The sequence below is a fragment of the Mobula hypostoma genome, chromosome 23, assembly GCF_963921235.1.
Source record: "Mobula hypostoma chromosome 23, sMobHyp1.1, whole genome shotgun sequence".
Lineage (NCBI taxonomy): Eukaryota > Metazoa > Chordata > Chondrichthyes > Myliobatiformes > Myliobatidae > Mobula > Mobula hypostoma.
In genome coordinates this window covers 328,918-1,439,917 of record NC_086119.1, presented here as the reverse complement: position 1 = coordinate 1,439,917, position 1,111,000 = coordinate 328,918, and the positions used below count along the sequence as shown (strand labels likewise).

The 1,111,000-nt window shown below is 44.5% G+C and overlaps 6 protein-coding genes across 28 annotated transcripts; 3 read left to right on the top strand and 3 right to left on the bottom strand.

Moving 5' to 3' along the window:
* Window positions 1-107,212: 107,212 nt before the first annotated feature.
* adora2b (adenosine A2b receptor) lies at window positions 107,213-144,076 on the top strand. Its single transcript, XM_063031069.1, is given in 2 exon segments — window positions 107,213-107,564; window positions 143,359-144,076. Coding segments are annotated over 2 exon segments (1,059 nt in total). The 5' UTR covers window positions 107,213-107,223.
* Window positions 144,077-175,111: 31,035 nt separating this feature from the next.
* Window positions 175,112-217,207, bottom strand: zswim7 (zinc finger, SWIM-type containing 7). Of its 4 annotated transcripts, none has more exons than XM_063031076.1 (6): window positions 216,922-217,207; window positions 205,530-205,629; window positions 195,143-195,164; window positions 191,659-191,761; window positions 179,475-179,579; window positions 175,112-176,760 (listed from the first exon to the last, which is right to left on the bottom strand). In XM_063031076.1, the coding sequence occupies exons 1-6, from the start codon at window positions 216,961-216,963 to the stop codon at window positions 176,635-176,637; spliced, it is 498 nt and encodes a 165-aa protein (XP_062887146.1). In that variant the 5' UTR covers window positions 216,964-217,207; the 3' UTR covers window positions 175,112-176,634. The 4 variants fall into 4 exon arrangements, with proteins under 4 accessions (XP_062887146.1, XP_062887144.1, XP_062887145.1 ...); XM_063031074.1 differs by lacking the exon at window positions 216,922-217,207 and adding an exon at window positions 216,510-216,907; XM_063031075.1 differs by lacking the exon at window positions 216,922-217,207 and adding an exon at window positions 215,336-216,140.
* Window positions 217,208-217,332: 125 nt separating this feature from the next.
* Window positions 217,333-554,383, bottom strand: ncor1 (nuclear receptor corepressor 1). Of its 15 annotated transcripts, XM_063031053.1 has the most exons (50): window positions 540,256-540,566; window positions 529,799-529,943; window positions 525,147-525,326; window positions 494,504-494,622; window positions 481,785-481,974; window positions 458,180-458,359; window positions 437,464-437,577; window positions 425,228-425,284; window positions 424,212-424,264; window positions 411,126-411,192; window positions 410,250-410,422; window positions 400,471-400,561; window positions 398,208-398,386; window positions 396,456-396,510; window positions 394,869-394,970; window positions 384,207-384,337; window positions 379,844-380,031; window positions 374,371-374,433; window positions 369,879-370,021; window positions 367,089-367,221; window positions 359,182-359,692; window positions 358,300-358,429; window positions 351,259-351,454; window positions 343,137-343,304; window positions 341,182-341,354; window positions 334,886-334,924; window positions 334,063-334,183; window positions 324,170-324,274; window positions 323,934-324,034; window positions 323,225-323,396; window positions 310,490-310,633; window positions 309,408-309,488; window positions 308,713-308,954; window positions 306,951-307,299; window positions 306,548-306,769; window positions 303,124-303,324; window positions 302,875-303,015; window positions 301,942-302,082; window positions 301,651-301,816; window positions 283,934-284,400; window positions 277,513-277,644; window positions 272,807-272,985; window positions 272,081-272,304; window positions 271,240-271,389; window positions 270,414-270,488; window positions 260,063-260,205; window positions 257,373-257,426; window positions 255,647-255,667; window positions 220,198-220,419; window positions 217,333-218,960 (listed from the first exon to the last, which is right to left on the bottom strand). In XM_063031053.1, the coding sequence occupies exons 3-50, from the start codon at window positions 525,252-525,254 to the stop codon at window positions 218,776-218,778; spliced, it is 7,401 nt and encodes a 2,466-aa protein (XP_062887123.1). In that variant the 5' UTR covers window positions 525,255-525,326; window positions 529,799-529,943; window positions 540,256-540,566; the 3' UTR covers window positions 217,333-218,775. The 15 variants fall into 15 exon arrangements, with proteins under 15 accessions (XP_062887123.1, XP_062887122.1, XP_062887127.1 ...); XM_063031052.1 differs by lacking the exons at window positions 529,799-529,943; window positions 540,256-540,566 and adding an exon at window positions 554,250-554,383; XM_063031057.1 differs by lacking the exon at window positions 529,799-529,943 and having other exon boundaries at window positions 334,886-334,921.
* Window positions 554,300-738,146, top strand: pigl (phosphatidylinositol glycan anchor biosynthesis, class L). 3 transcript variants are annotated; one of them, XM_063031072.1, is made up of 9 exons: window positions 554,300-554,711; window positions 578,099-578,198; window positions 620,760-620,850; window positions 636,441-636,508; window positions 639,914-639,976; window positions 648,523-648,554; window positions 659,331-659,464; window positions 690,930-691,077; window positions 738,000-738,146. In XM_063031072.1, exons 1-8 carry the CDS (start codon window positions 554,462-554,464, stop codon window positions 691,032-691,034), a joined length of 843 nt encoding a protein of 280 aa, XP_062887142.1. In that variant the 5' UTR covers window positions 554,300-554,461; the 3' UTR covers window positions 691,035-691,077; window positions 738,000-738,146. The 3 variants fall into 3 exon arrangements, with proteins under 3 accessions (XP_062887142.1, XP_062887140.1, XP_062887143.1); XM_063031070.1 differs by lacking the exon at window positions 738,000-738,146 and having other exon boundaries at window positions 554,302-554,711; window positions 690,930-695,759; XM_063031073.1 differs by lacking the exons at window positions 639,914-639,976; window positions 738,000-738,146 and having other exon boundaries at window positions 554,308-554,711; window positions 690,930-695,759.
* LOC134336694 (polyubiquitin-C) lies at window positions 738,047-741,675 on the top strand. Its single transcript, XM_063031068.1, has 2 exons — window positions 738,047-738,160; window positions 739,945-741,675. Exon 2 carries the CDS (start codon window positions 739,951-739,953, stop codon window positions 741,550-741,552), a length of 1,602 nt encoding a protein of 533 aa, XP_062887138.1. The 5' UTR covers window positions 738,047-738,160; window positions 739,945-739,950; the 3' UTR covers window positions 741,553-741,675.
* Window positions 741,676-1,004,717: 263,042 nt separating this feature from the next.
* LOC134336647 (uncharacterized) lies at window positions 1,004,718-1,098,950 on the bottom strand. Of its 4 annotated transcripts, none has more exons than XM_063030983.1 (7): window positions 1,098,658-1,098,950; window positions 1,088,976-1,089,114; window positions 1,049,312-1,049,454; window positions 1,036,658-1,036,775; window positions 1,024,635-1,024,763; window positions 1,017,090-1,017,307; window positions 1,004,718-1,005,188 (listed from the first exon to the last, which is right to left on the bottom strand). In XM_063030983.1, the coding sequence occupies exons 1-7, from the start codon at window positions 1,098,766-1,098,768 to the stop codon at window positions 1,005,156-1,005,158; spliced, it is 891 nt and encodes a 296-aa protein (XP_062887053.1). In that variant the 5' UTR covers window positions 1,098,769-1,098,950; the 3' UTR covers window positions 1,004,718-1,005,155. The 4 variants fall into 4 exon arrangements, with proteins under 4 accessions (XP_062887053.1, XP_062887051.1, XP_062887054.1 ...); XM_063030981.1 differs by lacking the exon at window positions 1,004,718-1,005,188 and adding an exon at window positions 1,009,092-1,009,779; XM_063030984.1 differs by lacking the exons at window positions 1,004,718-1,005,188; window positions 1,036,658-1,036,775 and adding an exon at window positions 1,009,092-1,009,779 and having other exon boundaries at window positions 1,049,317-1,049,454.
* Window positions 1,098,951-1,111,000: the final 12,050 nt, after the last annotated feature.

Below are 1,111,000 nucleotides of genomic sequence, written 5' to 3'. Positions count from 1 at the left end.
TACAGTGTTGGGATATGTTGATTGAGTCAGTGGTGAGGAAGGCAAATGCAATGTTAGCATTCATTTTGAAAGGACTAGAATATAAAAGCAAGAATGTAATGCTGAGGCTTTAGAAGGCACAGGTGAGGCCTCACTTGGAGTATTGTGAGCAGTTTTGGACCTCTTATTTAAGAAAGGATGTGCTGACACTGGAGAAAGTTGAAAGGAGGTTCACTAAAGTGATTCTGGGATTGAAAGGGTTATCATATGAGGAACGTTTGATGGTTCAGGGCCTGTACTCACTGGAATTCAGAAGAATGAGGGGTGACCTGATTGAAACCTATTGCATGTTGAAAGGCCTAGATAGAATGAATGCGGAGAGGATGTTTCCTATGATGGCGGAGTCTAGGACCAGAGCACACAAGCTCAGAATTGAGGGACATCCATTTACAACGGAGATGAGGATGAATTCTTTTAGGCAGAGCGTGGTGAATCTGTGCAATTTGTTGTCACAGGCAGCTGTGGAGGCCAGGTCATGTAAGGTGGAGGTTGATAGGTTCTTGATTAGTCAGGGTGTCAAAGGTTACAGGGAGAAGGCAGAACAATGGGGGAAATGGATCAGCCAGGATGAAATGGAGGATCAGACTCGATGGGCCGAATGGCCTAATCCTGCCCCTATATCTTATGGTCCAGGACCAGAGGGCACAGCCTCAGAATAGAAGGACTCTTTTTAGAACAGAGATTACGAGCAATTTCTTCAGGCAGAGGATAGTAAATCTGTTGAATTCATTGGCACTAATGGCCATGGAGGCTAAATCATTGGGTAGATTTAAAGAAAAGGGTATGTTTAAAGCTGAAGTTCCACAACACCAAGTTCAGGGACAGTTATGACTTCTCAACCATCAGGCTCCTGAACCAGCTTCACTCACCTCAACACTGAACTGATTCCACAACTTATGGACTCCCTTTCAAGAACTGCGCAATTCAGGTACTTATTATTATTTATATATTTGTTTGTTTTTAGTATTTCCATAGTTTGTCTTTTTTTGCACATTGGTTGTTTGCTAGACATTGTGTGTGTGTGTTGTTTTTCATTGATTCTATTATATTCCTTTGTTCCACTGTGAATGCCAGCAGTAAAAAGGAATCTCGGATTAGCAGTGGTGATATACATGTACAGATATGTACCTTGACAATAAATTTACTTTGGAGTTTGAACATGTTGTTCATTAGTAAGGGTGTCAAAGATTACAGGGAGAAGCTAGGAGAGTGGGGTTGAGAGAGAAATAAATCAGTCATGATGGAATGGTGGAGCAGACTCAATGGCTAAATGATTCCTAAGGCCTTCTGAAAAGATTAAGTTAGACTAGGGGTGCATTCTAGAAGAATGAGAGGAGAATTCACTGAAATGTAGATAATAGTTATGGGACTGGAATGAAGTTTCCCTTTTTTGGGGGCAGTCTGGAAAACAATGGGTCACAATCACAAGACAAGGTGTCAAATTTTACTCCGAGTAAGATGGTGACACACTGGGACACAGTGGCCTCTTGGGGAACAACCAAAGGTGTTTTTTTTTCCTTTTTTAAATGTTTTATTTTAGGATCTCAAGACAATGTTGTATTCCAAGAATTTCAGGTACTACAGTTGTACACCATCAGTGAGCTGCTCGATAGTGTATAAGCTGGACAGTGCAGACCATGCTGCTGCCTACTACAGGAAGGCTTTGGAGTCAGTGCGAGAAGGCAGCATGCAATGTAACTGCGGGTGATTGTCTTTGACGTTTCTCTTGCAATTGCAGGACCCTATTAGACATTGATAATGTAAGATGCGGCAGATCTTCTTCCCTTGTTTGATGGTGCAACAGATGGCAGGGAAGCTGTGTGGTCTTGGTTGCAGTGAGGATTAGGCCTCAAGCCGTGGGTTTGCCTGCTGCTGCAGTTCAGGAGAGGAGATGCCAGGGATGGTGTAGCATGGCATCCATGTTTGGTTGGGGGCTGGCCTCTCCTGTCAGAGTTGCTCTCTAGTGTTCGATCGGCGGAATATCAAGCTGGATTGCGTGTGTGTGTTTGTTCATGGACTGCTGGGAACTGCACCAACAATTTGTGGGACAAGTCACACAGGGACTTGGTCTATATATATATGTATATATAGCAACACTCACAACACGCTGGAGGAACTCAGCAGGTCGGGCAGCATCCGTGGAAAAGATCGGTCGACGTTTCGAGCTGGAACCCTTCGTCAGGACTGTAAGGGGAAGGGGCAGAGGCCCTATAAAGAAGGTGGGGGGAGGGTGGGAAGGAGAAGGCTGGTAGGTTCCAGGTGAAAAACCAGTAAGGGGAAAGATAAAGGGGTGGGGGAAGGGAAGTAGGGAGGTGATAGGCAGGAAAGGTGAAGAAAGAATAGGGGAAAACACAATGGGTAGTAGAAGGAGGCGGAACCATGAGGGAGGTGATAGGCAGCTGGGGGAGGGAGCAGAGTGAAATAGGGATAGAGGAAGGGAGGGTGAGGGAATTACCGGAAGTTGGAGAATTCTATGTTCATACCAAGGGGCTGGAGACTACCTAGATGGTATATGAGGTTGGTCCTCCAACCTGAGTTTAGCCTCATCAGAGGAGGCCATGTATGGACATATCTGAATGGGAGTGGGAAGCAGAGTTGAAGTGGGTGGCTACTGGGAGATCCTGTCTGTTTTGGCGGACGGAGTGGAGGTGCTCGACAAAGCGGTCCCCCAATCTGCGTTGGGTTTCACCGATGTAGAGGAGACCGCACCGGGAGCTCCGGATGCAATAGATGACCCCAACAGACTCAGAAGTGAAGTGTTGCCTCACCTGGAAGGACTGTTTGGGACCCTGAATGGTGGCAAGAGAGGAGGTGTAGGGACAGGTGTAGCACTTATGCTTGCAGGGATTAGTGCCAGGTGGGAGATACGTGGGGAGGGACGTGTGGACCAGGGAGTCGCGGAGGGCGGAGAGGGGTGGAGAGGGAAAGATGCGCTTAGTAGTGGGGTCCTGTTGAAGTTGCGGAGGATAATGTTCTGGATCCGGAGACTGGTGGGGTAGTAGGTGAGGTCAAGGGGAACTCTGTCCCTGTTGCGGTGGCGGGAGGATAGGGTGAGAGCCGAAGTGCGGGAAATGGAGGAGATGCGGGTGAGGGCATCACTGATGACAGCAGAAGGGAAACTACGATCCTTAAAGAAAGAGGACATTTGAGATATCCTGGAATGGAAAACCTAATTCTCAGAGCAGATGCGGCGGAGATGGGGGAACTGGGAATAGGGAATGGCATTTTTGCATGTGGCGGGGTGGGAAGAGGTATAGTTGAGGTAGTTATGAGAGTCAGTGGGCTTGTAGAAGATGTCAGTGGATAGTCTGTCTCCAGAGATGGAGACCGAGAGATCGAGAAAGGGGAGAGAAGTGTCCGAGTTAGACCAAGTGAATTTGAGGGCTGAGTGGAAGTTAGAAATAAAGTCGATGAAATTGACGAGCTCAGCATGGTTGCAGGAAGCAGCACCAATGTAGTCGTCAATGTACCGAAGGAAAAGTTGGGGAGAAGTACCAGAATAGGTTTGGAGCATAGACTGTTCCATATAGCCAACGAAGAGGCAGGCATAGCTGGGACCATGGGAATTCCCATAGCTACACCCTTAGTCTGAAGAAAGTGGGAAGAGCCAAAAGAGAAGTTATTGAGTGTGAGAACCAGTTCCGCCTACCAGAGGAGGGCAGTGGTGGTTTGGAACTGGTGAGGTCTATTATCCAGAAAGTAGAGGAGGGCTTTGAGGCACCATTCAGGGCCCCAAACTGTCCTTCCAAGTGAGGCAACATTTCACTTGTGAGTCTGCTGGGGTCATCTATTGCATCCGGAGCTCCTGGTGCAGCCTCCTCTACATCGGTGAAACCTGACGCAGATTGGGGGACCGCTTCGTCGAGCACCTCCGCTCCGTTCGCCACGACAAACAGGATTTCCCAGCAGCCACCCACTTCAACTCTGCTTCCCACTCCCGTTCAGATATGTCCATACATGGCCTCCTCTAATGCCATGGTGAGGCTAAACTCAGGTTGGAGGAGCAACACCTCATATACCGTCTAGGTAGTCTCCAGCCCCTTGGTATGAACATAGAATTCTCCAACTTCTGGTAATTCCCTCCCCCTCCCTTCCTCTATCCCTATTTCTCTCTGCCCCCCTCCCCCAGCTGCCTATCACCTCCCTCTTGGTTCCGCCTCCTTCTACTACCCAGTGTGCTTTCCCCTATTCTTTCTTCACCTTTCCTGCCTATCACCTCCTTACTTCCCTTCCCCCACCCCTTTATCTTTCCCCTTACTGGTTTTTCACCTGGAACCTACCAGCCTTCTCCTTCCCACCCTCCCCCCACCTTCTTTATAGGGCCTCTGCCCCTTCCCTCTTCAGTCCTGACGAAGGGTTCCAGCCTGAAACATTGACTGATCTTTTCCACGGATGCTGCCGACTTGCTGAGTTCCTCCAGCATGTTGTGAGTGTTGCTTTGACCCCAGCATCTGCAGATTATTTTGTGTCTATATATATATTTGCATGATTGCATGTGTGCTTGCTATCTTGAATATGCTGTGTAGCACTTTGGCCCCAGAGGAACACTGTTTTATTTGGCTGTATTCATGTATGGTTGAATGATAATTAAACTTGAATTTGATTTGAAAGGAATTTCCTGCCCAGAGGAAGGTGGATTTTCGGAATGCTCCTGCAAGAAGGATGAGACAGAGAAAACCAGAGGGGTATGAGGTTAGTGAAGGGGAATGACACTGAAGTAGAAAATTCACCCTGAACCATAGAAGCAGCAAGAGGGGCCGAATGGCTTGCTCCTATTTGTCCCATTTTCTGACCAGTGGCCCCACTCACAGGTCATCAGCAGCTTTTTTCCTTTCCTCTCCCTTCTTTTGTTTCCCACTTTGACCTATGACTTCCCTCTGGTGTCCTTCCTCCTCTGGTCCACTCTACTTTTGTACCAGATTCCTTCTTCTCTGGCCTTTTACCTTTCCAATTTACCTGGCTTTACCTATCACCTCGAGCTATCTTCCTTCCTCTCTCCTACCTTTTTATTCCGGTGTCTTCCCCTTTCCTTCTCAGTATCTCAGCCCAAAACATCAACTGTTTGTTTATTTCCATAAATGCTGCCTGACCTGCTGAACCCGCCAGCATTTCTGTGTGTTGCTCTGGATTTCTGGTCAGCGGGACTGCAGTGTGCATCTGCAGCCACCAGGTGGGGCACCTCCACACTGGGCACAAGCTGGGTCAGGAGACATGGCAGGCTGCAGGAGCTGGGCCAATTCAGATGGTCTGGCAACAACTCTGGGAGAAATGGACAGGTTGAGACCATTTCCCTGTACAGATGCTGCCTAAACCGCAGCACATTTTTTGCTCACCCAGCATCAAAAGTGGTTTATTTCTGCCTCTCATTGTTTTGCTTTAATTTTTAAGTGTGCTCTCACCAGCTTCAACTCAGCCAGCTCCATTTGAGCACGAGCCTCTGAGTGTCTGAAAGGGCAGCATCCACCATTACGGAGCCCCTTCACCCAGGACATGCCCTCTTCTCGTTGCCACCATCTGGGAAGAGGAACGGAAGACTGAAGATACACACTCAATATTTCAGGGCCAGCTTCTTTCCCTCTGCCATCAGATTTCTGAATGGACAGTGAACCCATGAACCTTTCCTCACTATTTTCCCTCTCTTTTTGCACTACTTCTTTATTTTCCTTTTTTAAGTAAAGTATATATTTATTGTATGTGTAGTTTCTATTATGTATTACAATGTGCTGCTACTGCAAAACAACAAATTACATGACATACGCCAATGATATTGAACCTGACTCTGACCCTCCCAATACACAGCATGCGTGATATGGCATCTCACTGGGACAGCACCTTCCAAACCCACCATATCTACCAGCTGTACACCACCCCCGGCAGTTCCCTCCAAACCACACACTATCCCAGATTGGGAATATATTGTCACTCCTTTATCGTCACTGGGTTAAAATTTCCCCCCAAAAGCACTGTGGAGTGGGTGTACCCAAAGCTCGAGGACTGCACAGCTCACCACCCCTTCTTCGGGGAAACTAAAGAAGGGGAAACTAGAGAAAGACGTTAAATGGTGTTTCACCCTCTTTGAATGAGGGTTTATACAAAAATGATCCTAACCTTACCCAGTCTCAGAGATATTCTCTTGAAGCCTGAAGACACACACTCAGCACTTTAGGAACAGCCATCAGATTTCTGAATGAAAAATGAACCCATGAACGTTATTCCTCTTTTGCACTATATATTTGTTTTATTGATTGTAATTTATAGTAATTTTTATGTCCTGTGCTGCACTTCTGTCACAAAACAACAAATGTCAGGGATAATAAACCTGATTCTGATTCTTTACGCCATCTCTCTGTACATATTCTCTGCCCCATCTCCCCATACATATTCTCTGCTCCAACACCCTGTACAGATTCTCTGCCCCATCTGCCCGTACATATTCTCTGCACCATCTCCCCGTACATATTCTCTGCCCCATCTCCCAGTACTTACTCTCTGCCCCATCTCCCCGTACATATTCTCTGCCCCAACTCCCCGTACATATTCTCTGCTCCATCACCCGTACATATTCTCTGCTCCATCTCCCCTTACATATTCTGTGCCCCATCTCCCCGTACATATTCTCTGACCCATCTCCCCGTACATATTCTCTGACCCATCTCCCCGTACATATTCTCTGCTCCATCTCCCTGTACATATTCTCTGCTCCATCTCCCCGTACATATTCTCTGACCCATCTCCCCGTACATATTCTCTGCTCCATCACCCCGTACATATTTTCCGCCCCATCTCCCCGTACATATTCTCTGCTCCATCACCCGTACATATTCTCTGCCCCATCTCCCCGTACATATTCTCTGCCCCATCTCCCCGTACATATTCTCTGCTCCATCTCCCCGTACATATTGTCTGCCCCATCTCCCCGTACATATTCTCTGCCCCATCTCCCCGTACAAATTCTACGCTCCATCTCCCCGTACATATTCTCCGCTCCATCACCCTGTTACGTACCCCGTAACTGGGTTGCCAAACCAGCAGAAATGGATCACCCAGTTGGAGTCTGGATTACTAGAATTAAGAAAGTTTTATTAAAGAAACAAGCAACATAGTAATCGAAAGGATAATAAATGCAACAGTTCAGCAATGATAAACACACATGTGCACAGAATTAAGATACCGGCATCAATCAAGCTCTATCGTTGTCTAGGGATAAATGACCAATTTCAAAGTGACACAAAGTTCAGTCCAATTTTTTAGTTCAGTTCCCTGTAATCGTTGCCATGGCGATGGACAACATCGGGGGAGAGAGAGAGAGAGAGAGAGAGAGAGAACGACTGATCATTCAGAAACGGCTTCCACTCACAGACCGGCGATATTGCTCACAAGCAGCTTTCCGGGCGGGTACTTTGTGATGTCACCTGCGGTCACCGACTGTGACCCCTCCTCCAGATGCGGTCGATCCTCTGCAGTGAACCCGGCACCCAAGCGAGGGTGGACACACACCGGGTTCCCGCTAATCGTACCTTTCCACCCTGTGCGTTGAAGGTCTGGTACTTCCCACCGACTCATGAGAGGCGCACCGCTTCCAGGGTCTCGTTACCTCGGGTGTCGTGTGTGTCCTGCCTTAGTGAACCTGTCCCTTTTTATCCCCCTGCTGGGGTATCGCCTGTCCATCACTTCAGACAGTTCAGGGTTCAAACGGGGAGCCGCTCCAGACAGCTCTATCTCCTGTCCCTTCATTACACATCTCCAGATGCTGCTTCATTGTTCCTTATCTCTCTCTTGAGGACAGGTGGCAGACCAACTGCTGATCACACAGGACAGCTAACATCTTATATATGTGTATTCTCGTCGCAACCCGTACATATTCTCTGCCCCATCTCCCCGTACATATTCTCTGCCCCATCACCCGTACATATTTTCTGCCGCATCTCCCCGTACATATTCTCTGCCCCATCTCCCCGTATACATTCTCTGCCCCATCTCCCGTACATATTCTCTGCCCCATCTCCCCGTATATATTCTCAGCTCCATCTCCCCGTACATATTCTCTGCCCCATCTCCCCGTACATATCTCTGCTCCATCTCCCCGCACATATTCTCTGCCCCATCACCCGTACATATTCTCTGCCGCATCTCCCCGTACATATTCTCTGTTCCATCTCCCCGTACATATTCTCTGTTCCATCTCCCTGTACGTATTCTCTGCTCCATCTCCCCGTACATATTCGCTGCCCCATCTCCCCGTACAGATTCTCTGCTCCATCACCTGTACGTATTCTCTGCCCCATCTCCCCGTATATATTCTCTGCCCCATCTCACCGTACGTATTCTCTGCCCCATCTTCCCATACATATTCTCTGCTCCATCTCCCCGTACATATTCTCTGCCCCATCTCCCGTACATATTCTCTGCCCCATCTCCCCGTACATATTCTTTGTTCCATCTCCCCGTACATATTCTCTGCCCCATCTCCTCGTACATATTCTCTGCCCCATCTCCCCGTACATATTCTCTGCCCCATCTCCCCGTAAATATTCTCTGCCCCATCTCCTCGTACATATTCTCTGCTGCATCTCCCCGTACATATTCTCCGCTCCATCACCCTGTTACGTACCCCGTAACTGGGTTGCCAAACCAGCAGAAATGGATCACCCAGTTGGAGTCTGGATTACTAGAACAAAGAAAGTTTTATTAAAGAAACAAGCAACATAGTAATCGAAAGGATAATAAATGCAACAGTTCAGCAATGATAAACACACATGTGCACAGAATTAAGATAACAGCATCAATCAAGCTCTATCGTTGTCTAGGGATAAATGACCAATTTCAAAGTGACACAAAATTCAGTCCAATTTTGTAGTTCAGTTTGCTGTAATCGTTGCCATGGCGATGGACAACATGGGGGGAGAGAGAGAGAGAGAGAGAGAGAGAGAGAGAACGACTGATCATTCAGAAACGGCTTCCACTCACAGACCGGCGATATTGCTCACAAGCAGCTTTCCGGGCGGGTCCTTTGTGATGTCACCTGCGGTCACCGACTGTGACCCCTCCTCCAGATGCGGTCGATCCTCTGCAGTGAACCCGGCACCCAAGCAAGGGTGGACACACACCGGGTTCCCGCTGATCGTACCTTTCCACCCTGTGCGTTGAAGGTCTGGTACTTCCCACCGACTCGTGAGCGGCGCACCGCTTCCAGGGTCTCGTTACATCGGGTGTCATGTGTGTCCTGCCTTAGCGAACCTGTCCCTTTTTATCCCCCTGCTGGGGTATCGCCTGTCCATCACTTCAAACAGTTCAGGGTTCAAAGGGGGAGCCGCTCCAGACAGCTCTCTCCCGTCCCTTCATTACACATCTCCAGATAGCCTGTCCATCACTTCAGACAGTTCAGGGTTCAAACGGGGAGCCGCTCCAGACAGCTATCTCTCCCGTCCCTTCATTACACATCTCCAGATGCTGCTTCATTGTTCTTTATCTCTCTCTTGAAGACAGGTGGCAGACCAACTGCTGATCACACAGGACAGCTAACATCTTATATATGTGTATTCTCGTCGCAACCCGTACATATTCTCTGCCCCATCTCCCCGTACATATTCTCTGCCCCATCACCCGTACATATTCTCTGCCGCATCTCCCTGTACATATTCTCTGCCCCATCTCCCGTACATATTCTCTGCCCCATCTCCCCGTACATATTCTCTGCCCCATCTCCCCGTACATATCTCTGCTCCATCTCCCCGCACATATTCTCTGCTCCATCTCCCCGTACATATTCTCTGCCCCATCTTCCCATACATATTCTCTGCTCCATCTCCCCGTACATATTCTCTGCTCCATCACCCATACATATTCTCTGGCCCATCACCCGTACATATTCTCTGCCCCATCTCCCCCAACATATTCTCTGCCCCATCTCCCTGTACATATTCTCTGCTCCATCACCCGTACATATTCTCTGCCCCATCTCCCCGTACATACTCTCTGCTCCGTCTCCCCGTACATATTCTCTGCTCCATCTCCCCGTACATATTCTCTGCCCCATCTCCCGTACATATTCTCTGCCCCATCTCCCCGTACATATTCTCTGTTCCATCTCCCTGTACATATTCTCTGCTCCATCACCCGTACGTATTCTGTGCTCCATCTCCCCGTACATATTCTCTGCCCCATCTCCCGTACATATTCTCTGCCCCATCTCCCCGTACATATTCTCTGCCCCATCTCCCCGTACATATTCTGTGCCCCATCTCCCCGCACATATTCTCTGCCCCATCTCCCTGTACATATTCTCTGCCCCATCTCCCCGTACATATTCTCTGCTCCATCTCCCCGTACATATTCTCTGCCCCATCTCCCCGTACATATTCTCTGCTCCATCTCCCCGTACATATTCTCGGCCCCATCTCCCCGTATATCTTCTCTGCTCCATCTCCCCGTACATATTCTCTGCCCCATCTCCCCGTATATCTTCTCTTCTCTATCACCCGTACATATTCTATGCCCCATCACCCGTACATATTCTCTGCCCCATCACCCCGTACATATTATCTGCCCTATCACCCCGTACATATTCTCTGCCCCATCTCCCCGTATATATTGTCTGCTCCATCTCCCCGTACATATTCTATGCCCCATCTTCCCGTACATATTCTCTGCCCCATCTCCCCGTATATATTGTCTGCTCCATCTCCCCGTACATATTCTCTGCCCCATCTCCCCGTACGTATTCTCTGCTCCATATCCCCGTACATATTCTCTGCCCATTCTCCCCGTACATATTCTCTGCTCCATCTCCCCATACATATTCTCTGCCCCATCTCCCCGTAAATATTCTCTGCCCCATTCCTCGTACATATTCTCTGCTGCATCTCCCCGTACATATTCTCCGCTCCATCACCCTGTTACGTACCCCGTAGCTGGGTTGCCAAAACAGCAGAAATGGATCACCCAGTTGGAGTCTGCATTACGAGAACTAAGAAAGTTTTATTAAAGAAACAAGCAACACAGTAATCGAAAGGATAATAAATGTAAGAGTTCAGCAATGATAAACACACATGTGCACAGAATTAAGATAACAGCATCAATCAAGCTCGATCGTTGTCTAGGGATAAATGACCAATTTCAAAGTGACACAAAGTTCAGTCAATTTTGTAGTTCAGTTCGCTGTAATCATTGCCATGGCGATGGACAACGTGGGGGGAGAGAGAGAGAGATAGAGAGAGAACGACTGATCATTCAGAAACAGCTTCCACTCACAGACCGGCGATATTGCTCACAAGCAGCTTTCCGGGCGGGTACTTTGTGATGTCACCTGCGGTCACCGACTGTGACCCCTCCTCCAGATGCGGTCGATCCTCTGCAGTGAACCCGGCACCCAAGCGAGGGTGGACACACACCGGGTTCCCGCTAATCGTACCTTTCCACCCTGTGCGTTGAAGGTCTGGTGTTTCCCACCGACTCATGAGAGGCGCACCGCTTCCAGGGTCTCGTTACCTCGGGTGTCGTGTGTGTCCTGCCTTAGTGAACCTGTCCCTTTTTATCCCCCTGCTGGGGTATCGCCTGTCCATCACTTCAAACAGTTCAGGGTTCAAAGGGGGAGCCGCTCCAGACAGCTCTCTCCCGTCCCTTCATTACACATCTCCAGATCGCCTGTCCATCACTTCAGACAGTTCAGGGTTCAAACGGGGAGCCGCTCCAGACAGCTCTATCTCCTGTCCCTTCATTACACATCTCCAGATGCTGCTTCATTGTTCCTTATCTCTCTCTTGAAGACAGGTGGCAGACCAACTGCTGATCACACAGGACAGCTAACATCTTATATATGTGTATTCTCGTCGCAACCCGTACATATTCTCTGCCCCATCTCCCTGTACATATTCTCTGCCCCATCACCCGTACATATTTTCTGCCGCATCTCCCCGTACATATTCTCTGCCCCATCTCCCCGTATACATTCTCTGCCCCATCTCCCGTACATATTCTCTGCCCCATCTCCCCGTATATATTCTCAGCTCCATCTCCCCGTACATATTCTCTGCCCCATCTCCCCGTACATATCTCTGCTCCATCTCCCCGCACATATTCTCTGCCCCATCACCCGTACATATTCTCTGCCGCATCTCCCCGTACATATTCTCTGTTCCATCTCCCCGTACATATTCTCTGTTCCATCTCCCTGTACGTATTCTCTGCTCCATCTCCCCGTACATATTCGCTGCCCCATCTCCCCGTACAGATTCTCTGCTCCATCACCTGTACGTATTCTCTGCCCCATCTCCCCGTACATATTCTTTGCCCCATCTCCCCGTATATATTCTCTGCCCCATCTCCCCGTACGTATTCTCTGCCCCATCTTCCCATACATATTCTCTGCTCCATCTCCCCGTACATATTCTCTGCCCCATCTCCCGTACATATTCTCTGCCCCATCTCCCCGTACATATTCTTTGTTCCATCTCCCCGTACATATTCTCTGCCCCATCTCCTCGTACATATTCTCTGCCCCATCTCCCCGTACATATTCTCTGCCCCATCTCCCCGTAAATATTCTCTGCCCCATCTCCTCGTACATATTCTCTGCTGCATCTCCCCGTACATATTCTCCGCTCCATCACCCTGTTACGTACCCCGTAACTGGGTTGCCAAACCAGCAGAAATGGATCACCCAGTTAGAGTCTGGATTACTAGAACAAAGAAAGTTTTATTAAAGAAACAAGCAACATAGTAATCGAAAGGATAATAAATGCAACAGTTCAGCAATGATAAACACACATGTGCACAGAATTAAGATAACAGCATCAATCAAGCTCTATCGTTGTCTAGGGATAAATGACCAATTTCAAAGTGACACAAAATTCAGTCCAATTTTGTAGTTCAGTTTGCTGTAATCGTTGCCATGGCGATGGACAACATCGGGGGAGAGAGAGAGAGAGAGAGAGAGAGAGAACGACTGATCATTCAGAAACGGCTTCCACTCACAGACCGGCGATATTGCTCACAAGCAGCTTTCCGGGCGGGTACTTTGTGATGTCACCTGCGGTCACCGACTGTGACCCCTCCTCCAGATGCGGTCGATCCTCTGCAGTGAACCCGGCACCCAAGCAAGGGTGGACACACACCGGGTTCCCGCTGATCGTACCTTTCCACCCTGTGCGTTGAAGGTCTGATACTTCCCACCGACTCGTGAGAGGCGCACCGCTTCCAGGGTCTCGTTACATCGGGTGTCATGTGTGTCCTGCCTTAGCGAACCTGTCCCTTTTTATCCCCCTGCTGGGGTATCGCCTGTCCATCACTTCAAACAGTTCAGGGTTCAAAGGGGGAGCCGCTCCAGACAGCTCTCTCCCGTCCCTTCATTACACATCTCCAGATAGCCTGTCCATCACTTCAGACAGTTCAGGGTTCAAACGGGCAGCCGCTCCAGACAGCTATCTCTCCCGTCCCTTCATTACACATCTCCAGATGCTGCTTCATTGTTCTTTATCTCTCTCTTGAAGACAGGTGGCAGACCAACTGCTGATCACACAGGACAGCTAACATCTTATATATGTGTATTCTCGTCGCAACCCGTACATATTCTCTGCCCCATCTCCCCGTACATATTCTCTGCCCCATCACCCGTACTTATTCTCTGCCGCATCTCCCCGTACATATTCTCTGCCCCATCTCCCGTACATATTCTCTGCCCCATCTCCCCGTACATATTCTCTGCCCCATCTCCCCGTACATATCTCTGCTCCATCTCCCCGCACATATTCTCTGCTCCATCTCCCCGTACATATTCTCTGCCCCATCTTCCCATACATATTCTCTGCTCCATCTCCCCGTACATATTCTCTGCTCCATCACCCATACATATTCTCTGGCCCATCACCCGTACATATTCTCTGCCCCATCTCCCCCAACATATTCTCTGCCCCATCTCCCTGTACATATTCTCTGCTCCATCACCCGTACATATTCTCTGCCCCATCTCCCCGTATATACTCTCTGCTCCGTCTCCCCGTACGTATTCTCTGCTCCATCTCCCCGTACGTATTCTCTGCCCCATCTCCCGTACATATTCTCTGCCCCATCTCCCCGTACATATTCTCTGTTCCATCTCCCTGTACATATTCTCTGCTCCATCACCCGTACGTATTCTGTGCTCCATCTCCCCGTACATATTCTCTGCCCCATCTCCCGTACATATTCTCTGCCCCATCTCCCCGTACATATTCTCTGCCCCATCTCCCCGTACATATTCTCTGCTCCATCTCCCCGTACATATTCTCTGCCCCATCTCCCCGTACATATTCTCTGCTCCATCTCCCCGTACATATTCTCTGCCCCATCTCCCCGTATATCTTCTCTGCTCCATCTCCCCGTACATATTCTCTGCCCCATCTCCCCGTATATCTTCTCTTCTCTATCACCCGTACATATTCTATGCCCCATCACCCGTACATATTCTCTGCCCCATCTTCCCATACATATTCTCTGCCCATTCTCCCCGTACATATTCTCTGCTCCATCTCCCCATACATATTCTCTGCCCCATCTCCCCGTAAATATTCTCTGCCCCATTCCTCGTACATATTCTCTGCTGCATCTCCCCGTACATATTCTCCGCTCCATCACCCTGTTACGTACCCCGTAGCTGGGTTGCCAAAACAGCAGAAATGGATCACCCAGTTGGAGTCTGCATTACTAGAACTAAGAAAGTTTTATTAAAGAAACAAGCAACACAGTAATCGAAAGGATAATAAATGTAACAGTTCAGCAATGATAAACACACATGTGCACAGAATTAAGATAACAGCATCAATCAAGCTCGATCGTTGTCTAGGGATAAATGACCAATTTCAAAGTGACACAAAGTTCAGTCAATTTTGTAGTTCAGTTCGCTGTAATCATTGCCATGGCGATGGACAACGTGGGGGGAGAGAGAGAGAGATAGAGAGAGAACGACTGATCATTCAGAAACAGCTTCCACTCACAGACCGGCGATATTGCTCACAAGCAGCTTTCCGGGCGGGTACTTTGTGATGTCACCTGCGGTCACCGACTGTGACCCCTCCTCCAGATGCGGTCGATCCTCTGCAGTGAACCCGGCACCCAAGCGAGGGTGGACACACACCGGGTTCCCGCTAATCGTACCTTTCCACCCTGTGCGTTGAAGATCTGGTACATCCCACCGTCTCGTGAGAGGCGCACCGCTTCCAGGGTCTCGTTACCTCGAGTGTCGTGTGTGTTCTGCCTTAGCGAACCTGTCCCTTTTTATCCCCCTACTGGGGTTTTGCCTGTCCATCACTTCAAACAGTTCAGGGTTCAAAGGGGGAGCCGCTCCAGACAGCTCTCTCTCCCGTTCCTTCATTACACATCTCCAGATGCTGCTTAATTGTTCCTTATCTCTCTCTTGAAGACAGGTGGCAGACCAACTGCTGATCACACAGGACAGCTAACATCTTATCTATGTGTATTCTCGTCACTACCCGTACATATTCTCTGCCCCATCTCCCCGTACATATTCTCTGCCCCATCTCCCCGTACATATTCTCTGCCCCATCTCCCCGTACATATTCTCTGCCGCATCTCCCCGTACATATTCTCTGCCCCATCTTCCCGTACATATTCTTTGCCCCATCTCCCCGTACATATTCTCTGCCCCATCTCCCCGTACATATTCTCTGCCCCATCTCCCCGTACATATTCTCTGCCTCATCACCCCGTACATATTCTCTGCTCCATCTCCCCGTACATATTCTCTGCCCCATCTCCCCGTACATATTGTCTGCTCCATCTCCCCGTACATATTCTCTGCCCCATCTCCCCGTAAATATTCTCTGCCCCATTCCTCGTACATATTCTCTGCTGCATCTCCCCGTACATATTCTCCGCTCCATCACCCTGTTACGTACCCCGTAGCTGGGTTGCCAAAACAGCAGAAATGGATCACCCAGTTGGAGTCTGCATTACTAGAACTAAGAAAGTTTTATTAAAGAAACAAGCAACACAGTAATCGAAAGGATAATAAATGTAAGAGTTCAGCAATGATAAACACACATGTGCACAGAATTAAGATAACAGCATCAATCAAGCTCGATCGTTGTCTAGGGATAAATGACCAATTTCAAAGTGACACAAAGTTCAGTCAATTTTGTAGTTCAGTTCGCTGTAATCATTGCCATGGCGATGGACAACGTGGGGGGAGAGAGAGAGAGATAGAGAGAGAACGACTGATCATTCAGAAACAGCTTCCACTCACAGACCGGCGATATTGCTCACAAGCAGCTTTCCGGGCGGGTACTTTGTGATGTCACCTGCGGTCACCGACTGTGACCCCTCCTCCAGATGCGGTCGATCCTCTGCAGTGAACCCGGCACCCAAGCGAGGGTGGACACACACCGGGTTCCCGCTAATCGTACCTTTCCACCCTGTGCGTTGAAGGTCTGGTACTTCCCACCGACTCATGAGAGGCGCACCGCTTCCAGGGTCTCGTTACCTTGGGTGTCGTGTGTGTCCTGCCTTAGTGAACCTGTCCCTTTTTATCCCCCTGCTGGGGTATCGCCTGTCCATCACTTCAAACAGTTCAGGGTTCAAAGGGGGAGCCGCTCCAGACAGCTCTCTCCCGTCCCTTCATTACACATCTCCAGATCGCCTGTCCATCACTTCAGACAGTTCAGGGTTCAAACGGGGAGCCGCTCCAGACAGCTCTATCTCCTGTCCCTTCATTACACATCTCCAGATGCTGCTTCATTGTTCCTTATCTCTCTCTTGAAGACAGGTGGCAGACCAACTGCTGATCACACAGGACAGCTAACATCTTATATATGTGTATTCTCGTCGCAACCCGTACATATTCTCTGCCCCATCTCCCTGTACATATTCTCTGCCCCATCACCCGTACATATTTTCTGCCGCATCTCCCCGTACATATTCTCTGCTCCATCTCCCCGTACATATTCTCTGCCCCATCTCCCCGTACATATTCTCTGCTCCATATCCCCGTACATATTCTCTGCCCATTCTCCCCGTACATATTCTCTGCTCCATCTCCCCATACATATTCTCTGCCCCATCTCCCCGTAAATATTCTCTGCCCCATTCCTCGTACATATTCTCTGCTGCATCTCCCCGTACATATTCTCCGCTCCATCACCCTGTTACGTACCCCGTAGCTGGGTTGCCAAAACAGCAGAAATGGATCACCCAGTTGGAGTCTGCATTACTAGAACTAAGAAAGTTTTATTAAAGAAACAAGCAACACAGTAATCAAAGGATAATAAATGTAACAGTTCAGCAATGATAAACACACATGTGCACAGAATTAAGATAACAGCATCAATCAAGCTCGATCGTTGTCTAGGGATAAATGACCAATTTCAAAGTGACACAAAGTTCAGTCAATTTTGTAGTTCAGTTCGCTGTAATCATTGCCATGGCGATGGACAACGTGGGGGGAGAGAGAGAGAGATAGAGAGAGAACGACTGATCATTCAGAAACAGCTTCCACTCACAGACCGGCGATATTGCTCACAAGCAGCTTTCCGGGCGGGTACTTTGTGATGTCACCTGCGGTCACCGACTGTGACCCCTCCTCCAGATGCGGTCGATCCTCTGCAGTGAACCCGGCACCCAAGCGAGGGTGGACACACACCGGGTTCCCGCTAATCGTACCTTTCCACCCTGTGCGTTGAAGGTCTGGTACATCCCACCGTCTCGTGAGAGGCGCACCGCTTCCAGGGTCTCGTTACCTCGAGTGTCGTGTGTGTTCTGCCTTAGCGAACCTGTCCCTTTTTATCCCCCTACTGGGGTTTTGCCTGTCCATCACTTCAAACAGTTCAGGGTTCAAAGGGGGAGCCACTCCAGACAGCTCTCTCTCCCGTTCCTTCATTACACATCTCCAGATGCTGCTTAATTGTTCCTTATCTCTCTCTTGAAGACAGGTGGCAGACCAACTGCTGATCACACAGGACAGCTAACATCTTATCTATGTGTATTCTCGTCACTACCCGTACATATTCTCTGCCCCATCTCCCCGTACATATTCTCTGCCCCATCTCCCCGTACATATTCTCTGCAGCATCTCCCCGTACATATTCTCTGCCCCATCTTCCCGTACATATTCTTTGCCCCATCTCCCCGTACATATTCTCTGCCCCATCTCCCCGTACATATTCTCTGCCCCATCTCCCCGTACATATTCTCTGCCTCATCACCCCGTACATATTCTCTGCTCCATCTCCCCGTACATATTCTCTGCCCCATCTCCCCGTACATATTGTCTGCTCCATCTCCCCGTACATATTCTCTGCCCCATCTCTCCATATATATTCTCTGCTCCATCTCCCCGTACATATTCTCTTCTCAATCACCCGTACATATTCTATGCCCCATCACCCGTATATATTCTCTGCCCCATCTCTCCGTATATATTCTCTGCTGCATCACCCCGTACATATTCTCTGCTCCATCTCCCTGTACATATTCTCTGCCCCATCTCCCCGTATATATTCTCAGCTCCATCTTTCCGTACATATTCTCTGCCCCATCTCCCCGTATATATTGTTACGAGAATACACATAAAATTAAGATGTTTGCTGGCCTGGGTTAGCATCAGTGACATCAGCAGTTGGTCTGCCACCTGCCCTCAGGGGAAGGAGAGATAAGGAACAATGGAGCAGCGTCTAGAGATGTGTAATGAAGGGACGTGGGAGAGAGAGAGCTGTCTGGAGTGGCTCCCCCTTTGAACCCTGAACTGTTTGAAGTGGTGGACAGGCGATGCCCCAGCAGGGGGATAAAAAGGGACAGGTTCGCTAAGGCTGGACACACGCCACCCGAGGTAACGGGACCCTGGAAGCGGTGCACCTCTCACGAGTGGGTGAGAAGTATCAGACAACGACAAGGGTGGAAAGGTACGATCAGCGGGAGCCGGTGTGTGTCCGCCCTTGCCTGGGTGCCGGGTTCACTGCAGAGGATCGACAGCATCTGGAGGAGGGGTCACAGTCGGTGACCTCAGGTGACATCACCAAGGACCCGCCCAAAAGTTGCTCGTGAGCATCTCGCCGGTCTGTGAGTGAAGCTGTGCTGAATGATGAGTTGTTCCTGTTCTCTCTGTCTCTCTTCCCGCACGTTGTCCATTGCCATGGCAACGATTACTGCGAACTGAACTACTAACTGGACTGAACTTTGCGTCATTTTGAAATTTGGTCATTTACCCCTAGACAACGATAGAGCTTGATTGATGCTGTTATCTTAATGCTGTGCACATGTGTGTTTATCATCACTGAACTGTTGCATTTATTATCCTTTCGATTACTGTGTTGCTTGTTTCTTTAATAAAACTTTCTTAGTTCTAGTACTCCAGACTCCAATCGAGTGATCCATTTCTGCTGGTTTGGCAACCCAGTTACGGGGTACGTAACATAAGTGGGGGCTCGTCCGGGATTTTGAACGCTAAATTTGGGACGGAGTAAATTGATTGGGTTAAAATTCCCGAAAGAAAGAAAAGACAAACAGCAGAAATGGAGGTTGAGGAATTTATAAAGGAGCCGACCTTGGAGGCATTAGAGGATGCCAGGAAATCGGAATTGGTAGCTGTGGCCAAACGGTTGAATCTTTCTAAGGTGAAGTCGACAATGAGGAGAGAGGAGATACACAGAGCTATTGTAGAGCACTATGTATCTAAAGGTGTGTTTCCCCAAGGTGAGCTGGGGGTGGTGTCTATTGAAAAACCTGCTGGAGACGCGGTACAGGTACAGCTTGAAAAACTGAGACTCGAGCACGAGTTCCGGGTACGACAGTTGGAAAGAGAGGAGAAAGAGAGGCAATGGGTGCGAGAAGAGAGAGGGAAACAGAGGGAAAGGGAATTCGAGTTGGAAAAGTTAAAGATAAGGGCCGAGCAGGGGCTCGTGCCGAACCAAGGTGGAGGGTTCTGGGCGACCCAGGAGGTAAGGCTGGTTCCCCCTTTTGACGATACCGACGTGGATCGGTACTTTCTCCACTTCGAAAAGGTGGCTATAAGTCAGGAATGGCCGAGGGATAAGTGGGCTGTGTTACTTCAGAGTGTACTGAAAGGGAAAGCCCAACAAGCTTACTCCGCTTTATCCGCGGAAGATGCCCAGAAGTATGAGGTGGTGAAGGAGGCCATCCTCAGGATTTATGAGTTGGTCCCGGAGGCATCCCGTCAGAGGTTCCGGAATGCGAGGAAGCAGTGGGACCGCACGTATTTGGAGTTTGCTCGCGAGATGCAAACATATTGTGAGCGTTGGTGCGCCTCGAAGGGGGTAGAGGGAGATTATGACAAACTGCTACAACTGATTCTGATTGAGCAGTTTAAAGGTTGTGTCCCTGAGGGTATGAGACCCTACCTCGATGAGAAAGAGGCAGCCACGTTAGCCGCAACTGCTAAGTTAGCGGATGAGTATGCGTTGACGCATAAAATGAAGGTTGCCCCGAGTAAAGGCTACCAGAAGGGTAGTCAGGACGGCGGGGAGAGTCCGCCGGAAAAGTTAGAAAGTAAGCCGGGGACTAGTGAAAAGGATAAGGTAGACCGGGAGCAGTCTGGTAGGAAGTCTCCTGGGGTCGTCTGTTATAATTGTGGGAAAGTCGGACACTTTGCGTCCAGGTGCTTTGCCCCAAGGAAGGAGACGGGGAAAGGAAAAGCGGAAATTTTGAATGGCTGTATCGAGCTGTTAAGCGAACCGCTAGGGAAGGACAGGTCTGAAAAAGTCCAGGAAGGGCGCGAGAGGTTTATCTCGGCCGGGCTGGTGTCAGTGAAGGAGAGGTTAAAACCAGTTCCAGTGCGGATCTGGAGAGACGCGGGGGCATGTCAGTCACTAATACTGAGGAGTGCATTAGAGTTTAGCTCAGAGACCCAGACTGGGGAGGTAAAGGTCAAAGGTGTTGGGGAAGGGACAGAGTCAGTCCCTTTGCACCAGATACATTTACAGAGCAACCTGGTCTCTGGACTAGTCACGATCGGGGTGAGGTCCGAATTACCGATGAAAGACGTGGAAGTCTTGCTCGGTAATGACATCGCCGGGGGAATCGTGTTCCCAGTCGTGAGATTGACAGGTCAGTCTGCCAACAGTGAGGCCCCGCCCATGGACTCACAGGTTTATCATAGGGCTGCGGTAGTGAATTTAGCTGTGGTGGTAAATTTGGCTGAAACGTTTCTGCCAACCTTGTATGAGACAGGGTGTAGTGAGATAAGAGGTAGTGAGGGAGCTGGGACGGACGTAGCAGTAGCCAGGAAAGAATTTGTGCAGACGCAGGAGCGAGACGAGGGGCTGATGGTTTTTGCCGAGACCGCTCTCTCTGACACAGCCTTGACAAGCTATTGTGCAGATGAGGAAGTGCTAAGGAAGAAAGGGAAATCAAGTACAGTATCCGCAGATGAGGAGTGGGGGGTGGTGCAAAAGAGTTATGGGGATGAGGTTTTTAACATGGCCCACGAGGTACCCCCCGGTGGAAATTTTGCGGTGCTGGAGGAAACAGTTGGTGGAATCATGAAAGAGAGTTACCGGCTGCCCAGGGGGAAAAATGTTATTGATCATGACCGACGCGAACTGAGACGATCACCGGCTTTTGATATGCTAACAAACCTAGTCGGTGTTAGCATGGAAATCAATGAAGCTAGGGGCCCCCTGATAAGAGGAAAAAACCATTTTGAAAAGATTAGGATGGGATCGATCAGATGGGAGAAGGCTATTGTTTTGGCCAGGTCTACTGATAAGGTCTCTCCCTTAATCCCCGAACAAAGCGAATCTTTAGAAGGAGTAATTAAACGACTCGCACCTATGTGTTTGATTGTCCCGAGGAAATGCAAAGAACTGGGACGTTGGGTGATTGTGGTTACAATAGGGCAGCCAAGTAAACAACACCCATATTTTTTGAGTAATTCAGTGACAAAAGAGCTGATGAACACAGAGGTGTGTATTGGCAATTTAATACAGCTGTCTGAAGCCAGTTTGATAGTGAACCTTGGAAAAAATGAATTCGGCCACACGAGGGTCACTTACCTGGGAATTGTGGTGACACAGGGGCAGCTGGCAGTGATGCAAGCTACAGTGCAGGCTGTCGCTGACCTCCCAACCCCGACAGACAAGAGGGCCCTCAGAAGGCTTTTGGAGATGGTGGGGTACTGCAGGAAGTTTTGCAATAACTCTGCGGTCAATACCCGTCCCCCTCCTACTACATCTCCCCGTACATATTCTATGCCCCATCTCCCCGTACATATTCTCTGCTCCATCTCCCCGTACATATTCTCTGCCCCATCTCCCCGTATATATTCTCTGCTCCATCTCCCCGTACATATTCTCTTCTCCATCACCCGTACATATTCTATGTCCCATCAAACATTCATATTCTCTACCCCATCACGCCGTACATATTCTCTGGCCATCTCCCCGTATATATTGTCTGTTCCATCACCCCGTACCTATTCTCTGCTCCATCTCCCCGTACATATTCTCTGCCCCATCTCTCCGTATATATTGTCTGCTCCATCACCCCGTACATATTCTCTGCCCCATCTTCCCGTACATATTCTCTGCTCCATCTCCCCGTACATATTCTCTGCCCCATCTCCCGTACATATTCTCTGCCCCATCTCCCCGTACATATTCTCTGTTCCATCTCCCTGTACATATTCTCTGCTCCATCACCCGTACGTATTCTCTGCTCCATCTCCCCGTACATATTCTCTGCTCCATCTCCCCGTACATATTCTCTGCGCCATCTCCCCGTACATATTCTCTGCCCCATCTCCCCGTACATATTCTCTGCCCCATCTCCCCGTACATATTCTCTGCCCCATCACCCCGTACATATTCTCTGCCCCATCTCTCCGTATATATTGTCTACTCCATCTCCCCGTACATATTCAATGCCCCATCTCCCCGTACATATTCTCTGCTCCATCACCCCGTACATATTCTCTGCTCCATCACCCCGTACATATTCTCTGCCCCATCTCCCCGTACATATTCTCTGCCCCATCTCCCCGTACATATTCTCTGCTCCATCACCCCGTACATATTCTCTGCCCCATCTTCCCGTACATATTCTCTGCTCCATCTCCCCGTACATATTCTCTGCCCCATCTCCCGTACATATTCTCTGCCCCATCTCCCCGTACATATTCTCTGTTCCATCTCCCTGTGCATATTCTCTGCTCCATCACCCGTACGTATTCTCTGCTCCATCTCCCCGTACATATTCTCTGCTCCATCTCCCCGTACATATTCTCTGCCCCATCTCCCCGTACAGATTCTCTGCCCCATCTCCCCGTACATATTCTCTGCCCCATCTCCCCGTACATATTCTCTGCCCCATCACCCCGTACATATTCTCTGCCCCATCTCCCCGTACATATTCTCTGCTCCATCACCCCGTACATATTCTCTGTTCCATCTCCCGTACATATTCTCTGCTCCATCACCTGTACATATTCTCTGCCCCATCTCCCGGTACAGATTATCTGCCCCATCTCCCCGTACATATTCTCTGCCCCATCTCCCCGTACATATTCTCTGCTCCATCACCCGTACGTATTATCTGACCCATCTCCCCGTACGTATTCTCTGCCCCATCTCCCCGTACATATTCTCTGTCCCATCTCCCCGTACATATTCTCTTCCCCATCTCTCCGTATATATTGTCTGCTCCAACTCCCCGTACATATTCTCTGCGCCATCTTCCCGTACATATTCTCTGCTCCATCTCCCCGTACATATTCTCTGCCTCATCTCCCGTACATATTCTCTGCCCCATCTCCCCGTACATATTCTCTGCCCCATCTCCCCGTACATATTCTCTGCTCCATCTCCCCGTACATATTCTCTGCCCCATCTCCCGTACATATTCTCTGCCCCACCTCCCCGTACATATTCTCTGTTCCATCTCCCCGTTTATATTCTCTGCTCCATCTCCCCGTACATATTCTCATCTCCATCACCCGTACATATTCTATGCCCCATCACCCGTACATATTCTCTGCCCCATCACCCCGTACATATTCTCTGCCCCATCTCCCCGTACATATTCTCTGCTCCATCTCCCCGTACATATTCTCTGCCCCATCTCCCCGTACATATTCTCTGCTCCATCACCCCGTACATATTCTCTGCTCCATCTCCCCGTACATATTCTCTGCCCCATCTCCCCGTACATATTCTCTGCCCCATCTCCCCGTACATATCCTCTGCTCCATCTCCCCGTACATATTCTCTGTTCCATCTCCCCGTTCATACTCTCTGCTCCGTCTCCCCTTACATATTCTCTGCTCAATCTCCCCGTACATATTCTCTGCCCAATCTCCCCGTACGTATTCTCTGCCCCATCTTCCCGTACATATTCTCTGCCCCATCACCCCGTACATATTCTCTGCTCCCTCTCCCCGTACATATTCTCTGCTCCATCTCCCCGTACATATTCTCTGCCTCATCTCCCCGTACATATCTCTGCTCCATCTCCCCGTACATATTCTCTGCCCCATCTCCCCGTACATATTCTCTGCTCCATCTCCCCGTACATATTCTCTGCCCCATCTCCCCGTACATATTCTCTGCTCCATCTCCCCGTACATATTCTCTGCCCCATCTCCCGTACATATTCTCTGCCCCATCTCCCCGTACATATTCTCTGCTCCATCTCCCCGTACATATTCTCTGCCCCATCTCTCCGTATATATTCTCTGCCCCATCTCCCCGTACATATCTCTGCTCCATCTCCCCGTACATATTCTCTGCCCCATCTCCCCGTACATATCTCTGCTCCATCACCCCGTACATATTCTCGGCTCCATCTCCCCGTACATATTCTCTGCCTCATCTCCCCGTACATATCTCTGCTCCATCTCCCCGTACATATTCTCTGCCCCATCTCCCCATACAGATTCTCTGCTCCATCTCCCCGTACATATTCTCTGCCCCATCTCCCCGTACATATTCTCTGCTCCATCACCCGTACGTATTATCTGACCCATCTCCCCGTACGTATTCTCTGCCCCATCTCCCCGTACATATTCTCTGCCCCATCACCCCGTACATATTCTCTGCCCCATCTCCCCGTACATATTCTCTGCCCCATCTCCCCGTACATACTCTCTGCTCCGTCTCCCCGTACATATTCTCTGCTCCATCTCCCCGTACATATTCTCTGCCCAATCTCCCCGTACGTATTCTCTGCCCCATCTTCCCGTACATATTCTCTGCTCCATCTCCCCATACATATTCTCTGCCCCATCTCTCCGTATATATTGTCTGCTCCATCACCCCGTACATATTCTCTGCCCCATCTTGCCGTACATATTCTCTGCTTCATCTCCCCGTACATATTCTCTGCCCCATCTCCCCGTACATATTCTCTGCCCCATCTCCCCGTATATATTCTCTGCTCCATCTCCCCGTACATATTCTCTGCCCCATCTTCCCGTACATATTCTCTGCCCCATCTCCCCGTACATATTCTCTGCCCCATCTCCCCGTACATATTCTCTGCCCCATCTCCCCGTACATATTCTCTGCCCCATCTCCCCGTACATATTCTCTGCTCCATCTCCCCGTACATATTCTCTGCTCCATCTCCCCGTACATATTCTCTGCCCCATCTCCCCGTACATATTCTCTGCCCCATCTCCCCGTACATATTCTCCGTTCCATCTCCCTGTACATATTCTCTGCTCCATCACCCGTACGTATTCTCTGCTCCATCTGCCCGTACATATTCTCTGCCCCATCTCCCCGTACATATTCTCTGCTCCATCACCCGTACGTATTCTCTGCCCCATCTCCCCGTACATATTCTCTGCCCCATCTCCCCGTACATATTCTCTGCCCCATCTCCCCGTACATACTCTCTGCTCCGTCTCCCCGTACATATTCTCTGCTCAATCTCCCCGTACATATTCTCTGCCCAATCTCCCCGTACGTATTCTCTGCCCCATCTTCCCGTACATATTCTCTGCCCCATCACCCCGTACATATTCTCTGCTCCATCTCCCCGTACATATTCTCTGCTCCATCTCCCCGTACATATTCTCTGCCCCATCTCCCCGTACATATTCTCTGCTCCATCTCCCCGTACATATTCTCTGCCCCATCTCCCCGTACATATTCTCTGCTCCATCTCCCCGTACATATTCTCTGGCCATCTCCCCGTACATATTCTCTGCTCCATCTCCCCGTACATATTCTCTGCTCCATCTCCCCGTACATATTCTCTGCCCCATCTCCCCGTATATATTGTCTGCTCCATCTCCCCGTACATATTCTCTGCCCCATCTTCCCGTACATATTCTCTGCTCCATCTCCCCGTACATATTCTCTGCCCCATCTCCCGTACATATTCTCTGCCCCATCTCCCCGTACATATTCTCTGTTCCATCTCCCTGTACATATTCTCTGCTCCATCACCCGTACGTATTCTCTGCTCCATCTCCCCGTACATATTCTCTGCCCCATCTCCCCGTACATATTCTCTGCCCCATCTCCCCGTACATATTCTCTGCCCCATCTCCCCGTACATATTCTCTGCCCCATCTCCCCGTACATATTCTCTGCCCCATCTCCCCGTACATATTCTCTGCTCCATCTCCCCGTACATATTCTCTGCTCCATCTCCCCGTACATATTCTCTGCCCCATCTCCCCGTACATATTCTCTGCTCCATCTCCCCGTACATATTCTCTGTTCCATCTCCCCGTACATATTCTCTTCTCCATCACCCGTACATATTCTATGCCCCATCACCCGTACATATTCTCTGCCCCATCACCCCGTACATATTCTCTGCCCCATCTCTCCGTATATATTGTCTGCTCCATCTCCCCGTACATATTCTATGCCCCATCTCCCCGTACATATTCTCTGCTCCATCACCCCGTACATATTCTCTGCTCCATCTCCCCGTACATATTCTCTGCCCCATCTCCCCGTATATATTCTCTGCTCCATCTCCCCGTACATATTCTCTTCTCCATCACCCGTACATATTCTATGTCCCATCACCCGTTCATATTCTCTACCCCATCACCCCGTACATATTCTCTGGCCATCTCCCCGTATATATTGTCTGCTCCATCACCCCGTACCTATTCTCTGCTCCATCTCCCCGTACATATTCTCTGCCCCATCACCCCGTACATATTCTCTGCCCCATCTCTCCGTATATATTGTCTGCTCCATCTCCCCGTACATATTCTCTGCCCCATCTTCCCGTACATATTCTCTGCTTCATCTCCCCGTACATATTCTCTGCCCCATCTCCCGTACATATTCTCTGCCCCATCTCCCCGTACATATTCTCTGTTCTATCTCCCTGTACATATTCTCTGCTCCATCACCCGTACGTATTCTCTGCTCCATCTCCCCGTACATATTCTCTGCCCCATCTCCCCGTACATATTCTCTGCTCCATCTCCCCGTACATATTCTCTGCCCCATCTCCCCGTACATATTCTCTGCCCCATCTCCCCGTACATATTCTCTGCCCCATCTCCCCGTACATATTCTCTGCCCCATCTCCCCGTACATATTCTCTGCTCCATCAGCCCGTACATATTCTCTGCCTCATCTCCCCGTAAATATTCTCTGCTCCATCACCCCGTAAATATTCTCTGCTCCATCTCTCCGTATATATTGTCTACTCCATCTCCCCGTACATATTCAATGCCCCATCTCCCCGTACATATTCTCTGTTCCATCTCCCTGTACGTATTCTCTGCTCCATCACCCGTACGTATTCTCTGCTCCATCTCCCCGTACATATTCTCTGCTCCATCTCCCCGTACATATTCTCTGCCCATCTCCCCGTACAGATTCTCTGCCCCATCTCCCCGTACATATTCTCTGCCCCATCTCCCCGTACAGATTATCTGCCCCATCTCCCCGTACATATTCTCTGCCCCATCTCCCCGTACATATTCTCTGCTCCATCACCCGTACGTATTCTCTGCCCCATCTCCCCGTACATATTCTCTGCCCCATCTCCCCGTACATATTCTCTGTCCCATCACCCCGTACATATTCTCTTCCCCATCTCTCCGTATATATTGTCTGCTCCATCTCCCCGTACATATTCTCTGCCCCATCTTCCCGTACATATTCTCTGCTCCATCTCCCCGTACATATTCTCTGCTCCATCTCCCCGTACATATTCTCTGCCCCATCTCCCCGTACATATCTCTGCTCCATCTCCCCGTACATATTCTCTGCCCCATCTCCCCGTACATATTCTCTACTCCATCTCCCCGTACATATTCTCTGCCCCATCTCACCGTACATATCTCTGCTCCATCTCCTTGTTCAGATTCTCTGCTCCATCACCCGTACGTATTCTCTGCTCCATCTCCCCGTACATATTCTCTGCCCCATCTCCCCGTACATATTCTCTGCTCCATCTCCCCGTACATATTCTCTGCCTCATCTCCCGTACATATTCTCTGCCCCATCTCCCCGTTCATACTCTCTGCTCCGTCTCCCCTTACATATTCTCTGCTCAATCTCCCCGTACATATTCTCTGCCCAATCTCCCCGTACGTATTCTCTGCCCCATCTTCCCGTACATATTCTCTGCTCCATCTCCCCGTACATATTCTCTGCCCCATCTCCCCGTACATATTCTCTGCTCCATCACCCCGTACATATTCTCTGCTCCATCTCCCCGTACATATTCTCTGCCCCATCTCCCCGTACATATTCTCTGCCCCATCTCCCCGTACATATTCTCTGCTCCATCTCCCCGTACATATTCTCTGCCCCATCTCCCCGTACATATTCTCTGCTCCATCACCCCGTACATATTCTCTGCCCCATCTCCCCGTACATATTCTCTGCTCCATCTCCCCGTACATATTCTCTGTTCCATCTCCCCGTACATATCTCTGCTCCATCACCCCGTACATATACTCTGCCCCATCTCCCCGTACAGATTCTCTGCTCCATCTCCCCGTACATATTCTCTGCCCCATCTCCCCGTACATATTCTCTGCTCCATCACCCGTACGTATTCTCTGCTCCATCTCCCCGTACATATTCTCTGCCCCATCTCCCCGTACATATTCTCTGCTCCATCACCCGTACGTATTATCTGACCCATCTCCCCGTACGTATTCTCTGCCCCATCTCCCCGTACATATTCTCTGCTCCATCTCCCCGTACATATTCTCATCTCCATCACCCGTACATATTCTATGCCCCATCACCCGTACATATTCTCTGCCCCATCACCCCGTACATATTCTCTGCCCCATCTCTCCGTATATATTGTCTACTCCATCTCCCCGTACATATTCAATGCCCCATCTCCCCGTCCATATTCTCAGCTCCATCACCCCGTACATATTCTCTGCTCCATCTCCCCGTACATATTCTCTGCCCCATCTCCCCGTACATATTCTCTGCTCCATCTCCCCGTACATATTCTCTGCTCCATCTCCCCGTACATATTCTCTGCTCCATCTCCCCGTACATATTCTCTGCCCCATCTCCCCGTACATATTCTCTGCCCCATCTCCCCGTACATATTCTCTGCCCCATCTCCCCGTACAGATTCTCTGCTCCATCTCCCCGTACATATTCTCTGCCCCATCTCCCCGTACATATTCTCTGCTCCATCACCCGTACGTATTATCTGACCCATCTCCCCGTACGTATTCTCTGCCCCATCTCCCCGTACATATTCTCTGTCCCATCACCCCGTACATATTCTCTTCCCCATCTCTCCGTATATATTGTCTGCTCCAACTCCCCGTACATATTCTCTGCGCCATCTTCCCGTACATATTCTCTGCTCCATCTCCCCGTACATATTCTCTGCCCCACCTCCCGTACATATTCTCTGCCCCATCTCCCCGTACATATTCTCCGTTCCATCTCTATGTACATATTCTCTGCTCCATCACCCGTACGTATTCTCTGCTCCATCTGCCCGTACATATTCTCTGCCCCATCTCCCCGTACATATTCTCTGCCCCATCTCCCCGTACATATTCTCTGCCCCATCTCCCCGTACATATTCTCTGCTCCATCACCCCGTACATATTCTCTGCTCCATCTCCCCGTACATATTCTCTGCTCCATCTCCCCGTACATATTCTCTGCCCCATCTCCCCGTACATATTCTCTGCCCCATCTCCCCGTACATATTCTCTGCCCCATCTCCCCGTACATATTCTCTGCCCCATCTCCCCGTACATATTCTCTGCCCCATCTCCCGGTACATATTCTCTGCTCCATCACCCCGTACATATTCTCTGTTCCATCTCTCCGTACATATTCTCTGCCCCATCTCCCCGTACATATTCTCTGTTCCATCTCCCTGTACATATTCTCTGCTCCATCACCCGTACGTATTCTCTGCTCCATCTCCCCGTACATATTCTCTGCTCCATCTCCCCGTACATATTCTCTGCCCCATCTCCCCGTACATATTCTCTGCCCCATCTCCCCGTACATATTCTCTGCCCCATCTCCCCGTACATATTCTCTGCCCCATCTCCCCGTACATATTCTCTGCTCCATCTCCCCGTACATATTCTCTGCCCCATCTCCCCGTACATATTCTCTGCCCCATCTCCCCGTACATATTCTCTGCTCCATCTCCCCGTTTATATTCTCTGCTCCATCTCCCCGTACATATTCTCATCTCCATCACCCGTACATATTCTATGCCCCATCACCCGTACATATTCTCTGCCCCATCACCCCGTACATATTCTCTGCCCCATCTCTCCGTATATATTGTCTGCTCCATCTCCCCGTACATATTCTATGCCCCATCTCCCCGTACATATTCTCTGCTCCATCACCCCGTACATATTCTCTGCTCCATCTCCCCGTACATATTCTCTGCCCCATCTCCCCGTACATATTCTCTGCTCCATCTCCCCGTACATATTCTCTTCTCCATCACCCGTACATATTCTATGTCCCATCACCCGTACATATTCTCTACCCCATCACCCCGTACATATTCTCTGGCCATCTCCCCGTATATATTGTCTGCTCCATCACCCCGTACCTATTCTCTGCTCCATCTCCCCGTACATATTCTCTGCCCCATCACCCCGTACATATTCTCTTCCCCATCTCTCCGTATATATTGTCTGCTCCATCACCCCGTACATATTCTCTGCCCCATCTTGCCGTACATATTCTCTGCTCCATCTCCCCGTACATATTCTCTGCCCCATCTCCCGTACATATTCTCTGCCCCATCTCCCCGTACATATTCTCTGTTCCATCTCCCTGTACATATTCTCTGCTCCATCACCCGTACGTATTCTCTGCTCCATCTCCCCGTACATATTCTCTGCCCCATCTCCCCGTACATATTCTCTGCTCCATCTCCCCGTACATATTCTCTGCCCCATCTCCCCGTACATATTCTCTGCCCCATCTCCCCGTACATATTCTCTGCCCCATCTCCCCGTACATATTCTCTGCCCCATCTCCCCGTACATATTCTCTGCTCCATCTCCCCGTACATATTCTCTGCCCCATCTCCCCGTACATATTCTCTGCTCCATCACCCCGTACATATTCTCTGCTCCATCTCCCCGTACATATTCTCTGCTCCATCTCCCCGTACATATTCTCTGCCCCATCTCCCCGTACATATTCTCTGCTCCATCTCCCCGTACATATTCTCTGCTCCATCACCCGTACGTATTCTCTGCTCCATCTCCCCGTACATATTCTCTGCTCCATCTCCCCGTACATATTCTCTGCCCATCTCCCCGTACATATTCTCTGCCCCATCTCCCCGTACATATTCTCTGCCCCATCTCCCCGTACAGATTCTCTGCTCCATCTCCCCGTACATATTCTCTGCCCCATCTCCCCGTACATATTCTCTGCTCCATCACCCGTACGTATTATCTGACCCATCTCCCCGTACGTATTCTCTGCCCCATCTCCCCGTACATATTCTCTGCCCCATCACCCCGTACATATTCTCTTCCCCATCTCTCCGTATATATTGTCTGCTCCATCTCCCCGTACATATTCTCTGCGCCATCTTCCCGTACATATTCTCTGCTCCATCTCCCCGTACATATTCTCTGCCCCATCTCCCGTACATATTCTCTGCCCCATCTCCCCGTACATATTCTCTGTTCCATCTCCCTGTACATATTCTCTGCTCCATCACCCGTACGTATTCTCTGCTCCATCTCCCCGTACATATTCTCTGCCCCATCTCCCCGTACATATTCTCTGCTCCATCTCCCCGTACATATTCTCTGCCCCATCTCCCCGTACATATTCTCTGCCCCATCTCCCCGTACATACTCTCTGCTCCGTCTCCCCGTACATATTCTCTGCTCAATCTCCCCGTACATATTCTCTGCCCAATCTCCCCGTACGTATTCTCTGCCCCATCTTCCCGTACATATTCTCTGCTCCATCTCCCCGTACATATTCTCTGCCCCATCTCCCCGTACATATTCTCTGCTCCATCACCCCGTACATATTCTCTGCTCCATCTCCCCGTACATATTCTCTGCCCCATCTCCCCGTACATATTCTCTGCCCCATCTCCCCGTACATATTCTCTGCTCCATCTCCCCGTACATATTCTCTGCCCCATCTCCCCGTACATATCTCTGCTCCATCACCCCGTACATATACTCTGCCCCATCTCCCCGTACAGATTCTCTGCTCCATCTCCCCGTACATATTCTCTGTTCCATCTCCCCGTACATATCTCTGCTCCATCACCCCGTACATATACTCTGCCCCATCTCCCCGTACATATTCTCTGCTCCATCTCCCCGTACATATTCTCTGCCCCATCTCCCCGTACATATTCTCTGCTCCATCACCCGTACGTATTCTCTGCTCCATCTCCCCGTACATATTCTCTGCCCCATCTCCCCGTACATATTCTCTGCTCCATCTCCCCGTACATATTCTCTGCCCCATCTCCCCGTACATATTCTCTGTTCCATCTCCCCGTTTATATTCTCTGCTCCATCTCCCCGTACATATTCTCATCTCCATCACCCGTACATATTCTATGCCCCATCACCCGTACATATTCTCTGCCCCATCACCCCGTACATATTCTCTGCCCCATCTCTCCGTATATATTGTCTACTCCATCTCCCCGTACATATTCAATGCCCCATCTCCCCGTACATATTCTCTGCTCCATCACCCCGTACATATTCTCTGCTCCATCTCCCCGTACATATTCTCTGCCCCATCTCCCCGTACATATTCTCTGCCCCATCTCCCCGTACATATCTCTGCTCCATCTCCCCGTACATATTCTCTGCTCCATCTCCCCGTACATATTCTCTGCCCCATCTCCCCGTACATATTCTCTGCCCCATCTCCCCGTACATATTCTCTGCCCCATCTCCCCGTACATATTCTCTGCCCCATCTCCCCGTACATATTCTCTGCCCCATCTCCCCGTACATATTCTCTGCTCCATCACCCGTACGTATTCTCTGCTCCATCTCCCCGTACATATTCTCTGCCCCATCTCCCCGTACATATTCTCTGTCCCATCACCCCGTACATATTCTCTTCCCCATCTCTCCGTATATATTGTCTGCTCCAACTCCCCGTACATATTCTCTGCCCCATCTTCCCGTACATATTCTCTGCTCCATCTCCCCGTACATATTCTCTGCCCCATCTCCCCGTACATATTCTCTGCCCCATCTCCCCGTACATATTCTCCGTTCCATCTCTATGTACATATTCTCTGCTCCATCACCCGTACGTATTCTCTGCTCCATCTGCCCGTACATATTCTCTGCCCCATCTCCCCGTACATATTCTCTGCCCCATCTCCCCGTACATATTCTCTGCCCCATCTCCCCGTACATATTCTCTGCTCCATCACCCGTACGTATTCTCTGCCCCATCTCCCCGTACATATTCTCTGCTCCATCTCCCCGTACATATTCTCTGCCCCATCTCCCCGTACATATTCTCTGCCCCATCTCCCCGTACATATTCTCTGCCCCATCTCCCCGTACATATTCTCTGCCCCATCTCCCCGTACATATTCTCTGCCCCATCTCCCCGTACATATTCTCTGCTCCATCACCCCGTACATATTCTCTGCTCCATCTCCCCGTACATATTCTCTGCTCCATCTCCCCGTACATATTCTCTGCCCCATCTCCCCGTACATATTCTCTGCTCCATCACCCCGTACATATTCTCTGCTCCATCTCCCCGTACATATTCTCTGCCCCATCTCCCCGTATATATTCTCTGCTCCATCTCCCCGTACATATTCTCTTCTCCATCACCCGTACATATTCTATGTCCCATCACCCGTACATATTCTCTACCCCATCACCCCGTACATATTCTCTGGCCATCTCCCCGTATATATTGTCTGCTCCATCACCCGTACATATTCTCTGCTCCATCTCCCCGTACATATTCTCTGCCCCATCACCCCGTACATATTCTCTGCCCCATCTCTCCGTATATATTGTCTGCTCCATCACCCCGTACATATTCTCTGCCCCATCTTCCCGTACATATTCTCTGCTTCATCTCCCCGTACATATTCTCTGCCCCATCTCCCGTACATATTCTCTGCCCCATCTCCCCGTACATATTCTCTGCCCCATCTCCCCGTACATATTCTCTGCCCCATCTCCCCGTACAGATTATCTGCCCCATCTCCCCGTACATATTCTCTGCCCCATCTCCCCGTACATATTCTCTGCTCCATCAGCCCGTACATATTCTCTGCCTCATCTCCCGGTACATATTCTCTGCTCCATCTCCCCGTACATATTCTCTGCCCCATCTCCCCGTACATATTCTCTGCCCCATCTTCCCGTACATATTCTCTGCTCCATCTCCCCGTACATATTCTCTGCCCCATCTCCCGTACATATTCTCTGCCCCATCTCCCCGTACATATTCTCTGTTCCATCTCCCCGTACATATTCTCTGCTCCATCACCCGTACGTATTCTCTGCTCCATCTCCCCGTACATATTCTCTGCCCCATCTCCCCGTACATATCCTCTGCTCCATCACCCGTACGTATTCTCTGCCCCATCTCCCCGTACATATTCTCTGCCCCATCTCCCCGTACATATTCTCTGCCCCATCTCCCCGTACATATTCTCTGCTCCATCTCCCCGTACATATTCTCTGCTCCAATCTCCCCGTACATATTCTCTGCTCCAATCTCCCCGTACATATTCTCTGCCCCATCTTCCCGTACATATTCTCTGCCCCATCACCCCGTACATATTCTCTGCTCCCTCTCCCCGTACATATTCTCTGCTCCATCTCCCCGTACATATTCTCTGCTCCATCTCCCCGTACATATTCTCTGCCCCATCTCCCCGTACATATTCTCTGCCCCATCTCCCCGTACATATTCTCTGCTCCATCACCCCGTACATATTCTCTGCCCCATCTCCCCGTACATATTCTCTGCCCCATCTCCCCGTACATATTCTCTGCTCCATCTCCCCGTACATATTCTCTGCTCCATCTCCCCGTACATATTCTCTGCTCCATCTCCCCGTACATATTCTCTGCCCCATCTCCCCGTACATATTCTCTGCTCCATCACCCGTACGTATTATCTGACCCATCTCCCCATACGTATTCTCTGCCCCATTTCCCCGTACATATTCTCTGCCCCATCTCCCCGTACATATTCTCTGCCCCATCTCCCCGTACATATTCTCTGCTCCATCTCCCCGTACATATTCTCTGCCCCATCTTCCCGTACATATTCTCTGCCCCATCTCCCGTACATATTCTCTGCCCCATCTCCCCGTACATATTCTCTGTTCCATCTCCCTGTACATATTCTCTTCTCCATCACCCGTACATATTCTCTGCCCCATCTCCCCGTACATATTCTCTGCTCCATCACCCCGTACATATTCTCTGCTCCATCTCCCCGTACATATTCTCTGCTCCATCTCCCCGTACATATTCTCTGCCCCATCTCCCCGTACATATTCTCTGCTCCATCTCCCCGTACATATTCTCTGCTCCATCTCCCCGTACATATTCTCTGCCCCATCTCCCCGTACATATTCTCTGCTCCATCTCCCCGTACATATTCTCTGCCCCATCTCCCCGTACATATTCTCTGCCCCATCTCCCCGTACATACTCTCTGCTCCATCTCCCCGTACATATTCTCTGCTCCATCTCCCCGTACATATTCTCTGCCCCATCTCCCCGTACATATTCTCTGCCCCATCTCCCCGTACATATTCTCTGCTCCATCTCCCCGTACATATTCTCTGCCCCATCTCCCCGTACATATTCTCTGCTCCATCTCCCCGTACATATTCTCTGCTCCATCTCCCCGTACATATTCTCTGCCCCATCTCCCCGTACATATTCTCTGCCCCATCTCCCCGTACATATTCTCTGCTCCATCTCCCCGTACATATTCTCTGCCCCATCTCCCCGTACATATTCTCTGCTCCATCACCCCGTACATATTCTCTGCCCCATCTCCCCGTACATATTCTCTGCTCCATCTCCCCGTACATATTCTCTGTTCCATCTCCCCGTACATATTCTCTGCTCCATCTCCCCGTACATATTCTCTGCCCCATCTCCCCGTACATATTCTCTGTTCCATCTCCCTGTACATATTCTCTGCTCCATCACCCGTACGTATTCTCTGCTCCATCTCCCCGTACATATTCTCTGCCCCATCTCCCGTACATATTCTCTGCCCCATCTCCCCGTACATATTCTCTGCCCCATCACCCGTACATATTCTCTGCCCCATCTCCCCGTACATATTCTCTGGCCCCATCTCCCCGTACATATTCTCTGCTCCATCTCCCCGTACATATTCTCTGCTCCATCTCCCCGTACATATTCTCTGCTCCATCTCCCCGTACATATTCTCTGCCCCATCTCCCCGTACATATTCTCTGCTCCATCTCCCCGTACATATTCTCTGCCCCATCTCCCCGTACATATTCTCTGCTCCATCTCCCCGTACATATTCTCTGCCCCATCTCCCCGTACATATTCTCTGCCCCATCTCCCCGTACATATTCTCTGCTCCATCTCCCCGTACATATTCTCTGCCCCATCTCCCCGTACATATTCTCTGCTCCATCACCCCGTACATATTCTCTGCTCCATCTCCCCGTACATATTCTCTGCCCCATCTCCCCGTACATATTCTCTGCCCCATCTCCCCGTATATATTCTCTGCTCCATCTCCCCGTACATATTCTCTGCCCCATCTCCCCGTACGTATTCTCTGCTCCATCTCCCCGTACATATTCTCTGCCCCATCTCCCCGTACATATTCTCTGCCCCATCTCCCCGTACATATTCTCTGCCCCATCTCCCCGTACATATTCTCTGCCCCATCTCCCCGTACATATTCTCTGCCCCATCTCCCCGTACATATTCTCTGCTCCATCTCCCCGTACATATTCTCTGCTCCATCTCCCCGTACATATTCTCTGCCCCATCTCCCCGTACATATTCTCTGCCCCATCTCCCCGTACATATTCTCTGCCCCATCTCCCGTACATATTCTCTGCCCCATCTCCCCGTACATATTCTCTTCTCCATCACCCGTACATATTCTCTGCCCCATCTCCCGTACATAATCTCTACTCCATCTCCCCGTACATATTCTCTGCCCCATCTCCCCGTACATATTCTCTGCTCCATCTCCCCGTACATATTCTCTGCCCCATCTCCCCGTACATATTCTCTGCCCCATCTCCCCGTACATATTCTCTGCCCCATCTCCCCGTACATATTCTCTGCCCCATCTCCCCGTACATATTCTCTGCCCCATCTCCCCGTACATATTCTCTGCCCCATCACCCCGTACATATTCTCTGCCCCATCTCTCCGTATATATTGTCTGCTCCATCTCCCCGTACATATTCTCTGCCCCATCTCCCCGTACATATTCTCTGCTCCATCTCCCCGTACATATTCTCTGCCCCATCTCCCCGTACATATTCTCTGCCCCATCTCCCCGTACATATTCTCTGTTCCATCTCCCTGTACATATTCTCTGCTCCATCACCCGTACGTATTCTCTGCTCCATCTCCCCGTACATATTCTCTGCCCCATCTCCCCGTACATATTCTCTGCCACATCTCCGCGTGCATATTCTCCGCTCCATCACCCCGTACATATTCTCGGCTCCATCTCCCCGTAGATATTCTCTTGCCCATCTTCCCGTACATATTTTCTGATCCATCTCCCCGTACATATTCTCTGCCCATCTCCCCGTACATATTCTCTGCTCCATCTCCCCGTACATATTCTCTGCCCCATCTCCCCGTACATATTCTCTGCCCCATCTCCCCGTACATATTCTCTGCTCCATCTCCCCGTACATATTCTCTGCCCCATCTCCCCGTACATATTCTCTGCTCCATCACCCCGTACATATTCTCTGCTCCATCTCCCCGTACATATTCTCTGCCCCATCTCCCCGTACATATTCTCTGCCCCATCTCTCCGTATATATTCTCTGCTCCATCTCCCCGTACATATTCTCTGCCCCATCTCCCCGTACATATTCTCTGCTCCATCTCCCCGTACATATTCTCTGCCCCATCTCCCGTACATATTCTCTGCCCCATCTCCCCGTACATATTCTCTGCCCCATCTCCCCGTACATATTCTCTGCCCCATCTCCCCGTACATATTCTCTGCCCCATCTCCCCGTACATACTCTCTGCTCCATCTCCCCGTACATATTCTCTGCTCCATCTCCCCGTACATATTCTCTGCCCCATCTCCCCGTACATATTCTCTGCCCCATCTCCCCGTACATATTCTCTGCTCCATCTCCCCGTACATATTCTCTGCCCCATCTCCCCGTACATATTCTCTGCTCCATCACCCCGTACATATTCTCTGCCCCATCTCCCCGTACATATTCTCTGCTCCATCTCCCCGTACATATTCTCTGCTCCATCATCCGTACATATTCTCTGCTCCATCTCCCCGTACATATTCTCTGCCCCATCTCTCCGTACAGATTCTCTGTCCCATCTCCCCGTACATATTCTCTGCCCCATCTCCCCGTACATATTCTCTGCCCCATCTCCCCATACATATTCTCTGCCCCATCTCCCCGTACATATTCTCTGCCCCATCTCCCCGTACATATTCTCTGCCCCATCTCCCCGTACATATTCTCTGCCCCATCTCCCCGTACATATTCTCTGCTCCATCTCCCCGTACATATTCTCTGCCCCATCTCCCCGTACATATTCTCTGCTCCATCTCCCCGTACATATTCTCTGCCCCATCTCCCCGTACATATTCTCTTCTCCATCACCCGTACATATTCTATACCCCATCACCCGTACATATTCTCTGCCCCATCACCCCGTACGTATTCTCTGCTCCATCTCCCCGTACATATCCTCTTCTCCATCTCCCCGTACATATTCTCTGCCCAATCTCCCCGTACATATTCTCTGCCCCATCTCCCCGTACATATTCTCTGCTCCATCTCCCCGTACATATTCTCTGCCCCATCTCCCCGTACATATTCTCTGCTCCCATCTCCCCGTACATATTCTCTGCTCCATCACCCGTACATATTCTATGCCCCATCACCCGTACATATTCTCTGCCCCATCTCCCCGTACATATTCTCTGCTCCATCTCCCCGTACATATTCTCTGCCCCATCTCCCCGTACATATTCTCTGCTCCATCACCCGTACATATTCTCTGCCCCATCTCCCCGTACATATTCTCTGCCACATCTCCCCGTGCATATTCTCTGCTCCATCACCCCGTACATATTCTCTGCCCCATCTCCCCGTACATATTCTCTGCTCCATCTCCCCGTACATATTCTCTGCCCCATCTCCCCGTACATATTCTCTACCCCATCTCCCCGTACATATTTTCTTCTCCATCACCCGTACATATTCTATGCCCCATCACCCGTACATACTCTCTGCTCCGTCTCCCCGTACATATTCTCTGCCCATCTCCCCGTACGTATTCTCTGCACCATCTTCCCGTACATATTCTCTGCCCCATCTCCCCGTACATATTCTCTGCTCCATCTCCCCGTACATATTCTCTGCTCCATCTCCCCGTACATATTCTCTGCTCCATCTCCCCGTACATATTCTCTGCTCCATCTCCCCGTACATATTCTCTGCCCCATCTCCCCGTACATATTCTCTGCCCCATCTCCCCGTACATATTCTCTGCCCCATCTCCCCGTACATATTCTCTGCCCCATCTCCCCGTACATATTCTCTGCTCCATCTCCCCGTACATATTCTCTGCCCCATCTCCCGTACATATTCTCTGCCCCATCTCCCCGTACATATTCGCTGCTCCATCTCCCCGTACATATTCTCGGCCATCTCCCCGTACATATTCTCTGCTCCATCTCCCCGTACATATTCTCTGCTCCATCTCCCCGTACATATTCTCTGCCCCATCTCCCCGTACATATTCTCTGCCCCATCTCCCCGTACATATTCTCTGCTCCATCTCCCCGTACATATTCTCTGCTCCATCTCCCCGTACATATTCTCTGCCCCATCTCCCCGTACATATTCTCTGCTCCATCTCCCCGTACATATTCTCTGCCCCATCTCCCCGTACATATTCTCTGCTCCATCTCCCCGTACATATTCTCTGCCCATCACCCCGTACATATTCTCTGCCCCATCACCCCGTACATATCTCTGCTCCATCTCCCCGTACATATACTCTGCCCCATCTCCCCGTACAGATTCTCTGCTCCATCTTCCCCGTACATATTCTCTGCTCCATCTCCCCGTACATATTCTCTGCTCCATCTCCCCGTACATATTCTCTGCCCCATCTCCCCGTACATATTCTCTGCTCCATCTCCCCGTACATATTCTCTGCCCCATCTCCCCGTACATATTCTCTGCTCCATCTCCCCGTACATATTCTCTGCCCCATCTCCCCGTACATATTCTCTGCCCCATCTCCCCGTACATATTCTCTGCTCCATCTCCCCGTACATATTCTCTGCCCCATCTCCCCGTACATATTCTCTGCTCCATCACCCCGTACATATTCTCTGCTCCATCTCCCCGTACATATTCTCTGCCCCATCTCCCCGTACATATTCTCTGCCCCATCTCCCCGTACATATTCTCTGCTCCATCACCCCGTACATATTCTCTGCTCCATCTCCCCGTACATATTCTCTGCCCCATCTCCCCGTACATATTCTCTGCTCCATCTCCCCGTACATATTCTCTGCCCCATCTCCCCGTACATATTCTCTGCCCCATCTCCCCGTACATATTCTCTGCTCCATCTCCCCGTACATATTCTCTGCCCCATCTCCCCGTACATATTCTCTGCTCCATCACCCCGTACATATTCTCTGCTCCATCTCCCCGTACATATTCTCTGCCCCATCTCCCCGTACATATTCTCTGCCCCATCTCCCCGTACATATTCTCTGCTCCATCTCCCCGTACATATTCTCTGCTCCATCTCCCCGTACATATTCTCTGCCCCATCTCCCCGTACATATTCTCTGCCCCATCTCCCCGTATATATTCTCTGCTCCATCTCCCCGTACATATTCTCTGCCCCATCTTCCCGTACATATTCTCTGCTCCATCTCCCCGTACATATTCTCTGCCCCATCTCCCCGTTTATATTCTCTGCCCCATCTCCCCGTACATATTCTCTGCCCCATCTCCCCGTACATATTCTCTGCCCCATCTCCCCGTACATATTCTCTGCCCCATCTCCCCGTACATATTCTCTGCTCCATCTCCCCGTACATATTCTCTGCTCCATCTCCCCGTACATATTCTCTGCCCCATCTCCCCGTACGTATTCTCTGCCCCATCTTCCCGTACATATTCTCTGCTCCATCTCCCCGTACATATTCTCTGCCCCATCTCCCCGTACATATTCTCTGCTCCATCACCCCGTACATATTCTCTGCTCCATCTCCCCGTACATATTCTCTGCTCCATCTCCCCGTACATATTCTCTGCTCCATCATCCGTACATATTCTCTGCTCCATCTCCCCATACATATTCTCTGCCCCATCTCTCCGTACATATTCTCTGCCCCATCTCCCCGTACATATTCTCTGCCCCATCTCCCCGTACATATTCTCTGCCCCATCTCCCCGTACATATTCTCTGCCCCATCTCCCCGTACATATTCTCTGCCCCATCTCCCCGTACATATTCTCTGCCCCATCTCCCCGTACATATTCTCTGCCCCATCTCCCCGTACATATTCTCTGCTCCATCTCCCCGTACATATTCTCTGCCCCATCTCCCCGTACATATTCTCTGCTCCATCTCCCCGTACATATTCTCTGTTCCATCTACCTGTACATATTCTCTGCTCCATCACCCGTACGTATTCTCTGCTCCATCTCCCCGTACATATTCTCTGCCCCATCTCCCCGTACATATTCTCTGCTCCATCTCCCCGTACATATTCTCTTCTCCATCACCCGTACATATTCTATGCCCCATCACCTGTACATATTCTCTGCCCCATCACCCGTACATACTCTCTGCTCCGTCTCCCCGTACATATACTCTGCTCAATATCCCCGTACATATTCTGTGCCCAATCTCCCCATACGTATTCTCTGCCCCATCTTCCCGTACATATTCTCTGCTCCATCTCCCCGTACATATTCTCTGCCCCAACTCCCGTACATATTCTCTGGTCCCATCTCCCCGTACATATTCTCTTCTCCATCACCCGTACATATTCTATGCCCCATCACCCGTACATATTCTCTCCCCCATCTCCCCGTACATATTCTCTGCTCCATCACCGGTACATATTCTCTGCCACATCTCCGAGTGCATATTCTCTGCTCCATCACCCGTACATATTCTCTGCCCCATCTCCCCGTACATATTCTCTGCCACATCTCCGAGTGCATATTCTCTGCTCCATCACCCCGTACATATTCTCTGCCCCATCTCCCCGTACATATTCTCTGCCCCATCTCCCCGTACATATTCTCTGCCCCATCTCCCCGTACATATTCTCTTCTCCATCACCCGTACATATTCTATGCCCCATCACCCGTACATACTCTCTGCTCCGTCTCCCCGTACATATTCTCTGCTCAATCTCCCCGTACATATTCTCTGCCCAATCTCCCCGTACATATTCTCTGCCCCATCTTCCCGTACATATTCTCTGCTCCATCTCCCCGTACATATTCTCTGCCCCATCTCCCGTACATATTCTCTGGTCCCTTCTCCAGGTACATATTCTCTTCTCCATCACCCGTACATATTCTCTGGTCCCATCTCCCCGTACATATTCTCTTCTCCATCACCCGTACATATTCTCTGCTCCATCACCCCGTACATATTCTCTGCCCCATCTCCCCGTACATATTCTCTGCTCCATCTCCCCGTACATATTCTCTGCCCCATCTCCCCGTACATATTCTCTGCCCCATCTCCCCGTACATATTCTCTGCTCCATCACCCCGTACATATTCTCTGCCCCATCTCCCCGTACATATTCTCTGCCCCATCTCCCCGTACATATTCTCTGCCCCATCTCCCCGTACATATTCTCTGCTCCATCACCCGTACATATTCTATGCCCCATCACCCGTACATACTCTCTGCTCCGTCTCCCCGTACATATTCTCTGCTCCATCTCCCCGTACATATTCTCTGCCCAATCTCCCCGTACATATTCTCTGCCCCATCTTCCCGTACATATTCTCTGCTCCATCTCCCCGTACATATTCTCTGCCCCATCTCCCGTACATATTCTCTGCCCCATCTCCCCGTACATATTCTCTGCTCCATCACCCGTACATATTCTATGCCCCATCACCCGTACATATTCTCTGCCCCATCTCCCCGTACATATTCTCTGCTCCATCACCCGTACATATTCTCTGCCACTTCTCCGAGTGCATATTCTCTGCTCCATCACCCGTACATATTCTCTGCCCCATCTCCCCGTACATATTCTCTGCCACATCTCCGAGTGCATATTCTCTGCTCCATCACCCCGTACATATTCTCTGCCCCATCTCCCCGTACATATTCTCTGCTCCATCTCCCCGTACATATTCTCTGCCCCATCTCCCCGTACATATTCTCTGCCCCATCTCCCCGTACATATTCTCTGCTCCATCTCCCCGTACATATTCTCTGCCCCATCTCCCCGTACATATTCTCTGCTCCATCACCCCGTACATATTCTCGGCTCCATCTCCCCGTACATATTCTCTGCCCCATCTCCCCGTACATATTCTCTGCCCCATCTCCCCGTACATATTCTCTGCCCCATCTCCCCGTACATATTCTCTGCTCCATCACCCCGTACATATTCTCTGCTCCATCTCCCCGTACATATTCTCTGCCCCATCTCTCCGTATATATTCTCTGCTCCATCTCCCCGTACGTATTCTCTGCCCCATCTCCCCGTACATATTCTCTGCTCCATCTCCCCGTACATATTCTCTGCCCCATCTCCCCGTACATATTCTCTGCCCCATCTCCCCGTACATATTCTCTGCCCCATCTCCCCGTACATATTCTCTGCCCCATCTCCCCGTACATATTCTCTGTTCCATCTACCTATACATATTCTCTGCTCCATCACCCGTACGTATTCTCTGCTCCATCTCCCCGTACATATTCTCTGCCCCATCTCCCCGTACATATTCTCTGCCCCATCTCCCCGTACATATTCTCTGCCCCATCTCCCCGTACATATTCTCTACTCCATCACCCCGTACATATTCTCTGCCACATCTCCGCGTGCATATTCTCTGCTCCATCACCCCGTACATATTCTCGGCTCCATCTCCCCGTACATATTCTCTGCCCCATGTTCCCGTACATATTCTCTGCTCCATCTCCCCGTACATATTCTCTGCCCCATCTCCCCGTACATATTCTCTGCTCCATCTCCCCGTACATATTCTCTGCCCCATCTCCCCGTATATATTCTCTGCCCCATGCCCCGTACATATTCTCTGCTCCATCTCCCCGTACATATTTTCTGCCCCATCTACCCGCACATATTCTTTGCTCCATCACCCCGTCCCTATTCTCTGCTCCATCTCCCCGTACATATTCACTGCCCCATCACCCCGTACATATTCTCTGCCCCATCTCTCCGTATATATTGTCTACTCAATCTCCCCATACATATTCTCTGCCCCATCTTCCCTTACATATTCTCTGCTCCATCTCCCCGCACATATTCTCTGCCGCATCTCCCGTAAATATTCTCTGCCCCATCTCCCCGTACATATTCTCTGCCCCATCTCCCCGTACATATTCTCTGCCCCATCTCCCCGTACATATTCTCTGCCCCATCTCCCCGTACATACTCTCTGCTCCGTCTCCCCGTACATATTCTCTGCTCCATCTCCCCGTACATATTCTCTGCCCCATCTCCCCGTACATATTCTCTGCCCCATCTTCCCGTACATATTCTCTGCTCCATCTCCCCGTACATATTCTCTGCCCCATCTCCCCGTACATATTCTCTGCCCCATCTCCCCGTACATATTCTCTGCTCCATCACCCCGTACATATTCTCTGCTCCATCTCCCCGTACATATTCTCTGCCCCATCTCCCCGTACATATTCTCTGCCCCATCTCCCCGTACATATTCTCTGCCCCATCACCCCGTACATATTCTCTGCCCCATCTCTCCGTATATATTGTCTGCTCCATCTCCCCGTACATATTCTCTGCCCCATCTCCCCGTACATATTCTCTGCTCCATCTCCCCGTACATATTCTCTGCCCCATCTCCCCGTACATATTCTCTGCCCCATGTCCCCGTACATATTCTCTGCTCCATCTCCCCGTACATATTCTCTGCTCCATCACCCGTACGTATTCTCTGCTCCATCTCCCCGTACATATTCTCTGCCCCATCTCCCCGTACATATTCTCTGCCCCATCTCCCCGTACATATTCTCTGCCCCATCTCCCCGTACGTATTCTCCTCTCCATCACCCGTACATATTCTTTGCCCCATCACCCGTACATACTCTCTGTTCCGTCTCCCCGTACATATTCTCTGCTCCGTCTCCCCGTACATATTCTCTGCTCAATCTCCCCGTACATATTCTCTGCCCAATCTTCCCGTACGTATTCTCTGCTCCATCTCCCCGTACATATTCTCTGCCCCAACTCCTGTACATATTCTCTGGTCTCATCTCCCCGTACATATTCTCTCCCCCATCTCCCCGTACATATTCTCTGCTCCATCACCCGTACATATTCTCTGCCCCATCTCCCCGTACATATTCTCTGCTCCATCACCCGTACATATTCTCTGCCCCATCTCCCCGTACATATTCTCTGCCCCATCTCCCCGTACATATTCTCTGCTCCATCACCCCGTACATATTCTCTGCTCCATCTCCCCGTACATATTCTCTGCCGCATCTCCCCGTACATATTCTCTACCCCATCTCCCCGTACATGTTCTCTGCCCCATCTGCCCGTACATATTCTCTGCTGCATCACCCCGTACCTATTCCCTGCTCCATCTCCCCGTAAATATACTCTGCCCCATCTCTCCGTATATATTGTCTGCTCCATCTCCCCGTGCGTATTCTCTGCCCCATCTTCCCGTACATATTCTCTGCTCCATCCCCCCGTACATATTCTCTGCCCCATCTCCCGTACATATTCTCTGCCCCATCTCCCCATACATATTCTCTGCTCCATCTCCCTGTACATATTCTCTGCCCAATCTCCCTGTACATATTCTCTGCCCCATCTCCCCGTACATATTCTCTGCCCCATCTCCCCGTACATATTCTCTGTTCCATCTACCTATACATATTCTCTGCTCCATCACCCGTACGTATTCTCTGCTCCATCTCCCCGTACATATTCTCTGCCCCATCTCCCCGTACATATTCTCTGCCCCATCTCCCCGTACATATTCTCTGCTCCATCTCCCCGTACATATTCTCTGCCCCATCTCCCCGTACATATTCTCTGCTCCATCTCCCCGTACATATTCTCTGCCCCATCTCCCCGTACATATTCTCTGCTCCATCTCCCCGTACATATTCTCTGCCCCATCTCCCCGTACATATTCTCTGCCCCATCTCCCCGTACATATTCTCTGCTCCATCTCCCCGTACATATTCTCTGCCCCATCTCCCCGTACATATTCTCTGCTCCATCACCCCGTACCTATTCTCTGCTCCATCTCCCCGTACATATTCTCTGCCCCATCACCCCGTACATATTCTCTGCCCCATCTCTCCGTATATATTGTCTGCTCCATCTCCCCGTACATATTCTCTGCCCCATCTCCCCGTACATATTCTCTGCTCCATCTCCCCGTACATATTCTCTGCCCCATCTCCCGTACATATTCTCTGCCCCATCTCCCCGTACATATTCTCTGCCCCATCTCCCCGTACATATTCTCTGCCCCATCTCCCCGTACATATTCTCTGCCCCATCTCCCCGTACATATTCTCTGCTCCATCTCCCCGTACATATTCTCTGCCCCATCTCCCCGTACATATTCTCTGCCCCATCTCCCCGTACATATTCTCTTCTCCATCACCCGTACATATTCTCTGCTCCATCTCCCGTACATATTCTCTGCTCCATCATCCGTACATATTCTCTGCTCCATCTCCCCATACATATTCTCTGCCCCATCTCTCCGTACATATTCTCTGCCCCATCTCCCCGTACATATTCTCTGCCCCATCTCCCCGTACATATTCTCTGCCCCATCTCTCCGTATATATTGTCTGCTCCATCTCCCCGTACATATTCTCTGCCCCATCTTCCCGTACATATTCTCTGCTCCATCTCCCCGTACATATTCTCTGCCCCATCTCCCCGTACATATTCTCTGCCCCATCTCCCCGTACATATTCTCTGCCCCATCTCCCCGTACATATTCTCTGCCCCATCTCCCCGTACATATTCTCTGCCCCATCTCCCCGTACATATTCTCTGCCCCATCTCCCCGTACATATTCTCTGTTCCATCTACCTATACATATTCTCTGCTCCATCACCCGTACGTATTCTCTGCTCCATCTCCCCGTACATATTCTCTGCCCCATCTCCCCGTACATATTCTCTGCCCCATCTCCCCGTACATATTCTCTGCTCCATCTCCCCGTACATATTCTCTGCCCCATCTTCCCGTACATATTTTCTGCTCCATCTCCCCGTACATATTCTCTGCCCCATCTCCCCGTACATATTCTCTGCTCCATCTCCCCGTACATATTCTCTGCCCCATCTCCCCGTACATATTCTCTGCCCCATCTCCCCGTACATATTCTCTGCTCCATCTCCCCGTACATATTCTCTGCCCCATCTCCCCGTACATATTCTCTGCTCCATCACCCCGTACATATTCTCTGCTCCATCTCCCCGTACATATTCTCTGCCCCATCTCCCCGTACATATTCTCTGCCCCATCTCTCCGTATATATTCTCTGCTCCATCTCCCCGTACATATTCTCTGCCCCATCTCCCCGTACGTATTCTCTGCCCCATCTCCCCGTACGTATTCTCTGCCCCATCTCCCCGTACATATTCTCTGCCCCATCTCCCCGTACATATTCTCTGCCCCATCTCCCCGTACATATTCTCTGCCCCATCTCCCCGTACATACTCTCTGCTCCATCTCCCCGTACATATTCTCTGCTCCATCTCCCCGTACATATTCTCTGCCCCATCTCCCCGTACATATTCTCTGCCCCATCTCCCCGTACATATTCTCTGCTCCATCTCCCCGTACATATTCTCTGTTCCATCTCCCCGTACATATTCTCTGCTCCATCTCCCCGTACATATTCTCTGCTCCATCTCCCCGTACATATTCTCTGCCCCATCTCCCCGTACATATTCTCTGCCCCATCTCCCCGTACAGATTCTCTGCCCCATCTCCCCGTACATATTCTCTGCCCCATCTCCCCGTACATATTCTCTGCTCCATCACCCCGTACATATTCTCTGCCCCATCTCCCCGTACATATTCTCTGCTCCATCTCCCCGTACATATTCTCTGCCCCATCTCCCCGTACATATTCTCTGCCCCATCTCCCCGTACATATTCTCTGCTGCATCACCCCGTACCTATTCTCTGCTCCATCTCCCCGTACATATTCTCTGCCCCATCTCTCCGTATATATTGTCTGCTCCATCTCCCCGTACGTATTCTCTGCCCCATCTCCCCGTACATATTCTCTGCTCCATCTCCCCGTACATATTCTCTGCCCCATCTCCCCGTACATATTCTCTGCCCCATCTCCCCGTACATATTCTCTGCCCCATCTCCCCGTACATATTCTCTGCTCCATCTCCCCGTACATATTCTCTGCCCCATCTCCCCGTACATATTCTCTGCCCCATCTCCCCGTACATATTCTCTGTTCCATCTCCCCGTACATATTCTCTGCTCCATCACCCCGTACATATTCTCTGCTCCATCTCCCCGTACATATTCTCTGCCCCATCTCCCCGTACATATTCTCTGCCCCATCTCCCCGTACATATTCTCTGCTCCATCTCCCCGTACATATTCTCTGCCCCATCTCCCCGTACATATTCTCTGCTCCATCTCCCCGTACATATTCTCTGCCCCATCTCCCCGTACATATTCTCTGCTCCATCTCCCCGTACATATTCTCTGCCCCATCTCCCCGTACATATTCTCTGCCCCATCTCCCCGTACATATTCTCTGCTCCATCTCCCCGTACATATTCTCTGCCCCATCTCCCCGTACATATTCTCTGCTCCATCACCCCGTACATATTCTCTGCTCCATCTCCCCGTACATATTCTCTGCCCCATCACCCCGTACATATTCTCTGCCCCATCTCTCCGTATATATTGTCTGCTCCATCTCCCCGTACATATTCTCTGCCCCATCTCCCCGTACATATTCTCTGCTCCATCTCCCCGTACATATTCTCTGCCCCATCTCCCGTACATATTCTCTGCCCCATCTCCCCGTACATATTCTCTGCCCCATCTCCCCGTACATATTCTCTGCCCCATCTCCCCGTACATATTCTCTGCCCCATCTCCCCGTACATATTCTCTGCTCCATCTCCCCGTACATATTCTCTGCCCCATCTCCCGTACATATTCTCTGCCCCATCTCCCCGTACATATTCTCTGCTCCATCTCCCGTAGATATTCTCTGCTCCATCATCCGTACATATTCTCTGCTCCATCTCCCCATACATATTCTCTGCCCCATCTCTCCGTACATATTCTCTGCCCCATCTCCCCGTACATATTCTCTGCCCCATCTCCCCGTACATATTCTCTGCCCCATCTCCCCGTACATATTCTCTGCTCCATCTCCCCGTACATATTCTCTGCCCCATCTCCCCGTACATATTCTCTGCTCCATCTCCCCGTACATATTCTCTGCCCCATCTCCCCGTACATATTCTCTGTTCCATCTACCTATACATATTCTCTGCTCCATCACCCGTACGTATTCTCTGCTCCATCTCCCCGTACATATTCTCTGCCCCATCTCCCCGTACATATTCTCTGCCCCATCTCCCCGTACATATTCTCTGCCCCATCTCCCCGTACATATTCTCTGCTCCATCTCCCCGTACATATTCTCTGCTCCATCTCCCCGTACATATTCTCTGCTCCATCTCCCCGTACATATTCTCTGCCCCATCTCCCCGTACATATTCTCTGCCCCATCTCCCCGTACATATTCTCTGCCCCATCTCCCCGTACATATTCTCTTCTCCATCACCCGTACATATTCTATGCCCCATCACCCGTACATATTCTCTGCTCCGTCTCCCCGTACATATTCTCTGCTCAATCTCCCCGTACATATTCTGTGCCCAATCTCCCCGTACGTATTCTCTGCCCCATCTTCCCGTACATATTCTCTGCTCCATCTCCCCGTACATATTCTCTGCCCCATCTCCCCGTACATATTCTCTGCTCCATCTCCCCGTACATATTCTCTGCTCCATCACCCGTACATATTCTCTGCCCCATCTCCCGTACATATTCTCTGCCCCATCTCCCCATACATATTCTCTTCTCAATCACCCGTACATACTCTATGCCCAATCACCCGTACATATTCTCTGCCCCATCTCTCCGTATAGATTGTCTACTCCATCTCCCCGTACATATTCTATGCCCCATCTCCCCATACATATTCTCTGCTCCATCACCCCGTATATTTTCTCTGCTGCATCTCCCCTTACATATTCTCTTCTCCATCACCCGTACATATTCTATGCCCCATCACCTGTACATATTCTCTGGCCCATCACCCCGTACATATTCTCTGGCCATCTCCCCGTATATATTGTCTGCTCCATCACCCCGTACATATTCTCTGCTCCATCTCCCCGTACATATTCTCTGCCCCATCACCCCGTACATATTCTCTGCCCCATCTCTCCGTATATATTGTCTGCTCCATCTCCCCGTACATATTCTCTGCCCCATCTTCCCGTACATATTCTCTGCTCCATCTCCCCGTACATATTCTCTGCCCCATCTCCCCGTACATATTCTCTGCCCCATCTCCCCGTACATATTCTCTGCTCCATCTCCCCGTACATATTCTCTGCTCCATCACCCGTACATATTCTATGCCCCATCACCCGTACATGTTCTCTCCCCCATCTCCCCGTACATATTCTCTTCTCAATCACCCGTACATACTCTATGCCCAATCACCCGTACATATTCTCTGCCCCATCTCTCCATATATATTATCTCCTCCATCTCCCCGTACATATTCTATGCCCCATCTCCCCATACATATTCTCTGCTCCATCACCCCGTATATTTTCTCTGCTCCATCTCCCCTTACATATTCTCTTCTCCATCACCCGTACATATTCTATGCCCCATCACCTGTACATATTCTCTGCCCCATCTCCACGTACATATTCTCTGCCCAATCTCCCCGTACAGATTCTCTGCTCCATCTCCCCGTACATATTCTCTGCCCCATCTCCCCGTACATATTCTCTGCTCCATCACCCCGTACATATTCTCTGCTCCATCTCCCCGTACATATTCTCTGCCCCATCTCCCCGTACATATTCTCTGCCCCATCTCCCCGTACATATTCTCTGCTCCATCTCCCCGTACATATTCTCTGCCCCATCTCCCCGTACATATTCTCTGCTCCATCTCCCCGTACATATTCTCTGCCCCATCTCCCCGTACATATTCTCTGCCCCATCTCCCCGTACATATTCTCTGCCCCATCTCCCCGTACATATTCTCTGCCCCATCTCCCCGTACATATTCTCTGCCCCATCTCCCCGTAGATATTCTCTGCTCCATCTCCCCGTACATATTCTCTGCCCCATCTCCCCGTACATATTCTCTGCCCCACCTCCCCGTACATATTCTCTGATCCATCTCCCTGTACATATTCTCTGCTCCATCTCCCCGTATATATTCTCTGCTCCATCTCCCCGTACATATTCTCTGCCCCATCTCCCCGTACATATTCTCTGCCCCATCTCCCCGTACATATTCTCTGCTCCATCTCCCCGTACATATTCTCTGCTCCATCTCCCCGTACATATTCTCTGCCCCATCTCCCCGTACATATTCTCTGCCCCATCTCCCCGTACATATTCTCTGCCCCATCTCCCCGTACATATTCTCTTCTCCATCACCCGTACATATTCTATGCCCCATCACCCGTACATACTCTCTGCTCGTTCTCCCCGTACATATTCTCTGCTCAATCTCCCCGTACATATTATGTGCCCAATCTCCCCGTACGTATTCTCTGCCCCATCTTCCCGTACATATTCTCTGCTCCATCTCCCCGTACATATTCTCTGCCCCAACTCCCGTACATATTCTCTGCTCCCATCTCCCCGTACATATTCTCTTCTCCATCACCCGTACATATTCTATGCCCCATCACCCGTACATATTCTCTCCCCCATCTCCCCATACATATTCTCTTCTCAATCACCCGTACATACTCTATGCCCAATCACCCGTACATATTCTCTGCCCCATCTCTCCGTATAGATTGTCTACTCCATCTCCCCGTACATATTCTATGCCCCATCTCCCCATACATATTCTCTGCTCCATCACCCCGTACATTTTCTCTGCTCCATCTCCCCTTACATATTCTCTTCTCCATCACCCGTACATATTCTATGCCCCATCACCTGTACATATTCTCTGGCCCATCACCCCGTACATATTCTCTGGCCATCTCCCCGTATATATTGTCTGCTCCATCACCCCGTACCTATTCTCTGCTCCATCTCCCCGTACATATTCTCTGCCCCATCACCCCGTACATATTCTCTTCCCCATCTCTCCGTATATATTGTCTGCTCCAACTCCCCGTACATATTCTCTGCCCCATCTTCCCGTACATATTCTCTGCTCCATCTCCCCGTACATATTCTCTGCCCCATCTCCCCGTACATATTCTCTGCCCCATCTCCCCGTACATATTCTCTGGTCCCATCTCCCCGTACATATTCTCTGCTCCATCACCCGTACATATTCTATGCCCCATCACCCGTACATGTTCTCTCCCCCATCTCCCCGTACATATTCTCTTCTCAATCACCCGTACATACTCTATGCCCAATCACCCGTACATATTCTCTGCCCCATCTCTCCATATATATTATCTCCTCCATCTCCCCGTACATATTCTATGCCCCATCTCCCCATACATATTCTCTGCTCCATCACCCCGTATATTTTCTCTGCTGCATCTCCCCTTACATATTCTCTTCTCCATCACCCGTACATATTCTATGCCCCATCACCTGTACATATTCTCTGCCCCATCACCCCGTACATATTCTCTGCCCCATCTCCCCGTACATATTCTCTGCTCCATCTCCCCGTACATATTCTCTGCCCCATCTCCCCGTACATATTCTCTGCTCCATCACCCCGTACATATTCTCTGCTCCATCTCCCCGTACATATTCTCTGCCCCATCTCCCCGTACATATTCTCTGCCCCATCTCCCCGTATATATTCTCTGCTCCATCTCCCCGTACATATTCTCTGCCCCATCTTCCCGTACATATTCTCTGCTCCATCTCCCCGTACATATTCTCTGTCCCATCTCCCGTACATATTCTCTGCCCCATCTCCCCGTACATATTCTCTGCCCCATCTCCCCGTACATATTCTCTGCCCCATCTCCCCGTGCATATTCTCTGCCCCATCTCCCCGTACATACTCTCTGCTCCGTCTCCCCGTACATATTCTCTGCCCCATATCCGGTACATATTCTCTGCCCCATCTCCCCGTACATATTCTCTGCCCCATCTCCCCGTACATATTCTCTGCTCCATCTCCCCGTACATATTCTCTGCTCCATCTCCCCGTACATATTCTCTGCCCCATCTCCCCGTACATATTCTCTGCCCCATCTCCCCGTACATATTCTCTGCCCCATCTCCCCGTACATATTCTCTGCCCCATCTCCCCGTACATATTCTCTGCTCCATCTCCCCGTACATATTCTCTGCCCCATCTCCCCGTACATATTCTCTGCTCCATCTCCCCGTACATATTCTCTGCCCCATCTCCCCGTACATATTCTCTGTTCCATCTACCTATACATATTCTCTGCTCCATCACCCGTACGTATTCTCTGCTCCATCTTCCCGTACATATTCTCTGCCCCATCTCCCCGTACATATTCTCTGCCCCATCTCCCCGTACATATTCTCTGCCCCATCTCCCCGTACATATTCTCTGCTCCATCTCCCCGTACATATTCTCTGCTCCATCTCCCCGTACATATTCTCTGCTCAATCTCCCCGTACATATTCTCTGCCCAATCTCCCCGTACGTATTCTCTGCCCCATCTTCCCGTACATATTCTCTGCTCCATCTCCCCGTACATATTCTCTTCTCCATCACCCGTACATATTCTATGCCCCATCACCCGTACATACTCTCTGCTCGTTCTCCCCGTACATATTCTCTGCTCAATCTCCCCGTACATATTATGTGCCCAATCTCCCCGTACGTATTCTCTGCCCCATCTTCCCGTACATATTCTCTGCTCCATCTCCCCGTACATATTCTCTGCCCCAACTCCCGTACATATTCTCTGCTCCCATCTCCCCGTACATATTCTCTTCTCCATCACCCGTACATATTCTATGCCCCATCACCCGTACATATTCTCTCCCCCATCTCCCCATACATATTCTCTTCTCAATCACCCGTACATACTCTATGCCCAATCACCCGTACATATTCTCTGCCCCATCTCTCCGTATAGATTGTCTACTCCATCTCCCCGTACATATTCTATGCCCCATCTCCCCATACATATTCTCTGCTCCATCACCCCGTATATTTTCTCTGCTGCATCTCCCCTTACATATTCTCTTCTCCATCACCCGTACATATTCTATGCCCCATCACCCGTACATATTCGCTGCCCCATCACCCCGTACATATTCTCTGGCCATCTCCCCGTATATATTGTCTGCTCCATCACCCCGTACCTATTCTCTGCTCCATCTCCCCGTACATATTCTCTGCCGCATCTCCCCGTACATATTCTCTGCCCCATCTCCCCGTACATATTCTCTGCCCCATCTCCCCGTACATATTCTCTGCTGCATCACCCCGTACCTATTCCCTGCTCCATCTCCCCGTAAATATTCTCTGCCCCATCTCTCCGTATATATTGTCTGCTCCATCTCCCCGTACGTATTCTCTGCCCCATCTTCCCGTACATATTCTCTGCTCCATCTCCCCGTACATATTCTCTGCCCCATCTCCCGTACATATTCTCTGCCCCATCTCCCCGTACATATTCTCTGCCCCATCTCCCCGTACATATTCTCTGTTCCATCTCCCTATACATATTCTCTGCTCCATCACCCGTACGTATTCTCTGCTCCATCTCCCCGTACATATTCTCTGCCCCATCTCCCCGTACATATTCTCTGCCCCATCTCCCCGTACATATTCTCTGCCCCATCTCCCCGTACATATTCTCTGCTCCATCTCCCCGTACATATTCTCTGCCCCATCTCCCCGTACATACTCTCTGCTCCATCTCCCCGTACATATTCTCTGCTCCATCTCCCCGTACATATTCTCTGCCCCATCTTCCCGTACATATTCTCTGCTCCATCTCCCCGTACATATTCTCTGCCCCATCTCCCCGTACATATTCTCTGCTCCATCTCCCCGTACATATTCTCTGCCCCATCTCCCCGTACATATTCTCTGCCCCATCTCCCCGTACATATTCTCTGCTCCATCTCCCCGTACATATTCTCTGCCCCATCTCCCCGTACATATTCTCTGCTCCATCACCCCGTACATATTCTCTGCTCCATCTCCCCGTACATATTCTCTGCCCCATCTCCCCGTACATATTCTCTGCCCCATCTCCCCGTACATATTCTCTGCTCCATCTCCCCATACATATTCTCTGCCCCATCTCCCGTACATATTCCCTGCTCCATCACCCTGTACCTATTCTCTGCTCCATCACCCTGTACATATTCTCTGCCCCATCTCCCCGTACATATTCTCTGCTCCATCACCCCGTACATATTCTCTGCTCCATCTCCCCGTACATATTCTCTGCCCCATCTCCCCGTACATATTCTCTGCCCCATCTCCCCGTACATATTCTCTGCTCCATCTCCCCGTACATATTCTCTGCCCCATCTCCCCGTACATATTCTCTGCTCCATCTCCCCATACGTATTCTCTGCCCCATCTCCCCGTACATATTCTCTGCCCCATCTCCCCGTACATATTCTCTGCCCCATCTCCCCGTACATATTCTCTGCTCCATCTCCCCGTACATATTCTCTGCCCCATCTCCCGTACATATTCCCTGCCCCATCTCCCCGTACATATTCTCTGCTCCATCTCCCCGTACATATTCTCTGCCCCATCTCCCCGTACATATTCTCTGCTCCATCTCCCCGTACATATTCTCTGCCCCATCTCCCCGTACATATTCTCTGCCCCATCTCCCCGTACATATTCTCTGCCCCATCTCCCCGTACATATTCTCTGCCCCATCTCCCCGTACATATTCTCTGCCCCATCTCCCCGTACATATTCTCTGCTCCGTCTCCCCGTACATATTCTCTGCTCAATCTCCCCGTACATATTCTCTGCCCAATCTCCCCGTACGTATTCTCTGCCCCATCTTCCCGTACATATTCTCTGCTCCATCTCCCCGTACATATTCTCTGCCCCATCTCCCGTACATATTCTCTGCCCCATCTCCCCGTACATATTCTCTGCTCCATCACCCGTACATATTCTCTGCCCCATCTCCCGTACATATTCTCTGCTCCATCTCCCCGTACATATTCTCTGCCCCATCTCCCCGTACATATTCTCTGCTCCATCACCCCGTACATATTCTCTGCTCCATCTCCCCGTACATATTCTCTGCCCCATCACCCCGTACATATTCTCTGCCCCATCTCCCCGTACATATTCTCTGCTCCATCTCCCCGTACATATTCTCTGCCCCATCTCCCCGTACATATTCTCTGCCCCATCTCCCCGTACATATTCTCTGCTCCATCTCCCCGTACATATTCTCTGCCCCATCTCCCCGTACATATTCTCTGCCCCATCTCCCCGTACATATTCTCTGCTCCATCTCCCCGTACATATTCTCTGCCCCATCTCCCCGTACATATTCTCTGCTCCATCACCCCGTACATATTCTCTGCCCCATCTCCCCGTACATATTCTCTGCCCCATCTCCCCGTACATATTCTCTGCTCCATCTCCCCGTACATATTCTCTGCTCCATCTCCCCGTACATATTCTCTGCCCCATCTCCCCGTACATATTCTCTGCTCCGTCTCCCCGTACATATTCTCTGCTCAATCTCCCCGTACATATTCTCTGCCCAATCTCCCCATACGTATTCTCTGCCCCATCTTCCCGTACATATTCTCTGCTCCATCTCCCCGTACATATTCTCTGCCCCATATCCGGTACATATTCTCTGCCCCATCTCCCCGTACATATTCTCTGCTCCATCTCCCCGTACATATTCTCTGCCCCATCTCCCCGTACATATTCTCTGCTCCATCTCCCCGTACATATTCTCTGCCCCATCTCCCCGTACATATTCTCTGCCCCATCTCCCCGTACATATTCTCTGCCCCATCTCCCCGTACATATTCTCTGCCCCATCTCCCCGTACATATTCTCTGCCCCATCTCCCCGTACATACTCTCTGCTCCATCTCCCCGTACATATTCTCTGCTCCATCTCCCCGTACATATTCTCTGCTCCATCTCCCCGTACATATTCTCTGCCCCATCTCCCCGTACATATTCTCTGCCCCATCTCCCCGTACATATTCTCTGCCCCATCTCCCGTACATATTCTCTACTCCATCTCCCCGTACATATTCTCTGCCCCATCTCCCCGTACATATCTCTGCTCCATCTCCCCGTACATATTCTCTGCTCCATCTCCCCGTACATATTCTCTGCTCCATCTCCCCGTACATATTCTCTGCCCCATCTCCCCGTACATATTCTCTGCTCCATCTCCCCGTACATATTCTCTGCCCCATCTCCCCGTACATATTCTCTGCCCCATCTCCCCGTACATATTCTCTGTTCCATCTCCCCGTTTATATTCTCTGCTCCATCTCCCCGTACATATTCTCTGCTCCATCTCCCCGTACATATTCTCTGCCCCATCTCCCCGTACATATTCTCTGCCCCATCTCCCCGTACATATTCTCTGCCCCATCTCCCCGTACATATTCTCTTCTCCATCACCCGTACATATTCTATGCCCCATCACCTGTACATATTCTCTGGCCCATCACCCCGTACATACTCTCTGCTCCATCATCCGTACATATTCTCTGCTCCGTCTCCCCGTACATATTCTCTGCTCAATCTCCCCGTACATATTCTCTGCCCAATCTCCCCATACGTATTCTCTGCCCCATCTTCCCGTACATATTCTCTGCTCCATCTCCCCGTACATATTCTCTGCCCAAACTCCCGTACATATTCTCTGCTCCATCTCCCCGTACATATTCTCTGCTCCATCTCCCCGTACATATTCTCTGCCCCATCTCCCCGTACATATTCTCTGCTCCATCTCCCCGTACATATTCTCTGCTCCATCTCCCCGTACATATTCTCTGCCCCATCTCCCCGTACATATTCTCTGCCCCATCTCCCCGTACATATTCTCTGCTCCATCTCCCCGTACATATTCTCTGCCCCAACTCCCGTACATATTCTCTGGTCCCATCTCCCCGTACATATTCTCTTCTCCATCACCCGTACATATTCTATGCCCCATCACCCGTACATATTCTCTCCCCATCTCCCCGTACATATTTTCTGCTCCATCACCCGTACATATTCTCTGTTCCATCTCCCCGTACATATTCTCGGCCCCATCTCCCCGTACATATTCTCTGCCCCATCTCCCCGTACATATCTCTGCTCCATCACCCCGTACATATTCTCGGCTCCATCTCCCCGTACATATTCTCTGCCCCATCTCCCCGTACATATTCTCTGCCCCATCTCCCCGTACATATTCTCTGCCCCATCTCCCCGTACATATTCTCTGCCCAATCTCCCCGTACATATTCTCTGCCCCATCTCCCCGTACATATTCTCTGCTCCATCTCCCCGTACATATTCTCTGCCCCATCTCCCCGTACATATTCTCTGCTCCATCTCCCCGTACATATTCTCTGCCCCATCTCCCCGTACATATTCTCTGCCCCATCTCCCCGTACATATTCTCTGCTCCATCACCCGTACATATTCTCTGCTCCATCTCCCCGTACATATTCTCTGCCCCATCTCCCCGTACATATTCTCTGCCCCATCTCCCCGTACATATTCTCTGCCCCATCTCCCCGTACATATTCTCTGCTCCATCTCCCCGTACATATTCTCTGCCCCATCTCCCCGTACATATTCTCTGCTCCATCTCCCCGTACATATTCTCTGCCCCATCTCCCCGTACATATTCTCTGCTCCATCACCCCGTACATATTCTCTGCTCCATCTCCCCGTACATATTCTCTGCCCCATCTCCCCGTACATATTCTCTGCCCCATCTCCCCGTACATATTCTCTGCTCCATCTCCCCGTACATATTCTCTGCCCCATCTCCCCGTACATATTCTCTGCCCCATCTCCCCGTACATATTCTCTGCCCCATCTCCCCGTACATATTCTCTGCCCCATCTCCCCGTACATATTCTCTGCTCCATCACCCCGTACATATTCTCGGCTCCATCTCCCCGTACATATTCTCTGCCCCATCTCCCCGTACATATTCTCTGCCCCATCTCCCCGTACATATTCTCTGCCCCATCTCCCCGTACATATTCTCTGCTCAATCTCCCCGTACATATTCTCTGCCCAATCTCCCCGTACGTATTCTCTGCCCCATCTTCCCGTACATATTCTCTGCTCCATCTCCACGTACATATTCTCTGCCCCATCTCCCGTACATATTCTCTGCTCCATCTCCACGTACATATTCTCTGCCCCATCACCCGTACATATTCTCTGCCCCATCTCCCCGTACATATTCTCTGCTCCATCACCCGTACATATTCTCTGCTCCATCTCCCCGTGCGTATTTTCTGCCCCATCTTCCCGTACATATTCTCTGCCCCATCTCCCGTACATATTCTCTGCCCCATCTTCCCGTACATATTCTCTGCTCCATCTCCCCGTACATATTCTCTGCCCCATCTCCCGTACATATTCTCTGCCCCATCTCCCCGTACATATTCTCTGCCCCATCTCCCCGTGCATATTCTCTGCCCCATCTCCCCGTACATACTCTCTGCTCCGTCTCCCCGTACATATTCTCTGCTCCATCTCCCCGTACATATTCTCTGCCCCATCTCCCCGTACATATTCTCTGCCCCATCTTCCCGTACATATTCTCTGCTCCATCTCCCCGTACATATTCTCTGCCCCATATCCGGTACATATTCTCTGCCCCATCTCCCCGTACATATTCTCTTCTCCATCACCCGTACATATTCTCTGCTCCATCTCCCGTACATTTTCTCTGCTCCATCATCCGTACATATTCTCTGCTCTATCTCCCCATACATATTCTCTGCCCCATCTCTCCGTACATATTCTCTGCCCCATCTCCCCGTACATATTCTCTGCCCCATCTCCCTGTACATATTCTCTGCCCCATCTCCCCGTACATATTCTCTGCTCCATCTCCCCGTACATATTCTCTGCCCCATCTCCCCGTACATATTCTCTGCTCCATCTCCCCGTACATATTCTCTGCCCCATCTCCCCGTACATATTCTCTGCCCCATCTCCCCGTACATATTCTCTGCCCCAGCTCCCCGTACATATCTTTGCTCCATCGCCCCGTACATATTCTCGGCTCCATCTCCCCGTACATATTCTCTGCCCCATCTCCCCATACATATTCTCTGCCCCATCTCCCCGTACATATTCTCTGCCCCATCTCCCCGTACATATTCTCTGCCCCATCTCCCCGTACAAATTCTCTACTCCATCTCCCCGTACATATTCTCTGCCCCATCTCCCCGTACATATCTCTGCTCCATCACCCCGTACATATTCTCGGCTCCATCTCCCCGTACATATTCTCTGCCCCATCTCCCCGTACATATTCTCTGCCCCATCTCCCCGTACATATTCTCTGCCCCATCTGCCCGTACATATTCCCTGCCCCATCTCCCCGTACATATTCTCTGTTCCATCTACCTCTCTCCATCACCCGTACATATTCTCTGCTCCATCTCCCCGTACATATTCTCTGCCCCATCTACCCGTATATATTCTCTGCCCCATCTCCCCGTACATATTCTCTGCTCCATCTCCCCGTACATATTCTCTGCCCCATATCCCCGTACATATCTCGGCTCCTTCTCCCCGTACATATTCTCTGCTCATCTCCCCGTACATATCTCTGCTCCATCTCCCCGTACATATTCTCTGCCCCATCTCCCCGTACATATTCTCTGCTCCATCTCCCCGTACATATTCTCTGCCCCATCTCCCCGTACATATTCTCTGCCCCATCTCCCCGTACATATTCTCTGCTCCATCTCCCCGTACATATTCTCTGCCCCATCTCCCCGTATATATTCTCTGCCCCATCTCCCCGTACATATTCTCTGCTCCATCTCCCCGTACATATTCTCTGCCCCATCTCCCCGTACATATTCTCTGCTCCATCACCCCGTACCTATTCTCTGCTCCATCTCCCCGTACATATTCACTGCCCCATCACCCTGTACATATTCTCTGCCCCATCTCCCCGTACATATTCTCTGCTCCATCTCCCCGTACATATTCTCTGCCCCATCTTCCCGTACATATTCTCTGCTCCATCTCCCCGTACATATTCTCTGCCCCATCTCCCCGTACATATTCTCTGCCCCATCTCCCCGTACATATTCTCTGCCCCATCTCCCCGTACATATTCTCTGCTCCATCACCCCGTACATATTCTCTGCTCCATCTCCCCGTACATATTCTCTGCCCCATCTCCCCGTACATATTCTCTGCTCCGTCTCCCCGTACATATTCTCTGCTCCATCTCCCCGTACATATTCTCTGCCCCATCTTCCCGTACATATTCTCTGCTCCATCTCCCCGTACATATTCTCTGCCCCATCTCCCCGTACATATTCTCTGCTCCATCTCCCCGTACATATTCTCTGCTCCATCTCCCCGTACATATTCTCTGCCCCATCTCCCCGTACATATTCTCTGCCCCATCTCCCCGTACATATTCTCTGCTCCATCTCCCCGTACATATTCTCTGCCCCATCTCCCGTACATATTCTCTGCCCCATCTCCCCGTACATATTCTCTGCTCCATCACCCGTACATATTCTATGCCCCATCACCCGTACATACTCTCTGCTCCGTCTCCCCGTACATATTCTCTGCTCCGTCTCCCCGTACATATTCTCTGCCCAATCTCCCCGTACGTATTCTCTGCCCCATCTTCCCGTACATATTCTCTGCTCCATCTCCCCGTACATATTCTCTGCCCCATCTCCCCGTACATATTCTCTGCCCCATCTCCCCGTACATATTCTCTGCCCCATCTCCCCGTACATATTCTCTGCCCCATCTCCCCGTACATATTCTCTGCTCCATCTCCCCGTACATATTCTCTGCCCCATCTCCCCGTACATATTCTCTGCTCCATCTCCCCGTACATATTCTCTGCCCCATCTCCCCGTACATATTCTCTGCCCCATCTCCCCGTACATATTCTCTGCTCCATCTCCCCGTACATATTCTCTGCCCCATCTCCCCGTACATATTCTCTGCTCCATCACCCCGTACATATTCTCTGCTCCATCTCCCCGTACATATTCTCTGCCCCATCTCCCCGTACATATTCTCTGCCCCATCTCTCCGTATATATTGTCTGCTCCATCTCCCCGTACATATTCTCTGCCCCATCTTCCCGTACATATTCTCTGCTCCATCTCCCCGTACATATTCTCTGCCCCATCTCCCGTACATATTCTCTGCCCCATCTCCCCGTACATATTCTCTGTTCCATCTCCCTGTACATATTCTCTGCTCCATCACCCGTACGTATTCTCTGCTCCATCTCCCCGTACATATTCTCTGCCCCATCTCCCCGTACATATTCTCTGCTCCATCTCCCCGTACATATTCTCTGCTCCATCTCCCCGTACATATTCTCTGCCCCATCTCCCCGTACATATTCTCTGCTCCATCTCCCCGTACATATTCTCTGCCCCATCTCCCCGTACATATTCTCTGCTCCATCTCCCCGTACATATTCTCTGCTCCATCTCCCCGTACATATTCTCTGCCCCATCTCCCCGTACATATTCTCTGCCCCATCTCCCCGTACATATTCTCTGCCCCATCTCCCCGTACATATTCTCTGCCCCATCTCCCCGTACATATTCTCTGTTCCATCTCCCCGTACATATTCTCTGCTCCATCACCCCGTACATATTCTCTGCTCCATCTCCCCGTACATATTCTCTGCCCCATCTCCCCGTACATATTCTCTGCCCCATCTCCCCGTACATATTCTCTGCCCCATCTCCCCGTACATATTCTCTGCTCCATCTCCCCGTACATATTCTCTGCTCCATCACCCCGTACATATTCTCTGCTCCATCTCCCCGTACATATTCTCTGCCCCATCTCCCCGTACATATTCTCTGCTCCATCTCCCCGTACATATTCTCTGCTCCATCTCCCCGTACATATTCTCTGCCCCATCTCCCCGTACATATTCTCTGCTCCATCTCCCCGTACATATTCTCTGCCCCATCTCCCCGTACATATTCTCTGCTCCATCTCCCCGTACATATTCTCTGCTCCATCTCCCCGTACATATTCTCTGCCCCATCTCCCCGTACATATTCTCTGCCCCATCTCCCCGTACATATTCTCTGCCCCATCTCCCCGTACATATTCTCTGCCCCATCTCCCCGTACATATTCTCTGTTCCATCTCCCCGTACATATTCTCTGCTCCATCACCCCGTACGTATTCTCTGCTCCATCTCCCCGTACATATTCTCTGCCCCATCTCCCCGTACAGATTCTCTGCCCCATCTCCCCGTACATATTCTCTGCACCATCTCCCCGTACATATTCTCTACTCCATCACCCCGTACATATTCTCTGCCACATCTCCGCGTGCATATTCTCCGCTCCATCCCCCCGTACATATTCTCGGCTCCATCTCCCCGTACATATTCTCTGCCCCATCTTCCCGTACATATTTTCTGCTCCATCTCCCCGTACATATTCTCTGCCCCATCTCCCCGTACATATTCTCTGCCCCATCTCCCCGTACATATTCTCTGCTCCATCTCCCCGTACATATTCTCTGCCCCATCTCCCCGTATATATTCTCTGCCCCATCTCCCCGTACATATTCTCTGCTCCATCTCCCCGTACATATTCTCTGCCCCATCTCCCCGTACATATTCTCTGCTCCATCACCCCGTACCTATTCTCTGCTCCATCTCCCCGTACATATTCACTGCCCCATCACCCCGTACATATTCTCTGCCCCATCTCCCCGTACATATTCTCTGCTCCATCTCCCCGTACATATTCTCTGCCCCATCTCCCCGTACATATTCTCTGCCCCATCTCCCCGTACATATTCTCTGCTCCATCTCCCCGTACATATTCTCTGCCCCATCTCCCCGTACATATTCTCTGCTCCATCTCCCCGTACATATTCTCTGCTCCATCTCCCCGTACATATTCTCTGCCCCATCTCCCCGTACATATTCTCTGCCCCATCTCCCCGTACATATTCTCTGCTCCATCTCCCCGTACATATTCTCTGCCCCATCTCCCCGTACATATTCTCTGCTCCATCTCCCCGTACATATTCTCTGCCCCATCTCCCCGTACGTATTCTCTGCCCCATCTCACCGTACGTATTCTCTGCCCCATCTCCCCGTACATATTCTCTGCCCTATCTCCCCGTACGTACTCTCTGCTCCATCTCCCCGTACATATTCTCTGCTCCATCTCCCCGTACATATTCTCTGCCCAATCTCCCCGTACGTATTCTCTGCCCCATCTTCCCGTACATATTCTCTGCTCCATCTCCCCGTACATATTCTCTGCCCCATCTCCCGTACATATTCTCTGCCCCATCTCCCCGTACATATTCTCTGCTCCATCACCCCGTACATATTCTCTGCTCCATCTCCCGTACATATTCTCTGCTCCATCTCCCGTACATATTCTCTGCTCCATCTCCCCGTACATATTCTCTGCCCCATCTCCCCGTACATATTCTCTGCCCCATCTCCCCGTACATATTCTCTGCCCCATCTCCCCGTACATATTCTCTGCCCCATCTCCCCGTATATATTCTCTGCTCCATCTCCCCGTACATATTCTCTGCCCCATCTCCCCGTACATATTCTCTGCTCCATCTCCCCGTACATATTCTCTGCCCCATCTCCCCGTACATATTCTCTGCCCCATCTCCCCGTACATATTCTCTGTTCCATCTCCCTGTACATATTCTCTGCTCCATCACCCGTACGTATTCTCTGCTCCATCTCCCCGTACATATTCTCTGCCCCATCTCCCCGTACATATTCTCTGCCCCATCTCCCCGTACATATTCTCTGCCCCATCTCCCCGTACATATTCTCTTCTCCATCACCCGTACATATTCTATGCCCCATCACCTGTACATATTCTCTGGCCCATCACCCCGTACATACTCTCTGCTCCATCATCCGTACATATTCTCTGCTCCGTCTCCCCGTACATATTCTCTGCTCAATCTCCCCGTACATATTCTCTGCCCCATCTCCCCGTACATATTCTCTGCCCCATCTCCCCGTACATATTCTCTGCCCCATCTCCCCGTACATATTCTCTGCTCCATCACCCGTACATATTCTCTGCCCCATCACCCCGTACATATTCTCTGCTCCATCTCCCCGTACATATTCTCTGCTCCATCTCCCCGTACATATTCTCTGCCCCATCTCCCCTTACGTATTCTCTGCCCCATCTTCCCGTACATATTCTCTGCCCCAACTCCCGTACATATTCTCTGGTCCCATCTCCCCGTACATATTCTCTTCTCCATCACCCGTACATATTCTATGCCCCATCACCCGTACATATTCTCTGCCCCATCTCCCCGTACATATTCTCTGCTCCATCACCCCGTACATATTCTCTGCTCCATCTCCCCGTACATATTCTCTGCCCCATCTCCCCGTTTATATTCTCTGCTCCATCTCCCCGTACATATTCTCTGCTCAATCACCCGTACATACTCTATGCCCAATCACCCGTACATATTCTCTGCCCCATCTCTCCGTATAGATTGTCTACTCCATCTCCCCGTACATATTCTCTGCCCCATCTCCCCGTACATATTCTCTGCTCCATCTCCCCGTACATATTCTCTGCCCCATCTCCCCGTACATATTCTCTGCTCCATCTCCCCGTACATATTCTCTGCTCCATCTCCCCGTACATATTCTCTGCCCCATCTCCCCGTACATATTCTCTGCTCCATCTCCCCGTACATATTCTCTGCCCCATCTCCCCGTACATATTCTCTGCTCCATCACCCCGTACATATTCTCTGCTCCATCTCCCCGTACATATTCTCTGCCCCATCTCCCCGTACATATTCTCTGCCCCATCTCCCCGTACATATTCTCTGCCCCATCTCCCCGTACATATTCTCTGCCCCATCTCCCCGTACATATTCTCTGTTCCATCTCCCCGTACATATTCTCTGCTCCATCACCCCGTACATATTCTCTGCTCCATCTCCCCGTACATATTCTCTGCCCCATCTCCCCGTACATATTCTCTGCCCCATCTCCCCGTACATATTCTCTGCCCCATCTCCCCGTACATATTCTCTGCTCCATCTCCCCGTACATATTCTCTGCCCCATCTCCCCGTACATATTCTCTGCTCCATCTCCCCGTACATATTCTCTTCTTCATCACCCGTACATATTCTATGCCCCATCTCTCCGTATATATTCTCTGCTCCATCTCCCCATACATATTCTATGCCCCATCTCCCCGTACATATTCTCTGCCCCATCTCCCCGTACATATTCTCTGCTCCATCTCCCCGTACATATTCTCTGCCCCATCTCCCCGTATATATTCGCTGCCCCATCTCCCCGTACATATTCTCTGCTCCATCTCCCCGTACATATTCTCTGCCCCATCTCCCCGTACATATTCTCTGCTCCATCTCCCCGTACATATTCTCTGCCCCATCTCCCCGTATATATTCTCTGCCCCATCTCCCCGTACATATTCTCTGCTCCATCTCCCCGTACATATTCTCTGCCCCATCTACCCGTACATATTCTCTGCTCCATCTCCCCGTACATATTCTCTGCCCCATCTCCCCGTACATATTCTCTGCCCCATCTCCCCGTACATATTCTCTGCCCCATCTCCCCGTACATATTCTCTGCCCCATCTCCCCGTACATATTCTCTGCCCCATCTCCCCGTACATATTCTCTGCTCCATCTCCCCGTACATATTCTCTGCTCCATCTCCCCGTACATATTCTCTGCCCAATCTCCCCGTACGTATTCTCTGCCCCATCTTCCCGTACATATTCTCTGCTCCATCTCCCCGTACATATTCTCTGCCCCATCTCCCGTACATATTCTCTGCCCCATCTCCCCGTACATATTCTCTGCTCCATCACCCCGTACATATTCTCTGCTCCATCTCCCCGTACATATTCTCTGCTCCATCTCCCCGTACATATTCTCTGCTCCATCTCCCCGTACATATTCTCTGCCCCATCTCCCCGTACATATTCTCTGCCCCATCTCCCCGTACATATTCTCTGCCCCATCTCCCCGTACATATTCTCTGCCCCATCTCCCCGTTTATATTCTCTGCTCCATCTCCCCGTACATATTCTCTGCCCCATCTCCCCGTACATATTCTCTGCTCCATCTCCCCGTACATATTCTCTGCCCCATCTCCCCGTACATATTCTCTGCCCCATCTCCCCGTACATATTCTCTGTTCCATCTCCCTGTACATATTCTCTGCTCCATCACCCCGTACGTATTCTCTGCTCCATCTCCCCGTACATATTCTCTGCCCCATCTCCCCGTACATATTCTCTGCCCCATCTCCCCGTACATATTCTCTGCCCCATCTCCCCGTACATATTCTCTGCTCCATCACCCCGTACATATTCTATGCCCCATCACCTGTACATATTCTCTGGCCCATCACCCCGTACATACTCTCTGCTCCATCATCCGTACATATTCTCTGCTCCGTCTCCCCGTACATATTCTCTGCTCCATCTCCCCGTACATATTCTCTGCCCCATCTCCCCGTACATATTCTCTGCCCCATCTCCCCGTACATATTCTCTGCCCCATCTCCCCGTACATATTCTCTGCTCCATCACCCCGTACATATTCTCTGCCCCATCTCCCCGTACATATTCTCTGCTCCATCTCCCCGTACATATTCTCTGCTCCATCTCCCCGTACATATTCTCTGCCCAATCTCCCCGTACGTATTCTCTGCCCCATCTTCCCGTACATATTCTCTGCTCCATCTCCCCGTACATATTCTCTGCCCCATCTCCCCGTACATATTCTCTGCTCCATCTCCCCGTACATATTCTCATCCCCATCACCCGTACATATTCTATGCCCCATCACCCGTACATATTCTCTGCCCCATCTCCCCGTACATATTCTCTGCTCCATCACCCCGTACATATTCTCTGCTCCATCTCCCCGTACATATTCTCTGCCCCATCTCCCCGTTTATATTCTCTGCTCCATCTCCCCGTACATATTCTCTGCTCAATCACCCGTACATACTCTATGCCCAATCACCCGTACATATTCTCTGCCCCATCTCTCCGTATAGATTGTCTACTCCATCTCCCCGTACATATTCTATGCCCCATCTCCCCGTACATATTCTCTGCTCCATCTCCCCGTACATATTCTCTGCTCCATCTCCCCGTACATATTCTCTGCTCCATCACCCCGTACATATTCTCTGCTCAATCTCCCCGTACATATTCTCTACCCCATCACCCCGTACATATTCTCTGGCCATCTCCCCGTATATATTGTCTGCTCCATCACCCCGTACCTATTCTCTGCTCCATCTCCCCGTACATATTCTCTGTCCCATAACCCCGTACATATTCTCTTCCCCATCTCTCCGTATATATTGTCTGCTCCATCTCCCCGTACATATTCTCTGCCCCATCTTCCCGTACATATTCTCTGCTCCATCTCCCCGTACATATTCTCTGCCCCATCTCCCCGTACATATTCTCTGCCCCATCTCCCCGTACATATTCTCTGCTCCATCACCCCGTACATATTCTCTGCTCCATCTCCCCGTACATATTCTCTGCCCCATCTCCCCGTACATATTCTCTGCCCCATCTCCCCGTACATATTCTCTGCCCCATCTCCCCGTACATATTCTCTGCTCCATCTCCCCGTACATATTCTCTGCCCCATCTCCCGTACATATTCTCTGCCCCATCTCCCCGTACATATTCTCTGCTCCATCTCCCCGTACATATTCTCTGCTCCATCTCCCCGTACATATTCTCTGCCCCATCTCCCCGTACATATTCTCTGCCCCATCTCCCCGTACATATTCTCTGCTCCATCACCCCGTACATATTCTCTGCTCCATCTCCCCGTACATATTCTCTGCCCCATCTCCCCGTACATATTCTCTGCCCCATCTCCCCGTACATATTCTCTGCCCCATCTCCCCGTACATATTCTCTGCCCCATCTCCCCGTACATATTCTCTGCCCCATCTCCCCGTACATATTCTCTGCTCCATCTCCCCGTACATATTCTCTGCCCCATCTCCCCGTACATATTCTCTGCTCCATCTCCCCGTACATATTCTCTGCTCCATCTCCCCGTACATATTCTCTGCCCCATCTCCCCGTACATATTCTCTGCCCCATCTTCCCGTACATATTCTCTGCTCCATCTCCCCGTACATATTCTCTGCCCCATCTCCCCGTACATATTCTCTGCCCCATCTCCCCGTACATATTCTCTGCTCCATCACCCCGTACATATTCTCTGCCCCATCACCCCGTACATATTCTCTGCCCCATCTCCCCGTACATATTCTCTGCTCCATCACCCCGTACATATTCTCTGCCCCATCTCCCCGTACATATTCTCTGCCCCATCTCCCCGTACATATTCTCTGCCCCATCTCCCCGTACATATTCTCTGCTCCATCTCCCCGTACATATTCTCTGCTCCATCTCCCCGTACATATTCTCTGCTCCATCTCCCCGTACATATTCTCTGCTCCATCTCCCCGTACATATTCTCTGCTCCATCTCCCCGTACATATTCTCTGCCCCATCTCCCCGTACATATTCTCTGCTCCATCTCCCCGTACATATTCTCTGCCCCATCTCCCCGTACATATTCTCTGTTCCATCTCCCCGTACATATTCTCTGCTCCATCACCCCGTACATATTCTCTGCTCCATCTCCCCGTACATATTCTCTGCCCCATCTCCCCGTACATATTCTCTGCCCCATCTCCCCGTACATATTCTCTGCCCCATCTCCCCGTACATATTCTCTGCTCCATCTCCCCGTACATATTCTCTGCCCCATCACCCGTACATATTCTCTGCCCCATCTCCCCGTACATATTCTCTGCTCCGTCTCCCCTTACATATTCTCTGCTCAATCTCCCCGTACATATTCTCTGCTCAATCTCCCCGTACATATTCTCTGCCCCATCTCCCCGTACATATTCTCTGCCCCATCTTCCCGTACATATTCTCTGCTCCATCTCCCCGTACATATTCTCTGCCCCATCTCCCCGTACATATTCTCTGCCCCATCTCCCCGTACATATTCTCTGCTCCATCACCCGTACATATTCTCTGCCCCATCACCCCGTACATATTCTCTGCTCCATCTCCCCGTACATATTCTCTGCTCCATCTCCCCGTACATATTCTCTGCCCCATCTCCCCGTACATATTCTCTGCCCCATCTTCCCGTACATATTCTCTGCTCCATCTCCCCGTACATATTCTCTGCCCCATCTCCCCGTACATATTCTCTGCCCCATCTCCCCGTACATATTCTCTGCTCCATCACCCGTACATATTCTCTGCCCCATCACCCCGTACATATTCTCTGCCCCATCTCCCCGTACATATTCTCTGCTCCATCACCCCGTACATATTCTCTGCTCCATCTCCCCGTACATATTCTCTGCCCCATCTCCCCGTACATATTCTCTGCTCCATCTCCCCGTACATATTCTCTGCTCCATCACCCGTACATATTCTCTGCCCCATCACCCCGTACATATTCTCTGCCCCATCTCCCCGTACATATTCTCTGCTCCATCTCCCCGTACATATTCTCTGCCCCATCTCCCCGTACATATTCTCTGCTCCATCTCCCCGTACATATTCTCTGCTCCATCTCCCCGTACATATTCTCTGCTCCATCTCCCCGTACATATTCTCTGCCCAATCTCCCCGTACATATTCTCTACCCCATCACCCCGTACATATTCTCTGGCCATCTCCCCGTATATATTCTCTGCTCCATCACCCCGTACCTATTCTCTGCTCCATCTCCCCGTACATATTCTCTGCCCCATCTCCCCGTACATATTCTATGCCCCATCTCTCCGTATATATTCTCTGCTCCATCTCCCCATACATATTCTATGCCCCATCTCCCCGTACGTATTCTCTGCCCCATCTCACCGTACGTATTCTCTGCCCCATCTCCCCGTACATATTCTCTGCCCCATCTCCCCGTACATATTCTCTGCTCCATCACCCGTACGTATTCTCTGCTCCATCTCCCCGTACATATTCTCTGCCCCATCTCCCCGTACATATTCTCTGCCCCATCTCCCCGTACATATTCTCTGCCCCATCTCCCCGTACATATTCTCTGCCCCATCTCCCCGTACATATTCTCTGCCCCATCTCCCCGTACATATTCTCTGCCCCATCTCCCCGTACATATTCTCTGCTCCATCTCCCGTACATATTCTCTGCTCCATCTCCCCGTACATATTCTCTGCCCCATCTCCCCGTACATATTCTCTGCCCCATCTCCCCGTACATATTCTCTGCTCCATCACCCCGTACATATTCTCTGCTCCATCTCCCCGTACATATTCTCTGCCCCATCTCCCCGTACATATTCTCTGCCCCATCTCCCCGTACATATTCTCTGCCCCATCTCCCCGTACATATTCTCTGCCCCATCTCCCCGTACATATTCTCTGCCCCATCTCCCCGTACATATTCTCTGCTCCATCTCCCCGTACATATTCTCTGCCCCATCTCCCCGTACATATTCTCTGCTCCATCACCCCGTACATATTCTCTGCTCCATCTCCCCGTACATATTCTCTGCCCCATCTCCCCGTACATATTCTCTGCCCCATCTTCCCGTACATATTCTCTGCTCCATCTCCCCGTACATATTCTCTGCCCCATCTCCCGTACATATTCTCTGCCCCATCTCCCCGTACATATTCTCTTCTCCATCACCCGTACATATTCTATGCCCCATCACCCGTACATATTCTCTGCCCCATCTCCCCGTACATATTCTCTGCTCCATCACCCCGTACATATTCTCTGCTCCATCTCCCCGTACATATTCTCTGCCCCATCTCCCCGTACATATTCTCTGCCCCATCTCCCCGTACATATTCTCTGCTCCATCTCCCCGTACATATTCTCTGCTCCATCTCCCCGTACATATTCTCTGCTCCATCTCCCCGTACATATTCTCTGCTCCATCTCCCCGTACATATTCTCTGCTCCATCACCCGTACATATTCTCTGCCCCATCTCCCCGTACATATTCTCTGCTCCATCACCCGTACATATTCTCTGCCCCATCTCCCCATACATACTCTCTGCTATTGAATATCCTGTTCTCTTCCTTCAATGAAGAGTCTTCGTCGTCAAGCACACTCCCCAGATGATGTCTGGCATTGAATGTAGAATATTACAGCACAGGAACAGGCCATTCAGCCCACAGTCTACGCCAACCATAATACTAATACCATCTGATGACAATGGTTTCTATCTGTCCATTCCCTGCCTATTCATGTGTTGATCTAAAGTGTTGGTGTCATATCTGCTTCCACCACCTCCCCTTGGCAGAGCATGCCAAGCTTGGAATAAACCTTCCTCTGTGCAAATTTAATCCACTGATCTCCCCTCCCTCCACCCACACCTTAAAGCTACGCCCTCTAGCCTTTGACATTTGCACGCTGGGGAAACAAAATTACTTGTATTTATGCCTCTGACTTCAATCACATCACCTCTCAGCCTCCAGCACTCCAGAGAAAACACTCCTCATATGTCCAGTATCTCCTTATAGCTAATAACTGTCCAATCAGAGCAATATTCTTGTAAATCTCTTCTGCAGCCTCTCCAAAACTTTCATATCTTTCTGCATTGGGCAACCAGAGCCACACACAGTACTCCAAGTGCGGCCTGACCAAAGTTTATACAGCTGTGATGTGAGAGAAAAGCTGTGTCTTCACTTGTGACTGATTCTGGGGAGAGCAGTATTGATGTGTGAAGAGTTCAAAGTTACTTCCCAGAGCTTGGAAGAGGGAGTGGAGACTTAGACCATAAGACATGGGAATAGAATTAGGCCATTCAGCCCATTGAGTCTGGTCTGCCATTCCATCAGGTCTGATCCCAGTCCTCACCCAACCCCATACACCTGCCTTCTTGCCGTATCCTTTGATGCGCGGACCGATCAGGAAACAATCAACTTCTTCCTTAAGTATTCCCACGGATTTGGTCTCCACTGCAGTCTGTGGCAGAGCATTCCACAGATTCATGACTCTCTGGCTAAAGAAGTCCCTCCTTATCTCCCTTCTAAAATGTCACCCCTCAATTTTGAGGCAATGCCCCCAACAGAGGAAACATCCTCTCCTATCTGGTCCTTTCAATAAGATACCCCTATATTCTTCTAGTCCATCTGGTCAGGGACTTATCCACCTTTGAGTTTGCTTAGCTCGTTTTCCTTTGCATACACTCCTGCTCCCTGACACTCACAGACCTCTCTCACACTGCTAGTGTCTTCCACAGTGAAGACTGATGCAAAATACCCATTAAGTTCATCTGCCATTTCTTTGTCCCCATTACTACCTCACCAGCATCATTTTCCAGTGGTCCAAAGTTAACTCTCACCCCCCTTTTACTTTTTACATAATTGAAAAGACTTTTGGTATCCTGCTTTATATTATGGGGTAGTTTGCCCTCATATTTAATATTTTCCCTTCTTATAGCTTTTTTTGTTGTCTTTTATTGGATTTTAAAAGCTTCCCAACCATCCAACTTCCCATTCACTTTTGCTGCCTTATTTGCCCTTTCCGTAACTTTTATACAGTCCTTAACTTTCCTTGACAGCCATGGTTGCCTACCCTGTCATTTGAGAATAACTTCTTCTCTGGGACATATCTATCCAGTGCCTTGTGAACTATTCCCAGAAACTTCAGCCACCTCTGCTCTGCTGTCATCCCCGCCAGTATCCTCCTCCAATCTACCTGGGCAAGCTCCTCTCTCATGCCTCTGTAATTCCCTTTATTCCACTGTGATACTGATATATTCTCCCAGCATTGTGGGATGAAGGGCCTGTATTGTGCTGTAGGTTTTCTATGTTCTATGTTCTACCTGGCACGTGGCCAAGTGGTTAAGGCGTTCGTCTAGTGATCTGAAGGTCGCTAGTTCGAGCCTCAGCTGAGTCAGCGTGTGTGTCCTTGAGCAAGGCACTTAACCACACATTGCTCTGTGACGACACTGGTGCCAAGCTGTATGGGTCCTAGTGCCCTTCCCTTGGACAACATCGGTGGCGTGGAGAGGGGAGACTTGCAGCATGGGCAACTGCCGGTCTTCCATACAACCTTGCCCAGGCCTGCACCCTGGAAACCTTCCAAGGCGCAAATCTATGGTCTCACGAGACTAACGGATGCCTATAATTGTTCTACCTGGGCAAGCTCCTCTCTCCTGCCTCTGTAAATCCCTTTATTCCATTGTGATGCTGATACTTGTTACCTGTGTTTATGCTTATGCATAAGCAAACTTCTTTGAAACTTATAAATCCCCACAGGGCTGGATGCAGGAAGGATAGAAAGAGGCGAAACAATATAAATGCACTCTAGAAAGCATCCTATCTGGATGCATCGCAGCTTGGTATTGCAACTGCTCTGCACGTGACCACAAGGAACGGTAGAGTTGTGGACACAGCTTAGCACATCATGGGAACCTGTCCCCTCTCAATGGATCCCGTCTACTCTCCTCACTGCCTTGTCAAAGCAGCCAGCATGATCAGAAACGCCACTGCCCGAGACATTGTCTGGTTGTTGGAAGGTGGATTTTGTACAGGTGGGAACATGGTGACCAGCTTAGAATCAGCTGACTGTGATTCTATTCTCCGGGGATGTGTCCTCCCTACTTCGAGCGACCATCACTGCTCAGCATCTTGCGTTTCAATCCAGTCCTCCCTGATTCTTTCAGTGGGTGAAGGCCCAGACTCTCTAACCCTTCCTCTCAAGACAAACCACTTATTGCGGGTACTTCCTCTCTGCTTTATCTACCACAAACAAGAAAAAATTTGCACGTGCAGGAAATCCAAGCAACACATACAAAATGCTGGAGAAGCTCCTGAGTCTCGTCCTGCTGAAGGATCTCGGCCCAAAACGTCGACTGCACTCTTTTCCCACGGATGCCGCCTGGCCTGCTGAGTTCCTCCAGCTTTTTGAGTGTGTTGCCTGCTTTATCCCCCATCTGCTTTACCACCCCACCTGTAGAAGCAAAAAGTACAAAGCAGAAAAGTAAAAGTGGCAGGCCGACAAATCCAGGGCAAGCATTAAAAAGGGCCACTTTTCAACATAATTGTATAAGGGCTAAGAGAGTTGTAAAAGAGCACCTGAAGGCTTTATGTGTCAATGCAAGGAGCATTCATAATAAGGTGGATGAATTGAAAGTGCAGATTGTTATTAATGATTATGATATAGTTGGGATCACAGAGACATGGCTCCAGGGTGACCAGGGATGGGAGCTCAACGTTCAGGGATATTCAATATTCAGGAGGGATAGACATGAAGGAAGGGGAGGTGGGGTGGCGTTGCTGGTTAAAGAAGAGATTAACGCAATAGAAAGGAAGGACATAAGCCGGGAAGATGTGGAATCGATATGGGTAGAGCTGCGTAACACTAAGGGGCAGAAGAAGCTGGTGGGAGTTGTGTACAGGCCACCTAACAGTAGTAGTGAGGTCGGAGATGGTACTAAACAGGAAATTAGAAATGTGTGCAATAAAGGAACAGCAGTTATAATGGGTGACTTCAATCTACATGTAGACTGGGTGAACCAAATTGGTAAAGGTGCTGAGGAAGAGGATTTCTTGGAATGTATGCGGGATGGGTTTTTGAACCAACATGTCGAGGAACCAACTAGAGAGCAGGCTATTCTGGACTGGGTTTTGAGCAATGAGGAAGGGTTAATTAGCGATCTTGTCGTGAGAGGCCCCTTGGGTAAGAGTGACCATAATATGGTGGAATTCTTCATTAAGATGGAGAGTGACATAGTTAATTCAGAAACAAAGGTTCTGAACTTAAAGAGGGGTAACTTTGAAGGTATGAGACGTGAATTAGCTAAGATAGACTGGCAAATGACACTTAAAGGATTGACGGTGGATATGCAATGGCAAGCATTTAAAGGTTGCATGGATGAACTACCACAATTGTTCATCCCAGTTTGGCAAAAGAATAAATCAAGGAAGGTAGTGCACCCGTGGCTGACAAGAGAAATTAGGGATAGTATCAATTCCAAAGAAGAAGCATACAAATTAGCCAGAGAAAGTGGCTCACCTGAGGACTGGGAGAAATTCAGAGTTCAGCAGAGGAGGACAAAGGGCTTAATTAGGAAGGGGAAAAAAGATTATGAGAGAAAACTGGCAGGGAACATAAAAACAGACTGTAAAAGCTTTTATAGATATGTAAAAAGGAAAAGACTGGTAAAGACAAATGTAGGTCCCCTGCAGACAGAAACAGGTGAATTGATTATGGGGAGCAAGGACATGGCAGGCCAATTGAATAATTACTTTGGTTCTGTTTTCACTAAGGAGGACATAAGTAATCTTCCAGAAATAGTAAGGGACAGAGGGTCCAGTGAGATGGAGGAACTGAGCGAAATACATGTTAGTAGGGAAGTGGTGTTAGGTAAATTGAAGTGACTGAAGGCAGATAAATCCCCAGGGCCAGATGGTCTGCATCCTAGAGTGCTTAAGGAAGTAGCCCAAGAAATAGTGGATGCATTAGTGATAATTTTTCAAAACTCGTTAGATTCTGGACTAGTTCCTGAGGATTGGAGGGTGGCTAATGTAACCCCACTTTTTAAAAAAGGAGGGAGAGAGAAACCGGGGAATTATAGACCGGTTAGCCTAACGTCGGTGGTGGGGCAACTGCTGGAGTCAGTTATCAAGGATGTGATAACAGCACATTTGGAAAGCGGTGAAATCATCGGACAAAGTCAACATGGATTTGTGAAAGGAAAATCATGTCTGACGAATCTCATAGAATTTTTTGAGGATGTAACTAGTAGGGTGGATAGGGGAGAACCAGTGGATGTGGTATATTTGGATTTCAAAAGGCTTTTGACAAGGTCCCACACAGGAGATTAGTGTGCAAACTTAAAGCACACGGTATTGGGGGTAAGGTATTGGTGTGGGTGGAGAATTGGTTAGCAGACAGGAAGCAAAGAGTGGGAATAAACGGGACCTTTTCAGAATGGCAGGCGGTGACTAGTGGGGTACCGGAAGGCTCAGTGCTGGGACCCCAGTTGTTTACAATATATATTAATGACTTGGATGAGGGAATTAAATGCAGCATCTCCAAGTTTGCGGATGGCACGAAGCTGGGTGGCAGTGTTAGCAGTGAGGAGGATGCTAAGAGGATGCAGGCTGACTTGGATAGGTTGGGTGAGTGGGCAAGCTCATGGCAGATGCAATTTAATGTGGATAAATGTGAAGTTATCCACTTTGGTGGCAAAAATAGGAAAACAGATTATTATCTGAATGGTGGCCGATTAGGAAAAGGGGAGGTGCAACGAGACCTGGGTGTCATTATACACCAGTCATTGAAAGTGGGCATGCAGGTACAGCAGGCGGTGAAAAAGGCGAACGGTATGCTGGCATTTATAGCGAGAGGATTCGAGTACAGGAGCAGGGAGGTACTACTGCAGTTGTACAAGGCCTTGGTGAGACCACACCTGGAGTATTGTGTGCACTTTTGGTCCCCTAATCTGAGGAAAGACATCTTTGCCACAGAGGGAGTACAAAGAAGGTTCACCAGATTGATTCCTGGGATGGCAGGACTTTCATATGAAGAAAGACTGGATGAACTGGGCTTGTACTCATTGGAATTTAGAAGATTGAGGGGGGATCTGATTGAAACGTATAAAATCCTAAAGGGATTGGACAGGCTAGATGCAGGAAGATTGTTCCCGATGTTGGGGAAGTCCAGAACGAGGGGTCACAGTTTGAGGATAGAGGGGAAGCCTTTTAGGACCGAGATTAGGAAAAACCTCTTCACACAGAGAGTGGTGAATCTGTGGAATTCTCTGCCACAGGAAACTGTTGAGGCCAGTTCATTGGCTATGTTTAAGAGGGAGTTAGATATGGCCCTTGTGGCTACGGGGATCAGGGGGTATGGAGGGAAGGCTGGGGCGGGGTTCTGAGTTGGATGATCAGCCATGATCATAATAAATGGCGGTGCAGGCTCGAAGGGCCGAATGGCCTACTCCTGCACCTATTTTCTATGTTTCTATGTTTCTATGTAATAAGAGAGACTCACTCAGAATCACTGACATATGTCATTGAAATTTGTTGTTTTGCGGCAGCAGTGCAGTGCGATACATTATAAACATAATTAAATAGTGCAAAAAGAGAGCAAAAATAGAAAAATAGTGAGGTCGGGTACATTCCGATGGACCAGTCAGCAGCAGGGGCAGGCCACAGCGACAGGTTTCTCACAGGACGGTCGGTTACACTTGTTTAGAAGGAGAGATCCGTGGGTGTTCGGGCTCATTCCAGTGGCCCAGTCAGCAGCAGGAGCAGGCCACAGCGACAAGGTTTCTCACAGATCACAGCTTGTTTAAAAGTACAGAAGGGACAAACAGAATGGCCATTGTTGGGTGTAGGCCAGTGATGAGAGTAGGAGTGCCAGGCTTTGGCTCAAAGTTAGCTTCGGCTCTCGGTAAACTTCTGTTAAGGTTCCCTTTTTTCTCTCTCTCTTACTGCATCTAGTGTTGTAAATGGCAGTTGTGTGTTCTTCATGCCGGATGCTGGAGTCCTGGGAGACCCAGAGTCTCTCAGGGAACTACATCTGCGTGAAGTGCATCTGGCTGCAGCTCCTTGAAGACCGTGTTAGGGATCTGGAGCAGCTGCTGGATGACCTTCGGCTTGTACAGGAGAGTGAGGAGATAATCGATCAGAGTGACAGGGAAGTAGTCGCCCCGAAGTTGCAGGAGGCGAGTAGCTGGGTGACTGTCAAGAGGAATGGAAATGTGAATAGGCAGTTAGCACAGAGCACCCTTGTGCCATTCCACTCAATAATAAGTATATCGTTTTGGATACTGTTGTGGGTGATGACCTCCGGGGGAATACCACGAAGGCCGGGTTACAGGCACTGAGCAGATGTCCGTGGTGCAGAGGGGAACGAGGGAGATTAGGGGAGTGATAGTGATAGCGGACTCAATAATGAGGGGAACGGACAGGAGATTCTGTGGACGTGAAAGGGGCACTCGAATGTTATGTTGCCTCCCAGGTGCCAGGGTCAGGGACATCTCGGATCACGTCCACAGCATTTTGGAAAAAGAGGGAGAGCAGCTAGGTGTCTTAGTACATATTGGTATCAATGACATAGAAAAGGAAAAGCAAAGTCATTCTGCAAAGAGAATTTAGAGAGCTAGACGGAAAGCTGAGAAGCAGGACCTCCCAGGAATCTGAATCCGGTTTATTATCACCGGCACGTGACGTGAAATTTGTTAACTTAGCAGCAGCAGCTCAATGCAATATATAATATAGAAAAAAGAAACAAAATAAAATAATGATAATAAATAAATAAGTAAATCAATTACAGCACACATATATTGAATAGATTAAAAATTGTGCAAAAAACCAGAAATACTATATATTAACAAAAGTGAGGTAGTGTCCAAGGGTTCAATGTCCATTTAGGAATCGGATGGCAGAGGGGAAGGAACTGTTCCTGAATCGCTGAGTGTGTGCCTTCAGGCTTCTGTATCTCCTGCCTGATGGTAACAGTGAGAAAAGGGCATGCCCTGGGCGCTGGAGGTCCTTAATAATGGACACTGCCTTTCTGAGACACCACTCCCTGAAGATGTCCTGGGTTCTTTGTAGGCTAGTACCCAAGATGGAGCTGACTAAATTTACAACCCTCTGCAGCTTCTTTCGGTCCTGTGCAGTAGCCCCTCCATACCAGACAGTGATGCAGCCTGTCAGAATGCTCTCCACAGTACATCTATAGAAGTTTTTGAGTGTATTTGTTGACATGCCAAATCTCTTCAAATGCCAAATAAAGTATAGTTGCTGTCTTGCCTTCTTTACAACTACATCGATATCTTGGGGCCAGGTTAGATCTTCAGAGATCTTGACACCCAGGAATTTGAAACTGCTCACTCTCTCCACTTCTGATCCCTCTATGAGGATTGGTATGTGTTCCTTCATCTTACCCTTCCTGAAGTCCACAATCAGCTCTTTCGTCTTACTGACATTGAGTGCCAGGTTGTTGCTGTGGCACTACTCCACTAGTTGGCATATCTCACTCCTGTATGCCCTCTCATCACCACTTGAGATTCTACCAACAATGGTTGTATCGTCAGCAAATTTATAGATAGTATTTGAGCTATGCGTAGCCACACAGTCATGTGTATACAGAGAGTAGAGCAGTGGGCTAAGCACACACCCCTGAGGTGCGCCAGTGTTGATCGTCAACAAGGAGGAGATATTATCACCAATCTGTACAGATTGTGGTCTTCTGGTTAGGGAGTCGAGGATCCAATTAGATAGATATACTTTATTGATCCCGAGGGAAATTGCCGCACCAACCAAGAATAGAGCATAAATATAGCAATACAAAAAATACAAAAATTGCAGAGGGAGGTACAGAGACCCAGGTTCTGCAACTTCTCAGTCAGGATTGTGGGAATGATGGTATTAAATGCTGAGTTATAGTCGATGAACAGCATCCTGACGTAGGTGTTTGTGTTGTCCAGGTGGTCTAAAACTGTGTGGAGAGCCATTGAGATTGTGTCTGCCATTGACCTATTGTGGCAATAGGCAAATTGCAATGGGTCCGGGTCCTTGCTGAAGAAGGAATTCATGACCAACCTCTCAAAGAATTTCATCATTGTAGATGTGAGTGCTACCGGGTGATAGTCATTAAGGCAGCTCCATTTTTCTTCAGCACTGGTATGATTGTTGATTTTTTGAAGCCAGTGGGAACTTCCGCCCGTAGCAGTGAGAGGTTGAAAATGTCCTTGAATACTCCTGCCAGTTGGCTGCCATAAGTTTTCAGGGCCTTACCAGGTACTCCATCGGGACCTTCCACCTTGTGAGGGTTCACTCTCTTTAAAGACAGCTTAACGTCAGCCTCTGAGACACAGATCACTGGGTCATCAGGTGCAGCAGAGATCTTCACAGCTGTAGTTGTATTCTCCCTTTCAAAGCAGGCATAGAAGGTGTTGAGTTCATCTGGTAGTGAAGCATCGTGGCCATTCATGTTATTGAGTTTCGCTTTGTAGGAAGTAATGTCTTGCAGACCCTGCCAGAGTTGTCATACATCTGATGTCACCTCCAACCTCATTCGATATTGACTCTTCACCCTTGAATTAGCCCTCCGCAAATCATACCTGGTTTTCTGGTACAGGACAGAGAGGAAGAACGAGGGATTTTTGGAGAGGAGAGGGAGACGGGAAGAAGAGTGGAAAGGAATGGGAGAGGGAGGATTGAGGGGGAGGGCTGAATGAAGGGGAGAGGGAGGAGGGAGGAGGTGAGGAGAGCGAGGAAGGGAAGGAAGGAGAGGGAGAATGGGGGGAGAGGCTAAAGAGGGAGGAGAGGGAGAGGGAGGAGAGGGGGACCGAAGAGGGAGAGGAAGAGGGAAGGGGAGACAGAGGGACTGAGGGAGAGAATGGGGGAAGGGAGAATGAGCGAGGATGAGAGGCTTACGAAGAGGGAGAGGGAGAGGGCGGGTGAGAGAGGGAGTAGGAGAAGGGGAGTGAGGGGGCGAGGCTGAGGAAGTGGGAGGGGGGAGGGTGCAGGAGAGAGGGGAGAGTGGGGAATGTGCAGCGAACGGGTGAGAGGAGAGGCAGCAGGGAGTAGTCGAGGATGACAGAGAGAGGTAGGGGATTCAGAAGCGGGAGTAGAGGGAGAACATGAGAAACGAGGGGCAGAGTGAGTGGGGAGGGTGACGGGGAATGAGGGGAGTGTGAGGTGGATAGATGGAGACAGGAAATGGGAGAGTGACAGGCAGAGGGAGAGGGGAGGGTGAGGGAGATGGGAGAGGGATGGGGAGGGGAGAGGATGGGAGAAGGGAGGGAAGAGGGATAGGGAGAAGGTAGATGAGGGAGAGGGAGGGTGAGAGGAAGAGGGAGGAGAGAGGGACCAAGGAAGAGACAGGGAAGGGTGAGAGGCTGAGGAAGAGGGTAAGGGGTAGGACGGAGAGTGAGAGGGAGACGGAGGGAGGGAGGGTGAGGGATAGGGAGGAAAAGGGTGAGTGGGAGACTAAGGTACGGAAGGAGAGAGAGACCAGCTGGGAAATGGATGGGGAGGGAGCTGTGGGGAGAAGGTGTTTCTCCTTTATCCGTCTCTGCATCTCCCTCCTCACCCAGGGATGCGTTTCGTCTCCATTCGTTGCTTCGGGAGTTTCAGGTTGTTGGAAGTGGGCCTGCCGATCAGGACTGAGTGAAGGCAGTGCTGATGACTAAGGGTAGGGGACCACTCTGGACAGTGTGGACTGACTCACTGCCGATACGGTTTTCCCACCATCCAGCATTCCAGATGTTGGCCGGTGCTGGCCTGAGAGAATTGCTGACTTTATGTTCCCCTGTGGTGGTGAACATCTGCTTTCCCCTCTGAGATGCAACAGCAAAGGTCGTGTGAAATGCCTGGGATCCACCTGAACAATGGCTGCAGGCTGTCCTGGCTGTTCCCGACAGGTCGAACAGTGGAGTGGGGACAGACACCGGTCATTCACGTCGGTAGCTGCCACTGTCCGGCCAGCAGAATAGGCCAGTGGTCAGTCTGACAGGGCAGGTGCCCAGCCAACTGCCCACCCCAGGTCCCAAACGCTGGCTGGGTCTTGTCCCCAGGTCACTGTGCTCAGTCTCACGTTTGTTTCCTCAGTCCATATTAGTGTGGTCAGTCCCGGGGGGGTTGGTGTGATCAGTCCCGGGAGGATTGGTGTGATCAGTCCCGGGGGGGTTGGTGTGGTCAGTCCGGGGGGCGTTGGTGTGGTCAGTCCCGGGGGCGTTGGTGTGGTCAGTCCAGGGGGGGGGTTGGTGTGGTCAGTCCAGGGGGGGGGTTGGTGTGGTCAGTCCCGGGGGGATTGGTGTGGTCAGTCCCGGGGGGGGGGGGTTGGTGTGATCAGTCCCGGGGTGGTTGGTGTGGTCAGTCCCGGGGGGGTTGGTGTGGTCAGTCAGTCTGGGGGGGGGGGTGGTGTGGTCAGTCCAGGGGGGGGGGTTGGTGTGGTCAGTCCCGGGGGGATTGGTGTGGTCAGTCCCGGGGGGGGGGGTTGGTGTGATCAGTCCCGGGGTGGTTGGTGTGGTCAGTCCCGGGGGGGTTGGTGTGGTCAGTCAGTCTGGGGGGGGGTGGTGTGGTCAGTCCGGGGGGGGGTGGTCTGGTCAGTTCTGGGGGGGTTGGTGTGGTCAGTCCGGGGGGGGGGGGTTGGTGTGTGGTCAGTCCCGGGGGGTTGGTCTGGTCAGTCCCGGGGGGGGGTTGGTGTGGTCAGTCCCGGGGGAGTTGGTGTGGTCAGTCCCGGGGGGGGGGGTTGGTGTGGTCAGTCCCGGGGGGAGGGTTGGTGTGATCAGTCCCGGGGGGGTTGGTGTGGTCAGTCCCGGGGGGGTTGGTGTGGTCAGTCCCGGGGGGGTTGGTGTGGTCAATTACAGTGTTAGTGTGTTCAGTTACAGGGTTAGTGTGGTCAGTTACAGTGTTAATGTGGTCAGTTACAGGGTTAGTGTGGTCAGTTACAGAGTTAGTGTGTTCAGTTATAAGGTTAGTGTGGTCAGTTACAGTGTTAGTGTAGTCAGTACTGTAAGACCATAAGACACAGGAGCAGAATTAGGCCAATGGCCTATCAAGTCTGCTCTGCCATTTGATCATGGCTGATCCCTTTTCCCTCTCCTCAGCCCCGCCCCCGGCCTTCTCCCCGTAACCTCTGATACCGTGTCCAATCCAGAACCTATGAATCTCTGCCTTAAATACACCCAATGACCTGGCCTCCACAGCTGCATGTGGTAATAAATTCTATAAATCACCAAGCTGCTACTGACCACATTTAACTGGGACTGACCACGCCAGCTTTGGACTGACCACCCGAATCCATGACTGACACCACCAACCGTTAACTGACCACACTAACCTGGGACAGACCACACTAACCTGGGACTAGTTCCTGAGGATTGGAGGGTGGCTAATGTAACCCCAATTTTTAAAAAAGGAGGAAGAGAGAAACCGGGGAATTATAGACCGGTTAGCCTGACATCGGTGGTGGGGAAAATGCTAGAGTCAGTTATCAAAGATGTGATAACAGCACATTTGGAAAGCGGTGAAATCATCGGACAAAGTCAGCATGGATTTGTGAAAGGAAAATCATGTCTGATGAATCTCATAGAATTTTTTGAGGATGTAACTAGTAGAGCGGATAGGGGAGAACCAGTGGATGTGGTATATTTGGATTTTCAAAAGGCTTTTGACAAGGTCCCACACAGGAGATTAGTGTGCAAACTTAAAGCACATGGTATTGGGGGTAAGGTATTGATGTGGATAGAGAATTGGTTGGCAGACAGTAAGCAAAGAGTGAGAATAAACTGGACCTTTTCAGAATGGCAACCCCCCGCCCGGGACTGACCACTGCAACCCCCCCCGGGACTGACCACACCAACCCCCCCAGGACTGACCACTGCAAACCCCCCCGGGACTGACCACACCAACACCCCCCGGACTGACCACACCAATCCCCCCTCCCCCCCCCAGGACTTTCCTAGTCGGGTACCGCAAGGCTCAGTGCTGGGACCCCAGTTGTTTACAATATATATTAATGACTTGGATGAGGGAATTAAATGCAGCATCTCCAGGTTTGTGGATGACACGAAGCTGGGCGGCAGTGTTAGCTGTGAGGAGGATGCTAAGAGGATGCAGGGTGACTTGGATAGGTTAGGTGAGTGGGCAAATTCATGGCAGATGCAATTTAATGTGGATAAATGTGAGGTTATCCACTTTGGTGACAAAAACAGGAAAACAGATTATTATCTGAATGGTGGTCAATTAGGAAAAGGGGAGGTGCAACGAGACCTGGGTGTCATTGTACACCAGTCATTGAAAGTGGGCATGCAGGTACAGCAGGCGGTGAAAAAGGCGAATGGTATGCTGGCATTTATAGTGAGAGGATTTGAGTACAGGCGCAGGGAAGTACTACTGCAGTTGTACAAGGCCTTGGTGAGACCACACCTGGAGTATTGTGTGCAGTTTTGGTCCCCTAATCTGAGGAAAGACATTCTTGCCATAGAGGGAGTACAAAGAAGGTTCACCAGATTGATTCCTGAGATGGCAGGACTTTCATATGAAGAAAGACTGGATCGACTAGGCATATACTCGTTGGAATTTAGAAGATCGAGGGGGGATCTTATTGAAATGTATAAAATCCTAAAGGGATTGGACAGGCTAGATGCAGGAAGATTGTTCCCGATGTTGGGGAAGTCCAGAATGAGGGGTCACAGTTTGAGGATAAAGGGGAAGCCTTTTAGGACCGAGATGAGGAAAAACTTCTTCACACAGAGAGTGGTGAATCTGTGGAATTCTCTGCCACAGGAAACAGTTGAGGCCAGTTCATTGGCTATATTTAAGAGGGAGTTAGATATGGCCCTTGTGGCTAAAGGGATCAGGGGGTATGGAGGGAAGGCTGGTACAGGGTTCTGAGTTGGATGATCAGCCATGATCGTACTGAATGGCGGTGCAGGCTCGAAGGGCCGAATGGCCTACTCCTGCACCTATTTTCTATGTTCTATGTTTCTATGGGACAGACCGCACTAACCTGGGACAGTCCGCAGTAACCTGGGACAGACCACACTAACCTGGGACAGACCACACTAACTTCAGCCTGATCACAGTAACCTGGGACTGACCACACCAACACTGGAAATGGTCACAATTAGCAGGGCCTTCTCCCCATAGCCATTGACGTCGTGTCCATTCAAGAACATATCAAGCTCTGCCTTAAATAGACCCAAGACTTGGCCTCCACAGCTGCCTGTGGTAACAAATTCCACAAATTCACCACCCTCCAGCGAGAGAAATGTCTCCGCAACGCTGTTTTCAATGGATGCCCCTCTATCCTGAGGCTGCGCCCTTTTGTCTAGACTCCCCGACCATGGGAAACATCCTTCCCACATCTACTCTGTCTAGGGCTTTCAACATTTGAAAGGTTTCAATAAGATACCCCCTCATCATTCTGAATTCCAGCGAGTACAGACCTAGAGCCATTAAACGTTCCTCATATGAAAACCCGTTAATTCCCGGAATCATCCTGGTGAACATCCTCCGAACCCTCTCCAATGTCAGCACATCTTTTAAGACCATAGGACACAGGAGCAGAATTAGGCCATTCAGCCCATCGAGTCCGCTCTGCCATTTCATCATGGCTGATCCCAGATCCCATTCAATCCCATACACCTGCCTTCTCACCATGTCCCTTAATGCTCTGTCTGATCAGGAATCTATCAACTTCCGCTTTGAATATACCCACAGACCTGGCCTCCACCATAGTCTGTGGCAGAGCATTCCACAGATTCACCACTCTTTGGCTAAAAAAATTCCTCCTAACTTCTGTTCTCAAAGGTCACCCCTCAATTTTGAAACGTTGCCCTCCAGTTCTGGATACCCCCACCAGAGGAAACATCCTCTCCACATCCACCTATAACCATATAACAATTACAGCATGGAAACAGGCCATCTCGGCCCTTCTAGTCTGTGCCGAACTCTTATTCTCACCTAGTCCCACCGACCTGCACTCAGCCCATAACCCTCCATTCCTTTCCTGTCCAGTTTAACTTTAAACAACAACATCGAACCTGCCTCAACCACTTCTGCTGGAAGCTCGTTCCACACAGCCACCACTCTCTGCGTAAAGAAGTTCCCCTCATGTTACCCCTAAACTTTTGCCCTTTAACTCTCTACTCATGTTCTCTTGTTTGAATCTCCCCCACTCTCAATGGAAAAAGCCTATCCACGTCAACTTTATCTATCCCCCTCATAATTTTAAATACCTCTATCAAGTCCCCCCTCAACCTTCTACGCTCCAAAGAATAAAGACTCAACTTGTTCAACCTTTCTTGGTAACTTAGGTGATGAAACCCAGGTAACATTCTAATAAATCTTCTCTGTACTCTATTTTGTTGACATCTTTCCTATAATTTGGTGATCAAAACTGTACACAATACTCCAAATTTGGCCTCACCAATGCCTTGTACAATTTCAACATTACATCCCAACTCCTATACTCGATGCTCTGATTTATAAAGGCCAGCATACCAAAAGCTTTCTTCACCATCCTATCCACATGAGATTCCACCTTCAGGGAACTATGCACCATTATTCCTAGATCCCTCTGTTCTACTGCATTCTTCAATGCCCTACCATTTACCATGTATGTCCTATTTTGATTAGGCCTACCAAAGTGTATCACCTCACATTTATCAGCATTAAACTCCATCTGCCATCTTTCAGCCCACTCTTCTAACTGGCCTAAATCTCTCTGCAAACTTTGAAAACCTACTTCATTATCCACAACTCCACCTATCTTAGTATCATCTACATACTTACTAATCCAATTTACCACCCCATCATCCAGATCATTAATACATATGACAAACAGCATTGGACCCAGTACTGATCCCTGAGGCACACCACTAGTTACCGGCCTCCAATCTGACAAACAGTTATCCACCACTACTCTCTGGCGTCTCCCATCCAGCCACTGCTGAATCCATTTTACTACTTCAATATTAATACCTAACGATTGAACCTTCCTAACTAACCTTCCGTGTGGAACCTTGTCAAAGGCCTTACTGAAGTCCATATAGACAACATCCACCGCTTTACCCTCATCAACTTTCCTAGTAACCTCTTCAAAAAATCAATAAGATTTGTCAAACATGACCTTCCACGCACGAATCCATTGACTGTTCCTAATCAGACCCTGTCTATCCATATAATTATATATACCATCTCTAAGAATACTTTCCATCAATTTACCCACCACTGACATCAAACTCACAGGGCGATAATTGCTAGGTATACTCTTAGAACCCTTTTTAAACAATGGTTTAACACATGAGCAATACGCCAATCCTCCAGCACCATCCCCGTTTCTAATGACGTTTGAAATAGCCCCTGCTATTTCCACGCTAACTTCCCTCAATGTCCTAGGGAATATCCTGTCAGGACCCGGAGATTTATCCACTTTTATATTCCTTAAAAGCTCCAGTACTTCTTCTTCTTTAATCATCATAGTTTCCATAACTTCCCTACCAGTTTCTCTTACCTTACACAATTCAATATCCTTCTCCTTAGTGAATACCGAAGAAAAGAAATTGTTAAGAGTCTCCCCCATCTCTTTTGGCTCCACACATAGCTGTCCACTCTGATTCTCTAAGGGACCAATTTTATCCCTCATTATCCTTTTGCTATTTATATAATGGTAGAAACCCTTAGGATTTATTTTCACCTTACTTGCCAAAGCAACCTCATATCTTCTTTTAGCTTTTCATAATAATACCTACACAACCCAGAATGTTTACAAACAAGATACAAAAAATAATTAAACCATTATAAATCATGTCAAAATAACTTATCCATTCTCAATTTATCCCACTTTCTAATGAACTCAAGTTTCATGTATTTTGTAAATGTGTCTTCCCATTATCCCATAAGTCTTACCACAATCTCTTAATTCTTAACACCACCAACCCCTTAGCTTGTGATTTGCTAAATGGAAGGTTAATATCCACTGCTGAAGTTTTTACAGCCTTCTAGCAAAACAATCAACCCATTCATAACCCCTCTACAACTCTATGTGTAGGGATCCTGAAGAAAAAAAAAACATGCAAACTGGTAATTTGTACTCGAACTAATCTTTGATGAGCTTCCAACAGTCAATCTGACCTTCTGCTGTTTCAACTCTTCAAACTGAAAAAGGAATCTGACCATTACAACCTTACATGGACAAACTTCCACCAGCCACTGTAAGCCTAACATGACGCCAACCAGTTCTGCTAGATGTAGTGATAAATAATTATTAAATCGTTTCTTTATTGTTACCTGTAATTCGGGCACCTTATCTAGTCCTTTCAACATCAGAAAGTTTCAATGAGGTCCTGACACATTCTTCTAAATTCCAGTAAGTACAGGCCCAAAGCAGCCAAACACTCCTCATATGTTAACCCCTGAGATCAACAGTGTTGTTAAGAAAGTGTGTGGTGTGTTGCCATTCATCAACCGTGGGACTAAGTTTAAGAGCCGAGAGGTAATGTTACAGATATATAGGACCCTGGTCAGATCCCAACTTGGAGTACTGTGCTCAGTTCTAGTCATCTCACTACAGGAAGGATGTGGATACTATAGAAAGAGTGTAGAGGAGATTTACGAGGATGTTGCCTGGATTGGAGAGCATGCATTATGAGAATAGGTTGAATGAACTCGGGCCTTTTCTCCTTGGAAAAGGATGAGAGGTGACCTGATAGAGGTGTATAAGATGATGAGAAGCTTTTTCCCGGGGCTGAGATGGCTAACACGAGGGGGAATAGTTTTAAGGTGCAGAGGAGAAGTCGGGGTAAGTTTTTTTTAAAAATGCAGAGAGTGGTGAGTGCATGGAACACACTGCTGGTGATGGTGGTGGAGGCAGATACAATAGGGCCTTTTTAGAGACTCTTAGGTACATGGTGTTGCAAAGAATGAGGCGAATCCAAGCGCAGAACACAGGCACGGAGATTTAGTTAGGATGCAGATGCAGGCGTGAGTGTTGAACGGCAAACAGGAGGGAGAGCAGGAAGGCAGGAGACAGGCAGAATTTATCGTGACACGGAGAGACTGAGCTTCACTGATAAATCTCGGTACTGAAGCAAAACTTAGGACACACGGTCCTAAGTGGCTGGGAATCGTTCATTACCACACTGGCAAAACCAACGATCTGGCAACTAGTGGGTGCAAAGCCAGGGTTCTTATGCTGCAGGTCTTGATGAAAACCAGGTGTGTCGCCATCAAAGGGAATTAGAAGAAAATGGGAAATTAACGGTTGGGACTGTGACAATACCCTCTCCCTCAACGGGAGCCTCCAGGCGAACCACCAGGCTTGTCTCGATGGAACTCTTGGATGAGGGAAGGGTCCAAGATGAAGGAGCGGGTAATCCAAGTGCACTCCTCCGGGCCATATCCCTCCCAATAGACCAGGTACTGGAGACCCCTGCCTCGGCGGCGCATGTCCAGTATTTGCCGGACGATGTACGCTGGGTGATCGTCGATGACCCGGGCGGGTGGAAGGGGTTCAGCAGGAGGGCACAAAGGGCTGACAGATACAGGTTTCAGTTGGGAGATGTGGAACGTGGGATGAATGTGCATGGATCTGTGCAGTTTGAGTCTGACCACCGAGGGGTTGATGACACTCTCAATCTCAAATGGCCCAAGGTAGCGAGGGGCGAGTTTCTTGGATTCATTCTTGAGGGGGATGTCTTTTGAAGAGAGCCAAACCTTCTGCCCAGGCTGATAGCTGGGTGCAGGAATTGGATGGCGATCGGCAATCCTCCAGTTGCGGTCAGCGGAGTGGAGCAGGGCCAAGCGTGCATCCTTCCAGACCTTGTGGCACCAGTGGAGATGGGCCTGAACTGAAGGCACAGCAATGTCGTCTCCATGGGCAGGAAACAGAGGGGGTTGATAACCAAGGGAGCATTCAAAAGAGGACATACCAGTGGCAGTGCTGACCAGGGAGTTGTGGGCGTACTCCACCCAAACAAGCTGGGTGCTCCAGGATGATGGGTTGTTGGCGGTTATGCAGCGCAGTGCTTCTTCCAAATCCTGGTTTGCTTGTTCTGTTTGACCGTTAGTCTGTGGATAGAAGCCGGAAGACAGGTTTACTGAGGCTCCAAGGGCTTGACAAAAGGATCTCCAGACTTGAGAGATGAATTGGGGACCCCGGTCAGAAACAATGTCAGAGAGAATTCCATGAAGGCGGAAGACGTGATGGACTTGGAGGTCGGCTGTTTCACGGGCTGTAGGGAGTTTGGGAAGGGCTACAAAGTGTGCAGCTTTGGAGAATCGGTCCACCACAGTGAGTACAGCAGTATTACCATGTGAAGGGTGTAGTCCAGTAACGAAATCCAGAGCAATGTGGGACCAAAGGCGGCTAGGGACAGGTAGGGGATGAAGCAACACAGCCGGTGGTCAATGGGAGGCTTTTCCGCGGGCACACACAGAACAGGCAGAGACGAAGGAGCAAGTGTCAGCGTCTATGATGGGCCACCAGAAATGTTGCTTCAGAAGGGACAGAGTTCAATCGATTCTGGGATGGCAGGCGAAACAAGAAGTGTGCCTCCACTGGAGAACCTGAGACTGGCCAGTCCCAGGTTGGTGTCGTCAGTCCTAGTTTAGTGCAGTCAATACTGGGTTGCTGTGGTCAGTCCCACATTCATGTGGTCAGTCCTGGATTAGAGTGCTCAGTCTTGGGCTGGTCTGGGCAGCGTAGAATTACTGGTCATCAGAGCAGGGTTGGTTTGGTCAGTCCAAGGTTAGTGTGGTCATTGCCGGGTTAGTGTGGTCAGATCCCAGTTTAGTGTGGTCAGTCCATGTTGGTGTGGTCAGTCCCAGGTTAGTGTGGTCAGTCCATGTTGGTGTGGTCAGTCCCAGGTTAGTGTGGTCAGCCCCAGTTTGGTGTGATTAGTACTGGCTTAGTGGGTCAGTCCCAGATTGGTGTGGTCAGTCGTGAATTAGAGTGATCAGTCTGTGGTTGGTGTGGACAGTGTAGAGTAACTGTTGTCAGAGCAGGATTTGCTATGGTCAGTACAGAGTTTGTCTGGTCATTCGAACATTAGTGTGGTCATTGCTGGGTTAGTGTGGTCAGATCAGCATTGGTGTGGTCAGTCCCAAGTTTGATGTGCTCAGTACCATGTTGGTCTGGTCAGTCCCAGGTTGTTGTGGTCAGTCCCAGGTTGGTGTTGTCAGTCCTAGTTTAGTGTGGTCAGTCCTGGTTTAGTGTGGTCTGTCCTGAGTTAATGCGGACTGTTCTTGGTGGGTGTGGTCATTCCGGTGTCAGTGTGGTCAGTCTTGTGTAACACTCTCTGAGGTTTCACTGCTAATGTAATGGCCTCTCTGCACTGTTCCACTGCTGAGGGAATGGTTTCCCTGCGGCAGCAATGTTTGGATTATGACTGGAGATAACAGGGAATGTTAGCCAATGAGCGAGATTTTGTTCTTTCTTGTGCGTCCGGGAGCTGGGAATTTGCCCTCTTTTGCTGGGGAGAGATGAGGAGAGAAGATGCGATTGGAGAGAGTTGGTAGACCGCTGGACGGAGTGGACTTGGAGTGAGGGACCGAGGGTCAGTGAGGATCGGAGGAGGTCGAGGGTGGATGAACAGCTTTATCCGTGAGCTCCAACGTTGCCCAATAGACTGTTTCATGAGAATGGGCCTTTTTCTTTTTATGTTTCTTTACTAACCATATAGTCAAATTCAGAATTATAAAGCTCAATCGTTTAATCGCATATTGTGTACTGTTTGTTATTTCGTGGTACTGATCTGTAACAGGGGACACATCGCACAGCATCCTCCCAAATGAGATTTCTTAAGTTTGGCCGGGCCAGGCCGGGGGCGGGGGGTGGTGTGCTATCATCCCCTAGATTAAGCAGCTAGCCGAAGCAAGAGTTACACTAGCATTAGTGTGGTTATTTCTAGTCAGCTACCAAACAATATCAAACTGGATAGTAAAATCTTTCTCAAGATGTAAAAAATAAAAGAGATGAGGGTGGATATAGGACCACTGGAAAAAGAGGCCAGAGAAGTAATAACGGGGGACAAGGGGATGGCCGATGAACTGAATGAGTATTTTGCATCAGTCTTTGCTGTGGAAACACTAGCAGTGCGCAGATGCGGAAGTGTGAGAGGGAAGAGAAATCAGTGCAGTTACTATTACAAGGGCACAAAATAATCTGTAGATGCTGGGGTCAAAGCAACATTCACAACATGCTGGAGGAACTCAGCAGGTCGGGCAGCATCGTCAGGACAAAGGGTTCCAGCCTGAAACGTCGACCGATCTTTTCCACGGATGCTGCCCGACCTGCTGAGTTCCTCCAGCGTGTTGTGAGTGTTACTATTACAAGGGAGAAGGTGCTCAAAAAGCTGAAACACCTAAGGGTACATAAGTCACCTGGACCAGATGAACTGCACCCTAGGGTTCTGAAAGAGTTAGTGGTTAAGGTTGTGGAGGCATTAGTAATGATCTTTCAAAAATCATTGGGCTCTGTGGTGCCAGAGAACAGGAAAATTGCAAATGTCACTCCACTCTTTAAAAAATGAGGAAGGCAGCAGAAAGAAAATTATAGACCAGTTAGCTAATCTCAGTGGTTGGGAAGATGTTGGAGTCAATTGTTAAAGATGAGGTGATGGTGTATTAGTGACACAGGACAAGATAGGACAAAGTCAGCATGGTTTCCTCAAGAGAAAATCTTGCCTGACGAACTTGTTGGAATTCTTTGAGGAGATTACAAGTAGGATAGATAAAGGGGATGCAATAGATGTTGTACACTTGGACAAGGTATCACATACGAGGCTGCTTACCTAGTTAAGAGCCCATGGTATTACAGGAAAGTTACTGACATGGTTAGAGCATCGGCTGATTGGTAGGAGGGAGCAACTGGCAATAAAAGCATCCTTTTCTGGTTGGCTGCCAGTGACTAGTGGTGTTCTGCAGGGGTCAGTGTTGGGACCACTTCTTTTTATGCTGTATATCAGTGATTTAGATGATGGAATAGATGGCTTTGTTGCCAAGTTTGCAGAAGATACAAAGATTGGTGGAGGGGCAGGTAGTGTTGAGGAAACAGGTAGGCTGCAGAAGGACTTAGACAGAAAATGGGCAAGAAAGTGGCAAATGCAATACAGTGCTGGAAAATGCATCGCCATGTACTTTGGTAGAAGAGATAAATGTGCAGATCATTTTCTAAATGGGGAGAAAATCCAAAAATCTGAGATGAAAAGGGACTTGGGAGTCCTTGTGCAGAACACTCTAAACTTTAACTTGCAGACTGAGTCGGTGGTGAGGAAGGCAAATGCAATGTTAGCATTCATTTCAAGAAGTCTAGTATACAAAAGCAGAGATGTGATGCTGATGCTTTATAAGGTACTGGTGAGGCCTCACCTTGAGTACTGAGAATAGTTCTGGGCTCCTCATCCAAGAAAAGATGTGCTGGCATTGGAGAGGGTTCAGAGGAGATTCATAAGGATGATGCTGGGAATGAAAGGGAGGAGACTGAGAAGGTGGAAAAAGGATCAGCCATGATTAAATGACTGAGCAGACTCCATGGCCAAATGGTCTAATTATTCTATGTCTTATGGTCTGATGGTCCTGGATTACTGTGGTCAGTCCTGGATTAGAGTGGTCAGTATAGAGCTATTGTGGTCAGTGCATGGTTGGTTTGGTCAGTCTGAGATTTGTGTGGTCAGTACCAGTTTAGTGTGGTCAGTCCGAAGTTGGTGTGGTCAGTCCCAGGTTGGTGTTGTCAGTCCTAGTTTAGTGTGGTCAGTACTGGGTTGGTGTGGTCAATCCTAGATGAATGTGGTCAGTCCCAAGTTTGGTGATGCAAAGGGATTTGGGAGTCCTTGTGCAGAACACCTTAAAGGTTAATTTGCAGGTAGAGTCAGTGGTGAGGAAGGCAAATGCAATGTTAGTATTTATTTCAAGAGTTTTAGAATGAAAGAGCAGGGACGTGATGCTGAGGTTTTATAAGGCACTGGTGAGGTCTCACCTTAAGTATTGTGAACTGCTTTGGGCCCCTCATCTAAGAAAAGATGTGCTGGCATTGGAGAGGGTCCAGAGGAGGTTCACTAGGATGATTCCAGGAATGAAAGGGTTTTCATATGAGGAACATTTGATGGCTCTGTGTCTGTACTCACTGGAATTTAGAAGGATGAGGGGAAATCTCATTTGAAACCTTTTGAATGTTGAAAGGCCCAGACAGAGTAGATATGGAAAGAATGTTTCCCATGGTGGGGCAGTCTAGGACAAGGGGGTGTGCATTTAAAACAGAGATGCAGAGAAATTTCTTTAGCCAGAGGGTGGTGAATTTGTTGCCACATTCAGCTGTGGAGGCCAGGCCATTTGATGTATTTAAGGCAGAGCTTGATAGGTTCTTGATTGGACACGGCATCAAAGGTTACGGGGAGAAGGCCCAGCTAAGTGTGATCAGTTCCAGTGTTGGTGCGGTCTGTCCCAGATTACTGTGGTCAGTCCCAGGTTAGTGTGATCAGGCCGAAGTTAGTGTGGTCAGTTAACAGTTGGTGTTGTCAGTGATGGATTAGTGTGGTCAGTCCCACTGTTTAGTGGTCAGTCCAAAGTTGGTGTGGTCAGTCCCAGTTAAATGTGGTCAGTAGCGGCTTGGTGTGGTTCACAAGATCACAAGACAAAGGAGCAGAAGTAGGCCATTCGGCCCATCGAGTCTGCTCCACCACTCCACCATGAGCTAAACTGTTCTCCCACCTAGTTCCAATTTCTGGCTTTTTCCCCACATCCCTTGATACCCTGACTAATAGAACTGAGGAACAGTAAGGGCAAAAAGACCCTAATAGGTGTTATCTACAGGCCCCCAAACAGTAGCATGGATATTGGGTGCAAGTTGAATAGGGAGTTAACAATGGCATGTGGCAAAGGAAATGTCGCAGTAGTTATGGGGGATTTCAACATGCAGGTGAACTGGGAAAATCAGGTTGGTACTGGACCCCAGGATAGGGAGTTTGTAGAGTGCCTATGGGATGCATTTTTGGAGCAGCTTGTACGAGAGCCGACCAGGGATAAGGCTATTCTGGATTTAGTGTTGTGCAGTGAACAGGATTTGATAAGTGATCTTGAAGTAAAGGAGCCATTAGGAGGTAGTGACCATAATATGATAAGTTTTTATCTGCAAGTTGAGAGGGATAAGGGCAGATCAGAAGTGTCAGTATTGCAGTTGAACAAAGGAGACTATGGAGCCATGAGGGAGGAGCTGGCCAAAGTTGACTGTTCGGATATCCTAGCAGAAAAGACAGTGGAACAGCAATGGTAGGTATTCTTGGGAATAATGCACAAGGTGCAAAATCAGTTCATCCCCCGGAGAATGAAGGATTCAAAGGGGGGAAAGTGGCCACAGTGGTTGACAAAGGAAATCAGAGATAGCATAGCATTAAAAAAGAAGTATAACAGAGCTAAGGTGAGTGGGAAGACAGATGATTGGGAAATTTTTATGGAGCAACAGAACTTAACTAAAAAGGCAATACGGGGAGAAAAAATGAGGTATGAATGCAAGCTAACTAGGAATATAAAGGAGGATAGGAAAAGTTTTTTTAGGTATGCGAAGAGAAGGAAGATAGTTAAGAACAATGTTGGGCCCTTGAAGAATGAATTGGGAGAAATTGTTATGGGAAACAGAGAAATGGCAGACGAATTTAATAAGTACCTTGGATCTGTCTTCACTAGGGAAGACACAAGCAATCTCCCAGATGTATGGATGGGCCAAGGATATAGGGTAACAGAGGAACTGAAACAGATTGACATTAGGAAGGAAACGGTGATGAGTAGACTGATGGGACTGAAGACTAACAAATCCCCAGGTCCAGATGGTCTGCATTCTAGGGTACTAAAGGAGGTGGCTCTGGAAATTGCGGATGCATTGGTGATCATTTTCCAATGTTCCTTAGATTCAGGATCAGTTCCTGAGGATTGGCGAATGGCTAATGTTATCCCACTTTTTAAGAAAGGAGGGAGGGAGAAAACAGAGAACTATCGCCCTGTTAGCCTAACATCAGTAGTGGGGAAGATGCTAGAGTACATTATTATAGATGAAATAGCGGCATATCTTGATAAATGGGGACCTCTCTGACTCCTTTATTTTAGAGAGAGGCACTAGACAGGGATGCCCAATTTCTCCTCTCCTTTTCGCGCTATATATTGAACTGCTTGCCCAACTAATAAGACAGAGTGAAATCGTAAGAGGTATCAAGGTGGCAGGGATTGAACAGTGTTACGTACCCCGTAACTGGGTTGCCAAACCAGCAGAAATGGATCACTCAGTTGGAGTCTGGAGTACTAGAACTAAGAAAGTTTTATTAAAGAAACAAGCAACACAGTAATCGAAAGGATAATAAATGCAACAATTCAACAATGATAACCACACATGTGCACAGAATTAAGATAACAGCATCAATCAAGTTCTATCGTTGTCTAGGGGGTAAATGACCAAATTTCAAAATGACTCAAAGTTCAGTCCAGTTAGTAGTTCAGTTCGCAGTAATCGTTGCCATGGCGATGGACAACGTGGGGGGAGAGAGAGATAGAATAGGAACAACTGATCATTCAGAACACTGCTTCACTCACAGACCAGCGAGATGGCTCACAAACAGCTTTTGGGCGGGTCCTTGGTGATGTCACCTGAGGTCACCGACTGTGACCCCCTCCTCCAGATGTAGTCGATCCTCTGCAGTGAACCCGGCACCCAGGCAAGGGCGGACACACACTGGGTTCCCGCTGATCGTACCTTTCCACCCTTGTCGTTGTCTGATGCTTCTCACCCACTCGTGAGAGGCGCACCGCTTCCAGGGTCTCGTTACCTCGGGTGGCGTGTGTGTCCTGCCTTAGCGAACCTGTCCCTTTTTATCCCCCTGCTGGGGTATCGCCTGTCCCTCACTTCAAACAGTTCAGGGTTCAAAGGGGGGAGCCGCTCCAGACAGCTCTCTCTCCCACATCCCTTCATTACACATCTCCAGACGCTGCTCCATTGTTCCTTATCTCTCCTTCCCCTGAGGGCAGGTGGCAGACCAACTGCTGATGCCACTGATGCTAGCCCAGGCCAGCAAACATCTTAATTTTATGTGTATTCTCGTAACAACAGAAAGTGGCATTATTCGCAGCTGATGTTTTAGTCTATCTGAGTGAACCAGAAAAATCATTTATAGGATTGTTTACGCTGTTGGATGACTTTGGGAAAATATCAGGTTATAAAATAAATGTAAAGAAAACGCAGGTTATGTCCCTAAATTATACACCATCCAAAAAATTGCAGGATACATATGATCTTAAGTGGGAAGCTAAATCATTAAACTATTTAGGAATAACCCTGCCGAAGGATCTTTCAACGCTGTCACAGGTAAATTATGGGCCATTAATCTCAGAGATAAAAACAGATATGCATAGATAGAATCTTATCCCCTTTTTAAGTTTAAAATCAAGGATAAATACTATAAAAATGAATATTCTTCCTCGGTTACTGTATCTTTTCCATACTTTACCTGTGGAGGTGGATGATAATCAATTCAGGGAATGGGGCAAATGGATTTCCCGCTTCATTTGGCAAGGAAAGAAACCTAGAATTCAATATAACACCTTACAGTTAGGGAAGGAAGGAGGAGGTATGGTTCTTCCTTGCCTGAGAAATTATTTTTATGCCTCACAGATAACCCCTCTGTTATATTGGTGTAATAGGGAATATAAGGTTAGATGGAAGGAAATAGAATTTGGATTGGTTGACAGTTTTCCTCTACAGGCCTCAATAGCTGACAAAGGATTGATGGCCCAACTGGAAAAATTTAAAAACAGTTGGATAAATCTTACATTAAAAGTATGGCAGAAGGTGGTTAATTCATGTGGAATTAATAACATGTTAAAACTCTTCAGATGGTGTGCATATGATACCGAACTCCTACCCAACAGAGGAGATAAAAGATTTGAACTATGGATAAAGAAAGGCCTTACAACCTACCTCTCATTTATACATAAAAGAGTATTACAAAGTTTCCAAATCTTGCAGGACAAACATGGCCTAGAACACAAGGACTTTTTTAGGTACCTTCAAGTACGAAACTATGTTAACCAGAGTTGTAGATATACAGACCTATCAACAGTAAAATTATAATTTTTCAAGATTCTGAATTCGGCTTGCAGTTCAATACCTAGTAAATCAGTTTCTCGATTATATAATGCACTCTCCCATGCTAAAAATGTAAACACATTGTATATTAAAGAGAAGTGGGAGAAAGAAGCGGGGTTGGTACTTTCAGAGGAGGCTTGGGGGAAAATCTGCAGCTTTCAATGGTCTTTGACTAATTCTTTGACTTGGAGAGAACATTGTTGGAAAAATATTATAAGATACTTCAAGACCCCATATCAGGAAAAATATAAAGATACAAACGAGACGTGTTGGAGAAGGTGCGGCTCCAAGGAGGCAATTCATTTCCATATTTTCTGGGATTGTCCTAAATTAAGTCTATATTGGGAAGGTATTCATAGAACATTAGTTAAGGTACTTAGGACCCAGATACCTCTGAACTTTGAGATGCTCTATTTGGGGCATGTATTGTTTCTTGAACAGAAGGAAGATATAAAGTTGCTGCAGGCCCTTTTAGCGGCAAGTAAGAAATCAATCACTAGAAAGTGGCTAAATCCAATACCACCTACATTAGAAGATTGGCACAAAATTATCTTGGAAATATTTAAAATGGAAAAGTTGACTTACTCCCTGAGAATTCAAAAAGAAAACTTTTATCAAATCTGGAATAAATGGATTGAATATATAACCTCAATGCGAGCAGACTTTAGATGACTCTCCTAATGATTTATACTGCTCTTCTCATCAACACAGTAATTTTGCCATCGTAAGCACCCCTAGTCTAAATGTTTACTGTTTTTGTTTTTTTTTGGAAAATAGAGAATTAATACAAGTAAAGGAAAAGATTTGGGTAAGGGATAAAAAATGATAAAATTAAGTAAATAAGTACATAGGGATTGGATAATTATGTTTGGAGGCAGGAGCAAGTATGAACAAGTTAGGATATAAACACCTACAATGGTTGTTACATAGGCTTACATACAACATTTTGGACCAGAAGAAATGTTCCAGAAGAGATGTATGGAAACTATTACTAATCCACTATTATTACTATTTTTCTTAAGAATTAATACCATTACTTAGCCTAATAGATTAGAATTTCCACTGTACATAATTATCTAAGTGTCTAATTTCTTTTTATATCATCTCAATGTGTACTTAAGAATGTATAAATAATTATAGTTTTATACATATAAAAAAATGGAAAAGGTTATACATGTGAAAAAAGTACATGATACTTGTGAATTCCTTATCCAAATAAAAACAAAATTAAAAAAAAGAAATAGTGGCATATCTTGATAGCAGTGATAGGATTGGGCCGAGCCAGCATGGATTTACCAAGGGCAAATCATGCTTGACTAATCTATTGGAGTTTTTCGAGGATGTAACCAGGAAGATAGACACGGGAGATCCAGTGGATGTGGTGTACCTTGACTTTCAGAAGGCATTTGATAAGGTACCACATAGGAGATTGGTGGGTAAAATCGGAGCTCATGGCATTGGGGGGAGGATATTGACATGGATGGAAAACTGGTTGGCAGATAGAAAGCAAAGGGTAGCAGTGAATGGGTGTTTCTTGGAATGGCTGGTGGTGACTAGTGGGGTGCCACAGGGCTCGGTATTGGGACCACAGCTGTTTACGATTTATGTCAATGATTTAGAGGAAGGCATTGTGAACAACATTAGCAAGTTTGCTGATGATACTAAGCTGGGTGGCAGTGTGACATGATGAGGATGTTAGGAGAATTCAAGGTGACTTGGATAGGCTGGGTGAGTGGGCAGAAACTTGGCAGATGGCGTTTAATGTGAATAAGTGTGAGGTTATTCACTTTGGGAGCAAGAACAGGAAGGCAGATTATTATCTGAATGGTGTGGAGTTAGGTAAGGGAGAAATACAAAGAGATCTAGGAGTACTTGTTCATCAGTCTCTGAAGGTGAATGAGCAAGTGCAGCAGGCAGTGAAGAAGGCTAATGGAATGTTGGCCTTTATTACAAAGGGAATTGAGTACAAGAGCAAGGAAATCCTTTTGCATTTGTACAGAGCCCTGGTGAGACCATACCTGGTGTATTGTGTGCAGTTTTGGTCTCCAGGGTTAAGGAAGGACATCCTGGCTGTGGAGGAGGTGCAGCGTAGGTTCACTAGGTTAATTCCTGGGATGTCCGGATTGTCTTACGCAGAGAGGTTAGAGAGACTGGGCTTGTACACGCTGGAATTAAGGAGATTGAGGGGGGATCTGATTGAGACATATAAGATTATTAAGGGATTGGACAAGATAGAGGCAGGAAATATGTTCCAGATGCTGGGAGAGTCCAGTACCAGAGGGCATAGTTTAAGAATAAGGGGTAGGTCATTTAGGACAGAGTTGAGGAGGAACTTCTTCTCCCAGAGAGTTGTGGAGGTGTGGAACGCGCTGCCTCAGAAGGCAGTGGAGGCTAATTCTCTGGATGCTTTCAAGAAGGAGCTAGATAGGTATCTTATGGATAGGGGAATCAAGGGTTATGGGGACAAGGCAGGAACCGGGTATTGATAGTCGATGATCAGCCTTGATCTCAGAATGGCGGTGCAGGCTCGAAGGGCCGAATAGTCTACTTCTGCACCTATTGTCTATTGTCTATTGTCTATAATTAGATACCTATCAATCTCCTCCTTAAACACCCTCAATGATCGGGCCTCCACAGCTGTATGTGGCAATGAATTCCACAAATCCACGACCCTCTGGCTAAAAAAATTTCTCCTCATCTCTGTTTTAAATGGGTACCCTCTAATTCTAAGACTGTGGCCTCTTGTCCTGGACTCACCCACCAAGGGAAACAGCCTTTCCACATCTACTCTGTCCAAGCCTTTCAACATTCGAAATGTTTCTATAAGAGGCCCCTTTCATTCTTCTATAGTCTAATGAATACAGTCCAAGAGCCGACAAATGCTCCTCATATGTTAGCCCCTGCATTCCAGGGATCATCCTTGTAAATCTTCTCTGAACTCTCTCCAGCATCAGAACATCCCTTCTAAGATAGGGGGCCCAAAACTGCACACAGTATTCCAAATGAGGTCTCACTAATGCCCCATAGAGCCTCATCAACACCTCCTTACTCTTATACACTATTCCTCTTGAAATGAATGCCAACATAGCATTCGCTTTCCTTACCGCCGATCCAACTTGATGGTTAACCTTTAGGGTATCCTGCACGATGACTCCCAAGTCCCTTTGCACTTCCGATTTTTGAATTTTCTCCCTATCTAAATAATAATCTGCCCGATTATTTCTTCTTCCAAAATGTACAACCGTACATTTCTCAACATTGTATCTCATCTGCCATTTCTTTGCCCACTCTCCTAAACTGACTAAGTCTCTCTGCAACCTTTCCGTTTCTTCAACACTTCCTGCTCCTCCACCTATCTTGGTGTCATCCGCAAACTTAGCCACAAAACCATTTAATCCATACTCTAAATCATCGATATACATTATAAAAAGAAGCGGCCCCAACTCCGACCCCTGCAGAACATCACTGGTAACCAGCAACCAATCAGAATAGGATCCCTTTATTCCCACCCTTTGCTTTCTGCCTATCAGCCAATGCTCCACCCATTCCAATATTTTTCCTGTAATTCCATCGGCTCTCATTTTATTAAGCAGCCTCTTATGTGGCACCTTATCGAAGGCCTTTTGAAAATCCAAATACACAACATCCACAGCCTCTCCCTTATCAATCTTATTTGAGATTACCTCAAAAAATTCCAAAAGGTTGGTGAGAATGAAGGTGAAAACATTGTTGTTAATGAGAGAGGTCGGAGGAGAATGTGGGTGAAAATACCCTGTTTTCCCTTCATGAAACTATGCTGGCTTGAGCCTATTTTGTCATGTACCTTGAGGTATTTCATAACCTCATCCTTCAGGATCAACTCCAATAACTTTCCAACTACCGATGTCAGACTAATAGGTCTGTAATTTTCTTTTTGCTGCCTCCCTCTTTTCTTAAACAGCGGAACCATATTTGTGATCTTCCAGTCCTCCAGAATCATGCCAGAGTCTATTGATTCCTGGAAGATCATTTCCAATGCCTCCACAATCTCCAAAGCCACCTCCTTCAGAACCCGTGGGTGCACCTCATCCGGACCGGGAGACTTATCTATTCTTAGTCCATTTAGCTTCCCAAGCACTTTCTCTCTAGTAATCTTGACTGTACCTAGTTCTATTCCCTGATACCTCTGGTTATCAGGTATGTTGCTAATGTCTTCCACTGTGATGACTGATGCAAAATATTCATTTAGTTCCTCTGCCATCTCTTTGTTACCCATTATAATTTCCCCAGCATCATTTTCAATCGGTCCTATATCTACCCTTGTCATTCTTTTACTCTTCATATATTTAAAACTCTTAGTATCCTTTTAATGTTAATTGCTAACTTCCTTTCATAATTCATCTTTTCTTTCCTAATGACTTTCTTAGTTTCCTTCTGTAAGTTTTTAAAAGTCGTCCAGTCCTCTGTTTTCCCACTAATTTTTGCTTCCTTGTACGCTGTCTCTTTTGCTTTTATTTTAGCCTTAACCTCTCTCGTTAGCCACATTTGTGCCATTTTTCCATTCATGATTTTCTTTTTTCTTGGAATATATTTTTCCTGCACTTTCCTTATTTCTTGTAGGAATTTCATCCAATTCTGCTCTACCATCCCTCCATCTAGCTTACTTTTCCAATCTACTTGGGCCAGTTGCTCTCTCATACCACTGTAATTTCCTTTGTTCCACTGAAATATCGATACACCTAATACCAGCTTCTCCTTTTCAAATTTGAAACTGAACTCAATCATATTATGGTTACTACTTCCAAGGGGTTCCTTTACCTCCAGCTCCCTAGAGTAGGTTACATGGTCGGCACAACATTGTGGGCCGAAGGGCCTGTAATGTGCTGTAGATTTCTAAGTATCTATGTTAGTGAGTTCAGACCTGGGTTGGTGTGGTCAGTCCTGGGTTATTGTGATCAGTACCGGGTTGGTGTGACAGTCTGTGTGTAGATGTGTGTCTGTGGGTCCCTGGGTGTGTGGGTGACAGTGGATGTGTGTGTGGATGTGTGTCTGTGAGTGACACTGTGTGGGGGTATGTGTCTGTGGATGTGTGTGTGTGTGTGTGTGTGTGTGTGTGTGTGTGTGTGTGTGTGTGTCTGTGGGTAACATTGTATCTGTGAGTGTGTAACTGTGTGTGTCTGTTTTTGTGTGTATGGATGTGTGTGTGTGTGGGGGGGGGGATATGTGCCAGGGGGTGACACAGTGTCTGTGGATGTGTGACTGTGTGTGTGTGTGTGTGTGAGATGTGTGTCGGGGGGGTGACACTGTATCTGTGTGACTGCGTGTGTCGGGGGGGTGACATTGTGTCTGTGTCTGTGTGACTGTGTGTGTGTGGGGGGAGGGTGACACTGTGTCTGTGGATGTGTGACTGTGTGTGTCGCGGGGGGGGGGGGTGACACTGTCCTCTGTGGCTCGACCATCCATCATACACTCACCGCTCACTTGAGTTCAGCTTCCTGAGGTTTGCAGTTTACATTGTATGAATTTCCTGTTGAAACCAGTTAAAATAAAAGCACAACAACTTCTTTTAAAGAATCTCACTCTGCTTAAAATAGCGTGTGTGTGCTATGAAGGGATTGTGGCTGAGGCTGACGGATTCTGTCAGTCTCCAGGGATATAGTGCAGCTGTGTTCCCGTCCTGAGAATTCACACCGGTCCCGAGGGTTCACACCCGTCCTGAGGGTTCACACCCGTCCTGAGAATTCACACCGGTCCCGAGGGTTCACACCCGTCCTGAGGGTTCACACTCATTCAGAGGGTTCACACCAGTCCTGAGAGTTCACATCAGTCCTGAGGGTTCACACCGGTCCTGAGGGTTCACACCGGTCCTGGGAGTTCACACCGGTCCTGAGGGTTCACACCCGTCCTGAGGGTTCACACCAGTCCTGAGGGTTCACACCCGTCCTGAGGGTTCACACCGGTCCTGAGGGTTCACACCCGTCCTGAGGGTTCACACCGGTCCTGAGGGTTCACACCCGTCCTGAGGGTTCACACCGGTCCTGAGGGTTCACACCAGTCCTGAGGGTTCACACCCGTCCTGAGGGTTCACACCGGTCCTGAGGGTTCACACCGGTCCTGAGAGTTCACACCCGTCCTGAGGGTTCACACCGGTCCTGAGGGTTCACACCCGTCCTGAGGGTTCACACCAGTCCTGAGAGTTCACACCCGTCCTGAGGGTTCACACCAGTCCTGAGGGTTCACACCCGCCCTGAGGGTTCACACACGCCCTGAGGGTTCTCACCGGTCCTGAGGGTTCACACCGGTCCTGAATCATACGGACAGAGGCTGCAGCAGCGGCATCACTAGCCTAGCCACTGACTACCCAAGTCTTTCCCTGGGTTGTCCTCCCAAAGTGCAACGCCCGTTAAATTCCATCTACCATTTTCCAGCTCTTTTTCCCAGCTGGTCCCGATCACTTCGCAAGCCATGGCCAAACTAATTTTGGATCCAATTTATCAAGTCACCATGGATTTTGAGGACCACCCTGCCATGAAAGAGATGATCAAATTCTTTATTTCTGGTCCATGTAAACCATCTCCACTGCTCTTGGCAGTGCTTCGGCCCGGAACACCTTTGCATAGATGCAGCCTGGCCAGCTGAGTCCCTCCCGCATTTTGAGCGCGCTGCTCGGATTGCTAGCATCTGCCGAGTTCCTCTTGTTTGTGACTTTCAGTGCTAAGTGGATATCGCAGAGGACCCTGCCCGTGGGAAGGCAGGAGATAACCAGTAAATAGGATCCAGCAGTTTTACATCGTCCCGTGACGCACAGAGCCAACCAGTAGACGAACAAGACAGGCGTCCTGCTATTTGAGGACGATCCCCAAGAGGAAGTGAACTTTTTACTGACGCGCTTTACAGAATTGGACGTGTCGGGGAAGTGGGATCCAAGCGGACGCATCTGGAGAGAGAGAAAAAGGGGGAGACAAAGGACAGGAATGGAAACATGAAAACCTGAGAGAGAGAGAGAGAGAGAGAGAGAGAGAGAGAGAGAGAGAGAGAGTGCGAGGGAGGGAGGGGGAGAGGAAATAGGGTGTGAGGGAGGGAGAGAGAGGAAACAGAGGGTGTGAGGGAGGAGGAAAGGGAGAGGAGGGAGGTAGACGGAGGGAGGGAGGGAGGGAGTAGTGGGTGAAGGGGCGAGTGGCGGGAGTCGGGCTGCAGATGGGAGAGTCACTCCGGCCAGCAACATGGGCTTACGTCGCGCTGGAGTTGCTGATCGCCCTGCTCGCCCTGTTGGGAAACTTGCTGGTCTGCTGCTCTGTGGCTGTCAACAACAACCTGAAGACCGCCACCAATTATTTCCTGGTGTCGCTGGCGGTGGCCGATATCGCGGTCGGAGCCTTCGCCATCCCGTTCGCCATCACCATTAGACTGGAGCTCGCCATTCCGTTCTATCCTTGCCTGTTCCTTGCTAGCTTCATCCTCATACTGACGCAGAGTTCCATCTTCAGCCTGCTCGGCGTGGCCATCGATCGCTATCTGGCAGTCAGCATCCACCTCAGGTAGGAATGGCCGAGTCTGCATAGCACAAACAAGTCCTACCCGGGACAGTGCCAGACCATCCAGACCGTCCCGGACCCAGACTGTTCCGCTGCCCGCTGGAACCCTTCCCTCTGCCGACCTGCTCAGAGTCAATCCTTTTGGCTTTACGGTCCCGGTACAGCCCAGAATGTACCTGACCGGGTAGGTTGAGGCCGCAGAGTTGTGTATAAGAACGGTTTTTATCCACAACCAGAGAGACTCGTTGCCATTATTACTGAATATTTACCAGGAGCGCTGCGTGCGTAGGGTCAATGATCCCTCCCATCTGTCCAACAATCACTTCAACTCCCTACCATCAAGTAGGAGGTGCCGTAGAATTGGGGCAATAACTGTTAGCATGGGAAACAGTTCTTCCCCCGGACTACAGAACTGCCTGCCACCACCCAGGTCTCATCACATATGAAGCGCCAGTGGCGTTATACTGTTTACTTTTTAACGTGTCGAAAATGCACCTTATTATTTGTTAATTTACTAATGGTATGTGTTATGTGTTATACATACGGTATGAGTACTGTATATACTGCATGAGTTATATGTACTGCACCTTGAGGAAGATTGTTTCGGTTTGCGGTATAGGGTTGAAGGGCAATAAACTGAATTTGAACTTTGCTGCAGATCTGAATGAAATTTTGGCTGAATGAAATCTGCATAGATTCTGAAGTGGTTTGTTTCCATGTGAGAACTGAGTTAGGATAATAACTGGTTTTGTAACAGAAACTGGGAAGTCTCAGCAGGTCAATCACCATCAGTGGAGGAATAAGCAGTTAATGTTTCAGGTCAAATGACCTTTGTCAGAACTAACAAAGGGTCACAGTAATCCTGGTATGTTAACTGCTTTGCTCTCTACCTCTAATTGATCTGCCAGGGACAGCTGGAGAGGCTGGTCTGTTGAACAACAGGGAAGACTTTGGGAAAGTGAAGTGGTCACTGAGGATTAGTGAATGTGATGCTATAAATGTCACCAGAGGTTTCAAGAACTAGGCAGCCCATTCCTTTACATAAGAACATAAGAAATAGGAGCAGGAGTAGGCCATCCGGCCCATCGAGCCTGCCCCGCCATTCATGGCTGATCTGTCCGTAAACTCAGCTCCATCTACCTGTCTTTTCCCCATAACCCTTAATTCCCCTACTATGTAAAAACCTATCTAACTGTATCTTAAATATATTTAGTGAAGAAGCCTCAACTGCTTCCCTGGGCAGAGAATTTCACAGATTCACCACTCTCTGGAGAAAAACAGTTTCTCCTCATCTCCGTCCTAAACCTTCTCCCCTGAATCTTGAGGCAATATCCCCTAGTTCTAGTCTCACCTACCAACGGAAACAACTTTCCTGCTTTTATCTTATCTATCCCTTTCAAAATTTTGTATGTTTCTATAAGATCCCCTTTCAATCTTCTGAATTTCAGAGAGTATAGTCCCAGGCAACTTAATCTCTCCTTAACCCCTGGAATCAACCTGGTGAACCTCCTCTGCACTGCCTCCAAAGCCAGTATATCCTTCCTCAAGTATGGAGACCAGAACTGCACACAGTACTCCAGGTGTAGCCTCACCAGTACCCTGTATAGTTGCAGTATGACCTCCCTGCTCTTGAATTCAATCCCTCTAGCAATGAAGGCCAACATTCCGTTTGCCTTCTTAATAACCTGTTGTACCTGCAAGCCAACTTTTTGCAAATCACGCACAAGCACTCCCAAGTCCCTCTGCACAACAGCATGCTGCAATCTTTCACCATTTAAATAATAATCTGCTCTTCTATTATTCCTTCCAAATTGGATGATCTCGCATTTACCAACATTGTATTCCATCTGCCAGACCTTGGCACTCACTTAACCTATCTATATCCCTCTGCAGACTCTCCACATCCCCTCAACAATTTGTTTTTCCACTCAGTTTAGTGGCATCAGAAAATTTTGCTACGCTACACTCAGTCAGTCCCCTCTTCCAAATCATCAGTGTAAATGGTAAACAGCTGCAGGCCCAGCACCAACCCCTGTGGCACCCCACTCACCACTGACTGCCAACCAGAGAAACACCCATTTATACCAACTCTCTGCCTTCTATTGGTTAACCAATCCACTATCCATGCCAATACACTTCCTCCGACTCCATGCATCCGTATCTTATTTATAAGTCTCTTGTGCAGCACCTTATCGAACACCTTCTGGAAATCCAAGTATACGACATCCACCTGTTCCCCTCTATCCACTGCACTCATTATGTCCTCAAATAACTCCAGTAAGTTTGTCAAACAGGACCTGCCCTTCCTGAATCCAGCTGCGTCTGTCTAATGAAACCACTCCTCTCTAAATGTTTTGTTATTTCTTCCTTAATGACAGCTTCAAGCATTTCTCCGACTACAAATCTTAAGCTAACTGGCCTATTGTTCCCCGTCTTTTGGTTACATACTTTTTAAAAAAGTGGTGTGACATTTGCTGTCTTCCAGTCCGCTGGGACCTGCCCAGAGTCTGGAGTATTTTGGTAAATGATTACCAACGCGTCTACTATAACCTCCGCCAATTCCCTCAGCACCTTGGGATGCATCCCATCAGGACCAGGGGACTTATCTACCTTCAGGCCCTCTAGTTTGCTCATCACTCTCTCTTTAGTGACAGTGATTTTATCGAGGTCCTCACCTCCCATTTCATCCATAACATCCTTCTTTGGCATATTAGACGTGTCCTCCACCATGAAGACTGACACAAAATAGTCATTCAATACCTCATCCATTTCCTTATCACCCGATATCAATTTCCCCTCCTCATCTTACAAGGAACCAATGTTGATTTTAGCCACCCTCTTTCGCTTTATATATTTATAAAAATTTTTGCTACCTGTTTTTATATTTTGTGCTAATTTACTTTCATACTCTATCTTCCCTTTCCTTATTTCTTATTTAGTTGTTTTTTGTTGCTTTTAAAGTTTTCCCAGTCCTCCAGTCTCCCAGTACTCTTTGCGACTTTGTACACATGCGCTTTTACTAACTTTTATTTCCTTAGTTATCCAAGGCTGGCTCTCCCCACACTTACTGTCCTTACTTTTGACTGGAATATACTTTTGTTGAGCACTGTGAAAAATCTCTTTGAAAGTATTCCACTGTTCCTCAGCTGTCCTACCAAATAGCCTGTGCTCCCAATCCACATTAGCCAACTCCTCCCTCACCCCACTGTGGTCTCCCTTGTTCAAGCATAATGCACTAGTTTCAGATCTAACTATTTCATCATCCTTTACACAGCCTCCTTATCGCCTCACCACTCTCCCATCCGCTGTTAGATGGAAGGAGAAACAGGTGAATTTTACATCTCTGGCTCTCCTGTCCTTTTGCCGTTACCACCTCATGGACACTTGTCAGCCCCGAGTGACTGTAGAGAAGTGAGTGCCCTCGGCTGACACACTGGAGGTGAGACTGGGGCCTGATTTTGCTCGCACTGGACATTTCATTCCCAGGCGTGGACAACGCTCCCATGACAGTTGGGAGAGGTTTGATTTGTAAACCACCTGTATTCCAAGCTGAACTGAAAGCTAATAAATGAGGATGTACAGTCTCTGGGCTTGAGTGAGCCTGTTTCAGTGTGGTGAGCCAATGAAAACAAACTCACAATCCAGAAGGCAAGACTGGATAGGAACGGCGGTAATAAAGACGAGGTGAAGTGGGGCAAGAGGAGACAGTAATGGGTGGACCAAGTGATAACTGGGGCCAGTGACAGATGTAGAAAGAGTGAATGACAGAGAGAAGGTGGGAAGCGTTGTGCCAGGGAGAGGGCTGGAGAATGTGGCACAACTCCCATTAACAATTTATAAAGAGCTGTAATTCAGAGTTATTTATGGCTATGGTGTAAGATGTCTTGCCTGATTCATCACACACAGAATTTAGAATAGATGAGACACTTTGAGCAGTAAATTGTTCCACAGGAAGTGTATAGCTCATGGTAACGGCAGATACGTCAGGGCCATGGTAACGGCAGATACGTCAGGGCCATAGTACAGGCAGATACGTCAGGGACATGGTACAGGCGGATACGTCAGGGACATGGTACAGGCGGATACGTCAGGGACATGGTACAGGCAGATACGTCAGGGCCATGGTAACGGCAGATACGTCAGGGCCATAGTACAGGCAGATACGTCAGGGACATGGTACAGGCGGATACGTCAGGGCCATGGTGCAGGCGGATACGTCAGGGCCATGGTGCAGGCGGATACGTCAGGGCCATGGCGCAGGCGGATACGTCAGGGACATGGCGCAGGCAGATACATCAGGGACATGGTACAGGCGGATACGTCAGGGACATGGTGCAGGCGGATTCGTCAGGGCCATGGTACAGGCGGATTCGTCAGGGCCATGGTACAGGCGGATACGTCAGGGACATGGTACAGGCAGATACGTCAGGAACATGGCGCAGGGGGGTACATCGGGGACATGGTGCAGGGGGGTACATCAGGGACATGGTGCAGGCGGAGACGTCAGGGCCATGGTGCAGGCGGATACGTCAGGGACATGGTGCAGGCGGATACGTCAGGGCCATGGTGCAGGTGGGTACATCAGGGACATGGTGCAGGGGGGTACATCAGGGACATGGTACAGGCGGACACGTCAGGGACATGGTGCAGGCGGATATGTCAGGGACATGGTACAGGCGGACACGTCAGGGACATGGTACAGGCGGATTCGTCAGGGTCATGGTGCAGGCGGACACGTCAGGGACATGGTACAGGCGGACACGTCAGGGACATGGTGCAGGCGGATATGTCAGGGACATGGTACAGGCGGACACGTCAGGGACATGGTACAGGCGGATTCGTCAGGGTCATGGTGCAGGCGGACACGTCAGGGACATGGTACAGGCGGATTCGTCAGGGTCATGGTGCAGGCGGACACGTCAGGGACATGGTACAGGTGGATACATCCGGGACATGGTACAGGCGGGTACGTCAGGGACATGGTACAGGCGGGTACATCAGGGTCATGGTACAGGCGGGTACGTCAGGGACATGGTGCAGGCGGATACGTCAGGGACATGGTACAGGCGGACACGTCAGGGACATGGTGCAGGCGGGTACATCAGGGACATGGTGCAGGGGGGTACATCAGGGACATGGTACAGGCGGACACGTCAGGGACATGGTGCAGGCGGATACGTCAGGGACATGGTGCAGGCGGATATGTCAGGGACATGGTACAGGCGGACACGTCAGGGACATGGTACAGGCGGGTACGTCAGGGACATGGTACAGGCGGGTACATCAGGGCCATGGTACAGGCGGGTACATCAGGGTCATGGTACAGGCGGGTACGTCAGGGACATGGTGCAGGCGGATACGTCAGGGACATGGTACAGGCGGACACGTCAGGGACATGGTACAGGCGGATACGTCAGGGACATGGTACAGGCGGACACGTCAGGGCCATGGTGCAGGCGGGTACATGAGGGACATGGTGCAGGCGGACACGTCAGGGCCATGGTGCAGGCGGACACGTCAGGGCCATGGTGCAGGTGGACACGTCAGGGCCATGGTGCAGGCGGGTACGTCAGGGACATGGTACAGGCGGGTACGTCAGGGACATGGTGCAGGCGGACACGTCAGGGACATGGTACAGGCGGACACGTCAGGGACATGGTGCAGGCGGACACGTCAGGGACATGGTAGAGACTCTTAGGCAGGCGAATGGATGACAGAAAAATGTTGGGTTACGTGGGAGAGAAGCTCTAGATTGATCTTAGAGGAGGTTAAATGGTCAGTACAACATCATGGACCGAAGGGGCTGTATTGGAATGTTCTGTGCTCTGTGTAAACTCACTTTCCTGGCCATGCATTCAGTGCAGTCTGTGACGAGAGCTCATGTCGTTGAGACTTGCCTTATTTGTTAAGATGAAAGTGGAAGCAGGTAACAGGGCTGGGAAGTCCACAGCAAATGATGTTTGAGACTGTGATGACAAGTTTGCTTCCCATTCCTTCGCCGTGTCAGCATTTATTTGTACAGAATAAGACATTATACTAGCCCTCCAATGACAAACAGGAGAAAATTTGCAGATGCTGGAAACCCAGCATGCCTGGCCTGCTGAGTTCCTCCAGCATTTTCTGTGTGTTAATGCCTGGTCTGTTGACTGCCCCTGCTCTCCACCCCCTCCTCCAACCTGCCTCTCCACCAACCTGCCCCTCCACTCCACACTAACCCCTCAACTAACCTGCCCTCTTCTCCACCCAATCCCTTATCTGCCCCTCCACTGCCTCCCCTTCACTAACCTATCCTCCCCTCCACCCAGTCCGCTACCTGCTCCTCCTCTCCACTTCCACCACTAATCTGCCCTCATCTCACCCCATCAGTCCATACGTTATAGGAGCAGAATTAGGGCATTTGGCACTTGAAGTCTACTCTGCCATTTCATCATGGGTGATCAACCCATTCGACCCATCTCCTGTCTTCTCCCTGTATCTCTTTATTCCCTGACTAATCAAGAATCTATTAACCTCTGTCTTAAATATATGTACAGACTTGATCTCCACAGCTGCCTGTGGCAACAAATTCCAAAGATGAACCACTCTCTGGTCAAAGAAATTTCTCCTCATCTCTGTTGTAAATGGATGTCCCTCTATTCTGAAGCTGTGCCCTCTGGTCTTAGACTCCCCCACCGTAGGAAACATCCTCTCCACATCCACTCTATTCAGGCCTTTCACTGTTCAATAGGCTTCAGTGAGGTCACCCCTCATTCTTCTGAATTCCAGTGAGCAGAGGTGCCCAGAGGCAGCAAATGCTCTTCACGTGACAAGCTGTTCAATCCTGGGACCGTTTTCGTGAACCTCATCATCCTCTCCCGTCCACCCCTTGAATTACCTGCCTCTCCTCTCCACCCCCTCCCTACCTGCCTTTCCTCTGTACTCTCTGCCGCTGCCCTCTCCCTGCGCCCTCGTTTGGTACTGAGCACGAGACCTGAGACTGGCTTCACACATCGATCTCTGGAGCGAATGTCTCGCTCCTACCCTGAGCTAAAACATGAGTGAAATCTGGAAGTAAAAGCCAGCGTGGGAAATACTGGAGGGTCGGACAGCGTCTGTCGGAAGTGCAGGAGTCAATGTCAGCAGCCTTCCTTTATCATAGAAGCTTTTATTCCATCAGATCTGGCATGTCCGCTGAGGTTGTGGTGATGACAATACAAACACTGAATTGGGTGATTATTGCTTGTCTATATAGCACCTCAAACATGTCAGCCTCACAGACTGGCTGACGAATTGCGAGCAGGCAGTAAGGTCTGGCTGCAGGCTGTCACCAGGTTGCTAGTTACAATACCTTCCTCTGGAAATCCGTGAACTTGGGGAACTGAGTCCTCTTGTCCCCAGACTGCATCGGCCTTGGTTCCCCTGCTTCAGGGACCATCAGATTCAGAGCTGACACTTCAACCTTCTTGACACACAGCCATCTCCAACACGACACTTTCCTTCTGAAATAGATCAGCTCCAACATCCCTGAACTCTTCAAAGATTCAGATAGGATGAGTCCTTGACAAGGCACAATGGCTGTCACTGAGAGGTCACTGCCTTTGCAAATGACCACCGACCCTGTTCTGCACATTTCCGGGCACCTTTATGGCCACTGATGCTAGACTCCTTGTCTATAGTTACCAGGCATTCCCCTTCTTTCCTGGACATTTACCACCATCCAGGCATCTGGTACCTCACTTGTGGCAAGAGAAAGTTTAACAACCTCAGCCAGAACACCTGTAGCCCTTCCCATTACAGTGTCGTACATGATACTACACCAGACAATCCCTTTGCCTAACAACGTCACCTCTTTATTAATTATGATTGATTTAAACACAAAGATTCAGACAAATCTCATTGATTCTTTAGGTTTACATCTCTTCATTAACTTGTACCTCTTGGTGCTTTCATGTTTCCAAACTGCACAACTTGCATTCCGATATTGTCCACTTTCGATGGCCATAGGCCAGCATTCATTCTCGATGATTCATGGAGCAAGACAGCACAGGTAAGGCCCTTCCGCCCAACCAGTCCATGTTGACTACAGTGCCCACCCAGCTAGTCTCAATTTCCTGTGTTCAGGCCATATTCCTCTAAGCCCCCACCTCCTCCATGTATCCGTTCAAGTTCTTTTATTGTAGCTGCCAGAACCACTTCCTCTGGCAGCTCATTCTATAAACTCACCACCCTCTGTGTGAAAAAGTTGCCCCTCAGGTCCCTTTTAAAATCTTTCCCCTCTCTTTCACCCTAAATCTATGCCCCCTAATTTTGGATTCCCCTACCCTGGGGAGAAGACTGCTACCATCCATCGTCATTTTAAACATTTCTATAAGATCACCCCTCTCCCTATAACTCAAACCCTCTTGTCCCAGCAACATCCTTGTGAAATCTTTCCCGCACTCTTTCTAGTTTAACCACATCTTTTGTATGACAGGGTGACCAAAACTGTGCAACTACTGCAAATGTAGTTTACCAACGACTTGTTCCACTGTAACGTAATGTCCCAGCTCCTATATTCAATGTCCTGACTGATGAAGGTCCAGCGTGCTAAACGTCCTTTTTATCACCCTGCCTACTTGTGATGCCACTTTCAATGAAACATGCACTTGTACTCCAAGGTCTCTCTGTCCCATTAAACTCCCTTGTGCCCAACCATTCACAGGATAACTCCTTCAATGGTTTGTCTTACCAAAATGCATCTCCTCACACGTATCTGTACTAAAATCCATTTGCCACTTCCCTAACTGATCAAGAACACACTGCAATTTACAATAACCTTCTTCACCTTCAACATTACCTCCAAGTTTCATGTCATCTGCAAATTTATTGATCAAGCCTTATGCATCCAAATCATTTATATAAATAATGAAACACAATACTAACATAAACCCCTGCAGCACACTAATAGTCATCGTCTCCATTCTGAGAAGCGGCCTTCAAACACCAACCTCTGCTTCCTATCTTCATGCCAATTTTGAATCCATTAGCTAGCTTCTCTGGATTCCACAGGACCGAGTCTTCTAGACCGGCCTACTGTGTGGGACCTTTCACAGGGTCCAAATAGACAACAACCAGTGTCCTACCTCATCTACCCTTTAGGTTACCTTTTCAAGATTGATCAGGTATGACTTTCCATTCCGGTCAGATACTAGAGAGTACCCCTGTGGCTGTCCCCATTAACAATAAGTACTGGTAGGGGGGGACTATCTACCGGGGGAAGCAACAGTGGCCGTGCCTCTGGTACAGAGTCTGGCCCTGTGGCTCAGATGGGTAGGGAAAGGAAGAGGATGGCAGCAGCGATAGGGGACTCTGCAGTTAGAGGGTCAGACAGGCGATTCTGTGGACGCAGGAAAGAAACGCGGATGGTAGTTTGCCTCCCAGGTGCCAGGGTCCGGGATATTTCTGATCGCGTCCACGATATCCTGAAGTGTGAAGGTGAACAGCCAGAGGTCGTGTTACATATTGGTACCAACAACATAGGTAGGAAAAGGAGGAGGTCTTGAAAACAGACGACAGGGAGTTGAGAAGCAGGACCTCAAAGGTAGTAATCTCAGGATTATTGCCTGTGCCACGTGACAGTCAGTATAGGAATAGAATGAGGTGGAGGATAAATGCGTGGCTGAGGAATTGGAGCAGAGGGCAGGGATTCAGATTTCTGGATCATTGGGACCTCTCCTGGGGCAGGTGTGACCTGTACAAAAAGGATGGGTTGCTCTTGAAACCCAGTGGGACCAATATCCTGGCGGGAAGGTTTGCTAAGGCTATTGGGGAGAGTTTAAATAAGAATCGCTTGGGGGTGGGAACTGAACTAAAGAGATGGAGGAAGGGGCGGTTGTCTCCCAAATCGAGAAAGCTTATAGACAGTGTGAGAGGGAGGATAGGCAGGTGATAGAAAAGGGATACGCTCAGACTGATGGTTTGAGATGTGTCTAATTTACTGCAAGGAGTATCATGAACAAAGCGGATGAACTCAGAGCATGGTTCAGTAGTTGGAGCTATGATGTGGTGGCCATTACAGAGACTTGGATGGCTCAGGGGCAGGAATGGTTACTTCGAGTGCCAGGCTTTAGATGTTTCAGAAAGGACAGGGAGGGGGGCAAAAGAGGTGGAGGCATGGTACTGCTGATCAGAGATAGTGTCACGGCTGCAGAAAAGGAGGAAGTCACGGAGGGTTGTCTACTGAGTCTATGTGGGTGGAAGTTAGGAACAGGAAGTGGTCATTAACTCAACTGGGCGGTTTTTATAGACCACCCAATAATAACAGGGACATCGAGGAGCAGATAAGGAGACAGATTCTGGAAAGGTGCAATGATAACAGGGTTGCCATGGTGGGATGCCAATATTGGTTGGCATCTCCTTAGAGCAAGGGGTTTAACTGGGGTGGAGTTTGTTAGGTGTGTTCAGGAAGGTTTCTTGATGCAATATGTAGATAAGCCTACAAGAGGAGAGGCTGTACTTGATCTGGTATTGGGAAATGAACCTGGTCAGGTGTCAGGTCTCTCAGTGAGAGAGCATTTTGGAGATAGTGATCACAATTCTATCTCCTTTACCATAGCATTGGAGAGGGATAGGAACAGACAAGTTAGAAAAGCATTCCATTGGAGTAAGGGGAAATATGAGGCTATCAGGCAGAAACTTGGAAGCATAAATTGGAAACAGATGTTCTTAGGGAAACGTACAGTAGAAATGTGGCAAATGTTCAGGGGATATTTACGTGGTGTTCTGCATAGGTACATTGCAATGAGACAGGGAAAGGATGGTAGGATACAGGAGCCATGGTGTACAAAGGTTGTTGAAAATTTAGTCAAGAAGAAAAGAAAAACTTACAGAAGTTTCAAAAAGAAAGGTAATGATAAGAGATCTAGAACATTATAAGGTTAGCAGGAAGGAGATTAAGAATGAAATTAGGAGAACCAGAAGGGGCCATGAGAAGGCCTTGGTGAGCAGGATTAAGGAAAACCCCAGGGTATTCTACAAGTATGTGAAGAGCAAGAGGATAAGACATGAGAGAATAGGACCAATCAAGTGTGACAGTGGAAAAGTGTGTATGGAACCAGAGGAGATAGCAGGGGTACTTAATAAATACTTTTCTTCAGTATGCACTACGGAAAAGGACCTTGGCATTTGTAGGGAAGACTTACAGCAGACTGAAAAGCTTGAGCATATTCACATTAAGAAAGAGGATGTACTGGAAAGCATCAAGTTGGAGAAGTCAATGGGTCCGGACAAGATACACCCCAGGCTATTGTGGGAGGCGAGGGAGGAGACTGCTGATCTCCAGCGATGATCTTTGCATCATTAATGGGGACTGGAGAGTTTCCGGAGGATTGGAGGGTTACGAATGTTGTTCCCTTATTCAAGAAAGGGAGTAGAGATAGCACAGGAAATAAAACACCAGTGAGTTTTACTTCAGTAGTTGGTAAGTTGATGGAGAAGATCCTGAGAGGCAGGACGTATGAATATTTGGAGAGACATAATATGATTAGGAATAATCAGCATGGCTTTGTCAAAGACAGGTCGTGCCTTACGAGCCTAAATGAATTTTTTGAGGATGTGACTAAACATATTGATGAAGGTAGAGCAGTAGATGTAGTGTATATGGATTTCAGCAAGGCATTTGATAAGGTATCCCATGCAAGTCTTATTGAGAAAGAAAGGAGGCATGGGATCCAAGGGGACATTGCTTTGTGGATCCAGAACTGGCTTGCCCACAGAAGAAAAAGAGTGGTTGTAGACGGGTCATATTCTGCATAGAGGTTGATGACCAGTGGTGTGCCTCAGGGATCTGTTCTGGGACCCCTACTCTTCATGATTTTTATAAATGAGCTGGATGTGGAAGTGGAGGGATGGGTTAATAAATGTGCTGATGACACAATGATTGACGGTGTTGTGGATAGTGTGGAGGGCTGTCAGAGGTTACAGCATGACATTAATAGGATGCAAATCTGGGTTGAGAAGTGGCAGAAGGAGTTCAACCCAGATAAGTGTGAGGTGGTTCATTTTGGTAGGTCAAATATGATGGCAGAATATAGTATTAATAGTAAGACTCTTGGCAGTGTGGAGGATCAGAGGGATCTTGGGATCCATTGTTACGTACCCCGTAACTGGGTTGCCAAACCAGCAGAAATGGATCACTCAGTTGGAGTCTGGATTACTAGAACTAAGAAAGTTTTATTAAAGAAACAAGCAACACAGTAATCGAAAGGATAATAAATGCAACAGTTCAGCAATGATAACCACACATGTGCACAGAATTAAGATAACAGCATCAATCAAGCTCTATCGTTGTCTAGGGGTAAATGACCAAATTTAAAAGTGACTCCAAGTTCAGTCCAGTTTAGTAGTTCAGTTCGCAGTAATCGTTGCCATGGATGGACAACGTGGGGGAAGAGAGAGAGAGGGAACAGGAACAACTGATCATTCAGCACAGCTTCACTCACAGACCGGCGAGTTGGCTCACAAGCAACTTTTGGGCCGGTCCTTGGTGATGTCACCTGAGGTCACCGACTGTGACCCCTCCTCCAGATGTGGTCGATCCTCTGCAGTGAACCCGGCACCCAGGCAAGGGCGGACACACACCGGGTTCCCGCTGATCGTACCTTTCCACCCTGGTCATTGTCTGATACTTCTCACCCACTCGTGAGAGGCGCACCGCTTCCAGGGTCTCGTTACCTCGGGTGGCGTGTGTGTCCTGCCTTAGCGAACCGGTCCCTTTTTATCCCCCTGCTGGGGTATCGCCTGTCCATCACTTCAAACAGTTCAGGGTTCAAAGGGGGAGCCGCTCCAGACAGCTCTCTCTCCCCCGTTCCTTCATTACACATCTCCAGACGCTGCTCCATTGTTCCTTATCTCTCCTTCCCCTGAGGGCAGGTGGCAGACCAACTGCTGATGCCACTGATGCTAGCCCAGGCCAGCAAACATCTTAATTTTATGTGTATTCTCGTCACACTTCCCCCCTTTTAAGGATTTTTACCGGGAGGTAAAAATTACAAACATGAATACATTATTTGATACATACACAAATATACATCTTTATCAGCTATTTGGCTAACACAGCGAGTTTGAAGCTGTCAACATCTTGACAGACAGTCATCACATTTTCTGTTCCTTTTACACGTGTTATTAATAATCCCTTAGACCAGGCTCCAACTCAGCAAACTTCATAGTGGCCAAAAACACTGATGAATTGCGACCAATGTAACCTCTCATTTGGTTTTGTCCCGGACCACAATAACAAGGGTCGTCCCATTCCGACTCAGTTTTCTCTCGCAAGGGCTTAGTAGGAGGGGGACGGGTATTGACCGCAGAGTTATTGCAAAACTTCCTGCAGTACCCCACCATCTCCAAAAGCCTTCTGAGGGCCCTCTTGTCTGTCGGGGTTGGGAGGTCAGCGATAGCCTGCACTGTAGCTTGCATCGCTGCCAGCTGCCCCTGTGTCACCACAATTCCCAGGTAAGTGACCCTCGTGTGGCCGAATTCATTTTTTTCAAGGTTCACTATCAAACTGGCTTCAGACAGCCGTGTTAAATTGCCAATACACACCTCTGTGTTCATCAGCCCTTTAGTCACTGAATTACTCAAAAAATATGGGTGTTGTTTACTAGACCGCCCTATTGTAACAGACATAACCCAACGTCCCAGTTCTTTGCATTTCCTCGGGACAATCAAACACATAGGTGCGAGTCGTTTAATTACTCCTTCTAAAGATTCGCTTTGTTCGGGGATTAAGGGAGAGACCTTATCAGTAGACCTGGCCAAAACAATAGCCTTCTCCCATCTGATCGATCCCATACTAATCTTTTCAAAATGTTTTTTCCCTCTTATCAGGGGGCCCCTAGCTTCTTTGATTTGTTAGCACATCAAAAGCCGGTGACCGTCTCAGTTCGCGTCGGTCATGATCAATAACATTTTCCCCCCTGGGCAGCCGGTAAATCTCTTTCATGATTCCACCAACTGTTTCCTCCAGCACCGCAAAATGTCCACCGGGGGGTACCTCGTGGGCCATGTTAAAAACCTCACCCCCATAACTCTTTTGCACCACCCCCCACTCCTCATCTGCGGATACTGTACTTGATTTCCCTTTCTTCCTTAGCACTTCCTCCTCCGCACAATAGCCTACTAGTTCCCTTGTCAAGGCTGTGTCAGAGAGAGCGGTCTCGGCAAAAACCATCAGCCCCTCGTCTCGCTCCTGCGTCTGCACAAATTCTTTCCCGGCTACTGCTACGTCCGTCCCAGCTCCCTCACTACCTCTTATCTCACTACACCCTGTCTCATACAAGGTTGGCAGAAATGTTTCAGCTAAATTCATGTCGGCCTCTGCAGCTTTCCTCGCCATCCGCCGAGTTACTGCGCAAACGGGATAAACCTGCGAGTCCACGGGCGGGGCCTCCATGCTGGCAGGCTGACTTGTCAGCTTCACGGCGGGGAACACAATTCCTCCGGCGATGTCATTACCGAGCAAGACTTCCACGTCTTTCATCGGTAATTCGGACCTCACCCCGACCGTGACTAGTCCAGAGACCAGGTTGCTCTGTAAGTGTATCTGGTGCAAAGGGACTGACTCTGTCCCTTCCCCAACACCTTTGACCTCTACCTCCCCAGTCTGGGTCTCTGAGCTAAACTCTAATACACTCTTCAGTATTAGTGACTGACACGCTCCCGTGTCTCTCCAGATCCGCACTGGAACTGGTTTTAACCTCTCCTTCACTGACACCAGTCCGGCCGAGATAAACCTCTCGCGCCCTTCCTGGACTTTTTCAGACCTGTCCTTCCCTAGCGGTTCGCTTAACAGCTCGATACAGCCATTCAAAATTTCCGCTTTTCCTTTCCCCGTCTCCTTCCTTGGGGCAAAGCACCTGGACGCAAAGTGTCCGACTTTCCCACAATTATAACAGACGACCCCAGGAGACTTCCTACCAGACTGCTCCCGGTCTACCTTATCCTTTTCACTAGTCCCCGGCTTACTTTCTGACTTTTCCGGCGGACTCTCCCCGCCGTCCTGACTACCCTTCTGGTAGCCTTTACTCGGGGCAAACTTCATTTTATGCGTCAACGCATACTCATCCGCTAACTTAGCAGTTGCGGCTAACGTGGCTGCCTCTTTCTCATCGAGGTAGGGTCTCATACCCTCAGGGACACAACCTTTAAACTGCTCAATCAGGACCAGTTGTAGCAGTCTGTCATAATCCCCCTCTACCCCTTTCGAGGCGCACCAACGCTCACAATATGTTTGCATCTCACGAGCAAACTCCAAATACGTGCGGTCCCACTGCTTCCTCGCATTCCGGAACCTCTGCCGGTATGCCTCCGGGACCAACTCATAAATCCTGAGGATGGCCTCTTTCACCACCTCATACCTCTGGGCATCTTCCGCGGACAAAGCTGAGTAAGCTTCTTGGGCCTTCCCTTTCAGTACACTCTGAAGTAAAACAACCCACTTATCCCTCGGCCAGTCCTGACTTATAGCCACTTTTTCGAAGTGGAGGAAGTACCGATCCACGTCGGTATCGTCAAATGGGGGAACCAGCCTAACCTCCTGGGTCGCCCGGAACCCTCCACCTTGGTTTGGCACGAGCCCCTGCTCGGCCCTTATCTTTAACTTCTCCAGCTCAAATTCCCTTTCCCTCTGTTTCCCTCTCTCTTCTCGCTCCCATTGCCTCTCTTTCTCCTCTCTCTAACTGTCTGTCCCTCTCTTTCTCTTCTCTCTCCAACTGTCTTTCTCTCTCTTCGTGTTCTAACTGCCGTACCCGGAACTCGTGCTCGAATCTCAGTTTTTCAAGCTGCACCTGTACCACGTCTCCAGCAGGTTTTTCAATAGACACCACCCCCAGCTCACCTTGGGGAAACACACCTTTAGATACATAGTGCTCTACAATAGCTCTGTGTATCTCCTCTCTCCTCATTGTCGACTTCACCTTAGTAAGATTCAACCATTTGGCCACAGCTATCAATTCCGATTTCCTGGCATCCTCTAATGCCTCCAAGGTCGGCGCCTTTATAAATTCCTCAGCCTCCATTTCTGCTGTTTGTCTTTTCTTTCTTTCGGGAATTTTAACCCAATCAATTTACTCCGTCCCAAATTTAGCGTTCAAAATCGCGGACGAGAACCCCACTTATGTTACGTACCCCGTAACTGGGTTGCCAAACCAGCAGAAATGGATCACTCAGTTGGAGTCTGGATTACTAGAACTAAGAAAGTTTTATTAAAGAAACAAGCAACACAGTAATCGAAAGGATAATAAATGCAATTCAGCAATGATAACCACACATGTGCACAGAATTAAGATAACAACATCAATCAAGCTCTATCGTTGTCTAGGGGTAAATGACCAAATTTAAAAGTGACTCCAAGTTCAGTCCAGTTTAGTAGTGCAGTTCGCAGTAATCGTTGCCATGGATGGACAACGTGGGGGAAGAGAGACAGAGAGAACAGGAACAACTGATCATTCAGCACAGCTTCACTCACAGACCGGCGAGTTGGCTCACAAGCAACTTTTGGGCGAGTCCTTGGTGATGTCACCTGAGGTCACCGACTGTGACCCCTCCTCCAGATGCGGTCGATCCTCTGCAGTGAACCCGGCACCCAGGCAAGGGCGGACACACACCGGGTTCCCGCTGATCGTACCTTTCCACCCTGGTCGTTGTCTGGTACTTCTCACCCACTCGTGAGAGGTGCACCGCTTCCAGGGTCTCGTTACCTCGGGTGGCGTGTGTGTCTTAGCGAACCTGTCCCTTTTTATCCCCCTGCTGGGGTATCGCCTGTCCATCACTTCAAACAGTTCAGGGTTCAAAGGGGGGAGCCGCTCCAGACAGCTCTCTCTCTCCCACGTCCCTTCATTACACATCTCCAGACGCTGCTCCATTGTTCCTTATCTCTCCTTCCCCTGAGGGCAGGTGGCAGACCAACTGCTGATGCCGCTGATGCTAGCCCAGGCCAGCAAACATCTTAATTTTATGTGTATTCTCGTCACACCATGTCCATAGGACACTCAAAGCTGCTGCGCAGGTTGACTGCATGGTTAAGAAGGCATATGGTGCATAGGCCTTCATCAACCGTGGGATTGAGTTCAAGAGCCAAAAGAGCCTTGGTTGGTATGGCTGTAACGAAACCAAATTTCCCTCAAGATTAATAAAGTATATCTATCTATCTATCTATAAAACGTAATGTTACAGAGGTAGAGGACCCTGTCAGGTCCCACTTGGAGTACTGTGCTCAGTTCTGGTCGCCTCACTACAGGAAGGATGTGGAAGCTATAGAAAGTGTGCAGAGGAGATTTACAAGGACATTGCCTGGATTGGGGAGCATGTCTTATGAAAACAGGTTGAGTGAACTTGGCCTTTTCTCCTTGGAGTGACGGAGGATGAGAGGTGACCTGATAGAGGTGTATAAGATGATGAGAGGCATTGATTGTGTGGGTAGTCAGAGGTTTTTCCCAGGGCTGAAATGGCTAACACGAGAGGGTACAGTTTTACAGTGCTTGGAAGCAGGTACAGAGGAGATGTCAAGGGTAAGTTTTTTACACAGAGAGTGGTGAGTGCATGGAATGGGCTGCCGGTGACTGTGATGGAGGTGGATACAATAGGGTCTTTTAAGAGACTCCTGGATGGTACACAAAGCTTGGAAAAATAGAGGGCTATGGGTAACCCTAGATAATTTCCAAAGTAAGTATATGTTAAGCACAGCATTGTGGGCCAAAGGGCCTGTAATGTGCTGTAGGTTTTCCATGTTTCAAAGCCATATTGACTCCTCCTAATCAGACTCTACCTATCCAAACACTGATAGATCCTATCCCTCAAAATTCCCTCCAGTAACTTCCCCATCAATGATGAGCCTACATTTCCATAGTTTGTTCTTGTTACCCTTCTTAAACAAAACATTAGTCATCTACCATACTTCAGGAACTTAGTCAGTGGTTAATGATGAAGAAAGTACCATGCAAAGGTCTTTGCAACGTTCTCTAGCTTGCCACACCGTCTGTGATGCATTTGATTAGGTTCTGGAGATTTATCCACCTTAATGAGCCATAAGGGCTGTAAATACCTCCTCACTGCTAATATTAATGTCCTGAAAACATCTTCACTTGTTACCCTTATCTCCTGAGCAACCATGGTTTTCCCCTCAGTAAAACACTCTGGAGAAATATTTGCTGAAAATTCTGCCCACCTGCTGCGGTTTGAGACACAGGCAGCTCTGCTTAAGTCTCCCTAGCTTACCTTTTGACTTTTTGACCACAGCTCAATATCCCTCATCAGCCAAGGTTCCCTAAACTTGCCAGATTTACCCTTCACTCTGACAGGAATATTCTGCTCCTGGACTTTTGACATCACACTTATAAAATCCTTCTGGCTGCTATTCATTCAAGCATGATCTCCCAATTGATCTCTGCTAGCTCCTGCCTAATTCTGTCAAATATAGCCCTGCTCAGGTTTAGGGCCCTAACCAGTGGACCTGTCCTATCTTTTTCTATCACTATCCTAAAACTATTAGAATCATAGTCACCTGAACCCAAGTTCTCTTCAGTTACTTGTCCTACCTCATTCTTTAAGAGGAGATCCAGACAGTCCCTTGAATAATGTCTTGAAAAAGTATTCAGGCCATGCTATTTTCACATTTTACTGTCTTATTTTCTAAATTTAAAATATATTGAATTTTAAACCTGTCACCAATTTACTAAAAACTAAGACCCAAAATTGTGAGGCTGAAAAAGTATTCATCCCCTTTGTAATTATTACACTAACTTTCCTCAGTAGCAATATATTACTTTACCAACTCACCCAATTTGTTGATATAGAAAACTGGAGGATCACCTGTTTTCAGTGAATTCATAAGAATAAATACCCATCTTTCTATAAGATCCAAGAGCATGGGAGATTTTCAATCGACCAAACCAAAATGAAGACAAAAGGGCATTCAAGACAAGTCAGGGAAATGATAATAGTGAAGCACAAATCTGGGGTAGAGTACAAGACCATCTCAAAGGAGCTAAACATACCTCAGAGCTCAGTGCAGTCCTTTGTGGGAAAAGTGCAAAAATATGAAACCACAGCCACTCTGCCTAGGTCAGGCCACATCTCTAAACTTAGTCACTATCACAAGACTGGCACTTGTAAGAGACCCTACTGTGACGGCAACAGTCACCGAGAGAGCTGCAGACGTCAGTGGCTGCAACTGTAGATGAAGTTCCTAGCCCCACAATCTCTAAGGCCTTGCACAGAAATGGTATTTATGGAAGCGTGGTAACAAAGAAGCCCTGGCTAAAAAACGCATATCGTTGTCTGTAAAGACTTTACAGAGTGTCACTCAGATGATACTTTAAAGATATGGAAGAAGGTCGTGTGGTCGGATGAGACTAAAGTGAAACTTTTAGGCCTCAACACTAAGCAGTCCATGGATTGTCACCTTGTCGTGTGGAGAAGCTTGTGTGGTCCTGAGATCCTGAGAGCAATGTCGTCTGGAGTTATGCTCCTGGTAGGGTCACTCATGGCGGTAAGGTCGAGGGTGAGGCCCCTGACAAAGAACAATCTAACCAAGACCTCAACGGTGGAACAGGCGGACAATGTTACTTCGAACTCAACAGCTGTGAAGGCGGATGAAGGCTGCAACAAATCCATCAGCTCCAATCGTCGTGGTTTCCATGCCATTGGAATCAGTTGGTTGATTTGTGAAGTATCGTGTGCTTCTTGGAGTGCAACATCAAGTACACGTTAAACAAATACACACACAGGCGTCTTCGCTCCGTGGGCCAGTTCTTCAGAACAAAGACCATCATCCTCGACCTTGAGGGATAGCCACGACGACGATGTGTGGTGTAAATCTAATACTGTTCATTAGTCAGCTAACACCATCCGTGCTGTAAAGTACCATGGAGATAGCATGAGCAAGGTCTGAAAATATAGTCAGGATTGATGAATGCTGCTAAATACCGAGAGATCCTGGATAAAAACTTGCCAGCCTCTGCCAGAAAGCTTAAACTGTAGAGAAAGTTCATTTTTCAGCAGGACAATGACCTAAGAGCACACTGCCAGGGTAACCATGGAATGGCTTCCAATGAAGAAAATTGATATCCTTGAGTGGCCCAGTCAGAGTCCTAACCTTAAATCGATCCAAATCATCGCTGGCAAGACCTCAGGATTGCTGTCTACTGCAGCTCCCCAACTAAACTGGCACAGCTTGAGCAATTTTGCAAGGAGGAATGGACAAATCTTGTTCCAATAAGTTGCGCAAAGCAAACACGGACTTAACCAAAATGACTACTGGCTGTAACAGCTGCAAGAGGTGGTTCAACTAAGTACTGAACAAAGGAGATGGTACTTCTGATGACTGACATTTCTACTGACAGGTTTTGAATTGTTAGTTTTTCACACTTTTTTTGAGATTAGATGATGAGAACACTCAGTCCTCTTTTATTGTCATTTAGAAATGCATACATTCATTAAGAAATGATACAATGTTTCTCCAGAGTGATATTACAGAAAACAGGACAGACCAAAGACTAACACTGACAGAACCACATAATTATAACATATAGTTACAGCAGTGCAAAGCAATACCATAATTTGATGAAGAACAAACCATGGGCACGGTAAAAATAGTCTCAAAGTCCCCGAGTCGATCGACTCCCGAGTCCCCGATAGCAGGCGGCAAAAGGGAGAAACTCCCTGCCATAAACCTCCAGGCACCGTCAACTTGCTGATGTCTTGGAAGCAACCGACCACAGCCGACACTGAGTCCGTCCATCCGAAAACTTCGAGCTTCCAACCAGCCTCTCCGATACAGCCTCCTGAGCGCCATCCTCTGCCGAGCGCCTTCGACCTCTCCCCGGCCGCTGAAACACGCAAAGCCGAGGATTTCGGGGCCTTCAGCTCCAGAGATTCCTGTCACCACACAGTAGCAGCCGCAGCGAAGCAGGCATTTCAGAAGTTTTCCAGATGTTCCTCCGTGCTCTCACGTCCGTCTCCATGAAATCAGAATTGTGCACGGTCCCCTACTTGACAGATAACAGACATCATCACCGAAGTGGCCGCGCGTGCTGCCGTCGCGCCACCATCTTCTCCCCCCTCCCGGGCTTTACAATTTTCCCTGTTTTTTTTGGTCTCTACTGTAAAAGAAAAAGCATGTGATTCACAAATAAAAATTATCAGACAAATTTAGCAAAATCCCTGGCTGTAATACTCATTTATGTGAACAAAGGGTTGGGGGCTGAATACTTTTACAAGGTACTGTATGTTAACACAGGAGACTTTCCTGGATACATTTCACTAATTCCACTCCATTCCGGCCCTTAACATTCTGGGAAATTAATATTTCCCACAAATACAACCCAATTATTGTTATTACAATGATCAATTTCTCTACACAACTACTCCTCAAGTTCCCACTGACTTTCTTGAGTTCCTGGCTCAGAGGCATCTTTGGTGATAAGTCTCTTCTGCTGGTCGTCCCTTTAGAACAGAGGTGAGGAATTTCTTTAGCCAGAGGGTGGTGCATCTCCGGAATTCATTGCCACAGACAGCTGTGGAGGCCAAATCATTGGCTATATTTAAAACAAAGGTTGCTAGGTTCTTGATTAGTCAGGGTGTCAAAAATTATGGGGAGAAGGCAGTACAATGGGGTTGAGGGGGAGAATAAATCCATCACAGTTGAATGGTAGAGCAGACTCAGTGAGCCAAATGTCTCATTCTCTTCCAACATCTTGTGGTCTTATCTGTCTGCGCATGTGTTCCCTTAACTTCAAATGTCCGGTGTACCATCCTACAATTATTTTAACTGTTTGGATCTTAAATTACCAAAGCGTTTAACTGAGATCTGTAATCTAGCCACAGGATCCTGGTTCCAACACCTCTGCATGTTCAGTCCTCCAGAGGTATACAAAGTTCTTTCAACAATGTTTTCACCTGACACTGACCAGGTACTGACTACCCAACCCTCCTTCATGTGCTCCTTTAGAATTACAGAGCACGACAGCACAGAAACAGGCCCTTCAGCCCATCTTATCTGTGCTGAACTTTTATTTTGCCGAGTCCTTTGTTTGTTGGTTTCCAACACCTTCTCGTGAACAGCAGAGTACCCTCCCAAAGACTGATGGGATACTTGACATTACTGTGAGCTAAATCTCAACAGGTTCCTGGTACATGTTCGCCTTTAAACCTGCTAATGTATCAGGTGCCTCTGCTCAATTTTTGGACACCTGCACAAGAAAATCGCCTTCCCCTCCATTGAACCCACCATCTCCAAATCTATCATCATTATGAATCTGATGCAAAGTGCTCATTTGAGGCCTCACCTGAACTTTCGTAAACAGATTGCTCCTCTTGTCCCAATTGGGCCCTACTCCTTCACTTAAAATACCTGTAGATACCTTTGGATTTATCCTGATCATCTCTGTCAGTGATTTGTTGTGACCTTTTTTGCCTTCCTCTTCTCCTTTATAGAACACAGAACAGTACAGGCGTTTCAGCCCATGTCGTTGTGCCAGCTCTTTAGCCATCTCTAAGATCTGTCCAACCCTACTCTCCCACATAGATCTCCATTTTTCTTTCATCCATCTACCTAGCTAAGGGTCTCTTTAGTGGCCCAAATGTATTTGCCTCCACCACCACCCCGGCAGTGCATTCCACATACCCACCACTCTCTTTATAAATAAAACCTACCTGTGATATCTCTCCTACCGTATTCTTTCCTCCAAACACCTTAAAACTATGTCTGCCCATATTAACTACTTCTGCTCTGAAAAATTTCTCTATCCACTCTGTCTATGCCTCTTATCATCTTGTCCACCTCCAACAAGTCACCTCTCATCTTCCTTCTCTCCAAAGTGAGAAGCCCTAGCCCACTCAACCCATCCTCCTAAGATATGCTCTCTAATCCAAGCATCTCCCTACACTCGTCATCAGTTCCCTGCCCCTGTCAAACACTTCCTTTTGCCTCTTTATCCAGTCTCCTACAGTGTGGTTGGTGGCTCTGAAATCTGTTGGCCTTGGAACACTTGCTCTTTCTATCCTTTTACTATGAATGTTTCCCACGAAGCAGATGTGGACTTACCTGCCAGTAGTTGATCCAAAGCTACCTCCAATAGGTCTTGCATTATGTTAATTAAATTGGCCTTCCCCAATTTAAAATCTTTGTCCATGACTACGAAAATATATGGAGTTGTGGGCAATATCTTCAATTTGATCCTCCACCAACCCTCCTAATTGTTTAGTTATATTCTTCAAGATTCAGTAATGCCCTCTCCCTCTTTGGTCAAACTACTTAGTGCATCAAAAGCTCACTAGACACCTCAAAAATATTGCACCCTCCGATATCTGAACTCAGCTTTTTCTCCTTGGAGTGACGGAGGATGAGAGGTGACCTGATACACGTGTAAAAGATGATGAGAGGCATTGGTCGTGTGGATAGTCAGAGGCTTTTTCCCAGGGCTGAAATGGCTGCCACAAGAGGGCACAGGTTTAAGGTGCTGGGGAGTAGGTACAGAGGAGATGTCAGGAGTAAGTTTTTTACTCAGAGAGTGGTGAGTGCGTGGAATGGGCTGCCGGCAATGGTGGTTGGTGGAGGCGGATACGATAGGTTCATGGAGCTTAGAAAAATAGAGGGCTATAGGTAAGCCTAGTAATTTCTAAGGTAGGGACATGTTCGGCACAACTTTGTGGGCTGAAGGGCCTGTATTGTGCTGTAGGTTTTCTATGTTTCTATGTTACCTACTGAACATGGAATAATACAGGTCCTTTTAACCTGCTCTAAGATCAATCTAACTCTTTTACCTCACATAGCTCTCTATTTATCTATCATTTATGCTATGACATCCCTGGTAACATTTGGGAAATGGAAATCCTTCAGCATGCCCTGTCTTTCTTGTGTGTCTCTGATATGGGACCTAGAAAGAGCTGACTAATTGGACACACAATTGAGTTGATGGTGAGAAGCAGAGAGTGAAGGGCTGTTTCCCGTGATTAGTGGTGTGTCTTGGGGGTCAATGCTCAGCCTATTGTTATTTGTTATCTCTGTCAATGGTTTGGATGAAAATGTACAAGGCACTGTTAGTAAGCTTGCAGTTGTCATTAAAATCAGTGGTGTGATTGACAGTGAAGATGATTATCGGGATTTACACAGCTGCGTAAATGGGCCATGGAATGGCAAATGAAGTTTAATTTAGATAAGTGTAAGGTGTTACACTTTGGGAAGGCAAATGAGGGTAGGAGTTTCACAATGCACAATTGGCCCTGGAGAGTGTTGTAGAACAGGGGGACCAAGGAAGACAGGTACAGAGAGTTCAAAAGTCAAAGTTATGTTAGGCCGTAAGATATAGGAGCAGAATTAGGCCATTCAGCCCATTGATCATGGTTGGGTTTTCTTCAAACTATTCTCCTTTCTCCTTTTCTCCTAAACACCTGTCTGCCTTCTGGGAATTTCTCCATGCCCTGGTGTCCCTGAGAGAAAGCATCCAGGAGGGCTGTACTGGATCTGGTTTTGGGTAACGAGCCTGGCCAGATGACTAAAGTTTCAGTGGGTGAGCAGTTAGTGACCAGTGACCACAGCTTCTTAAGTTTGAAGGTAGCTATAGATAAGGACCTTGACCTTGTGGGAGAGTATTAAATCGGAGCAGGGCAAATTACAAGAGCATTAGGCAGGAACTAGGGACATATTCAGGGCAGGTATGTTCCAGTCAGAAGGAAGGACAAGGATGGCAAGGTAAGAGAATCTTGGATGTTGAGGGAGGTGATGAATTTAGTCAAGAAAGAAAAGGAGAAGTGCATAAAGCTCAAGAAGCTAGAATCAAATCCCTTGAGGATCATAAAGAAGTCAGAAAGGAACTCAAGACGGGAATTAGGAAAGGCAGGAGGGGCCATGAAATGTCCTTGGCTAGAAGGATTAAAGAGAATCCCAAGGCATATATACAAGAGGAGCAAGAGGATAACTAGGGAGAGGGTGAGATCACTCAAAGATAAAGGGGGAACATTTGCTTCCATGTGAAGGATGTGGGTAAGGTCCTTAATGAGTACTTCACATCAGTATTTACTAAGCAGAAGAGCATAGAGGACAGAGAGGTCAGTGCTGGGAGTATTAATATGATAAGGCACTTATAAGTAAAGGAGTAATATTGGGTCTCTTAAAGAGCATTAAAGTGGTCATGTCCCCTGGACCTGATGGGATATACCCCAAGTTGTTGAGAGGGGTAAATGAAGAGATTACTGGGGCCTTGACCAGTATATCTTGGTGTCCTCTCTAGCCACAGGTGAGGTCATGGAGGACAGGTGGGTTCATAATATTGTTCCACATCATTCAGGATGGGAACCAAAGATAATCCTGGAAACTTACAGTACCGAGTCTCACAACAGTAGCAGGGAAGTTACTGGAGAGAATTTGGAAAACCATGACCTAATTTTGGAGAGCTAGCATGGCTTTGTATAGGGCAAGTCATATTTTATTAACATGATTGAGTTTCTTGATGAGGTGATGTGGGTGATCAAAGAATGTACAGCTGTGGATGTTGTCTACATGGATTTTAGTAAGGTATTTGACAAGGTCTCTCAAGGGCGACATCCAGAAGATTAAGATGCATGGGATCAAAGATGAATTTGTCATTTGGATTCAGAAATGGCTTGCCCATAGAAGACAGAGGGGAGTGATCAAAGGCACACTCTAGCTGGAGATCTGTGATTAATGGTAATCCCCAGGGATCTGTACTGTGACCTCTATTGTTCATGATGTATATAAATGATCTGGAAGAAAAAGCAGATGAGTTGGTTCAAGGTTTGCAGATGATATGAAGATTGGTGTTGTTATGGATAGCGTAGATCACTGGTAAAGAATGCCGCATTGATATAGATCACTTACAGTTCAGGGCAGAGAAATGGCAGATGGAGTTTAACCCAGCCAAATGTTGCATCTTAGGTGGTCAAATGTAAGGGAACAATGAACTGTTAAAGGCAGAATCCTTGACACTGCTGCTCAGCAGAGGGATCTTGGGCTGCAAGTTCATAGTCTGCGAAAGTGGCTGTACAGGTTGCTTGGGTGGGTAAAAAGGCATATGACATGCTTGCCTTGATTAGTTGAGGCATTGAGTTCAAAAGTCAAGAAGTTATGTTGCAGCTTTATAAAACTCTAGTAACACAGAAACCCTGCATAGAAACATAGAAAATAGGTGCAGGAGTAGGCCATTCGGCCCTTCGAGCCTGCACCGCCATTCAGTATGATCATGGCTGATCATCCAACTCAGAACCCTGCACCAGCCTTCCCTCCATACCCCCTGATCCCTTTAGCCACAAGGGCCATATCTAACTCCCTCTTAAATATAACCAATGAACTGGCCTCAACTGTTTCCTGTGGCAGAGAATTCCACAGATTCACCACTCTCTGTGTGAAGAAGTTTTTCCTAATCTCGTTCCTAAAAGGCTTCCCCTTTATCCTCAAACTGTGACCCCTCATTCTGGACTTCCCCAACATCGGGAACAATCTTCCTGCATCTAGCCTGTCTAATCCCTTTAGGATTTTATGCGTTTCAATAAGATCCCCCCTCAATCTTCTAAATTCCAACAAGTATAAGCCTAGTCGATCCAGTCTTACATCATATGAAAGTCCTGCCATCCCAGGAATCAATCTGGTGAACCTTCTTTGTACTCCCTCTATGGCAAGAATGTCTTTCCTCAGATTAGGGGAGCACAATACAGGCCCTTTGGCCCACAATGCTGTGCCAAACACGTACATACTTTAGAAATTACCTAGGGTTTCCCATAGCCTTCTATTTTTCTAAGCTCCATGTACCTATCCAGGAACCTCTTAAAAGACCCTATCGTATCCGCCTCCAGCATGGTGAGTGGCAGCCCGTTCCACTCGCTCACCACTCTCTGCATAAAAAACTTAGCCCTGACATCTCCTCTGTACCTACTTCCAAGCACCTTAAAACTGTGCCATCTCATGTTAGCCATTTCAGCCCTGGGGAAAAAGCCTCTGACTATCCACATGATCAATGCCTCTCATCATCTTGTACGTCTCTATCCTCAGTCACTACAAGGAGAAAAGGCCAAATTCACTCAACCTATTCTCATACGGCATGCTCCCCAACCCAGGTAACATCCTTGTAAATCTCCTCTGCACCCTTTGTATAGTTTCCGCATCCTTCCTGTAGTGAGCACAGTACTCCAGGTGGGGTCTGACCAGGATCCTATACAGTTTTAACATTACCTCTCGGTTCTTGAACTCAGTTCTATGGTTAATGAAGGCCAATGCACCATATGCCTTCTTAACCACACAGTCAACCTGCACAGCAGCTTTGAGTGTCCTTTGGACATGGATCCCAAGGCCCCTCTGATCCTCCACACTGCCAAGGGTCTTACCATTAATATTATATTCTGCCATCACATTTGACCTACCAAAATGAACCACTTCACACTTAACTGGGTTGAACTCCATCTGCCACTTCTCAGCCCAGTTTTGCATCCTATCAATGTCCCGCTGTAACCTCTGACAGCCCTCCACACTATCCACAACACCCCCAACCTTTGAGTCATCAGCAAACTTACTAACTCATCCCTCCACTTCCACTTCCTCTTCCAGGTCATTTATAAAAGTCACAAAGAGTAAGGGTCCCAGAACAGATCCCCGAGGCACACCACTGGTCACCGACCTCCATGCAGAATATGACCCGTCTACAACCACTCTTTGCCTTCTACGGGCAAGCCAATTCTGGATCCACAAAGCAATGTTCCCTTGGATCCCATGCCTCCTTACTTTCTCAATAAGCCTTGCATGGGGCACCTTATCAAATGCCTTGCAGAAATCCATATACACCACATCTACTGCTCTACCTTCATCAATGTGTTTAGTCACATCCTCAAAAAATTCAATCAGGCTCGTAAGGCACGACCTGCCTCTGACAAAGCTATGCTGACTATTCCTAATCATTTTATTCCTCTCCAAATGTTCATAAATCTTGCCTCTCAGGATCTTCTCCATTTTACCAACCACTGAAGTAAGACTCACTGGTGTTTTATTTCCTGTGCTATCTCTACTCCCTTTCTTGAATAAGGGAACAACATCTGCAACCCTCCAATCCTTTGGAACCTCTCCCATCCCCACTGATGATGCAAAGATCATTGCCAGAGGCTCAGCAATCTCCTCCCTCGCTTCCCACAGTAGCCTGGGGTAATCTCATCCGGTCCCGCTGACTCATCCAGCTTGATGCTTTCCAAAAGCTCCAGCACATCCTCTTTCTTAATGTTTATATGCTCAAGTTTTTCAGTCTGATGTAAGTCATACCTACAATTGCCAAGGTCCTTTTCTGTAGTGAATACTGAAGTAAAGTATTCATTGAATACCTCCCCTATCCCCTCCGATTCCATACACACTTTTCCACTGTCACACTTGATTGGTCCTATTCTCTCGTGTCTTATCCTCTTGCTCTTCACATACTTGTAGAATGCCTGGCGTTTTCCTTAATCCTGTCCGCCAAGACCTTCTCATGGCCCCTTCTGCCTCTCTTAATCTCATTCTTAAGCTCCTTCCTGCTAGCCTTATAATCTTCTAGATCTCTATCATTACCTAGTTTTTTGAACCTTTCATAAGCTCTTCTTTTCTTCTTGACTAGATTTTCAACAGCCTTTGTCCACCACGGTTCCTGTACCCTACCATCCTTTCCTTGTCTCTTTGGAATGTACCTATGCAGAACACCACGTAAATATTCCTTGAACATTTGCCACATTTCTGCCATGCATTTCCCTGAGAACATCTGTTCCCAATTTATGCTTCCAAGTTCCTGCCTGATAGCTCCATATTTCCCCTTACTCCAATTAAATGCTTTCCTAACTTGTCTGTTCCTATCCCTCTCCAGTGCTATGGTAAAGGAGATAGAATTGTGATCACTATCTCCAAAACGCTCTCCCACTAAGAGACCTGACACCTGACCAGGTCCATTTCCCAATACCAGATCAAGTTCAGCCTCTCCTCTTGAGGGCTTATCTACATATTGTGTCAAGAAACCTTCCTGAACACGCCTAACAAACTCCACCCCATCTAAACCCCTCGCTCTAGGGAGATGCTAATCAATGTTGGGGAAGTTGGCAGTTAGGCCACATCTGGAGTATTGCATAATATTCCGGTTGTCTCATTATAGATTGATACTTTATTGATCCCAAAAGAAACTACAGTGTCACAGTAGCATTATTGAATTGAATTGACTTTATTACTTACATCCTTCACATGCATGGGGAGTAAAAATCTTTACATTACATCTCCATCTAAATGTGCAATGTGCAGTTTATAGTAATTTGTAATAAATAGTATGCAGAACGGGACAGTCAATATAGTATAGTTGTATCAGGTGAATGAATCAGTCTGATGGCCTGGTGGAAGGAGCTGTCCCGGAGCCTGTTTGTCCTTTTGATGCTGCAGTACCATTTCCCGGAAGGCAGCAGCTGGAACAGTTTGTGGCTGGGGTGGCTCAGGCCCTTTTTACATGCCTGTCTCTGTGAACATTCAGAATGGTGGGAAGTGCACGGATACACTAATATTAGAAGAGAAGTAAGAAAGAATGAAAAAAGAAGTTCTCAAACAGTCTAACAGGAGGGAGTCATCATTTCCCTGGCTGTAGGTTGACTCATTACAGAGCCTAATGGCCGAGGGTAAGAATGACCTCATACAGTGCTCTTTGATGCAGAGCGGTTGTCTGAGTCTATTACTAAAAATGCTCCTCTATTCAGTCAAGATGGCATGTAGAGGGTGAGAAACATTCTCCAAAACTGTCAGCATTTTCCATAGGGTCCTTTGTTCTACCACAGCATCCAGTGTGTCCAGTTTGACTCCTATAACAGAGCCAGCCTTTCTAATTAGTTTATGGAGCCTGTTGGCATCACCCATGTTGATGCCACTGCCCCAGTACACCACTACATAGAAAATTGTACTGGCGCCAACAGACTGGTAGAACATGTGAAGGAAAGACCTGCATACCCCAAGAGACCTCAATCTCCTCAAGAAGCAGAGGCTCTGGAAAGAGCACAGAAGAGGTTAATTAGGATGCTGCCTGGATTAGATGATGTGCTATAATGAAAGGTTGGGCAAATTTGGGTTGCTTTCTCTGGAGCAGTGGAGGCTGACGGGAGATCTAATAGAGGTTTATAAGATTATGAGAAGTATAGAAAGAGTGGACAGACAGTATCTTTTTCCCAGGGTCAAAACGTCTAATACCAGAGGGCATGCTTTTAAAGTGGGAGGGGTTAATTTCAAAGGAGATGTGAGGGGCAAGTTTTTCTTTCTTTACGTAGAGAGTGGTCAGTGCCTGGAATGTGTTGCAGGTGGTGGTCGAACCAGATCCTTCAGGGACTTTGAAGAGACATTTAGATAGGCCCATGAATGTGAGGGAAATAGAAGGATTTGGACATTGTGTAGGCAGAAGAGATTAGTTTAGTTGCCCATTTGATTATTAATTTATTTGGTTTAGCACAACATTGTGGGCTGAAGGGCCTGTTCCTGCGCTGTACTGTTCTATACAATGTCCAGGGTCTCACTGGAGACCACTTAAATTTCTGTTATTAAACTAAAACTGTAAAAAAAATGTCTAAAACAATCGAAAGAGGACACAGATGCAAAGAGAAGCTCCTGGTGTTAGTAGCTGCCACCCACCTGCCTACATTTAAAATGAAGAGAGGCGCAGACAGGGTGAACACGCACAGCCTGTTGGAAAAGGAAGGTTCCAGAGGGTGTAGGTTTAAGCTGAAGGGAGTAGGATTTGACAGCAAAATTTTCACCCAGAAGCTGGTCTGCAAATGGAACAAGCTGCCAATGGAAGCGATTGAGACAGGTACATTAACAATATTTAATAAGTACTTAGACAGGTCCATGGAACGATTTAGAGGGATTATAGAAAATTAAGTCTAGAAATAGAATCTGTTGAAGATGATAGCAATCGTGTAGAAATGAAGTTTAACTCTCTAAAGGATGCCTTGGTAGAATCAGCAAAGTCAGTGATTCCTAAAAAAGAAAAAAAGCACAAAGAATAAATGGATGACAGACGAAATCAAAAATCTAATGGAACAAAACAAATCCTATAGAATACAAGTCCTTAGATAAAAAAGTTAAAAGCTTATGTCAAAAAGCCAAAGAAGAATGGTTAAACCAGGAATGTGAGGAAATAGAAAGAATCCCTATTACTGATCCAAAAAGGTTACACCAACAAATCAAGAATATCGCTGGTAAAAAGCTCCTCTGTTCTTCAGGTGGATGTTTGAAGGCAAAGGATGGTACCATTATCATGAAAAAAGATGAGATTATGAACAGATGGACTGAGTATATTCAGGAATTGTTTGAAGACGATCAAGGCGAAAAACTAGAAATTAAGAAGAACATTGAAGGTCCAAGTATTTTAAAATCTGAAGTTCATAATGCAATAAATAAGATGAAGAAAGGAAAGGCAGCAGGTCCTGATGAGATAGTAATAGAACAAATTATCGCCCTTGAAGATTATGGAATTGAAAAACTTACTGATTTAATCAATGACATTTATGAGACTGGATGGAAAAAAATCAGTATTTATCACTCTTCCTAAGAAACCTGGAGCAATAGAATGTGAATTACATAGTACCATAAGTTTAATGAGTTCAGACACTTGGCATTCAAGCTGAGGTAGTAAATTGGATTAGATATTGGCTTTGTGGGAGAAGTAGATGGTTGCCTCTGACTGGAGGCCAGTGACTAGTGGTGTGTCACAGGGATTCGTGTTGGGTCAGTTGTTTTTTTGCCATCTATATCGATGATCTGGAAGTTTGAGAAATCAATGTTCATGCCACCAGGTTGGTGGCTACCCAAACGGAATACAAGATGTTGTTCCTCCAATCTAAGTGTGGCCTTATCACAACAGTGGAGGAGACCATGGATGGACATATTGGAATTGGAATGGGAAGTGGAATTAAAATGAACAGCCACGGGGAGATCCCACTTGTTCTAGCGGACAGAGCATAGACGCTCGGCAAAGTGGTTTCCTAATCTGCATCGGGTCTCACCCATACACAGAAAGCCACCCCGGGAGCACATGTTCAAGTTGTACAAAATGTTGGTGAGGTCTAATTTGGAGTATTTTGTACAGGTTTGGTCACCTACATACAGGAAAGATGTAAATAAGATTGAAGGAGTACAGAGAAAATTTACAAGGATATCGCTGGGACTGCAGGACCCGACATAGGTGATTGAATAAGTTAGAACTTTATTCCCTAGAATGTAGAAGGATTGAGGGAAGATTTGATAGAGGTATAAAAAATTATGATATATATGGAACTCTCGCTTCAGCTAGTGGCTTAATATAGGGGGTGATAGCCCCCGGCGCAGCCAAACTTAAGAAATCTCGTTTGGGTGGATGCTGTGCGATGTGTCCCGTTACAAATCAGTACCCCGAAATAACAAACAGTACACAATATGCAGTTAAATGATTAAGCTTTATAATTCTTACTTTGACTATATGGTTAGTAAAGAAAATGAGAAAAAAGAAAACGGGCCCATTCTTATGAAACAGTCCATTGCACAATGTTGGGGCTCAATGATAAGCCAGTCTTCCACCATCAATCTCCTCCGATCGTCACTGCCCTTTGAACCCTCGCTGCAAGTCCACTCCGTCCAGTGGCCTACCAACTCTCTCCATTCGCGTCTTCTCTCCTCATCTCTCCCCGGCAAAAGACCGCGAAAATCTCTCTTCCAGACTCACAATAAGGAACAAACCCCGTTATCTCTAGTCATAACCCAAACATTGCTGCTACACAGAAACCATTACATTATCAGTGAAACCTTACAGCATGTTACACAGCAGTGAAACCCGAGAGCATGTTTCATATAGACAGGGTAAATGTAAGCGTGTTTTTTCCCCACTGAAGTCTGGTGAAAGTAAAGGTCATGGGTTAAGGGTCAACACGAGGGTAAACTTCTTCACTCAGAGAATGGTCGGAGCGTGAAACAAGCTGCAAGTGGAGGATATAACTTCAATGTTCAAGAGAAGTTTGGATAGGTACACGGATGGGAGGGATATGATCTGTTTGCCAGTCGATGAGACTAGAGACAGTTCAAATGGTCTGGCACACACTGGAAGGGCCAAAGAGCCTGTTTCTGTGCTAAAGTTTTCTAAGACTCTATGGATATGGGTCAAACAGAGACAGACTGGATTAACTTGGATGGGACCTTGGTCAGTATGGACTGGTTGAGCTGAACAGTCTGTATGACTCTGTGAGCTCAGTGTGTGGATCACTGTTGTAATCTTGAACCCATAGTAAGACCTACAGACAGTTCATAACCATTGCTCTGAAGCTTATAGCAGCCTGGGGCTAAGATAAAAGTTAACCATCAGCTTCAAATGGTCAATCCGACCCAAATAAATAGAAAGTGTAGAAGATGTTAGTCTGGCAGCTTCTCCAGGAAGCAACTGAGATGGCATCTATGGTTTGGCAGACAGCACTAGATCCATTTCCACACCAGTGAGAACCTGATGACCCTATCTGTTGGAACTCGGCGGCTGAGAGAAAACTACATTATTCGCATTTTCTCCAAAAAATCTTCAGTACAAAACGGAGTGTCACCACATTCACATCAGTGCCCTCGGGGATGCCAATGTTTCTGGAGAACACAAGATGTCATTTGCACCACCAACCTGATTCAAAAGGATGCTGCCCGAATCTCGACTTCAAACTCCACCTCCCTGCAGTGTCCTCCCAGCCGTGGATTATTTCCCCCCAGCCGTGGATTATTTTCCTCCCAGCCGTGGATTATTTTCCTCCCAGCCGTGGATTATTGTCCTCCCAGCCGTGGATTATTTTCCCCCCAGCCGTGGATTATTTTCCTCCCAGCCGTGGATTATTGTCCTCCCAGCCGTGGATTATTTTCCCCCAACCTTTGTTTAAAATTCTTACTTTGTTTTCAGTCAGCCTCTGGGGTTGAGAATTCTGAATTTTCACCACTTTCTGTACAAAGAAAGTGTCCATCTGTTGTAAGCAGTTCACCCTCACTCTGTAAACCCTGGTTCTAAACTTATCAGGCAAGGGATCCCCCCTGCATCTAGTCTGAATCGTAAAGGAACTTTGTGAGTTTCAGTGGGGACACCACTCCAGAAACTGAGCCTGTTCAACTCTCCAATTCAAAAAGTTCAAAGTAAATTTATTAACAAAGTACATATTGAGATTGAGGCTTCTGTTGGTCAGGGTTGACCATAGATGTTGCGTTCTAGATGTCTAGATATGCAAGCTAGGGCAGTACAATATGGAGAGCGAGCTGCTGCCCATGTAGTGAGCTTTCCCTCTCCAGCATCTGATGAACCCAAAGGAATGGCAGAGATCAGTAGTTTGGTACCAGCAGCATCGCAGGAATTGCCAGTCAATGTTAAACTCTATGTGAGACTACCTTAGGGGCACATATGTCACCATATACAGTCCTGAGATTACATTTCTTGCAGGTATTCACACTAAATACAAAGAAACACAATAGAATCAATGGAAATCTGCACAGACAGACAAACAACCAATGTGCAAAAGACATAAAGTTGTGCAAATACTAGAAGAATCAAGAGCGATCTCTGGCGATCCTTGGGCAGGGTTCATTGACAGTGGCAGGGCAAGGAGAGCTGCTGGGTTCAGGGCTGTGGCGTACACAAGTTAGGACATTGTACAATTCTGGATTACATCCAGTGCCACGTGCTAGTGAGGGTAAGAAGAGGAGGAAATGGGAAATGAATGTGTGGTTGAAAAGTTGATGTAGGGGATCAGGAACCTGTGGGGTCAGTTTTGGAGCAGAGATGATCTGTATAAGATTGTGGTATGTAAAGAGGAAGTAGGTTAATTTTTTTTTGAAAGATTTAGGAATTAAGGGCCAAAGGAACTGATAGAGAAGTCAGTATCTGTGGAGGGAAATGGATAGTCGATGTTTCAGGTTGAGGTAAAGTGAAAAGCTTGTCTTGCATACTGTTCATACAGATTAATTCATTACTATAGTACATAGAGGTAGTACAAAGTAAAACCAATAATGCAGAATAAAGTGCAACAGTTACAGAGAAACAGGAGAGCAGGTAAATGATAAGATTTAAGATCATCAGACTCCATTTTATTGTGCTAGAGAACTACTCAATAGTCTTATAACAATGGAGTAGAGACTGTTGGTATGTGCTTTCAGGGTTTTGTACTTTCTGCCCCACTGGGAAGGGGAGAAGAGGGGTCTTTGACTATGTGATAGGTGAGGACCTGGGAACCATACCTCTTATTCTGGTGTCGATTTTTCATTGGAATATCATCAGTTTCTAAATGCTGGCATGAAATTCACAGGTCATCCCTTCTTCAGACGAGTGGATGCAGAATTTTGAGTTGATAGCCCAAGGAACACAGACCTTGGTTGAGAACATGTAATGCCATTGAGAGTGCATGGCTATCATTATGTGACGGAGGAACATTCCATCCAGCACGTTGTTTGTGGTACCAGATTCCACCATCTGCAGTCCCTCTTCTCCCTCAAGTCATCTCCACATTGCTGCTGAATGTTTTAGGAAATCTTCTGAACGGCAAAAATATTTTTCAAATATGAATTGAGATCGAGTCAGTTCTATTTGTCCATTATTTTAAGGGATTTGGGGTTTTACAATGGACCCCTACTGGGGATTGGATCTCAGTCTCTCTTCCAGACCCACTTTGCTACAGTCACAGGAAATGTAAAAAGAACACAACCTTGGGAAAACATGTTATAATTCCCAATGACAAACAGCAGGAATTGCTAGGATACAATGGATAGTTCAACTGTTTTCCTGACTTTGTATTGCTTCCCTTTTCACAGATACAGTGGGCTGATAACTGAGAGGAGGGCCAGGCTGATTATAGCAATCTTCTGGATCCTGTCCTTTTTAATCGGCCTGACTCCATTCTTTGGTTGGAACCTGAAACGCCAAATGAAGTTGGAATGCACGGCCCCCTGGACCTCCCAACCACGCAATGATTCCTGTTCCCAGAACAATACATGAGAATGCCTCTTTCTCAACGTGGTTGACATGAAATACATGATTTACTTCAACTTCCTGGGCTGTGTTTTAACTCCCCTGCTTATTATGTTGGGAATTTACATAAAAATCTTTACCGTGGCCAGAAAGCAATTGCACAAGATAGAACTGAACTCTGTGAATTCCAGCACATCCCGGACATTTCTACAGAACCAAGTCCGAGTTGCAAAATCGCTGTCCATCATTGTTGGTTTCTTTGCCTTCTGTTGGCTTCCACTTCACATCATCAATTGCATTCATCACTTCGACCCACGATATTTCGGATCCAAAGGTCCTGGCCTCATGGATGCCGCCGTCATTCTATCTCATGCCAACTCTGTTGGCAATCCCATCATCTATGCATACAAGATTCAGGAATTCCGTAACACCTTCCGCAAAATTATTTTCAAACACATTCTGTGTCGGGCAGACAACAACTCTAAGCAGGATGGAAGTTCCTGCCAGCACTCCATATACGAAAGGCACGACAACATTGACATGAATATGTGCAGGAGTTGACCTTTATATGGATCGTTCCCAAATAAGCCCTGGACAAATGCAAAAGTGCGTCATGTGGGGAAAGTGACAAAGGAAGGGAAGAAAACATGGAATACAAATGGAGAAATGCAGCACCACCTCAATCCGAACCCTGTAAGATTCTTCATAAAGAACTGGCCAGTGGTAACATTATGGGCAGAAATATCTAACTTTCCAATACATGAATTGAAGTTTGGATCACAAGTACTATCATGTTCAGAGGCCCACACATGCAGATCGGCACTTGCACTGAAGTCTGGTTAATCCTGCCGCAGTTGTTTAGCATGGAGTTGCTTTAATCCAGAAGCCATTGAACTGTGAAAGCAGGTACTGTCTCAGTGACTCAAAAACAGAAATGTGTTTAAAAAGCAGCTATTATTGTATGTCAGTCAAAGATTTAATATTTTTATTATGAAGCACATTATATACCAAACACTTAACTAAGAAATGTGTGTGAGAACATCAGTGCTTTGCAGTCTGGAAGAGTAGGGGAACCATCTAATGTCAAACAAGAAAAGTGACAGGAAAAGCATTGCTAAATCTCTGTCTTTCCTGCTCTGGCCACTCACACCTGTGAATAACACAGATATTAGCCTTCAACATTCCTTAAAACATAGGGAAAAAATTGGGCATTTTGGCCCATTAAGTCTGCTCCACCATTCCATCATGGCTGATTTATTATTCCTCTCAACCTCAGTCTCTTGCCTTTCCCCCATTTTTGATGCTCTGACTAATCAAGGAGCTATCAAGCTCCTCTTTAAATATACCTATTGACATGGCCTTCACAGCCGCCCGTGGCAATGAATTCTGCACATTCACTACTCTCTGGCTAAAGAAATTCCTCCTCATCTCTGTTCTAAATGTATGTCCCTCTCTTCTGTAGCTGTGCCCTCTGGTCCCAGACTCCTCCAATATAGGAAACATCTTCTCCACATCCACTCTATGGCGACTTTTCAATATTGAATAATTTTCAGTGAGAACCCTCCCCCTACCCATCACACTGATGCTGAATGTCCGTATGGGTCACTGCCCTATCACCCCAATGCTGTGACTGTAAGAGAAACATCACCTCATTGCTTTGACAGCTGAGCAGGGAAAATGGGGTTGCTGGATCCTGTGGACAATTCTGATTCATGTCTTCTTTTGGATCCAGCTAGCTAACAAATCCAACGGACATCATTGTTGAGGCCTGTGCACCTCAAGTTACCCAGTGCATCAAGCAGCAATGATAAAGCAAGATCAGGGCTGAGATGACAGAGGGAGCAGGAGTTAGCTCTGACACTCTGAACCTGCCCCACCATTCACTCTGATCGGTGCTCAGCTCAACTGCTCTTCAGTTGCAGTTTCCTAGAATCCATAATTCCACCATAGAACACACAACAGTAGAGCACGGGGCAAGCCATTCGGCACACACTGTTGTGCTGTTCTTCATGCCCATTTATACAAACAGTCTTTTCTGTGTGTTTCATCCATCCATTCCTTTTATATTCACGTGTCTATCTAAAGCCTCATAAACCCAACCAAACTGCTGGATTCCACTACTACCCTTGGTAACCTATTCCTGGCACCTACCACTCTCTGCATGAAAAAATGTGCCCCTCACATCGCCTTTAAACACCACCACCCCCCCAACCAACTTTTAAAGCATGCCGTCTGGTGTTTGACATTTCTACCCCAGAGAAAAGATCTATATGCCAAATCTATGCCTCATAATTTTAAAAACTTTGATCATGTCTCCTGTCAGCTTTGACACCCTAGGGAGAACAACAAAACTTTGTCCAATCTCTCCTGACAGTGCATGTCTAATCCAGGCAACGTCCCAGTGAGCCACTTCCATATCCTCTCCACATCCTCCTTCAGAGGGAGCAATCAGACCTACACACAATACTCCAAGAGTGGTCTGGAAAAAGTTTTATGTAGCAACAACACAACTTCCTTACTAACCACTGCCAGTGGCAACAAGCATGCCACATGCCTTGCTTGCAACCTTACCCACTTGCAGACTCATTTTCAGTGAACTTTAGCTGGACTGTCAGATCCCTCTGTACCTCAATGCTATTAAGACCAGATCTCTATTTCTCAGAGGCCATTTACTGTATACTTTCTTCTTTTCATCTGACCTCCCGAAGTGCAACACCTCACCCTTTCCCGGATTAACCTCCATCTGCTACTTCCTTATCCATACCTGTAATTGATCTATATCCAATTGTATTCCTTAACAATTGTTTAAGCTATCTACAACACCAATTTTGGATCCATCTACAAACTTGCTAATCCATCCAGTTACATTTTTATTCAAATCATTGATAAAAATCACAAACCACAGCACAACTCTCCATCTCTCAGAGACCAGCTCTTCATTTCTCTCTGAGTTTATTTAGGGACTAGAGTGAGAGTTAGACTTGTGTAATTCTGTGGCCACAGACTTGCTTGTAGCATAGAGAAGAGCTGCTGTTCCAGTGTCCACATTTATATAATATTTTAACTCTGCGCAATCGCTTTAACATTGTAGAGAATGTTTGCTATGCTCTCTTCTGATCACACATCAGGCGTCCCAGGTTTTCGATCTTACCTGCTGGCTTTGCCGTGGTGAAGGGTCGGAGCTGGGAAGACTCCTTGCACAACCCTGGGGCACCATTCTCACCATCTAACAAAGAAAATGTTTCACAGATTGTACAGTCTGTGCTGAGAGTCCACCTGGAAATGGAAAGGCTACATAATAAACCATTTATATAAGCTTGCCTCAAGTTTTTTTCCTGGTTGTGAGATGCGTATATTTGTGATTTTACGGTGATGGCATGTAAACATGACTGATGCACAACTGTAATATTCCTTTAACCAAGATCAACTTCCCTAACCTTTACTCAACTGCCCTTTTGTGGGAAGTCTGGCGACATTAGCGTTTTATCTGGGGTCAGATCATTTGACTCGCTCCTGCTTTCGATAACTCTGTCTTGCCAGTTACCAGGGCTTGTTGCCAAACACCAGACTCAGCTCAGATCTAGTCAGGGTCCCAATTTGGATTGATGTGCTGCAGTGAACAGGAGGGTATATACCCAGCTGAAACACTCCACACCTTTGAGAGATATAGAAAATGTTCGGTTGTTTAACCTACTCACTAAACACATTTATTGAGTTGAACATTTCCAAAATTAATAAAACCTATTAGTATAAACATGAGCAATCCTGCAGATGCTGGAAATGTAAAACAACTCACCAAATGCTGAAGGAACTTAACTGGACATGCAGCATCTATGGAAATGAATAAACAGTTGACATTTTGGGCCGAGACCCTTCTTCAGGACTGGAAAAGAAGGGGGAAGACACCAGCATAAAAAGGTGGGGGGGAGGGGAGGGGAGGGGAGGGAGGCTAGCCAGAAGGCCATGGATGAAGCCAGGTGGGTGGGAAAGGTGAAGGGCTGGAGAGGAAGAAATCTGATAGAAGAGGAGAGGTAACAGGACAGGGGGCAATGGAAGAGAAGGAGAAAGGAAGGGAATTTTTTTTATTATTACCTTTTTTAAACAATTCAGGATCACCACATTCACAAGTTTTGAAGCTATTCTCACAAAATAAGCTGGGGCTTCACCAAAATTACTTTTTCAGCCCATTTTTCTTGAGATGTTACACATTTCTAACTCATATCACCCTGGGTTCTTTGATCGAGTACTGGGTAAGGCTCTGAAAACCTTCACCAACTAACTGGCGGGAGTATTCAAGGACATTTTCAACCTCTCACTGCTATAGGCGGAAGTTCCCACTTGCTTCAAGAGGCAACAATTATACCAGTGCCAAAGAAGAATAATGTGGGCTGCCTTAATGACTATAGCCCTCTAGCACTCACACCTACAGTGATAAAATGCTTTGAGAGGTTGGTCATGATTAGACTGAACTCCTGCCTCAGAAAGGACCAGGACCCACTGCAATTTTCCTATCACCACAATAGGTCAACGGCAGATGCAATCTCAACAACTCTACACACGGCTTTAGACCATTTAGACAAACAAACACCCATGTCAGGATGCTGTTCATCGACAATAGCTCAGCACTTAATACCATCATTCCCACAATCCTGATTGAGAAGTTACAGAACCTGGGTCTCTGTACCTCCCTCTGCAATTGGATCCTCGACTTCCTAACCAGAAGACCACAATCTGTGCAGATTGGTGACAACATCTCCTCCTCGCTAACGATCAACACTGGCGCACCTCAGGTGTGTGCTTAGCCCACTGCTCTACTACCCATGACTGTGTGGCTAGGCATAGCTCAAATACCATCTATAAATTTGCTGACGATACAACCATTGTTGGTAGAACCTCAGGTGGTGACGACAGGGCGTACAGGAGCGAGATATGCCAACTAGTGGAGTGGCGTCATGGCAACAACCTGGTAGTAAGACAAAAGAGCTGATTGTGCACTTCAGGAAGGATAAGACAAAGGAACACATACCAATCCTCACAGAGGGATCAGAAGTGGAGAGAGTGAGCAGCTTCAAGTTGCTGGGATGTCAAGATCTCTGAGGATCTAACCTGGTCCCAACATATCAATGCAGTTATAAAGAAGGCAAGACAGTGGCAATATTTCATTAGGAGCTTGAAGAAATTTTAGTATGTCAACAAATCTTAAAAAATAAATTGACCAATCTATTGGAGTTTTTCAAGGAGGTTACCAGGAAAGTGGATGAAGGGAAGGCAGTGGATGTTGTCTACATGGACTTCAGTAAGGCCTTTGACAAGGTCCCACATGGGAGGTTAGTTAGGAAAATTCAGTCGCTAGGTATACATGGAGAGGTGGTAAATTGGATTAGACATTGACTCAATGGAAGAAGCCAAAGAGTGGTGGTAGAGAATTGCTTCTCTGAGTGGAGGCCTGTGACTAGTGGTGTGCCACAGGGATCAGTGCTGGGTCCATTGTTATTTGTCATCTATATCAATGATCTGGATGATAGAAACATAGAAACATAGAACATAGAAAATAGGTGCAGGAGTAGGCCATTCGGCCCTTCGAGCCTGCACCGCCATTCAGTATGATCATGGCTGATCATCCAACTCAGAACCCTGCACCAGCCTTCCCTCCATACCCCCTGATCCCTTTAGCCACAAGGGCCATATCTAACTCCCTCTTAAATATAGCCAATGAACTGGCCTCAACTGTTTCCTGTGGCAGAGAATTCCACAGATTCACTACTCTCTGTGTGAAGAAGTTTTTCCTAATCACGGTCCTAAAAGGCTTCCCCTTTATCCTCAAACTGTGGCCCCTCATTCTGGACTTCTCCAACATCGGGAACAATCTTCCTGCATCTAGCCTGTCCAATCCCTTTAGGATCTTATACGTTTCAATCAGATCCCCCCTCAATCTTCTAAATTCCAACGAGTATAAGCCTAGTTGATCCAGTCTTTCATCATATGAAAGTCCTGCCATCCCAGGAATCAATCTGGTGAACCTTCTTTGTACTCCCTCTATGGCAAGAATGTCTTTCCGCAGATTAGGGGACCAAAACTGCACACAATACTCCAGGTGTGGTCTCACCAAGGCCTTGTACAACTGCAGTAGTACCTCCCTGCTCCTGTACTCGAATCCTCTTGCTATGAATGCCAGCATACCATTCACCTTTTTAACCGCCTGCTGTACCTGCATGCCCACTTTCAATGACTGGTGTATAATGACACCCAGGTCTCGTTGCATCTCCTCTTTTCCTAATCAGCCACCATTCAGATAATAATCTGTTTTCCTGTTTTTGCCACCAAAGTGGATAACTTCACATTTATCCACATTAAATTTCATCTGCCATGAAATTGCCTACTCACCTAACCTATCCAAGTCACCCTGCATCCTCTTAGCATCCTCCTCACAGCTGACACTGCCGCCCAGCTTCGTGTCATCCGCAAACTTGGAGATGCTGCATTTAATTCCCTCATCTAAGATTAATATATATATTGTAAACAACTGGGGTCTCAGCACTGAGCCTTGCGGTACCCCACTAGTCACTGCCTGCCATTCTAAAAAGGTCCCGTTTATTCCCACTCTTTGCTTCCTGTCTGCCAACCAATTCTCTATCCACATCAATACCTTACCCCCAATACCGTGTGCTTTAAGTTTGCGCACTAATCTCCTGTGTGGAACCTTGTCAAAAGCCTTTTGAAAATCCAAATATACCACATCCACTGGTTCTCCCCTATCCACTCTACTAGTTACATCCTCAAAAAATTCTATGAGATTCGTCAAACATGATTTTCCTTTCACAAATCCATGCTGACTTTGTCCGATGATTTCACCACTTTCCAAATGTGCAGTTATCACATCTTTGATAACTGACTCTAGCAGTTTCCCCACCACCGATGTTAGGCTAACCGGTCTATAATTCCCTGGTTTCTCTCTCCCTCCTTTTTTTAAAAAGTGGGGTTACATTAGCCACCTTCCAATCTTCAGGAACTAGTCCAGAATCTAAAGAGTTTTGAAAAATTATCACTAATGCATCCACTATTTCTTGGGCTACTTCCTTAAGCACTCTGGGATGCAGACCATCTGGCCCTGGGGATTTATCTGCCTTTAATCCCTTAATTTACCTAACACCACTTCCCTACTAACATGTAGTTCCCTCAGTTCCTCCATCTCACTGGACCCTCTGTCCCCTAATATTTCTGGAAGATTATTTATGTCCTCCTTAGTGAAGACAGAACCAAAGTAATTATTCAATTGGTCTGCCATGTCCTTGCTCCCCATAATCAATTCACCTGTTTCTGTCTGTAGGGGACCTACATTTGTCTTAACCAATCTTTTTCTTTTCACATATCTATAAAAGCTTTTACAGTCAGTTTTTATGTTCCCTGCCAGTTTTCTCTCATAATCTTTTTTCCCCTTCCTAATTAAGCCCTTTGTCCTCCTCTGCTGAACTCTGAATTTCTCCCAGTCCTCAGGTGAGCCACTTTTTCTGGCTAATTTGTATGCTGCTTCTTTGGAATTGATACTATCCTTAATTTCCCTTGTCAGCCACCGGTGCACAACCTTCCTTGATTTATTCTTTTGCCAAACTGGGATGAACAATTGTTGTAGTTCATCCATGTGATCTTTAAATGCTTGCCATTGCATATCCACCGTCAACCCTTTAAGTGTCATTTGCCAGTCTATCTTAGCTAATTCACGTCTCATACCTTCAAAGTTACCCTTCTTTAAGTTCAGAACCTTTGTTTCTGAATTAACGATGTCATTCTCCATCTTAATGAAGAATTCCACCATATTATGGTCACTCTTCCCCAAGGGGCCTCTCACGACAAGATTGCTAATTAACCCTTCCTCATTGCTCAAAACCCAGTCCAGAATAGCCTGCTTTCTAGTTGGTCCCTCGACATGTTGGTTCAAAAAACCATCCCGCATACATTCTAAGAAATCCTCTTCCTCAGCACCTTTACCAATTTGGTTCACCCAATCTACATGTAGATTGAAGTCACCCATTATAACTGCTGTTCCTTTATTGCACACATTTCTAATTTCCTGTTTAATACCATCCCCAACCTCACTACTACTGTTAGGTGGCCTGTACACAACTCCCTCCAGCGTTTTCTGCCCTTCAGTGTTATGCAGCTCTACCCATATCAATTCCACATCTTCCCAGCTAATGTCCTTCCTTTCTATCGCGTTAATCTCCTCTCTAACCAGCAATGCCACCCCACCTCCTTTTCTTTCATGTCTATCCCTCCTGAATATTGGATATCTCTGAATGTTGAGCTCCATCCTTGGTCACCCTGGAGCCATGTCTCTGTGATCCCAACTATATCATAATCATTAATAACAATCTGCACTTTTAATTCATCCACCTTGTTACGAATGCTCCTTGCATTGACACACAAAGCCTTCAGGCTCGCTTTTACAACTCTCTTAGCCCTTATACAATTATGTTGAAAAGTGGCCCTTTTTAATGCTTGCCCTGGATTTGTCGGCCTGCCACTTTTACTTTTCACCTTACTAGTTTTTGCTTCTACCCTCATTTTACACCCCTCTGTCTCTCTGCACTGGCTCCCATCCCCCTGTTGTGAACTAACCTCCTCTCGCCTAGCCTCTTTATTTTGATTCCCACCCCCCAACCATTCTAGTTTAAAGTCACCTCAGTAGCCCTCGCTAATCTCCCTGCCAGGATATTGGTCCCCCTAGGATTCAAGTGTAACCCGTCCTTTTTGTACAGGTCACGCCTGCGCCAAAAGAGGTCCCAATGATCCAAAAACTTGAATCCCTGCTCTCTGCTCCAATCCCTCAGCCACACATTTATCCTCCACCTCATTGCATTCCTACTCTCACTGTCGCGTGGCACAGGCAGTAATCCCGAGATTACTATGTTTGCGGTCCTTTTTCTCAACTCCCTTCCTAGCTCCCTATATTCTCCTTTCAGGACCTCTTCCCTTTTCCTACCTATGTCACTGGTACGTATATGTACCATGACCTCTGGCTCCTCACCCTCCCACTTCAGGATATCTTGGACATGATCAGAAATATCCCGGACCCTGGCACCAGGGAGGCAAACTACCATCTGGGTCTCTGGACTGCGTCCACAGAATCGCCCATCTCACCCCCTTACTATCAAGTCCCCTATTACAACTGTGGATAATGTGGTAAATTGGATCAGCAAATTTGCTGATGATACAAAGATTGGAGGTGTAGTAGAAAGTGAGGAAGGTTTTCAGAGCCTGCAGAGGGACTTGGACCAGCTGGAAAAATGGACTGAAAAATGGCAGATGGAGTTTAATGCAGACAAGTGTGAGGTATTGCACGTTGGAAGGACAAACCAAGGTAGAACATACAGGGTAAATGGTAAGGCACTGAGGAGTGCAGTAGAACAGAGGGATCTGGGAATACAGATACAAAATTCCCTAAAAGTGGCGTCACAGGTAGATAGGGTCGTAAAGAGAGCTTTTGTTCCATTGGCCTTTATTAATCGAAGTATTGAGTATAAGAGCTGGAATGATATGATGAGGTTGTATAAAGCATTGGTGAGGCCGAATCTGGAGTATCGTGCTTAGTTTTGGTCACCAAATTACAGGAAGGATATAAATAAGGTTGAAAGAGTGCAGAGAAGGTTTACAAGGATGTTGCCGGGACTTGAGAAACTCAGTTACAGAGAAAGGTTGAATAGGTTCGGACTTTATTCCCTGGAGCGTAGAAGAATGAGGGGAGATTTGATAGAGGTATATAAAATTATGATGGGTATAGATAGAGTGAATGCAAGCAGGCTTTTTCCACTGAGGCAAGGGGAGAAAAAAACCAGAGGACATGGGTTAAGGGTGAGGGGGGAAAAGTTTAAAGGGAACATTAGAGGGGGCTTCTTCACACAGAGAGTGGTGGGAGTGTGGAATGAGCTGCCAGACGAGGTGGTAAATGCGGGTTCTTTTTTAACATTTAAGAATAAATTGGATAGATACATGGATGGGAGGAGTATGGAGGGATATGGTCCGTGTGCAGGTCAGTGGGACTAGGCAGAAAATGGTTTGGCACAGCCAAGAAGGGCCAAAAGGCCTGTTTCTGTGCTGTAGTTTTCTATGGTTTCTAAATACACTGAAAAACTTCTATAGATGTACCGTGGATAGCATTTTGACAAGCTGCATCACTGTCTGGTATGGCGGGGCAGCGGGGGGGGGGGGGCTACTGCACGGAACCGAATTTAGTCAGCCACATCTTGGGTACTAGTCTACAAAGTACCCAGGACATCTTCAAGGAGCGGTGTCTCGGAAAGGCAGCGTTCATTATTAAGGACCTCCAGCATCCAGGGCATGCCCTTTTCTCACCGTTACCATCAGGTAGGAGATACAGAAGCCTGAAGTCACACACTCAGCGATTCAGGAACAGCTTTTCCCCTCTGCCATCCGATTACCTAAATGGACATTGAATCTTTGGACAATGCCTCAGTTTCTTTTTATATATTATTTCCGTTTTGCATGATTTTTAATCTATTCAATATGCATATACTGTAATTGATTTATTTATTATTATTAGTTTTTTTCTTTTAAATTATGTATTGCATTGAAGTGCTGTTGCTAAGTTAACAAATTTCACAACTCATGCTGGTGATAATGAACCTGATTCTGAATATTCATGTGCCACAACAGCCTGATCCAAGAAGCAGTCACTTCCACTGTATTTCCATCTGCTACTCACTTCCAAGCCTTTCCACAGTGCTCATCCGACTCTCTCCTTCACTGATACCCAACACAAGGCATACCTGACCTATCACATTCACAAAGATCCCAGCTGACACACAAGAGATTCTGCAGATGCTGGGAAATACAAAATTCTGGAGAAACTCAGCAAGTGGGTTGATAAATCTGTTGGAATTCTTTGTAGAAATAGCAAGCAGGATAGACAAAGGAGAATCAGTGGATGTTGTGTACTTGGATTTTCAGAAGGCCTTTGACAAGTTGTCGTACATGAGGCTGCTTAGCAAGATAAGAGCCCGTGGTATTACAGGAGAGATACCAGAGGCAAAAGAGTGTGAAACAAGTGATCCTTTTCAAATTGGTTGCCAGTGACTAATGGTGTAGCACAGTGGTCAGTGTTGGGACCGCTTCTTTTTACGTTGGACTGTGATCTGGATGATGAAATTGATGGCTCTGTGGCCAAGTTTACAGCTGACATTTTTATATTTTCTCTCCATTTAGAAAATAGTCAACCCTTTCATTTCTACTACCAAATTTTCTCTCCATTTAGAAAATAGTCAACCCTTTCATTTCTACTACCAAAGGGCATAACTATACATTTCCAGACACTGTATTCCATCTGCCACTTCTTTGCCCATTCTTCTCATCTGCCTAAGTCCTTCTGTGGCCTCTCTACTTCCTCAGAGCTACCTGCTCCTCCACCTATCTTCATATCGTCTGCAAACTTTGCAACAAGGTCATCAATTGCATCATTCAAATCCTTGACATATAACATAAAAAGAATCGGTCCCAACACAGACCCCTGTGGAACACCCCGAGTCACTGGCAGCCAACCAGAAAAGGCTTCCATTGTTCCCACTCTTTGCCTCCAGCCAATCAGGCACTGCTTTATCCATGCTAGAATCTTTCCTGTCATACCATGGGCTCATTGCTTGTTAAGCAGCCTCATGTGTGGCACCTTGACAAAGGCCTTTTGAAAATCCAAGGACACATCAACTGATTCCCCTTTGTCTATCCTGCTTGTTATTTCTTCAACGAATTCCAACAGATTTGTCAGGCAAGATTTTCCCTCGAGGAAACCATGCTGACTATAGCTCATTTTATCATGTGCCTCCAAGTACCCTGAGAGCTCATCCTTAATAATTGACTCTAACATCTTCCCAACCACTAAGGTTAGACTAACTGGCCTATAGTTTCCTTTCTTCTGCCCCTCTCCCTTCTTGGAAAGTGGAGTGTCATTTGCAATTTTTCAGTCTTCTGGAACTATTCCAGAATTTAGTGATTCTTGAAAGATCATTACCAATGCCGCCACAATCTCTTCAGCTATCTCTTTCAGAACCCTGGGGTGCACACCATCTGGTCTAGCTGACATATCACACCTTTCACTTTCCCAAGATCACTCTCACTAGTAATAGTAACTTCACACATTTCATGACCCCTGACACCATACTGCTAGTGTTTTCCACAGTGAAGACTGATGCAAAATACTTACTCAATTCATCCACCATTTCCTTGTCCCCCATTACTACATCTCCAGCATCATTTTCCAATGGTCTGATATCCACACTCACCTCTCCTTTACACTTTATACATCTGAAGAAACTTTTGGTATTCTATTTAATATTATTGACTAAACTAATTTTGTATTCTATCTTTACCTTCTTAATGACGTTTTAGTTGCTTTTTGTTGGTTTTTGAAAGCTTCCCACTCCACTAATTTTTGTTCCATCATATGCCCTCTCTTTGGCTTTTATGTTGGCTTTGACTTCTCTTATTAGCCATAGTTGTGTCATCTTGCTTTTAGAATGCTTCTTCCTCTTTGGGATGTATATATCCAGTGCCTTCTGAATTTCTTCCAGAAATTCCAGCCGTTGCTGCTCTGCTAGTGTTCCTTTCCAATCGAATCTGGCTGCTCCCTCAAGCCTCTGTAATTCCTTTTACTCCACTGAAATACTGGTAAATCTGACTTTAGCTTTTCCTTCTCAAATTTCAGGGAGAATTCAATCATATTATGATACTTTCCCCAATGGATTCTTTTACCTTAAGTTCTCTAATAAATTTTGGTTCATTGCACAACACCCAATCCAGAATAGCTGACCCTCTAGTGGGTTCACCACCAGTTGCTCTAAAAAGCCATTTTGTAGACACTCTTGAAATTCCTCCTCCTGAATCCAGCACCAACCATAAGACATAAAAGTAGAATTAGGCCATTTGGCCCATTGAGTCTGCTCCACCATTCGATCGTAGCTGATCCTCTTTTCCCCTCCTCAGCCCCACTCCTCAGCCTTATCCCCGTAACCTTTGAAGCCATGTCCAATCAAGAAACTATAAAGCTCTGCCTTAAAAACAGCCAATAACCTGGCCTCCACAGCCACCTGAAGCAACAAATTCCACAAATTCACCACCCTCTGGTTAAAGAATTTTCTCTGTATCTGTTTTAAATGGACAGCCCTCTATCCTGAAGCTGTGCCCTCTTGTCCTAGTCTCCCCCACCATGAAAAACATCCTTTCTACATCTACTCTCTCTAGGCCTTTCAACATTCAAAAGGTTTCAATGAGATCCACCCCACCCCCCATCCTTCTAAATTCTAGCGAGTACACATCCAGAGCTACCCTTGTATGGTAACTTTTTCATTCCCTGAATCATCCATATGAATCTCCTCTGGACCCTCTCCAATGACAGCACATCTTTTCTAAGATGAGGGGCCCAAAACTGTTCACAATACTCAATGTGAGGCCTCACCAGTGCCTTATAGATCCTCAGCATCACATACTTGCTCTTGTATTCTGGACCTCTTGAAATGAATGGTAACATTGCATTTGCCTTCCTCACCACCGACTCAACCTGTAAGTTAACCTTCAGGGTGTTTTGTACAGGAATTCCCAAGTCTCTTCACATCTCAGACTTCTGGATTTTCTCCCCATTTAGAAAATAGTCTACACAGTTATTTCTTCTACCAAAGTGCATGATCATGTGTTTTCCAGCAATGTATTTCATTTGCCACTTTCTTGCCCATTCTCCTAATCTGTCTAAGTCCTTCTGCAGGCTACCTGTTTCCTCAACACAACCTGCCCCTCCAGCAATCTACATAACATCTGCAGACCTGGCAACAAAGCCATCTATTCATCATCTGAATCATTGACATACAGCACAAAAAGAAGCAGTCCCAACACTGACCCCTGTGAAACAACACTAGTCACTGAAAGCCAACCAGGAAAGGATGCTTTTATTTCTACTCATTGCTTCTCACTAATCAGCCAATGTTCTAACCATGTTAGTAACTTTCCTGTAATACCATGGGCTCTTAACTTGGTAAGCAGCTTCATGTGTGTCACCTTGTCGAAGGCCTTCTGAAACTCCAAATGTACACATCCACTGGATCCCCTTTATCTATCCTACTTGTAATCTCCTCAAAGAATTCCAACAGGTTTGTCAGGCAATATTTTCCCTTAAGAAAACCACATTGACTTTGTCCTATCTTGCCCTGTGTCACCAAGTACTCCATAACCTCATCCTGAACAATTGACTCTTAACATCTTCCCAACCACTGAGGTCAGGCTAACTGGTCTATAATTTCCTTTCTGCTGCCTTCCTCCTTTCTTAAAGAGTGGAGTAACATCTGCAATTTTTCAGTCCTCTGGCACCATGCCAGAGTCCATTGATTTTTGTAAAATCATTACTAATGCCACCACAATCTCTACCGCTACCTCTTTACCAGTATATCTAGTGTGCAGTTTATCTGGTCCAAATGACTGATGCACCCTTAGGTCTTTCAGCTTTTTGAGCACCTTTGCTCTTGTAATGGTAACTGCACATCTTTTCCCTCACTCCCTTCAACATCTGGCACACTGCTAGTGTCTATCACAGTGAAGATTGATGCAAAATAATCATTTAGTTCATCTGCCATCTCCTTGTCCCCCATTATTATTTCTCCTGCCTCATTTTCTAGTGGGCCTATATCCACTCTCATCTTTTTTATTTTTTACATGCTTGAGAAAGCTTTTACCATTCACTTTGATATTGTTTGCTAGCTTGCTTTCATATTTCATTATTTCCCTCCTAATGGCTCTTTTAGTTGCTCTCTGTAGGTTTTAAAAATGTCCCTATCCTCTATCTTCCTGCTATTTTTTGCATTGCTGTACGCCCTCTCTTTTGCTTTTATATTGGCTTTGTCAGCCATGGTTGTACTATTTTGCCATTTGAGTATTTCTTCATTTTTGGAATACCTCTATGCTGCAGCTTCCTCATTTTTCCCAGAAACTCACCGTCATCCCTGCCAGCTCCTGCTTCCGGTTTATTTTGGCCATCTCCTCTCTTGGTCAGTGAGGACCAAGAAGGTACGGACAAGGGAAGCACAAGAGTGCCTAGAGGACTGCATTCATCTTCAAACCTGGATGAGTACGCTGCAGTTGTTACTGACTTCATTAAAACCTGTGTGGATGAGTGTGTGCCCACAAAGACTTACTGTACATTCCCAAACCAAAAGCCGTGGATGAATCAGGAGATACATTGTCTGCTGAAGGCTAGATCTGTGGCCTTCAAGTCTGGAGACCCGGGCCTGTACCAGAAAACTAGGTATGATTTGTGGAGGACTATTTCAAGGGTCAAAAGACAATTTTGAATGAGGTTGGAGGCAACATTGGATGCACGGAAATTCTGGCAGGGCCTGCAAGACATTACTTCCTACAAAGTGAAACCCAATAGTATGAATGGCAGCAATGCTTCACTACCAGGTGAATTCAACGCCTTCTATGCCTGCTTTGAAAGGGTGAACACAACTACAGCTGTGAAGATCCCTGCTGCACCTGATGACCCTGTGATCTCCATCTCAGAGGCCGATGTTAGATTGTCTTTAAAGAGAGTGAACCCTCACAAGGCAGAAGGTTCAGATGGTGTACCTGGTAAGGCTCTGAAAACCTGTGCCAACCAACTAGCCGGAGTATTCAAGGACATTTTCAACCTCTCACTGCTATGGGCAGAAGTTCCCACTTGCCTCAAAAAGGCAACAATTATACCAGTGCCAAAGAAGAATAATGTGGGTTGCCTTAATGACTATCGCCCGGTAGCACTCACATCGACAGTGATGAAATGCTTTGAGAGGTTGGTCATGACTAGACTGAACTCCTGCCTCAGCAAGGACCTGGACCCACTGCAATTTGCCTATCGACGCAATAGGTCAATGGCAGACGCAATCTCAATGGCTCTCCACACAGTTTTAGACCACCTGGACAACACAAACACCTATGTCAGGATGCTGTTCATTGACTATAGCTCAGCATTTAATACCATCATTCCCACAATCCTGAATGAGAAGTTACAGAACCTGGGCCTCTGTACCTCCCTCTGCAAATTGGATCCTCAACTTCCTATCCAGAAGACCACAGTCCATGCAGATTGGTGATAACATATCCTCCTCGCTGACAATCAACACTGGTGCACCTCAGGGGTGTGTGCTTAGCCCACTGCTCTACTCTTTACATACCCATGACTGTGTATAGCTCAAATACCATCTGTAAATTTGCTGACAATACAACCATTGTTGGTAGAACCTCAGGTGGTGACGAGAGGTGTACAGGAGCTAGGTAAGCCAACTAGTGGAGTGGTGCCACAGCAACAACCTGGCACTCAATGTCAGTAAGACAAAAAATCTGATTTTGGACTTCAGGGAGGGTAAGACAAAAGAACACATACAATCCTCATAGAGGGATCAGAAGTGGAGAGAGTGAGCAGCTTTAAGTTCCTGGGTGTCAAGATCTCTGAGGACCTAACCTGGTCCCAAGATATCAATGTAGTTATAAAGAAGGCAAGACAGCGGCTATACTTTATTAAGAGTTTGAAGAGATTTGGCATGTCAATAAATACACTCAAAAACTTCTATAGTTGTACCGTGGAGAGCATTCTGACAGGCTGTATCACTGTCCGGTATGGAGGGGCTACTGCACAGGACCGAAAGAAGCTGCAGAAGGTTGTAAATCTAGTCAGATCCATCTTGGGCACTAGCCTACAAAGTAGCCAGGACATCCTCAAGGAGTGGTGTCTTGGAAAGGCGGCGTCCACTATTAAGAACCTCCAGCACCCAGGGGTTGCCCTTTTCTCACTGTTACCATCAGGTAGGAGGTACAGAAGCCTGAAGGCACACACTCAGCGGTTCAGGAACAGCTTCTTCCCCTTTGCCATCCGATTCCTAAATGGACATTGAATCTTTGGACACTACCTCACTTTTTAAAAAATATACAGTATTTCTGTTTTCGTACTTTTTAATTTTTTTTTCTCTGCTAGACGATGTATTGCATTGAACTGCTGCTGCTAAGTTAACAAATTTCATGTCACATGCCGGTGATAATAAAACTCATTCTGATTATAGCACTGACATTTCCTTTACTCCACTTAAGCAGTGCTACATCTGACTTTACTTTCTCAAATTTGAAGTTGAGCTCAATCATATTGTGATCGCTGCCTTCAAAGGGTTCTTTTACCTTCAACTCCCTAATCACCTCCAGTTCATTACGTAACACCCAATCCAGTACAGCCGATCCCCTAGTGGACTCAATGACAAACTGCTCTAAAAAGCCCATCTCATAGGCATTCAACAAACTCACTCTCTTGAGATCCATTACCAACCTGATTTTTCCAATTTACTGGCATGTTGAAATCTCCAATGACTATAATAACATTGTGCTCTTTACATGCCTTTTCTGTTTCCCGTTGTATTTTGTGGTCCACATCACAGCTACTGTTGGGAGGCCTGTATATAACTGCCATCAGGGTCCTTTTACTCTTGCAGTTTCTTAACTCAACCCACAAGGTTTCAACATCTTCCACTCCTACGTTACATCTTTCAAAAGATTTGATGCCATCCTTCACCAGCAGAGCCACGCCACCCCCTCTGTCTACCTTCCTATTCTTATTATACAATGTGTGATCTTGAAAATTCTGCTCCTAATTACAGCCTCCTTTAGCCACGATTTAGTAATGGCCACATCATACTTGACAATCTGTAATAATGCAACAAGATAATTCACCCTACTTCTTGTATTCTGTGCATTGAGATATAAAACTGAATACTGTATTTGCTACCCTTTTTGATTCTGCATCTCTGAAAACAGTAACAGAAATAAATCAAAGATAGCATGCAACAGAGATGATAGAAAGGACAGGCAGGAGATGAGGCACAATCACAGCCAGTGGGATGAGTTACAGGGCAATAGAGGCATGGTGTAGTTAAAACAGAAAGCAACAAATATTGGACTGAAAGTATAGTATTTGAATGCACACAGCACGAGAAATAAAATAGACTATCCTGAAATTCAGCTACAGATTGGCAAGTATGATGTTGTGGCCATCTCTGAAACATGGTTAAAGGATGACTGCCATTGGGAGCTGAATGTCCAAGGATATACCGTGTATCGGAAGGATAGGTTAGTAGGCAGAGGGGGTGGTGTGGCCCTGTGTTTAAGAAATAATATTAAATCATTAGAAAGGCATAACGTAGGAAGGTGTAGAGCCTCTATGGGTTAAGAAATGGCAAGGGTAAAAGGACCCCAATGGCAGTTGTATACAGGCCTCCAAACAGCAGCCGGGATGTGGATTACAAATTACACCAAGAGATAGAAAAGGCATGTCAGAAGGACCATGTCATAATAATCATTGGGGATTTTAACATGAAAGTGGATTGGGAAAACTAGGCTAATACTGGACCTCAAGACAGAGAATTTGTAGAATGTCTAAGGGATGGCTTTTTAGAACAGTTTGTTGCTGAGCCCACTAGGGGATCAGCTGTGCTGGATTTGGTGTTGTTTAATGATCTGGAGGTGATAAGAGAGCTTAAGTTTAAGGAACCCTTTGGGAACAGTGATCACAATATGATCGAGTTCACTTTGAAATTTGAGAACGAGAAGCTGAGTTCCAATGTGTTGGTATTTCAGTGGAATAAAGGAAATTACAATGGCATGAGAGTGGAACTGGCCAAGGTTGACTGGAAAGGGACACTAGCAGGAAGGACAGCAGAGCAGCAATGGCTGGAGTTTCTGCAAAAAATGAGGGAAGTGCAAGACAGATATATTCCAAATAAGCAGAAATTTTCGAATGGAAGAAGGACACTACCATGGCTGAGAAGTGAAGTCAGAGCCAAAGTAAAAGCAAAAGAGAGGGCATACAAGCAAGCCAAACCTAGAAGGAAGATAGAAGATTGGGAAGCTTTTAAAAACTTGCAGAAGGAAACTAAGAAGGTATTATTACGGAAAATGAATTATGAAAAGAAGCTGGCGACTAGTATCAAAGAAGATACTAAAAGCTTTTTTTTATGTATATAAAGGGTAAAAGAGAGTTGAGGGTAGATATAGGACCAATAGAAAATTATGCTGGAGATATTGTAATGAGAGACACAGAGAATGCGTACTTTGCATCAGTCTTCACAGTGGAAGACATCTGCAGTATACTGGACATTCAAGGGTGTCAGGGAAGTGAAGTACGTGCAGTGAAAATTACAACTGAGAAGATGATCAGGAAGTTTAATGGTCCAAAGGTGGATAAATCTCCTGGACCTGATGGAATGCATCCTCGGGTTCTGAAGGAGGTAGCTGGAGAGATTGCGGAGGCATTAACAGTGATCTTTCAAGAATCGATAGATTCTGGCATTGTACTGGATGACTGGAAAATTGCAAATGTTACTTCACTATTTAAGAAGGGTGGGAGGCAGCAGAAAAGAAACTATAGACTTTTTAGCCTGACATCAGTGGTTGGGAAGTTGTTGGAAACGATTGTTAGGGATGAGATTATGGAGTACCTGGAGGCACATGACAAGATAGGCCAAAGCCAGCATGGTTTCCTGAAAGGAAAATCCTGCCTGACTAACCTACTGCAATTTTTTGAGGAAATTATGTCATGGTTTTACAAATGACAAGGAGGTTCTGAAAATTCTTCAAGAAATTTTAAACTTTAATTTGCAAACCAAAGCTGAGACAGTCAGTGGGCTAGCCTCTGAATGCCTGCCTGCCTCTTTCACACAGCATTCTTTATAGCCCCTCTTCTCACTTAACTGCATTAGCATATCGCGGTAAGTTTTACTCCAGCTAATAAATCAATCACTCTATCTCTTTACTTGGCTACATTCATCTTTCTCAAGAGGTCAAAAGTACACAGGTTTCATTCTAGCTAATGTCAATGGTTACATAGTAAAATACCATAGTAATCCCCTACACACTCAATAACAGACACTTAATGCACTAAACAGACACTAAAGGCATAGTAAACACCTGAATAAACACTTGATGTGCAATAAAAGCACACTTAAATAAACACTTAGAAAACAGAGTGTTACAATGTTTTCCAATATAATCCTCCCTTTGAGATCCATAGGGTCTCACAGAGAGGAAACTATGAGTCCACGCACAAAAGCTCAAATAAACTCCAGAATTTACTCCCAAATCTGGGTCAAACATAATTTCTTGTGCTTAGAACTCGAAGTGTTCTCTCCCTACCTTCCTAGGCCACTGAGCCAAAAACCTGTCCCTTCGTGTCTGAGACAGGAAAAAAGACTCAGGAGCCTTTGCAGTCTACTGCCACATTATCCTTTCCCTCCTGTACATCTTGCATGTCGTGTGAGCTGTAACAATACATCATCGGTATTTCTCTTTCCACTGCACTTGATTCAGCAATTTCTAGGAGCATCGGAAAGCGTTTTGTTGCGGCCCGCACTATAAGAGACTTGAGACACGTAAGAAAACAGCACAAAACAATCGTACAGCTTACCAATACCTACAGTTATCGCTATCTTGGTTAGCCATGCTCCCTATCCCCCTAGTTTACTATCTAACCAGTCAAATAACTGATGTCCGAACCCTGCATTCCGTCTAACTTCTCTTCTCAGACTTTTCAATTTGTTCATTGCCCTGGTAAATGATCCCTCCGGACTGGTGTTATTTGGTATAAAAGTACAGCACTATTCTCCAAACGTTACACAAACATCTTTTTTATTTTCCTTATCCCATGTGCTTCTGAAATCAGGATAGTCAACGACGGGGTGGGTGCTACCAGTAAACCGTCTTCCGTGCTCCACAGGCCGTCTGGGCTCTGCTTGGCCCCCCTTCGTCTCCACGTTGTCTGCTCTGCCGAAGTTGCCTTACCTTGTATTTCAATCAGGTGCTCTACCATAGGTTCCGGCTCCAAGCTTACCTGGGGCGCAATGAAGGCCGACATACATCCAGATGCTTTCCGGGCTGCTCCGTCTGCAGCTTGATTTCCCTTAGTTATTACATCGTTTCCTTTTTTATGTACCTGACACTTCACTATAGCCAGCGCTTTGGGTTTCATCTTCGCTGTTATTAAATCTAAAATTTGCTGTATGGGATCTCCATTACTCTTCTTAAATCCTCTGTTTCCACACTGCCCCAAACAAATGACACACTCCATGCGCATATGCCGAATCAGTATAAATGTCTACTTTCTCACCTTCCATCATTTCGCACGCTGCTGTCAGGGCTTTGATTTCCGCTAATTGGGCGGAACACGGTTGGGAGCAAACTTCCATTCTAATAGTCTTAAAGCTTGTCTGATCCTGCTGCACTACTGAGAAACCAGCGTGATTTCCCATCGTAATCCCGATAACAGGAGCCACCCACAAACAAAACCTTTTTATCTTCCTCTTCTAGTGGTTCGGATCGTAAATCTGCTCTTAATTTGGCAAATGCCATTGTCTCCCTTACACAGTCACGGGGTTCTCCTTCATGACCCAAGGGGACGTAATCAGCTATGTTACTGGTAGTACATCTCTGTATAGTTATATCTGGAAATGTCAATAACATCTGATATGCTGTTATTCTGGTTGGTGTGAACACGAATTTACCTCTTTCCAGTAATTCTGTTACCTTGCGGTGTGTGTACAGGATCACAGGGTAGCCCATGGTCACGGATGATGCCTTTTCATAGGCATAGTATAATGCTGCTAATCCCTGATAACAGGGTGGGTACCCCCGAGCCACTTTATCCAATTTCACACTATAGTATGCTACAGGTTGTTTTGCTTTTCCTGTGCCTGTCTCTTGTGTTAGAGCCGCTGCGACATAGCCTTCCTGCTGGTTGGATACATACAAATGAAAGTCCTTCTCATGGTCAGGCAAAGCTAACGCTACGGCTGACTGCAATTTTTGTTTAATAGTATTAATCGCTATTTCCGCCTCCCTTGTTATCACTGGGTAATGTCCCTTTCCACCTGGCTTCTCTGGGCACCCCTAGCATCTTGCATAAGGGTTCACGGGTCCGCCTGGGCCTGTGGGGGCTGATCCTTGGCTAACCTGCGGTTGCCTTCTCATCGGTCCCAGCTGGTACGTGACGGGCCATGACCTCTCTTTCTGATTTGGGCTAGCATTTGCTCGGGTCCTCGCGAATTCCTCAAACTGTTGTTGGAAACCAAGTGGGAAACCCAATTTCCACTGTAATCTCCTATACTCTTTCTCCACTTCTCTTATCTCCCTTTCCACTCTCTCTTTTTCCTCTTCAAGGATCTCCTCTTCTATCCCCTGTCTACACTCTCTTATACCCTCATACTCATTACTTGACTCTTGCTCTTCTGATAAATCATCTTCTCTTCCAGCCTGTTCAGTGTCGTATTCCTGTAATAGGAATTCCTCCTGACTTTTCCTCAGTCTCAATTCCCACAACTCTTTAATACGTTCTCTTATTAATTTACTTTCTCGTTCTACTTTTTTCTTGTCTTCCTGCATCTCCTTCCACAGTGCCTCTCTCTCCTCCTCATATTTTCTTCTTTCCTCCTCGATCTCTCAGACTTTAAACTTTCCCCCAGTTCTAGTTCTCCTGATAATACAGGGCACTGTTTAAGAGTCTCCTTCTAGTAATAAGGGGGAGGGGTTTCTACATTTCTCAGGTCTCCATATAGAGTTGGCTCCTTAATGTTTCTCCTGTGGTTTACCAGACTGTTTTTCTTGTTTCTCAGTGTCTTCTTTAATTGCTACTGATAATTCTTCCTTTCTTTCTCAATCTTTCTCCCTCCATCCTAAAGAGTTTTAACACTTCTATCTCCTATTTTCTTTTTTTCTCTCTTTTCTTGGATTTATCGCTTGGTTTGTGATTTTTAATCAGTGCCTCCATTTCCTCACATAAACTTACATCAAATGTTCCTTCTTTCGGCCACTTCATGACCAGATTTTTGGTTCTTTTTTCCCCGTTTTTCTGAAATTTCCGCCATCTTTCCTTGACACACCGGGAATATTTTACTCAGTATTTCTACTGCCGTTGCTTTCCCTGTCATGTTATTCTTCCCCTTATTAAGGTATTCTTGACGTCTCACACCTCGGTAATGCTATTTTCTGTAACCTATTTCTCTATCTAGCCGTATGGTTTCTTCTCAACTGCGTCTAAACTATCTACTTAAGCTATCCTTATCTTCTATTCTGTTCTGCCCGTGCAGACCCCTTTCTCGGGCGGTATCCGCAGAACCTTCTTTTTGCACTTTGCCTATTCAGACACGTAACTTTTCTTAAGGCGGTATTCACGAGGGGTTTCCTTTCTTTTCTTTCTTTCCCTGCCCGTTCAGACCTTCGTCTCATATGAAGCGGTATCCACAGGGACTTACCAACACCACGTGGAATTTTTCTTACTGAACTTCTCGTTACCTTATTCATGCTCACCTCCACTGCAGTGTTCTTAATTAATCCTCCGAGCCTCCTTTTAACCCTCAATTCTGCCAGATTCTTTGAATCGGAGAGACCCCTCGGCAGTTGTTTCACACTTCTGAGTCCCCAAGATCTCCCCAAAAACCAACAGAATTCTTAGTCCAAATTGTCGCTAAAAAGCGCTTACCTTTGTTTGGGTGCACCCTGAATTCTGTGCAGGTCCCCCAGGGACCGGGAAGCGCCCTCAATCTGCCGTTTCCTTCTTCCACAGGTCTCTTCCCGATCCTGCCGACTACGTCAGTTTTGTCGTGGTTTTACAAATGACAAAGAGGCACCAAAAATTCTTCAAGAAATTTTAAACTTTAATTTGCAAACCAAATCTGAGACAGTCAGTGGGATAGCCTCTGAATGCCTGCCTGCCTCTTTCACACAGCATTCTTTATAGCCCCTCTTCTCACTTAACTGCATTAGCATATCGCTGTAAGTTTTACTCTAGCTAATAAATCAATCACTCTATCTCTTTACTTGGCTACATTCATCTTTCTCAAGAGGTCAAAAGTACACAGGTTTCATTCTAGCTAATAAATCAATGGTTACATAGTAAAATACCACAGTAATCCCCTACACACTCAATAACAGACACTTAATGTGTAGTAAAGGCATAGTAAACACCTGAATAAACACTTGATGTGCAATAAAAGCACACTTAAATAAACACTGAGAAAACAAGAGTGTTATAATGTTTTCCAATAATTACAAGCAGGGTAGACAAAGGAGATGCAGTGGATGTGGTGTACTTGGATTTTCAGAAGGCCTTTGACAAGGTGCCACACGTGAGGCTGCTTAGCAAGATAAGAGCCCATGGAATTACAGGGGAGTTACTAGCATGGGTGGAGCATTGGTTGATTGGCAGAAAACAGAGAGTGGGAATAATGGGATCTTGTCCACAACATTTTGGAGAGCGAGGGAGAGCAGCCAGATGTCTTGGTACATATTGGTACCAATGGCATAGGAAGGAAAAGCAAAGAAGTCCTGAAAAAGTCTTTGCTATTGCTTAGCACACGCTTGGGCTAGGTGATGGTATCGATGCACTTTTTTTTTGCTGGTGGGGGAATCGTTGCTGCCGCTTACATGTGTGGGAGGGAACTGGGGAGGGACTTTGGGGTTCTCACATTTAACTGTTATTCATTCTTTGGAGCACTTCTCTGTTTTCGTGGATGTTTGCGAAGAAAAAGCATTTTAGGTTGCATATTGTATACATTAAATTTAACCTCTGTAACCCTTGAAACCTTTGAAAAGAGAAATTAGAGAGCTGGAGAGAAAGCTGAGAAATAGGACCTTCAGGGTAGTAATTTCTGGATTGCTGCCTGTGCCACGCACCAGTGAGGGTAGAAACAGGATGATTTGGCAGATTAATGTGTGGCTGAGAAGCTGGTGCAGGGGGCAGGGCTCCAGGTTCTTGGATCATTGGGATCTCTTCTGGGGGAGGTATGACCTGTTCAAAAGTGACGGGTTGCACCTGAATCCAAGGGGAACCAGTATTCTCATGGCAAGTTTGTTAGGGCTATTCGGGAGAGTTTAAATTAATTTGGCAGGGAGGTGGGAATCTGAGTGAAGGGACTCAGGATAGGACCAATGGTTTTTTTAAAAAAAGCAAAGTTAGCGTGCAGTCAGACTATCAGAAAGGGCAGGCAGATGACAGGACATAATAGACAATAGACAATAGGTACAGGAGTAGGCCATTCGGCCCTTCGAGCCAGCACTGCCATTCACTGTGATCATGGCTGATCATCCACAATCAGTACCCTGTTCCTGCCTCCTCCCCATATCCCTTGACTCCGCTATCTTTAAGAGCTCTATCTAACTCTTTCTTGAAAGAATCCAGAGAATTGGTCTCCAATGCCTTCTGAGGCAGAGCATTCCACAGATCCACAAACCTCTGTGTGAAAAAGTTTTTCCTCAACTCCGTTCTAAATGGTCTACCCCTTATTCTTAAACTGTGGCCTCTGGTTCTGGACTCCCCCAACATCGGGAACATGTTTCCTGCCTCTAGCATGTTCAATCCCTTAATAATCTTATATGTCTCAATCAGATCCCCTCTCATCCTTCTAAATTCCAGTGTATACAAGCCCAGTCGCTCCAATCTTTCAACATATGACATTCCTGCCATCCCTGGAATTAACCCAGTGAACCTACACAGCACTCCCTCCATAGCAAGAATGTCCTTCCTCAAATTTGGAGACCAAAACTGCACACAATACTCCAGGTGGGGTCTCACCAGGCCCTTGTACAACTGCAGAAGGACCTCTTTGCTCCTATACTCAATTTCCCTTGTTATGAAGGCTAACATGCCATTAGCTTTCTTCACTGCCTGCTGTACCTGAATGCTTACTTTCAATGACTGATGAACAAAGACACCCAGATCTCGTTGCATTTCCCCCTTTTCCTAACTTGACACCATTCAGATAGTAATCTGCCTTCCTGTTCTTGCCACCAAAGTGGATAATCTCACATTTATCCACATTAAACTGCATCTGCCATTCATCTGCCCACTCACCCAACCTGTCCAAGTCATTCTGCATTCTCATAACATCCTCCTCACATTTCACACTGTCACCCAGCCTTGTGTCATTTGTAAAATTTGCTAATGTTACTTTTAATCCCTTTCATTAATGTATATTGTAAATCGCTGCGGTCCCAGCACCAAGCCTTGCGGTACCCCACTAGTCACTGCCTGCCATTCTGAAAAGGACCCGTTAATCCCTACTCTTTGTTTCCTGTCTGCCAAACAATTTTCTATCCATGTCAGTATCCTACCCCCAATACCATGTGCTCTACCTCCTATGTGGGACCTTATCGAAAGCTTTCTGACAGTCCAGGTACACTACATCCACTGGCTCTCCCTTGTCCATTTTCATAGTTATATCCTCAAAAAATTCCAGAAGATTAGTCAAGCATGATTTCCCCTTCATAAATCCATGCTGACTCGGACTGATCCTGCTACTGCTATCCAAATATGCTGCTATTTCATCTTTTATAATTGACTCCAGCATCTTCCCCACCACTGATGTCAGACTAACTGGTCTATAATTGCCTGTTTTCTCTCTCCCTCCTTTCTTAAAAAATGGGATAACATTAGCTACCCTCCAATCCGTAGGAACTGATCCTGAATCTATAGAACATTGGAAAATGATTACCAGTGCATCCACCATTTCTAGAGCCACCTCCTTAAGTACCCTAGGATGCAGACCATCAGGCCCTGGGGATTTATCACCCTTCAGTCCCATCAGTTTACCCAACACCATTTTCTGCCTAATGCAAATTTCCTTCAGTTCCTCCATTACCCGAGGTCCTCTAGCCACTATCACATCTGGGAGATTGTTTGTGTCTTCCCTAGTGAAGACAGATCCAAAGTACCTGTTCAGCTCGTCTGCCATTTCCTTGTTCCCCATAATAATTACACCCGTTTCTGTCTTCAAGGGCCCAACTTTGGTCTTAACTAATTTCTTTCTCTTCACAGACCTAAAGAAGCTTTTACTATCTTCCTTTATATTCTTGGCTAGCTTACCTTCCCCCGCCCCCCATATTGCCTTTTTAGTTATCTTCTGTTGCTCCTTAAAAGTCTCCCAATCCTCTGGCTTCCCGCTCATCCTTGCTACGTTATACTTCCTCTCTTTTATTTTTATACTGTCCTTGACTTCCCTTGTCATCCACGGTCGCCCCTTACTCCCCTTAGAATCTTTCTTCCTCTTTGGAATGAACTGTTCCTGCACCTTCTGTATTATTCCCAGAAATACCTGCCATTATTGTTCCACTGCCATCCCTGCTAGGGTATCTCTCCAGTTAACTTTGGCCAGCTCCTCCCTCATGGGTCCATAGTTCAACTGTAATACTGACACTTCCGACTTTCCTTTCTCCCTCTCAAATTGTAAATTAAAACTTATCATATCATGGTCACTACCTCCTAATGGCTCCTTTACCTTGAAGTCCCCTTGTCAAATCTGGCTCATTACACAACACTAAATCCAGAATTGCCTTCTCCTTGGTAGGCTCTAATACAAGCTGCTCTAAGAATCCATATCTGAGGCTCTCCACAAACTCCCTTTCTTGGGGTCCAGTACCAACCTGATTTTCCCAGTCTACCCGCATGTTGAAATCCCCCATAAAAACCGTAGTATTACCTTTGCGACATGTCAATTTTAATTTATATCCAGGCTACTGTTTGGGGGCCTGTAGGTAACTCCCATTAGGGTCTTTTTGCCCTGACAGTTTCTCAGTTCTATCCATACTGACTCTACATCTCCTGATTCTATGTCCCCCCCCGCCCTCACAAGTGACTGAATTTCATTCCTCACCAACAGAGCCACCCCACATCCTCTGCCAACCTGTCTGTCCTTTCGATAGGACGTATACCCTGAATATTCATTTCCCAGCCCTGGTCCTCTTGCAGCCATGTCTCTGTTATTCTTACAACATCATACTTGCCGATTTCCAATTGAGCCTCAAGCTCATCCACTGTTTCTTATACACCGTACATTCATATATAATACTTTTAACCCTTTTAAAGTAATATTTTTACTCTCACCTTTCACATCGATTCCTATTGCACTTGGCCATACTCTTCGATCCCCTTCCTGAGCTTTCTGCCCCGTTAATTCTGCTGTCTTTCTTAACTTTTCTTATTCTCTTTCCCTTTAACTTCATCCTTATATTTCCAGTTCGTCCCCTCCCCCCCACTGCTCAGTTTAAACACACCCATGTAGCAGTGGCAAACCTGCCTGCCAGAATGCTGGTCTGTTGAGATGCAACCCCTCCCTTCTGTACAATTCATCCTTACCCCAAAACAGATCCCAGTGGTCCAAGAATCTAAACCCCTGCCTCCCGCACCAGCTCCTCAGCCACACATTCAGATCCCCTATCTCCCTGTTCCTGTCCTCTCCAGCACGGGGAACTGGAAGCAAACCAGAGATAACCACCCTGGAGGTCCTGCATTTCAGCCTTCTTCCGAGTTCTCTGAAGTCACGCTGCAGAATTTCTTTCCTCTTCCTCCCGACGTCATTTGTGCCGACCTGCACTACAACTTCCGGCTGTTCACCTTCACTCTTGAGGATGCCCTGCAATCGGTCCGTGACATCCTGGATCCTGGCATCAGGGGGCAACACACCATCCTTAAATCCCGCCTGTTGACGCAGAAACCCCTTTCTGTACCTCTCACTATGGAGTCCCCTACTACCACGGCTCTGCCTGACTTCTGTCTTCTCGGTTTTCTTAATTGCAGACAGCAGGGTGAGTATCAGTGTATTAGAGATAATAAGACCATAAGAAAAAGGAGCAGAAGTCCTTTCGGCCCATCGAGTCTGCTCCGCCATTCAATCATGCCTGATCCAATTCTTCCAGTCATCCCCACTGCCCTGCCTTCTCCCCATACCCTTTGATGCCCTGGCTAATCAAGAACCTATCTGTCTCTGCCTTAAATACACCCAATAACTTGGCCTCCACAGCTGCTCATGGTAATAAATTCCACAGATTTACCACCCTCCGATTAAAGTAATTTCTCTGCATCTCAGTTCTGGAAGGACATCTTTCAATCCTGTAGTCATGCCCTCTTGTCCTGGACTCCCATACCATGGGAAATAACTTTGCCATATCTAATCTGTTCAGGCATTTTAACATTCGGAATGTTTCTATGAGATCCCCCCTCATTCTCCTGAACTCCAGGGAATACAGCCAAAGAGTTGCCAGACGTTCCTCATATGGTAACCCTTAACTCCTGGAATCGTTCTTGTAAGTCTTCTCTGAACCCTCTCCAACATCCTTTCTAAAACAAGGAGCCCAAAACTACACACAATACTCCAAATGTGGTCTCATGAGTGTCTTATATAGCCTCCACATCAGATCCCTGCTCTCATATTCTATACCTCTAGAAATGAATGCCAACATTGCATTCGCCTTCTTCACCGACTCAACCTGGAGGTTAACCTTCAGGGTGTTTTGCACAAGGACTCCCAAGTCCCTTTGCATCTCAGCATTTTGAATTCTCTCCCAATCTAAATAATAGTCTGCCCATTTTTTTAGTTTAGTCATACTTTATTGATCCCGGGGGGAAATTTCTTCCACCAAAGTGCATGACCATTCACTTTCCAACATTGTCTTTCATTTGTCACTTCTTTGCTCATTCCCCTAAACCATCTAAATCTCTCTGCAGGCTCTCTGTTTCCTCAACACTACCCGCTCCTCCACCTATCTTTGTATAATCGGCAAATTTAGCCACTAATCCGTTAATCCCATAGTCCAAATCACTGACATACATTGTAAAAAGCAGCGGTTGCAACACCAACCCCTGTGGAACTCCACTGGTAACTGGCAGCCAGCCAGAACAGGAAATAGGAAATCTTGTGGACAGGAAGCCTGGGGAGAAAGAGAAGGGGGGGGGGGAGAGGAGAGAGAGAGCGCGAGCGAGAGAGAGAGAGAGAGAGAGAGCGCGAGATGTTCAGACAAAGCAGTTGAACATGAGCAAGGTAGGGAGACACAGGGAGGTGTCAGAGGCAGAGAGAGAAGAGGAGGAAAGCGATGTTCCTGATAGCATACCAGTGAATTCACATTAGAAAGCTGTTCAGGGAAAGCTATATCTCACCAGTAAGTGTTGAGACAGATACAATTAACAATCGTTCAACAGTCACCATAAGATCATTAGACATAGGAGCAGAATTAGGCCATTCAGCCCATTGAGTCTGCGCCACCATTCCACAATGCCCTTTCCTTGTCAGCCACAGTTGCCTACCCTGCCATTTGAGAACTACTACTTCTGTGGGATATATCTATCCAATGCTTTGTGAACTATTCCCAGAAACTTCAGCCAAGTCTGCTCTGCTGTCATCCCCACCTGTATCCTCCTCCAATCCACCTGGGCAAGCTCCTCTTTCATGCCTCTGTAATTCCCTTTATTCCATTGAGATACTGAGACATGTGACTTCCCATCCCCCTGCTATATTAGTTTCAACCACTCCCAACAGTTCTAGGAAACCTGTTGCAAGAATATTTTCCCCCTCGGATTCAAGTGCCAACCATCCCTTTTGTACAGGTCACACCTGCCCCATAAGAGCTCCCAATTTCCAGAAATCTGAATCCCTGTCCCCTACTCCAGTTCTTAAGCCAGGCATTTACCTGCCACCTCATTCTATTCCTATCCTCACTGTCACATGGCACAGCCAGCAATCCCGAGATTACTACCCTTGAGGTCCTGCTTCTCAGTTTCCTTCCGATTTCCCTGATTCTGTTTTTAGGACTTCCTCCCTTTTTCTATCTATGTCGTTGGCACCAATATAAACCACGACTTCTGGCTGCTCACCCTCCCTTTACAGGATATTGTGGATGCGTTCAGAAACATCGCGGATCCTAGCAACCTGAGAGGCAAACTACCATCCGTGTTTCTTCCTCGTGCCCACAGAATCGCCCATCTGTCCCCCTGACTATAGAGACCCTATTTACTGCTGCCACCCTCTTCTGTTCCCTACCCTTCTGAGACACAGGGCCAGACTCAGTGCCACAGACACGGCCGCTGTTGCTTCACCCAGGTAGGTCTCTCCCTCACTGCCTCAACAGTACTCAAAATGGAGTACGGAGTGCTCTTCTCTATCTGATATTCTCCCTTCCCTCTCCTGACAGTCACCCATTTATCTATCTCCTTTAGCCTCAAGGTGACTACCTCCCTGTAGCTCCTGTCTATCAATGCCTCACTTTCCCCAACAAGGCGAAGGTTATCGAGCTGCAGCTGCAGTTCCCTAACATGGTCTCTAAGGAGATGCATCTCCATGCACCTGGTGCAGATGCGGCCATTGGCGAGGCTGGTGGTCTCCCAGAAATCCCACATCTGACACTCAGAACAGAACACTGGCTCTGTTGACATACCTCTTATTCTCTCGAGAGTTAAATAAGAAAAAAGGAATGAACTTACCTACTTATCTTGCCTCCATCTGTTCTTCCCAAAGCCCTGCTGAGCCAAAGCCTTACCACTCTTACCACTAGATGGTACCCTTCTTTTCTGGAGACTGGGTTTTTAAAGCTCCTTGCTGGATTGCGTAAGAACTCTTCTACCGAAGAATAGCTGACTAACTTGTCCTGAATTCAGAAGTAGTGACAAAGGATAGCCAAGATATAACCTCTTCTACCTACAGTTGTAGACACTTCCAGTCTGCCAACTGCTGTCTCATAGAGACTGGTTTGTTTTAAGCAATCGAACAACATGATTCACTCAAATGTTTCTTAATCAAGTTATTTATTTAAATCAAGTAATTCAAACAACTAACTAGAAAAAATAATCAGGGACAGGATTAAATCATTTTTTTAAAACATGGACTAAGGAAAGCTGAGGACAGACCCTTCAAAGGTAAACACTCCTCAGCTATCTCCACGGTACTTTTTCATGAGGCAAGTGAAGCTGATGACGCAAAGCAATTTACTCAGCGTACAGACTTCCAAAAAGTGTTTGAAAACATGGTGATACCCAATAGTTATGCTGCTATAAAAGGGAGTGTAACTATGCTAAGGATATGGGCTGAGAATTAGGAAGGTAAGGAAAAAAAAATCTGCTGGAGGAACTCAGTGAGTTGTGTCTCCATGTTGACCAACAGCTGCTTTTCAGGCTGGAGAGAGACAGACTCACTTTCTCATGAAACAAAGCAGGACCATCGCTCTCGTTCAGAGATAAACAAAACTTTTAGATGACAAAATCTGGTAGTGTGGTAAATAGTAAGGAAGTTAGTGACAGATGAAGAGGATAAATAGGCAAACGAGATTTATTGCAGAATGCAAGTTGATCCTTTTGGCAGGAAGAATGACAATAAAACAGGTAAATTCTAAAGACTGTGGGAGCAGATTGCTCTGAGCAAATCGTGCACACATTTATGAAGCTGGCAGTTCAGGCAGAGTAGAGCACTGGAGAATTAAACAGAAAGTTAATGTTGAACTTCTATAAAACTCTGGGGGACTATAGCCTAATTTCATCTGCAGGAGGAATGTGATGGTTGCAGAGAGAATATAAGAATGTTCTGTAGAAAAATCAAAGGGCGAGGGGCATCAATCACACAGGTCAACTGAAGCTAAGGATCATCTCCTTACAAAATTTAGACAGCAGAGAGACAATGGATGGAGTGGCTTCATTCTGCCTTTAACACCACAGCTGAGAATCAGAGTGCAGTATAATGACAGGCAGATCTTGTATCACATACTCTGCCTTGGCAAGGCTTTGAGGAGACTGGACAGTTAACATTCCTTCCTGAATATGGTGATGGTGAGATGGGTGTCTATGCTAAACTAAGTTGTTAACTGACATATTGAGCAACACAGCAAGCACCTTCTTATACTCCGAAGATTATCTCAATTATTTTTACAGCTGATGCCTTCAAGTCAATGGTGGACAAGTCTCTGGTGCTGGTCACCAGGATTACTCCTCTACTTGCCTCTGAACCATGCCATAGGGTCCTTTAATGGCCAAGGAATAAGGTTTCATCTTAAAGATCTCTTCTATAATAATGTGGTGTTCCCCTTGGAAGGTATTGAAATGTTACCCTGGATTAGTTGCAGAAACATGGGTTAGCAGGAATTCCAGCATTTGTTTCAGCCAATACCCTGGATTTGGGTCAGATCATGGGCTTGTACACCTTGTTCGTTATTAGTCTGAAGGTTCAAGCTCATTCTTCTTTGCATGCAACAGACTGGTGAGCTGGATTCAGGGTCAGATTGTGGCCTTGTACACTTTGTCCTCTTCCATGTTAGTCTGTAGGCTCAAACTCCTTCTCATTGGCGTGCAACAGAGTAGTGAGCTGCTGGTTGGAGACTCTCAGCTGGCGGAACGTTCCCATGGCTTGGCACAGATAAACAGCAAGGAGATGCTTGCACTATGAAATGCACAGTAATGTCAAGAGTAGAGGGAGAGTCAACAAAGGAAACAGTAAATCATCATTCCCTTCTCCTGTCTGGATAAACCACGATCCTTCCATACAAAATAACCCCATCCTCTGGCACTTTCCAAGAAAAAGTTCCACATACAAAACTGTTTTTTTTTACTAAATCATAAAGAGATTCTGCGGATGCAGGAAATCCAAAACAAAACACATTTTCAAAGGGCTTATAAACATGTTTTAATATAAAAATATTGAGCATACTTCCAGGTCCCTCAAGTCTGCTGTATTATTCAATATCCTAGTGGTTTGTGCTTCTTATCACAGTCACAACTGATCCTCATAACCTACAGGAGACTGCAGACACTGGAATCTGGAGCAACAAACAATCTATTGGAAGAACTTGGCAGTCAGGCAGCATTTGTGAGGAGGAAGGAATTGTCAACATTTCATTCAGGTTGAAACCCTGTATCAGGACTGAGAGTGGAGAAGGTAAGTAACAAATATAAAGAGAAGAGAAAGCAGCAAGAGAAGGGAAGATTCAGAGGTGATTGGTAGACTGAGGAGGGCTGTAAAATGACAGGCAGATCATGTCAGATAGGGGTAGGGAGCAGAGTGGAGTAGGTAAGAGAAGAGAGATTGACAAGCAGATGGAGCAAAGTGCAATGGCAGGGATGGGGAACAGGAGATCAGAGAGAACTGCAAATCATCTAGTATCCAAAAAAGTCAATCTCATACGTAAATATATTCAAAGACTAGGCACCGAAGGCCCTTTGAGATAGAGAATTATACAACTCTTCACATAAAAGATAGAAACATAGAAAATAGGTGCAGGAGTAGGCCATTTGGCCCTTCGAGCCTGCACCACCATTCAGTACGATCATGGCTGATCATCCAACTCAGAACCCTGTACTTGCCTTCTCCCCATACCCCCTGATCCCTTTAGCCACAAGGGCCATATCTAACTCCCTCTTAAATATAGCCAATGAACTGGCCTCAACTGTTTCCTGTGGCAGAGAATTCCACAGATTCACCACTCTGTGTGAAGAAGTTTTTCCTAATCTCGGTCCTAAAAGGCTTCCCCTTTATCCTCAAACTGTGACCCCTCGTTCTGGACTTCCCCAACATCGGGAACAATCTTCCTGCATCTAGCCTGTCCAATCCCTTTAGAATTTTATACGTTTCAATAAGATCCCCCCGTCAATCTTCTAAATTCCAGAGAGTATAAGTCTAGCAGATCCAGTCTTTCATCATATGAAAGTCCTGCCATCCCAGGAATCAATCTGGTGAACCTTCTTTGTACTCCCTCTATGGCAAGAATGTCTTTCCTCAGATTAGGGGACCAAAACTGCACACAATACTCCAGGTGTGGTCTCACCAAGGCCTTGTACAACTGCAGTAGTACCTCCCTGCTCCTGTACTCGAATCCTCTTGCTATGAATGCCAGCATACCATTCGCCTTTCTCACCGCCTGCTGTACCTGCATGCCCACTTTCAATGACTGGTGTACAATGACACACAGGTCTCGTTGCACCTCCCCTTTTCCTAATCGGCCACCATTCAGATAATAATCTGTTTTCCTGTTCTTGCCACCAAAGTGGATAACCTCACATTTATCCACATTAAATTGCATCTGCCATGAAACTGCCCACTCACCTAACCTATCCAAGTCACCCTGCATCCTCTTAGCATCCTCCTCACAGCTAACACTGCCGCCCAGCTTTGTGTCATCTGCAAACTTGGAGATGCTGCATTTAATTCCCTTGTCTAAGTCATTAATATATATTGTAAACAACTGGGGTCCCAGCACTGAGCCTTGCGGTACCCCACTCGTCACTGCCTGCCATTCTGAAAAGGTCCCGTTTATTCCCACTCTTTGCTTCCTGTCTGCCAACCAATTCTCTATCCACATCAATACCATACCCCCAATACCATGTGCTTTAAGTTTGGACACTAATGGAGAACAGTCAGCCCTAATCCTGCTTCTGGACACTTCTGCTCGAGGAGCCATCAGCAACCACACTGACAACCCAGCCATTAGATCCTACAGGACCTTATGCTGCTAATCAGATAAATCATGTCATTAGTCAATCTATTTTAAAATCGGAAACCATTAGCTAGTAATTTAAACAGAGTAATCTGTAAATAATCTTTGGCACATGTATCTAAATATAAAAGCAGTCCAAAGCTATAAATTACTTCATGTATAGTTAAACAAAGCACTCCACATGACTAATCTTCAGAGGCAAATTTTGATGTTCAGCCTGGCTCTAAGTGCTCCTTGCATCTTGCAGACTCAGTCTGGTTTGGTTCGTAGGTTAACTGGCCACTGCTAATTGTCCCTGGTATGTAGGTGAGTGGTAGAACCTGGGGTGAGTTGATGGGAATTTGTGTGGAGAATAACATGGGATCAATGTAGGATTAGTGTAAATGGAACGATTGATGGTTGTTGTAGATTTAATGAACTGAAGGGCCTGTTTCCTGCTGGATCTACGGCTCTGCTTATTTTATCCAATTCTTTGCTCTGCAACTTTGACCTTGGCCTCACAGCTTGTCTGAAATCTCTCAGTGCCAGTCTCATATTCCCACTCTGATTCATCGCTACATGGGCAAAGCACTGGAGACAGTATTCACACTGGAATCGCACTGCAGCAGGGAAGCTTGCAGGACATGAGCGAGAACAGGAAGGAACTCTGTCTGGTTGATCTTACCAATAGGTGGTCATTTCTTCGTAAGACAGAGTAGGTGAAAGCCACACATGAGCAGTAGAGGCAGGAACTGAGGCAGTGATACACCCGACCAGAGCTTCCTACAACCTAGAGTCAAACATAAATGAGTACAATTAAGGCAAATGCAGAAGAAAAAGCGTTTGATGAGGCTGGGAATGGTCTTGATCTCAGAGGATTCAGATCAGGGTTATCAAAAACAGAGCATTTAATATTCCAATGCAGCACTCAGTTCTAACGTTCCACTGGTGTGGAAACAACACAGCTGCTGGCACACGTCATAGGAAGTCATTCCTGCCTGTGGCCATCAAACTTTACAACTCCTGCCTTGGAGGGTCAGACACCCTGAGCCGACAGGCTGGTCCTGGACTTATTTCCATCTGGCATAATTTACATATTATTATTTATGGTTTTATATTGCTATATTTATACTCTATTCTTGGTTGGTGCAACTGTAATCCCTCGGGATCAGTAAAGTATGACTATGACTATGCATTACATGTGCTGTGTGATAACACATGCCCCATCCGCTACGGTGAAGACTATGTATGGGGACTTTAAGAAATAGTGTTATTTCGCTTATTCTTAAAAAGAATAAGGAACCAACTGAATACTCTTCTTATAGACCAATTTCTTTACTTAATGTTGATACTAAGATCCTATCTAAAGTTTTGGCCTATAGGATTGAAAATATTTTACCATCTGTCATTTCTCATAACCAAACTGGATTTATCAAAAATCGATATTCTCACTTTAATATTCGTTGGTTATTAAATGTTATTTATTCTCCTTCTAACATGATATTGGAATGTGTGGTATCCCTAGATGCTGAGAAAGCTTTTGACAGAGTTGAACGGAATTATTTATTTAAAACTTCAGAAAAATTTAATTTAGGACCCGTTTTCATTCAATGGATTAAATTACTTTATTTAGCTTCTTCCGCTGGGGTTATCACTAATTCTCATAATTCCAAACCATTTAAGCTTCAATGTGGCACTAGCCCTTTGCTTTTTGATCTGGCCTTAGAACCCTTAGCCCTTGCCTTTCGAGAATCTAATGATATCACCGAGAGAAACACTATTCATAAAGTCACGCTGTACGCTGATGATCTGCTGCTATTTATTTCTAATGTTGAGACTGCATTACCCCATGTGCTTTCTTTACTCTCCTGTTTTAGCCAGTTCTCAGGTTATAAATTAAACCTACATAAAAGTGAACTTTTCCCTTTGAACAATTAGATATCAACAAATTCTAACCTTCCTTTTAAAATTGTAAGTAACCAATTTACCTACTTAAGTGTAACAATCACTAAAAACTATAAGTGTCTATTTAAAGAAAATTTTCTTACTCTATTGAATCATGCAAAAAGGATACTATTAAATTGGATACTATTAAATCAGGCATTGCTGGTTTTTATTTTTTCGATTCTCTTGACTATTATATCTTGTATATGGAAGAATAAGTTATCTCGATTAAATAAAATTCATCTTCAGAAAGATAAAAAGAATGGAGGATTAGCCTTACCAAACTTTAGATTTGATTATTGGGCAGTTAATATAAGAAATCTTACATTCTGGTTATATTACATAAATTGTGAGGATTACCCGATGTGGGTTTCTTTAGAAGCTAACTGTTAATAAATTTTCTATTATTTCTCTTCTTGGATCCTCACTTCCATTGTCTTTGAGTAAGTTAACTGATAATCTGGTAGTTACACTATGAGAATTTGGATACAATTCGGAAAATATTTTGGCTTATTGAGATTTTCTCTTTCAAGTCCCATTTTTTCTAATTATTTTTTTAAACCCTCTATGATTGTTGTGGCTTTTAAAGAATGGGATAGATTAGGTATTAAATGCTTTCAGGACTTGTTTGTAGAGGGAAGTCTCTTTTCGTTTGAACAATTGTCAACTAAATATAGTTTACCCAAAACTCATTTTTTTCGATACCTACAAATAAGAGATTTTTTACGGTCTCAAATAAGTATATTTCCTAAAAGTCCTGATAAGAATCTACTAGATGTAATTTTTAATTTGAAACCTTTTTATAATGGATCTATATCTAATATTTATAATATGCTGTTGGGAATGAGAAGTGTTCCTTTAGATAAAATTAAGAATCTTTGGGAACAAGATTTACAAACTTCAATTTCTTTTTTTAACATTTTTTTTTGTTACAAACAAAAAAACAAAAAAAAAGCACATCCACAAAAACCATGACCTTAACAAAATCAAACTAAATATTGAGTAGCAAAAGGGAGAAAAATATAAAAGCAAAAGTAAACATACACAGCAGAGGTGAACCGCACCAAAAAACCTCAGTCCTCACCCCGTGAGAAAGTCCAATACAGGGCCCTATATCCTTTCAAAGATGTCCCCTCTGTCCTCATTACATAGTCTCAGTCTCTCCAAATGTAAAGTTCTTGACAGTTCTCTCAGCCACAGATCGTACGTAGGCACAGAGTCCATTTTCCACATTTGCAGGATTAACTTCTTAGCAATCACCTTTCCAAACAATACAGTCATTTTTTTCATACTTATTGGCTGAAGATAGGGAGCTTGTTGTTCCAAGGATGGCTATGAGCGGGTCTGGTTCCCACCGCTTCCCAAAAGCCTCAGAGAAACGGGAAAAAATACTTTTCCAGTATGCATTAGGCTTACAACATGACGAGAATGAATGTGACAAGTTACTGTTCACAGATTTACATCTATTACAAACTGGTGAAACATCAGGGTAGAAACTGTGCAACTTTTCTTTGGAATAATGGAGTCTATGCATTGTTTTAAACTGTATAAGTCGGCGTCTGACATTGACCGAACGTCATGTATGCTCTTTAAACACTCATCCCAGACCTCCTCTGTCAGCTCTATACCCAGTTCATCCACCCATGTCTGTTTAAGACCTGCAGTATTTACCCGAGCTCCATTATGTATGATCTGATAAAAATAGGATACCGCTCTACAAGTAACAGGATCAAATTTATTTATTGCCTCCAGGGACTCATGTTTGTTTAAAACTTTGAAGTTAGGTATATATTTCCTAACATAATCTCGAATTTGTAAATATCTAAAAAAACTAGATGCAGGGATATTGTAAACTGCTTGTAACTGTGCAAATGAGGCAAAGTTTCCATTAATATATAGGTCACCCACACGACAGATGCCTCTCTGTTTCCAGGTAGAAAAAACAGTATCATTCAGGCCAGGCAAAAAGGAATGATTGTCACAAATCGAAGTGTCAAGATAAGTTTTTGGGGCTTTAATGTGTAGTTGAATCTGCTTCCAAATTCTTATAGCGCTGCCAACCATGAAGCTGTTACTAAAGTGTGACATATTAACTGCAGTGGGGCTATTAAGGAGAGCTGGTAAGGAAGTCTCCTTACAAAGCACTCGCTCTATGAGTAACCATGCTGGGCACGAGTCTGAGGTAGAGGGTGGACCTTTTTCCACCATGCGAGAATGGATAGGTGGGCAGCCCAGTAATACATTTTAACGTCCAGTAGGGCAAAACCACCTGCCTCCTTGGGCTTTGACGAGTGTTTTTTTAGTAATTCTAATGGCTTTATAATTCCAAATGAAGAGTATAATAATTGAATCCAATTGCTTAAAATATAACAGAGGAATAAAACATGGAATTGACTGGAAAAGATGAAGAAATCGTGGCAGTACAATCATCTTGATTGCGTTAACCCTCCCCACCAAAGAAATTGGAAGGATTTTCCAAAAGTCAATATTGCGTTTAACCTGCTCAGCTTTGAATTTGCCAACTCACTTGCAAAAAGTCATCTGGGGTTTTTGTAATAGTCACACCAAGATAGGAAAAATGATCATAGGTTATTTTAAAGGGAATGGACTGTAAATACGCTGTATTAACCACTGCAGTGACTGGCATTAGTTCACTCTTATCCCAATTAACAGAGAAACCTGAGAAACTACCAAAATTATTAATTAGAGTCAGAAGGGTGGGTATTGATGTTTGTGGGCTGGAGATATATAAAAGGACATCGTCAGCATATAACGAAAGGTGATGTTTATGGGGTATATGGGGTGTCAGGGAGGGGTAGCACCTCTGGTGGGGGAACATGTCGCGTCCTTTTTAGGGCGGTTAGTCCACCTTTGGTCCCCACCTGGCACTCAGGTCTCACCTGTGGCTCCTTGTAGCTGTTTGCATGTGACAGCGGCCACACCCCGGGCAATGGCTTCAACAAGCCAGCTAAACCAGGTGAGGATAGCCGACGGGTCTCAAACCCTCAGTGAGACAGGGAGTTGTCTATCCCAGCATGTGAAGACAGACTCCGGCGGATTGAGCGGACGAGACCAATGGAAGGTCCAACGGTCAAGAAGGCGGTCTCTGCAAGCGTCGTGGAACGTGTAGAGCAGGACAAGACACAGAAGACGTCCTGGTCATCCACTGCGCCTAGTCCCATCTCCAGCCGTCTAGACTCTGTCTTGCCACTGGATCCAGATGGGAATTGGGAAGAGAGAGTGAGGCTGACGCTGCACAACTCTCCCTCACTTAAATCCAAATCACGCGCTAGTCTCGACACCATCACAATGGTGTCCAGGTCCTCATCGACGTCAATGATGGACGAACAACCTTATGTCCATGCATATCAATCGGAGATATCAAAGGGTCCTGTCTGATGCTAACAGCCAGTGGCTCAATGATAACTGCAAACAAAAACGGAGAAAGGGGGCAGCCTTGATGAGTCCCACGATGAATTGCAAAAGGGGAGGAAATATTCTGATTAGTGAAAATAGAAGCAGATGTGTGAGAATAAACTATCTCAATCCATTTTATGAAAGATGGTCCAAATCCAAATTTCTTAAGTGCAGACATCATATATGGCCATTCCACTTGGTCAAACGCATGTTGTGCATCTAATGAAATGACTACAGCCTCTTCTGCATGTTTTGTATATAAACGATTGAAAAGACAACACAAATTAAAATACATATGCCTACCTGGCATAAAGCCAATTTGATCTGGATGAATAATAGAACAAAAGCATTCTTTTAACCTATTGGCCAGGACTTTCCCAAGAATTTTGGTTTCAATGGGCAGCAGCGAAATGGGGCGATATGATGAAACCACCTCGGCATCACGGCCTGGTTTTGGAATCAGAGAAACATTGGCTTTACATAAAGTGGGTGGCAATCTGGAAGCTATCCTAGAGTGATTCAACATTTGTAAGAGCAAAGGTGACAATCCTGGACCAAATACTTTGAAGAATTCCATGCTAAAACCATCCGGACCCGCTGCCTTATTATTGGGGAGGGAAGAGATGACCTTCTTGATCTCATCTAGGCTTATATCAGCATCAAGTGTATTTACTGAATCTGTTGACAGCGTGGGCAGATTCAGATTATCAAAAAATACTTCCATTGCTTCAACGTCCGGACCGCCTTGTGATTGGTAAACATTAGCATAGAACTCCGCAAAACACTTATTAATCTTTTCCGGGTCTATCAATAAAAAGCCATCTTTCGCCTTTATATGATGTATGGCCCTGGAGGCCTGCATCTGTCTTAACTGACGGGCTAATAACTTATGGGGCTTTTCACCAAGCTCAAAATACCTCTGTCTGACTTGTGTAAGTAGTTTTGAGACACTCTTGGACATTATAGAATTATACTCATACCGTAAGGCAGTAACTTTATTAAGTAACTCTGCTTCCTGGTTTATTTTGTAAGAAGCTTCCAGAATTGCCAACTGATCATCTATTTCAGTAAACCTTATCTTGAATCTTCTTTTTTCCGCTGTCTCATATGCTATTATGCAACCTCCAATAACCCCCTTCCTGGCCTCCTAAAGAGTGGAATCATCAACACTGCCCACATCATTGGTGCTTAAGTATAGATCTATCTTATCTGAAAGATAAGAGCAAAAATCCTTACCCTTTAGCAAAGCATTATTTAAACACCAACTATATTCACCTCTTTTGTAGTTCAAATTGAGTATAAGGGAGACAGGAGTATGATCCGATATAAATATATTATGGTAACTGCAGCCGACTACTGACGAGACCAATTTCGAATCTAACAGAAAATAATCAATCCTAGAGTAGGATTTATGTACTGCGGAGAAATATGAAAAATCCTTCTTCGTGGGATTATGAAGCCTCCAAATATCCACTATGTTATACGATTGCATGAGATTATTAAGTGTTACACTATTTTTAAGTGAACAAACTTGGCGGAAGTTTAAGATGCAACTAAAGTCTCCACCTACAATTATGTTAGAGTCAGACAGATTAGGCATGGCCTTAAAGAGGTTCTGAAAAAAAACTGGATCACCAAAGTTGGGCCAGTACACATTCACTAGTGTCAATGTTATAGAATTTAATATTCCACTTACTATTACATATCTGCCCCTCTGGTCAACAATAGTTTGTGTGTAATGAACGGTACGGTTTTTTTTTATTAGGATTGCAATACCTCTGGTTTTAGTACTAAAATTCGACTGGTAGACCTGAGATGCCCAGGAGGGACAAAACACTTTCACTGCTGTTTTCTTAATGTGCGTTTCTTGGAGAAAACAAATATCAGCTTTGAGTGTACGAAGATGTGCATACACCTTCCTTCTCTTCAGTGGACTATTCATCCCCCGTACATTCCAGCTGACAAGTTTAGTCTCACCAATGCTGTGCATATGCGAACTAGATGTCATATCTGCTGCTTAACAAAAAAAATATGCTGTATGGTCGTGGCATAACACAAACTGTAACTCGCACAAACAGATGTGCTGTAACAACCCCTTGAGAAACACAAAAAAACCCTCCCAAAAATAAAAACACACCAGGAGTAGTACTTCCATACCCCTAACCTGGAGTCAAAGCTATATCCAAGAGCCAACACATGGCCCGGAATAGCGAGATAACTACCCATTACTCACTAAACACGGGAGAAACACCGCTTCACAAATGCACTATGAAATATAAAAATAAACAGTAACAATCAGTCCTCACCCATGTCTAAGTGTGTGAGCTTATTTTTCAGATCCTCATGCGCTGAACATAACAAACAGTCTCCATATGAAGCCGCTGTCAATCAACGACGAATCCAGTAACCCAGCGTTAATCCGTTTTTAGGTTGAAACGGTGTCCGAATGCCAATCTTTAATTTCTCGGCTCAGGAACTCCTCCGCTATGGCTGCAGTGCTGAATGTATGGGTGGTGTTGTTAACTGTAACCACAAACCTCGCCGGATACCGGAATCTACACCTAATTTTCCTGGCTTTGCATTTCTCCTTAATGTGCCGAAAATCTTGATGTTTCCTCATGGTAGCCGAGTTTAAATCTGGGTAAATGAACACCGAACGCCTGTCATATAGCAGCGGAGCTCTCTCCCTGGACAACCGTAGCACCAGCTCTTTCACCTGGTAGTGGTGTAGCCTCTTGGCCTGCCATTTTTAGCAGGTGCTAGGCTCCGGTGGGCACGGTCTACTTCAATCGGCTGATGGAAATGTTCTTCCCCCAGTAACTTTGGAAGCAACGTGACTACAAATTCCGTCGGCTTATTCTTTTTGGCTTTCTCCTGAACCCCGATAATGCGAATGTTTTGACAGCAAGACCGAGCTTCAAGGTCATCCACTTCAGCCTGTAGCTGCGTGTTTTGGGATATTAGGCTTTCAAGCCACCTAACTCATCGATTCACCTCTCATACGATTCGGCGGTATCTTCCATTAAAGAAACACGCTTACTGACTTCGGTTAGAGCCGCTGTTAAGTTCATGGTTAACTTATTATGCTCTGCATGTCTCCCGTCTACCAAACTGTACAGTTTGTTGACCGCCACAAGGACTTCTTCAATGGCGGTTGGGACCGGGGCGCTAGCAGCATTAACTTTAGCTTCTCCTGGGCCCGCTAGCTTCACAGACCCCTCGCCAGAATCTTCTTCTCCTGCACCTTTTTCTTGTTTCTTCCCTTTACCTGGCTTCATCATTTCGTTCAGCCCGTAACAGCTTATTTCAGTCACTTAAAAAATAAGAAATAATTGCTATTTGGGTGAGGCAAAAGGTGAAGGTAGGTGCAGCTCCCGGGACACACGTCTACTCCGTACCAAGACCCCACGTGACCCCCACAAACTTCAATTTCTGAGGAAACTTGGAATTAAACTTTTAAATTGGCTAATACTTCATCGTTATGTGCCCGAAAACTCTCTCCTACAATTTAAAGTGGTCCATAGCGCCTATATGACTAAGGATAAGTAGTCTTGTTTTTATTTAGATATATCTCCGTATTGTGATAAATGTAATAATGGAGAAGCTTCACTCATTCATATGTTTTGGATATGTCCGAGTCTTGAAAAATATTGGAAAGAAGTATTTCAAACTTCTCGATACTTTTAAAAGTAAACTTTAAGCCTAATCCTTTGACCCCTTTATTTGGTATTGTTGGAGGAAAGGATATTATTTTGGAGCCATCTGACTTGCACATTTTGACTTTTATTTCTCTTATGGCCAGAAGGACGCTCTTGCTTAAATGGAAAGATGCGACCCTTCCTATTCACGCCCAATGGTTATGTGATGTGATGTTTAAATTTAGAGAAGATTCGATGCTGAACCTCTGAATCTAGTCAAGACTTTCAAACATTGTGGGGTCCTTTTCTGAATTATTTTCAAAACCTTTGATTGGTTGTTAAAGCACAGATGATCACTAATAATTTTTTTCCCTTTTTTTCTTTACTAATCAGCTTCAGTCTTGGTAGTGGGTTAGATTTTTTAAAATATAATAAAATGACTATATTTCAATGTTACGAATTGATTAACCTGTATGAATATAGGGTAAGGAGTCTTTATATGCCATTTAGTATAATATATATATATATTTTTCCTGTACTCTGTATTCTTATATGTAAATTAATAAAAATATTGGAAAAGAAGTAAGTGTTATAGTCACAGCCACAGCTGGGAAAGATATAGAGTGGGCAGCTGATTAAAGCTGGACTATAAGCTGCTCTGCACCAACCTATTTATAATGCCTGTACAGAAAAGAGCAGAGACTTTTGGGAAATGGAAAAATGACTGCACTTGCAAAGTCTCAGCATTTCCAATAAAATTCAGCCTCAACATTTGCGCTTCCATCCTTGTCAGTTCCTTCTTTCACATTTTATAGTTGTTTCCTTCCCTCACAGGGCACAGTACAAGAGCAAAAGCTCTCTTTTGGTGTAATCACAGACCTAGGAAGAAACAGCACCATTCTGTTGCTGTACCTGCATGTTAGCATTCCTGTTGGCAGGGAGGGATAGTGGGAGAGCCCCAATGGTTGTTGCAGGAAACAAGAGTAGCTGGAGATGAACCATTCACCTCCTTGCCATCACTCTGTTTAGAGGTGACATTGCATAGACTCTGGTTAGGAGATAGATGGTGCATGGTCCTCTGGGGTAATATCTGCATCAAACCACCTCCACAGATTCAGGTTATCTGAAACCAGATCTATAAGTAGACCATAAAATACAGCAGAAGAATTATGCCACTTGGCCTATTGATTCTGTATCACTATTTCACCATGTCTGATTCATTTTTCCTCTAAGCCCTAATCTTTAACCTTCTCCCCATATCCCTTCATGCCCTGACCAATAAAGAATCTATCAACCTCTAACTAAAGTATTTGTAAAGATTTGGCCACCACAGCTGTCTGTGGCAACTAATTCCACAGATTCACGACTCCGGCTAAAGAAATTCCCCCTCAGCTCCCTTCTAAAAGGACACCCCTCTATTCTGAGACCATGTCCTCTGGTCCTAGACTGTCCCACCATAGGAAACATCTTCTCCACATCCATTCTATCAAGATCTTTTGATAGATTTCAATGAGGTCACTCCTCATTTTTCTGAATTCCAGTGAATACAGGCCCAGAGCCATCAAACACTCTTCACATGACAAGCTGTTCAATCCTGGAATCATTTTTGTGAACTTCCTCAGTGTAAGCACATTCTTAGGGGCCCAAAACTGCTCACAATATTCCAACAGAGGCCTCACTAGTGCTTTATAAAGCCTCAACAATACATCCTTGCTTTTATATTATAGTCCTTTAGAAATGAATGATAACATCACATTTGTCTTCCACACCACATACTCAACCTGCAAATTAACCTTTAGGAAATCCTGCATGAGGACTCCAAGTCCCTTTGCACCTCAGATTTTTGAACTTTCTCTCCATTCAGAAAATAGTCTATCCTTTTATTTCTTCTACCAAAGTGCATGACTGTATACTTCCTGACACTTATTCCATCTGCTACTTTGCCTGATCTGATGAAGTCCTTCCATAGCATCTCTACTTTCTCAAAACTACCTGCCCCTCCACCAGTCCTCATATCATTTGCAAACTTTGTAAAACAGCCATCAATTCTGTCATCCAAGTCATTGACATAAAAAGTAGAAAGAAGTGGTCCTAACACAGATCCTGTGGAACACCACTAGTCACTGGCAGCCAACTAGAAAAGGCTCCCTTTATCGCCCCCCTGCCTCCTGCCAATAAGCCACTAATTTATCCATGTTAGTATCTTTCCTGTAATACCATAGGCTCTTAACTTAAGCATGCTCATGTGTGGCACTTTGTCAAAGGCCTTTTGAAAATCCAAGTACACAACATCAACCAATTCTCCTTTGTCTATCTTGCTTGTCATTTCTTCAAAAGAATTCCAACAGATTTTCCCTTCAGGAAATCATGCTGACTACAGCCTATTTATCATGTGCCTCCAAGCACCCCGAAACCACATCCTTAACAATTGATTTCAACATCTTCCCAATCACTGAGGTCAGACTAACTGGCCTATAATATCCTTTCTTCTGTCCCTCTCCCTTCTTGAACAGTGGAGTGACATTTGCAATTTTCCAGTCTTCTGGAACCATTTCAGGATCCAGCGATTCCTGAAAAATCATTACTAATGCCTCCACAATGTCTTCAGCCACCTTGTTCAGAACTCTGACGTGTATACCATCTCGTCCAGGTGACTTATCTACCGTTAGACCTTTCAGATTCCCCATGAATTTTCTCCCTAGGAAAGGTAACTTCACACACTTCTGAAACTTGACACCTGGAACCGCCAGCATATTGCTGGTGTCTTCTACAGTGAAGTCTGATGCAAGATACTTATTCAGTTCATCTGCCATTTCCTCTTCCCTCATTACTACCTCTCCAGCATCGTTTTCCAGTGGTCCGACATCCACTCTCACCACTCTTTTACACTTTATGTATCTGAAGAAACTTTAGGCATCCGCTTTAATATTATTGGCTAGCTTACTTTCATATTCCATCTTTTCCTCCTTAGTGACTTTTTTAGTTGACTTCTGTTGGTCATTAAAAGCTTCCCAGACCTCTAATTTCCGACTGAGTTTTCCTCCATTATATTCCCTCCCTTTGGCTTTTATGCTAGCTCTGACTTCTCTTGTTAGCTACGGTTGTTTCATCTTGCCGTCAGAATTCATCTTCCTTTTCGGGATGTACAGTATATATCCCGTGTCTTCCAAATTACTTCCAGAAATTTCAGACATCACTGCTCTGCTGTCATCCCTGCCACTGTTCTTTTCCAATCAATTTTGGCCAACTCCTCTCTCATGCTTCTGTAATTCCCTTTGCTTCAAAGGAGTAAAGGTGCTTATCATTGAAACCTTTTCTAGCAGAGTGGGCCAATTCTTGGAACTTTGTCACATGTATATCGAAACATACAGTGAAAGCATCGTTTGTGCCAATGACTAGCAAAGTCCAAAGATGTACTGGGGGAGCAGGCGCAGCCCACGTGTCATCGTGCTTCCAATGCCGACATAGCATGCCCACGACTTACTAACCCCAGCCCATGAATCTTGGGAATGAGGGAGGAAATCAGAGCACCCAGGAGAAACCAGATCACAGAAAGAATGCACAAACTCCTTACAGCCAGCAGCAGGAAATTAATCCCAATTGGTGATCACTGGCACTGTAAAGGATTGTGTTAATTGCTATGCCACCTGACATCCCAAATCCTGAAAGATCCCAGACTTGCAGATTATGGGGCACCAGCAAAGAGGAAATGAGGTCTGCGGCAGATCAGAAGTAATCCCAGTGAATGGTGGGGCTCAAGAGGCATGGTGACTTACTATCGTTTCTGTGATTGGAATGTACTTGATGGATAAAATGGTCTCCTTCTACATCATCATAATATAAAAACACAAAGACGTCCATGTGCCAAACCTGGTACAGTGTCCTTCCACTGGGAGCGTCAACAAGTGTTACTGAGCGCTGATCCACTAGTTCTAATGCCTGCAGAGCCTGTGGTCCAAAGACACATTTCAGCCTGGAAGAAAAACATCTTTCAGAAACAGTTTGTTATATTAAAACCAAGCAGATTATAACACAAGATCTGAATTTTCCTTATTCAGGAAATAGGCAGAAATGTTTTTCTCCCTCTTGTGTTCAATCCTAAAGCGATGAAGGAATAAAGAGCAATCCCTACCTCAACTGTTTTGAATATTGACTTACAACCTCACCCAATTACTGCTATTTTTGGTTACCAATGAAAGAATCAAGTCATTTAACCTCTTCAGCTCGTCGGATAATTGCATTTCTTAATGGCTAGAAGATCCATTTTGCTGAATTGGAAAGAAATTAATCCTCCTACCACATTTCATTGATTCTCTCAAACTATGCTGTGTCTAAATTTGGAAAAATTTAGAAGTGTTGTCTATTAAATTCAAAAAGACCTGGAGGCACTTTATTCAACATTTTCATATGACGTAATTTGACCTTTTCCAAACTTATTTTATTTCTTTGTAATATTGGTTGAGAGGAACGGAGTCGTCGACAATAAGGTTTTCTCTTTTTTTAAATGATGTTACCTAACAGCCCATGTCTCTTTTTCAGTTTAGTTGATTAATTCTGTTTAGATTAGTTTTTTTTTGGGGGGGGTTATAATTTTATTTTCCTTTTTCATGTTTTTTTTAGATATCTTTCTTTGTTTTTTATTGTTCATCTGTATCCTATATGACTGGGAGTTTTATTATTTAAGTGCCAACTGGCTTTATAATTACTTAGGCTAATTATAACAATGTATTCCCAATAACTTTGTATCATTACCATGTTATGTTTATTATTATGAAACTAATAAAAAGATTGAAGAAGCAAAGAGCAGTCGACTCACATACCACGACCTACCAGCCTTTGGCAGGACTCCTTTTCTCTTACCGTGTGCCCAGAGAATCGAACAGAAAATCAGCCACAAGGTTGTCAGTAGAGGAACAGTCAAGATGAGGGGTATGCAGACAATATGAACAGTACCAGGCCCAGGCAGTGAAGCGGGGTGGGGGGAGGGGGGGAATATGTAGACAATACGAACAGTACCAGGCCCAGGAAGTGAAGCGGGGTGGGCGGGGGGGGGGGGAATATGTAGACAATACAATTGTACCAGGCCCAGGCAGTGAAGCGGGGTGGGCGGGGGGGGGGGGGGAATATGTAGACAATACAATTGTACCAGGCCCAGGCAGTGAAGCGGGGTGGGTGGGGGGGGGAATATGTAGACAATACAATTGTACCAGGCCCAGGCAGTGAAGTGGGGGGGGGGGGAATATGTAGACAATACAATTGTACCAGGCCCAGGCAGTGAAGCGGGGTGGGTGGGGGGGGGGGGAATATGTAGACAATACAATTGTACCAGGCCCAGGCAGTGAAGTGGGGGGGGGGGGAATATGTAGACAATACAATTGTACCAGGCCCAGGCAGTGAAGTGTGTGTGTGGGGGCGGGGGGGGGGGGAAATATGTAGACAATACAAACAGTACCAGGCCCAGGCACTGAAGGGGGGTGGTGGGAGATACGTAGACTGTATGGAACAGTACCAGAATAACTTGGTAACTGTGACGTGCATTTCACTGAAATATAGTACTTTTATGGTATTAAATTATGAAGAAATGAGATTGAATACAGAAAGAACACACTGCTGTAGCAAGCATTTAAACTGGAAACAGCAATCTGATTTGAACCTGGGAGCAACAATATCTGAGGGCAAACATGCAGGGTGCAGCTGAGTGCATTTCTGGACTACTGTACACAGATTGAGTGTCCGTATCTACACAATATATTTGTCATTGGCGGAATACAACAAAGGTTCACTTTATGCCTGGGATGGTGGATCTGCTGAATGTGGAGATACTGTGTGGACCAGATTCATATTCCCCAGAGTTTAAAATAATGAGAGAATAATTACAAAATCCAATCGAATGTAACTGACTAGATGCAGGAGAAATCAAACACGAGGAAATCTGCAGATGCTGGAATTTCAAGCAACACACTTAAAAGTTGCTGGTGAACGCAGCAAGCCAGGCAGCATCACTAGGAAGAGCTACAGTCAACGTTTCAGTTCCAGAGAGAGTGATTCAGGACTGAGGAAAAATACCTTCACTTTGGAGGATGGTGAAGCTGTACACCCCTCCACCAGAGGGTAGCAGAGATTGCAAGTACATCTGAGGAGATTCTTTAGCAGGTGTTGGGAAAGGAAGAAATTGTGATTTGAGATGGATGATCAACATATTTATCGTAGATGGTAGAACAGACTTGAAGGACAGAATGCCCTACTTCTTCTCATTAAACCAGTCCCAGCTGACAAGTATTCAGACTATAATCTGCCCCACTCCAACTCTCAACTCCACAAGAAAATAGGCGGTCCGTGTGTTATGAAATAATGTTCATTAAAGCAACCGTCCTAAAATCTCAGTAACACACTTACTAGCTCATGTTCCAGATATTGGTCAGATCACCTGAACATGTGACTCTGGGTCTTTGATCAGCACACAGACATGAGCCCATGCGGATGCCAGCCAACACATTGTCCACTTGCGGAATGCAAACCCACGAATAATCCCCATGTGGAGTGTGCAGGTATGAACCTGTGTATTGTCCGAAGTAGAGGGTTCAGGTGTCAACTGTATATTGTCCACGTTTGGAGAGTGCAGGTGTGAACTGTATATTGTCCCTGTGCGGAGCATGCAGGTGTGAACTAGTCATTTGGCCCATCATGTCCATACTGACCTTTTTCCTCTGTAACACCCGTTGAATTTGCCCACATTAGGTCCATGTCTTACGCTTTAGTATCTGTTTAAATGTCTCTTAAATGTAGTAAATTATCAGATTCCATCACCTTCTCTGGCACTGTGTTCTAAATGTTAGCTTTCCCCTAGATTTCCTTCAAAATTCCATTTCCCTCATTCCCCCCCCCTTTAAAACCATGACCTCCTGCTTTTGCTACCTCCCACAAGGGCAAAAAGATTCTGGCTCTATGTCCCTTTCAATCCTATAACCTCTATCCTGTCATCCCTCAGTCTCCTTCACTCCAGGGAAATGACCCCTGTCCAAACACTCATCCCCAATAACTAAACTCCTCCAACCGCAGTGACATCCTAGTGAATCTCCCTGTACTCACGCCAGCACAACCACATCCTTTCTCTAGTGTGGAAATGAGAAACGTACACAATACTCCAAGTGTGGTCCAAACAGTGTTTTGTACAGTTGCAAAATACCACAATGTTTATATTCTATGTCCCCAGCTACTAAGGCAAACATACTGTAAAAATGGGCATTCTGTATAATAAACTATTACATTACAGTAATGTGATCCAAATCCATTTGAGAATCTGGCAAGAGAGCTTCAGAGTTTAGGAAGCATAAGGTGATAGACATGTACTCACATCAAAAGCAGTTCATCTGTCACTGAAAAACACAAAGCAAGGAAACATATCAATGACATTTGAGAAACATACGTAGTCTCAACACAAACGCAGCTAAGCACACGACTCAGATACTCCAATCTATCCACACAACCTATTTAAAATTACGCTGTTGGCCTATCTCAGTGTGACTGAGAGATACAACATGGAAACAAGCCTTTCAACCCAAGGAATCTGTTCCAGCTACTATCTAGATATTCCTATTAATACCATTTCAATACTCTCCTTCGAGGTTCTACCCCTCACCTACACATTAGGGGCCATTTTCAGCTCTACCACCCTGCATGTATTTGGGCTGCTAAGAGGAGCATATCACACACCACGGGTGTGATGAGCTTCTCCGTGGATTGTCACCTTGTCGTGGTGGAGAGGCTTGTGTGGTCCTGAGATCCCGAGAGCGATGCCGTCTGGAGTTATGCTCCTGGTAGGGTCACCCATGGCGGTAAGGTTGAGGGGGAGGTCCCTGACAAAGCACAATCCAACCAAGACCTCAATGGTGGAACAGGCGGACAAAGTTTCTTCCAACTCAACGGCTGTGAAGGCGGATGAAGGCTGCAACTAATCCATCAGCTCCAATCGTCGTGGTTTCCATGCCATTGGAATCAGTTGGTTGATTTGTGAAGTATTGTGTGTTTCTTGGAGTGCAACATCAAGTACACGTTAAACAAATACACACACAGGCGTCTTCGCTCTTGTAGGCCACTTCTTCAGAACGAAGACCATCATCCTCGACCTCGAGGGATAGCCACGACGACGACACACCATAGGGAAATCCTTGCAGTCACAGGACGTACAAACACCATACAGACAGCACCAAATATGAAGATTGGAGGTGGCTGGGTAGTGCTAAAAGGCAGATTATGCTACAGCTGAATGTGCATGTAGGTGCCAGAGTCATCAATGAACATTAAGACAAATCACCCAGAACTCGTCACAGAGAAAAAGCACACAAGGCTGAGTAAATGTTTTCCCACTGGAGGGGAGTGGCACATCAGTACACATTGTTGGAAACAGCAGGAATAAATATTGCAATATAAAAGCAGCATGCTCCCCTGGACATTGTCCTGAAGTGTTTCTGCAGCTCCGGTAATACATGAGGCAGTGCTACAATTCAGCTGGAATACAGTAACACCAAAAACCCTTTTGTTTTAGGCGTGGAGTTTACAACAAGTTATCAAATTACTTCAGCAAATCAGTGACCAAAGCAGTCTTTGAAGGTTTATGGTCTTGTGGGGAGTATCAATGTAATTTCACCTCATTTCAAAACTGTTCACATTACTGGGGAAGCAGACTAGATAAACCATAATAAGACCATAAGACATAGGAGCAGAATTAGGCTATTTGGCCTATAGAGTCTGCTCCATCATTCAATCATGGCTGATTCCTTTTTCTTCTCCTCAACCCCACTTCCTGGCCTTCTCCCTGTAACCTTTGATGCCGCGTCCAATCAAGAAATTATCAAGCTCTGCCTGAAATATGCCCAATGACCTGGCCTCCACAGCTGCTTGTGGTAGCAAATTCCACAAATTCACCAGTCTCTGCCTAATGACATTTCTCCACATTTCTGTTTTAAATGGACACCCCTCTATCTAGACGTTATGTCCTCTTGTCCTAGACTCCCCCACCTTGGGAAATATCTTTTCCACATCTACTCTGTCTAGGCCTTTCAACATTCCAAAGGCTTCAATGTGATCCCCTCCTCATCCTTCTAATTTCAAATGAGTACAGAACCAGAGCAAACAAATATTCCTCATATGAAAACCCCTTCATTCCTAGAATTATTCTTGTGAATAGCCTCTGTATCCTTTCCAATGCCAGCACATCTTTTCTTAGATGAGGAGCCAAAACTGTTCACAATACTCAGGGCAAGTCCTCACCAGTGCCTTATAAAACTTCAGCATCACGTCCCTGCTCTTGAATTCTAGACCTCTTGAAATGAATGCTAACACTGCATTTGCCTTCCTCACCACTGACTCTACCTGCAAATTCTACACAAGGACTCCCAAGTCCCCTAGCATCTCAGATTTTTAGATTTTCTCCCCACTTAGAAAATAGTCTGCACATTTATTTCTACTACCAAAGTTCATGACCATGCATTTTTCAACATTGCATTTCATTTGCCACTTTCGTGCCCATTCTCCTCATCTGTCTAAGTTCTTCTACAGCCCACCGGTTTCCTCAACACTACCTGCCCCACCACCAATTTTTGCATCACCTTCAAATTTGGTAACAAAGTCATCTGTTCCATCATCTAAATCATTGATATACAGCATAAAAAGAGCAGTCCCAATACCAACCCCTGTAGTACACCACTTGCTGCCTCATACCTATTAGCCAATACTCTAACCATGCCATTAACTTTCTTGTAATAACATGGGCTGTTAACTTGGTTAGCAGCCTCATGGGCCAAATAGGCTTAATTCCTCTACGTCTTATGGTTTAAAATCAGAATACTGCGAATATTCAACAGATCTGACAGCATCTATGGATCATGTTGTTGAAAATGGCATTACAGGCAGATAGAGTTGTAAAGAGAGCTTCTGGCACAGTGGCCTCAGAAATAAAACTGAATACAAGTATTAGGATGTTGGAGTTGTACAAGATGTTGTTGAGGCCTAATTTGGAGTATTGCATGCAGTTCTGATCACCTACCTACAGGAATGATATCAATAAGAATGAAAGAATACAGAGAAAATTTACAAGGATGTTGCCGGCAATTGAGGACCTGATTATAGGGAAAGGTTGAATAGGTTAGAACTTTATTCTGGTATTGGCAACTGCTACCTTAGGAAAACCAACCTTATAGCCTTTAAAAGACCCATTTATTCCAACACTGTCCCTTCTATCTGATGACCAGTCTTCAATCCAAGTTAAACACTTAGACCATAAGATATAGGAGCAGAAGTAGGCCATTCGGACCATCACGTCTGCTCCGCCATTCAATCATAGGCTGATCCAATTCTTCCAGTCATCCCCACTCCCCTGCCTTCTCCCCATACCATTTGAAGCCCTGGCTAATCAAGAACTTATCTATCTCTACCTTAAATGCGTCCAATGACTTGGCCTCCACAGCCGCTCGTGGCAACAAATTCCACAGATTTACCACTCTCTGACTAAAGTAATTTCTCCGCATCCCTGTTCTAAATGGACGTTCTTCAATCCTGAAGTCATGCCCTCTTGCCCTGGACTCACCTATCATGGGAATTAACTTTGCCATATCTAATCTGTTCAGGCCTTTTAACATTTGGAATGTTTCTATGAGATCCCCCCTCATTCTCCTGAACTCCAGGGAATACAGCCCAAGAGCTGCCAGACGTTCCTCATACGGTAACTCTTTCTTTGCTGGAATCATTCTCTTGAATCTTCTTGAACCTTTTCCAATGTCAGTACAGTAAATACAATACTTCAAGTGTGGCCTCACAAGTACCTTATAGAGCCTCAACATCAAATCCCTGCTCTTATATTCTATACTTCTAGAAATGAATGCCAACATTGCACTTGTCTTCTTCACCACTGACTCAACCTGGAGGCTAACCTTTAGGGTATCCTGCACAAGGACTCCCAAGTCCCTTTACATCTCTGCATTTTGAATTCTCTCCCCATCTAAATAATACTCTGCCCATTTATTTCTTCCACCAAAGTGCATGACCATACACTTTCCAACATTGTATTTCATTTCCCATTTCTTTGCCCATTCCCCTAAACCAATTAAGTCTCTCTGCAGGCTCTCTGTTTCCTCAACACTACTTGCTCCTCAGCCTCCCTTTGTATCATCAACAAACTTAGCCACAAATGCATTAATCCCCATAGTCCAAATCATTGACATACATCGCAAACAGCAGCAGTCCCGACACGGACCCCTGTGGAACTCCACTGGTAACCGGCAGCCAGCCAGAATAGGATCCCTTTATTCCCACTCTCTGTTTTCTGCCAATCAACCAATGCTCCATCCATGTTAGTAACACCCCTGTAATTCCATGGGCTCTTAGCTTGCTAAAAACAGCTTCATGTGCGGCACCTTGTCAAAGGCCTTCTGAAAATCCAAGTATACCACATCTACTGCATCTCCTTTGTCTACCCTGCTTGTAATTTCCTCAATAAATTGAAGTAGGTTAGTCAAGCAGGATTTTCCTTTCAAGAAACCACGTTGGCTTTGGCCTATCATGTCATGTGCCTCTAGGTATTCCATAATCTCATCCCTAACGATCGATTCCAACAACTTCCCAACCACTGATGTCAGGCTAACAGGTCTATAGTTTCTTTTCTGCTGCCTCCCACTCTTCTTAAATAGCAGAGTAACATTTGCAATTTTCCTGTCATCTGGTACAATGCTAGAATCTATCGATTCTTTGAAAGATCATTCATGCCTCTGCAAGCTCTCCGGCTAATTCCTTCAGAACTCAAGTGTGCATTCCATCAAGTCCAGGAGATTTATCCACCCTCAGACCATTAAGCTTCCTCTCAGTACCTCCCCCAGAAGAGGCCTCAATGATCCAGGAACCTGAAGCCCTGCCCCCTACACCAGTCTCTCAGCCATGCATTAATATGCCTGAACATGGTATTCTTGTGCTAATTAGCATGTGGCACAGGCAGCAATCCTGAGATTACTGCCCTGGAGGTCCAGTTTTTCATCTTCCTACTCAACTCCCTGAATTCTCTCTTCAGGACCTCCTCCCTTTTTCCACCTATGTTATTGGTACCAATGTGTACCAAGACTTCTGGCTGTTCACCCGCTCCCTTCAGAATACTCTGCACCCGATCCGAGACATCCCGTACCCTGGCACCTGGGAGGTACACCATGCGGGTATCTCTCTCAGGCTGACAGTACCGCCTGTCTGTACCCCTCACTATGGAATCCCCTATGACTACCGTATTTCTCATTTTATTCTCTCCCTTCTGCACCATGGAACCAGGCTCAGTGCCAGAGACCTGATTGCCGTGGTTGTCCTCTGTCAGGTCACCCCCCTCAACAGCATTCAAAATGAGATAACGATTACTGAGGGGGATGGCCACAGGGGTGCTTTCTATTATCTGAGCTCTTCCCATCCTTCCCCTGACAAGTCACCCACTTATCTAAATCCGCAGTTTCTGGATGACTAATCCCTCGGATTCCCACATCTGACACGCAGAGCAAAGTACTAACCCTACAGATATGCTCTCTATTCTTCCAAAAACATACAAGAGAAAAGAAAAGTCCACTTACCTTGCCAAAACCTGAATGAGCCAAAGCCCTACCACTCTGCCTCAGACCACTCCTTTGATCTTAACTTCCCCATTAAAATTCATCTAAGTAATTTATGAAAAACACAAAGAGTAGGGGTCTCAGGACAGATCCCTGCAGAACACCACTGGTCACTGAACTCGAGGCAGAATATGCTCCATCAGCTACCGTTCTCTGCCTTCTGAATCCACATAGGTTTAAGTTTCTGAATGAGCCTTTCAAGGGGAACCTTGCTGAACACTTTGCGAAAATTCACTGCACTTTCAATTTGTTTTGTCACATCCTCAAGAATTTCAGTCAGGCTCATCAGCATGACCAGCCCTTCACAACAGCAAGATGATTATTCCTAATCAGACTGTGCTTCTCCAAATGCTTGTAAATCCTGTATCCAATAGTTTGCCTATCACTGACAAGACTCACTAGTCTATAATTCTCAGGATGATCCCAATCACCTTTCTTGAATAAATGAATAACATTTGCCCTCCTCCTATCTTCTGGTATTAATCCTGTGGCTGGTGAGGTAGCAAAGATCATTGCCAAAAGGTGAAACAATCTCTTCCCTTGCTCCCCATAGTAATCTGGGATATATCCTATCCAACCCCGGGGACTTAGCTTTCCTAATGTTTTTCAAAAGTTCCAGCACATCCTCTGTCTTAACACTGACATGTTGCAGCATGATAGCCTGTTCTACACTGACCTCGCATTCATCAACATTCCTCTCACAGTGAATACTGAGGCAACGTACTCATTAAGGACCTCCCCTCCCTCCTGCACTCCAGCCACGTTTCCTCTTTTATCCCTGATTGGTCCTACCCTCACACAAGTCATTGCCTTGTTCTTCATGTACATGATTTGAATACATCAAGTTTTTATAAATTTGTATTTAATTTCTTAATTATGAACTCCAGCATCATCTCAAGAGCAATTTTGCACTAACAGGTCAATAGTTTTCCCAACCTGAGTCTCTCTTTGTTCTTAAATAGAAATACCACATTCATGATTTTATTTTAAATCAGCTGGAGGCCTTCTGGAACATGATGGGTTCTAACATCTTTGTAGCCACTTCCTCCACGATTTTGAATATAGAACATCAGATCCTAACAATCTCTGCTTTTAGTTCTCTTAGATTTTCCAAGTTTGAAGTAACCCCTCTCAAGAGGCACAAGTTCCTCCCTCCCAACTTAAACTAATTCCTTGGGATGTTTGTAATGCCCTTCGCCGGAAAAATAACTGCAAAGTATCAGTTTAGATAGCAAGCTACAAGCTTCCACCACTTTCTGAGTATTCCTTGCTCTCCTTTGTCCTTTTCCAATTGCTTTGTAACTACACTTCCTAGTTTTTAATCTCTTTGTTAAGGGAACAACCCCAGTGTATCTAATTGAATATCTCCAACTTATTCAACTTTTCCTTATGGTTAAAATTATCCAGTCTGGCAATACTTTCAGAAATTATTGCACATCTTCTTGGAGACGGCACGTCAGGTATGTGTATGAGTACAGTGGTGCTTGAAAGTTTGTGAAGCCTGTATACTTTTCTCTATTTCTGCATAAATACGACTTAAAATATGATCAGATCTTTATACGTCCTAAACGTAGATAAAGAGAACCCAATTAAATAACAGAAAAACGTTATATTTGTTCATCTATTAATTGAGAAAAATGATCCAATATTCCATGTATTTGTTGGAAAAAGTATGTGAACGTCTTCAGCATGTGTGTGTGAATGGAAAAAGTTCTAAATGGCGTCCAGTGTTGAGTGGTACACCCCAGGGCAGAGTGCTGGGCCCACATTTGTTTTTACTTTACACTAATGACATCCACAAAAAGATGCGCTCCAAAAAGATCTTGATAGTATGGTTGAGTGGTCACAATAATGGGGCGTGCAGTTCCATCCTTCCAGATGTGAAACCATGCGTGTCACCAGGAAGAGAAAACCAGGTAAAACATCATATAAAATCCTGGGTGTCACCCTTGAAGAAACAAAACAGAAAACAGATCAAGTATCTTGGTATCAAAATCCAGACTGATCTACGCTGGAATAGACGAAGGGTCTCGGCCTGAAACGTTGACCGTTCGTTTCCACGGATGCTGCCCAACCTGCTGAGTTCCTCCAGCGTGTTGTGCGTGATGCAACAGGAGTCCTAAATTTTTTGAGATGCAACTTTCATCATTGTTCAACTTCAGTCAAGGAGAAGTTGTACCTCACCCTTGTTAGGCCACATTTGGAATATGAAGTTGCTGCATGGGACCCATACACAAACAAAAACACTACTTCCATCGAGCGAGTCCAAAGACAGGCAGCCCGATTTGTCACAAATACCTATGAGAGAGAAGTGAGTGTTACTCAACTTTTAAATTCATTAAAGTGGAACTCTCTCCAAGATAGACGTGAAGCACACCGCCTGACCTGTTTTTACAAAATGTTAAATGGTCAACTTGACATAGACTACCAATCCCACATCAAACCCAAACCTATTAGGAGCAGACAAGGGCACTCAATTCAATTTGAAATATTAACTACCAAGTCAAATGTGTACTGCAATTCATTTTTTCCCTGCACAACTATAGCATGAAATAATCTTCATCCTACCATAGTCACACAACCAAACCCAATTAAATTTAAGGCAGCTTTTCTTCTTCAAAAATCTTCTTCTTAAGTCCACCCAGTTTAAATTCCACGCAGAATATTTTGGAGGATCAAGAACCTCTGCAGTATTGCCTTTTACAAAAGCAATTTGGAGTGAGTGTTCCAATGAATGAGATGAGATTGGAAGTGTGGGTTGTAGAGATGCCCTACCCTATTTAAAAAAAAGACACACAAAATCAGGTTACTGATAGAGCCTATTCTTCTCAAGTAAGATCTGTTCATGTGCACCATGCCTTGATCAAAACAACTTTCAGAGGACCTTAGAAGAAGAATTGTAGAAATGCATGAAGTTGGAAAAGGCTACAAAAGCATTTCTAAAAACCCTGACTGTTCATCTGTCCACAGTAAGAGAAATTGTCTACAAATGGAAGAAAACTCAGTACTGTTGTTACTCTCCGTAACAGTGGGCATTCTACAAAGATAACACCAAGAGCACATGCTGAAGGTGAAAAAGAACCCAAGGGCAACAGTTAAAAGGCCTGCAGATATCTCCAGAACTTGAGAAAGACTCTGTTCATGTGTCCATTATAAGAAAACACTGAACAAGAATGGTGTTCATGGAAGGACACCATGGAGGAAATCACTGCTCTCCAAAAAAAAACATTGCTGCACATCTCAAGTTTGCAAAAAGACCACGTGGATGTTCTACAATGCTTCTGGGACAATGTTCTGTGGACAGATGAGACAGAAGTCGAACTTTTTGGCAGATATACACGTTGCTATGGTTGGAGAGAAAAGGGCACTGTACACCAACAGTAAAATGTCATCCCAACTGCGAAGCATGGTGGAAAGAGCATCATGGTTTGGGGCCGCTTTGCTGCCTACGGACCTGGACAGCTGGCAATCGTTAAAGGAACAATGAATTCAAAATTGTATCAAGACATTTTACAGGAAGATGTCAGTGCAGTATTCCATCACCTGAAGCTGAATAGAAGTTGGATAATGCAACAAGACAATGATTCGAAAGACAAGAGTAAATCGACAACAGAATGGTTTAAAAAGAAGAAAATGTGTATTTTGGAATGGCTGAGTCAAAGTCCTGACTTTAATCCTATAGAAATGTTGTGGAAAGACCTGAAGCAAGCAGTTTGTGTTAGGAAGTTAACCAACATCCCAATGTTCAAGCAGATCTGTAAGGAGGAATGGTGTAAAATTTCTCCAAGCCTATCTGCAGACTTGATCAACAATTACTGGAAACATTTGGCTGAAGTAATTGCTGTACAACAGGGTCACACCAGTTAATGAAAGCAAAGGTTCACATACTTTTTCCAACAAGTACATGTAATATTGCATCATTTCTCTCAATAAATAAATGAACAAGTATAATTTTTTTTGTGTTATTTATTTAATTGGGTTCTCTTTATCTAGTTTTGGGACTTATGTGAAGATCTGATCATATTTTAGGTCATATTTATGCAGAAATAGAGAAAAGTATACAGCATTCATGAACTTTCTAGTACCACTGTACATTTTTCCTCAAAAGTGGCAACATAGGTAGACAGGTGGAGGTGGTGGTGCTTGGAATTCTGGCCTACTTTATTCAGGGCATTGAGTGCAGGAGTTGGGATGTCATCTGGCAAATGATTTTTTTTAAAGTACAGAGAGTGGCTGGGTACGTGGAATGTGCTGCCAGAGGTGGAAATTGAGGAAGATACATTAGAGACATTTAATAGATTCTTAGGTAGCCACACGAATGATAGAAAAATGACAGAAGGCTACATGTGAGGGTAGGATTAGGTTAATCTTGGAGCAGATTAAAGGGCCAGCACAACATTGTGGGTTGAAGGGCCTGTATTGTTCCATGCACGAGTTGTATGTGAGACCACTAACAACACTGCACTCAGCGTTTAGAGCAGGGGTTCCAAATCTGGGGTCCATGGACTCCTCCGTTATTGTAGGGGTCCGACAAAGATCACACCAAGAGCACAACACGCAATACTGAAGGAGATGAAAAAGAACGCAAGGGCAACAGCAAAAGGCCTGCAGATATCTCCAGAACTTGCTAAAGACTCTGTTCATGTGTCCATTATAAGAAAAACACTGCACAAGAATGATATTAATGGAAGGACACCATGGAGGAAATCACAGCTCTCCAAAAAAACAAACACTGCTGCACATCTCAAGTTTGCAAAACCACATGGATGTTCTACAACACTTTTGGGACAATGTTCTGTGGACAGATAAGACAAAAGTAGTTTGAGAACCCCTGCTTTAGAGAAATATGGACCAAACACAGTTGAATGGGACTTGTTTGGATGGACACTTGGTCAGCCAATAAGAGCTGGGCTGAAGGGCCTATTTTGTACTGTACTACAGCTCAATCACATTCACAATGTCATTATATGCAATGTTTGTAATCATGTGTCTCAAATCCACTGGAAACTAGAATCACTGGAACTTTCAGTGGTCCTGTGGGAACGAGAACTGACTGCTCAGCCAGGGCCATGATCAGCTTTGTGCTTGTTCCATCCAATCACTCACATTGCAAAGACTGCTGGTAAACTTCCTGAACTTTATTCAGTAGCTCTGCCATCACCACAGGAAGGAGGCCCAATGAAGGGGCCATCTTCACGCCGTGGCTCTGCGAAGGAAATCAGAAAACACAGTCAGCAACAGCAAAGGTGACTGGGAGCGTTGATCTAAACCAACAGGGTAGGCAGCAAGAGAGAGGAAGAGGATTACGATGCACAAAGGAGTGAGTGTTCGATGAATCAGTACAGAAGATGAGGAAATTCAAAGAGGTGCGTGTATTGAGGTTGGTGAGTTACAGGTATTGTATAACTACTCATGAGATGATGTATGGCTCAAGTAGTAAATATTCCAGAAACAAACAGGCCAGAAAAGGTAGATAAGAAATAAAACATGAGGTGGGCAGCACTAATTAACAGTGTCTGGAGTAGGAGGAGGCAACACAACCCTTGGGCCTGCTTCACCATTTCATATCATCTTAGCTGATCCAAAACTGGCCAGCTCCACCATTCCATATCATAGCTGATCCAACAGTGGCCTGCTCCACCATTTTGTATCATCTCAGTTGATCCAAAACTGACCTGCTCCCACCATTTCATATCATCAAAAATTGATCCAACACTGGCCTGCTCCCACCATTTCATATCATCTCAATTGGCCCAACAGTGGCCTGCTCCCACCATTTCACATCATCTCAATTGACCCAACAGTGGCCTGCTCCCACCATTTCATATCATCAAAAATTGATCCAACACTGGCCTGCTCCCACCATTTCATATCATCTCAATTGGCCCAACAGTGGCCTGCTCCCACCATTTCATATCATCTCAATTGGCCCAACAGTGGCCTGCTCCCACCATTTCATATCATCAAAAATTGATCCAACACTGGCCTGCTCCCACCATTTCACATCATCTCAATTGGCCCAACACTGGCCTGCTCCCACCATTTCACATCTTCTCAATTGGCCCAACACTGGCCTGCTCCCACCATTTCACATCATCTCAATTGGCCCAACAGTGGCCTGCTCCCACCATTTCACATCATCTCAATTGGCCCAACACTGGCCTGTTGGAGGATGAGCAGCCAGAATTCATGGTACAAATTGGTACCAATGATGTAGGTAGAAAAAGGGAGGAGGCCCTGAAAAAAAAAATCCAGAGAGTTAGGAAGTAAGCTGAGGAGCAGGACCTCAAGTGTAGAGATCTCAAGATTGCTGCCTGTGCCATGCGACAGTGAGGATAGGAATACAATGAGGTGGCAGATAAATGTGTGGCTGAAGAATCTGAGCAGGGGCAAAGATTCAGATTTCTGGATAATTGGGAGCTCTTCTGGGGCAGGTGTGACCTGTACAAAAGGGACGGGTTGCACTTGAATCCGAGGAGGACCAACATTCTTATGGGCTGGTTTGCTGGACCTGTTGGGAGTGGTTTAAATTAAAATTGTAGGGGGATGGGAACCAGTATAATAGAGCTGAGTATGAACCAGCAGGTTTACACATAGATGATGGGTGTAGCATGAATGCCAGGACAAGCCAATGGCTGGGTACAAATGCAGACAGAGTCATCGTCATCATCATCAGGTGCCATGCCCAGTTTGAGCTTTGACTGCCATGGCCCACACACGCCGTTTCAGGTCAAGTGGATCAATTCATTGGTATTCATTTCCAGTTCTCTGGCTGCTGTCTCCATCATCAGCAGACAGAGTAAAGAGTTAAATTGTACAACAGAGGCATAATTTAAAAGGGTGAAGAATGCAGGACTGAAAGTGCTGTATTTAAATGCACGTAGCATTCGGAGTAAGGTGAACAAACTCATGGCGCAATTAGAGATTGGTCAGTATGACGTGGGCATCACTGAGTCTTGGCTGAAAGAAGATCACAGTCGGGAGCTTAATATCAAAGGATTATACTTTCTATTGAAAGGACGGGCAGGAAGGCAAAGGCTCTGTTGGTTAAGAGATGAAATTCCATCTTTAGAAAGAGTTGACACAGGACCAGAGAATGTTGAATCTTTGTGAGTTGAGAAATTGCAAGGGTGAAAATACCATTATGGGAATCATATATAGGCCTCCAAATAGTAAGATTTGCAAAGGGAGTTGGAAAAGGCATGCAATAAGAATAATGACATATTTGTAATGGGGGACTTCAAAACGAGAGGGGATGGGAAAATCAGGTTGGTGTCAGATTGCAAAAGAGGGAATTTGTTGAATGCCTACAAGATGGTTTGTTAGAGCATTCTGTGCTTCAGCCTACTTGGGGAAAGGCCATCTTAGATTGGGTGTTATTTAATAACCCAGATCTTATTAGGGAGTTTCATGTAAAGGAACCCTTAGGAAGCGGTGATCATATGATTGAATTCATACTGCAATTAGAGAGACAGAAGCATATCTCATAAATATCTGCATCACAATGGAATAAGGGGAAATACAGATGCATGAGAGAGGAGCTTGCCTAGGTGGACTGGAGGAGGATACGGATGAGGATGACGGCAGAGCAGAGGTGGCCGAAGTTTCTGAGAATAGTTCACAAGGCACAGGATGAATATGCCCCACAGAAGAAGCTGTTCTCAAATGGCAGAAGTTAAGGACTGCATAAAAGCCAAGGAAAGGGCATATAAGGTAGCAAAAGTGAGTGGGATGACTGGGATGCATTTAAACTCCAACAAATTGCAACTAAAAAAGCCACAAGGGAAAAGATGAAATACGAGGCCAAACTAGCTAATAACTTAAAGCTGGATATCAAAAGTTTTTTCAATTATATATAGAGTAAAAGGGAGGTGAGAGTTGATATTGGACCACCGGAAAATGATGCTGGTGGGGTAGTAAGGGGGGTCACAGAAATAGCAGATGAACTTAATGGGTACTTTGCAACTGACTAGCAGTGTGCCAGAGGTCCACAAGTGTCAGGGAGCAGGAGTGAGTGCCATTGCTATTACAAAGGAAAAAGTGCTAGGCAAACTGAAAGGTCTTGAGGTGGGTAAGTCACCTGGACCAGATGAAGTCACCTACACCCCAGAGTCCTGAAAGAGGTTGCTGAGATGACAAAGGATGCATTGTTCATGATCTTTCGAGAATCACTTGATTCTGGCATGGTCCTGGAGGACTGGCAGATTGCAAATGTCACTCCACTCTTTACGAAGGCAGGAAGGCAAAAGAAAGGAAATTATAAGCCAGTTAGTGGTTGGGAAAGTGTTGGAGTCTAATATTAATGATGAGATTTTGGGGTACTAGGAGACTAATGATAAGTCGAATTCAGCATGGTGTCTGTAAAGGGAAATCTTGCCTGACAAACCTGTTGGAATTCTTTGAGGAAGTAACAAGCAGGGTGGACATGGGAGAGGCAGTACATGTCATTTACTTGCATTTTTCAGAAGGCATTTGATACGGTGCCACACGAGGCTGCTTAACAAAATAAAATCCTTTGGTGTTCCAGGAAAGATACTGGCATGGGTAGTAGAATGGCTGACAGGCAGGAAGCAGTAAGTGGGAATAAAAGGGGCCTTTTCTGGTTGGCTGCCAGTGACTAGTGGTGTTCCTCAGTATTGGGACTGCTACTTTTCACATTGTTTGCCAAATATTTAAAGGATGGAATTGATGGCTTTGTGGCAAAGTTTGCAGGTGATACGGAAACAGGTGTAGGAGCAGGTAGTGCTGAGGAAGCAATGCAATTGAAGCAGGACTTAAGACAAATTGGAAGAATGGGCAAAAAAGTGGTGATGGAATACAGTGTTGGGAAATGTATGATAATTATTTTGGAAAAAGAAACTATAGTGAGGACTGTTATCTAAATGGGGAGAAGGTTCAAACATCAGAGGTGCAGGGGGAGTCCTCGTGCAAGACTCCCAGAAGGTTAATTTACAGATTGAGTCTGTGATAACGAAGGCAAATGCATGTTGGCATTTATTTCAAGGGGAACAGAATATAAAAGCAAGGAGATAATGCTGAGGCTTTATAAGACACTAGTCAGGCTGCACTTGGGAGTATTGTCAACAGTTTTGGGCCCCGTATCTCAGAAAGGAAGTGTCATCGTTGGAGAGAGTCCAAAGGATGTTTCCTGTGGTGGTAGTTACATTTTAGGCTGATTTACATTTGTGCATCAAATGTACGCCGTAGCCATGTACCCTACGCTGAACCCTATGCCATAGCCTAACGCGCACCTCTCCCAAAATGTAACTACGCATCGCGGTGACGCAAACCACAACAACTGTGATTGGTCCGCTTGGTAGTATCACATTTCCTCCTACACTGCAATAGCTTACCATTGGGCGACTGAAGGGCAGGGAAGGAACTCTGGATGCAATGCTTTCCATAAAGCTTTACAGACCTCCGAAATTATGGAGGACCCTGTGCTTGACGCCAGTTTGTAGCTGGCTGCTACAGCCTGTTGACTTATACCTGAAGCTAAAACTCGAGTGGTGATTGCCAGTCTCTGAGTATACTGTGCGTACACTGATGCAAATTAAATGGTTGGAGACGATGAACCAAATCGTCAAATCTACCTGCTGACATCCGAAAATATTTGAAGTGCATTTCCTTGTCCGTGTCTCTCAGTGGCCGGACAAGCACAGAAAATTCACCCTCCTTCAGTTTCAGTCGCCATTGTTTGAAGTTCAAATTTCTTCTTGTTGAGTTTTAACATGAAGAATCTCAACACAGTGGCATAGAAACCCCACTGTCAACTAACGTTTTGGCAGTGAATTGCAAAGCAACCCAGACACACCAACGCACAAGTATAAATGCTCACAACGGCGTAGCCCATTTGCTTAAGCTAATACGCACAAGTATAAATCAGCCTTTAGCAGCTAGCCAGCTAGTTTAAATAACGTTAACTAAGCTAATGAACGAATGACATCTCTTAAACCCTCCTCAACATGTCTTTTACATTTTAACCCACCATGGGCAATAGAAAAGTCACTGTTGCAAACAGTGCAGCGAGTAACACTGTCATTATTTTTGAGGTCAACTGTAAAGCCCGCCCACAGAGAAAACTGATAGGCTTACTTAGCACGAAGAGAGACCAATCAGGATGCTTGCTCTCACTCTCCCTCTCAAAAAAATTGATTTCCGGGATATTGTATATAATTTCTGGGCATCAGGGAGCCGCAATCAATATGCAGCAGACTCCCGGAACTTCCGGGAGAGGTGGGATGTCTGCAACAGGATGAGTTGGAACATTAAGGGTGGTCAAAATAGAAAAGGCTGAATACAAGACTGAAGGTGTTGTATCTGAACCCGCACAGTATTTGAATAAGGTAGCTGAACTTGCAGTCCGGTTGCAAATTGGCAAGTATGACGTGGCAGACATCACTGAATCATGGCTGAAAGATTATAGCTGGGAGCTTAATGTTTAAAGATACACATTGTATCAAAGGACAGGCAGGAAGGCAGAGGGGTCAGTGTTGCCCTGGGTAAAAAAATAAAATCAAATCACTCGGAAGAGGTGACTTAGGGTTGTAAGGTATTGAATCATTGTAGAAAGAGCTGAGAAACTGCAAGAGTAAAAAGACCCTGAAGGGAGTTGAATATAGCAGTAGTAAGGATGTGGCCCACAAATTACAATGGGAGATAGAGAATGCATGCCAAAAGTGCAATATTACAATAGTCATGGGGGTCAATATGCAGATAGATGGCTGAAATCAGGTTGGGGCTGGATTCCAGGAGGGGGGAATTTCTAGAGTGCCTACGAGATGCCTTTTTAAAGTAGCTTGTGATTGAGCCCACTAGAGAATCAGCTAATCTGGATTGGGTGTTGTGCAATGAGGCAGAATTGATTAGAGAGCTTAAGGTAAAAGAACCCTTAGTTGCAAGTGATTATAAAATGATCCAATTCACCCTAAAATTTGAGAAAGAGAAGCTAAAGTCAGACGTATCAGTGTTACAGTGGAGTACACAGAATTACAGAGCTATGAGAGAAGAATTGGCCAAAATTGATTGGAAAAGGACACTGGCAGGGATGACATAAAAGCATAGAAAACCTACAGGGCTTTCAGCCCACAAAGCTGTGCCGAACATGTCCTTACCCTAGAAATTTCCCAGGGTTACCCATTGCCCTCTATTTTTGTAAGACAGCAGAGCAGCAATGGCTGGAGTTTCTTGAAGCAATTCAGAAGACAGAAGGTATATACTGTACATCCCAAAGAAGAAGAAATCTACATGAATGACACAGCTGTGGCTAACAAGAGAAGTCAAAGCCAACATAAAAACCAAAGAGAGGGCATATAGTAGAGCAAAGATTAGTGGGAAGGTAGAGGATTGGAAAGCTTTTAAAAACTAACAAAAGACAACTAAAAAAGACCTCATTGAAACCATTGAACGCTGAAAGACCTTGATAAGAGTGGATGTGGAGAGGATGTTTGCTATGGTGGGACAGTCTAAGACCAGGGGAAACAGCCTCAAAATAGAGAGGCATCCTTTTAGAATGAAGATGAAGAATTTCTTTAAGCAGAGAGTGGTGAACCTGGAATTCTTTGTCACGGGCAGCTGCAGGGGCCAAGTCTTCACATATATTTAAGGCAGAGGTTGACAGATTCTTGATTGGTCAGGGCATGAAGGGATATGGGGTGAAGGCAGGAGACAGGGGCTCACAGGAAAATTGGATCAACCATGATGAAATGGTGGAGCAGACTTGATGGGCCAAATGGCCTAATTCTGCTCCTATATCTTACGGATCAGCTGTGATTATATGAAATAGTGGAGCAGACATAGCCCATCAGACAGATGAGCAGAATTAAGCCATTCAGCCCATTGAGTCTGCTCCACCATTCCATCATGGTTGATCCTGGATCCCACTCAACCCCGTACACTTCTCGCCGTATCCTTTGATGCCCTGACCAATCAGAAAACTATCAACTTCCACCTTAAATATCCACACCAGTATCTTTCCTGCAATGCCGTAGGATTTTATCTTGTTTAGCAATCTCACCCGTGGCACCTTATCAAATGGATTCTAAGAATCCAAGTAAATGACATCCACTGCCTCTCCTTTGCCCACACTACTTGTTACATACTTTAGAAATTATCTAGGGTTACCCATAGCCCTCTATTTTTCTAAGCTCCATGTACTTACTTACAGTCTCTTAAAAGACCCTATCGTATCCACCTCCACCACCATCACTGGCAGCCCATTCCACACATTCACCACTTTCTGCGTAAAAAACTTATCACTGGCATCTCCTCTGTACCCACTTTCAAGCACCTTAAAACTCTGCCCTCTCATGATAGCCATTTCAGCCCTGGGAAAAAAGCCTCTGACTATCCACACGATGCCTCTCGTCATCTTATACACCTCTATCAGGTCACCTCTCATCCTCCGTTGCTCCAAGGAGAAAAGGCCAAGTTCACTCAACCTATTCTCATAGGGTATGTGCCCCAATCCAGGCAACATCCTTGTAAATCTCCTCTGCACTCTTTCTATAGTTTCCACATTCTTCCTGTAGTGAGGTAACCAGAACCGACCACAGTACTTACTCCAAGTGGGGTCGGATTAGGATCCTATACAGCTGTAGCATTACCTCTTGGCTCTTAAACTCAATCCCATGTATGATGAAGGCCAATGCACTGTATGTCTTCTTAACCACACGGTCAACCTGCGCAGCAGCTTTGAGTGTCCTATGGACTCAGACCCCAAAATCCCTCTGATCCTCCACAATGCCAAGAGTCTTGCCATTAATACTATATTCTGCCATCATATCTAACCTACCAAATGAACCACCTCACACTTACAGAACTCCATCTGCCACTTCTCAGCCCAGTTTTGCATCATATTGATGTCCCGCTGTAACCTCTGACAGCCCTCCAAGCTACCCACAACACCCCCAACCTTTGTGTCATCAGTAAATTTACTAACCCATCCCTCCACTTCCTCATCCAGGTCATTTAAAAAAATCACGAAGAGCAGGGGTCCCAGAACAGATCCCTGAGGCAGTCGACCCCCATGCAGAATATGACCTGTCTACAACCACTCTTTGCAAGCCTGTTCTGGATCCATAAAGTAATGTCCTCTTGGATCCCATGCCTCCTTACTTTCTCAATAAGCCTTGCATGGGGTATCTTATCAAATGCCTTGCTGAAATCCATATACGCTACATCTACTGCTCTACCTTCATCAATGTGTTTAGTCACATCCTCAAAAAATTCAATCAGGCTCCTAAGGCATGAAACAACAGGAATTCTGCAGATGCTGGAAATTTAAGCAACACACATCAAAGTTGCTGGTGAACGCAGCAGGCCAGGCAGCATCTCTAGGAAGAGGTACAGTCGACGTTTCAGGCCGAGACCCTTCGTCAGGACTAACTGAAGGAAGAGTTAGTAAGAGATTTGAAAGTGGGAGGGGGAGGGGGAGATCCAAAATGATAGGGGAAGACAGGAGGGGGAGGGATGGAGCCAAGAGCTGGACAGGTGATTGGCAAAGGGGATATGAGAGGATCATGGGACAGGAGGCCCAGGGAGAAAGACAAGGGGGGGGGAACCCAGAGGATGGGCAAGGGGTATAGTCAGAGGGACAGAGGGAGAAAAAGGAGAGAGGGAGAGGGAGAGGGAGAGGGAGAGGGAGAGGGAGAGGGAGAGGGAGAGGGAGAGGGAGAGGGAGAGGGAGAGGGAGAGGGAGAGGGAGAGGGAGAGGGAGAGGAGGGAGGGAGGGAGAGAGAGAGAGAGAGAGAGAGAGAGAGAGAGAGGGAGAGAGAGAGAGAGAGAGAGAATGTGTATATAAAAATAACTAATGGATGGGGTACGAGGGGGTGGTGGGGCATTAGCGGAAGTTAGAGAAGTCAATATTCATGCTACCAGGTTGGAGGCTACCCAGACGGAATATAAGGTGTTGTTCCTCCAACCTGAATGTGGCTTCATCTTTACAGTAGAGGAAGCCGTGGATAGACATGTCAGAATGGGAATGGGATGTGGAATTAAAATGTGTGGCCACTGGGAGATACAGTAGAGGAGGCCGTGGGTAGACATGTACATGTACTAAGGCAGGACCTCCCTTTAACAAAGCCATGCTGACTATTCCTAATCATATTATGCCTCTCCAAATGTTCATAAATCCTACCTCTCAGGATCTTCTCCATCAACTTACCAACTACTGAAGTAAGACTCACTGGTCTAGAATTTCCTGGGCTATCGCTACTCTTTCTTGAATAAGGGAACAACATCTGCAACCCTCCAATCCTCTGGAACCTTCCCCGTCCCCAATGATGATGCAAAGATTATTGCCAGAGGCTTAGCAATCTCCTCCCTCGCCTCCCAGAAGCATTCCAAAAGCTCCAGCACATCCTCTTTCTTAATGTCTATATGCTCAAGCTTTTCAGTCCACTGCAAGTAATCCCTACAATCGCCAAGATCCTTTTCTGTAGTGAATACTGAAGCAAAGTATTCATTATGTATCTCAAGCTATCACCTCTGGTTCCATACACACTTTTCCACTGTCACACTTGATTGGTCCTATTCTCTCATGTGTTATCCTCTTGATCTTCACATACCTGTGGAATACCTTGGGGTCTTCTTTAATCCTGCTCACCAAAGCCTTCTCATGGCCCCTTCTGGCTCTCCTGCTTTCACGTTCTTCAGCTCCTTCCTGCTAGCCTTAATCTTCTAGATCTCTATGATTACCTAGTTTTTTGAACCTTTTGTAAGCTTTTTGTTCTTTTAGTTGTCTTTTGTTGGATTTTAAAAGCTTCCCGATCATCCAACTTCCCACTCACTTTTGCTACCTTATATGCCCATTCCTTGGCTTTTATGCAGTCCTTAACTTCCCTTGTCAGCCATGGTTGCCTACCCCGGCCATTTGAGAACAACTTCTTCTATGGGACATAATTATACTGTACCTTGTGAACTATTCCTGGAAACTTCAGCCAACTCTGCTCTGTTGTCATTCTTGCCAGTATTCTCCTCCAGTCCACCTGGGCAAGCTCCTCTGTAATCCCCTTTATTCCACTGTGATACCGAAACACGTGACTTATGCTTCTCCCTCTCAAAGTGCAGTACAAATTCAATCATATTATGATCACTGTCTCCTAAGCTCCCTAATAAGATCTGGGTTATTACACAACACCCAATCTGAGATACCCCTTCCCCAAGTAGGCTCAAGGACAAGCTGTCCCAAAAAGGCATCTCATTGGCAGTCAACAAATTTCCTCTCTTGCGACCTGACATGAACCTGATTTTCCTAATCCCCTTTTATATTACCTCCAATTTAGAATCTCAATCTGTGGACCAGACCCATCTTTTTCCTTATTTACTTTGAAACTAATGGCATTGTGATCACTATATGCAAATTGTTCCCATACACAAACTTCTCATTCCCTAGTAGATTAACTCTGGCTGTGACTTCTACAAACTGGTTAAAGAAATTTTCCTAATACATTTGACAAACTCTATCCGATCTATTCCTTTTATAACATGAGAATCCAAGTCAATATATAGAAAGTTAAAATCACCGACAACAAACTTCTGTTTCTTGCAACAGTGCGATCTCTCTACAAACTTGTTCCTGTAAATCCTGTGGAATATTGGGTGATCTGTAATACAGCCCCATTAACATGGTCATACTTTTATTATTACTCACTATTTAGTAACACCTCACCAGACAAGTTCTCCAGTCTATAACAACAGGAATTCTGCAGATGCTGGAAATTCAAGCAACACATATCAAAGTTGCTGGTAAACGCAGCAGGCCAGGCAGCATCTCTAAGAGGTACAGTCGACGTTTCAGGCCGAGACCATCTCTTCTTATAGATGCTGCCTGGCCTGCTGCGTTCACCAGCAACTTTGATGTGTGTTTCTCCAGTCTATCCTGAGTACTGCCTTGTAACGACATCCCTGCTGATCTGCTGCGTCTAAAACAACGGACCCCCGCAATATTGAGCTGCCAGTCCTGCCTCTCCTGCAACCCAGTCTCACTAATGGCTACAACATCATAATTCCAAGTGTTGATCCACGTACGATACAGTACTTCTTTCAATGAAATACTATATACGCAGCTCAGGACATGAGTCGCACCATGTTCAACCCTTTGATTCCTGGCTTTGCCTGAGGCCTTGCCAACATCTTCCTCCATAATCTCTCCACTAACTGTATTGGCACTCTGGTCTCTATTTTAAACCACTTATTAACTCATAACGTAACGCAAACGTACATTCAGAACTGACGAAGGAGGCGAGCATTCGGCCTCACGTCACAGCTGACCTGTGACGGCAGATCCTCGGACACCGAGCCTCTGGGGCAAGAAACATCTCCTCCCTCTGTCAGCCAGCTCGGGGAAAGTGGGTCTGTGTCCGAACAGGAGTAGGAAGCGGGGCCGTGGTGGGATTCGACCGGGGACGGGAAGGTGGGGCTGCTGTGAAGGACTGGGTCAGGGATGTACTGGTTGAGGCGAGGGTGGGATTCCACGGCCCGAAACCACGCCACTTACCTCTTGCGCGCGCTGCATTCTGGTAGCAACAAAGAACTCCATCTCCCAAGATCCTTTGCGGCCCGGATCGCAGGCCCCGCCCCACGCGCCCAATGGCGGAAACGTTTAGCAATGTAGCTGCGTTTTAACACGCAACCTACTGGAGGAACTTACCTCTGAAAGGAAAGAAACGATTAGGGTTCGAAACCCTTCATCAGGACCGAGAGTGAAGATCGCCAGTACAGAGGAAAGAGGGAGTATGAGGAAGAATTCGGATATGACCGGTAGGGGGTAGAGATGGGAGACTGGCAGGTGAATGGGAAACGGAGGAATTCAGAGGGGGAAAACAGCAGATGTCACGACATTGGAGGAGAGTAGTGAGAACGGTGGGAATGACGAAAATAAAAGAGCCGATTTAAAAGACTGAAATCAGATGCCATCTTTATTTCAGGCTAATAACATTTACATGAATGGTCTGACTTTTGGAATGGTGAGCTACTTTAAAAGGCAGATGTTAGCCTGGGTTGGCTGGCGGGCAGGCAGGAAGGGAGGTTGCAGTTACAATACAGTGCAGTTAAAATAATTATCAGAATTCAACCCCTGTCGTGCTGTGAAAGCTGTTGGCAGTCCTGAACAAAGAAAATAACATGACCCATTCCAGATGAGGAACTCTTTGTGGAGTTCCTTCAACCTCAATAGTCCACAGTCAGCATTATGATTATTTGCAGGACATCTCCCAAGCTAGGGAGAAACATGCATTTTCAAAGTTGCAAAAAAACACATCCAGCATTGAGGACGAAAGCTGAAGAGATACTTTAACACTTGCAATCAGCAGTCAGGCAGCACAGGAATCTCAGTAAACTTTGAGTGAAGTTTAGAATTCTTCACAACTCCACACAACTCCATCCAGATGTTACTGGGTGATACATACTACCATCTCCCTTGACCTCTGCCGCTCTCCAATGTGTGAGAGGCAATGTGCAAATAATTGCTACAATCTTCTGAGATCATAACAGAAACAGACTGCCAACCACCCATAGGAACTCCATTTGAAGTGTGACCCTGGCATCCAGTGTTAAGAGGCTCCATCCAGCAGGCAGGACAGAATGTCATCTTCCACCTGAGATAGATTTCCAGCTTCAGTCCAACCATTAAACCTCTTGAGGAAACAGCTCTCTCCCATTTCCACCATAAAAACAAAAGATTAACTTCTGGAAGCATCTTTGAGATCTTCTTACATTTCTCAGACTTTCAAACTATTTTGTTTTGCAAGCAGTGGGGGAGGGAAGAAATGCAGAAGCATGAGGTGGAGGTACAGGATGTTCCCTTTGGGTTAACATTGTGCACAGTTGTACGGTGAGGCCTCTTCCTGAGCCCAAACACACCAGGGTACATACTCCCTTCAAATCGCATCTTACAATGAATCATAATACATCCATGCATTAATATCATAGCAGTACTGCTAAATAATTAAAGACAAAATGAAACAATTTACAATGAATACACCAGTCCTTTGGGCTCACCTCATTGATGTATATCCTACATTTTGTAGCAATCAAATTCACTGTTTAAGAATGTGTAAGATTGGTAGCATGATACATAGGGAGAAAAATTCTATAATACACAAGAATGATTTAAAGAGTTTTTTTAAAAAATAAATGGAGAGCAGAAAACGTCTTTGTGAATTCTACACAAACTTCTGATCAGCAGTGACATTCCAATCTACATCTGCTCAAAGGAACTGGAGACTGCTTTGCATTTGGCTGTGAACAAATGCTCGGTTATTTTAATCACTGACTCAGGCTCCTGAAGAGTCTCTTGTCTGTGGCCTGCAGACTGGAAACACTTTGTAAAATCTTAGTCAGACTTTGGAATTCAGTCATCACTATCTGACAGTGTCTCGTACTGTGAGGAGAGTAAGGGAGCTGGTTCACGCTCCCACGTCCTGGTCGGTGGATGTGAACTGGCTTGGCCCATGGTTGGGGGTGCACAGGCGATGGATGTTGGTGCCACACTCATCATACGTATCGTCAGTGGGTTATATGGGAACGCAGTTGAACCTGGATAAGAAGACACAAGGCAGTTAATTTGCATTCTTTACTGTCCCATTGTTCACCATGTTTCTGCACTGTAGAAAATACCCTACATCCTCTTATAGGGCAACTTTAATGCAGTAGGTGCTCCAAGTAACTTTCAGAGAACTATAATGTGGACACCAAGCCAAGATGGACAGGTGTGGAGTAAGAAGGTGTGGTCAGGGTGAGGCTGCTTTGTTCAGATTGAGAAAAGGGAAGAGTTCATGATGGTGTCTGTTATCATGCTATAGAAGTGACCCTCGGACTGAGATGCATAGCCATACAACTGGAAAGATATTCAGCGCTTTAAAAGTAGCTTGAAGATAAAAGGCACAAAATACTTTTGTTGAAAATTGCTAAACAAGTCAGGTCAGAAAGGGTAGGTGGGCAGTGCTGTGGAGTGGAACAATGAGGAGCATGGAACAGTGACTACCGGCTGATTCAACAGATACCCAGTGGCCAGAGAAAAATCAAGGCAATAAAGTGCAAGTGTAGACAAAAAAAAGATCAAAGCCTTTTTCCAAAATAAAAAGTCAAAGTAGCAATCTGCATATAGCCATGCTATCAACATGTACAGAGCATCTCGAGATGCTTCAACAGGAATGGTTATCAACAAAATTTAACACCGAGACACAGATTAGGGTAGATGACCACAAGCTTCATCAGAGAGATAGGTTTTAAGGAGCACTTTAAAGGAAGTGAGAAGAGTAGAGGCGGAGAGCATGAGGGAAGAATTCCAGAGCTTTGGGTCTTTGCAACTGGCTGCCATTGCCGAATTGTTGAGAGGCTATAACTGGAGGTGTGCAGAGATGTCCGGACAGGTATAGGACTGGATGAAATGAGAGGGACTGAGAGGGGTGGGGCCATGGAGAGATGAAAATTTTAACAGCTTAACCAGGAACCAGCGTGGATCAACAGGTAAAGGGGACGGCACAAATTACAGTACCAAAGTTTCACATGATCTTAAATCTATACAGAATTTGTTGCCAAAGTCAAAGTCACAGGTAACAAAATCATGGACAGAGGCTTCAGCAGTTGAGCTGAGGCAGTGGTAACGATGGAGGTGGGGCTGCTTTTGGGGCAAATCTCCCTTTCATTTTTCCTGTGGCAATGCTGAGATTTCAGCAGGAGCCTGTACAAGGTCCTACTCAGCACCCCACGTCCATGGCAGAATTGGACGCTGCACCAGCTGCTGCCAATGCTTCCTCAGCCACGCACTAACCTGACGGAGGTGACGGATTAGCCTCCTCAGTCCGAGCATCAGCAGACACAGGGATGCTAGTGCTCATGTTGTCCTGCGTCGCACTCACAGGGTGGGCTAGAACCCCTTGGTGGTCTTCTCCTTTGTCATCATATTTCCCCATTAAGGCTTTCCTGATAATGTCCTCGAGGCCGAGATTACTGGCCGGATCTGCAAAGGAATTAGTCCGAGCACTGACTCCGCCTGGGAGATGGGAGATGGGAGGAAACAGTTGGAGAGGGTGAAGGGAAGTCAGTCAAGGGAGGGAGAGAGAAAGGCACAGACAGGCAGAGAAAGAACAGGAAAACCACAAGTCAGCACTTGTTTTGCAAGCTGCAAGCTCCAACAAGCAAAGCAACAGCAATGAATAGACTCAGTGACTTCAGATCCTACACAGAGGTTGCAAAGCAGAACCATGAAGTTAAAAGAATTCAGCACAGAAAGTCACTGCTTCACATTCAGTCCATTCTTGTTGTTACAGCACCACAAGCTGTCTGCAGTCAGCATTATAAAATATAAACTGGATAAATAAGCAGACAAGTTTAATCAAGTTTTATGAAGCGACTGGATTTTACACTTTAACAGCTTATTACCTAATACTGCTGGTTTAGAACTAGAGGATGGATGCCAATTGTAGACATTGGCCATCATACTCCACAAGAACTTCTTTACATTTTCTTCATCTGGATCATGCCAGCAAATTTTCTGTTCCCATTCTTCATGTGTTCCTCCTATTCCTGTCAACTCAACTGAACTTCGTGCTATTGAGTTCAACGTTCTCACCAGTCTGAATTCATGAAAGATCATTTTATATTGATCCCTTGCATTGGTGTCCCAAGGAAATATCCCAATGCCTTCCTTAACAAATTCCATTTAAACACCCTTCAAATTTATTCACTTCTACAGAAAAAGGCCTCACCCCTTTTAATTCTTCCTGATAGATGTAACTCCCAGTTCCAATGCTAAAGTTTACTCTGAATATTCTTCAGTATTTCAATGGACAGAGATCAAGACTATTCCAAACCAAGTTATACACCTTTACAACATTGCTGTTTTTCACCACTATAGTCGACTATGGTAAAGTGGTGAGGCATAATTCACAGAAAAGGTACAGATTGAGTAACCCTTATTTAAAAAAGTAATCCAAGTAAAAGTGGGCACCATTGTAGTGTAGTGGTTAATGTGACACTATCACAGCTTGAAGCATCAGAGTTCAATCTAAGGAGCTTGTACATTCTCTCTGTGGAATGCATGGGTTTTCCCGGGTGCTCTGGTTTCCTCCCACAGTCTAAAGACATACTTTAATTGGCCTGTGAATGGGTTACGGTTAAATCAGGGTTGTTGGGTAGTGTGGCTCAAAGGGGTGAAAGGGCTTATTCGGGGCTGTATTGTTAAAGATATGGCAGCCTGAATTGAATTTCTTAATCTTTATGTTACATCTCAATCTAAATGTGCAATCACTGTAATTTATAATAAATAGAACAGTCAATGTAATATAGAGTGCACTCAAGTCAGCATGAGTTCATCAGTCTGATAGCCTGGTGGAAGAAGCTATCCTGGATCCTGCTGGTCCTGGCTTTTATGCAGCGGTACTGTTTCCCAGATGGTAGCAGCAGGAATAGATTGTGGTTGGGATGGCTTGGGTCCCCAGTGATCCTATGGGCCATTTTCACACAGCTTTCTACAAATTGATCTAAATTTATTACAATTATTAAACACAAAATAATTGATTGCATAATTACTCACACCCTTCAAGTCAGTATTTAGTAGATGCAACTTTGACAGCAATTACAGCCTTGAGTCTACATGTATAGGTCTCTATCAGCTTTGCACATCTGGATACTAATTTTTCCTCATTCTTCTTTACAAAACTGCTCAAGCTCTGTCAGATTGCATGGGGAATTGTTAATGAACAGCCCTTTTCAAGCCCAGCCACAAATTCTCAATTGGTTTGAGGTCAAGATTCTGACTTAGCCACTCCAGGACATTAACTTTTTGTTTTTAAGCCATTCCTGTGTAGCTTTCGCTTTATGCTTGGGGTCACTGTCTTGCTGGAAAACAAATCTTCTCCCAAGTCACAGTTCTCTTGCAGACAGCATCAGGTTTTCCTCCAGGATTTCCCTCTACTTGGCTGCATTTATTTCACTCTCGACCTTCACAAGCCTTCTAGGGCCTGCTGCAGTGAAGCATCCCCACAGCATGATACAGCCACTACCATGCTTCATGGAAGGGATAGTGTGTTTTTGATGTTGTATGGTGTTTGGCTTATGCCAAACATAGCGTTTAGTCTTGATGGACAAAAGGCTTAATTTTGGTTTCATCACACCACAGAACCTGCTTCCAACCGACTTGAGTCTCCCACGGGCCTTCTGGCAAAGTCTAGCCAAGATTTCAGGTGAGTTTTTTTTCCAATAGTGGCTTTCTCTTTGCCAGTCTCCCATAAAGCTGCGACTGGAGAAGCACCTGGGCACAGTTGTTGTATCCTCCCATCTCAGCCACTGAAGCTTGTAACTCCTCCAAAGTTGTCACAGGTCTCTTGGTGACCTCTCTCACTAGCCCCCTTCTTGCACGGTCACTCGGTTTTTGAGGACAGCCTGCTCTAAGCAGATTTTCCGCTGTGTCATATTCTTTCCATGCCTTGATTATTGATGTAAACTGTAATCCGAGGGATATTCAATGACTTGGAATTTTCTTGTATCCATCTCCCGACTTTTGCTTCTGAATAACCTTTTTGCAGAGCTACTTAAGAGTGTCCTTTTGTCTTCATGGTGTAGTTTTGGCAGGGTACTGACTCACCAGCAGTTGGACCTTCCACAAACAGATGTATTTTTACTACAACTCAATTGAAACATCTTGTCTGTACATTTAGTAGTTGTTTCATATGGCAGGTGTTTTTCTCTTCACACTTCTAATTGTTTTTTGTCGATCCACTCCTCCAGCTCATGGCCATATTGATGGACCGTGGCAAAGCAGTTTCGGATCTTGGTGACAGGGCATATTTGGACCAGGTGGAGAACATCATAGGTTGAGGCTACACAGGGGTTTGTTGGGTGCCCCATCGGTGTAGTGCTTGTGCTGTTTTGGCAGCTGTCCAGTTTTTTCTGGTAGCTGTAGTAAAGCCCGGAAGGAGGATGGGGTTGGGGGATGGGGTGGGTGGGTGAGTGGGTGGGGGAGTTGGGGGATGGGGTGGGTGGGTGGGTGGGGGAGTTGGGGGATGGGGTGGGTGGGTGGGTGGGGGAGTTGGGGGATGGGGTGGGAGTTGGGGGATGGGGTGGGAGTTGGGGGATGGGGTGGGTGGGTGGGGGAGTTGGGGGATGGGGTGGGTGGGTGGGGTAGTTGGGGGATGGGGTGGGTGGGTGGGGTAGTTGGCGGATGGGGTGGGTGGGTGGGGGAGTTGGGGGATGGGGTGGGTGGGTGGGGGAGTTGGGGGATGGGGTGGGTGGGTGGGGGAGTTGGGGGATGGGGTGGGTGGGTGGGGGAGTTGGGGGATGGGGTGGGTGGGTGGGGGAGTTGGGGGATGGGGTGGGTGGGTGGGGGAGTTGGGGGATGGGGTGGGTGGGTGGGGGAGTTGGGGGATGGGGTGGGTGGGTGGGGGAGTTGGGGGATGGGGTGGGTGGGTGGGGGAGTTGGGGGATGGGGTGGGTGGGTGGGGGAGTTGGGGGATGGGGTGGGTGGGTGGGGGAGTTGGGGGATGGGGTGGGTGAATGGGGAATGGGGTGGGTGAATGGGGAATGGGGGGGGTGGGTGAATGGGGAATGGGGTGGGTGGGTGAATGGGGAATGGGGTGGGTGAATGGGGAATGGGGTGGGTGGGTGAATGGGGAATGGGGTGGGTGGGTGAATGGGGAATGGGGTGGGTGGGTGAATGGGGAATGGGGTGGGTGGGTGAATGGGGAATGGGGTGGGTGGGTGAATGGGGAATGGGGTGGGTGGGTGAATGGGGAATGGGGTGGGTGGGTGAATGGGGAATGGGGTGGGTGGGTGGGGGTGTGGGTGAATGGGGAATGGGGTGGGTGGGTGGGGGTGTGGGTGAATGGGGAATGGGGTGGGTGGGTGGGGGTGTGGGTGAATGGGGAATGGGGTGGGTGGGTGGGGGTGTGGGTGAATGGGGAATGGGGTGGGTGGGTGGGTGGGGGTGTGGGTGAATGGGGAATGGGGTGGGTGGGTGGGGGTGTGGGTGAATGGGGAATGGGGTGGGTGGGTGGGGGTGTGGGTGAATGGGGAATGGGGTGGGTGGGTGGGGGTGTGGGTGAATGGGGAATGGGGTGGGTGGGTGGGGGTGTGGGTGAATGGGGAATGGGGTGGGTGGGGGTGTGGGTGAATGGGGAATGGGGTGGGTGGGTGGGGGTGTGGGTGAATGGGGAATGGGGTGGGTGGGTGGGGGTGTGGGTGAATGGGGAATGGGGTGGGTGGGTGGGGGTGTGGGTGAATGGGGAATGGGGTGGGTGGGTGGGGGTGTGGGTGAATGGGGAATGGGGTGGGTGGGTGGGGGTGTGGGTGAATGGGGAATGGGGTGGGTGGGTGGGGGTGTGGGTGAATGGGGAATGGGGTGGGTGGGTGGGGGTGTGGGTGAATGGGGAATGGGGTGGGTGGGGGTGTGGGTGAATGGGGAATGGGGTGGGTGGGTGAATGGGGAATGGGGTGGGTGGGTGAATGGGGAATGGGGTGGGTGGGTGGGGGTGTGGGTGAATGGGGAATGGGGTGGGTGGGTGGGGGTGTGGGTGAATGGGGAATGGGGTGGGTGGGTGGGGGTGTGGGTGAATGGGGAATGGGGTGGGTGGGTGGGGGTGTGGGTGAATGGGGAATGGGGTGGGTGGGTGGGGGTGTGGGTGAATGGGGAATGGGGTGGGAGTGTGGGGGTGTGGGTGAATGGAGAATGGGGTGGGTGGGTGGGGGTGTGGGTGAATGGGGAATGGGGTGGGTGGGGGTGTGGGTGAATGGGGAATGGGGTGGGTGGGTGGGGGTGTGGGTGAATGGGGAATGGGGTGGGTGGGTGGGGGTGTGGGTGAATGGGGAATGGGGTGGGTGGGTGGGGGTGTGGGTGAATGGGGAATGGGGTGGGTGGGTGGGGGTGTGGGTGAATGGGGAATGGGGTGGGTGGGTGGGGGTGTGGGTGAATGGGGAATGGGGTGGGTGGGTGGGGGTGTGGGTGAATGGGGAATGGGGTGGGTGGGTGGGGGTGTGGGTGAATGGGGAATGGGGTGGGTGGGTGGGGGTGTGGGTGAATGGGGAATGGGGTGGGTGGGTGGGGGTGTGGGTGAATGGGGAATGGGGTGGGTGGGTGGGGGTGTGGGTGAATGGGGAATGGGGTGGGTGGGTGGGGGTGTGGGTGAATGGGGAATGGGGTGGGTGGGTGGGGGTGTGGGTGAATGGGGAATGGGGTGGGTGGGTGGGGGTGTGGGTGAATGGGGAATGGGGTGGGTGGGTGGGGGTGTGGGTGAATGGGGAATGGGGTGGGTGGGTGGGGGTGTGGGTGAATGGGGAATGGGGTGGGTGGGTGGGGGTGTGGGTGAATGGGGAATGGGGTGGGTGGGTGGGGGTGTGGGTGAATGGGGAATGGGGTGGGTGAATGGGGAATGGGGTGGGTGGGTGGGGGTGGGTGAATGGGGAATGGGGTGGGTGAATGGGGAATGGGGTGGGTGGGTGGGGGTGTGGGTGAATGGGGAATGGGGTGGGTGGGTGGGGGTGTGGGTGAATGGGGAATGGGGTGGGTGGGTGGGGGAATGGGGTGGGGTGGGGGGGGGTGTGGGTGAATGGGGAATGGGGTGGGTGGGTGGGGGTGTGGGTGAATGGGGAATGGGGTGGGTGGTGTGGGTGAATGGGGAATGGGGTGGGTGGGGTGAATGGGGAATGGGGTGGGTGGGTGGGGGTGTGGGTGAATGGGGAATGGGGTGGGTGGGTGGGGGGGGTGTGGGTGAATGGGGAATGGGGTGGGTGGGTGGGGGTGTGGGTGAATGGGGAATGGGGTGGGTGGGTGGGGGTGTGGGTGAATGGGGAATGGGGTGGGTGGGTGGGGGTGTGGGTGAATGGGGAATGGGGTGGGTGGGTGGGGGTGTGGGTGAATGGGGAATGGGGTGGGTGGGTGGGGGTGTGGGTGAATGGGGAATGGGGTGGGTGGGTGGGGGTGTGGGTGAATGGGGAATGGGGTGGGTGGGGGGGGTGGGTGGGTGGGGTGTGGGTGTGGGTGAATGGGGAATGGGGTGGGTGGGTGGGGGTGTGGGTGAATGGGGAATGGGGTGGGTGGGTGGGGGTGGGTGAATGGGGAATGGGGTGGGGAATGGGGGTGTGGGTGAATGGGGAATGGGTGGGGTGGGGGTGGGTGGGTGAATGGGGAATGGGGTGGGTGGGGGTGGGGGGGGAATGGGTGAATGGGGAATGGGTGGGTGGGTGGGGGTGTGGGTGAATGGGGAATGGGTGAATGGGGAATGGGGTGGGTGGGTGGGGGTGTGGGTGAATGGGGAATGGGGTGGGTGGGTGGGGGTGTGGGTGAATGGGGAATGGGGTGGGTGGGTGGGGGTGTGGGTGAATGGGGAATGGGGTGGGTGGGTGGGGGTGTGGGTGAATGGGGAATGGGGTGGGTGGGTGGGGGTGTGGGTGAATGGGGAATGGGGTGGGTGGGTGGGGGTGTGGGTGAATGGGGAATGGGGTGGGTGGGTGGGGGTGTGGGTGAATGGGGAATGGGGTGGGTGGGTGGGGGTGTGGGTGAATGGGGAATGGGGTGGGTGGGTGGGGGTGTGGGTGAATGGGGAATGGGGTGGGTGGGTGGGGGTGTGGGTGAATGGGGAATGGGGTGGGTGGGTGGGGGTGTGGGTGAATGGGGAATGGGGTGGGTGGGTGGGGGTGTGGGTGAATGGGGAATGGGGTGGGTGGGTGGGGGTGTGGGTGAATGGGGAATGGGGTGGGTGGGTGGGGGTGTGGGTGAATGGGGAATGGGGTGGGTGGGTGGGGGTGTGGGTGAATGGGGAATGGGGTGGGTGGGTGGGGGTGTGGGTGAATGGGGAATGGGGTGGGTGGGTGGGGGTGTGGGTGAATGGGGAATGGGGTGGGTGGGTGGGGGTGTGGGTGAATGGGGAATGGGGTGGGTGGGTGGGGGTGTGGGTGAATGGGGAATGGGGTGGGTGGGTGGGGGTGTGGGTGAATGGGGAATGGGGTGGGTGGGTGGGGGTGTGGGTGAATGGGGAATGGGGTGGGTGGGTGGGGGTGTGGGTGAATGGGGAATGGGGTGGGTGGGTGGGGGGTGTGGGTGAATGGGGAATGGGGTGGGTGGGGGGGGTGTGGGTGAATGGGGAATGGGGTGGGGGGTGGGGTGTGGGTGAATGGGGAATGGGGTGGGTGGGTGGGGGTGGGTGAATGGGGAATGGGGTGGGTGGGTGGGGGTGTGGGGAATGGGGTGGGGGGTGGGGGTGTGGGTGAATGGGGAATGGGGTGGGTGGGTGGGGGTGTGGGTGAATGGGGAATGGGGTGGGTGGGTGGGGGTGTGGGTGAATGGGGAATGGGGTGGGTGGGTGGGGGTGTGGGTGAATGGGGAATGGGGTGGGTGGGTGGGGGTGTGGGTGAATGGGGAATGGGGTGGGTGGGTGGGGGTGTGGGTGAATGGGGAATGGGGTGGGTGGGTGGGGGTGTGGGTGAATGGGGAATGGGGTGGGTGGGTGGGGGTGTGGGTGAATGGGGAATGGGGTGGGTGGGTGGGGGTGTGGGTGAATGGGGAATGGGGTGGGTGGGTGGGGGTGTGGGTGAATGGGGAATGGGGTGGGTGGGTGGGGGTGTGGGTGAATGGGGAATGGGGTGGGTGGGTGGGGGTGGGTGGGGGAATGGGGTGGGTGGGGGTGTGGGTGAATGGGGAATGGGGTGGGTGGGTGGGGGTGTGGGTGAATGGGGAATGGGGTGGGTGTGGGGGTGTGGGTGAATGGGGAATGGGGTGGGTGGGGGGTGTGGGTGAATGGGGAATGGGGTGGGTGGGTGGGGGTGTGGGTGAATGGGGAATGGGGTGGGTGGGTGGGGGTGTGGGTGAATGGGGAATGGGGTGGGTGGGTGGGGGTGTGGGTGAATGGGGAATGGGGTGGGTGGGTGGGGGTGTGGGTGAATGGGGAATGGGGTGGGTGGGTGGGGGTGTGGGTGAATGGGGAATGGGGTGGGTGGGTGGGGGTGTGGGTGAATGGGGAATGGGGTGGGTGGGTGGGGGTGTGGGTGAATGGGGAATGGGGTGGGTGGGTGGGGGTGTGGGTGAATGGGGAATGGGGTGGGTGGGTGGGGGTGTGGGTGAATGGGGAATGGGGTGGGTGGGTGGGGGTGTGGGTGAATGGGGAATGGGGTGGGTGGGTGGGGGTGTGGGTGAATGGGGAATGGGGTGGGTGGGTGGGGGAATGGGGTGGGTGAATGGGGAATGGGGTGGGTGGGTGGGGGTGTGGGTGAATGGGGAATGGGGTGGGTGGGTGGGGGTGTGGGTGAATGGGGAATGGGGTGGGTGGGTGGGGGTGTGGGTGAATGGGGAATGGGGTGGGTGGGTGGGGGTGGGGTGGGTGAATGGGGAATGGGGTGGGTGGGTGGGGGTGTGGGTGAATGGGGAATGGGGTGGGTGGGTGGGGGTGTGGGTGAATGGGGAATGGGGTGGGTGGGTGGGGGTGTGGGTGAATGGGGAATGGGGTGGGTGGGTGGGGGTGTGGGTGAATGGGGAATGGGGTGGGTGGGTGGGGGTGTGGGTGGGGGAATGGGGTGGGTGGGTGGGGGTGTGGGTGAATGGGGAATGGGGTGGGTGGGTGGGGGTGTGGGTGAATGGGGAATGGGGTGGGTGGGTGGGGGTGTGGGTGAATGGGGAATGGGGTGGGTGGGTGGGGGTGTGGGTGAATGGGGAATGGGGTGGGTGGGTGGGGGTGTGGGTGAATGGGGAATGGGGTGGGTGGGTGGGGGTGTGGGTGAATGGGGAATGGGGTGGGTGGGTGGGGGTGTGGGTGAATGGGGAATGGGGTGGGTGGGTGGGGGTGTGGGTGAATGGGGAATGGGGTGGGTGGGTGGGGGTGTGGGTGAATGGGGAATGGGGTGGGTGGGTGGGGGTGGGGGTGGGTGAATGGGGAATGGGGTGGGTGGGGGTGTGGGTGTGGGGAATGGGGTGGGTGAATGGGGAATGGGGTGGGTGGGTGGGGGTGTGGGTGAATGGGGAATGGGGTGGGTGGGTGGGGGTGTGGGTGAATGGGGAATGGGGTGGGTGGGTGGGGGTGTGGGTGAATGGGGAATGGGGTGGGTGGGTGGGGGTGTGGGTGAATGGGGAATGGGGTGGGTGGGTGGGGGTGTGGGTGAATGGGGAATGGGGTGGGTGGGTGGGGGTGTGGGTGAATGGGGAATGGGGTGGGTGGGTGGGGGTGTGGGTGAATGGGGAATGGGGTGGGTGGGTGGGGGTGTGGGTGAATGGGGAATGGGGTGGGTGGGTGGGGGTGTGGGTGAATGGGGAATGGGGTGGGTGGGTGGGGGTGTGGGTGAATGGGGAATGGGGTGGGTGGGTGGGGGTGTGGGTGAATGGGGAATGGGGTGGGTGGGTGGGGGTGTGGGTGAATGGGGAATGGGGTGGGTGGGTGGGGGTGTGGGTGAATGGGGAATGGGGTGGGTGGGTGGGGGTGTGGGTGAATGGGGAATGGGGTGTGTGGGTGAATGGGGAATGGGGTGGGTGGGGGTGTGGGTGAATGGGGAATGGGGTGGGTGGGTGGGGGTGTGGGTGAATGGGGAATGGGGTGGGTGGGTGGGGGTGTGGGTGAATGGGGAATGGGGTGGATGGGTGGGGGTGTGGGTGAATGGGGAATGGGGTGGGTGGGTGGGGGTGTGGGTGAATGGGGAATGGGGTGGGTGAATGGGGAATGGGGTGGGTGAATGGGGAATGGGGTGGGTGAATGGGGAATGGGGTGGGTGGGTGGGGGTGGGGGTGTGGGTGAATGGGGAATGGGGTGGGTGGGTGGGGGGGGGTGGGTGAATGGGGAATGGGGTGGGTGGGGGGGGGTGGGTGAATGGGGAATGGGGTGGGTGGGTGGGGAGGTGGGTGAATGGGGAATGGGGTGGGTGGGTGGGGAGGTGGGTGAATGGGGAATGGGGTGGGTGGGTGGGGAGGTGGGTGAATGGGGAATGGGGTGGGTGGGTGGGGAGGTGGGTGAATGGGGAATGGGGTGGGTGGGTGAATGGGGAATGGGGGTGGGTGGGTGGGTGAATGGGGAATGGGGTGGGTGGGTGGGGGAATGGGGTGGGTGAATGGGGAATGGGGTGGGTGAATGGGGAATGGGGTGGGTGGGTGGGTGAATGGGGAATGGGGTGGGTGGGTGGGGGTGTGGGTGAATGGGGAATGGGGTGGGTGAATGGGGAATGGGGTGGGTGGGTGGGTGAATGGGGAATGGGGTGGGTGGGTGGGTGAATGGGGAATGGGGTGGGTGGGTGGGTGAATGGGGAATGGGGTGGGTGGGTGGGTGAATGGGGAATGGGGTGGGTGGGTGGGTGAATGGGGAATGGGGTGGGTGGGTGGGTGAATGGGGAATGGGGTGGGTGGGTGAATGGGGAATGAATGGGGAATGGGGTGGGTGGGTGAATGGGGAATGGGGTGGGTGGGTGGGTGAATGGGGAATGGGGTGGGTGGGTGGGTGAATGGGGAATGGGGTGGGTGGGTGGGTGAATGGGGAATGGGGTGGGTGGGTGGGTGAATGGGGAATGGGGTGGGTGGGTGGGTGAATGGTGAATGGGGAATGGGGTGGGTGGGTGGGTGAATGGGGAATGGGGTGGGTGGGTGGGTGAATGGGGAATGGGGTGGGTGGGTGGGTGAATGGGGAATGGGGTGGGTGGGTGGGTGAATGGGGAATGGGGTGGGTGGGTGGGTGAATGGGGAATGGGGTGGGTGGGTGGGTGGGGAATGGGGTGGGTGGGTGAATGGGGAATGGGGTGGGTGGGTGAATGGGGAATGGGGTGGGTGGTGAATGGGGAATGGGGTGGGTGGGTGGGGGGGTGGGGGGGTGGGTGAATGGGGAATGGGGTGGGTGGGTGGGGGGTGGGTGAATGGGGAATGGGGTGGGTGGGTGGGGGGGTGGGTGAATGGGGAATGGGGTGGGGGGGTGGGTGAATGGGGAATGGGGTGGGGGGGTGGGTGAATGGGGAATGGGGTGGGTGGGTGAATGGGGAATGGGGTGGGTGGGTGAATGGGGAATGGGGTGGGTGGGTGAATGGGGAATGGGGTGGGTGGGTGGGTGAATGGGGAATGGGGTGGATGGGTGAATGGGGAATGGGGTGGGTGGGTGAATGGGGAATGGGGTGGGTGGGTGAATGGGGAATGGGGTGGGTGAATGGGGAATGGGGTGGGTGAATGGGGAATGGGGTGGGTGGGTGGGGGGGTGGGTGAATGGGGAATGGGGTGGGTGGGTGGGGGGGTGGGTGAATGGGGAATGGGGTGGGTGGGTGGGGGGGTGGGTGAATGGGGAATGGGGTGGGTGGGTGGGTGAATGGGGAATGGGGTGGGTGGGTGGGTGAATGGGGAATGGGGTGGGTGGGTGGGTGGGTGGGTGAACGGGGAATGGGGTGGGTGGGTGGGGGGGTGGGTGAACGGGGAATGGGGTGGGTGGGTGGGGGGGTGGGTGAACGGGGAATGGGGTGGGTGGGTGGGGGGGTGGGTGAACGGGGAATGGGGTGGGTGGGTGGGGGGGTGGGTGAACGGGGAATGGGGTGGGTGGGTGGGGGGGTGGGTGAACGGGGAATGGGGTGGGTGGGTGGGGGGGTGAACGGGGAATGGGGTGGGTGGGTGGGTGGGTGAACGGGGAATGGGGTGGGTGGGTGGGTGAACGGGGATGGGTGGGTGAATGGGGAATGGGTGGGTGGGTGAACGGGGAATGGGGTGGGTGGGTGGGTGAACGGGGAATGGGGTGGGTGGGTGGGGGGGTGGGTGAACGGGGAATGGGGTGGGTGGGTGGGTGAACGGGGAATGGGGTGGGTGGGTGGGTGAACGGGGAATGGGGTGGGTGGGTGGGTGAACGGGGAATGGGGTGGGTGGGTGGGTGAACGGGGAATGGGGTGGGGGGGTGGGTGGGTGGGTGAACGGGGAATGGGGTGGGTGGGTGGGTGAACGGGGAATGGGGTGGGTGGGTGGGTGAACGGGGAATGGGGTGGGTGGGTGAACGGGGAATGGGGTGGGTGGGTGGGTGAACGGGGAATGGGGTGGGTGGGTGGGTGAACGGGGAATGGGGTGGGTGGGTGGACGAACGGGGAATGGGGTGGGTGGGTGAACGGGGAATGGGGTGGGTGGGTGGGTGAACGGGGAATGGGGTGGGTGGGTGGGTGAATGGGGTGGGTGGGTGGGTGAATGGGGAATGGGGTGGGTGGGTGGGTGAATGGGGAATGGGGTGGGTGGGTGGGTGAATGGGGAATGGGGTGGGTGGGTGAATGGGGAATGGGGTGGGTGGGTGGGTAAATGGGGAATGGGGTGGGTGGGTGGGTAAATGGGGAATGGGGTGGGTGGGTGGGTAAATGGGGAATGGGGTGGGTGGGTAAATGGGGAATGGGGTGGGTGGGTGGGTGAATGGGGAATGGGGTGGGTGGGTGAATGGGGAATGGGGTGGGTGGGTGAATGGGGAATGGGGTGGGTGGGTGGGTGAATGGGGAATGGGGTGGGTGGGTGGGTGAATGGGGAATGGGGTGGGTGGGTGAATGGGGAATGGGGTGGGTGGGTGGGTGAATGGGGAATGGGGTGGGTGGGTGGGTGAATGGGGAATGGGGTGGGTGGGTGGGTGAATGGGGAATGGGGTGGGTGAATGGGGAATGGGGTGGGTGGGTGGGTGAATGGGGAATGGGGTGGGTGGGTGGGTGAATGGGGAAGGGTGGGTGGGTGGGTGGGTGGGTGAATGGGGGGTGGGTGAATGGGGAATGGGGTGGGGGGGTGGGTGAATGGGGAATGGGGTGGGGGGGTGGGTGAATGGGGTGGGTGGGTGGGTGAATGGGGAATGGGGGGGTGGGTGGGTGGGTGAACGGGGAATGGGGTGGGTGGGTGAACGGGGAATGGGGTGGGGGGGTGGGTGGGTGGGTGAACGGGGAATGGGGTGGGGGGGTGGGTGGGTGGGTGAACGGGGAATGGGGTGGGTGGGTGGGTGAACGGGGAATGGGGTGGGTGGGTGGGTGAACGGGGAATGGGGTGGGTGGGTGGGTGAACGGGGAATGGGGTGGGTGGGTGGACGAACGGGGAATGGGGTGGGTGGGTGAACGGGGAATGGGGTGGGTGGGTGGGTGAACGGGGAATGGGGTGGGTGGGTGGGTGAACGGGGAATGGGGTGGGTGGGTGGGTGAATGGGGTGGGTGGGTGGGTGAATGGGGAATGGGGTGGGTGGGTGGGTGAATGGGGAATGGGGTGGGTGGGTGAATGGGGAATGGGGTGGGTGGGTGGTTAAATGGGGAATGGGGTGGGTGGGTGGGTGAATGGGGAATGGGGTGGGTGGGTGGGTGAATGGGGAATGGGGTGGGTGGGTGAATGGGGAATGGGGTGGGTGGGTGAATGGGGAATGGGGTGGGTGGGTGGGTGAATGGGGAATGGGGTGGGTGGGTGGGTGAATGGGGAATGGGGTGGGTGGGTGGGTGAATGGGGAATGGGGTGGGTGGGTGAATGGGGAATGGGGTGGGTGGGTGGGTGAATGGGGAATGGGGTGGGTGGGTGGGTGAATGGGGAATGGGGTGGGTGGGTGGGTGAATGGGGAATGGGGTGGGTGAATGGGGAATGGGGTGGGTGGGTGGGTGAATGGGGAATGGGGTGGGTGGGTGGGTGAATGGGGAAGGGTGGGTGGGTGGGTGGGTGGGTGAATGTGGGGTGGGTGAATGGGGAATGGGGTGGGGGGGTGGGTGAATGGGGAATGGGGTGGGGGGGTGGGTGAATGGGGTGGGTGGGTGGGTGAATGGGGAATGGGGGGGTGGGTGGGTGGGTGAACGGGGTATGGGGTGGGTGGGTGGGTGAATGGGGAATGGGGTGGGTGGGTGAATGGGGAATGGGGTGGGTGGGTGAATGGGGAATGGGGTGGGTGGGTGGGTGAATGGGGTGGGTGGGTGGGTGAATGGGGAATGGGGTGGGTGGGTGGGTGAATGGGGAATGGGGTGGGTGGGTGGGTGAATGGGGAATGGGGTGGGTGGGTGGGTGAATGGGGAATGGGGTGGGTGGGTGGGTGAATGGGGAATGGGGTGGGTGGGTGAATGGGGAATGGGGTGGGTGGGTGAATGGGGAATGGGGTGGGTGGGTGGGTGAATGGGGAATGGGGTGGGTGAATGGGGAATGGGGTGGGTGGGTGGGTGAACGGGGAATGGGGTGGGTGGGTGGGTGAACGGGGAATGGGGTGGGTGGGTGAACGGGGAATGGGGTGGGTGGGTGGGTGAACGGGGAATGGGGTGGGTGGGTGGGTGAACGGGGAATGGGGTGGGTGGGTGGGTGAACGGGGAATGGGGTGGGTGGGTGAACGGGGAATGGGGTGGGTGGGTGAACGGGGAATGGGGTGGGTGGGTGAACGGGGAATGGGGTGGGGGGGTGGGTGGGTGGGTGAACGGGGAATGGGGTGGGGGGGTGGGTGGGTGGGTGAACGGGGAATGGGGTGGGTGGGTGGGTGAACGGGGAATGGGGTGGGTGGGTGGACGAACGGGGAATGGGGTGGGTGGGTGGACGAACGGGGAATGGGGTGGGTGGGTGAACGGGGAATGGGGTGGGTGGGTGGGTGAACGGGGAATGGGGTGGGTGGGTGGGTGAACGGGGAATGGGGTGGGTGGGTGGGTGAATGGGGTGGGTGGGTGGGTGAATGGGGAATGGGGTGGGTGAATGGGGAATGGGGTGGGGGGGTGGGTGAATGGGGAATGGGGTGGGTGGGTGGGTGAATGGGGAATGGGGTGGGTGGGTGGGTGAATGGGGAATGGGGTGGGTGGGTGGGTAAATGGGGAATGGGGTGGGTGGGTGGGTGAATGGGGAATGGGGTGGGTGGGTGGGTGAATGGGGAATGGGGTGGGTGGGTGAATGGGGAATGGGGTGGGTGGGTGGGTGAATGGGGAATGGGGTGGGTGGGTGGGTGAATGGGGAATGGGGTGGGTGGGTGGGTGAATGGGGAATGGGGTGGGTGGGTGGGTGAATGGGGAATGGGGTGGGTGGGTGAATGGGGAATGGGGTGGGTGGGTGGGTGAATGGGGAATGGGGTGGGTGGGTGGGTGAATGGGGAATGGGGTGGGTGGGTGAATGGGGAATGGGGTGGGTGGGTGGGTGAATGGGGAAGGGTGGGTGGGTGGGTGGGTGGGTGAATGGGGGGTGGGTGGGTGGGTGAATGGGGGGTGGGTGAATGGGGAATGGGGTGGGGGGGTGGGTGAATGGGGAATGGGGTGGGGGGGTGGGTGAATGGGGTGGGTGGGTGGGTGAATGGGGAATGGGGGGGTGGGTGGGTGGGTGAATGGGGAATGGAGGGGTGGGTGGGTGGGTGAATGGGGAATGGGGTGGGTCAATGGGGAATGGGGTGGGTCAATGGGGAATGGGGTGGGTGGGTGGGTGAATGGGGAATGGGGTGGGTGGGTGAATGGGGAATGGGGTGGGTGGGTGAATGGGGAATGGGATGGGGAATGGGGTGGGTGGGTTGGTGAATGGGGAATGGGGTGGGTGGGTGGGTGAATGGGGAATGGGGTGGGTGGGTGAATGGGGAATGGGGTGGGTGGGTGGGTGAATGGGGAATGGGGTGGGTGGGTGGGTGAATGGGGAATGGGGTGGGTGGGTGGGTGAATGGGGAATGGGGTGGGTGGGTGGGTGAATGGGGAATGGGGTGGGTGGGTGGGTGAATGGGGAATGGGGTGGGTGGGTGGGTGAATGGGGAATGGGGTGGGTGGGTGGGTGAATGGGGAATGGGGTGGGTGGGTGGGTGAATGGGGAATGGGGTGGGTGGGTGGGTGAATGGGGAATGGGGTGGGTGGGTGAATGGGGAATGGGGTGGATGGGGGGGTGGGTGGGTGAATGGGGAATGGGGTGGGTGGGTGGGTGGGTGGGTGAATGGGGAATGGGGTGGGTGGGTGGGTGGGTGGGTGAATGGGGAATGGGGTGGGTGGGTGGGTGAATGGGGAATGGGGTGGGTGGGTGGGTGAATGGGGAATGGGGTGGGTGGGTGGGTGAATGGGGAATGGGGTGGGTGGGTGAATGGGGAATGGGGTGGGTGGGTGAATGGGGAATGGGGTGGGTGAATGGGGAATGGGGTGGGTGGGTGGGTGAATGGGGAATGGGGTGGGTGGGTGGGTGAATGGGGAATGGGGTGGGTGGGTGGGTGAATGGGGAATGGGGTGGGTGGGTGGGTGAATGGGGAATGGGGTGGGTGGGTGGGTGAATGGGGAATGGGGTGGGTGGGTGGGTGAATGGGGAATGGGGTGGGTGGGTGGGTGAATGGGGAATGGGGTGGGTGGGTGGGTGAATGGGGAATGGGGTGGGTGGGTGGGTGAATGGGGAATGGGGTGGGTGGGTGGGTGAATGGGGAATGGGGTGGGTGGGTGGGTGAATGGGGAATGGGGTGGGTGAATGGGGAATGGGGTGGGTGAATGGGGAATGGGGTGGGTGGGTGAATGGGGAATGGGGTGGGTGAATGGGGAATGGGGTGGGTGGGTGGGTGAATGGGGAATGGGGTGGGTGGGTGGGTGAATGGGGAATGGGGTGGGTGGGTGGGTGAATGGGGAATGGGGTGGGTGGGTGGGTGAATGGGGAATGGGGTGGGTGGGTGGGTGGGTGAATGGGGAATGGGGTGGGTGGGTGGGTGGGTGAATGGGGAATGGGGTGGGTGGGTGGGTGAATGGGGAATGGGGTGGGTGGGTGGGTGAATGGGGAATGGGGTGGGTGGGTGGGTGGGTGAATGGGGAATGGGGTGGGTGGGTGAATGGGGAATGGGGTGGGTGGGTGAATGGGGAATGGGGTGGGTGGGTGAATGGGGAATGGGGTGGGTGGGTGGGTGGGTGGGTGAATGGGGAATGGGGTGGGTGGGTGAATGGGGAATGGGGTGGGTGGGTGAATGGGGAATGGGGTGGGTGGGTGGGGGGGGTGGGTGAATGGGGAATGGGGTGGGTGAATGGGGAATGGGGTGGGTGGGTGGGTGAATGGGGAATGGGGTGGGTGGGTGGGTGAATGGGGAGGGATGGGTGGGTGGGTGGGTGAATGGGGAATGGGGTGGGTGGGTGGGTGGGTGGGTGAATGGGGAATGGGGTGGGTGGGTGAATGGGGAAGGGGGGGGGTGGGTGAATGGGGAATGGGGTGGGTGGGTGGGTGGGTGAATGGGGAATGGGGTGGGTGGGTGGGGGGTGGGTGAATGGGGAATGGGGTGGGTGGGTGGGGGGGTGGGTGAATGGGGAATGGGGTGGGTGGGTGGGGGGGTGGGTGAATGGGGAATGGGGTGGGTGGGTGGGGGGGTGGGTGAATGGGGAATGGGGTGGGTGGGTGGGGGGGTGGGTGAATGGGGAATGGGGTGGGGGGGTGGGTGAATGGGGAATGGGGTGGGTGGGTGGGGGGGTGGGTGAATGGGGAATGGGGTGGGTGGGTGGGGGGGTGGGTGAATGGGGAATGGGGTGGGTGGGTGGGGGGGTGGGTGAATGGGGAATGGGGTGGGTGGGTGGGGGGGTGGGTGAATGGGGAATGGGGTGGGTGGGTGGGTGAATGGGGAATGGGGGGGTGGGTGAATGGGGAATGGTGTGGGTGAATGGGGAATGGGGGGGGTGGGTGAATGGGGAATGGGGTGGGTGAATGGGGAATGGGGTGGGTGAATGGGGAATGGGGTGGGTGGGTGGGGGGGTGGGTGAATGGGGAATGGGGTGGGTGGGGGGGTGGGTGAATGGGGAATGGGGGGGTGGGTGGGGGGGTGGGTGAATGGGGAATGGGGTGGGTGGGTGGGGGGGTGGGTGAATGGGGAATGGGGTGGGTGGGTGGGGGGGTGGGTGAATGGGGAATGGGGTGGGTGGGTGAATGGGGAATGGGGTGGGTGGGTGGGGGGGTGGGTGAATGGGGAATGGGGTGGGTGGGTGAATGGGGAATGGGGTGGGTGGGGTGGTGGGTGAATGGGGAATGGGGTGGGTGAATGGGGAATGGGGTGGGTGGGTGAATGGGGAATGGGGTGGGTGGGTGAATGGGGAATGGGGTGGGTGGGTGGGTGAATGGGGAATGGGGTGGATGGGTGAATGGGGAATGGGGTGGGTGAATGGGGAATGGGGTGGGTGAATGGGGAATGGGGTGGGTGAATGGGGAATGGGGTGGGTGGGTGGGTGAATGGGGAATGGGGTGGGTGGGTGGGTGAATGGGGAATGGGGTGGGGGTGGGGGGTTGGGTGAATGGGGAATGGGGTAGGGGGGTGGGGGGGTGGGGAATGGGGTGGGGGTGGGTGGGTGGGGAATGGGGTGGGGGGGGGTGGGTGAATGGGGAATGGGGTGGGGGGGTGGGTGAATGGGGAATGGGGTGGGTGAATGGGGAATGGGGTGGGGGGGTGGGTGAATGGGGAATGGGGTGGGGGGGTGGGTGAATGGGGAATGGGGTGGGGGGGTGGGTGAATGGGGAATGGGGTGGGGGGGTGGGTGAATGGGGAATGGGGTGGGGGGGTGGGTGAATGGGGAATGGGGTGGGTGGGGGAATGGGGAATGGGGTGGGTGGGGGAATGGGGAATGGGGTGGTTGGGGGAATGGGGAATGGGGTGGTTGGGGGAATGGGGAATGGGGTGGGTGGGGGAATGGGGAATGGGGTGGGTGGGTGGGGGGGTGGGTGAATGGGGAATGGGGTGGGGGGGTGGGTGAATGGGGAATGGGGTGGGTGGGGGAATGGGGAATGGGGTGGGTGGGGGAATGGGGAATGGGGTGGTTGGGGGAATGGGGAATGGGGTGGTTGGGGGAATGGGGAATGGGGTGGGTGGGGGAATGGGGAATGGGGTGGGTGGGTGGGGGGGTGGGTGAATGGGGAATGGGGTGGGTGGGTGAATGGGGAATGGGGTGGGTGGGTGAATGGGGAATGGGGTGGGTGGGTGAATGGGGAATGGGGTGGGTGGGTGGGTGGGTGAATGGGGAATGGGGTGGGTGAATGGGGAATGGGGTGGGTGGGTGGGTGGGTGAATGGGGAATGGGGTGGGTGGGTGGGTGGGTGAATGGGGAATGGGGTGGGTGGGTGGGTGGGTGAATGGGGAATGGGGTGGGTGGGTGGGTGGGTGAATGGGGAATGGGGTGGGTGGGTGGGTGGGTGAATGGGGAATGGGGTGGGTGGGTGGGTGAATGGGGAATGGGGTGGGTGGGTGGGTGGGTGGGTGAATGGGGAATGGGGTGGGTGGGTGGGTGGGTGAATGGGGAATGGGGTGGGTGGGTGGGTGGGTGAATGGGGAATGGGGTGGGTGGGTGAATGGGGAATGGGGTGGGTGGGTGGGTGGGTGGGTGAATGGGGAATGGGGTGGGTGGGTGGGTGGGTGAATGGGGAATGGGGTGGGTGAATGGGGAATGGGGTGGGGGGGTGGGTGAATGGGGAATGGGGTGGGTGGGTGGGTGAATGGGGAATGGGGTGGGTGGGTGAATGGGGAATGGGGTGGGTGGGTGGGTGAATGGGGAATGGGGTGGGTGGGTGGGTGAATGGGGAATGGGGTGGGTGGGTGGGTGAATGGGGAATGGGGTGGGTGGGTGGGTGAATGGGGAATGGGGTGGGTGGGTGGGTGAATGGGGAATGGGGTGGGTGAATGGGGAATGGGGTGGGTGAATGGGGAATGGGGTGGGGGGGTGGGTGAATGGGGAATGGGGTGGGGGGGTGGGTGAATGGGGAATGGGGTGGGTGGGTGAATGGGGAAAGGGGTGGGTGGGTGAATGGGGAATGGGGTGGGTGGGTGAATGGGGAATGGGGTGGGTGGGTGAATGGGGAATGGGGTGGGTGGGTGAATGGGGAATGGGGTGGGTGGGTGAATGGGGAATGGGGTGGGTGGGTGGGTGAATGGGGAATGGGGTGGGTGGGTGAATGGGGAATGGGGTGGGTGGGTGAATGGGGAATGGGGTGGGTGGGTGGGTGAATGGGGAATGGGGTGGGTGGGTGGGTGAATGGGGAATGGGGTGGGTGAATGGGGAATGGGGTGGGTGGGTGGGTGAATGGGGAATGGGGTGGGTGGGTGGGTGGGTGAATGGGGAATGGGGTGGGTGGGTGGGTGGGTGAATGGGGAATGGGGTGGGTGGGTGGGTGAATGGGGAATGGGGTGGGTGAATGGGGAATGGGGTGGGGGGGTGGGTGAATGGGGAATGGGGTGGGTGGGTGGGTGAATGGGGAATGGGGTGGGTGGGTGGGTGAATGGGGAATGGGGTGGGTGGGTGGGTGAATGGGGAATGGGGTGGGTGGGTGGGTGAATGGGGAATGGCGTGGGTGAATGGGGAATGGGGTGGGTGGGTGGGTGAATGGGGAATGGGGTGGGTGGGTGGGTGAATGGGGAATGGGGTGGGTGGGTGGGTGAATGGGGAATGGGGTGGGTGAATGGGGAATGGGGTGGGTGGGTGGGTGAATGGGGAATGGGGTGGGTGGGTGGGTGAATGGGGAATGGGTGGGTGGGTGAATGGGGAATGGGGTGGGTGGGTGGGTGGGTGAATGGGGAATGGGGTGGGTGGGTGGGTGGGTGAATGGGGAATGGGGTGGGTGGGTGGGTGGGTGAATGGGGAATGGGGTGGGTGGGTGGGTGGGTGAATGGGGAATGGGGTGGGTGGGTGGGTGGGTGAATGGGGAATGGGGTGGGTGGGTGGGTGGGTGAATGGGGAATGGGGTGGGGGAGTGGGTGAATGGGGAATGGGGTGGGTGGGTGGGTGAATGGGGAATGGGGTGGGTGGGTGGGTGAATGGGGAATGGGGTGGGTGGGTGGGTGAATGGGGAATGGGGGGGTGGGTGGGTGGGTGAATGGGGAATGGGGGGGTGGGTGGGTGGGTGAATGGGGAATGGGGGGTGTGGGTGGGTGGGTGAATGGGGAATGGGGTGGGTGAATGGGGAATGGGGTGGGTGGGTGAATGGGGAATGGGGTGGGTGAATGGGGAATGGGGTGGGTGGGTGGGTGGGTGAATGGGGAATGGGGTGGGTGGGTGGGTGGGTGAATGGGGAATGGGGTGGGTGGGTGGGTGGGTGAATGGGGAATGGGGTGGGTGGGTGAATGGGGAATGGGGTGGGTGGGTGAATGGGGAATGGGGTGGGTGGGTGGGTGGGTGAATGGGGAATGGGGTGGGTGGGTGGGTGAATGGGGAATGGGGTGGGTGAATGGGGAATGGGGTGGGTGGGTGGGTGAATGGGGAATGGGGTGGGTGGGTGGGTGAATGGGGAATGGGGTGGGTGGGTGGGTGAATGGGGAATGGGGTGGGTGGGTGGGTGAATGGGGAATGGGGTGGGTGAATGGGGAATGGGGTGGGTGGGTGAATGGGGAATGGGGTGGGTGGGTGGGTGAATGGGGAATGGGGTGGGGGGGTGGGTGAATGGGGAATGGGGTGGGTGGGTGGGTGAATGGGGAATGGGGTGGGTGGGTGAATGGGGAATGGGGTGGGTGGGTGGGTGAATGGGGAATGGGGTGGGTGGGTGGGTGAATGGGGAATGGGGTGGGTGGGTGGGTGAATGGGGAATGGGGTGGGTGGGTGGGTGAATGGGGAATGGGGTGGGTGAATGGGGAATGGGGTGGGGGGGTGGGTGAATGGGGAATGGGGTGGGTGGGTGGGTGAATGGGGAATGGGGTGGGTGGGTGAATGGGGAATGGGGTGGGTGGGTGGGTGAATGGGGAATGGGGTGGGTGGGTGGGTGAATGGGGAATGGGGTGGGTGGGTGGGTGAATGGGGAATGGGGTGGGTGGGTGGGTGAATGGGGAATGGGGTGGGTGGGTGAATGGGGAATGGGGTGGGTGGGTGGGTGAATGGGGAATGGGGTGGGTGGGTGGGTGAATGGGGAATGGGGTGGGTGGGTGGGTGGGTGAATGGGGAATGGGGTGGGGGGGGGGTGGGTGGGTGAATGGGGAATGGGGTGGGGGGGTGGGTGGGTGGGTGAATGGGGAATTGGGTGGGTGGGTGAATGGGGAATGGGGTGGGTGGGTGAATGGGGAATGGGGTGGGTGGGTGGGTGGGTGGGTGAATGGGGAATGGGGTGGGTGGGTGGGTGGGTGGGTGAATGGGGAATGGGGTGGGTGGGTGGGTGAATGGGGAATGGGGTGGGTGGGTGGGTGAATGGGGAATGGGGTGGGTGGGTGGGTGAATGGGGAATGGGGTGGGTGGGTGAATGGGGAATGGGGTGGGTGGGTGGGTGAATGGGGAATGGGGTGGGTGAATGGGGAATGGGGTGGGTGGGTGAATGGGGAATGGGGTGGGTGGGTGGGTGAATGGGGAATGGGGTGGGTGGGTGGGTGAATGGGGAATGGGGTGGGTGGGTGGGTGAATGGGGAATGGGTGGGTGAATGGGGAATGGGGTGGGTGGGTGGGTGAATGGGGAATGGGGTGGGTGGGTGGGTGAATGGGGAATGGGGTGGGTGGGTGGGTGAATGGGGAATGGGGTGGGTGGGTGAATGGGGAATGGGGTGGGTGGGTGGGTGAATGGGGAATGGGGTGGGTGGGTGGGTGAATGGGGAATGGGGTGGGTGGGTGAATGGGGAATGGGGTGGGTGAATGGGGAATGGGGTGGGTGGGTGGGTGAATGGGGAATGGGGTGGGTGAATGGGGAATGGGGTGGGTGGGTGGGTGAATGGGGAATGGGGTGGGTGGGTGGGTGAATGGGGAATGGGGTGGGTGGGTGGGTGAATGGGGAATGGGGTGGGTGAATGGGGAATGGGGTGGGTGGGTGGGTGAATGGGGAATGGGGTGGGTGGGTGGGTTAATGCGGAATGGGGTGGGTGGGTGGGTGGGTGAATGGGGAATGGGGTGGGTGAATGGGGAATGGGGTGGGTGGGTGGGTGGGTGAATGGGGAATGGGGTGGGTGGGTGAATGGGGAATGGGGTGGGTGGGTGGGTGGGTGAATGGGGAATGGGGTGGGTGGGTGGGTGAATGGGGAATGGGGTGGGTGGGTGGGTGAATGGGGAATGGGGTGGGTGGGTGGGTGAATGGGGAATGGGGTGGGTGGGTGGGTGAATGGGGAATGGGGTGGGTGGGTGGGTGAATGGGGAATGGGGTGGGTGGGTGGGTGAATGGGGAATGGGGTGGGTGGGTGGGTGAATGGGGAATGGGGTGGGTGGGTGGGTGAATGGGGAATGGGGTGGGTGGGTGGGTGGGTGAATGGGGAATGGGGTGGGTGAATGGGGAATGGGGTGGGTGGGTGGGTGGGTGAATGGGGAATGGGGTGGGTGGGTGGGTGGGTGAATGGGGAATGGGGTGGGTGGGTGGGTGGGTGAATGGGGAATGGGGTGGGTGGGTGGGTGGGTGAATGGGGAATGGGGTGGGTGAATGGGGAATGGGGTGGGTGGGTGGGTGGGTGAATGGGGAATGGGGTGGGTGGGTGGGTGGGTGAATGGGGAATGGGGTGGGTGGGTGAACGGGGAATGGGGTGGGGGGGTGGGTGAATGGGGAATGGGGTGGGGGGGTGGGTGAATGGGGAATGGGGTGGGGGGGTGGGTGAATGGGGAATGGGGTGGGTGGGTGGGTGAATGGGGAATGGGGTGGGTGGGTGGGTGAATGGGGAATGGGGTGGGTGGGTGGGTGAATGGGGAATGGGGTGGGTGGGTGAATGGGGAATGGGGTGGGTGGGTGGGTGAATGGGGAATGGGGTGGGTGGGTGGGTGAATGGGGAATGGGGTGGGTGGGTGGGTGAATGGGGAATGGGGTGGGTGGGTGGGTGAATGGGGAATGGGGTGGGTGGGTGGGTGAATGGGGAATGGGGTGGGTGGGTGGGTGAATGGGGAATGGGGTGGGTGGGTGGGTGAATGGGGAATGGGGTGGGTGAATGGGGAATGGGGTGGGTGAATGGGGAATGGCGTGGGTGGGTGGGTGGGTGAATGGGGAATGGGGTGGGTGGGTGAATGGGGAATGGGGTGGGTGGGTGAATGGGGAATGGGGTGGGTGGGTGGGTGAATGGGGAATGGGGTGGGTGGGTGGGTGAATGGGGAATGGGGTGGGTGAATGGGGAATGGGGTGGGTGGGTGGGTGAATGGGGAATGGGGTGGGTGGGTGAATGGGGAATGGGGTGGGTGAATGGGGAATGGGGTGGGTGGGTGGGTGAATGGGGAATGGGGTGGGTGAATGGGGAATGGGGTGGGTGGGTGGGTGAATGGGGAATGGGGTGGGTGGGTGGGTGAATGGGGAATGGGGTGGGTGGGTGAATGGGGAATGGGGTGGGTGGGTGGGTGGGTGAATGGGGAATGGGGTGGGTGGGTGGGTGGGTGAATGGGGAATGGGGTGGGTGGGTGGGTGGGTGAATGGGGAATGGGGTGGGTGGGTGGGTGGGTGAATGGGGAATGGGGTGGGTGGGGGGGTGGGTGAATGGGGAATGGGGTGGGGGGTGGGTGAATGGGGAATGGGGTGGGGGGGTGGGTGAATGGGGAATGGGGTGGGTGGGTGAATGGGGAAGGTGGGTGAATGGGGAATGGGGTGGGTGGGTGAATGGGGAATGGGGTGGGTGGGTGGGGGGGTGGGGGGTGGGTGAATGGGGAATGGGGTGGGGGGGTGGGGGGGTGGGTGAATGGGGAATGGGGTGGGGGGGTGGGTGGGTGGGTGAATGGGGAATGGGGTGGGTGGGTGAATGGGGAATGGGGTGGGTGGGTGGGTGGGTGAATGGGGAATGGGGTGGGTGGGTGGGTGGGTGAATGGGGAATGGGGTGGGTGGGTGGGTGGGTGAATGGGGAATGGGGTGGGTGGGTGGGTGGGTGAATGGGGAATGGGGTGGGTGGGTGGGTGAATGGGGAATGGGGTGGGTGGGTGGGTGAATGGGGAATGGGGTGTGTGGGTGGGTGAATGGGGAATGGGGTGGGTGGGTGGGTGAATGGGGAATGGGGTGGGGGGGTGGGTGAATGGGGAATGGGGTGGGTGGGTGGGTGAATGGGGAATGGGGTGGGTGGGTGGGTGAATGGGGAATGGGGTGGGTGGGTGGGTGAATGGGGGGTGAATGGGGTGGGTGGGTGGGTGGGTGGGTGGGTGAATGGGGAATGGGGTGGGTGGGTGGGTGGGTGAATGGGGAATGGGGTGGGTGGGTGGGTGGGTGAATGGGGAATGGGGTGGGTGGGTGGGTGGGTGGGTGAATGGGGAATGGGGTGGGTGGGTGAATGGGGAATGGGGTGGGTGGGTGAATGGGGAATGGGGTGGGTGGGTGGGTGGGTGTGTGAATGGGGAATGGGGTGGGTGGGTGGGTGAATGGGGAATGGGGTGGGTGGGTGAATGGGGAATGGGGTGGGTGGGTGAATGGGGAATGGGGTGGGTGGGTGAATGGAGAATGGGGTGGGTGAATGGGGAATGGGGTGGGTGAATGGGGAATGGGGTGGGTGAATGGGGAATGGGGTGGGTGGGTGGGTGAATGGGGAATGGGGTGGGTGGGTGGGTGAATGGGGAATGGGGTGGGTGGGTGGGTGAATGGGGAATGGGGTGGGTGGGTGGGTGAATGGGGAATGGGGTGGGTGAATGGGGAATGGGGTGGGTGGGTGGGTGAATGGGGAATGGGGTGGGTGGGTGGGTGAATGGGGAATGGGGAATGGGGTGGGTGGGTGAATGGGGAATGGGGTGGGTGGGTGAATGGGGAATGGGGTGGGTGGGTGAATGGAGAATGGGGTGGGTGAATGGGGAATGGGGTGGGTGAATGGGGAATGGGGTGGGTGGGTGGGTGGGTGAATGGGGAATGGGGTGGGTGGGTGGGTGGGTGAATGGGGAATGGGGTGGGTGGGTGGGTGAATGGGGAATGGGGTGGGTGGGTGGGTGGGTGAATGGAGAATGGGGTGGGTGAATGGGGAATGGGGTGGGTGAATGGGGAATGGGGTGGGTGAATGGGGAATGGGGTGGGTGGGTGGGTGAATGGGGAATGGGGTGGGTGGGTGGGTGGGTGGGTGAATGGGGAATGGGGTGGGTGGGTGGGTGGGTGAATGGGGAATGGGGTGGGTGGGTGGGTGGGTGAATGGGGAATGGGGTGGGTGGGTGGGTGGGTGGGTGAATGGGGAATGGGGTGGGTGGGTGAATGGGGAATGGGGTGGGTGGGTGAATGGGGAATGGGGTGGGTGGGTGGGTGGGTGTGTGAATGGGGAATGGGGTGGGTGGGTGGGTGAATGGGGAATGGGGTGGGTGGGTGAATGGGGAATGGGGTGGGTGGGTGAATGGGGAATGGGGTGGGTGGGTGAATGGAGAATGGGGTGGGTGAATGGGGAATGGGGTGGGTGAATGGGGAATGGGGTGGGTGGGTGGGTGAATGGGGAATGGGGTGGGTGGGTGGGTGAATGGGGAATGGGGTGGGTGGGTGGGTGAATGGGGAATGGGGAATGGGGTGGGTGGGTGAATGGGGAATGGGGTGGGTGGGTGAATGGGGAATGGGGTGGGTGGGTGAATGGAGAATGGGGTGGGTGAATGGGGAATGGGGTGGGTGAATGGGGTGGGGGGGTGGGTGGGTGGGTGAATGGGGAATGGGGTGGGTGGGTGAATGGGGAATGGGGTGGGTGGGTGAATGGGGAATGGGGTGGGTGGGTGAATGGGGAATGGGGTGGGTGGGTGAATGGGGAATGGGGTGGGTGGGTGAATGGGGAATGGGGTGGGTGGGTGGGGGGGTGGGTGAATGGGGAATGGGGTGGGTGGGGGGGTGGGTGAATGGGGAATGGGGTGGGTGGGGGGGTGGGTGAATGGGGAATGGGGTGGGTGGGGGGGTGGGTGAATGGGGAATGGGGTGGGTGGGTGGGGGGGTGGGTGAATGGGGAATGGGGTGGGTGGGTGGGGGGGTGGGTGAATGGGGAATGGGGTGGGTGGGTGGGGGGGTGGGTGAATGGGGAATGGGGTGGGTGGGTGGGGGGGTGGGTGAATGGGGAATGGGGTGGGTGGGTGGGGGGGTGGGTGAATGGGGAATGGGGTGGGTGGGTGGGGGGGTGGGTGAATGGGGAATGGGGTGGGTGGGTGGGGGGGTGGGTGAATGGGGAATGGGGTGGGTGAATGGGGAATGGGGTGGGTGGGTGGGGGGGTGGGTGAATGGGGAATGGGGTGGGTGGGTGGGTGGGTGGGTGAATGGGGAATGGGGTGGGTGGGTGAATGGGGAATGGGGTGGGTGGGTGAATGGGGAATGGGGTGGGTGGGTGGGTGGGTGTGTGAATGGGGAATGGGGTGGGTGGGTGGGTGAATGGGGAATGGGGTGGGTGGGTGAATGGGGAATGGGGTGGGTGGGTGAATGGGGAATGGGGTGGGTGGGTGAATGGAGAATGGGGTGGGTGAATGGGGAATGGGGTGGGTGAATGGGGAATGGGGTGGGTGGGTGGGTGAATGGGGAATGGGGTGGGTGGGTGGGTGAATGGGGAATGGGGTGGGTGGGTGGGTGAATGGGGAATGGGGAATGGGGTGGGTGGGTGAATGGGGAATGGGGTGGGTGGGTGAATGGGGAATGGGGTGGGTGGGTGAATGGAGAATGGGGTGGGTGAATGGGGAATGGGGTGGGTGAATGGGGTGGGGGGGTGGGTGGGTGGGTGAATGGGGAATGGGGTGGGTGGGTGAATGGGGAATGGGGTGGGTGGGTGAATGGGGAATGGGGTGGGTGGGTGAATGGGGAATGGGGTGGGTGGGTGAATGGGGAATGGGGTGGGGGGGTGGGGGGGTGGGTGAATGGGGAATGGGGTGGGTGGGGGGGTGGGTGAATGGGGAATGGGGTGGGTGGGGGGGTGGGTGAATGGGGAATGGGGTGGGTGGGGGGGTGGGTGAATGGGGAATGGGGTGGGTGGGTGGGGGGGTGGGTGAATGGGGAATGGGGTGGGTGGGTGGGGGGGTGGGTGAATGGGGAATGGGGTGGGTGGGTGGGGGGGTGGGTGAATGGGGAATGGGGTGGGTGGGTGGGGGGGTGGGTGAATGGGGAATGGGGTGGGTGGGTGGGGGGGTGGGTGAATGGGGAATGGGGTGGGTGGGTGGGGGGGTGGGTGAATGGGGAATGGGGTGGGTGGGTGGGGGGGTGGGTGAATGGGGAATGGGGTGGGTGAATGGGGAATGGGGTGGGTGGGTGGGGGGGGGTGGGTGAATGGGGAATGGGGTGGGTGGGTGGGGGGGTGGGTGAATGGGGAATGGGGTGGGTGGGTGGGGGGGTGGGTGAATGGGGAATGGGGTGGGTGGGTGGGGGGGTGGGTGAATGGGGAATGGGGTGGGTGGGTGGGGGGGTGGGTGAATGGGGAATGGGGTGGGTGGGTGGGGGGGTGGGTGAATGGGGAATGGGGTGGGTGAATGGGGAATGGGGTGGGGGGGGTGGGTGAATGGGGAATGGGGTGGGGGGGTGGGTGAATGGGGAATGGGGTGGGTGGGTGGGTGAATGGGGAATGGGGTGGGTGGGTGGGTGAATGGGGAATGGGGTGGGTGGGTGGGTGAATGGGGAATGGGGTGGGTGGGTGGGTGAATGGGGAATGGGGTGGGTGAATGGGGAATGGGGTGGGTGGGTGAATGGGGAATGGGGTGGGTGGGTGGGTGAATGGGGAATGGGGTGGGTGGGTGGGTGAATGGGGAATGGGGTGGGTGGGTGGGTGAATGGGGAATGGGGTGGGTGGGTGGGTGAATGGGGAATGGGGTGGGTGGGTGGGTGAATGGGGAATGGGGTGGGTGGGTGGGTGAATGGGGAATGGGGTGGGTGGGTGGGTGAATGGGGAATGGGGTGGGTGAATGGGGAATGGGGTGGGTGGGTGGGTGAATGGGGAATGGGGTGGGTGGGTGGGTGAATGGGGAATGGGGTGGGTGGGTGGGTGAATGGGGAATGGGGAATGGGGTGGGTGGGTGAATGGGGAATGGGGAATGGGGTGGGTGGGTGGGGGGGTGGGTGAATGGGGAATGGGGTGGGTGGGCTGGGGGGTGGGTGAATGGGGAATGGGGTGGGTGAATGGGGAATGGGGTGGGTGGGTGGGGGGGTGGGTGAATGGGGAATGGGGTGGGTGGGTGGGGGGGTGGGTGAATGGGGAATGGGGTGGGTGGGTGGGGGGGTGGGTGAATGGGGAATGGGGTGGGTGGGTGGGGGGGTGGGTGAATGGGGAATGGGGTGGGTGGGTGGGGGGGTGGGTGAATGAGGAATGGGGTGGGTGGGTGGGTGAATGGGGAATGGGGTGGGTGGGGGGTGGGTGAATGGGGAATGGGGTGGGTGGGTGGGTGAATGGGGTGGGTGGGGGGGTGGGTGAATGGGGAATGGGGTGGGTGGGGGGGTGGGTGAATGGGGAATGGGGTGGGTGGGTGGGGGGGTGGGTGAATGGGGAATGGGGTGGGTGGGTGGGGGGGTGGGGGGGTGGGTGAATGGGGAATGGGGTGGGTGGGTGGGGGGGTGGGTGAATGGGGAATGGGGTGGGTGGGTGGGGGGGTGGGTGAATGGGGAATGGGGTGGGTGAATGGGGAATGGGGTGGGTGGGTGGGGGGGTGGGTGAATGGGGAATGGGGTGGGTGGGTGGGGGGGTGGGTGAATGGGGAATGGGGTGGGTGGGTGGGGGGGTGGGTGAATGGGGAATGGGGTGGGTGGGTGGGGGGGTGGGTGAATGGGGAATGGGGTGGGTGGGTGGGGGGGTGGGTGAATGGGGAATGGGGTGGGTGGGTGAATGGGGAATGGGTTGGGTGGGTGAATGGGGAATGGGGTGGGTGGGTGAATGGGGAATGGGGTGGGTGGGTGGGTGAATGGGGAATGGGGTGGGTGGGTGGGTGAATGGGGAATGGGGTGGGTGGGTGGGTGAATGGGGAATGGGGTGGGTGGGTGAATGGGGAATGGGGTGGGTGGGTGGGTGAATGGGGAATGGGGTGGGTGGGTGGGTGAATGGGGAATGGGGTGGGTGGGTGGGTGAATGGGGAATGGGGTGGGTGGGTGGGTGAATGGGGAATGGGGTGGGTGGGTGGGTGAATGGGGAATGGGGTGGGTGGGTGGGTGAATGGGGAATGGGGTGGGTGGGTGGGTGAATGGGGAATGGGGTGGGTGGGTGGGTGAATGGGGAATGGGGTGGGTGGGTGGGTGAATGGGGAATGGGGTGGGTGGGTGGGTGAATGGGGAATGGGGTGGGTGGGTGAATGGGGAATGGGGTGGGTGGGTGGGTGAATGGGGAATGGGGTGGGTGGGTGGGTGAATGGGGAATGGGGTGGGGGGGTGGGTGAATGGGGAATGGGGTGGGGGGGTGGGTGAATGGGGAATGGGTGGGTGGGTGGGTGAATGGGGAATGGGGTGGGTGGGTGGGTGAATGGGGAATGGGGTGGGTGGGTGGGTGAATGGGGAATGGGGTGGGTGAATGGGGAATGGGGTGGGTGGGTGGGTGAATGGGGAATGGGGTGGGTGGGTGGGTGAATGGGGAATGGGGTGGGTGGGTGGGTGAATGGGGAATGGGGTGGGTGGGTGGGTGAATGGGGAATGGGGTGGGTGGGTGGGTGAATGGGGAATGGGGTGGGTGGGTGAATGGGGAATGGGGTGGGTGGGTGGGTGAATGGGGAATGGGGTGGGTGAATGGGGAATGGGGTGGGTGGGTGGGTGAATGGGGAATGGGGTGGGTGGGTGGGTGAATGGGGAATGGGGTGGGTGGGTGGGTGAATGGGGAATGGGGTGGGTGGGTGGGTGAATGGGGAATGGGGTGGGTGGGTGGGTGAATGGGGAATGGGGTGGGTGGGTGGGTGAATGGGGAATGGGGTGGGTGAATGGGGAATGGGGTGGGTGGGTGGGTGAATGGGGAATGGGGTGGGTGGGTGGGTGAATGGGGAATGGGGTGGGTGGGTGAATGGGGAATGGGGTGGGTGGGTGAATGGGGAATGGGGAATGGGTGGGTGGGTGAATGGGGAATGGGGTGGGTGAATGGGGAATGGGGTGGGTGGGTGGGTGAATGGGGAATGGGGTGGGTGGGTGGGTGAATGGGGAATGGGGTGGGTGGGTGGGTGAATGGGGAATGGGGTTGGTGGGTGGGTGAATGGGGAATGGGGTGGGTGGGTGGGTGAATGGGGAATGGGGTGGGTGGGTGGGTGAATGGGGAATGGGGTGGGTGGGTGGGTGAATGGGGAATGAGGTGGGTGAATGGGGAATGGGGTGGGTGGGTAGGTGGGTGAATGGGGAATGGGGTGGGTGGGTGGGTGGGTGAATGGGGAATGGGGTGGGTGGGTGAATGGGGAATGGGGTGGGTGGGTGAATGGGGAATGGGGTGGGTGGGTGGGTGAATGGGGAATGGGGTGGGTGGGTGGGTGAATGGGGAATGGGGTGGGTGGGTGGGTGAATGGGGAATGGGGTGGGTGGGTGGGTGAATGGGGAATGGGGTGGGTGGGTGGGTGAATGGGGAATGGGGTGGGTGAATGGGGAATGGGGTGGGTGGGTGAATGGGGAATGGGGTGGGTGAATGGGGAATGGGGTGGGTGGGGGGGTGGGTGGGTGAATGGGGAATGGGGTGGGTGGGTGGGTGAATGGGGAATGGGGTGGGTGGGTGGGTGAATGGGGAATGGGGTGGGTGGGTGGGTGAATGGGGAATGGGGTGGGTGGGTGGGTGGGTGAATGGGGTGGGTGAATGGGGAATGGGGTGGGTGAATGGGGAATGGGGTGGGTGGGTGAATGGGGAATGGGGTGGGTGAATGGGGAATGGGGTGGGTGAATGGGGAATGGGGTGGGTGAATGGGGAATGGGGTGGGTGAATGGGGAATGGGGTGGGTGAATGGGGAATGGGGTGGGTGGGTGGGTGGGTGGGTGAATGGGGACTGGGGTGGGTGGGTGAATGGGGAATGGGGTGGGTGGGTGGGTGGGTGGGTGAATGGGGAATGGGGTGGGTGGGTGGGTGAATGGGGAATGGGGTGGGTGGGTGAATGGGGAATGGGGTGGGTGGGTGGGTGAATGGGGAATGGGGTGGGTGGGTGGGTGAATGGGGAATGGGGTGGGTGAATGGGGAATGGGGTGGGTGGGTGGGTGAATGGGGAATGGGGTGGGTGGGTGGGTGAATGGGGAATGGGGTGGGTGGGTGGGTGAATGGGGAATGGGGTGGGTGGGTGGGTGAATGGGGAATGGGGTGGGTGGGTGGGTGAATGGGGAATGGGGTGGGTGGGTGGGTGAATGGGGAATGGGGTGGGTGGGTGGGTGAATGGGGAATGGGGTGGGTGGGTGGGTGAATGGGGAATGGGGTGGGTGGGTGGGTGAATGGGGAATGGGGTGGGTGGGTGGGTGAATGGGGAATGGGGTGGGTGGGTGGGTGAATGGGGAATGGGGTGGGTGGGTGGGTGGGTGGGTGAATGGGTGAATTGGGTGGGTGGGTGGGTGAATGGGTGAATTGGGTGGGTGGGTGAATGAAGTGGGTCGGTGGGTGCGTGAATTGGGTGGGTGGGTGGGGAAGGAGAGAGAATGTTGTTACCGGAGGGAGAAATCATTATTCATGCCATCGGGTTGGAGGCTACCCAGACAGAATACAAGGTGTTGCTCCCCCATCTTGAATGTGGCCTCTTAGCACAGGAGGCGGCCATGGACCGACTTGTCAGAACAGGGATGGGAATTGTAATTAAAATGTTTGGGAATATTAATTTCTGCTTCCCGCTTGTGGCGGATGGTGCAGAGGTGCTGGATGTAGCAGTCCCTCAATTTATGAGGGGTCTCACTAATGTAGAGTAGGCCGCATTGGGAGCACTGGACATAACAGCCGATTTGCAGTTGAAGTATTGCCTCACGTGGAAGGACTGACCGGGGTCCTGAATGGAAGTGGTGTATTGCCAGGTGTACTTAAGCCACTTGCAAGGATAAGTAGGACAGGTGCTAGGAAGGACAAATGGACAAGGGAATCACAGGGGGAGCAATCCCCAAGGAAAGTCGGGGGGGGGGAGGAGAGAAGATACATATAGTGGTGGGATCCCTTTGGAGATGGTGTAAGTTGCAGAGGGTGCGTTGGATGGGGATGTACGGGAAATGAAGGAGATGCGGTATGCGAGTGAGGGGAGCATCAACAGTGGAGGGAGGTAAACCCCATTCTTTAAAGGAGAAGGATATCTTTGTTGTCTGGAACGGAAAGCCACATCCTGGGAACAGAAGTAATAAGGCTGGAAATGCACAATAAATGCTAGGACCCTCTGTACAGTATAGACAGAGAAACTGCAAATGGAATTTCATTCTGCTAAGTGTAAGTTTTACATTTCTGGAGAAGTAATAAGGCTGGATATGCACAATAAATGCTAGGACCCTCTGTACAGATGCTCAAGGACCCTTGAAAACAGCAGCACAGGTAGATACAATGGCAAATGGCATCCTTGCCTTTATAGATTAGGGGACAGAAATTAGGCTATGCTACATCTATGTAAAAGATTGGTAAAGGCCATATTGGGTCTGTTTTGTTCAGCTCTGCTTGCACTATGAGAAAAGTGCAGCTGCATGGTGTAAGACCATGAGATGTCGGAGCAAAACCAGGCCAATCAGCCTGATTTGACCCATTAATGGACCGAATACCAAGGATGGAGTTTTTCAGCTGTGGATAACCCGGGTTTGTTTTCCTTGGGCAGAGGCAACTGCAGGGGATATCTGATCTTGGTATCTGAAATGGTTTCGCAGTGACAAGTGTGAATAGTGAGAAGCCTTTCTGTAGACCGAGGGGTTTTAAACCAAAGGGTGTACATTTAAGATAGGTGGCGGATTTAAAAGGAACCTAGAGAGATAGCAGTTGCAGATACTTTCACAATGTTTAATTAGTATTCATGTGAGAACTTGAATCAACACAGTATGAGCTGAGAGCTAGGAAATGGAGCTGGTATGGACAAAGTGGGCTGAAGGGCCTTTCTCTTTGCTACATGACTCCAGTTGAATAGAAGTTTCACAGCTTCTGAACCTCATTATAACATCTTCATATTTTTAAAGCATCATAATGGACAACAACCAGCAGCCGGCAGAATGGAAGAAATGGGAAGAGGGGGCCATTTAGTTGCAGAAATCTTCCATCATTCAGCAGGACATTGGATGATATCTGGGGTTCCCAACCCTTTTTATGCCATGGACCAATACCATTAAGTAAGCGGTCCATGAACACCCAGTTGGGAAACCCTGCTCTACAATGTTTCCCACCTTATCCCTATATCCTTCAATTTCTCATAAACAGTTTGGAATGCAATCATTGACTGCACAGCCTCCTTGGGAAGAGAACTCCAACGATTTACCAACGCTAATTTTGACATGGTGACCCCAGTTATAGAACCATGGTTTCACACAGCACAGAAACAGACCCATCAAACCACCATGTTCACACCGACCAGCTCTACTAATTGCACTGAGATTGTCGTCTCACCAGGGACCAATATAATCAAAATGACACCACAGTTTTTAACTTAAATCCTCTTACAAAGATGACCTGATGTACTTTTTGTTTTTCTAATTGCTTGCTGCACTGGTATGTTTGTTTTCAGTGACTTATGTACAAGAATACTCAAGTCCCTTTGAACATAAACACTTTGCAGTCTCCCATCTTTAAAAGAATACCAAGCATTTATTTTTCTATCAAATCTCAAATTTATCCACACTTAGTTTGTCACTATCACCTTAAAGCCTCTCACATTTTTAAAACAACTTGAGACTATGCTAGCTGTCAGAACAAACCCCACTTGTAAACTACCTGTAACTGCTCTCACACGTTCATGAACTAAATCAGCCTTATCAGACTATACTTTGGCCAATTACCTACCAACTCGCACACCTCTGGATAGATTGGGGGGGGGGCAGAGGGAGTGGAGGGCCAAGGTCAGACCACTAACCCTAACCTTTGAGCAGAGGTACCATTATTTTCTTTCTGCAATCTCATCATTTCAGTCTTAGTTTTAGCTCATCAGCAAACCTGGAAGTAAATACCCTCAGCTAATTGTCAATGTATAGACTGTGAATAACTATAGCCCAAGTGCAGATCACTGCCCGCTGACCTGAGAGGGGCTTGCATATTGCCATTTTCTAGTTTTCTATCTGTTAACTAACTCTCAATCCATGCTAATTTTGTATACATCAGCCAAGCTTCTTACACGACCTACAGTGTCAAGGGAAAACAAACATAACCTAACCCAGTCTCTCCTCATTGCTGAGATGCTCCATCCAAGCAGTATACTGGTGAATCTCCTTAGCATCCTCCCCAGTGTTAGTATGCCTTTCTCTCGTGTAGTGACCAGAACTACACACAATACTTCAGCAATGGCCTAATCAATGTTTCTTAATATTGTACTTTACTGGTGCTACATTCTGCGCCCTGGCTAGTGAATGTCAGTTTGCAGTGCCTTCTTCACTACCTTACTGAGCTGTGCTCCAAGGGTTCTCGGAGATCACCAAAGAAAGAAAAAGCAGTTAAAATGATCTATTCTCAATAAATTTTAAATGGTTTATCTGAAAATTGCGAATAGATTGTTAAATAAACTGACGCACCTTTCTTGTATGAAACCACACCTGGGAAGAAGGAAAGAAAGAATTGGATTTAGAAACTGAGATTAAGATGAATTTTCCTTCACAAGATGCACCCATAATCTTTGAATGCAATGGATAATAAATTCAATATACTTTTATAAACAGAGGTCAAATGGTTTTAACCTTACTAAGGGATGGTTCACTCTTATGCACAGGCAGATATCCAGCAATATCCTGGTGAATCTCCTCAGCATCCTCTCCAGTATCAGTGTGTCCTCCTCTCATGTAGTGACTAGAACTTCAGCTATGGCCTAATCAACATTTTGTACTCGGTGGGAACCACTGAACTACATGAGTGTAGAAGGTGGAGCTTAGGAGGGATAATGGCATCTTCAGAAACAGCTCTATTTCCATCTTCAATATCTCTATTTTTCCCTTTCAGGGTTCTTTTGAAGATCCTGATCCTGACCTGGAGTTACACGCTGACTACGGTTCTGTGCAGGAATGGGACCCACTCTCGGGATGCCAAAGGCTTGGCCTAAGAGTCCAGCTTGAAATCGGAAACCTAGGATCTCGGAGCTCTGGAGATGGGCAGATCGAGGGTCGGTGTCACAACAGGAGACCTGTGTGTCGTCGGGGGAGCTGAAATACGGCAGTTCGCCTGGAGACCCAGGATCTTTGCGATCTTCAGGCACAGAGCTTGAGAAAAATGACGTAACGAACTTTTAACATCATAAACCAGTGAGTTGTTTGTTATGTCTCCCCGCTCGCTGGGAAAACAGAGACACTTTTCTCCCTAGTTAGGGAGAGAGAGAACCTGCGGTATGTCGAATACCAGGTGAAACGCGAGGTCTTTGGGGTAACTGCAAATGTCTTTGCTCAAGCTTGAGTGCTCAGTGGCGGTGCCGAAGCTGTCTTTTTGCCAGTGGGGCGGGGGATTGTTGCTCGCTGCCGCCTACAACCGGAGGGGGGAGCTGGCGGCGGGACTTTGGGGTTCTAACATTTAACTATCGTTCATTGTTTGGGGCACTCATTGTTTTTGTGGATGGTTGCAAAGAAAAAGCATTTCAGGATGTATATTGTATACATTTCTCTGACATTAAATTGTACCTTTGAAACCTTTTGAGTACCTGATGGTGGACCCAGGCTGTGTTGTCCTGTGGGTGCCTTCAGAGTAAGTACTGGGTGAACCCTTTGATGGCTGCCTGGGTTAGGCCACACTCGTGGCCTCACCTGGATCACAGGTTCAGCACAGCATTTCCTGTTTTAATTGGTAGCTGCTATCCACTTCTCAAAAACTCAGTATTAGTAGATACTAAGCAGTCACTAAAAATATTTATAAATTTTAAAAAAATTATTTAATACTTTTGTTTAAATGTAAAGACTCAGCATTGGATATGGCCACACTGCTTCAGCTAGATTGGTGGGGTGGGGGGGGGGGGACACACTAGTGATAGACACCTTGAATATAAACTTACGGCACAAGGCACATGACTCTGACACCTTTGGTTCCTTTTGGTTCCTTGTCTCAGGAAACATTGCAGAGAGACACACACAAAGATTGTAGCTGGATTAGAAATCAAACATCTCACTGGAATTTGTGGTCATTCATGTTTCCCAGTGCATGAATATGGCACCAAGAGAACCACTCATCACTGAATGACATAGCAGGTAAAAGGGACCAGGAAGCTGACTCCTGCTCATTTCTTCTGTCTCTACAATGGGACAGCTTTCCAACAGTGCTTACCTGATGTGGTAACTGCAGGAAGGTTAAATATCTCAGTCCCAGGTTGAGCATTAGCTGAAAATAAAAAGGAACTCATTAATGCCTGGTCATACACCCACATAAATTAGCCTACTCCTGCAGCCCAGGAACCAAGACGTTTACTCTCTTGAAAATACTTTATCTTCAATTACCACTCCCCATATTCCCAAAAAACATCCAAACAAGGAGACTGCCAATCAGCCCAATACATTGACGATGGCTCATTGTAAAGCAATCCAATCAGTCCCAAATCTCATCTTTCTCCAGATCCCTGTCAATTACTCTCCCTCATGTTTATTCAGCTCATTTTTGGAAACACTAACAGTTTCCACCATTTTTACTGCCAGTGAGTTCCAGAGCAAAGTTCCTCAGAAGTCCCCTTGCATCTTACCTCCCTCACTCTGAATATGCACACCCTATGGTGTGGAGGGATGGAGGGGTACAGGCCACATGCCTGCAAATTGGACTACCTCAGGAATGCACCTGGGTCAGTGTGGACCAGTTGACCCAAGGACTCTGTGACTCTAATCCTCCTTATTGCAAGGAGAACAACTCAGTCCAACTTTCAAGTGAGATCACTCTTCCCCAGAACACTTAAAGGAAATTTCCTCTGCATCCCTCCAAGGCCTTCACAGCTTCCAGAGCTGGGAGACCAGGACTGAACACAATACTGTAAAGTCCCACAGAGATTCTCTGATTTTATTCTTAGTCTCTCTGTTTATGAATCCCACGCATTTCTTAACCACTTTCTCAACTTGTCCTGTCACTGCAATTCATCTGTGCACCTCTACACCCAATATTCTCCCTTTCTGGTGCCCTTTAGAGCTGCCTTTGTATTTTTCACTACTGCTAAAATAGAATTTCATTGCCACTCGATGCCCAATCTGCTTGCCCATGTACTTTTAGTATTTGTTACCATTATCATTATTCACTACATCTCCAGGATTAATTTATTTGCAAAATTTCCAAACACTCACATTGAAGTCATTACTACATGTCAGAAAGTAGGGCCGCCAAAACATTTCTGATCCTCTACATTTACATTAACAAATGTACTTTTATACAACCCAAAATTAAAATCCAGCCAATGCTGGAAATCTGGAAATAAAAACATAGGATGCTGGAAATTCTCAGCAGGCCAGATGGAGCAAAAGAGTTAACGTTTTAGTTTAATGGTCACTGAAATGTTAAATGAATTTCTCTTTCCACTGATGCTACCTGACCTTTGTAGTAGTTCACGTTTTCTCCATCATTTTGTTCAATACAACTTTTTATTATTCTGAACGCGAGTCTTCTTTATGCACACCGTCTGACATCATTATTCCTTATTTTTGCTGATGTATGCTGAATGGGATGTTCAGGCTTCACTGTTATGATTAAGCTCATAGCATGTTCCTCAGTTTGGTGAAAAAGGTCTCAAGTATTTTACTGGATGGGGAGCAGTGGACAGCCTGGTCAGCAAAAGCATGAAATCAATGAACAACATAGAACCAAACATGAGTGGGGCTCAACATGGATTTTGACTGGTTGACTGGAGCTAGAACAGGCTGTGGCATGGAACTGGACCAGAGCTTGTGTGGCAACAGGGAAAGGCGATGGGGCAGGAATTTATGTGAAAGGTGATCAGGTCACAACATGAAATCACACCTGAATTAGGATATCAATCATAGATATAGTCACACAACATGGAAACAGGCTGCTCATTCTCACTAACCAGCTGACACCCATCCATTTTAATCTCAGCCCTCAGCACTTGGCCCATAGCCTTCTGTACTTCAATAACTTGTGCCCATTGAGACACTTCTGGATGCTGCCAGACACCCTGCTTCCACTACTCTCTCAGTTGTAACTCTCCATCCTGTGCGGTAATGCTCCAAATACAAGCAGGCAGCATCAATTGCACAGAATCTCCAAATTAAGTTAGTGTACTTTTCTTATTTGTTTGGGACCTGGAGACTGCTGGCACTTATCACTCATCCTTAGTAGGCCAAGAAGGTGGAGGTGAACTACTTTCTTGATCCACTGCAAACCTTCTGGGGAAGGTGATCCCATGGTGCTGTTGCATAAAGAGTTCCAAGATTTAGACCCAGAGGAGACAAAGGGCTGGTGATTTGTTTACAAGTCAGGATGGTGCGCACTTTGGAGGGAAATCTGCAGGTGGTGGTATTCCTCTGCAGCTGCTGCTCTTCTTCTGAGTGGCAGAAGTTGTAGGTTTGAGAGAGGCTATTGAAATTGACCAGAGAATAATTTGTAGTGCCCTTTGTAAATTGAACACACTGTAGTCATAATGTGCAGATAGGGAGGCAATGAATATTGAGGGTGGTGGATGATGTGTCCCTCAAGGTGCTTTGTCCTTTGTGGAGCTTCACTGAGCAAGACTCCCCTGGCAAGTTTTAGTGTTGATGATATTGGGGAAATACATCAAGGGATCTGGGAGCTATAGGCTGGTGCATTCATGTCTGAATAAAACCCTTCCATGATATTTCTGGTCTCCATGGAGAGTGGGGATGGGGGCAAGAACGAGAGCAAAAGCACAGCCCAGCCACTTACATCCAAGCAAACATGCAAACATAATGTCTGTAAGAGGCCTGCTTGATGGTGAGTTTAAGAATATGTAAGAGGAAATTTTTAAAACATTTCAGTGAATAAAACAAGAGAACAGGCTGACTTACCAATGTCAGACTCCCCGCCGCCAGAGGAGTTCAACTTACGAAATATCTCCTGTTTCTTTGACTTCACCATGGGGGAAGTATTTTCCAGTTTAGTGAAGAATGCTGGTAAATAGCCTATGTTTCCCGGTGATCTCGAGTCACTCCTGGAGAAACAAAGAATACCACAAGACAGTTATTCATAAAACAGAAAGCAGACACAGAGATTGCAACAAACTCAATCTCTGTTAAAGCTGTGAATTACCAAAATGATAATGACTCCATAGTTTTGTTTAATTTTACAATAAGGCTCGGGTAATGGAAGCAACCAGGTGCCAGATCCTAGAGGCTCTAAAGCAGATGGTTCAGAGTAGAATGGAATGATGATTGTGGCTGAAGAGATGAAATGGCTTACATACATTTCCATGAGAATGATAATGATGACGGATCAATACCCTGAAACATTAACTGAGTTTCTCTCTTCACAGATACCGTCTGACCAGCCGAATGTTAAAATTCCAGGACTCATTTTGGCAAAGGGTCCCTGGCCTTGAAATGTTAACCATTTCTCTTTCTACAGATATTGCCTGGTTTGAAATGTTAACAGTTTCTCTCTCTTCAGATACACCCTGTATTGCTGAGCATTTCCAGCAAATTCTGTTTTTATTTCCAAAGATACAATTTTAGTTCTCAAAGGCAAAGCATTTCAATTCAGTGATGAATACAAAGCTGGAAATAAAAGAGCACAGACATCTCAGAAGGCTATAGAACCATAGGAAATTACAGTGTAGAGAATGTGGAATTTGAAATCAAGCACAGAAACAAGCCTTTAGGTCTATCGAGTCTGCACTGACCACCAACCACCTATTTACACTGATCTTACATAAATCTCTAACTTTCAACTACTCTGAGATATCACTACTTACCTTCATACTTGAGCAATTTAGAGCTGCCAATTAATCAGCTTTGAGGTGTGGAGTAAACTGGAGCATTCAGTGAAAGCTCACAGTTATGGGGAGCTCTATTAGCTGCTGCACTACTAGCAAAATTAGGGTAAAGATTTGGGGCTAAACTGGAAGCCAACAGTGGGTGAAGAGTGATAGGGCACAGAACCATGGAATCAATGTAACACAAAAGGATGCACTTAGCTGGTCAGCTCTGCCTGCTCCATGTACGGCTATTGGCCTTCAGTTCAGCTCAGTAAATATTTTACCTTAAATCCAACTCCTGTTTGCAATCCACAGTAAGGAGAATGTGAAAACATTAGAAACCATCCAAAAACTGATGAGCGTCATGAAAATAGGATGTGGGAATAGATAAACAAGGAATATGACAGCAGACTTCAAAAGCATCTCAAACGATGCAGAAGGAAAGAGCATCAAATGTAAATGCTGGGACCTGGAAATTGAGACAAGGTGATGAACAGGAAACTAAGCAAATAGCATTAACATTAAATGAGTATTTTGTATCAGGTATCATAGAAGACACTAAAGTCATACCAAAGCAGTGGGCAATAAGAAGGCAAGAGTGATGGAGGAACTAAAAATAATCATCATCAGTAGAGGAGCAAATACCACGTAAACTACTATGAGTAAAGACTGATAAATGTCCTGAGTATCCTGGCCAGCAGCACTGGGTTCCAATAAAGTAGCTGCTGAAGAACAACAAAAAATAACACTACCAAACAAGGAAGGGAGGGAGGGAGGGAGGTGGGGTGGAGAGGGGGGAGGGGAGAGAGGGAGGTGGGGTGGAGAGGGAGGGGAGAGAGGGGGAGGGGAGAGGGGGAGGGGGAGAGAGGGAGGAGGATAGTGGGGTGGGAAAAGACTGGGACACTGAGAGGAGCGAGAGGGAGCGGCGGGGCATCGAGAAAGGGCAAGATTGAGTGCAGGTTGCACTGTAAAAGGGGGGCAGAATTTAAAAAGGTGACAGCTACAGGACTGAAGGTGTTATATTTGAATGCACACAGTATATAAATATAACCCTTTCAGCATAGACTCGTAAACAACAGGAATTCTGCAGATGCTGGAAATTCAAGAAACACACATCAAAGTTGCTGGTGAACGCAGCAGGCCAGGCAGCATCTGTAGGAAGAGGTGCAGTCGACGTTTCAGGCCGAGACCCTTCGTCAGGACTAACTGAAGGAAGAGTGAGTAAGGGATTTGAAAGTTGGAGGGGGAGGGGGAGATCCAAAATGATAGGAAGAGGGGGAGGGATAGAGCAGGTGATAGGCAAAAGGGAATACGAGAGGATCATGGGACAGGAGGTCTGGGAAGAAAGACAAGGGGGGGGGACCCAGAGGATGGGCAAGAGGTATATTCAGAGGGACAGAGGGAGAAAAAGGAAAGTGAGAGAATGTGTGCATAAAAATAAGTAACAGATGGGGTACGAGGGGGAGGTGGGGCCTTAGCGGAAGTTAGAGAAGTCGATGTTCAGGCCATCAGGTTGGAGGCTACCCATAGACAGCATAGACTTGTAATGAGTTAGGTATTACGGTGAATTTAACCTAACAGGAACAAAACTCGACAATGCATGGGAATAATGAAAGGTCATATCCATTAAATAAACACGTTTAGGGTAAATGTGATTTGGTTAATCTCAAACATAAAAGTTTGAATGTTCCTTCCAAGGGAAATTGAAGGCAGTTACTGCATGAACACTGACACACCCAAGCGAATTTACCATTCGCTAGGAAACAATTTAACTCACACCAGTATAAACAGATCAAAAATATATTGACAAAATATTTTAAGCTACAACAAACACAATACCATATAATGCAAGATAAGCAAAAGGCCTATCATATATATAAATTATAGTCTATATCATGCACATAATTATTGGGGTTCATTGTTGTGTAATCAATCCAATTTACTTCACTTTGTTTACTTAACATGAAATGATTTTGCACTGAAGAACCTGTCCCTGGAAACAAATATTTGCGCAACATCCAAGGAAAAAATGTCAAACTTTCTTCAATGTCATGTGTTAGCTAGCTAATTCAAAGTTATCTGAACATTCTCTGTGAGACCACTGTCTGCATGGGGATTTCCAAATGGGTTCTGTGAGCAGGTTACCATGTTCTTCACTGATGTCCGTTGACTGTTTCCATTCTCTTTCGATCCCACAAAAAATATGGCACCCCGTGTTCTTTTTCTGTGCTCTCTCTGGACTGTTCCCAAGCCTAATCCTATTGGCTAGTTCAACAAGCCTAACGTATCAATCAACTGAATTTTTATTTTAAACAGCGGAAATAAAAAACTCACAGCATAATTGTATTAATAAAGTATAGTCTCAAACCAGGTATTACTTGAAACAAGGTAGATGATCTTGTAGTGCAGTTAATGACTGACAGATATGATGTTGTGGGTATCATGCAGTCATGGCTGAAAGATGATTGTAGTTGGGAGCTTAATAACTTTTTACTTAATAATGGAGTAAAGGGAATTACAGGGGTGTGAGAGAGGAGCTCGCCAAAATTGATTGGAAGAGAGCACTAGTAGGGATGATGGCACAGTAGCAATGGCTGGAGTTTCTAGGAACAATTCATAAGATGCAGCAGAGCTGCATCATAAAGCACTGGTATTCTAAAGGGAGGATGACACATTCGTGGCTGAAAAGTGAAGTCAAAGTCAACTTAATAGAGCAAAAATTAGTGGGAAGTTAAGAGGATTGGGAAGCTTTAAAAAACTAACAAAAGGCAACTAAAAAAAGTCATAAATAAAAAAAGATGGAATACAGAAGTAAACTGGCCATAATATTGAAGAGGATACCAAAAGTTTTTTCAGATATACACAGTGGAAAAGATATCAGACCGCTGTAAAATGACATTGAAGAGGTGGTAATGAGGAACAAGGAAATAGCGGACGGACTGAAAAAGTATTTTGCAACAGTCTTCACTGTGGAAGACATTAGCAGTATGCTGGAAGTTTGAGAGTGTCAGGTGGCAGAAGTGAGTGCACTTGCTATGACTTGTGAGAACGTGCTTGGGAAGCTGAAAGGTCTGAAGGTTGATAAGTTACTGGACCAGATGGTATACACCTCAGGGTTCTGAAAGAGGTAGCTGAAGAGATTAGGGAGGCATTAGTAATGATCCTTCATGAACCAAGGTTCTGGAGGACTGGAAAAAATGTCACTCTTCAAGAAGGGAGGGAGGCAGAAGAAAGAAAATTATTGGTCAGTTAATCTGACTTCAGCTATTGGGAAGATGCTGGAGTCGATTATTAAGGATAACACTTCGGGCTACTTGGAGGCACGTGATAAAACAGGCCCAAGTCTACATGGTTTCCTTAGGGAGAAATCTTGTCTGATAAATCTGTTGGGATTATTTGAGGAAATAACAATTAGGACAGACAAAGGAGAATCGGTGGATATTGCGTACGTAGATTTTCAGAAGGCCTTGACAAGGTGGCACACATAAGGTTGCTTAGCAAGATAAGAGCCCATGGTATTTTAGGAAAGATACTAACATGGATAGAGCATTGGCTGATTGGCAGGTGGTAAGGAGTGGAAACAAAAAGAGCCTTTTCTGATTAGTTGCTGGTAACTAGTGGGTGTTTCGCATGGGTTGGTGTTAGAACTACTTTTTACAATGTATGTTAATGATTTGAACAACGGAACTGATGGCTTTGTGGCCAAGTTTGTGGATGATATGAACTTAAGTGGAGGGGCAGGTAGTGTTAAGAAAACAGAGAAGGTACAGAACGACCTAAGACAAACTCGGAGAATGGGCAATGAAGTGGCAGATGGAATACAGTGTCAGGAAGTGTATGGCTGTACACTTTGGTAGAAGAACTAAAAGAGTAGACTTCTCTAAATGAAGAGGTAAAAAGGGACTTAGGAGTCCTCTGAAAACTAAAACCACAAGGCTACTAAACAGTTTCCTCCCACAGGCAGTCAGACTGCTAAATAGTTGCTCCACCTGACTCTGCTTTGGACACTTTTAACTTGCACTGGACACTTATAACTGATTTTAACTGACGTGCGGCTGTTGTGTTTTACTATTTATTGTTATGTTTATTATTTAGTGTTGCATTTGTTACGTTATGATTGCACTGCCCCCGAGAAACGCTGTGTCATTCTGCCCTGCAGAGCTATGTATGGTTAGAATGACAATAAAGTTTTTTGAATCTTTGAATCTCTTGCAGGATTCCCTAAAGGTCAACTTGCAGATTGAGTCAGTGGTGAGGAAAGCAAATGCAATGTTAGCATTCATTTCAAAAACACTAGAATACAAAAATAAGGGTGTAACACTGAGGCTTTATGAGGCACTGGTAAGGCCTCACTTGAGTACTATGAGTAGTTTTGGGTCGCTTATCCAAGAAAGGTTGTCCTGACATTGATAAGGGTTCAAATGAGGTTCATGAAAGTGATTCTGGAATGGAAGGCTCATCATATGAAGAGCGTTTGAGGCTCTGGGCCTGTACTGGCTAGAATTTAGAAAAACAAAGGGGGATATCATTGGAACCCATCAAATGTTGAAAGGCCTTGATAGAGAAGATGTGGAGAGGATGTTTCCTATCATGGGGGAGTCTAAGACTAAAGGGCTCAACCTCAGAATAAAGGGATGTCCTTTCAGAACAGAGATGAGGAGGAATTTCCTTAGCCACAGGGTGGTGAATCTGTGGAGTTCGTTGCCAGGTCATTGAGTGTATTTAAGGCGGAGGTTGACAGATTCTTGATAAGCCAGATTGTGAAAGGTTACAGGGAGAAGGCAGGAGAATGGGGTTGAGAGGCAAGTGGATCGGCCATGATGAAATGGCGGAGCAGACTTGATGGGCCAAATGGCCTAATTCTCCTAAATCTTAAGCACTAAAACTTTCCTAAGTTTATACCTAACATCCCTTGTAATGAAGGCCAACATTCCATTAATTTTCCCCAATGAGTTTGTATACTTGCACGCCAACTCTTAGTGTTTCAGGAATCTAGCTAATCCCCTATGCTATAGCACTAGAAAGCTTGGATAAACAGGACTGGTTCTTTGAGGCTGCTCTAATATTTAGTATAGTCATGATGGATTATCCTACGCACCAGTGCCTTGATTGAGAGTGGGGCAGGAATGGGTGATTAATGTACCAAGATAGAGGTGACGGTAGAAACAGGGGGAGGGGATTTACACCACTAATCAGGGACACCACAGATGCACTTGGGGAGAGTTAATGGAGGGATCAGACACCAAGTCCATTTGGGTAGAGGTCAAGAATAGGAAGGGTGCAATCGCACTGACGGGATTGTACTACAACCCCCCAAATAGCCACCAGGACATTGAGGGACAGTTATGTAAACAGATTAAGGAAAAGTGTAAAAATAACAGGGTTGTTGTCATGGGGGATTTTACCCTCCCCAATATAAACTGGGACCTTCTTGGTGCAAGGAGTTTAGATAGGGCAGAATGTGTTAAGTGTATCCAGGAAGGTTTCTTAAATCAATATGTTGACGGTCCAACGTGAAGAGGGGCTGTACTGGACCTGGTGTTGGGTAATGAGCCGGGCCAGGTGACCAATCTTTCAGTGGGTAAGCAGTTAAGGTATAGTGACAACTCTAACTTTCAGGATAGCCATAAATAATAATAGGTATGGTCTGTGCAGGAGTCTTAAAATGGGGTAGGGCAAATTATGAGGGCATTCAGCAGGAACTAAGAAGAGTGAAAGCAGAACACCTTTTTTCTAGCAAGTGGAGGGTGCTTAAAGATCAATTGCACAGAGTACATTCCTGTTAGAAGGAAGGACAGGGTTGTCCAGAGAGGTAACGAATTTAATCAAAAAGAAAAAGGAAAAGTATGCAAATCTTCAGAAGTCAGGATCAAAAGAAGCACCTGAGGGGTATAAAGCAGCCAGAAAAGAACTAAAGATGGAATTAGGAAAGCCTTGGGGGGGGGGGGCATGAAAAGTCCTTAGCAAGTAAAATTAAGGTGAATCCCAAGGCATTTCAAACATACATCAAGAGTAAGAGGATAACAAGGGAGAAAGTAGGTCCACTCGTATAAAGAGGGAAACATTTGCTTGGATGCACTGAATGTGAGTGAGGTACTTAATGAGTATTTTACTTCAGTATTTACCATGGAAAAAGACGTGAAGGACCAGGAGATCAGTGCTGAGTGCATAAATATGTTATGCCATTTAGAGCTCAAGGAGGAGGAAGTGTTGGATTTCCTAATGAGTGTTAAGGTGGATAAGACCCCAGGCCTAATGGGATTTACCCCAGGTTATTTGAGGGAGGCAAGGGATGAGATTGCTGGGGCCTTGACAAGCATCTGTGTGTCCTCTCTAGGCACAGGTTAGGCCCTGGAGGACTGGCAAATGGCTAATGTTGTATCTCTATTTGACAAAAGAACATGGGAAAATCCTGGGAACTATAGACTGGTGTGTCTCACTTCAGTTGCAGGGTAATTGTTGGAGAAAATTCTTAGTGATAGGATACACGAGCATTTGCAAAAACATGGCCTAATTAAGGAGAGGCAGCATGGCTTTGTGTGTGGCAGGTTGTGCCTTACCAACTTCATTTATATTTTGACAAGGTAACAAGACAGGTTGTTTAAGATAAAGCAGTGGATGTTGTGTACATGGATTTTAGTAAAGTGTTTGACAATGTCCCTCATGGGAGGCTAATCCAGAAGACTAGGATGCATGGGGCCCATCGTGAATTGGCTGTTTGGATTCAGAACTGGCTTGCGTATCGAAGGCAGAGGATAGTGGTTGAAGGGACTTATTCAAGCTGGAGGTTTGTGATTAGCAGTGTTTCTCGCAGGGATCTGCTGTTTGTGATGTATGTTAATGACCTGGATGAAAATGTAGATGGGTGGGTTAGTAGGTTTGCAGATGGTATCAAGATTGGTGGAGTTGTGGATGGTGTAGAAGACAGGCAAAGAATAAAGCTCAATATAGATTAGTTCCAAATATGGGTTTGGTGCGTGGCCAAGTGGTTAAGGAGTCAGTCTAGTGATCTGAAGGTCGCTAGTTCGAGCCTCAGCTGAAGCAGCGTGTTGTGTCCTTGAGAAAGGCACTTAACTACACATTGCTCTGCAATAACACCGGTGCCAAGCTGTATGGGTCCTAGTGCCCTTCCCTTGGACAACATCGGTGGTGTGGAGAGGGGAGACTTGCAGCATGGGCAACTGCCAGTCTTCCATACAACCTTGCCTAGGCTTGCGCCCTGGAAACTTTCCAAGGCGTAAATCCATGATCTCACGAGACTAATGGATGCCTAAAAAAAAACTACGGGCTGAGAAATGGCAGGTTGAGTTTAACCTTGGTAGGACAAATGTAAGGAAAGAGTACACTGTTGAGGGCAAGACCCTAACAGTGTTGCTGAGCAGAGAGATCTTGGGATCAAAATTCATAGCTCCTTGAAATTGGCTACACAGGTCAATCGGGTGCTTAAGAAGGTATATGGAATGCTTGCTTTTATTAGTTGAGGCACTGAGTTCAAAAGTAAAGAGGTTACGTTGCAACTTTATAAAACTCTGGTTAGGCCATATCTGGAGTATTGCATACAGTTTTGGTTAGCCCACTATAGGAAGGATGTTCAGGCTTTGGAGAGGATGCAGAGGAGGTTTACCAGGATGCTGCCCGGTTTAGAGGGCATGTGCTATCATGAGAGACTGGACAATCTTGGATTGTTTATTCTGGAACGGCGGAAGCTAAGGGGAGATCTGAGAGAGGCTTATAAGATTACGAGAGGCATAGACAGTAGACAGACAGTATCTTTTTCCCAGAGTAGAAATGTCTAATACCAGAGGCCATGCATTGAAGGTGAGGGGGCTAGGTTCAAAGGGAATGTGAGGGTAAGCTTTTTTTACTCAGAATGATGGCTACCTGGAATGCACTGCCTGGTATGGTGGTAGCGACAAATACATTAGAGACTTTTAAGAGACGTTTAGATAGGCACATGGATATAAGGAAGATGGAAGGATATGGACATTATGCAGGTAGAAGTGATGAGTTTTTTTAAAATTTACTTTTTCACTGGTTCGGCACAACATTGTGGCCAAAGGACCTGTGCTGTACTATTCCTTGTCCTGCGCAACATATCATCACAGCACTCTTACTTGCTGCAGTGTATGCCAAAACTGAAGCCATGCTCAAATACCAATTCAAGTATGTACAAGGAAGGGGAAGCAGAGAGAACACAAGTGGCAGATACAGGTAATCAGTTCCTCACAACTGTTCACTCAGTCACTGAAATTGCGGTTGATTTAGTCTCTGTCTCAAGAACACTTTATTGCTCTTCTATTGCCCTGATTCCTTTGAAATTTAAGCATCTTTTATTTTCTGCCTTGGATAGATCCAATGCCTCAAACAGAATAGAGATTTCTGGGATACAGAATTCCAAAAATTCCTCAGCGCCATCTTAGCCTGTCAACCTCTTCCTCTCTAACTGCACTCACTGGTTTGAGATACCCCCATTAGGGAAACATCCTCTCAGCATCAACCCTGTTGGTCCCCTTCAGAACCTCATGTCTGATCAGGATCAAATCTCACTCTCCCAAAATGCCATGAGAATAGGCCCAACCTTTCTCAGCACATTTCCACCTTCAGAACCTCATGTCTGATCAGGATCAAATCTCACTCTCCCAAAATGTCATGAGTATAGGCCCAACCTTTCCTCGCACATCTTCACCTTCATTCCCAGAATTACACTTATCTGCACTACCTCAGTTGGAAAAGGTAACAAAAGGATATAGTTAATTACACTATTTAAAAAATTAAGGAAAGGAATTAAGGGCAAAGCAGCACTGAAAAGATGTACCAAAGATAGGGTGCAATGAAGTTTCTTTGAATTGAAACTGGGCATCAACTTTAACTCAAGTGACAAATTCCATAAACTTGGCATGTATTCTTATTAATTTTAGTGGCAAAAGGACGATCTAATTAAGATGTTTAAACTGATAAATTGACCATTCCTCCCAATGGCAGAACAAGGGATCCAGGCAGAGTGTCGGACAGGTCCAGTCTGACGTTCTAGTACTGGCTAACAGTGGTTTCTGGTGGCTTTTGTCTGTTGATGTACTTCTCACATTTGTAGCATCAAACCTAGAACATCACCTAGAAATTCAGCTGCCTGGAATGTAATTCTGGCAGCTATGGAAAAAGTTGCAAGGACTAAATCACCTGTACCCAACTTAGAAAGTCTTCAGAAACTACCTACCATGCAATAGTTCTTTTTTCACTGCCATAGTTGTTTTGAGATATCATAAAGGTCAGAAATAATGAGGATGGGGCACTTCCTTACCCCAATGTTGTCTAGTCTGGCCCTCTCCGTCAGGAATGTAGGTGAGCGGATGGAAATCCTATCACCTGGGTAACACTGCCTCCACACACAGTACAGCATGACTGCATTAAGTATTAGCTCACAGTCAGGAGGTTTAAGCTGTCAGTACCTTGCAGCAGAATCTGGGGCACGACCTCTTCGCACAAGCAACGGCATCGGAAGCCATTCATTACTTGGGGGCAGCCTGCAGGAGGGCAAAGGTGAGAGGTCAAACCGATACACCGGAGTAACTGTGGGGAACTGGACACCAGCAACATTCAAAAGGCTTCAAGGTCTCTCAAAAATTACAATTTGTGCACTGCTTTGACCTCTGCCCTTGTCGGAGTCAAATAGTTTTTGCATCATCTGGTCTGCACCTGCACGACACGTGCAACTTCACAACCCTCTGCAGCTCAGCCTCTTGGGAACTGCTTTTACACCTCCACAATTCCCCTACTCTTCCCTTGCCTTCACTGACAAAAACTGTTAACATCAACAAAATAAACTCTCTAGGTAAACTGATTTATTAAGTACAGTACTGGGAAACTCAGGCAAATATTAAGTTCAGTGCAGACAGGAAGAAAGACTGGCAGAACCTTCAGTTGAAAAGCAAGACAGAGAAACAGTGTGCAGAAAACATGAGCAAAGGAAATGTAGGGAATCCACAATCTCAATATGCAACATTACCTGCATAGAGAATCAAACTGACACACACAAAAAATACGTACAAACACAGGGATTGTAAGACAGATGAAAATGCAACAAATTTAAAAATATCATAGCATTCTTACTGAAGTTTTAAGTTTGCCATTCAATGTCACAATCTGGATTTGGTTAGTTAATTATAAGCAGAACAGCTGCTGAGTGAAATTCATATTTGAATCTCAAAAACAGCAGCCAAACAGATGTGAATGAAAAAAGGACCAGGAAGACCTACTCTGTACAATCTCACCTACCTCTGTTCAGTAGGCTCTGCTTCCCTTTCCCTTCGCTGAGGAGCCTGGACTACACTCTCCTGCTTCTCTAAGGTTGCAGGGGCCTGGGGCGGAGAAATAGGCTCATAAGATTCTGATGAAACATGACTTCGTTCTGGGGATTTCCCAGGCCTGTGTGTAATAAGGAAAAGATCTCATTAGTCTTAGCAGACTCAGTCATATCTCTGCCCCAAAGACAGCAGCAAAGTGGAGACCTGACTCTAGCTCCTGCCAGCATAGTTCTGCACAACCAAAGATTGTGTTTTATTTGGCATTCCACTTCAATATCGTTCTCCTGATAAAACACTAAGTTTCCTTGCTTATTAATGTCTTTACAGGTAACAAGGCTAGGTAATTAGGATAAGCACCCAATAAGTACTCTAACTTTACGTAATGTTGCTCTGTATCATTCTTTACATAACTCTAATAAAGTAATTGATTATAATGTTTAACATTACACAGTCCTTCCTTTGTTTGTGGATACCTTTTGCTGTTGAATCAAAAAACACGAAGAACAAATTTTAAAAATATTTTCATTACAGAAGCTTGTGCAAAAATCTAGAGCTGAGTGTATATGGAAAAAGCAATCAGACAGTATTTTGCAGATCTTTGATGGAACCTACTGAGCTGTAATCAAGGTTTTTTAGTCAGAGTGTCAGAACCAATGAAAGCAAGCACAGGCCAAGAGGTCCTTCTGGCTCTGCAACAGAGGGGCAATTCTTGCTTCATGCACAGGCATATTAAACTTGCATCCTACTTGTGCACATTTAACCTTATCAGCAGGATGAATCACAAAAGAATGTTTCCCAAATTGCTTGCTTACCTTGCCCTGCCTTTTTCAGTTGGGTTCTCAGGGGAGACTCGAGATGGCGGCCGCTGATGAAGGGAAGTTTGACTGCTCTGGGGCTGAGAGTCTGTGCTGTAATGGGTTGAAACCTTTCCTCGGTTAGAGGACACTGTTGATGCAGTCTGGAAAGTTGACACTGGCGGCTGCTGCGATAATGGGCTGCTGGCTTGGTTTCGGGCAAAGTCCTGGGTGATAATATGCTTTAAAAAAGACCAAAACTACTTTAGAAAGCAACAAATGAGCAGATCGGCAAATGCTTTTATTTACTACATGTTACGATATCAATTGTACGAGGAGGAAAGAGGGGGAAGAGAGAGCTTGATGGGAAGAAAAGGGGAAGGGGAGAGGATGGATGGGGGTGGCTGGGACCAGGGAAATGGGCTGGACTGTGAAAGGGAGGGGGACAGCGGATGTTTGGGTGAGGGGGGCGCAGGGAAAGAGATAAGATGGGGAGACAGTGGGTTAGGGAGGAGGGAGAAAGGAAGTGGGAAAGAGGAAAGGGGGTGCAACAGACTGGGGTCCACTAAGGGATTATTATTGGTCCAAACCCTGGGCAAAGATTGAAAGCAAACCATGATGGGCCAAATGCAAATAATTAATGCAAAATTAAGCAATAGTAATGGAAATCACGAAATTACAGAAACGTGAGTGGACATACGCACGCATGCGCACACACACACACACACACACAGCCTTACTTACATGGATGTGGTCAGCAAGAGTGATCAATTTGTGTGTTTTAGAAACTTGAGGGTTAGAGGCAGATGGATACACACTGTCAGCCTGTGAGGATGATGGTGGCTGCTGTTGTGGTGATGGAGATTTCTGCATCACCCTATATCGACTCATGGCTGTATCGAATATCCGAGCATTTGGTTCACCTTTAAAATACGCAAACAAATTCTTTTCAGATTCCATCTATGAGTTCAAGAGCAGTGAATTAATGTTGCAGTATTATAAAACCCTGGTTAACCACACTTGGAATACTGTGTTCAGTTCTGGTCGTCTCATTGTAGGAGGATGTGGACTCTTTAGAGAAGGTGCAGAGGGTATTTCCTGGGCTAGAGAATATACCACATGAGTAAATATTGAGTGAGATAGAACTTTTCTCTTTGGAGTGAAGGAGGATGACTGGTGACTTGATAGAGGTGTACCTGTAAAAGGCATAGATCGCATGGATAACCAGAGACTTTTTCCCAGGGCAGAAATGGCTAATGTGAGGGGCATAATTGTAAGGTGATTAGAGTAAAGTATAAAGGAGAGGTCAGAGACAAGTCTTTTCTCCCCACACAGAGAGTGGTGAGTGCGTCTGCCAGGGGTAGTGGCAGAGGTAGAGGCAGATATATTAGGGACTCTTAGAAGGCACATGGATGATAGAAAAATAGGCTAATTAGGAAGGAAGAATTAGAGATTGATCTTAAGAGGAGGTTAAAAGGTCAGTATAGCATCATGGTCCCAATGGTCTGCACTGTGCTGTAATGTTCTATGTTATCTTTTCTGCTCAGGAATAAATGTTCACAATTTCTGCCATTTGTGCATGACCTGATGTGAATACGGGAGGCATGATCAGTACATTCATAGATATCATGAAGATTGGTAGAGTTGTTCACCGTAGTCTACAAAGTGATATTGATGTGCTGGTAAAATGGGCCGAGATGACAGATTGAGTTTAATCCAGATAAACATGAAGTGAGCTATAGTGAAAGCACTAACGAGGCTCTGACAGACACCATGAATAGCGGGGAACTGACGAAAAGAGAGGACAAGTCTACTGATCCTTCAAGCAGGTAATTTAGTTAGGAAGCACATGGGATAATGGTTTTCACTAGGAAAATTGTTTGGACAAATCTACTGTACCTGATGATATAAATGATAGAATAGATAAAGGGAACCCATGAAGCTTGAGTATTTAGATTTTCAGAAGCCCTTTAATAAAGTTTCTTGTAAAAGATTAGGAGCAAAGTTAGAACTTAGGGATTGGATTTATTATACTGACATAGATTGAAAGTTAGTTGACAGATGGAAAACAATAGGAATAAACAGGATTTTCTTCAAAGCTCAAAGTAAATTTATTATCAAAGTACCTGTAGGTAACCATATACTATCCTGAGATTAATTTTCTTGTGGACATTCACGGTAGATCAATGGAAAAACTACACACAAGACGGATAAACAACCCATATGCAAAAGACAAGAAACCCCAAATACAAAAAAAAACAATAAATATGTAAATGAAAACATAGAAAACCTTCAGCACAATACAGGCCCTTCGGCCCACAAAGTTGAGCCGAACATGTCCCTACCTTAGAAATTACTAGGCTTACCTATAGTCCTCTATTTTACTAAGCTCCATGAACCTATCTAAAAGTCTCTTAAAAAACACTATCGTATCCGCCTCCACCACTGTTACTGGCAGCCCATTCCACGCACTTACCACTCTCCGAGTTAAAAACTTACCGCTGACATCTCCTCTATACCTACTCCCCAGCACCTTAAACCTGTGCCCTCTTGTGGCAACCATTTCAGCCCTGCGAAAAAGCCTCTGACTATCCACACGACAAATAAGCAATAAATATCGAGACCATGAGATGAAGAGTCCTTGAAAGTGAGCTGTGGGAACATTTCAATGATGGGGCAAGTGAAGCTGAGTGAAATTATCCCCTCTGGTTCAGAAGCCTGATGGTTCAGGCACAATAACTGTTTCTAAACCTGGTGGTGTAGGTTTTAAGGTTCCCGTATCTTCTTCCTAATGGCAACAATAAGAAACGCGCAGGTGTCCTTCATGATGGATGCTGCTTTCTTGCGATAGCACTCCATGTAGATGTGGGGAGGGCTTTAGCCATGGTGGACTAGGCTATATCCAATAATTTTTGAAGGCTTTTCCATTCAAGGGTAATGGTGTTCTCATTCCAGGCCAGGATGCAACCGAATGGTGCATACTGGGATACAACAGATTCAAGGCTTAGGTGCCACTTATTCACAACACAGAGCAATAGCTTGGAGAAGGGAATTGATTGTAATGTTTCTCAATTTGCCAACAAATCTGTCTTGTCTCCCTTTCTCTTCACCATTCACACCTTGGACTTCAACTACTGCACAGAGTCTTGTCATCTTCAGAAGTTTTCTGATGACTCTGCCGTAGTTGGATGCAACAGCAAGGGAGATGAGGCTGAGTACAGGGCTACGGTAGGAAACTTTGTCACATGGTGTGAGCAGAATTATCTGCAACTTAATGTGGAAAAGACTAAGGAGCTGGTGGTAGACCTGAGGAGAGCTAAGGTACCGGTGACCCCTGTTTCCATCCAGGGGGTCAGTGTGGACATGATGGAGGATTACAAATACCTGGGGATACGAATTGACAATAAACTGGACTGGTCAAAGAACACTGAGGCTGTCTACAAGAAGGGTCAGAGCTGTCTCTATTTCCTGAGGAGACTGAGGTCCTTTAACATCTGTCGGACGATACTGAGGATGTTCTACGAGTCTGTGGTGGCCAGTGCGATCATGTTTGCTGTTGTGTGCTGGGGCAGCAGGCTGAGGGTAGCAGACACCAACAGAATCAACAAACTCATTCGTAAGGCCAGTGATGTTGTGGGGATGGAACTGGACTCTCTGACGGTGGTGTCTGAAAAGAGGATGCTGTCCAAGTTGCATGCCATCTTGGACAATGTCTCCCATCCACTACATAATGTACTGGTTGGGCACAGGAGTACATTCAGCCAGAGACTCATTCCACCTAGATGCAACACAGAGCGTCACAGGAAGTCATTCCTGCCTGTGGCCATCAAACTTTACAACTCCTCCCTTGGAGGGTCAGACACCCTGAGCCAATAGGCTGGTCCTGGACTTATTTCCTGGCATAACTTACATATTACTATTTAATTATTTATGGTGCAACTGTAAGGAAAACCAATTTCCCCCAGGATCAATAAAGTATGACTATGACTATGAACACTAAACTGGGTGAGGCATCAAGTTGGATACAAAAAGACTTCAACAAGCTAAATGAATAAGCAGATATAGTGGAATAGAGACAAATTTGAAATCAGCCTTGGTGGAACAAAATAGAAAGGCAGAGTATTGCCTGAAATTGTGATAAATTGAAAGATATTCCTGTACAAAGGGACTTGAATATCCCTCTATACCAGACATTTAAAACAAGCAAGTTTGCTCAAAAGAAGCCACAGATACTAGAATCTGGTGCAAGAAACCAACTTCTGGAAGAATTCAGGGCAGGCAGTGTCTATGGAGACAAAGGGATGGCTGATGTCTTGGGTTCAGACTCTGTACTGATAGTGCAGAGGGGAAGAAGCCAGTATGAAAGGAAGGAGGGAGTGGTGAGACAGGTAAAACTGAGATGGGAGATGACGGGCAGATGGAACTGGCAGGTATGCTACTTGACCCACTGAGTCCCTCCACTTTGTTTAAGCGTGCTGGAATTCCACGCAATTAAGGTAAATGGTATGTTGGGTTTCATTGCAAGAGATTTTGAACATTGGAGCAAGTGTTACTTACTCCATTTACATTGGACCTTGATGAAACTACAGGTGGAGTACTGAGAGCAAGTTTCATCTCCTTACCAAGTATAGGACATGCCTCAGAGAGAGAACCACAAAGGTTCACCAGGCTGATTTCTGGGATGGCGAAAACGTCGTAGCAGAGTTTGGGCTAAATAAACTGGCATTCATCAAAGTTTAGAAGAATCAGAGTGGATTCACTGAGTTCACAAGAGATGCAGGAAGATATCCTGTGGCTGGGGTCTCCAGAGTAAGAGGACCCCACCTCAGGATATGGAGTAAAATATTTAGGAGTGAAATGAGGAAAGATTTCTTCAATTTCTTTAACCAAAGGATGGCTTTTTCTATCCTTTGGAGATCTCCATTGTATATCACTAAGGTGCTAGGTGCCTTTCTAGATCCAAAATAGGGTGCAGGGGAAGAGCAGGAACACGGTACTGAGTTCAAGGACCAGCCACAATCAGAGAAAATGACAGAGTAAGCTCAAGTGGCTGAAAAGTTTATTCCTGCTCCTATTTTCCATGTTCTCTATGCGTGGACAGGGCACACAGAAAATCATCATTCCAGCCCTAATCTTAGGCATGTACTGAGCCAAACAGGGGTGTCCTACACATAGGTATCCATATATACAGAGTGAAAAACAAACTGCTGGAGGACTCTGCGGATGAAGTAGTCACCACAGATGCTGCCTGACCCACTGAGTCCCTCCTGCAATTTGTTCTTGAACCAAATTTCAGCATCTGCAGTCTTGTATTTCTATGTATACATACTATATAAGTGCACAGGCGTATTTAGGTTGTCCAATCAAGTACGCACAGTAAAGCTGTGAATGTGTCAATGATTAGCAGAAGAGGGAGGAAATGAAGAACACTTGCAGAAATTGGAACTTACCATCTCCCTGGGAAGGCTTGTGCATCTCCTGTTGAAAGGATTCAGCCTTCTCTTGTGACTGTACTGGAGAGCTTGCAGGGCTAATCACTTCAATCGCATCCGTACTTGAAATGTCGTAGCGATGAGAAGACACTTGAAGAAATCAAATCTGAGTGTAAATCCATTACTCTGATCTCAGAGCTGTACAGCACAGAAACAGGCTCTTTGGCCCACTATGTTAATCATAATACACCAATATACGCTGATCATATTTCCATACATGTCCATATCCTTTACTGTCTTCCTAACCTGTGCACCAGACCTCTCTATGTTGCCTTTCCACTGCCAGTTAAAGACCTCTACCATCAATCATCCTTAGCTGGGAAAAGGATGTGCAGAGCTAAGAGTACAGTTAACTGGAGTGAATATATTAACATTGTTGTTTAACTTAGCTCTGCCTCAACTCACTGAAGCCTGCAGCTCTAATCCACCTCTGGTTGCCCCCCCACAACCCCCACCTTTCACTACTCCTCAGATAGGAGGTGATCAAAACTCCAATAGCCACACCCTAGTCAGAGTCCTATAGTGAGGCTATTAGGAACAGAACTCACATTGATCAAGAGATATAATTTGGATTCCATCATGATGTTGCACTTTGGGGGACAAACTAGGGTAGGATTTACACGGTGAACAGTAGGGCACTGAGTGCGGTAGAACAAAGGGATCTGGGAATACAGATCAATAATTCCTTGAAAATGGCCTCTCAGGTGGATATGGCCATGGGGATAATTTTCGGCACACTGTCCTTCAAAGATCAAAGTACTGAGTACAGGACTTGGGATGCTACATTGAAGTTGTATAAGAGGCTGGTGAGGCCAAATTTGGAGTACTGCGATAAGTTATGTCTACAGGAAAGATATCACTAAGACTCAAAGACTACAGTGAAAATTTATAAGGATGTTGCCAAGACTTGAGGACTTGAGTTATAGGGAAAGGCTGAAAAGGTTAGGATCCTTACAACGTAGGAAAATGACAGAATAGGGGTATACTAAATTATGGAGGGGTTTAGAAAGGTTAAATGTAAGCAGGCTTTTTCCACTTAGGTTAAGTGAGACTACAACTAGAGATCATAGGTTAGGGGTGAAAGGTGAAATGTTTAAGAGGAACATGAAGGGGAATTTCTTCAATCAGGGGATGGTGAGAGTGTGGAACGAGTTGTCAGCAGAAGTGGAGGATGCAAGTTTGATTTCAACATAACAGAAATTTTGATAGGTATATGGATGGGAGGGCGTGGAAGGCTATGGTCCAGGTGCACATTGATGGGAATTGGTAGATCAATAGTTTGACACAGACCAGAAGGGCCAAAGGGCTTGTTTCTGTGGCGTAGTGCTCTATAACAACTGAGGAATATAAATTTGAGAAATTAAGTAAACACACTGAATTTAAAGAGACCTTGTCTCAGTAACAGCTGCCACAATACTGCTGGCTTCTGGACAGCACAGTTCTCTATTGTCATGAAGAGAGAAAACATGCCCCCTGACGAATATTTGAATCCAGAACCAGTAGTATGACTGATCGTGGATTACTTTGGACTTGCTGGGAGTTCCATCAATGTCTGCTCCCCATGAGCATATAAAATAAAAAAAATCACTTCCACTTGCTGATCGAGATGTTTTAAGTTAAATGCAGTTAAAATTCACATCCTTGTTCTAAAATCCCTTCAGTCGTGCTTCTCCCTTTCTGTGTAATCCTTTCCAACTATGCAGATCTTCACACATCTCTAATTCTAGCCTTCTGATCATACTCAGTTTTAATTGCTCCATCACTAATGGCTGTTCCTTCTGTTCCAAAGTTCAAGCTCTGAAATTTTCTCCAAAACTTCTCTACCTCCATCTCTTCCCCCTTTAAAAATGCTCATTAAAACTTACTACTTTGATCAGTTATGCAGTTAGTTGTGTCAAGTGCTGTTTGACAAGGTTTCAGTTAGCCACAAGAGAGTTTCTGCTCTCCATGTTGGTATTTATATATAAACATAGAACATAGAAAACCGACAGCACAATACAGGCCCTTTGGTCCACAAAGCTGTGCAGAACATGTCCTTACCTTAGAAATTACCTAGGGTTACCCATAGCCCTCTATTTTTCTAAGCTCCATGTACCTATCCAGGAGTCTCTTAAAAGACCCTATCGTATCCGCCTCCATCAATGTTGCCGGCAGTCCATTCCACACACTCACCACTCTCTGTGTAAAAAACTTAACCCTGACATCTCCTCTGTACCTACTCCCCAGCACCTTAAAACTGTGCCCTCTTGTGCTAGCCACTTCAGCCCTGGGAAAAAGCCTCTGACTATCCACATCATCAATGCCTATAATCATCTTGTACACCTCTGTCAGGTCACCTCTCATCCTCCGTCCCTCCAAGGAGAAAAAGCCGAGTTCACGCAACTTATTCTCATAAGGCATGCTCCCCAATCCAGGCAACATCCTTGTAAATTTCCTCTGCACCCTTTCTATGATTTCCACTTTCTTCCTGTAATGAGGTGACCAGAACTGAGTACAGTACTCCAGGTGGGGTCTGACCAGGGTCCTGTATAGCTGCAACATTACCTCTCAGCTCCTAAACTCAAACCCACAATTGATGAAGGCCAATGCACCATATGCTTCTTAACCACAGAGTCAACCTGTGCAGTAGCTTTGAGTGTTCTATGGACTTGGATCCCTAGATCCCTTTGATCCTCCACACTTCCAAGAGTCTTACCATTAATACTATATTCTGCCATCATATTTGACCTACCAAAATGAACCACCTCACACTTATCTGGGTTGAACTCCATCTGCCACTTCTCAACCCAGTTTTGCATCCTATCAATGTCCCGCTATAACCTCTGGCACCACTCCACACTATCCACAACACCCCCAACCTTTGTGTCATCAGCAAATTTACTATCTCATCCCTCTACTTCCTCATCTAGGTCATTTATAAAATTCACGAAGAGTAGGGGTTCCAGAATAGATCCCTGAGGCACACCACTGGTCACCAACCTCCATGCAGAGTATGACCTGTCTACAACCACTCTTTGCTTTCTGTGTGCAAGACAGTTATGGATCCCTAAAGCAATGTCCCCTTGGATCCCATGCCTCCTTACTTTCTCAATAAGCCTTGCATGGGGTACCTTATCAAATGCCTTGCTGAAATCCATATACACTACATCTACTGCTCTACTTTCATCAATGTGTTTATTCACATCCTTAAAAAATTCAATCAGGCTCATAAGGTATGATCTGACTTTCACAAAGCCATGCTGACTATTCCTAATCATATTATGCCTCTCCAAATGTTCACAAATCCTGTCTCTCAGGATCTTCTCTATCAACTTACCAACCACTGAAGTAAGAGTCAATGGTCTATAATTTCCTGGGCTATCTCTACTTATGTCTTTCTTGAATAAAGGAACAACATCCGCAACCCTCCAATCCTCTGGAACCACTCCCGTCTCCATTGATGATGCAAAGATCATTGCCAGAGGCTCAGCAATCTCCTCCCTCGCCTCCCACAGTAGCCTGGGGTACATCTCATCCGGTCCTGGTACCTTATCCGACTTGATGCTTTCCAAATGCGCCAGCACATCTTCTTCCTTAATATCTACATGGTCAAGCTTTTCAGTCCACTGTAAGTCATCCCTACAATCGCCAAGATCCTTTTCTGTAGTGAATACTGAAGCAAAGTATTAAGTATCTCAGCTATCTCCTCCAGTTCCATACACAATTTTCCACTGTCACACTTGATTGCTCCTATTCTCTCACATCTTATCCTCTTGCTCTTCACATACTTGTAGAATGCCTTGGGGTTTTCCTTAATCCCCTCTGCCAAGGCCTTCTCATGGCCCCATCTGGTTCTCCTAATTTTATTCTTAAGCTCCTTCCTGCTAGCCTTATAACCTTCTACATCTCTATCATTACCTAGTTTTTTGAACCTTTTGTAAGCTCTTCTTTTCTTCTTAACTAGATTTACAACAGCCTTTGTACACCACGGTTCCTATACCCTACCATCCTTTCTCTGTCTCATTGGAACATACCTATGCAGAACTCTACGCAAATATCACCTGAACATTTGCCACATTTCTTCCATACATTTCCCTGAGAACATCCGTTTCCAATTTATGCTTCCAAGTTCCTGCCTGACATTCTCATTATTTCCCTTTACTCCATTTAAATGCTTTCATAACTTATCTGTTCCCATCCCTCTCCAAAGCTATGGTAAAGGAGATAGCATTGTGATCCGTCGCCAAAATGCTCTCCCACTGAGATCTGACATCTGACCAGGTTCATTTCCCAATACCAGAACAAGTACAGCCTCTCCTCTTGTCGGCTTATCTACATATTCTGTCAAGAAACCTTCCTGAATACACCTAACAAAATCCATCCCATCTCAACCCCTTGCTCCAGGGACATGCCAATCTATATTTGGGAAATTAAAATCCCCCACCACGACAACCCTGTTATTATTACACCTTTCCTGAATCTGTCTCCTTATCTGCTCCTTGATGTACCTGTTACTATTGGGTGGTCTATAAAAAACACCCAGTAGAGTTATTGACCCCTTTCTGTTCCTAACCTCCACCCACAGAGACTCAGTAGAAAATCCCTCCATGACTTCCTCCTTTTCTGCAGCCATAACGCTATCTCCTATCAGTGGTGCCATGCCCCAACCTCTTTTGCCTCCCTCTCTTCCCCTTCTGAAGCATCTAAAGCCTGGCACTCTTAAGTAACCATTCCTCCCCCTGTGCCATCCAAGTCTCTGTAATGGCCACAACATCATAGCTCCAAATACTGATCCATGCTCTAAGCTAATCCACTTTGTTCATAATACTCCTTGCATTAAAATGGACACATCTCAAACCATCGGTCTGACTGCATCCCTTCTCTATCACCTGTATTCTCGATTTCATTTAGCTTCCAAGATGGTTCTGGAGTGGTGACTGTGTGAGTACCCAGAAATCATAAAACAATCCTGTTTAGAAGTACTACAGTTGAAATCTGAAGCCACAGACACTGCAGACAGGAATACTGTTTTAAATCATTTAAAACTATTGATTTTCAGAACTGGTTGACTTGGGACTGCAGATCATCCACTCATTGAAGGGTCAGTGGTGGAAAGGGTGAGCAACTTAAAGTTCCTGGGCATCATACAATGATGCAATTGTGAAAAAGGAGTGCCAGCGGCTCTTTTTCATTAAAAATGTGAGATTTGGAAATTTCTACAGGTGTACAGTGGAGAGCATTCTGACTGGTGATGTCACCAGTTGGCATGGAGCCTCCAATGGACAGGATCACAAGAGACTGTAAAGGGTTGTAGACTCAGTCAGTTCCATCACAGGCACAACTCTCCCCACCAGCAAGGACACTTTCAAGAGGCAGCATCCATCAAAAAAACCCTCATCATTGGTAACATGCCCCTTTGTGCGACTGCCAGTGAGAAGGTACCGAAGCATGAAGACTCTCACTCAATGGTTTAAGAACAGCTTCTTACCCTCTGCTATCAGATTTCTGAAAGATCCATGAACTCATGACCACCTCATTATTTGTTTTTTCCACTACCTATTTTTATAACTTATAGTAATTTTATTTTTCAGTCTTGCACTGTACTAGTGCCACAAGCTGTACTATGGGAAATACTATACTGAGCAGAAAACCATGGTTTAGCGAACATTCCTTTCTCAAACAACAGTAAAATAAATAACTCAACAATCCTCTTTCTCTGATATCTTACTGTGGATTTATTGTGGAATTTGTCCAGACTGCCGGGACTTACAGGTTTCAACTAACATTTGTAAATGTCAACTGAAGTAGAAAGACCCATGCCTAGGCACAGCAGCTTAACAATAGGAACAGGAGTTGGCCGATTAGCTTCTTAAATTTATGGACATTGCTATCTTCTGAGGTCAGATGGAGAATGTAGTCTGAGGTCCCTATACTGAATAGAATGATGACCTTTAAACAACAGGAATCCTCCTTTTGGTGATTATGATGCACAGTTGAAGGTAGCCAAAAAAATGCATATAATTTGAATACTAACAAATAAAACACTCAGCTCTTGCCCCATAGGATTCCTGATTCACTGTGCACATTTAAAAGGTAGTCTCAGCTACTAGAGTTCACTTCTCTACAAACAGCATTCAAAGACACTTTAGTGCATCATAAGAACCCACAAATAACTGAGATAAAAGGCTTTCGTTTTTGTTTTGTGATGCCGAAGGGAGGCATGTTGACCAAAACACTAAAAGAAGTTCAGGTAATATATTTATAAATGGCTATTTGAATCAGAACAGCAACCAGTTTAAGTTTGTCTCTGTAGCCTCCACCCATCCCTGCCCACCTGACTCATCTGACTCTGCAGAGACCAACACTTAACCAGTGAAGGTCTCCACACAAAGGAGCTTACCACTGCTGGAGGAATCTGAGCTGTGAGACCCTCGCTCTCGACCGTCTTTGTCGGAAGAGATCTGCTTTGTGATGATCACATCGATAAAGCTGGCAGCTGTTATAGTGGTCTTCCCACGAGTCCTAAGTTCCTCTTCGTACCGGGATTTGGGGGGTGGTGCTTTGTCTGAATAGCCAGCCTGTGCCTGAGACTTGGCCGATGATGAGTACGGAGACTGCACTGGACGCCGCTCATGTTCTGTTGATTGCTGCTGATGATGGTGCTGCTGTTGTTGCTGCTCAGAGATTCTGCGAGAAGTTACTTCTTCCACTCGGGGGGCTTCATGCTTGCTGTCCTTCCCCTTTGCCATCTCCATCTGAGGTGCTGAGGCTGCAGCATCCACCAGTGCTGCAAGGGCATCTGCAGCTGTGCTGAAGCGAGAGGTAGACAGCCCAGGTGTCATGGATAGGGCTCCCTGGGGAACTTGCCTGTCAGCAGAAATATTATTTTATTTTAATATCAACACCAAAATGTTCAGGGTGAAGATGTTATATCTGAACATATTCCCATGCAAGGTGTGCAAATATAGACATAGAACAAACTGGAATTGGTTACTCAAACTGCACTTGAAAGGCTCACTTGAGAATGGGGGAAGTATTCTCATTACCTCCTTTCAACATGGAAGCTGATTCTGCCTACCATGTGGGGGGCAGCTGGATGGCAGATGAGTCAGCTGGGCAGGGATGGGTGGAGGTAGCTACAAAGGCCGAGTGGATATGCAGAGTGTACAGGGGCTGTCAAAGCAATTCCATTTCCTCATCTAACCCAGTAACCTATTATTTCTCACATACCCATCACATCCCTCTTCTGATTCTCCGATCACCCATCCACCCTCAGGGCAATTTATAGTCCCAACTCACCTACCATCCTGCATGTCTTTGGATGTGGGAGGAAACAGGAGCACAGGAGGAAGTGCAAAATCCATGCAGACAACACTGGAGGTCAAGATTGAACCAGAATCACTAGAGTTGTGATGCAACCTCAAACCTTGGGAACACCTCTCCAAGTGGAATGAACAAAAGATACAAGCAGAATTAGGCCATTTGCCCCATTGAGCTTGATCTGCCATTTCATCATGGCTGATCCAATTTCCCCCTCAGCACCAATCTCCTGCCTTCTTCCCAAATCCCTGCATGTCCTGACCAATCAATAATCTATTAACCTCTGCCTTAAATATACAGACAGACGTAGCCTCCACACCTGGCTGTGGCAACTAATTCCACAGATTCACCACTCTCTGGCTAAAGAAATTCCTCCTCATCTCCATTCTAAAACTACACCACTCTATTCTAAGGCTGTGTCCTGTGGTCTTTGATCGTCCCACCATTGGAAACATCCTCTCCATATCCACTTTATCAAGTTCTTTCACCATTCGATAGGTTTCAACGAGGTCACCCATCATTCTTCTGAATTCTATTGACTAAAGGCCCAGGGTCATCAAACACTCTTGCATATGACAAGTCATTTCATCCTGGAATCATTTTCATGAACCTCCTCTGAACGTTCTCTAGTTTCAGCATATTTTTTCTAAGGTAAGGGACTTAAGGGGCTCAAAACTGCTCACAATACTCCAAGTGAGTGGTGCTTTATAAAGCCTCAATATTACATCCTTGCTTTTATAACAAGTCCACTTCAAATGAATGCTAACATTGCGTTTGCCTTCCACACCACAGACTCAACCCGCAAATTAACCTTTAGGGAATCCTGCATAAGGACTTTGCAACTCAGTTTTTTTGTTTTTTTTAAATCTCCATTTAGAAAGCTCTGATAGTTGAACCACCACACCACCCCCCACCAACGGTATCCAAAGTGATATACCTGTAGTAGAGTGGGATGTCACGGGGCACTCTGCACTGGCTCCTTAACCCCCTTCCCCGTCCTGAATGTCACCCAGTATTCTATGTCCTGCACCGTGGGTATAACTACCTCTCTATATGTCCTATCACTGCTCAGTCTCCCAAATGTTCTGGAGTTCATCCAGTTCCAACTCCAACTCCTTAACACGGATTGTTAGAAGCTGCAGCTGGATGCACTTCTCGCAGTTGTCGTCAGGGACACTGGAGGATCCCTGCCTTTCCACATCCTGCAAGAAGAGCATTTAACTATCCTGTCTAGCTACTAGCAGCTGACCTAGCTGAGCAGATAGAAGGAAGGGAAGGAGCATCAATTATACGAGTATACTGTTTCGGAGATTGTTGACAGGGATGACCTCCCAGGGAATGCAATAGGGACCAGGTTACTGGCACAGATCATGGGTCTGTAGTGCAGAGGGAAAGCGGGAGAAGAAGGGAGCACTAGTGATGGAGGACAATAGGCAGAGAAACAGACATGTTAGGATATTGAGGATATCGAGGAGCAGACAGGGAGACAGATTCTGGAAAAGTGAAATAATAACAGAATTGTCGTAGTGGGAGATTTTAACTTCCCAAATATTGATTGGCATCTCCCAAGAACAAGGGGTTTAGATGGAGTGGAGTTTGTCAGGTGTGTTCAGAAAGGTTTCCTGACATAATATGTAGATAAGGCAACAAGACAACAGGCTGTACTTGATCTGGTATTGGGAAATGAATCTGGTCAGGTATCGGGTCTCTCAGTGGGAAAGCATTTTAGAGATAGTGATCATAATTCTATCTCCTTACCATAGCATTGGAGAGGGATAAGAGCAGACAAGTGAGGAAAGTGTTTAATAGGAGTAAGGGGAAATATGAAGCTATCAGGCAGGAACTTGGAAGCATAAATTGGGAACAGATGCTCTGAGGGAAATGTACAGCAGGAATGTGGCAAATGTTCAGTGAATATTTGCGTGACCTTCTGCATAGTACATTCCAATGAAATAGGGAAGGATGGTATGGTACAGGAACCGTTGTGCATAAAGGCTGTTGAAAATCCAGTAAAGAAGAAAAGTTTATGAAAGATTCAAAAAACTAGGTAATGATCGAGATCTAGAAAATTATAAGGCTAGCAGGAAGGAGCTTCAGAATGAAATTAGGAGAGCCAGAAGGGGCCATGAGAAGGCTTTGGTGAGCAGGATTAAGGAAAACCCCCAAAGCATTCTACAAGTATGTGAAGAGCAAGAGGATAAGACGTGAGAGAAAAGGACCAATCAAGTGTGACAGTGGAAAAGTGTGTATGGAACCGGAGAGACAGCAGAGGTACTTAATGAATACTTTGCTAGGCACTTCAACATTTGAAAAGTTTCCATGAGATCCCTGCCCTCCCCCCATCCTTCAAAATTTCGTCAAGTACAGACTCAGAGCCATTAAATGTTCCTCGAATGATAACCCATTCCTTCCCAGAAGCATCCTCGTGAACCTCCTCTGAAACATCTCCAATACCAGCACATCTTTTCTAAGATGAGCAGCCCAAAACTGTTCACAATACTCAAGGTGAGGCCTCACCAGTGCCTTTTAAAGCCTCAGCATCACATCCCTGCTCTTGTATTCAAGACCTTGAAATGAATGCTGGCATTGCATTTGCCTTCCTCATCACAGACTCTACCTGCAAATTAACTTTAAGGGTGTTCTGCACAAGGACTTCCAAGTCCCTTTGCATTTCAGATTTTTGGATTTTCTCCCCGTTTAGAAACATTTATTTCTACCACCAAAGTGCATGACCATGCATTTTCCAACATTATATTTCATCTGCCACTTTCTTGACAATTCTAACTGTTTCCTCAACACTACCTGCCCCTCCACCAATCCCCGTTTCAGCTGCAAACTTGGTTACAAACTATCTATTCTATCATCGAAATCATTGATATTTTTTAGCGAAAGTCTGTCACGAGCCGGTGCTTATGCCCGTTTCCGTGGCGTAAAGCGACTGAGAGTACGAGACTCCTCCCCGGATAGGACACCAGCCTATCACGAAGTTAACCCCCAGCTGGGTAGACTGGAGCATTGTGTGGTTAAGTGCCTTGCTCAAGGACACACACGCTACCTCGGCTGAGGCTCGAACCCACGACCTTCAGATTGCTAGTCCAACGCCTTAACCACTTGGCCACGTGCCACACAAATCATTGACATACATCATAAAAACAAGTGGTCCCAACACCAACCCCTGCGGAACACCACTAGTCACTAGCAGCAAACCAGAAAAAAAATCTTTTTATTCCCACTCGCTACTTCCTACCAATCAGCCAATGCTCTAACCTTGCAAATAACCTTCCTGTAATACCATGGGCTCTTAACTTGGTAAGAAGCCTCATGTGTGTCACCTTGTTAAAGACTTTCTGAAAGTCCAAATATACAATTCCCTCTGCATCCCCTTTATCTATCCTGCTTGTAATCTCCTCAAAGAATTCCAACAGGATTGTCAGGCAAGATTTTCCCCTCAAGGAAACCATGCTGACTTTGCCCTATCTTGTCCTGTGTCACCAAGTACTCCGTCACCTTATCCTTAACAATTGACTCCAACATCTTCCCAACCACTGAGGTCAGGCTAACTGGTCTATAATTTTCTTTCTGTTGTTTCTTCCTTTCTTAAAGAGTGCAGTGACATTTGCAATTTTCTAGTCTTCTGGCATCATGCCAGAGTCCAATGATTTTTTTTGAAAGATCATTACAAATGTCTCCACAATCTCTACCGCTACCTCTTTCAGAACCCTTGGTTGCAGTTCATCTGGTCTGGGTGATTTATATACATTTAGGTCTTTCAGCTATTTGAACACTTTCACCCTTGTAATAGTAACCGCACTCACTTCTCTACCCTTACACTCTTCAACACCTGGCACACTGCTCGTGTCTTCCACAGTGAAGACTGATACAAAATACTCAGTTCATCTGCCATTTCCTTGGCCCTCATTATTTCTCTGGCCTCATTTTCTAAAGTCATATATCCACTCTCATCTCTCCTTTTTATTTTACATACAGTACTTGAAAAAGCTTTTATATCTACTTTGATATTGCTTGCTAACTTGCTTTCATATTTCATCTTTTCCCTCCTAATGATTCTTTTAGTCGCTCTCTGTAGGGTTTAAAAGCTTCCCAATCCTCGTCTTCCCATTAATTTTTGCTTTGTTGTATGCCCTCTCTTTGGCTTTTACATTAACTTTCACTTCCTTTGTCAGCAACAGTTGTACTATTCTGCCATTTGCATATTCCTTTGTTTTTGGAATACATCTATCCTGCACCTTCCTCATTTTTCCCAGAAACTCACGCCATTGCTGCTGTGCTGTCATCCCTGCTAGCAGCTCCTTCCAATCTACTTTGGCCAACTCCTCTCTCATACTACTGTGATTTTCTTTACTCCACTGAAATACTGCTATGTCAGACTTTACTTGCTCCTTATCAAATTCTAAGTTGAACTCAATCATATTGTGATCACTGCCTCCTAAGGGTTCTTCTACCTTAAGCTCCCTAATCACCTCTGGTTCATTACTTAACACTCAATCCAGCTTAGCGGATCCCATCGTAGGCTCAACGACAAACTGCTCTAAAAAGCCATCTTGTAGGCATTCAACAAACTCACTCCAGACTCATTTCCAACCCGATTTTCCCAATTGACCTTCATGTTGAAATCTCCCATGACTATCATAACATTGTCCTTTTGACATGCTTTTTCTATTTCCTTTTGTAACCTGTGGTTCACATCCCAGCTATTGTTTGGAGGCCTGAATAAAACTGTCATCAGAGTCCTTTCACCCTTGCAGTTTCTTAACTCAACCCACAGGGATTCAACATCTTCCAATCCTATGTCACATCTTTCTACTGATTTGATGCCATTCTTTACCAGCAGAGCCACGCCACCCCCTCTGCCTACCTTCCTTTCCCTCTAATACAACATGTAACCTTGGACAGTTAGCTCCCAACTACAACCATCCTTCAGCCACAATCAGTATGGCCACAACATCATACCTGACAATCTGTAATAGTGCAACAAGATCATCCACCTTATTTTGCACACTCTGTGCTTTGAGACATTATACTTTGAGTACTATATTTGCTACCCTTTTTGATTATGCATCCCTAATGCACTGATACTCACCTTGCTGACTGCAATTATGTCCTGTCACCTGCCTGCCCTTCCTGACAGTCTGACTGCATGCTAACTTTGCTGCTTTTTTGTTAAAACCATCTGTCCTATCCTGAGTCCCTTCACTCTGGTTTCCACCTCCCTGCCAAATTAATTTATACTCTCCCTAACAGCCCTTACAAAACTGCCATGAGAATATTGCTTCCCCTTGGGTTCTGGGTTCAGGTGCAACCCATCACTTTTGCACAGATCATACTTTCACCAGAAGAGATCTTAATGATTCAAGAACCTGAAGCCCTGCCCCCTGCACCAGCTTCTCAGTCATGCATTAATCTGCCAGATCATTCTGTTTCGATCCTCTCTGGCACGTGGCACAGGCACCATCTAGAAATTATTACCTGAGAGGTCTTGTTTCTCAGCTTTTACCGAGCTCTCCAATTTCTCTTTTCAAGACCTCTGGCTACTCTCCCTCCAAACTGTTGTGGATGTGATCCGAGACATCCCTGCCCCTGGCACCTGGGAGACAACATACCATTCAGGTGTCCCGTTCATGGTACACAGAATCTCCTGTCTGTTTCTCTGACTATCCTTCTCCCTCTTTCCCTTCTGCATCACAGATCTATGCTCAGTTCCAGTAACCCGGACTCTCTGACATTCCTTTGGGACGTCACCTCCCACAACAGTATCCAAAACGATATACTTATTATTGAGGGGAATGGCCACAGGGGTGCTCTGCGCTAACTGCCTATTCACATTTCCATTTCTCCTGAAAGTCACCCAGCTACTCGCCTCCTGCAACTTCGGGGAGACTACCATAAATTCCGGTGTATAAGCCGAGAATTTGGCTCTAAATTTTGGTCCTAAAATTAGTGGGTCGGCTTATACGGAGGGTATCAACTTTGGAAAAGTGAATACACAGAAGACAGGTCGTATTTATTGGCTGTTTTTGAGTCAAATACAAAAGAAAATACAAACGCTTACGAAATCTACACAAAAGAAAAGATTTACAAAACACGTTCTGTTTCTCAATTTACTTGTACACACTGTTGTCGTCAAACGCTCCGTATTTTCAGCTTTCAGTGCTGCTTTTGTCTCACCTGACAAGTGAGCTTTGAACATGTCCCAGACAAGTAGCAACTTTTCCTTCCTGAAACCTTTGGGACATTGACGCCACACCTCTTTAACCCACTTCAAGCAAACCCGCTTTGTCCATCCAGCCACGTTCTTGAACGTAAACAACACCCCACGGGAATTTTTCTTTCTTTGGGAATGTTTTCCTCTTAAAAATCACCATCGGTGGTAGTTTGGTCCATCAGTCATACACATTAACACGACAGTAAAATGTTGCTTCTTACGTCCAGCTGTTTTGACGAGGACTGTTTTCTCCCCCTTCTGATTGACAGTGCGATTGCCAGCAAAATCAAAGAACATTGGTGTCTTGTCCATGTTACCGATCAGTGAGAGCAGGTAAGAATGTGCCTTTCGATGCTTGATTACAAACGATTGGAAGGCCGTAATCTTATTCTCAAGGTTGCTCGGCAACTTCTGAGCAATCTCTGCTTTTTGTCTCAACACAAGATCACGTCTATTCATAAATCGAGTGCACCAACTTCGTGTAGCTTTGAAATTTTCGCTGAACCTCACGGTGTTTTTCGGCCCATTTCAATGCTTGAACTTGAATCAGTTCTCTGGTGACAACGTATCCAGACGATCGCTGGTGATTCACCCACTCTCAAACTTTTTCTTCCAGTTCTAGCCACTGGCATGTTTTCCCGTGGCTTGCACATTTCGTCTTTGGCATTTCCCTCAGCGTGTCCTCTGCCTTTCTCCACTCTCTCACTTGTTTCTCATTACACTAAACTTCATAGCAGCTGCAGAATTATTCGTTCCTTTAGCAAAATCAACAACCTTCAGCTTGAAGCCAGCAACATATCGCATTTGTTTTCATCTTTTGTACACGGTGGTCGCAAACTCAATACTGAGTACACGTACTGATCCCGCCACCTTGCGTTATGTTTTAACGAGATTACGATGGGCGCTAAATGGTTTCACGGGGGTTACATTTCAGAGGATTCTTTACCATTGGGAACCTAATCCAAAACTTTCCTCCCTGATTTATTTATTAAGAATTCGCTTATAATGCTCTATAATGTGTAGGCCTATTTTCTTAGCAGGTACCGGTTCACAAAATTTCCAGGTTCCGGATCTGGCAAAGCTGAGTACCGGCATGTGAGATCTTGTGATCTTTTCTGGTTAAATCAAAAACCTCTACAAAAGGGGTCCGCTTATACAAAGGTAACATGAAAAAGTCACTTTTTAAACCTTGAAAATGAGAGGTCAGCTTATACAGCATTATTTATGGTACTTCCCTGTAACTATATAGCCATATAACAATTACAGCATTGGACTTCCGGTAGCGCTCATGGAGTGAAGTCGCGTTCTTGACTCGCTCCATTACCTCTGAGTTTTTTTTTCTCTATGGTCAGCTATACTTTAATTAACCATTAAGGCATCAATTTTTACAATACTTTGAATTAAACTGAATTCTCTGACAATTGGATGATACTTAGATCTGCTATGTCTAAGAACGGGAAAAACGGCAAGGATGGTAAACCTCCGGTTAAACCGAAAGCTATGGATCTCCCTCCGACTGAATCACCGGTGACTTTGAAAGCGATATCGGAGTTAATTCAGAGGGAAATTTCAACCTCTGTTAGGGAGATGATTCGTACGGAAATTGCAGGCTTTGTTAAAGACCTGATTCATACGGAAATCTCAACTAATTTCCAGAAAATTGCCGATTTAATTGATAAGATGCAAACATGTATTGCGGAACATCAGTCGGCTATATCTGATTTTCAAAAATTCGCGCAACAAAGTGAGCTTAAGATGGGGAAAATCGAAGAAACAATTAATGTAATGAAGAAGAAACTTGACTTTTTGACTTTTAAAAACTCTGACTTGGAATCTAGAATGCGACGGCAGAATTTACGAATTATCGGGGTAAGGGAAGCCGTTGAAGCTAACAACCCCATGAAATATTTCTCCCAACTTTTAAAAGATGCATTCCCTACTGTATTTCCTGACCAACCACCGCTACTGGATCGTGTTCACAGAATCCCATCATACTCGTCTAGGTCAGATAGACCTAGGCATGTTATCTTACGTTTTCATTACTTTCAAGACAAGGAGAGACTGTTTCGATTCGCTCGATCTAAAGGTTTCATTGATTTTTCGGATCTTAAGTTCCGATTCGTGGAAGATTTCAGTAAACCAATCTGGGACCAACGGGTCCGTTACAGATCCGTGATGTCGGAATTCTATAAGATGGATTTAAGACCAGCGCTGCTGTACCCTGCACGTCTAAGGATTCGCATGTTAGATGGAGCCCTTCGTTTTTTTGATTCTCCATCGGATGCCCAGAGTTATCTGGATCAACTTTCATCTTCAACATCTTAATTGCCTTCTTTTTAATTTTCTCCGTTGATCGGAGGCTGTGAATTGGTTGGTTTTAACTTTTCTGTGCCCTATTTGGGCAGAAAAGTTTACTTTCGATTTCTTAATATGGCTGCTAAACTTTCTTTTTAACTGCGTCATTTCTTTCTTTTCCCAGGGGATTCTGGGTGGTTACTTCCCTTTTGTCATCTTACGTATTTCCTGTGCGGCCTTAAATTTTGTAGTTTTTTTTTAAATTTTATTCTGTTTTGCTTTTTATAATCACTTTATGTTAATAATCCTATTTTTTTTTGTTGCTGTGTCTATTCATGAGTTTGAGGTTTATTGTGGTTTTTTTTAATATATATTTTCCGGCTTTTGTTCTGTTCTGTGTGTATTCTAATTGAGCTAACTTTTTTTTACTTATTTTTTTACTGTTTTACAATTAGCTGATCCTTTTCATATTTATACCTTTTTTTTTAGGGAGCGTATACCGGAAGTCATGGGGGTAGTTTTAGCGCTTGCTTCTTTCTGGCGGGTCTGCTTTAGATTTTGCCTTGGGGTCTTGGGCTGGGGGGTGGTGGGAGGGGCTTCACGTTTTAGTTTGTTTTTCTTTGGGCTATATACATTATTGAAGTACTGGTTGCGTCCTTTTCCCCGGTATCTTTTGTATGTTCTGTTTCCTCTCCGGGTTTGTGGGTCGCGCCTATTGTCAATCCTCCTTGTTGTGGGTTGACTTTAGGATTTATGGAGTCTATTATTAATTTTGTCTCCTGGAATACTAATGGTCTTAATCATCCTATTAAAAGAAAAAAAGTTTTTAAAGTGTTCCGGAGGCTTAAAGCACAAATTTTATTTTTATAAGAGACCCATGTACGGAGGGGGGACAGACTACGTTTTTTCAAATTCTGGAAGGGACAACAATTTCATTCGAACTCCAATGCTAAGATTCGAGGCGTCTCTATTTTTATAGATTCCTCAGTTACTTTTATACAACAGGATATTATCTCTGATCCGAATGGTAGATTTTTATTGGTTAGTGGTTTACTATTTAATAAAAAAGTAGTTTTGGTTAATGTTTATGCTCCTAATATGGATTGTCCGGAATTTTATAAATCATTGTTTGATCAGTTTCCGAATTTGAACGAGTTTTCATTGATTTGGGGCGGAGATCTTAATACCTGTTTATCTCCAGCTTTGGACCGTTCGGCTCCTTTACGGACTTTACCTAATAAATCTGCAAATTTGATTAATTTTTTCCTTTCTGATTCTGGGTCGACGGACATTTGGCGTTTTCTGCATCCTCAGGAAAAAGATTTTTCCTTTTTTTCACATGTTCATCATTCCTATTCAAGAATTGATTATTTTTTTATTGATTCTCGTCTCATTCCTTCAGTGATTAAATGTGATTATGATTCTATAACCATTTCGGATCATGCTCCACTTAAGCTTTCTATTAAAATTATGGCCAATATACCAAACAATAGACAATGGCGTTTTAATTCGCTGTTGCTTCAGGACTCGGACTTTGTTAATTTTATGAATGAACAGATTGAGCTTTTTTTTACAATTAACCATACAGAAGATATTTCGGTTAACACTCTTTGGGACACTTTTAAAGCCTATATTCGGGGTCAGATTATTTCGTATTCCGTTGCTTTGAGGAAGAAACAGAAGCAGGAGGAGATGGCAATTGTGGACAAGATTAAAGAAATTGATAAGAAATATGTTATGGCTCCTTCTGAGGAGCTATACAAACAAAGAACTGAACTTCAAATGGAACACAGTTTACTACTCTCGTCCTCGATTGTAAACCAATTAAAGAAAACAAGAAGTGATTTTTATGTTCACAGTGATAAAATTGGCAAGCTGCTGGCTAATCAATTGAAATCTAATTATGTTAAATCTCAAATCAATCAGATTTATAACCAAAATGATCGATTGATATTGGATCATGTGGGGATTAATCAAACCTTTTGTGATTTTTATTCTTCTTTATATCAATCAGAGTCTCCTCGAGATTCTAAATATATGAATGATTTTTTAGATAAGTTAGACTTCCCTCAGATTTCACAGGATATGTCTTCTTTATTAGATACTTCCATTACAATGGATGAGATTAAGAATGTTATTTTTTCTATGAATCTGGGGAAAGCTCCTGGCCCTAATGGGTTTACCGTTGAATTTTATAAATGTTTTGCTTCTTTATTGATTCCTTGGCTCTATAAGGTTTTTGAGGCTTCTTTGAAACTTGGTAAACTTCCGGAATCTTTTAATAGAGCATCAATTTCTTTAATACTAAAGAAGGATAAAGACCCTGCTCAATGTGCATCTTATAGACCAATATCTTTATTAAATGTTGATTCTAAAGTTTTTTCTAAGTTATTAGCAAATAGACTAGAAAAAGTACTTCCTTCTATTATTTCGGAAGACCAAACGGGTTTTATTAAAGGTCGTTACTCTTTTTATAATATTCGTACATTGTTAAATATCGTTTATACTCCCTCACAAAATGTTCCTGAGTGTGTTATTTCTTTAGATGCCGAGAAAGCTTTTGATAGAGTAGAATGGCCTTATTTATTTAAGGTGCTTGAAATGTTTAATTTTAGCTTGAAATTTATATCCTGGATTAAACTGTTATATCACTCCCCTGTAGCCTCGGTTCGTACTAACTCTTTAAACTCACCTTTTTTTCCTCTCTTTCGTGGTACTCGACAAGGCTGTCCTCTTAGTCCCCTATTATTTGATATTGCATTAGAACCTCTTGCAATTGCTATTCGAGAATCTTCAAATATTACTGGGATAACTCGGGGATTAAAGTCCCATAAATTATCACTCTATGCTGATGATTTACTTTTATATATTTCTAATCCTGAGAGATCTATTCCTGCTGTTTTAGAGTTATTAGCACAATTTGGTCTTTTCTCAGGTTATAAATTAAATCTTAGTAAGAGTGAACTTTTTCCGATTAATAAACATCTTCCCTTATATTATAAATTTCCATTTAAATTTCCATTTAAATTGATTAATAATTACCTTTCATATCTTGGGATTAAAATTACTTGTAAACATAAAGATTTATTTAAGGCTAACTTTTTACCATTAATAGACCATATTACTCAACTTTCATCTAAATGGTTTCCCTTATATTTAACTTTGATTGGTCGTATTAATGCAGTTAAGATGTTTTTTTTGCCAAAATTTTTATATGTGTTTCAGGCATTACCAATTTTCGTTCCTAAATCTTTTTTTGATAAAGTCGACTCTAAAATTTCTTCATTTATTTGGCAGAATAAGAATCCGAGACTGGGTAAAATACATTTTCAGAAAGCTAAGAGAGATGGAGGTTTAGCATTACCTAACTTTAGATTTTATTATTGGGCTATTAATATTCGACATATGAAATTTTGGTTACTTGACCGGGATATACTATCTATTCCTAAATGGGTAGCATTGGAATTACAATCTGTTCAGGGTTATACACTTGGTTCTATTTTAGGTTCATCTCTTCCTTTTGATTCGAAACGCCTTAAGCAGGTCTCTAACCCGATCGTTAAATATGCTTTGCGTATTTGGTTTCAATTCAGAAAATTTTTTGATCTTAATCAATTCGGGTTAGCGATTCCTATTTTAGGTAACATATTTTTTCCTCCCTCTTTTACGGATCGCGCTTTTCAAACTTGGAAGACTAAGGGTATTTTACGGTTTTTGGATTTATTTTTAGATGGTTCCCTTATGTCTTTTGAACAATTATCTAATAAATATAACTTATCAAGAATACATTTTTTTAGATATTTACAAGTTAGAAATTTTCTACGTACTATACTTTCTTCCTTTCCAATGCTTCCTCCTATATATATTTTAGATTCGATAATTAACCTTAATCCATGTCAGAAAGGTGCATCAGCTATGATTTATAATATTATTATGAAACTTAGGAAAGCTCCATTTGATAAGATTAGGGTAGATTGGGAACAGGAATTGGGGCTTACCATTTCTGTGGATGATTGGGGGCAGATTTTACAATTAGTTAATACTTCCTCTATTTGTGCTAAACATTCCCTAATTCAATTTAAAGTGGTGCATAGAGCACATATGTCCAAAGATAAGTTAGCGCGTTTTTACTCGCATATTAATCCTTTCTGTGATAGATGTTCGGGGCAGATAGCCTCTTTAACTCATATGTTTTGGTCTTGCCCTACTTTGGAAACTTTTTGGAGAGATATTTTCAATATTATTTCTAAGGTATTAAATATAGATATCTCTCCTCACCCTATTACTGCTATCTTTGGACTACCTAAAATTTCTAGTAATCTTTCCCCTTCAGCCCGTAGAATGATTGCATTTCTTACTTTAATGGCGAAAAGATGTATTTTACAACATTGGAAAGAGCTTAATGCTCCAACTACCTTTTTTTGGTTTTCTCAGACGATTTTATGTTTGAATCTGGAGAAAATTAGAAGTAACCTTTATGATTCTTCATTTAAATTTGAACAGATTTGGGGACCTTTTATTCGATATTTTCATTTAATGTAATATTTACCCTTCTTGTTTTTTTTCACTGTTTTAATGGAGGTCGGGATTGAGGACGTGATTTTAAGTTTAACTCTGTTTGGTTTCAAGTTAGCCCATTGCTTTGCTTTGCTTTTAGTTAGTTGCACGATGGGTTTTTTTTTGGGGTTTTTTTTTCTTTTTTTCCATTGATATATATAAAATCTAGTATACTATTATGTTATCTTGGTTTCTTATGCTTAAATTACATTGTTTGTAGTATTTTCTTTTTGGTATTGTTATCTTTTGGAATTTTATTATACTTTAACATTGTATTAATGTTTATATGGCTTACCTTTTTTGTATACTTACTCAATAAAAAGATTTAAAAAGAAAGAAAGAACAATTACAGCATTGAAACAGGCCATCTCGGCCCTTCTAGTCAGTGCTGAACTCCTACTCTCACCTAGTCCCATCGACCTGCACTCAACCCATAACCCTCAATTCCTTTCCTGTCCATATATCTATCCAATTTAACTTTAAATGACATCGAACCTGCCTCAATCACTTCTGCTGGAAGCTCGTTTCACACAGCTACCACTCTCCAAGTAAAGTAGTTCCCCCTCAAGTTACCCCTAAACTTTTGCCCTTTAACTCTCAACTCATGTCCTCTTGTTTGAATCTCCCCCACTCTCAATGGAAAAAGCTGATCCACGTCAACTCTATCTATCCCCCTCATAATTTTAAACACCTCTATTAAGTCCCCTCTCAGCCTTCTACGCTCCAAAGAATAAAGACCTAACTTCGTTCAACCTTTCTCTGTAACTTAAGAGATGAAACCCAGGCAACATTTTAGTAAACCTCCTCTGAACTCTCTCAATTTTATTGACATCTTTCCTATAATTTGGTGACCAGAACTGTACACAATACTGCAAATTTGGCCTTATCAATGCCTTATACAATTTCAACATTACATCCCAACTCCTATACTCAATGCTCTGATTAATAAAGGCCAGCATACCAAAAGCTTTCTTCACCACCCTATCCACATGAGATTCCACCTTCAGGGAACTATGCACCATTATTCCTAGATCCCTCTGTTCTATAGCATTCTTCAATGCCCTACCATTTACCATGTATGTCCTATTTTGATTAGTCCTACCAAAATGTAGCACCTCACACTTATCAGCATTAAACTTCATCTGCCATCTTTCAGCCCACTCTTCTAACTGGCCTAAATCTCTCTGCAAGCTTTGAAAGCCTACTTCATTATCCACAACGCCACCTATCTTACTATCATCTGCATACTTACTAATCCAATTTACTACCCCATCATCCAGATCATTAATATATATGACAAACAACACTGGACCCAGTACAGATCCCTGAGGCACACCACTAGACACTGGCCTCCAATCTGACACACAGTTTTCCACCACTACTCTCTGGCATCTCCCATCCAGCCACTGCTGAATCCATTTTACTACTTCAATATTAATGCCTAACGATTGAACCTTCCTAACTAACCTTCCATGTGGAACCTTGTCAAAGGCCTTACTGAAGTCCACATAGACAACATCCACCCCTTTACCCTCGTCAACTTTCCTAGTAACCTCTTCAAAAAATTTATTAGATTTGTCAAACATGACCTTCCACACACAAATCCATGTTGACTGTTCCTAATTAGACCCTGTCTATCCAGATAATTATGTATACCATCTCTAAGAATACCTTCCATCAATTTACCCACCACTGACGTCAAACTCACAAGCCGATAATTGCTAGATTTACTCTTAGAACCCTTTTTAAACAATGGATCCACATGAGCAATAGGCCAATCCTCCGGCACCATCCCCGTTTCTAATGACATTTGAAATATTTGAAACTCTGACTGATTATCTCCGCACTCTCAAGTACAAGATGAAGGTCATCCAGCTGCTGCTCCAGATCCCTAACACGGTCTTCAAGGAGCTGAAGCCAGATGTACTTCATGCAAATGTAGCTCCTTGGGAGACCCTGGGTCTCCCACGATTACAATATCCAGCATGAAGAACACACAACTGCCATTTACTACACTAGGTGAGAGTAAGAGGAAAAAAAAAAGGAACCTTAACGGAAGCTTATCCAGAGCCAATGGCTCTTTTGATCCAAAACCTGACACTCTTACTCTCACCATTGGCCTACTTCCAACAATGGCCGCCCCCGCTGGTCCCTTCTGTACTTCTCAACAAGTGTTGCCAATCTGCGAGAAACCTCATTGTTGTATCTGCTCCTGCTGTTGATTGGGCCATTGGAACTCACAGACAAATGTACTTCTTCTCGTCAGTACTGAGTACATTTAAACAATCATTGTCCAGGTTCAAAAAAGTATGTGCACCTCTGGAGTAATGCCTTCTACAAAAGCTATTAGCAGTCAAGTGCTCCAATCAATGAGATAAAATTGGAGATGTGGGTTGTTGAGGTGCCCTGCCCTATTCAAAAAAATGACACACAAAGTCAGGTTACTGACAGAGCCTGCTGTTCTCAAGAAAGATATGTTTATATGCACCAGGCCTCGATCAAATCGACTTTCAGAGGAACCTTAAAAGAAGAATTGTAGAGATGCATGAAGCTAGAAAAGGCTACAAAAGCATTTCTCAAAACCTGATTGTTCATCAGTCCATTAAGAGAAATTTTCTACTAAGGGAGAAAATTCAGTACTGATAGTACTCTCCCAAGGAGAGGGCGTCCTGGAAAGATCATGTCAAGAGCACAACATGCAATCCTGGAGGAGGTGAAAAAGAACCCAAGAGTAACAGCAAGAGACCTGCAGAAATCTCTAGAACTTGATAAAGTCTCTGTTCATGTGTCCACTATAAGAAAAACACTGAAAAAGAACGGAAGAAACCAATGCTGCACGTTTCAAGTTTGCAAAAGACCACTGGATGTTCCACAGGGCTTCTGGGACAATGCTCTGTGGACAGATGAGACAAAAGTTGAACTTTCTAGCAGAAATACACACTACTATGTTTGGAGGAAAAAGGGCACTGCACATCAGCACCAAAACCTCATCCCAACCGTGAAGCATGGTGGAAGGAACATTATGGTTTGTGGCTGCTTTGCTGCCTCAGGGCCTGGACAGCTTGCAATTGAGGGAACAATGAATTCAAAATTGTATCAAGACATTTTACAGGAAACGTCAGGATAGCAGTCTGTCACCCAAAGTTGAATAGAAGTTGGATGATGCAACAAGAAAATGACCTGAAACACAAGAGTAAATCAACAACAGAACGGTTTAAAAAGAAAATTCATGTATTGGAATGGCCAAGTCAGAGTTCAGGCCATAACCCAATAGAGATGCTATTGCATGACATGAAGAGGGCAGTTCATGCAAGGTATCCCAGAAATATTGATGAACTGAAACAGTTTTGTATGGAGGAATGGTTAAAATTCCTCCATGCTGTTGTGCAAAGTCAGATCAACAGCTACAGGAAACGTTTGGTGGAAGTTATTGCTGCTAAAGGAGGTTCTACCAGTTATAAAATACAAGGGTTCACATACTTTTTCCATCCTGGACTGTGATTGATTAAACAATGTGTTCAATAAAGACATGAAAAGTACAATTAGTCTGTTATTAGTCTGCGTTTGTCTATTATTGTGACTCAGATGAAGATCAAAACCACATTTTATGAGCAATTAATGCAGAAAACTAGGTAATTGCAAAGTGTTTGTAAACTTTCTTGCAACTGTACATTATCTGAAACTCTAGACTTTTAACCCACTTGAAGATCAATCTAACATACATTATCCGAGGCTGTGTAGCTGCATCAAGTGAGGTTATAACACCCTTGCCATTGGCTCCTTGGAATATACTTGGTCGTTGCTGTAACATGGTCTCTTGTGCTCGTATTGATGGGGATGGGGAACGGACATAGCCATGACTGCTTGGCCTACTGGTCTGTTCAGGACCTGAAAGAAAAAAAGAAAAGGAAAATACATCTTTGAGAAATGAACTTTCACAATGCATCAAAGGGTGGCTGAAGGCACCAACCTTTATCACCCACACACTCCCAGTGTCAGAACACATTACTCACCTGCTCTGAGATAAGGCAGGTCACAAGTTGTCACAGCTAATCTTTCTCTTTCTCTCTGTTCCCGTTCTCTCTCCCTCTCTCTCTCTTTTTCCCTCTCACGCTCTGCATTTGCTGTGGATGCAGATATATGTGCAGGGTGACCTGTGCAAAACCAAAAGATGCTATGTCTTTCTGTTCATGTACATTAATGTCAGGTGAAAATGACAGAATCCTTTGGTGGAAGGCTCCTCCATCTTTGACAATCATTACGATTAGAAGTCCAGGATACTAAGTTGCCTGGCCATTCCCCTAACCAACCCCAATCAGGAACTTCATTTTTTCTGACTTAATTAGGTTTTGTGTAACACTAGAATACTCAGCTAATTACCTGTCAACTTTATCTGCCTGGAGTCTGTTCAGTTCCCCTTCCACAATCCCAGTTGAGGAACTATTGTTTTCAATTTAGACCTGATCCTCCATACTAATTCACTTTATCACTGGATAGTGTCAAACACAATTATTACTGCATCATCCAAACACTTGGTAAATGTTTCACACAATGCTGAAATCTTGTTGGCGATGGAAACCTCTGCTGGGCTTGGAGATGAACTGTTTAAATCAGCATATTTTCGGGAATGGTCTATCCATCCAGAATCTCAAAATGGTGCACATCCACCTTTAATGTCACACTCTTATTCATTTCTGTAGTGTTCTCGACCAAGGGTCATTACTGTCTTAGAGATAAAACCACCCATCTTCTCCCAAGGTGCAAAATTATTCATGTAATCATTGAACACAAGTAGTTTTTATCAATCCAGCAATCTCACTAAAATCAGTGTGTACAAGGTTTCACAGCATCAGCTGCTGTCTTTATCCTTTTAGTTTATATAAAACATGACTTCAATCTGATAAAAAAACAATTCTGTGCCTTAAGTAACGAAAAGCCATTCTTACCTGGTGATATAGGAGAGTGGTTGTACCGGCCTGGATAAGGGGCTTGGTTACCAGGAATATAGGTTATCCTGTCCATGGGAGGAGTACTGCTCCCACCTGGCACAAGGATCGTGTGTGGCATCTGTGCCAAGTCGATGATCCCTGAAAGGCATACACTTTCAATAATCTAGTGTTTGAAACAAAACCATATTCAACGGACAGTCACAAATAGACATGGACACTTGCATGTAGACAGAGAGGGGATCTCACCTCTGGCTCCAGAAGCATAGGGGACACCTAAAGTTTCTCGTGGAGACATCCCCCTAGTACCGTCTGGCTTGGTGATAACTTGCATTTGTTGGGAAGTGATATAGTCGTTGAGAATGGTCTGCCGTGTGTTCTCCATTGCATACAGTTGATAGTGATTTGAATAATTGGGGTTAGGGGAAAGTTGCCGGGAAAACAGGTATGCTGCAGATAATAGAAAAAGTAACAAGAACATCAGAATGAAGGTTGCACCATCTGATCAAAAAAACATGTAGCAGTTAACGTTCTTTGGCTCAGGTAGATGTATTCTACATGACAAAGTACATCAATGTGTCTATAGTCCTCTGGCTCACAGATATATATTTGAGAACAGCCTATTAATCAGATTGCTAACAGTACCAGGTAGTAACCAGTTGCTGGTTATTTTATTTAAATAAGCTGAAAATGGTAGATCGAATATATTGCAGACAAGTGTGACTTTGGGAGAACAAACCAGTGGAAGACTGCATTAATCCCAGTGTCATCTGCTAGTCAGGAAAGAAGTAGGGTAATGGTATCCCAATCTTTTTCTATGCCATGACCAATACCATTAAAGCAGGGGGGTCAGTGGACCCTAGGTTGGGATCCCCTGCTACAGATGAATGTGTGCTGAGGAACTGGTGAAGAGGTGGGACTTCAGATTTCTGGATATTTGGACGTCTTCTGGGGAAGGTATGACCTGTACAACAGAGATGGGTTACAGCTGAATCCAGCAGAGACCAATAGCCCTGTGGGTAGGTTTGTTTGCACTTTTGGGGAGGGTTTAAACTAATCTGGCAGGGGAGATGGGAACTGAGGATGAAGCAGTTGGTAAAATTGCATCACATTGTGGGCATCACTAAATCATGGCTGAAAAAAGATTACGGTTGGAGCTTAACATCAAAGGATAACTAATTTGGCAGGGGGATGGGCACTGGAGTGATAGTGTTGAGGATGAGGCAGTTGGTTTATAAACAAAAGCAACATGTAGTGAGACTGAGCAAGGAGAGGTTGATGATAGGGCAAAATTGCAGTCAGAAGGATAAGTTGCAAAGTAAAAAGCATAGAAAATTGAAAAGGGTTTAAACAGGACTGAAGATGTTCTACTTGAATGTGTGCAGTATACGGAATAAGGTAAATGAACTTGTAACTCATGCATGATATTGTAGGTATACTGAATCATGGCTGAAAAAATTATAGCTGGGAGCTTAATGTCCAAGGATACACATTCTATCAAGAAGACAGGCAGGAAGGCAGAGGGGCTGGTGTGGCTCTGTGGTAAAAAAACAAATCAAAGCCTCAGAAACAGGTGATATAGGATTGGAAGATATAGAATTGATGTGTGTAGAGTTAATGATCTGCAAGGGATAAAAGACCCTAGTGGAGGTATATAGAGATATACAAAATTGTGAGGGGTATAGATAGGGTAAATGCAAGCAGGCTGTTTTCACTGCTGTTGGGCGAGACTAGAATTTGGTTGTAGGTTAAGAGTGAAAGATGAAATACTCCAGGGGAAAATACTACGAGTGTGGAACAAGCTGTTTGCAGAAGTAGTGGGTACAGGCTTGATTTCAACATTTAAGAGAAATTTGGATAAACACCTAGACGAGAGGGGCAAGGAGGGCTATGGACCAGGTGTGGATCGACGGGATGAGGCAGAATAACAGTTTGACATGGATTAGGTAGGCTGAACGGCCTGTTTATGTGCTGTAATGCTCAAGTTTAAATTTGTACTGCAATGACTGTACAAACCTGCTTCAGTTTTGAGGGCTTTGTTCAACTCTGATGTGGAATATTTAAGTTTGCTGATGACACAACAATTGTAGGCCGTATCTCGGGTAATGATGAGTTTGAGCACAGAGAGGAAATTAAGAACCCGGTGGCATGGTGCGAAAACAATTACTTATCCCTCAACGTCAGCAAGACGAAGGAATTGGTTGTTGTCTTCAGAAGGAGTAGCGGACCGCACGACCCAATTTACATCGGTGGTGCGCAAGTGGAACAGCTCAAAAACTTTAAGTTCCTCGGGGTCAATATCACAAATGACCTGACTTGGTCCAACCAAGCAGAGTTCACTGCCAAGAAGGCCCAACAGCGCCTTTACTTCCTGAGAAAACTAAAGAAATTTGACCTGTCCCCTAAAACCCTCACTAATTTTTATAGATGCACTGTAGAAAGCATTCTTCTAGGGTGCATCACAACCTGGTATGGAAGTTGTCCTGTCCCAAGACTGGAAGAAGCTGCAGGAGATCGTGACCACGGTGCAGCACATCACACAAACCCATCTTCAGTCCGTGGACTCACTTTACACCGCACGCTGTCGGAGCAGTGCTGCCAGGATAATCAAGGACACAACACACCCAGCCAACACAATTTTCGTCCGTCTTCCCTCCGGGAGAAGGCTCAGGAGCTTGAAGACTCGTACGGCCAGATTTGGGAACAGCTTCTTTCCAACTGTTATAAGACTGCTAAACGGATCCTGACCCAGATCTGGGCCGTACCCTCCAAATATCTGGACCTGCCTCTCGGTTTTTTTGCACTACCTTACCTTCCCTTTTTCTATTTTCTATTTATGATTTATAATTTAAATTTTTAATATTTACTAATCTTTACTATTTTTAATATTTAATATTTGTAATCCAGGGAGTGGGAAGCACAGAATCAAATATCGCTGCGATGATTGTACGTTCTAGTACCAATTGTTTGGCGACAATAAAGTATAAAGTATATAAAGCAGATAAAATAACATGCATCTTTTTTTCCTTCAGAAATTATGAAAATTTATGTTGAACAGCACAGGAACAGGCCCTTTGGTCTACAATGCTTTGCAGAACAAATTAAATTGGTAAATAATCACTTAACAATGTAATCCATTCTGTTTACACATATCCCTCTATTCCCTGGATATTCTGTGCCTAAGAGCCTCTAAAAAGCTTTTACACTTGCTTCCTCTTCCACCCTAGTAGTATATTCCAGTTAACCACCACTCTGTAAAAAACTTGCACCACACATCTAACACTCACCATCCCCATCTTAAATACATGGCCTCCAGTATTAGAAATTTTAACCCTGGGGATAAAGGTACTGGCTGTTTACAAAGATTGAGGAAAAATTCAGAATTTAGCAAGATGTGTATTCCTACACGCCAATTGCAATGGTATGTTGGCCTCTATTGCAAAGGGATTTCAGTGTAAAAATGGGGACATTTTACCTTAAATTTACATAATCTTGCTGGAATTGCATGTGGAATATTGTGTACAAGTCTGGTTTCCCTATCTCAGGACATATTTTCAATATTTTATGACACATTGCAAGCTAATGCTCATCTATGACAATTTTCACTCTGAATACTCACAGACACACGGCAAAATTATAGAATTTTTCACATCCCATTTTGAAAGAGCCTTACCTGGGTCTAATGCTCGATGGAAAGCCATTGTCTGGTCAAATGGGAGAGGAACGTGACCTCTGAATTCAGGATTCCCTCGCCCATGGAGAGAGTCATAAGGGCTGAGAGTTGCAGACGGATCCACCACAGAGACTGGAGACTTGACAGATATGTTCTCTCTTTGTGCTGGGACTAACGTAGCTTTCCTTTCGGGGCCACTGGACTTCCCTGAAGCTGCAACACCTGCAACGCCAGAACACCAAGGTATGCGCATCAGTCTTTAAAATCACGTCAGATGCTAATGCACATGCTAAATAAAGTGAATCTGAAAAATTCTTTCAATATTTGCATGTACTGCATTTGCTTTAGTAAAAACTAGATACACTTTCTGTTACCACAGCCAGTGCTAGTAGTACAAGTTTACCTTCTTGTGATCTGCTGACCATGGGTGGACCCCTGGTAATGAAGCCAGGATACCCTACTGGAGTCCGCCTTGCATTAGGATCTTCATACAGGCCTGGACTCAGCTGAGGTTTCGAAGCTTCATGCATTGTTGACCTGAGAACTGATGTTCCAGAACTAGCCACTGCACTATGGCGGCCCCTTAACTGGTCAGTCGGTTTCATATCTTCATACTTCCTTTCCATGACCTTCACTCCCTCTGAGATCTTCTCCAACTGGTGCATGGGGTGTGGGTGTTTGCTAGCCACTGTGATTAGAGACTTGACATCATGTTTAATGGCAGACTGGCTCTCATGCTTCACTGGGGTCCCCTGTAAAACAGGTACCATTATCTCAGATACAACATTCTTTAACTGGACATCTAAACTTCATAAGACTAAAGGCATAGGGGCAGAATTAGGTCATTTGGTACATCAAGTCTGCTCCTCCATTCCATCATGGCTGATTTATTATCTGTCTCAACCCCATTCTGTTGCCATCTTCCTGTTACCTTTGACATCCTTTCTAATGAAGAAACTATCACCATTCGCTTTAAATATACCCAGTGACTTGGCCTCCACAGTCATCCGTTGCAATGAACTCCACAAATTTGCCACCCTCTGGATGAAGAATTCTCTATTCAATAATTAAAAATCAGGTTAAAGATGTAAATTCAATACTCTTTAAGTAACTTAAAACTGTTTCCAGCATGCAGCATTCGTCACTTTGATTAGTACAACTGTTAACTGGTTATTCAAATTCAGTTATGATTTAAAATAACTGGAATTTGGGCTCGAATTGCCATATTAAATCTGCTACAGTAAATATATTCTGACAACATGTTCATGAGCATTTGAGCTGATAATTAAAGATTCTATTAATCTTGGTCACCTTCTGCTACCCCAGTAGTTGCATGTTATTGTGTTAATGACTTGTGTTTGACTTAATTAATACAATCAATAAATTCATCTAAAATATATCTAAAGGGCCACATGTGAACTAAACACAGCTTGATCAGAAGCACTGAGTTACTGCGAGGTAACAAGAATATCCGGTCTGCCTATTAGCTGACTGGGTAACTCCGTGAGTTACTGCAAGATAACACGATTACCCAGTCGGTCCATCAGCTGACCAGGTAACTCAATGAGTTACTGTGAGGGAACAAGACCACCCAGTCTTCCCATCAGCAGTTCACTGACTCCTGGATCATTTCTCTGGACTGGACTCAATCCAAGTTTTTACATTACAGCTAGCTTTATTTTTCCCCTAGTTAATTTGCAATAAACAGCTCCCTTTGCCAAGACAGTGAGATGGTCAGATACCTGTACGGCTCCAATTCAACCTCCTGCACTGTGTACTTCTTAGAATAAACAACTGCAAAGTAGCACTTCTGAGTTACTAACTTGGACCACAAAAAGAGAGTGCAATTAAATCTATCGGGCAGTTTTTCCCCTTTCCCGCCATCATTGTCATATTTCCTTCAAGAACATTTTGAAGTTATGGAACAACTTTCATATCTTGAAGAGTTTTGGTTTTAATCAGTCTATATTATGCACAATACTTGGAGTAGTTCTAGAAACAACATCAGTTTTGATGACAGATCTACCCAATGAGGCAAGATCAAAACTTAACTAAATTTTCTATGAATTGTATTAGTAAAATGAAGTTACAAGTTAGATCTACAGATTCATAACTCATCAATTTCATGAAAAACATCTAATAAAACCAGAGATGAAAATAAGTACCTGCGATATTGAACCTTCCACAATTGATCGTGTGCCTTGTACTATTTCTGGGGTCTTCCGACTTTCCTGCCTTGGAATCTCATGAATTGAGCGACCCATCTCTTTAATGGTGGTGACTCCCTCATAAGGTTTGCCTTTAGTAATAGACCCCTCAAAGGTTCGCAGCGGTGGACTTTCCCGCTTAATCTGCTTGCTATACTTTATGCCTTCTTCATAGTTCTCACTGGAAGCTCTGGGTGTACCTAACAGATGTCATAAACGAACATTTAAATTTCATGAAGTATGAAGGGACATAACAATATTACACAACTCAAAGACACCATGCTGGTCTTTTGCAAGGTCAAATGAAAATGAAAAACTACAGGTGCTGGAAATTTGAAATCAAAACAGAACATTTTGGAAATCCTCAGGAAGACAGAATGCTTGTAATGAAAAACAGAGTTAACAGTTAAGGTCTGATGGAGAGATCATGTTTGTATGAAGCTTGTCCATCTGCAGCTCCTTTCACATCGCATAAAGCAGGCGAGTTTCAGTTAAGTCACGCTGCATGTTCTGCAAGAGAGGAAGATGGATGACCTCCAAGAAGGGTTGAAAAACTGAAAAATGTTCAGTTTAATTCCCATAAGTCACAACCTAAAAAGGCAGATATTCCAAGAAATAAGCTTTACAGGAATCTACAGTAAAAGAGGCATTACCTTGCATTATTGACCCTGATGGAACAGCCCTGTCTTTAGAGTCTGGTAAATGAGGGCTCTCCCTTGCACGACTGATGAGACCTGAAATTGGGAAGACAAGAGCATTTTTAGAACCTTTACTGTATTTCACCATCTGCTCCTCAATTACCAGCTATACTTCAATACATAGAAGAGACCAGGATTGATTTCTCAATTACTATAGAGCAGAGCATGGAAAACACACAAGCATATGGACTACAAACAGAAATAAGCCAGTTAGCCTCTCAAGTCTGCCCCACCATTCTGTCCTAACTGTAACTTTAATTCTGTATTCCTGATTGCTCAGGATACCTTCATCCTTTCCTTATTTTGTATCTTCTAACTCTCTCTTCAGAATTTTCAGACACTGCTTTTATTGACCTTTCAAGAGCTCCAAAGATTCAGGAACCTGGGAGGAAACCATTCAACTCAATTGTCTTAAATAGTGACCACTTATTCTTAAACACTGATTCCTAATTATGGATTCAATCTCAGGATGATCATCCTCTCCACATCCCTCAAGATCCTCCAACTTTTCAGTGTTTCAATCTACAAAAAGCTCAGAAGAGCTACTGGATAAGTGCAGTGAAAATATTGGTAAGGTAGAGCTCGTGTTTTTCTATTCAAATAGTCAAAATAAAGAATTCTTCCCCCATGGTTTAAAGTTCACATAATTAATTGAACCAAAACAATTTCAGAAACATTATTTTTCAAATAGATCAGGTGCCCAATCTGAGACTTCAACCATGTGAACAGAACCTAAGCATTCTCCCACACAAGGACAAAGTACTGATTGGAGCAGGAGTACCCAACCTGGGGCCCATGGACCACTCTGTTAATGGTAGGGAACTATGGCATAAAAAAAGGTTGGGAACCCCTGCACTATATACTTGGCGGTCAAGAGGACTATTAAGAGATGGAGGCAGGCTGAAGCCACAACACATCTGGTTCTTTCTTGATGTTGAAACTGAAGCATCACTAATAAAATATTTATGATTAAACTTCATACAAAATACAGAGTATTAGCTATGCTGTGAATCAGTGGAGACTCCCCACAGTTGTACCTTCGTAAGGTGCAGACACTGGAGATTCGCGCACTGGGAGTCCTCGATTTAATCCACCTTCCATGAGATCGTAGCTCCGCTTGACTCCATGGAGCTCAAGGCCTGTTCTGGGACTCCTTGTGCCCTCTCGTATATTCTTTGCAGCTGGCACGATGAAAGAATGTTCCGATGAAAAGAAAGCAAAAAACTTGCAAAATGGTATCTATTCAACCCCAAAAATTTACTGTGGAGTTTGTGCCGATACATGCATGGCTTAAACAGCAAGATCCCTCTGTCCTAAGAGGTGGACAAGAGCTCATGTACCTGAATGAGTATCCAGGTAGTAATCATAGGAAGTATGCAAGTACTGGGAGTGTCAATCTGGAATTAGAGAGCATTTATGAGCATGGAGCATCACACTGGGCTACGGGATCATCTGACTATCTGGACCAATCAGAGTTGGTGAATAATTGTGCCCTGGAGTATCAGTCGAGAGTCAGTGAGCACCAACAGGCCTGGAGCAGCAGTGTGGATCCAGAGGCTTGTCTGAAGTAAGAGGTCCCAGAAATATACAAGGCCAGCCTAGAGTGAGTGGATACCCAATGGGCATGAAGGTTCAGTCTGGACTGAATGGGCATCTAACCAGTGAGGAATGAGTAAGAATTTATAAGGCAAGGAGTGAGTACACAACAGGCATTTAATTTGGAAATAACCATTGGGCACAACACTACCATCTGGTGCAAGCAAACACCCAATGAACATGGACTGTCAGTCTGGTACATGCATCGATGGACATGGATTGTAGGTCTGGAGTGTCAGTGACACATTGGTCACACTGGGTTAATTAGCTGATATAGACTGCAATTAATTCAGGGAACTGGTCGGAGAATTGAGAGTGGGTTAGAGGTGTGCAGTGGAATTTTAAAAGCTTTCAGAGAAATTATACTACATGGCACTGAGGGCAATACATTGGCATGGAGTGAAGACTGCCTAAGCAGAGAACACAGAGCAGGAATAGGAGGGTCATCTTCTGGTTGTGAGAATTTGACCAGTGAGGAGCTGCAGTGCACCAGCTGTTCACAATCTGTATCGAGATTTGATCTGGATGTGGGGATTAAGTGTACAATATAGGACAGGAGCAGAATGATACCATTCAGCCCACTGAGTCGCTCTGCTATTTGATTATGGTCGATCGACTTCTCTCTGAATCCCTTTCTCCTGCCTTCTCCCCATAACCTTTCACACGTTGACTTATCAAAAATCTATCAACCTCTCTTAAATACACTCAATGACCTGGCCTCCACAGCCACCTGTGGCAATGAATTCCACAGATCCATCATCCACTGGCTGAAGAAATTTCTCAACTTCGTTCTAAATAAACGTCCCTCTACTGTGTGTGTACTGTGCTCAATTCTGGTTGCCTCACTATAGGAAGGATGTGGAAACCACAGAAAGGGTGCAGAGGAGATTTACAAGGATGTTGCCTGGATTGGGGAGCATGCTTTATGAGAATAGGTTGAGTGAACTCTGCCTTTTCTCCTTGGAGCGACGGAGGACAAGAGGTGACTCAATAGAGGTGTACAAGATAATGGGAGGCATAGATCGTGTGGATAGTCAGAGGCTTTTCCCCAGGGCTGAAATGGCTAGCATGAGAGGGTATAGTTTTAAGGTGCTTGGAAGTAGGTACAGAGGAGATGTCAGGGGTCAGTTTTTTTTTTACGCAGAGTGGTGAGTGCGTGGAATGGGCTGCTGGCGGCAGTGGTGGAGACGGAAACGATAGGGTCTTCTAAGAGGCTCCTGGATGGCTACATGGAGCTTGGAAAAATAGAGGGCTATGGGTAAAGCCTAGGTAGTTCTAAGGTCGGGACATGTTTGGCACAGCTTTGTGGGCCAAAGGGCCTGTATTGTGCTGTAGGTTTTCTATGTTTCCATATTCTGAGGTTCTGTCCACTGGTTCTGGAGCCACCCCCCCCCCCCCGACGATAGAAACATAGAAAATAGGTGCAGGAGTAGGTCATTCGGCCCTTCGAGCCTGCACCGCCATTCAGTATGATCATGGCTGATCATCCAACTCAGAACCCTGTACCAGCCTTCCCTCCATACCCCCTGATCCCTTTAGCCACAAAGGCCATATCGAACTCCCTCTTAAATATAGCCAATGAACTGGCCTCAACTGTTTCCTGTGGCAGAGAATTCCACAGATTCACCACCACTCTCTGTGTGAAGAAGTTTTTCCTCATCTCGGTCCTAAAAGGCTTCCCCTTTATCCTCAAACTATGACCCCTCATTCTGGACTTCTCCAACATCGGGAACAATCTTCCTGCATCTAGCCTGTCCAATCCCTTTAGGATTTTATACGTTTCAATAAGATTCCCCCTCAATCTTCTAAATTCCAATGAGTATAAGCCTAGTTGATCCAGTCTTTCATCATATGAAAGTCCTGCCATCCCAGGAATCAATCTGGTGAACCTTCTTTGTACTCCCTCTATGGCAAGAATGTCTTTCCTCAGATTAGAGGACCAAAACTGCACACAATACTCCAGGTGTGGTCTCACCAAGGCCTTGTACAACTGCAGTAGTACCTCCCTGCTCATGTACTCGAATCCTCTTGCTATTAATGCCAGCATACCATTCGCCTTTTTCATCGCCTGCTGACCTGCATGCCCACTTTCAATGACTGGTGTACAATGACACCCAGGTCTCGTTGCACCTCTCCTTTTCCTAATCGACCACCATTCAGATAATAATCTGTTTTCCTCTTTTTGTCACCAAAGTGGATAACCTCACATTTATCCACATTAAATTGCATCTGCCATGAATTCGCCCACTCACCCAACCTATCCAAGTCACCCTGCATCCTCTTAGCATCCTTCTCACAGCTAACACTGCCGCCCAGCTTCGTGTCATCCGCAAACTTGGAGATGCTGCATTTAATTCCCTCATCTAAGTCATTTTGCACACTAATCTCCTGCGTGGGACCTTGTCAAAAGCCTTTTGAAAATCCAAATATACCACATCCACTGGTTCTCCCCTATCCACTCTACTAGTTACATCCTCAAAAAATTCTATGAGATTCGTCAGACATGATTTTCCTTTCACAAATCCATGCTGACTTTGTCCGATGATTTCGCCACTTTCCAAATGTGCTGTTATCACATCTTTGATAACTGACTCTAGCATTTTCCCCACCACCGATGTCAGGCTAACCGGTCTATAATTCCCTGGTTTCTCTCTCCCTCCTTTTTTAAAAAGTGGGGTTATATTAGCCACCCTCCAATCCTCAGGAACTAGTCCAGAATCTAAAGAGTTTTGAAAAATTATCACTAATGCATCCACTATTTCTTCGGCTACTTCCTTAAGCACTCTGGGATGCAGACCATCTGGCCCTGGGGATTTATCTGCCTTTAATCCCTTCAATTTACCTAACACCACTTCCCTACTAACATGTATTTCCCTCCGTTCCTCCATCTCACTAGACCCCCGGTCCCCTATTTCCATAAGATTATTTATGTCTTCCTTAGTGAAGACAGGACCAAAGTAGTTATTCAATTGGTCTGCCATGTCTTTGCTGCCCATAATCAATTCACCTGTTTCTGTCTGTTGGGGACCTACATTTGTCTTAACCAATCTTTTTCTTTTCACATATCTATAAAAGCTTTTACAGTCAGTTTTTATGTTCCCTGCCAGTTTTCTCTCATAATCTTTTTTCCCCTTCTTAATTAAGCCCTTTGTCCTCCTCTTCTGGACTCTGAATTTCTCCTGGTCCTCAGGTGAGCCACTTTTTCTGGCTAATTTGTATGCTTCTTCTTTGGAATTGATACTATCCCTAATTTCCCTTGTCAGCCACGGGTGCACTACCTTCCCTGATTTATTCTTTTGCCAAACTGGGATGAACAATTGTTGGTAGTTCATCCATGCAATGTTTAAATGCTTGCCATTGCATATCCACCGTCAGCCCTTTAAGTGTCATTTGCCAGTCTATCTTCGCTAATTCACGTCTCATACCTTCAAAGTTACCCTTCTTTAGTTCAGAACCTTTGTTTCTGAATTAACTATGTCACTCTCCCTCTTAATGAAGAATTCCACCATATTATGGTCACTCTTATCCAAGGGGCCTCTCACGACAAGATTGTTAATTAACCCTTCCTCATTGCTCAATACCCAGTCCAGAATAGCCTGCTCTCTAGTTGGTTCCTCGACATGTTGGTTCAAAAAACCATCCCTTCTAATTTCTAATTTCCCGTTTAATACCATCCCCAACCTCACTACTACTGTTAGGTGGCCTGTACACAACTCCCACCAGCGTTTTCTGCCCTTTAGTGTTATGCAGCTCTACCCATATCGATTCCACATCCTCCCGGCTAATGTCTTTCCTTTCTATTGCGTTAATCTCCTCTCTAACCAGCAATGCTACCTCACCTCCTTTTCTTTCGTGTCTATCCCTCCCGAATATTGAATATCCCTGAATGTTGAGCTCCCATCCTTGGTCACCCTGGAGCCATGTCTCTGTGATCCCAACTAATACATATTCATTAATAACAATCTGCACTTTTAATTCATCCACCTTGTTACGAATGCTCCTTGCATTGACACACAAAGCCTTCAGGCTCGCTTTTACAACACTCTTAGCCCTAATACAATTATGTTGAAATGTGGCCCTTTTTGATTTTTGCCCTGGATTTGCCGGCCTGCCACTTTTACTTTTCACCTTACTACTTTTTGTTTCTACCCTCATTTTACACCCTTCTGTCTCTCTGCACTTGTTCCCATCCCCCTGTTGTGAACTAACCTCCGCTCTCCTCGTCTCTTTAATTTGATTCCCAACCCCCAACCATTCTAGTTTAAAGTCACCTCAATAGCCCTTGCAAATCTCCCCGCCAGGATATTGGTCCCCCTAGGATTCAAGTGTAACCCGTCCTTTTTGTACAGGTCACACCTGTGCCAAAAGAGGTCCCAATAATCCAAAAACTTGAATCCCTGCCCCCTGCTCCAATCCCTCAGCCACACATTTATCCTCCACCTCATTGCATTCCTACTCTCACTGTCGCGTGGCACAGGCAGTAATCCCGAGATTACTACCTTTGCGGTCCTTTTTCTCAACTCCTTATATTCTCCTTTCAGGACCCCTTCCCTTTTCCTACCTGTGTCATTGGTACCTATATGTACCACGACCTCTGGCTCCTCACCCTCCCACTTCAGGATATCTTGGACATGATCAGAAATATATAGGAAACATCTCTCCACATCTACTCTATCTAGGCCTTTCAACATTCAATAAGTTTCCATGAGATTCCCCCTCATTCTTCTGTATTCCTGTGAGTACAAGCCCAGAGCCATCAAACAGGCCTCATAAGATAAGCCTTTCATCGCCTGAATCATTTTTGTGACCTCTTTTGAACCCTCTCCAATTTCAGCCCATTTTTCTTAGATAAGGAGCCCAAAGCTGCTCAAAATACTCCGAGGTATCACCAGTGCCTGATAAATCCTCAGCATTACATCCATATTAATATTCTAGTCCTCTCAAATGAACATTAACATTGCATTTGCATTCCTCACCACCAACTCAACCTGCAACCTAACCTTAAGGAATCATACACAAAGGACATCCAAGTCCCTGTGCAACTCTGATTTTTGAATTTTCGGCCTGCATAGAAAATAGTCTACGCTTTTATTCCTTCTACCAAAGTGCATGACCATGCACTTCCAGACATAGAACATGGACACCTATAGCACATTACAGGCTCTACAGCTCACAAGTTTGTGCTGAATTAATTATAAGGCATTAGGTTTCAGAACATCTGGAGAAAGATGCAATGAAATACTTTTGCTCTCCAAAATACATTGGTACAGAAGGTTATAATTTAGGGCACAGACATCTCCAACACATTACAGGCCCTTTGGCCCACAATGTTGTGCTGACTATGTAACCATGTAATCTAGAAACTGCCTAGAATTTCCCTAAATTTCCCTACTGCATAGCCTTCTATTTTTCAAAGCTCCATGTACCTATCTAAGAGTCTCTTAAAAGACCCTATTGTATCTGTCTTTACCACCATCGCTGGCAGTGCATTCCATGCTCCCACCACTTTCTGTGTGGAAAAACTCAGCTCTGACTTCCCCCTTGTACCTACTTCCAAGCACCTTAAAAACTATGCCCCTTCGTGTTAGCCATTTCAGCCCCAGGAAAAATATCTGACTATCCACACAATCAATGCCGCTCATCATTTTATACTCCTCTATCAGGTCACCTCTCATCCTCCATCGCTCCAAGGAGAAAAGACCAAGTTCATTCAACCTATTTCCTCCAATCCAAGCAACATTCTTGTAAATCTTCTCTGCACTCTTTCTATAGTATCCACATCCTTCCTGTAATAAGGTGACCAGAAGTGAGCTCAGTACTCCAAGTGAGTCTAACCAAGGTCTTATATATCTGTAACATTACCTCACAGCTCTTGAACTCAATCCCACAGTTGATGAATGGCAACACACCATACGCCTTCTTAACAACACTGTCAATCTGCGTAGCAACTTTAAGTGTCCTATGGACACGGACTCTCCTCCACACTGCCAAGGGTCTTACCATTAATCTTATACTCTGCCTTCAAATTTGACCTTCCAAAATTAACCAGTTCACACTTATCTGGGATGAACTTCATCTGCCACTTCTCAGCCCAGTTCTGCATCCTATCGATGACCTACTGTAACCTCTGACAACCCTCCAGACTATCCACAACACTCTCAATCTTTGTGACATCAGCAAACTTACTAACCCACCATTCTACTTCTTCATCCAGGTCATTTATAAAAATCACTAAGAGGAGGTATCCTAGAACAGATCCCTGCGGAACACCACTGGTCATCCATGCAGAATATGAACCATGTACAACCACCCTTTGCCTTCTGGATCCACAAAGCAAGGTCTCATTGGATCCCATGCCTCCTTATTTTCTGCACGAGTCTTGCTTGGGGAACCTTATCAAATGCCTTACTGAATCCATATACACTATATCCACTACTCTTCCTTCATCAATGTGTTTTGTTGCATTCTCAAAGAATTCAATCAGGCTCGTAAAGCACGACCTGCCCTTGACAAAGCCATGCTGACTATCCCTAATCAGATTATGTCTCTCCAAATGCTCATAAGTCCTGCCTCTCAGGATCTTCTCCAACAATTTGCCCACCACTGTATTCCATTTGCCACTTTTTTTTTTACCCATTCTCCTGATCAATCCAAGGACTTCTGCAGCCTCCCTGTTTCAACACTACCAGCCCCACCACCTATCATCGTATTGTCGGCAAACTTGGCCACAAAGTCATCAATTCTATCATTCAAATCATTGATATACAATGTATGAAGGAGCGGTCCCAACACCGACCACTGCGGAATAGTGTTAGTCAACAGCAGCCATCAGAAAAAGCTCCTTCCAGAGCCGCCATTTGGGCCCATCTAATCCATGCCGAATCATTTAAACTCCCAAGCCCATTGATATGCACCTGGACCATAGCCTGCCATAACCTTCCATCCATGTACTTATCCAAAGTTCTCTTCAATGTTGAAATCACAATTGCATGCACCACTTGTGCTGGCAGCTTGTTCCATACTCTCACCAACCTGAATGAAGAAGTTACCTGCTCACGTTCACATTAAAATTTCAGCTTTCACCATTATCTCATGACCTCTACTTCAAGTCTCACCCAACCTTAGCGGAAAAGGCCTGCTTGCATTAACCTTATCTAATACCCTCATAATTTTGTACACCTCCATCAAATCTCCTCACATAGTTCGACATTGTAAGGAAGAAAATTCTAACCTATTCAATCTTTCCTTACAACTCAAACCCTCCAGTCCCGGCAGCATGCTTGTAAATTTTATTTCTGTAGTCTTTCAATCTTATTTACATCTTTCCTGTATGCTAAGCTGTGTCCAGAGAGCTGCCTCATGGAGATTCGAGACAGGGGTCCAAAAAAGACTAACAGACCAAGAACACAAGCTGACTCATGGAAACAACCAAAGTGGGGTCATGAATGATTCCATCTCAAAACAGCAAGGGAGACTGAAGCATTGAGGTGAATGGGAAAGGGTTCAGCAATAGCTCCAACAGATCATCCACATCTCATTTGGCTCTACACATGGATTACCATTCTGATCTTCCAGAGGACCAATTTTGTCCCTTGCAATTTTGTTCTTAACATATCAGCATTATACCTTCTCCTTCACCTTGTCTGCTAGAGCAACCTCATGTCTTCCTTTAGCTCTCCTGATTTCTTAAGTGTTCTCTTGCATTTCTTATACTCAAATATATCAGTTGTTCCTACCTGCCAATACCCATTATGCATCTCCATTTTTTTCTAAATCAGAATCTCAGTATCTCTTGAAAATCAAGATTCCCTAAACCTGTTATCCTTGCCTTTTATTCTGACAGGCACATACAGTACAAGCTTTGCACTCTGAAAATTTCACTCTTGAAGACCTCCCATTTACACATTTGCCAGAAAACAGCCTGTCCAAATTCACACTTGTTAGATCTTTCTGATACCATCAAGATTGGCGTTTCTCCAATTTAGAATCTCAAACCAAGGACCAGACCTTTTACCATAACTACCTTGAAACTAATGGCATCATGATCACTAATGCTAAGTGTTCTCTTACGCAAACTTTTGTCACCTGCACCGTTTCATTCCTTCATAGATAAGTATTGCACAATCTATTTAAGTCAGTGCTCCCCAGATTCCATCAGAATGTGGACTTTGCAACGAGACGGGAGAACATGTTGGACCTTGTTTACACAAATATTCCCGACGTGTACCGGGCGGAGCCCCTCCCCCACCTCGGTTACTCTGACCACATCTCTGTTATGCTAATCCCAGCATACAAATCGCTCGTCAGGCACTCCAGACCAGTTCAGAAGCAGGTGAAAACCTGGCCAGCAGAAGCCATCTCTGCTCTTCAAGACTGCTTTGAGCACACTGACTGGCACATGTTCAGGGAGGCTGCAACCGATGGCGACTCTACCAACTTAGAGGAGTACACAGCATCAGCGACTAGCTACATCAGCAAGTGCATTGATGACGTCACTGTGGCCAAGACCATCACTGCATGCGCTAACCAGAAGCCATGGATGACCGTGGAGGTGCGTGCGCTGCTGAAGACCCGTAACTCCGCCTTCAGAGCAGGTGACAAGGCAGCCCTAACAACAGTGAGGGCCAAACTGTCCCAGGCCATCAGAGAGGCAAAGCATGCACAGCGAATCCACAGCCACTTCCAGGACAGCGGCGACACACGGCGCATGTGGAAGGGCATTCAGGACATCACCAACTGCAAAACAACACCACCTGCCTGTGCTGGTGATGCCTCCCTCCCAGAAGCGTTGAATAACTTCTACACTCGTTTTGAGGCGGAAAAATGACATGGTGACGAGGAAGACCACCCCTCCTCCAAATGACCAGGTACTGTATCTTACCGTGGCTGATGTGAGGAGAACCCGGCGCAGGGTCAACCCACGGAAGGCTGCTGGACCAGACAATATTCCTGGCAGTGTGCTTAGAGGATGTGCAGACCAGACAGCAGAGGTTCTCACTGACATCTTCAATGTCTCCCTGAGCAGCACCGTCGTTCCTACGTGCTTCAAGGCCGCCACCATCGACCCCCTGCCAAAGAAGTCTTCAGTGTCCTGCCTCAACGACTACCGTCCCGTTGCACTCACATCCATCATCATGAAGTGTTTCGAGAGGCTCGTCATGAGGCACATCAAGACCCTGCTGCTCCCCTCACTGGACCCCCTGCAGTTCGTGTACCGTCCCAACCGTTCAACAGACGCCATTGCCATCAGCCTCCACCTGGCCTAAACCCACCTAGACAAAAGACATGTACATTCGAACGCTGTTCATAGACTTCAGTTCAGCATTCAACACAATCATTTCTCAGAAACTGATTGGAAAGCTGAGCCTACTGGGTCTGAACATCTCCCTCTGCAACTGGATCCTAGACTTCCTGACTGGGAGACCTCAGTCAGTCCGGATCAGGAGCAGCATCTCCAACACCATCACACTGAGCACGGGGCCCCCCAGGGCTGTGTGCTCAGTCCACTGCTGTTCACTCTGCTGACCCACGACTGTGCAGCAACACACAGCTCGAACCACATCATCAAGTTCACCGATGACACGACCGTGGTGGGTCTCATCAGCAAGAACGATAAGGCAGCATACAGAGAGGAGGTGTAGCGGCTAATGGACTGGTGCAGAGCCAACAACCTGTCTCTGAATGTGAACAAAACAAGAGATGGTTGTTGACTTCAGGAGGATACAGAACGACCACTCACCGCTAAACATCGACGACTCTTCCTTAAGAGCACCAAATTTCTTGGTGTTCACCTGGCGGAGAATCTCACCCAGTCCCTCAACACCAGCTCCATAGCAAAGAAAGTCCAGCAGCATCTCTACTTTCTACGAAGGCTGAGAAAAGTCCATCTCCCACCCGCTATCCTCACCACATTCTACAGAGGTTGTATTGAGAGCATCCTGAGCAGCTGCATCACTGCCTGGTTCGGAAATTGCCCCAACTCGGATGGCAAGAGCCTGCAGCGGATAGTGAGGTCAGCTGAGAAGATCATCGGGGTCTCTCTACCCGCCATTACAGACATTTACACCACACGCTGCATCCGTAAAGCAAACAGCATTATGAAGGACCCCATGCACCCCTCATACAAACTCTTCTCCCTCCTGCCATCTGGCAAAAGGCACCAAAGCATTCAGGCTCTCACGACCAGACTATGTAACAGTTTCTTCCTCCAAGCCAAAAGACTCCTCAATACTCAGAGCCTGGACTGACACCAACCTACTGCCCTCTACTGCGCATATTGTCTTGTTTATTATTTATTGTAATGCTTGCACTGTTTTGTGCACTTTATGCAGTCCTGGGTAGGTCCGTAGTCTAGTGTAGTTTTGTGTTGTTTTATGTAGTTCAGTGTAGTTTTTATATTGTTCACGTAGCACCATGTTCCTGAAAAACGTTGTCTCATTTTTACTGTGTACTGTACCAGCAGTTATGGTCGAAATTACAATAAAAAGTGACTTGACTTGACTATTGCTGGGACTCCTATGCACTGATTCAGGAAGCTTTCCCGAACACACTTGACAAACTCTGTCTCATCCAGTCCTTTTCCCACTAAACAAGCGGAAGTTAAAATCATCTACCATACCAGTCGTATGTTTCTTGCAACAGTCTGCAATCTCTAAATCCCACAGACTGTTGGGTGGTCTATAATACAGCACCATTAACATGGTCACACCTTTCTTATTCTTCAGTTCCAATCATAAAACCTCACTAGATGAGTTCTCCAGTCTGTCCAGACTCAGCACTGCTGTGACATTTTCCCTGACTAGTAAAGCCTTGCTTCCCCCTTTAACCTTTCCTACTTTATCACATCTAAAACAACACAATTCCAGAATATTGAGCTGCCAGAGCTGCCTCCTCCTGCACTCACTAATGGCTACAATATCATAATTCCAGGTGTTGATCCATGCCCTTAGCTCATCTGCCTTTCCTACAATACATCTTGCTTTGAAACATATGCAGCTCAGAATATTACTCCCACCATGCTCAAACTTTTGCTTCCTGACTTTGGTTGTGGAAACAGATGCTGTTAAGATATCAGACCCTCTACTATCTGTTCTGGCATTCTGGTTCCTATCCCCCTGCAACTCCCACACTTTGCCAATGCTCTATGCATGCTAGTATCTTTCCTGTAATGCCATGGGCTCTTATCTTGGGGTAAGCAGCCTCTTATATGGCATCTCAGAACATAGAAAACCTACAGCACAATACAGGCCTACTGGCCCACAAAGCTGTGCCAAACATGTCCTTACCTTAGAACTACCTAGGCTTACCCATAGCCCTCTATTTTCCTAAGCTCCATGTATCCATCCAGGAGTCTCTTAAAAGACTCTATCGTTTCCACCTCCGCTGCCGCTGGCAGCCCATTCCATGCACTCACCACTCTCTGCATAAAAAACTTACCCCTGACATCTCCTCTGTACCTACTTCGAAGCACCTTAAAACTATGCCCTCTTGTGCTAGCCATTTCAGCCCTGGGAAAAAGCCTCTGACTATCCACACGATCAATGCCTCCCATTATCTTGTACTTATCTTGTCAAGGGCCTTTTAAAAATCGAAGTACACAACATCCACAAACTCTCCTCTGCCTTAATCCCTCTAGTATCCCCCTCCAATCAACTTTGGCCAGTTCCTCTCTCATGCCTCTGTAATTTTCTTTACTCCACTGCAATACCGATACATTTGACTTTAGCTTCTCCCTTTCAAATTTCAGGGTGAATTCTATCAAATTATGATCACGATCTCTTAAGGATTCTTTTATCTTAAAACTCCCTCATCAAATCTAGTTCATTACAGAACATGCAATCCAGAATAGCTGATCCCTTCATTGGCTCAAACATGAGCTGCTTTAAAAAGCCAATTGGCTCAAACATGAGCTGCTTTAAAAAGCCATCCCATAGCCATTCTACAAATTCCCTCTCAGAGGTCAAGTGATTGGGAGTCAGAAGGTTGCTGGAGGCCAAGACTGATTCAACCATGATCTCACCAAATGGCAGAGTAACTCTGAAGGGCTGACTGGCCTTGCTAAGTATTTCTTATGTCTTGATCCCATTCCCACTGGGCAAAATACGTGGATGTGAAAAAAACTGCATAGATTTTGGAAAGCTGCTTTACAAAGAAGAATAAAAAGACTGTGAACTTACTATCATAGGACAATATGTGACCACTCTTACTTTCATAGATGACATGACCTTTAGACATTGCCTCTTCCCGGGACTGTTCGGGGCTCCCTGACTCCTCAGTGGCCAGTTTGCCGATTGCTCCTTTCAGCAGCGTATCTGCAGCTATGCCTTGTTGTGACAGACCCGGTGTGCCCTGCAAACAGAATGTATTCTCATTGGACTATTTATTTGTTCTGAGTTTCAATCGCCAAGTCTGTTTAGCACAGTTCAGGTTGAACTGTCATTTCAGCCAGCTAACAAGCTGGAAGCTATTTTGCAATACCATTGCACAAAAACACTGAAGGACCAGCAACTCTTGATGTCACAGGTGCTGTAGCAAGAGAAGATCAGATTCCCACCGCTGAAATTGCGACCTACAAAGCAACAAATAAATCTTCCCTGTTGACAGAAACCTGAATGAAGGCTCTGGCAGAGGCTGTGTTTTGGCTGCTGCAGTCATAGAATACCAGCTGGAGAAGTCTGCCTGTTCTCTTACTGACGCAAAGCCTTAAGTTACTGAATCCAACCTAACATTTGTTCAGATAGATTTCAATTTGATCTCTGGGTTAGAGCATATTGTTGGTCTCTAGGAATTCAGCGTCATTCGATTCCTGCAGGCAGCCTTCCTGTGGTCAAATCTGAGCTCACAGTCATTGCAGGAGCTCAACAGGAAGGAGACAATGGTATATACCTGAGTGATAGAGCCCCGGTAAGAGGGTGGTTCTGCAGAAACCTTGTTTATTGGGCTGCCTCTTGTTAAACCTGTGTCCTGAATGGTTGCTATTGGACCACCTGTTAGAAAACAAGAGTAAAATCATGCTTTTTTCAACAATTGCTGAAATTTGTGAATAAGTCTTTCCAGATAATTTTACACGTCACCTATTATGCTTGAAGCAATGTCAGATTTTGGATTCATTATCACCTTACCTCTCACCATATTGGCTTCATAAGCTGCCCTGGACAGCAGGCCCTCAGGCTGGGGATTGTGGCTCCTGGGAGAGAGTTCCTCTTGTTTAATGAATTGTAATGGACCTGGAAAATCAAGAACAAAACCAGTTACAAACTTACTGCTTTCACATTTCCTTTGTCCTTTAAATTCAGCCCAGTCACCTAATCACAAGGATGCCTTTTAAAAATGTTGCCAGAAGCCCCCACACCCTCTTCACACGCTGATAACCAGCACAGAGAATGTAATCCGACTGGCTCAGCCCTGCTGCCCTTGCTGCCACTTGCAGTTTTCCCTGATCGCCTCTGACACTACTAAAAGTGTCTGCAACCATCAGCTCACCTTGTTGAACTGAAACAGTTTTGTATGGAGGAATGGTCTAAAATTCCTCCTCGCTGTTGTGCAAGTCTGATCAGCAGCCTACAGGAAACATTTGATGGAAGTTATTGCTGCTAAAGGAGGTCATACCAGTTATTAAATACAAGGGTTCACATACTTTTTACAGTCTAGACTGTGAATGATTAAACAATGTGTTCAATAAAGACATGAAATCTACAATTAGAGTTATTAGTTTAGGCAGATTGTGCTCATTTATTATTGTGACTTAGATGAAAATCAGACCACATTTTAGGAGTAATTAATACAAAAAAAACAGGTAATTGCAAAGGGTTCACGAAACCTTTTTTTGCAACTGTACATGAAATGGGTCACCAGAGGAGGAGAGTGGTGAGCATCTGGAACAGACTGCCGGCAGCAGAGTAACCAACAGCATTTAGGAAGTGTTAAGAGAAACATGTGAATTACTTTGTTATAAAAGGCTTTGGGTGAAGTGCTGGGAGATGGGATTAACACAGGTGGGTACACGTTGGTCAATGATGGACCAAATGGCTTGTTTTCATGCCGTATGACTATGACGTTATGATACTCTCTCATCAGCTCTCCTCAAATTTGATCACTTCTTTCTCCCCAGCGTTTGAACCCAGGTCTTTGGTACTATGATACAGTAGCACTTCTGGCTGCACTACTAAGCTGTCCAAAATGAATAATATCAGAGCAGATGCAATTTAGCGGATTACAATGTTGTGGCAATTACAGCGACTTGTCGGTCACAGGTGCCAGATTGTCTGCTTGATGTTCCATCGTTTAAATGCTTCAAAATGGATAGGGAAGGACACAAGAGGGGTGGTGGGTGGGGGCGGAGAGCGACATTGCTATTCAAGCTGAGTATCCCAGCAGCAGGAAGGGAAAACATTGTGGAGAAATCATTCATTAAGTCAGTGTGGGTGGAAGTCAGAAGCAGGAAGGGATCAGAGCAATCACTCTGTTGGGGGTATTCCATAGGCACTGAAGAGCAGATAAGCAGGTAGATATTGAGTGACTTCAACCTCCCTAATATTGACAGGCAACTCCTCAATGCGAGCGGACAGATGAGGCAGACCTTGTTAAGTGTGTCCAGGAAGAATTACCAATTCCATTACAATATGTGGACAGACAGACTAGGAGAGGCCAGACTGGATATGGTACTCGGCATTGAACTTGGTCAGGTGATGAACCTCTTGATAGGCAATATTTTACAGATAGTGACCACAACTCTGATCTTTAGCATAGCCACGGACACAGACAACAACAGATGAAACGGGAAAGTAATGGCGGTAGGGCTAATTACAATAAACATTTGGCAGAAACTTGGGATTGCAAGTGGGAACATTTTCAAAAAATCTTCCTTGTACCAGGCTCTGGGACATCTCAGATCGAGTCCTCAGAATTCTTAAGTGGGAGGGTGAACAGCCAGAGGTTGTGGTCCATGGGTAGGACAAGTGATGAGGATCGCATAGGGAGCTTAGAGAGTTAGGTGCTAAGCTGAAGGGCAGGACCTCCAGGGTTGTGATTTCAGGATTGCTACCTGTGCCACATGCTAGTGAGGCCAGAACTAGGACAATTATACAGTTTAATACATGGCTAAGGAGTTGGTGTAGGAGGGAGGACACAAGATTTTCATTCATTGGGCTCTCTTCTAGGGAAGGTGGGACCTGTATAGAAGGGACAGTTTGCACTTGAACTGGAAGGGAACTAATATCCTCGCAGGAAGGTTCCTTAAAACTGCACGATATAGTTTAAATTGAGTTGCAGGCGGAGGGAACCAGAGCGCCAGAACAGTTAGTGGAGAAATTGTGCAAGCATATGTTGCAAAACCGCAGACAAAGACATGAATCAAAAGGTTGAGCAAGATGTGATTAGTGTCCTGAGCTGCGTATATTTCAATGCAGGAAATATCATAGGAAAGACAGATGAGCTCAGTGCACAGATTAACACTTGGATTTATGACATTATAGCCATTAGTGTGACTTGGTTGCAGGAGGGGCAGGACTGGCAGCTCAATATTCCAGAGTTCCGTTGTTTTAGACACAAAGGTTCCAGAGTTCTGTTGCTTTAGACATAACAGAGAGGGAGGAATTAAATGAGGAGGGCTGGCATTACTAGTCTGGGAAAATGTCACAGCAGTGCTCTGTCAGGATAGACTGGAGAACACGACCAGTGAGGCATTGTGGGTGGAACTGAGAAATTAGTAAGATATGACCATGTTAATGGGGCTACATTACAGAACACCCAACAGTCCGAGGGATTTACAGGAACAAATTTGAAGAGATCACAGGCTGATGCAAGAAACATAAGGTTGTTACAGTAGGTGATTTTAACTTTCCATTTATTAACTGGGAATCCCATACTGTAAAAGGACTAGATGGGATAGAGTTTGTCAAATGTGCTCAGGAAGGTTTCCTTCATCAGATGACCCGAGAGAGCGTGTGATGCTGGATCTGTTATTAGGGAATGAGGCAGGGCAGGTGACAGAAGTTTGTGTAGGAGAACACTTTGAAACTAATGGCATTGTGGTCACTGGATGTAAAGCAAAAAGATAGATCTGGTCCGCAGTTTAATATTCTAAATTGAAGAAAGGCCAATTTTGATGGTATCAAAGATAATCTGGCAAGTGTGGATTGAAGCAGGCTGTTTTTTTGGCAAAGATGTACTTAGAAAGTGGGAGGTCTTCAAAAATGAAATTTGAAGAGTACAAAGCTGGCCCCCTGGTTCCCTCCACTTGCAACTCAATTTAAACCCTACCGTGCAGTTTTAACAAACCTTCCTACTAGGATATTAGTTCTCCTCTGGTTCAAGTGCAAACCGTCTCTTCTATACAGGTCCCACCTTCCCTGGAAGAGAGCCCAATGATCCAAAAGCTTGTGCCTTCCCTCCTACACCAACTCCAAACAGTATAATCATCCTAGTTCTGGCCTCACTAGCATGTGACACAGGTAGTAATCCTAAGATCACAACCCTGGAGGTCCTGCCCTTTAGATCACAATGTTGGAAAGTGTATGGTCATGCACTTTGGTGGAAGAAATAAACGGACAGACTATTATTTAGATAGGGAGAGAATTCAAAACGCAGAGATGCAAGGAGACTTGGGAGTCCTTGTGCAAGCTACCCTAAAGGTTAACCTGCAGGTTGAGTCAGTTGTGAAGAAGGCGAATACAATGCTGGCATTCATTTCTAGAGGTACAGAATATAACAGCCAGGATATGATGTAGAGGCTCTATAAGGCACTCATGAGACGACGCTTACGAGTATTGTGTGCAGTTTTGGGCTCCTTATTTTAGAAAGGATATACTGACATTGGAGAGGGTTCACAGAAGATTCATGACAATGATTCCAGGAATGAGAGGGTTACTGTATGAGGAACATCTGGCAGCTCTTGGGCTGTATTCCCTGAAGTTCAGGAGAATGATGGGGAATCTCATAGAAAACATTCCAAATGTTAAAAGGCCTGAACAGATTAGATATGGCAAAATTATTTCCCATGGTAGGGGACTCTAGGACAAGAGGGCACGACTTCAGGATTGAAGGACGTCCTTTTAAAACTGTGATGTGGAGAAATTACTTTAGTCAGAGGGTGGTAAATCTGTGGAATTTGTTGCCACGAGCGGCTGTGGAGGTCAAGTCATTGGGTGTATTTAAGGCAGAGACAGATAGGTTCTTGTTTAGCCAGGGCATCAAAGGGTATGGGGGTGAAAGCAGGAGAGTGGGGATGGCTGGATGAAGTGGATCAGCCCATGATTGAATGGTGGAGCAGACTCGATGGGCCGAATGACCTACTTCTGTTCCTAAATCTTATGGTCTTATGGTCTAAAGCTTGTATGTGCCTGTCAGAATAGAAAGGTAAAGATAATAAGTGTAGGGAAACTTGGTTTTCAAAAGAAATTGAGACCCTGGTTAAGACAAAAGGCGACATGAAGTTGCACTAGCAGAAAAGGTGAAGGAGAATCCTAAGGGATTCTATAGATATGTTAAGATCAAAAGGATTGCAAGAGACAAAAGTGATCCTCTGGAAGATCAGAATGGTAATCCATGAGCAGAGCCAAAACAGATAGAGAAGATCTTAAATGAATCTGTTTGCTCAGGAGATGGATAGAGTCTATAGAAGTGAGGCAAAGCAGGATCAACTTCATGGGCCCTGTACAGATTACAGAGGTGGTGGTGTTTACAAATACCTGGGGTTACGAATTGACAATAAACTGGACTGGTCTAAGAACACTGGGGCTGTCTACAAGAAGGGTCAGAACCGTCTCTATTTCCTGAGGAGACTGAGGTCCTTTAACATCTGCCGGACGATGCTGAGGATGTTCTAAGAGTCTGTGGTGGCCAGTGTTATCATGTTTGCTGTTGTGTGCTGGGGCAGCAGGCTGAGGGTAGCAGACACCAACAGAATCAACAAACACACTCGTAAGGCCAGTGATGTTGTGGGGATGGAACTGGACTCTCTCACGGTGGTGTCTGAAAAGAGGATGCTGTCTAAGTTGCATGCCATCTTGGTCAATGTCTCCCATCCACCACATAATGTACTGGGTGGGCACAGGAGTACATTCAGCCAGAGACTCATTCCACCGAGATGCAGCACAGAGCGTCATAGGAAGTCATTCCCGCCTGTGGCCATCAAACTTTACAACTCCTCCCTTCGAGGGTCAGACACCCTGAGCCGATAGGCTGGTCCTGGACTTATTTCATAATTTACTGGCATGATTTACATATTACTATTTAACTATTTATTACTATTTTCTATTACTATTTATTATTTCTGACTATTACTATTTACTACTTACTAATAGTAATATTACTATTTCTATTACTATTTATTATTTATGGGTGCAACTGTAATGAAAACCAATTTCCCCCGGGATCAATAAAGTATGACTATGACTATGTGTTTGCTACCCTGAGGCAAATCAGGGTAGATAAATCCCTAAAGGCCTGACAAGGTGTCCCTGCAGGAGGCAAGTGTAGAAATTGCCAGGGCCCTTGCAGAGACATTTAAAACATTATTAGTAACAGGAGAGGCACTACAGGATTGGAGGATAGCCAATGTTGTTTCGCTGCTTAAAAAAGGCTCTAAACAAATACCAGGAAATTATAGGCCAGTTGAGTCTGTCACCAGTTGTGGGAAAGTTATTGAAAGGTAATCTAGGGGACCAGATCTATAAATATTTGGATAGACATGGACTGATTTAGGATAGTCAGCACAGCTCGAGCATGGTAGGTCTCATCTAACCAATCTTACAGAATTTTTCAAGGATGTTACTAGAGAAGTGGATCAAGGCAAGGCAATGGATATTGTCTACATGGACTTTAGTAAGCTTTTGATAAGGTACCCTGGGGAGGCTGGTCAAGAAGGTTTAGCTGCATTCAAGATGAGGAAGTAAGTTGGATTAGATGTTGGCTTTGTGGGAGAAGACAGTGCTAGCAGAGGATTGCCTCTCTGACTGGAAGCTTGTGACTAGTGGAGTGTTGCATGATTGGTGTTGGGTCCTTTGTTGTTTGTCATCTATATCAACAATTTGTATGATAATGTGATTAACTGGATGAGCAAATTTGTGGATGACACCAAGATTGGGGATGTAGTGGACAGTAAGGAAGGTTATCATGCCTGCAGAGGGATCTGCATCAGTTGGGAAAATGGGCTAAAAAAGGCAGATAGAATTTAATGCAGACAAATGTGAGCTTGTGCACGTTGCTAGGAACAACCATGAACAGTAAAGCACTGAGGTGTGTGATAGAACAAAGGGATCTGGAAAACAGGTCTATAATTCATTGAAAGTGGTGTCATGGGTAGAAAGGGTCGTAAAGAAGTTGTATAAGATGTTGGTGAGGCCTAATTTGGAATATTGTGTACAGTTTTGGTGACCTACTTACTAGAAAGATGTAAATAAGGTTGAAAAAGTACAGAGAAAATTTACAAGGATGTTGCCGAGTCTGGAGGACCCAAGTTATATAAGGAAGGATTGAATAGGTTAGGACTTTATTTCTTGGAATGTAGAAGTTTGAGAGGTGATTTGATAGAGGTATACAAGATTATGAAGGGTATAGATAGGGTAAATGTAAGCAGACTTTTTCCACTGAGGATGGGTGGGACTACAATATAGGTCATGGGTTATTGGTGAAAGGTGAAAAGTTTAAGGGGAACTTGAGGGAAAATTTCTTCACTCAGAGAGTCGAGAGAGTGTGGAATGAGCTGCCAGCATAAGTGGTGCACATGAGCTCGATTTCAACATTTAAGAGATGCTTGGATAGGTACATGGATGGTAGGGGTAGGGAGAGTTATGGTCCTGGTGCAGGTCGATGGATGGAGAGCTATGATCCCGATGTAGGTCGAGATCGACGGGAGTAGCAGCTTAAATAGTTGGACTAGATGGGGCTGACTCTATGCTGTACTTCTCTATGACTCTATTAAAGGTTGTGCCTCATGAAAGTGGCATCCATCAATAAGCATCCTCACCATCCAAGACAGATCCACATCCAGAGATTCAAAATTCAAGATTGTTTAATGTAATTAATTTCCAGTATACAAGTGTAAAGGAGAACACAATAATTGTTACTTCAGATCTGATGCAGAAGAAACACAAAACGATAAAGAAAACAATAATTTAAAATATATATAAATATAGAAGATAGTTTATATACAGAGATTGATTTTATGTGCATAAAGTGATGCAAGGTTAGATGTACAGCAGTGGGCTTACCACACAGCCCTGGAGGGCACCTGTCTTGAGGATGCTGGAGAAGAGGAGACATTATACATCTTTGACTATCTGAGGTCTATTGGTTAGTCCAACACGCAGTTGTACAGTGGTGTAATTAGACAGAGGAATAGCTTGTTCACCAAGGTCTATGGGATTATAATGGTAAATCTATATACTACCAAAACTCTCATGCTCTGTTTGTGACCTCCAGTTAGCACAAACGGTGCATTACAGTGGCACTGTTTTGGCTAAATTGAATTAAAATATGCTAACTTACAGAATGCAGGCAAAGTTCAGTATTCGTATAAAATTGCTCATTCACCAAAAACCAACAGGCTGGCTTTCACCCAAGACCCGATTGGCCATCATGGAAATTGGGATGCGACAGCCCGACGCATGCGCACGGCCAGCCTCAGCAGCGACACCTACCGGAGCAAAAAGGCAGGGCAGCTCTATTTCGAGGGGTCACATTCTGCTAATCACCATCAGCATGTGCAGGATTGGGACAGATCCAACTGCCACCCATCAACAAGAGATAATTAAATCTTATTGTAATGATGTACTTTGAGACACCCAGAAAACCCTTTGCTGCAGTCAAAGGACAGCGGTCACTATATCACGTCCACTTAGGACAACGCCAACCACATCAAGAATAATCAGCATCCTTTGATGTTACTGCTTTGTATCTTCTATCCAGCATTAGGGTAAAAAAAAATGGTCAGCCTAACTATGCCGCGTGGAAAGGGAAGGGGGACATTATGCTCAAGAGATGACGCCAAACGTCATCAGGAAGCAGCAAGGAGAGGGAGAGAACAAGAATCGGATGAGGCCAGGGCCGCATGACTCCAGGATCAAAGAGTCAGGACAAAAGATGAGAAGAAGAGACAGAGCAGGAGAGGCATGCATGTCTCCAGGATCAGAGACAAACAACAAACAGCAGAAGAGCTAAGGAGATGGGGGATGAAAGGGCTGCACATCTCCAGAATGACAAAAACAGGCACAGAAGGAGGAGAGAGGAAGAGACAAAGGAGCTGAGAAATTCACGTCTCCAGGATCACAGACAAAGAATAAACAGCAGAAGAGGTGAAGAGATGGGGGATGAAAGGACTGCACGTCTCCAGAATGACGAGAGGCACGAGGGTGGCAGATAAACCAGAAATGATGCCATCAAAAGTGTCCTTCGTTAAATGAGGAGCTATATTTGCTTTGCTACGCATCGTTCTTCTTTATTAAACTGAGGTTTTTTACTTCAGTTTCCAAAGCAAAGGGATACCAATAGCATTCAGGAAAATTTAATGTTCATTCTGGTCACATCAAACTGCACTACTCTTCTCTCAAAGGGTGCCCCAACGGCTCACCCCATTGTCAATGCTGAATTAAAATCTAGAAACAGCATTCTGACATGAGTCTCCATGCTTTCTAGATGTCAATGCCAGGGGTTAACAAATACTGTGACATCTGTCAGTAAGCACATTGGTGAATGTCCAGTGTAGCAGGAGTGGAGGTTTTGATGTGTACCATTAACAGATCCCTTAGAGTTGTCATGCAGGTTAATTGGACAGTTAAGAAGTGTATAGTATGTTGGCCTTCATTCAGTTCAAGTGCCGTGACATAATGTTGCAGCTCTCTAAAACTCCGGTTCGATTACACTTGGTGGTATGGTGTTCAGTTCTGGTTGTCCTCATTAAGGTATGTGGAAGCTTTAGAGTGGGTGCAGAGATTTACCAGGAATCTTGCTAGATTAGAGAACATGTCTTATGAGGATAGGATGCACGAAATAGGGTTTTTCTTTCTGGAGCAAAGCAAGATGAGAGGTGACTTGCTAGAAGTGTATAAGATTATGACAAGCCTAGATGGAGCGGGCAGGCAGCATTCTTTTTTCTCAGGGAAGCAGTTGCCAGTATCAGGAGACATTTGTTTAATGCTAGTGGAGGAGAGTTTAAGGGAGATATCAGAAGTAGTTTTTTTGAAAACCCCCAGCATGTGGTAGCAGAGGCTGATACAATAAAAACATTTAAAAGACTCTTAGATAGGCATGCAGATATAAGAAAAAAGGAACATTAAGGGCTATGTATAAGAGAAAGGTTTATATTGGTTGGCACAACACTGTGGGCCAAAGGGCCCTTACAATGCTCTACATTCCACCTCACAGAACCGAACAAGAGAAAATCTGCAAATGCTTGAAGTCTGAGCAGCACACACAAAATGCTGGAGGAACTCAGCAGGCTAGGCAACATCTATGGGAATAAAAGTAAAATCAACATTTTGGGCTCAAACATTGACTTTACATTTTTCCATAGATGCTGCCTGGCCTGCTGAGTTCCTCTAGCAAAACTAATGCCTCCTCTGCTTGGGGCGTCTAGACCTAGAGCCAACCATTCAGGACAGTGATGTGATGACATTTCACAGTGAATCTGGAATTCTCTGAAGAAGGCTACAGAGATTCACTCATTGAGTAATTGCTAGACAAATATTAGTGACTTTTTAGATAATAACCAAACAAACAGAATGAGGTTAGAGCAGGAAAGTGGTGCTGATGTAAAAGATCAGCCTGGGTCTCACTGAATGGAGGAGAAAGTACAGGGCTTATCCTGCTTCACCCACCTTTGCCTTAAATACCATTTACCTCACTCTTCCTTCTGGGAGCAAGTTCCATATGTTTATTAATTGGTGGGTGAACAGTATTTAAAAATGGTTACTATTTCACAGGAATCCTATACATCTTTTGATAAACAGCTCTTGACCTTGATCTTTGACATACGGCTATCAACGTTGCTTGAAATAGAAATGCAAGTGGTGCTCACCAGGTTTCACAGGCTCCTGTTGCCTTGGCAGCCCCAAGGAAATAGAACCCACTGCATTTTTCACAGCTTCTTGGCTATAAGATACTTGGCTGTGAGGGGGTAGATACACGCCAGGAGTTACCTGAAAAGGAAAAGGAAAAAGAAAAATTGTTTGCTTCATTTCTAAATTGTAATTAGAATTAAATTTTAGCATCAAATTATAGTGACAATGCATTGTTTCACGAGGTCATATTAGTTGGCAATTACATATTTCAAAATTACCTATTCAAATTCAACACAGCTCAAATGTTAAGGAGAATAATTGGATGTGTGTTTCAAAATCTGAATAATACTGTGGGTACAGTACCTAGGTTTATTTTAGTTTCCAGCAGCTCGATTAGACAAGGTATAGTTTAGCTATGTAATAGACGGAAAGGTGAAACAGCAATAATAAAGCCCTCATATTCCCTTTCTAGGGTATGACTGCAAAAAGGATGATAATGGCATGCATGTGGTTCATCTCAGGTTGCTCATTTCCACATACTTCAAAATCTTGACTTTGGTTTCACCTTTAGAAGAGCACTTCCCAACCAGAACTTGACTGATACACACCCAATTATAGCATTGGCTATTAATGTGTATCCGGTAAGTCAGCTCCAGTAATCAGTACTGCAGCAGAACTGACCAGTCTTCCTGTACAAATATTAATTACTCTTCAATTCAGCAGTAACACATTCCATAGAGAATTTCTGCAGGGGCTGTACTGCCACATCCCAGATACCTTACTGTCACATGAATCAAACACTAGCATTTACAGAAATTAAAATAGTTGAAGTGTCCTTACCTGTAACCAACTGTGGCAGGTAGCTGTGTCCACGTACTGCTGTAACAAGTTTAAAGACATTCACACATGGCTACACTCATTACCCAATTACAGATGCCATTTAATTACAATATTTTCATTATGATACTAAATGCTTGACAGCTGAATATATACAATGTTGAGTTGTTACAGTACACCATGTTGCAAAAGGCTCAAAACAAAAAGTGGAATTCAAGGCACCCCTCAGTAATGGTAGTTGCCTGGGTGCCCCCCTGTATCCGTTCCATTCCCCATTTCTGCATTGAACTATCCTCTTTCCAGCACCACTACAGAGTTCCTCTTGTTATCATTTTTCAGCACAACCAAAGTGACTCAAAAATGCAAACCACTGGAAAACCATAGCAAGTCAGGAAAGAGGAACAGTCACATTTCAGGTCTGTGACCCTTCCGAACAAGCAAAAGGTCTCTGCCATACTGGGAAAGTTGAATGTAGAATTTAGTCATTATGTGAAACTCTCAGCTCTTTCTGCAAACAGTATTCTATGCTCCCTGCTCCCAGATGTCCTTCACTTTAAATTTTTCTTCTACCCTGTCTCTCTCTGACCTCTGCTTTATACATGGTTTCAGTGTGGAAACAGTACGTCTTCTTGTCATTTGACATGATACAACAATTGGCTCTACACAATCAACTCAGCAATTTCATATAATCTCCTCCCCCTGCTCTGTTCTTTAATACCCAGCCACCTCCTACTTTTCCCAGTTCTGATGAAAGGTTATCTATCTGAAATGCCAGTCTTCTCTCTCTGCTGCCTGACCCAAGTACCTCCAACACATTTTCATTTCAGATTTCCAACACCCACTGTAGCTTCAGCTGAGAGTGGACAGTATTATCACTTGCATCGTTCCTCCGTTGGGAGATTCCTGATGCCACACTAGCCTGGTCAATGACAGACTAAGGCTCTAGTCCAATATTGTTAAACAAATCAAACAACTCTTGTATGGAAATAACAAGAGAGAAATTAATCTTGTGCTGACCCAACTGCCAGCAGAGGACAGCATGCCACATTCTGAAGCATCTCAGCTACAACTCAAACAGAGAAAATCTGCAGATGCTGGAAATCCAAGCAACACACACAAAATGCTGGGGGAGCTCAGCAGGCCAGGCAGCATTTGTGGGAAAGAGTACGGTCGATATTTCAGGCCGAAACCCTTTGGCAGAACTGAAGAAAAAAAAAATGAGGAGTTGAGTTAAAAGGTAGGGGGTGAGAGGGAGCGCAAGGTGGTAGATGAAACCGGGAGGGGGAAAGATGAAGTAAAGAGCTGGGAAGCTGATTGGTGAAAGAGATACAGGGCTGGAGAAAGGGGACTCTGGTGGGAGAGGACAAAAAGGGGAAGAGCACCAGAGGGAGGTGATGGGCAGGTAACGAGATAAAGTGAGAGAGGGAAGGAGGGATGGGAAATGGTAGGCATTACCGCAAGTTCAAGAAATTGACGTTCATGCCATCAGGTTGGAGGGTACCCAGATGGAGTACAATGTGTTGCACCTCCAACCTGAGTGGGGCCTCATTGCGACAGTAGTAGAGGCCATGGACTGACATGTCCCAGTGGGAAAGGGAAATAAAATTAAAATGGGCGGCCCCTGGGAGATCCTGCTTTTTCTGGTGAATGGAGTGTAGGTGCTTGGCGAAGCATCTCCCAATCTACATCGGGCCCCACCAGGAGCACCGGATACAGTAGATGACCCCAAAAGATTCATGGGTGTAGTGAAGTATCGCCTCACCTGAAAGCACTGTTTGGGGCTCCTGAATGGTAGTAGGGAAGTAGTGTAGGGGCAAATGTAGTACTTGTTCTGCTTGCAAGACTAACTGCCAGTAGGGAGATCAGTGGGGAGGGACAAATGGACAAGGGAGATGCATAGGAAGCTATCCCTGCAGAAAAGAGAAAGTTTGGGGGGGGGGGGGGTTGGTGGAGGAGGAAGATGTGCTTGGTGGTGGGATCCTGTTGGAGATGGCAAAAGTCACAGAGAATTATGAGCTGGTCGCAGAGGCTAGTGGGGTAGCCTACTGTATCTGGTGCTTCCAATGTGGCCTCCTGTGTATCGGTGAGACCCAGTATAGATTGGGAGACTGTTTTGCTGAGCCCTACACTCTGCCTATTGGAAAAAACATTTTAATTCCACTATCCATTCCCACATGCCAGTCCATGACCTCTTCTACTGTCACGATGAGGCCACTCAGGTGGGAGGAACCAACACCTTATATTCCACCTGGGAAGCCTCCAACCTGATGGCATGAACATCGATTTCTCTAACTTCCGCCTCTCCCCCTTCACTATTCCCCATTCCCTTTTTCCTTTCTCATCTTATCTCCTTACCTGCCCATCACCTCCCTCTTTCTTCCATGGCCTCTGTGCTCTCCTATCAGATTCCGCCTTCTGCAGCCCTGTATCTCTTTCATCAATCAACTTCCCGGCTCTTTACTTCACCCCTTCCAGTTTCAACGATCACTTTGTGTTTCTTACTTCCCTCCCCCCACCTTCTAACTCTGACTCCAACACTGGCTTCTGAGTCAACTCGACTCTTCTCCATTTTCTGTGCGTTGTTTGCATTTCCAGCATCTGCAGATTTTCTCTTGTTTATGATAAGGGATTTGTTAGTTCACGGAATGGACAGAAGGTTCTCTGGCGAGAGCAAGATTTCTGGTTGCTTCCAGGGTACCAAGACTGGGACATCTCGGATCAAGTCTTCAAAATTCTTAAGTAGGAGGGTGGACAGCCAGAGGTCGTGGTCCATGTAGGTACTAAAGACATGGGTAGGTCAAGTGACGAAGTTGTACATAGGAAGTTCAGAAATTTTTGTGCTAAGAGGTAGGACTTACAGGGTTGTGATCTCAGGATTGCTAGTAAGGCCAGAACTAGGAAGATTGCACATTTTAACATGTAGCTACGGTGTTGGTGTAGGAAGGAGGGCATAAGAGTCTTCGATCATTGGGCTCTCATCAGGGAAGGCGGAACCTGTTGAGCATGGTGCGACTAGTGTCATGAGCTATACATATTTCAATGCAAGAAGTATCAAACCAAAGGCAGATGAGCTCAAGCCATGGATCAACACCTGGAATTCTGATGTTGTAGCCATTAGTGAGACTTGGTTGCAGTAGCGGCAGAAATGACATCTCAATATTCTCGAGTTCCGTTGTTTACGACATGAAAGAGCAGGATGGATTAAAGGAGGAGGGGTAGTATTACTAGTCAGGGAAAATGTCACGACAGTACTCCGTCAGGACATACTGGAGTACTCAACTAGTGAGGCATTATGGGTGGAACTGAGAAATAAGAAAGGTATGACCATGCTAATGGGGCTATATTACAGACCACCAAACAGACCTAGGAATTTAGAAGAACAAATTTGTAAGGAGATCACAGACTGATACAAGAAACAAGGTTGTTATAGTTGGTGATTTTAACTTTCCACATATTGACTGGGAATCCTATACAGTAGAAGGACTAGAAGGGATAGAGTTTATCAAATGTGTTTAGGAATGCTTCTTTCATCAGAACGTAGAAGTCCCAATGAGTGTGTGCGCAATACTGGATCTGCTATTAGGGAATGAGACAGCACAGGTGACGAAGTTTGTATCAAGGTACACTTTGCATCCAGTGACCATAATGCCATCAGTTTCAAAGTAAATGTGAAAAAGATAGATCTGGTTCATGGATAGTGGTTCTAAATTGGAGAAAAGCCAATTTTGATGGTATCAGAAATGATCTGGCCAATGTGTATTGGGCCAGGCTGTTTTCTGGCAAAAGTATACTTGGTAAGTGGGAGGCCTTCAAAAATGATATTTAGAGAGTACAAAGCTTGTATATGCCCATCAGAATAAAAAGTAAAGTATCAAGTGTAAGGTACCATGGTTTTCAAGAGATATTGAGGCCCTGGTTAAGAGGAAAAAAGGAAGTATATACAAGGTATAGGCAAGCAGGAACAAATGAGGTGTTCATCGAATACAAGAAATGCAAGAGAACACTTGAAATCAGTGAAGAAATCAGGAAGGCTAAAAGAAGGCATGAAGTTGCTCTAGCAGACAAGGTGAAGGGGAAATCTTAAGGGATTCTACAGATATGTTAAAAGCAAAAGGATTGGAAGGGACAAAATTGGTCCTCTGGACGACTAGAATTCTGGTAATCTATGTGTGGAGCCAAAACAGACAGGGGAGATTGTAAATGAATTCTTTGCATCTTTATTTACTCAGGAGATGGATACAGAGTCTGTAGAAATGAGGCAAAGCAGAATCAACTTCATGGACCATGTACAGACTACAGAGGTGGTGTTTGCCATCCTGAAGCAAATCAGGGTGGATAAATCCCCAGGGCCTGATAAGGTGTTCCCTCGGACCCTGCGGCAGACAAGTCCAGAAATTGCCAGAGCACTAGTTGAGATATTTAAATCATCTTTAGCGACTGGGGAGGTACCAGAGGATTGCAGGATAGCCAGTGTTCTTCCACTGTTTAAAAAAGGCTCTGGACATAAACCAGGAGATTATAGGCCGGTGAGTCTGACACCAGTTGTGGGAAAGTTATTGGAAGGTATTCTATAACAGTGGTCCCCAACCACCGGGCCGCAAAGATGTGCTACCGGGTTGCAAGGAAACGATATGAGTCAGCTGCACCTTTCCTCATTCCGTCACGCACTGTTGAACCTGAACACACCCCCCGCCCCCCTGGTCCGGAAGAATATTGCCAATATTAAACCGGTCCGCGGTGCAAAAAAGGTTGGGGACCCCTGTTCTAGGGGACCGGATATAGAAGTATTTGAATAGACATGGACTGATTAAGGATAGTCAGCATGGCTTCTTTTGTGGTAGATTATATCTAAACAATCTTATAGGGTTTTTCAAGGAAGTGGGTGAAGGCAAGGTAGTGGATGTTGCCTAAATGAATATTAATAAGGCATTTAACAAAGTCCTGCATGGGAAGCTGGGCATTCAGGATGAGGTAACAAATTGGATTAGACATTGGCTTTGTGGAAGAAGCCAGAGTGGATTGCCTCTCTGACTGGAGGCCTGTGACTAGTGGAGTGCCGCAGGGATCGGTGCTAAGTCCTTCGCTGTTTGTCATCTACACCAATGACCTGGATGATAATGTGGTTAACTGGGTGAGCAAATTTGTGGATGACACCAAGATTGGGGGCTGTGTTGGACAGTGAGAAAGACTATCATGGCTTGCAGTGGGATCTGAACCAGCTGGAAAAATGGGTTGAAAAAATGGCAGATGGAATTTAATGCAGTCAAGCTCAAGCTTCTCCACTTCATTTGGACCAACCAGGTCTTACACAGTGAACGGTAGGACACTGAGGTATGTGGTAGAACAAAGGGATCTGGGAATACAGGACCATAATTCACTGAAAGTGGCGACACAAGTAGATGGAGTTGTAAAGAAAGCTCTTGACTTACATTAAACAAAGTATTGAGTACAGGAATTGGAATGTTATTTTAAAGTTGTATAAGACATTGGAGAGGCCTACCTTGGAGTATTTTGTGCAGTTTTGGTCACCTACCTACGAAAAGATGTAAAGGAGGTTGAAAGAATACAGAGAAAATGCACCAGGGTGTTGCCAGGTCTGGAAGACCTGAGTTATATGGAAAGACTGAATAGGCTAGGACTGTATTCTTTACGACACAGAAGACTGAGAGCAGATTTGATAGAGGGATACAAAACTACGAGGGGTATAGATAAGATAAATGCAAGCAGGCTTTTTCCACTGAGGTTGGATGTGACTACAGCCAGAGGTCATGGCTTAAGGGTGAAAGGTGAGAAGTTTAAGTGAACATGAGGGGAAAACTTCTTCACTCAGAGACTTGTGAGAATAGAACAAGCTGCCAGTGCAAGTGGTCCATACAAGCTCGATTTCAACGCTTCAGAGAAGTTTGGATCGATACATGGATGGTAGGGGTATGGAGGGCTATGGTTAACATGCATATCAATGGCAATAAGCAGTTTAGATGGTTCTGCACAGACTAGATGGGCCAAAGGATCTGTTTCTGTGCTATACTTTTCTGTGTCTCTATGACTTATATCTATGCTAATATCTTTCCTGTAATATCATGGGCTCTTATCTTATTAAGCAGAGTCATGTGCTTAAAAATCCAGACTCAAAGAAATTGTATCCATAACGTGATGCCATAAGGACAGTCCACTTCAGGTGTTTATTCAAACTAAATTTGAATACAGCTGCCTTTATCAGAAATGTAATATAACTAAGAAATAATTTCCCTCCTTTGATTTTTTCTGTGCAAAAGTCACGTGGTGAGATGCCACCTTACCTGTGATATGGAGCCTCCCATTATGAACGATGGCTTCTCAGAGGGTAGTGGTGGTTTTGTTGAAGGGATGAGTGGAGGAGGGGAGGGAATATTGGATGGTCTTGTTGGTCTGGTAATCACTATTTTTCCTCCCTCAGATGTTTGCATCACTTGATGTGGAGCAGGCTGAAGAACTATAAATTGAAACCACAAGTTGGTCAAAGGTATGCACATCTGTATGCCATTGTCTCCATTAACTGCGGCTTTGGAGTCAAAATGATCTATTTTCTTTCAGTTGTTTCTCGTTTCCTGACTTTTCAGTCCAACTGCTTTCATCAGTCATTTGCCTGCAGTCTATACTTTAGAATCAAAATGACTAGGGAGTTTACGCTACATACAAAGCAAGCAAGTTTATTTGCACAGCACTTTTCAAACACAAGATAACTCAAAGTGCTTTATATAGAACAAGATATAAAAATCAAACATCAAATTGCAGAAAATATATAAGAGAATAAAATCACACAAAAAATAGATATGATAAATAGAAGTTACAGTGCAGAAGATTCTAATTAAAAGCTATAGCAAAAAGAAAAGTTTTAAGCCCCAATTTAAGAGAACTTGAAGTTGGGGCAGACTTCAGATCCTCATGAAGGTTATTCCAGATATGTGGAGCAGAGTAACTAAAAGCTGCTTCACTATGTTTAGTTTTGATTCTGGGGATGGTAAGCAGACCCACTCCAGATGACCTGAGAGTTTGGGAAGGTTTATAATGCAGCAGAAGATCAGAGATGTATTTTGGGCCTAGACCATTCAGTGCTTTATAAACCAGTAGTCATATCTTAAAGTTAATCCTCTGACAGGCAGGGAGCCAGTGTAGCGATCTGACAACTGGAGTGATATGTTCTACTTTCTTGGTCTTAGTGAGGACTCAAGCAGCAGCAGCAGCATTCTAAATGAACTGCAGCTGTCTGAGGGATTATTTATTTTTACAGAGACCTGTGGAAATGCCATTACAGTAGTCAAGCCTACTAAAAATAAATGCATGGTTGAGTGTTTCTAGATCTTGCTGAGACCTAAGCCCTTTAACTCTCGCTATTTTTAAGATGGCAGTAGGCTGACTTTGTAATTGTCTTAATGTGGCAGTTAAAATTTAATTCGGTGTCCATCACAACACCAAGGTTTCTGGCTTGGATTGTGGTCTGTAATGACAGGGATTCTAAGTGGGCACTGAATTTTAATCATTTTTTTTGGCATCAAAAACAATTATTTCTGTTTTCTCTTTGCTGAACTGGAGGAAATTTTGGCTCATCCAATCAGTGATTTGTTCAATACAGTTCTTTTTAGTGATTGTATGGGACCATAGTCACTTGATAACACTGATGACACAAAGAGACAATTTACACTTCATACTTTTAATCTTGATTCTGAGTACTATATTCCATCTTAAACAACAGTCACTGTTGTAATTTGGGGAACGTCACAAACAACTTCTGCAAGGCAAGCTCACCTAAATGTCATAAATAACAACCAGATAATTTTCTTAGGAATGGTGTATGCTTCAGAGTAACCCTATTACCTCACATACCCATCAACTCCTCTAATTCTTCCATTAGCCACCTATGGCAGCCAATTTGCTATACAATGAACTTATCTTTGGGATGTGTGAGGAAAACAGAGCATCTGCAAGAAACCTAAAAGGTCACAAGAGAATGTGCAAACTCCTAGACAACACCAGCAGACCGAAATGGAAGTAGGGTTGCTCAAGCTGTGATGCAGTTGCACTACTGTGCAAATTTCTCGAAGTATTTAGAAATACTACCCCGATTAATTCATTGACTATTCCAATTACTGTGGATGTGCTGGATGCTACAAACTAACATTCTGAAGTGCTAGTACACACGATGTACAAAATGAGTAAAGTAACCTGCCAATTACCAACAGGCATCTCAAAGGTTGGATAACTCTGGGTTCAGTACCTGGTGGTACACTGTACCGCAAGGCGTTCAGCTCTGGTTGTGGAGAAAGTTTACAGGATTCCCTTGGAGACAACCGATAAGGTGATGCCGATCTTGCCCCTGCTGCCTGAGGTTCTTGCTCCATCACTCGCCGGTTCTCGTGAAATGGCATGAAAGCAAATGATTTACCTATTGGAGACAGATGGAGATGCACCTCAATTATTAACCCTTGACACACAGCCATCAACCATGTAGAAATGTACTTTTCAACTTGTAAGCATGTAGTATGAGGAGTGAACTGGTCCACAATGGGAATGTGGGACTAGACTGGAAATGGCTTAGTAACTTTTTCCAGCTCTGAACACAGCCAGCCACTAGTAAGGAAAAACTGCAAAGGGACAGGAAAGCAAATTCCAAAACACACAATCACTGTGTAATGGAAGCTACTTATCTACATGTCAAACTGGCATTTAATTGAAACTTAGCTTATCATTTGCTCTGTAATTGTGCCCAATCACTCCAACCAACTAGATTAGGGCTGTACATGGACAAGAGCATGATTTATAAAATTATACAACATCATCAGCACAAGCATAAATAAGAACAATGTAATGTAACTGTACTTAGCCTCAATTTACACATGCTCTTGGATAACTTTCAACAGCACAGAGCATGGTATATTAACAATGTATGAAAACATTCCCACAATCCTTATCAAACAGAATATGCACAATCCCAGATGTTGATTCCAGAGTCAAAAACGCACTGGTGAATTCCTTAACTTATCTGCCACTGTGGCACTGAATGAGCTTTTACACTTAACACAAAGAAGATTAAAAAGTGCAAACAGAAAACAGGAAAGATCCAGGCAGGGTGCAGCCTCTTGCGATGGCAATCAATGTACGTCAATTTTTACTGTTGTTGTTAAAGTTAGAAACTTCTAAGCCCACATTCATGAATTAAATAATCTAGAGCAAAATCATGCAGATACTAATAATCTGACATGAAACAGAAAATGTTGCAAACCTGTTAAGATACTGCCTGACTTGTGAAATACTTCCGAGTATTTGGTACTTTTTAATCAACCTGGAATTGATTTGAATGGCAGAGGCCCTTCAGGTTACAGAATGTTGGGCAACCTAAGAGGGTAAGACATTGCATAGTTTAAGATGCCGGTACTGAACGTGGGTGACAGCTTACTGGTGGATTTCAGGCAAGAACTTTGATTAAATACTCTATTAATAACTCTTTTTATATGGAAAATTTTGGTCAACGATCATTGCAAACAAGAAGTGAGCGAAGGCAAGGCTGATTCGAGGACCAAGACATGCAGGGACAAGACAGAGCTGGAGCAAGGTCACGGCGTGTTCCAGGAGAAAATGGAGTCAGAGTCAGTATTGGAGACATTATTGGAGCAAGCAGACTGGAGAAAAGCTGAAGCAGAGCTGTCTCAGAGCACGTCCACCTAAACCGGGAGTGAGATTTGATCCATCTAAACGCCGCACTGATTTGGAAAGGTCGAGTACAGGCCAAAAGTGGCCCACAGAATATTGACGCAGCAGGGCTGGAGCTTGGGCTTGAGTTGGGGGGGGGGGTGCAACTAAGTGCCTGAACAATTTAAATACTGGGCCAGATGGACTGAATAGGCAAGGTGTCGGGACTGAGGGTTGAACTGGTTCTGCTCTGCGGTGCTTCACTCTGCTATCTTTGGCGCTGAGACTGAGCCTGTGCCATGCCCCATCTGCTGCAGAGTTAGTGACTGCAAGCATGACAGTGATTTGCCTCTGTGTGATGGACTAAGACTGAGACTATGGGCCACTCCAGCTGCTCCCGGCTTTGGAATTATGGTTTCAATTTCATTCGAATGTTGATGCTTGCTTTACTGTTAACAATTTGATTTGATTTGTTTTTTTTCTCTCTGTGCAGTGGGTGTTGTTTTAAAATTTAAATTGGGTTTTTAGGGTTTTTTGTTTTGTGGCTGCTTGGTAAGCAGAAGAACCTCAACATTTTATATTTTGGACCACAAGACATGGCAGCAGAATTAGGCCATTTGGCCCATTGAGTCTGCTCCGCCATTCAATCATGGCTGATCCTTTTTCCCCCTTCTCAGCCTTCTCCCTGTAACCTTTGATGCCGCGTCCAATCAAGAACCTATCAAGCTCTGCCTCAAATACACCCATCGAACTGGCCTCCACAGATGCCTATGGTAACAAATTCCACAAATTCACCACCCTCTGGCGAAAGGAGTTTCTCCACATCTCTTTTAAATGGACACCCCTCTATCCTGAGGCTGTGCCCTCTTGTCCTAGACTCCCCCATCATGGGAAACATCCTTTCCACATCTACTCTGTCTACACCTTTCACATTTGAAAGGTTTCAATGAGATTCCCTCTCATCATTCTAAATTCCAGCGAATACAGACCCCGAGCTACCAAACTTTCCTCATATGATAACCCTTTCATTCCTGGAATAATCCTTGTGAACCTTCCTGTGGTTGGAACGGTAAATATCTTCTATATCTTAAATATATGACCATAAGACATAGGAATAGAATTAGGCCATTCAGCCCATTGAGTCTCTTCCGCAATTCCATCCTAGCTGATCCTGGATCCCACTTGGCCCCATACACCTGCCTTCGCGCCATATCCTTTGATGCCCTGACTGATGAGGAAACCGTCCACTTCCCCATAAATATACCCAGGGACTTGGCCTCCACCCCGGTCTGTGGCAGAGCATCCCACAGACTCACTACTCCCTAGCTAATAAAATTCTTCTTTACCTCTATTCTAAAAGGTTGCCTGTAGTTCTGGATACCCTCATCAAAGGAAACATCCTCTCAGCATCCACCCTATCTATTCCTTTCATCATTTGATAGGTTTCAATGAGATCCCTCTCCCCACACCACATTCTTCTAAATTCCAGTTAGTAAGGGCTCAAAGCAGCCAAATGCTCTTCATATATTAACTCCCTCATTCCTGGAATCATCCTCGTAAACTTTTTCTGGACTCTCTCCAATGACAACACATTCTTTCTGAGACATGGGGACTAAAGCTGTTGACAATACTCCAAGTACGGCCTGACGTGTGTCTTATAAAGCCTCAACATTTTCTCCTTGCTTTTATATTCTATTCTCCTCGAAATAAATGCCAACATTGCACTTGCCTTCTTTACCACAGACGTAACCTGTAAATTAACCTTCCGGGAGTCTTGCACGACGACTCTTAAGTCCCTCTGCACCTCTGATATTTGAACCTTCTCCCCATTTAGATAATAGTCCACACTATTGTTCCATTTGCCAAAATGCATCATCATACCCTTCTCATACTGTATTCCATCTGTCACTTTATTGCCCATTATTCCAATTTGCCCAAGTCCTGCTGCAATTGCATTGCTTCCTCAGCACTACCTACCCCTCCACCTGTCTTCGTATCATCTGCAAACTCTGCCACAAAGCCATTAATTCCATTATCCAAATCATTAACAATGTGAAAAATAGTGGTCCCGATACTAATCCCTAAGAAACACCACTAGTCACTGGCAGCCAACCAGAAAACACCCACTTTATTGCCTCCTGCCTGTTAGCCATTCCTCTATCCATGTCAGTACCTTTCCTGTAATGCCACAGGATTTTATATAACCATTACAGCACGGAAACAGGCCATCTTGGCCCTTCTAGTCCGTGCCGAATGCTTACTCTCACCTAGTTTCATCTACCTGCACTCAGTCCATAATCCTCCATTCCTTTCCTGTCCATATAGCTATTCAATTTTTATTACATGACAAAATCGAACCTGCCTCTACCACTGCTACTGGAAGCTTGTTCCACACAGCTACCACCCTCTGAGTAAAGAAGTTCCCCCTCGTGTTACCCCTCAAATTTTGCCCTTAACTCTCAGCTCATGTCCTCTTGTTTGAATCTCCCCTACTCTCAATGGAAAAAGCCTATCCACGTCAACTCTATCAATCCCCCTCATAATTTTAAATACCTCTATCAAGTCCCCCCTAAACCTTCTACGCTCCAAAGAATAAAGACCTAACTTGTTCAACCTTTCTCTGTAACTCAGGTGCTGAAACCCAGGTAACATTTTAGTAAATCTCCTCTGTACTCTCTCTATTTTGTTGACATCTTTCCTCTAATTCGGTGACCAGAACTGTACACAATACTCCAAATTTGGCCTCACTAATGCCTTGTACAATTTCAACATTACATCTCAACTCCTATACTCAATGCTCTGATTTATAAAGGCCAGCATACCAAAAGCTTTCTTCACCACCCTATCCACATGAGATTCCACCTTCAGGGAACTACGCACCATTATTTCTACATCACTCTGTTCCACCACATTCGTCAATGCCATACCATTTACCATGCATGTTCTATTTTGATTAGTCCTACCAAAATGTAGCACCTCACACAGCCCACTCTCCTAACTGGCCTAAATCTCTCTGCAAGCTTTGAAAACCTACTTCATTATCCACAACGCCACCTATCTTAGTATCATCTGCATACTTACTAATCCAATTTACCACCCCATCATCCAGATCATTAATGTATATGACAAACAACATTGGACCCAGTACAGAACCCTGAGGCACACCACTAGACACCGGCCTCCAACCTGAAAAACAGTTATTCACCACTACTCTCTGGCATCTCCCATCCAGCCACTGCTGAATCCATTTTACTACTTCAATATTAATACCTAACGATTGAATCTTCCTAACTAACCTTCCGTGTGGAACCTTGTCAAAGGCCTTACTGAAGTCCATATAGACAACATCCACCGCTTCACCCTCGTCAATTTTCCTAGTAACCTCTTCAAAAAATTCAATAAGATTTGTCAAACATGACCTTCCACGCACAAATCCATGTTGACTGTTCCTAATCGAACCCTGTCTATCCAGATAATTATATATACCATCCCTAAGGATACTTTCCATTAATTTACCCACCACTGACCTCAAACTTACAGGTCGATAATTGCTCGGTTTACTCTTAGAACCCCTTTTAAACAATGGAACCACATGAGCAGCACACCAATCCTCCGGCACCATCCCTGTTTCTAATGACATCTGAAATATTTCTGTCAGTGCCCCTGCTATTTCTACACTAACTTCCCTCAAGGTCCTGGGGAATATCCTGTCAGGACCCGGAGACTTATCCACTTTTATATTCCTTAAAAGCGCCAGTACTTCCTCTTCTTTAATCATCATAGTTTCCATAACTACCCTACTTGTTTCCCTTACCCTACACAATTCTTGTTAAGCAGCCTCATGTCTTCTGAAAATCCAAGTAAATGACATCCATTACCTCTCCTTTGTCCACCCTGCTGGTTACTTCTTCAAAGAATTCGAACAGAGTTGTCAGGCATGATTTCCCTTGACAAAAACCATGCTATGACTTATTTTATCATTAGTCTCCAAGTACCTGGAAACCTCATCGTTAATAATAGACTCCAACACTTTCCCAACCACCAAGGTTAGGCTAACTGGCCTATAATTTCACAAACATGAGAAAATCTGCAGATGCTGGAAATCCAAGCAGGCCAGGCAGCATCTATGGAAAAAAGTATTGTTGACGTTTCGGGTCGGGACACTTCGGCAATCCTGTGTATGTTGCTTGGCCTATAATTTCCTTCCTTTTACCTTCCTCCCTTAAAGAAGATATGACACAGCAGCTTATTAAAACTCCTTTCTGCATATCATACAACTTGGACGAAGCTTAAATTTCAAAAGCAGGAAATTGCAAAGATGCTCTGTTCCACATCTTTGTATCTGATCAATCATGACACTTAATAGATAAGGTATATATATCTGGAGTTGGGAGGAATGTGCAACAAATCTATAGAGTTAGTAAATAAATAATGACAAGTGTTTCTTCTCCCCAAATAGGTCTGCTGCAGAGATAAAATGACAAAACCTGTTCCAGCTCTTAACACTGGAGAGATTTTGTATAGTGATGAGAATTCCACAAAGCTGCATTGTTCTTTACTGATTTCTGCTTTTATACAGCGTCTTGCTCTCATCATGATTACTCTGAGAATAAATTTTGCCACGTGGCTCATCAGACTTATTGTACGATGTAACTCACATTCTGTTGCTCCCTCTTTCTTTGGAAGTGTGATGAACACTGATTTACTTAAATCATCAGGTATCTCCCCATGATCATAGATTTCATTTGCTATTTCTGTCATTTTCTCTATTCCAATATCTTGAGCAGTGGACACCCCTGCTGAAATCAGGAGGAAAACACACAGAGGGGGATCACAAAGCCGAGGAAAGAGGACCGAGTCGAGACAACAGAGACTTTTGGAGAAGAGGAGTTCGGTAGGTAATACTGTTCCGGCTGACCGGATGTGCACTGACAGCAGTAAGCGTAAAGGAACTGGGTGCTTACTGTTCTGGCTAACAACGGATGGTGCAATCCGGGGTATATTACGATCAAGGAACCTGTTTGCAGACTGGATACTGAACTTTTTACTGTTGGACTTAGCCACATTCCACCATGATATAACACTTGGCGGCACGGGAGGTCGTTGCCTGTGGCCATCGAACGTGCAGCTCCTCCCGTGGAGGGTCAGACACCCTGAGCCAATAGACTGGTCCTGGACTTATTTTCCATCTGGCATAGTTTGTATTTTGGTGTTTGATTGTTGGGGTTTTTTGTATTGCTATATTTACGCTCTATTCTTGGTTGGCACGGCTGTAACGAAACCAAATTTCCCTCGGGATTAATAAAGTATATCTATCTATCTTCTAAGGCCAGTATCATTTCAACAGCGATGTTGTCTGGTCCAGTTGCTCTGTTATGTTTTGTTTTATTTACGGCTGCTTGAATTTCTGATTTTAGAATGCTAGGTCCTTCAAGATTCTTCTTTATGTTCGGTTTTTCTCCTCTTTGGTCTTCAAAAAAGTTCTTTTATGTTATTCTGTCCATCTGTTTAGGATTTCCTCTTTGTTCATAATTAAGCTGCCATCTTTTGCCTTGATGCAAAATTAAAAAATATACGTTTCTTAAGAAACTTATACTGGGACCAGACAGCATCCATCAGAATAGAAGGAGAAGTGAGTGAGTATGTGAATATCATGAGAGGAGTCAGGCAAGGTTGTGTCTTTTCGCCAGACTTATTCAACCACTTTTGTGAAAACATCTTGAGAAGTATCAAGGACATCAAAGGATTCACAATTGGAGGCCATAATATAAATAACATCAGATACACTGATGACATTGTACTAATAGCTGACTTAGAAACAAAACTTCAAGAACTACTCACTATAATGGCAGCAGAAAGTAATCACAGAGGCCTCTCAATCAACACCAAGAAGACAGAAAGCATGGTCATCTCCAGAAAGACAAGCATCCCACAATGTGTGTTCAAGATCAGAAATACAAACACCAAACAAGTCAACAAATTCAAATATCTTGGCAGCCTAATAACAAGTAATGGCAGGTGCGACACAGATATCAAATACAGAATAGCAATGGCGAAAGAAGCTTTCCAAAAAATGAAGACCATATTAACAGACAGAAAGATGAGCACGTACACTAAAAACAGAATACTGCAGTGCTACATTTATTCTATCCTGACTTATGGAAGTGAATGCCGGACCATTTCTCCAGCAATGGAAAAGAGACTAGAAGCAGCTGAATTATGGTTCTACAGGAGAATGTTAAAAATATCATGGACCACACACACATCAAATGAAGAAGTTCTCAGAAGAGCCCAAGCAGTTTCATCACTCAAACCAACAATAAGAGAAAGACAACTCAGATTCCTAGGACACATCATGCAGAAAGATGAACTAGAAAAACTCATACTCTTTGGAAAGATTGAGGGGAGCAAACCTAGAGGAAGATCTCGGCTTATGTACATCAAAAGCATAGCCAGGTGGCTACACATCGAGGAAATGGAAGTCATCCAAAAAACGAAGGATAGATCTATATGGAAAACCATAGTCACCAAAGTCCGCATCGGATATGGTACCTAGACAGACAGACAGATGAGAATTCACAAATTTATTTGAGGATTGCAGGTAATGACTTGGGGGCTTGTTTACAGAGATGTCTACGCACTGCTTAACTTTGAAAATTTTAGCTTAAGTTACTAAAACATCAATGCCATTTTAATTATACCACTCATACCTTCTCTGTTTGGGACGGGACAATTCTTGCTGCTAACATTGGGGCTGGCAGAATTCCTGCGCTCAGTGTCTAGATGTTCTTGACGTTGACGCACTGTCTCCTCCTGCAACGCGGAGTCATGTGCAGCTTTGATGTGTCGCTGTAACAATGCCAGGCCACTCACCGGAGCACTGACAGGTACATACGGAGTAGCCATCTATTTGAGAGAAAACACTGCTGAAAGTAGGCCAAGACAAGAATGTTCCAGAAACACATGCATCCCTTAATTTATTCACTTTTCTCGATGTGTGGTTCCCTGAAAGTGGTGTCACAGATAGACAGGGCAGTGAAGAAGCCATTTGTCAAGCTGGCCTTCATCAGTTTGGGCAATCAGTATAGGAACTGGTACACTATGTTGCAGTTGCATAAATCATTGGCGAGGCTGCACTTGAATATTGTGCAGTTTTGGTGACACTGTTATAGATGTCATTAAGCTGAGGAATGCAAAGATTTATGGGAATGTTGCCAAGACTCAAGAGATTGAGTATTAAGGAAGAATTGGGCCTACTCCAACTTATTTCCTCGAAGCATAACAGACTGAGGGATTGCTTTATAGAAGTATATAATATCATGATCCATAGGTAGGGTGAATGCACTTGGCCCCTTTCCCAAGGGATGAAACTCAAAAACTATATTTATGACAAAAAAGGGGAAAAAAAATCGAAAAGGGACCCCAGGGGCTATTTCTTCATGCAGAAGGTGGCGCATTTATGGAACAAGCTGCCAGAGGGAGTGGCTGAGGCAGTAAAATAACAATATTTTAAAGACATTTGGATGAGTATACAGACAAGGATGGTCTGCAGGGATATGTCCAAACACAGGCAAGTGGATTAACTTAAATGGGCATCTTGGTTGACATGGATGAGTTAGGCCAAGGGCTCACTTCTGTGCTGTATTGGTCTAGGTGCAAGTTACAGGCAAGGTTAGTGATCTCATCTGCATTCAAGAGCAATGAGGGAGAACTCTTAAAAGAAATAGACCATAAAGCAAGAAAATACAAATGACCAATTAAATGTAGATGTTCCTGCATACTTCTGGTTTAAGATACCACCAGTGAATCTCAGTGATTTCTGGCTGGTGGCCGATAAAACAAGGAAAACAACTAAATACTTTGTTAGTCACTCGCTTTCTGGGAAATGATTGTCACAAGCAATCATCTGCAACTTCCCTTTGGAGGCAATTCGATGTGGCAGAACCAAGGCAAGGTGAGGCAGTGGGCCTATCACCAAGAGTGAGGAAGACACAAAGTTTGATTGATTTAAGCACCAGGCTGAATTACAAAGGTTGGGTACAGGCTGAATCAAGGTGGGGCTAGGCCCCAGAGCATACAAAACAACTAAATTTGATGCTTGGATGACAATTTAGGCACTGGGCCAGATTGAAAAAGTCAGGGTGCAGGGGACAGGCTGATTCAGCTCACTGTTCCATACCGTTTACTCGATTCTGCACTGAACTAGGGGGTGTCAGACACTCTTTGTGGACTTCAGTTCAGGACTTTATTTGCTTGCGGTTATTATTTGCATGATTGGACTTATTTTTTTCCTTTTATTGGCACACTGGGGTGTTTGACAGTCTTTTTTTAAAAATGAATTCTTTTGGGTTTATTTGTTTAGTGTCTGCCTGTTAGGAGACGAACCTCAAGGTTGTATGATATATACACAAGTTGATAATAAAAGTACTTTGAATTCTCTAGATTGTAAGACTGGAAGATATTAAAACATGAATAAATTAAGCACAAATTCAAAGTTCATTATCAAAGTGTATATACTATATACAACTTGAGTTTCACCTTCTTACAGGCAGTCACAAAAAACAAAGAAACCCAATAGAACCCATTAAAAAACTGTCAAACACTCAAAGTGCAAAAAAAGAATGAATCGTGCAAACAATAAAAAGTAAACAAATAACACTCAGAACTAAAATTTACGAAAGTGAGTCCACAGCCACGGAGCCATTTCGTCACTGCATCTGGTCCAGGAGCCCATTAGCTGTAGGCCACAGCCTCAGTTCAGCACACACACAAGAAACCTTGTGGAGCAGCGAGCGGAACACCCGCTCGTCCCTTGCCTCTGGTGCCGATGCCACAACCTTTTTAATCTGGCCCGGCACATATATCAGCCAAACATCGGCTAGTTCCTAGCTCTTGGACTGGACCCTGCCCTCTGATTCGGCCTCAGGTCTGCTCCAACAATGGATAAACATCGACTTGTTCCTCGCTCTCAGGCCCAGACCCTGCCAGCTGAATTCAGCCTGTACCTTTTTAATCTGCTCAGCAATTAAATCAGCCAAACATCAGCTCGTTTCTTGCTTTCAGACCTGCGCCCTGCCACTTTAATTTGGCTCCAATTCCACTCCATCTATGGTCAAATATTGGCTCATTCGTTTCTCTCGGGCTCGGGTCCTGTCACCTTGATTTAGCATGTACCTGCCATGCTGCAATCGTACTGCACCTTCAAGACTTCAGTTCATACTGCAAAAAATGCCAGGCCATACAGACGGTTCAAAAGCACCAATCCAAAAGGGAAGTTACAGGCTATTGATAGCAGATTTTGTTGTCCATAAAGAGTGTGATTTAATAGAGTATTTAGTAGATTTGTTTGCAGCCAGTAAGGTATTGCTGTGTCTCACCAGCACCATCTTAAACTAGAAGACGGTGATACATCATAGAAATAGAGGCTATTTGGCCCATCATATAATGCTGACCATTGATACCATTCCCATTTACCTTCACTAGTTCTACAGCCTTCTATCCAGCAGCAATTCATCTAGATACTACCTTCCTCCATCACCCACTTGGTCAGTGTGTTTCAGATTCCAACCACCTATTGGGTGAAAGGGTTCTGTCTCAGATTCCCATAAAACTCTTCCCCAAAACCAATGCGCTTCAGTTGTTGACACTTGTGCTATGAAGAAGTTTCCTAATACCTACCCTATCTATGCTCCTCACATCTGTATCAGGTTCTCCCTCAGCCACCACTACCCCGTGGGAAACAAAGGCTGTCTATCCAGCTCTCCTCACAATCAAGACCCTCCATCACAAGTAACATCCTGGCGAATTTCTGCATCCGGTCCATTTAATCACTTCTTTCCTACAGTATGGTAACCAGAACTGTACAGTACTTTAGCTATTGGATTATCCATATTTTATGCGCCATAACTTCTTTCCTTTAATATTCTATGTCCTGGCTAATGAAACGAGTATCCCAAATGTCTCCTTCACCATCTTATCTACCTATGCTGCCAGCTTCATAGATCCTTAAACTTGTAAGATGGAAAGTGACAGTGGATTCTGAGACTACTTCTTCTTCATGTGCCTTACACGTTACATGCTTGGGCGATCATGGCTCTCCACATCAAACGATACCTCATAGCGTCAATGATATCTCACACACTTAGATCTGTTAGTTCTTTCACAGTGTTCATATATTTTCTTCTTTGCCTTCCTTTTCCGTGTTTCCCAGGCACACGGCCTTGTATTAGTAAGGGATGCTATTTCTCCCTTTCTGATGACATGGCCCAGGAATTTAAGTTTCCTCTCATTTAATGTTCTCATTAAAGATCTTTTGATATGGCCACACTGGAGTACTGTCTCATTAGTTACCCTATTTCTATATATTTTCAGCATTCTTCTAAGAAACCACATTTCTGTTGCTTCTACGTTTCTTTGGAGTTCTGGTGTCATAGTCCATGTTTCGGAAGCATACAACAAGATTGACCAGATGTAACATTTTAGTAGCCTAAGCCTTGTTGTCACAGAAATGTGTCTGTTGGTAAAAATGGGTTTCATTTTTTGGAATTTGGTTTTGGCAATGGCAATTCTTTTTATTTCTACTTTACTTCGAGCACCTTGTGATATAAAGCAACCAAGGTAATTAAAGCCGGTCTTTTGTTCAATCTCTCGGTTACCGATGTACAATTGGCAGTTGGGAGTATCCTGCTGTTTTGATATTACCATACATTTGTTTTTTTTTAAACAGCTGATGCTTAGACCAAAATCTGCACTTGTTTGTACTACTTTGTCTGGGAGGATTTGTAGGTTTTCTGCAGCACTTGCTATTAGGGTGGTATTGTCTGCATATCTTATATTGTTGATGTTAACACCTCCAATTTTTATCCCATTTATGTCTTCTATTTCTCTGAGAATCATTTCACTATAGATATTAAATAATTCCAGTGAGGCAACGCATCCCTGTCTAACTCCTCTTTGAGTGTTAGTCCAACTGCTTATATTATCATCAATTTTTACCGCCGTCATTTGATTTCAATATAAATTTTGAAGCAGTTGTTGGTCCCTTCCGTCAATGTTTAGTTTAGCGAGAATTTGAAATAATTTTTCATGTTGCACTTTGTCAAATGCTTTAGTGAAATCAATAAAACATAAAAAGACATCATTTTGATATTCGATTGCCCTTTCTGAAAGCATTCTAGTATGAAAATTGCGTTCCTAGTTCCTCTATCTTCAATAATCCCATATTGCAGACTAGGTTCCTGAATTTGCTGGGGAAAATTGTGTTTGATGGTAGATCAGCATAGCAAATGAGCACATAGTTGAAGCACAAGATTATGAGAGGCATAGGTAGAGTATATCTGTCTCCCAGAGGGCATGCATTGAAGTTGAGGGGGGGATGTGAGGGGTAAGTTTTTTTTGCTCAGAGTTGTAGATGCCTGGAATACGCAACCTAGTATGGTGGTAGAGGCAAGTATATTAGAGGCTTTTAAGAGACGTTTGGATAGGCACATGATGTAAAAAAGATGGAGAAATATGGAATTGGTGCAGGTAGGAGGAATTGGTGTTTGGGTGTTTTTGATTTCTTTTCTCGCTGGTTCGGCACAACATTATGGGCCAAATGGCCTGTTCTGTGCTGTACTCTTCTGTGTTCTAGTCAGAATGTTAACATTTCCCATTTCCAAATCAATGTACTGATGTCCTACTGTAACCTTAAACAATGTTTTTCATTGTTCACAGATTGTGCCCCTTTGTACACCCACAGATTCACTTATCCCATGTCTTGGATTACATTCTTTCAAGATATTGTCACTGCTTTGAGTGTCCAACATAAGAGTCCCGGCGTGGCAGTATACATATCCTCATTTCACATCCTCAATTTTCTGGGGTTCCGTTGTCTTAGATGGGAAAGAGTGGAAGGGATTAGGGCCATCCCTCCCCCTCTGTTCATCTGCCTGAGTTTTCAATATGATACCTTACACACGGTACATATTCAGATACAATTTCCTCAGCCCTTTATTCATTGCCTTCCTTCCCAAAGTTTCCTTTCTTCAGCCTTTTCCCCAATTTTCTTTGTCATTAAACTCAGCCCCACTGTTTAGTTTAAAGTCCTATCTACAGCCCTGGTTCTGCGAAATGCTAGGACTCTGGTCCCAGCATGATTCAGGTGGAATTGTCCTATCAGAAGGGTACTCCCCCGTACCGGTGTCAGTGATCTACAGCTTCTCTCACACCTCCCTTTGAGCCATGTGCTGCCCTATTTAATTTTGTTGAGGGAGGGGTTAAAGGAGGAGCGGTGGCAATTCTGGTCAGGGGGAGATGTCACTGCAATGCTCCATCAACACAGGCTGGAGAACTTGTCTAGTGAGGTGTTATGGATGGAACTGAGAAATAAGAAAGGTAGGACCACATTAATGGGGCTATATTACAGACCACCCAACAGTCCGAGGGATTTAGAGCAACAAATTTGTAGAGATCGCAGACTGTTACAAGAAACATACAGTTGTTACAATAGCTGATTTTAACTTTCCATATATTGACTGGGAATCCCATACAGTAGAAGGACTAGATAGGATAGAGTTTGTCAAATGTGTTCAGCAAAGTTTCCTTCATCAGATGTCCCAACAAGAGAGCATGTAATGCTGGATCTGCTATTAGGAAATGAGACAGGGCAGGTGACAGAAGTTTGGGCAGAGGAACACTTTGCATCTAGAGATCATAATGCTGTTAGTTTTAAAGTAAATATGGAAAAAGATAGGTCTGGTCCACAGGTTGAGATTCTAAATTGGAGAAAGGCCAATCTTGATGGTATCAGGAAGGATCTGGCCACTGTGGATTGGGACAGGCTGCTTCCTGACAAAGGGGTACTTGTTAAATGGGAGGCCTTCAGAATTGAAATTTAGAGAGTACAAAGCTTGGTTGTGCCTGTTAGAATGAAAGGTAAAGATAACAGGTTTAGGGAACCTTAGTTTTCAAGTGATATTGAGGCCCTAGTTAAGTAAAAAAAAAGGAGGTGCATAGCAGGTATAGGCAGGCTGGACCAAATGAGGTGCTTATGAAGTATAAGAAATGCAAGAGAACACTTAAGAAAGAAGATCAAGAGGGCTAAAAGAAGGCTTAAGGTTGTCTTAGCAGACAAGGTGAAAGAGAATCTAAAGAGATTGAACATATAGATTAAGAGCAAAAGGACTGCAAGTTATAATCTCCTGAAGATCAAAATGGCAATCTGTGTGTGGAACCAGAATAGATGGGGGAAGATCTCAAATGACTTTTTTTTTTGCATCTGTATTTACTCAGGAAATGGATACAAGGTCTATAGAAGTTAGGCAAAACAGCATCAACTTTTTGGCCCTATATAGATTACAGAGGAGTTTGCTGTCTTGAAGCAAGTAAGGGTGGGGTGGATAATTCTCCTGGGCCTGACAAGGTGCTTGCTAGGATCCTGTGGGGGTAAGTGCAGAAATGGCAGGGGTCCCAGCAGAGATTTTTAATCATCCTTTGCAAAAGGTGAGGCACTGGAGGATTGAAGGACAGGTCAATGTTGTTCATACATTAGATAAAGTTTAATTCAAGCAAAGCTGAACTATGCATATCAAACCAGTAAGCAATGAACTCAGTGTTTAAGCTAAAAATGAACCTCGTGGGTAGTAAAGCTCCAAGGATGGTGCTACCCAAGATGGCAGACAGTAGCTGATCTGCTCTGAGCATTTTCTATTACCTTCATCCACAGAGAGAATGAAAAGTGTGTGAACACAGATGGTGGAAGGAATACTCACCATACTAGGAATCATTGCTGCTCGCTGCTGAAGCTGTTGGAGATCCATCTGAACTGGCTTCATGGTCGAGGTTATCAGTACAGTATTGAGAGGCTTCAGCAATGATGGCTTTGTTTCTGGAGAAAACATCCTGGGACAGAAATTAACCATTGAGCAACTTTAACCACAAGTTTACAGATCTAAAGGTTTATTGTCAAGAACCTTTAATGAAAATCCATTTCCAAAAGAGATCTTAGAATAGAAAATATGTGGCATTGTAGAATTACAAATCTTCATCAGGACTGGGCAGATTAGTTTCTAATTTATCACACTACGTTCTCCATAATTTGAGAAGTTATGGCATGATATGATAAACATTAGGGAACTGCATTTGATAGGGAATCTATGATTTGGGGATATGGTCTATAAAGTACAGCCAGGCTGGTCAGGTGCTTTCTCTAGGGCACTCGAGACTGGGTGACGTTACAGAGATTTATAACATCATGAGGGCAACAGATAAGGTGAAAGGTCATAGTCTTTTTCCCAGGGGAGGGAAATCTAAACATAAGAGGGAATAAGTTTAAGGTGAGAAGAAAATTTAAGGAGACCTGAGGAGCAACTTTTCCATTGAGGGCAATGGGTATATGAAACAAGCTGCCCATGAAAGTGGTAGAGGCAGGTAAAATTACAATAATTAATTAAAAGATATTCAGCCAGGTACATGGATAGGAAAGGTGTAGAGGGATATGGGACAAAAGCAGACATATAGGACTAGCTCAGGTAGACGACCTTTTCAGCATGGACAAGTCAGACAGAAGGGCCTGTTTCCATGCCGTATCACTCCATGATTCTATAAAAAACAAGTCAGCAATTCTGCTTATTTGGTGAAGTGCATGGCCTCACCTTTGCCTTTCGCTCTCGCCATCCTCCACTTCATCTGCACTGCAAGTTGCACTAGAATCGTTGTCTGAATGAGGTTCCGCTGGTGCTCCATGTTGCGGCAGGTCCAAAACCTCACAACCTGTTTCCTGCTGCCTAGCTTTCTCAAACTCCTTGTCCTTAGCATCCACTTCTACCTTAACCTGTACATTTTCTTCAGGTTTAACATCCATATCCACTGGTTCAGATTTGGTCTTTACCGAGGGATCAAAAAGAGGCTTTGCTTCAGCTTCAGGGTCCCTCTGCTCCTCCATTGACTCCTCAAAGCCCAAGTTCACCTCTTGCTTGATCTGAAGTTCAGGTGAGGAGGCAGCTGGTGTTACTGACACTGGTTGCACATCTGAGATATTCTGAGTGATAGGATTAAGCTCCTCTCCCACCAACCTGTTGGGCTCCGTACTCTCCTTACTTGACTTGCTTGTTTCCATAGGAGACGGTGAAGGTGCACTCTCAGTATCTGAGCTGTTCTCCGCTGCTGGAAATAAAGAATTAGCATTGAACTCAGAAGATATGGTGTGGCTTGAAAGGTAAAATAGAAATAAAGCAAATATGAAATCATGGTGGAAAATAATTGAAATATTTAGACCAATCAGGTTATGAAAGTTGCAAAACCTTTATAAATAGAAGGCTTCTTAAAGCATTAATATGCTAATATAAAACAACTAATATTCCCTCAATTTATACTGTAGTAAATTCTTCATAGATTACTGAGGACCAAAAATTTATTGGGTTTTAATATGTTAAGAGTCTAGAGCTGAATGACATAGAAATGGGCCTTTGGAAGCCCACAACCATGCCAATCTTTTTTCCATCTATACTAATATTCCATTAGACTCAGCCATTTGCATCTACTGACTATGATGGGCACGCAGATATTAGAACATAGAACAGTTTCACACAGTACAGGCACTTGGCCCACAATGTAGCACTAACTTATACTCCACAATTAATTTAACACCCCCCCACCAAAAACAGCCCATAACCCACCATTCGTTCACATCCATATTACACGGGTGATTTCTAGTCATAATTGACATAAAAAATAGAAGCAGATGGTGGTTTTTGGTCCTTTAAGGCTGCACCACCATTCAATGATGAACTAGATTATATCTAAAAATCTGTCAAATTTTCTCTTGCATATACTCAAGGAATAAGCCTCTATAGCCCTCCTGGGTAGAAAGTTCCAAACATAAGCCACACCAGCTTTGAGCAATTTAGCCGCGACTGACTATCCATTTACTTTGAGACTGTGACTTGTTTCTAGACATCCCAGTCAAGGAAGATATCAACTCAGCATCAGTCCAAATAAGAATTTTGTACATTATATTGAGTTCACCTTCCACTTGTTTAATCTCTACCCAGTACATACCCAGAATGTTTAATTTCCCCGACAGAACAAACTTCCACCTCAGAATTATAATCGGGTTTGATATCATTGACATAGGTTATGAAGTGTGTAGTTTTGTGACAGTAAAGTGCAATACATAACAATAAAAGATAAATAACAATAAGATGACAGCACTATGCAAACTGCTAGTTATACATCTGCCTTTTGCACAGTACTGTATACAAGTAGTGAATTACATAAGTTGTGCAAACAGACAGCAAAAACAGTGAGGTAGTGTCCATTCAGAAATAAATGGTGTGTTGCCTCCTAGATGCCAAGATCCAGGCTGTCTCAGAGTGGCTGCAGAAGATTTTCAAGAGGGAGGGTGAGCAGCGAGAGACTGCGGTGCACATTGACGTCAATGACATAGATAAAAGGCTGGGGGCGGGGGGAGAAGTCCCGAGCAGTGAGTAGAGTTAGGGAAAAGGCTGAAGAACAGGACCGCCAAGGAAATAATCTCTGGATTATGCTCAGTCCACATGCAATGCTCATCAGGATAGGAACAGGTTGATGGTACAGATAAATGAGTGGCTGAGGAACTGGTTCAGGAGGCAAGGTTTCAGATTTCTGGATCATTGAGATCTCTTCTGGGGAAGGTGTGACCTGTACAAAAATGGCAAGTTACACCTGAGCCTGAGTGGAACCAATATCCTTGCAGACAGATTTGCTAGAGCTATTGGGGAGGATTGGAACAGGATAATGGGGCTCAGGATGGGGCACTTTCTGGCTTAAGACAGAACTGGTGAAATACAGTGATGACTTGCTGGTAGCAAACAAACAAGAAGTTTCTGGAAAAAAAAATCACTGCTATCAATAGCCTGCAACTTCCCTCTCAGAGTTGAGCTTTTGAACCGTCTGTATGACCTGGCACTTCTGTGGTCTGAACTGAGGTCTCAGAGGTGCAGCACAATTCAGTGTGCTGTGTACAGGCCAAATCCAGGTGGCAAGTCCTGGTCCCGAGAATTACCAAAGCGGCAGCGGCAGGGCCTGGGCCCAAGAGCAAAGAACAGGCTGCTGTTCAGCTCGCTGCTCCACAAGGGTTTATTCGTTTCTGCACTGAACTGAGTTATGTTCTGCAACTAAAGGGGACCTGGACTGGCTGCAACTAGTTTCATGGCTGTGGACTCACTTCTGTCAACTTCAGTTCTGAATGTTATTTACTTACTTTTATTGCTTACACAATTGGTTAATTTAATGCACATTGGATGTTTGATGCTAGTCTTTTTTTACTAGGTTCTATTGGGGTTCTTTGTTTAGTGGCTGTCTGTAAGGAGATGAATCTCAAAGTTGTACACAGTATAAATGCCTTGATAATAAATGTACTTTGAACTTCATTGTTGTTATACAGTGTGTAGTACACCTTGGGATGGATAGGCAGATAACAGGGCAAAACTTCAATCAGTGGGATGAGGTAAAGTGTAAAATCAAAAAACGATGATGAATACAGCACTGAAGATGCTATACTTGAATGCACGCAGCATACAGAATAAGGTAAATGATCTTGTAATGCAGTTGGAGATTACCAAGGGGTAATCCTTGTAATAGAATTGGTGTCCCTGGGTGGGCATCGAGGATAAATCTCTGTTGAGCAAGCTTAAGATTCAAGTTGGACCATGTGTGTGAAGTATATAGAGCGATCTGGTACAGGATACTTAGCTGTTACTAACCCAGGATGAAGAATTCAGGGAATTCTATAAGTCCCAAAGGACTTGGATTGTTTAGATTGGAGATAATTCCTCCAGAAATACATGTTGGGGAAATGGTGGCAAAATGAAGAGTTTGTCAATCACCCTGGCTGTGAAGAGAAGACTGCAGGGGATGCCCTTTGGAAAATTATCCAAGGGAAGCTGTCAAGCAGGGATTTTAAACAACTACAAAATCCAGTAGTAATTAGCTGTTTAATTTTGGATTTGATAGAAATTTGACAGAATGCTAAAGCAGAACAGCACAGATTAGAAAAGAAAAACAAATGTTGGCAAAAAGGTGAGCCCAAGCAAGATAGGTTAGTAAAGGAAAACCTACAATGTCGGCAAAAAGCTAAAGCCAAGCGAGATAGATTACAAGAAATCCTAGAATGTCAGCAAAAGTCTGAAGCTGAATGAGATAGGTTAGAGAAGGAAAACCTGGAATGTCGGCAAAAAGCTGAAGCCAAGCAATGTAGATTACAACAGGAAATCCTACAACATTGGTGAGAAACAAAGGTGGAGTGGGATCGATTAGAAAAGAAAAACAAAACCCTCCAAAAGAAGGTAGAAACCCTTAAAAGAAAAGGTTACTGATTTACAGGGACTGAAGTATGGACTTGATGCATGCGAACCAGTTTCAGGTGAAGTGTGAGAAAGAGAGGTTAAAGAAAGTAAACAAGCAGCAGATGAACTAGCTAAGAATGAACTGGAAGGATTAAGGAAACAGTGTAGTAATTTAATTACAGCAATGAACATGATTGGGAAATCAGCACATGAAATGAAGAAGAGTAACACTGGGCATCATACAAAATGTTTACAGCAGATGCAAAGGCTGCACAACCAACTTGCAGTGCAGAGAGAAATGATATGTGTTTTTGGATCTGAAAGAGGCAATGAAGATTAATATGAAGACATAGATTGGAGTGATTTAGCAGAGTAAGCAGCCAGATACGGTGACCATAGTGATATCCAACGGAAGCGATTACATGCCATAAGGAGGCATTAGGGAGGAAACAGAAGTAGTCAGGGGCATTCAAAATTCTTGGGACGGGGACGGGGGAACAGCAGCACCCCAACTTGAGGTGCCAAACCTCACTGACCGTTAATAGAACAGGCACTTCCCAAAATAAAAGGATGATGCACTGGAACGTGGAAAAAAACCATAGTTCTGCAGGCGGTGAGCACTCATCATCACAACATGCCTGAAACTTGGCAATCTCATCCAACCTTACCAGCCAAACAGACATTATTGAGAATGCATAAACTAGCAACCCGGGTGCCCAACAGTTCCTCTTCACTTGCAGCACAGAACAAGTTCATGCAATTTAACAGATGGAAAGTCAAGTACACCCTCTCGATTTTCTCTACAGATCTACGGAAAACAAGTTGCTCAATGCAACAGTGCTGGCAAGAACCTACACTGTAAAACAGAGCCAATCAGTGAACCTGCTGAACCCAAGGATTCCTCGAGGTGTTCAAAGTAATCTTGGCTTCCTATGTGCAGTCAAGAACCATCTTTGGGGATTGTGAGACCTTACGTGATTGGGCAAACCCACTAACTGGAATAGTATAATGGTAGCTTGTCAAACACCAGCTCTATCATGACTAACATTCAGAGTCCAGTCTGAATCCTTGTTGACATAATTTTCGCTGTTGTGATTGTCTTCATCTTCGCCTTGCCATTCCTTTGCATGCTGCAACCATCATTCCATCCGTGTCAATCCACTGCTGTTGTCAACATCTGATAGGCATTCCCAGTTTGTGTCAATCTTTAATTTTAATTTAGCCCCATTGATGATAAATACGCATAGCGCAATCTCTATGAGCCTGAAGGCAGTGAAGCCTTGAATTTTATCCGTGCTAAGAAAGAAAAACTACAGAAAGCTTGTCAATACAATGTTACATACCTGGAACATGGTTTTATTCCATTCCTACCAGATCAGCAACACCCCACGTGTCTTATTTGTAATACTGTACTGTCTAATAAAGCCACAAAACCATCAAGATTGCAGGAACACTTCCATAAAGGTCACCCTGAGAAGACTACTTATGGTATTACTCAGTTCCAGAAGATGAAAGAAGCATATGGAAGGTGTTGCACATTCGAGTCATTTGTTAAGAAAGCTAAAAATGATCTTGATAATTGTCTTATTGCTTCTTATAGCATTTACAAAATGACAGCAAAGTGTAGAAAATCTCATACAATTGGTGAAAGATTAATAATGCCTGCTGCATCAGAAGTGCTCACCACTGTTCTCAAAATAGATACCAGTATTTTAAAATCAATTCCTCAGAGAAATAACTCTATAGTTCATCGTATTGACAAAATGAGTGAAGACATTGAGTATCAACTAAGCAGAGCTACAAAAAACAGAATTTGGGATACAACTGGATGAGTCAACTGTGCGAGACAACAGTTATGTATGGTTTATCAAAATGGAAAAGCTTATGAAGAGATCAGAATCAGAATTCGATTTATTATCACCGGCATGTGACATGATATTTGTTATCTTAGCAGCAGCAGTTCAATGCAATACATAAGCTAGCAGAGAGAGAAAAATAGTAATAAAATAAAACATAATAAATAAACAAGTAAATCAATTATGCATATTGAATAATTTTTTAAAATGCGCAAAAACAGAAATACTGTACATTAAAAAACGTGAGGTAGTGTCAAAAGCTTCAATGTCCATTTAGGAATCGGATGGCAGAGGGGAAGAAGCTGTTCCTTTTCTCTTTTGTAAAAAGTTAAAAACAAATATCAAAGGAGAATCAATCTACAACAACCTCAAAATGTGTATTGAGGATAAAAGCATTCCAATTAGGAACTTGATTTCTTCAGATGGAGCACCATATTTTGAGTTTAACTTGAAATTTGATAGGAAGAAAGTAAAGTCTGAGAGAGCAGTAGTTCAATGGAGTAAAGGAAATTACCATCGTATGAAAGAGGAGTTGCTCAAAGTAAATTGGAAGGAGATGCTCGCAGGAATGATAGCAGAGCAGCAATGGATTGAGTTTTTAGGAAAAATGGGGAAGGGGCAAGATGTATTCCAAAAATAAAGAAATACTTAAGTGGCAAAAATAGTACAACCATGGCTGACAGGGGAAGTCAAAGCTTATGTAAAAGCAAAAGAGAGGGCATACAACCAAGCAAAATTAGTGGGAAGACAGAGGATTGAAATGCTTTTAAATCCCTTCAGAGAGCAACTAAAAGAGTCATTAGAAGGGAAAAGAGAATTATCTAAGGAAGCTAGCAAACAATATCAAAGTGGATAGTAAAAGCTTTTTCAAGTATGTAAAAAATAAAAGAGAGATGAGAGTGGGTGTAGAAGCACTAGAAAATGAGGCTGAAGAAATAATAACAGGGGACAAAGAGATGGCAGATAAACTGAATGAATATTTTGCATCAGTCTTCACTGTGGAGACACTAGCAGTGTGCCAGATTTTGAAGGTACGAGGAAAGAGAAGTGAGTGCAGTTACTATTACAAGGGAGAAGGTGCTCAAAAAGCTGAAAGACCTAAGGGTACACAAGTCAGCAGGACCAGTTGAACTGCACCCTAGTGTTCTGAAAGAGGTAGCGGTAGAGATTGTGGAGGCATTAGTAATCATCTTTCAAAAAATCATTGGACTCTAGCATGGTGGCAGAGGACTGGAAAATTGCAAATGTCACTTCACTCTTTAAGAAAGGAAGAAACAGCAGAAAGAAAATTATAGTCCAGTTGGCCTGACCTCAGTGGTTGGGAAGATATTGGAGTCAATTGTCAAGGATAAGGTGATGGAGTACTTGGTGACACAGGACAAGATAGGACAAAGTCCACATGGTTTCCTTGAGGGAAAATCTTGCCTGACAAACCTGCTGGAATTCTTTGAGGAGTTTACAAATAGGATAGATAAAGGGGATGCAGTAAAATGTTGTATAATTGGACTTTCAGAAGGCCTTTGACAAGGTGCTACACACTAGCCTATTTACCAAGTTAAGTAAGAGCCCATGGCATTACAGGAAAGTTGTTGGCATGTTTAGAACATTGCCTGATTGGCAAGAGGCAATGGTGGTAGGAGGCCCCTCATCAGTACAGATGGGTGTGAGCAGAATTGTGTGTGGCATATATGTAGAGGATGAGGAGAGGTATAGTACAACTTTAGAGTTACCCAAGACCACAAGCTAAAGCAGTGGCAGCTGTGACATATATGGTTAGCCACCCAGAACATTTTCCACCCAGGTTAGTCATACACTTTGATGGTATGCACACTTGTAACAGCCTTACACAACATTTGCCTCTGTGGGACGCCAGAGGGCTTGTTTCAGCTGACCCCCCACTTCCTGTCTGCTGCTTATCGCGGTATGTATTTGAAGAGGCAAAGGGAAAAGTATATGGAGTCATAAGGTGAAAGCCCACTCTAAATTATCCCGAGGGGAATAGAAGGACCGACAAATTGGCAAGCAAGGTATTTTCACTGGGCAGCAATGACAGTCGCAGACTGGGGAATCAGTAGACAGAAGGACAACAAAATTTCCCATTACTGCTTCTTATCTAGGCTTGTAGTGCTGTACTTCAAACACACTACAGCTCAAGCAACACACATCAAAGTTGCTGGTGAACGCAGCAGGCCAGGCAGCATCTCTAGGAAGAGGTACAGTCGACGATTCAGGCCGAGACCCTTGAAACGTCAACTGTACCTCTTCCTAGAGATGCTGCCTGGCCTGCTGCGTTCACCAGCAACTTTGATGTGTGTTGCTTGAATTTCCAGCATGGGCAGAATTCCTGTTGTTTACACTACAGCTCAATTGCCTTAATACCTTCACTGTCCTCTGCATTCTCCTCTTCGTTGGATACTTCATTGTCCTCGTCTTCTTGTACAGACACAGTCGAGGCAATGCTTTCGCATTGAGAAACTTCCCGGTCTTCCCGCGACCTCCGTGACATCTGTTGCTAAGGAGAAAGAGAAGTGAGAAATCTAATGTGTACCTTGTAGCTCTGCATACATTAGATCAGGGGTTCCCAACCTGGGGACAAGGACCCCTCAGAGTTAATGGCAGGGGCCCCAGCATAAAAAGGTTGGGAACTCCTGCATTAGCTCTGAGGTTTTCCACAAATGATTGTAATATCAGGGGTTGTGTGTAAAAACTTGCTCAAAACAGACTCATCTGACCCAAGTCCACATACCTAGCTTTGTCCTTTAGTCAATTTACAATTTGTCAGAGCGATCATACTTAATGATCGATGTACATTGATGACCATTTGCAGACCATAAGAGCATAAGACCATAAAGACAAAGGAGAAGATTTCGGCCATTTGGCCCATCAAGTCTGCTCCGCCATTCAATCATGGCTGATCTTTTTTTTCCTCCTCAACCTCATTTCCCAGTCTTTTCTCCGTAACCTTTGATGCCAAGACCAATCAAGAGCCTATCAATCTCTGCCTTAAAAACACCAAATGACCTAACCTCCACAGCTGCACATGGCAACAAATTCCACAAATTCACCAACCTCTGGCTAAAGAAATTCCTCTGCATCTGTTTTGAATGGATGACCCTCTATCCTGAGGTTGTGCCCTCTTGTCCTAGATGCCCCCACCATGGGAAACATCCTTTCCACATCTACTCTGTCTAGGCCTTTCAACATTTTGAAAGGTTTTAAATAAGATTCCCCTCATCCTTTGAAATTCCAGCGAGTATAGACTAAAAAGCATTTTCGTATGATAACCCTTTCATTCCTGGAATCATCTTTGTGAACCTCCTCTGGACTCTCTCCTATGCCAGTGCCTCTTCTAAGATGAGGAGTCCAAAACTACACAATATTCAATGTGAGGCCTCACCAGTGCCTTATAAATCCTCAACATCACATCCCTAATCTTGTATTCTAGACCTCTTGAAAAGTATGCCAACATTGCATTTGCCTTCCTCACCAGCGACTGCAAGTTAACCTTTTGAGTGTTCTGGACAACGACTCCAAAGTCCCTTTACATCTCAGATTTTTGGATTTTCGCCTTGTTTAGAAAATAGTCTGCAATTTATTTCTACTACCAAAGTGCACGATCATGAATTTTCCAACATTATTTTAATTGCCACTTGCTTCCCCATTCTCCTGATCTAAGTCCTCCTGCATCCTACCTGTTTTCTCACTACCTGCCCCTCCACCAATCTTTGTATCATCTGCAAACTTGTCAATAACGCCATCTATTTCATCATCTCAATCATTTGTTACTTCCTTGAAGAACTCTAACAGATTTGTCAGGTAAGACTTCCCTTTACAGAAACCATGCTGACTTTGACTTATTTTATCCTTAGTCTCCAAATACCCCAAACCCTCACCCTTCATAATAGACTCTTAACACTTTCCCAACTACTGAGGTTAGGCTAACTGGTCCATAATTTCTTTCTTTCTTTCGCCTTCCTCCCTTCTTAAAGAGTGACATGACACTTTCAATCTCCCAGTCCTCTGGAACCACAGCAGAATCCAGTGATTCTTGAAAGATCATGACGAATCCTGGGCCCAACATATTAATGCAATCATGAAGAAGACACGCCAGCAGCTATACTACACTGGGAAATTGAAGAGATTTGGTACGTTGCTACAGACTAGCAAATTTCTACAGATGTACTGTGGAGAGCATTCTGACTGGTTGCATCACCGTCTGGCATGGAGGCTCCAACGTTCAGTATCAAAAGAGGTTGCAGAAGGTTGTAGGCTCAACCAGCTCCAGCACAAACACAACCCTTCCCAACCTCAAGTTGGTGCCTTCAGGTAGGGTTCACCAATAAGGACCCTCAGTCCTCTTCTCATTACTACCACTGGGAAGAACGTACAGGAGCTTGAAGACCCACACTCAACAACAGGAACAGTTTCTTCCCTCTACTATCAGATTTCTGAATGATCCATGAACCCTCAAACACTGCCTCACGATTCTTCTTTCACACTATTTGTAACTCAGAAATTTCAGTATCTCGCATTGTACTACTGCCATAAAACTATAAATTTCATGATATACGTCAGTGATATGAATCTGATTCTGAAGTATTGTGTAATGTTTCAAATAAATGACAGTTCTAAAATCTAAAGATCCCAGTTAAGGCATTGAAATGCTGGGATGGAAATCAACTGACCATGGCTATTTGTGCCTAACTTCCATAACTGTTCATATTAATGGGATAAATGACAACTGCAAATGATGATAATGTAAACAGAATCATGAGATAAAGGAGACAAAACAAGCTACACTGTAAGAGATGTAATTACCAAATACAATTTAGGTACGGCCTGAACTATAGCAACCTGTTGTAGTCAATCATCCCAAAGAGGATGGCTTTCACCTGAATTATGACCAAGCAATATGTACTGAATTACTGAAGCAACATCATGGAGCCCATACTGTGATCAGAATCTACCCAAGCTGTTTTCGTTCCTGTTTGTCCATGGAAAGAATGGAAGAATTTCAATTATTCCTGTCAGCAGTTTTTCTGCTTTGATGATATGCAGTACTTTGGGATTTGACTTTGTGTTTCTTGTGTTGGGCAAGATGCTCTTCGACCAAATATTTTCCAGTGAAGAGGGGATGTACAGTATGAGAGAGTGGGGAGAGTGACTCACCACTCTAAGCTTGTGCTGCTGAAGTAACATATCCAGGTTGTGCCGCCTCTTATAGTTAAAGTAGAAGTTCTTGCATTGTGCTTCGCTTTTGGTGCCCACCATTTTGGCAATGGCTGCCCAGTTCCTTCCATGTTCTACGAGACCTAAAGTAAAGGTATGGGGAAATCAAATTAAAGCTGTGACTCCTCAAACTTTTAGAGAATTTAAGATTTAGCAGGAATACACAATTCAACTCCTCATATGCTCCACTATTCAAAATAATTTTTTTTTCTTTCGTCTCAGGACTATAGTCCTCAAAGACTGCTTCCTTATTATCACCTTGGCCAGGCATCCCAGTCAGGAAAAAAAACATTGTCCCTACAGTTGGTCAAGTCACCTAAGAGCTTAGTGTGGTTCAATGATATCATCTCCAGTAAAGAGAATATAAAATGAATCTCTCATCATAGGAGATTATACACCATTACAACCTGATGAACTTGTGCTGCTGAAAGAACAGGCCTGTACTCATACCCCAACTATCCTACTTGATTTCAGTGGATAGAATTTCTACAATTGATTCCAAACTTACAAATATTATTCAGAGACTGACATAATGGAGCATCTTTTACATAACATCCAAAGTACTGTACAGGAATCCTGACAAAGAAAACTTATTTTGCTAACAAGCTACCAAAACAAATGCACAAGTTAGGACAGAGCTCATCAAAATCTTTAAAAATGGTTTTAAAGAGACCAGATAGACATACAAAATTTAAAATTATGAGGAATGTAGATCAGATAGAAAAGAAATTTTTCCTCATTGCAGAGGTACCTAAATTTTGAAAGCATAGATTAAGACCATAAGATGATAACACACAGGAGCAGAATTAGACCATCTGGCCCATCGAGTCTGCTCTGTCATTCAGTCATGGCTGATCCTTTTTTCCCTATCTCCTTCTCAACCCCAGCTCCCGGCCTTCTCCCCATAACCTTTGATGCCATGTCCAATCAAGATCCTATCAATCTCTGCCTTAAATACACCCAACGACCTGGCCTCCACAGCTGCATGTGACAACAAATTCCACAAATTCACCACCCTTTGGCTAAAGAAATTTCTCCGCATCTCTGTTTTTGAAAGGGCGCCCCTCTATCCTGAGGCTGTGTCCTCTTGTCCTAGACTCTACCACTATGGGAAACATCCTTTCCACATCTACTCTGTCTAGGCCTTTCAACATTCAAAAGGTCTCAATGAGATCCCCTCCTCTCATCCTTCTGACCCAGTACAGACCGAGAGCCATCAAACGTTCCTCGTAAAACCCTTACATTCCTGGAATCATCCTTGTGAAGCTCCTCCGGACCGTCTCCAAAACCAGCACATCTTTTCTAAGATAAGGAGCCCAAAACTGTTCACAATACTCAAGGTGAGGTCTCACCAGTGCCTTATAAAGCCTCAGCATCACATCCTTGCTCTTGTAAGATTAGGGTAAGTTCAACTTCATGTTTTAAGTTTAATTATCATTCAACCATTCTTAAATACAGCCAAATGAAACAGCCTTCCTCCAGGGACAAGGTATAAAACATTACCAGAAACACACAGCACATATGGTTATGATTTCAGAAAAACGTGGTCACAAAGAGAAAAAAATATATTGCCGAAGTCCCTGAGTTGTCCTGGTCCAGATTGTTCTTCCACCCAGTGAGCACCAGAGGGCATCACTGATGGGAAGGGCCAGTTCTGAACCCAGTACTAAATCGAGCGGTACACAGCCAGCTCCAGGATTTCCTTTGCCACTGAACTCTAACCCTAATACAGGCGACTCCAGCACATGAAGGCCTTGTCTGTTGAACAACTGAGGCAATGCAGCTCCCCCGCCGTCAGTCTCATCAATGGCTCAGTGAACCAGACTTGCAGTATTCTACAAACCTACTTTACCGATGTCCAACAGGATCTTGCCAACACAATAAAATGTCCAAGAGAATCACTCGCTCCTTTTTTTGGACCACGCACGGTACACAGCAAGTCCAGCAGCATCACTATCGAGGAACTTGCTGTTGGGAAAGGCCGGCAGTAATTGATGCTCTTAGTATCCAACAGTGATCGGCGAGCACACAGGCTAAACAAACAAACACACCTCTGACTGGACCAGGGTGCATCCGAACTGCCATCACCTTCCCAGAAGCAGTGGGGGTAAAATGCTTGAAGTAGATCTGAAGAACACTTTAATATGGAAGAGGGTTGGAATCTGGAACAGAGTAGCTGGATGGGCAGTGAAGCTCGAGACGGTCACAATATTCAGCTAATATGTAGGCATCTAGCTGAATCTCTAGGATTTAAAGGCTATGGACGAAATGCTGGCAAATGGGATTAGTACCGAAAGATAACTAATAGCTGTCGTGGACATGCAACAAAGTGTTTGTTTCTGTGCTAACACATCATTTACTGCTGCTGCTTCAACTCCAGATTAGGGTTCAGTCATGAGTGAGTACTAGTGAGGAGTGTGCAGATTCCACAACAGGATGAGCTCTCTCCTGTATATCGGTGAAACCTGACGTAGAGCACCTAGGCTCCGGCCACCAGAAAAAGTGTGATCTTCCAGTGGCCACCCATTTTAATTCCACTTCTCACTCCGATATGTTTATGAGAACACACTTAAGTTGGAGAAAAAATACCTTATATTCCGTCTGGGTAACCGCCCACCTGATGGCATGAACATCGATCTCTCCAACTTCTGGTAATGCCCCTCCCCCCCTTCACTATTCCCCATCCTCCTTTCCCTCTCTTATCTTATCTCCTTGCCTGCCCATCGCCTCCCTCTGGTGCTCCTCCCTTTTCTTTCTTCCATGGCCTTCTGTCCTCTTCTATCAGACTCACCCTTCTCCAGCCCTGTATCTCATTCACCAATCAACTTCCCAGCTCTTTTATTTCATACCTCTCCCTTCATGTTTCGTCTGTCACCTTGAGTTTCTCTCTCCCCTCCCCCACCTTTTAAATTTACTCCTCAGCTTTTTCTCTCCAGATCTGCCGAAGGGTCTCAGATTAAAATGTCGACTGTACTCTTTTCCATAGATGCTGCCTGGCCCTGTTAAGTTCCTCCAGCATTTATGTGTGTTGCCTGAGCTTTCCCTGGGTGCTCTGGTTTCATTTAGAGAGATGTTGGTAGGTAATTTGGACATTGTAAATTACCCGTTAGTGTACATAAGTGGTAAACAAATCAAGAGTGAGCTGATGATTGTGTACAGAAGAGTACCTCACAGGTCTACGAAGAAATAAGAAGAGGTACAAAACTTATGAGAATACTCTATGAGGAGCTGCCAGGGGTTCAACAAAACAAGTGGCCTCCTGTGTTCAGTGTAAGTATGAGAGAAAAATGCAAAGGTTTGTGATGGGGCGTCTGGTAAAATACACTTTTCAGCGCTAGCAAATAAGGTTCAATTCCCTCTGTCACCTGTATAGAGTTTGTAGATTCTATTCGTGGCCAAGTGGGTTTCCTTCAGGTGCTCCGGTTTCTTCCCACGTTCAAAGATTTACGGGTTAGTAGGTTGTGCACATGCTGGAAGAATAGCGCCACTTGCAGATGGCCCCCAACACATCCTTGGACTGTGTTGGTTATTGAGGCATTTCACTGTACAAATAAAGCTAATCCTTAAACTTTACCAGACCAGGACACAAATGCCAATAGTGAAGCAAAAAGACCAGAATTTAATAAAAAGTAGCTCTCAAAAGGCTACAAGAGCTGAAGGCATTCCAGAAATCAAAGGTAGTCCATACAGGAATTTGAAGACAAACTTGAGAATTTTAAAACCAAAGGAGCTGATTATCAATCAGCGTAAAGCTCATTGAGGGATGGGTAAATAGTACCCGGCATTATTTAGGATACAGGGAACAAGAGTCTTGGATTAGAGCAGACCAGGAGAGCTTGGTAATAACTACCGTAAGTTTCAGAATTTCATAGCCATTGTACTGAAACTGGGCTGGAATTTGTTAGTTGGGCCATGACAAGTGAGGATCTGGGATACACAAGCTAGAAAGGATATAAATATTCAGAGAAGAGATTATTTAAAAAGAGCCATAACCTAGAAAGTCTGACCACACTGTATAAGACCATCACAAAAAGTGAGGCCATGGTTGCAAGACGTCACTGGCAGCATTATTGCCAGAGATTAGAAAGCTCAAGGTATACTTGGCTTCAGTTATTCATTTGAAAAGTCATGATTAATTTTAAATACTGCGCTCCTTATGGTGAATCGGTCGGCTTTTTTTCAGTATGTAACATTGATGTGAATTCTGTCAACTAGTGTAAAAAACAAGCTTTCCCCAAGCTGTGGATGGAAGATATACAATGTACTCACAGATGTGCAGTTAACATGACTGGGAGGATAGGTGCTTTACAAATCCCATGCAATTCCAATAGAAATAACTCAAATAAATTATACTTCAAATTAATAATAACAAGAATCAAGAAACAAGATAATCAAAGATAGCCAAGAGCAGTCTTTCTCTTCCAGCACTGACCTTTTTTAGCCACTTCCATTTCTTCCTCTGTCCAACGGGACGTCTCTACAGGCTCAGTTACAGCTGAAAGGTAGAAAGCACTGTTAGTGGAGTACTCTCATCCACAAAGACACCAAAACATTTAAAGCACCATGCTTTGTCAGCCACTGGTGGCTTGAACAGACAGCAACTCTTCATTCTTTGCCATCTGGAACAACTTCATATATATAAAAATGATTAATGAGGCCTTTTATCTTTCATTACATAGGTCAATGGTCAAACAATGTCCAAGGCCACAAAAGAATTCCATTAATACAATCATTCCACGTACAATCCCTCATTCCAGTTTCACCTCAAATTCAACAGTCATAAGATTAAGAATCCTAATATCTTGGTCCATCGACATGAGGTGCCTCTATTTCAATGTATTAACAGCTTTTGTTAATAAGTTTCTTTTTTCTTTATAAGCAGGGCAGACATAGTATCACAGACAATAGACAATAGGTGCAGGAGTAGGCCATTCGGCCCTTCGAGCCAGCACCGCCATTCACTGTGATCATGGCTGATCATCCATGATCAGTATCCAGTCCCTGCCTTATCCCCATAACCTTTGATTCCACTATCTTTAAGAGCTCTATCCATCTCTTTCTTGAAAGCATCCAGAGACTTGGCCTCCACAGCCTTCTGGGGCAGAGCATTCCATATATCCACCACTCTCTGGGTGAAAAAGTTTTTCCTCAACTCCATTCTAAATGGCCTACCCCTTATTCTTAAACTGTGGCCTCTGGTTCTGGACTCACCCATCAGTGGGAACATGCTTCCTGCCTCCAGCGTGTCCAATCCCTTAATAATCTTACATGTTTCAATAAGATCCCCTCTCAGCCTTCTAAATTCCACAGTATACAAGCCCAGTCGCTCAAATCTTTTGACATATGACAGTCCCGCCATCCCCGGAATTAACCTTGTGAACCTACACTGCACTCCCTCAATAGCAAGAATGTCCTTCCTCAAATTTGGAGACCAAATCTGCACACAGTACTCCGGGTGTGGTCTCACCAGGGCCCTGTACAGCTGCAGAAGGACCTCTTTGCTCTTATACTCAATTCCCCTTGTTATGAAGGCCAGCATGCCATTAGCTTTCTTCACTGCCTGCTGTACTTGCATGCTTGACTAATGTACAAGAACATCTAGATCTCGTTGTGCTTCCCCTTTTCCTAACTTGACTCCATTTAGATAATAATCTGCCTTCCCGTTCTGACCACCAAAGTGGATAACTTCACATTTATCCACATTAAACTGCATCTGCCATGCATCTGCCCACTCACCCAGCCTGTCCAAGTCACACTGCATTCTCATTACATCCTCCTCACATTTCACACTGCCACCCAGCTTTGTGTCATCAGCAAATTTGCTAATGTTACTTTTAATTCCCTCATCTAACTCATTAATATATATTGTAAACAGCTGCGGTCCCAGCACTGAACCCAGCGGTACCCCACTGGTCACCGCCTGCCATTCCAAAAGGGACCCATTAATCGCTACTCTTTGTTTTCTGTCAGCCAGCCAATTTTCATTCCATGTCAGTACTCTGCCCCCAATACCATGTTGCCCTAATTTTGCCCACTAATCTCCTATGTGGGACTTTATCAAAGGCTTTCTGAAAGTCCAGGTACACTACATCCACTGGCTCTCCCTTGTCCATTTTCATAGTTACATCCTCAAAAAATTCCAGAAGATTAGTCAAGCACGATTTCCCCTTCGTAAATTCATGCTGACTCAGACCGATCCTGTTACTGCTATCCAGATGAGTCGTAATTTCATCTTTTATAATTGACTCCAGCATCTTTCCCACCACCGACGTCAGGCTAACCGGTCTATAATTCCCTGTTTTCTCTCTTCCCCCCTTCTTGAAGAGAGGGACAACATTAGCCACCCTCCAATCCACAGGAACTGATCCTGAATCTATAGAACATTGGAAAATGATTACCAATGCATCCACGATTTCTAAAGCCACCTCCTTAAGTACCCTGGGATGCAGACCATCAGGTCCTGGGGACATATCAGCCTTCAGACCCAACAGCCTATCCAACACCATTTCCTGCCTAATATAAATTTCCTTCAATTCATCCATTACCCTAGGTCCTTTGGCCACTATTACATCTGGGAGATTGATTGTGTCTTCCCGAGTGAAGACAGATCCAAAGTACCTGTTCAACTCGTCTGCCATTTCCTTCTTCCCCATAATAAATTCACCCGTTTCTGTCTTCAAGGGCCCAATTTTGGTCTTAACTATTTTTTCCCTTTTCACATACCTAAAGAAGCTTTTACTATCCTCCTTTATATTCTTGGCTAGTTTACTGCTACTGCTATCGCAGTAGTGCTACTGTAGTTGACAACTACTGCTGCTTCTTCACAGGCCCCAGGGGTGACTTCTTTTTATTACACTGAAGCAAGGAGGATAGCTGTATGTGATTTCTTATAGTACTGGGTGGCTGGCATAGCTCAACTACCAAAAAGATCAATGGAATAAGGTCTGGTCCAATGGTAATTGACTGGAGACCAGGGTCTATTATGTAGAGATCAAAGGATGAATCCTTTCTGTGGCAAAATGACAGTTAAAACTTATCAGGCCAAAGGAAAAACAGGCATTTTTTAAGGCCTTTGTTTGGGCTCGAGGATGTCTTGCTTCACTGCAGCTTTGTGGCTGCTGATGAGGTTAAGTCCTACCTGGGATCAGACTGCACTTGCTCTTCACATGCTGCTGGGAAGACTCAAAGTAGTCAATGCTGTTGGTGTGTTCCTGGATAACTTTCCACCAAGCTGAATGACATCACACTAGAAATTGCTATGAACCAGGCTGTTTTTGCCTCCCACTACCCCAAGGTATTTCTATAAAGCACTTACTACATACAGTTGCAAGAAAAAGTTTGTGAACGCTTTGCATTTACCCGGTTTTCTGCATTAATTACTTAAAATCTGGTCTGATTTTCATCTAAGTCACAATAATACAGACACAATCTGCCTAAACTAATAACACACAAACAATTGTGCTTCTCACCAATACTGGGTACACCATTTAAACAGTCTAGGTTAAAAAAAACATGTGAACCTCTGGGATCATGCTTTCTACAAAAGCTATTTAGAATCATAGAAACATAGAAAATAGGTGCAGGAGTAGGCCATTCGGCCCTTCGAGCCTGCACCGCCATTTATTATGATCATGGCTGATCATCCAACTCAGAACCCAGCCTTCCCCCCATACCCCCTGACCCCTGTAGCCACAAGGGCCATATCTAACTTCCTTTTAAACATAGCTAATGAACTGGCCTCAACAGTTTGCTGTGGCAGAGAATTCCACAGATTCACCACTCTCTGTGTGAAGAAGTTTTTCCTAATCTCGGTCCTAAAAGGCTTCCCCTCTATCCTCAAACTGTGACCCCTCGTTCTGGACCTCCCCAACATCGGGAACAATCTTCCCGCATCTAGCCTGTCCAATCCCTTTAGGATCTTATACGTTTCAATCAGATCCCCCCTCAATCTTCTAAATTCCAACGAGTACAAGCCCAGTTCATCCAGTCTTTCTTCATATGAAAGACCTGCCATCCCAGGAATCAATCTGGTGAACCTTCTTTGTACTCCCTCTATGGCAAAGATGTCTTTCCTCAGATTAGGGGACCAAAACTGCACACAATACTCCAGGTGTGATCTCACCAAGGCCTTGTACAACTGCAGTAGTACCTCCCTGCTCCTGTACTCGAATCCTCTCGCTATAAATGCCAGCATACCGTTCGCCTTTTTCACCGCCTGCTGTACCTGCATGCCCACTTTCAATGACTGGTGTATAATGACACCCAGGTCTCGTTGCACCTCCCCTTTTCCTAATCGGCCACCATTCAGATAATAATCTGTTTTCCTATTTTTGCCACCAAAGTGGATAACTTCACATTTATCCACATTAAATTGCATCTGCCATGAGTTTGCCCACTCACCCAACCTATCCAAGTCACCCTGCATCCTCTTAGCATCCTCCTCACTGCTAACACTGCCACCCAGCTTCGTGTCATCCGCAAACTTGGAGATGCTGCATTTAATTCCCTCATCCAAGTCATTAATATATATTGTAAACAACTGGGGTCCCAGCACTGAGCCTTGCGGTACCCCACTAGTCACCGCCTGCCATTCTGAAAAGGTCCCGTTTATTCCCACTCTTTGCTTCCTGTCTGCTAACCAATTCTCCACCCACACCAATACCTTACCCCCAATACCGTGTGCTTTGCAGTATTGGGTTACTTTGCAGTAAGTTTGCACACTAATCTCCTGTGTGGGACCTTGTCAAAAGCCTTTTGAAAATCCAAATATACCACATCCACTGGTTCTCCCCTATCCACTCTACTAGTTACATCCTCAAAAAATTCTATGAGATTCAGATGTTCTAATCAATGAGATAAGATTAGAGGTGTGCGCTGTAGAGGTGCCCTGCCCTATAATAAAAGACACACAAAATCAGGTTACAGACAGAGCGATGCAAAGTGGCATCAATTTCATGAACCCTACACAGATTACAGAGAAGGTGGTGTTTGCTGTCCTGAGGCAAATTAGGTGGATAAATCTCCAGGGTTTGACAAGGAGTTCCCTCGGATCATGTGGGAGGCAAATACAGAAACGTAGAGCCTTGCATTTAGATCATCCTTACCACAGGTTGAAAGATAGTCAATATTGTTCTGCTATTCAAAAGGCTCTAAAAATAAATCAGGAAATTATAGGCTGGTGAGTCTGACATTAATAGTGGGAAAGTTATTGGAAAGTATTCCGTTGAAGTTGTATAAGACAGTGTTGAGGCCTAATTTGGAGTATTATGTGCATTTTTTCATCACCAACTTATAGGAAAGATGTAAATAAGGTTGAAAGAGTACATAAAAAAAATTACAAGGATATTGCTGGCTCTGGAGGACCTGAGTTATAAGGAAAGATTGAATAGGTTAGTACTGTATTTAGAACATAGAATATTCAGAGGAAATTTCATAGAGGTATACAAAATTATGAGGGGTACAGACAGGGCAAATGCAAGCAGGTTTTTTCCACTGAGGTTGGGTGGGACTACAACCAGGCGTCATGGGTTATGAGTGAGAAGTTTAAGGGGAACAGAAGGGGAAACTTCTTCCTTCTGAGGGTCATGAGTGTGGAATGAGCTGCCAGTGCAAATGGTGCACACAAACTCGATTTCAACATTTAAAAGAAGTTTGGATAGATAGTAGGGGTATGGAGGGCTATGGTCCTGGAGCAGGTCAATGGGAGTAGGCAGTTTAAATTGTTTGGCATGGACTAGATGGGCCAAAGGGCCTGTTTCCGTGCTGTACTTTTCTGTGACTCTGCCAAATCTTCATTCACCGAGTATTTAAACAGATTTCACCTTTTAAGTCAAAGACTTAATGGTACAAAGAGTTGGAAGAATGTAAAAACAACATACTAATACATTGAGTGCTAAGGTACTCACCAAGTTCAGGAGGAGGAGGGGGATTGGGTGGTTCTTCAGCAATGGCTTCTTTTGCCATGGACCTCAGAATCCGGCCTTTTCGCCGGCCCTGACTGTTTGCAGTTTTACGCCCTCGTGGTGCAGACTGTTCTTTTTCTTCTGGCTCCTCTGTGATAGTATCTGATTTGTCTTTTTCTTTAACAGACTCCCTAAGGGAACACAAAATGGTTCCATGAAAGTTCTTACCTGTGAGCACAGAGACAGCAGAACTGAAGCCAACACCATCCAACAAAGCAGAGTTATTCCTCCCTTGCATGAACATAGAATAGTACAGCACAATACAGGCCCTTCGGCCCACAATGCTGTGCCAACCCTCAAACCCTGTCTCCCATATAACCCCCCACCTTAAATTCCTCCATATACCTGTCTAGTAGTCTCTTAAATTTCACTAGTGTATCTGCCTCCACCACTGACTCAGGCAGTGCATTCCACGCACCAACCACTCTCTGAGTAAAATACCTTCCTCTAATATCCCCCTTGAGCTTCCCACCCCTTACCGTAAAGCCATGTCCTCTTGTATTGAGCAGTGGTGCCCTGGGGAAGAGGTGTTGGCTGTCCACTCTATCTATTCCCCTTAATATCTTGTATACCTCTATCATGTCTCCTCTCATTCTCCTTCTCTCCGAAGAGTAAAGCCCTAGCTCCCTTAATCTCTGATCATAATGCATACTTTCTAAACCAGGCAGCATCCTGGTAAATCTCCTCTGTACCCTTTCCAATGCTTCCACATCCTTCCTATAGTGAGGCGACCAGAACTGGACACAGTGTTCCAAGTGTGGCCTAACCAGAGTTTTATAGAGCTGCATCATTACCCCACGACTCTACCCCTCAACTTATGAAAGCTAACACTACATAAGCTACTGTGGATGGGGAAAGGTTTCTAAAATAAGCCTCAACTAGTCCAGAGACATAAGAAAACTGGGCATATCCAAAATACATTGATCATCTCCAGAGCTCTCTGAGGAGAATTCAAACAAACCATGTTCCCTAGAAAATAAGCTCTGTTGCACCCCCATCTGAAAGATATTCTTTCAGAATCTGACCTACCAATTTCCCTCACATTTTTGTGATTTCTCAATATGGTTTTCTCTTCTAAACTCCAATGAGCATAATCTCAGCCTGCTCAACCTCTCTCCAGATTTTTCTTCAAATTTCAAACTCTTCACCCCAGTAATAAATGTGCATCATTCCTTAAATATGGAGACTAAAACTGCATTGAATACTTCAAGTGAGGTCTCTAAAGTTGCATATTTATCGGGATCATTATGGAGAAGTTAGCACAGTTTTCTGTGTGGGAAGTTGTGACTGATGAAATGCAAGGAAGGGCATTAAAGTATAAAAAGAGAATGTAGAACCTAGGTTGCACTTGCAAAAATGAAAATGTTAGCTAATATTAATTGCAGCCTGAGATAGCAGAAATACTGTTTATCCTGGAATGAAGGAGGCCAAAAGATGACCTGATAGAAGTATATAAAATTCCAAGAGGGATAGATATGGTGGACAGTCAAATCAGAATATCAAAACCAAATAGGCAGATTTAAAAATGCAAACATGAGGAAATCTGCAGATGCTGGAAATTCAAGGAACACACACAAAAAATGCTGGTGAATGCAGCAGGCCAGGCAGCATCTCTAGGAAGAGGTACAGTCGATGTTTCAGGCCGAGACCCTTCGTCAGGACTAACTGAAGGAAGAGTTAGTAAGAGATTTGAAAGGGAAAGGGGGAGGGGGAGATCCAAAATGATAGGAGAAGACAGGAGGGGGAGGGATGGAGCCAAGAGCTGGACAGGTGATTGGCAAAAGGAATATGAGAGGATCATGGGACAGGAGGCCCAGGGAGAAGGAAGGGGGGGGGGGACCCAGAGGATGGGGAAGGGGTATAGTCAGAGGGAGAAAAAGGAGAGAGAGAGAGAAAAAATGTGTGTATATAAATAAATAACGGATGGGGTATGAGGAGGAGGTGGGGCATTAGTGGAAGTTAGAGAAGTCAATGTTCATGCCATCAGGTTGGAGGCTACCCAGACGGAATATAAGGTGTTGTTCCTCCAACCTGAGTGTGGCTTCATCTTTACAGTAGAGGAGGCCATGGATAGACATGTCAGAATGGGAATGGGACGTGGAATTAAAATATGTGGCCACTGGGAGATCCTGCTTTCTCTGGCGGACAGAGCGTAGGCATTCAGCAAAACGATCTCCCAGTCTGCATTGGGTCTCGCCAATATATAGAAGGCCACATCGGGAGCACCGGACGCAGTATATCACCCCAGCCAACTCACAGGTGAAGTGTCGCCTCACCTGGAAGGACTGTCTGGAGGCCTGAATGGTGGTAAGGGAGGAAGTGTAAGGGCATGTGCAGCACTTGTTCCACTTACAAGGATAAGTGCCAGGAGGGAGATCAGTGGGGAGGGATGGGGGGGGGGGGGTCCAATCTGAGTGTGGCTTCATCTTTACAGTAGAGGAGGCCATGGATAGACATATCAGAATCATATTTATTTATATACAAACATTGACTTCTCTAACTTCCACTAATGCCCCACCTCCCCCTTGTACCCCATCCGTTATTTATTTATATACACACATTCTTTCTCTCTCTCTCTCCTTTTTCTCCCTCTGACTATACCCCTTCCCCATCCTCTGGGTCCACCCCCCCTTTCCTTCTCCCTGGGCCTCCTGTCCCATGATCCTCTCATATTCCTTTTGCCAATCACCTGTCCAGCTCTTGGCTCCATCCCTCCCCCTCCTGTCTTCTCCTATCATTTTGGATCTCCCCCTCCCCCTCCCCCTTTCAAATCTCTTACTAGCTCTTCCTTCAGTTAGTCCTGACGAAGGGTCTCGGGCCGAAACGTCGACTGTACCTCTTCCTACAGATGCTGCCTGGCCTGCTGCGTTCACCAGCATTTTGTGTGTGTGTGTGTGTGTGTAGGCAGATTTAAGGTGAGATAGAGTTTGTAAGAGAATCTAAAGGGCAAAATTACCCAGAGTGGTTGATACCTGGAATGAGCTATCAAAGAAGCAATTACATTTGAAAGTCATTTGAACAGACACTTAAATAAGGCCAGGGGTTCCCAAACTTTTTTTATGCCATTGACCCCTACCATTAGCCGAGGTGTCTATGAATCCCAGGCTGGGAACCCCAGCATAGAAGGAAGAAGTCCTAATTTGGGTAAATGGGATTCCTGATGGACAAAAAGGTCAATGTAGTTGTGGAGGATTTAAGGCTCATTTCTTGTGACTCCACAACAAACACCTGCATTACAGAGGGAAGCTGCACTGTGAGATATTTTTCGTAACATGAAATAACATCTTCTGCACTTTGGGCTAAAAAATGCGAGTTGAAAAAGAATGAACTTTGTTTTTATTTATTTTGTCATAAATTCCATGGAAATGAATTTTATTCTGTGTCTTGGATTTTTGGGTGGTGACCTGTGAATTTTTGGTGAACAGAACAAGTGTAATATGTGGGTCACCTCTATATGAAGTAGGAAAAGTGCAGTAAAACTACACCAATTTCTGCGATGGCAATCCACCCTATAGGATAAGCAGGTTTCCTTGTACTAAAGAGATTACATAGGGTTATTACAGGGAAATTGTACTCAGGTAAAATGGAGGTGTAGGAGAATTAGGCACAATGGGACACAGATGTCTGAATTTCCATCATCACCTTTTCTTCCAACCTTGTTCATAGTCACATGATATAGGAGTATCTTTGGATTCCCATTTATATTATTTGCTGGTCTTTTCTTGTTCTCAATGCATTATTCTCTTAATGAGTTAATTTTGGTAAGTAGCATTCTAAGCTAGCAAAGCTAGGAGATAGAGGGCAATGGTGGAGAGCGGTATCATAATTGGAAGCTTGTGACATGTGTGTACTCAAGGAATCATGCTGGGAGCCTTACTGATTGTTATTAAAATTACCTATTTGTGTGATAAGCTGTTTTGTACATGATTCATTGGTTATCACCAAAAGTAACCAGCACTTTCTTGCTCATTGATCTACTGCCTTCACACAGAAGTGCTCAGTAAGAAGCACGTCATAGAAGTGGCACAACTCAGGGAAACAGGAGCAGAGTCGGAAAATCTGCCAAATCTATCAATATCATAGCTAATCTACACTGGCATCAACCCTGTTTCCCTGACTGTTCCCCAGAACCCTTAATTCCTCAACCTTTCAAATGTTTACCCATCTCCACCTTAAATATACTTATTGATCAGACCTCCATAAGACTCAGAGGCAGACAGTTCCAGACATTCACTACCGTCAGTAGTAGTTTCTACACACACCATGGTTGTAAAGTATTCGATACAGTGCCCTAGAGTTTTCCTACCTTTGAGGCTCTTCCTTTTCATCTTTTTCTTCCTCCTTTTTCTCATCTTTCTCTTCTTTCTCTAATTTTTCAACTTTCTCCTCTTCTTTTTCAGCTTCTTTTTCTTCTTGTGAAGGACGAGAAATCTGTTGCTACAAAAAAAGATAACTTTTATTAATGAGCAAAGAAATAAGCATGTAACTTTTCTCAATTGTACTGTCAAATTAAAATATATGTGAATACAACTCCAATACCTACTAGTTTTTATTGCAGCCACACCATTTATTGCAAATTTTATATTTGTAAACCTTTGCCTCTTTAATTCTAACTAAAATATCCCCACTCCAGAATTCTGTGCTAGTTAATTCAGCAGGCTGAACATGGCTTTCAGGGCTTTAGTTGTAGAAAGTAATGGCATGGCATCCACACTAACCTCATGCAAACAAGATAGCATCAACAATCGATACATCAAGCAAGACAACAAAAGATCAGGAAGTGTCACTCAAATTCACCTACTGAAGCAGCTGGTCTACATCAGAGGCCATCTCATTGGCTCCTCACACAACTCTGGAACATCTGAACAGTGAAGGTACGTACATCAGGATGCTCCGTATCGATTACAGCTCAGCACTTAACACCACCATCCCCCTCAAAACTGATCAGTAAACTCCAAGACCTGGGCTATACCCCTTCGTGCAATAGGATACAAAATTTCCTCACTTGCAGTTTGGAATCGCAAAAACATCTCCACAATCTCCATCAGCACAGGAGCACCACGGGGATGTGTACTTAGACCTGCTCTACTCGCTTTACACCTATGAATGTGCAGCTACGTACAGCTCCAACAGCATATACAAAGTTTGTGGATGATACCACTGTTGTGGGCTGTATCAAAGGGGTGATGAATCAGCATGAATCAGGGAGGGAGAATGAAAACTTGGCTGAGTGGTATAATAATAATAACAACCTCTTACTCAATGTCAATAAGACTAAGGAATTGATTGTAGACTTCAGGAGAGGGAACCCAGAGGTCCATGAGCCAGTAATCATCGGAGGATCAGAGGTAGAGAGGGCCAGTAACTTTAATTCCTGGGTGTCACCATCTCAGAGGATCTGTCCTGGACCGATCATATAAGTATTATTGCGAAGAAAGCACTACTGCGCCTCTACTTCCTCAAGAGTCTGCGGAGATTTGGCACGTAATCAAAAACTCTGGTAAACTTCTATAGATGTGTGGTGGAAAATGTGTTGACCGGCTACATTATGGCTTGATATGGGACTACCAACGCTGTTGAGCAGAAAATCCTACAAAAGCTAGTGGATTTGGCCCAGAACATCATGGGTAAAACCTTCCCAACCACTTAGCACGTCAACACGAAATGTTGCCGTAGAAAAGTAGCATCCATCATCAAAGATCCGCACCACCCAGGCCGTACTCTTTCTTGCTACTGCCATCAGGTAGAAGATACAAGTGCCTCAGGACTAGCACTACCAGGTTTAAGAACAGTTACTACCTTCTCAATCATCAGGCTCCTCAACAAAAAAAGGGGCATAACTACACTTTTAAGAGCTCTCATCTTGTTATTTCATACTCAATATTTATTACTATTTATTTCTATCAGCTTTTGCAGTTTGTTTACTGTTAACAGCTTATGATATTTATAGTTCACAGTAACTGTTTTATACATTTGCTAAATATGCCCACAGAAAAAGAATCTCAGGGTTGTATGTAGTGACATATATATACTCTAATAATAAATTTTACTTTGAGGTGTTTCCATATGCTTGGTGTCCTTTCCTTTTAAATAAAATGCACACTTATTACTAACGCATTTGCAGTCCTATATATCAGTGTTCTGCAATGCATTAATTTTTCAGGATGAATTAGTTTATCTAAACTTCGCCAGCTTGGTATCAGCTCATCCCTCTGCAATTGGACCTTGGACTTTCTGACTAACAGACCCCAATCAGTAAGTTAGACAACTTCTCCTCCTCCACTCTCACCCTAAACACCAGCGTGCCTCAAGGTTGTGTGCTGAGCCCTCTTCTGTCCTCCCTTTTCACCTATGACTATGTACATGATTCTAACTCCATAATCAAGTTCGCAGACAACACCACAGTGGTTGGCCTGATCAGAGGGGATGACGAGACGGCCTACAGGGATGAGGTCCAGCACCTGGCCGCGTGGTGTGCTGACAACAATCTGGCCCTTAACACCCAGACCAAGATCATTGTGGACTTCAGGCATGCTAGGAGCCACACTCACACCCCCATCTACATCAACGGAGCTGTAGTGGAGCGTGTATCAAGCTTCAAATTCCTTGGTGTCCGCATTTCTGAGGATCTCACCTGGTCCCTGAACTCTCCATCCTGATCAAAAAGGCGCAACAGCTCGTTTATTTCCTGCGGAGCATCAAGAAAGCTCACCTCTGTCCCAGGATACGGACGGACTTTTACCGCTGTACCATTGAGAGCATACTCACCAACTGCATCTCAGTGTGGTATGGCAATTGTCCCATATCAGACCACAAAGCACTCCAGCATGTGGTGAAAACTGCCCAGCGGATTATCGGCACCCAATTGCCCACCATTGAGAACATCTACCATAAACGCTGACTGGGCAGGGCGAAAAGCATTATCAAGGTCGCATCTCACCCTAACCATGGACCTTTTACTCTCCTCCCATCTGGTAGGCGCTACAGGAGCCTCCGCTCCCACACCAGCAGGCACAGGAAGAGCTTCTTCCCTGAGGCTGTGACCCTGCTGAACCTTACATCACAGCGCTAAGCAGTATTGCACCCATATTGGACTGTCTCAGTACTTTTATATTTGTGTGCTGTAGCACTTACTTTTTATTCACAGTTGTTTTGTAAATAACACTATTCTTTGCATTTCTGGTCAGATGCTACCTGCATTTCATTGGCATTGTATCTGTACTCTGCACAATGACAATAAAGTTGAATCTAATCTAATCTAACCTAATTCATGCACATTATACGAGGGGTGATTGACAAGTTCGTGGCCTAAGGTAGAAGGAGTCAATTTTAGAAAACCTAGCACATTTATTTTTCAACGTAGTCCCCTCCTACATGTACACACTTATTTCAGTGGTCGTGGAGCTTATGGATCCCTTCTTTGTAGAAGCGGTCCACAGCAGGGGTGATTGATAAGTTCGTGGCCTTAGGTAGAAGGAGTTGAGTTATTAACTTCAAACTTTCTGCATTATCACTCAAAGAGTTGAACTGCACATGCATGTAACGAGAGAGTCTGGGACCTCCAGGTGGTCCACAGCAGGGGTGATTGATAAGTTAGTAGCCTAAGGTAGAAGGAGATGAGCTATACAGCTCTTGTTACATGAATGTGCAGTTCAACTCTGAGTGAAAATGCAGAAAGTTTGAAGTTTCTCCTCATCTCCTTCTACTTTAGGCCACAAACTTACTAATCACCCCTGCTGTGGACCACTTTCTGGAGGTCCAAGACACTGACTTCTACAAAGAAGGGATCCATATGCTCCACGACTGCTGGACTAAGTGTGTAAATGTAGGAAAAATAAATGTGCTTGGTGTTCTAGAATTGACTCCTTCTACCCTAGGCCACAAACTTATCAATCACCCTCATATGATACACCCTAATTATAAACCTGGTTTAAAGTTGGTGGCAGGCATGCAAGAGATTCAACAAAATTTGCACTGAAGGGTTAGATTAATTTTTTGTATAACAAACTAAGATTACTGCAATAACTCAGGTCAGGTAGCATCTTCAGAAAGAAAATAAAACATTTCAAGTTCAAGACTATTTTCAGTTCCAGTTCCGCTGAATAATCTTGATCCTGAACTGCTCTTTCCAGACATGGTCTGACCTACGAAGTAATTCCAACTTTTTCTGTTTCCTTATTTCACATTTTCAACATCTGCAATTCTTCTGATTTTCATCAATAGTTTGTACGCAACTTACCTTCAAAGTCAGTGCGAATGAACAATGGGCGAAAAGTCAAGGACTCACAGTGTAGTTACAGCTTTAACTACTCTTTCCAATTTCTAATATTTTTGCAGTTATTTGTCATATCCTTGAGAAATGTATATCTGTTTTGTCCTATCCACACATGGCATAAACGTAACCTTTTCCCCAATTCAAATCCACTACAAAACTTCATTAAAAAAAAAGCTTTCCATTTCTCTTCCACAAAGGCTTCTCGTGTACATATCTAGTGCTTTCAGATCAGTTGCGAGATTATTCTCTGTAAAGGCACTGGTAATAGCTTGTACCAAGCAACAGTCATTAAAACCCTTTACCAGGAATGTCACTGTATCCTGAGATCCACGGGATCACATGTAAACATGCTGCTTTAATGCACCAGTTCCTACAAATGGAGCAAATGCACAAGAAACTCTGGAACACAAATGAGATTCAGATGCCAACCAATGAACAACATTATATGTCGTTCATTGCATGGGAAGCACAAGAGAGTGCGGATGCTGGAATTTCAAGCAATAATCCGCTGAAAAAGCTTAGAGGGTTGAGTAGCATCTGAGGGAGGAAAAGAATTGCCAACGTTTGGGAGGGTTCAACCAGAAATTTCAACAATTTCTCCCCCTCTTCAGATGCTGCTTGACCTGCTGAGTTTCTCCAGTAGATTTTTATTTCTTTATATTTTGCTGTCTGTTTCAATTTTCATTAGAACCATAAGAAAAAGGAGCAGAATTAGGCCATTTCAATCATGGCTGATCCTTTTTTCCCCCCTTCTCAACCCCAGTTCCTGGCCTTCTCCCCATAACCTTTGATGCTATGTCCAATCAAGAACCTATCAATCTCTGCCTTAAATACATCCAACAACCTGAAAGCTGCACGTGGCAACAAATTCTACAAATTCACCACCCTCTGCCTAACGAAAATTCTCCGCATCTCTGTGTTGAAAGGGCACCCGTCTATCCTGAGGTTGTCCCCTCTTGTCCTAGACTCTCCCACCATGGGAAATATCCTTTCCACATCTACTCTGTCTAGGCCTTTCAACATTCGACAGGATTCAATGAGATCCCCTCCCCACCTTCATTCTTCTAAATTCCAGTGAGTACAAACTCAGAGCCATCAAACGTTCCTCATATGATGACCCTTTCATTCCTGGAATCATCCTTGTGAACTCCTCTGGACCCTCTACAATACCAGTACATCTCTTCTAAGTTGAGCAACCCAAAACTGTACACAATACTCAAGATGAGGCCTCACCAATGCCTTATAAAGCCTCAGCATCACATCCCTGCTCTTGTATTCTATACTTCTTGAAAAGTATGCTAACACTGCATTTGCCTTCCTCACCACCGACTCAACCTGCAAGTTAAACTTTAGGGTATTCTGCACAAGGACTCCCAGTCCCTTTGCATCTCAAATATTTGGATTTTCTCCCTGTTTAGATAATAGTCTGCACATTTATTTCTACTACCAAAGTGCACGACCATGCAGTTTCCAACATTATATTTCATTTGCCACTTTCTTGCCCATTCTTCTAATCTGTCTAAGTCCTTCTGCATCCTACCTGTTTCCTCAACATTACCAGCCACTCCACCAATCTTCAAATCATTTACAAACTTGGCAACAAAACCATCTATTTCATCATCTATATACAGCATAAAATCCTTTTTACACAGCATAAAAAGTGGTCCCAACACCAACCCCTGTGCAATACCACTAGTCACTGGCAGCCAACCAGACAAGGATCCTTTTATTCTCACTTGCTGCCTCCTTCCAAATCAGCCAATGCTCTAACCATGTAGTAACGTTCCTGTAATACCACAGGCTCTTAACTTGGTAAGCAGCCTCGTATGGCACCTTGTCAAAGGCCTTCTAAAAGTCCAAATATACAACATCCACTGCATCCCCTTTAACTATCCTACTTGTAATCTCCTCAAAGAATTTGAACAGGTTTGTCACACAGCATTTTCCCTTAAAGAAACCATGCTGACTTTGTCCTATCTTGTCCCGTGTCACCAAATACTCCATCAACTCATCATTAACAATTGACTAACATCTTTCCAACCACTGAGGTAAGGCTAACTGGTCTATAATTTCCCTTCTGGTGCCTTCCTCCTGACATGCAATTTTCCAGTCCTCTGGCACCATGTCACAGTCCAATGATTTTTGAATTGCTAATGCCGCCACAATCTTTAACTCTACCTCTTTCAAAACCCTAGGGTGCAGTTCATCAGGTTCAGGTGACTTATGTACCTTTAGGTCTTTCAGCTTTTTGAGGACCTTCTCCCTTGCAATAGTAACTGCACCCATTTCTCTTCCTTCACATCTGGCACACTGCTGTTGTCTGATGCAAAATACTCATTTAGTTCATCTGCCATCCTCTTGTCCCTCATTATTATTTCTCCTGCCTCATTTTCCAGCAGTCCTATATCCACCCTCATCTCTTTTTTAATATACTTGAAAATGCTTTTACTATCCACTTTGATATTATTTGGTAGCTTACTTTCATATTTCATCTTTTCCCTCCTAATGATTCTTTTAGTTGCTCTCTGTAGGTTTTTAAAAACTTCCCAATCCTCTCTCTTCCCACTTTTTTTGCTTTGTAGTTTATCCTCTCTTTTTGTTTTTACGTTAGCTCTGACTTCCCTTGTCAGCCACAGTTGTGCTATTTTGCCACTTGAGTATTTCTTCACTTTTGGAATACACATGTCCTGCACCTTCCTCATTTTCCCCAGAAATGTATCCCATTGCTGCTCTGTTGACAGCCCGGCCAGCAGCTCCTTCCAATTTACTTTGGCCAAGCCCTCTCTCATACCACTGTAATTTCCCTCACTCTGCTGAAATACTACTACATCAGACTTCACTTTCTCCCTATCAAATTTCAAATTGAACTCAATCCTGTTGTGATCACTGGTCCCTAAGGGTTCTTTTACCTAAGCTCCCTAATCGCCTCCAGTTCATAACATAACACCCAATCCAGTAAGGCTGATCCCGTAGTAGGCTCAATGACAAACTGCTCTAAAACGCCATCTCTTAGGCATTCAACAAACCCACTTGCTTGAGATCCATTACCAACTTTCCCAATTGACCTGCATGTTACAATCTCCCATGACTACCATAACATTGCCCTTTTGACATGCCTTTTCTATTTCCTGCTGTAAACTGTGGTTCACCTCCTAGCCACTGTTGGGAGGTCTGTATATAACTACCATCAGGGTCCTTTTACCCTTGCAGTTTCTTAACTCTACCCACAAAGATTCCACATCTTCCGATTCTATGTCACATCTTTCTACTGACTTGATGCCATTCTTCACCAGTAGAGCCACGCCTCCTCCTCTGCTGTGTAACCTTGACATTTAGTTCCCAAATACAACCGTCCTTCAGCCACGATTCAGTGATGGCCACAACATCATACCTGACAATCTGTAATAGTGCAACAAGATCATCCACCTTATTTCAGGTACTCCGTGCATTGAGATACAACACCTTGGACACTGTATTTGCTACCCTTTTTGATTTGGCATCCCTAATGTACTGATACTCACCCTGTTGGCTGCGACTATATCCTACCACCTGCCTGCCCTTCCTGACAGTCTGACTGCATGCTATCTTTACTTTTTTACCATCCATCCTATCCTGAGTCCCATCACTCCGGTTCCCAACCCCCTGCCAAATTAGTTTAAACCCACCCCAACAGCTCTGACAAACCTGCTCGAAAGAATATTGGTCCCCCTCGGGTTCAGGTGCAACCCGTCACCTTTGAGCAGGTCATACCTCCCCCAGAAAAGATCCCAATGATCCGAGAACCCGAAGCCCTGGCCCCTGCACCAGCTTCTCAGCCATGCACTTATCTGCCATATCATCCTGTTTCTATCCTCACTGGTGTGTGGCACAGGCAGAAATACAAAAGCTACTAACCAAGAGGTCCTGCTTCTCAGCTTTCTACCTAGCTCTCTAACATCTCTTTTCAGGACCTCTTTGCTTTTCCTTCCTATGTCGTTGGTACCGATATGTACCAAGACGCCTGGCTGCTCTCCCTCGCTAAGATCTTGCGGATGCGATCTGAGACGTCCCTGACACCTCCTCCAGATTGACATTCAGCTTCCCATTACCAGCTTTTCCACCTTCTTTTCTCTTCCCTTTGTTCTTTCTCCATAGCTTTTCTGTAACTTTACCCAGTTCTGAAGAAAGATGTTTAAACAGAAACATTAAATGCTTTTTATTGCATGGCTGCTGCCCAACTTACCAAGTACTTCTAATCATTTTTGGCTATTTTGCTTCAAACATGTGGAGAATGGGCAAAGTAGCAGCAGATGGAATACAGTGTCAGGAAGTGTATGGTTATGCACTTTGGTAAAATAAATAAAAGAACAGACCATCTAAATGGAAAGAAAATACTAAAATCTGAGACGCAAAGGGACTTCGGAGTCATTGTGCAGGATTCCCTAAATGTTAATTTGCAGATTGAGTTTGTGGGGAGGAAGGCAAATGCAATCTTAGCAATTATTTCAAGAGGACTAGAAGATGTTATGTTGAGGCATTAGAAGGCACTGGTGAGGATTCCTTGGAGTATTGTGAGCAGGGTTTGATCCTCTTATCTTACCTCTAGTTTTTGTTGGAGAGGGCTCAAAGGAGGTTCCTGAAAATGCTTCCAGGATTGAATGGCTAGTCATATGAAGTATATTTGATGGCTCTGGGCCTGAATTCACTGGAATTCAGAATAATGAGGGATGACCTAATTGAAATCTGTTGAATGGTGAAAGGCCTTGATAAAAGTGAGTGGAGAGGATTTTTCTATGGTGGGAAAGACTAGGACCAGTGGACACAGCCTCAAAATAGAAGGACGTCTTTTTTAAATGGAGACAAGGAGGAATTTCTTTAGCCAAAGAGTGGTGAATCTGTGGCATTTGTTGCCACAGGCGGCTGTGGAGGGCAAGTCTTTAGATACATTTAAGGCAGCAGCAGATTGGGGTTGGTTGAGAAGAAAAATGGATCAGCCATGATAAAGTGGTGGAGCAGACTCGATGGGCCAAGTGGCCTAAGTCTCCTATATCTTATATCTTATGTGGTTTAATTGGCCAGGATCAAAGTGAGATTTTAAAATCAGAATTCATGTGTCAATAATTTGGTCACCATTTAATTCCCAGTTCCAAGTGCCCTCAGCCATCTTAGCAAGCCACCTTTTTGAAGCACGGTGGACTTTTCTTTGGAACTGGGCTAAGGAAGGACTTCTGAGATTTGGACCTAACGATGAAGAGGAAACAGTAATAACTGTCTAAGCTAGAAAAGTATGCCACTTTCGGAGAACCTACAGGTTCATCAGGTATCTTTCTAGATACTGCAGTTTGGGAAGTGGGCAGAGTAACCTCAGCAAGTAACTACAGTATATTCGGTAAGTAATCACTCTGCAAGTCCTAGTGTCAGTGATGGAATGAATGCAACATTTTATGTGAGCCTCTTCATCCTGGAAAAGTCGAGTTGAGATATTTAATTACTATTGACTTATGCCTTATAGATAGTGGAATGACTTCAGGCTATCAGAAAGCAAGTCATTCATCCCCTGGAAAGCCATGATATGTAAGTGGCTACTGAAATTGAGCTACTGGTCAGGAATGTTGATGGAAACAATGCCACTGCATTTCATAGATGGGTGCATCAACACTCTCTTGCTGGGGAAGATTATCACCTGACAATTTTTACCATGCTTGTTATTTGCACTTGTCTACCCTTACCCACCTGTTTGAGAGAAAAACAAAATGCTGGCGGTACTTGATAAGTTGACTTGTTGAATGTTGCCGGCACTTTTAATTTCACATTTCCAGCATCTGTACTTTTTGATTTTCAATTCTTGGCTGAATGTAGCTTTGGAATCAGAATCAGGTTTAATATCACTGCCATATGTCGTGAAATTTATCACATGGTCTTGCTCCATAGATTATATTTTGTGAATTACTACTGTGAAAGGAAATGGAATATTGTGTAGTTGTCAGTGAACCACCCCGTTTCTGTCCCTATGATGGCAGAAAGGTCATTGATCAATCAATGGGAGATAGTCAAATCTGATATTGCCCTGAGGAGCTGCTACAGTGCTATCTTGGGGCAGGGATAATTTGACCTCTAACATTCAAAACTAACTGTCTTTATGCAATTGCTGGAATTATGGACAGTGAAGAAAACTCTCAGAGGATAAAGCCGGATATAGATCAGTTGAAAATATGGGCAGAGAACGGACAGTGTGAATTTAAACTAGGCAAATACAAGTGTTGCATTCTAAGACAAGTGTAAAATGAAAGCATAGCGTTAGTGGCTGGACCCTTAGAGAGGGATCTTGATCCACAGCTTCCTGAAAGAGGCAAAACGTGTAGATGGAGCAGTAAAGAAGGGATATGGCAGGCTTGCCTTCATTGGTCAGTGAGTAGTCTGGAAGCCCTGTTACAGTTAACAAACACGCAGCATGTACACTGGTGCCACGTACATAACTGAAGTGTTTATATTACCTCCACTTGGCAATGACTGGAAAAAGTAAGCTACTGAAATCAGCAGTGAATAGAACAGTAACAAATCTGGTGCTGGATGTTATAACCACGAGTAGACTTACACGTCAGAAATTATGTAAAGCAGGCAATTCCCTCCGTAGCTATTTACCACCAGCCCATCCACTGTTTCATCATACTGCCCTTGCTCCACATTTGGCAGTGTTGAATTCTGCTGCCTTACCGTATTCCTGCCTCTGCGACGACCATAGTTTCTCCTCACAAGGTTCTTATAATTCTCATTTTTCTTAGTCAAGTAATAGTAGAGAACACAATCTGCAACACACTGTGGAAACAAGATATAGTTCATTAGAACAATGCTCTCCTTACAATAAAATATTTATTTATTGCTTCATTTGATTTGAAATCCCAATGTAGTCAAAATAAAGCATGGACCTCATTTCCAAAGCAGTAAAGAAATAAAACAAACAGGTAGGTTTTTGGAAGATGATGTCAAAAAAGCCTTGGGGACCTGTTGCAGAGCATCTTCTAGAGAATGGATGTTCTAAGTGATGGAGTGAGTACAAATGAAACATGCTTCTTGTGCTTCTGGGAAATTATCACCCAAGTAACTGAGTGTACTCTGCATTGTTAGATGGTGGAAAGGTTTGGGAAGAAAGGCAGCGTGTTACTCACTGCAGAATACCTTGACTGGTTCCTTCCCAAATCAAGGATTCTCCTCAATCACTGACACGGCATTCAACTGCGCTTGTCCTGTCTTAAGAGATCTGCCTCCCAGAATATATCCTTTATCCATCAGTTACGCAATGAAAGGTTTTCCAACATTTGCACTTGCAGCAATCTGCCAATTGTAAACACTTCTTCCTTCCTACTACTTCAGGATACTAAAGGAACCATTTCGTTGAATCAAATATAGTTATTAATACAGAATAGAACAGGTCCTTCAGCCCACTGAGCCCATTGCAAATATCAGGGACCCATTTTACTTTGTCCCCCATGGTGGGCTAAAGGGACAGTTCTTGTGCTGTCTGAGTAACTGCATTATGGCCATTTGGTTTATACACATTCTACTATGTTGACTCAGGCCTAGGGGGCAGGCGTCGGGCACGATGACGAACTCTCCACTTCTCCCTCTCCCTCATCAGTGTGTTCAGTTCATCTGCATTAGCCGTTCACCCACTCTTTCTGAATTCACTAATCATTCCCCAAAAAAGTTGAGATACAGAATAAAATCCACTCTAATGGCACAGAAGTTTTTCAACTCGCATTTTCTTGATCCATGTCGCTTCATATTACCATAAAATCGTGACAAGGACCATTCTGTTGGAATGCCAACTCACCCGCCCACTGTTCTACATCGTAAGGTTGCTCTGGGAGTAAATGAAAACTGTTGGTTTTTCATATCAGTTAGACCAAAAACTAAAAATAAAAGATATTGTGTTTTTCTTGCTGATGTCATTTGTTAGAACTTTATGTATTAACAATATTCAAACATTAAGGAAAACTCAGCAAGTCAGGGATCATACTTCTTGCTGGGCACTAATGGGTCCAGAAGTGAAGCATATTTACTCTGCTTTAGATTACCCATTTTCACAAATCTTGTTTTTCCTCCCCCAGCATTCTGGAATGGAATTTCGGGTCCAATTTAACAAATATATAATGGAAAACATTTTACATCAAAGGTATTCAGGGAGTTTACTCACCACAATAAGTCAAAATGTACTTCAGACAAATTAATTGAAGCCAAAGTAAATTAACTAGCAATTTTCAGGTTCTTTTCTAAAGACAAATGTGCAGAAAAGCTACTAACCTTTCGTTCAAGGTAAGATGCTATCAAACCAAAGTTTTTAGGGTGTTGAACAAATCTGTTGAAAGCAAAAGATTCTTATCAACTTAAATAGTCAATTGAGGAACAAAAGCCAAACAAAAAGTGATTTTCATTGTGAGCCAGTATCGAAAAGAAAGAGGAGTTAGGTTTTTCCTTAATTTCAAAACCTGTCCTGAAGAATCCTGCACCCATGGTGAGCAAACTAATGGAGAGAATTCCCAAGGACGGAATTTATGAGCATTTTGGGAAGCATGGCTGTGTGAGGGGCAGAAATCACAAGCCTGGTTGAATTTTTTGAGGAAGTGACGAAACAAATTGTTCAAGGTAGAACAGCAGATGTTGTGTATATGGAGTTCAGTAAGGCGATTGTGAAGGTTGCCATGGTAGGTTCATTCAAAATGTCAGGAGGCATGAAATCTAGGAAAACTTGGCTGTGTAGATTCAGAATTAGCTTGCCCACAGAAGACAGGGTGGTAGTAGATGGAATGTATTCTGCCTAGAGGTCATGATTAATGGTGTTCTGCAGGGATCTGTTCTGGGACTCTTTCGCTTTGTGATTTTTATAAATTACTTGGATGAGGAAGTGGTTTAGTAAGTTTGCAGATGACAGAGGTTGGCGGCATCGTGGGTAGTGTCACAACCGGCTATCGGATGCAGAGTTGGGCTGAGAAGTGGCAATCCAAAAACTGAACTTTGTAAGATTGAACTTGAAGGCAAAGTACAGGGTTAACAGCAGGATTCCTAGCTTCGAAGGATCACGGTGATCTTGGGGTTCAAGTCCACAGATCCCTCAAAGTTGCCGCTCAAGTTGGACAGGTTAACTAATAGAAGGCAGTGAGTTGGGCTACATGGGTGTGTCTCTGGTTGGCAATCAGTGGCGAACAGTGTGCCACGGAGGCTGGTGCTGGGCCTGCAACTGTTCACAATATACATTAACGATCTGGAAGAGGGATAGATAAGATAGAAGTAGGAAAGTTGTTTCCATTGGTAGATGAGACTAGAACTAAGGGACATAGCCTCAAGATTCAGGGGAGTAGATTTAGGATGGAGATGAGGAGGAACTGCTTTTCCCAGAGAGTAGTGTGTCTGTGGAATTTTCTGCCCAATGAAGCAGTTGAGGCTACATCAATAACTATATTTAAGACAAAGTCGGATAGATTTTTGCATAGTAGGGGAATTAAGGGATATGGGGAAAAGGTAGGTAGATGGAGACGAGTCCATGGCCAGATCAGCCATGATCTTATTGAATGTCGGAGCAGGCTTGATGGGTCAGATGGCCTACTCCCCTATTTCTTATGTCATAATAACGTGATTAAGATATATGGCGTGTTAACCTTTATTAGTTGGGGGATTGAGTTCAAGTGCAGCGAGGCAATGTTGCAGCACTATAAACCCTGGTATATTATTTTGTTCAGTTTTGGTTACATCCTTATTGGACGGATGTGGAAGCTTTAGATAGGGTGCTGAGGGGAGTTACCAGGATGATGCCTGGATTGGAGAACATGTGTTCTGTCTCACATCACTACTGAACTTCTCCCACAGCCTATGGGCTCACTTTCAAGAACCCTTCATCTCATGTGCTTGGTAGTTATTGCTTATATATTTATTAGATTTTTTTCCCTTTGTATAGCAGATACAGTGCATTTGAGTCGAGACAGGAGCAGAAAAAACACGAGTAAAAAAAATAAATAAAACTAACATGTTTATTAGTGAATAATGCAATCATTTAATTACTTCTCTTTGAAGATTTCTTTCTCATGGTCAGACCAGACGTTTATAAACTGTCGTTCCTTGTATACCCTCATAGGATCATCCATTACTCCATTCATGTTCAAGAATTTAACCCGGCGTTGTTCCATGTCAAACATCATCGGAGGGATGACAGACAGCTGCCTCATCTGCTTCTCGTTGTTCTGCAATGAACAGGGACCACTGGATTTAGTCAAAACTCCAACTTTCTCTTTACCTTTCACATCCTCAAGACAAATAGGATCTAGCTACTCAATCACTGCTGGATTATTGTCCATCTTAATACATCGGGATGGAGAGCAACAAACATCCCACCCCACCGCTCTGCTATTACTTAACAGGATCTGGCAAACTACCAAGCTTTTGTCCTATTTCTATATGACGAAATCACATGCAACAACATATTTGCAGAACTTGCAGAACCATAGGCATCAGTGAGATCTGTATTCTCTGGCACAAGTTTGGCGTACAGTGTTTTATATTATTTATTTATTCACTATTGGGATGTGGACACTGTGGCGACACAGGCATTTATTTTCAGCTTTAAATTCCCCTGAATTTAGTGGTACAAAAACCACTTTAGAGGATAGTTGCCTGCCTACCATATTGTTGTGGGTTAGGTTTAACCTGTAAACCAGATTGGAAGTGTAACACATTTCTTTTCCTGCCGGTCATTAATAAACAGATCATAAACAAGAAAAAGTCTGCAGATGCTGGGAATCCAAAGCAACATACACAAAATGCTGGAAGAACTCTGCAGGCAGCATCTATGGAAATGAATTAACTGTTGATGTTTTGGGCCAAGACCCTTCTTCAGGACTGAAAAGGGGGAAGATGCCAGAATAAAAAGATGAGGGAGGGGTAACAGGATAGCTAGAATGTGAACAGTGAAGCCAGGCAGGTGGGAAAGGTAAAGGGCTAGAGAAGATGGAATCTGATAGGAGAAGTGAGTGGACCACAGGAGAAAGGGAAGGAGGGGACCCAGGGGGAGGTGATAGGCAAGAAAAGGTAAAAAGGCCAGAGTGGGGAATAGAAGAGGAGGGAAGGGCAGGAATTTCTTTTTAAACTGGAAAGAGAAATCAATATTATTGTCATCAAGTTGGCAGCTACCCAGATGGAATACAAGATATTGCCCCTCCACCGAGGGCGGCCTCTTCTTGGCAAAAGAGGATGCCATGGACCAACACGGCGGAATGGGAATCAGAATTAAAATGTTTAGCTAACCACGAAGTTCCAATTTTGGTGGATGGAGCGGATAGTGCTCAGCGAAACTGTCCCCCAATTTATGACAGGTCTCACCAATGAAAAGGAGGCCACATTAGGAGCACCGGAAACAATAGATTTGCAGGTGAAGTGTTGCCTCAGCTGGAAGGACTGTTTGGGGCCCTGAATAGAGGTGAGGAAGGATGCTTTATTTTTAAGCACTCCCAACAGTTTTAATAGTACCACACAGATACTGTTTTTTAAAATCTAGGTATTATTTACTTAAATTTAAATTTTCCAGCTGCTGTGGTGGAATCTAAACTCCAGGATACCAGCTCACTAGTAGTGTGGTCCAGATAGTGTTTGTAGGAATTTTGTTTAACTGCTTTCTAGCCAACGATTTCTCGAGCCTTTGGGTACTGAGGCATTCTTCCCGAACACAATTCAAGCAATCACTCCAAGATTATAAGTACCTGCTTATATCACTTGGTGAGGTTTAGAATAGGGTGAGTGATGAAAATGAATCTTATTAATAATCCTAAACACACAGTTGAAATAGCACAGTGAAACTCTAGAAATTGAGGCTTTATAAAGCCAGATCTTATCTGATGACTATATGCGAAAACATCTGCCCATGTTCTGAATTAACATTCACTGAGGGAAATCAGATCTAATAAACCCAAATGGGGTATCAGGATTTTTCTATAAAGTGATTTGATTACTCCTAAAGTGCATCAGAACATGAACTCCAAGTGTCAAATGAGACAGAGAGAACAGAGAAATCTGGACATTAAATCTAAAATATCTTCAGCATCAAATTCAATGCTCAATTTCAGCATAAAAATCGTTACTAAGCCAAGTGGATGCCAATGACTAAGTTTGGAATCACATCAAAAGCCACAAGGTCACTAGAGTTCATGTCTCATGCCTCAGCAACAGCAATGCCATCAATAACCACCAGCCTCCATCAATTCATGAGGTAAATACTGGACAAGGTAAGGTTGTCAACTTAAATAAACAACAAGAATTGAGATGAATATCTTACTTCCTGTTCAGAAAGTCCATCAATGATCTCAGAAATTTCATGCTCGCTCCTGGCTATAGTTGCTGGAAGACCAGCTCCTCTCTGTCCAACCCTGCGGGAAAAAATGAAGTTTTTAGTCATTTCAAAACATGAAAAAGAAACATGATACAAAAGGATGCTTGAGCGATTTGATGCCGAAGTGTTGTCAGAGTAGCCTTGGCAATTAACTGTAGTGTATTTCGTAGGGGCTAGACATTTCAATTATTACATGCTGGTAATAGATGAAATATACATTTACCATCATAATGGGGTTCTGATAGGGCTCTTTAAACCCTTCATTCACGCTGAAGGTGCAGTTCTCCAGCTTCACGGAGAGTGCTATCAAATGTCAAGTCACTTGTTGCAGGACATGTGGCCTCCAACTTGCCCTTGCGATTCTGTGACTGGCTCAGTTCAACTTGTCACTCATGAAGCACCCCCCTTCCCTCTATTCCCTTAGGATGCTAGTGGCAGTGAATTGTGTGTTGGTAACATCACGGAGTATCAGTACAGGTGATCACACTAATTTGCTGACAATCACTGCCTGGCACTTGTGTGGCTCCTAAAAATTACCTGTCATGCTGCAGGTTGTCATGGTTGACTTTAGTACTGAAATGGAACTGAACATCACTTAATTCCAGTGAACATTCCCACCTTTAACCTATGATGGAAGGAATCCTTAATAAAGCAGCAGAATGTGACTGTCCCTAGGGCAGTGCCTTGAGAAACTTGAACAGTGATCAAGCTTCAACAACCACAACCATTACCTTTGAAAGAGCAGAGGAAGATGACTGTACCAAAGACAGTGCACTGAGACACTTGAAGAGGAGATCAAGTTCCAACAATCACAACCACAACTTTGATAAAAGCAGTTCAAGCAAGGAGCTGCAGGACATAATTAGATCACCTTTTTCAGAGGAGCTTAATGAGGGGTGCATTGGGCCAGGATACAGAGACTGCTTTCCTGTGTGATTATTTTCTATTACCGAAGAACAAACATGACCCCAAGTTTTATGTCTCACTCTACTGATGGTCCCTTTGACAGCAAAGTGATCTCAGTGCTCTCAACTTACAGTACAACAAACCCAATGATTTCACTGTCTCTTTATTCCTCAGTAATATTCATTTTCTACCTACTACACAGGGAAAATTTAGATGCCGATTAACCTATCAGCTCATTTAAAATTTGGAAGGAAACTAAATACCATCAGGCAGTCACAGAGAGTGCATGTAAACTCCATTCAAGCAACATTCCCTCCCCCCCTGCCATTCTTGTGACTGAACATCAAGGTAGCAGCACTAACTACTGCTGTATCACCCAACCAAGCCAGAATTTCCTGGGAATGCCATCCACTAAGCCACAATAGATACAAATACGACATCAATCCATTTGAGTCTTGCATTTGCCTAACATCTTTCTGATGGCTCTGATTCAATCTATATCCTTTTCTCTAGCAGGGAACGTATCCCAAATACTAAACAATCAATGTGCACAATGGTAGCGTAGTAGTTAGCATGACACTATTACAACTTCGGGTGTTGGAGTTTGGAGTTCAACCCCAACACTGCCTGCAAAATATTTGAATGTCCTTCCCATCCTCAAAAACGTGAGTCTCTGTACCTCTCTCTGCAAGTGGATCCTTGACTCCCTTACTGGAAGACTACAGTCTGTGGATCGGAAGTAGTATCTTCTCCTCACTGGCAATCAACTATGGCACATGTCAAGGATGCAACTGTAATCTTCAAAGTTCAAAGTGAATTATCAGCATCGATATATGTCACCATATACAACCCTGAAATTCATTTTCTTGCATGCATACTGAAAAAACCTTTAGAATAGTAACTAACAAGAGAAAATCTGCAGATGCTGGAAATCTGAGCAACACACACAAAATGCTGTAAGACCAAGAAAATGATGGGGGACTTCAGGAAAGGGAAATTGAGGGAACACACACCAGTCCTTTCCTTGGGGTCAGCAGTGTTTCAAGAAGGTGGCATCCATCATTAAGAACTTCTGCCACACAGTGATCATAAACCTGATTCTCATTCTGAGCAAATCACTCTTGTGGCCACCTGAGTCACTTATCGAGGTGGCCAGTGAGTGCCTGTCTTTGGGGTTTAGATTGTTTCAAGATCTTCCTCAACTCTCTGAGGATCTCCATACACTTCTAGTTCTGGCCAAACACTGAACTACTTCTGGAAACAGTCATACAGCAGGGAAACAGGCCAACTGGCCCAACTTGTCCAAGCTAGTCCTATCTGTCTGCGTTAGGCCTATGGCCCTCTAAACTTCACCTGTCCACGTAGTTATCACGACGCTTTTAAATGATGCTAATGCCCCTGCCTCAATTGCTATCTTGGGCAGCTGATTCTGAATACACACCACTCATTGCATGAAAAAGATGCCCCTGACGTCGTTTACAAATTTCTCAGCTCTGATCTTAAACCTATGCCCTCTTGTTGTAGCACCCTCTCCTTGGGGGGAAAAAAACGGTGTTTTTTTTCTTTGTCTACGCCCCTTATGATCTTAAACTCTTCCATCAGGTTGTCCCTGAATCTCATACAGTCCAGAGAATAAAATCTTTTTATACAATCTCTCATTGTAACTATGGAAAATGATCTTGGCGATTGCAGGGATGACTTACAGCGGACTGAAAAGCTTGAGCACGTAGTTATTTAGAAAGAGGATGTGCTGGAGCTTTTAGAAAGCATCAAGTCGGATAAGTCACCAGGACCCGACGAGATGTACCCCAGGCTACTGTGGGAGGCGAGGGAGAAGATTGCTGAGCCTCTGGCGATGATCTTTGCATCATCAATGGGGACAAGAGAGGTTCCGGAGGATTGGAGATGTTGTTCCATTATTCAAGAAAGGGAGTAGGGATAGCCCAGGAAATTATAGACCAGTGAGTCTTACTTCAGTGGTTGGTAAGTTGATGGAGGAAATCCTGACGGGCAGGATTTATGAACATTTGGAGAGGCATAGTATGATGAGGAACAGTCAGCATGGCTTTATGAAAGGTAGGCCGTGCCTTACGAGCCTGATTCAATTTTTTGAGGATGTGACTAAACACGTTGATGAAGGTAGAGCAGTAGATGTAGTATATATGGATTTCAGCAAGGCATCTGACAAGGTACCCCATGCAAGGCTTATTGAGAAAGTAAGGAGGCATGGGATCAAAGGGGACATTGCTTTGTGGATCCAGAACTGACTTGCCCACAAAAGGCAAAGAGTCATATTCTGCAGTGGAGAGCGATGACAAAAGTAACTAACAAAACCAATGAATGACTGCCCAACTAAGGTGTTCAACTAGAGTGAAGAAGGCAACAAACTGTGCAAATACTAAAAGAAACAGTAATATAAATAATTAAGCAATAAATGTCGAGAACATGAGATGAAGAGTCCTTGAAAGTGAGTCCATAGCTTGTGGGAACATTTCAAAGACGAGGCAAGTGAATTTAAGTTATCCCCTTTTATTCAAGGGTTTGAAGATCAAGGGGCAGAAACTGTTCCTGAACCTAGTGATGTGACTCCTGAGGCTCGTATTCCTTCTTTCTGATGGCAGCAGCAAGAGTATATGTCCTGGGTGGTGGGGGCCCCTAATGATGGATACTGCTTTTCTGCAACAGTGTTTCATTAAGATGTGCTCACTCCTCTCCCCTACACATCTGTAGAAGTTTGTCAAATCTCACAACTCCTAAGGAAGTAGAGGTGCTGCAGTGCTTTCTTCATAATTGCACCTACTTGCTGGACTGTGGACTGCTCCTCTGAATAGTAACACCTAGGTGTTTAAAGCTGCTTACCCTTACTACCTCTGATTCTCCGATGAAGTCTGGCTCATGGACATCTGGTTTTCCTCTCCTGATGTCTATAATCAGTTCCTTGGTCTTGCTGACATTGAATGAGAAGTTTTTATTATGGCACCAATCAGCCAAATTTTCAATCTCCCTCCTGTATGCTGATTCCTCACCACCTTTGATTCAGGCCACAACAGTGGTGTCATCAGCAAACAAATATGGCACAAATATGGCATTGGAGCTGTGCTTAACCACACAGTCATAAGCGTAAAGTGAGTAGAGCAGTGGTCTAAGCACACAGCCTGTACTAATGGAGATCACGGAGATGTTGTTGCCAATCCGAGATGACTAGTGTCTACAAGTGAGCAAGTCCAAGATCCAATAGCACAATGAGGTACTGAGGCCAAGGTCATGGAGCTTACTGATTAGTTTTGAGGGGATGGTGGTATTGTATGCTGAGCTGTAGTCAATAAAGAGCATATTGATGTATGCACTTTGCTGTCCAGATGTACCAGAGTTGAGTGATGAGCCTGCAGTGGACTTGTTGCTCCGGTTGGCAAACTGGAATGGAGCTAAGTCACTTCTCAGGCACGAGTTGATAGATTTTAATCACCAATCTCTCAAAGTACATCATCACTGTGAATGCTCTCGGGTCTTCAATTTTATTTTCCAGAGACTGTACACTTGCCAGCAGGATAGTTGGGAGTGGAATTCAATTGTACCTGTAGACCAGTGTGGTGGCCCCACTTCCGTTTTCTTAAAAGGGAGCAAACTGCACTTCTCCCCAAGTCCAGCATCCAAGGCTTGTCAATTTTGAGTATCAATAAATTTTTTAAATATCTTAAAACTATGTTGCTTACTGAAGTATCCATGGCTGTCACCGGATTATAGCAGTAATAGTCCTAAATGGAAATATCTAATGATTCCCATCGGACTTGCATTCAAAAAGTCACTCACCACTATGTGAAAAGAACTTGCACAACACATCTCCCTTGAACATCCCTTCTCACTGTAAATGCATGCCCTCTAGTATTAGGGCAATTCGATCCTGGGAAAAAGATACTGGCTGTCTACGCTATCAATGCCTCTCGCAAAAGCATACATTTCAATTAAGTTTCTACTTGGTCTCTGCTGCACCAGAGAAAACAAACCACATTTACCCAACTTCTCCTTATAGCTCACACCCTCTAATCCAGGCATCATCCTGGTAAACCTCTTCTGCACCTCTCCAAAGCATCGGTATTCTTCCTATAATGGGGAAACCAGTGTAGCGGAGTGGCAAAAAAGAACTGGGGAAATTTAGAGTTAAATTGATTGTTAAAACTAGTAGACACAAACTTAGGGCAAGGCATAAGGGGCAAGAAATTTGGGGAGGATATAAAGGGGACATTCTTCATCCAGATAGTACCAAGATCACAGTTGTCTATGACAGCAGAGTCACTGATAGCAATTAAAAAGCATCTGGATAAACACTTGAATCACATGGGGCAAAGAAAGTGGACCAAATGTTGGAATATGGGATCAATACAGATGGGTGCCCACTGATCAGCCTGGATACGGCAGGTCGAATGGCCCATTTCCAACCTGTATGAATTCAGTTACCATAGAAACCATAGAAACTACAGCACAGAAACAGGCCTTTTGGCCCTTCTTGGCTGTGCCGAACCATTTTCTGCCTAGTCCCACTGACCTGCACACGGACCATATCCCTCCATACACCTCCCATCCATGTATCTGTCCAATTTATCCTTAAATGTTAAAAAAGAACCCGCATTTACCACCTCATCTGGCAGCTCATTCCATACTCCCACCACTCTCTGTGTGAAGAAGCCCCCCCCTAATGTTCCCTTTAAACTTTTCCCCCCTCACCCTTAACCTGTGTCCTCTGGTTTTTTTTTCTCCCCTTGCCTCAGTGGAAAAAGCCTGCTTGCATTCACTCTATCTATACCCATCATAATTTTATATACCTCTATCAAATCTCCCCTCATTCTTCTACGCCCCAGGGAATAAAGTCCTAACCTATTCAACCTTTCTCTGTAACTGAGTTTCTCAAGTCCCGGCAACATCTTTGTAAACCTTCTCTGCACTCTTTCAACCTTATTTATATCCTTCCTGTAATTTGGTGACCAAAACTGAACACAATACTCCAGATTCGGCCTCACCAATGCCTTATACAACCTCATCATAACATTCCAGCTCTTATACTCAATACTTCGATTAATAAAGGCCAATGTACCAAAAGCTCTCTTTACAACCCTATCTACCTGTGATGACACTTTTAGGGAATTTTGTATCTGTATGCCCAGATACCTCTGTTCCACTGCACTCCTCAGTGCCTTACCATTAACCCTGTATGTTCTATGTTGGTTTGTCCTTCCAACGTGCAATACCTCACACTTGTCAGTATTAAACTCCATCTGCCATTTTTCCAGCTGGTCCAAGTCCCTCTGCAGGCTCTGAAAACCTTCCTCACTGTCTACTACACCTCCAATCTTTGTATCATCAGCAAACTTGCTGATCCAATTTACCACATTATCATCCAGATCATTGATATAGATGACAAATAACAATGGACCCAGCACTGATCCCTGTGGCACACCACTAGTCACAGGCCTCCATTCAGAGAAGCAATTCTCTCCCACCACTCTCTGGCTTCTTCCATCGAGCCAATGTCTAATCCAATTTACCACCTCTCTATGTATACCTAGCGACTGAATTTTCCTAACTAACCTCCCATGCGGGACCTTGTCAAAGACCTTACTGAAGTCCATGTAGACAATATCCACTGCCTTCCCTTCATCCACTTTCCTGGTAACCTCCTCGAAAAACTCCAATAGATTGGTCAAACATGACCTACCACGCACAAAACCATGTTGACTCTCCCTAATAAGCCCCTGTCTATCCAAATGTTTGTAGATTCTGTCTCTTAGTACTCCCTCCAATAACTTACCTACTACTGACGTTAAACTCACCGACCTATAATTTCCCGGATTACTTTTCGATCCTTTTTTAAACAACGGAACAACATGAGCCACTCTCCAATCCTCTGGTACTTCACCCGTAGACAGTGACATTTTAAATATTTCTGCCAGGGCCCCCGCAATTTCAACACTAGTCTCCTTCAAGGTCCGAGGAAACACTCTGTCAGGTCCCGGGGATTTATCCACTTTAATTTTCCTCAAGACAGCAAGCACCTCCTCCTTTTCAATCTGCACAGTTTCCATGGTCTCACTACTTGATTCCCTCAATTCCATAGATTTCATGCCAGCTTCCTTAGTAAATACAGACGCAAAAAACCTATTTAAGATCTCCCCCATTTCCTTTGGTTCCGCACAAAGCCGACAACTCTGATCTTCAAGAGGACCAATTTTATCCCTTACAATCCTTTTGCTCTTAATATACTTGTAAAAGTTCTTTGGATTATCCTTCACTTTGACTGCCAAGGCAACCTCATGTCTTCTTTTAGCCCTCCTGATTTCTTTCTTAAGTATTTTCTTGCGCTTCTTATACTCCTCAAGCACCTGATTTACCCCGTTTCCTATACATTTCATACAACTCCCTCTTCTTCTTTATCAGAGTTGCAATATCCCTTGAGAACCAAGGTTCCTTATTCCTATTCAATTTGCCATTAATCCTGACAGGAACATACAAACTCTGCACTCTCAAAATTTCCCCTTTGAAGGCTTCCCACCTACCAATCACATCTTTGCCAGAGAACAACCTGTCCCAATCCACGCTTTTTAGATCCTTTCTCATTTCTTCGAATTTGGCCTTCTTCCAGTTCAGAACCTCAACCCTAGGACCAGATCTATCCTTGTCCATGATCAAATTGAAACTAATGGTGTTATGATCACTGGAACCAAAGTGCTCCCCTACACAGACTTCTTTCACTTGCCCTAATTTGTTTCCTAACAGGAGATCCAATATTGCATCCCCTCTAGTTGGTCCCTCTATATATTGATTTAGAAAACTTTCCTGAACACATTTTACAAACTCTCAACCATCTAGACCCCTAATGGTATGGGAGTCCCAATCAATGTATGGAAAATCAAAATCCCCTATCACAACTTTATGTTTCCTGCAGTTGCCTGCTATCTCTCTGCAGATTTGCTCTTCCAAGTCTCGTTGACTATTGGGTGGTCTGTAATACAATCCCACTAATGTAGCCATACCTTTCCTGTTTCTCAGCTCCATCCATAAGGACTCAGTAGACAAGCCCTCTAATCTGTCCTGCCTGAGCACTGCTGTAATATTTTCCTGAACAAGGAGTGCTACTCCCCCACCTTTCATTCCTCTGCCTCGATCACATCTGAAACATCGGAACCCTGGAATATTAAGCTGCCAGTCCTGCCCCTCCTGTAGCCAAGTTTCACTAATTGCTACCACATCATAATTCCACGTGTCAATCCACGCCCTCAACCCATCCGCCTTCCCCGCAATACTCCTAGCATTGAAATATATACACCTCAGAAGACTTTTACCACCACTCACAACTTTTCTATCAGCAGATTTGCTTAAACTTTCAACATCATTTATTTTCACCCCAGCCACACTGTCAGCTCTGGTACTCTGGTTCCCATCCCCCTGCAAATCTAGTTTAAAGCCTCCCCAATAGCACTAACAAACCTCCCTGAAAGGATATTGGTCCCCCTGTGGTTCAAGTGTAACCCATCTCTCTTGTACAGGTCCCACCTGCTCCAGAAGAGGTCCCAATGATCCTGAAATCTGAAACCCTGCCCCCTACACCAGTTCCTCAATCACTTGTTCCTCCTCCAGAGCATCCTATTCCTACCCTCACTGGCACGTAGCACAGGTAGCAATCCTGAGATTACTACCCTCGAGGTCCTGCTTTTCAACTTCCTACCAAGCTCTCTATACTCACTGTCCAGGACCTCCTCACTCTTCCTTGCTATGTCATTGGTACCGATGTGCACCACGACATCTGGCTGATAACGCTCCCACTTCAGAATGTCATGCAATCGATCAGACATCCTTGACCCTGGCACCCAGGAGGCAATAAACTATCCTGGATTCTCTGTCACGACCACAGAACCTCCTATCTGTACCTCTAACTATCGAGTCCCCTATCACTACCGCTCTCCTCTTTCCCCCCCTCCCTTCTGCACTGCAGAGCCAGTCTCAGTGCCAGAGATCCGGCTACTGCAGCTAGTCCCAGGTAAGTCATCCCCCCCCCAACAGTATCCAATGCAGTATACTTGTTGTTGAGGGGAATGGCCACAGGGGAACCCTGCTCTGCCTGCCCTTTCCTCTTCCCTCACCTGACAGTGACCCAATTTCCTGTCCTCTGCTCCTTTGGCGTAACTACCTCCCTGTAGCTACGATCTACAATCTCCTCATTCTCCAGAATGATCTGCAGGTCATCCAGCTCCTGCTCCAGTTCCCTAACGTGGTTTGTTAGGAGCTGCAGCTAGATGCACTTCCTGCAGGTGTCGTTGTCAGGGACACCGGAGGGCTCCCTGACTTCCCACATCCTGCAAGAGGAGCATTCCAACATCCTGCCTGGTATTCTCTCTACGCTAGACAATCTGAACAAAAAACTTACCAGAACCTACCCTGGCCTCTGCCTGTTCTTGCCGAAGCCTGTTTGAGCCAAAGCCGCCCCACTCTGACTCAGTCCACTCCAACGATGGCCGCTGTATATGGTGGTCTGCTTTTTAAACCTTGGCATGCTATGTCACGCGCCTGTGCAGTGCAGACCCTTCTCCCCGAGCAGTTCTTTAAAAAAAATACTTTTTCGACCCAAATTCTTCCGCTCACTTCTTCAGCTACTTGCTTCGACTAAAACAAAAACCGTTGAAATTTTCCCTTTTTAAACCTTGGCGCGCTACGTCACGCGCCTGCGCAGTGCAGACCCTTCTCCCCGAGCAGTTTAAAAAAAAACGACTTTTGAGTTCTGATTTTCTGAATTTTCCCTTTGCAAGACGAGTTGAAGTAATGGTCATTACCTTTGAAAACGCTCCTGCTGCTCCCGCTGCTTGCGAATTTCTGGAAATTGCTTCTCATAATATTCCCTGGTCTTACTCTCCTTTGCCTTCCGCCGAGGGTTATTTTCTATCCTTTCCACCTTCTTTTCCCAAACCTCCATGAGTTGATCATAGCGCTGACAGATCTTTTGTTCCTGTAAAACATCCAGGATACTTGGAGAATTAAGCAAAACTTGATGTGCATCAACTATGCTCCTAAAAAGGAAGATGGGACTGAAAGCTGAAGGTGGGCTCACGTATCAATATTCCTGTGTGAAAGTAGGCAGGGTCATTCCCCAAGAGACTGACCACACAAGGAAGAAAATATGACCAAAGGATCAATGTAAATTTACAGTTAAGCTACCGAACATAACAGAAAGTAAATACTAAGATACTGAATTTTAACTGATAAGGGTTTGGTAATACTTTGAGGCCAAGTTGCCACTGTGCACAGGAGCTGCCTTTCCCATCATCTCTGGGGAGAAAACTTTCCAGCATTGTAAATACTGCAATGAATTCAAACACCTCAATTATGCAACCGAGTTGGTTATACTGACACTGCTGTTGTGTCAGTCCAATCTCAATTACCTTGTAAACAATATTAAACACATGGCTATGGCTGTGCCAATAATTTGTGGGGGGGGGGGTGGATTATCACTTCCACGCATACAGCCAAGTAAACTAACTTTTTCCAAACCTCCTCCTACTGCTTAGGGTTCCATACTATACATCTGACCTTTAAATTTTCTTTATTATTTCACCTTTTACATTTAAATTTATACATTTTTCATAGTAGAACATACCGCTTACGAGCATGATTTACATTTAAATTTGACCAGTTTTCGTAGTAGAACATACCCTCTGTTTACGAGCATGATTTCTCCGCTTGAAAAAGAGGATCAGTTTTTTCCTCATTACTTGGTTCCTACAATACAAACAATACACAAGGTGAAAGCGGGAGAGTAAAGGAGGAGCAGTGCATGCTTTTAAGTGACTGGGCTGCTAAAACCTTTTGTGTGGGTGGGTGGGTGGGTGGGGGGGGGGAACAAAAGGGATGTTTGGACAGTACAAGGCAAATAGATTGCCCTAGGTGTTCCACACTTCCATTATTGCAGTTTAATTTTGCATTTATCACTGAGGAAAAATAATAAAACAAAGTACAACATTAGTATGAAGGGTCCATCTGCGCATATATACAACCACTGAGAACAACAAAGTACAGAGCCTTCCTACTTTGAAATTACAAGTAATAATTACCAGCTAGAAAGATGTGAAATGCACAGAGCTCACTGATTACATCAATGCATATTTGAGATTAAAACCCATAGCAAAATGACTCAAAATCCTATAGCCCAGGTGACTGAAGTCTGCACACACAAGAGATGCAGATGCTAGAGTCTTGTACAAAAAACTGCAGGAAACACTCATAGGTCAGCCAGCATCAGTAGAGGTGAAAGGTCAGGCCAGGCCTTTTGAACATGATTGAATTCTTTGAGGATGTAACAAAACACATTGATGAAGGTAGAGCAGTGGATGTAGTGTATATGGATTTCAGTAAGGTATTTGATGAGGTTCCCCATGTGAGGCTCATTCAGAAAGTAATGAGGCATGGGATCCAAGGAGACCTTGCTTTCTGGATCTAGAAGGCAAAGGGTGGTTGTAGATGCTTTGTATTCTGCATGGAGGTCGGTGGCCAGTGGTGTTACACAGGGATCTGTTCTGTGACCCCTCCTCTTCGTGATTTTTTATAAATGACCTGGATGAGGAAGTAGACGGGTGGGTTGGTAAGTTGGTGGTGTTATGGATCGTCTGGAGAGTTGTCAGAGGTTACAGCAGGATATCGATAGGGTGCAGAACTGGGTTAAGAAGTAGCAGATAAAGTTCAACCCAGATAAGTGTGAAGAGGTTCATTTGGTAGGTCAAATTTGAAGACATAATATATTAATGGCAAGATTACTGGCAGTGTGAAGGATTAGCGAGATCTTGGGGTCTGTGTCCATAGGACACTCAAAGCTGCTGTGCAGGTTGACAGTGAAGGCATATGGTGTGATGGCCTTCATCAACCGTGGGATTGAGTTCAAGAGTTGTGAGGTAATGTTAAAGCTATACAAGACCTTAGTTAGATCCCACTTGGAGTACTGTGTTCAGTTCTGGTCACTTCACTACAGGAAAGATGTGGAAGCTATAGAAAGGGTGCAGAAGAGATTTACAAGGATGTTGTCTGGCTTGGGGAGCATACCCTATGAGAGGTGACCTGATAGAGGTGTATAAGATGATGAGAGGCATTTATCGTGTGGATAGTCAGAGGCTTTTTCCCAGGGCTGAAATGGATAATAAGAGAGGGCACAGTTTTAAGGTGCTTGGAAGCAGGTACAGAGGAGATGTCAGGGTAAGCTTTTACACAGAGAGCGGTGGGTGGGTGGAATGCATTGCCAGTGACTGTGGTAGAGGCAGGTACAATAAAAGAGAGTCTTTTAAGGGACTCTTATGTAATGGCTTCTCTGTAATGTAACGGCTTCTTTGTAATGTTCACTGCTGAGGTAACGGTTTCTCTGTAGCAGCAATGTTTGGGTTATTGCTGGAGATAACCGGACTGTTGATGCATGTTAGCCAATCGGAATTTTGTTGCCCTATCTTGTGATTCTGGAAGCAGTTGTTTTCACGGGCTTTTGCCAGAAGGAGAAGCAGAAATGAAGAAAGAAGACGCAAATGGAGAAATTTGGTAGATAGCCAGATGGGGTGGACTCCGAGCGGAGGTCCGAAGGTCGGCAACGCTCGGAGATCGACGGTGGAAGACAGACTACTGAACTGTGTGAGCTCCAACATTGTGCACAGACTGTTTAATAAGATTGACACCCTTTTTCTTTTATATTTTGTTTCTCCACTAACCATATAGTTAAAGTAAAAGTTATAAAACTTAATTGTTCAATCACATATTGTGTACTGTTTGTTATTTCAGGGTACTGTTTTGTAACAGGGGACATCGCGCAGCATCCACCCAACCGAGATTTCTTAAGTTTGGCCGGGCGGGGGAGGGGTTATCACTCCCTAGATTAAGCTGCTAGGCGAAGCGAGTGTTACACTTAGATAGGTACATGGAAATTAGAAAAAATAGAGGGCCCTGCAGTAGGGTAATTCTAGGCAGTTTCTGGAGTAGATTGCATGATCGGCACAACATTGTGGGCCGAAGGGCCTGTAATGCACTGTAGAGAGAAAATAGCCAATATAGAGGCGAGAGGCAAAGGCTGGTAGGTGATTAGTGCAAAAAAAGTGAGTACAGAGATGAAGGGCAGGTGAAGCCAGGCATGGAAAGAGGAGGAGTCAGGATACAGTAGCTAGATAGGGTACAAATAGTTAAGGAAAGAGAAAAAAGGGGCAGCTGGAGGGTGAAGGTAGAGACAATGGCTGGAAGGTGATGCTTGAAAACGTGAAGCATCTGGTGCTGAATTTAATACAGAAGGTGGTAAGTGGAAACAGATATGGGAGGGATGAGGGGTCGATAGAAACAGGTAGGGCCGGAGAATGAAACTGGATGATGGCAGGGTGACTAGGCGAAAGAAAGAAACACAGGAAATGTGCACATAATGTTCATACAATTAGGTTGTAGACTACCCAGGCAGAATATGTTTTGTTCTTCTAGTCTGTAATGGGCCTTACTCCAATAAGAGTAGAATGTGGAGGATGAACAGGTTGGTGCAAGAATAGAAAGGGGAGCTGAAATCAGAGGACAAAATGGCCACTGTTGCTTTGCAGATTTTGTAACCTGATAGGAGTAGTTACTCTTATGATAAGAAATTGAACAAAGAATCTGCCTTCCAGAACATGCTTGACTCTTTCTAAGTCATAGGAAAAATTTCTTTCTTGTTCAGAATGCATTTTGCATCACAATTAACATTTCTACAATTACTGCTAGCCAAATTAACAATGGACAGTATCAACTTAAACCAGAGACATCACCTTAAACCTGCCCAGGTCAGTGACCTGGTCCTTCTGCCCTCATTGCTCTTAGATTATTTTCCTCAATGTACACATTACCTTCTTTCTTGCCCAATATATCCCTCCTCCCCCCCCGCCCCCCCCCCAGTCACCAGATAGCTACAGACCTATCCACATTCCTGAACCCAGAGTCCAGCTCTGGTTCACCTCCACATGCACCCCATGAATTTGACCACCAGCCCACCCACATTTTCCACCCTCAGTTCCAGCCACATCTGTGTGTACATGTTGAAGATCAAGACTCAAGCCAAGGACAAAGTTAATCCTCCAGTAGGCAACAACAATACCTGCTTTCCTGTATAATTCTGAAATCTGTATTACTTACAATACGCATCTGAAAGAACAGGAAAAGATGGTGTATCCAAAAATTCTTTGCAGCTCTTCCCATTTTTCCTCTTATTGCTGGAAACAGAAAATGCTGCAAATACTTGGCTGGTCAGTCAGGAAAAAGAAACAGCTAACATTTTCAATTTCTGAACCAAAGAAACCACATCAGAATGAGGAAAGAGAAAAACAAGATATGGGTAGCAGAAAAGGTGGGTAAGGGAATGGATAGAACAAAGGGAAGATCGCTTTATATATTCCATAACACTAGCTTGTTTTATCTCTCTCCATTCTGATGAAGGATCCTGGTCCCAAAATATCAACTTCCTTTTCACAGAAGTTGTCTGACTTGTAAAGTGTTTCCAGCATTTTCTAATTTTACTTCAGACTTCCTTTATCTGCTGTTTTCATGATTTTCACGAGTGATATAAGGTTAAAGAGAAATTACATCCAGTTAACCTCTCTTCTGAAACAAAATTCTGAAGCTAACAGAAATTCCAGCAATGACCACAACCATTAGTCATTATGGTGCTCCTTTTTCTAATGCTCAAAATCCATGAATTAAAATACGAATATGGGATAGAGTCCAATACAATATAAATACAAGGCTGCTTTTACAATTCCTTGCCTCCTACATAACGCTTAGTAAGTTTGCAGATAACACAAATATTAGTGAACTCCTTGACAGGGAACAAAGTGATGCAATGCTATAGTGGGATACAGATCAGCTGAAATACTGGGCACAGTGGTGACAGAATTTAATATGGACAGTGTTGTAATGAAATTTGAGAAGTCAGATCTGATGGGATATATAGAGTGAATGGTAAGGATCATAGGAACACCGATACAGAGAGACCTTGGGGTACAAGTCCATGGTTTGTTTAAAGTCGTAACACAGGTGGATAGGGTAAGAAAAAGGCATTTGGTATGCTTGCATTCAAGGGCTAAGGTATTGAGTACAGGAGCTGGGACATCATGTTGTAATTGTACTAAACATTGGTTAGACTGCACTTGCAGTAATGTATACTGTTCAGGTCGTCGCACTACAGGAAAAAAATACGGTAATAAGAGATTCTCTGGAATGAAGAACTGTAGTTACAAGGTGACATTTGATAAGTTAGATTTTTCATCTTCATAGGAAGATAAGGTGGGGCCTAAAGGATGTTAATAAGAATTAAGATGAACATGGAGATAGGATAGTCAGGATCTTTTACCTAGAATTAGAAGGGACAGGCTCTTTCACTTTAAGAGCAAAAATGTTAATGAGATTGGGTGGGGGGGGGGGAGGGGCAGCCTTTCCACCTAGAGAGAAAGTATCTGGGATGAGCTGGTCAAGATGGTGGAAGCAGATAGAATTATAATATTTAAAGGGCAATTGGACAGATACAGTCCTTCAATAGGAAAGACACAGATGATATCGGCAAATAAGATTAGAGTGGATAGGCATTACAGTGGGCCAAAAGGACCCCTTTCGGTGATGTATGTTTCTATGCTCAGCACTGCTCCAGATGGAATTAAAGTACAAGGCTGGAATTTAATCATTTCCAGCTGGTGGTTCCAGACAACTGCTAGTTAACTGCATCAAATGGATTAGCTTGCTCCTAATCTTGGGCATCAGTTTCATATTATTATCTTACTTGATCTTGAAGTTTATAATTGCTTTCTAGCACACAATTTTTGAATTATTCAAAATTTTTTGCTTACTAATGATACAAGTACATTTGAACAGTCAGTTAATGTCTTTGACCAGCAAAGAAAGTTAAAATTTGTCCCAAAGCTTTTAACAGCAAGTTGCTTTAGGGCATCAGGGTATACTGGGAGCAGGACTTGGGATCTACCGTGGGAAAAGCACAAGGGATGAGTGTGGGCTGGATGAACTATGATCCAGTCCATTACATCAACAAACATTTGGTATTTTGTTTATAACAACTGATAATTATGCTGAAAGAGGATGTGTACGCCCTGGAGAGAGTAATGAAAGGAGTTACTCATTGATAGAGGTCTTAGAGCAGGGGTTCCCAACCTGGATTCCATGGACTCCTCGGTTAAAGGTAAAGGTCCATGTCATAAAGAAGATTGGGAACCCCTATCATAGAGGAATCCTGCAAACCAGAACAAGTAGAAAGTTGCTAGGAGCAAGCAAGCTGAACTGAAATTTTTAAAAAATCACAAATACAGTGAAAACAATACATTATTTATTTCATTTGTACATAAGGAGAGCAAACTGCTTCAAGGCAGAGAAATGCTTGAAGGAGAGAGCTCAAGTCATGGTTATTTGTTGGCTTCCAGGTACAGTCTTTGATGTTCTTCTAGTTTTCCAAAAGTTCATTTTAAAGGTATAAAATGCGAGTTCAAAAGTGGGATACAGAGTGCAAGAGGAAGTATGAAAAAAAATAAGAGGGGAATTGACAATTCAAAGGTTATTATATAGAATAACTTATGGTATGTGTGACCTGGTAAAATGAAAGAAGCCTAAAATTTTAAAAAGGCTGATAGGATTGATGTAAAAGGATAATTCCATATGCAGGACAAGCCAGATCAAGGGCCATAAGTATGGTTAATAAAAGCAGTTAAGGAGCTTATTAAAACTTGGTATATTCATTGATCTTATTGGGGCAATTTGTTTATTCAGAAATTGGCTAAAATGTAGAAATCATTCCCATAAATACATCCAAGTTATTCAGTAGATATTAAGCAGAAGCTAGATAAACAATGAGAAAAGAAAACAAGATGTTCTATTTCTTGTTGCATGTTTCCTGTCCCATTCAAAACATTCCAAATCATTTCATAAACAATGAAATGGGTATCTTCCACTTTTCTTTAGCCAGACCTCACTATCCCTTGATGTCCTTGATTCCCTATACTTGTTACCCCGATCTTTATCCTTACAGTAACATCTTGGCCTTGAACTCTAGCTATTTCTTCTTTGAATGTTTTCCATTTTACATCCTCCTATATCTATAATCTTTAAATTTAACTGCAAGTAAATGCTTCTAATCTACCTTTGCCAATTCCTCCTTTAAGATCATGAAATTGTCCTTTCCCCAATTAAGACCTCAATTATTACCCATCCCTATCCTTTTCCATACCATTTTAAAATACCGAAATCACTATCTCCAAAATGTTCCCTAACTGATACTCACTCTACTAGATGAACTATATTCCCTAGAAGACCCAGTAATGCTTCTTCCCTTATTGGTCTATCTACACACTTCTATCTGCTCTACTAGACGAACAACGTTCCCTGAGAAAGCCAAGTAATGCTTCTTCCCCATTGGTCAATCTATATAGTGTATCAAAAAGCTCTCCAGGACACCTAAGAAATTTTACTGACTGCCTCTTTTTAATGCAAAGACAACCCAGTGTTCAAGTTCAAGATTGCTGTTGTCACCATACTGTAGCATAAATACCATGAAAATTAAGGGTTTTTTTTTGGAGCAACACGAGGACAAACTCACAAACTATTAATAGACTGTAATTTATACATAACTTACACATCTGCAAAATAATTGAGATAGAAAAAATGATTTAGTCTGAGGTAGTGTGAAGGTTTTACAGTCAGTTCAGGAACCTGGCAGCAGTGGAGGAGCAGCTGTTGTTGAACCTTGAAGTGTGGGTCTTCAGGCTCCTGTACTTCCTGCCTGTTTGAGAAGAGGGCATTCCCCAGATGGAGAGCAGTCCCTAACGATGGATGTCACATTCCTGAGACATTACCTCATGCACGTGTCCTCGATGGTGAGGAGACCTTACTCATGGTGGAGCCAACCAGTTAATATTCAAGATATTTGAATTCCCCAGTATAACTCCATTTTTACTGTGCCTCACTGAAATCTGCCACCATATCTGTTCATCCAGTCTAGGAAGGTCTATGATGACACCCATTTTGTTTTTAATCACTACCATATAGCATCATTCAATGAGCCTTGTAGATATCTTCTCTCAATAATGAAGTAATGTACCTTTTGACTAATGGTGCAATGCATTCTTCCGTTTAACAATCTCCTCTGTTTTACCTGAAAATTGTATCCCTTGGATACCGAGTTGCCAGTCTCAGTGATTGCATAACATCATAGAGCTTCATGTTATTCAAAGCATTAAATTTATCTGCTTTACTGGTTGTACTCTGCATTAAAATAGATGCTATTTTGCTTTGAATTCTCTTATTGGCCACTTACTGACTTGTTCAACCAACTGGATTTACTCATTTTTTCTCCTTTAGAAAAATATACTTCTCCATGTGAACTACTCGAAGCTCCCGCTCTCTGCCAACTCAGTTTGATCATTCTCCAACAGTGCTAGCAAGGACATCACCTCAATTCTGGTTAAGGTGCAAACTGTCCTTGTTCAGGTAACTCTTTATCATCCCTTCAACCACACATCCATCTGACCCACAGCTATGATATAGATCAGTTAGGGAGCTGGCAGATGGAACTTAATCAAAACAAGTGGAAGGTCATACATTTTGGGAAGTCAAATAGGCACAATACATATACAATGCTAAAGAATATTGATTAAGATCCCTAGCATCCATGTTCATTTCTCCCTAAAAGTGACAACACTGGTGGAAAAGGTAGACTCATTTGGCACACCTGTGTACATGGATAACTATGTGTATTTATACAAGGATACTCATTATTTTTCTTCGGCAGTTGAACGGGACACGACTGTGCAAGCACGTGTAAGTCGGACCATGAGGCAGCGGGAGTGTTTAAAAGAGAGCAGATTAACGGAGCGGGCGACAGAGTAGAGGGAGACAGAGTAGGAAGGCTTTGGCGAGCAGAGGCTGAGGAAGAACTTCACTCCAAGTGAGGTATGGCCGGGTAAGTTCCTTTAATTAATTTAATTATCTTAGAAGTAGGTAATGGAGGCAGCAGTTAGGGCAGCTGAGTGCTCCATTTGCAGTATGTGGGAAGTCAGGGTGAGCACAATTGTCCCTGATGACTACACCTGTAAAAGGTGCATCCAGCTGCAGCCCCTGACAAACCGAGTTAGGAAACTGGAGCTGGAGCTGGACGAACTTCGGATCATTCGGGACGCAGAAGCAGAAATAAACAGGAGTTACAGAGAGATAGTCACCACTAAGAGTCAGGAGACAGGTAGCTGGGTGACTGCCAGGAGAGGGAAGGGGAATAGACAGAATGAGCAGAGCACCCCTGTGGCCGTTCCCACCAATAATATGTACATCGTTTTGGATACTGTTGATGGGGATGACCTACCAGGGACAAGTTGCAGTGGTTGCGTCTCTGGCACCGAGATGGGACCTTCAACTCAGAAGGGAAGGAGGGAAAAGAGGAGAGCAGTAGTGATAGGGGATTCGATAATCAGGGGGACAGGTAAGAGATTCTGTGGAAGAGATCGAGAACCCCGGATGGTCTGTTGCCTCCCTGGTGCCAAGGTCCGCAATATCTTGGATCGAGTTCTCGGTATTCTCAAGAAGGAGGGTGAGCAGCCGGATGTCGTGGTCCATGTAGGGACCAATGATGTGGGTAGGAAGAGTGAGGAGGTCCTGAAAGGTGAGTTTAGGGAATTCAGAACCAAATTAAAGGACAGGATCTCCAGGATAGCAGTCTCAGGGTTGCTACCAGTACCACGTGCGGGTGGGTTTAGAAGTAGTAAGATAGTGCAGATCAACACGTGGCTGAAGACATGGTGCAGGAGGGAGGGCTTCAGATTTACAGATAATTGGGCAGTTTTCCAGGGAAGGTGGGACCTGTTCTGGCGGGATGGTTTACATCTGAACTGGAGGGAGACAAATATTCTTGCAGGTAGGTTTGCTGGAGGCTCCAGTGGATTTAAACTAGATACAAGGTGGGAGGGGAACCAGAGTGTAGGAACAGATGTAGGGGAGAAGGAACAAAAAGAAAATAGTAAAGTTGTTTGCACCGTTAGTGATAAACAGACAGTAAGAGGTGGAAAATTTCTTAAATGCATTTATTTTAATGCTAGGAACATTACAAGAAAGGTGGATGAGCTTAAAGCATGGATTGATACCTAGAAGTATGATGTGGTAGCTATTAGTGAAACATGGTTACAGGAGGGGTGTGATTGGCAACTAAATATTCCTGGATTTAATTGCTTCAGGTGTGATAGAATCTGAGGGACAAGAGGGGGAGGTGTTGCATTGCTTGTCAGAGAAAATATTACAGCGGTGCTCTGGCTGGATAGATTAGAGGGCTCGTCTAGGGAGGCTATTTGGGTGGAATTAAGGAATGGGAAAGGTGTAGTAACACTTATGGGGGTGTATTATAGACCACCAAATGGGGAGCGAGAATTGGAGGAGCAAATTTGTAAAGAGATAGCAGATATTTGTAGTAAGCACAAGGTTGTGATTGTGGGAGCCAAAAGAGACGGGGGAGATTCTGAACGATTTCTTTTCTTCGGTATTCACTCAAGAGAAGGATATTGAATTGTGTAAGATAAGGGAAACGGGTAGGGAAGTTATGGAAACTATGATGATTAAAGAAGAGGAAGTACTGGAGCTTTTAAGGGATATAAAAGTGGATAAGTCTCCAGGTCCTGACAGGATATTCCCTAGGACCTTGAGTGAAGTTAGTGTGGAAATAGCAGGGGCTCTGACAGAAATATTTCAAATGTCATTAGAAACGGGGATGGTGCCGGAGGATTGGCGTATTGCTCATGTTGTTCCATTGTTTAAAAAGGGTTCTAAGAATAAACCTAGCAATTATCGGCCTGTGAGTTTGACGTCAGTTGTGGGTAAATTGATGGAAAGTATTCTTAGAGATGGTATATATAATTATCTGGATAGACAGGGTCTGATTAGGAACAGTCAACATGGATTTGTGCGTGGAAAGTCATGTTTGACAAATCTTATTGAATTTTTTGAAGGGGTTACTAGGAAAGTTGACCTTGGTAAAGCGGTGGATGTTGTCTATATGGACTTCAGTAAGGCCTTTGACAAGGTTCCACACAGAAGGTTAGTTAGGAAGATTCAATCGTTAGGTATTAGTATTGAAGTAGTAAAATGGATTCGGCAGTGGCTGGATGGGAGATGCCAGAGAGTAGTGGTGGAAAACTGTGTCAGATTGGAGGACGGTGACTAGCGATGTGCCTCAGGGATCTGTACTGGGTCCAATGTTGTTTGTCATATACATTAATGATCTGGATGATGGGGTGGTAAATTGGATTAGTAAGTATGCAGATGATACTGAGATAGGTGGAGTTGTGGATAATGAAGTAGGTCTTCAAAGCTTGTAGAGAGATTTAGGCCAGTTAGAAGAGTGGGCTGAAAGATGGCAGATGGAGTTTAATGCTGATAAATGTGAGGTGCTACATTTTGGTAGGACTAATCAAAATAGGACGTAAATGGTATGGCATTGAAGAATGCAGTAGAACAGAGGGATCTAGGAATAATGGTGCATAGTTCCCTGAAGGTGGAATCTCATGTGGATAGGGTGGTGAAGAAAGCTTTTGGTATGCTGGCCTTCATAAATCAGAGCATTGAGTATAGGAGTTGGGATGTGATGTTGAAATTGTACAAGGCATTGGTGAGGCCAAATTTGGTGTATTGTATACAGTTTTGGTCACCGAATTATAGGAAAGATGTCAACAAAATTGAGAGAGTGCAGAGGAGATTTACTAAAATGTTGCCTGGGTTTCATCTAAGTTACAGAGAAAGGTTGAACAAGTTAGGTCTTTATTCTTTGGAGCGAAGAAGGTTGAGGGGGGACTTGATAGAGGTACTTAAAATTATGAGGGGGATAGATAGAGTTGACATGAATAGGCTTTTTCCATTGAGAGTGGGGGTGATTCAAACAAGAGGACATGAGTTGAGAGTTAAAGGGCAAAAGTTTAGGGGTAACATGAGAGGGAACTTCTTTACTCAGAGAGTGGTAGCTGCGTGGAATGAGCTTCCAGCAGAAGTGGTTGAGGCAGGTTCAATGTTGTCGTTTAAAGTTAAATTGGACAGCTATATGGACAGGAAAGGAACGGAGGGTTATGGGCTGAGTGCAGGTCGGTGGGACTAGGTGAGAGTAAGAGTTCGGCACGGACTAGAAGGGTCGAAATGGCCTGTTTCCGTGCTTTAATTGTTATAATTGCTGTTTCAAGCACTAAAGTCGATGCATTCGTATTTTCTCCACATCCTTCCACTCACTCAGCCTGCCCATTGTCCCTTGAAGCCTCTTCACATTTCCTTCCCCGCTCACAATACCATTGTCTAATATAGCAGCAAACTTGAACAAGCGATATTGGATTATTTCAGCCAAGTGTCTTGGCCATGTAATCAGCTTCCTTGTGTAATATTTTTTCATTTCTTAATAAGTTTTACCTCTCCTCTGCCTTTTTCTTGTTTTATGCAAAATGAAGATTTTACATTGTTTTATAATTGTCAATCTTTTCTCATAACTTCAACGTCATTACTTAGTATAATCAATCTGTTTTTGCAGTTAACTGGACATCTATCTTCGCCCATTAATGCAGCTTGGGACAGATTCAATACCTCAGATCTTCCGATTATATCTGTATGTGATCACTTAGTAAATAAAGGAGCAATAAATGGGGAACTGATTGAGGAAATAATCTGCTCAAGAAAAATGTGATGAAAGACAGGACATGCGGTTCAAGATGTGCCAATCCTTGGGCTAAATCTTATCTGGTGTACAAATTTCATTTAGCTTAGTCCCAACATATCGACGTAGTTATAAAGAAGGCAAGATAGCGGCTATACTTTATAAGGAGTTTGAAGAGATTTGGCATGTCAACAAATATACTCAAAAACTTCTATAGTTGTACTGTGGAGAGCATTCTGACAGGCTGTATCACTGTCTGGTATGGAGGGGCTACTGCACAGGACCGAAAGAAGCTGCAGATGGTAGTAAATCTAGTCAGCTCCAGCTTGGGCACTAGCCTACAAAGTACTCAGGACATCTTTAGGGAGCAGTGCCTCAGAAAGACAGCGTCCATTACTAAGGACCTCCAGCACCCAGAGCATGCCCTTTTCTCACTGTTACCATCAGGTAGGAGGTACAGAAGCCTGAAGGCACACACTCCGATTCAGGAACAGCTTCTTCCCCTCTGCCATCCGATTCCTAAATGGACATTGAACCCTTGAACACTACCTCACTTATTTTTTAATATACAGTATATCTGTTTTTGCACATTTTTAAAATCTATTCAATATACATAATTGATTTACTTGTTTATTTTTTTCTATTTGCTAGATTATGTATTGCATTGAACTGCTGCTCCTAAGTTAACAAATTTCACGTCAAATGCTGGTGATAATAAACCTGATTCTGATTTCTAGTATTTTTTTTACATTGTTTTCCACATAACAGTTTAATAATGAGCTACACTGCACCTAGCCTTACATAAATAAGCAATGTCTGACCATTGCTACCCAAATGCAAACCATAATAGGTCTCATGATGCAAGCTAGCCATTTAAAATGTATAAATTACTGCTTCATAATACTAACCAATAAAAGCACAGGGACTGACAGTCAAACACAACCTCACTAATGAGGTAAAGATGGCAGATTAGGAGTTACATTTTACTTGTTTAACAGAATGAGCTTCAGCAAGGGATTTTCAAGAAAAAACCCTCGGTACACACCATTTCATCCTGTCAAGATCTTAAGCAGAGAGATTACTAGATACCACTTACGTTTTGATGTTTTCGTGATATATCTTCGTATCAGATGGCTGGTTGTAAAGTGGCTGAAAAGGGAAAGACCAGGTGATATCTGAAGTTATTGATTATATTACATTATTAAATGTATAAAATCAAAGAAAGCCCAGTACTCACATGGCAATCCCTGATATAACAATTCCAGAATAAAAAAAGTCATGTAATCCTCAAGCTGTACAGAACACAATTCATTTGATAAACTGGACCAACACAGAACACCAAAGGATCTCACTGCAAACTGCACAAATCAGAGAAACAGCATCTCTCATTCTGCAGGGTATTCGACAACTCATGGCACCAACTCTGAATTCTTGAACTTCTGGTAATTGTACCCCTCTGCCCATTTTCTCTTTTCTTCTGATCGATCAGGCCCTCAACACCCTGTCCTGATCCTGTTCTCCAGCCTCTCCATCAACCACAAACTCTTCACACTCTACAGATGCTGCTTGACCCATTGGAGTTCCTCCAGTACTTTGTGCTTCTCAAGATTCCAACAATAGATCTTCATCTGCCAGACCAAATCTTGATATAGTGTCAAACATACCCATCTGTACTGTATCATACAGTAACAGTTCTTGCCCACCAGAAATATACCCCAGTATTTTATCACTAACTGTTCCCTATAGACATTACTTAAACTCAAAACTGAAATTCTATTATTTAAAATCTAAATAAATCTAAATATTTAAAATCTAAACTTTCACAACCATGATTTACTGACACAAATTATTGTACTTTACGAATGCTTATCATAAACAAAAAGCAAAGAACCACATACCCAAGAATCATTGACATTAAGATGCCTTTTTTGGCTGCTAGTTGCAGCTCTTCCCATTTTTCCTCTTATGAGCTGATCTCAGCAATGAGTGCAGAGTGTGAACAATGGTAAACTACAACCGCTGAGCAGAGCTGAAAACACATGTAATGCACTTACCACTGGAAGTACTAATATCCTGGAGAATGCAACAACTGAAACTTAAATATACACTTACCAACTCCACTCTTGGGCCCAGACCTTCAAGTATTTTGTGAGCTTCTTCAGCTTTTTTCTGTTAACAAAAATCAATATTAACCAGTTTAGTATTTCATTCCCTCAGTTATTAATTCTGCACCACCAAGCACACTTCACCATCCATTTCTCACATGAAATTCAGCATATCAAAACAGCTACAAACAAGGGAAAATCTGCAGGTGCTGGAAAGGGGGGGGGGGGGGCCCAGGCATTACCAGAAATAAAACAGCTTCTGAATTCTGCTGTTCTGAAGCTGTAAGCAGGTTACAGAATTGCTTTGAAAGACCATTACTATCAAAAAATACACTAGTCATTTACAAACTTGTTTACCCATCTCAACATTACGGTGCAAGCACTTCAGCATCCTGAGGGCTACTTTAGCACTACATAAACACAAGAGATTCTGCATTTGCTAGAAATCCAGAGCAACACAGACAAAGTGCTGGAGGAATTAGTAGCATCTATGAAGGGGAATAAAGAATCAACGATTCAGACCGAGACCCTTCGGCAAGACTAGCACGTAGCAGGAAGAAGCCAGCTCAGTTCAAGCCGCAAATGATTAACATGATAAAGGGAAGTGTCGATGTCGTAGCCACTTCTAGTGCAGCTATTGTCAAACGTTATCCTTTACAGATTCCTACTCTGTATAGATGATGTATATCACTAACTTTAGTCATACTGGATGTGAGTTTCACAGCATCCACAAATTACAGTGACATTAACATAAATCAGAACAGTACCATCACAGGACTTCACGTACATAGACACTGCTCAGAACAGAACAAATACCAGCCACAAAGATTTAACAGTGCACAAACCCAACACATCTGATGGAGTTGAATAAATGCGATCATCCTGGTGACCACATCTGTAGAAAGTGTTTGACTGTTTGACAAAATCTGGCTCATTCAGCATAGTTTCTGAAAGGAAAATCCAACCCGAATAACCTACTGCAATTTTTTGAGGAAATTACAAGCAGTGTAGACAAAGGAGATGCAGTAGATATGGTGTACTGGATTTTCAGAAGGCCTTTGACAAGGTGCTGCAAATGAGGCTGCTTAGCAAGATAAGAGCCCACGGAATTACAGGGGAGTTACTAGCACGAGTAGAGCATTGGCTGATCGGCAGAAAAAAGAGTGGAAATAAAGGGATCCTACTCTGGCTGGCTGCCGGTTACCAGTGGAGTTCCACAGGGGTCAGTGTTGGGACCACTGCTTTTTACGATGCATGTCAAAGATTTGGACTATGGGATTAATGTATTTGTGGCGAAATTTGCTGATGATTCAAACATAGGTAGAGGAGCGGGTAGTGTTGAGGAAACAGAGAGCCTGCAGAGAGATTTAGATATGTTTAGGGGAATGGGCAAAGAAGTGGCAAATGAAATACAATGTTGGAAAGTGTATGGTCATGCACATTGGTGGAAGAAATAAACAGGCAGACTATTATTTAGATGGGGAGAAAATTTAAAATGCAGAGATGCAAAGGGACTTGGGAGCCCTTGTGCAGGATACCCTAAAGGTTAACCTCCAGGTTGAGTCGGTGGTGAAGATGACAAATGCAATGTTGGCATTCATTTCTAGACATACAGAATATAAGAGCAGAGATGTGATGTTGAGGCTCTATAAGCACTCGTGAGACCACACTTGGAGTACTGTGTGCAGTTTTGGGTTCCTTATTTTAGAATGGATATACTAACATTGGAGAGGGTTCAGAGAAGATTCACGAGAATGATTCCAGGAATGTAAGGGTTACTGTATGAGGAACGTCTAGCAGCTCTCGGGCTGTATTCCCTGGAGTTCAGGAGAATGAGGGGGATTCTCACAGAAACATTCCGAATGTTAGAAGGCCTGAACAGATTAGATATGGCAAAGTTATTCCCCATGGTAGGGGAGTAGGATTGAAGAACGTCAATTTAGAACAGAGATGCGAAGAAATCACTTTAGTCAGAGGGTGGTAAATCTATGGAATTTGTTGCCATGAGTGGCTGTGGAGGCTAAGTCATTGGGTGTATTTAAGGCAGAGATAGGTACGTTCTTGATTAGCCAGAGCATCTGAGGGTGTGGGGAGAAGGCAGGGGAGTGGGGATGACTGGAAGAATTGGATCAGTCCATGATTGAATGGCAGAGCAGACTCAATAGGCCGAATGGCCTACTTCTGCTCCTATGTCTTATGGTCTTGGCTGTTGAGCTGGAATCTGAGCTCCAAACACTGACACATCAGGGAGGGGAAGAAGTAGCTGGACATGTGTTTCAGGAGACAGTTATATGCTTCAGATTAACTACAATGATCAGGAACAGGGAAGTGTGACAGTGAATGAATTACTACTACATCGACTCAGGCCTAGGGGGCCGGCGTTGGGCACGATGACAGACTCTCCACTTCTCCCTCATCAGTGTGTTCAGTTCATCTACATTAGCCACTCCGCCGTTTCCTAGGAGCATGTTGACCATAGTCCACGTCAAGAGCCATCCGGAGCATTCGTGTATAGCAACCATCTAGAGACTTTTGCATAGTCTTGGTGAGTGTCCACGTTTTGCATCCGTATGTGAGAATGGACTTTATGACTGCTATGAAAATCCTCTCTTTAAGCCCTCTGGTCAGGTTCGACTTCCAGATTTCCTTCATGTCATTCATAGCCCTTCATGCCAGCGCCTTCCGTATCTTTATGTCCTTCTCTGAACTCATCATTCTTGACCCGAGGTACTTGTAGTCAAAGACTTTCTGAATGGTATCATTCTTTACGGTCTTGAGAGTACCTTCGTCACAGTTAAACGCCATGTACTCTGTCTTTTTAGTGTTTAGGTGAAGTCCATTCACTTCACAGTGAGTGAAGCAGGTAGAAAAATCCAGGAGCAGTATTGAAGGAGCCTCAGACCTTGAAATTGTCTGACAGGTTTGAGTTTCCAGTTCACTGTACGGACAAGAACGGGGCTACAGGAAGTATAAGTAACCTAACCATAGCACAATAGTTATTTTTGCAGATAGTAGTCAAGGATGGTAGACACTGTTCTGTCATCAGGATTGAGAGAGCTGACAGCTCAGTTGCCTACTTGGTACCTCATTTGGCTTGCAGAAATATTTGGAGCAGCACGAAAAGGATCCAGTTGTTGTTATCCATGTGAGTCCAATAACATATGTAGAACAAGGAAAGATGCTCTGTTGAAGGAGTGAACAGCTAATGACTAAACTAAAAAGCAAAACTGCAAAATTAATAGTTGTTAGATTTCTACCATGTTGTACCTGGGTAGTCGACAACTGCTGGTATGAACAATGAATTCTCCAACTTCTGGTTAATGGTTCATAGAATCATAGAAAAGTACAGCATAGAAACAGGTCCTTTGGCCAATCTACTCCATGCTGAAACAATTTAAGCTTCCTAATCCCATCAACCAGCACTGGGACCATAGCCCTCCATATCCCAACTATCCAAATACATTTCAAAAGTTTGCTTAAACGTTGAAATCGAGCTCACATGCTCCACGTGTGCTGACAGCTCATTCCACACTCTCACCACCCTTTGAGTAGATGTCTTTCTTATGCTCCCCTTAAACTTTTCACCTTTCACCCTTAACCCATGACCTCTAGATGCAGTCCCATCCAACCTCAGTTGGAAAAAGCCTACTTGTATTAACCCTATCTATAAGTCACAATTTTGTATACCTCTATCAAATCTCCTCCCAATCTTCTATGTTCCAAGGAATAAGCTCCTAACCTATTCAATCTTCCCTTATATAACTCAGGTGCTCCAGAGCCTTGTAAATTTTCTCTGTACTTTTTCCAACCTTATTTACATCTTTCCTGTAGGTAGGTGACCAAAGCTGCATACAATACTCCAAATTAGACCACACCAGTCTTATACAACTTCAACATAACATTCCATCTTCTGTGTTCATTACTTTGATTCATGCAGGCCTATACGTCAAAAGCTTTACGACCATATCTACCTGTGACACCACTTTCAATGAATTATGAACCTGTATTTCCAGATTCCTTTGTTCGACCATGTTCCTCAGTACCCTACTGTTCACTGTGTAAAACCTACTCTTTTTGGTCCTTCTGAAGCGCAACACCTTGCACTTGCCTGCATTAAATTCCATCTTCCATTTTTCAGTCTATTTTTCCAGCTGATCCAGATACCTCCGCAGGGCACGACATCGGCACCCCCAATCTTGGTGTTATCCGCAAATTTGCTGAACCACATTTTCATCCAGATCGTTGATATATATGACAAACAACAATGGACCCAGTACCAATCCCTGTGGCATTCCACTAGCCACAGCCCTCCAGTCAGCGAGGCAACCATCTATTACAACTTTCTGGCCGATGTCTAATCCAATTTACTACCTCATCTTGAATGCTGAGTGACTGAACCTTCTCTACCAACCTCCCATTCAGAACCTTGTCAAATGCCTTGCTAAAGTCCATGCAGGTAAGTCCACGGCTTTGCCTTTATCCACTTTCCTGATAACTCCCTCGAAAAGCCTTATAAGATTGGTTAGGCATAATCTACCATGCACAAAGCCATGCTGACAATCCTTTATCAGCCCATGTCTATTCAAATGCTTATATACCCAGTCCTTTAGTATGTCTTCAATAACTTTCCCCACAAATGATGTCAGATTCACAGGCCTACAGTTCCTAGTTTAGATTTACAGCCTTTCTTAAATAGTAAAAAAACAATGGCTATCATCAATCCTCTCCTATTGCTAAGAATGATTTAAATATCTCTGCTGGGGCCCCAGCAATTTCTGCACTCACCCCCACCCCTCCAAAGGGTCCAAGGGAATACCTTCCCAGTCTTTTGGGATTTATACACCCTGATTTGCTCCAGGACAGCAAACACCCTTTCCTCCGTAATCTGTATAGGGTCCATGAAGTTGATACCACTTTGGCTCACTCTTATAGACTCTGGGTCTGTCTCTTGAGTAAATACAGATGCCAAATATTTCTTTAAGATCTCCATCTGTTTTGGTTCCACACATGGTTACCATTCTGATCTTCCAGAGGACTAACTTTGCCCCTTGCAATCCTACTGCTCTTAACATATCTATAGAATCCCTTAGGATTCTTCTTCACCTTGTCTTCTGGAACAATTTCATGTCTTCTTTTAGCACTCCTGATTTATTTCTTACGTGTTGTCCTGCATTTTTTATAATCCATAAGCACCTCATTTGTTCCTACCTGCCCATACCTTTTTTCCTCTTAACCAGGGCCTCAATATCTCTTGAAAACCAAGGTCATCTACACTTGTTATCTTTACCTTTTATTCTGATAGGCACAAACAAGCTTTATACTCTCAAAATTTCATTTTTGAAGGACTTCCACTGTCCAAATATATCTTTGCCAGAAAACAATCTGTCCCAATCCACACTTGCCAGATCATTTCTAATACAATCAAAATTGGCCTTTCTCCAATTTAGAATCTGAATCCATGAACCAGACCTATCTTTTTGCATATTTACTTTGAAACTAATGGCACAGTGATCACCAGATGCAAAGTGTTCTCCACACAAACTTCTGTCACCTGCCCTGTCTCATATTCTAGTAGTTGATCAAGTATTACACACGGTCACATAGGGATTTCTATGTATTAAGGAAATTTTGCTGAGTACCTTTGACAAACTCTGCCCCATCCAGTCCATTGACAGTTTGGGAGTGCTAGTCAATATGTGGAAAGTTAGAATCATCTCCCATAACAATCTTATGTGTCTTGCAAGTTTGTGATCTCTCAACAAATAGGGTCCTCTAAATCCATTGACTGTTGGGTGGTCTATTAATACAGGCCCATTAATGTGGTCATACCTTTTTTATTTCTCAGTTCCACCCATAACACCTCATTAGACAAGTTCTCCAGCCGGTCCTCATGGAGCACTGCCATGACATTTTCCCTGACTAGTATTGCCACCCCTCCTCCTTTAATCCCTCCTCAATAGAACTGTTCCTCTCAACAAAATTAAAGAGGTAAACATATGGCTCAAAGGTTGGTGTGAGAGAAGCAGGCTTGAATCTGTAGATCATTGACACCAGTATGGAGAAGCACTGTTCTGATAGGACAATTCCACCTGAATCATGCCGGGACCAGAGTCTTAGCAGATCGCAGAACCAGAGCTGTAGATAGGGCTAAACTAAACAGTGGGGCTGGGTTCAATGACAAAGAAAACCGGGGAAAAAGCTGAAGGAAGGAGACTTTGGGAAGGGAGGCAATGAATAAAGGACTGAGTGCATTGTATCTGAATGTGTATATATTGTATAATATTGAAAACTTAGGTTGGGGGGGCAGAGGGGAGGGGTGGCCCTGATGGTAGAAAATTAGAAGATGAAATTAAATTGTTTCGCAAGAAGAAACAGAAGATCAGAGAATGTATAATGTTTGTGGGCAAGTTGAAGCCTCCAGACAAGAAGTCAGGATATAGTGTACAAAATATACCAGATATAGAAAAGACGGGTGAAAAAGAATGGTACAGTGATCATAGGGAAGTCAATACGTGAGTAAACTGGAAAAAGCACGTTGGAAGTGGACCACCAGAAAAGGACTTGTTGAATTTCTGAAGTGGCTTTTTAGTGCAACTTGTGGTTGAGCCCACTGTGGGACAAGCAATTCTGGATTTAATGCTCTGTCATGAGGCAGGTTTGATCAGGGAGCACAAGGTGAAGGAATCATTTCAAGTCGGTGCCCATTTTATGATGCAATTTATCCTGCAGTTTGAAAGAGAAGGTGTAATAGAAGATCAGATGACTGGCAAGAGGCAAAGAGTGGGAATAAAGGGAGGTGGCTCTTCTCGTTGATTACAGGTGTTCCATAGGGGGCGATGTTGAGTATGCTTCTATCCATGTTATATGTTAATGATTTGAATGATGGAATTGATGGCTTTGTGATCAAATTTGTGGACGATACAAAGAAAGGTGGAGGAGCAGGTGGTGTTGAAGAAGCAGAGAGTTTGTAGAAGGACATAGAAATTAGAAGAATGGGCCAAAAAAAACGGCAGGTGGAATGGGGTGTACGGAAGTGTAGAGTCATGCATTTTTGTAAAAGGAATAAAGGCATAGACTATTTTCTAAGCAAGGAAAAAATTAAAAATCTGAGGTACAAATGGACATGGGAGTCTTCGTGCAGGATTCCCTAAAGGTTAACTTGCAAGTTTAGTCCATGGCAAGGAAGGCAAATGCAATGTTAGCATTCATTTCAAAAGACTAGAATATAAAAGCAATGATGTAATGCTGAGGCATTATAAAGACATTACTTAGACTGCACTTGGGAGTATTGCGAGCAGTTTTCGGTCCCTTATCTAAGAAACAATGTGCTAGCATTGGAGAAGATCCACAGGAATGATTTCCTGTTATGAAAGAATTAATGTATGAGGAGCGTTTGATGATTCTGGGCTCACTGTAGTTTAGAAGAATGAGGGGGGAAATCTCATTGAAACCTATCAAATATTGCAAGGACTAGATACAGTGGATGTAGAGGGAATGTTTCCTTTCGTGGGCGAATCTAGGACCAGGGGAACAACACACACAAAATGCTGGAGGAACTCAGCAAGCCAGGCAGCATCTATAGGAAAAAAGTAGTGTCAACGTTTTGAGCCGAAACCCTTCAGCAAGACCAGTGGGCACAGCCTCAGGATAGAGGAGCATCCATTTAGAATAGAGACGAGGAAGAACTTTTTTTGAGCCAAAGGGTGGTGAATTTGTACAGTTCATTGCCACAAATGGATGTGGAAGCCAAGTCAGACCGTCAGGAAGGGCAGGCAGATGACTGGGTGCATTTGCAGCCTGCAAGGTGAGTATCAGTGCAGTAGGGAAGCAAAATCAAAATGAGTTGTAAATGCAGCCCTCAAAAATATTATATCTCAATGCATGGAGTACAAGAAATAAGGAGGATGATCTTGTTGCACTATTATAGTTTGTCAGGCATGATGTTGTGGCCATCGCTGAATCGTGGCTGAAGGATAGTTGTAGTTGGGAGCTGAATGTTCAAGGTTATACGTTGTATCGGAGGGATAGGAAGGCCAGCAGAGGTGACATGGCTCTGCTGGTGAAGGATGGCCTCAAATCAGTAGAAAGATGTGATGTAGGATTGGAATATGTTGAATCCTTGTCAGTTGAATTTAAAAACTGCAAGGATAAAACAGACAGGATCTCCCGGTTGCCACCCACTTCAACTCTGCTTCACAGTCCCATTCGGATATGTCCATACATGGCCTCCTCTACTGTCATGATGAGGCTAAACTCAGGTTGGAGGAGCAACACCTCATATACAGTCTAGGTAGTCTCCAGCCCCTTGGTATGAACACTGAATTCTCCAACTTCCGGTAATTCCCTCCCCCTCCCTTCCCCTATCCCAGTTTCACTCTGCCCCCTCCCCCAGCTGCCTACTACCTCCCTCATGGTTCCGCCTCCTACTACTACCCATTGTGCTTTCCCCTATTCCTTCTTCACCTTTGCTGTCTATCCCCTCCCCCACCCCTTTATCTTTCCTCTTACTGGTTTTTCACCTGGAACCTACCAGCCTTCTCCTTCCCACCCTCCCCCCACCTTCTTTATAGGGCCTCTGCCCCTTTCCTCTTCAGTCCTGACAAAGGGTTCCGGCCCGAAATGTTGACTGATCGCTTCCACGGATGCTGCCCGACCTGCTGAATTCCTCCAGCGTGTTCTGAGTGTTGCTTTGACCCCAGCATCTGCAGATTACTTTGTGTTAAGGATAAAATGACCCTGATGGCAGTAATATACAGGCCTCACAACAGTAGCTGGGATGTGGACCACAGATTAGCATAGGAAATGGAAAAGGTGTGTTAAAAGGGCAATGTTATAATAGTCAGGGGAGATTTCAACAAACAGGTCAATTGGGAAATTCAGGTTGGAAATGGATCTCGAGAGAGAGAGTTTGTTCAATGCCTACAAGATGGCTCTTTGAGCAGTTTGCCGTTGAGCCTACTAGGGGATCAGCTATACTGGATTGGGTGTTATGTCATGAACTGGAGGTGATTAGGGAGCTTAAGGTAAAAGAACCCTGATGTGATCACATTATAATTGAGTTCAACTTGAAATTTGACAGGGAGAAAATACATTTTGATGTAGCAGTATTTCAGTGGAGAAAAGGAAATTACAGTGGTGTGAGAGAGGAGCTGGCCAAAGTAAACTGGAAAGAGACTCTGGCAGGGATGACAGCAGAGCAGCAATGGTGTGAGCTTCTAGGAAAAATGAGGAAGGTGCAGGTAGATGTATTCCAAAAACAAAGAAATGCTCAAATTGCAAAATAGCACACCCGTAGCTGACAAAGGAAGTCAAAGCTAATGTAAAAGCAAGAGAGGGTATGAAATAACGCAAAAATTAGTGGGAACAACCCTATAGAGAGCAAATAAAGTTACTGGCATTGTTAAGAATACTGGCTAATAGGCAACGAGTGGGAATAAAAGGATCCTTTTCTGGTTGGCTAGTAATGTTCCGCAGGGGTCTGTGTTGGGACCGCTCCATTTTATGCTGTTTATCAATGATCTAGATAATGGAATAGATGGCTTTGTTGCCAAGTTTGCAGGTGATACGAAGACTGGTGGAGGGGCAGGTAGTGGGAGACAATAAAGGTGCTTGTCAAACACAGATTCTTTCTGTGCCTAACTGATCATTATTCCTAAGGGTTAAATTCTTATAACACTGCAAACCCACTTTCAAGGACTCCACAACTCGTGCTCCCAGTATTATTATTTTTTTAAATTTGCACATTGGTTATTTGTCATTCTTTATGTATGTAGTTTTTCATAAATTCTATTAAATTTCTTTATTTTCCTGTAAATAGCTGCAAGAAAATAAATCTAAAGATAGCATATGGTAACACACACACACAATTACACCCCCTCCCCCACCACCCCAGATAATAAATTTACTTTGAATTTGGAAGCCGATTCGAAGTTCAGTGGATGGACAGGTAGTGCCACAGAGATAGGAAATCTGCAAAAGGACTTGGGACAGGCTGGAAAAATGGACAAAGAAGTGGCAGATGGAACACAGCATAGGAAGGTGTGGGATTATGGACTGTCGCAAGAAGAATAAAGGTTATCGACCGTTTTCTAAATGAGGAGAGAATTCTCGAACCATAAGTGCAAAAGGACTTCGGAGTCCTAGTTCAGGACTCCCTCAAGGTTAACCTGTAGGATGAGTCAGTAACAAAGGCGGCAAATAATCAGCATTAATTTCAAGAGGACTACTGTATAATATGAAAGCAAGGATGTAGTACAAGCTTTATAGAGCAAGGATCCCCAACCTTTTTTGCACTGCGGCCTGGTTTAATACTGACAATATTCTTGTGGACCGGCCGACCGGGGGAGGGGTGTTCAAGTTCAACAGTGAGTGACAAGGAATGAGGAAAGGTGCAGCTGACTCATATCATTTCATATCGCCAAATCATATTGTTTCCTCACGGCCCAGTAGCGCATGCTTTGCAGCCCGGTGGTTGGGGACCACTGTTATAGAGCATTGTGAGCATTGTATCTAAGGAAAGATATGCTGGTCCTTGGCAGGTTCCAGAGGAAGTTCTCACTTTAAGAATGAAAGGCTTAATCTACGATATGTTTGATGTCTCTGGCATTGTACTTCATAGAGTTCAGAGGAGTGAGGGAAGATCTCATTTAAACCTACTGGATAGAGGAAATCCTGGATAAAGTGGACTAAAGAGGATGTTTCTGCTAGGAGAGTCTAGGATCCAAGGACACCACCTCAGAAATCCTTTTAAAACTGAAATTAAGAGGAATTTCTTCAGCTAGAGGTTGGTGAACCTGTGCATTTGTTGCCCAGGTGGTTGATATGTTTTTGATGGATAAGGGGTTGGGGAGGGGAAGGTTTAGAGTTATGGGTTAGAAGGCAGGAGAATGGGGTATAAAATACAGTCAGCCATGAAAGAATGGCAGAGCATTCATGGACCAACTGTCCTAATTCTGCTCCTCTATCTTATGAACTACAAAATACAGCTCAATACAGTGGATGCTGTAAAACTGAATTAAAAACAAATTGCATCAGAATATGTGGACAGAGTAATAACAACGTTCAAAAAGAACCTGTGTACAGAGAAAAACATCAGGTCCCTAACCTTCAAACTGAACTGGGTAACATTTTTCCTTCACAAAAAGAGGAGCTTTGAGTGTATTAGGGGAGAGGCGTGGGAAGGAAGAACAAAGAAGTGTGTGATAAAGTGGAAAGGAGGATTGGTGATTGATGATGAAAAGCAGAAAAATGCTAGGTGAGAGCTCAACTTTTGGACAAGGTAAGGAAACAAACAGCAGCCTGCAAGAGATATAAATGGAGTAAGAAGAGTAATTATCTGAGATACCAGAGAGTACTACAAATGCACAAAATTTAAGTGTCTTTTAAATGGGTCTGAACTCAATTTTGTTTATAGAATATGCAGCGTCAAAGGACAAGGTTTTTCAGTTTTATATTCAGCTTCATGGGAATAGAAGAGCAGCAAGGTTAATAGTATAAGCATCCATCAGTTCTGGGCTAATAAGAGACGTTCTGTAAAGTGTTCACCTGCTGCAATACAGAAGACTCTACAAAATAAGCAGAGATCAAAGCATTAAATTTAAAATCTATGTAGGCTGCCGCTTCACCAGGAAAAAGTTTAACATCTCTTATAGTTACAAACCAAGTGCATCAGAACACCCTGGATAAACAGTCCTTTCAGAGCTGACAGAAAGTGCCAATAAATATCTACATGTGCTGAGCCATTAATTACCTGCTACTTTTTCAGCAGCAAAATCTGCTAGGATAAATTAGCACAGTCCCATGTTCCTGCCAATTGAATCTGTCGTCTCAAATGCACTGTGTATTTCACTGTTTCTAACTTGCTCAGCAGTATGGCTTTAAGCCATGCAGATTTTATTTTAAATGGTGGTGGAACTAGACTAACTTTTTCAGAAGGTTGAAGTCAAAACCATTTGTAGATGATAGAGTGTCATTTATAGATTTAAAAACCTTAAAAAAAAATGAGTGGACATGGAAGTAACAACAAACTAACACTTCACTCATTCACTTGCAAATATTAGCCTGATCCCTTCCTAGCAGAGTTATTATTTACATAACTGAGCCTAAATCAGGCATCTCCAGCTTACTCAACCCAATTCAGCCTGTGGAAATATCTCAGACAAACCACTCAACACACATGTTCTCACTATTTTAATTATTGGCAAAATAAAAAAATGAAAAATTCCTATTGTTTTTTGTCCTTACCCTGTTTTCGTCATAGATAATCTGGACAATACTTCGATGTTTCGCTTCCACTGGAGGAGGGGAGACAGGCTTCTCAGGCTCTGGAGGCTTAGCTGCTTCTTCTTCAAGTTGTTGCTAATAAGCAACATAGGAAGAGAATCAATATTTCTTGCCAACATATACAAGGTTTACATCCTAAATTGCAGAATGAAAAACAAATCTGAATTTTCTTACCGTCTGAAGTGGAGGAGTCACCATATTCAAAACATGGCTTCTCTTTAACAATCGTGAATGAAGAATGTTTCCACTCAAAATGGAGGTACAAAATATCCTGAAGAAAGGTCTCAGCCGAAAACGCCAGTTCTTTATTCCTCACTATCTAGACTGCCTAACCTGCAGACTTTCTCCAACATTTTGTGTTACACTGTGGATTTCCGGCATCTGCAGAATCTTGAATTTCAAATCAATTTCTTCAAATTTCCCCTCTCTGCTCTCTACTAGCTCAAGCTCATCTAAAACTTTGCTCGCGTATATCCATCCTGCTTACCCTTGCTAGCCACACTGGCTCTGGTCTTTTACCAACTGAAATTTAAACTTGTGAATGTACCAGCAACTATATTCAGTATTGTTTGGCTCATTATGTTGGCAAACATGAAGTTGAAATTTAGTTCCATGTAAGCAAGTTTTATAGTATTTCATGTATATAAAATAAAATCTAACAAATATATCTTTATTCTATAAATAATTAAGAGCTAAAATTACATAAATTAACATAATTTTAGTTGGTGTGGCAAGAGCAGCTAAATTGCCAAATTCAGCAGTAGCAGCCAGAGTTGAGGATAGCATGTGCAATCACACTAGATTGTCTCACACTGCTGTCTATGATATATATATATATATATATATATACACATACACACACACACATATATATATATATATATATATATATATATACACACACAACAACTATAATGGTGTTTAATGTGAATGCTTAGGGGTACCAATCAAATAGATAGTTTTTCTTTGGGAATGCTGTGAATTTTGTGATGCTAGAGATCCATTCAGCAAGGTAAGTGGAAAGTATTCCATCACATTCTTGATTGTGCTTTAGTCATAGAGAAGTACAGCACAGAAACAGGCACTTGGCCCATCTAGTCCACGCCAAAACCACTTAAACTGCCTACTTCCACTGACCTGCAGCAGGACGACAGCCCTCCATACCCCTACTATCCATGCACCTATTCAAATTTTTCTTGAATGTTGAAATCGAGCTCACATGCACCACTTGCGCTGGCAGCTCGTTCCACACTCTCATGATCCTCTGAATGAAGTTTCCCCTCATATTCCCCTTAAACTTTTCGCCTTTCACCCTTAACCCATGACCTCTGGTTGTTGTCCCACTCAACCTCAGTAGAAAAAGCTTGCTTGCATCTACCCATCTACAGTGGTGCTAGGAAGTTTGTGAACACTGTAGAAATTTCTCTATTTCTGCATAAATATGACCTAAAATGTGATCAGATCTTCAGGTAAGCCCTAAACCCAGATAAAAAGAACACAATTAAACACAAAAACATTATACTTGTTCATTTATTAAGAAAAATTATCCAATATTGCATGTAATTGTTGGAAAAGGTATGCAAACCTCTGGCGTATTGCCTTCTACAAAAGCTATTAGGAGTCAAGTGTTCCAATCAATGAGATGAGTTTGGAGGTGTGGCTTGTAGAGGTGCCCTGCCCTATAAAAAAGACACATACAGTCAGGTTACTGACAGGGCCTGCTCTTCTCCAGAAAGATCTGTTTATGTGCACCATGCCTTGATCAAGTCAACTTTCAGAGGACCTTAGAAAAATTATAAAGACGCATAAAGCTGGAAAAGTCTACAAAAACATTTCCAATGGCCTTGAGTTTCATAAGTCAACAGTGAGAGAAATTTCTACAAATGGAGGAAATTTAGTACTGATACTACTCTCCCTAGAAGTGAGCATCCTGCAAAGATCACGCCACGAGTACAACATACAACGCTGAAGGAGGTGAAAAGCAACCCAAGGGTAATAGCAAGAGACCTGCAGAGATCTCTAAAACTTGCTCAAGTCATGTTTACGTAAGGACACCATGGTGGAAGCCACTGCTCTCCAAAAAAAGCTTTGCTGCATATCTCAAGTTTGCAAAAGACCACCTAGATGTTCTACAATGCTCCTGAAACAATTGTCTGTGGTCAGATGAAACAGAAGTTGAACATTTTGGCAGAAATGCACATTGCTATGTTTGGAGGAAAAAAGGCATTTCACACCAACCCCAAAACCTCATCCCAACTGTGAAGCATGTTGGAAGGAGCATCATGGTTTGCTGCTGCTTTGCTGCCTCAGGGACTGGACAGCTTGCAATTGTTGAAGGAACAATGAATTCAAAATTGAGAGACCCCAGTTTCATTGGTCTGTGTAGGTCTAAGGAATACACACTCCAGTTCCGCCAAATCTGTGAGATTGGGGCGATTCTCCCACCCCCAAGCTCTGGTTTGTGTGAATGTTATGTGATTTGCTACCCTGTTACATCTTGCTGTCAAGAAATAACAGACAGTACATTGCATACGATTAAATGAATTATATTTATGAATGTTAACTAAAGGACTAGTAAAGAAAAGAAAAAAAAGGAAAAGGGCCCATCATAATTAAATAGCCAAATGTGCACAAGTTGGAGCTCAACTCTTCCAAAAGTCATATTCACCGATCCTCATTAGACCCTCACACCTTGCTCCATCGAATCATGGTCCCCACTGGGTCAAATCATATGACTGGTTCTCTCCAGCGGCTTCTCTTTTCGTCTCCCGCCAAAGTCCCCAGCTCACAAGTGTCAGGCACACAAAAAAGAATCCTGCTTCCCCCCCCCCCATTATCTCTAACCATAATCCAAACACTGCTTCTACAGAAACACCATTAAGTTAGCAGTGAAACCTTTTCCATGGTGTTACACTCTCTTCCCCCTCCCCCACCAAAATAAGTCATGTCCTCATGACTTCGAGATAATTTATCACCCCTTCATGCACAGCACAAAGTCTCACAGAAATTTTGTGAGATCAGGACCTTCAACCCAAGTGTAAATGGCAGTGGCATATCTCACCAACGGGAGAGGTGCCACACTCTTGCCCAAGTGCGACATGGGTCAGTCTGTCTGGAGGATTCCTGAAAGGCCTCTTCACATTTTGCATACCACCTCGCTCCAAAAGGATCCGAAGGGCCAAGATAAACTTTACCATCTTCTCCTTTTGCCCTCCCTTTCTTCCCCGAGGAAGGATAACTGCAAAGATAATTTAAAGGGTGTCTCACTTTAGAGTAGTCTTTCACGAACCTCCAATAGTACGCACAGAATCCAAGGAACAAGTGCAGGAGACTCACAGTCTGTGGTCTTGACCAGGCGGTCACCACCTCTGTCTTAGATGGATCCGTGGCTATTCCACCTCCGAGACTACTTGCCCAACATAGTTGACAGACGTCTTGCAGTACTTCTACTTGTCAAGGGAAAGTTTAACCCTTCAGCTTTCAGGCGGCCCAGCACCTTCGGTAGCCTTGCTTCATGTTCCTCCAAGGTGGACCCCAAACACTATGAGATCATTCAGCTACACCAACAGCTCAAGCAAATTCATATCCCCCACAGCTTTCTCCATGATACGCTGGAAATTCGCCAGGGTTTCAGATATGCCCTGGGGCATCCTTTCAAACACGAAGAATCCAAGGGGATAAATAAACGCTATTTTCTCTTTGTCAGCCTCATTCATGGTATCTGATGATACCCACTCCTCCAGTCCAGCACACTGAACCACTCAGGCAGGCAACGTGTCCTCGATTATCGGGACTGTATACAGGTTGAGGACTATTCAGAGTTGATGGTCCACACACATCTGGAAATTCCCATTCTTCTTCCTGGCCACTACTGTTGGAGACACATAGGTGCTTCTGGACTCAGTGAGGATCCCAGCTTCCTTCAGCTTCCGCAGATGCTGCTGAACATCCTCCACCTCTGCAGGTGCCAGTCACTGCGATCTTTCTCTGAACAGGGTGTCCTCTGTCACTCGGATGGTGTGGCAAGTACTCTTGGAACAACCAACCCACATCAAACTCATTAATTGAAAAGACATCTCCCAGCTTCAACATCACAATCAAGAGAAAGTCTGCAGATGCTGTAAATCTAAGCAACACACACAAAATGCTGGAGGAACTCAGCAGGCCAGGCAGCATCTATGGAAAAAAGCACAGTCAACGCTTTGGACCAAAGGGTCCTGCTGAAGGGTTTTGAACCCCAAGCGATCATGTCCTGTGACTGTGTGCCTTTCACCTCTTGGTCCATTCTCAACTGATTCAACTCAGCTCTCTCTCTAGCCGAAAAATGTAGGCAGAAAGTTTCTCCCCACTTCTCCTGAAACATGTTCCAAATCCCTGTCATAAGCTCCATTGGGCTTCCTGCCGCATCAAAAAAAATTTCATGTCGCCTGCGGAAGTAACCAATGGTTTCTGTGTCTTTAAGGATCTCACTACGTCAGCAACCAGACCTCTCAGACTCTCTATCAGTTGCCCTCTTTTCGAGTCATCAGAGCACTGCCACTCATCCAGCATTTCAGAGGTCTGCTCCACCCAAGTCTCATACTCCTCATCCCTGTCAGGTGTGGGTGTTATCTCCGAGAACATTCTGAGCTTACAATAACCAGGACTTTTCACATGGGCACTTTCCCATTTATTCAACAGGGAGGCAAGGGCCGATACGAACTCAGAATGCACACCCTTCTTCGCCCGAGGACTCATGAAACCTTCCAAATCAGATGACTCCTCCACCACCCACCCCCCCCAACGCTCCGCGGGAACGAGAGCAACTTGTCTTTAAAGTCTCCACCACAACTAGGGGAAACTCTGCTTCCGATTTGGCACCCTTGTCTACACTTCTCTCCTCCTGGAATATATGAACAGCCCCCTTCCAGGGCCCCAATAGTACCAGGCAATCCCAATAGTACGTCAGTGCTAGTCTGAACGAAAACAAAGTCTTTGCCGGCCATTTTGTCAAACCTTCATTCCATGAGCGTAAATGTTCCTAATGCTTTAATGGTACACAGTCCCAAGCAACAATTCATTGGGGTTACGAATGTCTACCCCACTCAATACACATGCAATTGCAACCGGTAATCATGTGGATTTGCACCACCGCACAACCCCCTACGGCGTCCATAACCACGTATCTTAATCACTTCACCAGACAATAGTTTAACACAGGCTTAAACACACAGCTCACTGGATCACTGTTCAGGACAATCACATAGCATCCAACAAAATCAATCCAAGAGAATACACCCCACAACAAAACCCTGATTTCTTTGGGTTGCATGCATCTAAGGAATACACACTTTGGTCCCGCCAAATCCATGACATTGGGATGGCTCTCCCATCCCAAACCCTGGTTTGTGTGAATGCCGTGCGATTTGCTACCCTGTTACAACTCAGTGCCAAGAAATAACAGACAGCAGATTGCAAACAATAAAGGAATTATATTTATGAGTGTTAACTTAACTAAAGGGGTAGTAAAGAAAAGCAAGAGGAAAACAAAAACGGCCCATTATAATTAAACAGTCAAATGTGCACAAGTTGGAGCTCAACTCTTCCAAAAGTCATATATACCGATCCTCAGTAGACCCTTGCACCTTGCTCCATCGAATCACGGTCCCCCACCAGGTCAAATCCTACGACCAGTTCCCTCCAGTGTCTTCTCTCTTCATCTCCCGCCAAACAAAGACCCCAGCTCACACCAGTATCAGGCACACAAAAGAAAACCTGGCTCCCCTGATTGGATGGCTGACATTCCAAAGCACCTGTTATCTTTAGCCATTACCCAAGCATTGCTTCTACGGAAAGACCATCGTTAGCAGTGAAACCTTTTCCAGGGTATTACAACTGTAATAAGGCAGTTTACAGGAGAAAGTCAGGGTAGCAGTCCATCACCCGAAGCTAAATAGAAGATGGATAATTCAACAAGATAATGATCTGAAGGACAAGAGTAAATCAACAACACAATGGATTAAAAAGAAGAAAAGTTGTGTTTTGGAATGGCCGTGTCAAAGTCCTGGCCTTAATCCTATAGAAATGTTGTGATGTTGTGGAAGGACCTGAAGCAAGCAGTTCATGCAAGGAAGCCAACCAACATCCCAGAGTTGAAGCAGTTTTGTAAGGAGTAATGGCCTAAAATTCCTCCAAGCCGATGAGCAGGACTGATCCAAAGTTACCGGAAATGTTTGGTTGAGGTTACTGCTGTACAAGGGTGTCACACCAGTTACTGAAAACAAAGGTTCACATACTTTTTCCAACAAATACATGTAATATTGAATCATTTTTCCCAATAAATAAATGAACAAGTATAATACTTTTGTGTTATTTATTTAATTGGGTACTCTATCTAGTTTTAGGACATGAGAAGATCTGATCACATTTTAGGTCACAGTTAAGCAGAAATTGAATTTTTTTTAAAAAACAGGTTTCAGAAACACTCTAGCACCACTGTATACGCCTCAATTTGGTATACCTCTATCAAACCTCCTCTTAATTTTCTTTGCTGCACGGAATATGCGCTAACCTGTTCATTCTTTCCTTATGCAACTTGGGTCCTCCAGAGCTGGCAACATCCTTGTAAATTTTCTCTGTATTTTATCAACCTTATTTATATCTTTCTGGTAGGTGACCAAAACTGCACACAATACTCCAAATTAGACCTCACCAAAGTCTTATACAACTTCAACATAATATCCCATCTTCTGTACTCAACACTTTGATTTATGAAAGCCAATGCGCCGAAAGCTTTCTTTACAACCCTATCCACCTGTGATGCCACTTCTAATGAATTATGGACCTATATTCCCAGATCCATCTGCTCTGGCGCACTCATTCACTGTGTAAGACCTACATCGGTTGGTCTGACCAAAGTGCAAAATATCCCACTGACGAAGTCAGTGAAGTCCGGACGAAGGGTCTCGGCCTGAAACGTCGACTGTGCCTCTTCCTATAGATGCTGCCTGGCCTGCTGCGTTCACCAGCAACTTTGATGTGTGTTGCTTGAACTTCCAGCATCTGCAGAATTCCTGTTGTTTGCGTTTTTAAAATATCCCACTTGTCTGCATTAAATTCCATCTGCCATTTTTCTAATTGATGCAGGTCCCACTACAAGGCCACGAAAGTCTTTCTCGCTGTCCACTACACCCCCAATCTTGGTGTCATCCGCAAATTTGCTAATCCGGTTAACCACACTGAACCACCATCCAGATCATTGGTAGAGATGACAAACAACGAAGGACCCAGCACCGATTCCTGCGGCACTCCACTAGTCACAGGCCTCCAGTCAGAGAGTCAGCCATCTACCACCACTCTCTGGCTTCACTCACAAAGCCAATGTCGAATCCAATTTACTACCTCATCTTGAATACCGAGCAACTGACCAGTCTCCCATGTGGGACCTTATCAAATGCCTTGCTAAAGTCTATGGTGACAACATGCATCACCTTGCCTTCTTCCACTTTCTTGGTACTTCCTTGGAAAATTCTAAATACATGACCTGCCATGCAAGAAGCCATGTTGACTATCCTTAAACAGTCCATGTCTATCCAAATACTTAGAATACCTTCCAATAACTTTCCCACAACTGATGTCAGACTCATCGGCCTATAATTTCCTGATTGATGTTTAGAGTCTTTTTTAAACAATGAAACAAAATTGGCTATCCCCGAATCCTCTAGTACCTCTCCTGTCGAAGGATGATTTAAATATCTCTGCTAGGGCCCTGACAATTGCCTCCCATGGGGTCCGAGGGAACACTGTCAGGGCCTGGGGGGTTATCCATTGTGATCTGCCTCAGGATAACAAACACCTCCTCTTCTGAAATCTCTTTGTAGATGATAAAGGTTTCAAACAATTAGATCAGTCACTTGACATGAAATACCCAGCCTCTGAACTCCAACTGAAGCCAGGGAATTTTAGCGGCTGCACCAATTAAATCTGGTCAGTGATGATCCCTTTCCCTGTCATGTCTCATTTCCTCAAGACTGCTGATTTTAGGCAATTCAGCCACGGTAATCCCATTGAATACCCATGGCCATTGTCACACTCTCTACAGTTGGACAGTTATTGTCCAGCATTCACTGTATAACACTAGCATAATACAATTATTATATGTATAATCATAAGACCCTAAGACAAAGGAGAAGTCGGTCATTCGGCCCATCGGGTCTGCTCTGCCATTTTATCATGAGCTGATCCATTCTCCCATTTAGTCCCACTCCCCCGCCTTCTCGACATAATCTTTGATGCCCTGGCTACTCAGATACCTATCAATCTCTGCCTTAAGTACACCCAATGACTTGGCCACCACTGCCGCCCGTGGCAACAAATTCCATAGATTCACCACCTACTGGCTAAAATTTCTTCGCATCTCTGTTCTGAATGGGCACCCTTCAATCCTTAAGTCATGCCCTCTCATACTAGACTCCCCAATCATGGGAAATAACTTTGCCACATCCACTCTGTCCATGCCTTTCAACATTCGAAATGTTTCTATGAGGTCTCCCCTTATTCTTCTAAACTCCAAGGAATACAGACCAAGAGCGGACAAATGTTCCTCATATGTTAACCCTCTCATTCCTGGAATCATTCTAGTGAATCTTCTCTGCACCCTCTCCGTCAGCAAATCCTTTCTTAAATAAGGAGACCAAAACTGCCCACAGTACTCTAAGTGAGGTCTCACCAGTGCCTTATAGAGCCTCAACATCACATCCCTGCTCCTATACTCTATTCCTCTAGAAATGAATTCCAACATTGCATTCGCCTTCTTCACCACCGACTCAACCTTAAGAGTATCCTGCACGAGGACTCCCAAGCCCCGTTGCATCTCAGAACTTTGAATTTTCTCCCATTTAAATAATAGTCTGCCCACTTACTTCTTCTGCCAGTGCATAACCATACACTTTCCAACATTGTATTTCGTTTGCCATCATCCTGTAACAATACTGAGCAAACCATGCAGCTGTGTCCTTCTTCAAACTTGTAATAAAATTTGGTTGCTGTCTTGCCTTCTTTATAACTACATGATAAAATAGGCAATAGTCAGCATGGATTCTTCAACAAAAAATCTTGCCCGTTGGAATTCTTTGAAGTAGTAACAAGCAGGATAGAAAAGGAGATTAGGCTTGGTTGCCTAAAACACTCGGAAACTTCTGCAGATGTACTGTGGAGAGCATGCTGATAGGCTGCATCACTGTCTGGTACGGAGTTGGGTGACTACACGGGATCAAAGGCTACAGAAAGTTGTAAAATTAGTCAGATGAACGAGAGTGAAAATGATCAAACCCAGAGGAGATCAAAGTTCTTATTGACAGTTATTTTATTTCTTTCAAATAATGAACAGCAAACTGGACTTGGTAGCTTGTTATCATTAGAATAGCTTCAGGTTTACTTCCACTTAAAAATTCTATACGCAGATGCTGTTGTCACTGGGCTAAAAAATTGAACAGCACAAGATTTGGGGCACACTGGTCATTACAAATAAGGGGTAATCTTGGTCAATTCCATCATGGGTACTAGTCTTCGTAGTATCTAAGATATCTTCAAGGAGTTGTGCCTCAGAAATGCATTGTCCATTGTTAAGGACCCCATCATCCAGAACATGCCATCTTCTCATTGTTACCATCAGGAAGGGGGTACAGAAGCCCGAAAGCACAAACTCAACAATTCAGGAACTTCCCCTCTGCCATTCGATTCCTAAATGGACACTGAAGCCATGAACACTACCTCACTTTTTAAAAAATTATTTCTGTTTTTGAACTATTTTTATTTAACTACTTAATATACATATATATTTACTGTAATTGGTTAACCATTTTTTTCTCTCAATATTGTAAGATCATAAGATATAGGATCAAAATTAGGCCATTCAGCCCATCGAGTCTACGTCACCATCATGGCTGATCCCGGATCTCACTCAACCCCATACACCTGCCTTCTCACTGTATCCTTTGATGGCTTGACCAATCAGGAAACAATCAACTTCCGCCTTAAGTATACACATGGACTTTGCCTTCACCACAGTTTCTGGCAGAGCATTCCACAGATTTATTATTTTGGCTAAAAAAAAATCCTCCTTACCTGTCCTAAGTCCAAGTAAATGACATCAACTGCCTCTTCTTTGTCCACTCTACTTGTTACTTCATAGAAGAACTCTAACAGATTAGTCAGGCAAGATTTCCCTTACCAGAAACCATGATGACTTTGACTTATTTTATCATTAGTCTCCAAGTACCCTGAAACCTTGACCTTAATAATAGACACCAATGCTTTCCCAACCACTGAGGTTAGGCTAACTGGCCCATAATTCCATTTCTTTAGCTTTCCTCCCTTATTAAGGAGTGGGGTGACATTTGCAATCTTCCTGTCCTCCGAGACCATGCCAGAATCAAGTGATTCCTGAAAGATCATGAACAATGCATCCATTTTCTCTTCAGCCTACTCTCTCAGGACTCTGGGATGTAGTCCATCAGATCCAGGTGACCTATCTACCTTTGAATTTGTCTAGTACCTTTTCCTTTGTAATAGCAATGGCATTCATTGACCTCTGGCACACTGCTAGTGCCTTCTGCAGTGAAATACCCATCAAGTTCATCTGCCATTTCTTTGTCCCCCATTAATACCACACCAGCGTCATTTTCCAGTGGTCCAATATCAACTCTCTCCTCCCTTTTACTCTTTATATAACTGAAAAAACTTTTAGTATTTTATATTACTGGCTAGTCTGCCCTCTCATTTCACCTTTTCCCTTTTTATAGCTTTTTAGTTGCCTTTTGTTGGATTTTAAAAGCTTCCCAATCATCCAACTTCCCACTCGCTTTTGCTACCTCAGATGCCCTTTCCTTGGCTTTTAAGCAGTCCTCAACTTCCTTTGTCAGCCATGATTGCTTACCCCTGCCATTTGAGAACAACTTTTTCTATGGGATACATCGATCCTACGTCTTGTGAACTATTCCCAGACACTTCAGCCATCTCTGCTCCGCCGCCACCCCCGCGAGCATCCTCCTCTAATCCACCTGGGCAAGCTCCTCTCTCGTGCCTCTGTAATTCCCTTTATTCCACTGCAATACTGATACATGTGACTTATGCTTCTCCCTCTCAAATTGCAGTATGAATTCAATCATATTAAGATCACTGCTGCCTAATTCCATTATGTTAAGCTCCCAAATAAGACCCGAGTTATTACACAACACCCAATCTAAGATAGGCTTTCCCTGAGTAGGCTCAAGCACAAGCTGCTCTAAAAATCCATCTTGTAGGCATTCAACCAATTCCCTTTCTTGTGATTTGACACCAAGCTGATTTTCCCAATATTCTTGCATATTGAAGTCCCCCATTACAATTGTTTCATCACCCTTATTACATGAATTTTACAGCTCACTTTGCAATCTTAAACCCATATCTTGGCTACCAATTGGAGGCATATATATGATTATATATGATTCCCATAATTTTTTTTTAAACTCTTGCAGTTTCTTAACTCCACCCACAAAGATTCATCCTCTGACCCTATGTCACCTTGTTCTAAAGATATACTGTAATTCCATCTCTCAGCAACAGAGCCACACCACTATCTATGCCTTTTCTGCAGCCATGACACTATCTCTGATCACCAGTGCTCACCCCTACCTCTTTTGCCTCTCTCCCTGTCCTTCCTGAAACATCTAAAGCCTGGCACTCTAAGTAGCCATTCCTACCCCTGCACCATTCAAGTCTCTGTAATGGGCACAACATCATAGCTCTGGGAAATGATCCACGCTCTCTCATCTGCTTTGTTCATGATACTCCTTGCATTAAAATTGACACATCTCAAACCATCGGTCTGAGCACGTCCCTTCTCTATCACCTGTCTATCCTCCCTCTTGCATTGTCGCCAAGTTTTCTCTATTTGTGAGCCAACCCGTTACTGGGCTTAGGCGGTAACGGGAAGAGGTGAGGTAGGTTTACCTGTGTTAATTGCGGAATGGAAGTAGTATGAAAGGGAGGACGCTGCAGAGGGAGTGTCCACTGAGTCAGTGTGGGTGCAAGTCAGAAATAGGAAGGGATCAATCTCTGTGCTGGGAATAGTCAATAGGCCCCCAAATAGCCCTCGGGACACCGAGGAGCAGATAATCAGGCAGATTTTAGAATGGTGCAGGAGATACAGGGTTGTAGTTATGAGTGATTTCAACTCCCTCATATTGACCGGCACCTCCTGACTGCAAGGATGGGGCTCAATTTGTCAGGTGTGTTCAAGAAGGATTCCTGACGCAGTATGTGGACTGGCCGACAAGAGGAGAGGCCATACTGGATCTAGTTCTGGGTAATGAACCTGGTCAGGTGGCAGACCTCTTGGTGGGGGAGCATTTTGGTGAGAGTGACCACAACTCCCTTAGCTTCAGCATAGCTATGGAAAAGGATAAAAACAGAAAAAATGGGGAAGTGCTTAACTGGGGAAAGGCAAACTATGAAGGGATGAGGAAAGAACTAGCGAGAGAAAACTGGACACAGTTGTTCAAGGGTGAAAGCACAGAAACGATGTGGAGGAAGCTTAGGGACCACTTGTGCTGGGTTCAGGATAGGTTTGTCCCACTGAGACAAGGAAAAAATGGTAGGAAAAGGGAACCGTGGCTGACACAACACGTGAGGCAACTCATCAAGAGGAAGAAGGAAGCATATGTTAGATACAAGAAGCAGGAAGCAGGAGGGGCTCATGAGAAATATGGGGTAGCCAGGAAGGAGCTTAAGAAAGGACTTAGGTGAGCTCGAAGGGGCATGAGAAGGCCTTGGCATGTAGGATTAAGGAGAACCCTAAGGGGTTCTATGCATATGTGAAGAACAGAAGGATGACAAGAATGAAGGTGGGGCCGCTAAAGGATAAAGAAGGCAATATGTGCCTGGAGGCGGAGGAGGTTGGGGAGGTCCTAAATGAATACTTTGCTTCAGTATTCACAAGTGAAAAGGACCTTGATCAGGGTGAGGTCGAAATAGAACAGGCCTGTGTGCTGGACAATGTGGAGATTAAGGAAGTAGTGTTGGATCTTCTTAAAAACATCAAGATTGATAAGTCCCCAGGGTCGAACGTGATATATCCCAGGTTGCAGTGGGAAGTGAGAGAACAGATAGCTGGAGCAGTAACTATGATCTTTGAATCCTCTTTGGCTACAGGAGAGGTGCTGGAGGATTGGAGAATGGCAAATGTAGTTCCCTTGTTTAAAAAGGGTAATAGGGAGAATCCTGGGAACTACAGACCTATGAGTCTTACGTCAGTGGTCTGCAAACTATTGGAAAGGATTCTTAAGGATAGATCTACAAGCATTTGGAGAAGTACAATCTACTCAAGGATAGTCAACATGGCTTTGTGAAGGGAAGGTCATGCCTCATGAGCCTAATTGAGTTTTTTGAAGCGGTAAGAAAAGAAATTGATGAGGGTAGGGCAGTAGATGTGGTCTACATGGATTTTAGCAAGGCATTTGACAAGGTCCCAATGAGAGACTCATCCAGAAAGTAATGAGGCATGGGACCAGTGGAACCTTGGCTGTTTGGATAAAAAAGAATTGGCTTACAGGAAGAAAGCAGAGGGTAGTAGTGGAAGGAAAGTATTCTGCCTGGAGATTGGTGACTAGTGGAGTGCCGCAAGGATCTGTCCTGCGACCCCTGCTCTTTGTGAATTTTATAAATGACCTGGATGAAGAGGCGGAAGGATGGGTAAGTAAGTTTGCAGATGACACGAAGATTGGAGGAGTTGCGGATGGAGCTGTAGGTTGTCGAAGGCTGAGTACAGGGTTAATGGTCGGTTACTTCAGAGTGTGGATGAACACAGGGACCTTGGGGTTCAAATCCATACATCCCTCAAGGTCGCTGCACAGGTTGATAGAATAGTTAAGAAGGTCTATGGGATGCTAGGCTTCATTAATAGGGGGATTGAGTTCAAGAGTAGAGAGGTCATGTTGCAACTCTACAAGTCTCTGGTGAGACCACACTTAAGAGTCAACACACATCAAAGTTGCTGGTGAACACAGCAGGCCAGGCAGCATCTCTAGGAAGAGGTACAGTCGACGTTTCAGGCCGAGACCCTTCGTCAGGACTAACTGAAGGAAGAGTTAGTAAGAGATTTGAAAGTGGGAGATCCAAAATGATAGGAGAAGACAGGAGGGGGAGGGATGGAGCCAAGAGCTAGACAGATGATTGGCAAAGGGGATATGAGAGGATCATGGGACAGGAGGTCCGGGAGAAAGACAAGGGGGGGGGAACCCAGAGGATGGGCAAGGGGTATAGTCAGAGGGACAGAGGGAGAAAAAGGAGTGAGAGAAAGAATGTGTGTATAAAAATAAATAACAGAGGGGGTACGAGGGGGAGGAGGGGCATTAGCGGAGTTACAGAAGTCGATGTTCATGCCATCAGGTTGGAGGCTACCCAGACAGAATATAAGGTGTTATTCCTCCAACCTGAGTGTGGCTTCATCTTTACAGTAGAAGAGGCCGTGGATAGACATGTCACAATGGGAATGGGATGTGGAATTAAAATGTGTGGCCACTGGGAGATCCTGCTTTCTCTGGCGGACAGAGTCTATCCATTTTTATACACACATTCTTTCTCTCACTCTCCTTTTTCTCCCTCTGTCCCTCTGACTATACCCCTTGCCCATCCTCTGGGTTCCCCCCCCCCCTGTCTTTCTCCCCGGACCTCCTGTCCCATGATCCTCTCATATCCCCTTTGCCAATCATCTGTCCAGCTCAGCTCTTGGCTCCATCTCTCCCCATCCTGTCTTTTCCTATCATTTTGGATCTCCCCCTCCCCCTCCCACTTTCAAATCTCTTACTAACTCTTCCTTCAGTTAGTCCTGACAAAGGGTCTCGGCTTGAAACGTCGACTGTACCTATTCCTAGAGATGCTGCCTGGCCTGCTGTGTTCACCAGCAACTTTGAAGTGTGTTGCTTGAATTTCCAGCATCTGCAGAATTCCTGTTGTCCACACTTAAGAGTATTGTGTTCAGTTCTGGTCACCTCATTATAGAAAGGATGTGGAAGCTACGGAGAAGGTGCAAAGATTTACCAGGATGTTGCCTGGATTGGAAAACAAGACTTATGAGGCAAGGTTAGCAGAGCTGGGACTCTTCTCTTTGGAGCGTAGAAGGATGAGAGGGGACTAGATAGAGGCCTACAAAATTATGAGAGGCACAGATAGGGTGGATAGTCAGTACCTGTATCCCAGGGCACGAATAGCAAACACTAGAGGGCATGTGTACAAAGTTAAGGGAGGGAAGTTTAGGGTAGACATCAGGGGTAAGTTTGTTTGTTTTTTTTTACACAGAGGGTTGTGGGTGCCTGGAATGACTTGCCAGGGATGGTGGTGAAAGCTAAAATGTCAGGGGTATTTAAGAGCCTCTTGGACGGGCACATGGATGAAAGAAAAACAGAGGGTTACGGGGTAGTAGGGGTTTAGTCCTTTTTTTTTTAAAAGGAATATATGGGTCGGCACAACATCGAGGGCCAAAGGGCCTGTACTGTGCTGCAGTATTCTAATGTTTAGTGTCCAGAGTGTGAGCCCAGTTTTCTGTGCTCGGTGTCAGATGTGGGAGGTCCTGGAGTTTCCCAGCCTCCTAGACGGCCATATCTGCAGCAGATGTGTCGAGCTGCAGCTCCTAAGGGACTGAGTTAGGGAACTGGAGATGCAGCTCGATAACCTTCGCCTGGTCAGGGAGAGTGAGGTGATAGAAAGAAGTTATAGGCAGGTGGTCACACCGGGGCCAAGAGAGATAGACAAGTGGGTCACAGTCAGGAGGGGGAAGGGAAGAGTCAGGTACTAGAGAGTACCCCTGTGGCTGTACCCCTCGACTCTCCTGTTTGAGTACTGTTGGGGGGGGAGGGGGGGGGAAGACAGCCTACCTGGGGGAAGCGACAGTGGCCGTGCCTTTCGCACAGAGTCTGGTCCTGTGGCTCAGAAGGGTAGGGAAAAGAAGAGGATGGCAGCAGTGATAGGGGACTCCATAGTTAAGGGGTCAGACAGGCGATTCTGTGGACGCAGGAAAGAAGTTCGGATGGTAGTTTGCCTCCCAGGTGCCAGGGTCTGGGATGTTTCAGATCGTGTCCAAGATATCCTGCTGTGGGAGCGACAACAGCCAGAGGTCGTGGTACATATTGGTACCAATGACATAGGGAGGAAAAGGGAAGAGATCCTGAGAAAAGACTACAGGGAGTTAGGAAGGAAGATGAGAAACAGGACCACAAAGGTAGTAATCTCGGGATTACTGCTTGTGCCACGTGACAGTGAAAATAGGAATATAATGAGGCGGAGGATAAATGCGAGGCTGAGGGATTGGAGCAGGGGGCAGGGATTCAGCTTTCTGGATCATTGGGACCTCTTTTGGGCCAAGTGTGACCTGTACAAAAAGGACGGGTTGCACTTGAATCCCAGGGGGACCAATATCCTGGCGGGGAGGTTTGCTAAGGATACTGCGGGAGAGTTTAAACTAGAATTGGTGGAGGGTGGGAACTGAACTGAAGAGACTGGGGAAGAGGAGGTTGGCTCACAAATAGAGAAACCTTGTAGACAGTGCGAGAGGGAGGATAGGCAGGTGATTGAGAAGGGACACACTCAGACCGAAGGTTTGAGATGCGTCTATTTTACGCAAGTAGTGCTGTGAACAAAGCGGATGAGCTTAGAGCGTGGATCAGTACTTGGAGATATGATGTGGTGGCCATTACAGAGACTTGGATGGCTCAGTGACAGGAATGGTTACTTCAAGTGCCGGGTTTTAGATGTTTCAGAAAGGACAGGGAGAGAGGCAAAAGTGGTGGGGGCGTGGCACTGTTGATCGGAGATAGTGTCACGGCTGCAGAAAAGGTGGACGCCATGGAGGGATTATCTACGGAGTCTCTTTGGGTGGAGGTTAGGAACAAGAAGGAGTCAATATATCGAGGAGCAGATAGAAAAACAGATCCTGGAAAGTTGTAATAATAAGAGTTGTTGTGACGGGAGATTTTAATTTCCCAAATATCGATTGGAATCTCCGTAGAGCCAGGGGTTTAGATGGGGTGGAGTTTGTTAGGTGTGTTCAGGAAGGTTTCTTCACACAATATACAGATAAGCTTACAAGAGGAGAGGCTGTACTTGATTTGGTATTGGGAAATGAACCTGGTCAGGTGTCAGATCTCTCAGTGGGAGAGCATTTTGGACATAATTTTATCTCCTTTACAACAGCATAGGAACAGACAAGTTAGAAAAGCATTTTATTGGAGTAAGGGGAATTATGAGGCTAACGGGCAGGAAATTGGAGGGTTAAATCTGAAATTCAGATTTAAGTTTACTCAGGGAAAAGTACAGAAGAAATGTGGCAAATATTCAGGGAATATTTGTGTGGAGTTCTGCATAGGTAAGTTCCAATGAGACAGGGAACTTATGGTAGGGTACAGGAACTGTGATGTACAAAGGCTGTAATAAATCCAGTCAAGAAGAAAAGCTTACAAAAGGTTTAGAGAGCTAGGTAATGTTAGGGAGCTAGAAGATTATAAGGCTAGCAGGAAGGAGCTTAAGAAGGAAATTAGGAGAGCCAGAAGGGGCCATGAGAAGGCCTTGGCAGGCAGGATTAAGGAAAACCCCAAGGCATTCTGCAAGTATGTGAAGAGCAAGAGGATAAGACATGAAAGAATAGGACCTGTCAAGTGTGACAGTGGGCAAGTATGTATGGAATCGGAGAAAATAGAAGACGTACTTAATGAATACTTTACTTCAGTATTCATTATGGAAAGGGTTCTTGGTGATTGTAGTGATGACTTGCAACAGACTGAAAAGCTTGAACATGTAGATATTAAGAAAGAGGATGTGCTGGAGCTTTGGAAAGCATCAGGTTGAATATGTCGCCGGGACCAGATGAGATGTACCCCAGGCTACTGTGGGAGGCGAGGAAGGAGACTGTTGAGCCTTTGGCGATGATCTTTGCATCATCGATGGGTACGGGAGAGATTCCGGAGGATTGGAGGGTTGCGGATGTTGTTCCTTTATTCAAGAAAGATAGTAGCGATAGCCCAGGAAATTATAAACCAGTGAGCCTTACCTCAGTGGTTGGTAAGTTGTTGGAGAAGATCCGGAGAGGCAGGATTTATGAACATTTGGAGAGGTATAATATGGTTAGGAGTAGTCAGCATGCCTTTGTCAAGGGCAGGTCATGCCTTACTAGCCTCATTGAATTTTTTGAGGATGTGACTAAACACACTGAAGGAAGAGCAGCAGATATAGTGTATATGGATTTCAGCAAGGCATTTGATAAGGTACCCCTTGCAAGGCTTATTGAGAAAATAAGGAGGCATGGGATCCAAGGGGACATTGCTTTATGAATCCAGAACTGGCTTGCCCACAGAAGGCAAAGAGTGGTTGTAGACGGGTCATATTCTGCATGGAGGCCAGTGACCAGTTGAGTGCCTCAGGGATCTGTTCTGGGATCCTTACTCTTTGTGATTTTTGTAAATGACTTGGATGAGGAAGTGGAGGGATGGGTTAGTAAGTTTGCTGATGACACAAAGGTTGGAGGTGTTGTGAATAGTGTGGAGGGCTGTCAGAAATTACAGTGGGACATTGATAGGATGCAAAACTGGGCTGGGAAGTGGCAGATGGAGTTCAACCCAGATAAGTGTGAAGTGGTTCATTTTGGTAGGTCAAATATGATGGCAGAATATAGTATTAACGGTAAGACTCTTGGCAGTGTGGAGGATCAGAGGGATCTTGGGGTCCGAGTCCATAGGACACTCAAAGCAGCTGCGTAGGTTGACTCTGTGGTTAAGAAGGCATACGGTGTATTGGCCTTCATCAATCGTGGAATTGAATTTAGGAGCCGAGAGGTAATGTTGCGGCTATATAGGACACTGGTTAGACCACAGTTGGAGTACCGTACTCAGTTGTGGTCACCTCATTACAGGAAGGATGTGGAAGCCATAGAAAGGGTGCAGAGGAGATTTACAAGGATGTAGCCTGGATTGGGGAGCATGCCTTATGAGAATAGGTTGAATGAATTTGGCCTTTTCTCCTTGGAGTGACAGAGGATGAGAGGTGAAAGGTGACCTGATAGAGGTGTATAAGATGATGAGAGGCATTGATCGTGTGGATAGTCAGAGGCTTTTCCCAGAGCCGAAATGGTTGCCACAAGAGGACACAGGTTAAGGTGCTGGGGAGTAAGTATAGAGGAAATGTCAGGGGTAAGTTTTTTAACTCAGAGAATGGTGAGTGCGTGGAGTGGGCTGCCGGCAACGTTAGTGGAGGCAGATACGATAGGGTCTTTTCAGAGACATTTAGATACGTACATGGAGCTTAGTAAAATAGAGGGCTATAGTTAAGCCTAGCAATTTCTAAGGTAGGGACATGTCTGGCACAACTCTGCGGGCCGAAGGGCCTGTATTGTGCTGTAGGCTTTCTATGTTTCTAATCGCCTCTTCCTCCATCTCTTCAGTTTGGTTCCCACTCTCCCACCCCCCCACCACCCATCCTGGTTTAAACTCTTCCCCAATTGCCTTAGCAAACCTCCCCGCTAGGATATTGGTCCCCCTGAGATTCAAGTGCAACCCGTCCTTTTTGTACGGGTCACACCTGCCCCAAAAGAGGTCCTAATGATCCAAAAATCTGAATCCCTGCCCCCTGCTCCAATCCCTCAGCCACGCATTTATCCTCCACTTCACTCTATTCCCATACTCACTGTCACGTGGCGCAGGCAATAATCCCGAGATGACAACCATTGTGGTCCTGCTTCTCAGCTGCCTTCCTAACTCCCTGTAATCTGCTTTCAGGACCTTCTCCCTTTTCCTGCCTATGTCATTGGTACCAATACGTACCACGACCTCCAGCTGTTCTCCTTCCCACTTCAGGATATCGTGGACGCGATCAGAAACATCCCAGGTCCCTGGCACCTGGGAGGCAAACTACCAGCCGTGTTTCTTTCCTGCGTCGACAGAATCGCCTGTCTGACCCCCTAACTATAGAGTCCCCTATCACTGCTGCCAGCCTGTTCCTTTTCCTACCCTCTGAGCCACAGGGCCAGACTCTGTGCCAGAGGTGCAGCCACTGTTGCTTCCCCCAGGTAGGCCGTTCCCCCCACCCCCTACAGTAATCAAGTAGGAGTACTTATTGTCAAGGGGTAGAGCCACATCTGGAGTATTACATCCCATTTTGGATGCCCCATTATAGGAAGCATGAGGCGGCTTTGGAGAGGTGCAGAAGAGGTTTAATCTATTAATTTATTTATTGAGATCCAGCGTAGAATAGGGCTTTCTGGCCCTTTGAACTATGTCATCCAGCAACCCCCGATTTAACTCTCGCCTAATCATGGGATAATTTACAATGACTCATTAATCTACCAACCAGTACTTCTTTGGACTGTGAGAGATAATTGGAGTACTCAGAGAAAACTCAAGTATTCCAGGGAGAGGTTGCACAGACTCCTTACAGATGACGTCGGAATTGAACTGCGACACCCTAAACTGTAATGGCATTATGCGAACTACGATCGATGAGCAGTGGAGCTGGGGGGTGGGGAATCCAAGTTCCAATAAAATTATTCCAACAGAACTCTAAATACAGTTCCAATTTCTCTAGTCACTTAGCAAAAACAGAACTAAACATGAGTACAAAGTAATGCACATAGATGAACACAACCTAGCATCTCAGCCAGTACACAAACTCCCAATACCTGTTTTTTCTTCAGTTTGAGGATCTGTTGTTCCACTTTGGCTATTTCTCGATCTACACGGTCCATACTCTGGATGAGCTCTTCTTTGGATAGCTTGGAAGGGGACGAATCTTGTTCATCACCACCCTGCTGGTTGGTAGATGGGGATGATGGAACATCAGCTTTCATTGAAAAGGACTCCTTAAAAATAAAAATCAGGAAAGGAAGGGGTTGGTGAGTAAGTTTCAAATTAAGATTTTCTTTGCAGGGAATCTGAACCAGGTGGTTTGGGATAGTGTTTTAGGAAATAGGGGAAAAAACAGACCACAAGACCTGAGGACATTGGAGCAGCATTAGACCATTCAACCCATCGAGTCTGTTCCAGAATTCCTCTCCATGTCCACTGTACCTTGGCCTTTCAATATTCAAAAGGTTTCAATGAGACCCCCTCTCCCCCATTCTTCTAACTTCAGCAAGTACAGGCCGAGAGCCATCAAATACTCCTTTCATTACTGAAATTATTCTTGTGAACCTCCTCTAGATTTTTATCAAGTCACGATGACAGAGTATAAAGGGTCAAGATAACTTATCAACATGACATTAATGTTTAAGATAAACACTGTGTATGTAATACATCAATTATCATGCCAGGTGAAAAAGCAGCAAACTGAAGGTAATATTCAGAAGGAATATCTCCAGTATACCAATGACTAAATTCATTTTCAGGTTTGCATTCATGGATCTTTACCTTACATGCAGAAGAAATCCAGAGTTAACCAAGTGCTTTAAGCAGATTCACCAACCAATCTGAAGTTCAGAGCTTAAAACCCATTTTTTAATGCCAGCCTGATCCATAAAATCAAATTGAAGGGGATATAAAGATAACTCATGGGTAAACACTTTTTTTAACAAACGTTTATGAGCAACAAATTCACAACTTTGATGGAAACAAGTTTACTGGAGACATTTTAAGGTGGTACATTTATTCAAATATTAAACTGGTTGATTTAAACTCTGAGGCATATATTATCTCTACAGTTTTATCAGCTCATGAATGCACATGTAGACAAAGCTGTCAATTTAACTTTATCAATGTGTAAATGCATGTTTTAATATGCACTAGTTTAAAGAAAAATCACCCATTTTATTCATTAAGCTGTTTCCTATTTTCTTAAACGTTACTACAGTACAATTTCAACTCCAAGCACAAAGCTAACAAAGTAATTTTAATTTTTGCTGTACCTTTTTACCAGATTTCCTCAGAACAGCACTTAGCTTTAACATTCAAAGAGTTCGACTTAAGCAAACAGCCTGACATTTCCTCTATACTTGTTACGCACTGAAGTCTTTATTCATTTGCAATATAAAGCTAAGGGTGGGCGATAGATGGAGAAGCTAAGAATGGAGGCAATAAAGGCTGTGGATGATGGAATCTGAAAGGAAAGGAAGTATGCAACCAAACAAGGGAGGTGGGGTGGACAGATGGGAATGGTGTGGGTGAATGTGAGTAATGAGCAGGTGCAGAAGGAGAAAGGCACTGAGAAATGAAAGGCCAGGGTGAATAGAAGAGGAGCTGGGTTAGGCGGGAAGAGAGAGAAAAGGAACAGAGGGGTGCAGTTTACCTGAAGTTGGAGAATGTAATGTTCATACCATCAGGCTGTAGACTATCCAAGCAAAATATGAGATGCTGTTCTGCTAGCTTGCATTTAGTCTCACCCTGATAATGAAGACAGCTCGAGGAAGGACTGGCCAGTTGAGAACAGGGAGAGTAATTAAAATGGCCTGCAACTAGAAACACCAGAAAGCCAAGGCTGATAGAGCTCAGGTGCCCAGCAAAGCGGCTGCCTAGTCTGCACTTCATCTCACTGATGTAGAGAAAGCCACATCGTGATTCCAACACCTGTATTGGAGTGTCTCTATATTCTTCTGCAGTTTTGACCTCCACTAACCTGTCTTTCAAATTCTATTTAGTTACATTTGGTTACAATTCTGTCTTCATATTTCTCAGTAATAGTGGAAAACTCAAATTCACTACCTTTTAAAATTTAATGGACTAAATGGCATATGGATGACAGAAACACAGAGGGCCATGTAGGAGGGAAGGGTTAGATTGATTTTAGAATAGGTTAAACGATCAGCATACAGACCAAAGTGCCTGTACTGTGCTGTCATATTATATGCTCTAAACACAGAGCAGACAGTAGGAATCTTTTTCCCAGGGTCAAAATATCTAACATTAGAAGACATGTAGTTAAATTAAGAGGGGTTAAGTTCAAAGGAGATGTGCATTTATTTACACAGAGTGGTGGATATCTGGTATGCACCATCAAGGCTGAGAATGGAAGTACATGAATATGCAGAGAATGGATGGATATGAACATTCCTGTGCTGTTCTACGTTCATGATTGTGGCCCTCCAAGGGAGCAGAAAACTGAAAATTTGGTTGAATAGTGTGACACCACAACCTCTAGCTCAAAGTCAGCTGCTTCTTATCTAGAGGAGGAAACCAGAAGTCAATGAGCCATTGCTCATTAGAGGATTGAAGATAGATAAGATCATTAACTTTAAATTCCTTGGAGTTATTTCAAAGAATCCTTCTTGGGATCAGCACACAGGTGCCATTACGAAGAAGGCAAAGCAGAGCCCCTACTTTTTCAGAGATTTGGTATGTCATTTAGAACGTTGACAAACTTCTATAGATACACATTGGAAAGTATCCTGACTGGCTGTATCACTGCCGAATATGGAAATACCAATGCCCAAGAATGGAAAAGCCTACAAAAAGTGGTGGATACAGCCCAGTTCATCACAGGAAATACCCGTCCCACCACTGAGCACATTGACACAGAATGATGTTACAAGAAAGCAGCATCTATCATCAAGACCCTCAACATCCAGGCCATGTTCTCTTCTTGCTGCTGCCATCAGAGAGCTGGTAAAGAAGCATTAGGTCCCACACCACTAGGTACAGGAACAGTTATTACCCTTCCATCTTCAGGCTCCTGAACCAGTGTTGATATCTTCACTCACCTCAACACTGAAGTGATTCCACAACTTAAGATCATTAGATATAGGAACAGAAGCAGGCCATTCAGCCCATCAAGTCTGCTCCACCATTCAATCATGGACTGATCCAATTCTTCCAGTCATCCCCACTCTCCTGCCTTCTTCCCATACCCTTTGATGCTCTGGCTAATCAAAAACCTATCTATCTAGGCCTTTAATGAACCCAATGACTTGGCCTCCACAGCCGCTCATGGCAACACATTCTACAGATTTACCACCCTCTGACTGAAGTAATTTCTCTGCATCTCTGTTCTTTCACGTAGCACCATGGTCCTGGAGGATCGTTGTTTCGTTTTTACTGTGTACTGTACCAGCAGTTATGATTGAAATGACAATAAAAGCGACTTGACTTGACTAAATGGATGTCCTTCAATCCTGAAATCGTGCACTCTTGTCCTACTCCCCTACTATGGAAAATAACTCTGCCATATCTAATCTGTTCAGGCCTATAAGATCCCCCCTCATTCTCCTGAACTTCAGGGAATACAGCCCAAGAGCTGCCAGACATTCCTCATATGATAACCCTTTCATTCCTGGAATCATTCTCGTGAATCTTCTCTGAACCCTTTCCAATGTCAGTATATCCTTTCTAAAATAAGGAGCCCAAAACTGCACACAATACTCCAAATGTGGTCTCACGAGGGCCTTATAAAGCCTCAACATCACATCCCTGCTCTTATATTCTATACCTCTAGAAATGAATGCCAACATTGCATTTGCCTTCCTCACAACCGACTCAACCTGGAGGCTAACCTTTAGGGTATCCTGCACAAGGACTCCCAAGTCCCTTTGCATCTCTGCATTTTGAATTCTCTCCCCATCTAAATAATAGTATGCCCATTTATTTCTTCCACCAAAGTATATGACCATACTCTTTCCAACATTGTACTTCACTAGCCACTTCTTTGCCAATTCCCCTAACCAAGTCTCTCTGCAGGTTCTGTTTCCTTAACACTACCCGCTCCTCCACTTATCTTTGTATCATCAGCAAATTTTGCCACAAATCCATTAATCCCATAGTCCAAATCATAAACATACATCGTAAAAAGCAGCGGTTGCAACACCGACCCCTGTGGAATTCCAATGGTAACAAGCAGCTAGCCAGAATAGGATCCTTTTATTCCCACTCTTTGTTTTCTGCCAATCAGCCAGTGCTCCACCCATGCTAGTAACTCCCCTGTAATTCCATGGGCTCTTATCTTGCTAAGCAGCCTCACGTGTGGCACCTTGTCAAAGGCCTTCTGAAAATCCAAGTACACCACATCTACTGCATCTCCATGATTGTAGGACCGTCACAGCAGGAGGAGGAACAAGGTGCTCGGATGAGCGCTGAGCGCTGGGAAGCAGCTGAGGAGCTGACGTGAGTGTGCTTTAAAAGGAGAACGGAGCTGTGACTCGGGACAGTGTGATCGTGGGACCGTCGCAGCAGGAGGAGGAGCGAGGTGCTCAGGAGAGCGCTGAGTGCTGGGAAGCAGCTGAGGTGACTGTGCTTTAAAAGGAGTGTGGAGGGCAACTGAAGGGTTAGACCGTGTTAATTAGAGGGAGTGAGTACTTGAGATAATTGGCAGCGACAAATAAAAGGAGGGGTAACTGAAGAGGAACGGCCAGTAGACTAAGAATTGGGCACAGCAATCTTAATGGTACTCTGGCCATCATAAACAAACATCCAAAAGGTTTTTGTGATCTAAGTCAGGAGACTGAAACAATAGAGCATATCCTTATTTCATGCAGGAAATTTGCACAGGAAAGACAACAAATGTTACAATTACGCAAAATAGGACTGGTAGAGAACAGTGTTAAAGGTTTATTGGAATGTGGGGAGAGTGATTGGGGAGGAAATGGTTGTTTAGTTTTTTTAAGGGCGACGGGACTGGAAAGACAACTTTAAAGTGAATGGACAATGAGGGACAATAAATCCTGAAGATGGCAGTAATGCAAGAGTGTGGATGCCTACTGCCGTAAAAACTCAAGGAAGAAGAAGAGGAGGAGCGGCCAGTGTGTGAGTGGCACAGGGTAGGAGTGGAGCTTTGAGGCTTTGGTGAGCAAAGGCTGAGGACAAGCCTGCTCCCAGTGAGGTAAGGCTGGGCAAGTTCCTTTAATTAACTTAATTAACTTAGGAGTAGGTAATGGAGGCAGCAGTTTGGGCAGTCTAGTGCTCCGTTTGCAGAATGTGGAAAGTCAGGGACCGCACAAACATCCCTGCTGACTACACCTGTAAAAGGTGCATCCAGCTGCAGCTCCTGACAAACCGAGTTAGGGAACTGGAGCTGGAGCTGGATGAACTTCGGATCATTCGAGAGGCAGAGGCAGAAATAGACAGTTTCAGAGAGACAGTCACCCCTAAAAGTCAGGAGCCAGGTAGCTGTGTGATTGTCAGGAGAGGGAAGGGGAACAGACAGAAAGAGCAGAGCACCCCTGTGGCCGTTCCCATCAACAATAAATATACCATTTTGGATACTGTTGGTGGAGACGACCTACCAGGGACAAGTTGTAGTGGTTGTGTCTCTGGCACCGAGACTGGACCCTCAGCTCAGAAAGGGAGGAGGGAAAAGAGGAGAGCAGTAGTGATAGGGGAATCGATAGTTAGGGGGAGAGATAAGAGGTTCTGTGGGAGAGATCAAGAATCCCCGATGGTCTGTTGCCTCCCTGGTACCAGGGTCCACGATTTCTTGGATTGAGTTCTCTGTATTCTCAAGAGGGAGGGTGAGCAGCCAGATGTCGTGGTCCATGTAGGGACCAATGACATGGGTAGGAAGGAGGAGGAGGTCCTGCAAAGAGAGTTTAGGGAGTTAGGCGCAAAGTTGAAGGACCTCCAGGGATACAATCTCAGGATTGCTACCCGTGCCACGTGCTAGTGAGGCTAGAAATAGGAAGATAATGCAGCTAAATATGTGGCTAAGGAGATGGTACAGGAGGGAGGGCTTCATATTTCTGGACAATTGGGCCTTGTTCCAGGGAAGGTGGGACCTGTTCCGATGGGATGGTTTGCACCTGAACTGGAGGGGGACTAACATCCTTGCAGGTAGGTTTTCTAGTGCTGCTCTGGGGGGCTTAAACTAGATTTGCAGGGGGAGGGGAACCAGGGTGTTAGAGCAGACAGTGAGGTGGAGGAGGATAAAGGTCATGCGAGGACTGCATGTATAGACAGAAATCAAAAGGTTTGTACGTGATTAAGCTCCCTGATGAGCTCAATTACTTCTCCGCTCACTTTGACTGAGAGAACAAGGAGGTCACCCTCAAAGTAGATCTCCCACCTGGTGAACTGCCTCTCTCACCTTCCACCTCTGATATCTGCGCCACCCTGAGCAGTGTGAATGTACGGAAGGCAGCTGGTCCAGATGGAATAACTGGCTGTGTGCTCAGAGTCTGTGCAGGGCAGCTGGCCGGGGTCTTCACGGACATTTTTAATCTGTCCCTGGCCCAGGCAGTTGTCCCTACAAGGTTAACATTGCCACCGTCGTGCCAGTGCCAAAGCATTCCACTGCCACGGGCCTGAATGACTTCCGCCCAGTTGCACTCACCCCCATCATTGCAAAGTGCTTTGTGGGACTGGTTCTATCACATCTGAAATCCCGTCTGCCCACTACCCTGGACCCCCATCAATTTGCACATTGCACCAACAGGTCAACAGAGGACGCCATCTCCACTGCACTTCACTCTGCCCTGACCCACCTGGACAGCCCCAACTCTTGCGTTAGAATGCTGTTCATTGACTTTAGTTTGGCATTCAATACTGTGATCCCCTCCAAGCTGATCACCAAACTTCGCCAGCTTGGTATTAGCTCACCTCTCTGCAAATGAACCTTGGACTTTCTGACTAACCGACCCTAATCAGTTAAGTTAGACAACCTCTCCTCCTCCACTCTCACCCTGAACACCAGCGTGCCTCAAGGCTGTGTACTGAGCCCTCTTCTGTACTCCCTTTTCACCTATGGCTGCGTTCCTGTACACGGTTCTAACTCCTTAATCAAGTTCGCAGACAACACCACGGTGATTGGCCTGATCAGAGGGGATGACGAGACGGCCTACAGGGACGAGGTCCAGCACCTGGCCGTGTGGTGTGCCGACAACAACCTGGCTCTTAACACCCAGAAGACCAAGGAGATCATTGTGGGCTTCCAGCGTGCTAGGAGCTACACTCACGTCCCCATCTACATTAACAGAGCTGTAGTGGAGCGTGCATCAAGCTTCAAATTCCTTGGTGTGCACATTTCCGAGGATCTCACCTGGTCCCTGAACTCCTCCATCCTGATCAAAAAGGCGCACTAGCGCCTTTATTTCCTGCGGAGCATCAAGAAAGCTCACCTCTGTCCCAGGATACTGACGGACTTTTACCGCTGTACCATTGAGAGCATACTCACCAACTGCACCTCAGTGTGGTATGGCAATTGTCCCGTATCAGACCACAAAGCACTCCAGCATGTGGTGAAAACTGCCCAGCGGATTATCGGCACCCAATTGCCCACCGTTAAGAATATCTACCATAAACGCTGCCCGGGCAGGGCGAAAAGCATTATCAAGGATGCATCTCACCCTAACCATGGACTTTTTACTCTCCTCCCATCCGGTAGGCGCTACAGGAGCCTCCGCTCCCACACCAGCAGGCACAGGAAGAGCTTCTTCCCTGAGGCTGTGACCCTGCTGAACCTCACATCACAGCGCTAAGCAGTATTGCACCCATATTGGACTGTCTCAGTACTTTTATATTTGTTTGCTGTAGCACTTACTTTTTATTCGCAATTATTTTGTAAATAACACTATTCTTTGCATCTCTGGTAAGATGCTAACTGCATTTCATTGGCTTTGTATCTGTACTCGGCACAATGACAATAAAGTTGAATCTAATCTAATCTAAAAATGTTCTCAGATGCATCTATTTCAATGCAAGGAGTACTGTAGGTAAGGCAGATGAAAGGGCGTGGATTGGCATGTGGGATTATGACATTATTGCTATTAGTGATTTCTGATCTCCCTCTCCCCCTCTCAAATCTCTTACTAGCTCTTCTCTCAGTTAGTCCTGACGAAGGGTCTTGGCCCAAAACGTCGACTGTACCTCTTCCTAGAGATGCTGCCTGGCCTGCTGTGTTCACTAGCAACTTTTATGTATTGCTTGAAATTCCAGCATCTGCAGATTTCCTCGTGTTTGCGCTATTAGTGAGACTTGGTTGCAGGAGAGGCAGGACTGGCATCTTAATGTTCCGGGGTTCCCTTGTTTCAGACGTGATAGAGGGGGAGGGATGAAAGGGGGAGGAGTGGCATTACTAGTCAGGGAAAATATCACAGCTGTGCGTAGACAGGACAGCCCGGAGGGTTCATCTACAGAGGCCGTATGGGTGGAGCGAAGGAATGGGAAAGGTGTAACCACACTAATAGGGTTGTATTATAGACCGCCCAAAAGTCAAAGAGAATTGGAGGAGCAAATCTGTAGAGAGATAGCAGACCAATGTAAGAAACAGGAAGTTGTAATAGCAGGGGGTTTTAACTTTCCACATATTGACTGGGACTCCCACATTGTGAAAGAGCTGGATGACTTGGAGTTTGTCAAATGTGTTCAGGAAAGTTTTCTAAATCAATATATAGAGGTACCAACGAGAGAGGATGCAATACTTGATCTCCTACTAGGGAACCAGACAGGTCAGGTGACAGAAATATGTGTAGGCGAACATTTTGGGTCCAGTGACCATAATGTCATTAGTTTCAAGTTAATTATGAATAAGGATAGGTCTGGTCCTTGAGTTGAGGTTCTAAATTGGAGAAAGGCTAATTCTGGTGTCTGTGGAAATGAGAAAGGATCTAGGAAGAGTGGATTGGGATAAGGTGTTTTCTGGCAAGGATGTGTTCAGTAAGTGGAAGGCCTTCAAAGGCAAAATTTTGAGTGCAGAGTTTGCACGTTCCTACCGGATTAAAGGCAAAGTTAACAGGCACAGGGAACCTTGGTTTTCAAGAGATATTGGCGATCTGGTTAAAAAAAAGAAAGAGGTGTATAGCAGGTACAGGCAACAAGGAACAAATGAGGTACTTGAAGAGTATAGAAAAAGTAAGAAAATACTAGAGGAGGAAATCAGGAAGGCAAAAAAAAGACACGAGGTTGCTTTGGCAGATAATGTGAAGGTAAACATGAAGGGTTACTACAAGTATATTAAGAGTGAAAGAATAGTAAGGGACAAAATTGGTCCCCTCGAAGATCAGCGTGGTCGTCTATGTGTGGAGCCTCACGAGATGGGGGAGATCAACAGTTTTTTTGGATCAGTATTTACTCAGGAAACTGACATAGTGTATATGGAAGGAAGGGAAACAAGCAGTAGTGTCAGGGAACATATAGAGATTAAAGAGGAGGAGGTGCTTGCTGCCTTACAGCAAATAAAGGTAGATAAATCCCCGGGCCTGACATGACATTTCCTCCAACCTTGAGAGAGACTAGTGTAGAAATTGCAGGGGCCCTGGCAGAAATATTTAAAATGTCCTTAGCCACGGGTGCGGTGCCGGAGGATTGGAGGGTAACTCATGTTGTTCCGTTGCTTAAAAAAGGCTCCAAAAGTAAACCAGGTAATTACAAGCCGGTGAGCCTGACATCAGTAGTAGGTAAGTTACTGAAAGGTGTTCTGAGAGATTGGATATACAAGTATTTGGACAGCCAAGGGCTGACTAAGGATAGTCAGCATGGCTTTGTGCGAGGTAGATTGTGTTTAATGAATCTTGTAGAGTTTTGAGGAGGTTACCAAGAAAGTAGATGAAGGAAAGGTTGTGGATGTTGTCTACATGGATTTTAGTAAGGCCTTTGACAAGGTCCCACATGGGAGGTTAGTTCAGAAGGTTCAGACACTAGGTATCCATGGAGAGGTTGTAAACTGGATTCGAAATTGGCTGTGTGGGAGAAGACAGAGTGGTAGTGGATGATTGCTTCTCAGACTGGAGGCCTGTGACTAGTGGTGTGCTTCAAGGATCTGTGCTGGGACCATTGTTGTTTGTTGTCTATATCAATGATCCTGATGATAATGTGGTAAATTGGATCAGCAAGTTTGTTGATGACACTAAGAGTGGAGGCATTGTGGACAGCGAGGAAGGCTTTCAAAGCTTGCAGGGGGATCTGGACCAAATGGAAAAATGAGCTAGAAAATGGCAGATGGAATTTAATGCAGTCAAGTGTGAAGTGTTGCATTTTGGAAGGACAAATCAAGGTAGGACATACACAGTAAATGGTAGGGCACTGAGGAGTGCGGAGGAACAAAGGGATCTGGGTGTTCAAATACATAATTCCCTGAAAGTGGCGTCACAGGTAGACAGGGTTGTATAGAAGGCTTTTGGCATCCTGGCATTCATAAATCAAAGTACTGAGTATAGGAGTTGGGATGTCATGGTGAGGTTGTGTAAGACATTGGTGAGGCCAAATCTGGAGTATTGTGTACAGGTCTGGCCACCTAACTATAGGAAGGATATCAGTAAGATTGAAAGAGTGCAGAGATTTACTAGGATGTTGCCGGGTCTTCAGAAGTTGAGTTACAGGGAAAGATTGAACAGGTTAAGACTTCATTCCTTGGAGCGTAGAAGAATGAGGGGAGATTTGATTGAGGTTTACAAAATTATGAGGGGTAGAAACAGAGTAAATGCGAGTAGGCTCTTTCCACTTAGATTAGGAGAGTTAAATACGAGATGACTGGCTTTAGGGTTAAAGGGGAAAGGTTTAGGGGGAACTTCTTCACTCAGACAGCGGTGGGAGTGTGGAACGAGCTGCCACCTGACGTGGTAAATGCTGGCTCACTCTTATATTTTAAGAATAAATTGGATAGATACATGGATGGGAGAGGTCTGGAGGGTTATGGACTGGGTGCAGGTCAATGGGACTAGCAGAATAAAGTTTCGGCACAGACTAGAGGAGCCGAATGGCCTGTTTTCTGTGCTGTAGTGTTCTATGGTCTACCCTGCTTGTAATTTCCTCAAAAGGTTGCAGTAGGTTAGTCAGGCAAAATTTTCCTTTCAGAAAACTATGCTGGCTTTGGCCTATCTTGTCATGTGCCTCCAGGTGCACTGTAACCTCAACCTTAACAATCGATTCCAACAACTTCCCAGGTTAACAAGTCTATAGTTTCCTTTCTGCTGCCTCCCACTCTTCTTAAATAGCGGAGTAACATTTGCAATTTTCCTGTCATCCGGTACAATGCCAGAATCTATCGATTCTTGAAAGATTACTGTTAATGCCTCTGCAATCTCTCCAGCTACTTTCTTCAGAAACCGAGGGTATCTTCCATCAGGTCCAGGAGATTTATCCAGCCTCAGACCACTGAGCTTCTTGAGCACCTTCTCAGTCATAATTGTCACTGCACAAACTTCACTTCCTTGACACTCTTCAATGTCCGGTATACTGCAGATGTCTTCCACTGTGAAGACCGATGCAAAATATGTATTCAGTTCCTCTGCCATCTCTGCGTCTCTCATTACAATATCTTCAGCGTCATCCTCTATTGGTCCTTTATCTACCCTCAACTCTCTGTTACCTTTTATATACTTAAAAAAAACTTTTAGTATCTTCTTTGATATTAGTCACCAGCTTCCTTTCATAAATCATCTTAACTTATGGACTCATTTTCAAGCACTCCACAATTCAGGCTCTCAATATTATCCATTTATTTATTTTGTGTTTGTACGGTTTGTCATCTTTTGCACATTGGTAATCTTTCGGTCCTTGTGTAGTTTTTCAGTGATTCTATTTATTGCTTTATTCTACTGTGAATGCCTGCAAGAAAATGAAGCTCAAGGTGCTATGTTACATACTTTGATAATAAATTTACTTTGAACTGTGAACTTCAAGAGTGAGAACAAACAAATTAGCTGAATGTGCAAATTATCAATGGATAAATACGAGGTGTGACAGTGCAGATTACTAAGAGAAACACAAACATAATCCTTTTTGTGTATATAGATTATTAAAATGTATAATGATAAACAAGAAACCAGCAGGAAGGAAATTTGGTCAGTTAAATCAAAGCAGGATGTAAACAATAAATAGTAAGGTCCTACAGTTTTATAAAGCAGAGATACCCAGGGGTACAGGTACACAATTCCCTGAAAGTGGAGACAAAGGTAGATAAGGAACTTTCAAGGCATTTGGCATGCTTTCCTTCATCAGTTAGGTCTCCGACAACAGAAGACAGGATAACATATTACAACTGTGTAAGCTGCTGATGTTGAAACCATATTAGGAGTATTATGTGTGGTTCTGATTACCCTTCTATAAAAAGAATCTCCTTTAGCTGAAAAGGATGCAATAAAGATTTACAAGGAATCTTACTGGGACTAGGGGGCTTGAGTCATAGTCATAGAAAAGTACAGCACAAACACAGGCTCTTTGGCCCATCTAGTCCACGCTGAGCTATTTAAACTGCCTACTTCCATCAACCTGCCGACCATCCATGTACCAATCCGAAATTCCCACAACCCTCAAAGTGAATGTTCCCCTTAGACTTTTCACCTTTCATCCTTAACACGACCTCCAGTTGCACTCCTATCCAACCTCAACAGAAAAAGCCTGCTTGCATTTACCCCATCTGTACCCCTTATAATTTTGTCTACCTCCGGCAAATCTCCTCTCAATCTGTTCTAAGGAAGTAAGTCCTAACCTATTCAATCTTTTCATTTTACTCAGGTCCTCCAAACCCAGCAACATCCTTACAAATTTTCACTATACCCTTTTAACTTTACCTTCATTGTTCCTATGGGTAGACGACTAAACCTCTGTACAGTACTGCAAATTAGGCCTCACCAATATCTTATACAACTTCAACATAGCATCTCATCTCCTGTACTCAATACTTTGATTTATGAAGGCCAATGTGCCAAAAGCTTTCTTTACAACCCTATCTCCCTGTAACTCCGCTTTCAATGAATTTACCTATATTCCCAGACCCCTTTGTTTGACCACATCCTTCAGTGCCCTACCGTTCAGTGTGTAAGGCCTACCCTAGTTGGTCCTACTGAAGTGCAACATCTCATATTTGTTTGCATTAAATTCCATCTACCATTTTCCAGACCATTTTTCCAGCAGGTCCAGATCCTACTGCAAGCCATGATAGCCTTCCTCACTGTCCACTACACCCCAAATCTTGATCAGCAGATTTGCTGATCCAGTTAACCACATTATCATCCAGATCACTGAATTAGTTGACAAACAACAATGGACCCAGAACCAATCCCTGCAGCAGATCTCTAGTCACAGGCCTGCATTCAGAGAGGCAACCATCTACTACTGTTCTTTGGCTTCTCCCAAAAAGCTAATTACCTAATCCAATTTACTACCTCATCTTGAATGCCGAGCGACTGAACTTTCTTGATCAATCACCCATGCGGGACCTTGTCAAATCCCTTGCTAAAGTCTATATAGACAACTTCCTTGCCTTAATCAACTTTCCTGCTATTTTCTCGAAAAATCCTACAAGATTGGTTAGACACAATCTACAACTCTACAACACACAAAGCTATGCTGACTCTCCCAGATCAGTCCATGTCCATCCAAATACTCATTCTAAGGGACTAGATATACCTTCCAATAACTTTCCCACTACTAGTCTCACTGGCCTATAATTTCCTGGTTTATTTTTAGAGCCTTTCTTAATCGGCGGAACAACACTGGCTCTGCTCCAATCCTCCAACACCTCACCTGTTGCTAAGGATGATTTAAATATCTCTGCTAGGGCCCTGGCAGTTTCTGTACTTCCCTCCCGTAGGTTCTGGGGAACACCTTGTCAGGTCCTGCAAATTTATCTACCCTAATTTGCCTCAAGACAGCAAACACTTCCTCCTCTGTAATGTGTAGGGTCCATGAAGTCGATGCTGCTTTGCCTCACTTCTATAGACTCTGCTAGTCTCCAGAGGAAATATAAATGTAAAAGATTAATTTTCTCCACTACCTCTTTTCACTCCAGGCATGGATACCATTCTGATCTTCCAGAAGACTGATTTTGCTCCTTGCAATCCCTTTGCTTTGAACATTTCTGCAGAACCCCTGAGGATTCTCCTTCACCTTGTTTCCCAAGGCAACCTCATGCCTTCTTTTAGCACTGATTTCTTTAAGTGTTCTCTTGCTTTTCTGAAAGAAAATTAGCTTTTCTCCAATTTAGAATGTAAACCCATGGACTAGATCTATCTTTTTCCAAATTTATTTCGAAATTAATGGCATTTTGATTGCTGGATGCAAAGTGTTCACCTGCACAAACTCTGTCACCTGCCCTGTCTCATTCCCTAATAGCAGATCAAGTATCACACACTCTCTCATTGGGACTTTATGTACTGACTAAAGAAACTTTCCTGAAGACATTTGAGAAACTCTATCCCACCTAGTACTTTTACAATATGCAAGTGGCAGTTAACATGTGGGAAGTTAAAATCACTGACTATAAAAATCTTATGCTTCTTGCAACAGTCTGTGATCTCTCAACAAATTAGTTCCTCCAAATCCATTAGACTGTTGGATTGTCCGTAATACAGTCTCATTAATATGGTCATACCTTTCTCATTCCTCAGTTCCACCCATTACGCCTCACTAGATGAGTTCTCCAGTCTGCCCTGACTGAGCACTGCCATGACATTTTCCCTGACTAGTAATGTCACCCCTCGTCCTTTAATCCTTCCCGCTCTGTCCCCCTCAAGATACAAGGAGAGGCTCACAGGTTTGGACATTCCCCCCTGGACTGCAGGATGTCGAGAAGTGATCTTACAGGGTATATAATATCATGAGTGGCAAAGATAAGGTGGATGATCAGTCTTTCTCCCTGAATAGGGGAGTCCAAAACTCGAGGATATAGATTTAAGTCGAAGAAAAATATTTAAAAGAGATCTGTGGGGCAATATTTTTTTTCATATCTGGTTGGTATATGGAACCAGCTGCCAGAAAAAAACTGTATAGGCAGGTACAACTGTAGAGGTCAGTACAACAACTGAGAGACTTCTGAGCAGGTACATATATAGAGAAAACCTCAAGGGAAACGGGCCAATCACGTGCAAGTGTGATGAGTTCAAACGGACATCTTCGTCAGCAGGTGCAATTCCATAGGAGCAGAATTATGCCGTTCAGCCCCTTGAGTCTGCTCCACCATTACATCATGGCTAGTCCCGGATCCCACCTGCCTTCTTGCATATCCTTTGATGCCCTGACCAATCAGGAAACTACAAACCCCATTTCCAGAAAAGTTGGGATATTTTCCAAAATGCAATAAAAACAAAAACCTGTGATATGTTAATTCATGTGAACCTTTATTTAACTGACAAAAGTACAAAGAAAAGATTTTCAATAGTTTTACTGACCAACTTAATTGTATTTTGTAAATATACACAAATTTAGAATTTGATGGCTGCAACACACTAAACAAAAGTTGGGACAGAGTTAAAATAAGATTGAAAAGTGCACAGAATATTCAAGTAACACCAGTTTGGAAGACTCCACATTAAGCAGGCTAATTGGTAGCAGGTGAGGTATCATGACTGGGTATAAAAGTAGCGTCCATCAAAGGCTCAGTCTTTGCAAGCAAGGATGGGTCGTGGCTCACCCTTTTGTAACAAAATTCGTGAGAGAATTGTTAGTCAGTTCAAAAGGAACATTTCTCACCGCAAGATTGCAGAGAATTTAGGTCTTTCAACGTCTACAGTACCTAATATTGTGAAAAGATTCAGAGACATCTCAGTGCGTAAAGGGCAAGGTCGGAAACCACTGTTGAATGAGTGTGGGGACTTCCGGTAGCGCTCATGGAGTGAAGTCGCGTTCTTGACTCGCTCCATTACCTCTGAGTTTTTTTTCTCTATGGTCAGCTATACTTTAATTAACCATTAAGGCATCAACTCTTACAATACTTTGAATTAAACTGAATTCTCCGACAACTGGATGGAACTTAGATCTGCTATGTCTAAGAACGAGAAAGACGGCAAGGATGGTAAACCTCCGGTTAAACCGAAAGCTACGGATCTCCCTCCGACTGAATCACCGGTGACTTTGAAAGCGATAGCGGAGTTAATTCAGAGGGAAATCTCAACCTCTGTTAGGGAGATGATTCGTACGGAAATTGCAGGCCCTGTTAAAGACCTGATTCATACGGAAATCTCAACTAATTTCCAGAAAATTGCCGGTTTAATTGATAAGATGCAAACATGTATTGCGGAACATCAGTCGGCTATATCTGATCTTCAAAAATTCGCGCAACAAAGTGAGCTTAAGATGGGGAAAATCGAAGAAACAGTTAATGTAATGAAGAAGAAACTTGACTTTTTGACTTTTAAAAACTCTGACTTGGAATCTAGAATGCGACGGCAGAATTTACGAATGATTGGCGTGAGGGAAGCCGCTGAAGGTAACAACCCCATGAAATATTTCTCCCAACTTTTAAAAGATGCATTCCCTACTGTATTTCCTGACCAACCACCGCTACTGGATCGTGTTCACAGAATCCCATCATACTCGTCTAGGTCAGATAGACCTAGGCATGTTATCTTACGTTTTCATTACTTTCAAGACAAGGAGAGACTGTTTCGATTCGCTCGATCTAAAGGTTTCATTGATTTTTCGGATCTTAAGTTCCGATTCGTGGAAGATTTCAGTAAACCAATCTGGGACCAACTGGTCCGTTACAGATCCGTGATGTCGGAATTCTATAAGAGGGATTTAAGACCAGCGCTGCTGTACCCTGCACGTCTAAGGATTCGCATGTCAGATGGAGCCCTTCGTTTTTTTGATTCTCCATCGGATGCCCAGAGTTATCTGGATCAACTTTCATCTCCAACATCTTAATTGCTTTCTTTTTAATTTTCTCCGTCGATCGGAGGCTGTGAATTGGTTGGTTTTAACTTTTCTGTGCCCTATTTGGGCAGAAAAGTTTACTTTCGATTTCTTAATATGGCTACTAAACTTTCTTTTTAACTGCGTCATTTCTTTCTTTTCCCAGGGGATTCTGGGTGGTTACTTCCCTTTTGTCATCTTACGTATTTCCTGTGCGGCCTTAAATTTTGTAGTTTTTGTTTAAATTTTATTCTGTTTTGCTTTTTATAATCACTTTATGTTAATAATCCTATTTTTTTTGTTGCTGTGTCTATTCATGAGTTTGAGGTATATTGTGGTTTTTTTTAATATATATTTTCCGGCTTTTGTTCTGTTCTGTGTGTATTCTAATTGAGCTAACTTTTTTTTATTTATTTTTTTACTGTTTTACAATTAGCTGATCCTTTTCATATTTATACCTTTTTTTTAGGGAGCGTATACCGGAAGGCATGGGGGTAGTTTTAGCGCTTGCTTCTTTCTGGCGGGTCTGCTTTAGATTTTGCCTTGGGGTCTTGGGCTGGGGGGTGGCGGGAGGGGCTTCACGTTTTAGTTTGTTTTTCTTTGGGCTATATACATTATTGAAGTACTGGTTGCGTCCTTTTCCCCGGTATCTTTTGTATGTTCTGTTCCCTCTCCGGGTTTGTGGGTCGCGCCTATTGTCAATCCTCCCTGTTGTGGGTTGACTTTAGGATTTATGGAGTCTATTATTAATTTTGTCTCCTGGAATACTAATGGTCTTAATCATCCTATTAAAAGGAAAAAAGTTTTTAAAGTGTTCCGGAGACTTAAAGCACAAATTTTATTTTTACAAGAGACCCATGTACGGAGGGGGGACAGACTACGTTTTTTCAAATTCTGGAAGGGACAACAATTTCATTCGAACTCCAATGCTAAGATTCGAGGCGTCTCTATTTTTATAGATTCCTCAGTTACTTTTATACAACAGGATATTATCTCTGATCCGAATGGTAGATTTTTATTGGTTAGTGGTTTACTATTTAATAAAAAAGTAGTTTTGGTTAATGTTTATGCTCCTAATATGGATTGTCCGGAATTTTATAAATCATTGTTTGATCAGTTTCTGAATTTGAACGAGTTTTCATTGATTTGGGGCGGAGATCTTAATACCTGTTTATCTCCAGCTTTGGACCGTTCAGCTCCTTTACGGACTTTACCTAATAAATCTGCAAATTTGATTAATTTTTTCCTTTCTGATTCTGGGTCGACGGATATTTGGCGTTTTCTGCATCCTCAGGAAAAAGATTTTTCCTTTTTTTCACATGTTCATCATTCCTATTCAAGAATTGATTATTTTTTTATTGATTCTCGTCTCATTCCTTCAGTGATTAAATGTGATTATGATTCTATAACCATTTCGGATCATGCTCCACTTAAGCTTTCTATTAAAATTATGGCCAATATACCAAACAATAGACAATGGCGTTTTAATTCGCTGTTGCTTCAGGACTCGGACTTTGTTAATTTTATGAATGAACAGATTGAGCTTTTTTTTATAATTAACCATACAGAAGATATTTCGGTTAACACTCTTTGGGACACTTTTAAAGCCTATATTCGGGGTCAGATTATTTCGTATTCCGTTGCTTTGAGGAAGAAACAGAAGCAGGAGGAGATGGCAATTGTGGACAAGATTAAAGAAATTGATAAGAAATATGTTATGGCTCCTTCTGAGGAGCTATACAAACAAAGAACTGAACTTCAAATGGAACACAGTTTACTACTCTCGTCCTCGATTGTAAACCAATTAAAGAAAACAAGAAGTGATTTTTATGTTCACAGTGATAAAATTGGCAAGCTGCTGGCTAATCAATTGAAATCTAATTATGTTAAATCTCAAATCAATCAGATTTATAACCAAAATGATCGATTGATATTGGATCATGTGGGGATTAATCATACCTTTTGTGATTTTTATTCTTCTTTATATCAATCAGAGTCTCCTCGAGATTCTAAATATATGAATGATTTTCTAGATAAGTTAGACTTTCCTCAGATTTCACAGGATATGTCTTCTTTATTAGATACTTCCATTACAATGGATGAGATTAAGAATGTTATTTTTTCTATGAATCTGGGGAAAGCTCCTGGCCCTGATGGGTTTACCGTTGAATTTTATAAATGTTTTGCTTCTTTATTGATTCCCTGGCTCTATAAGGTTTTTGAGGCTTCTTTGAAACTTGGTAAACTTCCGGAATCTTTTAATAGAGCATCAATTTCTTTAATACTAAAGAAGGATAAAGACCCTGCTCAATGTGCATCTTATAGACCAATATCTTTATTAAATGTTGATTCTAAAGTCTTTTCTAAGTTATTAGCAAATAGACTAGAAAAAGTACTTCCTTCTATTATTTCGGAAGACCAAACGGGTTTTATTAAAGGTCGTTACTCTTTTTATAATATTCGTACATTGTTAAATATCGTTTATACTCCCTCACAAAATGTTCCTGAGTGTGTTATTTCTTTAGATGCCGAGAAAGCTTTTGATAGAGTAGAATGGCCTTATTTATTTAAGGTGCTTGAAATGTTTAATTTTAGCCTGAAATTTATATCCTGGATTAAACTGTTATATCACTCCCCTGTAGCCTCGGTTCGTACTAACTCTTTAAACTCACCTTTTTTTCCTCTCTTTCGTGGTACTCGACAAGGCTGTCCTCTCAGTCCCCTATTATTTGATATTGCATTAGAACCTCTTGCAATTGCTATTCGAGAATCTTCAAATATTACTGGGATAACTCGGGGATTAAAGTCCCATAAATTATCACTCTATGCTGATGATTTACTTTTATATATTTCTAATCCTGAGAGATCTATTCCTGCTGTTTTAGAGTTATTAGCACAATTTGGTCTTTTCTCAGGTTATAAATTAAATCTTAGTAAGAGTGAACTTTTTCCGATTAATAAACATCTTCCCTTATATTATAAATTTCCATTTAAATTGATTAATAATTACCTTTCATATCTTGGGATTAAAATTACTTGTAAACATAAAGATTTATTTAAGACTAACTTTTTACCATTAATAGACCATATTACTCAACTTTCATCTAAATGGTTTCCTTTATATTTAATTTTGATTGGTCGTATTAATGCAGTTAAGATGTTTTTTTTGCCAAAATTTTTATATGTGTTTCAGGCATTACCAATTTTCGTTCCTAAATCTTTTTTTGATAAAGTCGACTCTAAAATTTCTTCATTTATTTGGCAGAATAAGAATCCGAGACTGGGTAAAATACATTTACAGAAAGCTAAGAGAGATGGAGGTTTAGCATTACCTAACTTTAGATTTTATTATTGGGCTACTAATATTCGACATATGAAATTTTGGTTACTTGACCGGGATATACTATCTATTCCTAAATGGGTGGCATTGGAATTACAATCTGTTCAGGGTTATACACTTGGTTCTATTTTAGGTTCATCTCTTCCTTTTGATTCGAAACGCCTTAAGCAGGTCTCTAACCCGATCGTTAAATATGCTTTGCGTATTTGGTTTCAATTCAGAAAATTTTTTGATCTTAATCAATTCGGGTTAGCGATTCCTATTTTAGGTAACATATTTTTTCCTCCCTCTTTTACGGATCGCGCTTTTCAAACTTGGAAGACTAAGGGTATTTTACGGTTTTTGGATTTATTTTTAGATGGTTCCCTTATGTCTTTTGAACAATTATCTAATAAATATAACCTATCAAGAATACATTTTTTTAGATATTTACAAGTTAGAAATTTTCTAAGTACTATACTTCCTTCCTTTCCAATGCTTCCTCCTATATATATTTTAGATTCGATAATTAACCTTAATCCATGTCAGAAAGGTGCATCGGCTATGATTTATAATATTATTATGAAACTCAGGAAAGCTCCATTTGATAAGATTAGGGTAGATTGGGAACAGGAAATGGGGCTTACCATTTCTGTGGATGATTGGGGGCAGATTTTACAATTAGTTAATACTTCTTCTATTTGTGCTAAACATTCCCTAATTCAATTTAAAGTGGTGCATAGAGCACATATGTCCAAAGATAAGTTAGCGCGTTTTTACTCGCATATTAATCCTTTCTGTGATAGATGTTCGGGGCAGATAGCCTCTTTAACTCATATGTTTTGGTCTTGCCCTACTTTGGAAACTTTTTGGAGAGATATTTTCAATATTATTTCTAAGGTATTAAATATAGATATCTCTCCTCACCCTATTACTGCTATCTTTGGACTACCAAAAATTTCTAGTAATCTTTCCCCTTCAGCCCGTAGAATGATTGCATTTCTTACTTTAATGGCGAAAAGATGTATTTTACAACATTGGAAAGAGCTTAATGCTCCAACTACCTTTTTTTGGTTTTCTCAGACGATTTTATGTTTGAATCTGGAGAAAATTAGAAGTCACCTTCATGATTCTTCATTTAAATTTGAACAGATTTGGGGACCTTTTATTCGATATTTTCATTTAATGTAATATTTACCCTTCTTGTTTTTTTTTCACTGTTTTAATGGAGGTCGGGATTGAGGACGTGATTTTAAGTTTAACTCTGTTTGGTTTCAAGTTAGCCCATTGCTTTGCTTTGCTTTTAGTTAGTTGCACGGTGGGTTTTTTTTTGGGGTTTTTTTTTCTTTTTTTCCATTGATATATATAAAATCTAGTATACTATTATGTTATTTTGGTTTCTTATGCTTAAATTACATTGTTTGTAGTATTTTCTTTTTGGTATTGTTATCTTTTGGAATTTTATTATACTTTAACATTGTATTAATGTTTATATGGCTTACCTTTTTTGTATACTTACTCAATAAAAAGATTTAAAAAGAAAGAAAGAAAGAATGAGTGTGATCTTCAAGCCCTCAGGCGGCACTGCCTAAGAAACCGTAATGCTACTGTGACAATTATAGCCACCTGGGCTCGGGAGTACTTTGGAAAACCATTGTCACTCAACACACTCCGTCGCTGCATCCAGAAATGCAACTTGAAACTGTATTACGCAAGGAGGAAGCCATACATCAACTCTATGCAGAAACGCTGGCGAGTTCTCTGGGCCCGAGCTCATCTCAGATGGACCGAAAGACTGTGGAACCGTGTGCTGTGGTCAGATGAGTCCACATTTCAGCTAGTTTTCGGAAAAAACGGGCGTCGAGTTCTCCGTGCCAAAGATGAAAACGACCATCCAGATTGTTATCAGCGAAAGGTACAAAAGCCAGCATCTGTGATAGTATGGGGGTGCATCAGTGCCCACGGCATAGGTGAGTTGCATGTATGTGAAGGTACCATTGACTCTGAGGCCTATATTAGGATTTTAGAGAGACATATGTTGCCATCAAGGCGACGTCTCTTCCCGGGACTTCCATGCTTATTTCAGCAGGACAATGCCAGACCACATTCTGCACGGGCTACAACAGCGTGGCCTTGTAGACACAGAGTGCGTGTGCTTGACTGGCCTGCTGCCAGTCCAGATCCATCTCCTATTGAAAATGTATGGTGCATCATGAAGAGGAGAATCAGACAACGGAGACCACGGACTGGTGAACAGCTGAAGTCTTATATCAAGCAAGAATGGACAAAATTTCCAATTGCAAATCTACTACAGTTAGTATCCTCAGTTCCAAAATGATTCAAAAGTGTTATTAAAAGGAAAGGTGATGTAACACAATGGTAAATATGCCTTTGACCCAACTTTTGTTGAGTGTGTTGCAGCCATCAAATTCTAAATTTATGTGTGTTTACAAAATACAATTAAGTTGGTCAGTAAAACTACTGAAAATCTTTTCTTTGTACTTTTGTCAGTTAAATAAAGGTTCACGTGAATTAACATATCACAGATTTTTGTTGTTATTGCATTTTGGAAAATATCCCAACTTTTCTGGAAATGGGGTTTGTATCAACTTCAGCCTTAAATATACCCATGGACTTGGGGCCTCCACTACAGTCTGTGGCAGAGCATTCCACAGATTCATTACTCCCTGGCTAAAAAAATTCCTCCTTACCTGTTCTAAAAGGTCACCCCTCAATTTCGAGGCTATGCCCTCTAGTTCTCGATACCCCCACCATAAGAAACATCCTCTCCACCCTATTTAGTCCTTTCAACATTTGGGAGATTTCAATGAGATCCCCCCCCGCATTCTTCTAAATTCCAGTGAGTACAGGCCCAAAGCTTCCAAACGCAACTCATATGTTAACCCCTTCATTCCCGGAATCATCCTTGTGAACCTCCTCTAGACTCTCTCCAATGACAACACATCCTTTCTGAGATAAGGGGCCCAAAACTGCTGACAATACTCCAAGTGCGGCCAGACTAATAACTTGGGCCAAAGGGCCTGTTTCCATACTGTAAGACTGACTGTAGATCTAGAAATGGTAATGGGTTAGGTGCAGATGGTCAGCATTGACATATTAGGCCTAAGGACCTACTTTTAAGCTGTATGATTCTCTGAGTTGATTATTATACACCATTTGCTGCCACCAACCTATCGAATAACAATTTTGTGTTGAATTCAGACATCAATACGTTGAAGAGACAAATAATGGTAATGTCCTTCAGATGCATCTAAACAAAAGTTAGATACTAAGCAGGGACCCAAACACTTCGTTAAATGGCTTCTATTTAAATCTTTTTCTAGGTGCCAAAGGGTCAACTGCTATTTTCATTCTTTAGCTTACTCCTCACAGTTGTATATGCATAAGCCAGAAGATACTATTAACTTTTTGGTTTTTAAATGAATCCGTGTATAGTGCTGCCTACTCTAACAACCAACACTTACCTTCTTTAGCTCTGTGGGTGCTCGAAGGCCCTCTGCTACAGGGTGCACTAGGGGTAGTACTGTAGCACGCTGAAAGTGGGGTTCAGGTACCTGTTCAAGTCGTGGACGTTTGCTTTCCAGTGAATCGTGATCAGGCTGCCCAGCCACGCTATGGTAAGACTGTTCATAGCCACTTCTCCTTTCTTGAGGCCTGAAAAACAAATTGTTTTACCAAATGAACCTGTCTCTTCATTGTCCAGTCCGTCTAGAAAACAGAACAGGTAAGTCCATTGATTGAAAGAGGGTTGAACTTCAGTTGCTAGGAGTGATCTTCACCAATGTCCTGCCCTGGTACAACTGTAAGAAAACTCACCAGCACCTCCACTTTTTCAGGAGGCTAAAGAAATTTAATGTCTTCCCTTTGACTCTGACAAATTTTTTATTGCTGCACCACAGAGAGCATCCTATCCAGATGCATTATGGATTGGTATGGCAATGGCTCTGCCTGTGAATGGTAAAGGTCAATGGGGTCATGTCAATTTTCTTCAGTCTCCTGAGGACATAGTGGTGTTTGTAATATTAATATGGTTGGAGCAGGACTTGTTGCTGATGTTCACACTTAGGAACCTGAAGCTCTCAACCTCAACACTGTTGATGTAAACAGCAGTATGTGTACTGCCCCCTTTCCTGAAGTTGATGACCAGTTCTTTTGTTTTGCTGACACTGAGGGAAAGATTGTTGCCATGACGCTATGCCAGTAGGCTCTCTATCTCCTTCCTGTACTCCAACTTGTCGTTATTTGAGACACAACCCACAAGTGGTATCATTTGCAAACTTGCAGATGGAGTTAGAGCAGAATCTAGCCACACAGTCATGAGCGTACAGAGAGCACATGAGTGTCCCAAGAGTATAGGACTGAAGATGCAACCTTGAGGAGCATGGGTGTTTAAAATAATCATGGGAGGTGTTGTTGCCCATCCTTACTGATTACAGCCTGCAGGTCAGGAAGACAAGAATCCAGTTGCAGAGGGAGGCACTGACTCCTAGGGTTTAGAATTTGGAGAAGAGTTTGCCTGGAATTACAGTATTGAAGACGGTGCTGTAGACAACGAACAATTGTCTTATGTGGAGGAAGGGGGGCCTCAGTGAAACTTAGTGAATATTGAAAGGCCTAGACAGAGTGATGTGCAGAGGATGTTCCCTATAGTGGGATTATAGTCCAGGTCCAGAGGGCACAGCCTCAAAATAGAGGGACATCTATTTAGAACAGAAATGAAGAGGAATTTCTTTAGCCAAGAGTAGTGAATCTATGGAATTCATTGCCACAGATGGCTGTGGAGGCAGAGGCTGATAGGTCTTGATTAGTCAGGGCATCAAAACAGGGAGCAGGCAGGAGAATGGTGCTGAATAAATCATCTATGATGGAATGGCAGAGCAAACTCAATGGGCTGAATACCCCAATTCTACTCCTATGTCTTCTGGTGTTCAGCAACATCCCAAAACCCTTGAAGTGTATTAGAAGCAGAGTAACTATGTATTGAGCTGGGGGATATGAATGAGGTCCTAAATGAATCTTTTACGTCAATATTTAGCAGGAAGCAGGAGAGTTGAAGGAGGCTCTCATATTCTGGAACATGTTTATATTAGGGAAAAAATACTTAAATAATTTACAGTTTACATGGCAGGGAAATAGGGCAACCCCTCTGCACACTTCCTCACATTTGGCCCCATACCCCTCTAGGCAAGCGGGATCCCAACCTGACATCCACAGATCCTTTATTTAATGGTAGGGTTCCATGGCATAAAAAAGTTGGGAACCCCTGCTCTAGATCTTCACCAACCCTGTATCTGCCCAAACATATGTTAAACATAACTAGTTGCTTCATCACTTTCTCTGGCAGCTCATTCCATCTATCCACCAACTTGTGTGAACATGATGGTCCTCAGGTCCACCTTTAACCTTTCCCCTCTTACCCCAACTTGTGGTCCAACTCATCTTGTGCCCTCTAGTTTTAGATATGCCTACCCAAGGGGAAAAAAAAAGGTTTTGACCTTATCTATGGCCCTCATGATTCTATAAACCTCTATAAGATCACCCCTCAGCCTCCTCCACACCAGGGAAAAAAGCCTCAACTCCTCTAGCCTCTTTACAACTCAAGAATACCAGTCCCACTAACTTCCATATGGCTTCCTATACTTTTGCTCCTTTACACTCTCACTGTAACACTATGTTCTGCAATGGTTTTGTTTTCCTTCCGTACTACCTTGCTGAACTTGTATATGGAATGATCTGCCTGTGTGGCATGCAAAACAAAAGCTTTTCACTATATTCCAGTAGGTGACAATAAACTCATTACAAAATTACTTATCCTCAAGGCAAGAAGAACCAATATTTGAAGCAGGGTCACAAAAGCAAAAGAATCATGTTATTTCTGGCGGCCCAATCAGTGGCAGCAGCAGGCCCAGTGATGAGGATTCTTGCACGTCGGCAACAATTGTTTAAAAGTACAGAAGGGATATTGTTGGATGTAGGCCAATGGTGAGAGTAGGAGTGTCAGGCTTTAGCTCAAAGGAGGCTTCAGCTCAAAAGAGGTGTTGGCGCTGGGTAAGCTTCTGTTAAGGTTCCATTTTTTCTTGTCTTACTGTACCTAGAGAGGTAAATGGCTATTGTGTGCTCTCCATGCTAGATGTTGGAGTCCTGGGAGACCCAGTGTCTCCCAGGAAACTGCATCTGTGCAAAGTGCATCCGGCTGTTGCTCCTTGAAGACAGTGCTAGGGATCTGGAGCAGCAGCTGAAAGACCTTCAGTTTGTATGGGAGAGTGAGGATTAATCAGAGTTACAGGCAAGTGGTCACCCCTAAGTTGCAGGAGGTGAGTAGCTGTGTGCCTGTCAAAAGAAATGGAAATCTGAAGAGGCAGCTAACGCAGAACACCCCTGTGACCATTCCCCAAAATAATAAGTATACGGTTTTGGATACTTCTGTGGGGAATGACCTCCCAGGAGAATGCCACAGAGACAAGGTTACTAGTACTCAGCATATGTCCATGGTGCAGAAGGGAAGGAGGGAGAAGAGGGTACTGATAGTGATAGGGGACTCAATAATCAGGGGAACAACAAGAGATTCTGTAGACATAAATGGGATGTGTGTGGCATGTTGCCTCCCTGGTGCCAGAGTCAAGGATGTCTTGGACTGCATCTGCAGCATTTGAGAGGGAGAGCAGCCAGATATTTTGGTAAATATTGGTACCAATGACATAGGAAGGAAGAACAAAGAAGCCCTGAAAAGAGAATTTAGAGAGCTAGGTAGCAACCTGAGAAGCAGGACCTCCCGGGTAGTAATTTCTGGATTGCTACCTGTGCAACATGCCAGTGAGGGTAGAAACAGGATGATTTGGCAGATTAATGCATGGCCAAGAAGCTGATGCTGAACTTGACACCATTCAGATAGTAATCTGCCTTCCTGATCTTGTCATCAAAGTGGGGATAACCTCACATTTATCCACATTAAACTGCATCTGCCATGCATCTGCCCACTCACCCAACCTGTCCAAGTCACCCTGCATTCTCATAACATCCTCCTCACATTTCACACTGCCACCCAGCTTTGTGTCATCTGCAAATTTGCTAATGTTACTTTTAATCCCTTCATCTAAATCATTAATGTATATTGTAAATAGCTGTGGTCCCAGCACCGAGCCTTGCAGTACCCCACTAGTCACTGTCTGCCATTCTGAAAAGGGCCCGTTAATCCCTACTCTTTGTTTCCTGTCTGCCAAACAATTTTCTATCCATGTCAGTACCCTACCCCCAATACCTGTGTATTTTGCCCACTAACTTCCTATGTGGGACCTTATCAAAGGCGTTCTGAAAGTGCAGGTACACGAGTGCTTCCGGTAGCGCTCATGGAGTGAAGTCGCGTTCTTGACTCGCTCCATTACCTCTGAGTTTTTTTTCTCTATGGTCAGCTATACTTTAATTAACCATTAAGGCATGAATTCTTACAATACTTTGAATTAAACTGAATTCTCTGACAATTGGATGATACTTAGATCTGCTATGTCTAAGAACGGGAAAAACGGCAAGGATGGTAAACCTCCGGTTAAACCGAAAGCTACGGATCTCCCCCCGACTGAATCACCGGTGACTTTGAAAGCGATATCGGAGTTAATTCAGAGGGAAATTTCAACCTCTGTTAGGGAGATGATTCGTACGGAAATTGCAGGCCCTGTTAAAGACCTGATTCATACGGAAATCTCAACTAATCTCCAGAAAATTGCCGATTCAATTGATAAGATGCAAACATTTATTGCGGAACATCAGTCGGCTATATCTGATCTTCAAAAATTCGCGCAACAAAGTGAGCTTAAGATGGGGAAAATCGAAGAAACAATTAATGTAATGAAGAAGAAACTTGACTTTTTGACTTTTAAAAACTCTGACTTGGAATCTAGAATGCGACGGCAGAATTTACGAATGATCGGGGTGAGGGAAGCTGTGGAATCTAACAACCCCATGAAATATTTTCCTCAACTTTTAAAAGATGCATTCCCTACTGTATTTCCTGACCAACCACCGCTTCTGGATCGTGTTCACAGAATCCCATCATACTCGTCTAGGTCAGATAGACCTAGGCATGTTATCTTACGTTTTCATTACTTTCAAGACAAGGAGAGACTATTTCGATTCGCTCGATCTAAAGGTTTCATTGATTTTTCGGATCTTAAGTTCCGATTCGTGGAAGATTTCAGTAAACCAATCTGGGACCAACGGGTTCGTTACAGATCCGTGATGTCGGAATTCTATAAGATGGACTTAAGACCAGCGCTGCTGTACCCTGCACGTCTAAGGATTCGCATGTCAGATGGAGCCCTTCGTTTTTTTGATTCTCCATCGGATGCCCAGAGTTATCTGGATCAACTTTCATCTTCAACATCTTAATTGCTTTTTTTTTAATTTTCTCCGTTGATCGGAGGCTGTGAATTGGTTGGTTTTAACTTTTCTGTGCCCTATTTGGGCAGAAAAGTTTATTTTTGATTTCTTAATATGGTTGCTAAACTTTCTTTTTAACTGCGTCATTTCTTTCTTTTCCCAGGGGATTCTGGGTGGTTACTTCCTTTTTGTCATCTTACGTATTTCCTGTGTGGCCTTAAATTTTGTAGTTTTTTTAAATTTTATTCTGTTTTGCTTTTTATAACCACTTTATGTCAATAATCTTATTTTTTCTTGTTGCTGTGTCTATTCATGGGTTTGAGGTTTATTGTGGTTTTTTTTTAATATATATTTTCCGGCTTTTGTTCTGTTCTCTGTGTATTTTAATTGAGCTACCTTTTTTTTTACTTTTTTACTGTTTTATAATTAGCTGATCCTTTTCATATTTATACCTTTTTTTTTAGGGAGCGTATACCGGAAGGCATGGGGGTAGTTTTAGCGCTTGCTTCTTTCTGGCGGGTCTGCTTTAGATTTTGCCTTGGGGTCTTGGGGCGTGGGGTGGTGGGAGGGGCTTCACGTTTTAGTTTGTTTCTCTTTGGGCTATATACATTATTGAAGTACTGGTTGCGTCCTTTTTCCCGGTATCTTTTGTATGTTCTGTTTCCTCTCCGGGTTTGTGGGTCGCGCCTATCGTCAATCCTCCTTGCTGTGGGTTGACTTTAGGATTTATGGAGTCTATTATTAATTTTGTCTCCTGGAATACTAACGGTCTTAATCATCCTATTAAAAGGAAAAAAGTTTTTAAAGTGTTCCGGAGACTTAAAGCACAAATTTTATTTTTACAAGAGACCCATGTACGGAGGGGGGACAGACTACGTTTTTTCAAATTCTGGAAGGGACAACAATTTCATTCGAACTCCAATGCTAAGATTCGAGGCGTCTCTATTTTTATAGATTCCTCAGTTACTTTTATACAACAGGATATTATCTCTGATCCGAATGGTAGATTTTTATTGGTTAGTGGTTTACTATTTAATAAAAAAGTAGTTTTGGTTAATGTTTATGCTCCTAATATGGATTGTCCGGAATTTTATAAATCATTGTTTGATCAGTTTCCGAATTTGAACGAGTTTTCATTGATCTGGGGCGGAGATCTTAATACCTGTTTGTCTCCAGCTTTGGACCGTTCGGCTCCTTTACGGACTTTACCTAATAAATCTGCAAATCTGATTAATTTTTTCCTTTCTGATTCTGGGTCGACGGACATTTGGCGTTTTCTGCATCCTCAGGAAAAAGATTTTTCCTTCTTTTCACATGTTCATCATTCCTATTCAAGAATTGATTATTTTTTCATTGATTCTCGTCTTATTCCTTCAGTGATTAAATGTGATTATGATTCTATAACCATTTCGGATCATGCTCCACTTAAGCTTTCTATTAAAATTATGGCCAATATACCAAATAATAGACAATGGCGTTTTAATTCGCTGTTGCTTCAGGACTCGGACTTTGTTAATTTTATGAATGAACAGATTGAGCTTTTTTTTTTACAATTAACCATACAGAAGATATTTCGGTTAACACTTTGGGACACTTTTAAAGCCTATATTCGGGGTCAGATTATTTCGTATTCTGTTGCTTTGAGGAAGAAACAGAAGCAGGAGGAGATGGCAATTGTGGACAAGATTAAAGAAATTGATAAGAAATATGTTATGGCTCCTTCTGAGTTATACAAACAAAGAACTGAACTTCAAATGGAACACAGTTTACTACTCTCGTCCTCGATTGTAAACCAATTAAAGAAAACAAGAAGTGACTTTTATGTTCACAGTGACAAAATTGGCAAGCTGCTGGCTAATCAATTGAAATCTAATTATGTTAAATCTCAAATCAATCAGATTTATAACCAAAATGATCGATTGATACTGGATCATGTGGGGATTAATCAAACCTTTTGTGATTTTTATTCTTCTTTATATCAATCAGAGTCTCCTCGAGATTCTAAATATATGAATGATTTTTTAGATAAGTTAGACTTCCCTCAGATTTCACAGGATATGTCTTCTTTATTAGATACTTCCATTACAATGGATGAGATTAAGAATGTTATTTTTTCTATGAATCTGGGGAAAGCTCCTGGCCCTAATGGGTTTACCGTTGAATTTTATAAATGTTTTGCTTCTTTATTGATTCCTTGGCTCTGTAGGGTTTTTGAGGCTTCTTTGAAACTTGGTAAACTTCCTGAATCTTTTAATAGAGCATCAATTTCTCTAATACTAAAGAAGGATAAAGACCCTGCTCAATGTGCATCTTATAGACCAATATCTTTATTAAATGTTGATTCTAAAGTTTTTTCTAAGTTATTAGCAAATAGACTAGAAAAAGTACTTCCTTCTATTATTTCGGAAGACCAAACGGGTTTTATTAAAGGTCGTTACTCTTTTTATAATATTCGTACATTGTTAAATATCGTTTATACTCCCTCACAAAATGTTCCTGAGTGTGTTATTTCTTTAGATGCCGAGAAAGCTTTTGATAGAGTAGAATGGCCTTATTTATTTAAGGTGCTTGAAATGTTTAATTTTAGCTTGAAATTTATATCCTGGATTAAACTGTTATATCATTCCCCTGTAGCCTCGGTTCGTACTAACTCTTTAAACTCACCTTTTTTTCCTCTCTTTCGTGGTACTCGACAAGGCTGTCCTCTTAGTCCCCTATTATTTGATATTGCATTAGAACCTCTTGCAATTGCTATTCGAGAATCTTCAAATATTACTGGGATAACTCGGGGATTAAAGTCCCATAAATTATCACTCTATGCTGATGATTTACTTTTATATATTTCTAATCCTGAGAAATCCATTCCTGCTGTTTTAGAGTTATTAGCACAATTTGGTCTTTTCTCAGGTTATAAATTAAATCTTAGTAAGAGTGAACTTTTTCCGATTAATAAACATCTTCCCTTATATTATAAATTTCCATTTAAATTGATTAATAATTACTTTTCATATCTTGGGATTAAAATTACTTGTAAATACAAAGATTTATTTAAGACTAACTTTTTACCATTAATAGACCATATTACTCAACTTTCATCTAAATGGTTTCCCTTATATTTAACTTTGATTGGTCGTATTAATGCAGTTAAGATGTTTTTTTTGCCAAAATTTTTATATGTGTTTCAGGCATTACCAATTTTCGTTCCAAAATCTTTTTTTGATAAAGTTGACTCTAAAATTTCTTCATTTATTTGGCAGAATAAGAATCCGAGACTGGGTAAAATACATTTACAGAAAGCTAAGAGAGATGGAGGTTTAGCATTACCTAACTTTAGATTCTATTATTGGGCTATTAATATTCGACATATGAAATTTTGGTTACTTGACCAGGACATACTATCTATTCCTAAATGGGTAGCATTGGAATTACAATCTGTTCAGGGTTATACACTTGGTTCTATTTTAGGCTCCTCTCTCCCTTTTGATTCGAAACGTCTTAAGCAGGTCTCTAACCCGATAGTTAAATATGCTTTGCGCATTTGGTTCCAATTCAGAAAATTTTTTGATCTTAATCAATTCGGGTTAGCGATTCCTATTTTAGGTAACATATTTTTTCCTCCCTCTTTTACGGATCGCGCTTTTCAAACTTGGAAGACTAAGGGTATTTTACGGTTTTTGGATTTATTTTTAGATGGTTCCCTTGTGTCTTTTGAACAATTATCTAATAAATATAACTTATCAAGAATACATTTTTTTAGATATTTACAAGTTAGAAATTTCCTAAGTACTATACTTTCTTCCTTTCCAATGCTTCCTCCTATATATATTTTAGATTCGATAATTAACCTTAATCCATGTCAGAAAGGTGCATCGGCTATGATTTATAATATTATTATGAAACTTAGGAAAGCTCCATTTGATAAGATTAGGGTAGATTGGGAACAGGAATTGGGGCTTACCATTTCTGTGGATGATTGGGGGCAGATTTTACAATTAGTTAATACTTCCTCTATTTGTGCTAAACATTCCCTAATTCAATTTAAAGTGGTTCATAGAGCACATATGTCCAAAGATAAGTTAGCGCGTTTTTACTCGCATATTAATCCTTTCTGTGATAGATGTTCGGGGCAGATAGCCTCTTTAACTCATATGTTTTGGTCTTGCCCTACTTTGGAAACTTTTTGGAGAGATATTTTCAATATTATTTCTAAGGTATTAAATATAGATATCTCTCCTCACCCTATTACTGCTATCTTTGGACTACCTAAAATTTCTAGTAATCTTTCCCCTTCAGCCCGTAGAATGATTGCATTTCTTACTTTAATGGCGAAAAGATGTATTTTACAACATTGGAAAGAGCTTAATGCTCCAACTACCTTTTTTTGGTTTTCTCAGACGATTTTATGTTTGAATCTGGAGAAAATTAGAAGTAACCTTTATGATTCTTCATTTAAATTTGAACAGATTTGGGGACCTTTTATTCGATATTTTCATTTAATGTAATATTTACCCTTCTTGTTTTTTTTTCACTGTTTTTAATGGAGGTCGGGATTGAGGACGTGATTTTAAGTTTAACTCTGTTTGGTTTCAAGTTAGCCCATTGCTTTGCCTTGCTTTTAGTTAGCTGCACGGTGGGTTTTTTTTTGGGGGTTTTTTTTTTCTTTTTTTTTCCATTGATATATATAAAATTTAGTATACTATTATGTTATCTTGGTTTCTTATGTTTAAATTACATTGTTTGTAGTATTTTTTTTGGTATTGATATCTTTTGGAATTTTATTATACTTTAACATTGTATTAATGTTTATATGGCTTACCTTTTTTGTATACTTACTCAATAAAAAGATTTAAAAAGAAAGAAAGTGCAGGTACACTACATTCACTGGCTTTCCCATGTCCATTTTCATAGTTACATCCTCAAAAAATTCCAGAAGATTAGTCAAGCATGATTTCCCCTTCGTAAATCCATGCTGACTCGGACCTATCCTGCTGCTGCTATCCAAATATGCCGCTATTTCATCTTTTATAATGGACTCCAACATCTTCCCCACCACTGATCTCAGACTAACTGGTCTATAATTGCCTGTTTTCTCTCTCCCTCCTTATACTTATACTTCACACTTTCTTAAAAAGTGAGATAAGATTAGCTACTCTCCAATCCACAGGAACTAATCCTGAATCTATAGAACATTGGAAAATGATTACCAATGCATCCACGATTTCTAGAGCCACCTCCTTAAGTACCAGGCCCTGGGGATTTATCACCCTTCAGTCCCATCAGTTTACCCAACACCATTTTCTGCCTAATGCGAATTTCCTTCAGTTCCTCCGTTACCCTAGGTCCTCTGGCCACTATCATATCTGGGAGATTGTTTGTGTCTTCCCTTGTGAAGACAGATCCGTAGAGAGTGGTGAGTGCGTAGAATGGGCTGCCGGCAATGGTGGTGGAGGCGGAGGCGGAAACGATAGGGTCTTTTAAGGGACTTTTGGATAGGTACATGGAGCTTAGAAAAATAGAGGGCTATGGGTAAGCCCAGTAATTTCTAAGGTAGAAATTTCTAATTTCTAATGTTCAGCACAACTTTGTGGGCCGAAGGGGCCGTATTGTGCTGTAGGTTTTCTATGTTTCTAAAAAGGGAAGCAGGATAGTCATGCATTAGTACTTGAGAAATCACTGGAAAAATAGATAAGGATTTATGTTCGCTTTGAAAGTAGTTTCCTGATCAACGTCGGGTCTCACTGACACACAGGAGACCACACCAGGAGCATCGGACAAATGCTACACCTGCCCCTACACCTCCTCCCTCACTACCATTCAGAGCCCCAAACAGTCCTTCCAAGTGAGGTGACACTTCACCTGTGAGTCTGTTGGGGTCATATACTGTGTCCGGTGCTGCCGGTGTGGCCTCCTGTAGATCAGTGAGACCCAACGTAGATTGGGAGACCACTTCAGCGAGCACCTGTGCTCCATTCGCCAGAAAAGGTGGGATCTCCCAGTGGCCATCCATTTCAATTCCACTTCCCATTCCCATATGTCTATCCATGGCCTCTTCTACTGTTGCGATGAGGCCACAGTCAGGTTAGACGACAACACCTATATTCCATCTGGTTAGCCTCCAACCCGATGGCATGAGCATCAATTTCTTGAGTACCGCCCCCTACCTCTTTCACCATTCCCCATCCCCTTTAGCCTCTCTCACCTCATTTCCTTACTTGCCCATTGACTCTCTCTGATGTTCCTCCCCTCTTTTCTTTCCTCCATGGCCCTCTGTCCTCTCCTATTAGATTCCCCCTTCTCTAGCCCTGTATCCTTCACCAATCAAATTCCTAGCTCTTTACTTCACCCCTCCCTGCTTTACTTATCACCTTGTGTTTGTCCCTCCCCTCTACTCCTCATCTTTTTTGCCTCCAGTCTTCCCAAAGGGTCTCAGCCCGAAATGTCAACTGTACTCTTTTCTGACTGGAATTCTGTCAACACTGATGTACTGCGAGGATCAATGCTGGGACTTCGCTGTTTGAAATGTCTTAGATAAAAATGTAGATGGCCTGATTAGTGTTTGCTTACAACACAAAATTAGTATGTTGTAGACTATGAAGGAGTCTAAAGATACTGAGACATGGATCATTGACAAGTAAGGCAGAGCAGTGGCAAACTGGATTTAATGCAGAGAAGTGTGAGGGCACACATATTGGGATGTCAAAAACAAGCAGGAGATACACAGTAAACAGCAGAGATCTTTGGAGTGTTGATTCACAGAGACACCGTGGAGTGCAAGCTCATATAGCTCCCAGAAAATAGTGAAACAGATGGATAGGGTAGTGAAGAAAACATTTGCCATGTTTTCATGCATAAGCTGAGGCAATGAGTACAAGGGCTGGAATGTTCTGCTGCAGCTGTATGCCACAGAGAACGGTGTGCTGTTCTGGTTGGTACACTACTGGAAGGATGTGGCCTAAAATCGAAAGCTTCAGTTACAAGACAAGATTGGTTTGTTACCCAGCCTATCCAATCTTGTCTTGTAACTCACTAGTGAAGAGATTATTATGGGGTGACCATATAGATATTTATAAGATTATGAAGAGCAATGGTTTAAAGTGAAAGGGGACAAGTTTTTCCATGCAGAGGGTGGTGGTTATATGGAATGAAATGCAACTGAAGCAGTAAAGACAGAAACAATGACAACATTTAATAGGCAATTAACAGGCACTTGGATAGGAAAGGAGTAGAGACACATGGCTAATGCATGTAAATGGCATGAACAAAGACAGACGTCATGATTGGCATGGCAGAATTGGGCCAAACAGCTGTATAATTCTATAAGAGGCGGGTATTCTGCAGTGAAATACTCACCTTTTACTTTCTCAAAGCCTGTTTACAAGGCCTAAATCAAAATTATATAGGAAAGTTTACAACTTGCCTGAATAAGTGCAATTCAAATAATACTCATCATCAGCACATCCTCCAGCATGGCTGTATGTACGAAATCCACAACAACTGGAATATTGTTTCCAGTTCTCAATGCCATACTTTAAACAAAATGAAAAAGCTTTAGAGAGGGTTCAAAAGGATTACTCAAATGACTGCAGGCAGGGAGGAAGGATTTTGGGTATTCAGAATGAAGAACTAAAGGAAAATTGAGGGAATGAAAATTAGAATGGAACATTAGATGACGACAATATCATGATCATAATCTTACAGAATGGCAGAGCAGGGTTAAACAGCCACATCACCTATTCTGAGTGCTATTCTTATGACATAAATACTTTTCACCGACTACCATAAATAGGTATAAATACCAAACATCAGACACCTGTCAGATGGATGGAACTCTGAAAGCAGGGAAGGCCGTCTTCGGAGTTGCTGATGTTGCTGCTGCTGTAAGAGCTGTGAATCCTGAAGATGAGAACGATAGTCTGGAACTGCAAACTCCTGGAAAACAACAAGACTCAAATCAGATTTTATGTGGACCGAACATGGAATGCAACTGAATTAGACACCTAAGAGGTAACCCTGCTTGCAGGTAAGGTAACCACATTTCTCTATTTACCTGACTTTACAGAAAATGATATGGTAGCAGAGACCTTTTACACTTATGGCATAGATGGTGGTCATTTAGCCTCAGCCAGCCAGTGCTGGCACTAAGGGCACCTATGTTATCACTTTAACCTATTCTCTCACAGTCAGTTAACTCTGATGTCACCAATAAAATATTTTACCCTTGTCTATTAACCGATCCTGCAATGTCTTTCAAAAGTGACAATACACTTTGGTCAATAGTCTTGTCAATATCCTCATAGGATCTTTTTTTTTTTACATGCTTCAATGTAATCATATCCTTCGATATGATTACTGACGAAGGGTCTCGGCCTGAAACGTCGACTGTACCTCTTCCCAGAGATGCTGCCTGGCCTGATGCGTTCACCAGCAACTTTGATGTGTGTTGCGAAAATCTTTTCTTTGTACTTTTGTCAGTTAAATAAAGGTTCACGTGAATTAACATATCACAGATTTTTGTTTTTATTGCATTTTGGAAAATATCCCAACTTTTCTGGAAATGGGGTTTGTAGTTCCCACCCCTGCCAAATTATTTTAAACCTCCCCAACAACTCTAATAAATCCATACAAGTCTGTTCTAATCTAATTCCTACCAGTGCACCTTTCCAATGAACTTTGGTCGACTCCTCACTCATGCCTCTGTAGTTAACTTCACTCAACTCTAATACCAATACACATGACTTTAGCTTCTCCATCTCAAAATGCAGGGTGATTTCTATTGTATTATAATCACTGCCTTTTAAGAGCTCTATGATCAAATCTGGTTCATTACACAACACCCAATCCAGGAATGCTTTTCCCCAGTGGACTCAACCACAAGCTGTTGCTCTAAAAACTCACCTCGTAGATAGTCTACAAATTCTTTTGCTTAGGATCCAGTGCCAACATAATTTCCCCAGTTTACCTGCATATTGAAGTCCCCCATGAGTACTCTAACATTGCCTTTCTTGCATGCTTTTTCTTTCTACTGTTATAACGTGTACCTCACATCCTCGCTACTATTCGGAGGCCTGAATACAACTCCTATTATATGTTTTTACTCTTGGTAGTTTTTTTAAAAAATTCTACTTAAAAGGATTCTACATCTTCTGATCTTATGCCACTTCTTGCTAAGGGTTTGATTTAATTTCTTTTTAAACAAAGTCCGCGTCCCTCTGTCCACCTGTCTCTCTTTTCGATAGGATGGGTATCATTGGATAATCTTGATCACTGTGATCTTCTTTCAACCACAACTCTGATGTCCACATCATACTTACCAATTTCTAACTGTACTATAGGCTCAATTATCTTGTTTTGTATACTACAATCATGCAAACATCTTTCATCCTCTTCTCAATGTTGCCTGAAGTTAATTCGTATCCCTAACCAAACTGTTTTTTTTATTATTATGGTAAATTCAGTGTCCTCTCCCACACTCTCCTTCCATTTTACTTTATCTATACTTTTCTAGTCTGCTGAACTCAAGAATCAATGTCCTCAGGATTTTAAATCATTAGTTGAGGAGAGTGGGTGGCAGGGTGGAGATGTGTCTTTACCAAAGGAGGTATAAGGCGCTCCTTCCCTCCACTAGTCAACAGTTCATCCTTGGGCAGGTGTAGCACCTGCTTAGCCCCTGACAAGGGTCAGGTTAATTCACTGGAGCAGGCGGTGGATGGTCCTACAAGTAGCTGGTGCATATCACGTTTCAGTTACGCCAGGCCGCATTGATAATGGCATGGATCACCTGTCTTATGAAGACACTGCCCAGAAGCCAAGGGTAAACCAATTCTGTAGAAAAATTTGCCTAGAACAATCATGGTCAATGACCATTTCTCCTTAACATCATCATAATGATGATGATGTTGTTAGGGAGAAAAGCCTCTGTCAGGAATAGGTCAGTGGATAACCAATGGCAGATATTTAATTACGCAAACAACAGGAATTCTGCAGATGCTGGAAATTCAAGCAACACACATAAAAGTTGCTGGTGAACGCAGCAGGCCAGGCAGCATCTCTAGGAAGAGGTGCAGTCGACGTTTCAGGCCGAGACCCTTCGTCAGGACTAACTGAAGGAAGAGTGAGTAAGGGATTTGAAAGTTGGAGGGGGAGGGGGAGATCCAAAATGATAGGAGAAGACAGGAGGGGGAGGGATGGAGCCAAGAGCTGGACAGGTGATAGGCAAAAGGGATACGAGAGGATCATGGGACAGGAGGTCCGGGAAGAAAGACGAGGGCGGGGACCCAGATATTTAATTGGCTATTTCATTGTGATTAGCATAAATATATCACAATTAAAAAGAGGGATTTAAAAAAGAGCTTTCATGGTTAACAACCAAGGTCAAGTAAAATATTAAATCAGCAAATAGAGCATTCAAAGTGGCTAGGGCTAATGGCGGACCAGGAGATGAACAGAGAGACCAAGGGTTTCAAGTGTAACATTTCCTGAAAATGGCAACACATTAGTGGGATGGTGAACAGCACTGGCATATTTATCCTCATAGATCTGGACAGAGAATATAACAGCTGGGCCATTATATTTGAAGTGATGTCAATATTGGTTAAGCCACACATGGGGGTATTGCATGCAGTGCTGGGCTCCACACTATCGGATAGATGCAACTGCACTGGAGAGAGGGTGCAGAGGAAATTCACCTGGATATTGCCATTTTTGCCGCATACTGCTGTCATAAAGCAATTAACTTCAAATAATAATAAAAACTTTATTGATCCAGAGTGGGAAATTATTCTGTTACAGAAGCAACATTTAAAAACACACTTTGTAGCATGTAGACTTAACTAATAACAAAGTACAGAATAATATACACAATAATAATCTACCAATGTGCAATAATGTATAAAATCATAAAACAGAGACCATTGTACTTTGTACTATGATGTGTGTTCTCCTGTCGCAGATTTGAACATTTGTATACGTTTTATTCCATTTGGTAGGAAAGATTTTCTGTCACAAATCTTGTGCCAGCAGAGCTGAAGGAGTCTGTTCGAAAGGATGCTCTGCTGCTTATTCAGTAGGTCATGAAGAGGATGTGCCAGATTGTCCATAATGGTTAAAACTTTGTTTAGTGACCTCCTCTCCACCACAAACTCAAAAGGCTGGGTTGTAGCCAAGGACAGTTCCATCCTTTTTCATGAGTTTAGTCTTTTAGCATCACCAGCACGGCTCCCCAACATAAAGCCCCAATAAGACAGAGATAATAAGCCCGACTCTAATTTAGGACTTTAGTTTTGAGGAGAGATTGGAGAGGCTAGGCTTGTCTTCCTTGGAGTAAAGGAGTCTGAGGGGTGATCTGGTAGAAGTATACACGAACACGAGAAGCATAGATAGAATGGTTCCCATCTGGAATGTGCCAGAGGTGGGTGGAATCTGATATAACTGCTATATTCAGACGACGCTTGAACAGGCAAAGCATAAAGGGATATTGTCCTAATGCAGTCAAATGGGCTTAGTGTAGGTGATCAAAAGGTCTGTACTTATTTGGTGGGGCACAGGCCACATTTCTCTGCTGTACAATTCTGACTCTATCCCATCTAAAACAGCCACAATTTTGTATACCTGTCAATTCTCCTTTCAATCTTCTTTGCTTTAAGGAGAACAACCTCAGCTTCTCCAGTTTAAACTTGCAGATTAAATCTCTTATCCCTAGAACTATGCTAAGAAATCTTTCCTGAACCCAATCCTGACCTTTGCGTACTTCTGTGCTGTTGAGGATTGGATGCGGCTCCAGTTACAGCCTAACCAGTGAAAGCTAAAGGCTTAAATTAACCTTCTTGATTTATACTATTCTTAAGAATTCCAGGATCTCATATACTTGTCATATCGCAAAATCAACACAGTCAAAGAATTCTGCGCATAAATATCCAGGTCCACAGAGATAATGCACGCTCTTTAGTAATTTCACCCATTTGTCGTTCCTCGCTCTTTCTACCAATAGATATCATCAGATTTTTCTGTATTAAATTTCAACTACTGTGTGTCCACGCATTCCCAGTGACTTATTTATACTTTTCTGCAGACTTTCATCACCATTCCCATAGGTTTAATCACCACTTCAAGCTTGGAGCCGTCAGCCAAATTTGAAACTTTTCTACATACATCTACAACCATGGTCTTCAAATTTTCTACCCTGAACCCATTTTCCGTTCTGCCATTTAACACTATGTCATGAACTTTAATTTTACAAATCAGTTTCTTTAACATTACCTGTTAATTGACCAAACAATCCAATTCATTAGACTCCATCTGTATTTGACAAATACTGGCTCCAACTTGTTAACTCAAACATCAGATACTGATTATTTTTTCCTTGATTATGTCTCAAAACCATTGTGCTTTTAAATTGATTAATTGCAGTTGCCATGTCCATAGCACACTTACTTAAATATATTTACCATTTTCAAGTCTGCCTCCTATGCCTCGGGAGAAATGGAAAGACTATGATAAACCTTTCTGCGGTCTCCATCTCCACCTCAGTCAGTAATCTGGAATGCATCTCAATGTGAGGTTGACTATTGGCAGAGTATGCCTTTCTAGTACTTCCTCCTTTTTGATTTTCACCTATCCATTGTCACGTTCACTTAGAAACATATGAATTATGTTAGGGGAAGAAGGGCAAACACTCATTGCCTGCATTGGGGAATGGGAGTGGAAAAAGTCAGCTGCTTTAATTCCAGGACATGACGATATCACATAACATGACCTGATCCCAGAACATAGGTGCAATCATAAAGAAAGTGCACCAGTATCTTTACTTTCTTCAGAGATTAAGGAATCAGAATCAGGTTTATTATCACCGGCATGTGACGTGAAATTTGTTAACTTAGCTGCAGCAGTTCAATACAATACAATCTAGCAGAGAGAAAAAAAACATAATAAGTAAACAAGTAATCAATTACGTATACTGAATAGATTTAAATAAAAAATGTGAAAAAACAAAAATACTGTATATTTTTTAAAAAAGTGAGGCAGTGTCCAAAGCTCCAATGCCCATTTAGGAATCAGATGGCAGAGGGGAAGAAGCTGTTCCTGAATCGCTGAGTGTGCGCCTTCAGGCTTCTGTATCTCCTACCTGATGGTAACAGTGAGAAAAGGGCATGCCCTGGGTGCTAAAAGTCCTTAATAATGGATGCTGCCTTTCTGAGACACCACTCCCTGAAGATGTCTTGGGTATTTTGTAGGCTAGTGCCCAGGATGGAGCTGACTAGATTTCCAACCATCTGCAGCTTCTTTCGGTCCTGTGCAGCCTCCATACCAGACAGTGATGCAGCCTGTCAGAATGCTCTCAATGGTACAACTACAGAAGTTTTTGAGTGTATTTGTTGACATGTCAAATCTCTTCAAACTCCTAATAAAGTACAGCCGCCATCTTGCCTTCTTTATGACTACATCAATATGTTGGGACCAGGTTAAATCCTCAGAGAACTTGACGCCCAGGAACTTGAAGCTGCTCAATCTCTCCACTTCTGCTCCCTCTATGAGGATTGGTATGTGTTCCTTTGTCTGAAGTCCACAATCAGCTCTTTCGCCTTACTGATGTTGGGACGTTGAGTGCTAGGTTGTTGCCGCAGCACCATTCCACTAGTTGGCATATCTCACTCCTGTACGCCCTCTCATCACCACCTGAGATTCTACCAACAATGGTTGTATCGTCAGCAAAATTGTAGATGGTATTTGAGCTATGCCTAGCCACACAGTCATGTGTATACAGAGAGTAGAGCAGTGGGCCAAGCACACACCCCTGAGGTGCACCAGTGTTGATCGTCAGCGAGGAGGATATGTTATCACCAATCTGCATGGACTGCGGTCCTCCAGTTAGGAAGTCAAGAATCCGATTGCAGAGGGAGGTACAGAGACCCAGGTTCTGCAACTTCTCATTCAGGATTGTGGGAATGATGGTATTAAATGCTGAGCTATAGTCGATGAACAGCATCCTGACGTAGGTGTTTGTGTTGTCTAGGTGGTCTAACGCCGTGTGGAGAGCCATTGAGATTGCATCTGCCATTGACCTATTGTGGTGATAGGAAAATTGCAATGGGTCCAGCTCCTTGCTGAGGCAGGAGTTCAGTCTGGTCATAATCAACCTCTCAAAGCATTTCATCACTGTAGATGTGAGTGCTGCTGGGTGATAGTCAATAAGGCAGCCCACATTATTCTTCTTTGGCACTGGTATAATTGTTGCCATTTTGAAGCAAGTGGGAACTTCTGCCCATAGCAGTGAGGGGTTGAAAATGTCCTTGAATACTCCTGCTAGTTGGTTGGCACAGGTTTTCAGAGCCTTACCAGGTACTCCATCTGAACCTTCTGCCTTATGAGGATTCACTCTCTTTAAAGACAGTCTAACATCGGCCTCTGAGATGGAGATCACAGGGTCATCAGGTGCAGCAGGGATCTTCACAGGCATAGTTGCGTTCACCCTTTCGAAGCGTGCATAGAAGGCGTTGAATTCATCTGCTATTGAAGCATCGCTGCCATTCATACTATTGGGTTCGCTTTGTAGGAAGCAATGTCTTGCAGTGCTGCCAGAGTTGCTATGCATCTGATATCGCCTCCAACCTTGCTCAAAATTGTCTCTTCGCCCTTGAAATAGCCCTCTGCAAATCATACCTAGTTTTCTCGACAGGCCCGGGTTGCCAGACTTGAATGCCAAGATCTAGCCTTCAGCAAGATAACTTACCTGCTGGTTCATCCACAGCTTTTGGTTTGGGAATGTACAGTAAGTCTTTGTAGGTACAGGTTTTAATGAAATCAGTAACAACTCATCACCAAATGCTAGCAAAATTCTACAGATGTTCTGCTGAAAGCATCCTGACTGGCTGTATCATAGTCTGCAATAACAATTCGAATGGCAGTGGACTTTGCCCAATATATCATGGCACATCCCTCCTTACTACCGGTATTATCCACAAGAGGTGCTGCCTTAAGAACACATGTATCAAAGATCACCACCCACTGACCGTGCCACCTTTTTGCAGCTACCATCAGGCAGGAAGTACTAAAGCCTCTAAGTCTCACACACCAAGTTTAAGAACAGCGACTTCCCTTCAACCATTCAGTTTTTGTACCAACTGGCAAAGCCTTAATCACTAGTTTTCAACACTGATTAGTTTGCACTAAAATAACCTTTTTAAAATTCTAATTGTGTTCTTTCTTGTAAAAATTGTGTATTTTATATTTAATGTTTTTCTTGTGAATGCTGCTCATCCGATGCTGTGTGCCTGCATTGCTGCTGCAAGTAAGTTTTTCAGTGCACCAGTGCCAATGGATATTTAAATCAACTTGAATTAGAAGCACAATAAGATCATTTTAAAAAATCTTGGCTGATCTGGTTACAACAATAATTTGCATTCTTGCCTATACCCTTGCAAACCTACCGCCGCCATGCTTATAAAGCATCGATTTAACAGTTAATAATATTCAAAGCAACTGTATCCACCTCACAAAGAAATATAGAAAACCTACAGCACAATACAGGCCCTTCAGCCCACAAAGTTATGCCAAACATGTTCTTACCTTAGAAATTATCTAGGGTTACCTATAGCTCTCTACTTTGCCAAGCTCCATGTACCTATCCAGGAGTTTCTTAAAAGACCCTATCGTATCCGCCTCCACCACCGTTGCTGGCAGCCCATTCCACGCACCCACCACTCTCTGCACAAAAGACTTATCCCTGACATCTCCTCTGTGCCTACTTCAAAGCATCTTAAAACTGTGCCCTCTCGTGCTAGCTTTGACATCCAGATGCTCAACCTTACGACAAAAAAAATTCAATCTCCGACTTAGGATTTTTAAAGAAAACCTTTGACCTTAATTGATGATGATTATGAAGACACGTAGTCCTCTTTTATTGTCATTTAGTAATGCATGCATTAAGAAATGATACATTATTTCCTCCAGTGTGATATCACAAAACACAGGACTGAAAAAACTGACAAAACCACATAATTATAACATATAGTTACAAACAGTGTAACAATACCATAACTTGATGAAGAAGTCCGTGAGCACAGAAAAGTTCAATGTTTCTCAAATATCCCACATCTCACGCAGACGGGAGAAAGAAGAAAAACTCTCCCTGCCATGCCGACCACAATCCGACTCTGAAAACATCCAAAAACTTCGAGGTCTGATCAGCTCTCCGACACCAAGTACTGAGCGCCATCTCTGTCCGAACGATTCGACCTCCTTCTCGGTCAGCAAAAGCAGGCAAAGCTGAGGATCTTGAGGCCTACCCTCCGAAACATTCACGACCACACAGTAATGACAGCTGCGAACGGGTGTTTCAGAAATGTCTCCAGATGTTCCTCTGTGCTTTCACGTCCATTCTCTATCAAATCAGAATTGTCCACGGCCTCTATTTAACGGATACGATATCATTTTCACCAGAGAGCTGTGCATGCGGGCGCGCTGCCATCTTCTCCTCCCGTCGTCAGATTCTCTCACAAGATGAAAAGTCTCTGAGTCATACAATTGCACAGCACAGGACAGGTGATTAGGTCCAACTCATCCATGTCAGCCAAGCTGTCCATCTGAGCAGGTCCAATTCCCTGCATTTGGCCCATACCTTTCCTATCTACGCTCCCATCTAAAGGTTTTTTTTAAATTTGGTAATTGTAACAGCTTTCTCCAAAGATACCACAAATCCTGTATGGAAAAACTTGCCCCTCGGGTTCTCTTTAGATTTTTCTCCTCTCATCTTAATTCTATGCTCTCTAGTTTTGTATTTACATACCCAGAGGAAATTACTACAATCATTTATCATATGTATGTCCCTTATAATTTTATACACCTCCCAGCAGTCTATTCTCCAGGGAAAACAGGAGAATTTTCCCTGCCTACCCGGATTCGCCCCAGAACTCATGCCCTCCAGTCCTAGTAATATCCTCGTGAATCTACTCTGCTCCCTTTCTAACTTACTGACATCCTTCTTATAGCTAAGTGATCAGAATTCACTCAATATCCAAGTGTGGCCTCAGCAATGCATCGTATAGTTGACATCCAATGCTTATACTCAATACCCTGACCAATGAAGGCATGCCAATTGCCTTCATTATCTTGTCCACACACGTTGCTCACTTTCAGATAACACTGCCCCCGTACCACAACTTCTGTTTGTTCTACAACACTCCATTTACTATCCTGCTCTGGTTTAACTTGCTAAAATGCAATATTTCACAACTTGTCAGAGTTAAATACAATCTACCAATCCTTGGCCTAGTTTCTAGATCCTTTTGAATCTCACATTACCTTCTTCATTGTCCATTATATTGTGGCGACCCACTTTCTGGCACACACGAACCGGCTCACAACAGCGCGCGCAGGCAGAGGGCCGGCCCCAAAAAGGGCACCAGGCCATCTTCACCAGCAGGGGGAGAATCCCGCGCGCAGAAAGGGTCTGGGAATATGCATTCCCCACAGCAATCCCGCCCAGGGAGGGCGGGAACGGGAAGGCTTTAAAGCGGGCTGCGAAGTTTGAATAAATCTCTTTCATCGCAACTCTAACTCACCGACTCCGTGTGGTTATTCTAGCGCTGTGTGTAGCACATCGCTACAATTGGTGACCCCGACGGCCCAAACGATATTTGGACCAGAGATGACCGACGCTGCATCTGTTCACGCAGTTTCGTTAAAACTGCCAAGCTTCTGGACGCTGCGACCCCAATTATGGTTCGAACAAGCAAAAGCACAATTCCGCATTCGGCAGATAACCTCGGAGTCCACTCGCTACTACTACGTGCTGAGCTCACTTGACCAGGAGACTGCTGCACAAGTTGAGGAGTTTATACAGTCGCCCCCGGAGGACGGCAAATACACAGCATTCAAAGCCCTGCTCATAAGGACTTTCGGACTCTCACAGCGCGAACGAGCACGCCACTTAATGCACCTGGATGGTTTGGGAGACAGGCCGCCGTCAGCATTAATGAACGAGATTCTGGCCCTGGCTGAAGGGCACAAACCCTGCCTCATGTTTGAGCAGGCGTTCCTAGAGCAACTGCCCGAGGACATATGCCTGCTGCTGTCCGACGCAGATTTCAGCAACCCCCGGGAGGTGGCGGCCCGAGCAGATGTGCTGTAGAATGCCAGGAAAGAGAGAGGGGCATCCGTCGCACAGATCACCAAGCCGCGAGCCCAACGAACAATGGTGTTTCTACCACCAGCGGTGGGGCACAGAGGCCCGCCACTGCAGACAACCCTGCAAATTCCCGGGAAACGCCAGGGCCAGCCGCCGCTGATGGCTACGGCGGCTGGCCATCAGGACAGCCTCCTGTACGTCTGGGACAAGCAGTCGGAATGCCGCTTTTTGGTCGACACCGGAGCGGAGATCAGCGTCTTACTTCCAACGAGTTACGACACCCGCAACAGAGAACCGGGACCCACCCTGAGGGCCGCTAATGGCAGCACAATACGAACCTACGGCACCCGCACGGTGCGGCTACAGTTCAGCTCCAGCCGGTTCACGTGGGACTTCACACTGGCCACCGTGGCCCAACCACTGCTGAGGGAAGATTTTCTACGAGCTCACAGCCTGCTGGTCGACCTGCAAGGGAAGCGATTAGTGCACGCCAAGACTTTTCAAACGTTCTCCCTGGGTGAAGCACAGTTGCCAGCCCCACACCTGGACTCCATCACGCTGTCCGACGATGAATTCACCAGGGTCCTGGCAGATTTCCCATCAGTACTGACACCGCAGTTCACGGCAGCCATGCCCATGGCTGCCCACGGAGTACAGCACCACATCCCGACCCAGGGACCACCCCTCCACGCCCGTGCTCGAAGGCTTCCCCCGAACAAGCTCCAACTGGCGAAGGAGGAGTTCAAGAAGATGGAGGAATTAGGGATCATACGACGGTCCGACAGCCCATGGGCCTCCCCCCTTCACATGGTGCCCAAGGCAACGGGGGGCTAGAGACCATGCAGTGACTACCGCAGACTGAACGAGGCTACAACGCCAGACCGCTACCCTGTGCCGCACATTCAAGACTTTGCAGCAAACCTACACGGCGCAAGGATCTTTTCCAAGGTAGACCTCGTCCAGGGATACCATCAAATCCCTGTACATCCGGACGACATCCCCAAAACAGCACTTATCACCCCGTTCAGACTTTTCGAATTCCTCCGAATGCCGTTTGTTCTAAAGAATGCCGCACAGACTTTCCAGCGGCTAATGGACGCGGTGGGACGCGACCTGGACTTTGCATTCATCTATTTGGACGACACCCTCATAGCCAGCAGTAGTCGGCAGGAGCATCTGTCCCACCTCCGCCAGCTCTACTCCCGCCTGAGCAAATTCGGCCTTACAATCAATCCAGCCAAATGCCAGTTTGGACTCGACACCATCAACTTCCTGGGCCACAGGATTACTAAAGACGGGGCAACCCCGCTGCCCGCCAAGGTCGACGCGGTCCGCCACTTCCCCCGACCCAACACAATCAAAGGCTTGCAGGAATTCATGGGTATGGTGAATTTTTATCACTGTTTCCTCCCCTCAGCAGCCCGAACCATGCGCCCCCTGTTCACTCTGATGTCGGGTAAGGGCAAGGACATTACCTAGGATGAAGAGGCCGCAACCGCTTTCGTTAAAACCAAAGAAGCCTTAGCAAACGCCGCGATGCTAGTGCACCCCAGAACGGACGTTCCTACTGCCCTCACGGTGGACGCATCCAACACAGCGGTCGGTGGAGTGCTGGAACAACTCATCGAGGGTCGCTGGCAACCCCTGGCGTTCTTCAGCAAACACCTACGACCACCCGAACTCAAATACAGTGCTTTCGACCGGGAGCTATTGGCACTATACCTGGCAATCCGGCATTTCAGGTACTCCTTAGAAGGTAGGCCCTTCACCACGTTCACAGACCACAAACCGCTTACCTTTGCGTTCACTAAGGTGTCCGACCCCTGGTAGTCCCGCCAGCAGCGACATCTGTCCTATATCTCCGAGTACACGACGGACATCCGGCATGTCTCTGGAAAGAACAACGTCGTGGCAGACGCACTTTCCAGATCTACCATACAGGCCCTGTCCCAGGGGGTGGACTATGCAGCGCTGGCAGAGGCACAGCAGGCAGACACTGAGATCCCCAGTTACAGGACTGCAGTCTCCGGTTTACAGCTCCAAGACCTCCCCGTAGGCCCAGGTGAGAGGACCCTACTATGTGACGTAGCTACCGGCCAACCCCGCCCCGTCGTCCCAGCAGCCTGGCGCCGGCAGGTTTTCGAATCCATTCACAACTTAGCGCACCCCTCCATCAGGACAACCGTCCGGCTGGTCTCCAACAGGTTCCTGTGGCATGGACTTCGTAAGCAGGTCAGTGAATGGGCCAAAACGTGCATGAAGTGCCAAACGGCCAAGGTGCAGCGGCACACCAAGGCTCCGCCACAGCGGTTCGAACCCACCCGCCGGAGGTTTGACCACATTCATGTGGATACCGTGGGACCCCTGCCAGTGTCGCGAGGAGCACGGTACCTCCTAACTATGATAGACCGGTTCACCAGATGGCCAGAGGCAGTCCCGCTCACCGACACCACCTCCGAATCCTGTGCCCGAGCACTGATCGCAACCTGGGTAGCACGCTTTGGGGTACCGGCCCACATTACCTCCGACAGGGGTGCCCAGTTCACCTCCAGCCTGTGGTCGGCTATGGCCAGCCTTTTAGGAACACAGCTACACCACACAACTGCCTACCACCCACAGTCGAACGGACTAGTGGAGCGCTTCCACCGTCACCTGAAATCGGCTCTCATGGCCCGCCTGGAGGGGCCTAACTGAGTGGACGAACTTCCCTGGGTCCTGCTCGGAATCTGCACGGCGCCCAAGGAGGATCTACACACCTCGTCGGCCGAGTTGGTATACGGCGCGCCCCTAGTCGTCCCAGGAGAGTTCATACCAGCCCCAAGGGGGGAAGAGGAAGAACCCACAGCAGTCCTGGACAGACTACGGGCGAGGCTCGGTAACCTGGCCCCCATCCCCACTTCACAGCATGGACAGAGCCCGACCTGCGTACCCAAAGACCTGCAGAACTTCGACGGGGCGGACACCGGGCACCGCTACAGCGGCCCTACGAGGGACCGTTTAAGGTGATCAGGAACAACGGGTCCACGTTCGTGCTGGACATTGGGGGTTTTCACGGTGGACCGACTCAAACCGGCCCATGTGGACTTGGCGCAACCGGTCCAGGCTCAGGCACCACGGCGCAGGGGCAGACCTCCCAAACAGAGGCCGATCCAGACTGTGGACATTGGGGGAGGTATCGCCGGTTCTGGGGGGGGGTTATGTGGCGACCCACTTTCTGGCACACACGAACCGGCTCACAACAGCGCGCGCAGGCAGAGGGCCAGCCCCAAAAAGGGCGCCAGGCCATCTTCACCAGCAGGGGGAAAATCCCGCGCACAGAAAGGGTCTGGGAACATGCATTCCCCACAGCAATCCCGCCCAGGGAGGGCGGGAACGGGAAAGCTTTAAAGCAGGCCGCGAGGTTTGAATAAATCTCTTTCATCGCAACTCTAACTCACCGACTCCATGCCGTTATTCTTGCGCTGTGTGTAGCACATCGCTACAATATCACTCATTTTAGCATCACATGCAAACTTACAAACCAAGCCAACTCCATTCTCATCCAAAACAATAGACAATAGATGCAGAAGGCCATTTGGCCCTTTGAGCCAGCACCGTCATTCATTGTGATCATGGCTGATCATCCACAATCAGTACCCTGTTCCTGCCTTCTCCCCATATTCCTTGACTCCGCTATCTTTAAGAGCTCTATCTAACTATTTCTTGAAAGAATCCAGAGAATTGGCCTCCACTGCCTTCTGAGGCAGAGCATTCCACAGTTCCACAACCCTCTGTGTGAAAAAGTTTTTCCTCAACTCTGTTCTAAATGGTCTACCCCTTATTCTTAAACTGTGGCCTCTGGCTCTGGACTCCCCCAAGGGAACATGTTCCTTGCTTCTAGCGTGTCCAATCCCTTAATAATCTTATATGTGTCAATCAGATCCCCTTTCATCCTTCTAAATTCCAGTGTACACGAGCCCAGTTGCTCCAATCTTTTCAACATATGACATTCCTGCCATCCCTGGAGTTAACCCAGTGAACCTACGCTGCACTCCCTCCATAGCAAGAATGTCCTTCCCCAAATTTGGAGACCAAAACTGCACACAATACTCCAGGTAGGGTCTCACCAGGGCCTTGTACAACTGCAGAAGGACCTCTTTGCTCCTATACTCAACTCCCCTTGTTATGAAGGCCAAAATGCCATTAGCTTTTTTCACTGCCTGTTGTACCTGTACACTTACTTTCAGTGACTGATGAACAAGGACACCCAGATCTCGTTGTACTTCCCCCTTTCCTAACTTGACACAATTCAGATAGTAATCTGCCTTCCTGTTCTTGCCACCAAAGTGGATAACCTCACATTTATTCACATTAATCTGCATCTGCCTTGCAGCTGCCCACTCACCCAACCTGTCCAAGTCACCCTGCATTCTCATAACATCCTCCTCACATTTCACACTGTCACCCAGTTTTGTGTCATCTACAAATGTGTTAATGTTACTTTTAATCCCTTCATCTAAATCATTAATGTATATTGTAAATAGCTGTGGTCCCAGCACCAAGCCTTGCGGTACCCCACTAGTCACTGAAAGGGACCCGTTAATCCCTACTCTTTGTTTCCTGTCTGCCAACCAATTTTCTATCCATGTCAGTACCCTACCCTCAATACCATGTGCTCTAATTTTGCCCACAAACCTCCTATGTAGAGCCTTATCAAAGGCTTTCTAAAAGTCCAGGTACACTACATCCACTGGCTTCTCATGTCCATTTTTATAGTTACATCCTCAAAAAAATCCAGAAGATTAGTCAAGCATGACTTCCCCTTCGTAAATCCATGCCTGACTCGGACCTATCCTGCTAATGCTATCCAAATATACCGCTATTTCATCTTTTATAATGGACTCCAGCATCTTCCCCACCACTGATGTCAGACTAACTGGTCTATAATTGCCTGTTTTCTCTCTCCCTCCTTCCTTAAAATGTGGGATAACGTTAGCTACCCTCCAATCCACAGGAACTGATCCTGAATCTATAGAACATTGGAAAATGATTACCAATGCGTCCACGATTTCTAGAGCCACCTCCTTAAGTACCCTAGGATGCAGACCATCAGGCCCTGGGGATTTATCACCGTTCAGTCCCATTAGTTTATACCAAACACCATTTTCTGCCTAATGTGAATTTCCTGCAGTTCCTCCGTTACCCTAGGTCCTCTGGTCACTATTACATCTGGGAGATTGTTTGTGCCTTCCCTGGTGAAGACAGATCCAAAGTACCTGTTCAGCTCATCTGCCATTTCCTTGTTCCCCATAATAATTTCACCCGTTTCTGTCTTCAAGGGCCCAACTTTGGTCTTAACTAATTTTTTTCTCTTCACATACCTAAAGAAGCTTTCACTATCCTCCTTTATATTCTTGGTTAGCTTACCTTCGTACCTCATCTTTTCCCCCCCTATTGCCTTTTTAGTTATCTTCTGTTGCTCCTTAAAAGTCTCCCAATCCTCTGGCTTCCCACTCATCCTTGCTATGTTATACTTCTCTTTTATTTTTATACTGTCCTTGACTTCCCTCGTCATCCACGGTCGCCCCTTAACTCCCCTTAGAATCTTTCTTCCTCTTTGGAATGAACTGATCCTGCACCTTCTGTATTATTCCCAGAAATACCTGCCATTGTTGTTCCACTGTCATCCCTGCTAGGTTGTTTTTCCTGTCAACTTTGGCCAGCTCCTCCCTCATGGGTCCATAGTTCCCTTTAAACATTAAGATAACATACTATTTTCTTTGACGTTTGTGCAGATTTTGGCATGAGATCTGGAACTTTGACAACCTTCTACAGGCAGAGAGTGGAGAGTATCCTGACTGGTTCTGTCACAGCCTAGTATTGAAACACTGATGCCCAAGAATGGAGAAACCTCCAGATAGTACTGGATACTGCCCAGCCCATCACAAGAAAAGCCTTCTTCATCATTGAGAACATCCACAAGTAGTGCTGCCACAAAAAAGCAGCATCCATCAAGGACTTCCAACATCCAAGCCATATTCTCTTCTTGCTGCAGCCATCAGAAAAGAGGTACAGAAGTTTTGGGCCCCACACCACCAGGTTCAGGAACAGTTATTACCCTTTAACCATCAGGCTCCAGCATGGATAATTTTATTCACAACACTGAAATAATTCCGCAACCTATAGACTCATTTTCAAGAATTGTACAACTCATGTTCTCAACGTTATCTAGAATCAGTAGATTCTAGTTAATTGAGGCACATCAGGACTAGTGTATATTAGCCCAATTAAGTGGTTGCCCCGACTAGCCAAAGTTTCATGGAAATAGTTAAAAAGGTATTAAAAAAGACAAACTACAGTTTAACAGTAATAAATTATGTACTTAAATGAAATACAGAACAAATAAAAACACTACCAATACTACTACAGTGCCATAAAACTATATATTAGTTATCGACAGAGGAATTAATCCAGTGTACACAATGAATAAAATTGGTGCAGAAACCCAGTGCAGATAACAGAATGCCTTCATACAATACTATAGCCAATTATATCCTTCAAATCCTCATTTTCATTGAAACATTCAAGATGACCGATGATACCTTCAAATTCTCTGTAGTTCCTAACTTGAAGTAGTGAAGTGTATCATTTTCACTCCCGGCTATTTCCAAGCATCTCAGGCATCTCCAGGCCTGAATGTTTGAAACCGGAGTGAGCAAAATAATCCTGAGTTTCTTGCCAATTATCAGTGACAAAAATCACTGCTTTTGAACACAAACATACACACCAGTGCACGCGACTGACGATAGTTAGAAACTGTCTGGCAACAATCTCCTGTCCCAATTAAGCGACACAGCATCCCAAATAAATGAAGGAAATCCAAGCTATTTTCTTGATTAGTTTATGTACTTTGAGTGTTATTCCAAATAAGCGGCTGCTCCGATTAACTGATAACCCACTAACTGGAATCCACTGAATTTGCAGTTTTCCTTCTTTTGCATATTGGTTGTCAGTCGGTCTTTATTTCTGTGTAGTTTGTCATTGGTTCTTTTGTAATACTTTGTTCTAATATGAATGCCTACAAGAAAATGAATCTCAGGGCAGTATGTGGTGACATACACACAATTTGATAATAAATTTACTTTGAATAGAGAACCCAGTACCAATGCCTGCAGCACACACTGATCATAGACCTCAAGCTGAATATCAGGCCTCCACTATCACCCTCTGACTCTCATCACCAATCCAATTTTGAACCTAGTTGCAGCAACACAGCACAACATCACGAGCCGGAGGGCCTGCACTGTGTTATGTTCTATATAACACACAGAGTTCAATGAGTCAGGCAGCACTCAATGTTTTCGTTGTGGACCCTTCATCAGGACAGTATCCAGTTAACTAGCTTACCTTGAATCCCATGTGATCTAACATCCTGGACCATCTTCCCATACACAACATTGTCAAAGGAATTGCTCACATCCACATATATCACATCTACCACCTTGTCCTGGTCAATCCTGTTGGTCAACTCTTCAAAGAACTTAATAAAATTTGTGAGATACAATTCCCATGCACAAAGCTGTACACTGATTACCCCTAATCAGTCTTTATCTTTACAAATGAAGGTAGATCCCATCTCTCAGAATCTCGAGTAACTTTCCCATCACTAATGCTAGTCTCACGGACTGCAGTTCCTCGACTTGTCCTTGAAGACCTCCAATCTACCAGTACCTTGCCCATAGCTAATGCTGATACAAGTATCTGTCAGAACCCCAGCAATTTCTTCTTTTGTTGCCCACAAATGGCAGATACAGTTTAATCCACGCAAATTTGAGGTGTTGCACTTTGGGAAGTAAAATGTAATGGAAAAGTATACAATGACAGGCAAAATCCTTAACTCACTGATATACAAAGGGATTTTGGGCTCCAAATCCATAGCTCTCTGAAAATGCAATACAAGGTGGTATGAAAGCATAGGGCATATGTCGTTCAGCAGTTCTGGCACTGAGTACAAGAGTAGTGACGTAGCAGCTGCATAAACAACAGTCAGGCTGCATTTGGAGTGTCATGCACAGTTCTGGTTACATCATTACAGGAAGAATGTGGAGGCTTTGTAGAAGGTGCAGAAGAGGTTCACCAGGATGCTAGCTAAGTTAGAGAATATTACAAGGATAGGCTAGATGAACTTGGATTGATTTCTGTATGGCATAGGAAGAAAAGGAGAGACCAGAGGAAGGTTTATAAAATCATGAGGTGCAAATATTGATCTTTTCTCAGCATAGGAATATTAAAAACTAGCAGAAATGGCTTTAAGGTGAGAGAGAGCAAGTTTTAAGGTGATGTGCAGGGCATTTTTTTTTGGAACAGAGTTTTAAGTACCAAACATGCTGCTAAAGGTGGTTGCAGTGGAAGCAGACATGATAGTAGCATTTAAAAGACACACGCAGGGATATGAACATGCAAAGAATGGAGGAATATGGACCACATATATGCAGATCGGTGTAGTTTCATTTGGCATCATGGTTACCAACATTGTGGGCCGAAGGTCCTGTTCGACATTCTATTGTCTGGTTTTAAATCACATCGGTCTGGTTTTTCTTATCATACTGAAATAAACCTTGCCTGAAAGTCAGATTACACAATCTTATCATTAACACCTCACTACACAAAAAAAATGAAGCTTAATATGTTGATACGGCTGTAGCCATCAAGGCATTTTGACCGACACTACCACAGATACCCATAACACCATAACATACAGGAGCACAATTAGGCCGTTTGGCCCATCGAGTCTACCCTGCCATTTCATCATGGCTGATTCATTTTACCTCTCAGCTCTAATCTCCTGCCTCTTCGCCCCCACCACCCATATTCCTTCATGCCCTGACTAATCAAGATTTATCAATCTCTGCCTTAAATATATCCAATGACTTGGCCTTCACAACTGTCTGTGGCAGCAGATTCACAGATTCAAACTATGGCTATAGAAATTCCTCAGTCAATAGTCATACTTTATTGATCTCGGGGGAAATTGGTTTTCGTTACAGTTGCATCATAAACAATACATAACAATAGAACCATAAATAGTTAAATAGTATATGTAATTTATGCCAGTAAATTATGAAATAAGTCTAGGACCAGCCTATTGGCTCAGGGTGTCTGACCCTCCAAGGGAGGAGTTGTAAAGTTTGATGGCCACAGGCAGGAATGACTTCCTATGACGCTCTGTGCTGCATTTCAGTGGAATGAGTCTCTGGTTGAATGTAGTCCTGAGCCATATAACCATTACAGCACGGAAACAGGCCATCTCGACCCTTCTAGTCCGTGCCAAACTCTCACCTAGTCCCACCGACCTGCACTCAGCCCATAACCCTCTATTCTTTCCTGTCCAATTTAACTTTAAACGACAACATCGAACCTGCCTCAACCACTTCTGCTGGAAGTTCATTCCACACAGCTACCACTCTCTGAGTAAAGAAGTTCCCCCTCATGTTACCCCTAAACTTTTGCCCTTTAACCCTCAACTCATGTCCTCTTGTTTGAATCTCCCCCACTCTCAATGGAAAAAGCTGATCCACGTCAACTCTATCTATCCCCCTCATAATTTTAAGTACCTCTATCAAGTTCCCCCTCAACCTTCTATGCTCCAAAGAATAAAGACCTAACTTGTTCAACCTTTCTCTGTAACTCAAGAGATGAAAACCAGGCAACATTTTAGTAAATCTCCTTTGTACTCTCAATTTTATTGACATCTTTTCTATAATTCGGTGACCAGAACTGTACACAATACTCCAAATTTGGCCTCACCAATGCCTTATACAATTTCAACATTACATCCCAACTCCTATACTCGATGCTCTGATTAATAAAGGCCAGCATACCAAAAGCTTTCTTCACCACCCTATCCACATGAGATTCCACCTTCAGGGAACTATGCACCATTATTCCTAGATCCCTCTGTTCTACTGCATTCTTCAATGCCCTACCATTTACCATGTATGTCCTATTTTGATTAGTCCTACCAAAATGTAGCACCTTACATTTTTCAGCATTAAACTCCATCTGCCATCTTTCAGCCCACTCTTCTAACTGGCCTAAATCTCTCTGCAAGCTTTGAAAACCTAATTCATTATCCACAATGCCACCCATCTTAGTATCATCTGCATGCTTACTAATCCAATTTACCACCCCATCATCCAGATCATTAATATATATGACAAACAACACTGGACCCAGTACAGATCCCTGAGGCACGCCGCTAGACACCGTCATCCAATCTGACAAACAGTTATCCACCACTACTCTCTGGCGTCTCCCATCCAGCCACTGCTGAATCCATTTTACTACTTCGATATTAATGCCTAACGATTGAACCTTCCTAGCTAACCTTCCGTGTGTAACCTTGTCAAAGGCCTTACTGAAGTCCATATAGACAACATCCACCGCTTTACCCTCGTCAACTTTCCTAGTAACCTCAACAAAAAATTCAGTAAGATTTGTCAAACATAATCTTCCACGCACAAATCCATATTGACTGTTCCTAATCAGACCCTGTCTATCCAGATAATTATATATACCATCTCTAAGAATACTTTCCATCAATTTACCCACCACTGACGTCAAACTCACAGGCCGATAATTGCTAAGTTTACTCTGAGAACCCTTTTTAAACAATGGAACCTCATGTCTGTTCTAAATGGATATCTCTCTATTACAAGGCTATGTCCTCTGGTCTTAAGACTCCCCACCATTCGGGAGGTTGAAAATATTATAGACAAGACTTTGAAGAAATGGTCACACGCAGAGTACAGGCTTTGGTGAGTAGATGTGTGACCACCAGGACAGACAAGGAGATAAAGTCGTCAATGGCTTCTGAGGCCATTCTCTTCAGCAACAAGAATACCCATTTGGATACTGCTGTGGGGGAGAAGATGATCCATCAGATCATGGCAGAAGCTGCCAGTCTGGTGGCACTGTTGCCGGCTCTGAGCCTCAACAGGAAAGGGTACCCTGTATGGTAGTTATAGGGGACTTGATAGTTAGGGAGGCAGAAAGGAGATTCTGTGGCCGCAAATGAGACACCAAGATATGTTGCCTCCTGGGTGCTAAGGTCAATGGTGTACTGGAACAGCTGCAGGATATTCTCAAGAGGGATGAGGAACAGCCAAAGGTGCATATTGGCACCAATGACACAGGCAGAAAAGGGGATGAAGTCCTATGTAATGACTAAATAGACTTAGGAAAGAGGCTGAAGAGGAGGACCTCCAAGGCTGTAATCTCCTGATTACTCCCTGTGCTACGGGCTATTGCTGGTAGGAATGGGGTGATAGCATGGATGAATGAGGGGCTGCGGAGATGGTACAAGGGGCAGGGTTTCAAGTTCTTGGATCACTGGAACCTTTTCTAGTGAAGGGGTGACCTGTACAAGAGGGATGGGTTGCACCTGGAGGTGAACCAATATACTGGCCGTAAGTTTTGCTAATGCTACTCAGGAGAGTTTAAACATGTTCTGCAGGGAGCTGGGAAGAATCAGACCAGAAGGTAGATATCAGGGAAGGTATTGAAAGGCAAAAATTTAAATAACAGGTATGCTAGCTCAGATAGTTTGAAGTGAGTATATTTTAATGCTGAGACTATTATGGGCAGGGTGATGAATTTAGAGCATGGATCAGTACATGGAACTACAATGATGTAGCCATTACTGAAGCATGGTTGAGAGGGGGGGCAGAAATGGGTGCTTACGTACCAGGTTTTCAAAGATTTAGAAAAGACAGACAAGGTAATGGGTTGGGGGGGGGGGTGAAGTTGCACTATTAATCAGGGACAATATTACAGCTGCACTTAGGGGAGGCACAATGTAGGGTTCTGACATTTCGGTAGAACCGAGTAGGAAGGGTGCAATCACACTGATGGGATTACGCGATTGTACTACAGCCACCAGAACATTGAGGAACAGATACATAATCAGATGAAGGAAATACATAAAAAGTGTTGTCGTGGGGGGCGGGGGTTTCAATTTCCCTAATATAAACTTGGACCTTCTTAGCATAAGGGGCTGAGATGGGGCTGAATTTGTTAAGTGTATCCAGGAAGGTTTCTTAAATCAACATATGAACAGTCCAACGAGAGGAGGGCCAAACTGGACCTGGTGTTGGGTAATGAGCCTGGCCAGGAGACGGACTTTTCAGTGGATGAACAGTTAGGGAACAGTAACCACAACTACTCCACTTTCAGGATAGCGATATATAAGGATAGGTATGATGCTTGTATGACAGTTTTAAATGAGTAGGGCAAATTACGAAGGCATTAACCAGGAACTAAGAAGCGTTAATTTGGAACACCTTTTCTCTGGCAAATCCACATCAGATATGTGGACAGTGTTTAAAGATCAACTGCACAGAGTCCTGGAATGGTATGTTCCTGTTATCAGCAAGGATGGGGTTAGAACCTTGGATGTCCGGAGAGATGATAAACTTAGTCAAGAAGAAAAAGTAAAAAGTATGTAAAGCTTCAGAAGTTAGGTTCAAATGAAGCATGAATATAAAGCCGCCAGAAAAGAACTAAAGGGAATTAAGAAAGCCAAGAGGGGCCCTGAAAGGCAGGTAGGATTAAGGCGAATCCCAAGGCATTCTACACATACATCAAGAATAAGAGGATAACTAGAGATAGGGTGGGACCACTCAAGGATAAAAGGGGAAACATTTGCCTGGATGCAGAAAATATGAGTGAAGCACTTAATGAGTATTTTGCTTCAGTATTTACCAAAGAAAAGGATATGGAGGACCAGATCAGTGCTGAGTGTATGAATACATTTAGAGGTCAAGGAAGAGGAAGTGTTGGGTCTTTTATGATTATTAAGTCCTCAGGGCCTGATGGGATTTAACCCAGGTTATTGAAGGAAACAAGCAACAAGATTGTTGGGCTTTTGACCAATATCTTTGTGTCCTCTCTAGCCACGGGCAAGATACCAGAGGACTGGCGGGTCTAACGCTATATCTTTATTTAAGAAGGGAACACGGCAAAATCCTGACAAGTAGAGACCAATGAGTCTCACATCAATTGCAGAGAAATTGCTGGAGTAAATTCTTAGGGACAGGATATATGAGCATTTGGAAACCCATGGCCTAATCAGGAACAGCCAGCGTGTCTGCATGTGGCAGGTCGTGCCTTACCAACTTGATCAAGTTTTTTTTTTGACAAGATGAGAGATTGATGAGGGTATGGCAGTGGATGTGTATACATCATGGGAAGCTAATCCAGACGTTTAAGATGCATGGGATCCACAGTGAATTGGCTGTTTGGATTCAGACCTGGCTTGCACATAGAAAACAGAGGGTAGTGACTGAAGGGACTTATTTGAATTGGAGGTGTGTAATTAGTGGAGTTTCAGAGGGACCTGTGCTGGGACCCCCAATGTTTGAAATTTGTATGAATTACCTGGTTGAAAATACAGATAAGTGGGTTAGTACATCTGTGGATGCTACCAAGATTGGTGGAACTGTGGATAATATAAAAGACTGGCAAAGAATACAGCACGATATACAAACCCCATTTCCAGAAAAGTTGGGTTATTTTCCAAAATGCGATAAAAACAAAAATCTGTGATATGTTAATTCATGTGAACCTTTATTTAACTGACAAAAGTACAAAGAAAAGATTTTCAGTAGTTTTACTGACCAACTTAATTGTATTTTGTAAATATACACAAATTTAGAATTTGATGGCTGCAACACACTCAACAAAAGTTGGGACAGAGTTAAAATAAGATTGAAAAGTGCACAGAATATTCAAGTAACACCAGTTTGGAAGACTCCACATTAAGCAGGCTAATTGGTAGCAGGTGAGGTATCATGACTGGGTATAAAAGTAGCGTCCATCAAAGGCTCAGTCTTTGCAAGCAAGGATGGGTGGTGGCTCACCCCTTTGTGCCAAAATTCGTGAGAGAGTTGTTAGTCAGTTCAAAAGGAACATTTCTCACTGCAAGATTGCAGAGAATTTAGGTCTTTCAACATCTACAGTACATAATATTGTGAAAAGATTCAGAGACATCTCAGTGCGTAAAGGGCAAGGTCGGAAACCACTGCTGAATGGGCGTGATCTTCAAGCCCTCAGGCGGCACTGCCTAAGAAACCGTCATGCTACTGTGACAATTATAGCCACCTGGGCTCGGGAGTACTTCGGAAAACCATTGTCGCTCAACACAGTCCTTCGCTGCATCCAGAAATGCAACTTGAAACTGTATTATGCAAGGAGGAAGCCATACATCAACTCTATGCAGAAACGCCGGTGAGTTCTCTGGGCCCCAGCTCATCTCAGATGGACTGAAAGACTGTGGAACCGTGTGCTGTGGTCAGATGAGTCCACATTTCAGCTAGTTTTCAGAAAAAACGGGCGTCCAGTTCTCCGTGCCAAAGCTGAAAACGACCATCCAGATTGTTATCAGCGAAAGGTGCAAAAGCCAGCATCTGTGATGGGATGGGGGTGTATCAGTGCCCACGGCATAGGTGAGTTGCATGTATGTGAAGGTACCGTTGACTCTGAGGTGTATATTAGGATTTTAGAGAGACATATGTTGCCATCAAGGCGACTTCTCTTCCCGGGACGTCCATGCTTATTTCAGCAGGACAATGCCAGACCACATTCTGCACGGGCTACAACAGCGTGGCCTTGTAGACACAGAGTGCATGTGCTTGACTGGCCTGCTGCCAGTCCAGATCCATCTCCTATTGAAAATGTATGGCGCATCATGAAGAGGAGAATCAGACAACGGAGACCACGGACTGGTGAGCAGCTGAAGTCTCATATCAAGCAAGAATGGACAAAAAATTTCCAATTGCAAATCTACTACAATTAGTATCCTCAGTTCCAAAACGATTAAAAAGTGTTATTAAAAGGAAAGGTGATGTAACACAATGGTAAACATGCCTCTGTCCCAACTTTTGTTGAGTGTGTTGCAGCCAAATTCTAAATTTGTGTATGTTTACAAAATACAATTAAGTTGGTCAGTAACACTATTGAAAATCTTTTCTTTGTACTTTTGTCAGTTAAATAAAGGTTCACGTGAATTAACATATCACAGATTTTTGTTTTTATTGCATTTTGGAAAATATCCCAACTTTTCTGGAAATGGGGTTTGTAGATCAGTTGTAGATATGGGCTGAGAAATGGCAGATGAGTTTAACCCAGATAAATGCGAGGTGTTTCACCTTGCTAGGGCAAATGCAAGGGGACAATGCACTGTTAGGGGCAAGATCCTTAACAGTGTTGCTGAGCAGCAGTGTGTCCTTGGAATCAAAGTTCACAGCTCCTTGAGAGTAGCTGCACAGGTCAATAAGGTGGTTAAGACAGCCTCTGATCTGGGCCCACATTTACGTGCTGGGTGGCACCTAATTAATTAGCTTGTTTATTTTGGCTTTTTTCTTAAGGATGTGCTGGGTGTGTTCCGGCTACCGTTGTACTCTTCGCGGTGTTACATACCCCGTAACTGGGTTACCAAACCAGCAGAAATGGATCACTCAGTTGGAGTCTGGATTACTAGAACTAAGAAAGTTTTATTAAAGAAACAAGCAACACAGTAATCGAAAGGATAATATATGCAACAGTTCAGCAATGATAAACACACATGTGCACAGAATTAAGATAACAGCATCAATCAAGCTCTATCGTTCTCTAGGGGTAAATGACCAAATTTCAAAGTGACACAAAAGTTCAGTCCAATTTAGTTCAGTTCGCAGTAATCGTTGCCATGGCGATGGACAACGTGGGGGGAGGGAGAGAGAGAACGGGAACGACTGATCATTCAGAAACAGCTTCCACTCACAGACTGGCGATATTGCTCACAAAGCAGCTTTCGGGCAGATCCTTGGTGATGTCACCTGAGGCCACCGACTGTGACCCCTCCTCCAGATGCGGTCGATCCTCTGCAGTGAACCCGGCACCCAAGCGAGGGTGGACACACACCGGGTTCCCGCTGATCGTACCTTTCCACCCTGTGCGTTTAAGGTCCGATACTTCCCACCGACTCGTGAGAGGCGCACCGCTTCCAGGGTCTCGTTACCTCAGGTGTCGTGTGTGTTCTGCCTTAGCGAACCTGTCCCTTTTTATCCCCCTGCTGGGGTATCGCCTGTCCATCACTTCAAACAGTTCAGGGTTCAAAGGGGGAGCCGCTCCAGACAGCTCTCTCTCCCGTTCCTTCATTACACATCTCCAGATCGCCTGTCCATTGTTCCTTATCTCTCCTTCCCCTGAGGACTGGTGGCAGACCACTTGCTGATGCCACTGATGCTAACCCAGGCCAGCAAACATCTTAACTTTATGTGTATTCTCGTCACAGCGGCAATGTATCGGTTTGCAGCCCAGAGGTTGGGGATCACTGTTTTAGTCCTCTTGAAATGAATGCTAACATCGCATTTGCCTTCCTCACTGCTGACTCAACCTGCAAATGAGCCTTTAGAGAACCTTGCACAGCACTCCCAAATCCCTTTGTGCTTCAGATTTTTGAATTTTCTCTTTATCACACCCCTTGTGATATTAATACTGTCAGCTCTACCCCAGTATATGAAAACAGCAAAAAACTACAGGCAAAATAAATGCCATTTCACATATTTAAAACATAACTTTTCCTTCAAAGTTTCAATCATATTGCTGTTTGAAGAAAACAAATAAATGTAAAACTTGAATAAATATTTCGCTTCCTGATTTTAAAGTACCTGAAGATCACCAGTTAGAATATGAAAATGCAAATAAACTGAAGGAGATTGTCTCCCCCGCGCACCCCCCCCCCCGCCAAGCTATATACTTTCATTGGATTAATGGTGTTTGCTGCTATCCTTCCCAAGTCCTCTGTAGTAACTGTGGCCCATTTTACACAAAGGAAAGAGTCTGATTATTTGAGATACACTGCATTTATTGATGAATGAATTTACTTCACCATTTGTTGCTACTTGCACAACTGTTACAGTAAATTAGAATTACATTACCTTATCTGCACTCATCCAATATTTAACATTTTCTAAAATTCACCTGTCTTCTTTTACTAGCACTTTATTATCAATGGCTCAAGCCTGCCAGTGACCTATCATAGAATATACGGTTGCAACATAAATCAGGGCAAAGTTTCAAGCATCCACAAGGTATCCAGTAAATAAAGGCCATGGCAGATTAGAAAATGAAATTTAGTCATTAAAAGGGGAGATACATTTGCTGAATTAGACAATAAATTTCTTCCAAAGAAGTCTTTGCATGTATAAAAGGAATATTAAAAGCAGGAAGAACAAATGAATTAGACCAAGTCCCATAAAGCAAAATGCTGACTGAAAAGACAGTCCAAACTCCAGAAAATGCTGGAAATAATCAGAATGGGAACAGAAGTTAAATAAAAGGATCTTTGACCTGAATCACCAGTTCTTTCTCATTCCACCTGACCTACTGAATAGATCCAGCATTTTGTTTTATTTGATTTTCATTAGCCTAAAATCCAATTGTGGGGAAAAATGTTTGTCAAGTTTAAGAATTTGCACCTTGGTAAGAGGAAACTAATTAATGTATTATTTCTGCGCTTCAAAAACACATCACACTAAAGGAAAGTTTGTACATTAAGGATTCATGAAGATGGGCATTACATGTAAGCAAGTACAGGGAAATGTTAAAATAATGCAAGACAGCAAGAATAAACAGAGTTATGACTGGGTGCAGTGCTGGGCATCAACTGGCTATGTTGTTTACTAATGAAAACATGAAGTAATCAAATACATTAATTTCAAGCCTGTTGATACAAAGGCAGATGGAAAGCAAACTGAGGAATCTAGATATTTAAAGAGGTTGAGAGAGAACGATTTAGCAGATCAAGTGTAAAGTGTGGAAATTCAACTTACTCCCACTACATCGGAGTCCCCCCCTCTCCACCTTGCTTTCTCTACCCGTAATCTGTGCCACCCATTCAACACCCTCTTTTGTCAATGCCACAGCCATTCCCATCTCACCCTCAAATTTCCCTGCACATCCCTCCACACCCCTCTCATTCCTTCTATGTTCAACACTGCATACAAGTGCCCCTATTTTTTTTCCTCTCTCACACCCACTCTTCCCACGATCACAAAAGACTTGCAACCCCAACCCTCACCTGTGTGTGCATGCCCTCTCATTCAGCAGGGAAGTCAAAATAAGTGATGCTTTTTCCAGTCTGGAAGAATGCAATAAGTGCAGTGCTCCAGTGATCAGTTGTTGGCTCTCAATTATTTATGTTAATAAAGGGGTCAGAGTGTAAAGTATCCATGTTTGCCCATGACACAAAATGGGTCATGCTGCAGTGAGAATATCTGGACCCAGCAGAGGTACAGATACATTAAATCATGGTACATTGAGTTTAAAGTGGGGAAAATGGAAGGCCATGTACTTGGCAAAGGACTAGACAAGTGGCCACAGAAAGGATGTATCCTATAGTGCAACAGTGGAGGATCAGGAGACCACAGCCTCAAAATAGGAGGGCATTTCTTTAAAAGAGGTGAGGAGGAATTTCTTTAGCCAGGAGGCAGTTAATCTGTGGAATTCATTGCCACAGACAGGTGTGGAGGCCAAGTCATTGGGTATATTTAAAGCAGAGGTTGATGGGTTCTTGATTAGTAAAGACATCAAAGGTTGCAGAGATAAGGCAGGAGCATGGGGTTGAGAGGGATAATACATCAGACATGATGGAATGGTGGAGCTGGCTCGAAAGGCCAAATGGCCTAATTCTGCTCCTGTGTCTTAAGGTCTCATCATAAAAGGCATCAAAGAAACTATCATCTAAAGAGAGATAGTAAATAAGTAATGTGCAGAGGGACCTTGGTGTTCTTGTGTACGAATCACACAGGCAGCTGTATCAAGTAGGAAGGGAAATGGCAAATAAGCCTTTATTGCAATGGAGTTGAAGTTTAATAGGGAATTAGTTTAATCACACAGGATCTTGTTGAAGCCACACAAATGTATCAAGGTAGCAAAAAAAGGAAAAAAACAGAAAGCCGATACAATGTTACAGTTAGAGAAAGTACAGAGCAGATAAAGTGCAAATAGCCACAATGAGAGAGACCAATCAAGAGTTCATTTCTATCATACATTTTTTCATCCATTTTTACGTTTTAACAGCCGGACAGATGCTGTCCTTGAGCCTGGCGGTACATATTCTAATCTTCTATGGCATGGAGTACAAGAGTTGGGATGTCAAATCGTAACTGAACATCACGTTGGTCAGGCTGCACTTAAAAAATATTGTGCCTGGTTAGTCAGAGTTGCTTTCCCAGGGCAGGGGAGTGAAAAACAACAGAGGGTGCACATTTAAGCTGAGTGTGGTGGAACTTAAAGAAAGTTTAAAGGGCATGTTTTTCCACACAGAGAGAGGGTAGTGGTATATGCAACGAGCTGCCAGAGTAAGTTGTTGAGGTATGTATAATTATAACATTTAAACAGCAAAGTGGGTAATAAAGGAGCAGGCCCAATTGGGATACAAGCTCATGCAAGCAAATGGGATGAATATAGACATCATGATCAAAATGGACAAAGTGGTCTGAAGGGCACGTTTCAGTGCTCCAAAGCTATATGATAGATTTCTACTATTGGGAAAGATTCAAGTGAGGGGACATGGTTTCAAAATAAGGTGATGGTTGTTCAAAATTGAGGGGTGTGAAAATTTATGTTTGCAAAGTGGTGAATCTCTAAAATACTTTCCACCAGATTTTTTTTTTAAATATGCTAAATCAATAGGAGTATGCAAAGATAAAATACAGAATTATTTTGAGGGATTGGGGAATTGAGAGCCATGGGGAACTAGACCATGACTAGTTGATACAAATGAGCTATGATCATCCACCAGGAACTTAGTAACATAACTCTGCTCCCAATTTCTTGTATATACCATGTATATACATGCCACCCCTAGCCCTCTACACCCTCCCCCCACCTCACTGCTTGGCACAGGCATACCTACCATCTGCCTCTGTTCTCTCTTCCTCTTACCGTCCCATATTAATTTGTTTATAATGCTGATGCATCATCAGATGTGAACCATCAAAGCAACAAGGAGTTAATCAGCATGACAGTAAAGTATACAAATAAACTCTCAGTTACACAGCACAACTTTAACTGGTTTTCTCCTGTAACTAGCACTTCCAAAGCAGCAGTCAGACCATTGACAGCCAAAGCCAATTTTAGAGAAGTTCACAATGGATTAACAGACAAATTAAATTAACTGGCACCTTTCAAGTTCAGCACATGCCAAATAACAGAGCTGTTCAGTATCCTACATTAACTGAACATGAAAACAGCAAATAGAATACAAAAAGCAAATCAGCTGCTGCTCCAGACTAAACCTTTAACCTACCTGTTGATGTCTATTACTGGAGAAGGTGTATTGAATTGCGTGAGGTGGGTAACGGGTTGCATCCGCACCAAAGGGACCTTGACCTGAGGGGTAACCCGAACTTGACATTTTTTGGAGAGTCAGTCATTCAGTGCACCCTGCAAATCAAGCCACCATGTCATCATGTCTCTAGAGAAACATCTGAAAAAAAAAAGAAAAAATTAACGATCAGTCACAGCTCCACTTCAGCTGACGTTTGTTTGTAGATCACTCTTCATTTACCAACCATCTTTTACCATTGGAAACTACTCTCAATAATTGACTATTGCTCTGACTGGTGAATACACAGAAGTACATAAACACCTCTCACCAGACCATACTTACGCTAACCATCTATATGAATGAAATTCTCCTAGTATTGACTCTCAGCTTCCTTTGCCTTGGTGATTCACGTGCTTGCCCAGATGCTTTTTAAATGTTTTGAGAATACCTTACCTTAGACTTAATTTCTATGAGGTAATGTTTCTTACAATCTATCCCAGCTATGCCATTTGTAATTTTAGTTTGATCAGGCAATCACACAATCACTAACCCACCCCAGCTCCAACTCCAAGATAAACAAGTCCACACTAACCAGTCTCTTCTCTCAATAGAAACATTCCATGTAAGGAAACTGTCACAGTACTTTTTCCAGTGCAATCATGTCTTTTCTGGAGCATGGCAACCAGATCGACACAGTATTGCAGACAGTCATAGTCATACTTTATTGATCCCGGGGGAAATTGGTTAAATTGGTTAGATGTGACTAAAAAACTTTTTTTTAATATTGTACTGAGAACGCTCTGTTTTTGTATTCCATGCCCAGGCTAATTACATCCAGTATCATGTATAACTTCACCTACCTACCATCTTTGGACTTGTACACCCAAGATTCCTCAGTATTCCCTAGGGCTCTATCATTCACATGTTCCACCCCCATGTATCTAATATGTAGCAAGCTTAGTAAGTACACTCCATTCTGGTGATACAAGTTCTACAAACATCTTCGACATAAACTCAATGTACCCACTAAAAAATGTGGTTAGCAATTTACAAATTATATCAAAATCACGCCTGTGCTTTATATATAGACATTTATTAAACTCTTACTTATTCATTTATCAACGGACAATTAATCAATAGGCACCAGAGGTTAAATAGTCTAGGAGATGCAGTGCTACCTTATTCCTTGGGAGAGTGCTTGAAATCTAGAACACATTGTCTGATTGGTGTTAGAGGCAAGTCCTCAAAATAATCAACAATGTGCGCAAATATCACTGAGTGCTGATAAATAAGATTCATATTAAATAGGTGCTTGATGGTTTGCAGGGACATAGCAGGCCAAAAGGCCTGTTTCTGTACTGTATGACAAGCAGGATGAGCAGTCAAGAGATTAAAGTCCATGTTTATACTAATCACACCGATAAGGAGTGAGTTGTATTCCTATAAAGGGGATTTATGGAATTCAGTGGAAATTTGAAAAGCAGGATTACTAAGGTTAATATCTCATTTTTACTCCCAAGTACTGAGTTTACAACCCTACAGATATTGCCTATATCAAGTGCCACATGCCAAGTATGAGAACAAGGAAGGTAGGAGAGATTAATGCACGGCTGGAAAACTGGCACAGGAGAAAGGACTTCAGGCTTTTGAATTTTTCGGATCACTTTGGGATAGGGTGACCTACGCAAAAAAGATAGCTAGCTCCTGAACAGGATGAAGACCAGTAAACTTGCAGGAAGGTTTTGTTTTGCAGGAGAGCTGGATTCAGAAAAATACAGCAGCAGACAGGGAGATGAATCATTTGTAGAAAATAGAGTTGAGATGTTATGTTGAAGTTGGATAAGATATTGGTGAGGCCAAATTTGGAGTATTGTGTGCAGTTTTGGTCACTTACTTACAGGAAAGATTCCAATGAGACTGAAAGAGCAGAGAAAATTTACAAGGAGTTGCTGGACTCAAAAGACCTGAGTTACAGGGAAAGTTCAAAGTAAACTTATTATCAAAGTACACATATGTCACCATATGCAACACAATATTAATTTTCTTGTGAGCATACTCAATAAATCCACAATAGAATAATAACCATAATAGGATCAATGAAAGACCACACTAACTTGGGCATTCAACCAGTGTGAAAAGACAATAAACTATAAATATAAAAAGAAAGAAATAATAAACACTTAAATATCAAGAACATTAATCAAAGAGTCCATAGGTTATGGGAACATTTCAATGATGGAGCAAGTGAAGTTGAGTGAAGTCATCCCCTTTGGTTCAAGAGCCTGATGGTTGAAGGGTAATAACTGTTCCTGAACCAGGTGGTGAGAGTCCTGCAGCTCTTGAACCTTTGTTCTGATGGTAGCAGCAAGAAAAAAGCATGACACGAGTTGGTGGGAGTTGCTGATAATGAATTGATGCCGCTTTCCTGTGACAATGCTTTGTATACGCATGCTCGATGGTGGGTTAGGAAAAATTCAAAGGTTGAATAGGTTATGACACCATTCCCTGGAGTGGAGAAGAATGAGGGAAGATTTGATAGAGGTATACAAAATTATGAGGGATGTATACACAGGGTAAACGCAAGTGGGCTTTTTCCACTTAGGCTAGGCGAGACTAGAACTACAGGTCATGGGTTAAGGGTAAAAGGTGAAATGTTTAAAGGGAACATGAGAGGGAACTTCTTCACTCAGAGTGGTGCAAGTGTGGAGCGAGCTGCCACAGGAAGTGGTGATTGTGGGTTTGATTTAGACATTTAAGAGACATTTAGTTAAGTACATGGAGGCCTATGGTTCAGGTGTGGATTGTCGGGATTAGGCAGAATAACATTTTGGCATGCAATAGATGGGTTAATGGGCCCACTTCTGTACTGTAGTGCTCTTTGACTGTATATAAAAGTCAAAAAGAGTGGCCCAGGAAGGAGTAGGTCCCCTCAGGGACCAAAGGGGCAATCTATGTATGGAGCATATACAAGACCCAAAAAAAGAGTATTTCTCATCAGTATTCACCATTAAGGAGGATGATGAGGCTGGGGAAATACCCAATGGAAAATAGAATAGTACAACACAGGAACAGGCCCTTCAGCCCACGGTGTTGTGCTAATTAAATTAGTAATTTAAAAATCTAACTAAACTCGTCCTTTTCCTTACACAAGATCCATAACCCGCCAGTTCTACACATTCAAGTGCCAACACAACTGTATCATATTGCTTCCACTATCATTCCTAACAGCAAATTTCAGACACCCACTACTGTGTAAAAAGACCTGCCTAGCATATCTCCTTTGTATTTATTCCATTTCAATTTAAATTCATGCCCAATGGTATTAGAGATTTTGATACCGGGGAGAAAAAGATATTGACTACTTCATCTATGCCTCTCATAATCTAATAAACTTCAATTGGATCTCCTCTCAACTTCTACCACTTCAGTGAAAACAGCCCAAATTAGACCATAAAACATAGGAGCAGGATTAGGTCATTCCGCCCATCAAACCTTGGCGTCATTCTATCATGGCTGATTATCCCTCTCCAATTTATTCTCCTGCATTCGTCCCATAAACTTTGACACTGACTAATCAAAAACCTGTCAATCCCCCTTTAAATATTCTCAATGACTTGGCCCCCACAGATTCACCAACCGCTGGTCAAAGAAATTTGCCCTCATCTCTGTTCTAAATGGACGCCCCTCTGTTCTGATGCTGTGCCTTATGGTCCTTGACTCACCCACTACAGGAAACATCCTCTCCATCTAGGTCATCCAATATTCAATGTTTCAATGAGATTCCCCTTTCTTCTAAACTCCAGCAAGTAGAGACCGAGAGCCATCAAATACTCCTCATATGTTAACCCTTTCATTCCTTGAATCACACTTGTGAACCTCCCCTGGACCCTCTCCAATGCCAGCACGTTGTCTTAGATAAGGGACTCAAAAGTGCACATAATAACCCCATGTATGGTCTGACCTACTCCTTATAATGCCTCAGCATTACATCCTTACTCATACATTCTAGCCCTCTCAAAATGAATGCGAACATTGCATTTACCTTCCTTACCAATGACACAACCTGCAAGTTAATCTTTGGGGATTCCCACACAAGGACTTCCAATTCCCTCTGCTCCTCTGATTTTTGAATTTTCTCCCCATTTATAAAATAGTCTACATTTTTATTCCTTCTTCCAAAGTGCATGACCATACACTTCCCTACACTATTCCATCTGCCACTTCTTTACCCATTCTCCCAATATGTCCAAGTCTTCTGAGTACTCACTGCTTCCTCAACACTACCTGCCCTTCATGTACCTTCATATCGTCCACAAAGCCATCAATTCCATCACCCAAATCATTGACATACAACATGCAAAACAGTTCCAACACAAAAGCAATGCATATAGACCCATTCCCTTGCTCTTTCCAGAGCTGAAAATCCAATACTTATTCATATTTCAATTGAAGCTGCCTAGGTTGCCATTCACGGTACTGCATTCCTGAGCTCCATCACTTGCTATGTATAGGCTTTTCCTGTATTCTCTCAACTGTCTTGAGAGTATATATAGTATATCTCCTTAATGACTTTACATCTCTCCATTATATCTCCTGGAAACTTCTCTCATTTCAAGGAAAACTATTCCCACCTTATTTTGGTTTCAGCCCCATTCCTTTCCAGTTCCAATGAAGAGTCTCAGCACAAAAGGTCAACTGGTTATTCCCCTCATCTGCAGAATCTCGGGCTCTTCATATGTTGATGTAATTAATGGTGGAAGGTCAATGGTGAAGCAGCTGAAAGATTGAGAGGGTATCACCAAAAATCTGGTAAATAGGACTAGCTCAAGAAGGCAACTCTGTCAGCATGGACAAGTTTGACCCAAGGACCTGTTTCTGTATTGTGGGAGACTTCCAATATAATGTATTGATGCTAGGATTCTGACCTTCAAAACCACAACCATTATCCTTTAGTACATGACATTGCTGCAAGGCGAGATGTCCATTTGACACCCATTGACTTTGGTAGTATTAAAGCTCTTTGGTATCACTTGGTCTAATATTTTTTTTGTCAAAGACAGATACCTTCATGTTGGAATTCAGAAATATGGTCCTGCTTGGATCAAGATTCTAAAATTTCAGATTTCTAGTATCTGCAAAATAATGCAGATACTAGAAATCTGAAATAAAAATAGAAATTGCTACAGGTCATGCAGCTTCTATAGAAACTGAACACAGCAAACATTCCTGCTTAATGTCCCTTCAGAAGGCAATGAAGTGGTTTGGAGCCAAGCAAACCTAGCAAAAATCAAACTGTCTGCTTATGACTCTGTTACAGAGCCAATTTATACAGCAGACCACCGTTAATGATGCCTTCCATCCTTTAGCTGATGAGTACAAGATGACTGTTTCAGTACAAATTAACCAGATTGGATTTCTCCTGCCTTTTATGAACTTGAGATAACCGGGACATACTGCTGAGTAGGTGGCACTGTGGTCTCTACTGGAACAGTTTGGCTAGAATTACAGATAGTTCTGAAGCTGAACTCTTCAGTTCTTCATCTGGAATGCACTACTTGAATTATATTTTCTCTGCAACTGCAACACATTCTGCATTTTTTTCTTTCTACCACCCTGATATACTTTTACATGGAATGATCTCTGAATGGCAAACAAAAACTTTAAATTTGGTTTTAAAAGAACCAACCAGTTCCCTTCCACCACCACCCTCCACCATCTGGCAAAATAGGTCCTCACCTGCAACAACTTTTCCTTCAGCTCCTCCAACTTTCTCCAGACTCAAAGGTAGCCATGGGCATTTGCATGGACCCCAGCTAAACCTACCTCTTCATAAGTTACGCAGAACTGTGCACATTCAAAGCCTTCCCTGATTATACTCCCCAACTCTTCCTCCGCTACATCGATGACTGAACTGGTGCTGCTTCCTGCATCCACGCTGAGCTTGCCAATTTCAACAATTTTGCCTCTAACTTCCACCCTTCCCTTAAATTCACTTGGTTCTTTATAACAGCTCCATCTCCTTTATCCAGCTATCTCCATCACTGGAGACAAACTGTCCACTGACATCTTTTATCAACCTACTAATTTGCATGGCTTTCTCGACTATACCTCTTCCCACCCGATCCCTCTTCACAGCCCCTTCGTCTCTGCTGTATTTATTCCAGGATGTGGCATTCCATTCCAGGACATCCTCCTTCAAAGAACAAGACTTTCCTTCCTCCACCATTGATGCTGCCCTCACCCACATCACCTCCACTTCCCAAACATCTGCGTTCAGCCCATTTTCCCACCGCCTCAACAGTGATGGAGTTCTCCTTGTCCTTACCTACCACCCCATGAGCCTCCGCATCCAATACAATATCCTCTCAACCTCCGCCATCTCCAAAGGGATCTTACCACCAAACATATCTTTACCCCCCCCACCTCCACTTTTTGCAGGAATTGGTCCCTGATTCCCTTGTCTATTCGTCGCCTCCCACTTCTCTCTTTCCCGATACTTATGCCGGTAAGCGGACAATGTGCTACACCTGACCATTCACCTGCTCCATCACTTCCAATCACGACCCCAAACAGCTCTTCAAGGTGAGGCAACACTTCACCTGCGAATCTGCTGGAATCGTTTATTGCGTCTGATGCCCCCGATGTGTCCTCCTCTACATTAGTGAGATCTGCTGTAATTTGGGGGACCATTTCAAAAGACAATAAGTGCAGGAGTAGGCCAGTCGGCCTTTCAACCCAGCACCGCCATTCACTGTGATCACGGCTGATCATCCACAATCAGTACCCCGCTCCTGCCTTCTCCCCATATCCTTTGACTCCACTATCTTTAAGAGCTCTATCTAATTCTTTCCTGAAAGCATCCAGAGAATTGGCCTCCACTGCCTTCTGAGGCAGAGCAGTCCACAGATCCACAACTCTCTGTGTGAAAAAGTTTTTCCTCAACTCTGTTCTAAATGGCCTACCCCTTATTCTTAAACTGTGGCCTCTGGTTCTGGACTCCCCCAACATCGGCAACATGTTTCATGCCTCTAGCGTGTCCAATCCCTTAATAATCTTATATGTGTCAATCAGATCCCCTCTCATCCTTCTAAATTCCAGTGTATACAAGCCCAGTCGCTCCAATCTTTCAACATATGACAATCCCGCCATCCCGGGAATTAACCTCGTGAACCTACGCTGCGCTCCCTCAATAGCAAGAATGTCCTTCCTCAAATTTGGAGACCAAAACTGCACACAGTACTCCAGGTGGGGTTGCGCCAAGACCCTGTACAACTGCAGAAGGATCCCTCTGCTCCTATACTCAACTCCCCTTGTTATGAAGGCCAACATGCCATTAGCTTTTATCACTGCCTATTGTACCTGTACACTTACTTTCAGTGACTGATGAACAAGGACACCCAGATCTCGTTGTACTTCCCCTTTTCCTAACTTGACACCATTCAGATAGTAATCTGCCTTCCTGTTCTTGCCACCAAAGTGGATAACCTCACATTTATCCACATTAAACTGCATCTGCCATGCATCTGCTCACTCACCCAACCTGTCCAAATCACCTCGCATTCTCCTAACATCCTCCTCACATTTCACACTGTCAACCGGCTTTGTGCCACCTGCAAATTTGCTAATGTTACTCTTAATCCCTTCATCTAAATCATTAATGTCTATTGTATGTTGTAAGTAGCTGCGGTCCCAGCACCGAGCCTTGTGGTACCCCACTAGTCACTGTCTGCCATTCTGAAAGGGACCCGTTATCCATACTCTTTGTTTCCTGTCTGCCAAACAATTTTCTATCCATGTCAGTATCCTACCACCAATACCATGTGCTCCAATTTTGCCCACTAATCTCCTATGTGGGACCTTATCAAAGGCTTTTTGACAGTCCAGGTACACTACATCCACTGGCTCTCTCTTGTCCATTTTCATAGTTACATCCTCAAAAAAATTCCAGAAGATTAGTCAAACATGATTTCCCCTTTGTAAATCCACGCTGACTCGGACTGATCCTGTTACTGCTATCCAAATGGTGCCGCTATTTCATCTTTTATAATGGACTCCAGCATCTTCCCCACAACTGATGTCAGGCTAACTGTTCTATAATTGCTTGTTTTCTCTCTCCCTCCTTTCTTAAAAAAAAAAGTGGGATAAAATTAGCTACCCTCCAATCCACAGGAACTGATCCTGAATCTATAGAACACTGGAAAATGATTACCAATGTGTCCACGATTTCTGGAGCCACCTCAAGTACCCTGGGATGCAGACCATCAGGCCCTGGGGATTTATCACCCTTCAGTCCCTTCAGTCCCATCCGTCTATCCAACACCATTTTCTGCCTAATGTGAATTTCCTCCAGTTCCTCCGTTACCCTAGGTCCTCTGGCCACTATTACATGTGGAGATTGTTTGTGTCTTCTCTAGTGAAGACAGATCCAAAGTACCTGTTCAACTTGTCTGCCATTTCTTTGTTCCCCATAATAAATTCACCCGTTTCTGTCTTCAAGGGCCCAACTTTAGTCTTAACTAATTTTTTCCTCCTCACATACCTAAAGAAGCTTTTACTATCCTCCTTTATATTCTTGGCTAGCTTACCTTCATACCTCATCTTTTCTCCCCGAATTGTCTTTTTGTTATCTTCTGTTGCTCCTTAAAAGTCTCCCAATCCTCTGGCTTCCCACTCATCCTTGCTATGTTATACTTCTCTTTTATTTTTATACTGTCCTTGACTTCCCTCGTCATCCACGGTCGCCCCTTAACTCCCCTTAGAATCTTTCTTCCTCTTTGGAATGAACTGATCCTGCACCTTCTGTATTATTCCCAGAAATACCTGCCATTGTTGTTCCACTGTCATCCCTACTAGGGTATCTTTCCAGTCAACTTTGGCCAGCTCCTCCCTCATGGCTTCATAGTCCCCTTTGTTCAACTGTAACGCTGACACTTCTGATTTTCCCTTCTCCCTCTCAAATTGTAGATTAAAAGTAATCATATTATGGTCACTACCTCCTAATGGCTCCTTTACCTAGAGTTCCCTTATAAAATCTGGTTCATTACACAACACTAGATCTAGAATTGCCTTCTCCCTGGTAGGCTCCAGTACAAGCTGCTCCAAGAACCCATCTCGGAGGCACTCCACAAACTCCCTTTCTTGGGGTCCTTTCTTGGGAACCTGATTCCTCCAGTCTACCTGCATGCTGAAATGCCCCATAACAACTGTAGCATTACTTTTGTGATATGCCAATTTTAACTCTTGCCAATTCAACTTGCACCCTATATCCAGGCTACTGTTTGGGGACCTGTAGATAACTCCCATTAGAGTCTTTTTACCCTTACAATTTCTCAGTTCTATCCATACTGACTCTACATCTCCTGATTCTATGTCACCCCTCATAAGGGACTGAATTTCATTCCTCACCAACAGAGCCACTCTGCCCACCTGTCTGTTCTTTCGATAGGACGTATACCCTTGAATATTCATTTCCCAGCCCTGGTCCTCTTGCGGCCATGTCTCTGTTATTCCTACAACATACTTGCCGATTTCCAACTCAGCCTCAAGCTCATCCACTTTATTTCTTATACTTCATGCATTCATATATAATACTTTTAATCCGTTACTCCCCTCACCTGTCACATTGATTCCTATTGCACTTGGCCATACTCTTCGATCCCTTCCTGAGCTTTCTGCCCCGTTAATTCTACTGTCTTTCTTAACTTTTCTTATTCTCTCTTTCCCTTTAACTACAACCTTATATTTCCAGTTCGTCTCCTCCACCCCCACTACTTAGCTTAAACAAACCCGTGTAGTAGTGGCAAACCTGCCTGCTAGAATGCTGGTCCCTTGCCTGTTAAGGTGCAACCCCTCTCTTTTGTACAATTCATCCTTACCCCAAAACAGATCCCAGTAGTCTGAGACTCTAAATCCCTGTTCCTTGCACCAGCTCCTCAGCCACACATTCAGATCCCCCATCTCCCTGTTCCTGTCCTCTCCAGCACGGGGAACTGGAAGCAAACCAGAGATAACCACCCTGGAGGTCCTGCTTTTCAGCCTTCTTCCGAGTTCTCTGAAGTCACGCTGCAGAATTTCTTTCCTCTTCTTCCCTTCGTCATTTGTGCCGACCTGCACTACAACTTCCCGCTGTTCACCTTCACCCTTGAGGATGCCCTGCAATCGGTCTGTGATGTCCTGGATCCTGGCACCAGGGGGCAACACACCATCCTTAAATCCCGCCTGTTGCCGCAGAAACCCCTTTCTGTACCTCTCACTATGGAGTCCCTTACTACCATGGCTTTGCCTGACGTCTGTCTGCTCGGCTTTGCTTCAGAGCCAATTTTTTGACTCGCAGACCTGTCCACCTCTCAGACTGGCAGTGTTTTCTGTCCCGACAGCTTCCAAGAGGGTGAACCTGTTTTCAAGAGGTACATCCCCCAGGGTCTCCTGTACTCCAAGCATCCATCCCTTCCTCATCGTCACCCCCACCCCCCTTCCGGTATCTTCGGTGCAACAATCTCACTGTAGGTCCTGTCCAGAAAACTCTCAGTTTCCTGGATGAACCTGAGGTCATCCAGTTGCTTCTCCAGCACCCCAACACGGTCCTTCAGGAGCTGAACCTGGACACACTTCCCACAGTTGTAGCAGCCAGAGGCACCATCAACGTCTCTGACCTCCCACATCATGCAAGCAGCACACTGAATCAGTTTACCTGTCATTTCTTCACCACTTCTCACCCTCTCCAACTGTGGCGTAGTCTCCTCCCTCAGCCTCCTCGCCAAAGACTCCCACTTTTCTCACAAGGCACTTCCCTCAACAAGGCCGCTCCCCTAGAGCAACCTTTCATTGTCTGATAGATTGACTAATTCATTTCACTTGCTGCACCTCTGCCGACCTTGAAGGTATGTGTTGCTGGCTGGTCCCAACCGGTTTTTAAATCAACTGCTCCTGAAAACAACAAAAAAAAGACTCCCAAAAGCTTACCTTCTCAGCCAATCCCCACACTCACTCCTTCACTTGCCACACGTCTGCTGACCTTGAAGGCAGAGCACCTCCACTCCATCCATCAAAAGTAGAACTATCCAATGGCCGAACATTTTAATTCCAATTCCTATTCTGACATGCCAGTCCATGGCTTCCTCATGTGTCAAGATAAGGCCACCTTTAGGGTGGAGGAGCAACACCTTATATTCCATCTGGGTAGCCTCTAACCTGTTGACATGAATATTGATTTCTCCTTCCAGAAAGAAAATTTCCCTCCCTCTCCCCTCTTCTTCTATTCCCCACTCTGGTTTCTTACCTCTGCTCACCTGCCTATCACTTTCCCTGGCATCACACAAAATGCTGAAGGAACTCAGCTGGCCAGACAGCATCTATGGAAAAGAGTAAACAGTCAACGTTTCAGGCCGAGACCCTTCATCAGGACTCCCTGGGTCCACTCCTCCTTCCCTTTCTCCATTGGTCTACTCTCCTCTATCAGATTCCTTCCTCTCCGGTCTTTCCTACCCACCTGACCTTACCTATCACCTTCTGGCTATCCTCTTTCCCCTCCTCCCACCTTTTTATTCTGGCGTCTTTCCCCTTCCTTTCCAGTCCTGAAGAAGGGTCTCAGCCCAAAACGTTGATTGTTTACTCATTTCCATAGATGCCTGTTCCTCCAGCATGCTGTGCGTGTTGCTTTGGATTTCCAGTATCTACAGACTTCCGTCACGTTTATGAAAAGCTTTTCACTGTTATCCTAATATAGATGACAAAAATAAAGCAATGTTGTCCAATCCCATAGCTTTTACTACACCAAGTACAGGTGTCCCCCGCTTTACGCCACTTCGCTTTTACGAAAGAACTATATTAGTACCTGTTTTCGCTAACCGAAAGAGGATTTGTGCTTTTACAAAAAAAAAAGACACCCGCTTTAAACTTGTGTTTACCCTGAGAAAGACTGTCATGACCGTGAAGCCTTGCGCGGCGCGGGCAGGTGTGTGCGCATGCGTGTATGTGCCCATTGTTTTCTACAAATCAGTTTTGGCTGAATCTTCCCTATTCTGTTAAGTGAAACTACACTGTACATACATTATTTCTCCTTTATATAGGCTGTGTATTTATTGTATCATTCCTGCTTTTGCTATATGTTAGTGTTATTTTAGGTTTTATGTACTATTTGGTAGGTTATTTTTTGGGTCTGGGAATGCTCAAAAACTTTTCCCATATAAATTAATGGTAATTGCTTCTTCGCCATTTCGGCTTACGAACGGTTTCATCGGAACGCTCTACCTTCGGATAGCAGGGAAACCTGTATCCGAAGCGATTTCTTGATATCACATGCAGTGAATTAACTTTGGCTGGAGATCTTCAGAGGAAGCACAGGTGAATCATTAACTTAGCATTTGGCTAAATGTGATTTCAAATGCTTTATTCTTCTCTCTCTTTTCCTCTCAAGTCAAGTCGCTTTTTATTGTCATTTTGGCCATAAACTGCTGGTACAGTACACAGTAAAAACGAAACAACGTTCCTCCAGGACCATGGTGCTATATGAAATAACACAAAACTACACTCGACTAAGTGAGACAACACAAGGTTACACTAGACCACAGACCTACACAGGACCACATAAAGTGCACAAAACAGTGCAGGGCAGTACAACAAATAAACAAGACAATAGGCACAATAGAGGACAAATTACAATATAATAATAAATGATGTAGATGTCAGTCTAGTCTCTGGGTATTAAGGAGACTGATGGCTTGGGGGAAGAAACTATTGCACAGTCTGGTCATGAGAGCCTGAATGCTTCGGTACCTTTTGCCAGATGGCAGGAGGGAGAGGAGTTTGTATGAGGGGTGCGTGGGGTCCTTCACAATGCTATTGGCTTTACGAGTGCAGCGTGTAGTGTAAATGTCTGTAATGGCGGGAAGAGAGACCCCAATGATCTTCTCAGCTGACCTCACTATCCGCTGCAGAGTCTTGCAATCCGAGACAGTGCAATTCCCGAACCAGACAGTGAAGCAGCTGCTCAGGATGCTCTCAATACAACCTCTGTAGAATGTGGTGAGGATGGAGGCTCATGCTAGACCCTACCAATCCTCAGGACATAGATGTTCTCTGATCTGTTTCCAATTAGCTGTTCGCAAACCCATCACCACTCCCAGCAGAATATGGCAAGTCCGGAGATATTTTTATTTGATCCATGAGACATAGGAGGTGTTTAAATAAATACATGATTGCCACTTACTGGCAGATAGCTGTATGTATTCACATGACAAATATATAATTAAAAATCAGTCCCTCAAGTCCTGTTACTTTAATTGTGAAATAAATGTTTTAAAAGGAAAAGAACACAGGAAGTATGAATTCTCTTACAAATAAGTGCCAAAATTGTGATGCTTGGTCAACAATCCAAATTAGCTCAGTCTGTTCCTCCACGGATGGTGCCAGAGTTGATCAATATTTCCAGTAATTGTTTCTCTATCCATCACAATAAAAATATTTAGATAAGCATACAAACAAAACCAAATGTTGAGTCAACTTTTAATACAAAAGGATGGAAATTTAAAAAATAGAATTTTACTGCAATTATGCGGGGTTTTGGTGGGTCCAAAACTTGACCAACGCACACAACTTTTACCACCTTCTCTATAAGAGGTTATAACTGCCCCAGAAGGTTCAGTATATAACTTCAGTTCTTGGCATAAAGCATGGAAACAGGCCCTTCAGCCCAGGTGCTCCATGCCCACTGAGATTCCTATCTAAGACTCTCCCCATCAGCATGTGGCTGGACCACATCCCTCCACTGACCTCTCCACTACTGGTAGAGGTCAATGGCACAAAAAAGTTGAGAACCTCTGCTCTAAATATTTCCTATCCAGGTACCCAAGTTTTATTAAATGTTGTTAAAGTAATTGCCTCAACTACTTCCTCTTACAACTCATTCTATATACTCACCACTCTGTGTGGGGGAAACAAAATAAAATTACTCCTCGGGGCCCTATTAAATCTCTTCCCTTTTACCTATCAAGAACTTAAGGGCATTAAGCAAAGGCCTTCAAGTTCTTGATCCCAAATACAAGGAGAATGTATGCATTCACCCCATCTATGCCCCTCTTATATACTTCTATAATATCACTTGTCATTCTCCTATGCTCCAATGGAAAAAAAAATCCCAACCTGTTCAACTTCTCTCCATAACTCAGTCCATGTCCCGGAAACATCACAAGTATCCTCTACATTCTTTCCAACTCGACCATACCCAAAACTGAACACAATGCAATATGCCAAACACAACCTCTGGTTCAATTCCAACTTTCTATACTCTGTGCTGGGAAAAAAAATATTTCATCCCTGTTGATATTACAGGCCAAAGGATAGCCAAAATTAAATCCAATGCACAAATCTACTCCAGACATCTTCCAGAACTTAATAGTACTCTTTACAGAAATAAAAACATAAAGTATGGGAGATGAACGAGTTGCAACAAAAAAAAGCTATTTGAAAAGGAAGATACAAGGATATTGTTTCCTCACACTCCAAACTCTAATCTGTAAGGAAATCGCAATGGGACAGAGGAATTTCTTTCAAGGTCCGTGAACCATCTTCCTGGGTGCTTTTATAACATTCAACGTCTAAGAACTAAATTTAGGACATACAGAAATAATGATAAAGTACAGAGCAGGCACGAGGAGCAACATAACCCACTATTATTCGTTACAATAGTTCTATCTTATTTGAACATTCATAGTTAATTAGAAATGTTTTCTCCACACAATACAGACTTCCTGACAAAAAAACTAGGTGGCGGCGAAGAGTGAGAGAACATAAACACCAGGCTCTGAAAACATATGTAGCCCAGCACTCGCGAAAAGAAGGCAAAAGATTGGCGTGGGGAATAAGTACTTCCAACATTTTTTTTTACAGCGACTCTCCTGCCAGAGACGCCCAGACGTCCTCGCATCGGCTGTGCCCGCTCCCTCAGGCCATACGGCCTACCCATTAACTACAACGGTTCGGGCTCGGCCCTGGCCCTAGGCCTAGTCCTCCGGCCTGTCTGTCACGATTCAGTCCCGACATCCCAAGACCACGTCCGAGGATGCCCGTGGCCCTCGGCACCAGTACTCACCAGCCGTGCTCCAGCCGCCACCAGTCCGACTCTAATCCTGAGCCGCCATTTTGCGCAGAGCACAGCTTCAGGCCGCCGCCCCCTGCTTCCCCTTAAGTGCCCGCCGATCACTCGGTCGGTCCGGCTATCAGCCCGTCTAGCCTTCCAATGCTCACACGCCCTGCACCGTCTGCAATCCGGGGCCCAGGGCTAGCACCACTCCGACAGTCCGAGCCCGACCGCTCCCCACCCGCGACACCGCCAGCAATCCGGGGACTACAACTGCGACTGCGCGGCACGGCCTCCCCGCACGCAGCCAACGACGCGGGGGCAAAAGCAAAACCCGGACAGCGGAACCTGGTCGAGGGGTGGACAGGAGATGTGTAATGCAGTGTGGAGGGGTGAAATGGAGTGTGGAGGGAGGAGAGAGGTAGGTGTGGAGTTGGGGAGGGAGGGGAGAGGTAGGTGTGGAGTTGGGGAGGGAGGGGAGAGGTAGGTGTGGAGTTGGGAGGGAGGGGAGGGAGGGGAAGGAGGGGAGGGGAGGGAGGGGAAGGAGGGGAGGGAAGGGAGGGGAAGGAGGGGAGGGAGGGGAGGGGAGGGAGGGGAGGGGAGGGGAGGGGAGGGGGGGAGGGGGGAGGGGGGGAGGGGGGAGGGGGGGGGGGGGGGAGGGGGGAGGGGGGAGGGAGGGAGGGAGGGGGGAGGGGGGGGGGGGGGGGAGGGGGGGGGGGGGGGGGGGAGGGGAGGGGAGGGGAGGGGGGGGGGGGGGGGGGGGGGGGGGGGGGGGGGGGGGGGGGGAGGGGGGGGGGGGGGGGGGGGGGGGGGGGGGGGGGGGGGGGGGGGGGGGGGGGGGGGGGGAGGGGGGGGGGGGGGGGGGGGGGGGGGGGGGGGGGGGGGGGGGGGGGGGGGGGGGGGGGGGGGGGGAGGGGGGGGGGGGGGAGGGGGGAGGGAGGGAGGGGGGGGGGGGGGAGGGGGGGGGGAGGGGGGAGGGGGGGAGGGGGGGGGGAGGGAGGGGGGGGGGGAGGGGGGAGGGGGGGGGGGGGAGGGGGGGGGGGGAGGGAGGGGGGGGAGGGGGGAGGGAGGGGGGAGGGGGGAGGGGGGGGGGGGGGAGGGGGGGGGGGGGGGGGGAGGGGGGGGGGGGGGGGAGGAGGGGGAGGAGGGGGAGGAGGGGGGAGGAGGGGGAGGGGGGGGAGGGGGGAGGAGGGGGGGGGGGGGAGGGGGGGGGGGGAGGGGGGGGGGGGGGGGGGGGGGGGGGGAGAGGGAGGGGAGGGGGGAGGGGGGGGAGGGGGAGGGAGGGGGGAGGGGAGGGGAGGGGGAGGGAGGGGGGAGGGGAGGGGAGGGGGAGGGAGGGGGGAGGGGAGGGGAGGGGGAGGGAGGGGGGAGGGGAGGGGAGGGAGGGGGGAGGGGGGGAGGGGGGAGGGGAGGGGGGGGGGGGGAGGGGAGGGGAGGGAGGGGGGGAGGGGAGGGGAGGGGGAGGGGAGGAGGGGAGGGGGGGGAGGGGAGGGGGGAGGGGGGAGGGGAGGGGAGGGGGGGAGGGGGGGGGAGGGGAGGGGGGGGGGGGGGAGGGGGAGGGGGGAGGGGAGGGGAGGGGAGGGGAGGGAGGGGGGGGGGGGGGGGAGGGGAGGGGAGGGGGGGGGGGGGAGGGGGAGGGGAGGGGGGGGAGGGGAGGGGAGGGGAGGGGGGGGAGGGGAGGGGAGGGGAGGGGGGGAGGGGAGGGGAGGGGAGGGGGGGGGGGGAGGGGGGGGAGGGGGAGGGGGAGGGGGAGGGGGAGGGGGGAGGGGGAGGGGGAGGGGGGAGGAGGGGAGGGGAGGGGGGAGGGGAGGGGGGAGGAGGAAGGGGAGGAAGGGAGGGGGGGGTAGGAAGGGGTGGGAGGTGAGGAAGGGAGGGGGGGAGGAAGGGGTGCGGGGGAGGAACAGAGGGGAGGGGGGAAGGGAGGGGAGGAAGGGAAGGGGAGAGGAAGGGAGGAGAGGAAGTGAGGGGGAGGGGGGAGGGGAGGGGGGAGGAGGGGAGGAAGGGAAGGGAGGGGGAAGGGAGGCTAGGAAGGGGGGAGGGGAGGAGGAGATGTGGAGTTTGGAGGGAGGGGAGGGGGAGATGTGGAGTTTGGAGGGAGGGGAGGGGAGGGGGAGATGTGGAGTTTGGGGGGAGGGGGAGATGTGGAGTTTGGGGGGAGGGGAGGGGGAGATGTGGAGTTTGGGGGGAGGGGAAGGGGAGATGTAGGGTTTGGAGGGAGGGGAGGAGAAGATGCGGAGTTTGGAGGGAGGGGAGGGGGAGATGTGGAGTTTGGAGGGAGGGGAGGGGGAGATGTGGAGTTTGGAGGGAGGGGAGGGGAGGGGGAGATGTGGAGTTTGAGGGGAGGGGAGGGGGAGATGTGGAGTTGGGAGGGGAGGGGGAAGGGAGGGGAGGGAGGGGGGAAGGGAGAGGGGGGAGGGGGAGGGAAAGGGGAGGGGAGGGAGGGGGGAGGGGGAGGGAAAGGGGAGGGGAGGGAGGGGGGAGGGGGAGGAGGGGAGGGGGGAGGGGGGGAGGGGAGGGGAGGGGGGAGGGAGGGGAGGGGAGGGGGGGGGGGGGGGGGGGGGGGGGGAGGGGGGGAGGGAGGGGAGGGGGGAGGGGAGGGGGGAGGAGGGGGGAGGGGAGGGGGGAGGAGGAAGGGAGGGGAGGAAGGGGAGGAAGGGAGGGGAGGGTAGGAAGGGGTGGGAGGTGAGGAAGGGAGGGGGGGAGGAAGGGGTGCGGGGGAGGAACGGAGGGGAGGGGGGAAGGGAGGGGAGGAAGGGAAGGGGAGAGGAAGGGAGGAGAGGAAGTGAGGGGGAGGGGGAAGGGAGGGGAGGGGGGAGGAGGGGAGGAAGGGAAGGGAGGGGGAAGGGAGGCTAGGAAGGGGGGAGGGGAGGAGGAGATGTGGAGTTTGGAGGGAGGGGAGGGGGAGATGTGGAGTTTGGAGGGAGGGGAGGGGAGGGGGAGATGTGGAGTTTGGGGGGAGGGGGAGGGGAGGGGAGGGGGAGGGAAGGGGGAGGGGGGAAGGGAGGGGAGGGGGGAGGGAAGGGGGAGGAGGGAGGAGGAGAGGGGAGGGGAGGGGGAGGGAAGGGGGAGGGGGGAGGGAAGGGGGAGGGGGGAGGAGGAAGGGAGGGGAGGGAGGGGGGAGGGGGAGGGGAGAGGGGAGGGAGGGGAGAGGGGAGGGAGGGAGGGGAGGGGGGAAGGGAGGGGAGGAAGGGAGGAGAGGAAGTGAGGGGGAGGGGGGAAGGGAGGGGAGGGGGAGGGGGGAAGGGAGGGGAGGGGGAAGGGAGGGGAGGCTAGGAAGGGGGGGAGGGGAGGAGGAGATGTGGAGTTTGGAGGGAGGGGAGGGGGAGATGTGGAGTTTGGAGGGAGGGGAGGGGAGGGGGAGATGTGGAGTTTGGGGGGAGGGGAGGGGGAGATGTAGGGTTTGGAGGGAGGGGAGGAGAAGATGCGGAGTTTGGAGGGAGGAGAGGGAGGGAGGGGGGGGAGGGGAGGGAGGGAGGGGGGAGGGGAGGGAGGGGAGGGAGGGAGGGGGAGGGGAGGGAGGGAGGGGAGAGGGGGAAGTGGGAGGGAAGGGGGAGGGGAGGGAGGGGGAGGGGGGAGGGGAGGGGGAGGGGGGAGGGGAGGGGGGGAGGGGAGGGAGGGGAAGGGGAGGGGAAGGGGAGGGGAGGGGGGAGGGGGAGGGAGGGGGAGGGGAGGGGGAGGGAAGGGGGAGGGGGAGGGAAGGGGAAGGGGAGGGGAGAGGGAAGGGGAGGGGAGAGGGAAGGGGGAGGGGGGAGGAGGAAGGGAGGGGAGGGGAGGGAGAGGAGGAAGGGAGGGGAGGGGAGGGAGGGGAGGAAGGGAAGGGAGGGGGAAGGGAGGGGAGGGGAGGCTAGGAAGGGGGGGAGGGGAGGAGGAGATGTGGAGTTTGGAGGGAGGGGAGGGGGAGATGTGGAGTTTGGAGGGAGGGGAGGGGAGGGGGAGATGTGGAGTTTGGGGGGAGGGGAGGGGGAGATGTGGAGTTTGGGGGGAGGGGAGGGGGAGATGTGGAGTTTGGGGGGAGGGGAGGGGGAGATGTAGGGTTTGGAGGGAGGGGAGGAGAAGATGCGGAGTTTGGAGGGAGGGGAGGGGTAGATGTGGAGTTTGGAGGGAGGGGAGGGGGAGATGTGGAGTTTGGAGGGAGGGGAGGGGAGGGGGAGATGTGGAGTTTGGGGGGGGGAGATGTGGAGTTTGGAGGGGGGAGGGGAGGGGGAGATGTGGAGTTTGGAGGGGGGAGGGGAGGGGGAGATGTGGAGTTTGGAGGGGGGAGGGGAGGGGGAGATGTGGAGTTTGGAGGGGGGAGGGGAGATGTGGAGTTTGGCGGGAGGGGAGGCGGAGATGTGGAGTTTGGAGGGAGGGGAGGGGAGGGGGAGATGTGGAGTTTGGACGGAGGGGAGGGGGAGATGTGGAGTTTGGAGGGAGGGGACGGGAGTGGGAAATGTGGAGTTTGGAGGGGCAGATGTGGAGTTTGGAGGGAGGGGGAGGGGAGGGGAAGATGTGGAGTTTGGAGGGAGGGGAGGGGGAGATGTGGAGTTTGGAGGGAGGGGAGGAGGAGATGTGGAGTTTGGAGGGAGGGGAGGGGGAGATGTGGAGTTTGGAGGGAGGGAGGGGAGTGGGAAATGTGGAGTTTGGAGGGGCAGATGTGGACTTTGGATGGAGGGGAAGGGGAGATGTGGAGTTTGGAGGGGCAGATGTGGAGTTTGGAGGGAGGGGAGGGGGAGATGTGGAGTTTGGAGGGGCAGATGTGGAGTTTGGAGGGAGGGGAGGGTGAGATGTGGAGTTTGGGGGGAGGGGAGGGGGAGATGTGGAGTTTGGAGGGAGGGGAGATGTGGAGTTTGGGGGAGGGGAGGGGGAGATGTGGAGTTTGGGGGGAGGGGAGGGGGAGATGTGGAGTTTGGAGGGGGGAGGGGAGATGTGGAGTTTGGAGGGGGAGGGGAGATGTGGAGTTTGGAGGGAGGGGAGGGGGAGATGTGGAGTTTGGAGGGAGGGGAGGGGAGGAGGAGATGTGGAGTTTGTAGGGGGGAGGGGAGGCTGAGATGTGGAGTTTGGAGGGGGGAGGGGAGGGGGAGATGTGGAGTTTGGAGGGGGGAGGGGAGATGTGGAGTTTGGCGGGAGGGGAGGCGGAGATGTGGAGTTTGGAGGGAGGGGAGGGGGAGATGTGGAGTTTGGAGGGAGGGGAGGGGGAGATGTGGAGTTTGGAGGGAGGGGAGGGGAGTGGGAAATGTGGAGTTTGGAGGGGCAGATGTGGAGTTTGGAAGGAGGGGGAGGGGAAGATGTGGAGTTTGGAGGGAGGGGAGGGGGAGATGTGGAGTTTGGAGGGAGGGGAGGGGGAGATGTGGAGTTTGGAGGGAGGGGAGGGGGAGATGTGGAGTTTGGAGGGAGGGGAGGGGGAGATGTGGAGTTTGGAGGGAGGGGAGGGGAGTGGGAGATGTGGAGTTTGGAGGGGCAGATGTGGAGTTTGGAGGGAGGGGGAGGGGAGGGGAAGATGTGGAGTTTGGAGGGAGGGGAGGGGGAGATGTGGAGTTTGGAGGGAGGGGAGGAGGAGATGTGGAGTTTGGAGGGAGGGGAGGGGGAGATGTGGAGTTTGGAGGGAGGGGAGGGGAGTGGGAGATGTGGAGTTTTGAGGGGCAGATGTGGAGTTTGGATGGAGGGGAAGGGGAGATGTGGAGTTTGGAGGGGCAGATGTGGAGTTTGGAGGGAGGGGAGGGGGAGATGTGGAGTTTGGAGGGGCAGATGTGGAGTTTGGAGGGAGGGGAGGGGGAGATGTGGAGTTTGGGGGGAGGGGAGGGGGAGATGTGGAGTTTGGAGGGAGGGGAGATGTGGAGTTTGGGGGGAGGGGAGGGGGAGATGTGGAGTTTGGGGGGAGGGGAGGGGGAGATGTGGAGTTTGGAGGGGGGAGGGGAGATGTGGAGTTTGGAGGGGGGAGGGGAGATGTGGAGTTTGGAGGGAGGGGAGGGGGAGATGTGGAGTTTGGAGGGGGAGGGGAGATGTGGAGTTTGGAGGGAGGGGAGGGGGAGATGTGGAGTTTGGAGGGAGGGGAGGGGAGGAGGAGATGTGGAGTTTGTAGGGGGGAGGGGAGGCTGAGATGTGGAGTTTGGAGGGGGGAGGGGAGGGGGAGATGTGGAGTTTGGAGGGGGGAGGGGAGATGTGGAGTTTGGGGGGAGGGGAGGCGGAGATGTGGAGTTTGGAGGGAGGGGAGGGGGAGATGTGGAGTTTGGAGGGAGGGGAGGGGGAGATGTGGAGTTTGTAGGGAGGGGAGTGGGAAATGTGGAGTTTGGAGGGGCAGATGTGGAGTTTGGAGGGAGGGGAGGGGAAGATGTGGAGTTTGGAGGGAGGGGAGGGGCAGATGTGGAGTTTGGAGGGAGGAGAGGGGGAGATGTGGAGTTTGGAGGGAGGGGAGGGGAGTGGGAGATGTGGAGTTTGGAGGGGCAGATGTGGAGTTTGGAGGGAGGGGAAGGGGAGATGTGGAGTTTGGAGGGATGGGAGGGGGAGATGTGGAGTTTGGAGGGGCAGATGTGGAGTTTGGAGGGGCAGATGTGGAGTTTGGAGGGAGGGGAGGGGGAGATGTGGAGTTTGGGGGGAGGGGAGGGGGAGATGTGGAGTTTGGAGGGAGGGGAGGGGAGATGTGGAGTTTGGAGGGAGGGGAGGGGAGGGGAGATGTCGAGTTTGGGGGAGGGGAGGGGGAGATGTGGAGTTTGGGGGGAGGGGGAGGGGAGATGTGGAGTTTGGCGGGAGGGGAGGCGGAGATGTGGAGTTTGGAGGGAGGGGAGGGGAGGGGTAGATGTAGAGTTTGGAGGGCGTGGAGGGGAGGGGGAGATGTGGAGTTTGGGGGGAGGGGAGTGGGAAATGTGGAGTTTGGAGGGAGGGGAGGGGGAGATGTGTACTTTGGGGGAGGGGAGGGGGAGATGTGGAGTTTGGAGGGGGAGGGCAGTGGGAGATGTGGAGTTTGGAGGGGGAGGGGAGATGTGGAGTTTGGCGGGAGGGGAGGCGGAGATGTGGAGTTTGGATTGAGGGGAGGGGAGGGGGAGATGTGGAGTTTGGAGAGCGGGGAGGGGAGGGGGAGATGTGGAGTTTGGAGGGAGGGGAGGGGAGTGGGAAATGTGGAGTTTGGAGGGGCAGATGTGGAGTTTGGAGGGAGGGGAAGGGGAGATGTGGAGTTTGGAGGGGTAGATGTGGAGTTTGGAGGGAGGGGAGGGGAGGGGGAGATGTGGAGTTTGGAGGGGCAGATGTGGAGTTTGGAGGGAGGGGAGGGGGAGATGTGGAGTTGGAGGGAGGGGAGGGAGAGATGTGGAATTTGGAGGGAGGGGAGGGGGAGATGTGGCATTTGGAGGGAAGGGAGGGGGAGATGTGGAGTTTGGAGGAAAGGGAGAGGGGGGACATGTGGAGTTTGGAGGGAGGGGAGGGGGAGATGTGGAGTTTGGAGGGATGGGAGGGGGAGATGTGGAGTTTGGAGGAAAGGGAGAGGGGGGAGATGTGGAGTTTGGAGGGAGGGGAGGGGGAGATGTGGAGTTTGGAGGGAGGGGAGGGGGAGATGTGGAGTTTGGAGGGAGGGGAGGGGGAGATGTGGAGTTTGGAGGGAGGGGAGGCGGAGATGTGGAGTTTGGAGGAAGGGGGGAGATGTGGAGTTTGGAGGGGAGTGGGAGTTGTGGAGTTCGGAGGGAAGGGGGAGATGTGGAGTTTGGAGGGAGGGGAGGGGGAGATATGGAGTTTGGAGGGAGGGGAGGTGTAGATGTGGAGTTTGGAGGGGAGGGGAGATGTGGATATAGGAGGGAGGGGAGGGGGAGATGGGATGGAGCGTGGAGGGAGGGAGGAGGGGGAATGGGATGGAGCGAGGAGGGAGAGATGGGATGGAGAGGGGAGGGAGGAGGGGGAGATGGGATGGAGTGTGGAGGGGGGGAAGGAAGGGGGAAATGTGGAGGAAAGGGAGGGGGTGATGTGGAATGGAGGGTGGGTATTTGTGGAATTCCACTATTCCCTTGTCCATTCTTCCCTCCAGGCACTTATCCTTGAACACAGCCTCAGTGCTACACCTGCCCATGCACCTTCTCCCTCACCTCCATGCAGTACCCCAAATAGTCCTTGCAGGTGAGGCAACATTTCACCTGAAAATTTGCTGTGGCCGTGTATTGTGTCTTGTGCTTCACCATCCCATCTACCTCTATCACAACTTTCAAAGAATAATATTCCTGCACTTCTTGGTCTCTTTGCTCTGCGACAGTCCTCAGAGCCCAAACATTTACTATGCAAGTCTTACTAAATTCGGTCCGCCATTCTTCAGTCCACTGACTCATTGTAATTTATATAGGTTTCTTCACTGTACACTGTAACACCAATTTTAGTGCCATCCATATTTCAAATACTACATTATGTCCTGGTCATTCTGGGACAGGAAAGATGTAGTTAAACTGGAAAGAGTGCAGAGAAGATTGCTAGGACTAGAGTCATAGTCATTGAAAAGTACAGCACAGAAACAGGCCCATCAGCCTATCTAGTCTGTGCTGAACCAATTAAACTGCATACTCCAGATGGCAGATGGAGTTCAACCCAGATAGGTGTGAGGTCGTTCATTTTGGTCGGTCAAATATGATGGCAGAATATAGCATTAATGGCAAGACTCTTGGCAGTGTGGAGGATCAGAGGGATCTTGTGGTCCGAGTCCATAGGACAGTCAAAGCTGCTACCCAGGTTGACTGTGTGGTTAAGAAGGCATACGGTGCATTGACCTTCATCAATCGTGGAGTGAGTTTAAGAGTCGAGAGGTAATATTGCAGCTATATAGGACCCTGGTCAGACCCCATTTGGAGTACTGTGCTCAGTTCTGGTCGCCTCACTACAGGAAGGACTTGGAAACCACAGAAAGGGTGCAGAGGAGATTTACAAGGATGGTGCCTGGATTGGGGAGCATGTCTTATGAGAATAAGTTGAGTGAACTCAGCCTTTTCTCCTTGGAGCGACAGAGGAAGTGAGGTGACCTGATAAAGGTATACAAGATAATAAGAGGCATTGATGGTGTGGATAGTCAGAGGCTTTTCCCCAGGGCTGGAATGGCTAACACGAGAGGGCATATTTTTAAGGTGCTTGGAAGTAGGTACAGAGGAGATGTCAGGGGTAAGTTTTTTATGCAGAGAGTGGTGAGTGCGTGGAATGGGCTGCCGGCGGCAGCGGTGGAGGAAGAATCGATAGGGTCTTTTAAGAGACTCCGGGATGAATACATGGAGGTTAGAAAAATAGAGGCCTATGGGTAAAGCCCCTAGGTAGTTCTAAGGTTAAGACATGTTCAGCACAGCTTTGTGGGCCAAAGGGCCTGTATTATGCTGTGGGTTTTCTATGTTACTCCCATTGACCTGAACTAGTACCACAGCCTTCCATACCCCTACTATCCAAACTTCTCTGAAACTTTGAAATCCATGGAAAAATAAACATTCTCGACTAAATAAAGTTCATCTTCAAAAAACTAAAAAGAATGGAGGTTTAGCTTTACCAAATTTTAGGTTTTTTTTATAGGGCAGTCAATTTATGAAATCTTACGTTTTGGTCGTATTATATTAACCGTGAGGACGGTACGATATGGGTTTCTTTAGAAGCTAACTCTGTTAAGATATTTTCTATCATTTCTCTTCTTGGATCCTCACTTCCTTTATCCTTAAGTAAATTAACTGATAATTTGGTAGTTAAACATACTTTGAGGATCTGGGTACAATTTAGAAAATATTTTGGTTTAATGGGATTTTCTCTTTCAAGTCCCATTTTTTCTATCCCTCTATGACCAATCCAGTTTTTAAAGAATGGGATAGATTGGGTATTAAATGTTTCTAGGATTTGTTTGTTCGAGGAAGTCTCTTTTTGTTTGAGCAATTGTCAGCTAAATATAGCTTACCAAAAACCCACTTTTTCCGATATCTACAAATTAGAGATGTTCTGCGTTCTCTACTATATTCATTTCCTAATAGTCCCGGTAAGGACTTATTAGATGTAATTTCTAATTTGAAACCCTTTCATAATGGTTCAATATCCAATATTTATGGCATGTTGTTGGGAATGAAACGTTGCTGAACACATTTGACAAACTCTATCTCATCTAGTCCTTTTACTGCATAGAAATCCCGGTCAATAAGTGGAAAGTTAAAATCATCTAAAACGACTTTATGTTTCTTGCAACAGTCTGCGTCTGCGATCTCTCTGCAAATTTGTTCCTTTAAATCCCTCACTGTTTGGTGGTCTATAGTATAGTTCTGCTAATGTGGTCATACCTTTCTTATTTCTCAGTTCCACCCATAAAACCTCATTAGACAAGTTTTCCATTTTGTTATGATGGAGAACTGCCATGACATTTTTCCTGACTAGTAGCGCCACCCCTCCTCCCTTAATCACTCTGTCATGTCTAAAACAGAACCCTGGAATATTGAGCTGCCAGTCCTGCCCCTACCGCAAACAAGTCTCAATGTCATAATTGCAGGTATTATTCCAAGGCCTGAGCTCATCGGCCTTTTCTACGATACTTCTTGCATTGAAGTACACACAGCTCAGGACACAGCTCACATCATGCTCAACCTTTTGGTCTCTGACTTTGTCTGAGTCTCCCCAACCTCTCCACTATCTGTCCTGGCATGCTGGTTTCAATCCCCCTGCAACTCTAGTTAAACCCCACCGTGCAGCACTGGCAAGCATGTCCTCTGGGACAGTAGTCCCCCTCCAGTTTAGGTGCAAACCGTCTTTTCTGCATAGGTCCCACCTTCTATGGCAGAGGGCCCAATGATCCAAAAATCTTTTACCTTCCCTCCTACTCAAACTGCTTAGCCTTCCTTTTTCTGACCTCACTAGCATGTGGCATGGGTAGCAATCCTGAGATCAGAACCCCACAGGTTCCACCTATCTCCCTAAACTCACTTTGCAGAGTTCACCAGCAACTTTGATGTGTGTTGCTTGAATTTCCAGCATCTGCAGAATTCCTGTTGTTTGCAGAATCTTGTCTCTCTTCCTCCCTATGTCATTGGACCACGACCTCTGGCTATTCACCCACCCACTTAAGAATGCTGAGGACTCTATACAAGATGTTGTAAACCCTGGCACCTGGGAGGCAACACAGCATCCATGAATCTTGAACTTGTCCAAGAACCTCCTTTCTGTTCCCCTAAATAACCACAGCTCGCCTCTTCTCTCTCCTTCCTTTCTGAATCACAGAGTGGGTCTCAGTGGCAGAGACCTGACTGCTGTGTCTTTCCTCTGTTAGGTCATACCCCGACAGTATCCAAAGTGATATGCCTGTTGTTTATGGGGATGGCCATGGAGGTACTTTGTACTGGCTCCTAAACCCCTTTCCCCTTGCTGACTGTCATCCTGCAACTTGGGTGTAACTTCTCAATATGTCCTATCTATCACCCCTTTAACCTCCCAATTGATCCAGAGTTTATCCAGTTCCAGCTCCAAACTCCTTAACACAGAGTGTTAGAAGCTACATACAGCTGGACTCCTAATGCCTTCACCATCATTTTGGGAGATTTTAACTAGGCCAGTCTGAAAAATCACTAAGCAATTATCATCAATAGATCACTTGCAGTGCTAGAGGAAACAATACACTGGACCACTGTTACACCACTATCAAGAATGCCTATCGTGCTATTGCACACCCTCACTTTGGGAAGTCTGATCACCTGGCTGTACTTCTACTCCCAGACTGCAGCACCAGTCGTGAGGACCAAGAAGGTACGGACAAGGGAATTACAGGAGCGCCTACAGGACCGCTTTGAATCGGTGGACTGAACTGTATTCAGGGATTCATCTTTGAACCTGGATGAGTACGCTGCAGTTGTTAGTGACTTCATTAAAACCTGTGTGGATGAGTGTGTGCCTACAAAGTCTTGCTGTACATTCCCAAACCAAAAGCCGTGGATGAACCAGAAGGTACATTGTCTGCTGAAGACTAGATCTGTGGATTCAAGTCTGGAGACCCGGGCCTGTACCAGAAAACCAGGTATGATTTGCGGAGGGCTATTTCAAGAGCGAACGAGGTTGGAGGTGACATCGGATGTACAGGACTGAAAGAAGCTGCAGAGGGTTGTAAATTTAGTCAGTTCCATTTTCAGAATCAGAATCAGGTTTATTATCACCAGCACGTGACGTGAAATTTGTTAACTTCGTAGCAGTGGTTCAATGCAATACGTAATATGGAAGAAAAAAAGTAATAGTAAATAGATAAGTAAATCTTATTCAGTATACTTTATACAGTATATGTATATTGAATAGATTAAAATTTGTGCAAAAAACAGAAATACTATATATTAAAAAAAGTGAGGTGGTGTCCAAGGGTTCAATGTCCATTTAGGAATCAGATGGCAGAGGGGAAGAAGCTGTTCCTGAATCACTGAGTGTGTGCCTTCAGGCTTCTGTACCTCCTACCTGATGGTAACAGTGAGAAAAGGGCATGCCCTGGATGCTGGAGGTCCTTAATAATGGATGCTGCCTTTCTGAGACACCGCTCCCTGAAGATGTCCTGGGTACTTTGTAGGCATTGAATGCTTGACCACTACCTCACATTTTTAACATACATTTCTGTTTTTTGCACATTTTTAAAAATTCTATTCAATATGCATCTACTGTAATTGATTTACTTATTTTTTTTCTTTCTTCTATATTATGTATTGCATTGAACTGCTGCTGCTAAGTTAACAAATTTCACGTCACATGCCGGTGATAATAAACCTGATTCTGATTCAGATTCTGGATGCACTTCTTGCATTTGCAGTTGTCCAGGACACTTGAGGTCTCCTTGCCTTCCCACATCCCACAAGAGGAATATTCTACTATCCTTCCTGCCTGGCAGCTCTATTGTTCTACCTGAGCAAACACTCAGAAGGAAGAAGGGTGCTGGGCGAGGGGGGTTAAAACTCTATGTACAGCTTTTCAATGATTTCAGGTTCTCTGGCGCCTATCATCTTATTTTCACTATGGATGTCCAGTCCCTCAACACCTCCATCCCCCACCAAAAAGGCCTTAAAGCTCTCCGTTTTTATTTCTGGACACCAAACCTCTCCTCTGCCCAGCAGAACTTGTCCTCACTCTAAATAATTTCTCCTTTGGCTCCTCCCACTTCCTTCAAACAAATGGTTTAGCAATGGGCACTCACATGGGTCCCAGCTATGCCTGCCTGTTTGTTGGCTACGTGGAACAGCCTGTGTTCCAAGCCTACATTAGTGACCGTTCTGCACTTTTCCTAAGCTACATTGACTGCATTGGTGCTGCTTCCTGCACCTGTGCTGAACTTGTTGACTTCATCCACTTTGCCCCCCTTTCCCAACATCAACGCTACCCTCAACCACATCTCTTCCATTTTATGCACATCTGCTCTTACCCCATCCTCCAGGCTCTCTATCAGGGATAGGGTTCGTCTTGTCCTCACCTCCCACCCCACCAGCCTCCGCTTCTAGCACATAATTCTCCGCGATTTCCACCATCCCCAATGGGATCCCACCACCAAGCATATATTTCCCTCCCCCCAACTTTCTGTTTTCCGTAAGGATCGTTCTCTACGTGACTCCCTTGTCCATTCATTCCTCCCCACCGATCTCCCTCCTGGCACCTATCCTTGCAAGCGGAACAAGTACTACACCTGCCCCTCACTTCCTCCCTCATTACCATTCAGGGCCCTTAGCAGTCCTTCCTTCCAGGTGAGGCAACACTTTACCTGTGAGTCTGTTGGGGTAATATACTGTGTCTGGTGTGGTCTCCTGTATACCGATGAGACCCGACGTAGACTGGGAGACGCTTCGCCAAGTACCTGGTTGCCAGAAAAAAGCGGAATCTTCCAGTGGCTTTCCATTTTAATTCCACTTCCCATTCCCATTCTAATATGATTATCCATAGCCTCCTCCACTGTTGTGACGAGGCCACATTTAGGTTGGAGGAACAACGCTTTATATTCCGTTTGGGTAGCCCCCAACCTGCTGGCATGAACATCGATGTCCGGTAATGCCCCCCACCCCCCTCCTTTACCATTTTCCTCCCCTTTTCCGTCTCACCGTATTTCCTTGCCCGCCCAGAGCTTCCCTCTGGTGCTCCTCCCCTCTTCTTTCTTCCATGGCCTTTTGTCTCTTTCATCAATTCACTTTCTTGCTCTTTACTTCATCCCCTCTCCCTTCTGGTTTCACCGATCACCTGAGCCTGGCGGAACTGTCGTGTCGGTCCGTGGAGCGAGCCGGAATGTCGGGTAGGCGGACCGGTTGCTGTGAAGATGGTGGAACTGTACTACCTTTTCGCTCCCGCTTTGGTTTTGCTTTGTTTATGGATCCGACACATTTATGGCGAACAATTCGTTGATCCAGAACCTGCTGCCATTGGGGCTGAGGATCAGGCGGCCCAGAGGCGGGGGACGGCGACTTTGCTGATTACCGCTCACCCCGACGACGAGTGCATGTTTTTCGCGCCAGCCGTGCTCCGCTTAGCGGCCCGTGGACCCTTCTACCTGCTCTGTCTCTCCACAGGTCAGTACAGACCCGAGGAACCGAACGTCCTCCTGCTCCTGCTGCATAACCAGCCCGTGCTAACACTGGAAACAAAGACTCACTCTTAGTTAACCACAGAACAAAGAACAGTACAGCACAGCACAGGAAAAGGCTCTTTGACACTCAATGTTGTGCCGAGCTAAATAAATTAGTAATACAATGCCCAAATAAATAAATCCCTTCTGCCTACACAATATCTATATCGTTACATTTCCTGCATATTCATGTGCCCACGTAAGAGCCCCTTGAACGCCTTTATTTTATTTGCCTCCGCCACATTCGAGTCACTCACTGTTTTGCAATGTTCAGTAATATCGCAAATAGTTTTATTAAGCATTCTTAGCCATTTACATAATTCTTTACAGGTTATATGTTAAAAAGTATATGAATGGCATACGTCATCATGCCACCATGTCAGATCCGTGAGTCTCCCTTAAAGTAAAAACAAAACTAAGACAAATTCCCAGCTCTGCGTTTTAGCTTTCAATTAGTTTTTGTGCTTTGGAGTTACAAAACATTACGCCCGCTGTGTTTAAAAGAAATGCCACATACATCTCCTTTAGGCTCACCCCCCTTACCTTAAATGCATGTACTCTTGTATTAGACATTCCAACCATGGGAAAAGTAACTGGCTGTCTACTATGCCTCCCATAATTTTATAAACCTCTATCAGATCTCCCCTCAGCCTCTGCCACTCTGGAGGAAACAATTTAAGTTTGTCCTACCTCTCCTCATAGCACATACTCTTTAATCCAGGCAGCATCCTGATAAACCTCCTCTGAACCCCCTTCAAAACCTCACCAACTTTCCTATAATAGGGTAAATAGAACTGAATGCAATACTTCAGATGTATTCTAACAGGAGTTTTATTATGCTGCACCATACAGTAAATTCTCCGCTCTTGAATTCAGTTCTTCAACTAATTCTATATGCTTTCTTTACCACCTTAGCAACCTGTGTAGGCACAGGAGCTATGAACTTGATCATCAACACTTTTAAGGGTCTTGCCCTTAACAATGTACTATCTCTGTACATTTGATCTCCCAAGTGCAACACTTCAAATTTTGCTGGGTAAAGTTCCATCTGCCATTTCTACATGCATATTTGCAAATGATCTATATACTCCTGTATCCTTTGCCAGTCTTCTGCAGGATTCAGAACACCACCAATCTTTCTATTGTCTGCAAACTCACTAATCTACCCATCCATGTTTTCATGAAGAGGTCACAGTACAGATCATCGTGGAACTCCACCAGTCACCGACCTCCATCGGGAAAAGTCCCATTGACCACTACCCTCTGTCTTCTCTGGATAAGCCAATTCCGAATCCAAATGTCCAATTCTCCGTGTATCCCATGGATATTCATCATCTCACTCTTCTGGATGGGTCTACCATGTGGGACCTTATCAAATGACTGACTAAAATCCATGTGGACAACATCCACGGCTGTACCTTAATCAATCACCTTCGTTATCTCCTTGAAAAAAACTGTCAAGTTAGTAAGACACGACTTGCTCTGCGCAAAGCCATACTGACTATCCTTATTAAAGCCATTGTTGTCCAATTGCAAATAAATCCTATCTTTAAGAATCCTCTCCAGTGACTTCCCAACCATCAATGTGAGGTCAACTGGTTTATTTCCAAGTTTATCCCTGTTTCCCATCTTAAGTATTGGAACAACATGAGCTATCTAACAGTCTTCCAGGACTTCACCTGTGATTAGAAGGCACACAGAAATGTTGGTCGAGGACCCAGCAACTCATCTCTTGCCCCTCTCAACCACCTGGGGACTTAAACACCAATAGCAAATTGGTACATTGCATACCTTCACATCCTTCTTGGTAAATATTGATGTACAGTAATAATTTAGGACCTTATTCACATCCTCTGCCTTGTTTCCTCCTTTAGCCTTGAGTGGTCCTATCTGTTCCCTAGTTGTTGTCTTGCTCTTGATGTATGTATAGAATGTCATGGATTCTCTCTATTTCTTCTTACCAAGGACTTTTCATGGTCCTTCCTGACTTCCTAATTACCTTCTTGAGTTCTTTTTCTGGATTCTTTACAATCTTCAAGGGCTCTATTTGATTCTACCTCCCTAAACTTTACATACTTCTTTTCCTTCTTGACTAAACTTGCCACTTCTCTTGATATCCAAGGTTTCCTAACTTTGCCATTCTTGTTCTTTCTTACTGGAACACATTTGTCCTGCACCTTGTGTGGTCTGATCTTGTCCTCTGCTAAGGGCAAGATCAGAGGCATTCAGGTTTGATGACCAAGTAAGATACGAGAGTTCTGGGTATGATCTCAGGAAAGCCATCTCACGGGCAAAGTGGCAATCATTGAAGGATGCTCGAACAGTTGTGGCAAGGCTTGAATGCTATTACCTCTTACAAAGTGAAATCAAGTGACTTATGTGACAATAGGGTTTCGCATCCAGATGAGTTCAATGCCTTCTATTCTTGCTTTGACAGTCAAAGCATGGCAGAACCTTCACAAACTCCCACAGCCACTGATGACCCTGTGATTTTAGTCTCTGAGGTTGATGTGAGAGCATCCTTCAGGAGGGTGAACCCAGAGAAAGCATCCGGCCCAGATGAGGTTCCTGTCTGAGTACAAAAGATCTGCTGATCAACTGGCTAGAGTGTTCACTGTTATCTTTAAACTCTTGCTTCGACAGTCTGAGGTACCTACCTGTTAGAAACAGGCCTCAATCATACCGGTACCTAAGAATGTGATGACATGCCTCATTGACTATCATTCAGTAGCACTTACATCCATAGTGATGAAATGTTTTGAGAGATTTTTGATGAAACACATCTGGAGCAACTTGGACATGCTCCAATTTGCCGACAGTCATAACAGCTCCACACCAATGCCATCTTATTGGCTCCTCACCCAATGCTGGAACATCTGGACAGCAAAAATGCATACATCAGGATGCTCTTTATCGACAACATTCAATACTATCATCCCTCAAAACTAATCAATAAGTTCCAAGACCTTGGCCTTAATACCTTCTTATACAATTAGATTTTCAATTTCCTCATTTGTAGACCCCAGTCAATTTGGATTGGCAATAACATCTCCTCCACAATCTCCCATCAGTGCAGGTGCACCACAAAGCTGTGTGTTTAGCCTCTGTTTTACTCGCTTTACACTGATAACTGTATGACTAAGCACAACTCCAATTCCAAGTTCAAGTTTGCTGATGACACCACTGTCATGGGCCGAATCGAAGGTGGTGAAGAATCAGCAGATTGAAAACCTGGCTGAGTGGTGCCACAACAGCGAACTCTCACTCAATGTGCTATGGAGGTCCCAGTCCATATTAGGGAAGCTTTAGTCGCCCGCTACAATAACAATAAGACCATAAGATATAGGGGCAGAATTAGGCCATTTGGCCCATCGAGTCTGCTCTGCCATTTCATTATGGCTGATCCATTTTCCCACTCATCCCTAATCTCCTGCCTTCCCCCCACCCCATCCCTTCATGCCATGACCAATCAAGATTCTACCAACCTCTGCCTTAAATCTACATACAGACTTGGCCTCCACAGCTGCCTGTGGCAACAAATTCCATAAATTCACCATGGTTAGTCCTGAATATTTCTTGGCCTGTGTTTCCTCTCTAACCCGTGCTGCAGTTCCTTGCAGCATCTGCAGTTGTCCTTGCATTGTTGACACCTACTGGGGACTGCTTGAAAACAAGGCCACTCCCACTCCCTCTCTCATCTATTCTGCAGCCAGCACTACCACAACTCACATCATCCTTTTTCCCTTTACCTTAACTTTAATTTACCTTTAACAAAATATCTTTTGTTAGCAATTCCTTTTGTGGCCTGACTCCTTTGTGTTACTTCCTGAGAGCCGAGGTTGTAACAACCCTGGCTAAAAAAGTTCAAATTCACCTCCGTTTTAAAAGGATGCCCCTCTATTCTGAGACTGTGTCCACTGGTCTTAGACTCTCCCACCAGAGAAAACATCCTCTCCAGATCCACTCTGTCAAGGTTTTTCACCATATGAAGTCACCCCTCATTCTTCTGAATTCCTGTGAATACAGGCCTCGAGCTGTCAAACGCTCTTCATATGACAAGCCATTCAAACATGGAATCATTTTCATGAACTTCCTTTGAACCCTCTCTGGTTTCAGCACATTTTTCTAAGATAAGGTGCCCAAAATTGCTCACAATTCTCCAAGTGAGGCCTCACTAGTATTTTATGAAATCTCAACTTTACATCCTTGCTTTTATATTCTAGTCCTTTTGAAATTAATGCTAACATTGCATTTGCCTTTCTCACCACAGACTCAACCTGCAATTTAACCCTTAGGGAATCCTGCACAAGTACTCCCATGTCCCTTTGTGCTTCAGATTTTTGTATTTTCTCTCTATTTAGAAAATAGTCTACCCTTTCATTTCTTCTACCAAAGTGTATGACCATACAATTCCAACACTGTATTCCATCTGCCACTTGTTTGGCTATTCTACTCTGTCTAAGTCCTTCTGTAGCCCATCTACTTCCTCAAAAATACCTGCCCTTCCACCTATCTCCGTATCGTCTGCAAACTTTGCAACAAAGCCATCAATTCCATCATCCAAATCATTAATATATAATGTAAAAAGAATCGGTCCCAACACAGGCCCCTGTTACCAGCAGCCAACCAGAAAAGGCTCCCTTTATTCCCTCTCTTTGCCTCCTGTCAATCACCCACTGCTTTATCCATGCTAGAATCTTTCCTGTAATACCATGGGCTCGTAGCTTGTTACACAGACTTGTGTGGCACGTTTTCAAAGGCCTTCTGAAAATCGAAGTACATTACATCAGCTGATTCCCCTTTGTCTATCCTGCTTGTTAGTTCTTCAAATAATTTCAACAGATTTGTCAGGCAAGATTTTCCTTTGAGGAAACCATGCTGACTACAGCCTATTTCATCATGTGCCTACAAGTACCCCAAAACCAGATCCATAACAAATAACTCCAACATCTTCTCAACCACTGGGGTCAGACTTACTGGCCTATAGTTTCCTTTCTTCTGCTTCTCTCCCTTCTTGAAGAGTGGAGTGACATTTGCAATTTTCCAGTATTCTGGAACCATTCCAGAAGCTAGAGGTTCTTGAAAGATCCTTCTTGTTTTTATACCTTTCTCTAATCTGCCTACGTATCTATCCTGAATGTCTCGGTTGCTATTTTGGGGGAAAGAGGGATGGTCTGAAGTACAGTCCCATCAATGTGATTGCACCTCTCTTATTTTTTAATTCTACTGATATGTACATACTCTAGAGCCCTCCAGTATGACTACTGTGTGCAGCTGAATAATTGTGTAACTCTCCTCCTACCACCTTTTATCTTGTTCTATATCTTTTCTAAAACATCAAAACCCTTGAATATTTGGTATCCTATCCTGTCCTTAATCAAGTCTTTGTTATGGCCATAATTTCATTTTTCCATGTACTGATCCATGTTCAGAATTCATTACCCTTTCCGTGTGGATTGAAGTGTGTGTATCTTAGTACTGCTAGCATTAAGATACGCACACTTCAATCTGTCCATCCCCTTATGTCTATTTCTTTGCTCCTGTCTGTTCTTGGTAGATGTTATGACATCTATCTTCCTCTCAATCCCTTTACTCTCTGGCTTGATGCTTTGGTGTCATCCCCCTGCTAAACTGGTTAAGTAGCATTGGCGAACCTCCCAGTCAGAATCACCCCTGCCCCAGAAAAGGTTTCAAAGATCCATGAAGCTGAAGTCCTGCCCCCTTCACCAGTTCCTCACAATTTATTTATCTGCTCTAAATTTCTATTCATGCCCTAACTAGCACATAACACTAGATGTAATCCAGAGTTTACTAGCTTCGAGGTACTGCTTTTCAGACCCTTCCCTACTGTGCAGAACCTCTTTCCCCTTTCTACCTATGTCATTAGTGCCATCGTGCATCACAACCTCTGGCTGCTCACCCTCCCCCTTGAGAACATTCTGCAGATAATTTGAGGCATTTTTGACCCTGACATCCAGGAGGCAATGTACCATCCTACCGTCCTGCCTCATCCTATTAACCTGCACCCAGCCCTCCATACCCCCTCATTTGTGTACCTTTCCAAATTTTTCTTAAACATTGAAATTGACCTTACATCCATGGCAGCTCATTCCACACACTCACCACACTCTTGAGTGAAGAAGCTTCCCATCATGTTCCCCTTAAACATTTCACCTTTCACCCTTAACCCTTGACTTCTAGTTGTAGTCTTACCCAAATTTAGTGGGGAAAAAACCTGCCTGCATTTATCGCTATTTATACTCCTCATAATTTATCAAATTTCCCCTCAATCTTCTACATTTTAGGGAAGAAGGTACTAACCTATTCAATCTTTCCCTATAAGTCAGGTCCTCAAGTTGATGCAATATCTTTGTAATTTTTATCTGCACCCTTTCAATCTTATTTACATTTTTTCTGTAGGTAGGTGACCAATACTGCACACAATGCTTCAAATTAGGCCTCACCAACGTCTAATACAATATCAATATTACACCCCAACTGCTGTACTTAATACATAGATTTAGGAAGACCAATGTGCCAAAAGCTTTCTTTACAGCCCTATCAACCTGTGACGCCACTTTCAATGAATTACACTCTTGTATTCCCAAATCCTTTTCTTGTACCGCACTCCTTAGTGCCTGACTATCACGGTGTAAGAACTACTCTGGATGGTCCTTCCGAAGTGGAACACCTTGTATTTGTCTGCATTAAATTCCATCTTCCATTTTTCATCCCATTTTTACAGCAGGTCCAGATTCTGCTGCAAGACATGTCACTCTTCCACGCTGTCTACTACACCTGCAATCTGAGGACTTGGTCAGAGATATCCGGGAAGCAACATACCTACTGGGAATCTTATTCTCATCCACAGAACCTCCTAACTAATGAATCCCCTATCACCACAGCTCGCTTCTTCTTCCCCCTTCTCTTTTGAGTCACAGAGCCAGATTCAGTGCCATAGACCTGACCACTGTGGCTTTCCTTTGCTGGGTCATCCCCCCCATCCCACGAACAGTATCCAAAGTGGTATACCTGTCGTTGAGGGGGATGGCCACAGGGGTACTCTTCAAGACAGCAAATACTGCTACCTCTGTAATCTGTATCGAGTCCATGAAGTTGATGGCATTTTGCCTTACTTCTATAGACTCTGTACATCTCCTGAGTAAATACAGGTGCAAAAAAATGTGTTTTAGATCTCCCCCATCTCATTTGGCTCCATGCTTGAATTACCATTCTGATTTTCCAGAGGACCAATTTTGTCCCTTGTAATCCTACTGCTCTTAACAAATCTGTACATCCCTTGGGACTGTCCTTCATCTTGTCTGTTAAGGCAACCTTATGTTTTCTTTTCGTTCTCTGATTTCTTTCTTAAGTGTTCCTCACTGCCTATACCTGTTGTGCACCTCTGTATTTTTCTCAGCCGGGGCCTCAATCTCTCCTGAAAACCAAGGTTCCCAGCACCTGTTCTGTTTACCTTTTATTCTGACAGGCACATACATGCTTTGTACTCTCAACATTTACTTTTGAAGGCTTCCCACTTACTAAGTACACCTTTGCCAGAAAACAACCTGTCCCAATCTACACTTGTCAGATCCTTTCTGATACCATCAAAATTGGGCTTTCTCCCATTTAGAATCTCAACGAGCGGACCAAACCTATTTTTTTTTCCATATTTACTTTGAAACTAATGGTATTGTGATTACAAGATGCAAAGTGTTCCCTACACAAACTTCTGTCACATGCCCTGTCTCATTCCCTAATAGCAGACCAAGTATCACGCATTTTCTCATTTGGACTTCTTTGTACTGATGAAAGCTTTCCTGAACACATTTGACAAACTATCCCAGTCAATATGTGGAAGGTTAAAATCACCTATTATAACAGCCTTATTATGTTTCTTGCAACTGTCTGTGATCTCTCAACAAATTTGTTTCTCTAAATCCCTTGGACTGTTGGGTGGCCTGTAATCTAGCCCCATTAACATGATCATACCTTCCTTATTCGTCAGTTCCACCCATAACGCCTCACTAGACAAGTTCTCCAGTCTGTTCTGATGGAGCACTGCTGTGACAGTTTCCCAGAATGGTTATGCCATCTCTCCTCCTTTAATAGCCTCTTGCTTTGTCGCATCTATAAGAATGGAATTCCGGAAAATTGAGCTGCTAGTCCTGCTCTTCCTTACAGCCGGGTCTTAATAATGGCTACAATATCATAATTCCAGGTATTGATCCATGCCTGAGTTCATCTGCCTTTTCCAAGATACTTCTTGCATTGAAATATACACAGCTCAGGACATTAGTCACAACTTTTGATTCCTGACTTTGTCTGAGGTCTTAACAACATCTGCCTTTCACAACCTCTCCACTGTGTTCTGGCACTCTGGCTCCTATTCCCCACCTCCCCCACCACCATACAGCTTCCCGCAAAGATATTGGTTCCCTTCCAGTTCAGTGCAAACTGTCTCTTCTGAACAGGTCCCACCTTCCCTGGAAGAGAGCCCCATGATCCAAAAATCTTATGCCCTCCCTGCTTCACCAACTTCTTAGCCACATTTTAAACTGTATAATCTTCCTATTTCTGGCCTGACTAGCATTGGTATGGGTAGCAATACTGAGATCACAACCCTGCAAGTCTCGCTCTTTAACTTGGCACCTAACTCCCTGAAAAGTTTTCTTCTTTGGTTCTTCCTACTTCTTTCAAACATCGGCGCTCACATGGGTCCCAGCTGTGCCTGCCTTTTTGTTGGCTACGTGCACCAAGCCTACACTGGTGACTGCCCCCGCCACTTTTCCTATGCCACATCGATGACTGCGTTGGTGCTGCCTCCTGCACCCATGTGGAACTTGTTGACTTCATCCACTTTGCCTCCAACTTCCACCCTGCCCTTAAATTTACCTGGTCCATTTCCACCACAACCCTCCCCTTTCTCAATCTCTCTGTCTCTTTCTCTGGAGACAACTTATCTACTGACGTCTATTATAAACCAATGGACTCTCACAAATACCTGGACTATACCTCTTCCCACCTTGTTACTTGTAAAAACACCATTCCCTTCTCTCAATTCCTCCACCTCTGCCATATCTGTTCCCAGGATGAGGCTCTTCATTCTAGAACGAAGGAGACGCCTTCCTTTTTCAAAGAAAGAGACTTCCTTTCCTCCACCATCAACACTGCCCTCAACTGCATCTTTTCCATTTCACACATGTCTACTCTTACTCCATCCTCCTGCCACTCTGTCAGGGATGAGGTTCCTCTTGTCCTCAGCTACCACCCCACCAGCCTCCGCATCCAGCACATAATTCTTCGCAACTTCCGCCATCTCCAATGGGATCCCACCACCAAGAACATCTTTCCCTCCCCCCCACTTTTTGCTTTCCACAGGGATCGCCCCCTACACAACACCCCTGTCTATTCGTTCCTCCCCACTGATCACCCTCCTGGCGCTTACCTTTGCAAGTGGAACAAGTGCTGCACCTGCTCCTACACCTCCTCCCTCACTGTCATTCAGGGCCCCAAACAGTCCTTCCAGGTGAGGCCACACTTCACCTCTGAGTTTGTTGGGGTCATATACTGTGTCCGGTGCTCTTGGTGTGGCCTTATGTATATGGATGAGACGCGACATTGCTGGGGAGACCGCTTTGTCAAACACCAATGCTCCAGTCGCCAGAAAAAGCGGGATCTCCCAGTGGCCACCCATTTTAATTCCACTTACCATTCCCTTTCCAATATGTGTATATCTGTGGCGATGAGGCCACATTCAGGTTGGAGGAACCTGATGGCATAAACATCAATTTCTTGAACCTACGGTAATGGCTGTCCACCCCACCTCACTTCACCAGACCCCATCCCCTTTTCCCTCTCCCACCTTATCTCCTTGGCTGCCCAACGGCTCCTTCTGGTGCTCCTCCTCCCTGTACTTTCTTCCATGACTTTCTGTCCTCCCATATTAGATTCCCCCTTCTCCGGCCCTTTATCTCTTTCACCAATTAATTTCCCAGCTCTTTGCTTCATCCCTCTCTCTCCTGGTTTCACCCATCACCTTGTGTTTCTCCCCCCACTTTCTTACTCTGACTTCTGCAGTCCTGATTAAGGATCTCGGACTGAAACGTTGATTGTACTCTTTTCCATAGATGCTGCCTGGCCTGCTGAGTTCCTCCAGCGTTTTGTGTGTGTTACCTTACTCCCTGACCTCATGCTGTAGAAGCTCGTCACTCTTCCTACCCATGTCATTGGTACCTTCGTGGACCAAGACCTCTGGCTGGCTGTTCACCCTCCCACTTAAGAATGCTGAGGACTTGATCAGAGATATCCAGGAGGCAACGTACCAACTGGGAATCTTATTCTTGTTCACAGAACCTCCTAACTAACTCTTCTCCTAACCAATAAGCTCCCATCACCACAGCTCACCTCTTTTTCCCCCTTCCCTTCAGATTCAGTGCCAGGGACCTGACCATTGTGACTTTCCTCTGCTGGTCATCCCACCCCCACCAGAGTGGTATACTTGTTGAAGGGGATGGCCATGGGGGTACTCTATACTGGCTGTTTAACCCCTATCCCCTTCTGTCTATCACCCAATTTTCTGTGTCCTGTGTCTTGGGTGTAACTACCTCTCTATATGTGCTTTCACCTCTTCAGCCTGCTGAATGATCCGGACTTCATCCAGTTCCAGCTCCAACTCTTTAATGCAGAGTGTTAGAAGCGGCAGCTGGATGCACTTCTTGTAGGTGTTGTCATCAGGGACACGGGAGATCTCCCTGCTTTCCCACATCCCACAAGAGAAGCATTCCACTGTCCTGCGTGGCATCTCTGCTGTTCTAACTCTCTAACTGAACAACTATAAAGAAGGAAGAACGATAGGTGGAAAGAATGGGGGGGAGCTCTACCTACAGCTTATCACTTTCTCTGTCTGAAGCTTCTTCCTCGTTGAAACCTTGAAGAGCTAAGACCTCAAAAACCCCACTCTAACTCTGTCCACTCCAACAATGGCTGTTCCACTTGCCCTTGCCTTGCTTGAAAAATTTCTTGTCAATCAATCACGAACACTGATTGGCCACTGCCCAAAGTACCAAACTGCCTTTTCTACATCTTCCCAGGCTTTCAGTCTCCAGCTGGATGCTGTTCAAGCTCCAAGTTGCTGTGAGTCACCGCCTTTTCTACTCAATCGGTGAACCTGAGTGAACTACGTCCTCTCAGGCTTCCAATTTCCAGTTGGGTGCTACTCAAAACAAGCTGCTACGAGTCACTTCTTTTTCGGCTCAATCGGTGAACCTGAGTGAACTACAACCTCTTAGGCTTCTGATCTCTAGTTGTGTAGTGTTCAATATACAGTGGCATGCAAAAGTTTGGGCACCCCTGGTCAAAATATCTGTTACAGTGAATAGCTAAGCGAGTAAACAATAAACTGATTTCCAAAAGGCATAAAGTTAAAGATGACACATTTCTTTAGTATTATAAGCAAGAAAACTTCTTTATTTCCATCTTTTACAGTTTCAAAATAACAAAAAAGGAAAAGGGCCCGAAGCAAAAGTTTGGGCACCCTGCATGGCAGTACTTAGTAACACCCCCTTTGGCAAGTATCACAGCTTGTAAACACTTTTTGTAGCCGGCTAAGAGTCTTTCAATTCTTGTATGGGGGATTTTCGCCCATTCTTCCTTGCAAAAGGCTTCTAGCTCTGAGAGATTCTTGGGCCATCTTGCATGCACTGCTCTTTTGAAGTCGATCCACAGATTCTCAATGATGTTTAGGTCGGGGGACTGAGGGCCATGGCAAAACCTTCAGCTTGCACCTCTTGAGGTAGTCCATTGTGGATCTTGAGGTGTAGTTAGGTTTATTATCCTGTTGTAGAAGCTATCCTCTTTTCATCTTTGGCTTTTTTACAGATGGTGTGATGTTTGTTTCCAGAATTTGCTGGTATTTAATTGAATTCATTCTTCCCTCTACCAGTTAATGTTCCCCGTGTCACTGGCTGCAACACAAGCCCAAAGCATGATGAATCCACCCCCCGTGCTTAACAGTTGGAGAGGAGTTCTTTTCATGAAATTCTGCACCCTTTTTTCTCCAAATATACCTTTGCTCATTGCGGCCAAGAAGTTCTATTTTAACTTCATCAGTCCACAGGACTTGTTTCCAAAATGCATCAGGCTTGTTTCGATGTTCCTTTGAACCTTCTGAATAGAACTTTTTGGCCACAATAAGCAAAGGTATGTTTGGAGAAAGAAGGGTGCAAAATTTCATGAAAAGTATCCCTCTTCAACTGTTAAGCACGGAGTGGGGGGCAGTGGCACGGGGAACATTTACTGGTCAAGGAAAGAATGAATTCAATTAAATACCCGAAAATTCTGGAAGCAAACATCACACTGTCTGTAAAAAAGCCGTAGATAAAAAGAGGATGGCTTCTACAACAGGATAATGAACCTAAACACACCTCAAAATCTACAATGGACTACCTCAAGAGGCGCAAGCTGAAGGTTTTGCCATGGCCTCACAGTTCCCTGACCTAAATATCATCGAGAATCTGTGGATAGACCTCAAAAGAGCAGTGCATGCAAAACGGCCCAAGAATCTCACAGAACTAGAAGCCTTTTGCAAGGAAGAATGGGAGAAAATCCCCCAAACAAGAATTGAAAGACTCTTAGCTGGCTACAAAAAGCATTTACAAGCTGTGATACTTGCCAAAGGGGGTGTTACTAAGTGTAGACAATAGGTGCAGGAGTAGGCCATTTGGCCCTTTGAGCCAGCACCGCCATTCACTGTGATCATGGCTGATCATCCACAAACAGATCCAGTTCCTGCCTTATCCCCATACCCTTTGATTCCGCTAGCTTTAAGAGCTCTATCCATCTCTTTCTTGAAAGCATCCAGAGACTCGGCCTCCACAGCCTTCTGGGGCAGAGCATTCCATTTTTTCCACCACTCTCTGGGTGAAAAAGTTTTTCGTCAACTCCATTCTAAATGGCCTACCCCTTATTCTTAAACTGTGGCCTCTGGTTCTGGACTCACCCATCAGCGGGAACATGCTTCCTGCCTCCAGCGTGTCCAATCCCTTAATAATCTTATGTTTCAATAAGATCCCCTCTCAGCCTTCTAAATTCCAGAGTATGCAAGCCCAGTCGCTCCAATCTTTCAACATATGACAATTCTGCTATCCCGGGAATTAACCATGTGAACCTACGCTGCATTCCCTCAATAGCAAGAATGTCCTTCCTCAAATTTGGAGACCAAAACTGCAGACTGTACTACAGGTGTGGTCTCACCAGGGCCCTGTACAGCTGCAGAAGGACCTCTTTGCTCTTATACTCAATTCCCCTTGTTATGAAGCCCAGCATGCCATTAGCTTTCTTCACTGCCTGCTGTACTTGCATGCTTGCTTTCAGTGACTGATGTACAAGAGCACCTAGATCTCATTATACTTCCCTTTTCCTAACTTGACTCCATTCAGATAATAATCTGCCTTCCTGTTCTTACCACCAAAGTGGATAACCTCACATTTATCCACATTAAACTGCATCTGCCATGCATCTGCCCACTCACCCAGCCTGTCCAAGTCACCCTGCATTCTCATAACATCCTCCTCACATTTCACACTGCCACCCAGCTTTGTGTCATCGGCAAATTTGCTAATGTTACTTTTAATTCCCTCATCTAAATCATTAATATATATTGTAAACAGCTGCGGTCCCAGCACTGAACCCAGCGGTACCCCACTGGTCACCGCCTGCCATTCTGAAAGGGAACCGTTAATCGCTACTCTTTGTTTTCTGTCAGCCAGCCAATTTTCAATCCATGTCAGTACTCTGCCCCCAATACCATGTGCCCTAATTGTGCCCACTAATCTCCTATGTGAGACTTTACCAAAGGCTTTCTGAAAGTCCAGGTACACTATATCCACTGTCTCTCCCTTGTCCATTTTCATAGTTACATCCTCAAAAAATTCCGGAAGATTAGTGAAGCACGATTTCCCCTTCGTAAATCCATGCTGACTCAGACCGATCCTGTTACTGCTATCCAGATGTGTCGTAATTTCATCTTTTATAATTGACTCCAGTATCTGTCCCACCACTGACGTCAGGCTAACCGGTCTATAATTCCCTGTTTTCTCTCTTCCTCCCTTCTTGAAGAGAGGGACAACATTAGCCACCTTCCAATCCACAGGAACTGATCCTGAATCTATAGAACATTGGAAAATGATTACCAATGCGTCCACGATTTCTAAAGCCACCTCCTTAAGTACCCTGGGATGCAGACCATCAGGTCCTGGGGACATATCAGCCTTCAGACCCAACAGTCTATCCAACACCATTTCCTGCCTAATATAAATTTCTTTCAATTCATCCATTACCCTAGGTCCTTTAGCCACTATTATATCTGGGAGATTGTTTGTGTCTTCCCTAGTGAAGACAGATCCAAAGTACCTGTTCAACTCATCTGCCATTTCCTTGTTCCCCATAATGAATTCACCCATTTCTGTCTTCATGGGCCTAATTTTGGTTTTAACTATTTTTTTTTCCTTTTCACATACCTAAAGAAGCTTTTACTATCCTCCTTTATATTCTTGGCTAGTTTACCTTCGTACTTCATTTTTTCTCTGCTTATTGCCTTTTTAGTTACCTTCTGTTGCTCTTTAAAAGTTTCCCAATCCACCGGCTTCCCACTCATCTTTGCTATGTTATACTTCTCTTTTATTTTTATACTGTCCATTACTTCCCTTGTCAGCCATGGCCTCCCCTTGCTCCCCTTAGGATCTTTCTTCTTCTTTGAAATGAACTGATCCTTCACCTTCCGTGCTATTCCCAGAAACACTTGCCATTGCTGTTCCACTGTCATCCCTGCTAGGGAATTATTCCATTGAACTTTGGCCAGCTCCTCCCTCATAGCAACATAGTTCCCTTTGTTCAACTGTAATACTGACACTTCCAAGTTTCCCTTCTCCCTCTCAAATTGTAGATTAAAACTTATCATATTATGGTCACTACCTCCTAATGGCTCCTTTACCTCGAGGTCCCTGATCAAATCCGGTTCATTGCACAACACTAAATCTAGAATTGCGTTCTCTCTGGTAGGCTCCAGTACAAGCTGTTCTAAGAATCCATCTCAGAGGGACTTCACAAACTCCCTTTCTTGGGGTCCAGTACCAACCTGATTCCTCCAGTCTACCTGCATGTTGAAATCCCCCATAACAACTGTAGCATTACCTTTGCGACATGCCAATTTTAACTCTTGATTCAACTTACACCCTACATCCAGACTACTGTTTGGGGGCCTGTAGATAACTCCCATTAGGGTCTTCCTACACTTAGAATTTCTCAGTTCTATTCATACTGACTCTACGTCTCCTGATTCTATGTCCCCCCTCGCAAGGGACTGAATATCATTCCTCACCAACAGAGTCACCCCACCCCCTCTGCCCATCAGTCTGTCCTTTCGATAGGACGTATACCTTGAATATTCATTTCCCAGGCCCTGTCCACTTGAAGCCATGTCTCTGTTATTCCCACAACATCATACTTATCAATTTCCAACTGAGCCTCAAGCTCATCCACTTTATTTCTTATACTCCGTGTATTCATATTTAATACTTTTAATTCATTACTCCCCTCACCTCCCATATCAATTCCTATTTCACTTGGCCATACTGTACGATCCCTTCTTGAACTTTCTGCTCTGTTGATTCTGCTGTCTTTCTTAACTTTTCTTATTCTCACTTTCACTTTATCTCCATCCTTATGTTCCAGTTCGTCCCCTCTCCCCCGCCCCACTACTTAGTTTAAACACACCCGTGTTACAAAGGCAAACCTGCCTGCCAGAATGCTGGTGCCCCGCTTATTAAGGTGCAATCCGTCTCTTTTGTACAATTCATCCTTACCCAGAATCATACCCCAGTGGTCCAAGAATGTAAATCCTTGCTTCCTGCACTAGTTCCTCAGCCACACATTCAGATCCATTATCTCCCTGTTCTCGCCCACTCCAGCACGAAGAACTGGAAGCAAACTGGAGATAACCACCCTGGAAGTCCTGATTTTCAGCCTTCTTCCGAGTTCTGAAGTGATGCTGTAGAATGTCTTTCCTTTTTTTCCCCACATCATTTGTGCCGACATGTACCACCACTTCCGGATGTTCACCTTCACTCTTGAGGATTCCCTGCAATCGGTCCGTGACATCTTGGATCCCGGCACCAAGGAGGCAACACACGGTCCTTAAATCTCGCCTGTTGCCACAGAAACCCCTTTCTGTACCTTTCACTATGGAGTCCCCTACTACCACAGCTCTGCCTGACGTCTGTCTCCTCGGCTTTGTTTCAGCGCAGATTGTTGACTCACAGACCTGACCGCCTCTCAGGCTGGCATCATCTTCTGTCCCGACAGCTTCCAAGAGGGTGAACCTGTTTACGACAGGCACATCCCCCGGGGTCTCCTGTATTTCAAGCATCCTTTCCTTGCTCATCGTTGCCTGCTTTCTCTCTTCCGGTATCCTCGGTGTAACGACCTCACTGTAGGTCCTGTCCAGAAAACTCTCGTTTTACCAGATGAACCTAAGGTCATCCAGTTTCCTCTCCAGTGTTGCAACGCGGTCCTTCTGAAGCTGAATCTGGACACATTTTCCACAGGTGTAGGAGCCAGAGGCACTATCAGTGTCCCTGACCTCCCACATCATGCACGCAGCACACTGAATCAGCCTAGCGGTCATCTCTTCACCACTTCTCACCCACTCCAACTGTGGCGTAGTCTCTCTCAGCCTCCTCGCCAAAGACTCGCACTTTTCTCGCAAGGCAAAGTACTGCCATGCAGGGTGCCCAAACTTTTGCTTTGGGCCCTTTTCCTTTTTTGTTGTTTTGAAACTGTAAAAGATGGAAATAAAAAAAGTTTTCTTACTTAAAGTATTTAAAAAAATGTGTCATCTTTAACTTGATGCCTTTTGGAAATCAGCTCATCTTTTACTCGCTTAGCTATTCACAGTAACAGAAATTTTGACCAGGAGTGCCCAAACTTTTGTATGCCACTGTATCTGTAGAAGCCCTTAGGATTCTTCTTCACCTTGTTTGCTAGAACAACCTCATGTTTTCTTTTAACCCTCCTGATTTCTTTTTTAAGTATTCCCTTGCATTTCTTATACTCCTCAAGTACCTCATTTGTTCCTGTCTGCCTATACCTATTATGTACCTCCTCTTTCTTAACCAGTGCCTCAATATCTCTTGAAAACCAAGATTCAATAAACTTGTTATTCATGCTTTTTATTCTGACAAGAACGTACAAACTGCTCTCAACACTTCACTTTTGAGGGCCTCCCATTTACCAAGTACACTTTGGCCAGAAAACAACCTATCCCAATCCACACTTGCCAGATCCTTTCTGATACCATCAAAATTGCTGTTTCTGCAATTTAGAATCTCAACCCAAGGACCAGACAGATCCTTTTCCATGATTACCTTGAAATTAATGACATTATGATCACCAGATGCAAAGTATTCCCCTACACAAACTTCTGTCACCTGCCCTGTCTCATTCCCTTATAGCAGATCAAATATCACACACTCTCTCATTGGGACTTCTATGTATTGATTTAGAAAACCCTCCTCAACACATTTGACAAACTCTATCACATCTAGTCCTTTTACAGTATGGGAGTCCCAGTAAATATAAGGAAAGTTAAAATCACCTACTATCACAACCTTATGCTTCTTGCAGCAGTCTGTGATCTCTACAAATTTGCTCCTCTAAATCCCACAGACTGTTGGGTAGTCTATAATATAAACCCATTAACTTGGTCATATCTTTCTTATTCCTCAATTCTAACAATAAAGTCTCAGTAGACAGCTCTCCAGTCTGTCCTAACTGAGCACTTTCTTAACATTTTTCCTGACTAGTGATCCCCTCTCCTTTAATCCTTCCCGCTCTATCACGTCAAAAACAATGGAGCTCCTGCCCTTTCTACAACTAAGTCTCACTAATGGTTACAATGCCATAATTCCCCGTGTTAATCCATGCTCTAAGCTCATCCGCCTTTCCTACAAATATACCTTGCATTGAAATATATGCAGCTCAGAACATTAGTCTCACCATGCTCAACTTTTTGATTCCTGACCTTGTATGTAAGCTTAACAACATCTGTCTCCACAACCGCTCCACTATCTGTTCTGGTGCTCTGTTTCCCATCCCCCCGGAACTGTAGTTTAAACACTCCCCCACCATGCAGCACTAGCAAATCTAACTGCTAAGATAGTCCCCCTCCAGTTCAGGTGCAAACCGTCCTTTCTGTGCAGGTTCCACCTTCCTGAGAAAAGAGCCCAATGATTCAAAAATCTGAGGCCCTCCCTCCTGCACCAACTTCTTAGCCACAAGTTACACTATGATTTTCCCATCTGTGTCCTCAGTAACATGTGCCACGTGCTGTTTTGTATGCAAACACAAAATCTCTTATGTTTTCCTTATCTATTGATCCTCCATTACTATTGGTCTGCCTGACTTTACCTTTTCCTGCTGAGTCTCAGAACCAGTCGCAGTGACACTGACCCGGCTGCTACTATTGTGCCATAATAGGTCAACCCCCTATAGCAGTTTCCTTAACGGTGTACTTATTGCTGAGTGGAATGGCTGCAGGAGGTCCTGATTGCCTACTCCCCTTACTCCCCTAGTATTGAGGTTATTCTGCATGAATATTGTAAGGAAGTGTAATACCAAAGGATATATTTTCAGGCTAAAGCAGAGATCACTTTAAAAACTTTGGTTGTGTTGTGAATTATGGATTTCTATGCTCTAAAAGGCCAAGCCAAGGGATGAGTACCTGAGTGTATAAAAACTGAATATACAAGAGAGAGGTTAAGGTGAAGGACATTTCAGAAAGTAATGGGAATGCAAATTACAATGGTGCAGGTTGGTGACATAGGTACCAACAGCCAGAGTATGTCAGGAAGGGATGTATAGCAACAAATAACAATAGTGTGTGGAAAGTGTCCAGGTAATATTAAAAGCTACGTGAATGTACAGTACCAAGCAGATGAATGAGTGAAGGGTGATTTGATGGCTCCTGGCTTCGTGACCGTTATATGAGCAAGGTAGAGAGCTGAAGGTAGTCAGGGATATTTGACATGTCTGAAGGATAGGAAAAGAGGAAAGAGAGGGAAGGCATAGCTGTTCTGCAATATCAGTACAATGGTGAAAAATAATAATGGCCCAGGGGTTCAAGTTTCAAGTTTATTATCATGGGCATACACATCCAGGGTGTAAATACCATATAATATTAGCTTTTTGGAATAATGGTATGGCACATTACAAACATGACGTAGACTTTAACATAAGTTATACATAACATGACAGAATAAACATAAATGGAATAAATTAAACATGAGAACATTAGTTGAGAAAAATATAGCCCAAGGTTGAATTAGAGTTTTTCAGGTAGGTGCAAGAACTTGATGGCAGTGGGGAAGAAATGGATTGAGGAAGGAATGACATTAGGGAAGAACTGGATCCTAAATGAAGGTCAGGTTTGGTTAGACATAAGAAGTCACTGATGAGAGTAGTATATAGGTATAGCTAGTAGTGGCAACACTAAAATGCAGAAAATTAATTAAGGAGAATACTATAATAATCATGCACAGTAATACTAATCATATAGTTTGGACCTACCAAACAGAATGTATGAAGGGTGGTTTTCTGGAGCAATACATTGAACAATCAGCCACAGCTGGCTGTTTCAATCCGGCATTAGGTAATGGCAGATTAACTAATGATCACTCAGTTGGGAATCTTGGAAGGAGTAATTATAGTTGGTAACATTTCAGTTTCAGGTTGAGAAACTTGTATCTGAAACTAATATCCTAAATTTAAATAAAATTAATTACAATGGCATGAGGACAGAATTGGTTAACGTGGAATGGGAAGATGAAAACCATAGATCAGCAGTGGTAATCGCAGATATTTTTGTGAGAATTTAATTTATCTGGTCAAAGGTATACTCCAATGAGAAAGAAAGACTCCAAGGCAGAGGCTCTGCATCTAGGCTCCATGGACCCCTTAATGGTAGGGAGCCATGGCATATAAAAGTTGGGAACCCCTGCTCTAAGTTAAATGAAAGGAGGTTTAAAGAACGATTTTTCATCCAATGGTAAATGAAATGAGATTGCACTGCCAGACGGGATGGTGGAGGCAGTTACACTCACGAGGTTTAAGTAGTGTGTAGGTGAGCTCTTGAACTGCCATGGTAGCAAGGGTGCTCCTGCTACACAGAAGTAGGTGCTTTGTCCCATCATATCCACAGTGACAATCAATGTTCATGTCTTTTACCACCACTTGGCCTATAATCTTCTATACCTTGATGATTAAAACCTCATCTAGATAATCTTAAAAGTTGAGAGTGTGTCTGCCTTCTTTTTTCCTTAAAGTAGTTTATTCCTTATTTCAACCATTTTCTAGATGAAAAATGCCTTCCTTTGATCTCTCATAAAAGTTGCTGGTGAACGCAGCAGGCCAGGCATCATCTATAGGAAGAGGTACAGTCGACGTTTCGGGCCGAGACCCTTTGTCAGGACTAACTGAAGAGCTAATAACAGATTTGAAAGTGGGAGGGGGAGGGGGAGATCCAAAATGATAGGAAAAGACAGGAGGGGGAGGGATGGAGCCAAGAGCTGAACAGGTGATTGGCAAAAGGGATATGAGAGGATCATGGGACAGGAGGCCTAGGGAGAGAGAAAGGGGTGGGGTGAAGCCCAGAGGATGGGCAAGGAGTATAGTGAGAGGGAGAGAGAGAAAAAGAATATGGCCCATTCTGATATGTCTATCCACGGCCTTCTCTACTGTAAAGATGAAGCCACACTCAGGTTGGAGGAACAACACCTTATATTCCGTCTGGGTAGCCTCCAACCTGATGGCATGAACATTGACTTCTCTAACTTCCATTAATGCCCCTCCTCCCCCTTGTACCCAATCCGTTATTTATTTATTTATTTATTATATATATATTCGTTTTCTCTCTCTCCTTTTTCTCCCTCTGTCCATCTCACTATACTCCTTGCCCATCCTCTGGTTTTTTCACCCCTCCCCCTTTCTTTCTCCCTAGACCTCCTGTCCCATGATCCTCTCATATTCCTTTTGCCAATCACCTGTCCAGCTCTTGGCTCCATCCCTCCCCCTCCTGTCTTCTCCTATCATTTTGGATCTCCCCCTCCCCCTCCCACTTTCAAATCTCTTACTAGCTCTTCCTTCAGTTAGTCCTGACGAAGGGTCTCGGCCTGAAACGTCGACTGTACCTCTTCCTAGAGATGCTGCCTGGCCCGCTGCGTTCACCGGCAACTTTGATGTGTGTTGCTTGAAATTCCAGCATCTGCGGATTTTCTCATGTTTGCATTCCCTTGATCTCTTCTCAATATCTTGCATTGAACCTGTGCGTTGATCTAGACATCCCTGCTATGGAATAGGTTTCCTACTACCTTCCCTATCTATGCCTCTCATAAGTTTGCCTCCTTTGGTCAAAATAAAACATACCCATCCAATCCAGCGTCTCCTCATAACTGAAACAGCCCATCCCAGACCCCGTTCTGGTGAGTTTCCTATGTACCCTCTTGAGTGCAATTATATCATTCCTTTCGTGTGGATGAGAACTGAATAGTGCTCCATCTGTTAAAATTGTATCAGAACCTTACCACCTTCAGGAATACTTGAGCTTGTAAATGAGGTCATCTGTTCCCTAAGGCCCTGCTATCCATTATGTACAGCATGTCCTACTGTTAATTATCTTTCCTAACTTTACCTTGCGCTGCAGGGTTAAATATCATCTCTCATCACCAATAGATCAACACTATCAAAGCTCCCCTCCTTGTTATCAATTAATATGTGAGGAAAAAGGATGAGAGGGATATTGTGACAGAAAATGAAACTTAGGGGAAAGGAAGGTAGTTCTGTGGCAGCAAACAAAATTTCAGGATTTTAGGACTCTAAGGTTATTTCCTGAACTTAGGTTCATCATGGATCAGAAATGAGAACATAAGAAATGGGTGCAGGAGTAGGCTATCCGGCCCATCGAGCCTGCCCCACCATTCAATAGATCATGGCTGATCTTTTCGTAAACTCAGCTCCATCTACCTGCCTTTTCCCCATAACCCTTAATTCCCTTACTATATAAAAACCTATCTAACTGTTTCTTAAATATATTTAGTGAAGAAGCCTCAACTGCTTCCCCGGGCAGAGAATTCCACAGATTCACCACTGTCTGGGAAAAACAGTTTCTTCTCATCTCCGTCCTAAATCTTCTCCCCTGAATCTTGAGGCAATGTCCCCTAGTTCTAGTCTCATTTACCAATGGAAACAACTTTCCTAATTCTATCTTATCTATCCCATTCAAAATTTTGTATGTTTCTATAAGATCCCCTCTCATTCTTCTGAATTCCAGAGAGTATAGTCCCAGGCGACTCAATCTCTCTTCATAGGTTAACCTCTTCATCCCTGGAATCAACCTGGTGAACCTCCTCTGCACTGCCTCCAAAGCCAGAATATCCTTCCTCAAGTATGGAGACCAGAACTGCACACAGTACTCCAAATGCGGCCTCACCAGTACCCTGTATAGTTGCAGTATGACCTCCCTGCTCTTGAATTCAATCCCTCTGGTAATGAAGGCCAACATTCCGCTTGCCTTCTTAATAACTTGTTGTACCTGCAAGCCAACTTTTTGCGATTCATGTACAAGCACTCCCAAGTTCCTCTGCACAGCAGCATGCTGCAATCTTTCACCATTTAAATAATAATCTGCTCTTCTATTATTCCTTCCAAAGTGGATGATCTCGCATTTACCAACGTTGTATTCCATCTGCCAGACGTTGGCCCACTCACTTAACCTATCTATATCCCTCTGCAGATTCTCCACATCCTTTGTACAATTTGCTTTTCCACTCAGTTTGGTATCATCAGCAGATTCTGCTACGCTACACTCAGTCCCCTCTTCCAAATCATCAATGTAAATGGCAAACAGTTGCGGGCCCAGCACCGACCCCTGCGGCACCCCACTCACCACTGACTGCCAACTGGAGAAACACCCATTTATATTGAAGAAGAGAGAAGGAGAAGGGGAAGGGGGGGTGGGGGTAAAGATACCAGAAGTTGGAGAAATCGATGTTAATGCCATCAGGTTGGAGGTCACCCAGATGGAGTATGAGGTGTTGTTCTTCCAACTTGAGAGTGGCCTCATCGTGGCAGTAGAGGGGGCCATGACACACGGGAATGGGGATCGGAATTAAAATAATTTCACTGAGTGGTAGAAAACGTTTGAGGCACTTATTGGCTCCTTCGTTTTCTAGCAGAATCTTCTGGAAAATCATTTTGATTTGCTCATGTTCCAATTTTTAGGGAACTTCTATAATCAAGGGAAAGTTCGTAAGAAGGAACTACTTCAGAGCTGTGTTGTCCTTGGAATCCCTTCATCCTGTGTAACCATTTTGGATCACAGGTACTCCAGATATTATTCATTCACTTAAAGGTCTTCACATTAAAGAATAATTATTTGTTTCTGTGCTAATGAGATGTTAACATTGAATAACATTTTAAGAGTAAACACAAGAGGTTCTCCAGGTGCTGGAAACCCAGAGCAACACACACAAAATGCTGAAGGATGTCAGCAGGTGAGGCAGTACTAATGGAAGTGAATAAACAATTGATGTTTCAGGTTGAGACCCTTCATCAGGAAAGGAAAAGAAGGGAGAAGAAGCTAGAATACAAAGATGGGGAGGAGGGGAAGGAGTACAAGTTAGAAGGTTATAGGTGAACCCATGTGAATGGGGGAAGGGGTTGAAGTAAGAAGCTGAGAGGTGATTGGTGGAAAAGCTAAAGCACTGAAGAAGAAGGAATCTGACAGGAGAGGTGAGTTGCCCATGGGAGAAAGGGAAGGAGGAGGGGCTCCAGGAAGAGATAATAGGCAGATGAGGAGAAGAGAAGAGATAAGAGGAGGCCAGAGTGGGGAATTGAAGAAGAGAGAAGGAGAAGGGGAGGGGTGGGGGTAAAGATACCAGAAGTTGGAGAAATCAATGTTAATGCCATCAGGTTGGAGGTCACCCAGATAGAGTATGAGGTGTTGTTCTTCCAACTTGAGAGTAGCCTCATCGTGGCAGTAAAGGGGGCCATGACACACATTGGAACGGGAATGGGGATCGGAATTAAAATGGTTTATTGGGAATTCCTGCTTTTTGTAGATGGAGTGAAGGTGCTCGAGAAAGCGGTGCCCCATTCTATTTTGGGTCTCAGCAATGTAGAGGAGGCTGCATGGGGAGCACCAGATATCATAGACGACCCCAGCAGATTCAAAGGTGAAAGAGTTTTGCATAGTTTATTATTCATTTTTTTAAACTCCTACTGCCAAAGCCATCCCCAACTGACCTTGAGTTGTAAGCCATCTTTGAGACCACAGCAATTCTTCTGGTGAAAGTACTCCATGAGTGCTATTGGGTAAAGATCTTGGGATTCTGATCCAGTAAGAGGTGATCAAATTCCAAGTCAGGTTGGTGTGTAACTTTGAAAGAAACCTGTAGGTGGCAGTGTTTGCTTGGTATACGTTGACATATACGTACTTTGATAATACATTTCGAACTTTGGTAGTGAGGTTTCAGGTTTTGGGAGTAACTGGAGTGCCTTTTTGTAGATGACAGACTGTAGCCATTGTGCACTGGAGTGGACTGTGAACATTTGGGGCAGTGGATGAGGAGATAATGGAAAGTTTTAGTCTGGATGATGTTGAACTCCATCAGCTGTACTCATTCTTGTCAATGGAGAATATGGCATCCTGCTCCCTTTGTGTCTTGCAGATGTTGGAAAGCTTTGGAATGTCAGGAGTTGAGTTGTGTGCTGTAGGATACTTGTCTTTGACCTTTTCCTCTACCTGTAGGCTGCTCTAGTTGAGATAAGTTAAATTTACTGAAGGCTGGTCTCTGTGAGGGGTATTGCAGGTCCAAGTTCACATTGATCATCCACTCAGTAGATGTGTTTAAACATGGTTTCAAATGCTTCATCCTTTTCAGTAGCAATTGCAAGTTGGATCTGAACCTCACTGTTCATTTCTCGTGTTTAATTTTGTTTATTCTGTTGTGTTATTTATAATTTATGTTAATTTAAGTTTGTGTAATTTGCATTGTTGTGTTTGTAATGTGCCATGCTGTTACTCCAAAAAGCTAATTTTCTATGCATTTACACCCTGGGTAAACTAATCCCACTGCCCAACTCTCACTTTAGTATTTAATCTCAAGCTAATCTTGCAAATCCAAGGTTCATTCCCACATGGGACTAGAGATATGGAGAGAAGTTCAACTTCCCTTCCTTCTACTGCCCCTGGTCAGAAATTTGTGGAATTGGAATGTGGTAATTGGTCACTTTAAGAAACAGAGCAGGCAGAACAAACAAGGTTCTGAGAGAACACTGGACTTACACATAGATCCAGATTCATTTATTTATCACATGTACATTGAAACGTACAGCGACATCAACAACCAACACAACCTGAGGATGTGCTGGGGGCAGCCCACAAATGTCACCACACTTTTTTTTGTAATTTATTTTTTATTGAATTTCATCATCAAACAAACATTTCCATAAGATTTCCACAAGATTTCACAGCTATTCTACTATAAGCCTACTGACTCTCACAGCTATCTGGACTATTCCTCTTCTCACCCTGTCTCTTGTAAAAACGCCATCCCCTTCTCGCAATTCCTCCGTCTCCGCTGCATCTGCTCTCAGGATGAGGCTTTTCATTCTAGGACGAGGGAGATGTCTTCCTTTTTTAAAGAAAGGAGCTTCCCTTCCTCCACTATCAACTCTGCTCTTAAATGCATCTCCCCCATTTCACGTACATCTGCTCTCACTCCATCCTCCCGCCACCCCACTAGGAATAGGGTTCCCCTGGTCCTCACCTACCACCCCACCAGCCTCCGGGTCCAACATATTATTCTCCGTAACTTCCGCCACCTCCAATGGGATCCCACCACTAAGCATATCTTTCCCTCCCCCCACTGCATTCCGCAGGGATCGCTCCCTACGCAACTCCCTTGTCCATTCGTCCCCCCCATCCCTCCCCACTGATCTCCCTCCTGGCACTTATCCGTGTAAGCGGAACAAATGCTACACATGCCCTTACACTTCCTCCCTTACCACCATTCAGGGCCCCAAACAGTCCTTCCAGGTGAGGCAACACTTCACCTGTGAGTCGACTGGGGTGATATACTGCGTCCGGTGCTCCCGATGTGGCCTTTTATATATTGGCGAGACCTGACGCAGACTGGGAGACTGCTTTGCTGAGCATCTACGCTCTGTCCGCCAGAGAAAGCAGGATCTCCCAGTGGCCACACATTTTAATTCCACATCCCATTCCCATTCTGACACGTCTATCCATGGCCTCCTCTACTGTAAAGATGAAGCCACACTCAGGTTGGAGGAACAACATCTTATATTCCGTCTGGGTAGCCTCCAACCTGATGGCATGAACATCGACTTCTCTAACTTCCGCTAAGGCCCCACCTCCCCCTCGTACCCCATCTGTTACTTATTTTTATGCACACATTCTTTCTCTCACTCTCCTTTTTCTCCCTCTGTCCCTCTGAATATGCCTCTTGCCCATCCTCTGGGTCCCGTCCCCCCCCCCCGCCCTTGTCTTTCTTCCCGGACCTCCTGTCCCATGATCCTCCCGTATCCCCTTTTGCCTGTCACCTGTCCAGCTGTTGGCTCTATCCCTCCCCCTCCTGTCTTCCCCTATCAATTTAGATCTCCCCCTCCCCCTCCAACTTTCAAATCTCTTACTCACTCTTCATTCAGTTAGTCCTGACGAAGGGTCTCGGCCTGAAACGTCGGCTGCGCCTCTTCCTACAGATGCTGCCTGGCCTGCTGCGTTCACCAGCAGCTTTGATGTGTGTTGTTTCCATAGGATGTATTTCAGATACTGTACATACATATCATATAATCATATTTGTCACAAATCTCCACATAATATTTATCTGAAGTATACACTTATAGAAAGGAGAGGACAGAAAGAACAATTGAAAGAAGAAAACTATGTACAGAGTAGGGAGTGATTTTTTTTACAACATATTCATTGACTTGTGAGAATAAAATCAGGCCTATGAGGTGTTATGTAGTTAAACCATTTTTTCCAGTATGAATAAAATTTTTCCAACTTATTAACAGATGCTGTTATCTTCTCCATTTTGCAAATGTCCATTGTAATTTCCATCCAAACATGTAAAGTTGAGCTCTCCTGTGATAACCATTTCCTGGTAAGGGTCTTTTTACTAGCCACCAGCAGTACATTAATTAACTATTTGTCTCTTTCAACCATTCTTGAGGTATATACCCAAAATATATGGTCTTACTTTCTAGGGGTATTTCACATTTAAAGATGTCTTGTAGGGCATTGTGTATCCCACTCCAATAGTCTTTGATAACAGAGCATTCCCAGAAAATATAATTATGGTTTGCATTTTGATTTCCACAATTTCTCCAGCAAGCAGTGGGGTTACTATCATAATAGGATTTCTGAGAGGGTGTAATAAAATATCTTATAAGTTTTTCCACCCGAACTCCCTCCATTTCTGTGAACTGGTACACTTCCATTGATACCTCCATATTATTGTCCAGTCTTCCTCAGATATTATTATCCCTCCTTCCTTCTCCCATTTTGTTTTAATGTATGAAGTCGAATGTGTTTTAAGATTTGACAAACCCTTATAAACGCTTGAAATTATTCTACTACCGTTGTCTGAATTGTATGCTTTTCTAAATAGCTCTATCAGACATGTACTTGCCTTGGTTACATTTTTAACCATCCTATTAACATACTGTTGCATCTGTAAATACCGGTAAAAGTCTTGTTTTTCTAATAAGTGCTTCTCTTTGAGCATTTCAAAACTGAAGAGTGTTCCTTCTTTCATTATATTGCAAATAGCTGTTATTCCTTTAGCTGTCCAGTCCTGAAATCGAGCATCCAGTTTATTTGGTGCAAAATCCGAGTCATATGCACACCATTTAAGAATTGTAATGTCTCTCTCGATATTCTTTTATAATAGTTTTCCATATTTTAAGAGTCCATTTCACCCACGGGTTGTCAATATTATTTATGTAACTTCGTAGGTTGTTAACAGCCAAAATTGCCTGTATGGGGATAGAAAGTATCCTCTCCTCAATGTTTTTCCATTGAGCGTCACATGATGGGTTGCACCAACATATCACAGCCTCAACTGTGCTGCAAAATAGTAATCTCTAAGAGAAGGTAGGCCCCATCCCCCCCTTTTCCTTGGCTAATTGCAAAGTTTTGAGACGAACCCTAGGTCTTTTACCTTGCCGTATATGTCTTGATAGCATCTTGTTCCATTCATTGAATTGATTTTGGTTAATCTCTACTGGTAGGGTCTGAAAGAGATATGGTAGTCTGGGCAATATATTCATTTTAATAGATTCAATCCTTGAACTGAGACCAAGAAAAGGAATTAGGTTCCATCTTGTTATATCTTCCTTAGTTTTTTTATATATAGGCTGATAATTGCATTCTGATAATTTTGCCAAATCTTTTGGCAAAATGATGCCCAAATATTTGACAGACTCTGTTTGCCATGCCCAAGGGTATCTACTTTCAATTTCTCTTGGTGGACTACAGTTATATGAAAATAGCTGGGTTTTATCTATGTTGATCTTGTATTCTGATAATTGGCCATGTTATTCAAAGGATTGCATCAATTTAGGTAAAGAGTATGTTGGTTGCCCTAGATCAAAATGTCATCCGTGTAACAGGCCAATTTATGCTCTGTCCCTTTAATAGTAATTCCCCTGATATCTTCATTTTGTCTGATGTATTGAGCTAATGGTTCCAGATATAACGTGAAGAGTAGCGGTGACCATGCACAACCCTGTCTTGTGCCCCTTTCTAGGGTAAAACTATTAGATAAATATCCATTGATTTTAATTGTGGCAGTAGGATTGTCGTGTAGTGCCTGTATAGTTTTAATAATTGTGTCATGTAGACCAGATCTATGTAAAACTCTGTAAAGAAAATTCCAATTAACCGAATCAAATGCCTTTTCAGCTTTATCACTATTGCTTCAATTTCATTTTTTTTAATATGATCTATAATGTGAAATGTCCTTCGTATATTGTCTTGTGTTTGGCGTTGTTGTATAAAACCTGCCTGATTATTATGTATCAGTGTGGGTAGAAACTCTTCTAATCATTTGGCTATGATGGAGGTAAATATTTTATAATCCACATTAAGAACAGATAATGGTCTAAATGACCCACATTCCATTTTATCCTTGCCTTTCGGTATAGCTGAGATTATCGCCTCCTTCCAGCTGGGTGGCATTTGCGTCTTTCTTAGGGCCCAGTTTAATGTGGTGAGTAAAATAGGAATTAACTCACTTCTAAACTCTTTATACCACTCTGCCGTATATCCATCTGATCCTGGTGACTTGCTTAATTTAAGCCTACTAATTGCAGTTTTTAGTTCAGCTTCAGTTATGTCAGCAGTCATCGTTCTATTTTATTCTTTGCTTAAAGTGGGTAACTCTAAAGAATTCAGGAAGGTGTCAGTTTGGGTTCTGCCTCCCCCTGGAACTTTGGAATATTGAGTTTTGTAAAACATTGCAAAAGCTTCTTGAATTTCACTTAGCTTATTTTTTGTTCACTTTTGCTTTTGGATCCTTATTCTATGAATTGTATTTTCTGCTATCTTTTTTTTTCAGTTTCCAAGCCAGTATTTTCATAGATTTAGATCCACTTTCATAGTGTCTCTGTTTCAGAAACATTAATTTTTTTTCTAATTTCTTGTGTAGCCAAACTATTAATTTCATTCCTAATTTTTAAAATTTCCTCTAGTGTATCCCATGCCAAACTCAATTTGTGTTGTTTTCTAGTTCCTTCAGCTTTTTTTGTAATTCCTCTAATATTTTATTCCTTATTTTTTCTTATATGAAGATATCGCTATAATTTTCCCTCAAGACAGCCTTCAGAGTATCCCATAGAATGGGAGGTGAAACCTCTCCATTATTATTGAATTCTAAGTAAAGACCAATTTCTTTTTTAATTTGTTCCTTAAAATAGGGATCATTGAGTAGACTTGAATTTAGTTTCCAAATAGTATTCTTTGGTTGTAGGTCAAAATCAACAGATAAATATATAGGTGCATGGTCACTTACATCTATTGTCCCAATTCCACAAGTGATTATTTTGTCTCTATCTTCTTTTCCAAATGTTATGAGATAGTCTATTCTTGTATATATGGAATGGGGGACAGAATAATGAGTGTAATCTCTTCTGTCGGGGAAAAGGTCCCTCCATATATCACAATTAGACCAACATCCTCAAAAAGAATGTTAACTTTCTTATGTAAGGACTTTGCTTCATAAGTTTTTCTATTGGAAGAGTCTAACTTTGGTTGTAATTGTAAATTTAAGTCTCTCCCACTTATCAAGAGACCTTCTGTTTCCGTTACCATAATATTAGTAATTTTCTGGAAGAAACTAATATCACTTCCTGGGGGTGCGTATATATTCAATAAAGTAACTGGATTTCCATCTATATTCCCCTTACCAGAATATATCTGCCCTCCTTATCTCCATTTTGAATACTTTTTCAAAATTTAGCTGGCTTGAGATGAGAATAGCAACTCCTCTTCTATGTCCTGATTTATATGAGGAGAAAAACAAATTAGTGAAGCCCATTCTCTTTAATTTTCCATGCTCATTATCACTTAAGTGAGTTTCCTGTAAATATACTACATGGGCTCGTTCTTTTTTCATTTTTGATAGAATTTTACTGCACTTGACTGGATTCAACAGCTCATTGACATTAAAAGAAATGAATTTTACTTTGTTCTTAGCCATGTGTATTTATCTGTTAGTATATCATTGAAATTTGCAGAATATAACTTAATCGATCTACTCCCTGAACAAATAAGAGCCAAGAAATGTGAATAATTAAAAAAAAGTCACAAAAGTGTGATTCCAAGGCTGGGGTCTAGATGACCCTGGGTTGAGCTAGAAGGAAAGTCTAGCCGTGGGGGATAGCATCTCCTACCTGTGAGTTGAGGGCCCCCACTGCAGTACCTATAAAAGTAAGTAAAAAAAAAATCTGTCCATTACACAGAAATGATTTCCCTGTATATTCCTTCCATGTATATATTCTCATTTAGGTGGGGAAAAAGGAATGAATAAATGAATTTTTAAAAATTGAGTAATATAAAATCCACGTTATAACACGTATTTCTCGAGATAGGTATATCACCATCTATTTTTGCTTCCGTTTAGTTTATCAACACTTTTAAAGTTAGCCAATCCTTATGGCTCTTCTGGAGGAGATGAGGGCTGTCCTCGGAGAACTCACAGTCTCTTCCTAATATCCTTCTCTTGTCCTGCTCCCGTCCCCTGCTTTCTAGGTTCTCTTACTATTTCCCAAGCAGATCGGGATTACTGCTCAGCCAGACTTTCCCTTGGTTTGACCATGCTAACGGGCAGTCCTCTGTTGTTCATGTCTGTAGTTGCCTCTTCCACCGTCTGATATAGCCGTATCCCTTCTTGGTAAAATAACCTCAGTTTAGCAGGGTACGGGGTTTGGAAGTTAATCTTTTCTTGCTCTAATATTTGTTTCGCTTCGGAATAATCCTTCCGTTTCTGTAGGGCCGCTGGGGGATAATCATGATCGAAGTAGGTTAACTTCCCGTTCCAAAAAATCCCTCTTCTTACCCCAGGCCCTTCGTAGAATCTCCGCCTTGCTCTTGAATCGAAGGAATTTAAATACTATTGAGCGCGGTTTACTTTCTCTGTCTCCGGGAGGCTGTAGGACGAGCAAACAATGCATCCTCTCAATTTCAATCTCCATAGTCGGGGGGGACTTCCAGCGCGTCCCGCAGCAGCTTCTCTACAAAGTCCATCATCGACAACCCCTTCCGCTCCTTCGGGAACATTATAAATCCTGATATTTTTCTGTCGTGGTCTTCCCTCCTGGTCAAGCAATTTACTTTCCTGTTGTTTTAATATATTTATCGTCTTACTTAGTATCTGTTCCATATTTTGCATGCGATCTTCCACCTTCTCAATTCGAGTCTCTGCCATCACTATTTTCTGAGTGACGTTGGCGAGCTCTGACTTTATATCATTGAGTTGCTGTTTTTGACAACACAGACTGGGGCTTGTTTGCAAAGGGAGCAGACTTGGAGGAATAGGCTGCTTCAGTCCTAGATTATATTAAGTTTTGCACAGAAAATGTAATAACACAAAATACAATTAAGGTGTTTCCCAAGCAAAAGCCATGGATTAACAGCAATGTGAGGGCACTACTCAAGGAGCACGATGCAGCCTTCAGGTCAGGAGACAAACAAGCCTACAGTGAAGCACGGGGGAATCTCTGCAGGGGCATCTGGGATGCAAAGCGCAAATACAAATTGCGCATTGAAAATCAGTTTGATAACAACAACCCCCGCAGTATGTGGAAAGGCATCAAGGCGCTGACAGACTGCAAAACCAATAACCTGCTGCCAGATAATGACGCCGCACTGCCTGATGTCCTGAACGAGTTCTTTGCCCAGAGGGAGGAGGCTGCTCCACTCATCCACCTACCTGACGATGAGTCCACACGGGTCCTTAAGCAACATCAGGTGAGATCCACCCTGGGGAAAGTGAATGCGAGTAAGGCAGCTGGCCCAGCCAGGGCGCCCGGCCGGGTACTGAAAGCATGTGCCGACCAGCTTGCTGAGGTGTTTACAAATATATTTAACCTCTCACTGCAACAAGCTGTTGTCCCAACATGCCTTCAAACCTCCGCCATCATCCCAGTGCCCAAAAAATCAGCAGTGAAGTGCCTTAATGACTATCGCCCTGTAACACTGACACCCATAGCCATGAAGTGCTTTGTTGAGAGACTTGTGCTCTCACACATTAAGGCTATAATCCCACCTGATCTGGACAAACACCAGTCTGCCTACCGGGCAAACCGCTCCACAGAGGATGCAATCACAACAGCCCTCCATATTGCTCTGACTCACTTAGAGGAACCGAACACTTATGTGAGGATGTTATTTGTGGACTTCAGTTCTGCATTTAACACAGTCATCCCCCATAAACTGGTCAGCAAACTGAACACTCTTGGCCTTGGTTCCTCCCTGTGCTCATGGGTCATGGACTTTCTCACAGACCAACCACAGCAAGTCAGAATTGGTAAGCACACGTCCACCACCCTCATCTTACAAATAGGCACCCCGCAGGGCTGTGTGCTGAACCCTATGTTCTACACACTCTTCACACGTGACTGTACCCCCATCTATACCTCCAACTCCATAATTAAATTTGCGGACGATACCACAGTGGTTGGCCTAATCTCGGACGAGGATGAAACAGCCTACAGGCTTGAGGTGGATCATCTGACGGAGTGGTGTAAGGACAACGACCTGGTCCTTAACACTTCTAAAACAAAAGAGATGACCATTCACTTCAGGAGATCGAAGGACAGAGTACGCACCCCCCTCCATATACATGGAGAGGTAGTGGAAAGTGTGGAAAACCTAAAGTTCCTTGGAGTTATGTTGTCAAAACAGCTGGCATGGGCCACCAACACCTCACTGCTTGTAAAAAAGGCACAACAAACACTCTTCTTTCTCAGAAAGCTGAAACAGGCCAAACTCCCACAAAAGCTGTTGCTTAACTTCTACAGAAGCACAGTTGAAACCATCCTGACCGACAGCGCCACAGTGTGGTATGCCAGCTGCACAGCCGCTGAGTGACAAGACCTGCATTGCGTGGTGAAGGCGGCCCAGCGAATTGTCAGGATGGAGCTCCCAGGACTGGACACCATCTATTCCAGCAGACTCAGGAGGAAAGCAATCAGCACCACACACCCCGGCCACTCCCTGTTTGACCAGCTGCTGTCCAGCAAAAGGTTCAGAATACTAAAAGCCAGAACAAATAGACTGAGGAACAGCTTCTATCCCAGAGCTGTGGCCTCCATCACACCACTCCCACAGAACAATGACTGAAACTGTGAGCACACACATGTACACACAAGGACTCAAATACTGGCACTAACGGCACTCTGTGCATTACTGTGATATTCTGGTGCTGCTGCAACCTATTTTCTGCTACTTATCTATTTAATACTGTTCTTCTATTACTGTCTTGTTTTTATCTACCGCTTTATTTAATTGCCGGAGAGGAAGCCAAACAGAGTTTCATTGTACCTATGTATAATGACAATAAAGATCATTCAATTCAATTATATCTTGTTGGAATTCCCTTATCTCTTCCAAAATCTTTATCATATTTGCAGCTTCGCCTGCACGAGGCCCAGCGTCAGCCTTGCCGCCACGCGCACGTGTAGGAGAGCCGCGCACTGCACCTCTCTCTTCCATGGGCTGCGCAGTGATGCTTTTTTTTATCTTCATTCTTTTTCCCCATTCTTGCACCCCTTATCAGTTCAGATATTTTCGAAAGATCTTATACTTGATGGATTAATGGGGCAAGATATGTGTTTTTCCAGAGGAGCTGTTGATTTAAGCTGCCATTCTGAACAACGACGTCACCGGAACCCCGTCACCACACATTCTGGCGCCAACATAGTATGTCCATGATGCTCAGCTGAGCAACAATGACAACACAAGCTCTATTCCCACTTTACCACTCACTCTCACATAAACAGGCCTCTAATCCCAGAACAGGCTACCTCCATGTTTCCAGCCCTGTGCTCTCCGACTCACAGAAATTGGACTTCTGACCTCTTGACAAGATGACCTACCGGCTTCGACCTTCGCACCTCAACCTCTGGACTTGCCAGCCTCTGGTCTTTGATGTTAGGGTTTGAACTCCAAAATTTGCTGACCTCTGGGTATCAATCCCAGTTTCTCCAATCAGAGGAATTTGACCATCGGGACGCGACTTCCAACTCTGGGAGTGGATCACCAGCCCTTGTGCCTCCTGCCTGCCCAGACCTCCAACACTGGGGCTTGCCAAACTGGAGATCTCTGCTCTCCATCTTCAGCAACTGCTGGTCTGACTTATGGTCTTTGGAGAACTCTGACCTGGACTCCAAATGCTAGCTTCCACCCCTGACCTCTAACCCCCCCTCATCTCTATCCCTAAGCCCTATCCTGTCCCCCAACTCCCCACGTTATCCCAAAGTCATCTCTATGAACCTAAAAAACAACTAAGTCTGAGCCACGACCTCGAAGGAGACTGCAACTCGGCACCATCTTGATCAGAAATCAATTGCGATGCACCACAAATTCCAACAATATATGCTTATTTTCTGTATGGTGTATCGGACAGTAATTAATTTTCTCTCTTTGCCATAATCCCCCCAAACCCACCTTAATAACTGTGAACTGGTGTAGTCTGAGATTAGTGCACTGATGGATTGAACAAGCTTGTTGAACAAAGTGCGCGTTGTGCTAAAATCCTTTGTGCATTTCCAACATCATGTTAACTGACAAGCTCCCAGCTATGCAATGGAGCTAAATGCAGTGATTGTGAGGGCAGATAGGGAAAGAGAAGGAAGAGTTTATGAATTCCACAAATTTCAAGCTTCCTTTACTTTTGGACAATGGAAACAGTTAATTTGGTGGACAGTGATCTGGAGAAGAGTGATTTTGATTTACCAGAATGTTACCTGGGTTTTATCTCCTAAGTCACAGAGAAAGGTTGAACAAGTTGGGTCTTTATTCTTTGGAGCGTAGAAGGTTGAGGGGGGACTTGATAGAGGTATTTAAAATTATGAGGGGGTAGATAGATTTGACGTGGATAGGCTTTTTCCATTGAGAGTGGGGGAGATTCAAACAAGAGGACATGAGTTGGAGGTTAAAGGATAAAAGTTTAGGGTTAACATGAGGGGGAACTTCTTTACTCGGAGAGTGGTAGCTGTGTGGAACGAGCTTCCAGCAGAAGTGGTTGAGGCAGGTTCGATGTTTTTGCATATAAAGTTAAATTGGACAGCTATATGGACAGGAAAAGAATGGAGGGTTATGGGCTGAGTGCAGGTCAGTGTTACTAGGTGAGAGTAAGAGTTCGGCACGGACTAGAAGGGCCGAAATGGCCTGTTTCCTGGCTGTAGTTGTTATATGATTATATGATTGTGATAGACTGAGTGACGTACAGTTCCATTACACTGTGCCAAGTGGGATACTGCCAGGATTTCTTATATAGTTTACACTCTAACCAGCATAGTGCCAATATGTAATCTGCTGTGTGGTGTGTCTTGTTGAGCCGGAAGGATCTATTCTGTGCTGTATCTCTAAAAATAAAAAAAGCATAGTTTCACTAAAGATTTAAAATCACAGCCAAGAGGGAAGGTAGTTTGCATTGTGATCGAATGTTCTAGTGTTTGCTCTTGTGTGGCAAGTAGTGAAAGGAGTAGATCAGTTTATGATAAGTATGTCTGGTTTTTCATCTTTGCCATAATATTTCATCCACAGTTCTGAGAATAAAGTATCCTTCTGAAATGCAACTTCCTTTACATCCTGATTTTAATGGAAAACTACCTGGGGATTTGTTTAACACACTTGCCAATTGATACTTTAATTTTTAAAATCTTTTTCATAAATTCAACATTCCAATGTTTTGTAGCATCATAAAAGTGTAATAGTATTCTGGAATTGAAAGGCCATTAGGTTTTGCAGCACAGAGGAAACCATTTAGACCATAAGACCATAAGATATAGGAACAGAATTAGGCCATTTGGCCCATCAAGTCTGCTCCGCCATTTCATCATGGCTGATTGTTTACTCTTCTCAGCCCAATCTCCTGGCTTCTTACTGTATCCTTCCATACCCTGAATAATCAAAAATCTATATCACCCTCTGTCTTAAATATACATAAAGACTTGGTCTGCACAGCTGCCTGCGGCAATGAATTCCACAGATTCACCACTTCTCCTCATCTCCTTTCTAAAGGGACGTCCCTTTATTCTGAGGCTATGTCCTCTGGCTTTACACTCCCCCACCACAGGAAATATCCTCTCCACTTCCACTCCATCATGGTGTAAGGGGTTTCTTCTTTTACGTTACTGCGTAGTCTAATTAAAATGGCTTCTTTGTTATGTTAACTGCTGAGAAAATCCTCCCGCTACTAGTTTGTTTGGATTATGTTATTGATAAGAGGATGAATGAACCAATTGGGATAGATGTTATTCTTTCTGTGCATCTGTAAGTTATTGTGATGTGCGGGTTTTTGGGCAGAAGGCGAGAGAGAGGGAGGATGGACAAGGTGCTGTGAGTCAGCGAATGGGGTTGGACCCCGAGCAGGAGTCCGAGGTTCAGGGTGTTCGGCGAGAAGAGGAGACAGAGACAGACTCGTGTGGAGCGTCTGGTCGACCACCGTTGTTGGTCGCAGGTGGCAGGTCGAGGTGGTCCGAGGGGATTGCAGGGTGAAGAAGGAGGGTCCCGAGCTCCAACTGTTTGTGCACGAAGAGATTGAACTTTGATAAGCGTGGCACCTTTTATTTTTCTTTTATATTTTATCTCTATTAATTATATAGTTCCAGTAATATCTATAAACTGTAATTCCTTTAATCGTATCTGGTGTATTGTTTGTTATTTGGGGGGGGTGGGGTACATCACACAGCATCCACACAAACGAATTACCCAGTTTGGCGGGGCCGAGGGCTGTTTCCCTAGACGAAGGCGAGCTGAGCGACCCTAAGGCTGGCGAGGGGGCTACAATGGCTTTCAATGAGGTCACCCTTCATTCTTCTGAATTCCAGTGAAGACAGGCCAAGAGCCATCAAACGCTCTTCATATGACAAGCCATTCAATCCTGGAATTATATCTGTAAACCTCCTCTGACCCCTCTCCACTTTCAGCACATCCTTTCTTAAATAAGGGGCCCAAAGCTGCTCACAATACTCCAAGTGAGGCCTCACTACTGTTTTATAAAGTCTCAACATTACATCCTTGTTTTCATATTCCAGTCCTCTTGAAATGATTGCTTAGATCACATTTGCCTTCTTCACCACAGACTCAACATGCAAATTAACCTTTAAGGAATCCTGCACATGGACTCCCAAGTGCCTTTGCGCCTCAGTTTTTTTGTATTTTTTATCCATTTAGAAAACAGTCTACCCTTTCATTTCTTCTGCCTATGTGCATGACCATACACTTCCCGACACTGTTCTATCTGTGACTTCTTTGCCCATTCTCCTAATCTATCTGTCCTTCTGTAGCCCTCTACTTGCTCAAAACTACCTGCCCCTCCACCTATCTTTGTATCGTCTATAAACTTTGCAACAAGCCATCAATTCCATCATCCAAATCATTGACAAATAGCATAAAAAGAATTGGTTCCATCACAGACCCCTGTGGAACACCACTAGTCACTGGCAACCAGCCAGAAAAATTTCCCTTTATTCCCATTCTTTGCTTCCTGCCAGTCAGCCACTGCTTTATCCATGCTGGAATCTTTCCTGTCATACCATGGGCTCGTAGCTTGTTAAGCAGCCTCATGTGTAGCACTTTGTCAAAGACCTTATGAAAATCCAAGTACATACATCAACTGATTCTCTGTCTTGCCTGCCAGTTAAATTTCTTTAAAGAATTCCAACAGATTTGTTGGGCAAGATTTTCCCTTAAAGAAGCAAAGCCTATTTTATCACATGCCTCCAAGTATCCCAAAACCACATCCTTAACAATTGACTCCAACATCTTCCCAACCACTGAGCTCAGACTAACTGGCTTATAATTTCCTTTCTTCTGCCTCTCTCCCTTCTTGAAGAGTGGAGTGACTTTTGCAATTTTCTAGGTTTCTGGAACTATTCTAGAAAGTAGTGATTGTTGAAAGGTCATTACCAATGCCTCCACAATCTCTTTGGCCATCTCTTTCAGAACCCTAGGGAGGACACCATCTGGTCCTGGTGTCCTATCTACCTTAAGACCATTCCGTTTTCCAAGAACCTTCTCCCTAGTAATGCAACTTCACACAGTTCATTACCCCTGATACCAGTAACTTCCACCATATTGTTAGTGTCTTCCACAGTGAAGGCTGATGCAAAATACTTATTCAGTTTGTCCGCCATATCCTTGTCGCTCTTTACTCTCTCCCCAGTGTCATTTTCCAGCGGTCCAATATCCACACTGGCCTCTCTTTTACACTTTATGTATCTGAAGAAACTTTTGGTATCCTGTTTAATATTATTACTTTTGTATTCCATCTTTACTTTCTTAATCAACACACGTAAAAGTTGCTGGTGAATGCAGCAGGCCAGGCAGCATCTCTAGGAAGAGGTACAGTCGACGTTTCGGGCCAAGACCCTTCGTCAGGACAAACTGAAAGAAGAGCTAGTAAGAGATTTGAAAGTGGGAGGGGGAGGGGGAGATCCAAAATGATAGGAGAAGACAGGAGGGGGAGGGATGGAGCCAAGAGCTGGACAGGTGATTGGCAAAGGGGATACGAGAGGATCATGGGACAGGAGACCCAGGGAGAAGGAAAGGGGGAGGGGGAAAGCCCAGAGGATGGACAAGGGGTATAGTGAGGGGGACAGAGGGAGAAAAAGGAGAGTGAGAGAAAGAATGTGTGTATATAAATAAATAACGGATGGGGTACGAGGGGGAGGTGGGGCATTAGCGGAAGTTTGAGAAGTCAATGTTCATGCCATCAGGTTGGAGGCTACCCAGACGGAATATAAGGTGTTGTTCCTCCAACCTGAGTGTGGCTTCATCTTTACAGTAGAGGAGGCCGTGGATAGACATGTCAGAATGGGAATGGGACATGGAATTAAAATGTGTGGCCACTGGGAGATCCTGCTTTCTCTGGCGGACAGAGCGTAGGTGTTCAGCGAAACGATCTCCCAGTCTGTGTTGGGCCTCGCCAATATGTAGAAGGCCACATCGGGAGCACCGGACGCAGTATATCACCCCAGCTGACTCACAGGTGAAGTGTCGCCTTTTTTCTCCCTCTGTCCCTCTGACTATACCCCTTGCCCATCCTCTGGGCTTCACCCCTCCCCCTTTTCTTTCTCCCCGGACCTCCTGTCCCAAGATCCTCTCATATCCCTTTTGCTAATCACCTGTCCAGCTCTTGGCTCCATCCCTACCCCTCCTGTCTTCTCCTATCATTTCGGATCTCCCCCTCCCCCTACCACTTTCAAATCTCTTACTAGCTCTTCTTTCAGTTAGTCCTGATGAAGGGTCTTGGCCCGAAACGTCGACTGTACCTCTTCCTAGAGATGCTGCCTGGCCTGCTGCGTTCACCAGCAACTTTGATGTGTGTTGCTTGAAATTCCAGCATCTGCAGATTTCCTCGTGTTTGCTTTCTTAATGACCTTTTTAGTTGCCCCCTGTTTAATATTATTACTTTTGTATTCCACCTTTACATTCTTAATGACTTTTTTAGTTGCCCTCTGTTTCATTTTGATGTGTGTATGTGTGTGTGTGTGTGTGTGTGTGTGTGTGTGCGCGCGCGTGCGTTCTAAAAATGCTCCCTATTAGTCCCTTTTGATCGCCTTTTGCCTTTCTTCAAAGCCCTGCAGTATTTTGTCAAAAGAATTTAGAATACAGAACATGGTGAAGAACTCAGAAAACAGAACATAGTAAAAGACAGAAATAGGACCTTTTGCCCATCATGTCTCGCCAGCCAAGCTGCCAATCTAAACTAATCCTTCCATCTGCACATGATCTGTATCCCATAGCTCAAAATATCGCCTCTTTATTCATAGAACATAGAATAGTACAGGCCCTTCAGCCCACAATGTTGTGCTGACCCTTAAACCCTGCCTCCCATATAACCCCCCGCACCTTAAATTCCTCCATACACCTGTCTAGTAGTCTCTTAAATATCACTAGTGTATCTGCCTCCACCACTGACTCAGGCAGTGCATTCCACACACCAACCACTCTTTGAGTAAAAAACCTTCCTTTAAACTTCCCACCCCTTACCTTAAAGCCATGTCCTCTTGTATTGAGCAGTGGTGCCCTGGGGAAGAGGCGCTGGCTGTCCACTCTATCTATTCCTCTTAATATCTTGTATTCCTTTCCATAGATGCTGCCTCCTCTGCTGAGTTCCTCCAGCAGTGTGTCTGTGTGTTGATTTGTACCCCTTTGTTCCTTGTCTGTTCATGTGCCTTTCTCAATGTTTCTTAAAAGTTACTATTGTGTATGAATATACCACCTTCCCAGCAGTGCATTCTGAGCACCTTCGACTTTCACCTGTCAAAAAAAACTCACTTCATGTTTTCTTTAATTTTTCCCACTCTTATCTTAAATCTCTGCCTTCCATCAGAGGAAAAGACTCTTAATTATCTACATTATGTCTGCCTCTCTGAGTCAGAATCTGGTTTATTGTTACTGAAGTAGTTCATGAAGTTTGTTGTTTTGTGGCAGCGGTACAGTGCAGGCATAACAATTTACTACAAGTCACAGTAAGAATAAATAAATAATGACAAACAGAAGTAGCGAAATAATGTTCTCCCTCAGCTTCTGATGCTCCAGAGAAAATAATCAGTTTATCCAACCTCTTTTTATAATAAATAGAGAAAAACAGGAATAGCGAAATAGCATTCTCCCTTGGCTTCTGGTGCTTCACAACAAATGATCAAAGTTTGTCCAACCTCTTTTTATAGATAATGCACTTCAATCCAGACAAAACTGATACTATGTTCACCGGCCTATTATTTCCTTCTTTGTCCCTGTTGCTCTTCTTAAACAAGAAATATTAGCTATATGCAGTTCTCTGGCCCCTCACCTATGGCTAAAGAAAATATAAAGAACTCTGTCAAGGTCCCAGCAGCATTTCCCTCCCTTGCTTCCATCAGTATCCTGTAATAAATTCCATCTGACCCTAGGGATTTATCCACTTTAATGCTTTTCAAGACACTCTATGTCTCCATGTTAATATCGACATGGCTTAGATATAATTAGATTATAAGGACACTCAGTCCTCATTTATTGTCATTTAAAAATGCATGCATTAAAAAATGATACAACATTCCTCCAGAATGATAGCACAAGGAGACACAGGACAAACCAAGACTAAAACTGACAAAACTACATAATTATAACATATAGTTAAAACAGTGCAAAGCAATACCATAATTTGGTAAAGAGCAGACCATGGGTACGGTAAAAAAAAGTCTCAAAGTCCCGATAGACTCATCATCTCATGCAGACGGTAGAAGGGAGGAACTCTCCCTGCCATGAACCTCCAAGCGCCACCAACTTGTCGATGCCGCACCATTGGGAGCACCCGACCGCAGCAGACTCTGAGTCCGTCCGAAAACTTCGAGCCTCCGACACAGCCTCTCCAAGCACCATCCTCTGCCGAGCGCTTCGACCCCGCCCCGGTCGCCGAGCAATAAGCAAAGCTGAGGACTCTGGGGCCTTCTCCTCCGGAGATTCTGGACCACACAGTAGCAGCGGCAGCAAAGCAGGCATTTCAGAGGTTTCACCAGATGTTCCTCCGTGCTCTCACGTCCGTATCCGTCAAATCAGGATTGTGCATGGCACCCTACTTAACAAATAACAGACATCACCACTGGAGTGGCCGCTGCGAGCTGCATCACGCCGCCATCTTCTCCTCCCGCTTAGAGTAACATTATAGCAGCACTCGCCCACCTCCATCACCAATCTCACCATCATACCTGTTGTTGCCCTCGGCAGGTATCAATTTGAATTACTCATTAAGGATCTCACCCACTTACGCTGGTTCCATGCATAAATTTCTTCCTTTGTCCTTGAGTTGACCAACCTTTCCCCAAGACAATCTGTAGCTCCCAAAATAGGATTAAAATGCTTTTAGATTCTCCGTAATCCTATTTACTAATGATATTTCATGGATCTATTCAGCTCTTCAAATTTCTTATTTAAGTTCATTCTTGCTTTCTTTATATTTTTCAAGGACCTTGTCTAATTTCATCTCTCTGAATCTTTTGCTTCATTTTGGGATCCAACAGTACACAGTTTGTGGCAGGATTATGATGAAGAGAGGAATCACCAGATTCAGGCACGTAGCTCCATAAAAGTGGCTACATCCAGTGCTTATAAAAAGTATTCACCACCCTTGGAAGTTTTCATGTTTTATTGCTTTACAACATTGAATCACAGTGGATTTAATTTGGATTTTTGACACTGATCAACAGAAAAAGACTCTTTCATGTCAAAGTGAAAACATCTCTACAAAGTGATCTAAATTAGTTACAAATATAAAACACAAATAATTGATTGCATTAGTATTCACCCCCCCCCCTTATTATGACACACCAAATCATCACTTCTGGAGCTAATAGGTCTTAGAAGTCAATTATTAGTTAAATGGAGACGTGGGTGCAGTCAAGGTGTTTCAATTGATTATAGTAAAAATATGCCTGTATCTGGAAGATCCAACTGCTGGTGAGTCAGTGTCCTGGCAAAATCTACACCATGAAGACTCCACAAGAATGTTATTGAAAAGCACAAGTCAGGAGATGGATACAAAAAAGCTTCCCTTAGAGTATAGTTAAGTCATTCATCAAGAAATGGAAAAATATGCACAGCTGTAAATCTGCCTAAAGCAGGCGTCCTCAAAAACTGAGTGACTGTACAAGAAGGGGACCAGTGAGGGAGGCCACCAAGAGACCTCTGACAACTCTGAAGGAGTTACAAGCTTCAGTGGCTGAGATGGGAAAAACTGAGCATACACAACCATTGCCCAGGTGTTTCACCAGTTGTAGCTTTATGGGAGAGACTGAAAAAAATCTCACATGAAATAAGACTGTTGTGTATGTGGCTGGGTTACACAACAAAGCTATAAATAAAAATGCTGGAGACGGGAGCTAAGTTAACAGGGTTCTTTACTGACTGAAACCGAACTGAACACACACGTACAGATCAATAAGCGCCTAATAGCGCATGCAGCAACGTGTCCCTACAACATAAAGTAGTCCCATATTATACAGTAGCCATACAGTACACTCCTCCCCTTTTATTTTAATAGTGTATCAACTTTTTTTTTACTAACGCACTATGCTAAACGAATACGTTTACCCTTAACATATGAACGCCTACCAATTGTTTCCTTGGTAACTTAATAATATCAAATTATAACAAGCCTTTCTTTTACTTTTGGTCTAAGACCTATTTATAACTCAAGTCTCTGGGAGGGACTCTGCCCATTGTGCCGTAGTTCTCCAGATGACGATTATGTGCCAACGGTAACAGAAGAAATAAGTGAAGCTGTAGCAAATTTAGTCATATTTCGCAAGAGGTGTGATGCATTTTTCGTAGCTTTGATTTCCATGGTCTGCTTCAAAGATGACTTGCCACCAACAAAAGAAGTGGTTGGTGATTTGCTGTCTCTGCTGGTTATTCAAAAGTCGGGGCAATCCAATGACTCATAGAAAGAACAGTACCTTACCAGTAATCGTTCACCATTTGATGAAGCAGTTGATCAAAATCTTGTTGTTCATTCCATTGTTCTTAAACTGAAGTTAAAGTACAGTCTTGCTGATATTAAGGATTACCTGCAGTGCTGTCTGTCTGGCTCAAGAGGGAGAATTCCTTTAGATTCACATTCAGCACAAGTGTGAAAATACAATAGAAACCTTAGTTTGTTGCCAGAATTCGCCTCTGTTTTGATGCTGCTTCCCAACTTCTTTGTGCAAAACAAGACACATTGGCTGAGGATTGAAAATATGTCCGTGCAAAGGAAACTTCCCTGCAAAGGATGAAGTGAATGATTCTCAATGGAGGAAACGATTGTGCGAAAGCTGTTCTGTTTGAATGGAATGATTTTGTCCAAGAGCTTTTAAGGGATGACCAATTTTCATGGATCTTTCCCGAGGAAATTTTTCAGGAGAAGTCGGAGATACTGGTCTTTTCGGAGATTTAAGCTTATTGAGAGTTCACAGATATTCCATTATCTGTTCATCTGTTAACAAGTAATTTAACTGCGCAGGTGCGGGTTTTCATCTTTTGTCTGTAATTGGAACAGGGTCATTTGCCTTCCTCCTTAGTTTCCTAGTCATTATTGGCTTTACCTTCATAGACTCTCCTGTGAGTTCCATTGTTAGCCTCTCATTCTCAATCATCTTTTTCTTTTCTTCTAATTCAATCTTTTTATCTTCAGACTCCTTCACTGCTGCTTTCTTCTCTTTAATATAATTCCTTTCCACTTGTTCTGTCTCCAGTTGCAGAAAAAGCTCTACATTTTGTATTCTTTCCTTGCATTGTTGACCTAGTTTCTTCATCCTTTTCTGATACTCCTGGAAAGTGCCTTCCTGTAACTGCTGTAGCTGTCTTTTGAGAGATGTCAATTTCTCCTGGTACATCTGCTTCCAGGTAGTCTTCATCATCCTGCTTATTGGCAGTATCTGTCTCCGTGTCGATGCTGTCTAGCTCCTCCTCGCCGTTGTAATAGTCGACAATGGGTTAGAGGAGAGCTGCGGTCATCTTCCCCACCGAGCTGCCCTCCTTTGATGACACATCTAGTGCCTTGATGGTGTGCCAATCCAACTGGATTTTCCTAAGCCATTCACATCCTAGCAACAGTGGTCCTCCATTTTTCAGTGCATAGAGGTTCAATTGCTGTGTTTTATCTCTGTAGGTCACTGTCACTTTAATTTTGCCTTCGGGATGCACTTCCTGTCCTGTGTAGGTTTTTAGGAGAAGTTTCGTTCATTTCAGAGGTATGTGTGAAAACAGTCATTTGTAGTCGTTTACAGAGATCACTGTTAAAGCTGAGCCTATGTCCAACTCCATTTGCAGTCTCAAGCTTGCCATTTGCGGAGTGATCCATATTTCTCTTCGATCATCTGTCTCTTTGACGCTGTGAAGTTGCAGACAAGACAATTCACTTTTGTCGGATTCGTTTTCATCAGAACTGCTTTCTTTCATTTTGAGTATCTTGTTGTATTTTCCTTTCTGGGGTTTCTAGTTTCTCTGTATTTTGACCTTTTTCTGCTGTTTACTAGTGTTGCATACTCTGCCAATGTGGCCCTGTTTGCCACAGTTTCTGCATTCTTTAAACCAACAGTCATCCGGTCATGTGACCTGTTCCCACAACGGTAACGTCTCTTTCCTTCATTTCTGTTCAGTGACATTTTACCTGCAGCATATTCCAGAGATTTTCGTCTCTCGGAAGCACCCCGTGTGGTTGTTTCCATTGATATTGCAATGTTCAGCGCCTTCTCTAATGTAAGGTCTTTTTCACCCAGGAGCTTCTTCTGTGTGGTTTTGCAGTGCATGCCACTAACCAGTCCCTCAATCCGTGCGATAGACCAGCTCCAAATTGACAATGTTCTGATAATTTGTGCAATTCAGCACAATATTCAGAAATGCTTTCATTTTTGTTCTGATTCCGATTGTGAAATTTAAATCTTTCAGCAATGTCCAGCACTTTGGGGTCTAAATGCTGTCTACTATTTGCTTGAACGTTTTGTCAGCTGGCTTTTCAGGGCTCTGTAGCAGGCCGTATGTTTTTGCTCCCATAATACTAAATAAGACACTGGCTTTCTTTTCATCATTAACATCGTTAGCATCACAATATAACTCCACTCTTTCAATGTAAGTTGCCCAGTCTAAAATGCTACCATCAAATGCTGTAACGGTTTCAATCATCGCCATCTTTGTTATGTTAATTAAACTCCGTTCTCCCCTTACAGGTTTCCCCCGCTATCTGAAAGTAGAGCGTTCCTATGAAACCTCTTGTAAGCTGAAATGGCATAAAGTGAAGAAGCAATTACCGTTAATTTATATGGGAAAAACTTTTGAGCATTCCCAGACCCGAAAAATAACCTACCAAATCATACCAAATAACACATAAAACCTAAAATAACACTAACGTATAGTAAAAGCAAGAAGATTATGATAAGTACACAGCCTATATAACGTCACGTCACGTCAACTCAGACCATGAGAGGCCTGCGTCGGGCATTTTCATGCCTTACAAGGCGCCGATTGGAAGTCTGTGTGGGGTACCACTCCTCGCAAAGACACTAGAGCAATGTATGGTTAAGTGCCTTGCCCAAGGACACAAACACGCTGCCACAGCTGAGGCTTGAACTAGCAACCTTCAAATCACTAGATGAACACCTTAACCACTTGGCCACGTGCCCAACACAATAAAGTAGAAATTACGTATGTACAGTACAGTGTAGTTTCACTTACCAGAATCGGGAAGGCAGTGAGCACACTGGAAGGTTCATGCATTTTTCTATCATGCAGTTCTTTGTAAGCACTCAAAACATCCTGCAAACCTGCCCTAAACCTATGTGCCCTTTCAATATTAAAGTCATACTTTTCTGCAATCATTGCAGCACTGTCAATCGTAGCGAAAATCTCACGCAGTTCAAAGCTATGGCGGCTTGATGCTGAGTGTAGTTCCCGGGGAAGGCGCTTGGTGGCGCCACTCTCGCTGATCGGGGTGCACGCTGCCTCTATAACGGCTCGCTGCAAAACAAATGCTGAACGCTATTTTTGCTTTCTTTCGTAAAAGATAAAATCCTCTTTGGATTTCTTTTGGTTAGCGAAAACAGGTACTAATGTAGGTCTTTCGTAAAAGCAAAGTGGCATAAAGCGAACTTTTGTAAAGCGGGGGATACCTGTATATTTCCTTTTTGACTCACGTGTCCTTTTTGCTAGCACCACGAGCGCACTCCGTCTAGGTATGTGTGTCTCTTCTTTTTATCTTCCTTGTGGGGCAGGCAGACCCTCAGTCGCTGGGGTCAGCGCCGGCTGTGGTCTTGGCTGGACGTGCTGCGGATCCGGTCTCGGCTGGACGTGCTGCGGCTCCGCCCGTGGTCTCGGCTGGACGTGCTGCGGCTCCGGTCTCGGCTGGACGTGCTGCGGCTCCGGTCTCGGCTGGACGTGCTGCGGCTCCGCCCGTGGTCTCGGCTGAACGTGCTGCGGCTCCAGCCGTGGTCGCGGCTGGACGTGCTGCGGCTCCGGTCTCGGCTGGACGCGCTGCGGCGCCGGCCGTGGTCTCGGCTGGACGCACTGCGGCTCCGGCCGTGGTCTTGGCTGGACGTGCTGCGGCTCCGACTGTGTCTCTTGGTCTTCCGATCTTCCTGACCCTGGCTGTGCTCCTGTTTCCTTTCGGACTCGCGGCCTCGTTCTGTCTTGGCTCATACCTTGCGCTCTTCTTCCGAGTGTTGTTATCAATTAAAACACGGCATTCCAATACAATGTAGGTTCATTAACCTCGTTGCCAATTTGTTGTGTATGTGGCCGGCTTACACAACAGAGCTATAAATAAAAACGCTGGAGACGGGAGCTAAGTTAACAGGGTTCTTTGCTGACTGAAATCGAACTGAACACAAACGTACAGATCAATATGTTCCTAATAGCGCATGCAACGATGTGTCCCTACAACATAAAGTAGTCCCATATTATACAGTAGCCATACAGTAGAAAGACCATAAGACATAGGAGCAGAATGAGGCCATTTGGCCCATCCAGTCTGCTCCTCCATTCAATCATGGCTGAACCTTTATTTCCCCACCTCAGCCCCACTCCCTGGCCTACTCCCCATAACCTTTGATGCTGTGTCCAATCAAAAAACTAACAAGCTCTGCCTTAAATACACCCAATGACCTGGCCTCCACAGCTGCTTGTGGTAATAAATTCCACAAATTCACCACCCTCTGCCTAAAAAAATTTCTCTGCATCTCTGTTTTAAATGGACGCCCCTCTATCCTGAGGCTGTGCCCTCTTGTCCTAGACTCCCACACCATGGGAAGTATCCTTTACACGTCTACTCTGTTTAGGCCTTTCAACATTCAACAGGTTTCAGTGAGATCCATCCCTCATCCTTCTAAATTCCAGCAAGTACAGACCCAACACCACCAAACATTCTCCATATGAAGGGCCTCGGCCCGAAACGTCGATTGCACCTCTTCCTACAGATGCTGCCTGGCCTGCTGCGTTCACCAGCAACTTTGATGTGTGTTGCTTGAATTTCCAGCATCTGCAGAATTCCTGTCGTATGATAACTGTTCCATTCCTGGAATCATCCTTGTGAGTCTCCACTGAACCTTCTCCAAGTCCAGCACATCTGTTCTCAGATGAGAAGCCTAGAATGGTTCACAATAGTCAAGGTGAGGCCTCACAAGTCCCTTATAAAGTCTCAGCATCACATCCCTGCTCTTGTATTCTAGACCTCTTGAAATAAATGCTAACATTGCATTTGCTTTTCTCACCACCAACTCTACTTGCAAGTTAACCTTTAGGGTGCTCTGCACAAGGACTCCCAAGTCCCTTTGCATCTCAGATTTTTGGATTTCTCCCCCTTTGGAAAATAGTCTGCACATTTATTTCTACTACCAAAGTGTATGACCATACATTTTCCAAGATTGTATTTCATCTGCCACTTTCTTGCCTATTCTCCTAATCTGTCTAAGTTCTTCTGCAGCCTACCTGTTTCCTCAACACTACCTGCCCCTCCACCAATCTTCGTATCACTCGCAAACTTGTCAACAAAGCCATCTATTCATCATCTAAATCATTGATATATAGCATAAAAAGAAGCTGTCCCAACACCGACCCCTGTGGAACACATCTAGTCACTGGCAGCCAACCAGACAAGGATCTTTTTATTCCCAATTGCAGCCTCCTGTCAATCAACCAATACGCTAATCATGCCAGTAACTTTCCTGTAATACCATGGGCTCTTAACTTGGTAAGCGGCCTCAAGTGTGGCACTTTGTCAAAGGCCTTTGAAAAGTCCAAATATACAACATCCACTGCATCCCCTTTATCTATCCTACATATAATCTCAAAGAATTCCAACAGGTTCGTCAGGCAAAATATTCCCTTAAGGAAACCATGCTGACTTTGTCCTATCTTGTCCTGTGTCACCAAGTACTCCATAACCTCATCCCAAACAATTGACTCCAACATCTTCCCAACACTGAGATTAGCTAACTGGTCTATAATTTCCTTTCTGCTACCTTCCTCCTTTTTTAAAGAGTGGAGTGACATTTGCAATTTTCCAGTCCTCTGCACTATGCCAGAGTCCAATGATTTTTTTGAAAGGTTATTACTAATGCCTCCACAATCTTTACTGCTACCTCTTTCAGAACCCTAGGGTGCTGTTCATCTGGTCCGGGTGATTTATGTACCCTTAGGTCTTTCAGCTTTTTGAGCAACTTCTCCCTTGTAACAGTCACTGCACTCATTTCTCTTCCCTCACACCCTTCAACATCTGGCACAGTACTAGTGTCTTCCACAGTGAAGACTGATGTAAAATACTCATTTAGTTTATTTGCCATCTCTGGCCTCAGTTTCGAGCGGTCCTGTATCCACTCTCATCTCACTTTTATTTTTTACATTCTTGAAAAAGCTTTTACTATCCACTTTGATATTGTTCGCTAGCTTGCTTTGATTTCCCTTGTCAGCTATGGTTGTCCTATTTTGTCATTTGAGTATTTCTTTGTTTTTGGAATACATCTATCCTGTACCACCTTCATTTTCGGTAGAAACTCACGCCATTACTGCTCTGCTGTCATTCCTGCCAGCATCTCCTTCTAATTTACTTTGGCCAACTCCTCTCTCATACCACTGTAATTTCCTTTACTCCACTGAAATACTGCTATGTCAAACTTGACTTTCTCCCTATTACATTTCAGGTTGAACTCAATCATATTGTGATCACTGCCTTCTAAGGGTTCTTGTACCTTAAGCTCCCTAATCACCTCCAGTTCATTACATAACACCTAATCCAGTACAGCTGATCCTCTAGTAGGCTCAATGACAAACTGCTCTAAAAAGCCATCTCACGTGCATTCAACAAACTCACTCTCTTGAGATCCATTTTCAACCTGATCTTCCCAATCGACCTGATGTTGAAATCTTCCATGATTATCATAACATTGCCCTTTGACACACTATTTCTATTTCCTGTTGTAATCTGTAGTATACATCCCAGCTGCTGTTCGGAGGCCTATAACTGCCATAAGAATCCTTTTATTCTTGCAATTTTTTAGCTCAACCCACAAGGATTCAAAATCTTCCAATACTATGTCACATCTTTCTACTGATTGGATGCCATTCTTTACCAGCAGAGCCACGCCACCTCCTCCAGCTACCTTCTTATCCCTCCGATACAATGTGTATCCTTGGACATTCAGCTGCTAACTTCAACTATCCTTCAGCCATGATTCTGTGATGTCCACAACATCATACCTGATAATCTGTAATAGTGCAACAAGATCATCCACCTTATTTTGCATACTCTGTGCATTGAGTTATAACACTCTGAGTACTGTATTTGCTACCCTTTTTGATTCTGCGTCCCTTATGCACTGATCCTCACCCTGTTGGCTGCAATTATGACCTATCATCTGCCTGCCCTTCCTGACAGTCTGACTACGCACTATCTTTGCTTTTTTACCATCTGTCCTATCCTGAGGCCCTTCACTCTGGTTCTCACCCCCTGTCAAATTAGTTGAAACCCTCCCAAACAGCTTTAACAAACCTGCCCACGAGAATATTGCTTCCCCTCGGTTTCAGGTGCAACCCATCACTTTTGAACGGGTCATACCTCCCCCAGAAGAAATCCCAATGATCCGAGAACCTGAAGCTCTACCCCCTGCACCGGCTTCTCAGCCACGTATTACTTTGCTACATCATCCTATTTCTACCTTCACTGATGCATGGCACAAGCAACAAACCAGAAATTACTACCTGGGAGGTCCTGCTTCTCAGCTTTCTACCTAGCTCTCTAAATTCTCTTTTCTTGACTTCTTTCCTTCTATGTACCAATATGTACCAAGATACCTGGCTGCTCTCCCTCCCCCTCCAAAATATGGAAGCTATCCGAGATGTCTCTGACCCTGGCACTGGGAGGCAACATACCATTCAGGTGGCCCATCCATGTCCTCAGAATCTCCTGTCTGTTCCCCTGACTATTGACTCCCCTATCATTACCGCTTCCCTGTTCTCCCCCTTTCCCTCCTGCACCATGGACCTTTGCTCAGTGCCAGTGACCCGGTCTCTGTGGCTTTCCCCTGGGAGTCATCCCCCATAACAGTAACCAAAGCAGTATACTTATTATTGAGAGGATGGCCTCCTCAAGGATCTGCAGCTGGCTGCACTTCACACAGAGGTAGTTTCCTGATTTGTCAGGGTATCAAAGGATATGGCAAGCATTGGAGAGGGATAAGAACAGACAAGTTAGGGAAGTGTTTCATTGGAGAAAGGGGAAATATAAAGCTATCAGGCAGGAACTTGGAAGCACAAATTGGGAACAGATGTTCTCAGGGAAATGTGCGGAAGAAATGTGGCAAATGCTTAGGGGATATTTGTGTGGCGTGCTGCATAGGTACGTTCCAATGAGACAGGGAAAGGATGGTAGGGTACAGGAACCATGGTGTACAAAGGCTGTTGAAAATCTAGTCAAGAAATAAAGAAAGCTTATGAAAGGTTCAAAAAACTAGGTAATGATAGAGATCTAGAAGATTATAAGGCTAGCAGGAAGGAGTTTAAGAAAGAAATTAGGAGAGCCAGAAGGGGCCATGAGAAGGCTTTGGCGAACAGGATTAAGGAAAACCCTTAATTAAGGTGTTCTACAAGTATGTGAAGAGCAAGAGGATAAGATGTGAGAGAATAGGATCAATCAAGTGTGACAGTGGAAAAGTGTGTATGGAACTGGAGGAGATAGCAGAGATACTTAATGAATACTTCGCTTCAGTATTCGCTGTGGAAAAGGATCTTGGCGATTGTAGGGATGACTTACAGCAGACTGAAAAGCTTGGGCATATAGACATTAGGAAAGAGGATGTGCTGGAGCTTTTGGAAAAACATCAAGTTGGATAAGTCACCGGAACCAGACAAGATGTACCACAGGCTACTGTGGGAGGCGAGGGAGGAGATTGCTGAGCCTCTGGCGATGATCTTTGCATCATCAATGGGGACGGGAGAGATTCCGGAGGATTGGAGGGTTGCGGATGTTGTTCCCTTATTCAGGAAAGGGGGTAGAGATAGCCCAGGAAATTATAGACGAGTGAGACTTACTTCAGTGGTTGGTAAGTTAATCGAGATGATCTTGAGAGGCAGGATTTATGAACATTTGGAGAGGTACAATATGATTAGGAATAGTCAGCATGGCTTTGTCAAAGGCAGGTCGTGCCTTACGAGCCTGATTGAATATTTTGAGGATGTGATTAAACACATTGATGAAGGTAGAGCAGTAGATGTAGTGTATATGGATTTCAACAAGGCATTTAACAAGGTACCCCATGCAAGGCTTATTGAGAAAGTAAGGAGGCATGGGATCCAAGGGGACATTGCTTTGTGGATCCAGAACTGGCTTGCCCACAGAAGGCAAAGAGTGGCTGTAGACAGGCCATATTCTGCATGGAGGTCGGTGACCAGTGGTGTACCTCAGGGATCTGTTCAGGGTCCCCTACTCTTTGTGATTTTTATAAGTGACCTGGATGAGGAAGTGGAGGGATGGGTTAGTAAATTTGCTGATGACACAAAGGTTGGGGCTGTTGTGTATAGTGTGTAGGGCTGTCAGAGGTTACAGCGGGACATCGATAGGATGCAAAGCTGGGCTGAGAAGTGGCAGATGGAGTTCAACCCAGATAGATGTGAGGTGGTTCATTTTAGTAGGTCAAATATGATCGCAGAATTAGTGGTAAGACTCTTGGCAGTGTGGAGGATCAGGGGGAGTCCATAGAACACTCAAAGCTGCTGAGCAGATTGACTCTGTGGTTAAGAAGGCATACAGTGTATTGGCCTTCATTAATCGTGGGATTGAGTTTAGGAGCCGAGAGGTAATGTTGCAGCTATGTAGGATCCTGGTCAGACCCCACTTGAAGTACTCTGTTCATTTCTGGTCGTCTCAGTACAGGAAGGATGTGGAAACCATAGAAAGGGTGCAGAGGAGATTTACAAGGATGTTGCCTGGATTGGGGAGCATGCCTTATGAGAATAGGTTGAGTGAACTCGGCCTTTCCTCCTTGGAGCGATGGAGGATAAGAGGTGACCTGATTGAGGTGTATAAGATGATGAGAGGCATTGATCATGTGGATAGTAGGAGGCTTTTTCTCAGGGCAAATGGCTGGCACAAAAGGGCACAGGTTTAAGGTGCTGGGAAGTAGGTACAGAGGAGATGTCAGGGGTAAGTTTATTACATAGAGAGTGGTGAGTGCGTGGAATAGGCTGCCGGTGACGGCGGTGGAGGCGTACACGATAGGGTCTTTTAAGAGACTGCTGGATAGGTACATGGATCTTAGAAAAATAGAGGGCTATGGGTAATCCTAGGTAATTTCTCAGGTAAGGACATGTTCGGCACAGCTTTGTGAGTTGAAGGGCCTGTACTGTGCTGTAGGTTTTTTGTGTTTCTAAGGCAGGTGAATAGTGTTGAGTGGGATCTGGGATCAGCCATGATGGAATGGCAGAGCAGACTCGATGGGTTGAATGGCCTAATTCTGCTCCTATGTTTTTATGGCCTTATGGACTGTGTGGCTAGACATAGCTCAAATGCCATCTATAAGTTTGCTGATGATGCAACCATCGTTGGCAGAATTTCAGATGGTGACAAAGGGACGTACAGTAGCGAGGTATACCAACTAGCTGGGTGGTGTTACAGCAACAACCTTCCATTCAGTGTCAGCAACACCAAAGAGCTGACAGTGGACTTCAGAAAGGTGAAATGAGGGAACACATAGAGGGATCAGAAATGGAGAGAGTGATCAATTTCAAGTTCCTGGGTGTCAATAGCTCTGAAAATCTGGATGCAACATATTGTTGGAGCTAGAAAGAAGGTAAGATAGCGGCTATATTTCATTAGGAGTTTGAGAGCATTTGGTTTGTCTACAAAAACGCTCAAAATCTTCTACAAATATATCATGCAGAGCATTCTGACTGGCTGCATAGGCATCTGGTTTGGTGGGGGTGGTACTGCACAAGATCAAAGTCAGTATTCTACACAATAAAGTGGAAGAATAGGGTTGTAGTGGGGGAAGGGAACGTCGACTCAGACCATGAGAGGCCTGCGTCGGGCATTTTCATGCCTTACAAGGTGCAGATTGGAAGTCTGTGTGGGGCTCCACTCCTTGCACAGACACTAGAGCAATGTGTGGTTAAGTGCCTCGCTCAAGGACACAAACACGCTGCCACAGCTGAGGCTCGAACTAGCGACCTTCAAATCACTAGACGAACGCCTTAACCACTTGGCCACATGCCCAACACGTAGTAGTAGTAGTGGGGGGGCGGTTTTACACAATAGTGTGCAAGAATAGTGTTGCATTAATGAGGGATTTCTACACAATTTGTGGGATTGGGTGGTGAACCTGTTACCACAGGCACCTATGGAGGCCAGGTCATTGGGTGTATTTAAGGCAGAGAGTGATAGATTCTTGATTAGACACGGCATCAAAGGTTACGGGGAGAAGGCCGGGGGGTGGGGCTGAGGAGAGGGAAAAAGGATCAGCTATGATTGAATGGCAGAGCAGACTTGATAGACCAATGGCCTAGTCCTGCTCACGGTCTAATAGCTGACAACTGAGAGGCATTTAAAGGCAAAATAGTAAGAGTTGAGATTCAGCATATCTTTGTAAGAGTAAGAGGAAAAGATTGTAATATTAGAGAATCTTAATTAAGAAAGGTAAATGGTAATTGGTTTATTATTGTCGAATGTACCAAGATACAATGAAAAACTTTGTTTTATGTGCCACCCATACAGATCATTCTAAACCTAAATGCATGAGGTAGCAGAATGAGAAACACAACAACAGAACACAGAATGTGTTATTCCGCAGTGCAGGTAGATAAACAAGGTGCAAGGGCCATGACAGGGTAAATTGGAAAATCCAGAGTTCATCTTTATTGTACAACAGGTCCATTCAAGAGCCTTATAATAGTGGGATAAAAGCTGCCTTTGAGCCTACCTGTGCATTTTTAGGCTTTTGTATGTAACTCTCACTTCAGCTAGTGGCTTAATATAGGGGGTGTTAGCCCCCGGCCCGGCCAAATTTTAAAAAAATGTTGTTTGGGTGGATGCTGCACAATGAGTCCCCGATTACAAATCAGTACCCCGAAATAACAAACAGTACACAATATGCGATTAAACAATTAAGCTTTATAATTCTTACTTTGACTATATGGTTAGTAAAGACAACAAAAAAAAGGGCCCATTCTTATGAAACAGTCCATTGCACAATGTTGGGGCTCAATGATAAGCCAGTCTTCCACCATCAATCTCCTCCGATCGTCGCTGCCCTTTGAACCCTCGTTCCAAGTCCACTCCGTCCGGTGGCCTACCAACTCTCTCCATTCGCGTCTTCTCTCCTCATCTCTCCCCAGCAAAAGCCCGCGAAAATCTCTCTTCCAGGCTCACGAGAAAGAACAAACCCTGTTATCTCTAGTCATAACCCAAACATTGCTGCTACAGAGAAACCATTACATTATCAGTGAAACCTTACAGCATGTTACACAGCAGTGAAACCCGAGAGCATGTTACATGTATCTTTTGTGTGATGGAAGAGGGAAGAAGAGAGAATGACCAAGATGGGAGCCTACTTTCCTGAGACAGTGGGAAGTATAGGCAATCAACTGAATGAAGATCGTTTTTTATGATAGACTTGGCTGTGTCTATTATAATTCTGCAAGCTCTTATAGTTTTAGGCAGAGCAGTTGAAACATCTGGATAGGAGGCTCTAAATGGTGCACCTATAAATATTGCTGAGGATCAACAGGGACTTAGCCTGTTGATCACTGGAAGTAGAATCACTGGTGTGCCTTCTTGGCAGTAGTGTCTATGTGGTTGTGGGCCAGAACAATCTTGGGGATATTTACACCTAGGAATTTGCTCTCAGCCATCTCCACTCAGCACCATTGGTACAGACAGGAACATGTACTCTGCCCTACTTCCTGAAGTCAATGAGCAGTTCTTTGTTTTGCTGAAAATTGAAGGTTTAATGAGAAATGAGAAGGAAGCTTATGTCAGGTATAGGCAAATGGGATTGACTCCATCCTTTGAAGTTTATTGGGGATATAGGAGAAGATTGCTCTCCCCTGAGCTTTTTGCATCTTCATTAGCCTGGGTGGGTACGAGAAGACTGGAGGATAGCTGATGTTGTCCTTTTGTTCAATAGGACATTGGGGATAAACTAGGTAACTACAGGCCAGAGAGCCTTAAGCCAATAGTAAAGAAGTTATTGGAAGAAATTGTAAAGGACAAGATTTATGTTCACATGGAAGGGCAGGGAATAATTAGGAGGAGTTAAAATGTCTTCTGTGCAGGGGTTCTTCCTGTCTCACAAGTGTGATTGAGTTTTTGTGCAAGGGTTCTTCCTGTCTCACAAGTGTGATTGAGTTTTTGTGCAAGGGTTCTTTCTGTCTCACAATTGTGAATGAGTTTTTGTGCAAGGGTTCTTCCTGTCTCACAATTGTGATTGAGTTTTTGTGCAAGGATTCTTCCTATCTCACAGTTGTGATTGAGTTTTTGTGCAGGGATTCTTCCTGTCTCACAATTATGATTGAGTTTTTGTGCAAGGGTTCTTCCTGTCTCACAATTGTGATTGAGTTTTTGTGCCAGGGTTCTTCCTGTCTCACAATTGTGATTGAGTTTTTGTGCCAGGGTTCTTCCTGTCTCACAATTGTGAATGAGTTTTTGAAGGGGTAACGAGGAAAACTGATGGAGGCAGGGTTGTTGGTGGAGCACAGTTTTGACACAGTAGGTTGGTCCAGAGGTTTATGGCATCCAAAGTGGGAAACATGATCCAAAATTGGCAGAGGGTAGTGATTTAGGATATTTTACTGACTGGAGGTCTCTAACTAGATGTTCTTCATCATTTCTAGGAAGTTTTCTGTGTCCTGTTCCCTGAAGGCAAACATAGTACCTGTTTAATTTGCCTTCTATTTCCTTATTTTGCAGTATAATTTCTCATATTTCAAACTCTAAGGGACTCACATTAACTTTTCTCTTTTGCATTTTTATAGAAGCTCTTACAATCTATTTGCACAGTTTTCCGGATCCAATGTTCCCTTCTACCTTTTCGTACCTATTAATGTCTTGGCCCTTTGCTGAATTCTGAAATATTCTGAATCTTAGACTGTTGTTTTACTGGCAGTCATAATTGTCTTTTCCTTTCTTTTAATACTGTTTTTAACTTTTCTGAATAGCCACACAGTATTACTTATATTACTTGATACTTTTTGTCTTGAACAAAGGGATACATATGAGTATGAAATGATATATTAATTCTTTATGTTAGTTATTGCTGCTTTACTGGCATAACTTTTAATGTTTGCCAATCACACCTTTAGAATTTGCTTTATTAAGATTTAAGGCTACTCTCACATAAACCACTTTCAACCTTTATTCAAAATTCCAAAATATGATATGGGGCCCAAAACTGTTGACAATACTCCAAGTGCGACCTGCCTACTGTCTTACAAAGCCTTAGCATTACTTTCTTGCTTTTATATTCTATTCTCCTTGAAATAAATGCCAACATTGCATTTGCCTTCTTTACCACAGACTCAAGCTGTAAATCAACCTTCTGGGAGTCTTGCACAAGGTCTCCTAAGTCCCTCTGCATCTCTGATGTTTAAATCTTCTCCCCATTTAGATAATAGTCCGCACTGTTGTTCCTTTTACCAAAATGCATTATCATACATTTCCCAATACTGTATTCCATGTGCCATGTTTTTGCACATTCTTCCATTTTGTGTAAGTCCTGCTGCAATTGCATTGCTTCCTCAGCGCTACCTACCCCTCCACCTATCTTGGTATCAATTGCAAACTTTGCCACAAAGCCATCAATTCCATTACCAAATCATTGACAAACAATGTGATGACCCTCACCTATTGCATCCGGTGCTCCCGGTGCGGCCTCCTCTACATCGGTGAAACCTGACGCAGATTGGGGGACCGCTTCGTTGAGCACCTCCGCTCTGTCCGCCAAAACAGACAGGATCTCCCAGTAGCCACCCACTTCAACTCTGCTTCCCACTCCCATTCAGATATGTCCATACATGGCCTCCTCTAATGCCATGATGAGGTGAAACTCAGGTTGGAGGAGTAACACCTCATATACCGTCTAGGTAGTCTCCAGCCCCTTGATATGAACATAGAATTCTCCAACTTCCAGTAATTCCCTCCCCCTCCCTTCCCCTATCCCTATTTCACTCTGCCCCCTCCCCCAGCTGCCTATCGCCTCCCTCATGGTTCTGCCTCCTTCTACTACCCATTGTGTTTTCCCCTATTCTTTCTTCACCTTTCCTGCCTATCACCTCCCTGCCTCCACTCCCCCACCCCTTTATCTTTCCCCTTACTGGTTTTTCACCTGGAACCTACCAGCCTTCTCCTTCCCACCCTCTCCCCACCTTCTTTATAGGGCCTCTGCCCCTTCCCTCTTCAGTCCTGACGAAGGGTTCCGACCTGAAACGTCGACCGATCTTTTCCACGGAAGCTGCCCGACCTGATGACTACCACTAGTCATTAGCAGCCAACCAGAGAGGGAGAGCCCTTCTGTTCCCACTCACTGCCTCCTGCCTGTCAACCATTCCTCTATCCATGCAGGTATTTTTCCTGTATTACCGTAGGATTTTATTTTGTTAAGCAGCCTCATGTATGGCACCTTACCAAATGCCTTCTGAAAATCCAAGTAAATCACAGCCACCGCCTCTCCTTTGTCCACCCTGCTTGTTACTTCATTGAAGAACTCAAACAGATTTGTCAGGCAAGATTTCCCTTTATAGAAATCATGCTGACTTTGACTTACTTTATCATTAGTCTCCAAGAAGCCCGAAACTTCATCCTTAATAATGGACCCCAACACTTTCCCAACCACTGAGGTTAGGTTTCCTTTCTTTTGCCTTCCTCCCTTCTGAAAGAGTGGAGTGTCATTTGCAATCTTCCAGTCCTCCAGGAGCATGCCGGAATTTAAGTTATTCTTGAAAGATCTTGATCAATGCATCCATTATCTCTTCAGCAACTTCTCTCGGGACTCTGGAATGTAGTCCATCTGGTCCAGGTGACTTATCCACCTTAAGACCATTGAGTTTGCCCAGAACTTTTTCCTTTAGGACTCACTCCTGCTCCCTGACATTCATAGACCTCTGGCACACTGCTAGTATCTTCCACAGTGAAGACAGATACAAAATACCCATTAAGTTAATCTGCCATTTCTTTGTCCCCAATTACTACCTCACCATCATCGTTTTCCAGTGGTCGATTATCAACTCTCACCTCCCTTTTACTCTTTATATAAATGAAAAAAACTTTTGGTATCCTGCTTTACATTATTGGCTACTTTGCCCTCATATTTCATCTTTTCCCTTCTTCTGACTTTTTTAATTGCCTTTTTTTGGATTTTAAAAGCTTCCAAATCATCCAACTTCCCTCTCACTTTTGCTGCCTTATATGCCCTTACCTTGACTTTTATACTGTCCTTAATGTCTTCTGCTTACCCCTGCCACTTGAGAACTTCTTTCTCTGTTGGACATATCTATCCTGCGTCTTGTGAACTAGAAACTTTGGCCATCTCTGCTGCGCCGTCATCCCCACCAGTATCCTCCTCCAATCCACCTGGGCAAGCGTCTGTCTGATGCCTCTGTAATTCTCTTTATTCCATTGCAATGCTGATACATGTGAATTATGCTTCTCCCTCTTAAATTGCAGTATGAATTCAATCATATTATGATCACTGTTTCCTAAGGGTTCCCTTTCATTAAGCTCCCTAATAAGATCTGGATTGTTACACAACACCCAATCTAAGATAGCCTTTCCCCTAGTAGGTTCATGCACAAACTGTTCTTAAAAGCCATCTTGTAGGCATTCAACAAATTCCCTTTCTTGCGATCTGACACCAATCTGATTTTCCCAGTTCCCTTGCATATTGAAGTCCCCCTTTAGAAATGTGTTATTACCCTTATTACATGCCTTTTCCAGCTCCCTTTGCAATCTCAATCCCCTATCATGGCTATATTTGGAGGCCTATATATGATTCCCATAATGTTTTTTTTACCCTTGCAGTTTCCTAACTCCACCCACAAAGATTCAACATTCTCTGACCCTATGTCACCTCTTTCTAAAGATGTAATTCCATCTCTTACCAACTGAACCACACCACCGTCTATGCCTTCCCGCCTGTCCTTCCAATACAGAGTATATCCTTTGATGTTCAGCTCCCAACAATGGCCGCCTTTCAGCCACGACTCAGTGATGCCCACAACATCATACCAACAATCTCTAATTGCACCACAAGTTCGTCCACCTTATTCCAAATGCTACGCACATTTAAATACAGCACCTTCAGTCCTACATTCTTTGCCCTTTTGAATTTTGTCACTGTGGTACAATTTAAGTCTTTGCTCTGTTTGTATTTGTACCCGATCATTGGCTTGTCCTTCCTTACGTTCATGTTACATCCATCATCTTGTAAACCTGCTGGCTCATCCTCAGCTCTATCATACTGGTTCCCATCCCTCTGCCATATTATGACCCCTGTAGGAGACTGCACTAAATGACTCCTCCATGCAACATAATGTAGGATCCTAAGTTAGCCTTTGTGATATATATGCTTGTAAAAGACCATAAGACAAAGGAGCAGAAGTTGTCTATTCGGCCCATCGAGTCTGCTCCGCTATTTTATCATGAGCTGATCCATTCTCCCATTTAGTCTCACTCCCCCGCCTTCTCACCATAACCTTTGATGCCCTGGCTACTCAGATACCTATCAATCTCTCCCTTAAATACACCCAATGACTTGGCCTCCACTGCCGCCCGTGGCAACAAATTCCACAGATTCACCACCCTCTGGCCAAAAAAATTTCTTCGCAACTCTTGTTCTGAATGGGCGCCCTTCAATCCTTAAGTCATGCCCTCTCGTACTAGACTCCCCCATCATGGGAAGCAACTTTGCCACATCCACTCTGTCCATGCCTTTCAACATTTGAAATGTTTCTATGAGGTCCCCCCTCATTCTTCTAAACTCCAAGGAATACAGTCCAAGAGCGGACAAACATTGTTCATATGTTAACCCCCTCATTCCCGGAATCATTCTAGTGAATCTTCTCTGTACCCTCTCCAACGTCAGCACATCCTTTCTTAAATAAGGAGACCAAAACTGCACACACTACTCCAAGTGAGGTCTCACCAGCGCCTTATAGCAGCGGTCCCTAACCACCGGGCTGCAAAGCATATGCTACTGGGCTGCGAAGAAACGATATTATTTGGCGATATGAGTCAGCTGCACCTTTCCTCATTCCCTGTCACGTCCACTGTTGAGCTTGAACGCACACGAGGTCATTACCTGCTCGTCATCCATGTCAGCACGGGAAGAAGATCAACTCCTCGAGCTTGCAAATGACGGCAGGCTGAAAAGTATGTTTGACATAACATCTCTGCTGGCATTCTGGATCAAGGTCAAGGCTAAATATCCTGAGATAACCACGAAAGCACTGAAAACGTTGCTTCCATTTCCAACATATCTCAGCAATGAATGCAACGAAAACTAAATTGCGGAATAGACTGGACATAAGGAACCCCCTTCGGGTATCGCTGTCTCCCATCACCCCTCGATGGGACCGTCTTGTTGCAGGAAAACAAGCCCAGGGCTCCCACTGATTCAGCGATATTGGTGTGTTGCAATGATTTTATATGTTCATACGGAGAAAATATGTGCTGTGTGTTTAATATCCAAACATTACTTAAAATGTTATGATGCTACTGACTTACTTATATAACCATATAACAATTACAGCACGGAACAGGCCATCTCGGCCCTTCTAGTAGTGCCGAACGCTTACTCTCACCTAGTTCCACCGATCTGCACTCAGCCCAAAACCCACCATTCCTTTCCTGTCCATATACCTATCCAATTTTTCTTTAAATGATAATATCGAACCTGCCTCTACCACTTCTACTGGAAAGTCGTTCAACACTTACTTCAAGCTCACCTGATAATTGACTTATCACTATATTCATGCGAGGAAAATATGCGCAGTGTGTTTAATATTAAATTCGTCAGATAAATCCTTTTAGAAACGAAATTGAGTGTATTAGCCGCTTATCACCTATATTCCGGTCGTGATTAACCCCCCCCCCCTTACAAAATCGCCAAAAACGATTTGTAGAAAAAAATCGGCACGTACACGCATGCGCACTGATGCCCGTGCAAGGCTTCATGGTCATTGTAGTCTTTCTGTGGGTAAACACAACGTACTTGACTGCTACTCTTGTCCGTTGGCAACCCTACCCTCCCCCCCCCACCAGGTCGGCTGGTCCGCAAGAATATTGCAAGAATATAAACCGGACTGCGTTGCAAAAAAGGTTGGGGACCCCTGCCTTAAAGAGTCTCAACATCACATCCCTACTCCTATACTCTATTCCTCTAGAAAGGAATGCCAACATTGCATTTGCCCTCTTCACCACCGACTCAACCTGGAGGTTAATCTTAAGGGTATCCTGCACAAGGACTCCCAAGTCCCATTGCATCTCAGAACTTTGAATCTCTCCCCATCTAAATAATAGTCCGCCCGTTTATTTCTTCTGCCAAAGTGCATAACCATACACTTTCCAACATTGTATTTCATTTGCCACTTCTTTGTGCATTCTTCCAATCTATCCAAGTCTCTCTGCAGACTCTCTGTTTCCTCAGCACTACCGGCCCCTCCACCTATCTTCATATCATTCGCAAACTTAGTCACAAAGCCATCTATTCCATAATCCAAATCGTTGATGTACAACATAAAAAGAAGCGTCCCCAACATGGGCCCCTGTGGAACACCACTGGTAACCAGCAGCCAAGCAGAATAGGATCCCTTTATTCCCACTCTCTGTTTCCTGCCAATCAGCCAACGCTCTATCCATGTATGTAACTTTCCCGTAATTCCATGGGCTCTTCTCAAAGGCCTTCTGAAAATCCAAATATACAACATCCACTGCATCTCCCTTGTCTAGCCTACTTGTAATTTCCTCAAAAAATTGTAATAGGTTTGTCAGGCAGTATTTTCCTTTAAGGAAACCATGCTGAGTTCTGCCTATCTTGTCATATGCCTCCAGGTACTCTGTAACCTCATCCTTGACAATCGACTCCAACAACTTCCCAACCACCGATGTCAAGCTAACAGGTCTATAATTTCCTTTTTGCTTCCTTGTCCCCTTCTTAAATAGCGGGGTGACATTTGCAATCTTCCAGTCCTCCGGAACCATGCCAGAATCTATCGACTTTTGAAAGATCATCGCTAATGCCTCCGCAATCTCCACAGCTACTTCCTTCAGAACACGAGGGTGCATTCCATCTGGTACGGGAGATTTATCTACCTTTAGACTATTCAGCTTCCTGAGTACTTCCTCTGTCGTAATTGTGACTGCGCACACTTCTCTTCCCTGCCACCCTTGAGTGTCCGGTGGACTGCTGATGTCTTCCTCATTGAAGACTGATACAAAATACTCGTTCAGTTCCTCCGCCATCTCCTTATCTCCCATTACAATTTCTCCAGCATCATTTTCTATCGGTCCTATATCTACTCTCACCTTTCTTTTACTCTTGATATACTTGAAAAAGCTTTTAGTATCCTGTTTGATATTATTTGCTAGCTTCCTTCCATAGTTCATCTTTTCCCTCTTAATGAACTTCTTAGTTTCCTTCTGTAAGCTCTTAAAAACTTCCCAATCCTCTGTCTTCCAACTAATTTTTGCTTCCTTGTATGCCCTCTCCTTTGCTTTAACTTTGGCTTTGACTTCTCTTGTCAGCTACAGTTGCATCCTTTTTCCATTCGAAAATTTCTTCATTTTTGGAATATACCTGTCTTGCACCTTCCTCACTTCTCGCATAAACTCCAGCCACTGCTGCTGTGCCGTCCTTCCCGCCAGTGTCCCTTTCGTCAACTTTGACCAGTTCCTCTGTCACGCCACTATAATTTCCTTTACTCCACTGAAATACTGACACATCGGATTTTGGCTTCTCCTTTTCAAATTTCACAGTGAATTCAATCATGTTATGATCACTGCCTCCTAAGGGTTCCTTCACCTCAATCTCTCTAATCACCTCTGGTTCATTACACAATACCCAATCCAGTACAGCATATCCCCTAGTGGGCTCAACAACAAGCTGTTCTAAAAAGCCATCTTGTAGACATTCTACAAGTTCTCTCTCTTGAGATCCAGTGCCGACCTGATTTTACCAATCCACTCGCATGTTAAAATTTCTCACAATTATCATAATACAGCCCTTCTGACAAACCTTTTCTATTTCCTGTTGTAATTTGTAGTCCACATCACTGCAGCTGTTTGGAGGCCTATAAATAACTGCCATCAGGGTCCTTTTACCCCTGCGATTTCTTAGCTCAACCCATAAAGATTCTGCACCTTCTGATCCTATGTCACCTCTTTCTAATGATTTAATATCATTTCTTACCAATAAAGCCACGCCACCCCCTCGGCCTACCTTCCTATCCTTCCGATACACCGCGTATCCTGGACATTCAGCTCCCAGAGACATGCATCCTTTAGCCATGTCTCAGTGATGGCCACAATATCATACCTGCCGATCTCTAGCTGTACGACAAGATCATCGGCCTTATTCCTTATGCTGCGTGCATTTAAGTATAACACCTTAAGACCAGTATTTGGTGCTTTTCGCTTTGATTTCACTGCAACTTTATTGTACTGCAACTCATCCCAATGGCTACAAATTTGCTCCATCATCTGCCTGTCTTTCCTGACATCTTTACTGCTCACTATCTTAGATTTTTTTCTGTTTTCCCCTTCCTCTGCTCTATCATTCTGGTTCCCATCTCCCTGCCAAATTAGTTTAAACCCTCCCTAACAGCTCTACAGCAGTAAAAATGCTGTTTTTGCATTGAATTCAGGAAATCACAACCACTAGCATTTATAATATAGCTTTGTGATTGGAAAATTTCTTTATAAAGTATGATTTCAAGGTACAGAACATTGTTTTTAGATCACTAGAATATATGGGCTATTTCAGGAACAATGTCTAGTACAATGTCTAGTAGTATGTCGAGAATGGGCCAGAGAGCAGCCACACCAGTTGCCACAAAGTGGAATTGATGGGACAAGCTGGATTCCCAAATTTCTTTTACAATTAACAACTGAGTATTTTTTTTAAATTTTGTTTTCTGTAGAGAACTTCCAGACAATCCAGGAGTACAGTGGGACCTAGAGCTTATAGCTTCTCTGATCGTCAGACACATAAAAATGCATGAAATCAACCTGGTGAGTCTCTGTGCTGCCTTGCTGATCTCATATGGCTGTAACTGACCAATTTCACCACTAGGTGGAATGCCCTACTGTGTAAATAATTCTTGACTTTTGACCCTGGGCTGTTTGCTTTTAGTTCTGTTTCATAGCAATCATTTTTTGTTGCACTTTTCATGTGTTCCATCACAACTTACTTTATTTCCCAGGAGAGTATTGATCTCATTGGGGAAGGGCAAATTATGAGGCTATAAGGCTAGAACTTGCGGGTGTGAATTGGGATGATGTTTTTGCAGGGAAATGTACTATGGACATGTGGTCGATGTTTAGAGATCTCTCGCAGGATGTTAGGGATAAATATGTCCCATTGAGGAAGATAAAGAATGGTAGGGTGAAGGAACCATGGGTGACAAGTGAGGTGGAAAATCTAGTCAAGTGGAAGAAGGAGGCATACATGAGGTTTAGGAAGCAAGGATCAGATGGGTCTATTGAGGAATATAGGGAAGCAAGAAAGGAGCTTAAGAAGGGGCTGAGAAGAGCAAGAAGAGGGCATGAGAAGGCCTTGGCGAGTAGGGTAAAGGAAAACCCCAAGGCATTCCTCAATTATGTGAAGAAAAACAGGATGACAAGAGTGAAGGTAGGACCGATTAGAGATAAAGGTGGGAAGATGTGCCTGGAGGCTGTGGAAGTGAGCGAGGTCCTCAATGAATACTTCTCTTCGGTATTCAATGAGAGTTCCAATGAGAGGGAACTTGATGATGGTGAGGACAATATGAGTGAGGTTGATGTTCTGGAGCATGTTGATATTAAGGGAGAGGAGGTATTGGAGTTGTTAAAATACATTAAGACAGATAGGTCCCCGGGGCCTGACGGAATATTCCCCAGGCTGCTCCTTGAGGCGAGGGAAGAGATTGCTGAGCCTCTGGCTAGAATCTTTATGTCCTCGTTGTCCACGGGAATGGTACCAGAGGATTGGAGGGAGGCGAATGTTGTCCCCTTGTTCAAAAAAGGTAGTAGGGATAGTCCGGGTAATTATAGACCAGTGAGCCTTACGTCTGTGGTGGGAAAGCTGTTGGAAAAGATTCTTAGAGATAAGATCCATGGGCATTTAGAGATCAGGGACAGTCAGCATGGCTTTGTGAAGGGCAGATCGTGTCTAACAAGCCTGATAGAGTTCTTTGAGGAGGTGACCAGGCATATAGATGAGGGTAGTGCAGTGGATGTGATCTATATGGATTTTAGTAAGGCATTTGACAAGGTTCCACACAGTAGGCTTATTCAGAAAGTCAGAAGGCATGGGATCCAGGGAAGTTTGGCCAGGTGGATTCAGAGTTGGCTTGCCTGCAGAAGACAGAGGGTCATGGTGGAGGGAGTACATTCAGATTGGAGGATTGTGACTAGTGGTGTCCCACAAGGATCTGTTCTGGGACCTCTACTTTTTGTGATTTTTATTAACGACCTAGATGTCGGGGTAGAAGGGTGGGTTGGCGAGTTTGCAGACGACACAAAGGTTGGTGGTGTTGTAGATAGTGTAGAGGTTTGTTGAAGATTGCAGAGAGACATTGATAGGATGCAGAAGTGGGCTGAGAAGTGGCAGATGGGAGTTCAACCCAGAGAAGTGTGAGGTGGTACACTTTGGAAGGACAAACTCCAAGGCAGAGTACAAAGTAAATGGCAGGATACTTGGAAGTGTGGAGGAGCAGAGGGATCTAGGGGTACATGTCCACAAATCCCTGAAAGTTGCCTCACAGGTAGATAGGGTAGTTAAGAAAGCTTATGGGGTGTTAGCTTTCATAAGTTGAGGGATAGAGTTTAAGAGTCGCGATATAATGATGCAGCTCTATAAAACTCTGGTTAGGCCACACTTGGAGTACTGTATCTAGTTCTGGTCGCCTCACTATAGGAAGGATGTGGAAGCATTGGAAAGGGTACAGAGGAGATTTACCAGGATGCTGCCTAGTTTAGAGAGTATGGATTATGATCAGAGATTAAGGGAGCTATGGCTTTACTCTTTGGAGAGAAGGAGGATGAGAGGAGACATTTTATTATCTGAATCGTGGCCGATTAGGAAAAGGGGAGGTGCAACGAGACCTGGGTGTCATTATACACCAGTCATTGAAAGTGGGCATGCAGGTACATCAGGCGGTGAAAAAGGCAAATGGTATCCTGGCATTTATAGCGAGAGGATTCCAGTACAGGAGCAAGGAGGTACTACTGCAGTTGTACAGGGCCTTGGTGAGACCACACCTGGAGTATTGTGTGCAGTTTTGGTCCCCTAATCCGAGGAAAGACATCCTTGCCATTCTGGGAGTACAAAGAAGGTTCACCAGATTGATTCCTGGGATGGCAGGACTTTCATATGGAGAAAGACTGGATGAACTAGGCTTGTACTCGTAGGAATTTAGAAGATTGAGGGGGGATCTGATTGAAACGTATAAAATCCTAAAGGGATTGGACAGGCTAGATGCAGGAAGATTGTTCCCGATGTTGGGGAAGTCCAGAACGAGGGGTCACAGTTTGAGGATAAGGGGTAAGCCTTTTAGGACTGAGATTAGGAAAAACTTCTTCACACAGAGAGTGGTGAATCTGTGGAATTCTATGCCACAGGAAACAGTTGAGGCCAGTTCATTGGCTGTATTTAAGAGGGAGTTAGATATGGCCCTTGTGGCTACAGGAATCAGGGGGTATGGAGGGAAGGCTGGTGCAGGGTTCTGAGTTGGATGATCAGCCATGATCATAATAAATGGCGGTGCAGGCTCGAAGGGCCGAATGGCCTACTCCTGCACCTATTTTCTATGTTTCTATGTTTCTATGATAGAGGTGTACAAGATAATAAGAGGAATAGATAGAGTGGATAGCCAGCGCCTCTTCCCCAGGGCACCACTGCTCAATACAAGAGGACATGGCTTTAAGGTAAGGGGTGGTAAGTTCAAAGGGGATATTAGAGGAAGGTTTTTTACTCAGAGAGTGGTTGGTGCGTGGAATGCGCTGCCTGGGTCAGTGGTGGAGGCAGATACACTCGTGAAGTTTAAGAAACTACTAGACAGGTATATGGCGGAATTTAAGGTGGGGTGTTATATGGGAGGCAGGGTTTGAGGGTCAGCACAACATTGTGGGCCGAAGGTCCTGTAATGTGCTGTACTATACTATGTTCTATATTCAGTATCTCACTCTGTGCTTTCTAGATTAGAGAGTATGGCTTATGAGGAAAGGTTGAATGAGCTTGGGCTTTTCTCTTTGGAGTGAAGGAAGATGAGAGGTAACTTGATAGAGATGTATTAGATGATAAGAGGCATTGATAGAGTGAACAGCCAGTGCCTTTTTTCCAGGACAGTAATGGCTAATGTGAGAGGACATACTTCTAAGGTGATTGGAGGAGGGTATGGGGGGGGATATCAAATGTTGGTTTCTTACAGAGATTGCTAAATGTATGGAACACACTGCAGGGATGAGGCAGGTACATTAGGGACATTTAAGAAACTCTTAATAGGCACATGGATGAAAGAATAATAGAGAATAATGTGGGAATGAAAGGTTAGATCGATCTTGGAGCAGGTTAAAAGGTTGGCACAGTATCGTTAGTCTGAAGGGCCAGTATTGTACTGCGGTGTTAGACCATAAGATTAAATTAGATTAGATTAGATTCAACTTTTTTGTCATTGTGCTGAGTACAGATACAAAGCCAATGAAATGCAATTAGCATCTGACCAGAAGTGCAAAAGAATAATATTATTTACAAACAACAGGAATTCTGCAGATGCTGGAAATTCAAGCAACATACATCAAAGTTGCTGGTGAACGCAGCAGGCCAAGCAGCATCTATAGGAAGAGGCGCAGTCGACGTTTCAGGCCGAGACCCTTCGTCAGGTCGTTCACCAGCAACTTTGATGTATGTTGCTATTATTTACAAAATAACTGCGAATAAAAAGTAAGTGCTACAGCACACAAATATAAAAGTACTGAGACAGTACAATATGGGTGCAATACTGCTTAGCGCTGTGATGTGAGGTTCATCAGGGTCACAGCCTCAGGGAAGAAGCTCTTCCTGTGCCTGCTGGTGCGGGAGCGGAGGCTCCTGTAGTGCCTACCAGATGGGAGGAGAGTAAAAGGTCCATGGTTACGGTGAGATGCATCCTTGATAATGCTTTTTGCCCTGCCCAGGCAGCATTTATGGAAGATGTTCTCAATGGTGGTCAGTTGGGTACCGATAATCCGCTGCGCAGTTTTCACCACATGCTGGAGTGCTTTGCGGTCCGATACGGGACAATTGCCATACCACACTGAGGTGCAGTTGGTGAGTATGCTCTCAATGGTACAGCGGTAAAAGTCCGTCAGTATCCTGGGACAGAGGTGAGCTTTCTTGATGCTCCGCAGGAAATAAAGGCGCTGTTGCGCCTTTTTGATCAGGATGGAGGAGTTCAGGGACCAGTTGAGATCATCAGAAATGTGGACACCAAGGAATCTGAAGCTTGATACACGCTCCACTACAGCTCCGTTGATGTAGATGGGGGCTTGAGTGTGGCTCCTAGCATGCCTGAAGTCCACAATGATCTCCTTGGTCTTCAGGTGATTGGCAAAGGGGATATGAGAGGATCATGGGACAGGAGGTCCGGGGAGAAAAACAAGGTGGGGGGGGAGCCAGAGGATGGGCAAGGGGTATAGTTAGAGGGGCAGAGGGAGAAAAAGGAGAGTGAGAGAAAGAATGTGTATATAAAAATAAATAACGGATGGGGTACGAGGGGGAGGTGGGGCATTAGCAGAAGTTAGAGAAGTCGATGTTCATGCCATCAGGTTGGAGGCTACCCAGACGGAATATAAGGTGTTGTTCCTCCAACCTGAGTGTGGCTTCATTTTTACAGTAGAGGAGGCCGTGGATAGACATGTCAGAATGGGAATGGGATGTGGAATTAAAATGTGTGGCCACTGGGAGATCCTGCTTTCTCTGGCGGACAGAGCGTAGGTGTTCAGCAAAGCAGTCTCCCAGTCTGCGTCGGGTCTCCCCAATATATAGAAGGCCACATCGGGAGCACCAGACGCAGTATATCACCCCAGCCGACTCACAGGTGAAGTGTCGCCTCACCTGGAAGGACTGTCTGGGGCCCTGAATGGTGGTAAGGGAGGAAGTGTAAGGGCATGTGTAGCACTTGTTCCACTTACAAGGATAAGTGCCAGGAGGGAGATCAGTGGGGAGGGATGGGGGGGATGAATGGACAAGGGAGTCGCGTAGGGAGCGATCCCTGCGGAAAGTAAAGGGGGGGGGAGGGAAAGATGTGCTTAGTGGTGGGATCCCGTTGGAGGTGGTAGAAGTTACAGAGAATAATATGTTGGACCCAGAGGCTGGTGGGGTGGTAGGTGAGGACCAGGGGAACCCTATTCCTAGTGGGGTGGCTGGAGGATGGAGTGAGAGCAGATGTGCGTGAAATGGGGGAGATGCGTTTGAGAGCAGAGTTAATAGTGGAGGAAGGGAAGCCCCTTTCTTTAAAAAAGGAGGACATCTCCCTCGTCCTGGAATGAAAAGCCTCATCCTGAGAGCAGATGCGGCAGAGACGGAGGAATTGCGAGAAGGGGATGGCATTTTTGCAAGAGACAGGGTGAGAATAGTCCAGATAGCTGTGAGAGTCAGTAGGCTTATAGTCGACATCAGTGGATAAGCTGTCTCCAGAGACAGAGACAGAAAGATCTAGAAAGGGGAGGGCCGTGTCGGAAATGGACCAGGTAAACTTGAGGGCAGGGTATATAGTAGGGAATCTAATAGCTGCAGTCTCCTAGATTTGGAGAGATTTATTGGTCTTGAGGGCTAACAGTGACAATGTTGGAAAATATACATAAAATTTATAAAGCAGAAAGCAATGTAAGTGGTTGTTTGCTGACTGGAGTGTGGTAGGTGGTATGAGGCTTGAAATGACTTTTACATGCAGTAACGAGTTAGACATGAACGAGCAGCACTATGTTTGGAAGTGTGGTAATTCGTCAGAAGAGCAGTAACAGGACTGTAAGGGATACAGATAGATTGGCAGATTAAGACAAATAACAAAATAAATCTTACTACAAAGATCATGATATTGTTTGCTGGAATGAGACTGTAGATTTAGTTGCTAATTACAGCAGCAGTATGGACTTACAACACGCTGGAGGAACTCAGCAGGTCGGCAGCATCCGTGGAAAAGATCGGTTGAGGTTTCAGGCTGGAACCCTTCGTCAGGACTGAAGAGGGAAGGGGCAGAGGCCCTATAAAGAAGGTGGGGGGAGGGTGGGAAGGAGAAGGCTGGTAGGTTCCAGGTGAAAAACCAGTAAGGGGAAAGATAAAGGGGTGGGGGAAGGGAGGCAGGGAGGTGATAGGCAGGAAAGGTGAAGAAAGAATAGGGGAAAACACAATGGGTAGTAGAAGGAGGCGGAACCAAGAGGGAGGTGGTAGGCAGCTGGGGGAGGGGGCAGAGAGAAATAGGGATAGGGGAAGGGAGGGTGAGGGAATTACTGGAAGTTGGAGAATTCTATGTTCATACCAAGGGGCTGGAGACTACCTAGACGGTATATGAAGTGTTGCTCCTCCAACCTGAGTTTAGCCTCACCGTGGCAGTAGAGGAGGCCATCTATGGACATATCTGAACGGGAGTGGGAAGCAGAGTTGAAGTGGGTGGCTACTGGGAGATCCTGTTTGTTGTGGCGAACGGAGCGGGAGTGCTCGACGAAGCGGTCCCCCAACCTGCATCGGGTATGAACATAGAATTCTCCAACTTCCGGTAATTTCCTCCCCCTCCCTTCCTCTATCCCTATGTCACTCTGCCCCCTCCCCCAGCTGCCTATCACCTCCCTCATGGTTCCGCCTCCTTCTACTACCCAGTGTGCTTTCCCCTATTCTTTCTTCACCTTTCCTGCCTATCACCTCCCTGCCTCCCTTCCCCCACCCCTTTATCTTTCCCCTTACTGGTTTTTCACCTGGAACCTACCAGCCTTCTCCTTCCCACCCTCCCCCCACCTTCTTTATAGGGCCTCTGCCCCTTCCCTCTTCAGTCCTGACGAAGGGCTCCGGCCCGAAACGTTGACTAATCGTTTCCATGGATGCTGCCCGACCTGCTGAGTTCCTCCAGCGTGTTGTGAATCTTGTTCCCAAAATCAGATAGTTCAGAGGGCAGGCCACAAATTTAAAATTCTGGGCAAAAGGTATAAAGAGATGTGCAGGGTAATTATAAAAGTTAAAAGTAACTTTATTATCAAAGTACATATTTCAACATATACAACCATGTGATTCATTTTCTTGCAGGTAAACTCAATAAATTCATATAGAATAATAACCATAATAGAATCAATGAAAGTCTGCACTAAATGAGTGCACCAGTGTGCAAAAAGCAACAAACTGCAAATACAAAAGAAAGAAATAATAATTATAAATAAATAAGCAATAAATATCGAGAATATGAGATGAAGAGTCCTTGAAAGTGAATCCATAGGTTGTGGGAACATTTCAGTGATGAGCAAGTGAAGTTGAGTGAAGTTATCCCCTTTGGTTCAAGAGCTTGATGGTTGAGGGGTAATAACTGTTCCTGAACCAGGTGATGTGAGTCCTGAGGATCCTGTACCTTCTTCCTAATAGCAGCAGTGAGAAGACAGCATGACCTGAGTAGTTGGGGCCCCTGATGATGGATGCTGCTTTCTTGCAACATGCTCTGTGTAGATGTGCTCAATGGTGGGGAGGACTTTACCCGTGATGGACTGGGCTGTAACCACTACTTTTTATAGGACATTGTTATTTCCATACCAGGCAGTCAATATACTCTCCACCACACATCTTTAGAAGATTGTCAAAGTTTTAGATGTCATGCCAAATCTTTGCAGACTCCTCAGGAACTAGAGGTGCTGCCATGCTTTCTTCATAATTGCACTTACATGCTGGGCCCAGAACAGGTCTTCTGAAATGACAACACCACGGAATTTAAAGGTGTTAATCCTTTCCACTTCTGATCCTCCAATGAAAACTGGCTCATGGACCTTTGCTTTCCTCCTCCTGAAGTCAATAATTAGCTCCTTGATCTTGCTGACATTAAGTAAAGGCTTGTTGTTGTGGCACCACTCAAGTTGGAATTTCCATCTCTCTTCTATATACTGATTTGTCACCGCCTTTGATTCAGCCTATGACAGTAGTCTCGTCAACAAACTTGAAAATGGCATTGGAGCTTTGCTTCACCTCACAGTCATAAGTGTAAAGCGAACAGTGCAGGAAATCCTTAACTAGGTTAAGCGTTAAAAAGAGTTAAAGAATAAACTGAAACTCATCATGTGTAAGGCAAGTGAAAATAGTCAGTTAGAGTTTTTGAGAAATAATTGGATTGGTTTTTCAGACAGACATTTGCAGGAAAGAGATTATAGAGTGGAACTAATACACTATGTTCCTGGGACCTGGGGTAGAATTAACAGAGCAAGAGGCTGCTCTTTGTACCAATCAAAAAAAGTAAAAAGAAAATCAACAAACTGTAGATCTTAATTTAAAAAAAATAGTTTTGACGTAAAAATGGTTGTGAGGTATTTGAGTGCCTGGAATATATACATCATGTTAAGCGTACAGTGTAGAAACATAGATTAACAGAAGTTTCTGGAAATACTTGAGTCAGATAGGATCTGTGGAAGAGAAACAAAGTTAATGTTTTTTGAACCCTTTGATCAGAATAACTGAACCCTGACTCAGCTAATGAGTCAGGGCTGAGTCATTGCCATTTTCTATTCTTTATGAAATATACCAGATATCTTACATAATTTGTGTCTGAATTCTTTCTGTGAACAGTACACTAAAATTAACTCCCATACACGTGGATTCTGTTTACAGAACTGTCTATGTTACTATGAGAACATACATACATACTGGATGTGTCACACAATGTATAACCAGTTTGCATTAGCACTTCCCTGTATTCTCTTGTATTTAGGAGTATATTTGATATTTGTGCTCTAGAAAAACACTGACGCATTATTTGAACCTCTGTTCCAAAAAGCTTGGGGAGCTCTCATTCTCTGAGGTGAAGCTGGATAATGTTCCCCAACAATTCTATTCACAGCATCCTACAGCTATATCCGAACACCCTTTGCCAACTCTTCTACTTTTCTTACAATTGGTATGCAAATCTTCATGGTCACTTCAACTGATCAGAAGTAAGATACCAGGGTACAGGAAATTGGAGCAAAAATAGCCCATTGGCTTCCTGGAGCTGCTGCACCATTCTACCTCAGCACCATTTCATGACACTATTAAGGAAATCATGAGATATAATAATAATCAGAAGGCTCTAATTTGTTAATATATACTACATCCTGAAGGAATTTGGCAAGTCAGGCTGAATCTATGGAGGGATGCTGAGATACATCCAAGGATGCACTGGGACATATCATCAGTAATGGGGTCATTGAGTGTTTTGGGTCTTTCAATATCAGACACTCTCGCCCAGGTGACCCAGCCAGGGTTGATCAGGCCAAATAAACAGTTCACATTTTGGTGTGTTCTCTGGATTTCCAGCATCTGTAGAATCTCTTGTAATAAGAGTCATAGAAAAGTACGGCACAGTAACAGGCCCTTTGGCCCACCTAGTTTGTGCCAAACCATTTAAACTGTCTCCTCCCATTGACCTGCACTGGGTCCTTGGCCCTCCATACCCCGAGCATCCGTGTTCCTATCCAACTTCTCTTAAGCGTTGAAATCGAGGTTGCATGCACAACTTGTGCTGGCAGCTCGTTTCACACTCTTATGACCCTCTGAGTGAAGAGGTTTCCCCTCATGTTCCCCTTAAACTTTTCACCTTTCACCCTTAACCTGTTACCTCTGGTTGTAGTTCCACCTGACCTCAGTGGAAAAAGCGTGCTTGTATTTACCCTATCTATACCCCTCATAATTTTGTATACCTCTGTCAAATCTCCTCTCTATCTTCTACCTTCCAAGCAATAACGACCTAGCCTATTCACTCTTTCCATATAACTCAGGTATTCCGGACCCACAAGCATCCTGGTGCATTTTCTCTGTATTCTTTCAACCTTATTTACATCTTTCCTGTAAGTCAGTGGCCAAAACTGCACACAATACTCCAAATTAGGCCTCAACAATGTCTTATACAACTTTCAAATTGAATTGAATTGACTTTATTTCTTACATCCTTCACAGATATGAGGAGTAAAAATCTTTACTTTATGTCTCCGCCTAAATGTACAATTTATAGTAATTTATAACAAATAGTATGTACAACAGGACAGTCAGAATAACAGAAATACAGTTGTATCAGCATGAATTAATCAGACTGATGGTTTGGTGGAAGAAGCTGTCCCAGAGCCTGTTGTTCCTGCAGTACCATTTCCTGGATGGTAGCAGCTGGAACAGTTTGTATTTGGGGTGACTCGGATCCCTAATAATTGCTCAGGCCCTTTTTACACAGCTGTCTTTATAAGCATCCTGAATAGTGGGAAGTTCATATCTACAGATTCGCTGGGCTGTCCACACCACTCTCTGCAGAGCCCCGCTATTGAGGAAAGTACAATTCCCATACCAGGCAGTGATGCAGCCAGTCAGGATGCTCTCAATTATGCCCCTGTAGAAAGTTCTTCAGATTAGGGGGCCCATACCAAACTTTTTCAACCATCTGAGGTGAAAGAGGCATTGCTGTGCTTTTCTCACCACACAGCTGGTATGTACAGACCACGTGAGATCCTCGGTGATGTGTATGCCGAGGAACTTAAAGCTGTTCAACCCCAGATCCATTGATGTCAATAGGGGTTAGCCTGTCTCCATTCCTCCTCTAGTCCACAACCAGCTCCTTTGTTTTTGGATATTGAGGGAGAGGTTATTTTCTTGACACCACTATGTCAGGGTGATGACTTCTTCTCTGTAGGCTGCCTTGTTATTATTTGAGATTAGACCAATCAATGTAGTATCATCAGCAAATTTAATTAGCAGATTGGAGCTGTGGGTGGCGACACAGTTATGGGTATACAGAGAGTAAAGGAGGGGGCCTAGGACACAGCCCTGAGGGGCACCTGTGTTGACAGTCAGAAGGGCAGAGGTGAGGGAGCCCACTCTTACCACCTGCCGGTGATCTGACTGAAAGTCCAGGATCCAGCTCCACGAGGCAGGGTGAAGGCCGAGGTCTCTGAGCTTCTTGTCGAGCCTGGAAGGAATTATGGTGCTGAATGCTGAACTGTAGTCCAAGAACAGCATTCTCACCGAGCATCCTTCCTCTCCAGATGTGTAAGGACGGTGTGTAGAGCTGTCACTATTGCGACATCTATTGGTTGGTTGTGTCAGTAGGTGAATTGTAGAGGGTCCAGTGTGGGTGGTAGCATGCTGCAGATGTAGTCCTTGGCCAGCCTCTCAAAGCATTTGCTTATTATTGAAGTGAGTACTACATAACATACTTTGATTTATGAAGGCCAATGTGTCAAAAGCGTTCTTTATGACCCTATCTGCCTGTGATGCTACTTTCAATGAACTATAGACCTGTATTGCCAGATCCCTTTGTTCTACAACACTCCTCAGTGCTCTACCTTTCATTATGTAAGACCTACCTTGGTTGTTCTTACCAAAGTACAACACCTCACACTTTTCTGTATTAAATTCCATCTGCCATTTTTCCATCTGGTCCAGATCTTGCTGCAAGCCATGATAACCTTCCATGCTGTTCACTACACTCCCAATCTTGGTGTCATCTGCAAATTTGCTGATCCAGTTAACCACATTATCATCCAGATCATTGATACAGATAACAAACAACAATGGACCCTGCACTGACCCCTGTGTCACTCCACTAGGAATGGTTACTTCGAATGCCGGGCTTTAGATGTTTCCAAAAGGACAGGGAGGGAAGCAAAAGAGGTGGAGGCATGGCACTGTTGATCAGAGGTGTCACGGCTGCAGAAAAGGAGGAAGTAATGGAGGGATTGTCTGCGGAGTCTCTGTGGGTGGAAGTTAGGAACAGGAAGGGGTCAATAACTCTACTGGGTGTTTTTTTTATAAACCACCCAATAGTAACAGGGACATCAGCAGATAGGGAGACAGATTCTGGAAAGATTAATAAAAACAGGGTTGTTGTGGTGGGAGATTTTAATTTCACAAATATCAATTGTCATCTCCCTCGAGCAAGGAGTTTAGATGGGGTGGAATTTATTAGGTGTGTTCAGGAAGGTTTCTTGACACAGTATGTAGATAAGCCTACAAGAGGAGAGGCTGTACTTGATCTGGTATTGGGAAATGAACCTCGTCAGTTGTCAGATCTCTGAGTGGGAGAGCATTTTACCATAGCATTGGAGAGGGATAGGAACAGACAAGTTAGGAAAGTGTTTAATTAAAGTAAGGGGAAATATGAGGCGATCAGGCAGGAACTTGGAAGCATAAACTGGAAACAGATGTTCTCAGAGAAACTTATGGAAGAAATATGGCAAATGTTCAAGGAATAGTTGCGTGGAGTTCTGTATAGGTACATTCCAATGAGACGGGGAAAGGATGGTAAGGTACAGGAATCGTGGTGTACAAAGGCTATTGTAAATCTAGTCAAGAAGAAAAGAAGAGCTTGCGAAAAGTTCAAAAAACTAGGTGATGATAGAGATCTAGAAGATTATAAGGCTAGCAGGAAGGAGCTTAAGAATGAAATTAGGAGAGCCAGAAGGGGCCATGAGAAGGCCATGGTGGACAGGATTAAGGAAAACCCCAAGGCATTCTACCAGTATGTGAAGAGCAAGAGGATAAGACATGAGAGAATAGAACCAATCAAGTGTGACAGTGGAAAGGTGTGTATGGAACTGGAGGAGATAGCAGAGGTACTTAATAAATACTTTGCTTCAGTATTCACTATGGAAAAGGATCTTGGCGATTATAGGGATGACTTACAGCAGACTGAAAAGCTTGAGCATGTAGATATTAAGGAAGAGGATGTATTGGAGCTTTTGGACAGCATCATTTAGATAAGTCACCGGGACCAGACAAAGTGTACCCCATGCTACTGTGGGAGGTGAGGGAGGAGATTGCTGAGCCTCTGGCGATGATCTTTGCATCATCAATGTGGAGGGGAGAGGTTCCGGGGGTTTAGAAGGTTGCGGATGTTGTTCCCTTATTCAAGAAAGGGAGTGGGCCGAAGGGCCTGTACTGTGCTGTACTATTCTATGTTCTATGTAGAGATAGTCCAGGAATTTATAGACCAGTGAGTCTTACTTCAGTGGTTGGTAAGTTGATGGAGAAGATCCTGAGAGGCAGGATCTATGAAAATTTGCAGAGGCATAATATAATTAGAAATAGTCAGTATGGCTTTGTTAAAGGCAAGCCATGCCTTACGAGCCTGATTGAATTTATTGAGGATGTAACTAAACACATTGACGAAGGTAGAGCAATAGATCTAGTGTATATGGATTTCAGCAAGGCTTTTGATAAGGTGCCCCATGCAAGGCTTATTGAGAAAATAAGGAGGCATGGGATCCAAAGGGACATTTTTTGTGGATCCAGAACTGGCTTGCCCACAGAAGGCAACGAGTGGTTGTAGACGGGTCATATTCTGCATGGAGGTTGATGACCAGTGGTGTACCTCAGGGATCTGTTCTGGAACCCCTGCTCTTCATGATTTTTATAAATGACCTGGATGAGGAAGTGTAGGGATGGGTTAGTAAATTTGCTGAGGAAACAAAGGTTGGGGGTGTTGTAGATATTGTGGAGGGCTGTTAAGATAGAGGCAGGAAAGTTGTTTCTACTGGTAGGTGAGATGCAAACTAGGGGACATAGCCTCAAGATTCGGGGGAGTAGTTTTAGGATGGAGATGAGGAGGAACTGCTTTTCCTAGAGAGTGGTGAATCTATGTAATTTTCTGCCTGATGAAGAAGTGGAGGCTACCTCAGTAAATATATTTGAGACAAAATTGGATAGTTTTTTGCATAGTGGGGGAATTGTGTTATGGGGAAAAGGCAGGTGGGTGGAGATGAGTCCATATCAGCCATGATCTTATTGAATGGAGGAGCAGGCTCGATGTGCCAGGTGGTCTACTCCTGCTCCTATTTCTTATGTTCCTATAAACCATTAATATACAGCATAAAATAAGTGGTCCCAACATATACCTCTTTGGAACACCACTAATCACTGGCAGCCAACCAGAATAGGATCCTTTTATTCCCACTCACTGCCTCCTACCAATCAGCCAATGCTCTAACCATGCCAGTAGCTTTCCTGTAATATCATGGGCTCTTATCTTGGTACCTTGTCAAAGGGTTTCTGAAAGTCCAAATATACAACATCCTCTCCATCACTTTATCTATCCTACTTGTAATCTCCTCAAAGAATTGCAATAGGTTCATCAGCATGGTTTCTGTGAAGGGAAATCTTGCCTGACAAATCTGTTGGAATTCTTTGAGGAAGTAACAAGCAGGGTGGACACGGGAAAGGCAGCAGATGTCATTTACTTGCATTTTCAGAATGCATTTGATAAGATGCCACACCTGAGGCTGCTTAACAAGATAAGATCCTGTGGCGTTATAGGAAAGGTACTGGCATGGATAGTGGAATGGCTGACAGGCAGGAGGCAGTGAGTGAGAATAAAAGGGGCCTTTTATGGTTGGCTGCCGGTAGGTAGTGGTTTTTAGATAATGGAATGGATGGCTTTGGTGAGCCCTCACTTGAGTATTGTGAACAGTTTTGGGCTCCTCATCTGAGAAAAAGTGTGTTGACATTAGAGAGTGTTCAGAGGAGGTTCACAAGGATGATGCCGGGAATGAAAGGGTTATTACACAAGGAAAGTTTGATGGTTCTGGATCTGTACTCGTTGGTATTTAGATGGATGAGGGCGATCTCATTGAAACCTTGCAAATGTTGAAAGGTCTAGACAGGGTAGATGTGGAAAAGATGTTTCCCATGGTGGGGGAGTCTAGGACAAGAGGGCACAACCTCAGGATAGAGGAGTGTCCATTTAAAACAGAAATCTGGAGAAATTTCTTTAACCAGAGGGTGGTGAATTTGTGTGGAATTTGTTACTACAGGCAGCTGTGGAGGCCAGGTCACTGGGTGTATTTAAGGCAGAGCTTGATATGTTCTTGATTGGACATGCCATCAAAGGTTAGGGGAAGGAGGCCAGGAGTGGGGCTAAGGAGGGGTAAAAAGGATCGGTCATGATTAAATGGTGGAACAGACTTGATGGGTAAATAGCCTAATTCTACTTATATATTTTATGGTCTTATGGTCTAAGTTTCAGGGGAACATGAAGGGAAACGTTTTCACTCAGAGGGACGTGAAAGAGTGGAATGAGCTGCAAGTACAAGTGGTGCATGCGAGCCGAATTTCAACGTTTAAGTGAAGTTTAGACAGGTACATGGACAGTAAGAATATGGAAGTCTGTGATCCAAGTGCAGGTCATTGGGAGTAGGCAGCTTAAATGTTTTCAGGATGGACTTGGTAGGCCAAAAGGTCTGTTTCTGTTCTGTACTTCTCTATGACTCTATAATATACATAGTATTGATTCCCACATCCCTTCATGGAACCTCATGCACCCTGTATCTCACTACATCTGCACCCCCAACTCACTTCCACACAGACATTTTAGGGGTTTATCTGTATCAAGCAATGATAAGGTGACAGGTGGTGAAATGTCTTTGCCTTCATTCTCTTGCAGGTGATGACGTTTGATAAAGATGGAGTGAGTGGACATGCCAATCACACTTCTGTTTACTATGCTGTCAGGTAACTTCTCTGTCATTTATCCTCATATGAACCGAAAATTTGTGATCCAAGAAAGGCCTTTCTTCTCTTTCTTGTGTCAAAACAATCAACAGAAAAGGGCCTCAGTCTAGAAAGAAAACATAATAAAGTTATGCAACCAGTCATTTCTCAAGAATAAAGTGCAGCTTGTCGGATTGTGTAAAGTAAAGTAGCTAGCCCACAGAAGGCAAAGAGTAGTTGTAGACGGGTTATATTCTGCATGGAGGTCGGTGACCAGTGGTGTGCCTCAGGGATCTGTTCTGGGACCCTTACTCTTCGTGATTTTTATAAATGACCTGGATGAGGAAGTGGAGGGATGGGTTAGTAAGTTTGCTGATGACACAAAGGTTGGGGGTGTTGTGGATAGTGTGGAGGGCTGTCAGAGGTTGCAGTGAGACATTGATAGGATGCAAAACTGGGCTGAGAAGTGGCAGATGGAGTTCAACCCAGATAAGTGTGAAGTGGTTCGTTTTGGTAGGTCAAGTATGGTGGCAGAATATAGTACTGTATTAATGGTAAGACTCTTGGCAGTGTGGAGGATCAGAGGGATCTTGAGGTCCGAGTCCATAGGACGCTCAAAGCAGCTGCGCAGATTGAATGTGGTGAAGAAGGCATACGGTGTATTGACCTTCATCGATTGTGGAATTGAATTTAGGAGCCGAGAGGTAATGTTACAGCTATATAGGACCGCGGTCAGACCCCACTTGGAGTACTGTGCTCATTTCTGGTTGCCTCACTACAGGAAGGATGAGGAAACCATAGAAAGGGTGCAGAGGAGATTTACAAGAATGTTGCCTGGATTGGGGAGCATGCCTTATGAGAATAGGTTGAGTGAACTCGGCCTTTTCTTCTTGGAGCAACAGAGGATGAAAGGTGACCTGATAGAGGTGTACAAGATGATGAGAGGCATTGATCGTGTGGATAGTCAGAGGCTTTTTCCCAGGGCTGAAATGGCTGCCACAAGAGGGCACAGGTTTAAGGTGCTGGGGGGTAGGTACAGAGGAGATGTCAGGGGTAAGTCTTTTACTCAGAGAGTGGTGAGTGCGTGGAATGGGCTGCCGGCACCAGTGGCGGAGGTGGATACAATAAGGTCTTTTAAGAGACTTTTGGATAGGTACATGGAGCTTAGAAAAATAGAGGGCTCTGGGTAACCCTAGTAATTTTTATGGTAGGGACATGTTTGGCACAACCTTGTGGGCCGAAGGGCCTGTATTGTGCTGTAGGTTTTCCATGTTTTCTACAACTATCGAACAGTATAATGTTTTATTATTTTACCTGATCATTAGGAGCAGTGTTATTTTGACTAGAGGTCTGTGACCTATGGTGTCATGTCACATAAGGATCAGTTCTGGGATCTCTGTTGCTAGTGATATATATAGAAATAGTTTAAACAAAACTATTGTCGCCTGAGTAAGTTTATAGGTGACACAAAAATTCACAAGGTGGTTGATAGTAAGGAAGATTGTCAAAAGGTTCAGCAGGATGTAGACCATTTGGAAAAGAGGACACAGAAATGGTGGATGAAGTTAATCTGGAGATGTGTGAGGTACTGCACTTTTGGAGGTCAAATTCAAGAGGCAATTGTACAGTAATGGCAGGAGCCTAGTGCATTGATATACAGAGGGATCCTGGTATGCATGTCTGAAAGTGGCAACACAAAGTAGATAGGGTGTAAAGAAGCATTGGCATACTTGCTTCATCTGTCAGGGTATTGAATATAAAAGTTTACAAATACTGTTGCAGCTGTATAAAATTTTGTTTAGACCACACTAGGAGCATTGATGAAGAGCCTCAGCTCAAAATGACAACTTCAAAATTCCCTTCATAGAAGCTGCCTAACCTGCTGAGTTTCTCCAGCACTTTGAGTGTGTTACTCAAGTTTCCAGCATCTGCAGAATCTCTTGTATTTATAGAAAGCGATGTAGAGCCTTTGTAGAGGGTGAAGAAAAGGTTTACTAGAATGTTCCCTGGGCTAGAGTGTATTTGCTACGAGCAGAGATTATCAGATTTAGGTTATTTTTTCTGGTGTGTCAGAAGCTGAGAGATAAAAGTATATAAAATTTTGTCAGGTACAGATAGGATAGATAGTCAAAGTCAAGACACAAAATGTTGCAGATGCTGAAAGCTGGAGCAACAAATAATCTTCTAGAGTAGTGGTCACCAACCTTTTTAAGCCCAAGATCCCCTACCTCGACCTTAGTGAAAGGCAAGATCTACCTACTAAATCATTTAGAGAAAAAACAGCTCAGATTGTACTGCCAATTTGAGGCCTTTTATTTGGGCTAATTGTATTTGAATTACACAAAATACTTTTGTCAAACTTTCAAATTAATTCAAACAAGGAAACACTGTAACTAGCATATCTTTCTTTAAGAATATTACAATACTTCACACCTTTAATTCTAAGTTTCATTATTTAATTTTATTTTAACACGAAAAATAAATGAATAAAAATTGACTGTTGCACTCAGTGTGATGACTGGGGCTGAATACTTATTGCTAGTTCCCTGAAATTTGGCTCATAACTACAGACAGTGAGTCTGAGACAGTCTGTGAGGTGTCTGTCAGTAAGACATCTCTTGTACTTAGATTTAATAATTTTTCATCTGTGAAAATGCAATTTCACACAGATAAGTTGACCCAAAGTAGGCACTGACTTTTAGTGCTATAAAACCAATGCGCACACCGCGCATTGCTGGGGCCCCATCAGTAGTAATTACCACCAGTTTATGAATGGGGATGTCAATTTCACGGACATATTTTTTAAACTCATTGTAAATATCCTCACCTCTCGTTCTCTCCTTTAATTGCAAAAGAGTGAGGAAGCCCTCCTTTGTTGTAAAATCCTGGAAAGCCATTCTGACAAATACAACAAGCTGAGCTGTTTGCATTACATCCAGGGATTCATCGAATTGTAGTGAAAAATATCCACGTCCTCTGACAGTGACTCTACCCTCCTTGTCACTGTTGCAGGGCCAAGTGGTATATTATGTATTGTAGTTGTGATGTTGTTTTTGTTTTTAAAGTCATTAAAAACAGTCTCTGCGGAATGGCCATTGCTTCCTTCAATAAATCGCCATTTGTAAAAGGCTTCTTGTGTTTAGCCAAAAGGTGACTTACACAAAATGATGCTTCAATAGCAGACTTATTTTGAGCAGCATGTTTTGTGAAAAACGATTGCTGGGCCTTCAACCCTGATTTCAGCTCCTCAACTTTCCCGGCACGAATTGCACTCTTTGGGGGGTAGGTATCTTTAAATTTCTGGTGGTTGGTTTTGTGGTGCTGCTCCAGATTCCCCCTTTTAGTCAGTGCTTATGTTTGGTGGCACAACATACATACACACTTGTCTTTCACCAAGATAAATAGAAATTCCTCTTCCCATTCTAGATGGAATTTGTACGTTTTCACCTTCTTTCATGGAGCCTCCACCATGCTATCAGGATATCACGAGTGAGTGCCATATATTGATGTTTGCGACAGTCTGTACTCTTATGCAGTGGTCTCCAACCTCTGGGCCATGAAGAATGCAGCGGTACAGTGGTGACCGGAACGCACCCAGCATATCTTTAAGAAAAAAAGCCGAAATAAACAAGCTAATTAATTATGTAAATGTCAGCCCAGATCAGAGGCGATGCAATCGGCAATTGCCTCTGATCTGGGCCGACATTTACGAGCCGGGCAGCACCTAATTAATTAGTTTGTTTATTTCAGCTTTTTTTCTTAAAGATGTGTTGGGTGCGTTCTGACTACTGCTGTACCGCTGCATTCTTCACAGCCCGGTGGTTGAGGACCACTGCGTATCTAATTTAATTGGTCATTTTGATGCAGCACAAGCTACACTGAAAATGCAGTGCATGGCGGGGGCGCTACACACATACGCCCTGGGCAGAAAGAACGGAACTAAAACCCTGCAACCCAGAAACAATCTCTCTTTACAAACAGCTTTGTAGCAAAAGTATTGCTATATTACCATTATCCTAATTAGTATTACTTATTTTTATAATGCTCACATTACAACAGTATTTGTGTATTTATTTTTGATTTTTTTCGGGATCTACTGGGAAAGTCTCAAAGATCGACCGGTCGATCGCAATCGACGGGTTGGCGACCCCTATTCTAGAGGAACTAAAAAGGTCAAGCAGCATTTATGGGTGGATAAAAATTGCTGATATTTCAGCTCTAACCATGAAAGTTACCAAGTAGGTAGTCAAGTGTCTTTTTCCCAAGGAAAAGCTGTCAAAGGCTAGAGGGCTTAGTTTTAATTGATTTTTACTTAAAGATACAGAATGCAACAGGCCTTCCAGCCCATTCAGCCACACTGCCCAGAAACCCACCTATTTAACATGAGGCTAATCACAGGACAATTTACATTGATCAATTAACTTACTAACCCGTACGTCTTTGGATTGTGGGAGGAAATCAGAGCGTTCAGAGGAAACGCACATGTTCACAGAGAGGAGATACGGTACAAATTCATTCAGAATCAGAATCAGGTTTATTATAACTGGCATGTGTCATGAAACCTATTAGCAGCAGCAGTTCAATGCAATACATAATATAGGTTGAGATTTTTGTTTGGAGAAAGGCTAACTTTGAGGAGATGCGAAAGGATTTAGAAGGAGTGGATTGGGACAATTTGTTTTATGGGAAGGATGTAATAGAGAAATGGTGGTCATTTAAAGGTGCAATTTTGAGGGTACAGAATCTTTATGTTACTGTTAGGAAACTTGGTTTGGAAAAAGAGAGATCTACAATAAATATAAGCAGCTTGGAGTAAATGAGGTGCTCGAGGAATATAAAGAATGTAAAAAGAATCTTAAGAAAGAAATTAGAAAAGCTAAAAGAAGATATGAGGTTGCTTTGGCAAGTAAGGTGAAAATAAATCCTAAGGGTTTCTACAGTTATATTAATAGCAAAAGGATAGTGAGGGATAAAATTGGTCCCTTAGAGAATCAGAGTGGATGGCTATGTGTGGAGCCAAAAGAGATGGGGCAGATTTTGAACAATTTCTTTTCTTCAGTATTCACTAGGGAGAAGGATTGTGTCAGGTAAGGGAAACAAGTAGGGTAGTTATGGAAACTATGATGATTAAAGAAGAGGAAGTACTGGAGCTTTTAAGGAATATAGAAGTGGATAAGTCTCCGTGTCCTGACAGGATATTCCCTGGGACCTTGCGGGAAGTTAGTGTGGAAATAGCAGGGGCTCTGACAGAAATATTTCAAATGTCATTAGAAACGGGGATGCCGGAGGATTGGCGTATTGCTCATGTTGTTCCATTGTTTTAAAAGGGTTCTAAGAGTAAACCTAGCAATTATCGGCCTGTGAGTTTGACGTCAGTGGTGGGTAAATTGATTGAAAGTTTTGACTTCAGTGGTGGGTAAAATGATTGAAAGTTTTGACGTCAGTGGTAGGTAAATTGATTGAAAGTATTCTTAGAGATGGTATACATAATTATCTGGATAGACAGGGTCTGATTAGGAACAGTCAACATGGATTTGTGCGTGGAAGGTCATGTTTGACAAATCTTATTGAATTTTTTGAAGAGGTTACTAGGAAAGTTGACGAGGGTAAAGCGGTGGATGTTGTCTATATGGACTTCAGTAAGGCCTTTGACAAGGTTCCACATGGAAGGTTAGTTAGGAAGGTTCAATCGTTAGGTATTAATATTGAAGTAGAAAAATGGATTCAGCAGTGGCTGGATGGGAGATGCCAGAGAGTAGTGGTGGATAACTGTTTGTCAGATTGGAGGATGGTGACTAGTGGTGTGCCTCAGGGATCTGTACTGGGTCCAATGTTGTTTGTCATATACATTAATGATCTGGATGATGGGGTGGTAAACTGGATGAGTAAGTATGCAGATGATACCAAGATAGGTGGAGTTGTGGATAATTAAGTAGGTTTTCAAAGTTTGCAGAGAGATTTAGGCCAGTTAGAAGAGTGGGCTGAAAGATGGCAGATGGAGTTTAATGCTGATAAATGTGAGGTACTACATTTTGGCAGAACTAATCAAAATGGGAAATACATGGAAAATGGTATGGCATTGAAGAATGCAGTAGAACAGAGGGATCTGGGAATAATGGTGCATAGTTCCCTGAAGGTGGAATCTCATGTGGATAGGGTGGTGAAGAAAGCTTTTGGTATGCTGGCCTTTATAGATCAGAGCATTGAGTATAGGAGTTGCGATGTAATGTTGAAATTATACAAGGCATTGAGTAAGGCCAAATTTAGAGTATTGTGTACAGTTCTGGTCACCGAATTATAGGAAAAATGTCAACAAAATTGAGAGAGTACAGAGAAGATTTACCAGAATGATACCTGGGTTTCATCTCCTAAGTTACAGAGAAAGGTTGAACAAGTTGGGTCTTTATTCTTTGCAACGTAGAAGGTTGAGGGGGGTACTTGATAGAAGTATTTAAAATTATGAGGAGGATAGATAGAGTTGGCGTGGATAGGCTTTTTCCATTGAGAGTTGGGGAGATTCAAACAAGAGGATATGAGTTGAGAGTTAAAGGGCAAAAGTTCAGGGGTAACATGAGGGGGAACTTCTTTACTCAGAGAGTGGTAGCTGTGTGGAACGAGCTTCCAGCAGAAGTGGTTGAGGCAAGTTCGATGTTGTCATTTAAAGTTAAATTGGATAGCTATATGGACAGGAAGGGAATGGAGGGTTATGGGCTGAGTGCAGGTCGGTGGGACTAGGTGAGACTAAGAGTTCAACATGGACTAGAAGGGCCGAGATGGCCTTTTTCCGGGCCGTAATTGTTATATGGTTATATAGAAGAAAAAACAAAATAAAATAATAACAATAAATAAATAAGTAGATCAGTTACAGTATATGTATATTGAACAGATTAAAAATCGTGCAAAGACAGAAATTATATTAAAAAAGTGAGGTAGTGTCCAAGGGTTCAATGTCCATTTAGGAATCAAATGGCAGAGGGGAAGGAGCTGTTCCTGAATCGCTGAGTGTGTGCCTTCAGGCTTCTGTACCTCCTACCTGATGGTAACAGTGAGAAAAGGGCATGTCCTGGGTGCTGGAGGTCCTTAATAATGGACGCTGCCTTTCTGAGACACTGCTCCTTGAAGATGGCCTGGGTACTTTGTAGGCTAGTACCCAAGATGGAGCTGACTAGATTTACAACCTTCTGCAGCTTCTTTCGGTCCTGTGCAGTAGCCCCTCCATACCAGACAGTGATGCAGCCTGTCAGAATGCTCTCCACAGTACAACTATAGAAGTTTTTCAGTGTATTTGTTGACATAACAAATATTTTCAAAACCCCTAATGAAGTTTAGTCACTGTCTTGCCTTCTTTATAACTGCATCGAGGAGTTACAGAGGATGGTGGAATTGAACTCCAAACTCCTACGGCCCCAGCTATAAAACACTGCCAGGGGAAGTGTGGTGGGTGTCTGGAACACACTGCTAGGGGAAGTGGGAAGCATTTACACAACCACGTGGGATGGCAGGAATGAAGGGATATGGATGAGATACAAACAGATGATATTAGTTTGGATTGGCATCATGGTTGGCACTGATGTAGTGGAACAAAGATACTGTCCCTGTACTGTTCTATTCTATCTTCACTGTTCAATTACTTCAATTAGTTGGAAAGTTAAAGGGAAGTACCACAATAAGTAAGAGGAACTCCACTATGCATAATTCTCCAATCACTGAAATCAACCGCTTTCTTTCGATTTGAATTAATCAACATTTTCTTTTGATTCCGAATAGCTTTATCATAGGAGTTGTGATTCTTATGGAGGAAATATATTTTTATCAGTCTAGAAATGGAAGTTGAGAAATTACTGCATGTTGTCATTGTATAAGTCGTTGCTGAGACCACACCTGGAGTACTGTGCATAGATTTGTTCACCCTGTTTCAAGAAAGGTGTGGTTAATCTGGGAGAAGATGGCGACGCGACGGCAGCACACGCGGCCACTTCGGTGATGATGTCTGTTATCTGTCAAGTAGGGGACCGTGCACAATTCTGATTTGATGGAGACAGACGTGAGAGCATAGAGGAACATCTGAAAAACTTCTGAAATGTCCGCTTCGCTGCGGCTGCGGCTGCTACTGTGTGGTAACTGGAATCTCTGGAGCTGAAGGCCCCGAAATCCTCGGCTTTGTGTGTTTCAGCAGCCGGGGAGAGGTTGAAGGCGCTCGGCAGAGGATGGCGCTCGGGAGGCTGTATCGGAGAGGCTGGTTGGAAGCTCGAAGTTTTCGGACGGATGGACTCAGGGTTGGCTGTGGTCGGCTGCTTCCAAGGTATCGGCAAGTTGACGGTGCCTGGAGGTTTATGGCAGGGAGTTTCTCCCTTTTGCCGCCTGCTATCGGGGACTCGGGAGTCGATCGACTCGGGGACTTTGAGACTATTTTTACCGTGCCCATGGTTTGTTCTTCTTCAAATTATGGTATTGCTTTGCACTGCTGTAACTATATGTTATGTCAGTGGCTCTGTCAGTGTTAGTCTTTGGTCTGTCCTGTTTTCTGTGATATCACAAAGAGAAACATTGTATCATTTCTTAATGCATGTACGCATTTCTAAATGACAATAAAAGAGGACTGAGTGTTTTCATAATCTAATCTAATCTGGAAAAAGTGAAGCAAAGATTTACAAGGATGTTCCTAGGACTGGGCACCTGAGTTGTGTGGAGAGGTTAGCCAGGTAGGTCTGCCTTCTGTAGACCGTAGGAGAAAGAGGAGTGACCTTAGATTTATAAAATCATGAGGGGCATGGATAAGGTCTTTCCTCTAGGGTAGGGAAGTTCAAAATGAGAGGGCATAGGTTTAAGGTGAGAGGGAAGAGCTTTAAAAGGGACTTGAGAGGCAAATTTTTCACACAGAGGGTGGTGAGTATATGGAATGAGCTGCTGGGGTAAATGGCTGAGGCAGGTACAAGAGTATCATTTAAGAAGCACTTGGGGGGATGGGGTTTCGAGGCATATGGGCTGAACAGTGGAAGTTGGAACTAGATGGGTGGGCACCATTGTCAGCTTGGTCTGGTTGGGCTGAAGGGCTTGTATCCATGCGGTATTTTATGTGGCACAGGGAAAGGCCACTTCAGTCCAACTACCATATGCTGATTCTGTACTGTATTTGAATCTCCTTCCCATACCTAGGTCTAGCAATGTCAGAAGAGATCCCTCCATTCTCCATCATGTGCTTTCCCAGCCTTCTCTGCAAAGCATCTGCAGCACGTGCTTCACCCATTCCCTTTCCATGTCCTTGCTTCTCATTGGTAAAAAAAAATTACACTTGGGATTGTGGAATTTTTAGGTTGCAGTGTTATTTATTGGTTATATTTTCTACATTGAGATTCAGCACAGTAACAGGACCTTCCAGCTCAGTGAGGCTGCACCACCCTATTACACTCATGTGACCAATTAGCCTAGCAACACACTTGTTTTTTGAATGTGTGAGGAAACTGGAGTAGTTGGACAAACACATGGTCAGGAGTTATATTGATGGCCTCTAGTTATGTTTTCCCCCAGCAATGGAAATGTTTTCTCTGCATCAATTTCATCAAACCATTCTATTTTAAATAACCACATTGTCACCTATCATTGTTTTTTTTAAAGTGAGTTTGTACATCCTTTCCTGATAAGATGCGATCTCTGGTTGTTCACCTTCCCCTTTCAAAACATCCTGTACATGCTTGGAGGCATCCTTGATCCTAGCAGCAGAGAGGTAACGTACACCTGGAGTCCCACTCTCAGACGTAGAAACGCCAATGACTGCCCCGGAATTTCAAGGCCCCTGTCAATACTGCTCACCTAGACACAGACCTTACCCGCTTGTACATCAGAGCCAGTTATGGTGACACTGATCTGATGTCATAAGAGTCTTACAGTACAGAAACAGGCCTTTTGGTCCAATTGGTTCTTACTGACCACTGCATCCTCCCTGCTAGTTCCAGTTGCCTGCCTTCACCCCATAAACCTCCAAGACCCTCCTTTCCAGGTACCTGTCCAAATGTTGAAATTGTATCCTCCTTAACCACTTCCTCTGACAGCTTGCCTGGGTGCTCACTACCCTCGTGTAAAGAAATGACCTCTCAAGTCTCTTTTAAAACTCTCCCTTTTCATCTTGTATTCGTTCCTTCTAGTTCTGGACTCACCCACACCGGGAAAAAAACTGATCATCCACCGTATCCATACCCCTGGTGATTTAATAAACTTCGATGAGGTCACCCCTCATCCTACACTCCAGGGAATGAAGATCCAATGTGACCAACCTCTCCCTGTAACTCAGCCCCTGCACTCCAGGCAGCAACTTTGTAAGCCTCTTCTGAACATAGAAACATAGAAACTTACAGCTCATTACAGGTCCTTCAGTCCACAATGTTGTGCGGACCATGTAACCTCCTCTAGAAACTGCCTAGGATTTCCCTACCGCATAGCCCTCTATTTTTATAAGCTCCATGTACCTATCTAAGAGGCTCTTAAAAGACCCCATTGTACCTGCTTCCACCACTACCGCCGGCAGTGCATTCCATGCACCTATCACTCTCTGTGTGAAAAACTTACCCCTGACATCCTCTTGGTACCTATTTCCAAGCACCTTAAAACTATTCCCCCTCGTGTTAGCCATTTCAGCCCTGGGAAAAAGCCTCTGACTATCCACACGATCAATGCCCCTCATCATCTTATACACCTCTTTCAAGTCACCCCTCATCCTCCGTTGCTCCAAGGAGAAAAGGCCAAGTTCACTCAACCTATTCTCATAAAGTATGCCCTCCAATCCAGGCAACATCCTTGTAAATCTCCTCTGCACTCTTTCTATAGTATCCACATCCTTCCTGTAGTAATGTGACCAGAACTGAATACAGTACTCCAAGTGGGGTCTGACCAAGGTCTTATATAGCTGTAACATTATCTCACTGCTCTTGAACTCAATCCCACGGTTGATGAGTGCCAACACACCATATGCCTTCTGAACCTTCTTCACCTTGACAATGTATTTCCTGTGAGGGCAAACGATGTTCTACAGAATACTCCAAGTGCAGCCTCACTAACGACTTTTATAGCTACAATCTAATGACCCTGCTCTTCCACTCGATGCCCTGACTGATGAAGGCCAGCATGCTAAACGTCTTCTCCTTCCTGTCTGCTTTCAGTGAACTCTGCACTTGTACTCCCAGGTCCAGAACACTCATCAGTGCCCTGTGATTCACTGTGTAAGTCCTGCCCTGGTTTTCCATGAGGTCTGGGGCTGGGTCAGGCCTTGGGAATTTACCCATCTTAATGCACTTCAAGTTTGCAAATACCTCCTTCCTTGTAATATGCATATATTCCAAGACCTTACTACTTACTACTCTTTGGCCTCAATGATATACTCCTGAGTAAAAAAATGAAGTGGAATGGACATTAAAGATCTTGACCATCTCTTCCAAGTAATGCAGTTTCTATTCTCCGAAAAGTCATTTCCCCCCAACACTCTACAAAGTGGTATGCATTTCACAGAGTGGAATAACCACGGAAGACTTCTGCATTACCTGCTTGCCCCTCCCGGCGGTCACCCATCGATCTGGCCACCGCAGGGAAGGTCCTATCTGTGATATTTTCTGCCTCCTCGCTGCTTCACCAACTGAACTCTGTGGTCTGAGTGGAGCTGCAGCTTGAAACACTACTTGCAAATATAGTCATGAGTAGCCTTGACACTGTCTCCTTTAAGTGGGCAAGGTCTCTCAAGGAACATTTAAACCCTTCCGCTCAGTAGAAATATTTATGATCCTTTGTTGGTAGATTAGTTAGCCACCTAATGTGTAGGTGCTCTTTTAACCTGCTGCCACTGTGGGCTGTAATTATGTTGCCTTTGGAAGAAACATTTCTGATCTCCACCACCCTTGTAGAAAACAATGGATGGTGTAGTACAATGGATAAAGCAATACCAGGGAGGGAGCATTTGTTTCATGGAACCTGGATACAAACAATGTACTGAATATTCACTTCCTGCTCTGTAGAATTCTAATTCCATTGTGTCTGCTGTATGTTCACAGGAGACTTTGCTCAGAGAGGAAACTGCCCAATGGTAAGAGTAATTATTGTCTTTAGTAAGCTTCTGCAAGTAAACCTACATTATCGTGTAATTCTTAGATACTTGCTGTTAAAACTATACTTCAGTGAGTAAAAAATTACATATTTTTTCCCTGAGGAATTACTAACAAATTGCATTGATGACAACACTAATCTTGACCTTGGACTTTCCTCCAGCTAATCACATCTCCCATTTTTCTCAAACTAGAGGAGAAGTTAAATCCAAATCAAATGTTTTGGTTTGATTTTTCAATCTAATTTGTCGCTGTTCACCATATAAATGTCAAAGGAGTTCTCTAGAAAATGATTTATAAAGGACACTTTTCAGTTTTTCCTGAAAGTGCAAATAAGACCATAAGACCATAAGACAAAGGAGCAGAAGTCGGCCATTTGGCCCATCGAGTCTGCTGCACCATTTTATCATGAGCTGATCCATTCTCCCATTTAGTCCCACTCCACTGCCTTCTCACCATAACCTTTGATGCCCTGGCAACTCAGATACCTATCAATCTTTGCCTTAAATACATCCAATGACTTGGCCTCCACTACAGCCCATGGCAAAAAATTCCATAGATTCACCACCCTCTGACTAAAAAAATTTCTTCGCATTTCTGTTCTGAATGGGTGCCCTTCAATCCTTAAGTCATGCCCTCTCGTACTAGACTCACCTATCATGGGAAACAACTTTGCCACATCCACTCTGTCCATGCCTTTCAACATTCGAAATGTTTCTATGCTGTCTCCACTCATTCTTCTAAACTCCAAGGAATACAGTCCAAGAGCAGACAAACGTTGCTCGTATGTTAACCCTCTCATTCCCGGAATCATTCTAGTGAATCTTCTCTGTACCCTCTCCAATGCCAGCGCATCCTTTCTTAAGTAAGGAGACCAAAACTGCCCACAGTACTCCAAGTGAGGTCTCACCAGCACCTTATAGAGCCTCAATATCACTTCCCTGCTCCTATACTCTATTCCTCTAGAAATGAATGCCAACATTGCATTCGCCTTCTTCACTACCGACTCAGCCTGGAGGTTAACCTTAAGGGTATCCTGTACGAGGTCTCCCAAGTCCCGTTGCATCTCAGAACTTTGAATTCTTTCCCCATTTAAATAATAGTCTGCCCATTTATTTCTTCTGCCAAAATGCATAACCATACACTATCCAACATTGTATTTCATTTGCCACTTCTTTGCCTATTCTTCCAATCTATACAAGTCTCTCTGCAGACTCTCCGTTTCCTCAGCCTACCGGCCCCTCCACCTGTCTTCGTATCGTCAGCAAACTTAGCCACAAAGCCATCTATTCCATAATCCAAATCGTTGATGTACAATGTAAAATGAAGCGGCCCCATCACGGACCCCTGTGGAACACCACTGGTAACCGGCAGCCAACCAGAATAGGATCCCTTTATTCCCACTCTCTGTTTCCTGCCAGTCAGCCAACTTCCTATCCTATTCCATGGGCTCTTATTTTGTTAGGTAGCCTCATGTGTGGCACCTTGTCAAAGGCCTTCTGAAAATCCAAATCTACAACATCCACTGCCCCCCCCCCCCCCGGCCACCCCCAGGGTCGCTCGGCTCGCTGTCGTCTAGGGAAACAGCCCTCAGCCCCGCCAAACTGGGTAATAGTTTGTGTGGATGCTGTGTGAGGTACCCCACCCCGCCCAAATAACAGACAATACACCAGATACGATTAAATGATTTACAGTTTATAGATATTACTGGAACTATATAATAAAGAGAGAATAAAATATAAAAGGAAAAAAAAAGGCACCGCACTTATCAAAGTTCAATCTCTTCGTGCACAAAACAGTTGGAGCTCAAGGACCTTCTTCTTCACCCTGCGACCCCTCGGACCACCTCGACCGGCCTCCTGGGACCAACAACGGTGGTCGACCAGACGCTCCACACGAGTCCGTCTCCGTCTCCTCGCTGAACGCCCTCCTTGGGGTCCGACTCCGTTAGCGGACATCACAGCACCTCGTCCATCCTCTGTCTCGCTCTCCCGCCTTCTCCCCCAAAACCCCGCATGTACAGTATCTTCAAATACACCAAAACTAGAACAACTATCCCAATTGGTTAACAGCATCCTCTTATCACACTTTAAACGAAAACAAGCTGCTAGCGCAAACTTTCTCAGTGTTTAACACAACAAAGCCGCATTCCCCAGATTAACATAACAAAGACACCATTTTAATTAGCCTCCGCAGTAACGTAAAAGTCGAAACCCCCTTACACTCTCCCCCCACCAAATCAAGTCATGTCCTCATGACTTCCAAATAACTCGCCACCCAGTCCTGCAGACACACAACACACACATGCACAGATACACACAGTGACAGTGCTCCCCAAACAGTGGACCTTACTCCCGTCCCACGGGCGCTACATAGGCCAACCTATCTGGGAGCTTCTTAACCCTCCAAGACCTCCCTACCCCCTCACCTAAACCCAAAAGGCTCAGACACTACTAGGGATACCTCGGGCCTGCTTGCCAACTCCTTTCTCACTCAGGCCACCACTACAGCTCGGAGCCCCCTGTCCCGTGTCCGGGGCCCCGCCTCTCCTCTTTCCTGATCCTGCCATAACTCAGACTGCCCCCAGCTAGCCCTCCCCACTACACCTGACTCAGTGGGAGAAGGGCCAAAGGTCTCTTCCTCAATCACGGGGAAGTTAGTGAAAGGCAGCATGTACCATATGTGCAGCACATCATCCTTCGAATCCGTATCTTTCCTCATTCCCTCGATCGGTAGTTGCTGTTTAAGTTTCTCCAAACTGAAACATTTAGCCGGGGCTACCCCTTCAGCCTCCTCGGGAGTGTAGTCAAACTCCCCTCCCTGGGCTCTCGGTTTTCTGTTGACCTTAGTCAGAACACTTCCTTGATCTTCCCCAACTTGTAAGTCTTCCAATCTTTTCTGAATCGACGTCTTGAGTTTCTGCTTCGAAGGCGGGTCATTGTTTCTTCTTGCTGGATTAATTCATCAGTACATGACCGCAGTGTGGTGCAAATCCCCTCTCTTCCCTGTGTCTCATTCAGATTGACGACCTGGGTTTCCATCCCCCGGTCCGCCACCGTCTATCCCAACACCAGGAAGTTCAACTGGTACGTTGGGTCATTTTTCTCACATTGCACCAAACTCTTCTGGCCAAAAACTCCTCCACATTTGACACTTCGCTTCAGTCGCCCGGCTTAGCCACTCGCCTCGCCTCATAGTCCCCCCCAGGCGAATCCAAGCTCTAGGTGGTCATCCACATATGTCAAAACTCCACACACCTTCACTTCCCTCATGGTCTTCCTCATGCCCCGTGGGAAGGATGCGGGGGCTCCGGATATGCCCTTGGGCATCTTTTTGGATTGGAAGAATCCTAGGGAACTAGTAACGGCCGTCTTCGGCTCAACAGCGCACTCCTCAGGATCTGGCAACATCCACCCCTCAGATGCAGCACATTAAACCACGTCACATAATCCACACACACGCTGCCTTCATCTTTCACGGCGCCAGGATCCCGTTGCTGCGACCTCTCTCCCACTGAGGTGTCTTCAGCGGTCAACTCCCCTCCCTCGTGGTAGTTCAGAGCATCTACAAAGAGGGTCTCACCCTCAGCTACTTTCCCCAAGCCGTACCACCGCTGGGTCTCGTTTAAATTCGGTACTGGCTCAAGGCTGCTACACACGTCCTCAGAAGCAACTCGACATGCTGGGTGCCCAGAAAATGCCTCCATGAACTCCAGGGTCATTAACCAATCATCGTCTTCTGGATAACTACTGCCACTAGTACCCAAAGTCTCTGGTTGTCAAGGGTAAATGCTTCAGACACCGGTTGTAAAACGAACTGTACAACAACTTGACCTGTGCCCCGGGGTCGAGGATGGCTTTCACATCGCTTCCCTCTATCTGTAACGACACCCTGGGGCGTGGTCCCTCTAAGCCTTCAGGAATAGGGTCTTCTCCTTTCGGAAGTACATTGGTACATTGCTGGGAATGTGCTTCCCCAGAGATCCCAAGCCGTTCCCCCACTGGGCCTCCACTAAGTTTCCCGACACCTCTCTGATCAGCTGAACAACTGAAGGAGGGGCTGATCTCCTGAAATGATCCCCCGGCACTGCAAGCAATTTAGCTGCCCTCCTAGCCAGAGAAGACACACTGAAAACTTTCCCCCCTCTTTCAAATAACTGACAGCTGTCACTACGGTGTAAGTGAACCTGGCAGTTCTAACACTGTCACCAGCCCACCTACTCAAACTTTCAACCAATCCCTGTCGCTCTCCCTCAACCGAGCACTGCCACTCATCTAACAACTGAGAGATCCGCTCCGCCCACGTCTCGCACACCTCCGCCCCTCTTGGGGTGGACACTATCCCAAACGCCAGGCGGAGCCTGCCATAGCTAGAACATTTATTCGCAGACCCTACCTCCAAATCAGACCACTCTTTCCTCTCTCTCCCAACCGCATGGACAGCCCCGAGTGCCACCTCCAACTCGTCAATGCCAGCCTGAACTCGAACACAGACCTCAACCAACACGCATACAGCAATCACCAGCAAATAACCCACAGAGACACACAGGGCACCCACACAGCATACCAGCAGACTCAATCCCGGACGAGCCCCCCCAATGTAGCCCCCCCCGGCCACCCTCAGGGTCGCTCGGCTCGCTATCGTCTAGGGAAACAGCCTCGGCCCCGCCAAACTGGGTAATAGTTTGTGTGGATGCTGTGTGAGGTACCCCACCCCGCCCAAATAACAGACAATACACCAGATACGATTAAATGATTTACAGTTTATAGATATTACTGGAACTATATAATTAAGAGAGAATAAAATATAAAAGGAAAATAAAAGGCACCGCACTTATCAAAGTTCAATCTCTTCGTGCACAAAACAGTTGGAGCTCAAGGACCTTCCTCTTCACCCTGCGAACCCCTCGGACCACCTCGACCGGCCGCCTGGGACCAACAACGGTGGTCGACCAGACGCTCCACACGAGTCGTCTCCATCTCCTCGCCGAACGCCCTCCTCGGGGTCCGACCCTGTTAGCGGACATCACAGCACCTCGTCCATCCTCTGTCTCACTCTCCCGCCTTCTGCCCCAAAACCCCGCGCATACAGTATCTTCAAATACACCAAAACCATAACAACTATCCCAATTGGTTAATAGCACCCTCTATTCACACTCTAGCTGCTAGCGCAAACTTTCTCAGCGTTTAACACAACAAAGCCGCATTCCCCAGATTAACATAACAAAGACGCCATTTTAATTCGCCTCCGCAGTAACATAAAAGTCAAAACCCCCTTACATTTTCTTGAAAAAGCTTTTAGTATCCTCTTGGATATTATTTGCCATTCAGTTCAATATCAAAGTGGAATATGACCTCTCAAACATAGAAGCATTACAGTGCAAACGAAACTATTTGATCTATCAAGTCCTTCTTCAAAAACAATCCAGTCAATCTCCTTGCCTAGCTCTCAACATGTAGCCCTTAGAACAGGCCAACTGTCTCCAATTTATTAGTGTCTCTCATTGCTGGAGCTATTCTATTAAATCTTTTATGATTCTCTTTTGGATCTTCACATTCCTGCTATGGTTTTTTTTTAAGCGTGTCGCACCAGACAGTCAGCCATTCTTATCTGGCGTGTGGTGTCAGGATTGGTCTCCTTTCGGATTAACCAGGTCACCATATGAATGTTCCTGACTCGACCTTTTTTTTTACGAGGCCGAGTGGCTAGCTCGACGCTCAACCCGGCACGGATGGAAAGCGTGCTCGGGGGGTGGCCCGACTTGGATTCGAACTCAGGAACCTTCGCTCCGGAGTCCGGCACTGATGCCATTGCACCACCAGCTGGCCATGGTGTGGACACTGAATTGGACCCGATACTTTAATTGTGTTGGTGTGTGGCCAAGTGGTTAAGGCGTTCGTCTAGTGATTTGAAGGCTGCTAGTTTGAGCCTTGGCTGAGTCAGTGTGTGTGTCCTTGAGCAAGGCACTTAACCACACATTGCTCTGCGACGACACCGGTGCCAAGCTGTATGGGTCCTAATGCCCTTCCCTTGGACAACATCGGTGGCGTGGAGAAGGGAGACTTGCAGTATGCGCAACTGCTGGTCTTCCAAACAACCTTGCCCAGGCCTGCACCCTGGAAACCTTCCAAGGCGCAAATCCATGGTCTCATGAGACTAACGGATGCCTAAAAGAAAAAGATAATCTCCATCCTTTTTTGTGTTAATTGTGTCTGGTTACGACCCAGGATCATACATGCTTTGTTAATTATTTTGTCAATCTGTTCTGATTTCTTCAAAGGTTTGAACCCATCACTATGTTTCACTGTTCCACGTAGAATTATATTGTGGCGGCTCGCCCACGCGGCAAGCGAACCGGCTCCAGCAGTCGCCGGCGAGCCCGCAGCCAACGGCAACCGAGAGGAATCTGAGTGTGGGGCAGACCTTGGCCTGGAAGCTGATGTCGCTTCTGCCCCGCAAAGAGCGGGGGATGCTGGGAGCGGGCACTTAAGCGCGTGCAGATTGAAACAGTAAACGGTTCAACCAGACCCTACTCGACTCAGTGTGTTGCTTTCACTCGTTGCGTATCAGCACGACCACATTGGTGACCCCGACGGTCCAACGGCATTTGAACCCAGCATGAACAACTCAGCTCTGCAGAATGCGGTTTCCCTTAAACTGCCAACCTTCTGGACCACTCAACCCCTGGTCTGGTTCGAGCAAGCAGAGGCCCAGTTCCAGGTTAGGCACATTGTCTCAGATGCCACCAGGTATTACTACGTGGTGGGCGCCCTCGACCAGGAGACAGTGGGCCGTGTTATCGACTTTCTGCAGCAGCCCCTGCCAACAGACAGGTACGAGGCACTCAAGGCCCTGTTAATCTGCACGTTTGGCCTCTCCTGCCGTGAACGGGCCGCACAGTTACTGCATATGGACAAGCACTCCGGGTGTAGATTCCTGGTGGACACGGGGGCGGAAATCAGTGTCCTGCCCCACCCCCCCACCGAGCCACGATACCCGAACTAGAAGAACGGGACCAGAACTTCCTCCGCACACACTGCCTGCTCGTGGATTTGAAGGGACGACGATAGGTCGATGCAAAGACGTTCCAGACTTTCTCCCTTGGTGAGGCCAGGTTACCGGCCCCGCACCTGGACTCTGTCACTTATTCCGACAAGGAGTTCACCACAGTGTTATCAGAGTTCCCATCTATCATCACGCCGCGGTTTTCCTCAACAGACCCCAAGCATGGCGTGATGCACCACATCCCCACACAGGGACCTCCCCTTCATGCCCGGGCCTGCAGGCTACCGCCGACAAGCTCCACCTCGCGAAAGAGGAATTCAAGAAGATGGAGGAGATGGGGATTGTGCGGCGTTCTGACAGCCCGTGGGCCTCCCCACTCCATATGGTGCCCAAGTCCATGGGAGGGTGGAGACCGTGCGGCGACTATCGGAGACTGAACGACGCCACCACGTCCGATCGCTATCCGGTACCACACATTCAGGACTTTACGGCCTGCATGGGGTGCGCATCTTTTCAAAGATTGACCTGGCCCGAGGGTATCATCAGATCCCAGTCCACCCGGACGATGTACCCAAGACGACCCTCATTACCCCCTTTGGCCTGTTCCAGTTCCTCAGGATGCCGTTCGGGCTCAAAAACGCGGCGCAGATGTTCCAGCGCCTGATGGACGCAGTAGGGTGAGATCTGGACTTTCTGTTCATCTACCTGGATGACATAATTATCGCCAGCCGCTCCCGCCAGGAACATCTAGCATATTTACACCTGCTCTGCTGCCGCCTAAGCGACTACGGCTATCAACCCCGCCTATCAAGTGCCAGTTCGGCCTACCCGCCATCGACTTCTTGGGACACTGGATCGACCACCATGGAGCTGTGCCCCTGCTGGCAAAAGTTGAAGCCATCCGCCAATTCGCCAGACCCAGCACTGTTAAAGGCCTGCAGGAATTTGTTGGGATGGTAACTTTTATCACCGTTTCCTGCCCTCAGCGGCCCAGATCATGCGGCCCCCTTTCGGCTTGATGTCCAGCAAGGTCAAAGAGGTCACCTGGACAGAGAAGGCGACGGCGGCTTTTGAACACTGTGCTCCTGGTCCACCCCCGGGTCGACGCCCCCACTGCCCTCACTGTGGTTGCCTCCGACGTGGCAGTTGGCAGCGTGCTCGAGCAGTTCATTGAAGGCCAGTGGAAGCTAGTTGCTTTTTTCAGCCGGCGCCTACGACCCCCAGAATGTAAGTACAGCGCATTTGACAGGGAGCTGCTGGCCCTGTACCTTGCCATCCAGCGCTTCAGGTATTTCCTGGAAGGGAGGGAGTTCACAGTCTTCACAGACCACAAGCCCCTCACTTTCGCGTTTGCCAAAGTGTTGGACCCGTAGTCGGGCCGCCAGCAATGTCACCTGTGGTACATCTCGGAGTTTACCACCACGATCAAGCACATCTCCGGGAAGAACAACGTGGTAGCCGACGCACTGTCACGCACCTCTGTCCAATCAGCGCACTCTTTGTCTCCGGGGGTGGATTATGCGGCGTTAGCTAAGACGCAACGACTGGACAGCGAGATGCCAGCGTACCGAACTGCAGTCTCAGGACTCCGCCTCGAAGACATACCCATTGGGCCTGAAGGTAATGAGCTCCTTTGCGATGTGTCCACCGGGCAACTTCGGCCCATTGTCCAGACCGCTTTTCGACGCCTTGCATGGTTTAGCCCACCCTTCCATCCGGGCTACCATCCGGCTGATCGCAGACAGGTTTGTGTGGCACGGCCTATGCAAGCAGGTCGGGCACTGGACCAGGACATGCACGTACTGTCAAACCTCCAAAATCCAGAGGCACGTAGGGCCCCACTTCAACCCTTCCAGCTGACACATAGGAGGTTCGAACATGTCCACGTGGACATCGTCAGCCCACTGCCGGTTTTGAGAGGAGCGAGATAAGGTGGCTGGAAGCTGTCCCACTCGCTGACACGGCCACGGAGACATGCGCCAGAGCCCTGATTACCACCTGGGTGGCACAGTTCGGACCCCCAGCCCACGTCACTTCAGACAGGGGTGCGCAGTTCACATCGGCTTTGCGGTCTGCACTGGCACAACTCCTCGGAACCCAGCTCCACCGAACGACTGCTTACCACCCGCAGTCCAACAGCCTGGTGGAACGTTTCCACAGGCACTTGAAGTCGGCCCTGATGGCACGCCTCTAAGGGCCAGACTGGGTTGACGAACTCCCCTGGGTGCTGCTTAGTATCCACACGGTACCCAATGAGGACCTGACCGCATCATCGGCCAAACTGGTTTACGGTTCCCCACTCACAGTTCCTGGTGAGTTTGTGCCAGCACCCCGTGGCTAGGAGGACACACCTACGGCGGTCCTAACTAAACTCCGGGAGCGGCTTGGAACACTTGCCCCAGTCCTGACGTCCTATCACGGAACAACACCCTCTTTCGTGCCCAAGGACCTACAACAGAGGAAATATGTTTTCGTTCGCCAAGGCGCACACAGACCACCCCTGCAGCGACCATACAAAGGACCCTACAAGGTGGTGCGCCATAATGGGACAACCTGCATTCTCGACATTGGCGGTCGTGAAGAGACTTTTATCATTGACCGTGAACGCCCAGTTGCGGTGCCACCCCCACAACGACGAGGCCGGCCACCTAAAAGAACTGACAGTGTGCAGGCTGTGGACTCTGCACCTCCTAGCACCGGTTCTGGCGGGGGATGGTTATGTGGCGGCTCGCCCACGTGGCAAGCAAACCGGCTTCAGCAGTCGTGGGTGAGTCCACAGCCAACGGCAACCGAGAGGGCTCTGAGTGCGGGGCACACCTCGGCCCGGAAGCCGACATCACTTCCGCCCTGCAAAGAGTGGGGGATGCTGGGAGCGGGCACTTAAGCGTGCGGGAATTGAAACGATAAACAGTTCAACCAGGCCCTGCTCGACTCACTGTGTTGCTTTCACTCGTGTGTATCAGCGTGACCACAATATCCTTTATGTTTTATTGGCTTTTGCTTTTTTTCAATTTTCAACAAACCAACTTCCAATGAAGTTTTCTCTAGATTTCTTTCTCACCACTCAATAGTTAATCATTATCTAATGATATTATGATCACTATTTCCTAAATACTCGCCTACTGTTAAGCAATCCGCTGAACTTTTCTGGTTTCCCCTATGTTGGGTCCAGCAATATCTCCTTCATGGAGTGAGTGATAAACATTGAATGACCTCCGAATGTTTCCGCTGCTTTATCCTTTAAATTTCTATAGGTCTATTTTAGGGTTACTGTGCTTCCCCACCCCCATTATTAAAACTTGTTAGTTTTTCCATTTCTCCTCAATTCCCTGAAAAATAACCAATTACTAATGGTGTGCTGGGCATTAAACAGCTCTGCCGTCAGGCAAAAACCTGAAATCATGTATGACCAGACTTAAGGAAGCTTCTACCCCACTGTTATAAGACTATTTAATGGTTCCATGGTACAATAAGATGGATTCTTGACCTCACAATCTACCTCATTATAATATTGTACCTTATTGTCCATCCTGCACTGCACTTTCTCTTTAGCGTTACATTTTATTCTGTATTTTGTTATTGCCTTGATTTGTACTGCCTCAGTGAATTGATCTCTACAAAAAGTATGCAAGGGAAGCACTTCATTGTACCTTGGTATATAGTGGAGAATATTCAGCGGCAGAGTGGCTAGTTGAGCGGGGTAACTCTGTCTGATCGGCACACTAATTGAGAAAGTTTCTACTCCTTTCCAGAGTGCCAGGCTCTCGTACTCGAATCTACAAACATCCTCCGGAAGTATATTTCCATCTTGGATCTTCCAATCAGCTGGTTAAGACCTCACTATGTAATGTATATATTACAAAGACAGGAGTATCAACAGGCCAAGGTAAAAAGAAACTATATATAGCATGATTTATTTTACTACCAGCTCCTTGCTGATTCCTTACAAAGGAGAAACATCCAAATGTATGACCTTACTAACAAATTCTGATTTCAAACATTTACTGACCCACAGAAGCACCAATATGTCTGATTTGTAATACTGTAAATGGTGTCTTATCCCAGTTCACCTTGCAATTTGAGAGGGAGAAGCTAAAGTCAGATGTATCAGTATTACAGTGGAATAAAGGGAATTACAGAACCATGAGAGGGGAGCTGCCAAAGTTGGTTGGAAGAGGACATTAGCAAGGATAATGGCAGAGCAGCAATGGCTGGAAATTCTGGGAGCAATTTGGAGGGCGCAGGATAGATACTTCCCAAAGATAAAGAAATATTCTAAACTCAGGATGACACAAGCGTGGCTGACAAGGGAAGTAAAAGCCAACATGAAAGCAAAAGGGAAGACTTAGCAATAGAAGCAATAGAGCAAAACTTAGTGGGAAGTTAGAGAATTGGGAAGCTTTTAAAACAATCTAAAAGGCAATAAGGAGTGAAAAGATGAAATATAAAGGGTAAGCTAGCCAATAATATCAAAGAGTATACCACCACTCTGCAACTCCGTCTCCCTCAGATCCCACCGTCAGCTCCTGGGCCCTCAGTGGCTCCATCTTCCTCTCACCCCAACCCTCCCCTCTCCACTGACACCCCCAGCCTCCTCCCGCCCCCCTCTGATCCCAGCTCTCAAGATTCCAGCCTTGAACTGCAGGCCGGGTCTTTATGTGCTGCTATTGTGACTCCCGTCTCCCCTTCCCCCACCAATACTCTGCAATCCCATCTCCTTCAGATCCCATCGTCAGCCCCTGGGTCCTCAGAGGCTCCATCTTCCTCTCACCCCAACCCTCCCCTCTCCATTGACACCCCCAGCCTCCCCCCGCCCCCCCTCTGATCCCAGCTCTCATCCGTGCCGGGTCTTTACCATCCCCTCCGACCTTCAACTGTCAGAGGCAGAGCGCTCTGTCCTCAGTAAGGGCCTCATCTTTGTCCCCCTTCGCCCACACCTCAGCGAGTTCCGTGTTCGCCATGATGCGGAACTTTTCTTCCGCCGTCTCCGTCTCCGAGCCTACTTCTTCGGCAAGGACTCTTCCACCCCCACCGATGACCCCTTCTCCCGTCTTCAACCCTCCTCTTCTTCATGGACACCCCGCTCTGGTCTTCTGCCTGCTCTGGATCTCTTTATCGCTAACTGCCGACTGGACATCAACCGTTTCGACTTCACCGCACCTTGTCCCCATTCCAACCTCACTCCTTCGGAACGCTCTTTTCTCCACTCCCTCCGCACTAATCCTAACCTTACTATTAAACCCGCCGATAAGGGGGGTGCTGTTGTAGTCTGGCGTACTGACCTCTACCTTGCCGAGGCACAGCGACAACTCGCGGATACCTCCTCTTATTTACCCCTCGATCGTGACCCCACTAAGGAGCACCAGGCCATTGTCTCCCACACCATCAACGACTTTATCCGCTCAGGGGATCTCCCATCCACTGCTCCCAACCTTATAGTTCCCACACCTTGCACTTCCCGTTTCTACCTCCTACCCAAGATCCACAAACCTGCCTGTCCTGGCCGACCTATTGTCTCAACTTGCTCCTGCCACACCGAACTCATTTCTGCATACCTCGACACGGTTTTATCCCCCCTTGTTCAATCCCTTCCTACCTATGTTCGTGACACTTCTCACACTCTTAAACTTTTCGATGATTTTAAGTTCCCTGGCCCCCACCGCTTTATTTCCACCATAGATGTCCAGTCCCTATATACTTCCATCCCCCATCAGGAAGGTCTCAAAGCTCTACGCTTCTTTTTGGATCCCAGACCTAATCAGTTCCCCTCTACCACCACTCTGCTCCATCTAGCGGAATTAGTCCTTACTCTTAATAATTTCTCCTTTGGCTCCTCCCACTTCCTCCAAACTAAAGGTGTAGCTATGGGCACCCGTATGGGTCCTAGCTATGCCTGCCTTTTTGTTGGGTTTGTGGAACAATCTATGTTCCGTGCCTATTCTGGTATCTGACCCCACTTTTAATTCGCTATATCACACGACTGCATTAGCGCTGCTTCCTGCACGCATGCAGAGCTCGTTGACTTTATTAACTTCGCCTCCAACTTTCACCCTGCCCTCAAGTTTACCTGGTCTATTTCCGACACCTCCCTCCCCTTTCTAGATCTTTCTGTCTCTGTCTCTGGAGACAGCTTATCCACTGATGTCTACTATAAGCCTACTGACTCTCACAGCTATCTGGACTATTCCTCTTCTCACCCTGTCTCTTGCAAAAACGCCATCCCCTTCTCGCAATTCCTCCGTCTCCGCCGCATCTGCTCTCAGGATGAGGCTTTTCATTCTAGGACGAGGGAGATGTCCTCCTTTTTTAAAGAAAGAGGCTTCCCTTCCTCCACTATCAACTCTGCTCTTAAACGTATCTCCCCCATTTCACGTACATCTGCTCTCACTCTATCCTCCTGCCACCCCACTAGGAATACGGTTCCCCTGGTCCTCACCTATCACCCCCCCAGCCTCCGGGTCCAACATATTATTCTCCGTAACTTCCGCCACCTCCAACGGGATCCCACCACTAAGCACATCTTTCCCTCCCCCCCTCTCTCTGCATTCCGCAGGGATCGCTCCCTACGCAACTCCCTTGTCCATTCGTCCCCCCATCCCTCCCCACTGATCTCCCTCCTGGCACTTATCCGTGTAAACAGAACAAGTGCTACACATGCCCTTACACTTCCTCCCTTACCACCATTCAGGGCCCCAAACAGTCCTTCCAGGTGAGGCAACTCTTCACCTGTGAGTCGGCTGGGGTGATATACTGCGTCCGGTGCTACCAATGTGGCCTTTTATATATTGGCGAGACCCGACGCAGACTGGGAAACCACTTTGCTGAACACCTACGCTCTGTCCGCCAGAGAAAGCAGGATCTCCCAGTGGCCACACATTTTAATTCCACATCCCATTCCCATTCTGACACGTCTATCCATGGCCTCCTCTACTGTAAAGATGAAGCCACACTCAGGTTGGAGGAACAACACCTTATATTCCGTCTGGGTAGCCTCCAACCTGATGGCATGAACATCGACTTCTCTAACTTCCGCTAAGCCCCACCTCCCCCTCGTACCCCATCTGTTACTTATTTTTATGCACACATTCTTTCTCTCACTCTCCTTTTTCTCCCTCTGTCCCTCTGAATATACCTCTTGCCCATCCTCTGGGTCCCCCCCCGCTTGTCTTTCTTCCCGAACCTCCTGTCCCATGATCCTCTCGTATCCCCTTTTGCCTATCACCTGTCCAGCTCTTGGCTCCATCCCTCCCCCTCCTGTCTTCTCCTATCATTTTGGATCTCCCCCTCCCCCTCCAACTTTCAAATCCCTTACTCACTCTTCCTTCAGTTAGTCCTGACGAAGGGTCTCGAAATGTCGGCCTGAAATGTCGACTGCACCTCTTGTTACGTACCCCGTAACTGGGTTGCCAAACCAGCAGAAATGGATCACTCAGTTGGAGTCTGGAGTACTAGAACTAAGAAAATTTTATTAAAGAAACAAGCAACACAGTAATCGAAAGGATAATAAATGCAACAGTTCAACAATGATAACCACACATGTGCACAGAATTAAGATAACAGCATCAATCAAGCTCTATCGTTGTCTAGGGGTAAATGACCAAATTTAAAAGTGACTCAAAGTTCAGTCCAGTTAGTAGTTCAGTTCGCAGTAATCGTTGCCATGGATGGACAACGTGGGGGAAGAGAGACAGAGAACAGGAACAACTGATCATTCAGAACACTGCTTCACTCACAGACCGGCGAGATTGCTCACAAGCAACTTTTGGGCGGGTCCTTGGTGATGTCACCTGAGGTCACCGACTGTGACCCCTCCTCCAGATGCGGTCGATCCTCTGCAGTGAACCCGGCACCCAGGCAAGGGCGGACACACACCGGGTTCCCGCTGATCGTACCTTTCCACCCTGGTCGTTGTCTGGTACTTCTCACCCACTCGTGAGAGGCGCACCGCTTCCAGGGTCTCGTTACCTCGGGTGTCGTGTGTGTCTGTCTTAGCGAACCTGTCCTTTTTTATCCCCCTGCTGGGGTATCGCCTGTCCATCACTTCAAACAGTTCAGGGTTCAAAGGGGGAGCCGCTCCAGACAGCTCTCTCTCTCCCACGTCCCTTCATTACACATCTCCAGACGCTGCTCCATTGTTCCTTATCTCTCCTTCCCCTGAGGGCAGGTGGCAGACCAACTGCTGATGCCACTGATGCTAGCCCAGGCCAGCAAACATCTTAATTTTATGTGTATTCTCGTAACACTTCCCCCCTTTTAAGGATTTTTTACCGGGAGGTAAAAATTACAAACATGACTACATTATTGGATACACACACAAATATGCATCTTTATCAGTTATTTGGCTGATACAGAGAATTTGAAGCTGTCAACACCTTGACAGACAGTCATCACATTTTCTGTTCCTTTTACACGTGTTATTAATAATCCCTTAGACCAGGCTCCAACTCAGCAAACTTCATAGTGGCCAAAAACACTGATGAATTGCGACCAGTGTAACCTCTCATTTGGTTTTGTCCCGGACCACAACAACAAGGGTCGTCCCATTCCGACTCAATTTTCTCTCGCAAGGGCTTAGTAGGAGGGGGACGGGTATTGACCGCAGAGTTATTGCAAAACTTCCTGCAGTACCCCACCATCTCCAAAAGCCTTCTGAGGGCCCTCTTGTCTGTCGGGGTTGGGAGGTCAGCGATAGCCTGCACTGTAGCTTGCATCGCTGCCAGCTGCCCCTGTGTCACCACAATTCCCAGGTAAGTGACCCTCGTGTGGCCGAATTCATTTTTTTCAAGGTTCACTATCAAACTGGCTTCAGACAGCCGTATTAAATTGCCAATACACACCTCTGGGTTCATCAGCCCTTTAGTCACTGAATTACTCAAAAAATATGGGTGTTGTTTACTTGGCTGGCCTATTGTAACCACAATCACCCAACGTCTCAGTTCTTTGCATTTCCTCGGGACAATCAAACACATGGGTGCGAGTCGTTTAATTACTTCGGCTAAAGATTCGCTTTGTTCGGGGATTAAGGGAGAGACCTTATCAGTAGACCTGGCCAAAACAATAGCCTTCTCCCATCTGACCGATCCCATCCTAATCTTTTCAAAATGGTTTTTTCCTCTTATCAGGGGGCCCCTAGCTTCATTGATTTCCACGCTAACACCGACTAGGTTTGTTAGCATATCAAAAGCCGGTGACCGTCTCAGTTCGCGTCGGTCATGATCAATAACATTTTTTTCCCTGGGCAGCCGGTAAATCTCTTTCATGATTCCACCAACTGTTTCCTCCAGCACCGCAAAATGTCCACCGGGGGGTACCTCGTGGGCCATGTTAAAAACCTCACCCCCATAACTCTTTTGCACCACCCCCCACTCCTCAGCTGCGGATACTGTACTTGATTTCCCTTTCTTCCTTAGCACTTCCTCATCCACACAATAGCCTACTAGTTCCCTTGTTAAAGCTGTGTCAGAGAGAGCTGTCTCTGCCAAAACCATCAGCCCCTCGTCTCGCTCCTGCGTCTGCACAAATTCTTTCCTGGCTACTGCTACGTCCGTCCCAGCTCCCTCACTACCTCTTATCTCACTACACCCTATCTCACTACACCCTGTCTCATACAAGGTTGGCAGAAACGTTTCAGCCAAATTCACCATCGCGGGCTCGCGATGAACCCGCGAGTCCATGGGCGGGGCCTCAATGCTGGCAGGCTGACCCGTCAATCTCACGACTGGGAACACGATTCCTCCGGCGATGTCATTACCGAGCAAGACTTCCACGTCTTTCATCGGTAATTCGGACCTCGCCCCGATCGTGACTAGTCCAGAGACCAGGTTGCTCTGTAAGTGTATCTGGTGCAAAGGGACTGACTCTGTCCCTTCCCCAACACCTTTGACCTCTACCTCCCCAGTCTGGGTCTCTGAGCTAAACTCTAATACACTCTTCAGTATTAGTGACTGACACGCTCCCGTGTCTCTCCAGATCCGCACTGGAACTGGTTTCAACCTCTCCTTCACTGACACCAGTCCGGCCGAGATAAACCTCTCGCGCCCTTCCTGGACTTTTTCAGACCTGTCCTTCCCTAGCGGTTCGCTTAACAGCTCGATACAGCCATTCAAAATTTCCGCTTTTCCTTTCCCCGTCTCCTTCCTTGGGGCAAAGCACCTGGACGCAAAGTGTCCGACTTTCCCACAATTATAACAGACGACCCCAGGAGACTTCCTACCAGACTGCTTCCGGTCTACCTTATCCTTTTCACTAGTCCCCGGCTTACTTTCTGACTTTTCCGGCGGACTCTCCCCACCGTCCTGACTACCCTTCTGGTAGCCTTTACTCGGGGCAAACTTCATTTTATGCGTCAACGCATACTCATCCGCTAACTTAGCAGTTGCGGCTAACGTGGCTGCCTCTTTCTCATCGAGGTAGGGTCTCATACCCTCAGGGACACAACCTTTAAACTGTTCAATCAGGATCAGCTGTAGCAGTCTGTCATAATCCCCCTCTACCCCCTTCGAGGCGCACCAACGCTCACAATATGTTTGCATCCCACGAGCAAACTCCAAATACGTGCGGTCCCACCGCTTCCTCGCATTCCGGAACCTCTGCCAGTATGCCTCCGGGACCAACTCATAAATCCTGAGGATGGCCTCTTTCACCACCTCATACCTCTGGGCATCTTCCGCGGACAAAGCTGAGTAAGCTTCTTGGGCATTCCCTTTCAGTACACTCTGAAGTAAAACAACCCACTTATCCCTCAGCCAGTCCTGACTTATAGCCACTTTTTCGAAGTGGAGAAAGTACCGATCCACGTCGGTATCGTCAAATGGGGGAACCAGCCTAACCTCCTGGGTCGCCCGGAACCCTCCACCTTGGTTCGGCACGAGCCCCTGCTCAGCCCTTATCTTTAACTTCTCCAGCTCAAATTCCCTTTCCCTCTGTTTCCCTCTCTCTTCTCGCTCCCATTGCCTCTCTTTCTCCTCTATCTCTAACTGTCTGTCCCTCTCTTTCTCTTCTCTCTCTAACTGTCTCTCTCTCTCTTTCTCTTCTCTTTCCAACTGTCGTACCCGGAACTCATGCTCGAGTCTCAGTTTTTCAAGCTGTACCTGTACCGCGTCTCCAGCAGGTTTTTCAATAGACACCATCCCCAGCTCACCTTGGGGAAACACACCTTTAGATACATAGTGCTCTACAATAGCTCTGTGTATCTCCTCTCTCCTCATTGTCGACTTCACCTTAGCAAGATTCAGCTGTTTGGCCACAGCTATCAATTCCGATTTCCTGGCATCCTCTAATGCCTCCAAGGTCGGCGCCTTTATAAATTCCTCAGCCTCCATTTCTGCTGTTTGTCTTTTCTTTCTTTCGGGAATTTTAACCCAATCAATTTACTCCGTCCCAAATTTAGCGTTCAAAATCCCGGACGAGCCCCCACTTATGTTACGTACCCCGTAACTGGGTTGCCAAACCAGCAGAAATGGATCACTCAGTTGGAGTCTGGAGTACTAGAACTAAGAAAGTTTTATTAAAGAAACAAGCAACACAGTAATCGAAAGGATAATAAATGCAACAGTTCAACAATGATAACCACACATGTGCACAGAATTAAGATAACAGCATCAATCAAGCTCTTTCGTTGTCTAGGGGTAAATGACCAAATTTAAAAGTGACTCAAAGTTCAGTCCAGTTAGTAGTTCAGTTCGCAGTAATCGTTGCCATGGATGGACAACGTGGGGGAAGAGAGACAGAGAACAGGAACAACTGATCATTCAGAACACTGCTTCACTCACAGACCGGCGAGATTGCTCACAAGCAACTTTTGGGCGGGTCCTTGGTGATGTCACCTGAGGTCACCGACTGTGACCCCTCCTCCAGATGCGGTCGATCCTCTGCAGTGAACCCGGCACCCAGGCAAGGGCGGACACACACCGGGTTCCCGCTGATCGTACCTTTCCACCCTGGTCGTTGTCTGGTACTTCTCACCCACTCGTGAGAGGCGCACCGCTTCCAGGGTCTCGTTACCTCGGGTGTCGTGTGTGTCTGTCTTAGCGAACCTGTCCTTTTTTATCCCCCTGCTGGGGTATCGCCTGTCCATCACTTCAAACAGTTCAGGGTTCAAAGGGGGAGCCGCTCCAGACAGCTCTCTCTCTCCCACGTCCCTTCATTACACATCTCCAGACGCTGCTCCATTGTTCCTTATCTCTCCTTCCCCTGAGGGCAGGTGGCAGACCAACTGCTGATGCCACTGATGCTAGCCCAGGCCAGCAAACATCTTAATTTTATGTGTATTCTCGTAACACTCTTCCTAGAGATGCTGCCTCGCCTGCTGCGTTCACCAGCAACTTTTATGTGTGTTGAAAGAGTATACCAAACGTTTTTTCAGATATATAAATAGTAAAAGAGAGGCGAGACTAGATATTGGACAGCTGGAAAATGATGCTGGAGAGGTAGGCAAGGAAATGGCAGGTGAACTGAATAAGTATTTTGCATCAGACTTTACTGTAGAAGACACTAGCCATATGTCGGACATTGGAGAATGTCAGGGGGCAGAAGCGAGTGCAGTTGCTATTACTAAGGAGCAGGTTCTTGGGAAGCTGAAAGGTCTGAAGGTAGTTAAATCAAGTTTAATTATCATTCCAATCATACATGGAGACAGTTGAATGAGACAGCATTCCTCTGGGGCCAAGGTTTCAAAGGTCCACTTAATGTCAGAGAAATGTATACAATATACATCCTGCAATGCTTTTTCTTCACAACCAACCACAAAAACAGAGGAATGTCCCAAAGAATGAACGACAGTCAAGTGTTAGAACCCCAAAGTCCCCTCCCACTCCCCCCCCCCGTGCGTAAGCAGCAGCGAGCAACAATCCCCCCTCCTCCCCATTGGCACCCGCCAATGAGCAGTCAAGCGTGAGCAGAGGCTTGCAGTTACTCCAAAGACTTCGCGTTTCACCGAATATTCGACATACCACAGGCTCTCTCTCCCTCCTTAATAAGGAGAAAGAGGTGTCTCCATTTTTACAGCGAGCGGGGAGACATAACAAACAACTCGCTGGTTTACGATGTTAAAGGTAAGCCACGTGGCTTTTTTTCAAGCACTGTGTCCAAAGATCACGAACCTCTGGGCACACAGCAGCAGATATTCTGACTCCCCCGATGACACATGAGTCTCCTGTTGTGACAATGACCCTTAATCTGCCTGTTTCCAGAGCCCCGAGATCCCAGGCTTCCAAATAGTCATAGTCATAGTCATATTTTATTGATCCCGGGGGAAATTGGTTTTCGTTACAGTTGCACCATAAATAATAAATAGTAATAGAACCATGAATAGTTAAGTAGTAATATGTAAATTATGAAATAAGTCCAGGACCAGCCTGTTGGCTCAGGGTGTCTGACCCTCCAAGGGAGGAGTTGTAAAGTTTGATGGCCACAGGCAGGAATGACTTCCTATGACGCTCTGTGCTGCACCTCGCAGGAATGAGTCTCTGGCTGAATGTACTCCTGTGCCCACCCAGTCCATTATGTAGTGGATGGGAGACATTGTCCAAGATGGCATGCAACTTAGACAGCATCCTCTTTTCAGACACCACCGTGAGAGAGTCCAGTTCCATCCCCACAACATCACTGGCCTTACGAATGTGTTTGTTGATTCTGTTTGTGTCTGCTGCCCCAGCACACAACAGCAAACATGATAGCACTGGCCACCACAGACTCGTAGAACATCCTCAGCATCGTCCGGCAGATGTTAAAGGACCTCAGTCTCCTCAGGAAATAGAGACGGCTCTGACCCTTCTTGTAGACAGCCTCAGTGTTCTTAGAGCAGTCCGGTTTATTGTCAGTTTGTATCCCCAGGTATTTGTAATCCTCCACCATGTCCACACTGACCCCCTGCCCACACGGACCCCCTGCCCACACGAAACCACCACGGTGGGCTTTACGGCTGAACAGGTGAGAAGACAGCTGAAACGTCTCAACCCAAGCAAGGCTGCAGGACCAGATGATGTCAGTACCAGGGTGCTCAAAGCCTGTGCCCCTCACTATGTGGAGTACTTCGCCATGTACTCAACATGAGCCTGAGGCTCCGGAGGGTTCCTGTGCTGTGGAAGACGTCCTGCCTCGTCCGTGTGCCAAACACACCGCGCCCCAGCGGCCTCAATGACTACAGACCGGTGGCATTGACCTCCCACATCATGAAGACCCTGGAGAGACTTGTTCCGGAGCTGCTCCGGCCTATGGTCAGGCCACACTTAGATCCCCTCCAGTTCGCCTACCAGCCCCGACTATGAGTTGAGGATGCCATCGTCTTCCTGCTGAACCGTGTCTATGCCCACCTGGACAAGCCAGCGAGCACTGTGAGGGTCATGTTTTTTGACTTCTCCAGTGCATTCAACACCATCCGCCCTGCTCTGCTGGGGGAGAAGCTGACAGCGATGCAGGTGGGTGCTTCCCTGGTATCATGGATTCTTGATTACCTGACTGGCAGACCACAGTACGTGTGCTTACAACACTGTGTGTCTGACAGAGTGATCAGCAGCACTGAGGCTCCACAGGGGACTGTCTTGTCTCCCTTTCTCTTCACCATTTACACTTCGGACTTCAACTACTGCACAGAGTCTTGTCACGTTCAGAAGTTTTCTGATGACTCTGCCATAGTTGGGTGCATCAGCAAGGGAGATGAGGCTGAGTACAGGGCTATGGTGGGAAATTTTGTCACATGGTGTGAGCAGAATTATCTGCAGCTTAATGTGAAAAAGACTAAGGAGCTGGTGGTAGACCTGAGGAGAGCTAAGGTACCGGTGACCCCTGTTTCCATCCAGGGGGTCAGTGTGGACATGATGGAGGATTACAAATACCTGGGGATACGAATTGACAATAAACTGGACTGGTCTAAGAACACTGAGGCTGTCTACAGGAAGGGTCAGAGCCGTCTCTATTTCCTGAGGAGACTGAGGTCCTTTAACATCTGCCAGACGATGCTGAGGATGTTCTACGAGTCTGTGGTGGCCAGTGCTATCATGTTTGCTGTTGTGTGCTGGGGCAGCAGGCTGAGGGTAGCAGACACCAACAGAATCAACAAACTCATTTGTAAGGCTAGTGATGTTGTGGGGCTGAAAACCTAGGCTGAGTCCTCGGCATGCCGAACAACAATGGCTGGTTATGAAATCCTGAGAGCGGGTCCCATTCCCGCAAAGAACAGTAGTCAGCGTGTAACTCCAGGTCAGGGTCTTCAAAAGAACCCTGAAAGGGAAAAATGTAGATATTAAAGATGGAAATAGAGCTGTTTCCAAAGATGTAGGCAAAGGAGTCGCAATTTAGCGCCATCATCACTCTGTCTTCGTCACATATTCAAAATAGCGAGAGAGAGAGAAAGGAAACATTGTTACACATGAAAACACATAGATAGTCCAAGACTAAGGTAGTCTAAGATAGGTCACCTGGACCAGATGGATTATAGACCATAAGACAAAGGAGCAGAAGTCAGCCATTCGGCCCATTGAGTCTGCTCCACCATTTTATAATGAGCTGATCCATTCTCCCATTTAGTCCCACTCCCCTGCCTTCTCACCAAAACCTTTGATGCCCTGGCTACTCAGATACCTATCAATCTCTGCCTTAAATACACCCAATGACTTAACCTCCACTGCTGCCCGTGGCAACAAATTCCACAGATTCACCACCCTCTGGCTAAAAAAATGTCTTTGCATCTCTTTTCTGAATGGGCGCCCTTCAATCCTTAAGTTATGCCCTCTCGTACTGGACTCCCCCATCATGGGAAACAACTTTGCCACATCCACTCTGTCCATGCCTTCCAACATTCGAAATGTTTCTGTGAGGTCTCCCCTCATTCTTCTAAACTCCGAGGAGTACAGTCCAAGAGTGGTCAAACGTTCCTCATATGTTAACCCTCTCATTCCTGGAATCATTTTAGTAAATCTTTTCTGAACCCTCTCCAATGACAGCACATCCTTTCTTAAATAAGGAGCCCAAAACTGCACACAGTACTCCAAGTGAGGTCTCACCAGTGCCTTATAGAGCCTCAACATCACATCCCTGCTCCTATACTGTATTCCTCTAGAAATGAATGCTAACATTGCATTCGCCTTCTTTACCATTTGGGGGTTAACCTGGCATGGTTCCGGCTCAACCTGGAGGTTAACCTTAAGCGTATCCTGCACGAGGACTCCCAAGTCCCATTGCATCTCAGAACTTTGAATTCTCTCCCCATTTAAGTAATAGTCTGCCCATTTATTTCTTCTACTAAAATGTATGACTATACATTTTCTAACATTGTATTTCATTTGCCGCTTCTTCGCCCATTCTTCCAATCTATCCAAGTCTCTCTGCAGACTCTCTGTTTCCTCAGCACTACCGGCTCCTCCATCTATCTTCGTATCGTCAGCAAACTTAGCCACAAAGCCATCTATTCCATAATCCAAGTCGTTGATGTACAACGTAAAAAGAAGCGGCCACAACACAGACCCCTGTGGAACACCACTGGTAACTGGCAGCCAACCAGAATGGGGTCCCTTTATTCCCACTCTGCAATTAGCCAACACTCTATCCATGTATGTAACTCTATCCACGTACGTAATTCCATGGGAACTTATCTTGTTTAGCAGCCTCATGGGTGGTACCTTGTCAAAGGCCTTCTGAAAATCCAAATATACAACATCCACTGCATCTCCCTTGTCTAGCCTACTTGTAATTTCCTCAAAAAATTGCAATAGGTTTGACAGGCAGGATTTTCCTTTAAGGAAACCATGCTGAGTTCTGCCTATCTTGTCATATGCCTCCAGGTACTCCGTAACCTCATCCTTGACAATCGACTCTAACAATTTCCCAACCACCGATGTCAAGCTAACAGTTCCATAATTTCCTTTTTGCTTCCTTGTCCCCTTCTTAAATAGTGGAGTGACATTTGCAATCTTCCAGTCCTCCGGAACCATGCCAGAATCTATTGACTTTTGAAAGATCATCACTAATGCCTCCGCAATCTCCACAGCTACTTCCTTCAGAACATGAGGGTGCATTCCATCTGGTCCGGGAGATTCATCTACCCTTAGACTATTCAGCTTCCTGAGCACTTTCTCTGTCATAATTGTGACTACGCACACTTCTCTTACCTGACACCCTTGAGTGTCCGGTGTATTGCTGATGTCTTCCTCAGTGAAGACTGATGCAAAATACTCATTCAGTTCCTCTGCCATCTCCTTATCTCCCATTACAATTTCTCCAGCATCATTTTCTATCAGTCCAATATCTACTCTCACCTGTCTTTTACTCTTTATATACTTGAAAAAGCTTTTCGTATCCTCTTTGATATTATTTGCTAGCTTTCTTTCATAGTTCATCTTTTCCCTCTTAATGACCTTCTTAGTTTCCTTTTGTAAGCTTTTAAAAACCTCCCAATCCTCTGTCTTCCCACTAACTTTTGCTTCCTTGTATGCCCTCTCTTTTGCTTTAACTTTGGCTTTGACTTCTCTTGTCAGCCACGGTTGCATCCTTTTTCCATTCGAAAATTTCTTCTTTTTTGGAATATACCTATCTTGCACCTTCCTCACTTCTCGCATAAACTCCAGCCACTGCTGCTCTGCCGTCCTTCCCACCAGTGTCTCTTTCCAGTCAACTTTGGCCAGTTCCTCTCTCATGCCACTATTATTTCCTTTACTCCACTGAAATACTGACACATCAGATTTCGGTTTCTCTTTTTCAAATTTCACAGTGAACTCAATCATGTTATGATCACTGCCTCCTAAGGGTTCCTTCACTTCAATCTCTCTAATCACCTCTGGTTCATTACACAATACCCAATCCAGTACAGCCGATCCCCTAGTGGGCTCAACAACAAGCTGTTCTAAAAAGCCATCTGGCAGACATTCTACAAGTTCTCTCTCTTGAGATCCAGTGCCAACCTGATTTTCCGAATCCACTCGCATGTTAAAATCCCTCACAATTATCATAATACAGCCCTTCTGACAAGCCTTTTCTATTTCCTGTTGTAATTTGTAGTCCACATCACTGCAGCTGTTTGGAGGCCTGTATATAACTGCCATCAGGGTCCTTTTACCCCTGCAATTTCTTAGTTCAACCCATAAAGCTTCTGTACCTTCTGATCCTATATCACCTCTTTCTAATGATTTAATATCATTTCTTACCAATAAAGCCACGCCACCCCCTCTGCCTACCTGCCTATCCTTCTGATACACCGTGTATCCTTGGACGTTCAGCTCCCAGAGACATGCATCCTTTAGCCGCGTCTCAGTGATGGCCACAATATCATACCTGCCAATCTGTAGCTGTACAACAATATCATTCACCTTATTCCTTATGCTGCGTGCATTTAAGTACAACACCTTCAGTCCAGTATTTGGTACTTTTTGCTTTTATTGCACTGCAACTCATCCCAATGGCTGCAAATTTGCCCCATCACCTGCCTGTCCTTCATGACATCTTTACTGCTCACTATCTTAGATTTATTTCTATTTTCCCCCACCTCCGCTGTACCATTCCGGTTCCCATCCCCCTGCTAAATTAGTTTAAACCCTCTCTAACAGCTCTATGAAACCTTCCTGCCAGGATATTGGTCCCCTTCGGGTTCAGGTGTAACCCATCCTTTTTGAACAGGTCATACTTCCCCCAGAGGAGATCCCAATGATCGAAGAATCTGAAGCCCTGTTCCCTGCACCAGTCTCTCAGTCACACATTCATCTGCCTGATCCTACTATTCTTGCCCTCGCTAGCACGGGCAAGAGTTATATCCAAGAGTTCTGAAAGAGGTAGCTGAAGAGATTATGGAGGCACGAGTAATGATCTTTCAAGAATCAGTAGATTCTGACATGGTTCCGGAGGACTGGAAAATAGCAAGTGTCACTCCACACTTCAAGAGGGAGGCAGAGAAAGGAAATTGTAGGCCAGTTAGTCTAACTTCAGTGGCTGGGAAGATTTTGGAGTCGATTGATAAGGATGAGGTTTTGGGGTACGTGGAGGCACATGGTAAAATAGGCCGAAGCCAGAATGGTTTCCTCAAGGGAAAATTTTGCCTGACAAATCTGTTGGAATTCTCTGAAGAACTAGCAAGCAGGATTGACAAAGGTGAATTGGTTGATGTGTACTTGGATTTTCAAAAGGCCTTTGACAAAGTAGCACATATGAGGCTGCTGGTATTACAGGAAGATGCTGGTATATATAGAGCGTTGGCTAATTGGGCAGGAGGCAAAGACTGGGAATAAAGGAAGCCTTTTCTGATTGGCTGCTGGTGACTAACTAGTGGCGATCTGCAGGGTCATTGTTGGGACTGCTCTTTTATGTTGTATGTCAATGATTTGGAGAATGGAATTGATGACTTTGTGGCCAAATATGAGGATGATACAAAGATAGGTGGAAGAGCAGGTAGTGTTGAGGAAGCAGGGAGGCCATGGAAGGACAGACAGATTAATAGAATGGGCAAAGAAGTGACAGATAGAATACAGTGATAGGAACTGTATGGTCATGCACTTTGGTAGAAGTAAAACTGTGGACTATTTTCGAAATAGGAAAAATTTAAAAATCTGAGGTGCAAAGGGTCCCAGTGGTAAGGAAGACAAGTGCAATGTCAGCATTCATTTCAAGAGGATTGGAATATAAAAACCAAGGATGTAAAGCTAAGGCTTCATAAAGTACTGGTGAGGCCTCACTGGAGTATTGTGAGCAGCTTTAGGCCCCTTATCTAAGGAAGGATGTGCTGACATTGGAGAGGGTTCAGAGAAGTTTCAGGAAAATGATTCTCGGATTGAAAGGCTTATCATCTGAGGAGCATTTGATGGCTCTTGTTCTGTACTTGCTGGAATTTAGAAGAATGCGGTGTGGTTGGGGGGGAATCTCATTGAAACCCATCAAATATTGAAAGGTCTAGATAAGGGAGAGAAGATGTTTTCTATAGTTGAGGAGTCTCGGACCAAAGTGTACAATCTCAGAATAGAGGGACGTCCATTTAGAACAGAGATTAGGAGGAATTTCTTTAGCCAGTGGGTAATGAATCTGTGGAATTCATTTCCACAGGTGACTGTGGAGCCCAAGCGATTGAGTGTATTGAAGGCAAAGGTTGCTAGATTCTTGATAAGTTAGGGCGTGAAAGGTTAAGAGGAGAAGGCAGGAGAATGAGGTTGAGAAGGAAATGGATCTGCCATGCTCAAATGTGGAGAAAACTCAATGGGCCAAATGGCCTAATTCTGACATGGTCTTGACAGTGGGAGGTTCCCTGTTGAGTTAAGGCCCTTCATTGATCCAACCACGGATATTGTGTTCCAGCTGTCTACGCAATAAGGTCAGTATGCAAGTCAGGGCAACATTATATAGAGAGCGAGCTGCTGGCCTTGCGGCAGGCTCGCCCTCTCCACGCAGCTGATGAACCCAAAGGAACAGCAGGGACCGATACAGTCTGGCACCAGTGGTATCGCAGGAGGTGCCAGTCATATTGAACTCAATGTAGGACTACCTTAGCAACTCCAGCTGCAGATTTTTCCTCAGGATGGATCTCTCAAAACCTTCCCTATGAGTGGGTATAGCTGCAAAGTAGCGGAGGTTTGTGATCATAGTTTTCCTTATGCTAAATGAGGTGCCAACCACGGCTGATGAGCCTCATCTGCCCGAAGCAACTGGTTTTAAGGCGCCAGTAACCCACCTTTGCCCCTTCTCCTGTTAGTAGAAATGGTTCCACAGGGTTTAGTAGCTAAGCCACTTGTGAAGGCCAGGAGTTGGACTTGGTTGTCAGAGGCTATTTGAGACACACACCATTGAAAACATTTAATAGGGGGTGTTTATCCTCACTAACCTCTCCTCCCCTCACCAGCTATGACAACATTAAGGAACATCTTTTATATTCTGTAATACAAAGCAGTCTTGTTATGAAAAGCAACTTTAGGATTGCTCTCCAAATACTCCAATCTTTCCAAAATTGTTAATTTCAAATTCCTAATTTAAGTGTTTACCAATGAGCAATTTCCCCAAATGCATACTTTCCTCTCAGATGTGGGCATCTCACATCTGGAAGAGAGATGTAAGATTTCCGTCTCCTTCACCATGGCCAATGTGGAATTCGGGTCCATCTCTAAAATCAATTCCATGGAAAACAAATACAGAAACACAAACCGAAAACACAGACGACAAACAAAAATCCATGCTTGTACTGTTCTTCTTTCAGAACCTTTGCAAGTAACTGCAAACGTAGCATATACAGTTAATTCTCACTGTGGAAAGCTTTCACACATTTTCCAAAGAACCAAGTAAGAGCAAATAAAACTGCCGGGTGGGGCCCTTGACTCATTAACACATTGCTGCAACCTCTTAAAGGCACAGTCTCTTAAAAGACAAAAGCGAATTCCCTCCAGAGTAGGAAAATATTTCCATTGATCACCTTTTGGTCTGAAACATCCTCCCAATATTGATTGAGCAAACCTACAACAGAAGCTGGGGAGATGGTGTTATGGAGTTTAAGGTTGGGAGGTCGGGTGAGGGGATGGAGAAGTGAGGGCTGTAGGAGTTTGGTTTGGGGAAGGGGGTTGTAGTTCATTAAGGTTGTTATAGCTGGGGTGGTAGTGGGGATAAGCTCCCACCCCCTATTAAATGCTCCCAATGGCATGTGCCTCAAATAGCTTCTGACAACCAAGTCCAGCTCCTGACCTTCACATGTGGCTTAGCTACTAAGCCCGGTGGAATCGTTCCTACTGACAGGAAAAGGGGCAAAGGAGGGTTACTAGTGCCTTAAAACCAGTCGCATTAGGCAGATGGGGCTCGTCAGCCATGGTTGGCAGCTCATCTAGGAGAAGGAAACCTCTGTTCTCAAACCTCTGCTGCCTTGCGGCTATACCCACTCATGGGGAAGGCTTCGGGAGTAAACCCCAAGGGAAAAATCGGGAGCTGGAATCCCTAAGGCAGTCCTACAGTGAGTTCAATACTGACTGGCAACTGCTGCGATGCTGCTGGTGTCAAACTGTATCAGTCTCTGCCGTTCCTTTGGGTTCATCAGATGCATGGAGAGGGGGAGCTTGCTACACCGGCAACAGCTCGCTCTCCACACCGTACTGCCCCGGCTTGTGTATCTAGACAGCTAGGATGCAATATCCTTGGTCAACTCCTACTGACTGAGAGGGGGTTTTGACCTAACGGGGGATGTGTGTGTTGCTTGGATTTCCAGCACCTGCAGATTTTCTCTTATTTGTGACAAAACAGCCTTTGTACTGCTTCTCTTACACAGACACACACACTCTCTCAAGTGAACTCACATGTGACCACACTTCACATAATTAAAACATACAAGCCACTCACAATTTAAACCATTTCAGAAAATCTCTTCTTCCTTAGGATTAAAAAGCTTGAGCATACAGTCATTAAGAAAGAGGATGTGCTGGAGCTTTTGGAAAGCATCAAGTTGGATAAGTCACTGGGACTGGACGAGATATATATCCATATAACAATTACAGTACAGAAACAGGCCATCTCGGCCCTTCTAGTCCGTGCCAAATGCTTACTCTTACCTAGTCCCATCTACCTGAACTCAGCCCATAACCCTCCATTCCTTTCCTGTCCATATACCTATCCAATTTTTTTTTAAATGACAAAATCAAACCTGCCTCTACCACTTCTACTGGAAGCTTGTTCCACACAGGCTACTGTGGGAGGTGAGGGAGGAGATTGCTGAGCCTCTGGCAATGATCTTTGCATCATCAATGGGGATGGGAAAGGTTCCGGAGGATTGGAGGGTTGTAGATGTTGTTCCCTTACTCAAGAAAGGGAGTAGAAATAGCCCAGGAAATTATAGACCAGTGAGTCTTAGTTCAGTAGTTGGTAAGTTGATGGAGAAGATCTTGAGAAGCAGGATTTATGAACATTTGGAGAGGCATAATATGATTAGGAATAGTCAGCACAGCTTTGTTAAAGGCAGGCCTTGCCTTACAAGCCTGATTGAATTTTTTGAGGATGTGACTAAACACATTGATGAAGGAAGAGCAATAGATGGATTTCAGCAAGGTATTTGAGAAGGTACCCCATGCAAGTCTTATTGAGAAAGTAAGGAGGCATGGGATCCAAGGGGACCTTGCTTTGTGGATCCAGAATTGGCTTGCCCACAGAAGGCAAAGAGTGGTTGTAGACGGGTCATATTCTGCATGGAGGTTGGTGACCAGTGGTGTGCCTCAGGGATCTGTTCTGGGACCCCTACTCTTAGTGATTTTTATAAATGACCTGGATGAGGTATTGGAGGGATGGATTAGCAAATTTCTTGATGACGCAAAAGTTGGGGGTGTTGTGGATAGTGTGGAGGGCTGTCAGAGGTTATAGCGGGACATCGATAGGATGCAAAACTGGGCTGAGCAGTGGCAGATGGAGGTCAAGCCAGATAAGTGTGAGGTGGTTCATTTTGGTAGGTCAAGTATGATGCAGAATATAGTATTAATGGCAAGGCTCTTAGCAGTGTGAAGGATCAGTGGGATTTTTGTGGTCCGAGTCCATCGGACACTCAAACCTGCTGCACATGTTGACTGTGTGGTTAAGAAGGCATACGGTGCATTGGCCTTCATCAATCGTGGGGACTGAGTTTAGGAGCCGAGAGGTAACGTTGCAGCTAATAGGATCCTGGTCAGACCCCACTTGGAGTACTGTGCTCAGTTCTGGTCGCCTCACTACAGGAAAGATGTGGAAACTATAGAAAGAGTGCAGAGGAGATTTACAAGGATGTTGCCTGGATTGGGGAGCATGCCTTATGAGAATAGTTTGAGTGTACTTGGCCTTTTCTCCTTGGAGCAACGGAGGATGAGAGGTGACCTGATAGTGGTGTATAAGATGAAGAGGGGCATTGATTGTGTGGATAGGCAGAGGCTTTTTTCCAGGGCATAGTTTTAAGGTGCTTGGAAATAGGTACCGAGGGGATGTCAGAAGTAAGTTTTTTTACACAGAGAGTGGTGGGTGCATGGAATACACTGCCGGCAGCGGCGTTGAAAGTGGTACACTAAGGTCTTTTAAGAGCCTCTTAGATAGGTGGAAGTTATTTATCATGCACAAGTAAACAACATTCCACAAGTTTAAAGCATGACATCCTAACATTAACCAAAATTCTGACATATTCAAACCTTTCTGTAACTCCAATTTCTGATCTGTGGTAACTACACAGTTTCAGGCATAATGACCCACATTACCACAGCTAAAACAGCAGATTTGAGTGCTGTACGTGGATGGTTGTCCCAACAATAGTTTCCTGATTGGGTGAAGGTGCACCCCAACGCTGTGTTACTTCTCTTCTTCAATCTCTCTGCTGTCTTCTATCCAGACCTGCATTTCCCCACGCCATACCCCGTGCATTTCTTTTAGTAGCCTCTGAAGTATTCCTAAAATTAAAATCTTAACGCCTGCACTTTTTTCTCCCATGTTCTAATCACTTTCCTAAGTACCAATGCCGCCATGTGTGTAGGGTGACTGGGACCAAACAGTTCATACAGTCTTCTGCTCTCCGCAGTACTGGCCGGTACCAAGGTTATCAGCCAGTTATTACTCTGTCACTGAGTCTATCCAAAGTAGGACCATAAACACTTGAGAAAACCGGCTGCAACCTCATCACAAATACAGAGTGCTGCTCTCCCTTCTACTGTCTGCACTTACACAAAGCCTCCACCAGTTAGTTCCTGCTGTTCCTAATATAGCCTCCTGCAAATCACCCAGTGTCACCTGGCCTTGTGCCTGTTCCTCTGGCAGGGCTGAGTGGAACACTAAGTTAGACACAGAAGGGTTAACTTCCATTCCTCTGCTTCATCCAAACTGTGAATTATGTGTGCTACTGAATGTACTGGAAAAGTTCTCGATCATCTCCCAGCCACACTTTGGTATTTTCACAGCTATAGCACTCAATTAGGCCATGTCAAAAAGGGGTAGAGTACTGTGTCACAACCAGTCTCTGGCTCTGGTGTCTTCTTAACTCTTTTCGTTACCAAGGGAGCCATTGGAGCAGTGGGTGCTGAAGGTTCAACCCCTTCTTGGAAAAATCCATGGGGAGGAGGGCCACTTCCCTAATCATCCTCACTATTATAGTGTTCGACCTCATATGCTAAATTACCCCAATCTATATCACCATCATCATCAGTCCTCGCACCAAATGACGCATCACTCCTGTCTAAGCTGAGAGTTGACTTTGCAGCTTTTCGATCTGTTTTAAACACTGCCTTTCTTCTCAGCTACCAATCTCTGCATGACATTGATAGTAGTCCATAAATCCTGACGCTGACTTTTCCATTTCTCTACTTCTGTACTCGCCTTTTTATATTCCTCTTCCTGTTTCTCCATTTCTCTCATTATACATTTACACTGAGCGTGATACTGACTTGTGTCAAATTCACCTGACCCTACTCCCTCTCTCTCTCTCCAACTCTTTTTTCTCTCTCTCTTACTCTTCCCTACACTTCCTTAATTCCTCTGCCAGTTTCCCTTTTTCTCCCTTCACTTCAATTAGATCTTCTCACATATATCCCATTATAACAGGTTTTTAAAAATTATCTTGTAATTTATTTGATTTCTTTTCACTAACTGTTTTCCACAATGCATCCCCCAGGGTCTCTGACCCTCCACTCTCAACCTTTTCTATACACTCCTCAAAATTAGGCCATTTTCTTAATATATAACTATGAAAGTAATCTTTCCAATCCTCTGAATCCCCTGGGTTCTTCTGGTCCCTTCCTTTTCCATTTTAATATCCTAACCTAGTAAGTGGTTCAACTCGAAAATAGAGCCTCAGACCTCTATTCTTCTTTTTTGAGCACACCCCAGGACACTAAAACATGTGGACCATTCATCAATGGAACTAGGTTAGGAAACTCGTTACGCAACTCTTAATTAATGGAAGCTCGCACTTTATTTTCTCTGCGCAAACAACAATGTAACTATGTTGACTTCAGGCCAACAAGTTAAAACGTGAATTTTACTGTCCCATTTGCACCAATACTCACTGAGACCGCTTTACTGATTATAACACTGAAATGGGGGATCTCCCGTTGGCCAGACGATCAACTTTTTTTCTCTCAGCTGCTGGCATGGGGTTCTTCCTTGTGATGGTGAATCTTTAAAGCTATCTCTATTTTACATTTAAAGCCTCTGCTTCTATATTCATTCCTTACCAGTTCAAATGTTGCATGTCAGTGTTATTGGCTATGGGTCATATGATTGACCTGCAGCACTTCCCAGTGGAGGTAATTGAAGGGCTCAACAACTTCATGCCTCTGGTGACTTCTTTTATTCTGTTTGATTCTGGTTCAAACCCATCAAACCAGATCTCTCAGACATTGGGCCAAGATAATGAGATTACTTCTGCAAACCTGCAAATGTACACAATACATAGTTTATCTGAGAATGATCTAAGGTTTAGCAGGTCAATAGCAAAAACTACTTGTGTACGCGTTCATTTGCTTTGACTAGATTATCCCAGAGCAAGAATCAGTTCTCAAACAGTTCACAAGATGAAGGTTAAAGAATAGCTTCACAAAATGGCAACCTCCATTCCTTCAACCACATAGTAAGAACAAAGATAATTGGGTTGTCTACTACCACTGTCCTTGAGCCATTTGAGTTCGATGGTTTCCTTCATATTTAACTCCTCCGTGGCCAACATCAGAATGCAATTGAAAAGGCAATAAGGATAGAAAAGGTAAGATATGAAGGTAAGCTAGCGAATAATATAAAAGAGGACACCAGAAGTTTTTTTTTTCAGATATATAAGAGTAAAAAGTAATAGGGAGGCAAGAGTGATATTGGACCGCAATAAAATGACGCTGGAGATGGAATTATGGGGGGACAACATAACGGCAAAAGAACTCAGTAAGTATTTTGCGCCCACAACAGGAATTCTGCAGATGCTGGAAATTCAAGCAACACACATCAAAGTTGCTGGTGAACACAGCAGGCCAGGCATCATCTCTAGGAAGAGGTACAGTTGACGTTTCAGGCCGAGACCCTTCGTCAGGACTAACTGAAGGAAGAGTGAATAAGGGATTTGAAAGTTGGAGGGGGAGGAGGAGATCCAAAATGATAGGAGAAGACAGGAGGGTGAGGGATGGAGCCAAGAGCTGGACAGGTAATAGGCAAAAGGGGATACGAGAGGATCATGGGACAGGAGGTCCGGGAAGAAAGACAAGGGGAGGAGGAACCCAGAGGATGGGCAAGGGGTATATTCAGAGGGACAGAGGGAGAAAAAGGAGAGTGAGAGAAAGAATGTGTGTATAAAAATAAGTAACAGATGGGGTACGAGGGGAAGGTGGGGCCTTAGTGGAAGTTAGAGAAGTCGATGTTCATGCCATCAGGTTGGAGGCTACCCAGATGGAATATAAGGTGTTGTTCCTCCAACCTGAGTGTGGCTTCATCTTTACAGTAGAGGAGGCCGTGGATAGATATGTCAGAATGGGAATGGGATGTGGAATTAAAATGTGTGGCCACTGGGAGATCCTGCTTTCTCTGGCGGACAGAGCGTAGGTGTTCAGCAAAGCGGTCTCCCAGTCTGCGTCGGGTCTCGCCAATATATAAAAGGCCACATCGGGAGCACCGGACGCAGTATATCACCCCAGCCAACTCACAGATGAAGTGTTGCCTCACCTGGAAGGACTGTTTGGGGCCCTGAATGGTGGTAAGGGAGGAAGTGTAAGGGCATGTGTAGCACTTGTTCCGCTTACACGGATAAGTGCCAGGAGGGAGATCAGTGGGGAGGGATGGGGAGGACGAATGGACAAGGGAGTCACGTAGGGAGCGATCCCTGCTACCTCACCAGCCTCCGGGTCCAACATATTATTCTCCGTAACTTCCGCCACCTCCAACGGGATCCCACCACTAAGCACATCTTTCCCTCCCCCCCCCTGCATTCCGTAGGGATCGCTCCCTACGCGACTCCCTTATCCATTCGTTCCCCCCCATCCCTCCCCACTGATCTCCCTCCTGGCACTTATCCGTGTAAGCGGAACAAGTGCTACACATGCCCTTACACTTCCTCCCTTACCACCATTCAGGGCCCCAGACAGTCCTTCCAGGTGAGGCAACACTTCACCTGTGAGTCGGCTGGGGTGATATACTGCGTCCGGTGCTCCCGAGGTGGCCTTTTATATATTGGCAAGACCCGACGCAGACTGAGAAACCGCTTTGCTGAACACCTACGCTCTGTCCGCCAGAGAAAGCAGGATCTCCCAGTGGCCACATATTTTAATTCCACATCCCATTCCCATTCTGACATGTCTATCCACGGCCTCCTCCACTGTAAAGATGAAGCCACACTCAGGTTGGAGGAACAACACCTTATATTCCATCTGGGTAGCCTCCAACCTGATGGCATGAACATCGACTTCTCTAACTTCCGCTAATGCCCCACCTCCCCCTCGTACCGCATCCGTTATTTATTTTTATACACACTTTCTCTCACTCTCCTTTTTCTCCCTCTGTCCCTCTGAATATACTCCTTGCCCATCCTCTGGTCCCCCCCCCCCACCTCCTTGTCTTTCTTCCCGGACCTCCTGTCCCATGATCCTCTCGTTTCCCTTTTGCCTATCACCTGTCCGGCTCTTGGCTCCGTCCCTCCCCCTCCTGTCTTCTCCTATAATTTTGGATCTCCCCCTCCCCCTCCAACTTTCAAATCCCTTACTCACTCTTCCTTCAGTTAGTCCTGATGAAGGGTCTCGGCCTGAAACGTCGACTGTACCTCTTCCTAGAGATGCTGCCTGGCCTGCTGCGTTCACCAGCAACTTTTATGCGTGTTGCTAGTATTTTGTGCCCGTCTCCACCAGCAGTATGCCAGAAATTTAAGAGTGTCAAGGGATCAATATTCTTACAGGCAGGTTTACTAGAGCTGTTGGGAGTAGATTAAACTAATATGGCAGGGGGATGGGAGCCAGTGTGATAGAGCTGAGGATGAGCCAGCAGGTTTATAAGTAGACGATGGATGTAACATGAATGTAAGGAAGGACAAAGTATTGAGTATAAGAACTGGAATGTTATGATGATGTTGTACAAGGCATTGGTGAGGCCGAATCTGGAGTATTGTGTTCAGTTTTGGTCACCAAATTACAGGAAGGATATAAATAAGGTTGAAAGAGTGCAGAGAAGGTTTACAAGGATGTTGCCGGGACTTGAGAAACTCAGTTACAGAGAAAGGTTGAATAGGTTAGGACTTTATTCCCTGGAGCGTAGAAGAATGAGGAGAGATTTGATAGAAGTATATAAAATTATGATGGGTATAGATAGAGTGAATGCAAGCAGGCTTTTTCCACTGAGGCAAGGGGAGAAAAAAACCAGAGGACACGGGTTAAGGGTGAGGGGGGAAAAGTTTAAAGGGAACATTAGAGGGGGCTTCTTCACACAGAGAGTGGTGGGAGTATGGAATGAGCTGCCAGATGAGGTGGTAAATGCGGGTTCTTTTTTAACATTTAAGAATAAATTGGACAGATACATGGATGGGAGGTGTATGGAGGGATATGGTCCGTGTGCAGGTCGGTGGGACTAGGTAGAAAATGATTCGGCACAGCCAAGAAGGGCCAAAGGGCCTGTTTCTGTGCTGTAGTTTCTATGGTTTCTATGGACAAGCTAATGATTGGGTAGAAATGTAGATAGAGCAAAGAGTTAAATTATACCACTGAGGCAAAATAAAAAGGGCAAAGACTGCAGGACTAATGGTGCTGTATTTAAATGCACATAGCATTCAGAAGAACGTGGATGAACTCATGGTGTAATTAGAGATTGGTTGGTATGACATTGTGGGCATCACTGAGTCATGGCTGAAAGAAGGCCATAGTTGGAAACTTAACATCAAAGGATGTACTTTGTATCGAAAGGACAGGCAGGAAGGCGTAGGCGGTGGTGGGGCTTTGCTGGTAAGAGATGGAATTACATCTTTAGAAAGGTGACATAGGGTCAGAGAATGTCAAATCTTTGTGGGTTGAGTTAAGAAACTGCAAAGGTTAAAAACCATGATGGGAATCATATATAGGCCTCCAAATAGTAGCCAAGATGTGGGGTTGAGATTGCAAAGGGAGCTGGAAAAGGCATGTAATAAAGGTAATGACACAATTGTATTTAGGGACTTCAATATGCAAGGGGATTGGGAAAATCAGGTTGGTGCCAGATTGCAAGAGAGGGAATTTGTTGAATGCCTACAAGATGGCTTTTTAGAGCCGGTTATGTTTGAGCCTACCAGGGGAAAGGCCATCTTAGATTGGGTGTTGTGTAACAACCCAGATTTTATTTGTCAGCTTAATATAAAGGAACCTTTAGGAGACAGTGATCATGATATGATTGAATTCATACTGCAATTTGAGAGGGAGAAGCATAAGTCACATGTATCAGTATCGTACTGGAATAAAGGGAATTACAGAGGCATTAGAGAAGAACTTGCCCAGGTGGATTGGAGGAGGATACTGACAAGGATGACAGCAGAGCACAGGTGGCCAAAGTTTCTGGGATTGTTCTTAAGGCGCAGGATAGGTATGTCCCACAGAAGAAGTAGTCCTCAAAATGGCAGGGGTAGGCAACCGTGGCTAACAAGGGAAGTTAAGGAGCATAAAAGCCAAGGAAAGGGCATATAAGGTAGCAAAACTGAGTGGGAAGTTGGATGGTTGAGAAGCTTTTAAAATCCAACAAAAGGCAACTAAAAAAGCTTTCAGAAGGGAAAAGACGAAATATGAGGGCAAAGTAGCGAATAATGTAAAGCAGAATACTAAACGTATTTTCATTTATATAAAGAGTAAAAGGGAGGTGAGAGTTGATAATGGACCACTGGAAAATGATGCTGGCAAGGTAGTAATGGGGGACAAAGAAATGGCAGATGAACTTAATGGGTACTTTGCATCAGTATTCATTGTGGAAGATACTAGCAGTGTGCCAGAGGTCTTGTGAGTGTCAGGGAGCAGGAGTGAGTGCCATTGCTATTACAAAGGAAAAGGTGCTAGGCTCAATGGCCTTAAGGTAAATAAATCACCTGGACCAGGTGGACTACATCCCAGAGTTCTGAGAGAGGTTGCTGAAGAGAAAACGGATGCATTGGTCATGATCTTTCAAGAATCACTTGATTCTGGCATGATCCCGGCAGATTGGAAGATTGTAAGTGTCACTCCACTTTTTAAGAAGGGAGGAAGACAAAAGAAAGGAAATTATAGGCCACTTAGCCTAGCTTTAGAAGTTAAAAAATGTTGGAGTCCATTAATAAGGATGAGGTTTCAGGATACCTGGAGACTAATAAGTCAAAGTCAGCATGGTTTCTGTAAAGGGAAATCTTGCCTGACAAATCTGTTGGAATTCTTTGAGGAAGTTACAAGCTGCATGGACACCAGAGAGGCAGTGGATGTCATTTACTTGGATTTTCAGAAGGTATTTGATAAGGTGCCACATTGTGAGACTGCTTAACAAGATAAAATCCTATGGTATTACAGGAAAGATACTGGCGTGGATAGAGGAATGGGTGACAGACAGGAGGTAGTGAGTGGGAATAAAGGAGGACTTTTCTGGTTGGTTACTAGTGACTAATGGTATTCCTCAGGGGTCAGTATTGGAACCACTACTTTTAACATTGTTTGTCAATGATTTGGAGAATGGAATTGATGACTTTGTGGCAACGTTTGCAGCTGATACTAAGATTGGTGGAGGGGTAGGTAGTGCTGAGGGAGCATCGTAATTGCAACAGGACTTGGACAAATTGGAAGAATGGGCAAAAGAAGTGGCAGATGGAATACAGTGTTGGGAAATGTATGATAATGCATTTTGGTAAAAGGAACAATAGTGCAGACTTCAAAGTTGCTGGTGAACACAGCAGGCCAGGCAGCATCTCTAGGAAGAGGTACAGTTGATATTTCGGGCCAAGACCCTTCGTCAGGACTAACTGAAGGAAGAGTGAATAAGGGATTTGAAAGTTGGAGGGGGAGGAGGAGATCCAAAATGATAGGATAAGACAGGAGGGTGAGGGATGGAGCCAAGAGCTGGACAGGTGATTGGCAAAAGGAATATGAGAGGATCATGGGACAGGAGGCCCAGGCAGAAGGAAAAGGGGGAGGGGGGGAAACCCAGAGGATGGGCAAGGGGTATAGTCAGAGAGACAGAGGGAGAAAAAGCAGAGAGAGAGAAAGAATGTGCGTATATAAATAAATAACGGATGGGGTACGAGGGGGAGGTGGGGCATTAGCGGAAGTTTGAGAAGTCAATGTTCATGCCATCAGCTTGGAGGCTACCCAGACGGAATATAAGGTTGTCCCTCTGACTATACACCTTGCCCATCCTCTGGGGTTTCCCCCCCCCTCCCCATTTTCCTTCTCCCTGGGCCTCCTGTCCCATGATCCTCTCCTATCCCTTTTGCCAATCAACTGTCCAGCTCTTGGCTCCATCCCTCCCCCTCCTGTCTTCTCCTATCATTTTGGATCTCCCCCTCCCACTTTCAAATCTCTTAGTAACTCTTCTTTCAGTTAGTCCTGACGAAGGGTGTCGGCCCGAAACGTCGACTGCACCTCTTCCTAGAGATGCTGCCTGGCCTTCTGCGTTCAGCAGCAACTTTGATGTGTGTTGCTTGAATTTCCAGCATCTGAAGATTTCCTCGTGTTTGCATTTTTAAATATTGCAGCCTATTATCTAAATGGAGAGAAGGTTCAAACATCAGAGGTGCAGGGAGACTTGGGAGTCCTCGTGCAAGACTCCCAGGTGGTTAATTTATAGGTTGCATCTGTGGTAAAGAGGGCAAATGCAGTGTTGGCATTTATTTCAAGAGGAATACAGCCTTTGTACACCACGGTTCCTGTACCCTACCATAACTTCCCTGTCTCACTGGAACGTACCTATACAGACTCCACACAAATATTCCCTGAATATTTGGCACATTTCTTCCGTACTTTTCCTTGAGAACATCTGTTTCCAATTTAAGCCTTCAATTTCCTGCCTGATAGCCTCATAATTCCCCTTACTCCAATTAAATGCTTTTCTAACTTGTCTGTTCCTGTCTCGCTCCAATACTATTATGATCACTATCTCCAAAATGCTCTCCCACTGAGAGATCTGACACTTGACCAGGTTCATTTCCTAATACCAAATCAAGTACAGCCTCTCCTCTTGTAGGCTTATCTACATGTTGTGTCAAGAAACCTTCCTGAACACACCTAACAAAATCCACCCCATCTAAACCCCTCGCTCTAGGGAGATGCCAATTGATATTTGGGAAATTAAAATCTCCCATCACAACAACTCTGTTATTATAACACCTTTCCAGGATCTGTTTCCCTATCTGCTCCTCGATATCCTTGTTACTATTGGGCGGCCTTTAAAAAACACCCAGTAAAGTTACTGAACCCTTTCTGTTCCTAACCTCCACCCACAGAGACTCTGTAGACAATCCCTCCATGGCGTCTATCTTTTCTGCAGCCGTGACACTATCTCTGATCAACAGTGCCACGCCCCCACCTCTTTTGCCTCCCTCCCTGTCCTTTCTGAAACATCTAAAACCCAGCACTTGAAGTAACCATTCCTGCCCCTGAGCCATCCAAGTCTCTGTAATGGCCACCACATCATATCTCCAAGTACTGATCCACACTCTAAGCTTATCCGCTTCGTTCACAATACTCCTTGCATTAAAATAGACACATCTCAAACCTTCGGTCTGAGCACGTCCCTTCTCAATCACCTGCCTATCCTCCCTCTCACACTGTCTACAAGCTTTCTCTATTTGTGAGCCAACCTCCACTTCCCCAGTCTTTTCAGTTTGGTTCCCACCCCCCAACAATTCTAGTTTAAACTCTCCTCAGTAGCCTTAGCAAACCTCCCCGCCAGGATATTGGTCCCCCTGGGATTTAAGTGCAACCCGTCCTTTTTGTACAGGTCACACCTGCTCCAAAAGAGGTCCCAATGATCTAGAAATGTGAATCCCTGCCCCCTGCTCCAATCCCTCAGCCACGAATTTATCCTCCACCTCATCCTATTCCTATACTCACTGTCGCATGGCACAGGCAGTAATCCCGAGATGACTACCTTTGCGGTCCTGCTTCTCAACTTCCTTCCTAACTCCCTGTAGTCTTTTTTCAGTACCTCTTCCCTTTTCCTACCTATGTCATTGGTACCAATACGTACCATGACCTCTGGCTGTTCTCCCTCCCACCGCAGGATATCTTGGACGCGATCTAAAACATCCCAGACCCTGGCACCTGGGAGGCAAACTACCATCCGAGTTTCTTTCTTGTACCACAGAATCACCTGTCTGACCCCCTAACTATGCAGTCCCCTATCACTGCTGCCATCCTCTTCCCTTCCCTACCCTTCTGAGCCACAGGACCAGACTCTGTGCCAGAGGCACGGCCACTGTTGCTTCCCCCAGGTAGGCTGTCCCCACCAACAGTACTCAAACAGGAGTACTTATTGTCAAGGGGGACAGCCACAGGGGTACTCTCTAGTACCTGACTGTTCCCCTACCCCCTCCTGACTATGACCGACCTGTCTGTCTCCCTTGGCCCCGGTGTGACCACCTGCCTGTAACTCCTTTCTATCACCTCACTCTCCCTGACCAGGCGAAGGTCATCGAGCTGCATCTCCAGTTCCCTAACTCGGTCCCTCAGGAGCTGCAGCTCGACACACCTGCTGTAGATATGGCCATCCAGAAAGCAGGATGACTCCAGGACCCCCCCGCATCTGACACCGAGCACAAAAAACTGGCCTCACACTCATACTACCTCCTTTCCGCAATTAACACAGTTAAACCTACCTCGCCTCGTCCCTTACCGCCTAAGCTCGTTGACCCAAAGCCCTACCACTCTGCCGCCTCTCACTCCGCTGCCTACTGGATACGGCGGTCTTCTTTTTAAACCTTTTGCACGCTACTGTCTGACGTCTCGCGCCTGCACAGTCTCACCTCTCTATTACCCCGAGTAGTAAAAAACTCCCTTTGCTCCGAAAAATCAGCCGTTGGACCTGCGAGATGGGAGAACACAAGGAGGAGTTCTATTCTGAGGCTAACTTGTGTCTGTGGAGTGGGTGACAGGACACCTTAAAGGAAACTTTGCTATGTATCTTGCAGTTTTTTTCCAGCGGTCTATGCTTTCTATCATTTCAAACCAGATGAGAGGGTCTGCATGTGCTTGACTGATGAAAAGGTTTGGTTTTCCTGGTTTTTCAGGAAAGGTTACCCTCTACTGTGCTGTCCTGCCCAGGGAGCGTATAATGGGTCAGCATAAAGGGAGCTTTACTCTGTATCTGCCAGAAACATTGCCTTGCCCCCGTTTCTCTGAGAAGTTGGTGGTGTGCATGTGTGCTTGATGATCATCATTTTGAATTGTAGCAGGGTAAAGCTGATGTAAAGTGATACCTTCTCTGTGGTTTTCTGTTGCAGAAATAATTTCTGCTTTTTCTTTTACCTTTTGCAGGCAGCGATGTATTGTCACCAGAGTCAGATGTTGTGGTTCCGTCGCTTCTACCTTCAGTTTTCTCGTTACATGGTTATAAACACTTTCCATTTACTTTCACATTGATGACAATGGTGTGGTGGTCCATTCACTTGTCAAACTATTCAAGGTCAGTTTTCCAAGGAAAAGTCCATTTCCTGACAATCTGGTTACACAACTGGATAAAATACTATTAGCCCTATGTGCTGCCATTATACTTCTACAAAATTCCAACTGAAATCATGACAACAAAGGACTGGTCATCCACATTACACAGTTGTGTCCTCCATTCCATTATTGATCCAGTTGCTTTTTATTGGGCTGAAATATGAAGAGTGCTGCACAGAAGCTAAATAGGATCTCAGGTTTTCACAGGTGGCTGTTGTGCTTATAACTTCCAATTCCCACCTACCCCAACCAAATTCCCATTTTCTTATCAAGAACCTATCAGCCTCTGCCTTAAAAATATCCAAAAATTCATCTTGCACCACCTTTGGAGGAAGAGTTGTAAAGGCTCACAAGCCTCTGAGAGGAAAATCTTGTTTCATCTCCGTCTTAACTGGGTGACCCCTTTAATGGTTTGGATGAGAATGTTGTTGGCATGGTCAGTAAATTTACAGATGACACCAATATTTGTGGTGCAGTGAGCAGAGAAGATGATTTCAGCAGGATCTAGATCAACTAGGAGAATAAACCATGGAACGGCAGCTAGAATTTAACTTGGACAAATGCAAATAGACAGTAAATGGCAGGGCTTGGAGAGTGTTGTAAAACGCAGAGACCTTCATGTACATGTACATAGTTCAATAAAAGTGCAACATAGGTGGACAAGGTGGTGAAGAAAGCATTTGTCATACTGGCCTTCATCAGTCAGGACACTGAGAACAAGCGTTGGAATGTAACTTTACAATTCCACATAATTTTGATGAGATCACATTCATTTGCAGTTCTGGTTGCCTATGGGAAGGATATCATTAATTAAGAAAGGTTTCAGGAATGATTCACAAGGATATTAATATGGTGAGAGAGGTTGAGTTATAAGGAGAGACTGGATAGGCAGGTGCTTTTTCCCCTGGAATATATACATTTATTACATCATGAGGTAAGGTGAATGGTCACAGTCTATTTCCCAAGATAGTGGGGTTAAAAAATTGACACACATATTTAAGGTGAGAGGAGAAAGATTTAAAGGGGATCTGAGGGGTAGGTTTTTCACACGGCAGGTGGTAGGTATATGGAACAAACTGCTAGAGGTAGTAGATGTGGGTGCAAACATAAAGTTTAAAAGACATTTAGACAGGTATATAGATAGGAAAAGTTTAGAGGGATGTGGGCAAATGGGAGCAGCTTGATTGGCTGGGACTTGTTGGGCTGAAAGGCCTGATTTCCTGCTGTCTGTCCCTCCTAGTTTTGAACACCTCAATTAGATCTGCTTTTGCTTAAATGGTCCAGCACATCATTTTCGTTATACTATTGATTTGATCACATTCATTGTTTTTAATAACAGTTTGCAACAGTTCGGATTTATGAGCACAAACAAAGTGAAGATTTGTTCTGTGGTGCCTACCTTGTAGTGCTGAAACCATGAGATCCATAATCAGTTTCATTGCACAAATTCTGCAGCTAAATGAAAATTCATTATGGCCTGTAACTGTGTATATCCATTGCCCTAGAATCATGACAATGTGATGAGAAGAAGGTCTGATCTACAAAGTATCCCGCTCTCATCAATTTCTTGTCCCTTAAGGTTGGTAGAACTTGTAAGGAACAATGAATTGTCAGTCACCTTTCATAATGAGTTGACAGTCACCCTTTATAATGAATGGTCAGTGACCCTTTTAACCAGCTAAATTCATAAACGGAATCTTTCAATTATAACGACATTGTTAGAACTGAACTAAAGCTTTGACAAACACAAGATTAGAAAAGCCTACAGGATACCCTGTTCCTTGCATTAGTCACTGACATCTTTATCCTCTTAGATTTAACATTGATAGTGTTACTTTTTCAACCTTTAATTGGAGCTAAATCGAAATTCAAAAGAATTCCTCAATGCAATATTGCTTTCTGTAACTGACACTAGATGCTCAGTGGCCATTTTATTAGGTATTAGGTACCTGTGTACACCTTGCTAATTCCAGTTCTAATCAGCCAATCAAGTGGCAGCAACTCAATGCATAATAGCATGCAGATATGGACAGGAAGTTCAATTGTTGTTCAGACCAAACATCAGAATTGGGAAGAAATGTCATCTAATTAACTTTGAGTGTGGAATGATTATTGCTGTCAGGCAGGGTGGTTTGACTATCTTAGAAATTGCTGTTCTCCTGGGATTTTCATGCACAAGTCTCAAGAGTTCACAAGAATGGTGTGGAAAACAAAAAAAAACTTCCAGTGAGGAAAGACATCTTTGCCATAGAGGGAGTACAAAGAAGGTTCACCAGATTGATTCCTGGGATGGCAGGACTTTCATATGAAGAAAGACTGGATGAACTGGGCTTGTACTCGTTGGAATTTAGAAGATTGAGGGGGGATCTGATTGAAACGTAGAAGATCCTAAAGGGATTGGACAGGCTAGATGCAGGAAGATTGTTCCCGATGTTGGGGAAGTCCAGAACGAGGGGTCACAGTTTGAGGATAGAGGGGAAGCCTTTTAGGACCGAGATTAGGAAAAACTTCTTCACACAGAGAGTGGTGAATCTGTGGAATTCTCTGCCACAGCAAACTGTTGAGGCCAGTTCATTGGCTATGTTTAAGAGGGAGTTAGATATAGCCCTTGTGGCTACAGGGGTCAAGGGGTATGGAGGGAAGGCTGGGGCGGGGTTCTGAGTTGGATGATCAGCCATGATCATAATAAATGGCGGTGCAGGCTCAAAGGGCCGAATGGCCTACTCCTGCACCTATTTTCTATGTTTCTATGTTTCTATGATTGGCTGTTCTGTGGGTGAAAACACCTTTTTAATGAGAGGTCAGAGAAGAATGGCCAGATTGGTTCAAACTGACAGGAGGGTGACAGTAACTCATATCAGCGTGCAGAAGAGCACAACACGTGGAACCTCGAAGTAAATGGGCTACAGCAGCAGAAGATCACAAACATACACTCAGAGGCCACTTTATTAGGACAGGAGGTACCTAATAAAGTGGCCACGGAGTGTATACTGACTGGTTGTATCACAGCCTGGTATGGAAACCCTAATACTGTACCCTTCTATGGAAAAGCCAAGAAAAAGCAGATACAGCCCAGTCCATTACAGAAAAAGCCCATCCCAGTCCCATCATTGACCACATCGACAAGGTGCAGTGCCACAGGAAAGTAGTATCCATCATCAGGGACCCCCACCACGAGGCCACGTTCTCTTCTTGCTGCTGCCATCAGGAAGGAGGTACAGGAGCCTCAGGCCCCACATCACCAGGATCAGGAACAGTTATCACCCTCAATCCTCATCCATTAGGCTCCGGAACCTGCATGGATAACTTCATCCACCACAACTCTGAAGTGATTTCACAACTTATGGATTTACTTTCAAGGATATGACAACTCATGTTCACAATATTATTTACTATTATTATTTACTTTTTTGTATTTTCACAGTTTGTCTTTTGCAGATTGGTTGTCTGTTTGTAGTGCTTCACTGATAGTATTATATTTCTTTGTTCTGCTATGAATCCCTGCTAGAAAATGAATCTCAGGGTAGTATATGGTACATATGGTTCATATAAGTACTTTGATAATAAATTTACTGTGAAGTTTGAACTTTGAATTAACCAGTAATTATTACTGAGTTTCTTGAGTTTCTGATCTACCTCTATACTACTGCTGCAGTGTTTATTTGTTCACCTGGATGATTCTTTTGCACCAATTCTGCTGTACCATGTGTACCTCCTGTCATGGCACTCACTACTGCCACCGCTATTAAACATATACATACCCAGGGTGCCAGTCTTATTTGGGTTATATTCCTACCTGGATATTTATCCTTGATACGCTTATCGCTGGATATACTCTAGAATGTTATTCGGGTGCAGGATGTAATCATGAAGTACTTTCCAAAGCCGGGGGTATATTTGAGAACTCGTACAAACATTACATTCCAAGGATTTGTATATGGGAATTCATGTTTGACAAATCTCCTGAAGTTCTTTGAGAACCAAGAAGGTAGATGAGGGTAGGATAGTGGATGTTGTCTGTATGGATTTTAACAAGACCTTTGACAAGATCCTTCATGACAATCTTGTCTGGAAGGTTTGATCACGGGATTCATGGGAGATGGTGAATTGGATTCATAATTAGCTCAGTGATAGGAAGCCAAGAGTTGTTTCTTGGAGACCTGTATCTAACACTATTTCACAGTGGTCAATACTCAGCCTTTGTGGTCTGTAATTTACATAAAACATTTGGATGTGAATGTACAAGGCAGATATAGAAGGTTATGAAAAATTACAGGCATCCGTCTCAGCTAGGGTAAGCAAACAGCTTTCAATCCAGATGAGATATTGCATTTCAGGAGATCAAATGAGGTTAGGATTTAGACAGTGAATGATAGGACCTTGGGCAGTGTTATGGAACAGAGGGACAGAGGATTGCAAGTTCATAGTTTGCTGAGTGTGTTACAGGTAGACAAGGTGGAGAAGAAGGTATTTAGCACACCAACCTTCATCAGTCTGGGCATTAAGTATAGGTTAAGTACAAGTTATGTTGCAGTTATATAAGACATTGGTGAGGCTACATTTGGAGTATTCTGCACAGTTTTGATTACACTATTATTAAACTAGAAAGTGTACAGACAAGATTTAGCAGGATGTTGCCTGGACTTGGGATCCTGAATCACAAGAAAAAGTATTAATCCCTGTATTGTAGGAGATTAAGGTGTGATCTGATAGAGGTATATAAGGTCATGTGTGGTATTGACAGGGTAAAACTAGATAATCTTTTTCACAGGGAGGGGGTATATTCTTGCATTGCACTGTTATTTTAGACGTGAGTATATTATTGTTGTGGACATACAAAATATGTTTCCAGGATGTATTCCTTGGATGATGTTTCTGTTCATGAGCTTAATGGGTGCATTCCTGGGGTGCAGTATATCATCCAGGTTTGTATGCCTAGATCTGGGATATATTCCCCAGATTTGGAGTATATTCCTTAGGTGTATTCCCAGAGTAGTATTACTCAGTCTATTCCCCTAGAGTGTAGGATATATTCCTGTACACTATTCACTGGATAGTTGGACTGCGACTAATCGCTGAACAGGAGTACGAAAAGAGAGCTACCTTTTCAATCAGGTCTGCATTCAAGATTAAAAAGGCAGAACTCTGCAACAGTTTTTTTGGGAGTTGGAAGGACCAATTGCTGAGCAGGATTCATTAGAAAGGGCAAATAAAAAAACGTCAATGCAAGTGGAGCGGTCATTGTTGTGAGTGAACCAGTGTTTAGTGCTTTGGCTCATCAGGCTTGGGCGAGATAATTATCTGGTAAGTTTCTCCTTTGCTTCTTAATTCTAAAATTTGTTGTCTGTTAGGGCATAGTGGTGTCGTGAAAATGGTTCCGGAGCAGTGTTTTGTTCCGTGTGAGATGTGGGAATTCCAGGACATCTCCAGTCTCCTGAATAACCACATCCGTACCAGGCTGCAGCAACTCAGACAACATAATAAGGAACTGGAGCTGCAGCTTGATGACCTTCGGCTAATATAGGAGAATGAGGAGGTGACAGAGGGGAACTGCAGGGACATAGGTAGGAAAGGTGATGAGGTCCTGAAGAGAAACCATAGAAACTACAGCACAGAAACAGGCCCTTTGGCTCTTCTTGGCTGTGCCGAACCATTTTCTGCCTAGTCCCACTGACCTGCACATGGACCATACACCTCCCATCCATGTACCTGTCCAATTTATTCTTAAATGTTAAAAAAGAACCCGCATTTACCACCTCGTCTGGCAACTCATTCCACACTCTCACCACTCTCTGTGTGAAGAAGCCCCCCCTAATGTTCCCTTTAAACTTTTCCCCCCTCACCCTTAACCCATGTCCTCTGGTTTTTTTCTCCCCTTGCCTCAGTGGAAAAAGCCTGCTTGCATTCACTCTATCTATACCCATCATAATTTTATATACCTCTATCAAATCTCCCCTCATTCTTCTACGCTCCAGGGAATAAAGTCCTAACCTATTCAACCTTTCTCTGTAACTGAGTTTCTCAAGTCCTGGCAACATCCTTGTAAACCTTCTCTGCACTCTTTCAACCTTATTTATATCCTTCCTGTAATTTGGTGACCAAAACTGAACACAATACTCCAGATTCGGCCTCACCAATGCCTTATACAACCTCATCATAACATTCCAGCTCTTATACTCAATACTTTGATTAATAAAGGCCAATGTACCAAAAGCTCTCTTTACGACCCTATCCACCTGTGACGCCACTTTCAGGGAATTTTGTATCTGTATTCCCAGATCCCTCTGTTCCACTGCACTCCTCAGTGCCTTACCATTAACCCTGTATGTTCTACCTTGGTTTGTCCTTCCAACGTGCAATACCTCACACTTGTCAGTATTAAACTCCATCTGCCATTTTTCAGCCCATTTTTCCAGCTGGACAAGTCCCTCTGCAGGCTCTGAAAACCTTCCTCACTGTCAACTACACCTCCAATCTTTATATCATCAGCAAATTTGCTGATCCAGTTTACCACATTATCATCCAGATCATTGATATAGATAACAAATAACAATGGACCCAGCACTGATCCCTGTGGCACACCACTAGTCACAGGCCTCCACTCGGAGAAGCAATTCTCTACTACCACTCTTTGGCTTCTTCCATTGAGCCAATGTCTCATCCAATTTACCACCTCTCCATGTATACCTAGCAACTGAATTTTCCTAACTAACCTCCCATGCGGTACCTTGTCAAAGGCCTTACTGAAGTCCATGTAGACAATATCCACTGCCTTCCCTTCATCCACTTTCCTGGTAACCTCCTCAAAAAACTCCAATAGATTGGTCAAACATGACCTACCACGCACAAAGCCATGTTGACTCTCCCTAATAAGTCCCTGTCTATCCAAATGCTTGTAGATTCTGTCTCTTAGTACTCCCTCCAATAACTTACCTACTACCAACGTTAAACTTACTGGCCTATAATTTCCCGGATTACTTTTCGATCCTTTTTTAAACAACGGAACAACATGAGCCACTCTCCAATCCTCCGGCACCTCACCTGTAGACAGTGACATTTTAAATATTTCTGCCAGGGCCCCTGCAATTTCAACACTAGTCTCCTTCAAGGTCCGAGAGAACACCCTGTCAGGTCCCGGGGATTTATCCACTTTAATTTTTCTCAAGACAGCAAGGACCTCCTCCTTTTCAATCTGTACAGTTTCCATGATCTCACTACTTGTTTCCCTTAATTCTGTAGACTTCATGCCAGTTTCCTTAGTAAATACAGACGCAAAAAACCTATTTAAGATCTCCCCCATTTCCTTTGGTTCCGCACATAGCCGACCACTCTGATCTTCAAGAGGACCAATTTTATCCCTTACAATCCTTTTGCTCTTAATATACCTGTAAAAGAATTTTTAAGGAGCTCAGCAGAAAGCTGAAAATCAGGACCTTCAGGGTAGTAATCTCTGGATTGTGTCACATACCAGCTAGCTCGTGCCTTGCGAGGTGGTTCACAAGGATGATTCCAGGAATGAAAGGGTTATCCTGTAAGAACATGGGCTTTGATCTTGTTAACCAGTCTTATGTGCAGCATCTTTTCAAAGCCCTTCTAAAAATACAAGTACACAACATCCACTGGTTCTTCTTTATCATTCCTGCTTGTTGTTTCCTGAAAGAATCCCAACAGATTTGTTAAGCAAGATTTTCCCTCAAGAATACCATGATGACTTTGGCCTTCTTTATTATGTGCCTCCAAGTACTGTACCCCAATACCATGTCCTTAGCAATTGACTCCAAATCTTCCCAACCATAGAGGTCAGTATAACTCACCTATAATTTATTTTCTTCTGCCTCCCTCCCTTCTTGAAGAGTGGAATGATATTTGCAATTTTCCATTTCTTCGGAACCATGCCAGAATCTAGTGATTCTTGAAAGATCATTACTAATGCCTCCACAATCTTTCAGAACCCTGTAGTGTAGTCCATCTGGTCCAGGTGACTTATCCACCTTCTAGAACTTTAAGCTTCCCAAGAAACTTCTCCCTAGTAATAGCAATTGAACTCACTCCTATCCCCTGACACTCCTGAACCTCTGGCATACTGCTAGTGTCTTCCACAGTGAAGACAGATGTAAAATGCTTCGTTAGTTCATGCCCCATTTCTACCTCTCCGGTGTCATTCTCCAGCAGTCCAGTATCCACTCTTGTCTCTCTTTTACACTTCATATATCTAAAAACTTCTGGTATCATCTGATACTATTGGTTAGCTTACCTTCATATTTCATCTTTTCCCACCTTATGGCTTTTTTATCTGCCTTCTGTTGGTTTTTAAAAGCTTCCTTATCCTCTGACTTTCCTCTATTTTATGCTTCTCTTTTGGTTTTATGTTGTTTTTGACTTCCCTTGTCAGCCATGGTTGCATCATCCTGCCTTTACAAAAAGTCTTCATTGGGATATACAGTGGCATGCAAAAGTTTGGGCACCTCTGGTCAAAATTTCTGTTACTGTGAATAGCTAAGTGAGTAAAAGATGACCTGATTTCCAAAAGGCATAAAGTTAAAGATGACACATTTCTTTAAGATTTTAAGCAAGAAAACTTTTTTTATTTCCATCTTTTACAGTTTCAAAATAACAAAAAAGGAAAAGGGTCAAAAGCAAAAGTTTGGGCACCCTGCAATGTCAGTACTTAGTAACACCCCCTTTGGCAAGTATCACAGCTTGTAAACGCTTTCTGTAGCCAGCTAAGAGTCTTTCAATTCGTGTTTGGGGGATTTTCGCCCATTCTTCCCTGCAAAAGGCTTCTAGTTCTGTGAGATTCTTGGGCTGTCTTGCATGCACTGCTCTTTTGAGGTCTATCCACAGATTCTCGATGATGTTTAGGTCGGGGACTGTGAGGGCCATGGCAAAACCTTCAGCTTGCACCTCTTGAGGTAGTCCATTGTGGATTTTGAGGTGTGTTTAGGATCATTATCCTGTTGTAGAAGTTATCCTCTTTTCATCCTCGGCTTTTTTTACAGACGGTGTGATGTTTGCTTCCAGAATTTGCTGGTATTTAATTGAATTAATTCTTCCCTCTACCAGTAAACATTCCCGGTGCCACTGGCTGCAACACAAGCCCAAAACATGATCGATCCACCCCCATGCTTAACAGTTGGAGAGGGGTTCTTTTCATGAAATTCTGCACCCTTTTTTCTCCAAACATACCTTTGCTTATTGCGGTCAAAAAGTTCTATTTTAACTTCATCAGTCCACAGTAATCGTCTCCAAAATGCATCAGGCTTGTTTAGATGTTCCTTTGAACCTTTTGAATGGAACTTTTTGGCCGGACCTTCTAAATTTCTATCAGAAACTCCTGCCATTGCTGTTCTGCAGTATTCCCTGGAAGAGGAAAACTGTCCCATTTCAACCACCTTTGGCCAGCTCCCCTTTCACGTCTCTATAATTCCCTTTTATTTCACTGTAATATTGATACGAGTGACTTTAGCTTCTCCCTCTCAAACTGCAGGGTGAATTCTATATATTATGATCACTGCCTCTGAAGGGACTCTTTACCTTTAGCTTGCTAATCAACTTTGGTTTATTACACAACACCCACTCCAGAATAGCTGATCTACTAGTGAGTTGAAGCACAAGCTGTTTTAAAAAGCCATCTCATAGGCATTTACAAGTTCTCTTGGGATGTAGCACTAACCTAATATTCCCAATCTATCTGCATATTGAAATCCACCCCCCCCCCCCCCGGCCCCAGGACCATCATAACATTGTCCTTTTGTCATGCTTTTTCTAACTCCTGTTGTAATTTTTAGCCCATGTTCTGGCCACCGTTTGGAGGTCTGTCTATAACTTCCATCAGGGTCTTTTTACCTTTGCAGTCTCTTAACTTTACCCACAAGGATTCTACATCTTAGAATCCCATGTCACCTTTTTCTAAGGATTTGATTACATTTTTTTTTTACCAACACAGCCCTTCCTCCCCATCACCTCTGCTACCTACCTGCCTGTCCTTTAAATACAAAGTGAATCCTTGGATGTTAAGCTCCTAACTGATCTTTCAGCCACGACTCAATGCTGCCCATAGTTTCATACCTGTCAACTTCTGAGCTACAAGATCATCTACCTTATTCTGTATACTACATGCATTCAAATATAACACTTTTAAGTCCTATATTCATCAGCCATTTGAGTTTTGTCCCCTTTACACTGCAACTCAACCCACTGACTGCAATTTTTCCTTATTATCTGCTTGTCCTTCCTAACAGTCTCACTACACACTGCTTCTGCTTGTAAACCAACTGCCCCATCCTCAGTCCTACCACTCTACTTCATACCCTCTTGCCAAGTTAGTTTAAATCTTCCCCAACAGCTCTAGCAAACCTGCCTGAAGGATATTGGTCCCCCTTGGGTTCAGGTGTAACACGTCCCTGGTGTACAGATCGTATATTCCCCAGAAGAGATCCCAATGATCCAGAAGTCTAAAGCCCTGCCTCCTGCACCAGTTCCTCAGCCACACATTCATCCGCCAAATCATCCTACTCTTTCCCTCACAGGCATGTGGCACAGTCAGCAATCCAGATCCCGCTTTTCAGCTTCCTACATAACTCCCTAAATTCTCTCTTTAGAACCTGTTTCCTTTTCCTATCTATGTTATTGGTGCCAATATGTACCTAGATTTCTGGCTGCTGAACCTTCACCCTTTAGAATGCCTTGGACCCCATCCAGGATGTTCTGACCCTGGCACCTGGGAGGCAATATACCATCTGGGTATCTCTATCATGTGCACAGAATCTCCTGTCTACTCCTTTAACTGTGGAATATCCTATCACTAGTACAGTGCTCTTCTTTCCCCTTCCCCTCTGAGCCACAGTGGCAGACAGCTGGTTGCCATGGCTCCTGCCCCCAGCAGGTCATTTCCCCCCAACAAAATTCAAAGTGGTATACTTATTACTGAGGGAAATGGTCATAAGGGTACTCCGTACTTGCTGCCCAATTCCTTTTGCTCTCCTGACAGTCACCCAGGTACCTGCCTCCTGCAATTAAGGGTGACTTCTTCCCTGTAGCTCCTATCTATTACCTCCTCAGTTTCCCATATGAGCTGAATGTCATCGAGCTGCTGCTCCATTTCCTTAATGCTCTCTGAGGAGCTGTAGGTCAGTGCACCTGTTGCAGATGTGGCTATTCGGGAGGATGAAAGGTCTTCCAAAGTATCCACGTCTCACACAAAGAACACAGCACGTTCTCACTGCACTATGTACTTTCAGACTAAGAATGAAGAAGAAGTAAACTTATCTCGCCCAAGCCTGTTTAGCCAAAGCTACAGAGTGGCCAGTCTGCTTGTTCCTACCTTACTTCTAATTGTGATTCGATTGGGCCCCCAGTAGAAGCTGAAAACCATCAAACGCTCCTTTTTAAATCTCTTGCCCTGACCTGTGTGTAGCCTCCTCTGAAAATTTGTATGGGGTACATCACATCAGGTTCTGTGGACGTATTCTCCTTAATGGTGTTTAAGAGATCCAACTCTACCTTTTTTATCTCAATGCTCTAGGACATTAGCACACTCTACACTGATCACCACCACCTCCATGTCGTTCTATCTGCTAAATACTGATGTGAAGCACACATTTAGGAGCCTCCAACTCCAAGCTCATGTTATTTATTTATCCTTCAGTGGTCCTACCCACCCTTATTTATCCTATTGATCTTGATAGAATGCATTGGGATTCTCTTTACTATTACTTGCCGAGGACTTTGATGGCCTCTCCTGGCTTTTCCAGTTACCAACATGAGTTCTTTTCTGGCTTCTTTTTAATCCTCAGGGTTCTGCTTGATGTTAGCTTCTTCAGGCTTACTCTTATTTTACTTTTGCATTTACTTTTTCTTCTTGACTAAATTCACCAACTCTCCCAACATCAAAGGTTCCTTACCTTGTCATCCTTGTCCTTCCTTCTTACTGGAAAATATCTGTCCAGTACTCTGTGTGATTTTTAAACACACTCTTCATGTCAGATGGACTTGCCCAAAAGCAGTTATTTCCAATTAACTCTCCCTAGATCTTGCCTAACACTCTCATAGTTTTCCCTGATGCAATTTAATACTCTCTGCAAGGTCCATACTCATCCTTATCTACAGCTATCTTAAAATTTCAGAAGTTGTGATCACTCTTTCCTAACTGCTCTCACACTGAAAGGTTGGTCACCTCGCCAGGTTCATTTCGCAACACCAGGTCCAGTATGGCTTCTCCTCATGTTGGATTATCTACACAACCCTCTTCTGTGCTCCTAACAAATTCTGCCCTGTCTAAAACTCTTGCACCAAGAAGGTCTCATTCTATATTATCGAAGTTGAAGTTACCCACTCCAACAACCCTGTGGTTTTTATACCTTTCCCAAATCTGCCTGAACATCTGTCAATGTCTTAGTGGCTGTTGGGGTGTCTGTAGTATATTCCCATTCGAGTGATTGGATTTTCTTGAGTTCTATCCATACTTGAGAGATGAGCCTTCCATTCTGTCCCTCTGAATACAGCTGTGATATTGTCTCTGATTGATAGTGCAATTCCTCCCTCCCCTATTATCCTTTTAATAGTGCAATTCTTCCTCCCCCTGTTTTAACCCCTTAATAGTGCAACTCCTTCCCCTCCCCTTTTAACTCTTTAATAGTGCAACTTCCCCCCTGTAAACCCCTTAAGTGTAACTCCTCCCCTCCCCTTTTAACCCCTTAATAGTGCACCTCCTCTCCCCTTTTAACCCCTTAATAGTGCACCTCCCCTCCCCTTTTAACTCCTTAATAGTGCACCTCCCCTCCCCTTTTAACGCCTTAATAATGCAACCTCATTCCCTATTAAACCCTTAATAGTTCAACTGCCCCTCCCCTTTTAATCCCTTAACGGTGCAACTCTTTCCCCTCCCCTTTTAATCCCTTCTCTATCTTTTCTAAAACATTGAAACCCTGGAACATTAAGCACCATTCCTGTCCCTGTTGTGGCCACAAAATCAGAGTTGCACATACTGATCCATGCTCTAAATTCATCACCCTTACCCAAATTAATTATTTTTCTTCCTCTTAAGTCCATCACCCCTATTGGGTCACAGGCCTCTGACAGCAGCTCTCCAAAGTCCTCTGTCCTGGGCTAGTCTTTCAAGTTGCCCCTACGTGTACCCCATCTTCATACATCTAGGCAAAGATCCTTCCTCTCTCAGCAATGAGGACTGTAGAGGTTCTGTTAATGTTTCTGTAGCTCTGTGTTTTTACAGCATGGGGTTCCTAGCCCCATGCTTAACTGTCCTCCTTTTGCAGCCAGACTTGGGCCTGTCCATGACAGAGTTACCTAGTATACTGCCAGCATTAAAATACACAGACTTCAACCACTCATTGTGTATTTCTGCTTATTCGTGTGGCACCTCATCATTTTTAGAGATACTTGGTGCTGTTCCTTCCAAGAGGGTCTTCTTCACTTCTCATTGAACCATGGTTAATCTCTAAACTTGACTGTAATAGTATAGTGACTTCTTCAGAAAAACAGGCACAAAGTCTCCTGGCAGCATCTATGCTCCAAACACTGGCACCTCATCGACTACATCATCGTACGATCTCGGGACCAACAAGATGTACTGATAACAAGAGCTGTTACTGGTGCCGACGAGTGCTGGACAGACCATCGACTCATCTCGTCCACCATGAGAATGAAGATTCGGCCCAAAGGGAAACACCAAAATCAGAACACGATTAAGAAATTCAATGTTGACATCCTTCAAGACATCAGCCATGTACAGAAGTTCCAACAAAATCTTCAAGAACAACTGCCTCAACAAATCCCTCCATCTGTAGAAGAACACTGGAATCAATTGAAGAACGCTATCATCACATCCTGCAAAGAAACAATTGGGTTCAAGACGAAAAAACATCAGGATTGGTTCGATGATAACGACAAACTACTCCAAAAAGAGAAAAGCTTTCATCACCTTACAAAATGACCAACAATCGGCTACCAAAAGGAAATGCTATCAGGAATGCAAGGCTGCAGTCCTGAAGAGCATCTGAAACCTGAAAAACCAATGGTGGAGGAAGAAAGCTCAGGAAATCCAACAACTAGCAGACGCCAACGACACTCGAGGCTTTTTCAACACAACTAAAGCTATTTTAGGCCCATCCAGGCACGGTCAAGCCCCTCTCAAAAGCAAAGGTGGTTCATCCATCCTGAAGAGCAATGCTGACATCAATTCTAGATGGAGGGAGCACTTTGAAGATCTTCTAAATCAAACCGTCTCATTTGACAGGAATGTGATTAACAACATTCCAAAACAGCCTGTTGCCGACTCCCTAAGCAAAATACCAACATTTGAAGAAGTCAAGGAAGCCATCAAAACCTTGAAAAACAACAAGGCCGCTGGACTTGATGGAATACTAGCCGAGGTCTACAAAATTGGAGGTAACCTGCTTCATTATCAACTGCATCAACTTCTCATCAAGATCTGGATAAATGAAGACGTACCAGCAGACTTTAGAGCCTCAGCAATCGTTACCATCTACAAAAGGAAAGGCGATCAATCAGAATGCGGAAACTATCATGGAATCACCCTGTTAGCAACAGCAGGAAAGATCCTCACCCGCATCATGAACACTGGCTCAAGCCTTTAGCTGAGAAGATCCTTTCGGAGACACAAGCTGGTTTTAGACCATCACGTGGAGCAATCGACATGATCTTCACAATGCTACAACTACAAGAAAAAGGTCGTGAACAACTTCAACCTTTGTACATGGCATTCATTGACCTCACCAAAGCCTTTGACTCGGTATCAAGGGAACTCCTATGGGATGTCCTATCCATCTACAGATGCCCTGAAAAGTACATTCGAACCCTGAGACTCCTCCATAATGGCATGCTTGCCACAGTCGTGGTCAGCAACAGTAACCGTGAGCCTTTTCAAGTTAGATCAGGAGTAAAACAGGGATGCGTGATTGCCCCAACTTTGTTTACCATCTTCATTGTGACAATCATCCACATTATCAAGGACGACCTACCCCCAGGAATCAAAATTGTCTACAGAACAGATGGCAGACTTTTCAATCTTGCCCATCTCAAATCCAAAACGAAGACATCCACGAGTTCCCTCATTGAGTTCCAATACGCAGATGACAACGGTGTTGCAGCTCTCTCAGAAAACCACCTACAGCAGATTCTGACTGCCTTCAACCGTGCGTACATGAAACTTGGACTTACCATCAATTCCAAGAAGACTCAGATCATCTACCAACCATCACCAACTGAGACAAATTGGATAGAAGCATCAATTCAACTTGGCGAAATAACCCTGGAAAACGTGGACCACTTTCCTTATTTTGGAAGTCACCTCTCCTCCAATGTCGACCTTAATGACGAGAACCAACATCGTCTTAAATGCGCTGGAACAGCTTTTGGACGTCTTCGAACAAGAGTTTTTCATAATCGTGACATCCGAACAGACACCAAAATGTTAGTGTACGAAGCAGTGGTAATCCCAACGCTCCTGTATGCATCAGAAACCTGGACAACACACCGACAACATCTGAAGGCACTTGAAAAGTTCCATCAACGCTGTCTTCGAAACATCTTAAATATCAGCTGGGAAGATAGAAGAACCAACGTCAGCATGCTAAATGAAGCAAAAACAACAAGCATTGAAACCTATGTCATCAAGAACCAACTAAGATGGAGCAGTCATATTGTTTGGATGAAAGACGAACGTCTGCCGAAACAAATCTTCTACTCCCAGTTTAAAGAAGGCAAATGTAAAAGAGGTGGACAACAGAAGAGATTCAAAGACATCTTAAAAGCCAACATGAAGAAATGTAACATTGACATCAACAATTGGAAACTCTGGCAAGCCATCATCCGAGAAGGAACAGCAACTTTCAAAGCCAACAGATGTGCAGAATTGGAAGAAAAGAGAGAAAATGGAAAGAGAGGCAGCAACAACCAAAGCCTGATCTGCCATCTGGAACTACCTGTCCTGAATGCGGAAGAACTTTCAAAGCCAAGATTGGACTCATAAGCCACTTGAGAGCCCATAAATAGATCAGCAGAACAAAGATCATCATCCTTGACCTCGAGGGATAGTCACGACGACGACGGAGTCTAGTGAGGAACTTAACCGGGCTGTGATCTCACAGATTGTGTTGCTGGATGTTTCTGCTGCTTAGATGATCCACAGTCACTTATGGATGTCTAGTTTTGAGCTGCTGGATCTGTTGTGAGTTTGTCTGATCCATAAATTCAGCATTACACTGCACAATGATGGGCTTCTTTGGTGTGAAACAAGGACTTTGTTTCCCCCAAGGACTGTACAGTGGTCACTCTTACCACTGTCATCGTGGACAGATGCATCTGCCACATGTAAATTGGTTAGGATGAATGAGGTGCCTTTGTCTCTCACTTTCTTCTGCCAGCACAGTCTACCTGTCCTTCAGGACTGGGCTTGTTTGGTCTGTCAAGCCTCGGGGTCAGTGATGGACACTGAAGCCCCTCACGGAATGCTTTCCTTATTTTCAATGCTTCCTCCACATACTGTTCAACATGCAGGACACTGATTCATCAGCTGAGGAGTAATAAGGAGTAGAGTTCCTTACCCATGTTGGATCTGTCCCGTGGGAATTCATGGGGTCTGGAGTAAATGCTGACGACCCCTGGGGCTATTCTGTACTAACTGTATTGCCACCTCTGGTGGGTCTATCCTGCCACAAGATGTGCCCAGGCACACTGTAAGGCATGATTCTACTAACCCGTGTCACGCTGTTGTTTTGGCATCCTATCGCTCAAGTTTCCCAATTTAGACCCATCCCCCAATGTTTGTGAGGAGGCCTTTCCTGTTTTAAATGGGCTTCACTTTGCTGTGTCCAGATTCAAAGTCTGTATTGTTCCTAGCTGCCAGCCCAGTTAATAGCAACATACACAAAATGCTGGAGGAGCTCATTTCTATGGAAAAGAGTACAATTGACGGAAACCCTTCATCAGAACTGGCAAAACATATGAGGAGTCAGAGTAAGAAAATGGGGGGAGGGGAGAAAGAACCTCATGGTGGTAGGTGAAACTGGGAGGGGAGGGAGAGGTGAAGTAAAGAGCTGAGAAGTAGATTGCTGAAAGAGATACAGGGCTGGAGAAGGGGGAATCTGATAGGAGGGGACAGAAGAGAGAAAAGGGGCAAGAGCACCAGAGGGTGCTGATGGGCAGGTGAGAGAGGGAAATGGGAATGGGGAGTGGTGAAGGAGAAGTGTGGGGAGGTTGGGGGAATTACCAGAAGTTTGAGAAATTGATGTTCATGCCATCAGGTTGGAGGCTACACCAATGTTGCTCCTCCAACCTGAGTGTGGCCTCATCACAACAGTAGAGAAAGCCATGGGAAGTGGAATTAAAATGGGTGGCCACTGAGAGATCCTGCTTTTTCTGGTGGACGGAACGTTGGTGGTCAGAGAAGCGGTCTAATGCGTGGCAGGGGGATGGGAATTGGAGTGATAGTGCTGAGGATGGAATAGTTGGTTTACAAACAGAGGCAGTGTGTAGTGAGTCTCCTAGCAAGGAGAGGCTGATGATAGGGCAACATTACAGTCAACAGGATGAGTTGCAATGTAAAGGCAGACAAAATTGAAAAGGGAAAACATGGGACTGAAGGTGTTGTATTTAAATGCATGCAGTACATGGAATAAGGTATATGAACTTGTCGCACAGTTATAAATTGGCATGTAAGATATTGTGAGCACCACTGAATCATGGCTGAAAGAAGATTGTATCAAAAAGACAGGCGGGTAGGCAGAGGGGGAGGCATGGCCCTTTTGATATCAAATTAAATCATTGTGGGTGGAGCTAAGGAACTGCAAGGGTAAAAGGATCTTGATGCGAGTTGTATACAGACCCCCAAACAGTAGTAAGGATGTGATCTACGAATTACATTGGGAGATAGAAAATGCATGCCAATACAATAGTCATGGAGGATTTCAATATGTAGGCAGATTCGAAAAATCAGGTTGGTGCTGGATTCCAAGAGGGGCTACTTCTAGAATGCCTATGAGATGGCTTTTTAGAACAGCTCATGGTTGAACCCACTAAGGGATCAGATATTCTGGATTGGGTGTTGTGCAATTAACTGTAATTTTACCCTAAGGTAAAAGAACCCTTTGCGGTAAGTGATCATAATATGATCAAATTTACTCTGAAAATTGAGAAGGAGAAACTAAAGTCAGATGTATCAGTATTACAGTGGAGTAGAGGGAATTACAGAGGCATGAAATAAGAGTTGACCAGAATTGATTGGAAAAGAATACTGGCAAGGATGATGGCAGAGCAGAAATGTCTGGAATTTCTGGAAGCAATTCGGAAGCCACAGGATATATACATCACAAAGAGGAAAAAGTATTTTAAAGGCAAGACAACACAATTGTGGCTAACAAGAGAAGTAAAAGCTAATGTAAAAACTAAAGAGAGGGCATATAATAGAGCAAAAATAAGTGGGAAGTTAGAGGATTGGGAAGATTTTCAAAACCAACAGAAAGCAACTGTTTCTTTACTATTACAAAGTAGGAAGTGTGAGGGAAGCTGAAGGGTCATATAGTGGATAAGTCACCTGGGCCAGATGGACTGAGAGAGGTTGCTGAAGAGATAACAGATGCATTGGTCATAATCTTTCAAGAATCATTCGATTCTAGCATGGTCCCGGAGGACTGGAAGATTGCAAATGTCACTCCACCCTGCCTTGTGTAGCTGGATCCTGGACTTCCTGTTAGATCGCTGGCAGGTGGTAAGAGTGGGCTCCCTCACCTCTGCCCCTCGACACAGGAGCCCCTCAGGTCTGTGTCCTAAGAGCCCTCCTTTACTCTCTGTACACCCTTAATTATGTCACCAACCACAGCTCCAATCTGCTAATTAAATTTGCTGACAACACTACACTGATTGGCCTCATCTCAAATAATAATGAGGCAGCCTTCAGAGAAGAAGTCATCACCCTGACACAGTGGTGTCAAGAAAACAACCTCTTCCTCAATATCGCAAAAACAAAGGAGCTGGTTGTGGACTAGAGGAGGAATGGAGACAGGCTAACCCCTGTTGACTTCAATGGATCTGGAGTTGAGATGGTGAACAGCTTTGAGTTCCTCAACTTAAACATCACCGACGATCTCACGTGGTCTGTACATAACGGCTGTGTGATGAAAAAGGCATTACAGCGCCCCTTTCATCTCAGACGGTTGAAGAAGTTTGGTATGGGCCCCCAAATCCCTAGAACTTTCTACAGGGGCATAATTGAGAGCATCCTGACTGGCTGCATCACTACCTGGTATGGGAACTGTACTTCCCTCAACTGCAAAACTCTGCAGAGAGTGGTGTGGACAGCCCAGTGCATCTGTAGTGTGAACTTCCCACTATTCAGGACATTTACAAAGACAGGTGTGTAAAAAGGGCCTGAAGGATCATTGGGGACCCGAGATACCCTAACCACAAACTGTTCCAGCTGCTACCATCTGGGAAACTTTACTGCAGCATAAAAGCCATGACCAACAGGCTCCAGGACAATTTCTTCCACCAAACCATCAGACTGATTTATTCACACTGATAGAATTGTATTTCATGTTATACTGACTGGCCTATTGTACATACTATTTATTATAAATGACTATAAATTGCACATTGCACATTTAGACAGACGTAACATAAAGATTTTTACTCATGTATATGAAGGATGTAAGTAATAAAGTCGATTAAATTCAATTCATTTTTTCAGAAAGGAGGAAGGCAAAAGAAAGGAATTTATAGGCCAGTTAACCTAACCTCAATGGTGGGGAAAGTGTTGGAGTCTACTATTAAGGATGAGGTTTTGAGGCACTTGGAGACTAATGATAAAATAAGTCAAAGTTAGCATGATTTCTGTGAAGGGTAATTAAATCTGTTTAGAGTTCTTCGAGGAAGCAACAAGCAGGGTGGACACAGGAGAGGCAGTGGATGTCATTTACTTGGATTTTCAGAATGCATTTGATAAGGTGCCGCACATGAGGCTGGTTAACAAGATAAAGTCCTTATGGCGTTACAGGAAAGATACTGGCATGGATAGCGGAATGGCTGCCAGGCAGGAGGCAGTGAGTGGGAATGGTTGGCTGCCAGTGACTAGTGGTGTTCCTCAGGGGTCAGTGTTGGACTACTGCTTTTCTCATTGTTTGTCAATGATTTAGATAATGATTTTGTGGCATAGTCTCTCATAATGGTAACTTCGCACACTTCATGACCCCTGACACCTGGAGCATCCACCATACTGCTAATGTCTTCCAGAGTGAAGACTGATGCAAAATACTTATTCAGTTCATCTGCTATTGCCTTCTCTCCTAGCATTGATAAAGCAGTGGTTGATTAGCATGAGGCAAAGAGTGGGAATAAAGGGAGCCTTTTCTGGTGAGCTGCTGGTGACTAGTAACGTTCCACGGGGTCTGTGTTGGGACCACTTCTTTTTATATCACATGTCAATAACTTGGATGACGGAATTCATTGCTTCGTTGTAAAGTTTATGGATGATATGAAGATGGTGGAAGGACAGATAGCTTTGAGGAAGTAGAGAGGCGACCGAAGGACTTTGATAGATTAGGAGAATGGGCAAAGAACTGGCAGATGGAATATAATGTTGGGAAGTGAATGGTCATGCACTTTTGTAGAAGAAATAAAAGGGTAGACTATACTCTATAGTTTTCAAAAATCTGAGGCATAAAGTGACTCGGGAGTCCTTGTGCAGGATTCTCTAAAGGTTAACTTGCAGGTTCAGTCTGTGGTAAGGAGGGCAAATGTGATGTTCGCATTCATTTCAAGAGGACTAGAATATAAAAGCAAGGATGTAATTTTGAAGCTTTATAACATACTAGTGTGGCCTCACATGGAGTATTGTGAGTAGTTCTGGGCCCCTAAAAAGGATGTGCTGACACTGGAGTGGGTTCAAAAACATTGACGAAAATGATTGCAGGATTGAACAGCTTGTCATATAAAGAGGACACTGCCTTAGAATGGAGGGAAGGAATTTCTTTAGCCAGAGAGTGGTAGTCCTATGGAATTTGTTGCCACAGGTGGCTGTGGAGGCCAAGTCTTTACATACTTTTAAAGCAGAGATTGATAGACTCTTGATTGGTCACAGTACAAACGGATATGGGGAGAAGGCAGGAGATTGGGACTGAGAGGGAAAATGGATCAGCCATGATGAAATGGTGGAGCAGACTTGATGGGCCAAATGGCCTAATTCTGCTCCTATATCTTATGGTCTTATCCTTCATTGAGCCCTTAGTCCCTCTTCCTTTCTTCTACTTCCATCTCTGGCCTGATGGAATCTGCCCCAGGCTGATGAGAGATGCAGGAGAGGATGTTGCTGGGCCTCCGCTAGAGATCTTTGTGTCTTATTTAGCCGAAGTCCCAGGTAGACCAGTGCAGACAGGATGAACCGAAGGGCCTGTTTCTCTGTTACACTGTTCCATACCTCCTGTGTTCAGATCAAAGTTCATTCACTGCTGTATATCTGGACTTCCGTTGCATCTTATTGTACACTCGATTTCATTAAAAAAAACAATTATGAAATTCAGAAATTAGGATTTAATTTAGCTACAAAGAAGTGAGGTGGGACAAAAAGATCGATTGGTAAATCTGAAATCAGATGAAACATTGAATTAAGAAGAGATATCCAGTTGATAGACACAGTGAGAGGAATTCTGAAGCACAAGAAATGGATTGCAGTCATAGGAATGTGTTGTTTGGAATGAGTCACAGGGAACTGCGTCATGTGAAAGGGTGCAGTATCACAGTAATCAAAAATAGAATGTTCCAATATGGGCTAAACGATCTGTGCCAAGATCGCCCTATGGATTCTATTTACCGCGGTCATAGTTTGTAAATGTAAGATATGTTTCAGTTAACCATAGAACCATAGAACATTACAGCACAGAAACAGGCCTTTTGGCCCTTCTTGGCTGTGCCAAACCATTTTCTGCCTAGTCCCACTGACCTGCACCTGGACCATATCCCTCCATACACCTCTCATCCATGTACCTGTCCAAGTTTTTCTTAAATGTTAAAAGTGAGCCCACATTTACCACTTCATCTAGCAGCTCATTCCACACTCCCACCACCACTGCCAGTTGTGAGTTAATATTGAAAAAACAGGCACTAACAAATGTAATATGAATTAACTAGTTTTAGTTTCATGAGCTTGGACATTCCAGACCAGAAAAATTACCAGTTGGTGAAGGATTTACTGCATCTTACAGCATGTTGGGGTATGGGACAATAATTGTTAATAAATTCAGATATCAGGATTTAATTGTGGCTACGAAAGAATGAGGTGGGGCAGAAATGTTAATCAGTAAACCTGAAATCAGAAGAAACATTAAATTTAGAAGAGAAATCTTGTTTACAGATGCAGTATTTGAGAGGAATTCTGAAACTCAGGAAATAGGATCCAGTCATAGGAATGTGTTGTTTGGAATGGGTCACAGGGAACTGGGTCATGTGAAACTTGTTTTTGTAACTAAAAGACAAACAGAACTTTCTAAGAGACCACGTGAACAAATACTAAAAATGTACTGGTATTTAGGGTTTGGAGTTTTAACCATTTGGGGGAATTTGAGAGTGACTTACAATGAAAAATGTCTAAACCAATAAAACAAAATTTTGTTAATGATTAGAGTACTGATGTGTAAACGACCTGGATGCCCCCAGGCATGAGTCACTGAAAACTAACCCATACATGCGGCAGGCAATTGCTCTATCCTCTGATTTCAGGTGAATGAGAGGTGACCTCATTGAGACATGCAAAATACTAGGTGGATTAATATGATATATGAGAAGTCAGTGCATCAACTTGCTAAGGAATCAAGAACTGGGGGTAACAGTCTTAAGAGAACAGTGATTCAGGACAAAACAAGAGATTCTTTACTAAGAGCAAGTGAATGTTAGCCCACTGCTCTTCTCTCTGTAAACACATGACTGTGTGGCTAGGCATAGCTCAAATACCATCTATAAATTTGCTGATGATACAACCATTGTTGGTAGAATTTCAAGTGGTGACGAGAGGGCGTACAGGAGTGAGATATGCCAACTAGTGGAGCGGTGCCTCAGCAACAACCTGGCACTCAACGTCAGTAAGACAAAAGAGCTGATTGTGGACTTCCGGAAGGGTAAGACGAAGAAGCACATACCAATCCTCATAGAGGATCAGAAGTGGAGAGAGTGAGCAGTTTCAAGTTCCTGGGTGTCAAGATCACTGAGGATCTAACCTGGTCCCAACATATCGATGTAGTCATAAAGGCGGCAAGACAGCAGTTATACTTTATTAGGAGTTTGAAGAGATTTGGCATGTCAACAAATACACTGAAAAACTTCTATAGTTGTACTGTGGAGAGCATTCTGACAGGCTGTATCACTGTCTGGTATGGAGGGGCTACTGCACAGACCGAAAGAAGCTGCAGAAGGTTGTAAATCTAGTCGGCTCCATCTTGGGTACTAGCCTACGAAATACCCAGGACATCTTCAGGGAGCAGTGTCTCAGAAAGGCAGCGTCCATTACTAAGGACCTCCAGCACCCAGGGCATGCCCTTTTCTCACTGTTACCATCAGGTAGGAGATACAGAAGCCTGAAGTCACACACTCAGCGATTCAGGAACAGCTCCTCCCCCTCTGCCATCAGATTCCTAAATGGACATTGAAGCTTTGGACACTACCTCACTTTTTTAATATACAGTATTATAGTTTTCACACATTTTAAAAAAATCTATTCAATACACGTAATTGATTTACTTGTTTATTTATTATTGTTTTATTTTATTTATAATAATTTTTTTTGTCTCTCTGCTAGATTATGTATTGCATTGAACTGCTGCTGCTAAGTTAATAAATTTCACTTCAAATACCAGTGATAATAAACCTGATTCTGATTGTGATGTTTGAAATTATCATTATTATTTTTTTTGTATTTGCACAATTTGTTGCTTTTTGCACACTGGTTGAATGCCCAGGTTGGTGCAGTTTATCATTACTTCTAAAATGGTTATTATTCTATTATGGGTTTATTGAGTACATCTGCAGGAAAATGAATCTCATGTTTGTATGTTGTGACAGATTATGTCCTTTGATGAAAAATTTACTTTGAATCTAAGTGATCTGTGGAAGATTAATCACTGACTGTATTCAAAACTGAAAACGAGAGATAGAAACAAAGAAAACCTACAGCACAATACAGGCCCAACAACCCACAAAGTTGTGCGGAACATGTTCCTACCTCAGAAATTACTAGGCTTACCCATAGCCCTCTATTTTTCTAAACTCCAGGTACCTATCCAAAAGTCTCTTCAAAGATCCTATCGTATTCGCCTCCACCACCGTTGCTGGCAGCCCATTCCACGCATTCACCACTCTCTGAGTAAAAAACTTACCCCTGACATCTCCACTGTACCTACTCCCAAGCACCTTAAACCTGTGCCCTCATGTGGCAGCCATTTCAGCCCTGGGAAAAAGCCTCTGACTATCCACACGATCAATGCCTCTCATCATCTTATACACCTCTATCAGGTCACCTCTCACCCTCTGTCACTCCAAGGAGAAAAGGCCGAGTTCACTCAACCTGTCTTCATACGGCATGCTCCCCAATACAGGCAATATCCTTGTAAATCTCCTCTGCACCCTTTCTATGGTTTCCATGTCCTTCCTGTAGTGAGGCGACCAGAACTGAGCACAGTACTCCAAGTGGGGTCTGACTAGGGTCCTATATAGCTGTAACATTACCTGTCGGCTCCTAAATTCAATTCCACGATTGATAAAGGCCAATACACCATAAGCCTTCTTAACCACAGAGTCAACCTGCGCAGCAGCTTTGAGTGTCCTATGGACTCAAACCCCAAGATCCCATCGATCCTCCACACTGCCAAGAGTCTTACCATTAATACTATATTCTGCCATCATATTTGACCTACCAAAATGAACCACCTCACACTTATCTGGCTTGAACTCCATCTGCCACTTCTCAGCCCAGTTTTGCATCCTATCAATGTCCCGCTGTAACCTCTCACACCCTTCCACACTATCCACAACACCCCCAACCTTTGTGTCATCAGCAAACTTACTAATCCATCCCTCCATTTCCTCACTAAGAGTAAGGGTCCCAGAACAGATCCCTGAGGCACACCACTGGTCACTGGCCTCCATGCAGAATTTGACCCATCTTCAACCACTCTTTGCCTTCTATGGGCAAGCCAGGTCTGGATCCACAAAGTAATGTCCCCTTGGATCCCATGCCTCCTTACTTTCTCAATAAACCTTGCAAAGGGTACCTTAGCAAATGCCTTGCTGAAATCCATATACACTATATCTGCTGCTCCATCTTCATCAATGTGTTTACTCACATCCTCAAAAAATTCAATCAGGCTCGAAAGGCACTGCCTGCCTTTCACAAAGCTATGCTAACTATTGCTAATCATATTATGTCTCTACAAATGTTCATAAATCCTGCCTCTCAGGATTTTCTTCATCAATTTAACAACCACTGAATTAAGACTCACTGGAGTATAATTTCCTGGGCGACCTCTTCTTCCTTCCTTGAACAAGGAAACAACATCCGCAACCCTCCAATCGTCTGGAACCTCTCCTGTCCCCATTCAATCTCCTCCCTCACCTCCCACAGTAGCCTGGCATACATCTCGTCTGGTCCCGAAGACTTATCCAACTCAATGCTTTCCAAAATCTCCAGAACATCCTTTTCCTAAATATCTACATGCTCAAGCTTTTCAGTCTGCTGTAAGTCATCCCTAAAATTGCCAAGATCCTTTTCCGTAGTGAATACTGAAGCAAAGTATTCATTAAGTACCTCTGCTATCTCCTCCGATTCTATACACAATTTTCCATTGTCACACTTGATTGTCTCACATGTTATTCTCTTGCTCTTCACATACTGGTAGAATGCCTTGGGATTTTCCTTAATCCTGTCCGCCAAGGCCTTCTCATGGCCCCTTCTGGCTCTCCTAATTTCATTCTTAAGCTCCTTCCTGCTAGCCTTATAATCTTCTAGATCTCTATCATTACCTAGTTTTTTGAACCTTTCGTAAGCTCTTCTTCTTGACTAGATTTACAACGGCCTTTGTACACCACAATTCCTGTACCTTACCATCCTTTCCCTGTCTCATTGGAACATACCTATACAGAACTCCAGGCAAATATCCCTTGAACATTTGCCATATTTCTTCCGTAAGTTTCTCTGAGAACATCTGTTTCCAATTTATGCTTCCAAGTTCCTGCCTGATCGCCTGATATTTCCCCTTACTTTAATTAAACACTTTCCTAACTTGTCTGTTCCTATCCCTCTCCAATGCTATGGTAAAGGAGATAGAACTGTGATCACTATCTTCAAAATGCTCTCCCACTCAGAGATCTGACAACTGACGAGGTTCATTTCCCAATACCAGATCAAGTACAGCCTCTCCTCTTGTAGGCTTATCCACATACTGTGTCAAGAAACCTTCCTGAACACATCTAACAAACTCCACCCCATCTAAACCCCTTGCTCTAAGGAGATGCCAATTGATATTTGGGAAATTAAAATCTCCCACCACAACAACCCTATTATTATTACACCTTTCCAGAATCTGTCTCCCTATCTGCTGATGTCCCTGTTACTATTGGGTGGTTTATAAAAAAAACACCCAGTAGAGTTATTGACCCCTTCCTGTTCCTAACTTCCACCCACAGAGACTCCGCAGACAATCCCTCCATTACTTCCTCCTTTTCTGCAGCCGTAACACCTCTGATCAACAGTGCCATGCCTCCACCTCTTTTGCTTCCCTCCCTGTCCTTTCGGAAACATCTAAAGCCCGGCATTCGAAGTAACCATTCCTAGTGGAGTGACACAGGGGTCAGTGCAGGGTCCATTGTTGTTTGTTATCTGTATCAATGATCTGGATGATAATGTGGTTAACTGGATCAGCAAATTTGCAGATGACACCAAGATTGGGAGTGTAGTGAACAGCATGGAAGGTTATCATGGCTTGCAGCAAGATCTGGACCAGATGGAAAAATGGCAGATGGAATTTAATACAGAAAAGTGTGAGGTGTTGTACTTTGGTAAGAACAACCAAGGTAGGTCTTACATAATGGGGTACCGCAAGGCTCAGTGCTGGGACCCCAGTTGTTTACAATATATATTAATGACTTGGATGAGGGAATTAAATGCAGCATCTCCAAGTTTGCGGATGACACGAAGCTGGGTGGCAGTGTTAGCAGTGAGGAGGATGCTAAGAGGATGCAGGGTGACTTGGATAGGTTGGGCGAGTGGGCAAATTCATGGCAGATGCAATTTAATGTGGATAAATGTGAAGTTATCCACTTTGGTGGCAAAAATAGGAAAACAGATTATCTGAATGGTGGCCGATTAGGAAAAGGGGAGGTGCAACGAGACCTGGGTGTCATTATACACCAGTCATTGAAAGTGGGCATGCAGGTACAGCAGGCGGTGAAAAAGGCGAATGGTATGCTGGCATTTATAGCGAGAGGATTCGAGTACAGGAGCAGGGAGGTACTACTGCAGTTGTACAAGGCCTTGGTGAGACCACACCTGGAGTATTGTGTGCAGTTTTGGTCCCCTAATCTGAGGAAAGACATCTTTGTCATAGAGGGAGTACAAAGAAGGTTCACCAGATTGATTCCTGGGATGGCAGGTCTTTCATATGAAGAAAGACTGGATGAACTGGGCTTGTACTCGTTGGAATTTAGAAGATTGAGGGGGGATCTGATTGAAACGTAGAAGATCCTAAAGGGATTGGACAGGCTAGATGCAGGAAGATTGTTCCCGATGTTGGGGAAGTCCAGAACGAGGGGCCACCGTTTGAGGATAGAGGGGAAGCCTTTTAGGACCGAGATGAGGAAAAACTTCTTCACACAGAGAGTGGTGAATCTGTGGAATTCTCTGCCACAGGAAACTGTTGAGGCCAGTTCATTGGCTATATTTAAGAGGGAGTTAGATATGGCCCTTGGTGGCTAAAGGGATCAGGGGGTATGGAGGGAAGGCTGAGGCGGGGTTCTGAGTTGGATGATCAGCCATGATCATAATAAATGGCGGTGCAGGCTCGAAGGGCCGAATGGCCTACTCCTGCACCTATTTTCTATGTTTCTATGTTTCTATGAAAGGTAGAGCACTGAGGAGTGTTGTAGAACAAAGGAATCTGGCAATACAGGTCTATAGTTCATTGAAAGTAGCATCACAGGCAGATAGGGTCATAAAGAACACTTCTGACACATTGGCCTTCATAAATCAAAGTATGTTATGTAGTACTCACTTCAATAATAAGCAAATGCTTTGAGAGGCTGGCCAAGGACTACATCTGCAGCATGCTACCACCCACACTGGACCCTCTACAATTCGCCTACCTCAGATAGATGACGACAGATGACGCAATAGTGACAGCTCTACACACCGTCCTTACACATCTGGAGAAGAAGGATGCTCGGTGAGAATGCTGTTCTTGGACTACAGTTCAGCATTCAGCACCATAATTCCTTCCAGGCTCGACAAGAAGCTCAGAGACCTCGGCCTTCACCCTGCCTCGTGGAGCTGGATCCTGGACTTCCTGTCAGATCGCCGACAGGTGTTAAGAATGGGCTCCCTCACCTCTGCCCCTCTGACTCTCAACACAGATGCCCCTCAAGGCTGTGTCCTAGGCCCCCTCCTTTACTCTCTGTATACCCATAACTGTGTCGCCACCCACAGCTCCAAGATTTTTACTCCTCATATATGTGAAGGATGGAAGAAATAAAGTCAATTCAATTCAATTTGAAAGTTGTATAAGACATTGTTGAGGCCTAATTTGGAGTATTGTGTGCAGTTTTGGCCACTGACTTACAGGAAAGATGTAAATAAGGTTGAAAGAATACAGAGAAAATGCACCAGGATGTTTGTGGGTCTGGAATACCTGAGTTATATGGAATGAGTGAATAGGCTAGGTCGTTATTGCTTGGAAGGTAGAAGATAGAGAGGAGATTTGACAGAGGTATACAAAATTATGACAGGTATAGATAGGGTAAATGCAAGCACGCTTTTTCCACTGAGGTCAGGTGGGACTACAACCAGAGGTAACGGGTTAAGGGTGAAAGGTGAAAAGTTTAAGGGGAACATGAGGGGAAACCTCTTCACTCAGAGGGTCATAAGAGTGTGGAACGAGCTGCCAGCACAAGTGGTGCATGCAACCTCGATTTCAATGTTTAAGAGAAGTTGGATAGGAACACGGATGCTCGGGGTATGGAGGGCCATGGACCCAGTGCAGGTCAATGGGAGGAGGCAGTTTAAATGGTTTGGCACAAACTAGATGGGCCATAGGGCCTGTTACTGTGCCGTACTTTTCTATAACTCTTATTACAAGAGATTCTACAGATGCTGGAAATCCAGAGAACACACCAAAATGTGCTGTTTATTTGGCCTGATCAACCCTGGCTGGGTCACCTGGGCGAGAGTGTCTGATATTGAAAGACCCAAAACACTCAATGACCCCATTACTGATGATATGCCCCAGTGCATCCTTGGATGTATCTCAGCATCCCTCCATAGATTCAGCCTGACTTGCCAAGTTCCTTCATAGAAAACATAGAAAATAGGTGCAGGATTAGGCCATTTGGCCCTTCGAGCCTGCACCGCCATTCAGTATGATCATGGCTGATCATCCAACTCAGAACCCTGTACCTGCCTTCTCTCCATACCCCCTGATCCCTTTAGCCACAAGGGCCATATCTAACTCCCTCTTAAATATAGCCAATGAACTGGCCTCAACTGTTTCCTGTGGCAGAGAATTTCACAGATTCGCCACTCTCTGTGTGAAGAAGTTTTTCCTCATCTCGGTCCTAAAAGGCTTCCCCTTTATCCTCAAACTGTGACCCCTTGTTCTGGACTTCCCCAACATCGGGAACAATCTTCCTGCATCTAGCCTGTCCAATCCCTTTAGGATTTTATACGTTTCAATAAGATCTTCCCTCAATCTTCTAAATTCCAGCGAGTATAAGCCTAGTCGATCCAGTCTTTCATGATATGAAAGTCCTGCCATCCCAGGAATCAATCTGGTGAACCTCCTTTGTACTCCCTCTATGGCAAGAATGTCTTTCCTCAGATTAGGTGACCAAAACTGCACACAATAATCCAGGTGTGGTCTCATCAAGGCCTTGTACAACTGCAGTAGTACCTCCCTGCTCCTGTACTCGAATCCTCTTGCTATGAATGCCAGCATACCATTCACCTTTTTCACCGCCTGCTGTACCCCCATGCCCACTTTCAATGACTGGTGTACAATGACACCCAGGTCTCGTTACACCTCCCCTTTTCGTAATCGGCCACCATTGAGATAATAATCTGTTTTCCTGTTCTTCCCACCAAAGTGGATAACCTCACATTTATCCACATTAAATTGCATCTACCATGAATTCGCCCACTCACCCAACCTATCCAAGTCACCCTGCATCCTCTTAGCATCCTCCTCACAGCTAACACTGCCGCCCAGCTTCGTGTCATCCACAAACTTGGAGATGCTGCATTTAATTCCCTCATCTAAGTCATTAATATATATTGTAAACAACTGGGGTCCCAGCACTGAGCCTTGCGGTACCCCACTAGTCACTGCCTGCCATTCTGAAAAGGTCCCGTTTATTCCCACTCTTTGCTTCCTGTCTGCCAACCAATTCTCTATCCACATCAATACCATACCCCCAGTACTGTGTGCTTTAAGTTTGCACACTAATCTCCTGTGTGGGACCTTGTCAAAAGCCTTTTGAAAATCCAAATATACCACATCCACTGGTTCTCCCCATCCACTCTACTAGTTACATCCTCAAAAAATTCTATGAGATTCGTCAGACATGATTTTCCTTTCACAAATCCATGCTGCCTTTGTCCGATAATTTCACCGCTTTCCAAATGTGCTGTAATCACATCTTTTGATAACTGACTCGAGCATTTTCCCCACCACCGATGTCAGGCTAACCGGTCTATAATTCCCCGGTTTCTCTCTCCCTCCTTTTTTAAAAAGTGGGATTACATTAGCCACTGTCCAATTCTCAGGAACTAATCCAGAATCTAAAGAGTTTTAAAAAATTATCACTAATGCATCCACTATTTCTTGGGCTACTTCCTTAGGCACTCTGGGGTGCTGATCATCTGGCCCTGGGGATTCAGGACTTAGGGGAACCAGGATGTAGGAACAGATGTAGGGGAGAAGGAAGAAAAAGAAAACAGTAAAGTTGTTTGCACCGTTATTGATAAACAGAGAGTAAGAAGTGGAAAATTTCTGAAATGCATTTATTTTAATGCTAGGAGCATTATAAGAAAGGTGGATGAGCTTAAACCATGGATTGATACCTGAAAGTATGATATGGTAGCTATTAGTGAAACATGGTTACAGGAGGGGTGTGATTGGCAACTAAGTATTCCTGGATTTAATTGCTTCAGGTGTGATAGAATCAGAGGGACAAGAGGGGGAGGTGTTGCATTGCTTGTCAGAGATTATATAATAGTGGTGCTCTGGCAGGATAGATTGGAGGGCTCGTCTAGGGAGGCTATTTGGGTGGAATTGAGGAATGGGAAAGGTGTAGTAACACAATGGAGGTGTATTATAGACCACCAAATGGGGAGCGAGAATTGGAGGAGGAAATTTGTAAGGAGATGTCAGATATTTGTAGTAAGCACAAGGTTGTGATTGTGGGAGATTTTCATTTTCCACACATAGACTGGGAAGCCGATTCTGTAAAAGGGCTGGATGGTTTGGAGTTTGTAAAATGTGTGCAGGTTAGTTTTTTGCAGCAATACATAGAGGTACCAACTAGAGAAGGGGCAGTGTTGGATCTCTTGTTAGGGAATGAGATAGGTCGGGTGACGAGGTTTGTGTCGGGGAGCACTTCGGGTGAAGTGATCACAATGCTATTAGTTTCAATATAATTATGGAGAAGGATAGGTCTGGACCCAGGGTTGAGATTTTTGATTGGAGAAAGGCTAACTTTGAGGAGATGCAAAAGGATTTAGAAGGAGTTGATTGGGACAATTTGTTTTATGGGAAAAATGTAATAGAGAAATGGAGGTCATTTAAAGGAGAAATTTTGAGAGTACAGAATCTTTATGTTCCTGTTAAGTTGAAGGGAAAGGTTAAAAGTTTGAGAGAGCCATGGTTTTTAAGGGATATTGGAAACATGGTTCAAAAAAAGAGAGATATCTACAATAAATATAGGCAGCATGGAGTAAATGAGGTGCTCGAGCAATATAAAGAATGTAAAAAGAATCTTAAGAAAGAAATTAGAAAAGCTAAAAGAAGATATGAGGTTGCTTTGGCAAGTAAGGTGAAAATAAATCCCAAGGGTTTCTACAGTTATATTAATAGCAAAAGGATAGTGAGGGATAAAATTGGTCCCTTAGAGAATCAGAGTGGACAACTATGTGCGGAGCCAAAAGAGATGGGAGAGATTCTGACCAATTTCTTTTCTTCAGTATTCACTCAGGAGAAGGATATTGAATTGTGTAAGATAAGGGGGACAGGTAGGGAAGTTATGGAAACTATGATGATTAAAGAAGGGGAAGTACTGGAGCTTTTAAGGAATATAAAAGTTGATAAGTCTCCGTGTCCTGACAGGATATTCCCTAGGACCTCGAGTGAAGTTAGTGTGGAAATAGCAGGGGCTCTGACAGAAATATTTCAAATGTCATTAGAAACAGGGATGGTGCCGGAGGATTGGCATATTGCTCATGTTGTTCCATTGTTTTAAAAGGGTTCTAAGAGTAAACCTAGCAATTATCGGCCTGTGAGTTTGACATCAGTGGTGGGTAAATTGATGGAAAGTATCCTTAGAGATGGTATATATAATTATCTGGATAGACAGTGTCTGATTAGGAAGAGTCAACATGGATTTTGCGTGGAAGATATTTTGACAAATCTTATTGAATTTTTTGAAGAGGTTACTAGGAAAGTTGATGAGGGTAAAGTGGTGGATGTTGTCTATATGGACTTCAGTAAGGCCTTTGACAAGGTTCCACACGGAAGGTTAGTTAGGAAGGTTCAATTGTTAGGTATTAATATTGAAGTAGTAAAATGGATTCAGCAGTGGCTGGATGGGAGACACCAGAGAGTAGTGGTGGATAACTGTTTGTCAGATTGGAGGACGGTGACTAGTGGTGTGCCTCAGGGATCTGTACTGGGTCCAATGTTGTTTATCATATACATTAATGATCTGGATGATGGGGTGGTAAACTGGATGAGTAAGTATGCAGATGATACCAAGATAGGTGGAGTTGTGGATAATTAAGTAGGTATTCAAAGTTTGCAGAGAGATTTAGGCCAGTTAGAAGAGTGGGCTGAAAGATGGTAGATGGTGTTTAATGCTGATAAATGTGAGGTGCTACATTTTGGTAGGACTAATCAAAATAGGACATACATGGTAAATGGTAGGGCATTGAAGAATGCTGTAGAACAGAGAGATATGGGAATAATGCTACATAGTTCCATGAAGGTGGAATCTCATGTGGATAGGGTGTTGAAGAAAGCTTTTGGTATGCTGGCCTTTATAAATCAGAGCATTGAGTAAGGGAGTTGGGATGTAATGTTGAAATTGTACAAGGCATTGGTGAGGCCAAATTTGGAGTATTGTGTACAGTTTTGGTCACCGAATTATAGGAAAGATGTCAACAAAATAGAAAGAGTATAGAGAAGATTTGCGAGAATGTTACCTGGGTTTCATCACCTAAGTTACAGAGAAAGGTTGAACAAGTTGAGTCTTTATTCTTTGGAACGTAGAAGGTTGAGGGGGGACTTGATAGAGGTATTTAAAATTATAGAAACATAGAAACATAGAAAATAGGTGCAGGAGTAGGCCATTCGGCCCTTCGAGCCTGCACCGCCATTTATTATGATCATGGCTGATCATCCAACTCAGAACCCAGCCTTCCCTCCATACCCCCTGACCCCTGTAGCCACAAGGGCCATATCTAACTCCCTCTTAAACATAGCCAATGAACTGGCCTCAACAGTTTGCTGTGGCAGAGAATTCCACAGATTCACCACTCTCTGTGTGAAGAAGTTTTTCCTAATCTCGGTCCTAAAAGGCTTGCCCTCTATCCTCAAACTGTGACCCCTCGTTCTGGACCTCCCCAACATCAGGAACAATCTTCCCGCATCTAGCCTGTCCAATCCCTTTAGGATCTTATACGTTTCAATCAGATCCCCCCTCAATCTTCTAAATTCCAACGAGTACAAGCCCAGTTCATCCAGTCTTTCTTCATATGAAAGACCTGCCATCCCAGGAATCAATCTGGTGAACCTTCTTTGTACTCCCTCTATGGCAAAGATGTCTTTCCTCAGATTAGGGGACCAAAACTGCACACAATACTCCAGGTGTGGTCTCACCAAGGCCTTGTACAACTGCAGTAGTACCTCCCTGCTCCTGTACTCGAATCCTCTCGCTATAAATGCCAGCATACCGTTCGCCTTTTTCACCGCCTGCTGTACCTGCATACCCACTTTCAATGACTGGTGTATAATGACACCCAGGTCTCGTTGCACCTCCCCTTTTCCTAATCGGCCACCATTCAGATAATAATCTGTTTTCCTATTTTTCCTATTATGAGAGGGAAAGATAGATTTGACGTGGATAGGCTTTTTCCATTGAGAGTGGGGGAGATTCAAACAAGAGGACATGAGTTGAGAGTTAAAGGGCAAAAGTTTAGGGGTAACATGAGGGGGAACTTCTTTACTCAGAGAGTGGTAGCTGTGTGGAACGAGCTTCCAGCAGAAGTGGTTGAGGCAGGTTCAATGTTGTTGTTTAAAGTTAAATTGGACAGCTATATAGACAGGAAAGGAATGGAGGGTTATGGGCTGAGTGCAGGTTGGTGGGACTAGGTGAGAGTAAGAGTTTGGCACGGACAAGAAGGGCTGAGATGGTCTGTTTCTGTGCTGTAATTGTTATATGGTTATAGGATATATTAACAAATTAGAGCCTTCTGATTATTACTATATCTCATGATTTCCTTAATAGTGCCATGAAATGGTGCTGAGGTAGAATGGTGCAGCAGCTCCGGGGAGCCAATGGGCTATTTTCGCTCCAATTTCCTGTACCCTGGTATCTTACTTCTGATCAGTTGAACTGACCATGAAGATTTGCATACATAGTCATACTTTATTGATCCCGGGGGAAATTGGTTTTCGTTACAGTTGCACCATAAATAATAAAAAGTAATAGAAATAGTAATAGTAATATTACTATTAGTAAATAGTAAATAGTAATAGTCATAGAAATAATAAATAGTAATAGAAAATAGTAATAAATAGTTAAATAGTAATATGTAAATTATGCCAGGAAATTATGAAATTAGTCCAGGACCAGCATATCGGCTCAGGATGTCTGACCCTCCAAGGGAGGAGTTGTAAAGTTTGATGGCCACAGGCAGGAATGACTTCCTATGACGCTCTGTGCTGCATCTCGGAGGAATGAGTCTCTGGCTGAATGTACTCCTGTGCCCACCCAGTACATTATGTAGTGGATGGGAGACATTGACCAAGATGGCATGCAACTTGGACAGCATCCTCTTTTCAAACACCACCGTGAGAGAGTCCAGTTCCATCCCCACAACATCACTGGTCTTACGAATGAGTTTGTTGATTCTGTTGGTGTCTGCTACCCTCAGCCTGCTGCCCCAGCACACAACAGCAAACATGATAGCACTGGCCACCACAGACTCGTAGAACATCCTCAGCATTGTCCAGCAGATGTTAAAGGACCTCAGTCTCCTCAGGAAATAGAGATGGCTCTGACCCTTCTTGCAGACAGCCTCAGTGTTCTTTGACCAGTCCAGTTTATTGTTAATTTGTATCCCCCAGGTATCTGTAATCCTCCACCATGTCCACACTGACCCCCTGGATGGAAACAGAGGTGACTGGTGCCTTAGCCCTCCTCAGGTCCACCACCAGCTCCTTAGTCTTTTTCACATTAAGCTGCAGATAATTCTGCTCACACCATGTGACAAAGTTTCCCACCACAGCCCTGTACTCAGCCTCATCTCCCTTGCTGATGCATCCAACTATGGCAGAGTCATCCAAAAACTTCTGAAGATGACAAGACTCTGTGCAGTAGTTGAAGTTCGAGGTGTAAATGGTGAAGAGAAAGGGAGACAAGACTGTCCCCTGTGGAGCCCCAGTGCTGCTGATCACTCTGTCGGACACACAGTGTTGCAGGCACACATACTGTGGTCTGCCAGTCAGGTAATCAAGAATCCATGATACCAGGGAAGCATCCACCTGTATCTCCCCCAGCAGAGCAGGGCGGATGGTGTTGAACGCACTGGAGAAGTCAAAAAACATGACCCAATTGTAAGAAAAGTAGGAGTTGGAAAAGGGTGTTTGGATATAGCTGTAGGATGCTGTGAATAGAATTGTTGGGGAACGTTATCCAGCTTCACCTCAGAGAATAAGAGCTCCCCAAGCTTTTTGAAACAGAGATTCAAATAATGCGTCGGTGCTTTTCTAGAGCACAAATATCAAATATACTCCTAAATACAAGAGAATACAGGGAAGTGCTGATGCAAACTGGTTATACATTGTGTGACACATCCAATATGTATGTATGTTCTCATAGTAACATTGACAGTTCTGTAAACAGAATCCACGTGTATGGGAATAATAGGAATTCTGCAGATGCTGGAAATTCAAGCAACACACATCAAAGTTGCTGGTGAACGCAGCAGGCCAGGCAGCATCTCTAGGAAGAGGTACAGTCGACGTTTCAGGCCGAGACCCTTCGTCAGGACTAACTGAAGGAAGAGTTAGTAAGAGATTTGAAAGTGGGAGGGGGAGGGGGAGATCCAAAATGATAGGAGAAGACAGGAGGGGGAGAGATGACAGGTGATTGGCAAAGGGGATATGAGAGGATCATGGGACAGGAGGTCCGGGGAGAAAAACAAGGTGGGGGGGGAGCCAGAGGATGGGCAAGGGGTATAGTCAGAGGGGCAGAGGGAGAAAAAGGAGAGTGAGAGAAAGAATGTGTATATAAAAATAAATAACGGATGGGGTACGAGGGGGAGGTGGGGCATTAGCAGAAGTTAGAGAAGTCGATGTTCATGCCATCAGGTTGGAGGCTACCCAGACGGAATATAAGGTGTTGTTCCTCCAACCTGAGTGTGGCTTCATTTTTACAGTAGAGGAGGCCGTGGATAGACATGTCAGAATGGGAATGGGATGTGGAATTAAAATGTGTGGCCACTGGGAGATCCTGCTTTCTCTGGCGGACAGAGCGTAGGTGTTCAGCAAAGCAGTCTCCCAGTCTGCGTCGGGTCTCCCCAATATATAGAAGGCCACATCGGGAGCACCAGACGCAGTATATCACCCCAGCCGACTCACAGGTGAAGTGTCGCCTCACCTGGAAGGACTGTCTGGGGCCCTGAATGGTGGTAAGGGAGGAAGTGTAAGGGCATGTGTAGCACTTGTTCCACTTACAAGGATAAGTGCCAGGAGGGAGATCAGTGGGGAGGGATGGGGGGGATGAATGGACAAGGGAGTCGCGTAGGGAGCGATCCCTGCGGAAAGTAAAGGGGGGGGGAGGGAAAGATGTGCTTAGTGGTGGGATCCCGTTGGAGGTGGTAGAAGTTACAGAGAATAATATGTTGGACCCAGAGGCTGGTGGGGTGGTAGGTGAGGACCAGGGGAACCCTATTCCTAGTGGGGTGGCTGGAGGATGGAGTGAGAGCAGATGTGCGTGAAATGGGGGAGATGCGTTTGAGAGCAGAGTTAATAGTGGAGGAAGGGAAGCCCCTTTCTTTAAAAAAGGAGGACATCTCCCTCGTCCTGGAATGAAAAGCCTCATCCTGAGAGCAGATGCGGCAGAGACGGAGGAATTGCGAGAAGGGGATGGCATTTTTGCAAGAGACAGGGTGAGAATAGTCCAGATAGCTGTGAGAGTCAGTAGGCTTATAGTCGACATCAGTGGATAAGCTGTCTCCAGAGACAGAGACAGAAAGATCTAGAAAGGGGAGGGCCGTGTCGGAAATGGACCAGGTAAACTTGAGGGCAGGGTATATAGTAGGGAATCTAATAGCTGCAGTCTCCTAGATTTGGAGAGATTTATTGGTCTTGAGGGCTAACAGTGACAATGTTGGAAAATATACATAAAATTTATAAAGCAGAAAGCAATGTAAGTGGTTGTTTGCTGACTGGAGTGTGGTAGGTGGTATGAGGCTTGAAATGACTTTTACATGCAGTAACGAGTTAGACATGAACGAGCAGCACTATGTTTGGAAGTGTGGTAATTCGTCAGAAGAGCAGTAACAGGACTGTAAGGGATACAGATAGATTGGCAGATTAAGACAAATAACAAAATAAATCTTACTACAAAGATCATGATATTGTTTGCTGGAATGAGACTGTAGATTTAGTTGCTAATTACAGCAGCAGTATGGACTTACAACACGCTGGAGGAACTCAGCAGGTCGGCAGCATCCGTGGAAAAGATCGGTTGAGGTTTCAGGCTGGAACCCTTCGTCAGGACTGAAGAGGGAAGGGGCAGAGGCCCTATAAAGAAGGTGGGGGGAGGGTGGGAAGGAGAAGGCTGGTAGGTTCCAGGTGAAAAACCAGTAAGGGGAAAGATAAAGGGGTGGGGGAAGGGAGGCAGGGAGGTGATAGGCAGGAAAGGTGAAGAAAGAATAGGGGAAAACACAATGGGTAGTAGAAGGAGGCGGAACCAAGAGGGAGGTGGTAGGCAGCTGGGGGAGGGGGCAGAGAGAAATAGGGATAGGGGAAGGGAGGGTGAGGGAATTACTGGAAGTTGGAGAATTCTATGTTCATACCAAGGGGCTGGAGACTACCTAGACGGTATATGAAGTGTTGCTCCTCCAACCTGAGTTTAGCCTCACCGTGGCAGTAGAGGAGGCCATCTATGGACATATCTGAACGGGAGTGGGAAGCAGAGTTGAAGTGGGTGGCTACTGGGAGATCCTGTTTGTTGTGGCGAACGGAGCGGGGGTGCTCGACGAAGCGGTCCCCCAACCTGCATCGGGTATGAACATAGAATTCTCCAACTTCCGGTAATTTCCTCCCCCTCCCTTCCTCTATCCCTATGTCACTCTGCCCCCTCCCCCAGCTGCCTATCACCTCCCTCATGGTTCCGCCTCCTTCTACTACCCAGTGTGCTTTCCCCTATTCTTTCTTCACCTTTCCTGCCTATCACCTCCCTGCCTCCCTTCCCCCACCCCTTTATCTTTCCCCTTACTGGTTTTTCACCTGGAACCTACCAGCCTTCTCCTTCCCACCCTCCCCCCACCTTCTTTATAGGGCCTCTGCCCCTTCCCTCTTCAGTCCTGACGAAGGGCTCCGGCCCGAAACGTTGACTAATCGTTTCCATGGATGCTGCCCGACCTGCTGAGTTCCTCCAGCGTGTTGTGAATCTTGTTCCCAAAATCAGATAGTTCAGAGGGCAGGCCACAAATTTAAAATTCTGGGCAAAAGGTATAAAGAGATGTGCAGGGTAATTATAAAAGTTAAAAGTAACTTTATTATCAAAGTACATATTTCAACATATACAACCATGTGATTCATTTTCTTGCAGGTAAACTCAATAAATTCATATAGAATAATAACCATAATAGAATCAATGAAAGTCTGCACTAAATGAGTGCACCAGTGTGCAAAAAGCAACAAACTGCAAATACAAAAGAAAGAAATAATAATTATAAATAAATAAGCAATAAATATCGAGAATATGAGATGAAGAGTCCTTGAAAGTGAATCCATAGGTTGTGGGAACATTTCAGTGATGAGCAAGTGAAGTTGAGTGAAGTTATCCCCTTTGGTTCAAGAGCTTGATGGTTGAGGGGTAATAACTGTTCCTGAACCAGGTGATGTGAGTCCTGAGGATCCTGTACCTTCTTCCTAATAGCAGCAGTGAGAAGACAGCATGACCTGAGTAGTTGGGGCCCCTGATGATGGATGCTGCTTTCTTGCAACATGCTCTGTGTAGATGTGCTCAATGGTGGGGAGGACTTTACCCGTGATGGACTGGGCTGTAACCACTACTTTTTATAGGACATTGTTATTTCCATACCAGGCAGTCAATATACTCTCCACCACACATCTTTAGAAGATTGTCAAAGTTTTAGATGTCATGCCAAATCTTTGCAGACTCCTCAGGAACTAGAGGTGCTGCCATGCTTTCTTCATAATTGCACTTACATGCTGGGCCCAGAACAGGTCTTCTGAAATGACAACACCACGGAATTTAAAGGTGTTAATCCTTTCCACTTCTGATCCTCCAATGAAAACTGGCTCATGGACCTTTGCTTTCCTCCTCCTGAAGTCAATAATTAGCTCCTTGATCTTGCTGACATTAAGTAAAGGCTTGTTGTTGTGGCACCACTCAAGTTGGAATTTCCATCTCTCTTCTATATACTGATTTGTCACCGCCTTTGATTCAGCCTATGACAGTAGTCTCGTCAACAAACTTGAAAATGGCATTGGAGCTTTGCTTCACCTCACAGTCATAAGTGTAAAGCGAACAGTGCAGGAAATCCTTAACTAGGTTAAGCGTTAAAAAGAGTTAAAGAATAAACTGAAACTCATCATGTGTAAGGCAAGTGAAAATAGTCAGTTAGAGTTTTTGAGAAATAATTGGATTGGTTTTTCAGACAGACATTTGCAGGAAAGAGATTATAGAGTGGAACTAATACACTATGTTCCTGGGACCTGGGGTAGAATTAACAGAGCAAGAGGCTGCTCTCTGTACCAATCAAAAAAAGTAAAAAGAAAATCAACAAACTGTAGATCTTAATTTAAAAAAAATAGTTTTGACGTAAAAATGGTTGTGAGGTATTTGAGTGCCTGGAATATATACATCATGTTAAGCGTACAGTGTAGAAACATAGATTAACAGAAGTTTCTGGAAATACTTGAGTCAGATAGGATCTGTGGAAGAGAAACAAAGTTAATGTTTTTTGAACCCTTTGATCAGAATAACTGAACCCTGACTCAGCTAATGAGTCAGGGCTGAGTCATTGCCATTTTCTATTCTTTATGAAATATACCAGATATCTTACATAATTTGTGTCTGAATTCTTTCTGTGAACAGTACACTAAAATTAACTCCCATACACGTGGCACACATCAAATTTGCTGGTGAACGCAGCAGGCCAGGCAGCGTCTCCAGGAAGAGGTTCCTTTTTTGAAAACACATCAAAATATTCTATAAGGTTGGTCACATATGACCTTTAAAAATAATCTGTTGCAGCCCTGTTTTATTAACTGCTGTTTTTCCCCTCAGCTTATTATTTTCTAGAAGGTTCTCCAGCACTGAGGTTGAACTGACAGGCGTTGGTTTTCTGGAAATATCTGTGCACTACTTCCTGGATGACATTTGCCATTCTCCAGTTCTCTGGCACCTCCCTTGACTTTCTGAGCTCCTCCTCCTCCTCTTCATTTCCTACAATGAACTCAGCTGCATTTCTAGAAGGCCTATTGACTTTCTTCCTTAAACAAAAAACAAAATGCTGAAAGAACTTAGCCAGTGAATCAGCATTTGTGAAAGAAAAAAAATGGTATTCTCTCCGGATAGACTCATGGATCATAGAACAGTTGGCTACTAATTTGTGTAATTTACAGCAATTTAATGACTACACTGTACTGCTGTCACAACAGAGCAAATTTCACATCATATGTCTGTTAATAATAAATCTGATTCACTCTGGAATCTAGCATCTACGCACTGGCACCTTAGCCAAGCAGCTGACCTGAGTGTCAGCTGAGAGGTTGTCACAAATTCAAGGAAGTCAGGTTTCAAAGTATATACAGCGGTCGTTAAAGTTGGGTCTTGGAAAAAACAATCTTTGTTGTGATATGACGATTTCTATATGAGAGTTGCCACTGAGGTCAAGTCAATTTTCACTTATTTTCAGTTTTCACGCACCAAGACAACAGTTAACATATTTACAATGCTTGCTAAATGTACGCCTGGGTCAACTTAAAAGCTCAAGTTCCATAAAGAGCATGATTATATATTAATATAACTTTATTAATTATTACCAGAAGGCCTCTCTTGTTCAGCTTACAAAGAAAGCACAGCAGCACCTTCACTTTCTTTGAAGTCTGTAAAGATTTGGCATGTCATTTAAAACTTTTACAAAAATTTACAGATGTGTGATAAAGCGGATATTGATTGGCTGTATCACAGCTTGGTATGGAAACACAAATACCCGTGAATGAAGAAACCTACAAAAAGTAGTGGATGCGGCTCAGCCCTCCCCACCATTGAACACATTTACACAGAGCGCTGTCACAAGAAAGTAGCATCCATCATCAAAGACCCCCTCCATCCAGGCCAGGCTCCCTTCCCGCTACTGCCATTACATGAAAGTAGGAGTTTGAATTGGCCATCAGGACATGCAAGCCTGCCCCGCTACTTAATAATCATGGCTGGCTTCAACTCTTCCTCTGTATTGTTTCACTACACTCTTATATTCCTTGGTTTATCAAATGTTATTAACTTTAATAATCAAGCTTCCATCACCAGCAGGGCCAAAGCATTCCAGAGAGTCACCACCTCTGAAGAGAAATTTCTTTAGTTTTAAATGGCTGGCTATTCTCTTATAGTTATGTCCCCATGTTCAAGGCTCTCCCGCTGTTGAAAACATCTCGGCATCTACCTGTCATACCCTCCTAGGATATGCTTGAGAAAGGTGATCCTTCATCTTCCAGACCCAACCTTAGTCTCTCTTGTAGGAGAGCACTCTTGGTCCAGCAATTAACCTGATGAATTCCCTCTACTGTTTCAGTGATACTTTTAAGTTTTATTCCTACGTAAGGGGATCAAAAGTCTACACTGTATTGCAGTATAATTCGATTTCCAGAATACCACTAAACACATTGCATAAAATGAAAACATTTGGGAAAGAGATACAGTAGAAGCATAGACTTGAGAATTTACATGCCCCATTGTAGAGCTGGAAGGCTGTACCCAGTAGAATGTCACAAGAATCAGTAACGGAGTGCCAGTTGTTCACAATTTGTACCATTTTGGACAAAATGATCAAGTGTTATGTACACACACATTTGTAAAGCTGGGCTGTGCGAAGGACACAGAAATTTCAGGGAGATACAAGACAGGATATATTAATGAGAAAGTACACACAAGGATATAATGTAAAATAATTTTTTTAAATCCTTCAGCTGTAAGTTATTGGTGATCAGAAGGGTCTGAATGCCACAGTGGAAGAACTAATAAAACTTACAAGGTGGAGAGACCAAAGACTTCATGATTGAAATCAAAACAGAACCTAGTAGGTCAGGCTAAAATAAACACTGCCATTCTGTGACCTTTCCTGGTTTGCCAGTGTCTCTCTCCCCTCCATTATTTCTTCATTTCCCCTTCTTTGTCTCCTCTGTTCATCTGTCACCACACCCCAGCAAAAACTAGTCACCTCAACTCCACCATTTCCCCCCCCCCACATAATAACCTGTCAACTGTCCCACCATTTCCCCATCCACAACCTCACCAGTCACCTTCCACTCACAACAGGTCCACAAGACACAGGAGCAGAAGTAGGCCATTTGGCCCATCAAGTCTGCTCTACCATTCAATCATGGCTGATCGTTTATTCCCCTCAGCTCCATTCACCAGTCTGTCCAAGGTTTATGACCATGGATTTTCCAACATTGTATTTCATTTGCCACTGTTTTGTCCAGTCTCCCTATCTGTTCATGGCCTTCTACAGCCTACCTGTTTCCTCAACACTACCTGCCCCTCCACCAACCTTTATATCTTCTGCGAACTTGCAACAAAGCCATCTATTTCATCATCTAAATCATTGACATACAGAATAAAAATAAGTGGTCCCAACACCAATCCCTGCAGAACACCACTAGTCACTGGCAGTCAACCAGCAGATAATTCTTTTATTCCCATTCACTGCCTGCTATCAATCAGCCAATGATCTAACCATGCCAGTAACTTTCCTGTAATACCATGGACTCCCAATTTGGTAAGCAGCCTCATGCGTGGCACCTTGTCAAAGGCCTTTTGAAAGTCCAAATATACAACACCCTTATCTATCCTTCTTGTAATCTCCTCAAAGAATTCCAAAAGATTTGTCAGGCAAGATTTTCCCTTATGGAAACCATGCTGACTTTGTCCTATCTATCCTGTGTCACCAACCTCCTCCTTAACAATTGACTCCAACACCTTCCCAACCACTGAGGTCAGGCTAACTGGTCTATAATTTCCTTTCTGCTGCCTTCTTCCTTTCTTAAAGAGTGAAGTGACATTTGCAGTTTTCCAGTCCTCTGGCAACATGCCACAGTCCAATGATTTTTGAAAGATCATTACTAATGCGCCCACCATCTCTACTGCTACCTCTTTCAGATCCCAGGGTGCAGTTCATCTGGTCTGGGTGACATACGTACCCTTAGGTCTTTCCGCTTTTGGAGCACCTTCTCCCTTGTATTAGTAACTGCACTCACCCTTCAACATCCAGCACTCTGCCAGAGTCTTCCACGGTGAAGATACTCATACAGTTCATCTGCCATCTCCTCGTTCCTCTTTATTCCGTCTTATTTTCTAGCTGTCCTATATGCATTCTCGTCTCTTTTTTTTTACCTACTTGAAAAGCTTTTACTATCCACTTTGATAGCCAGCCTGCTTTCATATTTCATCTTTTCCCTCCTCATGATACTTTTAGTTGCTCTCTGTAAGTTTTTAAAAGCTTCCCAATCCCCTATCTTCCCACTAATTTTTGCTTTGTTCTATGTCCTCTCTTTGCTTTGACATTAGCTTTGACTTCCCTTGTCAGCTAAGGCTGTACTATTTTGTCATTTGAGTATTTCTTTGTTTTTGGAATACACCTGCACCTTCCTTATTTTTTTTTCCAGAAATTCATCCCTTGCTGCTCTGCTGTCTCCTTCTAATTTTACTTTGGCCAACTCCCTTCTCATACCACTGTAATTTCTTTTACTCCACTGAAATTCTGCCACGTCAGACTTTACTTTCTCCCTTTCAAGTTCCAAGTTGAACTCAATCATATCATGAACATGGGCTCCTAAGAGTTCTTCTACCTTAAGCTTCCTAACACCCCAGTAGGCTCAACGATAAACTGCTCTTAAAAAGCCAACTCAAAGGCATCCAACAAACTCACTCTCTTGGGATCCATTACCATCCTGATATTCCCAACTGACCTGCATGTTAAAATGTCCCATGACTAACATTGCCCCTTTGACATGGCTTTTCTATTTCTTGTTGTAAGCTGTGGTCCACGTTCCAGCTACTGTTTGGAGGCCGGTATATAACTGCCATCAGAGTCCTTTTACCCTTACAGTTTCTTAACTCAACCCACAAGGATTCAACATCTTCCAATCCTATGTCACATCTTTCTACTGACTTGATACCATTCTTTACCAGCAGAGCCACGCCACCCCCTCTGCCTACCTTCCTATCCCTTCGATATAACATGTAACCTTGGATATTTAGCTCCCAACTACAACCATCCTTCAGCCACGATTTAGTGATGGCTACAACGTCATACCTGACAATCTGTAATATTGCAACAAGATCATCTACCTTATACTCCATGCATTGAGATATGAATGAAATATCTTTGTCATTGCATAGTACAATTTGTCATGCACCAATACAGCGAAAATGAGTTTGCAACTCTCATAGTCAATGCTATAAAACAAAAATAAACAATAAATAAAATCAAGTAACCAGCCAATACAATGTCCAGCAGTACAAAAGTGCAACTCAGATGCATGACGGCCATAAAACCAGAATTAAAAGTAGCAATATAACAAATTTATGGATGATGCTTGATCGATCGATTCAGAGATATTATAGCTCTCTTATTTAACACTTTGAGTACTGTATTTGCTACCCCATTTGATCGTGCATCCCTAATGCACTGATAGTCATCTGCCTGTCCTTCCTGACAGTCTGACTGCACGCTGTTTTTCTTTACCATTTTTCCTATCCTGAGTCCCTTCACTCTGGTTCCCACCCCGCTACCACCCTTTTCCCCCAGCCACAATCACCCGTTTCCCTCCCCCACCTGTACCCCATGTACTACCTCACCTATCCACCTCTCCTACCTAACTCCTCATCTACAACACACCCTCACCCTACCCTACCTCACCTCCCCCACCTGTACCCCATGTACTACCTCACCTATCCACCTCTCCTACCTAACTCCTCATCTACAACACACCCTCACCCTACCTCACCTCTCCCACCTGTACCCCATGTACTACCTCACCTATCCACCTCTCCTACCCAACTCCTCATCTACAACACACCTTCACCCTACCCTACCTCACCTCCCCCACCTGTACCCCATGTACTATCTCACCTATCCACCTCTCCTACCTAACTCCTCATCTACAACACACCCTCACCCCACCCTACCTCACCTCCCCCACCTGTACCCCATGTACTACCTCACCTATCCACCTCTCCTACCTAACTCCTCATCTACAACACACCCTCACCCTACCCTACCTCACCTCCCCCACCTGTACCCCATGTACTACCTCACCTATCCACCTCTCCTACCTAACTCCTCATCTACAACACACCCTCACCTCCCCCACCTGCTGACTCATGGTCACTACACGGGATGATCACGCGCAATGACGACATCCTGATATGTTGGCTGCTGATTGGCTAACTGTAACTATGATCTACGATTATTGTACACGTAAATTACCTCCACCAATCACAGACTCAAACGAGACTTCATCCAATCACCGTCAAGGCGGGGGCAAAGCTGTGTGGTTACACACCACTTACATTAAAAATCAATGCGCGAAACATTATTACAATTAAGAGAGCGAATTTAAGATTTAATTATATTTTATCGTATAAATAAATATTTCTGAATAAATTGTGAAATATTTCGTTCAGAAATATTAGGTGAATTTTCACGAAAACAAATTTAGGGACTATATACAGTGCAGAGGAACCAGGTGAGGAGTAAAACGGTTGCTGCTTATAAAAGAGGAAGGTTGGGCGCAGTCGCCAGTGAACGCCATCGCTGAGGAGCGGCGGGTGATCGAGCGAAAGAGGTGAGGGCCAAAAGCCGGCAACAACAGCGGGTGCGGGTGCGGGTGCGGGTGGCAGGAAGAGAATGTAAGCGATTAGCGGAGAGCGTGGCTTGGCTGTCGCTGGCTCTGGAGAGGGTGAGGGGTCGCGCAGGCTACGGGCCGGGGACTGGAGAATAGGTGAGAGCTAGGGAGGAGAGGCACTGAGCGATTGGGAAGGGACGGACCCGGGAGCCAGTAGCGTCTGAGGAACCGTGCTGAGGGAGGGGAGGATGAGATGGAGGCAGGTGAGTGTGCGGGAACGCATTAAAGACCGGGGCGATGACTAGTTTGGTGAGATCCCGGGGCCGTGAGTTAATAACAAAGGGATGGGAAATAGGGCTCTGGGGCCTGAGTAGGTGAGCGTGGGGGAAGGTCAGAGGGAGCAGGAGTATAGACATAAAATGTGGCCTTGGAATGAAAAGAGTTGTTAAACATGGGGGAGTAGGACTGAGAGTGGCTGCTCTACACTTGCTAGGTTGGTGAGCAAGCATCTGGAGTGTCCTAAGTCTTGCAGTAATTTTGTCTTTAGACTGGTGAATGTATATATAATTATTTAGGGGATTGAATTCAAGCAATCAGGTTGCAGCTCTATAAAACACTAGATAGACAACAGTTCTGGTCACCTTATAGGAAAGATATGAAAGCATAAGCAAAGATGCAGGAATTGCATGCTTTCTGAATTGGAGAGCATGTCTTGTGAGAAAATATTGAACATCTAGAGCTTCACTCTTTTGAGCAAATGATGGGGAGAGGTGGTTTAGAAAAGTGGCATTGGTAGTGGACAGCTAGTGACTTTTTTTCCTAGGGTGGAAATGGCTAATGAGAAGCCATAATATTCAAGTTAATTGCAGAAAGTATAGATCGGATGTCAAGAGGTACAAGAGTCTCAGAACTTGCACCACCAACTTCAAGAATAGTTACTCCACAACCATCAGGCTCTTGAGGGGATAACTACACTCAGCTGTCTGTCCACCAAGATGTTCTCACAACCACTTCAAAAACTCTTTATCTTGTTATTTTATGTTCTTGTTCATTATACTTGCATTGGCAGTTTGTTTTCTACACTGTAGTTGATCTTTTGATCCTGTTAATTACTATTCTATAAATTTGCTGAGTGCGCTTGCAAGGAATGAATCAGAAGGTTGTATAGGGTGGTGTAGTTTGATATTTTGAATTTTGGATTTACTTTGAGATGGGATATTTAACACAATCGTGGGTGTGGAAAATGCTGCTAGGGATGATGGTAGAGGCTAATGCTTTAGGGCCATTTAAACTTTTGGAAAGGTGCATGGATGAAAAAAAAATGGAATGTTGCATGGGAGTGAAGGGCTAGATTGATCTTGGAGTAGGTAAAAAGTTTAACACAACATTGTGAGCTGAAGGGGACAGGTGACGAAATAAACATATTAGATGATAGGTGTAGATTAAGTAGGCAGCAGACTTTTATTCCAGGGCAGGAATGGTGAATATGGTGGGGGTGGGGGGGGTATGAATTTGGGGTGAATTGCGATTGTTAAGTGTTTTGTATATAGTGCTATGTCAATGCAACATACTGTTGGGGTGGTAGTCAAGAAAGTTATATTTGTAACATTTAAGAGACTCGGGTGCATGAATGAAAAAATGTCATAGTGAAAATTATATTGATCCTGGAGTAGATTAAAAGGTCAGTACAACATTGTGGCCTGAAAGATCGGTGTTGTTTTGTCTTTTTTGCTGGGGTTTAAAAAAAGCTTAATTACTAAAACTGGCTGTATTTTATAATTCAGTTCAAAATGCAGATCTTTGTGAAGACCCTGACTGGGAAGACCATCACCCTTGAGGTGGAGCCAAGTGACACCATAGAAAATGTCAAGGCCAAAATTCAGGACAAGGAAGGTATACCTCCAGACCAACAACGACTGATCTTTGCTGGGAAGCAGTTGGAAGATGGACGAACCCTTTCTGACTACAACATTCAGAAAGAATCAACTCTGCATCTAGTCTTGAGACTGCGTGGTGGAATGCAGATCTTTGTGAAGACCCTGACTGGGAAGACCATCACCCTTGAGGTGGAGCCAAGTGACACCATAGAAAATGTCAAGGCCAAAATTCAGGACAAGGAAGGTATACCTCCAGACCAACAACGACTGATCTTTGCTGGGAAGCAGTTGGAAGATGGACGAACCCTTTCTGACTACAACATTCAGAAAGAATCAACTCTGCATCTAGTCTTGAGACTGCGTGGTGGAATGCAGATCTTTGTGAAGACCCTGACTGGGAAGACCATCACCCTTGAGGTGGAGCCAAGTGACACCATAGAAAATGTCAAGGCCAAAATTCAGGACAAGGAAGGTATACCTCCAGACCAACAACGACTGATCTTTGCTGGGAAGCAGTTGGAAGATGGACGAACCCTTTCTGACTACAACATTCAGAAAGAATCAACTCTGCATCTAGTCTTGAGACTGCGTGGTGGAATGCAGATCTTTGTGAAGACCCTGACTGGGAAGACCATCACCCTTGAGGTGGAGCCAAGTGACACCATAGAAAATGTCAAGGCCAAAATTCAGGACAAGGAAGGTATACCTCCAGACCAACAACGACTGATCTTTGCTGGGAAGCAGTTGGAAGATGGACGAACCCTTTCTGACTACAACATTCAGAAAGAATCAACTCTGCATCTAGTCTTGAGACTGCGTGGTGGAATGCAGATCTTTGTGAAGACCCTGACTGGGAAAACCATCACCCTTGAGGTGGAACCAAGTGACACCATAGAAAATGTCAAGGCCAAAATTCAGGACAAGGAAGGTATACCTCCAGACCAACAACGACTGATCTTTGCTGGGAAGCAGTTGGAAGATGGACGAACCCTTTCTGACTACAACATTCAGAAAGAATCAACTCTGCATCTAGTCTTGAGACTGCGTGGTGGAATGCAGATCTTTGTGAAGACCTTGACTGGGAAGACCATCACCCTTGAGGTGGAGCCAAGTGACACCATAGAAAATGTCAAGGCCAAAATTCAGGACAAGGAAGGTATACCTCCAGACCAACAACGACTGATCTTTGCTGGGAAGCAGTTGGAAGATGGACGAACCCTTTCTGACTACAACATTCAGAAAGAATCAACTCTGCATCTAGTCTTGAGACTGCGTGGTGGAATGCAGATCTTTGTGAAGACCCTGACTGGGAAAACCATCACCCTTGAGGTGGAGCCAAGTGACACCATAGAAAATGTCAAGGCCAAAATTCAGGACAAGGAAGGTATACCTCCAGACCAACAACGACTGATCTTTGCTGGGAAGCAGTTGGAAGATGGACGAACCCTTTCTGACTACAATATTCAGAAAGAATCAACTCTGCACCTAGTGTTGAGACTGCGTGGTGGGTTTTAAATTGGACTGGGCCATAATCAGTTTCAACTGCATTGTAATTTTTAATGCATTCTCTCTGGTTTTTGTAATGATCAAACAGGTCTTGAGTATATAAAGCATGTAGATAATAAAGATTTTGTCAAATATCTTGTTTCTGATTGGTACTATTTGATTTTTTTTGAAACTATTGTAGCTTGGTTGCTTCCTATTGTGGGTTTTTGGTCAGGGCTGTGGGGGGGTCTGTAAGGAAAGTTGTGATTGCTGGCTATAATATTTGGTGTAGAGGGGAAACGGAAGAAATGACAGGTGCTGGAGTCTGTACCAGAATAAAATGCTGGGAGAACACAGCAGGTTCAACAAAGGGATGGTGTTTAGGGTTTGGGCAGAATGGACATAAGAACGATCCAAGACCTTCTGTAAGGTCAAGCTAAGCATCTGGCAAGAATGAAGAGTGTAGTGACGGGATACCTATTCCAGTGTCTTGCACAAAGGTGTTAAACCTTCCAGAATGGAAACTGATTTTTGGCTAACTGAACTGATAATGACTCCTTCCATTTTCTTCAACTAGATTCTATCACTGACATGACAACAATATCCAGTTTTATCCACATTTCATACCTTTGTGGGAGGGACCTGAAGGCTGTGCAGCAATAATGAACTTTATTTTTAAGTCGCAATGCAGTGAAGTGGTATGCTCATGGGAGATCATGGAATAATGAAGTATCCAGCTATACTTACAATTTACACAGAAAAATTGGATTTGCAGTCTGTGGAGCACACACAGGCCTTTTGGCCAACTTGATCTGCATTGCTGCATCTATCTGTGCTTGGATCATATCCCTTCAAATCTAGTCTTGCCCAACCTGAGGCCAAAAATCCTGTCTACAGTATATACTTCTAAGCTCTCAGTTCCTGTGCACCCTAATGAATAAAGTCCTGACCTAAGACCACAAGATATAGCAGCAGTATTAGGCCATTTGGCCTATTTCCCTGTTTCTCACAGCCTTCATGTCTTGATTAATAAGGAATCTATCAACGTCTGCCTTAATTTTGTTGTCCACTCTACTCAAACCTGCACCAATCCCAATCCAATCTTGCTCCTTCACTAACTGGGGTGAGCCAGCAATGTACAGGACTGTGGTTACAATGTTGTCTGTGTATTCTCACCATATCCATAAACACTGAACTCTACATTTATTGATAATCACCTTATTGTTCAGGCTGATCTTATTCAACTTTTCCCTACAACTCAACTTGGTGAGGTCAAGTTGGGAACAGTATTGTGTGTATGTTGGCCATCATAAATGAAGTATTGAGTGCTGGCTTTGGGATGTTATATTGAAGTTGTATAAGATACAGGTAAGGCCTGATTTGGGTGCACTTTTGGCTACCTATCTACAGGTTTGGCTGGTGACATTAGTCTAGGGAAGACAGTCTCTGGCCCCACCAAATGTGTGAAATCTGAGGTGCAAAACCTCTTGTTTGTGTGGATTCCGTGTGAGTTGTTCCCCCGTTACAAATCAGTACCATGAAATAACTGCAAACAACAGGAATTCTGCAGATGCTGGAAATTCAAGCAACACACATCAAAGTTGCTGGTGAACGCAGCAGGCCAAGCAGCATCTATAGAAAGAGGTGCAGTCGACGTTTCAGGCTGAGACCCTTCGTCAGGACTAACTGAAGGAAGAGTGAGTAAGGGATTTGAAAGCTGGAGGGGGAGATCCAAAATGATAGGAGAAGACAGGAGGGGGAGGGATGGAGCCAAGAGCTGGACAGGTGATAGGCAGAAGGGGATACGAGAGGATCATGGGACAGGAGGTCCGGGAAGAAAGACGGGGGGGGAGTGACCCAGAGGATGGGCAAGAGGTATATTCAGAGGGACAGAGGGAGAAAAAGGAGAGTGAGAGAAAGAATGTGTGCATAAAAAAGAGTAACAGATGGGGTACGAGGGGGAGGTGGGGCCTAGCGGAAGTTAGAGAAGTCAATGTTCATGCCATCAGGTTGGAGGCTACCCATACGGAATATAAGGTGTTGTTCCTCCCACCTGAGTGTGGCTTCATCTTTACAGTAGAGGAGGCCGTGGATAGACATGTCAGAATGGGAATGGGATGTGGAATTAAAATGTGTGGCCACTGGGAGATCCTGCTTTCTCTGGCGGACAGAGCGTAGATGTTCAGCAAAGCGGTCTCCCAGTCTGCGTCGGGTCTCACCAATATATAAAAGGCCACATCGGGAGCACCGGACGCAGTATATCACCCCAGTCGACTCACAGGTGAAGTGATGCCTCACCTGGAAGGACTGTTTGGGGCCCTGAATGGTGGTAAGGGAGGAAGTGTAAGGGCATGTGTAGCACTTGTTCCGCTTACACGGATAAGTGCCAGGAGGGAGATCAGTGGGGAGGGATGGGGGGGACGAATGGACAAGGGAGTTGTGTAGGGAGCGATCCCTGCGGAATGCAGAGAGAGGGGGGGAGGGAAAGATATGCTTAGTGGTGGGATCCCGTTATATTCCGTCTGGGTAGCCTCCAACCTGATGGCATGAACATTGACTTCTCTAACTTCCGCTAGGCCCCACCTCCCCCTCGTACCCCATCTGTTACTCTTTTTTATGCACACATTCTTTCTCTCTCTCCTTTTTCTCCCTCTGTCCCTCTGAATATACCTCTTACCCATCCTCTGGGTCACCCCCCCCGTCTTTCTTCCCGGACCTCCTGTCCCATGATCCTCTCGTATCCCCTTCTGCCTATCACCTGTCCAGCTCTCGGCTCCATCCCTCCCCCTCCTGTCTTCTCCTATCATTTTGGATCTCCCCCTCCCCCTCCAGCTTTCAAATCCCTTACTCACTCTTCCTTCAGTTAGTCCTGACGAAGGGTCTCGGCCTGAAACGTCGACTGCACCTCTTTCTATAGATGCTGCTTGGCCTGCTGCGTTCACCAGCAACTTTGATGTGTGTTCCATGAAATAACTGCCCGATCCACAATTTCAGTGGCTGGTTCTTCGACTTTCTCACATCCTGCAAGGATTGAAGGTCACCTGTCTCAGACCACACAAGCTGTAGACTCTGCCGGCTGACCTGGATGCCTCTAGACTGCGATCCCAGCTGCTGATCTCTTAATAGTCCAGAGCAGACCCTACACAGTCTCCTCCACCATTGATGCAGGTTCCAACGACCTCAGACATGGCCAAAGTGCCAATTGCGCAACCTCCACCTCTGACTCTGGTCTTGACTTCCAGACCAAGTCTTCACATGCTGCTGCTGGAATGCCTGTCTCTCCTTCCCCACCACCATTCCACAATCCTGTATCTCTCAGGTCCCACCAGCAGCTCCTGGGTCTTCAGAGACTCCATCGTCCTCTCATCCCACCATCCCTGAACACTCCAAACCTCTCCCAAGATACCAACCCCCTTAACACCCCCCACCCCGATCCCAGCTCTCATCATTCCCTCCAACCTCCCCCCTCTCTGAGCCAGAACGTTCTGTCCTCAGTAAGGGCCTTACTTTTGCCCCACACCTCAGATCTGCACCTGCCATGATGCTGAGCTTTTTCTGCTGCCTCAGTCTCTGAGTTTATTTCTTCAGCAAGGACACCCCACGTCACACCAATGACCCCTTCTCCTGTCTTCAAACCTCTTCCTGGACACCCTGCCCTGGTATTCTGCCTGCTCTGGACCTTTTCATTGCCAACTGCTGACAGGACATTAACCGTCTAGACTTTAACACTCCTCTCTCCTATTCCACCCTCACTCCTGAATGCTCCGCTCTCACTCCCTCCACTAATCCTAACCTCACCATCAAACTCAGATACGGGAGGTGCTGTAGTAATCTGGGGAACTGATCTCTACCTTGCTGAGGCCCAGCACCAACTTTGACACTTCCACTGGCCCTTCAAACAGGACCCCACTAAGAAATACCAGGCCATTGTCTCCCACACCATCACCAACCTTATTAACTCTGGAGAACTCCCATCCACTACCACCAATCTCGTAGTTCCCACACCCTACACCTTCTACCCAAAATCCATAAACCTGCTTGTCCAGGTAGGCCCATTGTTTCATCTTGTTCTTGCCCCACTGTACTGATATCTGCATACCTCAACTGTTTTATCCCCCCTGGTTCAGTCCCTTTCCACCTATATCTGTGACATCTCTCATGCTCTTAATATTTTCAAGGATTTCAGGTTCCCTGGCCCCATCATCATCATTTTTACTATGGATGTCCAGACTCTATTCACCTCTATACCCAACAGGAAGGCCTCAAAGCTCTCCGTTTCTTTCTGGACATGAGACCCAACCAGTTTCCATCCACCACCACTCTCCTCTGCTTAGCAGAACTTGTTCTCACTCTAAATAACTTGTACTTGGGGTTCTCCCACCTCCTTCAAACAAAAGGGGCAGTCATGGGCACTCGAATGGGTCCCAGCTATGCCTGTCTGTCTCTCGCTATGTGGAACAGTCTGGGTTGCAAGCCTACACTAGTAACCATTCTGCACTTTTCTTGCGCTACATCAATGACTGCAATGGGGCTGCTTCCTGCACCCATTGATTTCATCCACTTTGCCTGCAACTTCCACCTGGCCCTCAAATTCACCTGGTCCATTTCCGGCACTTCCCTTTCCTTCCTCGATCTCACTATCTCTATCTCTAGAAACAGCTTATCCACTGCTGTCTATTATAAACCAAAGGACTCTCACAGCTGCTTGGATTATACCTTGTCCCACCCTGCTACTTGTAAAAATGCCATGCCCTTCTCTCAATTCCTCTACCTCCATTGCATCTGCTCTCAGGATGAGGCTTTTCATACTAGAATGAAGGAGATGTCCTCCTTTTTCAAAGAAAGGGGGTTCCCATTCTCCACCATAAATGCTGCCCTCAATTGCATCTCTTCTATTTCACCCGTGTCTGTTCTTACCCCATCTCCTGCCATGCTACCAGGGATAGGGTTCCTCTTGTCCTCGCCTACCACCTCACCAGCCCCCGAGTCCAGCACATAATTCTCCAAAACATCCGCCACCTCCAACTGGACCCCAACACTAAACACACATTTCCCTCCCCCCAACTTTCTGCTTTCTTCAGGGATTGCTCCCTACGCAACTCCCTTATCCATTCATTCCACCCCACTGATCTTCCTCCTGGCACCTATCACTGCAAGTAGAACAAGTGCTACACCTGCCCCTACACCACCTCCCTCACTATCATTCAGGGCCCCAAAAACAGTCCTTCCAGGTGAGGCAACCGTGTGGCCTCTCATACATTGGTGAGACCAGACTTAGACTGGGAGACCACTTTGCTGAACACCTACACTCCAGTCGCCAGAAAAGTCTCCCAGTGGCCACCCATTTTAATTCCACTTCCCATTCCCATTGTTCCCATTCCCATCTGTTGCGATGAGACCACATTCAGGGTAGAGGAATGTATGGGTGCCTCCAACCTGATGACATGAACATCGATTTCTCAAACCTCTGGGAAAGGCTCCCCACCCCCTTCACCAGTTCACATTCTCCTTTCCCCCGCTCTCCTCATCTCCTTTTCCCTATCACCTGGCATTTCTCTCCACTCCCTACACCTTTCAAATCTGCTCCTCAGCTTTTTTTCTCCACTCCTGTCAAAGGGTTTTGGTCCAAAACATTGACTGTACTTTTTTCCATAGATGCTACCTGGCTTGCTGAGTGCCTCCAGTATTTTCTGCAATGTTGAATTTAATTGGCTACTTCATCCTGAATGCTAAGCGACTTGACCGACTACACACCCATGTAGGAATATGTCAAAAGGCCTCGCTGAAATCTATAAGACCATAAGACATAGGAGCAGAATTATGCTACTTGGCCCATCGAATCTCCTCTGCCATTAAATCATGGCTGATCGTTTTTCCTATCTCCTCGTCAACCCCAGTTCCCAGCCTTCTCCCCGTAACCTTTGATGCCATGTCCAATCGAGAACCTATCAATCTCTGCTTTAAATACACCCAACGACCTGGCCTCCACAACTACACGTGGCAACAAATTCACCAGCCTTTGGCTAAAGAAATTTCTCCACATCTCTGCTTTGAAAGGAAGCCCCTCTATCCTAAGGCTGTGCCCTCTTTTCCTAGACTCTGCCACTATGAGAAACATCCTTTCACATCTACTCTGTCTAGATCTTTCAGCATTCAAAAGATTTCAATGATATCCCCCCCTCTTCCTTCTGAATTCCAGCGAGTACAGACCCAGAGCCATCAAATGTTCCTCTTTCATTTCTGGAATCAATCTTGCTCTTGTATTTTGGACCTCTTGAAATGAATGCTGACATGGCATTCGCCTTCCTCACCACTGACTCAACCAGCAACTTAACCTTCGGGGGTTCTGCCCAAGGACTCCCAAGTCCTTCTGCATCTCAGATTCCTGGATTTTCTTGCCAATTAGAAAATCACCTGTGCATTTATTTCTACTACCAAAGTGCATGTCCATGCATTTTCCAACATTGTATTTCATTTGTGTGATGATATCCTGAATTATCCCTTATGGACTGTGCTTTTAAAGAGAGAGGTGAAGACTGCTCACAATTTGTTTGGAATTTCTGCAAGGACACTGCCAGCTTCTGAGTTCCTACACAGAGAAGGGAGGAGCTACATGATGGACAGCTGGTGTTCAGCATAACAGTATTTAAACCAGCGTAATTGTTTGTTTCATAGGATACGCAGATGCACTAAGGTGTGGTGAAGTTACCACTATTCTGTTCAGGTGCCCACGAGTGTGGGACTGAGGAACGATTGCGAGGGATTAATCTGTGATTATTGGTGCGTGAAAGAGCAACCCTGTGGAGTCTACCCGTGTGTCTAACCCCTGCCTGGGATGGTAGCCTATCACTTGAAGACGGTGCTCTTAAGTTGGTCAAGCTCATCATCGTAAGACTGTATCCATTTAACCCTTAGGCTTGAAGAAGCTTGGCTTTTATATTTCCACACTTATATATGCATGAACTTTGCTAACCTGTTTGATTTATGATTTTTATATTAATAATGTAGTTACTAATAAATGAGCATTAGTTAACTGCAATACCAGACTCCAAGGTGTTTTTCATTTCTGCTGGTTCTTTAACCTGTCGTGGGGTATGTGACATTTGTCACTTTCTTGCCCATTCTCCTAAGCTAAGTCCTTCTGTATCCTACCTGTTTCCTCAATGCTACCTGCCCCTTCACCAATCTTTGTATCATCTGCAAACTTGGTAACAAAGCCATCTATTCATCATCTAAATCATTGATATATAGCATAAAAAGAAGTAGTCCCAACACCAACCCCCGTGGAACACCATTATTCACTGGCAGCCAACCAGAAAAGGATCCTTTTATTCCCACTCACTGCCTCCTACCAATTAGCCAATGCTCTAACCATGTTAGTAACTTTCCTGTAATACCATGAGCTCTTAACTTGGTAAGCAGACTCATACGTGGCACCTTGTCAAAGGCCTTCTGAAAGTCCAAACATACGACATCCACTTCATCCCCTTTATCTATCCTGCTTGTAATCTCCTCAAAGAATTCCAACAGGTTTGTCAGGCAGGATTTTCCCTGAAGGAAACCATGCTGACTTTGTCTTGTCTTGTCCTGTGTCACCTAGTATTCCATAATCTCTTCCTTAACAATTGACTCCAACATTTTCCCAACCACGGAGTTCAGGCTAACTGGTCTATGATTTCCTTTCTGCTGCCTTCCTACTTTCTTAAAGAGTGAAGTAACATTTTCAATTTTCCAGTCCTCTGGCAGCATGCCAGAGTTCAATGATTTTTGAAAGATCATTTCTAATGCCACCTCAATCTATAATGCACTGGAAGGAAACCATATAAATTAATTCAAATTAAATGATAATATTTGGTAAAAGAGCCCCACCTTCTCTCAAAATCGAACCGGGGATCAAAAGTTCTACTAATTTTTTCCAAACTAAGACAACATTACTTGGGAAAACCATTGAATTAATGTAGGGACAGAGGTATCTTTCCATTTCAATAAAATAGCCCTTCTTGCCAACAATATAACAAATGCAATTACATGTTGGTTTGAAAATGAAATAGCCTGAATATGGTGCAGAACAATTCCAAATAGAACAGTCAATATATTAGGTTGTAAATTAATTTTCAAAGCTTTAGAAATTGTAGAAAATAAAGATTTCCAAAAAGATTTAAATGAGGGACATGACCAGACATATGTGACAAAGTGGCTACTTCATTTTTGCACCTATCACAATAATTATCCATATTAGGATATATTTTGGATAGCCTCTCCTTTGTTAAATAATAACAGTGAACAATTTTAAATTGAATTAAACAATGATTAGCACATATCAAAGAAGAATTAACCATTTTCAGAACCCGCAACCAATCTTCGTTAACAAAACTTATATTAAGTTCTCTCTCCCAATCTTGTTTAATCTTTAGTGAGAGGTTATCTTTTTGTAGTAAAAATAAGTTATACATTCTACCAATGGAACCTCTCACTAAAGGATTCAAATTCAAAATAGTATCCAACAAATCAGATTCTTGCATATATGAAAACGTAGAAACATATTTTTGTAAAAAAAATCTAACCTGAAAATATTGCAAGAAATGTGTATGAGAGAGAGAATATTTGCTAATTAACTCTTCAAAAGTCATCAATCAACCATCACTAAGTAAATCTTCAAATGAACAAATCCCCTTATTTTTCCATAAAAGAAAAATGGGATCAGAAATTGAAGATTTAAATAGCAAATTTCAAAATACAGGGCTAGACAATTTAAATTGTTTAAAATTAAAAGAGTTGCGAAACTGAAACCAAATCCATAAGGACTGTTTAATAACAGGGTAGAGATTTAAATTGGAAATTTTAGCAAGTTATAAAGGTAATGGAGCTTCTAATAATGAAGTTAAATAAAATTGATTAATAGCTTTAGATTCCAAATTAATCCAAGCTGGTTTTTGGTTCTTATCGAGCCAATATAACAAAAAACATAGTTATAGATAATCTGAATCCACTTATTAATATTAACAGCCCAATAATAGAATCTTAAATTAGGTAGCACGAGTCCACCATCTTTTTTAGATTTTCGTAAATGAAACTTATTAACTCTTGGTTTTTTATTATTCCAAATAAAGGACAAAATAGTAGAATCAATTTGATCAAAAATTTTTAGTTAGAACATTAGGTATGTTTTGAAAAATGTATAAAAATCTAGGTAAAATCATCATTTTCACGGCATGAATATGACTTATTAAGGAAGTGTAAGAGGATTCCATCTAGAAAATAATTGTTTCATAGAGTCCAATAGAGGAACTACATTGGCTTTATAAAGATCCTTATTTTTTTTGTAATGATAATACCCAAATATTAGAAGAATTCACAATTCTAAATGGAATATCATTATATAAAAAAACAGGAACATTTAAAGGGAACAATTCACTTCTATTTAAATTAAGTTTATATCCTGAAAATTTTCCAAAATCGTTTAATAATTCCAAAAGATTGGGAATAGATTCTTCAGGATTTGAGATATAAACCAAAAGATCATCTGCATAAAGAGAGATTTTATGTATGGTCCCATTTATAGAAATACCATGAATGTTTTTAGCTTCATGAATTGTTATAGCCAAAGGCTCCAGTACAAGATTAAATAATAAAGGACTTAATGGACACCCTTGTCGAGTACTTCGTGAAAGTGGAAAAAAAGGGAGACCTAAGATTATTAGTAATAACGGTAGCAATAGGGTTCTTATAGATCATTTGGATCCACTTATTAAAATTATTACCAAAGCCAAATTTCTCTAATACATTAAACAAATAAGTCCATTCAACTCTATCAAATGCCTTTTCTGCATCCAGAGAAATAACACATTGGGGTGTTTTGGATAATGGTGAATATATAATGTTCATCAATCTCCGAACATTAGAAAAAGAATAACAGCCTCTAATAAAGCCTGTTTGATCCATAGAGATAATTTTAGATAAAATGTTTTCCAAACGGTTAGCCATTATCTTAGAAAGAATTTTAGCATCCACATTTAATAGCGAAATAGGTCTATAAGATGAGCATTTAGTAGGATCTTTATCTTTCTTAAGGATTAAAGAAACAGAAGCTTCATAAAAAGATGGTAAATTACCTTTCTCAAAAGATTCATGAAATATTTCCCAAAGTAATTTTTCAAATTTTTTGTAAAACCCTACTGAATAACCATCGAGTCCAGGAGCTTTACCTGATTGCATTGACCATATAGCTTTCTGAATTTCATGCTCAACAATTGGAGCATCAGGGGTCTGTTGATCTTCAGCAGTAATTTGAGGAAATTTAATCTTATGTAAAAAAGCTTTCATTTTGGAGGGATCTGCAGGAAACTGAGATTTATAAAGATCGGAATAAAAATCCTGAAAAATATTATTAATGTCTTCATAATTACTTACTATATCTGCATTATCTTTACAAATCTTTAAAATTTGTCTTTTAGCTTTAGCAGCCCTTAACTGGGAAGCTAATAGTCTATTATTTTTATCCCCAAAAATATAAAACTGACTTTTTAATTTAAGCAAATATCCTTCAATAAGATAAGTTAATAATAGATTATATTGTGATTGTAATTCCACTCTTCTTTTAAACAAATCAACATTTGGAAAGATTGCATTGATATTATCTAATTCTTTAATGTGTTTAGCAATTTTATCTAATTCCATTCTTGTCTGTTTCTTCAATTTAGCTAAATAAGAAATAATCTGACCATGTAAATAAGCTTTTAATGTAACGTATCCCAAATTACTAACTTTGAGACGTTTCCTGTATTATTAAATCTGAGTTTCAATAAAGTCAATAAAATCTGATCTTTGGAACAAATGTTCTGGAAAACGCCAAGATGGTCTTGTAGAAACAACATCTTTCAAATCAAGTATTAAATTTAAAGGAGCATGATCAGAAATAACAATTGCATCATATTCACATTTCTGAACATTAAGTAAAAGTCGAGGGTTGGCTATAAAATAGTCGATTCTCGAATATTTATTATCAGCATGTGAAAAAAAGGAATATTCTCTATCAGTAGGATTCATATGTCTCCAGACTTCAATTAAACCATAATCAATTAAAAAGGAATTAATAACTGATGCAGAGCGATTAGGGAGTTGATGTCTAGGTTATGATTTATCTAATAAAGGATATAAGCAAGTATTAAAATCTCCACCCATTAATAACATATATTCATTTAAATCAGGTAATAGAGCGAAAATATCTTTAAAAAATGAAGGATCATCAGCATTTGGTCCATATATATTAACCAAAACCATTTTCTTATTTGTAAATTGTTCCTTTAACAATCAAAAATCTACCCTTAATATCAGACATAATATCCTCCTGATTAAAGGAAATATTGGAATCAATAAAAATGGAAACACCCCTAATTTTACTTTGAGAGCTTGCGTGAATCTGAGGGTCTTTCCAAAATTTAAAAAATCGATTGTTATCACATAACCTGACATGTGTCTCTTGTGTAAAAATTATATCAGGTTAGAATAGATTAATAATTTTAAATGTTTTCTTCCGCTTAATAGGATGATTCCAACCACGGACATTCCAACTTAAAACATTTAACTGTTTAAATAACACTATGAAACTTTATATCTAAAGAAAACAATTAAACGCATGTCAGGATAAGGTAGTCTTGAATGGCGGTGATAAGCAACAATAATAACAATTTGCGTACACTCCGGAATTTCATAATGGGAATAAAAAATAGAAATAAAAAAAAGAAAAAAACACACCCAACCTACAAAGCCCAGAAATAAGTCGATATCAATTGACGCAAGCCCCAAGAAATGCATAAGAAGCAATTCTGAACTCCACCTGCCTAAATAAAAGGTACAGATGAAAAAAGGTAATCTGGCTCCCTCTCCTGAGTATACAACTCATTACAGTCAACATACAACCCATTACAATTAAATTAGAAAAAATAGTTAACAGAAACGACCTTCAGTTTAGAAAGTAACCTTCATAACATTAGATAAGAAAAAAACACTTCCAAAACAAATTCTTGAAATATTTGCACAGAAGAGAAAACATCGCCATCTTTAACTTATCTATCTATAAAACGTAAAAAAAAACTCGAAAAGTGAGTTAAAAGTGCTTAACAAAAACATACAAAGCAAGAAAAAACATCAATTAATTCATATATGTAGCAAACAGAAAGAAATTCTAAATGGTTTAAAACTTCTGCAGTCTTCCAACAGATCCTATAAAATATCTTCTAAAATTAAAACCATCCAAACCAGACTATTTCAAAGATAAAGATACTCTTTAATACCCAGACTTCCTGTACTTCTCAATTCTTCCGATCTCATCATTCCTTATATCGCAAAATGATCGAATGATTGTAAGTCTTTTAAACTTCAGGCTTCAGACTCATCCGGGAGAGAATTAATAAAACGCAATGCATCGGCTGGATCCTCAAAGATACGAATCCCAGAGTCTTTAGCGAAAAGCTTTAATTTAGCCGGATAGAGAAGAAAGAGATGCATTTATTTTTGAAAGGCCATTTGCATTGTGGTCGTGAATCCAGAACCTTTCTGAACAACTTCACGTGGAAAATCTTGAAAGAAACGAATCTCAGAGCCTTGAAATTTAGAGTCTTTGTTTTCTTGCCAGTTTAATAATACGGTCTTTGTCTCAAATATGAAGGAAACACACAATAACGTGTCTGTTTTTACCTTGTCTCGGAATTCCAACCCTATGAGCTATTTCAATGTCGGGCAATTGTGAAAATGCCTCAGGAAATAGAAATTGAAACATTTTAGCGAAATAGTCCAGTATGTCGGCAGATTCTGATTTCTCTTTCAAACCAATAATTCGAATATTATTCTGACAAGAACGAGCTTCCAAATCAACAATCCGACGTTGTGCTTTTTCCAAATGAGAGGAAATATCAGCCGCATTACGAGTTACTTCTTTAAGATCCAAGCTCAAAGAATCAATTTTTTCCTCCAAAGGGAGAAGACTTTCTTTTAGTTGAGTTAATTCAGCGATGATAGAGCTCATTTGAGTCTCTAATCTATTAAGCCAGACTGGTTCTTCAGGAGCTTCGTCAATTTTTTTAGATTTACCATTACCTGTGTCGGGATTCCTTTTAATGCTTCTCAAGGTAGCGGTAGTTATAATTATCATTGAAAGATTCCACTGAATAAAGTTAAAATTTCAAAGTTTAAGTTGGGAAAGGGAGAAATTAAAGGCAGGCAGAAAGACACTGTGTCTTACATGTCCACAGGCGGAAGGCAGAGTCCTCTTTTATTTTTGAAAAAACTTTTACTATCCACTTTGATATTGTTTGCTAACTTGCTTTCATATTTCATCTTTTCCCTTCTAATGATTTTTTTAGTTGCTCTCTGTGGGTTTTTAAAAACTTTCCAATCCTCTCTCTTCCCACTAATTTTTGCTTTGTGGTATGCCCTTTCCTTTACTTTTACAATGGCTTCGACTTCCTTGTCAGCCACGGTTGTACTATTTTACCATTTGAGTATTTCTTTATTTTTGGAATACATATGTCCTGCACCTTCTACATTTTTTCCCAGAAACACACGCCATTGCTGCTCTGCTGACATCCCTGCCAGCAGCTCCTTCCAATTTACTTTGGCCAACTCATCTCTCATACCACTGTAATTTCCCTTACTCCTCTGAAATACTGCTACACCAGACTTTACTTTCTCCCTATCAAATTTCAAGTTGAACTCAATCATAATGTGATCACTGGTTCCTAAGGGTTCTTTTACATTAAGCTCCCTAATCACCTCCAGTTCATTATATAACACCTAATCCAGTACAGCTGATCCCCTAGTAGGCTCAATGACAAACTGCTCTAAAAAGCCATCTGTTAGGCATTCAACAAACTCACTCTCTTGAGATCCATTTCCAACCTGATCTTCCCAATAGACCTGCATGTTAAAATCTCCCATGACTATCATAACATTGCCCCTTTTGACTCGCCTTTTCTATTTTCTGTTGTAACCTGTGGTCCACCTCCCAGCCACTGTTAGGAGGCTTGTGTATAACTGCCATCAATGTCCTTTGACCCTTGCAGTTTCTAAACTCCACCTGCAAGGATTCAACATCTTCTGATCCTATGTCACATCTTTCTACTGATGTGATGCCATTCTTTACCAGTAGAGCCACCCCTCCCCCTCTGCCTACCTTCCTATCCCTCCGATACAACGTGTAACCCTGGACATTCAGTTCACAACTACAACTGTCCTTCAGCCATGATTCAGTCCATGAGATAACACTCACTATCTTTTTTCATCAGCCTTCTTGTACCTTGAAAAATTCAATTTTTTTTATTTAACCCTTACCCCACTCACCTTCCAATCCACAAGTCTTCTCATTTTAGTCTCCTTACCCTCACCCCTCCTCCCCCGTCCCTCATCTTTGTCTCCACACCACTCCCACTTCCACACAGACCCACACACAGTTCACTCACAGGCTTCCCTGCTCTGGTTAAGGTTCCATCTGCCAGTCACCTCTCCTCTGATAGTTTCCATTATCACTGCTTTTGCTTATACTTTTACGCTGGCATTGGTAGGCTTCGTGTTCCTTCTTTGTTTCCTTCCAGCAACAGTCTCCAACCGTCATACTCCCCTTCCCTTACCTTACAAGATCTGGCTATTTTTTCCCCCTCTTTTTGTCTGCTTCCATTGATCAATCACCTGCCACAATCTGTCAGCTCCACCCCTGTGCCCCTCCCTGACCTGGCAGTACCTGCTGTGATATTACACCCTCCTCAGTCCCACAATAACTTTGGAATTTTTTTCTCGTCATTCCCTTCTCCTTATACCAGCCATCTCGCATTTCCACTCAGCCCTGGTGCCTGGTTGTTGGTTGCTCCAGATCCTGACATTTGTTTGATTTCATTTTCTATTTTCTATTAATTGTTACAAGTTCTAAATTCTTCCCAATCCTTGGGCTCCTGCTCTTTTTGGAATGCTCTAAGCACTTCCTTCAAACTGTCTCTACTCTAACTTGTTGGTGACTCAATATCTAGAACAGAAGAGAAACACCCGACTCTGAGCTGTTCTGCCAATCAATGGTTAATTTGAAATACAATTTAATTCATAAAGTCCTTTTTTGCTTTTCCTACATCTCAAGTTAATGAATGATTTGAGCGGATGAAATAGTGATTTTGTGGATTACACTGCAGCCCATTTGCTGGGCAAGATGTTTCAGAGCATGTAAGTGTTTGAGATAGATGGGCTCTGTATCATGCTTGCACAGCTCTTTCGACGGCGTTGGTCAGCCTTCTTAATAACTCACGTCTTCTTGGTTCAGGGATTCTATGAAGTTCACCATGATAAAGTCCAAATAGCTGAAGCTGTCCATAAGAGAAAAAATAATTTAGTTCCTGAGGGGTGGCAACATTTAAGTACAGCTTCTACCCACAAGCAGTGAAATGTATAACACCCCCTTCTCTTCTCCTGCCCCCCTCCTCAGACGCCGGCAGCTAAATGCATCACACTTCCAGGAATGGCAGGTGTGCAATAGTCCTACCCCCCCCCCCCATCCATATATTATTAATTTTGGACTCCTGAGGTTTTAGCGTTTATTTTATGTATATATTCTTTGTCATGCTGCAAAACGTGGAGCTGCTAAACTGTTTCATTGCTCCACAACAATGACAATAAAGATATTCTATTCTATTCTATATTCACTGCATTCTTGCTTGGATGAAGACATTATCTTAATTTGTACTTTGGAAATACAAGATTTTGCAGATGCTGGAAATCACAGGTAACACACACACACAATCTAATGGAGGAACTCAGCAAGTTGGGCAAAATCTATGGATAGAAATGAACAACTAATGTTACGGGCCGAGATCAGCACCCAGTGACTTCTGATGAAGGATCTCAGCTCTCCAGCCTGAGCTGTTGAGTTCCTCCAGCATTTTGTATGTGTTGTTGAACTTGTAACTTACTTGAATTTTCATCTTTATTACTTGCAGTTTGCCATATTTGCATTTACCACTTTACAAACCAATATGAAGTTAGTAGTTATAAAAATGGGAAATAGGGGTAGCATAGCTGTGCTGTGACTCCATGGCACCAGACTACCAGGGTCATTCTTGATTTTGGTTTTTGACTGTGCAGAGTATTACTGTTCTCTTCAACCTCATGAGTTTCCTCTGGAGTGACCAGTTTCCTTTCTCACCTCAAATGTGTGCTGACAGGTTCACTGGCTTCTGTAAATTACCCCTTATTATAGGTAAGTGGTTAAAATAATAAGAAGAATTGATGGGCATGTGAGAGAATAGGTTGCAGGGGTACAATGAAATAGAGGGGAAATGGGACTTACATAATTGATTCCTGGAAACTAGCATGGGCTGTATGGCTACGCTCCGCGATCTACTAAATTCATTAAGTTTTTAGAACTTTGTACAGTATAGCACAGAAACAGGACCATTGGCTCACACTGTTGCCTTGAATTAATTAAACTAATGACACTTAACCCCCTCCGGAACCTCAATATCTCTTGAAAACTAAGGTTCCCTACACCTGGTACCTTTACCTTTTATTCTAACAGGCATATTCAAGTTTTTGTACTCCCAAAATTTCACTTTTGAAGGCCTTCCACTTACCAAGTACACCTTTGCCCAAAAACAGCCTGTCCCAATCCACACTTGCCATATCCTTTCTGATACCATCAAAATTGGACTTTCTCCAATTTAGAATCTCAACCCATGGATCAGACCTATCCTTTCACATAGTTACTTTGAAACTAATGTGATCACTGGATGCAATGTGCTCCCCTACTCAATCTTCTATCATCTTCCTTGGCTCATTCCCTAATAGCAGATCAATCATCGCTCACTCTCTCATGGACTTCTTATTGGACTTGAAACTTTCCTGAACACACCTGACAAACTGTATTCCATCGAGTCCTTTTACAGTATAGGAATTCTAGTCATTATGTGGTAAGTTAAAATTACCTCTATAGCATCCTTATGTTTCTTGTAACAGTCTGGGAACTCTCTACAAATCTGTTCTTCTAAATCCCTTGGACCTTTAAGTGATCTGTAATATAGCCCCATTAATGTGGTCATAAATTTCTTTTTCCTCAGTTTCACCCATAATACTTCATTAGACAAGTTCTCCAGTCTGCCCTGACTAAGCATTGCCATGACATTTTCCCTGACCAGTATTGTCATACCTCCTCCTTCCTCCTCCTTTAATCCTTCCCTCTCTGTCGCCTCTAAAACAACGGAACCCTGGAATGTTAAGCTGCCAGTCCTGCTCCTCCTGCAACCAAGTCTCACTAATGGCTACAATATCATAATTCCGGTGTGATCCATGCTGTGAGCTCATTTGCCTGTCCTACAATACTTCTTGCATTGAAATATACGCAGCTCAGGACATTAGTTGCACTACGCTGAACCTTTTGATTCCTGACTTTATTTGAAGTCTTAACAATGCCTGTCTCCACAACCCCTTCACTATCTGTTCTGGCCCTCCGGTTCTTATCCCCTTTCAACTTTAGTTTAAACTCATCCCACCCTCCCTGTGGAGCACTGGCAAACCTTCCTGCTAGGATATTCCTCCTCTTCCAGTTCAGGTGCAAACTGTTTTATAATTCATAGCATATTTTATGTATTGCACTGTACTGTTGCAGCAAAACAAATTTCACGACATAGGTAAGAGATAATAAATCTGATTCTGATTGGGACCCCAAGATCCCTCCGTACACCAACACTGTTAAGGGTCCTGCCATTGACAGTGTAATTTCCTTTACTCCACTGAAATACTGCTACATCAGACTTTACTTTCTCACTATCAAATTTCAAGTTGAACACAATCAAATTGTGATCACTGCCTCGCATTAACCCTCATGTGAGGGTTCTCTTATCTTAAGCTCCCTAATCACCTCTGGTTCATTACATAACACCCTATCCAGTAAAGCTGATCCCCTAGTAGGCTCAACGATAAACTGCTCTAAAAAGCCATCTTGTAGGCATTCAACAAACTTGCTCTCTTGAGATCCAACTCCAACCTGATTTTCCTGTCATCTGCCTGCCCTTCCTGACAGTCTGACTGGATGCTATCTTTGCTTTTTTACCATCCATCCTATACTGAGTGCCTTCACTTCAGTTTCCACCCCTGCCAAATTAGTTTAAACCCTCTCCAACAGCTCTAACAAACTTTCCCATAAGAATATTAGTTCCCCTCTGGTTATGGTGCAACCTGTCACATTTGAACAGGTCATACCTCCCCCAGAAGAGATCCCAATGATCCAAGAACCTGAAGCCCTGCCCCCTGCACCAGCTTCTCAGCCACACATTAATCTGCCAAATCATCCTGTTTCTACCCTCACTGGCGTTTGGCACAGGCAGCAATTCCTCAGCCTATTTACTCAGTTGATTAAGATCACCCTAACTTTTGATAACCTTCTTCATTCTACCACCTCTTTTAATGTCATCTGCAGTTTTCTTACATTCTTATCCAAATCCCTGAGGCACACCACTAACCATGGGCTTCCAGTCCAAAAAACATCCTTCTAACATCACCACTTTGTATCATAAAGCCAACTGCATATCCAATTGCCAGCTCTCCCCAGAACCCCTGTGAACTAATTTCCATAGCAGCCTATCATTTCGAGCCTCGTCGAAGGCCGCACTGAAGTCCATATAAACCAGGTCTACTAACCTGCCCCCATCAACTTTCTTGGTCGCATCATTAACAAACTCATTCAAGTTCGTGAGATATGAGCACAAAGCCATGCTGACTACCGCTAATCAACCCCAGATGTACGTACATCATATCCTTTAGGATTCTCTCCAGTAACTTATCTACCACAGATTTTAGACTTACTGTCCGAAAGATCCCAGGAATGTCTTTTCTGCCCTTCTTAAATAAAGGCACAACATTTTCAACCTTCCATCCATGAGGTCTGACAAACTTGAATTGTTTTTTTTTGGAGCACTGATGGTTGAAGGTATCCTGATATGATCATATACAAATATATGGTTGAAGCAGTGATAGATAGGGTAGGGTAGGCAGACAGAACATTTTTCCCAGAGGAGGAATGTCAAACACCAGGCAACATAGCTTTAAGGTGCGATTAGGGAAGTTTAAAGGGGATGAGCTGGGAAAGTGATTTTTTTACACAGATATATTTTTAGATTTTCAGATAGGCAGGGAATGAAGGAATAAGATCACGTGGTAGCAACATGCTCAGCTCAGGCACTGTGGGCTGAAGGGCTCCTTTGCTGTTCTGTTGTTATGTTTTATGTTCTTCAACAAGAACTACACACTGAGCAAGATCATGCATTCCAGCTGGGTGGCACACAATCCAACGTTCGAAACATCAACATCAGTGCATCTTCTCTGCAATATATATCATCTATAAAAAGCATATTCTTAGGCTACTCTGAAAACATTTGCTAATCCGCAACTAAGCAGGACAAAGGCAGCAGAGACATAGGAACAGCAACATCTGCAAGCTCCCTTCAAGGTACACAACCTGACTTGTAAATTTATCACTGTTTCTTCAATGTCAACAGATCTGAATCATGGAATTCTCCACTGAAAAACATCAGGAGCAGTGCAATGATTCAATATTCATTACAATCTCTCAAGGGCAGAAAGGGTTGGAAAATAAATAGTGTTCTTGCCAGCAATGCTCAAGTCCCAAAAAATAATGGAATTAATCTGCGATCAGTGCCCACATGCTTAACTTACACATATTCTGGCATTGCTGTCCGTTTTCTAAGTTCTCCATACCTCTATAAAAACATATATTCCAAATTAAATTAATATACTTCAAGGATCTGGGCTCCATCAACAGCTTTCAAAGAAGCTGGGTGTCACCGTAGCGTAGCAGTTAGCACGACGCTATTACAACGTGGGCCGTTGGGGTTCGGAGATCAATTCTGAGATCATCTGTATGTCTTCCCTGTAAGTGCGTGGGTTTCTTCTGGGTGGTTAGGTTTCCTTCCACATTCCAAAGATGTACTGGTTAGTGGGTCAATTGGTCATTGTAAATTGTCCTGCGATTAGGCGAGGGTTAATAGGTGGGTTGCTGGACTTGTTCTGTGCTGTATCTTTAAATAAATAAATAAACAAACAAACAAACAGACCTGTGACTTTAATTTCACATACATTTGTGTTTGGTTCACTATTGTAATAGAATGAGCAATACAATATTTTTTCCAGTAAAGGTCTGAATGTCTCTATGTGCAAATAACTACTGAAGAAACACTAAAGAAGGAATTGCTACTTCTGCATTTCTGACATCCTCTTCATATATTTGAAGCTGTTCCTGTGTTGACTTGTTCAACAAAGTCTGCTCTCCAATATCTTTTCCAGTTGCAACTACAGAAATGCAATGTAGTATAAGATCATAAAAGCAGATTAGGTCATTTCATCATGGCTGATCCACTTTTCCTCTCAGCCCCAATTTCCTGCCTTCCCGCTATATCCCTTCATGCCCTGACCAATCAAGCAGCTGTCAACCTCAGCCTTAAATTTACATAAAGACTTGGCCTCCACATCTGCCTGGGGCACTAATTCCACAGATTCACCACTCTCTGGCTAAAGAAATTCCCCATCTCAGCCTATTCTGAAACTGTGTCATCTGGTTTTAGACTCTCCCACCACAGGAAACATTCTCTCCACATCCACTTTATCAAGGCCTTTCACCATCCAATAGGTTTTAATTTGCTCACTCTTATTCTTATGAATTTCAGTGAATATAGGCCTAGAGCCATCAAATAAAGAGCTTGCAAAACTCTAAGCTTGAAACAAACAGTAAGCAACCACACCCATGTCATATCATACAAATAAAGAGTTTACCAAACTCTAAGCTTGGAACAATATAGTAAACAGCCATACCCATGTCATAGCGTCATACAGCAAAAAAAGGCCTTTCAGCCCAAATGGTCCACACCACAAAGATTTCCATCTACGCTAATCCCATTCGCCTGTGTTTGCCCATATATTTCTAAACCTTTCCTATTCATGTATCCGTTCAAGTTGTTTTTAGATGTTAATTTATCTGCCCACACATTTCCTCTAGCAGCTCATTGCACCTACTAACCATTTCTTGGGTGAAAAAGTTTCCCTTCAAGTTCTTGTTAAATCCCTCCCCCTCAATTTAAACTTATGCCTTTAGTTCTTGATTCCTTAACCCTGAGAAAAAGAATGTGTCCATTCAACTTATCTGTGACCCTCATGATTTTATACGCCTCTATAAAATCACCTCATAGTCTTCTATACTCCAAGGAAGAGGATGGGAATGGATGGAACACACTCTGCCTGGAGGTCAGTGACTAGTGCTGTTCTACAGGGATCTGTTTTAGGACTCCTGCTCTTTATTTTTTTAATAAATCATTTGGATGAGGAAATGGAAGTGTGGGTTAGTAAGTTTGTGAATGACATGAAGTTTGGTGGTGTTGTGGATTGGCACATGGATGAAAGGGCTACATTGGTGTGAAGGCTTAAAGTAGATTAAAAGTTAACACAATATTGCAGGCCTAAGTGTCTGTTCTGTGCTGTACTGTTTTATGTATAGAGTCCTAACCTGTAAACCTCAACCTCTTACTCACTTCCTCAAATCTTGGCTGCATTCCTGTCAATCTTTTCTGCACCCTTTCCAATTTAATAGCAACTTTCCTATAACAGGGTAAGATAACCCATCATTCTCCTACACTCCAATGAATTAAGTCCCAACCTGCTCAACTTCTCTCCATAACTGAGTTCCTTGAGTCCCAGCAATATCTTCATAAATCCCCTCTGCACTCTTTCCTAAAGCAGGGTGATCAAAAGCAAACATGTTATTTCAAATGCAGCCTCACCAACACCTTGTAGAACTGCAACACAACGTCCCAACTTCTACACTCAATACTCCGATTGATGATGGCCCTCATGCCAAAAGCCTCTACCTGCAACCGCACTTTTAGGGAAGCATGTGCCTGTATTCCTTGGCCTTCCTGTTCTGCAACCCTCTCCAGGGCCTACTCTCAGTTGGTTTCCAAAGTACAAAACCTTGCACTTACCCAAATTAAACTTCATTTGTCATTCCATGGCTCACTTACGCAGCTGATCAAGATCCCTGTGTAAATCCTGTCAATGGCACCACTGATTTTAATGGCATCTGCAAGCTTACTAAGAGTGCCTTGCACATTCTCATCCAAACCATTGACAGAGATAACAAATAACAGTAGGCCGAGCACTGACCACCCCCCACCACCACTCCCAGGAACACCACTATCCATGGGCTTCCATTCCAAGAAGCAACCTTCCATTATCATGCTCTGCTTCCTTTCAGCAAGCCAATTGTGTATCATACTAGCTATGTCTCTGGATCCCATATCATCTAATTTTCCACAGCAGTCTACCATGTACAGTCGAACCTTTTCAAAAGCCTTACTGAAGTTCATACAGACCACATGTACCACACTGCCCTCATCAAACTTCTTTAAAAAACTTAGTCCAAGTTATGAGACAATATCTTACTGGAAATGGCATGTCAATAAGGGCAATGACACAATTGTGATAAGGGACTTCAATATGCAAGGGGATTGAGAAAACTAGGTTGGTGTTGGATTGCCAGAGAGGGAATTGGTTGAATGCCTATGAGATGGCTTTGTAGAGCAGCTTGTGCTTGAGCCTACTCGGGGAAAGGCTATTTTAGATTGGGTGATACATAATAACACAGATCTTATTAGGGAGCCTAATGTAAAGAAATCTGTAGGAGACAGTGATCATGATATGATTGAATTCATACTGCAGTTTGAGAGGGAGAAGCATAAGTCACATGTATCAGTATCGCAATGGAATAAAGGAAATTACAGAGGCATGAGGGAGGAGCTTGGTCAGGTGGATTGGAGGAGGATACTGGCAGGGATGACGGCAGAGCAGAGATGGCTGAAGTTTCTGGGAATAGTTCACAAGGTACAGGATAGTTACGTCCCACAGAAGAAATTGTTCTCAAATGGCGGGGCAGGCAACTGTAGCTGACAAGGGAAGTTAAGGACTGCATAAAAGCCAAGGAAAGGGCATATAAGGTAGCAAAAATAAGTGGGAAGTTAGATGATTGGGAGGCTTTTAAAATCCAACAAAAGGCAACTAAAAAGCTATAAGAAGGGAAAAGATGAAATATGAGGGCAAACTAGCCAATAATATAAAACAGGATACCAAATGTTTGTTTTTTTTCCAGTTATATAAAGAGTAAAAGGTAAGTAAGTGTTGATATTGGACCACTGGAAAATGATGCTGGTGAGGTAGTAACGGGGGACAAAGAAATGGCAGAGGAACTTAATGAGTACTTTGCATGTGTCTTCTCAGTGGAAGACATAGCAATATGCCAGAGGTCTGTGAGTGTCAGGGAGCAGGAGTGAGTACTGTTTCTATTACAAAGGAAAAAGTGCTAGGCAAACTGAAAGGTCTTAAGGTGGATAAGTCACCTGGGCCAGATGGACGACATTCCCAGAGTCCTGAGAGAGGTTGCTGAAGAGATAATGGATGCATTGGTCATGATCTTTCAAGAATCACTTGATTCTGGCATGGTCCTGGAGGACTGGAAGATTGCAAATGTCACTTCACTCTTTAAGAAGGGAGGAAGGCAAAGGAAATGAAATTATAGGCCAGTTAGCTGAACATCAGTGGTTGGGAAAGTGTTGGAGTCCACAGATTTCACATTGTCAGTGATAAAAAAAATTGATGGCTTTGTGGCAAAGTTTGTGATGATATGAAGATAGGTGGAGGGGTGGGTAGAGCTGAGGAAGCAATGCGATTGTAGCAGGATTTTGACAAATTGGAAGATTGGGCAAAAAAGTGGCAGATGGAATACAGTGTTGGGTAAATGTATGATAATACATTTTGGTAAAAGAAACAATAGTGCAGACTATTATCTAAATGGAGAGAAGGTTCAAACACCAGAGGTCAAGAGGGACTTATGAATCCTTGTGCAAGAGTCCCAGAAGGTTAATTTACAGGTTGAGTCTGTGGTAAAGAAGGCAACTGCAATGTTGGCATTTATTTCAAGCTGAATAGAATATAAAAACAAGGAGATAATGCTGAGATAAGACACTAGTCAGGCCGCACTGTCAACAGTCATGGGCCTCATATCTTAGAAAGGATGTGTTGTCATTGGAAAAAGTCCAGAGGAGGTTCACGAGGATGATTCCAGGAGTAATAAATCTGTGGCATGCTCTGCCCCAGACTGTAGTGGAGACCAAGTCCAAGGTGGGAGTTGATTGTTTCCTGATCGGTCAGGGCATCAAATGATATGGCGAGAAGGTAGGTGTATGGAGTTGGGGGGGATCTGGGTTCAGCCATGATGGAATGGCGAAGCAGAGTCAATGGGCTGAATGTCCTAATTCTGCTCCTATGTCTTATGATCTTATCCCTCAGAATTCTCTTTTGTAACTTACCTCCCACAGATGTTAGGTTAACTGGCACATGGTTCTCAGGTTTTTCTTTGTACCTTTAGAGTCAAAGGGCCATACAGCATTACAGCACAGACACAGGCCCTTTGGTCCACAGTGAACTGATATTCTGCCTAGTCCCATCGAGCTGTACCCGGACCACAGCCATCCATACCCCTCCCATCCACGGACCCCTCCAAAACTTCCTTCAATGTTGAAATCAAACCCACATTCACCACTTGCTCCACCAGCTCATTCCGCACTCCCATCTTTCACTCTTAAGCTATGACCTCCTAATTCTAGTCTCATCCAACCTCAGTGAGACAAGCCTGCTGGCATTTACCCTATCTATACCCCCCATGGTTTTGTACACTATGATCAAATTTCCCCTCCAGGGAATAAAGTTCTAACCTATTGAACCTTACCCTATAACTCAGATCCTCAAGTCCCAGGAACATGCTTGTAAATTTTCTCTGTACACTTTCAACCTTATTCCTGTAGGCAGGTGAGCAGAATATACTCCAAATTAGGCCTTACCAATGTCTACACAACTTCAACATAACATCCTAACTCCTGTATTCAATTCTTTCATTTATGGCTGATGTGCAAACACTATCTTTAAGACTCTATCCACCTGTGAAGCCACTTTCAAGGATTTTTGAATCAGTATTCCCTGATCCCTCTGTTCTACCACACTCTTATGCCCTACTGTACACTGTGTAATTTCCTGTCCTAGTTTGTCCTCTGAAAGTGCAACACTCATCACTTGTCTGCATTAAGGTGTTTGGAATTAGGTACAGAAGAGATGTCAGGGGTAAGTTTTTCACGCAGGGAGTGGTGAGTGTGTGGAATGGGCTGCCGGCGATGGTGGTGGAGGCGGATATGATAGGGTCTTTTAAGAGACTCCTGGATAGGTACATGGAGCTTAGAAAAATAGAGGGCTATGGGTAACCCTAGATAATTTCTAAGTAAGTACATGTTCGGCACAGCATTGTGGACCGAAGGGCCTGTATTGTGCTGTAGGTTTTCTATGTTTTTATGTTTCTAATTCCATTTTCCATTTCTCAGCCCATTTTTTCAGCTGGTCCAGATCCTGCTGCAAGCTTCGATAGTCTTCATTGCTGTCCATTACACTCCCAATCCTGATGTCATCCACAAATTTGCTGATCCAGTTTATCACATGTTTATTTAAATCATTAATATAGACAAACAAAAATGGACCCAACACTGATCCACAGACTATAGGAACAGGCCTTCAATCAGACAGGCAATCATCTACTAACACAAATGTTATAGAGTAATAAAATAAGTAACACACTTACTTGAATTAGTAGTGCGCATAAGATGATTTAAAAGGTCTAGGGTCACATGTTCCACTTTATCTGCACATTGATTACGACTGGATAGTGTGATCTTTGAATCTGATCAAAAAGAGATATTAATAATATCTGCAGGGTGACTTGCTCATTAAAACCTCCTCTAACCAAAACTTTCACGTCAGTTTCTGGCAAGTCCATCAGGAAGGATTTATCGGGCAAGCAGAGGAGCAGCACAGCACTAAATCATCAAAATAATGATAATAAGTTCAATAAACTTGGGTTTTAATAATATTAATTTGAAAAATATCAACCAAAAGAAGCTGCAAGTCTGAAATAAACAGAGAAATTGTTGGAAACATTTCTTTAAGTAGAGAGTGGTTATCTTTCCACCAGAGGAGGTGCTGTAATCAGATACAATTACTACCTTTGGAGATGCCCTTAAGTTTATAAGGCATGGAAAGATAACGTCCTAGTATGGATAAACAGGAATTACGTAGGCGGAAAGTAGTCGACATGGACAAGGTGGAACAAAAAAACCTTTTCTGTGCTATACAACTCTATGAGTTTATGACACTCAGCAGATCAAGTAGCAACATGGAAAGAGAAGCACATTTCAACTTCATCAGATGAAGTTGCCCAAACAGAAACATGAGCTAGATCTCTTTCTATGGATGCTGCCTGCGCTGCTGACGATGCCCAGCTTTTTCTGGTTTTATTTATTATTGGTTGCTTTACACTGGACGTGGAAAGTTGAAGAGGACCTAAAAGTTCTTCAGAAAATATTTTTTAAATTAATTTTTTGAACAGGTTACTAGGAAAGTTGACGAGGGTAAAACGGTGGATGTTGTCTATATGGACTTCAGTAAGGCCTTTGACAGGGTTCCACACGGAAGGTTAGTTAGGAAGGTTCAATTGTTAGGTATTCATATTGAAGTAGTAAAATGGATTCAGCAGTGGCTGGATGGGAGACGCCAGAGAGTAGTGGTGGATAACTGTTTGTCAGATTGGAGACCGGTGTCTAGTGATGTGCCTCAGGGATCTGTACTGGGTCCAGTGTTGTTTGTCATATACATTAATGATCTGGATGATGGGATGGTAAATTGAATTAGTAAGTATGCAGATGATACTAAGATAGGTGGAGTTGTGGATAATGAAGTAGGTTTTCAAAGCTTGCAGAGAGATTTAGACCACTTAGAAGAGTGGGCTGAAAGATGGCAGATGGAGTTTAATGCTGATAAATGTGAGGTGCTACATTTTGGTAGGACTAATCAAAATAGGACATACATGGTAAATGGTAGGGCATTGAAGAATGCGGTTGAACAGAGGGATCTAGGAAAAATGGTGCATAGTTCCCTGAAGGTGGAATCTCATGTGGATAGGGTGTTGAAGAAAGCTTTTGGTATGCTGGCCTTTATAAACCAGAGCATTGAGTATGGGAGTTGGGATGTAATGTTGAAATTGTACAAGGCCAAATTTGGAGTATTGTGTACAGTTCTGGTCACTGAATTATAGGAAAGATGTCAACAAAATAGAGAGAGTACAGCAAACACGAGGAAATCTGCAGATGCTGGTATTTCAAGCAACACACATAAAAGTTGCTGGTGAACGCAGCAGGCCAGGCAGCATCTTCAGGAAGAGGTATAGTCGACGTTTTGGGCCGAGACCCTTTGTCAGGACTAACTGAAAGAAGAGCTAGTAAGAGATTTGAAAGTGGGAGGGGGAGGAGGAGGGGAGATCCAAATTGATAGGGATAGGAGAGGATCATGGGACAGGAAGCCCAGGGAGAAAGAAAAGGGGGAGGGGAGAAAAACCAGAGGATGGGCAAGGGGTATAGTGAGAGGGACAGAGGGAGGAAAAGGAGAGAGAGAAAAAGAATGTGTGTATATAAATAAATAACGGATGGGGTATGAGGGGGAGGTGGGGCATTAGCGGAAGTTTGAGAAGTCAATGTTCATGCCATCAGGTTGGAGACTACCCAGACAGTATACAAGGTGTTGTTCCTCCAACCTGAGTGTGGCTTCATCTTTACAATAGAGGAGACCGTGGATAGACTTATCAGAATGGGAATGGGACGTGGAATTAAAATGTGTGGCCACTGGGAGATCCTGCTTTCTCTGGTGGACAGAGCGTAGGTGTTCAGCGAAACGATCTCCCAGTCTGCGTCGGGTCTCGCTAATATATAGAAGGCCACATCGGGAGCACCGGACGCAGTATATCACCCCAGCCGACTCACAGGTAAAGTGTTGTCTCACCTGGAAGGACTGTCTGGGGCCCCGAATGGTAGTGAGGGAGGAAGTGTAAAGGCATGTGTAGCACTTGTTCTGCTTACAAGGATACGTGCCAGGAGGGAGATCCTTACAAGGATAAGTGCCACCTCCTGGCACTTATCCTTGTAAGCTGAACAAGTGCTACACTTGGAGCGTAGAAAGTTGAGGGGGTCTTGATAGAGGTATTTAAAATTATGAGGGGGATAGATAGAGTTGACATGGATAGGCTTTTTCAATTGAGAGTGGGGGAGATTCAAACAAGAGGACATGAGTTGAGAGTTAAAGGGCAAAAGTTTAGGGGTAACATGAGGGAGAACTTTTTAACTCAGAGAGTGGTAACTGTGTGGAACGAGCTTCCCGAAGAAGTGGTTGAGGCAGGTTCGATGTTGTCATTTAAAGTTAAATAGGATAGCTATATGGACAGAAAAGGAATGGAGGGTTATGGGCTGAGTGCAGGTCGGTGGGACTAGGTGAGAGTAAGAATTCAGCACGGACTAGAAGGGCTGAGATGGCCTATTTCCATGCTGTAATTGTTATATGGTTAAATAGAATGGATAGAAACAATTCTTCAGATGCAGGTATACAGAACATGAAAGTTAGGCTGGACAGGGTAAAATCAGAAAGTATGTTTTCCACAAAGTGTAGTAGAAGCTGCAACCTCTTTTGTTGGAGGTCATTCAAAATTTATAAGATGTGGATAAAGAGATATCTTATGGCTCTGATCAGCAGATTTTTTGGTATATGCAGTAAAAGTAAATTTCAGAATTTGAAGCACAGGGGAGCTACAGTAAGTGTATAATCTGCCACACCCCGGGCAACGGCCTCGATGAGCCGGCTAAACCAGGTGAGGGTAGCTGACGGGTCTCAAACCCTCGGTGTGATAGGGAGTTGTCTATCCCAGCATGTGAAGACAGACTCTGGCGGATTGAGCGGACGAGACCTATGGAAGGTTCAACGGTCAAGAAGGCGGTCTCTGCAAGCGTTGTGGAACGTGTAGAGTAGGACAAGACACAGAAGACGTCCTGGTCATCCACTGCGCCTAGTCCCATCTCCAGCCGTCTAGACTCTGTCTTGCCACTGGATCCAGATGGGAATTGGGAAGAGAGAGTGAGGCTGACGCTGTGCAACTCTCCCTCACTTAAATCCAAATCACGCGCTAGTCTTGACACCATCATTATGGTGTCGAGGTCCTCATCGACGTCAACGATGGACGAACAACCAACCAACCAACCATAATCTGATTGAATATCAGATAGCCTGAGGACTGAACAGATTCTTCTCCTTATGTTTCCTTTCCTAGAGTGGCCTTTTTGTGTACATACATTGGAAGTGCAAACTCCATGGCACCAAGGTGACTCTGGCACGAGGAGGCAAGGACAATTTACACTAAAGTAAGCATATTTTCAAAAACAACAAAATTAGTTATGCAAGGTGGGTGATTAATAATTTTGGCAAGGGTGTCCATACATGGGAGAATTCATCACTAGGCAATGGAAAAATTTGGGGAGAGGAAGGCTCCATTCACCGGGGGATTAAATTGGACCCTGTCCTCTTGGGAGGTAACTGTGACTGAAGGAATTGAGGAAAGCCATATTCAATGGGAGAATTAGAGGAGAATTGATGATAGCTGGGGGTTGGGAAACAGTGGGGGTATGCTCCCACTACTTATCAAATGCTCCCAATGGCATTTATCTCAAGTAGCTTTTGACAACTAACTCCAGCTCCGGGCTTAGCTACTAAGTCTACCGACAGGAGAAGGGAACAAAGGCAGGTAAATGGTGCCTTAAAACCAGTCATTCCGAGCTGATGGTTGCAACTCATCTAGGGGAAGGAAAACTCTAATCTCAATCCTCTGCTGCCTTGCGGCTATGCTCACTCATGAGGAAGGCTTCAGGAGTAAATGCTGAGGAAAAATCCGAAGATATGGAGTCCCTAAAGCAGTTCTACATTGAGTTCAATGCTGAGTGGCAATTTCTGTGACTCCACTAGTCTGAACTGTATCAGTCTCTGCCGTTCCTTTGAATTCATCAGTTGTGTTGAGATGAGGAGCTTGCTGCATGGGCGACAGGTTGCTCTCCATATCTTACTGCCCTGTCTTGCGTGTTGATTTTGCTACAGCTGGACAACAACATCCATGGTTAAACCCAACCATCGGAGGGTCAATAATAAAAAAAAGAGAAGATAACTGATAAATTAGGGGACTTTGAGATGTGAAGATATAGACTAGTAGCAGGAGTACGCCACTCAGCCCTTCTACTCTGCTTTGACATTGAATAAGATCACGATAGATCTGACTGGAACTTCAAGTCTAACCTATCCCCAGTAAACTATCACTCTTTATTTCTCTTTATCTTAAAAATATACCACTTTCAGGTGGCACAGATGTGCAGCTGGTAGATGCAGTATGCTGCCTCATAGCTCCAGAGATGCAGGTTCAATCCTGATCTGGTTTCCTCCTACATCCCAAAGACTATTAGGTTGGTAGGTTAGTTGGCCACTGTAAATTGCCCAGAATATGTAGGTGAATGGTAGATTCTGCAGGCAATTGATATGGGAAAAGAAAGCACGAGTGAAGGATTAGTATTAGTTATGGTGATTGTTGGTCATGTGAATTCAATGGGCCGATGGACTTGTTTCTATGTTGTACCTCTCAATGACTCTAAGTGAGTTTGGAAGGCTGGGAAATCAAAGGCTGAGAAAAGTCACCAAAAAGTTCTGCACTATTTAATGGTATATGCTTCAATACAAGAAGTTTATGAAAAAAGGCCAATGAACTAAATTCACAGACAGAGAATGATATCATACCCAATATTGACACATAACTTAAAGACGAACAATGGAACAACAGGTAAACATTTGAGTCAGAGTTATGCAAGTTAAAAAGTCGCCTAACAAGTTCTATATAAGTTCGACCATAAAACACAAGACATAGAACAGTACAACACAGGAACAAACAATTCAGTCCACAAAGTTGTTGCAATAATACTAAATTAAACTAAATCCCTTGCCTCTATTTGACAGTATTTGGCTGCAGGCTTCTGTGAATTGATTGCTAAGGTGTTCATCTAGGTAGTTCTTAACTGTCATGAGACTGCCTGCCTCCACCACTCACTCAGACAGTTCATTCCAGATTCCAACCATTTTCTGGGTGAAAAGGCTCTCCTCTGATCCCTTCTAAATCTCTTAACCCTCACCATGGTTTCCATTGATACAGGAAATATTTCATGAACTGGTCGCAGAGCCAATGCCAGTGGTTCCACGACTGGACAGGTGCTTCCACCGACATGTCTGCCAATTCTCGATCCAGTTTGTTGAGATACTTTGAATTCCAGGGGCTCAAAACTGTTGGACTAGTCTTCCACATGGCATATTGTCAAGGGCATGACTGAAATCAATGGAGACTACATTATTCCACTGCCCCCATCAGTATTTTGCCTCTGAAAAATTCAACCAAATTTGTTGCACAAGATCTCCCTCTAACAAAACCATGCTACCTATGCCTTTCCAAACGTGAAATAATCCTGTCCATCAGAAATTTTTCCCAATAACAACTTGATCATAGGCCTGAAGTCACCTGGCTCATTCCTGGAACCATTTTTGTATAAGGCTATTGCACTTGCTATCCTCAAGTCATTTGGTACGTCATCTCTGGCAAATAAAGATCTAAAAATATTTTTCAGTGTTCCAGCAGTCTTCCCTTGCCTCCCACGTGACTAGGATATATCTCCTCAGGCTTGAGTATTTAACAACTTTAAAGCCCAGCAAGACATTTGATCATTTCTCCTTTTTGATGATAAGACCATAAGACACAGGAGTAGAATTAGACCATTTGGCCCATCGAGTCTGCACTGCCATTTCATCATGGCAGATCCTTTTTTTCTCCATCCTCAGCCCCACTCCCTGGCCTTCTCCCTGTAGCCTTTGATGCCATGTCTAACCCACAGCCTATCAAGCCCGGCTTTAAAATATGCTCAACAACCTGGCTTCCACAGCTGCCTGTGGTAAGAAATTCCACGCATTCACCACTCACTGGCCAAAAAAATTTCTCCACATCTCTATTTTAAGTGCATGCCCCTCTATCCTAAGGCTGTGCCCTCTTGTCTAGACTCCCCCACCATGGAAAACATCCTTTCCACATCTACTCTGTCTAGGCCTTTCAACATTCAAAAGGTTTTAATGAGATCCACCCTCATCCTTCTAAATTTCAGTGAGTACAGACCCAGACTATCAAATGTTCCTCAGATGAGAACTCTTTCATTCCCAGTATCATCCTTGTGAATCTCCTCTGAACCGTCTCCAAAGCCAGCACATCTTTCCCAGAACTGTTCACAATACGCAAGGTGAGGTCTCATCAGTGTCTTATAAAGCCTCAGCATCACATCCCTGCTCTTGTATTCTAGACCTCTTGAAATTAATGCTAACATTGCATTTGTCTTCCTCACCACTGACTCTATCTGCAAGTAAACCTTTTGGGCGTTCTGCATAAGGACTCCCAAGGCCCTTTGCATCTCAGATTTTTGGATTTTCTCCCTGTTTAGAAAATAGTAAGCACATTCATTTCTTCAACCAAGGTGCATGATTATACATTTTCCAACATTGTATTTCATTTGCCAGTTTCTTGCCCATTTTCCTAATCTGTCTAAATCCTTCTGCAGCCTATGTTTCTTCATACTACCTGCCCCTCCACCAATCTTCATATCATCTGCAAACTTGGCAACAAAGCCATCTATTCCATCATCTAAATCATTGATATACAGCATAAAAAGGAGTGGGCCAATACTAACCCCTAGTCACCACTAGTCACTGGCAGCCAACCAGACAAGGATCCTTTTATTCCCACTCACTGCCTCCTACCAATCAGCCAATGCTCTAACTGTGTCAGTAACTTTTCCTGTAATACCATGGTTCTTCACTTGGTAAGCAGCCTCATGTGTAGCACCTTGTCAAAGGCCTTCTGAAAGTCCAAATGTACATCATCTACTGCATCCACTTTATCTATCCTACTTGTAATCTCCTCAAAGAATTCCAACAGGTTCACCACACAAGATTTTCCCTCGAGGAAACCATGCTGACTTTGTCTTATCTTGTGCTGTGTCACTGAGTACTCCACAACTTCATCCTTGACAATTGACTCCAACATCTTCCCAACCACTGAGGTCAGGCTAACTGGTCATTAATTTCCTTTCAGCTATTTTGTTCCTTTCTTAAAGAGTGGAGTGACATTTGCAATTTTCCAGTCCTCTGGCATCATGCCAGGGTTCAATGATTTTTGAAAGATCATTATTAATGCCTGCACAATCACTACTGCTACCTCTTTTAGAACCCTAGGGTGCAGTTCATCTGGTCTGGATGACATACAAATCCATAGATCTTTCAGCTTTTTGAGTACCTTTCTTTTGTAATAACTGCACCTATTTCTCTTCCCTCACACCCTTCAACATCTGGCACACGGTTAGTGTCTTCCACAGTGAAGACAGATGCAGAATACTCATTTAGTTCATTTGCCATCTCCTTGTTCCCCTTTATTATTTCTCCGGGCTTATTTTCTAGCAGTCCTATATCCATTCTCATATCTCTTTTATTTTTACATATTTGAAAAAACTTTTACTATCCACTTTGATATTGTGTGCTAGCTTGCTTTCATATTTCATCTTTTCCCTCTTAATGATTCCTTTAGTTGCTCTCTTTATTTTTAAAAGTATCCCAATCCTCTGTCTTATCACTAATTTTTACATTATTGTAGGCCTTCTCTTTGACTTCCCTTGTCAGCCACAGTTGTACTATTTTGCTATTTGAGTATTTGTTTTTGGAATACATCTATCCTGCACTTTCCTCATTTTTCCCAGAAACACACACCATTGCTGCCTTGCTGTCATCCCTGCCAGCAGCTCCTTCCAATTTACTTTGGCCAACTCCTCTCTCGTACCACTGTAATTTTCTTTACTCCACTGAAATACTGCTACATCAGACTTTCTCCCTTCAAATTTCAAGTTGAACTCAATAACACTGTGATCGCTGTCTCCTAAGGGTTCTTTTACCATAAACTCCCTAATCACTTCTGGTTCATTACATAATCCAGTATAGCAAGTAGGCTCAATGATAAACTGCTCTATAAAGCCATCTTATAGACATTCATCAAACTCACTCTCTTGAGATCCATTATCACTTGATTTTCCCAATCGACCTGCATGTTGAAATCTCCCATGACTATTGTGACATTGTCCTTTTGATACATCCTTACTATTTTCTGTTAATCTGTGGTCCACTTCCCAGCTACTGTTGGGAGGCCTGTATAAAACCGCCATCAGGGTCCTTTTAGTTTCTTGCAGTTTCTTAACTCAACCCACAAAGATTTAACATCTTCTAATCATACGTCACATATTTCAACTGATTTAATGCAATTCTTTACCAGCAGAGCCATGCTACTCCTCTGCCTTCCTTCCTATCCTTCTGATACAAGGTGTAACCTTGGACATTCAGCTCCCAACTACAATCATCCTTCAGCAACAATTCAGTGATGGTCACAACATCATATGACAATCTGTAATAGTGCAAAAAATATCATCCACCTTATTTGTTATACATTGTGCCATGAGCTATAACACTTTGAGTACTATATTTGCTACCCTTTTTGAATCTGCATCCCTAATGTGCTGATGCTCACCATGCTGGCTGCAATTTTGTCCTATCGTCTGCCTGCTCTCCCTGACCGTTTGCTTTTTTAGCACCTGTCCTATCCTGAGTCCTTCACTCTGGTTCCCACTCCTGCTGCCAAATTAGTTCAACCCCTCCCCAACAGCTCTAACATGTTTCAGAACTTAATCAACCTCTCACTGAATTCTCCAGCTACAAAATCCTTATATCAAGTGAATACAGATGCAAAGTACTAATTTAAGATCCCACTTGCATCCTCCACTCCATGCATAGATTTCCACTTTGGTCCAGAATAGACCCTTCTCTTTCTCTGGTGATAATCTTTTCTCTGCAAGATATTGACTCAAAATGTCAACCTTCCATTTGTCTTCACAGATATTGCGTGACCTGCTAACTTCCTTTATAAGTTTTTTGTACCATCTTTCTCTTACTGGACTTATAAAAATGCTTTGACCTCCCCCCCGCCAAATTCAAGACTTTAATTTCTGTCCAGATGCGAAGTTTCAAGCAGAAGCTTTATCAATTCCTTTCCCCCACAGATGCTGCTTGACTTCATCAGTTTTTCAGCAGATTGCTGCTCCAAATTCCAGCATCTGCAGACTTTGTGTTATGCCTTCCCATAACTACCTTGAAAACTACTGAGTAATGAAAAAGGATCCAGTATAAAGTACTTAGTTGCTTTCTGGGTGAAAAGGTTTTCGTCAGATCCCCTCTAAGTCTCTTACCCCTTACCACTGATATGGAAAATATTTCTGAAACTGGTCACAGAACCAATGCCTGTGGTTTCACTGCTTGTCAAATATTGTGTAATGGTTACGATGTCCTCACTCCTCTCCCACTGGCACTTCAACCACTTACTCAGCTACATTCAATATTCAATGATTCAAACTTTATACATATTATCTAAGCTTGTATGCAGTATACAACCCTGAGATTTGTCTTTCCACAGATAGCCACAAAACAAAGAAAATCATGGAACCCATTTAAAGAAAAACATCAAACCCCAAATGTGCCAAAAAAAGAGAACAAATCGCGCAAACAGCAAAAAACATAGAAAATAACACATCAAAACACAAAGTTACTGAAACAGTCTGGGAATATTCAGTGCAGTTCAATTTAGTGCTGTGCCATTTGTTGACTGCTGGCTGCAGAGCTAGTCTGCCTAAAATAAGAATAAATAAAGGAGTAACTAGAAACCAGAAACATATTATAACATGAATGCAGAGTCCTATCCACAAACTGTGTTGATCAAACCTTGCCCAAGACCTCAGGCTCCAACAAGTGAGAGAGAGAGACCAGTCGCTGAACACCCATTTGCCTTCTGCTCTCATTCTTGTTGATTCCTGCTGAAGGATCTCAGCCTGAAACATCGACTGTACTTTTTTTTAAGCGTGTCATACCAGACATTCAGCCATTCTTGTCTGGCACGTGGTGTCAGGATTAACCCGGTCACGTTATGAACGTTCCTGACTCGACCCTTGTATTCTTTTACGAGGCTGAGTGGCTAGCTTCACACTCAACCTGGCACGGATGGAAAGCGTGCTCGGGAGTGGCCCGACCTGGATTCGAACTCAGGAACCTTCGCTCCGGAGTCCGGCACTGATCTCACTGTACTCTTTTCCATAGATGCTGCCTGGCCTGCTGAGTTTCTCCAGCATTTTGTGTGTGTTACTTGTGAAACCCCCTGGTTTCCTTGGCTGCATAAGTCTAGGGAAGATTCTCTCCGGACCCGCCAAACTCGTGATATTGAGACGGCTCTCCCACCTCATTACCCTGGTTTGTGTGGCTGCTTGTGATTTGCTACCCTGTTACAACCTAGTGCCATGAAATGATAGACAGTATTTTGCATACAATTAAAAGAATGATATTTATGAATCTTAACTTAACTAAAGGGTTAATAATGAAAAACAAAAAAGAAAAGGGCTATTTTTAATTAAACAGTCATAAGTGCACCAATTGGAGCTCAAAACTTCACCATATTCACCGATCCTCAATCGATCTCACCCCTGGCTTCATTGAATTACAGTCCTGCTCCAGGTCAAATCCTACAACCTGTTCTCTCCAGTATCTTCTCTCTTCATCTCCCACCGAACAAAAACCCCAACCCCACGTGTCCCTCACCAGAAAAACCTCCCCTCAGTTCTACCATCCTAATTGGATAGCACACATTCCTCATCATCCCTTATCTTCAACAATAACCCAAACAAGCTGAAAGCAGAACAGACTGATCTTACAGAACTGTTAAATGAAATACATACAGTATAACAGTAAAAATATGAACAAGGGCATTATACTCTCCCCCCCAACCAAAATAGTCATGTCCTTATGACTTCGAAATAACTTTTCATTCCGTATTAATAACACCATTTCTAAAGGAATTTCATGATGTCAGAATCTCCAATCCATTTGTAAATGATAGTGACATATCTCATTAGGGGATAGTTGTAGCACTCTGTTCCCCCAATGCTACATAGACCAGCCTATCTGGGGGGGGGGATCTCCTGACTCTTTGGGACCTTTTATCCCATCATCTATTTCTTCAGTTTCAGACACACCTTGGGGTATTTCTGGGCTATATGGTGAGGCCTCCCTGGCCTATCACTCGTGCCTTCTGGCAACTCATATCCCTCTGACACTTGGCGAAGTTCAGCTTCATTCCCAGTTACTTTAGAGCTCAGCCCCGCTTCATAGTCCAGGTGCAAGCCTGCCTGCCCACTGCTAGTCCCTCGCCATTTCACCTGCCTCAGCGTGAGAAGGGTTGGGAATCTCTTCCTCAATTAGTGGGGAGTTGGCGAAAGGCAGAATCTGCATCCCATTCAGGGTAGAGGACGGCTTAATCCTTCCCACTGCTGGTCCTTCAGTCTCCCCACTTCGCCGCAGAGTCCTTTTACTAGGTGTAGGGTCCAGGTCAGGTTCTGGGTCAACTTGCACCTCTTGTCCCAGAGGAGAAGGTGGATCTGATGGAGAATCTTGACAGGCCCGTCCCCATCCTCTGGTTTCACCCGGAAAACTGGTACGTTTGGCATCGGACTCTCCACTACATAGGGCGAGGCACCCAACAGTCAGCCAACTCCTGCTTCCCAGGTAGCTCCAAATTCTTTATGAGGACTTGGTCCCCAGGCATGAGTTTGGAGAACCTAACCTTTTAATCATACCTCCTCTTATTCCCTTGATTCTGCTTGGTAACCATGACCTCAGCTAATTCATAAACCTTTTTCAGCTCCCTTCTCATATCAGACACATACTTCAAATAAGTCTTCAGTGGTAGATCTTCCTCACCAGTCCAAAAACAGAGGCCAATGGGCAACCTCGTCTCGTGCCCAAACATCAGATAATATGGCAAGTACCCAGTTGTTTCATTTTGTGTACAGTTGTAGCAATGGTCCAGATGTCCAGTATGTTGACTCCACTTGTTCTTTTTGCTGATCTCCAAGGTTCCAAGCACGTCTAGCAAGGTCTGATTAAACCTCTTGGACTGGGGATCACCCTACAGATGATAAGGCATAGTCCTTGATTTTGTGACTCCAAGCATGCTCAGTAGGTCATGTATGAACCTCCTCTCGAAATCCTGTCCCTGATTGCTATGTATCCACCTGGGAAGGCCATAATAAATAAAATACTTCTCCCATAACACTTTGACCACAGTGGATGCCCTCTGGTCCTTGGTAGGGAAGGCTTGCGCATATCTGGTGTAGGGATTCCTAATCACCAAGGCATTTGCCACGTTGCTGGCATCTGGTTCTATTGACAGGAAATCCATACACATCAAGTTCAGTGGCCCCACACTCTGCAAGTGCGACAACGGAGCGGCCCTCATAGGCAGTGTCTTCCTCTGCATACATCCAACGCACGACTTGCAGTACTCTTTGACCTCTGGCTTCATCTGGGGCCGTAGAGCCGATCTCTGAGTAATCCATAGGTCTTGTCAACTGCCAAATGGCCAGAATCATCATGAAGCGACTTCAACGTAATCCTCCGATACTTCTCAGGCAGAGCCAGCTGAGAGCACCAAGGCCGGTCCGGAGGTGACGTGACCTGATATAGGATCTGGTTTCTCAACTCTAATCTGGGCCATTCTCTCGGTAATTGAGACACCACAGAGTGTTTCGTCCTGTCCACTTGGGCCATGTTCCCTTTCACAACCACTGACCAAATGGTACCGATGCCCGGGTCATCTTGCTGAGCAGCTACCACTTCCCCAGGACTCAATTCCGGCAACTGGTTTGTCGTCAGAGCAGTCCGGTTGCAGAAAGCTCGTGGAATGGCACCATCAGAAGCTCCCAAATGATCTACTGCTTGATCCTGCCCTTGCCTTTCCTCTGCCTTCCCCATGATGGAAAACTGGCACATGGCTTTCACTCCAAGGGCAGAAGTATGCTCCGTCCCTTTCCAGCACTTCAGGTGCACGTCGGGACAATGCATCGGCATCAATGTTCCTACTTCCTGGCTGGTACTTCAGGCTGAAATCATAGGCAGACACCACCAACCACCGATGGCCTGTGGCATCCAGTTTCGCCAAGGTCAGGATGTAAGTTAAGGGATTGTTCGCCCACACCTCAAACTTGGCACCATGGAGGTAGATACCTAACTTACCCACCACAGCCCAATTCAATGCCAGGAACTCCAACTTGTGCATGGCATAGTTGTTCTCAGAGGGTGACAGACTCCGGCTGACAAATGTGACAGGTTTCAACCCTGATCCTGATGCAAAACGTCCCCAAGCCCTCTCTGCTGGCATCTGTATGCAATACATACGGCAATCAGGGGGTCTGCAAAAGCCAGCACAGACGCTTTCATCAGCAGTTTCTTCAGCGACTGACAGGCCTCTTCACATTTTTCATCCCATCTTGCTCCAAAAGGCTCTGAAGGGCTAAGATAATCTTTACCATCTTCTCCTTTTGTCCTCCTTCCTTTTGTCCCCAAGGGAGGGTAACCACACAGAAGCTGATTTAAGGGGTGACTCACTTTAGAGTAGTCCTTCATGAGCCTCCGATAGTACCCGTAGAATGCAAGGAACAAGCGCAGGGAGCTCGCAGTCTGGGGCCTTGGCCTGGTGGTCATCTCCTCTGTCTTAGTCGGTTCTGTATCTACTCCATCGCGTTAGACTATGTGCCCACGTATTTGACAGACCTCTTACAGAACTGGCACTTGTCTAGGGAAAGTTTTAACCCTTCAGCTTTCAGGCTGCCCAGCACTTTAGTAGCTTCTCTTCATGTTCCTTCAAAGTGGACCCGAACACTATGAGATCGTCCAAGTACACTGACAGCTCAAGCAATTTCATATTCCCCACTGTTTTCTCCATGACACACTGGAAAGTCACCGAGGCTCCTGATATGCCCTGGGGCATTCTTTCAAATTGGGAGAATCCCAGGGGACATATGAATGCCGCCTTCTCTTCATCAGCATCACTCATGGGGATCTGATAATACTCACTCCTCAAGTCCAACACACGGAACCACTTTGCACCACACAGACAGGCCAGTGTGTCTTCAATCCTTGGGACCGTATACTGGTCAGAAACAATACGCCTGTTTAGAATCCTATCGATGACACACATCCATACCTTCCCATACTTCTTCCAGGGGATGCATAAGGGCTTCTGGACTCAGTGATGATCCCAGCTTCCACAAATGCTGCTGAACGTCTTCCACCTCTGCAGGTGCCAGCTGCCATGACCTTTTTCTGAGCAGGTGTTCTCCGTAACCTGGATGGCGTGGTAAGTACTCTTGGAACAACCTACATCAAACTCATCAGTAGAAAACACATCTTCGAGCTTCAACATCTTCTCCATCAACCTCCTCTTTCAACCTCCAGGTACTGGGGAGTCCCCAAAGTTGAATGATTCGGCACTCAACTCTCCCTTTTTCAGAGAGAGTTTCTCCCCGGCTTTTCTCACAGGGACACTAGACATTACTATCACCGGAAAGAGGGTGCCGGTGGCATTTTCCTCTTGAGGGTGACCTCCCTCTTTGTAGTGTTCTTGACAATCACTGTCATCCTGTTCACCTGCAGAATCGAGGGCTTCTGCAATTCGGGCCTCATCAGTACCCCAGCAGGTAAACATGACTCCTTTTCGTGGTCTTCTGCAGCATCCACCAAGAGGGCTTCAGCCTCAAGCATTCTGGGAAATTTGGAATTTCCCGTCACTCTCGCTATTTCCTCAGGCTATAGAATGACTGGTTTTGACTGGGTGTACCACACAGTCCCTCATCTAAGCTCACTATCCAGCCCAGTGTAGCCAGGCACTTCCTCAAAAGCAGCTCGAAACACCGGGTGAATGGACGTTTTCAGAAAGCTCTCTCCAACTCTCTTCTTGCAGGCTCCTATTAGCCTCCTCACAATAGGAGTATTTGTCCCCACAAGAATTGAAACTCCACCCTTCTCAACGAGGTCCGGACAAACCATCACTAATGTATCAAGGACCTCAGCTACTCCCACATCTGCCTTGGAAAACTCCAGCTTCAATGACAAGTAACCATTACAGGGGTAATCATCCATACTAAGACCCCAGATCTCTAGTGCCCTGAGTGGCGTCAATGGTAAATGCATCAAATACCAGTTGTAAAACAAATGGTATAGCAAAGTAACCTGAGAGCCTATGTCAAGTATTGCCCTCTATCCATAGCAATACACTGGAGCTTGGCCCCACAAAATCTTCAGGAATAGGGTTTTTTGCTTTCAGGTGTTCACCCCAAGATGCCAGACCCTTCCCTCACTGGGTCTCTTCTAAGTTTCCCAACACCCCTCTCTGCTTAGGTACCCAGGGGCTCACTCACCAAGGGGTTTCCCATTGTTCATATTCCCGCCTGAAGTGTCCCTCTTCACCACAGTTATAACAGACAATACTGGCCGCCCCTCTTCTCGTGGGACCCTGGTCACAAGCAGCCCTCTACGTAGCCCGTCCCCTCGGGGGTCCGCCTCCCTATCAGCTTTGTCGTACGGGGTGGCTGCACCCGCTGATAACAACCGGGACATCTCAGTTCTCAATTCTGCCATGAGCTCCTTTACCGCTCCCCGGGTGAGCTATCAGTGGTCACTTTAGCATAGGGGGCTACTATCGAGGACAGTGCCCTGTTGACGGAGCCTCCCCATACCTCCGATGCATTCTCCTCCTCTCTTAATTCTCTGATCAGCTCAACAAATGAGGGAGAGGGGCACATCTTACGAGACAGTCGGAGACCCCAAGCGATCATGTCCTGGGACAGGGCACCTTTCGCTATTTGGTCCATTCTTAACTGATTCACCTCCGCTGTTTGAATGGCCCCTCTACACCTCAAGCAATTCAGCTGCCTCACTAGCCGAAAAACGTGGGTGGGAAGTTTCTTCCCCTTTCCCTGAAACATGTTCCGAAACCCTGTCACAAGCTCCATTGGGCTTCCCAATGCACCAAACACATTTTCTAGCACTTGCATGTAGCCCGCAGAAGTAGCAAAGGGGTTCTGTGTCTTTACGGATCTCACTACGTTAGCAGCCGACCCCCTCAAACTTTCAAACAATTGCTGTCTTTTTACGTCATTAGAGTACTGCCTGTGCCAGCAACTGAGAGGTCTGCTCCACCCAAGCCTCATACTCTTCTTCCCCCTTGGGAGTGGGCTTCACTCCTGAGAACATTCATAGCTTTCAATAACTAGGACCCTCTGCCTGTGTACTGGGCCATCTATTTGTCAGAGAGGCAAGGGCTGATATCAACTCAGAATTCTCACTCCTCGCTAGAGGACCCTTTGAAGACCCCGCCCCCAGCTATGGGAGACTTGGCTTGCAACTCAGCATGCTCGCCTACAATCCCCTCCTCCCGGAAAGTATGGACAGGCCATGACCTCTCCTCTCCTGGGACCCCAATAGTATTAGGCAGATTCACTGCTGTTACGTTGGTGCTAGTCTGAACTAAAACAAAGTCTTTGCCTGCCATTTTATCAAACCTCCACTCCACATTTGTAGCTGCTTTAACGGTACTTAAAGTTCAAATTAACAATTCATCAGGGAAACGAAGGTCTACCCCACTCAATACACACACATTCGTTAACAGTAACTCCATGGATTTGCACCACCACTCAATCCCTGCAGCATCTATAACCATGTATCATACTCACTTTACCAGATAATAGTTTAACACAGGCTTAAACACACTGGATCAATGCTCAAGGGTATCACACAGCATTCAAAGGAATGGATCCTGGACGATACTCCCACAATGAAACCCCCTAGTTTCCTTGGCTGCATAGGTCTAGGGAAGACACTCTCCAGTCTTGCCAAACTCGTGAGATTGAGATGGCTCTCCCAGCCTAATACTCTAGTTTGTGTGGGTGCTCTGTAATTTGCTACTCTGTTACAAATTAGTGACATGAAATGACAGACAGTACACTGCATATGATTAAAGAATTATATTTATGAATCTTGTTACGTACCCCGTAACTGGGTTGCCAAACCAGCAGAAATGGATCACTCAGTTGGAGTCTGGAGTACTAGAACTAAGAAAGTTTTATTAAAGAAACAAGCAACACATTAATCGAAAGGATAATAAATGCAACAGTTCAGCGATGATAAACGCACATGTGCACAGAATTAAGATAACCGCATCAATCAAGCTCTATCGTTGTCTAGGGGTAAATGACCAATTTCAAAATGACTCAAAGTTCAGTCCAGTTTGTAGTTCAGTTCGCAGTAATCGTTGTCATGGCGATGGACAAGGTGGGGAAGAGAGACATAGAATAGGAACAACTCATCATTCAGCACAGCTTCACTCACAGACCGGCGAGATTGCTCACAAACAGCTTTTGGGCGGGTCCTTGGTGATGTCACCTGAGGTCACCGACTGTGACCCCTCCTCCAGATGCGGTCGATCCTCTGCAGTGAACCCGGCACCCAGGCAAGGGCGGACACACACCGGGTTCCCGCTGATCGTACCTTTCCACCCTGGTCGTTGTCTGATACTTCTCACCCACTCGTGAGAGGCGCACCGCTTCCAGGGTCTCGTTACCTCGGGTGGCGTGTGTGTCTGTCTCAGCGAACCTGTCCCTTTTTATCCCCCTGCTGGGGTATCGCCTGTCCATCACTTCAAACAGTTCAGGGTTCAAAGGGGGGAGCCGCTCCAGACAGCTCTTCCTCCCACATCCCTTCATTACACATCTCCAGACGCTGCTCCATTGTTCCTTATCTCTCCTTCCCCTGAGGGCAGGTGGCAGACCAACTGCTGATGCCACTGATGCTAGCCCAGGCCAGCAAACATCTTAATTTTATGTGTATTCTCGTAACACTTCCCCCCTTTAAGGATTTTTACCGGGAGGTAAAAATTACAAACATGACTACATTATCTGATACATGCACAATATACATCTTTAACAGTTATTTAGCTAATACAGAGAATTTGAAGCTGTCAACACCTTGACAGACAGTCATCACATTTTCTGTTCCTTTTACACGTGTTATTAATAATCCCTTAGACCAGGCTCCAACTCAGCAAACTTCATAGTGGCCAAAAACACTGATGAATTGCGACCAATGTAACCTCTCATTTGGTTTTGTCCCGGACCACAACAACAAGGGTCGTCCCATTCCGACTCAATTTTCTCTCGCAAGGGCTTAGTAGGAGGGGGACGGGTATTGACCGCAGAGTTATTGCAAAACTTCCTGCAGTACCCCACCATCTCCAAAAGCCTTCTGAGGGCCCTCTTGTCTGTCGGGGTTGGGAGGTCAGCGATAGCCTGCACTGTAGCTTGCATCACTGCCAGCTGCCCCTGTGTCACCACAATTCCCAGGTAAGTGACTCTCGTGTGGCCGAATTCATTTTTTTCAAGGTTCACTATCAAACTGGCTTCAGACAGCCGTGTTAAATTGCCAATACACACCTCTGTGTTCATCAGCCCTTTAGTCACTGAATTACTCGAAAAATATGGGTGTTGTTTACTTGGCTGCCCTATTGTAACCACAATCACCCAACGTCCCAGTTCTTTGCTTTTCCTCGGGACAATCAAACACATGGGTGCGAGTCGTTTAATTACTCCTTCGGGGATTAAGGGAGAGACCTTATCAGTAGACCTGGCCAAAACAATAGCCTTCTCCCATCTGACCGATCCCATCCTAATCTTTTCAAAATGGTTTTTTCCTCTTAGCAGGGGGCCCCTAGCTTCATTGATTTCCACGCTAACACCGACCAGGTTTGTTAGCATATCAAAAACCGGTGACCGTCTCAGTTCGCGTCGGTCATGATCAATAACATTTTTCCCCCTGGGCAGCCGGTAAATCTCTTTCATGATTCCACCAATTGTTTCCTCCAGCACCGCAAAATGTCCACCGGGGGGTACCTCGTGGGCCATGTTAAAAACCTCATCCCCATAACTCTTTTGCACCACCCCCCACTCCTCATCTGCGGATGCTGTACTTGATTTCCCTTTCTTCCTTAGCACTTCCTCATCCGCACAATAGCTTGTCAAGGCTGTGTCAGAGAGAGCGGTCTCGGCAAAAACCATCAGCCCCTCGTCTCGCTCCTGCGTCTGCGCAAATTCTTTCCTGGCTACTGCTACGTCTGTCCCAGCTCCCTCACTACCTCTTATCTCACTACACCCTGTCTCATACAAGGTTGGCAGAAATGTTTCAGCCAAATTCACCATCGCGGGCGGGGCCTCCATGCTGGCAGGCTGACCCGTCAATCTCACGACTGGGAACACGATTCCTCCGGCGATGTCATTACCGAGCAAGACTTCCACGTCTTTCATCGGTAATTCGGACCTCACCCCGATCGTGACTAGTCCAGAGACCAGGTTGCTCTGTAAATGTATCTGGTGCAAAGGGACTGACTCTGTCCCTTCCCCAACACCTTTGACCTCTACCTCCCCAGTCTGGGTCTCTGAGCTAAACTCTAATACACTCTTCAGTATTAGTGACTGACATGCCCCCGCGTCTCTCCAGATCCGCACTGGAACTGGTTTTAACCTCTCCTTCACTGACACCAGTCCGGCCGAGATAAACCTCTCGCGCCCTTCCTGGACTTTTTCAGACCTGTCCTTCCCTAGCGGTTCGCTTAACAGCTCAATACAGCCATTCAAAATTTCCGCTTTTCCTTTCCCCGTCTCCTTTCTTGGGGCAAAGCACCTGGACGCAAAGTGTCCGACTTTCCCACAATTATAACAGACGACCCCAGGAGACTTCCTACCAGGCTGCTCCCGGTCTACCTTATCCTTTTCACTAGTCCCCGGCTTACTTTCTGACTTTTCCGGCGGACTCTCCCCGCCGTCCTGACTACCCTTCTGGTAGCCTTTACTCGGGGCAAACTTCATTTTATGCGTCAACGCATACTCATCCGCTAACTTAGCAGTTGCGGCTAACGTGGCTGCCTCTTTCTCATCGAGGTAGGGTCTCATACCCTCAGGGACACAACCTTTAAACTGCTCAATCAGAATCAGCTGCAGCAGTCTGTCGTAATCCCCCTCTACCCCCTTCGAGGCGCACCAACGCTCACAATATGTTTGCATCTCACGAGCAAACTCCAAATACGTGCGGTCCCACTGCTTCCTCGCATTCCGGAACCTCTGCCGGTATGCCTCCGGGACCAACTCATAAATCCTGAGGATGGCCTCCTTCACCACCTCATACTTCTGGGCATCTTCCGCGGATAAAGCGGAGTAAGCTTGTTGGGCTTTCCCTTTCAGTACACTCTGAAGTAAAACAACCCACTTATCCCTCGGCCAGTCCTGACTTATAGCCACTTTTTCGAAGTGGAGGAAGTACCGATCCACATCGGTATCGTCAAATGGGGGAACCAGCCTAACCTCCTGGGTCGCCCGGAACCCTCCACCTTGGTTCGGCACGAGCCCCTGCTCGGCCCTTATCTTTAACTTCTCCAGCTCAAATTCCCTTTCCCTCTGTTTCTCCTCTCTCTCCAACTGTCTGTCCCTCTCTCTCTCTTCTCTCTCCAACTGTCTTTCTCTCTCTTGCCTTTCTACCTCTTTCTCTCTCTCTTGTCTTTCTACCTCTTTCTCTCTCTCCCGCCTTTCTAACTCTCTCTCTTTCTCCTGCCTTTCTAACTGCTTCTCTTCGTGTTCTAACTGCCGTACCCGGAACTCGTGCTCGAGTCTCAGTTTTTCAAGCTGTACCTGTACCGCGTCTCCAGCAGGTTTTTCAATAGACACCACCCCCAGCTCACCTTGGGGAAACACACCTTTAGATACATAGTGCTCTACAATAGCTCTGTGTATCTCCTCTCTCCTCATTGTCGACTTCACCTTAGCAAGATTCACCCGTTTGGCCACAGCTATCAATTCCGATTTCCTGGCATCCTCTAATGCCTCCAAGGTCGGCACCTTTATAAATTCCTCAACCTCCATTTCTGCTGTTTGTCTTTTCTTTCTTTCGGGAATTTTAACCCAATCAATTTACTCCGTCCCAAATTTAGCGTTCAAAATCCCGGACGAGCCCCCACTTATGTTACGTACCCCGTAACTGGGTTGCCAAACCAGCAGAAATGGATCACTCAGTTGGAGTCTGGAGTACTAGAACTAAGAAAGTTTTATTAAAGAAACAAGCAACACATTAATCGAAAGGATAATAAATGCAACAGTTCAGCGATGATAAACGCACATGTGCACAGAATTAAGATAACCGCATCAATCAAGCTCTATCGTTGTCTAGGGGTAAATGACCAATTTCAAAATGACTCAAAGTTCAGTCCAGTTTGTAGTTCAGTTCGCAGTAATCGTTGTCATGGCGATGGACAAGGTGGGGAAGAGAGACATAGAATAGGAACAACTCATCATTCAGCACAGCTTCACTCACAGACCAGCGAGATGGCTCACAAACAGCATTTGGGCGGGTCCTTGGTGATGTCACCTGAGGTCACCGACTGTGACCCCTCCTCCAGATGCGGTCGATCCTCTGCAGTGAACCCGGCACCCAGGCAAGGGCGGACACACACCGGGTTCCCGCTGATCGTACCTTTCCACCCTGGTCGTTGTCTGGTACTTCTCACCCACTCGTGAGAAGCGTACCGCTTCCAGGGTCTCGTTACCTCGGGTGGCATGTGTGTCTGTCTTAGCGAACCTGTCCCTTTTTATCCCCCTGCTGGGGTATCGCCTGTCCATCACTTCAAACAGTTCAGGGTTCAAAGGGGGGGAGCCGCTCCAGACAGCTCTTCCTCCCACATCCCTTCATTACACATCTCCAGACGCTGCTCCATTGTTCCTTATCTCTCCTTCCCCTGAGGGCAGGTGGCAGACCAACTGCTGATGCCACTGATGCTAGCCCAGGCCAGCAAACATCTTAATTTTATGTGTATTCTCGTAACAATCTTAACTAAAGGGTTAGTAAAGAAAAACAAAAACAAAAAAGGCCCATTTTAATTAAACAGTCAAATGTGCACAAGTTAGAGCTCAATGTTTCACTATATCCGCTGATGCTCAATCAATCTCATCCCTGGCTTCATCGAATCACTGACCCGTTCCGGATCAAATCCTATGCCCTGTTCTCTCCAGCATCTTCTCTCTTCATTTCCCGCCGAACAAAAATCCGAAGCCCAACTTTAGTGTCCCTCACCAGAAAAACCTACCCTCAGTTCTACCATCCTGATTGGATGGCATACATTTCTCCTCATCCCTTATCTTCAACAATAACCTAAACAAGCTGAAAACAGAACAGACTGACCTTACGGAATTGCAAAATGAAATACATACAGCATAACAGTAAAAATATGAACCAGGGCATTACACTTGAATTTCCAAAATCTACAGATTTTCTCTTCTTGTGATTTCAATCTTCAATGCTTTAATCGGCGAGAAATGAAATTGATCACAGGCTTTCACCCTGTCTTCTTGGCCTCCTGGTCACAAACCTCACCGAACTCCCTCAGAGATTACAAAGTGCCAGATCGCTCAAAAGGCCCAAAAACACAACATCAAAATATAAATCATATGTTCCAATAGTAGCAGAATAATATTTGAAAGAAGAAGAATGAAAAGAAGTAATTCTGTGTACTGTCTGAAGGACGTCATCTTTAGTCGCGTTGTTGCTGGCACCTTTTCTTCAGGGACTCTTCTTCTCTGAGATTAGATCCAGACCTGCCCCTTCTCTTGTAGGACAAAGGTTCTCTTTAGAAATTCTGGTTTAAGATAGCGCTGGTGAAGTTCAGTAACTACTCATCAGTAACAAACAAAACCAAGGAAACAACTAAATATTAATATCACATTTTCTGGTAAACGCTCACGGCAAACAATAGCTGGTAACTTCTCTTTTGGAGTTCTTCTTTTGAACTGCCTGTATGACCTGGCATCTTTGCTGTGTAAACTGAAGTCTCAAAGGTGCAGTACGGTTGCAGGATGGTGGATCGAATTGAGACAGTGGGGCCCAGGCCCAAGAGTGGGGAATAAGCTAATGTTTGGCTATTGCTGGAGTGGACTTGGAGGTGACTTAACATAGAATATAGAACACTACAGCACAGTACAGGCCCTTCGGCCCACAATGTTGTGCCGACCCTTAAACCCTGCATCTCATATAACCTCCCACCTTAAATTCCTCCATGTACCTGCCTAATAGTCTCTTAAACTTCACTAGTGTATCTGCCTCCACCACTGACTCGGGCAGTGTATTCCACGCACCAACCACTCCCTGAGTAAAAAACCTTCCTCTAATATCCCCCTTGAACTTCCCACCCCTTACCTTAAAGCCATGTCACCTTGTATTGAGCAGTGGTGCCCTGGGGAAGAGGCGCTGGCTGTCCACTCTATCTATTCCTTTTATTATCTTGTACACCTCTATCATGTCTCCTCTCATCCTCCTTCTCTCCAAAGAGTAAAGCCCTAGCTCCTTTAATCTCTGATCATAATGCATACTCTCTAAACCAGGTAGCATCCTGGTAAATCTCCTCTGTACCGTTTCCAGTGCTTCCACATCCTTCCTATAGTGAGGTGACCAGAACTGGACACAGTACTCGAAGTGTGGCCTCACCAGAGTTTTATAGAGCTGCATCATTACCCCGCGACTCTTAAACTCTATTCCTCAACTTATGAAAGCTAACACTCCATAAGCTTTCTTAACTACCCTATCTACCTGTGAGGCAACTTTCAGGGATCTGTGGACATGTACCCCCAGATCCCTCTGCTCCTCCACACTACCAAGTATCCTGCCATTTACTTTGTACTCTGCCTTGGAGTTTGTCCTTCCAAAGTGTACCACATCACACTTCTCCAGGTTGACCTCCATCTGCCACTTCTCAGCACACTTCTCTGTCCTATCAATGTCTCCCGGCAATCTTCAACAATCCTCTACATTATCTACAACACCACCAACCTTTGTGTTGTTCGCAAACTTGCCAACTCACCCTTCTACCCCCACATCCAGGTCGTTAATAAAAATCACGAAAAGTAGAGATCCCAGAACCGATCCTTGTGGGACACCACTAGTCACAACCCTCCAATCCGAATGTACTTCCTCCACCACGAACCTCTGCTTTCTGCAGGCAAGCCAATTCTGAATCCACCTGCCAATATTTCCCTGGATCCCATGCCTTCTGACTTTCCAAATAAGCCTACCGTGTGATACCTAGTCAAATAGAAACCATAGAAGCTACAGCACAGAAACAGGCCTTTTGGCCCTTCTTGGCTGTGCCGAACCATTTTCTGCCTAGTCCCACTGACCTGCACACGGACCATATCCCTCCATACACCTCCCATCCATGTATCTATCCAATTTATTCTTAAATGTTAAAAAAGAACCCGCATTTACCACCTCATCTGGCAGTTCATTCCATACTCCCACCACTCTCTGTGTGAAGAAGCCCCCCCTAATGTTCCCTTTAAACTTTTCCCCCCTCACCCTTAACCCATGTCCTCTGGTTTTTTTCTCCCCTTGCCTCAGTGGAAAAAGCCTGCTTGCATTCACTCTATCTATACCCATCATAATTTTATATACCTCTATCAAATCTCCCCTCATTCTTCTACGCTCCAGGGAATAAAGTCCTAACCTATTCAACCTTTCTCTGTAACTGAGTTTCTCAAGTCCTGGCAACATCCTTGTAAACCTTCTCTGCACTCTTTCAACCTTATTTATATCCTTCCTGTAATTTGGTGACCAAAACTGAACACAAAACTCCAGATTCGGCCTCACCAATGCCTTATACAACTTCATCATAACATTCCAGCTCTTATACTCAATACTTTGATTAATAAAGGCCAATGTACCAAAAGCTCTCTTTACGACTCTATCTACTTGTGACGCCACTTTTAGGGAATTTTGTATCTGTATTCCCAGATCCCTCTGTTCTACTGCACTCCTCAGTGCCTTACCATTAACTCTGTATGTTCTACCTTGGTTTGTCCTTCCAACGTGCAGTACCTCACACTTGTCTGTATTAAACTCCATCTGCCATTTTTCAGCCCATTTTTCCAGCTGGTCCAAGTCCCTCTGCAGGCTCTGAAAACCTTCCTCACTGTCTACTACACCTCCAATCTTTGTATCATCAGCAAATTTGCTGATCCAATTTACCACATTATCATCCAGATCATTGATACAGATGACAAATAACAATGGACCCAGCACTGATCCCTGTGGCACACCACTAGTCACAGGCCTCCACTCAGAGAAACAATTCTCTACCACCACTCTTTGGTTTCTTCCATTGAGCCAATGTCTAATCCAATTTACCACCTCTCCATGTATACCTAGCGACTGAATTTTCCTAACTAACCTCCCATGCGGGACCTTGTCAAAGGCCTTACTGAAATCCATGTAGACAATATCCACTGCCTTCCCTTCATCCACTTTCCTGGTAACCTCCTCGAAAAACTCCAATAGATTGGTCAAACATGACCTACCACGCACAAAGCCATGTTGACTCTCCCTAATAAGTCCCTGTCTATCCAAATGCTTGTAGATTCTGTCTCTTAGTACTCCCTCTAATAACTTACCTACTACCAACGTTAAACTCACCGGCCTATAATTTCCCGGATTACTTTTCGATCCTTTTTTAAACAACGGAACAACATGAGCCACTCTCCAATCCTCCGGCACCTCACCTGTAGACAGCGACATTTTAAATATTTCTGCCAGGGCCCCCGCAATTTCAACACTAGTCTCCTTCAAGGTCCGAGGGAACACTCTGTCAGGTCCCGGGGATTTATCCACTTTAAGTTTCCTCAAGACATCCATGATCTCACTATTTGATCCCCTCAATTCCATAGACTTCATGCCAGTTTCCTTAGTAAATACAGATGCAAAAAACCTATTTAATATCTCCCCCATTTCCTTTGGTTCCGCACATAGCCGACCACTCTGATCTTCAAGAGGACCAATTTTATCCCTTACAATCCTTTTGCTCTTAATATACCTGTAAAAGCTCTTTGGATTATCCTTCACTTTGACTGCCAAGGCAACCTCATGTCTTCTTTTAGCCCTCCTGATTATTTTCTTAAGTATTTTCTTGCACTTCTTATACTCCTCAAGCACCTGATTTACTCCCTGTTTCCTATACATTTCATACAACTCCTTCTTCTTCTTTATCAGAGTTGCAATATCCCTTGAGAACCAAGGTTCCTTATTCCTATTCAATTTGCCTTTAATCCTGACAGGAACACACAAACTCTGCACTCTCAAAATTTCCCCTTTGAAGGCTTCCCACCTACCAATCACATCTTTGCCAGAGAACAACCTGTCCCAATCCACGCTTTTTAGATCCTTTCCCATTTCTTCAAATTTGGCCTTCTTCCAGTTCAGAACCTCAACCCTAGGACCAGATCTATCCTTGTCCATGATCAAATTGAAACTAATGGTGTTATGATCACTGGAACCAAAGTGCTCCCCTACACAGACTTCCGTCACTTGTCCTAACTCGTTTCCTAACAGAAGATCCAATATCGCATCCCCTCTAGTTGGTCCCTCTATATATTGATTTAGAAAACGTTCCTGAACACATTTTACAAACTCTAAACCATCTAGACCCCTAACAGTATGGGAGTCCCAAACAATGTATGGAAAATTAAAATCCCCTACCACCACAACTTTATGTTTCCTGCAGTTGCCTGCTATCTCTCTGCAGATTTGCTCTTCCAATTCTTGTTGACTATTGGGTGGTCTGTAATACAATCCCACTAATGTGCCATACCTTTCCTGTTTCTCAGCTCCACCCATAAGGACTCGGTAGACAAGCCCTCTAATCCGTCCTGTCCGAGCACTGCTGTAATATTTTCCCTAACAAGCAATGCTACTCCCCCACCTTTCATTCCTCTGCCTCGATCACATCTGAAACATCGGAACCCTGGAATATTAAGCTGCCAGTCCTGCCCCTCCTGTAGCCAAGTTTCACTAATTGCTATAACGTCATAATTCCACGTGTCAATCCACGCCCTCAACTCATCCGTTTTCCCCGCAATACTCCTAGCATTGAAATATATACACCTCAGAAGATTTTTACCAGCACTCACAACCTTCCTATCAGCGGATTTGCTTGAACTTTGAACATCATTTATTTTCACCCCAGCCACACTGTCAGCTCTGGTACTCTGGTTCCCATCCCCCTGCAAATCTAGTTTAAAGCCTCCCCAATAGCACTAACAAACCTCCCTGAAAGGATATTGGTCCCCCTGTAGTTCAAGTGTAACCTGTCTCTCTTGTGGGTCCCACCTGCTCCAGAAGAGGTCCCAATGATCCTGAAATCTGAAACCCTGCCCCCTACACCAGTTCCTCAGCCACTTGTTCATCCTCCAGAGCATCCTATTCCTACCCTCACTGGCACATAGCACAGTTAGCAATCCTGAGATTACCACCCTCGAGGTCCTGCTTTTCAACTTCCTACCAAGCTCTCTATACTCACTCTCCACGACCTCCTCACTCTTCCTTGCTATGTCATTGGTACCGATGTTCACCACGACATCTGGCTGCTCACCCTCCCACTTCAGAATGTCATGCAAGCGATCAGAGACAACCTTGACCCTGGCACCTGGAAGGCAACAAACCATCCTGGATTCTCTGTCACGACCACAGAACCTCCTATCTGCACCGCTAACTATCGAATCCCCTATCACTACCGCTCTCCTCTTTTCCCCCTTCCCTTCTGCACTGCAGAGCCAGACTCAGTGCCAGAGATCCGGCTACTGCAGCTTGTCCCAGGTAAGTCATCCCCCCCCAACAGTATCCAATGCGGTATACTTGCTGTTGAGGTGAATGGCCACAGGGGAACCCTGCTCTGCCTGCCCTTTCCTCTTCCCTCGCCTGACAGTGACCCAATTTCCTGTCCTCTGCTCCTTTGGCGTAACTACCTCCCTGTAGCTACCATCTATAATCTCCTCATTCTCCCGAATGATCTGCAGGTCATCCAGCTCCTGCTCCAGTTCCCTTGCCTTACTAAAATCCATATAGATCACATCCGCTGCGTTATCCTCATCTATATGCCTGGTCACCTCCTCAAAGAACTCTATCAGGCTTGTTAGACACAATCTGCCCTTCACAAAGCCATGCTGACTGTCCCTGATCAGACCATGATTCTCTAAATGCCCATAGATCCTATCTCTAAGAATCTTTTCCAACAGCTTTCCCACCACAGACGTAAGGCTCACCGGTCTATAATTACCCAGACTATTCCTACTACCTTTTTTGAACAAAGGAACAACATTCGCCTCCCTCCAATCCACCAGTACCATTCCTGTGGACAACGAGGACATAAAAATCCTAGCCGGAGGCTCAGCAATCTCTTCCCTCGTGGTTGAACTAAGGCAAGGCAAGTGGAGGTGAGGCAGAGTCAAAGCAGAGCCTGGGCCTGGGCCTGGGCCTGAGAGCAAGGGAAGGCCTGAGGTTTGATTGATTTAAGCGCAGGGCCGAATTGCAAAGGTTGGGGTGTCAGGGCCAGAGGGAAGGGATGGGCCGGTTCAGCTCACTGCTCTGTGAAATTTTACTAGGCTCTGTGCGGAACTGTGGATGTGACCTGTTCCTGAAGCGGCTGCAGTGATGCCTAGCTTCGTGTCTGTGGACTCACTTTTGTAATCTTTAATTCTGAATGCCATTTGCTTACTTTATTGTTTGTGCAATTTGTTTTTTTTTCCTGCACATTGGGTGTATGATGGCCTTCTTTATAATGGGTTCTATTGGGTTTCTTTATTTTGTGTCTGCCTTTAAGGAGATGGATCACAAGGCTGTAAAAAGTATGCATATTTTGATAATAAATGTACTATGAACTTCAAAAATCCACCCATTCTGTGCCTTTCACATTAAATGTTACTATCAGGGCATTTGGACTGTGTACTATTACAAATCTATTACACTTATCTCTTTCACTGTTCTTTATCTTATCAATGTATTTGAGGTAAAAGGTGATTTGTAGACTTCCATAGTTTTGATTCACTGGGAAATACATGTAGTTGTTCAATGTCCCACATACATTACCTTCTGGTGGGACATACTGTCCATGCATCTTGATTCCATTATTACTATCTGATTCTAATGATGGTGGTGGAGTTGGTGTAAAGCTGAAAGAGGAATAACAATTAATCAGGATCGTTAAATAAAAGCTTTATATAAATATAAAAAGGATTTGAGCTGATGTTGTTAATTGTGCCATTTACCAGCAGTTTACTTTAACAAAGAAAGCTTCCTTAGAATGTAAAAGATTGAGAGGAGTTTTGATAGAGGTATACAAAATTATAAGGGCTATAGATAGGGTAAATACAAGCAGGCTTTTTCCACTGAGGTCGGGTGGGACTAGCAGAGATCGTGGGTTAAGGGTCAAAGGTGAAAAGTTTTAGGGGAACATGAGGGGTAACTTCTTCACTCAGAGGGTCATGAGAGAATGGAATGAGCTGCCAGCACAAGTGGTGCATGCGAGCTCGATTTCAACGTTTAAGTGAAGTTTGGATAGTAGGGGTCTGGAGGGCTATGATCCCAGTGCAAGTTGATGGGAGTAGACAGTTTAAATGGTTTCAACATGGACAATATTGGGGGATCCCAATCTTTTTTATACCATGGACAAATACCATTAAACAAGAGGTCTGCGGACCCCAAGTTGGAAAATCCTGAACTAGATGGACTGAAGGGTCTGTTCCTGTGATGTACTTTTCTATGACTCTAAATTTCAAATGTTCGTTGATTTCCATACATGCTGAAAGGATGGCTTTTCAGATAATTAAGACAAGTTCAGCTAAAGTGAATTTTTTTTGTAAGAATGGAATGCAGACTGGTATTTAGAATGTGGCAAATGCAGTTTGCTGCTGTGGATGAATTATTCTAGTCTGGAGTAAACATTTTTATTACTTCACCATGTTTTTCCCTTGGACCCAGAACAGCTTTCAGTTAATAATTACTACTTGAATAAAAAAGTTTAATTTTAAGGTATAGATGGTTGAGGCATGGATTTGAAAACAAAACTACTTAAGGTCATACTTACCCAGCTGTAAAAAGACCATGTATAAACTCCTAGAAGTTCTTTACTGAGTCTGAAAAATGTCAAGATGCACTTATAAATTGCTCAATATCAGCATAGCGAAGAGATTAGAAAATGATTGAGTAATGATTGAGCAGAGTACAAAGTAAATGGCAGGATACTTGGTAGTGTGGAGGAGCAGAGGGATCTGGGGGTACACGTCCACAGATCCCTGAAAGTTGCCTCACAGGTGGATAGGGTAGTTAAGAAAGCTTATGGGGTGTTAGCTTTCATAAGTCCAGGGATAGAGTTTAAGAGTCGCAGGGTAATGATGCAGCTCTATAAAACTCTGGTGAGGCCACACTTGGAGTACTGTGTCCAGTTCTGGTCACCTCACTATAGGAAGGCTATGGAAGCATTGGAAAGGGTACAGAGGAGATTTACCAGGATGCTGCCTGGTTTAGAGAGTATGCATTATGATCAGAGATTAAGGGAGCTAGGGCTTTACTCTTTGGAGAGAAGGAGGATGAGAGGAGACATGATAGAGGTGTACAAGATAATAAGAGGAATAGATAGAGTGGATAGCCAGCACCTCTTCCCCAGGGCACCACTGCTCAATACAAGAGGACATGGCTTTAAGGTGAGGGGTGGTAAGTTCAAGGGGGATATTAGAGGAAGGTTTTTTACTCAGAGAGTGGTTGGTTCGTGGAATACACTGCCTGAGTCGGTGGTGGAGGCAGATACACTAGTGAAACTTAAGAGACTACTAGACAGGTATATGGAGGAATTTAAGGTGGGGGGTTATATGGGAGGCAGGGTTTAAGGGTTGGCACAACAATGTGGTCCGAAGGGCCTGTACTGTGCTGTACTATTCTATGTTCTAATAAAAAGAAATGATAATTGTTTCATTGGTGTCACATGTAATAGTATACAGTGAAAAGCTTTTGGTCATATGCCATCTGGATAGTTCATTCCATACATGAGGTCATGCAAAAAGGAAATATAGGATATTATGTCACAGTTTCAGAGAAAGTGCAGTGCAGGTAGATTCTAAATTTTGGCACCATCCTTGATGAATTTGTTGGAATTTTTTGACAAAGTAATCAGGGACGGATGAGAGGATAAAGTATAGTGATATTATATTGGTGGGCCTCAAAATGTACTTTTGGGTGCACTAAAATGCACTCAAACTGTTTTCAGGACTGTTATGACTATTATTTGAATATAAACCTTAATAGCATGCATTGTTTGTTTATTGTGTCTGATGGTGTCTTCCTCTTATTCAGCACATTCAAAATAATTGATATATTGCAGCTGCTGGCACATGGCCATGCAGCTGTTACCTATAAACCTTGGGGATTTGCATCCAAATCACTTATATAAACAATGAATAACAAAGAACCTAGCACCAGCTCCTACAGTACATCATTAGTCACTGGCCTATATTCTGAGAAACCTCAACCAGCACCCTCTTCTTCCTACATCTGAGACAATTTTGTGTCCACCTAACTAGTTCTTTCTGGATTCCATAGGATCTAAACTTTCAGATAAGCCTACCATGCAGGATCTTATTGAAAGCCTTGCTGACATCTAAAAAGACAACATCCGTTCTCCTACCCGTACCTACTCTTTTGGTTACCTCTTCAAAAAACTCTAAAAGATTTATCAAATACAAATGTACAAAGCCAATCTGACTCCTCCATATGCTGGTAGATCCTGTCTCGGAACTTCCTGCAGTAACTTCCCTACCACTGATGTCATCTTGGCTAGCCTGTGGTTTCCTGGCTTCTCCTTGATATCCTTCTTGAACAATGGAATTACTTTAGCCACCTTCCAGTCTACAGGAGTTTCACCAGTGGCTAGCAATGAAACAAATATTTTTGCAAGAGCCACTGCAATTTCTTCTTTAGTATCACACAGAGCATGAGAAAGTATTTGATCGGGCCCTTGAGATTTATCCATCTTTAATTGCCATAATACAAATTTTCTTCAAAACATCTCCATTTGTTTCCCTTATTCTTGAGCAACCATAACTTTTCTTTTCAGTAACTACCAGAGAAATATTGGTTAAAAATCCTGACCATTTCCTGTGGGTTGAGACATATGTAGCCTTGCTGATCTCCAAGGGGATCTTCTCTCTCCTTAACCACCTTTTTACTCTTAATAAGACTATTGAAGAGGCACTTGGACAGATGATGATCGGAAGTTCTGGAAGACTGGAAAATTGCAAATGTCACTCCACTCTTCAAGAGGGGAGAGAGACAGAAGAAAGGAAATTATAGGTCAGTTAGTCTGACCTCAGTGGTTGGGAAGATGTTGGAGTTGATTGTTAACAATGTGGTTATGGAGTACTTGGAGGCACATGATATAATAAGCTGTAGTCAACGTGGTTTCGTCAAGGGAAAATCTTGCCTGACAAAACTTTTGGAATATTTTTGAAGAAATAACAAGCAGGATAGACAAAGAAGAATCAGTTACTGTTGTGTACTTGGATTTTCAGAAGGCCTTTGACAAGGTGCCACACATGAAACTGCTTAACAAATTATGAGCGCATGGTATTACAGGAAAGATTCTAGCATGGATAAAGCAGTGGCTGTGGGGCTGGAGGCAAAGAGTGGGAATAAAGGGAGCATTTTCTGGTTTGCTATCAGTGACTGGTGGTGCTCCACAAAGGTTTGTGTTGAGATTGATACTTTTTACGTTATATGTCAATGATTTGGATGATGGAATTGATGGCTTTGCTGCAAAGTTTGCAGACAGTATGAAGATAGGTGGAGGGGCAAAGTAGCTTCAAGGCAGTAGAGAGGGTACGGAAGGATTTAGACAGATAGGAGAATGAGCAAACAAGTGGCAAATGGAATAGTGTCAGGAAGTATATGCTCATGCACTTTGGTAGAAGAAATGAAAGGGTTGGCCATTTTCTAAATGGAGAGAAAATACAAAAAACTGAGGTGCAGAGGGACTTGGGAGTCCTTGTGCAGGATTCTCTAAAGGTGAATTTGTGGGCTGAGTCTGTGGTGAGGAAGGTAAATGCAAGGTTAGCATTTGTTTCAATAGGACTAGAATATAAAACCAAGGATGTAATGTTGAGACTTTATAAAGCACTGGTGAGGTCTCACTTGGAGTACTGGGAGCAGTTTTGGACCCCTTTTCTTACAAAGGATGTGCTGAAACTGGAGAGGGTTCAAATGAGGTTTATGGAAATGATTCCAGGTTTGAGCGGCTTGTCATATGAGGAGTGTTTGATTACTCTGGCCCTGTGTTCACTATAATTCAGAAGAATAAATGGGGACCTAATTGAAACCTATTGAATAGTGATATGCCTTGATAGAGAGGATGCTTCCTATGGTGAGTGAGTTTAAAACTAGAGGGCACAGCCTCAGAATAGAGGGGTGTCCTTTTAGAATGGAAATGAAAAAGAATTTCTTTAGCCAGAGAGTGCTGAATCTGTGGAATCTGTGGAATCTGTTTAATTTGTTGCCACAGGCAGTTGTGGAAGCCAAGTCTTTATGTATATTTAAGGCAGTGGTTGATAGATTCTTGTTCAGTCATGACAAGAAGCGATATGGGGAGAAGGCAGGAAATTGGGATTGAGAGGAAAATTTGATCAGCCATGATGAAATAGTGGAGCAGACTCGATGGGCCTAATTGTCTAATTCTGTTCCTACATCTTATGCTATTGTGAAATATTTAGAGGGATATGGGCCAAACATGCGCAAATAGGACTAGCTTAGATGGGAATCGTGCTCAGCATGGACATTTGGGCCAAAGAACTTATTTCCATGCTTTAAGGAGCTGTTTCCAGTTCATTTTTACTAAACCATATTAATCTGGGAATTATGCTAATTTTAACTGAATTATGATCACCACAACCAAAATGCTCTTCCACTCCTTACTTACTGAAGCCCATCACTTCTGCTGGGGCGTAGGCCATCAACAGCAGCTATGCCTGACTCCTCTGTCTTGGGCCAGCCTTTCAAGTTGCCCATCTTTGAAGATCCTTCCTCTCCCAGGAATGAGAAGTTTGGTGTTACGAGACACTCCCAACCATGTCAGCTTCCGGGATTTAGTTGTTCCAACTTTCCAGAGTATGGTTAGCTGGTGCGGAGCCTTTAGGGGTTCAGAGTGGTTCTGCTAATCGGCAGTCATGTTTTGGGCACCAAGAATTGAGTACTTAAAGTGCACCTGAACTGAGGTTTAGCACTTAATCATAAGCACTACCAGTGATTTTGTCTTGTGTTTGTTTTGTGCTCAGTTCTTGATCCAGTTTGATACTGTGTCTCGATCCTTGCTTCAGATACTCCAGCATTTGCATCCAAGCTATCCTCATCAAGGACTCTTGCCACAGGCCTCATTCGGCCTTCCACCTCACCAACTGGTGCAGACAAAAGAAAGATGGGAGCCTGCGGCCACGCATTGACTATAGAGGATTAAACCGCATAATGGTCAAGAATCACTTCCTTCTTCCATTCATGAAATACGTGCTTCAGGATATGCTCCAAGGAGTGAGAGTATTCACAGAATTAGACCTATGGAGTACATACGATTTGGTCTGTATAAGGGAAGGTGATGAGTGGAAGACAGCATTCAATACACCAACAGGGCACTATGAATACCTGGTTATGCCCTTCAGCCTTGCAAACGCTCCAGTCATGTTCCAGGCTTTTATAAACAACATGCTCTGGGATACTCTCCATAAGCATGCCTTCATATACTTGGATGACATCCTAATCTTCTCAAAGTCCATGGAGGAGCATGTCACACATGTCAGAGACATTTTAAAGAGGCACATGACACATGTCAAGTTGGAGAAGTCTGAATTTCATGTGATGACTGTTTCACTTTGGGTTTCATCATCTCCAATGGCAATCTCAAGATGGACCCTACCAAGACGAGACTGTGCAGGCACGTGATGTATACAGGACAGCGCGGAGAGTTTAAAAAGGAAGGTTACTTCCAATGGCTGTCTTTTGGATCGGGACAAGCAGAGCAGCGTGGGAGCTGAATTCTGAAGGAAGGCAGTTTTTTAAAAAACTTCTTCGAGTGCAAGAAGGACGAGACTGCGCAGGCGCACAACGTAGATAGGACAACGCGTAGAGTTTAAAAAAGAGACCACCCTATACAGCAGGAGTGAGTGGCAGCAGAGTGTAGGGTTTTCAGCGGTAACGGGAAGAGGTGAGAGCGAAGCACCAACTCTTTTTTTACCCCTTGGTGAATCAGCCTGGACAGACAGGAACAGCAGGGCTCTCACAGCTAACAGTACGAGCTAACCGTTTAAAAAGTTCCTCTGTTTGTCGAGGTAAGTGGGTGAGTAGACTTATTTTTCCTGTTTCATTCCTGTAGAATTAGATAGCATGCCTGCAGGTTAGTGCTTTGTTCAGGGTGTCAGATGTGGGAATCCTGGGAGACCTCCAGCCTCCCTGATGGCCACATCTGCGCCAGGTGCACCGAGATGCAGCTCCTCAGAGACCGTGTTAGGAATCTGGAGCTGCAGCTTGATGACCTACTGCTTATCAGGGAAAGTGAAGAGATGATAGACAGGAGCTACAGGGAGGTAGTCATCCCTAGGCTACAGGGGTCAGAAAACTGGGTGACTGTCAGGAGAGGGAAGGAAAATGCCCGGATAGTGGAGAGCACACCTGTGGCCGTCCCCCTCAGCAACAAATATCTTGTTCTGGATGCTGTAGAGGGGGATGACCTGACAGGGGACACCCACGGTGACTGGGTCTCTGGCACTGAGCCTGGCGCTGTTGTGCAGGAGAGAAGGAGGGAGAAGAGGAATGCGGTAGTCATAGGGGATTCCATAGTCAGGGGAACAGACAGGAGATTCTGTGAGCCTGATAGAGATACCTGCATGGTGTGTTGCCTCCCAGGTACCAGGGTACGGGATGTCTCGGATCGGGTCCAGAATATTCTGAAGGAAGAGGGCGAGCAGCTAGTTGTCTTACATAGAAACATAGAAAATAGATGCAGGAGTAGGCCATTCGGCCCTTTGAGCCTGCACCGCCATTCAGTATGATCATGGCTGATCATTCAACTCAGAACCCTGTACCTGCCTTCTCTCCATACCCCCTGATCCCTTTAGCCACAAGGGCCATATCTAACTCCCTCTTAAATATAGCCAGTGAACTGGCCTCAACTGTTTCCTGTGGCAGAGAATTTCACAGATTCACCACTCTCTGTGTGAAGAAGTTTTTCCTCATCTCGGTTTTAAAAGGCTTCCCCTTTATACTCAAACTGTGACCCCTCGTTCTGGACTTCCCCAACATCGGGAACAATCTTCCTGCATCTAGCCTGTCCAATCCCTTTAGAATTCTATATGTTTCAATCAGATCCCCCCTCAACCTTCTAAATTCCAAAGAGTACAAGCCCAGTCAATCCAGTCTTTCATCATATGAAAGCCCTGCCATCCCAGGAATCAATCTGGTGAACCTTCTTTGTACTCCCTCTTTGACAAGAATGTCTTTCCTCAGATTAGGGGACCAAAACTGCACACAATACTCCAGGTGTGGTCTCACCAAGGCCTTGTACAACTGCAGTAGTACTTCCCTGCTCCTGTACTCGAATCCTCTCGCTATGAATGCCAGCATACCATTCGCCTTTTTCATCGCCTGCTGTACCTGCATGCCCACTTTCAATGACTGGTGTACAATGACAGCCAGGTCTCATTGCACCTCCCCTTTTCCTAATCGGCCACCATTCAGATAATAATCTGTTTTCCTGTTCTTGTCACCAAAGTGGATAACCTCACATTTATCCACATTAAATTGCATCTGCCATGAATTTGCCCACTCACCTAACCTGTCCAAGTTACCCTGCATCCTCTTAGCATCCTCCTCATAGCTAACACTGCTGCCCAGCTTCATGTCATCCACAAACCTGGAGATGCTGCATTTAATTCCCTCGTCTAAGTCATTAATATATATTGTAAACAACTGGGGTCCCAGCACTGAGCCTTGTGGTACCCCATTAGTCACTGCCTGCCATTCTGAAAAGGTCCCGTTTATTCCCACTCTTTGCTTCCTGTCTGCCAAACAGTTCTCTATCCACATCAATACCATACCCCCAATACCGTGTACTTTAAGTTTGCACACTAATCTCCTGTGTGGGACCTTGTCAAAGGCCTTTTTGAAAATCCAAATATACCACGTCCACTGGTTCTCCCCTATCTACTCGACTAGGAACATTCTCAAAAAATTCTATGAGATTCGTCAGACATGATTTTCCTTTCACAAATTCATGCTGACTTTGTCTGATCTATTGTTGGTACCAACGACATAGATAGGAGAAGGGAGGAGGTCCTGAAGAGAGATTTCCGGGAGTTAGGAAGGAAGCTGAGAGCAGGACCTCCAGGGTAGTAATCTCGGGATTGCTACCTGTGCCACGGGCCAGCGAGGGCAAGAATAGTAGGAACAGGCAGATGAATGCGTGGCTGAGAGATTGGTGCAGGGGTCAGGGCTTCAGATTCTTGGATCATTGGGATCTCTTCTGGGGGAAGTATGACCCGTTCAAAATGGACAGGTTACACCTGAACCCGAGGGGGACCAATATCCTGGTGGGAAGGTTTAATAGCGCTGTTAGAGAGGGTTTAAACTAATTTGGCAGGGGGATGGGAACCGGAATGATAGAGCAGAGGAAGGGGAAAACAGAAATAAATCTAAGGTAGTGAGCAGTAAAGATGTCAGGAAAGACAGGCAGGTGATGGGGCAAATTTGAAGCCATTGGGATGAGTTGCAGTGCAGTAAAGTTGCAGTGAAATCAAAGCAAAAAGTACCAAATACTGGTCTTAAGGTGTTATACTTAAATGCACGCAGCATAAGGAATAAAGTGGATGATCTTGTTGTACAGCTACAGATTGGCAGGTATGATATTGTGGCCATCACTGAGACGTGGCTAAAGGATGCATGCCTCTGGGAGCTGAATGTCCAAGGATACACGGTGTATCGGAAGGATAGGAAGGCAGGCAGAGGGGGAGGTATGGCTTTATCGGTAAGAAATGATATTAAATCATTAGAAAGAGGTGACATAGGATCGGAAGGTGCAGAATCTTTATGGGTTGAGCTAAGAAATCGCAGGGGTAAAAGGACCCTGATGGCAGTTATTTATAGGCCTCCAAACAGCTGCAGGGATGTGGACTACAAATTACAACAGGAAATAGAAAAGGCTTGTCAGAAGGGCAGTGTTATGATAATTGTGGGGGATTTTAACATGCGAGTGGATTGGGAAAATCAGGTCGGCACTGGATCTCAAGAGAGAGAATTTGTAGAATGTCTGTGAGATGGCTTTTTAGAACAGCTTGTTGTTGAGCCCACTAGGGATTGGCTGTACTGGATTGGGTATTGTGTAATGAACCGGAAGCGATTATAGAGATTGAGGTGAAGGAACCCTTAGGAGACAGTGACCATACAATGATCGAGTTCACTGTGAAATTTGAAAAAGAGAAGCCGAAATCCGATGTGTCGGTATTTCAGTGGAGTAAAGGAAATTATAGTGGCATGAGAGAGGAACTGGCCAAAGCTGACTGGAAAGGGACATTGGCGGGAAGCACGGCAGAGCGGCAGTGGCTGGAGTTTATGCGAGAAGTGAGGAAGGTGCAAGACAGGTATGTTCCAAAAAAGAAGAAATTTTCGAATGGAAAAAGGATGCAACTGTGGCTGACAAGAGAAGTCAAAGCCAAAGTTAAAGCAAAGGAGAGGGCATACAAGGAAGCAAAAATTAGTGGGAAGACAGAGGATTGGGAAATTTTTAAAAGCTTACAAAAGGAAACTAAGAAGGTTCATTAAGAGGGAAAAGATGAACCATGAAAGGAAGCTAGCAAATAATATCAAAGAAGATACTAAAAGCTTTTCCAAGTATATAAAGAATAAAAGAAAGGTGAGAGTAGATATAGGACTGATAGAAAATGATGCTGGAGAAAATGTAATGGGAGATAAGGAGATGGCAGAGGAACTGAATGAGTATTTTGCATCAGTCTTCACTGAGGAAGACATCAGCAGTATACCGGACACTCAAGGGTGGCAGGGAAGAGAAATGTGCGCAGTCACAATTACGACAGAGAAAGTACTCAGGAAGCTGAATAGTCTAAAGGTAGATAAATCTCCCAGACCAGACGGAATGCACCCTCGTGTTCTGAAGGAAGTAGCTGTGGAGATTGCGGAGGCATTAGCGATGACCTTTCAAAAGTCGATAGATCCTGGCATGGTTCCGGAGGACTGGAAGATTGCAAATGTCACTCCGCTATTTAAGAAGAGGGCAAGGAAGCAAAAAAGAAATTATAGACCTATTAGCTTGACATCAGTGTTTGGGAAGTTGTTGGAGTTGATTGTCAAGGATGAGGTTATGGAGTACCTGGAGGCATATGACAAGATAGGCAGAACTCAGCATGGTTTCCTTAAAGGAAAATCCTGCCTGACAAACCTATTACAATTTTTTGAGGAAATTACAAGTAGGCTAGATAAGGGAGATGTAGTGGATGTTGTATATTTAGATTTTCAGAAGGCCTTTGACAAGGTGCCACACATGAGGCTGCTTAACAAGATAAGAGCCCATGGAATTACAGGAAAGTTACATACGTGGATAGAGTGTTGGCTGATTGGCAGGAAGCAGAGAGTGGGAATAAAGGGATCCTATTCTGCTTGGCTGCTGGTTACCAGTGGTGTTCCACAGGGGTCCGTGTTGGGGCCGCTTCTTTTTACGTTGTACATCAACGATTTGGATTATGGAATAGATGGCTTTGTGGCTGAGTTTGCTGATGATACGAAGATAGGTGGAGGGGCCGGTAGTGCTGTGGAAACAGACAGTCTGCAGAGAGACTTGGATAGATTGGAAAAATGGGCAAGGAAGTGGCAAATGAAGTACAATGTTGGAAAGTGTATGGTTATGCACTTTGGCAGAAGAAATAAACGGGCAAACTATTATTCAAATGGGGAGAGAATTCAAAGTTCTGAGATGCAATGGGCCGGGGAGTCCTCGTGCAGGATACACTTAAGGTTAACCTCCAGGTTGAGTCAGTAGTGAAGAAGGCGAATGCAATGTTGGCATTCATTTCTAGAGGAATAGAGTATAGGAGCAGGGATGTGATGTTGAAGATCTATAAGGTGCTGGTGAGACCTCACTTGGAGTACTGTGGGCAGTTTTGGTCTCCTTATTTAAGAAAGGATGTGCTGACGTTGGAAAGGGTACAGAGAAGATTCACTAGAATGATTCTGGGAATGAGAGGGTTAACATATGAGGCACGTTTGTCCGCTCTTGGACTGTATTCCTTGGAGTTTAGAAGAATGAGGGGAGACGTCATAGAAACATTTCAAATGTTGAAAGGCATGGACAGAGTGGATGTGGCAAAGTTGTTTCCCATGATTGGGGAGTCTAGTACGAGAGGGCATGACTTAAGGATTGAAGGGCGTCCACTCAGAACAGAAATGCAAAGAAATTTCTTTAGCCAGAGGGTGGTGAATCTATGGAATTTGTTGCCACGGGCGGCAGTGGAGGCCAAGTCATTGGGTGTACTTAAGGCAGAGATTGATAGGTATCTGAGTAGCCAGGGCATCAAAGGTTATGGTGAGAAGGCGGGGTAATGGGACTAAATGGGAGAATGGATCAGCTCATGATAAAACAATGGAGCAGACTCGATGGGCCGAATGGCCGACTTCTGCTCCTTTGTCTTATGGTTTTCTGGTCTTAAGAGCCAGGCAGGCAGAGAGTGGCCATCACTATCCAGTATTAAACAAGACCAATGATTTCTGGGGTTTACAATCTTCTACCAGAATTTCATCAGGAACTTCATCTCTGTGGTAGCTCCACTGACAGTGCTGGCTAAGAAATCCATGGGCCCGTATATCTGCACTAATGAAGCAGAGACTGCTTTTGCAGAGCTTAAACCGTGGCTCACAACAGCTCCCATCTTGTTTTCTCCTGCCCGGATCTTCCCTTCGTCATGGAGGTGGATGCCTCAGACATTGGAGTGGGTGCTGCCTTGTCTCAACAATCACCTTCAGTCGGTAAACTGCACTTGTGTGCATTCTTCTCTGGGCGGCAATCGTCAGCAGAGGGGAATTATGATGTCAGGAATTGGGAGCTTTTGTGGTTAAGTTAGCTTTGGAGGAATGGCATCATTGGCTAGAAGGGGGCCAAGAAGCTTTTTATCATTTGGACCCACTTTACAGCCTGGGCGACAGGTCTGGCTGTCCACTCATGATGTGCCTCTAAAGTTGGAATCTAGAAAGTTGGCAGCCAAGTTCATTGGACACTTCAAAGTCCTGAAGAAAGTAAACCCGGTAGCTTGCACCTTGCAGCTCCGTGACACCCTAAATACCAATCCCACCTTCCACATCTCTAAATTAAAACTTATCTGCACTTGCCCCTTAACCCTACTATCATCAGCCCCGCCAGCACCCAGGTTTATCAATGGGGAACAGGTCTTTACAGTGAGAAGACTTTTAGGCTCACATACTGTTTGGGGTGTTCAGCAGTACCTCATGGACAGTACCTCTCCAGAGTACGATTAGCTGGTGTGGCCCTTTCAAGGGTTCAGTACGGTCCCACTAATTGTCAATCGTGTTTTGGGTGCCAAGAATTGAGTATTTAAAGAGCACCTGAACTGAGGTCTCAATTTTAGGGCCTACTAGTGATTTTGTCTAGACTTTGTTTTGTGCTCAGTTCTCAATCCAGTTTGATACCATGTTTCGATCCTTGCTTCAGTACTCCAGCATTTAGGTCCAAGCCATCCTTATCAAGGAATCACATTACATTTGGAGCTTCTGTTGGCATTAGTAGCTCTGGGTTTCTATGGGCTGCACTACCCCCATTTGCAGCCGGGATTGGGACCATCCATGGTGGAGTTACTCTTCCACTACCTCCCTCTTAAATTAGGCTATAGCTAAGTTCAGTTGGCTTTGTGTATGGTTGATTTTAAAACAAAAGTTCTCCCAAATGCATTTTCAGAATGCTACACTTCCTGCCCAATGTTAATAAGACCATAAGACAAAGGAGCAGAAGTAGGCCATTCGGCCCATCGAGTCTGCTCCGCCATTTTATCATGAGCTGATCCATTTTCTCCTATTTAGTCCCACTCCCCTGCCTTCTCACCATAACCTTTGATGCCCTGGCTACTCAGATACCTATCAATCTCTGCCTTAAATACACCCAATGACTTGGCCTCCACTGCTGCCTGTGGCAACAAATTCCATAGATTCACCACCCTCTGGCTACAGAAATTTCTTTGCATTTCTGTTCTGAGTGGGCGCCCTTCAATCCTTAAGTCATGCCCTCTCGTACTAGACTCCCCAATCATGGGAAACAACTTTGCCACATCCATTCTGTCCATGCCTTTCAACATTTGTATTGTTTCTATGAGGTCTCCCCTCATTCTTCTAAACTCCAAGGAATACAGTCCAAGAGCGGACAAATGTTCCTCATATGTTAACCCTCTCATTCCCGGAATCATTCGAGTGAATCTTCTCTGTACCCTCTCCAACGTCAGCACATCCTTTCTTAAATAAGGAGACCAAAACTGCACACAGTACTCCAAGTGAGGTCTCACCAGCGCCTTATAGAGCCTCAACATCACATCCCTGCTCCTATACTCTATTCCTCTGGAAATGAATGCCAACATTGCATTCGCCTTCTTCACTACTGACTCAACCTGGAGGTTAACTTTAAGGGTATCCTGTACGAGGACTCCCAAGTCCCGTTGCATCTCAGAACTTAGAATTCTTTCCCCATTTAAATAATAGTCTGCCCGTTTATTTTTTCTGCCAAAGTGCATAACCATACACTTTCCAACATTGTACTTCATTTGCCACTTCTCCGTCCATTCTTCCAATCTATCCAAGTCTCTCTGCAGACTCTCCATTTCCTCAGCACTACCGGCCCCTCCACCTATCTTCGTGTCATCAGCAAAATTAGCCACAAAGCCATCTATTCCATAATCTAAATCGTTGATGTACAATGTAAAAAGAAGTGGCCCCAACACTGATCCCTGTGGAACACCACTGGTAACCAGCAGCCAACCAGAATAGGATCCCTTTATTCCCACTCTCTGTTTCCTGCCAATCAGCCAACGCTCTATCCATGTATGTAACTTTCCCGTAATTCCATGGGCTCTTATCTTGTTAAGTAGCCTCATGTGTGGATGTCAAGCTAACAGGTCTATAATTTCCTTTTTGCTTCCTTGCCCCCTTCTTAAATAGCGGAGTGACATTTGCAATCTTCCAGTCCTCCAGAATTAATGCCTTGGTTAATGGTTGAAACTCCAAATATTACTACCTTCTTACTTCTCTGCTTCTCATAAAAGTTCCTACATATTTGCTCTTATATTTCCATCTGATTTTGGTGGACTTCTATGCACAATCCTCGATGTGATTGGTCCTATTTTGGTTTATAACTTCTACATCAAATGCATTAATTTGTTGATATTTGTAGTGTATTATCCACCCCAAGGCTGTGAATTTCCTTCACTAATGTTGATACACCTTTTTTCCACCTGGCCCACTTTCACCTCGTCTTAAATCTAGTAAGTTAGCTTTCAGTTGCCAGTTTTGATTCTCTCCCCTCTGAACAGATAGTTGTTCCTGTGCTTGAAAAATAAGCTGATCAATATGTCTCTATGTGTAAGAAAGAGAGCTTTAAATTGCATGAAGTAAATTCATTTTCCATTCACTTACCTTCACGGAGAGGAAGAATCGGTGCAAGGCTAAGGGGAAAAGAAGCAAACTGGTGTAAGAAAAATGATGAGAAAAGCTTTCAGAAAGAAATTCTAACAACATGCTGCCCAAATCAAAAGCAACACACACAGATTATTAATGTGATTTTTACAGCCACTGAGATTATGGTAATTGAACATCTCTGTTGTGAGGAGAGGGAGGATGGGCTGGTTTTATTATATCATGAGCAGGAGAGGCTGAGCAGAGATCGATGGAGGTTTACAAAATTATCGGGGACAGAGATAGTGCAAATAGCAGAAAGCGTTTCTCCATGGCGCAGTTGTCTAAATTTAGAGGTCATAGCTTTAGTCCAGAGTTCGAGGATTAGATGGGATTTGAGCAAAATTTTTGTTTTTATTTGTAGGGTAAGTGTGCTGTCTAGAATGCACAGGCTGAAGACTGGTCAAAGCAGAGCATTTATAAGTATGTAGATGAGTATCTGAATCACGTAGACACAGAAGGCTACTGACCAAATTCTGGTAAATGGAATGAGTGTATGGTTGGCATGGACATGCTGGCCCATTTTTACGACTATATGAACCTCTGGAATTAATTATGCTAATATCATAAATGCGATATCATTTGGTATATTTCAACAGTTAGATTCCTGGAATACAGTGGAATCAAGAATTAGTTATGGAATCATGTGGTGCATAAATAAGATTTTCAGCATATCATATCAAGCACCCCACTGCAGTAATGTTACACAAATCTCATTTCCTTCTTACATCTTCATCAACTCTCATTCTTCTACCAAGGAAACCACTCCTCTCCCAATCCATTATAAGAACATAAAATACAGGAGTAGAATTAGGGCATTTGGTCCATCGAGTCTGCTCTGCCATTTCATCCTGGCTGATTCATTTTCCCTCTCAGCCCCAATCTCCTGCCTTCTCCCCATATCCCTTCACACCCTGACTAATCAAGAATCTATCAACCTCTGCCTTAAATATACCCAATGACTTAGCCTCTGCAGCTGCCTATGGCAACACATTGCACAGATTCACCACTCTCTGGCTAAAGAAATTCCTCCTCATCTCTGTTTTAAAAGGGTTCCACTATATTCTGAGGCTGTGTCCTCTGGTCTTAGACACCCCCCCCGCCACCTGAGGACACAGCCTCAGAAATAGAAGGGCGTCCCATTTGTCCCATATTCCTCTGTTTATTTCCACACTGTTAACAATCCTGCCATTAAGCCCTGTATTCAATCCTTAAGTTTGACCTTCCAAAGTGAATCACTTCATATTTTCCCGGATTGAACTCCATCTACCACTTTTCAGCCCTGCTCTGCATCCTATTAATGTTCTGTTGTAACCTATGATAACTATCCACAACACCACCTATTTTCATGTCTACTACAAACTTACTAACCAACCCTTCCACTTCCTCATCCAAACCATTTGCAAAAATCGTAAAGTGCGGGGATGTCTGAACAGATCCCAGTGGAGTAACACTGGTATCTGATCTCCACCTACTACTACCATCTGCCTTCTTTGGACAAGCCAATAGTGTATCTGTGCAGCCACATTTCCCCAGATCCCGTGCTTCTTGACTTTCTGAATGAGCCTACCATGGGGAAGTTGTCAAAGTGCTTATTAGAATCCATTGTTGCCCAGAAAAAAACTGCAATCTACAAATTAGTAAACAGAAAACAAGGCAAAGGCAGCGGAAGCAGACAAAGCAGAAGTTCTTGCAATGTGTTGGTAGGAATGGAGGTGCCCATTTTGTGAGACCGTCTTTGTAGACCATAAGACAAAGGAGCAGAAGTCGGCCATTCGTCCCATCGAGTCTGCTCTGCCATTTTATCATGGGCTGATCCATTCTCCCATTTAGTCCCACTCCCCCGCCTTCTCACCATAACCTTTGATGCCCTGGCTACTCAGATGCCTATCAATCTCTGCCTTAAATACACCCAATGACTTGGCCTCCACTGCCGCCCGTGGCAACAAATTCCACAGATTCACCACCCTCTGGCTAAAAAAATTTCTTTGCATCTCTGTTCTGAATAGGCACCCTTCAATCCTTAAGTCATGCCCTCTCGTACTAGACTCCCCCATCATGGGAAACAACTTTGCCACATCCACTCTGTCCATGCCTTTCAACATTTGAAATGTTTCTATGAGGTCTCCCCTCATTCTTCTAAACTCTAAGGAATACAGTCCAAGAGCGGACAAACGTTCCTCATATGTTAACCCTCTCATTCCCAGAATCATTCTAGTGAATCTTCTCTGTACCCTCTCCAACGTCCGCACATCCTTTCTTAAACAAGGAGACGAAAACTGCCCACAGTACTCCAAGTGAGGTCTCACCAATGCCTTATAGAGCCTCAACATCACATCCCTGCTCTTATACTTTATTCCTCTAGAAATGAATGCCAACATTGCATTCGCCTTCTTCACCACTGACTCAACCTGGAGGTTAACCTTAAGGGTATCCTGTACGAGGACTCCCAAGTCCCATTGCATCTCAGAACTTTGATTCTCTCCCCATTTAAATAATAGTTTGCCCGTTTATTTCTTCTGCCAAAGTGCATAACCATACACTTTCCAACATTGTATTTCATTTGCCATTTTATTGTAGCTGCCATTTTATGAACTGTTTGGTGAATTAACTCTTGCTCCAGGATAACTTAATCAGAGCAATTGAATGTGAACACCAAAAGTTTCTGTTAATGATTTGTTAGACCTGAGACCATTCTCAGAGAAGATGATGTTTAATATGTAAAAAAGCAGGTTTGCAAAAGGAGCAACCTGTCAGTTGAGCCCAGTTTTTGGGTGACTGATTAGACTGATCTGAACAAATCTGAGTTGGACAGAACAAAAGAAATTAACTAAGATCAAAGGCAGAAGGAAACAGGCAAAAAGCAATGGTGCTTGTAGCCCTGGGCTACATCCAATGAGAATTTGACATAGGTCGGTCAGATGACCTCAAGCCAACAAAATTGAAATATCATAGATTGATCTGATAAGGATAGATAAGAGAACTTGGGCTTCATGCAGCAACAAATATCTGGAGGCTAACCATTGCTGGTGTGGGGGACCCTTTGTCAGCTACGTGGAGATCACTTTTTCCAGGGTATTACCTTTTCTCTTCTTTGAATGTTCATGGAGGGCCAGGGAAACTTAGTAGGTGTGCACACAGGTATTCAGTTGTGTAAATTCACGTGCTCATGAACTGAGTCAATAAAGGTACAGTGATGCTAGAAAGTTTGTGAACCCTGTAGAATTCTCTATTTCTGCGTAAGTATGACTAAAATGTGATCAGATCTTCATGTAAGCTTTAAAACTAGATAAAGAGAACCCAATCAAATAAATACAAAAACATAATATTTCCTCATTTATTTATTGAGAAAAATGATCTAATATTATATGTATTTGTTGAAAATGTATGTGAACATTTGCTTTCAGTAACTGGTGTGATCTCCTTGAACAGCAATAACTTCAGCCAAATGTTTCCGAAAACTGTTGATCAGTCCTGCACTGGCTTGGAGAAATTTTAGGCCATTCCTCCTTACAAAACAGCTTCAACTCTGGGATGTTGGTGAGCTTCTTTGAATGAACTACTTGCTTTTGGTCCTTCCACAACATTTCTATAGGATTAAGGTCAGGACTTTGACTCAGCCATTACAAAATGCATATTTCCTTCTTTTTAAACCATTTTGTAGTTGGTTTTACTCATCTTTTGGATCATTGTATTGTTGCATTATCCAATTTTTATTAAGCTTCAGGTGATGGAATGTCACCCTGATATTCTTCTTAAAATGTTTTGACACAATTTTGAATTCATTGTTCCCTCAGTGATTGCAAGTTGTCCAGGCCCTGAGGTAGCAAAGCAGCCCCAAACCATGGTGCTCCTTCCACCATGTTCTGCAGTTGGGATAAGGTTTTGGTGTTGGTGTGCAGTGCACAAAATACTGTCCCAGAAGCATTGTAGAACATCTAGGTGGTCTTTTGCAAACTCGAGATGTGCAACAATACTTTTTTTTGGAGAGCAGTGGTTTCCTTCGTCGAGTCCTTCCGTGAACACCATTCCTGTTCAGTGTTTTTCTTATAGTGGACACATGAACAGAGACTTTAGTGAGTTCTAGATATTTCTGCAGGTCTTTTGCTCATACCCTTTGGTTCTTTTTCACCTCCTTCAGCACTGCACGTTGTGCTCTTGGTGTGATCTTTGCAGGATATCCACTCCTAGGGAAAGTAGCAACAGTATTGAATTTCCTCCATTTGTAGACAATATCTCTTACTGTGGACTGATGAACACTCAGGTCTTTAGAAATGCTTTTGTAGCCTTTTCCAGTTTTATGTATCTCTACAATTCTTCTTCTAAGCTTCCTCTGAAATTTGTTTTGATCAAGGCATGGTGTACATAAACAGAGAAGAGCAGGCTCTGTCAGTAACCTGACTTAGTGTGTCTTTTTTATAGGGCAGGCCAGCTCTACAACCCACACCTCCAAACTCATCTCATTGATTGGAACACCCGACTCCAGGTAGCTTCTGTAGAAGGTATTATCCCAGAGGTTCACATACTTTATCCAACAAATACATGTAATATTGGATCATTATTCTCAATAAATAAACGTGGTATTTATTTAATTGTGCTGTTTTTGTTTAGTTTTAGAACTTAAGTGAAGATCTGATCACATTTTAGGTCATATTTATGTAGAAATAGAAAATTCTACAGGGTTCACAAACTTTCTAGCACCACTATACTTCTCAGTAAATACAGATTATCTCTGTGCCTAACTTCATTATTATTGAGGGGCAATCCTTGTAACAACATATACACCACATCCACAGCTCTGCCCTTAAGAATATGTCTTACTTCCTAAAAGAATTCAATAAGGCACTTGCCCCGAACAAAGCTGTGCTGACTATTCCTAATCAGACTATGCTTCTTAAAATCTTTATAAATCCCATCTCCAAGAATCATATATAATAGTTTGCCAACTATTATTGCAAATTTCACTGCTTTATAATTCCTAGGGTTATCCCTATTATCTTTCTTGAACAAAGGAGTAACATTTCCCACCCTCCAATCCTCTGGCACTACTCCTGTGGCCAGTGAGGATCCAAAGACCATTGCAAAAGCTGCAGCAATTCTTCCCTGTAGTAACTTGGGGTATATCCATTCGGCCCCGGGGACTTATCCATCCTGTGGTTTTTCAAAAGTTCCAACATATCCTCTTCCTTCACATTATACCAAAAGTTTCTTCAGATAATACATAAAATGTAAAAAAGAAGCAAAAATAGATATCAGACTGCTGGAAAATTATGCTGGAATGGTAGTAATTGGGGACAAGGAAATGGCAGATGAACTGAATAAGTATTCTGCATCAATCTTCACTATGGAAGGCACTAGCAGTATGTCAGTTGTTCAAATGTGTCAGCGGGCAGAAGTGTGTGAAGTTGCCATTACTAGGGAGATGGATCTTAAGAAACTGAAAGGTCTAAGGGTAGTTAAGTCGCCTGGAACAGATGGTGTATACCCCAGGGTTCTGAAAGAGGTCACTGAAGAAATTCTGCAGGCATTAGTAATGATCTTTCAAGAATCAATTGATTCTGGCATGATGCTGGAGGAATGGAAAATTGCAGGAAGGGCTTTGGTTCAACAGGGATTCGGCGATAACGGGCCGAGGCAAGGTAAGCTACTTGTGAGGGATAGGAAGTATGTGTGTCAGGCCGGTGTTCTGTACTGGGTGTTAGATGTGGGAAGTCCAGGAGACTCCCAGCCTCCCGGACGGCCACATCTGCGCCAGGTGCGTCAAGCTCCAGCTCCTTAGGGACCGGGTTGGGGAACTGGAGATGCAGCTCAATGACCTCCGTCTGGTCAGGGAAAGTGAGGAGGTGATAGAGAGGAGCTATAGGCAAGTAGTCACACCAGGGTCTCGGGAGACAGATAAGTGGGTAACATTCAGGAGAGGGAGGGGCAAGAGTTAGATACTAGAGAGTACCCCAGTGGCTGTCCCCCTTAACAATAAGTACTCCTGTTTGAGTACAGTTGGGGGGGCATGACCTACCTGGGAGAAGCAACAGTGGCCGTGTCTTTGTCACAGAGTCTGGCCCTGTGGCTTAGAAGGGTAGAGAAATGAAGAGGATGGCAGCAGTGATAGGGGACTCTGTAGTTAGGGGGTCAGACAGACGATTTAGTGTCTCAGGAAGGAAACACGGATGGTAGTTTGCCTCCCAGCTGCCAGGGTCCGGGATGTTTCTGATCGCGTCCATGACATCCTGAAGTGGGAAGGTGAACAGCCAGAGGTTGTGGTACATACTGGTACCAACGACATAGGTAGGAAAAGGGAGGAAGTCCTGAAAACAGACTACAGGGAGTTGGGAAGGAAGTTGAGAAGCAGGACTTCAAAGGTAGTAATCTCAGGATTGCTGCCTGTGGTACATGACAGTGAGTATAGGAATAGAGTGAGGTGGAGGATAAATGCGTGACTAAGGGATTGGAGCAGGGGGCAGGGATTCAGATTTCTGGATCATTGGGACCTCTTTTGGGGCAGGCGCGACCTGCACTTGAATCTGAGAGACCAATATCCTGGCAGAGATGTTTGCTAAGGCTATTGGGGAGAGTTTAAACTAGAATTGCTGGGGGGTGGGAAATGAACTGAAGAGACAGAGGAAGGGGCGGTTGGCTCACAAATAGAGAAAGCTTGGAGACAGTGCGAGAGGAAGGATAGGCAGGTGATAGAAAAGTGATGCGCTCAGACTGATGGATTGAGATGTGTCTATTTTAATGCAAGAAGCATCATGAACAAAGCAGATGAGCTTAGAGCATAGATCAGTACTTGGAGCTATGATGTTGTGGCCATTACAGAAACTTGGATGGCTTAAGGGCAAGAATGGTTACTTAAGAGTGCCAGGCTTTAGATGTTTCAGAAGGGACAGAAGCAAAGGAAGTAGGGGTGTGGCACTGCTGATCAGAGATAGTGTCACGTCTGCAGAAAGGGAGGAATTCATAGAGGGATTGTCTACTGAGTCTCTGTGGGTGGAAGGAACAGGAAGGGGTCAATAACTCTACTGGGCGTTTTTTTTGATAGACCACCTAATAGTAACAGGGACATTGAGGAGCAGAGAGGGAGACAGATTCTGGAAAGGTGTAATAATAACAGGGTCATCGTGGTGGGAAATTTTATTTTCCCAAGCATTGATTGGCATCTTCCTGGAGCAATGGGTTTAGATGGGGTGGAGTTTGTTAGGTGTGTTCAGGAAGGTTTCCTGACGCAATATGTAGATAAGCCTACAAGAGGAGAGGCTGTACTTGATCTGGTATTGGGAAATGAACCTAGTCAGGTGTCAGGTCTCTCAGTGGGAGAGCATTTTGGAGATAGTAATCATAATTTGAGGAATTGAGGAAAAACTTTTTCACCCAGAGAGTTGTGGATCTGTGGAATGCTCTGCCTCAGAAGGCAGGGGAGGCCAATTCTCTGGATGCTTTCAAGAAAGAGTTAGATAGAGCTCTTAATGATAGCAGAGTCAAGGGACATGGGGAGAAGGCAGGAATGGGGGTACTGATTGTGGATGATCAGCCATGATCACAGTGAATGGCGGTGCTGGCTCAAGGGGACAAATGGCCTACTCCTACACCTATTGTCTGTTGTCTATTGTCTATAATTCTATCTCCTTTACCATAGTATTGGAGAGGGATAGGAAGAGACAAGTTAGAAAAGTACTTAATTGGAGTAAGGGGAAATATGAAGCTATCAGGCAGGAACTTGGAAGTATAAATTGGGAACAGATCTTCTCAGGGAAATGTACAGCAGAAATGTGGCAAATGTTCAGGGGATATATGTGTGTTGTTCTGCATTGGTATGTTCCAAAGAGACAGGGAAAGGATGTTAGAGTACAGGAACCGTGGTGTACAAAGGTTGTTGAAAATCTAGTCAAGAAAAGCTTACTAAAGGTTCAAAAAACTAGGTAATGACAGAGATCTAGAAAATTATAAGGCAAGTAGCAAGGAGCTTAAGAATGAAATTAGGAGAGCCAGAAGGGGCCATGAGAAGGCCTTGGCGAGCAGGATTAAGGAAAACCCCAAGGCATTCTACAAGTATGTGAAGAGCACGAGGATAAGATGTGAGAGACTAGGACTAATCAAGTGTGACAGTGGAAAAATGTGTATGGAATCGGAGATTGCGGCGGTACTTAATGAATACTTGGTTTCAGCATTCACTATGGAAAAGGACCTTGGCGATTGTTGGGATGACTTGCAGTGGACTGAAAAGCTTGAGCATATAGACATTAAGAAAGAGGATGTGCTGGAGCTTTTGGAAAGCATCAAGTTGGAGATGTTGTTCCCTTAATCAAGAAAGGGAATAGAGATAGCCCAGGAAATTATAGAACGGTGAGTTTTACTTCAGTGGTTGGTAAGTTGATGGAGAAGATCCTGAGAGGCAGGATTTATGAACATTTGGAGAGGGATAATATAATTAGGAATAGTCAGCATGGCTTTGTCAAAGGCACGTCGTGCCTTACGAGCCTGATTGAATTTTTTTTAGGATGTGAGTAAAAACATTGATGAAGGTAGAGCAGTAGATGTAGCATATTTGGATTTCAGCAAGGCATTTGATAAGATACCCCATGCAAGGCTTATTGAGAAAGTAAGGAGGCACGGGATCCAAGGGGGACCTTGCTTTGTGGATCCAGAACTGGCTTGCCCACAGAAGGCAAAGAGTAGTTGTAGACGGGTCATAGTCTGCATGGTGGTCGGTGACCAGTGGTGTGCCTTAGGGATCTGTTCTGGGACCACTTCTCTTCATGATTTTTATAAATGACCTGGATGAGGAAGTGGAAGGATGGGTTAGTAAATTTGCTGACGACACAAAGGTTGGGGGTGTTGTGGATAGTGTGGAGGGCTGTCAGAGGTTACAGGGGACTTCGATAGGATGCAAAACTGGGCTGAGAAGTGGCAGATGAAGTTCAAGCCAGATAAGTGTGAGGTGGTTCATTTTACTACTACTACGTTGACTCAGGCCTAGGGGGCCGGCATCGGGCATGATGACGGACTCTCCACTTCTCCCTCTCCCTCATCAGTATGTTCAGTTCATCTACATTAGCCATGCCGCTGTCTTCTAGGTGCGTGTTGACCATAGTCTTTGGAGGGCGCCCAGGGTTCATCCTCCCATGGTTGGGCTCCCATATGATGACTAAGCTGGCAGGTAGCTCAGGGTGGCGTAGACAGTTGCAGTCCCCGCTAGTTGCAGTCTTCTCGCCTCGACTTTAGTGGTGAGCATTGGTAGGTCGTCATAGAGCTCGGCATTTGTCATGTGCTGTTGCCAACTCACGTCAAGAGCCATCTGGAGCATTCGTGTATAGCAACCATCTAGAGACTTTCGCATCGTCTTGATGAGTGTCCACGTCTCGCATCCGTACGTGAGAATGGACTCTATGACTGCTATGAAAATCCCCTTTTTAAGCCCTCTGGTCAGATTCGACTTCCAGATTTCCTTCATGTGCTTCATAGCCCTCCACGCCAACACCTTCCATATCTTTATGTCCTTCTCCGAACTCTTCATTCTTGACCTGAGGTACTTGTAGTCAAAGACTTTCGTAATGGTATCATTCTTTATGGCCTTGAGAGTACCTTTGTCACAGTTAAACGCCATGTACTCTGTCTTCTTAGTGTTTAGGTGATGTCCAACTTTATTGCACTCAATTTCCACTTTTGTCAGTAGCTGCTGTGCTTCCTCCATCTGGTCAGAGAGCAGGACTATGTCATCTGCAAAACTGAGATCTGTGAGCATAACTGGTCTGACCCTTTTGGTTTGTCCTGGTTTTATGGTATAACCAATCTTGTCATGATCATTTTGGTAGGTCAAATATGATGGCAGAATATAGTATCAATGGTAAGACTCTTGGCAGTGTGGAGGATCAGAGGGATCTTGGGGTCTGAGTCCATAGGACACTCAAAGCTGCTGTGCAGGTTGACTCTGTGGTTAAGAAGGCATACGGTGCATTGGCCTTCATCAATCGTGGGATTGAGTTTGAGAGCCGAGTGGTAATGTTACAGCTATATAGGACCATGGTTAGACCCCACTTGGAGTACTGTGCTCAGTTCTGGTCGCCTCACTACAGGAAGGATGTGGAAACCATAGAAAGGGTGCGGAGGAGATTTACAAGGATGTTGCCTGGATTGGGGAGCATGCCTTATGAGAATAGGTTGAGTGAACTTGGCCTTTTCTCCTTGGAACGATGGAGGATGAGAGGTGACCTGATAGACGTATATAAGATGATGAGAGGCATTAATTGTGTGGATAGTCAGAAGCCTTTTCCCAGGGCTGAAATGACTAGCATGAGAGAGCATAGTTTTAAGGCGCTTGGAGGTAGGTACAGAGGAGATGTCAGGGGTAAGTTGGTTGTTAGTTTGTTTATTTTTTTTTACGCAGAGAGTGATGAGTGCATGGAATAGGCTGCTGGCGACGGTGGTGGAGGCGGATATGATAGGGTCTTTTAAGAGACTTCTGGACAGGTAGATGGAGCTCAGAAAAACAGAGCGCTACGGGTAACCCTCAGAAATTTCTAAGGTAAGGACATGTTCGGCACAGATTTGTGGGCTGAAGGGCCTGTATTGTGCTGTAGGTTTTCTATACTTCTACGTAACATTCCACAGATTTACTACACTCCGGCTAAAAAAATTCCTCCTTACCTTTGCTCTAAAAGGTCACCCCTGAATTTTGAGGCTGTGCCCCCTAATTCTGGATACCTCCACCACAGGAAACATCCTCTCCACCTCCACCTTATCTAATCCTTTCAACATTTGATAGGTTTCAATGAAATCCCCTCGCATTCTTCTAAATTCTAGTGGGTACTCTGCACTGGCTTCCCATTTCCCTTCCTTCTTTTGACAGTCAACCAGTTACCTGCCTCCTGCAACCTAGGGGTGACTACCTCCCTGTAGCTCCAATCTATCATTCTCCCATATGAGCCGAAGGTCATCACACTGCAGACCCAGTTCCTTAGTATTTACTCTGAGGGTGTTGAGCAAGCTCATTGTGTTCTCTCTTGCCAGAGGTAATGTTCTGGAGGTCTGGCAGGTAGCTAATGTTGTTTTGTTGTTTAAGAAGGGAAATGTGAATAATCCTGGAAACTCTAAAATGGTGAGATGTAGGTCAGTAGTAGGGAATTTATTGAAGAGGATTCTTAGGGATCAGCTTCATGACAAATTGGAAAACTATGGCCTAATTAAGAACAGTCAGCAAGGCTTTGTGGGGGGTAGGTTGTGTCATACTAGCTTGACTAAGTTTTTCTTAAGAAGGTGTTAAAAGTGATTGATGATGGTAGAGCTATGGATGCTGTATACACAAATTTTGGTGCGGTAGGCTCATTCAGAAGATTAAAATGCATGGGGTTCACAGTGACATCTGTTTCAATCCAGAATTGGCTTGTTCATAGAAAGTGAAGGGAGAGGTTGGTAGAACTTACACTGGCTGAAGGTCCTTGAGTGGTGGTATTGCACAGGGATCTTTAATGGGACCTAATATACATATATAAATATATATGATTTAGATTAAAACATCGATGCATGGGTTAGAAAGTTCGCAGTTGATATAAAGATTGGTAGTGCTGTGGATAGAGTGGAAAATTGCCAAACTATACAGCGGGACAGAGATCAGTTGTTGATAATGGACAGGGAAATGGCAGATGGAGCTTAATCCAGCCAAATATGAGGTGTTGCACTTTGAGGGATCAAATGGAAAGGGACAGTATACTATTAATGGCAGAAGACTTAACAATGTTGATGTACAGAGGGATTTTGGAGTCCATTGCTGTAGCTTCCTGAAGGTGGCTGAACAATTTGATAGGGTGGTAAAGAAGACATTTAAGAGAAGAATTTCATGAGTCAGAAGTTAAAATACAGCTTTATAATACTTCGGTTTGGCCACATCTGGAATATTGCATTCAGTTCCAGTTGCCCTATTGGAGTAAGGATATGGGGGATTTGTAATGCGTGCAGAAGTGGTAGACCAGCATGTTGCCTGGATTAGAGGACATGTGCTACAAGGAGAGGTTGGACAGTTGGGTTATTTTCTCTGGAGTGGCAGAAACTGAGGTTGGAACCTGATAGAAGTTTCAGAGGCATAGATGGAGTAAGCAGCTGGTATCATCTTCCATAGGGTCAAAGTGTCAAATACTCGAGGGTATGCATTAATGTTGAGATGAGGTATGGTCAAAGGAGATGTGCGGGGCATTTTTAAAAAAAATAAGATTGTGGTGGATGCCTGGAGTGTCCTACCAGGGTGGTGATGGAGGCAAACATGAAAGAAGCATTTAAGAGGCTCACAGAATGGCACATGAAAATGCAGACAATGGAGGGATACGTGACCTTGTGCAGGCAGAAAGGATTAGTTAGGGGTGTTTATTTAATTCGTAGGCAGAAGATCCTGCTCTTGTGCTGTGCTGTTCTATGTTCTGCATACCTGTCTTTGTTGCATTAGCCGCCTCATTTCAACTTGTAACTGACTAACTTGTTCTTCTGCCTTCCTTTGTATCTCATATTGAAGGTGCCATTCCTGTATGAAAATAAAGTATCCAATTATTCATAGAACTAGAAGCATCAAGGACTAATTTGTATATTTTTCTTATGGCAACATACATTGTTTGCTATTGACTATTTGTTTTTAATGTGTTAGCATACATTGGCTGAATTAGATGGATCTGAAATATCCACATAGCTTGAGTAAGTGAACTGAGTATATCCAAGTCAAAGTCAAATTTATTGTCATATTACTTTGAACCAACCTGCACACCCCTAATCACAACAGTAAAGCAACACTATACTGTAGTACAGAAACATCACCTCTGATTTCTACAAAAGTGCCTGCTTCACTGCCGCTGCTACTGTGCGATCGAGAATCTCCGGAGACGAAGGCCCTAAATCCTCGGCTTTGCGTATCGCCTGTTGCCGGGGCCAGGGTCGAAGCGCTCGGCAGAGATGGTGCTGGGTGCTTGGTATCAGAGAGGTGGTCAGAGCCTCATAGTTTTCGGATGGACTTGGAGTCGGACTGTGGTCGGATGCTTCCAGGATGCTGCATCGGCAAGTTGGCGGCGCTGGAGGTTTACCGTCTGCGTGAGATGATGTGACTTTCGAGAGACTTTGAGACTTTACCATGCCATGGTCTGTTCTTATCAAATTACGGTATTGCTTTGCACTGTTGTAACTATATATTATTTTATGTGGTTTTTGTTAGTTTTTAAGTCGGTCTGTCATGTGTTTTCGTGATATCATTCTGGAGAAACATTGTATCATTTCTTAATGCATGCGTTACTAAATGACAATAAAAGAGGACTGCGTGTCTTCATAATCTGAAAAAAAGTGGTGTCATTGGCAAATTTGTATATGGCATTGAAACTGTGCTTAGCCACACAGTCACGTGTATAAACAGAGCTGGGGGGGGCGGGGTGCTAAGAACACAGCTTTGAGGTGCACATACGCTGTTGATCAGCAGGAATGAGATGTTTTTACCAGCCCTCATTGATTGAGGTCTGCCAATGAGGTTTGCTCATAATACAAACGTACGTGGGAAAATAAATTGTGAAGAGGATATAAAAAGTCTGAAAATACGTTTGTAGATACAACCAGATTAGTGAATGGGAAAATGAATTATAGATGGAAGTACAAAAAGATGCATTTTCATGGGAAAATAGTATACCCCCCTGTCCGAGCTTATATGCAAACTTGGCACATTAGCTGGCTCTGCTAATAGGGATTCAGCGGTAAGAAGGCCACCTTTCTTAAACAATATAGACAATAGACAATAGGTGCAGGAGTAGGCCATTCAGCCCTTCGAGCCAGCACCGCCATTCACTGTGATCATGGCTGATCATCCACAATCAGTACCCCGTTCCTGCCTTCTCCCCATATCCCTTGACTCCACTATCTTTAAGAGCTCTATCTAACTCTTTCTCGAAAGAATCCAGAGAATTGGCCTCCACTGCCTTCTGAGGCAGAGCATTCCACAGATCCACAACCCTCTGTGTGAAAAAGTTTTTCCTCAACTCCGTTCCAAATAGTCTACCCCTTATTTTTAAACTGTAGCCTCTGGTTCTGGACTCCCCCAACATTGGGAACATGTTCCCTGCCTCTAGCGTGTCCAATCCCTTAATAATCTCTTATGTTTCAATCAGATCCCCTCTCATCCTTCTAAATTGCAGTGCATACAAGCCCAGTCGCTCCAATCTTTCAACATATGACATTCCTGCCGTCCCTGGAATTAACCCAGTGAACCTACACTGCACTCCCTCCATAGCAAGAATGTCCTTCCTTAAATTTGGAGACGGAAACTGCACACAATACTCCAGGTGGGGTCTCACCAGGGCTTTGTACAACTGCAGAAGGACCTCTTTGCTCCTATACTCAACTCCCCTTGTTATGAAGGCCAACATGCCATTAGCTTTCTTCACTGCCTGCTGTACCTGTATGCTTACTTTCAGTGACTGATGAACAAGGACACCTAGATCTCGTTGTACTTCCCCCTTTCCTAACTTGACACCATTCAGATAGTAATCTGCCTTTCTGTTCTTGCCACCAAAGTGGATAACCTCTCATTTATCCACATTAAACTGCATCTGCCATGCATCTGCCCACTCACCCAACCTGTCCAAGTCACCCTGTATTCTCATAACATTCTCCTCACATTTCACATGAGGTTGCCTTGGCAGTCAAAGTGATAGGTAGAAAATGGTTCTGCACAGCCAAGAAGGGCCAAAAAGGCCTGTTTCTGTGCTATAGTTTCTATGGTTTCTATGGTTTCACACTATCACCCAGCTTTGTGTCATCTGCAAATTTGCTCATGTTACTTTTATTCCCTTTCATTAATGTATATTGTAAATAGCTGCAGTCCCAGCACCGAGCCTTGTGGTACCCCACTAGTCACTGCCTGCCATTCTGAAAAGGACCCGTTAATCCCTACTCTTTGTTTCCTGTCTGCCAAACAATTTTCTATCCATGTCAGTACCCTACCCCCAATACCATGTGCTCTAATTTTGCCCACTAACCTCCTATGTGGGATCTTATCAAAGGCTTTCTGAAAGTCCAGGTACACTACATCCACTGGTTTTCCCATATCCATTTTCATAGTCACATCCTCAAAAAATTCCAGAAGATTAGTCAAGCATGATTTCCCCTTTGTAAATCCATGCCCACTTGGACCTATCCTGCTACTGCTATCCAAATATGCCGCTATTTCTTCTTTTATAATGGACTCCAGCATCTTCCCCACCACTGATGTCAGACTAACTGGTCTATAATTGCCTGTTTCCTCCCTCCCTCCTTTCTTAAAAAGTGGGATAACATTAGGTACCCTCCAATTCGCAGGAACTGATCCTGAATCTATAGAACATTGGAAAATGATTACCAATGTGTCCACGATTTCTAGAGCCACCTCCTTAAGTACCCTGGGATGCAGACCATCAGGCCCTGGGGATTTATCACCCTTCAGTCCCATCAGTTTACCCAACACCATTTTCTGCCTAGTGCGAATTTCCTTCAGTTCCTCCGTTACCCTAGGTCCTCTGGCCACTATTACATCTGGGAGATGGTTTGTGTCTTCCCTAGTGAAGACAGATCCAAAGTACCTGTTCAACTCATCTGCCATTTCCTTGTTCCCCATAATAATTTCACCCGTTTCTGTCTTCAAGGGCCCAACTTTGGTCTTAACTATTTTCTTCCTCTTCACATACCTAAAGAAGCTTTTACTATCCTCCTTTATATTCTTGGCTAACTTACCTTCGTACCTCATCTTTTCCCCCACCGTATTGCCTTCTTAGTTATCTTCTGTTGCTTCTTAAAAGTCCCCCAATCCTCTGGCTTCCCACTCATCCTTGCTATGTTATACTTCCTCTCTTTTATTTTTATACTGTCCTTGACTTCCCTTGTCAGCCACAGTCGCCCCTTACTCCCCTTAGAATCTTTCTTCCTCTTTGGAATCAACTGATCCTGCACCTTCTGTATTATTCCCAGAAATACCTGCCATTGTTGTTCCACTGTCATCCCTGCTAGGGTATCTTTCCAGTCAACTTTGGCCAGCTCCTCCCTCATGGGTCCATAGTCCCCTTTGTTCAACTGTAATACTGACACTACCGATTTTCTCTTCTCCCTCTCAAATTGTAGATTAAAACTTATCATATTATGGTCACTACCTCCTAATGGCTCCTTTACCTTGAGTTCCCTTATCAAATCTGGCTCATTACACAACACTAAATCCAGAATTGCCTTCTCCCTGGTAGGCTCTAATACAAGGTCTAAGGATCCATCTCTGAGGCTCTCCACAAACTCCCTTTCTTGGGGTCCAGTACCAACCTGATTTTCCCAGTCTACCCGCATGTTGAAATTCCCCATAACAACTGTAGTATTACCTTTGCGACATGCCAATTTTAACTCTTGATTTAACTTGCACCCTATATCCAGGCTACTGTCTGGGGGGCCTGTAGATAACTCCCATTAGGGTCTTTCTACCCTTAGAATTTCTCAGTTCTATCCATACTGACTCTATGTCTCCTGATTCTATGTCCCCCCCTCGCAAGTGTCTGAATTTCATTTCTCACCAACAGAGCCATCCCACCCCCTCTGCCAACCTGTTGTCTGTCCTTTCGATAGGATGTATATCCCTGAATATTCATTTCCCAGCCCTGGTCCTCTTGCAGCAATGTCTCTGTTATTCCTACAACATCATACTTGCCGATTTCCAATTGAGCCTCAAGCTCATCCACTTTATTTCTTATACTTCATGCATTCATATATAACACTTTTAATCCATTACTCCCCTCACCTGTCACATCGATTCCTATTGCACTTGGCCATACTCTCCGATCCCTTCCTGAGCTTTCTGCCCCGTTAATTCTACTGTCTTTCTGAACTTTACTTATTCTCTCTTTCCCTTTAACTTCATCCTTATATTTCCAGTTCGTCCCCTCCCCCCCACTGCTCAGTTTAAACACACCCATGTAGCAGTGGCAAACCTGCCTGCCAGAATGCTGGTCTGTTAAGATGCAACCCCTCCCTTCTGTACAATTCATCCTTACCCCAAAACAGATCCCAGTGGTCCAAGAATCTAAATCCCTGCCTCCTGCAGCAGCTCCTCAGCCACACATTCAGGTCCCCTATCTCCCTGTTCCTGTCCTCTCCAGCACGGGGAACTGGAAGCAAAGCAGAGATAACCACCCTGGAGGTCCTGCATTTCAGCCTTCTTCCGAGTTCTCTGAAGTCACGCTGCAGAATTTCTTTCCTCTTCTTCCCGACATCATTTGTGCCGACATGCACCACCACTTCCGGCTGTTCACCTTCACCTTTGAGGATGAACTACAACAATTGTTCATCCCAGTTTGGCAAAAGAATTAATCAAGGAAAGTAGTGCACCCATGGCTGACAAGGGAAATTAGGGATAGTATCAATTCCAAAGAAGAAGCATACAAATTAGCCTGAAAAAGCGGCTCACCTGAGGAGTGGGGGAAATTCAGAGTTCAGCAGAGGAGGACAAAGGGCTTAATTAGGAAGGGGAAAAAAGATAATGAGAGAAAACTGGCAGGGAACATAAAAACTGACTGTAAAAGCTTTTATAGATATGTGAAAAGAAAAAGATTGGTTAAGACAAATGTAGGTCCTCTACAGACAGAAACAGGTGAATTGATTATGGGGAGCAAGGACATGGCAGACCAATTGAATAACTACTTTGGTCCTGTCTTCACTAAGGAGGACATAAATAATCTCCCGGAAATAGTAGGTGACAGAGGGTCCAGTGAGATGGAGGAACTGAGGGAAATACATGTTAGTAGGGAAGTGGTGTTAGATAAATTGAAGGGATTAACGGCAGATAAATCCCCAGGGCCACATGGTCTGCATCCCGGAGTGCTTAAGGAAGTAGCCCAAGAAATAGTGGATGCATTAGTGATAATTTTTCAAAATTCTTTCGATTCTGGACTAACTAGTTCCTGAGGATTGGAGGGTGGCTAATGTAACCCCACTTTTTAAAAAAGGAGGGAGAGAGAAACCGGGGAATTATAGACCGGTTAGCCTAACATTGGTGGTGGAGAAACTGCTAGAGTCAGTTATCAAAGACGTGATAACAGCACATTTGGAAAGTGACGAAATCATCAGACAAAGTCAGCATGGTTTTGTGAAAGGAAAATCATGTCTGACGAATCTCATAGAATTCTTTGAGGATGTAACTAGTAGAGTGGATAGGGGAGAACCAGTGGATGTGCTATATTTGGATTTTCAAAAGGCTTTTGACAAGGTCCCAAACGGGAGATTAGTGTACAAACTTAAAGCACATGGTATTGGGGATAAGGCATTGATGTGGATAGAGAATTGGTTGGCAGACAGGAAGCAAAGAGTGGGAATAAACGGGACCTTTTCAGAGTGGCAGGCAGTGACTAGTGGGGTACCGCAAGGCTCAGTGCTGGGACCTCAGCTGTTTACAATATATATTAATGACTTGGATGAGGGAATTAAATGCAACATCTCCAAGTTTGCGGATGACACGAAGCTGGGCGGCAGTGTTAGCTGTGAGGAGGATGCTAAGAGGATGCAGGGTGACTTGGATGGGTTAGGTGAGTGGGCAAATTCATGGCAGATGCAATTTAATGTGGATAAATGTGAGGTTATCCATTTTGGTGGCAAAACCAGGAAACAGGAAAACAGATTATTATCTGAATGGTGGCCAATTAGGAAAAGGGAGGTGCAACAAGACCTGGGTGTCATTATACACCAGTCATTGAAAGTGGGCATGGAGGTACAGCAGGCGGTGTAAAAGGCGAATGGTATGCTGGCATTTATAGCAAGAGGATTCGAGTACAGGAGCAGGGAGGTACTACTGCAGTTGTACAAGGCCTTGGTGAGACCACACCTGGAGTATTGTGTGCAGTTTTGCTCCCCTAATCTGAGGAAAGACATCCTTGCCATAGAGGGAGTACAAAGAAGGTTCACCAGATTGATTCCTGGGATGGTAGGACTTTCATATGATGAAAGACTGGATGAAATCAGCTTATACTCGTTGGAATTTAGAAGATTGAGGGGGGATCTTATTGAAATGTATAAAATCCTAAAGGGATTGGACAGGTTACATGCAGGAAGATTGTTCCCGATGTTGGGGAAGTCCAGAACGAGGGGTCACAGTTTGAAGATAAAAGGGAAGCCTTTTAGGACCGAGATGAAGAAAAACTTCTTCACACAGAGAGTGGTGAATCTGTGGAATTCTCTGCCACAGGAAACAGTTGAGGCCAGTTCATTGGCTATATTTAAGAGGGAGTTAGATATGGCCCTTGTGGCTAAAGGGATCAGGGGGTTTGGGGGGAAGGCTGGTACAGGGTTCTGAGTTGGATGATCAGCCATGATCATACTGAATGGCGGTGCAGGCTCGAAGGGCCGAATGGCCTACTCCTGCACCTATTTTCTGTTTCTATGCCCTGCAATTGGTCTGTGACGTCCTGGATTCTGGCACCAGGGAGGCAACACACCATCCTTAAATCCCGCCTGTTGCCGCAGAAACCCCTTTTTGTACTTCTCACTGTGGAGTCCCTTACTACCATGTCTCTGCCTGACTTCTGTCTCCTCGGCCTTGTTTCAGCGCCAATTTTTGACTCGCAGACTGTCCGCCTCTCAGACTGGCAGTGTTTTCTGTCCCGACAGCCTCCAAGAGGGTGAACTTGTTCTCAAGAGGTACATCCCCCGGGGTCTCCTGTACTCCAAGCATCCATTCCTTTCTCATCGTTGCCCCCCTTCTGTCTTCCGGTATCTTCGGTGTAACGACCTCACTGCAGGTCCTGTCCAGAAAAATCTCTGTTTCCCGGATGAACCTGAGGTCATCCAGTTGCCTCTCCAGTGCCTCAACACGGTCCTTCAGGAGCTGAACCTGGGCACACTTCCCACAGTTGTAGCAGCCAGAGGCACCATCAACGTCCCTGACCTCCCACATCATGCAAGCAGCACACTGAATCAGTTTACCTGTCATTTCTTCACCACTTCTCACCCTCTCCAACTGTGGTGTAGTCTCCTCCCTCAGCCTCCTCGCCAAAGACTCCCACTTTTCTCACAAGGCACTTCCCTCGACAAGGCCACTCCCTAGATCAAACCTTGATTATATTGGCTGATATTTTGACTAATTCGTTTCACTTGTCGCACCTTGTCCGACCTCGAACATTTGTGTTGCTGGATGGTCCCGACCTCTAGGGCTGGTATGATTTAGGTTCAACCAAACAGGAAAGTTGGGATGTTTCGATTAACAGAACCCTAATTTGAGTGAATGCCGTGCAAATACTGCTCATACACAATTATCCGTCAGCAAAAAATAACAGATTGTACACCACATACAACTATAAAAAAAGTGTATTTACTAATTTCAGCTTTATCAAACAGCTATTAAGAAAGAAAAGAAAAAACTGAAAGGGCTCATTACAATTAAACCAGTCTAAATGTGCACATGCGTTGGAGTTGTATTGTCCAAAAACTGGATATGACCATTACTCATGAAGCTGAATTCTCATCACCAGTAGAACTTTCCATCTTTGACTCCTTCGATGGATTCGATCCAACGGGAAGATGCAATTGCAAGGAGTACTTCATTTTATGAATCCCATGGCCATCTCTTCCGATCTCTCCTCTCTGCATCTCCCAGCAAAAAGAACCACAAACCCCACCAGTATCTGTCACAAATATCTCTCACCCAGTTCTCTCCAGAATCTTCTCAAAATTCCACTATCCTGGTTGGTTGACATAACATTCCCAAGTTGAACATCATAGCCCCTTGTCTTAGCCAGAACCAAAATATTCTACCAGCAAAACACACTGCTTTTATAGAAAGCTACTAAATGAAAAAAACCCACAGCATTAGCGATAGAAATCTTAACCAGAGCATTACATTCGCACCCCACCAAAAATAGTCATAACCTCATGAATTTGAAACTTATCAAACCATTATTAATAAAACAGTATTCAAATGAATTTCATGATTTCAGGACCCCCAACCCTTTTGTAACTGGCAGTAACATATCTCACTATGGGGATAGACACAATGTTTCTGCGGTGTGTCATATACCAGCCTATCTGGGGGCTTCCTGACTCATAGAACATAGAATAGTACAGCAGAGTACAGGCCCTTTGCCCCACAATGTTGTGCTGACCCTTAAACCCTGCCTCCCGTATAAGTCCCCACCTTAAATTCCTCCATATACCTGTCTAGTAGTCTCTTAAAACTCTCTGAGATCTTATCTTATCTTCAGCCTCAGGCATTCCTTGGAACTTTTTCTGTCTGCTTGGAGATGTCTCCCCTTGTTCATTACTCAAGCCTTCTGGCAACTCAGGTCCCCCTGTCACCTAACTGAGCTCAGCTTGATCCCCAATTACATTGGAGTCCAGCTTCCCTTCACTGTCCAGCATCGCATCTGCTTGTCCACTGCTAGTCCCTCCGCTACATCTGATTCAGGGTTGGGAGATTCAGGAATCTCTTCATCAATTCTTCAGGAGTTTGCATAAGCTAATGTATACCACATCTCCAATTCCTCATTCTCTGAGTCCATACAGCATTCAGTAGTTGTGTCCTTTTCAGGTCTTTCTTCTGATTGCCTTTCTATTCTCCTTCTTCTGTGCAGAGTTCTCCTACTAGGGGTAGATTCCATGTCATGCTCTGGGTTAACGTGCTGCCCTAGGGGAAAAAGGCGAGCTCAATGGAGAATTTTGACAGGGCTATTCCCATCTTCTGGTGTCTAGCACATTTGGCATCTGGCTCTCCACTACACAAGGCATACACACCCAGTAGTCAGCCAACTTGTGCTTTCCTGGTAGTCCCAAATTTCTTATAAAAACTGTGTCTTCTGGCATCAGTTGAGAGAACCTAAACTTTTGATCATATCTCCTCTTGTTTCCTTGATTTTGCTTGGTAGCAGAAACTGCTGCTAGCTCATAAACCCTTTGCAGTTCTTTTCTCATGTTAGACACATACTTAAGGTACATCTTCTGTGGCAAGTCTTCACTGCCGGCTCCAGAACAGAGATTTACAGGCAATCTCACTTCGTGCCCGAACATCAAATAGTATGACAGGTATCTGGTAGCTTCATTCTGTGTACAGTTGCAGTGCCCCAAATAAGACCATAAGACATAGGAGCAGAATTAGGCCATCTGGCCCATCAAGTCTGTTCTGCCATTCAATCATGGCTAATCCTTTAAAAAAAAAATCCTCCTCGACCCCAGTTCCCAGCCTTCTCCCCGTAACCTTTAATGTCATGTCCAATCAAGAACCTATCAATCTCTGCCTTACATACACCTAATGACCTGGCCTCCATACTGCATGTGCAACAAATTCCACAAATTCACTACCCTTTGGCTAAAGAAATTTCTCTGCATCTGTTTTGACAGGGCGGCTCTCTATCCTGAGGCTGTGCCCTCTTGTCCAAAACTCTCCCACCATGGGAAACATCCTTCCACATCTACTCTGTCTAGGCCTTTCAACATTCGAAAGGTTTCAATGAGATTCCCCCTCATCCTTCTGAATTCTGGTGAGTACAGACTCAGAGCCATCAAACGTTTCTTGTATGATAACCCTTTCGTTCCTGGAATCATCCTTGTGAACCTCCTCTGGACCCTCTCCAATGTCAGCACATCTTGTCTTAGATGAGGGGCCCAAAACTGTTCACAATACTCAAGGTGAGGCCTTACCAGTGCCTTATAAAACCTCAGCATCACATCCTTGGTCTTGTATTCTAGACTTCTTGAAATGAATGGTAACATGGCATTTGCCTTCCTCTCCACCGACACAACCTGCAAGTTAACCTTCAGGGTGTTCTGCACAAGGACTCCCAAGTGCTTCTGCATCTCAGACTCCCCATTTAGAAAATAGTCTGCACATTTATTTCTACTACCAAACTGCATGACCATACATTTTGCAACATTGTATTTCATTCACCACTTTCTTGCCCCCATTCTCCTAGTCTTTCTCAGTCCCTCTGCAGTCTAGCTGTGTCCTCAGCACTACCTTCCCATCCACCAATCTTCATATCACCTGCAAATTTGGCAACAAAGCCATCTATTCCATCACCTATATCATTTGTTCTTTTTGATGACATCCAGGGTTCCAAGCACGTCTAAAAATGCATGATTGAACCTTTCAGGCTGGAGATCACCCTGAGAGTGACAGGGCATGGGTCTCGACTTCTTGACTCCAAGCATGCTCAGTAACTCATGTATGAGTTGACTCTCAAAATCTTTTCCCTGATCACTGTGTATTCTTCTTGGGAGATTGTAAAGAACAAAATAGTTCTCCCAAAACACTTTGGCAACTGTGGATGCCCTCTGATCCTTTGTGTTTAAGGCTTGAGCAGATCTGGTGTTGTGATCAGTGATGACTAAAATACTTGCAGCATTGCTGGAATCAGGCTTTATGGAAAGGAAATCCATACACATTTAATAAAATGGACCCACACTCTGTAAATGAGATAATGGAGCAACTCTTGTAGGCAGTGTCTTCCTCTGAGTACATCAGATGCACGACTTACAGTACTCTTTCACCTCAGGTTTCATTTGGGGCTAAATAAAACCGATCTCAGACTAATCTGTAAGTCTTATCAAACCCAAATTACCTGAATAATCACAGAACCATAGTAAGACCATAGGACATAGGAGCAGAATTAGGCCATTAATCCCATCAAGTCTGCTCCACCATTCCATCACGGCTGATCCTGGATCCTAATCAACCCCATACAGATGCCTTCTCGCCATATCCTTTGATGTCCTGAGCGATCAGGAAACTATCAACTTTCGCCTTAAATATACTCATAGACTTGGCCTCCACCACAGTCTGTGGCAAAGCATTCCACAAATTCACTAGTCTCTGGCTAAAAAAATTCCTCCTTACCTCTGCTCTAAATGGTTACCTCTCAATTCTGAGGCTGTGCCCTCTAGTTCTGGTTACCCCCACCACAGGAAACATCCTCTCCACATCCACCCTGTCTAGTCCTTTCAACTTTCAGTAGGTTTCAATGAGATTACCCTGCATTCTTCTAAATTCCGGAGAGTACAGGCCCAGAGCTCCCAAATGCTCCTCATATGTTAACCCCTTCATTCCTGAAATCATCCTTGTGAACCTCCTCTGGACTCTCTCCAATGACAACATATCCTTTCTGAGATATGGGGCTCAAAACTGTTGACAATACTCCAAGTGCAACTTGACTAGTATCTTATAAAAGATCAGCATTCTCTCCTTGCTTTTATATTCTATTCCCCTTGAAATAAATGCCAACATTGCATTTGCCTTCTTTACCAAAGACTCAACCGGTAAATTAACCTTCTGGGAATTTTGCATGAGGACTCAAGTCCCTTTGCACCTCTGATGTTTGAACCTTCTCCCTATTTAGATGATAGTCTGCACTATTGTTCCTCTTACCAAAATACAATATCATACATTTACCCAACACTGTATTCCATCTGCCACTTTTTTGCCTATTCTTCCAATTTGTTGAAACCCTGCTGCAGTTGTGTTGTTTCCTCAGCACTAGCTACCCCTCCACCCATCTTCATGTCATCTGCAAACTTTGCCACAAAGCCATCAATTCCGTTATCCAAATCATTGACAAGCAATATGAAAAGTGCAATACTGACCACTGAACATCTCTAGTCACCAGCAGCCAAACAGAAAAGGCCCCTTTTATTCCCAGTCAAAGCTTTCTGCCTATCAGCCATTCCTCTATTCATGCCAGTATCTTTCCTGTAACACCATAGGATTTTATCTTGTTAAGCAGCCTCATGTGTGGCACCCATCAAACATCTGAAAATCGAAGCAAATGACATCCACTGCCTCTCCTTTATTCCTTCTGCTTGTTACTTCCTTGAAGAACTCTAACAGATTTGTCAGGAAAGATTTCCCTTTACAGAAACCATACTGACCTTGACTTATTTTATCATGTCTCTAAATACCCCGAAATCTCATCCTTAATAATAGACTCCAACACTTTCCCAACCACTGAGCTTAGGCTAAAAATGGCCTATAATTTCCTCTCTTTTGTCTTCCTCCCTTCTTAAAGAGGGAAGTGACATTTGCAATCTTTCAGTCCTCTGGGACCTTACCAGAATCAAGGGATTCTTGAAAGATCATGACCAAAGCATCTGTTATCTCTTCAGCAACCAGTCTCGGCACTCTGGAATGTAGCCCACCTGGTCCAGGCGACTTATCCACCTTAAGACCTTTCAATATGCTTAGCACTTTTTCCTTTGTAATCTCAATTGCACTCATTTCAGCTCCCTGACAGCCTCAGAACTCTGGCACACTGCTCATGTCTTCCACAATGAAGGCAGATGTAAAGTACCCATTAAGTTCATCTGCCATTACTTTGTCCCCATTACTCATCAGCATCATTTTTCAGTGGTCCAATATGAACTCTCACCTCCATTTTACTCATTATATAACTGAAAAAGCTTTTGGTATCCTGCTTTATATTATTGGCTAGTTTGCCCTCATATTTCATATTTTCCCTTCTTATAGCTTTTTAGTTGCCTTTTGATGGACTTTAAAAGCTTCCCAATCATCCACCTTCCCACTCAATTTTGTTACCTTATATCCCCTTTCCATGGCTTTTATGCAGTCCTTAACTTCCCTTGTCAGTCATGGTTGCCTACCCCTGCCATTTGAGAACTTCTTCTGTGTGACATATCTATCTTGCACCTAGTGAACTATTCCCAGAAACTTCAGCTGTCTCTATTCTGCCATCATCCCTACCAGTATCCTCTTTCAATCCACCCCTGGGCCAGCTCCTCTATGATGCTTTTGTAATTCCCTTTATTCCATTGCCATATTGATACATGTGACTTATGCTTCTCCCTCTCAAACGGCAGAATGAATTCAATCATATTATGATCACTGCCTCCTAAGGGTTCCTTTATATTAATCTCCCTAATTAGATCTGGGTTATTACATAACACCCAATCAAAGACATACATAGAGCATAGAAACCTACAGCACATTACAGGTCCTCCAGTCCACAAAGTTGTGCCAACCATGTAACCTGCTCTAGAAACTGCCTAGAATTTCCCTAGCGCAAAGCCCTCTATTTTTCTAAGCTCCATGTACCTATCTAAGAGTCTCTTAAAAGACTCTATTGTATCCGCCTCTACCACCATTGCTGGCAGTGCATTCCACACACCCACCACTCTGTGTAAAACTTACCTCTGACATCCCCACTGTACTTTATACCAAGCACCTTAAAACTGTGCTCCCTCACGTTAGCCATTTTAGCCCTGGGGAAAAAGCCTCCAGCTATCCACATGAGCAATGCCTCTCATCATCTTTTATACACCTCTATTAGGTCACCTCTCATCCTCCGTTGCTCCAAGGAGAAAAGGCCAAGTTCACTCAACCTGTTCTCATAAGGTACACTCTCCAATACAGGCAACATTCTTGTAAATCTCCTCTGTTTTCTTTCTATTGTATCCACAGCCTTCCTGTAATGAGGTGACCAGAACTGAACACAGTACTCCAAGTGGGGTCTAACTAAGGTCTTATATACCTGTAACATTACCTCATGGCTCTTGAGCTCAATCCCACAGTTGATGAAGGCCAACACACCATACACCTCCTTAACAACACTGTCAACCTGCACAGCAGCTTTGAGTGTCCTATGGACATGGATCCCAAGTTCTCCCTGATCCTTCACACTGCCAAGTGTCTTACCATTAATATTATATTCTGTCTTCAATTCTGACCTATCAAAATGAACCGCTTCACACCTATCTGCATTGAATTCCATCTGCCACTTCTCAGCCCAGTTCTGCATCCTATCGATGTCCTGCTGTAAACTCTGACACCCCTCCAGACAATCCACAACACCCCCAACTTTTGTGTCATCAGCAAACTTACTGACCCATCCTTCTACTACTTCATTCAGGTCATTTATAAAACAAAATCACAAAGAGAAGGAGTCCCAGAACAGACCCCTGCAGAACACCACTGGTCACCAGCCTCTATGCAGACTACAGCCACCCTTTGCCTTCTGTGGGCAAGCCAATTCTGGATCCACAAAGCAACGTCTCCTTGGATCCCATGCCTCCTTACTTTCCAAATGAGCCTTGCGTGGGGAACCTTATCAAATAGGGAACAACATCTGCAACCCTCCAATCCTCTGGAACCTCTCCTGTCCCCATTGATGTTACAAAGATCATTGCCAGAGGATCAGCATCCACTGCTCTACCTTCATCAATGTGTTTTGTTACATCCTCAAAGAATTCAACCAGGCTCGTAAGGCACAACCTGCCCTTGAAAAATTCATGATGACTATCCCTAATCAGATTATGTCTCTCCAAATGCTCATAAATCCAAAGGCTCAGTAATCTCCTACCTCGCTTCTCACAGTAGCATGAGGTATTTCTTGTCCGGACTTGGTGACTTATATAATTAAATGCTTTTCAAAAGCTCCAGCACATCCTCTTAATGTCTATATGTTCAAACTTCTCAGTTTGCTTTAAGTCATCCTTTTCCCTGGTGAATACTGAAGCAAAGTATTCATTAAGGACCTCCGCTTCCTCCTCTGACTGCATGCACATATTTCCACTATCGCACCTGATTGGTCCTATTCTCACACGGCTCATTCTCTTGCTCTTCATATACTCGTACAATGCTGTGGGGTTTTCCTTAATCCTGCTCGCCAAGGCCTTCTCATAGCCCCTTCTAGCCCTCCTAATTTCATTCTTCAGCTCCTTCCAGGCAAACCTTGTAATTTTCTAAAGCTCTCACAGTAAGTTTTCATAAGCTTTTCTTTATTTCTTAACCAGATTTTCTACATCCTTTGTACACCATCGTTCTTTTACCCTACCATCCTTTCTCTGCCTCAAAGGAACATACCTATGCAGAACGCCTTGCAAATGTTCCCTGAACATTTGCCACATTTCTGCCAAGCATTTCCCTGAGAAGATGCTCTCCTAATTTATGCTCCCATTTCTGCCTAATAGCATCATATTTCCCCATACCCCAATTAAATGTTTTCCCAAATTGTCTGCCTATATCCCTCTCCAGCGCTACAGTAAAGGAGATAGAGCTGTGATCACTACCTCCAAATTGCTCTCCCACTGAGTGATCTGACAGCTGACAAGGTTCATTTCCTAATACCAGATCAAGTACAGCCTCTCCTCTAGTTGCTTTATTTACATATTGCATCAGGAATATCAAAACACCTAACAAACCCTAATCCACCCAAGCCCCTTACTCCACGGAGGTGCCAGTCAAAATTAGGAAAGTTAAAAATCACCCATCACAACAACCCTATTATCACTGCATCGTTCCAGAATCTGCCTCCCTATCTGCTTCTTGATGTCTCTGTTACTTTGGGGGGGGGGGGGGTGGTCTATAAAAACATCCAGTAGAGTTGTTGCCCACTTTTTCTGAGTTCCACCCACACTGACTCAGTAGACAATCCCTCCATGACTTCCTCCTTTTCTGCAGCTGTGATACTATCCTTGATTAGCAATGCCAATACCCCACCTCTTTTGCCTCCTTCCCTGTCCTTTTTAAAACATCTAAAGCCTGCTACACTCAGCAGCCATTCCTGCCCCTGAGACATCCAAATCTCTGCAATGGTCACAATGTCATAGTTCCACGCTCTAAGTTTATCCACCTTGTTTATGATACTCCTTGCATCAAAATAGTCACATCTCAAACTAACTGGCTGAGTGCATCTTTGCTCTGTCATCTGCCTATCTTTCCTCACAAGCTCCTTACAAGCAGTCTCTACTTCAGCACCAACCACCCCATCTTCTATGTCTTCACTTTGGTTCCCACCCCTTGCAAATCTAGTTTAAACCCTCCCCAATAGCATTGGCAAACCTCCCTCCCAGGATATTGGCTTCCCTCCTGTTCAGGTGCAGCCCATCTCAGTGGTAAACGTCACCCCTTCCCCAGAAAAGGTTCCAATGATCCAAGAACATAAAACCCTGCCCACTGAAACATCCTCTCAGCCACTCAGTCGTCTGTGCTATCTCCTGGTTTTGAGCTTCCCTATCTCGTGGCACTAGGAGTAAACGGGAGATTACCATCATGGAGATCCAGCTCTTCAGCCTCTTTCCCAACTCCCTAAACTTACTGTGCAGGACCTCTACCCCTCTCCTGCCCATGTCATTGGTACCAACATGTACCACGACCTCTAGCTGCTCACCCTCCCCTTCAAGAATATTTGGAAAATGCTCAGAGACATCCTAGACCCTAGCACCCTGGAGGCAACACTCTATCCTGGCATCTCATTTGCAGCCACAGAATCCCCCTAACTATCGAGTTCCCTATGACTATTGCTCTGCCTGACTTCACCTTATCTCTCTGAGGCGCAGATCTGACCACAGTGTTGTTGGTCTGGCTGCTTCTGCCATGCTTAGATGGGTCACCCCCCTCAGTAGTATTCAAAGGGGTATACCTGTTGCTGAGGGATGGCCACAGGGGGACCCTGTACTGACTTCCTTCTCCCTTTACCCCTCTAGGTGTTCACCAATCTACTCTCTGCATTCTGCACTCTGGGTATGACCACCTGCTCAAAAGTCTTATCTATCAATTGCCCAACCTCCTGGAGTCCAGCTCCAGCTTCTTAATGCAGTCTTTCAGCAGCTGGAGTTGGCTGCACTTCCTGCAGGTATAGTGATCAGGGAGACCATCAGTTTCCATGAGTTCCCACATCCTATAGGAGGAGCATTCCATTGTCATATCTGCCATCCTGCCTGCACTATGGGCAACCAAATCAGCAATAACGAAAGGAAAAACCTACCTGTCTTATCCGTAGCTTTGGGCTCAGCCTCTTCTCATCGGAACCTCGAGTCAAAGCCTCCAAGTTCCCACTCTGACCCTAGCCCCCACTCTGATGATGGCTGCTCCGCTAGACCCTATCTACTTTTTGGGTTAAAAAATAAGAAAAACCCCCACGCAAGGAGAAAGAACTCACTGCGTTTGGTGGTGCTCCGCCTGCCTTCCATTGCCGCCAGTGCCTGTGATACTTCCTGAGCCTGCGCATTGGCTACTGCTTTTAAGAAAAATCCCCATGTAAGGAGAAAGAACTTACTGTGTTTGGTGGAAGGAGAAATAAATCATGTAAGATAGCCTTTCTGCTAGTAGGCCCAAGCGCAAGTTACTCTAAAAAGCCACCTCATAGGCATTCAGCAAACTTTCCCAATTCCCTTGCATAATAAAGTCCCCATTACAATTGTGTCATTACCATTCTTACATGCCTTTTCCAGCTCCCTTTGCAATCTCAGCCCTATATCTGGGCTATTATTTGGAGACCTATTTATGATTCCTATAATGTTATTTTTTACCCTTGCAATTTCTCCCATAATGATTCAACATTCTCTGAACCTACATCACCTCTTTCTAAAGATGTAATTCCATCTCTTACCAACAGAGCCACACCAATGCCTATGCTTTCCTGCCTGTCCTTTTAACACAAAGTATATCTTTTGATTTTAAGCTCCCATGGGCCTTTTTTCAGCCACGACTCTGTGATGCTCGCAACGTTATACCGACCAATCTCTAATTGCGCCACAAGTTCATCCATCCACCTTATTCTGAAAGCTACATGCATTTAAATACAACACCTTCAGTCCCGCCTTCTTTGCCCTTTTAAATGTTGCTGCAGTGGTACAAGTTAACTCTTTGCTCTGTCCGTAATTGTACCCAATCATTGGCTTGTCCTTCTTACATTAATGTGACACCCATCATAGAAACATAGAAAACCCACAGCACAATACAGGCCCTTCAGCCCACGATGGTGTGCCAAACATGTACTTACTTTAGAAATTACCTAGGGTTACACATAACCCTCTATTTTTCTAAGCTCCATGTATCCATCCAGAAGTCATCCATCCATCTTAAAAGACCCTATCGTATCTGCCTCCACACTGATGCCAGCAGCCCATTCCACGCACACACCACTCTCTGTGTAAAAAAAACTTACCCCTGACATCACCTTTATACCTACTTCCAAGTACCTAAAAATTGTTGCCCTCTTGTTTTAACCATTTCAGCCCTGGGAAAAAGCCTCTGATTTTTCACATGATCAATGCCTCTCATCATCTTATACACCTCTATCAGGTCACCTCTCATCCTCCGTAGCTCCAAGAAAAAAAGGCCAAGTTCACTCAACCCATTCTCATAGGGCATGCTCCCCAATCCAGGCAACATCTTTGTAAATCTCCTCTGCACCCTTTTTATAGATTCCACATCCTTCCTGTAGTGAGGTGACCAGAACTGAGCACAGTACTCCAAGTGGGGTCTGACCAGGGTCCCATAAAGCTCTAACATTACCTCTTGGCTCTTAAACTCAATCCCACAGTTGATGAAGGCCAATGCACCATATGACTTCTTAACCCACAGAGTCAACCTGCACAGCAGCTTTGAGTGGCCTATGGACTTGAACCCAAGATCCCTCTGATCTTCCACACTGCCAAGAGTCTTATCATTAATACTATATTCTGCCGTCGTATTTGACCTATCAAAATGAACCACCTCACACTTATCTGGGTTGAACTCCATCTGCCATGTCTCAGTCCAGTTTTGCATCCTATCAATGTCCCACTGTAACCTCTGACAGCCCTCCACACTATCCACAACACCCCCAAGCTTTATGTCATCAGCAAACTTACTAACCCATCCCTCCACTTCCTCATCCAGGTCATTTATGAAAATCATGAAGAGAAGGGATCCCAGCAGAGATCCCCAAGGCACACCACTGTTCCCTGACTTCCATGCAGAATATGACCCATCTACAACCACACTGTGCCTTCTGTGGGCAAGCCTGTTCTGGATCCACAAAGCAATGCCCCCTTGGATCCCATGCCTTCTTACTTTCTCAATAAGCCTTGCATGGGGTACCTTATCAAATAGGGAACAATATCTGCAACCCTCCAATCCTCTGGAGTCCCCACTGATGATGATGCCTCTCCTGTCCCCACTGATGATGCAAAGATCATCGCCAGAGGATCAACAATCTCCTCCCTCGCCTCCCACAGTAGCCTGGGGTACATCTCCTCCGGTCCTGGTGACTTATCTAACTTGATGCTTTCCAAAAGTTTTGGCACATCCTCTTTCTTAATGTCTATATGCTCAAGCTTTTCAGTCCGCTGTAAGTCATCCCTACAATCGCCAAGATCCTTTTTCATAGTGAATACCGAAGCAAAGAATTCATTAAGTATCTCTGCTGTCTTCTCCGGTTTCATACATACTTTTCAACTGTCATACTTGATTGGTCCTATTCTCTCATGTCTTATCCTCGTGCTCTTCACATACTTGTAGAATGCCTTGGGGTTTTCCTTAATCCTGCTCGCCAAGACCTTCTCATGGCCCCTTCTGGCTCTCCTAATTTCATTCTTAAACTCCTTCCTGCTTGCCTTATAATCTTCTAGATCTCTATCATTACCTAGTTTTTTGAACTTTTCGTAAGCTTTTCTTTTCTTCTTGACTAGATTTACAACAGCCTTTGTACACCACGATTCCTGTACCTTACCATCCTTTCCCTGTCTCATTGGAACGTACCTATGCAGAACATCACACAAGTATCCCCTGAACATTTGCCACATCTCTGCCATACATTTCCCTGAGAACATCTGTTCCCAGTTTATGCTTCCAAGTTCCTGCCTGATAGCCTCATATTTCCCCTTACTCCAATGGAACGCTTTTCTAACTTGTCTGTTCCTATCCCTCTCCAATGCTATGGTAAAGGAGATAGAATTGTGATCACTATCTCCAAAATGCTCTCTCACTGAGAGATCTGACACCTAACCAGGTTAATTTCCCAATACCAGATCAAGCACAGCCTCTTCTCTTGTAGGCTTATCTATATATTGTGTCAGGAAACCTTCCTGAACACACCTAACAAACTCCACCCCATCTAAACCCCTTGCTCTGGGAAGATGCCAATCAAAATTGGGGAAATTTAAAATCTTCCACCACAACGACCCTGTTATGATAACACCTTTCCACAATCTGTCTCCCTATCTGCTCCTCGATGTCCCTGTTACTGTTGGGTGGTCTATAAAAAACACCCAGTGGAGTTATTGACCCCTTCCTGTTCCTAATTTCCACGCACAGAGGCTCAGTAGACAATCCCTCCATGACTTCCTCCTTTTCTGCAGCCATGACACTATCTCTGATCAACAGTGCCACACCCTCACCTCTTTTGCCCCCCTCCCTGTCCTTTCTGAAACATCTAAAGCCTGGCACTCGAAGTAACCATTCCTGCCCCTGAGCCATCCAAGTCTCTGTAATAGCCACAACATCATAGCTCCAACTACTGAACCATGCTCTGAGTTCATCCGCTTTGTTCATGATGCTTCTTGCATTAAAATAGACACATCTCAAACCATCAGTCTGAGTGTATCCCTTCTCTGTCACCTGCCTATCCTCCCTCTTACACTGCTTACAAGCTTTTTCTGTTTGTGAGCCAACTGCCCCTTCAGTTCGGTTCCCACCCCTCTGCAGTTCTAGTTTAAACTCTCCTCAACGGCCTTAGCAAACCTCCCTGCCAGGATATTGGTCCCCCTCGGATTCAAATGCAACTGGTTCTTTTTATACAGGTCACACCTGCCCCAAAAGAGGCCCCAGTGATCCAGAAATTGGAATCCCTGCCCCCCGCTCCAATCCCTCAGCCACATATTTATCTTCCACCTCACTCTATTCCTATACTCACTGTCATGTGGCACAGGCAGTAATCCTGAGAATACTACTTTTGAGGTCCTGCTTCTCAACTTCCTTCCTAACTACCTGTAATCTGCTTTCAAGACCGCCTTCCTTTTCCTACCTATGTCGTTGGTACCAATATGTACAATGACCTTAGGCTGTTCACCTTCCCACTTCAGGATATCGTGGACGCGATCAGAAACATCCCGGACCCTGGCACCTGGGAAGCAAACTACCATCCGTGTTTCTTTCCTGCATCCACAGAATCGCCTGTCTGACCCTCTAACTGCAGAGTCCCCTATCACTGCTGCCATCCTCCTCCTTTCCCTACCCTTCTGAGCCACAGGGCCAGACTCTGTTGCTTCCTCCAGGCAGGTCCCCCCCCACAACAGTACTCATACAGGAGTACTTATTGTTAAGAGGGGCAGCCCACAGGGGTACTCTCTAATATCTGACTCTTGCCCTTCCGTCTCCTGACCCTTACCTGTTTATTTACTTGTAAACCTGCTGGCTCATCCTCAGGTCCATTATACTGATTCCTATCCCCCTGCCATATTAGTTTAAACCGCTCGCAACAGCTCCGTAAATCTGCCTGCAAGAATATTGTTTCCTCTCGGATTCAAGTGTATCCCGTCCCTTTTGTACATGTCCCACCTGCCCCAGAAGAGGTCCCAATTATCCAGAAATCTGAATCCCTGTAGCTCCAATTCTTCAGCCATGCATTAATCTACCACCTCAATCTATTCCTATCCTCACTGCTGCATGGCACAGGTAGCAAAGCTGAGATTACTACCCTTGAGGTCCTGCTTCTCAGTTTCCTTCCTAACTCCCTGCATTCTTTTTTGAGAACCTCAGTAAATACAAAGTTGGATAGATTTTTGCATAGTAGGGGAATGAAGGGCTATGGGGAAAAGGCAGGTAGAACATAGAACATAGGTGGGGGCTTATATGGGAGGCAGAGTTTGAGAGTCGGCACAACATTGTGGGCCGAAGGGCCTGTACTGTGCTGTTATATTCTATGTTCTATAGTAGGGGAATGAAGGGCTATGGGGAAAAGGCAGGTAGGAGGAAAGGAGTCCATGGTCATGATTTTATTGAACGGCAGAGCAGGCTCAACGGGCCAGCTGGCCTGTTCCTGCTCCTATTTCTTATGTTTTTCTGTTATTAAGACCTCTTCTCTTTCTCTATCATGATTTCTGGCTGCTCATCCTCCCTTTTCAGGATATTTTGGACGCATCCAGAAACACTGTGCACCCTGGCACCTGGGAGGCAAACTACCATCAGTGTTTCCTTTTTGCGTCCAAAAAATTACCTATCTGTCCCCATGACCATAGAGTTCCCTATTACTTCTGCCATCCTCAGTTCCCTACCTTTCTGTACCACAGGTTAGACTCAGTGCCAGAGGCACAGCTGCTGTTGCTTTCCCCAGGTAGGTCGTCCTGAAGTGACTTCAACACTATCCTCTGATGTTTCTCAGGCAAAACCAGCTAGGAATGTCAAGACAAGAAAATCTGCAGATGCTGGAAGTTCAAGCAACACACACACAAAATGCTGGTGGAACGCAGCAGGCCAAGCAGCATCTATAGGAAGAGGTACAGTTGACGTTTTGGGCCAGGCAGCATCTCTTCCTATAGATGCTGCCTGGCCTGCTGCGTTCCACCAGCATTTTGTGTGTGTTGCTAGGAATGTCAAGGCCTGTCTGCAGGAGACATGATCCTGTATGAAGCCTGGTTCCTCGACTCCAGTTTGTCGCATTCTTTCATCGGTAGGGGTATAGTAGGGTGTTTTGTCTTTTTAATTTGAGCCATATGAGGCCATAAGGCTAGAACTTGCAGGTGTGAATTGGGATGATGTTTTTGCAGGGAAATGTACTATGGACATGTGGTCGATGTTTAGAGATCTCTTGCAGGATGTTAGGGATAAATTTGTCCCGGTGAGGAAGATAAAGAATGGTACGGTGAAGGAACCATGGGTGACAAGTGAGGTGGAAAATCTAGTCAGGTGGAAGAAGGCAGCATACATGAGGTTAAGGAAGCAAGGATCAGATGGGTCTATTGAGGAATATAGGGAAGCAAGAAAGGAGCTTAAGAAGGGGCTGAGAAGAGCAAGAAGGGGGCATGAGAAGGCCTTGGTGAGCAGGGTAAAGGAAAACCCCAAGGCATTCTTCAATTATGTGAAGAAAAAAAGGATTACAGGTGTGAGGGTAGGACCGATTAGAGATAAAGGTGGGAAGATGTGCCTGGAGGCTGTGGAAGTGAGCGAGGTCCTCAATGAATACTTCTCTTCGTATTTACCAATGAGAGGGAACTTGATGACGGTGAGGACAATATGAGTGAGGTTGATGTTCTGGAGCATGTTGATATTAAGGGAGAGGTGGTGTTGGAGTTGTTAAAATACATTAGGACAAATAAGTCCCCAGGGCCTGACGGAATATTCCCCAGGCTGCTCCACGAGGCGAGAGAAGAGATTGCTGAGCCTCTGGCTAGGATCTTTATGTCCTCGTTGTCCACAGGAATGGTACCGGAGGATTGGAGGGAGGCGAATGTTGTCCCCTTGTTCAAAAAAGGTAGTAGGGATAGTCCGGTTAATTATAGACCAGTGAGCCTTACGTCTGTGGTGGGAAAGCTGTTGGAAAAGATTCTTAGAGATAGGATCTATAGGCATTTAGAGAATCGTGGTCTGATCAGGGACAGTCAGCATGGCTTTGTGAAGGGCAGATCGTGTCTAACAAGTCTGATAGTGTTCTTTGAGGAGGTGACCAGGCATACAGATGAGGGTAGTGCAGTGGATGTGATCTATATGGATTTTAGTAAGGCATTTGACAAGGTTCCACATGGTAGGCTTATTCAGAAAGTTAGAAGGCATGGGATCCAGGGAAGTTTGGCCAGGTGGATTCAGAATTGGCTTGCCTGCAGAAGGCAGAGGGTGGTGATGGAGGGAGTACATTCAGATTGGAGGATTGTGACTAGTGGTGTCCCACAAGGATCTGGTCTGGGACCTCTACTTTTCGTGATTTTTATTAACGACCTGGATGTGGGGGTAGAAGGGTGGGTTGGCAAGTTTGCAGATGACACAAAGGTTGGTGGTGTTGGAGATAGTGTAGAGGATTGTCAAAGATTGCAGAGACACATTGATAGGATGCAGGAGTGGGCTGAGAAGTGGCAGATGGAGTTCAACCCGGAGAAGTGTGAGGTGGTACACTTTGGAAGGACAAACTTCAAGGCAGAGTACAAAGTAAATGGCAGGATACTTGGTAGTGTGGAGGAGCAGAGAGATCTCGAGGTACATGTCCACAGATCCCTGAAGGTTGCCTCACAAGTGGATAGGGTAGCTAAGAAAGCTTATGGGGTGTTAGCTTTCATAAGTCGAGGGATAGAGTTTAAGAGTCGCGATGTAATGATGCAGCTCTATAAAACTCTGGTTAAGCCACACTTGGAGTACTGTGTCCAGTTCTGGTCACCTCACTATAGGAAGGATGTGGAAGCATTGGAAAGGGTACAGAGGAGATTTACCAGGATGCTGCCTGGTTTAGAAAGTATGCATTATGATCAGAGATTAAGGGAGCTAGGGCTTTACTCTTTGGAGAGAAGGAGGATGAGAGGAAACATGATAGAGGTGTACAAGATAATAAGAGGAATAGATAGAGTGGATAGCCAGCGCCTCTTCCCCAGGGCACCACTGCTCAATACAAGAGGACATGGCTTTAAGGTAAGGGGTGGGAAGTTCAAGGGGGATATTAGAGGAAGGTTTTTTTACTCAAAGAGTGGTTGGTGCGTGGAATGCACTGCCTGAGTCAGTGGTGGAGGCAGATACACTAGTGAAGTTTAAGAGACTACTAGACAGGTATATGGAGGAATTTAAGGTGGGGGCTTATATGGGAGGCAGGGTTTGAGGGTCGGCACAACATTGTGGGCCGAAGGGCCTGTACTGTGCTGCACTATTCTATGTTCTATGTTCTATATACCCTTTTGCAAATAGCACCTATACGGGGGTCATCTTGCTGGGCTTCTGCCAATTCCAGAATGGTCAAGTTGCAATAAACTTGTGAAATGGCACATCTAGAAGTTCCCAAATGATCCATAGCTTTATCATGCCATAGCCTTGTCTCTGATTTCCCCACTGCAGAAAACCGGCTTTAACACCAGAGGCAGGAACATCTCCCACTCTCCATCCATTTCCAGCACCTGATGTGAATGTTGGGACAACACATGCATCAATATTCCGGCTCCCAGCCGATATTTCAGGATGAAATCGAAAGCAGGTAACGCCGCCAACCAACCATGTCCTGTGGCTTTTAACTTCACCGAGGTCAGGATCATCCTCACCTCGAACTTGGCACCATATAGAAAGTCACTTAACTTATCTAACACAGCCTATTTTAATGCCAGAAACTCCAATTTATGTGTGGGCTAGTTTTGTTCGGAGGGTGACAGACTCCGTCTAATGAGAGCCACGGATCTCAACCTTTTGCCCTGGTCCTGATATGGTGACTTTGCTGCTAACTTTCCCAATCCAGGAGATTGTCTTTCCCAGTTTTCTCACCGGAAAATTCTCTAAATCCTCTTGGCTGGCGTCGGTATGCAGTACATATAGCAACTGGGGATTTGCAAAGGCCAACACAGGTGCTTTAATCAGCAACTCCTTCAGCAGCTGAAAGGCCTCTTCACATTTTGCATCTCATTTTTCCCCAAAAGGCTCTGAAGGGCAAAGATAAACTTTACCTTCTCCTTTCATTTTCCTCCCTTTCTTCCTCAAGGGAGGTTAACTACACTGAAGCAGATTCTTAGGAGTAGTCCTTCACAAATCTCTGTGGTACCCTCAAAATCCAAGGAGTGAGTATAGGGCACCCACATTCTTGGGCCTTGGCACCGCCTCTATCTTGGACAGATCCAAAGCTACTCCATCCTGTGAGACTATGTACTCAACATAGTTTACTGATGTCTTACAGAAGGGGCACTTGTCCAGTGACAGTTTTAAATGTTCAGCGTTCAGGTGGTCTAGCACATTTCAGTAACCTCATCTCATGCTCCTCCAGGGTAGATCCGAACACTATGAGATCATCCAAGTACACCAATACATCAAGCAAGTTCATGTCTCCCACAGTTTTCTCTATGGCACGTTGGAAGGTAGCCAGTGCTCCTGAGATGCCCTGGGACATTCTTTCAAACTGAAAGAATCCAAGTGGACTCCTAAATGCTGTCACAAACAAGAGAAAATCTGCAGATGCTGGAAATCCAAGCAACATACACAAAATGCTGGAGGAACTCAGCAGGTCAGGCAGCAACAATGGAATTAATGCTGCCTTTTCTTTGTCAGCTTCACTCATGGGTATCTGATAATACCCACTCCTTAGGTCCAACACACTGACGATTTTGTTCCACTCAGGCAGGCCAGAGAATCCTCAATCCATGGAACATTATATTGGTCAGGGACTGTATGTTGGTTCAGTGTCTGATAGTTAACACACATTCGTTCCCTCCCATTCTTTTTCCTCATCACCACTATGGGTGACGCATAGGAACTCCTTGACTCAGTGATAATTCCAGCTTCCTTCAGTTTCAGCAGATACCATTGAATATCTTCCACCTCGGCCGGTGTAACTATTGAGAACTTTCTCTGAAAGGTGTGTCCTCTGTTGCTCCGATAATGTGGCAAGCTACCTTGGAGCAACCCATATCAAATTCGTCAGTAGAAAAGACATCCTCGAACTTCAACATCTTCTCCATTGGTCTCCTTTTCTATCCCTTGGGTACCAGGAGTCACCAAAATTGAATGACTTTGTTGCTAACTTTCCCAATCCAGGAGATTGTCTTTCCCAGTTTTCTCACCGGAAAACTAGATATTATGGTCACTGGGAAAAGTTGTGCCATCGGCATCCCACATCTGAGGGTGACCTCTCCCTCCCAGGGGCTCCTGACAGTCACTGTCATCCTGTTAATGTACAGCTGAAAGTTTCTATACTTCAGGTCTCACTGGAACCCCAGAAGGTAAGTGTGACTCTGGAGCATCCACCAGGAGGCCTTGGCATTAGGCATTCCTGGGAAATTGGGGTTTTCCGTCACTCTAGCTACTTCCTCAGGATGCAACATGATAGGTTTGGGCTGGGTGCACCACACAGTTCCTCGTAAATGCTCATCATCCTGCTTAGGAAGAACTTGTACCTTCTCAAAAACAGCTCTGAACACCGGTGAATGGACAAGATTTTCAAAAAATTCTCTCAATTTCTCCCTTTGCAGGCTCCCATGAGCCTTCTCACAATGGGAGTATTTGTTCCCACAATAATGGAAATTTCACCTTTTTCAATCAGGTCTAGACGGACCAACACTAATGTATCAAGGGCCTCAGTTATTCCAACATCTGCTTCCGAAAACTCCAGCTTCAAGGACAAGTAACCATCATATAGGTAATCATCAGTACTAAGGCCCCAAATTTCTCGGACACTGAGAGATGTCAATGGTAAATGCATCAAGTACCGGTTGAAAAAGGATCTGTGGAGTAGAGTAACCTGAGAACCAGTGTCAAGTATGGCTCCAGCATAAATACCCTCCATCCATATGGATACACCCAAGGTTGGTCCCACTAAGCCTTCAGGAATAGGGTTTTGCACTGGGTGTGTCCCTTGATACATTGATTGGAATGTGTTCCCACTGAGACACCGGACCATTCCTTTACTGGATCTCTCAATAGTTTCCCAACTTCCTTTTCTTTTTAAGTGACCATTTGGTTACTTTCCAAAGGTTTTCCTGTCCTTCACACTCTCAGAAATGTCCATCCGCACACAGTTGTAGCAGAAAATACCGGTTGCTTCTCTTGTCAAGAGACTCCTGTGAGGAGCAGCCCTCTGCTTAGTATATCTTATCAGTGGGGCTGGTTTCCTATTGGACATGTCATGCTTGGTAGCAGCACTAGTTGACAACATCCGAAGTACCTTGGCTTGCAGGTTTTTCACTACATTGTGCAAAACCCCCACTTGTGTGGCATCAAGGGTCACTTGGGCAACAAGGGGCCACTACTGAAGACTTTGCCCTGCTGATGGTGGCCTCCCACTCCTCCATTGTGTTTTCCTCCTCTATTACTTCTCTGATCGGCTCAGCAAACGAGGGAGGGGGACACATCTTATGAGCCATTCGAATGCTTAAAGCAATCACTTTGTGCGACTGAAGGCCTTTCACAACTTGCTCCATCCTTAATCGATTTATCTCAACCAACTGAATGGCCCCTTTAGTGTACAAGCAATGCAGCTGTCTCTCCAGCCTGAAAACGGAGGCAGAACGTTTCTCCCCTTTCTCCTAGAATGTGTGCCTGAACCTCATCATAAGCTCCACTGGGCTGTCTGTCACGCCAAAAACATTTTCTAACGCTTGTATGTAGCTCGCAGACATGACCAAAGGGTTTTCTGCCTTTAAGGCCCTCACCACCTCAGCAGACAGACATTTTAGACTCTCCACCAATCGCTATCTTTTCATATTATCTGAGTACTGCCACACATCCAGCAACTGAGATGTCTGCTCTGACCAAGCCTCATATTCCTCCTCCCTGCCGGGGTGGGCTTGTCTCCAAAGAACATTCTCAGCCTACCATAACTTTGGCTCTCTGCTGGAACACTTTGGCATTTATCTACCAGTGATGTAATTGCTGAAACCAACTCAGAATTTCCTCTACCCGCTGAAGGACTCACTAGACCTTTCACATTAAACAACTCCTTCCCCTCACCGCAGAAATGAGAACAACTTGTCTTTAAGGTCTTCACCCTCAGTTACACACAATTCATCTTTATGTCTTCTCCCTCAGTTACATGTCCCCTTCTCTGAAAATATGGAATGCCCATGGTTCCACCTCTCCAGGTGTCCCTACCCTACCAGGCAGCACATCTTCAGTGATGTCACTGTTAGTCTGCACTAACACGATATTCTTACCCACCAATTGATTAAACCGCCATTCAGACAGTGTAACTTTCCCCAGTACTTTTACAGGACTCAGCACTCTAATTAGCAATTCATCAGGGCTTCGGATATTCCCCCTGCTCGAAAGACAAGCATTATTTGTGGGTGATCTCTTTGAATCACACTAAACCACAATCCCTGCAGCATCCATAATAAAGTGCCTTAATTCCTTTACCTGACACTAATTTAAACACAGGCTTAAACATTCAAACCACTTAATCAATTCTTAGCAGTAATTACACAGCATGCAGTGAAACCCAGACAGATACCCCACAATTGTAAACCCTCACTGAGCTTGTATGCAAACTTGGCTCGTTAGCTAACTCTGCTAATAGCCATGGGACTCAGTGGTGAGAAGCCCACCTTTCTTAAACAATATACGTCTAGGAAAGGTATGATTTGGGTTCAACCAAACAGGAATGTTGGGATGTTTTGATGAATGAAACCCCAATTTGAACGAATGCTGTGTAGATACTGCCCATACACAATTATCGGTTGGCAAGAAATAACAGATCAGACACTGCATACATTTATAAAGAAAGTGTATTTACTAATTTCAGTTTTATCAAATGGTTATTAAGAGAAAAAAAAGAAAGAAAAGAAAAAAAACGAAAGGGGCCCATTTCAAATAAGACCATAAGACTATATCATAGGAGCAGAGTTAGGCCATTTGGTTCATCGAGTTTGCTCCACCATTCAGTCATGGCTAAGCCTATTTTTTCCCTCTTCAGCCCCACTCCCTGGTCTTCTCCCTGTAGTCTTTGATGCTGTGGCCAATCAAGAACCTATCAATCCATGCCTTAAATACACCCAATGGCCTAGCCACCACAGGGGATCAAGGGTTTGTGCCTCTGGTGGACTGGGTTAAGCAGCATCTATTGTGGCTGTGGAGTCCAATGTGGCAGTGACAGTCTCGCTGCACTGCACACAGCAAAACACTGAGGCAGCTCTGGTGTCTTGGGCAGCTTGGGCACGGAGCTGTCATTGGGCTCTCTTTTTCTCTGCTTGCTGCATCAGAGTGGCCTTTTACCTCAAGAGACCCTTTTTCACCTCCTGCTTCCGGGTACACCTGTCTGAGGTGAGTGACTGCTACCTGTTGGGGCTAATACCATGTGCCTTGAAGTTGCGTTTGCAGGTGTCCTTGTAGCGCAACTGGGGTCTTCCTGTTGGCCATTTTGTACAGAGGCTAAGAAATTCTTCACTTTATGAGATTTTGCACATTCTTACCCTACAGAACTATGGATGCTCAATTGTTGAGCATAATTATATGTACATATGTTCAGCATTTTATAAATTATTCAGGGCTACTTTCCAGTATGTGCCTTTATCAGACTTGGGAAGTAGGTCAAGGATTGGAGACAAAAATTAATTCAGACAAGTGTGTTTTGGGTTAGTATTAGGGTTAGTTAAGTAGCGTTAAACCAGGACAGGGCCTACACAATAAGTGGTAGGGCACTTGAGAGTGCTGTAGAACAAAGAGGGATTTTACATGGTTTCATGAAAGTAGTGACACAAGTGGACAGAATGGCAAAGAAAGTATTTTGCACATTTGCCTTCAGCAGTCAGGATTCTGTGTACAGGAGTTGGGATATTGTGTTGCAACTATACAAGATGTTGGTGAAACAACATTATGTGCATTTATGGTTACCCAGCTTTAAGAAGGGTTTCATTAAGCTGAAAAGGTTGCAGAAAAGATTCACAAAGATATTTGTCAGGGCATCAAAGGTTATGGTGAGAAGGCAGGGGAGTGGGACTAAATGGGAGAATGGATCAGTTCACGATAAAATGGCGGAGCAGATTCGATGGGCCGAATAGCCGACTTCTGCTCCTTTGTCTTATGGTCTTATGTTACTGGTAGAGATAGGCTGGATAAGCTGGAACCTTTTTCCCTGGAGCCTCAGGGGTTAATGCCTATAAAATTATGTGGGCCATCGATAAGGTTGCAGAGGTGGTTACAATTACAATGTTTTAAAGACAGTTAGACAGGAAGATGGCGAGAAAAGGTTTATAGTCTACAGGAATGTGGGCCAAAAACAGGCAAACAAATCTAGTTTGTATAGACATTGTGATTGGGACCAATGACTTAAGTCAAAGGGTCTGTTCTGGTGCTGTGCAGCTTTATGACTCTGTAACTCTAAAAACTCTGTTTGAAATAAATCAGTAGTGGAATAGTAACTGAGTTTTTGATAGATATGATATGCTGTGATGTACCATTGAATTACAATGGGATCAATCAATTCCTGATTGCTGATTCAGCAGATTCCTGATGAAGCTGTTGTGACCAATTCCAATTTTAAGTTTAAATATGGTTTCTCCTCATAACAAATCCCTACCATTTCTGCAATTTTTAAGGAGGAGCCAACACAGTATTAAGAATGAACACAAGTGATTCGTCAAATGTTGGAAATCTTGATCAGCACACACAAAATGCATTTTGTGTGACTTGCAGTATTAATTACATCGAATACATACAGTATATTTAGGATTGGATGCACGATCTGTGTTAATTTATTATTTAGGACATTCTTTGTTGACATTTATTTTGGCATCCCCAAAGCACTTGCAAAGGCACACACAAATTTACTAAATAACATACTATGAAAACCACAATAATAACTGAGTAATAAGAGAAATTATGAGACACTCGTAAACTATCCACAGATATTATGCATGCTAGTTTTGCTAAAGTACCTGGCAAAGTTTTTCTTCAAATGAGATCTTCTGTTCAAAATTAATTTGCTGAGTGTCCTGCAGTTGTCTTTGAAGCCTTTTTATTTTCATCCTGCAGTCATAAAGCCATACGGTTATACAACACAGGAAGAGGTCATTTGGCCCAGCTGATCCAAAATGACTGGTTTCCTACCCGAGCTGGTCACTTTAGTCTGCATTTGGCCCTGTAAACCTTGCCCATCTATGTACTGGTCCACATACTTTCAATGCTGTGATTGTACCTGCCCCCATCACTTCCTCTGACAGCTTCTTCCACATACCCACCACCCTCTGTGAGTAAAGGGTGTCCTCAGGTCCCAAGGTAAAATTGATTATTATTTTCCATGCCTATAATTTTAAGGATTGTCAAAATTTTCAAAGCATGCATTACAAAACTTCATTTAAAAATACCATAGCTTCTGTTGCAGATAAAATTCAGGTATTAGGGAGAAGTATATTTTTAGGAGATATATCAGAAAAAATGCACAATAAAGATAGTTATTGCAGACACAAGTGACTGCAGATAATGGAATCTGGATCAACAAACTGATGAACTCAGTGGGTCAAACAGGGGTTAAGAAATAACTGATGTTTTGGGTCGGAACATTGCAGTGGGACTAAGAGTGGAGAGGAAAGAGAAAGAGTGGTGAGACAGGGGCCAGAGTGACAGATGGACTGAAATTGAAAGATGACAGGCAGATTGAGCCAGCTGAGGGTGGAGTGGTAGAGCTGGAGTTGTGAGACAGAAGCAGGTGGATGAGATGCAAAGGCAGAGACGGAGAGGCAGGAAGAGACAGATGAGTGGGGACAGAGTGAAGGAAGAGAAAGCTTGGAGGGTAATAGAGGCAGTGTTAGGGATTGTGGAAGTATTAATAATGATCTTTCATAGAACCATAGAACACTACAGCACAGAAAACAGGCCATTCGGCCCCTCTAGTCTGTGCCGAAACATTATTCCACTAGTCCCATTGACCTGCATCCAGTCCATAACCCTCCAGACCTCTCCCATCCATGTATCTATCCAATTTATTCTTAAAACTTACGAGTGAGCTCACATTTACCACGTCAGATGGCAGCTCGTTCCACACTCCCATCACTCTCTGAGTGAAGAGGTTCCCCCTAATGTTCCCCCTAAACCTTTCCCCTTTCACCCTAAAACTATGTCCTCTCGTATTTATCTCTCCTAATCTAAGTGGAAAGAGCCTATTCACATTTACTCTGTCTATACCCCTCATAATTTTGTAATCCTCTATCAAATCTCCCCTCACTCTTCTACAATCCAAGGAATAAAGTCCTAACCTGTTCAATCTATCCCTGTAACTCAACTCCTGAAGACCCGGCAACATCCTAGTAAATCTCCTCCACCCTCTTTCAAGCTTACTGATAACCTTCCTATAGTTAGGTGACCAGAACTGTACACAATACTCCAAATTTGGCCTCACCAATGTCTTATACAATCTCACCATGGTGGAGGTCCTCAAAAATCATGTCACTCTTGCATGGTACCAGAGAACTGGAAAATGTCACTCCACTCTTTAAGAAAGGAGGAAGGCAGCAGGAAGTAAATTATAGAATAGTTAGCCTGACCTCAGTGATTGGGAAGATGTTAGAGTCAATTGTTAAGGATGAGGTGATGGAGTACTTGGTGACTCAGGACAAGATAGGACAAAGTCCGCGTGGCTTCCTTCAGGGAAAATCCTGCCTGACGAACCTGTTGAAATTCTTTGAGAAGAATACAAGTAGGATTGATAAAGGGGATGCAGTGGATGTTGTAAATTTGGACTTTTAAAAAGCCTTTGACAAGGTGCCACACATGAGGCTGCTTACCAAGTTAAGAGCCCATGGTATTACAGGAGAGTTACTAACGTGGTTAGAGCTGATTGATAGGAGGCAGCGAGTGGGGATAAAAGAATCCTTGTCTGGTTGGCTGCCAGTGACTAGTGGTGTTGGGACCATATCTTTTTATGCTGTATATCAATGATTTAGATGATGAAATAGATAGCTTTGTTGCCAAGTTTGCAGATGCTATGAAGATTGGTGGAGCAACAGGTAGTGTTGAGGAAACAAGTAGGATGCAGAAGGACTTAGACATATTAGGAGAATGGGCAAGAAAGTGGTAAATGAAAGATAATATTAGCAAATGCATGGTCATGCACTTTGGTAGTAAATAATGAATGTGCTGACTATTTTCTAAATGGGGAGAAAATCCAAAAATCTGAGATGCAAAGGGACTTGGAAGTCCTTGTGCAGAACACTCTAAAGGTTAATTTGCAGGTTGGGTCTGTGGTGAGGAAGGCAAAGAGACCTAGAAAAAGAAGAGCTCTGATGAATGTGAAAACAGCAGCAGAATAGTCATCGATGTAATAGAGAGAGAATTGGGGACTAATACCTGTTTGTGCTGCTGTTATCTATATTTATTGCTTCCCTCCAATATGTTCTTGTATCAAAGCTTTCCACTCTAAACATCTGAGATGTCTCCCCCCCCACCCAATTGTTATCAATGGAGCCCTCTTACGCCACTGACCCTCATTGGCCACCTCCCTTCTTTTTTACCAGTCCACATGAAACATCACCTGTCATTTTCCCTCCATAGATGCTGCCTGACCTGCTGAGTTCATTTAGAGTCCGGGATTAACAGTTTGTGTGTCAGCAATCGTTTAAGTTCTCTCTGGGAAGATGAACATCACTGAGCAAAGAACACTAACTTCTTATTTTACCTTTGCTCCTCATTTTCCCTTAGCCTTATCGGCCTTGTCTCTTGCATGTACTGCAGGTGCTGAGCCTCCCATTTCTCTCTAGGAAAAAAATCACACCAAGTTACACTGGTCTTCCATTTCATTCAATTTTTATTTAAAATTGTGTGCTATGACTGGAATAGAGAGATTTCAAAAGGTCCTTAGCTCAATGTTTGGTGTACCTTACAGTAAAAAATAACAATAGAGCAGAAAAATTAAGACAAATAGTGGTCAAAGTCAAAAGTGAGAAACATTTTGATCGCAAACCAATCACACTGCTGTGTGCAATCAGAAAGATAGAAGATCTCAGAAACTTGAATCTCTTGTTCTTTGGTTGAGAAAATGTAGCAAAGATCCCTGAGAGTCTGGTTTTGTTAGTAATTAAATTGTGTAGGCAATGATACTTCAAACTTCAATCTAAATTTGAGATAAATTTTGTCAGTGGACTTAATGAAGTAGATCCAGCTGCAGTTCCTTAAAGACTGTGCCAGGAAACTGAAACTGGAGATGGATGACTTTTAGATCATTTAGGAGACAGAAGGGCTGATAAACAGGAGATACAGAGAGACAGTCACACCGAATGATGCAGTATCAATTACTCCAAAAGACTGGAAGTAGAGTAAATACTGAAAGGCTTTTATTAGCAGTAAAATGTGACCTCCAGCATGCTGAGTATCTGCCCCTGGACTGAGGAGGAGGAGCAGTGGCGCAATTGCCTTTATTCAGGGGTCTGTGGGAGGAGCCACAGGAGCAGAGGGGCGTGTCCAGACAGGTAACCCAGTTACAACATATATATATGGTCTACCACACTGAAGTTACAAGAAAAAGGTGCTCGGTGACCATCAGGAGAGGGAAGGGGAATAGGCAGTTAGTGCAAAGCATTCCTGTGGCCATTCCCCTCAAGTATATTATTACAGATAATATTGGGTGGGGGGGAAAGCCACAGCAGTCAGGTCTTGAGCATTGTCTCTGCCTCTTTGGCTCAGAGGGAAGTGGGGAAAAGAGGTGAGCAGTGCTGATACAGGAGCAGACAGGAGATTGAGACTCTCGGATGGTATGTTGCCTCCCCGGTGTCAGGGTCAGAAATGCCTTGGACTAACACTACAGCGTTATTAAAGGGGATGCTGAGCAGCCAGAAGTCATGATGCACATTTGTACAAATGACATAGGCAGGAAGGTGACAAGGTTCTGCAAAGTGCACTCAGGGAGTTAGGTGTTAAGTTAGAGGGCAGGACACCCAGGGTGGTGATCTCAAGATTGCTACCTGTGACATGTGCTAGTGAAGCAAGAGATAGGAAGATAGTATAATTTAATATGTGGCTAAACAGATGGTTTGAAAGGGAAGACCTCAGGTTTTTGGATCTTTGGGCTCTCTTCCAGGGCAGGTGGGATCTATACAAATGGGTATGGTTTGCACATGAACTGGAGGGGTTCAATATCTTTGTGGGAAAGTTTGTTAGTGCTGGTGAAGGAGATTTAAACTCGAGATGCCAGAATGTGGGAACCAGAGTGACCAGGACAGCAAGTGGATAGCAGATGTTAAGACAATAAGCAAAGATGGAAACTGTGTCATATTAGATCAATTGTGACTATGGAGGGATGTGCATTTATTTCAATGCAAGGAGTACCGTAGATGAACTTAAGATCATGATCCATATGTGGAATTATGATGCTGTAGCTATTAGTGACACGGTTGCAGGAGAGGCAGGACTGAGAGCTCAGTGTTGTGGGGTTTTAGACATGGAGGGGAGGGATTGAGGGAGAGGGGTGGCAATTTTTATCAGGTATAATGTCATGACAGTGCTCTGATAGGACAGACTGGAAGGCTTGTCTACTGAGGCAATTTGGGTGGAATTCAGGAAGAACACCATAATAAGACCATAAGGCATGGGAGCAGAATTAGACCATTTGGCCCATTGAGTCTGCTCTGTCATTTCATCTTGGCTGATCCATTTTCCCTCTCAGCCCTACTTTCCTGCCCCCTCCATATCCCTTCATACCCTGACCAATCAAGAATCTACCAACCTCTGCCTTAAATATACATACAGACTTGGCCTCCTCGCTGCCTATGGCAATGACTTCCACAGATTTACCATTCTTTGGCTGAAGAAATTCCCCCTCATCTCCATTTTAAAATGCACCCCTCTATTTTGAGGCTGCGTCCTCTGGTGTTAGACTCTCCCACCATAGGAAACATCCTCTCCACTCTCCACTATCAAGGCCTTTCACCATTCAATAGATTTCAATGAGGTCACAGCTCATTCTTCTGAATTCCAGTGAATACAGACCCAGAGCCATCAAATGCTCTTCATATGACAAGCCTTTCAAATCTGGAATCATTTTTGTGAACCTCTTTTCAACCCTCTCCAGTTTCAGTACATCCTTTCTAAGATAAGGGACCCAAAACTGCTCACAATACTCCAAGTGAGGCCTCGCCAGAGCTTTATATAGTCTCAATATTACATCCTTGCTTTTGTATTCTAGTCTCCTGGAAATGAATGATAACACTGCATTTGCCTTCCTCACCACAGGCTCAACCTGCAATTAACCTTTAGGGAATCCTGCACAAGGACTCCTAAGTCCCTTTGAACTTCATATTTTTGTACTTACTCTTCATTTTAGAAAATAGTCAACCCTTTCAATTCCTCTACCGAAGTTCATGACCATACACTTCCCAACACTGTATTCCATCTGCCACTTCTTTGCCCATTTTCCTAATCTGTACGAGTCCTTCTGTAGCCTTTCTGCTTCCTCAAAACTGTTTGTTATTTCTTCAAAGAATTCAACAGATTTGTCAGGCAAGATTTTCCCTTGAAGAAACCATGCTGACTATGGCCTATTTTATCATGTGCCTCCAAGTAACCTGAAACCACATCCTTTACAATTGACTCCAACATTTTCCCAATCATTGAGGTCAGATTAATTGGCCTATGATTTCCTTCCTTCTGCCTCTCTCTCTTCCTGAAGTCACATTTCCAATTTTCCATTCTTTTTGAATGGTTCCAGAATCTTGAGGTTCTTGAAAGATCATTACAAATGCCTCCACAATCTCTTCAGCCACCTGTTTCAAAACCCTGGGGCATACACCATCTGGTCCAGGTGATTTATCTACCATCAGATCTCTTAGTTTCCAAAGAACCTTCTCTCCAGTAACGGTAACTTCACACACTTCATGACCCCTGACTCATGGAACTTCCACCCTATCGCTGGTGTCTTCCACAACGAAGACTCTTGCAAAATACTAATTCATTTCGTCTGCCATTTCCTCCACCCCATTACTATCTCTCCAGCAACGTTTTCCAGCGGTCCAAAATCAACTCTTACATCTCTTTTACATTTTATGTATCTGAAGAAACTTTTGGTATCTTCTTTAATATTATTGGCTAGCTTACTTTTGTATTCCATCTTTACCTTCTTAATGACTTTTTTAGTTGCCTTCTGATGATATTTGAAAGCTTCCCAATCCTCTAACTTCCCACAAATTTTTGCTCTATTATATGCCATTTCTTTGGCTTTTAAGTTGGCTTTGACTTCTCTTGTTAGCCACATTTGTGTCATCTTGCCTTTAGAATACTTCTTCCTCCAGGTGTATATATCCTGTGCCTTTTAAATTGCTCTGCTGCTATCCTTGCCAGTGTTCTTTCCAATCAATTCTGGCCAACTCCTCTCTCATGCCTCTGTAATTCCCTTTACTCCACTGTAATAATGATATATCTGACTTTAGCTTCTCCTTCCCCAAATTTGGGGTGAGTTTGATCATAATATGGTCAATTTTCCCATAGGGGTTCTTTCACCTTAAGCTCTCTAATCAATTCTGGTTCATTGCACAGCACCCAATCCAGAATAACTGATCCGCTAATATGCTCAAACACAAGCTGCTCTAAAAACTCATCTTATAGGCATTCTAGAAATTCAGCCTCTTAGAATTGAGCACCACCCTGATTTTTCCAATCTACCTGCATATAGAAATACCCATTGACTATTGTAATGTTACCCCTTTGGCATGTATTTTCTATCTCCTATTGTAATTTGTAGACCATATTCTTACATCTTTCTTCGCCTTCAAAAGGATTGGAATGATATTGTGGGCATCACTGAGTTGTGGCTGAAAGGTCATAGTTGGGAACTTAACATCAACCGATATACTTTGTATCAAAAGGACAGGCAGGAAGGCATAGGTGGTGGTGTGGCTCTGTTGGTAAGAGATAAAATTACATCTTTAGAAAGAGGTGACATAGGATCAGATAATGTTAAATATTTCTGGGTGGAGTTAAGAAACTGCAAGGGTAAAAAAAACACTATGGTAGGCATATATAGGCCTCCAAATAGTAGCCAAGATTGAAAAGGGAGCTGGAAAAGGCATGTAAGAAGGGTAATGTAACAATTGTAATGGGAGTCTTCAAAATGCAAAGAAAATCAGGTTGGTGTCGGATCGCTAAAGAGGGGATTTGTTGAATGCCTATGAGATGGCTTTTTAGAGCAGCCTATGCTTGAATCTACTTGGGGAAAGGCTATCTTAGGCTGGGTGTTGTGTAATAACCCAGACCTTATTAGGGAGCTTAATGTAAAGGAACCCTTAGAAAGCAGTGATCAGAATATGATTGAATTCATCCTACAATTTGAGAGGGAGAAGCACAAGTTACATAAATCAGTATCGCAATGGAATAAAGGGAATTACAGAGGCCTGAGAGAGGAGTTTGCCTGGGTGGAATGGAGGATGGTACTGGAGGGGACGACAGCAGAGCAGAGATAGCAGGAGTTTCTGGGAATTTTCACAAGGCGCAGGATAGATATAGGCACCAAAGGTGAGTGGGAAGTTGGATGATTGGGAAAATTTTAAAATCCAACAAAAGGCAACTAAAAAAACTATAAGGAGGGAAAAGATGATATACGAGGGCAAACTAGCCATTAATATAATGCAGGATACTTAAAGTTATTTTCAGTTATATAAGAGTAAAAGGGAGGTGAGAGTTGACGTTGGACCACTGAAAAATGATGCTGCTGAGGGGGTTATAAAGAAATGGCTGATGAACTTAATGGGTACTTTGTATCTGTCTTCACTATGGAAGACACTAGCAGTGTGCCAGAGGTCCATGGGCAATAAATGGATGCTGCCCTGGAACAAAGCCATTAAAAAGGTGCTAAAGGTCAATCAGATGACCTACAGCCAATGTCACTGGAATGCAATATTTGAATTGGTAAGGAACGAGTACAAAAGTGGACACTTTGATTGTGCTATCAGTGATAACTCTCTCAAGAGACCCACCATTGCAAGGAAGAACCCTCACGCCAGGGGTTGGTCGAAGAAAGGATTGATCCTCTAGCCAACAGAAATCTCCTTTCAGTGTTATACAAGGGGTGATTGATAAGTTCGTGGCCTAAGGTAGACGCAGTCAATTGTAGAAAACCTAGCACATTTATTTTTCAACATAGTCCCCTCCTACATTTACACACTTATTCCAGCGGACATGGAGCATACGGATCTTGGACCTTCAAAAAGTGTCCACAGATGGGTGATTGATACGTTCGTGGCCCAAGGTAGGAGATGAGTTATACAGCTCTCATTACATGCACATGCAGGTCAACTCTTTGAGTGATTATGCAGAAAGTCTGAAGTTAATAACTCATCTCCTTCCACCTTAGGCCACAAACTTATCAATCACCCCTGATGAGTTATTAACTGATGAAAATCCAAATATACAGCATCCACTGCATCCCCTTTATCTATCCTACTTGTAATCTCCTCAAGGAATTCCACAGGTTCGTCAGGCAGGATTTTCTCTTAAGGAAACCATGCTGACTTTGTCCTATCTTGTCCTCTGTCACCAAGTATTCCATCACCTCATCCTTCACAATTGACTCTTAACCACTGAAGTCAGGCTAACTGGTCTATAATTTCCTTTCTGCTGCCTTCCTCCTTTCTTAAAGAGTGGAGTAACATTTACAGTTTTCCAGTCCTCTGGCACCATGCCAGAGTCCAATGATTTTTGAAAGATCATTTCTAATACCACAATCTCTACCAGTACCTCTTTCAGAACTCTCAGGTAGAGTGCCTCTGGTCTGGGTGACTTATGTACCTTTAGGTCTTTCAGCTTTTTGAGCATCTTCTTTCTTGTAACAGTAACTGCATCCATTTCTCTTCCTTCACATATTACAACATCAGGCATACTGCGAGGGTCTTCCACAGTGAAGACTGATGCAAAATACTCATTTAGTTCATCAGCCATCTCCTTGTCCCCTGTTATTATTTCTCCTGCCTCATTTTCTAGCGGTTCTATATCCACTCTCATCTCTTTTATTTTTTTTTTAAACATACTTGAAAAAACTTACTATCTACTTTGATATTATTTGCTAGCTTGCTTTCATATTTCATCTTTTCCCTTCTAATGATTCTTTTAGTTGCTTCCTGTAGCTTTTTAAAAACTTTCCAATCCTCTATCTTCCCACTAATTTTTGATTTGTCGTATGCCCTTTCTTTTGCTTTTACAATGGCTTTGACTTCCCTTGTCAGCCACAGTTGTACTATTTTACCATGTGAGTATTTCACTTTTGGAATACACGTCCTGCACCTTCCTCATTTTTCCCAGAAACGCACACCATTGCTGCTCTGCAGGCATCCCTGCCAGCAGCTCCTTCCAGTTTACTCTGGCCAACTCATCTCACATACCACTGTAATTTCCCTGGCTCCACTGAGATACTGGTACATCAGACTTTACTTTCTCCCTGTCAAATTTCAGGTTGAACTCCATCATATTGTGATCACTGGTTCCTAAGGGTTCTTTTACTTTAAGCTCCCTAATTGCCTCCGGTTCATTACATAACACCCAAACCAGTATAGCTGATCCCCTAGTAGGCAAAAAATCCCCTAGTAAGCAACAAACTGCTCTAAAAACCAATCTCTTAGGCATTTAACAAACTCACTCTCTTGAGATCCATTACCAATCTGATTTTCCCAATCGACCTGCATGTTAAAATCTCCCATGACTACCATAACATTGCCCTTTTGACTCGCCTTTTCTATTTCCTGTTGTAACCTGTGGTCCACCTCCCAGTCACTTTTGGGAGGCTTGTGTATAACTGCCATCAATGTCCTTTCACCCTTGCAGTTTTTTAACTCAACCGCAAAGGATTCAACATCTTCCAATCCTATGTCACATCTTTCTACTGATTTGATGCCATTCTTTACCAGTAGGACCACACCACCCCCTCTGCCTACCTTCATACCCCTCCAATATAATGTGTAACCTTGGATATTCAGCTCCCAACTACAACAAATCAGCTCCCAACTACATTCCATTTGCCTTCTTGATAGCCTGCTGCACCTGCAAACCAACCTTTTGTGATTCATGCACCACCACTCCCAAGTCCCTCTGTACAGCAGCATTCTGCAATCTTTTACCATTTAAATAATAATCTGCTCTTCCATTTTTTCCTTCCAAAGTGGGTGACCTTCTTTTACCATCTCTGTACTCCAATTGCCAGAGCCTTGTCCACTCACTTAACCCATCTTTATCCCTCTGCAGACTCTCTGTATCCTCTGCACAATTTGCTTTACCACCCAACTGAGTGCCATCAGCAAACTTAGATACACTATACCTGGTCCCCTCTTCCAGATCGTTAATGTATATTGCAGAGAGTTGCGTGCCCAGCACTAAACCCTGCACACACCGCTCACCACTGATTGCCAACCAGAGAAACACTCATGTATCCCAACTCTCTGCTTTCTATTGGTTAACCAATTCTCTAACCATGCTAATACCTTACTCAACTTTATGCATCCTTATCTTACAGACAGGTCTTTTATGTGGCACCTTATCAAACACCTTCTAAAAATCCAAGTCTATCCACTGCACTTGTTATATCCTCAAATAACTCCAGTAAGTTTGTCAAACAGGACCTGCCTTTGCTGAATCCAAGCTGTGTCTGCCTGATGGATTGATGATTGATTTCTTTCCAAATGCTTCACTATTTCTTTTTTTAATAATAGCTTCAAGCATTTTCCCCAACTACAGATGTTAAGCTAACTGGCCTACAGTTACCTGCCTTTTGCTTATATCCTTATTTGAACAGTGGCATGACATTTGCTTTCTTCCACTCTGCCAGGACCTGCCCAGAGTCCAGAGAATTTTGGTAAATTATCTCTAAAGCCTCAGCTACAACCTCTGCCATTTATTTCAGTACCCTGTGATGCATTCCATCAGGATCAGGGGACCTGTCTATCTTTAGGCCCACAGGTTTGCTCAGCACTACCTCTTTCTCTTTCATGATAGCTAATGTATCGAGGTGTTCATCTCTCATCGCGTCCATATCATCTCTCTTCAGCATATTTGACATGCCCTCCACTGTGAAAACTGACACAAAATAGTCATTTAAAGCCTCGGCCAGTTCCTTATTACCCAATATCAATTTCCCCTTCTCATCCTCCAAGGGACCTATGTTCACTTTGGCCACCCTTTTCTGCTTTATATAATTATAAAAACTTTTACTATCCGTTTTTAAATTATGTGCTAGCTTAATTTCATAATCTATCTTCTCTTTCTTTATTGTTCACTTAGTGGTTCTTTGCTGCTTTTTGAAGTTTTCCCATCTTCCAGTTTCCTGCTACTTTTGATGACTTTGTACACATGAGCTTTTAGTTTGATGCCTTCTTTTATTTCCTTTTTGGTTCTGCTTTTTAATTTAGTCCCTAGCTGCTTAAATTCCCTCTGCAGAACCTCTTTCCTTATTCTACCTATGTCATTGATACCCACATGGACCACAACAACTGGATCTTTCCCCTCCCGTTGCAAATAAATGTCCTAAACCAGGCAGGCCTTTGGAACACTTTATCCTCGCAACAGAGAACTCTGTCTATTCTCCTGACTATACTATCCCTAATTATCATAGAACCATAGATCCATAGAACATTACAGCACAGAAACAGGCCTTTTGGCCCTTCTTGGCTGTGCCGAACCATTTTTCTGCCTAGTCCCACTGACCTCTTATCCATTTACCTGTCCAAGTTTTTCTTAAATGTTAAAAGTGAGCCCACATTTATCACTTCATCTGGCAGCTCATTTCACACTCCCACCACTCTGTGCATGAAGAAGCCCCCACTAATGTTCCTTTTAAACTTTTCCCCCCTCACCCTTAACCCATGTCTGGTTTTTCTTCTCCCCTTGCCTCAGTGGAAAAAGCCTGCTTGCATTCACTCTATCTATACCCATCATAATTTTATATACCTCTATTAAATCTCTCCTCATTCTTCTATGCTTCAGGGAATAAAGTCCTAATGTATTCAACCTTCCTCTGTAACTCAGTTTCTCAAGTCCCGGCAACATCCTTGTAAACCTTCTCTGCACTCTTTCAACCTTATTGCTATCCTTCCTGTAATTTGGTGACCAAAACTGTACACATTACTCTAAATCGGCCTCACCAATGCCAATGCCACCATAACATTCCAACTCTTATACTCAATACTTTGATTTATAAAGGCCAATGTACCAAAAGCTCTCTTTACGACCCTATCTACCTGTGACGCCACTTTTAGGGAATTTTGTATCTGTATTCCCAGATCCCTCTGTTCTACTGCACTCCTCAGTGCCTTACCTTGTATGCTCTACCATGGTTTATCCTTCCAACGTGCAATATCTCACACTTGTCTGTATTAAACTCCATCTGCCATTTTTCAGCCCATTTTTTCCAGCTGGTCCGAATCCCTATGCAAGCTTTGAAAACCTTCCTCACTGTCCACCACACCTCCAATCTTTGTATCATCAGCAAATTTGCTGATCCAATTTACCACATTATCATCCAGATCATTGATATAAATGACAAATAGCAACGGACCCAGCACTGATCCCTGTGGCACACCACTAGTCACAGGCTTCTACTCAGAGAAGCAATCCTCCACTACCACTCTCTGGCTTCTTCCGTTGAGCCAATGTCTAATCCAGTTTACTACCTCTCCATGTATACCTAGCGACTGAATCTTCCTAACTAACCTCCCATGACAGACCTTGTCAAAGGCCTTACTGAAGTCCATGTAGACAACATCCACTGCCTTCCCTTCATCCACTTTCCTGGTAACCTCCCCAAAAAACTGTAATAGATTTGTTAAACATGACCTACCATGCACAAAGCCATGTTAACTCTCCCTAATAAGTCCCTGTCCATCCAAATACTTGTAGATCTTATCTCTCAGTACTCCTTCCAATAATTTACCTACTACCAATGTCAAACTTAACAGCCTATAATTTCCCGGGTTACTTTTAGAGCCTTTTTTAAACAACGGAACAACATGAGCTATCCTCGAATCCTCTGGCACCTCAGCCGTAGATACTGACATTTTAAATATATCTGCCAGGGCCCCTGCAATTTCAACACTAGTCTCCTTCACAGTCTGAGGGAATACCCTGTCAGGTCTTGGGGATTTATCTACTCTGATTTGCCTCAAGATAGCAAGCACCTCCTCCTCCTCAATCTGTATAGGTTCCATGACCTCACTACTTGTTTGCCTTATTTCCATTGACTCCATGCCAGTTTCCTTAGTAAATACAGATGCAAAAAACCCATTTAAGATCTCTCCCATTTCTTTTGGTTCCCTACATAGCTAACCACTCTGATCTTCAAGAGGATCAATTTTATCCCTTACTATCCTTTTGCTCTTAATATACCTGTAGAAGCTCTTTAGATTATCCTTCACCTTGACTGCCAAAGCAACCTCATGTCTTCTTTTAGCCCTCCTGATTCCTTTCTTAAGTATTTCTTTGCACTTTTTATACTCCTCAAGCACCTTATTTGCTCCGTTTCCTATATATGTCATACATCTCTCTCTTCTTTATCAGAGTTCCAATACCCCTTGAGAACCAAGGTTCCTTATTCTTATTCACTTTGGCTTTAATCCTGACAGGAACATACAAACTCTGCACTCTCAAAAATTCTCCTTTGAAGGCCTCCAACTTACCAATCACATCCTTGCCGGAGAACAACCTGTCCCAAACCACGCTTTTTAGATCCTTTCTCATTTCTTCAAATTTGGCCTTTTTCCAGTTTAGAACCTCAACCTGAGGACCAGATCTATCTTTATCCATGATCAAGTTGAAACTAATGGTGTTATGATCACTGGAACCAAAGTGTTCCCCTACACACATTTCCGTCACCTGTCCTAACTCATTTCCTAATAGGAGATCTAATATTGCATCCTCTCTAGTTGGTACCTCTATATATTGATTTAGAAAACTTTTCTGAACACATTTTACAAACTCTAACCCATCTAGACCTTTAACATATGGGAATCCCAATCAATACGTGGAAAATTAAAATCCCCTACTATTACAACTTTATGTTTCCTGCAGTTGTCTGCTATCTCTCTGCATGTTTGCTCCTCCAATTCTCGTTGACTATTGGGTGGTGTATAATACAACCCCACTAATGTGGTCATACCTTTCTTGTTTCTCAGCTCCACCCATATGGCCTCAGTAGATAAGCCCTCTGATCTGTCCTGCCTGAGCACTGCTGTAACATTTTCCCTGACTAGCAATGCCACCCCCTGCCAGCCTTCATTCCTCTGCTTCGATCATGTCTGAAACATCAGAACCCTGGAACATTAAGCTGCCAGTCCTGCCCCTCCTGCAGCCAAGTTTCACTAATGGCTATAATGTCGTAATTCCACGTGTCAATCCACGCCCTCAGCTCGTCTGCCTTCCCCACAATACACCTTGCACTGAAATAGACACGCCTCAGAAGACTATTGCCACCACACACAACCCTTCTATTTGTGGCTTTGCATGAACTTTTAACATCATTTATTTTCACCCCTGCTCCATTATCTGCTCTGGCACTTCGGTTCCCATCCCCCTGCAAATCTAGTTTAAAGCCTCCCCAAAAGCACCAACAAACCTCCCTGCAATGATATTGGTCCCCTTGTAGTTCAGGTGTAACCTGTCTCTCTTGTACAGGTCCCACCTGCCCCAGAAGAGGTCCCAATGATCCTGAAAGCTGAAACCCTGCCCCCTACACCAGTTCCTCAGCCACTTGTTCATCCTCCAGAGCATCCTATTCTGACCCTCACTGGCACACGGCACAGGAAGCAATCCTGAGATTACCACCCTCGAGGTCTTACTTTTTAACTTCCTACCAAGCTCTCTTTACTCACTCTTCAGGACCTCCTCAATCTTTATTCCTACATCATTGGTACCGATGTGCACCATGACATCTGGTTGATCACCCTCCCTCTTCAGAATGCTGTGCACATGATCAGAGACATCCCTGACCCTGGTACCCGGGAGGCAACAAACCATCCGGGAGTCTCTGTCATGACCACAGAACCTCCTATCTGCACCTCTAACTATCGAGTCCCCTATCATTACCGCTCTCCTCTTTTTCCACCCTCCCTTCTGCACTGCAGAACCAGACTCAGTGCCAGAGATCCGGCTGCTGCAGCTTGTCCCAGGTAAGTCATCCCCCCCAACAGTATCCAATGCAGTATACTTGTTGTTGAGGGGAATGGCTACAGGGGAACCCTGCTCAGCCTGCCCTTTCCTCTTCCCTCACCTGACAGTAACCCAATTATAAATGCAAAATAATCTGCAGATGCTGGGGTCAAAGCAACACTCAACCTGACAAAGGGTTCTGTCCTGAAACGTTGACCGATCTTTTCCACAGATGCTGCCCGACCTGCTGAGTTCCTCCAGCATGTTGTGAGTGTTGTGGTAACCCAATTACCTGTGTACTGCTCTTTTGGCATAACTACCTCCCTGATTCTACTATCTATAAACACCTAATTTTCCCAAATGATCCGGAGGTCATCCAGCTCCTGCTCCAGTTCCCTAATGCAGTTTGTTAGGAGCTGCAGCTGGATGCACTTCCTGCAGGTGTCATTGTCAGGGACACCGGAGGTCTCCCTGACTTCCAACATCCTGCCTGGCACACTCTCTACTCTAAACAAACAAAACTTACTGGAACCTACCCTCGCCTCTGCCTGTTCACGCCGAAGCCTGTTGAGCCAAAGCCGTCCCACTCTGCTGCCCACTGTATATGGAGGCCTTTTTTTAAAATCTTTGGCGCCTGTGCAGTCTAGCCTCTTTTCCCCAAGCAGTGTTAAAAAAGTCTTCTCTCCGAAATTCCTACTCCTTCTCTCTTGGCCTCTTGCTCCAATTTCTCATCTCTTTCCCCTCTTGAATGAATCCCTGAAACATGGTGCTACAGTTATGTTGCTCATCCTTCGTACAGCCCCCACTCTCATCCACACACGGAGCAAGAATCTGAGACCTGTTGGACAAGCTGAAGGGCCAAGGCTCCTCCAGCACTGTCTCTTGTATCCCACTGTCTGCCTCACTCGCAAACACACCGTCTTGTCCTGGGCCACAGACCAAACTTGAGGCAGCTCATCTAATAGGTGTGCCTACCTCCTGAGAACAGACCATCCAGGTAACAATGTGTCAGTGTTTGAAGCTCAGATTCTACATAATCAACTTTGAGCCTGAGTTCCTCAAGCAGCCAACACTTGTTGTAGATGTGGTCACCAGGAACCACAATGGGGTCCACCAGCTCCCACAGCATACAGCTACAGCACATCTCCTGATCCTGTATCTTCCTTCCTAGTTGTAGTTTGGTGACTTTTTATTCAACCACTACAAGAGTCTTGTCAAACATTCTATCCACAAGGAAGGTAGGGGTTATTCTGGAAACTATAGAGTCTCACATCAATGGTAGAGAAGCTATAGAAAATCTATAGCACATTACAGGCCCTTCGGCCCACAATGTTGTGCCGACCATGTAACCTACTCTAGAAACTGCCTAGAATCTCCCTACCGCATAGCCTTTTATTTTTTCTAAGCTCCATGTACCTGTCTAAGAGTCTCTTAAAAGACCCTATTGTATCTGCCTCCACCACCTTCACTAGTCATGCATTTCATGCACCCACCACTCTTTCCGTGAAAAAGTTATCTCTGACATCCCCCTTTTACCTACTTCCAAGCACCTTAAAACTATGCCCCCTTGTATTAGCTATTTCAGCCCTGGGAGAAAGCTTCTGACTATCCACACAATCAATACCTCTCATCATTTTATACACCTATCAGGTCACCTCTCATCCTTCTCAAGGAAAAATGGCCAAGTTCACTCAACCTATTCTCATAAGGCATGCTCTCCAATCCAGGCAACATACTCCTAAATCTCCTCAGCACTTTCTACATCTTTCCTGTAATGAGGTGACCAGAACTGAACACAGTACTGCAAGTGGGTCTAACTAAGGTCTTATAGCTGTAACATTACCTCACAGCTCTTGAACTCAATGTCACCGTTGATGAAGGCTAACACACCACACACCTTCTTAACACTGTCAACCTGCGCAGCAGCTTTGATTATCCTGCGGACATGGCCCCCAAGACCTCGCTGATCCTCCACACGGCCAAAAGTTTTACCATTAATATGTCTTCAGATTTGACTTACTGAAATGAACCACTTCACACTTATCTGGGTTGAACTTCATCTGCCACTTCTCAGCCCAGTTCTGCATCCTATCAATGAACCACAGTAACCTCTGACACCCCTCCAGACTATTCATACCACCAACTTTTGTATCATCAGCAAACTTACTAACCCACCCTTCTGCTTCCCCATTCAAGCCATTTATAAAAATCACAAAGAGGAGGGGCCCCAGAACACATTGCTGAGGCACACCACTGGTCACTGTCCTCCATACAGAATATGAACCATCCATAACCACCCTTTGTCTTCTGTGGGCAAACCAATTCTGCATCCAAAAACAAGGTCTCCTTGGATCCCATGCCTCATTACTTTCTGAATGAGCCTCATGTGTTGCCCTTAAGGCATTTATTTAACTTAATTAAATTTCCACTTTAAATAATTTGTTTATAACTATTTTGTAGTTAAAGTCAAAGGTTGATAACTACATTACAGTTTAACAAAAGGTAAAATTTATTTTCTATGATATATCGCGGCATTTGATGACGTCAGTTCCGGTTTCGCCGCGTCTTGTCGGTAGCTTCTGGTTCGTGGAAAACAATGAAAGCGAGGCTCACGCATGCAGCATGATTGTGAAAGACTCCATTTCTATCCACAAAGAAACATTATAGAGGCAATGCCGTAAGTTCATATGACAGTAGACATGTTGAATTAAATATATTAACGCTGATTCTGTTAAAAGAAACGACGGTTGATGAGGTTTTATTTACAATGCAAATGTGGTGTCAAGAATAAAACAGACACTGAATATGTTTTGTATTATTTTATCAACAATTTTCACCATACGATGTTAATGTGGAAGAGTGAACAGTAAATGGTCAACCTTACTGCGACTCTGTCTTCATTGACTCCGGTTTAACTTGGTGTTTAGTCACAGTTTCAACACACTGCACGAGAACACTACACCTTATATGGGGAACCTTATCAAATGCCTTACTGAAATCCATATACACTACATCTACTGCTCTACCTTTATCAATGTGTTTAGTTACATCCTTAAAGAATTCAACCAGGCTCATAAGGCATGACCTACCCTTCACAAAGCCATGCTGACTATCCCTAATCAGATTATGTCTCTTCAAATCATCAAATTCTGCCTCTCAGGATCTTCTCCAACATCTTGCCTACCACTGAAGTAAGACTCGCTGGTCTATAATTTCCTGGGTTATCTCTACTCCCTTTCTTGAACAAGGAAACAACATTTGCAACCTTTCAATCCTCACGTCCCTATTGATGATGCAAAGATCATCGCCAGAGGCTCAGCAATCTCCTCCCCACAGTAGCCTGGGATCTATCTCGTCCAGTCCCGGCGACTTATCTAACTTAATACCTTTCAAAAGCTCCAGCACATCATCTTAATGTCTATAAACTCAAGTGTTTCAGTCTGTTTTATGTCATCCCCACAATTGCAAGGACCTTTTCACTGGTGAATACTGAAGCAAAGTATTCATTAAGTACCTCTGCTACCTCCTCCGGCTCCATGCACGTTTCCACTCTCAATCCTGATTAGTCCTATTCACACGGCTTATGCTCTTGCTCTTCACATACTTGTAGAATGTCTTGGGGGTTTCTTTAACTCTGCTCACTAAGGCCTTTTCATGGCCCCTTCTAGCTCTCCTAATTTCATTCTTGAGCTCCTTCCTAGCACTCTTGTAATTTTCTAAAGCTCTAACTGTACCTAGTTTCTTGAACCTTTTGTAAGCTTTTCTTTTCTTAACTAGATTTTTCTACATTCTTTGTACACCATGGTCTTTTACCCTACCATCCTTTCCCTGCTGCAATGGAACATACCTATGCAGAACACCATGCACATGTTGTCACATTGCTACAGTGCATTTCCCTGAGAACATCTGCTCCTACTTTATGTTCCCAAGTTCCTGCCTAACAGCATAATATTTTCCCCTATCCTAATTAAATGCTTTCCCAAATTTTCTGCTCCTATCCCTCTCCAGCACTATGGTAAAGGAGATAGAGTTGTGATCACCATCTCCAAAATGCTCTCCCACTGAGAGATCTGACAGCTGACCAGATTCATTTCCCAATACCAAATCAAGTACAGCCTCTCTTCTAGTTGGCTTATCTACATATTGCGTCAGGAAACCTTCCTGAACACACCTAACAAACTCCACTCCATCTAAACCCTATGCTCTAAGGAATTAGGAAAGTTAAGATCACCCATTGCAACAATTCTATTATTATTGCACCGTTCCAGAATCTGCCTCCCTATCTGCTCCTCAATGTCTCTGTTACTATTGGGGGGCCCATAAAAAACACCCAGTAGAGTCATTACTCCCTTCCTGTTTCTGATTTCCACCCACAATGACTCAGTAGATAATCCCTCCATGACTTCCTCCTTCCTGCAGCCATTGTACTATCCCTGGTTAGCAATGGCACTCCCCCACCTTTTTTGCCTCCCTCCTCATCCTTTTTGAACATCTAAAGCCCGGCACACTCAGCAGCCTTTCCAGCCCACGAGTCATCCACGTCTCTGTAAAGGCCACAAACAGAGGATTGTAGGTATAGGATTTAATGAACATTTTGAAAATCATGGGCTAAATAGGGACCTTGTGCTGGGCAACTCGTATTTTGAGTTTTTCAAGGTGACAAAGGTGAATGATGAAGCAAGAGCTGTGTATGTTGTCTCAATGGGTTTTAAACAACTTAATGTACAGCTTTATAAAAGTCTTCTTAGGCTACACCTAGAATATTGTATTCATTTCTGATCGCCCCATTATAGAAAGGATTTGCAGTAGGTGCAGAAGAGATTTACAGAATGCTGCCTGGATCAGAGCACACACAATGACACGAGTTCATATAAATTTAGTTAGGTGGAAATTTGTAAGATCTTGAGTGTATTTTTTCCACAGTCAAAATGTCTAATACTAGATGGTATGCATTTAAATTGAGAGGAAGAAAACTCAAAGGTGAGAGGGGACAAGTTTTTTTTTCCATACAGAGCATGATGGGTGCCTGGAATGCACTGACAGGGGTGGTTGATGCAAAATGATAGAGGCCCTTAGTTGGCTTTTAGATAGGCACATAAATATGTAGAGGATTGAGGGATATGGAGCATTGTGTTGGCAGAACAGATTAGTTTGTCTTTTAATTACTACATTAATTAGTTTGGAACAACATCATAGGCTGATGAGCTTGTTTCTGTGCTGTTCTATGTTCTATATTAACTTTAGCTAATCTGTCCCCTTTATACTTCTATAGGAACTCTTATATTTTCCCTCATCTTTCAAGCTTTTGGAGTCATTGTAGAAAAGAGGCACAGAGCTAAAAAAGTCAGACATGAACATTGAAGGGCAAAGCAGCACGAGTGGCTGATATCTTATTCTTGCTTCTAATCTTTATGTTACTTTATCACAGGGCACTGGCACGATGACACTATCAGGGTTACAGGAGAAAAAATAAAGAACAAATAGATTGAACAGTGCTGTAACATGTACTGTAGCTTAAGTATGAAGACAATGGTCTGTTTGCTATGCTGTTTGGGAGATACATTGCACTAATGGAAAGTATTAACCATACACCTAGTATAATACAAACAGGAATTACTGTATGTTGCTAAGTTTTTAACTATCCAGAAATGAATTTCAACATATATATATTTTATTCATCTTACTTTATGTGAATACCTATGTTGTACCTGGCTTGTTCCTTCTCTTTCGGTTGGGTTCAATATGCCAAATGGTTTCTGACGAGATTAATCCACGGAGAAGGAAATCTTACTGGAAAACAAAAAAATGTGGGAAAAATCTGCCTGACAAACTCAGCAGAGGTATAACATGTTTACTTCCCTGTAGCTGATCTTGAAATTCAGCTACAGATTGGCAAGTATGATGTTGTGGCCATCTCTGAAACTTGGTTAAAGGATATCTGCCATTGGGAGCTGATCGTCCAGGGATATGCAGTGTATCAGAAAGATAGGTTAGTAGGCCGAGGGGGTGGTGTGGCCCTGTGTATAAGATATATTAAATCATTAGAAAGGGATGACATAGGATCGGAAGGTGTAGAGTCTCTATGGATTACGTTAAGAAATGGCAAGGGTAAAAGGACCTTAATGGCAGTTGTATACAGGCCTCCACACAGCAGCCAGGACGTGGATTACAAATTATAGCAGGAGATAGAAAAGGTGTGTCACAAGGGCAATGTCATGATAATTGTTAGGGATTTTAAACATGAAAGTGGAATGGGAAAACCAGGCTGGTACTAGTTTAGTAGACAGTTTAGAGGAATGGGCAAAGAAATGGCAAATTAAATACTATGTTGGAAAGTGTATGGTCATGAATTTTGTTGGAAGAAATAAATGGGCAGACTATTATTTAGATGGGGAGAGAATTCAAAATGCAAAGATGCAAATGGACTTAGGAGCCCTTATGAAAGACACCCTAAAGGTTAACCTCCAGACTGAGTCAGTGGTGAAGGCGGCAAATGCAATGTTGGCATTCATTTCTAGAGATATAGAATACAAGACCATGGATGTGATGTTGAGGCTCTGTAAGGCACTTGTGAGACCACACGGAGTATTATGTGCAGTATTGGGCTCCTTATTTTAGAAAGAAAACATTGACATTGGAGAAGGTTCTGAGAAGATTCATGAGAATGATTCCAGGAATGAAAGGTTTACCACATGCGGAACGTCTGGCAGCTCTTGGGCTGTATTCCCTGGAGTTCAGGAGAATGAGGGGGGAATCTCATAGAAACATACCAAATGTTAAAAGGCCTAAACAGATTAGATATGGCAAAGTTATTTCCCATGGTAGGGGATTCTAGGACAAGAGGGCACAACTTCAGGATTGAAGGAACGTCCATTTAGAACTGAGATGTGGAGACATTACTTTAGTCAGAGGTGGTAAATCTGTGGAATTTGTTGCCACGAGTGGCTGTGGAGGCCAAGTCAATGGGTGTATTTAAGGCAGAGATAGATAGGTTCTTGATTAGCCAGGGCATCAAAGGGTATGGGGAGAAGGCAGGGGAGTGGGGATGACTGGAAGAATTGGATCAGCCCATGATTGAATGGCGGAGAAGACTCGATAGGCCGAATGGCCTACTTCTGCTCTTATATCTTATGGCCTTAAGACACCAAAGCTACTTACTATTCCTTGCAGTTCATTGAATCATAATATGATTTTAAAAAATTATGACACTGAAGACTATTAGTGCTAATGTGCCTATATTGTTTGAAAATGTAATTCAGTTCCATTCACAATCTTAATTCTTGGTCCATTATCTTTCATGTGGCTCTTCATGCTCATTCGAGTATGATGAAGGTTTTTGCCTGTTCTACTACATGAAGTGGATTTCAGATTCCCAAGATACCTAGTTCAATCAAAGGAGGCTTCGACTCAGATGAGGCATGGCTCTGAGAATGTTTCTGTTAAGGTTTTCGTTTTGTTTTTTTCTTACTGTACCTGGTATAGTAAAGGGTGGTCGTGTGTTCTTCTTGCTGGATGTTGGAGTACTGGGAGACCCAGAGTCTCCCTGGGAACTGTGTGGTGCACCCAGCTATATCTCCTTGAAGACCGTGTTAGGGAACTGGAGCAGTAGCTGGATGACCTTTGGCTTGTACAGGAGAGTGAGGAGATAATTGATCAGAATTACAGGGAAGTAGTCACCCTGAAGTTGCAGGAGGCCAGTAGCTGGGTGACTGTTAGAAGGAACGTAAATATAAATAGGCAGTTAGAGCAGAGCACACCTGTGGTCATTCCCTTCAAAAATAAGTACACCGCTTTGGATACTTTTTTGGGGGATGACCTCTGGGGGAATACCACGGCGACTGCAACTGGGTTACAGGCCCTGAGCATGGGTCTGTGGTGCAGAAGGGAGAGAGAGAGAGAGAGATGGGAGCAGTAGTGATAGGGGACTCAGTAGTGAGGGGAACAGACAGGAGATTCTGTGGACGTGAATAGGACACCCAGATGGTCTGTTGCCTCCCAGGTGCCAGAGTCAGGGACATCTCAGATCACATCCACAATATTTTGGAGAGGCATGGAGATCAGCCAGATGTCTTGGTACGTATTGGTACCAATGACATAGGAAGGAAAAGCAGAGGTCCTGAAAAGAGATTTTAAAGATCTATGAAAGGACTCTGCCATCTGCCTGTGGACATGTAAGACATAGCTTCTTTCTGTCTGACTTTAATTACTCCCTTTTTTGACTCAAATTTTGAAATTTTAACTTTAGTCGGATTTTGTAGAGCAACAGTAATAGTCATGTCTAACACAAGAAGTACCAAAAGAAATCCTGAAGCAGGCAATGGTAAGCCTAAAAAAGCTGTCGAGACTTCAGAGGAGCCACCCTGGGTAAATAGATTAGAGTCTCAAATCAACTATATCATAGCTGGATTAACCAATCTAAAAGAAAGATTTCTCCCTTTGGAGGAAAGAATTGACTCTTTGAGCCTTGATTTTAAAGAGGTGAGTTGAAATGCAGCTGATACTTCTCATCTGGAAAAGGCTTAACAACGGATCGTGGATTTGGAGGCTCGCTCTCGTCGGAACAATATTCGAATTGTTGGATTAAAAGAGAAATCGGAATCCGCCGACACACTGGACTATTTTGCTAAGATGTTTCAATCTTTATTTCTAGAGGCTCGCGTGGAACTGCCGGAGATTGAAATAGCTCATAGGGTTGGTGCTTTAAAATCCTCGGATCAAAGTAAAAACAGGAATGTCATTGTGCGTTTTCTTCGTTTTAGAGACAAAGACCGTATTAATAAGCTTGCAAAACAAAGGTTGTTCAAATTTCAAAGCTCTGAGATTCGTTTCTTCGAAGATTATCCACGTGAAATTGTTCAGAAACGTTTTGGATTCGCTGCCATAATACGTACAGCTTATCAAAGACAGTTGCATCCATCTCTTCAATACCCAGCTAAATTAAGACTTTTCATCAAAAATTATGGGGTTCATATTTTTGAGGACCCAACCAAAGAATTGCATTTTATTAATTCTCTCCCTGAAGAGTCTGAAGCCAGAAGTTTAAATGATTTACAATTGTTTGATTGTTTTGTGATGTAAGGAGTGATGAGGTCAGAAAATTTGATGGGTATAGAAAGTCTTTGCCTCAAAATGTACTTTTGTCTCTGAAATAGACTGGTTTAGATGGTTTTGACTTCAGAAGATATAATGCGGGAACTGTTGAAAGACTGTAGATAACTTTGAGCCATCTAGAATTTTCTTCTGTTTGCAGCATTTAAATGAACTAATTGCTTTTTTGCTTTGTATGCTTTTGTTAAGAACTTTTAAGCAATTATTCAGGTTTCTTTATGTTTTAAAGATAGATTTAATAATTTAAAGATGGCAATTGCTTTTCTCCTGAGCAAATATTTCAAGAATTTTTTTGGACGTGTTGTTTTTTTTTATCCTTATCTAATATTATGAAGGTTACTTTTAAAACTGAAGGTCGTTTCTAATAACTGTTCTTTTCAACGCAACTGTGATGAGCTACATGTCAACTGTAATGAGTTGTATATCAGGAAGAGGGAGACAGATTATTCTTTCCATTTTTACCTTTTGTTCAGGCAGGTGGAGTTCATAATTGCTTCTTATGCAGTCTTTGGAGCTTGCGTCGATTGATATCGACTTATTTCCGGGCTTTGTAGGTTGGGTGGGTTGTCTCCTTTTTTCTTATTTTCTATCCCCATTATGGAATTCTGGAGCATACGCAAATTATTATTATTGTTGTTTATCTCCGCCATTCTCGATTACCTTATCCTGACATGTGTCTAACTACTTTCTTTAGATATAAAGTCTCATGATGATATTTAAACAGTTAAATGTTTTAAGTTGGAATGTCCATGGTTGGAATTATCCTATTAAGAGTAAGAAAACATTTAAAACTTAACCGATTCCAACCTGATATAATTTTTGCACAAGAGACGCACATCAGGTTGTGATAAAAATCGATTTTTTAAATTTTGGAAGGATCCTCAGTATCATGCAAATTCTCAAAGTAAAATTAGAAGTGTTTCCATTTTTATTGATTCCAATATTCCTTTCAATCAGGAGGATATTATATCTGATATCAATGATAGATTTTTCATTGTTAAAGGGACAATTTACAACAGGAAAATGGTTTTGGGATGATCCCTCATTCTTTAAAGATGTTTTTGCTCTATTACCTGATCTAAATGAATATATGTTATTAATGAGCGGTGATTTTAATACTTGTTTAAATCCTTTAATAGATAAGTCATCATCCAAATATCAACTACCTAATCACTCTGCATCACTTATTAATTCCTTTTTAATTATTATGGCTTAATTGAAATTTGGAGACATATGCATCCTCGTGATAGAGAATATTCCTTTTTCTCACATGTTCATAATATTTTATAGTTGACCCTTGACTTCTATTTAATGATCAGAAATGTGAATATGATGCAATTGTTATTTCTGATCATGCTCCCTTAAACTTAACATTTGATTTAAAAGATGTTCCTTCTACAAGAACACCTTGGCATTTTCCAGAACATTTGTTACAAAGCTCAGAATTTGTCGAGTTTATTGAAACTCAGATAAAAGAATTTTTTCTTTAATAATGCAAGGAAACATCTCAAATTTAGTAATTTGGGATACGTTAAAAGCTTATTTACATGGTCAGATTATTTCATATTTACCTAAGCCAAAGAAACAGACAAGAATGGAATTAGATAAAATTTCTAAACAAATTAAAGATTTAGATAACATCAATCCAATCTCTCCAAATGTTGATTTGTTTAAAAGTGTGGAATTACAATCACAATATAATTTATTATTAACTTATCCTATTGAAGGATATTTGCTTAAATTGAAAAGTCAGTTTTATATTTTGGGGGATAAAAATAATAGGCTCTTAGCTTCCCAATTAAGGGCAACTAGAGCCAAAAGACAAATTTTAAAGATTCGTAAAGATAATGGAGATATAGTAAATAATCATGAAGACAATATTTTTCAGGATTTTTATTCTGATCTTTATAAATCTCAATTTCCTGCAGACTCCTCCAAAATGAAGGCCTTTTTTTTTAAAACATAAAATTAAATTTCCTCAAATTACTGTTGAAGATCAACAGATCCTCCATGCTCCAATTACTGAGCATGAAATTCAGAAAGCTGTGTTGTCAATGCAATAAGGTAAAGCTCCTGGACTTGATGGTTATTCGGTAGGATTTTACAAAAAATTTGAAAAATTACTTTCTCCATATCTTTTAGAAATATTTCATGAATCTTTTAAGGGTAATTTACCTCCTTTTTATGAAGCTTCTGTTTCCTTAATCCTCAAGATAAAGATCCTACTGAATGTTCATCATATAGACCTAGTTCGCTATTAAATGTGGACGCAAAAATTCTTTCTAAGATAATGGTTAACCATTTGGAAACTATTTTAACTAAAATCATCTTTACAAATCAAACAGGCTTTATTAAAGGCCATTACTCTTTCCCCAATATTTGGAGACTGATGAACATTATATACTCATCACTATCCAAGATACTCCAATGTGTTATTTCTCTTGACGCAGAAAAGGCATTTGATCGAGTTGAATGGACGTATCTGTTTAATGTATTAGAAAAATTTGGCTTTGGTGATAATTTTAATAAGTGGATTCAAATGATCTATAAGAATCCTATTGCTACTGTTATTACTAATAATTTCAGGTCTCCTTTTTTTCCCCACTCATGAGGTACATTAAGTATAAAGATGTTCATTAAGTCCTTTATTATTTAACATTGTACTGGAGCCTTTGGCTATGATACTCTGTGAAGCTAAAAATATTCATGGTATCTCTATAAATGGGACCACACAAGATTTCTCTTTACACAGATGATCTTTTGGTTTATATTTTGAACCCTGAAGAATCTATTCCTAATTTTTTAGAAACATTAAATCATTTTGGAAAATTTTCTGGATATAAACTTAATTTAAATAAAAGTGAATTGTTTCCATTAAACGCTCCTGTTTTTATATATAACGATATCCCATTTAGAATTGTGAATTTTGAAATATTTAGGTATTATCATTACCAAAAAAATAAAGATCTTTATAAAGCTAATGTAGTTCCTTTAATGGACTCTATGAAACAATTATTTTCTTGATGGAACACACTTACACTTTCTTTAATAGGTCATATTCATGCCATGAAAATGATGATTTTACCTAGATTTTTATATATTTTTCAAAATATACCTATCTTTTTAACCAAAACATTTTTTGATCAAATTGATTCTATTATTTCATCCTTTATTTGGAATAATAAAAAGAATTAATAAGTATCATTTACAAAAATCTAAAAAAGATGGTGAACTTGCACTACCTAATTTAAGATTTCATTATTGGGCTGTTAATATTCAACAATTATATTTTTAGCTATATTGGCTCAATAAGAGCCAAAAACCAGTTTGGATTGATGTGGAATTAAAAGCTATCAAACAATTTCATATAACATTATTAGGAGCTCGATTACCTTTACAACTTGCTAAAATTCCAGATTTAAATCTCTAAAAAAGGGTCTCGGCCTGAAACGTCGACTGCGCCTCTTCCTATAGATGCTGCTTGGCCTGCTGCGTTCACCAGCAACTTTGATGTGTGTTGTTTAAATCTCTACCCTGTTATTAAACAGTCCTTAAGGATTTGGTTTCAGTTTCGCAACTCTTTTAATTTTAAACAATTTAAATTGTCTAACTCTTTATAATGAAATTTTCTATTTAGAACATCAATAATTGATCCCATTTTTCTCTTATGGAGAAATAACGGGATCTGTTCTTTTGCAGTTTTATTTTGTGGAAGTCGATTGATGACTTTTGAAGAGTTAATTAGCAAATACTCTCTCTCTCTGACACACTTCATGCAATATTTTCCGGAGGTTAGACATTTTTTACAAAAATACTTATCTAGGTTTCCATATAAGAATCTGATTTTTGGATACTATTTTAAATACGAATCCCTTAGTGAGAGGTTCCATTGGTAGAATTTATAATTTATGTTTACTACAAAAAGATAACCTCTCACTAAAGATTAAACAAGATTGGGAGAGAACTTAATATGACCTTTGTTAATGAAGATTGGTTGTGAGTTTTGAAATTGATTAATTCTTCAATATGTGCCAATCACTGTTTAATTCAATTTAAAATTGTTCACCGTTATTATTTAACAAAGGAGAGATTATCCAAAATATTTCCTAACAGACAACTATTGTGATAGGTGTAAAACTGAAGTAGCCATTTTGTCACATATGTTCTGGCCATGTTCTTCATTAAAATCTTTTTGGAAATCTATTTTCTACATTTTCTAAAGTTCTGAAAATTAATTTACAACCTAATACATTGACTGTCTTATTTGGAATAGATCCACATAATATTCAGGGTATTTCATCTTCAGACCAACATGTAATTGCATTTGTCACATCATTGGCAAGAAGGGCTATTTTATTGAAATAGAAAGATACCTCTGTCCCTCCATTAATTCAGTAGTCCTCTCAAGTAATGTTACCTCTTAGCTTGGAAAAAATTAGAAGTAGAACTTTTGATCCTGGATTCAATTTTGAGAGAAGATGGGCCAAATATTATCATTTAATTTGTATGAATTTATATGGTTTCCTTCCAATCTTATTTTATATAAATGTGAATTGGCAGTTGACAATTTTTCTTCTTTATTTATATAGATGATTGTAAGACATTGCTTTGGGAGTTGGCTCCTAATGGGTTCCCCCCCCTCTTTTTTTTCTTCTTTTTCTGGTAGTTACTGGGTATTTTTTCTTTTTAGTAGTTGGGGTTCTCTTTTTCCTCTTCATAAAAATATTTTCATTATGTATTATTCTTTTGATAAGTTTTTTCTTCAGCTTTATTAACTGTATATATAATTTGCTGTCATCCTGCACCATTTTAAAGCTGTAGAAGATTATGTATCAATAAAAAGATTTTTAAAATGAAAAATTAAAGAGCTATGTAGGAAGCTGAGAAGCAGGACCTCCAGGGTAGTGATTTCTGGATTGCTGTCTGTGCCATGTGCCAGTGAGGGTAGAAACAGGATGATTTGGCAGATAAATGTGTGGCTGAGAAGCTGGTGCAGGGGGCTGGGCTTCAGATTCTTGGATCATTGGGATCCCTCCTAGGGGAGGTATGATCTGTTCAAAACTGATGGTTGCACCTGAACTGAGGGGGACCAATATTCTCATGGGGCAGGTCTGTTAGAGCCATTAGGGAGGGTTTAAACTAATTTGGCAGGGGGGTGGGAACCAGAGTGATGGGACTCAGAATAGGATGGATTGTAAAAAAAGTAAAAATAGGTTGCATTAAGGCTGTTAGGAAGAGCAGGGAGCCGATGGGACATAGTCGCAGCCATCAGGGTGAGTATCAGTACATTAGGGATGCAAAAATCAAAAAGGGTAGCAAATAAGTGTCCAAGGTGTTGTATATCAATGCACGGAGTCTAGAAATAAGGTGGATAATCTTGTTGCACTATTAGATTGCCAGGCATGTTGTGACCATCACTGAATCATGGCTGAAGGATGGTTGTAGTTGGGAGCTGAATGTTCAAGGTTACATGTTGCATCAGAGGGTAGGCAGAGGGAGAGGCGTGGGCCTACTGGTAAAGAATTGCATCAATCAGTAGAAAGATGTGACAGAGGCTTGGAAGATGTTGAATCCTTGTGGGTTGAATTAAGAAACTGCAAGGGTGGAATGATCCTGATGGCAGTTATGTACAGGCCTCCCAATAGTGGCTGGGAGGTAGACCACAGGTTACAACAGGAACTAGAAAAGGCAAGTCAAAAGGGCAATGTTATGATAGACATGGGAGATTTTAACATGCAGGTCAATTGGGAAATCAGGTTGGTAATGGATCTCAAGAGTGAGTTTGTCTAAGAGACAGTGTTTTAGAGTAGTTTATCATTGAGCCTACTAGGGGATCAGCTATACTGGATTGGGTGTTATGAAATGAACCAGAGGTGATTAGGGAGTTTAAGGAAAAAGAATCCTTTGGAACCAGTGATCACAATATAATTGAGTTCAACTTGAAATTTGACAGGAAGGAAGTAAAGTCTGATGTACCAGTATTTCAGTGGAGTAAGGGAAATTACAGTGGTATGAGAGAGAGGAGTTGGCCAAAGTAAATTAGAAGGAGCTGCTGGCAGGGATGTCAGCAAAACAACAATGGCGAGCTTTTCTAGGAAAAATGAGGAAGGTGCAGGACATGTGCATTCCAAAAAGGAAGAAATACTTAAATGGCAAAATAGTACAACTGTAGCTGACAAGGGAAGTCAAAGCTAATGTAAAAACAAAAACATGAGGAAATCTGCAGATGCTAGAATTTCAAGAATCCATGTTCTAAGCCTATACTGGTATCTGTCCCCCACTTTTCCTTCGCTACATCGACGACTGCATTGGCGCTGCTTCCTGCACGTATGCTGAGCTCATTGACTAACTTTGTCTCCAACTTTCACCCTACCCTCAAGTTTACCTGGTCCATTTCCGACACCTCCCTCCCCTTTCTTGATCTTTCTGTCTATCTCTGGAGACAGCTTATCTACTGATGTCTACTATAAGCCTACGGACTCTCACAGCTACCTGGACTATTTCTCTTCCCACCCTGTCTCTTGTAAAAATGCCATCCCCTTCTCACAGTTCCTATCTCTGCACATCTTTCAGGATGAGGCTTTTCTTTTCAGGACAAAGGAGATGTCCTTTTTTTTTTATATATAAAATAAAAGGGGCTTCCCTTCCTCCACCATCAACTCTGCTCTCAAACCCATTTCACACACATCTGCTCTCACTCCATCCTCCCACCACCCTACTAGGAATAGGGTTCTCATTGTCCTCACCTACCACCCCACCAGCCTCCGGGTACAACATACAATTCTCCGTAACTTCCACCACCTCCAACAGACCTGAAACCTCAACTGTACCTCTTCCTAGAGATGCTGCCTGGCCTGCTGCATTCACCAACTTTTTAAGTTTAAAAAAAAAAGGGCATACAACAAAGCAAAAATTAGTAGGAAGACAAGGATTGGGAAGTTTTGAAAAAGCTAGAGAGCAACTAGAAGAATCATTAGAAGGGAAAAGATGAAATAGAAAAGTAATTAGCAAATAACAAAGTGGATAGTAAAAGCTTTTTCAAGTATCTAAAAAAAAATGAGAAATGAGAGTGGATATAGGACTGCTAGAAAATAAGGCAGGAGAAATAACAGGGGACAAGGAGATGGTAGATGAACTAAATGCACATTTTGCACCACTCTTCACTGTGGAAGACACCTGCAGTGTACCAGATGTTGTAGTGCATGAAGGAAGAGAAGTGGGTGCAGTTACAAGGAAGATGATGCTCAAAAAGTTGAAAGACCTAAAAATACACAAATCATGCACGTACTGCTGTGGAGGCCAGGTCACTGGGTGTATTTAAGACAGAGATTGGTAGGTTCTTGATTGAACATGGCATCAAAGGTTACAGGGAGAAGGCCAGGAAATGGGGTTGAGGAGGAGAATAAAAGAATCAGCCATGATTAAATGATGGAGCAGACTTGATGGGCCAGATGGCCTAATTGTGCTCCCATGTCTAATCATCTTGTAAAGAAAACAGCAGTACAGTTGACCATATAGGCTATGATTTTTGTGCTGACCATTATGCCTATCAAAACATCCCATAGGTCCACATCCTTTTATTTCCTACTTGTTCAAATCTCTGAATAAATATCTTTTAAATATTGCTATTGTATCTGCTTCCACTACTTCCCCTGGTAGAGTATTCTAGGCACTTATAATTCAGTTACAAAACTTATAAAATCAGTTTCACCATTAGCTTATGCCTGGTAGTTTATTTAACAATTCATCCTGTCTATCTCCCTGAATGTTGTCTACTTCTAGCAGGTCCCTCCTCTACCTGATGCTCTATAGAAAACAATTCAAATTTATCTAACCTGTCATTAATAGTCTCCAATCCAGGTAACCTCTTGGAGAATCTCTTCTTCACACTCTTCAAAGTACATCAGGATGCTAGGGCAGGGATCCAATTGCAGAGCCAGTACTGTGCACACAGTGATATTAATTGAGTAACAAATCCCAAGGTGCAAACACAGTTGGTATTAAAGTTCAGGCAAATATCAAAACATCCAGAGAAACCCAAAAACCAGAATTAGGAAACAGACAGAGTCAATATTCAGCCAGAGCACAAACCCCAGGTACAAACAAAGTCAGTATCAAAGTTCAGGTAGAGATCAGAAGATTCAGAGAAATCCAAAAACCAGAATCAGGAAACAGGTAGAGTCAATATTCAGACAGAGTTCAGATACAGATGCCAGGAAAACTCACTGGTACAATCTAACAACAAACAGCTGAAAACAGAGAACTGAAATACACTGAGCAATAAACAGAGAGGCAGATGATAGGTGGAGCACAATGAGACCCAGGTGGCAGCAATACAGGTAATAATGAGAAACAGATGAGAGACAGAGTACTCAGTAATACAGGGGCTGGAGTAGAACAGGAGTGGGGACAGGAGCACACTGCAAAAAAAATCATGGACTGACCGCTAGGGGGAAACACACAAAAAGACAGAGTTCAACTGAAGGTAATGACGAATCGCTCGAAGCTGAGCGAGGGGACGGCTGGCTGGGAAAACTTACAAGAAAGAGGACAACCAGATCGTGGAATCCCACGGTCAGCTGTGCTGGGAGTTGGCTTGACTGGAAGCTGGCTGTGTTTTGCTTGATGCGTGAATGTGGTTTGGAACCTGTTGAGGGAAAGAGAGTGGGGAAGGAATGGAAATTGCTGGGAGGGGGTCCGGTAATGGTGGACAAGATAAGAGGTGGAGTTGAGGGAAAGAAAGTGGAGAAGGAGAGGGATAGAGACTTGGGACCAGAGGTAGGTAGCTGGGGAGAGGTGGATTATTGTGAAAGGAGAAATAAAGGGAATGAGGAGGTAGTGAGGGGTCGGATGAATAAATACCAAGACATAGGGAATAAAAGAATAAGAAATGATAGTGGAGAAAGCTCTGAAAGTGAGGAAGATGAACAAGCTCAGAGAGGAGGTGTTGTCATAATTAGGTTTAATGAGAAGGCTTAGGGACATATGAAGAAAATTAACCCGTTTGTGCTAACAACAACTCTGACAAATAAGATAGGGGAAATAGTATTTGCAAAAGTCCTTAATGATGGTAACTTATTGGTAAGATGTGCGAATGAGGAACAACTTGAGAAAGCACTCAAGCTAAAAGAGTTAGGAAAATGCAAGGTGGAATACACTGGGAGGGTGGGAGCACAAAACAGTGGTTGTAAAGGAGTGATTACTGGGATACCAATGAGTATAAATATGGAGGAGATAAAGAATATCAAAGGAGGGAAAGTAATGAATGTTCAAAGACTGAAAACAACAAAGGAGGGAGTGAAAAAGGAAAGTGAATTTGTATTGATTGAATTTGAAGAAGAAAGAGTGCCAAGGAAGGTGTTCCTGGGTTTCATGAGTTACCCAGTAAGGGTGTATGTGCCAAAGCCATTGAGGTGCTATAATTGTCAAAGGTTTGGATACGTGGCTAAAAACTGTAAAAGGCAGAGGAGATGTGCTAGATGTGGGGGTGATCATGAATATGGAAAGTGCGGAACAGGAGTTCAACCAAAATGCTGCAATTGTGGGGGAGCTCATAATGTTGCATATAGTGGGTGTGAGGTTGTGAGATGGGAGACTAAAATTCAAGAAATAAGAGTGAAAAGAAAGATCACTTATGCAGAAGCTGTAAGAATGTCAAGAGAACAGAATAATGTTCCTAATGAACAGGGAGCAATAGGGATATGAGAGATGCAACAAAGAACAAATGACAGGATTTATGTAGACAAAACGGCTCTAGTAACATTCATTGCAGGAGTGATTAATAGTACTGCTGAGGTAAAGTCAAAAAGTGACAAAATTCAGCTGGTGGTAAAAGCAGCAGTAAACCATTTAGGGTTAGTAGGACTGACATGGGAGGAAGTGAGGGAGAACCTCAGTAATCAGTCAAGCCAGGAAGTGTCATGTGTTGGTTAATACTAATTATGGTGATTCTTTTACAATGGAATGCAAAGAGCTTACTGGCCAATAGCCAGGAATTCAAGCACTTTATTAAAGAAATGGTTGTAAAACTGGATGTAGTGTGTATTCAGGAAACTTGGTTGAAACCAACTTTAGACTTTGTATATGGGTATACAATGATAAGGAAAGATAGAAATCTAGGGGGAGGAGGGGGTTGTGCTATGTTAATCAAGCAAGGTATACCATATAGGGTACTGGAGAAAGGAGATGATCAGGAATACATAGTGGTGGAAGTATGGGAGAGAGGGGAGGGAGTGGTTATAATTAACTACTACAATCCATGTAAAAGGTTGGATTTGGACAGCCTATTAAAGATACAAGGACAAAACAGACATAAAGTAGTGTGGTGTGCAGATTTCAATGCCTATAGCACAATATGGGGGGGATCAGATTACAGATCCAAATGGGAAGGTAATTGAAGATTTGATGGAAGAAAGGGATTTGGTGTGTATGAATGATGGTAGCGGCACAAGGATAGATATAACAACAGGAACTGAGTCAGTGTTAGATATTACGTTAGTGTCTAATACCTTGGCTGGCATTAGTAACTGGGGAGTTTGGACTGCATCAACAGTAGGCAGTGATCACTACCCAGTTTTGTGTTCAGTGGGTGAAAGAGTTGAAGTAAGACCAGGTGGCGGAACCCCAAAGTGGGTGTTTGAAAAAGCTGATTGGGGTAAGTTCCAGAAGTTGAGTGAAGAAGGGTTGACAAAGATTGATATTTCTGGAAATGTGGATGAATTAAACAGTCAGGTGACTTCAGCAATTATCATGGCAGCAGAAGGATCTATACCTAGGAGTAAAAATAGGATGAATAGAAAACTGGTACCATGGTGGACAGAGGAATGTTGTCAGGCTGTAAAAAACAGAAATAGAGCATTCAGGCTAGTTAAAAGAACCCATAATATGCAGCATTTGGTTCAATATAAGAAAGCACAGGCAGTGGTGAGAAGAACTATACGTCAAGCTAAAAGGGCAAGTTGGAGGAGTTTTTGCGACAAGGTAGGAAGAACAACACCTGTGGGAGAGATATGGGGAATGATTAAGAGGATGGGAGGAGATAGAAGGGAATGGGAATATCTAGTAATGATATCTGAGGAGGAAACTGCAGTCTCCAGTAGGGATAAGGCTGAGGTCATGGCCAAGTCATTTGTACTGATACACAGTTCAGAAAATTTGTCTGAAGAAAGGAGAAGAAGAAGGGAAAGAATAATGAGCCAACGCCCAGGTGTGTTAAGCAGGAGGGAAGGAACAGATGATATAATTGATGATCCATTTACATTAGCAGAAATGGTGAGAGCAATAAAGAGATCGAGACCAACCTCCCCAGGGAAAGATCTGATATGTTCTGTGATGCTAAAAAATCTAGGAGAAGGAGCGCTCTTGAAGTTGCTGCATTTTTATAACAGAGTGTGGGAGGTTGGAAGATTACCAAGTGCATGGAAAGAAGCAGTAGTAATTCCAATAAGGAAGCCTGGCGAGGATCTGTCAAAACCCTCCAGCTACAGACCAATTGCATTAACATCAAGTATATGTAAGATAATGGAAAGGATGATAACAGAAAGGTTATCATATGAGCTTGAGAAAAGGGGAATGCTGGCAAGTTATCAGTGGTTTTAGAAAGGGAAGGAATTCCATGGACTCAGTGATTATGTTAGAGACTGAAATAAGGAAGGCCCAGTCAAATAGAGTGTTCTTTGACATTGAAAAAGCCTATGATATGATGTGGAAGGAAGGATTATTAATTAAACTGCACAAGATGGGGGTTGGTGGGAGAGTTTTTAATTGGATTAAAGATTTTTTGTTTGGTAGAAAAATTCAAGTTTGGATTGGATCAAAATTATCAAAACAGTACATAGTGGAAAATGGCACACCTCAAGGTAGTATGATTAGCCCGTTACTTTTCATCATTATGATCAATGATGTCTTCACAAAGGTACCAGTGGATATAGGTAGGTCACTGTTTGCGGATGATGGGGCCTTGTGGAAAAGAGGCAGGAACATGGACCATATAATCAGGAAACTACAAGGAGCAATTGATGAAGTGGTGGAGTGGGGTTATGATTGGGGATGTAGATTTTCAGTAGATAAAACTCAAACTGTATTTTTTACCAGGAAAAGGGTTGAGGTAGGGAAGAAGTTAAGGATGTATGGGGTTGAATTAGAAAGGGTTGCATCATTTAAATTTCTGGGAGTTATATTTGATTCACGATTAACATGGGCAGACCATATCAGGAAAGTTGAGGAGAAATGTAAAAAAGTAATAAATGTGATGAGATGTTTGACTGGTAGGGAATGGGGAGCAAGTTGTTCAGCTTTGAAGAGAATGTATGTGGCTTTAGTGAGATCTGTATTGGATTATGGAAATATAGTATATGGATCAGCAGCTAGTTCTCTTATAAGGAAACTGAATGTGATTCAGGCTCAGGCCTTGAGAGTGTGCAGTGGGGCTTTTAAAACGTCACCAGTGTCAGCCCTACAGGTAGAAATGGGAATAATGCCTTTGGAACTAAGAAGGATGCAACTGTGGCAAACTACTGGGCTAACTTGCAGGGGCACAATGATTCTCACCCTACTAGAGAAGTGTTGCAGGAGTGCTGGGAAAATGGGAGGTTTCAGAGGGATACCTTTAGTTGGATAGGGAATGATATCGCGAAAGAATGTGGAGTGTTTGATCTGAGGATAAATCCTTCAGTAGTTTATCCGGTTGTAGCTCCATGGAAGCTTGTATGGCCTGACATAGACTGGCATTTGTTAAAGGTAAAAAGGAAAGAAAGATATAAAACAGATTTGGTAAATGCATTTAACTGTCATGTGATGGAAAAGTATAGTGATTATACTCACATTTATACGGATGGTGCGAAGGAACCTGAAACAGGAGTGACAGGGTTTGGGGTGGTAATACCAGCAAAAGAAATTGGAATCAGCAGAAGAACATCTAATAAGTTAGGGGTGTTTACAGTGGAGATGCTGGCAGTGTTGGTTGCATTGCAATGGGTGCAGAAAGCCAGACAAGCCAAAGCATTGATATGTTCAGATTCATCCTCAGTTCTAGCAAGTTTAAGGTCTTTTCACACAAACAGTCGGCAAGATGTACTTTATGAAGTCCTTCAGTTAGTTACAAGAATTGCAAATCAGGGAGGTCAGGTAAAATTTCTAAGGGTTCCAGCACATGTAGGGGTGAAGGGGAATGAGAGGGTGGATGAGTTGGCAAAGAGGGCATTAAAGAAAGAAAATGTGGAAATGCACATTAGTATCAGTAAAGCAGAGGTTAAGTGTGTAATCTGGGAAAAAGTCAACTGAATGTGGCAAGAAAGATGGGACAGGGAGGGGAAAGGGAGGCATTTATATCAAATCCAAAAGAGTGTTGCAGTTACTAGGGTAGATAATGGAAACAGAAGAGAGGAAACTGTGTGGACTAGGTTAAGGCTGGGGCATTGTGCATTAAACAAAACATTGAAAATGATAGGGAAACACCAGACAGGATTGTGTGAGGAATGTCAGGAAGAGGAGTCAGTAGAACATGTAGTTTTGTGTTGCAGGAAGTATGGGAGACAGAGAGAGATGATGAGAAATAAATTAAGGGAGTTGGGGATGCAGGAATTCACATTAAAAGGGTTGCTGGGCATGGGTGAGAGAGCACGTCCGGGTATTTTTAGCATTTTTAAGGGGTACAGGGTTTTTTTTATAGAATATGACGAATAAACAGGAATAGGATACTAGGATGGTCAAAGATGGGAGGGTGAAGTGTAGGGTTGTGTGTGCGTGTGTGTGCGTGTGTGTGTGTGATTGGGTGAAGGGATTTAGAATGTATGTCTAGTGCACATTCTGGAGCAGAGGGTGGCGGTAATGCACCATTAAGCTGGATGCCAACCGCCATAAAACAAGATACAGACAGACAGAGACATTGCTCAGTGTGGTTCAGTCCTATGTTTTCACCTGTTTGTTGCTAGACTATACCAGTGAGTTTTCCTGAGCTTTTTTTAGTAATTTAATCTGAACTGTGGTTGTCTGAATATTGACTCTGCCTGTTTCTTGATTCTAGTTTTTGAATTTCTTTATAATTTTTGATCTCTGCCTGAACTTTGTTGCCCCCGCCCCCCCCCCCGAATTTGCTACTCTGTAAGTATCACAGTACTTGGTCTGCAATTGGGTTCCTGCTTCATACACACAAGAAGCTATATCATAATCCTATTGCTTAAATTGCTATATTATAATGATTCTAGTTAACCTGTCTTACCATAATCTTTGTACAATTTGCTAATGAGGATGTAAGGGGTGGAGTGTAAGGAAAGAGCTAATGGGGATTCTTCCTTGGTACATACCAGCATAAAAGGGAAGTTTGAAGACAAAATGATGTTATTTTGGAAAGTTGTGAAAGTCTGGAGATGTGCACAAGTGCACCTCCTAGAGATGAGATAATAAATGTTTTTTTTTCCTTAGAGACCTCTTGAGGGGAGAGGGCAAAGGGAAACTGTCCTTCCCTGGCATTAGTCTCCCTTGGGTGCATTAAAGTTGAGGTTCTAAAATTTCACAGTGGAATGAGATATCACACTATAGCATACAGTATACTCAATTGCTCCTTTGATCAAATAAATTCATTGCTTGCAAGCTAATTATGAGAACTCCCTTGGAGATAGTTCTAATAAGTTTAGCATTTCCATATAAATGTGATATGTGTCTTCATATCTTAAAAGTAAAATTCTTAGTTGTTTGCCAAATATTAACAAGTGAAAATGGACTAGCTCTCACCTTGGTCTGACCTCAGTACTGTAAATACATCAGTGTTCTGCTTTAATCTTTTATAGAGGCTTGCGTAGAAATGGTCTTTGATCACTTTCTGAAACTGTAAACTTGTCAATGTAGGAGCTTGTGCTCTCAGCACTACATCCACATCACCTGGCTTGAGAGGAATTGATTGAAGAGTCAGAATCATGCAGAGAAACAGACACTTCAGCCCACTAGGTCTGACCATAAAGAACTCATTTCCCCTAATTCTATTTTAATGGTTTCTCTTTACACTGAGTTGATAAAAGTCAAAGTCAAATTTATTATTTTATGTACAATACAGGTGTGATGGAAAAACTTGCAGCAGTATCATAGGGGTGCAGCATTTTAAGAGCCATTTACAAAGCTACATATATATAATTTTTAAAATAAAACACAATTAGAACAAACAAAACAAAGTCCATTTTAGTGCAGAATTATGAGAGGTGACAAGGTCTTTTCCTCAAAGTGGAAATGGTCAGATTGTAATTCTTGGGGATGGGATTTATGATGCTGGAAATGCAATCTGATTAGGGAGTACAGCATGGTTTTGTGCATGGGAAATCATGCTTTATGTGTGTTTTAAACCTTTTGAATAGGTTACTAGGAAAATTGAGAGCAAGGTAGTAGAAATCATACACATGGAATTAAGGTTTTTGATAAGGTCCCCATGATAGTCTGGTCCAGAAAATTATGGCACATGGGAATCAGTACTCACTTGCCTTTCCAATTACATCCACATTTTGTAAAAGGCAACAAAATTAATCCTTCAGAAGATCTTGGAAGGTCTGGAGAGTTCTTCAGAAAGTTTACTCCATTATGTTTATGAGATTGGTACACAGACTAATAATGTCAAGTTGACATTTTTGCAAACAATTAGATCTGTTCAGGGACCTCAGGGACCCCTGCTCTTTGTGATTTTTTAAAATAAATCAGGAGTCCCAACCTTTTTTGCACTGTGGGCCGGTTTAACATTGACAATATTCTTGCGGGCCGACCAGTGGGGCGGGGGAGGGGTGTTCAAGTAGGGTTAAACTCACCTCAACGTGTCTTTTACAGTTAGGGTTGCCAACTTTCTCACTCCCAAATAAGGGACAAAAGTAGCAGTCAAATACGGGACACTTGTCTTTATGCCAAGAAAGACTACCATGACCATGAAGCCTTGTGTGGGCACCTGTGTGTGCATGTGTGTATGTGCCAATTTTTTTGTACAAATTGGTTTTGGTTTAATCTTCCCGATTCTGTTAAGTGAAACTACACTGTACATGCATTATATCTACTTTATATTGGCTGTGTATTTATCATATCATTCCTGCTTTTACTACATGTTAGTGTTATTTTAGGTTTTGTGTGTTATTTGGTATGATTTGGTAGGTTATTTTTTGGGTCTGGGAACACTCAAAAAAATTTTTCCCATATAAATTAATGGTAATTGCTTCTTTACTTTACACCATTTCTGCTTACGAATGGTTTCATTGGAACGCTCTACCTTAGCGGGGGAAAATATGGGACAAGGGTGTTCCTGTATGGGACAAACCAATTTAGCCCAATATATGGGACAGTGGGCAACCCTATTTTCAATTTCAACAGTGTGTGACAGGGAATGAGGAAAGGTGCAGCTGACTTGTATCTTTTCCTCGTGGCCCGGTAGCATATGCTTTGTGGCGCAGTACCGGTCCGCGAGCCGGTGGTTGGGGACCACTGTTATAAATGACTTGGATGAGGAAGTGGAAGTGTGGGTTAATAAGGATAGCGTAGAAGGTTGTCCTAGGTTACAACAGGACATTGACAGGATGGTAGCTGGGCAGAGAAGTAGCAGATGGTGTTCAACCATTAAAGTGTACAGTAGTATGCTTTGGAATGTCAAATTTGAAGAATGAGTATAGAGCTAGTGGCAGGATTCCTAGCAGTGTAGAGGAAGAGTCTTGGGGTCCTCGCTCATAGATCCCTTAAAGTTGCCACTCAAGATGATGGGATTGATGAAGGTTATGGTATGTTAGCCTTCATTAGTTGGGGGACTGACTTCAAGTGCTGTGAAGTAATGTTGCAGCTCTACAGACCACCCTTGTTCAACCACACTTGAAATATTTTGTACAGTTCTAGTTGCCTCATTATAGAAAGGTTGTGGAATTTTTGTAGAGGGTGCAGATGAGATTTACCAGGATGTTGCCTAGATTAGAGTATGTCTTATGAGGATAGGCTGAGTGAATTAGGACTTTTCTCTTTGGAGTGAAAGGGGATGACAGGTGATCATAATACTATCAGTTTCAAAGTAAATATGGAAAAAGATAGGACTGGTTAATGGATGAGATGACACCAGGCTACTGTGGGAGGGAAAGGAGGAGACTGCTGAGTCTCTGGCGATGATCTTTGCATCATCAATGGGGACGGGAGAGGTTCCGGAGGATTGGAGGGTTGCGGATGTTGTTCCCTTATTCAAGAAAGGGAGTAGAGATAACCCAGGAAATTATAGACCAGTGAGTCTTACTTCAGTGGTTGGTAAGTTGATGGAGAAGATCCTGAGAGACAGGATTTATGAACATTTGGAGAGGTATAATATGGTTAGGAATAGTCAGCATAGTTTTGTCAAGGGCAGGTCGTGCCTTACGAGCCTGATTGAATTCATTGAGGATGTGACTAAACACATTGATGAAGGAAGAGCAGTAGATGTAGTGTATATGGATTTCAGCAAGGCATTTGATAAGGTACCCCATACAAGGCTTATTGAGAAAGTAAGGAGGCATGGGATCCAAGGGGACATTGTTTTGTGGATTCAGAACTGGCTTGCCCACAGAAGGCGAAGAGTGGTTGTAGATGAGTCATATTCTGCATGGAGGTTGGTCACCAGTGGAGTGCCTCAGGGATCTGTTCTGGGACCCTTACTCTTGATTTTCATAAATGACCTGGATGAGGAAGTGGAGGGATGGGTTAGTAAGTTTGCTGATGACACAAAGGTTGGAGGTGTTGTGGATAGTGTGGAGGGTTGTCGGAGGTTGCAGCAGTACATTGATAGGATGCAAAACTGGGCTGAAAAGTGGCAGATGGAGTTCAACCCAGATAAGTGCGAAGTGGTTCATTTTGGTAGGTCAAAATGAAGGCAGAATATAGTACTAATGGTAAGGCCATTAGCAGTGTGGAGGACCAGAGGATCTTGGGGACCAAGCCCATAGGACGCTTGAAGCAGCTGCGCAGGTTGACTCTGGTTAAGGCATATGGTGTATTGACCTTCATCAATCATGGAATTGAATTTAGGAGCTGAGAGGTAATGTTGCAGCTATATAGGACCCTGGTCAGACCCCACATGGAGTACTGTGCTCAGTTCTGGTCGCCTCACTACAGGAAGGATGTGGAAACCGTAGAAAGGGTGCAGAGGAGATTTACAAGGATGTTGCCTGGATTGGGGGGCATGCCGTATGAAGACAGGTTGAGTGAACTCGGCCTTCTCTCCTTGGAGCGACGGAGGATGAGAGGTGACCTGATAGAGGTGTATAAGATGATGAAAGGCATTGATCGTGTGGATAGTCAGAGGCTTTTCCCCAGTAGTTAATTGGATTAGACATGGGCTTTGTGGGAGAAGCCAGAGAGTGGTAGTAGATGTTTGCCCTCTGACTGGAGTCCTGTGAATAGAGGAGTGCCAAAGATTTTGGTGCTGGGTCCGCTGTTGTTTACCATCTATATCAATGATCTGGATGAGAATGTGGTTAACCGGGTCAGCAAATTTGCAGACGACACCAAGATTGGGGGCGTAGTGGGATCTGGACCAACTGGAAAAATGGGCTGAAAAATGGCAGATGGAATTTAACTCAGACAAGTGTGAGCTGTTGCTCTTTGGTAGGACCAACCAGGATGAGTCTTATACAGTGAACACTAGAGCACTTGGCACTGCTGTAGAACAAGGGGATCTGGGAATACAGGTCCATAATTCATTGGAAGTGGCATCACAGTTTGGTAGAATTGTAATGATGGCTTTTGGCACATTGGCCTTCATAAATCAAAATATTGAGTACAGAAGATGAGATGCTATATTGAAGTTGTGTAAGATGTTGGTAAGGCCTTATTTGGAGTATTATGTGCAGTTTAGGTTACCTACCTATAGGAAAGTTGTAAATAAGGTTGAAAGAGTATAGAAAAAATTACAAGAATGTTGCTTAGACTGGAGGGCCTGAGATACAGTATAAGGAAAGATTAAAGGGGTTAGAACTTTATTCCTTGTAATATCGAAGGTTGAGAGGAGATTTGATAGTGGTATACAAAATTGAGTGTAGAGATAGAATAAACAGAAGCAGGCTTAAATCCACTGAGGTTGGATGAGACTAAAGCTAGAGGTCTTGGGTGGAAAGTGAAAAGTTTTAAGGGGAACGTGAGGGGAAACTTCTTCACTCAGTGTCATGAGTGTGTGGAATGAGCTGCCAGTGCAAGTGGTGTATGTCAGTTCCATTTCAATGTTTAAGGGAAGTTTGGACAGGTACATAGATGGTAGGGCATGGAGGGCTATGATCCTGGTGCAAGTTGATGGAAATAGGCAGTTTGGCATGGAGCAGATTGGCCTGAAGGGCTTGTTTCTGCTGTACTTTTCTATATGACTTGATAGAAGTGTAGTTGATAGGTGGCATTGATTGAGTGGACAGCCAGAGACTCTTTCGCAGGGCGGAAATGGCTAACACAAGGGGGCAAAATTTTCAGCTGGAAGTTTGGGAGGGTGTCACAGGTAGGTGTTTTTTTTTTACACCAAGTGTTGGGTGTGTGGATTGTCCTGCCTGGCGTGGTGGTAGAAGCAGATACATTAGGGACACTTAAGATTCTGTGGACGCAGGAAAGAAACTCGGATGGTAGTTTGCCTCCCAGGTGCCAGGGTCCGGGATGTTTCAGATCGCGTCCAAGATATCCTGCAGTGGGAGGGAGTACAGCCAGAGGTTGTGGTACATATTGGTACCAATGACATGGGTAGGAAAAGGGAAGAGGTCCTGAAAAGAGTACAGGGAGTTGGGAAGGAAGTTCAGAAGCAGGACGGCAAAGGTAGTAATCTTGGGATTACTGTCTGTGCCACGCGGCAGTGAGAATAGGAATAGTGATGTGGAGGAGAAATGCGTGGCTGAGGGATTGGAGCGGGGGCAGGGATTCAGATTTCTGGATCTCTGGGACCTCTTTTAGGGCAGGTGTGACCTGTATAAAAAGGACGGGTTGCACTTGAATCCCAGGGGGACCAATATCCTGGTGGGGAGGTTTGCATAGATAGATAGATAGACAGACAGACATACTTTATTGATCCCGAGGGAAATTGGGTTTCATTACAGTTGCACCAACCAAGAATAGACTATAAATGTAGCAAAATAAAACCATAGATAATTAAATAATAATATGTAAATTATGCCAGACAGAAATAAGTCCAGGACCAGCCTATTGGCTCAGGGTGTCTGACCCTCCAAGGGAGGAGTTGGAAAATTTTTATGGCCACAGGCAGGAATGACTTCCTATGACACTCAGTGTTGCATCTCGGTGGAATGAGTCTCTGGCTGAATGTACTCCTGTGCCCACCCAGTACATTATGTAGTGGATGGGAGACATTGTCCAAGATGGCATGCAACTTGGGCAGCATCCTCTTTTCAGACACCGTCAGAGAGTCCAGTTCCATCCCCACAACATCACTGGCCTTACGAATGAGTTTGTTGATTCTGTTGGTGTCTGCTACCCTCAGCCTGCTGCCCCAGCACACAACAGCAAACATGATCGCACTGGCCACCACAGACTCGTAGAACATCCTCAGCATCGTCTGGCAGATGTTAAAGGAGCTCAGTCTCCTCAGGAAATAGAGACAGCTCTGACCCTTCTTGTAGACAGCCTCAGTGTTCTTTGACCAGTCCAGTTTATTGTCAATTCGTATCCCCAGGTATTTGTAATCCTCCACCATGTCCACACTGACCCCCGGATGGAAACAAGGGTCACCGGTACCTTAGCTCTCCTCAGGTCTACCACCAGCTCCTCAGTCTTTTTCACATTAAGCTGCAGATAATTCTGCTCACACCATGTGACAAAGTTTCCCACCATAGCCCTGTACTCAGCCTCATCTCCCTTGCTGATGCATTCAACTATGGCAGAGTCATCAGAAAACTTCTGAAGATGACAAGACTCTGTGCAGTAGTTGAAGTCTGAGGTGTAAATGGTGAAGAGAAAGGGAGACATGACAGTCCCCTGTGGAGCCCCAGTGCTGCTGACCACTCTGTCTGACACAGTCAGGTAATCAATAATCCATGACACCAGGAAAGCATCCACCTGCATCGCTGTCAGCTTCTCCCCCAGCAGAGCAGGGCAGATGATGTTGAACTCACTGGAGAAGTCAAAAAACATGACCCTCAGTGCTCGCTGGCTTGTCCAGGTGGGCATAGACACGGTTCAGCAGGTAGATAATGGCATCCTCGACTCCTAGTCGGGGCTGGTAGGCGAACTGGAGGGGATCTAAGTGTGGCCTAACCATAGGCCGGAGCAGCTCCAGAACAAGTCCCTCCAGGGTCTTCATGATGTGGGAGGTCAATGCCACTGGTCCATAGTCATTGAAGCCACTGAGGTGCGGCGTCTTCGGCACAGGGATGAGGCAGGACGTCTTCCACAGCACAGGAACCCTCTAGAGCCTCAGGCTCAGGTTGAAGACATGGTGAAGTACTCCACATAGCTGGGGGGCACAGGCTTTGAGCATCCTGGTGCTGACACTGTCTGGGCCTGCAGCCTTGTTTGGGATTACTGTCTGTGCCATGTGACCGTGAGAATAGGAATAGTGAAGTGGAGGATAAATGCGTGGCTACTGGGGAGAGTTTAAACTAGAATTGTTGGGTGGGGGGCGGGTGGGAACCGAACTGAAGAGACTAGGGAAGAGGAGGTTGGCTGACAAATAGAGAAAGCTTGTAGACAGTGCGAGAGGGAGGATAGGCGGGTGACAGAGAAGGGACATGCTCAGACCGAAGGTTTGAGATGTGTCTATTTTAACGCAAGGAGTGTTGTGAACAAAGCAGATGAGCTTAGAGCATGGATCAGTACTTGGAGCTATGATGTGGTGGCCATTACAGAGACTTGGATGGCTCAGGGACAGGAATGGTTACTTCAAGTGCCGGGTTTTAGATGTTTCAGAAAGGACGGGGAGGGAGGCAAGAGGTGGGGGCGTGGCACTGTTGATCAGAGATAGTGTCACGGCTGCAGAAAAGGTGGATGCCATGGAGCAATTGTCTACGGAGTCTCTGTGGGTGGAGGTTAGGAGCGGGAAGGGGCCAGTAACTTTACTGGGTGTTTTTTATAGGCTGCCCAATAGTAACAGGGATATCGAGGAGCAGATAGGGAAACAGATACAGGAAAGTTGTAATAAGAAGTTGTCATGATGGGAGATTTTAATTTCCCAAATATCAATTGGCATCTCCCTAGAGCAAGGGGTTTAGATGCGGTGGAGTTTGTTAGGTGTGTTCAGGAAGGTTTCTTGACACAATATGTAGATAAGCCTACAAGAGAGGCTGTACTTGATCTGGTATTGGGGAATGAACCTGGTCAGGTGTCAGATTCTCAGTGGGAGAGCATTTTGGAGATGGTGATCACAATTCTATCTCCTTTACAATAGCATTGGAGAGAAATAGGAACAGACAAGTTTGAAAAGCGTTTAATAGGAGTAAGGGGAATTGAGGCTATCAGGCAAGAAACTGGAGGCTTAAATTCTGTACTCAAGGAAAAGCACGGAAGAAACGTGCCAGATAGTCAGGGAATATTTGTGTGGAGTTCTGTATAGGTACGTTCCAATGAAACAGGGAAGTTATGGTAGGGTACAGGAACCATGGTGTACAAAGGCTGTAATAAATCTAGTCAAGAAGAAAAGAAAAGCTTACAAAAGGTTCAGAGAGCTAGGTAATGTTAGAGATCCAGAAGATTATAAGGCTAACAGGAAGGAGTTTAAGAAGGAAATTAGGGGAGCTAGAAGGGGCCATGAGAAGGCTTTGGTGGGAAGGATTAAGGAAAACCCTAAGGCATTCTACAAGTATGTGAAGAGCAAGAGGATAAGATGTGAAAGAATAGGATCTATCAAGTGTGATAGTGGGAAAATATGTATGGAACCGGAGGAAATAGAAGAGGTACTTAATACTTCAGTATTCACTATGGAAAAGGATCTTGGTGATTGTAGTGATGACTTGCAGCAGACTGAAAAGCTAGAGCATGTAGATATTAAGAAAGAGGATATGCTGGAGCTTTTGGAAAGCATCAAGTTGGATAAGTCGCTGGGACCAGATGGGATGTACCCCAGGCTACTGTGGGAGGTGAGGGAGGAGATTGTTGAGCTCTGGCGATGATCTTTGCATCATCAATAGGAGCAGGAGAGGTTCCGGAGGATTGGAAGGTTGCAAATGTTGTTCCTTTATTCAAGAAAGGGAGTAGAGATAGCCCAGGAAATTATAGACCAGTGAGTCTTGCCTTCTTTATCAGTAAGTTGATGAAGAAGATCCTGAGAGGCAGGACTTATGAACATTTGGAGAGGTATAATATGATTAGGAATAATCAGCATGGCTTTGTCAAGGGCAGGTCATGCCTTACGAGCCTGATTGAATTTTTTGAGGATTTGACTAAACACATTGATGAAGGAAGAGCAGTAGATGCAGTGTATATGGATTTCAGCAAGGCATTTGATAAGGTACCCCATGCAAGAGGCGGGAGGAGAAGATGGCGACGCGCCGCCCATGCGCAGCGCTCCGGTGAAAACTGATATCGTATCTGTTAAATAGGGGCCGTGGACAATTCTGATTTGACGGAGAATGGATGTGAAAGCACATAGGAACATCTGGAGAAATTTCTGAAACGCCCATTCGCTGCTGTCATGACTGTGTGGTTGTGAATCTTTCGGAGGGTAGGCCTCAAAATCCCCGGCCTTGCCTGCTTTTGGCGACCGAGAAGGAGGTCGAATCGTTTAGACAGAGATAGTGCTCAGTACTTGGTGTCGGAGAGCTGATCGGAGCTCGAATTTTCGGATGACTCAGTCGGATTGTGGTCGACATGGCAGGTAGTTTTTCTTCCTTCTCCCGTCTGCGTGAGATGTGGGACATCTGAGAAACTTTGAACTTCACTGTACTCACGGACTTCTTCATCAAGTTACGGTATTGTGCACTGTTGTAACTATGTTATAATTATGTGGTTTTGTCAGTTTTTTCAGTCTTGGTCTGTCCTGTGTTTTGTGATATCATACCGGAGGAAATAATGTATCATTTCTTAATGCATGCATTACTAAATGACAATAAAAGGGGACTACGTGTCTTCATAATCATAAAGTTTTAATGAGAAAGTAAGGAGGCATGGGATCCACAGGGACATTGCTTTGTGGATCCAGAACTGGCTTGCCCACAGAAGGCAGAGTGGTTGTAGATGGGTCATATTCTGCATGGAGGTCGGTCACCAGTGGAGTGTCTCAGGGATCTGTTCTGGGACCCTTACTCTTGATTTTTATAAATGACCTGGATGAGGAAGTGGAGGGATGGGTTAGTAAATTTGCTGATGACACAAAGGTTGGGGGTGTTGTGGATAGCGTGGAGGGGTGTTGTGGATAGCGTGGAGGGCTGTCAGAGGTTACAGCAGGACATTGACAGGATGCAAAACTGGGCTGAGAAGTGGCAGATGGAGTTCAAACCAGATAACTGAAGATGTTCATTTTGGTAGGTCAAATATGATGGCAGAATATAGTATTAATGGTTAGACTCTCGGCAGTGTGAAGGATCAGAGGGATCTTGGGGTCCGAGTCCATAGGACGCTCTCAGCAGCTGTGCAGATTGACTCTGGTTAAGAAGACATACAGTGTATTGGCCTTCATCAATGGTGCAATTGAATTTAGGAGCTGAGAGGTAATGTTGCAGCTATATAGGATTGCGGTCAGACCCCACTTGGAGTACTGTGCTCAGTTCTGGTTGCCTCACTATAGGAAGGATGTGGAAACCATAGAAAGGGTGCAGAGGAGATTTACAAGAATGTTGCCTGGATTGGGGAGCATGCCTTATGAAAACAGGTTGAGTGAGCTCGGCTTTTCCTCCTTGGAGTGACGGAGGATGAGAGGTGACCTGATAGGGGTGTATAAGATGAAGAGAGGCATTGATCGTGTGGATAGTCAGAGGTTATTTCCCCAGGGATGAAATGGTTGCTACAAGAGGACACAGGTTTAAGGTGCTGGGGAGTAGGTACAAAGGAGATATCAGGGGTAAGTTTTTTACTCAGTGGTGAGTACAGGAATGGGCTGCCGGCAATGGTGATAGAGGCAGATACGATAGGGTCTTTTAAGAGACTTTTGGATAGGCACATGGAGCTTAGAAAAATAGAGGGCTATAGGTAAGCGTAGTAATTTGTAAGGTAGGGACATGTTTGGCACAACTTTGTGGGCCGAAGGGCCTGTATTGTGCTGTAGGTTTTCTGTGTTTCTATGTTGGCGCGTGGCCAGGTGGTTAAGGCGTTCATCTAGTGATTTGAAAGTCGCTAGTTCGAGCCCTGGCTGAGGCAGTGTGTGTGTCCTTGAGCAAGGCACTTAACCACACATTGCTCTGCGACGACACCGGTGCCAAGTTATATGGGTCCTAGTCCCCTTCCCTTGGACAACATCAGCGGCGTGGAGAGGGGAGACTTGCAGCATGGGCAACTGCTAGTCTTCCATAAAACCTTGCCCAGGCCTGCACCCTGGAGACCTTCCACAGTGCAAATCCATGGTTTTGAGACTAATGGATGCATATAAATGTTTCTAAGATATTTTAGATAGGTACATGGATGATAGCAAAAAGGAGCGCTACATGGACAGGAAAGGTTAGATTGAGCCGAGAGTAGGTTAAAAGTTTGGCACAAAATTGTGGGCTGAATGGCTTGTACTGTGTTTAATGTTCTATGTAATAATTTATTAAGATTACTATGTAGCAACCGGGCATCCAATATAATTCTTCCATACCATTTTACAAATTTGTAAATGTTCTCGCAGCAGAAGAATGAAGGCCAAGCAGAATACTGGGAGAGGATTGTAGGAAGGACGATCCATACCAATGATGTGCTGATCCCAAACATACAGCACGGTTTCCATGTTCAGGTACCCTATAAATACAGGCGGCTGTTTCAGATCCTTGAATCATGACCACTAGAAAGCTTTACTATTAAAATAATTCAATGGGTGAAGAAATTAAAGATTGCATTATAGGATGAAAACAACTCAATGTATTATTTTTAACTGGTTTTTTTAAAAAAAAGTAAAATATGTAACTTATTTTAAAATTAGATTTTTTGTATCTCCCTCAATTTTCCTCCACTCACCTTAAATGATATCGTGTGTTGGGCATTGCTGCCCTGGGGAAATGTGTCATAAATTTCAAAGTACATCTATTAAAGTCTGTATATGTTATCTAACCTTGAGATTAGTCTCCTAACAGGCAATCACAAAACAAAGAAATCCAAAAGAACCAGTTATATTTAAAAAAAAGACTGTCAAATGCCCAATGTGCAGAGAGGAAAAAAAACAAATCATGCAAATAACCACAAGCAAATTGCGTTCTGAACTGAAGTCCACAAAGAAAGTCCAAGATCCATAGTTCAGCAGAGAGCTGAGTAAACATTGTGGAGCAGTGAGCTGAACCGGCCTGTCTCTCAGCTCAGCCCCGATACCCAGACCTTTTCAATCGGTCCAGCACCTAAATCGATGTCCAAACATTGGGTTTAATTGCCTCAGTATGCTCTGTGGCCTGGACCCTGCTACCTTGATTTGGCCTGTACCTGACTTTTCCAATTCGGCCCGGTGCTTAAATATTTGTTGCAGCATTGGACTCAGTTGCTTCGATCCACTTTGGTGTCTGGACCTCACGGCCTGATTCAGTCTGTACCTGACCTTTCTGATTCAGCCTGGCATTTAAATCAATCAAACCTCCAGCCCATTGCCTTGCCTTGGTTCCATATCAAATTGCCTCCAAGTCCAAAGGAAAGTTACAAACTATTACTTGCGATGATTGCTTGCCAGGAAAAGTGTTTAGCTTTTTCCTAGTTTCGTTAGCCTTCAGCCAGAAGTCGCTGAGATTCACCAGTGTCATCTTAAACCAGAACTTTATTCTATCATTCTTATCTTGAAGCTTTTATGAATGATTTAGATTCATATCCAGTGGTTCTGATCAAGATTTTGCAAATTATATGAAAATTTGCAATATGGTTAACATTGGAATACTGCACAGATGCAGCAGGAGTGTTTTTGTGCAGGTCTGACGATGAGCTTGGGGGAAAAAAAACAAGTCTCTATAAAAGAGTGGTACCACTTAGCGGAGAGGTCATCATGAGAGAGTAGTCTTGAGTCAGAGTACTAAGGCTTTGGCTCAACAGTCAGAAGCTAGGTAAGTTCATCCCTTATTTCATATTTAACTCTAGAGGGACTAGTGGGTATGTCTACAGAGCCAGTGTTCCCTTCTGGGTGTCAGATGTGGGATTTCCAGGAGATTCCCAGCCTCCCTTGTGGCCACATCTGCATCAGATGCATCAAGATGCAGTTCCATAGAAACCATATCAGGGAAATGGCGCTGCAGCTTGATGATCTTTGGCTTGTTAGGGAAAGCGAAGCAGTGATAGACAGGAGCTACAGGAAGGTAGTCACCCCAAGGCTGCAGGAGAAAGATAAATGGGTGACTATCAGGAGAGGGAAGAGAGAACGTCAGATAGTGGAGAACACCTCTGTGGCTGTCTCCCTCAAAAATAAGTACTCCATTTTGAGTACTGTTTTGGGGCGGGGGGAACCACCTACTTGGGGGAAGCAACAATGGCCGTGCCTCTGGCACTGAGTCTGGCCCTGTGGCTCAGAAGGGTAGGGAACTGAAGAGTAATAGGGGACTTTATAGTCAGGGGGACAGATAGGCAATTCTGTGGACGTGAAAAGGAAACGCAGATGGTAGTTTGCCTCCCAAGTGCCATGGTCCAAGGTGTTTCTGGATGCATCCACAATATCCTGAAAAGGGAGGGTGAGCAGCCAGAAGTTGTGGTACATATTGGTATCAATGACATAGGAAGAAAAAGGGAGGAGGTCCTGAAAAAAGAATAGAGTTAGGAAGGAAGCTGAGAAGCAGGATCTCAAAGGTATTAATCTTGGAATTGCTGCCTGTGCCACGCGACAGTAAGGATAGGATTAGAATGAGGTGGCAGATAAATGGTGGCTGAAGAATTGGAGCAGGGGGCAGGGATTCAGATTTCTGGACAATTGGACTTCTGGGGCAGGTGGGACCTGTATAAAAGAAATAGTTGCACTTGAATCTGAGGGGGATCAATATTCTTGCAGGCAGATTTACTAGAGCTGTTGGGAGTGGTTTAAACTAACATGGCAGGGGGATAGGGACCCGGATGATAGAGCTGAGGATGAGCCAGCAGGTTTACAAGTAGATACACAAAATACACAGTCCTGACGAAGGGTCTCGGCCGGAAACGTTGACTCTTCATTTCCACGGATGCTGCCTGACCTGCTGAGTTCCTCCAGCATGTTGTGCTGGTTTACAAGTAGATGACGGGTGTAACATGAATCTATGGAAGGACAAACCAATGATTGGGTACAAATGCAAACAGACCACAGAGGCAAAATTTAAAAGGACAAAGAACGCAGGACTGAAGGTGCTGCATTTAAATGTGCATAGCACTTCGAATAAGGTGGATGAACTCGTGGCACAGTTACAGATTGGTCAATATGATGTTGTGGGCATCACTGAGTCGTGGCTGGAAGAAGACCATAGTTGGGAGCTTAACATCAAAGGATATACTTTGTATCGAAAGGACAGGCAGGAAAGCATATGTGGTGATGTGGCTCTGTTGGTAAGAGATGAAATTCCATCTTTAGAAAGAGATGACACAGGATCAGAGAATGTTGAATCTTTGAGTGGAGTTAAGAAATTGCAAGGATGAAAAGACTGTGAATCATACTTCGGCCTCCAAATGTTAGGCAAGAGTGGGTTTGAGATTGCAAAGGGAGTTGGAAAAGTATAATAAGGGTGATGACACAATTGTAATGGGGGACTTCAATATGCAAGGGAATTGAGAAAATCAGGTTGGTGTTGGACCGCAAGAGAGGGAATGTGTTGAATGCCTATGAAATGGCTTTCTTGAGCCTATTCAGGGAAAGGCCATCTTAGATTGGGTGTTGTGTATTAACTCTGATCTTATTAGAGACATTAACATAAAGGAACCTTTAGGAGGCAGTGATCATAATATGATTGATTTCATACTGCAATTTGAAAGGGAGAAGCATAACTCGCATGTATCAGTATTGCAATGGGATAAAGGGAATTAGAGGCATGAAAGAAGAGCTTGCCCAGGTGGATTGGGGGATACTGGCGGGGTTGACGGTGGAGCAGAGATGGTTTAAGTCTCTAGTTCACAAATGGCAGGGGTAGGCAACTGTGGCCGACAAAAGAAGTTGAGGACTGCATAAAAGCCAAGGAAAGGGCATATAATATAGCAAAAGTGAGTAAAAGTTGAATGATTGGGAAGCTTTTAAAACCCAACAAAAGACAGCTGAAAAGCTCTCAGAAGGGAAAAGATGGACTGAGGGCAGACTAGCCAATAATATAAAGCAGGATACTAAAATTTTGGTCAGCTATATAAAGAATAAAAGGGAGGTGAGAGTTAACATTGGACCACTGGAAAATGATGCTGGTGAGGTAGTAATGGGGGACAAAGAAATAGCAGATAAACTTAATGGGTACTTTGCATCTGTCTTCACTGTGGAAGACAGTGTGCCAGAGGTCCATGAGTATCAGGGAACGGGAGTGAGTGCCATTACTATTACACAGTAAAAAGCACTAGGCAAACTGAAATGTCTTAATGTCTGACAAGTCACCTGGGCCAGATTGACTACATCCCAGAGTCCTCAAAGAGGTTGCTGAAGAAATAACAGATGCATTGGTTGTGATCTTTCAAGAATCACTTGATTCTACCATGGACCTGGAGGACTGGAAGATTGCAAATGTCACTCCACTCTTTAGGAAGAGAGGAAGGCAAAAGAAAGGAAATTATAGGCCTGTTAGCCTAACCTCAGTGACTGGGAAAGTGTTGGGAGTCTAAATTTGTAAGGAGATGGCAGATATTTGTAGCAAGCACAAGGTTGTGATTGTGGGAGATTTTAATTTTTCACACATAGACTGGGAAGCCCGTCCTGTAAAAGGGCAGGATGGTTTGGAGTTTGTAAAGTGTGTGCAGGATAGTTTTTTGCAGCAATACATAGAGGTACCAACTAGAGAAGGGGCAGTGTTGGATCTCCTGTTAGGGAATGAGATGGGTCAGGTGACGGAGGTTTGTGTTGGGGAGCACTTTGGGTCCGGTGATCACAATACCATTAGTTTCAATATAATTATGGAGAAGGATAGGTCTGGACCCAGGGTTGAGATTTTTGATTGGAGAAAGGCTAACTTTAAGGAGATACGAAAGGATTTAGGAGTGGATTGGGACAATTTGAATTATGGGAAGGATGTAATAGAGAAATGGAGGTCATTTAAAGGTGAAATTTTGAGAGTACAGGATCTTTATGTTCCTGTTAGGTTGAAAGGAAAGGTTAAAAGTTTGAGAGAGCTATGGTTTTCAAGGGATATTGGAAACTTGGTTCGGAAAAAGAGAGATATAGGCAGCATGGAGTAAATGAGGTGCTCGAGGAATATAAAGAATGTAAAAAGAATCTTAAGAAAGAAATTAGAAAAGCTAAAAGAAGATGAGGTTGCTTTGGCAAGTAAGGTGAAAATAAATCCAAAGGGTTTCTACAGTTATATTAATAGCAAAAGGATAGAGGGATAAAATTAGAGCCTTAGAGAATCAGAGTGGACAGATGTGTGGAGCCAAAAGAGATGGAGGAGATTTTAAACAATTTCTTTGGTATTCACTAAGGAGAAGGATATTGAATTGTGTAAGGTAAGGGAAACAGATAGGGAAGTTATGGAAACTATGATGAATAAAGAAGAGGAAGTACTGGTGCTTTTAAGGAATATAGAAGTGGATAAGTCTCTGGGTCCTGACAGGATATTAGTCAGTCATAGTCATACTTCATTGATCCTGGGGGAAATTGGTTTTCATTACAGTTGCACCATAAATAATTAAATAGTAATATGTAAATTATGCCAGGAAATAAGTCCAGGACCAGCCTATTGGCTAAGACCATGAGGGAAGTTAGTGTGGAACTCGCAGGGGCTCTGACAGAAATATTTTAAATGTCATTAGAAACGGGGGTGTTGCCAGAGGATTGGCGTATTGCTCATGTTGTTCCATTGTTTAAAAAGGGTTCTAAGAATAAACCTAGCGATTATCAGCCTGTGAGTTTGATGTCAGTGGTGGGTAAATTGATGGAAAGTATTCTTAGAGATGGTATATATAATTATCTGGATAGACAGGGTCTCGTTAGGAACAGTCAACATAGATTTGTGTGTGGAAAGTCAAGGTTGACAAATCTTATTGAATTTTCTGAAGAGGTTACTAGGAAAGTTGACGAAAGTAAAGCGGTGGATGTTGACTATATGGACTTCAGTAAGGCCTTTGCCAAGGTTCCACACGGAAGGTTGGTTAGGAAGGTTCAATTGTTGGGTATTAATATTGAAGTAGTAAAATGGATTCAGCAGTGGCTGGATTGGAGACACCAGAGAGTAGTGGTGGTTAACTGTTTGTCAGATTGGAGGCCAGTGACTAGTGGCCTCTGGGATCTGTACTGGGTTCAATGTTGTTTATCATATATATTAATGATCTGGATGATGGGGTGGTAAATTGGATTAGTAAGTATGCAGATGATACCAAGATGGGTAGCATTGTGGATAATGAATTAGGTTTTCAAAGCTTGCAGAGAGATTTAGGCCAGTTAGAAGAGTGGGCTGAAAGATGGCAGATGGAGTTTAATGCTGATAAATGTGAGGTGCTACATTTTGGTAGGACTAATCAAAATAGGACATACATGGTAGAGCATTGAAGAATGCAGTAGAACAGGGGGATCCAAGAATAATGGTGCATAGTTCCCTGAAGGTGGAATCTCATGTGGATAGGGTGGTGAAGAAAGCTTTTGGTATGCTGGCCTTTATAAATCAGAGCATTGAGTATAGGAGTTGGGATGTAATGTTGAAATTGTACAAGGCATTGGTAAGGCCAAATTTGGAGTATTGTGTACAGTTCTGGTCACTGAATTATAGGAAAGATGTCAACAAAATAGAGTACAGAGGAGATTTACTAGAATGATACCTGGGGTTTCATCACTTAAGTTATAGAAAAAGGCTGAACAAGTTGAGTCTTTATTCTTTAGAGCGTAGAAGGTTGAGGGGGGACTTGATAGAGGTATTTAAAATTGAGGGGGATAGATAGAGTTGATGTGGATAGGCTTTTTCCATTGACAGTAAAGGAGATTCAAACAAGAGGACATGAGTTGAGAGTTAAGGGCAAAAGTTTAGGGGTAACATGAGGGGGAGCTTTACTCAGAGTGGTAGCTGTGTGGAACGAGCTTCCAGCAGAAGTGGTGAGGCAGGTTCGATATTGTGATTTAAAGTTAAATTGGATAGGTATATGGACAGGAAAGGAATGGAGGGTTATGGGCTGAGTGCAGGTCGGTGGGACTAGGTGAGAGTAAGCGTTTGGCACAGACTAGAAGGGCCGAGATGGCCTGTTTCTGTACTGTAATTGTTATATGGTTATTAAGGATGAAATTTTGAGGTAATTGAGGACTATGGATAAAATAAGTCAAAGTCAGCATGGTTTCTGTCGAGAGAAATCTTGCCTGACAAATCTGTTAGAGTTCTTTGAGGAAGTAACAAGAAGAGTAGACAAGGGAGAGGCAGTGGATGTCATTAACTTGGATTTTCAGAAGTTATTTGATAAGGTGCCACAGATGAGGCTGCTTAATGAGATAAAATACTGTGGTGTTACAGGAAAGAAACTGGCATGGATAGCAGAATGGCTGACAGGCAGGCCGCAGCAAGTGGGTATTAAAGGGGCCTTTTATTCCTCGATAAAGTGGAGCTGCCGCTCGATGACCTTACGCTTGTTAGGGAAAGTGAGAGGGTGAATGATAGGAGTTATAGGCAGTAGTCACACTGGGGCCACAGGAGACAGATGACTGTCAGGAGAGGGAAGGGAGAGCATCAGGTAGTGGAGTGCAACCCTGTGGTCATCCCCTTTAACAATAAGTACTCCATTTTGAGTGCTGTTTGTCGGGGAGAAGAATGACTGACCTGGTGGAAGCAACAGTGGCCGTGCCTCTGGCACTGAGTCTGTCCCTGTGGATAATCAGAAGGGCAGGGAACAGAAGAGGATGGCAGCAGTAATAGGAGACGCTATATTAGGCGGACAGATAGATGATTCCGTGGATGTGAAAAAGATGCACAGATGGTAGTTTGCCTCCTAGGTGCCTGGGTTCGTGATGTTTCTGAACGCATCCACAATATCCTTAAATGGGAGGGTGTGCAGCCAGAGGTTGTGGTGTATAGTGGTACCAATGACATAGGTAGAAAACGGGAGGAGGTTGTGAAAGGAGAATACAGGGAGTTGGGAAGGAAGCTGAGAAGCAGGACCTCAAGGGTAGTAATCTTGGGATTGCTGCCTGTGCCACATGACTGTGAGGATAGGAATAGAATGAGGCGGCAGATAAATGCAAGACTAAAGGATTGGAGCAGGGAGTAGGGATTCAGATTCCTGGATCATTGGGATCTCTTCTAGGGCAGATGAGACCTGTACAAAAAGGATGTGTTGCACTTGAATCTGAGGGAGACCAATATCCTGGTGGGGAGGTTTGCTAATGGTGTCGGGGAGGGTTTAAATTGGATTTGCATGGGGGTGGGAACTGAAGTGAAGAGGCAGAGGATGGGGCGGTTGGAACACAAATAGAGACAGCTTGTAGACAGTTTGTGAGAAAGGATAGACAGATCATACAAAGATGTATTCACAAAAATATTTTGGGCCGAGACTGCCTCTTCCTATAGATGCTGCCTGGCCTGCTGCGTTCACCAGTATTTTTTTTTGTGTGTTGCTTGAATTTCCAGCATCTGCAGATTTACTTGTGTTTGTGTTTTTAAAGATGTATTCAGCCAACTGGTTTGAGATGTGTCTATTTTAATGCAAGAAGTATCATAAACAAGGCGGGTGGACTTACAGCACGGATCAATGCATGGAACTATGACGTTCTGGCCATTACATAGACTCGGATGTCTTAGGGGCAGGAATGGCTGCTGAGTGTACCAGATCTCTGTATGAGAGCATTTTCGAGGTAGTGATCACAATTCTATCTCCTTTACCATGGCACTGGAGAGGGATAGGAACAGACAATTTGGGAAAAATTTTAATTTTTAATTTTTAGGGGGAAATGTGATGCTATAAGACAGGAATTTGGAAACAAATTGGGAGCAGATGTTCTCAGGGAAATGCATGGCAGAAATGTGGCAAATATTTAGGGAATATTTGCATGGCATTCTGCATAGGTATGTTCCATTGAGGCATAGAAAGGGTAAAAGAACCATGTAAAAATCTAGCTAAGTAGATTAGTAAGTAAAGCATATGAAAGGTTCAAGAAACTGGGTACTGATAGAGCTCTAGAAAATTAGCGTTGCCAGGAAGGAGCTTAAGAATGAAATTCGGAGAGCCAGAGGGAGCCTTGGTGAGCAGGATTAAGGGAAACCCAAAGGCATTCTGCAAGTATGTGACGAGCAAGAACATCAGCCATGTGAGAATAGGACCAATCAGGTGTGAGCGTGGAAATGTGTGCATGCAGTCGGATGTACTTAATGAATACTTTGCTTCAGTGTTCACCAGGGAAATAGGACCTTGGTAATTGTGGGGATGAGTTACAGTGGATTGAAACACTTAAGCATATAGACATTAAGAAAGAGGATGTGCTGGAGCTTTTGAAAAGCATTGTTAGATAAGTCGCTGGGATTGGATGAGATTACCCCAGGCTACTGTGGGAAGTGAGGGAGGAGATTGTTGAGCTTCTGGCAATGACCTTTGCATCATCAATAGGGACAGGAGGAGTAACAGAGTATTGGAGGGTTGCAAATGTTGATCCCTTGTTCAGGAAAGTGAGTAGGGATAACCCAAGAAATTATAGACCGGAGTGTCTTATTTCAGTGGTGGGCAAGTTGTTGAAGATTCTGAGAGGCAGAATTTGAGCATTTGGATAGTCAGCCTGGCTTTGTGAAGGGCAGGTTGTTCCTTATGAATCTGACTGAATTTTTTGAGGATGTAACAAAACACCTTGATGAAGGTATAGCAATGGATGTATTGTATATGAATTTCAGTAAGGCATTTGATAAGGTTCCCCATAAAAGGCTCATTCAGAAAGTAATGAGGCATGGGATCCAAGGAGACCTTGCTTTGTGGATCCAGAATTGGCTTGCTCACAGAAGGCAAAGAGTGGCTGTAGACTGGCCATATTCTGCATGGAGGTTGGTCACCAGTGGTGTGCCTCAGGGATCTGTTCTGGGACCCTGCCTCTTAGTGATTTTTATCAATGACCTGGATGAAGAAGTAGGAGGGTGGGTTAGTAATTTTGATAATACAAAAGTTGGGGGTGTTGTGGATTGTCTGGAGGGATGTCAGTTTACAGCAGAACATCGATAGGATGCAAACTGGGCTGAGGAGTGGCAGATGGAGTTCAACCCAGATAAGTGTGAAGTGGTTCATTTTGGAAGGTCAAATTTGAAGGCAGAATATAAGATTAATGGTAAGACTCTTAGCAGGGTGGAGGATCAGAGAGATCTTGTGGTCCATGTCCAGAGGATACTCAAAGCTGCTGCACAGGTTGACAGTGTTTTAAGAAGGCGTATGGTATGTTTGCATTCGTCAGCTGTGGGATAGAGTTCAAGGGCCATGAGGTAATGTTACAGTTTATATTGGACCTTGGTTAGACCCCACTTGGAGTACTGTGTTCAGTTCTGGTCACCTCACTACAGGAAGGATGTGGATACTATAGAAAAAGTGCAGAGGAGATTTACAAGGACATTGCCTGGATTGGAGAGTTGCCTTATGAAAATAGGTAGTGAACTTGGCCTTTTCTCCTTGGATGAGAGGTGACTTGATACAGGTGTACAAGGTGATGAGAGGCATTGATTGTGTGGATAGCCAGAGGCTTTTCCCCAGGGCTGAAATGGCTAACATGAGGGGGCATAGTTTTAAGGTGCTTGGAAGTAAGTACAGAGGGGATGTCAGGGGTAAGTTTTTCAGAGTGGTGGGTGTGTGGAATGCACTGCCGGCAATGGTGGTGGAAGCGGATACAATAGGGTCTTTTAAGGGACTTTTGGATAGGTACATGGAGCTTAGAAAAATAGAGGGCTATGTGGTAGGGAAATTCTGGCAGTTTCTAGAGTTACGTGGTCAGCGCAACATTGTGGGCCAAAGTGCCTGTAATGTTCTGTAGATGTCAATGTTCCATGGTTTTTTTTTTCCTGGTTGGCTGCCAGTGACTAGCGGTGTTCCTCAGAGGTCCATATTGGGACCGCTAGTTTTCACATTGTTTGTCAATGATTTAGATAATGGAATTGATGGCTTTGTGGCAATGTTTGTGAATGATATGAAGGTAGAAAGATGGGTAGGTAGTGCTGAGGAAGCAATGTGTTTGCAGAAGGACTTAGGCAATTTGGAAGAATGGGCAAAAAAGTGGCAGATGGAATACCGTGTTGGGAAATGTATGATATTGTATTTTGGTAAAAAGAACAATAGTGCGGACTATTATCTAAATGGGGGGAAGGTTCAAACATTGGAGGTGCAGGTATAGTAATTTATAATAAATAGTATGTACAGTAAAATGTACAACAGAACAGTCAATATAGCTTTGAAATACAATTGTGTCAGCGTGAATTAATCAATCTGATGGCCTGCTGGAAGAAGGTATCCCAGAGACTGTTGCTCCTGGCTTTAATGCTACAGTATCATTTTCTGGATGGTAGCAGCAGGAACAGTTTGTGGTTGGGGTGACTCAGGTCCTCAATGATCCTTTGGGGCCCTTTTTGCGCATCTGTCACTGTAAATGTCCTGAATAGTGGGAAGTTCACATCCACAGATGTGCTGGGCTGTCCGCACCACTCTGCAGGGTCCTGCAATTGAAGGAAGTACAGTTCCCATACCAGGCAGTGATGCAGCCAGTCAGGATGCTCTCAAATGTGCTCCTGTAGAAAGTCCATAGGATGTGGGAACTCGTGTTGAACTTCAACTGTCTGAGGTGAAAGGTGCTATTTTGCTTTTTTCACCACACAGCTGGTATGTACAGATCAAATGAGGTCCTCGGTGATGTGTGTACCAAGGAACTTAAAGCTGTTCACCCTCTCAACCCTAGGCCCATTGACGTTAATAGGGGTGAGCCTGTCTCTATTCCTCCTGTAGTGTACAACATTTTTGTGACATTGAGGGAGAGGTTGTTATTACTTGAGATAAGACCAATCAATATAGTATCATCTGAAAACTGAATTAGCAGATTGGAGCTGTGGGTGGTGACACAGGCATGGGTATACAGAGAATAAAGGAGGGGGCACAGCTCTGGGGTGCTCCTGTGTGGAGGGGCAGAGGTGAGGGAGCCCACTCTTACCACCTGCCGGCGATCTGACAGGAAGTCCAGGATCCAGCTGCACAAGGCAGGGTGAAGGCCGAGGCCTCTGAGCTTTTTGTCAAGCATGGAAGAAATTGTGGTGTTGAATGCTGAACTATACTCCAAGGACAGTCAAAGTAAGCTGAGAAGAAGGGAGTAAAGAAATTGGGTGCAAAAAGTTTTTTTAAACACAGCTCAGGGAGAAGGGTCTGCACTGCACAGGCACGTGACGTAGTGTGCCAAGGTTTAAAAACAGACCACATATACAGGGGGCAGCGTTGTGAGAGGGCAGCGGAGTGAGAGGGAGCAGAGTGGGACGGCTTTGGCTCAACAGGCTTCGGCGAGAAGAGGCAGAGGCCAGGGTAGGTTCCGGTAAGTTTTTTTTGTCCAGTTTGTTTAGAGTAGAGAGAATGCCAGGCAGGATGTTGGAATGCTCCTCTTGCAGGATGTGGGAAGTCAGGGAGACCTCCGGTGTCCCTGACAACGACACCTGCAAGAAGTGCATCCAGCTGCAGCTCCTAACAAACTGTGTTAGGGAACTGGAGCAGGAGCTGGATGACCTTCGGATCATTCGGGAGAATGAGGAGATTATAGATAGTAGCTACGGGGAGGTAGTTAAGCCAAAGGAGCAGAGCACAGGAAATTGGGTCACTGTCAGGCGAGGGAAGAAGAAAGGGCAGGCAGAGCAGGGTTCCCCTGTAGCCATTCCCCTCAACAACAAGTATACTGCATTGGATACTGTTGGGGGGATGACTTACCTGGGACAAGCTGCAGCAGCCAGATCTCTGGCACTGAGTCTGGTTCTGCAGTGCAGAAGGGAGGGGGGAAAAGAGGAGAGCGGTAATGATAGGGGACTCGATAGTTAGAGGTACAGATAAGAGGTTCTGTGGTCGTGACAGAGAATCCAGGATGGTTTGTTGCCTCCCGGGTGCCAGGGTCAAGGATGTCTCTGATCACTTGCATGACATTCTGAAGCGGGAGGGTGACCAGCCAGATGTCGTGGTGCACATCGGTACCAATGACATAGCAAGGAAGAGTGAGGAGGTCCTGGACAGTGAGTATAGAGAGCTTGGTAGGAAGTTGAAAAGCAGGACCTCAAGGGTGGTAATCTCAGGATTGCTACCTGTGCTAGGTGCCAGTGAGGGTAAGAATAGGATGCTCTGGAGAATGAACAAGTGGCTGAGGAACTGGTGTAAGGGCAGGGTTTCAGATTTCAGGATCATTGGGACCTCTTCTGGGGCAGGTGGGACCCACAAGAGAGACGGGTTACACTTGAACTACAAGGGGACCAATATCCTTTCAGGGAGGTTTGTTAGTGCTACTGGGGTCCTTTAAACTAGATTTGCAGGGGGATGGGAACCAGAGTGCCAGAGCTGACAGTGGGGCTGGGGTAAAAATAAATGTTCAAAGTTCAAGCAAAGCCACAAATAGAAAGGTTGTGAGTGGTGGTAAAAATCTCCTGAGGTGTATATATTTCAATGCTAGGAGTATTGCGGGGAAGGCAGACGAATTGAGGGTGTGGATTGACACGTGGAATTATGATGTTACAGCAATTAGTGAAACTTGGCTACAGGAGGGGCAGGACTGGCAGCTTAATATTCCAGGGCTCCGATGTTTCAGATATGATAGAGGCAGAGGAATTGAAGGTGGGGGGGGGGGGGCGGGGGGTAGCATTGCTTGTCAGGGAAAATATTACAGCAGTAGTCAGGCAGGACAGATTAGAGGGCTTGTTTACTGAGTCCTTATGGGTGGAGCTGAGAAACAGGAACGGTATGGCTACATGAGTGGGGTTGTATTATAGACCACCCAATAGTCAGCAAGAATTGGAGGAACAAATCTGCAGAGAGATAGCAGGCAACTGCAGGAAACAAAGTTGTGGTGGTAGGGGATTTTAATTTTCCACATTGATTGGGACTCACATACTGTTAGGGGTCTAGATGGTTTAGAGTTTGTAAAATGTGTTCAGGAAAGTTTTCTAAATCGATATATAGAGGTACCAACTAGAGGGGATGCAGTATTAGATCTCCTATTAGGAAACGAGTTAGGACAAGTGACGGAAGTGTGTGTAGGGCAGCACTTTGGTTCCAGTGATCATAACACCATTAGTTTCAATTTGATCATGGACAAGGATAGATCTGGTCCTAGGGTTGAGGTTCTAAACTGGAAGAAGGCCAAATTCGAAGAAATGAGAAAGGATCTAAAAAGCGTGGATTGGGACAGGTTGTTCTCTGGCAAGGATGTGATCGGTAAGTGGGAAGCCTTCAAAGGAGAAATTTTGAGAGTGCAGAACTTGTATGTTCCTGTCAGGATTAAAGGCAAAGTGAATAGGAATAAGGAACCTTGGTTCTCAAGGGATATTGCAACTCTGATAAAGAAGAAGAGAGTGTTGTATGACATGTATAGGAAATGGGGAGTAAATAAGGTGCTTGAGTATAAAAAGTGCAAAGAAATACTTAAAGGAATCAGGAGGGCTAAAAGAAGACATGAGGTTGCCTTGGCAGTCAAAGTGAAAGATAATTCAAAGAGCTTTCACAGGTATATGAAGAGTAAAAGGATTGTAAGGGATAAAATTGGTCCTCTTGAAGATCAGGATGGTCGGCTATATGCGGAACCAAAAGAAATGGAGATCTTAAATGGGTTTTTTGCATCTGTATTTACTAAGGAAACTGGCATGAAGTCTATGGAATTAAGGGGAACAAGTAGTGAGATCATGGAAACTGTACAGATTGAAAAGGAGGAGGTGCTTGCTATCTTGAGGCAAATTAAAGTGGGTAAATCTCCAGGACCTGACAGGGTATTCCCTCGGATCTTGAAGGAGACTAGTGTTGAAATTGCAGGGACCTTGGCAGATGTATTTAAAATGTCGGTGTCTACGGGTGAAGTGCCGGAGGATTGGAGAATGGCTCATGTTGTTCCGTTGTTTAAAAAAGGATCGAAAAGTAATCTGGGAAATTATAGGCCAGTAAGTTTGATGTCGGTAGTGGGTAAGTTATTGGAGTACTAAGAGACAGAATCTACAAGCATTTGGATAGACGGACTTATTAGGGAGAGTCAGCATGGCTTTGTATGTGGTAGGTCATGTTTGACCAATCTATTGGAGTTTTTTGAGGAGGTTACCAGGAAAGTGGATGAAGGGAAGGCAGTGGATGTTGTCTACATGGACTTCAGTAAGGCCTTTGACAAGGTCCCGCAGGGGAGGTTAGTTAGGAAAATTCAGTAGCACGGTATACATGGAGAGGTGGTAAATTGGATGAGACATTGGCTCAATGGAAGAAGCCAAAGAGTGGTAGTAGAGAATTGCTTCTCAGAGTGGAGGCCTGTTTACTAGTGGTGTGCCACAGGGATCAGTGCTGGGTCCATTGCTATTTGTCATTTATATCAATGATCTAGATGATAATGTGGTAAATTGGATCAGCAAATTTGCTGATGATACGAAGTTTGGAGGTGTAGTGGACAGTGAGGAAGGTTTTCAAAGCTTGCATAGGGATTTGGACCAGCTGGGAAAAATGGGCTGAAAAGTGGCAGATGGAGTTTAATACAGACAAGTGAGGTATTGCAGTTTGGAAGGACAAACCAAGGTAGAACATACAGGGTAAATGGTAAGGCACTGAGGAGTTCAGTAGAACAGAGGGATCTGGGAATACAGATACAAAATTCCCTAAAAGTGGCGTCACAGGTAGATAGGATTGTAAAGAGAGCTTTTGGTACGTTGGCCTTTATTAATCAAAGTATTGAGTATAAGAGCTGGAATGTTATGATGAGGTTGTATAAGGCATTGGTGAGGCCGAATCTGGAGTATTATGTTCAGTTTTGGTCACCAAATTACAGGAAGGATATTAATAAGGTTGAAAGAGTGCAGAGAAGGTTTACAAGGATGTTGCTGGGACTTGAGAAACTGAGTTACAGAGAAAGGTTGAATAGGTTAGGACTTTATTCCCTGGAACAAAGAAGAATGAGGGGAGATTTGTTAGAGGTATATAAAATTATGATGGGTATAGATAGAGTGAATGCAAGCAGGCTTTTTCCACTGAGGCAAGGGGAGGAAAAAAAAACCAGAGGACATGGGTTAAGGGTGAGGGGGGAAAAGTTTAAAAGGAACATTAGTGGGGGCTTCTTCACACAGTGGTGGGAGTGTGGAATGAGCTGCCAGACGAGGTGGTAAATGCGGGTTTTTTAAGCATTTAAGAATAAATTGGACAGATACATGATTGGGAGGTGTATGGAGGGATATGGTCTGTGTGCAGGTCAGTGGGACTAGGCAGAAAATGGTTCGGCACAGCCAAGAAGGGCCAAAAGGCCTGTTTCTGTGTTGTAGTTTTTCTATGGTTTCTAACAGCATTCTTACATAACCATCCTTCTCCAGGTGTGTAAAGGACAGTGTGTAGAGCTGTGGCTATTGCGTCATCTGTGGAATTGCATTATTGCTGAATGTTGAAAGGACTAGATGTGGATAGGATGTTTCCTTTGGTGTGGGTATCCAGAACTAGAGGGCCCAGCCTCGAAATTGAGGGGCAACCTTTGAGAACAGAGGTAAGGAGGAATGGTTTTAGCCAGAGAGTTGTAAATCTGTGGAATGCTCTGCCACAGACTGCGGTGGGGCCCAAGTCCATGCATATATTTAAGGCTGAACTTGATTGTTTCCTTAATCAGTCAGGGCATCAAAGAATATGGCGAGAAGGCAGGTGTATGGGGTTGAGTAGGATCCAAGGTCAGCCATGATGGATTATCAGAGCAGACTTGATGGGCTGAATGGCCTAATTCTGCTCCTATGTTTTATGGTGTTATGGTCTTAATATTAAGGAAGCCTATGTGTGGGAGTACAGTGCATTCTGGTTAATTGAGACACATCGGGACCAGTACATTTTGGCCCAATTCTGGCTGCCTTAGTTAGTTGAAGTTTCATGGAAATAGTTAAAAGGGTATAAAAAAGACAAACTGCCATTCAAGTGATTAACAAATCATGTAATTAAATGAAAAAATTAGAACTCTACAAATACTAAAACAGTACTATAAAAATGTGTATTAGTTTCTTACAGTTATGGATGTAGGAATTCATCTAGCATACACTGCTGTGTTCTTTTGATTGACTATAAGTGAACAAGATCAGCGCAGACACCTGGTGCAGATAATGGACTTCTTTTGTACAATGCTTTTGACAATTGCATCCTCCAAATATTCATTTTGATTGTAACAATCAAGATGGTTGTTGCCTTCAAATTCTTTGTAGGTCTTAACTTGTTGAAATAGTGAAATTGTTTCATTATCATGCCCAGTCGTTTGTGGCATCTCCAAGCCTGAATGCTTGAAACTGCAGTGAGCAAAACAGTTCTGAATTGTCTTATTGCTTATTTCTCACCGACTATCAATAGCAAATATTACTGGTTTTTGAACACACACAGAACTGACGCTGTTTAAAAACTGTGTTCTAACCATAGTGTAATGTCTACTGCCACACAATAGCAAGCGACTGACGCTAGTTAGAAACTGCTCAGCAATAGTTGCCTGTCCCAATTAAGTGGCATGTGTCCTAAGAAAATGAAGGGAATCCCAGCTATTTTCTCAGATGCTCTTTGTTCTTGATGGGTTGTCCTAAATAAGTGCCTGCCCTGATTAATTGATGGCTGAATTAACCAGAATCCACTGATGGTTTTCTCTTTGATTGAAAGCCTGTGATTAGTGGTGAGCCTCAGGGATCTGTGCTGTTGTTATAAGATTTAGTTGATAAAGTAGCAACTTGAATTGATAAACTTCTGACTGACACCAAGAATGGGTCTATTAAAGCTATCAGCTGGAAAATTGGGCTGAAAATTACAGATTAAATTTAACGTAGACAAGTGTGAGGTGTTGCATTTTGGGAGGACAAACTAGGGTAAGACTTGTACAGTGAAAGATAGGTCACTGAGGTGTGTAGTAGAACAAAGGAATCTGGGAATACAGATGCACAATTCTTTGAAAGCAGCTTTATATGTAGATGGGTTCCTAGAGGGAGCTTTTGGCACACTGGGATGTTATACTGAAGTTGTACAAGATGTCGGTGAGGTCAAAGTTAAATTATTGTCTGCAGTTCTGGCCACCTATCTACAAGAACGATATCAACAAACTTAGAAAGAGTGCAGAGAAAATATACATGGATTTGCCATGACTTTATATCCTGAGTTACATGGATAGTTTGAACAGGTTGACTTTATTCCTGGGATCATAGGAGAATGAAGGGAAATCTTAGAGGAATAAAATATAATGACAGTATAGATAGGGTAAATACATACAGGTTTCCCCCCTCATGTTGAGAGAGACTTGAACAAGAGGCCATGTGTTTAGGGTGAAAGGTGAAATAGTTAAGAGGAATCTGAGAGGGAACGTTTTCACTCAGAAGGTAGTGCGAGTGTGGAATGAGCTGCCAGAAGAAGTGATAGAGGTGGGTTCAATTGCAAGATTTAAGAGAAGTTTGGATAGGTACATGGATGAGAGAGGTACGGAGGGCTATGGTCCAGGTTCAGGTAGGTGGGACTAGGCAGAAAGCTAGGCTCTCAGGGACTAGATTAGCCAATGGGCTGTAGTGCTCTGATTCATTATATCTTCACAAGTTGTCAGGTTCCTGGAAATTTGTTCTTGAGGCAAAAATCCTCAAAACATTTAAAATTAGATGGATGATTGTAAGTAACAAAGTTAGAAATTGAGAGTAGGTTGAGAGAATCAGCAAAATAGCTCTTCATTTCTGCAGTATGGCAGCAATCACACAAATAACTGCTTCTGCCATAAATTTTGGACTAATTCATTACTAATCATTCTCTCCTGCTTTTCCTCTTCTTCCCAAGGTATGGTGCCTAGATCTGGAAACGAAAAGCTGGGGTCTGAATTGAGAACAGAAAGTGCTGGAAATACTCAACATATTACATTGAGTAACACAATAAAAATTTCAGGTCAATCACTGGTCATCAAAACAAGCAAACGCCTACTGAATTTAGTGCACCTTTAATAGAGTCATACAGCATGAAAAAGAGTCCTTTGGCCAAACAGTCCATGTTGACCAAGGTGCCTGCGCTCGGCACTCATTGCTCTAAACCTATGCAATTGTCCACTGAAATCCCTAGCTTAGCTCGTTCCATATCAGTACGTAGTGTCTATAAAAAGGATTTATCCCCTTGAAAGTTTTTATTGTTTTACAACATTGAATCACAGTGGATTTAATTTGACTTTTTGACACTGATCAACAGAAAAAGACTCTTTTGTGTCAAAGTGAAAACAATTATTTATGGTGCAACTGTAACAAAAAACAATTTCCCCCCAGGATCAATAAAATATGACTATGGCTCTACAAAGTGATCTAAATTAATTAGAAATATAAAACACAAAAGAATTGATTGCATAAGTATTCACCCCCGCCCCTTTAACATGCCATGCCAAATCATCATTGGTTTGATTTAGAAGTCACATAATTAGTTAAATGGAAATCTGTTTTTGAAGACTTATGCAGTCAAAGTGTTTCAATTGATTGTAGTAAAAATACACTTGTATTTGGAAGATCCAACTGCTGGTGAGTCAGTGTCCTGGTAAAACTACTGCATGAAGACAAAAGAACATTCCAAGCAACTCTGTGAAAAGCACAAATCAAAGGAAGAATACAAGAAAATTTCAAAGTCACTGAGCAAATAGCCCTTGGAGTACAGTTAAGTCAATCATCAAGAAATGGAAAGAATATGGCATAGCTGTAAGGCTGCCTAGAGCAGGCCGTCCTCAAAAACTGAGTGACTGTACAAGAAGGCGACTAGTGAGAGAGGCCACTAAGAGACCTATGACAATTCCAGAGGAGTTACAAGCTTCAGTGGCTGAGATGGGAGAGACTGCACATACAACAACTGTTGCCTGGGTGCTTCACCAGTCATAGCTTTATGGGAGAGTAGCAGAGTTGGGAAAAACTCACATGAAAGGTCAGCTACAGTTTGTCAGAAGGCATATGGGAGACTGAAGTCAGCTGGAAGAAAGTTTTGTGGTCTGATGAAACCAAAATTGAGCTTTTTGGCCATCAGACTAAGCCAAACTCCACACTCCATCCCTACCATGAAGCATAGTGGTGGCTGCATCATACTGTGGGGATGCTTTACTGCAGCAGGCCCTGGAAGGCTTGTGAAGGTAGAGAATAAAATGAATGCAGCAAAATACAGGGAAATCCTGGAGGAAAAGCTAATGCTGTCTGCAAGAGAACTGTGACTTGGGAGAAGATCTGTTTTCCAGCAAGACAATGAACCCAAGCATAAAGCCAAAGCTACACAGGAATGGCTTAAAAACAAAGTTAATATCCGGGAGTGGTCATGTCAGAATCTAGACCTCAATCCAATTGAGAATTTGTGGCTGAACTTGAAAAGGGCTGTTTGCTCACGATCCCCATGCAACCTGACAGAGTTTGAGCAGTTTTATAAAGAAGAATGGGGAAAAATTGCAGTGTCCAGATGTGCAAAGCTGATAGAGACTTACCTACACAGACTCAAGGCTATAATTGCTGCCAAAGGTGCATCTACTAAATACTGACTTGAAGGGAGTGAATACTTGTGCAATCAATTCTTTTGTGTTTTATATTTGTAATTAATTTATATCACTTTGAAGAGATTTGTTTTCACTTTGACTCAAAAGCATCTTTTTCTGTTGATCGGTGTCAAAAAAGCCAAATTAAATCCACTGTAATTCAACGTTGAAAGTGAATACATTTTATAGACACAGTATGTACCACCTACTGTGTAAAAAGTTTTCCTTTCAAGTTCATACTAAATCTCTCCACTCTCACTATGCCCTCTAGTTGTGAGTTTTCCAACCCTAGGAAAAAGATTAGTGTATTCACCTTATCTATGTCCTTCATGATTTTATACACTTCTATATGATCAGCTCAGTTAATATCTTAAGACTTCAAATCTCCACCTATAAAGACCATAAGAACATAAGACACAGGAGTAGAAAAGGCCATTTGGCTCATGTAGCCTGCTCCACCATTCCATCATGGCTGATCCAATTCTCCTCTCAGACACAATCCCTTGCCTTCTCCCTGTATCCCTTCATGCCCTGACCAACCAAGAATCTATCAACCTCTGCCTTAAAAATACATGAAGACTGGCCTCCACAGTTGCATGTGGCAAAGAATTCCACATATTCACTCTGGCTGAAGAAATTCCTCCTCAGCTCCATTCTAAAAGGACACCCCTCTATTCTGAGGTTGTGTCCACTGGTCATAGACACCGCAACCCCCCCCCCCCACCATAGAAAGCATTTTCTCCACATCCACTCTATCAAGGCCTTTCACTATTTGATAGGTTTCAATGACATCACCCCTCATTCTTCTGAATTCCAGTGAATACAATCCCAGAGCCATCTAACGTTCTTCTATGACAAGCTATTCAACCCTGGAATCATTTTTGTGAATTTTCTTTGAACCCCCTCCAGTTTCAGCACATTCTTTCTAAGTTAAAGGGCCTAAACCTGCTCACAATACTCCGTCGTGGGAGCTGAGTTCTGAAGGAAGGCAGTTTTTTAAAATCTTCTTCAAGTGCAAGAAGGACAAGACTGCGCAGGTGCGTGACATCAACAGGACAGTGCAGAGAGTTTAGAAAGGAGATCACCCTAAACAGCGTGGAGCGGAGTGAGTGGGAGCAGAGTGTAGGGCTTTGGCTTCAACAGGCTATGGCTGTAAATGGGAAGAGGCGAGAGCGAAGCACCAACTTTTTTTTACACCTGAACCTGAAGGGGACCAATATCCTGGCGGGAAAGTTTAATAGAGCTGTTAGGGAGGGTTTAAACTAATTTGGCAGGGGGATGGGAAACGGAATAACAGAGCAAAGGAAGGGGAAAACAGAAATAAATCTAAGATAGTGAGCAGTAAAGATGTCAGGAAAGACAGGCAGTTGATGGGGCAAATTTGTAGCCATTGGGATGAGTTGCAGTGCAATAAATTTGCAGTAAAATCAAAGCAAAAAGTACCAAATACTGGTCTTAAGGTGTTATACTTAAATGCACGCAGCATAAGGAATAAAGTGGATGATCTTGTCGTACAGCTACAGATTGGCAGGTATGATATTGTGGCCATCACTGAGACGTGGCTAAAGGATGCATGTCTCTGGGAGCTGAGTCTCCAAGGATACACGGTGTATCAGAAGGATAGGAAGGTAGGCAGAGGGGGAAGTGTGGCTTTATTGGTAAGAAATGATATTAAATCATTAGAAAGAGGTGATATAGGATCGGAAAGTGCAGAATCTTTATGGGTTGAGCTAAGAAATCGCAGGGGTAAAAGGACCCTGATGGCAGTTATTTATAGGGCTCCAAACTGCTGCAGTGATGTGGACTACAAATTACAACAGGAAATAGAAAAGGCTTGTCAGGAGGGCAGTGTTATGATAATTGTGGGGGATTTTAACATGCGAGTGGATTGGGAAAATCAGGTCAGTGCTGGATCTCGAGAGAGAGAATTTGTAGAATGTCTGCGAGATGGCTTTTTAGAACAGCTTGTTGTTGAGCCCACAAGGGGATCAGCTGTACTGGATTGGGTATTGTGTAATGAACCAGAGGTGATTAGAGAGATTGAGGTGAAGGAACCCTTAGGAGGCAGAGATCATAACATGATTGAGTTCACTGTGAAATTTGAAAAAGAGAAGCCGAAATCTGATGTGTCGGTATTTCAGTGGAGTAAAGGAAATTACAGTGGTATGAGAGAGGAACTGGCCAAAGTTGACTGGAAAGGGACACTGGCAGGAAAGACGGCAGAGCAGCAGTGGCTGGAGTTTATGCGAGAAGTGAGGAAGGTGCAAGACAGGTATATTCCAAAAAAGAAATTTTCAAATGGAAAAAGGATGCAACTGTGGTTGACAAGAGAAGTCAAAGCCAAAGTTAAAGCAAAGGAGAGGGCATACAAGGAAGCAAAAATCAGTGGGAAGACAGAGGATTGGGAAGTTTTTAAAACCTTACAAAAGGAAACTAAGAAGGTCATTAAGAGGGAAAAGATCAACTATGAAAGGAAGCTAGCAAATAATATCAAAGAGGATACTAAAAGCTTTTTCAAATATATAAAGAGTAAAAGACAGGTGAGAGTAGATATTGGACCGATAGAAAATGATGCTGGAGAAATTTTAATGGGAGATAAGGAGATGGCAGAGGAACTGAATGAGTATTTTGCGTCAGCCTTCACTGAGGAAGACATCAGCAGTATACCGGACACTCAAGGGTGGCAGGGAAGAGAAGTGTGCGCAGTCACAATTATGACAGAGAAAGTACTCAGGAAGCTGAATAGTCTAAGGGTAGATAAATCTCCCGTACCAGATGGAATAGTCATAGTCATACTTTATTGACCCCGGGGGAAATTGGTTTTCGTTACAGTTGCACCATAAATAATAAATAGTTAAATAGTAACATGTAAATTATGCCAGTAAATTATGAAATAAGTCCAGGACCAGCCTTCTTGGCTTAGGGTGTCTGACCCTCCAAGGGAGGAGTTGTAAAGTTTCATGGCCACAGGCAGGAATGACTTCCTATGACGCTCTGTGTTGCATCTTGGAGGAATGAGTCTCCGGCTGAATGTACTCCTGTGCCCACTCAGTACATTATGTAGTGGATGGGAGACATTGACCAAGATGGCATGCAACTTAGACAGCATCCTCTTTTCAGACACCACCGTCAGAGAGTCCAGTTCCATCCCCACAACATCACTGGCCTTACGAATGAGTTTGTTGATTCTGTTGGTGTCTGCTACCCTCAGCCTGCTGCCCAGCACACAACAGCAAACATGATAGCACTAGCCACCACAGGCTCGTAGAACATCCTCAGCATCGTCCGGCAGATGTTAAAGGACCTCAGTCTCCTCAGGAAATGGAGACAGCTCTGACCCTTGCAGACAGCCTCAGTGTTCTTTGACCAGTCCAGTTTATTGTCAATTTGTATCCCCAGGCATTTGTAATCCTCCACCCTGACCCCCTGGATGGAAACAGGGGTCACCGGTACCTCAGCTCTCCTCAGGTCTACCACCAGCTCCTTAGTCTTTTTCACATTAAGCTGAAGATAATTCTGCTCACACCGCACCCGCATGTTCTGAAGGAAGTAGCTGTGGAGATTGAGGAGGCATTAGCAATGATCTTTCAAAAGTCGATAGATTCTGGCATGGTTCCGGAGGACTGGAAGATTGCAAATGTCACTCCACTATTTAAGAAGGGGACAAGGAAGTGAAAAAGGAAATTATAGACCTGTTAGCTTGATATCGGTGGTTGGGAAGTTGTTGGAGTCGACTGTCAAGGATGAGGTTACAGAGTACCTGGAGGCATATGACAAGATAGGCAGAACTCAGCATGGATTCCTTAAAGGAAAATCCTGCCTTACAAACTTATTACAATTTTTTGAGGAAATTACCAGTAGGCTAGACAAGGGAGATGCAGTGGATGTTGTATATTTGGACTTTCAGAAGGCCTTTGACAAGGTGCCACACATGAGGCTGCTAAACAAGATAAGAGCTCATGGAATTTTGTGGAAGTTACATACGTGAATAGAGCGTTGGCTGATTGGCAGGAAACAGAGAGTGGGAATAAAGGGATCCTATTCTGGTTGGCTGCTGGTTACCAGTGGTGTTCCACAGGGGTCTGTGTTGGGGCCGCTTCTTTTTCCATTGTACATCAACGATTTGGATTATGGAATAGATGGCTTTGTGGCTAAGTTTGCTGATGATAGGTGGAGGGACTGGTAGTGTTGAGGAAACGGAGAAGTCTGCAGAGAGACTTGGATGGATTGGAAGAATGGGCAAAGAAGTGGCAAATGAAATACAATGTTGGAAAGTGTATGGTTATGCACTTTGGCAGAAGAAATAAACGGGCAGACTATTATTTAAACGGGGAAAGAGTTCAAAGTTCTGAGATGCAACGGGACTTGGGAGTCCTCGTACAGGATACCCTTAAGGTTAACCTCCAGGTTGAGTCAGTAGTGAGGAAGGCGAATGCAATGTTGGAATTCATTTCTAGAGGAATAGGGTATAGGAGCAGAGATGTGATGTTGAGGCTCTGTAAGGCGCTGGTGAGACCTCATTTGGAGTACTGTGGGCAGTTTTGGTCTCCTTATTTAAGAAAGGATGTGCTGATGTTGGAGAGGGTACAGGGAAGATTCACTAGAATGATTCCAAGAATGAGAGGGTTAACATATGAGGAACGTTTGTCCGCTCTTGGACTGTATTCCTTAGAGTTTAGAAGAATGAGGGGAGACCTCATAGAAACATTTCGAATGTTGAAAGGCATGGACAGAGTGGATGTGGCAAAGTTGTTTCCCATGATGGGGGAGTCTAGTACGAGAGGGCATGACTTAAGGATTGAAGGGCGCCCATTCAGAACAGAAATGCGAAGAAATTTTTTTTAGTCAGAGGGTGGTGAAGCTATGGAACTTGTTGCCACGGGCAGCAGTGGAGGCCAAGTCATTGGGCGTATTTAAGGCATAGATTGATAGGTATCTGAGTAGCCAGGGCATCAAAGGTTATGGTGAGAAGGCGGGGGAGTGGGACTAAATGGGAGAATGGATCAGCTCATGATAAAATGGCGGAGCAGACTTGATGGGCCGAATGGCAGACTTCTGCTCATTTGTCTTATTGTCTTATGGTCAAATGAGGCCCCACCATTGCTTTTTAAACTGAAAATTACATTCTTGCTTTTATATTCTAGTCCTCTTGAAATGAATGCGAACATTACACTTGTCTTCCTCACCACTAACTCAAACTGCAAATTAACCTTTAGGGAATCCAGCATAAGGATTCCTCAGCCCTTCTGTGTCTCTGTTTTTTGTATTTTCTCTCCATTTCGAAAAGAGTCTACCCTTTTATTTCTTCTACTAAAGTGCATGATCATATACTTCCTGACACTGTATTCTATCTGTCACTTCTTTGCCCATTCTCTTAATCTGTCCAAGTTCTCCTGTAACCTCTCTATTTCCTCAAAACTACCTGCCCCTCAACCTATCATTGTATCATCTGCAAACTTTGCAACAAAGCCATCAATTCCACCATACAAATCAGTGGCATATAACACAAAAAGAATCGGTCCCAACACAGACCCCTGTGGAACACTACTAGTCACTGGCAGCCAGTTAGAAAAGGCTCCTTTTACTCCCACTCTTCACCTCCTGCCAATAAGTCATTGCTTTATCCAAGCTAGAATCTTTCCTGTAATACCATGGGTTTGTAGCTTGTTGAGCAACGTCATGTGTGGCACCTTATCAAAGGCCTTCTGAAAATCCAAGCACACAACATCAACCGATCCTCCTATGTCTATCCTGCTTGTTATTTCTTCAAAGAATTCCAATAGATTTGTCAGCAAGATTTTCCCTTGAGGAAACTATGCTGACAATGTGCCTCCAAGTACCATGAGACCTCATCCTTAATAATTGACTCTAACATTTTCTGTACCACTGTGTTCAGACTAACTGGCCTATAGTTTTCTTTCTTCTCTCTCTCTACCTTCTTGATGAGTGGAGTGACATTTGCAATTTTCCAGTCTTCTGGAACCATTCCAGAATCTAGTGATTCTTTAAAGATCATTACTAATGCCTCCATGATCTCTTCAGCCATCTCTTTCAGAACTCTGGGGTGTATACAGTCTGGTCCAGATGACTTCAGAATTTCAGTTTCCCAAGAATCTTCTCTCTGGTTATGGCAACTTCACAAATCTCATGCCCCCTGCCACCTGGAACTTCCACCATACTGTTATCAGGAGTAAAACAGGGATGCGTGATTGCCCCAGCTTTGTTCACCATCTTCATTGTGACAATCATCCACATTATCAAGGACGGCTTACCCCCAGGAATCAAAATTGTCTACAGAACAGATGGCAGACTTTTCAATCTTGCCCGTCTCAAGTCCAAAAACAAGATATCCATGAGTTCCCTCATCGAGTTCCAATACGCAGATGACAACAGTGTTGCAACTCTTTCAGAAAACCACCTACATCAGATTCTGACTGTCTTCAACCGTGCGTACATGAAACTTGGACTTGCCATTAATTCCAAGAAGACTCAGATCATCTACCTACCATCATCAACTGAGACAAATTGGATAGAACCATCAATTCAACTTAGCGAAACAACCCTGAAAACGTGGACCACTTTCTGTATCTTGGAAATCACTTCTCCTCCAATGTCGACCTTAATTACGAGAACCAACATCGTCTTAAATGCGCTGGAACAGCTTTTGGACGTCTCCGAACAAGAGTCTTTCATGATCGTGACATCCGAACAGACACCAAAATATTAGTGTACAAAGCAGTGGTAATCTCAACGCTCCTGTATGCATCAGAAACCTGGACAACACACCGACGACATCTGAAGGCACTTGAAAAGTTCCATCAACGCTGTCTTTGAAACATCTTAAATATCAGCTGAGAAGATAGAAGAACCAACGTCAGCGTGCTAAATGAAGCAAAAACAACAAGCATTGAAGCCTACATCATCAAGAACCAACTAAGATGGAGCAGTCATATTGTTCAGATGAAAGACGAATGTCTGCCGAAACAAATCTTCTACTCCAGGCTTAAAGAATGCAAACGTAAAAGAGGCGGACAACAGAAGAGATTCAAAGACGTCTTAAAGGCCAACATGAAGAAATGTAGCATTGACATCAACAATTGGGAAACCAATGCCAAGGACAGGAAACTCTGGCAAGCCATCATCCGAGAAGGAACAGCAACTTTCGAAGCCAACAGATGTGCAGAATTAGAAGAAAAGAGAAGAAAATGGAAAGAGAGGCAGCAACAACCAAAGCCTGATCTGCCATCTGGAACTGCCTGTCCTGAATGCGGAAGAACTTTGAAAGCCAAGATTGGACTCATAAGCCACTTGAGAGCCCATCTGTAGATCAACAGAATAAAGACCATCATCCTTGATCTCGAGGGATAGCCATGACGAGGAGTGTCTTCCACAGTGAAGACTGAAGCTCAGGGATCAATTTGCATTTTTAAAATTATTAACTTTTATTGCCGGCTTCAAAGGTTTATGTATTTAATAGACTGTTTATTTATTCCTGCATTTTCTTCTTGAATTTTTTTTTCAAATTTTATGCATCATGATAGTATTGAATGGCAAAGTAGATTGAGGAACCTCATGGCCTACTCCTGCTTCTATTTCTTATGTTCTTGTGATCTGCAGTGTTAAATACCACAGATAGTAGAGGCATTCTCTGAGTTGATGGAGGAAGCTTACTCAGAACATGCAACATAGAACAGTACTGCAAAGAAACAGACCATTCAGCCCATGATTCTGTGCCAAACTAAATAAACTAGTATTTAAAAATCAAACGACATGAGAGACTGCAGGCCTTCATTTTCAGATGAGCTCAATGCCACCTACGTTCACTTTGATCATCAGAACATGGCAAAACCATTGTGAACCCCCACGTCCCCTGATAATCCTACGATCTCAGTCTCTTAAGCTGCCGTGAGCTATCTTCAGGAGAGTGAATCCATGGAAAACATCCGGACCAGACGGGGTACCTGGCCATGTAGTAATGACCTGTGCTGACCCTCTGGCTGGGGTGTTCACTGAGATCTTTGACCTCTCACTTCAGCAGTGTGTGGTACCCACCTGCTTCAAGCAGAGGTCAATTTTATTGGTGCCCAAGAAGAACGTGGTGACTATCGATGATTATTGTCTAGTTTCACTTGCATCCACAATGATTAAGTATTTTGAGATGTTGGCGATGAAACATATCAACTTCTGCCTGAGAGGTGACTTGGATCTGCTCCAATTTGCCAATGGAGTAACAGGTCCACAGTAGATGCCATCTTATTGGCTCTTCACTCAATCCTGGAACATTAGGACACTCTTTATTGACTCCAGCTCAGCATTTAATGCCATCATTCCGTTAAAACTAATCAATAAGCTCCAAGACATTGGCCTCACTACCACCTTGTACAATTGGATCCTGTATTTTCTTACTTGTAGACTGCAGTCAGTTCAGATTGGCAACAACATCTCCTCCACGATCTCCATCAACACAGGTATACCACAAGGTTATCTGCTTTACCCCCTGTTCTACTCGCTTTATCCTATAACTGTGGCTAAGCACAGCTCCAATGCCATATTCAAGTTTGTTGATGACGCCACTGTCGGCATGCCGAATCAAAGGTGGTGATGAATCAGCATACAGGAAGGAAACTGAAAATTTGGCTAAGTGGTGTCAAAACGGCAACTTTTCATTCAATGCCAGCAAGATCGAGGAACTGATTATAGACTTCAGGAGAGGGAAACCAGAGGTCCATGAGCCAGTCCTGATCAGAGGTGAAGAGGGTTAATAACTTTAAATTCCTGGGTGTTACTATTTCAGAGGACCTGTCCCAGACCCAGCAGTTAAGTGCAATTGAGAACAAAGAAATATAGAACCTCTACTTCCTTAGACGTCTGCAGAGATTTGTCATGACATCTAAAACTTAGACAAACTTCTATAGATGTGTAGTGGAGAGTATACTAACTGGCTGCATCACTGCCTGGTATGGGAACACCATTGCCATTAAATGGAAAATCCTATAAGAGGTTATGAATTCGGCCTAGTACATCATAGGCAAAGCCCTCCCAGCCACTGAGCATATCTACATAAAATGCTGTCATAGGAAAGTAGCACCCATCATCAGAGATCCCCTCAACCCAGGTCATGCTCTCTTCTTGTTGTAGCCATTAGGTAGAAGGTACAAGAGCCTCAGGATTCCCACCACCAGGCTGAATCAAAATTTCTACCCCTCAACAATCAAGCTCTTGAATAAAAGGGGATAACTACGCTCACTTGCCCCATCAATGAAATGCTCCAACAACTAATGATCTCACTTTAAGGACTCTTTCTTGATTTCTTGAGTATGCCCACAAGAAAATGAATCTTGGGGTTGTATATGGTGATATATGTACTTTGATAATAAAATTTACTTTAAACTTTGAAACACCTATAAACTAATCCCTTCTGGCTATATAATGTCTATATCCCTTCATTGTCTGTATATTCATGAGCCTATTTAAGAGCCTCTTGTAAAAACTTCTATTAAGTTTGCATCCACCACTAACCCCAGCAATGTTTTCCAAGCATTGTGTAAAAAAAAAATTTGTCCCACAAATCATCTTTTGAACTTACTCTCTCACATCTTAAGTACATGTGCTTTGATCCTAGGAAAAAGATATTGCCTCTCATAATCTTAGAAACTTCTATCAGGTTCCTACCTCAGCCTCTGCCATTAAGAGAAAACAACTCAAGTTTGTTCAAGCTGTCCTTGTAGTACATGCCCTCGAATTCATACAGAATCCTGGCTAATAGTACCTGCAACCTCTCCAAAATCTCCACATCCTTCCTCTAATGGAGAGGCAAGATGAACGCAATACTTCAAATGTAGCCAAAACAAAATTTTATGAAACTGCAATGTAACTCCCTGACTCATGAACTCAATGCTACAACTAATAAAGGCAAGCATGTCCCTGGTGAAGGTTCTCGGCCTGAAATGTTGACTGTTTATTCATTTCCATTGATGCTGCCTGACCTGCTGAGTTTCCCCAGCATTTTGTGTGTGAAGCATGCCATAACTCCTCCTTTACTACCCTATCAATTTGTGCAGCCACTTTCAGGAAGCAATGGACATGGACTCCAAGATCTCCCTGTACTTCAATGCTATTAAGTATCTTGGCAATAGCTGTCTCTTTGCATTTGATCTTCAAAGGCACAACGTCTCACACTTAGCTGTGTTAAACACCATCAGCTACTTTTATGCAGATGGTCTTTAAACACCTTCCACATGTCAGATGTGGACTTGATCAAAAACATCTGGTCCCAATTAACTCTCCCTATATATTCTTGTAATTTGCACTCTCCTGAATGGAATAGTCTCCCGCAAGGGTCTATACTTATCCTTATTCATAGCTGTCTGAAAACTTCAATAGGTTTAATTTAATGTCGGAGACATGTATACATTACACATCCTGAAATTCTTATTCTTCGCAAACATCCCCGGAAACAGAGGAGGGCCTCAAAGAATGAATGACAATTAAGTGTTTGAACCTCAAAGGAGTTGTGATCACTGCTACTTAAATGCTCCATCACAGAAAGGTTAGTCACCTGGCCAGGCTCATTTAAAAAGTTAACATAAGAAATAGGAGCAGCAGTAGGCCATCTGGCTCATCAAGCCTGCTCCACCATTCAATAAGATCATGACTGCTCTGGCCATGAATTCATCTCCACCTACCCTCCTTTCCCCCATTATGCTAAAATCTATCCAACCTTGTCTTAAATATATTTACTGAGGTAGCCTCCACTGCTTCAATTGGCAGAGAATTCCACAGATTCACCACTCTCTGGGAAAAGCAGTTCCTCCTCAAATCTGCCCTAAATCTACTCCCCCAAATCGTGAGGCTATGTCCCCTAGTTCTAGTCTCACCTACAAGTGGAAACAACTTTCCTGCCTCTATCTTATGTATCCCTTTCATCATTTTATATGTTTCTATAAGATATCCTTTCATTCCTCTGAATCCCAGTGAGTGCAGTCCCAGGCAACTTAATCCCTCCTCACAGTCTAACCCTCTCATCAACCTGATGAACCTCCTCTTCACCACCTCCAAAGCCAGTATATCCTTCCTCAAGGAGAACAGAACCTAATGCAGTAGCCTGTACAGTTGCAGCATAAACTCCCTACTCTTAAATTCAATCCCTCTAGCAATGAAGGCCAACATTCCATTTGCCTTCTTGATCACTTGCTGCAGCTGCAAACCAACCTATTGTGATTCATTTACAAACACTCCCAAGTCCCTCTGCACAGCAGTATGCTGCAATTTTTTACCATTTAAATAATAATCTGCTCTTCCAATTTTCCTTCCAAAGCGGATGACCTCACATTTACCAACATGATTTACTAATATCTTGTTAGGCTATTTGCATATTGATTTAAGAAACCCTCATGGATGTATCTAGTAATTCCTGTCCTGTCTAAGCCTCTTGCACTGTGGAGGTTCCATTCCAAATTGGAGAAGTTAAAGTTACTCATAACAACTTCTACCTTTCCATAATCTACTTGCATATCTGTTCCTCAGTGTCCCGGTGGCCACTGGGAAGTCTCTAATATAAACCCATCAGAGTGATTGTACCTTTCTTAATTTCAAGTATTTCAAGTTCTAGCCATAAAAACTCAGTGGATGAGCCTTATGTCCTTTGTGAGAGCAGCTGTGATATTGTCTATGATTAGCAGAACAGTTCTCGCCTCCCCCACAACTTTTACCTTCCTCTCCAGCTTTTTAAAAACATTTTAATCCTAAAATATAAAGCACCCAATACTTTCCATCTCTCGCACAAGTCTCTGTAATGGTTACAACATCAGAATTCCATATACTGATCTATTTCCTAAGTTTATCATCCTTACCCTTAATACTCCCAGCATTAAAATGAACACAAAATAATCTGCAGATGCTGGGGTCAAAGCAACACTCACAACACGCTGGAGGAACTCCTGATGAAGGGTTCCGGCCCGAAACGTCGACCGATCTTTTCCATGGATGCTGCCCGACCTGCTGAGTTCCTCCAGTGTGTTGTGAGTGTTGCATTAAAATGAACACACTTCAACCCATTCATTGCTTCTTTTATATTATTTTGTTCTTACCTGTCCTTCTTTACAGACTTACTGGCCATGTCATTTACTTTTCTCTCAATCTCTCCAATTTCTGACTTGATGCTCTGGTTCCCTACCAAACTAGTTTAAACCCTCTGAGTAGCATCAACAAAACTTCCCACTAGTATGTTGGTTCCCCTCCTGTTAAGGTGAACCATCGCTCTTATATGGGTTGCCCGTGCACACAAGAAATTCTAATAATCAATGAGCCTGAGTTCCCGCCCCTGCACCAGCTCCTCAGCTATGCATTTATGTGCTCTACCTTTCTAAACCTGGCTAGAACATGGCACTGGGAATAATAGAGATTTTGTGGACGCAGAATCCCTAGTCTTTCCTCTATCAAGTCTTCTATCACTATTGCCCTTCCCTGCTGAGTGTCACAGCCAGTCATGGTACCACTGACCTGGCTGCTGATACTATCTCCCGATAAGCCATTCCCCCAGCAGTATCCAAAGGGATTCAGTTATTGCTGAGAGGAATGGCCAAAGAGGAATCCCACATTGACTTCTTCTTTTGGTCACAGAACTATCTGCCACCTACACTTTAGGTGTGACCTGCTCACTAAAACTCTTGTCTGTGATGCTCTCAGCATCCCAGACAATCCTAAATAATTCCAACTCCAGCTCCAGCTTCTTAACATGGTTAATCGGGACATACAGCTGGGAGCACTTCCTGCTAGTGAAGATTTGGACACTGGCAGATTTCCTAATCTTCAAAAATACTCATACAAAATGTCATACAATGAAACTAATAAGATATCATTAAGCCCTCTTGACTCACCTACAAAAAGAGTACTGATCACTGGATGGAGAAGGCTTTGTAATCCGCTCAGTAAATCTTCCCTGGATTTGTTCTCTATAGAGAAAAAGGAATCAATATGAGTAGGTTTCATGTTCTGGGTTCTTTTCAATTTACTCATTTTTCTTGTTATAAATCCTACACTTTACCAAAAAAAAGAGGGCATAGATTTTGTCAAGCTATATGAATGAAGATTAGCTAGGATAATGTTAACATATGAAAGTCAATGTACCTTTAAGAACTATGCATATCATATGGTGAACTCCTTAATATTCTGCTGCATAGCTTCAGCTGTCAACCAAGTGGTATCTACCTTCAGTACAGAATTTACTATTGGTAATTTTATATCTATTGATAATTCTATTTTTTGGTACTTATCTTAAGACTGCAAAACATAAGAACAGAATTAGGCCATTTGGCTCATCAAATCTGGTCCACCATTCACTCATGGCTGATATATTATTCCCTCTCAACCCCATTCGTCGGTCTTCTCTCCATAACTTTTATGTCCTTACTAATCAAGAATAACACCCTCCTCAGCTCTGTTCTAAAGAGACACACTTTTACTCTCGGGCTATGCTCGCTGGTCCTAGACTCTCCCAGTACTGGGAACATCCCTTTCCAAGTCCACTCTATCCAGGCTTTTCAATGGGATCCCCATCAGTCCTTCTAAACCCCTGATGGTGTAGGCCAAGAGCCATCAAACACTCCTCACGTATTAACTGTTTCATCCTTGGGCTCTTTCTTTAAACCTCCTGTAGATCCTCTCCAAAGGCAGCACATTCTTCCATAGAGTTGGGGTTCAAAGTTGTTCACAATACTCCAAGTGTGTCTGACCAATGCCCTATAAAGGCTCAGTAGCACATCCTTATGTTCTTATTCTATTGAAAAGAATGCTAACATTGCATTGCAGTCCTTAAAACTCAGGGTGTGTTTGCAGCGCACAAAGCACACGACTGTACGAGGGGTGATTGATAAATTTGTGGCCTAAGGTAGAAGGAGTCAATTTTAGAAAACCTAGCACATTTATTTTTCAACATAGTCCCCTCCTACATGTACACACTTAGTCCAGCGGTTGTGGAGCATGCGGATCCCTTCTTTGTAGAAGAGGTCCACAGCAGGGGTGATTGATACGTTCGTGGCCTAAGGCAGAAGGATATGAGTTATATAGCACATGCAGTTCAACTCTTTGAAAATGCAGAAAGTTTGAAGTATCTCCTGATTTGCTTCTACCTTAGGCTACGAACTTATCAATCACCCCTGCTGTAGACCACTTCTGGACGTCCAAGACATCGACTTCTACAAAGAAGGGATCCATATGCTCCACGACCACTGGACTAAGTGTGTAAATGTAGGAAAAATAAATGTGCTAGGTTTTCTAAAATTGACTCCTTCTACCTTAGGCCATGAACTTATCAATCACCACTCGTATTTAGTGAACAGGTTGCTGAAAAAGTGCAATCTCAACACACGAAAAAGCACAGAAATAAGAATTTCCAGATTTCTGTTAGTTTAAGCTTGAGCAGTTACTTTCAAGATATTCAAGATCCTGACTCATGTTGTGAATGCTTCAACAGAGCACAGCCTAAAGTACATGTATATTTGGGAGTTATGAGTGTATGTGAACTCAGTACTGTAGTGATTAAAATCAAGCACTTCTATGCTTTATCGCTATCACGTGGGCCCTCTGGAAACAGCTTATTTAGAAATCCAGTAATGCCAGGATTAAGCCATTACTATCAAATCATTTTCAAAAATAAAACATTACAACAACAGAAAGTGAAATGACATCAAGAAATAGCTATATGACACATTTCCAAGAGGATAAAGTCAGGTGCTTCAGAACAGAAGAGAAATGTAGAGAAATAATTAATTAATTTTGTATCAATTATGTAAATCCAACAATACCTGCTTGTTGAGCATAGATTTTCTTGATTCGAGCAGATAATTCTTTGTCCTTTTCATCAAGCATGTTTGCTATTTCCTTGAAACAATTGTCTTCTACTGAACTGCTCGACATCTGTGGAATACAGCATGATATCAGACAACTCAAGCACCTTTTTTAATAATGGTCACTTTCATAAATGAAATATACATCAAGTTTTATCACGGGTCAAAAATCCTGTGAACAAGGCACTGGAACTGCAAATGGTCAAAGCTAACCAAGGTCTGACAGTATTTAATCCGGGATGTTGGCATGGATTCCCTTAATAGAGAATGCCTTTGCGTGACTTTAACATAGGGAGGATGATGCACTTGACAGATTGGGGTCTACCGCCATGGAATGCAAGATCACCGGGAACCCTTCACTGGTGCAGCCTTCCCCTGCCTTCACTGCCATTGTGTGCGTCATTATCTTCTGTCAGCTTCACTGTTGAGGCCTTGGTTGGATTGCTCTCTGTCTGGAACCTCCCTCTTGACTCAACCAGGATCTAAGCTCCAGACAGCATTACTCTCAAGATCTCAGGAGCTCACGAGCCTCCCCACTATGACAAGGCAGCTGATTTTCCCATGAATATTCACATTTCACATGGATTTGTCAGACATATTCTAGAGACAACAATGACATCTGGATCTGGAAATTCAGTTGGGTAGTGCTATGTTTTTGAGAGCTGTGATTAAATTTTGATGTTTTTACGTGCATCAGATGCAATCATTCTGTACAAATTGTGGAACACCCAGGCATGCTATAAGACTATAGACTGGACCTCTTGTACAATAAGCTTGTCTCCTGACCTCAATATCTACTTTGCCATGGCCTTTACCTTAGTTTTACCTGACCAGCACTTTCTCTGTAACTGTAACTGACCTTTATCTCATTTTTACCTGCACAGCACTTTCTCTGTAACACTTCCTGCATTCTGTTATTTTTTTACCCCAATATACCAATGTGATGAAATGATTATATGGATGGCATGCAAAACAAACTTTTTCCAAAGTATCTCAGTACATAGACGATAGAACAGTACAGCACTAGCCAGGCCATTTGGCCTATAATGTTGTGCTGATTTTGATGCCAATTTATTCACAATGTCCTCCTGCATATCATTCATATCCCTCCATATTCGTGTGTCCATCTACACAGGACATCAAACAGTACATCACAGTATGGGTCCTTCGGCCCATGATGTTGTGCTGACCTACTCCACGATCAAGCGAACCCTTCTCTCTTACACAGCTCATAGCCCTCCATTTTTCTTACATCTATATGCTTATCTCTCTATTGTATCAGCCTCTAACACCACACCCAATAGTGTGTTCAGACACCTACTACTTTGTGCAGTAAACCTACCTCTGATATCCAGCCTTAAAATTTCTTCCAATCACCTGTATTGGTCATTGCTGTCCTGGAGAAAAAGGTGCTGGATGTCCACTCTATCTAGACCTCCCAAACTTATACACTTCTATCAGGTCATTTCTCATCCTCCTTCTCTCCAAGAGAAAAGCCCTAGCTTGTTCAACCTTTCCTCATAAAACATATTGCCAAATTCAGGTAGCATAAGACATATGCTTAAATGCACGCAGCATAAGGAATAAGATGGATGATCTTGTCGTACAGCTGCAGATTGGCAGGTATGATATTGTGGCCATCACTGAGACGTGGCTAAAGGATGCATGTCTCTGGGAGCTGAACATCTAAGGATACACGGTGTATCGGAAGGATAGGATGGTAGGCAGAGGGGGTGGCGTGGCTTTATTGGTAAGAAATGATATTAAATCATTAGAAAGAGGTGATATAGGATCGGAAAGTGCAGAATCTTTATGGGTTGAGCTAAGGAATAGCAGGGGTAAAAGGACCCTGATGGCAGTTATATACAGGCCTCCAAACAGCTGCAGGGATGTGGACTACAAATTACAACAGGAAATAGAAAAGGCTTGTCAGAAGGGCAGTGTTATGATAATTGTGGGGTATTTTAATATGCGAGTGGATTGGGAAAATTAGGTTGGCACTGGATCTCAAGAGAGAGAATTTGTAGAATGTCTGCGAGATGGCTTTTTAGAACAGCTTGTTGTTGAGCCCACTAGGGGATCGGCTGTACTGGATTGGGGATTGTGTAATGAACCAGAGGTGATTAGAGAGATTGAGGTGAAGGAACCCTTAGGAGGCAGTGATCATAACATGATTGAGTTCACTGTGAAATTTGAAAAAGAGAAGCCGAAATCTGATGTGTCGGTATTTCAGTGGAGTAAAGGAAATTATAGTGGCATGACAGAGGAACTGGCCAAAGTTGACAGGAAAGGGACACTGGCGGGAAGCACGGCAGAGCGGCAGTGGCTGGAGTTTATGCGAGAAGTGAGGAAGGTGCAAGACAGGTATATTCCAAAAATGAAGAAATTTTCGAATGGAAAAGGATGCAACCGTGGCTGACAAGAGAAGTCAAAGCCAAAGTTAAAGCAAGGGAGAGGGCATACAAGGAAGCAAAAATTAGTGGGACGACAGAGGATTGGGAAGTTTTTAAAAGCCTTCAAAAGGAAACTAAGAAGGTCATTAAGAGGGAAAAGATGAACTATGAAAGAAAGCTTGCAAATAATATCAAAGAGGATACTAAAAGCTTTTTTCAGTATATAAAGAGTAAAAGACAGGTGAGAGTAGATATAGGACTGATAGAAAATGATGCTGGAGAAATTGTAATGGGAGATAAGGTGATGGTGGAGGAACTGAACGAGTATTTTGCATCAGTCTTCACTGAGGAAGACATCAGCAGTACACCAGACACTCAAGGGTGGCAGGGAAGAGAAGTGTGCGCAGTCACAATTACGACAGAGAAAGTACTCAGGAAGCTGTACAGTCTAAAGGTAGATAAATCTCCCGTACCAGATGGAATGCACCCTCATGTTCTGAAGGAAGTAGCTGTGGAGATTGCGGAGGCATTAGCGATGATCTTTCAAAAGTCGATAGATTCTGGCATGGTTCCGGAGGACTGGAAGATTGCAAATGTCACTCCGCTATTTAAGAAGGGGGCAAGGAAGCAAAAAGGAAATTATAGACCTGTTAGCTTGACATCAGTGGTTGGGAAGTTGTTGGAGTCGATTGTCAAGGATGAGGTTACAGAGTACCTGGAGGCATATGACAAGATAGGCAGAACTCAGCATGGATTCCTTAAAGGAAAATCCCGCCTTACAAATCTATTACAATTTTATGATGAAATTACAAGTAGGCTAGATAAGGGAGATGCAGTGGATGTTGTATATTTGGATTTTCAGAAGGAAGGCCTTTGACGAGGTGCCACACATGAGGCTACTTAACAAGATCAGAGCTCATGGAATTAGGGGGAAGTTACATACGTGGATAGAGCGTTGGCTGATTGGCAGGAAACAGAGAGTGGGAATAAAGGGATCCTATTCTGGTTGGCTGCCGGTTACCAGTGGTGTTCCACAGGGGTCCATGTTGGGGCCGCTTCTTTTTAAATTATACATCAACAATTTGGATTATGGAATAGATGGCTTTGTGGCTAAGTTTGCTGATGATACGAAGATAGGTGGAGGGGCCAGTAGTGCTGAGGAAACAGAGAGTCTGCAGAGAGACTTGGATAGATTGGAAGAATAGGCAAAGGAGTGGCAAATGAAATACAATGTTGGAAAGTGCATGGTTATGCACTTTGACAGAAGAAATAAACGGGCAGATTATTATTTAAATGGGGAGAGAATTCAAAGTTCTGAGATGCAACGGGCCGGGGAGTCCTCGTACAGGATACCCTTAAGGTTAACCTCCAGGTTGAGTCGGTGATGAAGAAGGCGAATGCAATGTTGGCATTCATTTCTAGAGGAATAGAGTATAGGAGCAGGGATGTGATGTTGAGGCTCTATAAGGTGCTGATGAGACCTCACTTGGAGTACTGTGGGCAGTTTTGGTCTCCTTATTCAAGAAAGGATGTGCTGGCGTTGGAGAGGGTACAGAGAAGATTCACTCGAATGATTCTGGGAATGAGAGGGTTAACATATGAGGAACGTTTGTCCGCTCTTGGACTGTATTCCTTGGAGTTTAGAAGAATGAGGGGAGATCTCATAGAAACATTTCGAATGTTGAAAGGCATGGACAGAGTGGATGTGACAAAGTTGTTTCCCATGATGGGGGAGTCTAGTACGAGAAGGCATGACTTAAGGATTGAAGGGTGCCCATTCAGAACAGAGATGCGAATACATTTTTTTAGCCAGAGGGTGGTAAATCTATGGAATTTGTTGCCACGGGCGGCAGTGGAGGCCAAGTCATTGGGTATATTTAAGGCAGAGATTGATAGGTATCTGAGTAGCCAGGGCATCAAAGGTTATGGTGAGAAGGCGAGGGAGTGGGACTAAATGGGAGAATGGATCAGCTCATGATAAAATGGCGGAGCAGGCTCGATGGGCCGAATGGCCGACTTCTGCTCCTTTGTCTTATGGGCTTATGGTCTTATATTCTCAAATCAGTTTGGTGTTGGGACTGCTTCTTTTCATTGTATATATCAATGATTTGGATGTCAGGATTGATGGCTTTGTGACCAAGTTTGCGGATGACAGAAAGAAGGGTGGAGGGACAGGTAACGTTGAGGAAGCAGGGAGTCTGCAGAATGTTTAGACAGATTTGGAGAATAGGCAGAGAATTGACAGATCAAATACAGTGTAGCGAAGTGTACGGTCCTGCACTTTGGTAGAAGGAATAATGGTGTAGACTATTTTCTAAACGGAGAAAATTCTGAAATCTGAGGTGCAAAAAGACTTTGGAACTAGTGCATGATTCCCTAAAGGTTAACTTGCAGATTGAGTCCGTGATAAGGAAGGCAAATTCAAAGTCAGCATTCATAGAACATAGAAAGCTACAGCACATTGTAGGCCCTTTGGCCCACAATGTTGTGCCAACTCTAGAAACTGCCTAGAATTTCCCTAGCGCATAGCCCTCTATTTTTCTAAGCTCCATGTACCTATCTAAGAGTCCCTTAAAAGACCTTATTGTATCCGCTTCCACCACTGCCGTCAGCAGTGCATTCCATGCACCCACCACTCTCTGTGTGAAAAACTTACCCCTGACATTCCCTTGATACCCATTTCCAAGCACCTTTAATTAGATCGGTACTTGATTATGGCTGTGTGGCTTATGGATCAGCTGCATCTTCAAATTTAAAATGTTTGGATGTGATACAAGCTTAGGCTTTAAGACTGTTTTGTGGTGCAGTAAGGTCATCTCCTATTTCAGCTTTACTGGTTGAAATTGGACAATTACCCTTACAATTGCAGAGGAAGAAGTTGTTGTTAACATACTGGGTTAACTTGAGGGGGCAGAGGAATGATCACCCTGTTAAAAGTGTGTTGGAAGACTGTTGGGAACATCACAAGAAGAGTGTTTTTAGTTTAGGATGGCTGGGTTCTCATCACGTTAGTAATACGGATTTGCTGGATTATGTAATTTCGGCTTTTTCGGTAACTCCCACCATGGTTTTTTCCATTTCATTTCATTTTTAAAATCCTTTTATTGACATATAATCTTCTACAGCTATAAAATACAAAAGTTCAACAAATTAGTATATATATAATTAATAAAGCTGAAGAAAAAAACTTGTATATGCTAATGAAAAAAAATATATATAAGAAAAAGAAGGAAAAAAGAGGACCCCAACTAACTAAAAATACCCCACTAACTACAAAAAAAACCCATTAGGAACCAACTCCCAGAGCAATACGTCTTACAATCATCTATATATATAAAAGAGAAAAAAAACAACTGCCAAATCACATTTATATAACATAAAATTGGAAGGAATCCATATAAATTAATTCAAATTAAATGATAATATTTGGCAAAAGAGCCCCACCTTCTCTCAAAATCGAATCAGGGATCAGAAGTTCTACTTCTAATTTTTTCCAAACTAAGACATAACATGACTTGGAAAAACCACTGAGTTAGTGTAGGAGCAGAGGTATCTTTCCGCTTCAATAAAATAGCTCTTCTTGCCAACAATGTAACGAATACAATTACATGTTGGTTTGAAAATGAAATACCCTGAATATGATGCGGAACTATTCCAAATAGAACAGTCAATGTATTAGGTTGTAAACTAATTTTCAAAGCTTTAGAAATTGTAGAAAATAAAGATTTCCAAAAAGATTTCAATGAGGGACATGACCAGAACATATGTGACAGAGTAGCTACTTCATTTTTACACCTATCACAATAATTGTCTATATTAGGAAATATTTTGGATAGCCTCTCCTTTGTTAAATAATAACAGTGAACAATTTTAAATTGAATTAAACGATGATTGGCACATATCGAAGAAGAATTAACCATTTTCAGAACTCGAAACCAGTCTTCGCTAACAAAAGTCATATTAAATTCTCTCTCCCAATCTTATTTAATCTTTAGTGAGAGTTTTCTTTTTTGTAGTAAAAATGAATTATAAATTCTACCAATGGAACCTCTCATTAAAGGATTCATAGAAACCATAGAAACTACAGCACAGAAACAGGCCTTTTGGCCCTTTTTGGCTGTGCCGAACCATTTTCTGCCTAGTCCCACTGACCTGCACACGGACCATATCCCTCCATACACCTCCCATCCATGTATCTGTCCAATTTATTCTTAAATGTTAAAAAAGAACCCGCATTTACCACCTCGTCTGGCAGCTCATTCCATACTCCCACCACTCTCTGTGTGAAGAAGCCCCCCCCTAATGTTCCCTTTAAACTTTTCCCCCCTCACCCTAAACCCATATCCTCTGGTTTTTTTCTCCCCTTGCCTCAGTGGAAAAAGCCTGCTTGCATTCACTCTATCTATACCCATCATAATTTTATATACCTCTAACAAATCTCCCCTCATTCTTTTACGCTCCAGGGAATAAAGTCCCAACCTATTCAACCTTTCTCTGTAACTGAGTTTCTCAAGTCCCGGCAACATCCTTGTAAACCTTCTCTGCACTCTTTCAACTTTATTTATATCCTTCCTGTAATTTGGTGACCAAAACTGAACACAATACTCCAGATTCAGCCTCACCAATGCCTTATACAACCTCATCATAACATTCCAGCTCTTATACTCAATACTTTGATTAATAAAGGCCAATGTACCAAAAGCTCTCTTTACGACCCTATCTACCTGTGACGCCACTTTTAGGGAATTTTGTATCTGTATTCCCAGATCCTTCTGTTCCACTGCACTCCTCAGTGCTTTACTATTAACCCTGTATGTTCTACGTTGGTTTGTCCTTCCAACGTGCAATACCTCACACTTGTCTGTACTAAACTCCATCTGCCATTTTTCAGCCCATTTTTCCAGCTGGTCTAAGTCCCTCTGCAGGCTCTGAAAACCTTCCTCACTGTCTACTACGCCTCCAATCTTTGTATCATCAGCAAACTTGCTGATCCAATTTACCACATTATCATCCAGATCATTGATATAGATGACAAATAACAATGGACCCAGCACTGATCCCTGTGGCACACCACTAGTCACAGGCCTCCACTCAGAGAAGCAATTCTCTACCACCACTCTCTGGCTTCTTCCATCGAGCCAATGTCTAATCCAATTTACCACCTCTCCATGTATACCTAGCGACTGAATTTTCCTAACTAACCTCCCATGCGGGACCTTGTCAAAGGCCTTACTGAAGTCCATGTCGACAATATCCACTGCCTTCCCTTCATCCACTTTCCTGGTAACCTCCTCGAAAAACTCCAATAGATTGGTCAAACATGACCTAGCACGCACAAAGCCATGTTGACTCTCCCTAATAAGTCCCAGTCTCTCCAAATGCTTGTAGATTCTGTCTCTTAGTACTCCCTACTCCCTCCAATAACTTACCTACTACTGACGTTAAGCTTACTGGCCTATAATTTCCCGGATTACTTTTCGATCCTTTTTTAAATAACGGAACAACATGAGCCACTCTCCAATCCTCCGGCACCTCACCTGTAGACAGCGACATTTTAAATATTTCAGCCAGGGCCCCTGCAATTTCAACACTAGTCTCCTTCAAGGTCCGAGGGAACACCCTGTCAGGTCCTGGGGATTTATCCACTTTAATTTTCCTCAAGACAGCAAGGACCTCCTCCTTTTCGATCTGTACAGTTTCCATGACTCACTACTTGTTTCCCTTAATTCCATAGACTTCATGCCAGTTTCCTTAGTAAACACAGATGCAAAAAACCTATTTAAGATCTCCCCCATTTCCTTTGGTTCCGCACATAGCCGACCACTCTGATCTTCAAGAGGACCAATTTTATCCCTTACAATCCTTTTGCTCTTAATATACCTGTAAAAGCTCTTTGGATTATCCTTCACTTTGACTGCCAAGGCAACCTCATGTCTTATTTTAGCCCTCCTGATTCCTTTCTTAAGTATTTTCTTGCACTTCTTATACTCTTCAAGCACCTTATTTACTCCTTGCTTCCTATACACGTCATACAACTCCCTCTTCTTCTTTATCAGAGTTGCAATATCCATTGAGAACCAAGGTTCCTTATTCCTATTCACCTTGCCTTTAATCCTGACAGGAACATACAAATTCTGCACTCTCAAAATTTCTGCTTTGAAGGCTTTCCACCTACCGATCACATCCTTGCCAGAGAACAACCTGTCCCAATCCACGCTTTTTGGATCCTTTCTCATTTCTTCAAATTTGGCCTTCTTCCAGTTAAGAACCTCAACCCTAGGACCAGATCTATCCTTGTCCATGATCAAGTTGAAACTAATGGTGTTATGATCACTGGAACCAAAGTGCTCCCCTACACAGACTTCTGTCACTTGTCCTAACTCGTTTCCTAACAGGAGTTGAAACACATTCAAAATAGTATCCAACAAATCAGATTCTTGCATATATAGAAACGTAGAAACATATTTTTGTAAAAAATGTCTAACCTGAAAATATTGCAAGAAATGCGCATGAGAGAGAGAATATTTGCTAATTAACTCTTCAAAAGTCATCAATCGACCATCACTAAATAAATCTGCAAAAGAACAGATCCCCTTATTTCTCCATAAAAGAAAAATAGGACCAGTAATTGAAGGTTTAAATAGCAAATTTCGAAATACAGGGCTAAACAATTTAAATTGTTTAAAATGAAAAGAGTTGCGAAACTGAAACCAAATCCATAAGGACTGTTTAATAACAGGGTAGAGATTTAAACTGGGAATTTTAGCAAGATAACGGAGCTCCTAATAATGAAGTTAAATGGAATTATTTAATAGCTTTTAATTCCAAGTCAACCCAAGCTGGTTTTTGGCTCTTATCGAGCCAATATACCCAAAAACATAGTTGTCGAATATTAACAGCCCAATAATACAATCTTAAATTAGGTGGCGCAAGTCCACCAATTTTTTTTGGATTTTTGTAAATGAAACTTATTAACTCTTGTTTTTTTATTATTCCAAATAAAGGACAAAATAGTAGAATCAATTTGATCAAAACATTTTTAGTTAGAAAAATGGGTATATTTTGCAAATTATATAAAAATCTAGGTAAAATCATCATTTTCACGGCATGAAAATGACCTATTAAAGAAAGTGTAAGGGGATTCTATCTAGAAAGTAATTGTTTCATAGAGTCCAATAAAGGAACTACATTAGCTTTATAAAGATCATTTTTTTTTTGTAATGGTAATACCCAAACATTTAAAAGAATTCACAATTCTAAATGGAATATCATTATATATAAAAACAGGAACATTTAAAGGGATCAATTCACTTTTGTTTAAATTAAGTTTATATCCTGAAAATTTTCCAAAATCATTTAATAATTCCAAAAGATTGGGAATAGATTCTTCAGGATTCGAAATACAAACCAAAAGATCATCTGCATAAAGAGCGATCATATGTATAGTCCCATTTATAGAATACCATGAATGTTTTTAGCTTCACGAATTGTTATAGCCAAAGGCTCCAGTACAAGATTAAATAATAAAGGACTTAATGGACACCCTCGTCGAGTACCTCGTGAAAGTGAAAAAAAGGGAGACCTAAGATTATTAGTAATAACGGTAGCGATAGGGTTCTTATAGATCATTTGGATCCACTTATTAAAATTATTACCAAAGCCAAATTTCTCTAATAATTAAACAAGTAAGTCCATTCAACTCTATCAAATGCCTTTTCTGCATCCAGAGAAATAACACATTGGGGTGTTTTGGATAATGGTGAATATATAATGTTCATCAATCTCCGAACATTAGAAAAAGAATAACAGCCTCTAATAAAGCCTGTTTGATCCATAGAGTTAATTTTAGATAAAATGTTTTCCAAACGGTTAGCCATTATCTTAGAAAGAATTTTAGCATCCACATTTAATAACAAAATAGGTTTATAAGATGAGCATTCAGTAGGATCTTTATCTTTCTTAAGGATTAAAGAGACAGAGGCTTCATAAAAAGAAGAATGTAAATTACCTTTCTCAAAAAATTCATGAAATATTTCCAAAAGGTATGGAGAAAGTAATTTTTCAATTTTTTTGTAAAATCCTATTGAATAACCATCGAGTCCAAGAGCTTTACCTGATTGCATTGACCATATAGCTTTCTGAATTTCATGCTCAACAATTGGAGCATCAGGGGTCTGTTGATCTTCAGCAGTAATTTGAGGAAATTTAATCTTATATAAAAAAGCCTTCATTTTGGAGGGATCTGCAGGAAACTGAGATTTATAAAGATCGGAATAAAAATCCTGAAAAATATTATTAATGTCTTCATAATTACTTACTATATCTCCATTATCTTTATGAATCTTTAAAATTTGTCTTTTAGCTCTTGCAGCCCTTAATTGGGAAGCTAAGTCCTGACGAAGGGTCTCGGCCTGAAACATCGACTGTACCTCTTCCTAGAGATGCTGCCTGGCCTGCTGTGTTCACCAGCAACTTTGATGTGTGAAGCTAAGAGCCTATTATTTTTACCCCCAAAAATATAAAACTGACTTTTTAATTTAAGCAAATATCCTTCAATGGGATAAATTAATAATAAATTATATTGTGATTGTAATTCCACTCTTCTTTTAAACAAATCAACATTTGGAAAGATTGCATTGATATTATCTAAGTCTTTAATTTGTTTAGCAATTTTATCTAATTCCATTCTTGTCTGTTTCTTCAATTTTGCTAAATAAGAAATAATCTGACCACGTAAATAAGCTTTTAACATATCCCAAATTACTAACTTTGAGACGTTTCCTGTATTATTAAAGAGAAAAAACTCTTTTATCTGAGTTTCAACAAACTCAACAAATTCCGAGCTTTATAACAAATGTTCTGGAAAATGCCAAGGTGGTCTTGTAGAAGGAACATCTTTCAAATCAAATATTAAGTTTAAGGGAGCATGATCAGAAATAACAATTGCATCATATTCACATTTCTGAACATTAAATAGAAGTCGAGGGTTGACTATAAAATATTATTATGAACATGTGAGAAAAAGGAATATTCTCTATCACGAGGATGCAAATGTCTCCAAATTTCAATTAAGCCATAATCAATTAAAAAGGAATTAATAAGTGATGCAGAGCGATTAGGAAGTTGATATTTGGATGATGACTTATCTATTAAAGGATTTAAACAAGTATTAAAATCACCACCCATTAATAACATATATTCATTTAGATCAGGTAATAGAGCAAAAACATCTTTAAAGAATGAGGGATCATCAGCATTTGGTCTTTCTTTTAGTATTCGTTAAAGATGGCGCTGGTAACCGGTGACTTTGCACGTGCTGTCCCGAGCAAACTGCCCTCTCCACTATCCTATACCTGAGAAACCCTTCTAAACCTCCAATCTAGCAAGATCAAATTAAACAACACCCTGGCGAAGCTACTGACCCAGCTGGAGACCACTGCGCCAGAATTGCTTCTTAAACTCCGGACCGCACCTGGACCCGACCACCGAGGCCCACCACGATCCCGGCTACGTGCGGTCTGCTACCGTGCCGGAACGCTTGGAGTCACGGCCCATTCCGACCAGCACCTCCCTGGAGCAGACGACCACACAGAAGTGACGGCGGAGACCTCAAGGTGCCCCAGATGCTTCCCCGGAGCGACCACCGTAAAGCCCCATTGGTGGCCATCCACAGCTGCCAGAAGTGAGGCCTCCACCGCTGACCTCGGAAATCAAGCCCGAGGCTTGGCTGGAGTGGAGGCCTCTGCAACCGTAACTCAGTTTACGGACTTGTTTCAGCCAGGGGCCCGGTCCTCTGAGATTAAGTGTCAGCTTCGGGGCCCGACCCAATCGACAGCCCCAGCCCCCGGCAGCTGGAAGTGGCAGCGGAGCCTCCCCCGTTAGTCGGCCCGACCCGGAGTGTCTGACGACGTGACCAGCCGATTGATCCCCGTGGGACGTGTCCACCAACCTCAAAGAGCTGCCAACAACACACTGCATCGATAGAAACCTGGAAAGATGAGCTACTTACCGAGGAAGTGTGGGAAAAGAGTTCGGCTGCTGGTCAGATTGAAGCTGAGGGGCTTCGGGGTCCCTGTGCCCACCATCCTACTAGCTAATGTACAAGCCATAGAGAACAAGGTGGATGATCTTAAAGGGAGACTCACCTACTGCAGGGAGATGCAGAACAACTGTGTATTCTGTTTCACCGAGATCTGGCTCTCCCCGCCACCCCAGACTGTGCCATCCGACTGGAGGGATTTTCGATCCATCAGATGGACCGCATGGCGTCTTTGGGCAAGACGAGGGGAGGTGGTGTCTGCCTACTGATCAACACTGCGTGGTGCTCGGACACAGCGACACTGACAAGCTCCTGCAGCCCGGACCTGGAACACCTGTCGGTGAAGTGTCATCCCTACTATCTGACACAGGAATTCACCTCGGTCATACTAACAGCGGTCTACATTCCCCCCCAGGCGGACGTGGATTGTGCTCTGAACATACTGTATGCCAACATCAGTGAACTTGAGACCAGGTATCCGGAGGCTTTGCTCATTACAGCCGGGGATTTTAACCAGGCTAACCTCAGAAAGGTGCTGCCAAAGTTATACCAACATGTCTCCTGCCCCACTGGAGGCCCGAATATACTTGACCACTGCTACACAGCAGTCAAGGATGCCTACCGTTCCGTCCCACGACCTCACTTTGGAAAATCGGACCATCAGGCCATACTCCTCCTCCTGGCATACAAACAGAAACTGAAGCGGGAGGTCACGGTGTCAAAAGTAGTGTCGCATTGGACGGAGGAAACGGATGAGGTCCTCCGTGACTGCTTTGAATTGGTGGACTGGTTAGTATTCAAGGACTCGGCAGTTAACCTCGATGAGTATGCCTCAGCTGTCACAGACTTTATTTGGAAATGCACGGAGGACTATGTGTCTCGCAAGACGATCCGGGTATTCCCTAACCTTGGATGAATTATGAGGTCAAGTCCCTTTTAAAGGCTAGAGCTGCGGCTTTTTAGGTCTGGGGATACCAGTCACTACACGGAATCTAGGCTTGAACTCCGGAAAGCCATTAAGGGCACCAAGAGGCAATATCGAGCCAAGTTGGAAGCCCAGGCTAACCAAAGGGATGCCAGTAGACCATGGCAGGGTCTAAATGAGATCACTGGGCGCAAAGAAAAGGCTGGGAATATCAATAACTGTGGCGCTTCTCTTCCTGATGAACTTAACGTATTCTACGCACGATTCGAACAGAAGAGGAGCATTCTGCTCCCTCCGGATGAACCGGACCTGGTGGCATCGAGATTCATCGTCACCGAGGAGGACGTTAGAAGGGCCTTCCTGAAGATAAATCCAAGGAAGGCGACAGGCCCAGATGACGTCCCAGGACGGGTTCTCCGGGCCTGTGCAAACGAGTTAGCTGGAGTGTTTGCTGACATCTTCAACTGCTTCTTGCTCTGTGTTTTAAGAAGGCAACGATAATCCCAGTGCCAAAGAAGAGCAAGGTGGCATGCCTGAATGACTATCGACCTGTGGCTCTGACATCAATTGCAATGAAGAGCTTCAAGAGATTGGTTATGGCACACATCAACCACAGCCTACCGGTCAACCTCGACGCTTTGCAATTCGCCTACCGGAGCAACACGTCAATGGCAGATGCCATCTCTTTGGCCCTACATTCCTCCTTAGAACACCTGGAGAATAAAGACGCATATGTAAGGCTCCTTTTCATTGACTACAGCTCTGCCTTTAATACCAACATTCCAAATAAACTGATTCCTAAGCTCCAGAATCTGGGCCTTAGTACTCAGATCTGCAGCTGGATCTTCAACTTCCTCACAGACAGGATCAGGACCCAGGCTGTAAAAATAGGGGACAAGCTCTCCTCTACAATCACTCTGAGCACCGGTGCCCCAGAAGGCTGTGTACTCAGCCCCCTGCTGTACTCATTGTACACCCATGATCGTGTAGCCAAGTTTCCATCAAACTCAATATATAAGTTTGCTGATGACACAACAATTGTAGGCCGTATCTCGGGTAATGATGAGTTTGAGTACAGAGAGGAAATTAAGAACCTGGTGGCATGGTGCGAAGACAATAACCTATCCCTCAACGTCAGCAAGACGAAGGAATTGGTTGTTGACTTCAGAAGGAGTAGCGGACCGCACGACCCAATTTACATCGGTGGTGCGCAAGTGGAACAGGTCAAAAGCTTTAAGTTCCTCGGGGTCAATATCACAAATGACCTGACTTGGTCTAACCAAGCAGAGTTCACTGCCAAGAAGGCCCACCAGTGCCTTTACTTCCTGAGAAAACTAAAGAAATTTGGCCTGTCCCCTAAAACCCTCACTAATTTTTATAGATGCACCGTAGAAAGCATTCTCCTAGGGTGCATCACAACCTGGTATGGAAGTTGTCCTGTCCAAGACTGAAAGAAGCTGCAGAAGATCGTGAACACAGCGCAGCACATCACACAAACCAACCTTCCGTCCGTGGACTCACTTTACACCGCACGCTGTCGGAGCAGTGCTGCCAGGATAATCAAGGGCACGACCCACCCAGCCAACACACTTTTCCTCCCTCTTCCCTCCGGGAGAAGGCTCAGGAGCTTGAACACTCATATGGCCAGATTTGGAAACAGCTTCTTTCCAACTGTGATAAGACTGCTGAACGGATCCTGACCCGGATCTGGGCCACACCCTCCAAATACCCGGACCTGCCTCTCGGCTTTTTTTGCACTACCTTACTTTCCATTTTGCTATTTTCTATTTATGATTTATAATTTAATTTTTTAATATTTACTGATTTTTACTATTTTTAATATTTAACATTTGTAATCCAGGAAGTGGGAAGCGCAGAATCAAATATCGCTGTGATGATTGTACGTTCTGGTATAAATTGTTTGGCGACAATAAAGTATAAAGTTAGTTTAGCGACGATAGAGCTCATCTGAGTCTCTAATCTATTAACCCAGGCTGGCTCCTCTGCAGCTTCATCAGTTTTTGTAGGCTTACCATTATCTGTATCGGGATTCTTTTTAGTGCTTCTCAAGGTAGCCATAACTATAATTACCACTTTGCAAGATCCGACTGAATAAAGTTAAAATTTCAAAGTTTAAGTCCGGAAAGGGAGAAATTAAAGGCAGACAGAAAGACACTATGTCTTACATGTCCACAGGTGGAAGGCGGAGTCCGTTTTTTCCAATGGCTTTAGTTGATTTTAGATTGCATGATTTGATGAAATCCAAGGATCCTGATATGCCCAAGAGTCTGTTGGTTCAACAGTATGTTAAAGAGAACTATTGTGACATGTTAACTATTTCAACTGATGGACCTAAAGATAATTTAACAGGAAATGTCGGTGAGTCTGTTTTTGTGCTTGAATTACAGGTAACAATAGAGAAACATCTTATTTACTATTAATCAGTGTATACCATCATTGGTTGCCATCATTCTGGGCTTACAGTGGGTGAAGGAAATCTGTCCTTGCAAAGTTATAATTTGTTAAGATTCTTTTTCGGTATTGACTAGTCTTAAAACAGGTTGTTCTAGTAGTAGGTCTGATTTACTTCTAGAAGCTCTTCAAACTTTATTTCATATTCAAAGTATTGGTCTACATGTCCTCTTCTTGTGGTTTCCTGCATGTAGAGGTGTTGAGAGGAATGAGCAGGTTGATTGTTTGGTTAAAAAAGCTGTTAAAAGTTCAACTGTGGATGTAGATCTTAAACTTAGCAATCAGAAGCTATGGGTTTGATGGGGCTAAGAATTAGGGGATTATGGCAAGACCTGTAGGATAGGGGCATAAAGGGAGATACCTTTACAGGATACATAAAACTGTTGGATTGATGGGAGAATGGGGTAAGACAAGAAGGGAAGGAATTATATTGACTTGACTTACGTTTGTAGAATTGGGCATACTATGCTTAATTATTCCTTGTACCTTGTTGGAAAACATCACCCTGGAGCATGTAAGTTTTGTCATGAAACAGTTGAACATATTCTTTTACCATATGAAACATATAAGGTTGAAAGAAAGCAAATGCAGGCTGCATTACTAGCATGGGGGTGGTTGATAATTAAAAAAAAAATTACTAAGTTGTGGAAGTGTCTTTAATTTAATTCACAATATTGTCTATCATTATTTATGATCTATAGGGCTTTTGGGGTAATTTAGCTTTCATCTGATAAAGAGCTAGTAGGGGTTTTATTTCCCAACTCCCTGTACCACACTCCAGTCCAGCTGGTGGCACCTTTAAGTTGGACTGCCAACCGTCATTAAAAGTCAGAAGAAGTAGAAGGTCCAAGTCAGTATCCTGGCAAAAACTACACCATGAAGACAAAAGAGCACTCCAAGCATCTCCGCGAAAAGGTTATTGAAAAGCACAAGTCAAAAGACGGATACAAGAAAATATCCAAACCACTGAATATCCCTTGGAGTACAATTAAATCAATCATCAAGAAATGGAAAGAATATGGCACAGCTGTAAATCTGCCTAGAACAGGCTGTCCTCAAAAATTGAGTGACCGTGCAAGAAGGAGTTAGTGAGGGAGGCCACCAAGAGAACTATAACAACTCTGGAGGAGTTACAAGCTTCAGTGGCTGAGATGGGAGAGACTGCGCATACAACAACTGTTGCTTGAGTGCTAATCACCAATCGCAGCTTTATGGGAGAGTGGCCAAGAGAAAGACATTGTTGAAAAAAATGTACATGAAATCTCAGCTCGAGCTTTCCAGAAGGCATGTGGGAGACTCTGAAGGCAGCTGGAAGATGATCCTATGGTCTGATGAAACCAAAATTGAGCTTTATCGCCATCAGACAAAACGTTATGTTCGGCATAAGCCAAACACCAAACATCATTCCTACCATGAAGCATAATGGTGACTGCATCATGTTGTGGGGATGCTTCACTGCAGCAAGCCCTGGAAGACTTGTGGAGGGTAAAATGATTGCAGCAAAATACAGGGAAATCTTGGAGGAAACCCTAATGCTGTTTGCAAAAGAACTGCGACTTGGGAGAAGATTTGTTTTCCAGCAAGACAATGACCCCAAGCATAAGCCAAAGCGACACAGGAATGATTTAAAAACAACAAAGTTGACGTCCTGAAGTGGCCAAGTCAGAGTCCATAGTTATAGTAGTCATAGTCATAGTCATAGTTATACTTTATTGAACATAGAACATAGAACATAGAATAGTACAGCACAGTACAGGCCCTTCGGCCCACAATGTTGTGCCGACCCTCAAACCCTGCCTCCCATATAAGCCCCCACCTTAGATTCCTCCATATACCTGTCTAGTAGTCTCTTAAACTTCACTAGTGTATCTGCCTCCACCACTGACTCAGGCAGTGCATTCCACGCACCAACCACTCTCTGAGTAAAAAACCTTCCTCTAATATCCCCCTTGAACTTCCCACCCCTTACCTTAAAGCCATGTCCTCTTGTATTGAGCAGTGGTGCCCTGGGGAAGAGGCGCTGGCTATCCACTCTATCTATTCCTCTTATTATCTTGTACACCTCTATCATGTCTCCTCTCATCCTCCTTCTCTCCAAAGAGTAAAGCCCTAGCTCCCTCAATCTCTGATCATAATGCATACTTTCTAAACCAGACAGCATCCTGGTAAATCTCCTCTGTACCCTTTCCAATGCTTCCATAGCCTTCCTATAGTGAGGTGACCAGAACTGGACACAATACTCCAAGTGTAGCCTAACCAGAGTTTTATAGAGCTGCATCATTACATCACGACTCTTAAACTCTATCCCTCGACTTATGAAAGCTAACACCCCATAAGCTTTCTTAACTACCCTATCCACCTGTGAGGCAATTTTCAGGGATCTGTGGACATGTACCCCGAGATCCCTCTGCTCCTCCACACTATCAAGTATCCTGCCATTTACTTTGTACTCTGCCTTGGAGTTTGTCCTTCCAAAGTGTACCACCTCACACTTCTCTGGGTTGAACTCCATCTGCCACTGCTCAGCCCACTTCTGCATCCTATCAATGTCTCTTTGTGATCTTTGACAATCCTCTACACTATCTACAACACCACCAACCTTTGTCGTCTGCAAACTTGCCAACCCACCCTTCTACCCCCACATCCAGGTCGTTAATAAAAATCACGAAAAGTAGAGGTCCCAGAACAGATCCTTGTGGAACACCACTAGTCACAATCCTCCAATCTGAATGTACTCCCTCCACCACCACCCTCTGCCTTCTGCAGGCAAGGCAATTTTGAATCCACTTGGCCAAACTTCCCTGGATCCCATGCCTTCTAACTTTCTGAATAAGCCTACTGTGTGGAACCTTGTCAAATGCCTTACTAAAATCCATATAGATCACATCCACTGCACTACCTTCATCTATATGCCTGGTCACCTCCTCAAAGAACTCTATCAGGCTTGTTAGACACGATCTGCCCTTCACAAAGCCATACTGACTGTCCCTGATCAGACCATGATTCTCTAAATGCCCATAGATCCTATCTCTAAGAATCTTTTCCAACAGCTTTCCCACCACAGATGTAAGGCTCACTGGTCTATAATTACCCGGACTATCCCTACTACCTTTTTTGAACAAAGGAACAACATTCGCCTCCCTCCAATCCTCCGGTACCTTTCCCGTGGACAACGAGGACATGAAGATCCTAGCCAGAGGCTCAGCAATCTCTTCTCTTGCCTCGTGGAGCAGCCTGGGGAATATTCCATCAGGCCCCGAGGACTTATTTGTCCTAATATATTTTAACAACTCCAACACTTCCTCTCCCTTAATATCAGCATGCTCCAGAACATCAACCTCACTCATATTGTCCTCATCATCATCAAGTTCCCTCTCATTGGTGAATACCGAAGAGAAGTATTCATTGAGGACCTCGCTCACTTCCACAGCCTCCAGGCACATCTTCCCACCTTTATCTCTAATCGGTCCTACCTTCACTCCTGTCATCCTTTTTTTCTTCACATAATTGAAGAATGCCTTGGGGTTTTCCTTTACCTACTCGCCAAGGCCTTCTCATGCCCTCTTCTTGCACTTCTCAGCCCCTTCTTAAGCTCCTTTCTTGCTTCCCTATATTCCTCAATAGACCCATCTGATCCTTGCTTCCTAAACCTCATGTATGCTGCCTTCTTCCTCCTGACGATTTTCCACCTTACTTGTCACCCATGGTTCCTTCACCCTACCATTCTTTATCTTCCTCACCGGGACAAATTGATCCTGGGGGAAATTGGTCCAGACCTCAATCCAATTGAAAATTTGTGGCTGGACTTGAAAAGGGCTGTTCGCTCACCATCTCCATGCAATCTGACATAGTTTGAGCGGTTTCGTAAAGAAGAATAGGGAAAAATTGCAGTGTCCAGATGTGCAAAGCTGATAGAGAATTATCCACAAAGTCTGTTTCACTTTGACACAAAAGAGTCTTTTCTGTTGATCATTGTCAAAACAGCCAAATTAAATCCTCTGTGATTCAGTTCAATATTATAAAATAATAAAACATGAAAGCTTCCAAGGGCAGTGAATACTTTTTATAGGCACTGTTTATGTCATATATAGACGGCTAGGATCAAGAGTATTCCTTCAGGAACGTAGGAGTATGCTTAAATAGTAAAGCAGATGGGCAAAAAAAAGTGAACATGAGAGGTTTGATGAATAAGGTAAATGAAAATTCTGAAAGATTCTGTAAGTATATGAGCAAAAGGTTAACTAGGGACAGAATAGGTCTTGTTAAGAATCAGTGTGATTGTCTTTGTGTGGATTCACAGGAGATGGGTGAGCAATTAAATGAATATTTCTCATCTGTACATAGCATGGAGAAGGTCATACAAACCAGGGAATTTGGGGAAAGGAACTGGGACATACTGAAACATAACCATATTAATAAAGAGGAGGTTCAGGAGTCTTAAAGTTCACAAAGGTGGATAAATCCTCAGGGTCTGATCAAGTGTATTGTAGACATTGTGGGAAGCTAGGGATGAAATTGTTGAGGCACTAGCAGAGATATAGCCACAACTGAGTTGCCAGTAGACAGGAGGGTAGCTAATGTTTGCCTTTACTTAAGAAGGGCTGCAAGGACAATCCAGGGAAATACAGGCCGGTGAGCCTACTATCAGTAGTGGGTAAGTTACTGGAGAGGATTCTGAGAGACAGAACCTATTTGCATTTAGAGTAACGTGGACTGATAATGAAGAGTTAGCATAGCTTTGTGCATGGAAAATAGTGTCTCACAAATTTGATTTGAGTCTTTTTAAAGACACGACCCAGATGATTGTAAAGGGCAGAGCAGTAGATATAACCTTCATGGACTTTAGCACAAGATCCTGTATGGTAAGCTGATAATTTGGTAAACTCATTTATTATTATCATGTACAGAAGCATAGTGAAAATCTTTATATAACATACTATCCATACATGTCAATCATCACATCATTGCATTGAGGTAGTACAAGGGAAAAAATAAGTACAGGTACAGAATGAGTGCAATACAGGGAGACGATAAGGTGCAAGGTCATAACAAGGCAGGCTGTGAGTAGGGGACAGTTCAATAGCCTTATAATGGCTGGTTTGTAAGGTTAGATCATCCAGGATTCAGGGTAAGCTAGCTAACTGGACACAAAATTAGCTTGATGGTAGAGAGTAATGGAGGGTTGTTTTTTTTCAGATCAGTGGTGTAGCACAGGAACTGGTGCAAAATCCACTGTTGTTCATCAGATTAACAAAATGGGTGAGAATACAGTTAGCATTGTTAGTAAGTTTGTGGATGCCAAAACTAGTAGTACAGTGAAGAATGGAAAAGGCTGTCTGAGATCAACCAGGAAAATGGGCAAGGAATGCCATCTGAACTTTTACTCGATGCAAAGTGTTTCATTTTGTAATATTAAACCATGACAGGATTTACACAGTAAAAGCAGGACAATGGGGAGTGTTCTAGAACAGAGAGACCTAGGGGTACATGTACATAGCATTGAGCATTTGAGTTAGGGAACATTTTAAAATTCAAAGTTCAAAGTAAATTAATTATCAAAGTACATACATGTCACCATATACTGCTCTAGAATTTATTTTCTTGAGGGCATACTCATTAAATCCATAATAGAATAATAACCATAATGGAATCAATGAAAAACAGCACTAATTGGGCATTCAACCAGCGTGCAAAAGACAACAAACTGAGCAAATACAATAGAAATAAATAATAATAATAAATAAGGAATAGGCCATAAGACATAGGAGCAGAATTAGGCCATTTGACCCATTAAGTCTGCTCCATCATTCAATCATGGCTGATCCTGTTTCCCCTTCTCCCTGTAACCTATCATTCTGTGTCCAATCAAGAACCCATTCAGCTCTGCCTCCACAGCTACATGTGGTAATAAATTCCATAAATTCAGCACCTTCTGCCTAAAGAAATTTCTCCACATCTCTGTTTTAAATGGACACTCCTCTATCTAGAGGCTGTGTCCTCTTGTCCTAGACTCCCCCATCATAGGAAACATCCATTCCACAAACGAGAAAATCTGCAGACGCTGGAAATCTGAGCAACACACTCAAAATGCTGCAGGAATTCGGCAGGCCAGGCAGCATCTATGCAAAAATGTACAGTCGATGTTTTGGGCCAAAACTCTTCGGCAGGACTAAAGAAAAAAAGCTGAGGAGTAGATTAGAAAGGTGGTGGGGGGGAGGTGGGGGAGAAACACCAGGTGATGGGTGAAACTTGGAGGAGGAGGGATGAAACAAAGAGCTAGGAAGTTGATTGGTGAAAGAGACATAAGACCATGGAAGAAAGAAAAAGGGGAGGAAGCACCAGAGGGAGGTGATGGGCAGGCAAGGAGATAACATGAGAGAGGTCACAAGGGGATGGGAAATAGTGAAGGAGGGTGCATTACTGGAAGTTTGAGAAATCGATGTTCATGCCATCAGGTTGGAGGCTACCCAAACAGAATATAAGGTGTTGTTCCTCCAACCTAAGTGTGGCCTTATCCTGACAGTGGAGGAGGCCATGGATGGACATATCGGAATGGGAATGGGAAGTGGAACTAAATTGGGTGCATCTTTCTTCTATAGCCTTCTGTCTCTTTCACCAATCAACTTCCTAGCTCTTTGCTTCATCCCTCCCCTCCAAGTTTCACCCATCGCCTGGCATTTCTCCCCTTCCCCCACCTTTCAAATCTACTCCTCAAGCAACACATATAAAAGATGCTGGTGAACGCAGCAGGCCAGGCAGCATCTATAGGAAGAGGTACAGTTGACGTTTCAGGCCGAGACCCTTTGTCAGGACCAACTGAAAGAAGGGATAGTAAGAGATTTGAAAGTGGGAGGGGGAGGGGGAGATCTGAAATGATAGGAGAAGACAGGAGGGGGAGGGATAGAGCTAAGAGCTGGAAAGTTGATTGGCAAAAGGGATACGAGGCTGGAGAAGGGAGAGGATCATGGGACGGGAGGCCTAGGGAGAAAGAAAGGGGGGGAGCCCAGAGGATGGGCAAGGAGTTATAGTGAGAGGACAGAGGGAGAAAAAAAGAGAGAAAAAAAGGGAAAAAAAGAAATATTAATAATAATAAATAAATAAGGGATGGGGTACGAAGGGGAGGTGGGGCATTAGCGGAAGTTTGAGAAGTCAATGTTCATGCCATCAGGTTGGAGGCTACCCAGACGGAATATAAGGTATTGTTCCTCCAAAATGAGTGTGGCTTCATCTTTACAGTAGAGGAGGCTGTGGATAGACATCTCAGAATGGGAATGGGACGTGGAATTAAAATGTGTGGCCACTGGGAGATCCTGCTTTCTCTGGTGGACAGAGTGTAGGTGTTCAGCGAAATGGTCTCCCAGCCTGCGTCGGGTCTCGCCAATATATAGAAGGCCGCATCGGGAGCACCAAATGCAGTATGTCACCCCAGCCGACTCACAGGTGAAGTGTTGCCTCACCTGGAAGGACTGTCTGGGACCCTGAATGGTGGTGAGGGAGGAAGTGTAAGGGCATGTGTAGCACTTGTTCCGCTTACACGGATAAGTGCCAGGAGGGAGATCAGTGGGGAGGGATGGGGGGGACGAATGGACAAGGGAGTTGCGTAGGGAGCGATCCCTGCGGAATGCAGAGGGGGGGGTGGAGGGAAAGATGTGCTTAGTGGTGGGATCCCGTTGGATGTGGCGGAAGTTACAGAGAAATATATGTTGGACCCGGAGGCTGGTGGGGTGGTAGGTGAGGACAAGGGGAACCCTATTCCTAGTGGGGTGGCGGGAGGATGGGGTGAGAGCAGATGTGCATGAAATGGGAGAGATGCGTTTGAGAGCAGAGTTGATGGTGGAGGAAGGGAAGCCCCTTTCTTTAAAAAAGGAGGACATCTCTTTTGTCCTGGAATGCTTCAAAACCTCCACAATCATCCCTGTAGCAAAGAAATCAGTTGTAGCCTGTCTGAATGATTACTGTCCCGTTGCCTTGACCCCCATAGTGATGAAATGTTTTGAACAGCTTGCCAAGCCTCATATCACAGCCAGCCTCCCCTCATCACTGGATCCTCTACAGTTTGCTTATCGTCCAAATCACTCTACGGGGGACGCAATATCCACCACACTGCACACAGTTCTCTCTCACCTGGACAACAAAGACACTTATGCCAGAATCCTATACATTGATTTCAGTTCAGCATTCAATACCAACATCCCGCAGAGACTAGTGGAGAAACTGTCGCTGCTTGGCCTTAACACTGCCATGTGTCGCTGGATTCTGGATTTCTTGACAGAGAGACCACAGTCAGTCCGTGTTGGCAGGAACATCTCTGACTCCATCACACTGAGCACTGGATCCCCACAAGGCTGGGCGCTTAGCCCTTTGCTGTTTACACTGCTAACACATGACTGTGCAGCCAGATTCAAGGAGAACCTGATCATTAAATTTGCAGATGATACCACAGTGGTGGGGCTCATCAGCAAAAATGATGAAACAATGTACAGGGAGGAGGTCAAACACCTAGAGAGCTGGTGCAGGGATAACAACTTGATGCTTAATGTCACCAAAACCAAGGAGATGATCATCGATTTCAGACGGTCTCAGCCTGAGCACACACCCCTCAGCATCAGCGGCTCCACAGTGGAGAGAGTGGAAAACATCAAGTTCCTTGGGGTGCAAATCTCGGAAAATCTCACCTAGTCCAGGAACACCACTGGGATTGTGAAACGGGCCCAGCAGAGATTGCACTTTCTGAGGAAGCTTAAACAAGCATCACTCCCTACTAACACCTTAACTGCATTCTACAGAGGCGTGGTTGAGAGCGTGCTGACCTTTTGCATCACAACCTGGTACTCCAGCTGCAGTGCTGTCGACAAAAAAGCCTTGCAGAGGGTGGTTAGGGGAGCAGAGAAGGTTATTGGGGTCTCCCTACCTTCTGTCCAAGACCTCTTTCAGAGTCGATGCCTCCAGAAGACATGGTACATCATTAAAGACCCCTCACATCCTCTCCATGAACTGTTTGTTCTTCTGCCATCAAGCAAACGTTACAGGAGCATCAAAACTAAAACCACAAGGCTACTAGCAACACACATAAAAGTTGCTGGTGAATGCAGCAGGCCAGGCAGCATCTCTAGGAAGAGGTGCAGTCGACGTTTCAGGCCGAGACCCTTCGTCAGGACTAACTGAAGGAAGAGTGAGTAAGGGATTTGAAAGTTGGAGGGGGAGGGGGAAATCCAAAATGATAGGAGAAGACAGGAGGGGGAGGGATGGAGCCAAGAGCTGGACAGGTGATAGGCAAAAGGGATACGAGAGGATCATGGGACAGGAGGTCCGGGAAGAAAGACAAGGAGTGGGGGAGACCCAGAGGTTGGGCAAGGGGTATATTCAGAGGGACAGAGGGAGAAAAAGGAGAGTGAGAGAAAGAATGTGTGTATAAAAATAAGTAACAGATGGGGTACGAGGGGGAGGTGGGGCATTAGCGGAAGTTAGAGAAGTCGATGTTCGTGCCATCAGGTTGGAGGCTACCCAGATGGAATATAAGATGTTGTTCCTCCAACCTGAGTGTGGCTTCATCTTTACAGTAGAGGAGGCCGTGGATAGACATGTCAGAATGGGAATGGGATGTGGAATTAAAATGTGTGGCCACTGGGAGAGCCTGCTTTCTCTGGCGGACAGAGCGTAGGTGTTCAGCAAAGCGGTCTCCCAGTCTGCGTCGGGTCTCGCCAATATATAAAAGGCCACATCGGGAGCACCGGACGCAGTATATCACCCCAGCCGACTCACAGGTGAAGTGTTGCCTCACCTGGAAGGACTGTTTGGGGCCCTGAATGGTGGTAATGGAGGAAGTGTAAGGGCATGTGTAGCACTTGTTCCGCTTACACGGATAAGTGCCAGGAGGGAGATCAGTGGGGAGAGATGGGGGGGACGAATGGACAAGGGAGTTGTGTAGGGAGCGATCCCTGCGGAATGCAGAGGGGGGGTGGAGGGAAAGATGTGCTTAGTGGTGGGATCCCGTTGGAGGTGGCGGAAGTTACGGAGAATAATATGTTGGACCCGGAGGCTGGTGGGGTGGTAGATGAGGACCAGGGGAACCCTATTCCTAGTGGGGTGGCGGGAGGATGGAGTGAGAGCAGATGTACGTGAAATGGGGAGATGCGTTTAAGAGCAGAGTTGATAGTGGAGGAAGGGAAGCCCCTTTCTTTAAAAAAGGAAGACATCTCCCTCGTCCTAGAATGAAAAGCCTCATCCTGAGAGTAGATGCGGCTGAGACGGAGGAATTGCGAGAAGGGGATGGAGTTTTTGCAAGAGTCAAGGTGAGAAGAGGAATAGTCCAGATAGCTGTGAGAGTCAGTCTGGGTAGCCTCCAACCTGATGGCATGAACATCGACTTCTCTAACTTCCGCTAATGCCCCACCTCCCCCTCGTACCCCATCTGTTACTTATTTTTATACACACATTCTTTCTCTCACTCTCTTTTTTCTCCCTCTGTCCCTCTGAATATACCCCTTGCCCATCCTCTGGGTCCCCCCCGCCTTTCCTTGTCTTTCTTCCCGGACCTCCTGTCCCATGATCCTCTCGTATCCCTTTTGCCTATCACCTGTCCAGCTCTTGGCTCCATCCTTCCCCCTCCTGTCTTCTCCTATCATTTTGGATCTCCCCCTCCCCCTCCAACTTTCAAATCCCTTACTCACCCTTCCTTCAGTTAGTCCTGACGAAAGGTCTCGGCCTGAAACGTCGACTGCACCTCTTCCTAGAGATGCTGCCTGACCTGCTGCGTTCACCAGCAACTTTTATGTGTGTTGCTTGAATTTCCAGCATCTGCAGAATTCCTGTTGTTTGCGTTCCACAAGGCTACTAAACAGCTTCCTCCCACAGGCAGTCAGACTGCTAAATAGCTGCTCTACCTGACTCTGTTTTGGACACTTTTAACTTGCACTGGACACTTATAACTTGATTTTAACTGACATGTGGCTGTTGTGTTTTACTATTTATTGTTATGTTTATTATTTAGTGTTGCGTTTGTTATGTTATGATTGCACTGCTCCTGAGAAACACTGTCTCATTCTGCCCTGCAGAGCTGATGTACAGTTAGAATGACAATAAAGTTTTTTGAATCTTTGAATCTTGCATCTTGAATGAAAAGCCTCATCCTGAGAGCAGATGCGGCGGAGATGGAGGAATTGCGAGAAGGGGATGGCATTTTTGCAAGAGACAGGGTGGGAAGAGGAATAGTCCAGGTAGCTGTGAGAGTCAGTAGGCTTATAGTAGACATCAGTGGATAAGCTGTCTCCAGAGACAGAGACAGAAAGATCTAGAAAGGGGAGGGAGGTGTCGGAAATGGACCAGGTAAACTTGAGGGCAGGGTGAAAGTTGGAAACAAAGTTAATGAAGTCAACGAGCTCAGCATGCGTGCAGGAAGCAGCACCAATGCAGTCGTCAATGTAGCGAAGGAAAAGTGGGGGACAGATACCAGTATAGGCTTGGAACATGGATTGTTCCACAAAGCCAACAAAAATGCAGGCATAGCTGGGACCCATACGGGTGCCCATGGCTACACCTTTAGTTTGGAGGAAGTGGGAGGAGCCAAAGGAGAAATTATTAAGAGTAAGGACTAATTCCGCCAGATGGAGCAGAGTGGTGGTAGGGGGGAACTGATTAGGTCTGGAATCCAAAAAGAAGTGGAGAGCTTTGAGACTTTCCTGGTGGGGGATGGAGGTATATAGGGACCGGACATCCATGGTGAAAATAAAATGGTGGGGGCCAGGGAACTTAAAATCATTGAAAAAATTCAGAGCGTGAGAAGTGTCACGAACATAGGTGGGAAGGGATTGAACAAGGGGTGATAAAACCGTGTCGAGGTATGCAGAAACGAGTTCGGCGGGGCAGGAGCAAGCTGAGACAATGGGTCTAACTGGACAGGCAGGTTTGTGGATCTTGGGTAGGAGGTAGAAACGGGAAGTGCGAGGTGTGGGAACTATAAAGTTGGTAGCAGTGGATGGGAGATCCCCTGAGCGGATAAAGTTGGTGATGGTGTGGGAGACAATGGCCTGGTGCTCGTTAGTGGGGTCATGATCGAGGGGTAAATAAGAGGAGGTATCCGTGAGTTGTTGCTGTGCCTCGGCAGGGTAGATGTCAGTACGCCAGACTACAACAGCACCCCCCTTATCTGCTCCTCAGCTTTTTTTCTGCAGTCCTGTCAATGGGTTTTGGCCCGAAACATCGACTGTACTTTTTTCTGATAGATGCTGCCTGGCCATCTGTTCCACATCTATTCTGTCCAGGCCTTTCAATATTTGAAAGGCTTCAATGAGATCTCCCCTTATCCTTCAAAATTTCACCGAGTACAGAGCCAGAGCCATCAAACATTCCTTGTATGACAACCCAAACAACAAGAATTCTGCAGATGCTGGGAATTCAAGCAACACACATCAAACTAGACTAGATCAGGACTAGACCTGACGAAGGGTCTCGGCCTGAAACGTCGACTGTACCTCTTCCTAGAGATGCTGCCTGACCTGCTGCGTTCACCAGCAACTTTGATGTGTGTTGCTTGTATGACAACCCTTTCATTCCTGAAATCATAAGACCATAAGACAAAGGAGCAGAAGTCGGCCATTCAGCCCATCGAGTCTGCTCCGCCATTTTATCATGAGCTGATCCATTATCCTATTTAGTCCCACTCCCCAGCCTTCTCACCATAACCTTTGATGCCCTGGCTACTCAGATACCTATCAATCTCTGCCTTAAATACACCCAATGCCTTGGTCTCCACTGCCACCCGTGGCAACAAATTCCATAGATTCACCACCCTCTGGCTAAAAAAATTTCTTCTCATCTCTGTTCTGAATGGGCGCCCTTCAATCCTTAAGTCATGCTCTCTCGTACTAGACTCCCCCATCATGGGAAACAACTTTGCTACATCCACTCTGTCCATGCCTTTCAACATTAAATCATCAAAAAATCATCTTTGTGAACCTCCTTTGAACCTCTCCAATGCCAGCCCAAAACTGTTCTTAACACTCAAGGTGACGCCTCGCCAATGGCTTGTAAAGCCTCAGCATTACATCCCTGCTCTTGTATTCTAGACCTTTTGATATGAATGCTAACATTGCATTTGTCTTCCTCACCACTGACTCAACCTGCAACTTAACCTTCAGGGTGTTCTGCGCTAGGACTCCCAAGTCCTTTTGCATCTCAGATTTTTGGATTTTCTCTCTGTTCAGAAATAGTCTGCACATTTATTTCTACTACCAAAGTGAATGACCATCCATTTTCCAACATTGTATTTCATTTGCCACTTTCTTGCCCATTCTCCTAATCTAAGTCCTTCTGCAGCCTGTGTCCTCAACACTACCTCCCCCTCCACCAATCTTCATATCATCTACAAACTTGTCAACAACACCATCTATTTCATCATCTAAATCATTGATATACAGTATAAAAAGAAGCGGTCCCAACAGTGACCCCTGCGGAACACCACTAGTCACTGGTAGCCAACCAGAAAAGGATCCTTTTATTCTCACTCACTGCCTCCTACCAATCAGCCAATGCGCTAATTGTGCCAGTTAAGTAGAGTCATAGCAAAGTACAGCACAGAAACAGGAACTTCGGCCCATCTAGTCCATGCCAAACCATTTAAACTGGCTACTCCCATCAACCTGCACTGGGACCAAATATTAAGAACATGAGATGAAGAGCCTTTGAAAGTGAGTCCATATGTTGTGGGATCAATTCAGTGATGGGGCAGGTGAAGTTGAGTAAAGATATCCTCTTTGGTTCAAGAGTTTTTATTCTTGAGGGGTAAGAACTGTTCCTAAACCTGGTGCTCCCAGATGATGGATGCTGCTTTCCTGTGACAGCGCAATGTGTAGATGTGTTCAATGATGGGGAGGGTTTTACCAGTGATGTACTGGGCCATAGACATTACTTCTTGTAAGATTTTCCTTTCAAGGGCATTGATGTTTCCATACCAGGCTGTGATGCAGCTAGTCAGATACTCTCCACCACACCTCTACAGAGGTTCTTCAATGTTTTTGATGTCATGCCGAATGCTTGCAAACTCCTAAGGAAGACCAAGCATAGTAGACCACAAGTGGAGTATCTTACATAGTTCTGGTCAACTGACAACATAAATAATGTCATTAAGCTGGAAAGGGTACAGAAAATATGTTATTTTGATTGGAGGACTTGAGTCAGAAAGAGAGTCTGGATAGACTTGGACTTTTTTCCTTCCAGTGTAGAAGACAGAGGGGCGACATTATAGAGGTTTATAAAATCGTGAGGGATATAGAGAAGGTGAATGGTCACAAGCGTTTATCTAGAATAGGGGAGACTGAAACTACAGGCGTGGATTAAAGGTAAGAGTGGAAAGGAACCTGAAGGATAAATTTTTCACACAAAAGGTGATGATTTATCAGAGGAAGTGGCAGAGATGGTAAATATTACAATGTTTAAAAGATACTTAGATAGGTATATGGATAGGAAAGATTTATACTTTATACTTTATTGTTGCCAAACAATTGGTACTAGAACGTACAATTATCACAGCGATATTTGATTCTGCGCTTCACACTCCCTGGATTACAAATATTAAATATTAAAAATAGTTAAAATTAGTAAATATTAATAATTTAAATTCTAAATCATAAATAGAAAATAGAAAAATGGGAAGTAAGGTAGTGCAAAAAAACCGAGAGGCAGGTCCGGATATTTGGAGGGTACGGCCCAGATCTGGGTCAGGATCCGTTCAGCAGTCTTATCACAGTTGGAAAGAAGCTGTTTCCAAATCTGGCTGTACAAGTCTTCAAGCTCCTGAACCTTCACCCGGAGGGAAGAGGGACAAAAAGTGTGTTGGTTGGGTGGGTCGTGGCCTTGATTATCCTGGCAGCACTGCTCCGACAGTGTGCGGTGTAAGTGAGTCCACGGACGGAAGATTGGTTTGTGTGATGTGCTGCACCGTGTTCACGATGTTCTGCAGCTTCTTTTGGTCTTGGACAGGACAACTTCCATACCAGGTTGTGATGCATCCTAGAAGAATGCTTTCTACGGTGCATCTATAAAAATTACTGAGGGTTTTAGGGGACAGGCCAAATTTCTTTAGTTTTCTCGGGAAGTAAAGGTGCTGGTGGGCCTTCTTGGCAGTGAACTCTGCTTGGTTGGACCAAGTCAGGTCATTTGTGATATTGACCCCGAGGAACTTAAAGCTTTTGACCTGTTCCACTTGCGCACCACCGATGTAAATTGGGTCGTTCGGTCCACTACTCCTTCTGAAGTCAACAACCAATTCCTTCGTCTTGCTGACATTGAGGGATAGGTTATTGTCTTTGCACCATGCCACCAGGTTCTTAATTTCCTCTCTGTACTCAAACTCATCATTACCCGAGATATGGCCTACAATTGTGTCATCAGCAAACTTATATATTGAGTTTGATGGAAACTTGGCTACACGATCATGGGTGTACACTGAGTACAGCAGGGGGCTGAGTACACAGCCTAGTGGGGCACCAGTGCCTAGAGTGATTGTAGAGGAGAGCTTGTCCCCTAATTTTACAGCCTGGGTCCTGTCTGTGAAGAAGTTGAAGATCCAGCTGCAGATCCGAGTGCAAAGGCCCAGGTTCCGGAGCTTAGGAATCAGTTTATTTGGAATGATGGTATTAAAGGCAGAGCTGTAGTCAATGAAAAGGAGCCTTACTTATGCGTCTTTATTCTCCAGGTGTTCTAAGGAGGAATGTCGGGCCAGAGAGATGGCATTTGCCATTGACCTGTTGCTCCAGTAGGCGAATTGCAATTTAGAGGGATATGGACCATATGCAGCCACATGGGAGCTGAAGTAGGTATCTTGGTCTGCGTGGATGAGTTGGACCAAAGGGTCTGTTTCCATGATGTACAACTTTATGATTCTAGAACAATTACTAAATTATCTCCTTCAAAAGAGAAACAGTCTATGACTGCTTGATGTACCACATACTAGAGTATATCTATACCTAAGATCTACATTCTTGGGAATGTAAGTTACTGAATTAACTTCAAACTTTGCTTATGTAATAGGAAGTAAATTTCTGTAACGTCTGAATTACAGAGATAAATTTACATTTTAAAGTCTAATCTATTGACTCAACAAAGTCAGAGATAATTTTGCATTTTGCTGTTACCACTGTCTGGTGAGTCTGGATGAGTATTTCACCACTTCCTCCTTCATATCCTGCTTGTTTAGTAATAAATATCTGTGTTGCAATACTATAATGACAACTTTGACTGCTAAGACTAACGTAGGTTTGTTTGTGAAGAACTGCATTAATCTACATGATAGTAAATCAGCATATAAAAAGGACTAAGCCCATAGGAGTGAAACTCTTTCAGGATACTGTATGCAGCTTTGATGTCCTTGCAAATGCAACAAAGGTTCACCATTAATTCCTGGAATATACAAGATTTTGCACATTCCTGATGGTAAGTTGCTGTAAGAGGAGAGATTTTTCTCATTATTTTGTTCATTTTCAGCATCTGGGCATTGTGGACAAGATCAGCATTGCCGTAAGTTAAAGGCGCAAAATTAGGCCATTCAACCCATCGACTCTGCTCCATCATTCCATCATGGCTGATCCCAGATCCCACTCAACACTGTACACTTGCCTACTTGCCATATCCTTTGATGCCCTGACCTATCAGGATACAAATAACTTTTGCCTTAAATATACCCACGGACTTTGCCTCCACCACAGTCTGCGGCAGAGCATTCCACAGATTCACTACTCTCTGGCTATAAAAATTTATCCTCACCTCTGTTCTAACAGGTCATCCTTCAGTTTTGAGGCTGTGCCCTTTAGTTCTCAATACCGCCACCAAAGGAAACATATTCTCCACATCCACCCTATCTAGTCCTTTCAGCATCTGGTAAATTTCAATGAGATTCCCAGACATTTGTCTAAATTCTACTGAGTGCAAACCCAAAGCTGCCAAACGCTCCTCATATATTAACCCCTTCATTCCCAGAATCATCCTCGTGAACCTCCTCTGGACTCTCTCCAATGACAACATACCCTTTCTGAGATATGGGGCCCAAAACTGTTGACAATACTCCAAGTATGGCCTAATTTGTGTCTTATAAAGGCTCAGCAATATCTCCTTGCTTTTGTATTTGAATAAATGCCAACATAAACTCCCCTTGAAATAAATGCCAACATTCCATTTGCCTCCTTTACTACAGACTCAACCAGTAAATTAACCTTCTGGGAGTCTTGCACGTGGAATCTAAGAGTATTTACACCTCTGATATTTGAACCTTCTCCTCATTTAGATAATAGTCCACATTATTGTTCCTTTTGCCAAAATGCGTTATCATACATTTTATCTGCCACTTTTTTGCCCATTCTTCCAATTTGTCTTAAGTCCTGCTGCAATCGCATTGCTTCCTCAGCGCTACCTACCCCTCACCTGTCTTTGTATCATTTGCAAACTTTGCCACAAAGCCATCAATTCCACTACCTAAATCACTGATAAACAACGAGAAAAGCAGTGGTCTCAATACTGACTCCTGAGGAACACCACTAGTCCGGCTATTCCCACCCACTGCCTCCTGCCTGTCAGTCATTCTGCTATCTGCACCAGTATTTATCCTGTAACGCCATAGGATTTTATCTTGTTAAGCAGCCTCATGTGTGGCACCTTATCAAAAGCTTTCTGAAAATCCATGTAAATGACATCCACTGCCTCTCCTTTGTCCATCCTGCTTGTTACTTCCTTGAGGAACTCTAACAGATGTGTCAGGCAAGCATGCTAACTTTGACTTTTTTTATAATTAGTCTCCAAGTACCTCAAAACCTCATCCTTAGTAATAGACTCCAACTCTTTGATAATAACTAAGGTTAGGCTAACTAGCCTATAATTTCCTTTTTCTCACCTTCCTCCCTTTTTAAAGAGTGGAGTGTCATTTGCAATCTTCCGGTCCTTCGGGACCATGCCACAATCAAGTGATTCTTGAAAGATCATGACCAATGCATCCGTTATCTTTTTAGCAACACCTCTCAGGACTCTGGGTTGTAGTCCATCTGACCCAGGTGACTTATCCACCTTAAGACCCTTGAGTTTGCCTCACACTTTTTCTTTTGCAATAGCATTGGGACCCACTCCTCCTCCCTGACACTCACAGACCTCTGGCCCACTGATAGTGTCTTCCACAGTGAAAACAGATGCAAAGTTCCAATTAAGATCCTCTGCCATTTCTTTGTCCCCCATTACTACCTCACCAGCATCATTTTCCAGTGGTTCAATATCAACTCTCACCTCCCTTTTACTCTTTATATAACTGAAAAAACATTTGGTATCCTGCTTTATATTATTGGCTAGTCCGCCCTAATATTTCATCTTTTCCTTTCTTATAGCATTTTTAGCTGCCTTTTGATGGATTTAAAAAGCTTCCAAATCATCCAACTTGTCACTCACTTTTGCTACCTTTTATGCCCTTTCCTTGGCTATTATGCAGTCCTTAACTTCCCTTGTCAGCCACGGTTGCCTGCACCTGCCATTCGACAACTTCTTCCTCAGTGGGACATATCTATCCAGTGCCTTGTGAACTATTCCCAGAAACTTCAGCCATCTCTGCTCTGCCTTCTTCCCTAACAGTATCCTCCTCCAATCCACCTGAAGAAGCTCCTCTCTCATGCCTCTGTAACTCCCTTTCTTCCATTGCGACACTAATACTCGTGAGTTATGCTTCTCCCTCTCAAACTGCAGTATGAATTCAATCATATTATCAGTTACTTCCTAAGGGTTCCTTTACCTTAAGCTCCCTGATAAGATCTGGGTTATTACACACACCCAATCTAAGATACCCTTTCCCTGAGCAGGCTCAAGCACAAGCTGCTCTAAAAAGCCACCTCCAGGCATTCAACAAATTTCTTCTCTTGCGATCTGACATCAACCTGATTTTCCCAATCCCCTTGCATATTGAAGTCCTCCATTACAATTGTGTCATTACCCTTATTGCATGCTTTTTCCAGTTCCCTTTGCAATCTTAATCCCACATTTTGGATACTATTTCAAGGCCTATTTATGATTCCTATAACGGTTTTTTCACCCTTGCAATTTCTTAACTTCACCTACAAAAGTTCAACATTCTTTGACTCTATGTCACCTTTTTCTAAAGGTGTAATTCCATCTTTTACCAACAGAGCCACACCACCGTCTATGCCTTCTTGCCTGTCATTTTGATACAAAGTATATTGTTTGATGTTAAGCTCCCAACTATAGCCTTCTTTCAGTTACATTGTGTGGCACAGGCAGGAATTCCAAGATTAATATCCTTAAGGCCCTGCTTCTCAGTAATGCCCATAATGTCATACCAACCAATCTCTAATTGCGCTATGATTTTGTCCACCTTAATCCGAATGCTACACACATTTAAATGCCGCACCTTCAGTCCTGCATTCTTTGCCCTTTTGAATTTTGCCTCTGTGGTACAATTTAACTCTTTGCTCTGTCTGCATTTGTACCCAGTCGTTGGCTTGTCCTTCCTTACATTCGTGTTGCACCCGTCATCTACTTGTAAACCTGCTGGCTCATCCTCAGCTCTATCATCTGGGTCCCTACCCCCCTGCCATATTAGTTTAAACCACACCCAACAGCTCTAGTAAATCTGCCTGCAAGAATACTGATCCCCTCAGATCCAAGTGCAACCCATCCCTTTTGTACAAGTCACACCTGCCCCAGAAGAGGACCCAATTATCCAGAAATCTGAATCCCTGCCCCGTTCCAATTCTTCAGTTATGCATTTATCTGTCACCTCATTCTGTTCCTATCCTCACTGCCGTGTGGCACAGTCAGGAATTCTGAGATTAATACCCTTGAAGTCCTGCTCTCACCTTTCTTCCTAATTCCCTATATTCTTTTTTCAGGACCTCTTCCCTTTTTCTTTCTATGTGGTTGGTATCAATATGTACCACAACTTCTGGCTGTTCACCCTCTCATTTCAGGATATTGTGGACCTGTCCAGAAACATCTCGGATCCTGGCACCTGGGAGGCAAACAACAATGTGTCTCCTTTTTGCGTCCACAGAGTCACCTTTCTGTCCCCCTGACTATAGAGCCCCTATGACTGCTGCCATCCTCTTCTGTTCCTACCCTTCTGAGTCACAGGGTCAGAGGCACGGTTGCTGTTGCTTCCCCCCCAACAGTACTCAAAATGTTTCATTCCTGTAGAATTAGGTAGCATGTCTGCAGGGTTAGTGCTTTGTTCAGGGTGTCAGATGTGGGAATCCTGGGAGACCTCCAGCCTCCCTGATGGCCACATCTGCACCAGGTGCACCGAGATGCAGCTCCTCAGAGACTGTGTTAGGAATCTGGAGCTGCAGCTTGATGACCTATTACTTATTAGGGAAAGTGAAGAGGTGATAGACAGGAGCTCCAGGGAGGTAGTCTGGGAATGCAGTCCATCTAAGAGAGGAAAACTCTGATTTCAAACCTCCGCTGCCTTGCGGCCATACCCACTGATGGGAAAGGCTTTGGGAGTAAACCCTGAGGACAAATCCGGAGCTGGAGTCCCTAAGGCAGTCCGATATTGCCTTCAACCTCGTTCCGGCAACTCCTGCGACGACACTGGTGCCAAGCTATATCGGCCCTTGCCCTTCCCTTGGACAACATCGGTGTCGTGGAGAGGGGAGACTTGCAGCATTGGCAACTGCCGGTCTTCCATACAACCTTGCCCAGGCCTGTGCCCTGGAGAGGACACTACAGTGTCGCCTCAACGCGATGGCACAACACGGAAAGCAGCAGTCTACCGGTTATAAGCCTGCGCTCGACTGGCGTAGAGGAAGGCGCCAGGGGTTGCTTTCGACGGAAGGAGAAACCATCGTGTCTCACTGGACAGCTACTGCCAGCCTCAAGCTGGGCAGCCCCCAGCCAATTCAGTGCTGTCCCGCGACAGTCTGCCCGCTCCACTGGGTGCGTGGAGCTTAGGGATACAAGTAGCCCGAACTGCGGACTGTAAACGCTGCACCAAGCACAACTAGAAGACAAAGAAAGAAGCCAGCACTCAGACTAGGATGCTGGAATATACGGACCATGACAACTGGTATATCAGATGACCTTCAGGAGATCAGCGACACACGCAAGACAGCAGTGATTAACAATGAACTGTTGAGACTCCAAGTGGACATCGCAACGCTCCAAGAGACACGCCTCGCAGAATTGGGTACCCTACGTGAAAGAGACTATAGCTTCTTCTGGCAGGGGAAGGGCTCAGACGAGACCAGAGAGCATGGTGTCAGCTTTGCCGTGAAGAACTCGCTGCTGAAGATGGTAGAGCCTAGCAAGAAAGGGACAGAGCGGATTTTCTCACTTCGACTCCACACATCCGACGGGCCTGTCAACCTTGTCAGCGTCTATGCCCCAACCCTCTACTCTACACAAGACACAACGGACAAGTTCTACAAACCAGCTCCCAATGATGATACAGGAGATCCCAAGTCAGGAACAGTTGCTGCTACTTGGTGACTTCAACGCCAGAGTGGGTGCCGACCATGACTCCTGGCCAAGCTGCCTGAGGCAGTATGGGATTGGCAGCATGAATGACAACGGGCAACGGTTGCTCGAGCTTTGCATGCTCCTCGAATTGTGTGTCACCAACACCTACTTCCAGACCAAAGCTCAGCACAAAGTGTCTTGGCGGCATTCCCACTCCAAACACTGGCACCAGCTAGACCTGATAATCACAAGACACTGTCACCTGAGAAACGTGCTCATGACTCGCTCCTTTCAGAGTGCCGACTGCGACATGTATCACTCTCTGGTTTGCTGCAAGATCAGACTTCGGCCGAAGAAGATGCATTGCACCAAGCCTCCAGGCAAGCAGCGCATCGATGCCAGTAAGACACAACACCCAGACAAAGGTGCAGAGTTCATCAAGGGATGCTCTCCTTGCAGACCCCCAGAAGGAGAAACTCAGCAGAGATGGGATTCTCTCAGGGACACTATCCACAGCACTGCACTCAACGCCTTCGGGAAGAAACGGGGCAAGACACAGGACTGGTTTGAAGCGAGCTCAAGTAAGCTCACCCCTGTCATCGGGGTGAAGCGTGTTGCACTACTAGAGCACAAACGCCACCCCATCCAGGCAACACTGCCAGCGCTAAGGACAGCAAGAAGCAAGGCCCAGGAAACAGCCAGACACTGTGCAAATGACTACTGGCTACAACTATGCGAAAGCATTCAGTCATCATTTGACACAGGCAACATCCGTGGAGAGTACGAGGGGATCAAGAAATCCATCAGGCCAACCCAGAGCAAGACAGCACCATTGAAAACCACAACAGGCGAGACCATCAATGACAAAGGCAGGCAGATGGAGAGATGGGTGGAGCATTACTCTGAACTCTTTTCCAGAGAAAACAGCATCTCGGACAGTGCGCTGGACGCCGTGGAAAGCCTGCCTGTCATGGAGGAACTTGATGCATTGCTGACTGCCGAAGAGCTGAGTAAAGCTATCGACAGCCTGCCCACTGGGAAGGCACCAGGATTGGATGGCATTCCACCAGAGGCCATCAAATGTGCAAAGGGCGTCCTGCTAAACCACCTGCATGAACTACTGTGCCAGTGCTGGATAGAGGGAGCAATGCCGCAAGACATGAGAGACTGCAACAGTGTCACCATATATAAGAACAAAGGGGACAGAAGCGACTGTAACAGCGACAGAGGAAACTCCTTGCTGAGCATCGTTGGGAAGGTCTTCGCTCGCGTTGTCCTGAACAGACTGCAGAAAATAGCCGAAAGGGTATATCCCGAGTCTCATTGCGGTTTCAGGTCAGAACGCTCCACAATCGACATGATCTTCTCCCTTCGACAGCTACAAGAGAAATGCAGAGAGCAAAGACAACCACTCTACGTCGCTTTCATTGACCTTACGAAAGCCTTCGACCTTGTGAGCAGAGGCGGCCTGTCCTAAATCCTCGCCAAGATTGGTTGTCCCTCGAGGCTCCTCAGGATAGTTCAGTCATTCCACACAGACATGAAGGGCGTCATTCAGTTCGACAGCTCTTCTTTGGAGGCCTTCAACATCCGCAGCGGTGTGAAGCAGGGCTGTGTGCTTGCCCCACCCTGTTTGGCATTTTCTTCGCAGTCATGCTGAAGCACGTCTTTGGAACATCAACTGATGGTGTCTACCTCCACACTAGATCGGACGGGAGGCTGTTCAGTCTGTCCCGGCTGAGGGCAAAAACCAAGGTTCGTGAAGTACTCATCAGGGACATGTTGTTCTGCAGACGATGCGGCACTGGCAACACACTCTGAAGGGCAACTGCAATGCCTCATGGACAGTTTCTCAAGAGCCTGCCAGGACTTCAGCTTGACCATCAGCCTGAAGAAAACCAATGTGTTGGGCCAAGGCGTTGAGCACCCCCCTGCCATTACCATCAACAACAACGAGCTGGAGATAGTTCACGAGTTTACATACCTTGGCTCCACCATCACGGACAGCCTCTCCCTAGACCCCGAGATCAATAGACGGATCGGACGAGCAGCCTCGACATTCGCCAGGCTGACAAAGAGAGTCTGGGAGAACAGAAAGCTGACGACACAAACCAAAGTTGCAGTCTACAGGGCCTGCGTCCTCAGCACACTGCTTTACGGTAGCGAGACCTGGAGCCTGTACTACAGACAAGAGCGGCGTCTCAACGTCTTCCACCTTCGCAGCCTGAGACGCATCCTGGACATCACGTGGACTGACCGAGTCACCAACAATGAGGTCCTGGCCCACGCCCAGATACCCAGCCTCTTCTCCCTGCTCTAATAACGCCGTCTCCGCTGGCTGGGCCACATACACCGCATGTCAGACGGGAGGATGCCGAAAGACCTGCTGTATGAGGAACTGGCCTCCGGCAAGAGAGCACAAGGGCGGCCCCATCTTCGTTTCAAAGACGTTTGCAAGAGAGACATGAAGTCACTGAAAATGAACGTTGAGAGGTGGGAGGACATTGCAAGCGATCACTCTCACTGGAGGCTGGAACTACGCAGAGGTTTAAAAAGAGGAGAAGAGAAGCTGAGGCTTGCTGCTGAAGAAAAGCGCACTCGTCGGAAAAACAGCACCAAGACAACACTGGAGGACAGTGCCTTCAAGTGCAGTCGCTGCAGCCGAGACTGTCACTCTCATGTGTGGGACTCTACAGTCACAACAGATGCTGCTCTAATGCAGACTGAAGCAAGACATTCCAGGCGCAGATCCAGGGTCTCGCGAGACTGACGGATGCCACCAGTACAGGGAGGTAGTCATCCCTAGGCTACAGGGGTCAGAAAACTGGGTGACTGTCAGGAGAGGGAAGGAAAATGCTCAGATAGTGGAGAGCACCCCTGTGGCTGTCCCCCTCAGCAACAAGTATCACGTTTTGGATGCTGTTGAGGGGGATGACCTGACAGGGGACGCCCACAGTGACCGGGTCTCTGGCACTGAGCCTGGCGCTGTTGTGCAGGAGGGAAGGTGGGAGAAGAGGAATGCAGTAGTTATAGGGGATTCCATAGTCAAGGGAACAGACAGGAGATTCTGTGAGTCTGATAGAGATACCCGCATGGTGCGTTGCCTCCCAGGTGTCAGGGTATGGGATGTCTCGGATCGGGTCCAGAATATTCTGAAGGGAGAGGGCGAGCAGCCAGTTGTCTTGGTACATGTTGGTATCAATGACATAGATAGGAAAAGGGAGGAGGTCCTGAAGAGAGATTTCCGGGATTTAGGAAGGAAGCTGAGAAGCAGGATATCCAGGGTAGTAATCAGGATTGCTACCTGTGCCACGTGCTAGCAAGGGCAAGAATAGTAGGAGCAGGCAGATGGATGCGTGGCTGAGAGACTGGTGCAGGGGGCAGGGCTTCAGATTCTTGGATCATTGGGATCTCTTCTGGGGGAAGTATGACCTGTTGAAAAAGGACAGGTTACACTTGAACCCGAAGGGGACCAATATCCTGGCGGGAAGGTTTAATAGAGCTGTTAGGGAGGGTTTAAACCAATTTGGCAGGGGGATGGGAACCGGAATGATAGAGCAGAGGAGGGGGAAAACAGAAATAAATCTAAGATAGTGAGCAGTAAAGATGTCAGGAAGGACAGGCAGGTGATGGGGCGAATTTGCAGCCATTGGGATGAGTTGCAGTGCAATAAAGTTGCAGTGCTATCAAAACAAAAAGTACCAAATACTGAACTTAAGGTGCTATACTTAAATGCATGCAGCACAGGGAATAAGGTGGATGATCTTGTTGTACAGCTGCAGATTGGCAGGTATGATATTGTGGCCATCACTGAGACCTGGCTAAAGGATGCACGTCTTCGGGAGCCGAACGTCCAAGGATACACGGTGTATCGGAAGAATAGGACGGTAGGCAGAGGGGGTGGCGTGGCTTTATTGGTAAGAAATGATATTAAATCATTAGAAAGAGGTGACATAGGATCGGAAGGTGCAGAATCTTTATGGGTTGAGCTAAGAAATCGCAGGGGTAAAAGGACCCTGATGGCAGTTACATACAGGCCTCCTAATAGCTGCAGTGATGTGGACTACAAATTACAACAGGAAATAGAAAAGGCTTGTCAGAAGGGCAGTGTTATGATAATTGTGGGGGATTTTAACATGCGAGTGGATTGGGAAAATCAGTTCGGCACCGGATCTCAAGAGAGAGAATTTGTAGAATATCTACAAGATGGCTTTTTAGAACAGCTTGTTGTTGAGCCCACTAGGGGATCGGCTGTACTGGATTGGGGATTGTGTAATGAACCAGAGGTGATTAGAGAGATTGAGGTGAAGGAACCCTTAGGAGGCAGAGATCATATCATGATTGAGTTCACTGTGAAATTTGAGAACGAGAAGCCGAAATCCGACGTGACGGTATTTCAGTGGAGTAAAGGAAATTACAGTGGCATGAGAGAGGAACTGGCCAAAGTTGACTGGAAAGGGACACTAGTGGCTGGCGTTTATGCGGGAAGTGAGGAAGGTGCAAGTCAGATATATTCCAAAAAAGAAGAAATTTTCGAATGGAAAAGGATGGAACCGTGGCTGACAAGAGAAGTCAAAGCCAAAGTTAAAGCAAAGGAGAGGGCATACAAGGAAGCAAAAATTAGTGGGAAGACAGAGGAATGGGAAGTTTTTAAAAGCCTACAAAAGGAAACCAAGAAGGTCATTAAGAGGGAAAAGATGAACTATGAAAGGAAGCTAGCAAATAATATCAAAGAGGATACTAAAAGCTTTTTCAAATATATAAAGAGTAAAAGACAGGTGAGAGTAGATATAGGACTGATAGAATATGATGCCGGAGAAGTTGTAATGGGAGATAAAGAGATGGCAGAGGAACTGAACGAGTATTTTGCATTAGTCTTCACTGAGGATGACATCAGCAGTATACCGGACACTCAAGGGTGTCAGGGAAGAGAAGTGTGTGCAGTCACAATTACGTCAGAGAAAGTACTCAGGAAGCTGAAGAGTCTAAGGGTAGATAAATCTCCCGGACCAGAGGAATGCACCCTCGTGTTCTGAAGGAAGTGGCTGTGGAGATTGCGGAGGCATTAGCAATGATCTTTCAAAAGTCAATAGATTCTGGCATGGTTCCGGAGGACTGGAAGATTGCCAATGTCACTCCACTTTTTAAGACAGAGGGCAAGGAAGCAAAAAGGAAATTATAGACCTGTTAGCTTGACATCGGTGGTTGGGAAGTTGTCGGAGTCGATTGTCAAGGATGAGGTTACGGAGTACCTGGAGGCATATGACAAGATAGGCAGAACTCAGAATGGTTTCCTTAAAGGAAAATATTGCCTGACAAACCTATTGCAATTTTTTGAGGAAATTACAAATAGGCTAGACAAGGGAGATGCAGTGGATATTGTGTATTTGGATTTTCAGAAGGCCTTTGACAAGGTGCTGCACATGAGGCTGCTAAACAAGATTAGAGCCCATGGAATTACATACATGGATAGAGTTACATACGTGGATAGAGTGTTGGCTGATTGGCAGGAAACGGAGTAGGAAAGGGATCCCATTCTGGTTGGCTGCCAGTTACTAGTGGTGTTCCACAGGGGTCCGTGTTGGGGCCATTTTTTTTTTTACCTTGTACATGAACGATTTGGATTATGGAATAGATGGGTTGTGGCTAAGTTTGCTGATGATACAAAGGTAGGTGGAGGGGCTGGTAGTGCTGAGGGAACAGAGAGTCTGCAGAGAGACTGGGATAGATTGGGAGAATGGGCAAAGGAGTGGCAAATGAAATACAATGTTGGAAAGTGTATGGTCATACACTTTGGTAGAAGAAATAAATGGGCAGACTATTATTTAAATAGGGAGAGAATTCAAAGTTCTGAGATGCAACGGGACTTGGGAGTCCTCGTGCAGGATACCCTTAAGGTTAACCTCCAGGTTGAGTCGGTGGTGAAGAAGGTGAATGCAATGTTGGCATTCATTTCTAGAGGAATAGAGTATAGGAGCAGGGATGTGATGTTGAGGCTCTATAAGGCGCTGGTGAGACCTCACTTGGAGTACTGTGTGCAGTTTTGGGCTCCATATTTAAGAAAGGATGTGCTGGCGTTGGAGAGGGTTCAGAGAAGATTCACAAGAATGATTCCAGGAATGAGAGGGTTAACATATGAGGAACGTTTGACCGCTCTTGGACTGTATTCCTTGGAGTTTAGAAGAATGAGGGGAGATCTCATAGAAACATTTCTAATGTTGAAATGCATGTACAGAGTGGATGTGGCAAAGTTGTTTCCCATGGTGGGGGAGTCTAGTACGAGAGGGCATGACTTAAGGGTTGAAGGGTGCCCATTCAGAACAGAGATGCGAAAAATTTTTTTCAGCCAGAGGATGGTCAATCTGTGGAATTTGTTGCCATGGGCAGCTGTGGAGGTCAAGTCATTGGGTGTACTTAAGGCAGAGATTGATAGGTATCTGAGTAGCCAGGGCATCAAAGGTTATGGTGAGAAGGCAGGGGAGTGGAACTAAATGGGAGAATGGATCAGCTCATGATAAAATGGCGGAGCAGACTCGATGGGCTGGATGGCCGACTCCTGCTCCTTTGTCTTATGGTCTTATGGTCTACTTATTGTTGAGGGGTACGGCCACAGGGATGCTCTCTACTGTATGACATTTTCCCTTCCCTCTCCCGACAGTCACCCATTTATCTGTCTCCTGCAGCCTTGGGGTGACTACCTCCCTTTAACTCCTGTCTATCACTGCTTAACTTTCTGTAATAAGCCAAAGGTCATCGAGCTGAAGATCCAGTTCCCTAACATGGTCTCCAAGGAGATGCATCTTGATGCACCTGGTGCAGATGTGGCCATCAGCGAGGTTGGAAGTCTCCTGGAAATCTCACATCTGGCACTCAGAACAGAACACCGGTTCTGTGGACATACCACCTATTCTCTGAAGATTTAAATAAGAAATAAAGAATGAACTTACCTACTTACCTTGCCTCCAAGTACAACTCTTCTGATGGGGCACCCCTGATGCAACCCCTCCCAAAGTACAAGGGCACTGTCAAGGACCCATTAACTTTAACGAGGCATTCCACAGCAGTGTACAACACTTGTACGCTTGCAGAGTCCCAAAAATGTACTTGCCTAATGCCTTCTCCTGGTCAAGGGAGAGAAATGCGATGAACAGACCAGCCTCCCGGCATAGGTAAATCAGATCCCGGACGAGGTGGAAATTGTGGATGGACCGCTCTGGGACTGTGTAGGACTAATCAGGGTGGACTACTTGAGCCAGCACGGAGCCCAGGCAAAGATTTACTACTCCACACAGAGGAGAGATACTGGACACCAATTCTTTAGGCAATGGAGATCCCTCTTCTTTGACAGCAGGGCTACAACTGCTCTGCACCAAGAGAGGGGCATCTCACCATCCTCCCAATACCTTCACATAATCAGCACCTAGGGATGTCCCACAAGGTCTGGGAAAATTCAACAGTCAACCCATCTAGTTCCGGGAACTTGCCTCTCTGCAGCTGGTTGAGGGCACTGGTTACCTTCCCCAAAGACAGTGGGGCATCTAATCACTTAGCACCCCCAAGGCTAACCCTTGGCAAGCCCTCCCAGAAGGCCCTGCATGCATCTTCGCTGTATGGGTCGGGTGAGAAGAGAGCCTCATAGAAGGAATGGACGTCTGCAGTAATTCTCGCCGGATCTGTGACAGAGGAGCCATCCTCTGCCAGAAACTCCATGAGCTGCCTACAGACACTCCTCCCCTTCTCAGGAGAGTAGAAGGGTGAGGTGTAGTCCAGTTCTACGACCTCAAGTAAGCGCCTCGGGACCTCTCAAGCTGCAGGTGCCTCAGTGCCTCCTTCTTCCTCTGGCACTCATCCCAGCGGGGCTGTTCTCCATTGGTCAGCCCCAGCCGGGACTCCAAGTCGATCAGTTCCTTCTCAAACCAATCGATCCCAGTCAACTGCTGCTTGGTTGACCCATGACCATACTCCTGGCAGAATATGTGAGTCTTGCCCACATCCCACAGGAGCCTCAGAGAGGGGAAACTCCCCTGTTCTCCCTGCCAGGTCCTCCAAAACTGATAGAAAGTGTCCTGAAAACGACCATCCTTCAGCAGCCAGTTGTTGAAATGCCCATACGTGGACCCCACCCGTGCAGGCAGTGCATTCAACTCCGCCCACACCAGGTGGTGGTACGAGCACGCAACCTGGCGCATAGAGGCAGCAGACACCCAGGAGACGTGTGCCCTGGAGTTGTACAGTTGATCGATCTGCAAGCCTCCACTCACTCTATACCTCCTTGAAAAGCACAGAGGTCAAGGTGAAGGCTCTGCCAGACATTGAGCAAGTCAGAGGGTACAACCGACTCCCTTAACTTTCTTACCGATGCACGACTACACTGAAACCAATGTCATCCCTCTCCTCAAGGGTGCAATTGAAGTCACCTCCGAGGATATGTTCTCACTGTATTCTATGAAACCCAGCAACGTGGACACCTTTTTGTAAGATTTTCCTTTCAAGGGCATTGGGGTTTCCATACCAGGCTGTGATGCAGCCAGTCAATATACTCTCCACCACACATCTATAGAAGTTTGTCAAAGTTTTTGATGTCATGACAAATGCTTATGTAAGGGTTTCTTCTTTTATGTTACTGCTAAGGTGAATAAAATGGCTTCTCTGTACTGTTAACTGCTGAGACAGTGGTTCTCTATAGCAGTATGTTTGGATTATAATTAGTGATAACGGGACTTGTAATAATTTGTTAACCAATTGGGATAGATATTATTCTTTCGGTCTGTGTGAAAGCTGGTAGTTGCGCAGGCTTTGGAGAGAAGGCACGAGGAGGATGAAGGTAGAAGACGTGGCTTGAGGAGACGGTTGCCGGACCCGCTGGGCCTGAGCTCGGGGCAGGAGCACAGGGGTTGATGACAAGCGAAGGAGGATCAGCGACAGGGGATCCGTGAGCTCCAATGTTTGTGCACTGGACATGTTTATGAGATTATTGGCACCTTTTATTTGTTTTCCTTTTCTTCTGTTCTCTACTAACCCCATACTTAAATATAAAATCTTAATTGTTTAACCACACATTGTGGACTGAATGTTATTTCAGGGTACTGATGTTACACAGGGGACACAACCCACAGCATCCACCCAAACTTGATTACCCAGTTTGGTGGGGCAGAAGTCTGCTCTCCCCAGACGGAAGTGAGCTGAACGAGCCTCAGGTTTACCAGGGGGCTACACTTACAAATTCCTATGAAAGACCAAATATAGAAGTCCACAAGTGGAGTATCTTACATAGTTCTGGTCACCTGGCAACTGAAATAATGTCATTAAGCTGGAAAGGATGCAGAAAATACGTTATTTTGATTGGAGTGCTTCAGTCATATAGAGAGTCTGGATAGGCTTGGGCTTTTTTCCTTTCAGCGTAGAAGACAGAGGGGTGACCTTATAGAAGTTTATAAAATCATGAGGGATATAGAGAAGGTGAATGGTCACAAGCGTTTATCGAGATTAGGGGAGACTGAAACTACAGGCGTGGATTAAAGGTAAGAGAGGAAAGGAACCTGAAGGATAAATTTTTCACACAAAAGGTGATGATTTATCAGAGGAAGTGGCAGAGATGGTAAATATTACAATGTTTAAAATATTCTTAGATAGGTATATGGATAGGAAAGATTTAGAAACATAGAAAATAGGTGCAGGAGTAGGCCATTTGGCCCTTCGAGCCTGCACCGCCATTTATTATGATCATGGCTGATCATCCAACTCAGAAGCCCGCCCCAGCCTTCCCTCCATACCCCCTGACCCCCGTAGCCACAAGGGCCATATCTAACTCCCTCTTAAATATAGCCAATGAACTGGCCTCAACTGTTTCCTGTGGCAGAGAATTCCACAGATTCACCACTCTCTGTGTGAAGAAGTTTTTCCTAATCTCGGTCCTAAAAGGCTTCCCCTCTATCCTCAAACTGTGACCCCTCGTTCTGGACTTCCCCAACATCGGGAACAATCTTCCTGCATCTAGCCTGTCCAATCCCTTTAGGATCTTATACGTTTCAATCAGATCCCCCCTCAATCTTCTAAATTCCAACGAGTACAAGCCCAATTCATCCAGTCTTTCTTCATATGAAAGTCCCGCCATCCCAGAAATCAATCTGGTGAACCTTCTTTGTACTCCCTCTATGGCAAAGATGTCTTTCCTCAGATTAGGGGACCAAAACTGCACACAATACTCCAGGTGTGGTCTCACCAAGGCCTTGTACAACTGCAGTAGTACCTCCCTGCTCCTGTACTCAAATCCTCTCGCTATAAATGCCAGCATACCGTTCGCCTTTTTCACCGCCTGCTGTACCTGCATGCCCACTTTCAATGACGGGTGTAAATGACACCCAGGTCTCGTTGCACCTCCCCTTTTCCTAATCGGCCACCATTCAGATAATAATCTGTTTTCCTATTTTTGCCACCAAAGTGGATAACTTCACATTTATTCACATTAAATTGCATCTGCCATGAATTTGCCCACTCACCCAACCTATCCAAGTCACCCTGCATCCTCTTAGCATCCTCCTCACTGCTAACACTGCCACCCAGCTTCGTGTCATCCGCAAACTTGGAGATGCTGCATTCAATTCCCTCATCCAAGTCATTAATATATATTGTAAACAACTGGGGTCCCAGCACTGAGCCTTGCGGTACCCCACTAGTCACCGCCTGCCATTCTGAAAAGGTCCCGTTTATTCCCACTCTTTGCTTCCTGTCTGCTAACCAATTCTCCACCCACACCAATACCTTACCCCCAATACCGTGTGCTTTAAGTTTGCACACTAATCTCCTGTGTGGGACCTTGTCAAAAGCCTTTTGAAAATCCAAATATACCACATCCACTGGTTCTCCCCTATCCACTCTACTAGTTACATCCTCAAAAAATTCAATGAGATTCGTCAGACTGATTTTCCTTTCACAAATCCATGCTGACTTTGTCCGATCATTTCACCGCTTTCCAAATGTGCTGTTATCACATCCTTGATAACTGACTCCAGCAGTTTCCCCACCACCGACGTTAGGCTAACCGGTCTATAATTCCCCGGTTTCTCTCTCCCTCCTTTTTTAAAAAGTGGGGTTACATAAGCCACCCTCCAATCCTCAGGAACTAGTCCAGAATCTAACGAGTTTTGAAAAATTATCACTATTGCATCCACTATTTCTTGGGCTACTTCTTTAAGCACTCTGGGATGCAGACCATCTGGCCCTGGGGATTTATCTGCCTTCAATCCCTTCAATTTACCTAACACCACTTCCCTACTAACATGTATTTCGCTCAGTTCCTCCATCCCACTGGACCCTCTGTCCCTTACTATTTCTGGAAGATTATTTATGTCCTCCTTAGTGAAGACAGAACCAAAGTAACTATTCAATGGTCTGCCATGTCCTTGCTCCCCATAATCAATTCACCTGTTTCTGTCTGCAGGGGACCTACATTTGTCTTTACCAGTCTTTTCCTTTTTACATATCTGTAAAAGCTTTTACAGTCAGTTTTTATGTTCCCTGCCAGTTTTCTCTCATAATCTTTTTTCCCCTTCCTAATTAAGCACTTTGTCCTCCTCTGCTGAACTCTGAATTTCTCCCAGTCCTCAGGTGAGCCACTTTCTCTGGCTAATTTGTATGCTTCTTCTTTGGAATTGATACTATCCCTAATTTCTCTCGTCAGCCACGGGTGCACTACCTTCCTTGATTTATTCTTTTGCCAAACTGGGATGAACAATTGTTGTAGTTCATCCATGCAACCTTTAAATGCTTGCCATTGCATATCCACCGTCAATCCTTTAAGTGTCATTTGCCAGTCTATCTTAGCTAATTCACGTCTCATACCTTCAAAGTTACCCCTCTTTAAGTTCAGAACCTTTGTTTCTGAATTAACTATGTCACTCTCCATCTTAATGAAGAATTCCACCATATTATGGTCACTCTTACCCAAGGGGCCTCTCACGACAAGATCGCTAATTAACCCTTCCTCATTGCTCAAAACCCAGTCCAGAATAGCCTGCTCTCTAGTTGGTTCCTCGACATGTTGGTTCAAAAAACCATCTCGCATACATTCCAAGAAATCCTCTTCCTCAGCACCTTTACCAATTTGGTTCACCCAGTCTACATGTAGATTGAAGTCACCCATTATAACTGCTGTTCCTTTATTGCACACATTTCTAATTTCCTGTTTAATACCATCTCCGACCTCACTACTACTGTTAGGTGGCCTGTACACAACTCCCACCAGCGTCTTCTGCCCCTTGGTGTTACGCAGCTCTACCCATATCGATTCCACATCTTCCCGGCTTATGTCCTTCCTTTCTATTGCGTTAATCTCTTCTTTAACCAGCAACGCCACCCCACCTCCCCTTCCTTCATGTCTATCCCTCCTGAATATTGAATATCCCTGAACGTTGAGCTCCCATCCCTGGTCACCCTGGAGCCATGTCTCTGTGATCCCAACTATATCATAATCATTAATAACAATCTGCACTTTCAATTCATCCACCTTATTACGAATGCTCCTTGCATTGACACATAAAGCCTTCAGGCGCTCTTTTACAACTCTCTTAGCCCTTATACAATTATGTTGAAAAGTGGCCCTTTTTAATGCTTGCCCTGGATTTGTCGGCCTGCCACTTTTACTTTTCTCCTTAGTACTTTTTGCTTCTACCCTCACTTTACACCCCTCTGTCTCTCTGCACTGGTTCCCATCCCTCTGTTGTGAACTAACCTCCTCACGCCTAGTCTCTTTAATTTGATTCCCACCCCCCAACCATTCTAGTTTAAAGTCATCTCAGTAGCCCCCGCTAATCTCCCTGCCAGGAGAAGATATGGACCATATGCAGGCAAATGGGAGCTGAAGTAGGTATCTCAGTCTGCGTGGACGTCGGACCAAAGGGTCTGCTTCCATGCTGTACAACTTTATAACTCTATGACAAATACTAAATTATCTCCTTCAAAATAGAAACATAGTCTATGACTGCTTAATGTACCACATACTAGAGTATATCTATACCTATGATCTGCATTCTTGGGTGTTTAAAAGAATGTAAGTTACTGAATTAACTTCAAACTTTGCTTATGTAATAGGAAGTAAATTTCTGTAAAGTCTGAATTACAGAGATAAATTTATATTTTAAAATCTAATCTAGTGACTCAACAAAGTCAGAGATAATTTTGCATTTTGCTGTTACCATTGTCTGGTGAGTCTGGATGAGTATTTCACCACTTCCTCCTTCATATCCTGCTTGTTTAGTAATAAATATCTGTGGTGCAATACTATAATGACAACTTTGACTGCTAAGACCAACGAAGATTTGTTTGTGACTGTCACGTACCCCGTGACAGGTTAAAGAACCAGCAGAAATAGAAAACACTTTGGAGTCTGGTATTGCTATTCACTAATACTATTTATTAGTAACAATGCAATACAGTAATATAATTTCAGATCTATTAAACAGGTTAGCAGAGATTATATGTCTACAAGTATGGAAATATATGAAAACCAAGCTTCTTCAAGCCTAGGGGTGTATAGATACAGTCTTACAGTGATGAGTAAAGTTCAGTTCAGTTCGTGGTATTGAGTTGAGTAGTGATGGAGAGAGAGATATTTGTAATCCAGGGTAAATGTCGAGAGAAGGCAATTACATCGATATTCCACAGATTCCATGACAGCAATAAAAATAACAATAGTAGTAAGTTTTATCTCCGAAGTTCCACTCCACACATGAAGTATCATCAACAGTGATCTTCAATGAAAATCTTTTTAACACAAGTGGTACCACACCTGAATTCAGCTACGGGTCATTCCAAAGTGGTGGCCACAGGATACTAAAACAGAATCCACATATGGATTATCACAAACAGTAGCTAGCTTATCACTAAGGGGACCCTCTTCAAGGGAACCAACCCCAAACACACAACTGTGATAGCCACTTATCCAGTTCCACAACATACGAGATAACTCCAACAGTGATGTGCCACAGGGGTGCCTTTCTTCAGTGAACTACCACACCCAAACAAGGGTAACACACAAGTGGTATTCACAAAGATACTTCCCTCCCCAGAGAACCCACTCTTGTTGATTAACTACGTGACAGTCACACCCTCGTATTCGAATGGAATCAAACTCGGGAGAGGGAGAGGGAGAGGGAGAGGGAGAGGGAGAGGGAGAGGGAGAGGGAGAGGGAGTCTTTGTCACTAGGTTTCTTCTGTTTCAAACCTTCCTCTCCCCTTTCTCTACCTTTAAAGTCACCGAATGTGACCACAAAAAGGAGACCGTTTTCTGTTATCAACCCAGGTAAGGGTTGGACACTAATAACTCCCCACCAGTCACACCTTTTTCACACTGTGAGAGCCACTGATCGAATCACCTGACTGATCCTCCAAACACCCACCTTTCTGCAGGCACAACAAAGCTCATCCAGTGTCCAAAACCTGTGTCTGTCAGTCTATCAGCTGACCTTCTAATAATCTCACCATGCTGTACACCAGCTGTCCATCAAGTAGCTCCTCCCTTCTCTCACTGTAGGAAAACAGAAGCTGGCAGTGTCCTTGCAAAAGTGTAAACATGCTGCAGAGAAACCATAACACCATCTCAAAGTAGTCTTCGCCTCTCTCTCTTAATAACAAGGTGCTTGTGTTGAACAACTCTCTCTCTCTTTAAAGTTATAGTCCATAAAAAATATGACCCCTAAGGGTACATAACAGTGAACAACTGCATTAATCTACATGATTGACTTTGTAAGGGGATGCATTCTTTAGACAGTAAATCAGTATATAAGGAGGACTAAGCCCATAGGAGTAAAGAGTGAAACTGCTTCGGGATACTGTATGCAGCTTTGGTGTCCTTACAAATGCAATAAAGGTTCATCATTAATTCCTGGAATATACAAGAATTTGCACATTCCTGATAGTAAGTCGTAGTAAGAGGAGAGATTTTTCTCATTATTTTGTTCATTTTCAGCATCTGGGCATTGTGGACAAGATCAGCATTGCCATAAGACAAAGGCACAAAATTAGGCCATTCAACCCATCAAGTCCACTCCACCATTCCATCACGGCTGATCCCAGATCCCACTCAACACCATACACCTGCCTACTTGCCATATCCTCTGATGCCCTGACTGATCTGAAACAAACAACTTCTGTCTTAAATATACTCATGGACTTTGCCTCCGCCGTAGTCTGCGGCAGAGCATTCCACAGGTTCACTACTCTCTGGCTATAAAAATTCTTCCTTACTGCTGTTTTATAAGGTCGTCCCTTAATTTTGAGGCTGTGCCCTCTAGTTCTCAATGCCCCCACCAAAGGAAACATTCTCCACATCCACCCTATCTTGTCCTTTCAGCATTTGGTAGGTTTCAATGAGATCCCCACACATTCTTCTAAATTCTACTGAGTACAAGCCCAAAGCTGCCAAATGCTCCTCGTATATTAACCCCTTCATTCTCAGAATAATCCTCGTGAACCTCTTCCGGACTCTCTCCAATGACAACGTATCCTTTGTGAGATATGGGGCCCAAAACTGTTGACAATAATCCAAGCGTGGCCTAACTAGTGTCTTACAAAGGCTTAGCATTATCTCCTTGCTTTCGCATTTTACAGCCCTTAAAATATTTGCCAACATTGCATTTGCCTCCTTTACCAGAGACTCAACCTGTAAATTACCCTTCTGGGAGTCTTGCACGAGGAATCTAAATCCCTCTGCACCTCTGATGTTTGAACCTTCTCATTTAGATAATAGTCCGCACTATTGTTCCTTTTACCAAAATGCATTATCATACATTTTCATCTGCCACTTTTTTGCCCATTCTTCCAATTTGTCTAAGTCCTGCTGCAAACGCATTGCTTCCTCAGCACTACCCACCCCTCCACCTATCTTAGTATGATCCGCAAACTTTGGCACAAAGCCATCAATTCCATTATCCAAATCATTGACAAACAATGTGAAGAGCAGAGATCCCAATACTGTCCCCTGAGGAACACCATCAGCCAACCAGAAAAGGCCTCTTTTATTCCAACTCGTTGCCTCCTGCCTATCAGCCATTCCTCTATCTATGCCAGTATCTTTCCTGTAACGCCATAGGATTTTATCTTGTTAAGCAGCCTCATGTGTGGCACCTTATCAAATGCTTTCTGAAAATCAAAGTAAATGACATCCTCTGCCTCTCCTTTGTCCACCCTGCTTGTTACTTCCTCGAAGAACTCCAACAGAGCTCTTATTTATAGCTCTACCTTTGAATGAACATTTGTGTTTGTAGCAATAGAGGGAAAACCAATGTCATAATTCCACCTGCTGATCTATGCTCTGAGCTCTTGCATCTTTCCTACAAAACTTCTTGCATTGAAATATAAGCAGCTCAGAACATTAGTCCAACCATGCTTAAACTTTTGATTCCTGTCTTAACAACATCTTTCTCCACAATCTCTTCACCATCTGTTCTGGTGCTCTGGTTCCCATCCCGCTGCAACTCTAGTTTAAACTTCCCAGTGCAATACTAGCAAACCTTTGCACTAGATTAGTGCCCCTCCAGTTCAGGTGTGAACCATCCATTCTGTACAGGTCCCATATTCCCTGGATGAGAGCCCAATGATCCAAACATCTGAAGTCTTCTCTCCTGAAAACAGTTTCCAGTTTGTCACCATTTTGGAAACAGTTTCTGCCATGGCCCTCTTTTCCATTTCTGCATATTGCCCAACTCTTTACAAAACAACATCCTTCTCAGTTTGTCCAAGGAAATAAATACCTTCCGACTTAACTTCAAAAGCTCTTGCACATCAAATATATAGCTTATAGTAGACCCTTCACCACAATATTCCTGGTGTGGATTAACCTGCCTCTACAGAAATAGGTCTATGAATGTTCTCAATCATCCAGGTCATTGTATGTCATGCAATAGTAAATCAAGACAATTGGACTTGCTGTGTTGTCTAGAAGACATTTCACCACTAAGCGAACTATTGCTGCTTAAAACTGATGGAAACAACCCTGACTGTGGAGGGAAGTATCCATGGAAGAAGTGTGGCTGTAGATCGAGGTTACGAGTGTGTTTAAGAAAATGGGGTTTTAAACACCCTATACTGACAATTTTGCTGGCAAGCGTGTAATCTCTGGTGAATAAAATCGATGATCACAGAACTAGGGTGCTGATCAGAGGGACATTAGGACGGCATGTGTTCTTTGTTTCATGGAATCCTGGTTAACCCCTTCTGTACTGGATGCAGCAATTCAGATCGATCGGTTTACTATACACCATCAGGATAGATCTATAGAGTCTCTCAAAAGCAGAGGTGGAGGAGTATGTCTCATGATCAACTCTTCTTGGTGCACAAATATATCAGTGAAGTCCCAATTCTGCTCATCAGACCTGGAATATCTAACAGTTAAGTGCCGTCCTTTTTACCTACCATGGGAGATCTTTGGGGTCATTTTGGTAGCAGTATACATTCCACCTCAGGCTATTGTCAATCAGGCTTTAGATGATCTGAGCAATGCGATCAACATGCACAAAACAGTACACTCTAACACCTTCACCATTGTTTTGGGAGATTTTAACCAGGCCAATCTGAAAAAAATCACTAAGCAGTTACCATTAACAGATCACTTGCAACACCAGAGGAAACAACACACTGGAACATTGCTACACCACCATCAAGAAAGCTTACCATGCTATTCCATGCCCTCACTTCTGGAAGTGTGATCACCTGGCTGTACTTCTATTCCCTGAGTATAGGCAGAGACTGAAGACTGCAGCACCAGTAGTGAGGACCAGAGGTTACGAACAAAGGAAGCACAGGAGTGCCTACAGGACTACTTTGAATTGGTGGACTGGACTATATTCAGGGATTCATCTTCAAACCCGGATGAGTATGCTGCAGTTGTTTCTGACTTCATTAAAACCTGTGTGAATGAGTGTGTGCCTATAAAGACTTACTGCACCTTCCCAAATCAAAAGCCATGGAGGCACGTCATCTGGTGAAGGCTAGGTCTGTAGCATTCAAGTCTGGCAATCCAGGCCTGTACCGGAAAACCAGGTATGAGCTGTGGAGGGCTATCTCAAGGGTGAAGAAACAACTTCAAACAAGGTTGGAGGTGACACTGGATGCACGACAACTCTGGTAGGGTTGGCAAGACATTACTTCCTATAAAGCAAAACACAATAGCATGAATGGAGGTGATACCTCACTACCAGATGAACTCAATGCCTTCTATGCCCACTTTGAAGGGGAGAATACAACTACAGCTGTGAAGACCCCTGCTGCACCTGATGGCCCTATGATCTCTGTCTCAGAGGCCGATATGTTGCAAGGACATGGCGGTGGAACAAACCCAAGTGTTGAACACGGGCACGGAGGCCGAGTCAGGAGGCATTACGGTCATAGCGAGCGTGGAATTGGTGTCCAAGAGAGTCTTTACCAGGAGTCTTGGTTTTAATAGCGAATTCAGGAAAGATGCTAGACTTAGAACTGATAGTCCTAAGAACGATAGAACAAGGTTACTCATACACGAGTCAACCAACGAACTGGCAGCCCCTTGTTGTGATCACAGAGTCTTTATCCTGTAGTTCCTGATGGGAAGCAGGTGTGTGTAGTTAGTGGAACCTGGGAATGATTGGAAATTAAATGAGGTGATTGAGGCCCAATTCCTGTGGTAAATAGCAAGGTGGGGGATTGTCAGAAGGGACAATGACATGATGTTAGGCTGTCTTTAAAGAGAGTGAACCCTCGCAAGGTGGAAGGTCAGGGTAGGTAATGGAAACAGAAGAGAGGAAATTGTGTGGACTAGGTTAAGGCTGGGGCATTGTGCATTAAACAAAACATTGAAAATGATAGGGAAACACCAGACAGGATTGTGTGAGGAATGTCAGGAAGAGGAGTAAGTAGAACATGTAGTTCTGAGTTGCAGGAAGTATGGAATACAGAGAGAGATGATGAGAAATAAATTAAGGGAGTTGGGGATGCAGGAATTCACATTAAAAGGGTTGCTGGGCATGGGTGAGAGAGCACAAGTCTGGGTATTTTTAGCGTTTTTAAGGGGTACAGGGGTTTTTTATAGAATATGACGAATAAACAGGAATAGGATACTAGGATGGTCAAAGATGGAAGGGTGAAGTGTAGGTTTGTATATATATATATATATATATGTATGTATGTATGTATGTGTGTGTGTACGCGCGCGATTGGGTGAAGGGATTTAGAATGTATGTCTAGTGCACATTCTGGAGCAGAGGGTGGTGGTAATGCACCATTAAGCTGGATGCCAACTGCTGTAAAACAAGATACAGACAGACAGAAGGTGGAAGGTCCCGATGGAGTACCTGGTAAGGCTCTGAAAACCTGTGGCAACCAACTGGCAGGAGTATTCAAGGACATTTTCAACCTCTCACTGCTACAGGCGGAGTTTCCACTGGCTTCAAAAAATCAACAATTATACCAGTGCCTAAGAAGAATAATGTGAATTGCCTTAATGACTATCGCCCGGTAACACTCACATCTATGGTGATGAAATGCTTTGAGAGGTTGGTCATGACTAGACAGGACTCCTGCCTCAGCAAGGACCTGGACCCACTGCAATTTGCCCACTGCTCTACTCTGTGTATACCCATAACTATGTGACGAGGCATAGTTCAAATACCATCTATAAATTTGCTGACGATACAACCATTATTGGTAGAATCTCAGGTGGTGACGAGAGGACATACAGGAGTAAGATATGCTAACTAGTGGAATGGTGCCACAGCAACAACCCAGCACTCAACATCAATAAGACAAAAGAGCTGATTGTGGACTTCCAGAAGGGTAAGACGAAAGAACACATGCCAATCCTCATAGAGGGATCAGAAGTGGTTGTAAATTTAGTCAGCTCCATCTTGGGTACTAGGCTACAAATACCCAGGACATCCTCAAGGAACAGTGTCTCAGAAAGGCAATGTCCATTATTAAGGACCTCCAGCACCCAGGGCATGCCCTTTTCTCACTGTTACCATCAGGTAGGAGGTTCAGAAGCCTGAAGGCACACACTCAGCAATTCAGGAACAGCTTCTTTCCATCTGCCATCCAATTCCTAAATAGACAATAGACAATAGGTGCAGGAGTAGGCCATTCGGCCCTTTGAGCCAGCACCGCCATTCACTGTGATCATGGCTGATCATCCACAATTAGTATCCAGTTCCTGCCTTATCTCCCTAACCTTCGATTCCGCTATCTTTAAGAGCTCTATCCATCTCTTTCTTGAAAGCATCCAGCGACTTAGCCTCCACAGCCTTCTGGGGCAGAGCATTCCATATATCAACCACTCTCTGGGTGAAAAAGTTTTTCCTCAACTCCATTCTAAATGGCCTACCCCTTATTCTTAAACTGTGGCCTCTGGTTCTGGACTCAACTATCAGCGGGAACATGCTTCCTGCCTCCAGCGTGTCCAATCCCTTAATAATCTTGTATGTTTCAATAAGATCCCCTCTCAGCCTTCTAAATTCCAGAGTATACAAGCCCTGTTGCTCCAATCTTTCGACATATGACAGTCCCGCTATCCCAGGAATTAGCCTCATGAACCTACGCTGCATTCCCTCAATAGCAGGAATGTCCTTCCTCAAATTTGGAGACCAAAACTGCACACAGTACTCCAGGTGTGGTCTCACCAGGGCCCTGCACAGCTGCAGAAGGACTTCTCTGCTCTTATATTCAATTCCCCTTGTTATGAAGGCCAGCATGCCATTAGCTTTCTTCACTGCCTGCTGTACTTGCATGCTTGCTTTCAGTGACTGATATACAAGAACGCCTAGATCTCGTTGTACTTCCCCTTTTCCTAACTTGACTCCATTTAGATAATAATCTGCCTTCCTGTTCTTACCACCAAAGTGGATAACCTCACATTTATCCACATTAAACTGCATCTGCCAAGCATCTGCCTTCTCACCCAGCCTGTCCAAGTCACCCTGCATCCTCATAACATCCTCCTCACATTTCACACTGCCACCCAGCTTTGTGTCATCAGCAAATTTGCTAATGTTACTTTTAACTCCCTCATCTAAATCATTAATATATATTGTAAACAGCTGCAGTCCCAGCACTGAACCCTGCGGGTACCCCACTGACTGGCAGACCACAGTACGTGTGCTTGCAACACTGTGTGCACTGGGGCTCCACAGGGGACTGTCTTCTCCCCCTTTCTCTTCACCATTTACACTCGGACTCCAACTACTGCACAGAGTCTTGTCATCTTCAGAAGTTTTCGGATGACTCTGCCATAGTTGGATGCATCAGCAAGGGATTTGAGGTTGAGTACAGGTCTACGGTAGGAAACTTTGTCACATGGTGTGAGCAGAATTATCTGCAGCTTAAGGTGAAAAAGACTAAGGAGCTGGTGGTAGACCTGAGGAGAGCTAAGGTACCGGTGACTCTTGTTTCCATCCGGGGGTCAGTGTGGACATGGTGGAGGATTACAAATACCTGGGGATACGAATTGACAATAAACTGGACTGGTCTAAGAACACTGAGGCTGTCTACAAGAAGGGTCAGAGCAGTCTCTATTTCCTGAGGAGACTGAGGTCCTTTAACATCTGCTGGACAATGCTGAGGATGTTCTACGAGGCTGTGGTGGCCAGTGTGATTATGTTTGCTGTTGTGTGCTGGGGCAGCAGGCTGAGGGTAGCAGACACCAACAGAATCAACAAACTCATTCGTAAGGCCAGTGATGTTGTAGGGATGGAACTGGACTCTCTCACGGTGGTGTCTGAAAACAGGATGCTATCTAAGTTGCATGCCATCTTGGTCAATGTCTCCCATCCACTACATAATGTACTGGGTGGGCACAGGAGTACATTCAGCCAGAGACTCATTCCACCGAGATGCAGCATAGAGCGTCATAGGAAGTCATTCCTGACTGTGGCCATCAAACTTTATAACTCCTCCCCTGGAGGGTCAGACACCCTGAGCCGATAGGCTGGTCCTGGACTTATTTCATAATTTACTGGCATAATTTACATATTACTATTTAACTATTTATGGTTCTTTTACTATTTATTATTTATGGTGCAACTGTAACGAAAACCAATTTCCCCCGGGATCAATGAAGTATGACTATGACTATGACTATGACTATGACTATGACTATGACTATGGTCACCGCCTGCCATTCCGAAAGGGACCCGTTAATCGCTACTCTTTGTCTTCTGTCAGCCAGCCAATTTTCAATCCATGTCAGTACTCTGCTCCCAATACCATGTGCCTGAATTTTGCCCACTAATCTCCTATGTGCGACTTTATCAAAGGCTTTCTGAAAGTCCAGGTACACTACATCCACTGGCTCTCCCTTGTCCATTTTCATAGTTACATCCTCAAAAAATTCCAGAAGATTAGTCAAGCACAATTTCCCCTTGGTAAATCCATGCTGACTCGGACCGATCCTGTTATTGCTATCCAGATGTGTCGTAATTTCATCTTTTATAATTGACTCCAGCATCTTTCCCACCACCGACGTCAGGCTAACCAGTCTATAATTCCCTGTTTTCTCTCTTCCTCCCTTCTTGAAGAGAGGGACAACATTAGTGACCCTCCAATCCACAGGAACTGATCCTGAATCTATAGAACATTGGAAAATGATTACCAATGCGTCCACGATTTCTAAAGTCACCTCCTTAAGTACCCTGGGATGCAGACTATCAGGTCCCGGGGACTTATCAGCCTTCAGACCCAACAGTCTATCCAACACCATTTCCTGCCTAATATAAATTTCCTTCAGTTCATCCATTACCCTAGGTCCTTTGGCCACTGTTACATCTGGGAGATTGTTTGTGTCTTCCCTAGTGAAGACAGATCCAAAGTACCTGTTCAACTCGTCTGCCATTTCTTTGTTCCCCATAATAAATTCACCCGTTTCTGTCTTCAAGGGCCCAATTTTGGTCTTAACTATTTTTTTCCTTTTCACATACCTAAAGAAGCTTTTACTATCCTCCTTTATATTCTTGGCTAGTTTACCTTCGTACCTCATTTTTTCTCCGCGTATTGCCTTTTCTAGTTACCTTCTGTTGCTCTTTAAAAGTTTCCCAATCCTTCAGCTTCCCACTCGTCTTTGCTATGTTATACTTCTTCTCTTTTATTTTTATACTGTCCAATACTTCCTTTGTCAGCCACAGCCTCCCCTTACTCCCCTTAGGATCTTTCTTCTCTTTGGAATGAACTGATCCTGCACCTTCTGCATTATTCCCAGAAACACTTGCCATTGCTGTTCCACTGTCATCCCTGCTAGGGAATTGTTCCATTGAACTTTGGCCAGCTCCTCCCTCATAGCACCATAGTTCCCTTTGTTCAACTGTGATACTGACACTTCCGAGTTTCCCTTCTCCCTCTCAAATTGTAGATTAAAACTTATCATATTATGGTCACTACCTCCTAATGGCTCCTTTACCTCGGGTCCCTGATCAAATCCGGTTCATTGCACAACACTAAATTTAGAATTGCGTTCTCTCTGGTAGGCTCCAGTACAAGTTGTTCTAAGAATCCATCTCGGAGGGACTCCACAAACTCCCTTTCTTGGGGTCCAGTACCAACCTGATTCCTCCAGTCTACCTGCATGTTGAAATCCCCCATAACAACTGTAGCATTACCTTTGCGACATGCCAATTTTAACTCTTGATTCAACTTACAACCTACATCCAGACTACTGTTTGGGGGCCTGTAGATAACTCCCATTAGGGTCTTGCTACCCTTAGAATTTCTCAGTTCTATCCATACTGACTGTATGTCTCCTGATTCTATGTCCCCCCTCGCAAGGGACAGAATATCATTCCTCACCAACAGAGCCACCCCACCCCCTCTGCCCATCAGTCTGTCCTTTTGATAGGACGTATACCCTTGAATATTCATTTCCCAGGCCCTGGACATTGAACCCTTGGACACTACCTCACTTTTTTTTAAATATATAGTATTTCTGTTTTTTGCACGATTTTTAATCTATTCTATATATGTATACTGAATAAGATTTACTTACTTATTATTATTATTACTTTATTTTTTCTTCTATAATATGTATTGCATTGAACTGCTGTTACAAAGTTAACAAATTTGGTGTCATATGCCAGTGATAATAAACCTGATTCTGATTATGGCAACTCATCCAAGAAACTTCTTCAGATCTCTGATCCATGGTGGGTAATTTTCCAGCTTATAAATTCTCTGAGTTGTTTAAAGGTATAGCAATGACATGAAGATCGTTAAGAGTTGTAGAGATAATGAGAGGCTCTTATCTTTGCATGAATGGAGAGGTGAACTGTTCTGCAGACACTGGAGTAGAGATGTTACGACTGCATTGTAAGTAGCTGATAGCTGGTGTTGTACCCCATCCCCTCTGTTCAGGGATGGATTTTCCAGTTTGACAAAGATGGCTTCTTTAACCCCTCTTTCAAACCATCTGACCTCCCTGTCCAAAATATGCACATTGTTATCATCATTGTTATCTTGAGAAGACGTTGAGAACAATAGACTGGCCTTTTAAGGCTGTGCAGTACTTATCAAAGAAAATGGGCATCTAGATATTGAAGTTTACAGAAAACCGACCTACACAGATCAGTACCTACGGTTTGACTCTCATCACCCATTAGAACCTAAGTTGGGGTTATCAGAACACTACATCACCGGGCCGAGAATGTGCCCACCAACATTACAGCTAAAGACAAGGAGCACAAGTATTTAAGAGAAGCTTTGAAAGCTTGCGGCTTCCCTGACTGGGCCTTCGTCAAGAGAACGACAAACATCAGCAGGGAGATCAGCCCAACAGACAGAGATAAGGAGCAAAGCAGACGGAAAAATCATAGTCATCCCATATGTAGCTGGAATTTCAGAGAAATTCAGAAGGAATTGCAATAAACACCACATCCCTGAGTTTTTCAAACCTACAAACACAATCAGAAAGAAACTTGTTCACCCCAAGTATCCTCCACCCAAACATAAACAGAGTAATATTGTATATACCATCCAATGCAATGAGAACTGCACAGATGTGTATGTCGGTGATACAAAACAACCACTTCACAAACAGATGGCCCAACATAGGAGGACTAACACCTCAGGTCAAGACTTCGCTGTATATCTACACCTAAAGGACAAAGGACACTCCTTTGATGATAAAAATGTGCACATTTTGGACAGGAAGAACAGGTGGTTTGAAAGAAGGGTTAAAGAAGCCATCTTTGTCAAAGTGGAAAACCCATCCCTGAACAGAGGGGGTTTTGATGGTATCACAAAGGATCTAACAAGTGTTAATTGGGACAAGTGTTTTTTGGTAAAGCTGTACCTGGTAAGTGGGAGGCCTTCAAAAGTGAAATTTTGAGAGTACAGAGTTTGTCTGTTCCTGCTGGAATAAAAGGCAAGGATAACAGATTTAGGGAATTTTGGTCTTTGAAAGATATTGAGGTCTTGGTAAAGAAAAAGAAGGAGGTGCATAGCAGGCAAGAAGAAACAAGGTACTTAAGGAATACAAGAAATGCAAGAGAACACTTAAGAAGGAAATCAGGAAAGCTAAAAGAAGGCATATGGTTGCTCTGGCAGACAAGGTGAAGGAAAATCCTAAGGGCTTCTACAGATGTCAGTGGGTGTCATCCCGAATCCGGGGTTGGTGGCTATGCACCCTCCATCTTCTTCGATCTTGTGACAGCACTGAGTACAGCCTCTCCTCCAGTTTGTTCCCGCTGGCCTCCTTGGCACCGCCTGTTGCCGCCCCCGCCGAACTCGAGCCCGTGGCCATGTCGGCTTCCAGCCGCAGTCGCTTCTTTGAGCTCGGTCCTTCCTTAGGCAGAGGCCTTGGGCAGGTCCAGGCACACAGTGCAGCGCCCAAGCTCATCATATCTCTTCTAACTAGGTGCATAGCATATGATTCGTAGATACGTAGTAAGGCTTTAATCTCTTTCATAGAAGATGGCCGTTGGCTCACAAGGAGCTCACCCGCCCTTTGTCAGGTCTTGTTTTTTTCAGTCCTGCTGGGTGTCCTCACAACCTCCTCACTAGACTAAGTCCGGTGGGGGAGCCAGCCCAAGTTGCCAACCACTCGACCACGGCCGAGCGCCAGGCGCCTGCCCCCCGCCAAATCTCTCCGAGCGTCCGGTGCCCGACCGAAAACCATGGCCGAGCGGCCGGCAACCAAACTGAAAGTTTCCACAGATATACTAAGAGCAAAAGGATAGGAAGGAACAAAATTGGTACTCTGGAAGCTCAGAATGGTAATCTATGCATGGAGCCGAAAGTGAGGGGGAGATCTTAAATAGATTTTTTTGCATCTATATTTACTAAAGAAATGGACATAGAGTCTATGGAAGTGAGGCAAAGCAGCAGTGAGGTCATGGATCCTGTACATGTTACAGAGGAGGAGGTGTTCGCAGTCTTGAGGCAAATTAGGGTGGCTAAATCCCTAAGGCCTGACAAGGTGTTCAGTCGAGCCTGTGGGAGGCAAATGCAGAAATTGCAGTGGCCCCAGCAATATAAGTATCTTAAATATAAGAACATTTAAAGCACCCTTAGCCACAGATGAGGTGCCATATGATTGGAGGATAGCTTAATATTGTTCCATTGTTTAGGAAAGGCTCTAAAATAAGCCAGGAAATTATAGGCTGGTGAGACTAAATCAGTACTGGGGAGGGTATTGGAAGGTATTCTAGGGGAGTGGATATATAAATATTTAGATAGACAGGCACTAATTAGGGATGGTCAATATGGCTTTATGTGTGGTAGATTGTGTTTAACCAATCTTACAGAATTTTTGAGGAAGTTACCTGAAAAGGTGATGAAGGCAAAACAGTGGATGTTGCCTACATGAACTTTAGCAAAGATTTCGATAAGGTCCTGCATGGGAGGTTGGTCAAGAAGGCTTAATCACTTGTCATTCAAGATGAGGTAGTAAACTAGATTAGGCATTGGCTTTGTGGAAGAAGCCAGAGAGTGGTAGTAGATGATTGCTTCTCTGACTGGAAGCCTGTGACTAGTGGTGTGCCACAGAGATCAGTACTGGGTCCGTTGTTGTTAGTCATCTATATCAACAACCTGTCACGTACCCTGTGACGGATTAAAGAACCAGCAGAAATGGAAAACACTTTGGAGTCTGGTATTGCTATTAAATAATGGTATTTATTAGTAACTACGCAATACAGTAATATAAATGCAGATATATCAAATAGGTTAGCAATGATAATATATACATACAAGTGTGGAAATATAGAAACCAAGCTTCTTCAAGCATAGGGTAAATGGATACAGTCTTACGGTGATGAGTAAAATTCAGTTCAGTTCGCGGTACTGTATTGAATTGAGTAGTGATGGAGAGAGAGAGGTGTTTGGTTCTTCAGGTGAGCTGATGCCATCAATCTTCCCATTGTCCTCCAAAACTTCCAAGTTAGTCAAATTTGACCAACTTAAGAGCACTGTCTTCCAGTGATAGTCTACCAACCCACGTGAGGGTTAGACACACTAGTAGACTCCACAGGGTTGCTCTTTCATGCACTAATAATCCCTCGTAATCGATCCACGGTCCCACACTCGTGGGCACCTAAACAGGATAGTTCACCACACCCTTGTGCATCTGCGTATCCTGTCCTGTGAAATAAGCAATTACGCTGATTTAAATACTGTTGTGCTGAACACCAGCTGTCCATCAAGTAGCTCCTCTCTTCCCTCTTTGTAGGAACTTAGAAGCTGCCAGTGTCCTTGCAGAAATTCCAAACAAACTGTGAGCAGCCTTCGCCTCTCTCTCTTTTTCTTTCTCTCTCTTTTTAACAAGGTGTCTGTGTTCCACAACTCTCTCTCTCTCTTTTAAAAGCACAGTTCATAGGGATAATTCAGGATCCCATCACAAATCTGATCAAGTGTTCCCAACATGGGGGTTCATGGACCCCTTGCTTTATGGCATTGGTCCACGGCATAAAAAAGGTTGGGAACCCCTGATCTAGATAATAAAGTGCTAAACTGGATCAGCAAATTTGTGAATAACACCAAGTTTAAGGGTATAGTGGACAGTGAGGATGGCTATCATATTCTGGACCAGCTGGAAAAATGGCAGACGGAATTTAATGCAGACAGTGTGAGATATGGCACTGTGGGATGACCACCCAGGGTAGGTTTTACATTGTGAGCAGTAGGGCACTGAGGAGTGTGGCAGAATAGAGAGATCTGCGAATACAGATCCATAATTCCTTGAATGTGGCATCAAAGGTACAGTAGATAGGGCCATGAAGGAAGCCTTTGGCACATTGGTGTTTATAAATCAATATATTGAGTACAGGAGTAAGGATGTTATGTTGATATTGTATCAGACATTGGTGAGGCTTAATTTGGAATATTGTGTACAGTTTTGGTCACCTACTTACAGGAAAGATGTAAATAAGATTGAAAGAGTGCAGAGAAAATTTACAAGGATGTTGCTGGAACTTGAGTACCTGAGTTACAGGGAAAGGTTGAACAGGTTAGGACCTCATTCCCTAGAAAGTAAAAGATTGAGGAGAGAAATGATAGAGATATACAAAATTGAGGGATATAAACAGGGTAAAAACAAGCAGGCTTTTTCCTCTGAGGCTGGGTGAAACTATAACTAAAGGTCATGGGTGGAGTGAATGGTGAACATGAGGGGGAACTTCTTCTCCCAGATGATGGTGAGAGTGTGGAAATGAGCTGACAGTGCAAGTGGTTTGATTACAACATTTTTTTTCAATGTTTCTATTTAAGAGAAATTTGGTTAGGTACATGAATGGAATGGATATGGAGGGATATGGCCCAGGTGCAGGTTGTTGGAGCGAGGCAGATTAATGGCTCAGCATGGATTGGAAGCACTGAAGGGCCTGTTTCTGAACTGTAGTGTTCTATGACTCTGTGACTCTAGTTGAAGGAAAATATTAAAAATAGAATGATGAAAGAGTTGAAACTACTTGGGCTGTAGACACTGATTGAAGCCTTTCTCTTTAATTAGACCTCATATTTACTATTTTTGTTCTATCTTTGATTAAATTCCTGTGGGAAACCTTGCAAGCAGATACAATAGTACTGCTTTAGATGGAGACATGAATATGCAAGTCTATGGATCATGTGTGGGCAGAATGGAGTTAGTTTAATTAGAAAATATGATTGGTGCAAACATTGTGGGCTAAGGAGCCTTTGCCTGTACTGTACTGCTCTGTGTTTGATATTCCACGACATTTCAGCATACTAAAGTGATTAAGTACATCCATGTTTTTGGGTGTTGTGTAGATTAGCAATGATATGTTAGACTGAAGGAATGCATTCACAATGCTGAATGGCTAACTCCTGGTTCTATGAAGAAATAGTAAAGTAAAAATTCCCTTGCTGTCATTAACTCTCAATTTGAAATAATGAAAATTCAGGAACGACTGTGCAGGTGCATGGACGCCAGTGAGTTCAACCGGTGGGAAGAGTTTGAAAAGAAGACAGCTTTATAGAGCTGGCATTGAAGGAACGGGCGACAGAGTAGAGGGAGTTAGAGTATGAGGGCTTCGGCGATAAAGAGGCGAGGTAACTTACTGTGAAGAATAGGAATAGGAAATATGTCTGTGAGGCTGGTGTTCTGTCCTGGGTGTCAAGTATGGGATGACAACGAAACTCCAGCCTCCTGGACGGCCACATCTGCGCCGTGCATCGAACTGCAGCTCCTAAGGGACCGCATTAGGCAACTAGAGATGCAGCTCGATGACCTTCGTCTGATCAGGGAAAGTGAGGAGGTGATAGAGAGGAGCTAAAGCAAGTAGTCACACCGGGGCCTCGGGAAGCAGATAAGTGGGTAACAGTCAGGAGAGGGAGGGGCAAGCGTCAGATACTAGACAGTACCCCTGTGGCTGTCCACCTTAACAATGAGTAATCATGTTTGAGTACAGTTCAGGGGGACGACCTATCTGGGGGAAGCAACAGTGGCCGTGCCTCTGGCACAGAGTCTGGCCCTGTGGCTCAGAAGGGTAGGGAAAGGAAGAAGATGGCAGCAGTAATAGGGGACTCAATAGTTATGGGGTCAGACAGGCAATTCTGTGGACGCAGGAAAGAAACGCGGATGGTAGTTTGCCTCCCAGGTGCCAGGGTCCGGGATTTTTCTGATCGCATCCATGACATCCTGAAGTGGGAAGGTGAACAGCCAAAGGTCAAGGTAACTATTGGTACCAACGACATAGGTAGGAATAGGGAAGAGGTCCTGAAAACAGACTACAAGGAGTTAGGAAGGAAGTGGAGAAGCAGGACCTCAAAGATAGGATTGCCGCCTGTGCCACGTGACAGTGAGTATAGGAATAGAGTGAGGTGGAGAATAAATGCGTGGCTGAAGGATTGGAGCAGGGGGCAGGGATTCAGATTTCTGGATCATTGAGACTTCTTTTGGGGCAGGAGTCAACCATACGAAAAGGACGGGTTGCACTTAAATCCAAGGGAGACCAATATCCTGGCAGGGAGGTTTGCTAAGGCTATTGGGAGAGTTTAAACTAGAATCGCTGGGGGGGGGGGGCGGGGGGAGGTGTTAACTGAACTGAAGAGACGGAGGAAGGGGCGGTTAGCTCACAAATCAAGAAAGCTTATAGACAGTGTGAGAGGGAGGATAGGCAGATGATGGAAAAGGGATACGCTCAGACTGATGGTTTGAGATGTGTCTATTTTAATGCAAGGAGTATCACGAACAAAGCGGATGAGCTTAGAGCGTGGATCAGTTCCCGGAGCTATGATGTTGTGGCCATTACAGAGACTTGAATGGTGCAGGGGCAGGAATGGCCACTTAGAGTTCCAGGCTTTAGATGTTTCAGAAAGGACAGGGAATGAGGCAAAAGAGGTGGGGGCATGGCACTGCTGATCAGAGATAGTGTCATGGCTGCAGAAAAGGAGGAAGTCATGGAGAGATTGTCTACTGAGTCTCTGTGGGTGGAACAGGAAGGGGTCAATAACTCTACTGGGTGTTTTTTAAAGACTGGGACTGGGACATCGGAAAGCAGATAGGGAGACAGATTCTGGAAAGACACAATAATAACAGGGCTGTCGTGGTGGAAGATTTTAATTTCCCCAATATTGATTGGCATCTTTCTAGAGCAGTGGTCCCCAACCACCGGGCCACAAAGCATGTGCTACTGAGCCTTGAGGAAACAATATGATTTGGCGATATGAGTCAGCTGCACCTTTCCTCATTCCCTGTCACGCCCACTGTTGAACTTGAACGCACACAAGGTCATTACGCACACATCATCCATGTCAGCGTGGGAAGAAGATCAACTCCTTAAGCTCGCAAATGACAGCTGGCTGAAATGTATGTTTGACATAACATCTCTGCCAGCATTCTGGATCAAAGTCAAGGCTAAATATCCTGAGACAGCCACGAAAGCACTGAAAACGTTGCTTCCATTTCCATTATACCTCTGCGAAGCAGGGCTTTCTGCAATGAATGCAATGAAAACTAAATTGCGAAATAGACTGGACATAAGGAACCCCCTTCCAGTATCACTGTCTCCCATCACCCCTCGATGGGACCGTCTTGTTGCAGGGAAACAAGCCCATGGGCTAGGTAGATAGATAAATAGATATACTTTATTAATCCCGAGGGAAATTTGTTTTCATTACAGCCGTACCAACCAAGAATAGAGCGTAAATATAGCAATACAAAACCCCCAACAATCAAACAACAAAATGCAAACTATGCCAGATGGAAAATAAGTCCAGGACCAGTCTATTGGCTCAGGTGTCTGACCCTCCACGGGAAGAGCTGCACGTTCGATGGCCACAGGCAGGAACGACCTCCTGTGCCGCCAAGTGTTGTATCACGGTGGAATGTGGCCGAAGTCCAACAGTAAAAAGTTCAATATCCAGTCTGCAAACACGTTCCTTGATCGTAATATGCCCCAGATTGCACCATCCGTTGTTAACCAGATCAGTAAGCACCCAACTCCTTTACGCTTACTGCTCTCAGTGCACTTCCGGTCAGGCGGAACGGTATTACCCACCAAACTCCTCTTCTCTATAAGTCTCTGTTGTCTCGACCCGGTCCTCCTTCCTTGGCTTTGTGATCCCCCTCTGCATCCTCTGTGTGTTTTCCTCCTGATTTCAGCAAGGGTGTCCGCCGCTCTGCTCGCTAAACCAGCCGGCATTTGCTGGTCCGTGGAATACACAATGTGATCTTGCTTCTGTCCTGTGTGTCAGGATGTAACCATTTCCAGCGCTAAAAAAAAAACCCATATAAAACTCTCTCTACCAGCATGTTAGAGAGGGTGCAACTTCGACGTGTTAACGTGAGAATAAAAAAATACAAAAAATAACTTAGATTAAAAAATAAGAAGAAGAAAGTAAGAATAGATCGGAATGGCTGTACCAGGCTGCATGCACGACCGACGCATGTGCACTAACGAATTCGGCTCCCACTAATTCAGCAAAATTGGTGTGTTGCAATGATTTTATATGTTCGTATGAGGAAAATATGTGCTGTGTGTTTAATATCCAAACGTTACTTAAAAAGTTATGATGCTATTGACTTAAAAGTGACTTATAATTGACTTATCACTATATTCATGCAAGGAAAATATGCGCTGTGTGTTTAATATTAAATTCGTTAGATAAACCCTTTTAGAAACGAAATTGAGTGTATTAGCCACTTATAAGTGACTTATAGTTGACATCCCCTATATTCCGGTCGTGATTATCAACCACCCACCCCCGGGTTGCTAACTGTCCCATATTAGCCGGGACATCCCGTATATTGAGCTAAATTGGTTTGTCCCATACGGGACAGCCCGTGTCCCATATTTCCCCCGCTAAGGAAGAGCGTTCCTATGAAACCGTTCATGCCAAAATGGCGTAAGTGAAGAAGCAATTACTATTAATTTATATGGGAAAAATTTTTGAGCATTCCCAGACCCAAAAATAACTTACCAAATCATACCAAATAACACATAAAACCTAAAATAACACTAACATATAGTAAAAGCAGGAATGATATGATAAATACACAGCCTATATAAAGTAGAAATAATGTATGTACAGTGTAGTTTCACTGAACAGAATTGCCAAAAACGATTTGTAGAAAAAAAATCGGCATGTACACGCATGCGCACACAGGTGCCCGTGCAAGGCTTCATGGTCATGGTAGTCTTTCTTGGGGTAAATACAAGTGTCCCGAATTTGACTGCTACTCTTGTCCGTTGGCAACCCTACCACCCCCACTCTGGTCGGCCGGTCCGCAAGAATATTGTCAATATTAAACCGGTCCGCGGTGCAAAAAAGTTTGGGGACCCCTGTTCTAGAGCAAAGGGATTAGATGGGGTGGAGTTTGTTAGGTGTGTTCAGGGAGGTTTCCTGACACAATATGTAGATAAGCCTACAAAAGGAGAGGCTGTACTTGATCTGATGTTGGGAAATGAACCTGGTCAGGTGTCAGGTCTCTCAGTTTGACAGCAATTTTGAGATAGTAATCACAATTCTATCCACTTTACCGTATCATTGGAGGGGGGTAAGCACAGACAAGTTAGGAAAGTGTTTAATTGGAGTAAGGGGAAATATTAAGCTATCAGGCAGGAACTTGGATGCATAAATTGGGAATATATGTTCTCAGGGAAATGTACAGCATAAATGTGGCAAATGTCAGAGGATATTTGTATGGTGTTCTACATAGGTACGTTCCATTGAGACAGGGAAAGGATGGTAGAGTACAGGAACCATGGTGTACAAAGGCTGTTGAAAATCTAGTCATGACAAAAAGAAGAGCTTATGAAAGGTTCAAAAAACTAGGTAATGATAGAAAACTGGAAAATTATAAGGCTGGCACGAAGGAGTTTAAGAATGAAATCAGGAGAGCCAGAAGGGGCCATAAGAAGGCCTTGGTGAGCAGGATTAAGGAAAACCCCAGGCATTCTACAAGTATGTGAAGAGCACGAGGATAAGACGTAAAAGAATAGGACCAATCAAGTGTGACAGTGGAAAAGTGTGTATGGAACCGGAGGATATAGTGGAGGCACTTAATGAATACTTTGCTTCAGTATTCACTATGGAAAAGGACCTTGGCAATTGTAGGGATGACTTACAGCAGACTGAAAATCTTCAGCATATAGATATTAAAAAAGGGGATATGCTGGAGCTTTTGGAAAGCATCCAGTTTGATAAGTCACCGGGATCTGATGAGATATACCCCAGGCTACTGTGGGTAGCGAGAGAGGAGATTGCTGAGCCTTTGGCAATGATCTTTGCATCATCAATGGGGATGGGACAGTTTCCGGAGGGTTGAAGGGTTGCAGATGTTGGTCCCTTATTCAAGAAAGGGAGTAGAGATAGCCCAGGAAATTATAGACCAGTGAGTTTTACTTCAGTGGTTGGTAAGTTGATGGAGAAGATCCTGAGAAGCAAGATTTATGAACATTTGGAGAGACATAATACGATCAGCAATAGTCAGCACGGTTTTGTCAATGGCAGGTCGTGCCTTACAAGCCTGATTGAATTTTTTGAGGATGTGACGAAACATATTGATGAAGGTAGAGCAGTAGATATAGTGTATATGACTTTCAGCAAGGCATTTGATAAGGTACCCCATGCAAGGCTTATTGGGAAAGTAAGGAGGCATGGGATCCAAGGGGACCTTGCTTTGTGGATCCAGAATTGGCTTGCCCATAGAAAGCAAAGAGTGGTTGTAGACAGGTCATATTCTGCATGGAGACTGGTGACCGGTGGTGTGTCTCAGGGATCTGTTCTGGAAACTCTTCTCTTCGTGTTTTTTATAAATGACCTGGATGAGGAAGTGGAGGGATGGGTTGGTAAATTTGCTGATGATGCAAAGGTTGGGGGTGTTGTCGATAGTGTGGGGGGCTGTCAGAGGTTACAGCAGGACATTGACAGGATGCAAAACTGCGCTGAGAAGGAGTTCAACCCCAATAGGTGTGAGGTGGTTCATTTTGGTAGGTCAAGTGTGATGGCAGAATATAGTATTAATGGTAGACTCTTGGCAGTGTGGAGGATCAGAGGGATCTTGGGGTCCAAGTCCATAGGACACTCAAAGCTGCTGTGCAGGTTAACTCTATGGTTAAGAAGGCAAACGGTGCATCGGCCTTCATCAACTGTGGGATTGAGTTCAAGAGCCGAGAGGTAATGCTACAGCTCTATAGGACCCTGGTCAGACCCCACCTGGAGTACTATGCTCAGTTCTGGTCACCTCACTACAGGAAGGATGTGGAAACTATAGAAAGGGTGCAAAGGAGATTTACAAGGATGTTGCCTAGATTGGGGAGCATGCCCTATGAGAATAGGTTGTGTGAACTTCGACTTTTCTCCTTGGAATGACGAAAAATGAGAGGTGACCTGATAGAGGTATATAAGATGGTCAGAGGCATTGATCGCGTGGATAGTCAGAGGCTTTTTCCCAGGGCTGAGATGGCTAGCAAGAGAGGGCACAGTTTTAAAGTGCTTGGAAGTAGGTACAGAAAGGATGTCAGGGTTACGTTTTTTTACGCAGAGAGTGGTGAGTGCGTGGAATGGGCTGCCGGCGACTGTGGTGGAGGTGGATATAATAGGGCAGGGATGGCCAACCTTTTACATTCTATGTGTCAATTTTTTCATGCACAAGTTCAGAAGTTGCATACAACTTTTGTACCCCCATTCAATTCTTGTAAAAATATGTTAATATAGACATACTTAGCATTTTTACATGATATACTGATTTAATATAAAAACCAAGATAAACATTACTTACCTTAATGAGAGTTTTGAGTCTGTTTTGATTTCGCCAAGCTTTTAATGTTTGGAGTTAAATTAGTTACTGAGAGCAGCAGAGAATTCTTCAAATTTGAATCAGTCAATTGCGACCTCGTTTTGTTTTTAATCAATTTCATGGCTGAAAATGCTTGTTCACATCTGTACGTCATTCCAAAACGACAGATATAACTCTGGGCAAATTTTCTTAGTTCTGGAAAATGTTCACAGGATAATGATCGCCAGAAATTAATCATGTCAGAAGCATTTGGGACGGAGGGAAGCTCATCAAATTTCATGTTCAATAATGAATTTGTTTTCAAGTCAATAAGTTCTATTTGCATATTACTAGGCATCTTCATGATTTTTTTGTTCACTAAGTGAAAATGGGTTTATAAATGCAAGTATGCAGTCTTCTTCTTTAGCAAAATCATGAAAATGAGTTTCAAATGACTCTTGCAATAACCTGATTTTTCAATATATTTTGTAAAATTGCCATTATCTTCAGTACATTCACTCTGCTCTTTTAAGTGCAGAAACTGGCTCAAATCCTAATTTTCTAACTAAGAGGTGAACAGTTTTAACTTCATCTTGAATGCATTGATATCATTTACTTAGCTATGAAACAATTTGTTCTTGCCCTGGAGTTTCAAATTTAGATCATTGAGATGGCTGGTAACATCAACTAAAAATGCTAAATCAAATAGCCAATTGTTATCATATAAAAGGGCTCTTTCCTCAGGAAGCTCATTTTTCTCTTCTAGAAAATTATGAACAGTATTTTTCAGTTTCCAAAATCTACTCAGAACCTGTCCTCTAGAAAGCCAGCACACCTCACAATGAAGGACAACATCGCCATATTCCAAATCTAACATGTCACAATATTCTCTGAATTCTCATCTATTTAATCCTCTTGCTCTAATTTTATTCATGCATTTCACAACCAGTAACATAACATGCTGCAAATTTTTATGCACACATTTTTATGCACACATTCTTTCTCTCACTCTCCTTTTTCTCCCTCTGTCCCTCTGAATATACCTCTTGCCCATCCTCTGGGTCACCCCCCCCGTCTTTCTTCCCGGACCTCCTGTCCCATGATCCTCTCGTATCCCCTTTTGCCTATCACCTGTCCAGCTCTTGGCTCTATCCCTCCCCCTCCTGTCTTCTCCTATCATTTTGCATCTCCCCCTCCCCCTCCAGCTTTCAAATCCCTTACTCACTCTTCCTTCAGTTAGTCCTGACGAAGGATCTCGGCCTGAAACGTCGACTGCACTTCTTCCTATAGATGCTGCCTGGCCTGCTGCGTTCACCAGCAACTTGGATGTGTGTTGCTTGAATTTCCAGCATCTGCAGAATTCCTGTTGTTATGCTGCAAATTTAAAGTTTTTCCACACATTGACTCTTGGTGTATAATGCAGTGATACTTTAGTAGAGGATGACCTAAAAAGTTTTCAAGCAAAGTTGTAGTCCCAGCGGCTTTACTTATCAATGATGGCGCTCCGTCAGTACAAACCCCGATGAGTTTACTAGAACCTAGTTGTAGATTTTCTAGGCATGATTCTACTTTGTCAAATATGTCTGATCCTCTTGTTTTTCCATGAAGTGACTCAAGACCGATAAATTCTTCAAAGACGCTAAAATTGTCATCAATTCCTCTTATAAAAATGCTACATCACATATGTCAGCAGATTCGTCCAAAGCTGAAGAAAAGAAAATACAAGCATGGACAAGGTCTTTCAGTTGCTCAGATCCATCATGACAGAGTTCTTCGATGCGTCTCATAACTGTTTGCTTTGACAGAGCAATTTCATCTATTTTCCTTTTGATATTATTATCACCAAGACTTCTTGCAAATATTTGGTGACAAGGCTTAACAATTTCTTCTCCATCAGAGAAAGACTTCTGTTTTTTGGCCAAAGCTAAAGCAATTTTGTAGGACGCTTCTGTTATTGCCAAACTTTCGCAACTTCTTTTAACAAATATATTTTGTCTTCTTTTGATTTCTGACGGACCCGCTATAAATAAAAACTCATTTTCTGACTGTTCATTGAATTCACGCTTACTATCACTTTCTGCTTTTCCTTTGCTCATTTTCTTTAGCACTGTGATGAGTAACTGAAGGCTGAAGGCAAGGCTTAATTTTTGAAAAAGTACAAAACTGCAAATGTTTACAAAGGATGAACAAAGCTCAACTCCATGGCGCACAAGTGTCAATTGTAAACTGACTGGCAAAAACCTGCGACTCACCGCTGGTGCAGACGCCTGGAGCCTCAGGATCAAACAAGTATCAAACATGTATTGGACAGTTATGGAACGACCGCAGAACAAAAGTCCTTCTTTCCTAGTTTGACTTATTGAACATTTTTAAAAATTGAAAACAAATTAATGTGAAAGAAGATAACATTCGCCAAAAGATGTGCATGAAATAATAAAATCATTAAAAATAATTGCCAAGTTTTAGATTTATTCTCAGTAAAACCGATTTCTAGCTCCAAGCTACTTGAATTCCTGTTATAGATTTTTTTTTCTACAAATTGGTTTTTGGTTAATACTTTTTGCATGAGTAGGCTTACTTTTTTATTATTATCACTGGGGTGCAATACGCCACTTTTGCCGCATGCGCCATAGGTTGGCCATTCCTGTAATAGGGTGCTTTAAGAGTTTCCTGGATAGGTCCATAGAGTTTACAAAAGTAGAGGGCTATGGGTAACTCTGCGTAATTTCTAAAGTACATGTTCAGCACACCATTGTGGGCTGAAGGGTCTGTATTGTGCTATTTTTTTTCTATGTTTCTAAAAACTGAAGACCTGACTTACCTGAAATACTACTGCAGCAATTGAAAGAAATGTTCGAATGGAGTGTTAAGTAAACACTTTAGTCACCACAGTGTTGTTGTCCCTGAGAGGACAGCTCAGATTGCATTCAGTCTGACCTACCACTGGTACTCCTCCTATGTATGCATTTACTTTATGTGGCCCAGCAAGACCAATCATTTTGGGAACTTAGGTGCTCAGGCATTCCTGTGAGCTGGAATGGTTCACATTACTTCCAGGCCTTGAATGGTGGAAGCTAAGATCTTGCTCTCAGACCAAAATGATGGTCTTTGAATAATTTTTAAAATATCTTTGGTCATCAGAATCTAGTGGATTTTAATAATGAAAATAAAACCACTTAAAAATTAAACGTAAGTTTAATTGAAACATTAAGAATAGGGAAGATAAATAAACACCATACCAGTTACTTTATCAGTCTAGGGCAGCAACCCCATTCATGACTAATGTAAAACGGAGAGCCCAGATGGGAAATGCATCAACTCAGCAAAGTTGTGCTAAACTGTGTCCAGTGATATTGGGCTGGCGGAGTGTTGATGGTGGGGATGGTGTTAGGTGGGGCCAGGATGAGTAAAGATACAAAACAAAACTGCTGGAGGAACTCAGCGGGTGAGGCAGCATCAACAGAGTGAAATGGATAATGTTTCAGGTTGAGACCCTTCATTTGAACTATCAGATATACCCACAGCTGACATCTCAGTGCTCACCTAAAGGCCTAGAAAGGAAAAGGCTGACCCATTCAATGCAGCTAACTGGCAATAAGCTGTGAAAACTGTGGTTACAAGACAATACGTTCTAGACCAGTTTGACAGACTCTCAATTACTTTTCTTCTGTTTTTCTTTTTAAGTAGCTGAATATATAAGGGAATCAACATTTTTCTAGCCAAAAGCTTCAGTAAATTCATTTTACTTACCATCAGCATTAAAGCTGATCTAGTGTAATTTATGTTCTTTTCCATTAACATACCTGATTAACCTGTTGCCTCATCCACCACTCCATGAACGTTACATATTTTTCAACCAGCTGAGTGCTAAGCGAACTGAGTGTTGTGTTCTGAGTCGCTGCTGCTGTGGAGACTTGTACCAATGGAACCAACAACAGGTAGTTTGATTCTGAAAGGCACATGCTGCAGGGCTGAATATTCTGGTAGTAAGACAGGACATTCCTCATGGCCCGGGCTGCATCTGTAAGCAAATTCACAACTCCATAACAACATTCCAGAAATTTATAAATTGTGACCAACTAACTCAAAACAATGATTTGAAGTATAACAAAACCATAAAGAATCAGTATCAGAATCAGAATCAGGTTTATTATCACCGGCAAGTGATGTGAAGTTTGTTAACTTAGCAACAGCAGTTCAATGCAATACATAATATAGAAGAGAGAAAAAAATAAGTAAATCAATTACAGTATACGTACATTGAATAGATTAAAAACTGTGCAAAAACAGAAATACTGTATATTAAAAAAGTGAGGTACTGTAGTATCCAAGGGTTCAATGTTCACTTAGGAAATGGATGGCAGAGGGGAAGAAGCTGTTCGTGAATTGCTGAGTGTGTGCCTTCAGGCTTCTGTACTTCCTACCTGATGGTAACAGTGAGAAAAGGGCATGACCTGGGTACTGGAGGTCCTTAATAATGGATGCTTACTTTCTGAGACTCTGCTCCCTGAAGATGTCCTGGGTACTTTGTAGGCTAGTACCCAAGATGGAGCTGACTAGATTTACAACCCTCTGCAGCTTCTTTCAGTCCTATGCAGTAGCCCCCGCCGCCGACACCAGACAGTGATACAGCCTGTCAGAATGCTCTCCACGGTATATCTATAAAAGTTTTTGAGTGTATTTGTTGACATACCAAATCTCTTCAAACTCCTAATGAAGTATAGTCGCTGTCTTGCCTTCTTTATAACTGCTTTGATAAGTTGGGACCAGGTTAGGTCCTCAGAGATCTTGACACCCAGGAACCTGAAACTACTCACTCTCTCCACTTCTGATCTCTCTATGAGGATTGGTGTGTGTTTCTTCATCTTATCCTTCCTGAAGTCCACAATCAGCTCTTTCGTCTTACTGATGTTGAGTGCCAGGTTGTTGCTGCAGCACCAATCCACTAGTTGGCATCTCTCACTCCTGTACGCCCTCTCGTCACCACCTAAAATTCTATCAACAATGGTTGGATCATCATCAAATTTATAGATGGTATTTGAGCTATGCCTAGCTACACAGTCATGTGTATATAGAGTGTAGAGCACATGGCTAAGCACACACCCCTGAGTTGCGCCAGTGTTGATCGTCAGTGAGGAGGATATGTTATCACCAATCCACACAGATTGTGGTCTTCCGGTTAGGAAGTCGAGGATCTAATTGCAGAGGGAGATACAGAGGCCCAGGTTCTGCAACTTTTCAATCAGGATTGTGGGAATGATGGTATTAAATGCTGAGCTATAGTTAATGAACAGCACCCTGACATAGATGTTTGTGTTGTCCAGGTGGTCTAAAGCCATGTGGGGAGCCATTGAGATTGCATCTGCCATTGACTTATTGTGGTGATAGGCAAACTGCAATGGGTCCAGGTCCTTGCTGAGGTAGGAGTTCAGTCTAGTCATGACCAACCTCTCAAAAACATTTCATCACTGTCAATTGAGTGCTACCAGACGACAGTCATTAATGCACATCACATTATTCTTCTTAGGGACTGGTATAATTGTTGCCTTTTTGAAGCAAATGGGAACTTCTGCACATAGCAGTGAGAGGTTGAAAATATCCTTGAATACTCCCGCTAGGTGGATGGCACAGGTTTTCAGAGCCTTACCAGATACTCCATCTGGACCTTCCACCTTGCAAGGGTTCACTCTCTTTAAAGGCAGCTTAACATCAACCTCTGAGACAGAGATCAGAGGGTTATCAGGTGCAGCAGAGACCTTCACAGCTGTAGTTGTGTTCTTCCTTTCAAAGCAGGCATAGAAGGCATTGAGTTCATCTGGTAGTGAAGCATCACTGCCACTCATGCTACACACATAAAAGTTGCTGGTGAACGCAGCAGGCCAGGCAGCATCTCTAGAAAGAGGTGCAGTCGACGTTTCAGGCCGAGACCCTTCGTCAGGACTAACTGAAGGAAGAGTGAGTAAGGGATTTGAAAGTTGGAGGGGGAGGGGGAGATCCAAAATGATAGGAGAAGACAGGAAGGGGAGGGATGGAGCCAAGAGCTGGACGGGTGATTGGCAAAAGGGATACGAGAGGATCATGGGACAGGAGGTCCGGGAAGAAAGACAAGCTGGGGGGGGACCCAGAGGATGGGCAAGGGGTATATTCAGAGGGACAGAGGGAGAAAAAGGAGAGTGAGAGAAAGAATGTGTGTATAAAAATATGTAACAGATGGGGTACGAGGGGGAGGTGGGGCATTAGCAGAAGTTAGAGAAGCCGATGTTCATGCCATCAGGTTGGAGGCTACCCAGACGGAATATAAGGTGTTGTTCCTCCAACCTGAGTGTGGCTTCATCTTTACAGTAGAGGAGGCCTTGGATAGACATGTCAGAATGGGAATGGGATGTGGAATTAAAATGTGTGGCCACTGGGAGATCCTGTTTTCTCTGGCGGACAGAGCGTAGGTGTTCAGTGAAATGGTCTCTTAGTCTGCGTCGGGTCTCACCAATATATAGAAGGCCACATCGGGAGGACTGGACGCAGTATATCACCCCAGCCGACTCACGGGTGAAGTGTTGTCTCACCTGGAAGGACTGTTTGGGGCCCTGAAAGGTGGTAAGGGAGGAAGTGTAAGGGCACGTGTAGCACTTGTTCCGCTTACATGGATAAGTGCCAGGAGGGAGATCAGTGGGGAGGGATGGGGGGAACGAATGGACAAGGGAGTCGCGTAGGGAGCGATCCCTGCGGAATGCGGGGGGGGGGGAGGGAAAGATGTGCTTAGTGGTGGGATCCCGTTGGAGGTGGCGGAAGTTATGGAGAATAATATGTTGGACCCGGAGGCTGGTGGGGTGGTAGGTGAGGACCAGGGGAACCCTATTCCTAGTGGGGTGGCGGGAGGATGGACTGAGAGCAGATGTACGTGAAATGGGGGAGATGCGTTTAAGAGCAGAGTTGATAGTGGAGGAAGGGAAGTCCCTTTCTTTAAAAAAGGAAGACATCTCCCTCGTCCTAGAATGAAAAGCCTCATCCTGAGAGCAGATGCGGCAGAGACGGAGGAATTGCGAGAAGGGGATGGCGTTTTTGCAAGAGACAGGGTGAGAAGAGGAATAGTCCAGATAACTGTGAGAGTCAGTAGGCTTATAGTAGACATCAGTGGATAAGCTGTCTCCAGAGACAGAGACAGAAAGATCTAGAAAGGGGAGGGAGGTGTCGGAAATGGACCAGGTAAACTTGAGGGCAGGGTGAAAGTTGGAGGCAAAGTTAATAAAGTCAACAAGCTCAGCATGCGTGCAGGAAGCAGCGCCAATGCAGTCGTCGATGTAGCGAAGAAAAAGTGGGGTCAGATACCAGAATAGGCACGGAACATAGATTGTTGTACAAAGCCAACAAAAAGGCAGGCATAGCTAGGACCCATACGGGTGCCCACAGCTACACCTTTAGTTTGGAGGAAGTGGGAGGAGCCAAAGGAGAAATTATTAAGAGTAAGGACTAATTCCACTAGATGGAGCAGAGTGGTGGTACAGGGGAACTGATTAGGTCTGGAATCCAAAAAGCGTAGAGCTTTGAGACCTTCCTGATGGGGGATGGAAGTATATAGGGACTGGACATCTGTGGTGAAAATAAAGCGGTGGGGTCAGGGAACTTAAAATCATTGAAAAGTTTAAGAGCGTGAGAAGTGTCACGAACATAGGTAGGAAGGGATTGAACAAGGGGGGATAAAACCGTGTCGAGGTATGCAGAAACGACTTCGGCGGGGCAGGAGCAAGCTGAGACAATAGGTCGGCCAGGACAGGCAGGTTTGTGGATCTTGGGTAGGAGGTAGAAACAGGAAGTGCGAGGTGTGGGAACTATAAGGTTGGTAGCAGTGGATGGGAGATCCCCTGAGCGGATAAAGTTGGTGATGGTGTGGGAGACAATGGCCTGGTGCTCCTTAGTGGGGTCATGATCGAGGGGTAAATAAGAGGAGGTATCCGCGAGTTGTCGCTGTGCCTCGGCAAGGTAGAGGTCAGTACGCCAGACTACAACAGCACCCCCCTTATCGGCGGGTTTAATAATAAGGTTAGGATTAGTGCGAAGGGAGTGGAGAGCACAGCGTTCCGAAGGAGTGAGGTTGGAATGGGGACAAGGTGCGGTGAAGTCGAGACGGTTGATGTTCCATCGGCAATTAGCGATAAAGAGATCCAGAGCAGGCAGAAGACCACAGCGGGGTGTCCATGAAGAACAGGAGGGTTGAAGACGGGAGAAGGGGTCATCGGTGGGGGGTGGAAGAGTCCTTGCCAAAGAAGTAGGCTCGGAGACGGAGACGGTGGATGAAAAGTTCCGCATCATGGCGAAAACGGAACTCGCTGAGGTGTGGGCGAAAGGGGACAAAGGTGAGGCCCTCACTGAGGACAGAGCGCTCTGCCTCCGACAGTTGAAGGTCGGAGGGGATGGTAAAGACCCGGCACGGATGAGAGCTGGGATCAGAGGGGGGGGCGGGGGGAGGCTGGGGGTGTCAGTGGAGATGGGAGGGTTGGGGTGAGAGGAAGATGGAGCCTCTGAGGACCCAGGAGCTGACGATGGGATCTGAAGGAGATGGGATTGCAGAGTATTGGTGGGGGAAGGGGAGACGGGAGTCACAATAGCAGCACATAAAGACCCGGCCTGCAGTTCAGGGCTGGAATCTTGAGAGCTCGGATCAGATGGGGGAGGTTATGTGTGTTGCTTGAATTTCCAGCATCTGCAGAATTCCTGTTGTCTGCCACTCATGCTATTGGGTTTCGCTTTGTAGGAAGTAATGTCTTGCAAACCCTGCCAGAGTTGCTGTGCATCCGATGTCGCCTCCAACCTCATTCGAAATTGTTTCTTTGCCCTTGAAATAGCTCCATCTTGAGTACTAGCCTACAAAGTACCCAGGACGTCTGCAAAGAGCAGTGTCTCAGAAAGGCAGCGTCCATTATTAAGGACCTCCAGCACCCAGGACATGTCCTTTTCTCACTGTTACCGTTAGGTAGGAGGTACAGAAGCATGAAGGCACAAACTCGGCAACTCAGTAACAGCTTCTTCCCCTCTGCCATCCGATTCCTAAGTGGACATTGAACCCGTGAACACTGCCTCACTTTTTAATATATAAGGTTATATATTATTTCTGTTTTTGTACAATTTTTTAATCTATTCAATATACGTATACTGTAATTGATTTACTTATTTTTAAAATCTTCTTCTATATTATGTATAGCATTGAACTGCTGCTGCGAAGTTAACAAATTTCACGACACATGTTGGTGATAATAAACCTGATTGTGATTCTGTTGATAAATGTACTTTTAATCTTTGAATCTCAAAGCAGTTTTCTTCCCATCCCATATTGTCGTTATGTCTTTCTACACAGGTTGCTAGGGTGGTTAAGAAGGCATGTGACATGCTTGTCTTTATTAATTGAGACATTGAGTTAAAAAGTCTGAAAGTTATGTTGCAGTTTTATAAAACTCTAGTTAGACCACATTGGGAGTATGGCATACAGTTCCCACTACTACTACTACGTTGACTCGGGCCTAGGGGGCTGGTGTCGGCCGGTTGCCCTATTATAGGAAGGATGTTGTGGCTTTAGAGAGAGTGCAGAACAGGTTTAGCAGGATGCTGCCTGGATAAAAGGGCATGTGCTATAATGTTGGACAAAAGCTGTACAAACTTGGGTTGTTTTCTCCACAGCACTGGAGTCTGAGGGGAGATTTGATAGATGTTTATAAGATTATGAGAGACATAAACAGAGTAGACAGACAATATCTTTTTCCAAGGGTTGAAATGCCTAATCCAGAAGGTATGCAATTAAAACGCAAACAACAGGAATTCTGCAGATGCTGGAAATTCAAGCAACACACATCAAAGTTGCTGGTGAATGCAGCAGGCCAGGCAGCATCTCTAGGAAGAGGTACAGTTGACATTTCGGGCCAAGACCCTTCGTCAGGACTAACTGAAGGAAGAGTTAGTAAGAGATTTGAAAGTGGGAGGGGGAGGGGGAGATCCAAAATGATAGGAGAAGACAGGAGGGGGAGGGATGAAATCTCTGGGTTCCCCCCCCACCCGTCTTCCTCCCCGGACCTCCTGTCCCATGATCCTCTCATATCCCCTTTGCCAATCACCTGTCCAGCTCTTGGCTCCATCCCTCCCCCTCCTGTCTTCTCCTATCATTTTGGATCTCCCCCTCCCCCTCCCACTTTCAAATCTCTTACTAGCTCTTCCTTCAGTTAGTCCTGACGAAGGGTCTCGGCCTGAAACGTCGACTGTACCTCTTCCTACAGATGCTGCCTGGCATGCTGCGTTTATCAGCAACTTTGATGTGTGTTGCAGGTATGCAATTAAGTTGAGAGGGGTTTAGTTCAAAGGAGATGTGAAGGGCAAGTTTTTACACAGTGAGTTTGGGTTCCTGGAATGCACTGCCAACGGTGGTGGTAGGGGCAAAAGCATTAGGGACTTTTAAGAGACGTTTGGATAGGCACATGAATGTGATGGAAATGGAAGGATATGGACATTGTGAAGGCAGAAATTATTAGTTTAGTTGTCCATTTGATTACTGATTTAATTTGTTCGCCACAAAATTGTGAGCTGAAGGAACTGTTCCGAAGCAATACTGTTCTACATTCTTTGTTTCATATACTGACATTGTATCATCACCAAACTTGGAAAGTTTGTTCCCCTCTCCAGTTTAGCAACATAAAATGCAAACACTGAGGACTAAAGAACATTCCTTGAGGTATTCCACTAATTATATCTTTCCAACCTGAGAAGGACCTATTCATTACAACTCTTGGTCCACATTGTTGTACTTAACTAATCCCTTCTGTCACCACAATGTGCCTATCTAAGAGCCTCTGCAACATCTCTATTGTATTTGCACCTGTCTCTACCCCTAGATGCACATTCCAAGTACAGCACTGAACATTCACTGACCTGCACATTTCCTTTGACCCTATCCCATTTTACCTTAAATGCATATCTCTAGTTTAAGATATTTCATCTCTGGGAAACAGATACTGGCTATCTTCTCTATTTGTGCCTCTCATAATCTTATAAATTTCTATCAGATCTACCATCCCAGCCTTTGCCACTCTAGAGAAAACAATCCAAGTTTGTCCAACCTCTCCTTTAGCTACTGCCTGGTGGATTGTTAGAAACTGAATCAATCAGGGCGTTCCGGAGACAACTGGACAACCGTTTTAAAGAAAATAATCAGAAGGGGCTGTAGGAAAGTGAGAGGCTGCTTTACTTGGAGCAGGCATAGACCTGATAGACAACAATGCTATAAATCCAGTATGTTTCATAAATGTCAGATAATTTTGTTTCATTATATTATTCCAAATATAAATGCCTCCAGTCTCAGAATCACTTACAATTTGTTTCACTGAGAGTTTTGAAGGTTGGATCTGAAGACAGCAGAGATTCACATTTCAGTAATATCTCCTTGTTATTACTGGACTGCGCAACATTTAGAGAAAGCCAAGAAAGGTATTCCATTCTCACTACAGAGAGAGAGAAAAAAAGCATGTTAGGAAAATACAAAGACTCATATTCAAATTTTGAAGTTCTAACTAGGTTTATAGATGTACAAACATAGTTGTAGTTGACCATGTTTATGACATTGACTAATTTTACAATTAACATGCTATGTGCTGAAAAACATGTCAAAGAATGTCATATTAATTTAAAAATTAACATGTATAGTAGAACTTTTCCACGTCAGTAACAATTTTGTTACAAAGGATTAATAGGATTGTTTACTTAGTTGAATCTTGAGGCTCTGTGTTGGTTGGGGTTGAGCATGAATTTGGTGTTTCAGCTATCTATGTGATAAGTAAGCCTGGGCAGTACCATATGGAGAGCAAGCTGTTACTCATGCAAGTTGCCCATCTCCAAGCAGCTGATGGATCCAAAGAAACGACAGGGACTGATAAAGTTTGGCACCAGCGGCATTGAAGGAGTTGCCAGTCAGCATTGAACTCAACTTAGGGACTCCAGCTCTGGAGTTTTCCTTGGGGTTTACTCTCGAAGCCATCCCCAGAGTGGGTATAGCTGCAGGACAGCAGTGGTTTGAGGTCAGAGTTTTCCTTTTCCTAGATGACCTGCCAACTATGGCTGATGAGTCCCATCTGCCCAAAGCAATTGGTTTTAAGGTGCCAGTAACCCACCATTGTCCTTTTTCCTTTCAGCAGAAACGGGCTTAGTAGCTAAGCCACATGTGAAGGCCAGTATCTGGACTTGGTTGTCAGATGGCTATATAATTGAATTAGATAAGGAATAAACTGGAACTAAACATTGGAACATAAAGGGAGGGGCTTGCATCAGTCAACTGTCACTGATGTGATTCTTCTATATTAAAAAAAGTTTGCAGGGGAAATCCTTATCAACTTGCAAGGAATATGTGATTAGGTCTAATCAACCTGAACTGATCAGGCCAAAGGCTTTATTTGCTTAGCTGGATATATTTGGACAGCACTTGGATAGATAGAGTCTGATTAGGAGGAGTCAGCATGGTTTTGTACCTGGGAAGTTATATTTTATGAAACTTTTAGTTGCTTGAAGAGATAACCAACGCGGTATATGAGGGTAGAGTAATGGATGTATCTATTTGGACTTTAGCAAGAACTTTGATAAGGTTACATGTGGTAGGCTGGTCTGGAAGGTCAGGTCCATGACAGGTTACAAATTAATCCGAGGGGGACCAATATCCTTCTGGGCAAATTGGCTAGAGCTGTTGGGGAGGGTTTAAACTAAACTGGCAGGGAGGTTGGGAACCAGAGTGATAGGGCTGAGGATGGGGCAGTTGGTATACAAGCAGATGAAGTGTGTAGTGAGACTGTCAAGAATGACAGGCAGATGATAGGGCCAGCTGAGTTGCAGTGCAACATGGGGACAAAATTGAAAAGGATGATGAATACAGGACTGAAAGTGTTATACTTGAATGAACGCAGTATATGGAGTAAGGTAGATGATCTTGTAGCGCAGTTAGAGATTGACAGGTATGATGCTGTGGGCATCACGGAGTTGTGGCTAAAAGAACATTATAGTTGAGAGCTTAACATCCAAGGATCAAAAGGACAGGCAGGTAGGCAGATTGGGGTGGTGTGACTCTGTTGGTGAAACATGAAACCAAATCCTTAGAAAGAGGTGACATATGATTGGAAGATGCAGAATCATACGTAGAGTTAAGGAACAGCAAGGGTATAAAACCCTGATGGAAGTTATATACAGACCTCCGAACTGTAGCCAGGATGTGGGCTACAAACTACAACAGGAGATAGAAAATGCATGTCAAATGGGCAATGTTATGATAGTCATGGGGGATTTCAACACCCAGGTAGATTGGGAAAATCAGTCTGGTGCTGATTTTGGAGCCCTAGCGTGAGAATCTGTAGAATGCTTATGAGATGGCTTTTTAAAGCAGCTTGTGGCTGAACCCACAAGGGGATCAGCTATTCTGAAATGGATGTTGTGTAATGAAGAGGAGTTGATTAGGGAGCTTAAGGTAAAGTAACTCTTAGAAAACAGTAATCATAATATGACAGAATTCACCCTGCAATGTAAGAAGGAGAAGATAAAGTCAGATGTATCACTATTATAGTGAAGTAAAGAGAAATACATGAGACAGGAGCTGGCCAAAATTGATTGGATGCGATCACTAGAAGGGATGATGGCAGAACAGCCATTGGGCTGGAGTTCTCAGAAGTAATTCGGAAGGTGCAGGATAGATACATCCCAAAGAAGTTGTTTTCTAAAGGTAGGATGATGCAACCCTGACTGACAAGGGATGTCAAAGTCAATCTAAAAGCAAAAAAGAGGGTATATAGAACAAAAATTACCGGGAAGTTAGAGGATTGGAAATCTTTTAAAAAACAACAAAAGGCAACTAAAAAGCTATAAGGAGGGAAAAGACTTAATATGAAGCTAGCTAATAATAAGATACCAAAAGTTTTTTCAGATACATAAAGAGTAAAAGACAGGTGAGAGTAGATATTGGACAGTTAAAAATGATGATGGAGAGGTAATAATGGGGTCAAGGAAATGGTGGACAAAGTGAATAAGTACTTTGCATCAATTTTCATTGCGGAAGACACCGGCAGTATGCCAGAAGTTCGAGAGTGTCAGGGGGCAGAAGTGAGTGCAGTTACTATTACTAGGGAGAAAGTGCTTGGGAAGCTGAAAGGTCTGAAGGTAGATAAGTCTTTCTTTCTTTTTAAATCTTTTTATTAATTTTCAAAATTATAAACTCAATAACAAAGTTGGTACAAAGAGATTGGAATAATGTTAATCAGCATATATAAAATAAATTTTAAGTAACATAGATATAAAGGACTTCCAAATGCATAATGAAATTAGTCATTAAAAAAAATAAAAATAAAAAAAAAATATAAACAAAAAAAACCCAAAAGAAAAAGAGAAAAACCCCCTCCAAAAAAGCAAAACAGGGCTAGACCAATAGCTTGTAACAGACACGTTCAGTAATGTCGTTAACTCCACTCCTCTCATCATATAATTTAAGTTTAGAAAAAAGATTCGGAAAGGTCGGATTACATCATATGAAAATGTTGCATAAAAGGTTTCCAAGTTTCTTCAAATTTAACCGAAGGGTCAAAAATATCACTTCTAATTTTTTCTAAATTTAAACTTAATATCATTTGAGAAAACTATTGGAATGTAGTTGGAGGATTAGTTTCCTTCTAGTTCAACAAAATAGATCTTCTCGCCATTAAAGTAACAAATGCTATCATTCGACAGGCTGAAGAAGACAAAGATTTATGTTCTACCATTGGCAATCCAAAGATTGCTGTAATAGGATGGGGTTTTAAATCGAAGCATAGAACTGTTGAAATAATATCAAAAACGTCTTTCCAATATTTTTTCCAAAAGAGGACAGGACCAAAACATATGAGTTAAAGAAGCCACTTCAGAGTGACATCTATCACAAGTAGGGTTTATATGGGAATAAAAATGAGCTAGTTTATCTTTGAGCTCTGTGTACTACTTTAAATTATATTAATGTATGTTTAGCACATATAGAAGAAGTACTAACTAATTGAAAAAATTTTCCCATTTCTCTATAGGTAGGGAAAGTTGAAGTTCCCTTTCCCATTCACTTTTGATTTTATCAGATATATCTGGCTGTAATTTCATAATTATATCATAAATTATTGCTATTAATCCCTTCTGCAAAGGATTAAAACCTAAAGTTTTATCAAAAATGCCAGAAGGATTTGAAGTTGGAAAGGTAGGCAACGTAGTATTTAAAAAATTTCTTATTTGTAGGTATCTAAAAAAGTGGGATCTAGGCAAATCAAATTTCTCAGATAACTGCTCAAAAGACATAAAGCAGTTATCCAGAAATAGATCACGAAAACATATTATACCTTTCATTTTCCATATCAAAAAGGCTTCGTCCATTACCGAGGATTGGAAAAAGAAATTAGATATAATAGGGCTTGATAACATAAATTGATTCAGGCCAAAAAATTTACGAAATTGAAACCATATTCGCAATGTATGTTTAACTATAGGGTTGAAAATTTGTTTATTCAATTTAGATAGTGCAAAAGGCAGTGGAGTTCCTAAAATGGAAGCTAAAGAAAACCCTTGTACAGAATGGCCTTCAAGGTTTACCCAATATGGGCTTGGAGTTATATTCCAATCTTGTGTCCAAAATATTAAATATCGGATATTAATTGCCCAGTAGTAAAATCTTAGGATAGGCAATGCCAAACCACCCTCTTTCTTAGATTTCTGTAAGTATTTTTTACTTAATCTGGGATTTCTATTTTGCCATATATAAGAGGAAATTTTAGAGTCAATAGTATCAAAAAAAGATTTAGGAATAAAAATCGGTATCGCTTGAAATATATGTAAAAATTTGGGTAAAATAATCATTTTAATAGCATTAATACGGCCAATCAGTGATAGAGACAAAGGGGACCATTTAGTAATCAGTTGTTTAACCTGATTAATTAATGGTAAAAGGTTGAAATTGAATAGATCCTTATGTCTCTTAGTAATTTTAACTCCCAAATAAGTAAAATAGTCAGTAATCACTCTAAATAGAGAGTTTCTATAAATGGGAACCTGCACATTTAATGGAAAGGGTTCACTCTTACCTAGGTTCAATTTATAACCAGAAAAACTACTAAACTGAGCGAGCAAAGTTAATACTGCCGGAATAGATTTTCCTGAGTTAGAAATATATAATAGTAGATCATCTGCATATAGTGATAATCTATGAGTCTCGTTTCCACGGGTAATGCCAAATATATTAGGGGAGTCACGAATGGCAATAGCTAGTGGTTCCAAGGCAATATCAAATAGTAGTGGACTAAGAGGGCAACCCTGTCTAGTACCACGGAATAAATGGAAAAAAAGGGGATCTTTGATTGTTAGTAAATACCGAAGCCAAAGGGGTAAAATATATCAGTTTAATCCAGGAAATGAATATCGGACTAAAATTAAATTTCTCAAGGGTATTGAATAAATATATCCATTCAACTCTATCAAAAGCTTTCTCAGCATCCAATGAAATAACACATTCTGGAATTTTGGGTGAAGGCGTATAAACAATATTCATTAATCTCCTAATATTAAAAAAAGAGTAACAGTTTTTAATAAATCCAGTTTGATCAGCAGAAATAACTTGGGGTAAAGCATTCTCCAATCTCATTGCCAATATTTTAGAAAAAATCTTAGAATCGACATTCAGCACAGATATGGGCCTATAAGATGCACATTCAGTAGGATCCTTATCTTTTTTAAGAATTAGGGAAATAGAAGCTCGATAAAAAGATTGTGGTAATTTACCTATTGACACTGTATCTCTAAAAACACTACATAGCCAAGGAGTTAGTGTAGTTGAGAAAAAATTTAAAAATTCTACTGTAAATCCATCTGGGCCAGGTGCTTTACCTGAGTTCATTGAAAAAATAGCATTCTTTATTTCCTCTACTGTAATAGGTACATCTAGTTTTGAACATTCATTAGATGATAATTTTGGAATATTCAGTTTCTTAAAAAATTCATGCATTATAGTGGAGTCATCAGGAAATTCTGATTGATATAGGGAGGTATAAAACTCTTGAAAGGATTTATTAATCTCGTCATGGTCAACTGTCAAAGTGCCATCTTGCTTACGAATCTTAAGAATCTGTCTTTTAACCGAGGCCGATTTCAATTGATTAGCTAAAAGTTTCCCAGTTTTATCACCATGTATATAAAATTGACTCTTAGTTTTGATTAATTGACTTTCAATCGAAGATGATAATAAGAGATTATGTTCCATTTGAAGTTCAACTCTCTGTTTATAAAGTTCTTGATTCGGAGCTATAAAATATTTCTTATCAATTTCTTTAATCTTGTCGACCAGTTTAAGTATTTCCTTATTAGTTCACTTTTTTAGTCCAGCAGTGTATGAAATAATTTGTCCATGAATATATGCTTTAAAAGTATCCTAGAGTGTCCTACTGGAAATATTATCCGTGGAATTCGTTGTAAAGAAAAACTTAATCCGTTCATCAATAAACCTAACAAAATCTGAATCTTGAAGCAAAGTGGTATTAAATATCACTTTGAGGTCGAGTGCAGGGCTACTGTAGGAAACTTTGTCACATGGTGTGAGCAGAATTATCTGCAGCTTAATGTGAAAAAGACTAAGGAGCTGGTGGTAGACCTGAGGAGAGCTAAGGTACCGGTGACCCCTGTTTTCATCCGGGGGTCAGTGTGGACATGGTGGAGGATTACAAATACCTAGGGATACATATTGACAATAAATTGGACTGGTCAAAGAACACTGAGGCTGTCTACAAGAAGGGTCAGAGCCGTCTCTATTTCCTGAGGAGACTGAGGTCCTTTAACATCTGCTGGACGATGCTGAGGATGTTCTACGAGTCTGTGGTGGCCAGCGCTATCATGTTTGCTGTTGTGTGCTGGGGCAGCAGGCTGAGGGTAGCAGACACCAACAGAATCAACAAACTCATTCGTAAGGCCAGTGATGTTGTGGGGATGGAACTGGACTCTCTCACAGCGGTGTCTGAAAAAGGGATGCTGTCTAAGTTGCATGCTATCTTGGTCAATGTCTCCCATCCACTACATAATGTACTGGGTGGGCACAGGAGTACATTTAGCCAGAGATTCATTCCTCCAAGATGCAGCACAGAGCATCATAGGAAGTCATTCCTGCCTGTGGCCATCAAACTTTACAACTCCTCCCTTGGAGGGTCAGACACCCTATGCTGATAGGCTGGTCCTGGACTTATTTCATAATTTACTGGCATAACTTACATATTACTATTTAACTATTTATGGTTTTATTACTATTTCTATTACTATTTATTATTTATGGTGCAACTCTAACGAAAACCAATTTTCCCCTGGGATCAATAAAGTATGACCATGACCATGACTATGACTAAATCGCCATTGTCTAGAATTAGTAGATGTATCGCTTAAGTTTATAAATAATTTCAACGGTAACAAAAGGAATTAATCGAGAGTCAATAAGAAAGTCAATTCTTGAATAGTGCTGATGTACATGTGAAAAAAATGAGAACTCTTTGTCATTCGGATATAAGAATCTCCAAATTTCTGAGATTCCAGAGTCGGTCATAAAAGAGTTGATAAGGGTAGCCGATTTATTCGGAAGTGCTTGATTAAACTTGGATCTATCCATCAAAGGATTTAAACAACGATTAAAATCACCATCCATAATCAGCATATAGTCATTTAAGTTAGGAAGAGATGTGAGGAGATTCTTAAAAAAATCAGGACAGTCAAGATTTGGGGCATAAACATTGAGCATAGCAACTTTTTTGTTAAATAGCAAGCCAGTAATCAACAAAGATCTGCCATAAGAATCTGAAATCATCTCATAGTGCATAAATGAAATTGATGGATCTATAAATATAGAAACGCTTTTTACTTTAGCCTGTGAATTCCAGAATCTAAAGAAACGTTGATTATCCTCTTTCCGGACATGAGTTTCTTGTAAAAAAATAATGTGAGCATTCATCCTATGGAATACTTTAAAAATTTTCTTCCGTTTAATCGGGTGGCTTAAACCATTTGTACTCCAAGAAACTAAATTGATAGTCTTATCCATCATAATGAGCTTGAGTATAAAGTATGTAAAGGGTTAACCAGAGTACAGACTCATGACCCCGGAAGAGGAAAAAAGGTCCAAAAAGGAATCGGAAGTTACGACATTTCAGACATTTTGGTAGTTTCTGGTCAGCCCGTTTAAAAAGAAAAAAATGAAAAAGGAATAAAAGGAAAAATACCACCCACCTCCCACAAAAAACAGAAAAAAGCCAGACAGTGGCCAATGCTAAATCTAAGACTAAACCTAACCCCATCTTTCCAGAAGGCGACCGAACAGAAATATGTTTATCAAAAAGAAGACACCACTCATATGGAAAAAAGTAAAAAAACTAGCTATAACAGTAAAAAAAAGTCTTAAAGTGAATAAAAGCATCGAATAGTTCCTTCCTACTCATATTTCAAAGAACATCAAACGTTAGATCATATTACTATATTAATTTTTCATATATAAATGATCGGAAATGACATGAGAAACAGCAAGGATTCTGGGGAGAAGAAAACAATCCACCATTTTAAAATATAATACTTTAGTAACATTTCAAAAAGAAAACAAGCATTAAACTTATAACTAAATAACTTCCAAAAGGTATCAAGAGTAAGATATACAGGATCACTAACAGAAAAGCCTAATATCATTTAACTATATAAAACAAACCTACACTGCCAGATCGAGAAAACAAAACCTCGTAGATAAGTCACCTAGACCAGATGGACCACACCCCAGGGTTTTGAAAGACGTAGCTGAAGAGATTGTGGAAGCATTAGTAATGATCTTTCAAGAAAGAATAGATTCTGACATGGTTCCGAAGGATAGGAAAATTGCAAATGTCACTCTCTTCACGAATGGAGAGAGGCAGAAGAAAGGAAATTATAGGCTAGTTAGCTTGTCATCAATGCTTGGGAAGATGTTAGAGTTGATTGCTGAGGATGAAATATCGGAGTACTAGGAGGCGAATGATAAAGTAGGCCAATGTCAGCATGATTTCCTTAAGGGAAAATCTTGCCTGTCAAATCTGTTGGAATTCTTTGAGGAACAAGCAGGATAGACATAGGAGAATCTGTGGATGTTGTGTACTTGGATTTTCAGAAGGCCTTTGACAAGGTGCTGCACATGAGGCTGCTTAGCAAGATAAGAGCACGTGGTATTACAGGAGAGATACTAGCATGGATAGAGCATTGGCTGATTGGCAGGAGGCAAAGAGTGGGAATAAAGGGATCCTTTTCTGATTGACTGCTGGTTACTAGTGGTGTTCCGCAGGGGTCAGTGTTAGGATTGCTTCTTCTTACGTTGAATGTCAATGATTTGGATGACAGGATTGATGGCTTTGTGGCCAAGCTTGCAGATGGTTCAAAGATAGTTGGAGGTGCAGGTAGTGTTGAGGAAGCAGGGAGGCTGCAGAATGACTTATATAGATTAGGAGAATCAGCAAAGAAGTGGTAGATGGAATACAGAGTCAGGAAGTGTATGGTCATGCACTTTGGTAGAAGAGATAAAAGCGTAGACTAATTTCTAAACGGGACAAAAATGCAAAAATCAGAGGTACAAATGGGACCTGGGTGTCCTTGTGAAGGATTTTCTGAAGGTTAACATGCAGGTTGAGTCAGTGGCGAGGAAGGCAAATGCAATGTTAGTATTAATTTCAAGACGACTCAAATAAAAAAACAAGGATGTAATGCTAAGGCTTTATAAGACACTGATGAGGACTCACTTGGGAGTATTATGAGAAGTTTTGGGCCCCTTATTTAGGAAAGGTTGAGCTAACGTTGGAGAGCATTCAGAGAAGGTTCACAAGAATGATTTTGAGAATGAACGGAAATTGTATGAGGAGTGTTTGATGGTTCTGCACCTGTACTTGCTGGAATTTATAAGAATGAAGGGTGGTCTCATTGAATCCTATCAAATGTTGGAAGGCCTAGATAGAGTGGATGTGGAGACGATGTTTCCTACAATTGGGAAGTCTAGGACCAGAGGGCACAGCCTCAAAATGGAGGGATGTCCATTTAGAATGGAGATGAGGAGGAATTTCTTTACCTGGAGGGTGGTGAATCTGTGGAATTCATTGCCATAGGCAGCTGTGGAGGCCAGGTCATCTGGTGTACTTAAGGCAGAGGTTAATAGGTTTTTGATTAGTTGGGGCATGAAAGGTTATGGGGAGAAGGCAGAAGAGTGGGATTGAGAGGGAAAATAAGAAACCATGATGAAATGGTGAAGCAGACTCAAAGAGCTAAATGGCCTTACCCTGCTCCTATATCTTATGGTTTTACGGTCTTTATATGTTGTAAGTGGGGTGGCACGGTAGCACAGCAGTTAGCACAATGCTTTACAGTACCAGTGACCTGGGTTCATTTCCTGCTGCTGTCTGTAAGGAGTTTGTACATTCTCCCCGTGACTGCATGGGTTTCTTCCCAGTGTTCCAGTTTCCTCCTATAGTCCAACGATGTACTGGTTGCTAGGTTAATTGATCATTGTAAATTGTCCCGTGATTAGGCTAGGGTTAAATTGGGGGCTGTTAGACAACACGGCTCAAAGGGCCAGAAGGGCCTATTCTGCACTGTATCTCAATCAATCAATACAAAAAGATGTAGATGACAGTCAACACACATCAAAGTTGCTGGTGAACGCAGCAGGCCAGGCAGCATCTCTAGGAAGAGGTATAGTCGACGTTTCAGGCCGAGACCCTTCGTCAGGACTAACTGAAGGAAGAGTTAGTAAGAGATTTGAAAGTGGGACGGGGAGGGGGAGATCCAAAATGATAGGAGAAGACAGGAGGAGGAGGGATGGAGCCAAGAGCTGGACAGGTGATTGGCAAAGGGGATATGAGAGGATCATGGGACAGGAGGTCCGAGGAGAAAGACAAGCGGGAGGGGGGAACCCAGAGGATGGGCAAGGGGTATAGTCAGAGGGACAGAGGGAGAAAAAGGAGAGTGAGAGAAAGAATGTGTGTATAAAAATAAATAACAGATGGGGTACGAGGGGGAGTCGGGGCATTAGTGGAAGTTAGAGAAGTCGATGTTCATGCCATCAGGTTGGAGGCTACCCAGACGGAATATAAGGTGTTGTTCCTCCAACCTGAGTGTGGCTTCATCTTTACAGTAGAGGAGGCCGTGGATAGACATGTCAGAATGGGAATGGAACGTGGAATTAAAACGTGTGGCCACTGGGAGATCCTGCTTTCTCTGGCGGACAGAGCGTAGGTGTTCTGCAAAGCGGTCTCCCAGTCTGCGTCAGGTCTCGCCAATATATAAAAGGCCACATCGGGAGCACCGGACGCAGTATATCACCCCAGCCGACTCATAGGTGAAGAGTCGCCTCACCTGGAAGGACTGTCTGGGGCCCTGAATGGTGGTAAGGGAGGAAGTGTAAGGGCATGTGTAGCACTTGTTTCGCTTACAAGGATAAGTGCCAGGAGGGAGATCAGTGGGGAGGGATGGGGGGGACGAATGGACAAGGGAGTCGCGTAGGGAGCGATCCCTGCGGAAAGCGGGGGGGGGGGAGGGAAAGATGTGCTTAGTGGTGGGATCCCGTTGGAGGTGGCGGTAGTTACGGAGAATAATATGTTGGACCCGGAGGCTGGTGGGGTGGTAGGTGAGGTCCAGGGGGACCCTATTCCCAGTGGGGTGGCAGCAGGATGGAGTGAGAGCAGATGTACGTGAATTGGGGGAGATGCGTTTGAGAGCAGAGTTGATAGTGGAGGAAGGGAAGCCCCTTTCTTTAAAAAAGGAGGACATCTCCCTTGTTCTGGAATGAAGAGCCTCATCCTGAGAGCAGATGTGGCGGAGACGGAGGAATTGCGAGAAGGGGATGGCATTTTTGCAAGAGACAGGCTGAGAAGAGGAATAGTCCAGATAGCTGTGAGAGTCAGTAGGTTTATAGTAGACATCAGTGGATAAGCTGTCTCCAGAGACAGAGACAGAAAGATTTAGAAAGGGGAGGGAGGTGTCAGAAATACACTAGGTAAACTTGAGCGCAGGGTGAAAGTTGGAGGCAAAGTTAATAAAGTCAACGAGCTCAGCATGCATGCAGGAAGCAGCGCCAATGCAGTCGTCGATGTAGCGAAGGAAAAGTGGGGGACAGATACCAGAATAGGCACGGAACATAGATTGTTCCACAAAGCCAACAAAAAGATGGCAGTCATTTTGTTAAAACACACCAAATCCAGAAACACTTAATATTGTTGTATGTTCCAAATCCCTGACCTTGTCAATAGATTTTCTTTCTGATCTGCTATATTCATTTCCACCTGCAAAACATTGTCTGAGAAAGGATAATTTTTTTTTCCATTGTTACCTTTTGTGTTGGACAGATAAAAGTTCCAAGTGAGCTTCCTCAAATCTGGAGGTAAACTATGATTGAATAAAATATGCAATTTGGATTTCATGTCTGGCCATTTATGTAATAGAGATATCTGAAAAGTAAAAATAAATCCTTATCATCTGAAAGGAATATTTATTAATATTTAACCCTCAAGGTTTGCTTCTAAAGCTACTTACCTAGTCCCCTGAGCGATTCCAGCACTATGATCTCCTGACCAGATGTTTCTTTGTGTTTTAGTTTGATTACAATTCCTCATTGAGTCACAGAAAACAAAACCCATGACACGGTCATTTTCCCCATTAGAAACTTGGTCCATACTCGCGCAGATCACTGCTTTTCGAGGATACACTTAAGTATTCTAATCAGTTCTCATTTAAATAATTAATGCACCATGCTATTAGGTTATTTCTTCAGTGGTTTGTTTGAGGCACGACTGCGCAAGCGCATGGACGTCAGACAGGTAGAACAGCGAGAAGAGTTTAAAAGGAGACAGTTTTATAGAGCGATTGATGAAGGCCAATGCACCATCTGCTTTCTTAACCACAACCTGTGCAATAGCCTTGAGTGTCCCCCATACTGCCGAGAATCTTACCATTAAAAATATATTCTGTCATTATATTTGACCTACCAAAATGAACCACCTCACACTCTTCTCAACCCATTTTTTGATTCCTATCAATGTCCTGATGTAACCTCTGACAGCCCTCCACACTATCCACAACACCCCTAACCTTTGTGTGATCAGCAAATTTACTAACCCATCCCTCCACTTCCTCATCCAGGTCATTTATAAAAATCACAAAGAGTAGGGGGTCCCAGAACAGATCCCTGAGTAACACCACTTGTGATCGACCTCCATGCAGAATATGACCGGTCTACAACCACTCTTTGCCTTCTATGGGCAAGCCAGTTCTGGATCCACAAAGTAATTTCATAGAAACATAGAAAAACCTACCGCACAATACAGGCTGTTCGGCCCACAAAGTTGTGCTGAACATGTCCCTATCTTAGAAATTACTAGGCTTACCCATAGCCCTCTATTTTTCTAAGCTCTATGTACCTATCCTAAAGTCTCTTAAAAGACCCTATTGTATCTGCCTCCACCACCGTTGCCGGCAGCCCGTCCCACGCACTCACCACTCTCTGCGTAAAAAACTTACCCCTGACATCTCCTCAGTACCTACTCCCCAGCACCTTAAACCTGTGTCCTCTTGTGGCAACCATTTCAGCTCTGGGAAAAAGCCTCTGACTATCCACACGATCAATGCCTCTTATCATCTTATATACATCTATCAGGTCTCCTCTCATCCTCCGTCGCTCCAAGGAGAAAAGGCTAAGTTCACTCAACCTGTTTTCATAAGGCATGCTCCTCAATCCAGGCAACATCCTTGTAAATCTCCTCTGCACCCTTTCTATGGTTTCCACATCCTTCCTGTAGTGAGGCAACCAAAACTGAGCACAGTACTCCCAGTGGGGTTTGACCAGGGTCCTAAATAGCAGCAACATTACCTCTTGGCTCTTAAACTCAATCCCAGGATTGATGAAGGCCAATGCACTGTATGCCTTCTTAACCACAGAGTCAACTTGCGTAGCTGCTTTGAGCGTCCTATGGACTCGGACCCCAAGATCCCTCTGATCCTCCACACTGCCAAGAGTCTTACCACTAATACTATATTCTGCCATTATTTTTGCCCTACCAAAATGAACCACTTCACACTTACCTGGGTTGAACTCCATCTGCCACTTCTCAACTCATTTTTTGATTCCTATCAATGTCCCACTGTAACCTCTGACAGCCCTCCACACTGTCTACAGCACCTACAGCCTTTGTGTCATCAGCAAGCTTACTAAACTATCCCTCCACTTCCTTATCCAGGTCATTTATAAAAATCACGGAGAGTAAGGGTCCCAGAACAGATCCCTGAGGCACACCACTGGTCACTGACCTCCATGCAGAATATGACCCATCTACAACTACTCTTTGCCTTCTGTGGGCAAGCCAGTTCTGGATCCACAAAGCAATGTCCCCTTGGTTCTCATGCCTCCTTACTTTCTCAACAAGCCTGGTATGGGGAACCTTATCAAATGCCTTGCTGAAATTCATATACACTTAATCTACTGCTCTACCTTCATCAATGTGTTTAGTCACATCCTCAATAAATTCAATCAGGCTCGTAAGGCATGACCTGCATTTCACAAAGCCATGCTGACTATTACTATGTCTACTCTCTTTCTTGAATAATGGAACAACATCCGCAACCCTCCAATCCTCTGGAACCTCTCCCCTCCCCACTGATGATGCAAAGATCATCGCCAGAGGCTCAGCAATCTCCTCCCTCGCCTCCCACAGTAGTCTGGAGTACATCTTGTCCGGTCCCGGTGACTTATCCAACTTGATGCTTTCCAAAAGCTTCTGCACATTCTCTTTCTTAATATCTACATGCTCAAGCTTTTCAGTCCGCTGTAAGTCATCCCTACAATTGCCAAGATCCTTTTCTATAGTGAATACTGAAGCAAAGTATTCATTAAGTACCTCTGCTATCTCGTCCAGTTCCATACACACTTTTCCACTGTCACACTTGATTAGTCCTATTCTCTCACGTCTTATCCTCTTGCTCTTAACATACTTGTAGAATGCCTTGAGGTTTTCCTTAATCCTGTCCACCAAGGCCTTCTCATGGCCTCTTCTGGCTCTTCTAATTTCTTTCTTGAGCTCCTTCCTGCTAGCCTTATAATCTTTTGGCCCTCTACCTAGCTTTTTGAACCTTTCATGAGCTCTTCTTTTCTTCATGACTAGATTTACAAAAGCTTTTGTACACCACAGTTCCTGTACCCTACCATCCTTTCCCTGTCTCCTTGGAACATACCTATGCAGAACTCCACTCAAATATCCCCTGAACATTTGCCACATTTCTTCCGTACATTTCCCTGAGAACATCTGTTTCCAATTTATGCTTCCAGGTTTCTGCCTGATAACCTTAGATTTTCCTTACTCCATTTGTCTGTTCCTATCCTTCTCCAATGCTATGGTAAAGGAGATAGAGTTGTGTTCACCATCTCCAAAATGCTCTCCCATGAGAGATCTGTTCTCTTTCAATATTCTTATTAGTTTCTACATAGAAGAATACAGAGTACAAGAAAGTATATATAAAGGTAAAAAAAACCTACCAATTACATTATATCTATTCATAATAATAATCTCATTATCCCGTATTCATGTAGGTTAGTCAAAGTTATACTGAAGTATACTAATTCATTACAGAAAAAGTCTAACCCCTACCAAGACCGAAGCTGTTTATTAAGGAGAAAAAAAGGTAAAATACCTTCTCGTATAATAAAAATTAATAGCCAACATCTAAATTTAGACAATGGATTGAGGAATTTAAAAGTTTTGAAAATAATTCAGAAAAGGTCCCCACAATGTTTGAAAGTCTTGATGAGATTCAGAAATTGAACAACGAATCTTCTCTAAACCTAAGCATGACATAATGTCACATAACCATTGACTATGAGTCGGAGGAGAAGCATCTTTCCATTGTTACGTACCCCATAACTGGGTTGCCAAACCAGCAGAAATGGATCACTCAGTTGGAGTCTGGATTACTAGAACTAAGAAAGTTTCATTAAAGAAACAAGCAACACATTACTCTAATCAAAAGGATAATAAATGCAACAGTTCAGCAAAGATAAACACACATGTACACAGAATTAGGATAACAGGATCAATCAAGCGCTATTGTCGTCTAGGGGTAAATGACCAGTTTCAAAGTGACGCAAAGTTCAGTTCAATTGAATTCAGTTCAGTTCGCAGTAATCACTGCCGTGGGAGATGAACAGTGGGGGGAAGGAGAGAGAGAGCAAAAATGAATGAATATTCAAACGGCTTCCACACAGACCTTCGATATTCTTCGCAGTCAGCTTTCGAGCGAGCCCTTTGTGATGTCTTCTGAGGTCACTGACCGTGACCCCTCCATTTCCAGATACGATCGTTTCTCTGCGGTGAACCTGGCACCCAGGGAAGGGTGGACACACACCACGTTCCCGCCGATCGTGCCTTTCCAACCTGCACGTCTATGGCTTGGTCCTGCGATCAGCCCTCCAAAACTTCCCACCGACTTATGGGAGGCGCACCGCTTCCAGGGTCTCGTTACCTCGTGGTGTCGTGTGTGTGTTGCCTTAGCGAACCTGTCCCTTTTTATCCCCCTGCTGGGGTATCGCCTGTCCATCACTTCAAACAGTTCAGGGTTCAAAGGGGGAGCCGATCTTGACAGCTCTCCTTCCGTTAAACCCTCCCGTCCCTTCAGTAACATCTCCAAATGCTGCTCCATTGTTTTCCTTATCTCTCTTTCGCCTGAAGACAGGTGGCAGACCAACTGCTGATCCCACTGGTGCCAGCACAGGACAGCTAACATCTTAATCTATGTGTATTCTCGTCACACCATTTAAACAAAAGTGCCTTCCTAACTGTAAGAGAGCTAAAGGCAAAAATATGTAAATCAGATGTCTTCAACTTGATATCTTGTCCTGCAACAATACCGAATAGGGCCGTCAGAGGATTAGGCTTAAAATTGACTTTGAAAAGTAAAGAAAAAGTTTGAAAAACTTCCTTCCAATATTTTTCAAGACATGGACAAGTCCAAAACATATGAATTAATGAAGCTTCTTCATTATTACAGGTGTCACAGTAGGGAGATATATCCAAATAAAAACGAGATAGCTTATCTTTAGTCATATGGACTCTAAGTACCACCTTAAATTGTATGAGGGAATGGTAAGCACACAGCGATGAAGTATTAACCAGTTTAAACATTTCATTCTGAGTTTCCTCAGATATTGATGTCTGTAAATCTTGTTCCCAGAGATTCTTAATTTTGTCTAAAGGAATATTCCTCGTCTCCAGTAGCATACCATAAATATTAGATATTGAACCATTATGAAAAGGTGTCAAATTAAAAATTGCGTCTAGTAAGTTCTTATCTGAGCTTATAGGAAATGTGCATAATTAAGATCTTAGAAAGTCTCTGATTTGTAGATATCTAAAAAAGTGAGTTTTAGCTGACAATTGCTCAAATGAAAAAAGATTTCCTCCAACAAACAGATCCCAAAAGCATTTAATACCCAACCTGTCCCATTGTTTAAAAACTAAATCAGTTATGGAGGGTTTAAAAAGTTAGAATAAATGGGACTAGAAAGGGAAAATCTCAGTAAACCAAAATGTTTTGTAAATTGTATCCAGATTCTCAGAGTATGTTTAACTATTAAATTATCAGTTAGTTTACTTACAAATAAAGGAAGTGAGGACCCAAGAAGAGAAAGAATAGAAAATTTATTCACAGAGTTAGCTTCTAAAGAAACACATACCGGACAGTCTACACGATTAATATAATATAGCCAAAACGTAAGATATCATATATTAACTGCCCAGTAATAAAACCTAAAATTAGGTAAGGCTAAATCTCCAGACCTTTTAGGTTTTTGAAGATGAACTTTATTTAAACGAGGACATTTATTTTTCCATATATAGGAGGATAAAATAGATTCAAGAGAGTCAAAAAAGGATTTAGGAATAAAAACAGGTAAAGCCTGAAAAAGATATATAAATTTAGGTAGAATATTCATTTTAATAGAATTAATTCATCCAATCAACGATATTGAAAGAGGTGACCAATTTAGTAATATCTTTTTTACATGGTTCAATAAAGTAAGAAAGTTTTCTTTAAACAGGTGTTTGTAATTCTTAGTGATTGTTATACCCAAATAAGTAAATTGACTCCTTACAATTTTAAAAGGGAGATTAGTATTAATTGATACCAAATTATTTAAAGGAAATAATTCACTCGTATGTAGGTTCAATTTATATCCTGAAAACTAGCTAAAATAGGAGAGTAAAGAAAGTACGCAAGGTAACGAGGTCTCAACATTAGAGATAAAAAGCAATATATCATCAGTGTAAAGCGAGATTTTGTGGGTGATACCTCTCCTTAAAATACCTCAGATATCATTAAATTCTTGAAAAGCAATGGCAAGGGGTTCTAAAGCTAGATCAAAAAGCAAAGGACTCAATGGACAGCCTTGTCTAGTTTTGCAGTGAAATTTAAATGGTTTAGAAAGAATTTTAGTATCAACATTGCGTAATAAAATTGGCCTATATGAAGAGCATTCAGTTGGATCCTTGTTCTTTTTTAGGATAAGCGAAATAGAAGTTTCATTAAAAAGATCGAGGCAAACTACCCAATTTGAAAGAATCCAAAAAGACTAAGTGTAACTGCAGTATAATTAATGAAGAAAAAGCCTTATAAAATTCTTCAGAAAATCCATCTGGACCCAGAGCCTTCCGCAAATGTAATGAACATATAGCCTCGGCAATTTCCTCATAAGAAAAGGGTTGATCCATCTGCTTGCAATTATCTGCAGAAAGTGCAGGGATATTTAATTGATCTGGAAAATTATTTATTACAGTATTATCTTTAGGGGAATCAGAACTATAAAGTTTAGAATAGAATTCTCTAAAGGTATCATTTATTTCAGAATAATCAGTTGTCATATCACCATTAGTTTTGCAAATTTCTTTAATTTGTCATTTAACTGCAGAAGTTTTTAATTGGTTGGCCAATACTTTGCCTGATTTATCTCCATGAATGTAAAATTGAGTTTTATCTTTAAGAAGTTGAGTTTGAATTGAATATGTTAACAGAAGATCATAATTAGTTTTAACTTCAACACGTCTTTTATATAAAACAGGATCTGGAGCATTAGCAACACACATCAAAGTTGCTGGTGAACGCAGCAGGCTAATTGTTTCAATTGATTGGCTAATTCAATTCTTTCTTTATTAGCTTTATTCTTAACGCTTGTAGTATAAGAAAAAATTAGTCCTCTAATATAGGCCTTGTAAGATCCCATACAATAAGATTAGAAGTCTCTTCCTTTTTATTCTCTTCAAAAAACAAAATAATATGTGTCTCTAGAAATTTTAAAAATTCCTTATCAGATAACAAAGTTGTATTAAAATGCCAAAATCTGTTGGTTTGAGGAAGACCAGGGAGTTTTAAAGATAGAAATATAGGAGCATGATCTGAAACAGCAATCTTTTTATAATCACAGGAATGATCTAATGAAATCATTTGACTATCGATAAAAAAAAATCAATCCTGGAATATGTATAATGAACATGGGAAAAAAACAAATACTCCCTATCTAAAGGATGTAAAAAAATGCCAAACGTCAACTATACCACACTTCAATAAAAAGGATTGAATAAACAAAGCTGATTTATTTAGAGACGCTGGTTTAGAAGATGATTGGTCTTAAGTTGGGTCTAGCCAACAGTTAAAATCTCCTCCCATCACCAAAGAATAAAGATTCAGATCTGGTAAAAATGAAAACAAAACGCTTAAAGAATCCTGGATCCTACATTTGGGGCATACACATTGGCAAATACTATTAATTTATTATCTAGTTTTCCTGGAACTATAACAAAACATCCATTAGTATCAGACACTATTTAATGTTGGACAAAGGAAAGTGTATTATCTATAAGAATCGAAACTCCACTAGATCTGGCCTGAAAAAAAGAGTGAAAACAAAGTCCATTCCAACGGCTAAAAAAAACGTAGATTATCATATTTGCGTATGTGAGTTTCTTGTAAAAAAAAATAGGGACATTAAATTTCTTAACATAAGCAAAAATCTTATTACGTTTAACAGGGTGATTTAACCCTTTCAAGTTAAAACTGAGTAAATTAATAGTTTGGTCCAGTTTTAATATTATTTAAAGGAAGTGTTAAAATATAAGTTAAAAACCAAGCCATAAACCTTGAGAAATGTTAACCAAGCAACAAGTTGGCTAAAAATTTGAAAACAGCTTCAGGGAAAAAAAACCATACTCCTGCTCACCCCCCAAAGAAAGAAAACCGACCAATAGAAAGTCGGCATCTACAACTACGGACAACCCCCTAAAAAACCTGGTGATCGCTCCAATTAGTTTCAAGGTTATTTATATTCCAACCTAGACTAAACAATACCCAAACAAGAGATTCAATTTTTGTATATCAAAAATGCAGTATTAAAAATACGAAAGGAAATTAGTTACAAAGGTATACCAAAAGTAAAAGATACAATTATTCGTACAGATAGACATTAAACATTAATCTTATATCTTCATGGAAAAACAGACTAAGCAGTTAGCCTTCAAATTTAAAAAATCTTTGTGCTTCAGCATTCAAACGAAACCATATGAAGGATCCATCTTTAATGAGATTCTCAGTCAAACTGGGTAGCCAAGGGATGGGTTAAAACCCTTATTAAAAAAGTTCCAACAGAGCTTGTTTAAATTTAGCACATTCCTGCATCACCTCAAGCAAATAATCTTCGAGAATCTTAATATTCCACCCTATACCAATCATGCCCCTTTGACGGGATTTGCGAATTAAAAGTTTCTCATTTAATCTTGTGTCTTCATGTAAGGAGAAACTAAACAGCTAGCCTTCGGATTTAAAAAATTTTGTGCTTCAACAGTCGAGTGGAACCATTCAAAAGAACCGTTTTTAAGTGTGATTCTGAGTCGGGTTAGGTAGCGAAGGGAAGGCTTGAAACCCTTATTAAAGAGCTCAGACAGGACTTCTTTGAACTTAACACGTTCCTGCATAACCTCATGCGAATAACCTTCGACAATTCTAATCTTGCAACCATTATAGTCGGTCATGCCTCTTCAACGAGATTTGCGAATTAAGAGTTCCTTTGTTTTAAATTCCTGAAAACAGGTTATTACTGATCTTGGTCTCTGACCGTTAGTAGGTCTAAACGCAGGAGATCTGTGAACTCGATCGATCACAGGCACAGATGTCAAAATCTCTGGAAATAATTCTTGCAAAAAGTTTGCAAAAAACTCCATAGGATGATTACCTTCGAGTAATTCTTCGAGACCCAGAACCCGAAGGCTGTTCCTTCTACTTCTATTTTCTAGGTTGATAATCTTCTGTCTTAACTTTTCGTTGGACTTCGATTGCTTTTCACAAAGCTTCTGCAATTCATCCACTTCTGTTTCCAGAGCCGACAAGTTTTCATCATTATTTTTAATATGTTTATCGTGTTCATTAAGAGTTTGTTGAAAAGAATCCAATTTACCATCTATTTGTTTAAATTCAGTGCTTAATTGTTGAAACCTCACAGGCTTCTTGTGTATGACTTTGCAGCAAATCCATAATAGAATCCAAAGAGGCAGGAAGATCATCCTTTTTAGTACCTCTGGCCCTCCTTCCAGCCATAATGAAAGAATTGGTCTTGGTCTTGGTAGCATCCGTTAGTCTCGCGAGACCATGGATCTGCGCCTGGAAAGTCTTGCTTCAGTCTGTGTTAGAGCAGCGTCTGTAGTGGCTGTAGAGGCCCACACAGGAGTGACAGTCTCGGCTGCAGCGACTGCACTTGAAGGCACTGTCCTCCAGTGTTGTCTTGGTGCTGTTTTTCCGATGAGTACGCTTTTCTTCAGCAGCAAGCCTCAGCTTCTCTTCTCCTCTTTTTAAACCTCTGCGTAGTTCCAGCCTCCAGTGAGAGCGATCGCACTTAAAAAAGAAGTTTCGAGACAGGTTGGAAATAGTAAGATAATTAGAGGTGGAGCAACGACAGATTGCTGTTACTCCATCAGCCACCACCAGGAAATCTGCCACTGAGAGACCTGACACCTGACCAAGTTCATTTCCCAATACCAGATCAAGTTCAGCCTCTCCTCTTGTAGGCTTATCTACATATTGTGTCAAGAAACCTTCCTGAACACACCTAACAAACTCCACCCCATCTAAACCCCTCGCTCTAGGGACATGCCAATCAATATTTGGGAAATTAAAATCTCTTACCACAACGACCCTGTTATTATTACACCTTTCCAGAATCTGTCTCCCTATCTGCTCCTCGATGTCCCTGTTACTATTGGGTGGTCTATAAAAAATACCCAGTAGAGTTATTGACCCTTTCCTGTTCCTAACTTCCACCCACAGAGACTCCTCAAAAATTTAACAGTCAATAATTTAAAAATTCAACTAAATTGTTTACAACATTTTTTGAACTATTGCAAAGGAAAAAAATATGTACAGTCATTAAATTACCAGTCAGACTGAAGTTGGTAATTAATGGACCAAGTGATGAAAAGATTTACAATAATTAGTACTGCATGAAAAACGTTGAATGAATGAAGACCATAATCCTATTATTTTAGCTTTGTTTCTACTAGTGTCTGATCTAGTTTCTGTTTTTATGTCAGGTTTCTAGTGACTGCATAACTCCCAACTGATCATACCTCAAGGTGTACATTAGGGGTCGCCAACCCGTCGATCGCGATCAACCAGTCGATCTTTGAGACTTTCCCAGTAGATCCCGAAGAAAAATCAAAAATAAATACACAAGTACTGTTATGTGAGCATTACAAAAGTAATACTAATTAGGATAATGGTAATATAGCAATATTTTCGCTAAAAGCTGTTTGTAAAGAGAGATTGTTTCCGGGTTACGGGGGATTAGTTCCGTTCTTTCTGCCCAGTGCGCATGTGTGTAGTTCCCCTGCCTTGCACCGCGTTTTCAGTGTAGCCTGTGCTCCATCAAAGTGACCAATCAGATTAGATGAGAGTACAGACTGTCGCAAACATCAATATTCGGCAGTGTCCCCAACCTCAGGGCCGCGAAGCATGCAGGGGTGCAGAAGTAGTCGGGAGGCACACAGCACATCTTTAAGATATAAAGCCGAAATAAACAAGCTAATTAATTAGGTGCTGCCTGGCACGTAAATGTCGGCCCAGATCAGAGGCGACGCAATCAGCAATCGCTCGTGGTATCCTGATAGTGTGGCAGAGGCTCCATGAAAGAAGGCAAAAACGTACAAATTCCATCCAGAATGGGAAGAGGAATTTCTATTTACCTTGGTGAAAGACAAGTGTGTATGTATGTTGTGCCACCAAACACAAGCACTGACTAAAAGAGGGAATCTGGAGCGGCAGCGCAATGCCAACCACCAGGAATTTAAAGACACCTACCCCCCAAAGAGCGCAATTCGTTGAGCTGAAATCGGGGTTGAAGGCCCAGCAATCGTTTTCCACAAAACATGCTGCTCAAAGTAAGTCTGCTATTGAAGCATCATTTCGTGTAAGTCACCTTTTGGCTAAGCACAAGGAGCCTTTTACAGATGGCGATTTATTCAAGGAAGCAATGGTCATTACCGCAGAGACTGTTCTTAATGAATTTAAAAACAAAAACGGCATCACAACCGCAATACGTAATATACCGCTTGGCCCTGCAACAGTGACAAGGAGGGTAGAATCACTGTCAGAGGACGTGGATCGACTTGTTACTCTGTGAATATTTTCTCACTACAGTTCGATATCCCTGGATGTAATGCAAACAGCTCAGCTTGTTGCATTTGTCAGAATAGCTTTCCAGGATTTTACAACAAAGGAGGAGTTCCTCACTCTTTTGCAATTAAAGGAAAGAACGAGAGGTGAGGATATTTACAATGAGTTTAAAAAATATGTCCGTGAAAATGACATCCCCATTCATAAACTAGTGGCAATTACTACTGATGGGGCTGAGCTATGCGCGGTGTGCGCGTTGTTTTTATACCACTAAAAGTCAGTGCCTACATCGGGTCAACTTATCTATGTGAATTGCATTTTCACAGATGAAAATTATTAAATCTAAGTACAGGAGCTGACTGACTGACAGACACCTCACCAGGGTTGCCAACTTTCTCACTCTCAAATAAGGGACAAAAGCAGCAGTCAAATCCCGGGACATTTGTGTTTACCCCAAAAAAGACTACCATGACCATGAAGCCTTGTGCAGGCACCTGTGTGTGCATGCGCGTACGTGCCGATTTCTTTTCTTTACCCCACCAATCGGTTTTGGCTTAATTTTCATTATTTCTACTTTATATAGGCTGTGTATTTATCATATCATTCCTGCTTTTACTATACTTTAGTGTTATTTTAGGTTTTATGTGTTATTTGGTATGATTTGGTAGGTAATTTTTTTGGGGTCTGGGAATGCTCAAAATTTTTTTCCATATAAATGAATGGTAATTGCTTCTTCGGTGTAAAGCATTTCGGCATGAAAGGTTTCACAGGAACGCTCTACCTTAGCGGGGGAAATACGGGACAGTTGGCAACCCTACACCTCACAGACCGTCTCAGACTGGCTGTCTGTAGTTATGAGCCAAATTTCTGGGAACTAGCAGAAAGTATTCAGCCCCAGTCATCACACTGAATGCAACAGTCAATTTTTATTCATTTATTTCTCGTGTTGAAATAAAATTAAATAATGAAACTTAGAATTAAAGGTGTGAAGTATTGTAATATTCTTAAAGAAAGACAGCTATGGCCTGTTTGATATGCTAGTTACAGAGTTTTCTTGTTTGAATTAATTTGAAAGTTTGACAAAAGTATTTTGTGTAATTCAAATACAATTCACCCAAATAAAAGGCCTCAAATTGGAAGTACAATCTGAGCTGTTTTTTCTCTAAACGATTTAGTAGGTAGATCTTGCCTTTCACTGAGGTCGAGGTAGGGGATCTTGGGCTTAAAAAGGTTGGTGACCACTAGTGTACATGGTGCATAGCATGTTGATTGTTAAAAGAAAAAAACGCACCATACCATCCTGGATATGACTCTGAAATGCCTCATTCCTAGTTTGAACTGGTTTGCTTTCTTGTATTTTCCCAACGAGGTGTCTACAAATCTGTTTCTCCAATGTAGAACCGATCCGATTAACAAGAGTTTTGTAGACGCTCCCTAGAGACACAAAAATGAAAACATCAGTTTCTGAAGACAGGTCAATATTCTTGCCCAACCAAATAAGTATTTTCACCAGTTTCCATTTTATTTTATCTCAGGAAGTCATCAAAAGCAGAAAAAGTACAAAAACTAGAATGGTGTATTTTGCAGAAAGGGGGTAACTGTTTTTCTCTCTATGCACAAGCTGCCTTGGCTTGGTGTACACTGTGCCAGACACAAAACCCAGAAAGGTAAAGCATGGAAATAACCTATTTTGCTAACAATGCTAAGACCATAAGATATAGGAGCAGAAGTAGACCAGTCGGCCCATCAAGTGTGCTCCGCCATTCAATCATTGACTGATCCAATTCTTCCAGTCATCCCCACTCCCCTGCCTTCTCCCCATATCCTTTGAGGTCCCAGCTAATCAAGAACCTATAAATCTCTGCCTTAAATACAGCCAATGTCTTGGCTTCCACAGCCGCTCGTGGCAACAAATTCCACAGATTTACCACCCTCTGACTAAAGTAATTTCTCTGCATCTCTGTTCTAAACAGATGTCCTTCAATCCTGAAGTCGTGCCCTCTTGTCCTATAATCCCCTACCATGGGAAATAACTTTGCCACATCTTATCTGTTCAGGCCTTTTAACAGCTAGAATGTTTCCCTGAGATCTCTCCATTCTCCTGAACTCCAGGGAATACAGCCCAAGAGCTGCCAGATGTTCCCCATATGGCAATCCTTTTATTCCTGGAATCTCTCATGAACCTTCTCTGAACCTTCTCCAATGTCAGTATATCCTTTCTAAAATAAGGAGCCCAAAACTGCACATAATACATGTGTGGTCTCATGAGTGCCTTATAGAGCCTCAACATCACACTCCTGCTCTTATATTATATACCTCCAGAAATTAATGCCAACATTGCATTCGCCTTCTTCACAACCGACTCAACCTGGAGGTTAACCTCTCAGGTATCCTGCACAAGGAATCCCAAGACCCTTTGCTTCTCTGCATTTTGAATTCTCTCCCTAGCTATATAATAGTCTGCCTGTTTACTGCTTCCACCAAAGTGCATGACCATGCACTTTCCAACATTGTATTTCATTTGTCACTTCTTTGCCCATTCCTCTAAACTACCTAGGTATCTCTGCAGGCACTCTGTTTCCTCAACACTACCTGCTCCTCCACCTATCTTTGTATCATTGGCAAATTTAGCTACAAATCCATTAATCCCATAGTCCAAATCATTGACATGCATCGTAAAAAGCAGTGGTCCCAACACTGACCCTGTGGAACTCCACTGGTAACTGGTAGCCAGCCAGAATAGGATCCCTTTATACCACTCTCTGTTTTCTACCAATCAGCCAATGCTCCACCCATGCTAGTAACTTCCCTGTAATTCCATGGGCTCTTATCTTGCTAAGCAGCCTCATGTGCGGCACCTTGTCAAAGGCCTTCTGAAAATCCAAGTACACCACATCCACTCCATCTCCCTTGTCTACCCTGCTTGTAATTTCCTCAAAAAACTGAAGTAGGTTAGTCAGGCAGGATTTTCCTTTCAGGAAACCATGCTGGCTTTGGCCTATCTTGTCATGTGCCTCTACGTACTCTGTAATCTCATCAATAAACAATCGATTCCAACAACTTCCCAACCACTGATGTCAGGTTAACAGGTCTATAGTTTCTTCTCTGCTGCCTCCCACCGTTCTTAAATAGTGGAGCAACATTTGCAATTTTCCAGTCATCCAGTACAATGCCAGAATCTAACAACTTTTGAAACATCATTGTTAATGCCCCTGCAATCTCTCCAGCTACTTCTTTCAGAACCCCAGGGTGCATTCCATCAGGTCCTGGAGACTTATCCACCATCAGATCACAACAACAGCTGTGAAGCTCCCTGCTGTACCTGATGACCCTGTGATCTCCGTCTCAGAGGCCAATGTTAGGCTGTCTTTAAAGAGAGTGAACTCTCGCAAGGCCTAAGGACCCAATGGCGTAAGAACCTGGTAAGGCTCTGAAAACCTGTGCCAACCAACTAGCGGGAGTATTCAAGGACATTTTCAACCTCTCACTGCTATGGGCGGAAGTTCCCACTTGCTTTAAAAAGGCAACAATTATACCAGTGCCTAAGAAGAATCATGTGGGATGCCTTAATGACTATCATCTGGTAGCACTCACACCGACAGTGATGAAGACAGGTTAGTCCTGACTAGACTAGACTGAACTCCTGCCTCAACGAGGACCTGGACCCATTGCAATTTGCCTATTGCCACAATAGGTCAACAACAGACACAATCTCAATGGCTCTCTGCATGGCTTTAGACCACCCGGACAATGCAAACACCTACGTCAGGATGCTGTTCATCGACTATAGCTTAGTATTTAATACCATCATTCCCACAATCCTGAACCAGGGCCTCTGTGTACCTCCCTCTGCAATTGGATCCTTGATTTCCTTAACTGGAAGACCACAATCTGTGGGGATTGGTGGTAAGATATCCTCCTTGCTAACGATCAACTCTGGCACACCTCAGGGGTGTGTGCTTAGCCCACTGCTCTACACTCTAAATACACATGACTGCGTGGCTAGGCATAGCTCAAATACCATCTATAAATTTGCTGACGATATAACCATTGTTGGTAGAATCTCAGGTGGCGACAAGAGGGCATACAGGAGTGAGATATGCCAACTAATGGAGTGGTGGTGCAGCAACAACTTGGCATTCAGCATCAGTACATGAAAGAGCTGATTGTGGATTTCAGGAAGGGTGAGACGAAGGAACACATACCAATCCTCATAGAGGGATCAGAAGTAGAGAGAGTGAGCAGCTTCAAGTTCCTGCGTGTCAAGATCTCTGAGGATCTAACCTCATCCCAACATATCGATGCAGTTATGAAGAAGGCAAGACAGCAGCTATACTTTATTAGGAGTTTGAAGAGATTTGGCATGTCAACAAATACACTCAAAAAAATTCTATAGTCGTACAGTGGAGAGCATTCTAACAGGCTGCATCACTGTCTGGTATGGAGGGGCGACTGCACATGACAAAAAGAAGCTGCAGAAGGTTGTAAATCTAGTCAGCTCCAATCTTGGATACTAGCCTACAAAGTATCCAGGACATCTTTGGGGAGCGGTGTCTCAGAAAGGCAGTGTCCATTATTAAGGGCCTGCAGCACCTAGGGCATGCCCTTTTCTCACTGTTACCATCAGGTAGGAGGTACAGAAGCCTGAAGGCACACACTCAGCAATTCAGGAACAGCTTCTTCCCCTCTGCCATCCGATTACCTAAATGGACATTGAATCTTTGGACAATGCCTCACTTTTTTTTAGATATACAGTATTTCTGTTTAGCTTCCTGAGCACCTTCTCAGTCGTAATTTTCACTGCACATACTTCACTTCCCTGACACTTTTAGATGTCTGGTATACTGCAGATGTCTTCCACTGTGCAGACTAATGCAAAATACGCATTCAATTCCTCTGCCACCTCTGCATCTCGCATTACAATATTTCCAGTGTCATTTTCTATTGGTCCTATATCGACCCTTAACTCTCTTTTACCCTTTATATACTTTTAAAAAGCTTTTAGTACCTTCTTTGATATTAATCGCCAGCTTCCTTTCATAATTCATCTTTTCCTTCCCAATGACCTACTTAGGTTGTGCAGAATTAAACTAGTAATTAAATGTCTAGCATAACTAATCCCTTCTGTCTACATAAGTGTCCATATCCCTCCATCTTCTGCACATACATCGGACTATCTAAAACCTCTTAAAATTCTCTATCATATTTCCCTTTACCAGCACTTCATGCACACTGCTCTCTGTGCCCTGCACATCACCTTTCTATTACTAGACATTTCAACCCTACCTATTCCTCTCATTATAAACTTTTATCTGGTCAACCTGCATCCTCACCCCACACAGCCTCAGCCTCCATTGCTGCAGAGAAAACAAATCAAGTTTCTCTAACCTCTCCTTATACACATGCCCTCTAATGCTGGCAAAATCTTGATACATCTCTAGTATACCCTTTCAAAGCCTCCACATCCTTCCTGTAATGGAGTCTCCAGGATTGAATGCAATACCCTAGATGCAGCTTAGTAAAAGTAAAGGCATCCGTTAGTCTTGCGAGACCATGGATCTGCGCCTGGAAAGTCTTCACTCTCCAGGGCACAGGCCTGGACAAGGTTGTAAGTAAGACTAGCAGTTGCCCATGCTGCAAGTCTCCCCTCTCCACAACACCGATGATGTCCAAGGGAAGGGCTTGGCACCAGTGTCGTCACAGAGCACTGTGTGATTAAGGGCCTTGCTCAAGGACACAACACACTGCCTTGGCTGGGGCTCGAATTCACAACCTTCAGATCGCTAGCCGAACGCCTTAACCACTTGGCCATGTGCCCACAGCAGCAGCTTAACCAGAGTTTTATAAAGCTGCAACATAATTTTCTGACTCTAGTAACCAATGCCAAAATAGGTGGAAAAGCAAATTCAAATTACAAAGTTCAAAGTAAATTTATTATCAAAGTACATATATGTCACCATATACAACACTGAGATTCATTTTTAGATTTTATTTATTATTTGTTAAGATACAATGCAGAATGGGTCCTTCCGGTCCTTCAAACCACACCACCCAGCAATCCCCTGATTTAATCCTAGCCTAATCATGGGACAATTTACAATAACCAGTTAACCTACCAACCAATACGTTTTTGGCCTGTGGGAGGAAACTGGAGCATCCAAAGGAAACCAATGCAGTCACAAGGAGAATGTACAAACTCCTTCTTGCGGACATACTCAATAAATCCAATAATCAAAATAGAATCAATGAAAGACCGCAGCAACGGGGCGGACAACCAGTGTGCAAAAGAAAACAAATTGTGCAAATACAAAGTAAAAAGATAAAAAAGTTTCTCAGGGCAACTTGGAAGGCGCAGGATAGATATATCCCAAAGATGAAGAAGTATTCTAAAGGGAGTATGAGGTAACCGTGGGTGACAAGGGAAGTCAAAAAGAGCATGAAAGCAAAAGAGAGGGCATATGCTGTAATACAGTAAAATTAGTAGGAAAACAGAGGAGTAGGAAGCTTTTAAAAACCAACAGAGGTACCTAAAAAAAGGAGACAAAAAGATGAAATATGAAGATAAGCTAACCAGAAATATCACTGAGGATACCAAAAGTTTTTCAGATATATAAGAGTAAAAGAGAGGCGATTGTGGCTATTGGACCGCTGGAAAATGATACTTGAGAGGTGGTAATGGGGGACAAAGAAATGGCAGACAAACTTAATAGGTATTTTAGACTGTAAGATATAGGAACTGAAAAGACCATTTGGCCTATCGAATGTGCTCTGCCATTTCATCATGGCTGATCCAATTTTACTTTCAACCCCAATCTTCTTCTTCCTCTCCATATCGCTTCATGCTCTAACCATTCAAGAATTTATTACCCTCTGCCTTAAATATACATAAAGACTTGGCCTCCACAGCTGCTAGTGACAAAGAGTTCCACAAATTCACCACTCTCTGGCTAAAGAAATTCTTCCTCACCTCTGTTTGAAAAGGACACCCCTCTATTCTGAAGCTATGTCCTCTGGTTTTAGACTCTCCCACCCTAGGAAACAGTCTCTCCACATCCACTCTATCAAGGCCTTTTCACCATTCGATAGATTTCAACGAGGTCACCCCTCATTCTTCTGAATCCTAGTGAATACAGGCCCAGACCCATAAAACGCTCTTCATATGACAAGCCATTCAATCTTAAAATAATTTTTGTGAACCTCCTTTGAACTCTCTCCAGTGTCAGCACATCCTTCCTAAGATAAGGGCCCCAAAACTGCTCACAATATTCCAAATGAGGCCTCACCAGTGCTTTATAAAGTCTCATCATTACTTCCTTGAAATGAATGCTAACATTGCATTTGTCTTCCTTACCACTCACTCAACCTTCATATTACCTTTAGGGAATCCTCCACAAGGACTCCAAAGTCCCTTTGCGCCTCAGTTTTTTTGTATTTTCTCTCCACTTAAGAATGCTGAGGACTCGATCCCGCACTCTGACAGCTGGGAGGCAACAAACCATCTGGGAATCTTGTTCTCGTCCACAGAACCTCTTGTCCGTTCCCCTAATAAAAGTGTGGCACCAAAGGGTGGTGATTCTGTGGAATTCAACTGCCACGGACTGCTCTGGTGGCCAAGTCATTGGGTTTATTTAAACAAAGGTTGACAGTTCTTGGTTAGTCAAAGGTTCTGAGGAGAAGGTAGGTAAATGGGTTGAGAAGGATAATAAATCAGCCATGATGGAATGGTGGAGCAGACTCGATGGGAGGAATGACTTAATTCTGCTCCTATATCTTATGGTCTTATGGTAAATATATAAATATTGGTCAGACTGAATTTAGAGTATTGTATACACTTCTGGTCTAAAGAAAAGGTATCAATAAGCTTGAAAGAGTATTTCCAAGGATTTTGCTGGGACTTGAGGACCTGAGAAGTTATAGGGAATGCTTGAAGAGGTTAGGACTTTTAATTAGGTTTTGAGCAGCAGCCAATCAGCAATCAGAAGATTGAAAAGACATAGCTCACGCAAGTTTGCCAACTGAGTTCAGAAGGATGGTGTTTTGAGTAGCAGTCAATCAGTGATCAGGATTGACTGGAAAGAACAAAATAAAATAAGGCAGGGGTAAGCGGAGTGACCATTGTTGGAGTGGTATCTGTTCAAGTGGACTGTGTTAGAGTAGTTACTTGAGGTGTTAGCTCTTCGAGGCTTCAGCAACAAGAGGCGTGGTTGAGAGGAGGCGAAAAAGTAGCTTGTAGATTTTTCCTCCAGTTTATTTATTGTTTTCCTTCTTTATATATCAATAGTTAGAACAGTAGGGATGTCAGGCAGGACTTTTGAATGTTCCTCTTGTGGAATGCGGGAAGCCATAGATATCTCCAGTATCCCTGATGACTACACTTACAAGCTGCAGCTTCTAACACTCCATGTTAAGGAGTTAGAGCGAGAACTGGATGAACTCCAGATCATTCAGGAGGCTGAGGAGTGATAGACAGGACATATAGCAAGATAGTTAACATAGAACACAGAACAGTACAGCACAGTACAGGCCCTTCGGCCCACAATGTTGTGCTGACCCTTAAACCCTGCCTCTCATATAACCCACCACCTTAAATTCCTCCATATACCTGTCTAGTAGTCTTTTAAATTTCACTAGTGTATCTACCTCCACCACTGACTCAGGCAGTGCATTCCACACACCAATCAGTCTCTGAGTAAAAAACCTTCCTCTAATATCCCCCTTGAACTTCCCACCCCTTACCTTAAAGTCATGTCCTCTTGTATTGAGCAGTGGTGCCCTGGGGAAGAGGCACTGGCTGTCCACTCTATCTATTCCTCTTAATATCTTGTACACCTCTATCATGTCTCCTCTCATTGTCCTTCTCTCCAGAGAGTAAAGCCCTAGCTCCCTTAATCTCTGATCATAATGCATACTCTCTAAACCAGGCAGCATCCTGGTAAATCTCCTCTGTACCCTTTCCAATGCTTCCACATCCTTCCTATATTGAGGCAACCAGAACTGGACACAGTACTCCAAGTGTGGCCTAACCAGAGTTTTATAGAGCTGCATCATTACCCCGCGACTCTTAAACTCTATCCCTCGACTTATGAAAGCTAACACTCTATAAGCTTTCTTAACTACCCTATCTACCTGTGAGGCAACTTTCAGGAATCTGTGGACATGTACCCCGAGATCCCTCTGTTCCTCCACACTTCCAAGTATCCTGCCATTTACTTTGTACTCTGCCTTGGAGTTTGTCCTTCCAAAGTGTACCATCTCACACTTCTCCGGGTTGAACTCCATCTGCCACTTCTCAGCCCACTTCTGTATCTTATCAATGTCTCTCTGCAATCTGCGACAATCCTCTACACTATCCACAACACCACCAACTTTTGTGTCATCTGCAAACTTGCCAACCCACCCTTCTACTCCCATATCCAGGTCATTAATAAAAATCACAAAAAGTAGAGGTCGGAGAAACAATCCTTGTCCACTAGTCACAACCCTCAAATCCGAATGTACTCCCTCCACCACGACCCTCTGCTTTCTGCAGGAAAGCCAATTCTGAATCCATCTGGCCAAACTTCCCTGGATCCCATGCCTTCTGACTTTCTGAATAAGCCTACCATGTGGAACCTTGTCAAATGCCTTACTAAAATCCATGTAGATCACATCCACTGCACTACCCTCATCTATATGCCTGGTCACCTCCTCAAAGAACTCTATCAGGCTTGTTAGATACGATCTGCCCTTCACAAAGCCATGCTGACTGTCCCTGATCAGACTATGATTCTCTAAATGCCCAGAGATCCTATCTCTAAGAATCTTTTCCAACAGCTTTCCCACCACAGACGTAAAGCTCGCTGGTCTATAGTTACCTGGACTATCCCCATTACCTTTTTTGAACAAGGTCAAGGACACAAGAGACTGTGCGACAGTCAGTAAGGGAAAGGGGCAAACTAGCCAGTGCAGAGTACCCCTGTGGCATTCCCATCAACGACAGGTATACCACTTTTGATACTGTTGGTGGGGGGAGGGCAGGATGGAAATTACCTAGCAGAGGGAAGTCATTGTGGTCAGATCTCTGGCACTGCATCTGGCTCTGTAAATCAAAAGAAAACAGCAGAGAAAAGGTAAGCTGTGGTGATAGGATATTACCTACTGCAATTCTTTGAGGAAATTACAAGCAGGGTAGACAAAGGAGATGTAGTAGATGTGTGTACTTGGATTTTCAGTAGGCCTTTGACAAGGTGCCGCACATGAGGCTGCTTAGCAAGATAAGAGCCCATGTAATTACAGGGAAGTTACTACCATGGGTGGAGCATTGGCTGGTCAGCAGAAAACAGAGAGTGGGAATAAAAGGACCCTATTCTGGCTTGCTGCCGGTTACTAGTGGAGTTCCACAGGGGTCCGTGTTGGACCGCTGCTTTTTATGATGTATGTCAATGATCTGGACTACAGTATTAATGAGTTTGTGGCTAAATTTGCCAATGATACAAAGATAGGTGGAGGAGCAGACAGTGTTGAGGAAACAGAGAGCCTGCAGAGAGACAAAGATAGTTTAGGGAATTGGGCAAAGAAGTTGCAAATGAAATACAATGTTGGAAAGTGTATGGTCATGCATATTAGTGGAAGAAATAAATGGGCAGACTATTATTTGGGTGGGGAGAGAATTCAAGATGTAGAGATGCAAAGGGACTTGGGAGTCCTTGTGCAAGATACCCAAAAGGTTAACCTCCAGGTTGAGTCAGTTGTGAATAAGGGAATGCAATGTTAGCATTCATTTCTAGAGATATAGAATATAAGAGCAGGGATGTGATGTTGAAGCTCTATAAGGCACTCGTGAGACCACACTTGGAGTATTGTGTGCAGTTTTGGGCTCCTTTTCAAATCATAGTCATAGTTATACTTCATTGATCCCAGGGGAAATTGATTTTCGTTACAGTTGCACCATAAGTAATTAAATAGTAATAAAACCATAAATAATTAAATAGTAATATGTAAATTATGCCAGGAAATAAGTTCAGGACCAGCCTATTGGCTCAGGGTGTCTGACTCTCCAAGGGAGGAGTTGTAAAGTTTGTTGGCCACAGACAGGAATGACATCCTATGACGCTCTGTGTTGCATCTTGGTGGAATGAATCTCTGGCTGAATGTACTCCTGTGCCCAGCCAGTACATTATGTAGTGGATGGGAGACATTGTCCAAGATGGCATGCAACTTGAACAGCATCCTCTTTTCAGACACCACCATCAGAGAGTCCAGTTCCATCCCCACAACATCACTGGCCTTATGAATGAGTTGGTTGATTCTGTTGATGTCTGCTACCCTCAGCCTGCTGCCCCAGCACACAACAGCAAACATAATCACACTGGCCACCACAGACTTGTAGAACATCCTCAGCATCGTCCGACAGATATTAAAGGACCTAAGTCTCCTAAGGAAATAGAGACAGCTCTGACCCTTCTTGTAGACAGCCTCAGTGTTTTTTGACCAGTCCAGTTTATTGTCAATTCGTATCCCCAGGTATTTGTAATCCTCCACCATGTCCACACTGACCCCCTGGATGGAAACAGGGGTCACCGGTGCCTTAACCCTCCTCAGGTCTATCACCAGCTCCTTAGTCTTTTTCACATTAAGCTGCAGATAATTCTGCTCACACCTTGTGACAAAGTTTCCCACTGTAGCCCTGTACTCAGCCTCATCTCCCTTGCTGATGCATCCAACTATGGCAGAGTCATCAGAAAACTTCTGAAGATGACAAGACTCTGTGCAGTAGTTGAAGTCCGAGGTGTAAATGGTGAAGAGAAAGGGAGACAAGACAGTCCCCTGTGGAGCCCCAGTGCTGCTGATCACTCTGTCGGACACACAGTGTTGCAAGCACTTTTATTAATAAAATCTTTTTATTATTATATTATTCAAAAAAATAACATGAGTACATCGAAGAAACAACACTTAACAATGTCTCAAGGAAAAGAAAACATTATCTTCAAGATTGAAAAATTTTGTGATAATAAAAAAACCCTACTAAACAGAAAAAGTGGGAAACAAAACCCCATTAGGTGTACAACCCAGGAGCCATGCGTCATACAAAAAGCTTCTAAAAATAAACATCAAACTGCCAGCAAAAAAGAAAAATATACCAAAAATTTTACAATTCGATCGTGGAGAAAATCTGTCAATTAGCTCAAATGATAATAACGAGCAAATGAGCCCCATCTTTTCTCAAAATCAAATAAAGGTTCAAAGTTTCGACTTCTAATTTTCTCTAAACTAAGACATTGCATCACTTGAGAGAACCATTGTGACACAGTAGGAGCTGATGTATCCTTCCACTTCAACAAAATGGCCCTCCCAGCTATCAATGTAACAAATGCAAAACATGTTGGTCAGACACAGAAATATCATGGATATTTTGAGGAATTATTCCAAAAAGCACAGTTAATTTGTTAGGTTGTAGATTAATTTTAAGTACTTTAGAAATTGTTGAAAAAATTGACTTTCAAAACTGTTCCGGTATAGAACAAGACCAAAACATATGTGTCAGTGTGGCTATCTCAGTTTTACATCTATCACAATAACTATCAACATTGGGAAATATTTTAGAGAGTCTCTCCTTCGTCAAATGGTAACGATGTACAATTTTAAATTGAATCAGTGAATGACTAGCACAGATCGAAGAAGAGTTAACCAGTTTCAGAATCTGCGTCCAATCCGCCGTCATAAAAGTCTAATTGAGTTCCTTTTCCCAATCCTATTTAATTTTAAATAAGGGATGTTTATCCCATTGTAATAATAAATTATAAATTCTTCCAATGGAACCCTTCATCGAAGGGTTCATACTCATAATAGTATCTAACAGGTCAGCCTCCAATACGTAAGGAAAATTACTTAAATATTTTTGTATGAAATGTCTAACTTGAAGGCATTGTAAGAAGTGTGAGTATGAAAGAGAGTATCAACTAATTGTTCAGAAGACATCGATCTATCTTCTTTAAATAAATCCAAAAAAGAATTAATACCTTTATTTTTCCAAAGTAAAAAAATTGGATCACTCAAAGAAGGGTTAAAAAGATAATTTTGATAAATTAAACTACAAAGTTTAAATTTTTTAAGATTTAAAAAATTGTAGAACTGGAGCCAAATTTGCAAAGAATGCTTAATCACAGGGTATAGGTTTAAATTAGCAACTTTAGCTAATTGTATAGGTAAAGCAATTCCCAATAACGAGGTTAAATAAAACTGTTTCACAGCTTTCAGTTCCAGGTCTACCCAAATTGGCTGATCGTTTTTATCAACCCAATATAACCAAAAGAACATGTATCGCACATTAACAGCCCAATAATACATTCTTAAATTAGGCAAAGCAAGACCTCCATCCTTTTTCAAGTTTTGTAAGTGATATTTACTAATCCTTGGTCTTTTATTATTCCAAATAAAAGATAAAATAATAGAATCAATCCGATCAAAAAACTTCTTAGTCAAAAAAACGGGGATATTCTGAAATAAATATAAAAATTTTGGTAAAATCATCATTTTAACTATATGAATATGACCAACAAGTGAAAATGTAAGTGGACTCCATCTCCTAAATAAATACTTCATAGAGTCTACTAAGGGAACAAAATTGGCTTTATAAAGATCCTTATATTTTTTAGTAATTATAACACCTAAACATCTAAAAGAATCCGTGACTTTAAAAGGAGTATTACCATATATAGAGACAGATTCATTTAAAGGAAACAATTCACTTTCACTAAAATTTATTTTATATCCTGAAAAATCTCCAAATTCATTGAATAATTTTAGCAAGGCAGGAATAGATTGGTCAGGATTAGACATATAAATCAATAAATTGTCAGCGTAAAGAGAGATCTTATGCATGGTCTCATTCACAAAAATCCCATGAATATTTTTAGCTTCACGAAGAGCAATAGCAAGGGGTTTTAATATTAAATTAAGTAACAAAGAACTTAATGGACAACCTTGTGAAAGCTGAAAGAAAGAAGACCTACAGTTGTTAGTGACAACTGTAGCAATAGGAGCTTTATATATCATTTTAATCCAATTATTAAAATTAACACTAAAGCCAAATTTCTCTAAAACATTAAATAAATATTTCCATTCGACTTGATCGAACGCTTTTTCAGCATCCAAAGATACTGGAGTTTTAAGAGGATGAATATATAATGTTAAATAGTTTCTGAACATTTGAAAAAGAATAGCGACCCTTTATAAAGCCTGTTTGATCTTTAAAAATAATTTTACCCAAAATATTCTCCAACCGATTGGCCATTATCTTTGACAGAATCTTAGCATTGACATTCAGTAATGAAATAGGTCTGTATGAGGCACAGTCAGTAGGATCTTTATCCTTTTTAAGAATTAAAGAAATAGAAGCCTCATAAAAAGTAGAGGGTAAATCACCTTTCACAAAAGAATCCTTGAATATTTCCAACCTATACGGAGAAAGCAATTTTCCAAATTTTTTATAAAATGCTACAGGATAACCATCAAGTCCAGGGGCCTTACCAGATTGCATTGAAAAAATAGTTTTGTGAATGTCAGCTTCAGTAATTTGAGCATTGAGTTTTTTGATCAACAGAAATTTTAGGAAAAGCAATCTTTCGTAAAAAAGCATTCATTTCAGATAAATCTACTGGACATTGAGATTTATAAAGTTCAGTATAAAAATCTGGAAAAATCTTATTAAATTTCTTCATACACCCGAGCCAGGGTACCATCTTTCCTACAAATTTTCAAAATTCGTCTTTTGGCTCCAGCCGTTTTTAATTGAGATGCGAGCAGTTTGTTATTTTTATCTCCAAACATATAAAATTGGCTCTTTAACTTAAGCAAATAGCCTTCAATGGGATGAGTTAATAATAGGTTATATTGTGATTGAAGTTCCACCCTTTGTTTGAATAAATCAATATTAGGAGAAATTGCATAAATATTATGTAAATCTTTAATTTGTTTTGAAATTTTATCTAATTCTGCTTTAGTCTGTTTTTTAAGTTTAGCTGAATAAGAAATGTGCCATGGTGGATGGGCAAGAATGACATCATCAAATTCAAAGGACAAACTCAGAGGTGCATGATCAGATATAGCAATAGCGTCATATTCACAATTTTTAACACTAGGCAAGAAGTAGGGATCAATTATAATATAATCAATCCTTGAATATTTTTTATAGACATGTGAAAAGAAGGAATATTCTCTGTCATCGGGGTGCAGATGCCTCCATAATTCAATCAATCCAAAATCGATCAAAAAGGAATTAATAAGTGACGCGGAACGATTTGGAAGTCGTTGATTGGTTGAGCTCTTGTCAATCATAGGATTTAAACAACATTTAAAATCCCCGCCCATTATCAACATATATTCATTTCAATCAGGCAGTAAAGCAAATACTTTTTTTAAAAAAAGGATCATCTAACTTAGGACCAAACAGATTGACCAAAACAACTTTTCTGTTACAGATCACTCCTTTAACAATTAAAAATCTACCATTGGAATCTGATTCAATATCCTCTTGAATAAATATATTGTATTTAATAAAGCTAGACCTTTAGTTTTACTCTGAGAGGTAGAGTGGATTTGCAAGCCTCTTCACCATCAAAAAAATCTATATTGATCTCCCACTCTGATATGTGTCTCCTGAGCAAAAATTATATCAGATTAGAATCGATTAATAATTTTAAAAGTCTTTTTTTGTTTGATAGGATGATTCCAACCACGTACATTCAAACTTATTACATTAATCTGTTTAAATACCATACTATAATTTTATTCTACTTTAGACATGCGCAGAGCACATACCAATACGGGATGATCAAAAATGGCAGTGATGAAGAATACGACGACATAAAAAACACGCATGCTCTGGAATGGATATACTGACATTGGAGAGGGTTCAGAGAAGATTCACAAGAATGATTCCTGGAATGAAAGGGTTACCATATGAGGAATGTCTGGCAGCTCTTGGGATGTATTCCCCGGAGATCAGGAGAATGAGGGGGGATCTCATAGAAACATTCCAAATGTTAAAAGGCCTGAATAGATTAGATGTGGCAAAGTTATTTCCCATGGTAGGGGATTCTAGGACAAGAAGGCACGACTTCAGAATTATAACTGAGATGCGGAGAAATTACTTTAGTCAGAGGGTGGTACGTCTGTGGAATTCGTTGCCACGAGCGGCTGTGGAGGCGAAGTCATTGGGTGTATTTAAGGCAGAGATAGATAGGTTCTTGATTAGCCAGGGCATCAAAGGGTATGGCGTGAAAGCAGGGGAGTGGGGATGGCTGGAAGAATTGGATCAGCCATGATTGAATGGTGGAACAGGCCGAATGGCCTACTTCTGCTCCTATATCTTATGGTCTTATGGGATTCATTAGTTAGGAGAAGGGAAAGGAGGTTCTGTGGATGAGAATGAGATCCCGGATGGTATGTTGCCTCCTGGTGCCAAGGTCCAGGACATTTTGGATTGAGTCCTCAGCTTTCTTAAGTAGGAGGGTGAGCAGCCAGAGGTCATGGTCCATGTAAGTACCAATGACATATATAGAAAAGTGATGAGGTTCTACAAAGAAAGTTCAGGGAGTTAGGTGCTAAGTTAAAAGACAGAACCTCCAGGTTTGTGATCTCAGGATTAGTACCCATGCCACGTGCTAGTGAGCCAAGAAATAGGAAGCTCATAGTATTTAACACATGGCTAAGGAGTTGGTGTAGGAGGGAGGAAATCACATTTTTTAGGGAAGGTGGGACCTATAGAGAGGGAATTTTTTGAATGCCTATGATATGGCTTTTTTGAGCAACTTGCGTTTGTGCCTACTTGGGGAAAGGCTATCTTAGATTGGGTATTGTGTAATAACCCAGATCCTATTTGGGAGCTTAACGTAAAAGAACCCTTAGGTGGCAGTGATCATAATATAATTGAATTCATACTGCAGTTTGGGAGAAGCATAACTCACATGTATCAGTATCACAATGGAATACAGTAAAGGGAATTGTAGAGGCATGAGACAGGAGCTTGCCCAGGTGGATTGGAGGAGGATACTGCCAGAGATAACAGCAAAGCAGAGATGGCTGACGCTTCTGGGAATTGTTCAACAGGTGCAGGATAGATACATCCCACAGAAGAAGAAGTTTTCAAATGGCAAGGGTAGGCAGCCGTGGCTGATAAAGGAAGTTAAGGACTGCATAAAAGCCAAAATCAAATAAGGTGTTTGATAAGGTGTCACGCATGAGGCTGTTTAACAAGATAAAATCCTATCAGGTTACAGAAAAGATACTTGCACGGATAGTGGAATGGCTGACAGGCAGGAGGAAGCAAGTGGGAATAGAAGGGGCCTTTTCTGGCTGGCTGTCGGTGACCAGTGGTGTTCCACAGGGGTCAGTATTGGGACTGCTACTTTTTACATTTGTAGCCCCCCGGCCAGCCTCAGGGTCGCTCGGCTCGCTGTCGTCTAGGGAAACAACCCTCGGCTCCGGCAAACTGGGTAATTAGTTTGTGTGGATGCTGTGTGATGTACCCCACCCTGCCCAAATAACAGACAATACACTAGATACAATTAGATTATTTACAGTTTATAGATATTACTGGAACTATATAATTAATAAAGAATAAAATATAAAAGGAAAATAAAAGGCGCCACACTTATCAAAGTTCAATCTCTTCGTGCACAAACAGTTGGAGCTCAGGACCCTTCTTCTTCACCCCACGACCTCTCGGACCACCTCGACCCGCCGCCTGGGACCAACAACGGTGCTCGACCAGACGCTCCACATGAGTCCGTCTCCGTCTTCTCTCCTCGCCGAATGCCCTGCTCAGGGTCCGACCCCATTAGCGGACTCACAGCACCTGGGCCATCCTTTGTCTCTCTCTCCCACCTTCTCCCCAAAAATCCCCGTTCCCAGTCATATGAGACAGCATTATCACCCGAGAAAACGATAACATGAACACCCATTGGCTAATAGCACCCTGCTATCTGTAGTAACCCAAGCAAATGTCTACCTAGAGACTTACTCAGCATTTAACATAACAAAGAAGCATTCCCGAGTATAACATAACAAAGAAGCCATTTTAATTAGCCTACACAGTAACAGACGAAACCCCCTTACACATTGTTTGTCAATGATTTAGATAATGGAATTGATGGCTTTGTGACAAAGCTGGCAGAAGCTACAAAGATAGGTGGAGGGGTAGGTAGTGCTGAGGAAGCAATGCGATTGCAGCAGGACTTAGACCAATTAGAAGAATGGGCAAAAAAGTGGCAGATGGAATACAGTGTTGGGAAATGTATGATAATGCATTTTGGTAAGAGGAACAATAGTGTGGACTATTATCTAAATGGAGAGAAGTTTCAAACATCAGAGGTGCAGAGGGACTTAGGAGTCCTTGTGCAGGACTCCCAGAAGGTTGATTTACAGGTTGAGTCTGTGGTAAAGAAGGGAAGTGCAATGTTGGCATTTATTTCAAGGGGAATAGAATATAAAAGTGAGATAATGCTGAGTCTTTATCAGACACTAGACAGGCTGCACTTGGAGTATTGTCAACAGTTTTGGGCCCCATATCTCAGAAAGGATGTGTTGTCATTAGACAGAGGTTCCCGAGGATGGTTCCAGGAATGTAGGGGTTAACCTATGAGGAACATTTGGGCGCTTTGGGCCTGTACTCGCTGGAATTTAGAAGAATGCGGGGGGGGGGGTCTCATTGAAACTTACCAAATGTTGAAAGGAATAGATAGGGTGGATGTTTCCATTGGTGGGGGTATCCAGAACTAGAGGGCACAGCCTCAAAATTGAGGGGCGACCTTTTAGAACAGAGGTAAGGAGGAATTTTTTTTAGTCAGGGAGTAGTGAATCTGTGGAACACTCTGCCACAGACTGTGGTGGAGGCCAAGTTCATGCATATACTTAAGGCAGAATTTGATCGTTTCCTGATTGGTCAATGCATCAAAGGATATGGCAAGAAGGCAGGTGTGTGGGTTTGAGTGGTCAGCCGTGTGCAATGGCGGAGCAGGTTCAATAGGCTGAATAGCCTAATTCTGCTCTTATGTCTTATGGTCTTATACAGAAGAGATGTTTTGCACCATGGCAATGTCTGCCAGTGCTGCATGGGGAAATTTAAACTAGATTTGCACGGGGATGAGAACCAGATTGCCAGAACAGATAGTGGAAAGGTTGTGGAGGCAGATATTGTTAAGATCTCAGACAACATCAGGAATCAAAAGGATGTGTGACTTATGCCCTGATGATAAAGTATGTAAAAGGGTTAACACTTCATTAAACAATAGCAGCCTGTTTTTCTGAAAGAAACCACTGATGATCAACAGATGTGCTAAGCCATGCTGAGTATATTTCTTCTTGAAGGTGGCTAGCTAGTGTTTCAGGATGTTTATCTCCTTGTACACTCATGCATAGAGATAGGACAACTCTAGACTGTTTCTGTATGTTCTGTCCATTATGCCTATTTTGTAATTTGTCTTTCAGGGCTGTCATGTAGTGGATAACTTTGACTCCAGCCTGTCTTGTGTGGGAGGTATCTGAACAACTATATCTGTGTTGTAAGGGGAATTGTTAGTTAGTTTTGTGGATCGGGCAGGAACAGTCACAGCAGATTGTTCCTGTTTGAGCGACTAACTGAGTAAGCCCCGGGTGCTTTGAATAAAGAGTTTGTACTTATACGGTCTCTGAGTGACTTTATCCAGATTCCACTTCCACACTGAGCTGCATATATTTCAATGCAAAGTGTATTGCAGGAAAGGCAGATGAGCACAGGGAATGAAATTATAATATTGTAGCCATCAGTGAGACATGTTTGCAGGAGGGGCAGGACTGGCAGCTCAATATTCTGGCATTCCATTGTTTTAGGTGCAACAGAGCAGGAGGGATTAAAGGGGGAGGGGTGGAGTTACTAGGTAGGGAAAATGTCATGGCAGCACTTAGTCAGGACAGATTGGAGAACTCATTTGGTGAGGCTTTGTGGGTGGAACTGAGGAATAAGAAACATACCACTACGGTAATGAAGCTAAGTTATAGACCACCCAACACTGCATGAGAGTTAGATGACTGATCTATAGAGAGAGTGCACTGTTGCATGAACCATAAACTTTTTAGAGTAGGTGATTTTAACTTTACACATATTGACTGGGAATCCCATACTGTAAAAGAACTAGAAAGGATGGAATTTGTCAAATGTGTTCAGGAAAATTTTCTTAATCAGTTGATTAGTTGTTGATTGTCATCTATATCTATGATCAGGATGATAATATGGTTAACTGGATCAGCAAATATGCAGATGAAACCAAGATTGGGGGTGTACTGGACAGCGAGGAAGAATGTCATGGCTTCTAGCAAGATCTGGACCAGCTGGAAAAATGGCCGATGGAACTTAAAGCAGACAAGTGAAAGTTGTTGTACTTCAGTAAGACAAACCAGGGCAGGTCTAAACACAGTGAATGGTAGGGCACTGAGGAATGTGGTGGAACAAACGGATCTGGGAATACAGGTCCATAATTCATTGAAAGTGATGTCACAGGTAGATAGGGCTGTAAAGAAACCTTTTGTCACATTGACCCTCATTAATCAAAGTATTGAGTACAGGAGATGGGATGCTATGTTGAAATTGTATAAGAAATTGGTGAGGCCTAATTTGGAGTATTGTGTAAGTTTTGATCACCTTCCTCCAGTAATGATGTAAATAAGACTGAAAGAGTACAGAGGAAATTTACAAGGATGTTGCTGGGACTGGAGGACCTGAGTTATAAGGAAAGATTGAATAGATTAGGACTTTATTCCTTGGAAAGTAGAAAACTGAAGGGAGATTTGATAACAGGCATATGAAATTATGTGGGCTATAGACAAGGTAAGTCCAAGCAGGCTTTTCCCATTGACACGAGGAATTCTGCAGATGCTGGAAATTCAAGCAACACACATCAAAGTTGCTGGTGAACGCAGCTTTGGCTGAGACCCGAAACGTCGACTGTACCTCTTCCTAGAGATGCTGTGTTCACCAGCAACTTTGATGTGTGTTGCTTGTTTTCCCACTGACATTGGGTAAGACTACAACTAGAGGTCATGGGTTAAGGATGAAAGGTGAAAAGTTTAATGGAAACATGAGGGGAAACTTCTTCACTCAGTGGGTTGTGAGAGTGTGTAACAAACTGCTGGCACAAGTGGTGCATACAAACTTAATTTCTATGTTTAAGAGAAGTTTGGATATGTATATGTATGGTAGGGGTATGAAGGGGTATGGTGCAGTTTAAATGATTTGGCATGAACTAGATAGGATGAAGGGTCTATTTCTGTGCTGTTCTCATGCGTCTCTGAGTTTATTCCTGGTGTGTAGATATAGTGGTATACAAAATTATGAGGTATATAGATCGGGTGAATGCTTGCAGGCTTTTTTTGCACTTGAGTGAGACTAGAACTAGAAGTCAAAGTAAAAGGTGAAATATGTAAGGGGATCTGAGGAGAAATCTCTTTACTCAGAGGGTAGTGTGAGTGTGTAACAAGCTGCCAGTGGAAGGGGTAGATGCAGTTTCAATTGTAAGATTTAAGAGAAGTTTGGAACGTGGATGGGAGGGGTTTGAGGAATATGAGGGATGATTGATAGGTTCATGGCCTAAGGTAGAAGGAGTCAATTTTAGAAAACCTAGCACATTTATTTTTCAACATAGTCCCCTCCTACATTTACACACACAGTCCAGCGGTCGTGGAGCATACGGATGTGAGTAATTAACTTCAAATTTTTTGCATAATCACTCAAAGAGTTGAACTGCACGTGCATGTAACGAGCGCTGTATAACTCATCTCCTTCTACCCTAGGCCACAAACTTATCAATCACCCCTGCTGTGGATCACTTTCTGGAGGTCCAAGACACCGACTTCTACAAAGACACCTGTATGCTCCACAACCGTTGGACTAAGTGTGTAAATGTAGGAAGGGACTATGTTGAAAAATAAATGTGTTAGGTTTTCTAAAATTGACTCCTTCTATCTTAGGCCGCAAACTTATCAATCAGCCCTTGTATACTTCAGATGCAAGATCGATGGGAATAGGCAGATATTAGGTTGGTGTGGACTAGATACGCGTAGGGAATATTTCTATGCTATAGTGTTCTATGACTCTATGTATCTAAATATTGTTTAGATTTTACTGTTATCGTGATGAGGACTATACAACCATTGTGAACGAGTCATTTCAATTTTAGATTACAGCATGTTAAAAACTATATAATTTTATTTCCAATACTTTATTTTCCCAAATTTCTAATTAAGAGTTCACCACCAGCTTCACCCCAAACATTGCACCGTACTATAAACTGTAATTAAAAGGGTGTAGATTGTACAAATTCCTCAAACACCTGGTTCTTCTCAACACCTGTATGGCAGCTGGTGGTGACAAGATGTTACCATGTAGGAAATCAGGAAGATGAACCCACATTCTGTTTCATGCTGAAAATATAGAGTGACTTTACACAAGAGAATAAGAGCAGGAATAAGCCACCTGACCCCTCAAGCTTGACCTGTCATTCAGAATGATCACGGTGGACTGACCTTGCAGAGCTTAACTCCTTCTCTATTCTAGCCCCTCAAGCTTGGGCTTGGGCTGCCATTCAGAATGATGATGGATCGACCTCACACACCTTAATTCCTTCTCTATGCCAAATTCCCTTAGGTCCTATTCCTCTGATTTTCCAAAAATGTATCTATTTCCACTTTAAATGGTTCTTATGATTTACCTTCCACAATTTTTGGGTTAGAGAATTCCAGAGATTTACTAAACTTTGCAATAAGAAATTTCTGCGTACATTGGTTTCAAATGACCAATTGCTTATCTTGAAACTACACTCCCTCTTTTGAAACTCACCCACTAATGTAAACATCTTTAGGTGCCTTATATGCTTCAATAAGATCACCCTTTTTTATTCTAAACTCTAAAGGATACAGACAAGAGAAAATCTGCAAATGCTAGAAATCCAAGCAATGTACACAAAATGCTGGAGGAACTCAGCAGGCCAGGCAGCATCAATGGAAAAGAGTAAACACTCAAAGTTTCAGGCCAAGAGCCTTCATCAGGACTGGAGAAAAGTGAAGAGAAGTTGGAGTAATAAGTTGGGGGGAAGAAATACAAGGTGGTAGGTGATAGGTGAAACCGGGAGAGCGGAAGGGGTGAAATAATGAGCTGGGAAATTGATTGGTGGAAGAGATAAAGGGTTGGAGAAGGGGGAATCTTATAGGAGAGGACAAAAGGCTATGGAAGAAATGGAAAGGGGAGGAGCATCAGAGGGAGGTGATGAGCAGGTAAGGAGATAAGGTGAGAGAGAGAAATAGGAATGGGGAATGGAGAAGGAGGGGGGCATTACTGGAAGTTCGAGAAATTGATGTTCATGCCATCAGGTTGGAGGCTACCTAGACGGAATATAAAGTATTGTTCCTCCAAGTGTGGCGGACAGAGCATAGGTGCTCGATGAAGTGGTCTCCCGATCTACATCAGGTCTCACCAATATACAGGAGACCACACCGGGAGCACCAGATACAGTAGGTGACCCCAACAGACTCACAGATGAAGTATCGCCTCACCTGGAAGGGCTGTTTGGGGCCCTGAATGGTAGTGAGGGAGGAGGTGTAGGGGCAGATGTAGCACCTGTTCTGCTTGCAAGGATAAGTGCCAGGAGAGAGATCAGTTGGGAGGGTCAAATGAACAAGGGAGTTGCATAGGGAGTGATCCCTGCAGAAAGCAGAAAATGGTGTGGGGGGGTGGAGGGAAAAATGTGCTTGGTGGTGGGACTCCACTGGAGATGGTGGAAGTTATGGAGAATTATGTGCTGGATGTGGAGGCTGGTGAGGTGTTGCTTGGATTTCCAGCAAATGCAGATCTTCGCTTGTTTGACCTTTACTGCCACGATTGGGCCACACTCAGGTTGGAGGAGTAACACCTTATATTCTGTCTGGGTTGCCTCCAACCTAATGGCATAAACATCGATTTCTTGAACTTCCAGCAATGAGCCCACCCTCTTCACCATTCCCCATTCCCACTTCCCTTCTCACCTTAACTCTTTATCTGCCCCTCTCCTTCCCTTTCTTCCATGGCCTTCTATCCTCTCTTATTAGATTACCCCTTCTCCAGCCCTTTATCTCTTTCATTAATCAACTTCACAGCTCTTTACTTCACTTCTTCCCCTCTCTCGGTTTCACCTATCACCTACTACCTTGTATTTCTTCCTCCCACCTTCTTACTCTGACTTCTCATCTTTTTTCAGCCATGATGAAAGGTCTCAGCCTGAATTGTTGACTGTCTACTCTTCTCATTTTCATTTTTAAATCTTTTTTTATTAATTATTATTGAAAATCATCAACAAAGAAAAATACATCAAAATACATCTGTTTACTCTTTTCTAGATGCTGCCTGGTCCGCTAAGTGCCTCCAGCATTTTGTGTGTGTTTCTAAACAATGCAGACCCATTCTATTTAGTCTTTTAATAGGACAATTATCTCATCCTAGGAATAAGCCTCATGAATCTCCTTTGGACTGTCTCCAATGCTACTACATTCTTTCTTATGTATGGTGAACAAAACTGCATCCAGTACTCTAGGTGTAACCTCACTACCAAACTTAACAAAACTTCCATATTTCTAAATTACAACCCTTTTGCAATAAAGGTTAATATGCCAGCTGCTTTCTTAACTACCTGCTGCAATCCCTGCACAAAAACACCTAGATTTATTTGTGCATACAAAATTGCAGTTTTTTTCCCATTTGAGTAATAATCTGCCTATTGATTCCTCTTACCTAAGCCTATAGAAATTTCTCCTTGCAGAGTTTAATTAATCTCTGGAATTCTCTAACCAAGAGCTGTGGAGGCTAAATCATGACATCACTTTGCCCATGTTAAACTTCACTTGCCAAGATTTAGTTCACTAATTCAATCTGTATCCAATTGCAGAGACACAATCCTGTCCCTTAGAATACTTTCCAATAATTTATCCTCTCCAAGTGCCACACTTCTCACTTGTCTGCATAAATTCCATCTGCCATTTTTCAACCCATTTTCCCAGCTGATCCAGATCATGCTACAAACTTTGATACTCTTTCTCGCTGTCTACTACACCCCTAATCTTGGTGTCATCCACAAATTCGCCACCACATTATCATCGGCATCATTAATATAATAATAACCAACAATGGGCCCAGCACTGATCCCTGAGGCACACCACTAGTCACAAACCTCCAGTCAGAAAGATAACCATCTATGATCACTCTCTGGCTTCTCCTGCAAAGCCAATGTTGAATCTAATTGCCTACTTCATCTTGAATGCCAAGTAATTTAACCTTTTGGACCAACTTCCCATGCACACTTTGTCAAAAGTCTTGTTAAAGTCCATGAGACAATGTCCACCACCTTTTCTCCATCAATCTTCCTGGTAACCTCTTTAAAAGATTCACTCAGATTGATGAGATTTGACCTACCACACACGAAGGCATAGGGACTATCCCTAATCAGGCAATGCCTAACCAAATACAGTATATATCCTGCCCCATAGAATACCTGTCAATAATTTACCCATGACTGACATCAAGCATACTGGACTATAATTTCCAGACTTATTCTTGGAGCCTTTGTTAAACAATGGATTGGTTAAACACGACTTACCATGCACAAAGTCATGTTGACTATCCCTAATCAGTCCCTGTTTATCCAAATTTATATAACCAGTCTCTTATGTTATGTACCCCAGGGGTCATATTTTTTATGGACTATACCTTTAAAAAGAGAGAGAGAGTTGTCCAGCACCAGACATCTTGTTATTAAGAGAGAGAGAGGCGAAGCCTGCTTTGAGATGGTGTTATGGACCCCTAAGGTTCATATTTTCTGTGGACTGTCACTTTAAGGCACGAGGAAGAACTGAGACTAACTTTTGGATTTCTGCTGAGTTCAGAGAGAGAGGGCACCAAGCAGCTCGTGGGTCACCATGGTGACCGAGGGCAGCGTTATTTGATGGACAATCGATGTTAAGGTTCCTCTGCAGCGTGTTTACCTTTTACAAGGACAGTTACAGACACAGAGCAACACATGCTCGGAGTCAAGACGGATTTGATCAATGAAAGACATCAGCGAGTGAGGTCCTGGTTTAAACTTTCAATAGCCCGAAAAGGGGTGAGTTGAGATTGATCCTGAGTATTGATAAATGACTCTTACAAGCTTTCTGCAACTGGAACGAGTTTGCAGGGAGAGAGAAGGGAGGAGCTACTTGATGGACAGCTGGTGGTCAGCATGGTGAGATAAATAGAAGGTCAGCTGATAGGTAGACAGACACATGGTTTTGGACACTGGATGAGATTTGTTGTGCCCGCACAAAGGTGGGTTTTTGGAGGATTGGTCAGTGGCTCTCGCAGTGTGGAGAAGGTGTGACCAGTGGGGAGTTATTCGTGTGTCCAACCCTTGCCTGGGTTGATAATTCCACCACAGAAAACGGTCCCCTTTCGTTGTGGTCACATTCAGTGACTTTAAAGGAAGAGAAGAGAGGACAGAAGGTTTGAAACAGAAGAAACCTAGTGACAAAGAGGTCACTGTTTGGACTCTCTCTCTAAGTAGCCCGTCAGGGTGAGTTTGATTTTATTCGAATACGAAGGTGTGGTTGCCACATAGTTAATCCACAGGAGTGGGTTCTCTGGTGTGGGAAGCACCTTGTGAATACCACTTGTGTGTTACCCTTGTTTGGGCATGGTAGTTCACTGAAGAAAGGCACCCCTGTGGCAAATCACTGTTGGAGTTATTTCGTATGTCGTGGAACTGGATAAGTGGCTATCACAGTTGTGTGTTTGGGGTAACCTTGTGTGGAAACTACCTGTGTGTGATAATCCTTGCCTGGGTTGGTAGTTTTACCACTTGAAGAGGGTCCCCTTAGTGATAGACTACTGTTGGTGATAATCCCTATGTGAATTCTGTTGTAGTATCCTGTGGCCACCACTTTGGGATGACCCGTAGCTGAATTTGGGTGTGGTACCACTTGTGTTGAAAGGATATTCGATGAAGATCACTGTCGGTGATACCTTGTGTGTGGAGTGGAACAACTTCGGAGATAAAACCTACCACTATTGTTATTCTGTATTGCTGTTGTGGAATCTGTGGAATATCGACATAACTGCCTTCTCACAACATTCACCTTTGGATTACAAACATCTTGCATTAATTAACCTGAAGAATTAAATATCTCTCTCTCTCTCCATCACTACTCAACTCAATACTACGAACTGAACTGAACTTCACTCATCTTCGTAAGACAATCTATTTACCCCTAGACTTGAAGAAGTTTGGTTTTCATATATTTCCACACATATATATGTATATTCATTGCTAACCTATTTCATATATATATGTTTATATTACTGTATTGCGTAGTTACTAATAAATACCATTAGTTAGTAGCAATACTGGACTCCAAAGTGTTTTCTATTTCTGCTGGTTCTTTTAACCCATCACGGGGTACGTGACACTTAGAGTACCTTCCAATAACTTTCCTATTACTGATGTCAGGCTCATTGGCCTATAATTTCCTGAGTTATTCTTAAAACCTTTCTTAAACAACAGAACAACATTAGCTATTCTCCAATCCTCCAGCACCTCATCTGTGGCAAAGGATGTTTTAAATATCTCTGGTAGGGCTCCTGCAACTTCTATGCAAAACCCTTGTCAGGTCCTGGGGACTTATCCACCCCAATTTGCTTCAAGACAGCAAACACCTCATCCTCTAATATGCATAGGGTCCATTGACTTCCCTGCTGCATTGCCTCACATCTATAGACTCTCTGCCCATCTCCCAAGTAAATATAGATACAAAAGATCCATTTAAAATCTTCCCTATCTCATTCAGCTCCATGCATAGATTATCACTCTGCTCTTCCAGAGGACCAATTTTGACCCTTGGTATACTTTTGCTCTTAATATATCTGTAGAAGACCTGAGGATTTCCCTTCAACTTGTCTGTTACAGCAACCTCATGCCTTCTTTTAGTCCTCCTGATTTTCTTCTTAAGTACTCTTCTGCATTTCTTATACTTGTCAAGTACCTTAATTATTCCTGCCTGCCTATCTCTGTTATGCACCTTCTTGTTTCTTAACCAGGGTCTTAATATCTCTGGAAAACCAAGGTACCCTAAACACGTTGCCCTAGGTTTTTATTTTGACAGGAATATACAAACTCTGTACTCTCAAAATTTCACCTTTGAAGGCCTGCCACTTTCCAAGTACATTTTTACCAGAAAACAACTTGTCCCAGTCCACACTTGCTAGATCCTTTCTGATACCATTAATATTGGCCATTCTCCAATTTAGAATCAACCCAAGGGCAGACCTATTCTTTTCCATAATTATTTTGAAACTAATGGCATTATGATCACTGGATACATCATGTTCCCCGACACAAAATTCTGTCATCTGCCCTGTCTCATTCCCTAACAGATCTAGTATCACTCAGTCTCCAGTTGGGACTTCTATGTACAGATGAAGGAAACTTCTCTGAACATATGTGACAAACTCCTTCCCATCAAGCCCTTTTACAGTATGGCAATCCCTGTTAATATGTGGCAAGTTAAATAACCTACTATCACAAGCTTATGTTTCTTGCACATTCTGCAATCTCTCTACAAATTTGCAGACTGTTGGGTGGTTTGTAATATAATCCCATTAATGTGGTCATACATTTCCTATTTTCAGTTCTACCCATAAAGCCTCAGAAGATGAGCTTTCCAGTCTGTCCAGACTGAGACCGCCATGACATTTTCCCTAACTAGTGCAATTAAGCTCTCCCACTCTATTATGTCTAAAATAATGAAATTCCAAAGCATTGAGCTGCCAGTCCTGCCCCTACTGCAACCAAGTCTCACTAATGACTATAATGTCACAAATACATTTGCTGATCCATGCTGTAAGTTCATCCGCCTTTCCTACAACTTGCACTGAAATATACACAATGTAAAACATTAGTCTCAGCATGCTCAACTTTTTGATTCCTGATTTTTGCATGCGGGCTTAATAAAATCTTTCTCCATAAACGAGTCCACCATTTGTTCTCGCGCTTTGGTTCCCATCCTACTGCATTTCTAGTTTAACCCACCCCACCCTACCCGTGCAGCACCAGCAAACCTTTCCACTAGGATATTAGTCTTCGGGTGCAAACTGTCCCTTCTGCACAGGTTCCACCTTCCCTGAAAGAGAGCCCAATGATCCAAAAATCTGAAGACCTCCCTCCTTTATCACTCCTTAGTTAATATTAAACTGTATGATTTTCCTTTTTCTTGCCTCACTAGCATGTGCCACAAACCTGGAGGTCCTGTCCTTTAACTTAGTACCTAACTGAATCATCTGCAGCTCAACATCAGTAAGACAAAAGAGATGGTGATGGACTTTAGAAAGACTAAGCTTGCACTGCTCCCTGTTACTATTGATGGCAAGGACTTGGATGTGGTGAGTACCTACATGTACCTGGGGGGTGCACCTGGATGACAGATGAGTCAAAAGGCTGTGCTCCACAGAGGCTTTGTACAAGAAGGGCCAGAGTTGCCTCTACTTCCTGAGGAAACAGAGGTCCTTTGGAGTATGCATGTCTCTCTTTCACATGTTCTACTAGTCTGTTGTCACCAGTGCAATCTTCTATGTGGTGGTGTGCCGGAGCAATGGCATCAACACAGGTGATGCCAACAGACTCAATAAACTGATTAGAAAGGCTGGTTCTGTTATAGGAGTGAAACTGGACACACTGGAGGCCGTGGTTGAACAAAGACCCTATGGAAAATCCTGGTAATCTGGACAATGTTTCTCACCCTCTGCATGGTTCCTTGGCTGAACAGAGGAGCACTTTTAGTAACACATAACTGCACTGCTCCAAGGAGTGCTACATGACGTATTTCTTACCCTCAATCATTAGGCTCTATAATGAGTCAACCTATAGCCGGGAAGTGATGACACCCTCCTGTTAAGACTTTTTTTAATTCTTTCTTACTTCTCTTCTAATATTTGTATAACTCTGCACTTGTAATGCTACTATACCACTACAATTTCCTTTTGGGATCAATAAAGTATCAATCTATCTATTGAACTCCCTGAACTCAATTTGCAGGACCTCATTACCCCTTCCACCCATATCATTGGTACCAATGTGGACCACAACTTCCAGCTGCTCACCCTCCCACTTAAGAACACTATGGACTGATCCGAGAAGTCCCTGATTATGGCACCCAGGAGGCAACATACCATCTGGTAATCTCATTTTCATCCACAGAACTTCCTTTCTGTTCCCCTAACCAACGAATCCCTTATCACTATAGCTCGCCTCTTCTTCCTCCCTTCCCTTCTGAGCCACAGAGCCAGGCACAGTGCCAGAGATCTAACTGCTGTGGCTTTCCTTAACTAGATCATCACCCCCCCTCCCCCCACAGTATACCTGTTGTTGAGGGTAACGACCACAGGGGATCTCTGCACTGGCTGCCTATTCTCTTTCCCCCCTTGAAGGTCACCCAGTGACCTGTACCTTGCACCTTGTGTGTAACTACCTCCCTGTATGTCCTGTCTATTAACCCTTCAGCCTCCTGAATGATACGGAGTTCATCCAGTTCCAGTTCCAACTTCTTAATACGGTCTGTTAGAAGCTACAGATGGATGCCCTTCTTGCAAGTGCAGTCATTAGGGCCACTGGAGGTCTCCCTGACTTAGCCTACATAATGTCCATGTCCTTCCATTTTCCTCACATTCAAGTGCCTATCTAAACATCTCTTAAAAGTCCCTAAAGTATCTGGCTCCACCACCTCAGACATCCATCACTCTCCGTGCAAAAACCTTGCCTCTCATATCTCCTTTAAAATTACCCCCTCTCACCTTAAATGCATGCCTTCTGGTATTAGACATTTCAACCCTAGGCAAAAGATACTGTCTGTCAACTCTCATAATCTTATAAATGTCTATCAAATTTCCCCTCAGCCTCTGCATTTCCAAAGAAAACAACCCATGAGAGTTTGTCCATCTGCTCATTATAACACATGGCCTCTAATTTAGGTAACATTCTGGTAAACGTCTTCTGCACCCTCTCCACAGCTTTGACGTTCTTTCTATAATAGGGCGATCAGAACTTTATGCAATATATGCAGCCTAACTAGAGTTTTATAAAGCTGCAACATAACTTCCTAATTTGTGAACTCAGTGCCTCGACTAATCAATAGAGTTCTGGGGAATAGGTTTAACCTGCACTTGGAGAGGCTGGATTTAAACAAGAAAAGTCAGCATAATTTTGTTAAGGGGAGATTCTGTTTGGCTGTTGATGTGTGCTATGTAGTCTTTAAGAAAGAGCCATGGAAGACTGATCCAAAAGGGAGGAAGCCATTAAATTCAGGACACTTTGACAAGTTGGATCCATCACTGGCTTGGTGATAGGAGCAATGATTAATTGCAAATTGGGAGTAGGCCAGTGGCGAGAGTAGAAGCATCAGGCTTTGGCTCAAAGGAGGTTTCAGCTCAGAAGAGGCATTGGCTATGGGTAAGCTTCTGTTCAGGTCTTCATTTTGCTTTTCTCTTACCGTACCTGGTATAGTAAATGGCAGTTGTGTGTTCTTCATGCCAGATGTTGGAGTCCTGGGAGACCCAGAGTCTCTCAGGGAACTACATCTGCGTGAAGTGCATCTGGCTGCAGCTCCTTGAAGACCGTGTTAGGGAAATGGAGCAGCTGCTGGATGACCTTCGGCTTGTATGGGAGAGTGAGGAGATAATCGATCAGAGTTACAGGGAAGTAGTCGCCCTGAAGTTGCAGGAGGTGAGTAGCTGGGTGACTGTCAAGAGGAATGGAAATGTAAATGGGCAGAACAGAGCACCCCTGTAGCCATTCCCCTCAAAAATAAGTATACCGCTTTAGATACTTTTGTGGGGGTGACCTCTTGGGGGAATGCCATGACGACTGGGTTACAGCCACTGAGCATGGGTCCGTGGTGCAGAAGGGAAAGACAGAGAGAAGAAGGAAGTGGTAGTGATAGGGGACTCAACACTGAGGGGAACAGACAGGAGATTCTGTGGATGTGACAGGGCACCCGAATGGTATGTTTCCTCCCAGGTGCCAGGGTCAGGGACGTCTCAGATCGCGTCCACAATATTTTGGAGAGGCAGGGAGAGCAGCCAAATGTTTTGGTACATATTAGTACCAACGACATAGGAAGAAAAAGCAAAGAGGTCCTGAAGAAAGATTTTAGAGAGCTATGTAGAAAGCTGAGAAGCAAGACCTTCAGGATAGTAATTTCTGGATTGCTGCCTGTGCAATGCGCCAGTGAGGGTAGAAACAGGATGATTTGGCAGATAAAGGTGTAGCTGAGGAGCTGGTGCCGGGGGCAGGGTTCTAGGTTCTTAGATCATTGGGATCTTTTCTGGGGTAGGTATGACCTGTTCAAAAGTGACAGGTTGCACCTGAACCGATGGGGACCAATATTCTCACAGGCAAGTTTGTTAGAGCTGTTGGGGAAGGTTTAAACTAATTTGGTAGGGTGGGTTTGAACCAGAGTGATGGGACTCAGGATGGATGGTAAAAAAGTAAACATAGCATGCAGTCAGACTGACAAGAAGGGCAGGGAGGTGATAGGACATAGTCGCAGCCAGCAGGGTGAGTGTCATTACATTAGGGATGCAAAATCAAAAAGGGTAGCAAATACGGTACTCACGGTATTGTATCGTACTGCGCAGAGTATAAGAAATTAGGTGGATAAACTTGTTGCACTAGATTGCCATATATGATGTTGTGTCCATCACTGAATTATGGCTGAAGGATAGTTGTAGTTGGGAGCTGAATGTCCAAGGTTACACATTGTATCGGAAGGATAGGAAGGTAGGCAGAGGGGGAGGGGTGGCTCTACTGGTATAGAATGGCATCAAATTAGTAGAAAGATGAGACATAGGATCGGAATGTGTTGAATTTTTGTGGGTTGAGTTAAGAAGCTGCAAGGGCAAAAGGACCCTGATGGCAGTTATATACAGGCCTCCCAACAGTGGCTGGGAGGTGGACCACATATTACACCAGGAAATAGAAAAGGCGTGTCAAAAGGGCAATGTTATGATAGTCATGTTGGGCATGTGGCCAAGTGGTTAATGCATTCGTCTAGTGATCTGAAGGTCACTAGTTCAAGCCTCAGCTGTGGCAGCGTGTTTGTGTCCTTGAGCAAGGCACTTAACCACACATTGCTCTAATGTCTGTGCAAGGAGTGGAGCCCCACACAGACTTCCAATCTGCACCTTGTAAGGCATGAAAATGCCTGATGCAGGTCTCTCATGGTCTGAGTCGACGTTCCCTCCCTCCCCTCCTATGATAGTCGTGGGAGATTTTAACATGCAGGTCGATTGAGAAAATCAGGTTGGAAATGGATCTCAAGAGAGTGAGTTTGTTGAATGCCTAAGAGATGGCATTTTAGAGCAGTTTGTCATTGACTAGGGGATCAGCTAAACTGGATTGGGTGTTATGTAAGGAACCAGAGGCGATTAGGGAGCTTAAGGTAAAAGAAACCTTAGGAACCAGCGATTACAATATGATTGAGTTCAACTTGAAATTTGATAGGGAGAAGGTAAAGTCTGACGTAGCAGTATTTCGGTGGAGTAAGGGAATTTACAGTGGTATGAGAGAGAAATTGGCCAAAGTAAATTCGAAAGAGCTGCTGGCAGGAATGTCAGGAGAGCAGCAATAGTGAGCGTTTCTGGGAAAAATGAGTAAGGTGCAGGACATGTGCATTCCAAAAATGAAGAAATACTCAAATGGCAAAATAGTACAACTGTGGCTGACAAGGGAAGTCAAAGCTAATGTAAAAACAAAAGAGAGTGCATACAACAAAGCAAAAATTAGTGGGAAGATAGAGGATCAGGAAGTTTTTAAAAATCTACAGAGAGCAACTAAAATAATCATTAGAAGGGAAAGGATGAAATATGAAAGCAAGCTAGCAAATAATATCAATGCATACAGTAAAAGCTTTTTGAAGTATGTAAAAAATAAAGAGAGATGAGAGTGGATATAGGACTGCTAGAAAATGAGATAGGAGAAATAATAACGGGGGTCAAGGAGATGGCAAATGAACCAGATGAGTCTTTTGCATCAGTTGTCACGGTGGAAGACACTAGCAGTATGCCAGATATTGTAGTGTGTGTGAAGGAAGAGAAATGGGTGCAGTTACTATTACAAGAGAGAAGGTGCTCAAAAAGCTGAAAGATCTAAAACTACATAAGTCACCCATACCAGATGAACTGCACCCTAGGGTTCTGAAAGAGGTAGTGTTAACGATTGTGGCGGTAATAGAAATGATCTTTCAAAAATTATTGGACTCTGGCATGGTGCCAGAGGACTGGAAAACTGCAAATGCCACTCCACTTTTTAAGAACGGAGGAAGGCAGCAGAAAGGAAATTATAGACCAATTAGGCTGACCTCAGTGGCTGGGAAGATGTTAGAATCAATTGTTAAGAATGAGGTGATGGAGTACTTGGTGACACAGGACAAGATAGGACAAAGTCAGTATGGTTTCCTTAAGGGATGAACCCGCTGGAATTCTTTGAGGGCATTACAAGTAGGATAGATAAAAGGGATGCAGTGGATGTTGTATATTTGGACTTTCAGAAGGCCTTTGACAAGGTGCCACACATGTGGTTGTTTACCAAGGTAAGAGCCCGTACAGGAAAGTAACTAACATGGTTAGAGCATTGGCTGATTGGAAGAAGGCAGTGAATGGGAATAAAAGGATCCTTCTCTGGTTGGCTGCCAGTGAATAATGGTGTTCCACAGGGGTTGGTGTTGGGACCACTTCTTTTTATGCTGTATATAAATGATTTAGATGATGAAATAGATGGCTTTGGATTCTCTTAGGGAACTAGATGGAGTAAGTCGCATTTTGGCTTTGCTCCGTTCATTTTTCAATCTTTTTACCACCCTTTTACTTTCCATATTAAGGTGTTTATAACACTTTTGTATGCTTGAACTTTGATTTTTAATCGCTGGAAATGAGTACCAAAGGGAAAAAGGCATTAGCTGAAGGCAAGGAAGCCGGTAATGGAAATGGAAGGAGAGAAGGTGACTGTCAACAGCCTAAGTCTCAACTCACTTTGGAGGCTATGTCGAAGCTCCTGGATGATAAATTCAATACAAGATTTTCTAATTTGGAAGTATTGTTAAAGGAGATCGAAAGTAGACTGGGAGCACTTAAGCAGGAGTGTGAAAAACAACAACGGCAAATTTCCGAACTCGATGAAGCTGGTAGACAGAGAGACTGCAAGCTAGATTTGTTGGAAAAGAAATTAACTTCGACCACTCAAACACTGAAACAACATAAAGCTAAGATTATTGACCTGCAAAATCGCAATCGTAGACAGAATTTGTGAATAATAGGACTCCGTGAAGACGTTGAGCGTGGTGACCTTACTAAATTTTTTTCTCAATTTTTAGTGGACATGTTCAACTCCGAAGTTTTTTCTACTTCCCCTATACTTGATTGGGCCCACTAGGCTTTAATAGCAAAACCCCCTAAAGAACTAAAACCTCGACCTGTCATACTATGATTCCACTATGTGCATAGCAAGGAGTGTTTAACTCGAATTGCCCATCGGAAAGGGGTTAATGAACACGGAGACCTGAAGTTTCGTTTGGTGGAAGATTACAGTCCTGAGGTAATGCAAGAAAGATCGCTTTTTACACTGGTGATGTCCGAGCTCTATCAAAGAAAGTTCCAACCAGCTCTGCTATTTCCAGCTTGCCTAAGGGTTGCTCTGCCTGCTAGATCACGTAAATGGTTTAAATCCGCAGACAAAGCTCATCAACTCCTTGAGGATCAATGTTCGATCTCAGCTGTCTAATAACTTTACTGTTTTTTCATGCCTGTATTCATTTGGTTTATAAGTTAATAACCAGTTCATAGATTTGGACTTTTAAAGTTTGAAGAATTTTGCCCTTGGTTTGATAATGTTCGTACTTTGTTTTGGATTATGGATATTTATCATGCTTTTATGTTAAAGTTCCTTTTTTTCTCCCTTTATTATTTTATTATTTTCAATTGTTTGTTTTTGAAAATAATTAAGAATCTGATTTGGTGATTGATTTTTTTCTTGAAATATTAATAAGATTGTATTCTGTTTCACTTTCCAAGATCTTGCCTTTCAAAATGTTTTGAAAACGGCTGTTTTTTTAACATTTGTTTTGTGTATTTTATGGCATTCTCTTCTCAATGTTTTGACTGTGGGTGGTGCTTTGAACTCTTTTCAATTTTGGAGACTTGCCTTCAATAGGGATGGGGGTAGGGAAGTGTCTAGATAGCTTTCTGGCTGTCTATTGGCCAGTTTTCGGGCTTTTGTAGGGAGGGGGTGGGGCTGTTTTTAGTTTAGTTTTTTCCATCTGGGCTGATCTGAAACTACAAATATTTTTGAATTGTCGTGACTTCCGGCTCCTCTTTAAACTTTTTTCCCTCTTCCTGATTCATGAGTTTCCTATGCAGTAAGGTTAACCCTTTACACACCATATGGTTTATTCAAGTACTATGGATAATATTATTAACTTTGTTTCATGGAATACGAATGGTTTGAATCATCCGATTAAACGGAAGAAGATTTTTAAAGTTTTTCATAGATTGAATGCTCAGATTATCTTTGCCCAGGAAACTCATGTAAGGAAGGAGGATAATCAGTGTTTTTTTTCTAGGTTTCGTAAAGTTTAAGAATCGCACTCCAATTCACAGGATAAGGTGAAAGGAGTCTCTATATTTATAGACTCCTCGATTTCATTTGTTCACTATGAAACAATTTCAGACCCGAATGGTAGATTTCTGTTAATTACTGGTTTACTTTATAACCAAAAAGTTGTTATGATTAATACCTATGCACCATATTCAGATTATCCTGAATCCTTTAACCATTTATTTGCATCTCTTCCTAATTTAAACGAATATACGTTGATAATTGGTGGAGATTTTAATGTTGCTGAATCCCTCGATGGACAGGTCTGCGCCCAGTCAGGTACTTCCAAACAAATCCACTATTTTTATTCCTTTCTAGTTGACACCCCGGAATTTTAGAAGTTTGGAGGTTTTTATATCCTAATGATAAAGAGTTCTCATTCTTTTTTCATGTATATCATAATTACTCTAAATTGATTACTTTTTTATTGACTCTTGATTACTTTCATCTGTTACTGCCTGTGAGTATGATGCAATTGCCATCTCTGATAATGCGCCCCTGAAACTATCAATCAAATTAACTGATGTAACTTTCAGTGCTGGACAATGGCGGTTCAATTCTACTCTGCTTCAGGACTTATATTTTGTTAACGTTATTAAAGAACAGATTGCCTTTTTCTTCTCAACTAATTTTATGGAAAAAAATTTCCAGTGGGATATTATGGGACACTTTCAAAGTATATATTTGTGGGCCACGGCAATCTTTGTTAAATCTTTACAAGAGTTCTATACTTCTTTATATCAATCAGAATTTCCTGACGATTCTACCATAATGCATGAGTTTTTAAGAAAATTGAATATTCCGAAATTACCACTTAATGAATGATTAACACTAGATGCACCCATTACGGAAGAAGAAATAAAGAAAGCAATTTCCTCGATGAATTCTGGTAAAGCACCCAGCCTGGATGGTTATACAGTAGAATTTTTAAAATCTTTTTCAAGTCTACTTTCTCCTTGGTTATGTAGAATTTTTAAGGATGCCTTATTTGTAGGTAAATTACCACAATCTTTTTATGAAGCATCTGTTTCTTTAATTCCTAAAAAAGATAAAGACCCCACTGAATGTGCATCATATAGACCTATATCCTTGTTAAATGTGGACTCCAAAATTTTTTCAAAAATATTAGCAATTCGATTGGAAAATATATTGACACAAAATGTCCCTGATGACCAGACAGGATTTATTAAAAACAGTTATTCATATTTTAATGTTAGGAGGTTGATGAACATTGTATATATTTCTTCATCTAAAACTCTAGAATATGTTATTTCGCTTGATGCTGAGAAGGCGTTTGATAGAATTGAATGGGAATATTTATTTAACATCCTTGAGAAATTTAATTTTAGTCCAAAATGTATATCTTGGATTAAATTGATATATCATATACCTTTGGCTTCCGTACTTACGAATAATCACCCTTTTTTAGGCTTTTTTGAGGTACTAGGCAGGGCTGTCCTTTAAGCCCTTTACTATTTGATATTGCCCTTGGCAATCGCTCTTCGTGATTCACCCAATATATTTGGCATTATTTGTGGGAATGAGACGCATAAGATATTATATGCAGATGACCTGTTACTATATATCTCTAATCTGGAGAAATCCATCCCTGCAGTAATATTACTACTTGCTCAGTTTAGTAGTTTTTCTGGTTATAAATTGAATCTTAATAAGAGTGAGCTTTTTCCATTAAATATGCGAGTTCCAATCTATAGACAATCACCATTTAGACTGGTTACTGATTATTTTATTTATTTGGGTGTTAAAATTACTAAGAAGCATAAGGATTTATTTAAAGTTGACCTTTTACCCTGAATTGATCATGTGAAACAACTGCTTAATAAATGGTCCCCATTGTCCCTATCATTGATTGGTCAAATCAATGCTATTAAGATGATTATTTTACCTAAATTTCTGTATCTATTTCAGGCGGTACTAATCTTCATCTCTAAATCCTTTTTTGATATTGTTGATTCTAAAATTTCTTCATATATATGGCAGAATAAAAATCCTAAATTAAGTAAGAAATACTTACAGAAATCAAAAAAGGATGGCGGTTTGGCATTGCCGAACTTTAGATTCTATTATTGGGCAATTAATATTCGATACCTAACATTCTGGATGCAAGATTTGGATGAAATTCAATGTCCACGATGGGTGTACCCCTTGCCCATCCTCTGGGTTTCCCCCCCTCCCCCTTTTCCTTCTCCCTGGGCCTCCTGTCCCATGAACTTCTCATATCCCCTTTGCCAATCACCTGTCCAGCTCTTGGCTCCATCCCTCCCCTCCTGTCTTCTCCCATCATTTTGGATCTCCCCCTCCCCCTCCCACTTTCAAATCTCTTCCTTCAGTTAGTCCTGACGAAGGGTCTCGGCCCGAAACGTCGACGGTACCTCTTCCTAGAGATGCTGCCTGGCCTGCTGCGTTCACCAGCTACTTTGATGTGTGTTGCTTGAATTTCCAGCATCTGCAGAATTCCTGTTGTCTTTGTTTTGTTTTGTTTTTTTTAGTGTAGGGGGTAAAAACTTTTTTTTTGAATCTTTTTCGTGTTCCGTTATTAAGAGATTTGGAGGTTTAAATTAAATATGTTACTCGGAGTCTGTGTCTGTATACATTAACCATTATTAATGTAATCCTGATCTCTTTGTATCATTATCATTGTTATGTTTATCAATTTGAAACTCAATAAAAAAGATTGAAAAAGAAAGAAATAGATGGCTTTGTTGCCAAGTTTGCAGATGATATGAAGATTCGTGGAGGGGCAGGTAGTGTTGAGGAAACAGGTAGCATGGAGAAAGACAGATTAGGAGAATGGGCAAGAGAGTGGCAAATGAAATATAATGTTGGAAAATGCATGGTCATCCACTTTGGTAGTAGAAATAAATGTGCAGACTATTTTCTAAATGGGGAGAAAATCCAAAAATCTGAGATGCAAAGGGACTTTGGAGTCCTTGTGCAGAACACCCTAAAGGTTAATTTGCAGGCTGAGTCAGTGGTGAGGAAGGCAAATGCAATGTTAACATTCATTTCAAGAGGTCTAGAATATAAGAGCAGGGATGTGACGCTGAAGCTTTATAAAGAACTGGTGAGGCCTCACTTTGAGTATTGTGTACAGTTTTGGGCTCCTCATCTTAGAAGAGATGTGCTGGCATTGGAGAGTTTTCAGAGGAGGTTTACAAGGATGATTCCAAGAAAGAAAGGGCTATCATATGAGGAATGTTTGATGGCTCTGGGTCTGTACTCGCTGGAAATTAGAAAGATGAGGAGGGATCTCATTGAAACCTTTTGAATGTTGAAAGGCCTAGACAGAGTAGGTGTGGAAAGGATGTTTCCCATGGTGGGAGAGTCTAGAACATGAGCGCACAGCCGTAGGATAGAGGGACATCCTTTCAAAACAGAGATGCGGAGAAATTTTTTTAGCCAGAGGGAGGTGAACTTGTGGAATTTGTTGCCACATGCAGCTTGGAGGCAGGTATTTGGGTGTATTTAAGGCAGAGATTGATAGCTTCTTGATTGGACATGGCATTAAAGGTTATGGGGAGAAGGCCGGGAAATGGAATTGAGGAAAAGAGAAAAAAGAATCAGCCATAATTGAATGGTGGAGCAGACTTGATGGGCCAAGTGGCCTAACTCTGCTCCTATGTCTTATGGTCTTAATCATGGATAAAGAAGGTAGTTGCCTTCATTAGCAGGAGCATAGAAAATAAGAGAAGGGATGTTACTGGTCAATTAAATAAGCATTACTTAGGCCATTGCTGAAATACTATCCATATAATTCTGGCCACCATTCTACAGGAAATATGTCATTGCACCGGAGAGAGTTCAGTGGCAACTTATCAGAAATAGAATGAAGAGTTTCAGCTGCGGGAAAATGGATAGGCTAGAGTTGTTTTCCTTGAGCAGAACAGGCTAATAGAGGATCTGATTGATGTAAGACAAAATTATAAATGTCATAAATAGGATAAAAAGTGTGTAACATTTTCTCTTAGAAAAGTTATCCATAATCAGTGTGCATAGGTTTAAGGAAAGGTGGGAGATTTAAAGGGAACTTCAACCAAGATCTGGGCTGCATGGCTGAGGAGTAGGTGGAGACAGAGACTTGAGTAACAGTTAAGAAATAGATAAGGACTTGAAAAGCCATGGCATAGAAGGCTATAGGCTAATGTTGGACAATTGGATTAGACAGAAGGGCCTAGTTCCACTATGACTCTCTACTTAGCCAATAAATTTATTTTCTCATAACCTTACCTTCATTGATTGCTTTGGCAGCTCGGTCTACAAAAAGCGTTTTCTCCGATGCAGATAAATCAGTGAAGGAATTAACATGTCCTTCTGCTAACTGCTGGAGCACAACATCAACCAGCTCTTTGCAATACTCCTGCCAACCCTAGAAGAAAATATATTCAAGAAGAAACTCAGTGATAATAATAGAAATACCCTCATATCAGGGTTCAAAATTTATGTGGCAAAACCCTGTTGTGCTTACTAGGATATAGTTGGCTGGTTCCTTTTCACTGGAATATTAATAATTAATTGTAGTATTGATATTTAGGCAGCACTGTAGTGTAGTGGTTAGCATAATGCTACTACAGCACCAGTGTCCTGGGTTCAATTCCGCAGCTGCCTGCAAGGAGTTTGAATGTTCTCACTGTGACTACTTGGGTTTCCTCTAGGTGCCCCGGTTTCTTAACAGTGGGTTATTAGTACACAATTTCTTGTCACCGTTTATTGATACATGGTTCACTCACTGTGTAGCTACACAGTCCCTATCACTGAGGAAATTATACTAGTGCCCTTTCACTTTTTAAAATTCATTGAAGAAACCCTGTTCACACTGCTGCTGCATGACTGTACTGTTAGATCCAGCTCAAACCAAATCATTAAGCTCACTGATGACAGTGGTTGGCCTCATCAATAATGATGAAGAGACAGTGTACAAAGAGGAGGAGGAGTGGCTTGTAGAATGGTGTGAGCACAACTTGAGTCTCAATGTGAACAAGACTAAAGAGACTTTACAGAAGCACCATTGAAAACATCCTGACCAGCTGCATCACCGTCTGGTACATGAATTGCAAGGCACCTGACTGCAAGACCCTACAAAGGTTTGCGAGGACTGCTGAGAGGATAATCAGAGTCTCTCTTCTACCCATCTGAGATATTTATAAGGAGCGCTGTGTACCCAGGGCTCTTAGCATTGTCAGTGATCCCTCCCATCATCCTACAATCTCTTTGACTCCCCTACCATCAGGCAGGAAGTATCACAGCATTAAGACAAGGACTGTTAGGATGGAAAACAGCTTCTTCACCCAGGCCGTGAATTCCCTGCCACCACTGAGGTCTCATCACTTATGAAGCACGGGTAGTGTTATACTGTTCACTTTTTAACTCGTGTCATAAATGCAATGTTCTGGAATATATTTTATTATTTGTGAATTTATTTTATGATCATATTACTTTATGTATTGTGTAAGATATAGATGGCATTGACGATCAACGGTGACTTTCTGTGGGCTGCAGAAAATTGTTCCAAAATTTCTCTTAAATATTCTTCTTTTGAATTATTTTTGCGGCAATCTGCAGCATGTAACTTTTCTCTGAACAACGGACTTTTAAGTCATCTCAACGATCTTCAGATTTCATGATTGACTGAAGAAGCTGGACCAGTCAGGTGTGATGCTTTTAAGGCTTATTGCCATGGCCGAAAGTGTGGCAAGATAGTGGAAATCCAAGCCAGGCTGAAATGCAGAGGGATGAGGCCTCCTCTACCCAACATTTTGTTGGCAAATGTGCAGTCAATAGTGAATAAAACTGAGGATATGAGGGCAAGACTGCTGCATCAGAGGCAGATGAGATTCATCATAATTGTATGCTTCATCGAAATTTGGTTATATGCGGAATCTATGGAATTCTCTGCCACAGGAAACAGTTGAGGCCAGTTCATTGGCTATATTTTAGAGGGAGTTAGATATGGTCCTTGTGGCTAAAGGGATCAGGGAGTATGGAGAGAAGGCAGGTACAGGGTTCTGAGTTGGATGATCAGCCATGATCATACTGAGTGGCGGTGCAGGCTCGAAGGGCCGAATGGCCTACTCCTGCGCCTATTTTCTATGTTTTCTATGCAGCCACACTGGGTACAATAGCCAGACCAGAAGGATTCATGATTTACAGAATGGACCGAACTGCGAACTCGGTTAAGGCAAAGGAAGGAGGCGTGTGTTTTATAGTTAATTCTTGTTAGTGCTCTGTCCTGGCAGTTCTGTCAAACTCATGCTCCCCTGACTTGGACCACCTAACAGTCAAATGCCGTCCATCATATTTATCTCAGGAGTTTTCAAGTGTAATCCTGACTGCAGTATAAATACCAGCTGCTGACTATAATCAAGCACTCATGACACTGCTTCATGCCATCTCCAAACAAGAAACAACCCATCCCAACACATTTCAAATTATAGTTGGGGACTTCAACCAGACTTGCTTGGAGAAAACCCTTCCCAATTATCACCAGCAAATAACCTGTAGCAGCAGAAGTCCAAACATACCAAAGCACAAACAACAGGAATTCTGCAGATGCTGGAAATTCAAGCAACACACATCAAAGTTGCTGGTGAACGCAGCAGGCCAGGCAGCATCTCTAGGAAGAGGTACAGTCGACGTTTCAGGCCGAGACCCTTCGTCAGGACTAACTGAAGGAAGAGTTAGTAAAAGATTTGAAAGTGGGAGGAGGAGGGGGAGATCCAAAATGATAGGAGAAGACAGGAGGGGGTGGCATGAACATTGACTTCTCTAACTTCCGCTAATGCCCCACCTCCCCCTCGTACCCCATCCGTTATTTATTTTTACACACACATTCTTTCTCTCACTCTCCTTTTTTTCCCTCTGTCCCTCTGACTATACCCCTTGCTCATCCTCCAGGTTTCCCCCCCGCTTGTCTTTCTTCCCGGACCTCCTGTCCCATGATCCTCTCATATCCCCTTTGCCAATCACCTGTCCAGCTCTTGGCTCCATCCCTCCCCCTCCTGTCTTCTCCTATCATTTTGGATCTCCCTCTCCCCCTCCCACTTTCAAATCTCTTACTAATTCTTCCTTCAGTTAGTCCTGACGAAGGGTCTCGGCCTGAAACGTCGACTGTACCTCTTCCTAGAGATGCTGCCTGGCCTTCTGCGTTCACCAGCAACTTTGATGTGTGTTGATACCAAAGCACATTTTGGTAAATTGGATCACTTGACTGTCCTTCAACCTACCTGCATACAGGCACAGCCTGAAAAACAAGGCTCCAGGGTTTGGGACAACTAATAGGTAGTCTCAGGAGACAGAGGAATGATTATAGGCTTCCTTTGGAATCAGTGGACTGGGCCGTGTTCAAGCACTCACCCAGAGAAATGAATGAATACACCATGTTTGTAATGGATTTTATTAGAACAGCTGTAGATGAGTGTGTCCCCACTAAATCATTCAGAGTCTTCCCCAATCAGAAGTCCTGGATGAACCATGAAACCTGATATCTGCTGAGGGCCAGCTCAGAGACTTTCAAGTCTGGAGACCAAGAAAGCTACAAGAGTTGCAGGTATGATCTCCGGAAAGCCATCTCATGAGTGAAGTGGCAATTCCAGACCATACTTGAATCAATGAGGAATGCTCAACAGTTGTGGCAGGGCTTGAATGTTATCACATCCTACAAAGCTAAATCAAGCAACATCGGAGGCAGCAGAGTTTCGCTTCCAGATGAGCTCAATGCCTTTGATGCTCGCTTTGACTGTCAGAACATGGCAAAACCATTGCGAAACCCCACATCCCCTGATGATCCTATGATCTTGGTCTCCAAAGCTGACATGCAGACTGCCTTCAGGAGGATGAATCCACAGAAAGCAGCTGGACCGGACGGGGTACCTGACCACATACTGTGGTGAACAAATGGTTGATGTGTTCACTGAAATCTTCAACCTCTCGCTTCGGCAGTGTGTGGTACCCATCCGCTTCAAGCAGGCTTCAATTATACTGGTACCCAAGAAGAGTATGGTGACCTGCCTCAATGACTATTGCCCAGTTCTACTTACATACACAGTGATTAGATTAGATTAGATTAGATTATGAGGACACTCAGTCCTCGTTTATTGTCATTTAGAAATGCATGCATTAAAAGGTGATACAGTGACATGGTGTTTTGAGGGGTTGTTTATGAAACATATCAGTTCCTGCCTGAGAGGTGACTTGAATCTGCTTGGAGGTGTAAATCACCTTGGATTGGCAACAACATCTCTTCCACGATCTTCATCAACACAGGTGTACGACAGGGCTATGTTTTTAGCCCTCTGCTCTACTCGCTTTACTATGTGAGGCTAAGCACAGCTCCAGAACCATATTCAAGATTGCTGATAACACCACTTTTGTGGGCAGAATCAAAGGTGGTGATGAATCAGAATACAGGAGGGAGATTGAAAATTTGGCTGAGTGATGTCATAACAACAACTTCTCACTCATTGTCAGCAAGACCAAGGAACTGATTATAGACTTCATGAGAGGGAAACCAGAGGTCCATGAGCCAGTCCTCATCAGATGATTCCAGGGTCAGTAACTTTAAATTCTTGTGTGTTATTATTTCAGAGGACCTGTCCTGGACCCAGCATGTAAGTGCAATCGCAAAAAAAAAAGCACGGGAGTGCCTCTACTTTCTTAGACTGCGGAGATTCGACATGACATCTAAAACTTTGACAAACTTCTATAAATGTGCAGTGGAGAATACACTGACTGGCAGCATTATGGCCTGGGACAGAAACACCAATGCCTTTGAACGGAAAATCCTACAAAAGGTAATGGATCCAGCCTAGTACATCACGGGTAAAACGCTCCAAACCATTGAGCACATCTACATGGAATGCTGTCATAGGAAGGCAGTATCCATCATCGGAGAACCCCACTGCCCAGGTCATGCTCTCTTCTTGCTGCTGTCATCAGGAGCCTCAGGACTCACACCATCAGGTTCAAGAACAGTTACCATCAGGTTCTTGAACAGAATGAGATAACTACACTCACTTCCCCATCATTAAAATGTTCCTACAACCAACGATCTTACATTATCTCATGTGCTCAATATTTATTGCTATTTATTTATATTTTGCATTTGTACAGTTTGTTGTCTTCTGCACTCTGGTTGATCTTTCACTGATTCTGTTATAGTTACTTTTCTATAGGTTTGTTGAGCATGGTCACAGGAAAACGAATCTTAGGGTTGTATATAGTGACCTATAGGTACTTTGATAATAAAATTTACTTTGTACTTTGAACTTTATGTGCCTATCTAAGATTCTCTTAAATGCCTCCATCATATTCGCCTGATAAAAGGTCTCAGCCCAAAATGTCAACTTTTTATTCCTCTCCATAGATGCTGCCTAAATTGCTGAGTTTCTCCAGCATTTTGTTTGTATTACTCTGGACTTCCACCATATGTAGAATCACTTATGTTTCTAATTATCCATATATCTAAAATTCAACTTCTCCTAAACGTTGAAATCAAAATCACATCCACCACTTGCACTGGCAGATTGTTTTACACTCTCACCATCTTCTGAGTGAAAATGTTTCCCCTTAAACATATTGCCTTTCACTTTTCCCCGTGACCTCCAGTTCCAGTTTCACCCAACCTCAGTGGAAAAAGCCTGCTCGTATTTAACCTATCTATACCTCTCATAATTTTGTATACCTCTGTCAAATCCCCCCTCAATCTTTCACATTCCAGGGAATAAAGTTCTAACCAATTCAATCTTTCCTTATAACTCAGATCCTCCATCCTGGCAACATCCTTGTAGATTTTCTCTGTACTCTTTCAATCCTTTTTAAATCTTTCCTAAAGATAGGTGACCAACACTGCAGACAATACTCCAAATTCGGCCTCACCAACATCTCATACAACTTCAACATAACAACCCAACTCCTGTATTCAGTACTTGGACCTATGAAGGCCAATGTGCCACAAGTTTTCTACCTGTGACACCACTTTCCAGGACTTATAGGCCTGTACTCCCAGATCCCTTTGTTCTACCGCACTCCTCAGTGTCCTACCACTCTCTGTGTAAGACCTAACCTAATTGGTCATTCCAAAGAGGAACACCTCACACTTGTCTGCATTACATTCCATTTGTCATTTTTCAGTCCATTTTTCCAGCTGGTCCAGATCCTGCTGCAAGCTTTGATAATCTTCTTCGCTGTCCACTACACTCCTAATCTTGATGTCATCCGCAAAGTTGCTGATTAAGTCAACCACAATATCATCTAGATCATTGATACTGATGACGAACAACAATGGACCTAGCACTGATCGGTGCAGCACTCCACTAGTCATAGGCTTCCAGTCAGAGAGACAACTATCTACTACTACCCTCTTGCTTCTGCCGCAAACCCAATGTCTAATCCAATTTACTACCTCACCTTGAATGCCGAGCGACTGAACCTTCTTAATTAACTTCCCATCCAGGACCTTGACAAATGCTGTGCTGAAGTCTATATAGGTGATATTCATTGTCTTGCCTTAATTAACTTTCCTGGTAACTTCCTCAAAAAACTCTGTAAGATTGGTTAGACACGACACACCACACACAACACTGTGCTGACTATCCTTAATCAGCCCCTGTCTATCCAAATATTCATATATTTGGTTCCTTAGAATACCTTCCAATAACTTTCCGACTGCTGATGTCAGGCTCACTGGCCTCCAATTTCATATTTTTTTTCTGAAAGCCTTCCTTAAACAGCGGATCAACATTTTCACTCAGAGGTGAAAAGTAACAGTGTCTTCACCTAGTTCAAGTACACAGCTTTAAAAATCAACATTTCATAACCATTTTTGAACAGAGGCCAATTGGAGTTTGGGGACGAAAAGTAATGGTACCTTCACCCAGGTCAAAGAGCTTTAAAAATCAGTGCTCACAGCTATTTTTTTTAGAGCGTAAACAGCAGCTAATCAGATTTGGAAGGTGAAAATCAGCCAATCAGCGATCCTCCTAAGTGTGAGAAGGCATAGCTCAGCCAGATTCACTCACTGACTGACTACATAGGCATCAATTCGCAGCAGTTTGATATTTTCAGTAGCCAATCAGTGATTGGAATTGATTAGCAAGAACGAATTAAAATAAGGCAGGAGCAAGTGGAGCGGCATTGTTACAGTGGACAGTGTTAAAGTTGGGATTTTGGGGCTTTAGCAAAGAAGAGTTCCTTCTTCATATTTGTAAAGTTAGAAGAGTAGGATGCCATGCAGGATAATTGAATGCTCCTCTTGCAGGATGTGGGAAGGCAGAGAGACCTCCAGTGTCCCTAATGACAACACCTGCAAGTACATCCAGCTGCAGCTTCTAACACTCTGCATTAAGGAGTTGGAGATGGAACTGGATGGACTCTGGATCATTTGTGTGGGAGGGAGTGATTGATAGGACATATAGTGAGGCAGGTATACCTAAGGTGCAGGACACAGGAGACTGGGTGACAGTCAGGAGCATGAAAGGGGTTAAACAGCCAGTGCAGAGTATTCCTGTGGCCATCCCTGTCAACAACAGGTATATCATTTTGGATACTGTTGGGAGGAGGGGGATGACCTAGCAGAGAAAAGTCATAGTGGTCAGGTCTCTGGTACTGAGTCTGGCTCTGAGGCTCAGAAGGGAAGGGGGCTGAAAGAGGCGAGCTGTGGGGATAGGTGATTCATTAGTTAGGGGAACAGAAAGGAGGTACTGTGGACGAGAATGAAATTCCAAGATGGTATATTGTCTCCTAGGTGCCAGGGTCTGCGACACCTTGGATCGAATCATCAGCATTCTTAAGTGGGAAGATGAGCAGCCAGAGGTCATAGCCCATGGAGGTACCAATGACATAGGTAGGAAGAGTGACAAGGTCCTGCAAAGTGAGTTCAGAGAGTTTGGTGCTATGTTAAAGGGTAGCACGGCCAGGGTTGTGATAGGAAGATCATACAGTTTAACACATGGCTAAAGGGTTGGTGTAGGAGGGAGGGCATTAGATTTCTGGATCATTGGGCTCTCTTCCAGGAAAGGTGAGACTTGTACAGAAAAGATGGTCCGCACCTGAACTGGAGGGGGACTAATATCCTAGCGGGAAGGTTTGCTAGTGCTGCATGTAGGAGGATGGGGGTAGGGTTTAAACTAGAGTTGCAGGGAGATGGGAATCAGAGTGCCAGAACATATAGTGGAGAGGTTCTGGAGACAGAGGGTCGTTAAGACCCCAAAGTCGGCAGTCCAAAGGTTGAGCATGGTGTAACTAATGTCCTGAGCTGCGTATATTTCAATTCAAGAAGTTTCGAAGGAAAGGCAGATGAGCTCAGGGCATGGACCAACACATGGAATTATGATAGTGTAGCCATTAGTGACACTTGGTTGCAGGAGGGGCAGGACTAGCATGTCAGTATTCTGGGTTTTTGTTGTTTCATATGAGACAGAGTGGGATGGATTAAAAGGAGAAGGCTGGCATTATTAGGCAGGGAAAATGTTACGGCAGTGTTCAGTCAGGATGACTAGGGAACTCATCTATGAGGATTTACGGCTGGAACTGAGGAATAAGAAACAAAGTAGACCACTGAACAGTCCATGGGATTTAGAGGAACAAATTTGTAGAGAGATTGTAGACTGTTGTAAGAAACAAAAAGTTGTAAAGTTGGTGAATTTAACTTTCCACATATTGACTGGGACTCCCATATTATAAAAGAACTAGATGGGACAGGGTTTGTCAGATATGCTCAGGTAAGCTCTCCAAGGCTGTGTGCTCAGCCCATTGCTGTTCACACTGCTAACGCATGACTGTGTCGCAGGATCCAGCTCCAACCCTGTCATTAAGTTTGCAGATGACACAACAGTGGTTGGCCTTATAAAAAACAATGCCAAGACGGAGTATAAAGAGGGAAGTGGAGCTGCTGGTGGATTGGTGTGAGAAGAACAACGTAAGCCTGAACTTGAGAAGACACACAAACTTCTGTCACCTGCCCTGTCTCATTCCCGAATAGGAGATCAAGTATAACACATTCAAAGTTGGACTTCGATGTACTGGTTAAGGAAACTTTCTTGAACTCATTTGACAAACTCCATCCAGTCTTTTTATAGTATGGGAGTTCCAGTCAATATGTGGAAAGTTAAAATCACCTACTATCACAAGGTTATGTTTCTTGCAACAGTCTGAGATTTCTCTACAAATTTGCTCCCCTAAATTCCACAGACTGTTGGATGGTCTATAATATAGCCCTATAAACGTGGTCATACCTTTCCTATTCCCAATTTTATCCATAAAGCCTCACTAGACAAGTTCTCCAGTCTGTCCTGACAGAGCACTGCGCTGACTTTTTCCCTGACTAGTAACGCCACCCGTCACCCCTTAATCCCTCCCACTCTATCAAGTCTAAAACAACTGAACCCTGGAATATTGAACTCTTAGAACATTATGGGAGGTTAGGAAAGAAATTGCTGTACCCTGACAAAAATAGACACACGCGAGGCACCACAAGACTGGAGGCAGCAAATGTGCCGTTACTTCAGAAGGGCTGCAAGGACAAACCAGAAAACTAATAGCCGGTGATGCAAAAGTTGCTGGATGGGAGTCTGAGTGACATTGTGCTTTTACTTTATTTATGCCCCGAATAATTTTATACAGCTCTATAAGGCCACCCTTCAGTCTCCTATGCTCCAGAGAAAACAGATCTTAATAATGAGTCTCTCTTTCTAACACAAGCTCTCTAGTCTCAATATTTATCTTATCGTGTCCCTTAGGATCAAATACGTTTCAATAATTTAGCCCTTCTATCTTCAAAACTCCAAAGTATACAGATTTTAACATGTTTAATTTCTTCTCAGAACAAGCCTCTCACCCCGGGAAATAGACTTCCACCTATTTCCGCCTTTAAATGTATCTGGCAGCGGGATATTGCCTGAATCTTCGTGTCACTAACCTCACTGAGTTGCACTTGTTCTCGAACTTCCGCCAACCACCTCGCTGCCATAGCCATCCCATGTTTATGAGTCGGTTGCCATGGTGACAGCTCGCGTCCGCAGCCACCCATCGGCGGTCACGAACGGTGAGCGGGAAACACGCGGAAGGGGCGGGTCACGAGGACGATCGGAAAGTCGAGCGTTCGGCTGTCGTGAGAGCGGGAGCGTGCGGTCGCATCGCCGCGCGGAAGGGGGCGGGTCACGAGGACAATCGGAAAGTCGAGCGCTCGGCTGTCGTGAGAGCGGGAGCGTGCGGTCGCATCGCCGCGCGGAAGGGGCGGGTCACGAGGACAATCGGAAAGTCGAGCGCTTGGCTGTCGTGCGGTCGCAGTGGGGGATTTTCGAGAGCGGGCAGGGCATTGACTGTTTTTCAGTTTAATAATTAGATTTTAATTTGAATTTATTCACTCTCTTGTAAATGCTTAATGTTTGTACTTCCGGTATTTTTGTGGAAATAAACTTTCATGGTTTTGTTAAAAAACGGGAAACGCGCTGCAGACCAGCGTGAGTCCATGATTTCGGCACTTATTCGATTAATTAAATTCGGATAGAATTTTGCCTTTTCGGTATTTATTCGACATGACAATATGGAATCTCTCTGCCTGGCTTTTTGCTGCCTGCCATAGAAAGATCCCCCAAAGAAGCTACGGACGCCCTGACTCCCTAACACACACAGAACAACCACTCCCCACCTCTCGGGGCAGTTTGTAGATCATGGCTCTTCAGATGCACCTACACCCACTCACCATTGTTGGGTGACTTTCCTGAACCCTCCACTGATTACAATTGTATCTATTGGCATCTCCCCAGAGCAAGGGGTTTAGATGGGGTGGATTTTGTTAGGTGTGTTCAGGAAGGTTTCTTGACACAATATGTAGATAAGCCCTCAAGAGGAGAGGCTGTACTTGATCTGGTATTGGGAAATGAACCTGGTCAAGTTGTCAGGTCTCTCAATGGGAGAGCATTTTGGAGATAGTGATCACAATTCTATCTCCTTTACCATAGCATTGGAGAGGGATAGGAACAGACAAGTTAGGGAAACGTTTAATTGGAGTAAGAGGAAATATAAGGCTATCAGAGAGGAACTTAGAAGCATAAATTGGAAACAGATGTTCTCAGGGAAAAGTATGGAAGAAACGTGGCAAATGTTCAGGGGATATTGGTGTGGGGTTCTGTGTAGATATGTTCAAATGAGACGGAAAAGATGGTAGGGTACAGGAACCGTGGTATACAAAGGCTGTTGTAAATCTAGTCAGGAAGAAGAGTTTACGAAAGGTTCAAAAAACTAGGTAATGATAGAGATCTAAAGGATCATAAGGCGAGCAGGAAGGAGTTTAAGAATGAAATTAGGAGAGCCAGAAGCGGCCATGAGAAGGTCTTGGTGGACAGGATCAAGGAAAACCCCAGGGCATTCTACAAGTATATGAAGAGCAAGAGGATAAGACGTGAGAGAATAGGACCAATCAAGTGTGACAGTGGAGAAATGTGTATGGAACCAGAGGAGATGGCAGAGGTACTTAATGAATACTTTGCTTCAGTGTTCATTACGGAAAAGGATCTTGGCGATTGTAGGGATGACTTGCAGTGGACTGAAAAGCTTGAGCATGTAGATATTAAGGAAGAGCATGTGCTGGAGCTTTTGGAAAGGATCAAGTTGGATAAGACCATAAGACAAAGGAGAAGTCGGCCACTCGGCACATTGAGTCTGCTCCGCCATTTTATCATGAGCTGATCCATTCTCCCATTTAGTCCCTCTCCCCTGCCTTCTCACCATAACCTTTGATGCCCTGGCTACTCAGATACCTATCAATCTCTGCCTTAAATACACCCAATGACTTGGCCTCCACTGCTGCCCATGGCAAAAAATTCCATAGATTCACCACCCTCTGACTAAAAAAATTTCTTCGCATTTCTGTTCTGAATGGGCGCCCTTCAATCTTTAAGGCATGCCCTCTTGTACTAGACTCCCCCATCATGGGAAACAACTTAGCCACATCCACTCTGTCCATGCCTTTCAACATTCGAAATGCTTCTATGAGGTCTCCCCTCATTCTTCTAAGCTCCAAGGAATACAGTCCAAGAGCAGACAAAAGGTCCTCATATGTTAACCCTCTCATTCCTGGAATCGTTCTAGTGAATCTTCTCTGTACCCTCTCCAACGTCAGCACATCCTTTCTTAAATTAGGAGACCAAAACTGCCCACAGTACTCCAAGTGAGGTCTCACCAGCGCCTTATAGAGCCTCAATATCACATCCCTGCTCCTATACCCTATTCCTCTAGAAATGAATGCCAACATTGCATTCGCCTTCCTCACTACTGACTCAACCTGGAGGTTAACCTTAAGGGTATCCTGTACGAGGACTCCCAAGTCCCGTTGCATCTCAGAACTTTGAATTCTTTCCCCATTTAAATAATAGTGACCCGTTTATTTCTTCTGCCAAAGTGCATAACCATACACTTTCCAACGTTGTATTTCATTTGCCACTTTGCCCATTCTTCCAATCTATCCGAGTCTCTCTGCAGACTCTCCGTTTCCCCAGCACTACTGGCCCCTCCACCTGTTTTTGTATCGTCAGCAAACTTAGCCACAAAGCCATCTATTCCATAATCCAAATCATTGATGTACAATGTAAAAAGAAGCGGCCCGAACACGGACCCCTGTGGAACACCACTGGTAACCGGCAGCCAACCAGAATAGGATCCCTTTATTCCCACTCTCTGTTTCCTGCCAATCAGCCAATGCTCTATCCACATATGTAACTTCACCGTAATTCCATGGGCTCTTGTTAAGTAGCCTCATGTGTGGCACCCTGTCAAAGGCCTTCTGAAAATCCAAATATACAACATCCACTACATCTCCCTTGTCTAGCCTACTGGTAATTTCCTCAAAAAATCGTAATAGGTTTGTCAGGCAGAATTTTCCTTTAAGGAATCCATGCTAAGTTCTGCCTATCTTGTCATATGCCTCCAGGTACTCTGTAACCTCATCCTTGACAATGGACTCCAACAACTTCCCAACCACTGATGTCAAGCTAACAGGTCTATAATTTCCTTTTTGCTTCCTTGCCCCCTTCTTAAATAGCGGAGTGATATTTGCAATCTTCTAGTCCTCTGGAACCATGCCAGAATCTATCGACTTTTGAAAGATCATCGCTAATGCCTCTGCAATCTCCACAGCTACTTCCCTCAGAACATGAGGGTGCATTCCATCTGGTCCAGGAGATTTATCTACCTTTAGACTGTTCAGCTTCCTGAGTACTTTCTCTGTCATAATTGTGACTGCACACACTTCTCTTCCCTGCCACCCTTGAGTGTCTGGTATACTGCTGATGTCTTCCTCAGTGAAGATTGATGCAAAATACTCGTTCAGTTCCTCCGCCATCTCCTTATCTCCCATTACAATTCCTCCAGCATGATTTTCTATCAGTCCTATATCTACTCTCACCAGTCTTTTGCTCTTTATATACTTGAAAAAGCTTTTAGTATCCTGTTTGAGATTATTTGCTAGCTTCCTTTCATAGTTAATCTTTTCCCTCTTAATGACCTTCTTAGTTTCCTTTTGTAAGGTTTTAAAAACTTCCCAGTTCTCTGTCTTCCCACTAATTTTTGCTTCCTTGTATGCCCTCTCCTTTGCTTTAACTTTGGTTTTGACTTCTGTTGTCAACCACGGTTGCATCCTTTTTCCATTTGAAAATCTCTTCTTTTTTGGAATATACCTGTCTTGCACCTGCCTCACATCTCGCATAAACTCCAACCACTCTGCTCTGCCGTCTTTCCCGCCAGTGTCCCTTTCCAGTCAACTTTAGCCAGTTCCTCTCTCATGCCACTGTAATTTCCTTTACTCCACTGAAATACCGACACATCAGATTTCAGCTTCTCTTTTTCAAATTTCACAGTGAACTCAATCATGTTATGATCACTGCCTCCTAAGGGTTCCTTCACGTCAATCTCTCTAATCACCTCTGGTTCATTACACAATACCCAATCCAGTACAGCCGATCCCTAGTGGGCTCAACAACAAGCTGTTCTAAAAAGCCATCTCGCAGACATTCTACAAATCCTCTCTCTTGAGATCCAGTGCCGACCTGATTTTCCCAATCCACTCGCATGTTAAAATCCCCCACAATTGTCATAATACAGCCCTTCTGACAAACCTTTTCTATTTCCTGTTGTAATTTGTAGTCCACATCACTGTAGCTGTTTGGAGGTCTATAAGTAACTGCCATCAGGGTCCTTTTACCCCTGCGATTTCTTAGCTCAACGCATAAAGATTCTGCACCTTCTGATCCTATGTCACCTCTTTCTAATGATTTAATGTCATTTCTTACCGATAAAGCCATACCTTCCCCTCTGCCTGCCTTCCTATCCTTCCGATACACCGTGTATCCTTGGACATTCAGCTCCCAGAGACATGCATCCTTTAGCCATGTCTCAGTGATGGCCACAATATCATACCTGCCAATCTGTAGCTGTACAACAAGATCATCCACATTATTCCTTATGCTGCGTGCATTTAAGTATAACACCTTAAGACCAGTATTTGGTGCTTTTCGCCTTGATTTCACTGCAACTTTATTGCACTGCAACTCATCCCAATGGCTACAAATCTGCCCCATCACCTGCCTGTCTTTCCTGACATCTTTACTGCTCACTATCTTAGATTTATTTCATTTTTCCCCTTCCTCCACTCTGTCATTCCGGTTCCCATCCCCCTGCCAAATTAGTTTAAACCCTCCCTAACAGCTCTAATAAACTTTCCCGCCAGGATATTGGTCCCCTTCGGATTCAAGTGTAACCTGTCCTTTTTGAACAGGTCATACTTCCCCCAGAAGAGATCCCAATTATCCAAGAATCTGTAGCCCTGCCCCCTGCACCAGTCTCTCAGCCACGCATTCATCTGCCTGTTCCTACTATTCTTGCCCTCGCTAGCACGTGGCACAGGTAGCAATCCCGAGATTACTACCCTGGATATCCTGCTTCTCAGCTTCCTTCCTAACTCCCAGAAGTCTGTTTTCAGGACCTCCTCCTTTGTCCTATCTATGTCATTGGTACCAACATGAACCAAGACAACTGGCTGCTCATCCTCCCCCTTCAGAATATTCAGGACCCGATCCGAGACATCCCGTACCCTGGCACCTGGGAGACAACACACCATGCGGGTATCTCTATCAGGCTGACAGAATCTCCTGTCCGTTCCCCTGACTATGGAATCCCCTAGGACTACCGCATTCCTCTTCTCCCTCCTTCTCTCCTGCACAACAGCATCAGGCTCAGTGCCAGAGACCTGGTCACCGTGGGTGTCCTCTGTCAGGTCATCCCCCTGAACAGCATCCAGAACAAGATATTTGTTGCTGAGGGGGACAGCCACAGGTGTGCTCTCCACTATTCGGGCATTTCCCTTCCCTCTCTTGACAATGACCCGGTTTTCTGTCCCCTGTAGCCTAGGGATGACTACCTCCCTGTAGCTCCTGTCTATCACCTCTTCACTTTCCCTGATAAGCAGTAGGTCATCAAGCTGCAGCTCCAGATCCCTAACATGGTCTCTGAGGAGCTGCATCTCGGTGCACCTAGGGCAGATGTGGCCATCAGGGAGGCTGGAGGTCTCCCAGGATTCCCACATCTGACACCCTGAACAAAGCACTAACCTGCAGGCACGCTATCTAGTTCTACAGGAATGAAACAGGAAAAATAAGTCTATTCACCCACTTACCTCGCCAAAGAGACGAACTTTTAAACCGTTAGCTCGTACCGTTAGCTAAGTCACCTGGACCGGACGGGATGTACCCCAGGCTACTGTGGGAAATGAGGGAGCAGATTGCTGAGCCTCTGGCAATGATTTTTGCATTATCAGTGAGGACGGGAGAGCTTCCGGGGGATTGGAGGGTTGCGGATGTTGTTCCCTTATTCAAGAAAGGGAGTATGGATAGCCCAGGAAATTATAGACCAGTGAGTCTTACTTCAGTGGTTGGTAAGTTGATGGAGAAGATCCTGATATGCAGGATTTATGAACATTTGGAGAGGCATAATATAATTACGAGCATGGCTTTGTCAAAGACAGGTCGTGCCTTAGAAGCCTGATTGAATTTTTTGAGGATGTGACTGAACACATTAGAGCCGTAGATGTAGTGTATATGGATTTAAGCAAAACATTTGATAAGGTACCCCATTTAAGGCATATTGAGAAAGTAAGGAGGCATGGGATCCAAGGGGACATTGCTTTGTGGATCCAGAACTGGCTTGCCCACAGAAAGCAAAGACTGGTGGTAGATGGGTCATATTCTGCATGGAGGCCGGTGACCAGTGGTGTGTGTCTGTTCTGGGATCTCTGCTGTTTGTGATTTTTATAATTGACCTAGAGGAGGAAGTGGAGGGATTGGTTAGTAAATTTGCTGATGACACAAAGGTTGGGGATGTTGTGGATTGTGTGGAGGGCTGTCAGAGGTTACAGCAGGACATTGATAGGATGAAAAACTGGGCTGAGAAGTGGCAGATGGAGTTCAACCCAGATAAGTGTGAGGTGGTTAATTTTGGTAGGTCAAATATGATGGCAGAATATAGCATTAATGGCAAGACTCTTGCCAGTGTGGAGGATCAGAGGGATCTTGGGGTGTGAGTCCACAGGACACTCAAAGCTGCTGCGCAGGTTGACTCTGTGGTTAAGAAGGCATACGGTGCATTGGCCTTCATCAATCGTGGGATTGAGTTTAGGAGCTGAGAATTAATGTTGCAGTTATATAGGACCCTGGTCAGACCCCACTTGGAGTACTGTGCTCAATTCTGGTTGCCTCACTAGAGGAAGGATGTGGAAACCATAAAAAGGGTGCAGAGGAGATTTACAAGGATGTTGCCTAGATTGGGGAGCATACATTATGAGAATAGGTTGAGTGAACTTGGCCTTTTTTCCTTGGAGCGACAGAGGATGAGAGGTGACCTGATAGAGGTGTGCAAGATATTGAGAGGCATTCATCGTGTGGATAGTCAGAGGCCTTTTCCCAGGGCTGAAATGGCTAGCATGAGAGGGCATATTTTTAAGGTGCTTGGAAGTAGGTGTCGAGGAGATGTCAGGAGTAAAGATTTTATGCAGAGAGTGGTGAGTGCGTGGAATGGGCTGCCAGTGGCAGTAGTGGAGGCCGAAACAATAGGGTCTTTTAAGGGACTCCTGGATGGATACATGGAGCTTAGAAAAATAGAGGGCTATGGGTAAGTTTAGGTAGTTCTAAGGTAAGGACATGTTCGGCACAGCTTTGTGGGCCGAAAGGCCTGTATTGTGCTGTAGGTTTTCTCTGTTTCTATGTTTGTATGTTTTCTATATTTCTAATAAAGGCAAGCATGCCATATGCCTAATAACCTATGTAGCCATCTTCAATGAGCTATGAATTTGGACCTTAAGATCCCTCTGCTCATTGACATTGTTAAGGGCCTTTCTAGAAACATAGTGGTGAGGAAGGCAAATGCAACGTTCACATTCATTTCAAGGGGCCCAGAATATAAGAGCAGGTATGTGATGCTGAGGCTTTATAAGTTAGTGGTGAGGCCTTCCTTTGAGTATTGTGAACAGTTTTGGGCTCCTCATCTAAGAAAAGATGTGCTGGAATTGGGAGACAGTTCAGAGGATGTCACAAGGATGATTCTGGAAATGAAAGCATTATCATATGAGGAGCATTTGATGCTCCTGGGCTTGTATGCACTGGAATTTAGAAAGATGAGGGGAGATCTCATTGAAACCTTTCGAATGTTGAAAGGCCTGGACAGAGTAGATGTTTCCCGTAGTGGGAGAGTCTCGTTTAAGTGGGCACAGCTTCAGGATAGAGGGGCGTCCATTTAAAACAGAGATGTGGAAAGTTTCTTTAGCCAGAGGCTGGTGAATTTGTGGAATTTCTTACCACAGGCAGCTGTGGAGGCCAGGTCGTTGGGTGTATTTAAGGCAGAGATTGACAGGTTCTTGATTGGCTGCAGCATCAAAGGTTATGGGGAAGACACCAGGAAGTGGGGCTGAGGAGGGGAGAAAAAGATCAGCTATGATTGAATGACAGAGCAGAATTGATGGGCCAAATGGCCTAATTCTGCTCCTATGTCTTATGGTGTTAATACTGAGTGAAGATCTGTCATCAGGGTAGACAGCGAGAAATGCATTTGATCAGCATACGCTTTCCCTTAACCACACTATCCTCAGTGACACATTTAATCACATCTTTCAAAAACTTAGTCAAATTAGTCAGACAGGATTTCCTGTTAACAAAACCACACTGACTCATTCTGATTAATTCCTTCCCCTGTAAATGCAGATTAATTCTAACTCTTGTCACTGATGCCAGACTCTCAGCCCTGCAGTTACCTGGCTTAACCCTAACTGAAAAAAGGCACTATACTTTCTGTTCTCTAGGCATCTACTATCTCTTTTGTCGCTAGAGAAGAAGTTAAAATCCCTGTAGGGACCTCCCTCGCTTGCCTCCATAGCAGCCAGTGATAAAGATTATCATGCCCTGGGTTTATCCACCTCCCGAGCCTATTAATACAGCCAATAAACCTTTTAGATGGTAATTTATTCTAGAATCCCACTGTTCATTCTCTGAATTCTCTAATTACAACGTTGTTTATCAGAGTGAATATTGATCAAAAATATTTAACATCTCACCTATCATTTAACATTCCCCACACACAGATTGTGTTTTTGGATGTGGCTCTGACACCCACCATCATGAAGTGCTTTGAAAGGCTGTTCATGGGTCACATTAACCCCAGCCTTTCAGACAACCTCATCCAACTGCAATTCACCTACCATCAAAACAGGTCTATGGCAGGCACCACCTCCCTGGCCCTGCACTCATCTCTGGAGCACCTGGATAGTGAAGACACCTGTGCTATACTATTGTTTATTGATTACAATTTGGCTGTGAATATTATAGAAACATAGAAAACCTACAGCACAATACAGGCCCCACTGGCTCATAATGCTATGCTGAACATGTACTTACTTTAGAAATTACCTAGGGTTACCCATAGCCCTCTAATTTTCTAAGCTCCATGTACCTATCCAGGAATCTCTTAAGACCCTATCGTATCTACCTCCACCACCGCCGCCAGCAGCCCATTCCACGCACTCACCAATCTCTGCGTAAAAACTTACCCGGACATCTACTCTGCACCTACTTCCAGGCACCTTAAAAACTCTTATAATACTATAAGTAAACTCATCTTCAAATGCCTAGTTAGAACTCAACACTTCCCTTTTCATCTGAATCCTTGACTTCCTGAACAACAAACTGCAAACACTAAGGATTAGCAGCAACACCTCAGTTATATTTTCTATAAAGCTTTCATTTTAATGCCATCAATAGCTGGAGTTTTAATGGAGATTAAAAGTTGTTTATAGGTCCCTGCAATATTGAAAAGTATCTTGGTGCTAGGACAGGCCCTTCGATAGGGTGCTTCCGTGATCAGTACAAACTTCTTGAGCTGCCAGCAGAAGTGCTGGATGCAGGTTTAATTTTAATACTTAAGAGAAATCTGGACAGATGCGTGATGGGAGGGTTATGGAGGGCTATGTCAATAGGACTAGGCACAATAACAGTTCGGCATGGACTAGATGGACCAAAGGGGCCTGTTGCTGTGCTGTAGTATTCTATGACTTTATGACTATTACTCTAAGTGCTTTGAATGGCTGGTAGTGGCACACTTCAAAAACTCCATTCCTGGACACTCACCAATATGCTTACTGACAGAATTGATCTATGGCAGATGCCACAGTGTTTGTCATGCAGCTGACCTGATACACCTCGAAAAGAAGGACACTTACATCAGAGCACTGTTCCTGGATTTCAGTTCTGCCTTCAACACCATTGTCCTACAGACCTTGGTGAACAAACTCCTACTCCTTCGTCTAAATTCACCGCTGTTCAACTGGATGTTGAACTTTATAACTAACAGACTTCAGTTAGTCAGAATGCACAACCACTCCTCTCTCCCCAACATCCTGAACACGAGTGACCCCAAGACTATGTGCTCAGCCCATTGCTGTACACTCTGCTCACACACGACTGCATGGCCAAACACCCTAGGAATCCCATTGTCAATTTTGTCAATGTTACGACAGTGGTGGGGCTCATCACCAAAGATGAGACTGCCTACAGAGAGGAGATGGAAGAGCTCGAGGCCTGGTGCCAAGCAAATGACCTCTTCCTCAATGTCAACAAGATATAGGAGATGGTTATTATCTTAAGGAGAACTCACATCACTTGCTCCCCTTTTTACATTGGCACCACAGCAGTGGAAACTGTGAGCGATTTCAAGCTCCTGGGGGTGTATATCTCACACAACTTCTCATAGTCCCAGAACACAACTTCCACCGTCAAGAAAGCACACCAACATCTCTACTTTCTAAGGAAGCTGAAGAGAGCTTGACTATGCATACCAATACTCACAACTTTCTACACATGCGCAATGGAGAGCATCCTAACATGCCATGTCATTGTGTGGTACAGAAACTACACCGCAGTGGACAGGAGGGCTCTACAGTGGGTAGTTAAAACTGCCCAACGCATGACTAGCACCAGCTTACCTGCCATCAAGGACGTAAATAGAGAAAGGTACCAGGATAAAGACCAACAAAGACATGAAGGTTCCCACTCACCCTGCCTATGGACTGTTTGTCCCACTCCCATTAGGGAAGAAAAAAAAAACTGGATTGCTGCAAGTATATGCAGTACATGTATATTATATATACATACATACACACACACACACACGCACACAATTTTAGTAATGAGTTGCTCTGCATATCATCCATACAGATCAATTCATTACGAGTGCATTGTACTACCTGAATGATATACAAGACAAGTTTTTCACTGTATCTAATTACGTTTGTACATGTGACAATAATGAGCCAATTTACTAATTTAATGATAAGCACAAGTGATACTGGAAATTCAGAGCAACACACACAGAATGTTGGAAGAACTCAGAAAGTCAGGCAGCATCTACGAAAGTGAGTAAACAGTCGACATTTCAGACCAAGGCATTTCCTCTTTGTCCTCTCAATAAGCTAAGCACCCTTTAAAATATTCGATAGCCATGCAAGGACTTTCTTGTTTATAATTGTCTGTATCTGTCATTAGCTTTTTCCTGTCATGAATATCTAAAGATACTTGTATTTGATTTTACTTTTCATTATGAAAGGAATACACGAACCTTGAACTCACTGTTTAATTTATTGAATGTAAACTTTACTGCAAGTAACTGCTCCCAGTTTCATCAGTTCTGGTTTTATCATATTGAATTGCCTTTCTCTATTTCAGGATCGGAGTTCTGATCTATCTTTGCTCCACTATATAACAGTCTTGAAACTTTGAGTTTTGCTCGCTATTTGAATGTGCAGGAATCTGTAGAGGGTACTGGACTCAGCTCAATCCATCATGGGCACATCCATCCCCACCATTTGTGGTATCTACATGAGGCACTATCTTAAGAAGGCAACATCAATCGTCGAATATCCCCACCATCTGGGCAGACTAGGGAGTCCTTGTGGAAGATTCCTTAAAGGTTAATTTGCTGGCTGAGTCTGTGGTGAAGAAGGCAAATGCAATGTTAGTATTCATTTCAAGAGAATAAGAATATAAAAGCAAGGATGTAATGTTGAAACTTTCTAAAGCACTGGTGAGGCCTCACTTGGAGTATTGTGAGCAGTTTTGGGCCCCTTATCTTCTAAAAGATGTGGTGAAACTGGAGAGGGTTCAAAGGAGGTTCACAAAAATGATTCCAGGATTGAATGGTTTGTCATATGAAGATGTTTGATGTTTCTGGCCCTGTATTCACTGGAATTCAGAAGAATGAGAGATGACCTCATTGAAACCTGTTGAATGGTGAAAGGCCTTGATTGAGTGAATGTGGAGAGGATGCTTCCTATGGCAAGAGAGTCTAAGACCAGAGGACACAACCTCAGAATAGTGGGGTGTCCTTTTAGAACAGAGATGAGGAGGAATTTCTTTAGCCAGAGAGTAGTGAATCTGTGGAATTCATTGTTGCAGGCAGCTCTAGAGGCCAAGTCATTATGTATATATAAGGCAGAGGCTGATAGCTTCTTGATTGATCAAGGCATTGAGGGATATGGGGAGAAGGCAGAAGATTGGGACTGAGAGGAAAAATGGATCAGCCATGACGAAATGGCAGAGTAGACTTGATGGGCCAAATGGCCTAACTCTGCTTCTATATCTTATGATACATGGATGGTATGGGTATGGAGGGCTAAAGTCACAGTGCAGGTCAATGGGAGTAGGCAGTTTAAATGGTCCCACACGGACTAG

What these genes read in the sequence shown, in the direction of transcription:
- zswim7 (XM_063031074.1), bottom strand. Translation starts at nt 216,557, where the DNA reads ATGTTGGCAAGGCCTCAGGCAAAGCCAGGAATCAAAGGGTTGAACATG. An exon ending in GAATCAAAGGGTTGAACATG is followed by an intron (nt 205,630 to 216,509) that starts GTGCGACTCATG and finishes TTTCCTTCGCAG; the next exon opens with AGCCACGGCGTGAAGATGGC. An exon ending in GAAGAAATGACCACCTATTG is followed by an intron (nt 176,761 to 179,474) that starts GTAAGATCAACC and finishes TGCATTTCATAG; the next exon opens with TGCAAGCATCTCCTTGCTGT.
- pigl (XM_063031072.1), top strand. Translation starts at nt 554,462, where the DNA reads ATGGTGGAACTGTACTACCTTTTCGCTCCCGCTTTGGTTTTGCTTTGT. An exon ending in CCTGCTCTGTCTCTCCACAG is followed by an intron (nt 554,712 to 578,098) that starts GTCAGTACAGAC and finishes TCCAATTTTTAG; the next exon opens with GGAACTTCTATAATCAAGGG. An exon ending in AAATGCATGAAATCAACCTG is followed by an intron (nt 620,851 to 636,440) that starts GTGAGTCTCTGT and finishes ATTCTCTTGCAG; the next exon opens with GTGATGACGTTTGATAAAGA.
- ncor1 (XM_063031052.1), bottom strand. Translation starts at nt 525,254, where the DNA reads ATGTCAAGTTCGGGTTACCCCTCAGGTCAAGGTCCCTTTGGTGCGGAT. An exon ending in CCATCGAGCATTAGACCCAG is followed by an intron (nt 303,325 to 306,547) that starts GTAAGGCTCTTT and finishes TATTATCTGCAG; the next exon opens with CATACCTGTTTTCCCGGCAA. An exon ending in CCACTCTCCTATATCACCAG is followed by an intron (nt 302,083 to 302,874) that starts GTAAGAATGGCT and finishes GGTTTTGCACAG; the next exon opens with GTCACCCTGCACATATATCT.
- LOC134336647 (XM_063030981.1), bottom strand. Translation starts at nt 1,098,768, where the DNA reads ATGGGTGGCTGCGGACGCGAGCTGTCACCATGGCAACCGACTCATAAA. An exon ending in AACTCTCAGTGAAACAAATT is followed by an intron (nt 1,017,308 to 1,024,634) that starts GTAAGTGATTCT and finishes ATTTGCTTACAG; the next exon opens with ATGCAGCCCGGGCCATGAGG. An exon ending in TGAGGCAACAGGTTAATCAG is followed by an intron (nt 1,009,780 to 1,017,089) that starts GTATGTTAATGG and finishes TTTTTTTTTTAG; the next exon opens with CGCTGGAAATGGTTACATCC.
- LOC134336694 (XM_063031068.1), top strand. Translation starts at nt 739,951, where the DNA reads ATGCAGATCTTTGTGAAGACCCTGACTGGGAAGACCATCACCCTTGAG.